Consider the following 1,153,433-nt stretch of genomic DNA (forward strand, 5'->3'; position numbering starts at 1 on the left):
GGACTACTAGATACTTTGCCATATTCTTGATCTCGGCTGCAACTCAATCAGCCTCAAGTGAATAGGAACTGTGGCAGACATGCAGCATTGCTGCAGGGAACCTGTGATGCCATGCTGACTGGGCAGGAAATAAACTTTGTGGTTTTAAGTCATTAGAATTTCCAGTTGTTCATTACCACAACATAATCTTGCCTATTCTTAAACATTTGCCAACTTTTATACACAAAAGCTGGGATTCCTGATTTAGCCAGAATATCTGACAATTTCAATACTGAATAGCTGTGGCTTCTTTAGGTAAACAGGGCGTGATCCAGTTTACTCAAGTACCCGCATAACTTTTGGTTAGATATCTATCCCCTGTAGAAAATCATGTTTGCTGCTCTGACTTAAGTAAAACTTTTCCTGCCAATCCAACCATGCTGCATATGATGTGATTTAAAATGGATGCATATATTGTTAAAGTAATCAAACAAGGAGACCATGAGACTGAAGTTTCTCTAATATCTTGGTAGCCCATGCAAGCAAACTGAAACCTAAGCCAAAGTCAATTCCTGCAAATGCCTCAAGGTTAGGAAGAGCAAACACTGAATTAGGCCTTCCCAAATAATCCAATTGCTTAAGCTACAGCCGATCAACTAAATTCTTTGCTTTCGTTTCATGTCTTCCCTATAAACACCTTGCTCCTAGCTCTTGTCACTGGAATATTCCTAACCACGTTCTCTTTGGCATTGCCTGACTGGAATTAATGTTTGTTCATATAAACTTTTAAAAATTGTAATATGCATTGATTTAACTTTTAACAATATATAAATCATATGTGTACATATACACCTACAGTCATCACAACATTATCAGAGAGTCTTAGAGTATTTCCATTAATTTCAGAAGTAAAACAGGTATATTATTACCAGCAATATATAACATCTTATCAGAAATATTAGCCAATTCACTAAGGGAAAAAAGTTATCTATACTGGAAAAGATGAGGCAAATGATTAAGGCTTACAGATGTACAACTCACTACCAATTTACCCCAATCAATTTAGTTAATTATTAAGACTAATATATTATTAATATACCTTATAAAAAGATATGCCAGAACCCATAGTTTTCTAATATATTCACAATACATAGTAATATATTATAAAGGAAAAAATTAATTTATAAGATTAAACACTATAGAGTTCCGTGGGGAAAAATTAAAAGAAAATATGTCTCTTTGGGAAATACTGCAAAATATAACTGAGGAAATTTAAATAAAACCTGAGATATGCTATACTCTTAAGTAGAAAAGTTTAATGTTATAAAAATGGAAATTACTATCAATTAATTTGCATATTTAATACAATTTAAATCAAAATACAAATATTAATATAAGGAACATGGTAAAATGATTCTTAAATTTTATTCAGACACTATAAGAACAGTATGAAAAATTATTGAGGGACAAAATGTTTAAGACATGTTGAAAGATAATGTGATCAAAATGAGTATGGTACTATTTTAAAAGATAAGTAAAGCAATGAAACAAAGATAGACCAGCAAAAATATGGGAATTCACTGTGTATTGCAGGTGAGAATTAAAATTTTAAAAATAGGTGAAATAAGTAGGTGTATTATGATTTTATAAACATGTAGTCAAGCCAGGAAGAAAGTAAAGGTTAAACTTAACTGAGTAAAAATGTAAGAAAGTAAGATCATTAAAACTCTGTTAAAAAGCACCATGCTGCTGCTAAGTCACTTCAGTCGTGTCCAACTCTGTGCAACCCCATAAAAGGCAGCCCACCAGGCTCCCCCGTCCCTGGGATTCTCCAGGCAAGAACACGAGTGGGTTGCCATTTCCTTCTCCAATGCATGAAAGTGAAAAGTGAAAGGGAAGTCGCTCAGTCGTGTCCGACTCCTAGCGACCCCATGGACTGCAGCCCACCAGGCTCCTCCCTCCATGGGATTTTCCAGGTAAGAGTACTGGAGTGGGGTGCCATCGCCTTCTCCAAAAAAGCACCATAAACATGATTAAAAGTAAAGATAATTCTTACCAATTAATAAAAAATATACTCTAAAAGAAAAAGGGACAAATAACATGAATTTCTATCAGTCAAGAATCTTTCAGTATTGATATTAGAAGCCCAAAACAAATGGCTTGAAAAGAAAACAGTGTATATCTGTTCATTTAGCTGGAAAACGTTTGTAAAGCTAGATTCAACTGTTTAAGCCAAGGCATCTGAACTTTCCCCAACTGAGTTTTGTTCTATCTGTTGGCTTCAGCTTCACATAAGCCCTTTTTCTTCTGATGGCAAGGAGACCTTGAGCAGTTTCAGGGTTACATCCTACTTTTTCAGCTACCCCAAACAAGAAAGGCTTCCCTCCAGCAAAATTTAAGTTAAACTCAAATTTGCTCTTACTGGGACATGTCCTCATTCTGGACCAATCAGGAAGTCAGAGATAAGTTCTGTGATTGATCAGCTTTGGTCACACGACTCATTTTATATGGGATCAGCTCACCTAGCTAAAGTAGAATATAGCAGGGAGATAATTTCTCATAGAAAATAAGTTTTGTTCCTGAAAAGTGATGGGTAGGCCAGCCTACAAAGAACTGATTCAAGTTCGAATATGGACAAGAGTGACAACTGAGTTGAAATTTTCTTCACTTTGATTTATAACAAAACTAGGGTAAAAATTCTCAAAGGATGAAAGAAACTCCCTAATGCCTCCTGAGTTCCTTGCTCAGGCATGACTGAAGGCATGCCTGTATATAATGCTACAAGTATGGCAACCTGCCAGAGTGACTGTGAGTTTCAAGTGCACTGCCAAAATTATATTATTATCCTGGTGCAGGAGACACGTCAACACTCTTAGGTTTACCTACTACCATGTAAGGGAATTACTGCTTCACTAGGTTGAACACTCTGTGTTCTAGGGCTTGTGTCCTTGGTTTACTCTAAAGGTGGACAGGATGTTGGGCCTTAGATGTATATCATTTAATATACATTCAAAGAGAGAAGTCACAAAAGAGAAAGAGAAAAATAACCATAAATAGATAAAAGACAGTAATATGCACTAGTAATGACATCATTGTAAACTAATGAAATATTGAAGGTGTCCTCCATCTACCAAATCAGCAATGTATTTTTTGGTTTGTTTGTTTTTACTTATTTATTTATTTGCTGCACCACTCTGCTTGCAGGACCTCAGTTCCCGGCCAGGGATTGAACCCAGGCCATGGCAGTGAAAGCCCAAAATCCTAACCACTAGAATACCAGGGAACTGCCAGCAATTATTTTAAAAATCTATACTGTTATTATTGGAAGAGAACATGAAGAAATAGGCACTTTAATACATTGCTCAATATATTTTAAGTTGGTGATATTTCTAATAGGCTATCTGGCATCAATTTTTCAACATTTGAAAGTCCTTTCTTAAAATATTAATACTTATTTCACTATTCTTTGCTTTCAGAAAGAGTTAAAGAAATATATACATATATGAACATACATATGCTTTAAATATAAATATATTCTGATGGCTCAGACAGTAAAGAATCTGCCTGCAATGTGGGAGACCTGGGTTTGATCTGTGGGTCAGGAAGATGCCTCAGGAAAGGGAATGGCAACCCACTCCAGTATTCTTGCCTGGAGAATTCCATGGACAGAGAAGCCCAGAGAGCTACAGTCCATGGGGTTGCAAAGAGTCAGACATGACTGAGCAACTAATACACACGCATGCATGTATTATATCAATAATGAATAAGAAAATTAAATATAAATATAATAAATACTTGATTGAGCTACATATTTCCTTGGCAGAGATGCTATTCTTTTTTTAATATTGAATCTGAGTATTTCAAATTTTGATCATGAATATGTAGAGTTCATTTTAGAGAATGAGTTTTATCAATAATCATATATGGATTTTCCCAAAAATGTATTCTAAAAGGGCCTTAATTTTGTTAAACTAAAAAATATGCACATTATTAATCAATTATCCTCAGTGTACTTTGAGGACCACTACATTGTCAAAATTTTAAATATATATATACTAAAAGAAGTGTATTGTTAGTGAATTTCTACATTCTGAAAAAGAGAGCATCTGGGTATATACTATGCTCTTGTTTATAAATTTATGAGGTGATATTGAAAATATAATTCATGTTCTGGACCACAAAATACTGAAATCACATGTATTTTAATGAAACACATATATTATGTAATGTAGTCCAATATATATCATTTGGTCACTGCATAGTAAGCCCAAGTCACCAATATTTTTTTCAATATATTAAAAGGTAAATATAAATTACAGTAATAGCTATTATGGAAATACTAACTCATGAACCCATACAATTATGTAAATACTAACCTAACAGTTTGTGTCACATAAAAAAAATGATGATTAAATACAGATGACAGTTTAATCACAGGGTAATCAATTAACTGAGACAAAAGACTGAAAAATTAATAGTCATAAAGTACTCTTCTAGCAGATATTTAAAATGGAAAATTTGCAAGTTTGAGGTGAAAGATTTTATTTAAATTTCAGTTTAGGTCCACTAAAAATTTTGAGACATCTGTTTTACACAAAAAATTATCCACACTTATGAAGATTCAAAATAATTAAAAGTGTTCTTGACTTCCAGATACCTTACATCTAGAGCTGTGGTTCTCAACTACAGTTAGTGTAATAGTGAAGAATAACTCTGACTCCCAGGTTGGATCTGTTTCTTTTACTTTAACTTTTGTGCTGTGCTGCCTGTGCTCAGTCATGCTGGCTCTGTACTTTTCGTAAAAGAATATTGCCTGTAATCTGAAATAGATAGGACAACCCATTCTCAGAACTCTGACCTTTATAGATATAACACTCTTTAATACAAATAGAGTTAAAATGTTGCAGAATGAAGAATCACATTTGTCTTATTGGAGGTTTACTGAAACATCATGACCTAACCTATGTGGGCAGATGCAAGAACAAAGAATTCTAACAATAAATTTGCAACAACCAACCACAGTCCGGTCCCTCAGCTTTTAGTGTAAAAGAAGCCTGAATTCTAAATCAGGTAAGATGGTTCTCTAGGACATTTGTCTGCATTTTTCTGGGTCTGCTGACTTTTGGAATAAAGTCATTATTCCTTGCCCTGACAAAGCATCTCCCAATTCACTGGACTGTCCTGTGGTGGGAATGAGTTTGGACCAGGTAACATTATCGCTTCAGTGTTCCCCCCATAGGTGATAGACATCTGTGCTTACCAAGGCAGCCATGCCCTGCTGACAAGGGCATTTCAGAATTGCCAGGATTACCGGAGGAATGAAACAGAGCATATCTGCTTTTCTACCAATTTTCCCGTTTGAAAGAGGCACAAACCATCTAACAATTATAACATTTATCATTGTATCATTGAATACTTATCATTCTCTGGTATTTGTTAGGTACTTTGTAAAGATTGTGTCTTTTAAAAAGCACAACACACACAAAATAATTTCTGAATTTAGATATTAAAGTAAAATCAGCTTTTTAACTTATCAGATGTACAGATGATATCACTCTAATGGCAGAAAGTGAAGAGGAACTAAAGAACCTCTTGATAAGGGTGAAGGAGAAGAGTGAAAAAGCTGGCTTAAAACTCAATATTAAAAAACAAAAACAACAACAAAAAAAACACTAAAATCATGGCATCTGGTCCCATCACTTCATGGTAAATAGAAGGGCAAAAGGTGGAAGCAGTGACAGATTTCCTCTTCTTGGGCTCTAAAATCACTGTAGATGGTGACTGCCGCCATGAAATTAGAAAATGATTGGTTCTTGGCAGGACAGCATAAACATAGACAGTGCTAAAAAGCAAAAACATCATTTTGCCAACCAAGGTCAGCATAGTCAAGGCTATAATGTTTATAGTAGTCACGTACAGTTGTCAGAGCTGGACCGTAAAGAAGACAGAGTGCCAAAGAATTGATGCTTTCAAATTGTGGTGCTGAAGAAGACTTTTGAGAGCCCCTTGGACACCAAGGGGATCAAACCAGTCATTCCTAAATGAAATCAACCCTGAATATTCACTGTAGGGACTAAGACTGAAGTTGAAGCTCCAGTGTATTGGCCACCTGTTGTGAACAGCTGATTCACTGAAAAAGACCTTGATGCTAGGAAAGATTGAAGGCAGAAGGAGAAGAGGGCAACAGAGGATGAGATGCTTGGATGGCATCACTGACGAAATGGACATGGACCTGGGCAAACTCCAGGAAATGGTGGGGGACAGAAAAGCCTGGAGTGCTGCAGTCCATGGGGCTGCAAAGAGTTGGACATGACTTGGTGACTGAACAACAAATAAAATCAGGTTTTCTAGAAAACTGAGTCTTAACAAAGTTAATAGGTGTTGCCTGCTACATTTCCCATGATTTTGCTCAGTCCTCACAAGATTTAGTCTCTTATAGATAATACTTCTATCATTTCAATATAGTCATAGGCCCTGGAGAATTTGAAAGTAGACTCGGGACCCCTAAGTAGATGGAAAGAAAAGCCTATTGCCAACTTCCCCACTCGAGTAATACTAGAGAAGTCTGTTCAATATTTCTCCCTGAACGAAGAAAATGGAGAGGCACTCCTGTATTGAACTCAAACAGTAATGGATCTGTAAAAAGAGAAAGGCATATTTCTAATCTATGTTCCTATATTCTACCTTGTATAGATTCAATGACAACCAATTGATACAATACATATAAAAATACATACTTTACTGTAATAAGTGACGTAAACCAGAAAGAAACAGGCACATACCATATGGTATCATTTATATGTGATTGTTCAGTAAAACTTATTTATGAAACTGAAACAGACTCACAGACATAGAAAAGAAATTATGAGTGGAGGGGGATAAATAAGGAGTTTTGGATTAGCAGATACAAACTACTATAAATAAACTAGATAAACAATAGGTCCTCACTGTATAGCACAGGAAACTATGCTCAATAACCTGTAATAAACCATAATGGAAAATAATATGAAAAGTAATATGTATATATCTATGTATAACTGAATCCCTTTGCCGTATACCCAGAAACAAATGCAACACTGTCAATCAACTATAATTCAATTTTTAAAAAGATACTTTAAATAATTATAGAAACACATATTTTTGTTTTTATTATTCATTTATCACCTCGAATGCATTGGCTTATTTTGTTACTTTTGCTCTAACTAAACACAAAAGTCCCATGACGTAGTTGGTTTGTGAATTGTTTGCACTGTAGCTCTTTGCCTTCTGTGAGCTTTTAGCATAGTGCTTATATCATAGGTCCACAGCTTTCATTTGCTGACTTATCACAGGAAGCTGTAAATGTATTTGGTGGCAAAATATATTGGACCATAAATAAAAAGAGGGAATGTGAAAGAAAACTTTGACTTCAACTGTCACTGCTATGAATACTGGGTCATACACAAAAATGTTCAAGGTAAGTCTCTGACACTGACAAGGAAGTAAATATAGTGTTAAAAAACTTGAGTTCTAAGAAAGTGAGCTTTTTAAAATTTTTTTTCTTGATAATGTCTAACAGATATCACTTGCTGGCAAAGTAGTAGTTTATAAATGATTTAATCTCATCTCATTGCATAATGACAATGAGTTGGAAGTTAATTTTTATCAAATTAATTTTTATAGAATAATTATAAAGTGTAAATGCCTTAATTTTTATAGTGTAATTCAAGGTATTTAATAATGTACTCAGAAGTCAAATTTCAGTAAGAAAAAGGAAAAATAGACATAGGTTTATCATTCTAAGCCCGATGTCTTCTATAAAATTAATTATGTGATTTGATTGATGTCGAGCGCAGTTTAGACTACCAATTTAGCTTTGTATTAATAGTCTACATTAAAGACTCATTCTAGTTTTGTCTGAGAGAGAAGGATGAAATAACTGGTATTTTTCCCTTTCAGAGTGATAGCTTCTCAGACTGTTTTAAATACAATTAATAAAACTACCATGAAGAAAGTATAATAAAATAGAGTACAGAAGTTTTGTGCTGAATAGTTTTTAGGTGGGAAGTGCAACAATAATGAATAAGAAGTTAGGAAAATATAAGATAGGTAAATACATGATAGAAGAAATTCCCTAAGTATGTTCTTCAACTAAAATCTACCTTTGTTAGTGAACGGGCTGAATAAACTGGCCTGCACGAATAACCTTTCTATTGGTACTTCTACATGTATTATATTTATTATTTAAGTAAGACTTTAATATATGCTAGGAATTATACTGCAAAAGGGTAATATGAAGGTAAATTGACTTTTTTTCAGGAGATATCCACAATTAAAGACAGACATAGCAAATATTTATGATAAAAGTTATATGTAACATGCACTGAGGAATGGAGGCAGGGCAGAAAAAACAACCAACACCCCAACATGACTGGCAAATCTTCACTTATGAGAAGCCTTGAGAAATGAATAGAAAATTTCCACAGAAATGAAATTAGCAAGTGATTCAAAGACATTAGAAAAATATGAGTCAATAAAAGGCAGTTTGAATCCTTATATTCTATGTAACTAATTGGAAGATGATGTCACAGTCAGTGAAAATTTATAGAATATTTATAAACAAAGAAATCCAATTGTACCTATAATATTACTTTGTGATTTGTGTGGATAATGTTTTCGAATGAAGAGATTATGCAGACTGAATGGAATAGTAACGATGGAGGAAATTTGGATCAGTAGTATATTTCTTACAATGCTAGGTACTATGACCCATATATTCAATGGTGATTGATTTCTCATGGCTTCCTCTTGTGGCTTCCCAACAAGAGGGGATATGGAGATGCTTCCATTTCTGCTACCTCTGTCTTAAATGTAATCAGACTGATTATATTCTTGTAGCCAAAGATGGAGAAGATCTATACAGTCAGCAAAAACAAGATCAGGAGCTGACTGTGGCTCAAATCATGAAATCCTTATTGCCAAATTCAGACTTACATTGAACAAAATAGGGAAAACCACCAGACTATTCAGATATGACCTAAATCAAACCCCTTATGTTTATACAGTAGAAGTAAGAAATAGATTTAAGGGCCTAGATCTGATAGAGTGCCTGATGAACTATGAACAGAGGTTTGTGACATTGTATAGGAAACAGGGATGAAGATCATCTCCAAAAAGAAATGAAAAAAAAAGTGAAATGATTGTCTGAGGAGGTCTTACAAATAGCTATGAAAAGAAGAGAACAAAAAGCAATCAAGAAAAGGAAATATATACCCATTTGAATGCAGAGTTCCAAAGAATAGCAAGGAGAGATAAGAAAGCTTTCCTCCATGATCAGTGCAAAGAAATAGATGAAACAATAGAATGGGAGAAACTAGAGATCTCTTCAACAAAATTAGAGATACCAAGGGAACATTTCATGCAAAGATGGGCTCAATAAAGGACAGAAATGGCGTGGACCTAACAGAAGCAGAAGATATTAAGAAGAGGTGGCAAGAATACACAAAATAGCTATACAAAAAAAGATCTTCATGACCCAGATAATCACAATGGTGTGACCACTCACCTAGAGCCAGACATCCTGGAATGTGAAGTCAAGTGGGACTTAGGAAGCATCACTATGAACAAAGCTAGGGGAGGTGATGGAATTCCAGTTGAGCTATTTCAAATCCTGGAAGATGATGCTGTGAAAGTGCTGCATTCAATATGCCAGCAATTTGGAATACTCAGCAGTGGCCATAGGACTGGAAAAGATCAGTTTTCATTCCAATCCCAAAGAAAGGCAATGCCAAAGAATGCTCAAACTACCGCACAATTGCACTCATCTCACACGCTGGTAATGGCAACCCACTCCAGTGTTCTTGCCTGGAGAATCCCAGGGACGGTGGAGCCTGGTGGGCTTCCATCTATGGGATCACACAGAGTCGGACACGACTGAAGCAACTTAGCATTAACATTAGCACACGCTGGTAAAGTAATGCTCAAAATTCTCCAAGCCAGGCTTCAACAGTACATGAGCCATGAACCTCCAGATGTTCAAGCTGGTTTTAGAAAAGGCAGAGGAACCAGAGATCAAATTGCCAACATCTGTTGGATCATTGAAAAAGCAAGAGAGTTCTAGAAAAACATCTATTTCTCTTTATCGACTATGCCAAAGCCTTTGACTGTGGGGATCACAACAAACCTTGGACAATTCTGAAAGAGATGGGAATACCAGACTACCTGACCTGCCTCCTGAGAAATCTGTATGCAGGTCAGGAGGCAACAGTTAGAACTGGACATGGAACAATAGACTGGTTCCAAATTGGGAAAGGAGTATATCAGGGCTGTACCTTGTCACCCTGCTTACTTAACTCATATGCAGAGTACATCATGAGAAATGCCGGGCTGGATGAAGCACAAGCTGGAATTAAGATTGCTGGGAGAAATATCAATAACCTCAAATATGCAGATGACACCACCCTTATGGGAGAAAGTGAAGAAGAACTAAAGAGCCTCTTGATCAAAGTTAAAGAGGAGAGTGAAATGTTGGCTTAAAGCTCAACATTCAGAAAACCAAGATCATGGCATCTGATCCCATCACTTTATGGCAAATAGATGGAGAAACAGTGGAAACAGTGACAGATTTCATTTTGTGGGGCTTCAAAATCTCTGCAGATGGTGACGGCAGCCATGAAATTAAAGGAAGCTTGCTCCTTGGAAGAATAGCTATGACCTATTAAAAAACAGAGACATTACTTTGCCAACAAAGATCCATCTAGTCAAGGCTATGGTTTTTCCAGTAGTCATGTATGGATGTGAGAGATGGACTACAAAGAAAGCTGAGCACCGAAGTATTGATGAGTTTGAACTGTGGTGCTGGAGAAGACTCTTGAGAGTTCCTTGGACGTCAAGGAGTTTCAACCAGTTCATCCTAAATGAAATCGGTCCTGAATATTCATTGGAAAGACTGATGTTGAAGCTGAAACTCCAATACTTTGGCCACCTGATGCGAAGAACTGACTCATCGGAAAAGACCCCAACACTGGGAAACATTGAAGGCGGGAGGATGAGGGGATGACAGAGGATGCGATGGTTGGATGGCATCACCGACTTTATGGACATGAGTTTGAGTAAACTCTGGGAGTTGGTGATGGACAGCGAGACCTGGTGTTCTGCAGTCCATGGGGTCGCAAAGAGTCAGACATAACTGGGCAACCGAACTGAATTTTGAAAACATCACCACAGATCACAGCCAAAAGACAAAGGAGAACTACATGATACTCTCAGAAGAAATATTAACAGTCAAGTGTTCATCATTTTCTCATTTTATCCCACTTTCCATCTAAGAAAACTGTTCATGTGAAAGTTAATTGCAAAGGCTTGCAGATACAAGTGTCCTCTGTGCCAAGGAAGATGAAACAGGTTTGATGAATATCTAACTATTTCTAACACAGCCTAGTCTTTTGATCATTGAATACCAAATATACTTGTCTCTTTTCATATGAAATCCTCCCCATAGGGGAAAAATCAAGTTTTTTCCAGTGGCTGCATTAAACTTAAAGTGCTGTACATTTGAGTGAGATGTAGTCCTCTCCAGTAGTCGACAGATGGTTTGTTTTGTATCAGAACCTAGGAATCAAAGAAAAGTTCCTTAGCTACCTTTTTTCTCTCTCTTTCTGTCTGCCTGTCTCTCTTTCTCTCTCTCTCTCTCACACACACTCCCTGTACCCAATGGTGGAACATAGAATGGAATTTCTTAGTTAGAAAGGGGAAGAACAGAAGACAGTGGGCTTGCCCATTGCCATTCTGAAATCCTGCTGGGAATATTTTGTGAAGGTCCCTACCTTTAGCATGAGGTTGAGGAAAGAATTATAAAAGTGAAAGTCGCTCAGTTATATCCGACTCTGTGACCCCATGGGCTATACAGTCCATGGAATTCTCCAGGCCAGAATACTGGAGTGGGTAGACTTTTCCTTCTCCAGGAGATCTTCCCAACCCAGGGATCAAACCCACGTCTCCCACATGGCAGGCAGATTCTTGACCAGCTGAGCCACAAGGGAAGCCCAAGAATACTGGAATGGGTAGCCTATCCCTTCTCCAGTGGATCGTCCCAACCCAGGAATCAAACCAAGGTCTCCGGCACTGCAGGTGGATTCTTTACCAACTGAGATATCAGGGAAGCCACTGAAGTTGAGAGAGTACCTGGATTAATTTCTAATTCATTTCTCTAGAAGGAATTATTTCATCTATTTTCCCTAGGCCCCTTGGTCCTCCCATTTGGAAACTCCTCTCAATCCATTAACTCTCCATGACTATGTTGGAAGTGAGTGATAGGATACCTTTGGGGCTATACAGCCTTCAAAGTTTGCCTGATTCTGGTGGAAAATTGGGAGTTCAAGGTTTTATTATTGTTACTTATTTGTTTAAATTGGAAACAGTCAAACACTTCCTTAGTTCAAATTTGTGATTTTTGGCGATGAAATTCTCTCAAACGAATAGACTGCTGATATGTTTTTTAAAATAATTTTACACATACCCAAAGTTTGTTTCCAGATGTAGTTCTCAAGTATCTTTATTTTGTTGCTTTTTACTAACTTGTTTCTTTCTTAATTTGGACCACCTATTTAGGGTGGGAAGCCTGTACATACACTTTATTGATTTTAACCTTGGTTTATTTTATTCATTTGACACATTTGACTGGATATTTTGTTCAATCCTTTAAAAATACCATCATCAACTGCTCACAGTAGCTAGGCATAGAATTTCAGGACTCTGTATTAACTTTTATTTCTGCCTGCAAAACAGTCAATAAAATTCTGAGTTCCTCTCTTTATTGTTAATATCTTGTTGAAAGTAGTCAATTATGTTCAAAATATACTATTTTCTGTGATTTTTTCCCCTCTAATCACATCCTCTAGAGTTTCTGACTGAGTAGGCACACAGTCTAGTCTGCCTTTCAAGTTACTGCACACAACAGTTTTACCAAAGGTTTACCTCTACATAACAGGGATCATCATGTTTCTAAATTTCAATGTCATTTCCCCTGATCTCTAAATCTTTTAACAAATATTTTAGGTTTTTATTATGGCAGGAATCTGGTTCCAAATCAGGAACTACAGTCTGTGGGGTCTCAAAGAGTTGGACATGACTGAGTGACTGAACTGAACTTATGATACACAAAGTGCGCAGAATGTATCTCTCAGATAAACATGAAGAACATCTAAAGTGCCTTTGTTCTGAAATTGAACATTTTATGCTTTTTTGGACTAAAAGTGGAAGCATGGCTTTTAATTATAAGCTTAAAGTCATGGGGGAAGTATAATATGCTCCCTCTCAGAGTCTTGAAAAATTTGCTCTGCCAATCGGAATCGTAAAATAACATTTTCCACATTTTTTTGTCTGCTTCACATTTGTGAGATTTGTATAGAACTTTTAACATAATGTGCTTCTAGAATCTAGTTTATAATGGAGTTCATCGATAATCCCATATGACTCATAAGAAATAGGAAACAAGAAATAGTGTCACCACGTGCTTTGTTTTGATCATGTTAACTAAACATTACAAGAGCAGATTAGAAAAGCATTCCCTTTATTTAGTTGAGTAATTGCCCACTTGAATCCCTAAAGATCAGTTATTGTAACATGAACTATAAGATTTCCACTAAGAGTCTTAAATGAGTCAATAAAAGGTCATGTTTATATACGTTAAAAACACTTGAAAGAATAATATTATCATTGATTCTTAGGCCATGCCTACACTTGCCCAGTGAAAGGTATTTCTCTAAGAAATAAGCTGCTTTCAACATCAATATTCTTCTAAATATACAGCCATGTGACCATTGAAAATAATTTTCAGTATCTTTTCATTTACTTTTCAATTTAAATAATTTCGATTTACTTTTCTCTGTAGTAATATAGAGAACTCAGTATTAAGTTCATTGGTATGGAAAGAAGTCTTGTTTAATGCCATGTCGTTGATTATGGCCATTCAATTCATAGATGCAGAAAGCCTCAGAATTGTATGACTAATGTGCTATTTCAGCACTGTTGGTTTTAATCTAGCAAAGTGGATATTAACAACAGGAGGTTTCTCACTATTTTTTTCACTCCAGTTTTAACAGACACATTAATACATGTGGTGGAATTTGAAAAAGTCACTATGCACTTTGCTATTAAAAAAGATTATGGATTCTTCTTTCCTATGTAAGATTTGAGATCTCTAAGAATATTGTGTTCTCTAATAAAACTTGGTTTAAACGTTTTCATAGTCTCAGAATACATTTGTCAGTTACCTATAAAATGATGTAATGAAATATGTCACATGAGTTGAGTTGTAAAAGTCAGACGTGAAAACATAAAAGAAAATCAAAACCCTCTACTTTAAAATTAAAAAATAAAAACCTTATGACTTTTCATTTTTGATGAACACCTAATCATATACCCAAATATTCAATGTAGTCTCTTAGACCCAAGTAGTATGGGCCTTTTATTTTATTTATTTAAAAACAGAAAAATTAGTAAAAAATTTTACTGTTTCAAATTACTTATTTGTTAGAATATTTCTTTGTCATATTGAAGAACTTGATCTCAGAGATCTTTGGTTTATAACTTATATTTTGGGAGTTACCATTTAGAATTTAGGGCCTAGGATTAAAATCATAATTTTAGACTTAAACTGAGAGTATACTTTTACTACAGTTTCTAATCTTTTGGCGAGATAGGGAATCTGTTGGAAAAAAATATATCACTCATTAACAAATAATAATAAGTCATCACAACTCTTGGACTAGCACAAGAAAGCCAAAGAGACTCTGTATGGATGACACCTAAATTGAAGTTTCCAATCTGGTGAAAATGGAATGTTTGAGAACAGTTTATATATCAACACACACACACAGAGAAGTCGCTCAGTCATGTCCGACTCTTTGTGACCCCATGGATTGTAGCCCACCAGGCTCCTCGGTCCATGGGATTTTCCAGGCATAAATACTGGATTGGGTTGCCATTTCCTTCTCCATTGTATATCAAAGCACTTCAAAATTAAGGGTCCATTAGTTCAAAGTTTTCTAAAAACACTGTAAAACCAAACTTTGGATTTTTTTGTACACATCTCCAGAAATTCAGTTTCTTACAAAATCAAGTCCTTTGGGGTGGGGCCAAAGGGAAGACTTTAAGGGCAACTACATTTGGGCAGGTGCAAATCTCTGCACTGTGCCACCAGAAGAAATTAAATCCCTGGGTCTGGGACTGTGCCTGGGATCTTGCAAGTAAACAGGATTTGCAACTGCAGGTGCAGAATAAAATAAAATCTGCCACTCTTTCTCCATTTGCCATGAAGTGATGGGACCAGATGCCATGATCTTGGTTTTCTAAATGTTGAGTTTTAAGCCAACATTTTCACACTCCTCTTTCACTTTGATCAAGAGGCTCTTTAGTTCTTCTTCACTTTCTGCCATAAGGGTGGTATCATCTGCATATCTGAGGTTATTGATATTTCTCCCAGCAAACTTGATTCCAGCTTGTGTTTCATCCTGCCCAGCATTTCTCATGATGTACTCTGCATATAAGTTAAATAAGCAAGGTGACAATATATAGCCTTCACATACTCCTTTCCCGATTTGGATCCAGTCTGTTTCAAGTCCAGTTCTAACTGTTGCTTCCTGACCTGCATACAGAGTTCTCAGGAGGCGGGTCAGGTGATCTGGTATTCCCATCTCTTGAAGAATTTTCCACAGTTTGTTGTGATCCACACCGTCAAAGGCTTTGGCATAGTCAATAAAGCAGAAATAGATGTTTTTCTGGAACTCTCTTGCTATTTCAATGATCCAATGAATTTTGGCAATTTGATCTGTGGTTCCTCTGCCTTTTCTAAAATCAGCTTGAACATCTGGAAGTTCACAGTTCATGTACTGTTGAAGCCTGGCTTGGGGAATTTTGAGCATTACTTTGCTAGCATGTGAGATGAGTGCAATTGTGCAGTAGTTTGAACATTCTTGGCATAGCCTTTCCTTGGGATTGGGAATGAATGATTATGTATCATACTGAGTATGAATTGTTTTTGTAATGAATATTGTGAGAATATAACTATCACTGATTATCCAATATCAAAGTAGAGATATGAGTTTGGTGAGAGGCTGGGAGGTTTGGGTTGTGATTGAAGAGTAGAACACTATGAGAGTTTATGATCATTTTCTAACACTTGTTCAGAGGCACATACAAAAAAATAATTTCCTTTGGTAAACTCCAGACAGATGGTGACCAAAAGGTAACATCAAAGTAGCAAGGGCAAATGAATGAATGTAAGCAACTTGAGACTGGGTATTCACTCAGGATTATTCCGCAAAGTGTGCAAAGTGATTAGTGTATTCTCTCTCAGTAATACAGAGCCAGGCACGTTCCCTGGGCTACAGCATCCTTCCCTTTTGTATGCACTCTGGTGAGAACTAAGATTCATTGTGGTTTTCACGACTGTTTGCAAACTGAAGACTTTTGATCCTTTCTTCCAAGATTGAGCATTTCTTGAACTTCAAGTAAGGCTTTTTCTTTGGTGTCTCATCATACTTCAACATTAATATGCCCCAAACTGAATTCTTTATGCCCACCTCTGCTTCTCACCAAACCTAATACTTCACACCATTCATGTTCCTGCTCCTCCTATAAGCTCCAGCCCTGAGGGCAGTAGAGCCATCTACACAGTCACTTAAGACCTAGAACTTGTTCAGTGGGGAAAATAGTCCAAGGTTATAGACATAAAAAAAAAAGTGATTATTGGTATGGATAATAGAGATGCATTGTATTTATATGTAAAGTGTTTAAAACTTATGGACAGAGCAGATATTCTAAACATATAACAAAGTATTGCTTTTGTTGTTTTTTAGTTGCTAAGTTGTGTCTGCCTCTTTGCAACCCCATAGACTCTAGCCTGCCAGGTTCTTCTCACCATGACATTCTTCAGGCAAGAATACTGGAGTGGGTTGCCATTTCCTTCTCCAGGGGATCTTCCCAAACAAGGGATTGAACCTTTGTCTCATACTGGCAGGCAGATTCTTTACTAATATAGTAATTCTAACTGGCAAATGATTCTAAAGCTGACAAATATCAAGCAAATACATTTTAATTCCCACCCAAAATCTGTTTTTGCAAATCCTCACTCCAATAAATACTCTAATATTTGCCTTCACAGGGCAGGGTCTGATGGGCACTTGACCTTTTGGGCTCAACAAAAGGTCTTCAAGCAAGGCTTCTATCTTCTGAGAGAATTGTCTAAATCCTTCTTCTCTTTCAGCATTTCCAGAACCACGCCTGAAGGGCTCAGCTCAAAACAGTCTTTCACATTATGGAAAAGAAACAATTGAGTCTGAGGCGTTCTGTTCTATCCTGAAAAATAGTCATGGAAATTGGGGAGGAAAATAGGAGTGAGAGAGACAAAGGGAGTTCCCTACTCAGTGTTCAGAGTTCAGAATACTCAGAGATATTCAGTGTTCAAATCCATGTAGCCAAATTTTATTCTCTGGACTTTCAGAAGAATGTGGCATAAAGCCTAAAATTTAGGTACAATATTATGTTTGCCTTGATATCTGGGGACAACTGAGAGGGACTTCAATGGCCTAACCACAAGTTCCCCTCCCTACTCTGCTCCTGTGAATAAGAGCCACTAGCCAAACAACCTCCTTATCAGAGTGACCAGATCAAGTTTATACTTACCTCTGAGTAGTGGGCTTCAATTCCTTGTAAACTGCTGGAATTATTCAAACAAACCAACCATTCTTCTGTGGGGAATGGGGTATCATATCGTAATATTTAAAAATGAAGATCAGAGCATCTGGTCCCATCACTTCATGTCAAATAGATGGGGAAACAATGGAAACAGAGACAGACTTTTTTGGTCACTGCAGATGGCAACTTCAGCCATGAAATTAAAAGCTGCTTGCTCCTTGGAAGTGTCAGGTAGTTAGAATAGGAAAAAGGAGTCCAAAATGGTGGTGGCTAAAAGACAAAGAAGGGAAAAGCCCACGAAAATAGAACAAAGGAAGGTCCAAGGACTGGAGTGAGGACCTCAGGTAAAACAAACAGCCCTCCTGGTTAGCCCAATTTACATAGGGCAGGCTCGGAGGGGAGGAGACAAATGTATGAAAGAGGAAGCCTAGAAGGATTGGGGCTTCTCTTCTCTTGGTGTCTTTTGGGTCAGCCTGCCCTCACACCTCGAGAATGTATTTTCCTTTGCTTGCCATTAAAACTGAGCTAAAACACTGCTGCGGTGATACAGAACTGAGGATATTACAAACTTCCCTGACAGAAGAAAAGCTGTGACCAACGTAGATAGTATATTAAAAAGCAGAGACATTACTTTGCCAACAAAAGTCCATCTAGTCAAAGCTATCATTTTTCCAGTGGTCATGTATGGATGTGAGGGTTGGACTACAAAGAAAGCTGAGTGCTGAAGAATTGATGCTTTTGAACTGTGGTGTTGGAAAAGACTCTTGAGAGTCCCTGGACTGAAAGGAGATCAAATCAGTCCATCCTAAAGGAAATCAGTCCTGAATATTCATTGGAAGGACTGATGCTGAAGCTGAAATTCCAATAATTTAGCCACCTGATGTGAAGAGCTAACTCCTTGGAAAAGACCCTGATGCTGGGAAAGATTGAAGGCAGGAGGAGAAGGGGACAAAAGGAGGAAGAGATGGTTAGATAGCATCACCAACTTGATGGACATGAGTCTGAGCAAGCTCAGGGAGTTGGTGAAGGACAGGGAAGCCTGGTTTGCTGCAGTCCATGCGGTCGCAAATAGTTGGACACAACTGAGTGACTGAACTGAACTGACCCTAATACTCTTAATATAAACCTACCTCCCATGGTACAAGGTACAAACCCACTTGGCCCTGAGTGGTGTGACACAATCTCTCCCAGGCTATGAGTACATGGGGCTAATCAACCGTTGCCCATTTCATCTGCCCAGTGGTGGGTGTCCTGTGTTCAGTATCCCCATGGCCTGAGGAAGAGAATCCCTTCCTTACCAATGGGATGAAGAGGAGACAATTAAAATAGGGAAGTATTTTAAATATGCCTGGGGATTTACAGGAATACAAGTTTCTGCTCTTTTTTCATTCAGGGCTTTGGACAGTCATGCCTATGCAAAGAATGAACAAAAGTGTAAGCAGATAGGGTCCCCAGAGAATCAGGCCTGACTTTATTGACAATATGAGAAGTCATTTTTGGCCTAAGCCATGCTTGTCTTTGAACAAGTCTCCGTAACTAATGATCTTGGGGAATGAAAAAACACATGAATAAAGGACTTTTATCAGTCAAAAGAAGTAACAATAGCAAAGAAAAGTAGATCAGTTGTAAAGACTCCCAGTTTTGTTTCAAGGGTAAAGATTAGCCTGAAGCACTCAACCACTAATTCAACTGGAACCTAAGGGATAATGATGTTGATTTTTTCTGACCCTTGTGACTTCAATCAATCACAGCTTGGACTCTGTAGACCTTTGCCCCAATTCTATGACGATTTCTCCTCTACTCAAGCCCCTTCATGAATATGCATATACCACTCAAACCACCTTATGAATATGCACATACCCTTAGTTTAAAACCTCCCTCCCTAATTGCGCTGTTGGGGGAGACATAGCTTTTGGGAGGATCCTTGGTATTCTCCTTACTTGCTGCAAGTAATAAATCCTCCCTTCTCCCTTTCTTTGGCTTGGTTGTGTCTTTTTGCGCTACACTTACCAAGAGGCAAATCTAGTTTTTCAGGTAACAAAAGTACATCTGAGTGGGCTTGGTGGCAGAGTGGGTTAAAATTAGAGAAACTAATATTTTTTATTTAGGCTGAATTTCTGGGTGGCATGCAAGGAACAAAACCCTTCTGCTCCTCTCTCTGAAATCTCTTTGCTCCCAGTCCAGCTTCCTTGACCAAAGCGTGCCACACTGATCTTATCATTTGCAGTGTGTACCTTGACAAGAAAATTTGGGGTAGTCCTGATTAGAGTGGGCAGCATTTTAAAATGTTAGTTATTGATTGTCAATATTATTATGTTTTTCTGTCATTTTTTTTTTCTCTAAACTGCCTCTTTCTTGGACATTGATGACACTACAACTGCAGCATTTGTCCTACTTTTAAAAATTCTCATTTCTCTACTGATCTTTATAAATCAAAATAACCACTTTGTCAAATACTCTTCTCATATTTGCAAAAACTGCAAAAGTTTTTGACCATTGCAAAATAAAATTCTCATTTTCTGGCATTTCCTCTTACATGTAATCCTTGTATAGAAGAGCTCATCATGAATCTTATTCTCTTTTCTATTCTTCCACATGCTTTCCTTTGACAATCTTATTCATTCTCGTGGCTTCAATTACTGTCGCTGTATGTTTCTCTCAAAGGAATATCTCTCTGACCCATATCTCCTGAGCTTCAGCCCATCAATCCACTGCCCATTGAACATATTCAGTTAGACATTTCACAGGCATGTCAAATTGAATATTCCCATCTCTAAGTAACCCTGGACTTCCCTCTTCTGATCTCATCTAATCAGATCCTAAATATATCTCTTATCTCTTCTCTGGTTTGCAGCTATACTATCACAATCCTTGCTGAAAGCTCTAACGTCTTCATAAATGGCTATATTAGTCACCTAAATGGTTTCTCTGAATATACCTCCACTTGGTTCTCACATGGTTTCCAGAATTTTTTGTTAAATATGCATATCTGACTATATTGTTTCCCATGTTAAAACACCGGGATGATTGCTTGCTGATGCTTTTCAGCTGGATTCTTGGCAAAATTTACAAGGTCCTCCATTTCCTGTCTCCTTCTCTCCCCTTCCTTATTTCAAGCTGTCTACTTGCTTGTTCTCTTACTAACAGTTTTGTTTAATTTGTTGAACATACTGTTTTCTCCCCTTCTAAACCGTTGGATACAATCTCCTCTCTTCTTCCCCATCATGAATAACTCAATTAACAGGCACTTCTCATTTAGGACGCAGATTAACTATCAATACTTAGAGAAGTCTTATTTTGATGCATCAGAATAAGTCAGGCTGCTCTGTGAAGCATACCAGAACTACTATGCTACCTTTGTGAGGCCATCCATTATCTTTGATATTATTTATTTTAGGGCTATGTTCTCCCCCTCACAAGTTGTAAAATCACAAATCACAGGGCAGAGACTATGTCTGTTTTATATGTTTTGATGCCTTGCCCACAGTAAGTTTTTGGTATTTATTAATTAGTGAGTTATAATTGAAAGGCTATGATGTGCTCTATATAGAAGCAGAATGAAATGACCAGCGTTACAGATTTAGGAGTTCAGGGAAAAGAGCAGAATGAAATACCTGATGACACCAGCAAAGAACCACTAGGAAGTGAGTGTCATAGAGGGTGATGGCAGTCACATCGGAATCCATTTCTCTTTCTGCTCAATCCAAATATTTTTAACTCATACTTATTCTGCAATCTCAATTTCTTTTCTCTTTCTGATATTTTCCTCAGGAACATAAATTTTGCAGGAGAAAAGGATGCAAAATACCCCTTTTACCATGTATCTCTGTTTTTCCTTATCTTTGGTAAGGTTTCCCTTTCACCTCTTCTCCCCTCCCTTCAGCCGTGTAAGGCCATTGAGTTAAGTTGTTCTCTGTTTTTGGTTTACATATTTACTTTACAGAATTTATTGGAAAAAAAGAAATGTTTTTGAGGTAAAGATGCCAGTTTTAGGTTATGATGTGTACACTATTATACATTATCCATATTAAATACAATTGGATGGAATATGTATTCACACTGAAAGTGGAGATTTAAAAAAAATTCAGTTCTACCTTTGCTAACTTTTTTGATATACTGTTTTCTTAATTCTGGCTTCCCAGGTGGCGCAGCAGTAAAGAATCTGCCCGCTAAAGCAGGAGCTGCAAGAGACAAGTGTTCGACCCCTGAGTCGGGAAGATCCCCTGGAGTAGGAAATGACAACCCACTCCAGTATTCTTGCTTTCTTAATTCTAGAGGTGTTGCTATATAATGATACTTAATAAAATTTTTTAAATTGCTATTCATCAAATGTTTAAGCTTTATAATTTAAACTATATGTTTTTTTTTTCAATTTTCATATTCTTTCAAAAATTAGGTCTTCATAAAAATCAGATGGGGTACATAAGGCAAGAACTTAATAGCTATAGCAATATTTGCACAATCCAGTCTATATAATTTTCTAGACCACACATGGATGTGAAAAGGATATTTGGATTTTCTAACTTAGACAGAGGGAAGAAAGTCTTTGAGCACAATAAACCCTCACTCATATAAAAACACACCATACCAAGGCTCTCCTGCTTATGAAGTAGATAATAATTCTTTATCTTGTAACAAATTCCCAACTGATTTTGTTTGGGAATTTCTTGCCTGAAGTGTACCTTGGACAAATGAGACTAGTGGTCTAGAGTCCATGGGGTCACAAAGAGTCAGACACAATTGAGAGAATAACATGTTCACTTTTTAAAGAATTTTGTGCTTTTTGGAAATCTGGGGTGATATATATATTTTTTTCACATATTGTAAAATAAATTTAACTAAAATTATCTGTTTTTTTCCATCAAGAATTGCTAAAATTATCTTTTCTCTTTGAGTAACTGAAAACAAATGATCAGGGATTCTATGCCACAGCCATCCAGGACTCTTCTTGAGCATATAATGTTTATCCCTTGAGATCCATAAGTCTCTACAAACTGTGTTTCATGTGCATAAGTGCATTCTGAAAGAAAGGGGCATTTTAAAAATTCATGGAGTAGGTAAGTGCATTCCATGCTGAATAATCATGTTAGTATAGTGTGCACATTTTAAAGCACCTGGGCAAAAAGATTAGGCTTTAAGATTCTTGCTATATGTAGAGCCATTTCCACTTAGAAGCTGAGCATGTAGAACAATAAGCATTGTCTTTTTAATTTGTCAGTATCACATTATTAAGAAACTAAAGAACACAGTGTATTACACATACCACAATAATAGACCCAAGTTTTCAGTTTTCCTTATATTCCCTTTAAAGATCTTGCCCAAACTTTCATCAGTTGAAATGAAAACTGGATATGGCATTTTTAGTTTCTTTGATAAAAAGAGGATGATAACAAAATGGAAGAATAGAAGGAAAAGGAAAAAAATCTACTGAGTCAGATTAAAAATTGATGCAACTGTATTCATACTCAGAGCCCCTGACCTGGCTTTAGTAATGCTATTACAACTCTTGAATGGTTATTTTTTCTATTATAGTTAATTTAGTATCTGTCTGATTCTTCTTTAGAAGCTGGGGATCTGTTGTATTTATTCTTAGGCATTTGTGTTATATATCACTGAGAAGCAGACAGATGCTTCTTAATAAGTATTTTTACTGAACTTCGTTTATGACCATTACAAGCTTGAAATTGTGACATTCATAATTTTCTCTCATATGGTGAGAGAAATAGAATGGGACCCCCCAAATTCATCCTTTTAATCAAGGGATAATGCCTGCTGGTAAAAAAGAACCAACTCCACAGAGTGCTGGTTTAACTTAAAAATGGGAACCAAATATCTGGGGGGATTTTACCTTATAGTTAACAAAGTAACATAAGTAGAAGGCTACTTGGTTGTGTTCTTTCTAGATAATATAAAAAGTACAACACTGTTTTCTCTGAGTGATTAATATTAAAATACATTATGAACTATGTCATTTTTAAATTGAAGTGACAGTTTAGTCAGACTTGAAATTATGTTATATGATTTATTTTATATTAGTAGAAAAATAGAGCTTCGATAAAGACTACAGTTTATATTTAAAGGGATTTCATTATTTGCTAAATGCTTAATTTGTCAGTTTTATAAATATTTTAAATTTGTTATAGTAATATTTTTAACATGTCATAAAACTTGGATTTTTAAAAAATCTTAAAACTCACATTGTTATCACTAGAGGAAACTGAACTTTTGGTTTTAATTTTAAATCTAGTGCATTTTAAAACATACAAATATTTTTGCTACTCTTTTTAACTTCAATTTTTAGCAAATATGATATACTTAAATTATATTCAAATAAGGCCATGAAATACATCAAGGTATGGATGGATTAAACTGGAAGACTTTAGGATACTAAATTAGTTGCATATTTATAATATCAAATGTTTGTTAAAAATATTTGTACGTGTTATAAAATATGCAACAAATATTTATAATATCATTGCTAGGGCATAAAGAATATCATGAAAACCCTCTTCAAAGTAGACCAGAATGATTCATGACTCTCATAGGAAAATGCTCCTGAAAATAGTGATTCCCTTCTGGAAAGAATGAAAATGAAGCAGGGTGGAGGGGGGAGAGACATTTTTCCCTGTCTTTTTCATAGCTTTTCATCCCTTTTTAAGACATAGCTATAAAAGAGTGAGTGAGTCAAGAAAATGAGTTAATTTTTAGAAGGAAAAAGGGGGACATAAGCTGAAGTAATTTTCAAGTTTCTAATTTACATTCTTTTTCCTTATTTGGTGACCTTCAAATTTAACTTTTAGGGCAAAATCTTGCACAGAAGGGAAAGTAGTAACTGTAAATTATTACTAAAACCCTTTAAAAAGCAATAGGATTATATCTTTCTGCAAGTAGCAATACTGATTTTTGCATAGCATTTTCTGTTGTGTCTGTATTTTCCTTCTTCTTCTTCTTCCTTTCTTTCCTCTCTCCCTCCACCAGTCTTTTCTTTCATACTCATGAACAATGCAGCATCTGACAGTTTCCACTCCACCTGTCTGGCTTCCTGTGGTGATACTGTCCTCAGAGGCTGCAGTTGTCCCCACCGATCGTGCTTGGACTGCAGGGACACACCTCAGACTGTAAATGCCACATTCCACCCGCGGTGAAACCGTCAGAGATTTATACCACCACCTCATCCCAGGAGAGTCACTCAGAGAATAAAGTACAAAAATGCTGCCAGTTGTTTTTCTCTGTTCTGTTATCTTACCCATGTTTAGCTATCCTTCAGGAATATACCATGAAGATGAGACAAGAAGAAATTTTGAGCAACAGACATAATTCTCTCACCCACACCATCCCCATGTCCATGACTCTTTACTGAGGGTAGGAATCTTCCCTCCTCTGCTTCATAGGAAGTCCCACATTCCTTCATGCCAACTGAATTCTAGCAGACCTCAAGATAATCCTTTTGAGGCCCACGGTGATCTCTGGCACCTGTGATCATTTAGTTTTGTCTTTCAAGCCTGGACTCCTGCTGCTGCTGCTGCTGCTGCTGCTGCCACTAAGTCGCTTCTGTCGTGTCTGACTCTGTGCGACACCAGAAGACAGCAGCCCACCAGGCTCCCCCGTCCCTGGGATTCCCCAGGCAAGAACACTGGAGTGGGTTGCCATTTCCTTCTCCAATGCATGAAAGTGAAGAGTGAAAGTGAAGTTGCTCAGTTGTGTCCGATTCGTAGCAATCCCATGGACTGCAGCCTACCAGGCTCCTCCATCCATGGGATTTTCCAGGCAAGAGTACTGGAGTGGGGTGCCATTGCCTTCTCCGGGACTCCTACTACAAATTAAATAATTAAACCTCTGTAGCTGAAGGACCAGGATGTTTGAATATGATATAAATAATCATAGAATTAATGAGAGTTTGTCTCAATTTTGCCAACTACCCTCTCCTTGTAAAATGATATCCTCTTCCTACCTCTGGTTCATGATATTTCAGTAAGTACACAGTAGTAGATGGAGAGGAAATGGCAACCCACTCCAGTATTCTTCCTGGAGAATCCCAGGGATGGGGGAGCCTGGTGGGCTGCCATCTATGAGGTCACACAGAGTCGGACACGACTGAAGCGACTTAGCAGCAGCAGTAGAACAAGCCTTCAGAAAAGAGAAAAATGCAAGACAGCTTCATATAGCTCTAGACAGTTTGGTTTTAGAAACTGGTTACTAGCATTGACATTTTTCAGACTATATTGGAAACAGAAAACCTCAGATCTGTGTAAGCAAATGCAAAGATTACTAGAATAATAAAAATCCAGGTGATGGAAACTTACAAATTAAATCTGAACTGATTGTGTTTGTGGCTGAGTGGGAGGGTGTTGGGGTATGGAGTGGTGTGTGTAGAGAATGACTGAGGGCTTTTTTTACAGCTGGTTTTAAATGTTTCAGTACTAAATAGCTTACCATTTCATTCAGACCAAAAAAAAAAAAAAAGGCAAAATGAAAAAAGATAATTATTTTCTTTATATTCACCTAGTTAAGTATTCAGAATTTTCACTATTTCCTGAATTGGGAAGCATCGAAAACTTATGTGAGAATGACTTTATTATTTTTTTCTAGTTTATCTTATCTATGGGCTTCCTGGATGGCTCAGTGGGTAAGGAATCCACCTGCAATGCAGAAGACACAGGTTTAATTCCTGGGCTGGGAAGATCCCCTGAAGGAGGTATGGCTACCCACTGTAATGTTCTTGCCTAGAGGATCCCGTGGACAAAGGGCCCTGCAAAGCTACAGTTCATATAGTCACCAAGAGTCGGATGTAACTGAAGTGACTCAGCAGACAAACACATTATCTATATCTCTATCTACATGAAAACCCCACCAAATACAATTGTCTGAATGCTGCTGCTGCTGCTGCTAAGTCGCTTCAGTCGTGTCCGACTCTGTGCGACCCCACAGACGGCAGCCCACTAGGCTCCCCCGTCCCTGGGATTCTCCAGGCAAGAAACACTAGAGTGGGTTATACCTGTAATCTTGTTTTCATTTTTGTAAAGTTTTCATTAAAGGAAACCTGTTCATGTATTTTTACCTATTATACCCAAATACTGAAGTTAACTGCAGATTATAGTCATGACTTTTATGCACTAAGTAGCCTGAATAGGCGTATAAGAGCACTTTCAGTGTTCTATGCTAAGTTGCTAGACCGTATATACTGAACACACACTTGCTAATGTATTCATATATTTAATGTCTTTTCAATGGTATCAAATTACTGGATGGTGAAATATATTTGTGAAAATAAATCATATATCACATTAATGGTAGTACACATTGCCTGAATTATCAAAAAAAATCTTATTTATAATTTCTAACTCACATTTCTGGAATACTGGATACCAATTTATAGAAGGTCTTTTATTTACAGAGAGGAAGCAAAGTTGGTGTTTAGAGTAAACATACTTTCAGGTACAAAATTAAGTAAAAGTGAGAGGATCCAAGTTTGGAGAAGCTGAGACAAAGCTAAGGTCTGTGTGAGAAGTGGAGTGATGGAAAGAGGTCATTGGTGTGGGATGCAATTTTGGACAAAGTGGGGTAAAGCAAGTGAGCCTAGCAAGGACCAAGCAGGACGAAACAGTGGGGGTGAAACAGGAAGGAAGGGGGCAAGGAACAACTTATGAGAGAATAACATAGCCCAAGGATACAACATGAACTGATTAGAATCAAATGGATCCAAGATGGCACTAGACCTTGATCCTCAATCAGCAAGCCATCATGACAGTTCCAATGCACCGTCAAAAGACCAAAAAGTGGGTTGTGGCTCCACCCTTTCTCCAATATAGTTGGAATAATCCTCCCACACATTAGGTCTATGAAATTTCATAGACCCCAGCCCATAAAAACTAACCATGCCACATTTCGCGACTGCCGCACTCACCCTCTGCAATGGCCCATACTCTGTCTGTGGAGTGTGTTTCTATGTAAATAAATCCACTTCTTACCTATCACTTTATCTCTCACTGAATTCTTTCTGCAATGAAACATCAAGATTCTGAGGTTCATTAGGTCCTGAAACCAGGTCTGAGATCTCAGTTGGAAGACCATGTGTTTTAGCTAGGTTTGAGTCCCAGCCCCATGGGTTAAGTCCCCATCTGAGGTCAGTTGTTTTAGGGACACTCGAAGCTGCAAGAGAAGAGCCCAAAAAAAGAAGTAAGAGAGGTGTTTGAAGGAGATGTGTGTACGATGTGTGCACATGATGCAAAGATTGTGTGATGTGAGTTTTCCCTCATGTCAGACATAAGGGTAATAATCGCTTCTACAGCACTAATTATGTGCCAAGCTCTGTCCAGAGACTTCACATCTATTTAGTTATTTGTTGCAATAAACCTATGAAATCAGTAAATTATTTCTGTTTTACAGGTGAGGAAGCTGAGGATCAAGAGTTTAAATGATTTGCCTGATGTCATTCAGCAAGTAAATTGCAAAGCTAGGATCCCAACCCAGGTTCTGGAATTAGTGGTTCTGACCTCGATGCTGTACTGCATTTTCCTTTGGGGAAAGAGGAAAACCGTGCTGCTACAAGGTTGGCACAAGATAGAATTAGAGGCCGGTCTCCAGTCCTAAGATTATCTTGGGTTAAGTACATAATAATATAAAGGAAAGATTTATAGGTGAGTTCTTTGTGTTTCACTTGTTTAAGAAGGTTAATTCTGTGCCAAAAGATTTGCTGTAACCTCAAAAACAATCAAAGCATTGTTTTTTCTAAACAGCTATAAACTTGCTTTTGGTTTCATTATGGTATGCCTTTGAAAAACTCATAGGGTATCTGAAATATGCATGCATCTGAGTAGACACAACTTTTAAGACTGCCAACTTAGAGTTGGAAACTGATCATTCTTATTGTATTCTATTGTATTATTAAACAAGCTTATAGCTGGTTATAAATGAATTGGGAACTAATTGTATTTAGTACAGGCCAGTTGCTACAATCTTTATTTATAAATTGTGGCTTTACTGATTTTAATCCTTACAATAGATGAACATCTGAGCTTATTTCTTTTCTTTTATGAAACCATAATTAGCTCATTGAATCTGGCACACAAATTTGTTTTCGCTCACACTTACCTTTTTACTTTCTCTAGAGGTAATACAATGAAAGAAATTACATTCAGTTCCCTGAAATCTTCTCTTACAAATAAACATCATAACTTCAAGTTCATGCTCACAGATATTTTGCTGAAAGATTGCCCTCTTAAAAAAAAAAAGAAAGAAAGAACACTATTGGATTTCACAAGTGGATATGAAATCCAAAGTGTTAAGATTCTGCAGTAGGGTTTTTGTGTGTGTGGTGTTTTTTTTTTTTTTTTTCTCTCTTTTATCACTCCTTTATCCCTATGTCACTGCCTTTTCTATTAGCTACCTGGTTAAATATGATTCAGCAAAGTGAATTTATTCATTATAATTATCTTGGGAGACAGACTCTTTCAGTACTTATCTGAGGGGCAGTGTCAGTTAATACTGACTTGCCCAAGAGAAGGAAATCCAGAGGACATCGTTTATGAGATGTTGGCTGCTGAATGGAGCCTATGTGAGCAGATGGCAGATGTTGTGAGTAAATCACTGAGAAGTCTACCATCAGCCACCTGAGTATTTCTCAGTTCCCACTGAATAGCCATAAATCAGGAGAAGTGCTGAAAAGTCTGTCGACAATGTCACATGCCTGGAATGACCAGGCTTTCATCTTTTCCTGGAAAAACAAAACAAGGATCAACCTTAAAATGATTAATAGGTTGAAGGGGCTACTTTATTTCTCAACTAGGAAAGTCAATTGAGGCTGCCCTTATTAAAGCTTTATAATTAAAAGATCCTATGTTCCATAAAACTTGTTACATATCTGTCTCTTATTCAAAATAATATTTAAATAACTAAGATTTACAGAATGAAATATCTTAAAACATCAGATTAGTTGCTCAAACTAAAGACATGTAATATAGAAGAAAACAACATATACCCATAAAACTTAAGCTCTACTTAGCAAATAAATAACACAATCCAGTTTGTCAATTTTGCTACCTCATTTCTATTCTAAGGGTTTCCAGGCCTTAGGCACATTTCCATTATTTGACAGGGAAAAAACAAACAAAAAAAACAAAAATGCATTCTTCCACCCCCTTATGCCTATTAGGAGGTTGTTTTCCTTTTTTATAGTTCAAGACACACCTGTGCTGCTACTCATATAAGTAAATTTAATATATTACAGTCATAAAATACCTCTGATGGTTGGAATTTGGTCCCAAGACATTACCTAAATACCAAGTTTCAGAATTTGTTTATCAGAAATTGCTGCTGCTACTATACCCCCTCTCCATGTGTCTTCTGCTCATAGCTCCTGAACTTGTTCTAGTGGGATTAGCCTCAAAGGCCCAATAATGACTAAATGATAAGCCTGGGAGCAGAAAACTGTTTCATCCCTCAAATTCATTTAATATTGGCCTTGCTTCTGTTTAATGTTAAGCTGCTCTTGAGGGCTGCCCTACAAATGAACAGTTCCCCCAGAGTCAGGAAGAAATGTCTGCTCTTTGGTTAACAAAATTTGCTATATTATTTTGTCAACCTAGTTTCTATTCTGGTGACTTATTTGCCATTGACCTTTCTTTCAACTCCCCACAGCACTTTACATATGCCTCTATTACAGCACTTACCTTATTTTGCCTTCAGTTATAGCTATATTTTTACTTATTTTATCATTAAGTATTATGATCATAAAAGGAACACAGCATCTTTTCTTCTCTATAACTATCCCACAGTATGAACTAAATGTCTGTCACTTTCAATTAACTCTTGCTCTGGTGATGAGCCTAATTTGGGGAATTTCAGTTTTGGTAATTCACCCCTCTCCTCCTTTTTTTTTTTTTTTTGTTGGTTCTAAATGGATAGTTTCTTTTCTTTTGCCATATAATTACCTAATTCTCTAATAATTTTAAACCTAATACATTGTTAAGCACCTTGATCCAAGTGCACCCCAAAGTTTACATACCAACTATAACTTTCTATTCCCAAACGTGGTAGTGATCTATCATTCTGTTCCTACTGTAGGTTGTTCTAATGTTCATCCCAATAGTCTGTTACTCAAACAGGTTTTTTTTTTTTTTGCTTGATAAACAGCAAGCCAAAACTCTGAGATGCCAAAATTTTAGATGAAAAGGAGATGGGAAGATAAGTCTCAGGTCAGCCATTCTAAAGACAAGGGGCTCAGGGCATTTATGGGATAAAGAATAAAGGATAAGGGTGATCTGAGGCATGAGGAATGTGGGGAAAACTGGACAAAGGTACAGTGATTGCAGGCATTATTAAGCTACAGGTCTCTGCACATTAAAACTCGGAGACATTTAGCAGCAACAGAGCATGGAGTTCTTGGCCCTCTGATGTTAAAAGGTCACTGAGTGAACACCTGCACACCCCATTGGGTGTGCTGTTGCTGCTGCTGCTAAGTCGCTTCAGTCATGTCCGACTCTGTGTGACCCCATAGAAGGCAGGCCATCAGGTTCCCCCATTCCTGGGATTCTCCAGGCAAGAACACTGGAGTGGGTTGTCACTTCCTTCTCCAATGGGTGCAGTGTACTGTCCTTTAAATTATAAATTTGGTCCTCTACTGTCCTACCTCAGCTTAAACTACATACAACTGACTCCAAGCTCCTGGAAAACAACTTGGGCAAACGTCTTGTCTTATTGTAACAACAAGCTGCTTGGAGGATATGCAAGTCTTTTGCAGCAGCAAAGAAAACAATCTTGATTAGTAAAGGCAGGTGAAATGGATTTGGCTATTGATTACCCACAGTTTTAAGGTTTTTGATAACCATGGCTATGTGTCATTGGACAAAGCAAGGAAAATACCACAGACTCAAGAAGGCAGCAGAATCTTGATGCTTCACAGATCAGTGACAAGTTGCTCCTCAGTTATAAAAGCGGAGGACAGCTGCAGAATTAGCCTGAGGGAGAGGCATCATGGTTTTATAGAAAATTAAGAGAGCACTGGGATCTAGTTTGGCTGTCACTAACTACAGTATAATAAGATTAAATATTTGCTCCTTTTCATCTATAAAATGAAGATAATAAAACATACCTCAAAAATTGCTCTAAGTAGTAAATCAGATAGCAGTCATTCAACCCATTTACTGAGGTTCAGTTACATGGCAGACTCTGGTCAAACCGTTTCTGTACCATCGTAGTAAGTTTTGGGTTAAATCTGGATAGGTCCAGACGGGGCAGTTGAAGAGGGTAACCATAGCAGAAGACCTATAGATTAGAGAACTGGAAATGTTAATCTTGTTAAAATAAATTGAGTAAAAGGATATGGTAGCTGTCACTTGGCTAGTTTCCAATTTGGGAAGCTAGTTTGGAATACCTTTATGATAAAGAAGTCATTCATGTTGAGAAATACCTTTATAATAATTGAGAAATCTCCAAATAAAGCTCTGTGGTTGTGTGCTTAGTCACTCAGTCGTGTCCAATTCTTTGTGACCCCATGGACCATAGCCCACCAGGCTCCTCTGTCTATGGGATTCTCCAGGCAAGAATACTGGAGTGGGTTGCCATGCGCTCCTCCAGGGGATCTTCCCAACCCAGGGATCTCCCACATTGCAGGCAGATTCTTTACCATCTGACAGGGAAATTTACCTTTTGTTGATACTGTAGAAAATGTTAAAAAGAATAGAATGTTAAAAAATGATTCCTAAATATTTTTCAAGTACAATTTTATATGTGTGTATATATATATGTATGTATATATGTATACACATATAGACACACACACACTCTGCAGTGCGTTTCATCATCAACAACCAATTCTCCAATTCTTCACACAAGAACTGAGTGTCCAACAATTTGATTCAGTTCTGACACTAACTACCCAGAGTTTGTACAGACCCCATAATTAAAGGCCCGGTCCCACAAGGCTGCTACTGACTTCGGCCACCATTCATAAGATCTGGAACTTCTGTACTTCTAATCAACTGGCTACAAATGGATAATTCCATGACCCCCTCTCAGGTGCAAAAATTTTCTAGAATGGCTCACAGAGCTTAGGAAGTCACTTTAGATTTTATTATTGGTTTATTATAAAGGATACAATTCAGGAACAGTGAATAAAGAGATTCATAGAGCAAGGTATGGGTAAGGGGTGTGGTTCTTCATGCTCTTCCTAGGATTCTACTCTCTCAGCATCTCTGCAAGTTCACCAATCCAGAGGGTCTCCAAACTCCATTGTTCAGGGTTTTGTTTTTTGCTTTACAGAGGTTTCATTATGCAGGCATAATTAATTATTAACTCAATCTTTTGCCCTCTTGGGAAGATGGGGCTGAAAATTCTAGACTTCTAATCAAGGTTTGGTCTTTCTAGTGACCAACCCTCATCTTGAAGCTGTCTGTTTAGAAGTCTGCAAAGAGTCTCCTTGTTAGAACAAAAGATGCTCTTCTCACTCAGGAAATTCCACGGGACTAGAAGTTCTGTGTCAGGAACTAGAGATACAGACTATATTTATATATATGCCATACCTATACAAACATGGTCTTCCCTGATGGCTCAGCAGTGAAGACTCTGCCTGCAATGCAGGAGACATGGGTTTGATCCTTGGGCTGGAAAGATGCCTTGGAGGAGGACATGGCAATCCATTCCAGTATCCTTGCTGGGAAAATTTCCATGGATAGAGGAGCCTGGTGGGCTACAATCCACATGTCACAAAGAGTTGGACATGACTATGTGACTGAGCTTACACACACATTGTTAAACAAGTATATATGTTGTAGTTGTTAGAACAGGTCTAACCACATGTCTAATATTATGCATGTCACCTTGAACTACAGAAAATAAGAACACCAGGCTGGATTCATCAGTATACAGGCAGAGAACAAGGAAACTCTTGATAATACCCACACAGGCAAATGTGTTGACTGTATTTTCTAACTGATACAACTGTGATTTTCATCTCATCTGCTTTTCTTACAATGTAACTTTGATACTTCTTCCATGAAGAAATGGGTTTGCATTCCCTCCTTTTAAGTGTGGTAGGAGTTTTAAAACTGTTCAACCAAGATAGTTAGTGGAAGTTACATTGTGTGAGTTTTGAGGTTAGGTCTTAAAAAGGATATGGATTCTACCTTCCTTGTTCTTTTTGGCATACATCACCTGGGGTAGCCAGCTACTCCACTGTGAGGGAGCTCAACCTATCTTTTCTGGGAAAACCATAAGAAGAGAGCCATATATTGAGGACCTAAGTCTCCCCATTTGTTGATTAGCATCAATAAATTTGCAGATATTTCTAGTATATAACCTTCAGGACTTCCATTTGAAGCCTCAGACATTTTGGAGTACAGACAAGTTATCTTTGCTATGCATTGTCTAAATTTTGAATCCATCGAGTCATTAGGTGTAATAAATGGTTATTTTACAATACTCTTGGGGATAATGTTTTTTTTAACCTAGTTATATGTATTAGTCAGGATTCTCAAGAGAAACAGGGCCAAAAGGATATACACGAACCCTCTATGGAACAACTGATTTGTTCAAAATCGAGAAAGGAGAATGACAAGGTTGCCCGCTGTCACCTGTATGTTTAGCCTATATGCTGAGCACATCATGAGAAATGCAGGCCTGGATGAGTTACAGGCCGGACTCAAGATAGGCGGGAGAAACATCAACAATCTCAGATACGCGGATGATACCACTCTAATGACAGAAAGCAAAGAGGAACTAAGAACCTCTTGATGAGGGTGAAGGAGGAGAGTGAAAAAGCCAGCTTAAGACCAAATATTTAAAAAACTAAGATCATGGCATCTGGCCCCATTGCTAAGTTAGCAATGGGGCTGCATGGCAAATAGAAGGGGAAAAGGTGGAAGTAGTGACAGATTTTCTCTTCTTGGGCTCCAAAATCACTGTGGACGGTGACAGCAGACATGAAATCAGAAGATGATTGCTTCTTGGCAGGAAAGCAATGACAAGCCTAGGCAATGTGTTGAAAAGCAGCGACATTACTCTACCAACAAAGGTCTATATAGTCTAGGCTATGGTCTTCCCAGGGGTCATGTATGGTTGTGAGAGCTGGACCGTAAAGAAGGCAGAGCACAAAAGAATTGATGCCTTTGAACTATGGTACTGGAGAAGACTCCTGCAAGTCTACTGGATGGCCAAGAGATCAAACCACTCAATGTTAAGGGAGACCAATCCTGAATATTTCACTGGAAGGACTGATACTGAAGCTCCAATATTTAGGTCATCTGATATGAAGAGATGACTCATTGGAAAAGTCCCTGATGCTGGGAAAGATCGAGGGCAGAGAGAAGAGGGCATCAGAGGATGGATGCCATCACTGATGCAATGAATATGAACTTGAGCAAACTCTGGGAGATGGTGAGGGTCAGAGAGGCCTGGCATGCTGCAGTCCATAGGGCTGCAAAGAGTCGGACAGGACTGGGCAACTGAACAACAACAGCAATGTATATGCAACAACAACAATATAAATGTAAAATATTTATATAAAATATAAAATATTTATATATAGTATAGTATATTTACAGTATATATAATAAACCTTCCTTATCCATATACAGATTTATCTATCTATCTGAGAGAAGGAGAAAGAGATACGGACAGATAAAGATTTATTTTAGAAATTGATTCACACAGTTATGGAAGCTAAGAAGTTCCAGACTCTGTCATCTGCAAGCTGGAGAACCGAGAAAGATGGTGATAAAACTTAGTTCAAGTTCAATATTCTAAGAGCAAAGTAAGGACAGCTGGTATAAGTTCTGGAGTCCAAAAGTATTTAATACAAGAACCAGGAGCTCTGATGTCCAAGGGCAGAAGGAAAGGGACATCACAGCTCAAGAAGGATAATTTACCCTTCCTCTACTCTTTTTTTTTTTTCTTTTAGGCCTTCAGTGGATTGAATAATGCCTGCTCATGTCAGTGAGTGGATCTTTTTTACTATGTTCACTAATTCAAATGCTCTCTTTCAGAAATACAGACACGCAGATAAATAATATTTTATGGGCCGTCTGGTCATCCCTCGGTCAACACATACAATCACAAGTCCATCCCTGTCAACATATTGCCTATATGCACCTCCTTAAACCATGCATGCTCCTGAAATAAAGACATTAACAAAGTCATAATTCCATCTAACATGATACGACTATCCTGCTTACAACTGAAAATGCACTAATCCCTTCCCTAGAAGGGGACATAAAGTCCTTGAATAAGGTTTACTCATATCTTGATATTGCATAGTTTGAAGTCTGATGTAAGATTAACAATAATTAAAGATGTTATAAAGTCAATATATGTGATTTAGGAGTAAAAGAGGAAAAGAAACAAAGATATTTGCTTAATATTTGTATATATATTTACACACTAATACATTCATAAAAAAGGAAATACTCGTGAAAATTACAGTCCTTCATTTTGGGTCACATCCTTTGTGGATGGAAAGCAATAAGAGTATAGAAATGAAGAAAATTCATCCTCAAAGATTAGGATAAACTACCCACGGTAATCGAAGAAAGGCAAAATACAGGGATACACATGTAGTAAAGGGCTAGATTTGGGAGTAAAAAACAAAGAAATTTCCCTCTTGAATTTCAACATTCTCAGTAGAAAGCAAGATCATCGTCAGAGGATGGTAAATGGAAAGGAAGTATAAGTTGTAACAGAACAGATAATATAACGAAATGGAAAAAAAAAAAAAAGTGGAATTAACAGGCAGGAAAAAGGCCTTCTCCAGGATAATGGTCATCAATTTAAAATGAGATGATTTATCATTAGTTGTGTTTTTTTTTACAGTCATATTTAGCTCTGCTAGTACAAGCATAGAGAAAGAAGAAAGTTATCTTTAACCAGGCTTGTACTTTTCCTTGTTAATAGGGATGGTAGGACCTATTGATCTGAAAAAAAAAACAGACTTCCAGTTATTTTTCCAGTGAAGATAATTTTTTTAGAATCAATAGGAAATTGCAATACAGGGTCTGCAGCCACAGGGAGGCACAGTAAGTCTGCCCACAGCAAGGGAAGGAGAATACTTTTATAAACAAGAAAGCAAACAAAGAGTTCATGGTTTTCCACTAAGTTCGTGCTAAGAAACTTTCCCCTTCCTGTTGGGCTCTGCTATCTCACAGGGCATGAGAGCTCCCCCTTCTGGTCTCCCAACTCTATTTTAATGAGGTTTTTCTCTGTCTTTTACAAACATGAGATGAGGAGTTAAAATTTTTCTGCCAGGAAAATATGACAATGATTGCCATGGAATATAAATTGGATTAGAAGGCCAGAGAAGGCATGGAGAGGGGTGAGGGAAAGTGAAACGGTAAGAGTATCAGTGAGATGGAGATCTCAGTATTTTTGCAGTCAGGATATTAGAAGAGAAATGGAAAGAGGAGATGGTCAGAAACTGAAAATACTTGTAATTAAAACTATAGAAAGGATACAGCTACTGGTAATTACAAGCCCAGTTTATGACTGTTGAAGTAAGTGACTGAAGTTGCTTGAGGAAGATTATCTGGAGAGAAAAAGATGATGGGACTCAAAATCTGAAGAAATGAAAGCATAACCTATATGGATATTGAAGTCACCTAGAAATGTTACAGAAGTCATTTTGGAACAAGTGATGATGTATTAGAGTCCTCAAAAGAAACAAACTAATAGGATATACATATTAATGTGGTTTGCTGTCCACTAAACTCTGTGATCTTGTCTATTATGACCAGCTTTGGACTAAAATCTACCAGACTCACAAACGCTTGTGCATATTAAAAATATGTTCATACTATTTTGCAGAATCTTGTGAGGCAGCTCTATCCACATTTTGGTTGATATAGGAGTGAACAGTGACTAAGAGAAGCAACAACTAAGGAGGTAGAGGAAACCAAGAGAATATATGCCTTCTATAACTCTGAAAGATTCGGCAGTGTTTGGAGATATCAGGTTGGGAATTTGGTCAGCTGTGAGTTCAGGGTAGTCAAGTTTCCTTTTCAAAAGGCTGGGAGCTGACAGGTCCAGCCCTTTCAGTCTTTATCTTCATACATACATGGTACAATTTACTTAGAGCAACATTTCTTAACTGATTTTTTTTTAAACAATCACTTCTCTAAGGAACATTCGTAGCCTACTTTTTCCTAATTGCTCCTCCCCCTACCACCATGAAATTGTAATACTACAGATAATACTGTATAAGTCTGTTCATATACTATGGTCCTTTGGAGGGCCACGAACCACTACAGTTTCTAAATTTTTTTCACTTTCCCCAAGAATCAACTGCTCCCGCTCCCACACCAGGGGTGATATCACCCTTACGGAGCTTGCATGATCTAGAGATACAAGTTTTCACATGCTGAATTTCTCTGTCTAGTGTTCTTTTTACTATAATCATGTTTTCTTGCTCTAGGTAAACTTACTGCTTTCTAAAATATTTCTTCAGGAAAAATGATCTGTCATGGGTCCTTGTCAAAAATGTCATTCTGCCATGTGGTTTTTTTCCTTATAACTATCCCCAGTGAGGATTTCCAAGTAGATTTTCCAAAGCAATTTAATTCCTTATTAGAGTGGTTGATTCATGATCATTTAAGCTAGTTTCCACTTTCCTTGAGGATCCAGTGACTTGTTAAATGGCTTTGTATCATCATGGTCTAATCCTAAATAATAAAACATGATCCAGGAACAGCTGGTTAAATGACTTGGCCTCCTGGTAGACCTCTCAGTTTTTCTAGGACCATAAATCTGTGATCATTTGTAGCAAACATTCTCTCCATTCACAACAGATGTGGCTGGAAGAACATGATGTGGATGAAGGAAGATAAGGAAAATAATTGTATAATGTTGGCCTCTTTCACGGCATGAACATCCAAATTCTATGTACAATGTATCTTAACATTTTCTTGATGTTATGGGTTAGGGTACAAATTTCCACCTGAATATCACACTGTACCTTTTAACAAATATGGTTAGATGGTTTTATGTAACCTTACACATTTCTGAGTTTTTATATAAATATAAAACATATTAGCTTGATCTTATACTTTGCAGTCTCCAGAATGGTGACAAAATAAATTTCTTTAGGCCACCTTGGTATTTCATTAAGGCAATCCTAGCAGATGTATGGAGAAGGCAATGGCAACCCACTCCAGTACTCTTGCCTGGAAAATCCCATGGTCGGAGGAGCCTGGTAGGCTGCAGTCCATGGGGTCGTGAAGAGTCGGACACAACTGAGTGACCTCACTTTCACTTTTCACTTTCCTGCATTGGAGAAGGAAATGGCAACCCACTCCAGTGTTCTTGCCTGGAGAATCCCAGGAGAAGGGGAGCCTTGTGGGCTGCCATCTATGGGGTTGCACAGAGTCAGACACGACTGAAGCGACTTAGCAGCAGCAGCAGCAGATGTATATGTGTGTGTGTGTGTGTGTGTGTGTGTATAACAATTGTATATTGTATAATAACATATGTAACAGGTTTTATTATATAGTATATTATATATGTCTACATGTCTGTTAGGGCTGCCATAACAAAATCCCACAGAGTGGGTGGCTTAAATAACAGATATTAATTTTCTCACTGTTTTGAAGGCTAAAAGTCTAAGATCCAGGTGTTGGAAGGTTTAATTTCTCTGGAGGTCTCTCTCCTTGGCTTCTTCTTTTGTCCTCATATGGCCTTTGTTCTGTTTATGTACATCCCTGCTGTCTCTTTCTTTCTCTTCTTATAAAGTCATCAGTTATACTGGATTTCAGCCTAACCTTATGACCTCATTTAACCTTAATGACTTCCTTAAAGGCTCTGTCTCCATATACAGTCATATTAGGGGCTCAGGCCTTCAATACATGGATTTTGAGGGGAACAGTCAGTCCATTTCATTTATTTGAAAAATAGCATATATAGTTACCATGAATTTGCTTATGAATATATCCCATTTAATGACTCTAGAAATGATAAAAAGATAACTTCACAAACAGGAATCATACTATCAATTTGTCTCTGGACTGTACATCAAATTCTCTCTTATTTCACTGCTTCCTTTCTGATCAGAGATATTGGTGAATGGAAGTATATTAATTTTTCTGGATATTAGCAGGGGAGTTGAAATTTAGGAAGTACTTCTAGTCACCTATTACTTATTTTAGAACTTGAACTTTCCTCTTTAAAATCAGTAAACTCAAAGTGAATAATTTACTCCTGTGTTTCTTCTGTCTGAAACATTAAATACTTAAACAAAATGTCTGCGTGACAGCAATATAGAGTGTTAAACCAAGCCAGATGTTTAGGTATTTTTATATGTGATTTGACTTAAAACTTAGATAGCATAAATTTGTTCTTAAATTGTAGCTATACACACCATTACATATTGCCACTGCCTGCTGCAACCCCACCTTGTTCTTAGAAAATGGCATCTAACAAGACACATGAAAACACAATTTGCACTTTTCTCCTCTAAACATCTTGTAATTACTTGCTTTTCAGGTCAGTATCTACAGATCTAACTCATGTTTTTAAAAGTGCAATAGATATTAAATAATTTACTCAGTTTGTATAATAATGATCAATACTGTTTCACTCTAAATACTGATGTAATAAATACTATTATAATATAGTCTTATTTACTGTTGCATTTGTTTCAGAAAGGGAAAACCAAGTAGGATTGCTTTGTCAAATGTCAAATGTGCATATTTCACATTTTACCAGAGCTACCAAATATCTTTATAAAAGTATATATTAGCAAACTTTCGGAGAAGGTGATGGCACCCCACTCCAGTACTCTTCCCTGGAAAATCCCATGGTCGGAGGAGCCTGGTAGGCTGCAGTCCATGGGGTCACGAAGAGTCAGACACGACTGACCGACTTCACTTTCACTTTTCACTTTCATGCGTTGGAGAAAGAAATGGCAACCCACTCCAGTGTTCTTGCCTAGAGAATCCCAGGGACAGGGGTGCCTGGTGGGCTGCCGTCTATGTGGTTGCACAGAGTCGGACACGACTGAAGCGACTTAGCAGCAGCAGCAGCATAGTAGTCATGTAGCAAGGTTAAATGATTATGATTCAATGCTTATAACAAAACAGGTTTCCATTGCCAAAATTAAGTGAAATGAAGTAATTATCTTATCTGGATGATTTATGAAAAAAATGTTTATATTGTAGCCTTAATTCTCCAGGTAATGACTTTGCTGTCCTAGGTCTTCAAAATCTGGTGGTATACTCAAGATAAATGGGGAACACCTTTCCTTCAATATTTAATATGATGACACGGTATAAACTGTCACATTGCCACAATTGATTTTTCAAATACAGTTTTGTCAAATGCAATTTGAAGTAGGCTCATTTAGCTAAAAAAAAAAATCCTTTTATAACACAGAATACATTTCTGCTTTAAAATTTAACTAAAGTTGTGTGATACACAAATATGCATAACAAAATAAACTTGGAAAGCCAAAAGATCCATTTCAGCTTGATAGAGAAAGGAACTTGCTTCCTTTCCTGTATAGAGCAGCTGTCATGTCAGAGGCACCTTGTCCTGGTAGGGAATTTGATGATGGCTCTAAAAACCTTGAAGCTTCCGAAGCAATTTAAATATGATCTTTAATGACTTTGGAGTGGATTAGCCCTTGACCTTTCTGTTCCCATGGCATTTTTTCCATCCAGCTCTGACATATGTAACAGAAAATTGTGTTCTTCAGATCACTTTGAAACTTCCAATTATGTCAAGAGGCTTAAGTTGATTTTTGATTGACTTATAATGACAAGAGCTGATCTTTAAAGGGGGTAAAGATGCAAATCAGTGTTCATTGGGACTCTATTTTATTAGCTGTAATTCTGTTAATACTAAAAGGAGACATTTAGAATAATAAAGTTGTGATTTATATTTATGTGATTTGAAAAATTGTAATTGATTTTCAAAGGAGTCCACATTATATTATTTGATACAATATTTGTTTCTACATTGCTTTTCATCATTGCCTCTTTACTTTTAAAATTTATACAAGAAGTCTAAAAAATACAGTGTATCATAACTTCAATAGATAAAAATTTTATGTACCATAATTTGGGAGAATGTAGTTAGATAACACACTATAAAATGAATAATAAGAAAGCCTATTGAAATAATGAAAAGGAGTAACTGACATATAAATCTCTTGAAAAACGAAGTTTCAAATGCAAATAGAAGAGGAAGGAAGCAAATACGAAAAATAAGCTGAGACATGAAAAAGAAACAGCAAATTCTAGCATGGTAAATAGAAACAACCAAAATGATCACTAAAGTACTTTGTGCTTTAAAAGGATAATGTCAGTTTTATACAAACATTGTTGAAGAGGGGAAAGGAAACTTTATATATATATACAAAATTGAACTTTAGAAAATAATTTTACAATTATTTGTGTAGATCTACACAGGATGAAAATATAAACTATGAAAACTGGATAATTCATATTATGAATGTGTAACTTAAAGGTACTGATAATAGTATATTTTCATTCAAGTTTATAACTCTGGAATATATTTCTAAATAAAATATCTTAAATGAAACAAACCAGAGGGAAGACTTGCAGTTTTTCCTGTAAATGAGGAATTTAGATTTTTAAAAAATCTGCCAAGTATAAATCTGTTAGGTCATGATGTTGTTTTGAATGTCATTCTTGTGTCCTAGCAATGTAAGCCCTAACCTCATTTATGGGATTTACAGTGAATGTGTTAGACAAATGTATGACAATTTCTCCTAGTTTAAATTATACATTTATTTAATTTCTCTACATAGTCTTGTAAGTGAAGATAATGAAAATATGGGTTGAGTTATGTACTGCAAAAATTTAGATACTGAAATCCTCAGAAGTACTGCCGAATGTGACCTTATTTGGAAATAGGTTTTTATAGATATAATCATTTAAACTAGAATGAAGTCATATTGGAGCAGGGTGTCCCCGAATCCAGTGTGACTGGTATCCTTATAAAAGAATGCCATGTAAAGAGACAGATATACACACAAGGAGATGAAGGTGGAGATTTGAGTGATGCTTCTACAAGCCAAGGGCCGTAACGATTTTCATCAAACCACCAGAAGCTGGATGAAGAAGCATGCAACTTACTCCTTTTCATAGCTCTCTGAAGGAACTAAGCCTGTCAACATCTTGATCTTAGCCTCCAGAACTGCTAGATAATATGGTTCTGATGTTTAAGCCATGCAATTTGTGGTACTTTGCTATAGAAGCCCCAGCAAACTAATATAAATAAGCATCCTTTAATCCCATTTTTTCTATAATGCAGTTAAAACCAATAGAAACACATAGTACAGAGTAAATCAGTAAGTTTAGAGCAGAGAAAGTATGAGTTATAGGGCCAAGAAGTAGAAGAGTACAATTTAAACAATTCAAGTGGATATAAACCAAAACATAAATTAATGACACGAATAAGGCCCAATGCTGTGGTAAGAATTCTTTTTTCCTGCATAATAGGAAGGACAGATCAGACTCCATATTATATCTGTTCTGCTGCCTGTGTTCAGTCGTGTTTTGTAAAAGAATGCCTGCAGTCTGACAGATACAGAATAGCTTTTCTCAGGACTCTGACTTTTAAGAGTCATGACCAACCTAGATAGCATATTGTAAAGCAGAGACATTACTTTGCCAACAAAGGTACGTCTAGTCAAGGCTATGGTTTTTCCTGTGGTCTTGTATGGATGTGAGAGTTGGACTGTAAAGAAGGCTGAACACTGAAGAATTGATGCTTTTGAACTATGGTGTTGGAGAAGACTCTTGAGAGTCCCTTGGACTGCAAGGAGATCCAACCAGTCCCTTCTGAAGTAGATCAGCCCTGGGATGATGCTAAAGCTGAGACTCCAGTACTTTGGCCACCTCATGAGAAGAGTTGACTCATTGGAAAAGACTCTGATGCTGGGAGGGACTGGGGGCAGGAGGAGAAGGGGACGACACAGGATGAGATGGCTGGATGGCATCACTGATTTGATAGACATGAGTCTGAATAAACTCTGGGAGTTGGTGATGGACAGGGAGGCCTGGTGTGCTGCAATTCATGGGGTCGCAAAGAGTCGGACACGACTGAGCGACTGAACTGAACTGAATATAGAGATAAAAATTTGCAGAACAGAGAATAACATTTGTCTCACTGGAGTTACAGAAATATCACTGTATATCAACTATATCTCAATAAAACTAGCTGAAACAAAAGCCTCATGTCTAACTTTAGTGTACAATGAGCTTTGCAGGATGGAGTTTCTTCACATGGTCCCTTCTTTTTGTTCCAACAATTTACTGGAAGAAAGGGTCTTTAGGTAAGATGAGAATGGAGAAAGAGACTAGTGATATCATGATCCAGTTAAATTCCAAAAAATCTACTGTAATTTACCTCATCTTATTCAACTCATGAAATTGACTGACAGTCTGCAGGGTCTATTTTTTCACTGAGGTTTACAATATGCTGAATGGTCTAGGGTATTAGGCTGTTCATTAAAGAATCTGGCCATTTCTTCTCACTTGCAGAGCTATATTCATACTGAAAGTCAGGTATTAACTTCTCAAGGTTGTTTGTGCTAATTTTACTTGTTAACATAATAACAGAATTCAACTAATATGCAGAGAAATGAAATATGAATGCAAATAGAACAGAAATAAAAGATATAGTTTTCACTAATGGAACGCTTTGGAAAATCTTGATAAAGACAAGCCAATCAAAAAATTGCTGTCAAATTTAGTACTGTTGAAACGACTATTAAAAATTGGGAGAAAAAGTTTCAAAATCTAGAAATACTATTCACTCAAACAGCTATGTAAGTATTTTTAAGTTCTTAGTCTCTTTAACAAATTTTGAAGTGAAAATCATAGATGATTATGAGTGTACTTTATATTAAATACTATGAAAAACTTCATTTAATGAACATATTTAAAAAAAATAGATCTGGTTATACATCATAAAATTTGTAAATGAAAACATATAAATAAGATGCATATATTTTTTATACATTTGTTTTAAAATTCCATACTTGAAATATGTTAATTAACCAAGCAAACTACTAGTTCTATTCAGATAGAAGGATGTCATAGATTTTGTTTTCAGTCTGAAATGATCTGCTATCCCCCTCTTTATGTTCACAGAAAACTGCATGGAACCAAATGATCAAGGATCTGCATATGGTTGGGAAGACTGAGAGATAAATTGATGGAAATAAACACAAGTGGAGAAAGAATAGGATAGGAATTGTGCAAAAGAAAATCTCTGCATGGACTAGACTGTAAAATTACTGAAAGGCAAAAGAAAAAACAAGCATTTTGCATTTCTTTTGGACTTTAGTTGTATTCATAGTGTTAGTCACCCAGTCCTGTCTGACTTTATGCGACCCCATGGACCATAGTCCACCAGGCTCCTTGTCTGTGGAATTCTCCAGGCAAGAACACTGGAATGAGTTGCCATTCTATTTTCCAGAGGAATCTTCCTGACCCAGGTATTGAACCCATGTCTCTTGCGTTGTGGGCAGATTCTTTATCATCTAAGCCACCATAGTGAGATTTCTGAAATGTACATTTTTATTTCTTTTATCTCTGTTCACCTAAAGTTAAGTGTTAAGGGCATAATTAGTTGGCTATAAGGTAATATTTATCTCATTCAGTGGACAGACTAAAGTGGACTGACCTTGAAGTGGAGCACAGAGCAGTATGTGATGGTTCTGCATGAGGACAGGGATCAGAGCCCAAGTTCTCAACTACTGCTATGCTTCCTCAACAACAATTGCTTTTAGGAAAATGACACAATATTTAAATTGGCTAAACTGTTTCACACTTGATCATAACGTATTTTTATATCCACAATGTAAATTTTTTCTTTCCATTTTGGAGGCTATGAAAGGACTTGAAGTTATAGTACTCCATTCATAAGAAGGAGGAAGGAAGGAAAGAAGGAAGTGAATTGAGGCTCTTTGTAAAAGAACTGTAATTTGATGTGAAACATTTGGCGAGAGAAATAAAATGAAAAATCATATCCCTAATACATCCTACTTTTAAATAAAGCTGTATTTTGAATATTTTATGTGCTTTGGCCAGCTACATTCGGAAACCAAGAAACAGGTCTAAAGATTTTCTTCAATTTTCCCAGACCTGAGTGGAGGAGTCAAAAAAAAAAAGTCTGGAGAGATTAAGTGTTACATAATTAAAGAGTTTATTTATATTGCATTTGTATATTATTAATACTGCTAGAAAAATGGGGCCTCCCAATTTGTTCCATAGGTCACTAAATGCTACATGTATCTTTCACAGATTAATTTATATTCTGAAATATTAAACTTACATCTTATTGCAACATGACCTATACCTTAAGGTTCTTAGATACACAGGAAGGTATGAACTATAAAGGACAAATAGTTTTCCTCAGATAAGCCTGTCTTATGGAAAATCACTATAAATGTATTGTTTAGAAATACATTTTTAATATTTCCCAAACTGAGGACAAAGAGATACACAAAAACAGCAAGAATACTGTGGTCTCATTCTATCTAAATTAGAATAGGCTAATACTATGTTGACCTTGAAACTCTTGAATACACTACAGAATCAAATTAAATGAGGCACATGAATTGAAAGCAAAGCTCCATTTTTGTGAAATTAAATTTTTTTTTCCTTGTAAAAAGAGAACTGAATCAACACAGGTTGACCAGTGAGAAAACTACCAAAAATGAGATTGTAGTAATCCTGGAAAGAAACAATGGTAATCCGGAACTCAGTTTCTTTAGAAGGAAGATCTATTTTGAAAGAGTTCCTAACTAATTATTTGTAGAATCTGAGAGAAAGCAGATAAAGAAAACCCTATAATTTTTAGTAACCAGAAGTATGAAACTTGGGGGAAGAGAATGTATTTAGTTTTGGACAGGATGTTTGAGATGTTGCAATTAGATATCTAAATAGAGACATCAAATAAGCATTTGAATATATGAATCTGGAGTTTGAGAGAGGGAGAAAAACACATATGGGTAGGGATACAAATTAGAAAATTCCTAGAGTAAATATGGTATTTAAACCAGGAGATCTGATAGTATCACTAAAGAAATATACCCAGAAAAGAAAGGAAGAGTATGCCTTAGACCGGTCCACACCAACATTAAGAGATCAGGATTGAGGAGAGGAGAATTGACAAGGCTGTTAAGGGAGACTGGAAAAAAAGAGAGGTGTTTTGTAAACCAAATGAAAAAGAGTTCAAAGGAAACATTGTGCAACAGTGTCAAATACTTCTCATATATTAAATGTGGCTCAGCTCAGTTCAGTCCCTCAGTAGTGTCCAACCAGTTGCAACTCCGTGGGCTGCAGCACACCAGGCTTCCCTGTTGATAACCAACTGCTGAGCTTACTCAAACTAGTGTCCATCAAAATGGTGAGGCCATCCATCCATCTTATCCCCTGTCATCCCCTTCTTCTGCCTTAGATCTTTCCCAACATCAGGGTCTTTTTCAGTGAGTCAGTTCTTCACATCAGGTGGTCAAAGTATTGGAATTTCAGCTTCAGCATCAGTCCTTCTAACAAATATTCAGGACTGATTCCCTTTAGGATTGATGGGTTGGATCTCCTTGCAGTCCAAGGGACTCTCAAGAGTCTTCTTCAACACCACAGTTCAAAAGCATCAATTCTTCAGCATTCAGCTTTTTTTATAGTTCAACTCTCACATCCATACATGACTATTGGAAAAACCATAGCTTGACTAGCAGGACTTTGTTGCCAAAGTAATGTCTCTGTTTTTTAATATGCTGTCTAGGTTGGTCAGAATGTTTCTTCCAAGGAGCAAGCATCTTTTAATTTCATGGCTGCAGTCACCATCTGCAGTGATTTTGGAGCCCCAAAATATAAAGTCTCTCACTGTTTCCCCATCTATTTGCCATGAAGTGATGGGACCAGATGGCATGATCTTAGTTTTCTGAATGTTGAGTTTTAAGCCAACTTTTTCACTCTCCTCTTTCACTTTCATCAAGAGGCTCTACAGTTCTTTGCTTTCTGCCATAATGTTGGTGTCATCTGTGTATCTGAGGTTATTGATATTTCTCCCAGCAATCTTGATTCCAGTTTGTGCTTCATCCAGCCATGCATTTCACATGATGTAATATGCATATAAGTTGAATAAGTAGAGTGACAATATACTGCCTTGACATTCTCCTTTCATGATTTGGAACCAGTCTGTTCCATGTCCAGTTCTAACTGTTTCTTCTTGACCTTCATACAGATTTCTCAAGAGGCAGGTCAGGAGGTCTGGTATTCCCATCTCTTTAAGAATTTCCCATAGTTTATTGTGATCCACACAGTCAAAGACTTTGGTGTACTTAATAAAGCAGAAGTAGATGTTTTTGGGGAACTCTCTTCCTCTTTCAATGATCCAATGGATGTTGGCAATTTGATCTCTGGTTCCTCTGCTTTTTCTAAAACCAGTTTGAACATCTGGAAGTTCACAGTTCACATATGGTTGAAGCCTGGCTTGGAGAATTCTGAGCATTACTTTACTAGCGTGTGAGATGAGTTCAATTGTGTGGTAGTTTGAACTTCATTGCCTTTCTTTGATATTGAAATCAAATGGACCTTTTCTGGTCCTGTGGCCACTGATGAGTTTTCCAAATTTGCTGGCATATTGAGTGCAGCACTTTCACAGCATCATATCCTTGACTTCACATTCCAGGATGCCTGGTTCTAGGTGAGTGATCACACTATCATGGTTATCTGGGTCATGAAGATCTTTTTTTATATAGTTCTTCTGTATATATTGCAACCTCTTCTTAATATATTCTGCTTCTGTTAGGTCAATGCCATTTCTTTCCTTTATTGTCCCCATCTTTACATGAAATATTCCCTTGGTATCACTAATTTTTTTTGAAGAGATCTCTAGTTTTTCCCATTCTATTGTTTTCCTCTATTTCTTTGCATTGATCACTGAGGAAGGCTTTCTTATCTCTCCTTGCTATTCTTTGGAACTCTGCTTTCAAATGGGTGTGTCTTTTCTTTTCTCCTTTGCCTTTTGCTTCTCTTCTTTTGTCAGCTATTTGTAAGTCCTCCTCAGACAGCCATTCTTCCTTTTTGCATTTCTTTTTCTTGGGGATTGTCTTGATCCCTGCTTCCTGTGCAATGTCATGAACCTCTGTCCATAGTTCTTTAGGCCCTGTCTATCAGACCTAATCCCTTGAATCTATTTCTCACTTCCACTGTATAATCATAAGGGATTTGATTTAGGTCATACCTGAATGGTCTAGTGCTTTTCCCTATTTTCTTCAATTTAAGTCTGAATTTGGCAATAAGGAGCTCATAATCTGAGCCACAGTCAGCTCCCAGTCTTGTTTTTGCTGACTTAATAGAGCTTCTCCATCTTTGGCTGCAAAGAATATAACCAGTCTGATTTCGATATTGTCCATCTGGTGATGTCCATGTGTAGAGTCTTCTGTTGTGTTGTTGGAAGAGGGTGTTTGCTATGACCAGTGTGTTCTCTTGGCAAAACTCTGTTAGCCTCTGCCCTGCTTCATTCTGTACTCCAAGGCCAAGTTTGCCTGTTACTCCAGGTATCTCTTGACTTCTTATTTTTGCATTCTAGTCCCCTATAATGAAAAGGACATCTTTTTTTAGGTGTTGGTTCTAGAAGATCTTGTAGGTCTTCATAGAACTGTTCAACTTCAGCTTCTTCAGCATTACCAAGAATGCTGAAGAAGCTGAAGTTGGGACATAGACTTGGATTACTGTGATATTGAATGGTTTGCCTTGGAAACAAACAGAGATCATTTTTTTTTTGATGGGTGGGGGCCATGCTCAGTAAATCTTTAATCCTATTTTCTGTCAATGGGCTGGGCTGTATTCCCTCCCTGTTGTTTGACCTGAGACCAAACTGTGGTCTGGTCATGGAGGTCATGACGATAATGACGACCTCCTTCTAAAGGCCCTGTGCACACACTGTCGCATCCATTGCTGCTGACCCTGCAGCAGGCCACTGCCGACCCATGCCTTTGCTCTTGGAAACTCACAGGCAAGTCTGGGTCAGTCTCTTGTGGGGTCGCTGCTCCTTTCTCCAGGGTCCTGGTGTGCACAAGGTTTTGTGTTAAGTGTGGTATGTGCTGAGAATTGGCTACTGGACTTTGCAGAATGGAAGTCATTGGTGATTTTAACTAGTTTCTATGGACCAAGGAGAACAAAACTCTCACTGAAGTGAGTTTAAGAGAATGGGAAGATTGGACAACTCTTCTAAAAACAAAGAAATTGAATGATAGATGGTAATAAAGAATTGGAACAATAAAAGATTTTAAATTTTGTTTTATTACATTTTCAGATAGTAGTGATCACAATATATTGGAATGTTGATGAAAAGGGTTCAGTAGATTAGAAGGCATTGATGATTTAGGAGAAAAATCCTGGATTGCTCTTCTTGAGCAGAATAGTGATAACACCCAATCCATGTGGGGAAGGATTAGCTTTAGACAGGAGCAAGAACAATTCATTCAAGGCTTTCAACTCCTGAAATTTCTAAAGTACAAATCAATATAAACTATTTGCTTCTTTGTAGACTTTTGTTCATATTTGAGTTCCTTCTTTAGTTGATTTTAAGGATTTTCACTCAATGATTTGTTTTAATATTACAGACTTCATTGGTATCTGTCATTATCTCTCTCTCCAATTACTCTTCTGGTTAATTTTTAATTTACTATCATTTTTTTCTCTAAGATTTACAGAGAGAGAGATAATACAAGTTTTTAAAAAGCATTCATATCAAAGGATCTTTTAATTTGCTATTTCAGACTGTCATAAGACTGCTTATATTTTAAATGAGAGAGGGTAGATGGATTCCTATTTCATTTTTTCAGTGTCTATCATATTTTAGGTAGTGCATGGATAATATTTTCAATTTTCATATTTACTACCTTATTTTAATGGATTTTAATCTTTATCTACTATTTTGCAAATGACTGATTTTCATTTACCACTGTGATATATGTTTCCTATACTAAATAAATTTATTAAAGTCAAATAATGAGTTGGCTTAAAATTTAAAAGGTAATTAAATAATAGTACATGTGATTTGCTGATATGGGAAAACTCATGACTACAAATTATATTAGTTTTGAAAACATGATGGCATTTTATGTGTCAACTTGATTGGACCTAGGAGAGTTCAGATAACTGGTAAAACATTATTTCTGGGTGTATCTGTGAGGGTCTTTCTGGAAAAGATCAGCACTTGAATCAATAGAGTGAGTGAAGAAGATCTACCCTTACCAGTGTGGGCAGGCATCATACAATCTGTTGAAGGCCCAAATAGAGCAAAAGGATGGAGGAAGCATGCATTTAATATCTCTTCTTAAACTGGGTTGTCTATCATCTCCTGTCCTTTAACATTAGAGCTCCTAGCCTCTGAACCTGGACTTCAGGCGATCTTCCTGACCCAGGGATCAAACCTGTGTCTGTCTCTTGCATTGGCAGACAGGTTCTTTACCTCTAATGCCATTTAGGAAGCCCATATACACATTTTTGTATGTATGTGTGTGTGTGTGTATGTGTGTATAAAATTTTGGTTCTGATTCTCCAGAGGACCCTGACTAAAACAGTCTGCTTAGACTATAAAGATTTCCCATTCCCTGAGAACAGTAGCTTTTCCATGGACATCTCTCTGTTCCCTGGACACTAATAATAAGGTATACACAAAATGAAAGAAACAAATATTTTCTTATGTTGTACAGCATCATCATTTTCAAGCTACAATATATAGTTGTTAATACTGATGGTAGCTATTAAGCTATAAGTATTCACCAAGCAACCAACATTTTGGTGTAAATAAGATTACCTATCCCTTTTCAATTTGATTACCAACTAAAAGGAGGACATGTGAAAAATCAAACAGACTATTAGACACTTTACATGAAGGAAGGTTCTACAGAGTTAGGGAAATATTAAGAACAGATGAACTGAAAGGAGTGTAGAAGGCAAAAGTGTTTTGCAGTAGCTATAAAGGTTGGTAGTAGGAAAAGGGTTGATAGGGAGTAAAGATGACAAGAGAATAGCTAAAGAAGACATGAATAACTTGGTTTGTTTCAACATTTTTGTCAATGTCAGTCTGCAAGTAAATATTAACAACAATTCATAAATCTTTTGAACATGAATTCTGTATGTTATTCTATAGTCTAATTATTTTATATAGGTTAATGAGGGTAGCAATTATTGGAAGTTATTTGTGTTTGCTTACCAGCTTTGTGTAGCTCTCAGATAATTTTTTAAGCACACATATTTCTATAAAAATCTTCAATTGTAAAACATGAATTTATAAAATTATTTTTAAATCAAGTATATGATTTTTTTGGACTCTCTTATGATATTTCACTACTTACTTAGTAATAACTGAATTGTGCAGCAGCACCAACTCATGTGGTGATTGTTTAAAGACATAAGTAATTTAAATAAAAGTAACAAAAATAAAGAGCTAAAGAAAATACTAATCAGGGAAAATGCGTACCTACAATTAATGGCTATCTTTCCATTCTTCATCATCTAAATTAACTACAGTGCCTGAAATTATGGAACATATTTCTTTGGCCCTTGGAAATACCTTATTTAGTTATCATATATCATTCAGATTTTACACTGTATCAAAATTAGTTTATATGTTTAAATATTTATAAGAAATAACCCAAACAACTAAAATGTCTTTTCAATTAAAATCTATTAAACTTGCAATGTTGTCATTGGAAATTTAACTTATTAAATATTCATACTAGTATTAAACATTTATTGTACAAAAGTTGAAACAATATTAGATGAACAGTATATGACACATTTGTTTCTTATTGAAGTATTTGATTGAACAACAATGTTTAGACAAATTGAAATACTCAAAAATACTCAAAAGGAATCTTAGATTTATAACACCATGGTTGTGAAATCATGTGTTTTTATTCCAAGAGGTTAAATTAATAATCACATTTCTCTTCAGATCATACAAAGCTTTTTGTCTTTTACAAAATGGCTTACTCATTACTCACTACTCACTGCTGTTCTTTCCCAGTTCCCATTTTTTTCTCTAAATTTCTTCAGAAAATGAACTTATTCCAAAACTGTAAATTAATTACCAAAATCTATATTTTTAAGTGACAAAATTAAGATAAATAATAATAAAACAAAATATCAAATATCTTTGTTTTATTTTAGACTAGAAAAGGATGGTTTATGTTTTTACATTTTTACTCCCTAATGTCCGATTTTAGGTAGAGGATGCTGAGGATGTGAAAAACCACACAAAATTTATGGTTAATTTATGAGAAAATTTCTTATTACCTAGTTTTTACAGGATAGTTTCAACATCGCCACTTCAACAAGGCAGGTAAAAAAGAATTAAAAAAAAAAATACTTGAAGGGAATTATGAGGAGGGGGAGCTCCAGATCAGTAGTTGTGAATCTAAGAGAGTTAACTTTCTTGCATTAGGAAAGTATTCAGAGTGATGTAAGTTGCAATATTGCTATTAGAATCGCTCAAGTTTATCACCCTAGGTCAAGAGGGAACCTATGTATAACATCTTGCTTTCCTATTCTGTTTTAAACCTACTCTAATCAAGTTTTCATCATCATCATGACACTGAAACTTCTCTTTTAAAGGAAACCAGTGATCTTCATGTTATTAATCCAATTGTCAATTCTCAATCTTCATCTGTCAGCCACAATTAACATTCAGTCTCTCTGAAAGTTAAAATGTTAGTCGCTCAGTCATGTCTGACTCTTTATGACCCCACAGACTGTACCCTGCCAGTGATTCTTCTACCTCATGCAGAGGTAGAAGTTGGTGTGCTCATTCGCTCAGTCGTGTCCGACTCCTTTGCAATCTCATGGACTGCAGAACTCTGTCCATGGGATTCTCTGGGCAAGAATACCGGAGTAGCTTATCACGACCTCTGTGGCCATGAATTCCTTAACACAGCGTTGGTACCTTCTTTTTACTATAATATCCTCACATTGCTTCCAAGACAGCAACATCTTGTTGGTCTTCCTACCACCTCACTGACAGTCTATTCTTTTTTTGTTGGTCATTCCTTGGCTAGTTCACTGATTCTCCAACATTCTTATACTTGGACTCAGTTTTTGGCTCTCTTCCCTTTGTATCTTATTCCACCTTTTAGATAATCTAATATAGTCTGATAATTTTAAATGTCATCCATATGCTAAGGAGTAGAAAGAAGAGAACATGGGACGAGACTCTGCGTGGTGGAGCCTTGATTTAAGTTCGAATGGTCTGAATGTAAAGTGCCTGCTCTTAACAACTAGGCCATAATGTCTCTCTGAAAAATGATGATAAATGACAAAAAGAAATCAGAGAATGGTAATGGAGTGCTGGGCAAGTGAGAGGCCCATTCATTTTAAATAGAATGGGGGAGAAGGAAATGGCAACCCACTCCAGTATTCTCGCCTAGAGAATCCCAGGGATGGGGGAGCCTGGTGGGCTGCCGTCTATGGGGTTGCACAGAGTCGGACACGACTGAAGCAACTTAGCAGCAGAATCACTGAGAAGATGACACTAAAAGACTGGAAAGAAGTCATTCTTCAACCCCATGCAGATAGTTGGTGTGCTCATTTGCTCAGTCATGTCTGACTGCTTTGCAACCTCATGGACTGCCGTCCACCAGGCTTCTCAGTCCATGGGGTTTCCTAGGCAAGAACACTGGAGTGGGTTGCCATTTCCTACTCCAGAGTATCTTCCTGATGCAGGGATCCAACCTATGTCTCTTGTGTCTCCTGCATTGGTAGGCAGATTCTTTACCATTGCACCACCCAGAAGAATAGTATTTAAGACTAAATGGAAAATCAAGTGCAAAGATTCAAGACTCTGTGTTTAAGGAGCAGTGAGAGGTTGTGCAAACTGGACAGGAGTGAGTGAGGAGTAGACCAGCAGGACTTTGGTCAGAGAGGTGACTGGTCTCACAACTTGGAGGGCCCCATAGGGCAGTGGAAGGAACATAGATATTGTTCTAACTGGAAAGATACTGGGAGGTTTTGACAAAATTTTTTGACAGTTTGTCTTATGTTCCACCAGCGATGCTAATGACCTTAACTCTGAAGTTTTCTAGATTTGAGTGTAAAAATATCACTTAAAATTATGTTAAATATGAGGCAGTGTCATAGCACATGCTACAAAATTTCAAAATCATTTTTATTTATTTATTTATGAGTTATTTTTAAACAAAAATCCCTTGAAGTATGCAAATACTACCACAGAGTCAAAAAGCAAGAAACTATTGAATTAGACTGAGAGGAAAGATGTGCAGCATTTTTCACAAGAATATGTTAAAAACCAGCTTTTCAATAGGTACAGTCTTCCAGGGATAAGATAAATAAAAACTGGGGATATGATGTACCACATGACTGTAATTTACACAGCTATATGAGAGTACATCCTAAGAGTTTTTATCACAAAGGAAAATAGAAAAGTTTTTCTCTTTTTAGCTGTATGAGAGCTACATGGATGTAATCAAACTTACTGTAGTCATCATTTCACAATATACATAAGCCACAACATTATGCTCTAAGCCTTAAAATTATACAGTTCTATATATCAATTATATTATATCTCAATACAGCTAGCATAAAGAAAAGACTTGTATCTAATTGTCTACTCAAGCTTCTTTCCACATCTCCTGTAGACAAATCAAACTGAACAGTTTCAAAACTTAACTACTGACCTTTCCTCGAAATTCTGCTTCCTGCCAGTATTTCAGTGACCAGAGGAAAACCATATAACTTATCATTCAAACTAATTACTTTCAGAGTAAAAGCTGTACTATATTGGATCACAGGCACAAATTGAGATGGAAGAATCTGGAATGTGGAGCCACCCAAGAAATACTCAGGTTAAAATAAACAAGCACACAAACCAACAGAGAAACCGCCTTGGAGTCACCTCTGACTCCTTTCTTTCTCTTAAACAGCCACCATTCAATTCTTCTCCAATTCTCACTCTTCTGTGCCAATTGTCTCCCAATTTCATTCAAAGTCAAAGCCAAAATCTTTAACACGACTTATACAACATATATTCAGGCTTCCTTCACGTTTCTACTGTGTTTCTTACCTTTCTTTTGCCCACTCAGATTGCCCCAGCTGCCGTGATTTCCTTGCCTTAGCATCTTTGCTCCATTGTCTACCATATTGTCTAGATCTTTTTGGTTTGCTCTCTCAACCAGAGAAAGGTTTACTGAATGAGTTCTTGTTGCCCCATTGATATCCTCTCAAGGAGAACAACAACCCCTTAAAAAAAAAAAAAAAAAACTACAATATTGTAAAGTAATTAGTCTCCAATTAAAATAAATTAATTAATTAAAAAATTGCATGTGATCCCTCAACATCCCTCCTGACATTCCTCAAAACTTTTTAATATGCCACATAATTTACTCATAGATGTTTTATTTTATTATCAGTTACCCCCTGATTGATAAATGCAAGTTCTATATGTTTGTCAATATATTTCAAGCGTCCAATGTGACCTCTTATGTAGAGTAGATGTTGCTGCTGCTGCTGCTGCTAAGTCGCTTCAGTCATGTTCGACTCTGTGCAACCCCACGGACGGCAGCCCACCAGGCTCCCCCGTTCCTGGGATTCTCCAGGCAAGAACACTGGAGTGGGTTGCCATTTCCTTCTCCAATGCATGAAAGTGAAAAGTGAAAGTGAAGTTGCTCAGTCAAAGAATTAACGAGTGGTATCTTGTAGATTGTACATAGGCCATAAGAATTGCATTGATCAAATCTAGGTATACTGACTAAAAGATTTTTAAAATTATATAAAGATTCTTTAATTTTTGAGCAAATACTTGTTGGGTGTTTCACTCCTATAGTTAATGTTTCAATATGTGAATGCTATTTACATTTTATGCAACATTTGTATTTTCTTTACATTTTAAGCAACATATGTATTTTCTTTAAGAAAGCTTTCTGATGTTTGTTTTTGTCACATACTTGTTCTCTGTGCCTGAAATTATTAGCAATTCTTAGAGAAAAGTGAAAGATGCATGCAATCTGTTACATGCTGCTTCCAGCTTGACAATTCTGTCAGCCCTGTGATTTGCAGTCCTGTACATGTTTTGATTTCTTGAAATCACATGTCAAACCATTTTTGCGTTTACCACTTGGTATAAAATTAAAAATCATTGTTTCAAACATACATTAGTTTTAAAAACATAAAACTGCTATATCTTTAAATAGAACCTTATGACTTATTTTGTGGTTGTAAATAAATATTGTCCTAACCTCTCTCAGTGTGATGAGGCTGTGATATGCCCTTATCATAGCAACTGCAGTTACTTTGTAACAGATTGACTACCATGGAAATTAATTTCTTAGTCATCATTTTAAATATAATCTTTTCTGAAAATATTTCTTGGCTCTGATTAAAATGTACTAGAGTCAGGTATTTACCCTGTGGAAGGAAAACTAATTACTCATTTTATAAAAAAAGTGAAAATGATGTAGGATTTACAACTGCTTTTTTTTAATCCTTTAAAAATTTACCTAAAAATAACGATGTTCTTAAAATTTAGTTTTTGGTGAAGTGTGTCTTGAAAAGATTACTAAAGAAATTATTAAAACTAATGAAGAAACAAAGAATGTGTTTATATATTTTTATTATGTTACCCTTAATCAATGTTATTAAGAAATAGAACAATTCATTATTTACACTTTACAACAGAGGTAGTCAGCTATGATCCTTTAGGTTAATTATGTATTTTTGGCTCTGATAGCAGTTTGTGTTTAACTTTATCAAACTGAATGGGCATTCTGATTATCAGAGTTTTTTTCCAACTAAACGGCGAACTCCCAAATACATAACCATTGAATACATTTAAAAAGTAAGATCCTTATTTATCTACTGTAGATGCTCAAAATTACTAGGTAAGTCAATGCATGGTATTTTTATAATGTGTATATTGGGAATCATGAAAATATACTTATCAAATGCCAAAACCCAGCAGAAAATATGTACATCCACAAATACATGCACAAAAATTTCCCAAGAAATTTGAGTGATAGAGGCCTTAGACAAAAGAGCATTAACTGTTATGATGGTCACAAAATTTATTTTTTGGTGAAGCGTGGCTTGAAAATGTTACTAAAGATGATATTAAAACTAATGAAGAAACAAATAATGTGTATATATATTATTCTTATGTTACCCTTAACCAATGTTATTAAAAAATAAAAAAATTATTATTTACAAGAGTTGAGTTATTTAAACTTAAGTGATATAAAATATAAGCTTGCTTAAAACTCAACATTCAGAAAACTAAGATCATGTCACCTGGCTCAAAAACTTCATGGCAAATAGACGGGGAAAAATGGAAACAATGATAGGCTTTTTTTTCTTGGGCTCATAAATCACTGCAGACAGTGACTACAGCCATGAAATTAGACACTTGATTCTTGGAAGGTAGGCTATGACAATCAAAGACAGTGTATTAAAAAGCAGAGACATCACTTTGCTGACAAAGGTCCATATAGTCAAAGTTATGATTTCTCCAGTAATCATGTATAGATGTTAAAATTGAACCATAAAGAAGGCTGAGTGCCAAAGAATTGATGCTTTCAAACTGCAGTGTTGGAGAAGACTCTTGAGAGCCCCTTGGACAGTAAGAAGATCAAAGTAGTCAATCCTAAGGGAGATCAGCCCTGACAGTTCATTGGAAGGACTAATGCTGAAGCTCTAACACTTTGGCCATCTGATGCGAAGAGCTGATTCATTGGAAAAGATCCTGATGCTGGGAAAGATTGAAGGCAAGAAGAAAGAAGGGGCTCACAGACGGTGAGATGTCTGGATGGCATCATCAACTCAATGGACATGAGTTTGAGCAAACCCCGGGAGACAGTGAAGGACAAGGACATGGTGTGTTGCTGTCCATGGGGTTGCAAAGAGCTGGACATGACTGAGCAACTGAACAACAACAACTCTAACAATATTTTTTATTTATATAAATGCTTATAAATTTTCACAATAAACAAATAATCCTGGAAAAATGTGTATATTAATTTTTAAACTGTTTCTTCAAGGATTTTTAATGAAATTATACTTTCCTTGATTTAAATAAATGAAAAATAATTAGATATTAATGCTATCACAGATGTGACAGAATTCTATGAAGACTAGAATCTGATTATATAATTTCAGTGTTAGTTATGTTTTACAAGCATCTCAGTCTTTATTTGTTAATAAAATTGACTTGAGTTCTCAGATATAATAAAAGTAATCATATTTTCTTGCCCAAGAATTACTATGTAAGAAAAAAAATATATTTCCTATTTTAAAAACACTGTTATTTTTAGGTTCTCTATCCCAGATAACTGCTATTTGTATACATTCATAAAATTATAATATCTTGACCGTGTTTTATATAATTCATGATTTTCATTTAAATATTTAGCTTAAAATTGAATTCTCTTGAATCTCAGGAAAACATTGGCATACCATCTATGCAAATAGAAAATACTAATTATGAATTTGTTCTAACAGTTTTGACTTGGTGCATTGGTCTCTGATCAGAAAGAATGCAGTGTACTAAGTTATTACTTTGGTAGCAGTTTGTTAAAAGGGCATATGAAGCAGAGCAATTGAACAACCAATCATTTGCTCTTAGAGTGAAAGGCAAACAAATGTCAGGAAACTAATGGCAGAGTTAAGAAAGATGATGTAATAGTTAATTTTATGTATCCACTTGATGAGGGCATGATGCCCGCTTGTTTAGTCATATATCAGTCTAGATGTTGCTGTGAGGGTATTTTTAGGTGTAATTAATACTTAAATCAGTATGCAAATGAACTTATTTACAAAACAGAAATAGACTCAAGCACTTAGAGAGAATGAGCTTATTGTTACTGGGTGGTGGAGGAAAGGTATGTAAAGGGAGAAGGCTATGTAAAGGGTGTTGGGCGTTTGGGATCCGTATGTACACTTTGCTATGTTTAAAATAGATAACAAGGGCCTACTGTATAGTACAGGGAATCTTGCTCAATACACTGTGATAATCTAAATGGGAAAATAATTTGAAAAACAATAGATACACATGTATATATAACTGAATCATTTTGCTGTATGCTGCTGCTAAGTCACTTCAGTCGTGTCCGACTCTGTGCGACCCCATAGATGGCAGCCCACCGGGCTCCCCCGTCCCTGGGATTCTCCAGGCAATAGTACTGGAGTGGGTTGCCATTTCCTTCTCCAATGCATGAAAGTGAAAAGTGAAAGTGAAGATGCTCAGTGGTGTCCGACTCTTAGTGACCCCATGGACTGCAGCCACCAGGCTCCTCCATCCATTGGATTTTCCAGGCAATAGTACTGGAGTGGGTTGCCATTGCCTTCTCCGCTGTATACCTGAAACTAATACATTGTTAATCAACTCTACTTAAAAAAAAAAAAATGTTTCACTCATTCTCAAAAAACAGTTTTTAAAAATCAGTAGACCTTGAGTAAAGCAGATTATACTCCCTAATGTGTGAGTATAACCCTCATCCAATCAGTTGAAGACTTTAAGATAAGAGATTGCCCTCCTGAGAAGGAAGTAATTCCGCCCTTAGTCTCAACTTCAACACTTCTTTGGAACTTTGATTTTGCCAGCTCAACTCTGAGGGCCAATTCCCCCAAATAAATCTTTCTTTCCCTCTCTATGTATACATCTTAGTGGTTATATTTCTCTGGAGATTTCTAATACAGATGATGAGGATCCAAAAACAGACAAAACAAAAATCCGTGACATAGGCAGCAATCTATGTAATTACTCAATGTCCATTTTTTGCACAAACCTTACTTAACTCTAACAGTGAATGTGTAAATATTCTACTATAAGGCAAAGTTATTAAAAAATTATATACAGTGCAAGAACAATACAGATTAGTCTGTAAATACACCTTTTGAACTGGAGATATGATAATTAAACTTAGAATGTTTAAAAGGAATACTTTTTACATTCACATTGACTTGTAATCCAGCAATATAAAGAGGATAGACCGTCACAGTCAGCTTGGGCTGCTATAACAGAGTACCATAGACTAGGTGGCTTAAACAATCAACACTTACTTCTCACAGTTTTGGGGGCTGGGAAGTCCAAAATCAAGCACCAGCCAGCATTGTCAAGTTCTGGTGACAAACCTTTCTGGGTTACAGACTGGCTACATCTATTTTTATTCTCACATGGTGGGAAGAGCAGAGAGAAAGCAAGCTCTCTGGTGAGTCTAATAAGGGCATTTATGAGGGCTCCCATTTATGAGGGCTCCACACTTATTATCTCATATAATCCTAATTACCTCACAAAGACCTCACCTCCTAATATATTACACTGAGGGGGGATAAATTTTAGCAGACACAAATGTTCAGTCCAAAACATAGACTAAACAATGAGATGAGAAGCTTTATTTAAGAAAACATTAAAAGTTTTTGTAAGTCCATTAACTTTTGTTTGGGACTTACATGAAAATTCTATTTCAATTTGTGTATATGGATAAGGTAATTCATATTTAAGCAAAACACTCAGATATAATCAATAATAAATCATCCATTCAATAACTCAAAACAATCAGAATTACTGTCAACTATTGCCTCTTCTAATATTCAAATTTATGAACCAAAAAGTTCCACCAATTTTATCCCATAAATATTTTTTGAATATTTTCCCTCATTCTTTTCTCCATTATTACAACTTATTTAGACTTCCATCAGCTTCCACCTAGGTTATTTTAGTGGTCATTCTTTCTCGGCCTTTATTCTGGGCTTACATCTGGGCAAGTTTCGTAATTTCTCTAGGTCTCAGTTTCCTCATCTCTCAAACACAGATAATAAAAGACCCTACTTCACGCTGTTGAGAAGACTACAAAAGGTAATGAAGTAATGAATGAAGGAGCTCACAAGTAAGCATTCAATAAATTCTAAGTGTTGTTATTTGAGAATATGAAAAATGATTTGTTTTCATAGATTATTTCAATTTTCAAAAATTATACTTTAACCAATTTAAATTTGCTCTTACCAGAAATAATGTCTTGAAGAATGGACCTATGAGAATGCAATTATTCATTCTTACAAACAATTCTTCATTTCTACGTCATAGTCTAATATTTGTTTTCCTCAGATTCTTTCCTTGCAGCATATTTATTTATTTATTTATTTTTATCATTGGGAATTTTTAGTTGTATTCAATTTTTTTTCTATGAAAGTGTTATTCACATTCAGAATTTACCTTGATACATTCTTTATGGATTCATCACTCTGCCTAAAGACATTGATATTTTAAAAAATATTTAAAGCTGAATGCACTTTACTTTTTCATTTTAACGTTTAATGTAGAAAATTTTAAACATTCAGAAAAATGCAGACAGTGGTGTAAAAACCCTCCTGTAGCTCTCATCCTGCTTTGACATCAACATTTTGCCAATATTGTGCCAAATATCTAGCATTCCTTTTTTCCTGGAATAATTTAAAGAAAGTTTTAGACATTGTGTATGTATTGTATTATATAAACTATGCAATCACTTATTTCAAATGTAAATATTTATTATACTCTCAAATTTATGAAGAAATTTTTTTAAATTTTATTTTATTTAACTTTACAATATTGTATTGGTTCTGCCACATATCAAAACGAATCTGCCACAGGTACACATGTGTTCCCCATCCTGAACCCTCCTCCCTCCTCCCTCCCCATACCATCCCTCTGGGTCGTCCCTGTGCACCAGCCCCAAGCATCCAGAATTGTGCATCGAACCTGGACTGGCAACTCGTTCCATATATGATATTATACGTATTTCAATGCCATTCTCCCAAATCATCCCACCCTCTCCCTCTCCCACAGAGTCCAAAAGACTGTTCTATACATCAGTGTCTCTTTTGCTGTCTCATATACAGGGTTATTGTTACCATCTTTCTAAATTCCATATATATGCGTTAGTATACTGTATTGGTGTTTTTCTTTCTGGCTTACTTCACTCTGTAAAATAGGCTCCAGTTTCATCCACCTCATTAGAACTGATTCAAATGTATTCTTTTTAATGCCTGAGTAATACTCCATTGTGTATAAGTACCACAGCTTTCTTATCCATTCATCTGCTGATGGACATCTAGGTTGCTTCCATGTCTTGGCTATTATAAACAGTGCTGCGATGAACATTGGGGTACACGTGTCTCTTTCAATTCTGGTTTCCTCAGTGTGTATGCCCAGCAGTGGGATTGCTGGATCATAAGGCAGTTCTATTTCTAGTTTTTTAAGGAATCTCCACACTGTTCTCCATAGTGGCTGTACTAGTTTGCATTCCCACCAACAGTGTAAGAGGGTTCCCTTTTCTCCACACCCTCTCCAGCATTTATTGCTTGTAGACTTTTGGATTGCAGCTATTCTGACTGGCGTAAAATGGTACCTCAGAGTGGTTTTGATTTGCATTTCTCTGATAATGAGTGATGTTGAGCATCTTTTTATGTGTTTGTTAGCCCTCTGTATGTCTTCTTTGGAGAAACGTCTATTTAGTTCTTTGGCCCATTTTTTGATTGGGTCATTTATTTTTCTGGAATTGAGCTCCTTGCAGCATATTTAGATAAACAAATCTCTGAAAACTTTTCCCTCAAAATTAATTTTAAAATGATTTTAACTCACTTCTATAATTCTTACTATCAACAATAAACCTTGAAATATGAAAATACATAGTAAATAGCTACATTCTACTTCTAGTAAAATCATCCAGCAAAATACTAGGTGATTTTACTTCACTATGATGGCTTAATAATCAGAAAATATGTTTTTGACTTCTGGTTATTGTTACACTTAATGAGTATGAAGTTTTATGTAGTTTTTTGAGGATAACCTATAAATTTCCAAAAGATAACATTGTACCTTCTCCTCAGGTGGAAAGTTCATTTGAGTATATGATATATACATAGTTACACAGTTACAAAAGAGTGCTAACGAACAATTTTGAAAGAAATGATGACAATAAAAAGGACAATATTTTCTTCAGCTGTATTTATTCAGTGATATCTAAATTAAACTTAATATCAGGCAATGTTTTTGGCTAAGAAAAATAATTACACTAAAAATGGGCAAAATTAAGTTATTAAGTTTGAAACACTTATTTAGCATCTAAAAATGCCTTTATGTTTTGAATTTTGTTACTTGGTACAAAACATTTTAAAAATTTGACAATGGTGCGACAACTTAATAATGTGAGAAATGGTGAATTTGATAAAGTAAAATATAACTTATTCTATAATTTAAACTTTGCGAAGTAATATTTGTAAGTTTAAGAAAATTACACTGTTTTTTAAAGTTTGGTTGTTAAAAGCAGTGTTTCATTAAATTATATAGTTTTTCAGTTAGTATTTAAAATAAATGAAGCTTAATTCGTGATCAAACTTTATTTCAATTTTAATTATTAATAAGAAATTAAAATACATTTTAATGTTATATAATATAGTTATTTAACTTATGCTAATAAAAGTTGTTAAAAAATGGTGATATAAATCTTGTCTCTGGGGATTGATAAAAGTCAGGATGAAGAAGTCAGCAAAAGCCACACATCCAGAAAAGAGGTGACTGGGAGAAACACCATCCTCTCAAGAGCCCTCATGGGTATTTGACGATTTCCGGGTTCTTACACTGTGTGTCAGATACTTCCTTAAGACTTCACAAGATAAGTTCCCTGGTGGCCTAATGGTTATAATTTGGAGCTTTCACTGCCATGGCCTGGGTTCAATCCCTGATCGTGGAACTGAAATCCCAAAAGCCACATGGCCAAAACAACCTCCATATGGCTCTTCTCTTTCAGATCTCTGCTAAAACACCAGCTCCTCAGCAAAGCCTCATCTGACCAACCAGTTTCAAACAAGATATTATTCCATCAGTGTTTATCCATGCAACTTGTTTGATTTTCCTTCACAACAATTGAAAGTGAAAGTGTTAGTGGCTCAGTCGTGTCCGACTCTGCTATCCCATGGACAGAGGAGCCTGGAGGGCTACAGTCCATGGGATTCTCCAGGCAAAAATACAGGAGTGGGCTGCTGTGCCCTTCTCCAAGTTAAAAAAAAAAAAAAAAAAAATCTTGTCTCTGAATTATCCCAGACTATTTTATCCAGTAACCAATTCTGATCTCATAAAAGTTTGCCAACTCTAAATTTCCTAGATGCATTATTCTATTACATGGCTATCATTTTGGTCTTTCATAAGAAATAGTTCCATGTTCTTTATAGCATCCAAATTTCATCAGGTTAACTATATGTACCACAGGAGAGCAGAGTCTACAATTTGATGAAGAATATGTCTCACTTGGGAACAAAAACAATGAGCAGTATACATAGTAATGTTAATCCAGAACCATTCAGTAAGAGAAATTTTTTGTTAAATTTCATATTTAGAATAGAAAAGTATCTCAGAATGATTTATCAAAGCTAACAGCATCCAAGCTACTTGTAATGTTTATTATATTTATACTATGCCAGATGTTTTACTAGAAGAAAGATCATTTGGTTGATCAATCATTTTTATTCCCTTGAAGAATAAAATCAGTTCAGTTCTGCATATAAATTTTTAGTATGGAAAATTGCCAAATTATGAGTTATGAATTCCTGTGCTATGAAAAATCTGTGAACTTTGAAAAAAAATCTTTCAGCTAGTTAAATACTACATTTTTCTATGGGAATATAAACATGATGAGTAAATATTATTATTTTTAAAAATATATAATTCTTTTGCAATGTTTTATAGAATATACTACAATGACACGCTTCAAATTCGTTTTCTTAATGATAATCAGACAGTGAGCTGGATTCAAGCAAAATACATTTTGATAATCAACGAATTTCAAATAGCCAGGAATATAGACATCTATATGAATTCAAAACATGGGGTTTGAAGTCAGAGTAAACTGGCTTCCTTCAATTACTATGTAATCTCAGACAAATTTCCTAATATCTTGGAGCCCAATCTTCCTTATTCATAAAGTAGTCATAGGCATAACTCATCATAATGTTTTTGCAATTAAATAAGGGATCAGTCCAAAGCCCAACATAGTCAACTAACTTAGTAAATTTCTTCTCCCTGTAATTTGACTAGCAAGTAAAAAAAAAAAAAAAAAAGCAGTAGGAAAACAAGCCTCTGAGTATAAATAATTTTATTGTATCATTCAGCATTACTCAGAATCGGGCATTTTTCCCCTTGTGCCGTCAAATTTTAATTGGGTTCCCTACTGGGAGCAAGAAAATTCCACTCACTTTAAATAATGCACTTGTTCAAAACCAATTCAAATAAGCACTTAAGCTAATTATTTTGCTGGAGTGGAGAATGGTAAACCACTCCAGTAATCTTGCCGTGAGAATTGTATGAAAAGGCAAAAAGATATGATACTGGAAGATGAGCCTGCCAGATTGGAAGATGTCCCATAAGCTACTGGGGATGAACAGAAGGCAATTACTGATAGCTCCAGAAAGAATAAAGCAGCTGGACCAAAGCAGAAACCACGCTCAGCTGTGGATGTGTCTGGTGGTGAAAGTAAAGTCCAGTGCTGTAAAGAACAATACTGTATAGGAACTTGGAAGGTTAGGTCCATGAAACAGGGTAAATTGGATGTGGTCAAACAGGAGATGCCAAGAGTGAACATAGACATCCTAGGAATCAGTGACATAAAATGGACAGGAATGGGCAAATTTAATTCAGATGACCATTATATCTATTACTGTGGGAACAAATCCCTTAGAAGAAATGGAGTAGCCCTTATAGTCAACAAAAGAGCCTGAAATGCAGCACTTGGGTGCAATCTCAAAAATGACAGAATGATCTTGTTTCATTTTCAAGGCAAACCATTCACATCACAGTAATCCAAGTCTATGTCTCAATTACTGATGCCAAAGAAGCTGAAGTCAAATGGTTCCATGAAGACCTACAAGACCTTCTAGACCTAACACTAAAAAAGATGTCCTTTTCATTATAGCGGATTGGAATGCAAAAGTAGGAAGTCAAGAGATACCTTGAGTAACAGGCAAGTTTGGCCTTGGAGTACAAAGTGAAGCAGGGAAAAGGCTAATGGAGTTTTGTCAAGAGAATGCACTGGTCATAGCAAACACCATTTTCCAACAACACAAAAGACAACTCTATACATGGACATCACCAGATGGTAAATATCAAAATCATTTTGATTATATTCTTTGCAGCCAAAAATGAAAAAGCTCTATAGCATCAACAAGACCTGGTGCTGACTGTGGCTCAGATCATGCTAAGTTACTTCAGTCAGGCCTGACTCTGCAATCCTATGAACCATATCCTGACAGATTCCTCTGTCCATGGGATTATCCTCTGCTTATTGTGAAATTGAGACTTAAACTGAAGAAAGTAGGGGAAACAACTAGGCCATTCAGGTATGACCTGATCATATCCCTTATGATTATAGAGTGGAGGTGATGAATAGGTTTAAGGGATTAGGTCTGATAGAGAGAGTGCCTGAAGAAATATGGACAGAGGTTTGTACCGTTGTACAGGAGGCAATGACCAAAGCAATCCCATGAAAAAGAAATGCAAGAAGGCAAAGTGATTGTCTGAGGAGGCCTTACAAATAACTGAGAAAAGAAGAGAAGCAAAAGGCAAGGAGAAATACTCAACTGAATGCAGAGTTCCAAGAAGACCAAATAGAGATAAGAAGGACTTCTTCAATGAACAATGCAAAAAGGTAGAGGAAAACAATAGAATGGGAAAGACTAGAGATCTTTTCAAGAAAATTGGAGCGATCAAGGGAACATTACATGCAAGGATGGACACAATAAAGGACAGAAACAGTAAGGACCTAACAGAAGCAGAAGAGATTAAGAAGAGGTTGCAAGAATACACAGAACTATACAAAAAAGTCTTAATGACCCAGATAGCCACAATGGTGGGGTCACTCACCTAGAGTCAAATATCTGGGAGTGTGAAGTCAGGTAGGCCTTAGGAAGCATTACTGCAAACAAAGCTAGTAGCTAGTGAAGGTGATGGAATTCCAGCTGAACTATTTCAAATTCTAAAAGATGATGCTGTTAAAGTGCTACCTCAATATGTCAGCAAATTTGGAAAACTCAGCAGTGACACAGGACTGGAAAAGGTCAGTTTTCATTCCAATCCCAAAGAAGGGCAGTGACAAAGAATGTTCAAACTACCGTACAATTGCACTCATTTCACATGTTAGCAAGGTTATCCTAAAAATCCTTCAAGCTAGTCTTCAGCATTATGTGAACTGAAATCTTACAGATGTACAAGCTGGGTTTAGAAAAGGCAGAGGAAAGATCAAATTGCCAACTTTTGCTGGATCATAGAGAATGCAAAGGAATTTCAGAAAAACATCTATTACACTTCGCCTTCATTGACCAGGTGAAAACCTTTGACTGTGTGGATCACAAAAAACTGTGGAAAATTCTTAAAGAGATGAGAATACTGGACTACCTTAACTGTTCCCTGAGAAACCTGTATCCAGGTCAAGAAACAGCAGTGAGAACATTATATGGAACAACTGACTGGTTCAAAATTCAGAAAGGAATATGACAAGGCTGTATATTGTCAGCCTGCTTATTTAATTTATATGCAGAGTACATGATGCAAAATGCCGGGCTGAAATTTCAGCACAAGCTGAAATCAAGAAACATCAACAACCTCAGATAAGCAGATGATACCACTCTACTGGCAGAAAGTGAAGAGGAACTAAAAAGACTCTTTATGAGGTCAGTGAAAGAGAAGAGTGCAAAAACATGCTTAAAATGCAACATTCAAATAACTAAGATCATGGAATTAAGTTCCATCACTTAATGGCAAATAGAAGGGGGAAAAGTGGAAGCGGTGACAGATTTTATTTTCTTGGTCTCTAAAATCACAGAGGACTGTGACAGCAGCCATGAAATTAAAAGATACTTGCTTCTCAGAAGGAAAGCTATGACAAACCTAGAAAATGTATTGAAAGCAAATATATCATTTTGCTGACAAAGGTCTGTATAGTCTAAGCTATGGTTTTTCTAGTAGTCATGTATGGATGTGAGAGTCAGACCATAAAGAAGGCTGAGCACCGAAGAACTAATGCTTTCAAAATGTGGTGCTGGGAAAGACTCTTGAAGGTCCCTTGGACAGCAAGGAGATCTTCCTAAGGAAGATCCATCTTGAATATTCATTGGAAGGACTGATGCTGAAGCTGAAGTCCTAATACTTTGGCCAGAGTGGACTCATTGGAAAAGACCCTGATGCTGGGAAAGATTGAAAGCAAAGAGAAGATGGTGGCAGAGGACGAGATGGTTAGATAACATCATTGACTCTCACTCTGGGAGATTGTGAAGGATAGGGAAGCTTGGTGTGCTGCAGTTCATGGGGTCACAAAGAGTCAGACATGGCTTAGCAACTGAACAGGGTATAGGTAGCAAGTCTCATTATAGAGTTTGTGTCTACAGTTCACTCTTTCTAGAAACCATACATCCTCACAACTTGGACATGGTCATGTAAGTCATGAATTACATAGGATGATCTATTCTTTAGAATTTCTACACTATATTACATGGGAGTAGAGCTCAGATCTACCATTATTAATTAGCATTTATGTCCTTAGTGCTTCGGAGAGACTGAAAACTCTTGAGAGACTCTGAGGTAAGTATTAACACAGTTCTGTGCTTTTTATGAAAAAATAAAATGAAAAGGATATAATTCATATCCTTAAGGAACAAATTATCTTTTACTCATCTTTTTTTTTTTTCCCTCAACTGAACTGGATAGCATTTCCTATGATTCAGGATATATTGCCAAATTTTCATTACAACTTTCCCTGTTATGCATTTTATTACCAAGATTTCAAGTATTTTATTAAGAAAGTTGAAATAGAAAATGCAAGATTTGGTTTAAAAAGAACAGAATATACACCGTCAACAGTAGGAGACTAGATGCGTAACTGGAAAAACTGATGTCAGATTTTTCAGTGATTGAACTCCCAGTTGCCTAAGATCAAGAAACATTTTGTACTTTTATCACAGTTTCATTATTTCATACAAATTTAGCTTCTGTCTTTCCTAAAAATTTTTAAATATGGGGAGAGGCTTGGAGAGTGTCTTCCCTCAGGTTGAAAAGTTGCAAAAATCTCCCTTCTCACATCCACATTATCACCTCACTTCCTTTTAGGAGGCAATATGTCTTCAGAAACATCACATGGTTGGAGTCAGTCAAATGTGGTTATACTCTCTGTGTCTTAATTTCACTGTCTACAGAGTGTGGTGAGTAATGCAAGCATTAAGGATTGTATTGAATATTCACTGCGGATTAGACAAATAGTAGTATATAAAAAGACACTTCCCAGGTGGCTCAGTGGTAAAGAATCCACCTGCCAACGAAGGGGACGTGAGTTCAATCCTTGGGTCAGAAAGATCCCCAGGAGGAAGAATGGGCATCCCACTCCAGTATTCTCTGTTGGAAAAATCCCATGGACAGAGAAGCCTGGTGGGCTAGAGTCCATAGCATTGCAGAGTCAGAAACGACTGAGCAACTGAGTACACACACACACACAGTGTGCAATGATGGTAAATATCACAGGTTCACAATTTCAAAATCAAAAATACTTTAAACACTTTCAAAGTTTTTGTTGACTTTTGGAATTCATTTTACAACAATATTTAACCTGATTTGACATAAGGCTGCTTACAGAATGAATAATTTATTTTTCATTGTAGGCATTTTGATTAATTACGTATTGTAGCCCCAGAGTCTCGGAGAAGGCAATGTCACCCCACTCCAGTACTCTTGCCTGGAAAATCCCATGGACGGAGGAGCCTGGTAGGCTGCAGTCCATGGGGTCGCTAAGAGTCGGACACAATTGAGTGACTTCACTTTCACTTTTCACGTTCATGCATTGGAGAAGGAAATGGCAACCCACTCCAGTGTTCTTGCCTGGAGAATCCCAGGGACAGGGGAGCCTGGTGGGCTGCCGTCTATGGGGTTGCACAGAGTCAGACATGACTGAAGCGACTTAGCAGCAGCAGCAGCAGCAGCCTGAGTCTAGAGGATACGTGGCACAAGATACAGTATATGTGCCATTTAACTTTTTAAAATTTTCAAACCCTGAATTCCAAAAAACTAAAGTTTTTAAAAAATTATATGGACATATAACTATTGTTATTAAATACAATTTAATTCTAGACTAAAATTTCTATATAAAATATGAAATATATACAGGCAATAATACTATTAAGCTTTATATTGAACTTTCAAGATTTATATCAAAACACTTTTGATTTCATGTGACAAAATGATCCTTTTAAGTGGCAATTGGTAAAATTAGTATGACCTTTTCAAAGCTAAAGAAATTGAATTACAGAATGCTATATTTAATTTAAGCAAAATTATGATAAAAATTAAGATCGCAGTTGGGATCAAGAATACTTTATTTACTTCCTTTGTGTTGAGCTCCTTGATTAGACCTCTTCCATTTTCAGCTCAAATACTTCTGGAAAAGATGTTTTGCAAAAGAATCTCATTGGCAACAAAAAAAATAGCAGACCATCTTTTCAACTTTTATATTTTTTCAGATTAAGGCACACAGCCTAAAATTTAAAATGTTTTAACTTATCTATCCTATTTGCAATTTTTCATACAAATATGCTGTAGCACATAGTTTGGAAAATATATGCATATGCATGTAAACAAACATACGTATATAAATCTATACAACAATGCTTGTTAGCCATCTAGTGGCTTCAAAATAAAATTCATGGCAAAAGTAGAAATTACTATCTTAACTACCACTCCAGAATACTTATTGTTTATATTACATAGCATTTTAAAAACACTTATATAAAACCATTTAGATACATTTTAAAGTCAAGCCTCATTTAGCAAATTTTGCTTTCAATTTTTTATGAACTCTAGCTACTCATTTTACTCTTATTAACAAAATTTGAGCTACTTGCTATTTTAACTTAGTTTTACACCTTACTGAAGTCTATGACAGTGGTAAAACAAAAGTTTTGCTCCATTTTCTTATGCTAAAAACCTTGCCTTTCTGCCACAGTACTGCTGTAGAATTGAAGAACCTTATAGGCTATGTTTTGTGTATGTATAAGAGGACAGTAAAATGGAGTCATAATTTGGAAGTTATATACTTTCTCATAATCAAACTTCTTATCTTTGTGTATGTGTGATCAGTCGCTAAGTTGCATCTGACTCTTTGCAGCCCCAGACTTCCTGGTCCTTCATGGAGTATTATTTACTGTGAAGTTTTATTTATTTTATAACATCAAACCTCAAAAGACATATTGAAATATCAAATATGTTGATCTGATATCTTGAAATGTATTGGCATTATTTTCCATTTTGGAGCCTTTATCCTATTTAAGAGTTCTTGGATTTGCCTAAAGTTTTTTTAGTCTCATTTATCCCTTATTTTACATTTTGTTAGATTTTGTGAATGTGTATATGCGTACTTTAAAACTTGGCAGGCTTATGTATTCACACGGAAGAATTAAATTGCTGTACATTCTATTTTATTTTCCTTAAAGGTTCGCCATCCTTTACTCTTATATAATAGCTATCTTAATGCATAAAGGAAAATCTTATTATTAATAATGTCACACGTATCTGGATAATGCATCCTTCATTAATTGATGACATCAACTTATTTTTTAAATTTAATGGAGCAGAAAAGAAATTCCATAGCAAAAATCTTCATATTTATTAATTTAAGCCAATCTAGTAAAAGCTATTTTTTATTCATTGCCAATTAGCTTTATAAAACATAACTGAAAAATGTTGATTTATAAGTTCACTTATTCCTTAGCCACTATTCTTGCAGATTTAAGGACTAGTAGGTCTATGTGCAAATCAAAAATAGTTGGCCCATCCCCTGGAGGCCTCTGGGTTCTATTCCTTTGGAGTTACACTGGTGTGACTAGCTCTATTTGCTCAGTCACTGAACTTCTTCATCTTAAAAAGGGAACACAGACTCAGCTCCACTGCAAACATTTAGATTCCAGATAAAAAATAACTAAGATCATACTTATATTTTCTCCCACCAAGTACCTATGTATAGAGTGATCATTTATCTTATTGGTCATTTTATACCTTATTATCTTTACCCATTGACATTTGACACCATCTCAGGATGGTAATCTTACTAAGAATCAGAACTGAACACTTTTTATACCAATTTAAAATTTTTCAACTGAATTGGAAAGTGCTTCATTCTTATAAGTTTTCCAAATTTGTATTAATCTATGTGAAGGGCTTTTTTATTCTCTAGAAATGTTGAGTTACAATGCATCTATTCTCTTATGGTAACAACTTGTTATAGAAGGATGTTCATTGGTGACTTTTCCAGAATGTAAAGAAATGTGTCTGACATCTTGAGGTTGTTTTTCTATTATTTTCGGGGATGTCATTAGATTATCAATACTCACTGAAAAACAGAAGTTAAATGATACTTCCTTTAAGCAAGTCTTTCTTTAGTGTCCTTGTGGATATGATTCTTATCTTTCCTTAATGGGAATTTTCATCTTCATATCTCAGTTTAAATTAAATTTAAACACATAATTAAAAAAAAAACTTTTAAAAGTTAAAAATCTTAATTACCTATATTGGGGATTTTTACATTTAAATTACTTAAATCTTTTTTATAAAGAACTTACATGTCATTTTTTGAAAGAATACTGCCAGTGAGCTAATTACATGAATTAGATATTTATACTTATGGTTTCCTGGCATCCAAATGAATAATTGGTGGAAATTATTTTGAGGATTCAGGAAATAGGAAATAAATTTAAAATTTAATGCCTCCTTCAGATAGAGCAGAATCTGGCAAGTGTTTACAGTCGCAGATGAACAAAAGGATTTAGGAAATCAGATCCCTATCTAGGAGAAATAAATACAAACTTAGAAAGTAATCTTTCCCTGCTTCTGCCAAAAAAGTGAGGCTCTTTAATCACAGAAACAGAAAGAATAAAAAAGAGAATTTTCAGTGTATTCAGAATACTGTGGCAAGAAAAAAATAAGCATTGAAAAAAGTTGGGACATAATTTACTCACTAATTATAGCTAGCTAATATTGGTGACATACTGATTGACAGAAGGCACAGATACAAGGTGTTCGATACAATGTATTCCCACTGAGCTAATTAATGCACCTCCAGGCTTTAGTTATGGGCTCCATTTTCAACAGAAGGAAAGATCCAGGCCTTCATACTCTTTGATTTGTCCGTGCTCAAACATGTGAGTGCAAAGATGAGCATTATGACTGGACAGAGTTGGCAGCACCTGTTACCTATTCTCACATCCTCTAACATTAAATATAATAGTTTTAGAAACTCCCAAGTGTTAGAGTGACAGTTGGTAACAAACCATCAGTGCTGTCATTTGGGCATTAAAATAATCAACTGCTTTTTTTACTTTAATTAGTTTGCTTTCCCTATTCTAATATCAAGTGATATTTGGAATTTAAGAGAAATAATAACGAGCCATGTTAGCATCCGTCTGTTTTTCTCCTTGGTGAACTGAGCTGTTGGAAGCAGTTTCATTATTATTAATACAGCATAACTTTTTTTTTTGCATGGAAAGTATGCATGTGTCATCTGAAATAATTATATTGGTGATGCCGGAAGATAGGAACTTTGATGTGGTAGGTGACATCCTGAGTGGATTCATGTGGAAGTCTAAATATAATCTTTTAACATTCGATTTATACAGTGTTTGCTATTTCTAAGAAGGATGTAATATTTGGGTAGATGAGATAGAGAGGTGTCCACTGAGATCATTTTAGCATTAGCAGACTTCAGTTTTAGATTCGTTTCTCCACTCCCCAGGCAAGCAAATTAATGTCTCATTTTCCTTCTTTGTAAAAGGGGAATGATAAATCAGAGGTTGTTTTGAGGATTCAATTAGCTGCTGTGCAGTGCTTAACCCTTTTACACAGTTCATGAGATTCTCATGGCAAGTACACTGGGGTGGTTTACCATTCTCTCCTCCAGTGGAATGTCAGAGTATTGGCAGAATGCCAAAGAACTGATGCCTTTGAACTGTGATGCTGGAGAAGACTCCTGCAAGTCCCTTGGATGGCAAGAAGATCAAACCAGTCAATCTTAAAGGAGATCAACCCTGATTATTCACTGGAAGGACTGAAGCCAAAGCTGAAGCTTCAGTATTTTTGTCCTCTCATGTGAATAGATGACTCATGGGAAAAGTCCCAGATGCTGGGAAAGATTGAGGACAGAAGGATAAGAGAGCATCAGAGGATGAGATGGCTGGATGGCTTCACTGATGCAAAGAACATGAACTTGGCAAACTCTGGGAGTGGTGAGGGACAGGGAAGCCTGGCGTGCTGCAGTCCATGGGGTCACAAAGACTTGGACAGGACTGGGCAACTGAACAATAACAACAACGGTGCTTAACCCAAAGGTTAGCAAGTAACAAGTACTCAATAGGGTTTTTAATGCAATATATTAATGTGATGATATTAAAAGTATTTTAAATAAATAATGCACTCATGATTAGCTATAATTAGTACAATTACATAACAAAATAGAGTACATATTAATTAATATTTTTATTTTATATTGAATGTCAATATTCCTTTAAAATGTATTAACTATAATGTGTATTTCATACTACAACATAATAAATATGTAAAAAGTAAGTTATCTGACTATTAAAAAGAAATGCTTCAATATTAGGATATTTTTTTTAACTCTAGAGATAAAAAACTAAATAAAGTCTAAAACAGAGAAAAGATGCAAGAAGTTTAATACACGAAAAATAGATTTATAGTTTTATTTTCCAAAAATTAAATCATCCACTTATAATTTTAAAGAGATCACTTATTGATGACAATCTTTTAATAAGATGAATTTGTCATAAAATAAAACTAAGGCAAAATACACTGTAACTTAAAATTTAACATTCATTAAAATACAAAAAATTAGACCCTTATAGATTTTAGGTCACAGGCACAGGTTAGTTAGAATGTTTTCTTTCTTTTCTTGATTGTGATGTGACTGGGAAATGCCAACACTGATAAGTTATGATAAGTTAGGAAGATGCCTATGTGGAGAAGGGTGAACTGCATCATAACTTGAAAACATTATGCTTAAGACCCTTTTATTTTGACCTACTATCACAAGATAACATGTTACTCTCTCACATAAGCATTCCTATTGAGAGGAGATCAGCTAATCAAACAACATAAAGATTTTAGGCTGACTGACAATGTAAATAAATATCATCATCATAAAACCCTTTCAGGATTTGATTGCCACGAGCTCCAAATAATAAATAAAGTATACATACATGAGCACGCACACACACACACACACACTATTAGGAAACTTTCAAATAAGAAGGCAAAATCTACATGACCAAAGGAAAACATTCTACTTTTAGAGCAAAATATAATTTTTATCATGGAATTCTAAAACAAAAAAGAACTAATCAACATATGGGCTAAGTATATTTCAGGACATAGTCACAACAAAATGAATAGAACTAGAACATAATTGATAGATCTAAAAATTATAGCAAACAACCAGTCTTCTAGTTATGAAAATCCATAATTAAATGTCTTATTTTCTAACATTGTGATGTTAATTTTAATATATTTATTATACCATACTGTATGATTCAGAGAAGGCAATGGCACCCCACTCCAGTACTCTTGCTTGGAAAATCCCATGGATGGAGGAGCCTGGTAGGCTGCAGTCCATGGGGTCGCTAAGAGTCGGACAGGACTGAGCGACTTCACTTTCACTTTTCACTTGCATGCATTGGAGAAGGAAATGGCAACCCATTCCAGTGTTCTTGCCTGGAGAATCCCAGGGACGGGGGAGCCTGGTGGGCTGCCGTCTATGGGGTCGCACAGAGTCGGACACGACTGAAGTGACTTAGCATAGCATAGCATAGCACTGTATGATTATATTATGCCTCTTGTTTCATTTTTCTTGCTTCTTCAGTTAAAATTTTAATTGCTGGATCACAGGAATCATTTGTGTATTCGTTTGTATTATTCACATGAGCTAAACATCAGCTGTACATCTAGTATCAAATACATATTTATTGAATGAAATATGTACATAATGTTTCATCAGGCTATATATTGCATAGGAAATAAAACAAGTATATTGTACAAATATGGTGCATCATTTGTTTTAGTAACCAGAAGAGTGTCATGTAAACAGGCAGCTTAAAAAACTAGTGATATTTATATAGCAACAGGTTAGAATTCTTACTTCTAAATAAATGTTATAGCAGGAAACATCTATTTAAACCATAGATAATAATCCTTGTTCTATATGTTGTGAATTATAATAAATACATTGTATCAATAAAGTTTTCCAAATATGTAGCAGCATCAAATTGTAATGGTAATAAAAATGTTTTTCAAAGCTCTTTTGAAAGTATGCATGGCTCATTATACTCATTGAGAATTGTTAACTGATATGAGTCATTATGAAAATTTGATAGATGGAAAAATAAAAGACTCAGAGATAGTCATTCCTGATGTCACCCTAGAGACACTGAAAATATAGATCACTTATTAGTGAATTACAGACTGTTTACTATACATACAGACCTCATAGATTTTTGACCAACTTCTCCCAGACTACTCTAATTTTTAAAAAGTTATGTTTCCTGGTTTATAGTCTATGGGAACTTGAATAGAATTTGTATCCTGCTGTTGTGTGAAACAGTATAAATCTCAATTATGTTGAATTGATTCACAGTGCTTTTCAGGTCTACTATATCCTTCTAACTTTCTGTCTATTCACTCCATTAATTTTTGAGAGTTTGATATTGAAACTCCAACTAAAAATCTTAATTTATCTACTTAAAAATAATTGCAATATATAGTAGAACTATATTTATCTTTGTCCTGTATTTTCTAAGTCCCCTGTAAATGTGTTAGCATACTTTCATAACTTAAAAAATAAAAAAGAAAGAACTCCCCCAAAATGAAGTGTATTTTTTTAAAAAGTTGGGTATTCATGATATTGTATAGTGGTAATCATGATATTTGTATTTATTTTCATAACTCTTCTTGAGGATCAAATATTTTGGTTTCCATAGAGGTTTGAGTATTTCAGGTTCCATCACTTTTCTAAAGCTGTATGTTAGGACTTAGAAGCAGAGACAATGTCTGTTGTTCACTGCTGGATTCCCATCAGTTAGGATGGAAGCCAGGACACTGCAAACACTTGACCAGTAGTTATGAATGCATGCATGTTGTCCTCTGCCACTGACTTTAACTTTCAAGAATACTACTTTTTAATATTAGCACTTTTTTATAGCAATAATACCTATCTACATCATTTTGTTTAGAGGACTGCCATGTTTAGTGATTGGCATGGTTTTGCCAAGCCATCTCCCTCTCTAATTAAATAAGCTTTAGATATTAAATGCTTAATAAAAGATAGGAGTAAAAGTAAATAAAATATTACCTTCAAAGTAATTAATATGTCTGCCTTTTTCTTAGCTTAAGTAACACTTAAGTAAAGCGGAGTTTGTCTTTTATAAACTGTTATTTTATTCTGTTGCTAGAGTTGTTTAAAGATTATCTATAATTAATTATTAATTCAACTATGTTTATAAGCAAAATGCTGTCTTCTATATCTATTATCATTGGTATTGAAAAGGATTTGGTAAAGTTAATGTAACATCACCTCTTGTCTTGACAAAGAAATGTCACTCCTACCCTAGAAATATTTAAATGTACCCTGAATAAAAAGTCTCTTCAGTGTTTCCATGTTATCATCACAAATAACTAGTTCAGCATTTACAGTTATCAGCATTATGGAAATAGCCGAGGGCTAATTAGCTTATTTGGAAAATGTAAATTCAGAAAGATTGATAAGCTCCTTTGTAAACAAAATTAGTCATCATTACAAATGATGAGGCTCAAAAATGTAGTGAACATTTGCCAGGCCACATCTGTCAATTATCTATATATTTTATGTCCTTAAGTTTTATTGAGTTGTATCACAAGCCTTTTGAGTAGGATTTCTGTCTTAGTAATTAGCATGGACTACCTGGTTTAAAATCCACTACCTGCAATATTTAGAGAAAACTATAAAAGAGTAGCAACTTCAAATAAGAAGAGCAGTATAATTCACTGAGTGGACTCCGAAGCTGGACTCAGTGTACATAATGCACTTCAGGAAGATAATTTCTCCCACACTTTGGCCTCTCAGTTTGCTGAATTCTTTTTCTGCAGTAATCTTATCTTCCAACCTGTTTCAGCTGTACATTATCACAGTGATACTGCAGTGTTCAACATGGTAGACACATGGATATTCATATTTAATTAAAATTGAATACAATGTACGATTAAAATTTCATTCCTCAGTTGCACTAAACACATTTCAAGGGTTCAATATCTATGTGTGCCTAATGGCCATCACATTGTACAGTTCATATATAGAACATTTCTATCATCACAGAAAATTCCACTGGCTAGTACTGCTATAGACATTGCATTCAAACTATAATCTTGCCCCATGCTTAACTGCATGCATTGTACTTTTATCAACACCGCCTGTATTTTCAGCTCACTCTTTGTTTTATTATGACTTCAAAAATATTTTAATTCTATCAGTTACTCTAATTCATTAATTTCCAAACTTTTAAATCTCAGGAACACTTTATACTTTAAAAACATTTCTGAGGGTGCTAGAAAGCTTTTCTTTATGTTGCTGTCTACTGTTTTCTGTTGTAGCATAAGTAAAAAATTCGGAGAAGGCAATGGCACCCCACTCCAGTACTCTTGCCTGGAAAATCCCAAGGACGGAGGAGCCTGGTAGGCTCTAGTCCATGGGGTCGCTAAGAGTTGGGCACAACTGAGCGACTTCACTTTCACTTTTCACTATCATGCATTGGAGAAAGAAATGGCAACCCACTCCAGTATTCTTGCCTGGAGAATCCCAGGGACGGAGGAGCCTAGTGGGCTGCCATCTACGGGGTCGCACAGAGTCAGACACGACTGAAGCAACTTAGCAGCAGCAAGTAAAAAATTAAAATAATTTAAATGTTTAACAATATATATATAACTTTTAACATCATGGGAAAATTGTTGTATTTCCCAAGCAAAAATAAACTTTAAGAGAAAAGTAACACAGTTTTATATTTTGAAAATCTCTTTAAGAGAATGCAGATGGATTCTCCTATGTTTCTGTCGTTAGGTTTCGACATATACATCAGGAACTTCTATAAAACTCTACTGTAGATTTATGAGAACATAAGAGTGAAAAGGCAAGTAGCATGTTAGTAGTATAATGAAAACAGTTGGGATTCCTTGAAAAGATCTTGGTATCTCCAGGGGTGTCCAAACCACACACTGAGAACTGCCATTCGAGATGCTACCATCTTTTCCTTGCTCCTTACTGCATGAGGTCCTCTATCCCTTTTTAGCCAGTTTAATACTCCTTTATATACTAAAATAATTTTATTACCTAGATTTCTTTATCACATTGGTTTTAGCCACAACCATGGTTAAATACTTTTCTGCTCTATTCCATAGCTGCTTCTGTGGAGATTAAAGCTGGGGAAAATATACTTGATCATGTGGACTGATCTCATTTCATGCCCTTTAATCTCAAAAGGACTCTCAGTATTGCCAGCTATTAATATTATGCATTAAAAACTCTTAAATGTCTATTTGCTAGTTTCTCCTTTAACCCTTCAGTTCAGTTCAGTCACTCAGTCGTGTCCAACTCTTTGTGAACTCATGGAATGCAGCAGGCCAGGCTTCCCTGCCCATCACAAACTCCCGGAGCTTACTCAAACTCATGTCCATCGAGTCGGTGATGCCATTCAATCATCTCATCCTCTGTTGTCTCCTTATTCTCCTGCCTTCAATCTTTTCCAACATCAGGGTCTTTTCCAATGAGTCTGTTTTTCACATCGTGTGGCCAAAGCATTGGAGTTTCAGCTTCAGCATGAGTCCTTCCAATGAATATTCAGGACTGATTTCCTTTAGGATTGACTGGTTAGATCTCCATGCAATGGAGATAGAATTACACCACAGTTTAACCCTTAACTCTCCAAATTTTTTCCCTTATGTGCACTCTCAATCAACAACCTCCAACCTCACTGAGGAAGGCAAGCATTCAGGGAACGTCCACAGACTCACACCAGCTACTGTACCTCCTCCAGCATTTATCTATTTGTATGTAATCTCTGTTGCTATCGAAGACTATGGAAGAGCACTCCACAAGCCTGTCTAAAGTCAATGGTTCTGTGGGAGCACAGATACTATCCTCTCTCCTCTATACCAATAATTCTTCCCTTTCCCTTTGACATCATCAATATTCTTCTTTATTGGCTCATTCTCATCACCATCAACACAAGCTGCTAAGTTCTTTCTGTTGATCCCATTTACATGTAGCTACTTATGTAGTAAAAATGTTCAAAAAGTCACATATAAGCCCTTTTTCCAAATTCACTTTTCAATTCATTCTTAAACATACTCTAATCAAGCTTTTCCCCCTATCATCTCAGAAACTGCTTCTGTCAGTTGCCAAAACCAATAGTTAGTTTCCAGTTCTCCCTACTGTTGACTTATCAAAGTATTTGACATAATCGATTACCTTTTCCCTTTGGATGTGTCAAGGGACTGTGTAATTTCCTCAGTTCTGTCTCGTCACAGCAAAAATTTGAAGTGATGGATCAGCGTTCCAGCTCATGGACAGACCAGTGTCACAGCTCTCAGATGGACCAGTGTTAGAGCTCCGTGTTACAGCTCAGTTTTATTTAGAAAATAAAGGAAAATACATCCTTGAGGCATGAGGGCATGACGACTCAAAAGACACAAAGAGAAGAAAGAGAGACCCCCGGACCTTTGACTCCTCTTTTTATATGTTTTTTCTCCTCCCACTGGGCCTGCGCCATGTAAACTGGGCTAGTCAGGAGCGCTGTTTGTTCTACCTGAGGTCCTCACTCTGGTCCTCAGACCTTCCTTTGTTCTATTTTCGCAGGTTTTCCCTTCCTTGTCTTTTAGCCACCACCATTCTGGAATCCTTTTTCCTATTCTAACTACCTAACAGATGCATACCTTTCTTGGCTTCCAGGACATTGCTTTCCTACGCTGTTTCCTCAGCTTCTACCGGATCTCTTAATTTTAGAGTATATAAATCCCATAGTCCTTCATCTTCTCCTCTCTATTAATACTTGCTATTTTGGTGATCTTATGCAGATTTTAACATCACCTCTATGCTGTGACATGAATGGTCTAGTGGTTTTCCCTACTTTCTTCAATTTCAGTCTGAATTTGCAACAAAGAGTTCATGATCTGAGCCACAGTCAGCTCCTGTTCTTGTTTTTGTTGACTGTATAGAGCTTCTCCATCTTTGGCTGGACATGGAACAACAGACTGGTTCCAAATAGGAAAAGGAGTACGTCAAGGCTGTATATTGTTACCTTGCTTATTTAACTTCTACGCAGAGGACATCATGAGAAACGCTGGGCTGGAAGAAGCACAAGCTGGAATCAAGATTGCCGGGAGAAAAATCAATTACCTCAGATATGCAAATGACATCACTCTTATGGCAGAAAGTGAAGAGGAACTCAAAAGCCTCTTGATGAAGGTGAAAGAGGAGAGTGAAAAAGTTGGCTTAAAACTCAACACTCAGAAAAAGAAGATCATGGCATCTGGTCCCATCACTTCATGGCAAATAGATGGGGAAACAGTCGAAACAGTGTCAGACTTTATTTTTTGGGGTTCTAAAATCACTGCAGATGGTGACTGCAGCCATGAAATTAAAAGATGCTTACTCCTTGGAAGGAAAGTTATGACCAACCTAGATAGCATATTGAAAACCAGAGACATTACTTTGCCAACAAAGGTCCATCTAGTTAAAGCTATGGTTTTTCCAGTGGTCATGTATGGATGTGAGTGTTGGACTGTGAAGAAAGCTGAGCACCGAAGAATTGATGCTTTTGAACTGTGGTGTTGGAGAAGACTCTTGAGAGTCCCTTGGACTGCAAGGAGATCCAACAAGTCCATTCTAAAGGAGATCAGCCCTGGGATTTCTTTGGAAGGAATGATGCTAAAGCTGAAACTCCAGTACTTTGGCCACCTCATGCGAAGAGTTGACTCATTGGAAAAGACTCTGATGCTGGAAGGGATTGGGGGCAGGAAGAGAAGGGGAAGACACAGAAGAGATGGCTGGATGGCATCACTGACTCGATGGATGTGAGTCTGAGTGAACTCCGGAGTTGGTGATGGACAGGGAGGCCTGGCATGCTGCGATTCATGGGGTCGCAAAGAGTCGGACATGACTGAGCAACTGAACTGAACTGAACTATGCTGTTAATTTCCAAATTAAAATCTTCAAGCCAAATCTCTCTGTTGAACACTAGATTTGTATAGCCAAACACACACTCTCTTAACATCTCCACTTTAGAGGTCAGATAGATAAGTTACATTAATTTTCAATTATGATCTCTATCTACAGAATTTCTCCTCTCAGTAGTTAGCAAGTTTTTCCCTAGCAGTGCTCAGGGAAAAGACAGGATCCTCATCAATGACTTCCTTTGTCTTCATCCCTCATTCAGTCCATCATCAAACCCTGCATGTTACCTCTGCTAAAATTGGCTAAGAAACTGAACATTAATGAGTGAGAAACTTAGTTAAGAAACTGAACTTTAAATGTTACTTAATTTTAATGGGCTGTAGCCTACCAGGCTCCTCTGTCCATGGGATTTTCCAGGCAATTGTCCTGGAGAGGATTGCCATTTCCTTGTCCAGGGGATCTTCAACCCAGGGATCGAACCTGGGTTGCCTGCATTGTAGACAGACACTTTACTGTCTGAGCCACCAGGGAAGTAAATTAAATTAATAGTCACCTATGACTGATAACTGCCATATCACCACAGATCTAGACTAACTACTAAAATTATAAACTTTAAGTATTGGGGGAAAATAACTAATAATAATAGCAAATATATATAAAAGAAAGTAAGACAGGAAAGAAGAAAGAATATAAACCTGTCAAGATGAAGAGAATGCAAAAGGATCCTTGAGTGCTAGGCTTATGTATATGTTGCACATGCTTGGCACAGAATAAGTACTAAGTATATACTGAGTGAATGTTGCCATTAATGGTTTTATATGTTATGCCTTCAATTAGTAGACCATTAGACACGTTAAGATTGTGTATGCTTTTTGTATTTGTGTGTGTGTGTGTGGTTTCTCTTTTGTTTCTACTATTTTCAAATCCAAAGAATTAATGTTTTATGTCACAACTTAGAAAAATACCATCATTCTTTATCATTGTTCACAAAAATGGTTTAGGTGGTTTTATGTTCCTTATTATTTTCTTAACATGCAACCCTTTGCTTACAAAGTAAGATGTGGTTTATGTGATAAAGTTATTTGCTGCTGACTTTTGGGATTGAAATTATCCACAATCAGACAGAGAATGTGTTCTCAATCACTGGAGAGGGACCAAGTTTATTTATATATTATTTAGATGATCGTAAGTCTCGGATATATTACAGATTAAATGCATTTTATCTAACAAAAATATTGCTGTCAATGGAACTTATTACTTCCTGTGGCTATGCCAATATATTAATTTCTAGTACTTAGAAGGATCTAAGTTTCCTAAAGTTTTCTGTTGGTTAAGTATGATACATTTTACTTTAAGGGATATCTGCCAGAATAAAAGCCATATATAAAAAAGTACTTGTATTGTCTTTAAAACTTTGCTTGTTGACTGCCTAAAAGAAAAGCAAATAGTAAATACGTAAGGAAGATTCTGTTATTTCATTCACTGATATAGTTAATTCATGGAAAAACTCTTTTCTCTGTGTGATAGCATTAAGAACTGTTTTAGGGATACACTTACAAATCTCAGAATTATTAGGTCACAAAATGTGTACCTTTTACCAAAATAAGAACTTTTCAATAATGGTCTGTAATGATCTATGCTATAGAATAATGCATATTAGTTGTTATAGTGTGTTTTTTCTTCTTTATTGATTTTTATCAAGTTCAGTTGCCTCCTATACTTCTCTGCTTAAATTTGGATGTTTAAAAATCAGAATTGTATGGTGAAAAAAGCTTAAAATAAATGTTTAAAATTCAACAAATTTTGGAGAAAATAGTCTAAAATTTTTTATTTTACTTTTAGGCAAGCTTGTCCTTTTGGTTCTCTGGAAAAGTGAGGATTCTGCTTTTTACATTATTTATCTATTAATCACATCTACCTAATGTGTGTGTGTGTGTGTGTGTGTGTATTTATATCTCCTTATATATGGTACTTTCCAAAGCAAAAAAAAAAAAAAAAATCAATCCAGACTGTACTCTTTAACTATATTCAATATCATATCAGAGGGAAGCAAAATGTGGATTATTCTCTCTTGGAAAATAAACAGAAACCACTTCTCTTAACATAAATAAAATAAAATAAAATAAAATAAAAACATCCTAAACATAAAATTTTAAGCTTCCTAAAAGTTTCTGCATGGACTATATCTTCTGGAATAAATTACCTTCTGGGGTAAATTATCTCTAATAAAATGGAGTTAACGTGTATTAAGACCAAACCATGTTTTACTTTTTAACATGCTAAACTTATCCCTCCTATGAGCTAGCAGTCTCCTCTTTATTCTTGCTCCTTAATGACTCTTTAAAAATTATTTTTAAAGTTCTAATATATACAGGCTAATAGAATATTTTCACCTTTTCAATCTCATCACATTAGTTAAAAACAAATTTGATGTCAGTCTGTAACCCACAGTAAATAACCTCATTACCTTTCTAGAAAAAACTGATCACAACCTAAGAGTACGATCACAGCGTGACTGTGATCAGTGGATGTATTCCTAGCATTGAAGTTGATGTGATCACGTTGCTAGGCTGACACAACCTTTACGAAACTAGGAGTCCTTCCTTGCTTTGGTGCATCATCTATGCAGGTGCAACTCTGCTCACACCCACACATGCTTATCTACTCACTTGTAAGAAACGTAGTCACTCTGGCTTAGTTTAGATTTATCTGCAGAAGTTTCAAAAATAAATTGCAGTGCTTCAATATAACTTAAATGTTTGTAGAAAAAATGCATAAGGTTTTTATTTAAAAACATTTGCTTGCAAATCTAAATAGGAATTTACCAGAAAGAACCTTATAGATTATCTAAATTACCTAAACTATTAAAAATTTATAACCGTGAATTAAGGAAACTTAGACACAAAGTACATGCTATCTTTTAAACAAAGCTGATCAAGGCAGATGAAAATAAAACTAGGAGTGTTGGTTAGAGTACATCTAGAATTTCACATTCAGTGTTAGATGCTCCTTTTAAAGCCATGTTTATAAGCTAGAAAGCATTAGACAACAGTGACAGGGAAAATGAGGACTCCAAATCAAATTAATTTGTATATTAATTTCTTTATATACTTTCCCCTTGTTGTGGGCTTCCCCAGTGGCTGGGTAGATAAAGAATCTGCCTGCAATGCAGGAGACGCATGAGACTAACGTTCAATCCCTGGGTCAGGAAGATCCCCTGGAGAAGGATATGGCAACTCACTCCAGTATTCTTGCTGGGATAATCCCCGGCAGGCTACAGCCCATGTGGTCACAAAGAGTTGGACACGACGGAGTGGCTAAGCACACACACCCTTGTTTTATTCCACAATTGTTTTGAGGTAGATATATGTAGGTAGAAATTAAAAAAGAATGAATTGTCAAGAGCAAGAGAAAAATTAAAACATGCAATGATTACATAGGAATGTAAGTTTTAATAACCATGTAGGATGTTGTGGACACATGGCCTCCTTTAGAGTTCTAGAGTTTCCTAAAATTCACTTAAGAAATATGGTTATTAATCTGACTCATATTGTTTCAAAAGGGGAAAAAACGCATGTGTATTACTCAGGTTCTTCCTGGCACTAGGCCTGAGAAAAATGACTCATGTGGTTCTTTATACTGGGAACACTGAGTAATGTCAAAGGCAATGTCCTCAACAACATTTCTCCAATAAGTAAAGTAACAGGTTCCATATGGCACTTACAGTATCCCATAGTGTAAGCCCAGGATGGAATACGGTGGAGAGCATTCCTTCAAGCAGCCAAGACTGTGTTACATACACAGAATTTTCTGCACATTAATTTGATTCAGAGATAAAACATAACTATCAAAATATGGATGACTTCAGAACAAGACACTGGGCATGTTGAGGACATTTTGGTGGTGGGGAAGGAGAGTGGAGGAAGTTGTGTGAGCTGTACAACTGAGTATTTGTTATCTGTTTCCCCCAGTATTTGTGCCTGGGGCCAGGCTGCTTGCATTTAATTCTACCTGTGCTACTTATTACCTGTATAACTTGAACAAACAAAGCCCCCTGTACTCCTTGGGGGATCATGATATTTCTACTTCGTAAACCTGTTGTGAGACTAGAAGGAGTAAACACAAGTTAAGTCCTGTGAAAGGAGCCTGGCATCCATCAGAGAATGCATAACTGTTACTTTATCCTCAAAGCTGAGAAGGGCTAATACAAGAAATGAAAAGCTTGTTCTGTTTGAGAGGTGGAATTAGGATAAATTCTGTCAATCCTCAGTGTTTAAGAGCTTGGTATTTGCTAATTTGCCCACTCACTAAAATTTATTTGTAAACTCAAAATTAATACTAGGGTGAGCCTCTTAATACAGGCAGACATGTTCTGAGTGGCAAAATACGTGTCACCCATTGTGCATATTCCCCACTGAGGCTAAACAAGGCAAAGCTCTGCCTTGTTTCAGCTTTTATACTATCAAAAAATGTCCTTTTCACTGTCCAGTTACTACCTTCTCTCCCCCCACCACACCCACATTTTTGTGCTTTTTTTTTTTAGCTTTGCTGTTTAAAATTTGCAGCAACATGGATTGGCTTGGAGATTATCATACTAAGTGAAGTAAGTGAGACAAAGACAAATATCATATAAAATTGCACTACTGCACAATTGCACTCATCTCACATGCCAGTAAAGTAATGGTCAAAATTCTCCAAGCCAGGCTTCAGCAATATGTGAACCGTGAACTTCCAGATGTTCAAGCTGGTTTTAGAAAAGGCAGAGGAACGAGAGATCAAATTGCCAACATCCGCTGGATCATGGAAAAAACAAGAGAGTACCAGAAGAACATCTATTTCTGCTTTTTTGACTATGCCAAAGCCTTTGACTGTGTGGATCACAATAAACTGTGGAAAATTCTGAAAGAGATGGGAATACCAGACCACCTGACCTGCCTCTTGAGAAATCTGTATGCAGATCAGGAAGGAACAGTTAGAACTGAACACGGAACAACAGACTGGTTCCAAATACAAAAAGGAGTATGTCAAGACTGTATATTGTCACCTGCTTATTTAACTTTTATGCAGAGTACATCATGAGAAACGCTGGGCTGGAAGAAGCACAAGCTGGAATCAAGATTGCCTGGAGGAATATCAATAACCTCAGATATGCAGATGACACCACCCTTATGGCAGAAAGTGAAGAGGAACTCAAAAGCCTCTTGATGAAACTGAAAGAAGAGAGTAAAAAGTTGGCTTAAAGCTCAACGTTCAGAAAACGAAGATCATGGCATCTGGTCCCATCATTTCATGGAAAATAGATGGGAAAACAGTGGAAACAGTGTCAGACTTTATTTTGGGGGGCTCCAAAATCACTGCAGATGGTGACTGCAGCCATGAAATTAAAAGACACTTACTCCTTGGAAGGAAAGTTATGACCAACCTAGATAGCATATTCAAAAGCAGAGACATTACTTTGCCAAAAAAGGTCCATCTAGTCAAGGCTATGGTTTTTCCTGTGGTCATGTATGGATGTGAGCATTGGACTGTGAAGAAAGCTGAGCACCAAAGAATTGATGCTTTTGAACTGTGGTGTTGGAGAAGACTCTTGAGAGTCCCTTGGACTGCAAGGAGATCCAACAAGTCCATTCTAAAGGAGATTAGTCCTGGGTGTTCTTTGGAAGAACTGATGCTAAAGCTGAAACTCCAGTACTTTGGCCACCTCATGCGAAGAGTTGACTCATTGGAAAAGACTCTGATGCTGGGAGGGGTTGGGGGCAGGAGGAGAAGGGGATGACAGAGGATGAAATGGCTGGATGGTATCACCGACTCGATAGACATGAGTTTGGGTGAACTCTGGGAGTTGATGATGGACAGGGAGACCTGGTGTGCTGCAATTCATGGGGTTGCAAAGAGTCGGACATGACTGAGCGACTGAACTGAACTGAACTGAAACTTGATAAACAATAGATAAACTGATGAACAACTGAATCACTTTGCTGTGCACCTAACACTAACACAACATTGTTAATCAACCATGCTGCAATGTAAAATAAAATTTTAATTAAATAAATTTATGTATTTATAAAATTGTCCCCAAGCATGGTTTGAATGTGCTATCCAGTGTTTCTAAGGCAAGACAGCTGTGTTTTTGGAATGAAATTTGGCAAGGACAAAAGAACAAAAGGGCAGTGACAAGAGTCTGGAGTCTGAGCTGCTTTAGGAGTCAGTGTGGTCTTAGTTGTAACGTTGAAATATTAAATGACCGTTAACCTCAATCATAGAGAAAGCAAACAGGTTTCACATTTCTGTTAGATTCAGGCATGAATCTAATAGCTATGAGGAAAAATTAAGACACGTAGAAAGCAAGTATTTTTTCTTTAAAAATATTTTGGAATGATAAAATATTTAAGAATTTTGCTTTTTATAAGAATTTATAGTTTGCACAAAACTACTGGTTTTTTTGGTTGTTTTATTTTGCTTTTTTATAGTTGTTAGTGCTTAACTGACTTTTCAGATATTTGCATTTATAACTGCATCAGGGCAAGTTGAGTTTGCCTGATTTATATATAATGTCTATGATGTGGCATATTCTAAATTAATAAGATAAGCTCAATCAGTTCTTATTTTACTTAAGTAATCTATTGTACTTGCTGTACTAATACTACTTTATTATATATCTATCACTGGGCTCTGTTGAAAAGGAAGAATTATCTGAGCATGTAAACATTATAGCTCCACACTTGGTTACAGACCAATTTCCTTGTCTATAGCTTAAACATTGTGTGTTCACATGCCCACAGATGAGGAGGAGGGTGGTTCAACCTACTGCTGTGACATTCTCTACACTTCCGGTTAGGTGGCTTTTGTAGAAAACACTTATTTTTATAACTGACAATTCCTCCTATGGAGTTGCAAGATTGCCCATTCTAAATAGCAGGAACTTTCCCTGAAATGAAGTGTTATAAAAGGAGTAATTTAGGCTATAGTCATAGAGGTACTTTTTCTCTCTGTAAGTAAGGATTACATTTCCTATAATTCAAAGGAAATGTTGACATTATTTAAAGCTATCTCAAAATGGATTTATTTTTTATTTTTTCCTGCTGGCTTTGTAAAAACACATATTCCAAATGTGCGATGTGTATGTGCGTGCTTGGTTGTGTCTGATTCAAACGCAAGGACTGAAGTTTGTGAGGTTCCTCTGTCCATGGGATTATCCAGTCAAGAATACTGGAGTGGCCATTTCCATCTCCAGAGGATTTTCCTAACCCAAAGATTGAACCCACATCTCCTGTGTCTCCTGAATTAGCAGCTGTATTCTTTCACTGAGCCACTGGTGAAAACTAGCTCAGCTTTGAATCATTTACTTTATTTTTAATAAATGATAAAAAGTATTCCTGTGTCTTGGAAAAATGGTCTAGTATATAGATGTACATATAGAGTAGTTATATGTTAAACCCACACCTCAGTTGACTTAGACCAAACTGTCTGAGCTTCAATTCCTAGCACAATGAGGGAGTTTCCAAAACAGCAATTTTATAATTGGCAGTATTCTCTGGGAAGACCTAGCCAGAGCAGGGCTGGCATGACAGTTATGACTGTCTTCCAAAGTCTATTTTTCTCATAAATCAGTAGAATGTAGTTGGATCTTCCAGCTTTTATCATAACTGGGCCAGAGAACCAGAAGACTCCAAGACTGCACAAGTCATCTACCCATGACAGAGTAGATACAAGTCTATGATAAAATCAACTAGAATCATATGCATTGACTCACATCATTGGAATGAAATGGATCAAAGTTTGCATTAAGGCCTAAAGGTGAGATCCCACTGCTCTGTTGTACGTTTGAACAGAGCTGCTGATAATTATTATGTATTTATCTAGAAAGTTTAAAGTTGAGGATCAATCCTGATTTTTATTTCTATATATGGGTAGAATAAGCTTTAGAGTTGAATTTTGTTCACTGTGACTTAATCTTTTGAAAAATAAATTATTTGCTTGGCTACAATTGTCTTTGTCATCTTTAGAAGAGGTAAAACTGCAAGGTGACTAATGTGTTTTCTGAATCTCCCATTCCCTTAAATTTTATAAATACTTGCTATGTTTTACTGATAACCCCTGAAATAAATGGAAATTGTGAAAATGTATCCACACTAAGTGTAATCCCTCAAGAAAAAAAAATGTAGTATTCACAGAAGTTAGGAAACGGAATAACAAAGTACACATCTTTTACTGTCACTACCCAACTTTGGATCTAGGTTACTGACAGTACCTGAAGTCCACCTGTGTATGCTTCTCAACCCATCTCATTGTCTCACCTGCAAACTCCACCCTGATTTTGAATTTTGGGCTGGCCATTTATTTTCCTTTTGTTCTGTTTAAATTATCTTATCACTTTATGTATGTATGTGCATAAATGCTAAGTCACTTCAGTCATGTCTGACTCTTTGAGACCCTATGACTGTTGCCTTCCAGGCTTCTCAGTCCATGGGACTCTCCAGGCAAGAATACTGGACTGGGTAGCTATTCCCTTCTCCAAGGGATCTTCCTAACCCAGGGATCAAAACCATGCTTCTTCCTCTCTTGCATTGGCAGAGGGTTCTTTACTACTAGCACCACCCCAGAAGCCCTTATAGACAACTTACACATTGTTAGATTTTGTTTACTTTTGAGTTCAATAAAAATGTTATCTTACCACTGTAATTAATCTTTCCTCAAATATTTATCTCTAATGTTATTCTATTGCTGCATATATATTTCATTTTTTCATTAATCATTTCAATAATGGCTATATAATGCTTCATTTTTTTATATACTATAATCTGCTTCTATATTGTTTTCTCCAAGGACATGTGAGTTGTTTCCAGTTTTATCTATTGCAGTATCTAAGTACCTGTATCCTGGCACATCTTGCAAGAGTAGAACACAGGGTTGTGGAAAATGCATATGCTTATCTCCACAGGGCAACAGTAAACTATCCTTCAAAGTGGTTGTGCAACAAATATACCTCCAACTGTACAAAAGAGTCCCATTGGTTCCCATGCACAACAGCCCTCAGCATCATCAGATATCTTAATTTTTTCTAATTTGGAGAAATAAATGTACATAAATGAATATGAACATTCCTTATCATTATCAGTTTTCCTATAGTTAAGATCTTTAATGTTTCCTTCTCAGTGAAATGCTTGTTCATGATTTTTTAAAACAGACTATTTTTTAGAGCATCTTCAGGTTCACAGCAAACTCAGAAGGTACAAAGATTTTTTATATACTCTGTGCCCCCACAAATGGGCAGACTCTCCCACTATCAACACCTTGATTTTCATGAATTCAGTGTACTTGTCTCCTGATTGGTATGGGTTTTTTCTGAACAGTCATATTTCAGAGTGTCTGGCTTGTCTTTTCACTATTTTATGGTGTCTTTTGAAGAACGAAAGTTCTTAATTTAATTTTGTAGCTTATCAATCTTTCTTTTATGGTTATCATTTTTTCTGTTTGTTTGAAAAATCTTATTCTATCCCAAGGCCATGAAAGTATCTTTCTACATATGTTTACCAAAGTTTTTGTTTTTGCCTTTCACATTTAAAGCTTTAATCTACCTGGACTGGATTATTATATATATATATATATATATATATATATATATATATATATATATATTCAAGACTCCACTATAATGCTTTTGGATAGCAATAATATAATCCAAGTTTAATGAGTATTTTAAATCCTATCATTTGAAATAGAAGGGCTTTAGTAAACTTTAATGGAGGTAGAAAGAATAAATGCACTGTCCTAACTGGGTCAGTAGGGGAATCAAGCAATCAATATAAGTAAAATTTGGACACATAACCACAGTCACAGAGATATCAAAATAAGGGCCCTAAGTGTTAAATCATGTGAAAACCATGGAAAAATGAGAGTGTGTGCTTACAAGGACTCATGCAAACTTCTGCTTCACAGATAGGTAATGTGCTTTGGCTGTCTTTTATGTTTGTGGATTCTTTCATCTTTGGCCTTCAAAATTCTAAGACTTTATCTTAAGAGTGGTAAGTGTCTTTTGCATAATATACTCAGTAAATGTTTATGTAACTGAATTGAATCACATACTATAATATAATGAAATGAAGAATTTATGCTATAGATCAATAGATGATTGACAGGAAGGAAAGAAGGGAGAGATGGAAGAAAGGGGAGGGGAATGAATGAAAGAATAAAAGGCTTTCTAAGTCCAGTGTCACCATAGCATTCAAAAACTTTTTTTTTTTAATTTTTCTTAAATTTGTGAATAAGAAGCCTTTCTGTGGAAAAGTAAAGGAAAGAAACAAATGACAAGAATTATTTGCAACCTTCAACTAGGATAGATCTATATAATGAAGGGTGAGTGTGTAGCAGGAGCAGGGTAATGTAAGTACCAGAGAGGTGAAGGCATGTCTCATAAAATGCTGTCAGCTATTCTTCCTTCCCTTTTCTTTCCGTTGGTCTTTCTTTTTCTCTTTTGTCACAAGAAAGCTGCTTTAAACAATTTCTGATTATTTTGGTGCTCCTTTCCTCCCATGCTCTCAAGGGCTGTGAGACAACACCCTCTTGTTGCCAGTCTACCATTACCCATAATGTTTTTTTAATGGCCTTTTTCTATCTTCTGAAAATGGAAATGGCTTGACAGTGAATGTTCCATGACTTCTAATGGGTTCCTTCTTCCTTAGTACTAAAATAAAGTTACTTGGTAAAGGAAACTCACTTACCCTAAGCAATTTTGTTTTAAAATGATGCTCATTTGAATTTCTTACATAGCATGCACTCATGCACTAAGACGCATGTACCATTCAAGTGCAATAGGGCTAATGATGTCATTGACCTAAAGTAATAGTAGTTGTTAGTGGCATTACCCATCCTTTGTGACACAAACCATAATTAGATGTAGCTTTACACAAATTCACTTAAAATTTTTCAGACAAATATTTTCACCGATGTGTAAAGAAAATATATTTCTTTCTGGTTATTTCATTGATTAATGCAAGCTTAAAGACTTACTTCAGAGAAGGCAATGTCAACCCACTCAAGTACTCTGGAAAATCCTATGGATGGAGAAGCCTGGTAGGCTGCAGTCCATGGGGTCGCTAAGAGTTGGACACAGCTGAGAGACTTCACTTTCACTTTTCCCTTTCACGCATTGGAGGAGGAAATGGCAACCCACTCCAGTGTTCTTGCCTGGAGAATCCCAGGGACGGGGGAATCTGGTGGGCTGCCATCTCTGGGGTCACACAGAGTCGGACACGACTGAAGCGACTTAGCAGCAGCAGCACTTACTTACTTAGAACTGTAGAGCCCAAACAGAATGAATACAATATTTTCCTAATGTATCTAATTGAAGTGGATGAGTGATATTTAAGGAGAAGGCAGTACTCTTGCTTGGAAAATCCTATGGATGGAGGAGCCTGGTAGGCTGCAGTCCATGGGGTCGCTAGGAGTCAGACACGACTGAACGACTTCATTTTCACTTTTCACTTTCATGCATTGGAGAAGGAAATGGCAACCCACTCCCGTGTCTTGCCTGGAGAATCCAGGACAGGGGAGCCTAGTCTGGCTGGACAGGGCTGCCGTCTTTGGGGTCGCACAGAGTTGGACATGACTGAAGCGACTTAACAGCAGCAGTGATATTTTTTTAAAAAATTGAGAAAGCCTATCATTCTTATTGGTTAAATGAAACAAAGCTTTGTCCTGTTAAGGTTCTCTGCCAATCATACTCACACTGCTGCTTTGTACATGGAAGTGAAAAACATTCCATGAAAACACACTCCTTAGATATATTTGAGGGTATTTCAGAATGTGTGAAGACATTGGTTAAATGCCCATGAATCCTGATAGTCACTTAAAATTGGATACATTTTCAAAAGTTCTATATGTTTATCTTTAAAATATAGACAACATTGAAAGAAAAGGCAATAAATCAAAATGTAATAACATATTGAATAATAATCTGTGTTCCTTAGTTTTGGTATGATCTTAAAAATGATAAAGTGTTTGGGATACAATTAAATAGGATAGAAAATATGACTATATAATAGCCTTCAAATAAAAGGGAGATGAGTGAAATATGACCAATTATTCTTTATTATTATTAAGAATAGGACAAGAAAAACATGAGTTGGGTTATCCTGAGAAATGCTGGGCTGGATGAAGCACAAGCTGGAATCAAGATTTCTGGGAGAAATATCAATAACCTCAGATATGCAGATGACACCACCTTTATGGCAGAAAGTGAAGAAGAACTAAAGAGCCTCTTGATGAAAGTGAAAGAGAAGAGTGAAAAAGTTGGCTTAAAGCTCAACATTCAGAAAACTAAGATGATAGCATCCAGTCCCATCACTTCATGGCAAATAGATGGGGAAACGGTGGCTGACTTTATTTTTGGGGGGCTCCAAAATCACTACAGATGGTGACTGCAGCCACAAAATTAAAAGATGCTTACTCCTTGGAAGAAAAGTTATGACCAACCTGGACAGCATATTGAAAAGCAGAGATGTTACTTTGCCAACAAAGGTCCATCTAGTCAAGGCTATGGTTTTTCCAGTAGTCACGTATGGATGTGAGAGTTGGACCATAAAGAAACCTGGGTGCCCAAGAATTGATGCTTTTAAACTGTGGTGTTGGAGAAGACTCTTGAGAGTCCCTTGGACTTCAAGGAGATCCAACCAGTTCATCCTAAATGAAATCAGTCCTGATTATTCATCGGAAGGACTAATGTTGAAGCTGAAACTCCAAATCTTTGGCCACCTGATGTGAAGAGCTGACTCATTTGAAAAGACCTTGATGCTGGGAAAGATTGAAGGCAGGAGGAGAAGGGGAAAACAGAAGGTGAGATGGTTGGATGGCATCACTGACTCAATTGAGATGAGTTTGAGTATACTCTGGGAGTTGGTGATGGACAGGGAGGCCTGGAGTGCTGCAGTCCATGGGGTGGCAAAGAGTTGGAAATGACTGAGTGACTGAACTGAACTGAACTGAACTGAACAGTAAAGTGGGGGATACAAGTAAAACATGGGGAAAGTCTGAGAAAACTAAGTTTAACTATTTTCCTCCTTTTGGCTTGTAAAACCAGCATTAGTTTATATGTGCAGAAAGTTGAACTGGTTGGGCAACTGGAATGAAATGATGATAAAGTTGTGCAATCTGGGGTTCTTGTTATAGCAGAAGAGACATTATGCTTATCATGAAACATGAACAAAGAGCTCAATAAAATGAGAATATTTGGGTTAAAGCTGGAAGCTTGTTTTGAATATGATTTTTAATACATTCCTTCTGGAGTTCTACAGCTTTGCACAAAATTCATTTTGTGAAGCTTATTCTGGGATGAACCACTGTGAGGGTCCAAGAAGATGAAACAAGATGAAACCAGAGAGAGTAAGAGAATAATGATCAGTCTGTAAGTTGTGAGACTAATAAAATTACTTTAAAAATATTGTATATCAAAGCATTCTCGAAAGGAAGCTGAAATAAAAAAGCATATAGGATGTGTATGAGTGCAAGCCTTAATTGTAAAAAAAGTTCTATATGAAACAAATAGGAAAATTATGTAATACATACACACATATGTATATGCGTGTATTTATATGTAGATATGTATATATACATATTATATATGCATATTTATGTTTATGTATTGTGCTGCTCAGTCATGTCTGAGTTTTTGGAACCCCATGAAGTATAGCCCACCAGGCTTCTCTGTCCATGGGGATTCTCCAAACGAGAATACTGGAGCAGGTTGTCATGCACTCCTCCAGGGGATCTTCCCAAACCAGGGATCAAACCCAGTTCTCCCCCACTGCAAGCAGATTCTTTACCATCTGAGCCACCAGGGAGTCCCGTATATTTATACAGCTATCTATAGTTCTATCTGTGAATCACCGTTGTTGAGCAAAATTGTAGGCACACTGGATGGATGTAAGAAATACATTCTTAGACAAATGTTACACATTATATGCAGCAGAAGAATTGAGACTTTCCTCCACAACCCCAAAACCATTCAGTGCCTCAAGAGCCATGTTAGAGGAAAAACACTTTCTAAACTGGGCCATTTTTTGCTTGGTAGAATAGGATAACAGAAAAATAAGAAACTGAGGTGGGAGAGAAAGGGAATTTGCTGGGAGGAGCCTAAGAAGGAGAACAAGATAGGTAACATCTGCCTTAGGGACAAGAACTTGTAAGAAGCAGGGATGCTCAAGGTGGGTTTGGGAGAAGTTTCATTTGTGATATGCGATGCCAAACCTGCATACTCCCATGACTCATTCAGAGAAATCAACCATACCTTTTAAGGCTTTGGGTGCTGAATGTGTGATTTTCTTTTTCTCAGACATAACCATAGGTTGCTTAAAAGATTACAAGTGGCTTTTACTATGCCTCATTCTTCCTCTTCGCCTCACAGCATGTCTTACATCTTAAATTGCCTCCTTGAGACAATGAATAATTTGTTTCCCTAAGGTAGAGGAAATCAACTAAATTAATTTTATATACTTCTGTTTCTCCTAAAGATGCAATATGGATTTCACAGAGATTAAAGCATCTATATATAAAAAGATATATATATATATATATCATTATAATCAACAGAGTGACATATTTTGAATGATCAATATAGAATTTAATATTTAACAAATAATATAATTATTTTATTAAATTCTACTTTAAATATTTCATGTAATTTGGGAAAATGAGACCCTGAATATTTGTGAAATTTCAAAATTTTTTAGATGCCATTTCCATTGAGAATATAATAGTTTCAAATTTGACTCAGAATTTAGAAGGTTTTAGAAAAATTTCTCTCAAACTTTAGTTGTATGAAAATAAATTTATATGAGAAGTATGATTTCACCATATATGAAGTGGCAAAATGAAGGAATCAATATGTCCTTAGCACTCACAATTTTAATATGTGTAGGCATATATATATATATATTTACACATATATATTTGGATATAGGTTGACAGAATTTTCCAGTTTCAGACTTAGATTACTGATTTCATTGCAAATGAATATTTTTAGTACAGAAAATTAGAGCTAGAGAAGTAATTCATAATCTAGCAAATTAATCATTTTAATCAGTTGTCTGTTGATTACAGTTGATTCAGGCATTCCTAAAACAGAAATCTTTACTTAAGTTTCTCTTTGTATTCTACAGTTAATTTGTATGCTACATACAAATACTTTAACAATGTGTCAGTTGGTAATATCACTTGATTTAGAGAAAAACAAAATTGTTGGAATTTTTTTTTTCTATAGAATTGAAAGCCTAAAAAATTTGGTTAGAGTTTAAATCTATTGAGTCTATAAGGCAGCAGTAATTTTTCAAGTGTTTCATAGGATCATAGATGAACTTTCATAAGTTAATTGCTAGCTATTGAGTAGCTCGGGAGAGACCACCAAAGTTATTTTGACTTGACTAAATTTTTTAGGGGTCTAAATGATAAAAAGGTGCTGACATCTGAAATAGATAAAATCAGCAAAGATGTAAAATTCGGTGTTATCATTGTTCACTGAAAAGCTATTTTCTTGAATTCCACATTCATTTGGTAAATTATATTAGCATTTGTTATGCTCACAGACTATATTTGATGGTGAGATTAAAACCATATGTTTTTAAATCACACAAGTAAGGAACGTTGGTGCTAAAGCAAAGCAATGCATATTTGTAGAAAATTGCAATATTTGCTCCTTCTAATCCTCTCTCCCCCTCCCTTTCTTCTATATTTCCGCTTTTGACTTGTGGAGAATAATTACAAATATAATTTAAAGTTGCTCTATTGATTAGCATTTGATCTGTTTGTTTTCTGAGAAACTTCAGGGATCAGAATGCTTACAGACATAAATAAGAAGACCCAATTTAAAGTGGCTAGAAGACAGAGATATCCTTTACTTCTAACACAAAATCTGAGAGCAAGGCATTTTTTGGCTTCTTCCCTGAGGTCCAAGATGGTTACCACAGTCAAAGGTGTCATTTGGAAAGGAGAATATTTACCATCTGTGAGCTTCATTCTTTTAGAAAGGAAAAACAAAACAAAACAAAGCAAAAACAAATCCCAAATATTCTCTCAGGTTCTCTTTGTCTCTACTAGCTTGTATGCTCATGCTTTAACTACACGTTGCTGGGAAAGCAAGTAGCCGATATTCAGCTGTTACAGTGGAAGACAGGCTCGGCTGGGAAAAAAGAAGTAGGGGAGGATGATGCTATATCTTTGGCAGACAGCTCATACTTCTGCCAGCTATGCATAACAGTGTCTCTTTCCAGAGAGCCTCATCAATACTATGAATTGCTTAAATTTTCCTTGACTGATAAATGAAAAGTGGGATCATTTTAACTTGAAGCTTTTTTATAATAAAAGGTTGAACAAACATATTACTTCAATGCTCCTGCAATAATGGGAAAACTATTTAATTGGATTTCATTATATGTGAGTACTATTGTAATTTATCTGATATTTAAAACATAATTTTCTGAATAGGTGATGAATTAACATGGTTGCAAATTCAAAATGTATAAAAAGATATGTAGTAAATATTTTTCACTTAAAGAGATCTTTTCATATAATATTTTTACATTGTTCTACATAGTTTAATATAGAACAAATACATAAAATATTTTTTCATTGTTTATTTTACTAGCCCTTTGTTGATAGATTTTGAATTTTTTCCAATAATTTGTTATTATAAAAAATGAGGTACTATAATAACAAAACACATTCATTAAACATACATGTAAATAAATTTGAATGAAATGCAGAATCAAATTTATATACATTTGTATTTTTTAGAAGCATTGTTTAATTTTCCATGGAGTTTGTTAAAAAAAAAAACCTACACTTCCACCCATAATATATGATAGTCTGTAATTCTCCATAGACTCGTAAACATATCATGTAGTTAGATGACTTTGACATAAGAATAAAATTTATATAATAAGGCTGGAAAATTATCCAATGTTCTTTTCTATAACTAATCTTGAATCATATTTCTTTGAGTTGTATATCTTTATTCTTTCTGATTTTTCATGAGTTCTTTATATATTGAGATTAATTTTTTTCTGTAAAACACATTGCAAAACCTTTTCTTTTTGCAAAAAAGTATTGTTTCTACTTTGCCTTTGTTAATGATATAATTACAGAAGTGATAATTATATATAGTCAAATTAAATAAGCATTTATAGCTTTTTGTCTTTATTATGTTCTTTGCTATGAAGAAGTTTATGCAAAAAAAAAGTGATAAAAACTGAACTTGTTCCCAAGTCTGCATTCTGCATCACAGAGAAAATTCAGTCGCTGTAGGCTAACTCAGTCAAGTCAGGATACCTCAGTTAACTCAGGCAATTTCTTCTCCCTCAAGTCCCTAGTTTTAGGTTTAAGTTCAAGGGCTAATTTATTCAAAAGCAGAGACATTACTTTGCCAACAAAGGTCTGTCTAGTCAAGGCTATGGTTTTTCCATTGGTCATGTATGGATGTGAGAATTGGACTGTGAAGAAAGCTGAGCGCCGAAGAATTGATGCTTTTGAACTGTGGTGTTGGAGAAGACTCTTGAAAGTCCCTTGGACCACAAGGAGATCCAACCAGTCCATTCTAAAGGAGATCAGTCCTGGGTGTTCTTTGGAAGGACTGATGCTAAAGCTGAAAATCCAGTACTTTGGCTACCTCATGCGAAGAGTTGACTCATTGGAAAAGACTCTGATGCTGGGAGGGATTGGGGGCAGGAGGAGAAGGGGACGACAAAGGATGAGATGGCTGGATGGCATCAGCAACTCGATGGATGTGAGTTTGAGTGAACTCCGGGAGTTGGTGATGGACAGGGAGACCTGGTGTGCTGCAATTCATGGGGTCGCAAAGAGTCAGACACAACTGAGCGACTGAACTGAACTGAACTGAATATACTGCTACATCTTTGTGGGCCTATATTTGATTCATATGTACACATTAGTTCAGTTCAGTTCAAATTACTCAGTCATGTCCAACTCTTTGCAAACCCAAGGACTGCAGCATGCCAAGCCTCCCTGTCCATCACCAACTCCCGGAGTATACTCAAACTCATGCCTATTGAGTTGGTAATGCCATGTAACCATCTCATCCTCTGTTGTCCACTTTTCCCCCTGCCTTCAATCTTTCCCAGCATCAGGGTCTTTTCAAATGAGTCTGTTCTTTGCATCAGGTGGCCAAAGTATTGGAGTTTCAGCTTCAACATCAGTCCTTCCAATGAATATTCAGGATTGATTTCAATTAGGATGAACTGGTTGAATCTCCTTGCTGTCCAAGGGACTCCCAAGAGTCTTCCCCAAGACCACAGTCCAAAAGCATCAATTCTTCGGCAATCAGCTTTCTTTATAGTTCAACTCTCACATCCATATACGTCTACTGGAAAAACCATAGCTTTGACTAGATGGACCTTTGTTGGCAAAGTAATGTCTCTGCTTTTTAATATGCTGTCTAGATTGGTCATAACTTTCCTTCCAAGGAGTAAGCATCTTTTAATTTCATGGCTGCAGTCACCATCTGCTTGATTTTGGAGCCACCTCAAAAATAAAGTCAGCCACTGTTTCCCCATCTATTTGCCATGAAGTGATGGGACTGGATGCCATGATCTTCGCTTTCTGAATGTTGAGCTTTAAGCCAACCTTTTCACTCTCTTCTTTCACTTTCATCAAGAGGCTCTTTAGTTCTTCACTTTCTGCCATAAGGGCGTGTCATCTGCATATCTGAGGTTATTGATATATCTCCTGGCAATCTTGATCCCAGCTTGTGCTTCATTCAGCCCAGCATTTCTCATGATGTACTCTGCATAAAAGTTAAATAAGCAGGGTGACAGTATACATCCTTGACGTACTCCTTTTCCTATTTGAAACCAGTCTGTTATTTAATGTCCAGTTCTAACTGTTGCTTCCTGACCTGCATATAGGTTTCTCAAGAGGCAGGTCAGGTGGTCTGGTATTCCCATCTCTTGAAGAATTTTCCACAGTTTATTGTGATCCACACAGTCAAAGGCTTTGGCATAATCAATATAGCAGAAATAGATGTTTTTCTGGAGCTCTCTTCCTTTTTCCATGATCTAGCCAATGTTGGCAATTTGATCTCTGGTTCCTCTGCCTTTTCTAAAATCAGCTTGAATATCTCGAAGTTCATGGTTCACATATTGTTGAAGCCTGGCTTGGAGAATTTTGAGCATTACTTTGCTAGGGTGTAAGACGAGTGCAATTGTGTGGTAGTTTGACCATTCTTTGGCATTGCCTTTCTTTGGAATTCAAATGAAAACTGAACTTTTCCAGTCCTGTGGCCACTGCTGAGTTTTCCAAATTTGCTGGCATATTGAGTTCAGCACTTTCACAGCATCATCTTTCAGAATTTGAGATAGCTCAACTGTAATTCCATCATTTCCACTAGCTTTGTTCATAGTGATGCTTCCTAAGGCCCACTTGACTTCACATTCCAGGATGTCTGGCTCTAGGTGAGTGATCACACCATTGTGATTATCTGGGCCGTGAAGATCTTTTTTGTATATCTCTTCTGTGTATTCTTGCCACCTCTTCTTAATATCTTCTGTTTCTGTTAGGTCCATGCCATTTCTGTCCGTTATTGAGCCCATCTTTGCATGAAATGCTCCCTTGGTATCTCTAATTTTGTTGAAGAGATCTCTAGTCTTTCCCATTCTATTGTTATCCTCTATTTCTTTGCACTGATTACTGAGGAAGGCTTTCTTATCTCTCCTTTCTATTCTGTGGAACTCAGCATTCAAATGGGTATATCTTTCCTTTTTTCCTTTGCTTTTTGCTTCTCTTCTTTTCATTACATGCATATATACATAAAATCAATGGATTTCACAATATTTGGAATTTTTTTACTACTTTACTTATTTTTATATATAACAGGCTTTTATTTGATATAGACATTTTTAAAACTTCTTAAAAGGACAAAGGACAAATAATACCTTGCTGAGTTGTAGCTGACACAGATTAAAGTCACAGAAATGAAAACTTCACATAGAATTTTTGTGCCACATAAAATAAGCCATGTATGTGTATGTATTTGATCTTATACAAACATTATTTCATGGATATTCTGTACCACATACCTTTTTTTAAATGTTACTCTAATTTATTTAGCTGCTCATTGCCCCAGATCTTTTTTGACTGAGTTAGTTTATTAATATTTTATGTTAAGAGATGTGTGTGCTAGCATGCTAAGTCACTTCAGTAATGTCTGACTCTGTGCGACCTTACGGACTGCATTCTGCCAGACTCCTCTGTCCATGGGGATTCTCCAGGCAAGCATCCTGGAGTGGTTTGCTCTGCCCTCCTTCAGGGGATCTTTCCCATGTTAAGGGATAGCTTTTTCTAAGAGAAATTATTGAAGGGATAATTGCTCACAGGTAATAAAATAAGTGTTACATCATCAATAAATAGTTTATTATAGCAGTACCTCTTTATTGAATGCAATTATATGTACCAGGCACTATAAAACTTTGTATTTCTTAAATCTTACAAGAATCTTCATAGCTGAAGAAATTAGAGACAGAGAGAGTATATGTTTCAAATATTTATTGCAAGCAAATGGAGGAACTGAGACTTGAACTCAAGAGGACTGGTTCCAGATTCTATGTTCTTAACCACTATAAAATCCCATACTAACTCAAGAGTAACTTCCTCGATCCCTGTTGACTTTCCAGCAAACATTTCTCATCCTAAGACAGCCCAGCTGTGCTTATTTGTTTTGGGTTTCATGAGATACCCCACATGACCTTGCAGAAAATCTTGTTGAGACCTGCTCCAGCAGGTTTCAGTTACTTGATATCAAACATACTTTGATAATGATGGCAAAAAAGAGTATGTACCAAGGTCTGCTTGTCTCATTTATTCTGCTTTCTTTAAAACTCAGTGCAATAAACAGGTACTCATACTGAGTTGAAAGGCTTCCTTTGGGAAGAGAATATTTCACTCAGAACTTAGAGGTCATGAATACCTCTTTCACTTCCAAATACCAGCATCAGTCAACAATGAGTGATGCCTTCTGGGAAACAATATACATAGAATGAAGCTTCTTTTTTCAAAACTTCATGTTTTTTCATTGTTGAGAATCGTGAGACCCATAGGGCCTCAATTGACATGAGAATACTGCTATTTGTGGTTAAAATAGAGGCTTTGTGCTTGGGTCTAAATTGGATATGTCAATCCTTCCCAGTGAGATCAGAATCTGGGTCAAGTTTCAAGCCTTAGAAATCAGTTAGGTTTGGCCCTGGTAACAAGTTTATTTGATGTGTTTGAAGAAAGAACTATCATTGTTTGCCTGTGCTTTTCTGAAAAAGAAGACAAAGTTGATGGTTGCAAATTGACTCTGAGTTCCTAAAAGACAGACCTGTTCCCCTGTCAGGGGAACCCATATATCAAAAACTATGACTATAAACTCATTTTAGAACACTTAGTCTTGGGAAATGTATCTTATTTAGACAAATGTAGGAGAAATAGGAAACTGGTTGTATTGAAATTGAAATGTCAAAACCAAATATGCTTTCTCAATTTAATTGATTTATACTTAGTTATAATAAAAAGGTATTTATGATGTCTGTAAAAACTGAGGTATTGAATTTTGAGTTGAGGTACCAAGGCTTCCCTGGTGGCTCAGATGGTAAGGAATCTGCCTATAATACAGGAGACCCAAGTTTGATCTCTGAGTTGGGAAGATCCCCTGTAGAAGGGATAGGCTACCCATTTCAGTATTCTTTCCTGGAGAATCCCATGGACAGAGGAGACTGGCGGGCTACAGTCCACAGGGTCACAAAGAGTCAGACACACCCGAGTAACTAAGCATGTACACGCATGCATCAAGAGCCAAGCAGTGCGTTCAAAAAAGAATTAAGGCAATGGTTATAAGAAATAGCTTGTGAATATGATTCCGGATGAGAGAAAAAGCAGAGTCCACAAAACAGTCCTGGAAACCTGTATCAATAACCTTCACCAATAACCCAGAAGAAAACCCTGGCTGGGAAGGAAGTGCAGATAAACGTATATAATAATTTTGGCCACATGTCTATGGGGGCCTCATTTCTCTAAGTTTATCTGCGACATGGTTCCTGCTGCTTAGAAACTTCTTCACATTGTATTTTGTCTCCTATCTCAATCTGAAGACCGTAAAATGGCTCGGGTGCAAAAAAATACAACTGATTCTGTTTCTTTTCAAGATTCAGTGCTTCATTAGATGACTCTTAAAAAGAGAGTCTTCAGTCATTCCCTTTGTAGGGACTATTTGCTTGCAGCACTAGAAAATAGCCAGCGTTCAATGAAGTGGACTGAATTGATTTGATTAGCACACCATGTACTTAGAATGTCCCTCCAAACTCTAACTTTACAAGCCACTATCATGTCATCATTTAAAAATAAATCTCACAGATTTCTCTTTCAGATGTGACAGGACCTCTCTCTCATTACAGATTTTAACTTGGTGTGTCTAGGACTCTTATCCAGTTATGTATGCAGTCTTGAAAAGAAAAAACACACTTTGTGGTACATTGTACAAGCTGTGAATACTATCAACATTCTTTATAATGTCTATGAGTTATTATCAACTCCCAGAAAGGAGAAACTGGATCTGGGTAGCATTTTATGGTACACTGTCATGTACCGTCAGTAACCAGCTTTTGTTACCCTGAGGATTTGTTTAAAGGTAAAGTTTTTTTTTTTTAATTCTAATCTAGCAAATAAATGTTTTGCTGCTTCAGATATATTTAAGCTAGTTATAGACACATTATGGCATTATTGACCACTCAAAATAGATTATGAAGAAATCTGTAACTTATTTTTTTGTGTATGTTTTCCCTTAATTTATAAATTTATGTATAATTTAAAGGAAAGTAACCCACATGGTTTCATTTATTCATATTTAAATTGTGAAAATGTTCATTTAAGAGCTCTTTGAAGTTCAAGGAGATTTTTAATAGCCCAGTGAATTCTTTTTACTGCTAAACTAGGATTGCATTTTGCCATGAATAAACAAAGACAAACACCTAATTGTTAGGTTTCCAGTTAGAAATTTCAAATTCTCATATTTCCCCCCTTGTGTTCTTAAAAGTTTAAAACAAAATCTATTTTCTCCAGTTCCAACTGGAGAAATGAGCAATTGGACAAAGAGCAACTGGAATGGGGAAACTGTTCTTTTTCCTTGACTCTATTCATCCAGAGCTAAAGACCATATTAACTTATCTATCATCAGTATTTTATAGGCAATAATGCTTTATACTACTGGAATAAAAAGATTTATTTTGGATACTATCTTAATTGAAAAGAATATTTAATGCTATAATTTTGTTTATTTTAATACAGTTCAAAGCCATTATTTTTATCCTGTGTTCTATTCCCATAGAACTAAATACCAAGTATAAAGAGGGAAATACAGTTTAGCAGGGAAACAGTCAACAAAAAGAAAGTCATAAAGATCCAACAGAGATGAAGTACACTGTGCCATTAGATAAAGCAGGACATGTTACAATCATAGATACTTGACTAATTAATTACAAAACATAAATCAAGATGTACTGCAGGATACAATATATGCATTCACTTTTCCTTTGCTTGTATTTAATCCATTACTCATATTCCATCCCTGTAGCTCACCAAGTTATTCATTATTTTTCTCTATAAATTAGTCCAAGAAAGGGTAATTGCAGGAACAGAGCTTGCATGGATATTGCTCTTGATTAATAGATATATGCAATATTGTAGGATGCACTGGTATATAGTCATACCTGCAACATGTCAAAATGTCAATAGTATGACGGCCACTTCAACTAAATGGGTATGGGGTTAGGATGTAAATAAAATTATCTAGTTAAATTGCATTGTTTTGTTTATGTCTATGGTCATTGCAAATAATTAAGTTATAAAATACACTCAAGGTAAGTGCATCTGATAAAAAAATAGAATGAAATATTAATAGGAAAACTCATTACTTTTTATTTAAGTAATGGTAGGTTTGCAACATTAAATAATAGGCATCTAATTATGTAATGGATAGAGAGTATCAATCAAACCCCCCTATGTATCATATCCAAAATTTATTCAGTAATAAGTTTTTATTCTTATTAATGCGGTATTCCTGAGGTTTAGAATGAAATTTGGCAACATTTAACTACGAATACGTGCGTCCTTAATCTCTCACTTGTGTCCAACTCTTTGGGAACCCATGGACTGACTGTAGCCAGCCCTCTAGGATCCTCTGTCCATGCGGATTCTCCAGGCTTCAATACTGGAAAGGGTTGCCATGCCCTCCTCTGGGGATCTTCCCAACCCAGGGATTGAACCCAGGTCTCTGGCGTTGCAGGCAGATTCTTTACTATCTGAGCCGCCAGGGAAGCCCAAGAATACTGGAGTGGGTAGCCTATCACTTCTCCAGGGGAACTTCCCAACCCAGGAATCAAACCAGGGTCTCCTACTTTGCAGGAGGATTCTTTACCAGCTGAGCTAACCTGGAAGCCCAACTATGAATATAAGTGAGAAATATTTTAAGTGAATATTAAAGAACTCTTATGTGACATTTTATAATCTACATTTTTCTTAAGTGATTTTGACATAGTCCATTTCAAAAGATATGCAAACTTTCAAAGTCTGTAACCGTTTGGAGTGCTACTAATAACAGTGCTGTTTCTAGTTATTCCCTCCTTTATAACTGTGCCAAAAATGATGTCCTTTTTAAAATAAAGTTTATCTTCTAACATATAAAATAATTATGCTTTTCATGTAAAATATATATCTTACTATATAAATTCACATATATGTTTATTTCATCTATCAGAAATGGTAAATCATATTGCAGTTTACATTGGGTTCTGCTATTACGAAAAACAATTGAAAATCACTCAGTTGAGCCATCTTTCTTCCTTTCCCTTACTTATTTTCCTTCCAAATATTTCAGTTCGGATCAGTCACTCAGTCATGTCCAACTCTTTGCGACCCCATGAATCGCAGCATGCCAGGCCTCCCTGTCCATCACCAACTCCCAGAGTTCACTCAAACCCACGTCCATCAAGTCGGTGATGCCATCTAGCCATCTATTCCTCTGTCGTCCCCTTCTCCTCCTGCCTTCAATCTTTCCCAGCATCAGGGTCTTTTCAAATGAGTCAGTTCTTCGCATCAGGTCACCAAAGTATTAGAATTTCAGCTTCAGCATCAGTCTCAATATTTAAAATTTTTTAAATTTCCTCTGCAGGGTGTCTTTTTTTTTTTTCCCCCCAAGATGACACACCACAGCCTGACTCTGACAGAAAGCAGACTTGTCTGTACTTAGGAAGTTCAGTCCACTATGGGCTTAACCAAGAGGCTGAAATGGTTCTCTCATGTGCATTAGAAGAACAGCCATATTTTCCCCTATTTTTTCATCATATGTTTCTACTCTATTTATACAAAGAGATTTGCAGTAGGGCAAGCATTCTGCTCTCTGTGAGCCTATATTTGGAACTCACCTGTTAATAAGTGTCTAGGACATGTTGGCATTTTCTCAACTACTAACTACCCAGCAACTTTATGATTAGAGAAGAAAGAGTTTCTAAGGAGTTCTGAACTGAAGGTCCCAAAGTAGACTGATTCTTTGCTTTAAATAAAAATTTGTGATCCATCTAAAAAAAAAAATGTCTAACAATTATTACAATGAAATCTTCTCATCTCAGCTTAAGTGAGGCATTCAGACTAGAGATTGTACATCCCAATGTAAGAAAATGATACAAAAGCATCAAATATCATGGGTGAAAACTTGCTTAACAACTCAAACTTATTTTTAGTGTATCAAACATTAGGAGTGGAAGATCAGGAAGAGTATTGAAAAAACATTTTAATTAATTTTTATTGGAGTATAGTTCTCTACAATGTTGTGCTGCTTTCTACTGTTAAGTAAAGTGAATCAGCTATATGTATAAATATATCCCCTCTTTTTTGGATTTCTTTCCCATCTAAGTCAAAAGCATCGAGTAGAGTTCCCTGAGCTATACAGTATGTTCTCATTAGTTATCTGTTTTATACATAATACTGACGGTATACATATACCAATCCCAATGTTCCATTTCATCGCACCCCCTACAGAAAAGAATTTTTAAAGAAAGCTGTCGGTGTGCTATGAACCCCACCACTCTCTTCACCTCACAAAGACTAGTGACAATGGCCAAATGAAACTGCTTGCAGAGTCAGGTACGGACCCAATCAAGTTAGGAACACATGCTGGACCAAAGTCTGACATCCATCAGAAAGGTGTAAATGAGGCAGAGCTGCAGGCTGGTTAAGTGCTACTGGATTAGGAGGCATGTATATGATGAAGGTCACTGATTGCTTTTTCAAAGTGGTTTTAGTGCAGTATGGGGACAAAATCCAGATAAAATTATGCTGACATGGTATGGATTGGTGAGAATATGTAGACAGATAGTATAGACCAATGTCCATAAGGGGTGCAGAGAAAATGGTGGTGGGGGATGAAATTTTTATTTTTTAATATGTGATCGCTCATGTTACATTCACATTTTTGTAGAAATGATCCAGTTGTTGTTTAGTTACTAAGTCGTGACCAACTCTTTCGTGACCCCATGGACTGAAGACCACCAGGCTCCTCTGTCCATGGGATTTCCCAGACAAGAATACTGGAGTAGGTTGCCATTTCCTTCTCCAAGGGATCTTCCTAAACCAGGGATTGAACCCACATTTCCTGCACTGGCAGGTGGATTCTTTACCACTCAGTCACCAGGGAAGCCCATGACTCAGTAGGGAAAACAAAAAAAATAATTCAGGAGAGAGAGTGTTGACTGCAAGAACAAAGTCTTTGAAATGCTAGATGCTAGGCTTTTGATAACTGCAGGGAGAATCCAGCCTTTGTAGGAGGAAAGAAGGTATAGCTCTTAGGATCAAGTCAAAATTCTGAAGTCAATTAGAAGACCTCAAATTATTTTGCCATTATCACTATCTTTATTATCCTATTTTTTCTTTGAGTGTCTCCTCTGCAAAAGTGCAGACTTGTTTAAATTTCTTCTATAGTCCCTCAGACAGATGTATAGGCTTCTAAAGTTTACAGACAGGCTGTTATTCCCTCTACCTCAACCACTCTGTCATCCAAAAATACCTCCCTCCAACATTATTACTCTTAAGCTAATTATAATTTGTGTTTTAAGACTATACTTATAGGAAAAGGAGTACGTCAAGGCTGTATATTGTCACCCTGCTTATTTAACTTATATGCAGAGTACATCATGAGAAACGCTGGACTGGAAGAAACACAAGCTGGAATCAAGATTGCCGGGAGAAATATCAATAACCTCAGATATGCAGATGACACCACCCTTATGGCAGAAAGTGGAGAGGAACTAAGAGCCTCTTGATGAAAGTGAAAGTGGAGAATGAAAAAGTTGGCTTAAAGCTCAACGTTCAGAAAACGAAGATCATGGCATCCGGTCCCATCACTTCATGGGAAATAGATGGGGAAACAGTGGAAACAGCGTCAGACTTTATTTTTGGGGGCTCCAAAATCACTGCAGATGGTGACTGCAGCCATGAAATTAAAAGATGCTTACTCCTTGGAAGGAAAGTTATGACCAACCTAGAGAGCATATTCAAAAGCAGAGACATTACTTTGCCAACAAAGGTCCGTCTAGTCAAGGCTACGGTTTTTCCTGTGGTCATGTATGGATGTGAGAGTTGGACTGTGAAGAAGGCTGAGCACTGAAGAATTGATGCCTTTGAACTGTGGTGTTGGAGAAGACTCTTGAGAGTCCCTTGGACTGCAAGGAGATCCAACCAGTCCATTCTGAAGGAGATCAGCCCTGGGATTTCTTTGGAAGGAATGATGCTAAAGCTGAAACTCCAGTACTTTGGCCACCTCATGTGAAGAGTTGACTCATTGGAAAAGACCCTGATGCTGGGAGGGATTGGGGGCAGGAGGAGAAGGGGATGACAGAGGATGAGATGGCTGGATGGCATCACTGACTCGATGGACGTGAGTCTGGGTGAACTCCAGGAGTTGGTGATGGACAGGGAGGCCTGGCGTGCTGCGATTCATGGGGTCGCAAAGAGTCGGACACGACTAAGCGACTGAACTGAAACATCCCTTTTAAAACAATACTTCTATTCCTACAAATAGGCTATAAACTCTATTGCAAACACAAAGCATTATTCTATAACTTGTATCTCATCTACACTCACATTTGCCTTCCTTACTTCATTGTGAATTACAGGTGGATAGTGATTAAGGCTTTACTTTGACAATGCTGTACCCTATGATGGCTGACATAGAGAAGACACTGAATTTGATGACTGACCATACAAGATGGTCAGTCTAAGAGAAATCCAACCCTTAGTTTATCTTGAATTGAGCATCTAAATCCAGAAAGCTATATGCAACATGCATTTAATATAAGGGAAAATATTATACTAACATTTATCAACACAAAATTTGAGGTGAGTAAGCAACTACTTTGCAAAGAATAGAGCAAGACAGTAATGATGCCAGGGATAGATAAAACTGAATGGGGACAGAGGTACTGATAAAGATCTGAAACATCAGCTAAGTTTTGGCACAAAATTGGCTTAATGGAGGGAATAAAGGCAGCCGGTTCTCCAAGGGGAAAACACAAATTTCCCCACACTCTGTTTTCAATTCAGTCAAAATAACACTGGTCTTTTCTTTTTGGTTAACTTAATCATGCTTCAGACTTCTGCTCAAATTAAAGAGCTTGATTACTCTTCAGTATGACTTGGCAATAGCATTTTCCATCTTGCTCCTATTAACTGAGTATCTGCTTCATATTATTTTTTTTTTCCAGAATTGTTTTTAGAAGTTGAATGCCAACCAATTTTCCAATGTAAATATTAAGTTTTTGTTTCCCTTCTGTATTTCTGACACAGCTACCTTTTTCAAATTGTCCTTGAGGAGTCATTATGTGTTCAATTTATATTTTGTATATGTGATATTTATTGAGAACTTAATACACAAGGCATTGTTCTTGGTATAGAGGAGAGTACAAGGCCTTCACTTCCTACACAGTGACACAAATAGGTACATAACTAATTATCAAACACAGTGGAGGGTAATTAGAACTATTGGAAGATTGTAAGTGGTGTGCCTTTGAAACACAGATGAAGGAATAATAAATTGTCTCCAGATAACTGAATAGGCTTCACAGAGAAGTTTTAAATGGGGCCTAGGCCAAGAGTAGTTACTCAAGAGGGCATCCAAGCACCAAGAAAGGCATGATTACCAGCACAGAGGTATCAGAACGTCTTTGGATAAATAACTTCGCTGGTGTGACAGGACCAGTGTGTGTGTACATGAGAAAGAGTGGGGATGAGAGGCAGGAAAAGGAAGTGAGGGCCATAGTACACAGGACAGCAAATGCCTCCTTAACAAGAACAAATGTACTCTGTATATGATATAGTATAATTCAAATTTAGACTGAAATAGAACTAATCTGCAGTACTGATTAAAATACTAGGAAAAGCTTGCATCAAGTTACAAGGTTTGTAAATGGCAAAACCAGGATGTGAACTCAAAAAGCACAGCTCCTGGACTCTCCTTCCTTGAAAAAATGCAGCTTTACTGCGTGATAAAGAGAAGGTTAACATACTGGGCATCAGGATGCAGCATTATATGGGTTCAGCGTGTACATGCTGGAGACATTTTGAGTGACTATAGAACAAGTGGAGAGAGAGCAACAGTGAACCAGGTATGGTTTCTTTAAATTGATTTTTACTTTTGCTATAAATTTGAAAAATAAAATTTAAAAATATCTAACTTTATAATTTACCCTTCCACTAGCATGTGCAATGGTTAGGAGTATGGACTCCAGAGAGAGAATTCCTGAATTAAATTCTAGTCTTAGCAATTACTAGCTGTGTGACCTGCAGAAAATTATTTAACTGCTCTGTGCCTGTGTCCTTCTCTGTAATTTACGGGTATCACATAGTGCCTATTTTAGTGTGCTGTGCTGTGCTGAGTCACTCAGTCATGTCTGACTCTCTGGGACCCCATGGACTGTGGCCCGCCAGGCTCCTCTGTCCATGGGGATTCTCCAGGCAAGAATACTGGAGTGGGTTACCACTTTCTCCTCCAGGGCATCTTCCCAACCTGGGGATCAAACCCAGGTCTCCCACATTGCAAATGGATTCTTTACCATCTGAGCCACCAGAGAAGGCCAAGAACACTGGAGTGGGTAACCTATCCCTTATCCAAGGGATCTTCCCAATGCAGGATTTGAACCAGGGTCTCCTGCATTATAGGGGGATTCTTTACCAGCTGAGCTACCAGGGATGCCTCTATTTCAGTGTACTGAGGATTAAATTACATAATATTAATAAAGCACTTAGAACAGTACCTTGATTATATCATAATTAGCACTGTATGTGTTTGTGAAAGAAAATGACAATATGTATCGACTAAAAATCTCAGTTATAGCAATGTTTCATTAAATAAAATCTTAATATAGAACAAAAGAAAAATATTTCTATGTATAGACTTCACTAAGGTATGCTAGGGGAGAGGATGCAATTTATATCTTAGTAAAGAAAGGGGGCATTCAAACAGAATATCTGTTTTTTATTCTGAATCGACTTTCCCTCTTCCTTAGAATGCCTAGCACTAGTCTTCCTGCTTGTGTAAGAAGTTTAAAAAAGTAAACATGATATAGAAATGCCTACGCTTGTAAATATTAACAGACTTCTGATGAATTTCCTTAAACACCTTTCTAAGACTCAGTCTGAACTGCTCATTGTTACTTATTGAATTTGAGATTATAGATAAGTAAATGTATCATTTTCTTCCTCAAACTATAGCTACATAGAGTCAGACTACTTTGTTTAAAATGGAAAACCTAGTAATTGTCATTTTATAAAATTCTTGAGCTTATCCCAATTTCAGCACCTTTGGAAAAATAATCATATACATGAAATACCTGACAGGATTTGAGTGGAAATTTTGTTCCAGAGTGTTTATCTTTAGACTTTGATTCAACCCAATATGCATCATAATCTCTACGGTGTTTAGAGCTCGTATCTAAATAATCAAGATTGTTGTAATGAATGCTTCCATTATTTTTAAGCGGTTTATTTTCATAATCTATTGCTAGAATTAGTGCAAATGCAGTGTATCACGTATGGGGCAATACTTGTTTTGTGTGGAATGATGGTGCAATTCACTAGGGAAAGTTTGTACATAGGCTTAATTTTCAAATTATTTGGAATGGTCCTCCATACTATAGACATTTTACCCCTTTCTTCTCAATGTATTTCCACTAAGAAAGAGACCTGCCTTTGGATCAGTAAGTAAATAATAAAACAAAACCTTGGGTGAGTCCAGCAAGGTGCTAAAGCAGCTTACCAGAGAGCCTGGAAGGATGAGAAAAAGGACGCTGAAAACATCCCCAGGGGATTTCTGATAAGAAGCCTACACTTGGGCTTCCCAGGACAGCTCACCTACCTGGCTGATTTTCTCAAATTAGTGTCTGGTATCACAACCTTATTTAATGTAAGTGGTATATCTTTAGCAATGTTTAGCAATGTCTGATTTTCTCTCCTAGCATAAAAAATTCTATCTGAATTCACCTGCTAAGGGAGGAAAAGGAACACACTCCAAAGATCTAGAATCTAAGTAACATACAGACCAGAGAAAGATAAGAGAACATCTATGGCTACAGAATCAATGAGAGAGGCATAAAGTTGGATAATGTTCTGCAAGAATGTAACATTCGGTATTTTGACAGGGACCCCATGTAACAGTTCTAACAGACTATTAGGATAGCCTAGGACTTTTGGAGAAAGTGGTGATTTATACTACATGCTAGAGAAAGGGCTTAGTTTGCTAGGGCTGCTATTAGAAAACATCACAGGCTGAGTGACTAAATCAACAAATTTTTCTCACCGTTTCAGAAGGTGGAAAATCCAGTATCAAGGTGAAGGCAGATTGATTTTTGCTGAAGCGCTCTTGCTGGTTTGCAGATGGCAGCCTTCCTGCCTGTATCCTCACAGGGCAGAGGGAGGAAGCTGTAACATCTCTTCCTCTTCTTGTAAGGACATTAATCCCATTTTGAGGACTCAACCCTCATACCCTCACCTAAACTTAATCACCTCCTAGAGGCCCCGCCTCCATATAACATCACATTGAGAATTAAAGTCTTGATCATATAAATTTCTAGAGGACACAAACATTTGTTCCATATCAGTCTCCAAACACTCAAACAGGTGTGTACAATGCCATGGATAAAATAGGTAAGGCTGAAAAACACACCAGCAAGTATGTTGAATGCGAGTGCCAAAAAATAACTCTATCAAAGCAGATAGGAGTTTATTAGTGAGTCCAAAACATTGAGAAGCTCCCTGGTGTTTGTCCTCCATAGGCTAGGCTCCTGTAGAAAATGCTGATTCAGAACAGAGGTCCCTGAAAGTAATAAATATCCTGAAATAATAGAGTCCATCTGGTAGCACTTAACTATCAGCATTCAAGAATTCAGGTGGGAGCAATTACCATGATGAGTAGCAAGGTCTGAGTGGCAGCTATGATCTGGACCTAGAGAGCTATTGAAAAAATAGAACACAATGTTCTGAGGCACAGGATAACAGGTACGCCAACAAGCACATTGCTTAAACTATACAATCAAAAAAAAAAAATTGAAGATGGATGATAAGGAATCTAAGGGCAGACCCCCACCCCTGAATAAAATGTCACATTCTCAGGTCCCATTTCTAGACATGAACCAGCTCTACAACTGGGATAGAGGGAGAGGCACCACATGCCCACCATAAAGAAGAATTCTACAGTTACCAAGTTTGTATGGCAATGGCATCTTCAGTGCTTTTCTAAAGAAACTCATGACCATCTACTTGGAAACTATGAACTGGGAGAGAGGAGTAGGGATTTTAGACCTAGGACACAGGGTCTGAATTGATAACCCAGGTCCCAAAATGTCATCATGGTGCCACTGTTAGACAGGTGTATCAGGACTTGGTATTAAATGAAGTCTGTGCCAAGATCTTGCTCACAGTGTGTCTACAAGGTCCCTAGAACCACCGTGTGAATTTTCCCACTGGTCCCTGCACTGCCGTGAGGCTCTGTATTCAGAAATAGAGTGAAGGGTGGTTTTCTTAAGGTTCAGCTGCAAGGCCAATTTAGAGACATTACGCTGTGCCACTCTCTATGAGGACACAGTATATACCTTAAATTAATGAATTTTATTTTCTACTAAAATGGTAGGGTGCATGGCTACTGGAACCAAGTTACAACCAAGTGTTGTCACTCCCAGTAAGGCAGCTGGGCAATTTGTGTTCCTCATTCCCTCATATTTAGGCTCTGAGGGCCTAGAACAATTGGAGATGATTTTGTTGTCTCTTCTGGGATGGGCCGGTGGTGCATTTGGCAATGTCTACAAATATTTTCGGTTGTCATAACTGGAAAATGCTACTGGTGACTAGAGGTTAGAGAATAGGGATGCTGCTTAATCTCCTGCATTGTACCAGAAAGTCCCCCAGAACACAGTATCTGGCCCAAATGTGAATAGTATCAAGGTTGAGGAATGCTGATCCACACGTCCTGGCTCCCAGAGAAAAAAATGCTCCCGACATGAGACAGAGGAAGAGTTCTCTTGAACATTAAGCTGTGGGTGCCACCCAACCTCCTCAGGATCCCTTGCTGAAAGTAAAGCATACAGAGAAAGAAGACTCTGCCCAGAATAGGTGACTGGGTCAAGAAGAGGCTGCTGCTCTATCACAGAACAGGGAGGCACTCAGTTGGCACTTTCGGTTTTCTGCTGACCAAGTATAGTGACAAACGAAAAAATATACAGTAGCCATGGCCCCATAAGGACATGGTGACTGGGGGGGTTAGGCCTGGGTCACTTTTCCAGGTATGCCTCTGAGAGCGGCACAGGTGCTGTCCATAAGAATGGGGAATCTAAAGGAAGGGGATGATGAGGTTTTAGGTCAGTTGCAGCAATAAAGATTGTCATCCATTTTACTAATCTTCAACTTTTAAGTTTCCCCAGAAAATGAGACAAACCAGAATCTTCAGAAAGTTGTCCCAGGAAGACTGAAATTACAAAAAGAAGCAACTGGATCCGAGTGGACAGCAGCGATATTCTGATGCACTATCCTTAAGGTGTAAGACGCTTAATCTCCCAGCTGATAGGTCTTCAGCTGCTGAGTTCTCAAAGCTCCATCCACTCCCTGAATAGCTCTTTCTTACTAGTGCAGGGGTGGGTATACAGGACCTGGCACCCTTGCCTCCACACCAGACTACTCTCAAGGTAAACTGTGGCACAGCTGAAGTCACTTTTGCAACTACACTGTAACATTTTTTACCCCTGCCCAATTCTGCTTTCTTCACATCTCAGAAGTGGTGTTCCTAAGAGTGCTCTTCAATGAAACTCAATGAAAAGTCCCATCTCAGACTCCATTTGCAGGAACCCAATCCAAGTCAGAATCAATGAAAAGGTTCTGCAAATTAAGATGAGAAAAGCATTGCCCTAAAAATGCACATTTAAGAGGAACATGTAAAAATAATGTAGTAGATAAAACAAAAATTTTAAAATCTCATTTTCACTGTCAGTAAAATTAAAAAAAAAATACATAGTCTTGATACCAAATATCACAATAAGCTGAACAAAGGGATGACTGACATAAGAAAAAAATGCAGTCATGCATTAATGACTGCATGCAGTAACAGTAACGCTATTACTAAATAGTAATAGCAGAATTAACAATACCATTAATACTGAAAGCAAAATTCAACTGCTTTATGCTTAATTGGTGATAGTAATAATATCAAAAAGTTTTGAAAGAAAACAGGGTAGAAGAAGGGAGATAAAAGTTATGTGAGAAGATTAAAAATGTGTCAACCAAATACAGTCACCAAGTTACAAAAAAAAAAAGTAATCAAAGGGAAACCATAAATTTTAAAAAATTATAAAAAAACTGGGATTAGAGTTTAAAGAAAGGTGTATCAGACAAAAACTAAAATGTGGCTTCAGAGCCAAAAAACATGTCATAGAATGTGCAAGTAAGTCAACTTAGAAAAAGGGAGACATGGTGTAACACAAAGCTGAAGACCTGAACCAGGGCAAGAATCTACAGGGCATATGAGCTTAATTTACTTGTTTAAAGTTTGAGAGAAATGGAACTACAAAAGAATATGAGAAAGGAAAAAATATGACTGGATCTTCCTTCAGAAAGATTTCTCTGGCTGTATAGGTACAGTGTGAGCTAAGTTTTTTTTTTACATTTTATTGAAGAAAAATTTAAACATGTACAAAGGTAGATAGAAAAATATAATGACACCTCACATGTCCTTTATATATCTTCAATAGTTCTTAATTCATGGCCAATCTTGTTTCATTTGTATTCCTACTGTTCAATTTCCCATATTTTTAGATAAGTTCCAGATATAATCCCATTTATATTTCAGTATGTATTTCTAAAATGAAAGGACTCTATTAAAAATATAACCATAATACTATTTATGCTTGCTCCTTGGAAGAAAAGTTATGACCAACCTAGACAGCATATTAAAAAGCAGAGACATTGCTTTGCCAACAAAGGTCTGTCTAGCCAAAGTTATGGTTTTTCCAGTAGTCATGTATGGATGAGAGTTGGACTATAAAGAAAGCTGAGCACCAAAGAATTGATGCTTTTGAACTGTGGTGTTGGAGAAGACTCTTGAGAGTCCCTTGGACTGCAAGGAGATCCAACCAGTCCATCCTAAAGTAGATCAGTCCTGGGTGTTCCTTGTTAGGACTGATGTTGAAGCTGAAACTCCAGTACTTTGGCCACTTGATGCGAAGAGCTGACTCATTTGAAAAGACCCTGATGGGAAAGATTGAAGGCAGGAGGAGAAGGGGACGACAGAGGATGAGATAGTTGGTTGGCATCACCAACTCTATGGACATGAGTTTGAGTGAACTCGGGGAGTTGGCAATGGACAGGAAGGCCTGGGATACAACTGAGTGACTGAACTGAACTAAATACTCTCGTCATATCTAAAATTTTAAACTAATTACTTAAGATACTATCAAAATTTTATTTTAAGATATATTTACATATTAAATAATAAAAGAATACCTAGAAAAGTATTTATTTGGGCCATAGGATTATGTCTTTATTTCTCTATTCACACTGTTTTTGAGTAAAATGATATGGCATAATATTGAAACTAAACTGTAAGATTTTTCGAATTCAAATAGTACTTTGAACATAGATTAATATCTTACATTAAGAAATATGGTACACGATAGAGTTAGTTGCCCTGGGAATTCAGCCTCAGACCCAAGGCTTCTCTGAACTGCTGTGAGAAGAAAAATGGATAGGGAGTCGGGAAGAGCATTTTCAGAGTCTTCTGGCATCACAGTATCCATGTGCTTCCAGAGCCTTGTTCTGAGCAGTTTTCTACCTCGGATCTGGAGTACAGTTTAGAAATTAAGGTGTTTCCTGACTGAGCACTGCATTCCCAAGCAGCCTTTGATTTTAAAAGCCTAATTCTCAGGAGTGCTTATTTTGATGAACTTCCACCAAGGTTTAAGAGGAAATTAGATATTAGAGAAATAAATTAGGAATTACATGCTGACTTTTCCCATTGAGTTCTCTACATTGGGTCTCATGGTTTGCAGTCTATAACATAGGGACTTGTCAGAATTAATAGAGGAATTAAGGAAGAATCAGATTTCTGTGGAAATTCTGATTTACAAGGTGAGGTACAGAGCCCAAAAATCTGGGTGTGAAGTCAGTTCCCCAGTTCCATTCTATTCAAAGTGTGGTTCTTCGACAAGCAACATGAGTATCACTGGAGAGCTTTGAAACATGCTCAGCATCTCAGTCCCACTCTAAACCTTCTGAATCAGACTCTGAATTTTAGTAATATTCCCAGGTATTTTATGGACACATTATAATTCAGACACACTGGTCTACATTGCCTAGTAAATACCCAACTTTGTTAACCTACTGATGGAAATTTCAGGGAAGGCTTGACATCATTTTTTGTTTTGATTTGGTTCACGTGCCTTAAACATATTTAGTTTATAAATTGTTTTATCAAGATAACCATGCATAGTTAAGTTTTGGGAACTGTTTACCAATAAAAAAGTCTTAGCCCTAGAATGAACCTATGTCATAACCTCAGAAGCAATAACTATTGTACACAATTCTTTACAGAATATTTACAACCGTGTAAATATGGAACACATCAAGAAGGCCACAGCACTGCTTGACTGAACTAATGTGGTGAAGCTAAGTTACAACATGAGCAAAAATTGCTAGGACATAACTCAGCAACATGTCAGCTCTGCTATATCTGGCAGTGGTAGCAGCAACAAAATCAAGCTGGCTGGAGGTTCTTTATAGGTTGGAGGTTCTTTGTAGGTTTTTACCCTACAAATGTAAAAATAAAGAAAGAAAGAAAGAAGCAAAAAGCAACAGACTTTTTTCAGCAACAACCCATGTATGGTCTATTCATGCTTATACATACCACCCCATTTAAATACATGTTTGTCATGAATCCCAAAATAGTATCAACACAATTAACTGCATTTTCTAATACAATAAATAAAAAAAAATAGTAAGTTATAGAGACAGTATGATGAAACAAATTTCTAAAAATCCTTTTAATAGAAGTAAAATATTGTTTCTGCATGATTAAATCCTGGCATCTTTTAGGGGAATAATTAGCACCATCAGTCCAGATCTGATAATAACACCATAAAATCTGACAAATCACAGCTGGAATCCTGGTGGAAGGATGAAGAGAAGGCTTAGGATCAAACTGCTTAAAGGTTTTGTTTGTATCATCAAAGAGTTTAAAGATGTTTGTCAGCTGATCTGGAAGTAAATCTTGGTCTTTTCATATAGCAGGCCATGTTCTTACACTTAAGCTTCCTAATTATTGGTGTCACATGGTTTATTTACACAGAGGTAATTTAGTTTTGATTTGCTTCTCTACTTTACACCAAGGAATCTACATTTTTCCAAGGGCAGAGGAAATAAGTGAGCTGTGTGGCCCATTCCCTTATTGTTTAATGAGACCTGATTTCTTTCAAGCTCCTGAAGAAGCTGCTTCCTGATGTTTGGCTGGGCTTGTAGCCATTACTGTGAGAGCTAGGAGAGACTAAAAGGGTCATCATGCCAGCACTTTGTCAGAAGACAGAGAAACATGGAAACTATTTTTTGAGACGTCTCTCTGAACTTTAAGGTTCTTAGTCGCTCAATCATGTCTGACTCTTTGTGATCCCATGGACTGTAGCCTGCCAGGCTTCTCTGTCCATGGGGATTCTTCAGGCAAGAATACTGAAGTGGGTTGCAATTTCCTTCTCCAGGGTATCTTCCCAATCCAGGGATCAAACCCAGGTCTCCTGCATTGCAGGCGGATTCTTTACTATCTGAGCCACCAGGGAAGCCCTTATACTCTAGAAAAAGAGACAAATAGAGACATAGCAGTGTTGGTTAATGGATGGTGTTAGTAATACTTGTGTACACTGTTTTTACACATCTATTAATCACAGGCAAGAATGAGGCTTTCAATAGATAAGTACTATAGCAAATAATGTTTGCTTGATAAGAAATAGTAACATCAACATCTAATAATTGAATGGGAAACAGTTATAATAACAAAAACAATTTCATGTTATTTGAAGAGTAAGTCCGACTTTTGAGAAGTGATGCTATTTTTTTTAATAGGAAAATAAATCATCTGATCATGGATTTAATGCAGAGATAATAACTTCTAGTCAGAAACTAGGCCTTCCCAGGTGACACAGTAGTAATGAATCTGCCTCCCAATGCAGGGGATGCAATAGAGGAGGGCTCAATCCCTGGGTCAGGAAGATCTCCTACAGAAGGAAATGACAACCCACTCTGGTATATTTGCCTGGAAAATCCTATGAACAGAGGAGCCTGGTGGGCTACAGTCAATGGGGTCTCAAAGAGCTGGACACAACTGAATGACTGAGTGCACATGCAGTTATAAACTAACGCTGGCATTTTTTTTTTTTATTACTGTAGAGTTTATGTAGCTTCAGGTAGATTCTTCTCTGAAGTAACATCAAATATGATGTTAATTATACCAAATTACCACATCTTGCAGAAGAGCTTGGATGTATTTAGTAAAGGAAAATCCTACAAAATATCCTACAGCATCATTTAGATACAGATACACATACATATACACCTCTGTGGTGCATACAGATATACATGGAGACACATGTTCTGGAGTATACACTTGCCCAGGAAAATACCCAGGACAACACAAGACAGATTTGAAGCTACTGCAGCGGTTTTCAGTCTTGGACGCACATTCAGATCACCTGGATTGCCCTTAAAATTATCGATGCTTGTGCCCCACCCATCCCAGGCATGCTGATTTCTCTAATTTGGAGTTCAGCACTGAAATTTTTTTCAGTTTCACAGGTGATTCAAACATACACCTAAAAATGAGCAACTACTGAGCTAATATGATTACCTAATGTTTTGATTTTGAACAAACACACCAGCCGGCCTCTGTTTCTCAGAGTTTGTATCCCTCCTTCCAAAACAAGAGCTACTAACACCCTCATAAAGACGTATTTTCCTCTGAGACTGTCTTGACGGCAGTTTGAATGAGGAAAGTGGGGATGAAAAACACTATGGAATGTAGGAGCACGAGTAACGGTGCTCCGTCTTGGTGATCACTGCACCTACAATGTCTTCAGGTACTAACGTATCAGCCACTTCATAAGCCTGCCGTGCTGCGGCTCATGGGGCCGCAAAGACACGACTGAGCGACTGAACCCAACTGAACTGAAATATACTTTGAACTGAAATATATCTTGGATAGATAAATGAATGCATGTAGCTACTATGGTTACTTTGGCTCCAATCTTGTGTCCCGAGAATCTCTTATTTGTGGCCAGAGTTACAAGATTTTCATCTCTTTATTCTTATCATGTCTTTTGCTATGTGCCTCAGTCTTTTGTCATTGTAACGAAAGAAGAGATTTTTGCAGTGGCTGCCTTGATAAAAATTTTCTCCCACATCAGTTGGAAAAAACCAAAATGCACGGGACCAGAGCTCTGCCTCATGACTTCTGCTGGAGGAGGGAACAACTGGTCCAGTAGAGCCAAATGAATTCCTCTAATATTTTGTTCATATTATCTGGTAGTGCAAGTTTCATTTGGCAGTAATGTCTCTTAACTGCGGATAGCGCATGGTTTTCAGAGTTTTTGGTTGCATACAGGAGACAAAAGATTGCCTGTGGTCGTATAGCTGACTTATGCCAAGTAAATGATTCAAAATGAACTCAACTCACTTAGCATCACTTAGCAGTCACTCCTGGAGAAGGCAATGGCAACCCACTCCAGTACTCTTGCCTGGAGAATCCCATGGACAGAAGAGCCTGGTGGGCTGCAGTCCATGGGGTCGCTGCGGGTTGGACACGACTGAGCGACTTCACTTTCACTTTTCACTTTCATGCATTGGAGAAGGAAATGGCAACCCACTGCAGTGTTCTTGCCTGGAGAATCCCAGGGATGGCAGAGCCTGGTGGGCTGCCGTCTGTGGAGTCGCACAGAGTCGGACACGACTGAAGCGACTTAGCAGCAGCAGCAGCAGCAGCAGTCACTCCTAGCACCAACCTCTTGGTGACCTGGAGGTTGCCAAAGCCTTTTGAAATTCCACAGTCCTCAGCTCCAGTGTAACCATCACTTAAAGAAGACAGTGACAAAAAATAGCAAATCAACAATCTTTGCAGTTTTTAATTAATCCCTAACATTCATGGTCTTAGATGTGATAATACACATATGTTACTTTGGAAAAAAGCACATATATTTAATGTTTAAATACTTACTGAATTCACTTTCACAGTGTAAAAGATGTTTTATCAGTGCAGTAATTCTGAAAGGCTGCTTTAAACATTATACGCTTTTCATAAGTCAGATTATGTCTCAAATAGACTCTGTTGAGTCTGTTTATAACACCAAGGGCTTATCATCATACTCAGAATATAATCTAGTGTTAACTGTTTCAGGTCACCTATGATTCCTTAATCATCCCAAGCAGGGTCTATGCTCAAGGTATTTATACTTGCTGTTTATAGTTCTTAGAACTTTGTTCTCTTGAATAGCAAATGCTTACTCCACTTCACTCTCTTCAATGTGACCTCATCATAGGGTCCTTTTCTGCCCACCTGTGTGAATTAGTGCCTGTATCTGATACTCTCTACCCCCTTCTTTTCTTACTTGTAACAATTTGATGTCTAACATATTCACTACTGACTTGTGCTCCAACACACAAGCACACACCCACAGGAATGTAAACTCTAAGGACCTTTTATTTTCACTGTGGTATCCCATGTACTTATAAAATTACTACAGTATATATTTAATAAATACTGATTAGAAGCACAATCGGTATGGCAATAAAAAATCACTAGAAATGACTTTTTAAGGTGTAAAACTTGAGATCTTCTGGAATTCATTTTTCTGGGCATTCTGAATACATTCTTTTATTTAGTTGAAGAATTTGAATAATTGGATCAGTGATATTATGCACCTGGCAGACTGAATGCCAAGTAGGTTTCCAGGTAGGTTTTTCATCTGCTGCTGCTGCTAAGTCACTTCAGTCGTGTCCAACTCTGTGCAACCCCATAGACAGGAGCCCACCAGGCTCCCCCGTCCCTGGGATTCTCCAGGCAAGAACACTGGAGTGGGTTGACATTTCCTTCTCCAATGCAAGAAAGTGAAAAGTGAAAGTGAAGTCGCTCAGTCGTGTCCGACTCTTCACGACCCCATGGACTGCAGCCTACCAGGCTCCTCCGTCCATGGAATTTGCCAGGCAAGAGTACTGGAGTGGGGTGCCATCGCCTTCTCCGGGTTTTTCATCTAGATGATGAATAATATTTTATGTACATGTAGTGTCCTTATTTGGATAAATTACATATAAATATGCAAATAATTGACCTTCATCTCTAATGTTTGTGGTATTTGACTTGTAAGATCATGAAAGATGTGGGAAATTTTCAGTTGTATTGAGTATCGTATTTGCACTATCAGAATACGTCACAAGTTAAAATACAAAGCAAGATATTTACAGAGGAAAAAAAAATCATGTGATGTGCTGAGGAAATTTATGCTGCAGAACTTTACCAAGAGTTAATGAATGAAAGACTCTTGAAGAACTGGTGAATACAAAAAGATATGGGAGATAATACATGCAGAGGCTGAGAAAATTACAGTGCAAGGTAGAAAGTGACAAATTAATAGTAGAGAAAGCAAGTTAAACTCTGATCAGAGAAGACAGATTGCAGTCAGAAAAGGCTTCATTGAGGGGGGAGGATAGTGTCTATGTTGGAAATGAAATAGAAACATTCTCCTCAATTATCCAAAATTAAAGCCAACTTAAGAAATTAATAGCATTTTAACTATACAAGGCTGAAATAATTAGAAAAAAGAATGAATATTTATGAATAAACCTTTCTACCCTAGTCAGGTCTTATGTAAAACTCCAGGTGATTAATCGACTACCACAAAGGCATAATAAATTCCTACTTACTCTAGACATAAAAAGTTACTGCTTGCACAGCTTTTCTTTTGAAGAGGAACACATACCTTTAATGTTTTAAATGCCTGCTGAGTCAACTATAACTCACAGGTATAAACCATGTTTATCTTTCTAATGAACCCCCAAAAGTGATGACATATTGGAATAATGTGAACAAGAAGTCCTTTTAATGCTTACAATAGTGAATGGGTCTGAGCAATTTGCAACCCAGATCAAACTAGAAAGGAAACTAATCAAAAGCTGCAGGGATCAGTGACATCAATATAACTTTGAATTTGATCCTTATTATTCAAAGGATCTGAAAGTTCCTTAGTCTCAGGCTGTATTATGTTGCCATCTTTTTTATTAAATCTCATGGATTACATAAACAGGACAGTTCTCATTAGGAACTGCTTATTGTATGTTCCACCCAAATCTATTTGCCGGGTGATTTCTACACTACACCGTCTTTTTCACCTAATTTATGTCTTTTCTTTCTTCCTCTCTGTTCCGGCCTCCATTCAGTCTCAACTACACATGTCCATACATATACACACGCCGTTGTACATCACAGCAACAGATGAACAAATAAAATACTATCATTTTCCTTTTAATAGGAATTAATATCAATTTCCTTTTAATAGCCTAAGGTAAGCCTCAGGTTCCCATCAACCAGTGAGAATCACTTCAGATATTGAACATAATGCTTCTCATGGAAGTATGAACAAAAAGACACTAAGTCATAAGGTGAAATGATCTCTGTTCAGTTCCCTTCAAGTTTCAAAAAGTATTTGCCCACAGCTGACTCCAAATGAATGATTTTTACACTAAATTCATGTAACTTTTTTTCTCTTTTCCTTCTATGCCATGCATAGAATTTTTAACAAATCTGCCTGATATCCCAAACCACAGAGAATTAGAGACAAGTCTAACAAAAAAATATGAGATTAAATCAAATGAAAATTCTCTAGTGACAAGAGGCGGCTCTGGTTTAATTTCTCTAAAATAAAACCCAAAGGCTGGAAGCATGACAAGTTCAAACTGGGCAAACAAGAAACATTATGTTCAAGCATGTAGGAGAGACTGGGACACAGTCTCCCCGAAATCCCCATTCCTGGGGTATGTAGCAACTCAAGACGGTACTCAAACAGGGAATTTCGTCCCTAAGGAGCAAAGGATTTGAACCCCACACTGGGCACCTTCGCTTTTAAGACCGGCACCTGAGAGACAACCCCCGCCCCAAACCTCTAGCTTTGAAAATCCATGGGGTTTGTGTCCAAGACATCCCCCAGGCAGTAACAGGCTGAGAAGGGACTCGCAAACTGCCCGCAGGCTCAGATTCACCCGCCTCATGTCCAGCACAGTTGTAGCGGCTCATGCAACCAGGCATCAGGAGAAAAGAGACTCATTTACTTATATATAAGCAGCCTGAGGGGCAGGTGTCAACTTAACACGTACTTCTAAGAGCTTCTGGATGCCCACCAGAGAGGACACCGGGGCGCCACCTTTGGTGTCTCCCTCTTCCTGCTCTAGCTCTGGAGTGCCATCGTTTTCCCTGTTTTTGTTTTGTTTTGTTTTCTCTCCTCCCCACAGGTGTCTTAAATTTGTAAAATATTTGATTAATTTATTGAATAAATTCCAGGCCTGAGACTTCCCTGGTAGTCCAGTGGCCAAGACTCAGAGCTCCCAACGCAGGGAGCCCTGTCTGATCCCTGGTCGGGGAACTAGGTCCCACACATGGCAACTAAGAGTTCACAAGTCGCAAGTAAAGATCACGAAGTCGCAAGTAAAGATCCTGCGTGGGGCAAGGAAGATCCAGATCTCATGAGCCTCAAAGACCTCGTGTAACCAAATAAATAAATCCAGTCCCGTTTCTCTTTTTCTTTTTTCCTTCACCTCCACATCACCTGCAGGTACTTTTTTTTTTTTTCCTTTTTTCCCCCAAGGACACATCTTCCTCTACTCCCACCCAGTCATGGGCATCGTAAAAGTTTTTGTTTGTTTTTAGGTCTGTCTTTTCTTCTTTTCCTGGTCACCTTCCTGTAAGCACCATCCTCCCACTCCCCCTGTGCCTTGCTCCAGAGGTCCTGTATTTCCTAGAAGGGAGCTTTTATACATGTCTGGTCCCTAGGTTCTGCAGCTGCTGCCCAGGGGACACTCCTCAATGGCCTGGCCCTGGTGACCAGCGAGTTTGCGCTCCTGGGTCCCAAGGAACTATAACAATGGGAAAATTTGCTCTTAGCAGGCTACCTACCACCTCCAGGACACTGTACAGGTGGCCAACTGAAACAGCCCAGTCTTTCTGTGCAAAAAGCCTATTTGCTTATCTAGGCTTTGGCCTGAGGGGCAGGGTTCTGGTTTGGCATACACATAGGGGCCTACAGAATGGCTCTCTAGAAACAAGGCTGATGGACACCATTTTTGTGCTCTCCTTCAATCTCACTCCAGCTTGCTAGTGTCTCCTAGAAAGTAGTTTATACCCTTGTCTGGTGCCCCAATTTTTGTGGCTGCTGCCAGGCGACACCTTACCATGGCCTGGCTTTGGTGGTAAAATTTCAGATTTGGGGGGAGCACTAGCAAGGCTTTATATATGTACTCCAATTAAGACATTCAGATGTTACAAAATTATGGTATTTAATGTGTTAGGCCATTTTATTCAGGAGTTTCTAAACTGTCCTCCCACATCCTAAAACTTGTCTCAAAGATGTTTCAGGAGTTTCCACTGCAGGCAAAGAAGGGGTGAAAGTGACAGGGCTTAAGGAACTCTCTGGACCCCGACTTTTGCCTCAAAAGAAAAGACCCATTTTATGACTTCTGACATTGAGCTTTCCTGTTGAATTTCATCCAAAGAAATAATGTGTGTCAGTTTTGGATCTCTAGAAAGAATATACCAGTACGGAAATAAGAGTGTAAAATACTGATTAGGCAAAACACCTGTAAAAGATAAATGTGGGAGAAGCAGGAATAGATGGCATGAGGTCTCTGAATCCTCAGAGAAGCAGATGCCAAGGTTGAATTTAAAATATCAGGATTTTACAGTGGAAATTGTGGCCTGAAAGAAAATGGGCAAGGATCTAGATAGGGCTGGAAGAGCCTTCAGACCATAATGAAAGTTCTATCTTAAGGGAAGGAGGGGCTTCCCAAATAGCACTAGTGGTAAAGAACCTGCCTGCCAATGCAAGAGATGCAGGAGGTGCAGGTTCGATCCCTGGGTTGGGAAGATCCCCTGGAGAAGGGAAAGGCTACTCACTCCAGTATTCTGGCCTGGAGAATCCCATGGGCAGAGGAGCCTGGTGGGCTATAGCCCATAGGGTAACAAAGAGTTGGACACAAATGAAGTGACTGAGCACAGCACATACAGCAAGGGAAAGTGAGAGGGAAAGTTGAGTGGAGGCATCTCAGACAGATGTGCAACCATTAAGAGAAGGTTGACAAGGTCTTCATGGAGTCTGCAAGCTAAAGTTGGCCTTCAGAGACATGCTGTGGCTTCCAGGAACGGGCGTGCCTTAACATCTGTCAGTCATTAGCAGGAAACATCCCACAGCCTTGCAAACTTGGCAATGGATGTCAGAGCACAGCAGATGGAGCCCTTGGTCCATTATTCTCCCTGCAGTTGGAAGTGTGTGAAGGTCATTCTCACAGCTGCCACACGGGAGAGCTCCAGACCACCAGACCACGATGTTGACTTGATACCTGTGAAGAAAGAGAAGGAAGGTGGTAGGATTGAGTGGTTAACAGCCTCAGACTACAGTACAGCTCTAAGAAACTCCCACCAGCCTGATGGAGAGACTCTGAGTAAAGACTTCATGATAGAAGAAATTACCTTCATAAAGGCACAAATGACAGTTCTTAAGTCATATCCTTCTCAGTCCCTAGGAGCCCAGGAAGAAAGTGGCCTTGGCATAAACAGTGCACCAGATTTTAAAGACACAGCAGTTGGGGCTTGTCAGCTAATTACGTTGGAGAAAGTTCTTTTGAAGAAAGATCTGGGTGGTGCATCTTCATGGCTGCGGAGAATTTCATGTGAAAAAACTGTTTGCAAATAATATATCTAGTAACTACTTCATTTTATAGACTATGAAATTTAATAACTGAATGAAATAGCATTCCAAAGTCATTTAGTTAGCTGTTTTACAACCAAGACTAAAACCAAAATATCTATTTTCTACCTAGAATTGTTTGCATCATACCTTCATGTATTTCCAGAATTCAGTTCTACAATACAGCAAATTATGTTTCTTTTACTTTCACCACAAAAACCTTCAGATAATGACAGGATGAAGAGGAATCACAATTTGACTTGCACCCTTTCATTTCTTTACAAATTTTAAAATTGTTAATAAAATTCTCAGTCAGAAAGGACCTTGAGGTCAATAACAAAGAATGATTTATTTGGGTTTTGGCTTTTCTTTTTTAAATGAAATTCTGTTGATTTATAAATGAATAAATAAAGTCATTGTTGGAATTAAATTGTCTGACTTGGTCTGAATAGTGAATCAATGTCTAATTGAATGAATATCAAAGACACTGCTCACTTCTTTGTATGCGTTCATTTTCACATACTTGAAAATGCTTCTGTTGAGATTTCTTGTTATCTGTTAACAAAAAGAGAGTCATAAAAATCACTCATCAAGAGTCTATTAACCCATGTGACTCTTCAAGCCTGCTTCTGAAATACTGAAATCGAAATTTTATGAAAATACAGAATTTTCTTTTTTCTATCACTTAAGATAAGTAAGTACACAGTACGCCAAACTTTCCACAAAGCATATCCAAGAGATAAAATTAAGTTAAAATGGTGAATTTTGGTGCTTTTATATCTGTGATATTGAATCTAAGAAGTTATAAAACTATGGTCTCTGTCCATATTTTCATCTTTCTACTAAATTTTTTAGTTGCTGAATATTATAAATGCTATATGTTTATTAAATTGGCTTTCTTTTTGTATTTCCTAGGGAAATGTTTATAATTTATTGCCAAAACATATAATATCTCTCCTCTCCTATGAGAGAGATGCTGATTTACTGATTGCACACTTGTTGATGTCTTCTTACTTTTTTCAGAAGAAAACAGAATGAAAGAAGTCAGTAACATAAGCTAAAACTAAGAATAGCTATATCAAAAGTCAATGTTATTAGAGGATAATATAACATTTTTTTTCTGGTGTCAATAGCCTCAGAGTTATGGCTTAATACTCAATATCATCAAATGTTAAATACTGGGTGCTGTGCTACATACTATGGTTTTCAGAAGAAATGTAAGACTTTTTTTTTTAAGCTCACTAAAGGTTTTGGAGAAGGAAATGGCAATCCACTCCAGTATTCTTACCTGGAGAATCCCATGGACTGAGGAGCCTGGCAGGCCAAAGTCCATGGGGTCACAAAGACTCGGACCCAACTGAGCGACTAACACTAACGCTACTAAAGGCTTAATCACCAGTATCTCAGATCTAAAGTGAGCTTAGAGATCATCCAGTTTAATTTTTTTCCCGTGCATCCCTCTAGAAAACAGCTTGGGTCAGGAATAACTCTAATTGTTAGAGAACATCTTCATTGTATAGGCTATGTCCATCTCACCCACTGGTTTAATTTATACTCTGAGAAGTAGCTCCAAACTGTTTCAATCCTTTTTTCCATGTGGTAGCACTTTAATATTAAAGACAACTCTCATGCCTCTTGTCCTCATGTCTTAGCCACATAATTGTATTTAAATGTATACTAATATAACTTTCTTTTAAAATTAAATATCTCGCTACTGTGGCTTTCAATGCAGGCTGGGTTTCATTAAGTCTTGCCTAAAGGAAGAATGTTTGGAGAGCAGGCAGGAGTTTTTATTTCCTTGACTGTTTTAAAAAACAAGACTTTTTATGAGAATCAAAGAAGAAGGAGGGGTTTAGCTTCTTCAAATTCTTTTGGATTCCAGGGTGAAATCCCTGAGGAAATTGCAAGAAAAAAGGCGAGATGGATGAGCTTTAAAAATAATGGAATCAGATAATTAGATTTAATTAGGTCACCTCCTTACCATCATCATAACCTAATCTTTCATTTAGTGTTCTTATAGATACCAGGTGAAACAATGAACTCACTTTTGTAGTGAACAAACTGGAAGTCTGTAAAATAATAAAACAAACTTTAAAAGAAGAAAAGTTGTTATTGCAGTTACTTTAAAAATCAGTTTACATTTTTGCTTTCATGCATCCTGGTTTCCATTATGTAAAAATTAGAATGTATTATGTAAAACCTAGGCTATGGTGAATGGGATTTTACAATTCTAAAACTAAAACTATGATTTATGCTTTTAAATCTGCTTTATTTTAGAGTCAGGTCTAAGTTCTATAGGAATTAAATTTGTATCGGCATATATCTAAAATATTCTAAAAGCCAAGATTCACTTTCAGTCATGTTGGAATAGTATCCCTTCGCAAAATGACTATTCAAAATTAGCTTGTAGGAAGTTGAATTTTCTTCCAGATACACAGGAACTTGTGATAAAATTGGATATCATTTGCAAGTGTCTTTATGTAGAAAGGAACAATATATTTTGCCATAGTGTATTTTATACAAACTGCTCTAGATTTTGACTTTTTATTGTGTGTTGCCTTGTGGCAATGTTATTTAAACCAGTTTTGTGATAATATTATTATTTAGAACTTCAACCTAGTTAACTCAAAGTTTATTAAAGTGCACAACAAAAGTGAGATTTGCTTTGTTATTCTAGAGTTATTATGATTGTATATAAATTTGCCAAATCTCACTAGAATAGCAAAAAAAAGAATAAATGCTCAAATGAAGCAAAATTATTTTCTACATTATTATTCTAGCTTTCTACTCCATAAAATGCAAAATTACTCTATTAAAATAGCAACATTTGCACAAAATAAAAAAAATATTAAGCTAGAGACTGAAAATTTTAAATACATTCACTCCTATAGCTGTGTATAACATCTCCTATTTTTATTTTGCTAGACTTCCCCTTCATCATTCCTCTGGAAATAACACCCAGACTCAAAATAAGAGAATTGGCCTCCTCCATCCATGTGGCTGTAATGGGATCCAAAGTGCTGAATTCTGTTTTAAAATTTAAAGTGAGAATTTAACTCAAGCTCAGCCAGTAAAATTACCTTATTCTTCAAGCCACAATTACTGGCACAAGAACTTGATAAAATCTTCAGTTTTTAACACAAAATATTTTGAAAGAGACAATCTTTCTTTCCTCCAGGATGACTACCTGAACTGATGCAAACCTGGATTTTTTGGAGGCCATGGACTCCCAGGGTATGAAGTAAGTCTTTCTGCAGAAGCAGGAGAAATGAAGGCAATTTACAGGGAGAAGTCCAGGAGAGAGACAGATGACTGGGGACCTGAGAACACCATTAAAACTTGGGATTCTTTGATAAAAAGCACCAATAAATCTCTTTTTTCTTGCCTAGGTCAGGTTGATTTGATTTCTCTATTTTGCAACTGAAGAATCCTCAAAAATATCAGGTGAAGGAAAGAAATATCTTGCAGAGATACAGCAATGGCTGGTGACTCAGTCTGTTGGAAAGTATATAGTAAGACTTCAGTGAGTAAAACAGGAAATATGATGTTGGGGGGAGAGAACTAACAAGCCAAACCAATGAACAGATGATATCTTGTGAAAGGATGTGTGTGTGTGTGTGTGTATGTTTGCATGTATATCAGAGAGAGAAAGAGACAGTGAAGGCAAAAGTGGAAATCACCATATATGAATAGAAAATCAGTTGAATATTTAGTTTCCTAAAACTTCTTGTTAAAAATTTATTATCCTAAGAAACCATACCACTATTGCTGCTATTAATGCTATGGCTATTACTACTATTGCTACTACTACTAGCTAATATTTATTGAATTTTTTATATTCTAAAACCTGTATGTGCTAGGTCACTGATTTCTTAGGACAATTCTATCAAGGAGGTACAATTGTTATCAAACCCATTTTCCAGATAAGAAAACAGGGATAAATAACTTACTTCATGTGACATACATAGACTAAATGTTGGAGTTATGATCTGGATGAAACTAGTCATGCTCTTAATGAATAAATATTTACCCAAGAAGATACCAGAAGCACCTACACATTCTGGTGAATGCGAGGTAGAGGAACATTACATTTTGATGTTGTCAAACATACCTTATTCATAGTAGCCAACTGTCTCTTTTCCTAATACACCTGCATCAAACAGCTATTCATCTGGTAAGCTGTCTACAGTTTCCTTATTATTGCTTCTTGACAAGGTTGAAAAGTATTTAATACAATAATTCCAATGCTAAATGTTTGATGGGCCTTATGCAATCAAAATGTATGCATAAATATATTTCAATTTGACATACACAAGCACACATATATTCTATTAAATAAATGTGTTTATGGCAAAACAAAATGTTAAATTCACAGTAATTTCCCATGCAAATAATGTGATTTGAATGTGACAAATTAATAATGAATGCCATTTTCTTCACAAATATTAGTTCTGATGATTCAGGCTTCTGTAGCTAGAGCCGACCGACCATGCCATCTGGTGTACAGAGTGGGTGCTGCCATGAACAGTGAGACAACAGACTCATGAACCAGAAATCCAGTCTCAGAATTCAAATAATTTTACTTATTACATTCATTAGATGAGATTGAATGTTATGAAAGGATAAGTGTATTTCTTTTTCAGATAAGGAATGGAAGGTTTTAGCTGTTTTTAACAATAAAGGCATTGGCAATTACCTGTATTCATGATTTTATGTGTTAAGCCCTGATTTCCTTCATCCATTCTCCCCATCTTGCATCACACACATGCTTTTGTGGTATCACCTCAAAACCTTGTCCACTGATGAGGCATTATCTGTTCAAGTGATCATCCAGAAACATACCATATGAAAAGCAAAAACAGTAGGAAAAAAGTGAACCAAAAGAACATTTGATCTTCTTAGGAAGAAAACTATAGAGGCAACTAAACATTAAGGAAGCAGACACATTACTGAAAACTTCTTGTAAGCAGACTGAAAAAGCTCAAATAAATATACAAATATCTAATGACAATGTCATTAGTATGTGTAACAGATAAAATATTACAGAATATTAAAAACATATTAAATATAATTACATTAACACTCTCAGCGTAAATTCAAGTCTACTCATTACTTGTTATCCGCCTCAAAAATCCATAACAGTTCACTGTTAAAATGAAGTTTATTGTAGCACTCATCTCAAAGAATAATAGACTTAAACTGGATAAGAAACATAAAACAAAAGGACAGTTCTTAACACACAGTAAAGACTCACATATTTGTATTGAAAAAGTATCAGAAAGGGATATGCTGGACTAGAATGACAGCTCCAACCAATTCTCTTTGACTCAATCCTCCACCATTCATAGGGTCTAATTTGTTGGCTAGAATTAGTCCCATAGTCACACCAAGCTTCAAGGAAAGCTGTGAACTGAAATCAAGCTTTTTGTTACAAAAAGGAAGAGAAGAATATATATTGGAATATCAAACAATTGGTCACAGAGATAAAAGTACTGTTATTTGAGTCTAATTTTGAACTGTACCTAGTTTTTTAAAAAATATTTATTTTTAATAGATTGATGATTGGTTTACAATATTGGTTTGATTTCCATCATACATCAACATGAATTAACCATAGGTGTACACATGTCCCCTCTCTCTTGAATTTCCCTCCCACTTCCAGCCCATTCCCACCCCTCTAGGTTATTACAGGGCCCCTGTTTGAGTTCGGTGAGTTATACAGCAAATTCCCATTGGCTCTCTATTCACATATGTTAGTGTGTATGCATCCATGCTACTCTCTCCATTCATCTCACCCTGTCCCTCTTCTCCCACACCCTTGTCCATAAGTCTTGAACTGAACCTAGTTTTCATTCACAATCAGATCAGATCAGATCAGTAGCTCAGTCGTGTCCGACTCTTTGCGACCCCATGAATCACAGCACACCAGGCCTCCCTGTCCATCACCAACTCCCGAAGCTCACTCAGACTCACGTCCATTGAGTCAGTGATGCCATCCAGCCATCTCAACCTCTGTCGTCCCCTTCTCCTCTTGCCCCCAATCCCTCCCAGCATCAGAGTTTTTTCCAATGAGTCAACTCTTCACATGAGATGGCCAAAGTACTGGACTTTCAGCTTTAGCATCATTCCCTCCAAACAAATCCCAGGGCTGATCTCCTTCAGAATGGACTGCTTGGATCTCCTTGCAGTCCAAGGGACTCTCAAGAGTCTTCTCCAACACCACAGTTCAAAACCATCAATTCTTTGGCACTCAGCCTTCTTCACAGTTCAATTCTCACATCCATACATGACCACTGGAAAAACCATAGCCTTGAAGAGACGAACATTTGTTGGCAACGTAATGTCTCTGCTTTTCAATATGCTATCTAGGTTGGTCATAACTTTCCTTCCAAGGAGTAAGCGTCTTTTAATTTCATGGCTGCAGTCACCATCTGCAGTGATTTTGGAGCCCAGAAAAATAAAGTCAGCCACTGTTTCCCCATCTATTTCCCATGAAGTGGTGGAACCGGATGCCATGATCTTCGTTTTCTGAATGTTGAGCTTCAAGCCAACTTTTTCACTCTCCACTTTCACTTTCATCAAGAGGCTTTTGAGTTCCTCTTCACTTTCTGCCATAAGGGTGGTGTCATCTGCATATCTGAGGTTATTGATATTTCTCCCGGCAATCTTGATTCCAGCTTGTGTTTCTTCCAGTCCAGCATTTCTCATGATGTACTCTGCATAGAAGTTAAATAAACAGGGTGACAATATACAGCCTTGACGAACTCCTTTTCCTATTTGGAACCAATAGGTTGTTCCATGTCCAGTTCTAACTGTTGCTTCCTGACCTGCATACAAATTTATCAAGAGGCAGATCAGGTGGTCTGGTATTCCCATCTCTTGAAGAATTTTCCACAGTTTATTGTGATCCACACAGTCAAAGGCTTTGGCATAGTCAATAAAGCAGAAATAGATGCTTTTCTGGAACTCTCTTGCGTTTTCCATGATCCAGTGGATGTTGGCAATTTGATCTCTGGTTCCTCTGCCTTTTCTAAAACCAGCTTGAACATCAGAAAGTTCATGGTTCACATATTGCTGAAGCCTGGCTTGGAGAATTTTGAGCATTCCTTTACTAGCGTGTGAGATGAGTACAATTGTGCGGTAGTTTGAGCATTCTTTGGCATTGCCTTTCTTTGGGATTGGAATGAAAACTGACCTTTTCCAGTCCTGTGGCCACTGCTGAGTTTTCCAAACTTGCTGGCATATTGAGTGCAGCACGTTCACAGCATCGTCTTTCAGGATTTGGAATAGCTCAACTGGAATTCCATCACCTCCACTAGCTTTGTTCGTAGTGCTGCTTCCTAAGGCCCACTTGACTTAACATTCCAGGATGTCTGGCTCTAGGTTAGTGATCACACCATCGTGATTATCTGGGTTGTGAAAATCTTTTTTGCACAGTTCTTCTGTGTATTCTTGCCATCTCTTCTTAATATCTTCTGCTTCTGTTAGGTCCATACCATTTCTGTCCTTTATCAAACCCATCTTTGCATGAAATGTTTCCTTGGTATATCTGATTTTCTTGAAGAGATCCCTAGTCTTTCCCATTCTGTTGTTTTCCTCTATTTCTTTGCAATGATCGCTGAAGAAGGCTCTCTTATCTTCTTGCTATTCTTTGGAACTCTGCATTCAGATGTTTATATCTTTCCTTTTCTCCTTTGCTTTTCACTTCTCTTCTTTTCATGGCTATTTGTAAGGCCTCCCCAGACAGCCATTTTGCTTTTTTGCATTTTTTTTCCATGGGAATGGTCTTGATGCCTGTCTCCTGTACAATGTCATGAACCTCATTCCATAGTTCATCAGGCACTCTATCTATCAGATCCAGGCCCTTAAATCTATTTCTCACTTCCACTGCATAATCATAAGGGATTTGATTTAAGTCGTACCTGAATGGTCTAGTGGTTTTCCCCACTTTCTTCAATTTAAGTCTGAATTTGGCAATAAGGAGTTCATGGTCTGAGCCACAGTCAGCTCCTGGTCTTTTTTTTTTTTGCTGACTGTATTGAGCTTCTCCATCTTTGGCTGCAAAGAATATAATCAATCTGATTTCAGTGTTGACCGTCTGATGTCCACGTATAGAGTCTTCTCTTGTGTTGTTGGAAGAGGGTGTTTGTTATGACCAGTGCATTTTCTTGGCAAAATTCTAGTAGTCTTTGCCCTGCTTCATTCCGTATTCCAAGACCAAATTTGCCTGTTACTCCAGGTGTTTCTTGACTTCCTACTTTTGCATTCCAGTCCCCTATAATGAAAAGGACATCTTTTTTGGGTGTTAGTTCTAAAAGGTCTGGTAGGTCTTCCTAGAACTGTTCAACTTCAGCTTCTTCAGCGTTACTGGTTGGGGCATAGACTTGGATTACTGTGATATTGAATGGTTTGCCTTGGAAATGAACAGAGATCATTCTGTCGTTTTTGAGATTGCATCTAAGTACTGCATTTCGGACTCTTTTGTTGACCATGATGGCCACTCCATTTCTTCTGAGGGATTCCTGCCCACAGTAGTAGATATAATGGTCATCTGAGTTAAATTCACCCATTCCAGTCCATTTGAGTACGCTGATTCCTAGAATGTCGACATTCACTCTTGCCATCTCTTGTTTGACCACTTCCAATTTGCCTTGATTCGTGGACCTGACATTCCAGGTTCCTATGCAATGTTGCTCTTTACAGCATCGGACCTTGCTTCTATCACCAGTCACATCCACAGCTGGGTATTGTTTTTGCTTTGGCTCCATCCCTTCATTCTTTCTGGAGTTATTTCTCCACTGATCTCCAGTAGCATATTGGGCACCTACTGACCTGGGGAGTTTGTCTTTCAGTATCCTATCATTCTGCCTTTTCATCCTGTTCATGGGGTTCTCAAGGCAAGAATACTGAAGTAGTTTGCCATTCCCTTCTCCAGTGGACCACATTCTGTCAGATCTCTCCACCATGACCCACCTGTCTTGGGTTGCCCCACGGGCATGGCTTAGTTTCATTGAGTTAGACAAGGCTGTGGTCCTAGTGTGATTAGATTTGACTAGTTTTCTGTGAGTATGGTTTCAGTGTGTTTGCCCTCTGATGCCCTCTTGCAACACCTACCGTCTTACTTGGGTTTCTCTTACCTTGGGCATGGGGTATCTCTTCACAGCTGCTCCAGCAAAGCGCAGCCATTGCTCCTTACCTTGGATGAGGGGTATCTCCTCACCGCCGCTCTTCCTGACCTTCAACGTGGGATAGCTCCTCTAGGCCCTCCTGCGCCCACGCAGCCACGGCTCCTTGGACGTGGGGTTGCTCCTCCCGGCCACCGCCCTTGGCCTCGGGCTTGGGGGCATGGGGTAGCTCCTCCCGGCCGCTGCCCCTGACCTCGGACGCGGGGTAACTCCTCTCGTCGTCGCTCCTCTCGGCTGCCCCACCTTACCTCGGACGCGGGGTAGTTCCTCTCTGCCGTTCCTGCACCATCGCACTCTGGTACTCTCAGCCGCTGCCCCTGACCTCGGACGTGGGGTAACTCCTCTTGGCCGCCGCCCTTCAGGTATGGGGTCCTCCCAGCTTCTGCCCCTGGCCTTGGACGTGGAGTGGCTCCTCTCGGCTGCGCCTAATGATATATTTTAATTTATTTATTTTAATTGAGGCTAATTACAATATTGTAGTGGGTTTTGCCATACACTGACATGAATCAGCCATGGGTGTACATGTGTTCCCATCCTGAACGCCCCTCCCCATCCCACCCCTCAGTATCATGAAATATTCTCCTAAATTTTTTTCTCTCAAGTCTGGATCAATGCAGACACTTGTCTATTCCTATCCTTCCCCCAATTTTCACCTCAGAATACATAGTCTGCCACAAACTGTGTAGTCACTTATTTTCCTGGAAAATAAAACAAGGTTTAACAGGAGTACTGGTACATTCACTTTCTAAATACAGAAAATCTCTGAGGTTTTTCTGTACTGTATACGTCTCATGTATCATTCTTTCAGAATAGCTGTTTCCTTTCAATTGCAGCTAGTGTGTCAGTCTCTAGAAAGTCCTTTATGAAAATACTGGGTTAGGGGAAATTTTAAAACTTAATGAAGTACCTAAGTTCTGCTGATAGGATGACAGCAACTGTTGGTAAGAAGGAACAGGGCACAAAATAAGAGTGGGGATAAAAGGTAGAGCATATAGAAAAGGAAGAAAGGAAGTAATGTTAAAATGCTGGAACAATTCTCCCATTTCTCAAGTTTGCCTCGGTATAGCTGACAATGTGGCACCCTAGTTTAAGGCAGCTGCCCCACACTCTGCCTTGGGTAATGAAGTTGAGCCACACTTAGAGTATTTGTTCTAAGAGTTTCTGAGGCTCTTGCTGTGTTTTTTCTTTTCCCATGTAAAAACACCTTTATCTATGTTCTCTATGTGGTAAATTCTTACCAATCCTTTGAGTCACAGCTCAGGTTTGGGAGTTGTGCCACTCCTATCTGATGCTGTAAAGCATATGCATGTAACTGGTCCTCATACCAGTTATAGCCGCATTACCTGTGAACTTGTTAGAATATAAATGATTCAGATATACTAAATTAAAGTCAAATTGGACAAGATTTCCAGATTATATGTACATTATAGTTTAAGAAACATTTTGTATTATATTTAAAAAATTTATGTACACAGAATCCCTTCAATTTTATTGTGAACAGCTTTGAGTAAAATATTGTGATTAAATTTGAATCAACATCTCTCAGCATTATACTTGTTCAATAAATATTTTATAAATAAAACAATATGAATAGCATGTAGCATAGAAAAATTACTCCCAAGAATTGTAGATTTCAAATGCTGATCAAGAATTATTACCAACAGGTACTGAATGAGTGTATCTTTTACTTATATTTTTCAAAACAACTAGTAGTAACATCATTTTTCTAACATTGCTAAAATCAACTAAGAATTATATCAATCTTGATATATTTAACTGGGAAAATAAAACTATTCCTTTGACTTTTCCAGGATAGAAATTTTAACAAATGAAGACTCAGTTAAAACTACAGTTTAGTCATAATTAGGATGACTTCTCAAAGTCTTTCTCTTTATACTCAGCGGACATCACTAAGAGAAGCTCGCTTCCACTACCATCTACTATCTTGTTTTCTTGAGTCTGAGAAAGCATAGTAAGCTCAGTTCTGAAAAATAAATAACTAACTTTACTGGTAAAGAAGCAGAGGGTAAATAATGAAAATGTTAGAAAATCTATTTTCTTCCTTCTCATGTATTAAAATTATATTATACCTAAAAAGTAGTATTTTTTTTGTCTTGGAAAAGATGTATATGCATTTGTGTATTGCATATGTGTGTTTGGTCCAAAAACTAGGCTCTGGATAGTCAGAATAATAAACAGATGTGCTTACACCTCCCAGTGAAAGGAAAATATTTAAATAAACCTCCTTCAATCAAGAGCTATAAGCCCTTACTGGGCTTCATGGGGAAACTAACAGCAGCCACATGCCCTACACTTAGACATTCCATGTTTCTAACAATATTATGCATGTTTTTCTGCAAACCAGCTCTGGTGTTACTTTTAAAGGAATGTCTCAGAAATGAGGAAATGCACTGCTGACAAAATGAAGTACAAAAGGACAGGCATAGGGTAAGACATTCCTTCAGATAGAAGGGTTTTAAACAACGTGTGGAGAGCAGAATGCTAGGGGTTAGGAAAATGAAGTTCACTTCTTTAAAAATTGAATGACTAGAAAATTTAGAAGTTGTAGTTTATATCATGTTTTGTAATCACACATCAATTTTTTGTGGCCCATAAAATAAAGATATGGGATATATTTGATCTACATATAAAATTTACTTCTGAAAGAGAATACAATTTTGTAAAAAAATTAATTCATAAAAGCAAGGTAAAGTTATCTCTAAATATTGATTCACATATCTCGTGATAATAAATATTAAAAGAATTCCCAGAAATAAGTGGGCCAAGGTCTGTAATTTACTGTGTTCGTTGATATAGCATAACTGATGGATTTGATATAATATATTACATTTTATGGGCTTCTCTGGTGGCTCAGATGGTAAAGAATCTGCCTGCAATGCAGCAGACGTGGGTTTGATCCCTGGATTGGGAAGATCCCCTGAAAGAGGGCATGGCAACCCACTCCAGTATTCTTGCCTGGAGAATCCCCACTGTCAGAGGAGACTGGTGGGCTACAGTCCATGGGGTTGCAAAGAGTCGGACACAACTGAAGTGACTAAGCACAGTGCACATAACATTTTATATACATAAATAACATTTTAGCTTACTTGTGTGACCTCTGGTCTCCTGATATCTAGCATCCTCCCCATCACCTTGTAGTTTAAAATTTTTCAGTCCTTCTTCACAGTAGTCAAATCTTCTGCTGAGTGAAACAACATCAATTAATTCCCTATATGCTCCATTAGTTTCTGCCATTTTCACTTTTAAATTTGAAGAAACAAGTGTGCAGGTGTAAAAGCAGACTCACAAAATTTCTAATAACCACTGCCATATAATTAAATGTATCAAATGTTAATGCCTGAGATTGTTGCTAAGTAAATTCAAATACTATTTCTGTTAAAAACAAATGTCGGAAAAGTAGCATTTTGAGATAGAGCAAATAGAAAAATATTTCAAATACCTGAAATATGGCCTTATTAAGATAATATTTAGTCAGCATCACTAACTATTAGAGAAATACAAATCAAAACAACAATGTGGTATCACCTCACGCTGGTCAGAATGGCCATTTTATATACACACACACACATATATATATATAAAATATATAACTCTACAAACAATAAATGCTGGTGAGGATGTGGAGAAAAGGGAATCCTCCTACCCACTTGGTGATAATGTAAACTGCTATAGCCACCATGGACAACAGTACGAAAGTTCCTTAAAAAAATAAATGCAGAACTATCATATGATCCAGTAATCTCACTCCTGGGCATATATTCAGGGAAAATCACACTTTGAAAAGGTACATGCACCTCAATATTCATTGCAGCACTATTTACAATAGCCAAGATATGGAACTTAAGTGTCCATCAGCAGATGAATGGATAAAGAAAATATACCACATCTTATCTATCCATTCATCTGTTGATGGACATTTAAGTTACTTCCATGTCTTGGTTATTGCAAATAGTGCTACAATAAATACAAGGGCTTCCCAGGTGGCTCAGTGGTTAAGAATCCACCTGCCAATGCAGGAGATGCAGGAGACATAGCTTTGATCCCTGGGTCAGGAAGACCCCATGGAGTAGGAAATTGCAACCCACTCCAATATTATTGCTCAGAAAATTCCATGGACAGAGGAGCCTGGCGGGCTACAGTTTATGGTGTTGCAAAGGGTCAAAGATGACTTAGCAACTGAGCACGCAGGCACACACACAAACAAAGAAACATTACTCAGCCATAAAAAGAATGAAATATTGCCATTTGCAGCAACATGAATAGATCCAGAAATTATCATATTAAAGAAGTAAGTCAGATAAAAACCCTTCAGAAAGCAGGAATAGAAGGAACATACCTCAACATAATAAAAGCTATATATGACAAACCCACAGCAAACATTATCCTCAATGGTGAAAAATTGAAAGCATTTCCCCTAAAGTCAGGAACAAGACAAGGGTGCCTACTCTCACCACTACTATTCAACATAGTTTTGGAAGTTTTAGCCACAGCAATTAGAGCAGAAAAAGAAATAAAAGAAATCCAGGTTGGAAAAGAAGAAGTAAAACCCTCACTGTTTGCAGATGACATGATCCTCTACATAGAAAACCCTAAAGACTCCATCAGAAAATTACTAGAGCTAATTAATGAATATAGTAAAGTTGCAGGATATAAAATTAACACACAGAAATCCCTTGCATTCCTATACACTAACAATGAGAAAACAGAAAGAGAAATTAAGGAAACAATTCCATTCACCATTGCAACAAAAAGAGTAAAATACTTAGGAATATATCTACCTAAAGAAACAAAAGACCTACATATAGAAAACTATAAAACAATGACGAAAGAAATCAAAGAGGACACAAATAGATGGAGAAATATACCATGTTCATGGATTGGAAGAATCAATATAGTGAAAAAGAGTATACTACTCAAAGCAATCTATAGATTAATGCAATCCCTATCAAGCTACCAACGGTATTTTTCAGGGAACTAGAACAAATAATTTCACAATTTGTATGGAAATACAAAAAAACTCAAATAGCCGAAGCAATCTTGAGAAAGAAGAATGGAACTGGAGGAATCAACCTGCCTGACTTCTGGCTATACTACAAAGCTACAGTCATAAAGACAGTATGGTACTGGCACAAAGACAGAAATATAGATCAATGGTCAAAATAGAAAGCCCAGAGATAAATCATGCACCTATGGACACCTTATCTTTGACAAATGAGGCAAGAATATACAATGGAGAAAAGAAAATCTCTTTAACAAGTGGTGCTGGGAAAACTGGTCAACCTTGTAAAAGAATAAAACTAGAACACTTTCTAACACCATACACAAAAATAAACTCAAAATGGATTAAAGATCTAAACATAAGACCAGAAACTATCAAACTCCTAGAGGAAAACAGGCAAAACACTCTCTGACATAAGTCACAGCAGGATCCTCTATGACCCACCTCCCAGAGTAATGGAAATAAATGCAAAAATAAACAAATGGGACCTAATTAAACTTAAAAGCTTTTGCACAATGAAGGAAACTATAAGCAAGGTGAAAAGACAGCCTTCAGGATGGGAGAATATAGTAGCAAACTAAGCAACTGACAAAGAATTAATCTCAAAAATATACAAGCAACTCCTGCAGCTCAATTCCAGGAAATCAAACAACCCAATCAAAAAAATGGGCCAGTCAGAATGGCTGCAATCCAAAAGTCTACAAGCAATAAATGCTGGAGAGGGTGTGGAGAAAAGGGAACTCTCTTACACTGTTGGTGGGAATGTACACTAGTACAGCCACTATGGAGAACAGTGTGGAGATTCCTTAAAAAACTGGAAATAGAACTGCCTTATGATCCAGCAATCCCACTGCTGGGCATACACACTGAGGAAACCAGAATTGAAAGAGACACATGTACCCCAATGTTCATCGCAGCACTGTTTATAATAGCCAGGACATGGAAGCAACCTAGATGTCCATCAGCAGATGAATGGATAAGAAAGCTGTGGTACATATACACAGTGGAGTATTACTCAGCCATTAAAAAGAATACATTTGAATCAGTTCTAATGAGGTGGATGAAACTGGAACCTATTATACAGAGTGGAGTAAGCCAGAAAGAAAAACACCAATACAGTATACTAACGCATATATATGGAATTTAGAAAGATGGTAACCATAACCCTGTATATGAGACAGCAAAAGAGACACTGATGTATAGAACAGTCTTTTGGACTCTGTGGGAGAGGGAGAGGGTGGGATGATTTGGGAGAATGGCATTGAAATACGTATAATATCATATATGGAACGAGTCGCCAGTCCAGGTTCGATGCACGATACTGGATGCTTGGGGCTGGTGCACTGGGACGACCCAGAGGGATGGTATGGGGAGGGAGGAGGGTTCAGGATGGGGAACACATGTGTACCTGTGGTGGATTCATTTCGATATTTGGCAAAACCAATACAATATTGTAAAGTTTAAAAATACAATAAAATTTTTAAAAAAATGGGCCAAAGAACTAAATAGACATTTCTCCAAAGAAGACATAAAATGGCTAACAAACACATGAAAAGATGCTCAACATCACTCATTATCAGAGAAATGTAAATCAAAACCACAATGAGATATCATCTCACGTCAGTCAGAATGGCTGCTATCCAAAAGTCTACAAGCAATAAATGCTGGAGAGGGTGTGGAGAAATGGGAACCCTCTTACACTGTTGGTGGGAATGCAAACTAGTATAGCCACTATGGAGAACAGTGTGGAGATTCCTTAAAAAACTGGAAATAGAACTGCCTTATGACCCAGCAATCCCACTGCTGGGCATACACACCGAGGAAACTAGAATTGAATGAGACACGTGTACCCCAATGTTCATTGCAGCACTGTTTGTAATAGCCTGGACATGGAAGCAACTTAGATGTCCATCACCAGACGAATGGATAAGAAAACTGTGGTACATATACACAGTGGAGTATTACTCAGCCATTAAAAAGAATACATTTGAATCAGTTCTCATGAGGTGGATGAAACTGGAGCCTATTATACAGAGTGGAGTAAGCCAGAAAGAAAAACACCAATACAGTATACTAATGCATATATTTGGAATTTAGAAAGATGGTAACAATAACCCTGTATGTGAGACAGCAAAAGAGACACTGATGTATAGAACAGTCTTTTGGACTCTGGGGGAGAAGGTGAGGGTGGGATGATTTGAGAGAATAGCATTGAAACATGTGTATTATCATATGTGTAACAGATTGCCAGTCCAGGTTTGATGCATGAGACAGGGTGTTCAGGGCTGGTGCCCTGGGATGACCCTGAGGGATGGGATGGGGAGGGAGGTGGGAGGGGGTTCAGGATGGGGAACATATATACACCCATGGCTGATTCATGTCAGTGTATGGCAAAAACCACTACAATATTGTAAAGTAATTAGCCTCCAATTAAAATAAATAAATTAAAAAAAAATCCAGGCTGGGCTAGGACAGGACAGAATCCAACAACTATCCCTAGTTCTCACTGGCCCAACACCAAGGGAGATCGCCGACTGCATCTTCATGTCATCAAATCCTGCCTGTATCCCTGGGCTCACATCATATTCCTCCCCTCCCAGGTAGCTCTCCCCCTCTCACCAGTGAGCTGTGCTTCCCTGACCACCCTCCCCTTGTGTGCAGGGAAGGTAGTGTCCAACCCCAGGGAGACAGACAGTCACAAAGACCCCAGTGGCACTGTCTCCATCTCCCTAGACTTTAGGCAGGGTGGGACTACAATACTTGAGATTTCTCAGATATAGCAGTAGATTCATTTTTTTTTTTTTTTATCTGGCCGGAAGAATTGTGAAGTTTACATCATCACAAAATAAACTGAACTGTGACTTCTGTTTCACGAAAAAAAAAAAAGAAGTCAGACAGATAAAGACAAAGATCATATGATATCACTTACATGGGGAACCTAAGAAATTATGTAAATGAACTTATTTACAAAACAGAAACAGACTCACAGACTCAGAGAACAAACTTAAATTTACCAAAGGGGAAAGGTGGTGGAGAGGTAAATCAGGAGGTTGGAATTAACATATACACACTACTATAAAACAGCAAAAATACTGGAGTGAGTAGCTTTTCCCTTCTCCAGGGGATCTTCCCAAATCTGGGATCGAACCCAGGTCTCCCACATTGCGGGCAGATTCTGTACCAGTTCAGCCACAGGGACTCCCAGATAAACAACTAGGGGAACTCTACTGAATACAATAACCTAAATGGAAAGGCTTTCCTGGTGGCTTGGTGGTAAAGAATCTGCTTGCCAATGCAGGAGACAGACTCAATCCCTTATCTGGGAAGATCCCATATGCCGTGGAGCAATGAAGCCCATGGGTCAGAACTATCAAGCCTGCGCTCTAGAGCCCTGGGGCCACAATTGCTGAAGCCTGTGCACCCTAGAGCCCATGCTCTGCAACAGGAGAAACCACAGCAATGACAAGACTGGGCACTGCAACTAGAGAGTAGCCCCACTTGCTACAACCACAGAAAAAACCTGTACAGCAACAAAGACCCAGAACAGCCAATAAATATATATATAATAAAGAAATCCATCAAATAACCTATATGGGAAAAGAATAGATATATGTATAGGAATAACTAAATCACTTTGATGTACACCTGAAACTAACATAATATTGTAAATCAACTATACTCCAATATAAAACAAATTTAAAAAATAAAATAATATTTGGATCAAATTTTGCCAGAAGCAATATTGGGGATCAAATCATCTGAGATTTAGGGTGAAAATGAATAAACTTTGAATTGAAACTTTTATATTATTTCATTCCATTTTTAACTCACCTCTTCTATATAAATCACATACATAGCATGATTCAAAAAATTTTTTTATCATATAGAATCAGTGTGAGTATGTGTGTGTGTGTCTATGTGGGCACCAAGGTTAGGCATACAAATGCAATCAGTGTTTATTGCAGGCTAACAGGATATTTAAGGGCTACCACTTCATACACATTAAAGGCTGAGTGCCGAAAAATTGGTACTTTTGAACTACGGTGCTGGAGAAGACTTTTGTGAGTCCTGTGAACTTCAAGGAAATCAACCCTGAATATTCATTGGAACACTGATACTGAAGCTGAAGCTCTAATACTTTGGCCAGCTAAAGCGAAGAGCTGACTCACTAGAAAAGACCCTGACGCTGGGAAAAATTGAGGGCAAGAGGAGAAGGGGTCGCAGAGGATGAGATGTTAGATAGCATCATTGACTCAGGAGGAATGAATTTGAGGAAACTCCAGGAGATAGTGAAGGAAAGGAAAGCCTGGTGTGCTGCAGTCCATGTGGTCACAAAGAGTCAGATGCAACTTAGCAAGTGAACAAAAACCAAAACTCTGTACATTCTACATTCCCCATGTTCTCTATATTATGGTGTTAAACTGCATTTTTTAAAATGTGCAATTTTTATATTAACAGTGAAAGGTGAAATGTGTTCTTCTGAACTGTGATGTTTAAGATATCCAAATTTAAGAAAAAGACTCATTATTCCTGGTGAACAATTCAAATGTAGATACTTACAGCTGGACTGTAGAATAATTTGATATATAAGGACACTGAATATTGTTTTACTTGTTTCCTTGTTTTGCATGTTATTGGCTTCCCAAGTGTAGTTTTTGGTTGTGGCATCCTATATAAGAGATGTTCTTGGAGAAGGCAATGGCACCCCACTCCAATACTCTTGCCTGGCAAATCCCATAGACGGAGGAGCCTGGTGGGCTGCAATCCATGGGGTCGCTAAGAGTCGGACATGACTGAGCGACTTCACTTTGAGTTTTCACTTTCATGCATTGGAGAAGGAAATGGCAACCCACTCCAGTATCCTTGCCTGGAGAATCCCAGGGACGGGGGAGCCTGTTGGGCTGCTGTCTATGGGGTTGCACAGAGTCGGCCACGACTGAAGCGACTTAGCAGCAGCAGCATAAGATATGTTCTACCTACCACAAGGCCATGAAGATGTTTTCTTCAAGAAGATATATTCACTTTTTTTTCACATTCGAAACATGGCATGCAGAAAGTCAAGTTTTTTTCTTATTTTTTTAAATGGATAAGAAATGTTCTAGCATGATATTGAAAAGCTCACCTTTCCCCCTAAATTGAAGAGTGCTGATGTCATAAATCCAGAGCTTATCCTTGCATGAACATTCAACTGTCTTCATTACTGCAGCTTTCATGTAAGTGTGAAATCTGGTTGTATATATCCTCCAATTTTTTTTTAAAAGCTTGTATTGTGCCAATATAAACCCTTTGTATTTCCATATGGTTTTTAAAAGTTTCTCTATTACTGGAAAAAAATAAAGCATTCAGAGATTTGGATTGTTATTTCATTAAAACTGCAGATCAAACTGGGAGAACAATATTGAGTTTCCAGTCCATGAGCAGGAAAAGCACATTATTTATTTAGATTTTTTAAAAATCCTCTCAGCAAAGATCTGATACATTTTTTTTTTTTTTTGGAAAAGCCCTAACACATTTGGTTTTAATAATATTGTAAATAATATTCAAAAAATTTTCCAGTTGTTTGTTTCTAGTAGATAGAAACATATTGATCATGTATTGAATGCTTTCTAAATTTACTTATTAATATCTATATTATATAGATTCTTTTGAATTTTCTAAACATACTTCTGCCATCTGTGAAAAAATAATTTTATCTCTTTTCTCTAATATTTATAAGTTTAATTATCTTCTCTTCTCCTTGGCAAGTACTTTCAGTACAAAATTGAAAAGAAGTAGGGAGACTGAACATCCTTATCCTTTTTCCATTTAAATAAGAAAGCATTGTAACCTACCTTTTAGAATGATACCTATAAATTTCTTGGTAGGTATCCTTTATGAGATTAACAAAGGTCCCTTCAATTTCCAGTTCTAGGAGAATGTTTATCATTAATAAACATTGACTTTTTAAATGAATTGATTATTTTAAATGCTTATTTAAATGCATTATTGAATGGTTATTGAATACTTTAAATGCTTTTTCTGGATATGGTCATATATTATTAATATAATACATTTTATCAATTGCTTGGGACATAATTTCAAATTTACAAAGTAATTGCTACCTAAAATATGGTGCTGCCCATATATATAGGTATCTATCTATCTATGTATATGTATGTGTATAGGATTGTAAAAAATTTGTATGTGGTTTTACACATGAGAAATGTTACAATTTTCCATTCTTGCAATGGTCACACCACACATTGGTATAGTGATTATGCTGGTTTCAAAAACTTATCTGGAAGTAGTTCCTCCTTTTCTATTCTCTAGAATAGTTGGTATAAATATTGTATCACTTATTCCTTTAATGTTCTTAAAAGTTTAGTAGTGAGGACATCTTGGCCTGAAGTTCTCTTTTTTGGAAGGTTTCAAGTTATGATTTCAATTGGTTTTAAATTATTTTCTAGATTGAAAGTTTTACATTTTATCCTCAAACCCAACGAAAGTTAAGAATGCAAAGGACATGTGAGAACTGTATCACTTCATATACAAGTTCAAGTTACTGATGTTAGAAAATATGGAAGTATGATATGAGGATATTTATGTTCTATTTGCAGTGAACATTAATTATATTTATGAGCTTCAAAACAGTACATTTTATTAAGACACATAAAATGTTATGAAATGGCAATGAACTTTACAAAATTTGAGGAAATTATCAGTAGACTTTGTCAGTTTAATGTTTAAGTGTAATGAATTAAATTCACCTGTGTGAAATACTATCCATTATCTATATGCTTTCCTCTCTCTGCTGCTGCTGCTGCTGCTAAGTCACTTCAGTCGTGTCCGACTCTGTACGACCCCAATAGACAGCAGCCCACCAGGCTCCCCCGTCCCTGGGATTCTCCAGGCAAGAACACTGGAGTGGGTTGCCATTTCCTTCTCCAATGCATGAAAGTGAAAATTGAAAGTGAAGTCACTCAGTCATGTCCAACTCTTAGCGACCCCATGGGCTGCAGCCTTCCAGGCTCCTCCGTATATGGGATTTTCCAGGCAAGAGTACTGGAGTGGGGTTCCTCTCTCTCTGCTCACACACACAAACAACCTACATATTTCAGAAAGTATAATGAATTTCTTTGCAGTTAGCTTTAATTACGTCCCCTGATTGTCTCCTCCATGTCTGAAAATTAAGGATTTACCTTTTGAAATAACTTAAACTATTTGTTTGTTATTAAGTACATCTACATAAGTTTGCTTGATTTTCCTTTGCAAAATACTCATGTCTTTCTATTTTGAATTGGGTTGAGAGAGAGAGAAAGGCATATTTATTCTTTATTTACTGAGTCTAAAAGTTTTACCAGGGTCATCCATGAAACAGTTTCATATGCTACAACACCAAATTATATATTTATATTAAATTACCTAGCTTCCTTGTAGTTGGAGATATATTAACTATTACTTTCCTAAAGCAAAATAAGAAAGTAGAAAATTAAAAATAGAATATTTATGTTGCTATACCTTTTCCAAATATGTAATTAACCCCTAAGGAACTTTCTTTTTTTCAATTTGTGTATTATTTAGCATACAGAATAGATTAAAATGCTTCTTGTCTTATTCACTTATTCAACATTTTTTCTATTAAGCACCTATTATATGTAACATGGTGAGTTTAGGAATGCAGTGAGGATTGGTAAATGTCTAATTACTCTTCTGTGTTAAAATAATGCTAGGTGTTTATTTTTATGCAATATAGTTTGACATACAATTCATTAGTTTTAAGCAAAGAATCTTAAAGTTTGTATTTTACAAGTTAATCTATAAGAAGCCTTGGAGAATAATGTGCTAAACCTTATTTTTGTCAGAAAATTTTTATGACATAATTGAATTTCATTAAGTGCTTGATTAAATCATTAGGCAGGTTTGTTTTCAATTTAATGTTCTTTGGATAGTATATTTCACAAAGAAATTTTTAATAAAAATAGATTCATTTCAGTTGAGCAGATGACATTTTTCATTTTGCGTAAAACTCTTAATCTTAGGAAATATTGATAAGTTATTATCAAGTTTTAAAATATCATTTAAAAGTTTAATATCTTTTTCATACTTCAGAATCAGTGTTCTCCCCACTAAACTGTAAGCTACTTTTACACTGAGAATATAACTTATTTTGCTTTGAAATCCTGGCACCAAGCAAAAGTTAGACATTTAATAAATACTAATTGTATGAGTAAAAAAATGTAATATCATTTCTTTCTGGAAATTAATGACAAGAATATTATTGTTTGTAATATCAGTCAGTTGGCAAGTTCAGTCGCTCAGTCGTGTCTGACTCTTTGCAACCTCATGAACCACTGCACGCCAGGCCTCCTTGTCCATCACCAACTCCCAGAGTTCACCCAAACCCATGTCCATTGAGTTGGTGATGCCATCCAACCATCTCACCCTCTATTGTCCCCTTCTCCTCCTGCCCTCAACCTTTCCTAGCATCCAGGTCTTTTCAAATGAGTCAGCTGTTTGCATCAAGTGGCCAAAGTACTGGAGTTTCAGCTTCAACATCAGTCCTTCCAATGAACACCCAGGACTGATTCCTTTAGGATGGACTGGTTGGATCTCCTTGCAGTCCAAGGGACTCTCAAGAGTCTTCTCCAACACCACAGTTCAAAAGCATCAATTCTTCGGCACTCAGCCTTCTTCACAGTCCAACTCTCACACCCAACATGACCACTGGAAAAACCATAGCCTTGACTAGACAAACTTTTGTTGGCAAAGTAATGTCTCTGCTTTTGAATATGCTATCTAGGTTGGTCATAATTTTCCTTCCAAGGAGTAAGCGTCTTTTAATTTCATGGCTGCAGTCACCATCTGCAGTGATTTTGGAGCCCAGAAAAATAAAGTCAGCCACTGTTTCTACTGTTTCCCCATCTATATGTCATGAAGTGATGGGACTGGATGCCATGATCTTCGTTTTCTGAATGTTGAGCTTTAAGTCAACTTTTTCAGTTTCCTCTTACATTTTCATCAAGAGGCTTTTGAGTTCCTCTTCACTTTCTGCCATAAAGGTGGTGTCATCTGCATATCTGAAGTTATTGATATTTCTCCCGGCAATCTTGATTCCAGCTTGTGCTTCTTCCAGTCCAGCATTTCTCATGATGTACTCTGCATATAAGTTAAATAAGCAGGGTGACAATATACAGCCTTGACGTACTCCTTTTCCTATTTGGAACCAGTCTGTTGTTCCATGTCCAGTTCTAACTGTTGCTTCCTAACCTGCATAAAAATTTCTCAAGAGGCAGGTCAGGTGGTCTGGTATTCCCATCTCTTTCAGAATTGTCCACAGTTTATTGTGATCCACACAGTCAAAGGCTTTAGTATAGTCAATAAAGCAGAAATAGATGTTTTTCTGGAACTCTCTTGCTTTTTCAATGACCCAGAAGATGTTGGAAATTTGATTTCTGGTTCCTCTGCCCTTTCTAAAACCAGCTTGAACATCAGGAAGTTCATGGTTCACATATTGCTGAAGCCTGGCTTGGAGAATTTTAAGCATTATTTTACTAGGATGTGAGATGAGTGCAATTATGCGATAGTTTGAGCATTCTCTGGCATTGCCTTTCTTTGGGATTGGAATGAAACTGACCTTTTTCAGTCCTGTGGCCACTGCTGAGTTTTCCACATTTGCTGGCATATTGAGTGAAGCACTTTCACAGCATCATCTTTCAGAATTTGAAATATCTCAACTAGAATTCCATCACCTCCACTAGCTTTGTTCATAGTGATGCTTTCTAAGGCCCACTTGACTTCACATTCCAGGATGTCTGGCTCTAGGTGAGTGATCACACCATCATGATTATCTGGGTTGTGAAGATCTTTTTTGTACAGTTCTTCTGTGTATTCTTGCCACCTCTTCATAATATCTTCTGCTTCTGTTAGGTCCATACCATTTCTGTCCTTTATCGAGCCCATCTTTGCATGAAATGTTCCCTTAGTATTTCTAGTTTTCTTGAAGAGATCTCTAGTCTTTCCCATTCTATTGTTTTCCTCTATTTCTTGAAACTATTTCAATGAAACTAAGCCATGCTGGGTGGGGCAACCCAAGATGGACAGGTCATGGTAGAGAGGTCTTACAGAATGTGGTCCACTGGGAAGGGAATGGCAAACCCTTCAGTATTCTTGCCTTGAAACCCCATGAACAGTATGAAAAGGCAAAAAGATAAGATATTGAAAGGTGGACTCTCCAGGTCAGTAGATGCCCAATATGCTAGTGGAGATCGGTGCAGAAATAACTCCAGAAAGAATGATGGAATGGCACCAAAGCAAAAATAGCACCCAGTTGTGGATGGGACTGGTGATAGAAGCAAGGTCCGATGCTGTAAAGAGCAATATTGCATAGGAACCTGGAATGTCAGGTCCATGAATCAAGGCAAATTGGAAGTGGTCAAACAGGAGATGACAAGAATGAAAACTGACATTCTAAGAATCAGTGAACTAAAACACACTGGAATAGGTGAATTTAACTCAGATGACCATTATATCTACTACTGTGGGCAGGAATCCCTCAGAAGAAATGGAGTAGCCATTATAGTCAACAAAAGAGTCTGAAATTCAGTACTTGGATGCAATCTCAAAAATGACAGAATAATCTCTGTTCGTTTCCAAGGCAAACCATTCAATATCACAGTAATCCAAGTCTATGCCCCAACCAGTAATGCTGAAGAACCTGAAGTTGAACAGTTCTGTGAACACCTACAAGACCTTTTAGAACTAACACCCAAAAAAGATGTCCTTTTCATTATAAAGGACTGGAATACAGTTGTAGGAAGTCAAGAAACATCTGGAATATCAGGAAAATTTGACCTTGGAGTACAGAATGAAGCAGGGCAAAGGTTAATGGAGCTCTGCCAAGAGAACACACTGGTCATAGCAAACACCCTTTTCCAACAACACAAGAGAAGACTCTACACATGGACATCACCAGATGGTTGACATTGAAATCAGGTTGATTATATTCTTTGCAACCAAAGATGGAGAAGCTCTATACAGTCAGCAAAAACAAGACCAGGAGCTGATGGTGGCTCAGATCATGAACTCCTTATTGCCAAATTCAGACTGAAATGGAAGAAAGTGGAGAAAACCACTAGACCATTCAGGTTTGTAATATCACCAATCTAAAATTTTTTCAATGATGGAAATTAAAAACCTTGAATGGGGCATTATTTAAATAAACCAAATAACCTGGATGCATGTATTTAATTTCAGTGTAAGCTTTCCTTATTGTGAATACTGAAAATCTCTCCATTACCTCATCTTCCAACCCAGGTTTGATTCCTGGGATGCGAAGATCCACTGGAGAAGTGATAGGCTACCCACTCCAGTATTCTTGGGCTTCCCTGGTGGCTCAGCTGGTCAAGAATCCGACTGCAATGTGGGAGACCTGGGTTCAATCCCTGGGTTGAGAAGATCCCCTGGAGAAGGGAAAGGCTATCCACTCCAATACTCTGGCCTAGAGAATTCCATGGACTGTACAATCCATGGGGTTGCAAAGAGTCGGACACGATAAGTTACTTTCACCTCATCTTCTGTCCAGTTGTTCTTTTTATTATAAGCTGAGACTCCTTCTAGGTTTTTGCTACTGAGCAAGGGACCTGGTTTAGGGACTATCACATCAGAAAGTTAGCTCCATGGAGTCAAGTGAAGTGAAAGTTGTGCAGTCATGTCCCAATCTTTGTGACCCCATGGACTGCAGCCCACCAGGCTCCTCTGACCATGGGGATTCCCTGGGCAAGGATACTGGAGTAGGTTACCATACCCTCCTCCAGGGGATCTTCCTAAATCAGATCTGAACCCAGGTCTCCCTCAGTGTAGGCAGATTCTTTACCAACTGAGCCATGAGGGAAGCCCATGAATACTGGAGTGGGTTGTTTTGCCTGTCCCTTCTTTAGGGTATCTTCCCAACCCATGAATTGAACCAGCATCTCCCGTATTGCAGGTGGATTCTTTACCAACTGAGCTACTGGGAAAGCACTCTCCCCTAAATCTGTCCATTCATAACAGAATGATTTCCATAAAGCAAGATTTTTCCATTTCTTACATCTCTTTGCTGTTGCTGCTGCTGCTGCTGCTGCTGCTAAGTCGTTTCAGTCATGTCTGACTCTGTGAGACCCCACAGACAGCAGCCCACCAGACTCCCCCGTCCCTGGGATTCTCCAGGCAAGAATACTGAGGTGAGTTGCCATTTCCTTCTCCAATGCATGAAAGTGAAAAGTCAAAGTGAAGTCGCTCAGTTGTGTCTGACTCTTAGCAAACTCATGGACTGCAGCCTACTAGGCTCCTCCGTCCATGGGATTTTCCAGGCAAGAGTACTGGAGTGGGTTGCCATTGCCTTCCCCAAACACACACTGGTCAAATACCAACTATTACTACTACCATTAGTACTAGTACTCATTACTACTATAACTGTTAATACAACTACTACTATTTGTAGAAGTAAATTATCTTTCAAGTTTATTAGTTCCTTAGATTTTTCAAATTAAACAAACATATTCAATCATACTTTTGAGACTCTTCTACAAAGAAGAACATATAAAATTGTAACTAAACCTTGTCAATAGCTTTCTGTTAATTTTATCTTTACTGGATGCTTGTACACTGGGAAAATTCTGTTAAACTGAAATATCCTCAAGAGTTTTTGCTCTGTGCATCACGTGAAATTTATCATTTGGGGGACTATATCATTGAATTTACCCTCTAAATATTCCCTTCTAATGCTTCATTCTAATATTGATTGATATTTTAGAATACATCTAGACTTTTAAGGGAGGAAATTAAATTATCTGTATTTTTTTACAACTTTCATTTTTACTTAAATTATACTTTTTTCAACTATCTTACATAAGAAGACTATTAAGCAATTGAAGAGATAACATTCAACTTGAGTGAAAATTGTGTGCTTTTATTAATTAAATATTTTACTGTAGTCTAGGAAATGAAGCTTTTTGGGTGGGTAAACTTTCAACATGAATTCTGCTATCCTAGGTCCATGTGTATTACAGGTTCTACATTTCTGATCGCATTATTTGTATTCTAGTAGAAAGAAAGTACGAATGAAGGGGGGATACTGGACAATGTTTAAAAGAAAGCACACATCAATTTCTCTTAAAACCTGAGTGGTCTATTTCATTAGAACAGTAGACGTGAGAAAAACATGAATCAATCATACACATAAATCATAAATGTAATCTTTTCCACTGAGATAATTCATATTGTGGCAACCTTTGATTTGCCTAAATTCTTGGTTTTATGTAAATGTTTATATCACAAATGCAAATCAAGGGAAAGATCTTTTTTTAGATTAGAGTTAAATTTGAGGATACATAACAGTTCAATTGCTGCAAAAGAACACTTTTCTGATGCCTCCAGTCTTACTTCCAAGAATGGCATTCTTTATGCCTATTCACTAGACTTTTTCGAGGAAGGGCTCTTTGAGCATGGCAGCTGGTGTAGAGCCTTCACAACATTTAAATTCTCTAGCTAGTCATCCTGGGAGGAGGATTATGAAACAGATGTACAGGAAATCCTATATTTATATGTGATGTTAGTAATTCATGTGGAGACGGTAGAGATTAGACCTTTGTTTCGCCTTTATGAAAGCCTAAGTTATGTAACTGAAACAACTGTACATTGCTTGAAATCAATAAAATAAAATCCACCAATTAAAAATATTTGGATATTTCAAAATAATTGAAAATGAATAACTTTTTTCTTTTATTCCAGATAAATTATTTTTATCTCTTGTTTTACTTCTCTGGTCAATGAGGCTTATATCATGAATTAAGTGTCTTTGACCAAAAAAAAAAGCCATCCCGAAATCCAACTGTGTTTTTGCTATTGTTTATGTTTTCACACTGGAAACAATTTCATTTTTTTGCAAGTGAGTGATTTCTAAAACTAAGCAATTGATTGTCTTGATACCTCATGTTCATTGTAAATTTGATACTTCTGACAGAGTGTACTCTTTGTAGTAATTTAAATAAAAATGAGAGCTTAATAAAAGTAGAATTACATAGAATATAATGAATGCCACTTACATGGTACTCAACTTATTTACCAAAAAAGGAGAATATCATATTTGCATTTGTCTTGCCACACCTGACAGAAAGCATATTTCAGACACATTTTTCTGATGTGGGATTTTTCTGGGATGATAAGTCCCAGAGCCTATAATATTGGTTAGGAGTTGGCTTTTAATCTGAGGCTCAGAGGACAAGAAACTATGGCTAAGAGAAAGGCTTATAAGGGGTATTTTCAGAAAATAGGAATCAAGTTATCAACTTACTGATTTATTCATTCAATGTCTTTGCAAAACACCATGTTTATGTCTTATCTGACATAGCGGGAGTGAAAATAGCAAGTAAAAGGTACACCTCCCTTTAAGTCATTTGAATTACAGAGGCGAGAACACTTATTTGCATGATTAGTATAAAGGACTAGACAGAGATGAGTTGTGAGAAACATTCTGAGCAATGAGCTATGCTGAAACAGGCAGCCTGGGAGTATCACATTGTTGCTATAGTATGAGCTTCCCTGAAGTCTTATGTCAAAAGCAAGGCAAGAAAGACTGCCAGATGGTGCAGTGACTTTTAAATTCTATCCCCGGGTCAAAGTAGATGACCAGAGGGAACAGATCCAAAAGAAGGTGGGTAAGTCAGATGTAAAGGGATTTTTAAACATGTACACACAAACACACTTTTATTCTTTGTGTTTCAGAAAGGCTAGAATTCTGGTGTGTCTTTACTAAGCCATGATGGTTGTGTCTACTTTCCAAGTAGAATCTTTAAAAGTTAAAAGGGTTAGTTTCAAAGGGCTACTAGTTGTAGACTTTTATTTACCAAAGTTATAGAACTCCATTTATTTAAAAAAAATTGTAACATACTAGCTTGATTATTCATCAAGTTATAGTGACAGTCTTGATGTGTCAGTATCAGTGACCTTGAATCAAATTCCTTATTATAGCATAAAAACATTCACAAGATTTTCCTCCCAATTCCCCACCTCCATTGAGGCACTTACTCCTTGTCTTGCTCTGTCTCCTGTGGGGACTTCCCCTTCTAGGTCTCATTTCAGGGCTATAAACAGTCTTCTCCCATTTCTCCTACCAGTCATCCAAATCAAAACATTCTGTGATATCCTTCCTCTGCAGCACATGGTATGAATATCTGAATAGGCCTCTGCAAACAAAACAATGAGACTTAAAATCAGGGAAAACACATACTTTTAATTCATTACTGGGCTCATAAGAAAACTCAAGAAATTTTTAGTGACAAATAAATCAAAACAGTCAACAGAAACAAAAACAATGAAAAGAAAAAGAAAATAGAAACCAAATTGAATAAATTTCAAATTAAAAAATTTACATTAACAGACCCGCAGAAAAGGAATTTCTATCAGATACACTTAAAGAAGAGGGAAAAGGAACTGAGCTGTAGGAATAATGGGTAAGGAAACAAGTAAATACATAAGTAAACTGAAATAGATATTGTCTAAATAACAAGAGTGGAGTCTAATTATATGTTTAACAATAAATACAAATAATATTCTATTCAATGTGAAACAGTAACTTATAAATCAGGAAAGGAGATCTCAGAATTAAAGTGTTATATTATTTGGTAGGTGATTGAGATATTGAACAGAAAACTGTTAAACTAAATATATATGTGATAAAATTTCAAAGTATTTCCAGTTTTAAAAGGAAGAAACAATCAGTATGCCAAAAAAGTAAAATATAAGAAATATGGGAACAGACAAATGACACACTAAGAATAGTAAACAATGGTGATAGAAATAAAATTAAAATGGCATAAATGAATCCATAATGTACAGTAATCACAGTAGATAGATATAACAGACTAAGCTTGAAAAATAGAAGCTATCAGACAGAAAAATGATAAAACCCATCTATGTGTATAACACCTGTATAAGAACAGTATTGGAGATACAGAAACATTTTCAATGGCAAAACTAAGAATTAAGTAGTCAATGTCAGAGTAGTGGACATTCCAAGGACAACTGTCCACAAGTCAATGCTGTCAAAATAGTAGTGAAGTTGGAGTGGAAAAGATCAGAGTGTGAATAAAATCTATTTATGTATATCCTCCGAGATGTATGACTAAACTCAATAACTGTATTTTGTTTCAATCATGACTTAGATGAATCAACTGTAAAGAGACACTATTTTAGGAAATAAGGGGAAATTTGAACAGGAGATTAAGAGTGAAGTTGGTTTGAATTTGACAAGTTAAAATTTGAAACTTGGGTTTTCAGAAGATTTGGGGGATGACTCAGAAATGGAGTTTATGCATTTAGGGTACAAGTCTGCATCTTCAATGAGAGGCAAAGGGATAATAACCCAAGAGGTTAACTCTTTCATATAACTGGTATGTACAATTGAAACATTTTTATGCTTCTTTGACCCTATTTGATTTGTCATTTCTCAATGAGACAATAAGTAGATTATATATTTTTCTACATTATGAGCCCTCCCACAGAGGGAGCTCTAGAGCCACACCTAATAAATTTTATCAGATTCTGATGATCAATAATTCTTTTTAAAAATCAAGGTTTAATTGTATATGGGCTCTGAATCTATATAATATAGTAACTTTATTATTAAAATGAGAAAGTATAATCTAATTTGCATGCTGGCTTCCACTTGTGTGCATGCTAAGTCACTTCAGGCATGTCAGATTCCAATTTACTATTACCTAAAAATCAAAGCAGAGACATTAGTCAACAAAAGTCCGTCTAGTCAAGGCTATGGTTTTTCCAGTAGTCATGTATGGATGTGAGAGTTGGACTATAAAGAAAGCTGGGCACCGAAGAATTGATGGTTTTGAACTGTGGTGTTGGAGAAGACTCTTGAGAGTCCCTTGGACTCCAAGGAGATCCACCCAGTCCATCCTAAAGGAGATCAGTCCTGGGTGTTCATTGGAAGGACTGATCTTGAAGCTGAAACTCCAATACTTTGGCCACCTGATGTGAAGTGCTGACTCACTTGAAAAGACCCTCATGTTGGGAAAGATTGAAGGTAGGAGGAGAAGGGGATGACAGAGGATGAGATGGTTGGATGGCATCACTGACTCAATGGACATGAGTTTGGGTATACTCTGGGAGCTGGTGATAGACAGGGAGGCCTGGCATGCTCTGATTCATGGGGTTGCAAAGAGTCAGACACGGCTGAGTGATTGAACTGAACTAAACTGAAAAATCAACTGGCCCAATATATTTCCTCCAGTATAGAGTTATTTTGATGTCATAAAATACAAACAAAAAGCCTTGATTTTATAGAACTCCACCATCAGCACACTGTGTCCTTACAGGCTCCCTCCTTACTTACACCAACATTCATTACAACTTTCCTCCCATCCCTTGTTCTGAGTGTATTTCTAGGCTGGATTCCAGGATCCAGCACACTCCTCCTATCTATCACTAAACCTTAAATTTACTTCCTGCCTTTTCCTTTGGGTTTAACATTTAACATTTTGAAAACTCATTTATGTCTCTGCATGAGACTCCATCTTTATTTTACTCTTTGCATTTGCCTCATGTAAAACTCAACCCCAGTTATAGCCACCATAAAGCTCTGGTCTAAGGTTTCTGGATCAGATGAGGACCCAGATGTTTATCAGTCCCGTGGAAGAGATTGTGCATCTATTTTGGAAGAATGAAAATCTAAGTCTATTCTTTACTATGCTAGGTCCTCCTGGCCAGATTATTACAGTGCTCATATATCGTGCCTAGATGGTCACATTCATGCAATGTGTGATTAAGCAAAGTTGATGTTGATCATGCAAGGGAACATACAGATGAATAATAGGTGTTTTCCACATCTGTGACATGAACCAAGTTTATCTTTCTGAGTCTCTCTCTCTTTTTTTTTAACTTATAAAGTTAATTTATTCTTGACTTTTCCTAAGATTTCTGCTTATTAAATTTTATCTAGACTCTGTATCTTTCTTCATGATGAATTCTATGTCTGGAAGCTTTTCCTGAGTGCTTTGGACTGTCACTGACAATCACATTTGTGTTCCTATAGCACCTGTTATGAATCTCTTACAATGTCTACTGTATTGTCATTGTTTTGTCTCTTGCTGAACTGAAAGCCTCTGATTCATCTTTCTCTGTGCTCATCATGGCATCAGCTTCTAATGTGCATTCATCAAATACTTATTGCAAGTATGAATGAATAAGTAAATGCCTGAAAAAATTATAAATAATATTTTGAGTTTGCATCACTTTATATATGTGTGTGTATGTGTGTGTGTATAAGTAATTGTACTATCTTAACACAGTTTTGAAGTCCTGACTTGAGGTTGATCAGTTTTTTTCTTGAGTAGCTAATTAAGTTCATATCCAATAGATGACTTACCTTACTGGGCTCTCATTCTAAGCAACAATGTATCAACCTTAATGATCCCAAAGCCAGGGAAGAGACTAGAGACAGCCTCAGGCTAAAGATCTGCTAAACTGAATGATTGTGTAGGATCCTAGGCTTCAGGGAACCCATGCTGCTTGCCATACCTAAGCTGCCTCTTACTACCACAGTTTGCTTTAATTCTGCCCCTGGGTGCAACCTCTTTGCCCTTGCCTGACAGCCTTTTCTAGTTTGGAGCTGTAAATAACAAAAAATTCTGCCTTTCATCTATCCAAGTGTAGTGCGTTATGATACCCTACCATTAGAAGAATTTTTAAGTCTTATAAAGGACATGAAAACCCTTACCTAAAAATCAATGTGCATCAATATAAAAACAATTCAATACATCACAGCAGGATCCTCTATGACCCACCTCCCAGAATATTGGAAATAAAAGCAAAAATAAACAAATGGGACCTAATTAAACTTAAAAGCTTCTGCACATCAAAGGAAACTATAAGCAAGGTGAAAAGACAGCCTTCAGAATGGAAGAAAATAATAGCAAATGAAGCAACAGACAAACAACTAATCTCAAAAATATACAAGCAACTCCTACAGCTCAATTCCAGAAAAATAAATGACCCAATCAAAAAATGGGCCAAAGAACTAAATAGACATTTCTCCAAAGAAGACATACAGATGGCTAACAAACACATGAAAAGATGCTCAACATCACTCATCAGAGAAATGCAAATCAAAACCACTATGAGGTACAATTTCATGCCAGTCAGAATGGCTGCGATCCAGAAGTCTACAAGCAATAAATGCCGGAGAGGGTGTGGAGAAAAGGGAACCCTCTTACACTGTTGGTGGGAATGCAAACTAGTACAGCCACTATGGAGAACAGTGTGGAGATTCCTTAAAAAACTAGAAATAGAACTGCCTTATGATCCAGCAATCCCACTGCTGGGCATACACACTGAGGAAACCAGAATTGAAAGAGACACGTGTACCCCAATGTTCATCGCAGCACTGTTTATAATAGCCAGGACATGGAAGCAACCTAGATGTCCATCAGCAGACGAATGGATAAGAAAGCTGTGGTACATATACACAATGGAGTATTACTCAGCCATTAAAAAGAATACATTTGAATCAGTTCTAATGAGGTGGATGAAACTGGAGCCTATTATACAGAGTGAAGTAAGCCAGAAGGAAAAACACCAATACAGTATACTAATGCATATATATGGAATTTAGAAAGTGGTAACAATAACCCTGTATACGAGACAGCAAAAGAGACACTGATATATAGATCAGTCTTTTGGACTCTGTGGGAGAGGGATAGGGTGGGATGATTTGGGAGAATGACATTGAAACATGTATAATATCATATATGAAATGAGTCGCCAGTCCAGGTTCAATGCACGATACTGGATGCTTGGGGCTGGTGCACTGGGATGACCCAGAGGGATGGTATGGGGAGGGAGGAGGGAGGAGGGTTCAGGATGGGGAACACATGTATACCTGTGGCAGATTCATTTTGATATATGGCAAAACCAATACAATATTGTAAAGTTAAATAAAATAAAATTAAAAAAAATAAAAATAAAAATGAAATAAGTTACAAGATATATTGTACATCACAGGGAATATAGCCAATATTTTATAAGTGGAATACAATCTTTAAAATTGTGAAGCACTATGTTGTACACCTAGAACTTACAATATTGTACATCCATTATACCTCAATAAAAAATTGTCATTTTGAAGCAAAAAACAACAACAATTCAATTAACAGTTATATTTAGGACTCCAGATGAGAAGTGTTCCTTAAAATTTGAGAACAAAAAAAATTATAATCAAAAACCTTGAAATAACTGCCCTAACATGGACAAAGAAAATGTTGACAACTATCATTTTTGCTAGCTTTTAAACCCATGAAAAGAAGCAGTTTTGCCTTATTCCCTGCTTATACACCTTACTTGTAAAGACGATTACCAACACACTGAGTTCTTTTTTGGGTTGGCTTTTCTAAGGAAATAATTCTTCATCTTTTATTTTTTCTGTGTGAACAATAAAGGACAATCTAATTACATTAATTTAAGGTGGTCTTAATAGACAATAAAATAAATAAAATAGGTCAAGTAATATGGAATATAATTGCAATCAAATTCAGACATAAATAGCACATTATTTTAAACTAAGCTGGCTGCAACTAATGTTCTTTTCTTTTTTTGCAGTTTCCAGCATCTGCTGGATTTACTGTATAGGTTGTATTGTCCTTACATTTTGGCAGAAACATAAGAGAGAACATATTTTCCTCACTGCCCCTCACACCCTTGATTGGAAGGTTCCACTCTTCTATTTGGACATTTTCCATTATACTTCTTATAGCATCCATATGCTAGCTTTTTATGCCTATTAATGCTTTCTTTATTCTGGGCACCCTTCCAAACACACTACTTTGAAATATGGAACTCCTTATTTAGTTATATAGCCAATATCTAAAAATCTCAACTAAGAAAAGATTTCCACCAGAATTTCTGAAGGTACTGTTAAGTTCAGTCAAAGCAGCCACTCAATGAGTGTGGAAAAGAATCTCATAACAGCTCAGGAAATCACCTCATAAAGCCTCTACCAAGGAGAACATATCAGAAGACAGAGACTACAAACCACCAGAAAGGAAAACTGTAGCCAAATTCAGCAGCAGCAGATGGAGAAGAAATGCACTTATTGACTAACTTCCTTGCAAGGCTGTATTTATATTTCTACTTATTGGGTGCCGATTATATTTTCCTGCCAACAGTAAATGCTATTGATTTAATGCATGTGACAGCTCTACACTGCAGTACAGCCCTCTGAAATAGAGAGATGGGATATAAACAGAGACTTCTTTCTCTAAATTATGGAAGATAACTCATATATTATTCAGGTACTTGTGTTCAAGGAAGGCTCATGGCTAAGAGGAACTTGTATTATAAGCTTTTGGGAAAAGTATAGACATGAAGTAAAAATACATTTTGGATGGTGATACGTGATGCTGCTTCTTTTCCAGATGTCTGCCTATTTTCCTTGCCAGAGATTTCAAAGATTTGTATAAAATTTTCCCTAAAGTGCTTACCAATGCTCTGCAAAAGAAAAAAGCAAGGCACATAATGACTTCATCATCTCAGAGTGAATCATAATGACCAAGGTACTGCATCATTATTGAGGAAATATGAGTCTAGAGAAAGCAGAAACCAGGGCTCAAATCCACTGGCAAAGCCATGATCAGAGGCTTTCGATCTGATTGTAAATTTGCTTCTTTGTAATGATGGCATTCCATCTCCAGCATGCAGGAGGTAAACATTTTAAAGTAACTGTTTATGTCACTTGAAAATCAGATCCCAGAGATGCTGGCTGGAAGCCAGAGAGTTACTTCCAAATGCATCAGAAAGTGGCTGCAGCATAGAATTAGGTTAATGCTGGGCTAGACCCTGCTTTTGATGAGTTGGCAACTCCAGTGACTGCTGTGCTTTAAAGTGGGTTGTTGCCTGGGAAGAAAATATACCAGTTTAGTTCAGTCGCTCAGTCATGTCTGACTGTTTGCAACCACATGGACTGTAGCACGCTAGGCCTCCCTGTCCATCACCAACTCCCGGAGCTTATTCAAACTCTTGTCCAACCATCTCATCCTATGTCGTTCCCTTTTTTGTCCACCTTCAATCTTTCCCAGCATCAGTGTCTTTTCAAATGAGTCAGTTCTTCACATTAGGTGGCCAAAGTATTGGAGTTTCAGCTTCAGGATCAGTCCTTCTGATGAATATTCAGGACTGATTTCCTTTAGGATAGACTGGTTGGATCTCCTTGCTGTCCAAAGGACTCTCAAGTGTCTTCTCAACACCACAGTTCAAAAGCATCAATTCTTCGGCACCCAGCTTTCTTTATAGTCCAACTCTCACATCCATACATGACTACTGGAAAAACCAAAGCTTTGACTTGATGGACCGTTGTTGGCAAAGTAATGCCTCTGCTTTGTAATAAGCTGCCTAGGTTGGTCATAGGTTTTCTTCCAATGAGCAAGTGTGTTTTAATTTCATGGCTGCAGTCACCATCTACAGTGATTTTGGAGCCCCTAAAGTCTGTCACTGTTTCCATTGTTTCCCCATCTATCTGCCATGAAGTGATGGTACCAAATGCCATAATCTTAGTTTTCTGAATGTTGAGTTTTGAGCCAACTTTTTCTCTTTTCTCTTTCACTTTCACCAAGAGGCTCTTTAGTTCTTCCTTGCTTTCTGCCATAAGGGTGGTATCATATTCATATCTGAGGTTATTGATATTTCTCCCAGAAATCTTAATTCCAGCTTGTGCTTCATCCAGTCTAGAATTTTTCATGATGTACTCTGCATATAAGTTAAATAAGCAGGGTGACAACAACAGCCTTGATGTACTCCTTTAACGATTTGGAAATAGTCTGTTGTTCCATGTCCAGTTCCAACTGTTGCTTCCTGACCTGCATACAGATTTCTCAGGAGGCAGGTCAGGTGGTCTGGTACTCCCATCTCTGTAAGAATTTTCCAGTTTGTTGTGATCCACACAGTCAAATGGTTTGGCATAGTCAATTAAACAGAAGTACATGTTTTTCTGAAACTGTGTCAGTTTTTCAATGATCCAGCAGATGTCGGCAATTTGATCTTTGATTCCTTTGTGGGATTCAATAGGAGACAAGTCCCAGAAAGCAACTGAAGGGCTGAGATTTCTCAAACCTTTCAAATAATGGAATCATAGGAAAAAAAAGTTTGTGTGTTTGGGTTCCTGACACTACATGGGTTTTAAGTCTGAAAGATAAAATCCAGTCAACCTTTTCATTTAGATCTCCAAAAAGGAGGTTCTACCTTTTTGGAATTGATGCTTTTGAACTGTGGTGTTGGAGAAGACTCTTGAGAGTCCCTTGGACTGCAAGGAGATCCAACCAGTCCATCCAAAAGGAGATCAATCCTGGGTGTTCATTGGAAGGACTGATGGTGAAGCTGAAACTCCAATACTTTGGCCACCCGATGTGAAGAGCTGACTCATTGGAAAAGACCCTGATGCTGGGAAAGGTTGAAGGTAGGAGGAGAAGGGGACAACAGAGGATAAGATGGTTGGATACCATCACCGACTCAATGGACATGGGTTTGGGTGGACTCCCTGATTTGGTGATAGACAGGGAGGCCTGGCGTGCTGCGGTTCATGGGGTCACAAAGAGTTGGACATGACTGAGTGACTGAACTGAACCATCTTCTTTGGTGAAGGTTTTAAGGTATAATATTTCAAGACGTTTTTCCATATGACTACTCAAAGTCTCTTTGTTGTAGTTAAGCCCCAGTTAATTTTTTTTCATAATGTCCTTTAATATACACATGTGTGTGTGATTCCTACATATTAACTCAAAGTATCAGTATGCTTTTTATTAGAATAACTTTCCATGTCTGAAGCTGTTAATTACTTTTCAGTGGTTCAAAACTGGTCATAATTCCAATAAACTCCCAATTCTGATAACATGGAAAGTACTACACTCTTGTTCTTGGATTTCCTGTTTAAGTTCTGGCCACATGCAATAAACAGCATATTCTGGTTTATATGACACTTTTGTAAATTGAAAGATACTCTGAAGGGCACAAACACACACAGATTACTCAATGTTAAATGATTAAGTTACTTAAAATCACATTTGGCTGAAAGTGGGAATAAAAAAATTCAACTTACAAAATGAGTTTCTGCTATATAAAAAGAAATTCTGCTTTTTATATAAAGGAATATAATACTTATTAAATTTTATTATTAAATATATAGAAACATATTTTATAAAGTTTTCCACTATACTTCAGGAACATAAAGTTTTGCAAAAATTTTAACTCCTATAAAATGCCTGAGTCATGTGCTAATACAAAAATGTGAAACAGGCAATCACTTTCAAACAGTACATTTAATAATACCACTAAGATTTTTTTACATTGTAGAATGTAATTCAGGAAAATGTTTTTCAGAGCATATTTTCCAGAGGAATCTTAAACCAAGGAGTCAGACTTGAGAAAATCTCAAGAACACATACTTGAAATGCTGAAAATGGTTGGGCAGACTATAGTAATAATTTGACCAGTTTTTGTTTAATATGTTAGCCATCACAGACAGTAAAGTATAAGGAATTTTCCTCTTAAATATTTCTTGTAACTGTTAATATATCATTCTGAAATTTTATGAGAAAAGAACAAAACATGCTCATGCATGCTTATCTCTTGCATTTCTTTGTTTCTTCACACATTATATTATTTATCATGTTGAGACTCAAGTTGATTTCTCAAAGATTTCATGGATATGACTCTGGATTTTTTTCCTTCCTACTGAATTTTTATGTCTATATTGGCAACTAAAAAGGTTTACAGTTTTTTTCTTGAAACGATCATGTGAAAGTGAAAGTGTTAGTCATTCAGTCGTGTCCGACTCTTTGCGACCATGCACAGTACCCTGCCAAGTTCCTCTGTCCATGGAATTCTCCAGGCAAGAATACTGGGGTGGGTAGCCAGTCCCTTGTCCAGGGCATCTTCTCAACCCAAGAACCGAATCTAGGTCTCGTGCATTAGAGCAATATCTTTACCAACTGAACTACCAGGGAAGCCCTGAAATGACCATGGCCTAAATTAAATAAAGTAATAATGTTATAAATTTCAAAATATAATTCTATAATGATTAAAACAACTATATAATTAATTTCTATAATTTTGTCTTTATATTATTTATTTTGTCATAAAAATCTATTAAAGTATATAATATTTTTCCTAAAATGACCTAGTTACCACATTCAGTCTTTAAATATTTCTGTTATTTCTAATCTTTTTGAAACTTTTATTACTTTTATTTATGTGAATATCTTTCACAATCATCATTAACTGTTGTAGCCCCTTTTACTTAAAGATAATGCATGCTCATATGTGCATGTGTATTCAGAAAAATACTGATATCTTGAAATGTGGTATTCTTAGATAAATTCCAGCCCCATTTTAATGGACCAACCATGGGCTACATATTTGGTTTGTACCAGATTTCACTATTCTTCAGTAGTGGTCTAAGCACCCCAACTATGTCTGCCTGGTTTGATTTTCTCCCTTTCCTTCCTTCCTCTCTCCCTCCCTCCATTCCTTCCTGTGTTCCCTTTCTTCCCTTGGTCCCTGTTCCAGGAGACAGGGAGGAAGAGTTATAGTCTGTCAAACACTTCTCAGATTTGATCCAGTTTATAGATTCAGAACCTCTGGAGTGAAAGGGAGGCCAGGTCACCTTGAGGAAGAATGAGGCTACACTGCCAACATTTAAACTCTCCATCTTTCACTCAGTCTTCCAAAATGGGAACTGCAGAATTTTCCACCTTGAAAGCACTGGTGAAACAGAAATAAGCAGATTTAGGGGGATTTCTATACACTTGCTCTGAATTGACAATAACCCCAGGGAACCCCAAATGTCACTGTGTTCCACCAATAGAGGTAGAGGCTTCTGGAGGTCAGGCGATCAATGGAGTTGTTGCTCAGGTCTGTCTCTAAGTGGTTCCATTGGGTCTGCGAATCCACTGTCTTGTCATTTCTCCAGTTCTGGAATAGACATACATAAAAACTAACAGAATCCCCACACTGGTTCCCTGGTCTGTGGAATAAGGACTATTATGGTAGGGGAGGCTAGGTGGAAACCACTTGAATTGCATTATCTAAGAAGCCAAAAGTTACACCACATTCATAGAGGGACTGCCGAGAATACTGCCATCATCAGGGACTTGATGGAAGCACAGGTGGTGATTTCTACCACATCCTCATTCAACTCATCTATTTGGCTTTTGCAGAAAATGTATCTTGGAGAATGACCATGGAGTATTGTAAGTTTCATCAGGCGGTATGCAGTTGTTGACTGAGCACATACTGTTTTCTCTATGTCTACTAGTACAGATCACCAGAACCATTTGCTTTCAGCTGGCAAGGCCAGAAAAATACCCTCACAGTCCTATGTCAGGAGTATCCCAACTCTTCAGGTCTGTGTTACAATTTAGTTCACACTGGGGGTCTTGATTGCCTTCCCTTCCCCAAGAGACTACAATAATTACACTGATGATATTATGCTGATTGGACATAGTGAACAAGAAATAGCAACTGCTTTAGGCTCATTGGTAAGACATTTATGTGTCAAAGGGTGAAAAACAAATTAAACAAAAATATCAGTGGCCTCTACCTCAGCAAAATTTCTGGGGGTTCAGGCATGTCATGATATCCCCTCTGAGTTAAAGGACAAATAGCGGCATTTGAATCATCCTGTAACCAACTAAGAGGCATAATGCCTAGTGGGCCTCTTTAGATTTGGAGGCAATATGCTCCTCATTTACATGTACTACTCTAACCCACCGAGTAACAGCAAAGGTGCTAATTTTGAGTAGAGTCCAGTATAAGAGAGAAGCTCTGTAACAAGTCCAGGCTGTTGTACAGCTGTTCTGCTCTTTGGACCAGATCCAGTGGTGCCTGAAGTGTCCGAGATAGACCAAGATGCTGTCTGGAATCTTTAACAGGGCTCTGTAGGTGATCACATCAAAGACTCTGATGATTCTGGAGCAATGCCCTGATAGTCTTGTAGACAACTATTCTCCTTTCAGAAGCTCCTTCAGGCACACCATTAGGCCTTAGAAAAGATCAAGTTACTATGTGACCTGAGTTGCCCCTTATGAACAGGGCGTGGCTGACTCATCAAGCTATAAGGGTGGGTGTGCACAACAGCAACTTTCCATTATCAAATGGAAATGTATCAGATTTGGCTGTGAAGATACAACTTGGTTACAGAAGAAAGAGGCCCAGTTGCCTATTGTCCCCACTCCTGTCATACTACTTTTTCTCTTCCAGTCTGTGTCCATGTCATAACAGGGAGTCCCCTACAATCCCTGGACTAAGGAAGAGAAACCTCAGTCTTGGTTTGCATCTTGTACTGAGAGATATGCAGACACCACCCCAGGCTGGACATCTTTAGCAGTACAGTCCCTCCTGGGTCATCCCTGAAGGGCAATGGTAAAAGGAAACTCACACAGTGAGCAGAACTTTAAGCAGTACTCTTGCTTGCTTATTTTGTCTGGAAGGAGAAATGGCCAGATGTGTGACTGTATACCAGTTCTTAACTGTGGCCAGAGAGCTGGCTAAATGGTCAGGGACATGGGGGTAGTATGACTAGAAAAGTAGTGAAGAAGCCTGAGGAAAAGGTCTGGGGACAGATCTTTCTGAAAGGACAGACAAAATGAAGATATTTGAGTCCCATGTAAGGAAGAGTTTAATGATCAAAAGGATAGGATGACCTATTTTGTGAATATTAATCAGTCTCCTTCCTAAGTCACTCTTGTCATTCTCCAATGGGCTCATGAACAAAGTGGTGATGGTGGCAGGACAGAGGTTATACATGGGTCAAAAGCATGGGCTTCTACTCACCAAGGCCAATCTGACTATAGCCACTGCAATTCATGACGGACTGCTAAGATCCCAGAGCCTCCAGGAATAAGCGTTTGGGTCATCACCCTAGACCAAAAAAACAAAAACCAATCAGTTTAGGTATTTGCTTGGGATAAAAAGAACACAGAATAGAAGAAGACAGTTAAAACTACTAGCTATAATGTCTCCATAGTTTTGTTGTTTTTTCCATAATGTTTACCGTTGAAACCACACAGCATATAGTCTCTTTTCAAATTGGCTTCTCTCACTTAGTAATATGCATTTAACATTTTACCATGTCTTTTCATGGCTTGATAGCTCATTAGTTCATTTCTTTTTATCCTGAATAACATTCCTTTGTCTGGATGTACCACAGTTGATTTATCCATCACCTACTGAAAGACATCCTGATTGCTTCAAACTTTTAGCAATTATGAATAAAGTGGCTAAAACAGTCATGAGTAGGCGTTTTGTGTGAATATAGTTCTCAGCACCTTTGGGTAAATATCAAGAAACAGGATTGCTTAGCTTTATGGTGAGATTTACCTAAAAGTAAATCTCAGTATTATGGGGGGTCCTTTACGGTTAGGTCTCCCCAAATTTCTAACTCTCAGATGTGTCTACATGAGCCTTCACCAATTCATCAATTAGAGTTCAGGTTCTATACCCTGGCACTGGTTTCTGCTGCAGTTCCCATTTCGAGTCTCTGCTCTAGTGATGAGCTGTGACTTTGTATTTGCCTGTCTCTCCAGTCTTGGAGGCAACAGTTTATCCTATGTGCCACTTCTCTTCCCAAATAAAGTTGGTGATTTTTCAGTCTGTTCAGCTTTTTACTTGTTAGGATAAAGTGGTGCCTTTCAAGTTCCTTACATTCAGATAAGAAACCTTTGTGGTTTTTTTTTTTTTTTTTATAGGTGAAAAAAGAGTTTTGGTTACATTATTTTTTAGGCAAAATGTATTTGCCTTCAGTAGTGAAGATGAAAAGTGATGTTTTACAAAAAATAAAACTTTATATGAATTAGTGAATTAAAAACTAATATTGAATTAGTGCTGAATATGATTTATCTTTGTATGAGTACTTGGAAAATATTTTAAAAACCAGAAATCACGAGAAAGATCATATATAATAATGGCTTAAATAAACAACCCCAAAACAATTATCACTCATAGCTGTAGAGTTTGCATCATGTAATAAATACTAATCATTACCAATTATTGAGTCCTACTGCCTCAAGAGAAAATCTTCTGCATGATTTTTTAAACCATTTTATCACCAGAAAACCAGCATGATTGTAACCTACTTTTGAATAATATTCATAGTCTGTTATTTGACAACGTTACTTTTAAAAGCTGTAAGCATTTCATAAAAACATCACTAAGTACATAGACAAAGTGCCATAAACAGCTCCTAACCTTGATGTCATTAAATAAAAAAGCTACTGCCATGGTACCAAAACTACTGCTTTGGTATTTTTCCACAATTAATTTCCACAAAGTGTTCTCTTTAGTTTGTCTTAAACACATTTGGCAACTTGGATTTTTCTCTAAAGGGAAAGTCTGCTCCTTATTATAAAGTTATAAATGTATTTTTGAATATTTGAAAGTGAAACCCAAACACAAATGAATGCAGAAAAAAATGTATTTAAAAGTTGAAAAGCTTAAATGGTTTTAATTGCAATTTGAAAAATGGTTTGGAATGCTTGATTAAGTCAGAAAGAAATTATAGATTCTTGACTTGGACACATTTGAAGTGTACCTTCTTTTGTCACTTTAAAATATATTTATTAAAACCCAAGGGAAAATTTGAGGAGGACACGGCAACTCACTCAGCATTCTTGCCTAGAAAATCCCGTGGACAGAGGAACCTGGGAGGCTATGGTCCATAGGGTTTCAAAGAGTCAGACATGACTGAAACAACTTGACATGCACACACACAAGAGAAAATTCATATACAAATGAAATAGAAAATAAAATTTTAGAAATGTACAACATCAGCATAAGTCATTCTGCTATTTAGAAGTGAACTGTAACAAAAAATTTTTAGGTCAATAGTAAAATCAGTCATTTAAGAGAAAGAGTGTAAATAATGAATAGGGTCTTTGATTATATGATAATCAAGTTATTGAAAAGAAATGAATCGTATGAATACAGCTGAAAATACCTTTAATGAAACTAATATAAAAACCTATAATACACTACTATGATAATAGACTCCTACAATACTATGGCTTATGTGGGAAGAGACTTGATACATTTTCCCCCATTTGACATCAATTCTAAAAACATACATGATATTAAGTGATAATAATTATGAGCCTGAAATACTTCCAACAAAAGTGTATTTTCTATTACCTTTATAATAAGTTATAGTAGATATTATTGGAGAAGGACCTGGCAACCCACTCCAGTATTCTTGCCTAGAGAATCCTGTGGACAGAGGAGCCTGGTAGGATGCTGTCTATAGGGTTGCACAGAGTCGGACACGACTGAAGCAACTTAGCATACATGCATGCATGTATTGGAGAAGGAAACGGCAACCCACTCCAGTATTCTTGCCTGGAGAATCCCAGGGACAGAGGAGCCTTGTGGGCTGCCATCTATGGGGTCGCACAGAGTTGTACACAACTGAAGTGACTTAGCAGCAGCAGCAGCAGTAGGTATTATTGTAAATTTAAGAGGCAATCAAAATATATGCAACCAAAACTATAAGAAAAAGGTGTTATTAGATATATGTCAGATCATTAACACCTGTACAACAAAACTTTCTAGACTTTTTTGCTAAGGTGGATTTCAACAACATCATTGCTTTAGATAACTTATTGACTGACCAATAAGGAATGTCTCCATAGCATAAATCTTGCTGTACCTGGCTGAAAACCTCTGGTATTGTAGCAAATACAAGAAGTTAACAAACAAAAGGCACTTGGCTAAACAGTTTAATCCCCCTTGCTTTGAATTCTTTGATACTGACTGATTTGGTTTATGGGGGCTTACTTCAATCTCTTGGTGATATCCTCCTAATGGTCATCATTGCAGTCTCCTTGTTGTGCTGTGTTTGCTCGAAGGTCTCAATTGCCTGTTCACAGCCACGGGTAGAAATAGAAATAGCCACCAACAGAAATCAACAGTACTTCAGATGGTCTCACTGTTCTTAGAGAAAAAGAAGTAAGATGAAATACAGACAGCAAATATAATGCCTCCAGTAATCTGACCTCATAATCTGAGAGTTCCACACTGAGACAAGAACAACTTAACTCTAATGGTGACTGAGAGTGGGGTTGATACCAAATTTGTTGGTTAATCTCTCATGTATGTTCAAAAGGTAAAGAATCTGCCTGCAATGCAGGTGATCCAGGTTCAATTCCTGGGTTGGGAAGATCCCTTGGAGAAGGGAATGGATACTCATTCCAGTATGCTTGCCTGGAGAATTTCAGGGACAGAGGAACCAGGCAGGCTACAGTCCATAGGATTATAAAGAATCAGATAAGACTGAGAGAATAACTGTCACTTTCACACTTTCTCTCATGTATGAAAGGATGAAAAAGAGGGGGAATTGTTAAATTAACTAAACAAGGAGACTGCCAGACTGAGGTGATAGCTTAATCACCTCAGTGATAGCCCTAATTCTGTGATGACTTATGTAATCAAACCAAAATCTAAGCCTGTAAATGACCATCATCTTTCTATCTCCAATGCCAAAAATGTTATTTATAAAATATAAATCTATATAACTGCACATATTTTACCAAAGAGCATATGCTTTCTTTACCTAGAATAATAGAAATTTTTTACGTCCAAATGTCTCACTACTACTCTTGTAAATATTTGTGGAATATTTATTTTTTATAAATAAAAATATGGGAGTACTTATCTCCCATATTAGTTTCATATTGTCACTGTAGCAAATTACCAAAAGTTAGTGGCTTAAAATAAAACTCATATAATCTCTCTCAATTTCAGTGTGTTGGAAGCCCAGGCACCATATAGCTCAGCTGCTTCTTTATCCTGGGATTCACAAGGACAACATCAATGTGTCAGAAAGACTGTTTTCCTTCATGGAGGGTCAAGTAATGAGTCCACATGCAAACTTATTCAGGTTTGCAGATTTAATAATATTTGTGTTGTTTTAGATTTTATCAAATTTCTGAAATGTCTAACAGTAGAAAATGGCTAGATTCTCCTATCTGCCTCTAAAAAAGTCCACTATACACGTATGAACTACCTCGAATGAAAGGCAAATAACACATTATTATTTTCATCTTGTGGATCTCTTGAATGGGGCTCGGGTTCCCCGGGAGTTCACAGTTAAACACTTTGGGAACCACTGTTCTAGTGAACAACCAAAAAGATTATGTAACAGAGTGACAAGTATGGAAGAGAGTGATAGAAAATGTTCATTTGTAATTAAGTAGCCATATGGACGTGAGTCTGAGTAAACTCCAGAGTTGGTGATGGACAGGGAGGCCTGGCGTGCTGCGATTCATGGGGTTGCAAAGAGTCGGACACGACCGAGTGACTGAACTGAACTGACTGAGCCAGATTATTACTTTATGGAGGCCATCATTCTCAATGTTAAGCTATCCTTCCCAGTTCTGGACATGAGAGGAAAGAATAATAAACTCAAGCATGTTAATTTACTGTAGAGTAAGTGTAATAGATTCTAATATTTTAACAAGTTGTTGTGTGAGCAGCAGCAGCAGCAGCAGCAGCAGCAGTTGTGTGAGGAAATGCATCAAGATTTCATTCCCTTGGTTTTTAGCAATTTATTGTTTAGGTTTCTAACCTGTAGTCTGGAGATATTGATGTTTTAGGTTCTCAAGCTTGTTTAAAAATTTGTTTCTCACAAAATTCATAATAACAGGTTTTCCCATTAATGACTGGTTCAAGCTGCCATCTACCTTCTACTTTTAAAGTTTTTCATCAATTTTGTTTTAAAAAATTAGGGTCATTTCCTTTTTTCTCTGCATAAACAAAGGACATATACTGGGTGACTAGACATGATATTTCAGTGAGTGTGTATGTTAATTTTCTTCATAATCACTGACAAAATGGTCTCTGCCCTAAGCTCTGTTAGTCAGAATCCAGTTGTTCAGTTTGAGTATTTAGTTCCTGCATATGATTACTCTAAATTCTAAGAGGAAAAATTTGATTTTAAAAACGTGCTTCCCTATACATTTGTACAAAAATATGTTTATTTTATTAAATAAATGAAATATCTGCTGTAAAAAAATGTGATTCCCAAATGCGTTTTATTCCAATGCTTTTGTACTCATATTATTTTGCCGTGTCTTGTACTTCACAATTTTATCTTCAGCTATAAAAAATTGTGTTGCGAGTTATTTATTTACCTGAGCTAACACCAGAATTCTGTGTTTAATTGAATGCTTTATATACTGGAAAATTTGAAGTTTCCTGGCATCTTTTTCTAAATCATTAAAAAAAAAACAAACACACTGATGCTCTCACTGAGAGCAGATGGAAAAAGAGCAGCACTTATGAAGAAATGTGCACAGATACAGATACATGAGGTTGGACAAAATGTGTTCTAAAAATAAAGGATATTGATTACTCTTTCAGTGCTATAAGAAACTCCTTCCCCCATTCATTTTCACTGAGTCATCGTCCTTTACTTATTTATTAATCGCGTTCAGTTCTGCATCAGGCACTGAGCATAGCACTAGCACTGAGATTACATTTGTGAGAAGACATACAATTAGGTTGTGCTAACTGAAACTTGATGAAAGAAGGTTAGTATTCAACGTAAATCGAAAGACATTCTAAAACAGATTGCTTTGTTTTTATTAGTTTTTAAAAATATTTTACTTTTCCAGATTAGTTTTAGTTTAACAGCAATATTGAGAGAAAAATACATGTATACATCCCATATATCCCTGGCCCAAAACACGTGGAGCCCCCAGTGGTACACTTACTGTACTGATGTATGTATACTAATACATCATTATCACCTGAGGTCCAAAGTTTACACTAGAATTCACTCATGGGGCTATATCTATGTGCTGTGCTTAACTGCTCAGTCATGTCTGACTCTTTGTGACCCTGTGGACTGTAGTCTGCCAGGCTCCTTTGTCCATGGGGATTCTCCAGGCAAGAATACCAGAGTGGGTTGCCATGCCCTCCTCTGGAGGATCTTCTGTAGCTTTGGGGGAAATGTGTAATTTCATATGTTCACAGGAATCACATAGCATAGTTTCAATGCCCTAAAAATACTGTGTGCTCCATTTTGCATCTCTCCTCTCCAACCCTCAAGCCCTGGAAACTAATGTTCTTTTACCATCACAATAGTTTTGCCCTTTCTAGAATGTCATATATTTGGAATTACACAGTATGTAGCTTTTTCAGATTGGCTTCTTTCACAAATCTATGGCTTTTTTCACAGATCTGTTGGAAACTACAGATTAAATTGAAGAACTGACATCCTGTGAATACTGATTCTTGCCTCTCCAGTTTTTTTTTTTTTTTTTAAGTACGTGTAGGTAGGCATGTTCTTTCTGGTACCTAAAGTGTGTTCTCTGGACCAGCAACGCTGGCATCAGCTAGGTACTTGTTAGTAATGCAGAAGCTAATAGCACACATCACAGTGGAAGTGTGGTTGGGGAGACTGAAACTGTCAGGGAGCAATTCATGAGCAGCATGTTGGGTCTAATTCTAAACAAACTTTGAAAGAGACCAGGGAACATCAATAATTCTGAAGGCATTGGATCTTGTAGGATTTCAAGAAGTTCATTTTTCTTTTGCTCAATGCTCATATAACTGATATAATTATAATGATTTCCTTAAGTTATTTCTTTATATCAATGAGATTATATACTTGTAGTGAGAAGAAGGTGCTGAATTATTATATATTTGTGAAACCCTTCTACGGGAAATAAGATGGGTTTCCTCGTCATTGTTATTCTGCAAACCAGCTAAAATTGCTACATAACATTTTAGATGTTGCATATATGAATTAGTAGTTCAGGGTGTCTCTAGACAACCAATTTAGCTCTGGGTTTGCTTTCCAATTTGAGATTCTAGCTTCAAACACTCTTACACCTCAAATATATAAAACAAAGCAAAGACAACCATCCTTACTCCAAAATATAAATGAGAGGATTGTAGCTTCCTAGAAATGAAGGAGTAAGTAGTATTTGACAATAAAGCAAGTTTCCCCTTAACTGTTCTCTATCTCAAAATCCTATGTTCCCTTTATCATGTTCATTAAATATGCAGTTATTTTACTTTGTTTTAAAATTTGTCTTTCTTGCTAGAATGTACATTAGAAGAGGTTTTGTACTCTTTCTACTTTTTTCATAATTATATCCTGGGCTTTGCTCACAGTAGACCCTTAACTATGCGATAAACAAGGCACTGAGCTCAACGCTTTAAAGAGAAAGTTTATTAGTATTTTCCACTAGAGGGCATTTTCCTTCCATTTTAAAATACTTATTCTAGTCCTTGATTTTTTTTTTTAATCCAAGGTATTTAGCATGCTTTATTAATTTGTAAAGATAAAATATTTCAGGTCAATCTATCATCTCAAATTACAAAGTCTTTATGGCACATATTATGTTAAGATACATTTGAGGCATCCACCATCTAGAGTTAAATTAGCTAGAATTTAAAACATTAATCCAATAAACTGTTCAGGAGCTTAAATTTAGGTCAATATTACCAATACACACATATACATACACAATACACATATAGGATTATGTAAAATATTTTAGTTATATAAAATAAATAAAATGGCCAAAACTCATGCATCTCAAGTATTTGATAAGATTTGATTAAAAAAAATTAAGGTAAATATAACATCTTTCTTCATGTGATTTGTGTATGTTTGAACTGAGTCATGTCCAACTCTTGGTGGCCCTATGGACTGTAGCCCGTCAGGCTCCTCGGCCTGTGGGATTCTCCAAGCAAGAATACTGGAGTGGATTGCCATTTCCTCCTCCAGGGGATCTTCCCCACCCAGGGACCAAACCCACATCTCCTACATCTCCTGTATTGATAGGCATGTTCTTTAACACTGTACCATCTAGAGAGAATTCTCCTGGAAGCAGACACTGAGATGGAGTAAGCCTGCAAAGAAATTGCTCATTAGGGAATGCCACTGGGATGAGCACTTGTGAAAGGAAGGTTAAGGAAGCAGGGCTGGGAAGAGGCTGAATTCTGAATTCATACTGGAAGTTTGATAGATGTCAACATTACAAGTTGCTCTGGGGCCAAGGTGGTCCATTAGAATGATCCAAAGTTAGGCCAAAATGGCAGGCCTTGATATTCTTGTATTCACCTGTCATTGGATATTGGCCACCAGGGACCTGAAGCCATCAGAAGAGTAAGTAGGTGCAACTGAGGAAGCTCTAAAGAGGCTGGAAGCTAAAATCTGGGATAACAAGCCCTCTTTGAAATGCAATCTGGGAGGTGCTTGGTTATGTCTAGTGTGCGTGTGATCAATCATGTCTGACTCTTTATGACCCCATGGACTGCAGCCCAACAGGCTCCTCTGTCTATAGGATTTTTCAGGCAAGAATACTGAAGTGGGTTGCCATTTCTTCTCCAGGGGATTTTTATTGACCCAAGGACTGAACTGGAATCTCTTATGTCTTCTGAATTTGCAGGCTAGGTTTTTTGTTTGCTTTTGTTTTTAACCACTGGGACTACCTGGGAATGTCTATCACAGCTTAAATTTAAGGAAAATTCATGTAAACTGCTAGTTAAGTAAGGACTCTAGAACTGTTAACTGTAGTGAGTAACAAAGTACATTTTATGGACCAAATATTGTTTCAGTGTAATGATTCAAGCAAAGATTAATATATGGATGTTTATAGCACAGGGTTTAAAATTGGTCAGAAATTGAGAGAAAATCATTAATTTACCTCACATAAGTGAGGGAGGTTTTAATTGGAACATAAAAACTATTGTAATAATTTAACATTAATAAAGTTATTATGCTTTGTTATTATTTGATACATGCTTGTTCTAATTCTAAATATTGATAGTAATGTCTTGAGCAGAGATAATTATGTTTTAACTCTCAGGAATTTCCAAATTATATAATAGCTAATTTACCTGAAGGTATTTATAAGAAAAAAATAACTTCTTAGGGGAAGGAGGATGACTCTCAACCCTAAACCTAGAACTTGTCTCTCAATGTCCTCTGACAAAAGATAGCTTTTTAATTTTTTCCTCCTCCTTCCCACTTTACTTTTTAGAGTATATTTTTACTTAGTTTTATGCAACTGAGCGTGGAATAAAATCTTGAGGAGGAAATGGTATGTTCAACACTTTGGTAATTCAGCTTCAAAGAAATGAAAATTCTTTGTTTAATAACTTTCTCTCAAACAAGTCGCAGAAAAACCTTTCCTGCGTTGTCTATGTCATGTACCAGAAGATGGCTCTCTTGCTCCTCGGTGGTGACCGAGAGGCTTCCGACTGCTTCAGGAGCCCCAGTCACAGATTTGCCCCAGAAAGCAGTGTAATAAAGCAGGCGCCTCCTGCCTGTTTATCTGAACTGACTGAGATTCTTTACGCGCAGGTGCAACTAATCCTTTCAAGATGTAATGAAGCTCAATAAATCCCCTTTTGCAATATCTTCCCTGGTCTTTAGGCCGATTTTGCTTTTTGTGAGGAGGAACGTGCAGAACGGCTCTGCACAATGCTGTATGTTTAAGCAATAAGGAGACTGCCCCGTTGTCTCACGTCAGGCTGCCTGGGATGCAATTTCCTTTTTCCTGTTCTCAAAATTAGCTGATGAGAGCAAGTTCCCCAGGTGAGCACAAGTTCCCCAGATTTTTTGCCCCCTTTTTTTTTTTTTCTATTGTGCTGAAGTAGGTGACCGAAGAACTATGCCATTGCTAGCTGTTATTCTAAACTTTATGTACTGGGAAATTCACTGGGGCACATCTTATTATCTGTCTGAATCTCTACCCTGCTTCTTATTAGTAGAACAAAGTATTACCTGCTATTCATCTCCCTTTTAGTGACTGTATAAATACCAAAACTATATGCTGGAAACTTCCAGAATTATTTATAAATATTAGAATCCCTAGCATATACATGTATTCTAAGGAGAGTTAATGAAAAGCAAATGCAGAAGAGGCCTGCTACTCCTGACAATTATTCAGTGTTGTGATCTTTCTCATTTAATCTTCAGCTTTCCTACTTCCATTTTGTTGATACTCAAACATCTACTAGTGACTGGATAACGAGCTAGATCTAGAAAAGATACATTGTCCATATCCCAAGGTATCCCTCACTAGGACCACATGCTTGCTGTTGAAGAGTTAACTGAACAAAACACATTCTCTCCAAAGCAATCAAAAGGATGTTTTAAAACCCTGCATCATATTGAGTCCATTTTCTGCTTATTTTAAGATTTTCCAACATTTTCATATTGCACTTAAAGTTAAAAATCTATATAAATCTTTATGCTGCATGCTTTTTGAATTCCTAGTCTCTAACCTGATCTCCCACTTTTCTGCCCTCAGCCCATTCAACTCTAGCTGTACTGGTCTGATTTTGGTTTCTGGAATGTAGCATGCTTTTTACAGCCTTAGAATATTGGTTGTAGCCATTTTTTCTACTTTGAGCACTATTACTGCCATTTGTTGGTGGCTTGTTCTTTATTCTCATTTAAATCACAGAATCAGTGTCATTCACTGACTTTCTATCACATGAGGAAGTGCTTTCAGTAATTATAGCTGAGACCCTCAGACATTTTAGACATATGACTAATTCCTTTTCTGAAACCATGCTAAATAAAAGTGTTCCTCTGTATGCTTTTCTATCTCATTCACAGCTATTAATATATTTCTTGTTGTAAATTAATAGATTGTCCATGTTCTTTCTGAGTTGTATTTTGTAGTCTGGAGTCAACAGCCCTGAACATACTGGGTCTTGAAACCTGGCAGATCAGGTTTCTGAACATGGAAGGAGCAGACATTGGACCTTATTGAATACAAGGAGGTAAATTCTACTTTACATGGCCTTTGTTTGGTTAATCTCTAGGAAATCCCTTGGAGATGCCCTAAGTCAACACGGCATCTCTTTATTCAACTCTCCCTCTCCCCCAGTAGTAGTCAGTGGTAACAGAGGAAAACAAGCAGAGGTTAAAGATAATATCATAAATCCTAAAAGGATCTTTAAATATAATAGACATCATAAATTCAATTTCTCCTTTAACTCTATGAGGGTGATATGTGTTTTTAATTCCTGTATTTGATGCCCCATGACAAACGACCTCATCCTTAGCTGCACACTGATACCACTTGGGGGACTTTTTAAAAAACCTAACCCTTAGGTAACACTCTGGATCAAGCACACCACAATATCTGACCATCAGATATTTAGGTCTCAACACTTTTTAAAGAGATTCCAGTGCAGCAGTGGTAGAAAATCCCTGCTCTGATTCCTTTCCCTCTGGTTTAAGTTCTCCTAATTGTTGTTTCTCTTTCCTGGGGCTGGTTCTTCTAAGGTGTCTTGTGATCTCTGAAAATGTTCTTATCTGTAGCTCAGTTTCCCTTTCAGATGTGTGACTCTCTCACTTTATGAAGTCTATCTGAGGGTAGAGCACTCAAACTACAGCTGGCTCTTTCACTACTCAGTTTTCAGTGACTGTGGTACAAGGGTAAGATTAGCCTTAGAGATGTTTCTGTCCTTCTGTTTGGTGCCTTCCCCTCCAATTTTTCTCTAGCATTGCCAGATACCTAGAGCATTGTCCTTTGTACCCAACATGCAAGTCTACTTTGAGATAAACATTAATGCCACAGGTTATCTTGGTGGAGAGGAGCATGCTGTGTGCAATGGCAAAGGCAGGAAATGTGTTGGCAGACAACTATTACCTTGGAGTTACCCTAATTTCTCTGCTACAGTTGTTTCAGCTCCCTCCTGCTTCAGGCATCCACCATGGAATTTCTGTGGCTTTGCTACTATCAAGTTTGAAAAATCATACTCTTTCAAAAGTTTATTGAGCTCACATTCTTCTCTCTGTTCAAAATTTGTGTTCTTTCAATCTCTCAGGAATAACTCAGTTTTGATCTTCTGAAATTTCCTTATTTCTGAGTATAGCTCTACATTTGTGCAATTAAAAAAATATATATATATACACATATAAAAGCAGTTCTAAGGTGCACTGTGAGATAAAAAGACTATAATGTGTATTCAGTATGCCTTTCTATCCAATGCTATGGTATATTGTTACATACACTTGATGCTATATCTATACAAACATATACCACGTTTCTCATTCAGATTCAAAGATGGCACTGCTTTGTTTTTCAGCAGCTAACTCATGTCTGACTCTTTGCAACCCCATGGACTACAGCACACCAGACTCCTCCGTCCTCCACTATCTCCCCAAGTTTGCTCAAATTCACATCCACTGAGTCAGTGATGCTATCTAACAATCTCATCTTCTACTTTCCTCTTCTCCTATTTCATTCCGTCTTTCCCAGCATCAGGGTCTTTTCCCGTAAGTCGGATCTTTGCATTGGATGACCAAAGTGTTGGAGCTTCACCAACAGGCCTTCCAATAAACAATCAGGGTTGATTTCCTTTAGGATTAACTGGCTTGATCTCCTTCTAATAGTACATTGATTACAAATCAATTAAACATCTATTGAGTACTTAGCATTATATGTTTGGAACTAAGCTAGAAACTGCGGATATAAAGATACATAGGACACGATTTTTTCCTTTCAAAAAGCTCAACATCTGGCTAAGATGTCATTCAAATAAAAATATAGACTATATCTCTATATAGATATATAATATGAGTGCTAGAATAAAAGCACATCAGAAAGTTTCTTGAGGATTAAAAATGATTAAAAATAGGTAATATGACCTATGCCTTTGAAGAATCAAGATTCAATAGCTGCCTCTGCTTTTTTTGCCTTTTGTTCACTGTCTCTTCTTTATCTGAGTTCAAGGACTCTTACTGGGAGGACAGTGTTGCTTTGGTTAAGGCTTCATGTCTGAGTCTCCTGGCTTCCTATGGTTATGGTTATCTGAGCATACAAGGCCTCTATGCTGTTTTTTCATTCTTTGTACAACTGCTATTGACTTCATCTCTTTGTCTTGTGATCTGTGTGAAGTCTTGCTTAAAAAATATCACTCTATCTTAGCTCAGTGTCAGACTACCCTGTCTGTTGCCTTTGTTTTGCTGGAGACAAATCTATGTGGCAGGTGCATTTCTGCAACAACTTTATCATATTCTTTTCTGCCTGGGTTCACTATATTTGATTTTAGAAACTGTCCTGCTACTGGTATTCTTCACAAACACTTGGCCCAAAATAACCTAAGCAAGAATTCTAATTAGATAGAGCTAAAATGGGTTTTATTTAACCAGACCTTATTGAAGACAATTGTTTCTGTTTTCTCATATATGGCATAGATTTATCATGCTTCTGCTTTTTTTTAAGAGAAGAAAAATAAATTTTAAAAGATTCATACAATTTAATTATATAAAACAGTAAGTTGAAGTTTCCTTTCTTATCTATTGGATAATTTAGGGTATTCATTAGCTAGCAACTTTTAGAAAAATGGAAATTATTCTATATAACATCACTGTAGATTAATATGTTTCTTGACATTTTACATCTTTCTAAAAATTCTATTTGCTAATCTATAATACTTGAGATTATTTTCTGCATACTTTTGCACAAATATTTTAATATTCCTCCATTTTCCTGTTATTTCATATTTGCATTCAATATGCTACAAATGTGATCAAAGTAATAAAAAATATTAAATTAAGTAGAAAGTACTGATAAAACTGAGAGATAGTTGAAGTACTGTGAATTGAAATTTATCCACATAGTTTAATTCCAGGTTCAGCTTTTGCTCAAGTGTTTCAGATAGTCAATATTTTTATTATGTAGCTGACTCCAGATATAAAGCTGGGTAGCTTTCAGAGCTGAATTACTTAGCAATGAATATGAAGTCAATGTTTTTAAATAAAATAAGTCTGAAATACTTTGGAGAAAAATTTGTATTTAAAACTTAATTTTGTTGCATTCAAATGGGAAGGTCTTTTTTAAAAAGTTTAATTTTACTCTTTTGAAGTTACTCCCCAGTTTTAAAATCCTAGGTGCTACAATAATATGTACTTAAGATTAAGAGTCTTCTCATTTTAAAAATATAGGAATTAAAAGTTATTTTATAAATGTACTTTTCATTTGAAACCACAGTCATTTGGAGAATTCATACAATATCAGCTTTCTCAATTAAAAAGAATTTGGAGAATCAATCCAAATAAGAAAATATAATATTTAAATCCATTGGGATTTCAGAGTTAAGAGATAGTGGCAGAAAAGAGCTGTTGTTAAGAAAATATTCCTGAATAAAAAGACTGTCCACATTTCTCCATGTTAATCTATTCCATGTATTCATTGGATTTTACATTACTTCTTTCCCCTTTTCCAATCAGGTTTTATTCTCTATAGCTTATGAGAAAGTTTAGAAAGAAAAGCATACTATCTCATGGTATGGTTTCTAACAAGAAAGACTTGGAGGCTAAAGAAAGAATGCTGGCATGCAGGTTTAATTATTCACTGTTTGCAAATATCCACTTGTTTATTTTGGTTCTCCATCAGTGAAGGATTATAATTTTGTGATTTATGGCACCTTCTTACCTTTTAATAAAAATGGATGAATTTACTGCACGAACTAAGTTTGTGTTTGGAATCTACACGTGTCCAACACTTTGACTCCATTCATGCAATTGGAACTTCAAATAGTATTAATTACATTCTACTAACTGGTATTGATTGAAACTATCATAGATTTATAATGTGTCATCCCTCCTAACTCCAGTGTTTTTTAATTTGAAGGACAGATGTTGAGATTCAAACTGAGTGGTGCCAGTCCTCCTTTAAGTGATTCCCTCTGAATTTCATGTTCATGGCACAAAATGTGCAAGTGAAAGCTCTTACATGGTTGGACAACAGGAATGAATTTAAGTGGAAGGATTTTAAGGGTCAGTTAGCTGAGAATTTATATTATGATAATCATATGGAGAAGTTTGTTTAATATTAAAGGATTTCTGTTGTGGCGGATTCATTTTGATATTTGGCAAAACTAATACAATTATGTAAAGTTTAAAAATAAAATAAAATTAAAATAAATAAATTAATTAATTAAAAAAAATAAAAAAAAAATAAAATAAAAATATGGAATATTTATTGAATTAATAAACTGTAGTATATATTAATATTATAATAAATATTAATTATTAATAATGATAAAATTTAATTGTTAATACTGATAAAAGGGAAGGGACATCATGTAAATAGTACATTATTAAATATTATAATTATCACTTGTTAGTACTTGTAATACATTTTATTCTCCGAGTTGATACATCTGTCATTCTGAGTACTTTCGCCACTTCAGTTTATATATTAAAGCCACATAATAATCTATGTTAGTCATTCACTCATGTCTGACTCTTTGTGACCTCTTGGACTGTAGCCAACCAGGCTTCTCTGTCCATGGAATTCTTGAGGCAAGAATACTGCAAAGGGTTGCCATGCTCTTCTTCAGGAGATCTTCTCGACCTAGAGATTTAAGCTGGGTCTCCTGCTTTGCAGGCAGATTCTTTACCAATTGAGCCACCAGGGAAGCCCCTAAGTAGATAATCTGTAAAGTCACATGGAAAAGACTAATTTTCAGCCACAGCTGTGGAACTCCCTGGTTAACAATTACGGTCTTCACATAAATACCGACCGATTTCTCATTTAACAATGCTATTGCCATCACTAGTCAGGCTGATATAAATTATTAATTGAAATCTCTTTTATTCCTTTATATCTTTTTTTTCAGTTATAAATTATCAGGTACCATTCTTGAAGGGGAAGAAGGAATAGCATGATAGCATGTCTTTATTTCCATTCTTTATGATATATTCACATCCAGCAAACCTCACTTATCTAACTACCTACCAGAATATCACTAACTCCTTGTCTTCAATTTCCATAATGTTTCTAATATATTGTGCATAATTTTGTGAACTGATACTTTCCACCATTTGCTATATGCAAGGCACCATGACCCACGTATTAAATAACTATATTATTTAATCTTTACAGAAACCCAGAAGATACCTGTTCTCGTTTAGCAAGGATAAGTAGCTTGCCAGTAAGTAACAAAGCCAGGTTATATCTTTCACTTAGGAAATACGTACTAAATACTTATTTTGTACAAAATACTTTGCTTGGTGCTAAAAAAATTTGTTCGCTACTACGTACTAAAGTTCTACCTGATTAATGTTTTATTGTTTCACAGACTGAAATGTTAAGAGCCTTTAGGAATTTTGTCTTTTTTAACCACTAAATATTCAGTGCCTTAAGTGAACAACACAAAGTGAATACTGCAAAGAAATAGAGGAAAGCAATAGAGAGGGAAAGACTACAGATCTCTTCAAGAAAATTGGATATGTCAAGGGAACATTTCATGCAAGGATGGGCATGATAAAGGACAGAAATGGTAAGGACCTAAGAGAAGCAGAAGAGATCAAGAAAAGGTGGAAAGAATACACAGAAGAACTATACAACAGAAGGTCTTAATGACATAGATAACCACAATGGTGTGGTCACTCACCTAGAGCCAGACATCCTGGAGTATGAAATCAAGCAGGCCTCAGGAAGCATTTCTATGAACAAAGCTAATGCAGGTGATGGAATTCCAGCTGAGCTATTTCAAATTCTGAAAGATGATGCTTCAAAGTGCTGTACTCAACTCAGCAGTGGCCACAGGACTGGAAAAGGTCAGTTTTTATTCCAATCCCAAAGAAGGCCAATACCAAAGAATGTTCAAAGTACCACACAATTGCTCTCATTTCACATGCTTGAAGGTCAAAATACTTCAAGTTAAACTTAGAAGTACATGAACTGAGAACTTCCAGATGTACAAGCTGGATTTATAAAAGGCAGAGGAACCAGAGATCAAATTGCCAACATCCAATGGATCATAGAGAAAGCAAGGGAATTCCAGAAAAACATCTACTTCTGCTTCATTGACTGCTGTACAGCCTTTGACTGTGTGGATCACAACAAACTGTGGAAAATTCTTAAAGAGATGGGAATACCGGACCATCTTACCTGTCTCCTAAGAAATCTGCGTGCGGGTCAAGAAGCAACAGTTAGAATAGGATATGGAACAAAAGACTGGTTCATAATTGGGAAAGGAGTGAGACAAGGCTATATATTGTCACGCTGCTTATTTAATTTATATGCAGAGTACATCATGAGAAATGCTGGACTAGATGAAGCACAAACTGGAATTAAGACTGCCAGGAGAAATATCAATAACCTCAGATATGCAGATGATACCACTCCAAAGGCAGAAAGTGAAGGGGAACTAAAGAGCCTCTTGATGAAGATGAAAGAGAAGAGTGAAAAAGCAGGCTTAAAACTCAACACTCATAAAATGAAGATCATGGCATCCAGTCCCATCACTTCATGGCAAATAGAAGGGGGAAAAGTAGAAGCTTGACAGATTTTATTTTCTTGGGCTCCAAAATCACTGTGGACAGTGACTGCAGCCATATAGTTAAAAGATGCTTGCTCCTTGGAAACAAAGCTATCCCAAACCTAGACAGTGTATTAAAAAGCAGAGACATCACTTTGCCAACAAAAATCCAGATATTCAAAGCTATGGTTTTCCCAGTAGTCCTGTGCAGATGTGAAATTTGAACCATAAAGAAGGCTGAGTGCCTTGATGCTTTTAAACTGTGGTGCTAAAGACTCTTGAGAGTCCCTTGGACAGCAAAGAGATCAAACCAGTCAATCCTAAAGGACTCTGAATCCTAATCAATCCTGTCAATCCAGTCAACCCTAATCAACCCTGAATAGTCATTGGAAAGACTGATGCTACAGCTGAAGCTCCAATACCTTACCATCTGATGTGAAGAGCCAACTCACTGGAAAAGACCCTGATGCTGGGGGACATTGAGGCAGGATTAGAAGGGGGCAGCAGAGGATGAGATGGTTGGGTAGGATCACCAATTCAATGGACATGAATTTGAGAAAACTCCAGAAAGCAGTGATGGACAGGGAAGCCTTGTGTGCTGCAGTCCATGGGGTCTCAAAGAATTGGACATGATTAGTTACTGAACAACAACAAGAACAATGCCTGGCATTCATTAGCATTCATCAAATAGTTACAGAATGAATGAATGAAAGAATGAATGAATAAAAGCAGAAAAGTTGTCTCTTGGAATGGTTATAAATGAACCAGGGGTAAGAAAGAAACATCATGTGCTGAAACAATTCTTTACCCAGAATGCCAGCCCAATCCAAAAAGTAGAAATAATAATTACTTTATAATCTCCTCTCCATCTCATTATGTAATTTTATCACTTTGGCTTTCAGAAAGATTAGATTAACTTGAGATTCCTTCAAATTTTTCCAAAATGCTATAGATAGAAGGCAAAAATCACATAATGAGAGGGCTTTACAACTCCACAGCATTTGTGAATTACTGAAGTGTGATCTGTAAAGTGCTTTTACTTCATGTAAGGAAACCACACAGGACTGGGTCTCCAGGGAAGGTGGCAGGTGCAGGTTGGCTAAAATCATGGAACTTTTGTTAAGTTTCTATACTTATCTGGAAACAGCTCATATTACATTGTTCAAGATAATGACACATTGAAATGTCTTTGAATTGAAAAATAAAATGTCAAAAACAAATGTTGCCAAGAAATTTAGACTGAGACACTTTATGATGTGAAAACAGCCTTTGCAAAATCCTTAGATACTCATGTTCTGACTGGTCTTTGCTTGAAAAGCTGACAGCCTGATGGTTCTTTCCCTTAGCATAAACCCATTCTCAAGACTGAACTCTTTCACCACGTTTTTAAAAGTGAGCACACACACACACACACACACACACACACACATATATATATATATATTGTGCATAAATCAGAGTTATGTGAAATGAGTAATCTAAACTCTTAGGGTCTTTCTTCATTAAAAACAAAACAATTATCAAGGAGAGATTACTAGGTATGAAGTCATAGAGGCTACCAGTAGGCAAATTGATAAAGCAGAAAGTTACCAAACTGAAATATTTATTCCTCAAATTTCAAACATATTTATACAAAACATTTTATCTGCATGAATTCAGATAAATATTTCAGTTACCACATAGAAATGTTTATGTCAACTTTGTATCTCATAGAAAACAGTGATAATCAGTATGAAAGCAATATATAGAGAGGCATAAACTTTAGCATCAAAGCCTTCCACTATTTGTCCATCTCTCTGTTTAATGGGGTTAAGAATGTTGAATCTCCCTGAGAGAGGGAAGTTGTTCCAGAAATACATCTGAGATTCTTTTTTTAATATAATAATCTATGAATTGCAATAGTAGGTAAATCTCTTATTTTCCTTAATATGTTTGTTGCTTTCTACTATATATATCAGTGTTAATGCTCAACTTATAGGTTGTAACCTCACAGAAGTCAGATTTATATATCTTCTGTCTGTCACATAGTAAAGACCTGATAAATATTTATAAGAGAATAAGTAAGATATATCAATCTTTTCTTGTCTTCCTGAGCCCAGTGTTGACTCTTTTATACTGTAATTTTAGTATGAATTTTTATGTGTTCTAAGCTTGTGATAGATGTTTGTCATATGCATTTGTTTATAATTAATAGAACTCAAGGTTAACATAATCAGAGTATGGTCATAGAATAATATATTATAGAAAATGGGATGATTTTTTTAAGTAGGCTCAGATTATACCCATAATACAAGAGCCTCAGTATCCACAATTACGAGCAAAACTGAAGAGGTCTCTCAGGGACAGAGAAACTGGAAGTGAACTTAGCAGCCAGGCAGGCAGAAGAGGAATAATCTGGATGAGATTCAGGGCAGAGCCTTGTTGGCCCCCAAATGCTTCCCTTTCAATATTTAATATTGTCACTTAGATTGTTGAACTTCCCTCACTTATAGCAGTTTTATTATGTTACTAAGTACAATCTGGGAGGTTGATAGAGTCATATTTTCAAATCTTTCTGGAACGGGCTTACAATATTTGTAGCATATCCGAAGGGACTTAATTGGTTTACCTTCTTTCTACTGTAATCAATGGAGGAAGCTTGATGAAAGATTTTCAGGCCTCCTTTTACCTTCTCCTTTAAAAACTACACTTCTAGAAGTGAAGAATAGTTACATTTGAGTATTCTCATGTGAGGCAGAAGAAAGTCTTAGTCATAAGCCTGCATCTTGCCATCATCTTAACACTTTTAAAAGAGATTATGGAGGAAATTTAAAAAATCTGTGTAGATGTACTTCTTCTATTGCTCAATTCTATAGAAAATGATAGGAACCAGTTTATGTCAGGTGTAGCAAGACAGGGGTAGTAAAGGATTTGGGATGGCATCAGTAACTGGCACCAGGGGCTGCTGTGGTTTCTGAGAGTGTCTGGTGCTGGATGTGTGAGTATCCACAGAGATGTGCTCAAAGGAGATCAGATAATAGTGTCATGGTGGGATTGGGCTGAGTGTAGACATGAAGACTAGAGGCAAAGAGTTGGGGTGGATGTAGAAGAGCAGTGGGCACTGAAGGTGGGTTGCAGCGGGGGCAACAGACAAGAGTTTGTAGGGAGAATTTTATAGGAGGAACCCACAACTGTGATTTGCTGTATCTCATTTTATTTTCCAAATGAGTTGCCTATGGCTTTGGAGATAAGGTGGGGCCACTGAATTTCTCCTCACTGAAATGTACATCTCTAGAGAAAGAGAAGCTATAATCTATTCTACTAGCTAATGGTATTTAGAAAGCACAGATGGGGAAAGTGAGTGGGTGCTTGAGATCTAAACACTGTAGATTCCCAACAAGCAATTTTAGCCGTGAAAATAAGGGTTCTACAAGTTACCAGCTTTAAAATTTGAATACAAAGAGGGTTATTAGTTTATATATGCCTGAACTGACACACACACAACCAATCACAAGAACATAAGCACATACACACAGCTCTTTAGAACTTAGATGAAACACCCAAGACTTGAGTATTTCCAGCTAAATAAGCAACTCCCAGAATCAATCTTTTTAATCATGTCCTTTTACAGATGAACCCAAATTCTAAAATTATCTTCCTTATTTTTCTTTCCTTTTGAAAAGTCATGTTTCCTAAAGGAAGGAAGGTTAAGTTGTAGTTTCCTGTTACCTTTTACTCACTTCATTTTCTTCCACTTTCTAGTATCTCCTGTGACCTCTCACCCACAGGTACTTCTTTTGCTTTGGCTTCAGAAGATATCCTTTTTCTCTGAAAGTGGTCAGAGTCCTGTACCCTTGTCCTGTGTGGTCCTCTATTCAGCCTCAAGGTGTAAAGGATAACAGGGATCCTGTAAAGTGGAGTTCTTCTGATTTGCAAACATTCCTGATTGATTAAAACCTTGACCACTCTGTATAACATTTATATGTCATAAGCTAGTGGCCACTATCCTATGGTGATCAGCACAGGAACTGACCAGTAAAAAATATGGATTGTTCACTGTACTTGGCCATGGAAACAACTTCTAAATGCTCAAAGAAACTGTCACAATTTGCCAAAGTGATCTAAGACTAGAGTGGGTTATTTGTTATAAATGTAGATTTGGGGTTTTAAATTCTTTAGTATTGGGTTTTGACTAATGACATAGCTGTTGATGCTACATGAGATTTTATCCAAGGTTACCCTTTTATGCTAAAAATATAAAATACAATCCGCTTTAAGTCATATCTAAAAGCTGATACTCAGTGGTACAACATGAAATGTTTATGCTTCATGACTGTGGGACAGGAAATCAGAACCTCTTTGGTAGTGACTTCATTTTGTCCTTGAAGTGAATTGTTAGTTGCTCAGTCATATTCTACTCTTTGCAACTCCATGGACTGTAGCCTGCCAGGCTCTTCTGTCCATGGAATTCTCTAGGCAAGAATATTGGAGTGGGCTTCCCTTCCCGACCCAGGGATCGGATCCTGGTCTCCTGCATTGCAGGCAGATTCTTTACCATCTGAGCCACCAATGACACCTCATTTTGTTCTCACAACTATTCAAAAACTGCTTCGGAAATTTCCTGTAACTCAATTGCCCCCAGGCTCCCATTCCCATTGATCTCAATTTATCCTTTTTCTTCAACAAAAAATCTAGAGGTCTGTGTTACACATTAGCAAATCAGCAGTATTTTAAGATGATTTACAGAGAGATTAAAAGAAAACTGCACTTTTTAAACTCCATGACTGGAAACCCTCTTGAGCTTAAATTTAAAGTCCCCACTTCCTGAAATCTCATTGACATAAAACATCCAATACTTCAGTAGTAACTGGGTTTTTTTTGGAAGTGATTTTAATAGGCTCACATATTTCTGCTAATCAGAAAACCATTTTCATAGAAAAAAATAGCATAGAGACTTTCTCTTAAGGACAGATATTCTTTCCTCAAGAAGGTATAGATCTGTGACAATGGGGAGTCCAACAAGAAGTTCAAGGGCTGCTTTGAACAGACAGTATCTGTTGCTTTGACATGCAACAGTGACTGCAACATAAATAGTATCATTCCTTTACAGTTCTACTAGAATTTTTCAGGAAAGATTATCAGGGTAAATTCAACCTTACAAAAACATTTGTGATTGTACAACTAATGGCAGACATTGGTAATTTTTGCTGGTAGTGAACTGACAAAGTTGCTGAAACCTTTGTAAATATCATCTGGTACTTAAACAACACACACATGGATTTTATTTATGATGCTTTTCAATAACCCTGAACTTTGGGATCAGTTGGTTGTAGTGTAAAAGGCAGTAGTAGAGACCACCCAGGAAGAAGTGAAAAATAAATTTTAGAAATATATGCCATGTATACATGCATACACTGTTAAAGCTGCTCATGCTTTTAAGTATTAGCTTTACACATTATTGAGATTTAATGGCACCAAAATATTCTAAAGAAATAGACTTTGATTATTGTTTTGCTAAATTGCATATTTAATTTTTAAAAGACTTTCTGGTGGAAATTCAAGTAGTTCTATTTATAGGAAGTATTTAAATTACTATATTTTATTCACAGAATTTAAATGTTATAAAATTACTGGAAAAAAAATGGTTGAGAAATGCACTCATTCATACTGCTGCTAAATTTTAGGAAGCCTAATGTTGAGATCCTCCAGGAAAATCTGTAATTTCATTATCCCAGGAAATCTAAGGAAACGAGATGACAATATTGTTGATAAAATATATTCTCTTATTGTGCTATGCTCCCTCTCATAAGAATATTATTCAAAAACTAGATTAATCTACTTATACAGCTGAACTTTTCTGTATTTTTTTATACAGAAACACCCCAAAACTAAACACAGGAAACGAAACTTTAAAACACCTGAATAGTAGAATTATCTTCTTAGAGTCTCCCACCTTCAGTTTAGCCCATTATCATTGATGAGCAAACATTACTTGAAACACAACTTTCTGTCAATTTCCATCACAATCATTCTTGAAATATACAACAGTTTCTCTAAACAAATGGGATAAGTAATTTTTACCTGACATCCAAGCGCCCAGACATCTTAGTGACTGGTCTCAGGCCTCTAAGTGCCTGTAGATCCTGGAAGCAGATTAGCCTTCATAGGACAAACAGGCAAGAGCCTGTATGGAGCCATGGGGGGCCAGTGAAATCCTGAGAAAACCAGGAAGGGCTGGCTAAACGTGTGTGCCTGCAAGAGAACGAGATTCAAATCTGTAGGAATGAGTCAGAGAACTGCTGCTCAAACATTATCAGGGGATTGAGCTAAAATGCTTTTTAGTTCTGATTTAGTAGATCTAGGGAGGGTCTTGGGTAGCTGTCATGTTCAGTTCAGTCTCTCAGTCGTGTCCAACTCTTTGCAACCCCATGAATTGCAGCATGCCAGGCCTCCCTATCCATCACCAACTCCCGGAGTTCACTCAAGAGGCAGGTCAGGTGGTCTGGTATTCCCATCTCTTTCAGAATTTTCCACAGTTTATTGTGATCTACACAGTCAAAGTCTGTGGCCTCTGGTTCCTCTGCCTTTTCTAAATCCAGCTGAACATCTGGAAGTTCATGGTTCACATACTGCTGAAGCCTGGCTTGGAGAATTTTGAGCATTACTTTACTAGCGTGTGAGATGAGTACAATTATGCGGTAGTTTGAACATTCTTTGGCATTGCCTTTCTTTGGGATTGGAATGAAAACTGACCTTTTCCGGTCCTGTGGCCACTGCTGAGTTTTCCAAATTGGCTGGCATATTGAGTGCAGCACTTTCACAGCATCATCTTTCAGGATTTGAAATAGCTCAACTAGAATTCCATCACCTCCACTAGCTTTGTTCGTAGTGATGCTTTCTAAGGCCCACTTGACTTCATATTCCAGGATGTCTGGCTCTAGGTGAGTGATCGCACCATCATGATTATCTGGGTCATGAAGCTCTTTTTTATACAGTTATTCTGTGTATTCTTGCCATCTCTTCTTAATATCTTCTGCTTCTGTTAGGTCCATATCATTTCTGTCCTTTATCGAGCCCATCTTTGCACGAAATGTTCCGTTGGTATCTCTCATTTTCTTGAAGAGATCTCTAGTCTTTCCCATTCTGTTGTTTTCCTCTATTTCTTTGTATTGAACACTGAGGAAGGCTTTCTTATCTCTTCTTGATATTCTTTGGAACTCTGCATTCAGATGCTTATATCTTTGCTTTTCTCCTTTGCTTTTCACTTCTCTTCTTTTCACAGCTATTTGTAAGGCCTCCCCAGACAGCCATTTTGGTCTTTTGCATTTCTTTTCCATGGGGATCGTCTTGATCCCTGTCTCCTGTACAATGTCACAGACCTCAGTCCATAGTTCATCAGGTACTCTATCTATCAGATCTAGTCCCTTAAATCTATTTCTCACTTCTACTGTATAATCATAAGGGATTTGATTTAGGTCATACTGAATGGCCTAGTGGTTTTTCCTACTTTCTTCAATTTAAGTCTGAATTTGGCAATAAGGAGTTCATGATCTGAGGCACAGTCAGCTCCTGGTCTTGTTTTTGCTGACTGTATAGAGCTTCTCCATCTTTGGCTACAAAGAATATAATCAATCTGATTCGGTGTTGACCATCTGGTGATGTCCATGGGTAGCTGTAATTCTCATAAACTCCCAGGTGATACCAATACTGATAGTCCACAGTTGACTACATGTTCTGAGTAATTGGACTTAGTAAATTAAATAGTTGACCAAAGTAGACAAGTTAAAGATAGATCAATAGTATGTAAGACAGGGATCTCCATAAGGATAAAGAGGAAGTACATAGGAACCCAAGCACTTATACTGTTAATAAAAGAGATGATAGCTGTGTTCCTTTAGGATTTTACTTCCTTTAAAGATCAATGCACTTTCTTCCCTTGCCTTCCCAGCTTCCATTCTTTCTTCATGCTCTTACAATGTCTGTTTTTTCCTGATTCTATTCTCTTAAAACAAGTTCTTTCTGAGCAGTATCTTCCCATCCCTTAATGTTATGTTAAATATGTTATATCATCTGGTCAATAAAAGAAAGCTGAACATAAAAGGTGAGTTATGTTGTATTCAGTAAAAGACATTTAAACATAGCAAGACTGATCAGAAACACTGAGGAACACAGAGCCTGGAGATGTATCCAAGAGAATAGACCTAGACTCAAGGTATGAAAGAAACTCTAGTTCAGTTTTCTCTGAAAATCATCTGTACTACCATGAACATATATACTGCCCATGAGTTTTGAACTTAATGCTCTTTATACTTAGGGACAGTATAAAATACTTTTTGTATAGTCTTGTTCTTTTTCCCCTTCTAGCTTGTCTATTATATACAGTAGTCTTTTCTAGACACCAGCTCAAATGGTATCGTGAAGTTCATATAAATAGAATAATTCTACTTCAAGCCTGCAATCATTATTTTATCTCTTATGCTTCATTTTATCAGTTACCAAGATACAGCTGAAAGATGGTAATACTTCAAACAAAAAGCAATTATTTAAAAGAGAATTACCAAGTAATTGAAGCCGATCATTATTCACACTTTTGAAAATTTTATCCCTTCCAACCAGACCTTGATGTCTGTCAGATTTTGCTGAGACCTTCATACTAGTGAACATCTGGATCATGTCATAGTTTGATCTTATGTTTGCCTAACAGTTTCTTTGTGATTTGCCTCCCACAACACATATGGTTTATTTCTTGTGTTTATCCTTATTTTGGCAGGGTTTTGAGGTGTCATGTCTCTTTTCATCTCTACTTTTTAAAGGGAGTGATTTTGCATAAATTATTATCTTTCTAGGTGTGAATTATGGTAGTGGTCTTTTTCATGTGTTCTTTAGAGACTATGAGTAAATGCATGTTCTGATATTTTATACCTGTAAATTATATCTTACTACAAGAAATATAATTTTTTATATTTTTCAACTCTGATTCTATTTTTGAAAGTTCTTTACCAGAATTTGCAATTGCTCAGACTGTCTCAAGATTTCATAAGCAAAAGCACACAATGCAATGTGATTTATTTGAGACTGTATAAAAAAGGATTATTTTGTTTTCTGGAAGATAGAAATAATGTATAGAGAAATGTCTTCTTTCCAGGCTTGAAAATGTTAACTGTGGAAACTCTATACACATGCAAGTGATTACTTAGTACAGAACAACTGGGTGAGTCACTTTTATAACACATCCTTTGGGATGATGATGGCAGACAGACAGTAGCCCTAAAAATTACAAATTGACCTAGATGGAAATTAAGAAAAATCTGCTGGTATCTTCATTTAATGAGGTTTTACAAGAGGATAAATGTCAAACACTTATTTATCTTTTATTGGGAATATTTATAATTTCTTTTGAGAATTCTTATGGGAAAAGACAAGTAGAAAAGTATTCAGATGAATAGTATAAATGAAGGAAATTATTTTTGTTATACTTATTGCTTTAGAATGGTAGAGAGAGGAATTGTAGGTACATGAGACTGAGAAGACATAGAGGGATGAATGACTAAAGAGGGCGGCGATATACATAATTAAGAACCTTTTGTTTATTCATTTTTTAAAAAGGGAAAACATTTTTTCACCATTATCAGAAAAAATAGAGAAGAAAGCCCTTTGATTGTCTACCTTGCTTTATGAAAAAGGTGTTCTCTGCTTCCTTAGTCGATCCGGATCCTGTCCTCTCCTTCATTTTCTAAAATTTCTTGACATACTTTTTCTTTCTTTTCTGTACAGCATTTTTAAAAATAATATTTACAATAACTACTTATTTTTTGAGAAACATAATCAGGAATTTTATTTAATTAGTTATTTAACCACTGTGTGCCACTTTCTTTATTGATTAAATAGGTACTAAATAACAAGGTTTGTGGAGCTGTTGTATTAATTAAATAAAGCAATTCAAATAAAGTACTTCGTTAAAACAAACAGCATGTTATAAACAGTATCACTACTATCAGTGCTACTATAACTATGATGATTTAATACTAGTATACCACATCTATGCTATTTGACATGTTCTCTTCTGGTGTTTGGCATTTGATTGTGTGTGTTTCTCAAAATAAGAGACACATTTTTCCTCTTCCTTGACACCCACATGTAGCATGTTGTGCCTGTTACTTAGGGTGCACTCAGCACATGCAAAATAAATGGCCTGAGGCCTAGATCTTCCTTTTCTGGAAACTGTGCTCTACTTTCCTTGCTCTAACCACAGCTCACGTCCTTATTCTCATTTTTGTTTTACATGCCATTGAAGTCTTCCTGGTTTCTTGTTGATGACTGAAGGTGGACTGGAGAAATAGGTCAATTAACTGTGCAAAGATGTTAGATGGATCATCAGTGAGGGTACTGACTTTTTTTTTTTAATTTTCAATTGGGGTATAGTTGCTTTACAGTGTTGTATTCATTTCTGCTATAGAGCAAAGGGAAACAGCTGCATGTATATATACATCTCTTCTTTTTTTTTTAATTTCCTTCCCATTTAGGTCACCACAGAGCATCAAATAGAGTTCCCTGTGGTATACAGCAGGTTCTCATTAGTTATTATTTCACACATATTAGTGTATGTATGTCAATCACAGTCTCACAATTCATACCCCCTTCCCCTGTTTGGTGTCCACATATTTGTTTTCTACATCTGTGTCTCTATTTCTGCCTTGTAAACAGGTTCATCTGTACCAGTTTTCCTGGTTCCAGTTATATGTGGTAGTATGTTTTTCTCTGACTTATTTTACTCTGTGTCACAGTGGTCCATCCATGTCTCTACAAATGACCCAGTTTTGTCTGTTTTATGGCTGAATAATATTCCATTTTTCATATATACCACATTCTTTAGAGGATACTGAATTTTTTAAGCTGGATTGCTAACTGGTAGGAAAGATGTGCCAGAAACTGCAGAAGATGGAAGAGAATCAGGGAAATTAGTATTTAATTTTTAAAGGGTTAAACAAACAATGAGAAGATGGCAAGATCTTCAAAACACAATGAGGTTTTGCTTTGTTTTGAAGTTTTGATTTCAGCATCAATTTTGGAAGTGTATGAAGCAATAAGAATGCTTTTATTCACTGAAGGATAATTTTTCCTGAGAACACAGGCTTATAATAATATAGAAATACTGTTTTAAAACATTACTATATTGACCCAGTTTTCAAAACACTCAACTGTGAGATACCATATGGTACAACAGAAGTAACACAATAATGCAAGTGGAGATGAAAGACATCCACCTGGAATTGACAAGTCTAATCTACATTTAATACTGAATCTTGGATTTTGAAATAATCTTTAAATGGTTCAGACAACCTAGTGAATACTAAGAACAAATCTGACATTCTGGGGTACCATATTTAATTGGAAGTTAACATATCTTGACGCATATTTCCTAAGGAAGTTGGTGTCTGCTAGAGTTCATTTCCAGTGAGACACTCATTTAATGGGTGGGACTGGAGAATTTTAAAACCAAGTGACATATTGAAGAATTTAGGATTTCAACAAAATTTATCATTCATACAATTTAGGATTCTTGCAATTGTCTATCATACTTCTTTAATATTTTAAAGTTATATTATCTAGGCATATATATCAAGTAAAAACATAATTTATTTCAAAAACGATAGATATTTAAGTTGAATGTATGTACATAGAACGTTTATAATTACCACTGTTGAAGAATGGGAATATGTATAGAATTTCTTTTGGCATTTATTGACATAAGGCACTGATAATTATGACATATTTGAAAGTAGCAATTCAATAAGAAGTATAAAGTTTTCTCGCTATGTATTTTTATGAAAATACTGTATATTTTTAAAGTTTGCTTATGGAATGGTGTCCTTGATATGTTAAATTGTGTAAGGATATTATTCCACACAAAAGTATACACTTCAAATTGTTATTAAAAATTAAGGTATTTTCTAACAAAATAATTTTCATCTATAAACACAGACTTTAAGAATGCATTTATTATTCCAAAATATTTTTATTATTTCTGTCACATAGTTAAATATGTGAAAAAAGCTCATTTAATATAAAAGTTTTCTTTTTTTGCTTCAATTGCTTAAGAACAAGTCATGAAGTAACCAATATTTTTTCTTCAAATTTTTTTCTTTGAGAAAGTATAGACATTAAGTATTTTATAACTGAAGACTGATGAAATTTTCATTGGACCTTTCATCTTTCATATTAATATCTTATCAAGTACCCAAGTCAATAAGTTGTTTCCTGGAATGTACATTATTTTTAGATGACTGAAACAAAAATAACACCTTTGCAGTGGCAATTTATTAAAAGTTTAATAGACTTTTTTTTTTTAACTATATGATGAAATGTGATAAAAGTTTCTGTTCAAATTAGATAAAATAACAAGATTGTAATCTGGGGTTTAAAAGGTTAATGTTTTCACATTAGACCTACATTATTGATTAATAAGTCTAAATTTAAGATCTAAGACAAATCACTTATTAATGTTCTTTCCTAAAAAGTTACGATAATAAGACTGCCCTACTTCATATAAAGAGGGTCAAATGAGATCAGAAAAATACCTGGATTATTATAAAGTGATATAAAAAATGTAATATTCCTATTGTCAAGAAGTAGCTTTAGTAAGGCTTTATTATTGCTTTTATACTTTGCATATATTGATTTTATTTAATATTATAATATTAAATACAACATAATGCAATATATCATAAAATTTCTTCTTAGATTTAGTATGTACTGATATCAGTCAGATAATTTTATAAAAATATATAAATATTTCCTTTAAAGAAGTTCAAGCATATTACTTCTCAATAGTGAATAGAGAGCCACCTGATATTACACAATTTTAATAAACACTGTCTAATATCTAAGAGGAGCTTAGAAAGAGACCAATATAGGAATAATTCCAAGTTATATTCCAATCTCCAAAGGGAATATAATATCTTATTTTTATGAATGATTATGGATTTTGTAATCTAGAGTATGTGATTCTGTTTTTTTTTTTAATTTTAAACTTATGAAGAAATTAAAGGAGAAGTCTTAATAATGGCATGTTTCTAAAGTTAGTGACCAGACGATAGATTCAGTCAAAATATAATAATCTTGGGATGAGAATTTACTTATGCTTTTCTGAGTGAACAGATTTAATAATGTTAAGAATTTAATATACTTTTTAACAGTACACTTTTTCATATGGATGCCAGATTTTATTTATCATGCTGTATACTATTCACTAGGTAATAAATTTAAACTGCTTCTCGAACCAAATATAGTAAAAGTTAATTTCAATAAATATATACTGAGAATCAAAAGTAATACAAAGAAGAAAAGCAACATTTTTTTCTGAAATTGGTACATGCCAATAATACAGTATAGATGAATCATTTTTAGTCAGTATCTAAATTCAAGTAGAATTTATTAAATGGTACATGGAGATATGTATTAATTTCTTGATATTTACCAGCAATTTAATTCAAATAAGAATATTTGAGGACTAACAAAATTCATTCTTTATTTTGAAATTCAAAGGTGCAAACTCACTAAAAACTGAAGTGCAGTAAATAAATTGTAAAGTGGAAAAGCTATTTGATTTTCAGACACAAAACTTTGCTGAAAAAGTTTAAGCCTCTCTGGACTTAGTTATCAACCAAACAATTGAAACTTTAAGAATTGGGCTACACAAATAACATGGATTTTTTTTTAAATGTGTTTACTTGCGATCTAATGCTTCAATGAGGTTTACAGAGAAAATGGAAGTTAAAACTTCAAAATCACCCAAACTGTAATGATTTGAACACATTTATGAAAACTTTTGCTTAGGTACTGTATAAGTAAATACTGCAGATACAAGTATAATGTTTAGGTTAAGAGAAATAAAATATATATTTTTTTGTTATAGGAGAGAAAATTTGACATAATGGTGATATGGAGTTGACAGACTCAAGATATGGCTCTCACTTAAAAAAAAAAAAAGTTTTTCAGTTAAGAACAGAAAATAGGAATCTTTGCCTGTCAACTGTGCATGCTAACTTCACTTGTGTTATTGTTTAGCTGTGAAGGACTCCGTCTAGGGCATCCACTGAATAAACATGCTGCTTATTTCAATGCTATCTTCCGCGTGCTGCGGTTCATGGGGCCGCAAGGAGTCGGACACGACTGAGCGACTGATCTGATCTGATCTCTGATCTAATCTTTGGTGAAGTCTTGTTTGTGGGTCACCTTGCTAGGCAATGTTGGAACCCATGACATGGCTGCCTAGTACTAGATGGGTGAGATAATGCTGAAGGTACGTAAAATACAAGAGGAGTGGGGCTAACCTGAAGAAGCCATCTTCTCTCAGCTATTCTTCTGTGGAATTCCAAATTCCAGCTGACCTGTGGTCACTTGAACTAGCAAAGAGATTATGGCATTGAGATTATTTTGAAAGTGATTGTGGGAATACTGCCCAGTGCTGTGACTCCAGCTGAGTAAATATCAAAGATGTTAAGATTCAGAGGAAAGACAGGGAGAGCAAAGGGTGCAAAGGATATAAAGAAGCAGAATGAATGACGTTATGTACCAGTGATGAGAATATGGGCTGCAAATAGAGTGTAATAAATCAAAATACAGTAAAAACCAAACAAATGCACCATTTTGACTCATAAGATAGGGGACATTTAACTTTTCATTATGAAGTCCATGCTCTTCTCATTTGGGATGCTTGTTCTTAAAAGTATTTTCATACCTTTCTTTCTCCTTATTCTGTCTTCCCAGAATGCCTTCTTTTACTTCATTTGGACAAATCTGTCATATTTCATTACATAGTGTATGGGTCACTTCTTTTCTAAAGCTTTCTATGATATCTCCCACCATATTCTTGATTCCTCTTTGATTTCATAGCATTTTTTTTAAATTGAAGTATCGTTGATTTACAATATTGTCTTAGTTTTCAGATACACAGTAAAGTGATTCAGTTTTATATATTTCAGATTCTCTTCCATTGTACATTATTAACATAGTTTTCAGTGCTATACAGTAAATCCTTGTTGCTTTTCTATTTTTGTATAGTGTGTATCTGTTAATCCCATACTCCAAATTTATCTTTCTGTCTCTCTCCCTTTACCCTTTAGTAACCGTAAGTTTGTTTTCCATGTCTGTGAATCTGTTTCTGGTTTGTAAATAAATTCATTTGTATTATGAGATTCCACATGTAAGTGATACAACATTTCTCTTTCTCTGATTTACTTTACTTAGTGTGATAATCTCTAGGTCCATCCCTGTTACTGTAAATGGTATTATTTTTTCTCTTTTTATGGCTGAGTAATATTGCATTATGTATATATATGCTGCATCTTCTTAAACCAATCCTCTGTTGATAGGCACTTGGGCTGGTTCCATGTCCTTGCTATTGCAGATAGTGCTGTTATGAACACTGAGGTGCATGGATCTTTTTGAATTAGAGTTTTCATCTTTTTTGGATATATGACAAGGAGTTGAATTGCTGCATCCTATGGTAATACTATTTTTAGTTTCCTTAAGGAATTTTCATACGTTCTCCACAGTGGCTGTAGCAATTTTCATTTGCATCAACAGTGTAGGAGGGTTCTCTTTCCCCCACACAGTCTCTAGTATTTATTATCTGTAGACTTTTTGATGATAGCCATTCAGACCAGTATGAGGTGGTACCTCATTGTGGTTTTGATTTGTATTTCTCTAATAATTAGTGATATTGAGCATCTTTTCATGTAACTGTTGGCTATTTGTATCCTTCTTTCAGGAAATGTCTATTTAGAACTTCTGCCTATTGACTGGGTTGTTTTGTTCTTTAAATATTGAGTTGTATGAGCTATATTCATATTTTCCCTTCTTAGTTATACTGCTCACAAACATTTTCTTCCATTCTATACATTTTTTTTTTCATTTTGCTGATAGTCTTCTTTGCTGTGCAAAAATATTAAATTTGATTAGGTCCCATTTGTTTATTTTTGCTTTTAATTCTTTTGAATTAATCTAAGCATATATTGCTATGATATATGTCACAAAATGTTCTGCCTATGTTCTCTGCTTCTGCAGTTTTTTGGTGTCATGTCTTATACTTAGGCCTTCACATTCTGAGTTTATTTTTGGATATGTTATGAGGGAGTGTTCTAGAAAAACAAATAAAAGGCATCCAAATTGGAAAGGAAGAGGTTCAAGTTTTCATTATATGCAGTTGAATGGCACACTATATAGTAAATCCTAAAGACTATGCAAAAACTTAGAAATAATAAATGATTTTAGCAAGGCAGTAGGATACAAGATTAATATACAGAAATCTGCTGCATTTTTTTACACTTACAATTAAATATCAGAAAGAAAAAGTAAAACAATCTCATTTAAAATTCAGGTCAAAAATAAATAAATAAAATACCTAGGAATAAACCTAAACCAAGTAGGTGAAAGACCCATATGTTGAGAACTCTAAAAACACTCATAAAAGAAACTGAAACAAACAAATGGTGATTCAAACAAGTGGAAAGATATCCCATGCTCTTGGAAGAATTCATATTGTTAAAATGAGCATACTACCCAAAGCAATCTACAGATTTAATGCAATCCCTATCAATTATCCATGATATATTTTAGAGAACTACAACAAATAATCGTTAAGACTTATATAGAACCATAAAAGACCTAGAATTGCAAAAGCATTCCTGAGGGGGATTAAAAAAAAAAAAAAGCTGGAGGCATAACTGTCCCAGACTTCAGACAATACTACAAAGCTACAGTAATCAAAACAGCATGATATTGGCACAACAACTGATATATATATCAATGGAACAGAATAGAAAGTCCAGTAATAAACCTATACACCTATGGTCAAGTAATCTTTGACAAAGGAGGCAAGAATATACAAAGGAGAAAAAAATCCTCTTCAGCAAGTGGTGCTGGGAAAATGGACAGCCTGGACATCCCCATAGCACGTTTATTTTCAGTTTGCTCTTGGCACTCATCACAGTGTAACCTGGTTCTTTCCTGCAACAATTTAAAGAGCTCCTTTCTTGTGCCAGTCATCAGGCTAGGACAGAAATAAAATAAATACAAACCTTGCCCTCAAGGAGCTCACTCACAGTCTAGAAAAGGAGACTGGGCTGTAAACAAAGAAATTACACTTTTGTGATAAGTGTGATAGTGAAATTACATACAAGGCACAGATTTAGGGCAGCGAAAATGGTTAGTACAATCTAGGGATGGGAGGATGAGGAAAAACTGGCCAGATAAGATGATGCCAAGTCATATTACAATCTATTTTCTTTATTTCATTGTGAGCTCTTGAGTCTATACCTCATTTATGTTAGTATCCTCATTATCTACCAGTGCCTAGAACATTGCACATAGTAAGACTTACAAGCAGAATTTAATACAGTGGGTAGGAATCTGGTTCTAAAGAACAAAATGTCTAAAAGCCTGATTTGTTTATATTCAAAATTATTATTGTTATTGGTTTAATTTGATTTGGTACCTCTGCCTCTGTCTATGTATGCTTGCATGTTTGAAATGAAAACCAAGCTGTCTTCTTTGGTCAAGTTGACTGTGAAAATGACCATATTATATGAGGCAACATCTCCATGGGTTCATTCTCTCTTTCATCTATAGGTCCTCTTACTATTTTAATTTTAAAAAGTATGTTTCTTTAATTAATTAGTATATAAACTGTTAGAAGTAAAACTTAGAGGTTCTGCAGAGTTTTGAAAAATGCTTTCTTATTGATGGACATATGTATTTTGCAAACATTAACATTGACTTTATAGTTATTACAAAGTTAAAATACAAAGCATGGATGTCTTTGGCATTAGGCTCATTTATCTCTATACACTGTTACATTAATGTTGAATCCTATTTGTTAAGTGTGAATTTGAAGCCATGAAACTCAACAGATTTCCATTAAAGTGAAAGAAAGTTGTGTTTAAAAATGAATTCTTAGAACAAAGATTTCAAAATGTTGTACTAATCACTCCATATTAATAAATTAATAAAATGCTTGCTTATGACCTTCAGGATAGGCAATTTCAATAACAATTTTCAGGCATCTTTGTAGATCCTGAATGAAACTGACTATGATAATGACACACTATAGAATTTCCTCCCCAAATTTGCTTTGTAAGTATGGCATAAAATAACAATATTTAATTTAAAGGTGTAGCATTCACATTTATCACCAGAAGTATAGAGCTCAGCTTACAGATGACTACAATGAATAAATATGCTAGCAACTTGACTCTGGTTCTCAACCTTTTCTACTCTTACATTCCTTGACACTATATGCTACATGGAATAGTAAAGACATCTGAATTCAAATATTTTGAAGAAATGTGTATTTAGCAACTGAATACATGCTAACAGGAGTAATTTACAGCAGCAGTTTCATTACATTTTTCTCTCCAGTTTTCTAGTTCCCATCTGAAATCCAATGATAAATACAGATATGGAACATACTTACTACCTGGCAAAAAACATGCTTATTGAATGGGCACACAGCTTCTTCCCTTAGATAGCACATGAGCCACTTTGTCACCTATGTGGGAAAATCTTGCATTTTAGGATGATGTTGAACACACTGTAATGGGGTACCTACAAAAAGTTGCATTTTACACTGTCCTTCCTCTTCTTTCCAAAATTATTTACATCTCTTTTCCCTAATGTGTAGGTAGCAAAAATATTAAACACATACCATTGAAACTCACTAAATAATACATAAAAAGTAGCATTGTGTGCATTTACATGCATTTACACTTTACATTTGATTTCAAGTGGGTCATAATTTCTCTTCTGTTACGTACTTTTTCCTATTTTAAGATTGTTGTCATAATCTGTTCAAGGTCACATGAGTCTGTTAAAAAACTTTCAACTCTGATGATACAAGCATGAGCCAAAGTCTATTAAAACTGAATAAATGGGATATTAATTATTTTTTGTGCAAATTGCCCCGTTCACACTGACAGAAGATTAAGACTGGAATAAGAGTTATTTATGTGTAAGTTACATCTATAATTTTCTTCAAAAATGTAGACCTGATGATTTATTAAGACATGCTGGTGGATTTGTTTGTTTTGTTTAACTGAAATCTAGACTTTCTTTCTATGGGTATTTCATAGTGCTGAACAAAATGCATTCAGATATTAGATGGCATCCCTAAAGTTACATAATCTCTATCCTTTCAAATCCTTTATTTTTGAGGACTAATAAGAAATAAGATACTTTTGCTATTTTCAATAAATGTGTTTCAGCTTCAAATTTAGAATAAAATGCAATACTGAATTGCAGTACAGTTAAGATACTCTATGAAAACATTTTAAAATGACCTATTTTTGAAGCACTTTTTGTTCTTTGATTTATATCTCAAACACTTCTTCTCTATAGGAGTCTGTTCTTCAAATAATTTAAAATTCAGCTGCCATTTGAGGATGTACTTCTAAGAGTAACACTGTATTAATCAATGGAGCCTAAAATTGAATATAGGGTACTTCTAGGCTCCCATTTGAAACAAACATCAAAAAATTATTTATTCAACGTAATCATTAAAGTTGAACCATGAGCTTTCATCTGTGAAATATTTCAGCTGATAAAGAGGATTTTTTGAAAATTCACTATAGTCTGAGGTGAGAAATTAATTCTGAGTTATTTAGAATCCCAATACAGCTATAGTCAGAATTTCAATGCTGCTTTCATTAATTAGCAATAATATGTTTCCTTTGCATTTTTGTGCATGATGAAGGACCCAGAGAGGAATTCTTGGAAAGATGAATGCAGCACAAAAGAAACTGCATCTCAATGCTGAAGGTTTTTTACATCTTGAAGTCAATTATTCTTAAGGAATCATCTTAGGACAATGAAGAAGACAAGCCCTTAATTAATAATTATCTTATTTTATAAGTTGTTGCAGAAGACAACAAGCTTTACATGTTTTAAGGCTGGGTTGTGTCCTGGAAAACAGTTTGTATAAAAGTCACTCCCACTGACTTGAAAGGAATCATGAGTTCTTTAGACAGATAATTGTCTTAAGGTGAGATAAGAAATAGCTGGTAAAAATGTGAACAGAGCTGGGAAATTTGCTTTTAGGATGCTGTTCTGAATATCCTCGATCTCCCTCTTCTCAAAAATATTAAGTGACACAGATAAAAATCCTAATGGAGTCAAGAGAGAGTTTTTATATCTCAAATATCAGACAGGGATTCAAGTGAAGAGTTAAGACATTTTCTATTAACATTAAATTAAACCAATGCTTACTATTTTTATGAAATATACAATCCTTTTTCTCTTTGTTGATTCATTAGGTACAACAAAATGCATTTGCAAATTGATTTCTATTTTTGTTTTTCTTTCCAGATAAATGCTCTGTTGTTATAAGAATATTTATGCAGTTTCTAATTAATTTAGGTAATATTTGAAGAAAGGGAGGTGTTATTTTCTTAATTCCTCTGAGAAATAAAGCATACTTTATATCCAGACTTTAGGAATTAGTTGTTAATGATGTATATATGCTTTAGGACAATATTGGTTATTCTTGCAAAACTGAAAATGTTTTAAAAAAGCAGCACACAACTGGAGTTTTTTAAAAACAAAAACTATATACCACAATAACTGTAAGACAAAAACTTACTCTAACTTAGAAAAGAGCTAATTTTTTCTGCATATTTGTCATGGTACATTTAAATTATAGTTTTAATAAAATACATCTTTAGATCAAAGCTGGAAGAAAGACATCAGTAGTAGATCAGTGTATTCCATTTTTCTTCTGGATGATGAATGGTTTATGTTTGTTTGTTTGTTTTTTAATTTCCACAGACCATTTCATTCAGTATCATTTTACTCCTCCAGTACACATAAACATGAGTGTTGGTAGCCAAAAGATATCCTTGAATCCAACAATGTTTTGGGATATTCATCAGCTTAGTAAATCCATGCAGTTTATCTTAAATTTCTAGTTCAAGAAAATGGCTTTGCTGATGCCATTTTTATTCTTTAGATGGCACTATGGCAAATGACATTTTTATTTCTCAGGCAAAGAAGAAAGTGAAACCTGTATAGTGAAATCTCATAGGAAACATTAAGTCACTAGTGTGAACATCTGTGTTCATCTGACCTCTATTAATAGGTGTTGGTATTCAGAAGAATGCCTGTTAGTAATATTACTCATGGACTTAATTTATAGTTGGTGGAACTCAGTTGCATTTCCCACCATTGTAAACATCCACATAATGCCATGAAAAAGTTCATGTATATTGCATTTTTTCCAGTTATTGTCTAGGCAAGTTTCTACTTGTTTGAGGTTTCTAGAGGTAATGCAGCTCAGACACTCCTGGGTGCCCTCTCAAATTCGTGGGTCCTCCTGTTTCTGCCTTTCTTATTTTCCTGTAAGTGCTTCCATTTGTTACTGTTCCCTTGGGTATGTCCTGGCCTTTGCCTACGCTGTTTTCGGTCCCTTTTCCAAACTTGTTCACAGAACTCATCCATTGTGTTCAGGTTGGGATGGTTGATGAGCTGCATGAAGTCTCTGTACCAGACCTTCTGGCTAGGCGTCATGCTGTTGGACGTTTCTTTGGTCTTAGACCCATCTCCATCATCATCTTTATGAAGAAGTTCTTCCAAATGCTCTGTGTCAATGACTTCTAGGGTCACTTTAAGAAGAGTTTGCATGAATCCGTGTTCCACTGCATGACAGAGGTAATTGCCTGAATCCTTCCGCTGCAGACTACGCAGTAGAAGGCCTTGTTCTGTTCTGATGATATGATCATCCACTCTGATCTAGCAAAAGAAAATAAGCAGTGAAATCATATATATTTACAAGAAATATAAGCTCCAAAACTCTGTCTCAGTAAAAATTTGTATTGTATACTGAGGTACATTTTAACAGTAAAATTTCTAGTTTAAGAGAAATGATATAATTTCCCCATCAGAAAAAAGAGTTATAAACTTCTCCTGTCTTTAAGACGTATTGCAAAATACTGGTTGTCTATTGTTTTAATAAAATTTCTCATAATAATTTAAAATAATTAAGAGGATGAAAGGACAAAGATATATTCTATTTTAAAACTTTGAAATAAAGTGTATAAATATAGGCGAAAGTGAGTATTGGAATTGGAATACAGAAACATAATACTAGAAAACAGTGCAGCATTAGAATGAATTTATAATAAGGTTTGAAAAAATGAAATAAATTCAGTAGTTGAGCAAAAGCAGAAAAATTATGGGATTACATGCTTACTTATTTATTCAATTCCCTGTCTTAGATGCGACATGAACACATGTCATTTAATATATCTAACTGCACTTTTACTCTGAATGAAGTTTACAAAAGAGATCTCTGAAAGCCTAAGCTGGTAACATATAAAATCAACCTTAACATGTATATGACATGATTACATGTTTAAAGACTGCTTCAACTGTCAAAAGAGATAATGGGGTACTTTCACTTCTACATTCAGATTATGTAAAATTGTCTGCAAAATGTGCATTCATAAATCACGTACATTGTATGGTTACCCTTATTTAAAGCTTTAAAAAATGTTTAAAAGTCAGAGTATTCACTGAGATTTTCTGTGTATAATTTTTTAATTTTACAGAGGAATTAATGGATTCATTGAGGAGGAATATTTGTATGAAACTACATGCATACTTCACATCAGAGTTCAGTACTGGGATCTAAGATCTTTCCTCCTGAATCTACTACTCCTTTCTCTTAACTGCCTCTTCCCATTTGAGGAAGAAGTTAATGAAGAAAGGGAAACTTGTTTGGATAGCAGAATCAATTGAACAAAAGTTAAAATTAGTTAGGAGGATTTTTCTTTTTCTTGTATACAAATGAATATAACATAATAGATAACTCCAGGCAAAAAAAAAAAAAATAATCTCTAAAATGTACCGCTGGCCCCGCCCCCCCAAACCCTTGCCACAAACAGCTTCTAGGACAAAATTCTTACAGTTCAACTTTGTTCCTTTAATTCCTAGCACAAAGCCTGCCATAAAATCATCTTCAGTTAATACTTATTTAATGAACAGGTACTGGTAGATTAAGAAAAGAATAAATATTCACAGTACTTCTTCCCCCTAAGTCAACCACGCTGGGGTCACTGAACAGCATATGTTAGGTAGAGTGAGTCCAGTTTCTTTCCTATACCTCTTCTTTTGGCTCTTCATTTCGCCTCTGGAACTGCCAATAGACCAGAGCTCGCTGTGATTTCGGACTGCATTCCAGGAACGTGCTACTATTTTCTACTCCATAGATGATTCTTTCTTCAAAGCTGTGGCCATGGTGATTATCTGGCCGGTGATGAGGAAATGAAATGAGAAAATGTTAGAGAAGTAAACTCAACTTTCCAGAGTATTTATTTGGAAATTCAGGAGAAGGACTTGTTGCCGAGTTGGAAATCTTTTCCAATTTTATTGAGGATGGCAGAAATATCAATGTTTCAGAACTCAAGTGTCTACCTAAACAGACTAGTTATTTTGTTATGGGTTATATAAGGCATATACAGAGATTTGTCTACCAGAAAATAGCATTACATTAACAAAATTAGTCATACATGCAGTGTAACTATACATCTTTATATGCCATGATAATACTTTCCAAGAAATTCTTTTCATTGTAAAACTGGTCTAATTGTGCCAGTTTATATTGCACTATTTTCCAGCAGAAAAAGTAATTCGACTGTGTTTTTGAAAACACAAGTTTTTCTTTGAGAACTTAATATTGCCTCTTTGTTTTTCATCTTTAAAATTAAATTCACCAACCAATAATATTTGTCTAGTATTTTACAGAAGTTATGAGTTCAGGAAGTTTATATTCCCTACCAATAACCCTTAAATAATCCACAAGTTTGTTCTGAAGATCAATTGATGTGAAATGTTTGGGATGGCTCAGAAGAAAGATGCACAAGTATAATGCAATGTGGTTTCAATTGTCTTTATTTTAAAATGACACATCTTTTATTATTTTCAAGAATTAGGCTAAAGAATATGGCAAGAGTATATAATAAAATACAGCAATAAGAAAGCCTGTTTCCTGATTAAGTTTCTATTATTTTACCCTTTATGTAACCTCCTTCAATGTGGTAAATGAAACACAGTTAAGATCAAAACTACGACACAGGGAGTCTAGGTAAAACTCATTTAGAGAAAAAAAACTCCTTATTATCTTGTATAATCCTATTTCCATTATGACATCCTGTACAATCTGGAACTTATTAAATTCATTTAGAAAATAATAAATATATTTTCACATGCACAGAGGGCTGACAGTGTAGACATGAACAATTTTTGCTTATTCTTTCAAACTCAGCTAGATTTTTAATTTAAAAAATGTTTGACCCTTTTTTGCATTACTTTGACAGTTTTACTCTCATTATAACTATCTGAGTACTTTTGTCTGTCGTAGACAGTGTGATCTGCTCTAAGTTTAAAGCTTTCAAAAATCCTGCTTCCGCCAATCCCTGTACACAGCCTATGGCCATCATCTCCTGTTCTCACACTGCCTATAGTCAACCTTCTGTCTGCATTTGCTGTCTCCAGGGATGTCTATCCCAGTGTCCTTTCCTTTATTGTTTCAGGTATGAAACAAAACTCTTCTAATATTGGGAAGTATCTGTCCCTTCTTATTTAAAAGATCAAGTCCCTGGAAATAATAATTAAAAAAAAAACATGAAATAACTGAAATGTAAAGAAATAATGTTTAACTGATTTCAAGTCACATTTCATTTCATGTTGGAGATAAGTGTATCTATCAATGTATACTTTGACTATGGCAGTGTTGTTTTTTTCCCCCTGAAATTATTAGTATATTTTTATTGAAAAAATATGATACATGTTGCTGTGCTAGTTTGCAAGACACCTACTTCTTTGGATAGAGATAAATTGAATCTCTTGTTCAACATGAGGTGGATGATCTGTGATTCAGGAGCTACCATGAATAATTAGAATGCTTTGTCACAGAGGTCATGAGAGTTTACCCAGAATGCATTTTTTCCTGCTAACTGTTGTACAGTTTAAATTTTTTTGATATTTAAATTATTTTCCTTATACTATGCTTATTTATAAATTACTTATAATATTATAAGAAAGGTAGATATCTGCAACATGCAACAACATGAATGAAACATGAGAACATGCTAAAAAAATGTCAGTCACAGAAAAACATAAACTGCATGATGTCATTTAGATGAGGTATGTAAAGTAGTAAAATATTCTAGAAGCAGATAGTAGAATGATGGTTGCCAGGGATTGGGGGAAAAGGAAATGAGGAATTGCTAGACAATGGGTATAAAATGTTATGCCAAATAAATGAGATCTGCTGTATAACAGTATGCCTATACTGAACAATACTGTATTGTACACTTTAAATTTGTGTATCTCATTTGATCTCATGTTTAGTGTTCTTACTCCAGTGAAACTAAAAAAAAAAAAAATCAAAAAGATTTTTTTTTAATTAAAAAAAGAAATCCTTTTACTTTTAGGAAGACACTTTTCATTCAATCTCTAAACATTAATGAATCATAAGATATACAAGAGCATGATAAAACAGAAAAAAAATAAGTTGGATTTAAAAACAAACAACATGGTGATCCACCAGTATCTTCTCTCTTACCAGCCATGCTTACCAGGTCTTTTTCTTGAAGAAATTTATAATACTTGACTTGTCTCTCATCTAATCTGTCTAAATTAATGTAGATAACTATAGAAATCTAAGGTATAAATAAATTATTGCCCTCAAACATAGAAATCTGTTTAAATCCTTCAGTACATTAGTGGACATTCAGCTAAGAAAATCAATGTAACTTGTGCAATAAGAAATAATAGAGCTTAATATAAGTGAAACATCTATTAGGCACATTATCAAAAAGTCAGTTTTTCTTCTGAATTAATTTAATCATTCTTACTGATCCATGAAGTGAAGTGAAGTCGCTCAGTCGTGTCCAACTCTTTGCGACCCCATGGATTGTAGCTTACCAGGCTTCTCAGTCCATGGGATTTTCCAGGCAAGAGTACTGGAGTGGGTTGCCATTTCCTTCTCCAGGGCATCTTCCTGACCCAGGGATCGAACCCAGGTCTCCCACATTGTAGGCAGACGCTTTACCCACTGAACCACCAGGGAACCCCATGTTCTGTTAACTTTACTTAGTCCTAGAAAACCTACTTAGTCTTTATGTTCTCTCCAAAATCTCTTCTGGTGACAGCAAATATTTCCCAATGTACAGTAAAGAAAAGAATTCTCTTAAAAGTTTCCTGATTTAAAAAAAAAAAAAAATTCACCTGTTACTTGTCTACGAAAAGAAAGTGAAAGTGTAGTCACTCAGTCCTGTCCGACTCTGCAACCCCATGAACTATAGCCCTCCAGGCTCCTTTGTCGGTGGAAGTCTCTAGGCAAGAGGACTGGAGTGGATTGCGATTCCGTTCTCCAGGGGAATTTCCTGACTCAGGGATCAAACCTGGGTCTCCCTTATGGCAGGCAGATTCTTTACCATCTGAGCCACAAGGGAAGTCTGTTATTTGTCCACAGTAGAATCTAATATGTTATTTGATTTAGCCAAGGATTTATACCAAGTGATTTATGGTTTAATATAGGAATAGACCATGGGTTTCTTCAAAAAATATAATGACCTTCAGGCACTTTCCCACCTGAATAAGCTAAGAACCACAACTGGTGAAACCGGTTCATTGGCTTGAGGCCTTTAATAACTACTCTTGCCAATATCTTAAGGTTTCATTTCCCTCTAAGTTGGCTCTTTCTTTTTCTCCTCTGTCAAAATTAAAAGCAAAAGAAAATCTAGTTAGTAAGCAGTAAAGCTAAAAGTCCTGTCATATTAACTATCAGTCACAGTCATATTCAAAGGCGCTACTGAGTCTGTAGATGACAGTAGTACCTCCTATTCTCTGTTTTTTGAAGTTCTGTTGCCAATCGCCAAACACTAAACAGACAAAATTTCCACTGAATACATTTGTTTCTTTTAATTCCTCTGCAACAGAATGTTTCTGTCACCTGCAACTTTTAATTGTGGATCACAACTTTCATTTAAAGTGGCCTCAGATAAGTTCTTATATTTGGGTATTTACATGTCACAACCCATAAACATTCTTTTCTGTTAAATTCGCCACACCTGACACCTTACAAATAGATACTCAATAAATATGTTTTTTTAAGTTTTAACTTATTTTTTATATAATGTTACAAGTCACACTCCATTAACGATTATTACCAAACATTGGCTATGTTCCCCATGTTGTTCAATATATCCTTGTAGCTGAACTTATACCAAATAGACTACTGGAAGGCACTCAGTAAATAGCCACTCCCTTTTCTGACCCTTCTACCGCAACTACTTGAGTAAATTTTGTACAACACAGGAAACATCAGGGGTCTAATAACTATACGATTTTCTCTCTCTCATTTTCCCCTCCTTTCTTCCCTTTACCCTTATTGCTGTCTCTCTTTCCCTCTCCTTCTCTCCAAGAGTAATTACAAACAGGAACAACATTTTGATTCTTGACTTCTAAAATTGAACTAACTGTTCAATATTTTAGATGCCAGAACTCAAAATACTTTATTGAGAATCTATAATAAGACAAATTAAGAACTCCTTCCCAACATCAATCCTGCTCTCTCATCCCCATTAAAGAAGGTATTTCCTCATTTATGCTTTCAAAAATCCTCTTTTTACATGTACTTTTAGATCACATGTAGTCTTAATTGCTACAATTATTTATCAGTCTAGTTATATCCTTCCATTTTTTTGTTTTCCACAATTCTGGCACAAGGGTGTCATAAACCTTTAAATGATGTTTGCTAAAAGGGAAAACGAGGTAATGATTTACTCTGCATTTAAAAGCTGAAATCTCATGTAACTTTGACATCCTCAAGACACAGAGTTATCATAATTACATAGATCATTAAGAGTTCAATCAATTAAAATGGCATAGGGTGTATACCCTCAATATGACAGAACAAATGATTGAACTGAAAACATTTCAAGTCTTCTAAATTTGTTAAGTTTTATAATGTTACATGAGTTGATTTGAGATATGGTAGGAGAAGATGATGATTAGTCAAGTGTATTCCAAAATCAAAAATCCAAATATGGGATATTAACAGAGATTTCACAAATTATATGCATAAATCCTCACATCTCTAGGGTCACCTCTATCTCTAAAGGATGTCCATGCCAATGAGTAATCTTTCCAGAAAGAAAGCAATCTCATTTTAATCCATTAAAAAAAAAACTTTTCACACTGAGCAACTGTTTTGAATACAAACTTTTGTCATGAATATTAGCAGTAGGTAAGAAGGGTGTAGTTGTTAAATTGGCACAAAAATTCTTGTGGGTTGAAGCAACAAACATTAAATTTATTTTAGATGCATTGGTGTGTTTAAATAGCACATATTACAATATGCTGCAGCTGTTAATGACAAGAAATAATGTTTTTAAGGAAGCAATCTTCAATTAATCATTTCCTCTTTTAGTTGGATAATTTATGGAAATGAAATGAGGCTAATAAACCAGAAAGAATGGGAGGAAAGAAAGAAGTTAAATAAATTGCTTCCTGTTGTAACAACAAAAAGTCGTGATATCCATCATTTGTCCAGAAACATGATGTTGCTAAAGGCCTTATTTAGTATTTGATTGTCTTCCAATATTGCAGAAACAGAAGGCATCACATTTCAGCTTTCCATTTATTTCACTTTCCATTTTAACTCCATACATGTCTCCCATGATTGAAATGCTAATAATATAAGAATCTTAGGAAATTTGATTTCATGTATAAAAGACAGATATAGGTTAGGTAGTGAACTATATATGCTCTCTGCTGTCATTTTTTTATGTTCTCCCTTTTAGGTTATTAAAAAGTTGAATTCATAAATAAGGAGTATAAAAATAAAACAATTTGCCAGAGGGAAATTGGTTGCAAGCTATTTAAAATATTTAGCAAATTCAGTTAGTTGCCAAACTATGCAAAGAGAAATATAATTCTACTTGTATTCATTACATTATAATTTTAATATTTTACACTGTCAATCTTTCCACAATATTATTCAATGTAGGGGCTTTCCTGGTGGCTCAGATGGTAAAGAATTCAACTGAAATGCAGGAGACCTGGGTTCAATCTCTGGTTTGGGAAGATCCCCTAGAGGAGGGCATGGCAACCCACTTTAGTATTCCTGCCTGGAGAAAACCCACTGACAGAGGAACCTGATGGCCTGCAGTCCACGGGGTTGCCAAGAGTCAGGCGCAAGTGAGCAACTCAACATATTCAATGTAAAGGTCAAGCAAGCAGAAAAGGAAATGTTGTCCCCCAATTCCCGGTGACACAGCTATGCACTTCTTATGTAAAAACAACATTACTTAGATTTTTCTTACTGGATTCTAGATTATTTTCTCCAGAAAATACAACCAGCACTTTATCAACAGAAAAGACTATTAATTCGACTCCAAGCAGATGAATAATATTTTCTAAAGTAGCAGTAGCAGAAAAGGCATTTCATGGATGAATCAGTAACTCTTGGAAAGGCATTAAATATTTTAAAATAAAAGACAAAAATGTATTCATCCTTAACATTTGTGTATATTTTGGACCTAACAATATTAAGATGGTTAACAACTGATTCAATAATTTCATATACTGCAGTGCTCTTAACACAAATTTATAGTATATACAAGCTATGTAACAAGGGTACTATTCATTTGTTTATAAAGATAATGCTTAGTATAATGTTTCTCCACTCCACTCTAATCTTGTATGATGAGAAACTAGTTTCTTAGTAAATGTTTGTAGCATGCAAACATGCACCTCGAAGTGTGTGCATATATATTAAGGTTCATGCACTTAATATATGTATTTCTTAAGTACAAAAAAGATTTAATTAATGGAACCCTAGAGAAAATTTAAACTTCTAATTTATCAAATGCTAAAATAAATTTAAATGGTAAATTGTTTCATGCCCTAATTACTATCTGTCGCTGATGCTGGAAAATAATTATCTACCAGAATACAACACTTAAAACTTTACAGTTCAACTTTTACAGTTTTCTTTTAATTTCACACATACCTGTGGATTTGTGTTTGAACGCTCTTGTGAGTGTATCGATAGGTAGATAGATAAACAGAGACATGACTAGGGTATTTTAGTTTTATTATTCATGGAAAATTATTGTATTAAAGAGTTGCCAGTGTCTCATTTTTAAGATATTTATTACTTTAAAATATAAAAGTGAAATTGAAATGCTGAAGTTAACTATGAAGTCATTTTAATAATGTGCTTAATAATCTTGTGACATCAGAGGATTCAATGCTTCTTAGTATAAGGAGGGGGCTGAAACTCAATTATTTATAAAGCATCACCAATATGAAGCTATCTACTGGAATATTTAGTCTATATCGAATTTCTGATATGTTTTATTTTTCATGATTATATAGCAAATTCTTTACCAAGAAAGCACATGTAATTTATATGCCATAAAATTATGACAGGAATTTATATATTTAGAAATCCAGAGACCTGAATTTTAAATGTTTAATTTACAGTTTTCAAAGAGATATGATAGAAGATGATGAAAAATCCATCTGCTGAAGCAGATCAGATCAGTCACTCAGTCGTGTCCAACTCTTTGCGACCCCATGAATCGCAGCACACCAGGCCTCCCTGTCCATCACCAACTCCCGGAGTTCACTAAGACTCACATCCATCGAGTCAGTGATGCCATCCAGCCATCTCATCCTCTGTCGTCCCCTTCTCCTTCTGCCCCCAATCCCTCCCAGCATCAGAGTCTTTTCCAACGAGTCAACTCTTCGCATGAGGTGGCCAAAGTACTGGAGTTTCAGCTTTAGCATCATTCCTTCCAAAGAAATCCCAGGGCTGATCTCCTTCAGAATGAACTGGTTGGATCTCCTTGCTGTCCAAGGGACTCTCAAGAGTCTTCTCCAACACCACAGTTCAAAAGCATCAGTTCTTCGGCACTCAACTTTCTTCACAGTCCAACTCTCACATCCATACATGACCACAGGAAAAACCATAGCCTTGACTAGACGAACCTTTGTTGGCAAAGTAATGTCTCTGCTTTTCAATATGCTATCTAGGTTTGTCATAACTTTCCTTCCAAGGAGTAAACGTCTTTTAATTTCATGGCTGCAGTCACCATCTGCAGTGATTTTGGAGCCCCAAAAAATAAAGTCTGACACTGTTTCCACTGTTTCCCCATCTATTTTGCATGAAGTGGTGGGACCGGATGCCATGATCTTCGTTTTCTGAATGTTGAGCTTTAAGCCAATTTTTTCACTCTCCATTTTCACTTTCTTTTTTTTTTTAATTAATTTTATTTTATTTTTAAACTTACAATATTGTATTAGTTTTGCCAAATATCGAAATGAATCCGCCACAGGTATACCCGCGTTCCCCATCCTGAACCCTCCTCCCTCCTCCCTCCCCTACCCTCCATCTGGGTCGTCCCAGTGCACCAGCCCCAAGCATCCAGTACCGTGCATCGAACCTGGACTGGCGACTCGTTTCATACATGATATTATACATGTTTCAGTGCCATTCTCCCAAATCTCCCCACCCTCTCCCTCTCCCACAGAGTCCATAAGACTGATCTATACATCGGTGTCTCTTTTGCTGTCACGTACACAGGGTTATTGTTACCATCTTTCTAAATTCCATATACAAGCAACTCCTACAGCTCAACTCCAGAAAAATAAATGACCCAATCAAAAAATGGGCCAAAGAACTAAATAGACATTTCTCCAAAGAAGACATACAGATGGCTAACAAATACATGAAAAGATGCTCAACATCACTCATTATCAGAGAAATGCAAATCAAATCACTATGAGGTACCATTTCACGCCAGTCAGAATGGCTGCTATTCAAAAGTCTACAAGCAATAAATGCTGGAGAGGGTGTGGAGAAAAGGGAACTCTCTTACACTGTTGGTGGGAATGCAAACTAGTGCAGCCACTATGGAGAACAGTGTGGAGATTCCTGAAAAAGCTGGAAATAGAACTGCCTTATGATCCAGCAATCCCACTGCTGGGCATACACACTGAGGAAACCAGAAGGGAAAGAGACACGTGTACCCAGTGTTCATCGCAGCACTTTTTATAATAGCCAGGACATGGAAGCAACCTAGATGTCCATCAGCAGATGAATAGATAAGAAAGCTGTGGTACATATACACAATGGAGTATTACTCAGCCATTAAAAAGAATACATTTGAATCAGTTCTAATGAGAAGGATGAAACTGGAACCTATTATACAGAGTGAAGTAAGCCAGAAAGAAAAACTCCATTTTCACTTTCATCAAGAGGCTTTTGAGTTCCTCTTCACTTTCTGCCATAAGGGTGGTGTCATCTGCATATCTGAGGTTAATGATATTTCTCCCGGCAATCTTGATTCCAGCTTGTGTTTCTTCCAGTCCAGCATTTCTCATGATGTACTCTGCATATAAGTTAAATAAACAGGGTGACAATATACATCCTTGAGTAACTCCTTTTCCTATTTGGAACCAATATGTTGTTCCATGTCCAGTTCTAACTGTTGCTTCCTGACCTGCATACAAATTTCTCAAGAGGCAGATCAGGTGGTCTGGTATTCCCATCTCTTGAAGAATTTTCCACAGTTTATTGTGATCCACACAGTCAAAGGCTTTGGCATAGGCAATAAAGCAGAAATAGATATTTTTCTGGAATTCTCTTGCTTTTTCTATGATCCAGCGGATGTTGGCAATTTGATCTCTGGTTCCTCTGCCTTTTCTAAACAGCTTGAACATCAGGAAGTTCATGGTTCACATATTGCTGAAGCCTGGCTTGGAGAATTTTGAGCATTACTTTACTAGCGTGTGAGATGAGCGCAATTGTGTGGTAGTTTGAGCATTCTTTGGCATTGCCTTTCTTTGGGATTGGAATGAAAACTGACCTTTTCCAGTCCTGTGGCCACTGCTGAGTTTTCCTAATTTGTTGGCATATTGAGCGCAGCACTTTCACAGCATCATCTTTCAGGATTTGGAATAGCTTAACTGGAATTCCATCACCTCCACTAGCTTTGTTCGTAGTGATGCTTTCTAAGGCCCACTTGACTTCACATTCCAGGATGTCTGGCGCTAGGTCAGTGATCACACCATCGTGATTATCTGGGTTGTGAAGATCTTTTTTGTACAGTTCTTCTGTGTATTCTTGCCATCTCTTCTTAATATCTTCTGCTTCTGTTAGGTCCATACCATTTCTATCCTTTATCGAGCTCATCTTTGCATGAAATGTTCCTTTGGTATCTCTGATTTTCTTGAAGATATCCCTAGTCTTTCCCATTCTGTTGTTTTCCTCTATTCTTTGCATTGATCACTGAAGAAGGCTTTCTTATCTCTTCTTGCTATTCTTTGGAACTCTGCATTCAGATGTTTATATCTTTCCTTTTCTCTTTTGCTTTTCACTTCTCTTCTTTTCACAGATATTTGTAAGGCCTCCCCAGACAGCCATTTTGCTTTTTTGCATTTCTTTTCTATGGGAATGGTCTTGATCCCTGTCTCCTGTACAATGTCACAAACCTCATTCCATAGTTCATCAGGCACTCTATCTATCAGATCTAGGCCCTTAAATCTATTTCTCACTTCCACTGTATAACCATAAGGGATTTGATTTAGGTCATACCTGAATGGCCTAGTGGTTTTCCCTACTTTCTTCAATTTAAGTCTGAATTTGGCAATAAGGAGTTCATGGTCTGAGCCACAGTCAGCTCCTGGTCTTGTTTTTGCTGACTGTATAGAGCTTCTCTGTCTTTGACTGCAAAGAATATAATCAATCTGATTTCGGTGTGACCATCTGGTGATGTCCATGTATACAGTCTTCTATTGTGTTGTTGGAAGAGGGTGTTTGTTATGACCAGTGCATTTTCTTGGCATGAACAGAACAGTTTGAAAAGGCTGAAACAGAAACCTTCCACAAATAATCATTAGAATACTACTTTGTATTTTAATTAATATTTTTTGCTTATAACATTTGGAATTTAAAAAATACTGCGTGTTTAACAACTTTTTGTTTACAATCTAAATGCAGAGTTCCAAAGAGTAGCAAGGTGAGATAAGAAAGCCTTCTTAAGTGAACAATGCAAAAAAATAGAGGAAAACAATAGAATGGAAAGACTAGAGCTCTCCTCTAGAAAATTAGAGAAACCAAGGGAATATTTCATGCAAAAATGGGCACAATAAAGTACAGAAGCAGTATGGATCTAACAGAAGCAGAAGATATTAAGAAGAGGTGGCAAGAATATAGAGAGCTGTACAGAAAAATGTCTTAATGATCTGGATAACCACAATGATGTGATCACTGACCTACAGCCAGACATCCTGGAAGGTGAAGTCAAGTGGGCCTTAGGAAGCATTACTATAAAAAAAGCTATTGGAGGTGATGGAATTCCAGCTGAGCTATTTCAAATCTTAAAGGACAATGCTGTTAAAGTGCTGCACTCAATATGCCAACAAATATGGAAAATTCAGCAGTGGCCACAGGACTGGAAAATGTCCTTTTTCATTCCAATCCCAAAGAAGGGCAATGGCAAAGAATGTCCAAACTACAGCACAATTGCTCTCAATTCACATGCTAGCAAGGTAACGCTCAAAATCCTTAAAGTGAGGCTTCAACAGTTCATGAACCAAGAATTTCCAGATGTACAGCTAGATTTAGAAAGGGCAGAGGAGCCAGAGATCAAACTGCTAACATCTGCTGGATCAGAGATAAAGCAAGGGAATTATAGCAAAACATCTACTTCTACCTCATTGACTAGGCTAAAGCTTTTGACTGTGGATCACAACAAACTGTGGAAAATTCTTCAAGAGATGGGAATACCAGGCCACCATACCTGCCTCCTAAGAAACATGTTTGCAGTTCAAGAAGCAACAGTTAGAACCAGACATGGAACAACAGACTGGCTCAAAATTTGGAAAGGAGTATGACAAGGTTGTATATACTGTCACCCTAATTAATTAACTAATATGCAGAATACATGATGCAAAATGCCAGGCTGGATGAAGCACAAGCTAAATTCAATTTTGCTGGTAGAAATATCAATAACCTCAGATATGCAGATGATACAACCCTAATGGGAGAAAGTGAAGAGGAACTACAGATGAGCGTGAAAGAGGAGACTGAAAAAGATGGCTTAAAATTCAACATTCAAAAAACTAAGATCATGGCATACAGTTCCATCAGTTCATGGCAAATAGATGGGGAAACAATGTAAAGTGACAGACTATTTCTTGGGCCCCAAATCACTGACAGTGACTGCAGCCATGAATTAAAAGATGCTTGCTCCTTGGAAGAAAAGCTATGACAAACCTAGACAGTGTATTAAGAAGCAGAGATGTCACATTTCCAGAAAAGGTCTGTCTAGTCAAAGTTATGGTTTTTCCAGTAGTCATGTATGGATGTGAGAGTTGGACCATAAAGAAGGCCAAGGAATTGATGCTTTTGAACTGTGTTGCTGGAGAAGCTCTTGAGAGTTCCTTGGACAGCAAAGAGATCAAACCAGTCAATCCTATGGGAAATCAACCCTGAATATTCATTGAAAGGACTGATGCTGAAGCTTCAAAACTTTGGCCACCTGATGTGAAATGCCAACTCATTGGAAAAGACCCTGATGCTGGGAAAGATTGAGCACAGGGGGACAAGGATGAGATGGTTGGGTGGCATCATTAACTCAATGGACTTGAGTCTGAGCAAACTCCAGAAGATGGTGAAGGATAGGGAAGCCTGGCTTGCCACAGTTCATTCGGTCATGACTGAGAGACTGAACAACAACAACAAATTTAAATTATAGGTGTGTAAACAATCACTGCAGACCATGGGGTCATGAAGAGTTGGACACAACTGAGCGAATTCACTTTCACTTTTCCCTTTCATGCATTGGAGAAGGAAATGGCAACCCACTCCAGTGTTCTTGCCTGGAGAATCCCAGGGATGGGGGAGCCTGGTGGGCTGCCATCTATCGGGTCGCACAGAGTCAGACACCCCTGAAGCGACTTAGCAGCAGCAGCAAACAATCACTAGTAAAGTAGTACTCAACTTGGAGGCTTCAACAACATGTGAACCGTGAACTTCCAGATGTTCAAGCTGGATTTAGAAAGGGAAGAAGAACCAGAGATCAAATTGCCAATATCCACTGGATCATTGAAAAAGTGAGAAAGTTCCAGAAAAACATCTATTTCTGCTTTATTGACTATGCCAAAGCCTTTGACTGTGTGGATTACAATAAACTGTGGAAAATTCTGAGAGAGATGGGAATACCAGACCACCTGACCTGCCTCTTGAGAAATCTGTATACAGATCAGGAAGCAACAGTTAGAACTGGACATGGAACAACAGACTGGTTCCAAATAGGAAAAGGAGTACGTCAAGGCTGTATATTGTCACCTTGTTTATTTAACTTATATGCAGAGTACATCACAAGAAACACTGGGCTGGATGAAGCACAAGCTGGAATCAAGACTGCTGGGAGAACTATCAATAACCTCAGATATGCAGATGACACCACTCTTATGGCAGAAAGTGAAGAAGAACAGAAGAACCTCTTGATGAAAGTGAAAGAGGAGAGTGAAAAAGTTGGCTTAAAGCTCAACATTCAGAAAACTAAGATCATGGCATCTGGTTCCATCACTTCATGACAAATAGATGGGGAAACAGTGGAAACAGTGTCAGACTTTATTTTTTTGGGCTCCAAAATCACTGCAGATGGTGACTGCAGCCATAAAATTAAAAGACACTTACTCCTTGGAAGGAAAGTTATGACCAACCTAGATAGCATATTAAAAAGCAGAGACATTACTTTGCCAACAAAGGTCCATCTAGTCAAAGCTATGGTTTTTCTAGTATTCATGCATGGATGTGAGAGTTGGACTGTGAAGAAGGCTGAGCGCTGAAGAATTGATGCTTTTGCACTGTGGTGTTGGAGAAGACTCTTGAGAGTCCCTTGGACTGCAAAGAGATTCAACCAGTCCATTCTGAAGGAGATTAGTCCTGAGTGTTCATTGGAAGGACTGAGGTTGAAAGTGAAACTCCAATACTTTTGCCACCTGATGCAAAGAGCTGACTCATTTGAAAAGACTCTGATGCTGGGAAAGATTGAAGGTGGGAGGAGAAAGGGATGACAGAGGAAGAGATGGTTGGATGGCCTCACCGACTCAATGACCATGAGTTTGAGTAAACTCCAGGAGTTGGTGATGGACAGGGAGGCCTGGCGTGCTGCAGTTCATGGGGTCGCAAACAGTTGGACATGACTTAACTGAACTGAAACAATTGGGTGACCTGATGACATATTTAAAGACTTTAATAATATTGATAGCACAAAATATTTCAAATCTCTTCTTATTCAGGTTGTGTGTGTAGGCCTTGCATACATATACTATGAATAGTTGGATTATTTGCCTAATGTAATATCAGAAGATGGCTGTGTTAATGGTTTTTTCCAGTGAAAAGTTTCAAAAAGGGTTTACAAAGTTATAGAAGGTGACACTATAATAATTTTATTCTAGGATGCATACTTCTTTATATTTTAACGTCTTGACATCAGAATGTTTTACGATTGCTCTCTGAGTTGAAGTTGCTTTCTTTCGGAAAGAATTTGTTCTTAACCTCTGCCAGACACATGAGTCCCTGCTAAGCTGATACCTCCTCAAAGTTCTGTCTGAAGCTTTGGTCCACCTTGATGCTGTGAATTCAGAAAGTAAACCTTCAGGAGGATCAACTTTGTGACTCAAGGAGTAAAACAGGGACGTTTCTTTGCTATTTTCTGGTTTGGAATTTATTTGTCCTTTGTGCCCACACTGAAAAGTTCTGGTTTGATGCTGGGACCCTATATTATTGTTCATTTTGGGCAGTTTTTCTGAGCAGTACATAACAGAACGGTGCCTTCTATAGTCTGTGACATCTTAGGCTTGATACAATTTGATAATTTACCAAGGTTAGGGATTTTTTTTTTTTTTTAGGACTGACATCAGCTCATTTATCAAATCTTAAGGTTTCTTTTTGGGCCAAATGTTCAGATTCATAGTTGGATTTTCTATATGTTTAAAAGAAGCTAAAGCATAGACCAGATTAGCAGTGCTATAAAATACTAAATTTACAGCTTTACAGACCATAAAGATGACACTGCCAAAGATATTTTATGAAATTTTAGAACCATTTTGAATCCAACTAAGACGTAAATTGATATGAAGTAGCTGTAGAAATAATGAAGAAGATTGGACTCAAAGAACATTCTACTGTGGGTTATTGGAATGGAAATGCATGTACGTAGAACAGGCAAGAGAACTAATTCAATGATGGCATTATATAGAAGTTAGAACATAAAGTATTTCAAAGATTCAAAAATTTAAGATGATGTTAATTTTTAAAATTGTTACTGCTGGTATAACTTTTCCCTTTCTGGACATGTAGATCATAGTATAGCTTGTTTAATAAAGAAGGAAGAATGAGAGGTACCTTAAAAGTAAACTGACTCAACCACTCATGTTCTTGAATACAAAATCAAACTCCAATTTTGTGCACAATAGTTATTTTAGGGAAGGGAACATATTGGAGGTTTCTTGTTAGCATTGTGTATGAGGTGCGAGTGGGAAGACAAGAAGATCTGCCAGCACAGCTATATTTAGGGTTTTGTACTGAAATTTCCCTAGGCGAAAGGTCACCGCTGATGGGGGAAGAGTGTGCTAGACCAAAGGGAAGTGGAGCTGGATTATTCTTTCATCCAGGCCAGCTCATTGTTAGTGCTTCTTTACAAGAGAGGGAACAGAGCACTGAGTGTCAAAGGTTTCATCAAGAGTGAAATTTCTTCCACCTTAATTCTGAGCTGTTTTATATAGTCTCTCTATGAAAATCTCCAGGATATGTGAAATATAGAGTGTTACAGAATATGTTTACCATTACAGCTGGGACTAATCGTCCTGAAGTGTATAATTTGGCTTCAGGTCACTTAGCAGTTTTCTTGAAAAGATATATCATATCTTTATACGTTTCCACATGACCACATATATTTTACTCAATGTGAGATGTGACATTAGCAAGACAACATACATGATTTAACAGGGCTGAGCTCTGGATTTCTGCCCATTTTACTTTCAAAGATTGACATCACCTATTCTAAGATAATTCACTGATTCCTAACAGTAAGACCCAATCTGACCATATGGGAATGTCTGACTTAAGTTTCCAAATATTTGAAATTCACTGTAATCTGTGGTGTATATTTTTTATGTTTGGTCAATTAGTAAGAGAAGCAGACAAGGAATAAAGAGGCCTTCAAAAAAGGAATGTTTTTACTGCTGTAGAGCTTCTTAAACTATTTTGCCATTTCCTCCCATATATCACAAGCATCTACTTGGGGTTGTTCTTATACACACACACACACACACACACACACACACATCCCAGGTAACACTGAAACTCAGCAATTATGTTTCTTTCCCTATAGTATGCATTTCAACTGAAGAATCAGGAGAAAAAATTATTCACATTCATTTTAACTTTCTATAGCTAAGCAATTTCATATTGCCAAAGTTTATAGGCTGCCACTCCAATTTCATGAAAACATAATCTTAAAATCTGAAGCACTTTCCAAAGTCCATACACTCAACAACAACAATATTTATTTTGCATTGCCTCACTTAAATAAATATGACTTTGGTCAGCTTTTCCTTGTATATATGTACATTCATCATTCCAGAATACATAACATTTTGAAAAAAACACTTAACTGAGTCTATGAAGGGACTGAATTGCTAAACAAATGAATATATTGGTAAGATATATGTGTGCGTGTATTTATATGTATATACACATATATATATATTTTTCTCTAACAATCTTCAAACATAGCCTGGTATCCTATGTAAAGTGGTTTGTAATTATAATTTATTAGTTAATTGTTTGGTTTACAATATTTCTTAAGAAAGATTCTACTTCTGAATACAATGCTGTTACTAACAATGTATTACAAATCATTTTCACAATAAATAACAAATGCTGTTTAGATCAAATCTCTACTGATTAACAAAATAATACTATTCTATAGCTTGAAATGTTTAGATCATTCACTCAACAAATATTTGTTCAATGAATATCTACAACAGTCACAATATTGCGTCTGTTATAGCTAGAGACAAAAAACTGAGCAAAATAGCAAGTTTATATTGCCATGGAGACTAAAACTGATAGGAAATGAGCTCTAGTTATATCATCTTGTTTTGTTCACTTCTAGTTAGTATCATTAGTCTTTCCATATTTAACAAAAGTGAAAAAGTGAAAGCGTTAGTCCCTTAGTCATTCGGTAGTGTCCAACTCTTTGCAACCCCCTGGGACTGTGAAACACAAGGCTCCTTTGTCCGTGGAATTCTTCAGGCAAGAACACTGGCGTGGGTTGCCATTCCCTTTCTCCAGGGGATCTTCCCAACCCAGGGATCGAACCTGGGTCTCCTACATTGCTGGTAGGTTCTTTACTGTGTGAATAACGAGGGAAGCCCATATCTAAGCAAATAAACTCTTTAATATAAGGAATTAATATTTCATAATACTGCATTGCAGAAAAGCTGATTATCATGATTCAGCATTTCTATGTGAAATAGATAAATGGAAGATGAGGGAATATTTTGTCCAACTGAAATACGCCATCTGAAAAATGTAATGAGGGTGTGCCAACAATGTCCTAAATCCATATAAAGACAAAGACTTGTTAGGTAGGATGAGCAACAAGGGGAGGCCTGGCTGAAAACTGACCTCTAAACTCCATCCCAGACTCACCCAGCAGAGCTCACAGCCTACAGGATAATTACAGAGACTTTTCAACTCCTGAACAGGTGCCTTAGGCACACAGTGGATACAAAATAATCAAAGGAGCTTAAGTAACCTTAAAGAAGGCAGTTTGGAGCCCGTAATGGGCTTATGAATATTTTACATCTAATTATAACAGACTGAACTATGTGAAGACATATGGGAAGACATAAACAACACAGCCTGCTGTGTTGTAACTTGGAATTGTCAATTGGCCCTGAGCATATGCCCTCTGCATTCCCTTTCATTGACTGGTGGTGAGTATAAGCCCTACTTTGCACTGGGCATAACCAAAAGGAGCAGACTGGATGTACAAAAGGGGGAAGCCGAGAGGAATGGACAGGAAGGGTGAAGAGAGCTCCTTTTGGGGTAAGCCTGCTCACATGCCTTAGGAGTGTCTGTCTAATAAAGTGTCTGTCTGCTTGAGCTGACTGAGCTCTAACTGGTCAGTTGTTTTTAACCCTTTAGTCCAATGCTCAAAATTTTTGTTGTGATGAAACACAACAAAGAACCGAGAAGAGAAGAACCAAGGAAGAGAAATAAACTGACCTGACATTCTGAACAATTAGAATGTGCATCAACAATGTACAAAATCTGTATAAACACAAAAGTTCTTGCTCTTATCTAGTGGCATTTTTTATTCCTAATGAGAACAGTAACAGATAGAAAAGCAAATGAACAGAGAAGAAAATTTTATAAGCAAAATGGATGCAAAATATAGGTTCAATATGAGGCTACCTATCTCCTAGTATTGGCATCGCCAAATGACCTTGTAGGCATTTGCAAATCACACAGCAACACACGTAGGATACACAACAAGGACCTTCAGAAAGGCAACCAGGCTTTTAAATGTTGCTGGGTGCTCTTTGTACAACGTGTTTTCTTTCTTAACAATTATGACCCATGAATGGACCCAGAGACCCCATAGAGACTGTGACAGAACTGTGTTTGAGCGTTTCCTGTGGAGGAAGGGTCGGCAGTGGACTGCTGCAGGGGCAGGGAAACGGAGCAGCAGACTTGGGTATGGCATGGGCCCTCTTGGAGAAGGTCACCATTAACCCCACCATAGAGCTGCCAGAACTTAAACAGGACTGGGAATTAGACTCTTAGAGGGCACAAACAGAACCTTGTATGCACCAGGACCCAGGAAAAAGGAGCAGTGACCCCATAAGAGACTGAACCAGACTTTCCCAGGAGTGTCCAGAAGTCTCCAGCAGAAGCATGCGTTGGTGGTGGCCTACCACAGGGTTGGGGGCACTGAGTGTAGCAGTGCATGCATGGGACCTTTGAAGGAGGTCGCCATTATCTTCATTACCTCCACCATAGTTTGGCCCCAGGTAAATAACAGGGAGGGAACACAGCTCCACCCGTCAACAGAAAACTGGATTAAAGATTTACTGAGCATGGCCCTGCCCATCAGAACAAGACCCAGTTTGCCCCTCAGTCTCTCCCATCAGGAAGCTTCCCCGATGGCCCAGAGGTTAAAGCATCTGCCTCCAATGTGGGAGACCCAGGTTCGATCCCTGGGTCGGGAAGATCCCCTGGAGAAGGCAACAGTAACACACTCCAGTATTCTTTCCTGGAGAATCCCATGGACGGAGAAGCCTGGTACTGAGCTTGGCCCTGCGCATCAAAACAAGACCCAGTTTTCCCCTCAGTCTCTCCCATCAGGAAGCTTCTATAAGCGTCTTATTCTTCTCCATCAGAGGGCGGACAGACTGAAAACCACAATCACAGAAAACTAACCAATCTGATCACATGGACCACAGCGTCATCTAACTCGATGAAACTAAGAGCCACGCAGTGTAGGGCCGCTCAAGATGAACTGGTCATGGTGGAGAGTTTTGACAGAACAGGTCCACTGGAGAAGGGAATGGTAAAGCACTTCAGGATTCTTGCCTTGAGAACACCACGAAAAGGCAAAAAGATAGGACACTGAAAGAGGAACTCCCCAGGTCAGTGGGTGCCCAATATGCTACTGGAGATCCGTGAAGAAGTAACTCCAGAAAGAATGAAAAGATGGAGTCATATCAAAAACAACACCCAGTTGTGGATGTGACTGGTGATAGAAGCAAAGTCCGATGCTGTAAAGAGCAATATTGCATAGGAACCTGGAATGTTAGGTCCATGAATCAAGGCAAATTGGAAGTGGTCAAACAGGAGATGGCAAGAGTGAATGTCGATATTCTAGGAATCAGAGAACTAAAATGGACTGGAATGGATGAATTTAACTCAGATGACCATTATATCTACTACTGTGAATCCCTAAGAAGAAATGGAGTAGCCATCATAGTCAACAGGAGTCCAAAATGCAGTACTTAGATGCAGTCTCAAAAATGACAGAAAGATATCTGTTTGTTTACAAGGCAAACCACTCAATATCACAGTTATTCCAAGTCTATGCCTTGACCAGTAATGCTGAAGAAGCTGAAGTTGAACGATTCCATGAAGACCTACAAGAATTTCTAGAACTAACACCTAAAAAATATGTCCTTTTCATTATAGGAGACTGGAATGCAAAAGTAGGAAATCAAGAAATACCTGGAGTAACAGGCAAATTTGGCCTTGGAGTAAAGAATGAAGCAGGGCAAAGGCTAACAGAGTCATAGCAAACACCCTCTTCCAACAACACAATAGAAGACTCCACACATGGACATCACCAGATGGTCAACAGTGAAATCAGACTAATTATATTCCCTGCAGCCAAAGATGGAAAAGCTCTATACATTCAGCAAAAACAAGATTGGGAGCTGACTGTGACTCAGATCATGAACTCCTTATTGCCAAATTCAGACTTAAATTGAAGAAAGTAGGGAAAACCACTAGACCATTCAGGTATGAGCTAAATCAAATCCCTTACAATTATACAGTGGAAGTGAGAAATAGATTCAAAGGATTAGATCTGATAGAGTGCCTGAAGAACTATGGACGGAGGTTCGTGACATTGTACAGGAGACCGGGATCAAGACCATTCCCAAGAAAAAGAAATGGAAAAAGCAAAATGGCTGTCTGGGGAGGCCTTACAAATAGCTGTGAAAAGAAGAGTAGCAAAAAGCAAAGGAGAAAAGGAAAGATATATGCATCTGAATGCAGAGTTCCAAAGAATAGCAAGGAGAGATAAGAAATCCTTCCTCGGTGATCAGTGCAAAGAAATGGAGGAAAACAATAGAATGGGAAAGACTAGGGATATCTTCAAGAAAATTAGAGATGCCAAGGGAACATTTCATGCAAAGATGGGCTCAATAAAGGATGGAAATGATATGGACCTAACAGAAGCAGAAGATATTAAGAAGAGGTGACAAGAATATACAGAAGACTATACAAAAAAGATCTTCATGACCCAGATAATCATGATGGTTTGATCACTCACCTAGAGCCAGACATCCTGGAATGTGAAGTCAAGTGGGCCTTAGAAAGCATCACTACTTAGGAAACTAGTGGAGGTGATGCAATTCCAGTTTATTTCAAATCCTAAAAGATGATGCTGTGAAAGGGCTGCACTCAACATGCCAGCAAATTTGGAAAACTCAGCAGTGGCCACAGGACTGGAAAAGGTCAGTGTTCATTCCAATCCCAAAGAAAGGCAATGCCAAAGAATGCTCAAACTACCACACAAGTGTACTCATCTCACATGCTAGCAAAGTAATGATCAAAGTTCTTCCAGCCAGGCTTCAAGACTATGTGAACCGTGAACTTCCAGACATTCAAGCTGGATTTAGAAAAGGCAGAGGAACCAGAGATCAAATTGCCAACATCCGCTGGATCATCAAAAAAGCAAGAGAGTTCCAAAAAAACATCTATTTCTGCTTTATTGACTATGCCAAAGTGTTTGACTGTGTGGATCACAGTAAGCTGTGGAAAATTCTTTAAGAGATGGGAATACTAGACCACCTGGCCTGCCTCTTGAGAAATGTGTATACAGGTCAGGAAGGAACAGTTAGAACTGGACATGGAACAATAGACTAGTTCCAAAAATGTCAAGGCTGGTTATTGTCACCCTGCTTATTTAACTTATATGCAGAGTATATCCGACAGTGTACATGAGAAATGCTGGGCTGGTTGAAGCAGAAGCTGGAATCCAGATTGCTGGAAGAAATATCAATAACCTCAGATATGCAGATGACACCACTCTCATTGCAGAAAGCAAAAAAGAACTAAAGAACCTCTTGATCAAAATGAAAGAGGAGTGTGAAAAAGTTGGCTTAAAACTCAACATTCAGAAAACTAAGATTATGGCATCTGGTCCCATCACTTCATAACAAATAGATGGGGGACTCAGTGGAAACAGGGACAGACTATTTTTTGGGCTCTAAAATCACTGCAGATGGTGACTGCAGCCATAAAATTAAAAGATGCTTGCTCCTTGGAAGAAAAGTTATGACCAACCTAGACAGCATATTAAAAAGCAGAGACATTACTCTGCCAACAAGGTCTGTCTAGTCAAGGCTATGGTTTTTCCAGTAGTCATATATGGATGTGAGAGTTGGACTATAAAGAAAGCTGAGGGCTGAAGAATTGATAGTTTTGAACTGTGGTGTTCTGGAAAAGACTAAGGAGATCCAACCAGTCCATCCTAAAGGAAATCAGTCCTGAGTATTCATTGGAAGGACTGATGTTGAAGCTTAAACTCCAATACTTTTGCCACCCTATGTGAAGAGCTGACTCATTTGAAAAGACCCTGTTGCTGGGAAAGATTGAAGGCAGGAGGAGAATGGGACAACAGAGGATGAGATGGTTGGATGGCATCACCGACTCAGTGGGCATGAGTTTGTGTTAGCTCTGGGAGTTGGTGATGGATAGGGAGTCCTGGCGTGCTGCAGTCCATGGGGTCACAATGAGTCAGACACGACTGAGTGACTGAACTGAACTGAACTGAATTACCCATGAATATTCTTTACACAGAATTAGTAGATCAAGTTCAAGTAATTGATAAAAACAGTATACCTTCTTTTAAGACTAACGTAAAAGATATCAAAAAAGTCAATAGGAAAATTATGGATTATAGGATATTAATCAGTGGCACCCCACTCCAGTACTCTTGCCTGGAAAATCCCATGGACGGAGAAGCCTGGTGGGCTGCAGTCCGTGGGGTCGCTAGGAGTTGGACACGACTGAGAAACTTCACTTTCATTTTTCACTTTCATGCATTGGAGAAGGAAACGGCAACCCACTCCAGTGTTCTTGTCTGGAGAATCCCAGGGATGGGGGAGCCTGGTGGGCTGCCGTCTCTGGGGTCGCACAGAGTCGGACACGACTGAAGCGACTTAGCAGCAGCAGCACACATAATATGTTTACAGTTGATATTTTAGCCATTTTTAACTGAGCTGTTCATAAGCAGTGATGTCATTGCTCAGTTTTCCCAGCAGAGGGAAGCATGGCCTCAGTAATTTTGTTTTCTGTAAAGGGTTGAAGTGGGAGGAATGGGATATACTACAATTTTACTTCATTTTAAATAAAGATTGGTTGATATTTCATCATTAAATAAGCAACTTGACATCTTTTAGAAAGCAAAAAATGAACTTGATCTAAAATCCCCCGATTCAGGGGAATATCCTACTGGTAAATCAGTGTGAAGACATCCAAACTAACTTTTACTTGAGTAGGATACTCAGTAATAATGTACTGGGTCTATACTATCAGCATATAAATGAAAAATTTGTGTGGCTTAGTTTAAGACTGCACTTTCTTCTTGGATATATTTAAATGAATATATTTGCTGCCTACTACTCAGGTTGCAACTATATATAAAAGCATATGCTTAAACCTGACTTCTTTTGGTTAACATTTGAAAATTGAGCATAAAGTCTCGTAAGGGTCTAATATCTTGAACTTATCATGCCTACAATAATAAAACATAATTCAGTGCTTTGTGCTCATTATAATTTTCTTCCACAAGATGTTCTTTCTCTTCAGTTGCACTTCTCTGAGTATTTTGGCAGAGGTGTATAACTTGTAAGCATATGTATTACTGCTTTTGGTTTTATCCTAGTACTAGCAGGTTGAAAGAGTAAAAATGTAACTTACCATGGTGTTGTAAGTCTGAACAGTGGGTCAGTGGATCTCCATTTCTTATATCTTGTCGTCTCGTGCGTCTAAAACAATTATATTTAAAAGGTATTACTGTATCTCTGTTCCATCTTGGGGATTTGTTGTAAGAATCAAGAAGAATCGAAATCAAAGATCCCAGGAGTTTATTAGAAGAGATGAATCTATATATGACTAAAAGAGTTTTTAAAGCAGTTCATTATACCTCTAAGAGAAGTCTCCAAGATGATCAAAATGGAAAATAGCATATAAATGCACTAAATAAAAAACAAAGCATTAAAAGTCTTTCAAGGTATTGATAACAGGAAATTCATGGGTTCTTTTGCTAGTGAATGTCAATCAATAAGAACCTAACATCTAAAAAATTCAAAATTCTTAATACCTTAAATTCTGAGGAAAAAACACAAAATATAGAATAGCAACCCATTTATTCAACAAATAGAATTAAACATTTTTTCCCCTAATCACTAATGAAGGAGTAAGATTGAAAATTAAAAATCATGAATTTTTGTCTTAATATTTATACACAATTCCTTAAATTAATTTTTGTTAAACTATAGGTATTAAGACAAAGAATTATATTGTAATTTAGTCTGTAATTTTTATTTTTTGTTGCTATATCAACCTTTTTTAATAAAACATTTCTTTTATGATTACATAGTTAAAATGATTGCAAACCAATTTACTTATGAAGTGAATAAAAGGACAAAACAACAACAAATATTAAGGAGCAAGTCTCCTTTTATAAGAGGAAGGTGAGAGAGAAGGCGAACTTACCCCTAAAAGAAAAGCAAATTTGCTATAAAACTGAAATTAAATTCTCCTGCATTCTACTGCTCAGATAATGTTTGTTATAGTACATTCTGGGCACCTTCTCTCTACAGTTTGCTAAAGGTTAACTGGGAATAAGGAGGTTGTCTCCAGCCATTGTGGTGCAAACAAGGCGTGTAGTTCAAATAAAAGGCTAAAAATGGAGACTGCTTATGTGTAACTGGGGAAGAGATGGGGGACACTTGCCCAACTGTATACTGCATCTGTTTTAATGGGTATTGTCTTGCTGCAAGTTAGTTACCAACACTGAAGAAAGTTCTAACAAAGGCCACTGAGAACTGCAAACATGGAATTGGTTACCGTATTCATAAATTTAGAAGTCCCAAGTATTTATGAATTTCTATTTGTAGTATTGGTGACACTATCAAACAGATGGTGCACATTTCAAAATTGCGCCAACAAAAGAACTTGTGAAACACGAACCACAAAGCATTTGGGACGGAGTGTTTTTTACTGCCATTTAAGCTTTTGAAAAATGCCATCACAAAGAATATATAAATTGTAAGGCCTCTAAACATCCTTTCCAAAGACACATGAAATTGGATTAGGTAAAATCTGCAAGGCACAACAAAAATGTGTTAATTGTAATTCCTTCAATCTTGGATTCTAGGTATGCAGTAAACATTCCAAATATATAATAATATCCAGGTTTTAACGTATTACAGATTTAGTTATGATGTTATTTTTATATTATTTTTCATTAAGAAAAGCTTAAAATTCAAATGAATTATTACTAAATTAGGCAATGTTATACATTTCACATGGAATGAAATTAATACACATTTTTAGTTCAAACATGAATTCCACACTTTCAAGCAACATTTAGTCTGTATACAAAGCCCTCTACAGCTAAATGATTTAAGAAGCATAAAACCTTTATCTTAATTAATTTTATTTTATTGCTGTAACAAGATCATATTGCTATTTATTAGTATATTCAGGGTTTCTTTATCAGTAACACATTATCTCCAAACTAAGTTTTTGTTTTAAATTTAAACTTCCAACAAAGTCGATAGATACATGAAAGTAATACAAATACGTTGTTTCAATTCTGAATACTGAAGGCTCAAGAAAATTGAGTATTTAGTAAATGGAATAGGTTAATATTTATATTTAATATTATTATTAACAAGGTAACTGTGTTTTAACCTATATGGACTGAATATATGAAAGTTTTAAGTTGTAGATAATACTACAGTCAATAATATCTAATGTGTAATCAAAATATTTAATTAGATATTTGGGTTATTTCTTTTCTCTAATATTTTCTAAAACATTTTAAATGATCCAAATGTTGTAGAACACATCTCATTAGCAATGAAAAATGTCATGTTCACAGCTTCTTGTAAAACATTAGCTACAATAAAAAACAAAGCAAAGTTTACTGCCCCTGTAATGAATGCATCAGTGTAATAATACTAATTTCTATTAAATTTTTCAATAGGTTGTGTGCATACCATTAATCTTTAGGTTTATATTAGTAAGTATTGTATATTGCTTTTATCTATTATTGCTTATTTCTTAAATACTGGTGAATATCAAGGGGAATAGGTAGCATTGAGTGAGTAGTAAAGAATACATTGAAATGATTATTTTGCCAAATTAAGATGGTGTTTTTGTTTTCTAAAACAAAAGTAAAGCCAGTTTGTGTAGAAGTTTAGGATATATCTAAGAGTTCCCTGAATTGTAACACCTTGCTTTATACACAGAAATAAAGAGATGATGTACTTATATGAAGAAGCTGTTTCAAAAATGAAATCCGATAAGATAAATGTCAAACAGTGTATTTATTTCTAATAGTCCTCCTACCTCTTTGCAGTAGGAAAATAGCGAGAGCATGAGGAGCCATCCCAGGCACAGTAAGGGTCTCGGGCAAGGCAGCATTCTGCACAGGCTTTCCCGTAAATATCACATCTGTGTAAAGGGAGTTGTGTGACCCCCGTGGTAGAGCCAATATATAGTTGTTGCTGTGGAAAGAGTTTACTGTTATGACAAAAATTACCTTGTTTTTAAAATATCTTTTTCCTTAAGAAAAAAAAAGAAAATGTTATACTTTAGCAAGCATACATTTATCTTTGTGGGTTTAAAATATTTCATTTCTGGTAATTTTTTCAAAGGCCTGGCAGAAAATGTGACCATCTAAAATACATCAAGGTCGAAATCCATATATTTGACTGAAACAGGTATATTTTATAAGGGAAGATGAAGGAAGACAGTAGTAGTTACATGTCAATTAAATCTCATGAAAATAAAAAAATTTTTAAATGACATTACTGAGCAATGGAAAGTCCAAACCTTCAGTTTGCTCTTAGCTTGCATTTTAAAATTCTGCTGTTTATAATTTTGATTAACCAGATTACCTACCCTGCCATGTATTCTGATTGGTTTTGAGGCAGGGATCTTTTGCTTTTGACTCTTGGGGACTTCCACGTTAGGTTTGCCCTCCTATAAGCAGGGAAAGGGTGAAGGTTTGGTGCTTGTATTGGTAAGAAGCTTTGCTCAATTTTAATCATCTTGCCTTTGTACTACCTCCAGAAGACTACTTTAAACAAAAGTACTCAATTAACTTCTCACTCAAAGATCATCATTTAGGGGAATCGAGGACACACTGCTTGGTGCCATGGGCTTGAACAAAAAGCTCAAATGTCAAAAAGGTGGGATATTGGGCATCAACATATCTGGATTCTAGGTCTTGCCTGACATTAACTCTCTGTTGATCCTGGGCCATTCACATAATTTTCCGAAGACTTAACTTCCTTATTCATAAAATAAGCATGTTTAACTAGAGCTTCAAAGTATGCATCCAAATAAAACATCTATGCTGGAGTTATTCTCAATGAATTTGAAGTTATCAAAGGAGCCAGAATTGGAGGGAAAAAAGCTTTCATATCAGTGATTAATTTAGGTTTTTGATACAAGTTAAAAAATACCTTTAACAAAGTTGCCCAATGTAGCATATCAGTTGCAACTTTATGTAAACACAAAATTAAATACAAATAAAACTGTTTTGTGATTGTTCTACATTTTACTATCAATATATAGTAAACTATATACTATACTAGCTCCCTTTCTTGTACTAGATGATTGAATAATTATAATAAATATTAAATGTGAAAAATTTTATGTACTTAAACATGATAGTACATATAAAAAAGACCCCAGAAGTGTATTTTAATTTCTCCACTATAGAAAAGAATAGTTACAGAAAAGCCCGACTTGGAACTATGGCGTGCTCTTTTAGTATTACAAGTTGCCTATTAGTAAGCAATGGATATAATTAAAATCACATTTCTAGTTGGCTTTCAAAGATGGACTACATATAGCAGATATGTTTGCATGAAGATAAAGTATCTATTAGAATCTAAGAAATTATTGACGGTAAGGAGCATTATATAGAAAATAATTATATGCTTAAAGCTAACCAACTTACTTATATGTTAACACAAAACAGGGAAAAGAAAGGGGGAAGAAATAATACAATAAAAACTAAACTATTATGGAGGTAGTAATCCTGATAAATATTACTTATTCCATTTCAGTAAAGTGAAGAATATTTATTTTAAATAGTATTCCAGTATAGTATATGGAATATGGTATACATTACAGATGTTCAATTTCTCAGTATATTCACCTTGTATTTTTATGTTGAAAGATGCTACAAACCACAGCAAATTAAGAAATGATAGTTAAAGTCTCTGGGAGTAAAAGATGAAATATTATTAAGCCTTTTTGTTGAGAGAAAATGAGACTGATTTGTACCCCTCTTATAGCATCTACAGAACCTGCATGTGATAATATTTCTCAAATTATGATTAACTGTTAACAGAGATCTTAACTAATGCAAAGAACTTTTTCCCCTCCTATTATTTCTCTCTTCCAAAAGCACCTTTAAAAAATGAACTTAGATTGTATAGGGAGGAGGGAGAGGGTGAGATGTATGGAGAGAATAACATGGAAACTTGCAATATCATATGTAAAATAGACAGCCACTGGGAACTTGCTATATGCCTCAGGGAACTCAAACAGGGGCTCTATGACAATCTAGAAGGGTGGGATGGGGAGGGAGACGGGAGGGAGGTTCAGGAGGGAGTGGACATGGTTGACCTATGGCTGATTCTTGTTGATGTTTGACAGAAAACCAAAAAATTCTGTAAAGCAATTATCCTTCAGTTAAAAAAAAAAATTAAGTGGCAAAAAAAAAAGAAGGCAAGAAATCATAATGTGATTAAAAAAAATGAAACAACCATAATATTTAAATGATAGATTAGTTAAAATGAGGTAGCAGTATTTAGAGGCATGTCTGGCATTGGTGAATATAAGATATACCAAACCATATACTGTGGACATAATTATTTAAAAAGCTATTGAACAAGTTGGTCATACATAAGAAAAAGATTTCTATGTTTGACCAATAACTTTTAAGAAGCATGAGAAAACTTCATACTTATAGATTTCTAAGAATATGGCATTGAGTAATAAAGGAGTTGTTATCCAAATAATAAATTCTATATCTGTCAGATCCCTTTGGCAGAAAATCGGAGAAATAATACCTGAGAAAAATATGAAATGAAAAATATGGCAACTGAAATCATTGTAATGAAAACCTAAAGTGTGATAAAATGGAAAAAAATTAATACAATCAATGTAGTTTTCATTTTACAATTACTCTGCTGTACTATTAATGATTTGCAAATAAATTATGCCATCTAAATGAAATGTAGGGGAGGCTTGCAGGCACCATTGAGCATAATCCAGTCACCAGCAAATAACCTGATGTGCTTTTTCTGCCCAATTTAACATCACCACAGGCTTTCTCACTATCCTTCTTAATAAGTTGCAGGTCATAAGCAGGATATGAGTCCATTTATCCAGAAAATTAGTTGCAACACGTTTGTCCCTCTTGATACTACTGCCTCACTTTTAAAATTTCCACGAGCATAAATGAAATTGACTCACATCTGAATGAAGTCAAACTCCGGTAATGGAAAATGAAGGCTAGAGTTACTTTCTTCTAACCTAGTATTTTAGGTTGATAAATTGTTTTTGTTTTTTGGTAAAATGTGTTGCGTTTAATGGGCCATTCTTAAGGTAGGTTTAAAAATGTTAAAACAGACAGAGATAGTTTACAAAACTGAATGCAATGTAATTAAGACTGATGAAGTCCAGCAGAGAATAAATAAATAGTTTTAAAAATCATTATAGGAAAGAATATCCCAGTCTAGCTACCATCCTGGAACTCCCCGGATTTCCTTGCCAACATTTGACAATTTTTAGATTACAAGAACAGGTGAACACATACTTATGAAGTATAAGATGACAGTATCAGGTCAATAATATCTGCACTCTGGATTTCTCTAAATATCTTGGAGATTATCAATGTATTTTGATACAAATGTGTTGAAAAGGTATCTACTAAGTTTTACCAGCACAGTATTTTAGCATCTTATATGACAAAAAATGGCACGGTTAGAGATAAAACATGTAAGTAAGATCTGCCATCAGAAATAAGATCTGCCCAATCAGTCTCATATTAAACAATTTTGTATGTAAGTTTTCACTGCAGAGAGCGAGAAGTCAAAAAGTGACTACTTTTTGACTATTTCTCCTAGGTTATTTAATAATTAATTTCAACTCAGGATCCAAGTCATTTTTTTAAAGTTAAATTTGATATATTCATAGAAAGGCTAGGTAACATTTTTGCAGAAAAGATAATTCATTAGAAGTTAAAATCATATTTGCTTTGCCATTATCATTGAGCATTTCATTAAGAGTCCTGCCAAAGCATTCATTCAACAGGAATGAGAAGACTATTAACATGCTGTCCTCAAGCTTTGAATTCAAAGAGTTTAATAATTTATCATTGCAGGGACTGTTTTGCTGTTTCCCTTTTTATTTAGCCAAACTAAATGTTTTGTCTAGCACATGATACTATATACTACTGAAAACGTAAAATTAACTAAGTCAAAATTCTCCAAAAATATACTGTCCAGTGCATGATTTTATTAGCCTGTATAATACAGTTTGTTTGTACATGTAAATTAAATTATACATTTATTTATATTCTAAAACATTCACCTATGTTATTTCAGAGGATATACAGATGAAAATATGAGTTATTACTGAGGAAATTATGTTACAATGGCCAAGAAGGAAATACTATAAATAAAAATCTACAACAAATAGTGATCTAAGAGGGCTTCCCTGGTGGCTCAGCGCTAAAGACTCCGTTGGCAATGCAGGAGCCTCAGGAGATCTAGATTCAATCCCTGGATTGGGAATATTCCCTGGAGAAGGAAATGACAACCTATCCTAGTATTCTTGCCTAGAAAATCCCACGGGCAGAGGAGTCTGGTGGGCTCTAGTACATAGGGCCGCAAAGAGTCGGAGACGAATGAAGCGACATTGCCTGCGTATGATCTAATAAATATATTTATAGGACATATATGTGTGCAAGGGTACTAAGTTGCTTCAGTAGTGCCCAACTCTCTGTGACCCTATGGACCATAGCCTGCCAATCTACTCAGTCCATGAATTCTCCAGGCAAGAATATTGGAGTGGGTTGCCATGCCCTCCTCCAGGGGATCTTCCTGACCTAAGGATCCACCCTGCCTCTCTTATGGCTCCTGCATTGGTAGGCAGGTTCTTTACCACTCACACCACCTGGGAAGCCCATAGGACATATATGAGACTGGTCAAAAGCATGAGGGCAATGAAATTATCTTTAGTTTTCATTCTGCTATTTATAGTAAGAATGTTTTTTTCCTCTTGTGTTTTGAACAACTGTTAATAAACCTATAAAATTTGATGGAACATAAATATATTTATCTATTTGAAACAAAGTTAACAAAATATAGATTACCAATTGTAATGTATAATGTTATTACCTGCTTAGTGGAAAGCTCCATTGCTGAAATAGTAGTTGGTTCCTAAAGAAGAAAAAGAAAATGTGAAATGTTCAGTCAATTAGAAAAGTTACAAAATGCCAGCATAAACTTTCAGAAAGATAACTTCAGTGCCTACAAGCAGCAATATAACTGGGGGGAAAAAAAACATGTGAAAGAAATTGCATAGACAAGTGTTCTATGTGTGGAGCAGACAATAAGTGCATCTTCCAGTTAAAGACCATCAAGAACATACCTGTGGATCAAGTTGGGGGAACTGCTCACTATGATAAAGGAGACTGGGGGGACTCAGTAAGAGTGAGACGGAAAGGACTTAATATGTTTTGGACTTGTGTTTAGGTGATTTGAGGGAGTTCCAGGAAGCAGGATTTCGCTTTATATTGGATGCTGTCACAAAGCAAAGGTAATTCTATGATTAGGGATCTTCATAAGTTTTATTTAGAAGGAGGAAAAAACAGAGTGAAACTAGAGCAGTTATTGGGAAAGTAGCAATCACTCACTAGGGCAGAAGGGGAGATTGTTCATTTTTATGGTTTGGACAATGTTTATGTTCTCCTCTGTGTCAGACATGATTACAGAATGGACTTGTTACTGTTCTGGTTTACCGTGGTCTGAGAATAGCCCCGTCTGATGCTGGGGCTCTGTGAAAATTTGTATGTTCAACTGGAGAACACTGTGGCTGAGGTGAGAATGTCAGACCAGCTCCTAATAGCACCAAGGATGAGCTGAGGGTATAGAGCTGGTGTCCAGCTGGCAAGAACTGTAAGAGCTTGGTTGAGACGATATTACTTCATTATCATTAAAATGACTATTTAAGGTGCAAAGGTCTACATTCGGGTCTCTGCTGAAGAACATAATCTCTTTAATTTCTGTCAACCGACTAATTTAGAGAAGTCATGACTAGAGAAGAAATAATCACCAGCACCCTTATTAAAGTATTCTGTTAAAGCCTATTATAAGCATATGTAGGCTACATAAATAAATGCTGTTCTCTAATGAACTCAGACCACCAAATTACTATTTACCTAAACACATTTGAGTATGTTCTCTCAGATTCACTTTCACTGAACTCCAATCCATCCTGTTTCATCAGTGACAATTACAACACTAACAAGAGATAGCTTGGGGGGGGCGGTTTATAGAAAGGTAATGAGAAGGAGGCTTAGACAGGATGAACAAAATCCTAAAGTTCTCTCTGAAGTCATGCCTTGAAGAAAGTGTAAAGAGTTGGACTCAGGGGTTAAACTGTATGAATTCAAATGGTAGTAACACAAGTCTTGTCAGAAGGTTGATATTAGGTGTGGTATAGAAACTATTTCTAATTTAACTTTCTCATCTGAAAAATACATACAATGGTATCTTCTGCATAGGATTGCTATAATGATCAAATTAATTAATAAATGTAAAATACTTCACAAACATGTTTGTCACATACTGTTTATTCAGATCTCTCCTGTCTCTCACATGCACATACATACACTTAACACACACTCACATACACATTCATATCCTTCCTTGGCTTCAGGTTTTCTCTTCAGTGCTTATCACTATCTAGAAATACATAGATATGACATTTGTTGCATGTATATGATTTATAGGTGATATTTATCTTGGGTCGTACACATTTCTTCCTATACCTCAAAGTTCTTATCTGAAGGTAGAGAGGACTGAGAGGAAGGAGGAAAAGCCAATAAAAAGGCAGGTCATGTAAGTCAACACTGAGAGAAAATCTGAGGATAGTAGACAATGACTCTCTCAAAGCTATCCACTGAGGTTAGTACCAAGAAAAGTTACTCATTGCATGCCCACAGGGCTGTTAAATCTCCCAGACCCCTAGCTGTGACTCTTGCTTGCCCTTTTGCCTGTCAGAGAAGTATGGGGGGAAAAAGTGAAAGATACCCAGTGGGAATTCGAGGTTAGGCTGACAGGATGTGAGGACAGCGGAAGAGGCATGTCACATTTTCTTAACCGTCTATGTTCCTTGCCCCAAGCCTTCCCCAATCGCCTACCACCCAACGCTAATTCAGCACAGGCATTTTTGGCTGTTTAGTTCACTGCCATATACTTGGGATTGCTTATCCTACAGTTGTCCCTTGAATAAAGGGGTTTGAACTGTGTGGGTCCACAAAGACATGGATTTTTTCAATAGTTAACACTGCAGTATTACACCAGCAACAGTTGGATGAATCCACGCATGCAAAACCAGAGATATGGAGGGCCAGCTGCAAAATTACACTCAGATATTCCCCTGCACAGCAGGTGGGGGCCTCTAACCCCCAAAGTTGTTCACAGGTCAACTACATTTACATGTTTCTGGTAATTATTTATTAAATAATGGAATAAGCAAATGCATTCCCTACAAATTTCCCCCTTTCTCTCATATCTCTTTTACTCTCTCCATTATACTCTGTTCCTTCCACTGAATTTGTACGACACACAGGGAGCCATCTTTTTAAAAAAGTTTTTCCTCAACCCTTCAAGCTTATCTGTATTTTATTTGAAAATAATCTGATTATTCTATACTCTCCATCTTTACTCATTCATGTCTCGTTTGGTGCCATGTATCCCTCAGCCCACTGACTCTAGGCCTTACTCTGGAGAGAAGGCCTATGATTTTCAGAAGGAGGGATGGCTGATAACCTGTAGTGCTGAGTGGAAGCTTCAGTCTATTGTGATTACTGGACTTCCTGTTTGATATAGCACTAGTGACCACTCAATTCTTGACTGCTTCCTCTATTTAGATTTCATTATGCCTTAGAACTCTTTATTAACTATTCTTAATTTTTTCGAGTTTTTTCTATTTCTAGTCATTCTTCATATGTTTGCCTTTCCTTACTGAGTCCTATCCACTCCTCCTTGGATGCTCCATTCTTTTCCTGTTGGGCTTGTGGTTTTAATTACCTCCTATGTGCTATAGAATTGCAGATTTCCACTTCGAACCCTGATATCTAAGCTGAGCACAAATTTTCTTAACAGATTTAAGACTATCTGCCTGAGACATAAATGAGACAAATGATTTAGGATGTAAATTAATTTGATAGGATAATTTAGAATTGCCCCACAGTTACCCATTTTCATAGCTTAATGATATTAAAGATAACAATTTTCTATAGGAACTATCAATCATAAAGACAACGATGATGAAAGGAATATCTATCAATTTTCTCTGTATAGAAATAAGATTTTTGAAATTTATTCCATCAAATCACAAAAATCAAGGGACCAAGTCATCATAGATTTTTTGTTTTAAAAGACAAAACTGATTGTTATATTTAGGTTTATATAATATTGGAATCAGTGAATCCAAACAAAGAATTTAAAGCAGAAAAATATTCCACAGCAGCTTCTTCCATTCCAACAGTTTCACAGGGAAAATGGTTATGTTGTTATGTATATAAGCAGCTAACTTCATGGAGACTTTCGTGAAATAAATTTTATAGCCAAGGTGCAAGGAAAGCATTTCTTAGCGAATTAACAGGTAGTATAATTAAAATGAAAGTTAGCTATGTCTAGGCTCTTTTCAAACAACTTCAGTGAAACTATCTATAAATGAAGCTGGTGAATTTTCACACATTTCACATACACTGACAATACAAAATTAAAATGTCTGTAAGGCAGACTGAAATGATCACTTTATATATAAATTGTAAAACAAAACAAACCTCAATATACAAGAAACTCCACTGTGCCATATAATGATTTCAAAGTTCTTAAGATCGTAGACTCTCTCTATTAAAAGCAGCTTACTTATATTTTAGATCATGAAACAGTTTGGAATAGGATGTGCTACATGCTGCCTGTGGTTGAATTTTAACAGACAATATATTGAGATGACATCCATTTAAATAAGCTATGTTTTTTTCTGAGCCTGGTTGGTAGTGAATATGACTTCCATTTAAAACAGATGTAGCTTTATAAGCATTTTTTCATGAAACTGGTTTTAATTGCAAATTTAACTGGAGTTTGAGTAAAAATGAAATTAAAAACTTAGCATCTTTTCAAGATTTTCTATGACTCTAATTTGCTATATATATTTTTTTCAGATATTTTAAATCTAGCCCTTATTAAACTTTCACACTTGCAGAGCTTTTCAACCTGCTGATCCCAGGAGAATCAGACAGCGTTCCCTGGATGCTAAGCATGCTGAAGCTCCATTAGAATGAGTTAACCGACTAGGTTTTGGAAAGCATCAATTATGTTTTACATTTGAATAAAAATTAAACTCTTTCATTTGTTTGCTCAGCTGTTCATGGAATACTGCATAAATTGGGTTTAAAATGAATGTATTATCTATGTAAATGCCTTGCAATCCTTTGCAGTCAATAGCAGTATAAATAAAATCCACTGTACTAAACGCATTGCAACTTGATATAACCAGCCACTGTATCAAAAGTAAAACCCTCCTTGGACTGGAAAAAAAAAATCTCAAGTGCATAAAGTAAAAGTCAGCATACTTCTAGTTTTCACAGCTTTTGAATATTTTTAACAAGGTATAGATTTAGAATTTTCAAGCAGTTATTTTAAATGAGATTGTCATTTATTTAACTAGTTAATAACAGCTACAATTGACTAGTAACCTTGATTAGAAAAACAAAAAAAACTGATGAAGAAGTTGAGGCTCAACTGACTTTAACCAATTTGTTTGGAATATCACAGTAATTGTGATTCAAACACGAGTTTATGTTACAAGTAATATTTGAAATAGGTTTGTGTCTTAGTACTTTAATACCATTTTGAATATATGATAGCTATTTAAAGTAATTTCTAGAGTCCTATGAAAATGAAAGTGTTAACTGCTCAATTGTGTCTGACTCTTTGTCCATGAAATTCTCCAGGCAAGAATACTGAAGTGGGTAGCCACTGGGGAATCTTCCCAATCCAGGGATCAAACCTGCAACTCCTGCATTGCAGGCAGATTCCTTACTGTCTGAGCCACCTGGGAAGCCAATTTATTTCATCTCTTATTTCCCAATAAAATTTTACTCTAAAATGGAAATTTCATCACTGAGGAATATTCTTCTTACTATACTCTGATTGGGATTTGATTTCACCCAGAATAGAAGTATCTTAGATGTAACTAGAACCACTGGAATGTCCTGTGATTAACCAGGGTGTTTTCTTAAAACCAACCTCAAAATGGCAATGGACACAGTACTGGCTTTAATTAGAATTTTATATGAGGTTGGTTATTCAGTCTAGCAAAGATACATAATGAATATGGTCTCCTGGAGATGATATTATGGTAATATAACTGTTTGGTTGACATTAATGTCTTTCTTTTTAAAATCCAACAGTATCAGATACCACCAGGACCCTAAATCTGTTCCTTGTCTATTCACCTTGTCAAATCAACACAGTGTTTCAGTTAACCCTTTTTAAATTTTATGTTAAATGCAAGGCTCAAATAAAAATAAGGAAACTATAACATTTCTCTGCTAGTATCAGTGTATACAGAAATTGCTTTAATGTGTTGTGTTTTTTGCCCTACTTCTGCAAAATTAAACAAAGTTTGACAGTGAAATATTCCAATTGCTAGACCACAATATATGTATGAACTTTGCCTGATAGAATAGAATGTTGAAAGTAAATATTTCTTTAAACTCTGCCCGAATACATTTTGTCTACTTGAGTGCCAAAGAAATAATAATGACAACAATGCATGGCAGACAATATGGGAGAGAAATGGAATATTTATCTGAGGAAGATGCGTCCCTATGTTGCAAACAATCTTTTCATAAAATCATAAACTCATAAACAATTATTTCCATGAAAGCATATTATTACTTATTTATACCTAATTGTTAAAAACTGATAAAGAACCTCTCTCATGACATCTTAAACCATGCAGAAATCATTCAGTAATTATTACAGGTATAATTAGATTGTGTAATCCTTTGGAAATTGCAAAATACTAATAAAATCTAGTAGACACTAAATACTTGTGCTTGCAAGATTGCTGGCTTCCCATCTCTGAAGATTTTGCTGAAAGTCATTTAACAGTTTGAATTTAACTTTTTTAAATTTAACATTTTTAAATTTAACTTTTTTAAATTTAACATTTTTAAACTAAAACTTGTTTTGATTTACTAAAACAAATCTAGATAAGATTTGAAATATAAACTCAAAATCCCAGAGATACAAGGAATGAAAATTAGCTAGAATACAGCATTATTTCAAAATTGTATATATTCTGATTAAATGATAGAAAAAAGAACCTTATTTAATGGCATGGCATAGCAATATAATTCTACAAGATAAAACTTAATTGTACTAATAATAAATCAAGTACTTGAAACTATGAGGGAAGACATGTTAGAAAGAGTCTCTAAGCTGGGTAAGGTCAGAGCCCATGTTTATAGTGTCCATCCCTGATTCATTAGAACTTAGCCCTGTGCCAGAACAATGGTGGACATCTTTGTTTAGAGCTGAATTAGTAAATGAAACTTGTTATAATAATATACAGTAACTAAAAGGGAATATGTAGAGGAACCATGACAAATCCAAAAGTAAAAGATTATGGAAATAATTAAGAAATTCTAAAGTTAACATAATATTTTAGTAGCTCCTATAACTTCATTGGCATGGTGGTGGCAATATAAATTTCTAAAAAAAAATAATTGGTAAATTTTTTTTTTCTACTAGAAAATAATATGGGATATAATCAAGCAGGATAACTTGTTGCTGTTCTTGGTTTATCTTCCTTATACTCTGGCACCTCACTTTAAGGAGGGTCTCCATAGACAAGACTTTAAACTCCTTAATTTTTCATATTTCATTTTTTGCATAAATACTGATTTCTTTATTCATTTAACAAATGCTGGTTGAAAACATATTTTAGGCTCTGGAGACACAATAATGGATATAAGACAGAAATTTATATATCTGCCTCTTAGTGCCTATAATTTGTTTGCTAAATCTAAATGGACCCTATACGACTGACACAGTCCATTTGGAAAACTGTATTTTACTCCTTGGAAGAAAAATTATGACCAACCTAGATAGCATATTCAAAAGCAAAGACATTAGTTTGCCAACAAAGGTTGGCAAAGGCTATGGTTTTTCCAGTGGTCATGTATGGATGTGAGAGTTGGACTATGAAGAAAGCTGAGTGCCAAAGAATTGATGCTTTTGAACTGTGGTGTTGGAGAAGACTCTTGAGAGTCCCTTGGACTGCAAGGAGATCCAACCAGTCCATTCTAAAGGATATCAGTACTGGGTGTTCTTTGGAAGGAATGATGCTAAAGCTGAAACTCCAGTACTTTGGCCACCTCATGTGAAGAGTTGACTCATTGGAAAAGACTCTGATGCTGGGAGGGATTGGGGGCAGGAGGAAAAGGGGATGACAGAGGATGAGATGGCTGGATGGCATCACCGACTTGATGGATGTGAGTCTGGGTGAACTCCGGGAGATGGTGATGGACAGGGAGGCCTGGTGTGCTGCGATTCACGGGGTCGCAAAGAGTCAGACACGACTGAGTGACTGAACTGAACTGAACTGGACTGATTTTTGAATTTGTAGGCTAAAGTATCAATGTGTAAATTCTGAAATGGGAGGCAGTGGAAGATAGGAATTAGTCATCATTCTATAACAGACAAAATAAGGTCCAAGTGCTTAAATTTTAAAAATCATAGTAGAATTATAATGATTGTGTGATTTTAAGACTTAAACCAAGGATTAGCAGAGAAAGCTACTGTAAATGCAGCTTATATTCACTGTAGACAAACTAAAACAAGTAAAATTATATTGATGATAAGATTCTAAGCACAGTAACTAGCACTGTCCTGGATATTCCCACAGATAGTGTCTCTAATTCTTCTAGCTTCCTTGTGAGATAGGTATTATTTTCCCTGTCTATACTGATGGGAAAGCTCAGATGAACTCTTTGTTGTCCAAACAGAACTATTATGTAGGTATGATTCGAGAACCTAAGACCTTCCCAGTAGAACATTTCTTAGTTACTACTAGGTATCTGTGTCATGATTTATCAGTTACATATTTCAAAGCTAATTACAATTTTACCTGAAACAATATCAATTAGGAACTTGCCATATTTTACTTTATTTTCTCTTCAAACAATTACTGAAATAGGGAGCAAGAGCCCTATTGAGTTAATAAGTACAGGGTTAAAAGAAGTCTTGGGAAGATTTTGCTTACAATCAAAATATTAAATCAACTGAAAACTTCAATACAGGCACTTCACTTTATAGATAAAGTGTCTGAAATTCCTGGAGACTAAATGAGGTAATTTTTAGTTATGAGACTAGATCCGACATTTCTCATTTTCTGCCACTAAATAATTCAATTTATTTTTAGTAAATAAATGTTTGTTTTTACCTTCTTCTATCAAAAACTGAAATAACACCTTTGATAGGCATCATTTCTCTGTTATGTTTCATAAATAATTCATATCAAGGTATGTCAATTCAAACTTCCTCCTAGCTGATTTTCTAAAAGGAAAAATAGACTGTGGTATATGTTAAATTACTTTAGTTTTCTACTCTCACCGCAACACATAAACTGCTGCCTCTATCCCCAATCTTGTATAAACTTAGCTGAGCCATAAGTGATTGATTCATGACAAAGGGACAACTACCAGTACCTTTCTTACTTGTGCTGCTGCTGCTGCTAAGTCGCTTCAGTCGTGTCCGACTCTCTGTGACCCCATAGACGGCAGCCCACCAGGCTCCCCCGTCCCTGGGATTCTCCAGGCAAGAACACTGGAGTGGGTTGCCATTTCCTCCTCCAATGCATGAAAGGGAAAAGTGAAAGTGAAGTCGCTCAGTCGTGTCCGACTCCTAGCGACCCCATGGACTGTAGCCCACCAGGCTCCTCCCGTCCATGGGATTTTCCAGGCAAGAGTACTGGAGTAGGGTGCCATTTGTAAAGACTAGGAATTCGTAACAAATTTTCCACCAGTGATATAAAAATCGTGAACATTTTCTTTCGCTAACAAATGATTTCTTTAGAAAAATGTGATAAAACAACTCACAAATAAGATTTTAAAAATTACTGAAATGTCTTCATTTCTTTATTCTGAATGTATTTCTTTAATACATTCACGGAAGTCATCTGTCACCCCAATTATACCATAAAGTGTGAAAGAAGGGATTTGGGAGGCCGGAGGCACACAGAGTTTGTTCAGTGAGGTAACTTACATTAATAGTATAAAATGTAAATCATATAATTTATCACTGAGAAAACAAAATATGAGCCAAGGATATATTTCTTTACATTTTTAGATTTAACTAGCATTGAAAGTTTCAAGGTTTATTTTGACTAGTGTCTGGCTTTTTAATTGACAAGCTAATTAGAAGAGTATGCCAGACTACTTGTCCATACCAAGATCAGTGTGCAGCTGTCCTAGGGGAAGGACATACAAGTGAACTTGTCGACACTTGAAATTAAGCAGCACTCACCCGAAAAACTGTCATTTCTTCAAGCAGAACTTCTTCTAAATCATGCCAGGTCTCCTTAGGAATTGAAACTACTTTAAGAACAGTTCCAACATCTTTGAAAGAAAGTAGAGAACACCACAATTTAAACAGATCTAAAGAGAGTTTAGTGTTAATAAATTATATCAGTAATTGAATAGAAAGAATGGCATTTTGATGTCAGCCTTTTAAAAGTTATTTTATTGTTATAGCATTAGTAATATATATTCGAATGCATTTCATGAAACTAGATAAAATATAAATGTAGCTATGGAATAAAAATAATTGAATTTTTTAGAAATATATGAAGCCTTGAAGGTGGTTTTATTCTAAACCTGTGTAATTAAAAAATGTATATATATAAAATAATCATTAAGTTGGATTATTTTTATTTTTAATCTCAATTATCAGGTGTCTCAAAAAAAAAAAACTAAATTAAAAATAGTATCAGTTTGACAGTATGGGGGCTTCTCAAAAAACTAAAATCAGAACAACCATACTGCTGGGTACATATCAGAAAAGAATCAAGAACACTAGCTTAAAAAGATACATGCGCTCCCATATTCACAGCACTATTATTTACAACTACCAAGGTATGCACATAACCTAGGTGTCTGTCAACAGATGAATGGATAAAGAAGATGTACGTGTATACACAATGGAATACTACTCAGCCATAAAAAGAAAGAAATTTTGCATTTATAGCAATATTGATGGACTTGGAGGGCATTAGCTAAGTAAAATGAGTCAGACAAACCCCATCTATCTTATATGTGGAATCTAAAAAATACAACAAACTAGAATATAACAAAAGAATAAGCAGACTCACAGACATAGAGAACAAAATGAGTGGTTAACAGTGGGAAGAGAGAATGGGGGAGGGACAATATGGGGGTAGGAGCAAAAAAGGATTATTAAGGGGTTATATGGAATCATGTGTGAAACTTTGGAAAATATTAAAGCACTATAGAATTGAAGAATCTTTCATCCAATAAGAAATAAAAAAGAAGAAAAATCACACTTTGACATGACAAGTTTTTCTCGTTCTTGTCATGAAATCAGGAACTACTATCAATATTTAATATTCAAGCAAAATGGAAGCAATGTTGCCAAGCAACAAAAGTCGTTGAACTTCAGAGCCCGACTGCTCATCATCTTCCCATGAGGAAGCCTTTAGTGCTTAGAGGTCCCTAAAAAGACAGCTCAATGACCATTTAGTGCTAAATGACAATAATCTGACTTCTCATAATAAATACTAGATTACTTATTAGAGTGGTTTTTCAATAATTGGCCTAATCAATTTTGGCTTTGGTTTAATTAACAGAGTGCTAAAAATTTTTTAATTCATCATTATAAATAATAAAATAACTGTTAAAGTGATTACATTTTAATAGAGATTTCAAGTATTGCTTATTCATTGCTAAAAGATACAAAGTGTTTTAATGCTAAGAGTTGCCAGTTTTACTCTAAGTTGGGTTAAGAAGCTACTTGTGTACATGCTCAGTTGTGTCTGACTCTTGCAACCCCCACCAGCATTTCTGTCCATGGAAGTTTCCAGGCACAAATACTGGAGTGGGTTACCATTTCCGACTCCAGGGTCTCTTCCCAACCCAGGGATCTAACCCACATATCTTGGATCTCCTGCATTGGCACGCATATTCTTTACCAACCTTACCAACTACACCACCTGGGAAGCCTACTAATTTTCCAGTATTTAGAGATATGTTTCTATTCTTGATAGAAGGAAGAACAGGGGTTTATGAAATTCAAAAATTTGACTCTTTGACATTCCATTTCATCAGATGATCAATTATTTTTAGCTATGCATGGCTCATTTTAATCAAATTTAACAGACAAATTATTTGAGAAGAAAAATCTTGTCTGTAAAAAATGTTACACCATAAAAATAATTCAAACTATTCATACCACAGATAACCATTTTCAGGAGATCAATATGATGTGGTATGTGAGCTCAAGAAAGGCTGCTGGTGTATCCCTTGTAAAGTTTTTTTTTAAAGCCCTCTTTTAAGAGGGTCTTTCTATGTTTACAGGACCTTAGACTACTCATAACACCAAAGATTAAAGGTAAATTAGGTTAATCTACTCTGTGCCTCTGATCGGTCTCCAGTATCCAAACATAACCTTATCTGTGTTCCAGATCAAGTTTTACTGAGTAGTATTTCAAACAATTTCACACAAATTGAATCAGATTACTCAACCAGGATCAATGTGCAACTTAGTTAAAAGGTAAAATTACTGTAATCAATTTACTTTGCTGACAGATGACCCTGCTCTGTGCTGACCAATAGCCATCCACAACATCAGATGTTCAACATGCTCATAAAATTGGTTCCTTTAAAGACAGCTCGCGTCCCAAGAAGAATTGAAAACTCAAGCTTGGATTTCTTTGGTCAAACTGCCAGAAGCAAGCTTTTGTTGCAGTGACAATGAGTGGGGGACTTTTCAACATTAAAGGCCAGAGGTGAAGAAAAAGGCAAGTGTGACTTTATCGAACAAGCTTAACTACTCTGTAGAGAGATCTAATTATAATTTGACATTAAATGACAAACTAATATTTATTGAAGAGAAATCCTATCATCTTATAATTTCTCAAGATATTTATAACCAGAAGTTGATACTTGCAATTCATTGACTTTTACTGAACTCCAAGTCTCACTGGGATTCTTTAATTTGATAGAGAAACTTTCTCCCCCATAAAAGGAAACTATAACGTATTGCTCAGAACCTGACACTGTTACACCTGATAACATTAAGTATTTCACAATTTTGTTATAAAACTTTAAATCTTCAAAGCACTTACTGCGCAGATGCCATTCCTCTATAGTTAATGCAATTTTTTTCTCTGTTTCTCACCAAGGGAAAATAAATGTTATTACACAAGGTTTCAGTGAAGCACTCACTCTGTTTTCCCACTGATTTATGTCAGTTAACGTTAATGGAGACCAGGAATTTATTACCTTGGAATCTGACCCTAAGTAGCAAGTTTCAGATTTGTAACTGGTGCTTTCAAAATAGTATTATTAAAGAGAGTAGGCGGGAGATAGAGTAATATGTTATAACAGTAATGGAATTCATTCTGAAAATATACCTACCTACAAAATTCTTATTTCTAGCCACATAATTGGTAAGATATACTGTTAAATTTATATAGCAATGAATCTAAAATGTATATGCTGATTCCTTATGCCCACTTGGTTGCTTTTCTGATGAAGTTTGGTTTGCTTCGTTTTGTTTCTCATTGTATGGTAAACACACTAAACAAATTGTGTTGCCAGAATTTATTTTCTGGAAGTTTTTTGCACTCTACAATAATTTTAAAGTTCAGATAGTTTTGCATTAATATATTATAGAACATCTATTGACTGTCTTGGGAATTTTATGCATGGTTTGAGCAATATCTTTGTCCTGAAAAACCACTGGTCAAAAAAGAGTTATGACTCAATTATAGACACCGATTGTTCACCTAATCATTATCTTTACCTGATTAAACTTATCAACTTTTGATTGAAAAGGAGATTTAAGTTAATAATGTCAACTTGTCTAAAATCATGACACATTAGAATGGGACAATGTTCAGGATTTTTATAGTTATTTATCAGAGGTTAACTATACCTTGAGCCCCAGTTCGATTCCTGGGTTGGGAAGATCCCCTGGAGAAAGGATAATCTACCCACTCCAGTATTCTGGGCTTCCCTGGTGGCTCAGATGGTAAAGAATCCGCCTGCAATGCGGGAGACCTGGGTTGGATCCCTGTTTGGCAAGATCCCATGGAAGAGGGCATGGCAACCCACTCCCGTATTGTTGCTGAGAGAATCCCCATGGACAGAGGAGCTTGACAGGCTACAGTCCATGGGGTCGCAAAGAGTCAGACATGAGTGAGTGACTAAGCACAGCACAGCATACCTTGACAGTGACTATAAAACATTCCCTCAGTTTTTAGTATACTTAATTAGTTAAATGCAATGTTCTGGAAGAACATTTAGAGCTGAAGTTAAAACATTTACCTGTTCCAATAAACATGACATCATACTGCCCATCTTCTGCATCCACTCGATCTACCACAATTTGTGTAAACTGATAATTTACATCTGTTTTGATCATTATCGGCCGGTTATTGATAGGAAATACTGGATTGTACATGGCTGGATGACTTCTTGCAAATGTTATAACGTCATCAGGAAGGTCTTTTGTAGAGTCAAATCCACCAAATGTTTTACTGGGACACTATTAAAATAAAGAGAATAATATCTTTTGATTACAATATAATGAATAGGACTATAATTTATATATTATATGGCCTCAATTGTCTAGAATTTAAATCTGCGATTTTTTAAAAATTTAAGTAACTGTTAAACTCAAAAATAAAAAAAATGTTGCTTAAATTAGTAGATATAATATGTGGTATATATTTTCTAAATACATTCTAAGTCTCAATGGGATGTCATCATTTCTCACCAGGAACTATAAATGTATCTAATGAACTCAGGGTACAGAAGTCTGATGCCTTTTATTAGTGACAATACCATCTACATTACGTTATCAATGAAGAATTTGAAATAGCGAATGAAATATGTTATCACTGCATGCAATTAATCATTAGTTTAGAAAAAGTCAATAATTTTCTTGAATACACTCATATTTTCCTATGATATCATGATAAACATAAACATGTTCCTTTCAAATTAAGAAAATATAAACTATTTTTTATTGCTTTATTTTAATATAACCCTGAAAAAATACTACAAAAGTACCAAAAATATTATTAATAATTACAGTAACTTTGGGGAAAAGAAGATGTGTTATTCAAAGTGTTTACCAACTTGTATGGCACAGAAACTGACCAAACACACTGGACCAAGCAGAAAAGATGATAGCCATAGAAAGCCAGACAGAATGCAGTGTTGTATACTGCCATAACATCACCTCTGATTTAAATGCTCCATTTAAGGCAATACAACAAAAACAAGAAAATTCCGATTTTAGTCTTTTCATTGCATTTAGTTATATGGTAAAAGCTTTTAGAGTACAATATCATCGTTTCTTGCTTTTTTGCCTTACACTTAGGTAATTTCTGCCATTTAGTTTAAGAGTTTGAAAGCTGAAATGTAATTAAGTGGTTCCTGATCTTGCAAGAGGCTTAGAAGGAGAAATCAATTGTCTTTGTCATTACCTTGATACAGATCATTAATAATTCATGAGAAATAAAATAAATAAAACTTGTTTTTAAATGGGAAGACCGTCTGTCTATCTATGAATATATATGTATATAGTAACCAGATACACACACAATAACACATTAATATATCAGTTAAGGGGTTTAGGGAATTATTTCTGTTTTAGTAAATTAAAAAAAAAAATTTATTTAATGAAATATCAAGTAGCTGTATAGCTGTATAAACTCCTGCTACTGCTAAGTTGCTTCAGTCGTGTCCAACTCTGTGCGACTCCATAGATGGCAGCCCACTAGGCTCCTCTGTCCCTGGGATTCTCCAGGCAAGAATACTGGAGTGGGTTGCCATTTCCTTCTCCAATGCATGAAAGTGAAAAGTGAAAGTGAAGTCACTCAGTCATGCCTGACTCTTAGCGACCCCATGGACTGCAGCCTCCTAGGCTCCTCCATCCATGGGATTTTCCAGGCAAGAGTACTGGAGTGGGTTGCCATTGCCTTCTCCAGTATAAACTCCTAAAAGAAACAATAAAACATATTTTATGACATTAATTTTTTTTTTGCTTTTCTACCACCATTTAGAAATAACCTGCAAAAATTTAGAAATGTAAGATTGCATATTAAGAGATTTATTTATTTTAGATTTTTATCTTATAATTTGTCTCATTTTCTTGCCTAGCTTTTATCATTGTATTTAGTACTACTTAAGCTGTAGGTTTTTGTTTGAAAATGCCATTCTATTGACATACTGTTTGAAGGCCACTTACTGTGTTTTTCTCCCGGAGAAAGCAATGGCACCCCACTCCAGCATTCTTGCCTGGAAAATCCCATGGATGGAGGAGACTGGTGGGCTACAATCCATGGGGTCGCTAAGAGTCAGACACGACTGAGTGACTTCACTTTCACTTTTCACTTTCATGCATTGGAGAAGGAAATGGCAACCCACTCCAGTGTTCTTGCCTGGAGAATCCCAGGGACGGTGAGCCTGGTGGGCTGCCGTATATGGAGTTGCACAGAGTCAGACACGACTGACGTGACTCAGCAGCAGCAGCAGCAGTGTTTTTCTCCAGTAGTGTAGATGGAATGACATATTCTGAGAAGCCCACTTTTGAAATTAATGGATTCATCTAAGTGAATTTTATTCACAGGGCAAGGTGCTATCTCTTCTTGGAAGCCCTTCTCTAACTCCTGGCTTAGAGAAGGAATTAAGGCCTTCTGCCTTCTGCCTCCAGCACTTGGTGCAAATTGCTACCATGATTCCCCATGCTATAACAACTATCTGTGAATAATGGGTGAGAATTCAGGCTCTAGAACAAAACTGCCAGAATTAGTCCTGGCTCCTTTCTTTGCCTCAGAGTCTTGATCTGTAAGATGGGGACAATAATTGGGCTACTGAATATAATATGCATATACATATAAATAGGCCTGACATAAAATAAAATTTTAATTGCTATTAATTCTAAACACACTGTAGACATCTTCAGATCAAATACTTTGTAGCTCCAAATAACAGCACAGTATCTAATGAAAGACTTCCACCAAGTTTGTTGAAGTCAGCCCAGAGCAAGTTTATAATTAGAATACACTGACATTAATTAGTCATAGAGATTAAAAACAGCCATAAGTTATAAAACTGTCCATCAACAAAGTAAAACAGTTGATCATTAAGAAATGGAGTAAATATCATATGCATTTTTATAAAACCATTTGGCTTCTTACAATCAATGGATATTCTATCTTGTTCATTTATTCTTCGGAAAGTCTATTTAATTTTTTATTTACAAAATCCATCAACTAGAAGTAATCTTTATGAAATCCTAAGTAAGTTTAGTAATACAGAAAACAAGATTAAAAGCATTCTATGTCCAATAAAATCATATAAAAACAGCATTTGAATTAAACAATAAAACTCATGTACAATTAAACAAATTTAAAGAACAAGTTTTGTCATCATATGAAATTATTTCCTTAAAGATTTTTAGGGTTAGAAAATGTTGCAGTGGATGAATCCATCCACATATTTTAGAACTTCTGACATCACATTGATGACTTTGCTTGCTGCTGCTGCTAAGTCGCTTAAGTCGTGTCTAACTCTGTGTGACCCCATAGACGGCAGCCCACCAGGCTCCCCCATCCCTGGGATTCTCCAGGCAAGACTTTTGACCATATTGATCTTTTCTTTTTTTTCTCCCTACTTTAAACTGTGGGCTTAAAGCTGGTTTTATTATGAGCTCTGTCCAATTTTTTTGAGCTGGAGTGTGCCTAGGATTGCTAGAGGAGAGGGGCCAGTGAGAGTAGACAGCATCTGTTAAAATATGGGGGCCCTGTTCCATGAGGTAATTTTATTTCTTGCATATCTTCTTTAACTATTTGAGGGATTTTCACAGGAAGAAAATACTGGTCAAAAACGTTTTCCTCCTATTTAATAGCAATTCTTGAGCCTTCACCATGATCAAAGAGAATAAGTCCAGGTGTATCTTAACTGTCTCAGCTCTCCATGAAACCCATTTTTACTATATCCCTTTCAGAAAAGAAAATAAATAAAGCTATCTTTTCAGTTTCTATTTTTTAGAAATTATGGGCAATAACTACTGGTAGGCACTGAACTTAAACACTGATGTCTCTGAAGAACATGTTGTTAAATGTGGAATTTCAAGGTATCAGACAAAATCCTCATCTTGCTTTCATTTATAGTCTTGGAATCATTCTTTTACATAATCTGCATTAAATATGTGCATAGCTGCTTTTTTGTTGAGTCTTCAGCATAAATGTACTCATTTCCTATCTTGAACACCTAGGTCACTTACAGTTCCTGGTCGTGGGTAGGGGACTCTTCCTTGATAAGGCACCCACTGGTAGTTGGGACCATCCCTGTGAGCATATGGTCCAAGGAATACCCTTCTCACATCACTCATGCTATACATGCACACGGCTGACCCCTTGAAGATGTTACTAAAAAAGAGAGAACAAAAACAGAATTTCATTTTTATACAGTGACAGAGCTATTTACGCTGATGTCCTAAACTTCAGATAGCAATTATCAATACCTGAGCATAAATCTTCAAATAGTGTTTAGTATTTTTAAAGCTGCGTGTATATATATTTTAATAAGACATAAGAGAACAAATTATCATTGCTCAAAATTAGAAGGCATGGATGAAACCATCTTTAGTACTAATGTGTGCATGCTAAGTTGCTTCAGTCGTGTCTGACTCTGTGTGACACTATGGACTGTAATCTTCCAGGTTCCTCTGTCCATGGGATTCTCCAGGCCAAAGACTGGAGTGGGTTGCCATGTCTTCCTCCAGGGGATCTTCCCGACACAGGGATCCAACTTGCATCTCTTACATCTCCTGCACTGGCAGGCAGGTTCTTTACCACCAGCGCCACCTGGGAAGCCCCTAAGTACTCATAGAATAATGTATTCATATCATAAATAGAATATATATGACACAAATATATACACTCATATCATGTTACTTTAAAAAATTAAGTGAATATGTCCAATCGAATTTTAATGGCTTTAATACTTATAGAATAAATCAGTATTGGACATGATAGTTTAATCTTTCTTTATGCTATCACAGTCCTTTGCAGCAGTTTTCCTGACTTTTGATTTTAAATTATTTCCCTTTTAAACATTTATACATATCCAAATACATAACACTATTTATATGCATGTAAATATATATTTGGAGAAGGCAATGGCACCCCACTCCAGTACTCTTGCCTGGAAAATCCCATGGATGGAGGAGCCTGGTAGGCTGCAGTCCATGGGGTCGCTAAGAGTTGGGAACCACTGAGCGACTTCACTTTCACTTTTCACTTTCATGCACTGGAGAAGGAAATGGAAACCCACTCCAGTATTCTTGCCTGGAGAATTCCATGGACAGGGGAGCCTGGTGGGCTGCTGTCTATGGGGTTGCACAGAGTCGGACACGACTGAGCGACTTCCCTTTCACTTTTCACTTTCATGCCTTGGAGAAGGAAATGGAAACCCACTCCAGTATTCTTGCCTGGAGAATCCCAGGGACAGGGGAGTCTAGTGGGCTGCGTCTATGGGGTTGCACAGAGTCGGACATGACTGAAGCAACTTAGCGCAGCAGCAAATACATATTTAATTCAGCAACTCCAGGTAATGTAAACTTTATGCTGAATAGAACAGTCAGAAAATATGCTGTTTGATTGACAGCAAGAGCTTTGATGGAGATGAAAATGAGGAAAGGAGGAGGGGAAGAGAGGGGGAGGTGAAGAAGGAGGGAGACGGAGGAGGTGAGAGAGAAGGAGGGTAAGGACAAGAGAGAAGAGAAAGGAGAGAAGAGGAAAAAAAGATTTTTCACCTTTAGTTTATATTACTATAAACTGTTAACAAAACACAGATTTCTATAATATTTTATATTTCATTCAAATTTTTCAAGTCAAAGCTATACATAGGGCATAGAATGCATTTCATTGTTAAATTTATAGTAATGAACTTCTTTGCTAAAATTTATGTATAAAATGATTTACATCATGACTTGTTTCAAGCACCCAAGAATGCACAAGAGCTCAAAGGTTAAGCCAACATTGTTCTTTCAAAAACGTATTTTCACAAATATGGACACTTAAAACAGTGTCTAAAGGACATGGATTTTCTATGATAATAAGAGAGTAAAATGCTATTTACCTGGAAGTTGTAAACACTCCATATACAACTGGATTTTTAGGATCTTTAGAATTCATCAGGAATACATCCTCTGTTTAAAAATAAAATTAGGGAAATTTGCATTTCTGAAGGTTATGGCAAAGCCTGAACAAGTATACTCTGTGCAACACCAACATCATTAGCTACTTACGCAATTCATCAAAATGAGTGTCGATGCCATTTGGGCCTGGCACTGAGCAAATGAGACGAGCTTTGAGGAATGTTGTCCATTTATTCACCAGACTTCTGTGGCCCCCAAAGTCATTCTGAATGGAGGGAATAATGGTTTTAAAAACTGTGCATGCAAATGATAATTTAAAATATTAGTTTTATCGTTTCTTATCTTTTGTATATGAAACATACACAAAACACAATTCCTCATTTTTCAAATTGATAAATGAATTTTAAATGACTAGATATAAGTAACTGCATTCTTATCCTACTGTTGGTACAATCTAGTCATTCAAACCTGATTCAAGGAGTGACTTATAATAAATATCCCTTAGCATTAAACAGTCACTGTACTTTTTCCATTCTGTTACCACTTAGCAATGGACAATATTACTCTTGTGTCTGTTTTGTCTGCTTTAAGTCTCTCTCTCTTATGTAGTAAGATTTTACCCATCTAAGTAAGCTGGTTCATGGAAATAAGCACATTTGCACATAGTAGCACTTAATGAGTATTTATTGAATGAAAGAATAACTGCATGCCTCATAACCCATACTCAAAATACAACACAAAAGCATGCTAAGCATTAAGTATTTTTATAAGTTCAAACAGTTGAAACAATTCTGACTTTACAAATAGCATGTTGAAAAAAATATCAGAAAAATTTTAGTAAAGAACTCATTCCAGAGTAACCTATTGAAAAAGTAACTGCTCATTGAAAATGAAAATTAACTGTAACCCAATGTAGCAATAAATTCTATTATGATGATATGCTTTTACTGGCAACTTCTAGACTTAAAATAGCATTTATGTGCATATTTTTGAAGAAATATAACTTTTCCTCAAAATTATAACACTGATTTATATTTTGTTTATATGATTTTATTAGTATAAAGATTTTTTTTAACCCTTGTAAGTAATGCTTTTAATGATGCTCTGTATTTTATGGAGAAAAGATTCTCATATATTCATATATCATTTGTATGTTTCCAGATCATTAAAACTTATACTTTTCCAGTAATTTAACATACTACAGATAAATAATTAAATCATGATTGGGGAAGAAAAGAGGTTACGCCCCTCTTCTAAGAGAGTGATTTGTAAAATTCCATTATTTTTTAAAAAATAATTTCATTTGAAGACAATAAGTGACTTTTGTCCTTATGATTTTCTTGAGATGAAAGGTGCTTTAATAATACAATAACAGTTGGCTTTAATCATATTGCATATATACTATATTTTACAGTACAGAGGGTAAGAACAGAACTGTTATCATATGTTCACACTATTTAGCCCTAAGTATTTACTGACCAATTTTTTATTCTATCTAACAGTATAATGCATCTCACATCCAATTTTGTGCCACACAGTATATGAAAGCTCACAGCTTCAAAATTATGTATGTGTGCTTTGTACGTGCACACTGAAGGCAATAAACTTATAAAAATAAGCTATAATGTCTTTTCTTTTATATTCATACTTTAGTTATTTCCAACAAAATATATTCATTGAAAACCTACACACTGTAGGAAACTTTACTAAGTCTGAGAATACAAAAACTATTTTCCAAGGTAATATAAAAAATTGTTTCTCTTGAATTTCAAACTAGTATTATTTAATGTACTTGTGAACTAGTATGTGACAACCTCCACCAGCATGTTTGACTATGAGGTTATACATAAGCAACTGTAATATGTTTTCAATAGTTTTTGCCATTTAAATATTTACAATGATCAGGCAGGCTTTTTAGCCATATTTTTATTGTATTTGTACAAAGATGGGAAAGGAGAAAAAAACTGTGATTAGACAATGATACTCTCATTTTTTTCTTTACCTCACCTTGCATATCTGACCTATTCTAGCGTGAGTGGCTTTTCCAGTGTGTTCTCCATCTATTGCATTTTCACGGAAGAAAAAGTACACTTTGTCATCTTCAGGGTTGTCACTCTCTGGGATGAGGTGGGCACTAATGAACCTTGGATCTGAGAGACAAATTATAGCATATATATTAATTAACAATTGGGTAAATGAGATCATTCATTATAGTCTATTTTCAATTTTCTTTTAACTCCTATTTGACATATTTCACGAGCTAATTTTCTGGGTTCACTCCTTTTCAGCAGATGCAAACTGTTCTTTATGCATTTTAAAGTATGTTACAAATCACTTATGTTTCAAAAAGTTATTTTTTTCCAATAAAAATCAGGAATAGATACAGACATCCTCGGTGTGACCAGATAATGCAGATGCATTATTGGATATTAAAATATTTTGTAAACTGTAAGAGCTATCAAGCATTACTTATTGCCATCATCATTATTCTTTTTTTTCAAGCATATAATAGTTTAAATCACACTACCAATTGGTCTATTCCACTTTCCAGTAAAAACTGGGTGGGAAGGGAGAGGTGAGATTCCTATAAAACAAAGCAAAACAAGTTCTCTCAAGTTGTACCCCATCTCATTAAATGGGAACACCATTTACTAGATACTCAAGCTCCAAACCCTGATGTCACTCTTGAGTTCACTGTATCTCCACCGAATAGGTCAGGGTGTACCTCTGATACATCACTACTTCTCTAAACCCTCCTATATCTTTTCTAATCACTGGCAGTAAAACACAAACTCCTTACAGTAACGAAGCCATCTATGACTGGTCCCTCTATGACATGGAGCTACTCTTCATGCCTTCTCTTCTACCTACCCTTCCTTCCATACCTTACTCCTAGCCAAGTATACCAATCCCTTCCTGGTTCTCAAATAGGTTCAGTTCAGTTCAGTTGCTCAGTCATGTCCAACTCTTTGCAGCCCCATGGACTGCAGTATGCCAGGCTTCCCTATCCATCACCAACTCCTGGAGCTTGCTCAAACTCATGTCCATCAAGTTGGTGATGCTATCCAACTATCTCATCTTCTGTTGTCCGCTTCTCCTCCTGCCTTCAAACTTTCCCAGCATCAGGGTCTCTTCCAACGAGTCAAAGTACTGGAGCTTCAGTTTCAGCATCAGTGCTTCCAATGAATATTCAGGACTGATTTCCTTTAGGATTGACTGGTTTGATCTCCTTGCAGTCCAAGGGGCTCTCAAGAGTCTTCAATACCACAGGTCAAAAGCATCAGTTCTTTGGTGCTCTGCTGCTGCTGCTGCTAAGTCGCTTCAGTCGTGTCCGACTCTGTGTGATGGCAGCCCACTAGGCTCCCCCTGTCCCTGGGATTCTCCAGGCAAGAACACTGGAGTGGGTTGCCATTGCCTTCTCCAACGCATGAAACTGAAAAGTGAAAGTGAAGCCACTCAGTCATGTCTGACTCCTAGCGACCCCATGGACTGCAGCCCACCAGGCTCCTCCATCCATGGGATTTTCCAGGCAAGAGTACTGGAGTGGGGTGCCATTGCCTTCTCCTTTGGTGCTCAGCTTTCTTTAATGTCAAAATCTCACATCCATACATGACTATGGGAAAAAACCACAGCTTTGACTATATGGACCTTTGTTAGCAAAGTAACGTTTCTGCTTTTTAATATACTGTCTAGGTTTGTCATAGATTTTCTTCCAGAAAGTTATAATCAAGCAAAAGTGATGATAGAAGAATAAATAAAAACAAAGCAAACAGTATTTTATACTTATAGATATTCTCTTAGGTTGGTATTTGGGCATGAAAGAAGGGCTTATCAAGCATCTCAGGGTGCTCAACCTGGTGCTCTGTGACAACCTAGAAGGGTGGGGTGGGGTGGGGTGGGGGTGGGAGGGAGGCTCCATGTTGAATCGTGTTGACATATGGCAGAAAGCAGTGTAATAGTATAAAGCAATTATCCTCCAGCTCAAAATAAAGAAGACTAAATAAAAAAGAAGACTTTATCAAGCATCATGGTCTGTCTCTAAAATATGTGAGGATAATTATCATCTTACACAAGTGGATTCTAGTGGGAAATCAAGCAAGTTATCATGTATAACATTGTTAAAAGATCTTCAATCCCAGTATCTCTTTGGTACCTGACACCATATGCACAGAGGATTTGGTAGCCAAATTAAATCTGACATAACTTCAGATATGACAAAAACGTGCCATTATGCACAGAAAATAAACATATTAAAGTAGAAAAAGAGAATATCAAAGAAAAACAAAGTCAATTTAATGTGACCTGGCTATAATAACTTTAGATAATTATCTTAAACAAAATATTCACTCTAATTTCAAAATAAATCAGGCCTTTAGTTGATGTTTTCCAAAAATTTAAAAGAAGCCATTCTTTTAATATATTGAATTTAGAAAATCTTATATATATTTACTTTTTGGCCCAAACCTTTGCTCACTATTCATTTTCTATTTCTCAGGAGCCCAAAATTTGCCTTTCTCTTCCTTGCCCCTCTCTGTCATTCTCTCAGTCTATTTCTCTCCTCTCTGGTGAATCCTCCTCTTTATCTAATCCAGTCATTCTAATTGTCTTCCTTATCATCCTAGAACTTTTTGGCCTCCTAAACCTCCAGTTACCTGCCTATACAACCCCAGAACTTTCCTCTGTCTTCATATCTAAGCAAGGTTGAAGAAAATCATATAGTCTTTGTAAATGGATGTACATACATTCAAACTATTTATCCTAAATGCTAATGTCGCTAAGGAATTATTTTATTTACTTTTAGTGACTCACTTTAGACTTATCTGCTGCTGTTTAAAATCATTCTCACTGTCTTCAAAATAACTAATGGATCATCTCTCAATTTATCCTCCAAAGATGGATTATTTATCTGCTATACCACTGAGACCAAAGCCATTTAGTAAGAACTCCCTTCTTTTGCTTCCTTCCCCACCCAATCTTTCTTTACTTCCATTCTGTGGAAGAATTATTTCTCTTCCTTTATATGTCTAAGGCCTCTCTCTCTTTGCTCTCAATCCAGTAATCTACAGACTGTTGGTTGCTCCAATAAACAATCCCCCTTCTTCATATAACCTCTCACCATTTGTTTTTTATTTATCAAATATTTCCTAAGCACTTGCTCTGTGCTCTGAATTGTGGAGGATCAGGGGAAATGTTTTCTGCCTACATGGTGCTTACTGTCTGTGAGAGAATACCAACAATTAAACACAGAAATTATTAAATTGCACATAATTTGGAAAAATAGAGAGTTTGAAATGATTGTAATGAAAAATGAAGGGAAAACTGATCTTGCTTTGATGGAATTAGGGAAAGTTTTTCTCAGAAGAAATGACATACAATTCAAGACCTGAAGAATATCTAGGAGTTTCCCAGGTAGAAGGAACACAGGTGTGAGGTTACAGAAACCACAGAGAATTTTACGCAACAGAGGAGGGAGGTGGTCAGAGATGATGACAAAAAGTTAAACCAGGCCACAGTAAGAAGGAAGTTTATTGTTCAGTAGTTTATTTTCCTAATGGCTAAAAGGGAAACCAGTAAAGTATTTTAAACCTAGTAATGACATTATCAGGTTTCTGTTTTTAGAAGATCACTGGCTTCTGTAGGAAAAAATACATATATACTCAGGCAAGAATGAAGGCAAGAAGATCACTTTGAAGGCTGGTGAGAAATTATGGTGATGTGGACTTGTATCACAGAGGAGACAAATGCAGAGACTCTGTGAAAGTAGAAAAAATGGATTACATTCACTGATAAGACATTGGATATGAGAAGTAGTAAGAAAAATCATGGACAAATTAAAGAAACAGTTGATTTAAACATCTGGTTGGATAAGGATCATTTACTGAGATGGACGGACAAGGCAATGGAACCCCACTCCAGTACTCTCGCCTGGAAAATCACATGGATGGAGGTGCCAGGTGGGCTGCAGTCCATGGGATCGCTAAGAGTCAGACACGACTGAGCGACTTCACTTTCACTTTTCACTTTCATGCATTGGAGAAGGAAACGCAACCCACTCCAGTGTTCTTGCCTGGAGAATCCCAGGGACGGGGCAGCCTGGTGGGCTGCCGTCTATAGGGTCACACAGAGTCGGACACGACTGAAGTGACTTAGCAGCACTGAGATGGAACAACTGAGGAAAACAGATTTGAGAGTGGAGAAGGAAGACTAGCCCAGTTTAGTGCATCTTTGGCGGGAGATGCTTTGGAAGTTATCCCTTAGACCAGGAGATACAAGAGTTCTTTCCCCATTGGTAGTGTTCTTAGTGTGAGTCAACAGGAACCACCTCATCAGCCAACTGATTCCTCATCCTCCTTTGGTTGTCATCAGCCATTGGCACAATAAAGCAGTCACATCTTTCCAACAATTTTTATTGCTTCTCTGGCTTGTGCCTTTTATTTTTTTGGACTTTGAACCTCAATTGTTAATGATCTAATCTTCACAATTTCCTTTGGCACTATTTTTCCGAAAACCCTAAATATATATGTTCCTTAAATTTCTTTTCAGACACTTCTTATTTCCTTCTATTCCTATAATTAAAGCCTCTCCTAGTATTTCTTCTACTATTTTAATATTCTTAATTTTATTATATTTTTAAAGTTTTTTCCTTTGGGAATTTATTCACTTTTGTAGCTTGAAGTATCACCAGACTACATCAGCCTTTCTTTTCTTCCTATATTCATTTCTGCATTTCAAAATTTTGGCTACAATAGTCTACTTAGATATCTTATTGCAACTTAAATTCATTATGCCCAGCAAAGAACTCGTCAACTTTTCTTTGTAAACTGTTCCTGCTCATACTTTTCCATTTTGGTTAATGTGAAGATCAGTACCTAGATATAAATGCTAGTTTACCTTAAATTGCCTCCATCTCCTGCAGGACTTCTGTTTTGTAGTCTAAATTTATTTTCAAACGTATTCTTGCTATAATTTCCACTTCTTTTCTCTGTTTTATAGCATTAACTTTGCCAGTAAAACTCAGTCTTTTCACTTTAGAATTATATTTTTGGAATAATCTAACTTATACATGTATTATCTATTTCTTCTAAGGCATCTATCCATACAGTGCTACAGAAATAAGTACAAATGTATTTATACCATGTATTTTTCCATCAGATCAGATCAGATCAGTCGCTCAGTCGTGTCCAACTCTTTGCAACCCCATGAACTGCATCACGCCAGGCCTCCCTGTCCATCACCAACTCCCGGAGTTCACCCAGACTCATGTCCATCCAGTCAGCGATGCCATCCAGCCATCTCATCCTCTGTCATCCCCTTCTCCTCGTGCCCCCAATCCCTCCCAGCATCAGAGTCTTTTCCAATGAGTCAACTCTTCACATGAGGTGGCCAAAGTACTGGAGTTTCAGCTTTAGCATCATTCCCTCCAAAGAAATACCAGGGCTGATCTCCTTTAGAATGAACTGGTTGGATCTCCCTGCAGTCCAAGGGACTCTCAAGAGTCTTCTCCAACACCAGTTCAAAAGCATCACTTCTTCGGCACTCAGCCTTCTTCACAGTCCAATTCTCACATCCATACATGACCACAAGAAAAACCATAGCCTTGACTAGATGAACCTTTGTTGGCAAAGTAATGTCTCTGCTTTTGAATATGCTATCTAGGTTGGTCATAACTTTCCTTCCAAGGAGTAAGCGTCTTTTAATTTCATAGCTGCAGTCACCATCTGTAGTGATTTTGGAGCTCGGAAAAATAAAGTCTGACACTGTTTCCACTATTTCCCCATCTATTTCCCGTGAAGTGATGGGACCGGATGCCATGATCTTCATTTTCTGAATGTTGATCTTTAAGCTAACTTTCTCACTCTCCACTTTCAACTTCATCAAGAGGCTTTATAGTTCCTCTTCACTATCTGCCATAAGGGTGGTGTCATCTGCATATCTGAGGTTATTGATATTTCTCCCGGCAATCAGGATTCCAGCTTGTGTTTCTTCCAGTCCAGCGTTTCTCATGATGTCCTCTGCATGTAAGTTAAATAAACAGGGTGACAATATACAGCCTTGACGTACTCCCTTTCCTATTTGGAACCAGTCTGTTGTTCCATGTCCAGTTCTAACTGTTGCTTCCTGACCTGCACACAAATTTCTCAAGAGGCAGATCAGGTGGTCTGGTATTCCCATCTTTTTCAGAATTTTCCACAGTTTATCGTGATCCACACAGTCAAAGGCTTTGGCATAGTCAATAAAGCAGAAATAGATGTTTTTCTGGAACTCTCTTGCTTTTTCCATGATCCAGTGGATGCTAGCAATTTGATCTCTGGTTTCTCTGCCTTTTCTAAAACCAGCTTGAACATCAGGAAGTTCACGGTTCACATATTGCTGAAGCCTGGCTTGGAGAATTTTAAGCATTACCTCACTAGCATGTGAGATGAGTGCAATTGTGCAGTAGTTTGAGCATTTTTTGGCATTGCCTTTCTTTGGGATTGGAATGAAAATTGACCTTTTCCAGTCCTGTGGCCACTGCTGAGTTTTCCAAATTTGCTGGCATATTGAGTGCAGCACTTTCACAGCATCATCTTTCAGGACCTGGAACAGCTCAACTGGAATTCCATCACCTCCACTAGCTTTGCTCGTAGTGACGCTTTCTAAGGCCCACTTGACTTCACATTCCAGGATGTCTGGCTCTAGGTGAGTGATCACACCATCGTGATTATCTGGGTCATGAAGATCTTTTTTGTACAGTTCTTCTGTGTATTCTTGCCACCTCTTCTTGATATCTTCTGCTTCTGTTAGGTCCATACCATTTCTGTCCTTTATCGAGCCCATCTTTGCATGAAATGTTCCCTTGGTATCTCTGATTTTCTTGAAGAGATCCCTAGTCTTTCCCATTCTGTTGTTTTCCTCTATTTCTTTGCATTGATCGCTGAGGAAGGCTTTCTTATCTCTCCTTGCTATTCTTTGGAACTCTGCATTCAGATGTTTATATCTTTCCTTTTCTCCTTTGCTTTTCACTTTTCTTCTTTTCACAGCTATTTGTAAGGCCTCCCCAGACAGCAATTTTGCTTTTTTTGCATTTCTTTTCCATGGGGATGGGCTTGATGCCTGTCTCCTGTACAATGTCATGAACCTCAGTCCATAGCTCATCAGGCACTCTATCTATCAGATCTAGGCCCTTAAATCTATTTCTCACTTCCACTGTATAATCTATGTATATCATAGACCTTATGGTCTAGTGGTTTTCCCTACTTTCTTCAATTTAAGTCTGAATTTGGCAATAAGGAGTTCATGGTCTGAGCCAGTCAGCTCCTGGTCTTGTTTTTCTTGACTGTATAGGCTTCTCCATCTTTGGCTGCAAAGAATATAATCAATCTGATTTCGGTGTTGACCATCTGGTGAGTCCATGTGTAGAGTCTTCTCTTGTGTTGTTGGAAGAGGGTGTTTGTTATGACCAGTGCACTTTCTTGGCAAAACTCTATTAGTCTTTGCCCTGCTTCATTCCATATTCCAAGGCCAAATTTGCCTGTTACTCCAGGTGTTTCTTGACTTCCTACTTTTGCATTCCAGTCCCCTATAGGATATGACCACTATAAATCAAGTTGTCGCAACCAGAAAGGTCTATAGGGCTGATACTATTCCAGGTCAGTAACAGGGTTCAAAGTAGAGACTACATTTATCAATACATATGCTCAAGATGGACCATGATTTTGGCTCAGAGCTTTATAGCAGTAAGAGGAAGTGGGAAACCTTGTCAATTGCTATTCACAGTCTCTAATATAGATGATAAACTAAAGGCAAGCCACACCATCCATGGACTAAAACCTCTGACTTATTTTTCAGTAGAACCAACCACAGTTTCCCTTTATTAACTCCTTAGCAAACCCACATATCATTCCAGAAAACACGACATCTACCATCTTCACAGTCATTTAGTTCACATAACATGGAGGAAAATTTGCTTCTATCTCTTCTAAATCATTTAATTCTCTTTTTTTTTTATGATGCTCACCTTCATTTTTTATGACAATCGTTTGTCCATTATTTCTCCCTCTCTTACCTTCAGCTTCTAACAGACCAAAAATTCCCCTAAGCATATTGTGAATCTATCTCACTGCAGCTACCTAAATGTATGCCCTTATCTTTTCTGCCCTGGCATCCACACTCATGTTTTCCCTGCTTGTGGCCTTACCTTCTTCAATCCACCTTGTATATTCTACCTCCTTTTAACATATAAACTCTTTCCTCGCACCTGGTGCATATTCCTCAATCAGAATCCATAAAACTCTATTTAATGATGTATTTTCTTTCCTCTTTATTCTTGTAAGCTGATCTCCCTATTTTTTCCCTATTTCTTCCAGGCTAAGCATAATTTCTCAAACAGAACATTGCTCCTGAATGAATAAATGAAATAGATGAATGAGTTTGCTGAACTAAAATGTGCAGGTTTTTTTTTTTTTTTTTTAAAGATATATCACATTTTATTGCTTTTGGAAGTAGTTTGTTAAAGCTTGGGAATGAACAGAACTCATCATAGCTTTGACAATGTTTAAGTTCTTGGTTAAAGAAATGTTTAGATGTGTTTATTTAAACTGCAACTATTTCTAAGAGTTATTATACCATAGTGGTTTTTCAAAAGGTTCTACTGAAATGTTATAAATGCTCTTTTAATTGAGAAGAAGCTTTTTGTTTTTGATTGCATCCCTTTGTATTAGGTAACTAATGTAGTAAAATAGATTATCTGTTTGCAATTTTTCAAAATTAGATTTCATCAGTAGGATTAAAATATCAGAAAGCATGCCTCTTCATTTTATGAAGCTAAGAATAATGCATATATTAGAAGTCAGAGATTACCACTGTCCTGTGAAACCTCAAGTATTCAATAACTTGCCCTGTCATCAAAAACACTGCATGGAAAAGTTTTACCAAAATTCATTTAGATTGACCTATTTTATTAGTTCTCTTTAGGAATCTAAGAAAATTCCTGGCATTTACAGAGGAAGTTATTCTACTTCCAGTTACTTCCAGCAAACGGCAAGCAGAAATGAAAAACCCAAACCCACTAGTTACTTTTTCTTCTAAAATTTGTGTTCTGTAACCCATTAAATCAGTGATTGCCTATTTCCAGATACAAATTCCTGATTTTAATATATTCAAGTCCATTGAAAATAACAGACATGCACATACAGGATTTTTAATAATGTAAACAGTTACAATGCCCCTAGATACTTTTCCACATTGCAACTCTGTAAATTACTCTACTCTGTAAAGTTCACAAAATCCCAAGTGAGAATGATTTAACAAAACCTTTGAGCTTGTACAATTTGAAAATATTTCTTGCCATGTAAAGCAGGAAGTTCATGTGGATATATAGTAAAAGCTGAACATCAAACGAAAGGGGCAAAATCCATTTAAGCAAGATCAAAGTGCATTAATCTTGCCAGCATACAACTGCAATGTAAACACTATGAAGGGTAAATAGAGTTGGAAAGATTCTCTCATCTGAATAGCTTATAAATGGTATGCCTTTGGGGAAGAAACTTTGCCTTTACAGGTACTGTGCTACCTTTGCAATGCCCCTGAGCTTGGGATAGAAGCTGAACAAATAGTCACATTTAATAATCTTGGGCCAATGCTATCATGTGAAGCATGGAGTCTTTAATCATGATAATAGCAATAAATGCTGAGTAAATACACTTCTCTTCTCTTTTCCCCTTTATCTCCTTTAGCACCCCTTGACATTCTTCCACACCTCATCCCACACATGGCATTTCTTGCAAACTTCACGTTTGGGCACCACCTGCCACTTATAACAGTACCACTCTGTCAAAATATTTTTAGCAGCTGCAAATTAAACTGTCCTTCAGGTGCAATCTCACACTTAATGGAAATGACACCTTGTTATAGGACATGCGGCTCCCTTTATGATTCATTTGGCATCTTGAGTTTACTTAAATTATGAACACATTTTGCTGCACTCAGGATTAGGATCAGTCTGATTTGCTAGGATGGGCACATTTTGACCAGCATTTGGCTGGACTTCTCCCTTGTACCCACAAGTCCCCAAAGAACAAGAACATTCAAGCAAAACCATAGAAATATTTTCTTCTGAAAATGAATCAAACCTACTGGATGATTTAAGGTTTTGGAGTATCTATACTCCAAATGGTATAACATACATTGCTTTTCTAGGACGTAAATTACAGACAGTTCATTGGGATAGAGGATGGAATTAATGATTATAAACTCTCTTATGCAACTTTAAGAGGAATAGTTTCACACCATGAAACAGACGATCCTTTTGTAAAGTATGTTAGGGGGTTCTAGAGCAGAACAGAAGGAACAAAAGCCCACTGTAGAACAACAGTGCCAATTACCTAACTCTCTGAATCAGTCCTAACACCATTATGACAGGACAGGAAGGCTTGAAAATTCACCTAGTTCACAAATAAACATAGACTCTTGTTTTCTTCACATTTGAAATGTGACTTCACTGACATTATGATTTATGTATGAAGGAAAATCCTTACTAAATATATACCTTGAATTAACAACATAAAAATAAATTCTTACCTCACTGTACATATATAAAAACTCTCCTAAAAAAAAAAAAAAAAAAAAAACTCTCCTGTGATAGGAGTCAAATAAAAACTGGGTAAAATGAGGCTTTTCCCACTCACTGGACTTGTAACATCAAAAAATTAATAAATGTCAACTAGTCTCAACTTTCTTATCTGTCAGAGGCACATGTCTTTGAGGGGTGATGAAAGAATTACATTAGAATATATACATATATACATCTATATCTATCTATCTATCTATCTATCTATATATATATACATATGTCTCTGTGTGTGTATCTATCTATCTACTTACCTACCTAACCTATTTATATTGCTGTATCACAGGCCTTCAAAAACTGCTAGCTTGTATAATTATAGAACATAAAAGTTTAGAAATATACTGTGTAAATATATGTTTAAAAGTTAATGGTAACAAAAACTCAGATTGCTAATGAAAGCAAACAGAAACAGAAGCTGGATGATAAGGTAGCTATAAACCTGTTATAGACAACTAAGAAGAACAAAGAGCAGGTGTAAATTATGTAAATTTTAAAATTTTTACAATTAAGAAAAAATATTTCTAATGTCACAGCCTTAGACTTGAAAATACTTACAAGCTAACTAGCAGGGAAGTTGCTGACAGAGAAAAACTCTCACCAGATGAAGGCCAGCACACCAGGATGGCACCCAAAGTGACTGGTTTCTTTCCCTTTCAGCTCTGATACAGCCTGGGGCAGGGGGGAGGCCCCCAAAGAATCAGAAGACCGTGAATGGGAATGTCTAGCACATTGAGAATGCAGGGAATGCAGCATAAGGTCATCTCACATTCTTAGCTAACAGCCTAAGCAGAATGGATATATCATTTTTGGCTATGGAATAGAAAAACCTCTGGCTGCCAAGAAATAGGCCTGGAAAAACTTTTGATGCTTAGTTGGCTGGAAAAATATGAACAGCCCTTGGGATAGTTTAACCCAAAGAAAGGTTCAAAATGAGTCATGCTAGGAAACCGAGAAGAGCTGATTCGGATGGGAAGATGAGCACAAACAGTAAGTGAAAACAAAAGATACTAGTTACTTTGATCCTTCCTTGTCCTTTTTATACATTGTTCTAAGCCACACTCATCCCAGAAAGAAGTCTGACATTAAGACCCAACAAGCGTTCAAAATGCAGACTAGAAACTGGCAAAGCTAGGATGTGAACAAGACCCGAGTTTTTACTGTACCAAGCAGCATCAAATATTTATACCAATGTATTTTGTAATATGTATCTAGGTTGTCTATGCGCATACACGATTTGGTTACTGTTCACTATTTTAATAAAGAGATCAGCTTTCTTAATTAAAAATTGGTGTAAAAGCTTGATGCTTTCTACTACTTCAGACTCCATAAAGACATTCAAGGTCCTCACTATTCAGTCCCCTTGCTATATAATTCATGGCTCACCTCACATTGCATTTTCATCTGTATCCTCCTGTTATCGTTCTGCATTCTTGAAACTTTCACTCTTAAAGGACTGTATTTATGCAAATTCTATATGAAGAATCATGCCAATTTTTCAAGATCTTTTCCTAATATTTTCCAAAAGTACTTTCTTTAAATTCTTCAAGTGGAAATTTGTCTTCTGGGTTCTCACAATATTTTGCTTAGATTTCAGTTAAAATTGTTAAACCATCTCACCTGCCCTAGATATTCTTTACAATTTCTTCCTAAAGTTTTTTAAAGGCAGGGCTCTGTCATTTATCTTCAAATCCTAATTCTTAAGATAGTATATATTACCATTTAAACCCTTGCTAATTTGAACTCAGCTGAACACTATTCTATTTTTATAACCGTTTTACAGTTTGTAAACTGCCTTCACACAGGTGATAGCAGAGTAACTGCACGAGGATACAGTAAGGAGCTGTCACATTTGGCTAAGCTTTACCACTAACTGTGTGACCCTTCAAACATTATTTCACATATCTGTTTCAAGTTCTCATCATAAGGTGAGAATATGGTGAGGCTATAAAGCTCAAATGACCTAATGGCATTAAAACGCATGGACATAGAACAACATGCCATGTGAAATAAGAGCTATCACTGTTTTCCAAGTATTGGTTACCCCTGCTTCCAAGTTAGCCATGTGCTGTTCTCCACAAATCATTTAAGAAGAGCACCATTGAAGTGAAAAAAAAAAAAGAGCATCTTTAAAAAATACAAAAGTGGAAAATAAAGGGCACCAAGGGCAAATCAACAGCTCCTTCCCCCCCCTCCCCACATCACTTGGTCATAATGAAAGAGACAAAATGAGTCAGACACTAAAATATCAGCAGCCACATGTTTCTCCATACAAACTTAGATAAAGACACATGAATCCAAAGAATTCAAAAGGAGGTTTGATTCTCAATGTTGAGACTTAAACAGCTATATGCCCCATCAAGCAAAACTGGATGTGCTGCAACATTTTTAGGTTCTCCCTTGTACTTCCTGTCAATAAATTTATACCATGAGTGTACTCATCACCTTTGCAATTACTGAATGATTAGTGTTTTTAATCACATTATATATAGGTAAGATTACAGGTGTGTATAATCATTAGGAGGTAATTAAAACTTTTTCTGCTAAAAGAATTTTTTTAAGTAGAGTAAGGAAATATTCAGAAACGTATCACTCCCATAGTTGCTGCCTTTCACTTTCATTCATATATATATATATATATCTCCATCTTAATCAGTTTGATTCCCCAATTATCAGGATATACTTTTGTGCCTGAGCAGCACTTCTGGGCTGACTTTTGACCATGTTTATTAGTATTGCACATTCAGCTTCTCAGAATAACTCACTATCTCCATCATGTCCACACTTGTTCCAACTGGAAGCTCATCTTTCTCAATGCCACCCCATTTCTTTCTCCTTACTCTTTATCAATATTTAGTCAGTCATCAGGTTTTATTTCCATCTCTCTCCTAAATATTTTTATATCTATCTTTATTCTTCATGTCTTAATCTAGGTCCTTAAAGTTTTCCCACCCTTTAATAGCTTTCTGAGTTTCTGGTTATCAGGCTTACCTTGCTACATTTTTTTCTTCTACACAACGCCAAGCGGCTTCATCAACATTCAGTTTGTTTTTGTCAATCCATTGTTTGACATTCTCCTTGATACAGTTTTGGTTGGAATATAAATTGTTCTGGCCATTTTTTATAAAGCCACACATATACCTACCCTATGACTTCCCAGCTGGCTCAGTGGTAAAGAATCTACCTGCCAAAGCAAGAGACACAGGAGATGTGGGTTCAGTCTCTGGGTCAGGAAGATCCCCTGAAGGAGGAAATGGCAACCCACACCAGTATTCTTGTCTGGAAAATTCCATGGACAGAGGAGCTTGGCGGGCTACAGTCCAGGTGATCACAAAGATTCAGACATGACTGAACGACTGAGCACACAGGCTTACCTACCCCATGATCCAGTCATTGCTTTTTAACTGAGAGAAATGAAAACTTTTATGCCCGCAACTAGACTTGAACAAGAATGGTTATGGCAGTGTCATTAAGCTGAGGTGTCTATCAGTAGAACAGATAACAGGATGTGGTATAGCCCAAACAGGTAAATTTTCCCAGAATCATTTGAAAAGACCCTGATGCTGGGAAATATTGAATGTGGGAAGAGAAGGGGATGACAGAGGATAAGATGATTGGATGGCATCACCCACTCAATGGACATGAGTTTGAGTAAACTCCGGGATTTGGTGATGGACAGGGAGGCCTGGTGTGCTGCAGTCCATGGGGTCACAGAGTTGGACGCGACTGAGTGACTGAACTGAACTGAATTTCCCAGAAATAATAAGAAACAAAATACTGATATATGTAATGATATGGATGAATTTCAAAAATATTAAAACAAAGGAGCATGTATTGTGTAATTCCATTTATGAGTTTCTCAACTAGGCAAGAATAATTATTGTAAAAAATTCAGAATAGTGGATTCCTCTGGGGACAAGGAGAAGGCAATGACACCCCACTCCAGGACTCTTGCCTGGAAAATCCCATGGAGGGAGGAGCCTGGTGGGCTGCAGTCCATGGGATAGCTAAGAGTTGGACACAACTGAGCAACTTCCCTTTCACTTTTCACTTTCATGCACTGGAGAAGGAAATGGCAACCCACTCCAGTGTTCTTGCCTGGAGATTCCCAGGGACGGGGGAGCCTGGTGGGCTGCCGTCTATGGGGTCACACAGAGTCGGGACACGACTGAAGCGACTTCGCAGCAGCTTCACAGCTGGGGACAAAGGTATGGAGATTGATTAGGAAAGGGCAAGAGAAAACTTTCTGGGGTGTTTCTAACCTTAGTTGGCACTTAGCGTACAGAAGTATTTCATGTGTCACAACTCATTGTACACTACACTTGTTATTAGTGTGTTTCATTCTATATAAGTTTCACCTCAATAGAAAAAATAAACAATATTGAACTTGAATCACTGTTAATCATTTGGGAATTGTGTGCTGATGGCTGACATCTATTTTGAATTGACAAAAAAAAGATGGTTGATGAAGAAAAATGGATAGATAGATATGTGATAAATTACAGAAAACTGTAAATTTGTAGAATACAGGTTGAGAACAAATGTGCATCACTATCAAATTCTTTCAAATTTCCTGTATATGAAAATTTTTCTTAGAAAAATAATTTAAAATTACTTCTATGTCTCTGAAACAAAATGTAATATGTTTATATTAACTTTCTGTTAAGGTGTGCTAAGACACATATAAGGAGTAAGATAAATTAAGAAAACATAGCCTGTAAATAATTATCATTATGGGTGGTAAGAAAATCACTTACTTTCTTTTCTTTACTGATACTTATCTTTATAACTTAGTCTTAAATTCAAACTGCAGGAAAATCAAGAAATTCAAGCCGTATAACTGAGCCTGCATTGAAAACATTACTTAGATTTTCACAGAGATGAAAATTTGTCTGATAAAATCTTCAGTGTATGGTTGATTTTCTATATCTAGATAGAATGTATGTTGTTTTTACTTAAATATTGTGATTTTTAACATTTTACATTCAAATAGGAATATTTTCATATTGTAATTGCCTATATGCTGTAGAAATGTTTGAAAAGTGGTAATATATGTTTAGTTTCTGTGTTTTTTCTTTCTTTTTTTTAAGAAATAACATGTTGCTGTATTTTTTCATCTCTCTGTCCTGCTGGTTGATTTTTTTTTTAATTTTATTTCATTTTTAAACTTTACAATATTGTATTAGTTTTGCCAAATATCGAAATGAATCCACCACAGGTATACCTGTGTTCCCCATCCTGAACCCTCCTCCCTCCTCCCTCCCCTACCCTCCCTCTGGGTCGTCCCAGTGCACCAGCCCCAAGCATCCAGTACCGTGCATCGAACCTGGACTGGTGACTCGTTTCATACATGATATTATACATGTTTCAATGCTATTCTCCCAAATCTCCCCACCCTCTCCCTCTCCCACAGAGTCCATAAGACTGATCTATACATCGGTGTCTCTTTTGCTGTCTCGTACACAGGGTTATTGTTACCATCTTTCTAAATTCCATATATATGTGTTAGTATACTGTATTGGTGTTTTTCTTTCTGGCTTACATCACTCTGTATAATAGGTTCCAGTTTTATCCATCTCATTAGAACTGGTTGATTTATTTTTATCATGTATATTATACAATCGTTTCTCTATTTTATTGAATTTCTCAAATTACAGATATACAGTATTGAGCACATAGCAGATTTTAAGATGAGTGATTGGAATATTAATCTAAGTTAAATTAAATGGATCTATCAGTTCATAGGATTACGTCTCACTTCTTATGATCTGATACTTATCTAATAAATGTGGTCTGGTTTCACCCTTTTACCTTGTAAGCATGTTGTCTTTTTTATTGATTGTTGTAAAAGAAGCAATTCTTCAATATTTAAATATGGGAATGATATAATTATATACTTTATTCTTTATAAGTTAAGAGTGATTTTTCTCCATTGCAGAATTCAGGAGTTGCATAATGATGTTCTTTTTATTTATAGGCACATTATGAATAATGACCTGTAGGTCTGTTTTATATCATGATAGATATGGATTTTGAAACAGTTCATGTCTTTAGATTTAATACAGTTACCTCAACTATAATATTTTTAGGCATTTCTATAATTTTGGAATATTTGTTCCTTCTTAAATACAGAAAGTTGTAATATCTATAAATTATGTCTTGGATTAGGTCCTAAATAAATAAATTCATTTCTAGGCATCATCATAAAGTGTCCTTTACATTATGTTTTTGAATTATGTCCCAGGTGGCACTAGTGGTAAAGAATCTGCCTGCCAATTTATAACATGTAAGAGACTTGGGTTCAATCTCTGGGTCATAAAGATCCCCTGGAGTAGGAAACAGCAACCTGCTCCAGTATTCTTGGGTGGAAAATTCCATGGACAGAGGAGCCAGTGGGCTACAGTCTACAGGATCACAAGGAGGCAGATACAACTGAGCATAAAAAGAGTTGGCCATGGCTGAGCACAAGTTTAGATTAGATGATTTGTTACTTGAGAAGATCAGAGAAATTTCATGGAAGAATTTTCATTATCTAATAATGGTTACAAATGGATACACATACATATATAATGTACACATTCTTGAGATAAAAATAAGTTGGATATTTATTTTGATTATATTTAAACCTCAAGGACTTAATATAGACTTTTTCCCCTAATGGATTTCTACAAAATTGAAAAGGTTTGGGAAAAAGGCAATTTTTAAAAATATTTTATCATTACAGATATTAACATTAAATGGAATATGTATAATGTAAACCCCACTCTCTAAAAACATAATCAAGCTATCAATGGATTCCATGTTCATTAAGTAATTACAATATTTTGCATATAATATAAATTAAAAATAAATTTTGAGCTTGGATGAAGGGCCAAGGCAGCAAACTTTCATTGTCTACATCCAAAGAAAATAGAACTTGTTTTGTTTAGAAAAGCCACTGCTCCATGATAACAAATAATTTATATGCTCTTACTTAATCGATGACTTCACACTAAAACTTTCCCTTAGAGAGAAAATTGGTAGAGGTTCAAGAATCATGTTATTTCCTAACTTACCTCATTTTAAATTAGAGCACGTTTTCCTTCCCTTTGCCAGAAAGTTCATCAAATTTTTTTATACAATGTGCTTACTCTGCTTTATTAAACAAGATGAAAAAGTACATTTCAGTGAACGTGATTTATTTTTTAAAAGTTTCAGTGTTTAAGCAAAGAGCTAAAAAAAGAAAACACAGCAAAGAGATATAGTACAGGAGTGATTTAAATCTCTCGGAGAAGGAAGAAAAACATAGCAGTAACTCTTTTCAACTCTTTCTCCAATCTGTAGTCATATCTCATTCACTTGGTAACATTTAAAATAAAAGGAAAGATGTAAGTTTAAGATATACTTCATAGAAATAAATACATCTTTCGAAAAACAATTATATAAAGAGAATGAGAACACAAGTCTCAGACTATGAGGAACTATCTGCAAAAGACACATCTAATAAAAAAAAGAACTCTTAAAACTCGATTAGAACATAAACAATCAGATTAAAAAAATGGGCCAAAGACTTTGACATCTCACTAAAGAAGATACAAAGAGGGCAAATAAACACAGAAAAAGATGTTCCATATCTTTAGGAAAATGCAAATTAAAACAACAAGATACCATGGCACATCTATTAGAATGGCCAAAATCCAGAACACAAAATGCTGGCAAAGATTTGAAGCAATAGGAACTCTCATTTATTGCAGGGAATTTCAAATGATACAGCCACCGTAGAAGACAGTTGGTGGTTTTTACAAAACTAAACATACCCTTACCACATGGCCCCAAAATCATGCTCCCTGCTATACACTCAAAGGAGTTAAAAAGTTATATCCACACAAAAACCTGCACATTATGTTTATAGAAGCTTTATTCAAAATTGCCAAAACCTGCAAGTAACCAAGACGTGCTTCAGTAGGTGAATCTAGACAACGGAATATTATTTGGAGCGAAAAAGAAATGGACTATCAAGCCAGAAAAAGACATAGGGGAAACAAATGTATATTAGTAAGTGAAGGATGCCAATCTGCAAAAGGTTACATACCATATGGTATGATTTCATAACACGACATTCTGGAAAAGATAAAAATATACAGACAGTAAAAAGATCAGGGGTTGCTGGGATTAAGAGAAAGGAAAGAATGAAGAGGTTGAACACAGGGGCTTTTTGGGTCAGTGGTTTCACAGTGCTAGACTGACATACTTTGTACAATTACTGTAAGCGCAGATATACATCATTATACATTGGTTCAAATACCAAGAGGGAACCCTAATATAAATATAAGACTTTGGGTGATAATGTGTGTGTCAGTATAGGTATTAATACATCAACTGTAACAGATGTACACTCTGGTAGGGGATGTTGATAATGCGGAGGCTAAGCATATGGGGAGTAGAATTCTGTGGAAAATCTCTGTCCCCTTCATTCAATTTTACTGTTAATTTTACAAAAAGTGCTCTAAAATACAATGTCTATTATTTTAAAATAATTATAATAACATATACATTATTGGTATGCTTCTGGGCAGTAAGAACTTTAATTGTAGTTCAATTCTTTCTTATCACATTAAGGACATATTCTTCTACTCTTAGCTAACAAATTTTAATCAGAAAATCTGATTAATTTTTCAACATTAAAAAGGTAACAGATTTTATTTTTAAAATATAAAGGTAATGAATTGAGAGGTTTATACTTACTGAATCATTCTTGTAACACTAGAATTGACTTTATGCATTTATTTAGAATATCTGGATACTCATAAATACATGTTTCTAGTTTACCTTTTCGTCTGATATTGATATTGGTGATACTATAGCTCTAGCTGACTTGAATGGCCTGAAAGCCTATTTATTCTTGTCTATTCTCTCAGATATTTCTTAGAGATTTCATTCAATTATCTCATCCACATATTTTATATGACTGGAAGTTAAATTGATACATTGAAACTTTGTCAAGAAAAGAACAGAACCACTTAAGTAACACAAAATTTATACTACCAATTTATTTCTTTGGAATGTTCTTAAAATCCAGGTGTATACACAATTTCCGCTTACTTTTTTTTTTTTTTCTCTCTGAAAAGTAGCTCAGAATCTACATAGCAAAACTGGTATTTGTGAATTTTAGTAATAGTTGTTTTAAAAAACAAGCCAGTTTTATCATAAAAATTTACTTTGCCAAAACATTTCTGAATATGTAATCAAACAAAAAAATTTTCCTCTGTGAAATAAAAAGTTAATTTTGCAAGGGAAATGGAAAAAGTTTCTTCTCTCTAATCTGCCCATTTCCTAGGACTTGGTAAAAGCTCAAGCCGTTTTTCAAGGACTGCATCCATAGGGGCTTACCTCTGAGTTCCCTCTCATTGCTGCTGCTAAGTCGCTTCAGTCGTGTCCGACTCCGTGCGACCCCATAGATGGCAGCCCAACAGGCTCCCCCGTCCCTGGGATTCTCCAGGCAAGAACACTGGAGTGGGTTGCCATTTCCTTCTCCAATGCATGAAAGTGAAAAGTGAAAGTGAAGTCGCTCAGTCATTTCCGACTCCTAGCGACCCCGTGGACTGCAGCCTACCTACCAGGCTCCTCCATCCATGGGATTTTCCGGCAAGAGTCCTGGAGTGGGGTGCCATTGCCTTCTCCATTAGGCCCCTGAATTCCAGGGAAAGGAAATATCTATTTCCACATTGTAGACTGATTCTTAAAATAATGATTTAGGAACCAGGGAGGATTTAGGTCAATTTTTATTTGACACAGACCTTGGAAACTTTTTAATAACAGAGTTTATAGGAAGAAACTAATTATCTTGATTGCAAAATCAGCAAAGTTAGAATTAACTCTATCACATTCTGATCAGAATGTGTTCTCAAAATGCTGAAAATTCAGGACCTCTTCAAAGAAAAACATGCTCAACTGTGATATAATTAGCAGTTTCCATGGCTTTTGTTCTTTAGAGACAATAATAGTTTTGATTCTTGAAAATGTCTAATTATGTGGAGAAGGAAATTCAAAGCACTAAAGAAGATAATTTATAGAATAGTTTTCAAAGTGATTAGAATTTGCAGAAAACAATTCTTACTACATACTCTGTTTAATCTTCAAGATTTTATTATCCCTTAAGAACTAATAAATCAAATTTAACATTAGCCACCTTTTTTGTACTTTGGCTTAATCTCAATATATTGGAAACGAACAATTACTGTTACTTTAACAAAACAACTTGCACTTATTTTAAGGTTTTTTTTTTTACATCTAAGGATTACATCTATGTACACTGGATACTAGAGATTTTTAATATCTGACATGCTGTATTATATATATAAATTATATCATATCCCTAATACTTAAAATTTAATGTCACAATACAAATTTTAAAGTTGAAACATAAAATGTGTAATTTTCGGTTTTATGTTTGAATTTTATCTGTATATTTGCACTAAAAGTCTAGTTTTTCTTTTTTAACCTGGATACTTTTGACAAAAGGGTATTTGGATTAGTCACTCAGTTGTGTCCAACTCTGTGATCTCAAGGACTGTAGCCCGCCAGAGTCCTCTCTGTCCATGGAATTCTCCAGGCAAGAATACTAGAGTGGGTTGCCATTCCCTTCTCCAGGGGATCTTCCCGACCCAGGGATCGAACCTAGGTGCCTTGCCTTGCAGGCAGAATCTTAACTGACTGAGCCATCAGGGAAGTTTACAGGCAAATAATTAGTTATCACATATTTTAAATACTATGTTGCTGTTTTATCATCCAGTTTATTATTTAAAATAAAACATTATTAGTCCTAGTTTAGTTCAAGTGTAAAGAAGTTAATTCATATAAACCTATACTAAAAACAACTCTTTTAAAACTATCTGAGGCTTTTCTGAACCTAGAAGTCACCATCTCTACCACTACTTTTAAAAAAAAATCCCTAACATTTAGCAGGAAATGTAGTTGTGGGGGATTTTATGGGTTAGCATAAAGGTGCTTTGTTGTTACTGCTTAGTCCCTAAGTCATGTCTGACACTGTAGTGACCCCACGGACTATAGCCCACCAGGCTTCTCTGTCCATGGGATTCTCCAGGCAAGAATACTAGAGTGGGTTGCCATTTCCTTCTCCAGGGAATCTTCCTGGCCCACGGACACAGTTGTATTCACCAACACTGTCTTGCTAGATGATTCAAGCAGGGTAGGGTGGGTCTTACTCAGTTCAGTTCAGTCGCTCAGTCATGTCCGACTTTCACGACCCCATGGACTGCAGCACGCCAGGCCTCCCTGTCCATCACCAACTCCCAGAGTTTACTCAAACTCATGTCCATCGAGTCGGTGATACAATCCAACCATCTCATTCTCTGTCATCCCCTTTTCCTCCTGCCTTCAATCTTTCCCAGCATCAGGGTCTTTTCAAACGAGTCAGTTCTTCACATCAGGTGACCAAAGTATTGGAGTTTCAGCTTCAGCACCAGTCCTTTCAATGAATTTTTAGGACTGATTTTCTTTAGGATGGACTGGTTGCATCTCCTTGCTGTCCAAGGGACTCTCAAGAGTTTTCTCCAACACCACAGTTCAAAAGCATCAATTCTTCAACACTCAGCTTTCTTTATGGTCCAACTCTCACATCCATACATGACTACTGGAAAAACCATAGCTTTGACTAGATGGACCTTTAATGTCTCTGCTTTTTAATGTGCTGTCTACATTGGGTCTTACTAGACTTACACAAAGGTCTTACCAGTGATTGTTGCTTAAAATTCCAATCAACCCATTCAAAGGATATACTTATTAGGTATTTATAATTCTCCAATTGAAACAGAACCAAAATCTACTAATTTAATAAGGCTAAGGCTTCCCTCGTGGCTCAGTGGCAAAGAATCAACCTACCATTGCAGGAGACACGGGTTTATTCCCTCATCCTGGAAGATCCCACATGCCACACAGCATCTAAGCCAGTGTGCCGCAACTATTACGCCTGTGCTCTAGAGGCCAGAACTGCAACTTCTGTGCCTAAGCACCCTAGATTCTTCAGTCCACAATGAGAAGCCACTGCAATGAGAAGCCCATACACTGCAACTGGATAGTGAGACCCAGTACTTACTAGAGAAAAGTCCAAGTAGCACAGAATAAATATAGTTATTTTTTTTAAAAGCCAATATTAATGACAAAGTTTAGATTAGACCACATCACAGTAGAGTCTAAACACCAAACACATACACACGTATCATACAAACATTCTTATATGCCAATGTCAATTTAGTTGAGGTATAGGATTGTTCACTCGTAGAATGTAACAGAACTGTTCTGTTTCTTCTTTAATGTTCAAAGGTGTGGTATATTTTGATAGTTTGGTCCTCAGGTCTAATGTAGGACTTTGACAGAGAGAAGATTCTGATTAAGTAGGTGTGAGTGGGCTCTGAGATTTTTGTTTTCTAACAAATTCCCAGGGAGATGCATATGTTACTACTCCCAGGGCCAAACTCCTGGAAATAAGGATTTATATCAGCTAAGTTTTCAATGATTTGAGCTATGTATAAATGACATAATTATGTGAACCACTGGTAGATAGACTCCTTTAAGTGTGGCAAATCTTGGCTTTTTAAAAAGTATACAACTGTAATAATAAAATGAACATGTTAGAAAGACAACAGAGTTCAGAAGGTATATTTCATCTTGTTTTCAGTTGATACAAGATTATTACTCACCTCTTGTAGGTTACTTAAATTTTATTACTTATAGTTTTCTATCTCACAAGGTTTTTGGGAAGATGAAGTGATTTTACAGGAAGCACTTTGAATAATATAAAACACTATATGATCACAGGATTTCAGTTGATAATGATTTCAATTATGTCTTTATGTAAAAACATCAATTTTACAAATTAATACTTTCATTATTAAAACTTTCAAATATTCAGGGTAATAACACTAAACGTCATGCCTTTGCAGTACAGTGGATGCAATTTAGAATCGGTGCTGTTTAAGTCAATTTGTGTTTTTGTTCAGTGCAAGCATTCCATTTCCTATTTTTTTTCCTTGCAACTCTTCCCCATTGCTTCTGCTTTAATACAGATTCTATAAGATCTTGAGTACTAATATGGAATAGCTTCCACCTATATTCCACCTTTCAGACACCTAGTCAGGACTAATAAAGGTATTTTCTAAACCAATTTGATACTTTCAATTTTGTTTTTAATAAGTACAGGGCTTGCTTCTCTTTATTTTAGTAACACAAAGAAATATTTTCTAACTTTAATATAGATTAAATTCATTTTATTTTCTAGTGGACCTATGATTTTTATATTTTTCCATGGAATAAAAATTATAATATACATACAACCATTACCTGGGCAATGTTCTGAGCCTTATATAATTACATGTTGGAATAAATTTCTTAGACCATATAACAAGACATGCTTATGTATATTAATTAGTTTAAAACACTGAGTAAAAGTAGATTTCCTCATCTTTCAAAATATTATCCTTCAATTTGTTACTGTGCCCCCTCAAATATTTATAGAGAAGCTATAAAAGGTGTTAAAATATGGCAACAATATAATTTATAGATTAATATAGTAAAATCCAAAGAAATAGGGAGATTATTTAACCACTGCTTTAAATAATCAAATGAGAAATTAAAAATTTTAAACAAATGAAATGTTTTTACTCTGAGAGAATGGGTCAAGAATCATGCTTATTGTTAATGATGAATTCATTATTTTTACATATTTCTTTTAAATCTCAGAGACTAGTTGAAGTGATCTTATTTACTTACTTTCTGGAAAGCAGCCCAGAACTTCTAGATTATCTATCTAAAAGCGTTTAGAATTTCTGCTTAATTGCTTTACATAAAATAATATTGTTTCTGGTTTTTCTCTACTCCTTAACGAATTCTCTCTAACCATTATCTCTTTTTGTCTCATTATTTTTGGGATGACTTTACTTAAAAACTTATGTATAATTAGGGACATATTCCACTAAAATAGTATCTCCTAAAAATTGAAAGTCATATTATGTACAGTTTTTTTTTATTCCAACTGATTCCCATCTTTTTTCCACAAAACTTAAAAAAGGGGTTGCCAATTTCTTGGATTTTGAACTCTCTTAAACACATATTTTATAAGAGACCACTGTAGATATAAGGACAAAAAGCAGCCTCCCTCATAAGTTGTCAAATCTTGGTATCATTTTATAAGTAAAAGGCTCAGACACTGTGGTTCTGATACTGAGTTAAACAAAGCGTGGAAATCAACTGAATCAAAAAGTTCATGTTTCACTGAAAGAAAAATGGATATACTTGTTCATTTACTTTATGGGTTAAACAATGGATTTAAGATATTAAGACTCCTTGGACATATAGGCATGTAATCCCATAGACATGCTAAAACCTCCAGAGTTTTCCATTTGATAAAGAATTCTATTAGTATTATCCTGGAGGGCAGAGATCTCTCTTACTCAGCTGTTTCTTATAATAGTTCTTGGTACCAAGAGAGTGCTTAATGTGCATCCAAAAAATGGAAGTTGGCCAGAATAATACGTTATAGCTAGCAAATGTAGCTAGGTATTCACTGTACTATTATCAGTGATCTAGGAGCACGCTCAATAGAAGTGCTGGGTACAGATGAAAGAGTAGAAATCTACTTTAGTAATTGTGCCGACTGATAAACTAAAGTTCTATACAGAGACAGACAGTGTTGAATGAGATGGGAAAGGACTAGACTTGGGGAAAGTAAAGACATTTGTTGGAAAGCAGAATGTAAGCACACTGTAGATAGTAATTAAATATGACAGTTTAGTTTACCTAAAAGTGATTTATTCTTAATGTCTCATTAACAACATCTATTTTACCTCTATCATGTCATATTATATAGTATTTGTTTTGTATGATAAGATGTAAAATGGCTCATGAATTAACATATGTCCCAATAATATTTTCTACTGTTCCAAGACTGAAAAATTATTTAATATGTATCACTTCTAATTTACATGATAAACTTCAGGGTTAGACTTTTAGATAGGAGACTCAAGAGCATAGTTTAAGAATCTTAATTTCAACAAGTGATATTATAAATTTTATTATAGTGACAGATATTATTACTGTGGTTAAGTGATAATGACAATCTATTTAGGAAGCTACTATTAACCATTAGGAATTAATCTGTTCTTTATTTCTCTATAATTTTCATCTTTCTTTTCTGACTACATCCAAACAGTGGATAGGTTAAGTTTTCTGAAAACTTTTCTCCCTCTTAATGATTTTAATCTCCTATGTTTTCTCATCCTAGAAAATACATTGTACTTCCAAGTAATCCGTCTAATAGCAATGACATATTCAGCTTCCTTAGTTGCACTACAGTGTATTAAAGGGAGCATCATTTTGCTACTAATATCAAAATATTCTGTACTAAATATTTGTGACATAATCTACTAACAAAGTATGATCTTTTCAAAGATGAAAAGTTTGGGAATTCATGAGTAGCTTACAGACAGAATTGATAAATGGAATTGTAGCACATTTATACAAAATCAAAACTATTAAACTATCAAAACTATTAAACTGAGTAGAGATTTGGCATATCTTTATGACATGGCTACCCTCTTTTCTGTTGCTGCCTCAGCTCTATCACTACCAAATGATTTCAACACTGTAGGCCATTAAAACTGGATCCTCTGACTCTCTGCCATTCCTGTTCTCTTTCCTGCCACCATACCCCTATCTCCAGCCAGTCTTTTTAATTCCATTCTGCAAGTTGCTCTTACTCAGGAATTTGAAATGGACAAGAAAGGAAGTAAAAGTAGTTCTGGCTAAGGAAAAAAAAAAGTGTAAAACCAGTTTACATTTTAAGATTCATTAACATACAGTATCTTAGGGTCTCTCAAATCCAATTACAGTATATTTTCTCCATTAGGACACTGATTGCTTGATCAGAGTTGACTATATTACTTTAATATTTATAAAGAATGTGATTTTTCCCCTTTAATTTATTTAAAATAAATCATCAGAAGTACAATAGTCATTAGCTTTCTTATGGGGAATAGCAATATCCCACAACGTCAATAATTTCTCTTCAAATATTTAATATGATTATTGAAAATATAAGAAAATCTCTGATCAAAGATATTTTATAACTTACCATTTCACCCTAGTATTATAAGCCAAAATTTTATAATTTTAATTATTAATATGACTAGATGTCTCTTTAATTCATCCAAAAATGAGTAAGGCTTAGTGGTAATTTCTGTGTTTTGTTTTCTTTTTTCAGAATATTGTCATTTTTGTTTGACTTAGAGGATTGTCTTCTAGTCCTGCAAAGCATGGGTATAATGTGTTTATTTATTCTAATATGTGTTGATGAACTCTATAGATGTTAAGTAGTTAGTGGCAATCATCATTTGATATCAGTCTTGGCAATATTAGTTTTCAGGATCACTGAGATTCAAGCTTACTAATTGTAAATGGGTCAAAATACAACATACACACCCCCCAATACAACTCTGTACTGACTGCCACTGAAATCCTGCTGTATGTATGCCAAACAGGAAAAGGCAATGGAGGTTTCAAAGGAAAAATAAATCTACCAACTTCACATAGGATTTTATAAATGTATAAAAGGGATGACTCTCTCTGACATTGAAACTCTGACATTTTTTAAACTCTGTATTAAGCGAATGGAAGAGATTATTTGTAGTTATAGAAATGCAAAACACCAATACAGTATAATAACACATACATATGGAATTTAGAAAGATGGTAACAATAACCCTGTGTACGAGACAGCAAAAGAGACACTGATGTATAGAACAGTCTTATGGACTCTATGGGAGAGGGAGAGGGTGGGGAGATTTGGGAGAATGGCATTGAAACATGTAAAATATCATGTATGAAACGAGATGCCAGTCCAGGTTCGATGCACGATACTGGATGCTTGGGGCTAGTGCACTGGGACGACCCAGAGGGATGGTATGGGGAGGGAGGATGGAGGAGGGTTCAGGATGGGGAACACATGTATACCTGTGGCGGATTCATTTTGATATTTGGCAAAACTAATACAATTATGTAAAGTTTAAAAATAAAATAAAATTAAAAAAAAAAAGAAATGCAAAGAAATACAGGGAAACAATAGAATGGAAAGACTATAGACCCTGATGCTGGGAAAGATTTAAAGCAGGAGGAGAAGGGAATGACAGAGAATGAGATGGTTGGATGGCATCACCAACGCAATGGACATGAGTTTGAGTAAGCTCCAGGAGCTGGTGATGGACAAGGAAGCCTGGCATGCTGCAGTCCATGGGGTTGCAAAGAGTCAGACACCACTGAGCAAATGAACTGAACTGACATATCTCTTCAGGAAAATTAGAGATACCAAGGGAACATTCCATGCAAAGTTGGGCTCAATAAAGGACAGAAGTGGTATGGACCTAACAGAAGCAGAAGATATAAAGAAAAGATGGCAAGAATACACAGAAGAACTATACAAAAAAGATCTTGATACCCATATAAGCACGATGGTGTGATCACTAACCTAGAGCCAGACATCTTGGAGTGTGACGTCAAGTGGGCCTTAGGGAACATCACTACGAACAAAGCTAGTGGAGATGATAGAATTCCAGCTGAGCTATTTCAATACTAAAAGATGATTCTGTGAAAGTGCTATACTCAAAATGTCAACAAATTTGGAAAACTCAGCAGTGGCCTCAGGACTGGAAAAGGCCAATTTTCATTCCAATCCCAAAGAAGGGCAATGTCAAAGAATATTCAAACCACTACACAATTGCACTTATTTCACATGCTAGCAAGGTAATGCTCAAAATTCTCCAAGTTAGGCTTTAACAGTATGTGAACCGAGAAGTTCCAGATGTTTAAGCTGGATTTAGAAAAGGCAGAAGAACCAGAGATCAAATTGCCAACAACCATTGGATCATTGGTCAAAGTAAGAGAATTCTGGAAAAACATCTGCTTCATTGATGACACTAAAGCTGTTGACTGTGTGGATCACAACAAACTGTGGGCAATTCTTAAAGAGATGGGAATACCAGACCACCTTCCCTGTCTCCTGAGAAACCTGTATGCAGGTCAAGAAGTAACAGTTAGAACTGGACAGGGAACAACGGACTGGTTCCAGATTGGGAAAGCAGTACATCAAGGTTGTATAATGTCACCCTGCTCATTTAACTTATATGCAGTATCAGATCAGATCAGTCGCTCAGTCGTGTCCGACTCTTTGCGACCCCATAAATCGCAGCACACCAGGCCTCCCTGTCCATCACCAACTCCCGGAGTTCACTGAGACTCATCATGAGAAATCCTTGACTGAATGAAGCACAAGCTAGAATCAAAAGTGCCAGGAGAAATATCAATAACCTCAGATATGCAGATGACACCACCCTTATGGCAGAAAGTGAAGAGGAACTAAAGAGCCTCTTGATGAAGGTGAAAGAGGAGAGGGAAAAAGCTGGCTTAAAACTCAACACTCAAAAAAGCAAAGATCACAGCATCTGGTCCCATCACTTCATGGCAAACGATGGAGAAACAAGGGAAGCAGTGACAAACTTTATTTTCTTGGGCTCTAATATCACTGCAGATGCCTACTACAATCATGAAATTAAAAGACACCTACTCCTTGGAGGAAATGCTCTGATAACCTAGACAGCATATGAATATCAGACACATTACTTTGCAGACAAAGGTCCATATAGTCAAAGCTATGAGTTTTCCAGTAGTCATGTATGGAGGTAAGAGTTGGACCATATAGGCTGAGTGCCAAAGAATTGACGCTTTTCAACTGTGGTGTTTGAGAAGACTCTTGAGAGTCCGTTGCACTGCAAGGAGATCAAACCATTCAATTTGAAATGAAAACAATCCTGAATACTCATTGAAAGAACTGATGCTACAACTGAGGCTCCAATAGTTTGGCCACCGGATATGAATAGCAGACTCATTAGAAAGACCCTGATGCTGGGAAAGATTGAAGGCAGGGGGAGAAGGGGATGACAGAAGATGAGATGGTTGGATGGCCTTATCGACTCAATGGACATGAGGTTGAGCAAACTCCAGGAGATGGTGAAGGACAGGGAATCCCTGCATACTGCAGTCTACGGGTCACAGAGTTTGACATGACTGAACGACTGAATAACAAAAAGAAGAGAGATTTATAAATCTACTGAAGAGGTACATTTTGATGCATCTTTTATGCTAACAGCCTACATTAAATGCCAAAATAGTTATGATTTAGTAAATCATCATAAAATAATAAAATTATACTTCTATAATGAATAAAATAATTTATGAAAATTACTAATAATAAATTATAGTTTTCAAATGCATATCTTTATTTTTGAATCAGTATATTTTAACATAATAATAGTACCATATGTAAAATGTCATAGAGAATTCATGTGTTGATCCAAAATTACCACAGGTAATTGACAGATTGCTGAAGGAAGTTGTGGGAGGCTGGAGTGGGAATGAAGGGATATGATTTTCTCTTGTCTAGTTTACCTAAATCATATAATGACAGAAACATTTCTGTTGAAAATATTTCTTCTAAGGGCATGTAAACACACTTAAATCTTCCTTACTAACATTACCAGGAAAATATTTTAAATACTTTTCTCTTACATAATGTTTTGTGATTTATGTTTGGTTGACTATATGAAGCTTACAGCATTTCAGTGTCATTTTGGGGGTTTCCCTGGTGGCTCATCAGTAAAGAATTCCCCTGTATTGCAGGAGACATAGATTTGATCTCTGGTTTCGGAAGGTCCTCTGGAGAAGGAAATGGCAACCCACTTCAGGATTTTTGCCTGGAGAATTTCGTGGACAGAGGAGCCTGGTGGGCTGCAGTCTATGGCGTCACAAAAGTTGGACACAAATGAGCTTAAGATTAATTTCTCTGGTAGAACCTTTGGTTCTCTGATGTGTTTGAATGTGCCAGGCTTTGGGAAACTTTCAAGGCAATGCCAAATAGCTACACAGACAGAATCACTGAGTTGGATACAGCTTAGCAACTAAACCACCACCACCACCACCAATGTTATATGTAAGTAACTTAGTAATAAGTATATAACTAAGCTTAGAAAAACTCCTCCTCTTTATTAAAGCAAAAGAGTAGCATATCTATTTTTATCAAAATGTACTGACCACAAGAAATTCTCTATGCACAGACTTAACCTAAGGAAAGGGCATAGATCACTATTCATCTTGCTTGGTTTTCCTTTTAAGTCATTTTCATTGCTTTCTCAGAAATTCATGGCTGTTTAGTTTAGTAAGACTGTGTGTGCATTCTACTACATCTTTAGTGATTTGACATAGCTAGGTATTTTTATTTTTCTATTATTTAAATTTCTTACATAATGCTATGAAACCAGTTAACATCAATAGTTGTTCTGTTTGCTTGTTAGGTTTGTTTTTGGTAAAAGTAGTCTACTTTCCAAGGGCTTTATAGAAATTTACTTATGCATGATCCTCATGACAATCCAATAAGGAAGGAACTATTATTATTTCCTCTTGAAAAAAGGGATGTTGAGTACAGAGAGCTCACGTTAGCTGTCTGTAGCTGCTTAGCTACTGTACAATTCAGCAGTCAAGTTCCATAGACTCCATGCTTTTAATTCTCACCCCAAATGTTATAGACGATGTCTTCACAAGAAAAATAAAATTAAAAGTTAAGCTGTGATATGGCAAGATAAAGAAATATCCTAGATTCAATTCAGTCAATGTTTTTTAAAAAAGTATGTTGGAAAAACTAAAATATTCACCTAATGATTTCAGTGGTAAGTATTGCACTCAATAGAGCTAAATTAATACTTAGAAAAATACATTTTATTAACATTTACGCTTGGTTCATCATGTGTTTCATCTGCTAGTTTTGTTAAGCCCAATTTTATTACAATGTTTATGTATTATTTTAATACTAAAGACAAATATTTTTGATATATTAACTGCCCATACATACATTGACAACAATCAATTAAATTAAGAAAAAGTAACCTGAGAACAGATTAAGAAAGGCAAAAAATCTGCAGACTGGCTAACTGTATTAATTTGCAAAATGTGTACTATATTCTAGATATAGAGCTGGTATGCAAATAACAGCAGCAGCAACCACAGTCATAATGAGCATTGACCATATTATCAGACACTGTTCTTATCACCTTATAAGGGCTGTCTCATGCATCTTCAGAAAAATAATATATTAGTATTACTTATATTTTACAAATCATAAATGGATGATAAAAATAAGTAAGGTAAATTAACACCAAAGTCACAAGGGATAGAGGACCTGGGATACAAACTCAGACAATCTGACTACAGAGCCTGCAAAGCAGATTCATTGAATTGTTTTTTATTTGGTATATCCTAAACTGTAAGGCAAAGTGGTAGGCTCTGTGCTAAATCCAAACATGCATTTATGTGGTCTGGGATTCCAAGGTAGGAGAGATTAAAATCCTTTTAGAGAATGCTATGGCTAAATGAAAATAATAGTAAGTTTTTGGACACAATTTAATTTCAGTTTGTTAGTGCTTAATATTGGAGAGGTCATTTAGGATTGGATGACAAAGAACTTGACAGGCAGCGAAATCTGGATTCAATTCACTTGTAAATTGAAAGATATAAATGAGTTTTAAATGGGAAAGTATCATGATAGCCCTCAGAGCTATATTTAAGGAGACATCTGCCAGTGGTATCTAAGAAGGAAGAGTATATATGGCTTATTATGTCAGGTAATTTTTAAAAAGTAAGCATAAACAATAATCTATTGACTAATTTTAACCATCAAAAACTGTATGCAGAATTTTTTTTGTCCTAAGCTTCTGACACATCATTCTCTGGCACAGTTAACCTAATTTGATACTTGCAAAAATAGATAGCAAAATATTCAATCTCATGAGTCAAGATCTCTCTTTGACTCATGATTAATTACATTCGGCACATGAGGATTGCATTTTAGAAAACAGTTGGGGTAAATACACCAACAAAATTTTATCAATATAAAAAGACAGGTTACTTCATAACAGTTTTTCATTTAGATATCATCGTATCAGCCTTTGATACAAATTTTATCGGAAAGTTTCTGAAAATTTCTACTATGAAAGTATTTGTGTCAAGCCTACATTTAATAATAATGTGAACTTATTCTTCTCAGTCATTAGAACCTAACCGGTTGCCACCCTCCCATCAAAACTGTCCATGCTATTAAAATTCAATGGCATTGCTTGCCATCATTCAGCTTTATCTGACTAAAATCCTTTAATTTCCCCACTCCTGCTGTTGGGAGCTCTAGGCTCATCACACTTAACCTCTGCCTAGGCTTCTCAGAAAAGAATTTGTTTCAGTCCATTCATGGTTTCAATAGTTGAGCAAGCCACACGCAACTGCACACTGGTCTTTTACCCTGAGCACACTAATCTGATTGTTTTTCCACTCTACAAACTCTGGGTCAACAATCAAGCTGCCGCCAGAAACTAATTAATTTGCAAACAGGCTTCTGTTTTCACAGAGGGAAAGCTTTTGAGAGCCGTGTCAGAGAGGCCAGTCACACCATGGTTACACGCATTGTCATGGTATCCACTTCTCAGGGTAAGTCTCTTGCTAGATGTCACTGCACACATGAACCCAGATTACTCAGTCAGCAGTAAATCCCTATTGAGACCCACCAAGCTCTGAATGTAGTGACTCTGGAAGAGGAAATTGGTATAGACAGGCTCTGTATTCATTAAGTCGATGGTGAGATGAGAGAAAAATCATGTTAAGAACCAAGAGAAAAGAGGGAACTGCCTTTAACTTATAGAATTTTCTAAGATTTTGCTTTACTTTTATATATTTTCTTAAATTTTAATTTTTAAAAAGTAGAATTTTTTTTTCAGTTAATGTAATCATACAGCAAAATGTTATTTTCTACTCTTACCATTCAACTACTGAAATAAGTGGTTCAAGCTTTGTGATTAATGTGCCATACTTGAGGGTTGTACTTTTTAGTCCATTATTAAAAAATGGTAAAATAGCAAATTCTAAAAATTTTCTTCAGCTACATTTTCTCAGTGGCCTGAAAACAAATGACTTTCCAAACATTACTTCTGAGTTAATTTTTCTTCCAAAGTTTTATTCAATTTCTTTTCATTAGTATAGGCAATTAAAAAAAAAGTTAAAAGTGATTATGGTTCTTAGATAAAATGTGACATAAAAAATCAGTCCTCAAGAAAGACAATCAAGATATATTTTACTAACTTTTGCTCTTTATGAAAAATGGAGTATATTAAAAGTGAGTATATTAAATTTATCATCATTTAGAGAGACAAATAATTTCAGAAAAATTTTATATATATTTATTTTTTGGAAAAATTGCATTTCTGGCAGGTGTACATCCTTTATTAGGATGAAATTTTTTTCTGGCAATAGATTCATGAGGAAAAAAACAGACCTACCAGACTGTGTTTAGATCTAGATATGAATATTTATTTTAAACTATTATATATCCATGTTTCAGCATAATTTCACCAAAATTATTAACACTTTTGTGATTCTTTGCATTGATACTTCATAACTGTTGACTAATGAATACAGAATATAATTCATAGAATATATAATTCAAAAGTTAAAAGAGACTATCTTTGTTGCTTCTTTCATAGAGGATGTTTAGTTGTTCTTATTGCTTTACCTGAACGGTCAGTACACATCTATAATACCATGCGCTCACATAACCATAAAATAAGGCTTCCAGTGGACTTCCTCCCCCAAGTCAGCAAAATATTATTACTTTCATCTGAGAAATACTTCAAAATGGCATCATTAATAAGTCTGACATTATGCCAAACTAGCTGATTAATTTTATTTATTAGAAAATCCAGTTGGATAACGCTGTTAAGTTCATGCCTTTAAAGATGGTAGAATTAAAATAGTGTATCAAAAGAGCTGTACAAGTGATCTGAGATTAGGTATCTGGTACCATGAAGTATTAATTTGTGCCCTCAGATATTTGTGGTTATATTTCTTGGTTCCATTTTCAAAAAATAAATATATCTGGTAGAGAAATTTGAATCATTAGAGAACATGAAATATCCTAGTGCATGACCACAGAGGAAGCCATGCTGATTCAAATAAGTGTAGGCTACCCTGGTCTGACTATGTTACAAGTGAGAGGAAGTAGAATGATGACTCACATACCATTTCAATTACAGAAAAGGAAAAAAAAAGCAAACGAGTTGCTTTATCCACAGGCACAATCCTTTTAGGAAATTCCACTAAAAGAAAACAGGTCTTCCTGAAGTAAGTGGGAAAGCCTCACACTCTGGGCACCGCATTTAGGTCTGTTTGGGTGTACTAGGCCTTGGCTCTCTCAAGGATCCATGTGGTTTCATACATTAAACCCAACTCTGACTGTCCTGACTCAGATGTTATACTCAGAGAATGAGTCTAAAAATGCTTACTAAGCATGTTCTACCAATGGATTTGGGATAAAGCACAGAGAAAACCTTAAATTTATTAAGTGCTTACTGCATGCCAATCCGGAGAAGGCAATGGTACCCCACTCCAGTACCCTTGCCTGGAAAATCCCATGGACGGAGGAGCCTGGTGGGCTGCAGTCCATGGGGTCGTGAAGAGTGGGACATGACTGAGCGACTTCTCTTTCACTTTTCACTTTCCTGCATTGGAGAAGGAAATGGAAACCCACTCCAGTGTTCTTGCCTGGAGAATCCCAGGGACGGGGGAGCCTGGTGGGCTGCCATCTATGGGGTCGCACAGAGTCGGACACGACTGAAGCGACTTAGCAGCAGCAGCAGCAGCATCATGCCAATCACTTGCTTAGTACTTTATACAACATTATCATGTAGTCCTTTTTCTTTCTTTTTTTTTTAACTATAAGAAGATAATAGTATTTTCTTCTATCATATAGTATTCCAACCTTAGTTCAAGACATAAACAATATTAGCAATCAAATATTAGCCCAGCGACTGATCTGATCTGATCTGATTAGCCCATTAAATAGAAAAATAAATGTGGGTTAGCCATCCATCTGCTCCATCTTCTTGTTCATGGCTAAAAAGAACAAGAATACTAGGTGATAATATTTACATAATAAATATTAAAAATTATTATTACAGCATGGTGAACTTTTTTCTTTTTACTATTAAAGCTTTTATTCTTCTTACTATGAAGAGGGCAATTTTACCTAATTTTCACGCTGTTAGTAAACCAAAATTAGAATTGAAGTTTAAACCTGTATAATATAGAATTTATAAAGCAAAAAAAAAAATAGTGAATTTTGGTACATCAGGTCAAACTCATACCAGTACATTTTCTGAAATCAAATGTTGTCCTAATATCTAGCAATCTTAAACTAGAGGCTAGAATAAATGATTTTTTTAAGTTATGTAAAAAATCAATAGATTCCATCTCTCTCATGTTTTGCCATCAAAGTGATTTATTTCCTGGCAAAGTGAAACTGAATTTAAGCCATTATTTCTCCTATTACAAAAATGGAAACTTTCATGAGTTTTAATTATGAAAATAGTGAAATTCCATAAAAACTGAGACATTTCAAGATCTAATTCTAGACAGCAGTTTTTCTTTCTAATTTCAGTTTAGCAAAAAACACAAATTAAAAGTCATCTAAAGTAGGCCAACTAATTGAATTGGTTTGAACTTATTTGATAAAAGTAAAGTAATTCCTGTACCAAAATTAATTTGAATAGCCTGGAAGACCATTCAAAAAGTACCTTGCAGGGTAATTTATTACTTCTGGCAGCACAACTGATTGCGTAGTCTATGCCGAAGTCTCAAAACTCATTTATTTTATGCATGTATGTATAAACATTATGTTTCTAATTTTGTCCTTCAGTGGTATTTAATTTCATGAGGTTGTGATCACACAGCCCCTTGGTTCTAAGTCAGATAGGTCTGCATCCTCCATCTTGCAGCAGTTCTGGTTTTTGCACCCTGTCAAATGTAACCTTTGTGCTAATTTGGCAAAATCAGTTCTCACATTTAGTGCTGAGAGACTGATAACTGAATTCTCAAATGAACTGCACATTTGCAGAGATAAAGTACAGAACTGTGGACTGTTTTCCCACAGTTTAAATTCTTCAGACTCAGCTGTCAACATGTGAGTTTGTAGCACAAAAGCAGTTTTAACTTGATGACTTTTTTCCACCAAAGCCATAAAAATGAAATGTATACTACACTTTCCTTTATGTTATTCCATCTTCTAATGAGATTTTCTTTCTCATGGACAGTGAAAGCCTGTATGCCCTTTAGAGTTCTTAGTAGATCAAAGTCTCCTTGCTGAATTAAAAAAAAAAAAAATTCTCCTACTACATAAATATTTCACTTTGAGAACTGACTAGATAGCCATGTTTAAAGAAGTTTGTTCCTACTAATTTTGAGTCCCTACAGAAAGAGGAGAGGGAAAAGTTGTCTTAAAGCTCAACATTCAGAAAACGAAGATCATGGCATCTGGTCCCATCACTTCATGGCAAATAGATGGGAAACAGTGGAAACAGTGTCAGACTTTATTTTTCTGGGCTCCAAAATCACTGCAGATGGTGACTGCAGCCGTGAAATTAAAAGACGCTTACTCCTTGGAAGAAAAGTTATGACCAACCTAGATAGCATATTGAAAAGCAGAGACATTACTTTGCCAACAAAGGTCCGTCTAGTCAAGGCTATGGTTTTTCCTGTGGTCATGTATGTATGTGAGAGTTGGACTGTGAAGAAAGCTGAGCGCCAAAGACTTGATGCTTTTGAACTGTGGTGTTGGAGAAGACTCTTGAGAGTCCCTTGGACTGCAAGGAGATCCAACCAGTCCATTCTGAAGGAGATCAGCCCTGGGATTTCTTTGGAAGGAATGATGCTAAAGCTGAAACTCCAATAGTTTGGCCACCTCATGTGAAGCATTGACTCATTGGAAAAGACTCTGATGCTGGGAGGGATTGGGGGCGGGAGGAGAAGGGGACAACAGAGGATGAGATGACTGGATGGCATCATCGACTCGATGGACATGAGTTTGGGTGAACTTCAGGAGATGGTGATGGACCAGGAGGCCTGGCGTGCTGCGATTCATGGGGTCGCAAAGAGTCGGACATGACTGAGCGACTGAGCTGACTGACAGAGCAGAGGTTAAATAATTGACGGTGGATATTCCAAAACTGTCCTGGGGTTTTAGACTTTGGGTCTTTTATGACTTTACACAGAGAGTTTTATCACGATCTCAGCATCTTTTCTGTTCCTTGGTGAGGCTTCTAATTTCTCAGATGATCACCTGGTACCATTCTACCTCCTCTATTCCCAGACAGCGGGTATCTAGCTATATGCCCAGTCCCTTTTGATTACCACTGTGTTTGTACTGAATCATGAATTATCTTAGGGAGGCATCATATTAATTTAAAGGACAGCAACTGGCAAGTACTATCATATTTATTGTATACTTGGAGAGCAGGAAATACAGGAAACATAGAAGAGACTCTTTTAAAGAGAAAAGGCTAGTGGCAAACACTGTGGGAGAGACAGTCGAAATGGAGATTTATTTTAAAAAAAAAATCACAGAAAGTCATTAGTGGAAGAGCAGTTTCATGGGATCAAAGTCAGGATGAAAACAGCTAAATGTAGTGAAAATGTTGAGTAAACAAGTTCCTTAACCAGATTATGGACTTAAGACATCTAGGGACCGTGTGGTTCACCATCATTAAATGGAGAATTTAGGTAGGGTACATGAGTACGTTTTCAGGTCAGGGAAGAAATCAGAGGTGAAGAACCAATAAAGTCAGCAAAAAAAAGTAAACTGGGTAAATTTATGAAAAAAAAATCAATGCAATTAAGAGCAAAGGCAGTAGGGTCAAAGGTGGAAGGTAAGAGGCACATCATTTTCATTAATACATGAAAAATAACAGGACGATCAGAAACGTTGCTATAGGAGAAATGAATGCTGACTGAGGTAATTTGAGGTATATTTTATGGTTTAAATAGTCATTTTAGAGTTGGGATACAGAGAACAATGGAGAAGGAAATGGCAATCCACTCCAGTATTCCTGTCTGGAAAATCCCATGAACAGGGGAGCCTGGTGGGCTACAGTTCATGGGGTCACAAAGAGTCAGACACGACTGAGCAACTGAGCATGAGCACAGAGAACAAAAACCCACAACTCGTGGTCTCCTGAAATTTCAGAGGTTCAGAAGCAGATTTTGATTTTTCTCTAACAAACAAGACAGAGATGAAATTAATTTGAAGTAACCCTAGAAGAGCAGGAGAAACAAATGTGGCAGAAGTTCAAATACTGAGATAATCAAGTACCTTACTGAGTACATAGATGGATTGTAAGCTATGAAGTTCATCTTTCTTAATAAGGTATGTGAAACCAAAGGAGAATTCATGAAAATGAGATTAGGGACTGGGAATCCTTATTTTATAGGATTGAGGGCAGATATAAACGGAGATACTTATTTAATAATAAAAACATCTATGAACATATTTGAGTGACCAGTATAAAAATCACTGATGAATGCCTAATTAAAAAAAAAAAACTCTACATAGAAGACTTACATAAGGATTATTTGGTTTAAAATTTGAGTGAAAGTAGTGTTTACTTATTTTAGGCATATAAATTTTATCATTTTCAATTGTAAATTTATTTATATATTAAAAAGAAAAAGAATTTTAGAAGTATCTGCTTTGCAAACCAGCACATAGTGAATGGATAGACAACAAAGAACTACTCTGTAGAACACAGAACTACATTCAATATTTTGTGATAAACCATAATGGAAAATAATAATATGAAAAAGAATATATTTCTGTATGTATAACCGAATTGCTTTGGTGTACAGCAGAAATTACCACAATACTGTAAGTCAACTACACTTCAAAAAATAAAGTTTTTTAAAAAGTATCTGCTTGATCCAGGAGTGACACCAGCACCTGAAGTTCAAAAAACTAGGTTCTTTTCCAAAATCTATCTACTGGGTAGATGTAATCTTAGATTCACATATTAGTCTTAATTTCCCAACCTGTAAAGTGGAAAAAAGAATTTTAGAAAGATTAAAGGAGAATCAAACAATATGATACCAATGTTTCAAAAATATTTTCAGTGTAATGTGTTTAGCACCATGTAATGTGTTTAGCACAATTTAATAATTTATATGATGCTCTAAAGGCAACATGAGAGGTGTGGAGGAAAAAAGTACTACATGAGATTTGTGGTGGTGTCTCTGGAAGACAAGATTGGTAAGGCATCTTATCTTTTTCCACTGTCTCCCTTCCGTAGCTCCAGCCCAAATCTATTTTTTTCCATTGTTAACTACTGAGAAACTTTACTTTTGGCACAAAGCAAATACTTTCCAGAATTTTTAATCTCTGTTCTCTTTTTGCCCCACTTTCTCACACCCACAGCCATGAAGTCATCACTATGAATTTAACTGCACACTGAATCTCAAGCTCGTATTGCGTGCACAACAGGAGGAAGCCTCTCCGCTGACTTACTACAGACGCCATGTTACGTGCTTGTGCTCTTGCAAGCAGTAGCACCTACCGTTGAGCCACCTGGAATCGTGCTGCTCCGTCCTGATTGGATGATGGTGCCCAAGAGTTCGGAAGATAGCAAAGTCTCGCCCCATAAAATCAGCTGCTGTTCCAGAGTATAATTCTCCATCTGCGTCGTGATAAAATAAAATCACATGCACGTACTTTAATTAAGGCAACTTAATCCAAAACTAAGTACAAGTTTCATGTTAAGACCATCCTAACACCCTCTGCATCATTATGCAAAGCTACTGATATTTATCCTGTATCTTTGTAGAAGGGACTATCTCGCTACTCATTTAGCACTAACTTTGAAAAATTGAGTAAAATATGATTCAGTGGACATTATGAATGGAAACAAAAATTATATGTACCACATTGTCTGCTTTTATATGTTTAAAGCTACTATGATTCTAATATCTTTATTTTTTACAGTCTCGTAAAATATTACTTACATTTTTGGCTTTAATCAAAAAATTAAATTTCTAATATATTTCTTTTTTAGTGGGACTTAATTAATTAATGAAATTTTGCTATAATTGACAAAAGACTAATACTTTCTTGCCTTCCATTTTTTAATATCTCAAGTGGGAAAAGTATTCTAATTTGGTATGAGCTGTCATATAATCATAAAACAAGTCCACCACAGAGTCTCAAATATAACAGAAATGTGTTTGAAGAGGGGGATTTTGATAAACACAGGCCATAATCACTATAGCTCAAGATTCTGTTGTGCCTTGATTCATTTCTACTTAAATTGAATTAACTCTAGGACAGAATTTAATGATGGAAGAATCATAATCAGCAGGTTAGAAGAAAGGGAAAAGAAACAAGGAGAAAGACAACTTAATATTTACTGCATACCATTTGTGCTTGTGGGGCAGTCAGGTTCTGGCTTGACACTTCCAAATTATCTCATTTACTTCTGTCAACAACCCCATGATGTACATGTTATCCTTATTTTACACTTCAAGAAACCCAAGTTTCCTCAGCTGAAAGACTAGCAAGTCAAGGTGAAAGTTCAAACTCAAGTCTGTTTAACCCCAAGTTTCCTATACTAAATATATATCATATCGCCTTTTAATAAACTAAAGTTTGTAAAATTGGCATTTTCTTTCCTTTAAACAAAAAATGCCTCATATTATTCCACCCAGAAAATGCATTATTGCCTGCTTGCTTATGTAAATTATGAACAGAAAAACAATAAATATTTTCTCCAAATAATCTACCATAATGACAGTAAAAACTAATATTATCTTGTTGATTATTTGGACAGGTTAATGTTTCTAAATCACTGACTTGAGAAATACTCAGAAAACAAAGTCAGTTCAGTTCACTTTAGTCGCTCAGTCGTGTCCGACTCTTTGCAACCCCATGAATCGCAGCACGCCAGGCCTCCCGGTCCATCACCAACTCCCGGAGTTCATTCAGACTCACATCCATCGAGTCAGTGATGCCATCCAGCCATCTCACCTCTGTCGTCCCCTTCTCCTCCTGCCCCCAATCCCTCCCAGCATCAGAGTCCTTTCCAATGAGTCAACTCTTCGCATGAGGTGGCCAAAGTACTGGAGTTTCAGCTTTAGCATCACTCCTTCCAAAGAACACCCAGGGCTGCTCTCCTTTAGAATGGACTGGTTGGATCTCCTTGCAGTCCAAGGGACTCTCAAGAGTCTTCTCCAACACCACAGTTCAAAAGCATCAATTCTTCGGCGCTCAGCTTTCTTCACAGTCCAACTCTCACATCCATACACGACCACTGGAAAAACCATAACCTTGACTAGACGGACCTTTGTTGGCAAAGTAATGTCTCTGCTTTTCAATATGCTATCTAGGTTGGTCATAACTTTTCTTCCAAGGAGTAAGCGTCTTTTAATTTCACGGCTTCAGTCACCATCTGCAGTGATTTTGGAGCCCAAAAAGATAAAGTCTGACACTGTTTCCACTGTTTCCCATCTATTTGCCATGAAGTGATGGGACCGGATGCCATGATCTTAGTTTTCTAAATGTTGAGCTTTAAGCCAACTTTTTCACTCTCCTCTTTCACTTTCATCAAGAGGCTTTTGAGTTCCTCTTCACTTTCTGCCATAAGAGTGGTGTCATCTGCATATCTGAGGTTATTGATATTTCTCCCAGCAATCTTGATTCCAGCTTGTGCTTCTTCCAGCCCAGAATTTCTCATGATGTACTCTGCATATAAGTTAAATAAGCAGGGTGACAATATATAGCCTTGACGTACTCCTTTTCCTATTTGGAACCAGTCTGTTGTTCCATGTCCAGTTCTAACTGTTGCTTCCTGACCTGCATATAGGTTTCTCAAGAGGCAGGTCAGGTGGTCTAGTATTCCCATCTCTTTCAGAATTTTCCACAGTGTATTGTGATCCACACAGTCAAATGCTTTGGCATAGTCAGGAAAGCAGAAATAGATGTTTTTCTGGAACTCTCTTGCTTTTTCATGATCCAGAGGACGTTGGAAATTTGATCTCTGGTTCCTCTGCCTTTTTAAAGCCAGCTTGAACATCTGGAAGTTCACGGTTCATGTATTGCTGAAGCCTGGCTTGGAGAATTTTGAGCATTACTTTACTAGCATGTAAGATAAGTGCAATTGTGTGTAGGCATACACAAATTATAAGTTAAACATTGGTATACCACTAATTTCCAAAGGACTTTTGTATATATCAATCAGAAACTTTCTGTACATCTTCAGTTATCAATACCTTTTGCAAAGTCTTATTATCTAATCTTTTATGTGATATCCTTAGTTCACACCTAGAATTATCACTTGAAAATAAATGTCTTTGAAACGAAAATGGACATTTTCAGTGGTCCACACTAAATTTGGCTTCCCTGGTGGCTCAGACAGTGAAGAATCTGCCAGCAATTCAGAAGACCCGGGTTCTACCCTGGATTGGGAAGATCAGCTGGAAATAGGAATGGCAACCTACTCCAGTATTCTCGCATGGAGAATTTCATGGACAGATGAGCCTGGTGGGCTATAGACCATGGGATCACAAAGAGTTGGACATGACTGAGCTTAAAGTAAATTAATTCCTCTGGTAGAACCTCTGGTTCTTTGATGTGTTTGAATGCACCAGGCTTTGGAAAATGTCCAAAGCAGTACAGGACAGCTACACGGACAGAATCACTGAGTAACTGTAAGTTATGACTTTAAATATTAACAAAGAGATAGTTCCTCTTAGAGACTGAGTTTTTAAAAATTTATCACTTATTCTGAACTGTTGTGAATCAAGTCAAAGTGATGGTCTGACAATATATTAAGTAAAATTCACCAACTCTATGAACAGTACTCATGGGACATCATAAATTGACATATTGCATATTGTGGTATCTTTGGGATTCAAAAACATCTTGTCTTCTCTTTACTTAATTAAATGAAGTTCAAAACTGACTTGCTCTCAAAATAATATACTGCAATAATTTTTTATCTGCCCATAAAGAAATAATCCTTTTTGAAAAGTACAGAAACACTATTAACAAGCTATTTACAAGTTTCAAACGTACTGTGCAATATTTTAATGTAGATGGTCTACTTAATATAACCTATATGCAGTAAGCTTAACACTTTAGTTAAGGTTGACACTTAATCTTTTTACAAATAACTGACAGATGTGATGAATTTTTAAACTTCAGGTGATTTTTTATCTATATGAATAAAAGAATGTTAATTTAAAATTTATTGTGAAAGCAACCTCAAATGTTCAAGTCAATTTCAAACATTTTCATGTTGGAACACCTTTCACATGAAGATCTGTGTCCTCTTTACCTTAAAAAATCAAAAGCATTAAATCGTTCGTTGAACCTCATTGCCCTCTCAACCGTATGTGAGGTAATGAAAATAAGGAAAGGTGAAAATAGAACAACCAAAAGGTGAAAACTGAGTGATTATATGTCAGAGATTTGTCAGGCCATGCCTAATAAGAGGTGTAATCAGAAATGGAAGAGTAAAGAATATCATGAGTTAATCTTTTTTTTCATTTAGCTTTTTCAATGTGAGTAAAATTCATAATTATGATTGCTATTATATGTAAACTCTATTCCAGAGAGATGAAATAACAAAAACTACAACCAAATATATATTATTTGAATATGACAGGTGTTTGTTTCTCATATTCATTTCTTTAGCTTTGTTAACAATCATGATTATCTTTTCATCTATTCCCACATAAGGAAGGCAAAAAATATGAGTGCAAAGGCAGAAAGACTGATTTTATTTCTCTTTTGACAAGAGATAAGTAGGCTCCTTAGAGAATGTAGAGGGTTCATCAGTAGAAGAGCTTAATTTATTATCGAGAATATAATTTATGAAGAGTTGACTTAGAAACCAAAGAACGGTTGCAGCTAAAGCACCAGTTGCCTCCAGTCATAGGAAGTTACCTCCTACTCAAACACTATTTTTGAGTCAGCGTAATATGCTAGAGCTGGAGGTCACCAGATGATTAGGTGGCCATGAGGGCACATTCTAATACTGTCAGTGCTTAGTGTCAGTAACTATTCCTTAACACCAGGCCTTAGATCAGATTTTCTGCTCAGAGGTCTATAGGATTCGTATCAATGTGGATTCTTCATCCTTGGGGAACAAAGGGGAACAAATCCCCCTTTGTTATTTGGCCCAAGTGTATAGGTGGTGGCATATCATACTCTTGCATTCTCTTTAAGAAGATATATATCAGCTCAGAGTATATTTCATTTAATGTAACTGTGTATTACCACCTTATATTAAAGACATTATACTCTCCAGCTATCTGAAATGATCTAACAAAATATCTGAGTTGAATAAATCTACTATACCTTAGCTGGCTTATATTTGGAAAACAATATGTTTGCTTTACTTTTTAATTTAAAAAGCCCATTTGGCAAGCTTTTTTTGTATGTTTGATGTCATCTATTAAGTTATCAAAATATATGTGTAATTTTTCAATTTTATGACCTTAAATATAAGTTAGCCTACAATGGTTCAAATTGCATTATGGCTAAGATACATACTTTTGGGTTTTCCAAATATACTAAATTACTACTGAAAGAAAATATATTTGTCCAATTTTATTAAATTGATGGTAGAATAATACATGCAAGGAATTTTGATACACATTACAAAAGTGGTTGTGGATACTCTGTCCAAAAAAAATTTTTAAGTTTTTCTACAAAAATAGCATATAGACAATTAGATATCTCAAAAAATATATCAGACTAAGATAAATTACTGCTTATGGATATAAATAACTTGCTAGAAATTTTCAAATATGAAAGTTGCTATTTGAGTATATGCCATTCTTTCTGAACTGTAAGCTTTCTTACCTATCTCTAAATAAAGCATTCTTTCTGAGATGAACAAAAAGTTTAGTGAACTGTATTCCCACCATGGCAGCGTTACCTGAGAAGCAGTGTTAAAAAACAAAAGTTCATGTGTACTCTGTATTTTGTGTTCACAGCTCAAAATGAAGTAAAAATGTGGCTTAGATCAGGTAATGTATTGGATTACAATTCCTAAGAAGGGTGTGGTGAGAAGAAACAGAAGGTGGAAAAAAAAAATTTTCCTGATGAAATAACAGCATTACTAACACAGGTGTAAAGTGTGACATGGATGTGAGCAAAAATCAAACAAAACTAAAGACCAAGTCATTATGTTGTTAACACCTTAAGCAAATTCTACTTACAGAATAGCAGAGTAATTAGAAACAGAGGCAGGAAAAAATGTCTGTCTCTCTTCTTACACACACACTCACACACACACATACACACCCATAGCACATGGCATGGATGAAATCTACTTCTTGAAAGTGAAAGGGTATGGGAATACTTTTACATTTTCACATTTATTAAGCACCTTTTCTACACCAATGAATATACTGGCTTTGTTACTCATATTGTCCTTTAAAAATTAACATCATTCTTTAAATAGTTATAAATGTAAATGCTATAAACTTAAAAATATAAAATCTATCCCAACAGGCAACCACTATTACTAGTTCTGTTTTTTTTTAGTTTCTACCTACATTTATATGCCAGAAATATGTACATACCCAAATGTAGTATGCTATTACATTGTCTTATTTAAATCTTACAACAAACTAGTGGAACTTGCATGGCCATGCCATTTTATACAAAGAAACAGAGACTTCAAATAATTTTCTCAATTTTAGTTAATTAATTTGGGGAGTACCTCGTTTACTCTAATACCAAGTGAGAGAATAGTCTAATGTCAAATTATGTTTTTTCCTGAGGCATGGCAGAATGCTAGCTTAGGGAAATAAACCATTCGTAAAAGTCCCAAACACTTGAAGCTGGTCCTCATAATATCTGTTAATGATGGAATGACTGATGAAGATTTCCGAAACATAAAACTGCTTTCAAGTTGACTGTTGCTTTCATATCTTGAAAGTGTGTGTGTGTGTGTGCATCTATGTATTTTAGCTGTTCAGTCATGTTCTACTCTTTCAGACCCCATGGATTGTAGCCTACCAGGCTCCTCTGTCCTGGAACTCTCAAGGCAAGAATAATGGAGTACGTAGCCATTCCCTTTTCCAGGAGATCTTCCCAACCCAGGGATCGAACCCACATCTCCTGCATTGGAAGGAGGATTCATTACCACTGAGTCACCTGGAGAACCCTTTGTTAAAGTAGATTTGAAAAATTTACTTTTCTAAAGTGATCTGAAAACTTTGGGATATATTATAGGACCGGGGTAGCTTTGTATGGGTAACTATGCATTGCTCAGGAAAAATTCATATTTTCTATAGTTATCAGCTTAAAACGCAAGGCAGTTTGGAAAAAGGTTATATTAAACTCTTACAGATTTCATAAACCAAAGTTTTTAAGTAGTCATCTGGTTCTAAAGCTTACAACAGGTTAAAACTGCTTAAAAGAAGGATTGGGGATATAAAAATATCTGCTATTAAGATCCATCTAGCCAGTTTATAAGTGTTTTGAGCTAAATGTACAATTTTTCTTCCCAGTATTGGGGAAAGAAGCATCCTGGAACCACCTCAAAAATTTCTTCTGTGTGCAAAAATGAGAAGAGCATATTTAAAATCTTTTGGCTGCAAAGCTTTCCCCCAAACCATTTTTTAAATGTACATTGTACAATCTGTATATTTCAATGACTTTTATGTAAAAGTTTGGGAAGTGTTGTAGAAAATATTTATGTTAAAACAACTCCATTAAATTACTAAACAATATTTTTAAAGCAGCAAAATAAAAATGCCAAGAGGAACCCAACAAGGAGAATTAAATTAACTGTGAGAGGAAAAATTTATAGCATAGTTTTAAAAGAAGCAAATAACCTCAATAAAGGAAATCACAGCTTTTGAATTAACATGGTGCTGCAAATATTTTGAGGGATTTTACTATGTATCATATGCCCTGCTCATTTTTCTGCATCCTGCTATTCAACTGATTCAGAAATTAACTTACATTGGGTTGAATCATCTTCTTTGTCAATAGGCAGTAAATATCTCCGAAAATTATTCAGTCACTGTACAGCACTGGCTAGGTCAGATCTGGGCTTCCGTTTAAAAGCTGCTTCTCTTTTTAGTCATACCTGCTCTTCATGATTCATGCAACTTCTATCACTCTCTCTTCTTTTTCACAAACCCATTCAACTTTTTCAAAGAAGTTCTAATATAACACCAAAACTGTGGCGTTTCCCATTCTTCGTGGACATTGTGTGGTTGCCTACCATATGAACTATGTAATACTTACTTGTCATCATCCTTACTCAGTGGAATATTAAAATAAATAATCAAGAAGATCCCTACTGAGAAACATGCCACAAATTAAAGCTGTTCTAGGTACAATTTTATATACTGCTTTCTGAGAAATTTCTCTCTTTCTTTGCTTTCAGTGTGCAATTTAAACAAGGATAGGCTACAAGTTCAAACAAAATAGGATGCCTCTCCTTTGTTTAAGACACCTTTCAAATTTCTGTGTGTGTACTTAAGGAAGTTATTCACACATAATCACTAGGCCATCTGTGAAAAGGAAATTATAAGTGTGTTACATCTGCTGCATTCCTTTAGGTCTTAAACTTCTGTTAAAGTGCTCCATAAATGGAGCAAATGGACTGAAATTGTCTGCATTTCGAAAGCAGTAGAAGAGATAACTCTACTGTAAGGGTTTTATTCTTAATAAAAAAGGGATCAGTGAAAGGATGATAAACACTAGAGAATACTGAAAAAATATATTTTCATAGTTAATGCTGTAGACGGTATGACCAGAGTCTTATTTTGTTGAACAGAGGAAAAAGGTTATCTTTTAAAAGAAAAAGAGGGAAAATTTTATGGACCTACTAACTCCGGGAGTTGGTGATGGACAGGGAGGCCTGGTGTGCTGCGATTCATGGGGTCGCAAAGAGTTGGACAAGACTGAGCGACTGATCTGATCTGATCTGATACAACAAATAATATCCTAAATTTACCTTTTAAAAATTTATATGTATTATTCAAAATTCAAATAGAAAGTATATACCTGAAAAGTTTTACTATTATTGTTGTTGTGTTATCAAATAATTTCTATATTTCATAAAAAAAGGAAAAGGAAACAAAAAGTTACATAATTTCTACATGATTATTTAAAAACAGAATCTTCTGTGTTTCAGGTTGCTGGCATACTCAACAATTAAAAGAGAAAAAAAGAAAAAAATTGTTTAATGATGATACACTTTTTGTGTATTATTTAATCCCAGTACAGAGTGGTAAAAAAAATGTGGAAAAATTCTCTTTCAATACAAACTAAAACTTTTTCCTTTTTCTACTTCTATATTTCTAATTCTATCCTTTTGAACTATGGCTAAACAGTCACCACTTATCTGCAATATTTAAGGAAAAAAGGAAAGAATAAAATTAGAAAGGAAGAGGTCAAAGAAAAGTATACAGGAAATACACACAATGTTTTGATTTAAGAAAAAGGAAGGGAGAAAAGCCCTAAAGTCAAAAAAGATGAACACACAAGAACTTAGTCAAATCAAAGTAACATAAGGGGGAATCTATCAATTGTATTACCATTTAGTTGTATTGTGCTGATTAAGTTATCCAAGTGTTAAAAGTGCTACAAATCTTGGGACTACAATTAACAATAGAGAATGAATCTCACTCTTTCTTTCTGACTTGTCAAAATTCCCCCTTTGAAACATCTCTTTCAAATAAAGAAAATCAAAACCATATTTTTACAACACAAAATCTGTAAATGTCTAGTGGAGATACGGGGCTTCCCTGGTGGCTCAGCACTAAAGAATTGGCCTGCCAATGGAGGAGACACAGGTTCAGTCCCCGGATCCGGAAGATCCTCTGGAGAAAGAAATGGCAACCACTGCAGTATTCTTGCCAGGGAAATCCCATGAACAGAGGAGCCTGCTGGGCTACAGTCCAAAGGGTCGAAAAGAGTCAAACGCGACTTAGTAACTAAACAACAACAATCGTGGGGATACATGTGATTGAGCAGTCAGTTTTAAAGATACTATTAAATTATTTTGATTAAAAAGAATCATAGACTAGATAGTACAAAAATCAAAGCAGCATTTAGTATTTCTTATTCATTTTCAAAATATGTAAAAATATCTCAACTGACATACTCTGAATATTTTATGATTAATAAAGGAAAATGTTGATATATAAGAAGGAACATGAAATCTGACCATTATCTACAGAAAATTTACTGTTTAATTGATTGCTGATTAAGTACCTATTAAAAGAGATGCTGTCAGCAGTTTAGGGTCATATGGGCTCTTCCCACGGCCATTTTCAAAATGTGAGTCTTGCAGCTTAAAAATGTTGTCCTGTAGAAAAGAAAAAGAATTCAGTTTATTTATAATAAAATCATTTTAACATGCCAGTTAATCATAGAGAGTTTGAGCATTCTTCTGCACTATCAAGGTATATTATTATTTGTGTAATCTTTAGAGATGGCAAAATAACTTAAGTGGGGGTAAAAACTAGATATTATTAGACAAATGTCTATTTAGCTTGGTGATTTTTAGTGGCATTTACCATGTTGCAAGTAAGTATATCATCAATCCTAAAGGACAAAGCATGATGTGACAAGAGTAGGGTGATCATTTTATCACATAAGTATGCCAAGAGCTACCCTAATGGCTCTTGAAAGAATGTTAAATTTAGACAAAATGACTCCTTTACTTCCTTCACATAGAGGAAACACAGCAACTCACTATATTAGATGTCTGTAACAAGATACACTATCTCACATTTCTGTATGTACTTTCCAGAAGGAAGTAGTCATAGCAGCCACATTCTCCACTCTGTCATTCCTAAAACTTTATGCTTACAAGCTTCTCAAGCATTTTTAAATTAGTCACCTTGGAAGGTAGAAGGTACCTGAAACTATCCTTATCAATTTCTCTAAGTCAGAAATATCAAATTATTTATTAAGACAGGTATGCCTGGAGATAGTGTCCTTAGGACAATAAGCACAAGGTGACAGATTTTATCACAAGGAAGTCTGCTCAGTTGAGGCTCACGCACCCAGAAATTGAAGCGAACATTTGACTATGGTAGGAAGTATGCCAGAAAGCACTACAACAAAAGCCTTCATAATGAGGTAACAAACTAACTTAGGCCTAAGACCCTGTCCTCAGAATGTGAGACTTCTGTATGACAGTGGAATTAATTGGGGGGCTTTCTGAGCACTCTTTTCAGAAGCAAATAAATGCTCTGGAAATTAATTAGGTCAGAATATGTATGCATTTTCCAGTAGCACATTAACTTGTCTACAGATTGAAATAAGATAGCTTTTTTGGCAATTTCTCTACTGTTCACATAAAAGCATTTTCTATATTCTTAGAATAATAAATGGTGTTCGTTTTATAGCCAATACACATCACTTTATTTAACATTTAATATTTCTGATGGAGCTAATGGCAGAGTTTCAAATTATGACTCTTAAAACTCATTTGAATTAGGGAAGAAGAGTGAAAAAGGAAGTAAGCCAAAAGTATTCTCCATTTTTATTACTCTAAGTGTGAGAATTACCATATCTATGCATTCCTTACACTGTACTTGATAAATAGCTATCCCCTAGCAATGACTGTTCCTTGTTGTTTAGTCACTAAGTCCCATCTGACTCTTCTGCAGCCCCATGGACTGTAGTCTGCCAGTTTCCTCTGTACATTGGTTCCCCCAGCCAAGAATAGGTTGCCATTTTCTTCTCCAGGGGATCTTCCTGACCCAGGAATTGAACTCGTCTCCTGTATTGGCAGGTGGATTCTACATCACTGAGCCACCAGGGAAGCCCACTGGTTGGTTCTTAAGCTGAGTTCTAAAATTTACAATGTGAAAATTGTATGGGATTTCTCAGAACTGCATTAAGTTGTGGAAGGAAATGGCAACCCACTCCAGTATTCTTGCCTGAGAAATCCCATAGACAGAGGAGCCTGCCAGGCTATATACAGTCCATGGGGTCACAAAGAGTCAGATACAACTGAGCAACTGAGTATGCATGCGTACACACAGTAGGAATGGCAGTGAATTAGGAGACAGGCCCAGCTGGGCCAGCGAGGTGAGCTCTTGTTCTTTGATGGTCAACCAATATCTCTGAACCTTAGGTTTCTAAAAGTTAATGTTGATAAGGATATTTAATCTCAAATGCTTATTGTGATGATTAAAGAACTGGAATAAAACATTTTTAAAGCAGCAAAATAAAAAGGCACAATTTATTCTTATTCTATTAATATTGCTCATATTAAAACAACAAAAATATGAAAATTTAATACAAGTTTTTACCATTGTGGGCAAACTTTCCTAGCAGAACTTAAAAGAAATATTATCTAAAATGTTATATAAGTCACCAAATTATAAACTTATTTACAAAAACACATTTGTCACAGGCACTTGAATATTAAAATTATGGTATGAAATTTCTTGCAATACACTAAGAAAAAACATAGAAGTTTAACAAATATTTAGATTCATTTTAATTAAAATTAGGAAACAATACAAAAGAAATATACTCAGTAACTGATATATACTCTACTGCCACAATGATAGAAAATATTAAAATCTGTCTGTTACTAATCCTCAAAGGTTAGAGGAAGCAGCAGGTGGAAGTGACAGTGTGACTAAAAATATTGTTATAAATATACATATAAATTTCTTATCCTCATAAGACATTTTATTTTACTGACTATGATAGAGGAGCTATCCCTCAAAATATGAGACACCTGATGACTGGGGTCATGTGTCCAAGATAATAGGACAATGCCAAGGTATATGAGAAGTACTTGCAGCCTCGTGTTTAACATTTGATTTACAAGCTAAAGGATTAGAGTTCATAGGGAGAAGGGTTAAGTATGTCAGTTATGGTTTAAGAGAGGAAAAACTATACTTTGCCATGGTATCAGGTAATGTGTTCAAAGCCAGCTCCCTTTTCCTTTCCTTCCTTCTTCCTTTAAATGGAACTCTTCCCCAAATTTCTGTGTTTCTATCATGTAATTATTCTATATTTTTATATGATTCTACTGAAGGGTAACACTGAATTTCTTTTCCAGCCTAGTGATATGGAGGCTTGGAATAATTATAATTTGATTTCTGAGTAGTAAAGTAAAATATATTTCTTATATACAAATATTTGTAGTGTAAAATCCATACCTGTTACACATAATAGTGAAGTCTGCATAGTCAGTCGTGTGCGACTCTTTGCGACCCCATGGACTGTAGCCTGTCGGCCACCTCTGTTCATGGGGATTCTCCAGGCAAGAATACTGGAGTGGGTTGCCATTTCCTTTTCCAAGTAATGAAGTCTAAAGCTGTTGAAATCAGATATTATCCCTGGCCATGCCTTTTATTATCTGGGTCTCAGGGAATCCCTAAACCATTCTGAAATTCAGATTCCTTTTATAAAGAGAATAGTAAAATCTCATAGGGTTGATTATGAATATTTATTGTAACAATGTATATAAAACACTTAGAATGCCCGAAAAATATTTATTAATTTATTTTTTTCATTGTTTGTAGTTACCAAAATAAAATCATTCTTTCCTATAGTGATTAATATTTTTCATGCTATAGTGGAAATGTCTGCCTATATTTTAATCAGTGGAAATTAAGACCTGTGTTTAAAAATATGTTAATACTTTGGACTCCCAAAATGCACTGAAAATTATTTTTTCCTATAGCTAGACCAGAGTCCATTCAAAGCTTTTTGACAAACAAAGCATTAAATATAATATGTATAAAATTTCTCAATTTAAAAAAAGACTAGTCTTTTAATATATCTGATAAACTTAATGTGATTCATGTTGAGAGACACCAATACTGCTGTTTCTGTTATCTTTTGAGGAGACCTAGTAAATGTGTGAAAATATTGACTCCTTGGAAAAGAAGCCTTTGTTAATATAATTGTACATTCTATGTTGTCATATGTAGCAAAACACACAGACAACTGTCTGGCTGTACTTGGCAGGCTTTTTGAAACCTGATTGCTATTCAATGATTCTCTGTTTTAAAGAGTGTTAAATAGATCACATATGAAAGTAATAAGACCAGAAATATTAGGACCAATATACAATTAAAACTGAATAGCTTATATGTCTAACTTGGGCTGAAATAGTTTTCATTTTTAGGAATACACGAACAGAAATCTAGCTGCATGGATTCTAATTGCTTTAGCAGATACTATGAATATATCATATGTTACTGTACCATATTTTATTACATGATTGCATCAGTTTTCAGCAACTATTTTTAGCTTTCAAGTCCACTCTTTCCCCTTTGTCTTTTGGATTTCCTGAATGTTATTAAGACTGTGGTGAGGTAAGGCATTAGAGGAAATAATAACTGTGCTAATGTCTAATGCAAAGTTTTATAAATTATAAACCATTGGTGACATCATGGCAATAAATTTCTGAAATCCCAATCTTGTCCAAGTAATAAATTTAAGTAACAAAGCTGCAATTTTAGTTGCTTTAGTTAATGATTAAAACATAAATGATGCTTGTAAAAAGGAAAAGAAATGAAAGAAAGTAATAGTATATGTGATAGAATAACCATGTTGGGTATGAAGCTATCTAAATTTAAACCCAATATTTGGGCATCCATTTTAACATCATTTTAAAACATCAACTATTCTATTTTTTCAAAATGCTCAATTGCCTTTCCTGCTTTTTACAAAGATACTTTGTTTGCCAGTTATAATGAATTATCAGGTATTCCCTGGTTGTACCAGTTTTTTCTTATTTCTGTCTAAACTACTCCCAGCTCATCATCAGCATAAACTTGATGCATAAACCTCAAAATCAGCATAAACTTCCTTTCCATTAAGACTAAATTCAAAAGTTACTTTCTGGGAGAAGTCTTCAGAGCTTCCTGGAGATGTAATTTGTTAGTTTTCTTTGTGTATATCCTAATTAACAATAATACACAGGCAATAACAATACTGGGTAAAACTACTGGCTTCAGCAATGAAGGGACATAAGAGGATTTCACAAGAAACATTGTGGCATACTATATTTTACCGAAGGAGATCCATTTGTGGCTAAAATTCATCTGGAATTTACTTCTCTTAAAGAGGTGACTCTAGGTCCTTGTTGTGCAATTCTAATAGCCATGAGCTCTATTGTAGCAATTTAATTTAATGAAAATTAATAAACCTATTCCTCAATTGCACTAGCTACAGTTTAAGTGTTCAATAGTCACATGAGACTTGTGAATACAATACTGCAGATCCAAACATTTCCACTGTCATAGAAGTTCTACTGGACAACATCCTATTAGCAGCAAAGAGCAGAACTGAAAATTAGAGGGTCTCCAGAAAAAGAAAAGTTGTCTTCAAATCACAATTGTAGTTGAAAAAGTCCATGAAATCTACAAGGAAAGATTATACTAAAATATTAATTTTGATTTTTATTAGCAAGGGGTTGCCCTAAGTAACATTAAATGGTAGAGCAGATAAACAAATACATGCCCTGTATTTTTTCATATGCCATCCTTCTTCCATTTAAATTCAGTTCAGTTCAGTTGCTCAGTTGTGTCCGACTCCCTGCAACCCCATGAACCGCAGCATGCCAGGCCTCCCTGTCCACCACCAACTCCCAGAGTCCACCCAAACTCATGTCCATTGAGTCGGTGATGCCATCCAACCATCTCATCCTCTGTCGTCCCCTTCTCCTTCTGTCCTCAACGTTTCCCAACATCAGGGTCTTTTCAAATGAGTCAGATCTTCGCATCAGGTGGCCAAAATATTGGAGTTGCAGCTTCAACATCAGTCCTTCCAATGAACACCCAGGAATGATCTCCTTTAGGATGGACTGGTTGGATGTCCTTGCAACTCTAAGGGACTCTCAAGAGTCTTCTCCAACACCACAGTTCAAAAGCATCAATTCTTCGGCACTCAGCTTTCTTTATAATCCAACTCTCACATCCATACATGACTACTGGAAAAACCATAGCCCATAGCCTTGACTAGATTGACCTTTGCTGGCAAAGTAATGTCTCTGCTTTTGAATATGCTGTCTAGGTTGGTCATAACTTTCCTTCCAAGGAGTAAGCGTCTTTTAATTTCATGGCTGCAGTCACCATCTGTAGTGATTTTGGAGCCTCCCCCAAAATAAAGTCTGTTTCCACTGTTTCCCCATCTATTTCCCATGAAGTGATGGGACCAGATGCCATGATCTTCGTTTTCTGAATATTGAGCTTTAAGCCAACTTTTTCACTCTCCCCTTTCACTTTCATCAAGAGGCTTTTTAGTTCCTCTTCACTTTCTGCCATAAGGGTGGTGTCATCTGCATATCTGATGTTATTGATATTTCTCCTGGCAATCTTGATTCCAGCTTGTGCTTCTTCCAGCCCAGCGTTTCTTATGATTTACTCTGCATATAAGTTAAATAGGCAGGGTGACAATATACAGCCTTGACATATTCCTTTTCCTATTTGGAACCAGTCTGTTGTTCCATGTCCAGTTCTAACTGTTGCTTCCTGACCTGCATACAGGTTTCTCAAGAGGCAGGTCAAGTGGTCTGGTATTCCTATCTCTTGAAGAATTTTCCACAGTTTATTGTGATCCAGTAACAAAACTGACTCATTATTTAAAGTTTAAATCATAATACCAGTCCATTAAATTTTCATTAATTTTACCCAGCAGAAAAAAATACTTTCTCCCTGGAACTTGTATAAGAATCTATTCATAGTCTTTTTGTGCCATTTCTTACCTTCAACTGTGCTGTTCAATAATGCATTTGATTCTTTTCTTCTTAATACTTATGAGGTGAAGGAAAAATTTTACTATGTTTCTCCAAAATACTAAGATAGAACTTTTCACTGAGTTAAAGCTCAATGAAATAATGAATAAATAAGTGACCATGTGACTGAGTAGAAGAGGTGCTACAGAAAAACTACATCCAAGGTACACCAGGAACATAGCCCTGACCTCTAAGAGCTAATGTTTTAAGGATATGACTCAGATATGGAAACAACTGTGCAGCAGAGGCCAAACTACAGAATTCAAATATTAAACCTGGTTTTAAAGTGAGTTTTAAGAAAGGTAATAGTCTTTAACTGTTTTGTGTATATATATCACTATTAACAGAGTTTGATATTTGTTACATACTTCAAATGAGTTTATTCTTACTGCAAAAGCATAAAAATAAAATTTAATGAAAAAGAGTATAACCTTACAGTCCTTTTGCTTTTAAAACTGTTTCTGTTTCATTTTCATTGGGCTTTGTGATTCTTCAGTTATTATTATTATTAAGCTTGTTAATAAATAGTTACTCCTCTCAGTAGAACCAGCTTCAGGTGAAAAGTCATCAAATATTTCTTTGCAGAACTTCAAAAATCATTCTTATTAATGTAATACCTCCATAATTTCAGGGTAACTGTTTTATCTGATTTTTTTTTTTAATTAACAGAAATTACTCCAAGTATCTCTGAGATGCTGGAAAGTAGAACATCAAACAAAAGAAGCTGTTAGGGCTTTTGCTAAATATAATTTTATACTTATAAAAATAAATAATTTCTTAGGATTTACACTTTTATATTTATTTTCAAAACTTTATAATTTATATGCTTCCTAAAACATATAACATTAATATGTGCAAAAAATATAAACTGAACTGTGACTATGTAAGAATTATGTTTGGAATATGAAGGTGAAAGGTTTAATTATTTAACTCAATTAGCATACAAGAAATTACAACAACAATGACATAACAATAAAAAATTACATATATATGATACTACAGTGTTTGTAAGTATTGGGTAGCTATTTCACTTAACATGGAAAAACATACTAAGTGTTCATAATATCCTATACTTCATCTATATTTTTTCACTTAATCTTAAAACAACCCTACTATTATCGTGCCAGTTTTACAGATGAGAAACATGGGTGTTTTCTTATAATACTCAAAGTTATAGAGATGGATTAAAATTTGATAAAAGAACTGTCTCTTTCCAAGTCCTTGTTTTTAACCGCTATTTAAAAATTGAGCTTCAGGAAAGTATTATGCAAAAAAATATCTGAGATGTACCCTAAGATAGTAGAAACTGGAAACCACAGGAGTTCAAAATGGGATAGGTAATTTTATGTTCCAGTATAGAAAGAAAAATTTTAATTGGGTCCTTTAGAAATGTATTTTGGTGGGAGGTGAATGCGTCTGAGAGTATGCATTTGTGTGTTTGTATGTTTATTGGTTATTAGTACAGAGGGCAAAATGAGCTTATAGAGAGAGGGCAGGGTAAAGTGCAGGTGCAAATTAGTCCATCTACACGTAACAGCATGAACAAAATTCCCTCAAAATAGACAAAATTTGTATGATAAGTAACATAAAGCTGAGTTCATATAATGAAGACTGTATACATATATTCAAAGATAAGGTAGATATATAAAGTTGGAATCAAACTGTGGAAAGTTTTCTGTGCCAGAATAAGCAATTTGCTCTATATCAAATTACACAGTGATAATTTTAGTTGGAGAACAATAGCATCAAAGTGGTGCAATATGATGATGAATCTGACAGTGATGTGTAAGACGATTTAAGATATATGAGCCTGGTGACAGAAGAAGAACCTGTCCTCATAACCTGTAACTCTTCTTACACATCACAGTAGTTTAAAGGAATTTTTTTTTTAAATTTTGTGTGTTGTTATGTGAAGTCACCTGGAGAAGGCAATGGCACCCCACTCTGGTACTCTTGCCTGGAAAATCCCATGGACGTAGGAAGGCTGCAGTCCATGGGGTCACTGAAGGTCAGATATGACTGAGCGTCTTCATTTTCACTTTTCACTTTCATGGATTGGAGAAGGGAATGGCAACCCACTCCAGGGTTCTTACCTGGAGAATCCTAGGGACGGGGGAGCCTGGTGGGCTGTCGTCTATGGGGTCACACAGAATCGGACACGACTGAAGTGACTTAGCAGCAGCAGCATGTGAAGTCACCTAGCTCCTTCGTAGTTCATGTTTCTTAAGTTATGTTGCATCAAAATTCCCTTTGATATTCTAGCAAAGTTATGGATTCTTTGCTCCAGAAAACTGAAGCTAAGCATACATATATTTTGTAAGCAATCTTTAGGGTTTACTGACCTTAGTAGTCATGGTAAGAGCTTCCAAATCAGCTATTCATCAAAGACCTTTCTGTTTCTAACTTGGTGTGATTCTTTCATCCTATCCCTCTGACCTTGGACATCTGCTTCTGTTGTTTTTTGGCCCTGTCCTTGAACATAATACAGGGATTATCCAGACTTTTAAAAACTCATTTTCTTTTTCATTTTCTATATACTGTTACTTGGTATTCATTTATTTTTATAAATTCAGCTATTGAACTTCAGCCCCAATCCCTCTGCTATTCTAATCATTCAAACTTGGTTTCCTGGCCTGTATGAAATCTCCTATTTTCCATGGTTATTTCAAAATGGAGAGCTATTAAGAGTCCTTGGCTCTTCAAAAGAATATAAGAGCAATTATGAATAATAAACTTCATAAGAATTAGCCTGTCAGAAAGAGTTATTTAACAATATACATTGTGGGAAGATACAAAAGAAATGTAACACTGGTATCTGTCACTGAGTGCTGGGAAATTTTAAAGTAATGCTATGTGAATAAAGCAAGTATAATTTTCTGTCCTGATTGTACTAGTTCTGCCTTTGATTTCACTATGATTTCAGCCATATATGTTAGAATTTTATTTTTCTCTACAATTAAATAAAGAAAACATTGTTGCATGTAAATGACTATTATTGAAAAACGAAGCTCAGTAAAAGATAAGTTTAAGAAAAAGCTTTGTATCTGTAAGGATTTTTAGAAATGAATATACTAATACTTTTTAATATTAATTTTTGGAGTAGTTTTAGATGTATAATATCTACAAGATTTGGTTCTGAATCCAAAATTCAGTCATTTGATGCTAAAATATTTAGAGTCAATAACTGTAATTATTGAATAATTTCTAATACTTTTTCAAATATACATCTTGGATAGTAAAGTTTTTCTTAGCAAGGAAAGCCATAGAGCCAGTTTATGATAATTGTTTTGACAAAAAGTATTCTATTTATCAAATTAAATAATAAAAATATTCCACTTATATAAATATAGTTCAGCTTAATATTCATGATATGTGATCAATCTCTAGTTACACCTATACGGACTTTTTACTGAATTTAATTTCTGACCCTGAGGAATTCTTAGGATCCAAACAGAGGGAAGGATAGTATCATCAGGGTACATAACATCTACTAAGTTCATCTCTAGACTGAATATAAGTAGGAATGTTTTAAAATCATTGATTTCTATTTCTACAGTCAGTTCAAGCAATGCTTTAGTAAAGTGGAAATTTTACCTCTAAAATTAGTCTCCAGAGATTATATGGTCTTTCTGCAACCCACATTTTATTCTGCAATTTGACTTTGACGGTGTATGTGGTAAAAATCTAGATTCTCTAATACATTGTGCTAAATGTTGATTGCAAGCTCAAAAATAAGTTTTTTAAATCACTTTTGATGTGTCAACATTTTTCTATGAAATGGAAATACTACACATAATTGCCTCAAGGATCCAATGAGATATAATGTGTATTTTATACAGGGAAGCATGCATAAACCATATCGAAATTTAGTTATTTATAATTTTAATTATTCTAAATTCACTATTAATGGTACATCTTTACTATGACAGCATGTTGATAACTCACTATCTGTGATAATGTAATAGCTAAAATGTATTAAGCAAATATTAGCCAAGTGCACTCTCTCAAGTGCTTGTAGGTATTTACTTTTTTAACATTAGAGTATCCCTTGAAGTACACAGTGTAATAACACTAATTCTGTAAATGAAATAACAAAGAGAAATAAAAGACTTGTCTTAGGTCACATAGTACACAGAAGAGCCAACTAAAGAATTTCTGGAACCAGTAATAAATGGAGGGATTATAAAAATATTTTTTGTATTTGATTCACACACCATGTTACTTTATGAATACATATCATATATAAAGTGAAGTGAAAGTGAAGTTGCTCAGTCGTGTCTGACTCTTAGCGACCCCATGGACTACAGCCCACCAGGCCCCTCCGTCCACAGGATTTTCCAGGGAAGAGTACTGGAGTGGGGTGCCATTGCCTTCTCTGATCATATAAAGTACTGTTATAATAATATTCCTTAATTCAACTGTGTATTCCTCGTAATTCAAGTATAGTTAGGTCCTGAATTAATCTTAAATGATTGACTATGACATATAACACTGTATTTAATATAGACCCACATTATACTCCAAAACAGTAAAGACAAGTAGAGAAAACTAACATAATTCTAGCTTTGCAGAAAAATATGTGAAATTACTTTGTTTCATGGTTGTGAAAAATTCAGTTCAGTTCAGTAGCTCAGTTGTGTCCAACTCTTTGCAACCCCCTGAATCACAGCACGCCAGGCCTCCCTGTCCATCACCAACTTCCGGAGTTCACCCAAACTCATGTCCATTGAGTCAGTGATGCCATCCAACCATCTCATCCTCTGTCGTCCCCTTCTCCTCCTACCCTCAATCCCTCCCAGCATCAGGGTCTTTTCCAATGAGTCAACTCTTTGCATGAGGTGGCCAAAGTACTGGAGTTTCAGCTTCAGCATCAGTCCTTCCAGTAAACACCCAGGACTGATCTCCTCTAGGATGGACTGGTTGGATCTCCTTGCAGTTCAAGGGACTCTCAAGAGTCTTCTCCAACACCACACTTCAAAAACATCAATTCTTCGGTGCTCAGCTTACTTTATAGTCCAATTCTCACATCCATACATGACCACTGGAAAAACCATAGCCTTGACTAGATAGACCTTTGTTGGCAAAGTAATGTCTCTGCTTTCGAAAATGCTGTCTAGGTTGGTCATAACTTTTCTTCCAAGGAGTAAGTGTCTTTTAATTTCATGGCTGCAATCACCATCTGTAGTGATTTTGGAGCCCAGAAAAATAAAGTCTGACACTGTTTCCACTGTTTCCCCATCTATTTCCCATGAAGTGATGGGACCGGATGCCATGATCTTCGTTTTCTGAATGTTGAGCTTTAAGCCAACTTTTTCACTCTCCTCTTTCACTTTCATCAAGAGGCTTTTTAGTTCCTCTTCACTTTCTGCCATAAGAGTGGTGTCATCTGCATTTCTGAGGTTATTGATATTTCTCCTGGCAATCTTGATTCCAGCTTGTGCTTCTTCCAGCCCAGCATTTCTCATGATGTACTCTGCATATAAGTTAAATAAGCAGGGTGACAATATACAGCCTTGACGTACTCCTTTTCCTATTTGGAACCAGTCTGCTGTTCCATGTCCAGTTCTAACTGTTGCTTCCTGACCTGCATACAGGTTTCCCAAGAGGCAGGTCAGGTGGTCTAGTATTCCCATCTCTTTCAGAATTTTCCACAGTTTATTGTGATCCACACAGTCAAAGGCTTTGGCATAGTCAATAAAGCAGAAGTAGATGTTTTTCTGGAACTTTCTTGCTTTTTCAATGATCCAGTGGACGTTGGCAATTTGATCTCTGGTTCCTCTGCCTTTTCTAAAACCTTAGCATTACTTTATTCATTGTCTGCCCAGTAACAACATATACCTCTTACAGCTGGATTAAATAGGATTTGCCCTTTAAATTTAAGGGATATGAATTTGTCTGGGTTCCTCATACAAGCATCAATGACATAATTCATCTGTTTTTTGTCATCTTTAAAATTAATGGTATAAACCAAAGAAAACAGAAAGCATATGCATTCATACTTCATGCAGATTATGTTTTTAATAGGAGCTTAATTTGAGTTTATGCAGATATCTCATACCTGTCATGGTATAATTATTCAGCTATGAATGCCTATTAACTCCCAAGGTATATAACAATGAAAGGGTAAATTTTATCTTGCCTAGAATGAGAAATTCCAGAACATGAACAATTTACTCTAAAATGCTTTGCCCCAGTGAGACCTGGTAAAGTGGGCTCAGTCAAAGAGCAAATCAATAGTTCACAAAAATATGAAATAATGGAACAATTAACTTGATCTTTCTATGTGCATTTTAAGTTCTATGTCCAAAATACAGCTATTTTGCATTTGTCATCTTATAATTTCACAAACCATCAGTGTTTTTATCCTAAATTGTGAAAGTACAGCTATTATTTTTCACCACTCTTTTTTGTAAATGTTTTTCTCACATCCATGATTAGACACCAGAGGGGAATTTTATCAACCTAAATGTAAATATGTCAATAGAAGCAGCATATGTACTGTTAAGAAGTATTGGAATCTATTCATATGATTTCTTTACATTTCAAGAGTTTTTCGTAGGTACCATCTGGGAAGTACTAATGCCAAAAGAAATAACATTTTATTTATACCAAGTTTTGTTTTAGCAAAGCCTTATCATTCAAGTGTTGTTATAATCATATGACATAAATAAATGATTTTCTTTTAGCAAATTAACAAAGTTTACCAAAATAGTATATATTTTTGGCAAAAGTATTTTAGGAAGGAGATAAGCCTGGCAATTCTTGGGGAGATCATATATTTTAGAGAATTGTTTGGCAATTAGAAAGCTCTTTTAAAATGTCTATATACATTAACTTGATTATTTTACTTTTCAAAAAGTACACAGGTAGAAAAACATTAAAAACTTAAGCGAGAAGAATTTCAACATGGTATTTAGAAGATTGAAAAACAAATAAAAGCCAGTAGGAGGATAGTAAATGTTAAAACAAATGTTTATATTAAATTTGTTGTAATACCTAGAATCAATAGCTCTGTTAAGTCATTGTGGAAGCATTATATGGTAACACAACAACTATTCAAGATACATGGAGAGAAATGAAGGAAATGCATTAAGATATTATCTAGTTTTTGTTATTTAGATATTAATTTTTTTCCTATTTCTACTGTTTTTATCTACCTTTAACATTATATACAATTATCATGCACCCCATGTATTAAAAACAAACACTCCCCTCCCAAAAAACCAGGCTCACTATATCATAAATAAACTTTTAAACTGACAATGCATGAACTGAATCTGGCCCAGACACACACTTTATTTAGATGATATGGTCTTCTGAAATCTTGAATTTGAAAGCCTTTTCATGGGTTTAGCGCTTTTCATTGGACAATTCAATGTTTGCATTGCTCCACATTCTTTTGTTTCCATTTTCATCGTTTTATGTCACCTGCAAGGTACTTTAGGTATTTATGTTTGCAACTCCTATAGAGCATTGTGACTTATTTACCAAAAACTACATTGCATCACCATCTAATTGTCTCCGTCTTTCAGATTTACTAAAGGTTTAGCAATTAATCATGGCTATACATAAGAATTGGTGGGAACTTCAAAATGATCTGAAATTCTGTCATGTATCATAATTCTCCAAAGCTCTTTGCTAATTCTGTTTAGATAAATAATTCTATACCTGCACTGCTGTTTAACAGCGTGTCTTTTATTTTGATAATAATAAGTATTTAAAATATTTATATCTCAATCAATTAGCCAGAATACGTAAGACTTAATCTTTAAGGCTATGTGGTTAATCACTGCAAAACACAGGCAGAGCAATCCTGAGGAATATTCAGATATTGGCTAGCTTCTTTTGATTTCAAATTAATGACTATGAAGGCATTCTATGTCACATGTTAAGCTGAATTCTGCATCATTATTGCTAATCTAGTACAGTGTACACTTGTAGTATTTATAAATATATCTCTCTCACTGGCAGAATTCACTATCTATAAAACAAGACTTTTTATTATCAAATAAATAACTGCAATTACATATTTATTTGATTAACTAAAATGTTTGATGTTGAAAATTATACCAAAATTACCATTTGCATGGATGAGACATTTATATCATTCTAAATGGCATTTTCAATTACAGAGAACATAATAAATCTTCATTATAAATTAAATTAAGAGCAGTTGAAAGCTCAAATAGTATCTTACTCAGCTTGCTGATGTCCATGTATTACTCTTAAAAAAATATATTTTAGTCCCTGTCATTACGAGTTGCAAAATGTTAGATGTGGAGAGACTATTAACTCATAAAGACTCATAAAGACTGAAGGTAGTATAAAAACTGAATACTGAAAGTTTTGACATACATTCCCACATAGTTTGTAGTATGCAAATTCAAAATGAATTAATAAGTTAAAGAAAGCACATAATATATTACACCTCTTATATGCTATGCTAAGTTGCTTCAGTTGTGTCTGACTCTTTGCGACCCTACACTGTAGTCAGTCAGACTCCTCTGTCCATGGGATTGTCCAAGTAAGAACAGAGTGGATTGACATGCCCTCCTTCAGGGGATCTTTCAGACCCAGGGATCAAACTCAGGTCCCTTATGTCTCCTGTATTGGCAGGCAGGTTCTTTACCACTAGCTCCAACAGAATGAAGCAATGAGAGCAATGAACTGATATGGGAACAACAGGAAAGAAAAATTTAGCAAAATTATATTTTCTAGGTGTCAAATTTTTAAAAAACTGTCAATATTTTTCAAATCTATATTTGATCAGTGTTGACAGGTAATATACAACATTATAATTAGAAAGCCCTTCAGCAATACGTGAACCATGAACTTCCTGATGTTCAAGCTGGCTTTAGAAAAGGCAGAGGAACCAGAGACCAAATTGCCAACATCCGCTGGATCATGGAAAAAGCAAGAGAGTTCCAGAAAAACATCTATTTCTGCTTTATTGACTACGCCAAAGCCTTTGACTGTGTGGATCACAATAAACTGTGGAAAATTTTGAAAGAGATGGGAATACCAGACACCTGATTTGCCTCTTGAGAAATCTATATGCAGGTCAGGAAGCAATAGTTAGAACTGGACATGGAACAACAGACTTTCAAATAGGGAAAGGAGTACATCAAGGCTGTATATTGTCACCCTGCTTATTTAACTTATATGCAGACTACATCATGAGAAACGCTGGACTGGAAGAAGCACAAGCTGGAATCAAGATTGCCAGGAAAAATATCAATAACCTCAGATATGCAGATGACACCACCCTTATGGCAGAAAGTGAAGAGGAACTTAAAAAACCTCTTGATAAAAGTGAAAGTGGAGAGTGAAAAAGTTGGCTTAAAGCTCAACATTCAGAAAACAAAGATTATGGCATCCGGTCCCATCACTTCATGGGAAATAGATGGAGAAACAGTGGAAACAGTGTCAGACTTTATTTTTTTGGGCTCCAAAATCACTGCAGATGGTGATTGCAGCCATGAAATTAAAAGACGCTTACTCCTTGGAAGGAAAGTTATGACCAACCTAGATAGCACATTCAAAAGCAGAGACATTACTTCACCAACAAAGGTCCATCTAGTCAAGGCTATGGTTTTTCCTGTGGTCATGTATGGATGTGAGAGTTGGACTGTGAAGAAGGCTGAGCGCCGAAGAATTGGTGCTTTTGAACTGTGGTGTTGGAGAAGACTCTTGAGAGTCCCTTGAACTGCAAGGAGATCCAACCAGTCCATTCTGAAGATCAGCCCTGGGATTTCTTTGGATGGAATGATGCTGAAGCTGAAACTCCAATACTTTGGCTACCTCATGCGAAGAACTGACTCATTGGAAAAGACTCTGATGCTGGGAGGGATTGGGGGCAGGAGGAGAAGGGGACGACAGAGGATGAGATGGCTGGATGGCATCATTGACTCGACGGACGTGAGTCTGAGTGAACTCCGGGAGTTGGTGATGGACAGGGAGGCCTGGCGTGCTTCGATTCATGGGGTCGCAAAGAGTCGGACATGACTGAGCGACTGAACTGAACTGAAACATATACATATTGGAGAAGGCAATGGCCCCCACTCCAGTACTCTTGCCTGGAAAATCCCATGGACGGAGGAGCCTGGTGGGCTGCCGTCTATGGGGTCGCTAAGAGTCAGACATGACAGCGACTTCACTTTCACTTTTCTCTTTCATGCATTGGAGAAGGAAATGGCAACCCACTCCAGTGTTCTTGCCTGGAGAATCCCAGGGACAGGGGAGCCTGGTGGGCTTCTGTCTATGGTGTCGCACAGAGTCGGACAGGACTGAAGTGACTTAGCACCAAACATATACATATAACAATGTTCATACATATGTTTACATATACCTATGGAAAAATTGGAAATATGCAAATAGCATAAAATGTTATCTATATGCATATATAGTTTTAAATATGAGTGCATATATATGCATTTGTATATGTTTATAATAATATTACATATATTTTAAACTACATCCTAACCATGATATCAGGTTTATATTATTTAAACATATACATGCACACAAACTCTACTATATATTTTAAAGGTCAAGAAAACAAAACACTTTTTAAATTTTTGATTATGAGATTGACTAAAGATTATCTGTTTTAATTTTTGTCCTCTTATTTTTTTTCTAACACTGAGAACAAGGTTGAGGATGGCTTTCCCCATAGTGGTAGAATAAAAACACTTAAAAAAGGATTCTGTCTTTTCAGTTTGGGTAGCTTTTCAGTTTGCCTTGTAGTTTTGGTTTAACACTGTTTCCTTAGAATTGTTTTATCATCATCTCATTATCCATGTTACTGTTGTATGGCAGTACACACAGAGGCAAGAAGCATACACTCTTGAAAGACTAGAATATATTATATATATTTCACTCATTTTCAAATTGTGAATTATTGATTTGGGCTGCATTCTAGATACAAAGCTAAATAACAAGGATAAGCAGCAGGAAGGGAAAAGCGGAAGGAACTCAAGGTGGTAACACAAGAGTGGAAACATAATGAAAGAGGCAGTTGGTACACAGTGGAGTAGTTAAGTCCTGAGAAATTTAGGTAATCCCTAATATTATTGTCATCATTGAAGAAACCTGTATCATTAAGTACATAAAAGACTATTTGAAAACAAACTATTTTAAGTCATCTTTAGTTTTAATCTTGCATACAAATGGTGTTTCTTAATTTTAAAAGAAAAAGTTATACTATATTAAATCTTGAGAGAATTCAGTTCTGAGGTCCTTTTTAAGAGATGACCAAGGGAAATTTAGGAGCATCCAGAATATAAAAAATTCTTTGGGCAAAGACTTGAGCTCAAAGTTTAACAAGAAATTCAAGCCATCCAAAATCTGCACGTGGACAGAAAAACTAAATTTTGGCTGTACTAAAACATCATTGGAAATACAGTCTTAGAGTACTCATCTATACCTAAAAACGTACATAGTCATATCATGTCTGAATTTTATAGGATCAGTTAAATAATATACAATGCCTATTACTGGTGGCATTCATTACTGTGTGATTACAGTTATAATACAAAAGAGAGGTTTCATCCTTAATATTTGATGATAGAATTTAATCAGAATATGATTTCACAGAAACATAGAAAAACATTCTTAAAAGAATGTCAAAATGCAAACAAGGTCCAAATATGATTGGAATCTAATCAATTTAAAATATTTTGGTAAATAAACCAACTATTGATAATATTTTTATCCTTAAATTTATATTAAAGGACATTAGATTATGATGACCTTAAAAGTGATGCTTCTTCATCTATATTTACTATATGTATGTTTTTACTGATATTTACTAATATACTCAACTAAATACAAATTAATTAAATGAAAAATAATTGAAACATTTATTTAAAAATACATACTTTTTTAATATTGTATGTCATAACTATAAATAAAACCCAAATGATTATCAGCTGAAATAACCATGGATAACCATGGCTTCTAAATAGTTTAGATTTATTAATATTACTATTTATGACTGAGTAGTCAATATCTCAGTTTTAGAATCTCTTCCACCAAATAAATAGCTCTTTCCACAGCTATCTTTGTGGTTACTGTTACATTTATTTTTAAATTAATAGTTAACTCCGTAAAAGACATCACTCTGTATACAATATAAGCTACATTTCAAGTGTCGTTACTAATTGCCTTATGTTTATTTTTGCTGCCCTGTTTCAAATTCTGATTTCTGCTTTGTTGAACATCAGTGATCATACAAGTGGTGGGTATATAGTAGGCTAAGAACCACCAACCAACCAAGCATTTCAATGAAATTCTAGCTGACTATACGTTTAATAGCTTGATTTTAGAGTTAGTTTAATTTTATAGAATCATTCATAGTTTTGCTACAGTTCTTATATCTTTCAAGTCCATAAGGGTTATTTATTTATTTTCATAATAATACTTTAAAAAACTAATCATAAAGGCCAAGAAAATGACGACCTGGTTATTATTTCAGAATAGTTTTTACATTTCTGAATAAATGATCAAGTAGCTACATGATAAGTGATATTCATACTCTGAAAATAATTATAAAATTTGGTTAGATAATAATACAGTAGGAAGATTCTTTCCAACTAATGAATTGTAATTCTGTACCTGTTTCTTTATAAACTGTCACTCATAAAATCTGAACCATAAAGGAGTTCTCTGCATAGTTGGATTAGGACAGTGAGTTGAGAATAAACATAAAAACTCAGATGAAATTGTTTATGGCATGATCTGGTTATCCCAAGTTTCTACATATCATAAAATAATCCTCTAAACCCATTTTGCTTAGAATGCCTCATAGCTAATTTAGAGTATCAAGGATACAGGGTCAAAATTCATTTAGTATCTTAAATAGCAGTACAAATGCTCCTGCTCTACATGGTACTATAAAAAGTCCTCCCAAAAGAGGCAAAATACTTTTTTTAGAGAGTTGTTTTATTTTGTAGTTTTTAAACATTTCTGGAATCTGAGCATAATCTCCTATCACTTATACTCCCAGATATGTCCTTATTAGAAATATAGATCCTCATTTGAAGACACTCAAATTTTGCTAATGCCAAGGCAGTACACGTAAGGAAAATAAAGCAGCTTCCCAGTTTGTTAATAAAAAGTCACAACACTCATTTGCCTCACATAACCCAAATCTTAAGTCAAAATTTCTGAATGTGAGCAAAATAAAGGAGGAATCTGTCCTCAACAGTAGTGAATTAGTTTTGACTTTATAGATTTAGACTGTTCTTAATTCCGAAAATCTACTTGTGAGCCAATTATTTCCTGATGTCATTCATTGTCAAAGATAATGCCATTAGGAAAAATTCAGTTACAGTATTTTAAAAATCTAAAAATGCCTATATAATGTGATACCTAACCATGTGGGTCTCTCAAGGGATGTTAAGAATAAAGGATACAAATATGTCATTATTAGTGAGGAAGGATGTTACATTTGTAATGATTTTGGTGGGGGGGCGGGTACTGCACAAATGAACTGTATTGAAGCTTAGGAGAAGCAAAGGGTGGTGTCTAGGAAATGAGAGCATAAATGTAGGAAGATAGCATATTACACAGAGCTTTGGAACTGATTGTAAAATCTTAAGACACTATTCTGGAGGAAAAAAGTAACTGGTGGGCTGAGATGAGGACAGTGAGTGAACGCATATGGAAATGGAAAACTGCTCCAAGATCAGGAAAGGATAAAATATAATAGGAACTAAGTTGAGGAATATCCTTAATCGTGTGCTCACAACTGGAAAATTTGCAATTTGATAGTTTTTGCAGATAAAAATCCAGTAACATTTACTAGAGAAAAAGCAATTAGAAAACAATATAAATTTGTTGAGTTTATACCATGAAAAGTGAGAATGAAAACTGCATTCAGCTGTATTGTCCATGAAATTCTCCATGCCAGAATACTGGAGTAGGTAGCCTATCCCTCCTCCAGTGGATCTTCCCAACCCAGGAACTGAAGTGGGCTCTACTGCATTGCAAGTGGATTCTTTACCAGCTGAGCCATCAGGGAAGGCCTGAGTTTATACCATAAAATTAATTTCATCTGAAGTGTCTCCTTAAATGGGCTTCCCTGGTGGCTCAGTGATAAAGAATTTGCCTGCCAAGAAGGCGACAGGTTGATTCCCTGGGTTGTGAAGATCTCCTGGAGAAGGGAACGGCAACCTACTCCAGTATATTTGCCTGGAGAATCCCATGGACCAAGGCATCTAGTGGCTACAGTCCTATGGGGTTACAAAAGAGGAGGACAGGACTTAGCAACTACAACAATCCCCTTATTATTACTCTAATTTTTATATCTTCTTTAACCTTTTAAAAGTAAATGAAGCCATCAGCCTTCTCTATTCTGCATTCCTCTTGCACTTTCATTGCTAAAAATAACCAGGCAAAATGGAAAAAAAAATGCATATGAATGGATTATCATGAAGACATGGCTGTTTGAGTCAGAAGTTTTGACAAAGAACTTTGTTCTTTGAAGAGGGGAAGTACAATGTGTTAAGTCACTTCAGTCATGTCCGACTCTTTGCAACCTCAGGGACAATAACTTGACAGTCTCCTCTGTCCATAGGATTCTCCAGGCAAGAATACTGGAGTGGGTTGCCATTTGCTCCTCCAGGGGATCATCCTGACTCAGGAATCACTGAACCTTAAATGTATAATCAAGCCAGACTGCTCACCTTCCACTAATTTTTTCGTTTTATTTTTCTCATCTTGTCATTGTTTGGTACTTTATAATTGCTTCAATGTCCAAACATAGGCTGCCACACAGAATCAGGAGAGAGGCCAATGCAGTATTTTTTTCCTGTTTTCCTACCCCTATGGCTTTATAAATGGTAGGTACTTTGTGTGATCACTTTGCAGAACCACAAGACATAAAGCCTGCTGCTACTGATGCGGCTACTATAATCACTATTACCACTGTCCACTTTGCCCACCCTCTCTCTGAGCCACCATTAATTTACAGAAGCACAAGTTGAGAACACAGATATTAGTCCTATGTTGGCCACTTTCACAGTCTCTGGAATCAGAGCACCAGAGTTTGAACTCAGGTTCTGGTGCTTTGTAGTTGTGTGACTCTGACTTTCATCTCAGGCTTTTTTCTCCTTGTGACCAAAACATATAAACTCTTTGCAATTGATTCTATTATTGCTATTTTCAATTCAGTTCAGTTCAGTCACACAGTCATGTCCAACTCTTTGCGACCCCATGGAATGTAGCATGCCACGCTTCCCTGTCCATCATCAACTCCCAGAGCCTACTCAAACTCATGTCCATCACGTTGATGATGCCATCCAACCATCTTATCCTCTGTTATCCTCTTCTCCTCCCCCCTTCAATCTTTCCCAGCATCAGGGTCTTTTCCAATGAGTCAGTTCTTTGCATTACGTGCCCCAAGTATTGGAGTTTCAGTTTCAGCATCAGTCCTTCCAATGAATATTCAGAACTGATTTCCTTTAGGAAGGACTGGTTGGATCTCCTTGCAGTCCAAGGGACTGTCAAGAGTTTTCTCCAACACCACAGTTCAAAAGCATCAGTTCTTCGGTGCTCAGCTTTCTTTATAGTCCAACTCTGGAAAAACAATAGCTTGACTAGACAGACCTTTGTTGCCAAGGTAATGTCTCTGCTTTATATATGCTATCTAGGTTGGTCATAACTTTTCTTCAAAGGAGCAAGCGTCTTTTAATTTCATGGCTGCAATCACCATCTGCAGTGATTTTGGAGCCCAAAAAATAAAGTCTCTCACCATTTCCATTGTTTCCCCATCTATTTCCCATGAAGTGATGGGACCAGATGCCATTAACTTCGTTTTCTGAATGTTGAATTTTTAAGCCAACTTTTTCACTCTCCTCTTTCACTTTCATCAAGAGGCTCTTTAGTTCTTCACTTTCTGCCATCAGGGTGGTGTTATCTGCATATCTGAGGTTATTGATATTTCTCCCGGCAATCTTGATTCCAGCTTGTGCTTCATCCAACCCAGCATTTTGAATGATGTACTCTGCTGCTGGTGCTGCTGCTAAGTCGCTTCAGTCGTGTTCGACTCTTAGCGACTCCATGGACTGCTGCCTACCAGGCTCCTCCATCCATGGGATTTTCCAGGCAAGAGTACTGGAGTGGGGTGCCATTGCCTTCTCCCGCTGTACTCTGCATATAAGTTAAATGAGCAGGGTGACAACATACAGCCTTGATGCACTCCTTTCCTGATTTGGAACTAGTCTGTTGTTCTATGTCCAGTTCTAACTGTTGCTTCTTGACCTGCATACAGATTTCTCAGGAGGCAGGTCAGGCGGTCTGGTATTCCCATCTCTGTAAGAATTTTTCAGTTTGTTGTGATCCACACAGTCAAAGGCTTTTGTGTAGTCAATAAAGCAAAAGTAGATGTTTTTCTGGAACTCTCTTGTTTTTTTGATGATCCTGTGGATGCTGGCAATTTCATCTCTGGTTTCTCTGCCTTTTCTAAATCCAGCCTGAACATCTGCAAGTTCACGGTTCATGTACTGTCAAATTATATTTAAAATATATTCCCCACAAATGTGCTAGGAGGTAGATATTATTTTATTCATTTGACAGTTAAGGAGACTGTCTATGCTCCAGGGGGTACAACTAATAATTAACAGAGCTGGAATTCACAATAATTTTTGTGCATGGCCAAGATATTATAATAGAAGAGAGTAGGCTTCAGGCTTTACTACATAAAACGTGTGATATAAAAATTCATACCCAAAATGTTGTAGTTTGTGTACTAATACAAGTTTCTGGGAACAAGGAACTATTATTTCTAATCTTGTTTTACCACAAGTTGTCTTAACTTGTTTCTTCACATGCTCAAAATGATAACAAGAGGCCTGTTTAACACACGACAGACCTGAGAACCGAGATAAGTTGTGTGTGTGTGTGTGTGTTTTTTCCCCCAAAGATTAACTGGGAAATATATTTTAGACACATAAAGATAAATGTGGCTACCTGAACACTTTGTTTTTCTTATTGACTGACACTCCTTAAATTTGATTGCTTTCAGATTATTCCAAATCTCATATATAAATTGTTTTATTCCTTTTACTTGTCCTCAATGATCCCTTCCGCATTAACATTTTATTCTGAATTCCATTCCCACCCTTCTACTTACAGGGCCATAAACAGTGACTTTCTTGTTCCAACTCCACTGGAGTTTTCCTAAGGCTTTTTGTTGTTCATATTCCTTGGCATTTTTATTGACTATGGAAATTCTGAATGCCTATTTTTAACACAAGGCAAGATTTTCTGTTTCAACTCTATTCTGTGTTTGTTCTTTGTTCTCAGTCACTTCAGTCATCTTTGCAACCCCATGGATTATAGCCCACCAGGCTCTTCTGTCCATGGGATTCTCTAGGTGAGAATACTAGAAAGGGTTGCCATGCCCTCCTCCAGGGGATCTTTCAGACCCGGGGATCGACCCCACATCTCCTGCATTGCAGGCAGATTTTTTTACCCACTGAGCCACCTGGGAAGCCCTTGTTTGTTCTACGCCTGTCTAATTCCTCTTTCTCCATCATTTCTTACCTAGCTCCACCAGAAGTATTTCTGCTCAGGTTTATTAGTCTTTATGTTTTTTTTTTTTTTTTAATATTTCGTTTTCCCCTAATTATCACTCAGAACTTCACAGTCAGGACTCCTTTATCTACATTTCTACCCCCTTTTTTCCCCTTCAGCTTAACATTTGCCTAAGTGATATACTGCTTGGATATGTCATCCCAATCATAACCTCAGAGAGTTGAGACCAATCCTCTGAACACCAGGATCCTATAATCAAGTCAATTCTCTTGATGATGCTCCAAATCTTACAAACGAAATAAACCATCATTATGGTACATGTTCAGAGCTCAGAACATCCCTTTGGTTTATCAGTTTCATTTATGATTCATTAACTATCAACTACTGATTTTTTTAACCAACAAAGTTCTATGTTTTTTTCTTCTGCCTTTACCAGTCAAGTGTTAATGGCTCAGTCCTGTACGACTCTTTGCAACCCCATGGACTGTAGCCCTGCCAGATTTCTCTGTCCATGGAATTCTTCAGGCAAGAATACTGGAGTGGGTATATGTGTGTGTGTTAGTCACTCAGTCATGTCCAACTCTTTGCAACCCCATGGACAGTGGCCCACAAAGCTCCTCTTTCCATGGCATTCTCTAGACCAGAATACTGGAGTGGGTTGCCATTCTCTTCCCCAGGGGATGTTCCCAACTCAGGGATCGAACTCAGATCTCCCACATTGCCGGCAGATTCTTTACCATCTGAGCCATGAGGGAAATTTTGGTCATATCAAGACTAGATTTCTACTTAGCTTCCTAGATCTCTTTGATGCTCTACCTTGATTTATCCTGCTCGATACATTTATCCCATCTCTTAAACAGGCCATTATCAGAATTCACTTTCAATTAACTTAACCTAGTTACTGTACTAAGAGGTTAGTAGTAATAAAGACTTTGGCTCAAAATGTGACTCTGGAATTCCCTAATCAATGAACCACTCTAATTCTCATTTTTCTCATTATAAAATGCAAAAATTTTTCTATCTATTTAAAATAGTGAAGTGATGAACCAAGATAACTACTTGGCATAGTGCTTAGACATGCAATCATTAATCTTTAATGAACTCACCTCATGCCAGGGGTGGGATTGCAAAGCCAGATAAGACAAGACACGATCGGTATTCTGGCATTGACAGGGTTATAGAGAATACAGACATTCAACAAATAAGTGTCTATATACATATATAGGGCATACACATACATATACAGATATATACAAGGGCTTCTCCAGTGGCTCAGATGGTAAGGAATCCACCTGCAATGCAGGAGACCCGAGTTTGATCCCTGGGTTGGGAACATCCCTTGGAGAAAGGAATGGACAGTATTCTCCAGTATTCTTGCCTGGAGAATTCCATGGACCAAGGTGCCTGGCAGGCTATAATCCACAGGGTTGCAGAGAGTTTGACATGACTGAGAGGCTAACACACACACATACAATATATATGCAATTTTAATGTATGTTTCTAAAGGACAATATCATATTCAAAATACAATGGTGACTTGACTTAGGTGGGAGCTAGGAATGAAATAGTCAGCAAAGGCTTTCCTTACAGAGGGGCATCTCAGTGGAAATATGAGAGATAAACAGAAGTCATATCTAAAAGTGTTTAGGAGTATCTCAAAAATAGCAGTTTATTATTATTGTTTTAATGTTACTGCTGTTGTTACTATCCTCTTGCCATGAATACTTCATTCTCACTGACATGCATTCTCTGAAAATCTATCGCATTGTATTACATTCCTTGATCAGCATCACGCTTCCTCTATGCTTCTGCATTTTGTTTTACTCTTGTTCCTCTGCGCCTTGCAATTTCTCCCCATTTTCTGAAATGACCCTATTCTGTTTTGACCTGCTTGGAACTAGCTTAAATACTCTTAGGCAAAACTGGATACTCCAATATCAGGGATTCTCTGGCACTGTATACATACCATATTATAACTGTCCACTGCTTTATGTTACAAATGATTTCTATTTTTTTTTAAATTTCTTTCTCAAATGCCCATGCAGTCTTTTAGGCAGAAAACATGTTAAATATATCTTTCAACTTAAATCCATAAAGTTGGTATCATAATAAAAAGAGTACCCAACTGTTTGTTGAAAATAATGTTGTGACTTTGACAGTTTTATATCATGTCTCTAAGTAAATTCTAAGTTAGTTAAGGCAGGATTCCTGTCTTAGTTCAATTTTATTTACCATTATCATAATATAGCACAAATGGTATTCTATGTGAGTTTTATGCTGACTGATTATGAAGATATTTTTCATATCTATTTAAAGAAAACAGAATATTTTATTAGTCTTTGACTATGAAATTTGATATACTTAGAAAAATGACATAAAATGCGTTATCCTATTCATTTTTCTGAACTTCCTGTCCAACAAGGTGAAAACCACTAGAATATAAAATGTTAGCTTGAGATGAAAAATAAATAAAATTTTTCTTGTTTTAGTTGAGAAACCTTTCATGCTACTCTAAATGTTATTTTTTTTCAGGATTTGAAACAAAGGAAAGGTTGTTTTGAAAGTTGTTTCAAGTTATTTGCCTAAGTTATTTGAGCTTGACAAAGAGTAAAAAAAGACACTGAAGTAATAATTCTCCTAAGACATGATGATGAGTCAATTTAGAGCTGTTAGGGGAAGAAAATGCCATTTGGTTAAAAATTATACATAAACATTCATCTCAAGCACCACTTTGTAGCATGTTTTATGAGTAGTGTAAAATACTTCCCCTTATATAGGAACAAAAATGTTAAGATCTCACTCAGTTCAGCTATCAGTTTGGTTCTCCACTGGCATAAGAATATATGTTACACATGTAGATATCAGCATGATATAAATTTTTCCATTTTAAAAATAAATGAAATCTTTATTGATTATAAGTTCTTCAACAAGAATATTTTTAACTTTATAGATAAAATCTACAAACACTGATCAACTATTAATATTTTGACATAAATCAGACTACAAATATTACTTCACAAATAGAGAAGGTTAAAATTATTGGTTCAGTGCAACTGTAGTTTTGAATATAAACACTTAACAGTCTGTAACCTTTAATCAGGGCTCCCAGGAGGTTCAGTGGTAAAGAATCTGCCTACCAAGTAAGAGACATGAGTTTGATCCCTGAGTTGGGAAGATCCTCTGGAGAAGTAAAATGGCAACCCACTATAGTATTCTTGCCTGGAAAATCCCATGAACAGAAGGGCCTGGTGGGTTACTGTCCATGGGATCGCAAAGAGTCAAGACACAACTTAGTGAATAAACACCAGCAACAAACCTGTAATCACTTGACAGAAATAATTCATATCTAAATTGCATAAAGTTATAATTTTGAATTACCTAGAAATCACATGAAATATAGTCATTCCTTCAGAGTAGTTATTAACATTTCTTATGGTTAAATTCATTACAGGGCTCATTTTACAAATGAATGCTTTTAAAAAAAATAATTATGCAGCTTCTAAAGAGTGTATATATATTTATATATACATAAAACTATTTTATACAAACAACTTATAGTTTAATTATACTGAGTATTATTTTAAATACTAGATTTATGAACTAGAAAGGAAACCTGTGCTATCAAACTAAGTTTAAAGATTATGAAACATACTGATGATGCAAAATTGCTGTATAAATGAGAAATATTTAACAGATATATAAGACTAAATAAATAAGACATTTAAAACATTCATTCTTAGGACAATTTATCTGTAAAACTCATTATCTTTAAGAAGGCTTTAAAGTTAGATCTGTCCTATTATAAGAAATAAACTAGTAGAGAATTAGGTTTGTGTATATCTGTAAGATTTTTGAAGTTTGATCCCATACATTCTCTGAGTAATAATACAAATATTGTAAAAGAATGTTATTACTTTTTAGATTACAGTAGAGATCTGAGTACATACAATTCTTAAAGTCTGATTTGGAAAGATCTTGGTAAGATAAACCTTATAAGTAAAACCATGGAAGTTCAGGGAATAAGTAGACTATCTCATAGGAAAAAAAATCTACATATTTGTTTAATAAGAATTTGGAACAATCAGAGTACTAACGGCTGTTAAATCATGAGGTACCCTCCACTCCACTCCTGAAACATGTATTCTTTATTATTCGCTCTTTAAACAATGGACAGGGAACATGATGTTTGCAGACGGTTTACCTAAATTTGTGCAGATATAGCCTACAGCATGGCAATAATGTGTTTTCTCTGCAAGGAGGAAAGATATAACCCAAGTGCAAAGAAAAGTAAACATACAGCGTGGAACTGAACAAATAAATGCAAAATGGAATTTAAGCTTACACCTAGAAGCCAAGAAAATAAGTCAAAGTGGAAACGAATGTATGATATTATTTTCCTATAAAAATAGGAAACGATTAAATATTCCCATTAAATATAAAAATAAGAATCTTTAAACTTAATACTTTTAAAATCATAATAATTATGCTACTAGTGGTTATTCATTTACTTAACAAATATTATCAACTGTCTAAAATGTGTCACACCATGTGCTAAAGGAAACTGTGTAGAATGAAAAAAAGAGTATGCTTTCATATAATATATTTATATTGAACGACTAATCTGGATAAAAAAATCTCCAAACTGAAAGCACAACCTTATCATTTGAGTGCGGCTTCAGGGAAATGGGAGGAGAATTAGAGTAAGCTGTATTTAGTGTTACAATTCAGAATCTTTTAAACAGAACAACTTCCTAGGTAAAACACATTTGATCACAATACCCCTTTGAGGTAAAATGATAAAAATCAAACCTCAATCTAGGTAACACTATTATTAATCCAAAGTGGTTTTTAAAAACTCAAACAGGATTAGGGAAAACTTTTTTTTTTTTTTTAATTTGACTCCATGTTTTGGGCAATATCTTTATACTTTCCTCACAATGAATATCCAGAAATTTATTGATCTATTAATAACTCATAAGAAAAGAGTTTAATTAAGTCAGTTTTGGTTTGTCAAAAATAGGCAGGGATTTTTATTATAATGCTCTTTTTTCTAACCTTCCAAGCACTGTAGAATTCTGAGATGATTTCTCTAGAATTTAAACAAATACATTATGAACACAGTTAAATGCCATAATATCACAGTGTCTCATTTTTCCCAATAGAGAGACATGCAGGCTGCATAATTTCACAACTTTGTACAGTCTGCTAAATTCTAACGTTGGAATTCTAGTCAACCCATAGTCTACTCTCTACGAATATTAGTGAAATAATGTTTTACACATGTCAAATACATGCTGTTCACAAAGAGGGAAAAAAGCATTTAAGGAGAGTCAAGGGAATCTTGCTCCCTGTCAAACCGCAAACCTCTGAAATACCCGATTGTTAAGCAAGTTGTGTCATCTCTTGCCAATGACATCCTAACAGGGGAAGATGAAAGGCAGTTCCTTGACCAAAACAGAATTTGCCTTCATCCTCAGTGAGCTTTAATTCGAAACTCAAACAATGGAGTATAGTTTTCCGGTAATACTGCCTCCAGGATTTTTACCTTTTTTAATGTTAGTGTGGACATATTTCTGCCTTTGCCCTCCCCTTGTCTCCTGGATCCTCTCTCTTTAAAACTCCCACTTACCTACACCATCAGCAAAAGCTGCTGCTGAACATTACATTACTAATTATTTTTATTGCTTCCTCTGTGTTAGTCTTCTGTTAGGAGAAATGTATATGTCAACATCAATGTTATGTTATGAGTTGACAGCACTCACAGAATCTTAAGTGTCATACTGGATTTACTCTGCAAAGAATTTCTGTTCAACTTTAATAAAGGGCTACAAAGAAAAATTAATAGATACATTATTATTATTATAGTTTCTATTTTAAATGGATTTGAGGCATATTACTTCATTCCTTTCTTCTCTTAGTCCCTCTCCCTTCCTTCCTTTAGGTTTAGTCATGTATATTCTTCAACTATTTTTCTGACTTGCTACATAAGGGCCTTGAGAGCAGAATAACTTTCAATTGTAGATCAAATGTTATAATGAAAATTCTACTGTTCTCTACTTAGGGCCATATGCATATGAGGGATAAAACAATTATATCAACAATAACATAAAAAAAATCAGAAGTGCTAAAATTTAAGCATAGTTTTATGTTAATCAATATGGATTATTCCTGACATGAAAATGGGGATATAAATCAAATTTATAAAATGGATTATATTAAAATATGGAGCATCCATTAAAAGAGAATACTTGGTGTTATTCAAGGAATCTTTATTTCAAGTCCTCATTCTGATTTGCATGATGTGGCTTTTTACACAGAAGAAACACAAGAATAATTAACCCTTGAGATATGAAGAAATGATGCTTAACAGTTCAGAGTTTATAATGTGAATTCTTCTTGCAAATATATATTCTATTTCAGATAAATTTCTCTAATCATAAGACTCATCACAATATATGCATCTATTTATTTGTCTGCCTTTTCACCTATGTTGCTTTGAGAGTACACACAAGAGTAGTATTAATCTACAGTACAAGAGGAGACAAGGAACTTGCTCTAAGGAAGTAATGATTGAATTGAGATCAGAGGGATGAGATGGATGGGGAGGGAGGTGGGAGGGGGGTTCAGGATGGGGAACACATGTACACCCATGGCTGATTCATGCCAATGTATGGCAAAAACCACTACTAATATTGTAAAGTAATTAGCCTCCAATTAAAATAAATTAATTTAAAAAAATCCAAAGGAAGATCCATCCAAGAAACAGGCAGATGCTGAAAAGAAAAATGGAAGGCCTAAAAGAAGAGAGATGGGGAATGTAAAGGCAACAGAAGAAGAAAAAGGAGCTCCAGGGTGCCAGGACAAAGTAAGGGGAGTGTGGCCCAAAAAAGGATGCTAAGATAGGAAGGACTGAGATCAAAAAGTAGACTTCCCTAGTTGCTGAGGTTAAAAGGAAGCAAAGCAATATCTTTAAACAGAAGAGACAGGCTACCATTTGCTCTCAGAGAAGACTGCTTTGGCTTCAATGTGATAACCTGACTGGTCAGGCCAAGTGGTGCTGGTCAGCAGTAAGGACAGAGCAGGATCTGAGTTAGTATTATTCCATTAAATGGAACCAGAGGTTATGGGTGACCTTTACACAGCTTGTCTGGCATCGAGCAGAAGAGTCTACTTAGTCTATTACATATAGGAATGATCTTAGAGGCAAATATCTTTCCTTTTGTATTTCCTAAATACTTTCTCACTAATCTTAAATCATGGCTTCTTGCCATTTTTGACCATGATTCACTTTTTCTGACCTCAAACATGGTTTGCATCCTTGAACTTATATATGTATATATTTAACAGTTTTCTTTTTACTTTATTTTAAAGAAACTAGGGCAAATTCAAGGTTAATACTCTTATGTCATTATTTTTTCAAATTTCAGGCTCTAAAGTCATTCTTTTACCCACTCATATTTCAAATATTCTTACGTATATATAATGGGTGTGCCTAGGAGAGAATGTCACATATGTAGATGTCACCCACCAGACATAAAGCTGGGAAGAGCTATTGTTAATGGTCAGAGTCCTAGAAAAGACTAAATCATATGACAGCAGAATCTATACTTACAATAGATATGATACAAATAATAAAAAAGAAAAGTCACCATCACCACCCTTTAGGATACAAAAACTCACAAAACCTTAAAGTTACCCAAATGTATAAAGTACAGATAAAATATTTTTGCTTTGGATACTTGCAATAGCTGAATGATGGACAATGCCCAGGCAATATCTACCGCTATATAGAACTGATCCATTTCAAAACAATCACTTTTCCCACAGCTTCCCTAAGATACATGGAAAGTAGATTAAAATCTATATTTACAAATATATATTCAGGCAATCTAAACTGACATATGTTCCTTATATTACACCTTCACTATTTGTCTAAGATGTTGCTATCACTATGGACATAAGCACATACATATATATAATATGCAAAAAGTTATATAGATATATACTGCATATATACATATATATTTTTCCTGTTGAAAACATTTGTAGAGAACTCACTGCAGGAATTATAAATAATTTAAATATAAATCAAATTGTAATAATTTTAATATCCTTTTTCTAAATCAGACTTTCTTAGGACATGTTGAGGTCTATGACTATAAATAAATTTGTTCCTGCATTCTTTTTCTTTTCTCATGCTCTGTGTTAACATTCAACTGGGTCCCCACCCTGTTCATTAAACCCTTTTTCTAACAGATGTTGCTTTTTTCCCTTTTACTCTTTCATGTTATCCAAGAGAGATCAAAGAGTTTAGTCATTCTTGTCCATTGTATGCAGAGGTGTGTGGGTGAAATTCTGTATGATTCTGATGTTCACAGTGTTCAGGTTGCCTTCCTAATGTTTCAGTTACTTTCGGTGATAATATCTGATATGTGTTGACTGCTGCAACTAATAGAAATCATCTTTAATCTAGCTAGTTTCATGAGAATAAAGGAAAATAGTGTAAAGTATTGAAACAATATTCAAGTTTTATCTATTTTTAAGAGACGATTGACTTATTTTGGAAAAGGAAATAGTACTTTTGTAAAAGAAATCACACAATTTTTCCCTGACAACATAGTTTATAATCAGACTATGAATGCATGGAGGAAGTACAAGAAAAGAACTTTTCAAAAGTAATTATTTAATATTACTTATACATTTTATTTTTAAAAACTTATATAAATAACTTGATACAAATGAAAAATTGTGCCTTTCACGTCCTTTTCCATGTGTGATAGTGAGAATGAGGCCATATTGTATAATGGAAAGAACTCTTAATTAGCTGTCAGGAGAGCTGAGTTTAAGTTCAACTTTTAACCACAAAGTAGCCAGAGGATTTGAAGATACTATTTAAGAAATTTGAGTTTAAATTTTCTATATTATGAAATGGAGGATAGGAATTAGAGGCGTTATGCAGTAACTATAAGCTATAGTATTATAAACAAGCACTTTTGTGCAAAAATTTATGGAAATTGTGATCACAGTTTAACTCTGGACACATCATTTTTTAAAAGTAAGATATCAGATATTGCTGAGCTTTGTGCTTAGGATGTTGCTAGGCTTCAGTAGTCTTGTGTATATCAAATTTTGCAACTGAATATTTTGTAGTAAAAATTTCAGGTCAAAATATTTTTCTTAGTCACATAGTTGAAAAATACTTTTCATTTATTTCTTAGAAGCTTATTACATTTTTCAGACTTTTTTTAGTATAAGGTAGAAAAGTGAATGGATTAAATTTTTTTGTCCTCCCTGTGGCAAACACATCATTTGGTTTTGTCATATCATTTCCCCTGAAGTTGATTTTAATCAAGAGACTGAAAACAACTGACTGCCTTATGCATTTTATGAACAAAGGGATGTTAGTTCACTTCTATCTTTATGGGTATTTACATTGTTAAAATGGAAATATTTTGCTTATCAATGGCATGATATTTTCCTATTCCTCTCTCAGATAAGTCATTGCATTTTATTCTAGAAAAAAATTACATGTGTCTAAGAGATTGTGCAATCATAGTCATGATTTTAAAAATTCCAAACTGTTAGGAAAAATTTGCAAAAATTTGACAGTGTCAAGGTAGTAGCTAGGTCTGCTCTCTAGCATGATATAATACAAAGAATAGGTTTCCCTTCCTACAAATCTTCCATTTGCGTCCAAGATTTAGGCCAGCAAAGGGCAAGTCGATGTGGGATACTAAACATCCATCCTTTCCAGGTTGAGTAATTTAAATATGAGGTAAGACAGCTATTAAATGCCAACAAAATATAAATCAAAAGAAGAAAAGTTTGCCAGGATAAAAGCACTTAAGAGGAGCTTGAACTCTGGCGTGTATACAAAACCCCATTTGCAACATTAGAAAGATCCAGACTTTCAGCCTCTGTATAAAGCTTTGTGATAATCTCAAGTGAGGTAACTTAAAATAGAAGCTAGTCTTGAAGTTCTTAATCATCAAGCTACTTTTTAAAGTATATATCCATAAGGCATATTCGATAGGTATTTATTTATTATAAGAGAAATTCTGATGTATAAAATTGTTGAGGAGACCAGTTTAATGTAATTTCAGTGGCAGCAAAAGTCACACAATGAATCAGTGACAGACCTGTGAATTGATTTTTAGATCCCATTAGACTCCCTTTTTAACCGCTCAGCAATTCCTGAGATTGCTTTCAGTGGCCAGAGATGCACAATCAAATTAAAACAGCAGACTGGAAAATAAAAATAAAATAAAATGGAAAGTAGTTGTTCCATGCGGATTGATTTCCGACATATAAATATACAAATCTCAAGCTGTATTCAGGCATTAATATCAAATTTTCTATCATTTATATAGAAATGGATTTAAATTACTGAAATATATGAGTAAAATAGGCAAAAATAGAAATAACAGTATTAAGTGGAAGATGAAAGCCTACACAATTCAATTTCTGAGGCAGTGATTAAAAAATGTCTATTCACGTGAATATATATTTATCAAGATACATTTGTTCTAGCTGGAAATTCTAAAGATTCATAAGTACAAAATTAATTTTGAGTAAAATTATTTCTGCTTTCAGATATGCTAATACTTTCATCAGCAGAGATAGCTTGATAAGGCCCATTTACATTAAGGAAAATGAAATAAAGACAATGTCAATTTTCTGTTATTTGATAGTCTGTGTGACATATAAAATTACATATTTTCTGTTTATTAGAGAATCTAAAATTCTACATAAAATAATATCCAGACTTTGTGTTCTTGAATTATGACATGATCAAAATACCAAGAAATAGTAAGATACATTTCATTGCTAAACTTACTTTGAATAAGAAGTGGGAAACTCATTAATTTTTAAAATATTTTAAGAAATCTATCTCAATTATATGTCTATTAATGCTACAGAATCTGATTTTTCCTTTTGCATTAAAAAAAAAAATTACAACTCTCTCTGATTGTAGTCAATCCCTGGGTCGGGAAGATCCCCTGGAGAAGGAAATGGCAACCTACTCCAATATTCTTGCCTGGAGAAGCCCATGGACAGAGAAGCCTGTTGGGCTACAGTCCATGGGGTTGCAGAGAGTCAGACATGACTGAGTGTAAAACATATTAGCATTCTTTTGTGTGTCTAAGTGGAAGTACCACAGGCACGTTTTATTTTTGCTCAACACCTTTATTACATAGAGAGGGAATTAACAGTGTCTAAAGGATATTATGCTAGGTAAAATAAGCCAGGAGCAGAAGGGCAAATGCTGCATGATTTTAGTTATGTGAGATATTTAAAACAGTTAAACTCATAGATTGAGAGAATAGAATGAGAGAATAGAGCAGTGGTTGTCAGGGGCTGCAGGTAGAAAAATGGGGAGTTGCTGCTCAATGGGTATAAAGTTTCAGTTACACAAGATGGGTAAGTCCTAGAGAGCAGCTGCACAGCATGGTGCCTGTAGTTAACAATAGTGAATCATGCACTTATAAAGTTGTTAAAAGAGTAGATTTATGTTAAGCATTCTTACTACACCAAAAATATGTATAATTAAAAAAACACACATAGGATAGCATCCTACCAGTGGGGATAGTACAACATCAGTACAGTATGAGACATAATATTGACGTCACTAGAAAAGTCATGACGACAAACTGACTAGCTGTATGATGATAGGGAGGCTGCTGAATTTTTCTGAGACTTAGTTTCCGAAAGTGAAAAGTGCAGATAGCATTTCAATCACTGGGTAATGAATATAAAATGCTATAATATTCATAAAACCATCAAATATGCCAGCAATGACAGCCATTAGTAGTAATAAAATTAATTTAAAAACCACAGAGAGTAGTTATAGCAGGAGGAAAACTGGGCAGAAAAACAAGGGATAAACTGGATATACTAGTCTCACAAAAATCTCACAAAATCAGTATAAGCTAAAATATAATAATGAAATTAAAATTAAAGCATGGTTTTCATTTAAAAATAGCTATTTCTAAGTACAATGCATCTTGTTTCTTTTTGTTATTTTTTTTTAAAACAAAGTGTGTTTGAATTACTTTCACAGATGCATTACACAAAATAGCATTCTCTGGATTTACAAGTGTGGAGAAACCATGTTTTTGTTATACGCCATGGGTGAGAAATTCACATAACTTTGCATATGGTAGCTTAATGTTTTATGCACAACATAAAGTCAGCTTATTTGTAGACTCAGCAGCGAAGTAAGCCACAATATGCTATAAAGCATGTTTTATCTAATTGTCACAAAAGAACTGGGAAACCATTTTTTCACTGGAGAGTTTAAAGAGTATCATCATGTCAATATACATCATGATTTATGATATTTAGATGCTATTTTATTATTGTTTGTTGTGAGAATTTTAAACATTACTCAGTATCTTTTTCCTCAGTATCAGTCCAAGTTCTCATTATGTGACATTTCTGAACTTTTGCCAAAGTCTCAAAATGGATATTCCTATATGTCCATCCCCTACCATGCACACACTGATACTAAAAATATGTTTCAGAACCAACCATAGCAATACTAGTAGTAACCTTCTATGGCTTTTTATAGCTCTTGACTAGATTTCCAAAATCAATTTGATTCTAATTTTCCAGCTCCTTTTGAAAATCACTGTACTCTATGCACACTGATATGTGCCACTTACCAACGCCTTTCATGTCTCTGTCCTTCTATTCTATCCTTCTAGTCTTACTAAAGGGTCCTCCACATCCATCAGTATTTGATCCCGTTTTCAAAGCCCAGCTTAAACATGATGGCTTCTGTTCACTTCATCAAGCTATTCCTTAATTACAGTTATCACTTTGTTCAGACTAGGCATACATTAAGAAGTTCTGAAATATAAAATATAAATACATGACAAAGTCTTTAATAATTTAAATAAGAATTAATGATTTTAATCCTCCTCTCCCCCTGCACCAACCGGTACTTTCTTTTAAAGGAGCAGATTCTTGACTCAGACATAAAGCACTGAATAGCATGATTGCTTCAGGCCCATTACAAAACACCCATGGAAACCTTAATTTTCTCATCAATAAAATGAGGATGTGAAGAGTACGTATTTCATCAGATTTTGTGAAGACTAAGGTAACATACTCAATGCTGCCATTACAGAGCATAATTATTGCTAGTAAATACTAGTAGTTGGGATTATCATTATCATTGCTCATGTTTTCACCAATGTTGAAGTTATATATCTATGTATGTGTTCAGTCTTTGGGGGCAGATGTTCATCTTTATATTCCTCACCATTATTATTAGAACCTTACTTAGGAAAAATGTTTCCTATGTTTTTATTAATGTCAATTTTATCTTAATGACTATAAATTGCTTTGGAATACAAATTGCTTCCAATAATACAAAGGCATTGATTGTAGCAGCAGAACAGAATTGTAGCTACAAATCTGAAGAACCCTAGATTATAAATGCTAAACCTCTATTATCTTCTAGTATTGCCAACAAAGGTCCATCTAGTCAAGGCTATGGTTTTTCTGGTGGTCATGTACGGATGTGAAAGTTGGATTGTGAAGAAAGCTGAGCGCCGAAGAATTCATGCTTTTAAAATGTGGTGTTGGAGAAGACTCTTGAGAGTTTCTTGGACAGCAAGGAGATCCAACCAGTCCATTCTAAAGGAGAGCAGTCCTGGGTGTTCTTTGGAAGGACTGATGCTAAAGCTGAAACTCCAATACTTTGGCCACCTCATGCTAAGAGCTGACTTATTGGAAAAGACTCTGATGCTGGGAGGGATTGGGGGCAGGAGGAGAAGGGGACGACAGAGGATGAGACGGCTGGATGGCATCACCGACTCAATGGACATGAGTTTGGGTGAACTCCAGGAGCTGGTGATGGACAGGGAGGCCTGGCGTGCTGCGGTTCATGGGGTCGCAAAGAGTCGGACATGACTGAGCCACTGAACTGAACTGATTCTCTCAAATCTATTTAATATAACTTTTTATACCAAAACTTCTGGTTTTCTCATTATACCTTTCCTTTTCACCTCAATGCTATTCATATTACTTCACACTGATTCTCAGCATCAGTCTTTGCTATTTCTATTTCCCCAGATCCTCCAACTTCCAAACAGACCGCATGTAGAAAGACTGGAGCAACTGAGAACCACAAGGAGCCTAGAAGAGAAGTCAACACACTAGAGCAAGGGGACTGTCCTCAGATGTGAACACAGGGAACACGGGACACTGTCTGCTTAAAAGGTAGCTCCTTAGTGGGCTTCCGGTTACCTTACATTGTATATTTTCTAATAGTAACTACATTTATAAGATTCTAAAGCTAAGTATAGGTTCTTCATGGTTAAAATTAAGTACTGACTAGAGAACAAATACAATTGAAATCAGCATTAGCAAACAATGTGACAACAATATCTTTGTAAATCTTGAAAAGTAAATACCTTCTTACACTATGAAGGTGATTCTAGTGACCAGGAGTTACAGTCAGAACTCTCCTTTGTGCTCTGGGGTAATTTACTTTCCTCTGAAGCACAGCAAGATCTTTCATACGGCCCATTCTGACCTCCCCTTGGCCTTCACTTGGCAGGAAGACAGTGTTTGCCTATCAAGTCAACTCTTGTTTCCTTCTCTTTAGCCCAAGATATTACAGGTATATCCTTGGCACTCACATGTTTATAAGCCTTAAGCGAACAAGGGCACTAAAATCTTAAGATTTTACATGATTATGAGGTAGTTATCCAACTAGTTTAGAATGGACTTATATAATTTTCCTCAGGTTATCATCAAAGTGAACCATTATGATTTAAAACAAATCTACAAGATAACTTGCTGAGGGCTATTTGGAACACACACCAAGAGGAGGTGAATGTATTCTGATTTGTGGAAATTCAGTTTAAATTATTTTTGCTGTGTTTCCAAAGTTTCAAATATATGAAACTAATACCTTCCTTCTCACACATATATCCAAGTTGTATTTTCACAACCTTAACCTTTGGTTCCAAATGAAGTACTTTAGGCAAGAAGACAAAGAGATAAACGAGGAAAAACAGAATGTGAGTCCAAGGGTAAAGAAAAGGTCCTGAAGAGGAAGGAGAGGAAAACAGCCTAAACAGGTGAGCAGGTGCTGGGGCTTCGCACCACTCTATTTTTTGTTTGTTTGTTTTGGGAAAAATATAATATTGATAACAACAGTTTTTATGAACAGAAATCTCCTCTCAAAATACATTATATATGGAATGAGTGCAAAGCAACCAGTCAAGAGGGTACAGTAGAAGAGAATTAAGTTGGAGTTCACATTATCAGTGACAAATTAGCTCCAGGAAATCAAAGGTCTTTGTTCCAAACCAGCATTCGTAGTTCATGAGGAAAAGAAAAAATACATTGGTTAAAGTACTGCTTATCTTTTAGTCCTCATGTCTGGGTTGACTGTGAATAAAGATGCATTTAGGAATTGAGTACTACAGATAATAAAGTCTTTTAATAAGTAATTGATAATGACATCATGCACCAATATGGCCTTAAGAAAACTTTTTAATTTTGTCCAAATTATTTTTCTGGTACTATGTGAACTAGATCTGACAAAACATGGAATGAAATACCCAGCAAGTTAAGAACTGAATGTTAACATTTCTATTTTTTCTGTCATTGTTTTTAGGAATAACAGGTGACAAAATACCGTGTAGGGGGAAAGAAAAGAAACCCAAACACTTCACCATTAAACCAAATAAGTATAGAGAGTAAAAGTGTATTTATCTCATTAACTATGGTGTTTTCATATCAAATATTTAGAGCAAACAAGTCAAAATATAAAATGGTCATTTGAAACATTTTAAATACAGTAAAGGGGATGTTGCTTTGGGTTTTCGGTTCTCTTTCTCTCTTTTACCTTTTTTTTTTCCCCTAAACTTGTTTCTAATAATTTAGGTCTTCCTACTACCTCACTTGGCCACTAGTTCTTTTAATTTTGAGAAACAGACTTCTTGATAATATCTAGAGTTTAGAATGTTAATAGCTCATAGAAAATACACTGGTGAATTGCTAAAGTCACAGAATTTATGAACTGTGATTTTTTTTCCTCAAATACAAACAGCAGAGCATTTTAAAATTTAATTTGCAATATAAATGGTGGTACTGTTTATTCAGCATTGTAATTTGTATGGTTTCCTGTCCAACACAATTCAACTATTGAAAGATTAGGGGGAAAAAAAAAAAAACCCTAGAAACCATAATGGTCTTACTCCAACCACATTTGGCTCAGGTTCGCAGTGCAAATGAGGGATGCACTGCCTCTGGTGGAAATAATGAAGCCGAGAAGAAATCACCAAGAATCCTGACTTCTGTTAGTCTACTAACCTACTAATTTATGTTATTCTGCTAACGTAAGTGGGAAAAGTCAGACTCCAACGCATGATCTAAGAAGGATGGAAAGATACAACCACCCTAAAAGAATGCCTCATTGTTTTACCAAGATATCTAAATTTCTTAACTTGGGCATCTCTTCTTGTACTCTTTCTACAGTACAAGAAATAAAATTTTATTCTATTGGACTCAATGACAAAATAATTTGAGAGAGATAACTCAATTAGAAAAAGTTAATTAGATGTATAAATTAGTCAACTGAGCTCCAGGTACCACTTAAGTAGAATTTTGGCCCTGGAGACTGTTATAAAGAGCATTTGATTCAAAGTTTTACATAGAAGCAAACTCTTATTCTTGGTGGAAGAGAAAAAACAGACAAAACATTTTATTTTATATCTTGATATATTAGTTGTCATCGTAGAAATGACCTTAGAGATAGCCATTAAGCTTTACTGCATTTCTTAATGTCCCTTTGGTTCTATCATAAATTGAGATCATGGCATTATGAGAGTATTTATAGAGTTAATATTTTCCAGCTCTCATCTGGGTTCATCTTTCTTTAGATTTCCTCCCAGTACACAGAGGAGGCCGTTTTGGAATTTGAGAAAACAACCAGAGACTTCTTCGGCTATGCCCCTCCTAAATTCATACATTTTTTATTAACAAATGTAAATTTGAGAGGGAAATACCATATAATAAATGTCTTTGGGGAATATCCTGTTGCGTAAGGAGGGCTTACACTTTTCATTTGAATGGCATGATATTGAGAGCTTAAACTCAAAAATCATCTGTACATCTGAATCATTCCTCTTGCGAACTCTGCATGAATTTTTATAATAAACACACACATGTGTATGAAGCATGTGACTTCATAGGCAGTTATCTTCAGGGTCAAGTACTATTGGAGGATAACCAAGAATTGACTGACACATATCTTACAGAACTGGAGTTAATTAATAGGTCTACCAATTCCCAACTGCACTACAGGAAACACAAAATCTGCTTAATACAGCAATCAATGACATATCTGTATGGTCATAAGGCATTCACTATACAGCAAGAGGAGATTTCAGATATAGTATTCAGGAGTTTAAATATTGCTATTAAAATGCAGGAAGAGTAAAGTAAGATTATTCACAATCAGAAGACTGAACAAGGATTTCTTTGCAAACTGCTTATTATTATTTAAAAGGAGTTTTTAATTTCTTCATATTAGATCTGAAGCTATTAAATGATGAAGGTAGCTTTGCTTTGTTTCAAAAGTGATATCTTTATTTCTGTGGCATCCAGCCATCTTGAAAGGGTTAAATCTATAATTTCTAACAATGGATTTTAACAATCTTTGGGACTCAATACAAGACAGTTATTTTAAAGACACTGCAAAGAAAAAACTGCATGTTAAAAACTCCATGAAGTCATGATAAAAGCAAAATGTCTTTTTTTGTGTCATAAAATTATTTATAATATGTAAAGTCTGGACAGTACTTTAAAAAAGAAACTATTTCATTGTTTTATGTAATGAGGACAGGAAACAGCAGCGTATACATGTTACTTTTTCAACCAGAATATAGGAAAAGGTTTGTCTTAGTTCTGTCTGAAAGCCCATCCCTGTAAATAAAAGTTACTAAATTCAAACTTCAGGAGATCTTATGAACTCTAATTCAACAAGCCTGGCCTCAGTCCTGCTTGCTATTTTATTTCTTATTCTGCCAATCCTTCCATTATCATCATGACTCTCCTAACTTCATGAAACACATATTGTCTCACTGTCTCAAATTCAAAAACAGTATAACTGTTTAAATACAAGTGTAGTATTTTAAGTACCAATAGAGATCAATTTAAAGCAGATTCTCTTTTAAGGCAGTTTAGGATTGAAAATTGAATTTTATGTTGTCTAGACAAGCCATCTTGATAATATCTTTTCCAGAATTTCCTAGATTGACTGTCTAGACCGCTCCCAATTCCCCCAGATAATTGCATAATCATCTTCCCTCTGACCCCTAAATAGTCTGGAACAGCATCTCCTCATAACACAGTTGGCATGCAATTCAAGACCACTGAGCTTCTGAGGGAGGACTTTTCTCAAAGGTTCTGAGTTTTAGAATTTCAATAAAACACTTTTTCATCAATATCCTACCATAAGGTGATTGGATGGGAAGCTTTATTTATTTATTTCAGTGGAGGAAAAGGCCTCCTCCATTTTGCTGGGTAAATGGCCTGGCTCCTGTACCTCTGCATCCTCCCATCCACTCTTAAACCAGCAATGAGTAGTTGATGAGTTGAGAAAGAGGGAAATCTGCTAAAGAACAACTTCAGAAAGAAAAAGAAAAATTTATATTTGGGGAAAATTGTAAAAATACAGAAACCATATGTGATATTTTAATTTAAATGGCCATCAAGATCATCTAAGCTTCAAAATTAAAAGTAGAGGAATTAAGCTAAGTACAAAACGACCTGGCAAGAATGAGAGCCCAGTGCAGTAACTTATAAACTCTGATGAATGAGGTACATTTAATAGCAAAGTGACAGTTATTACCATAAAAGCTGCAATGGCTTTCATCCTGTGATACACATTCATATTTAAAAAATTACAATCTGCATTTTTTTAAGAACCTACTACCCATTAAGCAACGTCAAACTCATAACTGCATGAGGTAGAGACCATTCTTATCACCACTTTCTAGACTAGAAACAAAGACACAAAGGAAATTAGTAGCTTACTGCAGATTAAGTATCAAGTACTGAACTAAGGTTGGACAAAAGCTCTCCAGTGAAAGGCTAGAGGACATGAGTTTAATAATGAAGGGATTACAACTCCTTGAGTTTCTATAGCAAAAAAATGTCAGTGGGCCATGCCGTGGTTAGAGAATTGGGAGACAGTTGGAGATAGTAAGTTGATTTCTCACTTAAATATAAGGACACGAGGGTCATAGAGGTTTGCTTTGTTTTTACATATTATGAGACAGAATCTGAGAGGTTAAGCAATTTTCCTGGACTCCACAGACAGTAAGTTGTAGAACATGATTAGAAGCCAGAAATGACCCTAAAGCCCACCTATTTTCCACTAACCCTGTGTTTGGAGCTCAGCTCTCCGGGTCCCACTGTCCCATATAGTATGATGCCAGACAGATGTGAAAAGTCCAAGACAATATGCAGAATGTTCTCCAGAGATATCTCCAATAAACATAAAAGTGGGACCCAAGTTTTAGGGTGCCTGACTATTGAAAATAGCCTAGAAGCAGGTGAAGAAGGAAAGATTTATCCAGAAGTTGCTAAAAAGTTAATTATGCAAAACCTGCAGGACTGTATGCAAGAAATTATTCCTAATTTCATCAATAAAAAACAAGTAACTTAAGTAGAACTGCCTTTCCTTAATTTAATTTACTTAAAACTCCTGGGTATGTCATCAGGTACAGAATTCGAGCTGGTAAAGAAAAAAGGAGGAGGATGCACTGGGGGAAGAGGTTTATGAGGGCAAATGTCTAAACTCGTGAGAACTTGGGAAAGGGTTTTAATCTTCCCAGGATCATCAGGAAAGTCATAATAATCATGTTTAGTCTAGAAACCACATAGCCTCAAAGGTGTCTTCTTATACAAAGAAGGTACAACACAAAAATGTTTCGATTATTCAGTGTTTGGGTTGTAAGATCATATTTGTATCACTTTTGGATTCCATAAGAAAATATAGAGAAAAGATTTAAAGTTATAAAGAAGTGGCTAACATGTAAATTATATTTAACATTTAGGATTCCAGAAACATTCTGGGAACAAACCTTTTATCTGATGAGTAATTCTGGGTTCCAATTGGAAGAAAATCCTTTCACAAGATTTTTTCACCACATGAACACTTTTGTTTTTCATAGGATTTTGTGCCAAAAATTATAAAGGGCTTATAATTAAATGCTATTGATAAATCCAACCCATGGAATTGCTTTCAAACTAGAAACTTTTCCTTTAAATACATCCCTAATTTCAAGTTTTGCTTAAATTTACCCAACTTAATTTTCTCACTAAAACATCTTTTAGGAGCAAGAGACAAATAAACATTTTTTATCTTTTTTATCCTGACAAAATTATAGTCCAAAATATAAATATAAAGCCTAGCTAAGCAAGAACACAACTGTGAGCAATTTAGGTCAAACATATGATCAGAGCATTGAGCACATGTATGGCATCCTTTCTTAATCCCTGGGCAGAAGAAAACAACTGTGGTGGCAGACACTTCTGGCTGAGGAGGGAAATGGTGGGGAAAGCTGGCAATATACAAATGAAGGAGAAAACAGTACACATTCAGCCTGCTGACATCTGCTGCACATGCAAAATGGATTGGACTCTGTAATAGAGAGGAAAAGCAAATGCTTTCTTCCTTCCTTCTCCCTGTTTCAGTTATTGTTGAGTGATGGTCTCAATTCTTTTTGCATTCACAGATTAAAATTAATAATAACATCTGAATCCCAAGTAGGAGCTATCTAACAGCAAACTAATTTCTTCAATGAAGTGAGGAAAGTAGTAATAAAGTATTTGAAAAGGAAGGGGTCATGGACAAACACCATTTTTAAAAAGCGAGCTTTACCTCAGGATGATGTCCAATTTCAATGTAGGTGCAAACTGGATGAAAAGCCCCCGTTCCACAGGCATACAAATGAGTCTGATTATAAGCCTTAAGCACCTTGATGAAATTAGCACATTCTTTCTGTAAAACAAAAGGAAAACCAGTGAGTTCTAGCAGTGAGCATGGCTGAGGTATCCTTTAGTGTGCTAGGCATGTTTGAGCAGATTTCTTTTGTGTCCTTTCACCTTAGTTTTTATAGCTTATTATTCTATTGTTTGTTCACATTACTACATGAGACACAGATGGGGTTTGCTCTCATTGTTACATGAAACAAAGAAGTTCTTATTTTGGGGGGTAAAAAATAATATTCCCTTTAATGTTTTTATTAAAACTATAATTTATTTATTAAAAAGTGGAATAAAGTTATAGATGACCAATTATAATAGGTGACTTTTCTGGAAATGAAGGAAACAGAAAATTTTTTAGTCAATTAGTTAAATCGTAATAATGATGAAAATTTATTTGCAAAAGTCAGCTTTAAATTTGGAAAAGTAAATAAAAAATAAAAAGTAATAAAACCTTCTACTAAACATAAATTTGAAACATCATCAGTAACTCATAATGATTGGCAACTAACTTTGAACTTTAGCAGTGCTACTTATTACTGGGCTGCCCTGGTGGCTCAGATGGTATAGAATCCAACTGCGATGCAGGAGACCCAGGTTTGATCACTGGGTTGGGAAGATCCCCTGGAGAAGGGAATGGCAACCCACTCCAGTATTCTTGCCTGGAGAATTCCATAGACAAAGAGTCGAAGATGACTGAGTGACTAACATACACACACACACACACACACACTGATGCTTACTAGTGAGCTTTACAGACTTAAGAAGATAAAACCACCTCCTCTTGAAAAAAGTCACTGAAACTTCAAAGATGGTTTGTGTATAAGATGAGACAGAGAAGATATTAGAGTTTAGAAAGTCTGTAAACTGAGGGTCTTTATTAGAGTGGCTATATTTAATAAATATCTTCATGAGTACATGTACATCTTAAACCGATACATGGATACCCTTACCAATGAGTCATGGATCCTCCAGGTAAAGAACAGCTACTTTATAAGAGGGGATTATAGTCATATCTTATTATGTATAGAAGTTTAGACATTCCTTCCATTTCATTATCCAAATGTCACCTAATAAGTATGATAGAGCTATTTATATTTTTCCATATATTCTATCTGTAGACCCTATGAAAGAAAATGTGTTTCTACAAACAAATAGGAATCTTAGCCTTCTGTTCCTGTTAAGGGGAAGATTCAGGGGAAAAAAAATCAGATGAAGTATAAACTGGATAATTTTATTGCCAAATTAACCCTGAGTTGAAAAGATATACTTTTCGCAAAATATTTTTAAATAAATGAGTTGCTATCAATACTATAAAAAGAAAACAGTGAAAAGAGAAATTCAAACTTGGTGCTCTGTGACAACCTAGAGGGGTGGGATGGGGTGGGAGGTGGGAGGTAAACTCAAGAGGTAGGGGACATAAATATACCTATGGCTGATTCGTGTTGATATATGGCAGAAATAGCACAATATTGTAAAGCAATTATCCTCCAACTGAAAATAAATAAATTTATTTTTAAAAATCTTCAAATAAATGCTATGGTCTATTAACCATATAAAATCTTAAAATTAAATACATATAAGTAGAAAATATGAATTTGTCATGGGACATACATTATTTTTAAATACCCAACTGAATATTAATAATTGCACTGACATTTTATGGTTTCATAACATAAAATTCTCACCACTACTATTTAATACAGTTTTGGAAGTTTTGGCCACAACAATCAGAGAATAAAAAGAAATAAAAGGAATTCAGATTGGAAAAGAAGAAGTAAAACTCTCACTGTTTGCAGATGACATGGTCCTCTACATAGAAAACCCTAAAGACTCCACCAGAAAATTACTAGAGTTAATTAATGAATATAGTAAAGTTGCAGGATATAAAATCAACTCACAGAAGTCCCTTACATTCCTATACACTAACAATGACAAAACAGAAAGAGAAATTAAGGAAACAATTCCATTTACCATTGCAATGAAAAGAATAAAATACTGAGGAATATATCTACCTAAAGAAACAACGATTATGCTGTGAAAGTGCTGCACTCAATATGCCAGCATATTTGGAAAACTCAGCAGTGGCCACAGCACTGGAAAAAGTCAGTTATCATTCCAATCCCAAAGAAAGGCAATGCCAAAGAATGCTCAAACTACTGCACAATTGCACTCATCTCACATGCTAGTAAAGTAATGCTCAAAATTCTCCAAGCCACACTTCAGCACTATGTGAATCGTGAACTTCCAGATATTCAAGCTGGTTTTAGAAAGGCAGTGGAAGCAGAGGTCAAATTGCCAACATCCACTGGATCATGGAAAAAGCAAGAGAGTTCCAGAAAAACATCTATTTCTGCTTTATTGACTATGCCAAAGCCTTTGACTGTGTGGATCACAATAAACTGTGGAAAATTCTGAAAGAGATGGGAATACCAGACTACCTGACCTGCCTCTTGAGAAATCTGTATGCAGGTCAGGAAGCAACAGTTAGAACTGGACATGGAACAACAGACTGGTTCCAAATAGGAAAAGGAGTACGTCAAGGCTATATATTGTCACCCTGTTTATTTAACTTATATGCAGAGTACATCATGAGAAACGCTGGGCTGGAAGAAGCACAAGCTGGAATCAAGATTGCTGGGAGAAATGTCAATAACCTCAGAAATTCAGATGACACCACTCTTATGGCAGAAAGTGAAGAGGAACTAAAAAGCCTTTGATGAAAGTGAGAGAGGAGAGTGAAAAAGTTGGCTTAAAGCTCAACATTCAGAAAAATAAGATCATGGCATCTGGTCCCATCACTTCATGGGAAATAGATGGGGAAACAGTGTCATACTTTATCTTTTTGGGCTCCAAAGTCACTGCAGATGGTGACTGCAGCCATGAAATTAAAAGATGCTTATTCCTTGGAAGGAAAGTTATGACCAACCTAGATCGCATATTGAAAAGCAGAGACATTACTTTGCCAAAAAAGGTCCGTCTAGTTAAGGCTATGGTTTTTCCAGTGGTCATGTACGGATGTTAAAGTTGGACTATGGAGAAAGCTGAGCGCCAAAGAACTGATGCTTTTGAACTGTGGTGTTGTTGGAGAAGACTCTTGAGAGTCCCTTGGACTACAAGGAGATCCAACCAGTCCATTCTAAAAGAGATCAGTCCTGCGTGTTCTTTGGAAGGACTGATGCTAAAGCTGAAACTCCAATCTTTTGGCCACCTCATGTGAAGAGTTGACTCATTGGAAAAGACTCTAATGCTGGGAGGGATTGGGGCAGGAGGAGAAGGGGACGACAGAGGATGAGATGGCTGGACGGCATCACCAACTCGATGGACATGAGTTTGAGTGAACTCTGGGGGTTGGTGAGGCACAGGGAGGCCTGGCACGCTGCAATTTATGGGGTCGCAAGGAGTCGGACACAACTGAGTGACTGAACTGAACTGAAAGAAACAAAAGACCTATATACAGAAAACTATACAACACTGGTGAAAGAAATCAAAGAGGACAAATAGACGAAGAAATATACTGTGTTCATGGATCAGAAGAATCAATATAGTGAAAATGAGTATACTACCCAAAGCAATCTATAGATTCAGTGCAATCCCTATCAAGCTACCAAGGATATTTTTCACAGAACTAGATCAAATAATTTCACAATTTGTATGGAAATACAAAAAACCTCGAATAGCCAAAGCAATCTTGAGAAAGAAGAATGGAACTGGAGGAATCAACCTGCCTGACTTCAGGCTCTACTACAAAGCCACAGTCATCAAGACAGTATGGTACTGGCACAAAGACAGAAATATAGATCAATGGAATGAAATAGAAGGCCCAGAGATAAATCCACACACCTATGGTCACCTTATCTTCAACAAATAAGGCAAGAATATACAATGGAGAAAGGACAATCTCTTTAACAAGTGGTGCTGGGAAAACTGGTCAACCACTTGTAAAAAAATTAAACTAGAACACTTTCTAATATCACACACAAAAATAAACTCAAAATTGATTAAAGATCTAAACGTAAGACCAGAAACTATAAAACTCCTAGAGGAAGACATAGGTAAAACACTCTCCGACATAAATCACAGCAAGATCCTCTATGACCCACCTCCCAGAACATTGGAAATAAAAGCAAAAACAAACAAATGAGACCTAATTAAAATTAAAAGCTTCTGCATAACAAAGGAAACTATAAGCAAGGTGAAAAGAGAGCCTTCAGAATGGGAGAAAACAATAGCAAACAAAGCAACTGACAAAGAATTAATCTCAAAAATATACAAGCAACTCCTACAGCTCAATTCCAGGAAAATGAACAACCCAATCAAAAAATGGGCCAAAGAACTAAACAGACATTTCTCCAAAGAAGACATACAGATGGCTAACAAACATATGAAAAGATGGTTAACATCACTCATTATTAGAGAAATGCAAATCAAAACCACAATGAGGTACCATTTCACGCCAGTCAGAATGGCTGCAATCCAGAAGTCTACAAGCAATAAATGCTGGAGAGGGTGTGGAGAAAAGGGAACCCTCTTACACTGTTGGTGGGAATGCAAACTAGTACAGCCACTATGGAGAATAATGTGGAGATTCCTTAAAAAACTGGAAATAGAACTGCCATACGACCCAGCAATCCCACTGCTGGGCATACACACAGAGGAAACCAGAATTGAAAGAGACACATGTACCCCAATGTTCATCGCAGCACTGTTTATAATAGCCAGGACATGGAAGCAACCTAGACATCCGTCAGCAGATGAATGGATAAGAAAGCTGTGGTGCATATACACAATGGAGTATTACTCAGCCATTAAAAAGAATACATTTGAATCAGTTCTAATGAGGTGGATGAAACTGGAGCCTATTATGCAGAGTGAAGTAAGCCAGAAAGAAAAACACCAATACAGTATACTAATGCATATATATGCAATTTAGAAAGATGGTAATGATAACCCTGTATGCAAGATAGCAAAAGAGACACAGATGTATAGAAGAGTCTTTTGCACTCTGTGGGAGAGGGCAAGGGTGGGATGGTTTGGGAGAATGGCATTTAAACATGTACATTATCATATGTGAAATGGATAGTCAGTCCAGGTTTGATACATGATACAGGGTGCTCGGGGCTGGTGCACTGGGATGATCCAGAGGGATGGAATGGGGAGGGAGGTGGGAGGGGGGTTCAGGATGGGGAATACATGTACACCCGTGGCAGATTCATGTCAATGTATGGCAAAACCAATATAATATTATAAAGTAATTAGCTTCCAAAAAATAAATTAATTAATTAATTAAAAAAAAAAAAAAGGATGCTATGGTACCCTTAGGATCCATGTGTAGTGTGGATTTGATCCCTGGGTTGGGAAGTTCCCCTGGAGAAGGGAATGGCTACCTACTCCAGTATCCTGGCCTGGAGAATTCCATGGACTACAGTCCATGGGGTAAAAAAAAAAAAAAAAAAAAAACTTCAAATAAAAACTATGGTCTATTAACCATATAAAAATCTTAAAATTAAATACATATAAGTAGAAAATATGAATTTGTCATAGGACATACATTATCTGTTTTTAAATATCCAACTGAATATTAATAACTGCACTGAAACTTTATGTTATTGACCATAGACTTTTTTATACACATAGTTTTGTGTTTTTGCCCATAAATGTGGAAATAAAAACCAAATATATAACTAAAAGTGCCAATAAAGATCAAATGCAGACTATAGTGCAAGCCCTTGGCAAATGTAACAGAGAATTGGGTTGGTCCTGACACCTGTAACTTCGTAACACTCCCTTAGATCATTCTCTATAACATGTGACTCTTCAAGTGAAAGCTCAGAATGTGTTTGGACTTATGTAGTTAGTTGGAATTTATAACTGAGATGTTAGAATAATTTAAGTACATTCCCAAGTGACATTTATATTCTGTGTTTGTAACTGATGATTTTGGTTTTAACTTTAATGCCTCCATAAAATAAAGAGCAGACTAAACCTGAGCAGAATAATTGTTATTTAAATTCAAATACTTGCTTTCCATCATCACTGATTTATCCAGGATGAAATCCGAGGATGTCCTATAAACATATCATCCCAAAAGTAAGTTATACCTCTATAAGGGAAAATATGAAACTTGACTGTTAGGACTCATCACTCCTTCTTATCAAATGCTGAGCAGTTTCAGAAAGTAGCTAAAGTACACATCTGATTTGTCTCACTGTTTTGTTACTTACATCCTGAGTCTTTCCTTTGTCTGGAAAGGCATTATAAAAAGAAAATTAAGCACTGAAATCAACTAACTTTGAAACTAATTTTGCAAGTTTCTATAAAGAAAATTTTCCTAGCTTAAAGAGTATATGCATCTTATCCATGTACCACTTTGAACATGACACATCTTAGACAAAAGCTTAAATAAGCTTAGACATAACCCAACTTTCAAGGCTCTTAGCCACAAACTCCCCATTCTATAACAGTTTCTCCTCTTTGAGAAAGAGGATAGGGCATGAATTCTTGGCTAGAGGAAAGAGGCTGTGGACAGGGAAACATCTGATAAACTCATTTACAAATAAGACATTCATGAGTCTTACCCAAAGGATTTACTTGTACTCTTAAGAAAATGCAGTCATTTGAAAATGAATTATTTTCAGGAAAATGTTTTATGAAACATGTAGGTGGCCACATACTCTGATTTTACATAAAGACAGCCAACCCTGATTGTGGACTCAATATTATAGCATTCAAGATTATAAACAACCATTTCCAGCACCATATGTTGAAATTAAGAAACTGGCTGTGTACACACATATTGGTAAGCAAACGGATATTCTAATAAATAGCAGTGGCAGACCCAGATGGATGTCTTACTCATTCTAGAAAAGAACAGGGTTTTACTTTGCCCACCAGGCCTATAAAGATACACATGCAATTTTAAATACAAATCAAAGTCTTTAATCCCAGCAGTGACACATAAGGGCATTATAGAAGTTTGAGAGGAGACCCTAGATCTCCATGATAAAGAAAGGAAGGAAAATTTTATAAGTATAGATACCTGTGCATACAAGTGAAGGCTATGTCACTTTTGCAATTGTTATAAATTCTAAGGTCACAGAATCTGTGGGCTCTTATCTATTAATCAGTTAGGTAACTGATTAGCAATAATTATTGACTGAAAAATTCTCAAGGTTCTTGAGAACTATGTAACTGAGCTACCCTGAATATCCTAACTTTTTTTTTGTTCTCTGTGTGCTGTGTTGTACTGTGATAAGTTGCTTCAGTCCTGTCTGACTCTGTGCAATCCTATGGACTGAGCTTGAAAGTTCAGTTCCTCTGTCCATGGGATTCTCCAGGCAAGAATGCTGGAGCATTCTTTTGGAGCATTTCCTCCTCCAATTTTGTTGTTGTTGTTATGGTTGTTGTTCTCTATTAACTGTCAAAGAAGCACCACTATAATATGACAACTATTCTTCTACAGAGCTGCTAGAAAAAAATCACAGGACTGAAGCTGTGAAACCTGGCAAAGGGTTCTACTGAGGATGCTGATAATGGATTTTATCTGTACTACAAAGCAGCTAGACCCACCCTATTGGCCTGAGGCCTGAATGATTTACCCAGTGAACTCTCCCAGTTGGCAGAAGGCTGTATTGTACCATGCCTGGGGGCTAACTCAATATTATTTTGATGTGAAGGTTAATGCAAATAGAATGGAGAGAAATTTCTTGGATTTATATAGTGTGTTAAGACACTTGAACGGAAACAAAGAAATTGAATGAAATACTTTCAAAATTGGTTTAAATTAGTTGTAAGAAAACTCGTCAATAACAATATACAAGGAAACAGTGAATTAAAAGAACTGGACAGAGAAGAAACCAAAACTTGAAAGAGACATAGTGAAGTAAGGATTTTTCTTTAAACAGAAAACCAACACAAAAGAGTATCAATCCTGTCATTCATTTGTCTTCATTCTCCTGCTTGTTGTTGCCAAGGCTTTTGAGTGTTCCAAAACAGGATATTCATTTTATTTGGAAGCAGCCTGGACATTCCTCTAAAAAAGAAGGAAGCGTGGCAGAAAAAGGAAACACACTTCACACATTTCTGCTCTAGGGAGACAGAAGAAGAGTGTTTCTGACCTTTTCTTGAACCATGACGATTCTTAAAACTCAGAATGTAATGTACTTTTTGGCATTCAACTACTGTGCTGCTTTGCTCAGCACTGGTGGATTTACAACGTAATAAAGAGAATGTAATCAGTTCAAAATGAATTCATTTTTCAAACCTGGATCTTTTTGGAATTTAAGCTGATACACAGACAAGTTAGCAACAAGCTGGCTTCCCGAGAGTCAGGCAACCATACTGACCTCTTATTTCACTGAAATGTACTCCAGAACAAGAGTATTATAAATTGTTAACTTAGCCTCATGGTAAAAGTAAAGGCAGTCATAAACCAGTAAAGCCCAAGGCCACACCTGAGGAGCAATGATTCATCATCCTTAGTGACAAACCATTTACACTTATTTTTTTAAGAATTTCTAGTGTCTTAAGGTCAAATGTAAAGAGGAATTACACACAGAGATATTAGCCTGGAAAAATAAATTAGAAAGAAAATGTCTACCCTCAGAAAAAGATATAGAAGCCAAATGCACAGTGATTCAAAAACAAACATTACAAATATGTAGCACTGATTAGACTGTGTTAAGCAGACTTTTCCCGGACGGTTACAAAAATAAAGTCCATCCATCTGTCAAAACAACTGCTCCATGCATGAAAATTAAAACAGAATAGAGGTGTTTTTAACTAACTTCTGATAATTACACTTTCTACAAAAGAATGTAATTTACCACCAATCTCAATTACCTCCTTACATGTTCTTAAAGGATTGAGCAGTGAAATTTAACTCTAAATAAAAGAGAAGGCTGTGAACATGAACAATCTACATTTAAATATATTTAGTTTATGATTAAATCAAACAACTTATTCAGGTTCAAATATAAATCAGCTCAACATGAATGAATATAGTACAACATTGGCTCAGGTCAGTGAACATTCATTTAAAAAGCAAAAAAAAGTCTCTATCCCATCAACAATTTATGTTGAAATATTTTAATGTATAACACAGCAGCTGGGAAAGCAAAGGAAGCCCTTTCCTATCATGGTGGGTGGATACATCTCTGCATGAAAATCCATTAATAAGCTTAATTCCTGAAGTTAATCTGTTGACTTTCTTTTTCTCTGGTCAATTTATTTGGCAAGCTGGCCGAACACTAGAATCTTCATGCCAAAGCAGTAATCCATGAGATTGTTCCTGTCACTCACTCATCCCTTTCTCTATTTAAGATGTTCCATACTTACCTACCAATAATTTTCTTTTTCTTTTTTTCTTTTAATTCTATTACAGCTGTGATCAGATCATCCATAAGCATGTCTTCTTAATACCTCAGCATTCATTAAAGGATGTTAGAAACCTCTTCTTCAAAGAGGAATATCAAATAGAACTAAGACTTAACTGTGTTCTGTTTATAATATTAGCAATTGAATGCTGACTTTGTGACTTGGAATTTTTTAGCATCCACCTGATAAAATGGTGAGTAGCCTGTTCTGTCTATTTTGGGAGACATTTTTACTTTCCCTAACTAAGAAGCATCATGTATAATAAAACCAATGGACCTTTCCATTTTAATGTTTTGTTTTGTTTCAGAAAAAAATTTTGTTTTGAAGTTCTAGAAATACTGATCTAAGATTCCATAAATATTTTTATTTCAAATTACTCAAAAGCTTCAAAATTGGTCAAAAATATACGTATAGTCATTATAGACAAAGGCAGGAACAAAAGTCAGCCAATGTGATTCTCTTCTACTTAAAGGAGTTTTGAGCAATTTCACTTTGAAATGTCATGTGGACTAGAGAAGCTGATTAATACATACTTATGGCTTACATTGCATTTTACACTGTAATAGCGATCCAATTATTTACATTTGTACCACTCATCGGAGATATGATTATGGGTGGTCTATATAATGTGTATTTAGCATAACCGTTTGCCATCTCATATGCAAATGAATTCACACAATGAATGTGAAACTGACTCAACTATGTTTTCCTGCCAAACCAGGAGAAATATTTAGTCAAAAACCTTACTCTGATTTCAATAATGATATTCTGTTTTTTCCAATTTTATGCAAGGTTCTTGTATACTTAGTGCTCATGCCTTAAAGGAATTAAGTCAATGATTTACACCAAGCAGGTAGAGTTACAATCTAAAGAGATTTACTGTAGATACAATTAGTTGGCATATTAATTCTAACACATATGCATTTATCATGAATTTAACACTCAAATAAAGGAGATTTGATTCTTTAATACATATGAGATGTAGCTTTAAGGAAGGAGATACAAAATGAAATTCAGACTATAAAGGAATGCTTTTTTATAATTCATATATATACCCCTTTTCTACCCTCTGTCTTATCTAATATCAAAAGTTAAAATATTCAGTTGGAGTCTTTAATATGCAAAATATTAAATGCTATTATATAATTAATAATATAAAATATTATCTTAATTTATATTCTAACAAATGGAACCTCTTTAACCATTCATAATTCTTTATCCATTTATAACATATCCATGTTTATAATAAATGGACATACATATATAGGCATATATATTATGTACATACATATATTAATTTCAGAAATTATTTCTGAATACAATTAAATGTTTTAAACTTTAGAATTTAAAATCTGCTTATATTTATTATTTAATGAAAATGGTTATTTATTCTTGAGCATGTATTTACATTTGAAGGTATTCTTGAAGAATTTAAGAGAAACATATAGAATAAAACTAATTAACATCAAAATGATGAAAGAGAAACACCATGAAAGTAGTTACCTATACTCATCTGATGCTTTATCAGACGGGTTAGAATTAATAAAGCATCATATTCTCTGTGTGATTATAAGAGAGTTATTTGGGATTTCTGAGCTTCAGTTTCCCCAAGTCAAAATGCTATTAATAACATATCTGTGCAAAGTACATAGTACGATGTCTGTTGTTACCGTAGTTCAGTCGCTAAGTCATGTCCAACTCCCTGAAACCCCAGGGACTGTAGCAAGCCAGGCTACGTATTATCCTCCACTATGTCCCGGAGTTGACTCTAACTCATCTCCATTGAGTCAGTAATGCCATCCAGCCATCTCATCCTCTGTCATCCCCATCTCTTCCTGCCTTCAATACTTCCAAGTATCAGGGTCATTTCCAGTAAGCTGAATCAATGAAAATTCAGAGTTGTTTTTTTCTTTAGGATTGACTGGTTTGATCTCCTCCCAGTCCAAGAGATTCTCAAGAATATTCTCCAGTACCACAGTTTGAAAGCATCACTTCTTCAGTGCTCAGCCTTCTTTATGGTCCAACTCACATCTGCACATGACTACCAGAAAAAAACATAGATTTAACTATATTGACCTTTGTCAGCAAACTGATGTCTCTGCTTTTGGATACACTGCCTAGGTTTGTCATAGCTCTCCTTGAAGGAGCAAGTGTCTTTTAATTTCATGGCTGCACTAATCATCTGCACTGATTTTGGAGCCCAAGAAAATAAAATCTGTCATTGATTCAACTTTTTCCCCTTCTACTTGCCATGAAGTGATGGGACTGGAACTATGGTCATAGTTTTTCGAATGTGGATTTATAGGCCAGCTTTTTCACTTTCAGCCAGCTTTCTCCTCTTTCACTTTCATCAAGAAGCTCTTAAGTTCCTCTTTACTCTCTGCCATTAGCGTAGTATTACTGGAGCCATGAAATTAAAAGACACTTGCTCCTTGAAAGAAAAGCTATGACCAACCTAGACGGCATAGTAAAAACCAGAGACATTACTTTGCCGACAAATGTCTGGCTAGTCAAAGCTATGGTTTTTCCAGTAGTCAGGTATGGATATGAGAGTTGGATTATAAAGAAGGCTGAGCACTGAAGAATTCATGCTTTTGAACTGTGGTGTTGGAGAAGACTCTCGAGAGTCTCTTGGACTGCAAAGAGATCCAACCAGTCCATCCTAAATGAAATCAGTCCTGAATATTCATTGGAAGGACTGATGCTGAAGCTGAAACTCCAATAGTTTGGCCACCTGATGCAAAGTATTGCAAAAGACCCTGATTCTGGGAAAGATTTAAGGCAGGAGAAGGGGATGACAGAGGATGAGGTGGTTGCATGGCATCACTGACTCGATGGACATGAGTTTGAGCAAGCTCTGGGAGTTGGTGAAGGACAGGGAAGCCTGGCATGCTGTAGTCCATGGGGTTGCAAAGAGTCAGACACCACTGAGCGGCTGATCTGAACTGAACCGCTTGCATATAATTTTCCTGACAATCTTGATTCCAGCTTGTGAATCATCTAGCCTGACATTTTGCAGGATGTACACTGCATATGAATTAAATAAGCAGGGTGACAATATACAGCCTTGTTGTATTCCTTTCCAATTTGGAACTAATCCATTGTTCCATGTCCATTTCTAATTGTTTCTTGATTGGTGTACAGATTTCTCAACAGACAGTTAAGGTGGTCTAGAGGTGGTCACATCTCTTTAAGAATTTTCCACATTTTGTCGTGATCCACAAAGTCAAAGGCTTTAGCGTAGTCAACAAAGCAGAAGCAGATGTTTTCCTGGAATCCCTTTGCTTTTTCTATGATCCAATGAATGATGGTATATTGATCTCTGGTCCTATGCCTTTTCTAAATCCAGCTTGTACATCTGGAAGTTCTTAGTTCACATATTACTGAAGCTTAGCTTGAAGGATTTTGAGCATTACCTGGCTAGCATGTGAAATGCACACAATTGTGCAGGAGTTTGAACATTCTTTGGCATTGCCCTTCTTTAGGACTGGAATGAAAATTGACCTTTGTCAATCCTGTGGCCACTGCTGAGTTTTCCAAATTTGCTGACACACTCAGTGCAGCACTTTAACAGCATCATCTTTTAGGATCTGAAATAGCTCAGCTGAAATTCCATTACCTCCTCTAGCTTTATTTGCAATAATGCTTCCTCAGGCCCACTTGACTTAAGACTCCAGCATTTCTGGCTCTGGGTGAGTGACCACACCATCATGGTTATATGCAGGTCTTTAAGATCATTTTTTCTATAGTTCTTTTGTGTATTCTTGCCTAGCACTTATTAACTGAAGGGAAACTCATCTTATTATTAAATTAGTCAACCATCTATTTATTACTTATAATATTTTCATATAATATTTTCTGCTTAAAACTCTCAGGACATTCCACACATGGTGACATGATGCAGGCAAGAAGGCTATAATGAATTGTTCATTTCTTATAAGTAGAGTTAAAAACGATTACGACCATAGTCAGCACAAATGAAAAGTAGACTTAATAAAATTTGTTTTGAATATTAATCTGAGTCCAGTCTTGTTAAAAAGATGATGTAAGGTTATTCATTAGAATTTTCATGAAATTCCAGTTCTCCAAGAGTAAGGATGATAAATTATAAATTTATAAACATTTTATCAAAGAGGTAGATGGTATGAACCAGTGTCACAGTGAAACAGCAAATATAGCAACTGTTTGTGAATAGTTGTGGCAGAATTGTGCTGTATCTACTTAGGTAAGCCAGAACTACATTTTTTGAAAGGAAATGTTTATCTTATAACCAAATATGAGTTACATAAATGAGTTAATAAAATAAATGTATACAGAACAATCCCTAGTATATATAGTAAGCTACAATTGATGTTAGCTATCATTATTACCAGTATTCTTTGAATATAGAATTTGAACTATCAGTTTACCTGATATTCACCTCCAAACAGAAATAAATGTACACACAATGCATGCACATGAAAATCTATGCTTATTTCTGTGGCATTTAATAAAAAGTTTTTCATTTGCTTTCATAAGCAATCAGTTGTCTGTATACCTCATCTGTCATCAAATTTCATTATGGAATCATATCTAAAACTAATAAACTGATCAGAGTCTTTCATGTGAGGTCATCTAGGGTGCCCACAAAAATTTATAATCAATAATATCAAGAATAGTAAAGGGTCTATGATTCCACTCTACTGAAAAGATAACAAGCTGCCATGGCCGTTTTACAAATGCTGACAAAAGTTATACAGCTCCTGAATCAGAGATGAAAAACTTTATTATTCACAGGCATAGCAGTAGTCAGAGTCAGCATTTCTCATGTCCGTTCCCCAAGCTCCAGTTTCCACTGTGCAGTGAGAAGAGGGCCAAGTGACGCCTGCACACGCAGTGAGGTGCATCACAGCAGAAGTCCTGGTTGAGGTAAGCTCAACATTTTATAGCAGGCATAAGCATGCTGGTCATTACATTTTGAGAAAGAGGTTATGTTCACTGTACTTGCAGATAAGCATAACTGCCCTTTGCTCTAAGAGATACAATATCTCTACTTCAAGGTTATATGAAAACTAGCCTTTTGCTTAAGAATTCTTTCATTCTTTCTATGTTCAGAAGTGTGAGAGATCCACAAAAAATGATCTCCAATTATACATCAGGGTTTTGAGACTTAGTGAAACATTATGATTTTTACAGAATTAGAAGGTAATTCTAACTATTCGTTTAACGTTTTAACATACCTTGAAGTCCCTAAAATAAAATTTTAAAAATGAAGTTGATGTCAGCTTTGACCTTGGAAAAAGTAAGCGAAATTCAAGGACTAACTCGCATTTAGATTGTACAAAACTTAAGATGAATGTGTAGCTTCAAATTCTCAGTTGCATGCACTTGGCAAAAAGTGTTGTTGAGGTCCTGCAATTTGAGTCATGATAAATTTGATAGACAAGCTATAATATAGCATATGTTAAAAATGAATAACCACTAAGGACAAGAATAGAAAAATAAGTCTCTCAAGAGTTTCAAAAATTTCCCCAAATTCAGGTGCATGATACTGAACTTTGAAATGTATCCAAAAACAGTGATGTTAGGAGAATCTGTTATTTTTTTGTTCATCTCAGATGGCTGAAATTTTGGTTTCCAATGATGTTCAAAATATTTCCAATAGTCATAAGGTTGCCATTTGGTTTTACTGAAGCTTAGTACAAAGAGAGATGTTTAGTAGGATAAACAAAGAAGATTCAGAGAGCTATTGATTCGAAACAGATTCTTTTTCCAGCTTAGCATGTATTCCTTTTTCATTTGCAAAACAGGGTCAAGGAAGTTAATCCCTCAATAGAAATGTTATTGTGAATACAAAGTGGATTTTAAGCACCAGGAAAATATCTAAAATAATAGTAAAGGCGGCTAATAGAAGTGCGAATAGAGATATCTGGATTGCATTTACGTCCTTATTGAGGGTATCTGTACAGTAATATTACATATATGTATTTTTTTTAAATTACAGCTCTCAAGTGACAATAATAGAAAAGGTTCATGAACATTTCACTCCTCTAGTGCAGATATACAATAACAGTGTAAATATTTATAACTGACAACACCAAGAAAAGAAGGTATAGTAGTATATATATACTGCATATTCACTTCTGGAAAAAATATATTTAAATTAATGTTATTGTTAGAAATGCAATTATCAGCAGCTTACGGCACGTTTATATTTCTTCCTTCTCTGTCTATCTATGTATACATGGAGAAAGAGAGAGACTGTAACTGTCTTAGACTAGAGATTCCCTCTTAGCACAAAGTTCATTTTTTGTGAATTAGCTGCTCAAATCGCAACTACTGACTTAATATATACATTGCATTGCAAAATTGAGCTGTGAGAAACAATGGTTTGTATCTTTCCAGTTTCCCAGGAGAATGGAGAAAGGTTTCAACTTTCTATACAGTGCTACACTCACTGACACAGGAACCATGTAGGTTTAATCAAGTGGCATATCCTGATTTCCTAGCTGGTTGTGCCATGTAAACCACCTTAAACAGACTTAAGAATGACCTCCTTTCAAAATACATAAAATTAACCAGTATCTTTGTCTTGCTTTTCCTACTGTAGTCTTGCATCTGAATCTAATACTAAGAAGATAGCATTTCCTCCAGGATGGTTTGTTTAAAGCAGCTTTATTTCCGGAGGACTTTTAGAGAAAATACTAAAACCAGTGGGAAAAGGGTAAACTTAGGTTCAAGAAACCATGGAGAGCACTCAAGAAGGTGGTTAGTTTATCTTTGTATAAATGTTCAGGTCAATTCCTATTTTGGTTACAATTGTATCTTGGAATCCTAATGGCTGCAAAAATCACTCAAGCCTCCTTCATGTGGTTTCAGAATTACAAGAGGTCTTTAAAAGGAATTATTGTCCGTCAGTCATAGCTGACTATTATTTACTCAAGATAGAGCCTAGAATTTCCTTCAAACTGTCTGTGTATCACTGCACAGCTATGGCCCTGAATGAAATTTTTTTTAAAAAGAAAAAACAATGTAAGTGGCTGAGAAAATTTTGGTAAAGATACTGATGCTATTTTTTTATGCTTATCAAGGAAGAAATGCTACAATACCAATAAGTCAACTATTTGCTATTTTCTAAAATGATACTTAAGACAGAAATGAAAAAAGAATGCACCTGCATATTAAAGTCCCAAAATGATAAATGCCATGTATCTTATTTAAATAGTTATGTAACTGAGGTACATAAATGAGGTCACCTGAGAAGTGAAATTAATTTTAATAAAATTCATTCCAAATGTCCAAAATGTATTTTTAATAATAGGTCAATTAAAAACAATACTAAAGTAATGAGATAGGTTATGAGAAAAATAGTATGAAATATATTTCATTATTTAAATATACTGTAGTGATTGGTTAAGAGCTAAAGGAAAAAATACATTTTTCCTTAAACTAAAATACATGAAAATTGCTTTGTTCTCCTTTAATTAAGTGTTAAAAAAGAAAAAGAAAAATCCACAATGCCTGAACTGATTTGATGCAGAATGTAGAGGAAAAACAAAAGCATGTGCATTTTACCAGGTTATATCAATTATATGACTTAAGATTTGTATGACTAATACTGCCATACCAATAAACTTTCAAATGTTTATATCTCTCAGTGAATTCATAATTACCTATTTCTACCATAATGTATGAGACATAATTTACAAGTTTTCAGAATCCTTATTACAAAGTGTTACAAAAAAATCAGGTGCCATTAATACCCTGTATCAGACTTCACAGACACCATATGGTTTAGCTCCTTTTAATTTACTTCTATCAAGACCATAAGCATATTCAGCAAGCCTGGAAAATATAATAAAGTTGCTTGTCTTGGAGAGGAAACCGCTGAGGTCATCATTAAGGTTATTCCTTGGAACTCTGGGGATCCTGACTTTACTGCAACTGCTGATCTAACTGTATCTAGGCTAACACCAGAATCCCTCAGTGTTTGGTACTGATTGAGGAGTAGGAGTGGGAGAGGAGGGAAGAAGATGAGAGGTTAGGGGAGGGGAGATGAGGCAAGGCCAGAGGCATGAAAGATAAGGGAAAGGGACTGAGATGAATTTTGGAAACCATAGACAAAAAAGAATATCTGCTATCTTAGCAACTGAATGAGCTAATTTAATCATTGGACCAGATACGGTCAGTACTTGGGCTTAATGCTTTTTATAAAATCCAGATAATCTGTCAGTTAAGTATGGTTATTATCTTCAATTTGCAAATGTTACTGAATTCAGAGCAGTGCCACACTACAGTGATCATGATCATTAGGAAGGACCAAAACATATTTCGTTAACAATGTTTTCACTTAGAAATTGTCTAAGCAACTCTATTACATACACTATGGTTTTTCCACCTGTCATGTATGAATGTGAGAGTTGGACTGTGAAGAAGGCTGAGCGCTGAAGAATTGATGCTTTTGAACTGTGGTGTTGGAGAAGACTCTTCAGAGTCCCTTGGACTGCAAGGAGATCCAAACAGCCCATCCTAAAGGAGATCTGCCCTGGGATTGCTTTGGAAGGAATGATGCTAAAGCTGAAACTCCAGTACTTTGGTCACCTCATGAGAAGAGTTGACTCACTGGAAAAGACTCTGATGCTGGGAGGGAGTGGGGGCAGGAGGAGAAGGGGACGACAGAGGATGAGATGGCTGGTTGGCATCACTGACTCGATGGACGTGAGTCTGAGTGAACTCCGGGAGTTGGTGATGGACAGGGAGGCCTGGCGTGCTGTGATTCATGGGGTCCTGAAGAGTCAGACACGACTGAGCGACTGAACTGAACTGAACCGAATAATAGTTAATATTTGTATCATGCATTACAGACTAGGTAATAATTTCATTTGTGATTGAGTCTTACAAAAATGTTATGAGTGGGTTATTATTATGTCCACACCAAGATCCCCTAGAGGAGAAAACGGCAACCCACTCCAGTATTCTTTGCCAGAAAAATCCTATGGACAGAGTCTCTGGGCAGGCTGCAGTCCGTGGGGTGACAAAATTGGACATGACTGAGTGACTGAGCACACACACAAAGACACCCTTAAAAAGACCGGAACATGTAAGATATTTCTTTCAATTTCTATTGTTCATTATCTGTGTGTTAATGCAGAACTTCAAATCCATATATGCCACACAACACCAAAAACATCAGCAGAGACACAAAATTTTTTATCTCAGCTTTGAGTAGTGTACTCAAAATGTTTCAAAATTTTTGAATGAGAACATTTTGAATGAATACTCTGAATCATTATATTTCCTGATTAAGAAAATGGTGCTAATGATAGCCATTTGGTAAATTTATTATTAAAAAACTACATATAAAATACAATTTAAATTATCATAGTGCTTGGCAAAGGAGGGATCCTCAATAATTTTAAGTGCCTATGTCTTTGCCTGTTATATTTTAATAGAAAGAGAAAAAAATGTGTTTTTAAAAGTGACAACTGTATACAGGTAAAGCCTCTATTTCTCTGCATTCTTAGTTATTATCACATTGCAATCTTTCAAATTTGTTAGTGTTAAATATAGCATTTTGATATTAATAAATATTTACTTATTCAGTCATATATTTTGCCCACACTTATGCAGTAGTATAAATAATTTTCACAAAAACCATTAAACTCATAATTGCAAAATATGTACTGTCCCATTTAACGGATAAGATACTACAAATCCACTCCACCAGTTAAGGTGCTTGCTCAAGTAAAATTAATAAGTCAGTGGGAATCAACGTAAAATTCTTGGCTTTTTTGAAGTCTTATTTAATTTTTCAACTTACTCCTTTTCAATCACCCTAAACTATGTATTAATTTAGGATACTATAAAGTTTGATAGAACAGAATTTTTGTCTACTTTCATGTAATCAGAAAAATGTTTATGCTTCTGAAGGTGTAATATGAGTTACAATCTTTATATTTAAAATGAATTTTTTTTTTTGGAGGCGGGTAAAGTAGAAAAGGATAGCTTTATTGCTTTGCCAGGCAAAGAAGGACGCAGTGCGTGCCTGTCTCAAAAAACTATGTGTCCCTAAACTTAAATTTTTAAGGATAAATTTCCCATGTTTGCTCATATGTCTTAATCATGGGCAGAAGATGCCTGTGCTCTGTGTGCCTCCATCTGCTTTCACTGGTAGCCAACACTGCTGCCATCCTTTTCCATGAACTCAGATTTCACTTCAAATCATTCTAAATACATACATCGTAGGCAGCTGCTACCAATCAATCAGATTGTCCCTTGAAAATATCTATCTACCTATCTATCTACATACATACATATATACATACATACATACAAGTTGATTTATGACTTAATGCACTTAGGATAAATTTCTTCTAAATGCTAATCCAGAGACAAAACATTTAAACTTATTTCCTTTTGTTTTGGATCCAAAAATACCTGATAAAACATAAAAAAAAAATCATATTTAAAATTCTGAATTTTTTTTAAAGCATTGATTTAAATGATTATAACTGCCTTTCATGATCTGTGCAGATACATGGCTATGCTTCAAACCTGTGACTCGCTGACAAAGCTTACCTCAGGAAAAATGGCCTCTACCTATTGCTGCTAAGTCGCTTCAGTTGTGTCCGACTCTGTGTGACCCCATAGACAGCAGCCCACCAGGCTCCCCAGTCCCTGGGATTCTCCAGGCAAGAACACTGGAGTGGGTTGCCATTTTCTTCTCCAATGCATGAAAGTGAAAAGTGAAAGTGAAGTCGCTCAGCCATGTCCAACTCTTAGCGACCTCATGGACTGTAGCCCACCAGGCTCCTCCATCCATGGGATTTTCCAGGCAAGAGTACTGGAGTGGGGTGCCATTGCCTTCTCCACCTATTAATCATTGTAGGGATTGCTTACCGTTCATTTCATCTTTTGTCCGGAGTACCAAAGACAATGTCTATTACATAGTCATTTCTCAATTCATATTTCCTTAAGGAATGAGTACATGAAATATAGGAAGTAAGGAGGAAAGGAAAGATGAAAGTTCATAGGGAGAAAGGAGAAGAGAAGCATAAGGCAGAAAGGAAAGCAGGGGAGAGAAAAGAAAGAAAAGAAATAGAATGAAATGGAAAGAAGGTGTAATTTAATCACAGTGACTCAGAAGAAGAAAAATTTTAATTATTCAAAAGAATTAAGAAGAATTAACATCGAAAACCAATCTGTACAAATAAGTTGTTTCACTGGCTATAAGTATATATGCTAAAAAATGCATTTTGTTAATTACCTATTGCATATATAAATCATCAAAAGGAACACATTTTTGCTTTATTAGATATATTGTCAATTTTACCCACTTGCTTTGCATTAAACTTTCAATGTTTTACATAAAAATGTCAAAATATTCAAAATTTTAATTTTGAATTTAATTTAATCAATTTAATTAAATTTAATCAAAACATTAATATGTTTTGAAAGAGTGATTAAGTCCACAAAGCATGATGTTTCATATAAAAATGAGCAAAATGACGCTAGAATAATAAATTCCTTATGCAATTACTAAAATAACTTACTAGATTGATACTTACCAGAATATCTTTTCCAGCCCACTTGCATTCATCTCTTCTGGTGTAAGATACTGGCCACACAATCTAAGGGCAGAAAAGAAACATTATTTTCTGCCAATTAAGTTTTCTAAGAGATCCAACATTACAGTCTGTTAGATCAAGTAGGGCAACTGAGACAAAGAAAGTTCCAGAAAGCATTATTGGCGAGAGACTTTGAGTGTAGACTTTAAAGTGGCATTAGATAATTAGCATGAACTTGAGTCATATACTCTCTACCTGTTAGGTTTTGCTGTATAAACAAAATTTGAGCAACACAGAAATTTATGTAGTCAATAGATCTAAACAGTGTGTGATGGAAAGAACTGTAAGATAGTTTGGGAGTGGAAGATCTTCTTGAGACCACATGAGAATCTAGTGAAGAGAGACAGAAACAGGCATAGAATGCAGCTTGCATTCTTTTCAATGAATCAGTTTTTATCATAAAATAGTGATATTGATTTTGAAATTTAAACATCAGGTGCTCTGGATCCATTTCCATAAGTCAGATCTCAGCATGACATTCTTGAATGAGCAACTGATAGGGTTAGAGAAATCCACTTTAGAAAGGAATCTTTCTTTTCTTTTTTTTTGAAAGGAAAATGGGTGAACAGTAGCACTGCATACGTTCAAGAGATAAAGGAGGAAATGAGGAAACAGATACTCTTAAAAAAAAAAAATCACCCACCTCACTGTGGGTAAAACTCAGATTGAGTAATAACTTTGCATTTTCATCCCTAATATTTGGTCATCATCTTTCCAAAGTTTCCTGTATGATTTGAATACAGGGACACTGGTAGGTAAATCAATTCAACTCTTGGCTTAAAGGATTGTAGATGCATTTCCCTCAATAATATTAATTAAAATATCCTCATCTAAAGTTTAACATAAACTTTTTCAGTTGCCCTGAACAATTTCAATGACTCCTATCTTTTTGGGCATAGCAATTTTAATTTTTTTAAACTCTTTCTTGTCTGGTAACAACAGTTAATTTCAGGGGGAAAAAAGTCATATGTAAAAGAAAATTTCAGAGATGATGGCAGTTAGTCATTCATGTATGCTAGAAAGCTTTTAGTCTCAAAATGAATGATAATCATTCATTTGGGAACCTCTAGATAATTCAATATAAATGGTCATAAACTTAAGCAAAGGCTGTGATAATCTAGGGAATAAAGGCAAAGTGCAATGCATTTATAAATAAGAATTTAGGACTTATTGAAATAAATTATGTTGACATGGCAAGTGGATTTCAGGTCCATGTCACAATGAAAAACTCTAAAGATTTTTTTATATGTATTTATTTTTTATCATTTAAAGCACTTAATTTATGTAATCCTTTCATTTTGATATACTTTTCATGTATGTCTGTGTATGTAAAATACTATAATATAATTTGCATCATAAGTTTTATTTTTCACAAAGGAATTTCATAAATTTTTTACAAAGGAAGAATATAGTCACCATGATTTTAATTAACAAGCCTTACATTCTTACAATTAACATTACTCTGATTCTTGAATAAGGGCTTGCACCTCCAATCAACAGGCTCCACAGCCCTGTCTTCTCACTGAATATGGAAAAGCCAAGTGAGCTATTCTTCCTTAAAAGTTAACAATGGAGGAAGACCAAATATAAATTTTCTCTGGAACACAGAGATAATAAATAGCAGAGCTAAGATTTGACTTTCATATTCAGCTTTTCAGACAGATTGTGCAAAAATCATGTATTATTAAAATAGATACCTTTTTTAATTCAAAAAGGCAGGTTGTTTTCTTGCAGTTTCCTGGTTTTTCATAGATGTCATTGACACAACATAGGACTCGTTTTTAGATTTCTCTCTTATGTCATTATTAACAAAAAAGTAATCATGCTAACATTCATGCTAAATTTTCTTATAATTTAGAGGGGTGTATTCAGTTCAGTTCAGTTCAGTCACTAAGTCATGTCTGACTCTTTGCAACCCCATGGACTGCAGCATGCCAGGCTTCTCTGTACATCACCAACTCCTGGAGCTTGCTCAAACTCATGTCCATCGAGACGGTGATGCCATCCAACCATCTCATCCTCTGTTATCCCATTCTCCTCCTGCTTTCAATCTCTCCCAGCATCAGAGTCTTTTCCAATGAGTCAGTGCTTCACATCAGGTGGCCAAAGTATTGGAATTTCAGCTTCAGCATCAGTCCTTCCAATGAATATTCAGGATGGATTTCCTTTAGGACTGACTGGTTGGATCTCCTTACAGTCCAAGGGACTCTCAAGAGTCTTTTCCAACAGCATATTTCAAAAGCATCAATTCTTCCGCACTCAGCTTTCTTTATGGTTCAATTCTCACATCCATACATGACTACTGGAAAATCCATAGCTTTGACTAGACATACATTTGTTGGAAAAGTAAGGTCTCTGCTTTTTAATATGCTGTCTAGGTTGGTCAAAGCTTTTCTTCCAAGGAGCAAGTGTCTTTTAATGTCATGGCTGCGGTTACCATCTGCAGTGATTTTGGAGCCCAGAAAAATAAAGTCAGCCACTGTTTCCCCATCTATTTGCCATGAAGTGATGGTATCGTTTGCCATGATCTTAGTTTTTTTAATTTTGAGTTTTAAGCCAGCTTTTTCACTCTCCTCTTTCACTTTCTTCAAGAGGCTCTTTATTTCTTCATCCCTTTCTGCATAAGGGTGGTGTCATCAGCATTCAGAGGTTATTGATATTTCTCCCAGCAATCTTGATTCCAGCTTGTGCTGCATACAGCCTGGCATTTCACATGATGCACTCTGCGTATATGTTAAATAAGCAGGGTGACAATATGATGCAGCCTTGACATACTCCTCTCCCAATTTGGAACCAGTTTGTTTTTCCATGTCTGGTTCTAACTATTGTTTCTTGACCTGCATACAGATTTCTCAGGAGGCAGGTCAGGTGGTCTGGTATTCCCATCTCTTGAATAATTTTTTCACAATTTTTGTGATCCACACAGTCAAAGGCTTTGGGATAGTCAGTAAAGTAGTAGATGTTTTTCTGGAACTCTTGTGCTTTTTCTATGATCCAACAGATGTTACCAATTTGATCTCTGGTTCCTGTGTCTTTTCTAAATCCACCTTCAACATCTGGAATTTCACAATTCACATACTGTTCAAGCCTGGCTTGGAGAATTTTGAGCAGTACTTTGCTAGCATGTGAGATGAGTGCAATTGTGTGGTAGTTTGAGCATTCTTTGGCATTGCCTTTCTTTGGGTTTGGAATGAAAACTGACCTTTTCCAGTCCTATGGCCACTGCTGAGTTTTCCAAATTTGCTGGCATATTGAGTGCAGCACTTTCACAGCATCATCTTTCAGGATTTGAAATAGCTCAACTGGAATTCCATCACCTCCACTAGCTTTGTTTGTAGTGATGCTTTCTAAGGCCCACTTGACTTTACATTCCAGGTTGTCTGGCTCTAGGTGAGTGATCATACCATCATGGTTATCTGGGTCATTAAGATCTTTTTTGCCTATTTCTTCTGGGTATTCATGCCTCCTCTTCTTAATCTCTTCTGTTTCTGTTAGGTGCTTACTGTTTCTGTACTTTATTGTGCCCATCTTTGCATGACACGTTCCCCTGTTATCTCTAGTTTTTTTGAAGGGATCTCTAGTCTTTCATATTCTATTGCTTTCCTATATTTCTTTCCTTTAATCACTGAGGAAGGCTTTCTTATCTCTCCTTGCTATTCTTTGGAACTCTGCATTCAGATGGGTATATCTTTCCTTTTCTTGTTTGCCTTTAGCTTCTCCTCTTTTCTCAGTTATTTGTAAGGCCTTCTCAGAAAGCCATTTTAACTTTTTGCATTTCTTTTTCTTGAGGATGGTCTTGTCACTGCCTCCTGTACAATGTCATGAACCTCTGTCCATTGTTCTTTAGGCACTCTATCAGACCTAATCCCTTGAATCTATTTGTTACTTCCACTGTATAATCACAAGAGATTTGATTTAGCTCAAATGAAACATTTGCTTTTCCTGTGCTTTTCACTTTTTCATCAATTTAAGCCCGGATTTTGCAATAAGGAGTTCATGGTCTGAGCCACAGTCAGCTTCTAGTCTTGTTTTTGCTGACTGTATTGAGCTTCTCTAATTTAGCTGCAAAGAATATAATCTGATTTTGGTATTGACAATCTGGTGATGTCCATTTGTAGAGTCGTCCCTTGTGTGGTTGGAAGAGGGTGTTTGCTATGAGCAGTGCATGCTCTTGACAAAACTCTGTTAGCCTTTTCCCTGCCTCATTTTGTACTCCAACACCAATTTGCCTGTTACTCCAGGTATCTCTTGACTTCCTACTTTTGCATTCCCGAGGGGTGTGTAGTCTCAACTTATTACAGACCAGGGTGAAAAAAATGGCTTAAATATCTAACATGAAAAATAAATAAATAAATTCTGGTGTAGAAAGTGCTCTTTTGGAAAGCAATTTAATGAGAATAACTATAAGTTAATAGAGCAAATATATAAATTGTCTTTTTAATAGCATTTATTTCCATGAAGGATAATTCCTAACTTTTGGTTAGATTTATTAACCTGTTGATATTTTCTTTTCCTTGCGCTACAATTTCTCATTAATTTAATTGTTGTTTAGTCTCTAAGTCATGCCCAGGTCTTTTCGTGAACTAATGGATAGTATCCCAGGAGGCTCCTCTGCCCTTGGGATATCCCAGGCAAGAATTATAGAGTTGACATTTCCTTCTCCTGGGGGTGTTCCCAACTCAGGGATTGATCCTGTGTCTTCTGTGTTGGCAGGTAGTTTCTTTTCCACTGAGCCACCAGGGAAGCCCATTAATTAATCTCATTAATAGTGCTTATATTTCTTACCCTCATATTCAAAGTGCTTCATGATCATATTTGACTTTCCCTTCTTTATGTTTCTATACATTTATCCATGGTAGCTCCTCTTACTCATTATTGAATAAGCATTTTCACCTTAAAGAGATGTAAGCCTTTATCAAGGCCAAATACGTTTTTTATGGTCCATCTAAACCTGAGTGCAGATGGTGATTGCAGCCATGAATTAAAAGACGCTTATTTCTTGGAAGGAAAGTTATGACCAACCTAGATAGCATATTCAAAAGCAGAGACATTATTTTGCCAACAAAGGTCCATCTAGTCAAGGCTATGGTTTTTCCTGTGGTCATGTATGGATGTGAGAGTTGGACTGTGAAGAAGGCTGAGCACCGAAGAATTGATGCTTTTGAACTGTGGTGTTGGAGAAGACTCTTGAGAGTCCCTTGGACTGAAAGGAGATCCAACCAGTCCATCCTAAAGGAGATCAGTCCTGGGTGTTCTTTGGAAGGAATGATGCTAAAGCTGAAACTCCAATTTTTTGGCCACCTCATGTGAAGAATTGACTCATTGGAAAAGACTCTGATGCTGGGAGGGATTGGGGGCAGGAGGAGAAGGGGACGATAGAGGATGAGATGGCTGGATGGCATCACCGACTCAATGGACGTGAGTTTGAGTGAACTCCGGGAGTTGGTGATGAACAGGGAGGCATGGAGTGCTGCAGTTCATGGGGTCACAAAGAGTCGGACACGACTGAGCGACTGAACTAAACTGAAACCTGAGACTGTGTTTTTCTCTCTAACAAGGGTTGGCCTAATATTCACCTTAAATTCATACACCTCAACTTTAATATTATCTTGTAAGTGCCTCAAGAATTATTTGTACCCCCTACAGATTTTATACTGAGTTTATTTTATACAGATTTTATTCCTAAGTAGAGGTTTAGGAAAAAAGTTATTGAATAACATTATACATAGGTTAAAAGAGCATTAATAGACAAATATAAACAAGCAGAAGTAAATCCTTAAGAAAACTGTATTTATCTTATAAACAGTGTGACAATTAAATATTTTTGAAACTGATGTTTAAAATTAGAAATATGTCTCATATTACAGAATAATGATTTGAATCAAGAGTAGGAGCTATAGTAAGAAGACTATGATATTGGGCAAGTCACCGAACTTTTACTGAATCCATTTTTCAGCAAATATTTGCTATAAATGATATATCCCAGGCATAAAAATGTCTCCAGGATTTTTCTCAATTGTAGAATAGTAAATTGTTTTACATGACAATTTAGTTCTTTTCAATATTAGAACTTAATGTATATATATATCAAATTAAGAATATTCCTTCAGAAGAAACACAATCAATACATTAAACATATTTTGAAGTGACACCTGCTCATATATTGTCTATGTAGATATATATCACATATATTTATATTGATATATATGGATTTTATAGAATTATGAAAATTCTTTAAACATTTAAAATGTGAACTGTATAGTCTCTTATTACTAAAATATGTAGTCTTCGTAATCATCTTAGATTTTCCTTCATTTTATAAAGAGTGGTTTTCTTTCACTAAAGCAACAAAAACCTGCTTATTTTGTGACCTTTACAAAAGATGTAAAGTATTTTTATCATTTCAGAAAAACAAATGGATAACTCATTTCTTTAGATAATAGATAACTTTAGGGATATTGCTATCATCTGAGGAGGCTTCAAAATCAAATAGACTGATATATATATATAATATATAAAATATATATATAATAAATATATTATATATATAAATATATATATATAAAGGAAATAGACTGAAGAAATCAAGGTGATTATTAAATGCCATATTTTAATTTCAAAATATATCAGTAAGGGCACTGCTGTTTTATGACTGTATGTCAAAAATCAAATTTCGTAATTCACAGTCAGAATTTTAGGGTTTGGGTAACAGAATAAAAGTTATAGGTTTACTGGTATACTCTATTAGAAATAAATCAGCCCTGAAATTAAATCTTTAGTGTATCGTAGGCAACATTCTGCAAACAGAACAAAAGCTTTTTACAATTCTGTTATTTTTAAAAACTTATTGTCCAGTTCATTACAGTTTATAAGAAGTTGAGACACACCACTTTAAAACCCTCAGTATTAAGAAGTAAAACTATGTATGATACTTAGGTGTATAAATACATGTATAAGTGCTGAAGTGTATGTACCCTAAAGGGGCTTCGCTGGTGGCTCACCAGTGAATAATCCACCTGCCAATGCAGGAGACGTGGGTTGGATCCTTCGGTCAGGAAGATATCCTGACCCAGAAAGAAATGACAACCCACTCTAATATTCTTGTCTGGAAAAATCCCATGAACAGAGCAGCCTGGTGGGCTATAGTCCATGGGGTCACAAAAGAGTAGGATAGGACTTAGCCACTAAAGAACAACAGCAATGCACCCTAAAAGGCCTTCCTAGGTGGGTTAGTGGCAAAGACTCCACCTGCCAAAACAGGAGACTCAGGAGATAAGAGGTTGATTGCTGGGTCAGGTCAGGAAGATGCCCTGGAGTAGAAAATGACAACTCACTCCAATATTCTTGCCTGGAAAATTCCATGGACAGAGGAGCCTGGCGGGCTGCAGTCCATGGGGTCACAAAGAGTCAGACGCGACTGAGTGACTAAGCATACATGCACGCATGCATCCTAAAAAGCATGTCACATTTGCACTCTTGGGAAAGCTTGGAAAAAGATCTCTGTTTCTCAGAAAATTTAGACTGGAAATACTAACTGAAAAAATAAATGTTTGACTCAGAATACAGCATATAGACTCAGTAGCACAATTTCCATTAATTTGTCATCCCATGTTTATTTTCCAACCTATATAGTGTATTAGTTAAATAAGTAATAAATACCAAAATATTAATAATACTTTTTATAATGTGTATTAAAAACTGATAAAGACTAGCATCTAAATGACCACATTTGCAAAAATTGAACACTGAAAACCAATCTCCCAGATCAAGGTTTGGCAAACTTTTTGTTTAAAGGGCCAGATAGTAAATATTCCAGGCTTTCTGATCCAGATGATTTCTATCACAGCTACTCAGCTCTGACATTGTAGAATAAAAGCAGACAGGGACAATATGTAAATGAATTAAGAGTAACTGTGTTCCATTAATAATAAACTTTACAAACATGAGTGACACATCAGATGTATATAATGATTGATGAAGTTTGCATTTTTTGGCAATATAGACAGATGCATAAATTATACATAAATATATATACACATATACCTAGTATATGAAATCAATTATTATACATTTCTAAAATGGTTTAGGTATTTAATTGTATGCAGGAAAAATGATACCACTGTAGAAAAATAAGCTAAAGTTAGCATTTCTTATAATGATCACCAAAAATACTACAATTTCCTTCTCGATGATTTTTATGGTTTACTATATATATTGATTTATAAAAGTCAAATCAGTGCTTTAATTTTATGTGTCTGAAAAGACAAAATATTAATTTGAATAAGTTTTTCAGTTGTCACATAATTAAATAGCTAGAAAATTCTGTATAACTTAAATTGTTTCACTAAAATTATAGTCCATATATCAGAATAAAGGTACCTTTTGAAAATCCTTGATATTAACCAGGTTGAATGAAAATATATGATCCTTTGCTCCAACATACAGTCTACTCCGTTCCTCATCCAAAAGGAAGGTATGGTAACTGGAGCTGTTGGCCAACCCATTGAAAGTAATCACATTGTTGGATTCCAACATTTCTGCAAGGTAACAAAGCAAGACATTGAGCGTTAATGTGAGGTTCGGTATGAGTACAGACGATTGGCACATGGTAATCTGGCTACTGCCTGCTGTGTTATCAATCAGTGGTTATTCTTTGTGATAGTAAAACTTCACAGGACTCTTTACCTTTCGATGAAATGGAAGTTGTGCTCCCATTAGTGTGCTGATTTCATGTTCAAGATGACATACTCCTACAGAACAAGGGAGAGAAATACCTTGTCCAAATGATTGGTCTGGTGGAATCTCCTTGCATGTGGCAATAAATTAGAATGGTCAGTTTGTATTAAAACATCTTTAACTCTATTAAAATTTGTTTAAGTGGTTTTCATCTGCTCCAAGTCATTGCTAGAAGGATAAGCTTAAGGGCCAACAGAGCAGAGGTACTGTGGGGAAAACAATCTCGTAGGTTGTTTAAGGTCTCTCTTTAATAAAGAATTTCAGTATGCCTTTTTGATACTTAAATCACTAATTTTGTAATATTTTGTAACTGGCATGTGGATGAGTTATTTTTTTATGAAAACATTGAGTTAAATTAATTTGCTATGTGATCCCAATTTTTCAGTTTATTGATTTCCAATTTACTTTTGCTGTGAACAGGCAAATACTGAACCTTCAGATACCTTAAGAAAAATATTTTCAAATAGAAAGAACAGTAAATTGTCTTTGCACTAGAAAGGTAATTGCTGATCATCACCAAAAAGGTTTCCTTTATCTGTTTCAACTGAAATTTTATATATAGTGTTTATATAAATACACCCACCACCACCACTCCTGCTGCCACCACCGCACCACAGTCCCCAAATACAAATGTTGGGGACTCTTCGAAATGTGTTCTGAATCAGTGATTCTGCTTTTTACCACGCATGCATAGTAGAAATTTTCATCAGCACCCATAAAATGTAGAATGTGCCTTCCAAGGAATGAAAGCAGAAATGAAGACCTTTCCTCTGTCCCAGACCTACCCCAGGACACTAGTCACTCAATAATTTGCCTTGTTTTATCTTTTTACTTCCTTTTCCATCTCATCAAAAGAATATTTTAATAAAGAACAAAGTTCAAAATTCTTAACTTGGCATCAAAGTTCAGATAAACACCATTTGAGTTTAAACCCCACCTCAGTACTCTTTCTCATGCCCACCACAGGGCAGGAAAACACACTCCATAGTCATCCACTTATTAGCCTTTCCTGACATTGTTCCTGACACCTACAACTATATGCTACCTAGAGAAAAGAGCATCACTCTTCCAAGCTAGTTCAGATGAAACCCCTAACAGATTCACACAGAATTAATTTCTTTGTAATATTTTCCTTTAATTACTTATAGCCTGCATCACAGTGTCAATTATTACCATCATTCATATAAATGAATTACATACCAGAATTAATAAGAAAACATATAGTTAATAGCTTATTATCCACAAATCACATGGTTTCTTTTATATAGTACTGGGTCAATACATATTAAATGGAATGTCTATCTATATCTACCTACCTAACTACCCATCTTGCATGCAAAACTGTAATAATTGTTAATAAATTGTTAAAAGATGCTTTTCAAATTTCTTCATGAGAAACAGTACACTACTGGTTTATCTTATTTCGTCCTCAACTTATGACCAAAAAAAAAAAAAAGGAAGGAAAGAAGAATAGAAGGCAGGAGGAAAAGAAGAAACAGATCAAGGGAAAGAGACTCATTCATGTGAGGCATATCTGAAATAAATGAGTGCTATTAGTCTCCAAAGAGAAAGAACAAAGAATCCACCATGCAGTATATGAAGGTAAATATAAGTCAATATAAGACAGAAATTTCAGGCACTCCGAGCTGTGTGAGGATGGAAAGACCTATACCAGAGACATGGGCTGTATCACTGGATATGCTCATGTACTAATTGACTATATACAGAGCTCTGTTTATCAAGCAGAATAGATGACCTTCACTCTTCTTTCCAATTCTAATCTCTAATTCTATCCTAACACCAGAGAGACCAAACTACAGGTAGCTAGGCAAACTGAAAAAAGTTTTAAAAGCCTGCTGAGTCTAAATCAAGACAATTACATAGATATTAATCATCAAGAGGGTCATTTAAGAGACGGATTGATTTTAATTGGACACGCATAGAAACCATGTAAGAGACCTCTAAACATGAAGTGGAAAAGCAGTGGGAAGACAACTAATATAGCTATAGAATATGGAGTCATAGCTATAGGTGAAAACACAAGCACGGCCACAGTACTTACAGGGTGTGTAAACTTAGATGAGTTCTTTTCATTACTTAGGCCTCAGGGTTTAGAAAAAAGGGGTTAATAATAAATCTTCCAAGAGTTATTACAAAGGTGAAATTAAATAATTCTTCTTGACTACAAGTAGGAAATCAGGGAAGATGGAGCTGACTGAAAGAAGTACTTTTCCACTATCTCATCAAGTGTACTAATTTGTTAGTGTCAGTAATTGTGTATGGTTAAGGAATAAAAAAGAAGAGCAGTAACTCCTTGGTTTACTTTGGTTTTTGTTTGCCAATTTCTGTATGTTGGCTGCACTTTATTTTTTTTTTTTTTTTGATTTTTTTTTCTAATTTTATTTTATTTTTAAACTTTACATAATTGTATTAGTTTTGCCAAATATCAAAATGAATCCGCCACAGGTATACATGGGATGGGGCACACATGTATACCTGTGGCTGCACTTTAAAGAATAAAAATAATGACTTTCTATATCATTTATTGTTGTTGTTCAGTCACTCTGTCATGTCTGAATCTTTGTGACCCCATGGACTCCCACATGGCAGGCTTCCCTGTCCTTCACCAGCTCCCAGAGATTGCTCAAACTTAAGTCTATTGAGGCGGTGATGCCATCCAATCATCTCATTCTCTGTCGTCCCCTTCTCTTCCTGCCTTCGATCTTTCCCAGCATCAGGGTCTTTTCTAATGAGTCAGCTCTTCACACCAGCTGACTGGAAAGTACTGGAGTACTAGAGCTACAACTTCAGCATCAGTCCTTCCAATGAATACTCAGGATTGATTTCCTTTACGATTGACTGGTTTGATCTTCTTGCAGTCCAAGGGACTCTCAAGAGTCTTGTCAAACACCACAGTTCAAAAGCATCAATTCTCTGGTGCTCAGCCTTCTTTATGGTCCAATTCTCACATCCATACGTGACTACTGGAAAAACCATAGCTTTGACTATATGGACTTTTGTTGGCAAAGTAATATCTCTGCTTTTTAACATGCTATCTAGCTTCCTCATAGATTTTCTTCCAAGGAGCAAGTATCTTTTAACTTCATGACTGTAGTCACCATCTGCAGTGATTTTAGAACCCAAGAAAATACAAGCTCTCACTCTTTGCCTTGTTTTCCCATCTATTTGAGATGAAATGAGGGACCAGAAGCCATGATTGTAGTTTTTTGAATGTTGAGTTTTAAGCCAACTTTTTCACTCTCTTCTTTCACTTTCTTCAAGAGGTTCTTTAATTCCTCTTTGCTTTCTGCCATAAGGACAGTGTCATTTGCATTTCTGAGGTTATTGATATTTCTCCCAGCAATCTTGATTGCAGCTTGTACTTTATGCAGCCCAGCATTTCACATGATGTACTCTGCATATAAGTTAAATAAGCGAGATGACAAAATACAGCCTTGAAGTACTCCTTTCCCATGTTGGAACCAGTTGATTGTTTCATGACTGGTTCTAACTGTTGCTTCTTGACTTGCATACAGGTTTCTCTGGAGTCAGATAAAGTGGTCTGGTATTCCCATCTCTTGAAGAATTTCCCACTGTTTGTTGTGATCCACAGTTAAAGGATTTGTATAGTCCATGTAACAGATGTTTTTATGGAAATCTCTTGGTTTTTCTATAATCCAATCAATGTTGGCAATTTGACCTCTGGTTCCTCTGCCTTTTCTAAATCCAGCTTGAACATCTGGGAGTTCTCAGTTCATGTACTGTTGAAGCCTGGCTTGAAGAATCTTGAGAATCACTTTGCCAGTGTATGAAATGAGTGCAATTGCGTGGTAGTTTAAACATTCTTTGGCATTGCCTTTCTTTGAGATTGGAATGAAAACTGACCTTTTCCAGTCCTCAGGCCACTGCTAGTTTTCAGTATTTGCTGGCATATTGAATGCAGCACTTTCACAGCATCATCTTTTAGGATTTGAAATAGTTCAGCTGGAATTCCATCATCTCCACTATCTTTGCTCATAGTGATGCTTCTTAAGGCCCATTTGACTTTACAATCCAGGATGTTGGCTCTAGGTGAGTGATCACACCATCATGGTTATCTGCATCATTAAGGTTTTTTTTTTTTTTGGTATAGTTCTGTATATTCTTGCCACCTCTTCTTAATATCTTCTGCTTCTGTTAGGTTTATACTTTTTTTTGTCCTTCATTTTTCCCATCTTTGTATGAAATGTCCCCTCAGTATTTCTAATTTTCTGGAAGAGAGCTCTAGTCTTTCACATCCTGTTCTTTTCCTATATTTCTTTGCATTGTTGACTTAGCAAGGCTTTCTTATCTCTCCTTGCTATTCTTTTGAACTCTGCATTCAGATGGGTATATCTTTCCTTTTCTCCTTTACCTTTAGTTTTGCTTCTTTTCTCAGCTATTTGTAAGGCCTCCTCAGACAACCATTTTGCCATCTTACATTTCTTTTCCTTGGGAGTGGTTTTGATCATTGCCTCCTGTACAATGTTATGAACTCCATTCACAGTTCTTCAGGTACTCTGTCTATCAGATCTAAGCCCTTGAATCTATTTGTCTCTTCTACTATATTATCGTAAGGAATTTGATTTAGGTAATACCTGAATGGCGTAGTGTTTTTCCCTACTTTCTTCAATTTAAGTCTGAATTTGGCAATACCATAATTCCAAATAATGAAAATATTCATACAACTGAAAAATGTTACATGTTGAATTTTATAAATTAAGCTTAGGGAGAATTAGTGGTTTCTATGCACTGACAACTTAAGAGAAAAGACTTTAGTCATTTATGTGTGAAATCACTTTGTAAACAAACTACACTTAAAAAATGTTTCTGCTGGATCATTTCATTAAACAAAAAGACAATATTCTCCTGGAGTACAGGTTGGCAGCTGTTTTACATTCTTTGAAGGTACTTAATTTTGCCTCATCATTTCTTTTGCTGCTAATTCCTTACACGTTCCTGTGTATCAGGGATTTTATCCATCACTTCATAACAGAGAAGAATCTTTCTGAGACCTTCTTGGCATTGAGCCAGGGCAAATTCTGGATTGCTTAGATTATCTCACCTCTTCTCAGGGTGAAAAAAATCTAGGTTAAAATTAGAGACTCTTTCCTTAAGTCTATATTTCACATTTTAAAACAGTCTGTTCTCATTTATGGTTTTTAAATTATAAGCTTATGATTTTATTTTTTATATATGTTGACATATTAAGTTGCAGTTGATTTTAACTTCAATTTTGACTTTACTCTTTTAGAATCAAAGAACTTTAGATGTTTCTTTTCAGCCACTTTAATGTACATTTTACCATTACACAAACTAGCTTTGAAATTAATATACAGTAATATGAGACATTTAATACCCTACTATGTTCTTACATCTTGCCTATGTTCACATTTCGTCAACAACAGCTATTCATTATAGAAAAACATAAATTTCTATAGAATCAACTTGACTTTGGTGAATCCTAGTAGACAAAGCATATAAAGGCACTAATTCATCTTGGGTACAATTCAATTTTTCCCTCATTTAAACATTATTTTACCTTCTACGTGCCATGTCGACCATAAAGAAAAGCAAATGCAGGACTGTAATCAAAAGTGCTATTTCAGACAAGCACTTTTAATAAACTATGTATTCTTATATTTTTAAGATAATTAAGAAAACATTCTGTTTATTCCAGATTCAACAAATGACTTAGTGTTTATATGCTTTGTTTAACGACAAATGAAAGGTAAACTGGTCATAAAACTATAAGCAAATAGTTTGTGTTCAATAATTGCTACCTAAGACATGCTATATATAAGGCAATATAGACAATAAGTATAAGTTTACACATGTTCTGGAAGGAGAACTGATTCATATAACTTCAAGCAGCATGATTTTCAATTATAAATAGACTGCATTCTCTGTGATGTATTACTAAAAATCTTATGGATCTTCTGAAATTCAAGACACAAAGTCCATGTGATAAGATTTTTAAAAATCTAACATTATGCAGCAAAAGGAGAGAAGAAATTTTTCTTGTTCTGTCCTTCAGTCAGAATATCCTATCAAAATAGTCATGGGTGAAGACCCATGATTTTTTTCCTAATGAGTAAATTCTCATTTTCATTCAACTTATTTATTTATAAATTTTTAGATTTGCCTTTTCCCCTTGAATCCATCAGGATATCTAATGCAACTCTGAATAGAGGAAAAAACAAATTTAGATGTCACTATCAGTACATTATTTAAAATACTAAAAAATTATTTTATAAGTTAGTGTTCTTCTTGTGTATGTAACATATGAAAAGAAAAAAGGTGAGAAAATTTACATCAAAATCACATCTGTCGATTCAGCTCTACATAATAAAGTTCTATAGTTCCTGTGCTGTCCTGATTATCTTTAGGGTAAGAACCGATTTACATAGATGACTGCATTACAATGACCAGATCAAATTTCAAAAACACAGTGAAATGAATACTGATTTCCTAATGCAAGATTATCCAGAACTAGAGTTTTTATAACTGGAAAGAGAACTGCTGTACATTTGAACTTCATATCGAAACAACAGTCATCCTGTTCTCTATACTTCTGACTTCTATGACATTTCTATTTCTATTTCTCTCCTCCTCCCTTTCTTCCTTCCTTCCAAAACCCACCCTTCTCTTAATTTTATAGCATGAAAGGTAATGGGACCCCACCAGTTGCTGTTCTCTAATGAATTGCCTGTATTCACTGAAGGCTTTAGGCTTATGTCCTTTTTCCATGGCTTGAACTTTGTCCTTTGCACAGAACAAAGATCCTATTTAATGCAGTCAAAATTTGGGTCTGTACAATGCCAAAATATTTTGACTAAATGGTGGCACATTCAGATATTTGTAATATGGGAAAGTTCATTGAGGTCCCAAATTTGAGAGTCTTTATTTCGGTGCTTCCTAGAGTATTTAAATTTCCAAAAGAGAAATGAGGGCTGAAATGAAAGATGACAACTTTTTGTTGCCCTATAAAAACAGAACAATAGAATAAGTGCTATTTACTATTATTTTCATTTATACAAAGAAGATAAGGAATTTTATTTAACTAACAAAAAGTTTAGGAAGGACCAAAAATACACAATAAATTTTAGAGATTAATAAAGTTATATTGTAGAAAAAGTCATCTTTTTTTTTTACTTTGTTTCATCGAGGACTGGTTTTTAGAACTTAATGTGGAGAAGGGTGGTAGCTTTCTCCAGACTTCTATTTGGGAAGTGCTGAAGGCAATGGCACCCCACTCCAGTACTCTTGCCTGGAGAATCCCATGGACGGCGGAGCCTGGAAGGCTGCAGTCCATGGGGTCGCTGAGGGTCAGACACGACTGAGTGACTTCACTTTCACTTTTCACTTTCATGCATTGGAGAAGGAAATGGCAACCCACTCCAGTGTTCTTGCCTGGAGAATCCCAGGGACGGGGGAGCCTGGTGGGCTGCCATCTGTGGGGTCGTGCAGAGTCGGACACGACTGAAGCGACTTAGCAGCAGCAGCAGCAGCTCTAAGATAAACTGTAGAGAATGAACTCTACTCGGAGCATTTCTGGCCACTGCATCTTGTCATTGAACCAACAAACCCCAATGTTAGTGAGCTCTACATGCTATTATTTATTTGATGGTGCTGAGAATATTTTCTCAATTTACCAAGTTTGGTCCAATGTATTGTTTGAATATACTTAGGAAAAAAATCTATCTTAGATAACAGGTAGACTCAAAATGTATATCCAGTTTAAACATACTGGTCTGAAGGTCACTTTTACCCTAACGAATTTGCTACTTTCTCTAGCTTGTGCCAGAGGCCACAACACTTTATAAAACACAACCTCATGACCTTTGCCTAGAATATTTCTTCAAGTTCTCCTTTCAATGTATTTCTTTGTATTTGCCAACAGTCTGATCTCTGATATTAGTCTCCATCACACTGACATGATACCAAGACTGTCTTCTGCCAGATATTTCTTATTTATAGTTGACTTGAATACATCAACCTTTTTTGACTTAGATAGACCCCTTGATCAAGGTTCTGGGTACTCACACGAGCTTTGGACAAGTAAAGGTTCATGATCAGCCCAAACCCAGATTCTATGCTTCTAGACCCATAATTCACAAGTGCCCTGAACCACATTGTCAGGGAGGGACAAGAGATTTTCCCTTCAATACACTATAAAATATCAAGAGCAGGCCTCTCTGTGATAGAAATCTACTTCCACTTTTTCTCATGTGAGAAATATTTGTGGAAAGTAAGTTTTTCACAATCTACTCTGATGATTCACATTTTTTATTTGAATCATTCAACTACTAATTCAACAAGCATCCATCTAGTGCTCATTATGTGTAACATGTAGACATTGACTATGAAGTATGAAGACTAATAAAACGTTGATTGAAAGTAGACAAATGCCCTCAGGGAAGCAAAAACTAAATGAACAACAATCACAGAAAGAATAGTAAGAACTGAGGAAGTTTATAGAAAGGATAAATTAATGCTACCAGAAGAAGTGGGTAATACTTAGAGAAAGTTTGGCAATTAAGCCTGGCCTTAAAAATGTACAGGGCAGTATAAAGGGGTGCAATGGAACATTTCATTCAGAGGACATGAAAAACAGCCAGGAGAAAGAAGAGAAAATACAAAAGAAATAAATTTTCAGTGTCTATTATGTGCCAAAAAGCTGTTGAATGATTTATTAATATACTAATTCAAGCCCTGAAACATTTTAAGGTGGAAACTTTTATTTCCATTTTTTCTCATGGAGAAATTGATTCAGATACATATTGGGAATATCTTAGGTCATAGAGTTCATGAGATGGAATCAAGATTTCAGTTCCCAACACCAGAGGCCAGACTGTCTTACTCTGCACCACCTCTAAGAAGGAGGAATTTTTGAGAATACTAAGAACTGATCATTAAAAAGAAAAGAGAGAAATATAAGAATATACTTTGGAAAATACTTAGACTGATTGTTGAGAAGTTTGGTTACCTCTCACTATCACATAATTCACCTTAGTTAATAGTTTCTTAAATATTTACATTATTTTATTTACTCTGTACTTGGTCTTTTTATACAATAATAACTCTGTTTATAATCTTATCTACAAGTATAGCTTTCATCACAAGCAGTATTTTGATATGTCTCATATGTATATCTTCCAAGACAGATTTCCCCCCAAAAGCCAAACAGAGGTTTACTGCTGCTGCTGCTGCTAAGTTGCTTCAGTCGTGTCCAACTCTGTGTGACCCCATAGACGGTAGCCCACCAGGCTCCCCGTCCCTGGGATCCTCCAGGCACGAACACTGAAGTGGGTTGCCATTTCCTTCTCCAATGCATGAAAGTGAAAAAGGAAAGTGAAGTCGCTCAGTCGTGTCTGACCCTTCGTGACCCCATGGACTGCAGCCTACCACGCTCCTCCGCCCATGGGATTTTCCAGGCAAGAGTACTGGAATGGGGTGCCATTGCCTTTTCCAAAGGTTTACTGCTGCTGCTGCTGCTGTTGCTTCAGTCGTGTCCAACTCTGTGCGACCCCATAGACGGCAGCCCACCAGGCCCCGCCGTCCCTGGGATTCTCTAGGCAAGAACACTGGAGTGGGTTGCCATTTCCTCCTCCAATGCATGAAAGTGAAAAGTGAAAGTGAAGTCGCTCAGTCGTGTCTGACTCTTAGCGACCCCATGGACTGCAGCCTACCAGGCTCCTCCATCCATGGGATTTTCCAGGCAAGAGTACTGGAGTGGGGTGCCATTGCCTTCTCCCTCAAAAGTTTACTAGTAACCTCTATTTAGTTATTGCACAAATATCTCAGAGTTTGCATGACTTGGTTAGAACTCACTCCTTTTTCTTTTTTCCATTGATATCATCACTTTTTGGTTCATTTTAAAACTGGATACAAGTGTCACTCATCCAAACAATCGTACAAACCAGAGCCTCTTCATCATCCACAGACCGTTTCCATCACTTCAGTTTGGTTCAGTGCTATAATATCTCCTATAGTTTCCTCTGCTTATATCCTCACTGCCACAGTTTAATTCCTTATAATTTCATCTTTTGATTATACTAATTATCTTCTAACAGAACTTCCTTTGTAAGGTTACAACATTCATGTTATGCATTGCCTCTAGAATAATCTTTATACAAAATAAATATGACACGCTCCTGGTAAAGTTGAGAAAAAGTCACTCTTAACTTTATCCCCTTCCCTTGAATCTCACTTTACAAAAAGAAGAAAATTGAGGGGAAAATATTCAGAGGAAATGCACTCATAGAATATCAAACCATGAGTAGTTAAGAGAATACATCCAAAATAGTGGAGCATGAAATATTTTGAGATAAAATGCTGAACTACAGCAATAACTACACATAATTAGTAACCAAAGTATTAACAAATCACAAACCTTCTATCCATAAATGCTTTATTATATAAACAAGTTGTAGGGGTATATATGGCTATAAAATTATTGGAAAATATCCATAAAAATTGAAAGTACCACTAACACACAAAATATCATCTTAACTAACATTTGTATGCCAAGTACTGTTCTAATAACACACTGTACACAGTACTTATTGTGTGTGTATTACCCTCCCACTCAAGGAAATCACTGTGGATAAACCACAGTGAAGGTAGGCGTGGAAAGTGTGAACACTAGACTACTCCCCAGTGTCTTTGATGGGGTTTCATAAGACACACACCAACTGCAAGATATGAAAGAATAAAGAATATATTTTCCTAGAAGAAAATGTATTTAAAAATTTGAAGCTTGTTTTCAAGTAAAAATAACAATTGTATACTGTGAACTCCTCGAGCTCACTCTCACTGTTATAAAGAGATAGAAAGTTGACCAAAATGCAACCAAAAAACATAGAAAAGAGGAATTGACATGGAAAAGAGAGTTAGACTGTTTTGTTGCCAAAGCTCCACAGTAATAACAAAATCAAATTTTCATTAAAAGAGGCAAAATTTATTAATGAGAAGATAATAAGAATGGATGATAGGAAATAAAACCTTAAAATCCTAAAAATAAACATATCTGCAGACTGAAATGTTACCATTTTCCAGGAAAATCTAATCTATTAGAGGATCAATTATGGAACTTACTAAACAAAGGAAGAATATATGTGAAATCCATGAATAAAACTCAGTCATCTATTGAAGTTATCAAGTAGGCTGTATCCTTATTCAAAACAACATTGTTTGCCAGAAATCAAAAAAAGGAATTTGTGCAAATATCCAATTGAAAACATACTTGACTCAATAAGTTTATACCCAGTAAGAAAGACAGTATCAGACATTCTCAAACATGCAAGATTTAAGGAGACAGACCATCCACTCACTCAAGAGACTACAGCAACAAGAGTTTCTTAGTAATATATTCATTCAAACAAGGAATGAATCAAATTTAAAAGCACAGATATTAGATCATTTATCTCTTTAAAACCTGTTTAGAAATTTCCAACACATGATTTGAGCTCTTAGCATTTTCCACATATTTTGGGGCTCATTTACCAATAGATTGTGGGTAAGTGTATGTATCCTATATTTTACACACATACATGCATATGTATTAACAGAACGGCTACCAGTCACCCCAGTGGCCTACTCTCTATAGTCACCACTGCTTAGAATGTCTTCTGTTTCCCAATGGTTGCCATCTTCCACCCGAACTTACCATGTGAATCTACTCAGATTCCAGGATCTAGGTTAATTCTCTCCTGTGAATTCTCCAACCTTCTAAGGGACAGTATACCATGCCTTCCTTTGTGAAAGAGTATCATGTAATAATGTAAGTTAATCACTGCTTTATCTTTTTAGCTCCATTTCTAGAGTTAAAACATTCTGCTTTTTCTTATCTTTGTGTTCCTAGTCCTAGAATCCTTCCCTGGTATATAACTAGTGTTGGCACATAGAAATATTTGTCTCAGTAAATAGTATTTGCAACAGCTTTTACAAAATATAGCAAAAACACAGAAAAAGTAAATGTAATAACAAACTTCTAGGAATAAGCAGTATATATTTTATGTCAGAGTATACACTGGCTTTTCTAATTACATTCAAATAACCAATAAAATCATGCCATCTAAACCCTGAATTATTTATAACATGGCTATAAAATGGCTATTTTTAAAAATTCTATGTGTCAGGCACTGTTATGGTCATTTGACATATAAAAATCATGACTACAGTTTGATTTTGGAGTTGTATTTAATCAGTAACATTAAACACAGTAACTATTACAATAGCAATAGTTTATTGCTACAGTTTATGCCAATAATTTAACTGATCCTGTTTCTTAAACTTCTCATTTTAATATAGTCTTCAAGGCATCATTATAAAATTGACCAGAGCCAATTTCAAAAATATTTCTTTTTTTTTAAAGTACCTACACCCACCACCATTACCTTTGCCCTGTCTCCCTAATAAAAGTCACAGTTCCTAATGTTCCTTTGCAACCTTGTTTTAAGCCACAATTCTATCAGAAATGGCCAATTTACTCTTCTCTAAATCTAGGCTGCCCTCTCCTTTTTCTAGTTTACTTTTCAGGTTCTTATGCTTCAAGGTACAGTTAGTAGCCATCTCTCCCATAAAGGCCTTGAGACTTAGCAGGTATTACTCCTCCTCTGATGCTCCATACATTTTAAGCATAATACACAGTAATGCATTAATTGTGTGCCACGTGTATGGATGGGGAGTAGAATATGTTTTTAGTTCTTTTAGATGTCAAGTTAGCATGGTGGCATATGTGTCTAATTATCTGAATAGTTAGTGAGTTAGATATTTAGAAGGATCTTTTGATTATAGTCTGATTGCCTCCATTTACAAAAAGTCATGAGTGATTTTACCATTAACAGTTGCAGAGGCCAAGTTTAAATTCAGATCTCCAAGCTCTCAGTTCAATGCTCTTTTTAAATAAATTTCTAGAAAAACTGTGACTTCAGTTGTTTTGCTTTATTTTTGCTGCCTGATCCCTGATGTCAGTAAATTTTGGGCACAATGATATGCTTAAAAAATGTTGCAAATAATTTACAAAATAACTAATGCATAATTTTAACTTTTAATTCTCCTTGGAAAAATGAAAAAAAGTTTAAATGTTATTATTACATTAACTAAATGTCTCAATGTGGACAAAAAAAATTTAATACAAAGATACATAATAATTGATCACTCATTTCTGTGCAAGATCATTAGAAAAGATTTAGAACTGAAAAGCAGATACTTCTTTTACAACTCACATCAGTGTAACTTGGTGCTCTTGAGTGATGGGCTAGTAATCGAGGAATATAATTTTTGTTCTCTAATCTGTCTTTTGTCTTATTTGTAAGGCTCCTCTACAGGCATGTTTCCATTATTAATCAGCTCACCAGAAAGTGTTCCTTAAATGCCTATGAGTAAGCAATGCAACACTAGCAAAGTTAAAAAACAGGAGGTTTAATTTGATAAATATCATCAAAAGTTTGGTTTTTCAGGCTGTCTTATTTATGTATACCACAACATATGTATCAGTGTGTTCTTCAAGTAATTAGCATTTCCCTACAAGACTATATGAAAGCAAACTTAGATTCTGACACTTAAACATTAAATATTTCATTTTCCTGTAAGAAAATTGTGTAATATAGTCACATATGGAGTATTAAATACTTATAAATTGCTTAGCCACCTATTATTTGATGTGTATGCACACTCTAAGAATTTTTTTAAACTGTTTAATAATAATTTGAATTACCTTAACACAGAGCAAATGAGTTTTTAAGAAATAAATTGAGTAATTAGTATTTTCCATTATTTCCATCCCAAGACACATTTATGACAACAAAAAAATTTTCCTTACTCACTGATAAAAATTGGTATGGCTAAGTGTGAACTTATTGGAGAATATATGTAATTCAATGTTTGTGGGTGACCCTTTGAAGCTGAGACAAAACTTTATTTAATTCCCAGAGTTTGGAGGAAAAGAGAAAGTCATAAGGAAGACCAGGAGATGATGTGAATTTTATCAAGGATCAATAAAATGAATAAATCAGAGAAGCAGTTGTGTGTGGCTGTGAGCTGCTGCTGCTGCTAAGTCACTTCAGTCGTATCCAACTCTGTGCGACCCCATAGACGGCAGCCCACCAGGCTCCCCGTCCCTGGGATTCTCCAGGCAAGAACACTGGAGTGGGTTGCCATTTCCTTCTCCAATGCATGAAAGTTAAAAGTGAAAGTGAAGTCGCTCAGTCGTATTCGACTCCCAGCGACCCCATGGACTGCAGCCTACCAGGCCCCTCCATCCATGGGATTTTCCAGGCAAGAGTACTGGAGTGGGTTGCCTTGCCTTCTCCAGTGGCTGTGAGCAGGAATTACCTAAACCCTAGATGTGGCTAACAGAAGTGTTTGCTATGCTTATCAAATGAATGATGGATTTCTGATTAGGTGGATAAAATACATATGTTCATCATGTGTAATAGTGCATGTGAGTCAAATAACTCATAATTTATCCTGTTATCCTTACTATTTCTAGTTTTTTCTATCTCTAAACTACATAGTATCTGAGTACCACAAACAAATGCAATGTAAGTTTGTCAGCTGAAAAGTAGAAATTGTTCACCTGAGATGCTTTTTTTGGTTTTTTTTGGGGGGGGGATGGGAGAGGAGGGAAGGTGTTCATATGACATTTTGCTGCTATTGTTCAGTCATTAAGTTGTGTCCAACTCTGTGGCTCCATGGACTGTATGTAGCCTGCCAGGCTCCTCTATTCATGGGATTTCCCAGGCAAGAATATTGCAGGGGGTTGCTGTTTCCTTCTCAAGGAGATCTCCCTGACCCAGGGAAGGAAATTGCGTCTCCTGTATTGGCAGGTGGATTGTTCACAATTGAGTCTCCTCAGAAGCCCTCAAATGACATATCCCACTTCTATAACTAGGATAAATATAGATTCTGATTATGAAGGCTTATGGATTCCTTAAAACAGGATTTTGTTTGAATCAGATTTCCCTGCAGAAGGGTAGGAGGGAGAGGGGAGAGGATGGTGTTGAAAACCAGTGAACTCAGAGTCTTTAGATGAAGCCATACAATGCATTCTGGGGACTTCCGTATCATAGTGACAATAACGTACTATTTATGATGGAACGCCACAAGTATTTTTCCCCTAATGATGTATTTAGTTTTGGAGTTAACACATTTCAAAACTAATTAAGCAATGGAAGTCAGATGCCCTAATCAAGTTGGTTCATAATAATTCATTAACATTTTATAATCTCTCTACATACACAAATAAAAAGGAGATAAATTGATCAGTTTAAATTATTCTACTCTCTTTTCCAAACACACCCTGCTGTAAATATACTCTAAGATTGGGTCATGGTTATAACTAGTCTAGGATTAAAATTAAATACAATGTGAGCCAGGTTTCATTTAAGAGCTAAAAGGACAACTAAGTGGTTCCCTAGGATGAAGCTAAAACTCCAATTTGTTTATGGAAAATTCTTGCTCTCCCAGGGCCCATTAAATCAAGATCATCTCTGGGCTGGCACTAAAGATTATCTAGACCAACACAGGACACACAGATATTTATCCCCACAAAGACAAACAACTAATTCAGAACCAGATTTGCTTCTTTTTTTAAGAGTAGGCAAACAAAAAAAGTAGCTTATGTCTTCTTCAAACTTCCTTCTATACTTGCCCAAAAACTGCAGCTGTTTTCCTCTTTAAAAATAAGAAAAGAAAAAACAAAACAAGGCACTAATATCAATGTTACAATGATAAGTTATAAACAGTTTAGAGTGAAACTCGATATCCCTTTAATCCACGCTGACCACAACACACATGCAAAATGAGACTCAAAATGAGTCTGAATGCAGAGAATAGCAGGAGTAAAATTTGCCTTTAGACCTGCAGTGAGACAAAGTGTGTGTGAGAGCTGTTCAGTCCTAATATAACCCTAGGGGTAGATCAATGTGAGCAATGAAAAGATCCCTGATATCTTGATTCTTTCATTTTCCTGATACTTGTTTATTTTGCATGTAAATAGTTAATAGACGATTTTCTTTGTCGATCATGTCTTTATAATAATACTGTTATTACTAAACTTCTAGTAATAAAAGTCATGTCCAACTCTGACTCCATGGACTGTATAGTCCATGGAATTCTCTAGGCCAGAACACTGGAGTGGGTAGCCTTTCCCTTCTCCAGGCGCTCTTCCCAACCCAGGGATCAAACCCAGGTCTCCCGCATTGTAGGCAGATTCTTTACCAGCTGGGCCACAAGGTAAACCCAAGAATACTGGAGTGGGTAGCCTACCCTTCTCCAACAGATCTTCCCAAATGAGGAATTGAACCAGGGTCCCCTGCATTGCAGGTGGATTCTTTACCAACTGAGCTATCAGGGAAGACTATGTCTTTACAACAATACTGTTATTACTAATTCTTTTTTTCCCAAATGAGGAATTGAACCAGGGTGGATTCTTTACCAACTGAGCTATCAGAGAAGCCCATGTCTTTACAACAATACTGTTATTACTAAATTTTTGATTAAATTATAGAAATAATTTTATAAACTAAAATTGGAGCATGTTTATTCCTTAAAAACATTATATTTTTTCTATTCAAATTAATAAATTGTTATGAAAATAACAACCTATGTACCTACACCTCACAAACCTAGCTTTAAAGGATTATGTATTTTATTGTGTCTCTAAGCAGCACTGTATTTTCAACAAGGCTTCCAAGATTTTTTAAATTTAATTTTATATTAATCTTGTAATGACCTTATGTAAAATAGGCACTTGTTTTTTATTAGGCTAAATGCCACTACTGATAAAACTCAAAAAGTAATAGAAACCAGTATAATTACAAAATTGAGAGAGATTTTCTAGCTTTTCCCAAAAATAGCTGTTGCTTTATCATTTCTAAGCGCTCAGTGAGAAGAAATTACTTCTTTAAAAAAATCGAGAAATCAGTTTAAAAGTTCATAGTTGAGTTTGTTTGATGAACATAATGACTTCCACCTCATTTAGAAAATCAGAATCTAAAAAAATGCTACACTCAGCCCTCTTGATAGGCTCTGGAGTTTATCAGCCCTGCTCTGCCACTTCATTAGCTGTCAAGAACCAGTAAGTGATATTGCTATGAAAGTCTTGATTCAGGTAGTTGAAAATGCTCTTATTGCAAAAGCAGCAATTATCAACAGACTTTAAGTTAAAAGAGGGTCTATCAGGAAAAGCACATCATCTGTATCTATACAGTTGGTTATCATCTTTGTTGACATCAAAGAAAGAAAAAGCATTTGAACTATCAGTAGTCAACTTGTAACATTCCGCAAAAGTGCACACATTGATTTAATATACACTGCAGCAGAGTTATCATCAACCTTAGAACTCTTACCTTCTATTCACTTGAGGGAAAAATGTGGGAAAAAAAGCTAAACAAAGAAGGACTAAACAAAATAAAATAAAATTGTGCATGCTTTAATCTCTGCTTAATAGTAGTCTTAGATTTGGCCTTATACTGTTTTTGCAGCCAATCTTATCTTAGATGTATTCTTTTCATTAAAAAATTTTATCACAAACTTTCCCTTTAAACACTCCAGTTAAGGTTAAATACATCACTTTAGTGATATTTAACTTTAATCATAAAGTCTCAGTTTCTTTCTACCTTCGACTATATTTTTTATGGCTAGTAAACAGAAAACTAAACAGGAAAAACACGTGGGTGTAAAATCTTAAATATTCCAAACAAGTTAGAAAATATTTTCTGTGACATTTACATAACATTATCTACATGTTAAAAGCTGTTGACGGACTTCCCTGATGGTCCAGTGGCTAAGATTCCATGCTCCCAACACAAGGGACCCAGGTTTGATCCCTGCTTGGGGAACTAGATCCCGCATACCACAACTAAGGGTTCACACGGCACAAATAAAAGATTTCATATGCCTTAACAAAGATCCCCTGTGCCATAACTAAGACCTAGCATAGCCAAATAAATAAATTATTTTTTAAAAACTGCTGATCCTGTCTCTTTGCCTAATAAAATGCACATACTGATGAATGAACAATCCTACACTGATATATTCTATAAAGTATACAGAATATATCAGTTTATTTTGATGTTTCATGGGATGAAGGACCCCATGAAAAAAAAGAGACTGACAGAATACTACACATATCATTATGCTAGTGCTGCTGCTGCTAAGTCGCTTCAGTCATGTCTGACTCTGTGCAACCCCATAGACAGCAGCCCATCAGGCTCCTCTGTCCCTGGGATTCTCCAGGCGAGAATACTGGAGTGGGTGGCCATTTCCTTCTCCAACGCATGTGTGCATTCAAAGTTGCTTCAGTCGTGTTTGACTCTTTGAGACCCCCACAGACAGCAGCCCACTAGGCTCCTCCATCCACGGGACTCCCCAGGCAAGAATACTGAAGTGGGTTGCCATTTCCTTCTCCAACATATCATTATATTATACTTCAAATTAAGACATCAGAGACTTTTCAAAGTAAGGAAATTTGCTTAAAGAAAATCTTTAAACCCAATGTTTATCAACCTTGTATGACATCGAATCTTCTCTCTTTTTTTTTTTTAATATAAAATAACTCATTGTCAAAAATATTCTGGGAGATGCTACTATTAATGGAAGACCTTGATTATTAAAATATAGTTTATAAATAATAGGATGTTAAAATATTTGCAAAAAATTTTGGTGGCAATTATTTTGAAATCAGACATTATCCATCTAGGGGAATTATTCTGAAAAACTGAATACAGATAGATTTCTTTCTTTGTGAGTAGTCTTGTCTTCAATTTCTTTAATTACTGGCAGGTAACAGTATTATAATAACAATGCACATGTTTTTGGTAGATCCCCTAAGAGAAATTAACTTTTTTAGGAAAAAAAATGCCTTTCCAAATTAAAGGAAAATGATCAATTTACTTTGCCAACAAAGGTCCGTCTAGTCAAGGCTATGGTTTTTCCAGTGGTCATGTATGGATGTGAAAGTTGGATTGTGAAGAAAGTTGACCACCGAAGAATTGATGCTTTTGAACTGTGGTGTTGGAGAAGACACTTGCAAGTAAGTCCCTTGGACTGCAAGGAAATCCAACCAGTCCATCCTAAAGGAGATCAGTCCTGGGTGTTCATTGGAAGGACTGATGCTGAAGCTGAAACTCCAATACTTTGGCCACCTTATGCGAAGAGTTGACTCACTGGAAAAGACCCTGATGCTGGGAGGGATTGGGGGCAGGAGGAGAAGGGCACGACAGAGGATGAGATGGCTGGATGGCATCACTCACTCGATGGACATCAATTTGAGTGAACTCCGGGAGTTGGTGATGCACAGGGAGGCCTGGTGTGCTGTGATTCATGGTGTTGCAAAGAGTCGGACATGACTGTGTGACTAAACTGAAGGTAAACCTTAGAAATCTTTGGAAAGAATTATAAAAATCATAATTCTATATATACAAGAAGATTTATAAAATATATTTATAAATATAAGAATCCTTAGAAAGGTTATAAAATTGGTATAAAAATATTTAATATCAGATTCAGCTAAAAATGTTAAGCATTCATTGCCCAAATAAAACATCTCAGTGATTTCCTAGAATTCAGCTAAAAATGATAAGCATCCATTGTACAAATAAAACATTTCAGTGATTTCCTAGAATTTCAGTCATATGTCTAGAATTGACATAAAAGTCACTGTATGTTTTCTGTAAGTTGCAAGTGATAATTTTTTGCTTTTGTTTTTAAATATATATCTGTACATATTGGCCAACCTTTTTTTTTGTATAAAATGGGAGTATTTTGTATAACCATTAGATCAAATCAGTCAATCCTAAAGGAAATCAATCCTGATTATTCACTGAAAGGACTAACGCTGAAGCTGAAACTCTACTACTCTGGCCACCTGATGTAAAGAGCAACTCATGGGAAAAACTCTGGTTCTGGGAAAGATTAAGAGCAGGATGAGTGGGGACCACAGAGGAAGAGATGGTTGTATGGCATCACCAACTCAACAGGCATGAGTCTGAGCAAACTCCGGGAAGGACAGGGCCAGGGAAGGACAGGGAAACCTGGCAAAGCTGCAGTCCACAGGGCCGCAAAGAGTTGGACAGGACAGAGCAACTGAACTGATATTGTAATGTATATCAGATATATACATGTATATGTCAGTACTCATATACAGGCCTTAGGGCAGGGATGGTGTCCATCTATCCTGGTGGGGGTGTGAGACTTTCTGGAGGTGGCCCAGTGTATGAGTATACCTGCTCTTGTGCACTGAGGCCAGCTGGGTCTTCATGGCACCTCTGTCCTATGAAGCCTTCTTGGGTGGGCAGAATCTCTGGGGACCTTGACCAGATACTTAGATGAGTGATGATAAATTATTGGCACACGTGCAACCTTTCCACACTCTTGCATCCATGGACAATGGGGCTAGCTGATCACAGCATTCAGAATACTCCTGTCAGGCAGGCCTTTCTTGAAGGATTATCATCAGATAGGCCACCCAGGGGGGGAAGGCAGCCGCGGGCAGCACGGACTGATAGCCAGCTGCCCCACTCCCCACACCCCCACCCCAAGCTAAGAGGGCTATGCCTGGGTTGCAAAGGCAGGCAGTTGTCCAGGAAGCCCTAGAACTCATATTTGGGTGCTGCTTCCTGCCCAGCTTCTGCTTTCGGCCCCTTGAAACCAAGACCAAGTCCGGGACCCCTAGTCTTAACTATAGGGATGCTAGCTGGTCCATCATATACTCTTTATTTAAATAGTGTTGCCCCTGGCATGAAAAGGATTTACTGTACACAACCTCCAGTGAGCTTTGCTTGGGGCGAAGCTCCCAAGGCCCTAGGCACATTGTGAGCACCTGCTGTATACTCGAGCTGGCATCACCACAGCCTAGCTTCAGGGCAACTTATCCGTTTCACTTCCATGCAGCCTGTGCAGTGGTTTGGCCAATCCTGGGAGGCAGGGGTCCCTGCCAGGCCAGGCCTTAGAGCCGTGGGTGCAGACGGTGCACAGCCCGCATGCGTCCAGCAGGGGGGGCTGACTTAGCCACCAGGAAATTGTCCGCGGCTCTCGGAGTGCGTCCTCTCTTCCGAGATAAAGACCATCCCTGTACCGAGACTAACCTTTCTTTGCCTCAGGCCACCATCGGACAGTCTATTCCTGAGGCTGTGCCAGTTTAACAGAAGCTACCCATGCCAGAACCAAAGCTGCAGAACCACCAGCAGACAGAAAGGACCAAATGGCGACAGCCAATGGCCCTGAACCGGTTCCAGCCAGACCGTGAGGGCAGTGCCAGCACAGACAAAACCCAAAGGATTTGCCAGTTTCATTTGCCTCCTTCGCAGGCTGAGATCCCTGCCCAAACCAGGACCTGCACTTTGCTAGGCACAATTAGTGTCTGCTGAGCGCAAAGGACTGCACCTTCTCCAGCTGTTTCTGGACATCGCTGTCCCCTTTCCCCAATTTTGATGGAACATGCTAAGTCGCTTCAGTCCTGTCCGACTCTTTGTGGCCCTGTGGACTGCAGCCGTCCAGGCTCCTCTCTGTCCATGGAATTTTTCAGGCAAGAATACTGCAGTAAGTTGCCATGCCCTCTTCCAGGAGATCTTCCCAACCCAGGGATGGAATCCACCTCTCTTATGTCTCCTGCAATTGCTTGCGGGTTTTTTTACCTCTAGTGCCACCTGGGAAGCCCTCTGATACCGCATCCACCCCTTAAATGTTTCTCACCTCTATCCCCTGGATTGAAGGGAGTCTTTCCAGCACTAGCTTTTCCTCCCTATGCCTTCATCAATAAAGTTATTGCTCTGTTTGCCAAACCAGTCTCCTTCAATTGACGTGAGTGGCACCAGGCAAGGAAAGGACCCAGCTGGGCTCCATGCAGTTCCAGGGGGTTGGTATATGGTCAACCACACAAGAAAACTCTTCTATTCCTCTCTCTCCCTTTTAAATATTTATTGTATTTATTTGGCTGCACCAGGTCTTAGCTGTGGCATGTTGCAGCATGTGGGATCTTTGATCTTCTTTGCTGCTTGCGGAATGTCTTTTTCAGTTGCTGCAGGCAGGCTCCTTAGTTAAGTCATGAAAACTCTTAGTTGCAGCATGTGATATCTAGTGCCCTGACCAGGAATTGAACCTGGACCCTCTGCATTGGAAGCATAGAGTCTTAGCCACTGGATCTCCAGGGGAAGTCCCAAGATGACTATTCTCTCCCTCTTTGTACGTCCCTTCTTTATGGTCCCTGCTTCATCTACTGATCTATGGTCCCTACTCCTATGAATGTGCCTGCCAGTGCCCTTTAGGCCAGACTGGCTCCACCTGCTAGTTTGTTGAAGGAAAACATCTGCCCTGGTGATGGTCATTAACCTAAAGGGCTGTGCCTGACGTGCCCCAGCTCCTGATTTTCCAGGTAACTGATGAGCCAACCTGACGTCACTTCTCCCTGTAAATGGTAGCCTCCTTCTCCCCCTGTCAGAGAAGATTGTTCACATGTTCTTCCTGCCATCTGCCGTAAATGGTGGCGTGATCCTCCAGGACTTTTTTGCTTAAAATTCCCCCCTTAATAAACCATTGCTGTCTCTGTCAGTGTCTCCAGGATCCTTCTTTGATCTGGAGGCTGGGCAGCTACAAGGCTTGCAGGCCTGTGGGATGCAGCCCAGCAGTCAGTAACAATGTGGCTACAAAACACAACTTTTAAGGATCTAAAATTGGGAAAAGAGTAATGTTTTCATGTTTAAATACTACTTTTTGATAAAATTATAATCTATCCTTGTAAAAATGTTAAAACAATAATACAGATTGGTATTAAAAAAAAAAAAAAAGGAGGGGAAGGGTGAGCCTGTGTTGGGTGTGCTGAGGTTTAGAGAACAGCAGAATCAAGCCCAACTCCCCTGCAATCAGGACCACACTTCCCAGCGGAAGCTAGATCTGATCTTGGAGGCTCTTAGGAGTTCTCTTGGCAGGGGTGAAAAAATCTACTTTTTGAAAAAATAAATGGATATGATAATAGTAAATGTTTAATCACCTAATAAGAAGGATTCAAAAACCCAAAGCAAAAATTGACAGAACTACACAAAGAAACATTTTTGTATTCAGAGATGTCAACAATCCTTTTCAAATAATTGATGGAACATATATATACACATATATGTATATATATACACATACATATATATGATGCTGAAAATTTAGGTAACATTATCAACCATTTTGACCTAGTTGACATTTGCAGAACCCTCCACCAAACATGAATACAATATACATTCTTTTCCAGTAAACTCAAGATAACCCATATTCTGGGCCATAAAGCATGTCTCAGTAAATGTAAATAATTCAAGTCATAAAGTATACACTCTGACTGAAATGTATTTTTTTCTGTTATTGATTTATTGCAAGGAAAATTATACTTTCATGCTGAAGCAGCAAATCTGAAAGGCTTGAGTCCAAATGTCCACCTCTCTCGGAGAGATGTGGAATCCGTAAAATGACAGTAGCTAGTTTAATTCCACTTGTGTGAAAGACATTACATTTTACAAAAGCAGCTGTTTTTCATGGAATATGTCCAGGTTTTCTCCTCAGGATATAAACCAGTGACCTCATACTTCCAACTCAAGACCTATCTATCAACACTCTTCCCATGCAAGATTTTCGTTATGCAGGATTTTTCCTATGATTAGATCAGCATATCCAAGACTACATAAAATAGTGTCTCTTTTAATTAGACTCAAATGTGCTCAATTCCCATTAGATTTTCAGAGCTGGTGTGTGTGTGTGTGTGTGTGTTTTAAGTTACTCCAAAGTTTCTGGGAGGGGAGAATTTGGAAATATTTTAGCTTTCATCAGCTCTGTGCCTTCCCAGCACAGAGCTCCTAGCTTTTAAGAAGTTTATGTGCTTTGGGCAGGTGTGCCTCGCTCTTCCTAAACAATTTGACAAAAACACTGGGCCTCAAGTAGGCCGTCTTTTCCATTTGGGGAATTTCTCTGAGATAGGGGATTGAAAATTGTGTCAACTTGTATCAAATACTGCCTAGAGGGGTTACCAAATGCAGACTTCTTGGCTTCAATACTTGCTTCTTCTTTATACTCATTAGCTTATTTTAATTATGTAAGGGAGAATGAGGAAGGAAAGGCCAAATCAAAATGTTTTAAATATTTCTATTTCTACTACAACTTATCCAATAAAACAGTTTTTAAAGTATGTATTCTATGATAGGATCTGTTGAGATTTAGGTAAAGTTATATTAATAACATTGTTCTTATCTTTAAGCAACATAATATTATACTTACTTTCAAATATATCTAAATGAACTGTACAGTTAAGGAGTATCCAGAAATCTTAGAGTTTAGTTTGGAATACTGTATTTAATGCTACATCTGATTTATGACGGAACTCTTAGAAAGATCCTTTGCCTCTGTTAGACCATATGTAAAATACCTGTCCCTAAATATTTCTCAGGAAAACATAGAAAGTAAAAGAATGATGTAATGTCTGAATATCTTTAATGCTTTCTCTTTCTGAAGATGTTATAGTGATTCCAGTTTTTAAAGATATTTTTAAATATAATTCTTCCCAATTGGAATTTTGTAAATAATAAGTAAAATTTTTATTGTTTTATCTTATTATTTTTTATCATCCTTTGGAATCAAAGGCCACTAATATTTATATAATGTACCAGGAAGAAAAAAGAAATGGTGAAATTTATACTTTCTGACTTCCAAGGGTAAATAAACCATTTTTGCTCATGCTAGAACTGCTTAGTTATTTATATTTAGTCCATGCTTGAAGTCTCCACCTGACAGCAGAAAAGTAGTAATGACAAGTAATCATAAACCCTTGAAAATGTGACAAAATAAAATGCTATTGGGAGAACTAAAAAGCATTCATTCTTGGGTCATTCTATGACTTGAAAGCACCTTCAAAATAATCTAATAAGAAAAGATTTAGATTAATGTTGCATAATTGAGTGAGCCACAGGAAATGATAGTTTTATCACTTAGTATTTATTGCCTGGATTGTCTGTGGAGGAATTATTTGTAAAATACACATTCCAGTTCTATGTATGTGGCAAGTTTCTGTGGGAAAGTTTGTATGTATATAAGTCTGTATACAGTGAAGATACACATGTCAAAAAGAGATGAAATGTATGTGGGAATATTATGTTTTTCGCCAGCTGTGTTTTCCATCCATATGATTTTCCCCCCTATATATTTATTTGAATGAAAGTCATAGTCCTCCATCCTGACTCATAAAATATTAATCCTTTGAAGAATGTCTCTATTTATTTTGTTAAAAGAACTCTATATAACATTATCAAGCCCAAATTTTTAACTAAACTTTCCACCAAAAGGTGGACAGGTGGACTTGAAATGTCTGTTAGGAATGCTAGCACTTATTTAAAATACTTGTAAAGAATGCTTTTAGTTTTCTTTAAATTCCTGAATAATTTTCAATCGACACTGTAATTTTCAAGATTAGTACATTTTGAGCAAGTGATTGGAGGCTCTATCAATTTCTCAAAATTGATAAAAGTTTACTCTTTTGAATGGTATTAGAAGGGAAGTTGACCTTTGAGATTCATTTCAGTATTAAAATTCTCTATTTTTCCCTCATACTGATACCTCTAATTCTCCAAAATCCTTGTAAAATTTCACATTATATATGTTTACTTACAAAAATGCAGGAATAACTATTAGTTGTTAATTGTTTTCCATACTGCTAAATACCTACATCAGTTAAAATAACATACTTCATTACTAAAAGATGAACAACATCTGAGGGGATCTCAAAAGTCTTGTGTTTAAGATCTATGGATGATAATTTGGGGCTTCCCTGGTGGCTCAGACAGTAAAGAATCTGCCTGCAATGTGGGCGACCAGGGTTCCATTCCTGGGTCAGGAAGATCCCTAGAGAAGGAAATGGCAGCCCATTCCAATATTTTTGCCTGGAAAAATCCCATGAACAGTGGAGCCTGGCAGGCTATAGTCCATGGAGTCACAAAGAGTGGGACATGACTGAGTGACTAACACTTTCACTTTTCATGATAATCTGAGAACTCACACATAATACTTTGTTGATAACCACACACTGACTGATATCTAACAAGGTTAAGGGGATTTTAGAGGGCAGATCTGCTAGGAAAAAGTTAAAAGGTGGATTTTGCATTCTTACATACTTTAATCAAGTGTGTGTGTGTGTGCGAGAGAAAATAGCACTAACAGTCCTTTCTGAGGATCTGTGGCTTATAGTCTGTTCAAGCAATTTATGTTGTAACTAAGACATATTCACAATTTTAACTACTAGGGAAATTGATACAAAAATACATAGTTGTTCCAATTACCCAAACTGAGAAAGTCAAAGTCAAGTCTGCCCTTAAATACATCTCAAACAGCCACACACCTTTCAATGGCAACCACTACCAACCTAGTTGAATATATTCTTCTCTCTGGACTAATGCAACAGAATTCTAAAAAAGTTTGACTCTACTATTCAATGCATTGGACACAGAATAGTCAGGAGAATCTTCTGAAAATAGAGGACTGTATCATTCAACTCCTTTGCTCAAGCCCCTGCCACAACAGTCCCAATAACTTATTCCTCCCTTACCACACTGACTAGTATAGTGCTCTTTTGTCTGAGGTCTTTAGCAGATATTATCACTTGGTTTGTAATTATCTAATCCCTTCTTGCCTTCCACTTGGTAAACCTGAATCTCACCAGTTCAGTTGCTCAGTCCTGTATGACTCTTTGCGACCCCATGAACTGCAGCACACCAGGCCTCCCCGTCCACCATGAAGTGACAGAGTGTTCATTTCAGTTCAGTTCAGTCACTCAGTTGTGTCCAACTCTTTGCTAACCCATGAACCACAGCACATCAGGCCTCCCTGTCTATCATCAACTCCCGGAGTCCACCCAAACTCATGTCCATCAAGTCGGTGATGCCATCCAACCACCTCATCCTCTGTCGTCCCCTTCTCCTCCTGCCCTCAATCTTTCCCAGCATCAGGGTCTTTTCAAATGAGTCAGCTCGTCACATCAGGTGGCCAAAGTATTGGAGTCTCATCTTCAACATCAGTCCTTCCAATGAACACCCAGGACTGATCTCCTTTAGGAAGGACTGGTTGGATCTCCTTGCAGTCCAAGGGACTTACTTGCAAGTGTCTTCTCCAACACCACAGTTCAAAAGCATCAATTCTTCGGTGGTCAGCTTTCTTCACAATCCAAATCTCACATCCATACATGACCACTGGAAAAACCATAGCCTTGACTAGACAGATCTTTGTTGACAAAGTAATGTCTCTGCTTTTTAATATGCTGTCTAGGTTGGTCATAACTTTCCTTCCAAGGAGTAAGTGTCTTTTAATTTCATGGCTGCAATCACCACATGCAGTGATTTTGGAGCCCAGAAAAATAAAGTCAGCCACTGTTTCCACTGTTCCCTCATCTATTTCCCATGAAGTGACAGGACCAGATGCCATGATCTTCGTTTTCTGAATGTTGAGCTTTAAGCCAACTTTTTCACTCTCCTTTTTCATTTTCATCAAGAGACTCTTTAGTTCCTCTTCACTTTCTTCCATAAAAGTGGTGTCATCTGCATATCTGAGGTTATTGATATTTCTCCTGGCAATCTTGATTCCAGCTTGTGCTTCCTCCAGCCCAGCATTTCTCATGATGTACTCTGCATATAAGTTAAATAAGCAGGGTGACAATACACAGCCTTGACATACTCCTTTTCCTATTTGGAACCAGTCTGTTGTTCCATGTCCAGTTCTAACTGTTGCTTCCTGACCTGCATACAAGTTTCTCAAGAGGCAGGTCAGGTGGTCTGGTATTCCCATCTCTTGAAGAATTTTCCACAGTTTATTGTGATCCACACAGTCAAAGGCTTTGGCATAGTCAATAAAGCAGAAATAGATGTTTTTCTGGAACTCTCTTGCTTTTCTGATGAATCTTATATTTCAACTTAAATGTCTTCTTTAATGTGAGAATCTATGATTTAAATGTCTTTCTTGATGTGAAAACCTACTATAGATCTCACTATTAAATTGTTCATAATATTCTGTTTGCTTCATGGCATTTGTCATGGGATAAAACTATATACATTTACTTTTACCATACTCTAGTTTACTATGGGGAGAAGGCAATGGCACCCCACTCCAGTACTCTTGCCTAGAAAATCCCATGGATGGAGGAGCCTGGTAGGCTATAGTCCATGGGGTCGCTAAGAGTCGGACACGACTGAGCGACTTCACATTCACTTTTCACTTTCATGCATTGGAGAAGGAAATGGCAACCCACTCCAGTGTTCTTGCCTGGAGAATCCCAGGGACGGGGGAGCCTGGTGGGCTGCCGTCTATGGGGTCGCATAGAGTCGGACATGACTGAAGCGACTTAGCAGCAGTAGCAGCGGCAGTTTACTATGGAGAAGGCAATGGCACCCCACTCCAGTGTTCTTGCCTGGAGAATCCCAGGGACAGGGGAGCCTGGTGGGCTGCCGTCTATGGCGTCCCACAGAGTCGGACACAACTGAAGCGACTTAGCAGCAGCAGCAGTTTACTATACCTCCCCAGCTAGACAGTGCCATTCGGGGTAGCACCACATATGTTTGTGTTTCTTTGTAACCTCTCTACAAACAGAACAGGCTTCCCTGGTAGCTCAGCAGTAGAAAATCTGCCTACAAATACAGGGGATGCAGGCTTGATACCTGGGTCAGGGAGATCCCCTGTAGATGGAAATGGCAACCCACTCCAGTATTCTTGCCTGAGAATTCCCATGGATAGAGGAGCCTGGTGGGCTGTAATCCATGGGGTTAGAAAAAAGTCAGACATGACTTAGTGACTAAACAAACATAATACAAAATGTGTAGTACAGAGTAGGTACTTGAAAACACTGACTGAATAAATTATGAATAAAAATTATATACAATTCCCTTGATAGTCTTTCCTCCATTGATTATTTGCATATTGTTGTGATGTTCTGAATTTCATGTGCTTTTTCTAGAGTTTTTAGTTTTATGGTCTCTACAGAATATAGTAATTGTATAAGATAACAGTAAAGTAGGAAATCATAGTTACTCATTTCTGTAGATGACAAGTGATTCCAAAATTTATATAAGAGGTCACGTGCTAAGTCGCTTCAGTCATGTCAGACTTTGCAACCTCATGGACTGTAGCCCATGAGGCTCCTTTGTCTATGGGATTCTACAGGCAAGAATACTGGAGTGGGTTGTCATGCCCTCCTCCAGGGGATCTTCCCATATATATAAGAGGTCACAGTTCAGTCTTAAACTAAATTTTATGAACTAATTTTTAAAGCAAGCTTTAAAATTTAGTAACTTTTAAAAATTTAAAAAAAAAAGCAACAATTCTGTAAGAGTTTGCCATTTTAAAAACAATCTTCATTTGACTTGGACCTGGTAAGCAATGACTCTTTATATTATGAAGAACTTAAAATATCTTACTTTTTCAGCTTTTCTTTCCAAAGAAAGAGACTATATCTTTTGCCTGCCTTCCCCTCTTATAGAAACCCATTAGTATAATGTCAGACAACTCAAGTATTTACCAAGGTTTCAAGAGTACAATATTCATAAAATTCTAATTTATATTTTATTGCTTGATACAGTTATGATAATATTAAAGGAATGTTTCTACACCCACAATTGTAGTCAATCCATTCACTGTTTCTGCATCTTACACTAGGAGCAAATTTGAAAATAAAAATGTCTTTTATAGTACCTTTACACTAATTTAAAAGAAATAGGGTAAAGTTTTTTGGAAGCACTTATCTTTACAAATTTTTTTTTTCCCTAGCAAATATTACACCATTTAGATTCTGTTAAATAGTAAAACACTAGATGCAAAACTCCTACCCAAAGCTCTATCAGTCTACCTTTGGTATATTTCCCAGGGAGCTGACATAGTAATTGTGGGGGAAATAAAATTAGAATACCACCTCTTCACACCAGTTAGAGAAAAGCATTCCAACATTAAGGCAATTTGCAGCTTGAAAAGTGTGTTACTTAGCGATACTGTAATTCAATCACAGAATAAACTGTCAAAAATATGGTTAGGCTATTTTAGCTCTTGATGTAATCTGAGCATTAATGCTTCTAGTAATTTGAGGGCTGGAAAGGCCCAATTTTATCATTATCTATAGATAATGACAATGTGCAAGCTGGGTGTGGACAATTGTTCCTAATGGGTTTAATATTGGGAGTGCCATAATTTGGGCATTTTGCTGTTTGAAAGCCAGAAAAGAAACACTGAAACCATAAAAACAAGAGTCCCATAATAGAGACCATCAATTTTCACACATGAAAGAATAAAAATAAGCATGAAATTATTGTTGATTCTTAAAATATATTGATTCATGATACAATTTTATTTTGCAATATTTATGAGTTTTTAAAACCTCAGGAGACCGCTATGAAGGGTCTTAATAAAATCTGAGGTACTGTAAACTTAGATTAAAAATACAATCTTAAGGAATAGTGATCCTATTTATTCTCATTAACAAAATTGCACACAATATTGGTACTGAAGTATTTTTAAGCACTGAACATTTTGTGGAGTAAAAAGGTTAATATTTATTTAATTATAGCCTGTGTAAGTTACTCTCACACATTTACATACATTATCATTTTAATAAATTCATGAGGTAGGCACTGTTATTTCAGTTTTACAGATGAGAACACTACTGTTCAAAGAAGTAAAGAAAGGCAGCTGAGACCTTGCAGCTAGCAAGTGCCAAGGCTATCTGAATTTAAAGTCCCCACAGGCCCCTTATCATGATTCTTCTTTCTGCTTAATGCAACAGAATTACCTACCAGAATTAGGACAAAAGATTGTTCTTTGGTATGAGTAGAAGAAGAAAAAGCTTTTCTTAAAGTATTTTTTAATTCAATCCAGAAATAAAAATGTGGAACACACGCTCTTTGCACTACAAACACGGCGTACAGAACAAATCATACCGAGCATACTTATGGGACTCTCAGAGTCCCAGGTCCAATACACAGGGAAAGCCAATCACTGAAGGTTTTTACTCCACGAAACTATAAAAAGTAGTTGGCAAGCTCATGAAATAGGTGGTTTGAAGTGATGTGTGAAATGATTTCACTGTATAGTATATAACTTTCCCTGCTTCGGAGGTTGCAGAAATATCTTGATTTATGGAGAGAATGGCTAGATCTCCATGGTTTAATTTTGGAACTGGTACAGAGCAGATGCAGGACAGGCAGGCTCATTCACATATGAAATACTTTTGCATATTGACTTAAGATCAAAAACGAATAGATATTTAGCATGTTGACAAGCCAACTGTCAAAAAAGAGAATATGAATAGCATATTCTATTTTTAAATACTATAGAAGAATTAATATTTAAATTCACTTAATGCTACTAATGCTTCATTTTTCTAGCACATTTATATAAAATATATAAATATAAGATATATAAGCTTATCATTAAAAATGGCAACAATATACTCACAAAACTGCTTGGCTCAGTACTCATTTTAATCCTGACCCTAATTCTGGTCCTAAAACTTTAGCCTGCTTAAGTATACAGCATTTAACATATGGTCTTATTGGATTTACTCAGAATAAAATGTTTATATTTTGAGGTTCATATTACTGACAGAACAAGAATATTCAGCTTCATATAATGCATACCAGACACTAAACATATAATAGCTTAATAACTGATTCTGTAGTAGTGTGTAGAAGCTCCTGCATACATGGAATTTACTCCAAAATGTCATTTCTTCAGTTCATTTTCCCTAATAAGAGTCATTATTGGAACATTTAGATGCTACTAGTATCTGTGATGGCTAGTAGAGTTAAAGCTATATGTATATTCTAGTAGGATTTCATAAATGTAGGTGTGAGGTGGTGGGAAGGCATGTGGGGTAAAGCAGAGCACGCCACTGGAGCTTAGCTTCTTCTGTAGCAGAATGTTAGAAGGGGAGGGGGACAATCACATTCAGTGTACCTACAAACAGACAAAGAGCCTGGGCACCTCAAGGTCTTAGAGATAAGACCTTGCTAAGGAGTTTAAATGGAGAAGGAAATGGCAACTCACTCCAGTATTCTTGCCTGGAGAATCCCATGGACAGAGGAGCCTGGCGGGTTGCAGTCCATGGAGTCGCAAGAGCTGGACATGAGTGAATGACTGAACCACCACCATCAAGGAGTTTTAAAAACATGGTCTCAGTACTTGGTAGTTTAGCAAAGTTGTAGCTATGTCTACCAAAAGTCACAAGGACCAAAGAGAACAGAGCTGCAGAGCTAAGTAATAGCATTTCTTAGCTGATAGTTCAAGCTAGCTGGGTTAGATTTGTTACTGAAACGCAATGTGACAGCCTCTAAGAACTCCTGATAATACTTAGGGAGAGAGTGGCTACACAGAGGCTGAGATCTTGAAGTTGAAATTATACACCAAGTCAAAGAACTACAAGTGATTAATTAATGTAACTGCTGGTACGCTCTTTAGAAACTCAGGTTCCGAGTACTTGGCAAGATAAGGACCATTAAACTTTACTAAATCGGCAAGCAAAGAGAGGTTATTAATGATAAAGTAACTTGGCAAAAACCACACAAGTTGTTCGAGCTGTGTTTTTACCTAAAGTTATTGATTCCAAAATCCAGGCTCTTCTGTATTCATATGCTTTGTATAGAATTCTATTAAATCCTATAAATTATACTTGGAGATATAAATGTATGGATTTATATATATATATGCATGTACTGTGCATATACATGTATGTTCATATATATGTATTTATGTTATATACATATATCTTTTAAAGCATACTTAAAGAAGCAATGTAGTGAGTACATGGTGAAAGAACATATATACCAAAAGGCCAAAAAAATTAACTGCCCTTATTTTATATGAGCATTTTTTGATTGGCCTTATAATTTTCACAGAAAGGAAAGTTAAAACGCTGAACTTGGTGACTTCAAATTCAGCTTAAATAATGTTGAGCATGCTGATACCAAAAATACATGAAAATACTTCAAGCAAAATATTTTCATAAAGTGAGATTGAAAAACAGCATAATCCCTCAATATATTTCTCAGGTAATTTTAAAGAAATGACACAATTAATAAAATCAATAGCATAAATATATTTAGAAATCCTTAAATTTTTAAAATTCCTCTTGACCAGTATTTGAAAGAAACTTTATCATAAAATTTAACTGTTTGTCTGATCACCTTCTAATTGAATCACCTTTCCCAACAGCCTATCTTTATGCTTTTTGAAAAAAAAATATTTTATATGGAAAAATGGCAATTTTATATAATGCTACTTTAACAGAATCTTAAATCAGAAAAGCAAGAGTAAATACATACAAAAGATACTTGAATGAAGCTTGGGAAATATTTCTAGTAATTCTGCTTATATCCTAATTCATTGATAAATCCACTGTCATGATTTAATCTGAATTGCTATTAAAATTGGAGAAGGCAATGGCACCCCACTCCAGTACTCTTGCCTGGAAAATCCCATGGATGGAGGAGCCTGGAGGGCTGCAGTGCATGGGGTTGCTGAGGGTCGGACACGACTGAGCAACTTCACTTCTACTTTTCACTTTCATGCATTGGAGAAGGAAATGGCAACCCACTCCAATGTTCTTGCCTGGAGAATCCCAGGGACAGGGGAGCCTGGTGGGCTGCCATCTATGGGGTCTCACAGAGTCGGACACGACTGAAGTGACTTAGCAGCAGCAGCTATTAAAATAGAAAGATTTTGCAATAAAATTCCTAGAATGTATTTGATATTTTTATCTTAAAAAATTTTCACACAATTGTGAAATTTAGAATTGTATTTAGAATACTGTACTATATTCAATGGCTAAGTAAATATTCCTCTTCGGTGCTTTGGGCTTCTACCTATATTGAAGAAAGGTTAATTTTCTATATTTGCTCACAATATCTGATAACTACAGCTGCTTCAATTTGTATTATTTTTATATAGACCAGGTACTCACATATTAGCACATTCAGTCCTTCCTAGCAATGACCCAAAGAGGCAGATTCTATTATTATGTCTAATTTATCATGAGAAAACTCATAAATAACTTATCTATAGTAAATAACTTGAAAACAGAATATGGACAGCTTGGCTTAACAATCTTTGCACTTGTTCATTATCCTGCACTGTCTTCATGCCTTGAAACAATAAATCAAAAAACAAAATTCTTAATTCTGAAGACATTCCTTTTTCCAATGGTTTTTAGCCCAGGTGGCATAGAATTTTCATTTTATTATATTTTAAATGCATATTCATATCAAGATCCTCCAGCTTAGTCTATGCTTCTAGTAAACAAGAGTATATGTGATTTGTGGTTATATGAAATATGGAAAATAAAAAGTTAGGACAACAAAGATAAGGTGGGTAGTAGCATTATTGAGTTAACGAACAGACAATGTATTCTGTTAACATTTTTGGTCTAGTTTGTTTATTACTGTGAATAGTCCTGTCACACAGTAGGTGCCCCATAAATTTTGCTGAGTGAAAAAACACTGCAAAAGCAAATCAGATTTTCTGGATCATGGGGATGATTTTGATTATGAAAAAACAGGCAGATTTGAAAACATAATACATCTTGTAAGACATGGTAAGAAATAAAGAATTTATCTGGATGACGAAAGGGAATCATCAAAGAGGAAACAGAAGGCCAATGATCCAATCAGGATTGAACTGTGGAAAGGACATAGGTAGCAAATTTGGTCCTCAAGCTACCTACGCAACATGTGCTTGGGTGTCCAGATAGCACCTGAATATGGATTGAAGTAATTAAAACTGAGTGTCCACCACACCCAAAGCCTCCCTTTGAAAAACAGGAACAGTAGTTTGCTCTCATGGTTTATATCATGCAACCACAATTTAACGGATTAAAGATCTCTGCCTGTATCAAAGAGTGCATATCAGAGGGTGCTTTTGATATACAATAACTCTTTCCAGTAATAAACGTTCCAGTAGGAACATTTTGTTATGGAATCCTAACCAAAAAGATTAAAATGTACTTTCTTTAGAAGTTCGAATATTAGAGACATGGAGAACTGAGTATGGCAAATACTCAGACACAGAGAGAAAAGGTTGTAAGAAGAACTCATAAAACGATAAAAGACACTGAACAGCAAAACTATAAGGCGGAAAGTAGAGTAGAGAAGAATTTGTAGGTGGTGTTAATAGAACAAAACAGAGAGAATGACAATCATCTGGTACAAATTTTTCTGTTATTTAGATATATAGTTTGAGAATTTCCAATGTCTTCATTACTTAGTTCAAGTTTAACATCACTCCAAGAGGGTAAAAATAAAAGTTAACATAATATCCCTTCTCAAATACCATAATATCCTTCTCAAATACAAGTGGAAGAAACAAATGAAAACAGTCCTTGAAAGAGAACTATACAAATCGAGATTATTTGCTGAAATGCCTTAATTTTGCATTACAATGATGACTGCAATATTTTGAAGCTGAATGAAACAGAAAAGTAGGTCATAGGGTAAACCAGCAACTAGTGGCTCTGAGTTACTAGAGGAAATAGGTCACAGAGTTCAGTTGTATTTGTTTAACTACATTTACTATTTTCATTGAAGAGGGCAAGGCAACTCACTCCAGTGTTATTGCCTGCAGAATCCTCATGAACAGAGGATCCTGGCGGGCTATAGTCCATAGGGTAGCAAAGAGTTGGACATGACTGAGCGACTAAGCAAAGCACAGCACAACACTATTTTTATTCCCACAGATTATACAATCATACCTCACTCAATAAGTAAGTTATTACTTAATAATAAATAAAATGACCATGGTTTAAGGTCAAGGATAATTCACATGTAAGTGCAATAAAATTTGGGAATTCCATGTTTCTGACTGATAGTTAGAAAACATTGCTTTTGAAAAAGGACAATGAAGAATAAATCAAGAGATAGTAAGACAAAATATCCTGGGTTGTTTTTCCCTCCATTCAAATGACTTCTACAAAAATCAAACTAAGTTAATGTGTATATTCACTCCCTTCACTCGGTGTATAGTGTATTTACAAACTCTTTTGTTCTGTTTGCAGCTCACATGCTGATAGAACAATTTATATTCTGTTATCTTCATTTCTAACACAAAACAGTTAAGTTTCTGTAGTGTCATAAGATAACTTATAAAGATAACACTATTACAAATACATGTGCGTTTTCAAAGGAAAGAAGTGACGTTCTACAAACAACTGACAGAAGAAATAAATGTATGCTGAAGCAAATAAGAGTATCACATTGTGGTATATATAGAGGGAAATAAATTATGGCTCTGGTTATGCAAATCATATCCTCTATTAAACTAATCATTTCATAAGCAAATTAGATGATTTACAAAATGGATATTTCAGAATATAAAGAGAACCAATTAGGATATCTAACATAATATCTACTTGTTCACAACATATATGAGCTTTTCTACCATGAGTCAATCTTTTAATACACATTTTAAAGATTATCTTCATTATCTAAATTTGTCAGAGAATGGTTTAAACTTCTTTTCTACTTGGCTTACTGTATGTGTGTGTGTGCTCAGTTGCTCAGTCATGTCCAGTTCTTTGGTTGGCTATATTATACAACTTTAATTTCTTGAAGGTCAAATTTATATTGAACTATATGCAGCTACGGAGAAGGCGATGGCACCCCACTGCAGTACTCTTGCCTGGAAAATCCCATGGATGGAGGAGCCTGGTAGGCTGCAGTCCATGGGGCCGCAAAGAGTCGGACATGACTGAGCGACTTCACGTTCACTTTTCATTTTCCTGCATTGGAGAAGGAAATGACAACCCACTCCAGTGTTCTTGCCTGGAGAATCCAAGGGAGAGGAGAGCCTGGTGGGCTGCCGTCTCTGGGGTCTCACAGAGTCGGACACGACTGAAGCAACCTAGCAGCAGCAGCAGCATATACAGCTAAACCAGTGATCTCAAATCTGACCATGCATTGATATCACCTGAAATGCTTAAAAAATACTGAGACAGTTATTATTGATCCTGTGTTGAGGTCAGATGTCATTAATTTATTTTTAATAAATCTCACCAGGTGATTCTAATGTGTAATCAACACTTTGAAAGCCAAACTGTCCTCAAATACTTTAAGTATTGCAATAAAAATTGTTAATAAATTAACAATCATGGTTATTACTTTAAGTATTGCAATAAAAATTGTTAATAAATTAACAATTATGGTAAATTGTAAATTACATTCCTATTAAATAAAAACATTTCTGAGTATGGAGAAGAGCATAGGGGTATTAAGTTTTCCAGCTAATTACATTATCTGTGAAACTAATGAACTATCATAAAATGTTCAAAAAACTTTATGTAGATACAAGCCATGGACCCTAGTCCTCTTTCTGCCACAAATCTTCAAGAACATAATCCAATGAATTATTTTAGGATTCAATTGTATAATTAATAAAATTAACAAGTTGGCCTATGGATATCTGGTATCATTGGATTACTATTATAAAGTTTGGGCATTGCAGATACTCATTATTGTTGATATATCTATTAAATGCTCTTGACTGTAATCTTTGTTTACTGCAGCAAAATACAAGCGGTTGTGAAGATTTTCTAAGTTAATTATAATTAGTTTATTGCTCTTATAGAAATAGAAATTATTGTAATTTCTATTCTTCAGATATTGGAACTAAGATTCATAAATATTAAGAAAGAAGATAGGTTCCAGAATTTTCTTCTTTGCTTTAAAAAGAGTCATCTTTTGCAAAAAGAATGACACTTTCTTAAGAGGTAACATTAAATAATGCCAACACAAAGTACAATGTTATTAATAATACACATAATAAAGAGGAAATCAATTTTAAAATTAAGAGACTATTAAAAATTCCTCTGTATGAATATTAAAAGCTTTTCTATAGAGAAGATATCATTCATCTCATGAAACAGCTTCACATTTAACAGCTATTAAGGCCTAAAGCTCTGTTTTTCTTGCAGGCTACTTTGTAAGTACCTGTAACTAATGAAAGTTCCAGCAAGAAGAACTAAAAAAAAAAAAGTTAAAGAGAAAAATGAAAAGAAAGAAAATGACAAATGTCAACAAGCACAATGCAATTTCAGTTTTCAGGTTGCAAAGATGAATGAGATATCAGAGGAAAACAGCTCTGTTAGACAACCCTGACACATCTTTTTACTCTCAGTTACTATGAGTCACTGCCTTACAAGTCATAAAAACGTTTTTATATATGCATTGTTTGACATCTTCCTACTTATAAAAACATTTCATTTAAAAATTAAAATGACTTTTTTGTAATATATAAAGTACATACAATTAAAGTCTATAAAGATTGCAACTTTTTGCAATTTCTTAAGGTGCTTAGCATTGCAGTGGCTTCTAAATGGAATTTATGAGTCTTTTGCTGTGATGTTTTTTATGCTAATAAGCTGCACAACAGCAAATGCTGTGACAATTTTGGATTATTAGAAAATGTCATCAGATGTTTTTCCTGCTCTTTGCTGTATTTATATTTGTGATAATCATATGAGATGAATTTGATACGTATGCATAAAACTTTATATGGTATTTTCAAATGGAATAGAACAGCCGGAAATTATTCTATGATTTTGAGTATTATGATAGATATCTTTGGCAACATACTCATATATATGTTAAAATCTCTGATAATAGTTTCATGGTTCTTTGCATTTAAAATTTTCATTATCTAATCTCCTTGAATGTGTGCATTTGATCCTCATGAAAAGCTCTTGCTGCATGGATTTCCAAGCTGAAAACAGACAGTGTGTGGCTTTATGTTTGCCAAGTGTTGCCAACTTAAAATCTTGACTGTTGAAACAATAACATTTTGGCTGCTTTTATAACACTCATTTAATGTTTACAGTTTAGTAAATATGCATTTTTATAAACAGAGGGCTTACCTAATTAAACTGGACCAGTGTAAGAACTAGGTCAATGTATTGTGAACAAAATAATCCCAATATGGTTGGGTTATGGAACAGCTCAATTTTGCTCATTGAGTTCTATCGATTTTTGGCAGAGAGAATAGAAAGAAAGAACAGATGGTGAAAGAAAGAAATTGAGCTGCCGGGGGATGGAATACACTCTCACACTGAATTATAAAGAATGGTGCTTCAATCTCCTGAATACTTATTTCAATTAGAGTACAAAATCAACACATACTGCCTATTTCTGAAGCAAGAAAAAATTTTCAACAAAAGTGATCATAGAGTTCAGTTTCAATTATGATGATGCAGTGTGAAAATATGACATCACAAGAAGGAGAAAGTTTTCTTCTGCAGTTGGTTTAATGAAACATAAATTACATTTTCTTGTTTCAGCTGGAGAGTGGGGAGACATTTGCACTTAATTCATTGACAATTTGAGTGTGCAGATCTGAGGGATTTATACTACTTTCAAATAGGTGCAGCTTTTTAACATATGTAAATTGCATGTAAAATGTAAATTAACATTTTGCCAAAGATTAGAAACAGTTCTAACTTTACACAAAAATCACAAGAAAATTCATTCTTTTCAAAATAATAATATAGAGATATCAACTTGTCATTAATTATCTTTACTGGCTAGTTAATGTTGATATTGGTATACCCTTTATTGTTTTCTATTTTTTATCATATAAATCTATATAAATAATATCTTAAATAACTAAACAGTGCCAACACATAAGGTTTGTAGAAAACAAAATGAAACAAAAGTAAACAAAAATACTAATAAAAATGTAATTATTATACTTCACTTTGATAAGAAAAAATTATTATAAGAGAGAACCAAATTAGTTTAATACTAAACACTTTAAATGTTTTTAACCAAATAATATATTTATCTCATTTACATGGAAACATGATTGTTTTTACTTTTCTGCATTTGTTGCACCAAGAGGATAATAATGTAAGCCATGAGGCTGCTTCAAACAAGAATCAAAAATTAAAAAGTAGATATTAAATAACATGTTCAGTGTTAGTGGAATGAAAATAATCAAAATCAAGATTTCACTGCACTTTTTTTCAAATCTTAAACAAATTTTATAAAGTTTTGAATCAGAATGTATCTATATTTTGGGAGTTTAACAACCAATATATTCACTTTGGACATCTCCATTTTGATAGGATACCTGGCCTATTTTTGTCATACCATCTTTCAAGGTATCACTACCAATCATAAAAAAAGGGAGAAACTTCTATTGAACCATCTGATCTAGCTTTTAAAACTCTTGCAAAATTGCTATTTACTTATTGGAAATATGTAATAAAATCCATTTACTATCATCAAGAAACCCAGAATAATCCAAGTTTTCAACTCAGCTGAACAGATAATGGTGCCATACCCTGAGAGTGGAGGATAAGAGGAGGAGTCTGAGAAGAAGGGGACCCGATGAACACAAGTTGACATGAAGTTAGATTGGGACATCCCGGAAGGTCAGACCCAAGATCCAGAGATAGTTGAATTTGAAATTCACAAGCACAAATATGAACAAGAAATCAAATTCCAAGGTGCAGAAATCCTGAGATAATGCATAAATGGTCCCTTTACTAATCCTTTGTAAATTTCCAGCTTCATGACAGTCAAGACAAGTGCTTTAATGTTTATAATTAAGCATTCCAATTGTTCACCTGAAAAACACTGGCAATAGTTTTTAAATGAAAGAGCTAAATTAAAAATAAAAACATATATTTCAATGATACATTGCCATGTATAAAAGAGTGAGAAGTTGCTGTATTAGGCAGGGAGCTCAGCCTGGTGCTCTGTGATGACCTAGAGGGATGAGAGCCAAAGAATTGATACTTTTGAACTGTGCTGTTGGAGTAGACTCTTGAGAGTCCCTTGGACTGCAAGGAGGTCCAACCAGTCCATCCTAAAAGAAATCAGTCCTGAATATTCATGGGGAAGACTGAAGCTGAAACTCCAATACTTTGGCCACGTGATGCAAAGAACTGACTCATTTGAAAAGACCCTGATGCTGGGCCAGATTGAAGGCAGAAGGAAAAGGGGACAACAGAGGATGAGATGGTTGGATGGCATCACCAACTCAATGGACATGTGTTTGAGTAAACTCCAGGAGTTGGTGATGGACAGGGAAGCCTGGCATGCTGCAATCCATGGGGTCGCAAAGAGTCAGACACGACTGAGCGACTGAACTGAACTGAACTGAACTGAGAGGGATGAGATGGCAGGGTGGAGGGAGGCTCAACAGGGAAGGGATAACTGATTCATGTTGTTGTATGCAGAAACCACCACAACTCTGTAAAGCAGTTATCCTCCAATTAGAAATAAAATTTTTAAAAAATTAAACCAAGAAAAATAACCCGTGGTGTTCATAGTTGTCACTGTTGTTATTATCTCTAAACAGAAGAACTCAGTACTTACTATAAAACTAAAGCAGCCACATTATTTAAACACTGTTCTCTTTCTTCTTAAAAGACTGATGACCTTCTCAACATTTCATAAATCTTCCTGCTTCATTAATTCTGAGAAGTAATGTTTCCAATAAAGCATCCACAATAGAACGTGACAATTGACTTTAGTCTCTGATTTCACTCATTTGTCAAAAAGTTTGGCAAAAGTTAAGAACCTTTATATGAACCAGGTTCAACATGCCAGCAATGCTAGGGTAATATTTGGATGTTAGAATGGGATTTATGGTTTAGAGAGTAAATCCTGTGGAACGCAGTTTTGCATTATTTCAGCCTCAACCAGGCATGTTATAGAAGTTTCACTTGAGTTTTGCTTAAACTTTTCTTGAAATCTGTAATAATGGTTTGTATGCTGAAGCATCTTAAGCATCAATGAAAGAGGCTAGAACTGTTTGCTATTCCAAAAGCTACTTTATATATAATCTTTTTTTTCCAGTAAACTTAATTACATAATGGTATATGATTAGCTATGCATTACTGGAAAACTATACATTATGATTCACTTCTAAAAAATGAAAGATTATATGGAAATATGTATTATTTTCCAAATAAAGATGTAGAATGAATGAATATCTAAGACTGGAATAATTCTTCTTATAGAATGAAGTGTTCAGTAACGCATATGTTTAGAGAAAAAAATTTTATTTTTCTCCCAAAGATTTTAGGTAGTAGTATATATTTTAAGTTAGAAAAAGATAAACAATCTCTAGTTAACTTCTTGGAAATGTAATAGTCTCTGAAATGTTTTGCCCTCAAACTAGCAGCAATAATTTATATCACAAATTTTAAAACTCTGTGATTTTGACATTATTTTCAAGTCACTTTCTAGACCATAATGATCATGTAAAATATCACACTTGTAGCCTCTGAACAGTGGTTTTTTTCCAATCACCTAGAATCAGATCTTCTTCGATGGAGACCCAAAGATTAAAAATAATGATTCCATTTATACAAAATATCTAAAACAGTCAAATTCATAGAATCAAAAAGTGGAGTGGTGGTTACTAGAGTTAGGGAGTGGGAGAAATGAAAGGTAACAAATCAACTGGCATAAAGTTTCAATTAAGCAAGATTAATGTGCTCTAGAGATCTGCAGCACAACATTATATCTGTAATTAACAAAAATGTATTGTACATGTAAAAATTTATTAAGAGGGCAGCTTTCATGTTAGAAATAAAACATAAATGTAAAACAAAATAAAAATACCAAATACTTATAAAAATTTTTTTAATGTAAAGGCTTTGGTATCAGACACACATTAAAATACTTTTGACCCTACTACTTGTACTTTGGGCCTTGGTTTCCTCATCCATAAAAGGATGTAAAATGTCCACTGACTAGAATGGCTGTAATGATTACACAATATGATTTACACAAAAATCTTAGCACTGTTTCTAATCAATAATAAATATTCATTAAGTAGTGATTTTTGATATTAATTTTATCATCACCACAGCATTATTTACTTCTAACATGGTTTTTCAAGTACATTTTTTTTAATTGTTACTTTTTAAATTGGAGGATAATTGCTTTATTGTTGTGTTAGTTTCTACCATACAACGCAAATCAGTCATAACTATATATATAGATATAAGTATATCTATATCTCTATCTATACATATATCTTCTCCTTCCTGAGCCTCCATCCCTCAGCTCTAGGTTGTCACAGAGTGTCAGGCAGGGCTTCCTGTGCTGTATAGCAGCTTCCCTCTAAGCTATCTATTTTATACTTGTGTGTTCAGTCGCTCAGTCATGTCTGACTCTTTGCGACCCCTATGTACTGTAGCTTGCCGGGCTCCACTGTTCACGGAATTTTACAGGCAAGAATATTGGGGTGGGTTGCCATTTCCTCCTCCAGGGATCCTCCTGACTCAGGATCAAGTCCATGTCTCCCTCATGTGCCTCCTGCATTGCAGGCAGATTCTTTATCACTGAGCCACCGGGGAAGCCATGGTAGTGTATATATGTCAATACTGCATTCTCAATTTATCCCACTTCTTCCCCTGCTATATTTTAAGTAACTTTAAAAAACAACTGTTTTGTAGCTAATCTTATTTCAAACATCAGGGAATGCCTATCATCCTCAGTAAAAAGAAAGAGAAAGACTGATATCAAACCAACACCTCACTGTATTACCTATGCTAACTGAGTATCCCATGTATCAGCTTCTCCTTGGTTAGAATTATGAGGGTTCATCACTTGGAGGTATACAGGCAAGCCTGGTAATCCACGTTCTGTATTATTTGAGACACTGCTGCTAGGGCTGTAAACTAGAATTTTCTTGAGCTCTAATTCCAGTCCCCGTTTCAGAGTCATCTGGATGACTTAAGGGCAAAGCATGAAACAGATCGATAAATGATTTTGGTTATTTAAACGATAGTTAACAAATGTTTTAATTACAAACCTACATCAGTCTTTTTTACTTTTCCCTTGTTATTACATGCATTATTTTGAATAAAACAATATGATAAACATTCCATCAAGTAGATGCACATACTATTAGAAGCTTGATATGTGAATCCTAAATATCTGGAAATGGGCCTAGGAGCAGACTCCACATGAACCTTGCCTGCCCCACAAAAGAATGCTCTGAAGTTTTATAGCAGTTTTTATTTACGGTCACAGTGATTCACCAATACTAACAAGCATTAAAATTTCACAACACTCCTATCACTTTATTTGGTATGGAAAATGGTAAATCTGTGACAGTCTAAAATGAAATTATGAATTAAAAGTTGGTATTTTTTTCTAAGAATGATTATTTCTATTTTATTGCTCCCTTTTTAATACATACAATATCTTACTTCATTGAATTTATAAATCATTTACAACGCAGTTCTTATATTTCAGTAGATACAAATCTTGTTACTAAATGCACATTAAGAGGTTATTCTGTGGTGTGTTGCAGATTGCTGAAGCCGTTTAAATAAAGGTCCCAATTAGTATGAATAATAAGAACTTTGAAAAAAAAGAGCAGACAAATCAAAAAATTATTATCCAGACTGGAATAAAGATCAGAGGGGTGTAAATATGTTTCCTATTGGAATTTCTACCACAAATGGTTCTCACTTCCTGTGTTTAATAGAAAACATACCATGAGTTTGATGTATACCTATTAAAAAGAAAAAGTCATCTATTATCTTCTAAGATATATGAGCTTATTTATTTATGAAAGGTGGCATGGGAAACCACGAGGATGCCAGATTACTGTCCAAAAGAGTCTGGAACAATGTCTTAAAATGAACTCTTTTTCCTCAAAGACAATGATAGAAAAATCAGTATTTGTAGACCAAGCAAACAGCTGGTCTTCCTATTGCTTAATCTAAGACTTAAGAGCAGTGTTTAAGAATGCTTGTTTAAGAATGCTTAAATATTTCTTTAAGCATTTAAAAGACATTTTCAACCTGATAGAGAGCAATAATAGTATCTCCTATTTACTTGCATTTCCTAGTCTCTCTGACAATGTTTATGAAATGAAAGCAATGATTTAGATTTACTTTAGCAAATTATTCAGATAATTCAGTCTGGAGTCATATTTCCCAGTAGCAGGCATTAAGTTTAGAGTGTGCAACATTCAGTTCCCATAGTGAAGATAACTGACTGTGGAAAATGGCACCACCTAAGCCTTCTTCATTGTTGCATAATAATGTCTAGCCTTGAGTCATAATACTGGACAACTTCAGTAATACGATCAAGTTTCTTGAAGATATTTTTGGAATTGTATTTCTATTATTAGGAACACACAGGGGAAAAGTTAAGAAAATGCTGCTTCAAAAAGTTAAAAGAACATGATGAAACATGTACATTCAAATAAAACTCATTCTTCTGTAAGAGTTATTTAAGAGAAAATAGTTAAAAGAATAGAGCTGTAATCCAGTGGAATGCCATTACAATTGAGATAGCAGAACTAAAGGGCACACAACAGTCTTTCCTGTGTGTAACTGTCATGCTTTATAAAGCATATTTTGATCCGTATCCTACTGGAAGACACGTCATATATATACTAAACAATCTACTTGTAGGTTACCTGTCTTTAGTTCCCCTTGATAGGCCATACATTTTATTCTTTTAAATGATTATGATCTAATGTCAGTTATTTTGCCATGGCACCTGCCCATTATTGTCACATAAGGTAAAACTTTCTGTTATTTTCCTGAACTAAAAGGAATCACAGACTGTTAGACACAAGTTTAATAACAAAGTAAATTTAATGAGATTATGAAAATAAGCTATTGTTTAGTAACAACAAATTTTATAAATTTTGTTTCATGTATCATACATATTATGTTCATTTTTTTATAAATTACCTTCAGAAGTCTCTATGTAGTTATTATGGTTAAACAATTCAATATTGTTTACAATAGTTTGAATACTTTTGTTAGTTATAGTTGTTTCCTGTCTCGAATGAGAGATGTAAAAATATAAAGCATCAACTAATATAATTTTAAGTAAGTTTCCTCTTCCCCAAATTCACCTCACAGAATCTATTTCCTCTTTTGGATTCCACTCATGTTATTTACATCTAAACCTTTAACTGTCTTGATAAACTTTTGGCTAGATCATTGTATCAAACAACTCTTGAGAGCTACAAATACTGAGATGTTGACTCATCTTGCTCTTTCAATTCTTTTCTCTTTTATACATCTTGACTGAGTCATTGCTTATCAATCTTTTCAGAAGACAGAGATAATAACAGAAAATCAATCACAATAATTAGCATCTACATCACGAAGGGTACTACATTGATTGAAACAGCTTATTTAAACCAATGTTTAATACAATAGAGGGAAAAGTCAAACAAATTGCCTTTCTTTCCCCAAACACAGCTTATGTTTTACCTAATTGCTTACAGCACTATCTCCACTCCTGACTTATCTTATTTATACCTTTCCTTGACTCCTCAGTCCTCATCTCACTTTGTAAGGAATGTCTCCTCTGTTCTCCATCACACTTATTTTTTATATACTTTTATCACTTGACCTGATAACTCCTTTTGTGAGCCATTCCTATATTTTCTATTAAAATGCAAAACCACTAGGCACTTACCATGCCAATCACTTTGCTAGTGTTCCATGTATCAGATGTTAGCCCCAATTTCCTCATTACTAATACCACATTCTTAACTACTGTGTTCTACCAAATCTAACTAGATTATGGTTCTGGGCTTGGTGCCATGCACCTATAATGTACTAACATATGAATTAAAAATAATGATGGTAATTTATACTGGATATTTAAACATTTCCATTGGAAACTGAAGGATAAAAGATGGAACAGTTCCTGAATAATTCTTTTGTGTCATGTGTTGTATGATCAGAAAAATCAAGCGGCCCATGATTATTCAATTAGTACCTGGAACCTAGAAAAGATTAGAAAAGACCCTGATGCTGGGAAAGATTGAAGACAGGAGGAGAAGGGGATGACAGAGGATGAGATGGTTGGATGGCATCACCTATTCAATGGATATGAGTCTGAGCAAGCTCTGGGAGATGGTGAAGGACAGGGAAGCCTGGCTTGCTGTAGTCCATGGAGTCACAAAGAGTCGGACATGACTGAGTAACTGAGCAACGACAACCTGAACATATCTCATATGATTTTTTAAAATTATACTTCGGATGTATTCTTAGTTGTGTCCAACTCTTTGTGACCCTATGGACTGTAGCCCACCTCAACCCAAGGCTCCTCAACCCAAAGAATTTCCCAGACAAGAATACTGCAGTGGGTTGCCATTTCCTCTTCCACAGTAAATTCTTGACCCAGGGATTGAAACTTCATCTCCCGCAGCTCCTGAGTGCAGGCGGATTCTTTACCACTGAGCCACCAGGGAAGCCCAAAATATATGCTTAAGCAAACTAAAATAATATACAGATCATGACCTACCCCGGACACTTCCTCTCCTATTCATTATTTATTGACGTCCATCGCTTAGAATGTTTTCTATTAAAGGTTCTTTGAGGTCTACCTCAAATGCTTGTTTTCACATGAGGACTTTTCAGATCCTTTGCCTCTTTGATACCTTAAATTTTTGAATTCTCACAGTTCTTTGCTGGGATATATTACTTTTGCATATCTGCCTCATAATATGTGTTTCGACCAACTTGCCTACCTTCTCCATGAAATGAGACTCCGTAGGCAGAACGCATGTCATCTTTGTGCATGTCCCAGAGTGTGATTCATTGCATACCATATTAATACTTATTCGATAAATGATCAAAGGTTATATAGCATCATTGATAACTTACATAAGCAGAAATTCAGAATTATCCCTCATTGCCTCACTACCCCGCTACTCCTTTCCATAAAGATTAAATTAATTTTGAATTTATTTTGTGGCTTCTTAGATAAACTATACACATTAATGCCTTATATCTCCAAATTGCACTTCTAACAGAAAGGCCTTCCTCATTCTTTCTTACAAAATTTTTCTTCATCCTTACAAGTATAGCTTAATTTTAACTCCCTGTGGAATAATATTTTCTCCATGCTCAATAGCAAGTGTGTGTGTGTCCAACTCTTTGTGACCCCCATGGACTGTAGCCTGAAGTCCATGGAATTTTCCAGGGAAGAATACTGGAGGAGATTGCCATTTCCTACTCTAGGGAATCTTTCCAACCCATGGATCGAACTTGCATCTCTTGTATCTCCTGCATTGGCAGGCGGATTCTTTACCACTGTGTCACCTGGGAAACCCTAATCAATACTATACCATAGATAATCAAGAAACCACTGTCCCCCCTAAACTTCATAGCATTTGACTTATATTTAAATGATGGACTAATTGCCTGAACATTGCTTAGTATACTAGTGAGCACTATATTGTCAGGTTCTTGAGAATCAGGGTTAACTTTCTATGTTTTTCTTTACATAGTAGTCGTTATAGTGATTGGTGCATACTTACACTTACAAATTCTTGATAATCTGAAATGAGTTTGTTTTGAAAGAACATTCTTTAGATGAGAAAAAGAATACTATTTAAAGAAACAAGAGCATAATAACATGGAAATATGTACTGAGTAATCAGAGTTACAGTAAAAACCCTAGACCAAACTGCAACAACAACAGCACACATGCACATGCATCTGAGTTAAGGAATTTGTCTTTTTTTTTTTAGAATTTTCACATCCAGCATCTTAGTTAATGCTTCTCTATCCCTAGTCATTCCTCCTCTCCTCATATTACTATTCCACTAGGAAATAAACTTCAACTAGCAACTGGCATTTGCCATGTACTCTGTGGAATTGATTCTGTTTTGTAAAATTTCCACATTTTTTTTTAATTAGCTCAATGATATAGTAAACTCTAAGTAATCTGTGTTGATACAGAAGGGTAGGATCCTTCTGCATGGAAGTGTGTCTTTTATCTCTTTCCTAGTTTGTCAGAGAACCTGGCTCAGAACATGCATGCTTGCTGAATGAAGGATGACATATAAAGCCAAGGTTTGGAGACTGTTTCTTGCTTACATCAGTGAATTATATTTAAATATTTTGTATAATGACTGTTTCTTGGTCCACTCAAGGAACTGTGTTAGGATGAGTTTTGTTTGCTTTACTATGAGTAAATTAGGAGCATATCAACCTGATTTCAGTCTAATAAAATATGATCTTGTGGTTTTTTTCATTGAAAAAATGATAATGTTTAATACTGATCTTTATTTTATTTTACTTTATTTTATTTCCCTCTACTCGTTGTATATGTGTGTCTAGTAACACTACTTTGAATTCCTGTTATTTTAATATCCAGCTTTATATAGAGCAGATGGTAAAAATATTTTTAAAGAGGCACAGTACCATCATATTGAAACTAAGAGTTTCATTGTTTTGAATTCAAAGAAAGGGAAACATTTATTTTAATGATATCTATTTCCTTTGCAACAAGATTTGATTCAGGTTTATATGTTCAAAATTTATAAAATGTTATGAAGCATATGAATATATATATAAAGTATATTATAGGCAAAAAACAAATTGATATCATGTTAACATAAAAGGGGGGGATTAATATTAATAAAGGACAACTGCAGTTAATCTAAATGTAACCCTTAGCAAAAAGTAGTTTTTCAGGGATAGACGTAATTATGTCTAATTACAGCTACTTACATTTTAACAATTACTTAAGGTAAAAAATATTTGCCTTTAAATGTTGTGTCCTAAAAATAATGTAACAGCACAAAGTAGCACTGTATTTTACATTTATTGTACTTAACTAAGAAAACACAAGCAGTTTTAAGAATTTATCACTGATTATTTTTACATTTAAGTTACCATTAAAAGGTAAGTAGCTCCTTGTGATGTGATTATAATTTATGACCACAGACAGTCTAAGTTTTTAAGCTAAAACTGTACCTCACCTTCACATATCATTTACATATACTGATTGCTTCCACATGTCTGGCATGAGGTAAAATAGTTTATGAGCATTGTAATATGGCTAAAGCCACAAAGAAATAAAATTCATCTTTGTCTAGAGTAACTCAGAAATTTATTCATGTTGGGACATAAAATGTTTTCCAAAGGAATTCTGCCTTCCAGAAAAATCCTTTAAAAGCCAACTGTGGTTAGTGTCACCTCCCCTTCTAATAACGTCTATATTTCCCAGTCTGGCTTCCCAGTGTCTTCTGTTAGACAAAAGCCCCTTTAAGTTACTCTCAACATGTTCTTCATTCTGTTTACTAGCTTCAGACTGCAAGTTTATTTTCTTGAGTGACTGCATATCCTCTTTCCAAATAAATGGGTTATTTGCCATCACAGGTGGTTCACAGAATTGGTCCAAAAGACTTTATATCTACAATGCTTCATTCAGACTCAGGGACATATTAAATGGAAATATTGTGTTAATTCCTATGTGGATTCAATACTTTTCAGGTTGTCATGAAAGATGTTGTGTCTTCATGGTCTAAGTCATAACAAAATAATATTCAAGACAAGCATTACGCCATTTGAGAGGATATGCTGTAAGTACAAGAGCTAATAAAACTAGTCATTTCCTGGTTATTTTACTGAATATTAAATGAATGATTTAATATTGGTTCATGTTGGTTCATGTTGAAAACAGAAATTGGAACTTATAGTCTGTGAGATGCAGACAACTCCTTACTTTAGAAACAGGTGCTTCCTTGCTCAGCATGGCTCACTAAGTACTCAGAGCCAGAAGATCTAAAAATCAGGTCTACCTTCATCCCCATTAGTGTTATGTATAACTTCAGAGAGAGTCCACATTTAAAACTGTGACAGGCGATAGATCAACACCAATATATTTAGCGTCACCTATGTAAGACTGAAAGGCCTAACGTTAAACATCACTTTTTACAATTTATTTTTACAATTGTTTACTTGCAACAGTAGCTTTTCACACAACCTTCCCCTACACTGACCAGCCAGTTGACATTGCGAAACTTCACATTTTTCAAAATTCACACCATTAATGCTACATGTCTTTGAAAGATGCATATTACAAATACAATTGTGATTTTCTTTGTGTCATTATCATACACAAATTTTACTCACAAACTGTGTAATAGCTAGAGAATACATGCATGTATACCTACTCTGAATGAGCAAAACACTGTAATCTAGAACCTATGCAATTATTAATCTGCCTCAAGGAATTAGTTGTTCATGAATATCTTCTATGTACCTAGCACTGACTGAACACCTTACACATGTATTGTCAATATACCAGTAACAGCTACTGTAAAGCAGATATTCTCTCCAAGCTAGAAAAGAGCAAGCTGAGGCTAAAAAGCATGCCAGAGTCCTCATCTAGAAAATGCCAGAGTCAATTCACTCCTTTCTTTGCTATGCTCTGATTCTTCTTGTACTGGTGAAATTTTTATTCTAGCAGCTAAATCTGAAAAGACTGTTAATTTTCAAAAGGCCAACAAATAGTTGCCTGAACTCTTTAAACATAGCATGACTTGCTATTCAGTAATACTAAATAATGACAACATATATGATCAAATGTATGGAATTTTTAATTGAATATGTGCTGTCATTTTGTATCTTCCAAGAATGTGAAATTTTATTCTTTAGGAAATATGAAAATGCAATAAATTTGCTATTAGCTCTATAAAGAAAACTAAATTGTAAGAAAAAGATGATGTAATATGTACAATGGAGAATCCATTCAGGAGACTATGACCCTTAGTATATGTTACTTATGGTACATTTCAATATTATAGACTGAGATCTGTAATACAGAAGCAAATTGCTATACCATCACTCATTTCATTCCCTTATATGGCATCTGCTTAGAACAGACTAAACAGATTCTTTCAGAACTAGTGTGCAATGTTCATATAGATGTGAACAGAGGTACTGTCATAGAGTAGACAGTTTTCTCATTTGACAGCTAAAGAACAAAGCCAATCAGATAAGTATTAATCTCATTTTTGATGAAACAGTGGGCACACGGGACATTGACTCTGTCTTGTAAAGAGATTTCACGTGCACCAGAAAGAAACTGTTTGAGTCACTGAGTCTCATTTGTTATTATGCTAGAAATCTTTCTCAAGAAGCTGTCTGGATTATAGGGTTGAATAGTAGAAAGAGAACATCTGTTCTGTTAGAGTGAGCAAAGGGGACCTTAATTCTGTTCTGAATAGGTGCCTCAGGAATAAAAAGAAGGCTGAGACTCTCTTGACCATGGGGAACATGGAGTGCAGGTAAGCAAACCCCATGGCTCCAGGTCAGTGTGTGAGAGCCTAATGGGGAATTTGAGTCTCAGGAGTACTTGCTCTGTTACAGCACAGCTTCTAATTTCATCTAGTTAGAATCAAATGCAAAGATGGTGAACCTCTGCTTGCCAGTCCAGGACAAAAGAGAAAAAGTGATCAAAAGAATGATAAACTCACATAATATAGTGATCTGGAATAAAAAAAATCACCTTTGATATCTTGCTTTGCCTAAATAGTGACATCATGACAGAGTAAAACGCATGCATCATTCATTGTCAGAAGTTCTAAATGTCCACTTTGCCAAAAACCTAAGAGAGTGAAGGAATTAGTATGTAACATAGAATATTTTTAATGTAATTTAAAATTTTACATGAAATCATAAATATCTGCATTTTTCTTAAATAAAACTTGCATTTATACTGGACATGTGAAACTATATTGCTCTGTTTAAATAAGTTGAGCTACACCCCCACATATGAAGTCTTCATCAGGAAAACAAGGCTGTGAAGCCCAATCTGAGCTATAGTCACATTACAGAATCTTATTTCCACTTCTCAGATGATGACTCCATAATTATGAACTGAAGGCCAACTCTCAGGTTTCAGGAAAGCTAAAGTGATGTCTTGCACATGCCATTCATTTATAAACTCTAAATAATTTCATCACTTGTTATACAAATCTAAAGTTTAAATTCTGTAAACTCTTGTTTCAAAATTCCCTACTATTTATCAGTATTTGGACTGATTCTTCAGCCTTAAATGCTTTTGCTTCCAATCAAGTATTTTACTACTCAATTTTACAGCCCTTTAACTTAAACTGGGCTACATTTTGTTCTCAAATCCACTGTTTGTGTGATCTCACCTCTGCTCCTTGGCTCTCTCACCTGGAAGGATCACCAGCCACCTCCTCATGTATTCATTCAACCACCTCATTCCAGGAGTACTTAGTGGGGAGCAGTCATGTACAAGACTCTGTACTTGACTGGCAGTATAAGATGGGTAGACAGCAGGTGAGATCCTACAAAGATGGAAGTCTGTGTCCTTTCCCCTTCTGAAAGTGAAGTTTCTTCACTTTCAGGACAGGGGCCATACTGTGTTTCCTACTTCTCTGCCTCTTCAAAAGCCTTGACAAAGGTGATGTTTGTTTGAGAGGGCAGGGTCAGTAAACAGTTTAGAGGGTGGGAGGATGTCCACCAGAAAGGTCACAGGTGTGACGTGGAGGAGGGAGTAGTATACTGGGGCATTATTGGGCTGCAAGGTGAAGACAATTTCACTTTCCAGATACTATCAATTGTTGTACCACACTGCTAGCTGCTGGCATTTAAAATGTACTGTTCTCAAATTCTCCAGATTCTCCTACATACAACCAATCACCAAACCCAATTTTTCTATGTGTTTAGTGTGTCTCATCTCCAGCCTTTCTTTTTCATTTTCATTGTCATGATTGTTATTATAGCATGAATTTATTTCTTCATGTGTGAATCATTGCAGGAACTCCAAATAGCTCCCTCTATGCCCTAGACTACTTTAGGTTAATCATTCTTGTAGGTCAAACTAGGAAATATGGGCTTTAATCAGAAGGAACTTTTAAACATGGAATGGGGTAATTAGATTTGAATTTCAGAAATAATTGTACTCAGTAACGAAAGAAAGAAGAGATGAGTCGGACACGACTGAAGCGACTTAGCAGCAGCAGCAGCAGCAGTTGCCAAAATAGGGCAAGTAATAAGAGCCTGACCTAACCTGGAGGATAGAATAGGAAAGACTGGAGGGATGAACTAAAGAGGGAGACTCCGTAAAACACTGAAGCTGGTAGATATGAGGAGAATCAGCAAGGGAAAAGCGAAGATGATAATGGTACAGATAATTAGGACAAAATGACAACATTCCCTGAAACTGAGAACAAGTAACTTTGCAGGGAGGACAGTGAGTACAGTTTTGAACAAACCAGTTGAGTTGGAGTTCTCTGTGAGAGGTCCTAGTGCAGATATTCTATGGCATTTGCTATATGGAAGGGGTACATGCAAAAGCCCCAAGCTGGCTCAGCAACTGGTTCCCTGAACTCACAGCATCTGGGAAAGTAATTTTCCCAGGCAGGTGGTTGGGCAGCCTTGGGAAGAGCTCCCTGTGCAATACTGGCTCCTGTTCTCCAGTTGACAGCTTTCTGCTGGGCTTCCCCTCCCAGTCATCACTTGGAAGACACTTCTACAGCTCAAGGGTCAAGAAAATTAATTTGTCCTTAAATCAGCATATTTTATTGATGGAAAGTTGAGACATTCTGACTAAAATATATGAGATCCACACTCTCTGTTTAAGCACAATGTCTAGATTCAGGTGTGTGTGTGTATTGAGGAGAGGGCTTCCCAGATGGCTCAGTGGGAAAGCTGCCTGCTATTGCAGGAGATGTGGGTTTGATCCCTGAGTTAGGAAAATCCCCTGGAGAAGGAAAGGGCCACCCATTCCACTATTCTTGCCTGAGAAATCCAATGCACAGAGGAGCCTGGCAGGCTATAGCCTATGGGGTCACAGAGAATTGGACACGACTTAACAACTGACCAACATCAATGTGTACAGGACTGAAATATTCAAGTGACAAGATTAGTTAATTAAGAAATTGTCATTTAATTTCTGTAGATTAGCCTGCTAAAATGAAAAATTCCTACCCTCTTCCCAAGAGAGATACAAAGGTTTTTAATTTTTGAGGCTTAAAAACTTTCTCTATACTCCCAGGGGAAAATTAACAGATTTTGTTTTCAAAATGATATATAAGATTTACTTAGATAGGATAAAAAAGTTGTGAAGACTTTGTACTTCCAGAGAAAAAGGGTAGAGTGAGGTGGCCAGAATCAGTTTAAAAGATGATTTCAGATCTGGAAAGATGAAAGACTATTTTACTAGCAGGATGTGTGCTCTGCTCACACTGAACTCTGGAGGTAGAAGGACCTGAGAGTGAAAACACTCTGTGCCTGCTTTTACAGCAAAGACACTACATGACCTGGAGCCAAGATGCTGAGAAACCTCAGTGGAAGGACTTGAAAGGGGCACCTTGGTGACTTCCCAATGTACTAGTGCCTAAGAGAGAACAGAGAACAGCAGCATTGCACAGCAGAAGATGCTCAGGTAAGGTCAACTATTAAAGGACAGAAGATCATGGCCAGGTGGAGGGAAGAGAGAGTGAGGGAGTTTGGGACTGGCATGTACACACTGTTGTATTTAAAATGAATAACCAACAAGGACCTACTGTACAGCACAGAGAACTCTGTTCAATGTTATTTAACAACCTAAGGGGAAAAGAAATTTGAAGAAGAATAGATACAGGTATACATATAACTGACTCACTTTGGTGTCCACCTGGAACTATCACAACATTGTTAATCAACTCTACTCTGATATAAAATAAAAACTTAAAGAAAAAAAAGAAGATCATGGCCAATTCTGAACTACTCAAGACCAGCCACTGAGCAAAGGGAGAGGGTCTCCCATGCCTTTTGTCTCAATCTGTGTTCTAGTGATTGGCATTTCATTTTTCATAATTCTCAACCATGATGTTGAGAATTTCTAAACCATTATATAGAAAAATAATCATTTGGTTTAACTTTTCTTGTATTTGTTATGGATACACATACATATGGACTGTATATAAACGCAGTGATTTGTGTAGCACTTCATCAATACATAATTCCGCAAGTACAAGGGATTATTCTATTATGACTAAAATTCCATAATAACACTTTCTGCATTTTCTGTTGCAAAATACCACAAATCTACAACTTTTCTCTAATATATTATGAATGGTGCCAAGATTTTACTAGCCTGTTTTGTTTTGAAACTAAGTTTTTTTCTTAAATGAGTCAGAGATACATCCTGAACAATAAAAGGACTAAGCAAATTAAAATGTATGCAGTATGTGACTTGAGATTTAAAGTTATATGGCACATAACAGGAATACACAGTAAAGGGAACAATTTAATAGCTGAGGTTCATCATATAGATGATATGGATGTCTTGATATTAAAAACAAATATGATTTATAGGATAACAATTGCTCTTTTCAAAGGCTTCCCAGGTGGCACTAGTGGTAAATAATCTTCCTGTCAGTACAGGAGACAAAAGATATGGGTTCGATCCCTACGTTAGGAAGATCCCCTGGAGGAGGGCATGGTATTCACTTCAGTATTCTTGCCTGGAGAATCCCATGGACAGAGGAGCCTGGCAGGCTACAGTCCATAGGGTCTCAAAGAGCTGGACACAACTTAACAACTGAACAAAAACGTGACTGAAGTGACTTAGCACCCATGCTCTTTTCAAAACTTGTTGGTGGGTTGATTATACAAATAATAGAGCAAAACAGAAAAAAAAAATAGGAATTAACTAGGAGAACAGGAAGAAACCTGCATTCTAACCCAGTATATTTTATAATTTCAAGAAACTATAGTCATGGTGTTTTCTATACTGTGTTTTCAAACACAATATTTTTTTACCCCACTGGCTAAAGACAAGTTTATCTCATATACTTTATAGACAAATCTCAAAGGAGAGATGGATAGGCCCAAATGACCACTGTGACCACCATGGAAAAGTCTTTCAAGGATGTGCACTTGTCCGTCTTGCTATCATTTTCAGTCAAACATTGGCAAACACCTGTTAACTCCTTGACATTCCTGGCTTAACATGCTGCAGCTTTAAGTTCCCCTTGTTAAAGGACAAACTTGTTTCCATATCACATTTGAATTAATATGTATAAAACTGTATTATTACATACTACATAAAATATATTGCTTTCCTAAAAAACAACACCCCCAAATACTTTTAGATAGTGGTAATTATCACTTTTCTCTACCTCTGTGTTCTCAAAAACTTCTTTATTTTTAAGGTCCACCTTCTTTATGCCTTATTTTACAAAACTCCCTGAAGCTTTTAGCTAGGTGTGATACCACCTTTCTCTGAAGTCCCATTATACTCACTTTAATCCAAGAATTTAGTTATTTATGAAGAAATCTGTTCCATGCCTCACATGGTTTTCTGTGTTTGTCTTACATATAAAATACAAGTAAGAAATGCTTATTATTTATATTAACATTTTGGTAAATAATTGAAGTTTTCACAGTTAATAAAAACCTGCTGCTGCTGCTAAGTCGCTTCAGTCGTGTCTGACTCTGTGTGACCCCATAGATGGCAGCCCACCAGGCTCCCCCGTCCCTGGGATTCTCCAGGCAAGAACACTGGAGTGGGTTGCCATTTCCTTCTCCAATGCAGGAAAGTGAAAAGTGAAAGTGAAGTCGCTCAATCATGTACGATTCTTCAGGACCCCATGGACTGCAGCCCACCAGGCTCCTCTGTCCATGGGATTTTCCAGGCAAGAGTATTGGAGTGGGTTGCCATGAAAACTTACATTCATTTAAACTGATTCTTAAAGGATGATTACAACAGAGCAGAGTTCATTCTCTTGACATTTCAAATTTGAAGATAGAAATTTAAATTTCTGCACATATATAAAGACTCATAAGTGCTTGTAAAGTTTTGATTTGATGTCAGGCATAAAGAACTTTGTTTTGGCTTTCCCCAAATATAGTCCTGAAGGATCTGGACTAGGACTCAATCATTTTTAAACATGAATAATTATGATTGCATGTAACAGCACTCTGGGTAGTCGTATTATTTCCTTTCCTATTGATATGTCTACCTTGTCACAAGACTAACATATATTTTTAAGACTGTAAAGTCAAGCACTGTACATTATTGTATACTCTAGGTCTCAATTATAGACGTTCAAGTGGACTAAGGAAGTTCAGTTCAGTTCAGTTGCTCAGTCGTGTCCGATTCTTTGTGACACCATGAATCACAGCACGCCAGGCCTCCCTGTCCATCACCAACTCCCGGAGTTCACTCAAACTCATGTCCATTGAGTCAGTGATGCCATCCAGCCATCTCATCCTCTGTCATCCCCTTCTCCTCCTGCCCCCAATCCCTCCCAGCATCAGAGTCTTTTCCAATGAGTCAAATCTTCGCATCAGGTGGCCAAAGTATTGGAGTTTCAGCTTCAGCATCAGTCCTTCCAATGAACACCCAGGACTGATCTCCTTTAGGATGGACTGGTTGGATCTCCTTGCAGTCCAAGGGACTCTCGAGAGTCTTCTCCAACACCACAGTTCAAAAGCATCAATTCTTTGGCGCTCAGCTTTCTTCACAGTCCAACTTTCACATCCATACGTGACCACTGGAAAAACCATAGCCTTGACTAGACGGACCTTTTTTGGCAAAATAATATCTCTGCTTTTCAATAGGCTGTCTAGGTTGGTCATAACTTTCCTTGCAAGGAGTAAGCGTCTTTTAATTTCAGCTGCAATCACCATCTGCAGTGATTTTGGAGCCCCCCAAAATAAAGTCTGACACTGTTTCCACTGTTTCCCTATCTATCTGCCATGAAGTGATGGGACCAGATGCCATGATCTTCATTTTCTGAATGTTGAGCTTTAAGCCAACTTTTTCACTCTCTTCTTTCACTTTCATCAACAGGCTTTTCAGTTCCTCTTCATTTTCTGCCATAAAGGTGGTGTCATCTGCATATCTGAGGTTATTGACATTTCTTCTGGCAATCTTGGTTCCATCTTGTGCTCCTTCCAGCCCAGCGTTTCTTATGATGTACTCTGCATATAAGTTAAATAAGCAGGGTGGCAATATACAGCCTTGACATACTCCTTTTCCTATTTGGAACCAGTCTGTTGTTCCATGTCCAGTTCTAACTGTTGACTAAGGAAAGTAGCCTACTATTCTCTCTCATGCTGTCAATTATATAAGATTGGGATCTTAAACAATTGACTCAACATACATTTTGTACATTCACACTTCAACAAAGACTCCTGCGGCTCTTTCCTTTCATGTCTACTCTTGTGGGCAGGAGGTGCTTGGGAGCAAGGGCTGGGGGTGGAAGTCGGCAGTGGTCTCAGGCTACAGAACACAAAGCCAGAGGCTGAGTTGGAGATGAAAAGCAAGGGGCAATGAGTAACTGCAGCTCTGGTTGAGTGGAATCAAGGATAAGAGGAAACTTATAAGGAAGACTCTGCAACACTAATCTTAGCAAACTGTCAAGAGCAAAGCCAGGATTGTCCCAAAAGTATGGATGGTGAAATATAGTCAATTTAAACTTTTAAATGATTATATTTTCAACTTTGTTTGGTAGGATGGGTTTGTTCTACACAAAGTTTCAGACACAGTGAGAGTTATAATGAGACATTTTATCTTTGACCACTTTTGGTTTTAGAATCACCTCACTCACTTTGTTTACTGGCTGTGTATACTGAGAAATAATAATAAGGAAAAAGAGGTATTTGTTGAAAGAAATGAAATAATTTTCCTCCTAGAATGGTCAAAGATGCATGTATTATTAAATACTATCTATCTCCTACTTGCAGGAAAACAAAGATTGCCCTAGACACTTTCTGATTTAGTGCTGAAATAAGCTTGGCTAATTGTGCTCATTCGCTTCGGTTGTGTTTGACTCTACGACCCTATGGACTGTAGCCTGCCAGGCTCCTCTGTCTATAGGATTCTCCAGGCAAGAATACTGGAGGAGGTTCCCATGCACTTCTCCAGCAGTCTTCCTGATGCTTGGCTCAGGGGAGACGTTGTTTATGGAGATACCACTGTTCTTTGTTGGAGAAGACAATGGCAACCCACTCCAGTATTCTTGCCTGGAAAATCCTATGGACGGAGGAACCTGGTGGGCTGCAGTCCATGGGGTCGCAAAGAGTCGGACACGACTGAGCGACTTCACTTTCACTTTTCACTTTCATCCATTGGAGAAGGAAATGGCAACCCACTCCAGTGTTCTTGCCTGGAGAATCCCAGGGACAGCGGAGCCTGGTGGGCTGCCGTCCATGGGGTCGCAGAGTCGGACAGGACTGAAGCAACTTAGCAGCAGCAGCAGCAGCAGCAGCAGCAGCAGCAGCAGCAGCTGCTCTTTGTGCACATCTGAATGCCTCCTCTGATATCCTCCTATTCTAGTATCTGGCACTGAATTTACTTTCTCTACCATGTTACAATTACAATTCACTTATAATGAATTATTTATTAAAATTTTTAAATTTTGTACTCTTTTATAAACAGGTATATTTTGTGTTTAGAAACAAGGTATACATGATGAAGAACAAGTTCATTCAATGAGTGACTGTGCCAGTGTTTGAGACTATAATGATAAACAACCTGCCTGTGAGAAATTCTCAAACTGACACGACAAAGATGATCCACATAAGTAGTTTTACGGACTAAAGAACTCACTGGACATTTTCAATAGAACTAAGCTTCATTTAGCTTGCTGATGAAGACTCAAGGGGGTGATGTTATATTTTATCCAAAGACATGTTTATGATTGTGGCGACAAATTAAGTTACTGTAAAGGTTTGGTCAACATTGTTTGTCATGCCATCTCTCTTCAAGCAAAGGAAACCTGGAAATGTAGGTTTAATGACTCATTCAGGGGATGACAAAACTCCCTAAATTTGTGGTTCCTTTCAGTTTTACTCTAAGCTTGTATTAAATACTAAGACCAATTCATTCTTCATATGTATCAACAGAATTTTATTTTTGCTTATCTTCATTCCCTAATTCAAGTATAAATTGTATATCCTCTTATCCTTGGTTTGACAGAGTCCAGCTTTGTTACTGTTTGGAAATAGTGGGCAATTTCTCTATTTATACTGATGTTTATGTCTTGGCAATAGAAGAGATAGTAACTGGAGACATTTAGACTTATTTGGGTCAGAGAGAATTTATTGATTCTTTGGTATGTTTAATTATGATAATAATTTAAAACAACCTACAAATCTAGAGGAGTCATTCTTTTAAAATGTACTGATTATAATTTTCTAAACATTATTTTACTTTCTCAACTAGCTACTCTCCAATTGTAAATGATGGCAATAGTGGGCCACAGGCAGGCAGGCTCATTCCTGATAAGCCCATTTTATAATTCCGGCTTAAAATAATTATATATATGTATACACACATACACACACACACATATATATTATGTATATCCACAGGACACTGCCCTTTCATTATTCTGATTGTTCATACCACTACTTCACTTATGATTGTTTACACTTTACAGATCAATTTCACATGTAAATTCTCATTTAAGTTATATTACATTATTTATTTATTTATTGGTTATAAAAATTTACTTTTTGAGGGTTAGAATGGCTCAGCTGGTAAAGAATCTGCCTGCAATGTGGGAGACCTGGGTTTGATCCCTGGGTTGGGAAGATCTTCTGGAGAAGGGAAAGGCTACCCACTCCAGTATTCTGGCCTGGAGAATTCCATGGACTGTATAGTCCATGGAATCACAAAGAGTCGGACACAACTGAGTGGCTTTCAGTTACTCACTCACTCATGTACCAACAAATGCAAACAGCACATCAAACTCTGTAGCAAATCCTGTTTTAACTAATGCTTCTACTTTGTGCATGCTTGACTCTTACTCCAGTTTTTCCAAGTTTGGCTTCCCCACATTACTCTGTGTGTACTAGTCTCAGCAGCCTGCCCATTCTCCAAACTAAATGAAAGAACTGTCACAAATTGCTAGTGCCACCTATTAGCAGAAGCACAGAACTGCAAAGCATGGTAATTCCTTTAAATAGCACCTTAGAAGTCTTGATGGGTAAAATTCATCCCAAGACTCACTGATTCTAATTTATGTTTACAACTGCTGGCCTTTTTAAAATAAGCTTTCATGGCATGAATTAAACTTAGATATATCATATATTTTGGAGATTTTACTTACATCTTTGCATTAATGGATCATTTTATCATAGTTTTTTTTTTTTAATGATGAAGTACAATGTCTTCATCAATTAATATATGTCTCTGTGATATAATATCATGGCTTTATAAATGAACATTGCTAGATAAATATTAATTAAAATTTTACTTCATTACTGGAAGACTGGAACATGCTCAAATATAAATTTCATTTAAAATAGCCTGATTTTAGATCTTACAACTCATCAAAAAGATATAAAGGTGTGTATGATATTATGATTTTGGTAGCTCTGATACATAGGTGTGTAGCTGAAGTTTAAATGAGAATAATCAGGATAAGAAATTAAGCCACAAAATTTTTTACAGCTGACTTTAATTTTTTGATAACTTTATGTTATCGAAGATCACATCTGAAATACAATTATATACTCACACTAAACATAAATGGATTATGCTCTGTAGCCAACAGTTTAACTTTTATTTTGTTACTGGGAACATATGCAATTGTATGAATTGGTTCAAATTAAATTTATTCCTGACAAATCTTTCAGTAGCATTCATTCTTAAATATAGAATTTAAATATAATTGACTGAAAATCACAACATATTTTTAAATCATGTGTGACTGATGTATGTTAATTAAAAATAAGAGAAAAATCAGTTATAGTTATATCTATACTTCTATCTAGTTACCTAAATATTTAGGTACTTCATATCACTGACAATAATTGAGTTTAGGAAATATAATTTATATAAAAAGAAACAACAACCTAAAAGAGTTAGAATTGGAGAATTCATCTCTTCAGTATTCAGGTTTCCTTAAGTTATTAAAGACTGCCTCTCATCATCAGAAGTTGGTGGGTTAGTCTTACATGGGATGGATTTGTGGTCTCATTCATTTTCTTACTTGCTAAAGTTACACTGAATCTGGTTGGTGCTATAAACAGGGAAGCCTCAACTTGAGACTTTCACTAGCTCTCATATGACCTGATCAACACTGAATCACAAGATGTGAGACTGAGCATGTTATTTTGATTTTTTATCATTCTGCATGGATATACTTGTTGAGTAGATAAATAAAAAGTTCAACTTTTCCATGTGCTTACATTGAAGATGTCAGAATCAAAAGATGATTTGTACAGATAATAGAATTTGAGAAGAAAAGACCATGCTAAATGAGAATCAGCAAAAAAGAGACCTGATGCCAAATATGCAGTGACTATTGGAGAAAAGGTATTGCAAAGAATTTATAACATCTTTGCTCTGTGAAAATATTTATATATTACCCTTACTTTTCATAGACACATTCCATTTTATCTCTGAGGAGATTTCCAATACAAGGCAAATTCCATCTTATATTATTATTCGAATACTTGAGATCTTTCTGAAAGGTTTTCCTGAAACTCAAAATGTTCATGCCCACTAAAATACATATACATTTAATTTAATGTGTGACTGTCTTTTAAACCAATATAAATTTTATTTATAAAGCATTTTATTACAACTTACCAAGACTGCTTTTATTAACACTAAAATATTAACATAAATTTTGCCCTGAATATATATTTATCTATTTTCCCTGAATATATATATATATATATATCTATGCATATATGTTTGTGCTTTGTTAGTAGTAATCAAAATCTCTGAAAAGTCAACAAGTTTAATTAGTAAATCATTATTCATACTAACTAAATTTTGAAGTGGTCATAATGTATTGAATAATGGCAAATAAAAAATGCTTTGCAAATTCTGATTCATAATGTTTAGTTTAACATCATCATATATCCGAAATACATGTTTGAGAATTTTGACTTATCTAATAACCCCTTTCTTACAACAATTATACAATTTGACTGTGAAAAGAAACTTTTACAAAATATGAGAAGAAAGTCTCTGAAAAATCTACTATTTATTTAAGTACTATTTATTAAGTCTTTTATTGAAGGTAAAGTTAAAGGAACTGATTTAATCTTTGGAGTCACATGATCACCATCATATTCAGACTGGCATATGTCTTTGATTTCTACTAAAACTCAAGCACACAATGTCCTAGAAAAGCTCATTGCATTGAGTGATGGAACATTTGTCATTTGTTTAAAACCCCAAACCTAATTTCTTTGCGTATGATTTTCATAGGTTTTTCTGAAGTCTTCATTGTACCACACACTCCAAAAGGAAAAGTTTATGATGTTCTGGTATTTCATGGGAAAAGTGAAATTTCAGTAGTTTTGTAGGGGAAATAAACAGTTATGCATTGATTTTAAAAATAAAAGTTTTAACATTTAGCTATGTTCTATGAATTTAAGGAAGGGAAAACTATCTCTGACCGAGTGTTTCTTGAGGATAATTTGTATGTGACTGCTGAGATTTATAGAGTTCTCACATTTGCTTCCCCCACAAGGATTCTAAATCAGATTGGTTCAGAGGAAAAGTGAGCATACCCCATTTTTCTAATATTATCACTTCTCCACATGGTCCTGAAAACATCTATTCTATTACTTTTCCCTAGAAAATAAAGAGGTACCTTATTAGATATGTGTATACATCTACTACAAAGTCTACTTCTTGTTTTTTACTTCTTTTTCTCTCTCACTTAACATATCAAATCTCTTTTATCTCCTATCAGACAAGATGACAAGTAGAAAGTAAGCACAGTGATTGCCTGAAACTTTTTGTCTTGGCAACCTGAGCAGTGAGAGAGTTAACTTAATGGTGGATCTTTGAAAACAAGTGACCATGGGAAATTAGAGTTGGCAGGGATTTAACTCTTCATGAATCATGCTAGAATATTTTTAAGGGCAAAGCAGTGAATGTTTTAACCATGTTTGACATCTAATTAAGGAGGAAAAAGAAGGAACTAAAAAAAAAAATCTCTATTATAGTTTAGTAACAAAGTACTGACAATTGGTTACCAGACAGTTGCTTTGACAAAACAAGTCTACATATAGAGAAAAAAGGTAATGATGTATCAATAAAATGATAGAAGAAAATTGCTTGGGCAATCCCTTTTATTCTTTTTGCTGTTCACTTCACAGCTTGTTTTACCAAATTGTCAAGCTCTAGGTACATCAATAGATTGTTATGTAGTTGTAAGGCAGCTTTTGGTTTAAAGGCAAGCAGAATAAGTCTAATGGATACCATTACTAAGAAGAGCTCATAAACACAGTGTCAGATGTACACATCTTGTCAATATATACAGCTCACTTCAGACAAGTTTAAAGCATTTGTGTATAACAAAAGACTATTCTAATGAAATGCTATCTTCTAATATGCGGAAAAACTGGTGCCTCTTCTATTAATGGAGAGTAATCTATTAACATGGAAATAAAATTACTGCAAAATAAATAAACATAATTCTCAATTTTATAATTTATTTAGCACTTAGACAAGTATCTTAAAGTACAGTAGATTTTAAAAAGACATGTCATATCTAAAACTTATTCCAAAATTATAGCATATACTTATTTACATCTTTAGGAACTAAACCCGTATGTAAAACTCACTCATAAGAAATATAAACTTGGAGAAACTGGACCATCAACCTAAGAATTACTGGATGGACTACTCTCAGAGGATAAAAATAGAAAGCAAAAACTGACAAAAACAGAAATATCATAATATCATATACTAGGTAAATAATATAAAGACAGCTACTATATAAAGATATACCTGGGATTTAATTAAATATTTAATGCTTACTATTTGATTATTTTTAAAAATCTTATATAAATACAATTGCAATTTTGCTTGCTAATGTTCAAAATTCATTCTCATTTTAAAAACCAAAAAATTATACCAAAATATAGTCTCCAATTCAATGTATTTTATTTATGTAATAAATCTAAATAAACACATTAATAGGTGTTTAATTTTCTAATCCAAAAGTGTGAAAATTACATCTGTCTTTCTTATTTGTGGTCCTCACTCACCCTAGAGTATTCAGAAAGAGATGTTCCCCATCATGTGAAAATTAAAGAATATATTTTCTGGCATCAGGTAATGTACAGCAGACAAACATCTCTACAGAGAGGTTCAATAATTTTCTTTCATATTACAGGCTAAAAACAGAATATAATTGAAGCTTCTCACTGCCCCACCCCCAATTGTAGAAATTTGAGAATCATAAGAAAGCAACACCTTAGGGAGTAAAACTGCTTGAGTTAAAACAGTTTAATCTTCAATTCCATTTTAATAATATCTCACTATATAAATATTTTCTTCCATTAAATTTATATACATCATGTTAGAATTTACATTAGCATGATTTTACACATCTGTCTATAAAATCTATCTAAACAACTGTAGAACAAATATTTTCTTTAAAATCCTCATTAAAAAACAAGCATATACATTAAAATGTAGCCAGACCAACCATGTGATAAGGCTTTTTATTCCCCCTCTTAAATTTAGACTTTGTTTTGAAAAGAAGTTCACACAACTAGCTGTACGACTAGAAAGTAGTATCTCTTCAGTTCTCACTCAAGTACATGAGTCAAATAACATTATATTTCAAAGGTTTTAGCTTTACACCAATTAGCCAAATACACAGTCTTTTGTACAATCATAACACTGTAGAAAAACTAGTCTGTTCTTTCCAGTTTATATTCTCTTGGCAAACCATGATCTACTGCTTATGTTAAGCATCTGATTGTCAGATTTGAACAAACTGAATATTCATGACAACAATTAACCATTTACTGTCTAAAACTAAGAAAATATAATTTATCATAACAATTATTGTATGTGAGGCATTCACATCTACAAAGAGACCATTGTTGCAACAGTGGTTTTAAAAAATACTTTAACAGGAGTAGAGTGAGAAAAATTAACAGGATATATGATCACATATACGGATCTGTATTTACCAGGCATTCAGCTCTTTTCTGCAAATGTGATTAAATGCTCTTTGTTTGCATTTAAATTGTCATATATCCAACAGAAGGCATGATTTTATAAAGAAAAAAAAAGTGTTTCAATCATCTCCAAAAGACCCACACAATCACAAAGGTTTCTCAGGTTAAACTCAAGGTTTTAAGGTTTAGGTTGGGAGGGAGTTCAAGGAATAAAAAGGCAGGGGGCAGCGGGGCATTAGAAAGCTAGCCAAATAAAAGAAAAAGAAAAACTTACCTTTGTAGGATAATTTCAGTCTTGGCACATTGTTTTTCCCATTTTGATAGTTTGCTCTTGCTGTAAGTAATACTCCCCAGAAAAGACAGACAATCCTAGCGAACCAGCCCATGCTGCAGACGCTCTGGGTCCTATGCTGCTTCAGTCTCCCGTCCTGTATTGTGCGGCCAGAGAAGTTCAAACAATCTGGAAACTGGAGGTAACAGGTGATTTAGGTCAGTTTCATTCATAAATGCAGACAATCAAGACCTCCAGGCAACACGAACACCTCTTCTTCTGTAACAGTCACTGAAGCACAGAAACTTCAAACCCTCCAAAAAAAAAAAAAAAAATCGAGCCAGGCACCGGATAATGAGGCACAACTGTTGTGTGGAAAAAAAAAAAAAAAACAAGGGCTGCTGCAGTGGTGCTTAAGAAGCAGTTCCTTTTATCTAGGTTCTTCTGATAGCTGGCGGACTCTAATCCTGTTCCCTGCTTCATTCGGCTCCGGCTCCGGGGAAGCAGAATGAAAGGGAAACAGAGAGAGAGAGAGAGAGAAAGAGAGAGAGAGAGAGAGGAACCGTGAGCAGCGCGGAGTTTTCCTGTACACATGTAGGGAGAGATGACACAAGATCCCACAGACAGGTTTTCCCAACACTCACTAGACTGGCTGACAATGGGAGAACAGGCAAGCTCAACCCACTCCCCTTCCCTCGTGTCACACAACACATGCAAAAAACATCTCGTAGAGATTAGAGCCGGGAGCAGAACCCTCCGGCGTGCCTGTGAAAGGCATGTAGCTATAAATTTACTTCCCAAGGCAAGCGTTGTTTTATAGCCATTTTTAGGTGCAATTTTGAGAAAACAATCTGAATTCTGCTACCTACATAATTTACAACTCACGCTCATTATATAATTCTGCTTGAACTTGTGTGGTGTATGTGTATATGTATGTTTATGCCTGTATACATATGTAGATATGCATATATATGTCTGTCCTTTTCATCAGTATAACTTTAACCACTGAAGGTTTTAAAGCCTTGTTAGCGATTGTTCCCTTCTCCCAACAAACCCCCTTGGATCAACCACCCCCTCCCCCGCCCCACTGCAATTTCAGGGAAGAAATTCCTAGTAAAGCCCATTTCAACAATCAGTTCGAGACAAATATAGGTCCACTGAGAATTATAAATTACAACAAGGGATTCTCAAAAGGATACTCAGAATTTAAAAACATCTACGGTTTTTCAGCTTCTGGAATGCTCTGGCTAACGTTTTTAATGCATCACATCTCATTAATTAAAGCCACTTCCCTAGTTTTGGTTTAAAGATCAGAGGAGGATGACAAAAGTTCACAAAAGTCCCTGCTGGGTGTCAAGGACCAACATAAAGAGTATCTCTGTGTCTTCATGAGCTGGTGAAGGGTTACTAAATTTCCTGTGGACACGCATGTATTTATGCAGTCATACAAATACCACTAATTCTTTCCTAAATGGGCATGTCTGAGGTGTTTAAATTTCCTTTTCTATTTTTCTTTCAGTTTTTCTCAGAGCTGATATCTACATAGGATTGTGTGTGTGTGTGTGTAGGAAGGATGCATAAAAATCAAAGAATTTTCCCTTTATATTCCCCAACTCTCTCTACTTTGCACCCTCCCCCCACCCCAGGTGCAACACACAGGTTAGAAATACAGAGGAGAGGACTGTTGCAATAATATGGAAATTACTTGGCTGAAAGGAGAAGGTGAGTTTGCAATTAAAAACATGAACACTCATTGAAAGTGGTTTAGTATTCATATGTTAAAAAAAAAAAAAATGACCTGAGCATTGCCACTACAGCTTTCATTACTTAATGTCTACAGACCAATAGAGAAAGAGCAGCTCTCTCTCTGTGCGCAAGTGTGTGTGGGTGTGTGTCTGTGTGTGTGTGTCTGTGTTTGCCTGAGAGTAGGCGGCGGAGGAGGAGGAGAATGAAAAGGATTTAAAGGGGGGAGAATGGGTGAAGGGGAGGAGGAATTCCGTGTCTACTCCATTAGATTGATTCATCAAATAGACCGTATTGTATTTGTCACTTCCCACAAGCCTATTGATCAGTCAGTATTGTTAAGAAAATAAAATCCAAAAATAATGTTGATTTTACTGATTCCCACACTTGTTATCCTGAGCACTTTTCATGCTCCAGGCAATGGATTAAGGCTACAAATGACAAGAGGCTTGTCTGTCTTCCATGGATTACTCTCTATAGACATTCATTCTGTGGAGGAATTCATGTCACTTTGGGATTATTTAGGAGATTGGACTAATGGATTATTCTATCGAAATATCACATATGATTATTTTAAATACTTTAAATAGTTGTGCCATTTTCACTAATATGTATTTCAAATATTTATTTTTCTCCTGCTCTTGTTACCTCAAGTAGGAGAGCACGTTTATATTTGTCAAAACTAAACAGGATAAGCAAATTTAGAAATGTATCCATTTCACTTGTGTAATGTCTAATCCTGAAACATTTTGATGTGTTCCAGGAAAAATAAAAGATTGTAGGTAAAATTCAGATAAAAGAGGGTGAGAATTGACTCCACGGAGAAGAAAGACAATCTATATTTTGGACCACAAAATCAGGACAGAATTATTTCATTTTCTAAAATAAATAATTTAAAATTGAAGTCAGAATTGGGTACCATAGACACCCCCATGTTTATATCCAAACACAGGTTTCTTTTTTTTAAAAACTCTAATGTATTTATTTGCATTTGATATTTTTCTTACTCTGAAATTTTTATGATCTTTAGGTCTTTTCAAATGTTTGAAAGTTTAATGAATTCACATTTACTTCTCTGTAGATTTTTTAATTCAAAACATGTAGAATAGGAAGTTCTTTATGTAAGTATAACTGTTCTAGACTGATTACATTATAAAAATAGAAAAGTGTGACCACAGATAGACTTTTTTTTTTTAATGTAGAAAGAAAGAAAGAAAAGGAGGGCAGGGAGGAAGGAAGGAATGTACTACGTGCCTGAAAAATATTTACCAAAGTATTTGTTATATTATATTTCTACTGATTTCTCAATTGACATTGGGGATAAATAAAGTTGTTTTCCATGTTTTCCTTATACACCAAACATGTGAGGGATAATCAAGGTTAAACCTATTTCCCAGTTGTACACAGGGTGTGTAAACGCTCAGTCGTGTCTGACTCTGTCACCCTATGGACTGTAGCCCCCAATCCCAAGACTGTCCTTGGGATTCTCCAGATAAGAATACTGGAGAAGGTTGCCATTTTTGTCTCCAGGGGATCTTCCTGATCTAGGGATTGAACACTCATCTCCTGTGTTGGCAGGTGTATTCTTTACCACTGTGCCACCTATTTCTCAGTTGAAGTAGGTGCAAAGTTGAGGTGGACTTGGGTGGGTGTTTATCAGAATCTATCAACATCTGCATGCTTGAAATGTGGACGTTGATTCACCTCCTAAGAAACATCACTGCCTACTCTGAGAATATGTGAACTCAGCCCTGACACAGTCAAGCCTGCTGTATTTACCACATTAACCATTGATCTTACTGCATTACTTAAATTTTTAAAAGTCAGAAATAATATATTGACCTTTTAACACTGTATTTTTAAGGTACAAGTGAAAAATCTTATTTTGTTTCTCTTAAAGCAATATCTCTATTTTCAATTATTTTCTAACCCACAATCTACATCATATGCTATAATTAACTCTACTTGCAACCGAGCTCCTAATATCTTCTTAAATTTCAAGTTTTCAGATGTGACTAAGTTCTGCTACAGAGTCAAATTTGAGCAGGTGTTTAATATGGTGATCATGCTGTTGTATACATTTCTGTCAAATAAATCTGTAGTTTTTAATCTCGCCTCACTCCATATTGAGATGGATTACAGAGACTTCCAAGTATAACACTCTGACAGGCAGTTTTCTGGGTGGTGAGCTTGATTTTCTAGAGAAGCAACTCTTCCAACTTCACTACAGGTTGGTTAACTCTTCTTTCTCGATTAAGATTGGTATAGTCGTAGAAAATACATGTTAAAGCAATTTCCCATAGGAAATGTATTTTTGATCTTTTCGTTTATTAGCTAAAAGCAATGTGTACATTTTAAATGTCTACTTCATATACTTTATTATTTATTATAAAACACACTGAGATGGTAATAAACATTGTGATTTAATAGCAGAAATTGTTCTAATTTGTGAGATGGTATTTCAAGTGCTTCTCCAGTTTATAGACACCCTGATACTTTCTGTGAGTGGTAGGCAAAAATACTTGCTATATTTGTACATAAAAGAATATAAGGAGAAACATTGTTCAGATATAATTAAAAGATTGAGTGGAGTAAATGTACTAGAAGTTACAGTGGACATCATTAAACACACCTGTCTCTCCCTGCAATCCCACTCCACCAGGGTTAGATCTAGAAATACCCTCAAAATGTGTGCCACCCACAGAACTAGATGCCTCTTTAAGAGAAACTACTGAGTTAAGAATTTCAAAACGCGTTGGATAACCAGCTCTCCTACAAAACAACACCAAGAAGGAAAACAAATACTAAAAAACAAATAAAAATTTCCATAGTCTTCCCAAGATGCTATTCAATTGAGTCAAGGGAAAAAAAAACCAACAAACTGTATTAGTTTCTATTCAACATCTGCTATTTCCTTTTTTTTTTCTTCAAAGGAATGCTTCATTAGTATATGAGAAAGGCCTATGATCAACAGAATTATAGCAAATGTCAGAGTAGAACATTTGCCCTTGCTCTGACATCTCATGCTGGAAATTCATTTTTAATGAGGGTTTTTCTGGTAAGGGAATTTGAATCTCTCTCTCTTTTTTTTTTTTTTCTAAAAAAGAAATGTGTGGGTGAAAACATTCTTTAGAAGATCAGAAGACATCTTATTAATTGGGAAAACTAAATAGTTGATGTATTATTCATTCTAGCCAAAAAAAAAAATGATAGTTATTTAAGGACTACTGTGGTAGTCGCTGAGAACTGGGGGTGGCAGGTTAAAAGCAATATTTAAGAAATTAAATTAAACTTTTTATAATCTGACCCTTATGAATGCTTTTAGTATAAGCCACATGTGAAAGCATGAGTTGAGAGGAGAGACTGGTAAGAACCAAAGGGAATTCAATCTCAAGGGAAGCATTAACTCCTCCCTTCCCCTCCTACACACCCATGAACACAGATCTCAGTAAAAGAATCGAGTAGTTCCTCCAAACTGAATTTTCAACAGTGTAAGCAAAAAACAGTTTTATGTTTTTTCTTGTGACATCAATGTTAATTATATTTAAGGTAAATAGGGACTTGAGATAAAGGCCCTTTTGTTTTTCCAATGAATTTACATGATAGATGTTAAATCAACTCAGGAGTTCAGAAACTGGCCAGTCACATTATTTGTGACTTTAGGTTTAAAAAAAGTTTAAACAATTAAGGGGTATCAGAAATTGCAGGGGGAGGCTCTTTAGTGTTCAGGTAAAACGATAGCTTCTCTTTCCTTGAGGATTTGAATCACAGGGCTAGCAGGCAAGTTTTATTTCACTTGTGTGGGGAACAGAAGAGAGTGACCAAAAAAAAAAAAAAAGATGTATAAAATTTTGTTTATGTTTAGTGTCTATGCAGCCAAAAGTGGCTAAAATCTAGTTACAGGAATGGGATTTATCATTTCCACAGTCTCTCTTTTCTTTCAATTTCTTAAATCAATCATGTTTTTCAACATTTCAAAATGTTTTGCACATGGGATTTTTCCTTTTTCACCTAGTTAAGGAGCAGAATCACTACAGCTTCTTTATTCAATTATCTGATAAGTGAACGCAGTTTTCCTGAATATTAATATATTGAAATAATATGACACGGAAATACCTGTGTAGGTTTTTGCTATTGTGGTTGTTGTTTTGTTTTGTTTTTAAGTCAGAGTGTCTCCACCTCAACTCAAATGGAACAAGAAAGTTTTCAAGTGAGACAAAAATCCCATTGTTAATACTGATCAGTACAGGGTAGGCAGTGAGGAGGAAAAAATGAGGCGTCCGTGGAATACAAATGAAATGAGCAGGTTGGCTGTTGAGTGTTGCAGGATATGAAGTTATTAGTTATTTGCTTTCAGCAAAAGCATAGCACACAGCTTCTCACTGAATAAATAAATAAGCAGATCTGTACTAAGCAAACAAAGTGAAGAAACTGCGCAGTATTGTTTAAAGGATTACTTTACATCTGACTCAGGCAAAGTAGATGCATAGTTTCTCTTTGTTACCACTGAAAAGAATGTGGCACCTCAGATTAACTTTACTAAAATCTGTATGTTCTAGGAAGGGAACATTTTTTTTCCTTTCTTTTATTTAAAAAAAAATGTTTTTAAAGAGTTTGAAACTGATAAGGATAGGGAAGCCTAGAATTAAAGCTCCTTAAAAGGGTTTATTATAAAGGCAAAACCAAGTGTTTGGAGGATGGTGACTCAAAAACTACAGAGCATTCTGCTTTTCAAGGCACAGATTTCTTCAAATTGCAAGAGTTAGGAAAGACTTCAATTGTTTTCTTCCCTATCTGCATTGTTTCAAGTGTTAAGTATCGTTTGGTCTAGTCTATGCCCTCCATTTTCTTCTTTTGTGATGTGGGGGTGGTGTCAGAATTATATGCCCGGTTTCATTTCACTGTCTTGGATACAGAAGCAGCTGTCACCTTATGGGAGAGATTAGGAAATGCCTTGTTTATTAGTTACCCATTATTATTATTATCTATAAGTTATTTATATAGAACATTCAAGTCTTTCCCATTTTCCTCTGGAAGTATTCAAAGAATAAGTCTCCTTGAAAATCAATTGACAAAAATTCATTTTCTCATTTCTACCACACCAATGAAAAGGGAAAATAACATCAATACGTCCAGCCTTGAATCTTTTAAAATTACAGATCCAAATTGAAAATGGTTTGCCTAGCGGACTTAAATGGCAAATGTGATTACACTCTTGCTTGTTTTTTCAAAGTTGATGTATAACTTTAGTAACTTAAAGCACTTAAATGTCCCTCAAATACCTCAAATATCTAATAGAATATTATAAGACACTCTTTGCCGCATAAAAATAATGTTCACTACAACAAGCCATGTTCTCACAAAATTTTAACTCTCTTATCTTAAAGTTTAGCAATTAACAGTAATAATTTGCTGATGATACATAAGAAAAAAACCCACTAAACTTAAAAATTTAACTTAAATTTTTAAACAAGGGTAATTCTCATTGTGTAACTTTGTAGAAATAGCATTTGATGGTTTTTGATAGAATCACATAGTTTGGTAGTCTTGCTTTGACATATTAAATAGTTACTGCCAATTTAATAATGCTGTGAAACCTATTTAAATTTCCTTAAACTAAAATAAAAACACTAAAGAGAAATAATAAAACTAAATTTGAGTGAATCAAGCTAAATGTGGTAATCTATTTCTTAGACTGACAACATGAGTTGTAGGTGTTGCCACTGTGTGTAACCCAGCACAGCTAAATTGGTTTTAGAGACACAATTTTAGATACAGATATATATATTCTTTCTTTACTCTCAAATCCAGTCACTTTTGAAACAATTTCAGGTCTCATATTTCTTGCATTGTTTCTTTTATATTTACCCATTTATTCAACAAGATTTTGAGAATTGCCTAGGTGTCAATCATTTTGTCTTGTAAAACAAATTACATATTTTTTGAGAATTAGTGATATGCATTTCTGATAACTAATGCCTATTTATCTTTGTAAAAAACTTCTCTACCATAAATATAAAAAAATCTACAAAGCTTTCTGTACTTCTCTGGGGCTGGAGAGAGATTTATTTATTTACTTATAATACTTTTCTACTGCTATTTTCTTTTCATCAAATCCTGTGTCCGTTTTCATTCCTTCTAGAAATATTTCTCTATTATTGTGGAAGATGCTACCTGATGACAGAATGTCTGCACATTTTGCTGGATTAATTCTGATCAGAGGCTACTGTAGTCTCCTAAAATTAATATGCTTATATTAGGATTTCACAGTAGGAACTCAGGGCACAGGTTGCTTTAAGAAAAAAAGACTTGCATAAATTTTCACAATGCTTTGTGACTGTTCTGGAAGCTTTCTCCCCTATGATTCTATGGTGCTAGGTGCATACATCTATTTTAGTTCTTATTACTTTGTATTATAATAAATTTCCTCAACAGACTCTAATCGCAAAGAGAACAGAAACTTTTTCTCATTATTTTATTTTCATTGCTCAGCATAACTTCTGGCACAGAGTAAAAAATCTATTAATTAACAGATTAATTAATTAATTAAAGAGTCAGGGGAAATATATGCTAGGTAGGCCCAGGAATCTCACAATTTTAATAAATAGTTTGGTAGAAATGGTTTCTTTGCAGATACAATTATACTAGTTTTCCACGTTCCTATATTAAACATGGATTGGAGTGCAGACATTGAGAGATTTCTAAATTGTTCATTTAAAATGCTGCTGAAGAAACCATATTATAGTCCATAAAGTATCTTTTGGTCTTTTCTTCAAAGCATGGAAAATTTTGCTACTTTGTTATTATTATTTTTATTCAATATATATTTCTTCTAATAATTAAGACCTCTCTTCAGATTCCCTATAGCCCGAAAACTATTAAAGTATGTTGCTAGTATGAACATTAATCAAAATGAAAATTCTACAGAGTTAGCAAATATATAGTGTTTCCAAATGGCAGTAAGTTCTCACTTTTTTTTTTTATTTTCAAAATTTAGAGATGTTTATAAAACTCCCAGAAAGAAAGTCACCAAAATTGTGAAAGCCACCATAATACATATGAGATAGGACATCTGGATTTAAATCACAAGATCACAATTTGTAGCAATATGATTGAAATTTTAGTTTCTTTAGCTAGAAAAGATATTGGTCATCTCCTGCTACCTAATGGCATTCAAGGTAGAGTTCCCACCATAACAGAGCACGTCTTCAGACTCTGCAATCACAGAGTTTGACCAAAACCTCTGAGCATGAGAACTGAATACGGACGGCCAAGGTGACAAGTAAATATTGTTGGTAAAATACAGCAATTCTAAAATGCCCTTTGGAGAAAGAAAAGACAATTCTTTGAGAATCATTGCAAAAGCTAGATGGAAAAAGAAGAAAGGCGCATATAGACTGTTATTACTTTGGGGTGTTGAAACATTGTACATTAAATATTACATGCTAGATTTTAAATGCACCAAATTTACATTTCAAGAATAAGATAGCTAAATTAAAATATGAAGACTAGAGAAGGCAGCAGCAAGTAGAGAACCTCTGCCTTAGATTAACAAGCATGTGGTTGCCTTCGCTAATCAGCCTTCCACCCATAGGCAGCTGCAAATTGAAGGAGAGCAGCATTTCACATCTTAATAAATCACTGGTGACTCACTTGGCCAGATGTGGGTTTGAGATCCTCCACCTTTCACAGCTTATACAGTACAGAAAGAATTGTATCTTTTATGGTAACTCAAGCTTTAAATTAGTAAAAGACCCATTACTAGCACTAAATCCTCAATATGCAAGGTTGGTTTTTTTTTTTTTCATAATCTAAGTTGCAAACTTCATGAATCCGTATTTACATTTCAGAGCAAATTATTTTCCCAGAGAAGTGTCATGCTTAACTTTGGAAGCAGAGAAGTTTAGGTCAACAGGTGAAACACCTGTACAACTATTATGGGAATATTTCCTGCTACTCTTTATATTTTAAGACATTACATCTTATAGGTCATCAGCACTCTTTAGTATTTTAACTGTTCAAATTTTGTTTCATGCTGTTTTCAGAACACTAGGGAATCTTGATTGGCTGGTAAATAAGTTAATTTTCCATTCTAGTGGAATGTTTTACTATAATAGTTTCAACAGGAACATTTTCCCTTTTATCTTTATCATTACTGTTAAAACACAATGGCAAAAACAGGACAATGATTGATATTATACAATTATCTTTGAACAGTTTCTCGAATTAACAAATGGATACCCAAAATATATCACTTAGATTCACAAAATAAATTGTTATGTATATATTACATTATAAAATAAGTCCATTTTGTATTTATTTTTCACTCTAATTGCCAGATATTAAAACATTAATAAATACAAAAATACAATTATCAAAATCTGAATAGAATTACAATTTTTATTTTTGTATAAGGATCAGTCCATTGCAAAGCTTTCTAGATTTATTAGCCATAAGTAGTGGGATATGTTAAGCAGATTTTAAAGAGAGACTCATGTTTTATAAACCTCTATGGAATTTAAAAAATCTGTCCAGTTGTATTCCCTCAAAAAATGTTGTGTTTCAAATGTATTTAGCAGCATTTTCAAATGTGAATTCAATAAATGTCGAAAGCCACTTAGACTCCTGTTAAATTGAGTCTATCAGAAAGTGGTTCAAATATCACTAATTGTTTTATAAGAATAATCATATTGTAGCTTTAAACAAACTTAAGCTTCAGTCTACTTTAAGACTGGAGTGCCAGGATGAAAATAAAGACCCTTCGGCTGAAATAGAGACTATTGAGTTACATTTAACAAGATGCAGGATGTGGCACTTGAGGGATCTAACACTGGCGGGCTGTGTGCCACCCCAGCAGCTAGATCAGGTTTCCTTTGCCTCAAATGATTTCAGAATAATTTCATAAAAATTACATGACTGACACTATAGCTTTCTTCCCATTCCTATGTATTTAAATGTCAATGTCTTCATAATGCATTGGAATCCTTTAAAAATACCAGAAAAGAAAGTGAAATAAGACAGCAGTTTCACTTAGGTGAATTTTATTGTACAAATTCAGATGACCTTTTATTTACTCTAAAGGTTTTCCCAAATTGCTCTTACTTTTCTTTCTTTCTATTTATTTTATTTGGCTTTTTTTTTGGTGTGTGTTTTCATTAAATGCATTTTGGGATACTTTCCACAGTCCTTTCTGTCAGCTGTAAATATGAGTGACTGGGTACTGTAAAAAAATATGAGTAAGGTATCTTTTTCTATATACATTATCATTATAGAAAGTGTCCCCTTCCCTAGTTCATTCTATCTCTAATTTGGTTATTCTCCTCTTTAAATTCAATTCTCTAGAAAATCTTGCAAAATAAATTATTTTAACTCTAGTCATTCCAACACTCATTATGCATTATGAGCTAAATCTCTATACATATGTATTGTTTTGGGGCATGTTTTTATGTATTCATTCTGTCAGTATAGTGCACATATCATGAATATATTTGTCTTCAATAGCACTTTAATTATAGGACACCTTCAATGGTGATGGTCATATGGATTACTTCCTGTGAAGTTCCTAGGGCAATTTCTTTCCCACAATGGGTCCTCAATAAATGTAAGTGAATGACTTCCTGACTATTGTTATGGATCCTGGGAGATGCAGGATGGGGTTGGCAGCAAGAGACAAAGCTGGCTGTCAAAACTGTTATATTCAGATGAACAGCAAAATGTTGAAAGAGATCTTAAAGTTTTCAGAAGCACTCTGCCTATTCTGTCAAAAACTGATTGAAAGAATTGTATGTATCCTGAACTCAGGAAGATTGGTTTGAAAAACAAATCCCAGATTTCAAGAAACTGGTCAATGACTAATTTACTTCAGTAATAAAGAAAAAAAAAAGAGTAAAAACTATGATGGTTTAAAATTACATTTAACTGAGGAGATTTACTATGTCTTAGTGTGGGATATGCAGAAATGTATTTTGTAGTTGAGTGATGAAATACTTTAAATAATAGAATTTCATTAGATATGGGTTTGACACAAATGGCTTTCGTCTTGCCCAGCTCTCCCCATAAACTAAATATCATGTGCTATAACATTTAAAAAGTAAGTATTCTTCCGGTGCAAGTAGATGTGGGAAAAATGTGTCACCCTTTTCCTGGGAGATCGGTGGTGCTGCTGGTGAGGCACACAGGTTTCCTTTCAACTGTTCTATGCTACAGAAGTAGCACTATCAAAGAATAAGGCTATATATGTAAGGAGGGTCATAAAACAGTGAGACGGTGAGGAGTTTGAAGTTAAGTGAACATGTTTTCCACCAAGATTTTAAAGCATTTTAGTCTAATGTTTTTTATATGTGCATGTATGCAAGTATATATGTAAACCCGTCTATATGTGTTTATATATGATTATATGTATATATCTATATATATATACACACACACATATATATATATACACATATACATGCTGAATATAATTCAACAAGAATTGATTGAATTTCTGTGTCAGTCATTCTGTGCTAAAATTGTAAAAATTCAAAGACAAATGAATACAACCCTACCATGATGGATTCACAATTGAGCTGGAGAGGCAATGTAAGACCAGCCTCTTAGAAATACATACCAACAATCTCCTACATGCCATTCAGTTATAAATGTTAAACCATATACAAAAGATAATTAATCTCATTTTAAAAAAGTACTTAGGTACTTCTAAAAAAAGTGCTTAGGTACTTTTAAAAGAGTACTTAGGTATTTTTAGGAAGTGAGGTATTTTTTCAATAATGTGTAATAAAATATTTTTCTTTTTTCTTGAATGATACAAATCCATGTGTGATTTCTGCATTTTAAGTACAAGTAAAACAGTTGTCTTTGACATATATCCTTATCCTGAAAAATTACTGCTCTCAGATTTTAATCTTGGAAAAAGCGATAAAGGGTATTTTCAGAAATCAGATTCAGGATGCAGAAAACTTCAGGTTTCTGATTAGTGCATTTTAAATGGGTCTAAAGGTAAATACCATCATGGACTGTAGCCTACCAAGCTCCTCAGTCCATGGAATTTTCCAGGCAAGAGTACTGGAGTGGGTTGCCATTTCCTTCTCAAGGGCATCTTCCCGACCCAGGGATCAGACCCAGGTCTCCCGCACTGTGGGCAGACTCTTTACCATCTGAGCCACCAGGGAAGCCCATGTATATTTAATGTTCTAAAAATAATGTTCAAGTTCTAAACAGTATGCTTGATAAAACTAATGGGATAGTGGCTTATACACTTTCATTCAATTTTAAATATAAAAAATTATTTTCTTGGTGACTAATACTTGCATTCTAAAATTGTTTTTGTTTTGCTTCTGAGTGTTTTATTTAGTAATTACTGGAGATGAAAAACCACTTTTCAGACTTACATTTTGTTATACATACCTGGAAAAATCTAGAATGAACTGAAAAACAGAGATGAATTCTATAACACCTTCTCATTGATCTTGTTAATTTTTGAAATGAGTCTTGCACATTGCTCAGTGGTTCAAGTAGAAATGACAACAAAAGACTCCATTATTTAACCATTTCATATAATGGTGTGTGTGTGTGTGTGTGTGTGTGTGTGTATGTGTGGTGGGGGAGCTGTATGTAAGCTCAAGTTTGACACAAGTACCTGAATTGTTTTTTTTTAAATAGCAAATAAGGAGGCAGTACAGTGTGATGAAAGAAACCTGGCCTGAGTCCCATTATCAGCTTGGGCACTAATGAGTTATGTGTTATTAGATAATGAACTTCTTGGGGCCTCAATGCCTTCTCTATAAATGAGTTAACCAAATGAGATATATTCCACTTTTGATTCCAGCTAGTGCTGAAAATACTATATTCTGTAGTATATTTCCAAGCCATAGTCTGGTGTATCACTTAACATTTTAGCAATGTTTAGTTATTTTAGTTAGGAGTAAAATTTGATAATTCATATTATTCCATGCATAACTGTAATATCAGTTGGGGAATAGTAAATCTAATATATTATACTGTGTCATGAAAATACTTATGATAGTTCCAATGTCAAATTATTACTTTATTAAATAAAACTTAGTTATAAAAATATCTTCTATACTAGTTTCTGAAGTAGGTATTTGGGATGAAAGTCATTTGTGTTGGTCTGATGTTAAATGTAGTTGGCATGATGCAGAACAATTTAGCTGAGGTTGAACTGAACTGAAAGGAGACCAGTCCTGGGTGTTCATTGGAAGGACTGATGCTGAGGCTGAAACTCCAATACTTTGTCCACCTCATGCAAAGAGCTGACTCATTGGAAAAGACCCTGATGCTGGGAGGGATTGGGAGCAGGAGGAGAAGGGGACGACAGAGGATGAGATGGCTGGATGGCATCACCAACTCGATGTACATGAGTTTGGGTGAACTCTGGGAGTTGGTGATGGACAGGGAGGCCTGGCATGCTGCGATTCATGGGGTTGCAAAGAGTCGGGCACGACTGAGCAACTAAACTGAACTGAACTGAAGGTTTCTGGAGAGTGTTTACTGTTTTATCATTTGGGTAGGAAAAGTTAAATATCTTCTTCAGAATGGGTTAAAAGAGATTGTAGTGCACAAATTCAATTTATATTTCTCTCATTTGGTTATATTAAGATATGCATTTCATAGAAGGGAAAACACAAATAATGATAATAATTTTAATTCCACTTATTTTAATGGCTATCTATCAATCATTTACAGATACTGAAATAGTTGCTATGGGGGAGAAAGGAAATGAATTAGATGTGATTCCTGCCCTTGAGGAGGTCACAGTCTAGTAGGGACAGTTACAACAAAAGAAGATAGAAACACAAAATGCGAATTCCTCAGATGGAGCAGATGACAGGCATTTAGCCCAGCTGGGATTTTATAGAGGCTTCCTGTGGGAGATTGTGCCTGAACCAAGTCTTAAATGGTGAGTAAGAGCAGGTGAAGAAAGATGAGGTGGTCCTGCTAGGACTTCAATCAAAGCACAAAGCCACAAAATAGGAGAACATGTGTGAGTGCAGGAAATGGGAGCAATTTTGCCATTAACGGTATAAATCGCAAAGAGAAGAGAAAGGAGAAATCAGCAGGGGCCAACCAAAGAAGTGTCTATATAGCCATGCTTGTAACTCTAATATAGGTGATGAAAAGACACAGAAGACATCCTAGAGGAGAAAGCCATTGAGAAAATATTTTCTTTTTAGATAAATGAGCCTGGTTGCAGTGTGAATACTGTAATGACTAGCAACAAGCCTGAAGGTAAGAAGGCCAAGTAGGTTTCTCTTGTAACGGTCTAGAGCAAAGGTAACAAGGCGAGGTGACAAGGCATCGAATCATAGCAGTAGAATATGCAAAGGAGAGAGAAATCAAATAGAAATACGAAGGAAGCATGCTAGTCCTGATGAAATATTTGATAGAGAGGATGGCAAAGTGGAATTTTAAATTTCTTATGCTGTTATTACAATATTGTAAATGTCGTACACAATGCAGTTATTTCCAGTAATTCTCATGCTTTTGGCAAGGATGAATAGTTATTAATTGAAATCAGTAAGAAAAGAAGGTGAGCAGATATGCTTGAGCAAAGAGAACAGAGTTCAATTGTGAACTTACTGGTTTTAAGAAGATTACTAAGTATATATTTTAGGTTCATATAAGCAGTTTAGTAAATTAGTCGAAAGCTCAAATGTCAAAGATTGGAGTCTATCTAGGGATTACGGTCAATACAGAGAGAAAAAGTGGGCTGAGGACAGGACTCTGGATGACCTTAAGGAACAGGCACAAGAAGGGAGCCCCAAACAGGGGATATGACAACTAAGCATGGAAGGATAGGAAAAGCAACATCATGGATATCTAGTCAGAAACGTAAGTAAGTCAGCCAAATGTGGGAGAGGGATGTGGAAGCCGTCCTATGCAAATTCTATTTGAAAAGGTGGTTTGAAAATCATTCTTAGTCCCTACAAGAACTGAGTCAGAGGTGGGAACAGAAGCCAGATTGCAGTGGGTTTTATGAAAATCAACTACAAGAGAATTAATAGTTATCTGATTTTGTTTAATCAGCTTTCTGCCTTTCTCAAATATAAAATGACACATAAAAATTCTTTACCTTCCTAGTATCTTGAATTCACAATGAGATTTGAAACATCTACTCTGAAAATGGAAACAATTTAAAACACATAACAGTTTTCATTTATCATCACTGCCCTGGGGAATTTGATTATCTTTTTTCCAAATGACTTGATTTAATTTATCTTTTAAAAAATTTTTTCCCCAAGTGTTATTACAGGCTCCTCATAGAAGTTGATTCACTGATTACAGTATAATATTATGCCCTTAGTTTTTATAGTAGGATGATATAACAAATGATCTCAGGAGGAATACTCTTCCAATGTCTGCAAAACAACTATTCATTATACCAGTCAACATCTCAAATAATGATACACATGATAAATTCCTCCAAGAATTTAATGCCAGGAAGCTTTTCTCTGATGAAGCACTGATATATTACTTTTTGATCAGTCAATGAGAACTTATTTCTTTTTAACCTTGGTTGATAGGAAATTCAAAATGAAATTTAATGCTCACAGGTAAAAACCAAGTTTTTCCAGTTTCCTAGTTAATTCCTGGAGAGCACCTTTTCGAGTTTTCTTATTCTGTACTATTTTAGTCATATATATATATATGTCTATTTACTGAAGTCCTCTTCAAATGTGATTAAAAAAGATTAATTAGCAACAATAAAATAATGGTAATAAGGAATTTGATCAACATTTTATTTCATTTTCTATTCTTTTCTTTTGAAATTTCTTTTCCCTGCCACACAAGCACATGATAGAAGAAAAGTATATTTTGGGTATTATGTTATTAAAGCTAAATTTCTTGAGTATGTAAAGTCAACCATTTCCTTCTTTTTTCATATACTTAATTTCAAGGAAAGCAGTACAACAAAACTCAATTCTAGCTTGAGGAACATTGCCTATTAATTTACTATGCTTATCATTTTTAATTATATAATCCTTAGCCTAGAACAAATATCAGTGGTGATTTTTCTTATAAGACATTTAGCTGCATTTAGAAATACTTGAGATTGTAATTATTTCAAACTAATTTTCAAAATAGTATTCTCTTTTAATAGAATACTTTCAGTGTGTTGCCCTTATGCTTCATTGTCCCTAAACAGCATTTTCTAAGAACAGTATGAAGACTGGTAGGTGCAAATAATGAATATAAATTATGAAATAAGGAATACCAGCTATGGACTTTTACAGTTTGAGTGTAGGCAGGAGAATTGTAGAAGTGGAATTGATATTAAAACTAGCAAAATCTCCTTCTTTTTATAAGAAGTCCCCAAATATTCTTTACAAGATAAATCCCTCCCCATCTTTATGACACATCTCAAATGTCACTTTATCTCAGCCCTTGCCTAAAATTCTACACAGTTATCAGTGCCCATTTTTGGATTCCTGACATTCTGCTCTTAACAATTATAATGGAATCTCAAAAGACACTGTAATGATTTGTTTAAAGTTCAGCTTCCTTCCTCTCTTCACAGAGAGGAATTATACCTTCTTTGCCGTATAACCTAAGCAGTGAGTAAAGGGTACTTAGGAAAGCCTGGTTTTGAAACCTAAAATATATGAATGAAGGATGGAGGGAGGAGGCAGACATAAGAGTGAAAACTGGAGAATAATGAGGCATTGCTCTAGAATTTAAATGTCACTTTCTAGATAGTCAAGATGATTATAGAAATGGTGACATTTCTACTGATGACATAAGGTAGCAAGAATAAGAGTCCTAGTAAGAATTTGAAAATGTTGGAAAATAAAACTGTCTCTATGAAGTCACAGTTAAATCAACACAGTGACCTGGAGTTGCGACGCAAAATTACTGCTAAGACATCACCTGACTCTCAGAACAAAAAAAGCTTGAATTGAACATGCCCGACAGTATGAGCACAGTGGAGCATAGAAAGGTACACATCACAAGGAAGTCGAATAGCCATGAAGGCACGGAGGAAAAAGACTCCAAGCCAGCTCGCGGCAGTGTTCAGCACTCAGACTGTACGCTGGACTTCCATTATCTGAAAAGGGGAGATCGTCCCAACACTGTCATGAAAACGCATGCATCCACCTACGCTCTCAACATGATGCGCTTCAACAACAGTCCTTCCTTTCTCTGGTTTCAGGCAGCATGCTTATAAGGAGAGAATGTGATTGGCATGATAATATGAGCATTATGGGTGTTGTGAGACTTAAGTTTCTTTTTGTAACTTGACAATAAATATTCTGATTGATTACACAGTAATAACATGCATTTGGTTTTTGATTGTGCACAATAAGCCAGATGCCCTTATCACCACCTGACATAGTATACATTTTAATTACAAGGATTTTGATTGTCTTCCTCCTTTTAGAGGATAATCTCCAGGTCTAGTATGCTTTATTCTCTAACGTCAGGAATAGTACCTGGTACACGGTAAGTGTTATTAATTGTTTATTAAATGAATGAATTTATAACACACCCAGAAGTAGAGCTTGAAAAACTAATGCTCAGAAACAAATATATATTTTTCAGGACCATATAGAAAACATTCAATGTTTTATAATAGGGCTGACAAGATCGTGGTGTCAGTTTTTTTAAGTATACTATTATTACTACTACTTTACACCTACAGATGAACTATTAAACATTAATATTCATTGAGCAAATACTTACTGATGATCCTTTTTGCCTTTTATTTAAAAATGATGCAGGTAGTAAACGATAATCTACCTTTAGATTTTCTAATAGATATAAGAACAGTTGGAAAAGTAGCTCTGTCTATTAAGAATATAAGAATCTATAGAAATATATTATATGGACAATTTTTTGTGAGAAGAAAATAGCACAACAGAAGACTAAATTCAAGTTATGCCACTGAGAATAAGAAATTGTGTAAGAGCCATTGCCTCTGAGTCATGTTAGGCAGAATGACAAATGGACGATAATACACATAATGACATGGCAGTCTTCGGCTTTGCACAGAGGCCCATAAATATTTTGCGCATGCTTGGAATACATGGATGTCCAGTTGACAGACTCTCCAAGAAAATTCTAAAATTAGATACCAGATCTAAATTGGTATCAGGAATTTAATAAAAAGGGATGTCCTCAGAGGCTTTTAGGTCATCACACAAAGTGGTCTTCATTGTGTTTTATTTGGAAAAACAGAGTACAAAGAACTGAACATTAAGGCTTCCCCCCCATATTGCAATCAGTTTGAATAGCAGCGGATATGTGATTCATGTTAATTGTGCCAAAACAGCAGCAGCATGAATACTAAATTATTCACCATGTTCACAAACTGTCAAATGGGGCAAATAGCCAACTATTCAAAATAATTGCAAAAAGATTGGCACAGCTGTAATGTGTTTTCAATGTGTATTCTCTGTCCTCCTGAAACCAATATTCAATGTAGTGAAACGAATACTGCTCTTTGATAGAGGAGAATTTAGATTTCATTCATAAGTACTTTAAGCAAAAATTAATTATTTGTACTATAATTCTCTCCTCTCTAATAACTTAAAAACACCAAAATATGTCCAGATAAGAAGTTAGCAATAAAAAGACAACACTCAAATATATGTTGATCATGTGTTGAGATGTGCTTTGTCTCCTATCATTAAAAGGGAACAAAGTTATTTCTAAATTTCAGGCATATTTTTATGGTAATAAACACACATAAAAAATGTATGTAAGAAATTTAGCTTCCATTTAAAATTTTGTTATAATAATAGTGCTTGCTAGCTCTACCATGTTCTACAGTGTTTAAATACAATTCTTTTTTAAAAGATAAGGGAGAGAACGAGGGGGAGCCAAGGAGGGGAAGAGAAGAGAAGGAGAGAGGGAAGAATGAAGAAATCAAACAAAGCAAGGTTTAAAATCTTTCCTTTTAAATATCTTCCTCTGGATGCTTAGATCAATCCTTTAACTTTTTCAAGCACTCATTCTTCTGCCAGTAAGAATAGATTTATGAATAAATTCACACCTAATTGTACTATTTTGAATAAAGCTTCTAATTTGCTTACCTACTCATCATCAGTTACTATTATTTAATAGAAATAACATATTTCCCATTCATATGGGCTATGCAAATAGTTTAACATTAAAATGCTAAACTATTTAAAAATTATTTTTATAAAGAACTTTTGAAATATGCTGAAGATTTTATAGCCCCATTCTGGTTAATAATGAAGAAATATTTGGTGATGAGTATTTATTTATGATGGAAAATGAAGAAAGAGGTATTATTACACAGCAAATTTTCTTGATAGAGCTCAAAAGGAATTTAAATTTAATCTTAGAGAAATGTTAATAATGAAAAATATTATTTTCTACAAACTAATATGATTATAGTTTTAACTCTAAAATAAAAAACAATGACACAGGCAAATTTATCCCAATACCAAATCTGAGATTTAAATATATAAAATACTGATATATTTTTATTAAAGTTGTCTCTATTTATGCATATTATTATTAAGGATGTTTGTGCCATGCTATATTAGTAATTGTACCTTTCAGAAGAGCATTGTATTTCCACTTTATCTCAGTGTGAATAAATTGAGATAAAGGTAATTCGTTAAGCTCAGATACTTGTACATTTATTTATGAAGTTGCAAAATATAATACAGATATTTTTCCTATATCAGGTTAGGGAAAAGCATTTATCTCATACAATGTTAATTTACTGCATTTATATTTATATCAAAATATCCAGTTGTCATTTAATTTATAATTTTTACTTAAATTTTCTTCTGAAATGTATTTTTAAAACAGAGACATGGATACACTGTGTATTTCAGAATACCAACAGGAAAAATATTTTCAAAAAGAAAACTGAAATATGATTTCTAATTATTAGCTACCTCTTTCTTTGGAAAGATTAGACTTGACCTTAAGCTTAGTCATATGATTTGTTTTGACAGTGAAAAATGAACAATGCTGGTGTAACCTCTGAACAGAACTTTTAGAACCATCTTATAGTTCTCCCACGTTTCTTTCTATTTTGTTTCAGAGGAGGTTACTCCTTCAACTTGTAGCCCAAGTGAAGACTTGGATCAGAGACAGAGAAAACTTGCAAAAAGGTATTTAGTGAGCAAGGAATAAATTTTGAGATTTGGTGCTGTGTCTACAGAAGCATTCTTAAGCCTAAGATAACTGACATACTGTTGCTTGCCATCCTACCCTGAGGATCATCTTATTGTTCTTAATTCCTATTCTTATTTCCATTCAAAATCCCCATAATTTGAAACATTTGTGGTATGATTCCTAGATCTGCAGATTTAAGATCTTTGCTCGTCACTGAGAAGATTTTCTAATATTGAGTAGAAAATGTAAGTTGCTTCATCAGGGAAGAAGAGTTGTGCCAACAACTAAGTTATATCTATTACTTCAATCTACGATGCTAAATAGAGAGAATTAGTATTCTTAGATCTGGTAAAAATTTGTATGGGATTATATGATCATGCCTTCTGCATTCAAATGGGTTAAGGATTATTATTAATAATCAATAGTTCTCTTGCTTCCCAATTCAAACTGATGTATACCAGAGATAAAATAGTCTAGGAAAAATTGCTTAACTTTAAGGAGAGGAAGTCATTTAACTTTTTATAAATTTCAGACTATATAATTTGTAGATATTTTTAGAAATATCCAGTTGATATTGAAAACTCCAAATCTACTAACTATTTTGTGGCCTTAATGAAATCATTCAATTTGAATTTATAGTCATCACTTGAAAGTGAAAGTGATTCAGTCATGTCCAACGCTTTGGGACTGTAGCCTGCCAGGCTCCTCTGACCATGGAATTCTTCCGGCAAGAACACTGGAGTGTGTAGCTGTTCCTTTCTCCAGGCAATCTTTCCAACCCAGAGGGTGAACCCAGGTCTCCTGCATTGAAGGCATATTCTTTACCATCTGAGCCACCAGGGAAGGCCAAAACTAATCAGTTGGCCTTCATTAAATCATGGAGATGAATTTAATTTAATTTCTTAAACAGAAATAAGATAAAATTAAAAATAAATGAAGCAGTGTGTTTACAGATTCAAATAGCATATAGTAATATAGCATATAGTATATAGTAATATAATTGCCACATTTAGTATGATCTCAATTTCCTGTAATTTAGTCCTTTTTCATAATTTAGAAGAACCAACTTTAAGAGATGAAGAAATACGACATTTTAGATTTGCTATTCACCCACCTATTTTCACTTTTGTCATGCCTCCTTTTCCTACGATCCCAACAATTAATGTCCTAATCAAAATAAGATACATATTTTGATCTTTTCCTTACAAAAGAACTATTTTTTTAAAATGTTGATATAGAGGACCCACAAAGCACTCAATGTTCCACTCAAAAAGACTGACTCTACATAATCAGTTCCCTTTGGGTTCTACTAGTGGCTCCACACTAAGAGAAAACCGACAAGCTGCAGAGGGTGATATTTGATTATCTTCAATGGAAACGAAAAGAACCTTTGCTAAAGACATTTATTTCTTGCCTCTAAGAATCCTATATTCTCACCTACTTCCTAATAAAATGAATTAATTATGTAGGGCCTGGCAAGAGATAATAAGTCTTTTCTGACGTCTGTTGAAGGTCCCTAAAACAAATCATCAGTGTGGTTTAAAGAGTGTGAATTTTGTGAATATATGTTGAATATGTATAGAGATACTATGAAAGTTCAAAGCACAATAACCATATTTCCCACAGAAGCATACAAAGAACAAGTCACAGAACTTCCTTCATCATACATGTCCATACTATAAAACTTTGCCATGATGATATGATTTTCTTCAGTGTTACTTACTAATACAATCTAGTCATTTCTGTCAAAATTCAGTTTTATATTACTGAGAACCTTTTCAAGATAATAAGATACATGTCAAAAAAGAACTGTAGGCTATTGATTCTGATACTTAAGTCCTATATAGTTCAATGATAAAGTGATCAAAAAATTAAACTGAGATATGTAAGGGAGTTAGACTTCAAGTCTTGTACCTGTGACACTGGATATAACCTCCAAACTATGACTATCACATCGTATTTCCATATATTCTTATAGATCAAGTAGAAGGACATATCACCAATAATAAGTAATACAATGCAAATTAGGTTACCAAGACTTCTCTTATACACATTGAAGTAAAATATGGATGTCTAGACATATAAGAATAGATCCAAGTAGGACAATGATTCAGTTATAATATAATAAGTGGATGGGATAGGATGTCAGGAAAAAAATTAAAGTCTCATATTGCCTTTGGCAATTTCGCATAACTGAAAGGGTTGGGAATGACAATTGCTGACAAAGCAACATAAAAGTAATTAGTTTTACTTTTATTTCAAATTTTAATATGAACTGTGAGCACAGAATAGATTTTTCCAAAGAATAATGTAAAAATTTTATATAACAGCCATTTTTGATAAATTGCATTACATTCAGTATAGAGAGGTTTATTGGCTCTAAATTAATATTTTCAGCCTTATTCATTTATCCATTAAATCCTTCTTTAACTGCAAAATACCTACCATGTGTGACACCTGTGCTAGGGTCATGATTTTCAAATTGGCTGTGTACTGGCATCAGTGGAGAAAATTGTTCAACATATAAATATGTAGAAATTACTCCAAACTTTCTGATTTGGGATTCAAAGGAGTAGAACATAATCATCTCTGCATTCAACACAGTTTTAAGATGATTCTTATGCCAGAAATAATCATTAAATTAATTGAAAATGTTTCTGAAAACAAGATACTGTCATAACAAAATCTTTACACACTATGAAATAAATATTTCAGAACAGACTCACCAGGGCAATCTAGGAAGCAGATGTATTGTGGTAAGAGATTTGCACCTTCATTAAGGTGGAGATGTAAAGACAGGGGAGGGAAAATGGAATGCTAACAATAAGAAAACTGTCATACTCATAGCAAATAGGAAAAGGAGTACCTCAAGGCTATATATTGTCACCCTGCTTATTTAACTTTTATGCAGAGTACACCATGAGAAACGCTGGGCTGGAGGAAGCACAAGCTGGAATCAAGATTGCCGGGAGAAATATCAATAACTTCAGATATGCAGATGACACCACGCTCATGGCAGAAAGTGAAGAAGAACTAAAGGGCCTCTTGATGAAAGTGAAAGAGGAGAGTGAAAAAGTTGGCTTAAAACTCAACATTCAGAAAACGAAGATCATGGCATCTGGTCCAATCACTTCATGGCTAATAGATGGGGAAACAGTGGAAACAGTGGCTGACTTTATTTTTCTGGACTCCAAAATCACTGCAGATGGTGACTGCAGCCAAGAAATTAAAAAGCGTTTACTCCTTGGAAGGAAAGTTATGACCAACCTAGATAGCATATTCAAAAGCAGAGTCATTACTTTGTCTACAAAGGTCCATCTAGTCAAGGCTATGGTTTTTCCAGTAGTCATGTATGGATGTGAGAGTTGGACTAAAAAGAAAACTAAGCACTGAAGAACTGATGCTTTTGAACTGTGGTGTTGGAGAAGACTTTGAGAGTCCCTTGGTCTGCAAGGAGATCCAACCAGTCCATCCTAAAAGAGATCAGTCCTGGGTGTTCATTGGAAGGACTGATGCTGAAGCTGAAACTCCAATACTTTGGCCCCCTGATGCAAAGAGCTGACTCACTTGAAAAGACCCTGATGCTGGGAAAGACTGAGGGCAGGAGGAGAAGGGGACAACAAAGGATAAGATGGTTGGATGCCATCACCGACTCAATGGACATTGGTTTGGGTGGACTCGAGGAGTTGGTGATGGACAGACTGGCGTGCTGTGGTTCATGGGGTCGCAAAGAGTCAGACACAACTTAGCGACTGAACTGAACTGATGGCAAACAATGTTTTTGGAACTAGTGTAGGAAGAGAAACCATTAGAGTATTGAAGAAAACTGGTTTGTCATTTTTATATACATAGGGAAATGTGTGTGTCTGTGTCTGTACACACTTGTCCAGGTAACACTGATCTGTAAACCGTTCCCTCTATTGACTGATATAGAGGTTAATCCACTGATGGAGTTCATATCTTACTACCAATCTGTTTCCAAATATCAAAGTATCTTCATATTTTCAAGAAAAATAAACTCATTTGATGGGATTACATATAACTGTATAACAAAACCAAAAATTTTAGTTATTTAGGTTTCAAAATTTAAACATATATTGTTTTTAAATATGTAAGAGTAAGCCAATTAGAATATGGATTTTAAAAACCACATAGCCCAGACTCTGAAGGGGAACACTCTATACCTATGAGAAAACTTAAGGCTTTGCCATATGAAACCAATAGGGGGCAAAGATAATAAAATTAACATCTAGAGAATTTCAGACCTTCTGAACTTTAGGGAAGATAAGTTGATATCATAGTTTAGAAATAAAGTAAAAATCTTATCTTAACTGGACCCGGTAGTACAATTTACCAGTAGAAAATTTTGAGACTTGCATTGCATTTTTCTGTTGAAATAAATGGCCAGGTATAGATAAAACTAATTATAAGAATGAACTCTTGTCAAAATAAGGATCAATATGTGAATAAAGGTACACAGCAAAGAAATATCTTAAAAAGTTTAAATAGAAATATATAAAAAGTAAAAGCATATATGCTAACAATAGAAAAGTTTACCACAACTATACATATGTTCAGATGTTAATCATAAACAAAATGGATTCTAATTTTCTTCTGTACTTCTCCCCATTTTTAACACAATCACTCATTTGAAGATAACGTTTACCTTCTATTCGTCATGTTCTATTTAGCATTAAATTAAAGGTGACTAATACCAAAGGATAGAGGAGAACATAAATGTGACCTTTGTAAGAAGTAATACCTCTGAATCAATTATTGTTGATTTTTCTGTCTTAAGGTTTAACTCGAAATACATGAGCTCTGTATACTGATACTGTGCTACCTCGTAAATTGTAGAAAATTTTTTAAATTTCAGTATTGTAGTACTAACTATATTCTTTTTATGACTGAAAGGAATTTTAGCTGATTTTTACAACCCCTCAAATTCTCCAGGTTTAATTATTTATACAAAAAAAATTGTCTGATAAATATACCAAAGACCAAAAGGTCACTTAATCTTTTGGTCTATTTAGGTTTTAAAAAACAAGTAACATCATGATGAATGAGCATTGACACAGAACTAAAACATTCCCATGAAAACATACATTATGAACTATATACAATCCATTAAATAAGACGAAGTCCATTCCATTCTAGTCCCTTCTTAGGCAGCTGCAAGTATTGAGAAAAAGATTTAGGATACCTTGAGTCCCCTTTCAAGTACCACTAATAAAATAAATAATATTTGGTGTCACATCACTCACAGGGTGGTGGATGTGACTTCATGCTTATTCATTTGTCACTCTCCAATTGAATGATGCCTTTCTTAGCACATAGACCTTTTCCCAACAATTGGTAACTACTCAACTAGAAGTTAATTGAGTCATTGGTTTCTCTTTAAATGTGTGAATGTTTGGGGATTGTGAGCCATTAATACTGCATAAGGTAAGAGTCCAATTCCTATAATGAAAATTAGATGAGCTTGCTTTCTATTCTACTCAGGTATATGAAACGGAACTATAAGTCATTAGAAGGAAGAAATTTTGGGAAGAAAATGATCAGGAAGTTTAGAATGAGAATGAGTGTATTTTGGGCTTAAAAGGTAATATTTAAAAATAGTATTTATTGTGCTTCATGGAAAAGTTCCAATTATTTTTTTTCTGATTTATAGTCACTGATTGAACTGCTAATTTTATACTTTATCATTCTCAGATTCAGATTTAATATAATTTGTGAAAAACATCATCTCTCTGTAAGGAGAGATAAGCCATGAGATCTGGGTTTGTGTTCATAGTTCTATACGATATGAACACATAAGTAAATAATTAAACACTTTTTCATATTTAACTCTGTACTTGATCTTGATATGATGTAGGCTTTACTTCTGGAAAACAAGAAGAATACATTGAGAGTGGTAGTAAAAAATTAAAAATCTCCAAACAACCTTATCTGTTTGAAAAGAACAAGTTTACTTTTGAATGACCGGTAAGAAAGCAATGAAGCCATTCTTTAAGGACTGCTGTTCTACTTTTAATGAAACAACCCTTTCACAACAAGCTGAATACAGAAGAGGTGTCAGGGCTTCGCTTAAGAGGAACAAGGCCCTATTTACAAACTAGAGAGATGATTTTCAGTGACACATAGATCATGCAATTTATTCTGTGTGTTTGCCTGTACCAATCATGTGCCTTACCGTCTAAATAGAACCATAGGGCCTGGTGTGAACTTCCTGGATCATCTCACGGAAGGGAGGACAGACATTCTCACACCATGAGTGCTTTGGTCTGCAGAGAAACACTAGAGGAAACTGTCTCCAATGACGTGGGCACAACAGTGTAGATATCTAGGCAGCTGGAGTGGGATAACAGAGGAAAGTGTGAAGAATAAGATAACTTGCTGTCTCTTTTACAAGCAGCCACATGAAGATTAATGGGCTAATTTCTGAGAAGCACTTAAACAGTCATGGATGCCAAGTTTAAACAATATTATTTATTAGTTGGCTATGTGGTAAATTTCCCCTGAGAGCACAACTGAAAGCCATATAAAAATGTATCTTCTTATTCAACTTCAATATACATATTGTATATAAGGTAGATCTTAATTGCACAAGAGCATTTAGAAAGATAGTAAATCACCTTGAGTAAGTCTAAGGGTGAAATGATGTCTTTCCAAATATTTAAGAATGTTCAGGATCCCAGGGGTAGCAAATTAGAAATTAACTCTTAAATGATATATTCTGTTGTCTCTATCCCTAGAGAACAGGATTCAGGACAGGGAACATAAATTCAGAATGGTGCTGTTGGGAACAGGAAAGGTGTCAGAAATCACACATTTTGCCATGGACTCCCCTATAAGAAAGTCTTTAAGGAAAATGTCTTTAAATGGACAAGCTGAGCTCATAAAGCTTTACAGAAAACAGGGGCTGGGAGAACTCAGACTTGAAAATGTTCCATATAATTTTTGAAGCACTTAAAAAAAAATTTGTCTATAATAAAGTTCTAAGGCATAGCTCACAAGGATAAAACTTCATATAGTAAATAGCACATCAAGAAATGTTTCAGGGTAGCTTGTTGCTCATTAAAGTAACCAAGATTATTATTTAAAATAAGTGTGACTTTTAAAGTGCCACCCAAGAATTGAGCTAAGATTTACAGTCAATATCATGGTGGTGATATCATTTTCCAATTAAAAAGCAAAGACTCATACCCTCAGAATCATTCTGCATAGTATATTTATAACTATGTTCATAATAAATATCTGATACTCTCTCCACAACAACCAAAATTTGAAGCTAAAAAAAAAAAAAAGCAAGGTGATTTTGGCATAAGGTTCTTAAAAGCATCTAGTACAAATTACATATCATTCTATCCATAATGACTGTGGCATTTGGGAAATTAAGATTTATTGTCAGTTATCAATGCCTATAATTATAGAGATGTTATTAAAAACCCTACCTGAATTAAATATGCCTCACAGATTCAACTCATTATTTGTTAATGCTTGAGGTTTATACTTCCTAGGACAGAAAGGCAATGGAAATGAGAGCAGCTATCCTGTACAAGGTTAATTTGTGAATGGTAAATGAATGCTTTACAATGAACTACATAGGTTACAATTTAGACAGGACTTGGTAGAAAATCAGTTTTCTCTGTTCAGTTGGGGTTTTATTTCTTTAAAGAGAAGATTCAATAGTACAGAAGAAAATATAAATGATTGCTGTGCCAAGTCTTTCTCGAGAGAGATTAAAGAGTTCATCAAGGTATTTTCAATCTCCAAGCAAGCAAATTTTGTTATTCTAACTTGGACATTCCATCATTTATTTGCTACCTCCTTTACTGAAACAACAGCAAAACTAAAAAATATATTTTTGCTTTCAATAAGTATATCTCTTTGGTGGCTGAAAAAACAAAATTCATTTTAATGAAACAGCTGAATGGAAAAGTCATTGTATCTATCCCCTCAATTTCTTCAATTAAACTCTGTTAAATCAAAGCCATTTTATTATTAAATTAATTTTACATTGAAAACAGGACTCTATAGTCATAACTGTTTTTCCAATAACTCTGAGTAAGCATACTCACATGCATTCTATTTAAAGGTATTTAAAGCCCTAGTACCTAGGGGAGTGGGTTATTTCTTTAATGAGTAGGACCACCTGTGTGGTATAATTTGAATGGAATGGAAAGACCCTGCTTCTGCAAAGTAATTCTATCACCAGACTGCAATAGAAATTTGCCCTTCTTCTCAGTTTGAAATTCTCATCACTGAGTAATTTCCTCTTGCTTAGCTATTGCGGGCTAGTAGGTGATGTGTAGGAGGGATGGCAGTTGAAAGCTCATCTGGAATTTGTACAAAAAGAGAACAGATAATGAGACACAGAGGAAAAAAATCAATTAAATGTCACTTTAATACTTTGAGAAGACCTTCTGCTCTACCTATGTGGAGGACAACGCACAGCTGAGGTTGTTGGAATGCAGAGAGATGGGAGCATAGAGGTGTTCTATAACAGGGTGATGAAGACACCAGCGTACAATGGGCTTGCATCTGAGTACAAGGACCTGGCTGTTCAGTTCAGTTCAATTCAGTCGCTCAGCGGTGTCTGACTCTGCGACCCCATGGGCTGCACACCCAGGAATAAACAGAGGCCCAGGTGATGGGTAGGTTGTAAACTGTAAAGTGAAACATCTTCCTACTGAGAAAATGGAAATTATTTTAACTGATGCTGGACCAAGATTTGGAGACCACAAGCAGCCTATAAGTATCATAATCCATGGACCTGATAAACTGTATTTATTTAGCATTTATTGATTGGGAGTGATAAGAAACTGACTTTCTTTAATAAAATCCTACATCATTACTCATACTAAATATAAATTATAAAGGTGTGCTAGATATCTACTGCTGCTACTGCTAAGTCACTTCAGTCGTGTCCAACTCTGTGCAGCCCCACAGATGGCAGCCTACCAGGCTCCTCCATCCCTGGGAATCTCCAGGCAAGAACACTGGAATGGGTTGCCATTTCTTTCTCCAATGTATGAAAGTGAAAAGTGAAAGTGAAGTCGCTCAGTCGTGTCTGACTCTTAGCCACCCCATGGACTGCAGCACACCAGGCTCCTCCGTCCATGGGATTTTCCAGGCAAGAGTACTGGAGTGGGGTGCCATTGCCATCTCCACTAGACATCTACATGCTCCTCCAAATCTTCTTTCAATTTATCCTCTCTTCTTTGTGCCCGAGGAGCTTAAGCAATAGAGGCATAAAGTCAATCAAATGACTCTTGTGTCCTCTGGCTTCTACTTTGGTTTGCAAATAGGAATTACCAGCATGAGAACAGAATGGGTGGGAAAAGGGATTAAGGAAACAAAAGTCCCATGTTTATTTCCCTGACTTTCTCCCTGAAGGATTTCCCAGGGTGGCTGCATATTTCCTGTCTCTTTTCCAACCTTCCTCCCTCCTTTTAGTCCTTTTGTTGTAACAATTAAAGGCCTGGAATAAGAGCATTATCCTTTATAGTTTCCCTATACCCTGCCCACATCTTTGTAAATTGCCCCTTTATTAAACTTTCTTCTATTTACTCACTTTAAGTGTGCCAGTTGTTTCGTCTAGTACCCTGACTCTTAATATAGTAGATGTGCTCTACATAACTTAGTTCTGACACTTTTGGAATTGTCTTTTATATCACATTTTGGTTTTTGTCATTTGTAACTAACAGGATAGGGATAACCCTAAAGATGGCTGGTGCAACCCATGTTTACCAAGTCACAAAGTTACTTTAAAACAGTGGATTAAATTTGACCAAAAAAGGGTATTGTATTTTTCTAAAGTGCAAAGCAGTTTCACTTAATAATAAGCCCAAATAATTCAGACATTTATTGGTCATAGACAACTGCAAAACATTTTTAAAATTTTAATACTACTAAAATCACAAATGTAATTCACAAAAGTACTCTCTATTAGTAATTTTCTTTTATACATATGAAACAAGTTACTAGAGTACCATACATATAGCGTACTTTTTTTCTTTCTAGTTTTGTTATCAATCCAACTTATTCTTGGATTGCTGATTAAGTACAACATGTTATTCAGTAGAATATGGTTTCCCAGATAAAGCCTTAAAAAATATTTTTTACTCTCTGGTTAATTCAATATAACCAATATATCACCAAGTTTTGTGGCAGTTATAATTTTTCAATATCTTCAAGTCCTATATTTCTAGGATCATATCAATGTTAGGCCTTAATTGAAGGTTACTTGTAACATGGAAACAAAATAATAAATTTTTATCTTGAATTTTGCAGTATAACATTACTAGTCTCTAGCCCCTAAAGTATACCTTTAGAATAAAGTCATATTTCTGTTATTTCTTTTCTTTTCAGTCACGAAACATGCTTAATTTCCTCATATTATGGGAAGAATAAATAAATAAATAAAGGCCATGAAGAACAACTTCCCCAATTTAAAATGTCCCCCTTCTGCTATGAAGCAATTTCCATTTCCCTTCTCTTCTTACAAGAGAAGTCAACTGGGACTGTCTCCAGTCTCACCCTCACTCATTACTCAGCTCTCCATAGTGAACAGAATTCTCTAAGTAGGTCACTAACAGTCTCCTAATTATCCAGTTACCGTCTTATTTCAAATCTCTAGCATTTAATACTCTTGATCAATTGAAATTTGTTTGAGATACCTCCTTTGCTTTTCATCACAGAGCCCTCTGAACTCTCCTAATTCATATGTCTATTACCCACCCCTCACCCCCAACCCATCATCTTCATTGACTCAGTCACCTCCTCATATCCTCATTCTTTCTCAGAGTTTTATCCCTGTCTCTCTTATCTTTTTAGCCTAACCACTTTTTAAATGATATCTTACTTAATTACTTCATTAATGATAAGCTATAATTATCATAGCTTTAGCAATTATGTATATTTTGATATTTTCCGAATCAATGTCTCTAACCTAAGACTGTCTTCAAACCCCCAAACTCAAATTTCTGTCTGATTTGGAGACATAGCCACATGGATATACTCTGTTGAACTCAACTTCAGAAGGAACAAAGTTGAAAATCACTCCTTTTTGTGACCCTGTGGACCCCATGGACCACTCATGCTGCAGTCCATGGGATCACAAAGAGTCAGACATGACTTAATGACTGAACAACAACAAATAATGCATATAATAATCCAGAAATCTCAAAGTCAACCAGGTCTTTTCAGTTACCTTAGCTCTTGCATCTTTCAATATTTTTTATCTAATTAATCACCATATTCTTCTAATTTCACTGTTCAACATTATCTCTTCTGGTTCTGCTCTTATACCCGCTATCATTGCCTGGTTTGAGGCCTAAATATCTTTTGATAATACTTTTATAAAATTTCAAAAGTTATAGCCTTAATTATACAGTTACCTAATTAAAAAAGAAAACTCTTAGTATTATGCTCTTATACAAGATCTTTCAATGCCTTCTCTTTCCTTAGCATTCTAAAAAAGGCTTTTAATAATCTAGCTCCTTGTCAGTATTTCTGATGTTATCTTCTATCATCTCTCTGTTAGTCATCTGTTCCAGTTATTTTGATGTATTTACAAATTACCCAAAATCACAGAGTATCACAGTGAAGTATACATATGTACAATCTAATCATTGGACAAGATTGCCTTGATGCTTCTTTTCTGACTGAGGAGTCCTAATTATGGCTTAAAATCTCTTTATCCAGTTCTTCTTCTCTGAGGCCATTCCTGAATCCTACAGACATACTGAATCACACGAAGCCTGGTGCATACAACACATATTTATTTGTACATATCTCACTGTACTGAAATGGTTCATTATTATTTGGCCTTTGTGCCTACAGGAAATGTATCTTAGTTGTCTTAATATCTCAGGTGTAATCACAGGGTCTAGATAATAGTAAGTAGCCAATAAATGTGTGTCTATCCATAGGGCATGAGTATAGGAGAAAGGAGATACATTATAATCTCATAATGGTATATATTGTAGACCAGGAGTAACAATCTGTACAAAAGACCATGAGTTACCATCAAAAAGAAGACAATAAGAAGGAGGACAAACTTTCATATAATCATTTTTCTGGGAGTAGAGATCATAAACAAGATGATTCTAGCATCTTAAAACTCTAAGATAGGATGAGATTGCATTTTCCTCAATTAGTTTTTAAAAAGAGCCCTAATACACTGTTTAAATGCTAGTTGGCATGGCTTATCCGATATCTACAGGAAAGTTTCCAGTATTACATAACTATAAAAAAAAAAAAAAGTCCTGGGAAGAATGAGAAAACATCTGAGTCCAGAAAGGACTGGAAAATCTGAATCTTATTAGATAAGTTAGCATCCTGAAGACATCAGCCTATCCTTACTAAGCAGGAGCATGAATTTTAATGGGGGAGTGTGGGGGCCCAGAGACAAACACAAAGCCAAATTGGGTAGGAAGTCTTCTTAGAGTCTAAAAAGTGACCCCATCACTTTGGAAAATAGAAAAGTACCCCTGCTCCAGGAGATACAGTGGTACAATGGAATTTGTAGCCTTGGTTCTTACTATATATATATATATGTATATATATATATAAAGATATCATTAAATATTGATTAAAAGAAAGCTGGTATAGCTTTGTTATAATATCTCACAAAACACAGTAATAAAAATCACTACTTAAATAAAGAGGTTCCATGAATATGAGAAAATAGTTCAATAAATATAATATTTTTAAAGCGGCCTACAACTAAAAGCAAGTTTCAAAACACAGAAAGCAAAATTATCCATTTTCCGAACAAATATAGAAATTTGTAGCCAGAGTAGCATATTTGAACATATCACTCAGTGATATTTTTCATTCAGAAACATACACACACACACACAAACACACGAATCAGTAAAGACATAGATTTGAACAACGAAATTAATAAACTTGTGCAGACCAATGATCCAAAGGGATATTGCATGTTAAGAGCAATGCCACACCTTCTTTCTTAACTGCCCTTCTTTTGACGTGTTCTCTCCTTTTTGACTCCAGCATCTAGGGAAACTACATTCAATAGAACAGAACTTGACTAAGAGACAAATTTCCCTTCCAGTCTTTCCCTTCTAATTGTCTTTCAAAACTCAGTTGATGTTTGTATTTTCATCCATTTCCTTGAAATGCCTCCAAGTTCTGTTTGAATGCAAAAGAATGCTTTATACAAACACAGATTCATATTTCACAAACATTTAGTCATCTTTTCTGATCTAGGTGCTTTCCTTTCCTAGTACCACCCCACATTCTTTCCACGAGTCCGAACCAAGGGTCAGGCTTTTCCTTAGGACAGCCATGAGGTCTTCAGTATTGTCAAGTCCCTTCCTAGTATGCACTGAGCAACAAATAATTAATTTAATGAAGAATATTATTTTAGATTTAGGAAAATGATAGGTGATTAAGGTGGAATTACTTTTGGAGTTATTCTATTTTTTTTTTTTTTTCAGGTTATCTCAGTAACTTTGTAGACTTTCTATATCTCATTTGCAGACCTAAAGATTTGGTCTGATCAAAGATAATAGTTGGGGCAACATGGAATTTCTCAATCATATATAATTTGATTTTAATTAATTGATGTTTTTTTATTATTGCTACATTTACTGGTCAAAAACAAATGCTTCTTGTATACATTTATTCTCTGTGTAAGAGTCATTTCTGGTGAATACTCTTACAAATCAGAAATGCTCTTAAAACATGTTTTAAACCCCAAACCAACCTGATTTTATGTATTTTATTTTTGCTTCTTACTTAACCTCTCTGTATTCATTTTCTCATTTAAAAAACAGAAGGAAAATAATAATTGCTTCATAGGGTGGCATAGTCTGTGTGATAAAAATTCATAGACAAACTCATTAGTGCGAATTTTTTTGCACATGACAAAAAATGAAAATTACCTTTTTGTCAATGAATATGATTTAAATTAATGAGGGAGTTTTCACATAAATGATCATTTAAAAGTAAGCCAAGAACATCTAAAATCCTTGACAAATATTTCAATCATAGAATGATGTATTCAATAATATCATAATACTGTCTCATTCCCTGAATAATTATAGTAAGCAGAATAGATTTTTCTATTTTCTCATAGATTTACTTACATTACACTAAATCAAGAAGTAAAACATTTTTTAAAAAATCATATATTTTGCTGCATTTTCTAAGTCACCTGATGGTCTGTCTGGGATATTCTGCCGTGCAGGGACACAACAGTGCATGTAGTGAAGCTTGGCCCTGGTAGGAACTTAACATTGTGTGCATATGCATGAGATATTTAAATAATAAATATGAAATATTGTGGTATCAAGTACTCTGTATTAAAAGTCTTGTTTTTATAAAACATTTAAAACATTATAGAGCCATAATCTTTGGTCTTGCTTGTTCATTTATTTTAATGATGACCTTATTGCTATAATGCCACATAAGAAATTAATAAAAAGCTGAACAAAAAGCAAATACACTGACTTGGGGAAGGCTGTGGTGATAAATCATATTGTTTCTGTTCTCTGGACACTAGTAAACTGGATTTGCTTTCTAGATCTTTTATAAAATTAAAAAAACAAAAACAAAACCCCTAACATCTAAACTTTTTCTTTTTTTTTCCAATTTAACAATCTCTGAGTTTTAATTACATTGTTTAGAGAATTTACATTTAATGTGATTATCAACATGTTTGGATTTAAGTCTAGTTTTACTATTTATTTTCTATGTGTTTGAAGGTAGACTGTGATAGTATTTATTATGAATTCTAGAGAAAACTGAAAACATAGAGAGGAAGAATCAACTAAGCTAACAGTGGAGATGAAATAAGAAATGATAGTCAATTCAAAGGAAGGCAGGGAAATAGTAAAACAAAGAAAGAACAGAAAAGGCACATAAACTTTTTCTAGAACAGTGTGTCCATTTCCTCACCTGAACTGAAACTGAGCCTAACCCTGATAATGCTACCTACCCCGGAAACCTCACCGAACTCACACCCATGATGAACAAGGAGGGCCCAGTGTTCTCCTTACTCCTCACTGCTGTATTGGTATTATTGCCCTGTCATCATCATTCAGTAACTGCTCTGCTTTTGATGCCTGTGCCACTCACTTGTGATATATACCTCAAACTTCATTAGGCTCTTTTCTTTTCACCACTGACTTAAACTTACTTTGTTCATTATGTTATTTGACTACTCTTCTCTGGTCTGGTTCTTAACATTCAAGTTAATGAGCCTTTTAACTATACTCACATAATCCTAGATTTCTTCAACTCCAAACAATCTCTGTTTTCATTAGACACATGCATTTCTTTATCCAAACATGTCTTCGTCTTGTGAACTTTATCCCTTCCACTTCACCCCCAGCCCTCACTGCATCCTTACCCACTTTAGACAGAACTGCTAGCAGTTCCATTGTTACTTTCACGTATCTGTAGATTTGCGCCTTACTCTTTCTGATTTTCTGCCTTTCCTGTGTGCCATTTCAGTTTTCAGATCTAGGATAATCTTCTTCATTTTTGTTCCTGACTTTTAAGTGATGCTTAAAAAGGTCAAGTAACAAAAGTAGTTGTTTTATGTTACAGACAAATATCAGTTAACATCTCTGATTTGCCATCATTTTTGTCTACATAAGGTAAATGGGAAAACTATTAATACTTCAACTTACTGAGAATGGAATATGATGAAAATATTCTGGAGAAGCATTTAATAATCTATATGAAGGTGATTTAAAATTGTATAATCCTCAAAACAGGAATGCCATTATTACCATTTATTCTAAGGTGATTATTAGACAAGAGCAAACAAATATATGTTATTGTCTGTATATAATGAGTTGGTTAAGTAACTTATTTTATAAAAGTATAGTGGACTAGCATACATCCATTAAATGTATTTTACATTAATATGGCAATGTATATGGGTGTTAGTCGCTCATTCGTGTCTGACTCTTTATGAGTCCATGGACCGTAACACAGCAGGTTCCTCTGTCCATGGAATTACTGTAGTGGGTTGCCATTCCCTTCTCCAGTGGATCTTTATGACTCAGGGATTGAACCTAAGCCTCCCACATTGCAGACAGATTCTTTACCATCTTAGCTACCAGGTGATGCCCAACATGGCAAAATTTTTACTCTATTATGGAATGGATTAAATATTATAAACTGGGTAATTACATTCAATCATGTATATATGAGTATATATCTAATATTACATGCAATCATATATGTATGTCTTGTGTTGTATGTAACTACTCACAAGTTTGAATAAATGTTTGCTGAATTATCAATGGTTGATTTTTTGAAATTTTTCATGACTTTGACACCTTTATTTCCATCTTCAAGCTTTTCACTATTACTTGAAATTCCTACATGAATCTATGTTACTGTAGTAAGAAAAATAACACAATTAAGCTATATTAATTTGAGGAAAATAGTAGTTAGATATAATTGTTTAATTCTGCATCTCCCTTTTATTTCTAAACAAAATGGAATCCAGTTTCTTGACCCCAACTATTTTAATAAAATGATTCTTACAAAGATTAGCCACCAATGAACTAATCATCAAATCTACTGATCCTTATTCTTGAACAACAATCTGAGGCATATGACATAGTTAAGTATGCTATCTTTATTAACAGCATGGCTACTTTAAATCACATTTTATACTACTTCATCTTAAGATCTTTTATCAGCTTATTCAAAGTCCTCTAAAGCCATTTTCTAGATTCCAAGTTCAAAGTGCATTCCTTTTCACTATACATATTCTTCATTAATTGACTTCCCTCCCACAGCTTCAAATATCACTGTTACTGGATGAATCTCAAATTATCTAAACATCAAAGCCACACATCTAACAGCCTTCTGTTTACTACGCAAAACAAGCCTGAAGTTACCTTGAACTTCGTTTGAGTAGATGAGAATTTATTAACTTCCTTCTAAATTTTCATGCTCTTATGCCTTCAATTTTTTATTTTTGCCTTCAATTTTAAATGCATCACTATTCTTTCCTTTGCTTGGACTTAAAACTCCAGACTTCCTAAACTTTCTCTCCCTTGTGCCTTGTAGCTATTCACTGTATCTGTATTGATTATGCACTTACTACATATTTGTCAGTGGGCAAAAGAAATAACATTTTGGATGAGGTGCTATCTAGTTTTTGTTTCCTTCAGTCATGTAATCATTAACAGCAAGCTGCTGCAATTCTGATGGCTCTTTTTGCAATCACAAATTATAATCTGCTACGCACAAATGAATAGCCATGTTCTTCTAAAATACATGAATTTCTCCATCTATGACATTAATTTGATGGAGAAAAGGAGTTTGGCATTCACCTGGAATACAGCTAATTATTAATTTTTTCCACAATTCCCTTGCTTATCATTTTCCAAAGTCTGTGCCTTTAGTCATTATGGTGTACTGTAATTAAAATAACAGCAATGAGATGCACATACACTCAATTCAAAGAAAGATGTTTCAGAGAATTAAAAAAAAACAAAACACAACTCTATGACAATGCAGAGGAGAGGGGGAATTATTGCTGATTGAAGTGCTATCAGAAAGTTCATCTATTAAAAAAAAGACAGTAGTATCATGGGCTACTTGATGGACTAATAGCAAGGCTATATGGCAAATACTGAGGGAGCCAGATTTGGTGGCATATTGGTTATTTTGTGGGGAATAGTAGATGAAGAATGCCTCAGAGGGATGTTGATTGCATTTTCAGTTGAACCTGACTACAAGACGGTAGTGGGCACAGTGAACATCTCCACCACAGAGACAGATAAGAACAGGAACAAGAGTTCTAGAAGCAGTAAGGAGGAAATGATTTGCCAGATATCAGTGAGCATGTTTCTCTGAAAGCTGATTACTGAGAAAAGGAACAATGATTTTACAGACAACTACATTATAATTTAAATTATATACAGTGTGTGTGTTCAGTTGTGTCTGATTGTTTTGTGACAATGGACTGTAGCCTGCCAGGCTCTTCTATCCATGGGATTTCCCAGGCAAGAATACTGGAATGGGTTCCCATTTCCATCTCCAGAGAATCTTCCTGACCCAGGGATTGAAGTTGTGTCTCCTGATTGGCAGGCAGATTCTTTAACAGAGTCCATGCCCATAATTATTAAAATCTCAATTTTTATGTTATTTATATATTTATGTTATTATATATATAGATATATATTTATATATCTACATTATATATCTACATCACTTCATGGGAGATAGATGGGGAAACAATGGAAACAGTGTCAGACTTTATTTTTTGGGGCTCCAAAATCACTGCAGATGGTGATTGCAGCCATGAAATTAAAAAGATGCTTACTCCTTGGAAGGAAAGTTATGACCAACCTAGATAGCATATTCAAAAGCAGAGACATTACTTTGTCCACAAAGGTCCGTCTAGTCAAGGCTATTGTTTTTCCAGTAGTAATGTATGGATGTGAGAGTTGGACTGTGAAGAAGGCTGAGCGCCAAAGAATTGATGGTTTTGAACTGTGGTGTTGGAGAAGACTCTTGAGAGTCCCTTGGACTACAAGGAGATCCAACCAGTCCATTCTGAAGGAGATCAGCCCTGGGATTTCTTTGGAAGGAATGATGCTAAAGCTGAAACTCCAGTACTTTGGCCACCTCATGCAAAGAGTTGACTCATTGGAAAAGACTCTGATGGTGGGAGGAATTGGGGGCCGGAGGAGAAGGGGACAACAAAGGATGAGATGGCTGGATGGCATCACTGACTCGATGGACCTGAGTCTGAGTGAACCCCAGGAGTTGGTGATGGACAGGGAGGCCTGGCGTGCTGCGATTCATGGGGTCTCAAAGAGTCAGACACAACTGAGCAACTGAACTAAACTGAACATTGTGATTGAGGAAAATGAAATAATGGCTAAAAATAAGCATAGCCCAAATTGAGGGTCTTCAGTTCAGTTCAGTTGCTCAGTCGTGTTCGACTCTTTGTGACCCCATGAACTGCAGCACACCAGGCCTCCCTGTCCATCACCAACTCTTGGAGTCCACTCAAACCTATGTCCATACACAACACCAGTAGTGTTGGTGATGCCATCCAACCATCTCCTGCCCTCAATTTTTCCAAGCATCAGGGTCTTTTCAAATGAGTCAGTTCTTTGCATCAGGTGGCCAAAGTATTGGAGTTTCAGCTTCAAAATCAATCCTTCCAATGAACACCTAGGACTGATCTCTTTTAGGATGGACTGGTTGGACCTCCTTGCAGTTCAAGGGACCCTCAAGAGTCTTCTCCAATGCCATAGTTCAAAAGCATCAATTCTTCGGCGCTCAGCTTTCTTTATAGTCCAACTCTCACATCCATTCATGACTACTGGAAAAATCATAGCCTTGAATAGATGGACCTTTTTTGAAAAAGTAATGTCTCTGCTTTTTAATATGCTGTCTAGGTTGGTCATAACTTTCCTTCCAAGGAGTAAGCTTGAGGGCCTTATGTCTTCAAATTGCATATTCAAATATGGTTCAAGAAATGTTAGTACAATACCTCCAGAGTTGGAAGATCTTAAAGCTTGATGCTTTCTGGCAATCAGATTTTCAACAAATACTAGTAACAAGGCTATATCAGAGACTAAGTAGTATGGTTTTCAAATCAACTGACAAGAGTTTAAAACTGGGCCATTACTTACTATATGTGTGACCTAAAAGACAAGAGATCCGGGTTCCAGCTTTTCATAACTCTTAACTGGCTATGTGATAAATGATGAGTCAATTATCATCTTTTTATTTTGGAGGAAGGTTTCATTAGTTTAACAGGTGTAGCCTGTTAAACTCTACTCTGGAGAATAAGCAAGCATCGTTTTCCTCTTTGATGGAAAAATAAGATATCCAAAATAATGTTATTCATATTGGAAAAATATGAAATACTGGAACAATGTACTACTTCAATAATAAGAACTTGTTAAAAGTAAGAGGGAATGCTCAGTGAAGTAAATGTTTTAATGGAGCAATAACTGAGTTGAAAATAAACCTAATAGAGAGATCAGCCAAGATGGCAGAGTAGAAAGAGCCTGAGTTCACCTTCTTTCTTGGAGGGGAGATTCAAATTATAACTATTTACAGAATATCTATGGATGAAAAAGACTGAAGCTTAACAGAGAAGATCTTACACAACTAATGATTTTAAAAAAGGACCCGTATCTCCCAGGTAGGTGATCCCCAAACAGGAGAATAATTACAACTGAAGAGTTTTCTCCCCAAGGAGTAGAGCAACTGTGTAAGCCTCACATAAGGCTTCCCAGCCTGGCGGTCTTCCTCTGGGAAGACAAACCCTTAGAATATTTGGCTTTGAAGGCCAATAAGTCTTACTTTCAGGAGGGCTGTGGGAAATAGAGACTCCACTCCTAAAACACACAGAAAAATTCCCACGCTCTAGGACAAAAGGTAGAAGTACTTTCTTTCTCCAAAAAAGACATACAGATGATCAAAAGGCACAAGAAAAGATGATCAACATTGATAATTATTAGAAAAGTTCAGATAAAAACTACTACACATACAACAGATAAGCAATAAGGATTTACTACACAACACTATATTCAATATCTTATAAAAACCTATAATGGCAAATGCTCTAACATATTCCATGGCATTTTCCAGGCAAGAATACTAGAGTGGGTTGCCATTTCCTTCCCCAGGGGATCTTTCTGACTCAGGGATGGAACCCACATCTGCACTGGAGGTGACTCTTTACCCCAAGCCACCTGGGAAGCCCATGTAAGATTATATATACACACACACGTGTGTGTGTGTGTGTGTGTGTATATATATATATAAAACTGAATTTGTCTGCTGTATAGCTAAAACTAACATAGTGTTGTAACTCAACTATGTTTCAAGAGAAAGAAAGGAACACAATTAACAAATATTGCCTAGGATGTATATAAAATGGAATCCTTGTATAGTGTTTGTGGGAATGAATATTGATCTAACTACTGTGGAAATTAGCACAGATGTTTCAAAAAAACTAAAAAATAAAACTGTCTTAAGATTTTGTAATTTCACTCCTGGGTATGTATATCTGAAGAAAACAGAAACACCAGTTCAAAAAGATACATGCATTTCAATGTTCATAGCAACATTGTTTACAATTGTCAAGATATGGAAGAAACCTGAGTCTCCATCAATAGACAAATGGATAAAGAAGATGTGATATATTTATACAACAGAAAACGACTCAGCCATAATAAGGATTGGTATTTTACCATTTTCAGCAACATGATGGATGTAGGGAGTAAGTCATATAGAGAAAGAGAAATACTGTATGTTATCATTTATAGGTGGAATCTAATAAATAAAAGAAAGTACTGAATATAACCAAAAAGACTTATACTTACAGATATAAAGAATATACCAGTGAGGAAAGGGAAGGTAGGAGGGGCAAGATAAGGGTAAAAGCTTAAGAGGTACAAACTATTGTCTATTAAACAAACATGCTACAAGGACATATTGCACAGTACGGGGAATAGAGCCAATATTTTACAATAAATGTACGTGAACTATAATCTATAAAATTTTTTAATTACTATGCTGTATGCCTGAAACTAGTAGTATATTTAATGTAATATTTTAAATCAACTATATGTCAATACATATAAATAAATAAAACAGAAAATAGACCTTATATCTTTATATTAATAGTATCCTGATAAGGGAAGATGTTTCCAATGTGTAACATTCTAATACATTTAAAATTATTATTAGAAATCTGAACACTATAAATGCTTTAAAGTATATTTTAAAAGAGCATTTGAAATGCAATAGCTACTTCTGTAGGAAAAATTTGTAAAAGTCAACTATTCATATTACACTGAGTAACATTAACAACTCTATGAATTATGCTTGGTTAAAAATATGCTATCAGATTGGACAACAGCAGTAACATACATATCATTTTGGCTTATACAATAGTAGTTATTGATATATATCAATATACCTATTTTTAGATATATAGATCTTTTTATTTCCATGTATAATTTATCTATTTGCCAATCTGTGTAAGTATATCAGTAGTTATTAATATAGCAGTCAACCTTAGCATCTTGAGATTTTTAAACTGGTTGGCTTTGTAATAATACCTCCACTTCACATTTCTGATAAACTGTCATAATCAGCATACTATTCAAAGAAAGTAACTGTAGGATCAAATGCATATAAGTAAACACTTCAAACTTAAACACTTTGAACTCTGTCCTCCATTTAATTTGTATCTATGTATCTCAGTCAGCTGCCTCAACTCCCTTCACTTGGAGAAAGGGGGAATGGTAGCTTATGAATAGGTTACTCATAACCACTCACACATAATATTAAAAGCATAATTTTTTACAAGTAAAATAGAACTGTAAAGTTTTTCTATGTTAATTTTTTCCTAGAAAAATTTAAGTGTTTCACTCCATGTATTATGAAAGTGCACATATTGTCATTTCCTAGTTTGACTATATCTATGAAAACCACAATGATTTAAAGCCATTTCAAATTCAAAAACATTAAGAATGTTTTCTAAGACTATAAGAAAAGTGTACTATAATAGTAATACTAAAATATGATTTTTTTTATTTTAATAAAAGATTTTAGAATAGTTTGCAAGATTCCGAGAACTGTGAAGCTAAGCATAAATGCTATAGAGAAAACAAAAAATATATTAACAGTTTATTAGGGATATACATAATCAAAAATTGAATTACCCTATAAATTATTTTTCAATTTTTAAAATAGTAGACATTTTATCTAAAATATTTGAGCAAAAATTTTTTGTGGGTAAACTAACTTGTTTGTCCACAGGCATTTGCACCCACTAAACACTTTATTTATTTATTTTTTATTTTAAAACTTTACATAATTGTATTAGTTTTGCCAAATATCAAAATGAATCCGCCACAGGTATACATGTGTTCCCCATCCTGAACCCTCCTCCCTCCTCCCTCCCCATACCATCCCTCTGGGTCGTCCCAGTGCACCAGCCCCAAGCATCCAGTATCGTGCATCGAACCTGGACTGGCATCCACTAAACACTTTATAAGTAATCCTCTTTGTGTAGCCATATGGCATATTCATTTTATACTCAAATATCAAAGAAAAATGGAAGATATAATACAAGTAATATTTTAGAAAAATATCTGAACTGTTATTTGATGAAGTAATTACTCACAGAACGTTTTTAAAATCTTGTATAATGAATTCATTTTTTTAAAGCATCTGGTTATCTCTCTGACTAAAAATGCAATGCCAATTATATTTTATAGGTAGCAATTTCTTTTTACAGTCTAAAAATTGGATCATAAAAGGAAAACAACTGTGGTTAGAATGTATTTTGCATATTTTGAGAAACGTAATGAGATCCGAGGCACTAAATCTGAGGAGTTCAACTTAAAATCAAAATCACATTACTGAGTTTAATTATTTTTGGAGGCCGTCTTTGGATGAAATTGCTTCCACAAACGACAGAGTTTTATGCACAATCACTACCTTTAGTCTACGTAAAACTATTGTGTTTTTTAAAAAAATAGCAGTCATTAAAAAATATTGTTTAGTTTCTAAGTCATATCTGACTCTTCTGAGGCCCCATGGACTGTAGCCCAGCAGGCTCCACTGATTATGGATTTTCCAGGCAAGAATACTGGAGTTTACATCTCTAATAAAAAGCTACCATCACCAACTAAATTTTAAGATATGATATAATGTAGTAGGATAGTTATTTTTTCTATTATTTTATAGGGAGAACCCATGTTTTCTTCCAGCATCATCAGTCTAAATAATGAGTGCTTTAATCAAAATCAGTAAATATAGAGTACAATTTTAAAATATCATACATATATAGTCTCAAGTGCTTTAAATCACCATTTTCCACCTAAATGAACTAGATATTCAGCATCCTAAAATAAAGAGTATTATTTGTTGCAAATATTATCAGAAAAACACCAAGGCTAGTCTAGACATATCAGATCCAAATGTGGAGCAAGAGACAGAGAATTATAAGAGGACTGAAAAAAAGTAGAAGTGAACATGTAACTTACTACAAATGTTTTTAAATAGAATTGCAGTGGAACAAGTAATGGCCATCAAAACATGACAGGTCCCAGTCTATGGAACCCGTATATGTTACCTTAAGTGTAAAAATTTTGCAGATGTGATTAAGCTAAGGCCCTTGAAGTAAGATTTCCTGCGTCACCCCAGGCAGGCCCTAAATTCCATCACAAGGGTCCCTTTAAGAGAGAGATAGAGCGAGATGGGACAAAGGGCCATGAGCCAAGGCAGACAGCTCCAGAAATGGAAAAAGGCAAGGAATGGATTCTCTCCTAGAGCCTCTAGAAGAAGGATGGGACTGTTGACCTTGATTTCAGCCCAGTGACTTGATGATATAAAATTTTAAACTATTTATGCCAAAACAAAATACAAACTGTTGCTATTGTTTGTCACAGATATAACATAGGATTAGTAATATAAATATATATGTAATAACAACTAATAAATTACTAACATCCTAAGTTATAGAAAAGCTATCTCTAAAATGAGAAATTCAAAGGACTATTATGTACATATATATTTAATACTCAAATTGAAAAGCATCAAAGTGAGCTAATATATTTTCTCCTAACTTGACAAAAATCCAAGATTTTGTTTATATTTTTCAGGTTAAAGGTGTGATAAATTAAGCACTAGCATACTCTTCCTAAAAAAGAAACAATACTATCCTAGATAAAGGCTTGATGTGTATATATGTATAAGAACTGTAACTGTGTATTGTATTTGACACTGTAATTTAAGTATTAAAAATTAGTTTTAAGGAAGTCATCAAAATGAGTTACTTATAAAAGTGCTATTTCAGCAGAAAATAGTTGAAAACAATAAAAATGTTTAATAACTGGAGAAGACATTACTGTAAAATGATATAGTACAATATGATGATACGATTGTATACCATGATTCTTAAGTATAATTATTGACATTGGAAATGCTTTTAGTTGTAAAAATTGGTGAAATATGAATGCCGAAGAGAAAAACTAAAATATCAAGCTGTAAAATGTATGAAAAAAAATTTGCAGAAAGTAAAACAAACCAAGAAAATAGTATGAGAACATTTATTTAAAAAGTAAACCTAGAAAGACTTATTCTCAAGTTTTGAAATAATTAATTCTGAGTGTAGCAATAGAAATGAATTAACTGTCTTAGTTTTAATCTCTAGTGGTTCCACATTGAGGTTTTGGGTAGCTTTAAAATTTTTTAAATATAAGTATTTCAACTTTTCAGAAAAATGTCATATAGTATTCACTCTGATATCCACCATCACTGTTAAACCAACATTCACATATTGATATATTTGTTCCTTATCTCTCCATTGTATTTTATATTTTAGGAAATGAAAAAATCAGCAATATAAAAAAATAGCAAACTATCTCTCTCTCCTTCTGTTTTTAGGGTTAACTGATATCCCAAAGTTGGTGTCTTTTCCAACATTTGCATTCGGAAAAAGTTATCCAATTTTTAACCGAAATAAATTTCAATAACAAAACCCTTCAGTTAAGAAGAGGTAAGTAAATAAAGAGTGATAAAATTTCCAAAATACAACAAAACATTTTGACTGGCCCATAAAAAGAGGAAGAATAAAGGGGAAATATCTGCAAGATATCAGCTATTCTGCCTCCAAAATACTTTGAATAAATTCAAGGAGCAACCACACTCTTGATCACTTCAACCACCACCACCAAAACTACTCCCACCAGCTAGCTGTTCAGAAGAGAGTGTTGCTGCTCAGACAGCATGAGGCTTAGAGACCTTAAGAACTACAGCTATTGATCCATGCAGCGCTTAGAAGGTAAAATACATGTTGAGCTTAAATTATTTCTTCAAAAGCTTTTAGGTGAGATTTATGTTCTGGATTACGTTAGGACAAACTGACTAGGCTCTTTTATAGTTGAAAAAAAGAAAACCACTGAACTACTTTCTGCTTTGTGTTAGGCAGAATAAAGCAGTCATTCTCTTGTCACACACCATCCCATAGCTGATAGGTAGATAACCATACATACAACCTGCCTTTATCACTTCAAGATAGAAACTGGAATTTGTGGTTTCTTTTCTGGTAATGACAGACGAAACTAACACTTAAGATATACAATAAATCTTAGTTTTCTTTTCATGTACAAATTTTTTCCCTCACCAATCCTCTGCTTTCTCTTCAAATCCTAACTTGTTCCTTAAAGGCTGCTAATACTTTACCTGAGAGAAAATTACCAAAAGAAAATTAAAAAGTACTTCAAGTTCTTGACAACACCATCCTGACACATAATCACGATGCTTTGTGTATCATTCATGCCTGCGTGTGGCATGCTCTAGCAAGTAAACACTCCATGACAGCAAAAGGGAACCATGAACAGTATAACTTTTTGCTGGGAAGTTGTAACATATGGTTAAGAAAATATTTTACTGTATACTGAATACTTGTCTTTCTTGGGAATCAGCAGATATACACTGAGATTCCTCTAGAATTTGTCTCTACTTATTCTGCCAAAAGGTAAAAACTGCATCCTTTCACCCAGTTATCTATGAAGAGTTAACATATTTTTTCAGAAACATGATTCAATAAACAGCATATCAATGATTGTTTTTAGTGCTAAAAGGTTTTCTTTATGCATAGCACCTAAAAAAGTTCCACTTTTTTTTTTTTTTTTTAATTACACTCTGTGTGTTGGGAGGGACTCCATCTAAGAGACACAACAAAAAGTTTTTTTAAGCCTTTTAATAGCTCAAGGTTCCCACTACAAGGGAGTGTAGGGCTTCAAGGAACAAAGAAAGAACTGCTCCTCAGTGTGACTGGTTTCTCTGGTGGCATGATCTGGGTCAGAGCAAGGCCACATTTGGCTGGACATCTGTGATCCAAGCTCTAACCTCATGTGGAACAGGAAACCTGGGTGTGTCTATACTTGGCAAACCAGTGCAATATTTCATGCAGCTCAGTTTCTTCCCTTGCCTGTTTCTGAGGAATAAAGTGCTTCTCTATACCTTGTTGGATACCAGGCCTCTCGTTCCTAAGAGGATCATGTTCTGCCCCAACCCTACGGCTTCTGTACCTAAAGATTGCCCAGGATCTAGAGAATCTCTGAAAGGGCCATTCTCCAATTCCACCCTTCCTCTTTTATTAACCCTGCTACTGAAACTCTTTTTGACTAAATTATGGCAGGGGAGTGTTTGTTCTCAGCATAGCAATTAAGACCAAGCTGGAAAAGATTTTAGTAAGAAAAGGACATGTGTTGGTCACAGTCCAAATTGTTTTTAACTTCTTTTTGCTGACATATGCAGATACAGTCAACACATTCAGGTCTCCTATTCCCCATGGTGGTGGGTTAAGATATTTTTTCAGACATATAGATTCAGTAAATAGTATGTCAACTATTATTTACAGTGCTAAAACGATATTCTTTAAGAATACCACCAAAATATTGTTTTTAATTAGAAATAAACAAAATACTTCACTATACTTAAAGAGACATGATTCCAACTAGATGTAATGTAACATACGGAATTAGTGGTGAATTAGTGTCTAGCTCCAGAGAAGGCAATGGCACCCCACTCCAGTACTCTTGCCTGGAAAATCCCATGGACAGGGGAGCCTGGTAGGCTGCAGTCCATGGGGTCGCTGGGAGTCAGACACGACTGAGCGACTTCACTTTCACTTTTCACGTTCATGCATTGGAGAAGGAAATGGCAACCCACTCCAGTGTTCTTGCCTGGAGAATCCCAGGGACGGGGGAACCTGGTGGGCTGCCGTCTATGGGGTTGCACAGAGTCGGACACGACTGAAGCGACTTAGCAGCAGCAGCAGTGTCTAGCCCCAACTCTTACTAAACGTGATCTTAGGCAAGTCACATACATAATGAGTTTTATTTTTATTGATTTTTAAAAATTTGTCAAATGTCCTTCTATTTTATAAAGCTATTTTAGAATTCAAGTGAGCTACTAAATATATAAATGTTTTGTAAAAGATAAAGTAGGTTATGCTTGCATAATGCTCTCAGGAAAGAAAAACAGCTACCTCCAGGTCTTTAGACTCTGTGACCAGTTTTCTTTCTAATTGACCATACTCAAACAAAAATATTATCCCATTTCAAGAAGCTTGATTTTTTCCTGCCTAGTCAAAATTTATAAACTTTAAGAGTCCTTGTACATCCTCTTGCAAAAGGAGATATCTTATAATGAGTTACTGGTTGGATTTATAATACTATTCTGGTGTGATGTTTTTAGAGGAAAAATATCACGTGAAAGCATATAATTAAGCATAAAAGGCAATTTCTTATATATAATTTTTGTTACTTAAAAATATATAAAAATTTACATTTTTATACATTTTGGGGTCTCTGGGTTAAAAACAAACAAACAGAATAAAGCAACATTATTTAACTGTTTAATTGCTTCCATTTTGTTTGGGAAACTTAACCTTAATTTAACCTCTGTGGCTACCGTGCAAGTCAAAGTCAAATGACTTTGACGATCCTAGCACCAGAATAATAAACTCTTTGGGGGCTTTAAGCCTCTTTACCTTTAACAGGGGAAACTGAGCAGTCTTCAACTTGTTTGTGTTCGTTGATTGATAATGAGCAGTTTCTCTGTCTACATCTGTGTGGGACTTATGTGAGGTCTGCTTTAGCCTGCTGGGAGTTGAGAGGAGGGAGAAGCAATCACAGTGGGTTTAAAAAATCGTTCTAAAGATGACATTTGGGAGGCAAATATTTTGGCCATATGCCAGTGTGTTTTTTTTTTTTTTTCTTAACCCTAAAACAAGCTTGGCACTTTACATTTTCATTTTAATCTGTTTTCACAATTCAATGTAACTTGACAGTCCAGTATTTCTTAAGTAGTGGAAACTTTCTTCAGGTGGCCGCCTTTATCAATACGTTATCTAAAAAAGTAAACGATGAAGGAAAAACTCCAGACTTACAGTATTCTGATTTCCCCATTTCCTACAAAACCTATTAAGAATAAACTCTTGTCAATTATGGAATATTTAATTTTTACTTTTGTTTTCCATTCAATTCGGCAAAAATGTCCATGTCCAGCAAGTACGTAACCTCCTGAAGAGTTAATTATTTTGTATTAAATGGGGATGAGACAGTAGTGATAAAATTCATAAAATGTACTCTTCCTATAAGACTTTTCTTACCATAAAAATTTCAGGTTTAAATATAATCCATGCCTTTTAAATACTTTATGCAACAAGAAAAGTGTTTTTCAAAACGCAGCAAAGTATAGCCTTAATAACACTATGAGTTTCTTTATTCTGTGCAATTGGCCGCCCTTAATTCTATCAGTGTTGCAGTGCTTTGAGTTTTCAGGAACAGTGGTTAAAATGAAAAGTATCATTTGCTAATCTAAGGTGCTATGCTTTGGTAAATGATCAGGAGACCATCTGCGTTGGAATTTCTGACTGAGAAACAGCAGGTTAGAAGCCAGGAGGACTGATTTACATGAGTGGGAGCGAAGAATCTGCTTCCAAGTGGACAGGAGGACTTGAAGCCAGTGCACATGGTCAGAAGAACTGCCTCCAGGATAAGCAGCGTATTCTCATTTATCCTGTAGTGATGACATCTATGCTTAAGTGAAGACAGGCAGACTATTTTTGAGCAAGAGGGCTGACTCAAGTAAACTATATGTCTTTACAGCTTGAAAGGCTACCCATGGAGCAGAGGTCCTGCAGAAACCACGCTACATGTCTAGTGACTGACCTGGTACTCTTTACACAGAACATATTATTACATGACTCATCCTGCCTCACCACATCCCCTGAGCAACAAAAGTAGTTTCATCTTCAGATCAACTGTTACGATTTCCTGGTCACTAAATCTACAGGATTCTCACGAGTATTAGGACGTCTCTTCAGACTAACCTGGAACAACGAGAGAACACAGACCTTTTTTCACCCATCTAAGCAGCTGCTCTACTTTGATAAGGGGGTTAGTAAAACCAAGCATGTGATTCCAGGTCCACAAAAATCAAACACACCAGTTGCAGAGAACTTCTCATATGCCTATTCCTGGTATGGAAGACTAGAGAAATTTACTTTTAGGGTCCTGAGAAATTTGATATCACACATTCTTACAATAAATACAACTACAAGAATAATATGGTTTTTAAAAATAATATTCTACAATTCAAGAAAAATGAATCAGAGACAAAATGATATACAATTTTTTGAATATGCAGATCAATCAAAAAATATTCAAGTATGCACTAGACTGAATGGAAAGCAAATGCTCCAAACAGTCCCTTTCCCTGTATGTTATTTTTCTCTGGAGGGATGTTGGTAGGTGTTGAGAAAGAACAAGATCAGTCTTAGACCACTTGACTGGTGCCAGGTAGGCAGTGATTCTGAGAAGCTGTTAAAATGTAGTATCACATAATTTAATAGCCATGCAGAATAGGGTTGATAATCATTTATGAAAGATTAAAGATGGAAAAGCCATTCATACTCAAATAGAAGAACACTAATTTCCTAAAAAGGCAAACCACAACATAACACAGGAAGAATGAGATTTTCTTTCCAGATGTGATATTGAATCTGCTGCAGCATATACAACAAAATGGACTATACATGTAAGATCTGTTGTTGAAAGTCTCTTCGTAAGTTACGAACCTGTCAGAACTATTACTGCTTATTAAGACATTTCTGTAATCCTCAAAGAATAGTTACCATCTATGAAAACCAAACTTCCATGTACACATACATTAGAAAAACAAGTTCTCACCTATAGAGTAATTCAGGATTACATACAAAAATTGAGTCTCTGTTCTACAGTGAAGAATCGAGATACATTGAATGATATAATATAAAATACATTATTTTACTCTCCTATTCATGAACAGAAATTGTATTCTATAAACTCATCAATTTAAAATGTTAAAAGTGTGAACTTAAATAAAGTTGAATAAGAGAGCCCAACTCTGAAAGCTTTAGAAAGCATTTCCTTTGTGCTTAAGTAACAAAATCATTCTTTCTACAGAGGTCAACGTTTTGCTGAATGCAAGTTCTGATTAAAAAAATATTATATGACTTTTGATAATATTAATTAAATCACACAGCAAATATTTCCTGGGAGTTGTGTGGAGAACTTGCTAAAAGTTTAGCAAGACAGATTTAGCCCCAGAACTGCCCCCCGCCCCCCCGCCCCCACCATGAGTTTCTAATCTAGTGGAAAGTCCAAAAGACAAAATCTGTGATAATATTTTCAAAGTGCCTGTTTGATTAAGTGAAAGTCATCACTTATTTTCAACTTTAATGAGATCAGTTTGGTAGCGATTAAATGTATGTAGAATAGATATAGATATACAATCTATGTGTTATATATGCATGTATGTATACTATACACTATAGTTACATATAGGTATGTAATGTATTGTTATACATGTACATATCATATGTGTTTTACATATTAATACATGTATATATCTACATAGATCTGGATATTTATCTGTGAAAGAAAGAAAAGAAAAAAGAGAGTAGCAGCTAGAGAGGGGTGTGGGAATAGAGAAGCTGTAGGTGAAAGACATCTTATTGCCAAATCATGATAAGAATTATCCAGTAAAGAATTGTCTAGTAAAGAAGCAAAAGTTGAAGTTTCTGGATTGAAGCAATATAAGATAGAGTGAAAACTCCAAGAAGGAAATAGAGAATGAAATCCAGAACACAAATTGAATAGAAGGAAGGAAACATCCACTGTATTGAGAGGATATAAGAAAATTATAAGCAATGAGACAGCTACATTTATCAGCTAGCAAAAGTTGGGATAGTTCTCATTTGATGGTTATTTTCTCCATTACAGTTTTGGTGGCTAAGTTATCTCTCAGAGGATGGGATGGAGGAAGGGAAAGGCTATATGTGGGGAAGATAAATAAATCTTGACATGATTTCTGTGGAAAGCTGTGGAGAGTTGATGAGGAAAACTAAGAAACACTGGGCAACATTAGGGCCTGGTTGACGCTTGTCATCATGAATGTGTACTGTTACTAAACTTCACTGTTTTATTTTTCTCTAGCAGTTCTGGTGGAAGTATGAAGATGACAGGTTATTCAAATGATTCAACACTGGGGTTTAGCAGAAAGGTGCAAAGAAGTTAAACTGGCCTGGAGAAGTGAGATATTATCCTGATAGTGAAATATAATCTAAACTTGTAAGATTATAAAGAAATGAAAAATAGTAACAGTTGAGAAAATAGAAACATCAGGCTATTGGATGGTTGGATGAGATGAAGTACTGATCTCCTTTACTGGGAAAGAGAGTGCCAAAGAAAGGAGGCTGAAGACTGAGTTGTCTCAATCTTTTATTCCAAACCCCTCAAGGTGATGACAAGTTGCAGATGTGACTATCAGATTTAGTCACTGAAGTTGAGTTAAATGGAGATGAGACCAAGGAAATGAAATGGCAAATTCTCAGCTGAGCAAAAACTGAAGACGCTGAATTTACCTAGAAAGTGAAAGTGAAGGTCACTCAGTCATGTCTGACTCTGTGCGTTGCTGCTGCTGCTGCTAACTCGATTCAGTCATGTCCGACTCTGTGCGACCCCATAGATGGCAGCCCACCAGGCTCTGCCGTCCCTGGGATTCTCCAGGCAAGAACACTGGAGTGGGTTGCCATTTCCTTCTCCAATGCACGAAAGTGAAAAGTGAAAGTGAAGTCGCTCAGTCGTGTCCGACTCTTTGTGACCCCACGGACTGCAGCCTACCAGGCTGCTCCATTCATGGGATTTTCCAGGCAAGAGTACTGGAGTGGGGTGCCATTGCCTTCTCCAGACTCTGTGTGTAAGGAAGCAATAATACATGGTTGGGGAAAAATCACTTGAGTCAGGTACTGAAGTTCAGCAAAAAACAAGAAATGTGTTGGAGGTCAGTGAAACTAAGTAGGAAGAAAAATGAAGGGAGACAGAGTTGAATACATAGTCTAAAATTAGAAGGGCTTTTACCTAAGAGTTGAGGTGTTATGATTTGAATACTTCTTTGAGAATGAAATCAGAGGACAATGAACCATAACACTCCAATATAAATTTTAAATAACACGAAATTCATGAAAATCATTACTTTTAGTATCTTTTCTTCGGACATTTCCCCCCATTTTCTATTTTTTTTAAAAATTTTAAATTGAAGGATAATTACTTTACAGAATTTTGTGGTTTTATGTCATATACCAACAAGAATCAGCCACAGGTACACCCATGTTCCCTCCTTCTGGACCTCCCTCCCATTTCACTCCCCATCCCACCCTTCAGCCTGTCACAGAGCTCCTGTTTGAGTTCCCTGAGTCATACAGTATATTTCTGTTGGCTATCTGTTTTGCACATGGTATTGTAAATTTCTGGGTTACTCTCTCCATACATCTCCCTTTCTCCCTCCTCTCCTCCCCTTGTGTCCATAGGTCTGTTCTCTATGTCTGTTCCTCCTTTGTTGCCCTGAAAATAAATTCATCAGTGCCATCTCTTTAGATTCCATATATGTGTGTCAGTATATGACTGGGGGCAGGAGGAGAAGGGGACGACAGAGGATGAGATGGCTGGATGGCATCACTGACTCGATGGACATGAGTTTGAGTGAACTCCGGGAGTTGGTGATGGACAGGGAGGCCTGGTGTGCTGTGATTCATGGGATCGCAAAGAGTTGGACGTGACTGAGCGACTGAACTGAACTATTACAATATTTATCTTTCTCTTTCCAACTTACTTCACTGTGTATAATAGGCTCTAAGGTTCGTCCAGCTTATTAGAACGGATTCAAAAGTGTTCTTTTTTATGGCTGAGTAGTATTCCATTGTCAGAGAAGGCAATGGCACCCCGCTCCAGCACTCTTGCCTGGAAAATCCCATGGACAGAGGAGCCTGGTAGGCTGCAGTCCATGAGGTCGATAAGCGTCGGACACGACTGAGCGACGTCACTTTCACTTTTCACTTTCATGCATTGGAGAAGGCAATGGCAACCCACTCCAGTGTTCTTGCCTGGAGAATCCCAGGGACGGGGGAGCCTGGTGGGCTGCTGTCTATGGGGTCACACAGAGTCGGACATGACTGAAATGAGTTAGCAGCAGCAGCAGCAGAAGCAGCAGTATTCCATTGTATCTATGTACTACAGCTTCTTTATCCATTCATCTATAGATGGGCATCTAGGTTTCTTCTATGTTCTAGCTATTGTAAATAGTGCTGCAATGAACACTGGGGTACATGTGTCTTTTTTAATGTTGCTTTCCTTAGAGTATGTGCCTAGGAGTGGGATTGCTGGGTCATATGGTGCTTTTATTCCTAGCTTTTTAAGGAATCGCCATACCATCATCCATAGGGGCTGTGTCAGTTTACATTCCCACCAGAAATGTAAGAGTTTTCCCTTTTCTCCACACCCTCTCCAGCATGTATTGTTTGTAGACTTTTTGATGATGGTCCTTCTGAGCGGTGTGAGGTGGTATCTCATTGTAGTTTTGATTTGCATTTCTCTAATAATGAGCAATGTTGAGCATCTTTTCATGTGCTTGTTAGCCATCTGTATGTCTTCTTTGGAGAAATGCCTCTTCAGGTCCCTTTCCCACTTTTTAATTGGGTTGTTTGCTTTTATGGTATTGAGTTGTATGAGCTGCTTGTATATTTTGAGAATTGTCAGTTGTTTGATTTGCTATTATTGTCTCACCTTCTGAGGGTTGTCTTTTCACCTTGTTTGTAGTTTCCTTTTCTGTGCAAAAGCTTTAATTTTAATTAGATCCCACTTGTTTATTTTTGTTATTTCTGTTACTCTAGGAGGTGGGTCATAGAAGATCTTGCTTTGATTTATGTCAAGTGTTCTGCCTGTGTTTTCCTCTAAGAGTTTAATAGTTTCTGGTCTTACATTTAGGTCTTTAATCCATTTTGATTTTATATTTGTGTATGGCATTAGGTCGTGTCCTAATTTCATTCTTTTGCATGTAGCTGTCATTTTTATTTTACTTTGACTATTGCAAAGTGCACACATTTTAAGTACCAGGTGATTAACATTTACGTACCATGTAATTATCACCCCATGATCACCACTATCCCAGAAATTCACCTTCTGCTCCCTCCCCATCACTACCCACACATCTCAACATGCAATTACTTAATTAGGCTTTTATCATCATGAATCAGTTTTATCTGTTTTGCATGTTACTATCAACAGTTTTGTATGTCTGTGGGCCTACATATGTATACCAAAGACATTTATAAGAGGTTCGTGATAGCACTATTCCTAATCACCTTCTTCAAATTTTAGTGGAGTAAAAATTGGTGAGTACTAGAAGCAGGAGGAGAAGGGGATGACAGAGGATGAGATGGCTGGATGGCATCACTGACTCAATGGACGTGAGTCTGAGTGAACTCCAGGAGTTGGTGATGGACAGGGAGGCCTGGCGTGCTGCAATTCATGGGGTCGCAAAGAGTCGGACACGACTGAGTGACTGAACTGAACTGAACTGAGAAGCTTGTGTGTCTTGTCAAGCTCCATTTTTGACTGCTGGAGACAAAGTCTGAGTGAAAGACAGAACTAAGATGAGGATTCAAAACTTAACTTGAAAGCAGATAACCATAATGGAGTGAAGTACCCAGGAACATTAAGAATCTGGCCTGAGCAGGCCTTGGCTCAAAGTTGAAAAACAATATAACAAATAGAAATAACAATGAAGATTTTTGAACAGTGATCATAATAAATATATTCTTCTAATAGCTGCAGAAACATTATCTTGTCACAAACATTTTGTATGGTTGCTATTCTTACCTGCTGGTTATAGGTGACTAAACTGAGGTATAAAGAAGTAAGATTTTGCTAAGTTTGTTCCCGTCTCCACCTAGGTTTTCCATTCAGGCTACCTGCAATCAAAGGCAACATACTCTCAAGGCCAGGCCTTTCCACACTGAGCCTTGACCCTCTTACAAAGACCGTAGAATTCCATCTAGAAATATATGGGAACACATCTGCTACACCACAGCAACTCTGCTGAAACTGAAAACCTGAAGAAATATTCAAATTTATAGTCTTTGGTGAATAACTCTGGAGTCTACATTCTCTCTTTGGTCTAACCTAGAAAACTTCAGAGGTTTCTCTCTCCTGTGTCCTTGTATTATTTCCATTGTTTACCAAACTTCTGTGATTTTATTCTTAGATCACGTTCATCATCAGTCTCATTAGGAGAACTGTTACTGATAATGAGAAAAATAAAGATGGCATAGAGGTTAGCAGCTAAAGCAAAATCACTTTCCAAAATAAGAACAGAAAAATTCTGCAACACTGTACTGATGTTTTCTGATCCTTTAAACAATCGCCACCTAGGCAAGACTTCAAACTGTAATGTCTTCTTTCACTGTGATGACAGATGAACCCATTCTGTTTCTGTCACTTTTTATTCAACTTTACTGAGTATCTAGAGATTTATAATATTTTCCCAAAGCAAAAGAATAAAATTCACTGTGCAATTAGCATTTGGAGTTTTTAGAACATAATATGGGTGAAGGGGGTGAGAAAGATGATGTGATGAAGGCGACATCACATCCAGACTTGAGTCTCTGTATAGTTGCTTTTGCACAAGGGCAGTCCCTTTATTTGTATAAATACATGTACATAAACGGGCTTCCCTGGTAGCTCACCTGGTAAAGAATCAGCCTACAGTGCAAGAGACCTCAGTTTGATTCCTGGGTAGGGAAGATCCCCTGAAGAAGGGATAGGCCATTCACCCCAGTATTTTTGGGCTTCCCTGGTGCTCAGCTGGTAAAGAATCTGCCTGCAATGTGGGAGACATGGGTTTGAGCCCTAGGTTGGGAAGATCCCTGGAGGAGGGCTTGGAGAACCCCGTGGACAAAGGAACCTGACGGACTACAGTTCATGGGCTCACAGAGAGGCAGACACGACTGAGCGACTAAGTGTAGCACATGTACGTATATATACACAATGTAGAGAAAAAACTACAAAACTGACTTTCTTTTACAAGAAGTGACATGTTAAGGTTAACTTGAAGGATATTGCTTTGTCATATTTAGGACTCATTAAATTTCAACCCACTCCAGTTTTCTTACCTGGAGAATCCCTAGAACAGAGGAGCCTGACAGGCTATAGTCTATAGGGTTGCAAAGAGTCGGACACAACTGAAGCAACTTAGTACTCACACATGCCTGGAAATAGTACATGGATTTGTGAAATGAAGTTATTTCATGTGGCTATACTTAGGTCATATTAAACAATACTAAAAGTTATTATCAGTATCTACAAGTGATTATTTTTCTTTAACTCTTTTAGTATTGAATGATGAAATATATTCTTAAAATCCTGTTAACATTCATTATAAGAGGTCACTGCTCTGAGGCCAAGGGATTCTTTGGATATTTTTTTAACCTATGATCTTACATTATGATTTTATCTAAAAGTATTTTTTAAGGCAAATAAGGAAAACAAAAGCCTAGTGAATGTAAGCATCTGTTTGGAAGTCCTCTAGTTAACTACAGTAATAAAAATGATGAGAAGAGGTACTGGGTTTGCTGAACAAAGGAGCTTACCAAACATTGGAGAGTAGCACTGAAGGGGTTACTGTTTAGCATATCGTACAATGGAATGGAAAATGCACACTGGCTTCAAGTTCAAAGGGCTGGGGGAAACTTTGGTAACTTTATCCCCTTTAGTCCCAAACTGTGAAACAGCATATGGTTAACATCCTTTTTTGGTGTTATTTTTAAACTTCTTTATGAGATATAAATAAAAATATTCTGAACCCTATAATGACTTTTCTCCCTGAATGGAAACTCCTCGAGTTGTGATGGGCAAGGCAGTACCTCTCCCAGTCTGCCTAGCGGACAACTTTTCTCTTCACTGGAGAAGCATGAATAGATGATGGAGAAATTGAAATTGAAACAGCCGATATAGTTATATTCCTGCCCTTTTATATCCCCCTCTGAGCTTTCCCATGGCATAGGTATTCTAGACATAGAACACTAAGATAGATAAAAGGGATATTTAAAAAACTTCAAAAATCATTTGGGAGAAGAGAGTGTCTCCACAGTTTTCAATGAGTCACATGAAAATAAGGGAATATCCTTTTCTGACTAACAATTTCTGACTCTATGGCAGCTAGTGGATTGGTCCTCCTAAATCACACAAGATTTTTTAAGGAAAAAAAGCCAAAGGAAGTAATAAATGTCAGACATTCATCAAAAGCAGATTGGGCACTTTAATTTTTTTTAAATTTTATTTTAGCCTCTACCGGAGTTCTTTGAAGTTGTAACAAGTAACCCATAAGCAGTTCAAATCTACTGTAAACAGGTTGGCCACGCTACCTGTTTTAAAACTTAACGTCCTTACCCCCAGGACATTAGGAAAATGGGCCCTGCTATAATATATTCTGAAATAGAGACCTCAATTCTCTTTAATTTTCCTCAGTATATGTTTAGAATTTCACTCAGTATAATCAGGTAACATTTAAAGTATTAAGATGTATACACATGTGGGCACTGGCATAACACTCAAGTCGTTTGTTTAGGGCAAGAATGTGTGCCTATTCTGAAACAGAAATCCTCACAGGGACTGGCTAAGGCCTCCCAACAGAAATTAGATAGGGCCTGCTGTGATTTTCCCTGATCTGATTCATCAGCAGTGTGTGCACTGTCTCTCCATAAATGAAAATGAAAAGCAAAAAAGACTTGAAACAAAATTTTATAAAGACCCTAATTTTTGCCAGTGCTTAATTGTGGCAAAATTGGTGTGTTTACATTCATAAATGTAAGGAGTATGGTTTGGATAGAATAAATGTCATGAGTCAAATAACTTAATAAACCAGTGAAAGAAAAGCATGTGGACCAAAATCAGAAAAAAAGATGATGAAAATTTCTTGTCCTGTTTTAGACATATTAAATAGAATGGTATTTCACATCTTGTGTTCATACCTTTCCTGTGATAATTAAAAACCTATTGCAAAGACTCATACTTTTTCTACTATAAGAGAGAACCACATCTCACTTTGAAGTGCTGAAATCAACTCTTTGTGTTCAAAGCCTCATCTTCTGCCTTTCATCTGACAGCACTTTCTTCTGTGGCATCAGAGTACGGTGGGTTCCACCTCCTTCATCATGTAGACTTATATCCAGCACTTCATTTACTTAGTTTGTTCCTTCCTGGGGGGGGTGGTCAGTGAATGGATGAGAACTTCAGGTTTACTTAAGAACTAGTAGTCTAGTTATAAGCTCCTATTTCCAAAGCTCAGATGTTGCCCTTGCTTAGTTGGGAGTCATTTATCAAATTCACTTCACTTCCTATGACAATGTACATTCATAGATGGATGTGAGATCTCCACTGAACTCTTGAGGAACTCTTTTTCACTGTGTAAGAGTTCAGAGGAAAGAGAAAATGTGACATTGAAATCTAAAAATATTCTGTATTTTGAGAAGATAATTCTACCCTTTTCAATATAATTCAAGACAACAACAATCTACTCAGTTTCTGTAGGAATTTACATATTTTGAGACTGGTAAAAATAATCTCTCCTGCTTCATTTTTCTTACCACCTGATATTTAAATAATAATATTTTTAATACTTCTGGTGACAATGAATATTTGCCTTGTGTGGTTTCACAGAGCCCTAGAAACAGTCTGTCAATATTTATTTATTAATCATTGCTACTTTACTGCTCCAAGAGACAATGAATAAATGGTGCAACCAAAATTACAAACTAGGATTCTTCACTTGCAGCCATAATTCCAACCACAAAACCTCATTCTTCTCTTTAAGGTATTGCTACAGGAAACTAGACTTACTCCAAAGGCAAAACTCTGGGGATTATCTGAACTAGAAGGGATGATTTTTTTTTCTTCTTTTCTGAGCTGTGGCTTTGCCATCTGTTATATTTCCCTTGTTGCACAAAATTGGTTTTTATGACCAAGAAAATAAAATTCTGGCAAAGAAACAGGATATCTTATGATGATCTGCTATTTTAGAGACCAGTATGTGTAAATAACTTCAATATCATATTTGAATTCTACATATTTCATATAAATTAGTTTCTCTAAGAAGATTAAAATAAAGCATTTGAACACTTAAAAATCTATATTGTATTTTTAACTAATCAGTGATGATTATCAACAACTTTTTGTACTCAGTTTATACCGCAGAAGATAAGTTGTACAGAATGCTATTTTCCAATTAATTCTATGTAACTTGTACAATTTTTTGAGTCAGCTTATTTCTTATCTCCTTCATCTGGCTACCAACATCAGGATAAATTACCACCAAGGAGAGGAGTAAATTTTCTACACTACCTCATTCATTCTGAGAACAGAAATTGGTTCTCTAAAGCCTTTCAAGACTGATGTTTCAGGTGAAATATATTTAAGTTTTATATATATACATATATATATATATATATCTGTGTATGTATGTTGTTGGAATGGGTGGGGAAGCATCTGGTGTAAGATCTGGGGAAAGTATGACCTGAATATGCTGTTGAGAAAAAAGATAATGGGAATGGACTATTATTTAATTATCCTACAATAAATCCTAGGTACTTATTTTAGAAAAGAAAACAGGAATATTTATGGTACTGAGACAGAAGTAGAATCTTTCCTTGCTAAGATCAAATGTTACCCAGGAGGGATGCAGATGCTATAAATTAGTTAGTTTAGTTAGGAGAAGACATTAGTTAGGATAAGACATTAAAAAAAGATGTAAGCCCAAGAACTGGGAGATTAGCCCAGTAAAATAGGAAGCCGAACGGTTAGAAGTATACTGTGCCATAAATCTAGGGCAAGGCCTCCTGCTGTTTCTGGTGGAAAGGCAGTGATCTAGGGCAGGGGCCACTGAGGATACCAATAACAGCAAGAGTCATGTTCTTTATCTCAACATATTTACTAGTAGGATGGGGCCTAACATTTAGTTGTTAGTCAATAAATACAAGTTGAGTTAACAAGTTTATGAATAAATGAATGAATGAATAAAATGATATGAGAATGACTGAAAGTTATAAATCGGTATATCTTTGAGAACTTTATGGGAGAACAATATAAATAAAATATAACTCTCTCCACCATAATAATACTCACATTTGCTTAATAAATAATCTGTACTAGACACTGTAGGTTTGTAGTAAAGATCCTGCTTGCCAATGCAGGAGACATAAGAGACACAGTTTCAATCCCTGGATTGGGACCATCCCATGGAGAAGGACACGGCAACCCACTCCAGTAGTTTTGCCTGGGAATCCCATGGACAGAGGAGTCTGGAGGGCCACAGTCCACAGGGTTGCAATGACTTGAACATGACTTAGTGACTGAGCATGCATGTACACTGTAATGGGTACAGTGATAAAGCACTGACACTACTTATAACTCTCACAGTCATTCATTAAACTGAATATTGTTATCTCATTTAACAGGAAAGATCTTATTTACACAGATATCCAGAGTCCTTTGAACTAACAATGTCTATAAAAGCAAGATTATATGTTTTGGGCCTTGTCTGTGAGGACTTTGCACACTAACATCTCTAGCTTTAATGCTACTCTGAGCACACTGCTGCTTTATATCAACCAAGAAACCATAGCAATTATGCCTTTTACATAATGGCCATCTCACCTCTCAGGATTGCTGTATTGTTCAATACATAATCATACTAATGTACGTATTCAATAAAATACAGTCAACTTTTTTAAAAGATGGTAACTCTTCTGCATTAAATTATTTCCCATAAGAGGAAGAGCTAAAATCTATATCCATACTCATGACTATAGCTAAATCTATAAATTTATCTACAAGTATATGGGTGGTAAAATGACTTTTTAAAAAATGTAACCACAATAAACATTTACATTTAAACAAAATTTTAATTCACTAGTACTAGCCCAATGTATAACAAACATTTAATGCTTATTTTTCCTGTTTATGTTCTGTCAGCTTTACAGGTCAGATAAGTATTTCACAAAGTGTAGACTAAGAGCTTGTGAAAACTCTGCCAGGGTTTATTCAGAGTGTCAAGCACAAGATTACAGAGAGAGTAGATATCTCAAGGATGATCTACGGGAAGAAGAAAATGTGTTTTATTTGTGGAGGAAGTGGAAGGGGTTTTCTTTAAGAAGCTATAATGTTGGGTATAAATTATAAATTTATAGGTCTTTTAAAATTTGGCATAATTAAAAATAAATTATGTCAATTACACACTTTAACAAATGGAAAGTTTTCATTTATTTATGGTATCTTTCCTTTTTCTTAGCACTTCTGCAATATATTTTCCTGTTGATTAAATTTTTATAAATCTTCAAATTCTAAAACATATTTCTTTATATAGTTCTGGGTTGGCGTTTGTGCTCCTGTCTAATTTTACAGACCAAACTAGGCATGTGCAGGCAGAAACACTCACGATCTGGAAGTTCTAGTCACTCTCACTTGGAAAATACTGTAGGCAATGCAGAGTTCAAGGTCAGTGATGCTTGCCTCAGAACTAGAAAACCCCCGTCTTCTAGAACTTTTATACATTTTTTATAATTTTAATGTTGGCAACAGGACATATGGTATCTTTTTCTTAGCTTGTCTTTACATGCCTTTCTGGTTTCCTCATTGGGATATGTTATACTGTATGTCTGTCCCTCTGTGTCTATAAGTAAAGTTGTTCAGTCATGTCTGACTCTTAGTGACCCATGGACTGCAGCCTACCAGACTCCTCTGTCCATGGGATTTTCCAGGCAAGAGTACTGGAGTGGGGTACTATTTCCTTGGGTTTACTAGAAGTATGTAACATGTAGTTTGTTATAGTAGTAAATTACTATTAAATTATACACATACATGAAGCACTTGTGCATGTCTAGCACACTGTCAATGCTATTGATATATAAGTGTTGTTATCATTCTTTCTCACTCACACACAGGCGCACATGCACACAATGTCTTTAATAGCTATCTCTAGAAATGATGTTCCATACACATCATTTGCTGCAGCAAGTTTGTACAGCATTTGAAAGCAGGAGATTAATCTTACATCTCTCCAGTTTTTATTAAAAAGAAAGTGCATATTAGATATAGCAACAGCTTCAGATATGTAGATGATACCACCTTAAAGGCAAAAAGCAAAGAGGAACTAAAGAGCCTCTTGATGAATGTGAAAGAGGAGAGGGAAAAAGCTGGCTTAACACTCAACATTCAGAAAACTAAGATCAGAGAACACGATGGCAGAGGAGTAGGTGGACATGGAGTACATCTCTCTCTACATATGCATCAGGAATACAACTTTCAGACACAGAAAATCTTGCAGAACATGAGCTGAGAGTGGGCAGGAGTACCTGACCACCAGAAAAGAACATATAGAACCATTCAAAACTTGGCAGGACAAAGCAAGTAGGTGGGGAAAGAGGACAGTGAGCAGGACTGGACTTGTATCTGGAGGGTGAGGGAACTGAAGCAGGGGTCAAATCCCCACATTGGGGCAACTGTTTGGGACAGAGAAGCATTTGAGGCTGTTGGAGAGTGAAGCAGTTGACCTGTGACACTCTGAATGGAATGAGAATCACACAGACAATCATTGCCATAGCCATATGTACCACGGACAGGGACATAAGTCCTCTAGAAAGCACAGTGGCTGGGAGCTGGAACTTAGGGATGGAGAACAATCCCAGGGTGAGGTCTGCTGTTGACTGCAGGGGAGATGACCAAGGGAACATGAGGGAGGAGACTGTGGCAGGAAATGCCTGTGGAGGAAAACTAGGCAGCCGTAGAGGCAAGGCAATACTGCTCAGTCTAGCACAGGGGGTGGGAACATCACTGTAGCCTCTCTCTTTCCCCACACACCAGCTGAACAATAAAGACTCCAGAGACAGTGGCCACTTAAGTGCCTGACACACTGAGCAAGTGCCAGCCAGGCACTTCTAAAACTTTTGCAAAAATTCCAAGAAAGGAACACTTGAAAACTCATTGTATGAGGCCACCATCATCACCCTGATACCAAAACCAGACAAAGACAATACAAAAGAGGAAAATTAAGGTCAATATCACTAAATAAACATAGATACAAAAATAATTAACAAAATTCTAGCAAACAGAATTAAACACCACATGAAAAAGATCATACACCATGATCAATTTGGGTTTATCTCAAGGATGCATAAATTTTTCAATGTAAGCAAATCAATCAATGTGATACACCTTATTAACAAATTCAAACAAAAAAAAGACATGATAATCTCAATAGATGCAGAAAAAGCTTTTGACAAAATTCAGCATACATTTAAGATAAAAACTCTTCAAAAAAATGGGCACAGAAGGAAACTACTCAACATCATAAAAGGACTATACGATAATACCACAGCAAATATGATTCCTATTGGTGAAAAACTGAAAGCATTCCAAGACAGGAACAAGACAAGTATGCCCACTCTCACCACTATAATTCAATTTAAATTTGGAAGTCCTAGCTATGGCAATCAGAGAAGTAAAAGAAATAAAAGTAATCCAGATTGGAAAAGAAGTAAAACTCTCACTGTTTGCAGATGACATGATACCATACATTTGTTCTTGTTCAGTCACTCAGTCATGTCTGAGTCTTTGCAATCCCATGGACTGCAGCATGCCAGGCTTTACTGTCCTGTACCATCTCCTGGAGCTTGCTCAAACTTATGTCCTGTGAGTTGGTGATGCCATCCAATCATCTTGTCCTCTGCCATCCCCTTCTCCTGCCTTCAATCTTTCCAAGCATCAGGGTCTTTACCAATGATTTTGTTCTTCGCATCAGGTAGCCAAAGTATTGGAATTTCAGCTTCAGCATCAGTTCTTCCAATGAATATTCAGGGCTGATTTCTTTTAGGATTAACTGGTTTTATCTCCTTGCAGTCCAAAGGATTCTCAAGAGTCTTCTTCAACATCACAGTTTAAGGGCATCAATTCTTCGGCCCTTAGCCTTCTTTATGGTCCAACTCTTATATCCATATATGCCAAGTGGAAAAACCATAGCTTTCACTATACAGACCACTGTTGGCCAAGTAATGTCCTGGCTTTCTAATATGTTGTTTAGGTTGGTCATAGCTTTTCTTCCAAGGAGCAAATGTCTTTTACTTTCATGGTGGCAGTTACCATCTGCAGTGATTTTGGAGCCCCCCAAAATAAAGTCTGCCACTGTTCCCATTGTTTTCCCAAGTATTTGCATGAAGTGATGGGACTGGATGTCATTATCTTCATTTTTTGAATGCTGAGTTTTACATCTCCTCCTTCACCTATATTCAGAGGCTCTTTAGTTCCTCTTTGCTTTCTGCCATAAGAGTGGTTGTCATCTGCATATCTGCATATCTGAGATGACTGATTTTTCTCCCAGCAATCTTAATTTCAGCTTGTGCGTCATCCAGCCTGGCATTTCTCATGATGTACACTGCATGGCATTTAAATTAGCAGGGTGATAATAAACGGCCTTGATGTACTCCTTTTCCAATTTGGAAACAGTCCATTGTTCCATGTCTGGTTCTAACTGCTGCTTCTTGACCTGGATACAGAAAGTTTCTCAGGAGGCAGGTAAAGTGCTCAGGCATTGCCATCTCTTTAAGAATTTTACCAATTTGTTGTGATCCACCCAGTCAAAGGCTTTAGCATCGTCAATGAAGCAGAAGTTTTTCTGGAATTCTCTAGCTTTTTCTGTGATCCAACAGATGTTGGCAATTTGATCCCTGGTTCCTCTGCCTTTTCTAATCCAGCTTGAACATCTGGATGTTCTCGGTTCACACACTGTTGAAGACTAGCTTGGAGAATTTTGAGCTTTACTTTGCTAGCATGTGAGATGAGTGCAATTGTCTGGTAGTTTGTACATTCTTTGGCACTGCCCAACACTCTTCGGGACTGGAATGAAAACTGACTTTTCCAGTCTTGTGGCCACTGCTGAGTTTTCCAAATTTGCTGGCATTCTGAGTGCAGCACTTTCACAGAATCTTCTTTTTGTATCTATAATAGTTCAGCTGGAATTCCATCACCTCCACTAGCTTTGTTCCTAGTGATGCTTCTTAAAGCTCACTTGACTTTGCATTCCAAGATGTCTAGTTCTAGGTGAATGATCACACCGTCATGGTTATCTGGGTCATTAAGTTTCTTTTGTATAGTTCTTCTGTATATTCTTGCCACCTCTTCTTAATATATTCTGCTTCTGTTAGGTCTATACCATTTCTGTCCTTTATCATGCCCATCTTTGCTTGAAATGTTGCCTTAAGTTCAGTTCAGTTCAGCCCAGCCGCTCAGTCGTGTCTGACTCTTCGTGACCTCATGAACCACAGCATGCCAGGCCTTCCTGTCCATCACCAACTCATAGAGTTTACCCAAATTCATGTCCACTGAGTCAGTGATGCCATCCAACCATCTCGTCATCCGTCATCCCTTCTCCTGCCCTCAATCTTTCCCAGCATCAAGGTCTTTTCAAATGAGTCAGCTCTTCGCATCAGGTGGCCAAAGTATTGGAGTTTCAGCTTCAACATCAGTCCTTCCAACGAACACCCAGGTCTGATCTCCTTTAGGATTGACTGGTTGGATCTCCTTGCAGTCCAAGGGACTCTCAAGAGTCTTCTCCAACACCACAGTTCAAAAGCATCAGTTCTTCTGTGCTCAGCTTTCTGTATAGTCCAACTCTCACATCCCTTGGCATCTTTAATTTTCTTGAAGATATCTCTAGTCTTTCCCATTCTATTGTTTTCCTCTATTTCTTTGCACTGATCACTGAGGAAGGCTTTCTTATCTCTCCTTCCAAATAACTGAATTTAGATGGGTATATCTTTCTTTTTCTCCTTTGCCTTTTGCTTCTCTTCTTTCTCAGCTATTTGTAAGGCCTCCTCAGATAACCATTTTGCCTTTTAAATTTCTTTTTCTTGGGGATGGTTTTGATTACTGCCTCCTGTATAGTGTTACAAACCTCCATTCATAGTTCTTCAAGGCATTCTATCAGATCTAATCCCTTGAATGTATTTGTCACTTTCATTGTACAATTGTAAGGGATTTGACTTAGGTCATACCTGAATGATCTAATGTTTTCCCCTACTTTCTTCAATTTACGTCTGAATTTTGTAATAAGGAGTTCATGTTCTGAGCCACACTCAGCTCCCGGTCTTGTTTTTGCTGACTATAGAGCTCTCCATCTTTTGAAAATCTGTACATAGAATACATACTATATATAGTAAACTCTAAAGATGCTGTCAGAATATTAATAGAGCTAATCAGTGAATTTAGCAAATTTGCAGGATACAAAATCAATACACAAAGTCACATGCACATAAGTATATGTATTCTCACATACTAACAATAAAAAATCAAAATGAATAATTTGGAATCAATCCGATTCACCATTGCAACACAATAATAAAATATCTAGAAACAAATCTATGTAAGGAGACAAAAGAGTTGTATAAGAAAACTGTAAGACATTGACGAAAAAAATTATAGATAACATATACAGATGGAGAGAATTCCGTGTTCCTGGGTTGGAAAAATCAATGTTATGGAAATGACTATACTACCAAATGCAATCTGCAGATACAACATGATCCCAAACAAATTACCAATGGCATTTTTCACCAAACTACAAGAAAAAATATCACAATTCATAGGTAAGTACAAAACACCCTGAATAGCCAAAGCAATCTTGAGAAGAAAGAATGGAGCTGGAGTAATCAATCTTCCTGACTTCAGACTATGCTACAAACCGAGAGTTATCAAGACAGTATGGTACTGGCACAGAAACAGAAATGTGGACCAAGGGAGTAAGATATAAGGCCCAGAAATATACCCACACACCTATACATTACACATTATTTTTTGAAATAATGTATATATTTTGTATATATGTATATATGTACATATTATGTACAATGTATATATGTACATATGTAAATATACATGTACATATACATATATATATGTATATATTTTGAAATAATGTATATAATGTATGCATACAATATATACATTATTTTTGAAAAAGCAGGCAAGAATATACAATGGTACTAAGAAAGTCTCTTCAATAAGCGCTGCTGGGAAAACTGGGCCACTATGTATAAAAGAATGAAATTAGAACACTTCCTAATGCCATGCACAAAGATAAGCTCAAAATGGATTAAAGACCAAAATGTAAGACCAGAAAGTATAAAACTCTTAAAGGAAAACATAAACAGAACACTCTATGACAGAAATCACAGCAAGATCTCTATGACCCACCTCCTAGAGTAACGGAAATAAAAACAAAAATTAACAAGTGGGACCTAATTAAACTTTAAAGCTTTTGCACAGCAAAGGAAACTATAAACATGGTGAAAAGATAATCCTCAAAATGGGAGTAAATAATATCAAATGAAACAACTGACAAAGGATTAACTTCCAAAATATATAAGCAGCTCATACAAGTCAATACCAAAAACAAAAACAAAAAACCCACAAAACAAACAACCCAATCAAAATGTGGGAAAAAGACCTAAACAGACATTTCTCCAAAGAGGACATAGAGATGGCTAACAAACACATGAAAAGATGCTCAACATCGCTCATTAGAGAAATGCAAATCAAAACTACAATGAGATATCATCTCATACCAGTCAGAATGGCCATATCATGAAAAAATCTACAGATAATAAATGCTGGCAAGGATGTGGAGAAAAGGATATCCTCTTACACTGTTAGTGGGAAGGTAATTGTTAGTGGGAATGTAAATTGATACAGCCACTATGGAAGACAGTAGGGATATTCCTTAAAAAAAACTAGGAATAAAACCACCATATGACCCAGCAATACCATTTCTAGGCATATACCCTGAGGAAACCAAAATTGAAAAAGACACACGCACCCAATGTTCACTGCAACATTATTTACAATAGCTAGGACATAGAAGCAACCTAGATGTTGATCAATAGATGAATGGAAAAAGCCTCTGTGGCATGCATATAGAATGGAATATTACTCAGCCATAAAAAGGAACACATTTAAATCAGTTCTAATGAAGTGGCTGAACCTAGAGCCTATTATACAGAGTGAAGTAAATCAGAAAAAGAAAAACAAATATCATATATTATCACATATACATGAAATCCAGAAAGATGGTATTGATGAAATTATTTGCAGGGCAGCAATGGAGGCACAGACATAGAGAACAGACTTATGGACATAGGGGCTGGGGAGGAAACAGAGGGTGGGATGTATGGAAAGAGTAACTTGGAAACATACATTACCATATATAAAATAGATAGCCAATGGTAATTTGCTGTATGACTCAAGGAAATCAAACTTGGGCTTCAGCAGAGGGGTGGGAGGTAGGAGGGAGATTCAAGTGAGAGGGCACATGTGTATACCTATGGCTGATTCATGCTAATGTATGGCAGAAACCAACACAATATTGTAAGCAATTATACTTCAATTAAAAATAAATTTGAAAAATCGTAAAATCATGGCATCTGGTCCTATCATCCATGGCAAATAAATGGGGAAGAAATGGAAACAGTAGAAGATTTTATTTTCTTGGGCTACGGAAAGTGACTGAAGCCACAGAATTAAAAGACACGTGTTCCTTAGAAGAAAAGCTGTGACAACCTGCTGCTGCTACTAAGTCGCTTCAGTCATGTACGACTCTGTGCGACCCCAGAGACGGCAGCCCACCAGGCTCCCCCATCCCTGGGATTCTCCAGGTAAGAACACTGGAGTGGGTTGCCATTTCCTTCTCCAATGCATGAAAGTGAAAATGGAAAGTGAAGTCGCTCAGTCGTGTCCGACTCTTAGGGACCCCATGGACTGCAGCCTACCAGGCTCCTCCATCCATGGGATTTTCCAAGCAAAAGTACTGGAGTGGGGTGCCATTGCCTTCTCCTAGACAGTATATTAAAAAGCAGAGATACCACTTTACTGACAAAGATCCATATAATCAAAGGCACATTTTTTCCAGTAGTTTTGTACGGAGAGTTGGACCATAAGGAAAACTGACTATAGAAGAATTGATGCTTTCGAACTGTGATGTTGAAGGCTCATCAGAGTCCTTGGATAGCAAGGAGGTCAAACCTGTCATTCCTAAAGGAAATCAACCCTGAATGTTCACTGGAAGGACTGATGCTGAAACTGAAGGACTAATGCTGAAACTGAAGCTCCAACGCTTTGGCCACCTGGTGGGAAGAGATGGCTCATCAGAAAGACCCTGATGCTGGGAAAGATTGAGGGCAGGAGGAGAAGGCAGTGACAGAGGATGAGATGGTTGGATGGCATCACCAGCTCAATGGACTTGAGTGTGAACAAATTCTGGGAGATAGTGAAGGTCAGGGAAGCCAGGCAAGCTGCAGTTCATGCGGTCACAAACGGTTGGACATGACCTAGCAGCTGAACAACAACAAATTAGATATACATGACATTTGGTCCCAAATGGAAATAATATATTTCAATACGAACTGTACTAATGATTAGTGAAACTTTTCTTTAGAGTATTAGAATTGACAGTTAAATAATGGGGAAAATTGTATTCTGGCATACATGAAACTGTTAAGTGTACAACATAGCATAAACTAATTTCTTTTTAAATGAAATTTGCAAACAAATTATGAATGAGTTAGCATTGCCACTGCTTCCATCAAAGAGAGACATATGATTACTGTTTATGATATTATGTTATTTTTCCTTTTCCTTGTATTTAGTCTTTATTTTTATCAGATAATGAATATTTTATATGTTCCTCAGTCTGTCTTCCTGCTAATACAAGTTTACAGATATGGTCTCAGCTCTTTACAAAATGGAATATTTTAGACAATTCAATGTGATGATTCCAGAATGTGTTAGGAGAGAATGTAAATATTTGAGGAAAATAAATAGTAACCTGAAGCCGACTACTTGGGGGGCCTACAGTAATGTGGGTAATTCTTTCCCCTGGTTCTTTTTACTTTTCCAGAATATTTATGCATTTTGTTTCTGGCTAAGCATGGCAGTAGAAGAGCCAAACTTCAATAAGAAATTTTTTTCCTCGGTTTTTTCTTTTTTTGGCTTCTGTAACAGCAATAAATTCAGAGATACCAGATATATTAAGATAACATATTTTCATTAGATTTCTAACCCAATTGTATATCCATGTGGTTCAGATAAACCATATTCATATATACAGATCTGAGATGCTTGTCATAACCAAACTGATCTCTAGCACGTTGGAGCATTATTCATCCTGAGAATGAGCCACATCCATACCTAAAAAAAACAAACTTCAGCTTTTAATTTGGAGTGAGGAGAGTTTGGGAGCTCTTTTTCAGTCTGTTTAAAGCTTACTTGAGCTAGGACACATTTCTTCTTCTATATCTTTCCTTGGCACTGCAGTAAAAAGTAAGAGGCCAAGTCATTGTCTCTGGTAAGTTGTCCTGGGTTACGGTATTTCAATATCGACTAGTTCTTTTCCAGGTTCTTGTAAGAATTGAAGATTTCCAAGCTTCTCGCCCAATTTTCTGAACCAGGTTTCTTGCCTGGTTTCTGAGTTCCTATCCCAGTGGTCATCTTATGTGCCCCTTTCCCTAGCAACCTAAGGTTCACCACCCATTTCCAATGTATACCTGTGGCGGATTCATTTTGATATTTGGCAAAACCAATACAATATTGTAAAGTTTAAAAATTAAAAAAAAAGACTTCTTAAAAAAAAAGTAAAAGGACACTGAAGTACAAAAAAGAAAGACTTCTACTTCAGTTTTGTTTTGAAGTTTTCAAAACTGTAACTAGGGCTTAGAAAGTTAGTGAACTACCTCAGGAATGAGGGCCAATAAATGGTAAGGCTGATTTTATAGTTACATAGAATCATATTCTTTTGATTCCAAAGCTCATAAGCATATTCTCTAAGCTGCTGTATTTGCTTGAGCTCGTTTATCTTTTTTCTGTAAATACAAGGAAATAGTCCTCTGAACCTAATTCCAGAATGGAAACTTGCAAGTAATGGCCCTTTCAGTTCAGTTCAGTTCAGTCGCTCAGTCGTGTCCGACTCTCTGCGACCCCATGTATCGCAGCACACCAGGCCTCCCTGTCCATCACCAACTCCCGGAGTTCACCCAGACTCATGTACATCGAGTCAGTGATGCCATCCAGCCATCTCATCCTCTGTCGTCCCCTTCTCCTCCTGTCCCCAATCCCTCCCAGAATCAGAGTCTTTTCCAATGAGTCAACTCTTTGCATGAGGTGGCCAAAGTACTGGAGTTTCAGCTTTAGCATCATTCCTTCCAAAGAAATCCCAGGGCTGATCTTCAGAATGGACTGGTTGGATCTCCTTGCAGTCCAAGGGACTCTCAAGAGTCTTCTCCAACACCACAGTTCAAAAGCATAAATTCTTTGGCGCTCAGCCTTCTTCACAGTCCAACTCTCACATCCATACATGACCACAGGAAAAACCATAGCCTTGACTAGACGAACCTTTGTTGGCAAAGTAATGTCTCTGCTTTTGAATATGCTATCTAGGCTGGTCATAACTTTCCTTCCAAGGAGTAAGTGTCATGGCCCTTTAGACACTGTCTAATGCTCACCAAAGAAGCAGTACTTAGCATGAACCCATTGCCACTCTGTTCCGCTTTTCTCTTTAGGTATTCAGAGGGCTAGACTACTCAGTTAAGAAATAATTTGAATGAACTAGAACTAAATACTTATGTTCTGCTATGTCCATCATGTCTGTCTATTTGAAAAATCTCCCTTTACATACCTCTGTCTGCTCTACTCAGTTCAGCCTAGTAGAAAAAATGAATAATAGATCTCATTCTGGCCACCTCCCCCAGAACCTCAACACTTTGCCTCCTGTAAACAAGCATCTTGCTTAGAGGAAGCCCAAAATATGTTTTAGAGCACATGTGATATAATTGATATATGGGCTACGTAAAATAAACAGTAAAAACACTGGTATACAATTATTAGCATCACAGCCTGAATGATATCTCTTCATTGCTAGCCTAAGAATTTCAACATACTTTAGTATGAAATGAGGGTCGACTCATTTTTGGATAGGTCAAAGTGGTGTTTTAGAGAACGTTTTTAACAGTATCAAAGTAGCAGAAAAGACAAGTGGCCACTTCAACCTTAGACAGTGTAAGTGGGAATGGATACAAGAAAATAACTTTGAAAATTAAACAGCTTTGGTGTGAGTCTGTAACTGTAGAATATGAATTTATTATCCTTTGGCAAATTTAGGGAACTTACATTTTTAAGAATTAAAAAGAAAAAATGACTTATGAGTCATCTAGTGAGAAAAGGTACTACCTAAAATTGCAATAAAAGTGGAGGCCAAGTACAACTCAAAAAAATTAAAAACATAATTGAAAAGAAACTCGAGTGCCAACTGGAACACAAATGGGAGGAAATTGCTCAAGTTGGTGAGTGAGAAAATAGGGATGATGAATTAGCTGAGGTTTGGTCACCACAGGACTTGCTAGAACATTTCAAGAATGCTGTGAATATTAATACAAGAGCTTATTAAGAATATTTACAACCTTACATGTAAGCATTACCTAGTCATTGATGCATCTATCAAATCACAGTTACAGATTGTTTACCATGCACACTGATATAATAGAGATTAGAAATAAAATATAGACAAATTTATGAACGTCATTTCATATTACTCAATTTAATTTTTGGTATTTTGGGTAAGAATACCTGTCATGTGAATTTCATCAATCTTAGAGAAGATATGACATCTTTTAAAATATCTACACATCTAAGTATATTATTTAAAAATATGTTCTTGAGACATTTGTCTCTATGTAACTACCCTACAAATGTGCATGCATCTCATTCTCATGGTAGGAATCATTAATTTTAATTCTAAGAATCTAGTTATTTTGCCTAACACTGGGTACATTTGTCAGAAAATAGTAATAAACTACATCTGTTGCGTGCGTGCATGCTAAGTCACTTCAGTTGTGTCAGACTCTGCAGGACACTCTGGACTGTAGCCCATCAGGCTCTTCTGCCCATGGGATTTTCCAAGCAAGCATACAGGAATGGGCTGCCAAGCCCTCCTCCAGGGGATCTTTCTGACTCAGGCACCAAATGCAAGTCTCTTTATCTCCTGCATTGGCAGGCAGGTTCACTACTACTCATACCACCTGGGAAGCCCCAAACTACATCCCTTACCTTATCCCCCAAATGCATAAATACTGTTTAAAGCAACAGTTCTTGGGTCTTTAAAAATGAAACATTTTCCTCTAAGTATCTCCATGTAGAAAGACTTATACTTTTACTTGCTAAGTCCTTAATAAAATATGAAGACATTATAATGTTCCAGATAACAAGATGATCTTTATTTTTTATTGAAGTATAGATAATTTACAGGTATATAACAAAGTCATGCCATTTGTTTGCAGACTGTACTCCATCATAGCTTGTAATTCCTGTGCTATATAGGTTCAGTTCAGTTGCTCAGTTGTGTCCAACTCTTTGCAACCCCATGGACTACAGCACACCAGGCTTCCCTGTCCATCACCAACTCCCTGAGCTTGCTCAGACTCATGTCCATTGAGTCGGTGATGTCATCCAACCATCTCATCCTCTGTCGTCCCCATTTTCTCCTGGCTTCAATCTTTCCCAGCATCAGGGTATTGTCCAAGGAGTCAGCTCTTCGCATCAGGTGGCCAAAGTATTGGAATTTCAGCTTCAGCATCAGTCCTTCCAATGAATATTCAGGACTGATTTCCTTTGGGATGGACTGGTTGGATCTCCTTGCTGTCCAAGGGACTCTCAGGAGTCTTCTCCAACACCATAGTTCAAAAGCATCAATTCTTCGACGTTCAGCTTTCTTTATAGTCCAATTCTCACATCCATACATGAATACTGGAAAAACCATAGCTTTGACTAGACAGACCTTTATGAGCAAAGTAATGTCTCTGCTTTTGAATATGCTGTCTAGGTTGGTCATAACCTTCCTTCCAAGGAGTAAGTGTCTTTTAATTTCATGGCTGAAGTCACCATCTACTTTGATTTTGGAGCCCCTAAAAATAAAGTCAGCCATTGTTTCCACTGTTTCCCCATCTATTTGCCATGATCAAATGGGACCAGATGCCATGATCTTAGTTTCCTGAACATTGAGCTTTAAGCCAACTTTTTCACTCTCTTCTTTCACTTTCATCAAGAGGCTCTTTAGTTCTTCTTCACTTTCTGCCATAAGGATGGTATCATCTGCATATCTGAGGTTATTGATATTTATCCCACGCTGTATGATTTATTCTTGTTGCTTAAAGAAGATTACCTTCAGCTTTGTAACTATGACTGTACCAAACAATTTGAAAACCAAAGCTAAAAGTGATTCTGCAGTCATTTAGTTATCTAAAATATTAACCAAAATTACCAAATATTCTTCAACATACACACATACAAACATACAGGTAGACTATCCAAATTAAATCAGTATTTGCTTAAGTCATAGCTATGAAGTGCTGATTGGTGTATTAATTTGTATTTTTGTTTGTAAAGAGTCTGATTCTTTTATAGCAATATATATGCAAACTATATTTGAATTGTATGGGGGCAGCTATAAAAATGGGATGGTGACTATGTAACTCTATTTCTACTTTCTAACCATTATTGAAGGTAATAACACAACTAATTAAACATAAAAAACTTCTATGTATTCAACTCAGCAGAGAACCAGTGCTTTTGGACACTCCTTCCTTTATTAGTGTTCTGTTTACTTATTTTTCTTTTTACTTAATTTTTTTTATTGAAGGATAATTGCTTTACAGAATTTTGTTGTTTTCTGTCAAATATGAACATGAATAAGCCATAGGTATACACATATACCGGGGAAGGCAATGGCAACCCACTCCAGTACTCTTGCCTGGAAAATCCCATGGACAGAGGAGCCTGGTGGGTTGCAGTCCATGGGGTCACGAAGAGTTGGACACGACTGAGTGACTTCACTTTCCCTTTTCACTTTCATGCATTGGAGAAGGCAATGGCAACCCACTCCAGTGTTCTTGACTGGAGATTCCCGGGGATGGTGGAGCCTGGTGGGCTGCCATCTACGAGGTCGCACAGAGTCGGACACGACTGAAGTGACTTAGCAGCATACACATATATCCCCTCCCTTCTGAACCTCCCTCCCATCTCCCACCCCATACCACCCCTCTACATTGATACAGAGTCCTGTTTGAGTTTCCTGAACCATACAGCAAATTCCCATTGGCTGTCTATTTTACACATGGCAATGTAAGTTTCCATGTTACTCTTTCCATATGTCTCACCCTCTCCTCCCCTCTCCCCATGTCCATAAGTCTATTCTCTATGTCTCTTTCTCCATTGCTGCCCTGTAAATAAATTCTTCAGCACCATTTTCTAGATTCCATACACATGTGTTAGAATATGATAACTTATCTTTCTCTTTCTGACTCACTTCACTCTATAAAATAGGTTCTAGGTTCATCCACCTCATCAGAACTGACTCAAATGTGTTCCTTTTTATGGCTGAGTAATACTCCATTGTGTATAGGTACCACAATTGTTTATCCATTCATCTGTTGATGGACATCGAGGTTGCTTCCAAGTTCTAGCTATTGTAATTAGTGCTGCAGTGAACAATGGGATACATGTGTCTTTTTCAATTTTGCTTTTCTCAGGGTATATGCCTAGGAGTGGGATTGCTGGGTCATATGGTGGTTTTATTCCTAGTTTTTTAAGGAATTCCTATGCTGTCTTCCATAGTGGCTGTATCAATTTACATTCCCACCAAGAGTGCAAAAATGTTCCCTTTTCTCCACATCCTCGCTAGCATTTATTGTTTGTAGACTTTTTGATGATGGCCATTCTGACTGGTGTGAAGTGATATCTCATTGTAGTTTTGATTGGCATTTCTCTAATAATGAGCGATGTTGAGCATCTTTTCATGTGCTTGTTAGCCATCTGTATGTCTTCTTTGGAGAAATGTCTGTTTAGGTCTTTTTCCCACTTTTTGATTGGGTTGTTTGTTTTTCTGGCATTGAGTTGTATAAGCTGCTTGTATATATTGGAAATTAATCCTTTGTCAGTTGTTTCATTTGCTATTATTTTCTTCCATTCTGAGGTTGTATTTTCACCTTTCTTATAGTTTCCTTTGCTATGCAAAAGCTCTGAAGTTTAATCAAGTCCCACTTGTTTACTTTGGTTTTTATTTCTGCTACTCCAAGATGTGGGTCATAGAGGATCTTGCTTTGATTTATGTAATTGAGTGTTCTGCTTATGTTTTTCTCTAAGAGTTTATAGTTTCTAGGCTTACATTTAGGTCTTTCATCTATTTTGAGTTTATCTTTGTGTATGGTGTTAGGAAGTATTCTAATTTCATTATTTTATATGTAGCTGTCCAATTTTCCCAGCACCATTTATTGAAGAGGCTGTCTTTGCCCCATTGTATATTCTTGCCTCTTTTGTCAAAAATAAGGTACCCAAAGGTGGATATGTTTATTTATGGGGTTTCTATCTTGTTCCATTGGTCTATATTTCTGTTTTTGTGCCAGGACCATAGGATCTTGATGACTGTAGTTTGTAGTTTAATCTGAACTCAGGAAAGTTGATTCCTCCAACTCCATTCTTCGTTTTCAATAATGCTTTGGCTATTCAGGGTCTTTTATGTTTCCATATGAATTGTGAAATTTTTTTGTTCTAGTTCTCTGAAAAATGTCATTGGTAATTTGGTAGGGATCACATTGAATCTGTAGATTGCATTTGGTAGTATAGTCATTTTCACAATATTGATTCTTCCTACCCAGGAACATGGACTATCTCTCAATCTGTTTACGTCATCTTTAATTTCGTTCATTAGAGTCTTATAATTTTCTGTGTGTAGTTCTTTCATCTCCTTTGGTAAGTTTATTCCTAGATATTTAATTCTTGTTGTTTCAATGGTGAATGGGATTGACTCCTTAAGTTCTCTTTCTGGTTTTTCATTGTTAGTATATAGAAATGCAAGTGATTTCTGTGTATTGATTTTGTATCCTGCAGCTTTGCTAAATTCACTGATTAGCTCTAGTAATTTTCTGATACTATCTTTAGGGTTTTCTATGTACAGTATCATGTCATCTACAAATAATGAGAGCTTTACTTCTTCTTTTCTGATCTGGATTACTTTTATGTCTTTTCCTTCTCTTATTGCTATAGCTAGGACTTTCAGAACTATGTTGAATAATAGTGGGGAAAGTGGGCACCCTTATCTGGCTCAGGATCTTAGGGGGAATACTTTCAGGCCTTTACTATGTTGAGGTAGGTTTCTTCTATGCCCATTTTTTGAAGAGTTCTAATCATAAATGGGTGCTGAATTTTGCCAAAGGCTGCTTATGCATCTATTGAGAATATAGTATGGTTTTTATCTTTCCATTTGTTAATATGGTGTATCACATTGATTTCCATGTATTGAAGAATACTTGCATCCCTGGAATAAACCCAACTTGATCATGGAGTATGAGCTTTTTGATGTGTTGCTAAATTCTGCTTGCTAAAATTTTGTTGAGGATTTTTGCATCTATGTTCATCAGTTATATTGGCCTGTAGTTTCTTTTTTTTTGTGTTGTCTTTGTCTGGTTTTGGTATCAGGGTGATGGTGGCCTTGTAGAATTTGGAAGTGTTCTTTCCTCTGCAATATTTTGAAAGAGTTTTAGAAGGAGAGGCATTAGCTCTTTTCTAAATGTTTGATAGAATTCTCCTGTGAAGCCATCTGGTACTGGGCATTTGTTTTTGGGGAGAATTTTGATCACAGCTTCAATTTCAGTGCTCGTAATTGGGTGTTCAAAATTTCTATTTCTTCCTGGTTCAGTCTTGGAAGGTTGAACTTTTCTAAGATTCTGTCCATTACTTCCAGGTTATCCATTTTATTGCCATATAGTTGTTCATAATAGTCTCTTATAATCCTTTGTATTTCTGCATTGTCTGTTGTAACCTCTCCTTTTTCACTTCTAATTTTGTTGATTTGATTCTTCTCTTTTTTCCTTGATGAATCTGGCTAAAGGCTTGTCAATTTGTTTTATCTTCTCAAAGAATCTGCTTTTAGTTTTATTAATCTTTACTATTGTTTCTTTCATTTCTTTATAATTTACTTCTGCTCATATCATTATGATTTCTTTCCTTCTACTAACTTTGGGGGTTTTGTTCTTCTTTTTCCAGTTGTTTTAGGTGTAAAGTTACATTGTCTATTTGATGTTTTTCTTGTTTCTTGAGATAGGATTGTATTGCTATAAACTTCCCTCTTAGAACTGCTTTTGCTGTATCCCATAGGTTTTGAATTGTCATGTTTTCATTGTCATTATTTTTTTAGAAATTTTTTTATTTTCTGTTTAATTACTTCAGTAACATGTTGGTTTTCTTAGAAATGCATTGTTTAATCTCCATGTGTTTGTGTTTCTTACAGTTTTTTCCCTTGTAATTGATATGTAGTCTTAGAGTGTTGTGGTCAGAGAAGATGCTTGATATGATTTAAATTTTTTGTTAGTTTACTGAGGTTTGGTTTGTGATCCCAGATGTGATCTATCCTGGACAATGTTCCATATGCACTTGAGAAGAAGGTGTATTTTTCTACATTTCGATGGTAAGTCCTGAAGATATCAATAAGATTCATCTTATCTAATGTATCATTTAAGACTTGTGTTTCCTTATTAATTTTCTGTTTTGATGATCTGTCCATTGGTGTGAGTGGGATGTTAAAGTCTCATATTATTATTGTGCTACTTTCAATTTCTCCTTTTATGTCTGTGAGGGTTTGTCTTATGTATTGAGGTGCCCCTATGTTGGGCGCATTGATATTTACAATTGTTATGTCTTCCTCTTGGATTGATCCCTTGATCATTATGTAATGTTCTTCCTTATCTTATAATTTTTATTTTAAGGTCTATTTTGTCTGATATGAGGATTGTTACTCCAGCTTTATTTTGCTTCCCGTTTTTATGGAATATATTTTTCCATCCTCTCACTTTCAGTCTATATATGTCTCAAAGTCTGAAGTGGGTTTCTCTTAGACAGCATATATATGGGTCTTGGTCTTGTATCCATTCAGCCAGTCTGTGTCTTTTGGTTGGAGCATTTAATCCATTTACATTTCAAGTAATTATTGATATATATGTTCCTTTTGCCATTTTCTTAATTGCTTGGGGTTGATTTTGTAGATCTTTTTTTCTTCTCTTGTATTTCTTGACTATATAAGTCCCTTTAACTGTTGTTGTAAAGCTGGTTTGGTGGTACTGAATTCTTTTAACTTTGCCTTTCTGAAAAGCTTGTTATCTCTCCATTAATTTTGAATGAGATCCTTGCTGGGTACAGAAATCTTGGTTGTAGGTTTTTCCCTTTCAGTGCTTTAAATATATCCTGCCATTCCCTTTTGACCTGCAGAGTTTCTCCTGAAAGATAGCTGATAAGCATATGGGGTTTCCCTTGTATGTTACTTTTTGCTTCTCCCTTGCTGCTTTAATATTCTTTCTTTGTGTTTAGACTTCATTAGTTTGATAGTATGTGTCTTGGAGTGTTTCTCCTTGGATTTATCCTGCATGGGACTCTATGTGCCTTGTGGACTTGATTGACTATTTCCTTTTCCATGTTGGGGAAATTTTCAACTATAATCTCTTAAAAAGTTTCTCATACCCTTTCTTTTTCTTTTCTTCTTCTGAGATCCCTATAATTCAAATGCTGGTGCATTTTATATTGTCCTAGAGGTATCTGAGACTATCCTCAGTTCTTTTCATTCTTTTTACTTTATTCTGCTCTTCAAAAGTTATTTCCACCATTTTATCTTCCAGGTCATTAATTTGTTCCTCTGCTTCAGATATTCTGCTATTGATTCCTTCTAGAGTATTTTTAATTTCAATAACTGTGTTGTCTCTGTATGTTTATTCTTTAATTCTTCTAGGTCTTTGTTAATTGATTCTTGCATTTTCTCCATTTTGTTTTCAAGCCTTTTGATCATATTGACTATCATTATTCTGAATTCTTTTTCAGGTAGTTTGCCTATTTTGTCTTCATATATTTGGACTACAGTGTTTCTAGTTTGTTCCTTCATTTGTGTAGTATTTCTATGCCTTTTCATTATTTTTTTTTAACTTATTGTGTTTGAGGTTTCCTTTTTCCAGGCTTCAAGGTTGAATTTTTTTTTTTCCTTTTGGTTTCTGCCCTCCTAAGTTTGGTCCAGTGGTTTGTGTAGGGTGAGATTTGTGCGCAGTTTTTGTTTGTGTGCTTGTTTTTCCTCTGATGGGCAAGGCTGAGTGTGGTGGTGATCCTGTCTGCTGATGATTGGGTTTGTATTTTTGTTTTGTTTGTTGTTTAGATGAGGCATCCTGCACAAGGTGCTACTGGTGGTTGGGTGATGCTGGGTCTTGTATCAAGTGGTTTCCTTTTTGTGAGTTCTCACTATTTAATTCTCCTTAGGGTTAGTTCTCTGGTAGTCTAGGGACTTGGAGTCAGTACTCCCATTCCAAAGGCTCAGGGCTTGACCTCTGGTCAGGAACGAAGATTCCACAAGTGGTTTGTTATGGCATGAAGTGGAATTAAAACAAATATCAAAAAATGAGAAACCAAAGATGAATGCCAGACAAATGGCAATTACAAAATCAGACAAATAATAATTAAAATAATGCAATATATACATATACACTCATGAGAAAAGTCAAAACAGTCTACCAAAAATAAAGTACAATAGATTGACCCAGTAAACAAAGGAAACCAAAAATCATATCTACCAGAACAAAACTAACTAAAGCACAAACTGGAAAATAAAACTAAAGCAAGGCACCAAGTGGGGAATAAAGCAATGAAAATAAAACTAACAAAATGTTGAAAAGAAAGGAAAGAAAAAAAAGAAAGAAAGAATATATATGCAAAGTTAAACAGAGGTAGATGAAAAAGATTTGTATGTTAAAGATTAACTGCAAGGGGAAAAGAACAGTAGGAAATGCAAATAAAGGAATAAATGTAGAAAAATAATAATAGGTTTTAAAATATATAATTTAAAAAAAGATTAAAAAAAAAAAAGGAAAACTCCACAGAACTGCAAAATCCCAATGTAGAGGCAGAGGTTTATAATAACAATAAAAAATGTGACTGAGGGAAAAAAAACAGGCTCAAAGGCTTAATTAGATAGATGGGGAAACAGTGGAAACAGTGTCAGACTTTATTTTTTGGGGCTCCAAAATCACTGCAGATGGTGATTGCAGCCATGAAATTAAAAGATGTTTACTCCTTGGGAGGAAAGTTATGACCAACCTAGACAGCATATTAAAAAGCAGAGACATTACTTTGCCAACAAAGGTCTGTCTAGTCAAGGCTATGGTTTTTCCAGTGGTCATGTATGGATGTGAGAGTTGGACTGAGAAGAAAACTGAGCACTGAAGAATTGATGCTTTTGAGCTGTGTGTTGGAGAAGACTCTTGAGAGTCCCTTGGACTGCAAGGAGATCAACCAGTCCATCCTAAAGGAAATCAGTCCTGAGTGTTCATTGGAAGGACTGATGCTAAAGCTGAAACTCCAATACTTTGGCCACCTCATGCGAAGAGTTGACTCATTGGAAAAGACTCTGATGCTGGGAGGGATTGGGGGCAGGAGGAAAAGGGGACGACAGAGGATGAGATGGCTGGAGGGCATCACCAACTCGATGGACATGAGTTTGGGTGAACTCCGGGAGTTGGTGATGGACAGGGAGGCCTGGCGTGCTGCGATTCATGGAGTCGCAAAGAGTCGGACTCGACTGACCGACTGAACTGAACTGAGTGCCAATAAAATAGACAACTAAAACAGAGGAGGAAAAATAAGAAAAGAAAAAAATCCAAAAGAATCTATAGAACAAGTCAGAACATAAGAATAATAAATGTTTTTCTTGAGTGACTGCTGTCAGAGTCCTTTCCCTCGCTGGGAGTTACAGTCCACCTTACCTCCCTAGGATGCCTTCGAACTGTGCTGATCTCTGGACCTTCTGTAGGGGCAGCTCAGATTCTAACCTGGTCCTACTCCTGTGTGTTTTTTCCTCCAATGTCCACAGCTATCATAACTAGTGTATTTTCTTTTGTGAGAGCTCTCAGTGACCTTTTATATATTCCAGAGACACAGAATCTGACTTGGTGATCATGTGGAATTTAATCTGCAGCTTGTACAGCTGGTGGGAAGGTTTTAGGTCTTCTTCCTTAGCCACACTGCCCCTGGGTTTCGATTGTGGTTTTATGTCCACCTCTGCATGTGGGTCTTCTAATGGAGTTTGCTCCCAAGGCTGCCCTGGAGAACTTGGGTTGCTCCTGTGAGGGCCAGGTATGGAGGTGGTGCAGCTGCTTGGATTGCAGGGGTTTTGGCAGCACCAGGTACTCAGGGGAGTTGGCAGCTAGGGCAGCAGGAAGTATAGTGCTCTAGAAGGGTATGGCAACCAGTATTGGCCAATATGCTCCAGTATTCTTGTCTGAAGAACTCCCCCTCCTTGACAGAGAAGTCTGACAGGCCACAGTCTACAGGGTCACAAAGAGTCGGACACTACTGAGTGACCCTGCATGCATAGATGCAAGACTTGTTTGGCCTCTGGTAGCTCTGCCCCACTCCAGTACTCTTGCCTGGAATATTCCATGGGCAGAGGAGCCTGGTAGGCTGTAGTCCATGGGGTCGTGAAGAGTTGAACATGACTGAGAGACTTCACTTTCAGTTTTCACTTTCATCCATTGGAGAAGAAAATGGCAACCCACTCCAGTGTGCTTGCCTGGAGAATTCCAGGGATGGGGGAGCCTGGTGGGCTGCCATCTGTGGGGTCTCACAGAGTCAGACAAGACTGAAGTGACTTAGCAGCAGCAGCAGCTCTGCTCCAGTGAGAGTTGAGTGTGATGATGCTGCACCTGCTTGGCTTGTGAAGACCCTGGCGGCACCAAATGTGCAGGGACATGGACTGCCTCCACTGCAGGAGTTATGGCCTATGAGAATCTTTTTTCCAGCCTCTTGTAACTGGTGATCAGAAGGCCTCTTTGGCAGTCTTTCTCCACAGTTATGTCTCTTCAGGCACTTAGAGGGCTCCCTTGCCTCGGGTCCTTCTCTGTTGTTCAGTACATCAGGCACAAGAGAGGCCCCCCTGGCTGGGGTCCTACTCTAGATCTGCGTGTCAGTCACTTAAAGGAACACCTTGGGTGGGTTACTGCTCTGTAGATCAGTTCATCAGGCATTTGATGGGCCAGCCTCTCTATTTTTCAGCTGCCGATGCTGGCCTGTGGGGAGAGAGAGCCTATGGTGATGGCTCCACCCACTATGTGTGACTTAGTGGTATTGCCTTGCTTCCATGGCTGCCTGGCTTTCCTTCACAGGCATTTTGCACCACAGTCTTCTCCCTCACATCCCCTTGATCTGTCCCTCCACAGTCAACAGCAGCCCTCTCTGTGGGATTGCTCCACGATCCCGAAACTCCAGCTTGCAGCCGCTTCGCCTTCCAGAGGACCTGTAGCCCTGTCCGGGGTATGTATGGCTGTGGCAAGAACTGTCTGATTCTCATTCTATTTAGGCTGCCACACACCAGGTGTTTCACTCTCAGCCTTAAATGTTTCTCTTCTGACTCAGACAATTGCTACGATGTGGGCATCAGACCCCGGCTTCAGTTCCCCCACCTGCCGAGGGCAGGTTCAGTCCTACTAACTTTCCTGTTTCCCCCCTAGTTGCTTCATCCTACCAAGTTTTGCGTGCTTCTGTATATTGTTTTCCTCTGGTCAGGTACTCCTGTTTGCTCTCAGCTGGTTTTCAACATGCACTTCTGTGTCTGAAGATGTATTCCTGATGTATCCATGAAGAGAGATGTACTCCACATCCACCTACTCCTCAACCATCTTGTTCTCCCCCTCTGTTTATTTTTAGTGGGGAGGCTGTGTATCACTGTAATGTGGTCCTCTGGATACAGGGCCTTTCCTTTACAGACATGGTGATTTGTCTGTATGGCAGAAGTATTGCTAAATTACCCAACTGAGTGGAACAGATTTTTTCCCCCTGAGATATATGTATCCCTCTCTACCTTATTTGTCCATCTGTCTATTAAGTGCTCAGGATGTATTCATGCTCAGTATGAATGCTTGTATGTATGCTTAGACACAAAACTCTGCTTTCCCTTTGGAATCTAAGCTAGGATGAGGCTGATTGCAAGGTTTGCCCTCACACCTCCAACTTGGTGGAATACATGATCTTTAACAAAGAAGTGAAACCAAGATGGGCCTAGGTGAAAATGAGAAAGAAAGGCTCAGCATCTGACTGCCTGCTTCATTAAATCTGAGGCAAACCTCTAACTCTGTCCTTTCCAATATTTTACCTCAATTTTTAGGCTAAGTCAAATTCAGTTTGTGTAACCTTCATCCAAAAAGTTTCCTTGGCTCTCTCAGCTTGAGAGGCATTCACCATCAGAGTTATAAACAATTTACAGCCCTCTATTACTCTACCCTTTTTCTCTCCTCTAGATAGGATGTCAGAATAGAAGCAAAGGGGTTATTATTATAGGCTTAACCTAAATGTGTTCTGATTTACTCTAAAGAAAATCATTTGCAAAGTTTGCTCCTTTAACAAATATCAAATTACTTGAAATTCACTTCCAGCTAATCATGACCCATCAGTGTATCCATACCCCTCTTGAGAATTGCAACTCCAACTCAAGGAAAACGAATGGTTCTAATTTGCTACTAACACATATGGCTGATCAATGAGCATCCTCATAATGACTCCTCTTGCTAATAAAATAAACCTCACTGTACAACTAGTAGAAGACTTTCTTGCACTTACTACCACTTCTGTGCTTCCTTCCATTCTTTTTTCCTCCCTCCCTCCCTCCTGTCCTTCCTTATGCTAACTCTGGATAATTTTTCTTCTTTCTCTGGCATTCTAAAGAAATTAATAGCCTTAAATTATCAAGTGCCTTAAAAAAGCACACACACACAGAGGATTGTTTAGCAGTCCTTATAATCCTACAGAACTAGAAGATGCTTTCTAATATATATGATTTGGCTTAATTGTTGGAATCAAAATGCTAATTACTTGGTACATATATTTTAAAGCATATTTTAAGATACCCTAACAAGTGTAACATAACTTTGAAGCAGTTTATCCTTGGACACCATACGCATGTCATTAGTTCATACAAACTCTGATCAAAACTGGGCCAGACAGATGCATCTAGACTGATGAAAGTGCAAATTATATTATATTGGCCTTTTAGCATCATAGAGATTTTAGAGCTTCCAGGGACTTAGGAGATAATACAGTCAGATTCTCCAATTTTAAGGATAATTGAATTTAACCAAGAGAGGTTAAGGGAATTATATAAAATAAAACAGCTAATTGATGACAGAGCACAGATTAAAATCGGGGTCACCTATCTCACAAGTCAAGCATTTTTCCTCTGTAACACATTCTATGTTAGTCTAAAATAATGTTAAGGAGATAAGCATTATATTGTTATTATTAATTGAGGTTTGCACAAGCAACTATTCATGTAGCATTTTACTTTCTTAAAAAACACTTGGTCTCTGCTATTTCATTGCTCTTCAACTCCATGGCTGAAATTAATTTCGGCTAAGATATTTAATTTGGTGTTTCAGATATATGCATGTTTTTATTTATGAGTATATAAACACATTATAGTAATCATTTTATAATAAAAATGAACTTAAAATGCATAATTTAATTTCTGAAAATAAGAATAAAGCATTTTCTTTATAATGAAGTCATATTGTTCAAAAACGAAAGCATTTTTCTCCCCTACAAAACCTGTTGAGCAAGTGTGGTTTACAGCAGAAACATTTAGATGGAGAATATGATTCGGTATCCCCTGAGGTGGGATCAATTTTCAAAGGATTAAGCTTGAAATCTCAAGTGATTTACCTGCTTGTCTGACTGACCATGAGAATTGAGATGGCACTAAGTCTTATTTTACTCGTCAGCCTGGGTGGGCTTAACTCTGGGAACCAGGTAGAGAAACCTTTGTAAATTATTTTCTTTTAAAAATTTGCTCTTGGCACGGTGGAAAATAAAGACTTAAATGTCTTTGTGCTCAATGCAAACACCTATGTGCTTTGCAGAATCTCTGCAGTATTTGTGTGTATGTGCGCTCAACTGTGTCTGACTCTGCAACCCCATAGACTGTAGCGCACCAGGCTCTTCTGTCCATGGGATTTTCTGGCAAGAACACTGGAGTGGGTTGCCATTTCCTATTTCAGGGGAACTTCCCGACCCAGGGATCAATCCTGCATCTCCTATTTCTCCTGCATTGGCAAGTGACTTCTTTACCACTGTGTTACTTGGGAAGCCCTCTGCAGCGTCTTTTATTTGACCTGCTATGAGAAAGGCTACAAGTGAAGGGGATGAGCTAAGGGAAGATGAGAAAATTGAGAAATAAATCTCCTTCCCCTGTTTACTCCCAGCAAGTCTGAATAGCTCTGACTATTCTTTAGGATCTAGTTTGACGTTTATTGGCATTGTGCCAAAGGCTTTCTTTTTTTCTATTCTTATACACATTCATCTTTTACTGGTTTGTCTTGGTTTCTTGTTTGGTAACTCTCAGGAATATATTAGGATTGTGTTAGTTTTTAGAGGAATAATAAATAGTTTCAAATATTAAATTTTAATACAGTTTCTAATAGGAAACTTTAAAATAAATAGAAACACAGTTTGTAGACAGAAATTGTGTTTCATGAGTCTTATCAATAGGGCAGTCTCTAGAAAATGGAAATTTTCAGGTAGATTATTTCTCTAAATCTCTGGAGCTGTCTGGTTTACCTGGTGACTATGTTGGGATCTGTCATAAGTATTACCCAATTTCATTCATCTTTCTGAAGCAATTTCCTATTGGACAAATTTAAGGATCACTAACTTTTTCTAGGAAACACATATTGCAAATAATATCATCTTTTTCCTAACCTAATTCTGAGTTCCTTTTTCCTCTTTCTCTTTCTCTCTCTAGTTGTAGTTACCTTCTATGAAATATACTAATTTCAAAGACACAAAGATACATCCATATAAACTACTGAGATAATGGACCCACAAAATAAAAGTAGCTCATCAGTTTTTAACTTTAGTCAGAATTGCTTCTCTTAACTCAGAATTGCAACTTCTGGAAATCATGTTCACTAAATTGTTTACAGAAACAATAATGTGAATAAAGGAAAAATAAGATGAATAGCCTTATAAAAACATTTTATCTAGTTCTGAGTACTATTAAACTCCTTGTGTCCAGGTATTTCTGATACTTGAATGAAAAGTGAAGTGAAGTGAAAGTCGTTCAGTTGTGTCTGACTCTTTGCAACCCCATGGACTATACAGTCCACAGAATTCTCCAGGCCAGAATACTCAAGTGAGTAGCCTTTCCCTTCTCCAGCAGATCTTCCCAACCCAGGAATCGAACCAGGGTCTCCTGCATTGCAGGTGGATCCTTTACCAACTGAGCTATCAGGGAAGCCCAATGGATACTTGAATGGATACTAACAAACTTCGAAATGGAATGGAAACTAACAATCACAAGCAAATTTAACAAGCTACCAATTGTCCTTTATTTTATAACCAAGACCTGCACCTTTAACCTTAACCATGAAAGATACAGGAGGGCCTGGTAGAGTCCGCACAAATCTGTCAATGATCTACAAAGGTCGCATCCCACTGAAATTCAGTCAGAAAATCATCCTCAGAAATTCAGAAAAACACACTACCAAAATGCAAATATAATTATCATAACATGCTCCTCATAATTCAACCTTTGTCCTTGATGCAAGATAACATGTCATACCTCACTGCACTCCTTTCAATTACTAAATGCAATTACTTAGCCTGTTTACTTGTCATTGTCTTTCTCACCAGTTTATAAGCTTATTTAAGATATGTACCATGTCTGTCCTGCTATAGATACATCCAGAGTGTCTAGCACCTTGGCTGTCACGTTTGAATACTTGATGGAAGGAATGAACAAGAAAACTAAAACAAAACATTCTATTAGATTGGTAAAAAAGTAATAGCATAATTTATATCAATAGGACCATTACAAAAAGTAATAGCATAATTTATATCAATAGGACCATTACAATTAATTATAGAACAAGCCTTAAAATCATAGAAAATACAGAACCTGTGAAAAGAATGAAAATGAGAAGTAACTTCACATGCACCTGTTGCAGATTTTTATAAAATTTGGAATTTTTTTTTGGTGACAATTAAGAACATTATGTTTCTAGGAGCTTGTCTCACTACTAATTTGTTAATTCAATTATTTTTAACTGTTTATTATCAGGTAATGGGTCATTTATATTTGTTACAATCATTGATTAATACTAGATTCAGCTGAAAAATAGCAGTTTTGAAATAAATATATTTGTTTCTCAGTTCAAATATATTAAATAATTTTGGCTAAAAGAACTTGGGTCTGATGAACTAGGCAACAAAAATAAGTCTATATTGGTAATGACATCTTGGGACATTTTAAAATATCACAATTTTCCCTAATAATATTGGCATTATTCTTTAAGCTGAATCATGTATATTAATTATAAATGAGATTAGACTACAAAGTCCAGTGCTGAAAGATATTTCCCCACACTTCCACCAAGGTAACCATTGTATAGGCTGGTCAGGTTACACCATTATCTCTTGAGCATCTGGAAAACTTATACTATTTGGTCTCTAGGTACCAACAATAAATTCTTTAGGGAATTTTCTGTTTTTCTAGCTCAGATTCTTTTTCACCTAAGAAATATATAACATGAGCTGAAGTTTAAATACAATAATTTTCTAATAGTATGTTATATCATCCAAACAGCAACAATGATGATTTTCTACATTGTACCTCTGCGGGTATGTCTACCTCATTTCAGAAATATGAAGTTTGGTTAAAACAAATAATTAGATACACACATGCATGCATACCTATATTTTTCACTAGATTCATATATATACATATATATATATATATATACACACATATATATATATACACACACACACACAAACCCTAACATTTATAAAATCACATTTCACATTTGAGAATAGTTTAATATTATTTGTCAGGTTCCCTATTAACTGGGTCTTTACTGATACATTAATAAAGCAGTGAAATAGCACTGCGATTTCAGACACACAAGAAATCTCAAATAACTGAGCAATAGAAAAGTAAATTCAACTAAAATATTTTGAAATGCTTTTCTAATACTATATTTGATTGTTTTAAAACTTAGATATCCATATCAAGGTCAACAGCATGCTAGTAATAGTAGTACACCAGCAACATTCCTCCAGCCCAGAAATTCCAAAAATGTTTTCTGTAGGACACTAGTTTCTGAAATTTAAGATGCATAGGTAATGTGGAATGAACAAAGTTGAACAACTAATTTAGCCCCTGCAAGACCATTAAGACTATTAACTCTAACACTATTAAGTACGTGAATGTGCAATGTGACAGTAATAGAGTGTGAAAGTTTTCCTACATTTACTTAAATATTGTACCGTTTCCTTAAGGCACATTAGAAAAACTAGTGCTCCAAGGAACACACTTGAGAAAAGTTGCCCCATCTAAACCTTCATTATGTGAAAAATACCAAAATCTGTTGTAGTGCCAGAAATGCTAGAAAGCAGTTGTATATGATTGGATATTCTCTAAGTAGAATATGTGCTAAGTTGCTTGAGTCATGTCCAGCTCTGTGTGATCCAATGAACTGTAGCCTGCCAGGCTCCTCTATCCATGGGATTCTCCAAGCAAGAATACTGGAGTACGTTGCCATGCCTTCCTCCAGGGGATCTTTCCAGCCCAGGGATCAAACCCATGTCTCTTACACCTCCTGCATTGGCAGGAGGGTTCTTTACCACTAACGCCACCTGGGAAGAGCGTGGGTCTGCTATAGCAGAACACACTTACCTATAATTTAAGGGTTTGATGGCATTCCCTGCCAAATTTCTCCTGTGCTTTGTTAGGCTTTGTGTCTTGCTCCAATTTCTTCATTATGAAGAGTCATGTTTAACAAGTAACTTTATGTTTCTTTGATTTCCACAATTTGTGAACATTTCACTCATTTAATTGCTGGTTCAGTTGACCTCTCCCCAAATGCCTTGCTGGTTTTATTCTATGGGCCACTCAAATAGTATCTCTCATTTTCCAAAATCATCTCATTCATTTTAGCTTATATAAAAAACAATAATATATTAACGTATAATGGAACACTACAGATACATAAGTCTTATTTTCTTAATATATACTCATAGAGCACCAAAAGATTTTCAGAGATTATATAGTAGCTTGCATGCTCAGTGGTGGCCAACTTGTTGGGACCCTGTGGACCATAGCACACCAGGCTCCTCTGTCCATGGAAATTCACAACCAAGAATACTGGAATGGGTTGCCATTTCCTCCTCTAGGAGATCTTCCCAACCCAGGAATAGAACCATGTCTCTTGCAGTTCCTGCATTGGCAGACAAATTCTTTACCAGTGAGCCAGTTGGGAAGCCCACAGATTATATAAACATCCATTTATTTAGACACCATCCATTTATTTAGACACGATCCATTTTTAACCATTTAAATTTTATCTTTTACTTTTTCTGCTTAAATATAAAATTTTCCATATCCAAGTTATTTTTTAAATCTTATCCCAGATTTTTAACTTATCCCATGTGAACTATGTGTGGATGATGGATTCCCTTTACAGTCTGCAAATGTGTCTTCAAAGCTTCACAGGGCATCACCCAACTTGCTTAAGCTGCTGTCTCCTGTTGACTCTGCCTTTTCTTGGGTCATTAAACAACTGGCTATGCAGGAAAGACCTCTGAAATGCCTAATAATTATTTCTCTCTCTTTCTACAATTAGGGAGGAGCTAGAAGAAAGAGAGGAGAGAAAAATACACAATTCTGCTTAAACTGTCACTTTGAATCAGTGTGAGTGGGAACACATATATCTGGCCTGAAAGGGGCTGCCGAGAACAATTAAGCATGGGGGTTAGGAGTGAACCTGGGAAACAGTCCAGCTTCTTGCAAGTCAGGTCTTCACTCTGTGATCGTCAATGTAACAAAAATGAACAAACAGATTTCTACCAGGATATACGATCAGTCATCCTAAAATTGTGTACATGTATTATGTACTATATTTACACATTGCATACTTTATAAGACACTCAAAGACAAATTTTAAGTGCCTGCAATAAACAGGGTGACCAAATGCCTTTGTTTCCAAACAGAACCTCTTTTGAGATCAAAAGATAGCACTACTTATAATTATATTGAGACAACTATTGTGAATTGGAACCCTCCTAGGCAAAGCTGGATATAGAACATGCCTAACAAAGATTAAACTAAAGGCATTTTTCAAATGTCTTACTAATTATTATGGCTTCTTACTACCACCAGGTAATATCACAAAGTACAATATACACTGGGGGCTAAGTTCACCACTAAATGTAGGGGTTTTAATCTATATTCCAAGTAGATATTTTGATAACTTTAGAGGTTTCATCTCATTGCTTAGTGAGTCTGTTTATATCATCGTCATTTTTTTTCTACTTATAATTGAGACTAAAGAAGACTTTCTCTGAGAATGAGAACAGTTAGTTCTGCCACTTTTCTGTTTTGTTTCCTTATATTTGCAAAAATGTATTTACAAAAATATTTTACAGTTTCCACTTCATTAGTTTAATATCTAGAAACATAATTGACAATAAAATTTACAAATCCATTTAAAAGTAAAGATGACAGACACAATAGCTGTTCCCTTGGTTTAACTTCAACTCTTAGCTCAGTTTGTAGTGAAGTGAAGTGAAATGAAGTGACGTCGCTCAGTCGTGTCTGACTCTTTGCGACCCCGTGAACTTTAGCCTGCCAGGCTCCTCTGTCCATGGGATTCTCCAGGCAAGAGTACTGGAGTAGGTTGCTATTTCCTTCTCCAGGGGATTTTCCCAACCCAGGGATTGAACCCAGGTCTCCTGCATTGCAGGCAGACACTTTATCCTCTGAGCCACCAGGGATTACTCAGTTTACTAGCTCAGTTTACCAGACATTAATGGTAAGAAACAATGTCATCTGACATTTGGATAAAATAAAGTTATCAGTTTGAATACAATATTATATATATATGTGAAGCTTAATTTGGACTTTTAAAACAACATTAATATAAATAATAAATCTACTAGATCTAAACTTTCTAAACTCCAATAGCATGTATCTGCTATACTCCTTGGGATGTACACACTTAACTTTAGAGCTGGTTATCTAGACTAGTGTTTTTCCAATTCTGATGCACATAAAACTCTCTGAAGTTCTTGAGAAAAATTCACATTCTAATTTAGTCGGTCTATACAGCAGCCCAGGAATCTGCATTTCTATCAACTTTTTAAGTGTTGCTCATCTAAGGACCATACTATAAGTAGCAAAAACCCTAGACCTGTTCCGCTTAGTACACTAACCACTGCCACATGTGGCTACTGAGCAGTTAACATGTGGTTAATCCAAGCTGAGACTTACTGTAAATGTAAAATACTCATCAAATTTCAAAAAAGTACAAAAAAGAATATAAAATAGTTCATTAATAATTTTAACACTGATGATATGTCAGAATAATATGGATCCTTATGATATATAAATTTCAGTTAATACAGAGTATGAATGCAATAATAACTTTTAATGTGACTACCAGAAAATTTAGAATTATTGTCGTGGCTCACATTATGTTTACTTTGGATGCTGCTGCATGAGATCACAGAACAACAAACATCCTGATTATGAAAAGTGGCAGTGAAAATATTCACTATGTGCCTCAATTAATATTTCCAAATTTGCCTTCTGCCATCCCATAAGTTTCAGCTATATAAAGCTATTTGATTGAATATTGATATTCATTCAATATTTATGCTTTTATTTATTTATTTATTCAATAAGTATTTATTGTCTACACTGAATCACATAACATTAGTAGGTAATGGGAGTGTTAAAAAAGATAGATGGGGTCCAGTTTCACTAAACATATCTCTGATTAGCTCTTCTCATTTCATAAAAAGAAAAAATTATATTATTCCTTACATCCCTCTCTTTTTTAAAAAGTACTTACTGTCTCCTTAATCTGTACTTCTATAGCATTTTTTATATATTTCACAAAAAAAGCATTCCTTATATATGCTTAATATAGATTTGACTCATATTTCCACATATGTGTTGTCAAGACTTTGATGGTATGATTTAATCACTATTTAATTGTCCACTAAAAGTATGATGTCCAGCACGTAGTAGGTGCTATCTAAAGCAGTTTTTGAGTAGACTAATTATTTCACAAATAAGATGGTAAAATAAACATCAATCACTTCCACAATTGAATTTCATTTGAAATCAATGATTATTTTAATTTGATTGCCATTTGGCATGGTTCACTATAGCCCTCTTTCTGTTTTTACAAACATCTTATTCAGTAATGTACTATCAAGCTCAGCAGATTTAGAATCAATTCAGCAAAATTTGAGCCATACTTGATGATCTTATTTGACTTTAAGCAATTCATTAAGTCATCCTAAATGAGTCTCCACATTAGTAAAGTGGATTTTTAATTCCTATTGCATGTTTTTGTTGAAAAGATTGAAAGATTCAATTTATTAAACAGTACCTGATTTATAGAAGTCCCTCAATAAATATGAAATCTAACTAGGTAAGTCTTAGTCATCTTATTTTCTTTTCAGTAACAAGATATAAAATAACATTTGGTGGGTAAGACATTAAATCACTTACATGTTCTGAGTAAAATGTGTAACTTTACATTTATCTAAATGTACTGCTTTAACAAGGAGTCCCATTTCCCTCTCGATCTTTTTAGTATAAATGAGGGGATGAGACAAAAAAAAAATCCTTCTATTGTTCCAAAATCAATGACTCTTAGGAAATGACAATGAAGCCTTAAAAAACAATCAGCAAAAACAAAGCCTTTTTAATTCTCTTTTTTTCTTCCCTCAATCTGATTTCTGTCTAAAAGTCATTGCACAGTCATGACTAATAAGTTAAATTTCAATCCATTTTGTAGATCCTATGGATACTAAAAATAATAATAAAAGAATACTATTTGAAAAACTCTGTGCCCACAAGTTTTGTAATCTAGATGAGAAGAAACGGACAATATGAATAGGTTCATATTAAAGAAATTTAAATCTTCCAAAATAGAAAGCACCAGACCAAGATGGATTCAATTATGAATTCTCCTAAACAGTTAAAAGAGAATTATGCTGATTCTCTATAATCTCTTTCAATGGATAAAAGCCAGGGAAATATTTCTTAAGTCATTCTATGAGGTCAACATTTCCCTAATAATGCAACCAAAGACATTAGAAGAAATAAAAACTACAGACCAATAGCTCTCATAAAAGCAGATGTGAAATTCCTGAACAAAGTATTAGAAAACCAAATCCAATAATGTATAAACTGAATTATATACCACAGTCAAGTGAGATTTATCCCAGGTATGCAAGGCTGCATCAACATTTGAAAATCAAGTAATGTAATCAATCATATCAACAGACTAAAGAATAAAAAGTAACATAATCATGTCAACATAAGCAGAAAAAACATCTGACAAAAATCCAATATTCATGATAAGAAAGACTTAGTAAATTAGGAATAGAGAAGATCTTCTTAAACTTGATAATATCTCCAGTAAAATCTAACTTTATGGTTAATAGTGAAAAACTCAAAACCTTGTCTATGCAAAAAATTTGGGTTTCCTAGGTAGTGCTAGTGATAAAGAATCTGCCTACCAGGGCAGGAATACACGAGACGCAGGTTTGATTCCAGGTTGGGAAGATCCCATGGAGGAGGGGAATGCAACCCACTCCAGTTGCCTAGAGAATCCCATGGATAGAGGAACCCAGTGGGCTACAGTCCATGGGGCCACAAAGAGTCAGACACAAACGAACAACTGAGCACATGTAAAAAAAAAAAAAAAAAAAATCAAAAGGAAAAACAGAAAAAAAAAAAAAAAAGCCTACTGAAACTGATTGCAGCAATGTTGCAGAATACAATGTTAAAATACACAAGTCAGTTGCTTTCTTTTATAGCAGTGATCATGTGGAATTTGAAATTAAATGCAATGCCATTCATATTAGCATCACAAAAATAAAGTACTTAGATATAAGTAACAAAATATGCATAAGAGCTATATGAGGAAAGCTACAAAACTCTGGTGAACAAAATAAAAAATAAATAAATGGAGAAACAGTCTGTGTTTATAGCTAGGCAGACTCAAATTTGGTGCTTCACAGGTGGTGCTAGTGATAAAAAATCCATCTGCCAATACAGGAGACAGGACATTCAGCTTTGATCCCTGGATTGGGAAAGCCATAGGGGCTTCCCTGGTGGCTCAGCAGTTAAAGCGTCTGCCTGGAATGCGGGAGACCCGGGTTCGATCCCTGGGTCGGGAAGATCCCCTGGAGAAGGAAATGGCAACCCACTCCTGTACTCTTGCCTGGAGAATCCCATGGATGGAGGAGCCTGGTAGGCTACAGTCCATGGGGTCGCAAAGAGTTGGACACAACTGAGCGACTTCACTTTGGGAAAGATCCCCTGGAATAGAAATGACCACCCACTCCGGTATTCTTGCTTGGAGAATCGCATGGACAGAGGAACCTGGTGGACTACAGTACATGGGGTCGCAGAGAGGCAAACATGAATGAGTATCTGAGCACAGCGCAGCACAGACTCAATACTGTCAAGATATCAGTTGATCTGTAGAGTCAATGCAATCTTAGTCAAAGTCCCAGCAAGTTATTTTACTGATAGTGACAAAGTGGTTCTACAGTTTATATAGAGATGCACAATAGCCAATGCAATGTTGTTATCATTGTTTAGTCACTAAGTTATGTCTGATTCTTTGCCACCCCATGGACTATAGCCAGCCAGGATCCTCTGTCCATAGCATTCTCCAGGCAAAAATAGTGGAGATGGTTGCCATTTCCTTCTCCAGGATGTCTTCCTGATCTAAGGACTGAACCCACGTTTCCTACATTGCCAGGCAGATTCTTAATGATTGAGCCACCAGGGAAGCTCAGCCAATATAATATTGAAGGGTAATCACAAAATTGGAGGTCTGATACCATCTGACTTCAAGATTACAATCTCAAAGATACAGTAATCAGAACAGAGTGCTATTGATGGAAAAAAGACAAATAGAACAATGGTCAGAATAAAAAGCCCAGAAATAGAATCCCACTTCATAGATATAGTCAACTGCTTTTTGATAAATGGTGAAAAGCAATGAAATGGAGAAAAGGTAGTTTTTTAAAGAAATGGTACTAGAACAATTGAACTGAACATCCCCATACAAAGAAAAACTGAATCTAGACATGAATATTGTACCCTTCATAAAAATTAACTCAAAATGGATTAGAGATGCAATGTGAAACTCCTTAAAAACTAACATAGGAGAGAATCAGGATGATTTTCTTGATTACGGTAATGACCGTTTAGATAAAACACTAAGGTCAAGAACCCTATGAGTAAATGATGGACTCTGGGTAATTATGTTGTGTCAATACAGGTTCATCAATTGTAACAAATGTTCCATTCTGGTGGGGGAATGTTGATAATGGGAAAGGATATGCATATATAAGAGTAGTGGGTACATGGGAAATCTCTGTACCTTATAGTAAATTTTTTATGAATCTAAAATTCTCTAAAAAATTAAGATCTTAAAAATTTGGATCATAGAAAAAGCAAGAGAGTTCCAGAAAAACATCTACTTCTGGCCCACCTTACCTGCCTCCTGAGAATTTGGTATGCAGGTCATAAGCAACAGTTAGAACTGAACATGAATCAACTGGTTCCAAATTGGGAAAGGAGTACTTCAAGGCTGTATATTGTCACCCTGCTTATTTAACTTATATGCAGAGTATATGGGAAATGCCAGGCTGGATGAAGCACAAGCGGAAATCAAGACTGTCAGGAGAAATATCAGTAACCTCAGATACGCAGATGACACCACCCTTATGGCAGAAAGTGAAGAAGAACTAAAGAGCCTCCTGATGAAAGTGAAAGAGGAGAGTGAAAAAGTTGGATTAAACCTCAACATTCAGAAAACTAAGATCATGGCATCCGGTCCCATCACTTCATGGCAAATAGATGGGGAAACAGTGGCAGACTTTATTTTTTGGGGCTCCAAAATCACTGCAGATTGTGACTGCAGCCATGAAATTAAAAATGCTGGCTCCTTAGAAGAAAAGCTATGAACAATCTAGACAGCATATTACAAAGCAGAGACGTTACTCTGCCAACAAATGTCTGTCTAGTCAAAGCCATGGTTTTTCCAGTAGTCATGTATGGATGTTAGAGTTGGACTATAAAGAAAGCTGAGCACTGAAGAATTGATGCTTTTGAACTGTGGTTTTGGAAAAAAGTCCAAGTCCCTTGGACTGCAAGGAGATCAAACCAGTGAATCCTAAAGGAAATGAGTTCTTAATATTCATTGGAAGGACTGATGCTAAAGCTGAAATTCCAATACTTTGGCCACCTGATGCAAAGAACAGAATCATTGGAAATGTCCCTGATGCTGGGAAAGATTGAAGGCAGGAGAAGGGGATGGCAGAGGATGAGACTGTTGGATGGCTATCACCAACTTGATGGACATGAGTTTGAGCAAGCTTCTGGAGTTGGTGATGGACAGGGAAGCCTGGCATGCTGCAGTCCATGGAGTTGCAAAGAGTAGGACGTGACTGAGCCATTGAACTGACTGTATCACTGCAATGCTTGGCAGAGCTAAAGCTACATTATGTCTATTTTATGAATCATGTATTTTCTAATCAGTGTAACTCTTTGTCCCATTTAATCTTTTTTGTTGAAATGCCTATATAGAAATATTAAAATTGCAATATCACTTTTCTTCTCATTTTAATGACCTGATAGACTTTCACCCAGTGTTTGGATTTTCATTGTTTTTTGTTAAAATTTAAGAAATCTTCATGATACCAAATTTTAGGCATTCAATCTTTCAAATAGTACATCATTGAAAGTTGGTTTTCCCCTTAAATGAGAGAATGTATCTTTTAAGACAGAATTTTCTAAATTTTCCTAATTTACTGCTATAACGAATGTACTTCTTCTTTCTTTCTTTTTTTTTTTTTTTAATCTCATGTGTCCTTGACATCTCCTAGATTTTGGCTACATGGACCACATGCAATTTGATTTTAAATTCACTGCTATTAAAGAGGATGTATATCATGCTTAAAATTTCCCAGTGATTGCTCTTAAATTTTTCAAAAGCATTTTAGACACCACTAGCATTTTCTCTTCTATGGATTATTGCTATACCAATCTTGGAGAAAGAAATGGCAACCATTCCAGTGTTCTTGCCTGGAGAATCCCAGGGACGGGGAGCCTAGTGGGCTGCCATCTATGGGGTCGCACAGAGTCGGACATGACTGAAGCGACTTAGCAGCAGCAGCAGCAGCAGCATTTTCTCTAATTGTTGAGATCAAAGCTTTCTTTCTTGGAAAACTCAATTTTGATATAAGGATTATATTCTCTTTGCCTCCTTACTTCTCCACTACTGTAAGAGTTGGACTGAGGAGGGTAAGATTGGTATAGCAATAATCCATAGAAGAAGTCTGTGGTGCTCCTAGGGTGACCACTTGAAAACAGGGCACCAGGGCAGACTTCTGAACATGATCCAGCATGATTCTCAGGGCTTCACATGGCAGCTGGGTGGCAGTTAGCCCATATCTGAAGTTAGTGCATTGACAAACTATGGGCTTCCCTGGTGGCTCAGATGTTAAAGAATCCACCTGCAATGTGGGAGACCTGGGTTCAATCCCTGGTTTGGGAAGATCCCCTGGAGCAGGGAACAGCTGCCCACTCCAGTATTCTGGCCTGGAGAATTCCATGGACTGTATAGTCCAGGGGGCCGCAAAGAGTCAGACATGACTGATTTTCACTTTCACTATGTAATAATTTCTATATATTTTATATAGTAATAATATATTATTTATAATTATGTTGTATTATACATGTATATACTATATTAATATATATGTTTATATTTAATATAATTTTCACTTTCACTATATAATTATTTCACTGTATAGTTACACTATACTTAGATAGGATTAGAGAGGGATGACCTACTTCTTTCTCCAAGTAAAAAGGGGAAACAATTTAGGTCATTAACAGAAGATTGGGTTTCTCTCATTCAAATATTATTCTCACCTTGTTGCAACTTAAAATCATTATCATTTTTTTACAGGTTTTGAAATTAAACAATATTAAGTTATGTATAAAAGAACAGACTTTGTCACCACATTCACTAGGTTCAAATCTGACTCTTGTCCACTAGCTATGCAAACCTATTTGCCAAGATAAACTGAATCATTATATATGACTATGCTGGGTTGAAACAGTAAGAATTCAATATATTCAGTTATTATTATAATGCTTTTTGATAGTACTGAGGTATTTTCTTCATCTTTCATATCTTTATGTATGTTTAAGAGCACAAAGAAGGTAGCCATTTGTCTGCCATCCAGAAGTTAGGCTGAAATGGACTGTATTGATTATCCATTTTAAATGATTTCTTCCATAACATCCAAAATCATCTGAGACCTTGAGGCACCAAACTTGCATTACCAAAGGTGACACACGGAGATACCTGTTCATAACTATACCAACCCATCACCCTCAACTGGAATAAATCTACCACTTTCAATTAGCTCCATGGAATTTCAGATTTTTAAACTACTGTTGGACTCTGAAAGCTGCTTTACAATACTTTTATTTACCCTCAATTTCCAACTGAATTTTTTTTTTTTTTGCTTTTTTCTGTTGTCACTGTTTTTAAAGTTTGGACACCTCTTCTCTCATTCCTTTATGCAGACTTCTCTACTCGTTGAATAATGTAAATCAGAATTCTCTAAGGGAAAAATGTTTATATTTCTATATAGTACAAGTTGTGTTCTCTCTCTTAAAAAATGAAAAAGAAACTATTAATATCACAATGAAATACATTTTGGAAATGGGAGTAAAATTATATAAATAACAGCAAAATTATGTAAATTATTTACTAGGTTAACTTGGATGTTAATCTTCAAAAACTGTGTGTGTATGTTTGTGTGTGTAAGTATCATTGGTTATAATGAGTATTGGCTTGAAAACGTATTTAATATTTCAAACCTTGAATTCTTGTTCTCAGAACACCCATATTTTACCATTTTAGAATCAGTATTTCAAAACACACATGCAGACTTTTTCCATGATACATGCAAATACAGATATGTGCATGCATTAAAGTGTTTTTTGGTAATTCTGATTGACTGTATCAAGCTGAATCTAGTCAAAACTAAGCTCATCTTTCTCTTATACTTTTCTATTTTAACTATTACTTTAAATGTCACATTCTCAGGCTTAAAATTCCAGAAAATACTCAAAATAATATGTAATTCCTTCCTAGTGCTCTACTTTACTAACTGAAAGGTCAAAAAGGTCCAAAGAAAGGCAATATCAGTGAAAATAAAACAATAGAAAAATATAATATTTTAGAGAAGAATATATAAAATTTGACAACTGACTGAATATGGTAAAAAAAAAATCACTATTTTAGATCAGGAGAGGAAACTAATGCTGAAGTACATACAGAATATTTAATTGAGAGTGTTATGATTAATACCACTTGCAAAAATGAGCCTTATTTTCTTTTAAAAATTTTAGATAGTTGCATTATACAAGGAAATCAGATTGCTATTTTATAATAAAGTCTAAATTGACGAGAAATTGAGTACCTACACTCTCTTCTAAAGTAAATGCTGTGGGTACCTGTCTCTGAGAAGACGTTTTCTCCAAGAGCCAGTTGACACTGACTTGCAGGAAGAGCAAAGGGACTATCTATTAAGGAAATATTTAGCCTGGCTCTTCTGTTGTCAAAGTCTAGCTTCTCTTATCATTCTCTAAGTTTTGTATTCTCCTTTCTTTCAAGTATTATGACTCAGGAAGTAAGTGAAAATGACACTATGAGAAATTGAAATATAAAACAGCAGATGCAGCCCTAAATTTATCCTAGTTGACAATTTATCACCACCTAAGATCATTAGACTTTACTTACAAAATTTCAGAGGGAGAGAGATAAGGCTAGGTAGATGGTCAACTGTAGGATGTAAAAATCTGCTTCATTTCCTCACATTTACCAAAAAACAAAAACAACTTTTGACCTTCAACTTGAGTATCCTATCCTATAAAGAGTATTGAGTAATTCAAACAGAAGGTTGGACCTCTTTAGTAAGTCCAACTGTGTGCTATGATTGGAATGACTTTCCATAGTTATTAATAGCAAACGTTATGAGGAAAGAGAATGTGCTTATTTTTTAATCTCACTATCAAAACACTTCCTGTTTTCTTGATGATGTTTCTCTTTTGACTGACGGGCCTGTTAAGTTTCTGGGAATAAAAGCCTAACAAACATATCATACACAGATTTTCTTTAGGCACTCAAATTCAAGTCCTATTTAACACAGTGGGGTCACCAACCATCCAGTAAAGCTATTGCCAATGTTTGTTTTCTTGCAATTAGATGAAAATCAAAGCCATGTGGGTACCCACAGGGAAAACAGCAGGTCTCAATGTGTACTTGGTGGGGCACATTCTGCTATTTATTCTCTTGTACTCTTTTATGTTTGACAATGTAACCACAACTTCATTGTATTTTATTATTTGTGCTGTAATTGTGGTGATCCTAAAAGTTTCTCCCACCTTACATATACTATTTACTGACGCCCACCAGGTGGTTTCAGAGAAGAAAATCAAACTCCCTTCTATAATGAGTCTACTTCCTTTAGTTTAAATAAGAAGACAATGTAGCAGGTGCCTGACAACCTCAGTGAAGACAATAAGCAAAAGGGAAATCCAAAGAATTTTGACATCATGCTCTACTAAAGGTCTTTCCAGGAAATGAAAGCAATATGGATATAACAAAGGTATTTAAGAAAGAAAATATGTATGTTCATATGCATGCACACAAACATCCACACATGTGATGAAATTCCTGAAACATGTGATTATGACAAGAGGAAGTAATAAACCCAAATCATTTAAGAGTAAAGTTATATTTCTTTTCAACTAAATATTAGACACAAAGGCTAGTGATGCCAGATATTTAACTAACATAAAGGCTAGCATAAAAAACTAAATTATTTTTATTTTCTGAGAATTTCATTGAATATTTTGTTCATTTTGTCTTTAACTAGGAAGATGGTTCTCAGAAAAGAAGCTGCACATAAAGCAATGTTTTCTTTGGTAACAGACAACTTATTGGGAAAGAAAAAAAGTAGCTGTTTACATTAGCCAAAAAAATAGGCCTCAGTAAATATGCATAAATTATAATGATTCAAATTCTGTTGAAGTCTTGACGTGTTCAGTTTTGTTAAAAACATTTTCGTTCACCTCCTCCCCCAGGCAGTGCATTTTTTACTTCAAGAGAAGAAAAAGGAAATAAATATGAGGAACCTCAATGCAACAGTGGTAGCTTTGGTTTGAAACTAATCCAATTCAAACTCTTTCATTCACATCTTGAAGACTCATTGAATTCAGTGACAGTGAAGGAACGTAGAACAGGTAGAAAGTAAAGCAGACAAGGGAAGGAGTGAGTTTAGAATTTCATTCTGATGTATGTATGTATGTTATTACCTTTCTTTTAAAAAAATTACTCAAGGACTACTGAAAGAGTTTTAACTAAAATAACAGACCCTGGTTAACCAAAGAATTAATAACGAATATGACTGTCTAGTAAAGAAAAAGAAAACAGCGTTTAAAGCTCTCCATTTCCTACCTTAGTTTAACAGGATTGTTATATTATTAAATAATGATAGCTGGGAGGGCTGGGGGCAGGAGGAAAAGGGGATGACAGAGGACGAGATGGCTGGATGGCATCACTGACTCGATGGACGTGAGTTTGAGTGAACTCTGGGAGATGGTGATGAACAGGGAGGCCCAGTGTGCTGTGATTCATGGGGTCGCAAAGAGTCGGACACGACTGAGCAACTGAACTGAACTGACTGAACGATAGCTAACATTTCTTGTGGGGGGGACCTGTCACTACTTCATTTCCTCAGAATAGTTCTAAGATGTAGGAACTATGGTTTCTTCCCATTCTATACAAACAAGTCTTAGAGAATTTGAAAAAAAGTTAATAAAAATCACAGACAGAATTCAAAGAAACAGCCCAGCACCAAAAAGTAGGCAAATTGTGAACCCTACTTCTACCCTCTCTTTGTGCCAAAGACTGATTTGTTAATGCTATGCTCTGCTGTTTTAGGGTCTTGACTATGTTTTATATGTTTCAATTTTCTAAATACAAGGATTTACATTTGCACCACTTAAGAAGGTGATAATAATGTATTCCCAAGGATCCTAATGTTTGATGCAATTCATATTATCAATAGGAGAAGGCACTGGCAACCCACTCCAGTACTCTTGCCTGGAAAATCCCATGGATGGAGGAACCTGGTAGGCTGCAGTCCATGGGGTCGCAAACAGTTGGACACGACTGAACGACTTCACTTTCACTTTTCACTTTCGTGCATTGGAGAAGGAAATGGCAACCCACTCCAGTGTTCTTGCCTGGAGAATTCCAGGGTCGGCAGAGCCTGGTGGGCTGCTGTCTATGGGGTCGCACAGAGTCGGACACGACTGAAGTGACTTAGCAGTAGCAGTAGCAGTATATTATCAATAATTCATATTTAATATTTAAAGTAAATAATTTACATATTGTATCTATACTTAAACAATTTTTAGAAAACACATGTATTTTCTCTAAGACACACAAACATAGAGCAAAGAAGTTCCCTAAGTATTTAATTTAGGATCTATTGAAATTAGTGGGATAATTCAATTAAAAAATGACTCTCCCTGACTACATAGCAGCACCATCCTAGCTTTGCTCTGTCTATGTTATACCAGAGTTAACTTATTTTCATCTCTCAATGAATAGAAAAACTCAATAAAGTTTGCATTATCTTACTTTGTTATGAATAAACTTGCTATATTCTTTTATTTTTTCTTGCCAAAACATCTAAAACCTAGCATTTTGAAAGCTGAAAAGGATCATCTACTTTTGGTTTTCCAATGTATCATCATCTCTCTTTTTCTTTTCCCATTCTCTTAATCCAAACTCTACTCAGAAGATGTATTTTTAGATTCATTCTGCCAAAAATATCATGGGAAAAGTGTTCCTCTTCTACCAGGTCTGATTCCTTTCTGTTCTTCATTGTAGTCCCCCAACCTATTTCTGAAAACCCATAGCCTGCTGTATCTGTTGCTATTAGCAGTAATAGTATTTGCTCTCTTTTAAGGTGCTATTCCACTTTATTTCTTTCCCATTTTTCAATAACTATAAAATGTTGTTGAGAAGTCTACTTGAATCAGTTTGCTAAGAATGAACTATGAGGAACTGTTAGTTACCATTCTGACAGAGGCTCCTACTTACTGTAGTCTCAAATAATGCAAAGCTTTAACTTCTTTGCTAAATTTCTGCAACAATTTCTTCAATGCGTTTATTTTAATCCTTCTCTATGTATTTCTTTACCTTGAAAAGTATGCCAAACCAGTGATTTTCATATTTATCATTATGTGTATTAAATGGAGGCAAGTTTGGAAAACTTGTACTTCTATATTTGGTCCAGTGTGCCATCGTGTAAAGCAGTTACACCAAGACACTTCGAATGCTCTTTAGCGATTTTAGATGTTAAAGGTTTGCTACAATATCTGCGGGCTTAGCATGTGCCTCTGCAGTCTGCCTTGCATAGAAAGTTATGATAGGATGGTGAGAGTGAGTATTTAACAAATTTAGATTAATCTTATTAAACTCATAACATACAAAAACAATAACAAGAATCAATGCTGGTTTTAGAAAAATGGGAAGGAAATAAAAATTTACTTTCTAAACTCCAATATTTGTCTTTTAGAATCATCACTCCCTCCATAGATAAACACAATGTGGAGTCTCATTTTCCTATACTTCAGGCAATGGGTGGTTCCATCTTGATCATTTCAAAAATGTAATACACAAAGTATTTATTTATCTATCTATTCATTGATAAACTTTAGGTAAATTTCAGATAAATTTTACTCAAAAATTATTAATTTTTGAAGTATAGTTGATTTACAATGTTGTGTGATCCCCAGGTGTACAACAAAGTGAACAGATTATATAAATATTCTTTTTTAGATTCTCTTCTTTAAAGTTCATTTCAAAATATTAAGTATAACTCCCTCTGCTATAGAGGATGCTCTTGTTATCTGTTTTATATATGTGTGTGCTAAGTCACTCAGTAGTGTCCGACTCTTTGCAACCCTATGAACTGTAGCCCACCAGGCTCATCTCTCCATGGGATTCTCCAGACAAGAATACTGGAGTTGCCATGGAGGGTTGCTATGCCTCCTCCAAAGGGTCTTCCCAAACGAGGGATTGAACCCATGTCTCCTGCATCTCCTGCACTGGCAAGTGGGTTCTTTACCACTAGAACCACCTTGGAAGCCCATTTTATATATAGTAGTGTGTATATATTAATCCTAAATTTAGGTCAACCAAATAAGTGGCACCTATGAGATAACCTCTATTATTTTAAGATAGGGTTAACCCATTTATTTTATGAATTAATAATGTCACAAAATATTAAAGAATATGCTTGTATCCATGGCTAATTTAGAACCCAAAGCGTTTGTCTCTGAACTCAGTACCCTTGGTGGAGGATTACCTTTTGTAAATAATTTCAATATAGCTCATTCCACTCATTATAGCTTTCAGATTGCTCTATAAGCTGAATTTTTATTCTTTCTATTTATCTTTTATGTCTAAAGAGCCATGAAGTGTTCTAAGTACTCCTTGGTGGATTCACACAGCTGAAGCTTCATCTTCCTTTCACAAGATAGCCTTCAAAATGCCTGTTTTCACCCATTTTCCCAATGAATTTTGTTTTGTTTTGTTTTGTTTCCAAATGGCATGGTGAGTCCCCTAACCACAGCAACAGTTCTCTTCTGAATTCCTTTTTCAAAATTAATTATCCACTTAAAGTTGGAACATAATTCCTTGAAACTATTAAATAGACTGTCACCTTTCCTGTTATATGAACTAAACTATTTCAAGGTAGTATGTTCCCTCTTTGAGGAATACTTAATTTAGAGATTAATATTTAGCTGTGGATTAGATGAATGTTCTTTTCTGAAAGGATTTTCCATGAGTAGACTGAGTAATAATTTGGATGAGAAACGCTTTTGTTTGCCCCTAAAATCTTAATGGTTATTGTTTGGTTAATCAAATTTTATTTCTTTTCCCTAGAACAGTTCAGTCAGTAGAATGAAATCTGATGTTGTTGATAAATTTGGCTATTAACTATAAACACATCAACTACCTTATATAAAAGAAGAAGAAAAAAGGACATGAAAGGGTTCAGAACATATACCAGATATTATTCCGACAAGTGCCAAGAAATTAATCACAATTTATTCTCAGTAAATTTCTTTCTGTGTGATGCATTACCCTGGAATTCTGTTCATACCATTTCATTACATGTTATATCAAATTTAAAGCAATATAAAATAGAAAGTTTCATATAAGTAATATTATTGATACTCCTTTGTTTAAAGTATAAAGCAGAATTTATTCATTTATACTAAATAGATGGACATTTTGAGTTATTTTACCTGCCTTTAATATTTTATCCATTGTTCCTACCCATAATATTTGCAGGCAACAATGAAGAAATCTATGGAGCGTAAGAATCTAAGCATTATTAGCAAAGGATCTCATATTCAAATTTTGTTATAAGTCCATTTGACTGAATTCCTTTCATTCTTCATTGCCAGGTAGTTTTACATGGCGTGTAAGAAAAGCTAAACAACTTAAATATATGATAATGCTCTTACATTTGTTTAGCTTTTTTTATAGGCCATGTAAACTACCTGGCAATGAAGAATGAAAAGGAATTCAGTCAAATGAACTTATAACAAAATTTGAATATGAGATCCTTTGCTAATAATCCTTAGATTCTTACGTTCCATAGATTTCTTCATTGTTGCTTGCAAATATTATGGGTAGGAACAAGGATAAAATATTAAAGGCAGGTAAAATAACTCAAAATGTCCACCTATTTATGAAACTATAATCTTTATAACAGTAAACATTTCCAACTTGGAATTTGTACTACCAAGTTCTTTCAAGCCACACCGTCAGGTAGTCTTATGCAATACAATTTTAAACATAAGGAAGTGTCATGCACACATATAATAGAGGATGATTTCCTTCTCATAAGTTGTTTAGTCATTATTCGATACTGTGCTGACATTACTGACATCTGACACTGTTCATTCTTCAGTTTAAAAGTGAAAAGCTTCTTAGGAAGAAAAGCCTCTCTTGTCCACTTTAATTCCCTAAAGAGTTTATTCCTTTGGGCAAAATAATCGTGTGGAGCACCTGTGGTGCAAGTGCTAAAGAATATCAAGCAAAACCCAGCCACAGCTGTGCTGTAATCACTGAAGTGTGCCCAGTGCATAATGGCACATTAGGTAGGCATTGATCTCTGCCAGTTTATGAGGTCTCTTACAGAATTAGGCAGACTTTTTCACTGAAACCCATGGAGCAGAAATTGCTACTTCTAAACTAATCCATTTTCAAATTACCATCCAATTGTGACTGATGACCTCAGTACAAATCCGCTTATCTACCTTCAACCACTCAACAAGCAAAGGAGAATCAATCCTATTTTCCTTTATTTTCTACTCTTTACAAAAAAACTCTTCTGCCATTCTTAGTCACCTTTAGAGCCACTGCAGCTGTGAAGATAAGCATGACAAATGTTAAATGCTGCCTAATAGTCAGTGCTAATTTGGAAGGTAAAATGGGAAAGTAGAATATGTGCATATTATGATATACAGTTTAAGATTTGATACAGAAATTGCTGATGTAAATTATAGCTAATTTCATGAGTGTATTTAAATAATTAATTTAGATTGCCATATATTGATGCTTGATTTAAAAAAAAAGTCTATCACTATGATATGCAGCATTTTTTTTAGTGAAAACCATGGGTCCAGTATAATCACCTGAGTAGATAAAACTCTGAATATTTGGTATCCTTTATTCTGAAAATGAAGCCAATGCACAATAATTTATTTAGTTGAAGGTAATATCATATAAAAATGTGTAGGAAGCAAAAACCACACAAATTAAAAATATTCCTAATTTCTTCTCATCAAACTTTATCACGGTAGGGAGCATTAGTCACTTTATGATCCCCAAAGTTGGTACTGGCAAAATATATAAATAAAGAATGCATAAAAGTCACAAGACTGAGGTAGGGTATTAAGAGGTACAAACTACTATGTATAAGACAAGAAAACTACACAGATATATAGTTTGAGTAAATTCCGGGAGTTGGCAATGGATAGGGAGGCCTGGCATGCTGCAGTCCATGGGGTCTCAGAGTTGGACACGACTGAGCGACTGAATTGAACTGACACAGATATATTGTATAGCATAGGGAGAATAGCCAATACTTTACAATAACTATAAATGGAGCATTACCTTTAAAATGGTGAACCATTATGTTGTATACCTGAAACTTATGTGTATCTTGAGATGGCTGGATGGCATCACCGACTCGATGGACATGAGTCTCAGTGAACTCCAGGAGTTGGTGATGGACAAGGGAGGCCTGGCGTGCTGTGATTCATGGGGTCGCAAACAGTCGGACACGACTGAGCGACTGATCCGATCTGATCTGATCTGATACATCAATCAATAAATAAAATTTTAAAAAGAATGTTTAAGTGATAGGAATGTGTATCTCTGTCTATTAGAAAATTGGAATTAGCCATTAACAAAGACATTTGGATGTATATTAAAAGTCAAAGCTTAGAGTGTTTTGTTGGTTATTTTAGTATGAAAAATGTCTTCCTGGTTCTTTGAAAACTTTTCACATGGACCAGCTAGTAGAGAAATAATCAGTGAATATATTAATGTATGTACGGGAGTATTTATTTACATATTTCTTGAGGCAAATCGTCTACAAGTAGCAATTTAAAAACAGTTCTAGCAGAATTGTGGAATGTCTATTTACAAATGCACTGGACAAAGCAGCAGTTACAAAAATCTCTGCCTTGGCAGGGTGATGGATGAGGCAGAGAAATAATTATTTCCATGTCTATAATTAAAGCACATATTTGTAATGTTTCCATCTTAAACATAATCAAAATTCAAACATCTGGACCAATCACTGCTGTGAAGCATCATCGTCATGGTTTTACCTACAGTTCCCATCAGGCACTGAGGGAATATCTTCTCAAAGGAGCTGGAGTTACTGTCTCACAATTGCATACTGATTTATGTAGATTTTTCAGGGCCTCTTTCTGAACATTATTCAATGGTATTTCTTACATTTGGTGTATAGACTAGAGAAAGTCATTTGTAAAGTGTTACAATACTACCTACTCCAAAATACTTACTAGTAGGTGGGATGAAAGAAAACTATTTCACAAATTAATGCAAAAACCCCTAACAATTCTATTTTGGTTTACAATATCTTAATTTTAGGAGTAATATTATCAAATTCTTGATTACCTGTACAGATGGATGGGGAAAAACCACACGTCTATAAATTCGGGTCTCCCACATTGGAGGCAGACACTTTAACCTCTGAGCCACCAGGGAAGCCCCAAATTACAATTAGTAATCCAAAAACTTTTCAAGTGCATTCATCTGAATGTTTTCCAAAATATCCATGTTTTGTTATACAATAAATATTTTCAAACAAAATCAACATGTATTCACTTCACCTAGTGGAAATATAAGAAGTTATGTAGGAGGAAAAATCTAAATTAAATTGCCTATATCACCTCCTTCCTTCAGGTTGCCAAGATCAGCAGTAGCCTCTTCCATATCTTTCTTTCTACTGATGAATACATATATGCCTATATATCATACAGATTCAGTTTTATGTGATCAGTTTAACAAAAACAGCATCATAACGTAAACACTGTTTAGCAAAATTGTTTTATCGTGAGCAATAAATCATGAATAGGCCTCTAGTCAAATGCATGTATCTCAACCGTGCTGTTAATCAGTGTGTTGTATCAATAGTACAGATTAAAACCACATGACCTAACTAGTCCCCAGTAGTAAACATCTGGATACTCTTGGACAAGGTTTTACCTGTTGTCCTTGTGGATTTGCCCTACTTGTTAGCTATTACTTTATTAAAATAGATGCATTTTCACTTTAGTAGCTATTTTTTGATCAGTTTTCATGAATTCATGTCCATTTGGATTCCCTCCAGCAATGAGTAGACCCACTTCCTGGCACCCAGAATCATTGACTAGATTTCCTCTTTTTAATTTGCATCAACTTGATGGAAGAAAAATGGCATCTCATTACTGCTGTACAGTTGGCAGGTTCTACTAGTAAGCTTTAGCATCCTTTTCTATGTTTGCTGCATATTATAGCCTGGTCTGCTCTAATTTCCTATTTGTATGTTTTGGCCAGTTTTATATTAGGTTATTTGTCTATATTTATCACCATAATTAAATAAATTAGATCCCTATATTCTTCTCATGGGAGGTATACGAAGGCTAAGTGAAGACGGAGAAGTGGGCACTGTGCCATCTTAGCACTTACCATATTTTATTGAAAGTTTTACTATATTGGGCCATGATGACACTGCTCTGATTGTAGGCACTTATTTTTATTTCTCTTGTACCAATAATTTATTATAATATCTGGAATACTCTAAATATTCCGTAAATGAATGTTGAACGTAAAATGGTGAGAAAAGTACGTCTTCAATTAAATTGCCAGATAGTTAAGGGAAAGAATCACATCTTGTATTTATATGTCCCCAGCAGAAATCTGTTCAAATAATGACTATATCAACTGGTAACTCAGTTTTTATTTTCCAGTTTTATTTGATATAACTGACATATAACATTGTGTATGTTTGAGGTTTGCAACATGATGGTTTGATACACATATGTATTGTGAAATGATTATCACAATAAAACTAGTTAACACAGCTCTAACCTTACATGCCATCATGGACTCAATGGACATGAGTTTGAGCAAGCTCCAGGAGTTGGTGATGGACAGGGAAGCCTGGAGTGCTGCTGCAGTCCACAGAGTCACAAAGAGTTCGACACAACTGAGCGACTGAACTGAACCTCTCATTATAACTCTGTGTGTGTGTGTGTGTGTGTGTGTGCGTGTGCATGTGTGTATGGTGAGAACATATACTCTTAACAACTTTCATGTACACAGTATAGTATCATTAACCACACTGCACATTAGGTCTTTAGAACTTATTCATCTTGTAACTGGAAGTTTGTATCCTTTAACCAAATTCTTCTATTTCCCCTGCTCCCAATCCCTGCTGCTGCTGCTGCTAAGTCGCTTCAGTTGTGTCCGGCTCTGTGTGACCCCAGAATACAGCAGCCCATCAGGCTCCCCCATCCCTGAGATTCTCCAGGCAAGAATACTGGAGTGGGTTGCCATTTCCTCCTCCAATGCATGAAAGTGAAAAGGGAAAGTGAAGTCGCTCAGTCGTGTCCGACTCTTAATGACTCCATGGACTGCAGCCCACCAGGCTCCTCCGTCCATGGGATTTTCCAGGCAAGAGTACTGGAGTGGGGTGCCATTGCCTTCTCCGCTCTCCCAATCCCTAGCAACTACCAATCTACTTTGTTTCAGCTTTCCACATATAAGTGAGATAACACAGCATTTGTTTTTCCTGTCTTGACTTATTTCACTTTTGGTTGCTCAATCTTGCAACTTTTTTCCCCACCGTCACAATTTTCGGATGGAGGAGCCTGGTAGGCTTCAGTCCAGGGGGTCGCTGAGAGTCGGACATGACTGAGCGACTTCACTTTCACTTTTCACTTTCATGCACTGGAGAAGGAAATGGCAACCCACTCCAGTGTTCTTGCCTGGAGAATCCCAGGGACGGGGGAACTTGGTGGGCTGCCAGATGTCTATGGGGTCGCACAGAGTCGGACATGAATGAAGCGACTTAGCAGCAGCAGCAGCAGCACAATTTTCTCTTGGAATTAAAGACAGTTCAACTTCAAGTTTAAATCTGTGAATGGAGAATGCTAGAGGCCCTTCTCTTCCCACTGCAGTATGTTGGACCATTGTATAATATTCATTTTTAATGTTATTTTTTTTTTTAGTTTCCTTACTTTTAGTATTATGTTCATTCCATGCAAACTTGGCAACTGAGGATTGTGTGGAATTTCAACTAACACATCTCAGATGTGCATGATCTCAGCCTGTGGGATATGAAAGGATTTAATTTAGAAGGCACCACCATCCAACTTCAGAGTCTAGACTGGCAACTGCTCTAGAATTTATCTATAAGACAATGGTCTCTTGATTCAAAATAGATGACAGTATCATTTAATCAAAATGCTGACAGTATCATTTTGCTACATGAGTGGCATTAAGTTTGCTATTTTTGTTGGATATTCTTACATTAAGTGACTCGGCTGTAGAGGTAAGGATTTTACTTCATTCACAAAACATGAATGCTATCATTCATTTTTTCCTTGAGGCACAACTTTTGTAAAGAATACAGTTTCTAAGAAGAGAAATAACTGAAATGAAGTCCACATGTTTGCAGTAGAAAAAATATCTTTATAGCTTCCAAAACTTTGATTTCTATATCTATGCTTTCTATTGACTATCCTTATATGGGACAAATCATTTTGCTTTTCTCTCATTTTTTTCATTCTTATACCTAAAAAATTTGTGCAGAATAATTTTAAAAACTTTTCCTGTTCTAACTTTGCTTTCTTTGGTAAAACAAAGAAACTAAGGAAGTAAAATAAGGAAATTACACTGTCTGATACTCAAAGTATTACATATTATTTATTTATTATTATTTTTTAAATTTTATTTTATTTTTAAACTTTACATAATTGTATTACTCCTTACTCCTCTTTGGTTGCATTTAACTCAATTATAATCAAGGATTTTTATTATGATTCTGAAAATAAGTGAATAATACATTAAAGATAGCTTTGTAAAAGCTTGTGATAAAATAGTCATTATCATGGTTGGCTTTGATAATTCAAACATGATCATAAATGCACAAGTCAAAGCCACTTTCACAGGTATTCTCATATTTTACTGAAAGCAGCAAGAAATCATGATAGTAACTAAACAAAATATATAATATTTAAATATAAGCTCAACTAATCAAATGATAAACATATTAATTGAGCAACTTCTGGTGAATAAAATAGTAAATAGAGAATCACAATCTCCAACTTAATTGAAAATATAATTAATAGAAGTAGCCATTGAATAAGAAGTTTTAAGTGTGATGATACTGTAAAACATGAAGGTTTTTTTGTGGAAGTAATACTGAGCTGAGACATGAAAGGTTATATGGAATTAGTTAGATAAAGGGATGAGATTGAAATTAAGCATTTTGGCAGAGCAATTGATAAAAACATTTCATGTAGTTTCTTCAAAATAGCCACTTTAATATGTGTAACTTCTTTTTAATTATGAATTTGAGCATCATATTCACCAACTAGTATAAAAGTTGGATGAGATCCATGGCAAAGGATGGATAAGTTTTGCATACTATCTGGTAATAACAATGTGTTTCAGTAGATTTGATCCATCGTTTCCTTACCAGCTGAATCTATGGCAGTAAGGCAGTCTACGTAGCAGCTACAGTTGTCAAAGTACAGAGTGACTTCTTGACTGTTGTTCTTAATTACAGAACTGCAACTGATTTTTCTATTGGTGTGACTGATCTTAGATATCCTGGAAATACTCTGTGATTAAACATGCCTTTATTTTTTTCATTTTGTATTTCCATATTCCTTTTGTGGTTGAAGGAAGAACTGAAGAACCTCTGTCCATCCTATGGATGGAGGTTAATGACATTGTACAGGAGACAGGGATCAAGACCATCCTCAAGGTAAAGAAATGCAAAAAGGCAAAATGTCTGAGGAGGCCTTACAAATAGCTGTGAATAGAAGAGGAGCGAAAGGCAAAGGAGAAAAGGAAAGATATACCCATTTGATTGTAGAGTTCCAAAGAATAGAAAGGAGAGATAAGAAAGCCTTTCTCAGTGATTAGTGCAAATAAATAGAGGAAAACAATAGAATGGGAAAGACTAGAGATCTCTTCCAGAAAATTAGAGATACTAAGGGAATTTTCATGCAAAGATGGGCACAATAAAGGACAGAAATGGTATGGATCTAACAGAAGCAGAAAATATTAGAAGAGGTGGCCAGAATACACAGAAGAATCATACAAAAAAGATCTTCATGACCCAGATAATCATGATGATGTGATCACTCACCTAGAGCAAGACATCCTGGAATGTCAAGTCAAGTGGGCCTTAGGAAGCATCACTATGAACAAAGCTAGTGGAGGTGATGAAATTCCAATTGAGCTATTTTCAAATCCTAAAGTATGCTGCTGTTACAGTGCAGCACTTAATATGTCAGCAAATTTGGAAACCTCAGGAGTGGCCACAGGACTGGAAAAGGTCAGTTTTCATTCCAATCCCCAAAAAAGATAATGCCAAAGAATGCTCAAACTACCACACAATTGCACTCATCTCACATGCTAGCAAGGTAATGCTTAAAATTCTCCAAGCCAGGCTTCAACAGTACATGAACCGTGAACTTCCAGATGTTAAAGCTCATTTTAGAAAAGGCAGAGGAACCAGAGATCAAATTGCCCACATCTGTTGGATCATCACAAAAACAAGAGAGTTCCAGAAAAATATATACTTCTGCTTTATTGACTATGCCAACACCTTTCAGAGTGTCGATCACAACAAACTCTGAAAAATTCTTCGAGATGGGAATACCTGACCACCTGACCTGCCTCTTGAGAAACCTGTATGCAGATCAGGAAGCAACAGTTAGAACTGGATATGGAACAACAGATTGGTTCCAAATTGGGAAAGGAGTACATCACGGCTGTATATCATCACTCTACTTATTTAACTTACATGCAGACAACATCATGAGAAACCCTGGGCTGGGTAAGCACAGGCTGGAATCAAGATTGCCAGTAGAAATATCAATAACCTCAGATATGCAGATGTCACCACCCTTATGGCAGAAAATGAAGAACTAAAGAGCCTCTTGATGAAAGTGAAAGAGGAGATTGAAAAAGTTGGCTTAAAACTCAAAATTCAGAAAACTAATATCATGGCATCTGGTCCCATTACTTCATGGCAAATAGATGGGGAAACAGTGGAAACAGAGGCTGACTTTATTTTGGGGAGCTCCAAAATCACTGCAGATTGTGACTGCAGCCATGAAATTAAAAGACGCTTGCTCCTTGGAAGGAAAGTTATGACCAACCTAGACAGCATATTAAAAAGCAGAGACACTGCTTTGCCAACAAAGTCCATCTAGTCAAAACTATGGTTTTTCCAGTAGTCAAGTATGGATGTGAGAATTGGACTATAAAGAAAGTTGAGCACCAAAGAATTGATGCTTTTGAACTGTGGTGTTGGAGAAGACTCTTGAGAGTCCCTTGGACTGCAAGGAGATTCAACCAGTCCATCCTAAATGAAATCAGTCCTGAATATTCATTGAAAGGACTGATGCTGAAGCTGAAACTCCAATACTTTGGCCACCTAATGCGAAGAACTGACTCATTAGAAAAGATCCTGATGCTGGATAAGATTGAAGGCAGGAGGAGAAGGTGATGACAGAGGATGAGATGGTTGGATGGCATCACTGACTCAATGGACGTGAGTTTGAATAAACTCTGGAAGTTGGCAATGAAAGGGAGGCCTGGCATGCTGCAGTCCATGGGGTTGCAAAGTCGGACACGACTGTGGGACTGAACTGAACTCCTTTTATAGCTTTTAATCACTGTACAAGGAGAATTTAGAATCGTTGAGTATTGTTAGGTTAAAATTTTTTAAATGCCATCATTTAAAAGAATATATTTTCACTACAAAACTCCTAAGTACTCCTCCTCATAAAGCATCCACAACTTGGCAATTTGATAGTGTATTTACAGCTTTAACACCACTTGAAATCATGTCATTTTTGTCACGTTATTCAGTGAATTGGCTTTCTGAATAACATTTGATACATTTTTTTATATTTTTAATAATATTGAGGAAAACACTACTTAAAATACAAACTGTTAAATAATTTCATCTGAACTGCTGTACTTTTTTGATTAAAAATTAATTCTATGTTTCAGTCTGAATTTTTTAGCTTCACTTTTAGAAAGAAAACATAGCTGTCCTTAACAAAGAAAGTTCAAAGGAATTTGCGACCACATATTTGGAATGATGTGGACCTAAATTCCTCGAAAACGTGAGGATCTGATCCTAATGTTTATAGTGTAGATTAAAATTAATTTTTCCAGAAACTCCACTCATAAGAACTAATCTATATGGATCTATGTGCAACAGTCTACAAATTCAACTAATGTTAATACCCACATCATTCTGCTTTTTTCTCCATTTCTTATTTTCAGTTTTGGCTAACAGCTATTGGTTAAGGTTTCACTAAAAAGGGTGGAGTGCGATAGTTTCCACAGCAACTGTCTCAGACCTCAGGCAAATCTCTGATGACTATGGGTAGCACTTCCAGACATCAGTTGTTTCAAAGTCCACTTTTCTCCCAACAGGGATACAGTTTTGATGAAACCCAGATGAACTATAACTGTATTTTCGTCAATACTCGCATTTAAGCTATAGACAATTATCTATGGTAATAGGAGACCAGAAATAACATAAATAATAAAATCTGCAGGTAATCTCAAAGCATCACTTTAGTCAATAATTTTGAATCCCTTATCTATCAAATCTCTTAGTAAAATGTTTTAGAATGTATTATAATGGACAGATGTGAAGTGCTTTTTTTTTCCTCTTCATATACTAAAGGTGACAATAAGTTATAAAGTGATTCTCAAGATATGGCCACAGGGAGGAAAGCATAATCAATCATTGGTGCAGATATTTCTTCCTGAGAAACTTAAGAAATTCTTTCTCCTGCCTATCAAACCTCTGGAAAAACATAATCATCGCTCATAATTATATGTAAGTTAAATAAATCTATTTAAACAAATCTGATTATTTGTTAAGAGGATTAAACATACAAACCCACCTCTTCATTCTTCCTTAGCCTGAGTAGAGGTATAAGAGAACTAACAAACAAAAACAAATATATTCAACCACTAGGATAAAAAGAATGATAAAAGTGATCACATCAATATAAGACTTTAAGGAAATTTGGTAATAAGGAATTCACATAAATTTGACAAAGGGGAGCTAGAAGACCTCTGAAGAAAAGCAAATCCACTTACTCTAAAGAAAAGGGAAGATGATCAATGATCAGTGGAATACCTTACCAGGATAAAAATCAGGAGTTCAACATTTCCCCCATTTTTCTCCCAAAATATCGGCAATCAGTGTTAGTAATTTTTCCTGCTAAGCCGCACTAGAGAGAGCATCCCGTATATATCATCATTTGGTGGTCCACTGTGAAAAGACTGATTTGCTTACTGGCCAATACAAAGTGCAATCTAATGATACACAGAATACCCTCTAATCTCTCCCACCCAAATCCCACCCATACAATGCTTTTAAAAATGGTTTGACATCTTATTGATGGACAATTCAGAATTGCCTGACTCAAGAGGAAAAGTGACAACATGAGTGGAGAACAAAAATTTCCAAAATAGCAACTGAAGGAATTTGAAAAAAAAAAAAACAGACAATGAAAGACACGAACATCTCAAAACTATAATGAACCTTTTCCAGAAATAAGAAATTATACTTAACCTATTCAAAATAAATAAACAAACAAGACTGTAAGAAAAAAGGAATTGAGAACCAGAAAGAGTTGTTAGCACTTAAAGTTATGACAACTAGAAAAAGAAATGGAAAACGAGAAGTAAAAGAAAATGAATGGATCAATTAAAGCAGTCAAATACCAGATTTTTAGGACTAATAGAATGGAAAGACAGAAAATTCAGGGAAGAAACATACACATTTGCAATATATACAACATATAATTTCTTATATATATATTTTACAAACCTATCTATATATATATCTTGATAATTATATATATATATATATCAATCTCCATCTACTAATATCTCTCTATATGCAGAGAGAGATATAAGCTATGTGTGCTAAGTCACTTCAGTCCTCTCTGACTGTGATTCTATGGAGTGTATTCCACCAGGCTCCTCTGTTCATGGGATTCTCCAGGTATGAATACTAGAGTGGGTTGCCATGCCCTCCTCTACGGGATCTTCCCGACCCAGGGATCAAACCCATGTCTTCCACGTCTCCTGCATTGGCAGGTGGGTTGTTTACCACTAGCACCACCTGGGAATTCCCATATTAAGGTATAAAAATCTTTATATATATTTCCCATAACTGAAGGACATGGATTTCATATTAAAAGGGTCTGCTTACTACTAACGGCAAAGATCACAAAATAAAACAAATCCTGAAAAGCATAACTACATGCCAGATTACCAGGGACATGTATCATATCCTAAAAGCCTTCCCATTTTTTTGGCAGAAAATAGAGGGATATATGTGATAAAAGAACAGAAATCAGAATGCATTAAATGTTCAATTTCAGCATTAAATTGATGACTTGAAAATAAACAGATGCAAGTATGAAGCATAAGAATGCTGTGCTGATTATGAGAATATCATCTAAAATAGACATTAAGGCATAAGCATTACCAAAGATAAGAAGAAACAGTACATAATGATTAAAGGATCAATTCAGCAGGAAGATATACTGAGCATAAACGTGTATGAACTTATAAAGGATCCACAAAGTATGAGAAACAATAATTGACAGAACTAAAGTAAGAAAATTAAAATTGCCTAATCACAGTAAGAGATTTTATTAGAATAACTAGACAGAAATAAATCAGTAAACACACAGGGCATATAAAGTGCAGTACCTATGGTGGGACTTAAAAAAATTCTCAATAGATTTTAAATGATTGATATCAGAGTGTGTTCTCTGGCCACAAAGGAATTATACGTAAGTAATGAAATGTCTAAAGAAATATAAGTTGATTTATAAATTCAACAAAATCATAATTAAAATTTCATGAAGCCTTTCTTTGAGGGGGAGGGAAGTTTTATGGGAAAGCAATCTAGAAGAATCAAATAAAATTTAAAATTTAAAATGTAGCTGAGTTCATCACCTTATACAATTTAATTTCAAGGCTACAAAAATCAAGTCACTGTGTTATTGGCAAAGGGTAGACACATAGTTCAATGGAGAAAATTAGATAGTTGAGAAATAGCTATTGATTTTTCATGAAGTTCTTAAGGTAAGTCGATGGAGAAAAACATGTCTTCAACAAATGATGCTACAACAGCTAGACATTGACATGGAATAAAAGATTAATCTTGATGCTTACTTACCCTACATGTAAAAATCAACTCAAAATGTGTCATAGTACTTCAAAACTAAAACAATAAAACTTAGAAGAAATAAATATTGGAGAAAAAATGTAACCTTGGGATAAGCATGATTTCTTAGGATCCAACAATCATGAAAGAAGAAAAAAGATGAAATATTGCACTTGCTCCCCATTAAAATTTTTGCTATACAAAAGAAACTTAAAAAATGAAATTTCTCAAGTGGAGGGAAATATTCACAAAACATATTTATCTACAAAAAGACTTGTATCTAGACAGTAAAAATGCTCTTGAAAATGAAAATTAATAAGACTTACAACAAATTAAAATTTTTTTTGTCTGTGTGTTTTTTTAAATATAAATTTATTTATTTTAATTGGAGGTTAATTACTTCACAACATTGTATTGGTTTTGCCATAATAGACATGAATCTGCCACAGGTATACACGTGTTTCCAATCTGAACCCCCCTCCCACCTCCCTCCCCATACCATCCCTCTGGGTCGTCCCGGTCCACCAGCCCCGAGCACCCTGTATCATGCATCGAACCTGGACTGGCGATTCATTTCATATATGATATTATACATGTTTCAATGCCATTCTCCCTAATCATCCCACCCTCTCCCTCTCCCACAGAGTCCAAAAGACTTTTCTATACATCTGTGTCTCTTTTGCTGTCTCGCTTACAGGGTTATTGTTACCATCTTTCTAAATTCCATATATATGTGTTAGTATACTGCATTGGTGTTTTTCTTTCTGGCTTACTTCACTCTGTATAATAGGCTACAGTTTCAACCACCTCATTAGAACTGATTCAAATGTATTCTTTTTAATGGCTGAGTAATACTCCATTGTGTATATGTACCACGGCTTTCTTATCCATTCATCTGCTGATGGACATCTAGGTTGCTTCCATGTCCTGGCTGTTATAAACAGTGCTGCGATGAACATTGGGGTACATGTGTCTCTTTCAATTCTGGTTTCCTCTGTGTGTATGCCCAGCAGTGGGATTGCTGGGTCATAAGGCAGTTCTATTTCCAGTTTTTTAAGGAATCTCCACACCGTTCTCCATAGTGGCTGTACTAGTTTGCATTCCCACCAACAGTGTAAGAGGGTTCCCTTCTCTCCACACCCTCTCCAGCATTTATTGCTTGTAGACTTTTGGATCGCAGCCATTCTGACTGGTGTGAAATGGTACCTCATACTGGTTTTGATTTGCATTTCTCTGATAATGAGTGATGTTGAGCATCTTTTCATGTGTTTGTTAGCCATCTGTATGTCTTCTTTGGAGAAATGTCTATTTAGTTCTTTGGCCCATTTTTTGATTGGGTCATTTATTTTTCTGGAATTGAGCTGCAGGAGTTGCTTGTATATTTTTGAGATTAGTTGTTTGTCAGTTGCTTCATCTGCTATTATTTTCTCCCATTCTGAAGACTGTCTTTTCACCTTGATTTCAGAAAATATTTCTACCTGATGCAAAGAGCTGGCTCATTGGAAAAGACCCTGGTGCTCGGAAAGATTGAAGGCCAAAGAGTAGGCGGCGGCAGAGCATGAGATGATTACTTTGCATCGCCGACTCAGTGGACATGAGTTTGAGCAAACTCTGGGAGATAGTGGAAGATATAGGAGCCTGGTGTGCTACAGTCCATGAGGTCAGACACAACTTAGTGACTGAACACCAACATTAGAAAAGAAGGCATACAAATGGCAAATAAATGAAACAACATGTAATGTCATTATTTATCAGGGAAATGCAAATTAAAGCCCCACTGAAATATCACCATATACACATGAAAATGGCTAAAATTAAAAAGACTGAAAACATGAAGGTGTGCAAGGATACAGAGCAGGGATTAGCAAACTTTTTGTTTAAAGGACCAGATAGTATTTTCATCTTTGGTGGCTATATGGTTTTTGTCACAATTAGTTAATTCTGCATTCGTACCGTGAAAGCAGCTCATTCATAAACTAATGAGTGTGCCTATGTTCCAATACAACTTTATTATAAGTATAGCTGAATTTGGTTCAAGAGTGATAGTTTACAGACTCTGGACACAGAAACTCTCATACACTGCTCAGGCTAATGACAAATGACACAACCACTTTGGAAAACTGTCATTTCTAAAAAAAAAAATGAATATACACCTACCAACCAACTGTAATATCTAATCTTCTGTATTTTTCTGGGAGAAATGAAAACATATGTCCATAAAAAGGCTTGCACACAAATGCTGAGAAAATTAATTCAGAAAAGTCAAAAGATAGAGATGATATATCCACAACCCAGTGAATGATAAACAAATGTATATCTAATCAATGGAATACTGTTTTGCAATAAAAAATGAATGAACTCCTGATACAAACCAGTAAATCGTTAAATTATTATGCTAAGTAATGATTAGCGTCACACACACACACACAAACATGTATACTTATTTCATTTGTATAAAATGCAAACTGATGCATAATACAAAAAGAGTAAAAAGTCAGGAGGAATCTTATCAGGGTAAAGAAATGCTCTGAATCTTGCTTTTAGGGGTGGTTTAATGTATGTACAGTACTGTCAAAACTCATAGAATTGGATCTCTACAAAGATGCAATTCTGATTACCTAAATTATCAATAATGTTAGTAAGGGAAAATAAATAGAAAGCCTTCACCCAAAGAAGTTGTACACATATCAGAGAGTTTAACAAAGGCAAAGTTCCATGCAGCACTTTGCCATATATATATATATATATATATACACACAACATTTATAGTTGTTTACATTTATATGTATGTATGTGTGTGTGTATATATATATATATTATATATATATATATTTATATATATATATATATATATTATATATGGGCTTCCGGGGGAGCTCAAATGGTAAAGAACCTGCCTGCAATGCAGGAGACCCAGGTTTGATTCCTGAGTCAGTAAGATCCCCTGAAGAAGGGTATGACAACCCACTCCAGTATTATTGCCTAGAGAATTTGGAGAATTCCATGGACAGAGGAGCCTGGTGGGCTATACTACATGGGGTCCCAGAGAGTTGGACATGACTGAGGGAGTAACCTACACACACATTCCACACACACACACACACACACACACACACACATATATATATCTGTATATATACAGATATGTATATAAAACAAATATTTAGCCAGTCATAAAACGCCATTCCCCAAAAAGGTTTGTTCCTTGACTGTGTGGATCACAATAAACTGTGGAAAATTCTGAAAGAGATGGGAATACCAGACCACCTGCCCTGCCTCTTGAGAAACCTGTATACAGGTTAGGAAGCAACAGTTAGAACTGGACATGGAACAACAAATAGGAAAAGAAGTATGTCAAGGCTGTATATTGTCACCCTGCTTATTTAACTTATATGCAGAGTACATCATGAAAAACGCTGGACTGGAAGAAGCACAAACCGGAGTCAAGATTGCCGGGAGAAATATCAATAACCTCAGATATGCAGATGACACCACCCTTACAGCAGAAAGTGAAGAAGAACTAAAGAGCCTCTTGAAGAAAGTGAGAGGAGAGTGAAAAAGTTGGCTTAAAGCTCAACATTCAAAAAAACTAAGATCATGGCATCCAGTTCCATCACTTCATGCCAAATAGATGGGAAAACGGTAGAAACAGGGGCTGACTTTACTTTGGAGGGCTCCAAAATCACTCCACATGGTGATTGCAGCCATGAAATTAAAAGACGCTTACTCCTTGCAAGGAAAGTTATGACCAACCTAGACAGCATATTAAAAAGCATTAACATTACTTTGCCAACAAAGGTCTGTCTAGTCAAGGCTCTGGTTTTTCCAGTAGTCATGTATGGATGTGAGAGTTGGACTATAAACAAAGCTGAGTGCAGAACTGATGCTTTTGAACTGTGGTGTTGGAGAAGACTCTTGAGAGTCCCTTGGACTGCAAGGAGATTCAACCAGTCCATCCTAAAGGAGCTCAGTCCTGGGTGTTCATTGGAGGGACTGATGTTGAAGCTGAAACTCCCATACTTTGGCCACCTGATGCAGAGAGCTGACTCATTTGAAAAGGCCCTGATGCTGGGAAAGATTGAGGGCAGGAGAAGAAGGGGACGGCAGAGGATGGCATCACCGACACAATGGATATGGGTTTGGGTGGACTCCAGGAGTTGGTGATGGACAATAGGCCTGGCATGCTGCAGTTCATGGGGTCGCAAAGTGTCAGACACGGCTGAGTGACTGAACTGAATTGAACTGAACTTGAGGTAGCACAGTACGTATGTGCTTATCTTATTATCCAACCTTTTCTGTTCAATTATTTCTATCCACTGACAGACTTCTGTCTGTGAATGATGAAACTGTCATCTCTTTATTTTGCTCACACAGATACAAAGCATAGTTGAAAACAATGCTGATAAATAATGGAAATTATCAACAGATACTCCTAAAATGAAAGAGGAAAAAAATCCAGCAAAGTAGTATTTTGAAAGCAAGATATGATGATACAAAGGAAATGAAAGGAGAATGAAAGTTTAAAATTTAGGTTCTTACTGTCTGTAACTTATATTATATTTTTATTGGCCTTAGTTTCCTTATGTAAACAATGAAATGATCTCTTAAATCCCTGCTGGCTCAGAAATTCTGTGGACCTAAAATCATTTAGCATAGATTAACAAGGATAGAAGAAAAAAATAAGTTTAGGGAAAGAAGGAATTATTAGCCCAGAAAAAGTAATAAGTCAGTCTGAATTTGAAGTAGTCTGTGCAAACATTACAGACAATTAAGTTTTTCTAATAGGTAGGAAACATTCTTCTTCTACTCATGGCCATTCCAATCCTACCCTCAGTACAGAGGAAGGTAGGCATGTACTAGAATGTCTCAGGAGAAAAGCTATGCTCTAAGTATTCCTACTGATCCTGTGGAAAATAATATGTAGCCAGGATGATAAGGTAAGTGCTTGCCTAGCTGCCCAGGTCACCAAGGTTCTTGTCACTATAGCTACGTAGAGCTCAGTTCAGCATGAATGTCTTAGCTCAACTTCTCCCTTTATGAAAAAAAAAAAAGGAAAAAATGTCTATGGATTTCTCTGATCAGGAAAAGATATTCTAACTTCTGGAAAAATCTTAGAAATGGCTATTAAATATTGAAACATTAATATGCTAAAAAGCTGAAGATAATTTATTTTAAAATCAAAATTAAATAACAGCTAAATTAATAGGTGACTATTTTGAGTCAAAAGGATTCATCATTTTTTTAAAAAAAGTCTTTAATAAATACTGACATCCTTTAAAGAATTTAAATGCTATAAATGGTTCTGTTTTGACTCAAATCACCAGCAACTTATATATATATATAAATGTTCTTACTCTTTCCTCTAGTCACTCACTAAATATTGTCTTTTCCTTAAATTGGCAGGTGGGGGAGGCATATAGAATAAAGAATATTTTTCAAGTAAAAAAAATTACATACTTAAACATCCATGAAAAGAGTAAAACTCTTTTGAAAGATAAGGTAAGTAAAAAAGTAATTTGTAAAGTAGTCACAGAAAGGGAATTCTATACTGTACATTATAAAATTCAAGGTTTAAAGTAAGTCATGAAGTATTTCAAAATATGTAAAATATGTAAAAAAAAAGCAAAATAAAAAAATATTGTTAGTCCCACATAAATGAGAAAATTTGATAAAAGTAAAATAATTTTCTCAAGGTCACACAATAATTCACCTTAAAATCCAGACTATGTGAGTCTGAAGTATAATTTCATTCTATCTTATAAAACAGGCCAAAGTTATTCAACAGTCATAAGAGAATGAACTTCAAATGAAATAATAAATTGTATATACTACTCTTAATTTTTTTTTTTAGCATTCTGATTGTATCTCCTTTCTTACCCACACATTTTTAACTTTTTTAGTTAATGTGGAATTTTATCTCATATTCGTCTCTTCCAAAATCAGTACATCATTTTCCTAACTACAATCTCTTTTAATTGTCTTCTACTTTTTTATGAATGCTCAAAATTTATGTCATGAGCTTCTTAGTAAAGTATTCATATATATTCAACCTAGAATTTGTTTAGAATCAAACTCATATGAAGCCATGAGGAGGAAACAGTCAATATTTGCAGAACTGTTCTCAGATTCAGGAAAGGAGAAAGTGTTATGGATCTTGGAATTCCCTAAGCAAATAAGTCATTAAATAATAGATTTAGCAAGACAAGCAAAATTTTGATTGTCTACTCTTTAAAATAATTATTTATATTAAATATTTTAATACATTTACATGCAAAAATTCTCCTTCAGATTTCTTCTATTAAAAAAGAAAGAAAGAATGAATAAATAAAGGACAAAGTAGCACTGTCACGAAAACGGACATTGATAAAAAAAAAATTTCTTGGGGCTCCCACTTTGAAATAGCCAGATAGCATTTTCAAATAAACTGATATTTATCTACCCCAGTTTGTATACGTATCACTCAAAGCCTAGAATCTTAAGTTCAATTCTGCAAATAGTTCTATTAGATCTAATACTTGGAAGTAAATTTGATCAGGTGCTAGCTGGATGTACTATTCTGACTTTTATAAATTCTCCATGAGTTGACTACCAGTTCCTGTCTCACTTCAGTGCAATGTGTAAGTGTAAAGTTAATTGTTTCCAGTGATTTAAGACTCTTCTGCATGGACTGCTGATGTTTTTATAAATTAAATTTGGAAAACTGACTTGACTTTCAAGTATATCTTTAAGACAATGATGGCAATGACATTGAAATCAAGTCTGTGTATGATTCCTGGATAGGGAAGATCCCCTGGAGAAGGAAATGGCAACCCAGTCCAGTATTTTTGCCTGGAGAATCCCATGGACAGAGGAGCCTGGCAGGCTACACTCCATGGGGCCACAAGAGTCGGACACGACTTAGCAACTAAACAACCACCACTATGTATGACTTTGATCTTCATAAATTTGGAACAGATTTCAATTAGGACCCAGAGAATTCACTTTGTGAACCATGTCTCCTTTATTGGTGCCTTATGAGACGATTGTAATGGGAAAATCAGTGTTCTTGTTTGTTGAAAAAGACAGCAAATATTTACTGTCTATGTATATGATGCACTAATAAAAAATATAATCCAATAAATTAGTTTTGTGAAATGCTAAGAATTAACCTAGCCCCAAATGCATATATATATATATATATATGTATGTATACAGATGCTGATATGTATGTATATAAGTAAATGCATGTGCTAGAGAACTGGCAAAGTGTATATTGCCCTGCCAATACTAAAGATATGAGATTTTTTCCTGTATAAAAAAAAAACATACTGACTTGATACTAACTTTAACAATTCCAATGTATATCTCAAGTCAGTGAATTTTTACCTTACACGGTACATGTTTTTCATGTATAAGGGAAGCTTCCATATATCAATTATAATGTAGTTTTCATAAGAATCTTATTTTTCTTGATACTAAATATGAAAAATCTGGAAAAAAAAGGAGTTGTTCATATTACGTAGAAATAATCATCTAGTTAGAGTTGGTGATGGACAGGGAGGCCTGGCGTGCTGCGATTCATGGGGTCGCAAAGAGTCGGACACGACTGAGCGATTGAACTGAACTGAACTGAAATTTAAAGGGATCCAATAAAATTGGAAAACCTTTAGTTTTACTAAAATAAAAGTCAAACTAAAATTGATAAGCCACACATTTTATTCTACTCAAAGATCCATAAGGAAAAAAATGAATAATTTTTATTAATTTATTAAATTATTATATAATTATATATAATATAGTATATAATATAAATTATTATATTATAATTTTTAAAATATTCAATTTTTTCCTACTAATATCATACTACTACTCATAGATCTTTAAGTATATGTTTTCCCTCCTTTTTCATTCCTTCTAATAGCAATATATGTAATGCAGTGGGAATGATAAGTCTAATGTTGATAAATTTTCTTTTTTCTTGATACAATGAAATGAGTTTGAGCAACAATTAGAGTTAAAGAGGGTTAAAAAAAGTCAATATAAATACATTCAGATTTCCTAACCATATTTTATTTTAAAGGTCATATTTTAATCTCACATTTTAGGTCAAAATTAAGATAGCATAACACATTAAAAACTGACTCCTCCCTCCGGTTTTGGCTCTTAAACCTGAGAATGCATTCTAGTTGATAGTAACCATATGTGGTCGAGGAAATGTAAAAGGGTAGGCTAGCCAAAGGATCTTTCTGGATGGTAATCTGTCCACAATCCTAGCTATCTCTGCTCTGTGGCTCCAGAGGAACATGGCAAACCCAGTCTAATCCTAAGTATAACAATAAAAAAAAAAAATAAAAATAAAAGAAAGAAAGAAAAGTAAAAGATTAGCAATCCAGATCTTGACATTTTAAAGTGGCAATGTGCTTCCCTACATGGAGGAGGAAACGGCAGCCCACTCCAGTATTCTTCCCCGGGAAATCCCTTGGAGAGAGGAGCCTGGCGGGCTACAGTGCCTGGGGTGGGACATAACTGAGTGAGTAAGCAGGTCAGGGCAGGCTTCCCTAAAAACTGGGTTTTTCTTTTTTTGGTTTTGGTTTTGGTTTTGTCTGACATGTTGGAGCCCTCTCATATAACCAAATCATTCCACAGAATAGAAATTATACAAATGAAAATAGAAAGTGCCTTAGTTTTTAAAAATTACATTCTAAATTACATGCCAAAGAAAAGTACTGCTGCTGCTAAGTCGCTTCAGTCGTGTCCGACTCTGTGCGACCCCATAAACGGCAGCCCACCAGGCTCCGCCGTCCCTGGGATTCTCCAGGCAAGAACACTGGAGTGGGTTGCCATTTCCTTCTCCAATGCATGAAAGTGAAAAGTGAAAGTGAAGTCAGTCGTGCCCGACTCTTAGCAACCCCATGGACTGTAACCTACTAGACTCCTCCATCCATTGGATTTTCCAGGCAAGAGTACTGGAGTGGGGTGCCATTGCCTTATCCAAAGAAATGTACTAGTAAATCTAAAATTTTCACTAAAACTTATTAACATACAAACATGCATATTTTCTTACCTCTTTCAGGAAGAATTAATTCCTGAGGTACATTTGTTCAATCCAACTGTTTAAGTATCTGGGCATATTAAGTACTCTATAAAAATAAATAAGCTCAGTTTTAGTGTTCAATTTAAATCAAACAATTAGCTATTAATTAATAGGTGCTTAAAAGTCAGTATAAATTTCTTCAAACAATCTTAATTCCTTGCATTGGAAAATGTAATTTAAGAAGGAAAAAGGTATTCTAGGAGGCAGACACTGAATCTGACAGCCATTTCACTCTGGTTCCTCTAAACAAATTACAATTTGTAATTATAATTGGATTTGAGGTACTTTGAAATAATTCATTATTTAGTCTCTGACCCTGCTAAAGAATAACTGATTTATTTGAGAATTAGTTGAAACTCTAACACACTCTATTGATTTGTCCATAATGCTATGATGTCATTAACTTTCTTCACAATTGATGATGGAAGGCTGAAACTGACAACATAGCTAAGAAGTAATTTCACGGCACTGCCAGCAAGTAACTGGATTACATTTTAACAAAAGCTTTTCCCCCCCCTGAATAAAGAAAATATACTATATATATAAAATAAATAGAAATTTTAAAATAACTGAATATTTTAAGAATGAAATTTAAAGTATACTTTGAATAGTTTTACTTTACTAAAATAGATGCTTTTCACAACATTAATCACACACTATTTTATATTTGAATAAATAAAACAAAGATGTAGAAAACAAAATAAAGACAATTCAGACCTGGGCCCTAAACTGAACAGTACAGAGTCTCATTTTGTCAAATCAACAAAGAGTGTATAAATATTCATTAGCTTGGTATGTCTTATTAAACATTATTTATTAATAAAAACTATGGTAATACAGAAGTAGCATTTTTCACAGTTATTTCTAATCCTGTTTCTTTGGCTATACATTTTTGAGAAATATAAATTTATTTCTATATTACTATATTTTTGAGAAATACAGAATATATTATCCTACATGCTTCTCTGGATGCTTTACCAAGGTGATAAGATTAGAGATAACTTAAAAAGTTCATGTAAGCAAAGAATTTATGTTAGGTGTATAGATAGAAGGCAATGGCACCCTACTCCCGTACTCTTGCCTGGAAAATCCCATGGGCGGAGGAGCCTGGTAGGCTGCCGTCCATGGGGTTGCCAAGAGTCGGACACGACTGAGGGACTTCACTTTCCATTTTCACTTTCATGCATTGGAGAAGGAAATGGCAACCCACTCCAGTGTTCTTGCCTGGAGAATCCCAGGGACGGGGGAGCCTAGTGAGTTGCCTTCTATGGGGTCGCACAGAGTCAGACATGACTGAAACAACTTAGCAGCAGCAGCAGTATAGATAGAAAACAGAAAATTTATTAACCGAAAGATATATACAGACATCAAAACTCAAATGTCAATACCATATTAAATATTTCCAGTTCACATACATCACAAGATAATGAAATTATTTCATGGTGGAAAATGAGATCTTTGCAGGAGAGGAGTCAAATAACTGAGCAAATAGTTTTTGAAGACATTTCTATGGATGTTGAAATTACCATACTATATGTCAAGAATGGAGTTGGAAAGAGTGACAGTAAGATAAATCTAAAATCTTGAAAGAAGAGAGGAAGTGACCAGAGGTTGGTGGAATACTTATGTAAAGAGGAGTAGCAGGTGGTATCTACCAGTGTCATGAGATCACAGCTAGGGAATTTAGGGAGGAGGGAGACTGCTCTAGAAGTGACATTGAGAAACAACAGAACATTACCCCACCTCAATCCCAGTAATTTAAGTGATGTGACAGGAATATAGCCATCTCTCGAAAGCTGGCATGAAAAGCAGGGTTATAAGGGAAGAACTAGGCTTCATTTAATGAGAAGAAGAAATTACAAATAAGCAGTTGAAAATAAAGAGACATGGTTGGTGAGTTAAACAGAGCATAGAGAAAGAATACAATTAAACAGAATTTGAGGATGAGGATTAGAGTCTTGAGAATCACCAATGACATGGAAGTTCTGGTCACTACATAAAAGGAGAAAAATAGGCATGATAAATCAAATCCTCATTTTTCCAAATTAGGCCACGGAGATGAGGCTGTGTATGTCAATGAGGGCAGAAGAATTGTTGTGAGGTCTTGTCAGGTGTGTTCAAGGCTTTAGGGTGTCCACTTGACTCTTGATAATAGTGCTCTCTGATCCAGCAAATCATGTGTGAATTTCTCTTGATTTCAGATGGACACTGTTAGACTAACATGGGGGCTATATTTCTTCCTTGACCTCTATCAGTAATGGCCTGTAGGTGAGGAATGTATACCACATGTAGGCTTCCTTCTGATTTGTGCAAAAGAAATCCCAGTGGCCAGTCTAGAGATCAGCTTACGTTTAGGGCACAGCCAATCTCTTGAGCCCTGCTTGTGGTGGCCATACCTACCATATGGTTGAATCTTCTGCATATGAAGACTAAAGGCCTGCTGAAGGGCGGGTCAGAATATTTCAGCATTCTGATTTCTGAATTTTACTGAAGGAAGCCTCGTTTTGTTCCAAATATAAAGGCTTTGCTTTTTCTATCTTTGAATTTTCTCTTGTCCTGATGTTATGAATGTTTTAACTATTTCATGAACAGCTACATAAACTACAGCTACATAAACTGTAACTGGACTGTTCATAACTCTTGTAGATATTATTAATTCAATAAACATTTATTGAGTATTTACTATGCATGCATGTGCGTGCTCAGTTGTGTCTGATTTTTTGTGATCCCATAGACTGTAGCCTGCCAGGCTTCTCTGTCCACGGAATTTTCCATGCAGGAATACTGGAGCAGGTTGCCATTTCCTACAACAGGGGATCTTTCCAACCCAGGGATTGAATCCGCATCTCTTGAGTCTCCTGCATTGGCAGGCAGATTCTTCACCACTGCGCGACTTGGGAAGCCCATTTACTATGTGCCAGTTACTATTTTAGACAGTAGTGATAAATAATTAAAGTGTCTGGCCTTATAAAAATAATAAAAAATAACATGTGAACTTATAATGCAATGTCAGGCAATATGGGTTATAAAGCAAGACTATAGAAGGTAGATGGGTATTAGTTTGCTTCAGATGGTTAGGGAAGTCCTCTCTAAGATGGTGATGTTTTACCTTAGGTCTGAAGGAAAAAACCATGTGCCGATCTTGGGAAAGAGTATTTACAACCAAAGAAGAAATAAATACAAAAGTCCTGAGGCAATATTGTCTATGGTCCAGAAAAACCAATAAAGTCAGAGTTAAGAGTGACGGAAGAATGACTTAAATGTGGAGAGGCAAAATATAAGTTTGAACTGGTTAAAAAAAAAAAAGGTGAAATCTATGTCATGAACACAATTTTCTAGATAATAACAATCCATTGCTCAAATCAAAATATTGTAAAACAAAACAAGCAACCAAAGAAAAAACAAGCCCCAACTATGGATAACATAATTAAAGTTTCTTATTTATACAATGGAAGTTTTAGTACTTCATTTCTCTTTTTATCAAATTGACTACAATGGAACCATCATGTTGGTTGAAAAAATTTTACATTTTGTTTAAACTATGTTGTTTAAAAATAATTAATATATTTTAAAGTATGATTAAAATACACTTGTTTGGCAGAATGAAAATATGCCTCTTTCTGATAAGGCAGAAAATCTTCCAGCATATTGAGTCTTTCCAACTCTCTTTGGGAAGATTATATGAGCCAAGTAGGTACCTGCAGATACAGAATATCTGATCTAACCTGACAGTTCTTTTATTTTTATTTTTTCACTCAGGTCATGTAATTTTTCAACAAAATATCTGTCAGAAGAGTTTCCATTAGTGTCAGGTAAAGATTACTAGCCAGCATACTTTCAACTTGCTCTAAAATGATAGTAATAAGTAAAACTTAAATGGGAAACTCCTATTGCAGAGAAATTGTTACTCTTTATCTTATCTACTTCTTTGCTTTGATCCTGGTGTTCTCCTGGAAACTCTAAAGAAGTTGTGACAGTGATAAATCTGATGTCTGCTAGTTTCTACAGGGATGTACTAAGAGCAACTACAACATTCTACTTTCTGCTGTACTTGTTTTCATTGAGGCAATGATTTAGTGGGAGTCAGGTGAATTGAAACATGCATTGGTCATTTTCTTTAAAAATAGCATAGCAAATTTATTGCAAAGACTTAAAATTATCTTTAATATTTCTAGAAAAGTTCATTCCAAATTTGATCTCTCTTTTATTTTTTCGCATTTCCTCCCTCCAATTCTCTTTCTCTCTCAAGGGTGGATGAAACAATTAGGTAATTTGGGAAAAAGATATGAAAACATTGAAAACTAATCATTTGAGGTTTAATTTCATTTATGATACAGAATTCAAAGTGATTCTGATTAGAATTGGTAGATATATTTTAAATAGCTTAAAGATATGTGTTTGTTCTGAATACTTAAATTGGTCTAGAATGTGTACATTTAAGTATCTTCAAAGATTATCATGTTTAATTATGTAGTCTCCACATTTTATTTATTTGTTAACACATTTTAAATACTCATTAAACATGAAATTTGTCAAAGTTTTAGGTGTAAAATTAAGTTAGGCATGCAAGCTAAAATATAACTTCTGGGGAAGGACTTGCTTTTAATTTGCCACTAAATCCTCAGTGAACCAAACAATGTTTGGTAGAAAGGAACATTCAAATATATATATATATTTGTACATACACATAAAGTAAATATGTATTTTAAGTGAATGTAAATATTTGAATGAATGTATATGTTTGAGTCAATGAAAGACTATATGTTCCTATCGCCCTTCTTTTATTTTACTACAAAATTCAGACAGCTAAATTAGTGATGTAGTTCAGTATGAAAAATATAATGATGGTCACATGTGTTTAGGAAACACAGAGATAAGAATCTAAGTCAGACTACACGAGTGTTCAGAGCTCCAAGCCTATGAACAGAGGATTAAAAACATATTCAAGACTTAGAATATACACATCTGGGGAGAATATATCATTAGAAAATATAGCAAACTGTTCAGGGAAGACACATACATTTTTCAAGTTCCCAGATTAAGTTGCAAAAATATAATGGCTTTTATAACATGAAAAAAGATGCAAATCAGAAATCAAAAATATTTAAGTAGATTTCTGTTAAATTTAACCTTCAGTTCAGTCACTCAGTCGTGTCTGACTCTTTGCGACCCCATGAACCGCACCACGCAAGGCCTCCCTGTCCATTCAACTCCCAGAGTCCACCCAAACCTATGTCCATTGAGTTGGCGATACTATCCAACCTCTGTCATCCCCTTCTCCACCTGCCCTCAATCTTTCCCAGCATCAGGGTCTTTTCTATTGAGTAAGCTCTTTGTATCAGGTGGCCAAAGTATTGGAGTTTCAGCTTCAATGTCAGTCCTTCCTATGAACACCCAGGACTGATCTTTAGGATGAACTGGTTGGATTTCCTTACAGTCGAAGGGACTCTCAAGAGTCTTCTCCAACACCACAGTTCAAAAGCATCAATTCTTAAAGCCTTATTAATTGTTAAATTGAAAATTTTAAAAATATTTAAGATTCTTTTACTCTGCCAGTACCTCTAAATATGCATAATGGTTGTTGGAAAAAAATCACAGAAAATGATAATGAAATGAAAGGGCACATTTATAAAGACTCCTCAAATTCTTAAATTAAAAAGCAGATGCTGAATGTGGAACAAAGGTAGAATTAATATATTTGAAATTCTATGGAGTGAAGTAACCAAACCAAAGAAATGACATGTAGGGCTACAGTGGACCTAAAATAGGCCCATATTATCCAGTCTTACACTGGCTGAATATATATATATATACACACACATATATATATATAATTTGATCAAAACAATCACATGCCATGTATCCTCTAACTAAGCAATTTCTAAACCCCAAAGTGTCATTGATTATCTTGCATTTAGAATTGAAACCTGAAGCTTAAAATTTTATCATTTTTAAAACATTTTTTCAATGAGATTACCAAGTATAGAAAATTAGAGCATCTGTCCTTATCCTTGGTTTAATACCCTTCAGAATAATTGTTTCTTTAAATAAACTTCTTTTTGTCTTTTCAGGAGACTTTAAATTGGCCTGGGCAAATTTCTTGGGGCAGTTTTAGGTCATTAAAAGGTCATGAAGAGAGCCCCAGTGGTAACAGATAATTCTTAAAGGTGTTTAAAAAATTACACTGGAAACAATTTTCCCCTAATAAAGTAAACAGAAATTCTATGAACTATTATAAAACTAATTGCCTGCAGCTTAAATGCCTTAGTTTACTCATGTTAATAATTCTATCTTGTAAACGTTTATTCATATATATCTCTCCTAATATATATATATAATTTATATTAATATATACTTTATAAAATAAACATTATTATATATAACACATATGTCCAACACATGGGCTTCTTAAGTGGTGCTAGTGGTAAAGAAGCTGCCTGCCAATGCAGGAGACATAAGAGATGTTGTTTCAATCCCTGGGTTGGGAAGACTGCCTGGAGGAGAGCACAGTAACCCCCTCCAGTATTCTTGCCTGAAGAATCTCATGGACAGAGGAGCCTGGTGGGTTGTGGTCCATAGGGTTGCAAAGAGTCAGATGTGACTGAAGCAACTTGGCATGCAAAACACATATGCATAGGCAAGCACGTGCATTTACTCCCATACATACACATACTTTCCATGGAGAATCCTTAGCTGATTTGTACATATTTTGAAATGTTTTCATTAAACTTTAAAATAATCCAAGTGCTTAGTACCACCAAAATTTTTGGAATTCCTATCTCCATCTGACTATATGTGATCACCTAGTCTAAATATAAAATTATTTATTCTGAATATATATGATTCCTAGAAAACTTTCGGAGAAGGCAGTGGCACCCCACTCCAGTACTCTTGCCTGGAAAATCCCATGGACAATGGAGCCTGGTAGGCTGCAGTCCATTGGGTCGCACAGAGTTGGACATGACTGAAGTGACTTAGCAGCAGCAGCAGCAGAAAACTTTTAATCTTTCTATTATTTCTTAAACATAGCTACAAAAATTATGGGTACAAACTTTTTTTGAAGTGACTACAACTGGTCACCACCTCTAATTAAGACACGTATTGTTATTTATTATAACAGCCAGTAATACTTTCCTCAGGATAGAATGACTCAGAGAAAACAGAATAAAAAAGGATACAAGTCTTCTATAAGCCCAGTAAGCTCAAGGAACCAGAGTTTAGATGGAATATCATGTGGGTAGCTATTCATACATGATTGTGAATAAAATAAAATTCTATAAGTAAAAAGCCTGCTGTGTTTTGAGAAAGTTATACTGCGAACAGAACCATCAACCTGGAATAAAAGAGACTGTGAGTATTCAAGATTTAAAATAAACTTTAGGCCTACCAAATTCCTACTGGCAGAAAAACCAGACCAAGAAGGAGCTTGGCCTGCAAGGTGGGTATTCCACAATACCCTCCTCAGAAAATGCTGAGCAGGCAGAGAAATGGAAAAGATCTGCCAGAGGCAGAGCTAAGAGCTGTGGAGATAACAGGGTGGACAACCTCAAGGAGGCATCAAAGCTGCAGGCCCTCAGGGAGCATCCCCCATCACCAGGAAAGGGGCGTTCCCACTCTCATTTCAGACTTGCCTAATCTACTTGTGACCGCTTTGTGTCTTACTTCTTCCCTTTTCTGTTTAAGTGTTCTGCTGTTCCACCATAGTATATTAGAAATGTATGTGTGTGTGCGTGTGTGTGTGTGTGGTAGTGGGTGAACGGGGAGGGATTGAGTATATAATTGATCCTTTTTAGTTAGAATTTCAGAATTAGGATTCTCCAGATTAAGATCCTCATCTGTGCTATCATGTGGTTCCAGACTTTGACACTGTGACTAGATAGGCCTTTTGTGCATGTAAGAGAGTAACATTAATATATGTGAACAGACTCTGGTAGGTTGTGTTACTGTCACTATATGCTGCTCTCAGCTGGGCCAGTCCCTGTAGGAGGATTAGACTTCAAGGACCATTGACTTTATATGTGGTCAAGTAACTTGCTTTGTACAATGACATGTGACTATAAGTAATATGTGCCACACTTGTGCAATAGCTTTAAAACACAGCTCATGGTTCTGCCCTTGTCCTTTTCCTTCTGCTATGAGATGAGTATGTCTCAGACAGGGCAGGCTTCCTTATTTCAGAATAATGAAGCCAAGTTTAAACTGTCCCATGATGGGCATATGACAGGTAGTAATGTGCAAACTATTTTTTTTTTTTTTTAATTATATAGCCACCTAGATGTTGAGATCATCTGTTACCAGAGCACAATTCAGGGTTGCCTCACTGACTGAACAATACAACAGAAAGTGCCCAGAATCAAAAGGTGTAGAGAAAACATGGCAGAGACAATAGTTAGTTTTGCTCAGCCACACAACGCCTGCTTCAGAAAGAATTCACTTTATGCCCTGTCTGCCTTAGGACAGCAGGAATTCCAGCGGACTAGAAGATGAGACTTGGTCAGAGAGCCATTGTTCAGAGTAAAAGCTGATTTTCCCTGAGTATAAAAAGAAGAAATGAATGTTCTAACAGTAAAAGAGAAAGTAGCTTGATTTGTTTTAATCTCATAATAAATCGTTCACAGTGCTGTAGAATTATGGACAATAAGCAAATAATAAACTAACTGAAAATAATTATCTGGAGAAGTTTTGGTTTGTTGTGAATAATTTTCTAGTAATTGTTCTAGCTGGTGGTATTGGATTGGTAAACCATGCATGATTCCCAAATGGGGAATCAACTTTACCAAAATTAAACTTCAGAAGACTTAAAAGCTTTATATCAAGTTGAAATTTTAAAATATATCACTTTAATCAGTCAATTTGTCAGCTCAGTAAACAGGTAAAAATGCAAATGTAGCCTGTTAGGCTGAAAAGAGCAGGAAGTATTCTCCACTAGATATTTTTAACTTTTGAGGAACTTGTTATACTAATGATGCCACACTGGACACCGCCCTGGTAAAGAAAGACCTCAAGAAATGAAAGTGTAGATGCTTTCCACTCTTCTTCAATGACTGACACAATAATAATAGATACAATTTGGACCTCTATTTTTAAAATACCAGTTATGGTTATTGTCATCAAATCACAGAATGGAAATAAACAATAAGTATTCAACTAAACTGCCTCTGTTAAAACCAGTCTTGTCACAGTTTATCTTCTTAAACAATTAAGTAAGCCATCTTTGGTGACTAAGGTTTTCTCAAATTTCATCCTTAATATAAACCAATAATACTTAAAACAACCAAACAACAACGAAAAAAAAAAAAAAACCACTACATATTCTTATCATCAATAATATATTTAACTAATATTTCAGGTTTAGGGTTAAGAATTCTTTCAAAAATTTTATATAAAACTTACTTTAAATACATTCAAATAGCTTACTTTGATACTTATATCTTATGACATCGAGCCATTTTGAAGCCAGTGATTTTTGACTATGAATTTACTCAATATTCTGATTATTCGAGTTTAAATAGATTTATTGGTTAAAACTGTTGGGGTTATTCTGTTTTAGCTATTTTTGTGTTACTAATTTTTTTATTTTCATTTTTGTAATTGGAGGTCCTTTTCCTTTAACTTTATATATTTTCTTTTGTTATTTGTTTTAAAAGCATTCCCTGTTTTCATACAAATCATTTTTAAGCCATTTTCTTGCATATTTTTTCACTTCCATTTGAAAGAAATTAACTAAGATAAAATTATTTGAACTAAAAAGACTACACTCCCTTAAGTTCTATGTACTATTCTTAACTTTCAGTATCAATGTAATGAAATTAAAACCAAAATTACCACTGATGCAAAGAAACGTGTAGGTAGCAAGTCAGTTAATAATTTCAAATTAAAATAATTTAAGTCAAACATGGAAAAAGACTTATTTAGTAACATAAAGAATACAGGTACACAAACTAAAAAATCTACTAACTACCTTACATACAAAAAACTCCTTTGTGTTTGCATCACACAGAGTATATTACAGTTGTATCATCTTAGTCCTTAACAAGATAAAAAAGCTGTTCTAAGTCTATAAATTAAAAACTTATTTGGAAACATTGAGAGACAGAGAGAAAATAAGTTACCATTTCGGAGCTCCTGTGAATCTTCTTTTCCTATTGTTTGCTGATGATTTTTGATAAAGCAATTTTTTGTTTTGCTTTGTTTTCAGGAATCACATTCTTTTACTTTCTTTTAAAACTATAATCCAGTAGCAGGAAAATTTTCCCAAACTGCCAGTGGTCAAATAAAAGAAGGGACAAGGAGAGGCACGCGGTGCCTACAATCAAGCTGATTAAACTCTGCAGGATCTGCAGTTTGTCAAAAACCATTTTGCTGCCTCACATTTTCTAAAAATGGAAAAGGTGAAGCTTTCACAAGTAACGGGCTCCAAATAAACCAGTACACCCAGCACAAAGCTCATGATACCAGCAAAAAAAATTTTTTTTCACACATTAGGAAGTTATACTATTAGCAGGAACCCATCATCCTAATAAGACACTTCTCCATATTAATGTGAGAGTCAGCTTCTGGACCCTAAAAACTCTTTCCATCCCTCGGGCTACATTTGTCCCAAAGAAGCATTAGTCACATGTAGCCTTGAGGGACTTTTATACAAAACTTGTGGAAGTAATGTATAGATACTTTCCCTGGAAGGGAAAAAGACAAAACAAAACTGGGTCACTGATGGTGATTGTTAAAACAGTAAACTTAAGAATGCACTACTGCTTCTTTCTCTTCATTTAACTTCCTTAGTTTTATCATGATTTTCTCGAGATAAGATTGCTGTGTATAGAAAATTAAATATGGGCTACATGATACTTAGCCATGGTATTATATATTCACTGACACATACTGTTAACACAATTCATTTATTTTTGCTTCTCACCCTATCTGGATGTTAAAGGTAATAGACCAATACTTTTTTTTTTGAGGGGGGGGGTGGTCATAGAGCTTATGTTTGCTCTTTTAGTTTTAACTTATATTTTAAGAAAATTTGTCTTTATCTAAATATCACTACTTCTTCAGTTTAAAAATATAAAGGCAAACATAACCTTACTATTTTATAGGTATTATTCTTCATTTTTCATGGCATATGCTCTTCCTATTCTAAAATTCGCAGTACATTTCACATTCACTATACTTGACTACTCCTTGTCTCAACATATTTCATCAGTTATTATGGTCGCTGAGTTGCCAATAAATTATTTAACTGAAATATCTTTACTCTGGTGGACAGCATTTCTTGGGACAAACTTCATGGAAATGCAACTACTTCGGGAAGTCCTGAAACTGTAGAATTGTATTAGAAATGTCTACTTTCTAAATAAGCTTCAAAACAAGCATCATTTTAAAAGATATATTTGTTTCTTAAAATTCAATTATCTAGAGATATTCACTACATTTTTATGCAGTAAAATATGCAAAGCATGAATGACAAAGTATGCAAAACCATTCATCAAATGACTTTTAGGTCATATATGAGCTTTCTTTTCCCATTCATTAGAATAGATAGGTAATTTGGGGGCATTTAGTTTGAAATTGATAGGTTTTTAAGCATTGACAGCTTTAAAAATAGAAATATGGATTTAAAAAATATTTAGTCCTAGTCTTTCTTTAGCTATGAGATATTTAAACCAAAGTGATAACAACTTATGGTTAAGAAATAAATGACATCTCAATTTTGAAACATAGTTTAAATAAGGAAATTGTTCAAAGCTCTGTCCTCAGCATTTATTGTGTGAATAAGTGATTTCTTTATTTTTGTATCCAATAAGATACATAAAAGAGTAGAAGTTGGTCAGCTGGCATAAAATAATTTCTATGTACCACTGCATTATTCAATAACATCTTTTATATAGCTATTTTATCATACCATGTGTGAATGACAGGATATATTTCCATCAGACTTGCTTGAAATGTAGCCACACAGAAATTACTATACTTTTAGGCATCGTCTTGGGAATGCATTTCTTTAAATATATTATGTAAAAGATTATTACAGATGTTACACACTCACCAGATAATGCAAATAAACAAGGTTGAATAAAACATGAACCCTAATTTGAAGGGATTTCAAGTCTCCTCATCTTCCACCTAGATTCTAATTAGTATTGCAATTTATTACACATCAGAGGTCAGGATAACAGTAGCTCCTATTACTGGGAATTTAGTATAAGACAAATTCTGTTCAAAGGACTTTGGGACAATTAGCTAGCTATTTTAATTCTGTCAACACTTGGGTCAGATATTTTTTTTAAATTATATTTTATTTTTATTTTATTTATTTATTTATTTTTCTTTCTTTTTTTTTAAATTTTATTTTATTTTTAAACTTTACATAATTGTATTAGTTTTGCCAAATATCAAAATGAATCTGCCACAGGTATACCTGTGTTCCCCATCCTGAACCCTCCTCCCTCCTCCCTCCCCATACCATCCCTCTGGGTCGTCCCAGTGCACCAGCCCCAAGCATCCAGTATCGTGCATCGAACCTGGACTGGTGACACGTTTCATACATGATATTATATGTATTTCAATGCCATTCCCCCAAATCATCCCACCCTCTCCCTCTCCCACAGAGTCCAAAAGACTGTTCTATACATCAGTGTCTCTTTTGCTGTCTCGTATACAGGGTTATTGTTACCATCTTTCTAAATTCCATATATATGTGTTAGTATACTGCATTGGTGTTTTTCTTTCTGGTTTACTTCACTCTGTATAATAGGCTCCAGTTTCAATATTTTAAATTCATTTTATAGGAATAAAACTTGAAAGAGAGAAAGCTCAATGAACATGGATAATCAGTGACATAATTGATATTAGACTATAAAATTGAGTACAAAGACTCAGTTCTTTGGTTTTGTGGCTTTTAGCATCAATATTTCAGCTGGGACATTTTGTGGGAAAGGGGGAGATGGAAGGCTAGATAAAATGCAGAATGTTCAGCTCATGTGATGTTAGACCTTGGTGATGTGTCTGGCAATTTTTGTAAAAAAACAAAAACAAAAACAAAACAACCCATCTAATAGTTGTTTTGAGTATAAATAAGCAGGGGCACAATGAGCTGGAAGGGGATAGCAAATAAATAAGCAGATGGTGTCAAAGACATACTTCACTGACATAACCATTTCTTCAACCTCATGAAAAGAGATTACTAAGAACCCCAAATTTTCTTAACCAAGGACTCAAACACCACCTAGAATCTGGTATAAAATTCAGATGATTAGTGAACTTGGATTGGAAAAAAATGTTTTCATTTCAGTTCAGTTCAGTTCAGTCGCTTAGTTGTGTCCGACTCTTTGCGACCCCATGAATCGCAGCATGCCAGGCCTCCCTGTCCATCACCAACTCCTGGAGTTCACTCAGACTCACGTCCATTGAGTTGGTGATGCCATCCAGCCATCTCATCCTCTGTCGTCCCCTTCTCCTCCTGCCCCCAATCCCTCCCAGCATCAGAGTCTTTTCCAATGAGTCAACTCTTCGCATGAGGTGGCCAAAGTACTGGAGTTTCAGCTTTAGCATCATTCCTTTCAAAGAACACCCAGGGCTGATCTCCTTCAGAATGGACTGGTTGGATCTCCTTGCAGTCCAGGGGACTCTCAAGAGTCTTCTCCAACATCACAGTTCAAAAGCATCAATTCTTCGGCGCTCAGCCTTCTTCACAGTCCAACTCTCACATCCATACATGACCACAGGAAAAACCATAGCCTTAACTAGACAGACCTTTGTTGGCAAAGTAATGTCTCTGCTTTTGAATATGCTATCTAGGTTGGTCATAACTTTTCTTCCAAGGAACTTGGATTGGAAAAAAATGTTTTACTAATTTTTAACTGATATTTAGCTTTTTCTTCATTTTTTTGAAGGTACATAATAAAGCACAGTGGTCTCACTGATAATAAGTAAAGTGAAAGTGTTTGTCTCTCAGCCATATCCTACTCTTTGTGATCCCATGAACTGTAGCCTGCCAGGCTCCTCTGTCCATGGGATTCTTCAGGCAAGAATACTGGAGTGGGTTGCCATTTTCTTCTCTAGGGAATCTTCCTGACCCAGGAATCAAACCCAGGTTGCCTGTGTTGCAGGTAGATACTTTACTATCTGAGCGGCCAGGGGCTCACCATAAAAATGGATCAGATATTTTCAAATCACATTTCTTCCAGAAACCTTACAGTGTCACTTATACTGATCATCTCTTTCAAATTGTGGTGGTGTTCAAAAATTGCACTATATTCTCTTCTTTAACACTTAAATTTAAATTGGCAAGCATTACTAAATTAGAGTTCCAAAGAATAGCAAGGAGAGATAAGAAAGCCTTCCTCAGTGATCAGTGCAAAGAAATAGAGGAAAACAACACAATGGGAAAGACTACAGATCTCTTCAAGAAAATTAGAGATACCAAGGCAACATTTCATGGAAAGATGGACACAATAAAGGACAGAAGTGGTATGGACCTAACAGAAGCAGAAGATATTAAGAAGAGGTGGCAAGAATACACAGAAGAACTGTACAAAAAAGATCTTCATGACCCAGATAATCACGATGGTGTGATCATCAACCTAGAGCCAGACATCCTGGAATGCAAAGTCAGGTGGGCCTTAGGAAGCATCACTACGAACAAAGCTAGTGGAGGTGATGGAATTCCAGTTAAGCTATTTCAAATCCTGAAAGATGATGCTGTGAAAGTGTTGCACTCAATATGCCAGCAAATCTGGAAATCTCAGCAGTGGCCACAGGACTTGAAAAGGTCAATTTTCATTCCAATCCCAAAGAAAGGCAATGAATGCCAAAGAATGCTCAAACTACCGCACACTTGCTCTCATCTCACATGCTGCTAGCAAGGTAATGCTCAAAATGTTCCAAGCCAGTTTTCAACAGTACATGAACTGTGAACTTCCAGATGTTCAAGCTGGATTTAGAAAAGGAAGAGGAACCAGAGATTAAATTGCCAACATCCAATGGATTATTGAAAAGGCAAGCAAATTCCAAAAAACATATATTTCTGCTTCACTGACTATGCCAAAGCCTTTACCTGTGTGGATCCCACAAACTGTGGAAAATTCTTAGAGAGATGGGAAAACCAGACCACCTGTCCTGCCTCTTGAGAAATCTGTATGCAGGTCAGGAAGCAGAAGTTAAAACTGGACATGGAAAAACAGACTGGTTCCAAATTGGGAAGGGAGTATGTCAAGGCTGTATATTGTCACCCAGCTTATTTAACGTACATGCAGAGTACATCATGAGAAATGCTGGGCTAGAGGAAGCATAAGCTGGAATCAAGATTGCCAGGAGAAATATCAATAACCTCAGATATGCAGATGACACCACCCTTATGGCAGAAAGTGAAGAACTAAAGAGCCTCTTAATGAAAGGGAAAGAGGAGAGTGAAAAAGTTGGCTTAAAGCTCAACCTTCAGGAAACTAAGATCATGGCATCTGGTCCCATCAATTCATGGCAAACAGAGGGGTAACAGTGGAAACAGTGACAGACTTTATTTTTGGGGTTCCAAAAGCACTGCAGATGGTGACTGCAGCCATGAAATTAAAAGACACTTACTCCTTGGAAGTAAAGTTATGACTCAACCTAGACAGCATATTAGAAAGCAGAGACATTGCTTTGCCAACAAAGGTCCGTCTAGTCAAGGCTATGGTTTTTCCAGTGGTCATGTATGAATGTGAGAGTTGGACTGTGAAGAAAGCTGAGTGCCGAAGAATTTATGCTTTTAAACTGTGGTGTTGGAGAAGACTCTTGAGTGTCCCTTGGATGACAAGGAGATCCAACCAGTCCATCCTAAAGAATATCAGTTCTGAAAATTCATTGGAAGGACTGATGCTGAAGCTAAAACTCCAATACTTTGGCCACCTGATGCGAAGAACCGACTCTTTTAAAAAGACCCTGATGCTGGGAAAGATTGAAGGCAGGAGGAGAAGGGGACAACAGAGGATTAGATGGTTGGATGGTATCACCTACTCAGTGGATATGAGTTTGAGTAAACTCTAGAAGTTGGTGATGAACAGGGAGGCCTGGCATGCTGTAGTCCATGGGGCTGCAAAGAGTCAGACAGGACTGAGTGACTGAACTGAACTAAATTAAAAAATTGTTCTTTTTAATAGTCTTACAAGTTTCTCTATATAATTGTCTTTCCTTGTAATGCTATATACTTTATTTTCTGCACTAAAAACATCACTACTTGAAGCAGTTCATGTAGTCCAAGCGGCTTGCCAGAGAAATGAAAATAGTAAATCTCTCCTGTACGTGAAGCCAAATTAAGAGCCCAGTTGGCAGCAAAGAGCTCAACTGAACAACTTCTCTGTTACTATGTCTGACATCATTCCCATTTCTATTCTCTTTCTTCTTTACTGAACTCATACTATTATATTGATGATAGAATCACTAATACCCTAACCCCATCATGACCACTTGGTAGTGGTTATTATACCATTAGTCCTAACCATATTTAATAGGAGACATACATTTCAATTCTCTTGCTCCTATCAGAAAATGATTAATTGTCTCTAAGAATTATGATGTATTACTGCTTTGTCTGCTATCTATAAAGTTTGTAATTTGTCTGTGTATAGTAAAAATAATATTCTCCTTTCCATATACTAAAAAAAGTTCCTAAGTTTTAGCAGGAATTTCTCCCAAGAAGAATTGCTGTAAGTATATTAAAGCAATCAAGTTTATTTCCTATTGATAGCACAATTACAAATTTCATATTGGTAGCATCAGCTACTTATTTTATTAAATGCATGTAGTTGGATATACCACATTATTTATTAAAAATTTAAAGGAAATATGTTTTAATTGCAGCAATAATCAGTTTAGGGGCTTTATTAAGTCACTTTCTTCAAAAAAAGGAAGCTCATAATAGTATTTTTTGTATGTGGCTCAGTGGTAAAGAACCCACTACCAATGCAAGCAGGAGTTGAGGGTTTGATCCTTGTGTTGGGAAGATCCCCTGGAGGAGGAAATGGCAACCCACTCCTGTATTCTTGCCTGGGAAATCCCATGGACAGAGGAGCCTGGCAGGCTACAGTCCATGGGGTCTCCAAAGAGATGGACAAGACTTAGCAACCTAACAACAACAATACCTTATTATTATTATTTTCTATAACTTAAGATGTTTTGACATTTCTTGAGAGTGTTATAGACCCAGAGAGAGACTGATCTCCCAGAACTAGCTAATTCCTGGGAATGGTAGACAGAAGCCTGGAACACACTTTTCATGCTCAGAGCAGTAGATCTAAGGCCACACTCCCATTTACCTTCTTAATTCTTTTTAAAGAGTGTTTCCCTGCTCTAAATGACCCCAGGGCTTCCCTAGTGGGTCAGCTGGTAAAGAATCTGCTTGCAATGCGGGAGACCTGGGTTCGATCCCTGGGTTGGGAAGATCCCTTAGAGAAGACAATTAATGGCTACCCATTCCAGTATTCTGGCCTAGAGAATTCCATGGTCTCTATAGTCCATGGGGTCTCAAAGAATCAGACACGACTGAGTGACTTTCACTCAAATGAACCCAAAGCCAGCAGCCAGTTACCAGACAACTTGCAACTATCCTGAAAGCCCAAAGTCATTACAAATTATGCAAACTAGCCAATTCTAAATGGCTTACTCTTAAATAATGCCTTTCCTGTAAAAACTCCATTAAAGGCTGCCTCCCTCACTTTTATAAACTAAGACCTGAGCACAAAACAATTGTATTTCATAGTAAAAAGCTAAACCATGTATAATTGCTTAACTGTGAGTAATATTTGATTTAGGTCATACCTAAATGGTCTAGTGGTTTTCCCTACTTTCTTCAATTTAAGTCTGAATTTGGCAATAAGGAGTTCATGATCTGAGCCACAGTCAGCTCCTGGTCTTGTTTTTGCTGACTGTATAAAGCTTCTCCATCTTTGGCTGCAAAGAATATAATCAATCTGATTTCAGTGTTGACCATCTGGTGATGTCCATGTATAGAGTCTTCTCTTGTGTTGTTGGAAGAGGGTGTTTGTTATGACCAGTGCATTTTCTTGGCAAAACTCTATTAGTCTTTGCCCTGCTTCATTCTGTATTCCAAGGCCAAATTTGCCTTACTCCAGGTGTTTCTTGACTTCCTACTTTTGCATTCCAGTCTCCTATAATGAAAAGGACATCTTTTCTGGGTGTTAGTTCTAAAAGGTCTTGTAGGTCTTCATAGAACCGTTCAACTTCAGCTTCTTCTGAGGTTCGTGACATTGTACAGGAGACAGGGATCAAGATCATCCCCATGGAAAAGAAATGCAAAAAAGCAAAATGGCTGTCTGGGGAGGCCTTACAAATAGCTGTGAAAAGAAGAGAAGCAAAAAGCAAAGGAGAAAAGGAAAGATAAAGGATCTGAATGCAGAGTTCCGAAGAATAGCAAGAGATAAGAAAGCCTTCTTCAGCAATCAATGCAAAGAAATAGAGGAAAACAACAGAATGGGAAAGACTAGAGATCTCTTCAAGAAAATTAGAGATACCAAGGGAACATTTCATGCAAAGATGGGCTCGATAAAGGACAGAAATCATATGAACCTAACAGAAGCAGAAGATATTAAGAAGAGGTGGCAAGAATACACAGAAGAACTGTACAAAAAAGATCTTCTCAACCCAGATAATCACAATGGTGTGATCACTGACCTAGACCCAGACATCTTGGAATGTGAAGTCAAGTGGAAAGCATCACTATAAACAAAGCTAGTGGAGGTGATGGAATTCCAGTGGAGCTATTTCAAATCCTGAAAGATGATGCTGTGAAAGTGCTGCACGCAATATGCCAGCAAATTTGGAAAACTCAGTAGTGGCCACAGGACTGGAAAAGGTCAGTTTTCATTCCAATCCCAAAGAAAGGCAATGGCAAAGAATGCTCAAACTACCGCACGATTGCACTCATCTCACATGTTAGTAAAGTAATGCTCAAAATTCTCCAAGCCAGGCTTCAGCAACATGTGAACCGTGAACTTCCTGATGTTCAAGCCGGTTTTAGAAAAGGCAGAGGAACCAGAGATCAAATTGCCAACATCCGCTGGATCATGGAAAAAGCAAGAGAGTTCCAGAAAAACATCTATTTCTGCTTTATTGACTATGTCAAAGCCTTTGACTGTGTGGATCACAATAAACTGTGGAAAATTCTGAAAGAGATGGGAATACCAGACCACCTGATCTGCCTCTTGAGAAATTTGTATGCAGGTCAGGAAGCAACAGTCAGAACTGGACATGGAACAACAGACTGGTTGCAAATAGGAAAAGGAGTACGTCACCCTGCCTATTTAACTTATATGAAGAGTACATCATGAGAAATGCTGGACTGGAAGAAACACAAGCTGGAATCAAGATTGCCGGGAGAAATATCAGTCACCTCAGATATGCAGATGACACCACCCTTATTGCAGAAAGTGAAGAGGAACTAAAAAGTCTCTTGATGAAAGTGAAAGTGGAGAGTGAAAAAGTTGGCTTAAAGCTCAACATTCAGAAAACGAAGATCATGGCATCTGGTCCCATCACTTCATGGCAAATAGATGCGGAAACAGTGGAAACAGTGTCAGACTTTATTTTTCTGGGCTCCAAAATCACTGCAGATGGTGACTGCAGCCATGAAATTAAAAGACGCTTACTCCTTGGAAGGAAAGTTATGACCAACCTAGATAGCATATTCAAAAGCAGAGATATTACTTTGCCAACAAAGGTTCATCTAGTCAAGGCTATGGTTTTTCCTGTGGTCATGTATGGATGTGAGAGTTGGACTGTGAAGAAGGCTGAGCGCCGAAGAATTGATGCTTTTGAACTGTGGTGTTGGAGAAGACTCTTGAGAGTCCCTTGGACTGCAAGGAGATCCAACCAGTCCATTCTGAAGGAGATCAGCCCTGGGATTTCTTTGGAAGGAATGATGCTAGAGCTGAAACTCCAGTACTTTGGCCACCTCATGCGAAGAGTTGACTCATTGGAAAAGACTCTGATGCTGGGAGGGATTGGGGGCAGGAGGAGAAGGGGATGACAGAGGATGAGATGGCTGGATGGCATCACCAACTCAATGGACGTGAGTCTGAGTGAACTCCAGGAGTTGGTGATGGACAGGTAGGCCTGGTGTGCTGCGATTCATGGGGTCGCAAAGAGTCGGACACAACTGAGTGACTAACTGAACTGAACTGAACTGTGAGTATTATTACAAAAGTTGAAACAATGTAATAATAAAGTAGGAGATTTGAAATGAGATAGACTTCTCTAGTTTACTTGCTGTGCTCCCCTAGTGCAGTTTACTTGTTTATTTATGCCTCTATTTTCTTCTTCCACAAAATGAGTACAACTATGATTGTCATTCAAGATTATTGTGAATATTAAAAGATAAGACATATGAAAATACCAGCACCACAAATGTGCTAAATACATAGTGGCCACTAATACTGGTGAATTACCTAACATTAGTAAAATACGTATTTAGCTAAATTTTATTCTTCATTGTTGACTTTAGAAAATAGGACTTTTAGTGCAATAACAATTGTGATTACTATCATTTTCCTAAATTCCAGTTTATTTAGATTAAACCAAGTGGTTTGGTTATAATCAATGGAGGAAAACAGTTTTTAAAGCTGATTCTAATTAATAAAACTAGTTTTATCTCATAATCTTTATTTTTATGTTATGGTTATATTAATCAATCATATTATTACATATTTAATTCAATAAATATCTATTCATTGATTAGTAAATGTGCTCTTTATTGTATCTTTTTGCTAATTATTTTTTCCTGAGTTACATTTATATGATTTTTGAAACAAGATGGGATATAATTATCACTAAAATTAAAATATCAGGATACTACTTTATAAAAGTGTTCTAGAATCTAAGTAAAGCACCATCTTTCTTCACAATATAATCCAGCAATAATAACATAATCACTTTTAAGATACATGATCTGGGAATCAGACTGCCTGTGTTCAAATTATTGCTCTGTAAGTAACCAAATGTGTGACCTTTGTTTGTTCACATGTAAAATGTGAACAGTAATACTTCCTACCTAGTAGTGTTGCGATGATCAGTGAGTTAGTATTCGTAAAGCAAATGACTATCAGAAATAAACCACTGTCATTATCATTTGTATTTCAATTATATTCAAGAAAAATATACACACTGATGTGGAAACTTGAAGCCAACACTTTACTCACTGCATAACCTCAGGCAAGTGACGACAACTCTAGCCTCATTTTCCTAATCCATAAAGTGAAGGAAATAATAGTACACTTCTTATTGGCTTGTAATAAAGATTAAATGAGTCTTTAAACAAATGCATCAAATATTGAATATAATTAATGCATGAGAAATACTTAATAAGTATTAACAACAAGGCTAAGACTCTTCATAATTTCTGAAGATCAGCTACCAACAGAGTGACATTAAATTAACTGTGCATTTTTCTCTATACTGTAATATTTATGTCAATCAAAGGCATGAATTTTGAAGGGAGGATGATTCCCTCTTCAGAAGATACAATTCACTGTGGTATGGTTGGAAAGTTTGCTAAGATTCATTTTCGTGAGGCTCTTAATCTATATGCTCTTTTGGCACTAATCACTACATAATCAAACATGCCAAGTATGACAGACAGACCACCTCCTGCTAAAGCAGAACATAAGTACTATTCACTTCTTAAAAAGAAAACAATTCTCTGATGAGAAGAAATTATGTCATTTCCTGAGTGGAAGTTCACAATGGGGTACTTGCAGTATGCAATGAGTGAAAAAAGAGTAAATTTAAAGGAAAAATATGAAAAGAAACTTACAGAAAGAATATAAATGAAAAAAACTTCCATGCTAAACATGATCCTTCCTAACAATGAACTATAGTCCCTTAAAAAGTGGAGAGCTTATTTTCTGATTATATTCTGTCATAAATCATATAGACAGATGTGTGCCTTAGTCACGCATCATGGTCAATTACCATCATTCAAGGTTTATGCAACACAGGCTAACAATTTTATTCTTTAATTCAACATTTAATTTCTTTGGTATTATTACAGACAAAAAAGCAATATCCTATGCATTTTTCTTTGTTATAACACAACATCTGCACAATAAAAATATTTATGTCAAATATTTCTATTTTAAATGTGTCTTTAAAATCATGCATAAGTCTGTTTATTCTCTTTCCAGAGAGTAAGTACATTTTAGCTATTAAAAGTGCAGTTAAAAGTAAATTGTTTTAAAGTCTTAAATTATGTATTACCTTTTCTAACTATTGTGCAAACAGATAAATCAAAGCAATGTCGAAATGTGTAAATAAATAAAAAATTATCTGAAGAACTGGTATTTACCAGTGGGGTAGTTGAACCCACTTACATTCCTGGCACCATGAGTCAAGGATTTCTTTAATTAGAGGGTGTATGAAGAACTTTTTAAATACTGTTGAACACAGCAGCCAGACTTAGGTGGGTGGGATAAATCCATAGGGTGGTTTCTTAAAAAGTAAACTCTGTAGGATGATAGTAATCTACTAGGGTTTCCAATCAAACTTTGTTCATTAGTGCTAGTTAGAGCTGGTACCCAGAGAAGATTAACATGAGATTACTCAATATTTCTATTAGATAGAGTTCAGATTTGACATTGGTCACGGATATAAAGTTAATGCTGAATTGACTTTGGAATTCAAACCCTTATAGCTATCTGCCAGCTCCAATGAATGAACAAAAACAGGATTGTTGTACAGCAAAAAGAAAAGAACATATGGTTGAAACAAAGCAAATGCTGTTTTTGGCTGATAGATAAATAGCAAAATGATGATTATATATATGTATTTCCATCATATTGATATTTTACCAAATAAGAATTTTAAATAACACATATGTAATTTTTAAAAATCTTTAACAAAAATTTCAAAATAGCTTCTGAATTCATTTTTTCAAAGTGACTGAAATTTATTATGAAGTGTTTGTTTTAAAAACATCCTCTATTCTTATAAAAAATGAAATGCAGTAGTTCCCCTTTATTTTCAGGGGATATACTCCAAGACCCCCAGGGGATGCTTGAAGGAGTGGATAGTAGTGAAACTTATATATCCTATGTATTTTCCTATACATGCATATGATAAGCTTTAATTTATAAATTAGGTACAGTGAGATATTAAGATTATAATAAAATAGAACAATTAGAGCAATAAACTGAAATAAAAGTTATTTGAATATGTTCTTTCTCTCTCTTAAACTTTCTTGTACAAATTTAATTCCTTTTTCATCTAACCTAAGCACTTATCATGTACTGTGGACATGATTTTTGCAGTTTGAGTTGGGACAGAAAAATTAGCACAATTTTTTTTTTTCCTTCTTCACAATTTCATAGAAAACTCATTCTTACTGTAGATCTTATCAAGTTTGGCATATGATTTTATTTCTTTCATCTAAAGTTGAGAAGTTTCACCTTTTCATCAAAAGGAAACACTTGAAAGCTTCCCTTTGGCATATCTGAGTTGCCAGCATCACTATCCTTGTGCTTTGGGGACATTATTAAGTAAAATAAGGGTTACTTGAACACAAGCACTCTCATATCTCAGCAGTGAATGGAGGGGGCTACTTAGTGACCCAAGGACAGGATATGATGAACACAGGGATGCAGCAGGACAGCACAAGATTTCATCATGCTTCTCAGAATGGCAGGTAGTTTAAAACTAATGAATTGTCTAATTCTGATATTTTTCATTTAACATTTTTGGGCAGCAGTGGACCATGGATGCTGAAAATGTGGAAAGGGAAACCACGGAGAATGGAGGACAGCTCTACACATCAAAATCATGTCTCGCTAAATAGACTGCAACATCAGTGAACATGGTAAGAAGAGTCACAACACCCCTGCGTACATTACAATCATAAACTACACATCTAAATATGACACAAATGAGCCTATCTACAAAACAGAAACAGACTCACAGACATAGAGCACGGACTTGAGGTTGCCAAGGTAAGGGGATATGAGGGAGAAAGGAACGGGGAGTTTGGGATTAGCAGATGTAAACTATTATATATAAAAAGGATAAACAACAAGATCCTACTGTATAGCGCAAGGAGCCAAATTCAATATCCTGTGATAAACCAAAATTGAAAAGAATATGAAAAAGAATATGTATATATAATATAACTGATCACTCTGTTGTACAGCAGAAATAAACACAGCACTATGAATCAACTCTACTTCAATAAAGTAAACAAATAATTCTCAGCCACAAAAATAATTTTAAAATAATGGTTTAACATTAAATAGACAATTATTTTTTGATAAAATGCATAAGGTATGTACTGAGTTTTGTGGGTAACACCAACAGTAAGTAGATATAACCAACCTTTCATTCAAAGAGTGTATTTGAGTAGAAAAGAAAAAGATATTCACTGTGTAATACAGAGAATGAAAGAGGTATCGTAGCTAATATAATAAATGGTTTATATGCAATCATTTATATTTCTCTTTATTCTCATAATAGGCCTACACAGCTACAACAAAGAAGAATACACAAGTGTATATAGATAGATATATATCATATAGTATGCATATATTATATACATATTTTAAAACAAATATTTTATGTCAACTATGGGGCAGGCACAGTACTAGACTTTGGAGTCAAAGCAATGGACAAGGAAAGTCCTTGCCCTAATGGAACATGAATTCTAGGGAAAGGAGAGAGATAAATGAATAAATAAATTAAGTAATATTTAAAAACTACAAACTACCAAAATGGAGCAAAAGAGAGAAAGGGTGGTGAGAGGTGCTATTTTAGGTGGAAAATTTCTCTAATGAGGTCACATTTGCATAGAGATCTGAATTAAGGGAAAAAGTCAGTCAAGGATATCTAAGAAAAGAATCTAAGATTTCGAGATTCAAAGGATATAGGCAAAGTATTTAGAAACAGCAGGGAGACCTGTGTGGCTGCAGTGGCCTGAGAGGGACATGGTGGAAGGTGAAATCAGAAAGGTATGAGGGAGCTTGAACATAAAGAGCCTTGTTAATTTTGAAGGACTCAACAGGCCATGGGAGCTTTGCCAGTAATTGGAAGATTTTGAGCAAAGCAGTGATATGACCTGTCATGTCTTAAGAGGACTCTGGCACTTTCGAGGAGGTTTGAGAGGAGAGATGTTGATTACCTATGTAAGGGCATTCATAGAGGTAATGGCTAAACAAAACTTTATGGCTAAATTCAAAATTGGCCAATTTTACAATTTAAAAATATATTATAAGTTAAAGTGTTTTAAAACCATAAAGAAATAAAATGTTCTTAATTATTTTACTTTGGACTTATTTCAAGTTGGGATATATAGGTAAAACTGATAATCACACTATGGTTGATATAAATATGGAGTAATTAATTTTTACTGTGTAAAAGTTGTGAAAAAAAAGTATTTATCAATGATATGTGTCTGTTAAATGTTTTATGTTTGTTCTTAAAATACTTTTGGAGGCTGTGATAGGCCCACTTAAGTACGATAATCTGAAATGTGCAAGATCTGCCAACCAAATGACCCCTGATCAATTTACATTATTTCCAGGAAGGTGAAAATTTATATATAAGAGACTTTGCAAAGATCTTTCAAGATAAAATTCATAACATAACTTCATTCTAATCCAGTAAGTATGTTCAATGGCAGTTAGGAAGCAAGTGGTCAGTTTTAACTAGAACAATCAGGGAAGACTTCCTTTAAAGGTAGTGGTTGTGATGAGTAGGAGGAGAAAAGGAGAGTGAAAGAGAAGGAGGGAGAAAGAAACACAGGCAGGCAAAAGGAGCAGGGAAATACTGAACTCTCAAATATGCCAAGACTTATACTAGGATTGTTCACATATACTCAATGTAGTATCAAAGACCATGTGTAATTCCTAACAGTGATAGCATGAGAGTATATAAAAGTATTATTGAATCCTGTAAGTTTAGAATAATTCTATGAAGAGACGTTTAAAAAATCTATGAAATTACTATTTGTACCTTAGAACTATCATTGTATAGATATGAGTTTATCTTTTCAAAGCAGCAGTGTTTTGAACTAGTCCCAGTTTTGTAACTTTCACTCTGCTAGCTAATGTAAGAATGTAGCATTTAATCACAAATTTCAAGCCTAAAAGCATGCACATACAGCAAACTCCAATACAGAAAAGCAGCTATGGTATAAGATCTTTTTGATGAATGGATAGTGCTCATGGCTGTTTTCCTTTTTGCAAGGTCCTTTAGCCTGCAATAAAATTCAATATTAGATTAATGGCAACCACATAATATTTGTATGCATTTGCTACAAAATAAATAAAGCACAAAGGTTATTTATAGTATTTTCTAATTTGTTGGGATGATGGTTGACAGATGAAAGTTTTGAGTTTTATGAATTAAATCTTTAATTTATGGGTGGTTCTATTTATGTTTAAATAGAACATAAATAGAACTCTTTTGGATTGCCTCTTTTGGATTGCATATAATTCCCTTTGTACAAATAAGTGTTTTTTTTTTAATTATAAAGAAATATAAGGGCCAATATAATCTTTAGGAAAATTACTCAGAAAATCAGAAAAGAGTCAAATGCATAAGGACTGGAAATAATAGAAGCCAGTTATTTTTTATGGCAGTCTATGTGGAAAATATTTTAGGGTCCCCATCTTTACACTTCAAAAACTCATTTACACTGTCACAAGAGAGTTGGGTAACCATAAATAAACATTAATGACCCCTTTAACACCATGTTCTAGAGACATTTCTGGTGTATAATAAATGTTCAGCTCTTGGGAAAAAGAGAGAGAAAGGAGAAATCATAGTGGGAAAGAAGGAGAGAGAGAGGAAATGGATGGCAATTATCAGAATAAGAAGCTTTTATACATGGAAAGTTTCTGTCTTTGTAAAAGATGAAACATTACTTGCTCTACATAAAATCTTTGAAGGTTTCTTTTTTTTTCCCCCCTAATGAGATATACCTTCATCCACACTGAATCAATTGATTATAGCTAATCTATTTCAACAATCTATGGCAAGTTTATATGCAGTAAAAACACCCTTTAGTGAACAGACTTTTCTTCATTTTGACCCATTCACTTTTTTTGTTCATAAAAAGAAATTTACTAAGCATGTAGGCACTGTACTAGACACAGGATACCCAAGAGTATATAGCATGTGATTTCTACCCTAAAGAAATTCAAAATTCCATAGGAGGGAAAATGTAAATTCATTAGAGAGAAGAGTAGGAAAAAAAAACAATACTAAAGGAAAGATACAGAGGTAGTATAGGGTGAATAATTCCAACCCAGGCTCACAGATTACCTGATTTTAAAGGAAGTAATTTTAACCTGGAATTTTTCAATCAGATTGTGCCAGACACAGGGGGATGTAGCTACGCAGGGTCAGACTCAAGGAGGACATCCCAGGCAGAGGTTATAATAAATATACAGGCATGGAGGCATAAAAGATGGAATGTTCAAGGAATTACATCTAGCTTTGTGCCTCAGAAGACATTTTAATGATATAAGTAGGCAAAATATGAAGTTTGAGGGGTTGCCATGGCAAAGAGTTGAGAAAGCTATATGTAGCAGAATTTTACCAGGCATATTCTCTTAGAAACCAAGGAAAGAAGCTGCCTTCAGGTCAGTCAACTATTGTAACAGTTCAAGTGAACAACAATGAAAATCTGAAATAACATGGGACCATGATTTTGTTTACCAAAACCCTATAAAATATACTGTCACCCTAAGTTTATCTAAAAACAATCATTAATATCAATGAGACATAATATGTTTTAGTGAAAAATAAGAGAATACACTTTACAATTCCAAAAGTTATGTTATTTCATGTATTTGTGTTTCTCTGTTTATGCCTTCACATGAGTCCTCTGTGACCCTTAAATGAATTACTGACCTACACTAAAATGACTTTATGGTATTATTGTTCTGGCAAATTTAGGGCTTGTACTTATTTAATTGATGGGCCCCCAAATATGATTTATTCAGATATTTTGAACCAATCATAATGATTAAGAAATGTATGAAATTAAAAGATGCTTTCTCCTTGGAAGAAAAACCAGGATAAACCTAGACAATATATTAAAAAGCCAAGACATCACTCTGCCAACAAATGTCCATATAGTCAAAGCTATGGCTTTTTCAGTAGTCGTGTATAGATGTCAGAGCTGGACCATAAAGAAGGCTAAGTACTGAAGAATAGATGCCTTTGAATTGTGGTGCTGAAGAAGACTCTTGAGACTCCCTTGGACAATAAGGAGATCAAACCAGTCAGTCCTAAAGGAAATCAACCTGAGTACTCATTGGGAGAACTGATGGTTAAGCTCCAATACTTTGGTGACTTCCAAAGAGTCAGCTCATTGGAAAAGACCCTGATACTGGGAAATATTGAGAATAGGAGGAGAAGGGGGTGACAGAAGATGAGATGCTTTGATGGTATCACTGACTCAATGGACATGAGTTTGAGCAAACTCCAGGAGATGGTGAAGGACAGGGAGGCCTGGCATGCTGCAGTCCATGAGGTCACATTCGGTGACTGAACAACGAACAAAGATATGATATATGGGTGAAAAAAGAGTCTCATAAGAAGTCAAGTAAAAGAAACATTAGGTTAGTTATATTCAATTTTATGGCATCAGTAGCTACTAATAAGCAGAAGTAAATATTTTATGCCTTAGATATGTGTTCCATAGTCCAATTTTGTGTTAACTGGAAATTCAAAATGAGTCTGAAAAAAACCTCTATGATATAATCTAGGTAATTTCTTAGATATTTTATAGCATAATCCATGAAATGAGGATGACAATAACCTCTATCTCAACAATAAAAAAAATGGATTAGATAAATGACATTTTAAATGTGTCTATTGAACAATGAGGGAACCCAAAGTCAAAATTTTGAAATAATAAAAAAAAATGAAGACAATATATAACAAAACATTAAATAATAAGATCTACTTATTTTTAAATGTTTCCAATGAATATCATCTGTTTAGGTAAGTACCATATGTAGACCTTTTAAAGACAGTGTCAAAGTTTGTAAGGAGATAAAAGGAGAAAAGTATGTCCTTTTACGTATGTTTTACCATTGAAAGGATATTACAAAATTTATTTTTCCTTTACCACCCAAAATAGTCATCTGCCATTGATTGTACTACTTATTTTCCGCAACTTATTCCCCCCTATGGTACATGGTAGGGGAAATTCAATTTATTCATTGCACACTTAAATGATTAGGTATTTTAGAATTTTATAAGCACAGCTTTTCAGCCAACTCTTCTATGAGCTCATGCTAAAAACGACAATGATCCTGTTTTTATACTCTGAAGTAAGAATGGTTTGGATTTTATTAAATCAGAGAATCAATAAGTATGGGAATGGACTTTGTCTTATATCTACCTCTTTGACATCATACCTGAAGGTAGTTAACCAAAGCATTGAAAACATAATCCGTGTCCCTACCATGGAAAGAGAGGCCAGCCTCACATACTGCTAGGTTTTATACAGCAAAGTCTCTATCTCAGGTTTTACACATGAATGAAGTTTCAAGCAGTCAATACCTATGACTGACTTGGTTTTCTGTTTGTAACTATTGATTGCTTTTCTGAATAACTTCCAAATCCTACTTTGCAGTCATTTAGCTTGGAGTTGAAAAAGACAGACATTAGGAGCCTTCGGGTATCAAAAAAGCAGAAGTAACAAGATGATTAAGAAATCTGCCAGGGGTATTTGGAAGAATTTTTTGGCTTCCTTCCCAGGTTCTTCTAGTTTCAAGTCAAAGTTTGATATTTTATGTGTCTTCTCCCTTAAACAAAAGGTGCATTTCTGCTTTTAATCCAAGCTAACAATTTCATAATAACGTTTGAAAATAAATGATTCAGGTGACTCTAGCTTTCATTAACTGTTTTAAATTCACTTAACTTTAAGTGGAGTTTTCGTTACCCAGTATCTACAATGCATTGAACATGTTCTTTATTACTAGCTGTTTGTGGTTTTATATGCTTCTAACTAATCATTGTTCATTATACCAAGAGAATCAGATTTCCAACCATGGTTTGATGTCATTGTGTATGTACAGGACGTCCACAGGTGCCTGGAAGGCCAAAAAGGAGAAGAAGGAAACCAGCCAAGATTAAAGCTGCATAGATCCAGATGTTGCTGCTGCCGCTGTTTGAAAAAACACATTTTAGAGTTTGGCATTTCAGTCTTACAGCTGGCAAGTAATAAGAGAGTGTGAAGTCTGTGTGCGTGCATGCATGCTCCTTTAGTGGCAGAACGAGGAGAAATGGAAAGAAGGGGAGTCCAATCTGCTGACATAAAATAGGAATGTGGAAAAGAGCCTATTCAAACCTGCTGGCAATGAGGTATTTCCCTGTTATTAACAAAACGTTTTGGCACATTAGGAAGAATACAATTTGCCTGAGTGAAGTATAGAACCAAAAATAAAATCTCTGACTCCTGCTAGTACCTTTACAGCTCATTCACAAAACTGTCATAAGCAGGATTCAGTTGCCTTCCTTTTTCACTCAGTAATGTGTTTTTACCATTACTCATTACTCCTTAACTGGTACTCTTTCAGAGGGAGTTCTAACAAAGGAGCCAAAGACTACATAGGTTACTGAATCACACAACATGCTAATATAAGTACTGGCATGGCATTATGAGTTTTACAAGTGGCTCATTCCAGATGTTTTTATCAGGATATTACAAACAAGTCCAACACTCCAAATTCTAATGACTCATTTCCCCCTACCAAAAAAAAAAATTATATTCAGTGCACATTAAAATGTGATCAACATGGTTGTAAATAATTACAAATTCCTATTCAGGGAAATATAATTGCCTCTTCTTATTTTTTTCATAGAACCCATATTAGTGGCTCAGTGAGTAAAGAATCTGCCTGCAATGTAGACCATAGGAGAAGAAGACACAGGAGACTTGGGTTCGACCCCTGGGTCAGAAACATTCTCTGGAGGAGGAAATGGTAACCCACTCCAGTATTCTTACCTGGAAAACCCCATGGAGAGAGGAGCCTGGTGGCTACAGTCTGTGGGGTCACAAAGGGTTGGACACGACTGAGCGACTAAGCAGTCACCTATCTTAGATGCACTGCCCGTGGAGAGATGTACATAATTCTAGTCTAGTCTCTCTTGGACAGTGATCTGTAGAACTGTAAATGTCTAAGTAAAAGTCTATGAATGAACTCCAGTATATTAGGTCCTGGGCCAAACCTGGAGTCAGCACTCAAAGTAAGTGCCAAAATTAAGACAAGATTAACTGACATTTTCTTCATAAGAAGAAATTAATCTTTTGGGTTTTTGGTGATGATTCAGTCTAGTCAAAAGAATATAAACTTAACACATGGCTTACCATATAATCTAAGGCACTGATAAACTAGAATATTTATCTAATTTCATATGGCCTACTAATGAAATAGGTGTTAATGTGCCTTGAGATACAGATAGATGGATAGACAGGTATCTAGGGAGATCTTTGTCATAGAAAAAAATTGTAGAAAGAAAAAAAAAAACATTTAAAATGATCACTGCACATTAGCTTTTACTCCAGAATAAATATTCATATTTCTTGAGCATATTTAAAGATGGAATAGTAAGTTTGTTACACCCCAAAAAACTATTTTCAAGTCTCTACTCACAGCAAGCATGTTATTGATACAACATTTGGCAAAACTAATACAATATTGTAAAGTTTAAAAATAAAATAAAATTAAAAAAAATAAAAATGTAGTTAAAAGCTAAAAATAAAATAAAATAAAATAAACATCATAGGGTTATGAATCATTGTATTACGATCCAAAAGTCTACAAATAATAAATGCTGGAGAGGGTGTGGAGAAAAGGGAACCCTCTTACACTCTTGGTGGGAATGCAAACTGGTACAGCCACTATGGAGAACAGTGTGGAGATTCCTTAAAAAACTGGAAATAGAACTGCCTTATGATCCAGCAATCCCACTGCTGGGCATACACACTGAGGAAACCAGAAGGGAAAGAGACACGTGTACCCCAATGTTCATCACAGCACTGTTTATAATAGCCAGGACATGGAAGCAACCTAGATGTCCATCAGCAGATGAATGGATAAGAAAGCTGTGGTACATATACACAATGGAGTATTACTCAGCCATTAAAAAGAATACATTTGAATCAGTTCTAATGAGGTGGATGAAACTGGAGCCTATTATACAGAGTGAAGTAAGCCAGAAGGAAAAACACCAATACAGTATACTAACGCATATATATGGAATTTAGAAAGATGGTAACGATAACCCTGTATACGAGACAGCAAAAGAGACACTGATGTATAGAACAGTCTTATGGACTCTGTGGGAGAGGGAGAGGGTGGGAAGATTTGGGAGAATGGCATTGAAACATGTGAAATGTCATGTATGAAACGAGATACCAGTCCAAGTTCAATGCACGATGCTGGATGCTTGGGGCTGGTGCACTGGGACGACCCAGAGGGATGGTATGGGGAGGGAGGAGGGAGGAGGGTCCAGGATGGTGAACACATGTATACCTGTGGTGGATTCATTTTGATATTTGGCAAAACTAATACAATTATGTAAGGTTTAAAAATAAAATAAAATTAAAAAAAAAAGAAAAAAAAACTGAACAAACAAAACAAACATATGATATAGTTGCAAAAGCACAAAGCTCTGTTTTTATTCCATTGGTACCCACACAGTGGAGTCAGTATTAATGAAAAATAAATAGTATAGTCTATTTATAAAAAAAAAAAAAAAAAGAAAGAGAAATAATGCCTTTTTTTTAAAGTCATGATTCAACCTAAGACTACTGCCTTGGAGACTGTTTCAGGCTTGCTTAGGGAGTCCATTAATTAGTTCTTTAGTTACCTTCATTAATACTATTTTTGAGACAAAAATCCAGCTTTGATGGTTTCTTATGTAAAACGGAAAATGACAATATAACTACATACTGTATGTGAGTGTCAATTTAGAAATATGTGGGTAAAATCACAATCTTCCAAAATCCTCAGCTGAAGCTATAATCAAGGACCTCATCACAAATTCATTCAGAGTCTCCCTTCATTGCCCATACTTTAGTGTTCAAACTTCCACCAGACTGTAGAAATGCAACACAAGAAAATGACTCTCTATTGGCTATATGTAACCCTCAAAACACTGCACCTTAAAATGATGATGCTTCAGAATTCTATACTCTTATATACATTTATACTCTCGTGTACTCTTATACTCATTTGCCTTTTATCAAAATCCTCAGAACTCATAGAATAAATTAACAAAGAAACCCCTCCCCACAAAAAAACTGAAAAAAAAATCTAAGGAAAGTAGTTGCTTCTAATTAATAGAAGGAAACCAAAATATTCTTATTATCATTTCAAAATTTCACACTCTTTCTGCTTGCCATGAAAAACCCACACTTCAAAACAAACAAAAAATTCAGATGAAAAAATATAGCTCCAAGGCTAGAAAGTCAGAAGATACAGTTTGTTACAAGTGCTAATTTGAAATATTTTAGAGAAAGGAAATTTTCAAAGGCATAATGCCTATGAACAGTGACATTTTTCTCTTTTGTTTTCAGTTTGAAACTTTTATCCAAGACATATGCTATACATACAGAGACTAAGTATCTGTTAGAATTTAAATGAATTCTAAGCCTTGGGGCATCAAGGAAGTTATTTTTAAAACTTAAAGGGAAACAACTTTAAAATTTCCCATTTACATTGTGTACCACTGCCAGAAATTTAAACTCTGTATTGAAGAGAAGTAATTTTCAGATTCTGATGAGATCAGGCACGTTCAAAGTTATATAGCTTTTAGACAATTTTCATATTCTAGACTGTGTACTGTCCTGTATTTAACAGATTTTGGTGTATAACTAAAGCCCACCAAGTTTAACAGACAAAAAAAGTAACTAATCATGCCTGCCTTTTCTTACAATTGACTAAATGCCAAAAAACAATCATTAGTTCTTAAAAGTTAACTAAAAGGTAGCAATGGCACCCCACTCCAGTACTCTTGCCTGGAAAATCCCATGGACAGAGGAGCCTGGAAGGCTACAGTCCATGGGGTCGCTAAGAGTCAGACACAACTGAGCGACTTCACTTTGACTTTTCACTTTCGTGCATTGGAGGAGGAAATGGCAACCCACTCCAGTGTCCTTGCCTGGAGAATCCCACGGACAGAGGAGCTTGGTGGGCTGCCGTCTATGGGGTCACACAGAGTCGGGCACAACTGAAGCGATGCAGCAGCAGCAGCAGGTAATCAAAGACTTCCCCAGTTTCTCAGCAGTAAAGAATCTGCCTGCAATGCAGGAGACACAGGAGACAGTGGTTCAATTCCTGGGTCAGAAAGAGCCTCTGGAGGAGGGCATGGCAACGCACCCCAGTATTCAGGCATGGAGAATCCCTGTGGACAGAGGAACATAGTGGGTTATAGTCCATAGGGTAACAAAGAGTCAGGCACGACTGAAGTGACTAGCACAGTCAAAGACTAAATTTACTATTTTAAATTCTGTCTGCTGCTGCTGCTGCTAAGTTGCTTCAGTCGTGTCCGACTCTGTGCGACCCCATAGATGGAAGCCCACCAGGCTGCCCCATCCCTGGAATTCTCCAGGCAAGAACACCAGAGTGGGTTGCCATTTCCTTCTCCAATGCATGAAAGTGAAAAGTGAAAGTGAAGTCGCTCAGTCGTGTCCGACTCTTGGCGACCCCATGGACTGCAGCCTACCAGGCTCCTCCGCCCATGGGATTTTCCAGAGTACTGGAGTACATGATTGCAAATGTATGGATTGGTCTTTCCTAGAAGTAAATATTTTGGAATTGCAAATTTGTCTGCCAATTTTACATTTACTGTATAAAGTTTATTTTTATAAATTTATTAATATATATGAAATAGATTTCAAAGTAATGTCAAAAGTATTTTACAAATAATTCTAGAGAAAATTTAACCTTTTAAAACCTGAGATCATGCTTTGTGGGTGAAAAAAATTTCCAGAAAATGAAAGCTTATTTATAATTTATAATAAAATAAGAAATAAAACTAAATAAGAAACATTTAAATAAATGGTTTAAAATAACATTAAATTTATTTTATTTTGTCTTTTGGGGGGTTAAATTATTTCTAAAATGTATTGCCAATTTCCAGTGTTGGGTATATAATTCCTATTTTAAGTAATTTGAAATGTCCTTACTGACTCAGATTCTCCTGTATAAACTTCAATTACAGTACTTGAAATAATCTGGGTCTATTCTATGAGACAGGGAGGATAAATTCTCTAAATTCCTATGATTTCCTTGTAATTCTTTTCTCCCTATTATAAACTTATCATTAATGTTGGTTGCATGTAGAACCTAAAATAATAGGCTTGTAAAATGTACATACTTATATTTTTATACACATTTAATTCTTTTTGATATGATGGCCCACTCCCTTTTCATAATAAAATACAAGAATTTTATGTCTTTATTCCTCAGGACTTTTGCATGTATATTTTGACTATGAAGATTTACTCCCGCTAGAAGATATTTTTACATTGGCATATATAAGACATGTTTGTGGAAGATAATAATTTATTAGTTTAATTGACAAACTGTATATCTATCTATCTATCTATAATATTATCTATCAATCATATAGTCATACACACACACACACTGTTTATTACCTGCTGGAAAGTAAAGATGATGTGATTCACATTGTCTTAGGATATTCAAACATATTATCTTTAAATGACAGATATTTATGAATTGTAGAGACATGCATTTAAGAAAGTAATTACTACAGACTACAGTAAAAATTCAACATGAGCCCAAATAATGAATATACTAATTATTGTTATCTGTTTGTTTGCTTCCTAACATCTCAACTCTCAGAAGTAGTTGAAACAGCAAAGTCTAATAGAAGTATTTACAATCTGAGTCATTATTTAATTTTAAACCTCCTAGCAATCACTAAAAATGTAAAAAAAGAAAAAATAAGTGAAATTAATTTAATAATATACTTTAGTATAACAAAAATATTATTTCATGCAATCAATATATAATCAATATAAGATTATTGAGCTATTTTATCTTCTTTCTTTCCTATTAGGGCTTCAAAATCTGCAAAACTCTACTCAGACTAGCACAACTGAAGAACTCAGTTATCAAACAAGACTGCTGGCTATCCATCCTATTGAACAACATGGGTCTACAGTGTGGTTAAGTCTACTAACAAAGTAACAGAATGATCTTCAAGAAATATCAGAACTTTTTCCTCCTAGATACCATATTTGGAAGAATATAAGCAAGCAACTGTCACATTTAAATATCACAGTGACTATAGAAACAAACCCTATATAAGTGCAATTAAGGGGAAACTTTTCAAAACAGAGGGAGTAATTAAGTAGAAAATGTGTAGCTAAATCCACACAAAAAAGTTGGATGGAAAGATCCTTTTCCAAACAGAAGAACACCAAACATAAAAGGAAAGGGGAGGGGAGGAAACTTAACATAGGCAAAAATTACCATATTTACTGAATAGATGGCCAGTTAGGCTCTGGAAAACTTTCTCTTTTTTCCTCCCAGAGAGAATGGCCACACGCCAACAGATACAGGCTTAAAATAGAGTATATACCATGGTAACCATAGTAATGAGTAGATGGAACTAAAAAAAGCTGGTCTTGGGTGAGCAGATGTTCAGTCAAAGCAAGAATGAAAACATGAACTGCATTTCACAACCTCCATTTTACCTCCATACAGTAGGACAGTGTTCTATGCGCCTGTGGGAGAAAAGCATTGAGAAGGAGGGACCAGCCGCCAAGCAGGCCTTGCCATCCACACCGCACACAAACTGGGTTCCATACTAGGGAGGAACATCTCCAGGCAAGTCTATCTAAGGATGACAAATGTTACCATTATATATGTGCACACACATACACAGACACACACAAAGTAGTGTTTTACATTTAAAGTAGCCTGCCCAAGTTAAATTATGGGGAAAAAAAGTGCAACCATTTACAACCTCAACTTGTCTTAGGAAGCCCAGCCTAAATACAATTTTTCTAAGAATAGCATGGTCATTATCTCTATTATGCCAACACCTTCTCTAGACTTAAAGTTATCTTTGCGATAGAAGCGGGTCAGTGTTGTGGTTAGGAAAAAGATGTGTTATACAGACAGCCTGTGTTTGAATTCTGGCTCATCAGGTGACTTGGGAAAAGTAACTTACACTTCTTAAACTTCAGTTCACTCACTTTGAAGAGGGGATAAGATTGTGCCACTTTCTAGACTGCTCTGTGGGTTAGGAAATTAAAGATCACTGGCACATAGTTAGGATGGATACATTGTAGTTACACTATTGTTCCTCGATTCAATGAACTATTTTTATGCAATATCTGATTTAATTCCAAAATAGCGGTTAAGAAAAATACTGAAACTGTTTTATGGCCTAGCACATTTTTGTTGATATATGTGATCACAAACACAAAACATACACAGACCTCTGACTGCTTCTTTATTTATGTATTTCATCTCTTAAAACATGCATTTTAAAGAGAAAAAAAAAGACATACTCAAAGAAGACAGGGAGTGCTCATCTTATTTCCTCAGATGCCATTGCGCCAGTACTCCATGTGTGAAACATTTTGCTGCATTCATGGGCACTGCATTAAAAGCATATCCTACACCACAGAAGACTATTGAGACTGAGGAGCATTGAGTCATGATTAGCTCAAGATGAAAGTTCACTGAGGAATGGATTCAAATTCTATTTAATATAAAAAAGATTTAGAGAGAGGAATTGTGTGGAGATCTGAATGAAACAAGCTTGCATTCTTAATCATTGGAAACTCCTTGATAAAGAATCTCCCTAGATCTTTAAATGCCTTGTGCAGCTGGAGTTTGATGTCATACTTCTCACTACATTTAATGTGGGGAAGGAGGGCTGGCACATTTTCCTTCTGATCTACGTGTTGCACCCAAAGCAGTCACAAAGAGAGAAAGAATTAAAAAAAAAAAAAAAAGTAGCATATTTTCCAATAATGAATTTCAGGAAGCAATGAGATCTCTGAGAGAACATTTCAAGCAGAAGTTGAAGAAGAATTTCATTGTGCCAGAAACACTGTACCTCACCAAAACTTTTTTACAAAGATTTTCATCACAATGTTATGTATATATGTATAGGAAATGGCAACCCACTCCAGTATTCTTGCCTGGAAAATTCTATAGACAGAGCAACTCTGAGGGCTACAGTCCATGGGGCCTCAAAGAGTCAGATGTGACTGAGTACCAGTGTATAATATATATAAACACATATACACATATAAGATTCCCAGGTGGCACTAGTGGTAAAGAACTTGTCAATGAAGGAGACCTAACAGACTTGGGTTTGATCCCCGGGTCAGGAAGAATCCCAGGAAGAGGGCATGGCCACCCACTCCAGTGTTCTTCCCTGGAGAATCCCATGGAGAGAGGAGCCTGGCGGTCTACCATCCATGGGGTCCCAAAGAGTCAGGCACAACTGAAGCAACTTAGCATACATGTGCACTTGCTCATGCACACACACACACACACACACACACACACGTGGTAAATTGATTGAGTTACATCTGCCTCTTTACAGCACAATAGACCTAGCCTGCCAGGCTCCTCTGTCCATGGGATTCTCCAGGCAAGAATACTGGAGTGGATTGCCATTACTTTATCTATCTCTCTCTCTATATATATATAAATGAAAAGTAAATAAATGTATATATATATATATATATATATATATATATACACGAAAAGTAAATACTTACAAAATAGAACAAAATAAAAGATAGCCATTGAAAAAGCTATAGTATGACCCAGAGGGATGGTACGAGGAGGAAGGAGGGAGGAGGGTTCAGGATGGGGAACATGTATATACCTGTGGTGGCTTCATGTTGATATATGGCAAAACCAATACAATATTGTAAAGTTTAAAAAAAAAAGCTACAGTAACACAAATCTGTTGATTTAGACTTTAACTAAAGTTCATGTAGGGATTTTCAGGTGGCTCAGTGGTAAAGAATCCACCTGCCAATGCAGGAGCTGCAGGAAACACAGGACTGATCCCTGGGTCAGGAAGTTCTCCTGGAGAAGGAAATGACAACTCACTCTAGGATTCTTGTCTGGGAAATCCCATGGATAGAGGAGCCTGGAGCGCTACAGTCCACAGGGTCTCAAAGAGTTGAACAGGTTAAGCACGCAGGCAAAATTTAGGTGGAGAAGGAAGTTAAACCCTAAATTAAGTAACTGTTTAGAATTATTTTCCCCTCCCAAATTTTAACATTGTGCCTGTGCCTTGCATTAGAATAGGCAGAAAGAGTTGACCATTACAATGTTGATGTCTTTTGTATTTTATAAGTTGAAACACATGATGCCTAAGAGTTTAAAGAAACATTAGTCTGAGCTCACATTTAAATTATTCTTAGACTTCACTTATTTCTAACTTCAGAAATACACCTTTGCCTCTAAGGATGAATATTTGAAGAAATGGGAAGTTTAAATACAGAGATTGGACATAATATAATAGGCTTAAAATGGCAGCTATGGGGATTCAGCTTGCCCGTGTCCACAAGAAAAAAATGTTTAAATGCCAGTTTCTGTCTTCACATGGACCTACCTAATAGTGTTCATTCAACTGAATAAAGGCAGTTAGAAACTGAAAGAATAGAAGAGTAATTCACAAGTGTTCAGTTTTCTATCATCATTAAAAAGCAAAGGGAAAAAATAAAGTATTAACTGAACTTATTTTGATCTTTGTTGGAAACAAGAGAAATGCAAGGCAAATCTATTTTTTAAAAGTTTGGAAGAAAAACACGTTTTTAAGTTATTTCCATCAGGTCTGGGGTTTTACTTGAATGTTCTCTTTGTTTTTATATGGTATAGCTCAGATGTCTGTGGTAGGTTCCATTCTCCATGTTGGCGTGTGTGTGTTCATGTATGTATGTGTATGTGTGTATGTGTATGTAAATATATATACACATATCACATGTATGAGTCCCTGGTAATAATTTGGTATGAGGGATTGTTTAGACTTTGCAAGAATTAACTGTCCAAATGGTGCTCCCTTGGAAAATTACAAATCAGAGATCGTGCACTAACTGAACCAATGTAATTACACTGTATTTAGTGTGGGTTTGTGTGTTGAAAAGATATATAATCCTAACAAAAGTAGATGATTTGGGGACTAATGAAGGCACAATAAAGGATATTAGACTCTTCCTGCAAGGTCAATTACAGCCTGCTTGTGTAATTTCCCTCTTGCCTAATGGCCTTAATATAACCACATATTCTTATTATTGCTTTAAAATTATTGAATATATGTAATCTGTGTATCTGCCTTTGTGGGTTCTTTCAATAGCTCTACTCAAGGCAGCTGCACTTGCAGCTTAAGGGTTTGCAGCTGTTAGAAGCTATATGAGGAACGTGAGGTTTTGGCACTCGTTTTCACAGTTCCTACTGTGTAGAAGTTGGCAAGAACTGTGGAAAGGGTATGGTGACTTTAAAATGTTTGTAAAACTTTTCCCCATAGTTGTGGCCTGAGCACATGAGGTATGGAGTCAAAGAATATAATGGTGGTTATTTTGATTGGGGCATTTGGGTCCCATTCATACCATGAGGACAAAATATTCTGAGATGCTGCTTAAATTTTGTTTTTTCTTTGATAAATAGAGCCAAGAGAAAATGTGATGTTAAATCCAAAGAATGTTTCCTTTTCTCAATTTCAACAACAGTTTTCAAAACCTTTACGTGATAATTTACACTAATAGCATCTTTAAAGAATGTATTGATGGTGGTATTCCTGAAAAAAGCTTTAACATTCATAGACAAAGTATTTTACTGACAAGAATTAGTTTTGGGGAAAGAATAATTCTAATACTCAAATCATCAATTAGGATAATTATTCAACATTTTAGAGAGAAAAAAAAGCAGGAAGGAATTTTTAAATTCAGTGATTTTAACTTTATATCAGAAACATATTTTCAAAAACAACCGTGATATGATATAATAAAATTTATTTTTGAATTTATTTAAATCTTATAGAAATAAATAAATATTTAATATAGTTCTATAATTCCTATACAGGAGATTATTAAAGTGATTTATCTAGATGTCTATTTAATTGAATATTTATATGAATGTAATTATAAGCTATGAATTCTCAATGCTCTTAAGAGGCAATTTGAAAAAGTGGTATTTTTTAGGTAAATTTAAGATAATATACTAAAATTTATTAATAATTCAATCAAATTCTATTCCTTGAATTATAACAACACTTGTGATTAAAGAATATTTTTTAGGTCTAGGAATTTTATTGAGGGCAGGAGACGGGGCAACAAAGGATGAGATGGTTGGATGGCATCACCAACTCAATGGACATGAGTCTGAGCAAACTCTGGGATATAGTGAAGGACAGGGAAGCCTGGCGTGCTATCGCCCATGGAGTGGCAAAGAGTCAGATATGACTTAGTGACTGAACAACAAGAACAGCAAGCGATTTTATATCCTAGTTAGGACATTCAGTCATAGGATTATACTAAGTTCAAGATAGTTTTATGCAGATATACTTAAAAGGTATATATGCATCAGAAATATTTGTGTCAGGTCAACTCTAATACTAATACATTTATAACCACCTTGGCATTTCTAGTGAAAATGTGTAGTCTTTTGGGAGAAAATATTAAATTTTTATTCACAGTTGAATGTATAAAAACAAAATAGTAAAATTGTTTTTAAAATATTTTCCATAAAAATTGAAGTTATAAAAGGGAAATTAGAATTCTAAAAGTGAAATCTTCTTAACCTTTACAGTGGTTATATCTCCATGTACAAAGTAAAATAGAGAAATGAGGCAATTTCAAAAGAATAAAAGGGTCACTTGAAAAAATATGAACCTATTAGAATAATCTGATCAGTAATGTCTCCATTTAACTTTGTATAGACACAAATTACCACAATATCACTCATATGATAAACACATACTCTCTGCTCTCCCTGCAATTAATATGATCATGTGTTTACTATGATATATTCAGCCAACACCCATTTATTAAGTAATTTCTAAATGTGTGTTATAAAGATTTAATTATTGCTTTCAAATAGTGGTCTGTATGTTTATCAATCTTCAAATGCTATTTCAAGGTAGGATTATATCTTCTACTTTTTTAGAAAACACCATTTAAATTCCAAATCATCCAAGATAATTTCTTTGGAATTAAAAAGGATAAAACATGAACAAGTTGCTTACAACTTATAATTCTCAGATTAGTTCATGAATGTAGGTGCTTGAAACCTAGAAGTCATTCTTTATTCTTTCTCACCCCACATTCATCTCATCAGCAGATCCTGCAGATAGTACCTTCTGAAAATGTTTTTATTATCTCTAAGTTTCTCCATCTTCACTGATAGCTTTCATCTAAGCCCTGATCATCTCAAACCTAAATGACTGAAACAGCCTCCTTATTCTCCCATTCACTCTATCTTCTCTGCAATGTACAGTGTTTTCCACAAAACTTATTTTTTAAATTATTATGCTGGACACACTACCTACACAATCCACTTCCTCTTCCCTTCAAATATTTGAAAATAGCAGTATAACTCTAGAAACCGTTCTTTTAATGAAAAATTTCTATTGCCATTTTGGAAGTTTATGTTCCCTCACACTTTAGAATCTCTGTCTACTATACATTTCCTACTTTCACACTCCCAAACAAATGAACTTTTACTCATTCTTTACATGTCATCTTATGATTCACCATCTCAAAGAAACCTTTCCTTAACTCTCAAGTCATTTGTTCTTTGCTGTCTTAGAAACATTTTTTTACTTCTCTTTGGAATTCTTATCAAAGGTTGTAAATGCATTTTTGTGATAATTTATTTAACATCCAAACTGTGATTGCTATGAACACAAGAATATTGGTGTATCTCTGAACAAGTACAGAAAATTAAGAAAAAAAAATTTTTAATTTATAAAGAGTACAGGCCTTCAAATTCTATTTCTTAAACTAAATAAACATTTAGGGAAAATAAGAGAGCTTTAAATGCAGGGAAAAAGAGACTTTTAGAAATGGTATGGACCTAACAGAAGCAGAATAAATTAAGAAGAGGTGGCAAGAATACACAGAAGAACTGTACAAAAAAGATCTTCATGACCAAGATAATCACGATGGTGTGATCACTCACCTAGAGCCAGACATCCTGGAATGTGAAATCAAGTGGGCCTTAGAAAGCATCACTATGAACAAAGCTAGTGGAGGTGATGGAATTCCTTGTTGAGCTATTTCAAATCCTGAAAGATGATGCTGTGAAAGTGCTGCACTCAATATGCCAGCAAATTTGGAAAACTCAGCAGTGGCCACAGGACTGGAAAAGGTCAGTTTTCATTCCAATCCCAAAGAAAGGCAATGGCAAAGAACGCTCAAACTACCGCACAATTGCACTCATCTCACACGCTATAAAGTAATGCCCAAAATTCTCCAAGCCAGGCTTCAGCAATACGTGAACTGTGAACTTCCAGATGTTCAAGCTGGATTTAGAAAAGGCAGAGGAAACAGAGATCAGATTGCCAACATCCAATGGATCATTGAAAAAGCAAGAGAGTTCCAGAAAAACATCTATTTCTGCTTTATTGCCTATGCCAAAGCCTTTGACTGTGTGGATCACAATAAACTGTGGAAAATTCTGAAAGAGGTGGGAATACCAGACCACCTGACCAGTCTCTTGAGAAACCTATATGCAGGTCAGGAAGCAACAGTTAGAACTGGACATGGAACAACATGTACTCCGTATAGGAAAAGGAGTACATCAAGGCTGTATATTGTCACCCTGCTTATTTAACTTATATGCAAAGTACATCATGAGAAACGCTGGACTGGAAGAAGCACAAGCTAGAATCAAGATTGCCGGGAGAAATATCAATAACCTCAGATATGCAGATGACACCACCCTTATTGCAGAAAGTGAAGAGGAACTAAAAAGCCTGTTGATGAAAGTGAAGGTGGAGAGTGAAAAAGTTGGCTTAAAGCTCAACATTCAGAAAACGAAGATCATGGCATCTGGTCCCATCACTTCATGGCAAATAGATGCGGAAACAGTGGAAACAGTGTCAGACTTTATTTTTCTGGGCTCCAAAATCACTGCAGATGGTGACTGCAGCCATGAAATTAAAAGACGCTTACTCCTTGGAAGGAAAGTTATGACCCACCTAAATAGCATATTCAAAAGCAGAGACATTACTTTGCCAACAAAGGTCCGCCTAGTCAAGGCTATGGTTTTTCCTGTGGTCATGTATGGATGTGAGAGCTGGACTGTAAAGAAAGCTAAGTGCCGAAGAATTGATGCTTTTGAAGTGTGGTGTTGGAGAAGACTCTTGAGAGTCCCCTGGACTGCAAGGAGATCCAATCAGTCCATTCTGAAGAAGATCAGCCCTGGGATTGCTTTGGAAGGAATGATGCTAAAGCTGAAACTCCAGTACTTTGGCCACCTCATGCGAAGAGTTGACTCATTGGAAAAGACTCTGATGCTGGGAGGGATTGGGGGCAGGAGGAGAAGGGTACGACAGGATGAGATGGCTGGATGGCATCACCAACTCGACGGACGTGAGTTTGAGTGAACTCCGGGAGTTGGTGATGGACAGGGAGGGCTGGCATACTGCAATTCATAGGGTCGCAAGGAGTCAGACACGACTTAGCGACTGAACTGAACTGAACTGGTATGTATATACATGATGTACCTGATGGCTCAGATGGTAAAGAATCTGCCTCCTGAGTTTGATCCCTGGGTCATAAAGATCCCCTGGAGAATGGAATGTATTCTCCAGTATTCTTGCCTGGAGAATTCCATGGACAAGAGAGTCTGGTGGGCTACAGTGCATTGGGTTGCAATATTTGTCAGTAGAATTACTTTAATTTAAAATTTTCCACATCAGTTGAATAAACACACAATCTGGTAAGATTAGTAAAAATGGTTATAAATAGTTACCGATATAATTCTTATAATTGGGAATGCATAATACAAATAAAATGTATGTGGTGAGCATTTCCCAAATGCCAGACATCACATTATGTATTTTGAGAAGTATATTCTCATTCACAAGCATGTGAAGCAGGAACTACTGATACTACCTCAATTCATTTACAATCAGTACTCTAAATTTATTTAGAGCATTTTGGTAAATTTTGCATGAATGTATGGTAAGGAATTAAAACATGAACTCTGGAGCCCACAGATTTAACCACCAGATTATACTATTCTTGAGGAGAGTGAGGTAGAGAGAGATGAAGCTGAAAACTTGAGTCACATTTGTGAAGAAGGTTGGATACTGTGTTTAACAGTTTCAGCTTTGTCCTTCAGGCAATGGAAAACATTGGAAGGTCTGTAAGGAGGGGGATTACAGGATCCATGGTAATTTTTAGAAAGATTTCTATGGTGGAACATATGGAAAATTAATGAAGGTGGATTGATTCAATTGCCTACGACTGTGTTAAATTGCCTATAACTGAGATAGGATAGGATACTTAAAAGTAATTTGATTCAGTATTACTCAAACTAAATCCTCTAGAGTGATTATTGAGTCCTACCTCATCATCTGCCAAATACCAATTCTCTAAGGAAACACTTGTCCATTGAGGATAATCTAGTATTGAGAGGTAGCTGATGTGCTTATGGAACAGCCAAGTGGAGATGTCAAAAAAAGTTAACAATATTCATCAGGAAAGGAAGAGTCACTCAAGATACAAAAAGACAATTATAAGTCTAAACATACAAATTATTTAAAGAAACAATCTGGCTATATGATTTTTTAACACTTTTGCATTATACTTTTGCAAAGGATTTATTAAAATCTATTTGAATATGGATATTCCTTACAATAAAATTTATTCAAATGGAAATGTTTGTCAATCTACTCAATATGGACTTTTTACAATATTACCAACATTATGGAAGATAAAGACTAACATTTCTGGCCAATGTGTAATAACAGGGACCAGACTGACCCTTCTGCCTTAAACAACTAGGTAAAGAAAACACAAAATCAGATAACAATGGTTTGAAAACATTGAACAAAAGGTGGTGCAAGACTGTGGTCGCTCAGAGAAGGAAAATTAATAAAATGAACCCTATAGTTACATCACCATATTGCTCGGAATCAGTATCCTGACTTCAGTGCAGAAAATTTAGAAGACTCAAGCATAAAACAAAGTTCTTGTTGAGTTGAGGATACAGGGAACCAAGTTCTGAAAAACTGAGAAAGTTAGACTTTGTGGACCAGAGTTCTGGAAAAGAAAATTCTCCACAGTAGAAGAGATAGACCTCTGTGTATCAGCAGAGGTGTCTCTTCAGTATTTGGAGAACTACTGATCTCTTCATGTATGAGAGTAGACTACTCTAGGAACTAGAAGGAATCATTTTATAAAGAGTAGGCAGAAAAATAATCTGGAGCTAAAGGATCATAGTTCATGCTTTTATTCTCCATCATTGAAAGATCTAGCAGGATATAAACCATCAGTTAATACCCTTAGACTTACTCAAAATTGAAGGCAAGACTAAACTAAAACAGTGGGAGAAAGTATTTTCAAAACATGTCTGAAAAAGAACTTGCATCTTGAATGTAAAAAGAATTTCTCCAATTCAATAATATTAATATAACTCTAACAATATATACAATATGTGCACAGATCATTTTACTAAAGAATAAATACAAGTAGCAAATAAGCACAAGAGGCTTAGCACATGGGGCTTCCCTGGTTGCTCAGCTGGTAAAGAATCCACTTGCAATGTAGGAGACCTGGGTTCGATCCCTGGGTAGGGAGGATCCCCTGGAGAAGGGAAAGGCTACCCACTCCAGTAATTCTGGCCAGGAGAATTCTATGGACTATACAGAGTTGGTCTCAAAGAGTCAGACAGGACTGAGCAACTTTCACCATTAGTCATTAGGAAAAAAACAAAATATCAACACAATGGGCTACCTCTACACACTATTTTTTGTCTATCACTAAAATTGATGCTTTTGAATTGTAGTGTTGGAGAAGACTCCTGAGAGTCCCTTGGACTGCAAGGAGATCCAACCAGTCCATCCTAAAGGAGATCAGTCCTGGGTGTTCATTGGAAGGAATGATGCTGAAGCTGAAACTCCAATACTTTTGCCACCTCATGTGAAGAGTTGACTCATTGGAAAAGACCCTGATGCTGGGAGGGATTGGGGGCAGGAGGAGAAGGGAACGACAGAGGATGAGATTGCTGGATGGCATCACCGACTCAATGGACATGAGTTTGGGTAAACTCCGGGAGTTGCTGATGGACAGGGAGGCCTGGCATGCTGCGATTCATGGGGTCACAAAGAGTCGGACAAGACTGAGCAACTGAACTGAACTGAGCTGAAAAATGCTGATAACACCAAGTATGGATAGGATGTGGAATTTGCATATGTTAATTGTGAGAATGCAACATCATCGTATAGCTACTTAGCAAAGAAATACAATCAGCGGTTTCTTATAAGTTTATACACATCACATACCATATAATCCAGCAGTCTAAGTGCTAGGTAATTTTTCCAAAGAAATGAAAACATACTTACTCAAAGATGTGAATTCAAAACTCATTGTAGCTTTATTATTAATAACATTATATTATTATATTAAAACTAAAAAACAATAAATTTCCATCAACTAGTGACTAGATAAATTATGGTTTATCCATATAATGAAAAACTACTTAAGAATCAAATGGAGCAGACTACATGCAACAAAAATGAGTCTTCAAAAAATTCCCAAGTAGAGAAAATGAGCCACAACAGGATATATCCACTACGATGATACTATTTTGAATCCTAGAAAATGTAGAGCTTCAGATTCATAAAATCTCAATCGTAAGTGACTGCCAATGGCCAGAGGTGAAATGAGGTAATTGACTGCCCAAGGGCATAAGGAACTTAGAGGTGGTGGCAATGTTCCCCCCATGACTGTGATGGTGGCTAGGTGACTGTATACATTTCAAAACTTAGCAAATTTACAATTAAAAATGGTAAATTTTATTATATGTACATTATAATCCAGTGAAAGTGATTTTAAAATTAAATGTAAATGCTGCCAGCAGGGGAGGCTCAACATGTGAGGGAAAGCACAAATATGGGAATTCTGTACATTTCAGTTAATTATTCTGTGAACCTAAAACTTCTCTATAAAACTAAAATCTATTTTTACAAAGTCAACAACAAATATTAATGAAAGGTAAATTTCATCACAAAAAATTAATGTGGCTTATCTCATATAAGAGAAGTAGATAAAATTTATATGATTATTAAGATTATTGTTTTTGTAGGACTATTATATCAGAGAAGGCAATGGCACCCCACTCCAGTACTCTTGCCTGGAAAATCCCATGGATGGAGGAGCCTGGTGGGCTGTAGTCCATGGGGTCACTAAGAGTCGGACACGACTGAACGACTTCACTTTCACTTTTCACTTTCATGCATTGGAGAAGGAAATGGCAACCCACTCCAGTGTTCTTGCCTGGAGAATCCCAGGGATGGGGGAGCCTGGTGGGCTGACGTCTATGGGGTCACACAGAGTCGGATACGACTGAAGTGACTTAGCAGCAGCAGCAGGACTATTATATATGAGAGAAAATACTAAATATTTTTGAATATATATTCAGCAAAAAAGTTTTTTTTACATAGATTACAAAATGTAAATTCACTCAAAATTATCTGGGTTTTCTGTTCTCGTCTTTGCCTGAGAAATTATATCTCTAAAAATATAATTTAAAATTTCTGAAGTCATGATTTGAGATTTTAGTGGATTACTTTCTACAGAAAAATAATGATCAAAACATCAAAATGAATCTCGTAATGTTGAGTGAAAGCCAGACTCCACATGTAAATATGTATGTTCCCATTTATATAAATTTCAATTAAAGGAAAAACTAATATATAGTGATAAAAGTCAGAATGCTAGCTTTAATTGAGGGAATGTTTTCTGGAAACTGACATGAAAGAATCCCATAAATTTATCTCAGTAGTAGTCACATGAGTTTGTGTATATCAACTTATATAATTTATCAAATTGTGTAACTGAACTGTTTCCTTGATCCATGTAGTTTATACTTACATTCTGAGATAGTTTTTTCCTGTTTTGAAGTTATATAATCTACTCATTATTTTTCTGAAAGTCTATAAATTCTCCCTGGCTTCTTGTTCTTCATTTATTCCCTTCCCTAGTGAATAAAACTTTTTGGTTTTAACTCTGTCTTTCCTTTTCTCTTCCTTCAGCATCTTCATTTTTCCTTCCTGTATCTCCTCTTTTTCTCAACAAATATTTTAAAATGCTTACAATGTCCAAAAATGGGCTAGGTGCTAGGGGAATAAATGAACTGTAAAAATAGAATACTGAAGTGGTTTGCCATTCCCTTCTCCGGTGGACCATGTTTTGTCAGAAATCTAAGATCAACATTCAGAAAACTAAGATCATAGCAACCGGTCCCATCACTTCATGCCTAACAGATGGGGAAACAGTGACAGACTTTATTTTTGGGGGGCTCCAAAATCACTGCAGATAGTGACTGCAGCCATGAAATTAAAAGAAACTTGCTCCTTTGAAGAAAAGCTATGACCAACCTAGACAGCATGTTAAAAAGCAAAGACATTACTTTACCAACAAAGGTCTGTCTAGTCAAAGCTATGATTTTTCCAGTAGTCATGTATCAGTGTGAGAGTTGGACTATAAAAAAAGCTGAGGGATGAGGAATTGATGTTTTTGAACTGTGGTGTTAGAGAAGACTCTTGAGAGTCCCTTGGACATCAAGGAGATCCAACCAGTCCACCCTAAAGGAAATCAGTCCTAAATATTCATTGGAAGGACTGATGCTGAAGCTGAAACTTCAATACTTTGGCTACCTGATGTGAAGAACTGACTCATTTGAAAAGACGCTGATACTGGGAAAGACTGAAGGCGGGAGGAGAAGGGGACAACAGATGATGAGATGGTTGGATGGCATTACCAACTCAATGGACATGAGTTTGAGTAAGGTCCGGGATTTGGTGATGGATAGGGAAGTCTGGTGTGCTGCAAAGGGGGTCGCAAAGAGTTGGACACGACTGAATGACAGAACTAAACTGAAAAATAGACATCGTCCTACTCTCATGAAGATTAAATTCTAAGAAAGGAGACTAATATCAGTTTTAAAAAACACTCAGATAAGTGGGAGAATAGTAAATAGCTCTGAAAAGCATATAATAAACTGCTTTGAACTAGGCTGTAAGGTCAGAAAGGTTTTAGTGAAAAAGTGAGTGTAGGAAGATGAAGAGGGGAGGAAGATATTGGCTGCATAATACAGAACATCTGGACAGACACTGTGGCTGGAGGAAAATCATCAATATGAAGAAATGAGCTTCCCTCCACTTCAGTCTGGATCTACCAGAACTGAATGTCCTTTGTTTTCCCATCGTCTTTATGTTAATAATCTCAACAGTATATTTTCAAGCCTAAATTTATCTAATATCTTAAGAGCATTAGACTTTATTGATATTTTCTCCTAGAATTTTTTTACAAGTTCTCCTTTATTTTTCTACTATAATCTCCAGATATTCTCACATGCATCTATGATTTCAATAAGAAACTTTAAAGATTTTTTAACAATGTGATCTATAGGCCAGGCTGCTTCTAAGCTCCAGGTTTATATCTCTCTCTGCCTTCTTGATATCTCCACCATATATCAGATCAGATTAGATCAGTCACTCAGTCGTGTCCAACTCTTTGCGACCCCATGAATCGCAGCACGCCAGGCCTCCCTGTCCAGCACCAACTCCCTGTCCATTGGAGATAACATTCTTGCTGCCCAGAGTCACCCCAAATTGACCTGACTACTAGTGTTCCCTATTTCAGCATTATATCTGCTCTGTCACAAAAGCTGGACACTTAGAATTTAATATTAACATTTGTTTCTTCTTTATGTTCCACATTAATATACTTCTATGATCTTTCAGTTAATCTAGGTCAATCTCTATTGCACTGATCACTGGAATGTCCCTCAGATCAATGTGAATTTTTTTCATTTTCTTAATCTTTGTTCATATCATGCCATCCCTTCACTGTGCTCTGACATACTTGTCTGTAGCTTCTCATCACTCATTACAGAACCCGATCCAATGCTTTGTGGAACAGGGAATGGGGTGAGGGGGTGGGGGGTGATATAGTATTTCTTTTTCATCATACATAACGCAGTAAATTTTCACTGAAAACAATTAATACACATATTTTTAACACAATAGAGTTTTATGTATTAACAGGTATGTTTTATGTTTTAACACAATACACTTTTTTAAAGCTGGAAAAATATTTTCTTTGTAATTAAACATGTATCCTGTGAGAGTAATATATCAGTGGTCCAAATTATACTTACATTGCTACTGGGTTATTTATATTCATTTCCCCTATATTGAACATGTTTACTAGTAACAATGGATATACTCACTTTTATTTTCCATTCATCTTGTTTAAAAATACAGTGTATTCTATACCATTATTAAATCTAAATTTAGAATTCTCAGAAAGCACCATTAATAAGGCTACTTTGTAACCAAAGAATGATGCAGAGCACAATCATGCCAAAAATACATAAATCCTCAATTACCATGAAACTGAAAGTTGCTCAGTTATGTCTGACTCTTTGAAAATCCCGTAGTCTGTAGCCTGCCAGGATCCTCTGTCCATTGAATTCTCCAGGCCAGAATACTGGAGTGGGTAGCTGTCCCCTTCTCCAGGTGACCTTCTCAACCCAGGGCTCTAATCCAGGTCTCCCACATTGCAGGCAGATTCTTTACCATCTGAGCCACCAGGGAAGCCTAAAGGAAAGTCGAAGTCACTCAGTCCTTTCCAACTCTTTGCATCCCCATGGACTGTAGCCTGCCAGGCTCCTCTGTCCATTGAATTCTCCAGGTCAGAATACTGGAGTGTATAGCCATTCCCTTCTCCAGGGGATCTTCTCAACCCAGGGACTGAACCCAAGCCTCCACGTTGCAAGCATATTTTTTACCATTTGAGCCACCAGGAAAGCCCAAGAATACTGGAGTGGGTGGCCTATCCCTTCTCCAGGGGACCTTCCCAACCCAGGAATTGAACCAGGGTCTCCTGCATTGCTGCTGGATTCTTTACCAGCTGAGCTACTAGGGAAGCCCCTTAATTACCATGGTTGTTATTTTATTTTCATCACTTGCATTTCCTAACTGCTCTTATCTATCAATTATTGTTTCCAAAAAAATCAAGTAACCTTTGAAATGTAGTCATCTTGGTCTGTCATGACCCTTGGCATTCTTTGAGAATTAGTAGTGATTGAACAGGGTGAAGATAAGATGAGGTGTGCATATCTGTGATCCTTCTTGGAAACCAGACCAAAATTTTCCAATATAAATACAAAGTTGTATAAAAGCATGTGTGCAAGTGTGTGCACACACACAAAGGTATGTCTTAAAGCAATGCATTAGAAAGCATTTTTGGATAGTCAGGTATCGGAAGTTTGCAGAGGGTAAATATTTATTCACAATACTTATATAAAGACAGTGTCAACATTCTTAATGATTTAGATGGCCTTCAAAACTCTTTCCCATTCTTCTCATACGTAAGACCTATATCCTTATTTACACATGGACTGATCTTGCTTGCTTTCCTCCAGTGGTATCATATCTTGGATAAGCCTTTGAAAGATAGCTCCCCAGATTCACAATTCATTTTTCCAAGTACTTTATTAGGAATTGAGAGTTTTCTGATCTTTAGGAGAACCCAGCATGATAACTTTCACCTCTCTAGTTCAGAAGATACAAATAGAACTTCAAAAATTCAAGCAGATTTTAAAAGTTTATCCCTTCCTATAATAAGGCAAGAAACTGTCTGGTCATATTGACAGTATACTAAGGGCCAAGACTGAGCGTAGATTGTAGAATGTCTCAGGAACATGTTTAGGTAACATGGCTAGAGGTTTGGAGAAAAAGGAGGATGCATTTCTGATGGTGTTGTTATTTTTCTGTTGCTAAGTCATGTCTGACTCTTAGCGACCCCATCAACTGCAGCACACCAGGCTTCCCTGTCCCTCACTATCTCCCAGAGTTTGCTCAAATTCATGTCCATTGAGCCAGTGATGCCATCCAACCATCTCATCCTCTGTCGCTTCCTTCTCCCCCTGCCCTTAATCTTTCCCAACATCAGGGTCTTTTCCGATGAGTTGGCTCTTCCCATCAGGTGGCCAAAGTATTAGAGCATCAGTTTTATCATCAGTTCTTCCAGTGAATATTCAGGGTTGATCGATTTCCTGTAAGATTGACTGGTTTGATTTCCTCGCTGTCCAAGGGACTCTCAAGAGTCTTCTTCAGCACCACAGATTGAAAGCATAAATTCTTTGGCATTCAGCCTTTATCATCCAACTCTCACATCCATACATGACTACTAGAAAAACCATAGCTTTGACTATATGGACCTTTGTTGGCAAAGTGATGTCTCTGCTTTTTAATACACTGTCTAGGTTTGTCACAGCTATTCTTCCAAGGCACAAGTGTCTTCTAATTTTGTGGCTGCAGTCACCATCCGCAGTGATGTTGGATTCCTGTAACAATATTCTATTGCATCCTGAAACACGTTTGAAACTATTAGAAAGCAAGCAAATCAGAGTCATATTGCTACATTCTTTTAGATTCATTATAACCAAAGAATTGATGCTTTCAAACTGTGGCGCTGGAGAAGACTATTTAGAGTCTCTTGGACAGTAAGGAAATCAAAACTGTCAACTCTAAAGGAAATCACCCTGAATATTCATTAAAGGACTGATGCTCAAGCTGAAGCTCCAATACTCTGGCCACCAAATGGGAAGAGCCAACTCACCGGAAAAGACCCTGATGCTGGGAATAATTATATACTACACACAACATATTTTATATAAATACAGAAATGCACATACAAATACATAAACATATAGCCTCCTTTCTAGAATAAAATAAAAGGATTTGGAAAACATGTTCATCAACTGTACCGGTTCTCAGAATATCTTGAAACAAAAAAAGACAAGTTATCAAAAAATAAGAAGTTTCAACACAAGAGAGCCTTTTCTATGAGATAAATTATTTTCTATATCTTCCAGATGCCTAATATATTTTCATGATCCTACATAACATATATAGTGGATATAAAGATACAGATGGGTAAAGTGTAATTCAACATAGATGAATGAATTAATATGAAATATGGAAGAAAAGTGTTTCATTTTCGTTGTCATATTAGAGTAGAAACTGACATGCTATGCTATTTATAGAACTGAAATAAACTTTTGAAATGTTACTTTTTTCTTCCTTTGTATATTTTTCAGAAAGCATAAGTAAAGTCTCGATGAGCACAACATTAAAGTGTCATAAAACATGGAATCTAACCGAAGAAGTAGTTTTGTCTGTGAGCTTTTAAGTCCACATTGTTTATTGATTTTATCCTCTTTTCAAACCATATGTTAAGTTACAAATACTGAAATTGCTTCATTAAATCACATTTTTTCTTCTTTTATGTGTCAGTTACCTATTAAGAACATATGTTATCTCGACACACTAATGTTACTCCCAAGTCATTTATTATAAGCTTAATGCTCTGAAAAAAATAGAGAAATAAAAATGTCACCGTGTTCTAGATGAAAATAAAATTTCATCAAAATGACACTATGAACATTTAAAATTTAAAGCAAAGCTTATAATGATGTAATAACACATTCATAGAGTTCTTGGACATAAAGGGATATGTTAAAGAGCATTGGCAATGTATCTCCCTCCATGTGAAGTCACTGCTTAATCTTTACTTGATCTACACAGCTAAGAAAACTTCAACCAAAGATTTGTGTTCATCGGAACTGATGCTAGTTCCTTAAGTGGTATGATGGCTCAGAACTCATTTCCTTAATAAACAAACCATTTTTCATTTCCTTTTTTAATACAAGAGAAATGTAGCATTTAAAAATAGATTTTATTTTTAACTATATGAAGGTATATATCTGTACCATTATCCTACTCATTCAATTTCCACTTCCTTCCTATTCATATTTCTTTCCCTACATCTCGCATTAAGATGCCAGCATTTTGAATAGACTTTCTCTTAAGAGATTTTTCTAATACAGTATATGCATTTCCAACAGCAAATGAATGTTGAATCATATGCACAGTAGGGTTTATCTTGCCAAACCTAGAGAGACACAAAGCAATACTGTTGGAATTTTTCTGCCTTTGGGGCAGGGTGAGGTGGGAGGAACTACTCTTCAATTATATCACTTTTTAAAAGAATGTTTCTCTAAAAAAAGAATTTGGTGCTAGTCCTTTTAGATATGATTCTTTACCTATGCCATATTTTCTGAGTTCATGTGCTGTGTATGCACCACCACGAGAAACAAATAGATACATAGTATTTGGTAGGAAAATGCAGAAGGTGTAAATAATTTAGAATCACTAAATTCAAGTCATTCCTCCAAAAATGATGTGAAAAATATGGCATTATTCTTTATATCATAGGAAATTTTAGTCTTCCAACCAAATCACGAAATCAATTTATCTACTACCATAACTTCATGAGAATGAAATATAGCATCTGCACACCAGACCTTCATGACCAACTGAGGATAACAGATCATTTCCAGTTAAGATTCTCAGGGAAATTAAGTATACAGAGTGGAATTCCCTAAATTAGAATGTGCACATTATGAAGGCAGAAACAATTGTTTTGACCAGAAACAAAGGCTCCAGTGTTTCACAAGTTCAGTATAACAAAAACAAAGCTGCTTTTGAAGTCCTTTGCTCTGCTCAATATCTCAGCTGTTTTATAGGAAATAAAAATTTCATTCCTTCAATAAACTAAAATTTAACCTGTATTCAAGTATAGATACATACCACACTTATATAAGTTGATGCTGTAGTAATTGGATAATCTGAATCTACATAAATGCTTTTTAAAAAGTGTGAATTTACTAAGTCAACAACTAACTTTTAAATAATTTCTCATTATGATTTATTTTTTGGTATGTTTTATTTGATCAAGGGTATGATTATATTTTTTCTACTTGAAAAGTTTGTCTGTTGAATCCAGATAATCAAAACTAAGGAGGTTTTTGAAGAAAGCTTAAAAATATATGAGCTCAAGTTAAAGTGTCCTTTATTCCTAAAACCAGGAATAAAGGACAAATTGGTAAGCTCTTGAGAATGTAATTTCTTAATGTGTATTCCCTGATCAATAAAATGTGAATGAAAAACCTGTTTTGTCTCAAGTGACATGGCTCTTCATAATGGTATAAATGGAAATATTCTAGAATGAAATGAAATAGTTAAGAAAAAGTCTCCAAAAATGGTTTTAACAAGAAATGGCAACGCCATACAAATTTTTTCTACATTTCTGATTCATGCATTGTTTTACAGAACTTATTTAATTACTGTGTACATTAAATGATGTATCTATGAATATTAAAATATTATATATTTCTTTTTAAATTAATCTTTTAAAAGTACATAAGGATTTGAGTCTTACTGATGTTATAGTGTATGCAATGTAATAAGTTTAATTTGTCCTTTTAAAAAGATAATTTAGAGGTAAGATAGCAATTTATTTATCATACCTCAATGCTAATTAACTTTACTTCTAATATATTCTTATGATCAAATTCAAAATCAGATCTTATTCACTTGAATTTGTTCTAATTCCAAAAATATAAACAGCACTCTATTCTCAACCTATTCCATATTATAAGAAAATAGCCTGGACCTTTTAGGTTAATCTGAAATATATCTTTAAACATAACAGTTTCAGAAATGTGTTTTTTAATTATAACCAGTGATTTACTAGAAGCCTATTAAATGAATGTAAATTGAATTGTATAAAGTAAAACTAAATCACTATGAAATCAGAACCTTTACAACATGCATTTTAATGAGAAAAATATGCAGTTTGGAAAGTCTGCATTTTTTTTCATATAAAGTAATTTTTGCACCTGCAGGTAAGTCTAAGTATAAAAAGATTTCATTTGGGTCATTTTGTCTAACTTCTGTATATGTTTCAGTTTTTGAAATGTCTTCAATTTAAGTAAATACAAATAGAATTGTTTATTATGAAACACAATTTTAATACAATTAAAAATTTAGTTGTGATAATTCTGCAGATTGATATTTAAGTTTTTATTGATGTTGGAAAACGATAGATTCTAAAATTCCAGGTATGGATGCTGTGCTCCAGGTTAAGAAAAAAGTTACTATGAAAACTTTAATGATCACAAAGAAGCTTAGTTTTGATTGTCTATCTGAAAACCACATAAGAACATTACGACACCTTTTTCTCTATTTAATGTTGACAAATTAATTCCTAAACAGACTAATGACTTCAGAATCCTTGCAGTGATATATTTGGAGGTGTTACATTGAAATACATTATAATTGCAAAGGTATTAGCATATATTTCACTTGTCTAAATTTGCTATAGCATCAGAATGGAATCCAGAACATATAGTTTACTAGTATGGTTTTGCTAATGTGTATAGAATTTAAAGAGGAATAGAGTAATCACACTTTTGAATCAGCAGCTCTTATCTACAGCCCTTGAGCGGGGGGTGGAATACAAGTTTAAATAACTCTTTAAAAATTCTGCTACCAAGAACTAAAACCTAACTTGAATTTTAAGAATGTACAGCTGTAATATCATTACTTTATTATCAGGAATTAAAAGTTTACCATTTGTTTTTCTATATTTTTTCTCACTTGAATTCTTGAAAATGTCTTTTAACTTCACATGCTTATTACAAATTTTATTGTGAGAGATGTTTTCAGCAGGCCTTATTAACCTGTACAAGTATACTTAACTTTTGCTATAAAACTATGACAAGTCAGAAGGGAAACAATATAGGAGTGAAGCAAAACAGGGTATTCTAGATTGCTTGTCATCTACTAGTAGTAATGGAATAAAATTAAATTGTTCAAAACAAAATTAGAACTGGGTTGTCTTCATTCTTTCCCACATCAAATGTAATTGACAATAAATTCTGAGACATGAGGACACATGGTAAACAAATGTGCAGTCTACCAAAGGAAGAAAGAAAAGAAGGATGAAAAGGAGGGAAATCAACAGAAGAGTTGTAACTATACATAACAATGTCAAGAAGGGTAAAAAAGATTTTTGTGATACTATTTCAGTGAATATGCTATTAGCCACATACAGAGGCAATAGGAAAGACATGTAACTTTAGGAAACAGGAAACTTTTTCACAAGCAGTATAAGAAATTAACCAGGAAGTTAATTAGGAAGAAATTTATTTAATCATCTCAGAGAGCATGGGTAGTTTTAAAAGGAGAAAATTAAATGTAATTTCCTTTCTTGGCAGGGTGGCCAAGCCACAAAGGCAGAAAGAAAATACAAGATCTCAAATCTCCTACAGAATACTTAGATTTGGTAGGAACCAAGATTATTTTTTTTCCATAGAAAGTGGGTTTAATTGATTTTGTATAATTCTTAAAGATCTTGTGTTCTGATTTTTGGGTGGTTTACAACTAATTGACTTTCAAAGGCTGGTGTTAATTACTGTTAATTGGTTCCTGGTGGATCTCAGAAACTAGTTAAAAAAATAAATAAATAAAAAATAAACAGGAGTTCTTGGAACATGGAATGACTAGATCTTGGGGGGGAAATTACACCATTTTTTTGAATATTTGAAGTAATCACCAAGGAAAACCATCAGTCAGTCAGTCAGTTCAGTCGCTCAGTCGTGTCCGACTCTTTGCGACCCCATGAATCGCAGCACGCCAGGCCTCCCTGTCCATCACCAACTCCCGGAGTTCACTCAAATTCACGTCCATCGAATCGGTGATGCCATCTAGCCATCTCATCCTCTGTCGTCCCCTTCTCCTCCTGCCCCCAATCCCTCCCAGCATCAGAGTCTTTTCCAATGTGTCAACCCTTTGCATGAGGTGGCCAAAGTGCTGGAGTTTCAGCTTTAGCATCATAGTGGCTCATAGTTCTATGGGAGATTATGATCCAATAGCGAGATGACTAAATTAGGAGCACATTCTTGTGAAGTGCTGTGGGAGTTTGTTTTGAAGGTGTATAGCTAGGTGGACTTGAGAAACTTACGATTTGAAAGAAAGAATATTTATAATGAATCGCAGAAATTATACATAATTAAAATTAGTGGTTATAATATTCCTAAATGGTAGACAGGAACAGATGAAAATAACAAAATAGAAAAGTAAAAATTGAGAGCTATCACACAATAGAGGAGACTGTACAACTAGAGCAATGGATTTATGCATGTATTCAAATAAATACATTTATTTTTACTAAGCATGGGAGTTAGCTCTTTTATACGTGAAGAAATTGTCAATATTCAAAGACGGTAAGTGGACATCATCAGGAGGAAGGACTAAGGTAAAGCAGGAGAGTTGAAGAAAAACTTCTGACTACTTATGATGCCCTGATAATGAATTTCATGACATGCACTGAACAGCATGGAAAATTCCCAGAAAACATCCTATTGCTAAATCACATGGATACAAATGACATGGTCTTGGGAGCCAGAGAAGAATCTTTAGGGTTAGGCCTGGGAGGTTTACTGAAGACTTGGGAGAACATACTGCATTTTCATTCCTTCATTCCTACAAGTGAATTTGAAGGTGAATGTGATTCTAGGCCATCCCTTCCTCTACCCTTATGATAGTTTTATAAGTTCTTGAAACTAGTTTGTCTGTTGTTTTTTAATGATGCTCATGTAGGTTTGGATGGTTTATTCACTGGTTAAGAATTGGAGGCCTGAAGACATCTTTGAGATAAATATGTTTCCTTCATCACTAAATACCTGGATGACATTGGATAAGTTACTTAATTTCCCCAAACTCAGTTACCATATTTATAATATGGCAATAAAAATAGTAGGCTTCCCTGGTGGCTCAAACAATAAAGAATCTGCCCGCAATGCAGGAGACCCAGGTTTGATTCCTGTGTTGGCAAGGTCCCCTGGAAAAGGGAATAGCTACCCACTCCAGTATTCTTGACTGGAAAACTCCATGGACAGAGGAGCCTGGTGGGTTACAGTTCATGGAGTGGCAAGATTTGGACATGACTGAATGACTAACACTTTCAGATTTTTTTCTTTTCACAATGAGAAGAATTAAATGAGAGAATTAAAGCAGAGAATTCTCATTTCCCACCACACAATAAATGCTTTAAAAGATTAATTTTATTATGATTATTCCAGGATTTTATAGGTCCATCTATAATGTTATAAGTCATATTTGAGCAACTGTTCTGAATATATCAGAAGATCCAGGAACTATTTGACAGAATTGTTTAACAATGAATATGATGGTGGCCAAGGGCAAATATATCACTGAGAGCTCATCCTTATCATACTTTCTAATCTCACCTTTCAGTCATGGCTTTTTGAAAATTTACAGCCTTGAAGTTTCACATAGACAAACACATACGGAATCTCCTTCTATACTACATTTTTAATAGAATTATGTTAACTATTAGTATTCACATACTTACATAGAACTATAAAATTTTCCCTGGTAATTTTACATTTCCATCAACCAGCTTTGATATATTTATCTATTTTTTTTACATTAATGATGCACATCACAATGTGACACAATAACAATAAAAACATAATTCAAACAACAAACATAAAGTAATTGCTCATGTACATGAAAATGGGTTAATGAAATAAACTATACCATAAATGAATGTTAGCTGAGACAAAGCAACCAATTCAATATGTTCAATATCTGAACATATTTTAAGAATGTAACAACTAAGACTATTATGAGAGTTCTGTGAAAAATTAAATTTCCACATTGTTTTTGTATATTACACATTCACAAATTTGCTTCACATGTGTTTTCTGAGAAGCAATCAATCTGTCTACAGACTCTGCAATGGTAACCAAGTATTGGAGGAGCACTCTTTGAAAACTTTGAGCTAGTCCAGGGAATGAGCAGAGAGAGACACACACACTGTGCCTGCATGAAAGAGACATCCATTCATTAATCTAGGTAGGGAAACATGCTGCAGATCAAATGGATGAGGAAAAGATGGGAAAATTACAAATTAAACAGCAGTGTGGGAGGGGACCATGGAGCAACAGCCGGAGGAAGGAAATGGATGACGTGTCCTGACACAGATCACCAAGCTGCCTCACAGGCCAAACACAGTAGCAATGGGAGAGTCAGGCTATAGACATCTGCTGAAATTCTCTTTCAGCGAAGTTACGTCATCTGACAAGTTCCTGACACACCTTATTGAAAATTCCATTCATCAAAGATAAAGGAAATGAATTATTTGGAAAATGACAACTTTGGGTCTAATTCTAACCAATCAAAGAACTGATTCATTAGGTGAGAGAAATGGGAATCTAAAAGAAAACAGTTCAGTGGCCTAAAATTCCATGAGAGCCCAGGAGAAGGAGACTGGATTCTCACTCTTTTCACCATTGGACGTTGGGAAATACACATCTATGTCTCAAAGGCATCACTGACAGAGTATTTGCTTCTGTTTTTTTCCCCCACTCCATTAAAAAAAGGTTTTTTAAAAAATAGCTTTATTTAGATCTAACTTCCAGTCATTTTAAAAACAGGAATATCTATAGATATTTTAATTGGCCACCTTAAAACGTTTAATTTCACATCCTTTTTGCATTCAACTTTATAATATAAATGTTTCCATTTAATCAATGAGACTAACCTAGTTTGAATGGTTACATAATACTAAACCATGCAGTTTAGAGAACTTGGTGACTTACTTTCCCACCTCTTATAGTCCTGCTTAATTATGTAGTAACAATGCTGCTTTTGTGACACTGCTATTCATCCCTCCTTGTATGGATCTGATTGATTTAGGACAATGGTTCTCAGAATGTGAGCTAGAGAATCCCAAGTTTCCTCAATAAGTTTTCAGGAGCTTTGTAAATTCATAATTACTTTCAAAATAATATGAAGATCTAATCTACCTCTTTTGCTCTCATTTTCTGGTAAGCGTACAGTGCAGTTTTCCAGAGGTTATAGATAGGGCTGTCACCACAGATTGAATACAGATGCTGATATAAGAACCAACCTATTAAGCCAGATATTAAAGAAATGTGTAAGAATGTAAAACAATGCTACATTCTCACTAGTTGATTTTGGAGATTCATTTTCATTCAAATAGGTATTTGTGTTAACAAGTGATGAGTTTCTTACAATTTTAAATAAAGTAATAAATATGTATTTTTAAATGTCTCTATTTTAATTTCTATTATAGCACATATTTATAGATGTAAACAAAACCTCTTAGGATTTTCAATAATTAAATATATATATATATATGTATAATATATAAATATAATATATATATAAAGAGGTCCTGAAACCAATACTTTTATATGGTAACATAATCCTTTGTCATAATCCTTAAAAACTTGTTGTCTTAATGATTAGTTTGCACATGAATATTGGTTAAATAAATATTGAATATTGGAAAATATTGGAAATTGGAATATGAATATTGGAAAATATAGACACATAAATACAATTTTTTTCAAATGAAAGTTTAATTTTGTGTTATCAAATGTTTATTCATTTCCTTACAATGTATTTTTGTCATTTAGGATTAGAAATCCATAATTTATTTTTGTCATTTAGGATTAGAAATCCATGATCTTTTTGGATTTAAGCTATGTTCATTTATTTTTCTAACATTCTAATTGAATTTTTTGTATTTATTTTAGCCACAAAAGAAGAACACTGTTTTATGGAATAAGAAACAAAGTATTTTATAACCCAAGATGTATTTAATTGTGTGATACAAGAATCTAAATATTTACATTTTCTTAACAGCAAAACCAATATTCTATTAACATTACTGTGCTGTTGGGTTTTGTTGTTGTTGTTAATTAATAATTACAGATGAGAGGTAAAATTCCTTCTCTAAGAAGGAGAAAAGAAAGAACCAAGAGTAATTTCTGTGAGCAAAAGAAGTTAGTAAATCCTAAAAAGACCTTTCCGGTCAGGCAGGCCCTGAGGACAGAGACCTTGAAAAGGGAGAGGGAAAAAAAACAACCGGACTAGAGGGGGAAAAAAGAGGTGGAACTGTAGAATTGTTTGCATTCTTTTAACCACAAGAATGAGGGCAGTTATAAACACAGAAGCCTTCAACCAAAGAGAGTTACAATCCCTGATCAAAGCTGAGCTGTGCAGTAAGTCAGCAGCAGCATGCTGCTTCACCATTACTTTCTGATTATGACACTACAAAGAGAATAAAAATATATGACAATTATATTATAATAATAATTTAGGATTAGAAATGGAGGTGAGAGTCAGTTCAACCCTGCAGAGAGAACTAAGGGATGCTTGGGTGGAGTTTGTGCCACAGGAAAATAAACAATATGACAAGGAGGAATTATACTCATATTCCCTTTAGCCTGCATGCTGGAGAGAACACCGTCTTACCCAGGCTACTGAAATATTCGTGATTGGAAGGGAACCTGCACATATTTAGAGTTTGGAACTAAAGAACGATTACTCTTTTGGTGTCTTCATGGTTAGAATAGTCTAGTATGAGAGCACTTATTTTGTGTTCTTTGCACTAACTATAGGTATGCCCATTTTATACTTGAAAAAGAGACAAGATTAACTTGCTCCAAGGCACACAGCTCTTTTGGGGTGAATCTACGCTTCAAGCTCTTATCTCTTAGTCTCCAAAAAGTATTTTCCAGATCAGTCCTTCACATTTGGAAGACTCTTTCTTCCCAAACTAAGTTGTATCTGATACTCTATTATTGTCATTTTTTCCATTGATATGCTCATTTTTTTTGGTAACCACACTTTTATTGTGGTGACTTCTAGTTACCCCTTACCACTCACCAAATCCACATTTTGTTATGTCCTTATATTTGGAAACAACTTCAGAATAACTATAAGATATTCCTAAATGAATTATACATTTAACATATTTACTTCTATAAGCAGAACCAGAACTACTCTATGATACTAAGATTCATACAACCATTATAAGATAATATTTCTCTAAGAGTTTTATAAGTAATTCTAAGAGATTGTGAATAGATAATATACCTGTGATCAGAAATATGAATTTTAGCTCATATTTGAAATATTTTATCTTGAAAGAGATAAAATGTAATATTAGAATTATATTTGAGTAATTATGATTAGAAAATTTAAACTAACAGAATTGGATCCATTACTGTTCATCTAAATCATCTGAATATTATATTTATGAGGAAAAATGAAGGTTCTCCACTGCTTTTGAAAGCTCACATTGAAGCCACCACAGACAAATTTGTTCAAAAAAACAAAAAAAATAATTATAATTATTTTTTCATGATGTGGTTGAGAAAACAGAAGAGAGAGATTCTGGTCCTTGGTTTATAATATCCCTCATGCCCCCATGTCCAGATGGAGAAGGAAGCCAACTACTTTCTTTTTCTTTAATTATTGATTTTACTCCTGCTGATTATCTAATTTGATCAATTAGCCAGAGGAATACATTACAGAGCCATAAGAATGAAATTTGCATCATCATATATTTATTAAGAAAGAATAGTAGGTGCCACAAACCCATATGTAGGCCCATATTTAGTTTTGAGTAAAGCAAAATTCTTTATTCTCTTATAAATTTGACTGTCTAGTGGAGAAAGGAGAAGGCAGTACTCTTGCCTGGAGAATCCCATGGATGGAGGAGCCTGGTAGGCTGCAGTCCATGGGGTCGCTAGGAGTCGGAAATGACTGAGCGACTTCACTTTCACTTTTCACTTTCATGCATTGGAGGAGGAAATGGCAACCCACTCCAGTATTCTTGCCTGGAGAATCCCAGGGACTGGGGAGCCTGGTGGGCTACCGACTATGGGGTCGCACATAGTTAGAAATGACTGAAGTGACTTAGCAGCAGCAGCGGTGGAGAAATAGAGGCATTAAACAATTACTAGTGAAAGAAAGTATACAAAAATGTGTTACTAACACGTCAACTATGATGACATGCTCAATATTCATTGTGTAATACAGTAAAATACTCATTTTTAAATATAACCAATTGTTTCTGAGCAAACCACCATAGTAGAAAATGTATCTTTGTTGTCCAATTCTTACTCGGGCTTGTATGACTTTGTAGGTCACAACTGTACTTCATGCCCAATCAAGCAAGAACATGGAACACACATTTTTTCTGCCTTAATAGATGAGTATTCCAAGGCAGAATGACTTCAGGCTCCCTCAAGAGATTTACTTGGTTTGTCATAAACAACAACTGAAAAGGCTTTTATGTTCAGTCAAAATCTACCTGTCATTTTCTAGGTTTTGTAAGACGACAGGTATACTGGCAGGTATTTTTCCAAAGCTAACCATATTAAAAAGGTGATTACAATTTATTTTCTTGGTTATATAGGATTCCTCATTGTGGCCTCGTTTAATGATGGCAGAAACTTACTAAAGGTTTGTTAAGCAGGTCAATGTTCTAAATAATTTACATATAGCTCATTCAATTTACAAAAGATGACACAAAAGAAAAATTACAGGGGAGACTCATCTCATCCCAAGTTTAGTTTTCATACAAAATGAAGTCCTGAGAATTTAAGTAACTTTTTACTTGAAAATGTTATTTGCTGCTGTTCAGTGGCTAAGTTGTATCCAACTCTGTGTGACTTCATGGACTGTAACATGCCAGGCTTTCCTATCCTTCACTATCTCCTAGAGTTTTAAATGCATCTGTGAATGTACTAATCCTACTGTCCTCTCTCCTAGACAGGAAAAATGGAGTGCCTTTTCATACAGGTGAGAAGGGAAGGGTTACATTTGGAATAATGAGTAGACCCATACACATACAGGTAGAGAGAGATCAGGCTGGAAAAGCAGGCTGAAATCCAAGTATGAAATACAAAGGTTAGTTTAGAGATTGGTCTTGATTCTTTGAGAGCCATATGATTTTCCTTAGCCAAATCTACGATCTTGTTTTTTTTTTAAATGGTCTATAAGAAGTCTTAGGTTTATAAAATATTAGACCTTCTTAGTAACATGACAACAAATGCATAGTAATTGTACACATACTCTGTAGAAAGTACTACAAATACAAACATGACTAAGGCAGAGTAAATGCTCCCAAGGATATTATGGTTTTAATGAATAAACATGGAATCATGATGTAATACTATAGGTGCTGTGAAAAATGTAACACAGAGTATTTAAGCTTATAAATAATACAATATACGACTTTAAAAATATAATAGGAACTTCAAAAAGTCTGTTTTTTTGTTACAATAATAGAATGAAAATTAATTTAAAGTATTTTTTGTGAATCTTGCTCACCAAATAGACTGGAGTTTCTGACTAGGAGCCAGTAATTTCTCATTGTATATAATCTTTTTTTTTTTTTTCCTTTTGCAATTGAAAAGAGGTGACTTGTACATCAAACTCACTTCTCGAGTTAAACCATTGTTTTCTCTAAATGAATTGTAATTAAAAGCAAGTTATTTATTTTTGTGATAAGGATTGAAAGGATAAAGATCATTTTAAAACCAATGCAGTTATTTTGTACGTCATTTACATGTTATATTGCTGTGCCAAAATTCTGATTTATTAGTTTCATCTTTTGCTGATTTGGTCAAAATCACATCATACTTTCACAATTTTGTTACAAAATGAAAAGCCAGATATTTTATATTTGAAGGTTTTATTCCTCAAAACACTGAATTTAATCTTATCTCAGAGATGTAATAGCCAGATGATAACAGTGATTTTTCTAGTGAAAAATGTGTTAATTAAAACATTTTTGAGAATATTATGTTAAACATTTAGGTAAGGCATTTATTTTTGTTCAAGTTTACTTTTGCTTTCCTTTATATCGATCTTTCTGTCTGGCCTCTGATGGATGAATGTATGAGGCAGGTGGAAACTTCCTGGCGGGAGAGACTAGCAGTGAGTAAAACTGGGTATGCCTAATTCAATGCAACTATGAGCCATGCCATGTAGGGCCACCAAAGATAGATGGGTCATGGTGGAGAGTTATGAGAAAATGTGGTCCACTGGAGAAGGGAATGGCAAACCACTTCAGCATGGCTGCTTTGAGAACGCCATGAACAGCATGAAAAGGCAAAAAGATATGACATTGAAAGATGAACTCCCAAGGTTGGCAGGTGCCCAATATGCTACTGGAGAAGAGTGGAAAGATAGCTCCAGAAGGAATGAAGAGGCTGAGTCAAAGCGGAAACAATGCTCAGTGATGCATATGTCTGGTGGTGAAAGTAAACTCTGATGCTGTAAAGAACAATATTGCATAGGAACCAGGAGTATTAGGTTCATGAATCAGTGTAAATTGCAAGTGGTCAAGCAGGAGGTGTCGAGAGTGAACACTGACATTTTAGGAATCAGTGAACTAAAATGGACTGGAATGGATGAATTTAATTCAGATGACCATTATATCTACTACCATGGGCAAGAAGAAATGGAGTAGCCCTCAAAGTCAACAAAGGAATTTTAAATACAGTACTTGAGTGTAATCTCAAAAAAGACAGAATGATGTTAGTTTGTTTCCAGGGCAAATCATTTGGTATCACAGTAACCCAAGTTTATGCCCCAACCACTAATGCTGAAGAAGCTGAACTGAACAGTTCTGTGAAGATCTGTAAGACTTTTTAGAACTAACACCCAAAAAAGATGTCCAGAGTTTTGCCAAGAGAATTCACTGGTCATAGCAAACATGCACTTCCAACAACACAAGAGATGACTCTACACGTGGACATCATCAGATGGTCAATACTGAAATCAGATTGATTATATTCTTTGCAGCCAAAGATGGAGAAATTCTATACAGTCAGCAAAAACAAGAGTGGGAGCTGACTGTACCTCAGATCATGGCTCCTTGATATGATCTATGGCTCCTTATTGCCAAACTCAGACTTGAAGCAAGTAGGGAAAACCACTAGACCATTTAGGTATGACCTAAATCAAATCCTTTAGGATTATACAGTCGAAGTGAAAAATAGATTCAAGGGATTAGATCTGATAGACAGAGTGCCTGAAGAACTATGGACGGAGGTTCATGACATTGCACAGGAGGCAGTGATTAAAACCATTTCCAAGAAAAAGAAATGCAAAAAGGCAAAATGGCTCTCTGAGGAGGCCTTACAAATAGCTGAGAAAAGAAGAGGGGTGAAAGGCAAAGAAGAAAGATATAGCCATCTGAATGTAAAGTTCTAAAGAATAGCAAGGAAAGATAAGAAAGCATTCCTAAATAAACAATGTGAAAATGTTGAAGAAAACAAACAATAGAATGGAAAAGACTACAGATCTGTGCAAGAAAATCAGAGATACCAAGGGAAAATTTCATAAAAAGATGGGCTCAATAAAAGACAGAAATCGTATCGACCTAATATAAGTAGAAAACATTAAGAAGAGGTGGCAAGAATACACAGAACTGTACAAGAAAGATCTTAATGACCCAGATAACCATGATGGTGTGATCATTCACCTAAAGCCAGACATGCTGGAGTGCAAAGTCAAGTGGGCCTTAGGAAGCATCACTCCGAAAAAGCCAGTGGAGGTGATGGAATTCCAGCTGAGCTATTTCAAATCCTAAAAGATGATGCTCTGAAAGTGCTGCATTAATATGCCAGCAAATTTGGAACTCAACATTGGCCACAGGATGGGAAAAGGTCAGTATTCATTCCAATCCCAAAGAAGGTCAATGACGAAAAATATACAAACTACCACACAATTGCACTCATTTCATATGCTAACAAAGAAATTCTCATAAGTCTGCAAGCTAGACTTCAACAGTATGTAAATCAAGAACTTCCATATGTTCAAGCTGGACTTAGAAAATGCAGAGGAACCAGAGATCAAATCGCCAGCATCCGTTGGATCATAGAAAAGGCAAGAGAGTTCCAGAAAAAACATCTACTACTGATTATCGATTATGCTACAGCCTTTGACTGTGTGAATCACAACAAACTGTGGAAAATTTTTTAAGAGATAGGTATATCAATTTCTGTCCAGCAAAACATGTACGAAGGTCAAGAAGCAATACTTAGAACCAGACATGGAACAACAGACTGATTCAAAAATTGGAAAGGAGTACATCCAGGCTGTATATTGTCACACTGCTTATTTAACTTATATGCAGAGTACATCATGAGAAATGTCAGGCTAGATGAAGCACAATCTGGAATAAAGATTGCCAGGAGAAATACCAGTAATCTCAGATATGCAGATAACACCACCCTTATGGTAGAAAGTGAAGAAGAACTAAAGAGCCTCTTGATGAAAGTGAAAGAGGAGAATGAAAAAGCTGGCTTACAATTCAACATTCAAAAACTAAAATCATAGTATCTGGTCCCATCACTTCATGGTAAATAGATGGCGAAACAATAGAAACAGTAACAGACTTTATTTTTTGGGCTCAAAATCACTGCAATGGTGATGACAGTCATGAAACTAAAAGATGCATGCTCCTTGGAATAAAAGCTAAGACAAACCTAGACAGTTTCAAAGGTCCATCTAGTCAAAACTATGGTTTTGACAGCAGTCATGTTTAGATGTGAGTATTGACCCTAAAGAAAGTTGAAAACCAAAGAATTGATGCTTTTGAACTGTGATGTTGGAGAAGACTCTTGAGAGTCCCTTGGACTGTAAGGAGATCAAATAAGTCAATGCTAAAGGAAATCAATCCTGAAGGATTGATGCTGAAGCTGAAGCTCCAATACTTTGGCCACTTCATGAGAAGAGCTGACTCATTAGAAAATACCCTGATGCTGGGAAAGATTGAAGGGATGAGGGGAAAGGGATGACAGAAAATGAGATAGTTGGATGTCATCACTGACCCAATGGACATGATTTTAAGCAAGCTCCAGAAGATGGTAAAGGACAGGGAAGTGTGGCATGCTGCAGTCCATGGGTTGCAGAAGATCAGATATGACTGAGCAAATGAACAACAATTTATTGCTTTTATCTTATTATATCATATGTATATGACATTATATATATACATATATATACATATGTATATATATGTATACATACACACACACATATATATACACACGTTATCTCTTCATCTCTCTTGGTATTTGTGTGTACAAACTGACTAGATTTTATCTTGATGATGTATCTTTAGTTAAGCTATTCTTTCAAATGTACATCCTGCCTTGAAACTGAAGTTATCACTAGAGTACAATATTGATCCATCTCATTTAGAATTATTGTTTTTCTGCCTGAAAACAATAAGCCCACTTTGCCAAAATTGCATCCTAATAGAAATCAATAATTATAGAGATGAACATATAAAACACACAAACATATCTGGAGTCCAAGTAAAACCTCAAACCAGCTTGGAGCCAGACATTTTACAGTTTAATATGTCTGGAAAGTTCTTTTTAAAAAATGTATTTTAATATCCTGTATCTGTATGGACTTAGTTCTAGGGGATTTTTACCAAATGTGCATTATCATCTTTTTTGGGAATCAAATAGAAGAATTATATTCAGTCATGTGCAGGAATTAATAATAATGTTCTGTTGAAAATGTCTTTTGGTTTAAAATACTTTATTCATCAATTTCAGGATACCAAGAAGAAAAGTAATATTCATCATTGTTTCATGAAGAGAAACTGAGTGTTTATGTTATCTACAATAAGCTGCAGACCTGGGAAAAAAGAAAAGCTTCATCTTTGGATACTTAGACCAGGACATCTTTTTAAGAAATATCACATTAAATGATATTTTATTATGATTAAAAAATTCTATTAAACCCTAATTTTGCAAACTAGAAAGGACAAATGGATGTCTCTAGGTATTCGAAAATATTCATTTATTCAAAATTAATTAATTGAAGATATAGTATATGCCAAAGGTAACCAGGGTGTTGTGACTAAAGTGACAAAACAAAGATACAACATGCACAGATATTTCGGTTTTTTTAATGTGGTGACAGAGAATATAAAATATAATGTCAGGTAGTAATCAGTGTCATAATTACAAATAAAACAGTGTGACTGGATACTCAATGATAGGGATATGTATTTTGAGACTGGGTGGGGAAGGCTTCTCTAATGTGTGATGAAAGCTGAGGGATGAGCAGTGCTCATATCTGTGATGCAACACTGCTTTGTCATCGTCAAGGGGCAGCAAGGAGGCCAGCCTTGTTCAAGTGGAAAGAAAAGCAGGAGATACGGTGAGGGGAAGTCTGAGTCAAAGCATGGAAGTCATTAAGTATACGCCTGGATTGTACTTTAAACTGCAAAAGGGCTTCATTGGCATGTTTGGACGATGACATTTTCATATGGACATTTAAAATCCTAATTCTAGCTGCTGTGGGGAGACTGCAGGGTCGAGGCAAAAGTGAAAGCGTGAGTCCGCCTGAGGTGAGAGACCATGGCTTCTGCACAGAAGACTGAGAGGAGTATTGAGAAATGAAACACTTAATTTGTATAGAAAAGCTATACAGTTAAAAGTCATTTCCAACTATTAGCATTTCGAAAGCAAATAGCTATTTCCTGAGTTTCTGCTGTTTAGAGGATATGATACGGCACTTGTGGTTATAAGAAATGATAATACTTCCTTCTCTCAAGTAATAAATAGTATTTTACTAGTCGTCTGACACTGCTTTTCATTTTCCATAAGTTGGGAAGATATATATGTGTGGAAAAAGAATAACAATATAACTCAGAGAATACCTTATTACTTTATAAAAATTTGCAATGCATAGCCTAGCAATCCCTTTTATAACACTCATTACATTAGTCAATAAACTTTATCTTTATTAGCAGAAAACACATCATATTTTATTACTAATTAGTAAATTCTTAATTTTCTACTAATGAAAATTAGTAATATATATATATCACTTTTTCTGATGACAGTGTGATGGTCATCGGCTAGGACAATGCAGAAATGCCAGTAGGTAGAGGTTAGACGTATCAGTCAACAGATGCATGATGAATAGTCTCTGGTCAAGACATGTAGCATCTAGGTGAGAATGAAAGCTATGAAAATAAAAATGAGAATGCTGTCTGTCTGCCGGTGGCATGAACAGGCTTATCTGACTAAAGTAGAGACTCTTATTGACAGAAGTAGAGGATAACACCTCAGAAAGATAGGTGGTAGCCAGATTCATCAGAGAAGGCAATGGCACCCCACTCCAGTACTCTTGCCTGGAAAGTCCCATGGACAGAGGAGCCTGGAAGGCTGCAGTCCATGGGGTCGCTGAGAGTCGGACACGACTGAGTGACTTCACTTTCCCTTTTCACTTTCCTGCATTGGAGAAGGAAATGGCAACCCACTCCAGTGTTCTCGCTTGAAGAATCCCAGGGACAGGGGAGCCTGGTAGGCTTCTGTATATGGCGTTGCACAGAGTTGGACAGGACTGAAGTGACTTAGCAGCAGCAGCAGCAGCCAGATTCTTAGTGAGATGGAAATTTGAGGAACAAGTTAGTAACTTACTTTGCAGGTAATGGAAGGCATTGCAGGTTTTGAATATAAGTATGAAATGATGAAAGATGTGTTTAAAACCATTAGAGAAAAAAAAAGAAAAAAAAAAAAACCATTAGAAGATTTACCGTGATAACATACACAAACTACAGTTCATATTCTTCAGCCCTATACTGTGGTATTCCTGCTCCATAGCTCCAGAGCCTCATTAGGAAATAAGGAATGTGCACATAAGCCAACACTTTATATTATCAATGTATAGGTTCTCTCCATAACTATATATTATAGTTTAACAGACACCTTCTTAAATAAAATATGGAATATATGGAAATCATAGGTAAGTTATAATTTCTAGCAAAACAAAATATCATAGACTTTTTAAAAAAACATTATCCTATTGACATAAAGGTTTAAATTCTCATGTGACTTTGGATAAGTTATTTAGGTCTTTACTGTTGAGATCATAGTGTCAAACTATATAAGAAAATATTAAAACAAGTTAATTAAATATGTTTATTTCTTATATCAAGACAGGCCCTGTCACTCTCAGAAATTGAAAACTGATACTCTGTAAATTTGAATTTGGAAAAATGAGAAGACACTTAACTGGATTTTTCACTTTGCTTTTAGATCAACTGAAGACTTTGGCTTTATATTCTGTATAATATATAGACTATATAGACTTTTTAGTCTATATAATATATAGACTTTATATTCTTTGGTAAGAATGTAAAGATACTAATAATTTCCTGAAGGCTGTTTTAGGGTCCACCTAGAGTCAAACACACGGAGAAGGCAATGGCACCCCACTCCAGTACTCTTGCCTGGAAAATCCCATGGACAGAGGAGCCTGGTAGGCTGCAGTCCATGGGGTCGTTGAGAGTCGGACATGAGTAAGCGACTTCACGTTCACTTTTCACTTTCCTGCATTGGAGAAGGAAATGGAAACCCACTCCAGTGTTCTTGCCTGGAGAATCCCAGGGACAGCGGAGCCTGATGGGCTGGCGTCTACGGGGTCACACAGAGCCGGACACGACTGAAGCGACTTAGCAGCAGCAGCGGTAGAGTCAAACACGAAGAGTCCTAGAGCTCTTAGAAAGTGCCTGCTAACATGCCTCTTCTGGATGAATTCTTTCCTTTGTTACCTCAAAGACTGTTCCATTGATGTATTTTTAAAATATTCTGAAAACCCAAGCAGGCAAACAAGCAAAAGTCTTTCATATTTGAACTTCTACCAAAACTTGAACTTTCTTAGTGAGCTGGTTTTAAAAAAAAAGAAAAGACAAAAGAGAATACTTCTTTCCTACTGCCAGTGAACTACTGTATACCTTGGAATCATTGCTGATCTCGCTCAGGCATCACTAACCTCTTTGTTCTCTCATCACTAGCCACTCAGAGCACTGTTATCTTCCTTACCTCTTCCCAAACTGGATGCTGTAAGATTATTTCCACTGTTTGTGTGTGTAAATCTGGCTCCTGACTTTTCACTCTTTCTTCAGCTGCCTTATCTTTTTCAGACAAAATGTGTTCACCCCTTCAGCTGCTTTAGACATTTCCGGCTCTCTATCTTCAGTGATACTCCCGGGTTATGATTCCCTCCTCCAATTTCCTCTTAACTCACTGGGAGTGAGTAATAGTCACCTTAGGATCAGGTTCCCCAGCAATCAAGCTATTTTCCTTACAGACAACTACCCTCAAATGCTCCTTTCAAACTTTCAGGCTTTATTTTTTGGCACCAGTTGAATTCCAGATTCTATAGTTTTCATGCTATGTGACACAGCAGCCGCAGATTTGGAGGCTGTAGTATGAGGTTGAGGGGGTGGATATAGTGGTCACTCGTTCAATGAGTCATGCACTGAGAGGTTTTAGCGCTGAAAACTGAACCCGGAGAGACACGCAAGAGGTTCTTAAAGAACATGAGCAATATCATTTCATAAAAAGAAAACACCTGACCAAAACCCAAGACGTCTTCACCGTCTCCTCTTTCCCTCAGGAAATCAGAAAGCTTCATTGTATCCCATGATGAAGTGGTTAAGAATATAAGTTAAAAAATTAATTTAGTTAGAAACTACAACACATTTTTAAATAATATGCAATTGTTTTGGTGGTAGGTTGCATTAGCGTCCCCAGTTTTCCCTCCCTCCTTATCATCATGCTCTTTTCCACATGACTTTGCAGCTTTTTTCTCCACAAAGTGGGGTGATTGTATTTCTATCCCTTGGCTATGAGTTTGGTTATGAGACTTGCTTCGGCCAATAGAACAGAGTGAAGGCAATAGTGTGCCATTTCTAAGCCTAGGAAACGTTATGTGCTTTCACCTCCTCTCTTGTTCATGTCACTGGTATAAGAAGGGTATACCTGGGCTAACTCACTGGTCCCAGAAGGGTAATAAGAAACATGTGGAACAGAGCTGTCCTGATAGGCTGCCCAGACTAGATCAATGACCTGAGCCAACCTGAAGAAACTAGTAGGAACTTACATTAGATAAACTCCAGCTGTCTGAACAGACGGTTGTTTAAGGCACTGAATACACAGTGCTTGTTCCACCATAACAGTTATTCAGTACAAACTGAATAGTCTGTCAGATAAGTACAGAATTACTTACAAGCTCGCCTAAATTCCTAAGTTTATCATAATTATGTGAATTTATTTTAACTAGGTATCTCTTAGAAAATATATGCAATTATAATAAGAAAATATATAAGCAATAACCTTTTATAATAAAATCCAATACCAGATATGTGCACATTTTCTCAAATAATATCAGCCTAGATTTATCCTGATCTAAATGTACATTTTTCATCACATACTAATTTATAAGTCAAATTAGTTTCTAGAATCTTGCCTTTGAAGATCTTGCAAAACCCTAATTTGTTTCTGCATCACCAAATACTGGCAATATATCATGGTAGTTAAGAACAGAATTGGTCATAAAGTCAAATACTGGAATGCTGGCTTCCAGGGACTGAGGGGAGAGGGAAAAATGGACTTATTAATTAACAGGCATAAAGTTTCTGTTAAGGTAAGATGAATAAGCTCTACAGATTTGTTTTATAACACTGAACCTATGGTAACAATAATGTATTGTACATTTCAGCTGTGCTAAGAGGAGAAGGCAATGGCATCCCACTCCAGTACTCTTGCCTGGAGAATCCCATGGATGGAGGAGCCTGGTAGGCTGCAGTCCATGGGGTCGCTAGGAGTCGTACACAACTGAGTGACTTCACTTTCACTTTTCACTTTCATGAATTGGAGAAGGAAATGGCAACCCACTCCAGTGTTCTTGCCTGGAGAATCCCAGGGCGGGGAGAGCCTGGTGGGCTGACGTCTATGGGGTCACGACTGAAGTGACTTAGCAGTAGCAGCAGCAAGCTACTCATGGGTTATTTGTACTTGGAAAGTAATAAAGATTTTCCAAACTTCAGTTTTTTATTGCAAAGGGAAACATTAATAATAGTACTTAATGATTTATATAATGCATATACAACATTTAGCTTACTATCGGCAAATTAAAATGAGCATTATTATTTTCAAAGAAAGTTTAAATTGTATTCATTAATATTGTGCATGCATACCCAGTCATGTCGAAGTCTTTGCGACCCTTTGGACTGTAGCTCACCAGGCTCCTCTGTCCATTGGATTTTTCAGGCAAGAATACTGGAGTAGATTGCCATTTCCTCCTCCAGGGGATCTTCCTGACCCAGGGATCAAACCTGAGTCTCCTCTGTCACTTGCATTGTGGCAGACTATTTACCTGCTGAGTCATCGGGGAAGCCCAAATATTTATCCTTATTTTCTCTTATATATTTTAAAAAGTAGTTGTCGAAAATATACCTGGAGGTGAGATTGGCTTAAGAGGTGGAGAAGGTCAGCAAGAGAGTCCTCAGTGTTGAAGAAAGGACCCAGCTAAGAGTTACTGGGAAAGCAACATTGAGGAAGACCTGGCAGGAGATCAGGAAAAGAGTAAAGGATCTCAGGCAGCATCTCATGGGCAGTAGCCTGAAGGAGAAAATCAGTGGGGGCAGAGAATGAAATCCATACGAACTTTAGGATACTACCTTGGCAATGGTGGCAAAAAAATCGGTAACAGATTTGCCAAAGGCAATGTGCACCAAAAATGTTAATGTGTGTAACTGTTGCCCAACAATTTCATCGTAAAGAATTCATCCAAAGACTAGCAATAAATAGGTAGACGAAGACATTTACATAAGAATGTGTACTGTGGCACTGCTAATAATAGTGGAAATGGAAAACACACACCTTTATCAAAAAAGTAATATTTAAGTAAGTTGCAGAATATGAATACTACGCATCTATAATGATGCATACATATTAACAACATATATAATTAATGAATGTATGTGTATATATGTGTATTATTAGTGTACATATGCACACATTATATATGTACATATTACACACATATTCAATAACAATATGTACATTTCACATAATATGTTGTTAAGGAAAAATGAAAAAACAGTATACAATTTTTATGTTTTATGTAATATGACCTCAGTTGTGGAACATGGTATGCACAGAGTGTGTGTATGTGTGTATATACATCTGAACAACGTTTCAAGTTTAAAAGGACAATTAATCTGTTTAAAAATATCTCTGGCTAATAAGCATTCAGCTTATTCTATCATTGTTATATTTATCTCTGTTTACAATTAGGCCAAAATAATCTTCCAGAATTATTACCAGAAAAAAATCACAATTAAATAATTAAAAAATATATTTTAGAGAATTAGAATTATATGTAAATTATGAAAAACCAAGCATCCAATAATAATTGGCCTAATGGACTGGTAACAGGTATTTATCTAGACATGCAATACTTGATATATTTGAATCAGAGAGCCTTACTTATGTTGATGAGATGGATAAATTGGACCAACCATTCCATCATATCATCTACATATGACAGAATTGTGTGTGCAATGGCTTTGTTTACAAGCTTAAGGAGAGATGTGGATGCTTGAAACATGGCCTGGCACTTTAAAAGAGGCACTTTCAGGGAAAAAGTAATACTTTTGAGGACATTAAGTGTGAAAAGTACCAAGTTCTATTGTGTACTTAAGATAAATTGCTCATCCTTCTAATAACCTTATATGATGACAGCTTCCATGCAGGAGGAGTAGGAGACTGGGGTTTCATCCCTGGATGGGGAAGATCCTCTGGAGGAGGGCATGGCAACCCATTCCAGGATTCTTGCCTGGAGAATCACATGGACAGAGGAGCCTGGTGAGCCATAGTCCATGAGATCGCAAAGGGTCGGACATGACTGAAGAGACGTCTTTCATGTCTTTCCATTGATTGAAAATTTCTTCTTTATCAGAGTTGTATAGAGTGCTGTGGGGGTGTTACTTCACATAATCCACATTCCAACCCAGTGTGGTAGATATTCTTATTCCAGGTCTACACTACCCAAACTCAGAACTTTCTGACATGCAAAACATCTCAGGGCAATAGGAAGAGGTTCCCATCCAAAACAGGGCCCTAATTAAACTCCAGATGTGATTCACCAAGTGACCTCCTCTAGGATGGCAGAGACTCATATTCTTATTGGTGAATCTCTTCCAACTATCACTGATCAAAAGGCATTTACATGAACATAGCCATGTTTCCAGTTATAGGTGGTAATTTCTTAGGGAATAGAATTATACAAATCCCCTCAGGCTCATCTGACCACACCCCCCAAAGCCCTTTCCCATGGTCCAGAAGGTTCCCCGGGAACATCCCATGAATGGCAATTTCATTATCACACAATGGCAAGAGTAGATGATACAACATTTCATCATAGGCAAAAATAAAATCTCATTTTCCAATATTTTCTGGGCAAATGGAGTTGTCCATAGTATCAATTCCCCTCAGTCTGTATTTTCAACATTCATAGCAATCTGAAGTTCCTTATTTTTACAAAGAAACTAAACAATGCATACTCAATTTATTTTTTTAAATTTAAATGTATTTCTTTTAATTGGAGGCTAATTATTTTACAATATTGTATTGGTTCTGCCACACATCAACATGAATCTGCCACAGGTGTACACGTGTTCCCCATCCTGAATCCCCCTCCCACATCCCTCCCCGTACCATCCCTCTGGGGCATCCCAGTGCACCAGCCCCAAGGATCCTGTATAGAACCTGGACTGGTGATTCATTTCTTATATGATATTATACATGTTTCCATGACATTCCCCCAAATCATCCCACCCTCTCCCTCTCCCACAGAATCCAAAAGACTGTTCTATACATCTGTGTCTCTTTTGCTATCTTGCATATAGGGTTATTGTTACCATCTTTCTAAATTCCATATATATGTGTTAGTATACTGTATTGGTGTTTTTCTTTCTGGCTTACTTCACTCTGTATAATAGGTTCCAGTTTCATCCACCTCATTAGAACTGATTCAAATGTATTCTTTTTAATGGCTGAGCTACAAAGATCATGGCATCTGGTCCCATCATTTCATGGGAAATAGGTGGGGAAACAGTGGAAACAGTGTCAGACTTTATTTTTGGGGGCTCCAAAATCACTGCAGATGGTGACTGCAGCCATGAAATTAAAAGACGCTTACTCCTTGGAAGGAAAGTTATGTCCAACCTAGATAGCATATTCAAAAGCAGAGACATCACTTTGCCAACAAAGGTCTGTCTAGTCAAGGCTGTGGTTTTTCCTGTGATCATGTGTGGATGTGAGAGTTGGACTGTGAAGAAGGCTGAGCACCGAAGAATTGATGCTTTTGAGTCCTGGGATTTCTTTGGAAGGAATGATGCTAAAGCTGAAACTCCAGTACTTTGGCCACCTCATGCAAAGAGTTGACTCATTGGAAAAGACTCTGATGCTGGGAGGGATTGGGGGCAGGAGGAGAAGAGGACGACAGAGGATGAGATGTCTGGATGGCATCGCTGACTCGATGGACATGAGTCTGAGTGAACTTCAGGAGTTGGTGATGGACAGGGAGGCCTGGTGTGCTGCGATTCATGGGGTCGCAGAGTCGGACACGACTGAGTGACTGAACTGAACTGAACTGAACTGAAATACTCCATTGTGTATATGTACCACAGCTTTCTTATCCATTCATCTGCTGATGGACATCTAGGTTGCTTCCATGTCCTGGCTATTATAAACAGTGCTGCGATGAACATTGGGGCACACGTGTCTCTTTCAATTCTGGTTTCCTCGGTGTGTATTCCCAGTAGTGGGATTGCTGGGTCATAAGGCAATTCTATTTCCAGTTTTTTAAGGAATCTCCACACTATTCTCCATGCTGCTGCTGCTGCTAAGTCGCTTCAGTCGTGTCTGACTCTGTGTGACCCCATAGACGGCGGCCCACCAGGCTCCCCCGTTCCTGGGATTCTCCAGGCAAGAACACTGGAGTGGGTTGCCATTTCCTTCTCCAATGCATGAAAGGGAAAAGTGAAAGTGAAGTCGCTCAGTCGTGTCCGACTCTTCACGACCCCATGGTCTGCAGCCTACCAGGCTCCTCTGTCCGTGGGATTTTCCAGGCAAGAGTACTGGAGTGGATAGTGGCTGTACAAAATACTTTTATATAATTTACAGTGAAAAGTGAAAGTGTTAGTCAGTTGTGTCTAACTCTTTGTGACCCCATGGATTGTAGCCCACCAGGCTCTTCAGTTCATGGAATTCTCCAGGCAAGAATACTAGAGTGGGTACTCATTGCCTTCTCCAGGGGATCTTCCTGATCCAGGGATCAAACCCAGGTCTCCTGCATGCAGGGAGAGTCTTTACCATCTGAAACACCAGGGAATTTACAGTGTACTTATTTAAAAGCTAAAAATTGGAAAAATTATAAATGAATATTTTTATTTGTTCTTATGAATGTGAAAATTAAAACTGGTTACCATATTTTCATGCATTTGTACCAAGTTTTAATAAATTGGAAGAAACATTAAGGTTTGTAGTAATTAAGAATTCATTTATTAGTTCATGCAGGTAATTTATAACTCTATGGTTAACGTCCACAGAGCTTGTATAAAACAGTTTAGTATATACATAGAAGATGAAGTATATGTTCATGGAAAAAAATATTGTTTTCATTAAAAATTATTTTTCAGATTGAATTGCCTCTTCTGATCACATTCAAGAGTGAAATTCCAAAGAATTGAGGAAACTACTCATGAGAAATTCTGTTCAACAACTCATACTATTGAATTCATCTACAAACATATGAACATAATTGTATCTATTTATAAGAACAAAGCTTCTATTTGAGGAAATAGTTTGCTCTTGAAAAATTTCCTGCAAATTCCACACCACCAGCTTATTCCATAACTAAAATGAGCTGACAATTCTGAAGCAGGAAAAAACAATAAACTTAGCTCCATGCTCATCAAAATTATTATGGGAAGACTCATCCCATTTTTGTAACCAATAAACTTCAAAGTACTGATGGCTTTTCTTTTCATATTTTACTGCTCAGTACTTTCCAATTAGGGGCAATTTGTAACAAGACAAAAACACTGGCAGCGTGACTCATACACAATTGCTAAAAACATAAATTAGATTTGCTTGGCAGCTAATTTGTCAAATGCTAAAAAATGTAAGTGAAAATTATGATTTCAGAATGAGGCTGAGTTTGGTATACTAGACTTTGGAAAAACTGTTTCAATGAATTATTAGGCAATACGAGAAATTCCATGGCAAGTTTTGCATGAATTCAGAATATTGAGTGTAGCATATATTTATCAAAGAAATGAGATTGATCTTTTGAACTCCTGCAGCTCAATTCCAGAAAAATAAACGACCCAATCAAAAAATGGGCCAAAGAACTAAATAGACATTTCTCCAAAGAAGACATACAGATGGCTAACAAACACATGAAAAGATGCTCAACATCATTCATTATCAGAGAAATGCAAATCAAAACCACAATGAGGTACCATTTCACACCAAGTCAGAATGGGTGGGATCCAAAAGTCCACAAGCAATAAATGCCGGAGGGGATGTGGAGAAAAGGGAACCCTCTTACACTGTTGGTGGGAATGCAAACTAGTATAGCCACTATGGAGAACAGTGTGGAGATTCCTTAAAAAACTGGAAATAGAACTCCCATATGACCCAGCAATCCCACTGCTGAGCATACACACCGAGGAAACCAGAACTGAAAGAGACACATGTACACCAATGTTCATTGCAGCACTGTTTATAATAGCCAGGACATGGAAGCAACCTAGATGTCCATCAGCAGATGAACGGATAAGAAAGCTGTGGTACATTTACACAATGGAGTATTTCAGTTCAGTTCAGTTCAGTTCAGTCGCTCAGTCGTGTCCGACTCTTTGCCACCCCATGAATTGCAGCACGCCAGGCCTCCCTGTCCATCACCAGCTCCCGGAGTTCACTCAGACTCACGTCCATCGAGTCAGTGATGCCATCCAGCCATCTCATCCTCTGTTATCCCCTTCTCCTCCTGCCCCCAATCCCTCCCAGCATCAGAGTCTTTTCCAATGAGTCAACTCTTTACATGAGGTGGCCAAAGTACTGGAGTTTCAGCTCTAGCATCATTCCTTCTAAAGAAATCCCAGGGCTGATCTCCTTCAGAATGGACTGGTTGGATCTTCTTGCAGTCCAAGGCACTCTCAAGAGTCTTCTTTAACACCACAGCTCGAAAGCATCAATTCTTCAGTGCTCAGCCTTCTTCACAGTCCGACTCTCACATCCATACATGATCACAGGAAAAACCATAGCCTTGACTAGACAGACCTTTGTTGGCAAAGTGATGTCTCTGCTTTTGAATATGCTATCTAGGTTGGACATAACTTTCCTTCCAAGGAGTAAGCGTCTTTTAATTTCATGGCTGCAGTCACCATCTGCAGTGATTTTGGAGCCCCCAAAAATAAAGTCTGACACTGTTTCCACTGTTTCCCCATCTATTTCCCATGAAGTGATGGGACCAGATGCCATGATCCTGGTTTTCTGAATGTTGAGCATTAAGCCAACCTTTTCACTCTCCACTTTCACTTTCATCAAGGGGCTTTTTAGTTCCTCTTCACTTTCTGCCATAAGGGTGGTGTCATCTGCATATTACTCAGCCATTAAAAAGAATACATTTGAATCAGTTCTAACGATGTGGATGAAACTGGAGCCTATTAGACAGAGTGAAATAAGTCAGAAAGAAAAACACCAATACAGTATACTAACACATATATATGGAGTTTAGAAAGATGGTAATGACAACCCTGTATGCAAGACAGCAAAAGAGACACAGATGTATAGAACAGTCTTTTGGACTCTGTGGGAGAGGGAGAGGAGGGATGATTTGGGAGAATGGCATTAAAACATGTATAATATCATATAAGAAATGAATCGCCAGTCCATGTTCGATGCAGGATACAGGAAGCTTGGGGCTGGTGCACTGGGATGACCCAGAGGGATGGTATGGGGAGGGAGGTGGGAGGGGGGTTCAGGATGGGGAACACGTGTACACCCATGGCATATGCATGTTGATGTATGGCAAAACCCATGACAATATTGTAAAGTAAAAAAAAAAAAAAATAATAATAATAAAATAAATAAAAAGAGAAAAAAATTTAAAAAATGAAATTTATTTCAAATATTTACTTTATCACACAATACCACAAAAGATAGGACATTAGATGAAAATAAAAGGATATATCCCTGGATTAGAAAAAGATTAAATGATTAATTTTATTACTATTAATGATTTTGAGCAATAAAAATACATTGTTCCAGGTGCACTGGAAGACACAAAACAAAAAGTTAAATTATATCTGTGATATGTTTATAGTCTAGTCGGCAGTTAAAGCAAAATGGACAAAATCTTCAGATGGCAGTCCAGAGTTCAGTTGGATGCTATGGGCTACAGGTACTACTGTTCAAGAGTGGAAATTAGAGTGAGTGGAGTAACAGAGGCCAAACTTTGAACATGTCTGCACTTTGGATAGGCAATGAAAGCATGAGACTGCTATGGCAGAGGTCATGAACAAATTCAGAAAAATGAAATGGATTTGGCATAAGCTTAGTTTTCTACTGCTGCTGAGGAAAATTAATTTAAAAAGTTGTAGCTGAAAACAGCACACATTTATTATCTTCTATAGTTTTATAGGTCAGACGTTTGGTAACATGCGTTAAAATCTAGGTGTATGCCTGGCTAAACTCCTTCCTGGATGCCCCAGGGAAGAATTCTTTCTCTTAATTTTTCCAGCTTCTAAAAGTCTCTCTCTGGTTCTTGCTTAAAGACCACTACATTTCAGAATGAGCAACAGGAACTGAATCCTTCTCATATGGCCATCTCTCTTGGACCACAGATAGGAAAGGTCTCTGCTTTAAGAACACAGATGATTAGATTAGATTAGATTCAGGATAATCTCCTTATTACAAAGTCCATGCAGTCAGTGTCTGACTCTTTGCTACCTCATGGACTGTAGCCTGCCAGGCAACTCTGTCCATGAACTTCTCCAGGCAAAAATACTGGAGTGAGTAGCCATTCTTTTTGCCAGGGTATCTTCCTGACCCAGGGATTGAACCCAGGCCTCCTGCATTGCAGGCAGATTCTTTACCATCTGGGCCACCAGAGAAGCCCTTATTTTTACTCAAATCAGCAAAGTCTTCTTGACAAGTAAGGTAATATACTCACTGGAACTGAAGATTAGATTGTGGACATCTTTGAGAATCATTATTTTCCTAGCATACCATAGGCATGAGATGGGATCATCTCCCTTTTTCTTGAAGTTTTCTAACTTTTACTGTGTTGTTTATTGAACTTTATATTAGACTAAGCTTCACCCAATAAACATAGGCTGATTCTAGTTTGAGTATAGAGGTTGGGACATAGTCAAAGTGCAGAGGGGAAAAAAAAGGACCTCAATTTTAATAATTTTTGTATTTTGCTTCATGTTAGTCATGATGTGCACCTAGAGAACTTAAGCCCATTATCATAAGAATATTCCATCTAGGAGCCCCCACTTCATCCACATAATAGTATAGTATACAGTGACCTTGGTGATAGTTGTTTACAGATAGGACAAGAAGTGGACTGCTCTTGTGTTGTCTTGGTTATCAAGATTCCCTCAAGAACAGGTGTGGATATCTTTTGCAAAAAAGTCAAATTCAGATAGGTCCCTCTGGCACTCATTTAGACCTCAAACACACAGAGACTTAAATGTTCAAAAAATTGCTAAAAGCATTAGATTTCTGCCTACCACTCTCTCCTATTCTCCTGGCCCCACCTGTCTTGCAAAATTCCCCAATTTTATCTTTCATTTGCTAACCTACCTTTGGGTATTTGGCTTCATACTCATAAATGCTGTGATCTATACTACCTGCCCTGCTCAGAATGGCCCCTCTTTTCTTGTCCAAGCTAGAATTTTCACAAAAGAAAGTAAGAAGATATCCCTAACAACAAAAGTTAAACTTGACTCTTAATAGGAAATACAATTGATTATTTTGAAGTTATTTGATGAAGGGTTATATATGTTAGAGAGAGAATTTTGTCTTGATGAGATAGTCCAACATGAATAAGGAAGTTTCAGTGATTAAAAGATATTTTAGGAAGATTGTATATATGTATCTGCTGAAAGCAAAGCAAAAACAAGAAATGGGAGATGCAGATTAGAGACCAGGTGTGTGATTTATTAGGTGAGGAAATCAAAATTGTATAAACTGAAAGAAACATTGGCTTGATTCAGAAATTTACAAAAAAACTCAAGGTAGTATTTCTCTTTTCAAAATTCATATACAGCTTTTAATTAAACAATAGACTAGGTTCTGGTTTTGATGTATGTGTACATGTATAATGGAAATAGTCTTGAAAAAACTCAGAGAGATGAATGAGTAATAATTTTACCATTTTAGATATTGTTTGTTATTCAAGTTAGTCACAGTTTAATTGTGCACAAATATCTTATATCATAAAATTTAACTATTTTAAGAAAATACATTCTTGATTACAGTGAAATCATTTTCCTTATAATCGAGGAAATGCATGTAAAGTGAACCAGAATAATTTCCTACAACATCTATATTAAACACTTCTGTCATATACTTTTAAAAAAGAATTCTCTCTAAATTTTTAGTGTAAGAATACATAAAGAGCAATAGTTTAAAAATCCTTGTTCTACACAGAAAGCTGTTAACTTGAATAATAAACTGTAAAAATTTAAGTTACATTTATAATACATATTTAACAAAAACAAAAAATAGAAGTATATTAGGCCAATTTACTTTTCTGTTAGAGAATATTAAATAAATGCTATAAGATACAATTGAATATTCCCACTACACAATAACTCATTTTTATACTTTACTAGATGGAAAATTCAAAAAGGAGTACAGGTTATACAGATAAAATATAGAATTCTTAACTCATTTTTAACCAGAAAGAAACTTCCAAAGTTTAGTTAATTTGGAAAAAAATTTCTTGGTTCACTTGCAACAATACACTGCTATATTCATGTTTTCTTACAATCACCCTTAACAGTTAACTCCACACTTAACATCTATAGCCACCTTACACTAGGGAAAGGGAGAACTGAACCACTGATGCATGTAATTCCAGTCCTTAGGTCTTACTGTTTAATACAAGTAGGGGTCTAATTATAATTTATTCAAATGAGCCATATGTTATGATCAAACATATCAAATTGCCATTCAAACTTCTGTGATATAGATGGAATTCTAACTAGTTCAAAGAACAAAAGGGCAGAAAAACTTTCTAGTAAATTATTATGTGCAATTCAATGCATTCGTGGAAAGTTTATTACTAATGAGTGAAGTTAAAAGATTTGTATATTTAAACCTGCTTTACCTGTGATCAAGTTAGAGAAAAACTTTGATAAATGTACCTCCTTACTGACCTAGTTTATGGAGCTCTTTAAAGTTTAGGAAAAATAATTACATGTTTGAATGCTTAATATGAGGCACTATCATGAATTATTTGAGATAAGTCTTCCCTCTTACCTGGATCTCACAGAGATTTGGCTAAAGAACGAGATCACTCCCTTCTAAGTCAGTCAATTTACAACGTTTGAAAACCTCATTAATCATTTCTTGGAGGGTACTTCTAGGACACAACGGTCTCAGTTACAAATAGGGTCATGTGAAAGTTAATGAGTCCTTTAAATAACTCATTGGTTCCTTGTTCCATTTATTTTCACTAAGATGTTAGGGCAGAGAGCACTTTGCTATGACATTGAGAGAATGAAAATAATTATCATCTGTAGGTTTCATGCTATTTTTGATTTGTTATTATGGGTTAAGTTTTATTTTAGGCTTATGTATTACAGAACTCTAAAAATACAAAATAATTTCAACATTTTGAATTCAGAAGACAGACTGATTTCATAACTATTATGATATGTAAGAGTGAAAATGAACAAACATTAATCTGTTAAGAATGTTACTCAAACATTATTTCAGTTTGAAACCAGAAAGCAGTATGTCTCTCCAAAATTTACATTAAATGTTGTAGTAGCAGTATTTAGATAAGAAAGGTGAGGTTACGTACAAGTTCAAAAAACCTCAGAGACCTGACACAGCAAAAGCTTATTTCTCTTTCCCACAAATGCACTATGGGAATGCATAGCATCCCAAGACCATATTCTCTCTATAGCAAGCAACTCAGTGACCCAGGCTGCTTCAACCACATGACCATTATCTCAACACAAGTATTTACTGTTGCCTAGCAAGGGAGAGAGACTGGAAAATGAAATATGAGCCAAACTCTCTTGGACTGAATTTTTATGTGTCAATTCTGTTCACCTTTCATTGACCATATCAGCTTTCATAATTCTTGGCTCCACCTAACCTCTGGAGCGAGGGGATATAGAAAACTAATGGAATATGTGGGGATTATTATTTGAGGACTGTTTCCATCACCCAATATCCCTTTTTCCCCCATTAATGTGCACAGAAACATTACTCTCCAAGTGAGATAACTCATAGGTCCAATCCAGTTTCTGCTTGTGGAACACTCTGGCTGATATGCAAGTCTCTATATCAGTTTCAGATGTCAGTGCTTTCAAGTGATACATATGAACTAAAAAGACAAGCTAAGGGAGCCTCCCCATACACATACATGAACATTCAATAATAAATGACAATAAAAAACACTACTAATAATGGTGGAACAGAAACAGAACAGATACTACTTAGAAAGGAGAAGACTCAATCCGTCCCCACTCCTCCTCTCTCCTGTGTCCACAAGTTTATTCTCTCTGTCTTTGCCTCTATCCCTGCCCTGAATATAGAGCAGAAATAGGTTCATTAATACCATTTTTCTAGATTCCATATACATGTGCTAATACACAACATTTGTTTTTCTCTTCTGACTTACTTCAGTCTGTATGACAGGCTCTAGGTAAATACTACTGTGGGTAAAACAGATAGCTAGAAGGAAGTTGCTGCATAGCACAGGAAGCTCGGCTTGGTGCTCTGTGATGATCTAGAGCGGTGGAATGGGAGGGTGGGAGGGAGACTCAGGAGGGGGTGGATATATGTATTACACACAGTTGGCTCATGATGCTGTACAGCAGAAACTAACACAACATTGTAAAACAATCATATTCCAAAAAAAGAAAAGAAAGGAAAAGACAGACATGCCTTAGTCACTGATACATAGATATCTCACTCCCCATGAGCAAACATTTGTACCTGTTCAGTCACACAGTCATTTCCTATGGAATGACTTCTCCATAGGAAAAGTGACTATGGACTACGTGACTAAATGACGACTAAGTGACTAAAGGACTACACTTTATGACCCTATGAACTATAGAGCCTACCAGGCTTCTCTGTCCATGGGATTTTGTAGGCAAGAATACTGGAGTGGGTTGCCATTCTTCCTCCAGGGGATCTTCCAGACCCAGGGATCAAACTTGTGTCTCCTTCATCGGCAGGTGATTTCTATATCACTGTGCCACCTGGGAAGTAGGCATTGGTGAGAGGTCCCAAACTGGGGTTGGAGAATGTTCCTCCAAGGTCTAGACTCTTTTGGGAACCTCTACAAAGTCCATTGTTCTCTGTACCTCATGGCTGCTTCTTTAAGGACGCTTTTTCTTTCCCATTAGCCTTGTTCTGATTCGATGTGGGTTTGGGGGAATATACCCTAATTGCAATCTGAGGAGTTTGCTCAGCCAGCTTTCTTCTCACAGAAAGTTTGGTAATTTAGAGTTATTTAAAGCCTGTAAAGTTGTTTTTTGGGGGGTGGGGGTGGGGGAGGGGGTTCCAAACTCAGTTTCTTTACCAGAAGAACTTAAAAAAAATCCAGTAAGCTTTCATTCCAATTTTATCCATGCACACAGAAAATGCCCTGCTCTTTTTTATTTTGTACCTATCTACTCTTTCGTTCCATTATTCATTCTCTCTATATAACAGGGTTACACAGAAGCTGTTTGAATTTCCGGGCAAAGCCACACTGTTAATCTGATCTTTGCCCTGAATCATTTTACCAAATTATTGAGTGCACATTCTTAACCTGTTCTTTGCTTTGAGGCAATTTAATCAGTTGGAACTATATTGCCAGACATTTATCTGTAAAGGCTTTTGTACCCTTATCATTTATCAGGGTTATGAAGTGATTGTTTTAGCAACACTGAAAGACTTTGTATTGACTTTCTCTACTCATTTCACCTTTGCTTACAAAGTAGCCAATTCTATTCTGAACTCATTTATTACTTAATATACCTTGCTGAATACAGTTAATAGCAAATCATACACATTATTAACATCCTGCTTCACACCAGGATCCCAAGTTTGTTAGGCACATGATTTGCTGCTCACATTATTCTAATGCTTTGCTACTGTATAAAATAAATCTCCATCTTTCTAAAGCTTCTAATAACAGTTCTCTCTCTGCTCATTCACTACTGGATCACTAGGTCAATGCCAAATAGAATAGGTTTTTAAAGACATCCTCTCACTTCTATTGCCAACTTCTACAATAACCAGGATAGGCTAGCTAAAACAGACAACTAGGTAGGATAGATTAGATAGAAAGAAACAATGCCACATCACAATGCTCAATACAACAAAGGCTTACTTCAGGTTCATTCTGAATTCAATGCATATTTGAGCAATTCTTTGAGCACTGTTCACCTTGCAGTAACTCAGTGATCCATTCTGTTTTTATGTTTTGGGTTCACAACACAAGGCCTTAGGTACATAGTAGAGCAAAAGAGAAAATGAAGAATGGTGCCCGAGATATCCACTGTCTTAGCCTAGAAATGTCACATGGTCACATGACACTTTTCCTCACTTTATTCTCCAAAAATATTCCTGTGGTTCAAAATAATTGTAATAGAGCATAGGAATATAATGAATAAAATAGAATATTTGGTGATTCTTACTGTCAGCCACAAGAGAGAAAATCTCCTATATTTTGTAGAGATAAAATTGTCATATGTTGACCTATTTTAAAAAAAAGCTTCTGTAACTAACACTGTCTCAAGTGAAAACTTAAACAAGTAGTATATTTTAATGGCTAAGAGTGTAGTTTCTCTTTTTATTTTTTGTTTTTTAGATAATCCTGGTTAATTAGCTCTGTAATTTTGGATCCAGTGAGGTTAAATGAGATAATTTATATAAAACGCCAGACATCTATGAAGTATATTATGGTTATTAACTTTAACTGGAGACTTCATTCTATGTATATTTTCTCATACTAATAATATAGATATTTAATTCACAATTTCCTGCTAAATTTTAAAATATCATATTAGTGAACCTGCCAGAGAAATCTAATTATGTTGTTATTGGAAAAAATAAAGCCAAATTGTCACTTGAGAACATAAAATTGAACTGACTTTCCTGGAATTAATTTTAAATAGTCTGAAAATTAGAACATGTAGTGTGACACTATTCTAAGTAAATTAATAAATTAGAGGAAGAGGGATGATGGCAGAGAGGTGAAAGGATTAGGAAAAGGACAGATTTGACTTAATAACTAAAAATATTTAATTTTGTGTTGGGCAAAACCTAACACTAATTAAGGTTAATTAACAGGCCCACATGCCTCTACCATCTTAATTTAATACCTGCAATATTATTCTGTTTGATCTCTTTTCTTTGAAAACTGTTGGCTAAATGATACAGATACAGAGAATTCTGCCCTAATCAGAGAAAATAAGTTTTGACTTTGAATCTGATCTGTAGTCTGGCTCTTTTATAGCTGTCCTGACTTCTAAAGAAACAGATCTCTTTAAAAACAGAATCTGTTAGAATGTAGACATGTTTGACGTATTAAAACTCTACTTTGTTTGATCTTACCAAACAATTGAATGTATTTCAACAGAAAGAATGCTCACATCTGCCACAACAGGCATGTTTACAATCATTTTAATGATACCATTAGATGTTCCTCTTTGGAGCTTGCTATTCTAGGCTGTTGTATAAAAACCACATGAGGTAAATTTACTACCTGTGTGCAATGGAAATGACCTATTTAAAGGAAACATGAAAAATACAGATAGAAGATAGAACTCAATTTATTTCTTATGTTGAAATATGACCCTGAAAAGAAAGGATGTTTTGTGGTAGAGTGCATCTTTACTCTAAACCGGAAAAACGAACCAAAAAAGGACTTTTCCTAATCTCAAAACATTTGAGTTTCAGTGTCTCTGGAAAAATCTGTTAGTTGAGAGGTAGGTTCTTAGGTCATATAAGAAACCTGAGTTTAAAAAGCTTTTCTAAAACATTTACTTGAAACCATCTTGGATATAAATGCTTTTTGGGAAGTTGGTAGTTAAATAACTATAACTTCATTGCTTCTATACTTATCTCCACAAGGGGTGAAAATTATGTGCTTTTTGAAGACTGAAAGAGTTACAGGATATTTTCTCTTGAATTCATATTCTTTTAAAGCACATTTTTTTTTTTTTCATTTGGGGTGGAGGAACAGTAATTCAGAGTACTGTTAAACCAGTAGACTGGTTTATAGACTGGATCCCAGAATTTTTTTTGTTTAATTTTCAATGTCAATTTTATCCACCTCTTTATAGTCCCAGATGACCGGACTATAACTATCACCAGGATTGTTAGTAATTCTTCTTACAACTTTATATAACAATGTGAAATACAAAGGGAAACTTAATACTCTTTATTAAAGAATTTCTGTGGGTCTAAAACTGTACTAAGACCTAGAAATGAAAGCACACATTATAGAAAAATAAATATGTTGTTAGTAGCTAGTAAGTTATCAGAGTGCTACTGGATGTGAAGAGCTTTTAGTTTCTGATAACAGTCTCAGAAGCGCTTTCCCTGAAGTTCTGTTGTATGATCGAAGGAAAATTTCCTGATTGTGTAGCTTTCCCCAAAGGCTGTGTAGTAACAAATTTCATTAATATGATTAGAAAAATAGAAGTATGAAAGTTAGTTGGAGTATTTACTTACTGTTATGATAAAAGGTAGCAATCTAGGGTGTCAAAATTGCTTTTTGTAATTACAAAGGAACAAATTACAAGGAACAATTTATGAAAAGGAAATATTATGAGGGGGAAGGAAAAAGATAAAGGACACTTTTCTACGTCTCAGATCATGAGGATTAGAAATGTTGGTAGTAAAATTCTCTGCAGAGAAAGCTTCTTTCTGTCAGGTACCAATCAAGTGAAGAAAAAATGAATAGTAGATATTTTCTTGATTAGATAAAATAGAATCAGAGTTTGTGTTGGCTTTGACATCCAGGTATATTGGAATTGCTCCTTTTAGGTAGAAAATTGCTAGAGTGAATCTAATCTCCTGTATCTCTCCCCACTTGTCAATAGGATGCACTCTCTGATTTCCCTATCCACTATTTGTAGGAGGAAGGCCTATTTTCTGAGTCTGAAGTATGTAATGATGCACGCTGAGTGTACATTTGGCTTTCCTGTCTACTCGGCTTTTATGGTTTCATTTCCCCCTTTTGATTTTCGAGTATGTAATTGTGTAACTCAATGGTACACACCTGGCTTCTGAGTAGTCTAGCCGAGGCTGGTAGGAAAACAAGTCACAAATCTCTAAAGTCCTGGCAACATTAATATGTCAAATTTAATAAAACTGTACAGAGATCCTAAACATAATCTGCTGAATACTGATCGGAGATATCCTTCCTATACATAACATAAGATCCATTGTTTAGCTAAGGAATTCTATTTAGAAACGTTAAAGTAGTCATCATGGTAAAGAATGAAATTGCACATTTGAATTAAAATGTACTGCACCTATTTTTTTGCCAACATATACTGGCAGTTACATTATAAAACTTATGAGTAAATGTACACAGAATGAGGATAAATAAATGTTTACACATGAAACATAACATATAAAATTACAGACATGTAAAACAAAAGAGAGAGAAGAGAAAGAGAAATTATAGACTGTAAAATATGTAGAATACATTCAAGGGCACTCAGACACTTATATAATTTAACTTTGCCTATGCAAGTTGAGATGAAAAGAATACAGGTAATTTCCTAATCCTTTTGTCCATCTCATTCTGTATGTTGACATATTAAACTCAGTTTGGCATGATTATTTTGTATCAAAGTAAAAGGCACAGGTATCCTCTGCCTAAAATAAAAAATAAACAAACATAACAATAAAATAGATGATTGCATTTCAGATACACTTTTGTGTTTATAAAGCAAGTGCAACCACTGGCTGTTTTTTAAGCTCTCTTGAGACTTGTAAAGTTCCTTTCAATCCATTGCCAGTGGGGTAGGAAACCACCTGCATATCTGCTAGTACAAGATTATTTTTATTTCTACTTCTAATTTTTTGTTATTGTTCAGTTGCTCAGCTGTGTCTGACTCTTTGGGATCCCATGGACTGCAGCCCACCAGGCTTCCCTGTCCTTCACCATCTCCTGGAGTTTGCTCAAACTCATGTCCATTGAGTTGATGATGCTATCCAACCATCTTGTTCTCTGCTGTCCCCTTCTCCTCCTGCCTTCAATCTTTCCCAGCATCATGGTCTTTTCCAATGAATCAGTTGTTCCCATCAGGTAGCCAAAGTACTGGAGCTTCAGCTTTAGCATCAGTCCCTCCAATGAATATTCAGAATTGATTTCCTTTAGGATTGACTGGTTTGATATCATAAAGTCCAAGGGACTCTCAAAACCACAGTTCAAAAGCATCAATTATTCAGTGCTCAACCTTCTTTTTGGTCCAACTCTCACATCCATACATGACTACTAGAAGATAGAACCATAGATATGACTATACTATACAAACCTTTGTTGGTAAAGCGATGTCTCTGTTTTTTAATATGCTGTCTAGGTTGGTCATAACTTTCCTCCCAAGGAGCAAGCATCTTTTAATTTCATGGCTGCAGTCACCATCTGCAGTGATTTCGGAGCCCAGGAAAATAAAGCCTGTCACTGTTTTCATTGTTTCCCCATGAATTTGCCAAGAAGTGATGGAACTGGATGCCATGGTCTTTGATTTTTGAATGTTGAGTTTTAAGTCAGCTTTTTCACTCCCTTCTTTCACCTTCATCAAGAGGCTCTTTAGATCCTCTTCGGTTTCAGCCATAAGGGTGGTGTCATCTCCATATCTGAGGTTACTGATATTTCTCCAGGAAATCTTGATTCCAGCTTGTGCTTCATCCATCCCAGCATTTTGCATTATGTACTCTGCAAATAATTTAAATAAGCAGGGTGACAATATACAGCCTTGATGTACCCCTTTCCCAATTTTAAACCAGTCCATTGTTCCATGTCTGGTTCTAACTGTTGCTTCTTGACCTGCACACAGATTTCTCAGGAGGTAGGTAATGTGGTCTGGTATTCCCATCCCTTGAAGAATTTTCCGCAGTTTGTTGCGATCCACACAGTCAAAGGCTTTCTTGTAGTCAATGAAGCAGAAGTAGATGCTTTTCTGGAATTCTCTTGCTTTTTCTATGATCATTGCATGTTGGCAATTTGAGCTCTGCTATCTCTGCCTTTTTTGAATCCAGCTTGAACATCTGGAATTTGTTGCTTCATGTACTGTTGAAGCCTAGCTTGGAGAATTTTGAGAGTTAATTTCTTAGCGTGTGAAATAAGTGCAACTGTGCAGTAGTTTGCTTTTTCTTTGGCATTGCCCTTCTTTGGGATTGGAATGAAAACTGACCTTTTCTAGTCCTGTGGCCATGATGAGTTTTCCAAATCTGCTGGCATATTGAGTGCAGCACTTTCACAGCATCATCTTTTAGGATTTGAAATAGCTCAGCTGGAATTCCATCAGCTCCACTAGCTTTGTTTGTAGTGAATATATTGAACTAACTAAAAAAAAAAAAGTTGGAGATATCCAAGAATAATTATCATTTTAACAGCTGGGATCGAATTGCTAGGTCAATTTTAATGATATTGAGAGTATTAACTCTTCTAATACTAGTAATAAGAAATCATCCTTTTGGTCACAAATACAGTCTGTGAGCACACTATCCAGTTTTCCTGTTGTTTTTTGTATCATTTCTCCCTGAAGTGCTACTTTGTTTAGCACACTTAGCAATTAGACTTACACTTAACTATAAACATTCTAATGCAGATGCATCAAATCATCAGTAAGATTTCCAAGTCTTCAGTGAGTGCCAGTACGTACACTCAAGAGAGTAGGAGAACTGGGTTGACAGTTTAGACTGTTTAGAACTACTTCTAAATGTGCTATGGCTTGATAATAGGATGAAGAAGAGCTAGAAATCACCAATTTCTGCTTTTTAGGGACATTTGTTAAGATGTGATGAAACAATTCCTCAAACTGTTACATAACTACTTTGGGATCTAGACAACACAGTAGCAGAAGTTGAACTGCAGGTGAATGAAGAGTTGAAACTCAGAATGGTAGCCTGCATTTAGTTGTTCTTTGAGGCCAGACATTCTCTGCCTATGGGTAGTAATCCAGGCTGACTGAGAGTTCATCTCATAATTCAGCACTTCGAACGATACGGAAAAGCAACTTCTGTTTGCCAGCTTGAAGCTAGTATAAGTGCCAGCATTGAAACATCAGTCTCATTAGGAGGTTTGATAAGGAGGTGCCTCAGACTCTCCCCAACACCTTTCTTCAAGGGGTCACACCCTCTTGACCAATGCAGGTTACGGTCTACCTAGTCTAGATTCAATACTTTGTTTAAGCCATTTTGACCATAGACATAGGAGCATGGAATTGATTAAAAGTAAATAAATTTGAACATACTAAAATTTGAGGGAAATATACTAGCAATAAAATAGGAAATCTGGCTAGGAAACATCTGTGAAAATCCCTGGGCCGCTGAGGTGGCATCAAAGAGAGATTCTACAAGCAGTGGATCCTCCGGAAGGAGCAGCCAATTCAGATACGAATGGGAAGGAAGACAAAAAGGAAAATTGTTCTCTCCTGGCAATAGAACTAAAGATTTTAGAACAGAATTGGAGACAGAATGAAGTGGAAATCAGGAAAATTACTGCATTGCCAGGATAGGATTTCCTGCCATTACTAAATAGCAGGGTAAGATATATGCTTTCTATAACAATTATTGTGCTTCAAATTGTTCACAGTTAAAATGAAAAACTAAGTTATAGTGAAGAAGAACTGAAGAGCTTCTTGATGAAAGTGAAAGAGGAGAGTGAAAAAGTTGGCTTAGAGCTCAACATACAGAAAATTAATATCATGGCATCTGGTCCCATCACTTCATGGCAAATAGATGGGGAAACAGTGGCTGACTTTATTTTTGGGGCCTCCAAAGTCACTGCAGATGGTGATTGCAGCCATGAAATTAAAAGACGCTTACTCCTTGGAAGGAAAGTTATGACCAACCTAGACAGCATATTGAAAAGCAGAGACATTACTTTGCCCACAAAGGTACATCTAGTCAGTTCAGTTCAGTTCATCGCTCAGTCGTGTCCAACTCTTTGCGACCCCATGAATTGCAGCACGCCAGGCCTCCCTGTCCATCACCAACTCCCGGAGTTCATTCAGACTCACGTCCATTGAGTCCGTGATGCCATCCAGCCATCTCATCCTCTGTCGTCCCCTTCTCCTCCTACCCCCAATCCCTCCCACCATCAGGGTCTTTTCCAATGAGTCAACTCTTCACATGGTGGTCAGAATATTGGAGTTTCAGCTTTAGCATCAGTCCTTTCAAAGAACACCCAGGACTGATCTCCTTTAGAATGGACTGGTTGGATCTCCTTGCAGTCCAAGGGACTCTCAGGAGTCTTCTCCAACCCCACAGTTCAAAAGCATCAGTTCTTCAGTGCTCAGCTTTCTTCACAGTCCAACTTTCACATCCATAAATGACCACTGGAAAAACCATAGCCTTGATTAGACGGACCTTTGTTGGCAAAGTAATGTCTCTGCTTTTGAATATGCTATCTAGGTTGGACATAACTTTCCTTCCAAGGAGTAAGCGTCTTTTAATTTCATGGCTGCAGTCACCACCTGCAGTGATTTTGGAGTCCAAAAAAATAAAGTCAGCCACTGTTTCCACTGTTTCCCCATCTATTTCCCATGAAGTGATGGGACCAGATGCCATGATCTTAGTTTTCTGAATGCTGAGCTTTAAGCCAACTTTTTCACTCTCCTCTTTCATTTTCATCAAGAGGCTTTTTAGTTCCTCTTCACTTTCTGCTATAAGGGTGGTGTCATCTGCACATCTGAGGTTATTGATGGTTTTTCCAGTAGTCATGTATGGATATGAGAGTTGGACTATAAAGAAAGCTGAGCACCAAAGAATTGATGCTTTTGAACTGTGGTGTTGGAGAAGACTCTTGAGAGTCCCTTGGACTGCAAAGAGATCCATCCAGTCCATCCTAAGGGAAATCAGTCCTGAATATTCATTGGAAGGAATGACGTTCAAGCTGAAACTCCAATACTTTGGCCACCTGACGTGAGGAACTGACTCATTGGAAAATGTCCTGACAATGGGAAAGCCTGAAAGCAGGAGAAGGGGAGAACAGAGGATGAGATGGTTGGATGCTTCACTGACTCAATGGACATGAGTTTGAGTAAACTCTGGGAGTTAATGAGGGACAGGGAGTCCTGGCATACTACAGTCCACGGGGTCACAAAGAGTTGGACACGACTGAGCAACTAAACTAAACTGAAGTTATAGCATTTCTTCTTCTTGTATATTGCGCATGTTAAAGGTAATTATGTTCTGTTTCAACTCAGTTTCTGGATCATGAGTCATAGCATCTAAGCTGTCAGAGATTAGGCATATCACCAACATATTTTAGGAAAGGAGCCATATGCAATAAATAGTAATTGGATCAACCTTTGGGGTGGTTTCTCTTGTGGAAGAGGAGGATCTTTCATGAACAATGAGTATGCATGCTGAATAGTAGGGGTGGAATTATATCAGATTCCATTAGTTTGCCTCCAGCAATCCATTCCCAGTGTCCTTCCCCTTATGGATTCGCCAAAGATCCTCATTTCTCTAGTCTCTCTTGAAGCAAGAACTAATCATGAGGTTCAGTTATAATCACAGTAACCTAAGAAGAATTTTACTGGGATCATGTTCAAAAGATAATTTAATGCAAAGAAATAAAATAGCCTGCTGGTATCCCTCCATCCTCTTTGTTTCTGCCTTGCTAATGTGATTCTTAGAGCTATGGAAACCATCTTTATAGCCAAGATGCAAGAATGATTAAGACAAATAATCAGCATGCTAAGAAAGCAAGAAAATAGGTCAGGTGTTACTATTCTTTAATCAGTGAATCATTTATGAAACAATCTACCTCTAGACAGTTTCTAAACAAACAATAAATGATATTATATTGTGAGGCCACTGTTGGTCAGGTATTTTGTTACTCACAGTTTAACTGATAAATACTGACAGATCATTAAATCAAATTCATCCCAGTGTGTACCATGTGATTTAAGAAAATTAAGAATTTATAAACTGTCATTTAAAAAAAGATTTTCATATAAAATCAATAGGTAATGGCATTCTGTATATTGTTTGCTAATCTTCGAAGGATAGTTAAGTTAAAACTGGGATGTTATTTCTGAGGTATAATTCACAGGATTCTCATTCTCTAGAGGCTGATTTCTTACATATGGTATATCAACATTCATTTGTCTTTTGTATCACTTCTAACAAAGAACCCAGTGTTAGTAAGATTCATAGTTGACAGCTGATTGAAACAACAAACAAAAATTCTAAAAACTAAAATATACAACTTTAACATATAATAATAATAAGAGGCATATATAATTCAAGTTAAAAATAGGATTTTCAATGAAACATGTAGATAAAACTTAACGGACATCCCAATAAGAATATGTAAGAGAATATGTTTCTTTTTATTTGATTTTACATTTTACAAATAAAATGCAGCAGGCATCTTTTTGATGCCTTCCTGTAATGATAATAAATTTAAAAAGCCATAGAGGCTAAAAACAGTGAGAATAAAAGCCTAGGAATTAGGTGTGCTTAAAAGCTAGTTTTTACTTTACATTGATGAACCAAACCCATGGGACTTTAATTTTCTATTTTGATGGCTGTTCTGGGTATGCAAGACAAGAGATAAAGTCCCAGGTACGATTAAAGTAGAGAAAATGACAGGAGATTGCTCTATAAAGCTGAATTCCCAAAGGATTACACCTGCAGTAAACCCACAGCAGAAGGGACAATAAATAAACTTCCTTATGTCACTGGTATTGTGTGAGGGAAAAATAATATCCTTTTAGAATTCATAACCATAACTTGGTCTTCATGCAGATTATTTTCTCAACTTTATACAACTTAGCTGGTGGCGGGGGGCACCCCCAAGCAACCAAAACAAGAAAATGCAGAATCTACACTAGTAAATCTTACCTTCAATTTGAAACTCTCATACACAGACAAAACCCAAGAAACACATGGTGGAAAATGTAAAACTAGCAGAAGTAAATGTGCAAAGATATCATATATTAGATGCATAAGACAATAATTTAAATATTCATGTTTCACCTATTTCAAAAATTAGAAACAAGCATGAAAATCTGAATGAACATCAAGGGACTCTAAAGTTTCTGTAGAGACTTAAAAAGGAATCTTAAAGTTTTAGAAATGGAGAAAGTAAAGTAAAAACTTCAGTGCATCAAGGTGGAAGCAAGAGCTGGAAGATAAACTAAAGAAAATATTCATGAGGCAATCCACAAAGAGAAGTTAAAATATCAAATAGTGGTATGAGACACAGAAAGTAGGCTAATATAAGTCTCCTCTTCATGGAATCCAGCCTCATCGCTTCAGGGCAAATAGAAGGGGAAAAGGTGGAAGCAGTGACAGATTTCCTCTTCTCGGGCTCTAAAATCACTGCTGATGGTGACTGTGTCCAGGAAATCAGAAGATGATTGCTTCATAGCAGGAAAGCTATGACAAACCTAGACAGTGTGTTGAAAATCAAAGACATCTCTTTTCCAGCAAAGGTCTGTTTAGTCATGGCTATGGTCTTTCCAGTAGTCACCTATGGTTGTGAGTGCTGGACCATTAAGAAGGTAGAGCACTGAAGAATTGATGCCTTTGAACTGTGGTGTTGAAGAAGACTCTTGAAGAGTTCCTTGGACAACAAGGAGATCAAACCAGTTACTCTTAAAGGAAATCAACCCTGAATATTCACTGGAAGGACTGATGCTGACGCTGAAGCTCCAATATTTTGCTCACCTGATATGAACACCTGACTCATTGGAAAAGACTCTGATGATGGGAAGGATTGAGGGTAGAAGGACAAGAGGGCATGAGAGGAGGAGATGGCTGGATGGCATTACCAATGCACTGGACATAAAATTGGGCAAACTCTGGGAGATGGTGAGAGATAGGAAGGCCTGGTGTGATACAGTCCATGGGATTGTAAGAGTCGGACATGACTGAGTGACTTCACTTTCTTTCTTAGCGTCTACTAGAGATTCACAGCTGAAGATTGCTGACTTTCTTGAAATTCATTTACTTATTCATCAATAGAAAAAAACTTACTTTTAAATTATTCTTGAGTTAAAAAACAAAATCTAACTTATTTGTGATTGTTTTAATTGTTTCCAAATTAGAAGAGAAAGCTAATGTGTTTTCTCAATCACTGACGTTTTTGGACCAAGTAAGTTAGGTAAGAAAAACTGTGCTATGATAGCACATGATTTGTGAAAACAGGTATCTTTTAAAATAAATTAATAGAACCTCTAAAAATTGTGTCCTAATTTCATTTCTCAGGAATTGTGCAGTGATTTCCAAGTTTCTTCTTTTATGAGGTATAAAATTCAAGAGTGTTAATACATTAAAGAAATAGAAATATTGATACTTATCTATTTATCAAAAGTTTTCAATTTTTCTGCTTGGAAAGAACGATTAATATAGATCACATTATGAAGTAACAGTTGTTATATGATAACTGATCTTCAAGACAATTTTTCTACTGAGGAAGACAAAGTAAATGACTACCAGAAGATGGTATTTCTGTAGTCCTGTGCAAGAATAAACAAAAGTAAATAAATGTTATCTTCTTGTATTATATGATCAATTATTCACTATTTATAGGAAAACATAAATTCACATGAATCATTGTGTTTTTATATACCAATATACACACATGTAATTCATATATATATATATGTGTGTGTGTAAACCATACACAACATATTTTTTCTTTTACAAGTAGTGATTGTGGTTATTCATCAGAGGGCATCTTTTTTTCTATAATTTTAAAGATAAAAGGTATTCTTTTAATGTCAACCCATGCCTATATGCTTATGCATTATACTATTAAGCAAACCTGGATTTAATTCCCAGCCCAGATTGCACACTCCCCAGGCTACTTTGTTCAACACCTTTAAAGAAGAAAATTACTAATGCTACATGAAAGCATTCATTTTAGTTTTAAGGAAAGGTGCTAGCTTCCAATAAAGAAAAAAGTGTTATTTTGCTTTGTTTTCTGTTGGAAATATAGCAGTTGTGGCCTTTCAGCAAGAGATATAAAACCACCCCACAAAGGGTTTCTGTCCCAGTGGATCCATTTCTCTGTGTACTACCACATGTTTTTCTCATAAAGAAAAATGCAGGTATTAGAGATTCTAATTATATGTTTCTACAAACTGAATTAACACGGAAATAGCAAATTGCTTGGGGGAGCATTTAACCCTGTGCCTTTGAAGCATTCAAAATATTTATATTTCTCCACACTTGGACTCTTAAAAGCCATTTGACTGTTTTCCCAGGATATCTGCATCTACAAGACTAGCTCTATATTGACACAGTGGCACCTATTAGCTACAACTTCTCCCAGATTTTCTTGAGGGGATGTAACTTTTCATTGTCCCCAAACCTTAATTAAGGTTTAAGAAGAATATGTATTGCAGTAAGTCAGTGTATTCAAAATATTTGAATGCATGTGCATTTGTGTGCCTGTGTGTGGGTGTGTGTTTAGGAGAAAAAGCTAACTGTATTTCAGAACCATCAACAAAGATGGAGAGACAGGCTTCTTCCCTAAGCTATACTTGATTTCTAGAAGACGAGAAAAATAGTAGCAGATTACTTGGAGTCTGTTTTATAATGTTGTAAGAAACTGTGACTTTGAATTTCTATTTTAACAACTAAACATATTTAAGAGACAAAGTAGAAAACATAGTCACTGGAGGAGAAGCTTGAGTGGGACATATTAAGACATTTTATTGTCAGGAATAACTGATCTTGGAGAGACACTAGAATGCTATCCTTGCTTGCTACCTAATTATGATGAATGTACTGTGACTTCCATTATGGCGTTTCCAAAATATCCATCAAATCAATCTTTTATATTAAACCCACTTGAAATAATAGACTACTAACATATGTACATCCATGTCTTAAAATTTTGATATTCGGGTATGATGTTATAAAGTGGCATGGGCTCAAATTCATCAAAGTTTTAAAAATTAAGAATATGTAAAAATCCCATTGAAAATCATAATTTTCTCCTAAAACGTTGATCATTTTCCTCATTTTTTTTTTTTGTCCTGTCAACATGAAACAGCTGGATTAAGAAAGATAGTATTGTAGATCAGGCTTATTTTCTTTCTCCTTTCTTTAACCAAGAGGTCATGGACCACCTGTAAACTTGATGGATTAAATAAAACTTGTGAAATTGAATCCTGGTAACAGATTGGATTCTATAAAGTAGGCACCATGTATCTCTCTCCCCATTATTCCATTCTTTTGTAATTCCTTCCTAATTCCAATGTGCATTTATTTAATATACATGATTTCTACAACATTTTTCACTTTCTTTCCTAAGAAACCCATTGTGACTTTTCTTACTGTGCTGAGCAAACTTTGAAGCACTAGATGCTGTTTATGACAGCTCAAAATGAATACCTTGATAAGGCTACAAAGCAAAGTAATGGCTAGAAAAGCCTACTGATGAAAAGGCTGTTAGGCAGGCAGTGCTAACCACATACATGGATCATGCAAGAGGCTACAGGAGGTCACAGGTTTTTAAGGAGTGAGGATCAAGCAGGGTCAAAATTGGTTACACTCAATTGCATGGCTGTATTCTTCTCCAGTCAACCCCAGCTGAATCTCTAATTATGACCTACACAATCAGTGCCAAAGCATTAAAGAGTGTAACTGTATTGTTCCATGGTGAGTGCTTAGCAAAAAAGCTGGAATTCGATACTTAGTCACAGTTTGCAAACAATGTGGTTGAACCACCTGAGGGGTCACATTTTTACATTCTGAGGCAATTTATTAGTAATGGTACCTGTCAGTCAGAAATCCCCCAAAGCTCTTTCATTACTAGACATGACTTTGATATAGAAATGGTTCAAAGTAAGAGGCAAATAAAATAAGAGCTAGATCATTTACAAAGAAACATCACTAGATTCCTTTTATCCTTTCCTGATGAGCAATCTTTGTAGTTGTGCTCTAAGTGGTGTAAAGATTAGGCTGAATGGGTTATTTTAAAAGCAAGCCCATTTATTTGTCTATGAGGAATTTGGAAAGTTTCTAAACTTGCACCACAACTTCTTCCACTTTAACTAAAAATATACAAAAGCAAACACTATGGTTGACACTTTCCTAGTCAATCATACTCCAGATAGGAATGATTCAAAGTTTAGAAAGCCTGTCTAAATTAAAAAAAAAAAAAAAAAACTCTCCTGCATAAGGATAGCACACAGCTTTCACCCAACACACACACATGCACTCACATACACCCATGTAAGTGCACCTGCATTTCTAATGCAGAAAACAAACTTCCATTTCTGATTATCAAATGTTACTTTTCTATCTTTGGAAAGAAATACCACTTTTTACAAATAGATTAACTATTTTAATGGTTTTCATTTAATTAATTTGTCAAACATGATCCTGGAACTACTACTCTTTTTTATATTCCTTTCTTTCTACAGAAGACTTCCATTTAGGAACTTACTGTTTAAAACTTTTATGACATCACAGAATGTATTACCACATGTGTACAATAATGTTATTATTGCCACCTCCTATCTAAATGTCTTTAAGAATGAATGTCACATTTTTCAAAGATTATATGTGGGCCATTTCAAAACAATGATCAAAGGATTTAAGGTAAGAAACAGAGCATACAGGAGAAAGCAAATCCATCAAATGAAACTGCATATGTAGAGAGAAAAAACCTGAAGCAGCCTAGATTTTATTCCCTCTATTCATTTGTATCCTACAGTAATTTTTAAAAATTAAAAATTTTGAGTTACATGATGGGTAGGACAATGTAACACAGAAGAAATAACTAAGATTTAAAAACCATTATCACATTCTAGAATATATGATCTGTGCTTTACATCTAGTATCACAATTAATCCTCAATACAACCCTATGAAGTAGATATTATTATTCCAAACTTAGCAGATAAGCAAACTAGGCTCATACTGCTTCAGTAGGAATTCCTGATCCCTGACCGCTCTTTATTGAGTCTTAAAATGGTATTTATGGCTTAACCCCTGCATTGCTAACCTGAGTAACTTCTTTGACACCATTTTAAAAAGTAAGTAAAATGGATACTTGTTTATTTGTTTTCTATTTTTTAAAATATTTTATACTCATGTGTTAACCACTTTTGAAATCTGGAAGCTATGCACCTGTGTATGTATATCTATGATTCCAGTCTTGAGCTCCTTTAACCATTCTAGCACTCATAAAAATATTGACATTTTACTGCTTCCTTGGTGGCTCAGTGATAAAGAATCCACCTGCCAATGCAAGACACATGGGTTTGATCCCTGATCCACATGCTTCAGAGCAACTAAGCCCATGTGCCACAACTACTGAGCCTGAGTTCTAGATCCCGGGAGCCGCAGCTACTGTGCCCGTGTGCCACAACTGCGAGGCCCTGCACCCCAGAGCCTGTGTTCAGCAACAAGAGAAGCCACTGCAACGAGAAGCCGGAGCAGCACAACTAGAAAGTGGAGCCCGCTCACCACAGCTAGAGAAAGCCCTCAAGGCAGTGAAGACCAGCACAGCCAAAAATAAATACATTTAAAAAATACTGATGTTTTAAAAATAAAGAATTAGTTTGGTGAATATCAGTGTAATATTGGCCCAAGCAACAACCATCTCAACAGGTTAAGTCACTGGTTACAATGTTTTTGGAGAATTTGATCTTTACAGTCTCAGAGTAATAATACCTCAGATAGTTTGATAAATATGTGCAATTAAATGGAACGCTATAATGCAGAAATCTCAACAGAAATCACCTTAACCACCACGTGAACAAACTTAGCACCTTGAAAAAAGAGACAAACTATCATTAAGCGAATCTGACATTACAGTAAGTACACAAGATCACTTGTAGTATTCTTGTCAAAGTAGGTTAGACTTAATTTTATAACAGCTAAACAGACAAATCCAGATGGTGGAATATCCTATAAAATAGGCAGAATTCTTTAAAAAAAAAATCAATATCGTGAGAAACAAAACCAGCAGGATGAAATGGAAGGACTATTCTTCCATATTAAAGGAAATTAGGACATGAAACTAGCCATGTACAGATGTGAGAGCTGGACTGTAAAGAAAGCAGAGCACCAAAGAATTGATGCTTCTGAACTGTGGTGTTGGAAAAGACTCTTGAGAGTCCCTTGGACTGCAAGGAGATCCAACCAGTCCATCCTAAAGGAGATCAGACCTGGGTTTCATTGGAAGGACTGATGCTGAGGCTGAAACTCCAATACTTCGGCCACATGATGCAAAGAGCTGACTCACTTGAAAAGACCTTGATGCCGGGAAAGATTGAAGGCGGGAGGAAAAGGGGACAACAGAGGATGAGATGGTTGGATGGCATCACCGACTCCATGAGTCTGAGTAAACTCGGGGAGTTGGTGATGAACAGGGAGGCCTGGTGTACTGCAGTCCATGGGGTCGCAGAGTCGGACATGATTGAGGAACTGAACTGAACTGAATTAAATTGCTGTACTCAATATACCAGCAAATTTAGAAAACTCAGCAGTGGCCACAGGATGGAAAAAAGTCTGTGTTTTTAATTTCAAGGCTGGACTCACTGTCTGCAGTGATTTTTGGATCCCAAAGAGGAGCAATGAAAAAGAATGTTTATATTACTGAACAATTATGCTCATTTCACATGCTAGCAAGATTATGCTCAAAAGCCTTCATGCTAGGCTTTAGCAGTATGTGAATCCAGAACTTCCAGTTGTACAACCGGGGTTTAGAAAAGGCAGAGGAACCAGAGATCAAATTGCCAACATCTGTTGGACCATGGAGAAAGCAAGAGAATTCTGGAAAAAAATCTACTTCTGCTTCATTAATTATGGTAGAATCTTTGACTGTATAGATCACAACAAACAGTGGAAAATAATTAAGAAATGGGGGACCAGACCACCTTACCTGTCTCCTGAGAAACCTGTATGCTGGTCAGGAAGCAGCAGTTAGAATTTTATATGGAAAAACTGACTGGTTCAAAATTGGGAAAGGAGTATGTCAAACCTCCCTGTTACCCTGCTTATTTAATTAATAAGCAGAATACATCATGTGAAATGCCAAGATGAATCAAAAACTGGAATCAAGACTGCTGGGAGAAATATCAACAACCTCAGATATGCATATGATACCATGGTAAAAACTGAAGAGGAACTAAACAGCCTCTTGATGAGGATGAAATCAGTTCACTTCAGTTCCGTCACTCAGTTGTGTCCAACTCTTTGTGATTCCATGGACTTCAGCACGCCAGGCTTCCCTCTCCATCACCAAATCCCACACCTTACTCAAACTCATGTCCACTGAGTCAGTGATGCCATCCAATCATCTCATCCTCTGGTGTCCCCTTCTCCTCCTGCCTTCAATCTTTCCCAGCATCAGGGTCTTTTCCAATGAGTCAGTTATTTATATCAGGTGGCCAAAGTATTGCAGATTCAACTTAAGCATCAGTCCTTCCAATTAATATTCAGAGACTAATTTTCTTTAGGATGGACTGGTTGGATCTCCTTGCAGTCCAAGGGACTCTCAAGAGTCTTCTCCAACACCACAGTTCAAAAGCATCAATTCTTCTGCGCTCACGTTTCTTTACAGTCCAACTCTCATTTCCACACATGACTACTGGAAAATCCATAGCCTTGACTAGATGGACGTTTGTTGGCAAAATAATGTCTTTGCTTTTTAATATGCTGTCTAGGTTGGTCATAACTTTTCTTACAAGAGCCAGTATCTTTTAATTTCATGGCTGCAGTCACATTTAGCAGTGATTTTGGAGTCCAGAAAAATAAAGTCTGTCACTGTTTCCATTGTTTCCCCATCTATTTGCCATGAAGTGATGGGACCAGATGCCATGATCTTAGTTTTCTGAAGGTTGAGCTTTAAGCCAACTTTTTCACTCTTCTCTTTCACTTTCATCAAGAGGCTCTTTAGTTCTTCTTCACTTTCTGCCATAAAGGTGGTGTCATTTGCATAGCTGAGGTTACTGATATTTCACCTAGCAATCTTGATTCCAGCTTGTGCTTCATCTAGTCCAGCATTTCTCATGATGTACTCTGCATATAAATTAAATAAGCAGGGTGACAATATACAGCCTTGATGTACTCCTTTCCTGATTTGGAACAGTCTGTTGTTCCATGTCCAGTTCTAACTGTTGCTTCTTGACCTGCATATAGATTTCTCAGGTCAGGTGGTCTGGTATTCCCATCTCTTTCAGAATTTTCCACAGTTTGTTGTGTTTCACACAGTCAAAGGCTTTGGCACAGTAAATAAAGTAGAATTAGATGTTTTTTTCTGGAACTCTCTCGCTTTTTTGATGATCCAACGGATGTTGGCAATTTGATCTTGGTTCCTCTGCATTTCTAGATCCAGTTTGAATATCTGGATGTTCACGGTTCACATACTGTTGAAGGCTTGGCTTGAAGAATTTTGAGCACTACTTTGCTAGCATGTGAGATGAGTACAACTGTATGGTAGTTTGAACATTCTTGGGCATTCCCTTTATTTGGGATTGGAATGAAAACTGACCTTTTCCAGTCCTGTGGCCACTGCTGAGGTTTCCAAATTTGCTGGCATATTGAGTGCAGCACTTTCACAACATCTTTTAGGATTTGAAATAGCTCAACTGGAATTCCATCACCTCCTCTAGCTTTGTTTGTAGTGATGTTTCCTAAGACCCACTTGACTTTTCATTCCAGGATGTCTCTTCTAGGTGACATACCATCATGGTTATCTGGGCCAAGCAGATCTTTTTTGTATAGTTTTTCCTGTGTATTCTTGCCACCTCTTCTTAATATCTTCTGCTTCTGTTAGATCCATACCATTTCAGTCCTTTATTGTGCCCATCTTTGCATGAAATGTTCCCTTGGTATCTCTAATTTTCTTGAAGAGATCTCTAGTCTTTCCCCTTCTATTGTTTACTCTATTTCTCTGCATTGATCACTGAGGAAGGCTTTCTTGTCTCTCCTTGCTTTCTTTGGGTATATCTTTCATTTTCTCCTTTGCTTTTTTGTCTTTTCTTTTCTCAGCTATTTATAAGGCCTCCTCGGACAATCATTTTGCCTTTTTGCATTTATTTTTCTTGGGGATAGTCTTGATCCCTGCTTCCTTTGCAATGTCATGAACCTCTGTCCATAGTTCTTCAGGCACTCTGTCTATTAGATCTAATCCCTTGAATCTATTTGTCATTTCCACTGTATAATCATAAGGGATTTGATTTAGGTCACACCTGAACGTTCTAGTGGTTTTTCATACTTTCTTCAATTCAAGTCTGAATTTGGCAATAAGGAGTTCATGATCTGGCTACACATATTTCCTGGTCTTGTTTTTGTTGACTGTATAGAGTTTTTCCACCTTTGGCTGCAAAGAACACAGCCAATCTGATTTCAGTATTGACCATCTGGTAATGTCCATATGTAGAGTCTTCTCTTGTGCTGTTGGCAGAGGGTGTTTGCTATGACCAGTGCATTCTCTTGGCAAAACTCTGTTAGCCTCTGACCTGCTTTGATTTGTAATGCAATGACAATATTGCCTGTTACACTGGGTCATCAAAAAAGCAAGAGAGTTGCAGAAAAACATCTATTTCTGCTTTATTGACTTTATTTCTGCCAAAGCAAGAGAGCTGCAGAAAAACATCTATTTCTGCTTTAATGACTTTATTTCTGCTAAAGCCTTTGACTGTGTCAATCACAATGAACTGTGAAAAATTCTGAGAGATGGGAATACCAGATCACCTGACCTGCCTCTTGAGAAACCTGTATGTAGGTCAGGAAACAACAGTTAGAACTGGACATGGAACAACAGACTGGTTCCAAATAGGAATAGGAGTATGTCAAGGCTATATATTGTCACCCTGTTGATTTAACTTATATGCAGGGTACAGAATGAGAAACACTGGGCTGGAGGAAGCACAAGCTGGAATCAAGATTGCCAGGAGAAATATTAATAACCTCAGATATGCAGATGACACCACTCTTATGGCAGAAAGTGAAGAAGAACTAAAAAGCCTCTTGATGAAAGTGAAAGAGGAGAGTGAAAAAGTTGGCTTAAACTCAACATTCAGGAAACTAAGATCTGGTCCCATCACTTCATGGGAAATAGATGGGGAAACAGTGGAAACAGTGGCTGACTTTATTTTTCTGGGTTCCAAAATCACTGCAGATGGTGACTGCAGCCATGAAATTAAAAGACGCATACTCCTTGGAAAGAAAGTTATGACCAACCTAGATAGCATATTCAAAAGCAGAGACATTACTTTTCCAACAAAGTTCTGCCTAGTCAAGGCTATGGTATTTCCAGTGGTCATATATGGATGTGAGAGTTGGACTGTGAAGAAAGCTGAGCACTGAAGAATTGATGCTTTTGAACTGTGGTGCTGGAGAAGACTCTTGAGAGTCCCATGGACTGCAAGGAGATCCAACCAGTCCATCCTAAGGGAGATCAGTCCTGGGTGTTCATTGGAAGGACTAATGTTGAAGCTGAAACCCCAATACTTTGGCCACCTGATGCCAACAGCCTACTCATTGGAAAATACCCTGATGCTAGCAAAGACTGAAGGCATAAGGAGAAGAGAGTGACACTGGATGAGATTTTTTGATGCTGTCATCAACTCAATGCACATGACTTTGGGCAAAGTTTGGGAGATGTGGAGGGCCTTGGAGCCTGTTGTGCTATAATCCATTGGGGTAGAAGAGTCAGACATGACTTAGCAACTGAACAGCAACAAAATTATACATATACATTTTCCAAACAATATAGGTAATTAAAATACTTTCCAAGCAGTGAGACATTTTGCATAGGAACTATGACATTCCTATAATGCTAAAGAACAGATAGTAACTTTTTCTAGGTAAAAACTGTTGTTAAAGAATTAGAATAGGTAAATCTTTTATATAATGGACAACAATTAAAATTATTACAATTCCAATTATTATCATAAGTATATAAAAAAGATTATGCATGTCCTTTTCAAATTACATGGACTATTATTTAATCAGATTAGTGTGGAAATTTGTAATTCTAACTTTTCATATATAAAATAGCAATCAGATTTCTTATTTGGTGATTTACTAAATAAAAAGGGTTTATAGGATGTATACTTGGGAAATAGATTGGCGAGGAGGGCCAGGTATTGGTGGATCACTCTGGTTGAAGGTACAGATCATTTGTCTCAAAATTTTCCATATTTCTCATACATGCATACAGACTCTGTATGTGTGTGTGTTTTACTGTGTGTTTAAGTCAACATTTCACTTTCACACACTGTATAATATTTTCAAGATACTTATGGAGGGGAAAGTTCTAAAGGCCTACATATTTAGCTTGGTACTTCAATATGAGTTTCCAAAGAGTCAGATGATATAATGGAATTTAGCATTCATAGCTACTTTGATGCAGCTATTTAGAGAATTAATTTCTCCTAAAAATCTGGCTGTCATATATCTTACACAATGGGCAGTCAGCCCTAATTAGATGATATTGGGGAAAAAATTTTTTTGAAATTGTATTTAAATTTTGTGTGTAGAAGAAAACTAAATGCATTTAAGCTTGCCTTTTCTGCCCATGAGCACCTGAGGGGAAATTGAGTTCCCATAATTATGATTCCCTGACAGCTAATTCATCAGATAATGTTTTATGTGCTATTTAATGTTCACTAAGTCTTAGGAGTCTATTCACCTTTTAAAGTTTTTCTTTTCTGAACCAATAGCATATTTTGCCAAGCTTAGAATCTAACTAATTTTCAGAAAGCTTACACTCATTTGACAATCAGAATTCACTGAATTTGAGTTGAATTCAATGAAAGTATTTTGTTATCATTTACTTAGTCTAGAACATAGAAAATATGGAGTGTATTCCAACAAATTTACAAAAAGCTAAAAATCAGTTTGAATAGCAATGCTACCTAAATTTGGTGGTAAGATTGGGTTTATCATTTTTCTACAAATTTAATCTAAGCAGTACAGAGTAATACCTGAGGCCAACTTCAGGAATTATTAGCAGAAGGGAAGGTGGTAAATTCCATTAATTTAACAAGCATTCATTGATATTTACATTACAAAGATTCAAAGATTTATGTGTATCCTGCCTTCAAAGCACTTACAGTTGAGTAGCAGAGCAATATACGTAAGCAAATACTTAGGTTTTCCAGGGGGCACTAGTGGAAAAGAACTTGCCTGCAAATACAGGAGGCATGAGACCCAGATTGGATCCCTGGGTTGGGAAGATCCCCTGGAGAAGGGCATGGCAATCCACTCCGGTATTCCTGCCTGAAGAATCTCATGGACAGAGGAGCATGGCAGGCTACAGTCCATGGGGTCACAGAGATTTGGACACGACTGAAACGACTTAGCATGCATATACACAAAATAGATTTTAAGTAAACTGGACTACATGCAGAGAGCAACACAGGAGGAAGTGACTGCCTCTTTTAGAGTCAGCAGATTATACAAGACAATGTGTAGTTGTAATTGTCTATTAAACAGTGAATAGAAGTTTTCAAGTAGGAAAAGGAAGACTACAGATTAATTACACCCAAAAAAATGCCATCAGCAGGTGCTGTCAGTGACGAAGAGAGTGCTATTAATAGATTCGAAAATATACTCTATATATCAGTGGTGGATTTTAGTAGAGAGGAAACAGAAGCCAGATCCCTAGATGTCATGTAAGTAAGTCTGGATACAGCTTAATAATAGTGGGAGCCTGAATGTCTTAACACAGAGTCACATGACAAAATACTCATTTTAGTCAATCAGAAGGTAAATTATTTCTGAATGCTTCTCTTATGCAAATTGGGAAAATATTAACACATTTACAATTTATTGTGACTGAATTTAAGCCACAGTTTCCAACATCTACTTATTCCATTTCTCTGAGGAGCTAAATATGAAATTGTATGTGGAAACAAAGAAAAAATTACTTTTTCTGAAACTGATATTGTTTGTCCAAAAGTGATTCAGCTTCCCCAAATAGTTTTAAACTGCATTTAAGTTCCAGTAATTCAATTCCAGGACACGAACATAGACAAAGCAGAATCCCAGGGACTGTCATCTAAAACTGCTTCTCAGCTCGATATACTTTTATGAATTATTCTTCAGAATAAAAGATCACAAGGAGTTTTTCAACAGACTCTCTGGAAGGTTGAGATAATTCCCAAAGGGGTAAAATGAAGAATATTATATGGTAAGCAAATACACGCAAGATTCAGTGGCTAATTTTCCCTGGAAGACCAGCTCCAACAAAAATAAGATGAACTGAAATAGAAATGGAAGGTGAGATTTTGTGATATTTGTGCTAATAGTTAGCTTTTGTCTCTAGTATTCAAAGTAACTCCATACTTTGGCCATTCTTCTTGGCATCTTTCTGTCCAGTTAAAAGTCTAGCTTAAACATAGCCTACTTAAATTGGTATTGCTATTAAGATAGTTTTATGCAATATGTTTGTAGGATTGGATACAATTTTCACTTTTCTTTTAGTAAAACATATTAAATTATTTTAATTTATAAATTTAACTTCAGAATTAACTGATGTTCTTATAGCATTAAATCTCTATATCTAGCTCAGTTTTCTTTTAATAAATGAGGAGAGTTGCTTAAAAAAGTTGAAAATATTTTTTAAGCTGGATATTGCATTATGATACATGAAAACAGAATATGTCAGATAGAATTTTTAAACAGAAAATGCCAAGAAAGTATCTTAAAATATGCAGTAATCAGATTGACAGAATAAAAGCAATAGAACATTAAAAGAGTAAAATGTGTGAATCTACCAAAATATTTGGCATAATCAATAAATCTCAAGATGCTACTTTTCAAATTAATTTCTCTAATTATATACCAGTCCAGTATTGATATTTCCACAGGCCAATGTGGCATTAACAGCTTCGCTACTAAACTCAGCTGATTAAAAAAAAAAAAAAAAAATATATATATATATATATAAAATGAAAGTTGACTTTTAACAGATGCATAATGGAAGAAAATCTTTGGGAACCAAGTAATCTATATAAATGCTTCAAATTTTCAGGGCCTTCTAGAAACCACAGAGTATGGAGGCTGCTTTGTTAATCAAAAGGAGGTTAAGTGCTACTCTTACAGAAGTCAACAAATATGTATTGGCCTTCTATCTATTGTGGACATAAAATAGGATGACTAAAATGAAGTGGATACAAATACTGCACTCAAAAAGCTTATAGTATGTTAAAGATGACTCTGGGATAATGTGTGTGTGGTATGAAACGAGATAAAAATAGAACAATATGCATTGTATGTTAGTCTGACCAAGTCAATTAGTTTTTCCAACTTTAAGGCATCAGGCTAATGTGTTACTGACACAACGGAATCCATAGAAGATCAAGCCTATAATTATAGTAGGTCAGCCATGGTAAATATGGCTACCATATAGTTAAAATTTCTTCAGTCCATGGAATTGTAATGGGTCAAATAAATTTTCCCTACACAGAATTTTGGGGCCAGGCTGAAGTACGGGCTATTTCATTATATGTATCATCAGCCAGCATACCATGGGAAAGCATGCCTTTCACACTAAAAATTGAGTAACAAGTACATTTTACCAAGTCTGAGTAAGGACAAAGAACATATTCCTGAATACTGCTTCTGTACAGCAAGTATTAAGATGGTTGTTGTTGTTCAGTCATTAAGTCATGTCCAACTCTTTGTGACCCCATAGACCACAGCATGCCAGGCTTCCCTGTCCTTCACTATCTTCTGAAGTTTGCTAAAACTCAAGTCCATTGAGTCAGTGTTGCTATCCAAGCATCACATCCTGGCATCTGGGCCTTCAGTGAAACTCTTTATTGTCTCTGTTTAATAAGATGGCACCCATTAGAGACAGTCAAAAGTCTGAGAAACCAAAGATTGTCATCAAGGTAATGACCTATACCTTGGGGTTTCATGGTCCTTGAAGGCCTGTAATCTTTATATTGTTAAATTTGGTTAAAATTTAACTTTGGTGAAAGTTTATTTTTTTATCATTGTATTTATTTTATTTTTGGCTGTGCCAGGTCTTCATTGCTTCACAGACTCTTCTCCAGTTGTGGCGCCCAGGGCCTTCTCATTGTGGTCGCTTTTCTTGTTGTGGAGCGCAGGCTCCAGTGTATGTGGGCTTCAGTAGTTGTGGCACGTGGGCTCCACAGTCATGCCCCTCTAGAGCACAGGCTTGATAGTTTTGGTCTGTGGGCTGAGTTGCTCCTTGGCATGTGTGATATTTCTGGATCAGATATCAAATCTGTGTCTCCTGAATTGGAAGGTTTATTCTTTACCACTGAACCACCAGGGAAGCCTCTAAAGTTTATTTATTTATGTTTTAATTCAGATTGTAACATAGTCATTGAAGTTTCTCCCTTACTATCATTTATGCTTTTTAAATATGCAATAAAGCAACACTTTGTAAGTATCAATATATCTCAATTGTGCAAAGGAAACTAAAGAAAGGGGTTTTTCTCCAGAGACTGTTGTATCAAAGGACACAAACAGGATGGTGCTCTGGTAACCAAGTTGAAAGACTTCAATGATAAGGTGAAAACTAGGAAGATAGGATGGGAACACACGTGTTCAGGTCCCTCTTATCATTGGTAATTTTCCTTCTATAGGTCCCTACTAAAAAGCTTCAAAACGACAATGATAAGAAAAATGCTTAGTTTTAATAAGGATGAGGAAACTAAATACTTAGCATCAAAAACTTAAACAACTTCTACATTTAATAACTTACCTGCTGACTCTAGGATGGACTTGGAATAATGAACATTAACTACCTGTATCTTAGTTGTGACTTAAAGACTTCAAGGGGAATTACAAACGGTTTTTCTTCTTCCTGTTTGTCCTTAAATGGTCAGAAATTAGAGACGGTATAATACATACATAAATTCTCCTTTTCCATTCCCCTCTTTCCTTCTAAAACCAAGAATACTACATATCAGTGAAAAGGATACAGGAAGCATGCGCACACACACATGCAAAACAGGAAAGGTTTTGGCAAGGGAAAATTCATGTGGCAACTTGGATGAAATTTGTCTTATTTTCATGCCTCTCTTAACTTTAGATTGTATTTCAAGAAGTAAAACTCTTTTGTTAATTTAGATTTCTGAGTGCTATGCTGGTTTTATTTAGTGTTTCTCTTGAGCATACATAAGACAGTGGTCTTAATTACTTTATTTTGACAACAAATACAACAAAGATGAAAATTTCTGGATTATGTCTGTATATAGATGACTTATAATTAAAAAAAAAATAAAACAGAGCCATGAAAATAGATATTTGTGATGAAACTTTTCAAACAGTGATTGCCAAAGGTTAGCCATCTACAAAGAAGATTTAGATTAAGACTATATAAAGCTTGCTTGTGGAATTACCAACTGTTACAAAGTATAAAAGGGATTAAATCTGTCAATACAAAGAGGGTTGAGATGGCAAAACATGTGAATATTTAAAAGTTGAAAAACTGCAAGTAGAAAACACAAATTAGGAAATTTGTAATATATGACACAAAATTAAAAAATGTATTTATATATACAAATATTTAGGAGCGCCTACCGTGTGCTTGATTCCCTGGCGGGCCAAAGGTTAAAGCATCTGTCTACAATGTGGGAGACCTGGGTTCAATCCCTGGGTCGGGAAGTATGTGCTTAGTAAGGGGATAAGGAAGTTAACATTTGTAGCAGACATGAAAATGTTGATGTAACAGGTTGTATTTTCCAAACCCTGCTACAATATTTCACCTGGCATTCTCTTCCTAAAATATGACTTTTTTTCTTTCAGAAATATGACTGTTTCTGTCATCAAAAGGTGAAGTCTAGTCTCCCATTCATTGAATTTCAGGAGGCTTGTAACTACAGCTGAAGTAACACTATGTGATATCCAAGGTGAGGTCATTAAGGCTAAGTGCTATGGCTTCTACCTGGTGTGCTTAGGACACTTGCCTTTGGTGTTCTGAGCCATTACATAAACAGAAGGCATCTCTTAAAGTTGTCACATTGTGAGCAATTCTAAACTATGGTGGGGAAACCACATGTAGAGACTCTGAGACTGCAAAGAGAGAGAAGAGGGAGAGAGTCAGCTTTAGCATTTCACTATCCTAGCTTCTGCTACCTTCTAACTGCATAAAAGATCTCATCCAGAGTGCCCAGCCAAGTATTCCCCAAATTCCTCAATCAGGGAATCAAGACAATATACCAAGATGTGTGAAATAGATCTCAAGCAGGACTTTGAATGAACTTTATAGATAAGAAAAAAGGTATGAAATCACTTTCTTAGGTGAAATCAATTTATCTAAGCTGTCATCTTAGAAGGCTACAGAAAGAAGAGTAAATTACATCCAAACTAAGTAGAAGAAAGAAGAGGAAAAAGTTCAGTGAAGCAAAATCTGACAAATTAAGAAGTCTAAAGTTAATACAATTAATAAATTAATGAGTAGTTACTAAAGTTGTTAAAATTCTAAGCTAGACTGCTCAGAAATAGTCACAAATTCATAAACAACAGGACTGAAAGAAGACACATCGCTATGGATCACACATTAAAAAAGGGGGTATTGTAAGAAGATTTAGTGAAGAGGGTTATACTAACACGTTTGCAACTTAGATGAAATAGGTGAATTCGTATAAAGCATAATCTACCAAAACTGACAAAAGAAGAAAAGAAGAAAGCTGAATAGCCCAATTCAACTAAAGTAATTGACTTCATTATAAAAGCCTTCACACAAAGAAAATTCCAGGCCCAGATGGATACACCAGTGAGTATTTTCAAACCAAGGAAGAAATGATATCTATAGAAACTCTTTCATAAAATAGGAAACAGACCACAATCAAATTTATTTTATGAGGTCAACATACCAGATATTAAAACCTGACAAGGACAGAAAGAAAAATATTGCCTATAGACTGATACCATGAACATAGAAAACACCCAAGAAAGGCATTAACAAACCTAAGGTAACAACGTGTAAAATGGTATATGCAATCCAACAAACTCTATTATGCAAAACTGTAAAACATTCAAAAATCAATTAATGCAATTCACCAATTATAATAATAGAAGAAAATTTTATGATCATACCTACAGAGACTTAAAAAGCTTTTGATAAAATGCAATACTCTCACTGATCAAAACTCTCAAATTATGCTGAGAAGCAATGTTTGTTAATATTATAAAGCCCACTTGTGAAAATCCTATAATCCGCATTAAAATACCAGTGAAGTATTGAATATTTATCCTCTGTGATTAGGAACAATAAAAAGATGTCCACTCTTTCCAAATACATTCATTGTGATCATGATCATTATCATCATCAACCATTCACCAACAACATTACATTGAAATTTTAAGCCAAAGAAAAAACAGTATTTATGACAGTAAAAAAAATGGAAAAAAACTAGGAATACCATTTTATTTGCAGGAAATGGGATTGTGTAGTTAGGAAGCTTTAAGAAAGCTTTAAAAGAAGACAGCTAGACCACCACATAAACTTAGCATAAGTGGCAGGATTCAAATTCAATACATAAAAATCAACTAAACTCTGCATACTAGCAAAAACTAATTTAAAAATACATTTTTAAAATTACCGCAACATTAATCATAAAACTATTCAGCAGTTAATTAAAGCTGTCAAGTCCTCTTCACTGAAAACTACCAAGGATTGCTGAAAAAAAAATTAAAGGATATCTAAATGAACTGAAATTCAGTGTTGTTAGAATATCCAATCTCATCAAACTGACCTACAGATTAACTGTTGTTGCTGTTCAGTCATTCAGTCATACCCAACTCTTTGCGACCCCACGGACTGCAACATGTCAGGCTTCCTTGTTCTCTAAATCAAAATCTTAGCAAGCTTTTTTGAAGAAATAGGCATTTATACAGAAATAAAAGAAACAAAATGAGACTCTAAAAGAGAAGAACACTTTGAAGTACCTAAACAATCTGATTAAAAGGCTTATGTAAAGTTGTGCTCATCAGTGCAGTGTGGTAAGGGTGGAAGGTTATGAACACACACAACTCAGATGCATATTTGTCAGAGAAAAGAGTTCCAGCTAAGGAACTGTGTGTGTTCAAATGTCCACTAAGGCGTTAGGAGAGTTCAGTGTTAAAATCAAAGTCTATTTAATATACTGTGTTAAAACAGGTGAGTTTATACTGAAAAAATGAACCATGACCCTTACCTCTGAATATACAAAATAAATAATTTGAGATATAAGATACAACTAAATGTAAAAGCTAGAAAATATAGGATGATATTTGCAAATCTGAGACATAAATATTTTTAGAGAAAATAAAAAATAAATGAATCATAAAAAATTAATTACATGCACTTGATTAAATTTTAAATTTCTGTTCATCCAAAATACACCACTTAAAATTAAAAAAAAAAAATAAAAAGTTGGAAAAAAACAAAACAAAACAAAATACACCACTTAAAATTAAGGACTAAGCAAGCCACACACTGGAAGGAAAATATTTACAAACATCTGACAAAACAGTATTATCCAATATACATATGTATATTTACGTATACATATACATAGTAAGTTCTAAGGAATAAACTAAAGACAACTTAATAAAAATGAGAAAATGACTTGAAGTTCCACTTAGTGAAACAAAATGTATGGTTAACCAATGCATATTTGAAGTGATGTTTAACATTGAAAATTATCAAGAAAATGCAATTTAAAAACACAATGACATACTGCTATACATCCACCAAAAAGGTTAATTTTTAAAAGACTGGTGATGTTAAATATAGACACAAATATTCTCAAGAAAATATTAGCAAACAGAATCTAACAATGCATTCAGTTCACATTAAAAGGATCATAAACCATGACAAAGTGGGATTTATCCCAGGAATGCAAGGATCCTTTGGTATATGCAAATCAATCAATGTGGTACACCATATCAACAAATTAAAGAGTAAAAACCAATTGATTTTCTCAATAGATGCAGAAAAAACTTGACAAAATTTAACATCTGTTTAGAAATTTGTATGCAGGTCAGGAAGCAACAATTAGAACTGGACATGGAACAACAGACTGGTTCCAAATAGGAAAAGGAGTACGTCAAGGCTGTATATTGTCACTCTTATTCATATTTAACTTATATGCAGAGTACATCATGAGAAACGCTGGACTGGAAAAAACACACGCTGGAATCAAGATTGCTGGGAGAAATATCAATAACCTCAGATATGCACATGACACCACCCTTGCGGCAGAAAGTGAAGAGGAACTCAAAATCCTCTTGATGAAAGTGAAAGAGGAGAGTGAAAAAGTTGGCTTAAAGCTCAACATTCAGAAAACAAAGATCATGGCATCCGGTCCCATCACTTCATGGGAAACAGATGGGGAAACAGTGGAAACAGTGTCAGACTTTATTTTTGGGGGCTCCAAAATCACTGCAGATGGTGACTGCAGCCATGACATTAAAAGACGCTTACTCCTTGGAAGGGAAGTTATGACCAACCTAGATAGCATATTAAAAAGCAGAGACATTACTTTGCCAACAAAGGTCCGTCTAGTCAAGGCTATGGTTTTTCCTGTGGTCATGTATGGATGTGAGAGTTGGACTGTGAAGAAAGCTGAGTACTAAAGAATTTATGCCTTTGAACTGTGGTGTTGGAGAAGACTCTTGAGAGTCCCTTGGACTGCAAGGAGATCCAACCAGTCCATTCTGAAGGAGATCAGTCCTGGGATTTCTTTGGAAGGAATGATGCTAAAGCTGAAACTCCAGTACTTTGGCCACCTCATGCGAAGAGTTGACTCATTGGAAAAGACACTGATGCTGGGAGGGATTGGGGGCAGGAGGAGAAGGGATGACAGAGGATGAGATGGCTGGATGGCATCACCGACTCGATGGACGTGAGTCTGAGTGAACTTCAGGAGTTAGTGATGGACAGGGAGGCCTGGTGTGCTGCGATTCATGGGGTTGCAAAGAGTCGGACATGACTGAGCAACTGATCTGATCTGATCTGATGATAAACAAAAACAAAAACAAAAACAACTCCAGAAAGTGGGCATAGAGGAAGCTACCTCAAAATAATAAAGGTCATAGATGACAAATCCACAGCAAATATCCTCAGTGGTGAAAAACTGAAAGCATTTCCTTTAAGGTCAGGAAAATGAGAAGGATGCCCACTTTCACCACTATTATTCAACATAGTTTTGGAAGTCCTAACCATAGCAATCAGGGGAGAAAAAGAAATAAAAGAAATCCAAATTGGAAAAGAAGTAAAACTGTCACTGTTTGCAGATACTATACACAGAAAATACTAAAGATGCTATCAGAAAATTATTAGAGCTCATTAATAGATTTGGTTAAGTTGCAGGATACAAAACTAATACATAAAAATCTCTTGCATTCCTATACACTAACAACAAAAGATTCAGAAACAGAAATTAAGGGAACAATCCATTTACCATTGCACCAAAATGAATAAAACACCTGGGAATAAATCTATCTAAGGAGGCAAAGTGAAAGAGGAGAGTGAAAAAGTTGGCTTAAAGCTCAACATTCAGAAAACTAAGATCATAGCATCTGGTCCCATCACTTCATGGCAAATAGATGGGGAAACAGTGTCAGACTTTATTTTTGGGGGCTCCAAAATCACTGCAGATGGTGATTGCAGCCATGAAATTAAAAGACACTTACTCCTTGGAAGGAAAGTTATGACCAACCTAGATAGCATATTCAAAAGCAGAGACAGTACTTTGCCAACAAAGGTCCATCTAGTCAAGGCTATGGTTTTTCCAGTAGTCATGTATGGATGTGAGAATTGGGCTGTGAAGAAAGCTGAGCGCTGAAGAATTGATGCTTTTGAACTGTGGTATTGGAGAAGACTCTTGAGAGTCCCTTGGACTGCAAGGAGATCCAACCAGTCCGTTCTAAAGGAGATCAGCCCTGGGATTTCTTTGGAAGGAATGATGCTAAAGCTGAAACTCCAATATTTTGGCTACCTCATGCAAAGAGTTGACTCATTGGAAAAGACTCATGCTGGGAGGCATTGGGGGCAGGAGGATAAGGGGACGACAGAGGATGAGATGGCTGGATGGCATCACTGACTCAATGGACATGAATTTGGGTGAACTCTGGGAGTCGGTGGTGGCCAGGGAGGCCTGGCATGCTACAGTTCATGGGATTGGAAAGAGTCGGACACGACTGAGCAACTGAACTAAAGGAGGCAAAAGACCTGTACTCAGAAAACTAGAAGATACTGATGAAATAAATAATAAATGGCACAAACCATTTATTGTGGACAGGCATACCATATTCTTGAATTGGAAGAATCAATATTGTCAAAATGACTATACTACCTGAAGCAATCTATAGACTCAATGAATCTCTATCAAATTACCAATGACACTTTTCACAGAATTAGAACAAAAAAAATTGCCTTTCCATACAAATTGTAAAAAGACCCATATGGGCAAAGCAATCTTGAGTAAGTAGAAAAGCTGGAAGGCTCAGGTTACCTGACTTCAGACTACAACACAAAGCTACAGTAATCAAAACAGTATGGTCCTGGCACAAAAACAGAAATATTAATCAATGGAATAGGATAGAAAGCCTAGAAAGAAACTCATATGCCTGTAGTTACCCAATTTATGACAAAGCAGGCAAGAATATACAATGGAGGAAATACAGCCTCTTCAGTAAGCAGCACTGGGAAAACTGGACAGCTACATGTAAAAGAATGAAATTAGAAAATTCCCTAGTACCATATACAAAAATGAACTCAAAACAGATTAAAGACCTAAATATAAGGCCAGACACTATAAACCACAAAGGAAAACATAGGTAGAAGACTGTTTGTCATAAATAGTAGCAAGATGTTTCTTGATACACCTTCTAGAGTAATGAAAACAAAAACAAAAATAAACAAATGAGATCTAATTAAGCTTAAAGCTTTGGCACAGAAAGGAAACCATAAACAAAATGGAAAGACAACCAAAAGAATGGGAAAAATATATTTGCAAATGAAGCCATTGAAAAGGGATTAATCTCCAAAATATATAAATATATATCTCAGGCAGATATAAGTATATATCTCATGCAGCTCAATGTCCCCCGAAAAAGACCTAGTCAAAATGGACAGAAGATCTAAATAAGCATCTCTTTAAAGAAGACATACAGATGGCCTACAAGCACATGAAAAAATGCTCCACATAACTAACGTGGAAGCAACCTCAATGTCCATCAACAGAGGAATAAAGATGTGGTACACGTATACAGTGGAATAATATTCAGCCACAAAAAAGAACAAAATAATGCCATTTGCAGCAACATGGATGGACCTAGAGGTTGTCATACTGAGTAAAGTCAAACATTGAAAGACAAATATCATATGATGTCACTTAGATGTGGACTCTAAGGAAAAGAGTTCAAATAAACGTAGAATGAGGATGTTACTTATGTTACTAGGGGATAAGGGAGAGAGGGATTAATTGAGAGATTGGAATTGACATATACATACTTCAATATATAAAATAGATAACTAACAAGAACCTATTGTAAAACACAGCACAGGGTACTATAACTACATTCTATAATGAGCTATATGAGGAAAAGACTAAAAAAAAATAGAGTGGGTATATATATGTGTGTGTGTGTGTGTGTGTGTATATATATAACAGATTCAGTTTGCTGTACACCTGAAACTAATGCAACATTGAAAATCAACTATATTTCAATAAAAATTTTTTAAAAAGTTAAAGAGAGACCAGTCAACATGAGTGCAGCCTTCTCTACTTCTGTTAAGCTGAGTGGGTTCAGGGATGGAGTAGATGGAAAATCTGTTTTAGACATGAGTGTTGTTCAGTTGCAAAGTCATGTCTGACTCTTTTGTGACCCCATGGACTGTAGACTGCTGGGCTCTTCTATTCATGGGATTTTCCAGGCAAGAGTACCGGAGTGGGTTGCCATTTCCTTCTCCAGGGGATCTTCCTGACCCAGGGATCGAACCCGCATTCCATTTCCTGCATTGGTAGGTAGGTTCTTTACCACTGAGCCATCAGGGAAGCCCCTTAAGCATGAATACCCTGGTACATATATTTTTGCTAATTGATTAGAGTATACACTTAAATTATCAGAAACAAAATTACTGGGTTAAAAATATGTACAACACAAATAACATTTCTCCTAGACCAATGCAGAAACTATTTTGCTAATTCCTCTCAAAGCCAAATATATCCTTTGGGTGATATTTAAAATCAGGTCCATGGGTAATCAAAGTCATGAAGAAAAGCCTCTGTCATCAATTCTGAATCATTCTGGAACAAATTTGCCCAGCTATCACAAATAACTCTTAAATTGACTACAGATGTTTAGAGCCATAAATTATTGTTGAATAGATGAAACTAAAACATTAACCTGAAATTCAGACTACTTTTCAATGGTAGTAGTGATTTTTATAGAGTATATACATTATAAAATAGATAAAAATGTGCTTTATATGTAATTATTTAATGCAGAAGTACCTAAGATCTTCTGTTTAAGTCTCCACAGTCTCTGAAATTCAGTACTGTTTTAAAAGTGACATGGTTTGAAGATTTAAAGCAAATTCATCAGAGCACATTTGCCTTGGCAAAATTCATGTTTAAATATCATTGATGATCCAGTCGTATGCTGAGTTCATATTTCAATAAATAGCTCATTGGAAATAAAAACAAGTATACAGTTTTAATGTGCACTGTCCCTCTAACTTCTCCTCTTCCAAGTTAGGCAATATTAAGAAGCTGGAAATCTTGGGGGTTTTCCCCTACTTTTTGGTTTACATAACTATATTCAGTGGGCTTCCCTGGTGACTCAGTGGTAATGAATCTGCCTGCAATGCAGGAGACATGGGTTCAGTTCCTGGGTTGGGAAGATCCTTGGAGAAGGAAATGGCAACCTACTCCAGTATTCTTGTCTGGGAAATCTCATAGACAGAGGAGCCTGGTAGACTACAGTCCATGGGGACAACAAGAGTTGGACACAACTTAGTGACTAAACAACCAACAATACAACTGTATTCAGTACCATTATATTTTTCTAAAATAAAGAAGTAGTTACAGCAGTACTTACATGAAATTTGTAATTTCTGTTCCTCTTCTTAATATTCCTAATTTCTAAATAAATTTAGAATTTAACTTGACATTTGCAATTTATCTAAAATTTTCTACTTTTTATCTTTACAGTTTTAAACCTACTTTTAACCTTTTATTTATTTATTTATTTATTTTTTTTACTGTCTGGCTTGAGTCTGAATAAAGAGATTCATATTAGGACCACACTTATGTTCCTTCCCTTTGTAAAGCTTACAAGTTCAATGTTTGGCAAAACAGAACAAGGACTTACTACGTCAACATAAGATTGTTATTTTAAGGCCAGATTTTAAGAAATAGACAGTAACTGAAAAAATTGTCTAACACAAATTCACTAGGATATATGTTACTCTGTGTTAGTGAGCTGTCATAATACTTATTTTGTAAAACAATGAAAGAGAAATTCATGAGAATCATTACAGAGAAATGAATTCTATTGTCTGAGAGTTGATGATGTCTACAATCCAACTAGGTGTCATGCACTTTGTGAATATGTTGTAGCCATCTGAAAGTATTCGTGTGTTATTCCCAGAAGCATTCATAAAGGTATTTTGTGGTGGCATATTTAATAATATTAATCTGGTGTTCTGGCCCAGGTAAATTTCACGATAATCTCTATCCCGTTACTTGCTTCCTTTTTGTTGGGTTGGCCAAAAAGTTTGTTCAGGTTTTTCCATATGACATTGTATGGAAAAAAACAAAGAACCCTTTGGTTAACTCAATAATTGACCCTCAGCATGAAACATAAATAATGCTAGGTAACTATTCATTAAGAATTAGTTTAAAAAGTCTTTAAAAGCCAAAGTTCATAGTAGGACACTCACAGGGCAACTATGCATTTTGCCCCGGCACTGCTTCATGGAGTACTGCTGATGAAAGACTTGTAGACAACAGCAATTCACCTACCTGTTTTCCCTACAGCAGCATGATGGATGCAAAGTTCATCTGTCACTGACACAGCTGTCATTTTTCTTTTTCATTTGCAACCTGCCTGAACTAGGTATTCTAGGTCACATGTCACTCTCTGTGACCATTTGTACAAGAAAACAGGGGTCTTTTTTTCAGAAGTAATCTATATAAACTGTTGAAATCACTTCAATCTCTTAACAATCTCTTGTTAATTTTGGAAGTTTGCATGGTAACATCCTTAAAATTTGTAGCAGATCGTTTTATGAGTGATAGCTTAAAATCTTTATGTTAACCTTCTCCCAAACTCCCCAATTTTTGCCTTATCTTTATAAAAGACAAGCAAATCTGGGGAGAAAATAAAAAAAATGTCCCTTTATACACACTGAAGACCTGCTATTATACAAATTAAACAGTGAGAACCCTGGAAGAAAGAGAGCCTCTAGATCTGGTTTCAGAGGATATTAGGGTTGGTGAGACTGTTACAGTTTGAATGACAGGTGGACCTCATTCTAATCCACACTGCAATGCTACAATCTTCTGTGCAAGGTCAGGAACTGGCATACAATGGAGCCACCTCAAAGAAACATTCATCTTTCCCTAAAGGCCACAGTCTCTGTATTAAATAGTCTTCCGTTGTTAACATTATCACAGTAAGGAGTAATCTAGAATTTATCAAGAATAGCTGTTTGCCTTTCTGTGCAAAGAAAAAACATGTGTAATAGTGGATTTGCTAATATGCCAAAGAAATGAATGAATTAAACTTGACCTGATTAGAGGACTCAATTCCAGTTACAATTTTTCTTTTAGAAGACAGAGGGCTGCCCTGGTGACTCAGTGGTAAAGAACCTGCCTGCCACTGCAGGAAACACGGGTTCGATTCTTGATCCAGGAAGATCCCACATGCTGCAGAGCAACTCAGCCCATGGGCCACAACTATTGACCCTGTGGTCCAGAGCCTGGGAGCTGCAACTACTGAGCTGTGTGCTGCAGCTACTGAAGCCTGCACGCCCTAGAGCCTGTGCTCTGCACCAAGAGAAGCCACTGCAATGAGAGGCCTGGGCATTGCAACCAGAGAGTAGCTCCTGCTCTCCACAACTAGAGAAAGCCCGTGCAGCAGCAAAGACCCAGTACACTCAAATAATTAAAACAAAATTATTAAAAAAAAATAAGAGGGAGAAAACAATACTTGTCCTTCTTGATATTACAATGACACTGTAAGGCAAGATAAAGAAAACCACCATAACAAAAGTGAAGCAGAGGTATTGAAGCAATTGTTATGATCATTAGAGCAATGAAAAATGTATCCACAACACATGTGCACCACTTATTTGACTTAATTCTTTCTAAAGTTTACCTCAATTCTCTCCACATATATTTAAGGTGAAGACGATCTTGAACTTTTTCTGAAAAACTACAAGCAAAAAAAGCATACTTGTAAAAAGCATACTTGTATAAAGCATAAAGGGAACTGTGGAGACTTACTGCAGTTTGGGGAACACATTCTTTTTCTGCCTTTATTCTGTGTTATAATTAAGTTAGGTTTTATTTACAGAAGATGTCAAGTGCCATTACACTAAGACTTGAAAGTGTTTACTCTGTGAAATAGTCAGACATATATCAGCCATAGATAAGTTTCTATTTGGCCTTGACCTGAAAGATACTAACTTTCAGGTGAGAGTTTAGCTTTCTTTATCATCATCTGTTTGTTGAGTATTCATTAATTATAAGCTTCATTATCATATCATTCTTTAAAGATGTATGCATAAAGGAACTAAGAGCCAGTTGTTTTACTTTGGGGATTCTAGGGCCTGACAGCTTCAGCTATTATAGCAAACTGAATGTTCCTAAAATAATAACAGTAATTATAATTTTTAAACTCATCATATCAATGATAGCATGATTATATTAAAAATTATTTATAGCATGATTGCATTGAAAAAACAGAGAACTTTTCACCAGTAATTGTCAGGTATCATATTTATTCACATTGTACTTAAGATGTCTTAGGTTTCGTACAAAACATCAATAATAGAAAATACCCACATTGAAAAAAAAAATCATTTACTCACACTGTAACAGAATTATTTGACTCTGATTTTTCCTGCCATCTGGTGGCAAGATCAAAACTCAAACAGTATATATTCACCATACAAACAATGAACTCTTACTTTAAATCTTTTACCACTGTCAGAGTATGCTCAAGTTAATTTTATATGATCCCAGTAATGGATTCAATACTGAGTAATTATATGTATAAACCAAATAAAAAGTGATTTTAATTATATTAACAAATAGCACATGATCTTTGAAACTATTACAATAAAGTTAATAAGACTTTCTTAATAATTAACAATCTATCTGGCATCATATTCATATGTTGATAATACTTTTCATTTTATCACACTGAATATTCACCACAAAGTTAGTGGACAGTATGATATTATATTAATTCCTTTTGATGGAGAATTAAATTTGATTAAAAAATGAAAGATATTTTAAATGTAAGAGTATGCTAGAAACGTAGAACTTTTATTCTTAATTTCTTAAATGTATATGGTGGGTTGGGACAAATATCTTTTCCTGAAGATACTTAAAAATTCCAACAGGAAGTTCAAGATAAAAATAAATATAATTTTATATAAACATTGGCTACAATAATTACTTTGAATGTAATCCTTTCAAAGAAGAGTACAAAATGTATCTTAAAATAACCATTTCATTTAATATTTTACATCTTATTGAACAAATATATTTGAAATAACAGATTCTTATAACCTTACAGAAACTTAAAGGTATAAGAGATGGTGTCATACTCTAAATGTTGAGTTCAGTTAAGCAATCTGAGTTAATGATAGCAACAGAAAATCAGTTCCCCACTTGAGGACAGTTTCCCCACAGGAGGACAGTTTTGGTTTTGTTTTTGTTTTTTTAAAGATATAATCTCTGAACTTGCACGGTGACCATTTTTCTTTGCAAATTGGTCTGAGGCTTCTTATCAGTATATTTGTATATAATTTAAAAGAACAATCTTAAGTTTACTACTTAGAGTTTAGAACTAAATTTTGAGAATTTGCTTTTAAAAATGATAACGATAAACAACTTTAAAATGTTGTGTTGTACTTTTATGAATTCCAAGACCAAACCTTCTCTTTTGTATATAGGAGAAGGAAGGATTAGAAAAAGATTTGCACCATTGTTATAACCAAAATATACTCCAACTTTCATTCTAATGAGTATGCTTTCTTACCTAATTGGCAATGGGCAATGGCTGAAATAGATTGTGAGACAGCTGAATGCGGATTCATGCAGGTCATTTGGATACATGTTCTGTCTATACAGCATAAACTGAAGTGGAAATTTGGCAGCTACCCAATTTATGTGATCCTTGACAATTCAGGTCTTAAAGTAGATTTAACACTTGTGAATGAGATGCTTAAATGTAAGGATGTTTGAGATGATATTCTAAAATTATTTCATGTACTTCACAACTTGTTAAGTTCTCCTATGGGGGGAAAAGTACTTTAAAAAGCAGAAAATATCTCCTTTTCTTATTTTTAATCACCTATGCTTATAAAAGTCTCCCAGGTGGCTCATACAGTAAAGCGTCTGCCTGCAATGTGGGAGACCTGGGTTCGATCCCTGGGTCAGGAAGATCCCCTGGAGAAGGAAATGGCAACCCACTCTAGTACTCTTGCCTGGAAAATTCCATGGATGGAGGAAACTGGTAGGGTACAGTCCATGGGATCGCAAAGAATCAGACACGACTGAGCAACTTCATTTACTTACTTATGCTTATAAATATATGTCTATGAAAGTAAATTAGATACTCAGACATCTAGGATTTTTGAGTCAAGTCAACTTGGGATCAGGAACATGGGTGAACTCTCAATATGGTACATATCTATCATACTACACCATTTTGAAGGCCCAAAGAGATGTTCTATATTAATACAGAAGGCATTCATCAACTTTTTTGAGTATTTATGTGCCATACACTGTGATTAAAAAATGACTAAGGAAGAACTATCAACTCTTAATCATTTTAACTTTGATTTCAGTTTAGTTCAGATGCTCAGACATCTCCGACTCTTTGTGACCCCATGGACTGCAGCATGCCAGGCCTCCCTGTCCATCATCGACTCCCGGAGTTTACTCAAACTCATGTCCATTGAGTCGGAGACACCATCCAACCATCTCATCCTCTGTCATCCCCTTGTCGTCCTGCCTTCAATCTTTTCCATCATCGGGGTCTTTTCAGATGAGTCAGTTCTTCCCATCAGGTGGCCAGAGTATTGCAGTTTCAACTTCAGCATCAGTCCTTCCAATGAATATTCAGGACTGATTTTCTTTAGGATGGACTTGTTTGAGCTCCTTGCAGTACAAGGGACTCTCACGAGTCTTCTCCAACACCACAGTTAAAAAGCATCAATTCTTCGGTGCTCAGCTTACTTTATAGTCCAACTCTCACATCCATACATGACCACTGGAAAAACCATAGCCTTGACTAGATGGACCTTTGTTGGCAAAGTAATGTCTCTGCTTTTTAATATGCTGTCTAGGTTGGTCATAACTTTTCTTCCAAGGAGCAAGAGTCCTTTAATCTCATGGCTTCGGTCACCATCTGCAGTGATTTTGGAGCCCCCCAAAATAAAGTCTGCCACTGTTTCCATTGTTTCCCCATCTATTTGCCATGAAGTAATGGGACCAGATGCCATGACCTTAGTTTTCTAAATGTTGAGCTTTAAGCCAACTTTTTCACTTTCCTTAGTCACTTTCATTAAGAGGCTCTTTAGTTCTTCTTCACTTTCTGCCATAAGGGTGGTGTCATCTGCATATCTGAGGTTATTGATATATTTCCCAGCAATCTTGATTCCCACTTTTGCTTCATCTAGCCAAGCATCTCTCATGATGTACTCTGCATATAAGTTAAATAAGCAGGGTGACAATATACAGCCTTGAGGTACTCCTTTCCCGATTTGGAAGCAGTCCATTGTTCCATATCCAGTTCTAACTGTTGCTTCCTGACCTGCATACAGATTTCTCAAGAGGCAGGTCAGGTGGTCTGGTATTCCCATCTCTTTCAGAATTTTCCACAGTTTATTGCGATCCACACAGTCAAAAGCTTTGGCATAGTCAATAAAGTAGAAGCAGATGTTTTTCTGGAAGTCTCTTGCTTTTTTGATGATTCAATGGATGTTGGCAATTTGAATTCTGGTTCTTCTGCCTTTTCTAAAGCCAGCTTGAACAGCTGGAAGTTCATGGTTCACATACTGTTGAAGCCTGGTTTGGAGAATTTTGAGCATCACTTTGCAAGCCTGTGAGATGAGTGCAATTGTGTGGTTGTTTGAGCAATCTTTGGCATTGCCTATCTCTGGGACTTGAATGAAAGCTGACCTTTTCCAGTCCTGTGGCCACTGCTGAGTTTCCCACATTTGCTGGTATATTGAGTGCCACACTTTCACTTCATCATCTTTTAGAATTTGAAATAGCTCAACTGGAATTCCATCACCTCCACTAGCTTTGCTCCTAGTGATGCTTCCTAAGGTCCACCTGACTTCACATTCCAGGATGTCTGGCTCTAAGTGAGTGATCACACCATCGTGATTATCTGGGTCATGAAGATCTTTTTTTGTACAATTCTTCTGTGTATTCTTGCCACTTCTTAATATCTTCTGCTTCTGTTAGGTCCCTACCTTTTCTATGCTTTATTGTGCCCATCTTTGCATGAAATGTCCCTTTAGTATCCCTAATTTTCTTGAAGAGATCTCTAGTCTTTCCCATTCTATTGTTTTCCTATATTTATTGGCACTGATCACTGAAAAAGCCCTCTTATCTCAACTTGCTATTCTTTGGAACTCTGTATTCAGATGCTTATATCTTTCCTTTTCTCCTTTGCTTTTTGCTTCTCTTCTTTTCACAGCTATTTGTAAGGCCTCCCCAGACAGCCATTTTACTTATTTGCATTTCTTTTTCTTGGGCACAGTCTTGATCCCTGTCTCCTGTACAATGTCATGAACCTCCGTCCATAGTTTATCAGGCACTCTATCAGATCTAGTCCCTTAAATCTATTTCTCACTTCCACTGTATAATCGTTAGGGATTTAATTTATGTCACACCTTAATTGTCTAGTGTTTTCCCTACTTTCTTCAATTTAAGTCTGAATTTGGCAATACAGAGTTCATGATCTGAGCCATAGTCAGCTCCTGGTCTTGTTTTTGCTGACTGTATAGAGCTTCTCCATCTTTGGCTGCAAAGAATATAGTCAATCTGATTTCGGTGTTGACCATCTGGTGATGTCCATGTGCAGAGTCTTCTCTTGTGTTTTTGGAAGAGGGTGTTTGTTATGACCAGTGCATTCTCTTGGCAAAACTCTATTAGCCTTTGCTCTGCTTCATTCTGTACTCCAAGGCCAAATTTGCCTGTTCCTCCAGGTGTTTCTGACTTCCTGCTTTTGCATTCCAGTCCCCTATAAAGAAAAAGACATCTTTTTTGGGTGTTAATTCTAGAAGGTCTTGTAGGTCTTCATAGAACCATTCAGCTTCTTCAGCATTACTGGTCAGGGCATAGACTTGGATTATGATGATGTTGAATGATTTGCCTTGGATATGAACAGAGATCATTCTGTCGTTTTTGAGACAGCATCCAAGTATTGCATTTTGGACTCTTGTTTACTATGATGGCTAACTTTGATTTGGCTGGATATAAAAATAATAAAAATTGTACCATGGAAAACTAAGAACCTAATGACAACCAAGTAGAAAGATTTAAATTTTCCAAATATTTAGTGTTTAATAAATACTAGTATGTATATGTGTGTGTGTATGTGTGTATTTATACCTGCATAATTGTTTTTTATAGTAAAGCTTTTAAAAATCACTTCATGAAATAAAATTCAGTTAAAAACAAAAAATTTGTTTTCTCGTACAACTTATACAAATAACCATGATGTATTTGGCTTTACTTACATTTGATATCTATATTGTCACTTTAGTGCTTTGTAGAGGTATCAAACAAACAATCCCCATTTATACAGTATGTTGCTGCTGCTGCTGCTAAGTTGCTTCAGTCGTGTCCGACTCTGTGTGACCCCATAGACGGCAGCCCACCAGGCTCTCCAGTCCCTGGGATTCTCCAGGCAAGAACACTGGAGTGGGTTGCCATTTCCTTCTCCAATGCATGAAAGGGAAAAGTGAAAGTGAAGTTGCTCAGTCGTGTCTGACTCTTAACGACCCCATGGTCTGCAGCCTACCAGGCTCCTCTGTCCATGGGATTTTCCAGGCAAGAGTACTTGAGTGGGGTGCCATTGCCTTCTCCATACAGTATGTTAGAAAGACTTATTTCCTACCCACTATGATGATAAAATCTGAGGCTAATGAACCTAAGTGACTTGTCTAACGCCAGCTCTAAGGAGTAAAACTGGGACAATCAAAATCAGGCCTCCAGATACCAGTTATACCGATCTGTGCATCTTATGTAATTAGGCATAATTTTGGTATAAAAATTTGAATTTTGGTATAAAAACAAGTGGGCTCTAATCTCAGTTTCACAAATGAACTCCTAATATCATTAAATAAATATGATGAACAAATGCCAACTCCACTGTGGAATGAAATATTAGAAAGCTGGGAGAATAGAAAAGTGGCAGTTTTTCATCTTTTCTTGAATCATTTATCCTTTAAGTACAGAATAATATTCTTTTTCCATTACATGCAAATACATTCCATATCCATACACAAGAATGTATGGCAATGTGTTAATTTCAGGTCTGCAGCTTTTCTGTTCTATCATGGGTGGTCAAAATTTGAGAATAGGGCAAAGTCTAGGCACATGCTGATACTAGTTAATGGGACTCAGAGATCATGAAATACTTAATAGAGAAGGATATTTGTTTAAGTAACTATAAAAAATCAAAAGTAGTGTTTACTTTACAAAATTTCAAGTAATTTAAATATGCACATGCGGGTGTACACACACACATATTCAAATAACTTGAAATTTTGTAGGTAAATGCTACTTTTGATTTTTCATAATTACTGAAAAAAATTCTAATTGAATGTTTTTGCAACAATCTTTAAAAATAAAGGTAGAATATAGTTTGCTTAAATGAGTCATTTCTTCTAAATAAAGCAATAATCTCAAGTGTTCCTATTTGAATGGCTGATTGATATAAATGTTAGTTAACATCATAAACTGCTGAAGGTCCATTTGAGGTGTTCCAACTTGAGAATACCAAGATATTTGATTATAAATATGAAAAAACATGTTTCCAGCTAGTTCTCAATTTCTTCTCAAATATGTTAGCGAATCATTGGGGAAAAACACAATTATTGAGTCAATAATCCACTTATGTTCTATATTGATAGAAAATAAATAGATTTATACATACAAAGGAATGTAAATGCAATGAGGGGAATCATCTTGGTGAGTGGTGTGGGCCTAAAGGCACTTGACTTTTAGTCCTAATTCTTCCATTGACTAATGTTGGAAGATAACAATTTAAATTATATGAATAACTATTCATCTTCTCAACATAGAAGCATTACACTCCCAGGAAGATTCTGAGTCTCTGAAATGAGAAAGCAGTACCTTGCATTTATACCGAGAGAGTGATTTTTCCTCTACAGCATTTTTGATAAAAGAAACTTGTCTTACTTGTTCAGAAACTTGTCTTACTTGTTCATTTAACATACAAAGTGGTTTTTATTTTGTATTCTTGGGTTTCTCTTGTGGCTCAGCTGGTAAAAAATCCAACTGAAATGCAGGAGACCTGGTGTTCGATCCCTGGGTTGGGAAGATCCCCTGAGAAGAGAAAGGCTACCCACTTCAGTATTCTGGCCTGGAGGATTCCACGGAGTCCAAAGGGGTCTCAAAGAGTGAGACACAACTGAGTGATTTTCACTTTCATATTTCAAGGAGAAGAAATTAATATTTTAAAAAACATTTTACTTAATTACTATTTAACATATTGATGCCATTATTTCAGAGAAAATAGTTATTAGTCAAGCTCTTTGTTGCTATGCAAATCATGGAAACAAATGGGATAAACATTTTACTTGTTCATTTTGATTACATTCTTTAAAATATTCTAACAAAATTATTCATTTTTTTGATTTGTGATTGCCCACATGAAAGCACAGAATTTTTGCTTTTTGCCTAGAATTTTCTTGAGGAAAGAGCCTATCCTGTGGGCTTTGTGGTTACAGAAGCCCTCCCACCTCTCTGCTGGCTGTCCCTCAGATCTCACATTTTCACTTGACATCTCCTAGCTCTTAAAAAAAATTCTTGGAGTGTGTAGCACTAACACCATCATCCTCCCAGCACTTACTTTTTAAATTTTACACATACATATATATATACAATTTCATCTTTGCTCTCTATAAAAATCCTCTAAAGACCCATTATATTTCTAACATGTGACTCACTGTCATGTTGTAGAAAGTTGTGGTTTCAGGGAAAAAAAGGTCATGTAAGATGTAAAATTAGTTGCAGTTAAAAATACATATTCATATTTCTAAACACCCTCTGTCAAGTATTGAAAAAGAGAGTGTAGCTACTGAACCATAAGACCAAGAATTCACTCTGGATCTTAATACAAAAAACAGTCTCTGCAGAATGCTGATCATTACACTTCATTTGTGCTTTATTTCTTTATGATAAAACAAGCATAGTAATGATGAGTTGCAATATCTTAAAACTCTTTCTAAAAATTCAAGTAGTTTTTCAAACAAATAAAAATAACTTCAGTGACCTTGTAGCAGGTGGAAAGTAAATATTATCAGGTCTAGACAAGATGAAAGTAGATATAATTCAAGACAATGGTGTGAGGATATTCATGACAATGCCAGCAGAGGAATACAAAGAAAGCTAGGGTCTGAATTAGGAAATTTCTAAAGATTCTCTTGACACTCTGAAAAACAATCTTTGCATTAAATATCAGGTTTCTAATTTCCTCATATAACTTCAATAAATCTTAAGGAAAAAAATCTTCTCCAAATTAATTTAATAAAATTTAATTCATTGTTACATGTAACTTTTTAGAGGCATCAAAGAGGGTTTTCATCAACTCAACAATGCTAGCAATTCTCATTTTCAAAATGTTAAGAATTCTTGGCATTAGAGATTTTACAATTAATTTAAAGAAATGTATGATCATCACAAATGCAGATTAAAAGGCCATAAAGTAATGGAATAGAAGTTTGGCTTTGTTTCCTTAACTCAGCAGGTACAGAAGTTAGTAATACAGTGCTATCTTTGTGTCAAAACTTAAGTTTTGGGAAACTTTTTCAAAAATACAATGAAGCACAGGAAACTGTAATTTTTTTTTTTTTAAAGGAGCAAGCAGGTTGGCATCACATAGGCCAGTGGGGCCCCAGGTTCATCCTGCACATTTTTAGAGATGGGTCACTATGGCCCAAGTGGGAGAGGCAACTTGACAAGGCTACAGCCAGAAAGGTGTTATGGGCTGAACCACATCCCCCCAGAGTCTGCATGTGCGCTCAGTCACATCCAACTCTTTGAGATCCCATGGGCTGTAGCCCGCCAGGCTCCTCTGTCCACAGAATTTTCCAGGCAGGAATACTGGAGTGGGTTGCCATTTCCTTCTCCAGGGGATCTTCCCAACCCAGGGATTGAACTCGCATTTCTTATGTCTCCTGCACTGGCAGGCAGGTTCTTTAACCACTGCCTTAAATGGTAAATGGGTGGGCTCTATCCAATATTGCTGCTGCTGCTAAGTTGCTTCAGTCATGTCTGACTCTGTGCGACCCCAGAGACAGCAGCCCACCAGGCTCCCCCGTCCCTGGGATTCTCCAGGCAAGAACATTGGAGTGGGTTGCCATTTCCTTCTCCAATGCGTGAAAGTGAAAGTGAAGTCGCTCAGTCGTGTCCGACTCCTAGTGACCCCATGGACTGCAGCCCACCAGGCTCCTCCGTCCTTGGGATTTTCCAGGCGAGAGGACTGGAGTGGGGTGCCACTGCCTTCTCCAAGGAAACTGTAATTTTTAATCAATTATCAGAAAAAATTAACATGAGGAGAATGAATAACAACAGTACTAATCATTTGGGATGAATGTTACGCAACTTGCAAAAGTTGCATTAAAAAAAAAAAAAAACTTCCAGCCTCTATTGCTCTTTCATCTAGCTATGAAGCAAAGAATATAAATGCATTTACCCTCAAATCTTGGAGAAGGAAATGACAACCCACTCCAGTATTCTTGTCTGGAAAATGTTATGGATAGAGGAGCATGGTGGGCTACAGTCCATGGAGTCGCAAGAGTCCAACAAGACCGAGAGACTAAACCACCACCACCCTCAAATCTAGCCATTCAGTGCCATCTAAAGGTCTCATAGCTCAGTTCATAAAGAAGCCACCTGACATGCAGGAGACCCCAGTTTGATTCCTGGGTTGGGAAGATCTCCCGAAGAAGAGATAGGTTACCCACTTCAATATTCTTGGGCTTCCCTGTGGCTCAGCTGGTAAAGAATCCGTCTGCAGTGTGGGAGATCTGGGTTTGATCCCTGGGTTGGGAAGATCCCCTGGAGAAGGGAAGGCTACCCAGTCCAGTATTCTGGCCTGGAGAATTTCATGGGGTCACAGAGTCGGACATGACTGAATAACTTTCACTTTCTAAAGGTCTCATAGCCTTTACACTTTTCCCAGTTTGTTGTTTTGAATACCAGCAACTTGAATTCTAATATGCTGTCCCATTTGATTAGTGTTTTACAGTTTACTCAAAACTTTATTGTATGCTATCTAATTTAAGACACACTAAACTATGACTAGATATGGATCAATTTTCCCCTCAAGAATAAGAAAGCAAAAAGGAAGTACATGTAGGAAGTGGAGAAGCCAGGGCTTTAGACTCCTGGTTTCAGGTGTTGTTTGTGACTCTGCAACTGAAACCCAAATATTCCAAAGTACAAAACTGAGTCACATCAGCTTCACTGCAGGGCCTACATGCACACATTCAAATCGCCTTATATTTCAAAGTAAGAATTCCCAAGACAGCAATTGAAAAGCAAACTTATTTAGTCCTTTACTTTCAAAATAACTTTCTTTTTGTAAGATTATTTTCACATCTAAATAGAACCTTAAAATTCACAGGGTATATGTCACTTTTTTTTTAAGAAAGCATAATGTGTTTTAAGTATATTCCATTATAAATGACATGTAATAGACATGATGTTCTATACATAGGATGTGAAATGAATTGCAGATTAAATATGTTGATAAATGTTCTTAGTGAGCAGTCTGAAGCTACCTTATGTTTCAGTCATTTATATCCTTAGAATTTGGTTCTTAAGTTCAATATGTTTAAACATTCAAACAGAGCAAAATTTCAAGTATTGCCACTGAATGCCCTGCTGTGTCATACCAGCAGTGACACAAATAAAGAGTTATGAAGAGACAGAATTTAACTTTCGCTAAATTATAATATTTCCCCTTGCAAAGAACACATTTTGGGTGGGTAATTTTCCATCATGAATATGTATTTTTGATGCACAAATACTTGGAAAGCTCTTTTTTTACAGCTGTCTTCACGTCTTTTAAATAAGGCAAACTTTGGATGCATAATTTAGGGCAATTGTGCATGAAGAGAAAATATTTGGTGTATTATAATCAAGCAGAGGCCATGGACAAATAGCGGAGATATGTACCTTCTCAATCGTCCCGTAAATTTTGTGTAGACCTTTTGGGACCAAAACAAACAGACATTCTGAGAAGGGTTAAATCCAGTTTAGAATACCTAACTGTTAATGCTTAGCTCATTTGACTATCTTTAGGGTGGAATCAATTTAAATGGAAGAAAACCAAACCACATAAATTAAATGAACTTGTTTCATGCTTATAAAAAACAAATTTATGATTAATTTTACTTTTCTTATTCTAATTTCTCATTTAATTCTGTGTTGCTCAATTCTTTCATATTTATACATTTACAGTCTCACAGACACAACTGCTTCAATGGCAGGATTTAGCGGTTTGAACATTCTATTACCTTAGCAATACTGTTAAAATTTTGTGATGTTCAGTCATTTGGATTTCTTTTGATGCTAAGTTGTCTTTAAGTGAGCTTTTATTTTTTTAAAGTACTGGTGATATATCTGAACTATGCCTATCTCTCCATTAGTATATAATGCCTCTCATATGATGACTAGCACCTTAGAACTTATAAGCCATTTTCCCATGTAGCATTAAGCATTGACATGTTACATACTGAATAATACTTTTTTTCTCACAAAAATATACCTTATTACTGAAGCATTCTGAGGAATTAACAAAAGATGTATAGCCTGATTTTTGGCTTGTATTACATTTTCAGGATACCACTGCTGCAATATTTTATAGTGCAACATATAATGCAGGGGTTCCTGTTAATCAGGCAAGAGGAAATGACAAAATTTTACATATAGCAACTGTGACTTCTGGAGTCTTCCCAAGGAATTTTATGTAAAGAAGCCAAAGCATCCCTGAAAGAATGTGAGGAACTAATTTTCCATGATCATTGATACTGACACTAGCTCCATAGGATCATTAAAGACTCTTATTGTTGAAGTTAGAATAGCTATGGTCTATTTTTTTGTCTGGCTGGCTTCCTTTAAGTCACATTTATTCTTCCTCACAGTCTGGCATTCTTGATTTTTCATGTTTCTCAGATCTTTATTTTGAATAGGTTTGTATTAATAATGGCCTCTTCTAATGCAGAAGCAAGTTACCACGTGTAGACACCTACTCCACTTCAGTAGAAGAGTTTGTTCATAGCACACAATCGGAGTGGACCCAAGGAAAAAGGACAGGAGGGCTCCAGAGAAAAGACAACTGAGAATCTTCCTTGTATGTTTCCATAAGAGCTATTCAATCCATAACCTCCCAAATTAAAATTGGCATCTTCCTTTCTTTCCAGACACAAAAGAAGTGTCTCTGAGCTCATCTACCTAGGTTATTAACCATGTTGCTTTTATTTTCAAATGTCCTCTCTATACTAACTTTTCTTCTTCCCTTATAGTTTGAACTTCCTCCATTTTAAAGACATTTTCCATCAATATTCCAATTCCTACAACTGTCATTCAACCTCTCCTTTGGATAGATAAACCTTTTTGAAACAGTAGTTTAACCTTTTGTTTTCCATTTTAAACTTCATTCATTCCTCAACACACAGAATCTGCATTTTGCCTGCACTAGTGTAAGGCAATCATTCTTGAAAAATTTACCAGTGATCTCCACATATTCAAATTTTATAACTACTTCAAAAATTTTAAACTGTTAACCACAGAAGCATTAGACTTCATTCGACTTCATTGATTCCTATTCCTTAAAACTTTATTAGACTTCATTAGAAGACTAGGACTTCTAAGACTAAGAAGATTAAGACTAACACTAAGACCTCTTCAGACTTAATTGACTCCTATTCCTTAAAACTATTCCTAAAAAAAATTCCTTCTGAACCTTCTCACTGCATTCTCCTCAGGGTTAGAACTGGCTGAGATTCTACCCATGATTTTCTGCTTGGAATGATGTTTCCTCTGTGCTGAACACCTCTTCAATATCTGAGAATCAAATCAAACCAAACCTTTATATAAATCCTTCTCTTCCTCACTCTATGTTTTGATTAAATATTGCACTTGTCTATACTACAGTATCAATATATTACAACATAACTGCATACCTACTTCTTTTACAGAGTATGTGTGTTTCTATTTTACAGGAACTAAATTCAGTAACTCCAGTACTCTTGCCTGGAAAATCCCGTGGACAGAGGAGCCTGGAAGGCGGCAGTCCATGGGGTTGCTAAGAGTCGGACACGACTGAGCTACTTCACTTTCACTTTTCCCTTTCATGCATTGGAGAAAGAAATGGCAACCCACTCCGGTGTTCTTCCCTGGAGAATCCCAGGGACAGGGGAGCCTGGTGGGCTGCCGTCTATGAGGTCACACAGAGTTGGACACGACTGAAGCGACTTAGCAGCAGCAGCAGCAACAAAGTCAGTAAATATTAGTAAGTATTAATGGATAATTTATAGTAAATATTAATGGATAATTAATTAATTAATGCCAAGTCCTGGGCATGGCTGGTAAGCTAAAAAGTTTAATCTCCTTTTAATATCATTTTCCATTGAGATATTCATATTCCTAGTTTTTCTTATTTTAAACTCTAATAAAAAAATTCAACTTAAATTCTTTTCTAGTTAAAAGAGACAGTGAAAGTGAAGTCATTCAGTCGTGTCTGACTCTTTGTGACCCCATGGACTGTAGCCTACCAGGCTCCTCCCTCCATGGGATTCTCCAGGCAAGAGTACTGCAGTGGGTTTGCCATTTCCTTCTCCAGGGGATCTTCCTGATCCAGGGATCAAACCCAGGTCTCCTGCATTCCAGGCAGACTCTTTAACCTCTGAGCCACCAGGGAAGCCTAAGAGAGACAGAGATTAACATAAATAAGAGTTTCAACTTATTGAATTCTTAATCTCACAACAACTCTGACAATAATACCAATGATATCCCTATTTTTAATCTTTAAAAAGGACCAGGAAAGTCATGGGCCTGAGGAAATGAGTGGTGTAAGAGTTCAGAGCAGAACTCAAATCTCTCTCTCCAAAGTTGTGTACTAAAGTTACAATGGAGGGAAGACAGAAAAACAAACAAACAAACAAAAACTGTGCTCTGAAGAGTGAACATTTAAGCTGATTTCTGAAGGATCTTTATCTTCTCAGATAGGGGCAAGAACATTTAGAAAGAAGGTAGTATCACTACAATGTCTTAAGCCAAAACAGTATTTTTGATAGGGTTAATAAAAGTAGTGAATTTTCTCTTAAAGTGAGATAATGACAAAGACATAGACAGATATAAGCCATTTAGGGCCTTAAGAGTCAGGGTAAAAATTTGCTTCTGCCTCATTGTAATAGGAATTCATTATAATGGACTGGTGGTATGGAGTGATGATATGATCTTTCATTTTGAAAAAAGTCACTGTAATTGATGCATAAAGATTAGAATATAAAAAAGATAGCAAAAATGGGGAAAGTTACAAAAGAATGATACTGATGAGAGCCTCATTTAGTTGCCTTTGATGCACAGAGGTAGGGAAAGACTTATTATATAAATCTATCTTTAAATTCTGAAGTCAGAGAAAGACAAATATAAGATATCACTTATATGTAGAATCTTAAAAAGGTACAAATGAACTTATTTACAAAACAAAAATAGAGTCACATATGTAGAAAACAAATGTATAGTTACCAAGGGGGAAAGGAAGAGGAGGAATAAATTAGAAGATTGGGATTGACATATACACGCTACTATAAATATATTCCCAGGTGGCCCAGTGGTAAAGAATTCACCTGCCAAGGCAGGAGACTCAAGAGATGTGAGTTCAATCCCTGGGTCGGGAAAATCATCTGGAGTAGGAAATGATAACTCAACCCAGGATTCTTGCCTGGAAAATTCCATGAACAGAGGAGCCTGGCAGGCTACAGTCCATGGGGTCACAAAGAGTCAGACATGACTGAGCGGCTGAACACACACACATATGTAAAATGCATAACTAATAAGAACCTGTTATAAAGCATAGGGAAATCTACTCAATAATCTATAATGATCTATTTGAGAAAAGAACCTTAAAAAGAGTGGATATATGTATATGTATAACTGATTCACTTTGTTGTAAAGCAGAAACTAATGCCACATTGTAAATCAACTATACTCCAATAAAAATCCATTAAAATTTTCTGAAGCAGGAGCATGCATTACTATTGGCAAAATAAAGAGAGGATTGAAGTAGGAAGAGCTCTTTCGAAGCCACCTGATTATACAGACATTTCCCCTTAAATTTTAACATGGAACTGAGCTATTTGAGGAGTAAACATAGAGACTCACAGAGTGTCTTATGAAAGTCATCCACTGTATGGTTCTGAGAGATAGAGACTTAAGTTTTGACCCTACCATTACTGAATTCTGTAACACATATAAATGCATCTGGATTATGTCCAACTTTAAATCACCTAGTTTATTTTATGATCAGTTCCTTGTATATTACATGGAAAGATGATGAGGCAAGGGAAGGGAAAAGGCATAGCTTGTTTTCAATGGGTGTAATGTTGGGTTGTGAAAGATGAATAAGTTCAAGAAATCTACCGTGCAACATAGTGTCTATAGTTAACAATTCAGTACTATAGACATAAATATTTGTTAAGAGGCTAGATCTCATGTTAAGTGCTCTTACCATAAAATAAATATTAAAAAAAAGAACCAAAAAGGCAGAAGAAAACTTTTGAAATTGGTAATTATTTTTCTTGACTGTTGTAATGGTTTAATAGGTGTTGTATGCATATTCCCAACTCATCATATTGTACACATTAAATGTGCCAAGTTTTTTGGGGGGGTTAATATCAATTATAGCACAAAAATATGAGAAGATTATTGGAGACCAGTGATTTTCAAGTTGTTCCTGTTAACCCTGACTGATCCTGAAGGAATGGAGGGGTCTTCTAAACGGGTGAAGACTGACTGTACAGGTAAGGCCCTCCCCATGGCTCCCTCCTCAATTAACTGGCTTCATATTTTTGGTTTTATATATTAGATTTGTACTGTTTAACTTGAATAAAGCTAAAGCATATTGCAAATCATTGTTAAATTATCTCTGAGGTTTCTTTCAGATACAGTATCATATGATCTACCACTGACTTTCTTTTCTCCTTTGATAGATATTATTCATAGGTGTTCTCATGCATGCTATTGCTATATAGATAAGTATACTTTTTATTTTTTATTTCTAATACAGCCTTGACTCATGGTCACGGATGATTTCCAACTATATGTTTATCTGAATCTCTCAGAAAGATGCCAAACTTAAGAAACTAAAAATAAAATACCAATTCCTCTTCATTTATGTCTTATCACTCAAGTCAGAAAACCAGAAGTCATTGATTCCTCATTTTTCACATTCCATTATATGTTCTTGAGTCCTATATCCTACCTCTTAAATATCTACCAAATCTACTCCATCCACTTTGGCTACAGCTTTCATTGTAAGCATTAACATTTCTTTTGGAAGATTTTAGTTTCTTAAATGACCTCTTCTAATTCCTTCCTCCTCCCCCAACACACTTGTTTAAACCTCAGCTCAAAACTATCTCAAAACTTTCCAATCATATTTCTCTCCTTATAATGGCTTTCCAGTTTATCCAGGACATACTTCATAGCTTGGCATAGCTGCTAACACACAAAACTTAATCACTATGTACCAATCACTCATTTTGGTGCCTTAATGTTAAACTGGTAAGTAGAACAAGTTCATTTATGATATCAAAATGAAACTTCATTTTTGTCTCCTTTTCAAAAACACTGTTAAGGAAGGTTTTATTTTCCTGTGAAAATAAACCATTAAGTAAAACTCTGACAAGCTCACAAATTCTCTGCCCTTAAAAGATAACTATTTGATCACCTTAAGTCAGCCTCCTTATAGTATTAGAACATGCATATCCAACTGAGATGAACCTGACTCAGCAATAGATCTTCCAACTACCTGCTCAGGTCAGCCTCAGGCTGGAGGGCTGGTGGTACTTTGGATCTGGAAGGTGGTAGAAGGTGACCACCTTTACTGAAGCACCTTTGGGAGTGATTCAGATGTTCACAGCTGGGACCCTCCCACCTCCAGCTCCATCTCTAGGTCTGAAGTGATGCAGGTGGTACCACATCATCCCTTATTTCATGAGAATGGATGCCCACAGGTTCAATTCAGTCCTGTTCAGACATTCAGTCGTGTCTGACTCTTTGCGACCCCACTGAAGCACACCCAGGCTTCCCTGTCCATCACCAACTGCTGGAGCTTGCTCAAACTTATGTCCATTGAGTCGGTGATGACATCGAACTATTTCATCCTCTGTCATCCCCTTCTTCTGCCTTCAATTTTCCTAGCATCAGGGTATTTTCCAATGAGTTATTTCTCTACATCGGGTGGCCAAAGTATTGCAGTTTCAGCTTTTGCAGCTATTTCAGCCCTTCCAATGAATATTCATGACTGATTTCCTTTAGGATTGACTGGTTGGATCTCCTTGCAGTCTAAGGGACTCTCAAGAGTCTTCTCCAACACCACAGTTCAAAAGCATCAATTCTTTGGCACTCAGCTTTCTTTACAGTTCAACTCTCACATCCTTGCATGACTACTGGAAAAAACCATAGTTTGACTAGATGGACCTTTGTTGGCAAAGTAATGTCTCTGCTTTTTAATATGCTGTCTAATAGGTTGGTCACAACTTTTCTTCCAAGGAGCAAGCATCTTTTAATTTCATGACTGCAGTCACCATCTACAGTGATTTTGGAGCCCCGCCCCAAAAAACCAAAGTCTGTCATTGTTTCCATCGTGTCCCCATCTATTTGCCATGAAGTGATGGGACTGGATGCCACGATCTTAGTTCTCTGAATCTTGAGTTTTAAACCAACTTTTTCACTCTCCTCTTTCACTTTCATCAAAAGGCCCTTTAGTTCTTCTTCCCTTTCTGCCATAAGGGTGGTGTCATCTGCATATCTGAGGTTATTGATATTTCTCCTGGCACTCTTGATTCCAGCTTGTGCTTCTTCCAGCCCAGCGTTTCTCATGATGTACCCTGCACATAAATAAGCAGGGTGACAATATACAGCCTTGACGTACTCCTTTCCCGATTTGGTACCAGTCTGTTGTTCCATGTCCAGTTCTAATTGTTGCTTTGTGACCTGCACAAAGATTTCTCAGGAGGCAGGTCAGGTGGTCTGGAATTCCCATCTCTTTAAGAATTTTCCAGTTTGTTGTGATCATAATTTCTTCATGAACCCTTGACCTCTCTCTTTGTATTTAGCCAATAAACAGTTTGAAAGTGAAAGGTGTTTCAAAGAATGATCAGTGCTCAAGAATTCCCTTTAAAAATCTACATGTTGTGATTTGGTGCCTCAATGAGCAATTTTGCATGTTTCAGTTTTTGTTGTGTACTTCGAGTTTCAGGTTTAGTATGAGTTAATTTATTCCTTAGCATAATTCAATAAGAGAGAAATCTAATCACATGTTCACATGTGGGAACTGAGGTTAAGAGGTGTTAAATACATTTTTGTAACATGTAGACCACATAATGACTAAGTCAGAAATCCATTCCAGGCACTGGACTCGGGGTCCATGACCCTAAGCACTGAACCACACAAAATTTTCATGACATTCCTTTTATGATCTGGCCTCTATCTATTTTTAAAGCCACTTTCACATTTCTAGTGCATTCCAACTACATTGACCTTCTAAGAATTATTTTTCATTTCCCAACCTTTCACCATCTGCCTTTCACATAGGCCATTTCTCTTCCAGAAATGGCATTCCCTCTTTCCTTGATAGTGATTACATACCGCACTCTTATTCAAGACAGCTGCTTTCTTGAGCTCAAAAGACGAGTTACATGCTTCCTTTAACATAACTGCAAGTAACAATATTATAGTACCATTTTCTATACTTTAATAATCGGTTTACATTTCTGTTTCTCCTGCTTAAAGTCTAAGCCTGAAGCAGATAGAAACCATAATTCATCAAGCCATATATGAAATGTTTGTTGAATGAACAAATGACAGACCCAGTGTAAGCCATATGACTGCATGCATGCTTAGTCATGTCCAGCTCATTGTGACCCCATGGACTGTAGCCCACCAGGCTCCATCTCCATCTGTCCATGGAATTTTACCAGCAAGAACACTTGAGTGAGTTGCCTTTTCCTACTCCAAGGGATCTTTCAAACCTAGGGATTGAACATGAGTCTCTTAACTCTTGGGCATTCGCAGGCAGATTCTTTACCACTGTGCTACCTGGGAAGCTCCAAATCACCACAAGTGAAATAAAATTCTTGCTAAGAACTCTGAGAGAAGAGCATATCCTTGGAAACGATCTATCACAACAAACTCACTTAAGAGAAAAGTTTAGGGCCAGAAAGGAAAAGTCACCCATTGGAGGCACCCAATACAGCATTTTTAATTTGGAACTCTCTCTTCCATATAATGGGAACTTTTGCTTTTCTTGCTTGCCCAAAACTTTCAGCAAGGTCATATGTCACAAAGCCAGCATGCAGAACCCTCACCCTCATCTTTTTAAGACTTAGCAGATGTGACCAGGCTGTGCCAGGACCACCTGAGAGTCATTCCGAAGTGGCAAAGCTATCTCACTTATGTAAAGGTTATAACTACAATCCACAGCAGGTGCTCGGTGTACTGCATTTAGGGTCATTACAAAAGCACTTTGCTAGGTTCTTATATGCAATGAAACTCGGATCTTTATTTTATGCTCATATCAATGTAACAGTGTTAACCAGAATTGCTCCCTCTCTTTGTTTTTTTTTTTTTTTTTATCAACTATTTAAGTCAAAGCCTTTTGTTATCTACAACTATTAAGTCCTTTCCAGGGGTAAGCTATAAATTATGAATGAGTAAATGAATGAACAAAGGCATGCTACCAGTTAAGAAGAATGAATTAAAAACAAAAATTAGTGAAAGAAGTAGAGACACTGCTCACTATCATTTTCAGTGAAAGTTGGTGCTAGATTAAATAATCTGGTTCTGAAGTTTTTCCAATGAAGACTTATGACAGGGAGCCCATTCTGGTGTTGTGTGATGACTTAGAGGGCTAGGATGAGGGAGGGAAAGGCAGGCTCAAGAGGGTGGAAATACATGCATAATTATCACTGATTCACACTGTTGTATATTAGAAACCAACACAACATTGTAAAGCAGTTTTCCTCCAACTAAAAAAGTTTTTTAAAAGGTGATTGTGGAGGATTCATTTTGATATTTGGCAAAACTAATACAATTATGTAAAGTTTAAAAATAAAATAAAATTTAAAAAAATAAATAAAAAAAATAAAAGGTGATTATTAGATTCATATCAAGTATTTTTTGTTTTCTTTTTACTAAAGCTGTCTTTCTGTAGTAAAATATTTTTGAAAAAGCTAGGTCAGTCTTAGTGTTAAATTTTGCTTGCTTTTCAAATTTTGATTGTGACTTTCTATATATATATATGTGCTAGTGTGCATGTGCAAAGAGAGAGTGGTGATTTTCTTTCTTTTTTTTTTTCATTTGAATTCAGTAAAAACAAATGAATGGTCAAAATTGAAGAAATATTTATGAAAAAGCTTTAACCTGGACAGGTTAGAAGTAATTATTATAAAATTTCAAATACAAATAGGCTGAGCTGAAAAGCACGGCACATGTGTCTTAAAAGTAATTACGTGGTTTATGTATTGATATTTTGAAAAGTAAACTTTCTATCCCCTCTAGGAAAAGGAAAATGTGGATGTGTATCTGAATGATGTAATATTACTTCCTGTCTTTGGGAGACCTTTGCTCTTGTTAGTGCTGCTATCCCATTCTGCTACATCCCTGTAATCTTTAAAGAATGTTTTTGGTCATGGGCCTTCACCTTCCAGTGATTTCATCCAGATACAGTTTCCATAGGATTTACTGGTTTAAACAGAAGAAAAGAGTAGACCATCTGAACAAAATAAAATGTCACCATTAAATTGGTTTTTGTAGCTTAAGGTACAGGGTAATGACATTTCTCCAGCAGCTGCTTTCAGTTGGATTTAAAGTTTAGAAAAAGCTTTGTATCTGATACAAACTAATAAAGCACAGGTTACCTTACTTCCTTCTTTTGTGTCCCCAAAGGTAAGGAAGGCTTTTGTGCTTTTACATGGTAACTGGTGATTATTAGGAATAATAATATTTTGTTGTTGTTAATCTAAATGATTGCCCACATGTGCTAAATGGGATATGTGTGAAAAGTGCTTTTAAAAGATGTAAAAGCATTGTTCTAATAAATATGGCTGTAACTTGGTTCAATTTGTATGACTTCCCACATTGCTTTTATATGGTAGTTTAACTACTTATGTAAAATGAGATGTCTTAGTGATAAATCTGTTGTTATTACCAAGAGGCAAGTTCTTCATATAATCACAGTAACTAATTTTATTTCCCAACCATGCTGATATGTGTTCTATTCATAAAGAATATAGACTAAAGAAAAATATGAACTTAAAAATAATTGGAAATAACAGTTATCTGTGCTATTACTCTTTTCAAATTGTTAATGAAATAAAGAGTAAAATGAAACAAAAACATTAATAGTTTAAACAAAAAGCATAAAATCTTTCATTATGTTTTAGACTAGTGCAATGACCAAATATTCACCAATTACTAAATTTACTGCTAGATAATCTAATAAAGAATGGGAAGAAGAGAAAAAAATCATTCAGAGATTCCTTAAGTGCTTCTGATTCCTGTATGGTTATAACTCATAAAGAGGTCATAAATCCTCTATTGTTTCTGTTGTCAGAAGTTTCAAGGTCTAAATTAACTAAGGAGAATTGCTTTACTTATAAACAAGGTCCTTAATAATCCTCATTTTTATTTTTCTTTAATTTTTTTTTTTATTCTTCCAATTTTATTTTATTTTTAAACTTTACATAATTGTATTAGTTTTGCCAAATATCAAAATGAATCCGCCACAGGTTTTGTGTTCCTAATCAAAACTACATTTTATTTTATATTATAACTAGGCTATGTGACAAAGTATTTGAGGAGAAATAAATGATCTTGTAGTCAATAGAAGATAGCAAGAATTATGAAATATTGCTAGAAAATAAAATAATAATAAAAAAATTAAAAAATCAAACACTAAAGAAGGTGAGAACATGGAAGAATACATACTAGGCCTTGCTGGATGGTCCTCACCCTGCGCTGAGACAGTGAGTTAACTTAAGGAAAAAGTATAATGAATTTAGAAATGAGACCGTCAGTTATTGCTAAAAACCTGAGGCTTCCATACAGCTAAGAGTTAACAGTTACTTATGTATAGTACAGAGCCAAGTTTATACACAAATCCCAGAACTTCTCCTCCAATTATCTTTTAATTTTTTGATGTTTCTTAGCAATATTCCTTAGCAGAAACTCTACAAAGAGTCCAAGGGGATAAAAGTAGGCCTGTCCCAATCTTGCCCCCATTCAACCATTTGGCTGCCTGAGTGAGATTTGAATTGTTTCTCCTTCAAGACGGTACTTGATATCTTTTTTTAAATAATTGGATTTCATATATAAAATTATTTGGGTCAGTGGGAAAAATAGATTATGATTCTCTACTGGCGAGCAAACAGTAAAGACAGAACACTTAGAGCAGACAGAGGAAGAAAAAAAAAAAAAAATGAGAGAGAGAAATCTTGTTTACCAGGCCTTTCAACAAGTAAGTAGAGACACTAAAATGGGGAATTATGATATGTTAGTCATGTTTTCCAGCAAAAACTCTGAAGTTCAAAACCAGCAATAGACACACACAAAAAGCTTCCTTAAGCTCAACAGACACTGGGATGAAACCATTTTCTCTATCTTTTGTGATGTTTCTTTTCTGTCCCGAGCCATGAGCCATAAAATGTTAACACTTGTGAGTGGCCTTGCAAGCAAAATGATATTAAACTGTATGGGTGCATGTTTTTTCCCAGAAATATTTTTTTTTAGAAATCAGAGTGACTTCTTGACCCAATATCATTTTAAAATAATAACATTTTTCTGACTCAACATATTTATATCTCTTTTATTAAGCAGATATATAATGTTTTAAAGGAGTGCAAGGAAATCCCCAAAGGAGGATCTTTAGGTGTCTTTTTCTGTATGAGATTTTTAATAAAATGTTGGAATAGTTGCTCTATATCTCATTTTTCCACGGCACAAAGGAATAAATAGATGCAGAAAGAATCAAAAGACCTTGACATCTACGGTAATGTTAAAAAAGCAAAGCTTAGATTTGTAGGACAATAATTCCAGTCTTTCGAGGGATAAAAATAGATTGTGTTAGCAACCTACCCCAAAGGCTTTATATCCTCATGGGAGAGAGAGAATGAAAGTGTTATGAAACCTAGACCTGGAATTGCTAGAGTGCAACAAAATCCCCAATTCCCGCAGCCAAAAAGAGATAGTCTAAACCATCCATATTTCCGAACATTTTTTTTTTCCACCCTGGTTTCTAGGGAAACATGCGTTTATACCTACAGCTGACTTGGGAAATCCTTTTTTTAGATCTCTGGTTCCAATAAAAATGTGCTGCTTCTAATTGTGAACAACACATTAGGAATACTGGTCCTTCAAATCATCTGACTCACAAATTTTTGTTCCCTCAGTAGCTTAGGTTAATGCCCAGGATCATTATTAATTGTACTGACTTGACACTGATCGCTAACTAAATTTAATAGAGTTTTAAGAGACTAACTCAATGAACAGTAGTAGATGGCTCTGGGGATTACTTCACTTCAAATTGAGTGCCCAGTCTATAAAAAAAAAATTAATATTTATGGCTGCACTAGAAAAAAGGCATATGTGAATATATATGTGTGCTTATATATCCATGGAAGCAAAATCAAGAGAAATGGAACATATTTCAAAATTGAAGAAACAATAGCTGAGAGTCAAAAATCAGTTACAAAGAAAAACACAAGTTTTACTGTCCTATTACCCTATACAAACATGTTTCAGGAACAGGCAGAAATTTGAGGAAGACTTTGGACTTAGATGTGATTTGAATCTGGGATAAGGAGGAGTTAAAGTAAACATCTAGACACTATAGGCGAGGAAATCTTAGGAAATATCTTAATTATTTGAGAAATAGGTTCAAACTTATTGCATTTTTACTGGTCATTAACCACTGGTGTTTGTTTTTTTAACCTATATTTTGCTTGTCTTTTATCCCATCAAATTCTCATCTTTTTCAGATAAAACTACCCCTATCCCTCCATTTTTACCAGATAAGACATTCAATGTTTGTCAAACAAAATAACTTTAAATTCTTTAGAGCTAAACAAAAATCTTTCAAAAACAAATCCATGTGCCAAAACAGATCACATAATATAGTAAGGGTTAAAGCAGTATTCTGCTCTTAAACTTTTACCACAATGTACTTTACCACATTATGTCAGGGGAATATCAGCGCACTAAACCAAGGCTACAGATAAAGTCATATCAGTAGGTTTTAAGACTGGAAAAGGGAAATCTCAAACACAGTAAAACATGGACATTCACAAAGTAAAGTAGTACTCCAACCCTAAATGGCAGATAACATAATTAGCAACAGCTTTTAAAATTGCTTAAGTTCAGAGTGACGCACATATCCTTGGTAACACATCCAGTGACGGTGAGAGTGGCAGTAAGAAGGATATTGTATATGGTATATCAGTGCTACAAAACTGGCCTTTGGAGTTAGGCAGGTCTGGGTTTGAATCTCAGCTCTACCACTAACTCTAGACACCAACCTAAATAATTTACTTAGTCTCTTTGAATCATCACGTATGTTTTCTTCATGAAGATACTGCTTGGGTTTAAAACAAAAACAACAACAAAAAAGAAACTATGCAGATACACGCAAAGATTACATTAACAAATTATATACAGAGTTAAACAGAGTACCCAATACTTATTAAATATGTTTCCTCCCTCTTACTCCCTTTGAAAGTTTTAATATTTCTATGTGTAATCACTTTATTTTCCATAATATTAACTTACAAAGGAATAAGATTATAGGAACAAAAGAAATGGAAAACATTAAAATGCCATCCATGAATAAATCTTAGTATTATATATTTGTCAAATGGAATACCTGTTGTAATTACCATGAAAATGGATGGATAAAAATATCCAATCATTCAGACAGTGAAGACACTAAGGAAAGCATTTAAATTAATAAATGTGAGCCCTAATACTATGAGAATTATCTTAAAACACTCGTTCTAAGGGGAAATTTTTACATTAAAAAAAGTTAAAAAGAAAAGTATAATTAAAAACACTATACTAAGGCACGAATGAATCATACTTCTGTTTTCCATACCTATATTGAAGGAAGAATCCAGATGCCTGAGACTCACAGTTCCTGATCTTATTGAAGACCTGGTACAGTTCAACACCAGACAAAGCTGTGTATGTTACATCAATGCAACAATGGCACTCAGTCTCATCTGTTAGCAAGTGGGAAAGTCCTAACTCTCTTTCTTTATCTCTTGGCTTCCTTGGAAAAAAGTTTCTTTCAGATTTCTCTGACTACAACATAATATTAAAAATGATATAATTAGAAAAAAGCAAATGAGCTAAACCTGAACTTTCCTTGCTAATAGAATCAGCCTTCCCATATTTTAAATGAAAAAAATAGATGAAAGATATAAATTGTGCATATGCCAAAAATAGCACCATGCAGAAACTGCACCAAGAGGGCCTTTCTGTATGGTGAAGGCGATCACTGAGACAAGTGAACCTAAAGCTGTTTCAGTCACTCAGTTGTGTCCTACTCTCTGCGACCCCATGGACTGCAGCACACCAGACTTCCCTGTCGATCACCAATTCCTGGAGCCTACTCAAATTCATGTCCATCGCATCAGTGATACCATTCAACCGTCTCATCTTCTGTCATCCCTTTCTCCTCCCACCTTCAATCTTTCCCAGCATCAGGGTCTTTTCTAACGAGTCGGTTCTTCAAATCAGGTGACCAAAGTCTTGGAGTTTCAGCTTCAGCATCAGTCCTTCCAATGAATATTCAGAACTGATTTCCTTTAGGATTGACTGGTTAGATCTCCTTGCAGTCCAAGGGACTCTCAAGAGTCTTCTCCAACACCACAGTTCAAAAGCATCAATTCTTCAGCGCTCAGCTTTCTTTATAGTCCAACTCTCACATCCATACATGACTACTGGAAAAACCATAGCTTTGACTAGATGAACTTTTGTTGGTAAAGCAATGTCTCTGCTTTTTAATATGCTGTCTAGGTTGGTCATAGCTTTTCTTCCAAGGACCAAGCGTCTTTTAATTTCATGGGTGCAGTCACAATCTGCAGTGATTTTGGAGCCAAATAAATAAATAAATAAAGTCTTTCACTGTTTCCAGTGTCTCCCCATCTATTTGCCATGAAATGATGGGACTGGATGCCATGATTTTGTTTTCTGAATGTTGATCTTAGATTTCTGACAAAATGTGGTCCACTGTAGAAGGGAATGGCAAACCACTTCAGTATTCTTGCCTTGAGAACCTCATGAACAGTATGAAAAGGCCACAAGATAGGACACTGAATGATGAACTCTCCAGGTTGGTAGGCGCCCAATATGTTCCTGGAGAAGAGTGGAGATTTAACTCCAGAAAGAATGAAGAGATGGGGCCAAAGCAAAAAAAAAACCACCCAGTTGTGGTTGTGACGGGTGATGAAAGCAAGGTCTGATGGTGTAAAGAGCAATATTGCATAGGAACCTGGAATGTTAGGTCCATGAATCAAGGCAAATTGGAAGTAGTCAAACAGGAGATGGCATTTTAGGAATCAGTGAACTAAAATGGACAATGCATGACTTTAACTCAGATGACCATTATATCTACTACTGTGGGCAAGAATCCCTTAGAAGAAATGGAGTAGCCATCTTAGTCAACAAAAGAGTTCAAAATGCAGTACTTGGATGCAATCTCAAAAATGACAGAATGGTCTCTGTTCATTTCCAAGGCAAACCATTCAATATCACCATAATCCAAGTCTATGCCCCAACCAGTAATGCTGAAGAAGCTGAAGTTGAATGGTTCTATGAAGACCTACAAGACCTTCTAGAACTAACACGCAAAAAAATGTCTTCTTCATTATAGAGGACTGGAATGCAAAAGTAGGAAGCCAAGAGCTACCTGGAATAAAAGGTAAATTTGGCTTTGGAGTACAAAGCAAAGCAGGTCAAAGTTAGCAGAGTTCTGCCAAGAGAACACACCCTCTTCCAACAACACAAGAGAAGACTCTACACATGGACATCACCAGATGGTCAATACCGAAATCAGACTGATTATATTCCTTGCAGCCAAAGATGGAGAAGCTCTATACAGTCAACCAAAACAAGACTGGGAGCTGACTGTGGCCCAGATCATGAACTCCTTATTGCCAAATTCAGACTTAAATTGAAGAAAGTAGGGAAAACCACTGGGCCATTCAGGTATGACCTAAATCAAATCAGGTATGACCCTTACCATCATACAGTGGAAGTGGCAAATAGATTCAAGGAATTAGATCTGATAGACAGAGTGCCTGAAGAACTATGGATGGAGGTTAAGAACATTATACAGGAGGCAGTGATCAAGACCATCCCCAAGAAAAAGAAATGCAAAAAGGCAAAATGGTTGTCTGACTAGACCTTACAAATAGCTGAGAAAAGAAGAGAAGCTAAAGGCAAAGGAGAAAGGGAAAGAGATTGACCCATGTGAATGCAGAGTTCCAAAGAATAGCATGGAGAGTTAAGAAAGTCTTTCTCAGTGATCAACGCAAAGAAATAGAGGAAAACAATAGAATGGGAAAGACTAGAGATCTATTCAAGAAAATTAGAGACAACAGGAAACATTTCATGCAAAGATGAGCACAATAAAGGATAGAAATGATTTCCCAGATTGTGAAAGGACTACAGGAAGCACAGGTGAGAAATTCTGCTCCCTGCTCAGACTGCATAGAATTCTGGGCCTGGTGGGGTGGGTGGGTGGTGTACTTTCCTCCTCTAACAGTTATGCCGACTGCTCTTTTTTTCCAGAGAAGTATTAAAAATCATTTTGAAATGAGTACAACTATTCCTCTTTGTAGCAGCTTTTACACTTGATAGTGTTATCTTGTAGGTAGGTATAATAAGGTATACGACCTTTTTCCTCCTCAGGAGGGTGAGAACTGGTGCATACAGAACCCGAAGGAGAGAAGAGAGCTGAATTATTACTATTTGGCACTTACATAGTTTCCTCTGAAGGGTGCAAAGCACATCATAAAATGCTAATTAATAGCCAGTGTTTTTCAGCAAATCCCTAGGTAGGGCAAGTACAGGTGATGATCCCTACACCTGCACGTTTACCCTGGGGGGAAAAGCCCCGTCCATGGCAAAAAATTGAGAAAAAAGTACAAAGGACCAGTGGGAATGAATGTTTATACTGGGTCAGGAGAACTGTCCCTCTGTTTAAAGGAATCAGAGAGCATTGGAGAAATGTGAGAAGTTTAAAAAAATGAGAAGAGACTGGAAAGAGAGGCAAAATCTTTAACAGCACAAGAGAATGAAATAAAGAGGATGAGGAAAAAACAGTGAAACATCTGTGACATCATTTTTCTTTCAGAAGGCCTCAGATGGGCTCAAGGCGCCAGAGTTCTCACCCCCACCCCCAGGAGTGCTGCGTCCCAGGAGTGTTGCGGGGGCCGGGCAGCGAGGTATAGCCCCTTTCACACTCCCTGGTTAAAGTGTATTTTGATAATACACATTCAATTGGAGATTTATTTTGCAACGAGTTGTTAGAGAGGCAGAAATTGTTTTTGCAGTTGGTTTGCTTTTTATATCTGCTGTGTGTTTGTTTGTTCATTTGGTGCAAGGGTGTCTGTGCATGTGATGAGTTGTTATACTGTTTCTTGTCATTGGTTTTAGAGTGATGGTTGGTGTGTTGACTTCTTGTCTTAAGGTTGAAAAACCCATATGAAACAGATGCCATTTTCTTAAATTCCTTCCTACTTAATGTTTAAAAAAATATCAAGTGAGAAAATGCAGTCACATAGATGTTGAAACAGACTTCACTGGGCTGGGCAGGACACTCTGACCTAACTCTTTTACAGATAAAATCAAATGAATTTCAAGTACAGTTTTAAGGAAGAAAATTCACATGACATGCAACCTGGTGGTTTAGTTGGGAAGTAGGAAGGAAAGATCCCTATTTATTTTCTTTTCCTCAGTATTTGATAAGTAATTAGAGTTGAACAAATATTTTGTTAGCTGATGGGTGATATGCACAGAAATATGGATTTACTTACACAACTCCTGATTACCTGGGCACTCATTCCTGTTCTCACTTGAAACACAAGGGTCAAAGCAAAACAGCTCTCCTCCCTATTCCTCCTTATAGAATAGCCTCTACCTTTGTAGTTTTCTCTAAAATGCTTCAGCATTAATCTTATCAGCTGCTTTGCTCTCCTGATAAGAATATCTCCAGTTTTAATACAAATCTAGGTTAAAATTCATTTTGGAAGAGCATGAAAATAAAGTCAATCTCACAGAAAATTTAAGAATCTTTTCAAAAATAAGAAAAAAAGAAAAGTGAGTTACAAAAATAATGTTTTAAATATGTTGCAGCTACTCAAATGTAGAGCTAACATTTAGAGCTAATAATCAGTAGAGTGATAAACTTTGAAGTTAAGCTTTATTAAATTAGTCAGTGTTTAATCAGAATAATTAATTTATTCAACAAATAATATGAATGTCTAATATATGCAAGGCATTGAGGTGCCCAAGTTAAAAGATAAACATAACAAATATCATCTACTAAATTATTACAATCTTGTGTTTCTCATGCAAACTAACAAATACCCCAAAAAGTGATACATTAAAAGCATAGAAAATAATTTACATTTGTTATAATCCAGACTTTAAACTGCCCCTGAGAACCCAGTGTAAGACATTAACTTGCTTGATGTCCAGATAGTTTAATTTGCACTTAATAGTGTTATCATAAACTTAACTATTTCTTATAACTTAGGGACATGGCTACCATTACTACTTATTCCTAACCAAGTTCTATAGGAAGAAAAATTAGGAACATTTTAGTCAGTTTTCCAGTATCCAGCCTCTATGACAGCATTTAATATTCAATTCATCTTAAAGAAACTTGTATTATTCCTAGTTGTCCCTCTGCAAGCAAAAAGCATTATAGAACAGTAACTGCAACATGTTTGTAAAAATAAAATAACTAAAAAATACATCCCACATATGTTTACAATACTGATTCAATAACAGAAATGACAAAAAATGCACTTGAAGTAACAAGGTTCCTCAAGTAATGTTACTAAAAGAATAAATGTATGCATTGGAAAGGTCTACAAAGATGGACAGAAATTTACTTCCAGTTATTTGCTCAAGGTCAGAGCTAAATCTGCATCTATTTTTCATTACATTGTGTCAAAACAATGTTAATGTATACAGATATGTCTAAGCTATATATAGTGACATGGGAATATGAAAGCTATTAAATATAAAACAAAACAGCTTATTGCTACAGCCTTAGGATCTTATACCTGTAAGAGCATCCTCTGGGTCATGAATGAACAAATGACAAAAATGCTCAGAGTGAAGTAAACATATGGAGAGTAATGTCTATGAAAGCTATTGATTAATTCTCAAAACGCATGGTCAGTATTGGATTTGGTTTGCCTTTGTGGAGCTCCTTCAGACTCTCCGGCCAAGTCTCCCTCTCACTATCACCTTCTTTCTCAGGTAACTGTAAATTCCAAGGGAACTGCTAACCAGTTGATGTTGAGCTAACATCCTTCTAGAGTTGAAGTCATAGTGTTACACTGGCTTGTTTTTCCAATGAGATTTCACATTCATAAAATGTGCCTTGAAATGCAGTTGTAAAGGAGACCCTACTCTGCCCTCAGTTGCTCACACATCCTAGTATCAGTTCCCTCTGGGACTTGCAGCAAAACTGAGCACTTTTGCAAATCTAAAAATAATCAGTCCATTAGTATCAAGTTGCTTTCCTGAATACAGCAAGGTGCTCTTTGTGCCTCCTTCAGCCCCAGCCACCATCCTAAGATGTATTATGTTCAGAATACAATGAGAACTTCTCTGACTTATTGTTTTCCTTTTAAGACTGAAGCTGTAAAACAAAACTGCATATAAAATTACATACAAAACTTTTTGCAAATTTGTAACATTATTTTACTACATTTATAAGGGTTGTGAATGTATATCTTGGCAAAAATAAAGCCACAATATAAAACAAACACAATGAATTGGAATACATTAATTAACACAACATTTTCTTTCCAATAACAATTATTGCTATTATACATACTTCTCCTGAGACACCCAAAAGAGAAAATATAAATTTTGCAGACTACAAAGGATTGTGAAAATGGGTGCTATTATTTCAACAGTATTGGTTATATCTATAAACAAGAAAACTTCCAAGAACAAATTTAAAGCATTGTTTTTAAAGAAAAAATTCCATTTAGCCTTCTCTTGGTTATTATCTGAAATTGGATAGAATATATTTCAGGCAGTCATTATTCTTGAAATAACTGGTTATTTTTCCATGTCTGGAGTTAATACTAAATAATATTTTAGCAAGAACTATAGGAAAAGTTTATTTATTTTTTCATAAATTTATAGGTTTTTAGAAAGTGATATGACACTGCAGTGATTATAAACCTTATAAGTGGTTCATTTAAAAAAAGCATTGTTTTGTCTTTTTCTCAAATATATACTAACAAGCTCCTCAAATTTTCCAATTTTGAATCTTTGAACACCTGGAAAATAAATTACTATCTAGGCAAAGAAATGGAGTCAAATGTTCTCTTTCAAATATGTTTTTATAGCCACTCACAGAACAATAAAAGCATTCTACTAAGATTCTTTTCCATGCTACAAAAATGCATTCAGGGGGTCTGCTTTGGGGGATTGTAAAGGGAGAAACCTGGGGTGCTTTAAGGTTAATGGACAGTGATTAAGGTTAATGGCTGAGTGCTTAAGGTTAAGTGCTATATTTACATAGCTGCCAATTCTCTTAAAAAAAGTCTTCATGTCTATCAATCAGTTCCAGCTAATAGCCAATTAAACAGAAAATGAAGCATAGAGAATGAAGGTAAAGACCCTTCAATCTACATTTACGGAGCAGAATTGCCCATTCTCTATCAAGAATTTAGTGAACACCTACTTTGTCATGACAGTGTAGCACGTAGAAGCCATGGCCTGTGTCCATGAAGTTTATCCTCTAGCAGGGAATGGAACCAGATATGGAAATATGAAAATCTCAGTACAAAGAGCTATAAAGTAAATGACACAGGTAATACATGTTATGGCCTTCCCTGGTGGCACAGTGGTAAAAAACCCATCAGCCAATGTGGGAGATGCAAGTTCATTCCCTGGGTTGGGAATTCCATGGACAGAGGAGCCTGGTGGGCTACAGTCCATGGGACTGCAAAAGAATCAGACATGAATTATCAACTAAACAACAACAACAACAACAATGAAGATACATATTACAAAATTCAAAGCAGGAAGGTATACTACCGAGCAGAAGATAAAGAGTGCATGAACAATTTAGCACTAATATTAATAAGTAAAGTTCAATAGATAAAAATATTCCTTTTGAGTGGGGCCCTCCTGAGTACAAATGCCTTTCCTTGTTCACTGTTTCTTATTTGTAGGAAAAAGGTTTCCGCCCCCTAGACCATCCCTGAGTTTCACCAAAGGACCAACTCAAACAGTTTCTAAGAAGTAAGGGAAGGCAAAAACAAAGAGAAGCAATCAAGAAACAGTACAAAGAAGAAAACAGGATCTGGTTCCTCCTCAAGGAATATATGTAACAATGAGTTTTACTGAGGAAGTAAGGCCACCTCTTCACTCTACAAACTACACAAGAGACAACTCTACATATGGACATCACCAGATGGTCAATATCGAAATCAGACTGATTATATTCTTTACAGCCAAAGATAGAGAAGCTCTATACAGGCAGCAAAAATAAGACTGAGGGCTGACTGTGGCTCAGATCATGAACTCCTCATTGCAAAATTCAGTTAAACTGAAGAAAGTAAGGAAAAACACTAGGCCATTCAATATGATCCAAGTCAAATCCCTTATGATTATACAGTGGAAGTGACAAGAAGAGGTGGCAAGATACACAGAACTATACAAAAAGAGATTAATAACCCAGATAACCACGATGGTGTGATCACTCCCCTAGGACCAGATATCCTGGAGTGCAAATTCAAGTGGTAATTAGAAAGCATCAGTACAAACAAAGCTAGTGGAGGTGATGGGATTCCAGCTGAACTATTTCAAATCCTAAAAGATGATGTTGTTAAAGTGCTGCACTACATGTGCTAGCAAAATTGGAAAACTCAGCAGTGGCCATAGAACTGGGAAAGGTCAATTTTCATTTCAATCCCGAAGACTAGGAATGCCTAAGAATGCTCCAGCTGTTGCACAATTGTACTCATTTTACATGGTAGCAAGGTAATGCTCAAAATTCTTCAAGCTATACTTAAATAGTGTGTCAACTGAGAACTTCCAGATGTTCAAGGTGGATTTAGAAAAGGCAGAGGAACCAGAGATCAAACTGCCAACATCCTTTGGATCGTAGAAAAAGCAAGAGAATTCCAGAAAAGCATCTACTTCTGCTTCATTGACTATGCTAAAGCCTTTGACTGTGTGGATCACAACAAACCGTGGAAAATTCTTCAAGAGATAGGAATATGAGACCACCTGACCTGCCTCCTGAGAAATCTGTGTGCAGGTCAAGAAGCAACAGTTAGAACTGGACATGGAGCAATGGACTGGTTCAAAATTGGGAAAGGACATCAAGACTGGATATTGTCACCCTGCTTATTTAACTTCTATGCAGAGTACATCATGAGAAACGCTGGGCTGGAAGAAGCACAAGCTGGAATCAAGATTGCTGGGATAAATATCAATAACTTAAGATATACAGATGATACCACCCTAATGGCAGTAAGTAAAGAGGACCAGAAAGCCTCTTGATGAAGGCAAAAGAGGAGAGTAAGAAAGCCGGCTTAAAACTCAGCATTCAAAAAACAAAGATCTTGGCATCCGGTCCCATCATTCACAGCAAATTTTGGGGGAAACAATGGAAATAATGACAGACTTTATTTTCTTAGGCTCCAAAATCACTGTGGATGATAACTGTAGCCATGGAATTAAAAGATGCTTACTCCTTGGAAGAAAAGCTATGACAAACCTAGACAGTATATTAAAGAGCCGAGACACTGCTTTGCCGACAAAAGTCCATATAGTCAAAGCTATGGTTTTTTCAGTTGTCATGTATTTATGTGAGAGTTGAAAGAAGGCTGAGTATGGAAGAATTGATGCTTTTGAACTGTGGTCTCTGAGAAAACCCTTGAAAGTCCTTTGGACAGAAAAGAGTCAAACCAGTCAATCCTAAAGAAGATCAATCCTAAAAAAAAGTACTGATGCTGAAGCTGAAGTTCCAATACTTCAGCTTCAGCCACCTGATGTGAAGAGTTGAGTCATTAGAATAGACTCTGATCTGGAAAAGACTGAAGGCAGTGGGAGAAGGGGATGACAAAGATAGTTGGATGGCAACACCGACACTATGGACAGGAGTTTGAGCAAATTCCAGGAGATAGTGAAGGACTGGGAAGCCTGGTGTGCTGCAGTCCATGGGGTTGCAAAGAATCAAACATGACTGAATGACTGAATAACAACAAAAGTCCCTACCCAGGTGGGGATGGTAACTTCAGACTCAGCTCATGTTTCCTGGAACATGGCCCTGTTACCCTCACCACCAATCAATCAGAAGAATGTCACAGACTCTGCAGCCCTCAGCCCAAATTTTGTATGTTAAAAAATGCTTCCCTGAAAACCATCAGAGATTTTGTGTCTTTTGAGCTTAGCTACCCAATCCCCTTGCTTGGCCCTACAATAAGCCTCGGCTCCTAACTTCAACTTTTGGTTTATTTCATTTCACTGTGCATCAGGCACACAGACTTGTATTTGGCAAAGCTTTACAGTTCTTTTTACATGGAAACTCTCAAGATCAGTTTAAAGCAAGACAGCAATAACAACAAAAATGACTAGAGACAATAACTTCAGCACACTAACTTCGATTTCTATTTAAACTTACTTAGATGAGGCACATCTGAAAAGTTTAGGCTAGTGTAAGGCTCTGAAGTATCCGGCAGTTATCCAAGGCAAACTCCATCACTAACCTCTGAATGACAACATGATTAATTACATAAATGAAGTTTACTAAAACAAGATTAATGTTCATCTCCGCAGTAGCCACTGGCAACATTGAGCAGCCTCACTTTCACTCAATTAGCAACATTCAGACAGAGTATATTGTATTTTTTAAATTTTTTTTCACTCCCCCTGTATTTCCAACTGATTTTGAAATATATGCTAGGGATGGAGAATGTGGGGGTTAGGGGCTAAGGAGGAACCCTTGGAATGGTACAGAAGGTGAAAAATAGACTCTTACATACGCATAGTCATTAAAAGTAAATTTGAAGATTTCTCTTAAAGAATATTTTCATTCAATAAGTTTCTTCCCCCTTGGTTAACTTCAGAATTTTAGAAAGTGTTAGTCACTCTGTCATCTCCAACTCTTTGTGACCCCCTGGATTATAGCCTGCCAGACTCCTCCGTCCATGGAATTCTCCAGGCAAGAATACTGGAGTGGGTAGCCATTCTCTTCTCCAGGGGATTTTCCCAATCCAGAGATTGAACCTGGGTCTCCTGCATTGCAGGCAGATTCTCTACCGACTCAGCCACTAGGGAAGCCCCAAAATGTTTAGGGCGTGAACTTAAATCAGACAAAAGTAAAGGAGAACCAAAAACTGACACTGAATTGTAGCAGATCTTGATCTCCTGATAGTGGGGGTTTTGGTCAGGAAACAGCTTCCTGGGTCAGGGCCTGCCTGAGGCAGAAGGTCACTCAGAGGTGGAATGGAAGGGTGCTCAGCCCTGTTTCTGAAATTCAAGAATTTGTGAATTTTTCTGAAGCTAAAACATTAGAGACCTTTTTTGAATTAGAGCCAAGCTTTTAATAAAATGTAAACACCTCGGAAAGGGTGAAATTTTATTAATTAGAGGTATCCAAACTGTCCTTTCAATCTGCTGTGTCTGTGTAAATTGGCCAGCTGTCATTACTACAGCAATGGAATGAGTGCTTTGATTTAGGAGTTACCAGGAGGAGGACAGTGAATAATGATAGCTAGCCGAAGAATAAAGGCTATTTTGGAGCATAGAGATCGTTGAACTGAAAACTGTGCTTTGGGCACAAGTTCAGGTTCTGCAGAAACTGGAAATCTGAAGATTTTGAAGCCCCAAATTAAGAGAGTTGATATTAAAACTTAATATTTCAAATAAAAAACGCAATGAATAGAAAAAACATGTAACAGAACTTCTGTACACATCTGAGAAATTTTCTAAAGATTTATAATTTTGATTTCAAAAAGGAATATGAAATAATAATACATTTTCATATTTCTTTAAGAAATAGCATCCTTAATATGGTTTCATGTTTTTTTTCTTATTATACATAATTAAAGATAAATTATGTTAACTATTTTCAGCTAATTACATTGTACCACCTCCATTTGATTATGATGTCTATGGCTTGACAGAATAAAAAATTATCTTTAATAGAAAAAAGCCAAATTATCATCTATTTAAAGTCTAAGAAATGCATTTGAATTCCTTAATTCATGATAAGCACTTAACAGAAGCTAGCTAGCAAAATTAACTGAATCAATGCCCTCATTTTTTAACATTCAAGTAACTTGAGGATATTTAATTACTCAAGACTTTATTAATTCAGTCAAGATTGACCAAGTCCTTTAAAATGTATCATAAAAATAAACTTTAAAAATCAACATATATGTTTGTAAGAGTAATTTTTTCACGAAAAGTTTACTGTTAAATTATGTTTTATGTACTACTATTGATTAATGTTAAATATCATAAATGAAGTAATATATATGAAAAATATTAAAAATTAGTCATAAGAGGAACTATATACATCATCTATTTCAAACTTTTTGTTTTATGGTTGAAATTTTTGAGGTAGTGTAATTGAAGACATGACCATGGTCATACTGTTAATTTGAACTTATGGCAAGTAAAACCTATGAACTTTTGGTAAATTATCTACACATTATAAGACAATGTACACACATTTTATAATAACTGTATAGTTAATATCTGTTACTAAACAGTAAACTAATGGATTCAACCTGAATGCATATAGTTTCTTAGCATTCATTTACTTAAGTATCACTATTTAAACTTCTTAGTAGTACTTTTAAAATCCAGTAATTAACACTGACAACCACAGTAATAAAAGTACTCAAGATGCTCTAAAACTGTCCAACCCATAGTCCTTTCAGATAAAAATAGCTGGAGTTAATTCTTAAATGCTAATGATTATGTTATAGGAACTCAAAAGATATCATCTGCTCATTACACTGCTTCCTTCCTGCCACTTCACATCCTTCCCCAAAGGCATGTTTACCTCATGTGTGGTCACATATAACGTTACCACTGTGGCCACAGCTGATGTGCCATGATGGGCCCTATTAGCCTCTTCCCATATCAAAAGTGTTTCTCCAGAACTATTATAGTATACTGAGCTCTGGAAGCAATTCTATGCCTATCTCATATAAAGCCTTGTTTATATTAAGCAGCTATATAATTGACTCTGAGTTTTAGTCCATCAAAGTGTAGTCTTTACCTTTCTAATTTAGTCAAATATAAAGGACACAAAAATTCCTCAGATATTTTAATTAATGAATCTAGACATTTTTCAACCCTTCAAAATTGGTTGGTGTGTATGTGTGTATAGTGTTTAAAGTTTACAGAGAAGGCAGAAATGTTTTAAATGTTTTAGAAACAAAACCAAAACAACAAATGACATCAGGTCTCTGCAATAACTGGAACCATAAAGTGAGGTATGCTTTTGTAGACAGGATAGACATATGCAATACTACTCCTTAAACTGGGGACTTCCCAGGTGGCAAAGTGATAAAGAATCCACCTGCCAATGCAGGAAGATACAAGAGACCCAGGGTCTATTCCTTTTTGGGAAGATACCTTGGAGTGGGAAATGTCAAACAGCTCCACTATTCTCGCCTGGAAAATTCCGTGAACAGAGGAGTCTGGTGAGTTACAGTTCATGGGGTCACAAAGAGTTGGAAATGACTGAGCAACTGAGCACACATACGATCCTTAAATTAATCTTCTCAAACTTCACATTATCTACCTGTGGATAAAGGACTAACAACATGCTTTCCTTAAATTAATCTTCTCAAACTTCACATTATCTACCTGTGGATAAAGGACTAACAACATGCTTTCCCCTTTTTCATGACAATTTGATCTTTTATGAACTGTTTAGCTCTATTCTTCTGATAAAAATTAGAATCACTAGAAAAATTTTACCCATGGTAAAAATGAGCCATCTTCAATTGTAAACACTTTTTTCAATTATCTACTTTCTTTCATTACTTAAATTATTCAAAATTGGGCAAGGAAGGGACACATTAAGAAATGACAATAATCGAATATGAATTCTTCATTAAATTTACAATTTGGAAAAAGGTTTGAGAATGCTTGTTGTTTGGCCCAGGAAATAATTATTTATTTAAACTTACTGTTAAGTGTAACTCAGATTCAGATACAAGTTTTCTGATTAAACATCATTGAAATATATTTTAATCAAAGGGAGAAGATAAATATTAAGCTTTCTGTGATATAAAAATTACATCAAACATATAGTGCTGCACTACATACAAAATCCTTTTAAAAGCCTGGTAGTCTTGTGTGAAGCCTCATATATATGATTTGTGCCTTTTCATATGTTTTTGTCATATGATAAAATTTCAAAATTCTTCCTGGAAACTTTACAAAGAACTTTGCAAAATTCTTCCACATGTAAATCACCAAAATGTCACATCATGCACATTCTCCACATTTGGAAAATGAACTACAAATTGTCAAAAACAGTATCTCACCCCAGTGTTTTACTTCACATTCAGTGACCCACTTATGCAGAATTTTAGATTTATAATTGAGTCAAGTGTAATTAAAATGCTAAAATGTATACACACAATTAATAGCATAGGTTTAATCTAGGGAGAATAAACTCTAGAATGATTGAAAATACTATTTATTGGGAAAATGATTATCTAGCATGTAAAATTTAAGCATATCAGCACATCTGGCCAGAAACAGAGTCAAAAACCTCAAACTTCTAATAGTAATACCAATAGAAAACTAATCATCTCTTTCTGCTATTCATCCAGATTTGAATGTACAATATTAAGGAATAAAACAAAATGAAGTTGTCTGCTAATTAGATGTCTCTGAATTCTTGAGTTAGTCACACCTGCAACTTTTACTTTAAACATAAGCCTATCAGGAAGCCTACAGACAGAGCTTTAACATATTTAAAATATTTTAACAAAACATACTTTAAACATAGAGCTATGATAAATAGTACTTTATTACAAAATGAAAACTTCATGTCCTGCTCAAAATAGGTTACAGGTTTCAATGGGCCTAAAATGAAGAGAATATGTATTGCTAAGCAGGAACAGAAACCAAGAACTCTTGGATATTGGCTACAGAAATAGAAACAAGGTGGCCAGGAGTCTGACAGGTGTAGGAAAACTGGGAATGAGAACCCTTCATAGAAAAGGAAGGATCATGAGTTGAGTTGTAGTTGATTGCTGTCTTGGGATTCAGGATGTATGAAGCTGGGGAAGTGAGTAGAGATGGCCAACCACCACCTAAAGGAAATCAATCCTAAACATTTATTGGAGGGACTGATTCTGAGGCTGAAGTTCCAAAACTTTGGCCACCTGATGCGAAGAGCCAACTCATTGGAAAAGACCCTGATGCTGGGAAAGATTGAAGGAAGGAGGAGAAGGGGACAAAAGGGGATGAGATGGCTTGATGGCATCACCAACTCAATGGACGTGAATTTGAGCAAACTCCAGGGGATGGTGAAGGACAGGGAAACCTAGCATGCTGCAGTCCATAGGGTCACAAACTACTGGACATGACTGAGTAACTGAACAATAGCCAACCACCAGATATAGGTGGAACTGTCCACCAGCACAAAGTATGACCTAAGTATTTCTAATATTTCCCAGAACATGAACCAGTAATACTCAGCATCAGAAATAATTGTGAACTGGTGCCCTGGAGTAAGGTTGGGAATGGGTCAAGTAAAGAGTTGGGATAGGGGATAGGAAGGCTCTCCCACTCAAGCTGAGTCTACAAATAAAAGCAGCTTCTGGATAATTCAAAAAGGATTTATGAGGATCAGATTAACTTCAAGGAGCTAGGCTGTTGATTTCTTTGAGTAATGATAATGACAGAAGTCTTTGACTGCTGTTTTTTAAGTAATCATTAATCCTCAAGGTATTTAGAACTTTCAGATCTTGTCACCGTGGATTAATTTTTCTAAGATCTTAAGATTAATTTGAAAAAAAAAATGATGTTTTTCTTTTTCTTTTGTATAATAGTTTATGGTTTTATATATGCCAATCATATTTAAGAATCTTTTTCAAATACCTTTTATCAAAACCAAAAGGATATGTGAGAATTATAGTAACATATCTGCCTACTTTTTCAGAAAAAAATGGGCAGAGGTTGTTAACATTTTAAAGGCATTTCCTCATGTTCATTTCATTTGCCTTGCCTAAATCTACTTGTGTTTATAAAAGAAACTAATGTTTGGCTTAAAATTTTAATAATACGGACTTGAAAAAATCTTTTTAAACTGAATATTCTGATTTTATCAGGGGGTGAATACATAAGTCTATAACGATACAAGTTTTGTTATGAAATAGAGCATTTTTATCAAAAATATTTTGGTTTTGGTCTCTCTACTCTCAATACTCTCAAGAAATACTCTCAATCATATTGATGAATGTCTGTCTTAGGGAGAAAGTGTTTTGCTGATAGAGAAACCACAGATGCAGGCCCTTGGAAAATCTGTATATGAAGTGAAAATTTTCAGATATGTGCTTTCCAAGCTGTGTTCTCATGACAAAAATATATATATATATATACACACATATATATATATATATCCACAGATAAGGAAAAATCCAATTAGCATTTTATCTTTAAAAAGAAAAATAAATATCCAGGTGTTCCTATTGAATAACTGAGGCCTAAAAATCTCTGAGGGTAAGTAACTTAGAGCTGTTATTTTTCAGTGTCTTGGAGGGGGGAATGTGTTTTGGTGACTCTCTTTGGAGGTCACTGTGATTAGAGTCACCTCTGAAAGTCAACAGTGGATGGAAACAGTGGTCAACAGTGGTTGGAGATACCCTCTGGAAACAAACTCTTCTCAGAGACTCAGTATTAATAGGAATGGAAATTTGGCAACTGAGTAAGAGTGAATGGATCAGTTCTTCCCCAAATGTCTAGGGTGTAAATGCAACTCCTTCTTTACCTATAATAAAAAACTATGACAAGTAGTAGCATCTATAAGTGCTGAATGAGTGATGTAACTTGAAGTGAGGTCATGCTTATTGGCATTTAATTATTTAAATTGTTTGATTGGATGTTATTTCCATTTATAAATCCCTTTCATTGAGCAGTCCTTTTAAAGTGATCATAGATGAAATTAGCTGTACTGAAAATGAAGTCACTTTTTAGAGAAGTAAAGTCCAGTGGTTGGAGGAGACATTTGTCCTTGGAGGAAGTTAATTTGAGCCCAAGTTCCACTACCTACTAGCTGTGTGACACTGGCCAAGTCCTTAAACCACTCTATTTTTATATTTATAAACATGAATAGAAACTACCTGGTTTGGTATGCTCTAAGAACTAAATAAATAATGTGCACAAAATGCTCAGAACAGTGTCTGGTTCCTTGAGGAATTCCCAACTCATGTTATTCATTAGTACCCTATCTGGAAGTAGGTGGCTTCCAATTCAGAGCAAAAAATAGAACCCTGAATAGAACAGTATGTGGAAGATACAGCTGCGATCATTGATAAGGCAGGAGGACATCTAGGATGTACTGTGTCCATTATAAAGTCAACTACACTGTTTCCTCCTTGATTGATCATTGAAATTGGATTGTATTTTTTCCTACAATTTCTGCCTTGATATGTAATATAGTTCCTTTATTATAAATGAAAATAGAGTTATTAAATCCTGTAATTGCTGATTTAAGGTTAAAAAAAGTTATTTAAAGAAGAATATTCCTTAGAATAAGTTGATATATTCCTGTGATTGCTAAAAAATTTCCTCCAAGCATATAGAATGTTCACATCTAATATATATCTATATATACTCACATTATTTGTATTACTTAATTAGTCATTACAATCTTGAAAACACACACAGATAAAGCCACAGGGACACAAAACACATAGTTAAATGAAAAGAAATGGTCCTTATTTAAGGACCATCTAATTTGTGAATTCACAAGTTTTAACATGGTATTTATTAGCAAAATACAGTTCTCTTTAAAAGCATTTTTTTAAAATTGGACTTTACCATAATGCTTTCTAGCAGAAATCTTAATTGGAATAGTTATAACTAAGCCACCATTATAAGCTTTAGATGACTAAAGTACTTCTCTGAGGAGGTCACCACGTTTACACTGTCTTCAATTCCATTTAGCTATAGTCTTCAGTAAATTTCACTATTGCTGACATAAAATTATCAGCAGAAGTGACGCATTTATATTCACTTTCTAACATATAGTTAGCACTGAAACATAATAAATCTTAGGTAAAAATATCAAACTCTTCCTCTGTCACTCCATCTTCACCCCCAGAGTGCCTCTTAAAGTTTATTAAATTAACTGAAATTGAAGCAAAGGTTATATATATTCTATTTAATGAATAAAATTCTCATTCATCATCCTATGCCCTCAATAATTGGTTTGACTTTTTCATTTAATTATTATTTTTTATATGAACTAAAGATACTAACCAATGTGTTGCTATCATATAATATCAACTATGAAGGCTTCCCTGGTGGCTCAGAGGTTAAAGCGTCTGCCTGCAATGCGGGAGACCTGGGTTCAATCCCTGGGTCAGGAAGATCCCCTGGAGAAGGAAATGGCAACCCACTCCAGTATTCTTGCCTGGAGAATCCCATGGAAGGAGGAGCCTGGTGGGCTACAGTCCACAGGGTTGCAAAGAGTCGGACACGACTGAGCGACTTCACTTTCACTTTCATGAAGTTTTTTTAAAAAGTGTGGTATAGTTCCACTTGATTTTTATTACACTTTGAAAGACAAATGAAGTAAATCAAGAAGAAACAAATCTAAATGCAGTGCTGAAGTGAGATCCAGCCATTCAAACTGGCTTCCTATTAATCACATAGCTGACCTTTCATTAAGGGGCACTTGTTGGAGTCATTGACACGGTTACAGCATTCACATGTGCGAACTGTACTCTGTGGTATTCATGTTCTGGCGAAGGCACAGTGAAATTAGATTCTCTCCCTGTAGGGGGTAGACATTGACCGCTATTCAATGCCAACAATTGTCGGTTAAAGTATTTCATGAAGGATGACTTTTAAACTGCGTTTATTCCACCATCAGTAATGTCAAATGCAATTGTTAAAGAAATATATTTAACTATTGGTAATTAATTAAACCTTTCATAGCAGCAACTTTATCCAAGGTAAATCATTTCTGAAAATACACAAAGGAGTCATCAGGATTCTACCGTCATGGCTTTTAAACCATCAATTTTATGATGTCCATCTATAATAGTTAGAAAACAAAAGCAAAACAGCAGCCAGTGGGGAATTATTTAAACAATGCAACAATGTTTTATCTAGTTTCACTTGTCTATGTACCTTATGCATGTGAAATGTCTTTTGGGATGACAATGCATTCCAGACAAATTTTTTAAATAAAAAAATGCCTAAATTAAGAAAATAAGATAAAACCTCAAAAGGCTACAAATAGATACGATGTGCTGAGAGTTTTTATTGTATCCTCTTTTAACATAATCATCTTTGTGCAGTATTTGATGGACTGCATTTGGGAATCATAACTGGAATCTTTGTCAGGGCGTATGTCCCGTGTGCTTATTTCCTACATGGAACATCATACATGTAAACAGCAAACACATTCTTTCACATTGGTTGACATTCCACCTGAAAAGTCCACCACAGTTAGCCTGTTAACACAATTCAGGATATATGGTATAATAGTAAAAAGACTCCCCATAGCCAAGTAAAACTTGGAGTAGGGGGCTCAAGGAACGGGGCTGTGCTTAGATCAAATCTGAATTTCAAGTTCAAACATAGTTTAATGGTGAATCTAAAGTTGTAAATGCAAAGTAAGCGCAATGTGAAGGCTGCTTGAAACCAAGCATGAAAGACGAAAAAGTCAAAGTTGAGATTTGCCACATCTGGTTTTAATACCTTTTCTTATGCTATTAGACAAATGACCTTTTGTTTTGTTTTGTTTTAAAAATTCATTATCATTGTCATGGCTGCTACAGCTTAATACTGTTTTTAGAATTTTTAAGATGACTTCTTTGGTAAGGGACCAAGCTATAGAATGCATTTAAGAAAAATTACAAGCATATTTCTCCCATTAATGTTTGATTAGTGATGTAACCAAATAGCTATGTGTAAAAGTTGAAATCCATCTTCAAGAAGAGTATGTGCCTTCTTAAATAATTATTTTCCTATTCTTAGAACTATGACAAAACACTTGCCCATCATCATTTGACAGCAATAAAGGACATTTCATCCAGAAACAGAGGGTAGTATGCTAGGTTACAGGATTGAATTAGCAATATGATTAGCACCACATTTCAGTTCCAAGACTTTCTGAATGAGGAAGTTACTTGAGGAGTCTAAGCTTCAGTGACAGCGCCAAGGCACTGTTGCAAAATGAAACCGGAGGAAATCCACAGGGTTATCAACACAGGTTTTTTTGCTAGTTCACTTTTGCACAGTCTTCAGAGGATTCCCTGAGAGTAAACATCCCTAATTAATTCCCAAATAAAAGAAGGAAAGATAAATTTTCCACTTACTTCATTTGCTGTCCTTTGTCCGCACGCTGAAATCAAAGGGTGGTTCTGCCGATCCTTACCTAGCTCCAGGTTGCCCTCCGGATTAGGCATAAACGTGAGCGGTGAGAAGCACGTTGACTTTGTAACTGTACAAGGAGCAGCCCATCGCGCTGCTGCCTGAGAGCCGGTCAGGACAAAGTGCTAAACTTCAGCCCGAGAGCACAGCATCTATTACCCCTGAGGCTCTACCATTTCACCTACACCTGGGCGGATCTATCAAGCTTCATCTCTATTAGAGCTATTTGACTCTGTGGTTTAAGAGGCAGAAGGAAAAAAAAAAAAAAGAGGCTTGCCGTTGTCACACTTGTTTCCTATTAAAGAGCCTTACGGTGGATTGAGTAATTGTGTACGAAGGTAGTCTGGCTGGCAGATGTGTGCAGCCCCAGCGGAGCACTAGATTCAAGGCAGATGGGTTGTACCAGGGCGCAAACAACATTGAAAGAGAGAGAGGCGTGATTAAAACAGCAGGCCTCTGTTTTATAGTGCTGGAAGTGGGGTAGCCTTAAAGCTCCTGGGAACTGGAGTTCCCCAAATGGCAGTGCTCTATAGCATGGAAAACAATAAATCCAATAAAAAAGAAAGATGTTTGAGCAACGAAAGTTATAGAGATATTTATAATATTCACTTTAACTATTAATGAAGAATTAAATGAAGCACCCCTCCCCCACACACTCTAACTGAACTTAATTAAAACTACTCAATCATGGGTCATAGTGGGTTACTGATAATGTTAATGTGATGGATTTGAAACAGATCCCTCATTCTGCTGTATAAGCCCTGGTTATCTTTTTAAATCTGAATTAAATTGCTTTAAGGAGATTTACACTGTCAGACAGATTGACATTCTGCAATTGGGCATTTTTTAAAGATGTAACTGAAGCCAATTGTTAGGAAAATATCCTCTTGCAGGTATGTCTCATACCACATATTATCTCAAGCAATTTAACCCATGGAAACTTTAGGGCTGTCTGTGTCATACTCTTTGAGCATCAAAAGTGTGTAAGTAATCAAACTGAGGGTGTGTATGTACGTGTGAGGGTTTTGATATCTTAAAGACATTACAAGCATACATGAATATTCAAGTAACAAAAAATATACTACTGATAAAGTACAGAAACGCCTACAGAAATAGTGCATAGGAGAGCAATTCATATTATTTAAAAAAACAAACAAACTGTATTTCAGTAAGCCAGATTAAAGTTTACCTGTGACTACCTGAAGTTTCTTTCATGAAATTCAGCCAAAAATTAAGATTTTCAGATTTCAAAATTTTTCATTGGAAAAACAAATAAAACTTCTATATTTTCATGGTTTCACATAAAATGCTATGAATACTTTCACAGTGAATTTTTTTCTATCTTGACTAAAAATGGGATATACTGGAAATGTCCCAAGAAACAATGTTCTTAAGAGTTTCCAGTCCAACTTATCCACCAAAGTTTGAGTTTGATTTGGAGAAGCATATAGACTTTATTTCCAGCTTTTTTTTTTTAAACAACCCATCACATATGCCTATTCTCAAGAGAGTCCTTTATACCAAATGTTGAGTCCTTTATACCAAATGTTATCTAATTTATGAACAAATGATCCAATGCTTGCTGTTTGCTTTTTTTTTTTTTTAAGAAGGTAAGAAACCAGAATTTTCCCATCACCAAACTCTCTCATCGCTTATCCCCACCACTTCCATTGGGTTTATCACTGTCCCTTCTACACACAATCCTGGCTTCAGTTACCTCTCTGATAGTTACTATGGTTACATTATCTGTGAATTTGTTATTAATAAGATTGTTATATTAATTATATAAGATTAATAATAAATTCCAAAAGTGATCTTCCATTTCCAACTCAGTAACAAAATATTTTGTTAAAAATTGTGTATGCATTTTCCTATTTGATATATTCAACTATTTAAAATATTTGAACTGAACTGTCATTGAAACCAATTCATGGCATTTTAAATTATCTGATTCAAAATTTAATTCTATTTTTAAACATGTGTCTCAGCCGGGTCAAGATTTTAAAGCCCAAATGGTAAATAATTTGAATTTCAAGCTATTTATTTCTGAGTTTAAGTTAATAATAATAATAATAAACCCTTGTGCTGATCCCTAGCAGCTGGTCAGAATTCTGTAAAACTATATCAATGTTTAAATGTAAATACACTTTAAATGAATATCTTTTAAAATATTTCATATACTTGAATTTTTCTACTCCATGATTTCAATATTGGGCCTTGTTAACCTAAGAAGATAAAACACAAGGAGCTCATTAAATTATGTGGTTTAGGTGGGTGCAGTTATATATAAGGTAAAGATGGGACAGAAAATTTTATGTTTTTGCTAATGAATCAGCTCTTGAAGATGAGAAAGGTGGCTTTCTCTCTCTCTCTGTTTGATTTTTGTTGATTTATCAACAATATCATCTATTAGGAAAAGAAATGTATGTCTCAAACTGTAAGTATTCTATTACTGACTTTATACTATTATTAAAATGGTATAGAAAAAATATCACTAGACTAGGATGCATAAAATTAGAGCAGAGGAAATACTTCTATGAGCAGATTTGAATAAATATACAGAGGTTTGTAAACTGGGTGTGTAATCAAGAATTCAACAAGTAATTAGGAGCAACTCCTTTTATGAGATGAGGCATGGGAAACAATTTCCAACACCGCTCATCTTCTTCCTCTTAGATCTTAAAATATCGTCCTTAAAAGATGCTTCTGATCAAGGTCAAAAACATCCTCACCAAAAACTTTATTTTCATAAAAATGCTGGTGATTTGCTGCTGCTGCTGCTGCTGCTGCTGCTGCTGCTGCTGCTCAGTCGCTTTAGTTGTGTCCAACTTTGTGCGACCCTATGGACTGCAGCCAGCCAGGCTCTTCTGTCCATGGGATTCTCTAGGCAAGAATACTGGAGTGGGTTACCCTGTCCTCCTCCAGGGTATCTTCCCAATCCAAGGATGGAACCCAGGTCTCCCATGTTGCAGGCAGATTCTTTATTGCTGAGCCACCAGGGAAGCCCTGCTGGTGATTTAGGGGGAAGGTAAATATTACTACCTAGGGCATTTTCTTGATTTGTTCTCTATCTTCCGGATTACTTTAGGATGTTAACTAGTTGACCCTGTCGGCCTGGTATATAGTACATCCTTCAAAGGACAAAAGAGTTTTCTTGGGGAATATAAATTGTTGTGTTAAAAAAGGAACAGGAGTCATCAAAAAGGCTCCAGATTGGCTGAGGTCCTATACTATAAATCCCCCTAAGGAGCCGAAACAAGGAGAGTTATTTTGGGGAAAAAAAAAAAAAACATGTGTGGGCAAGGGCAAAGTTAGTCTAAGTTTGGAAGTAAGGAACAGAGGGGTGGGGAAATTTACATTAAAGGAAAGAGATCTAAAAAAGTAGTTCTACTAACCCTATAATTTTACTTAGGGCAATACTAGAAAATGTGCAAGTTTATTGCAAAATATTTGTGAGTCGATTAATCCAAACACTAAAAATCTAGAACAAAAATGATTAGGTTTATCATTCTTCAAAATGTGTCAGGCAGTTTTTATTTCAGCTAAACAAATAATAGATGCTTCTTATAAGCTATCACTGATGTAGACTTCATAGAGAAGCAAAGCAAGACCCAACAACTGACCTCAAGACATTTTACAAACTACTTGAGATGAAAATATATATACACAATAAATTAAATGACGGTTTATGATTGGAAAGAATGATACAGACAATAAATTTAATGAAAGGTCAGAAAAGTAAGAGAACAGTGTGGACTGCATGGATTCTGAGGTAGATAAGGATACTGTGCAGTTCAGAAATGATGACAAAAACAGTCTGTCAAATAGAGGGTTTGAATTGGGGAATCAAGGAGAATGTCTGGGAGGGGTAAGATTGTATAGAACAAAGAAACATTGTTGGAAGTTTTCTGGTAAGCGCCTGGCATGATAAATATGTTTTGGAAAGATCAATTGGAAGGGATTAGAAAAAGGCAAAACAGCCTTGGAGTCTGCTGCAATAACTCAGGCACTGACCTATATTTCTCACTAGATCATCATTTTTCCCTCTGAGTAGGACTATCCCTGCTACTGAAATACTCTAGTCCTCCTTACATTCCACTCCCATTTCTATTCCTATGTTCATGCCATGTGCTTGTGCTTCAGTGGAAACTGCTGAATTTTAAAAGCTTTTCAATGAAAACAACTATTCTATTCAGTTCAGTTCAGTCACTAAGTCGTGTCCAACTCTTTGCAACCCCGTGAATCACAGCACGCCAGGCCTCCCTGTCCATCACCAACTCCCAGAGTTCACCCAGACTCACGTCCATTGAGTCAGTGATGCCATCCTGCCATCTCATCCTCTGTCGTCCCCTTCTCCTCCTGCCCCCAATCCCTCCCAGCATCAGAGTCTTTTCCAATGAGTCAACTCTTCGCATGAGGTGGCCAAAGTAGTGGAGTTTCAGCTTTAGCATCATCCCATCCAAAGCAATCCCAGGGATGATCTCCTTCAGAATGGACTGGTTGGATCTCCTTGCAGTCCAAGGGACTCTCAAGAGTCTTCCCCAACACCACAGTTAAAAAGCATCAATTCTTTGGCGCTCAGCCTTCTTCACAGTCCAACTCTCACATCCATACATGACCACGGGAAAAACCATAGCCTTGACTAGACGGACCTTTGTTGGCAAAGTAATGTCTCTGCTCTTGAATGTGCTATCTGGGTTGGTCATAACTTTCCAAGGAGTAAGCATCTTTCAATTTCATGACTGCAGTCACCATCTGCAGTGATTTTGGAGCCCAGAAAAAAAAAGTCTGACACTGTTTCCCCATCTATTTCCCATGAAGTGATGGGACCAGATGCCATGACCTTTGTTTTCTGCTTGTTGCGCTTTAAGCCAACTTTTTCACTCTCCACTTTCACTTTCATCAAGAGGCTTTTTAGTTCCTCTTCACTTTCTGCCATAAGGGTGGTGTCATCTGCATATCTGAGGTATTGATATTTCTCCCAGAAATCTTGATTCCAGGTTGTGCTTCTTCCAGCCCAGCGTTTCTCATGATGTACTCTGCATATAAGTTAAATAAGCAGGGTGACAATATACAGCCTTGACATACTCCTTTTCCTATTTGGAACCAGTCTGTAGTTCCATGTCCAGTTCTAACTGTTGCTTCCTGACCTGCATACAGATTTCTCAAGAGGCAGGTCAGGTGGTCTGGTATTCCCATCTCTTTCAGAATTTTCCACAGTTTATTGTGATCCACACAGTCAAAGGCTTTGGCATAGTCAATAAAGCAGAAATAGATGTTTTTCTGGAACTCTCTTGCTTTTTCCATGATCCAGTGGATGCTGGCAATTTGATCTCTGGTTCCTCTGCTTTTTCTAAAACCAGCTTGAACATCAGGAAGTTCACGGTTCACGTATTGCTGCTTAATAGCAAATTAACTGCCCCCAAAATCATTTTTTAAAAATGGCTTTCCAATCCCTGTTTGTAAAATTTAAATGTGATGAGATCACTAACTAGAGCTTAATACAAGGGATGAGTATAAGCTTAAGATAAATACTCAATGCCTTTCTCTGTATCTTCAATTACTGATATATTAAGTCGGTTTACTACAATGTCATAAATATTTTTCAAACTTCAGTTCAATTCAGTTGCCCAGTCTGGTTCTAACTGTTGCTTCTTGACCTACATACAGGTTTCTCAGGAGACAGGGAAAGTGGTCTGGTATTCCCATCTCTGTAAGAATTGTCCACAGTTTATTGTGATCCACACAGTCAACAGCTTTGGCATAATCAATGAAGCAGAAGTAGGTGTTTTTCTGGAATTCTCTTGCTTTTTCTATGATCCAATTGATGCTGGCAATTTGACCTCTGGTTCCTCTGCTTTTTCTAAATTCAACTTGAACATCTGGGAGTTTTCAGTTCATGTATGTTTGACGCCTACCTTGAAGAATTTTGAGCATGACTTTGCTAGCATGAGATGAATGCAATAGTGTGGTAGTTTGAGCATTATTTGGCATTGCCTTTCTTTGGGATTGGCATGAAAACTGACCTTTTCCAGTTCTGTGGCCACTGCTGAGTTTTCCAAATTTGCTGATTGAGTGTAGCACTTTTACAGCATCATCTTTTAGATTTTGAATTAGCTTAGCTGGAATTCCATCACTTCCACCAGCTCTGTTCATAGTGATGCTTCCTAAGTTCCACTTGACTTTGCCCTCCAGGAAGTCTGGCTCTAGGTGAGTTCTCACGCCATTCTGGTTATCTGGGTCATTACGATCTTTTTGTATAGTTTTTTTTTTTTTTGTATAGTCTTGCCACTTCTTAATATTTTCTGCTTCTGTTATGTCCGCACCATTTCTGTCCTTAATTGTGCCCATCTCTGCATGAAGTGTTCCCTTGGTATCTCTAATTTTCTTGAGATCTCTAGTCTTTCCAATTTTTTGTTTTCCTCTCTTTCCTTGCATTGATCACTTAGGAGGGCTTCCTTGTCTCTATGAAATTGTGACAGTGTCACAAATATGTTATCAAACTTTGTATTTCTCAAAGTATTTCTCAAAAACACACTCAAAAACGCAAAAAACTACTTATTTTTTTAGGACTAGTAAATGTACTTGGTAGTGACAATAGTGTTAAATACTAAAAAGAACAAAAATCACTTGAATTCAAAAGAAATTTCAAAGCTAGAAGCAATGAAACTTCATAACTGAAGGAAAATATTGAGTGAAAATTAACTCTACAAGTAACAGAAAATCATAGTGGATTTAACTAAATCAATATTTATTCAATATTTCTTCTTTGTACAAAAATAAGAGAAATCCAGAAATAGCATTCCAAGTTATATGGCATCATTTTTCAAGCAATTAGACAACCAAGAATCTTTCTTTTTGCTCTGTTATTCTTGGATAATAGATGTCATTTTCAAAGTCCCAAAGTAGCTGCTGGAATTCTGGTCATTGTTTTTTTTTGTGGTGACCTGAAGGAACGTTGGAAGGGGGAAAAAAGGGCCCATAGTTTCCCCAACACCATTTGTTGAAAAGACTATCCTTTCCCCAGTGAATGATCTTGACACTCATGTTGAAACTCATTTGACGATATATATGAGGATTTATTTCTGTGCTCACCATTGGTCTATGTCTGTTTTTAAACCAGTATACACTTGTTTTGACTATTGTAACTTTGTAAAAGGTTTAAAAAGTAGGAAATGTGAGACCACCAGCACTGTTCTTTTGAACAATTGTTTTGCTTATCTAAAGCCCCTTGAAATTCACAAGAATTTACGACTGATGTTTCTATTCCTGCAAAAAACATCATTGGAATCTTGACAGAGACTGCTTGGAATCTTGACAGAGACTGCTTGAGATCTGTCAACTGGTTTGGGAATTTCAGTTCATTCAGTTCAGTCCCTCAGTCATGTCCTACTACTCTTTGCGACCCCATGGACTGCAGCACGCCAGGTCTCCCTGTCCATCACCGACTCCTGAAGTTTACTCAAACTCATGTCCATTGAGTTGGTGATGCCATCTAACCATCTCATCCTCTGTCGTCCCCTTCTCTTCCTGCCTTCAATCTTTTCCAGCATCAGGGTCTTTTCCAATGAGTCAGTTCTTCACATCAGTTGGCTAAAGTATTGCAGTTTCAGCTTCAGCATAAATTCTTCCAATGAATATTCAGGACTAATTTTCTTTAGGATGGACTCGTTGAATCTCCTTGCTGTCTCTTCTCCAATACTGCAATACAAAAGAATCAATTCTTTGGTGCTGAGCTTTCTTTATAGTCCAACTCTCACATCCATGCATGACCACTGGAAAAACCAGAGCCTTGACTAGATGGACCTTTGTTGACAAAGTAATGTCCCTGCTTTTTAATATGCTGTCTAGGTTGGTCATAACTTTCCTTCCAAGGAGTAAGTGTCTTTTAATTTAATGGCTGCAATCACTATCTGCAGTGGCTTGGGAGTCCATAAAAATAAAGTCTGTCACTGTTTCTACTGTTTCCCCATCTATTTGCCATGAAGTGATGGGACCAGATGCCATGATCCTGGTTTTCTGAATGTTGAGTTTTAAGCCAACATTTTCACTCTCCTCTTTCATTTTGATCAAGAGGTTCTTTAGTTCTTCTTTGCTTTCTGCCATAAGGGTGATTTCATCTGCATATCTGAGGTTATTGATATTTCTCCCAACAATCTTGATTCTAGCTTGTGCTTCCTCCAGCCCAGCATTTCTCATGATGAATTCTGCATATAAGTTAAATGAGCAGGATGACATATACAGTCTTGACGTACTCCTTTTCCTATTTGGAACCAGTTTGTCATTCCATGTCTTGTTGTAACTGTTGCTTCTTGACCTGCATACAGATTTCTCATTCTCAACCAAGAATGATTGCTAAATCTCTACCTCTTGCCTTATACATATTAAAAAATTATTGTTAACTGTATTCCCATACTTTAAGAATGTTTCATTAAGCTTTTATAAAAAACTTTTTTTCTATCAAGATATAAAGCTCATCGCATGACTTGTGAAAGTTTACTACAGCACATTTTAATTATGCATATTTAGACATTGCTTTTTAAAGGGGACTTAAGGAATCTGAAAAACACTAAAGCAAATGCTAAAAGTATTTTAGACAGGAAGTATCAGAGGAGTGAAAGCTGGTTTTCATTGTTCAAATAATCATTGTACAATACTTTAACATTCCCAGTGACATGTTACATGTGTCGTTATATTTATGTGATGGAAAAGTACAAAGCAGTACAACCTATTTAGTAAATCCAGATTTTCATAGAGCAATAATAAAGAACTAAATCTTTATTATAATATATATATATTTATCCAATTATAAACTTTTTCTAATAACTTTGTAGGAAATGCATCCAAGTTTCCTCCTATCTTTATCTTGTTCATAAAAAGTGAATTGTCAATATCTTAGATTACCCATAAATATGAGCCTTTCCCTCTATCTTCTTTTTCAGTTTCTTTTGCAGAGAGTCTGTCTTGATAAATCAAGTGCTTACAATGTTTAGCACTTTTAAACACTGAATATTTAGTATGTGCTATTTTAGCACCAATGCCCATGTAAATTTTATCTTGTACTCTTTTGTTGCTTAGGAAATGAAAGTAATTTTTTCCATCAAAGTGGTTCTTTAACTGTAGAAGTCATTATGCAAACTTTTACATATCCTTCTACTTTCCCTTATTAGTGAATTTCAAAATGACCATTACACTGTCAGAGCATGGTGTTTAATGGGTGCTATGTAAACAGCATTTCTGTAAGTTTTCCTTGTTCTCTATCCTCTCAGCTCCCCAAATACATTTCTAATATATGAAGATGGAGTTAGAAATGTATACCTTTATATACTTACACTTTCAAATAATTCTCCAGCACATCTTTTTTTACTGAGAATCTACTATATGCAATCTATTAAGGGCAGTGTGGTGACTATAAGTTGAAACATTAGTAATGTTTAACATTAGTAAACACTTAAAGTTAGTATCATTTAAAACTGACATTACTAATTTTATTCATAAAATGTAAATTGCACTTAAATTATTAGTATTTAAAAAAATTTTTCCTTTTTCATGTTGGGTTTCTGAATTTTTAAGCACTTAAATACCTTTAAGTGTCTCTTTTTTCTTTTCAGTGTTGTTGATTATTAGTTCAGTTCAGTTCAGTTCAGTCACTCAGTCATGTCCGACTCTTTGCGACCCCATGAATCGCAGCACGCCAGGCCCCCCTGTCTATCACCAACTCCCAGAGTTCACTCAGACTCATGTCCATTGAGTCAGTGATGCCATCCAGCCATCTCATCCTCTGTCATCCCCTTCTCCTCTTGCCCCCAATCCCTCCCAGCATCAGAGTCTTTTCCAATGAGTCAACTCTTTGCATGAGGTGGCCAAAGTACTGGAGTTTCAGCTTTAGCATCATTCCTTCCAAAGAAATCCCAGGGCTGATCTCCTTCAGAATGGACTGGTTGGATCTCCTTGCAGTCCAAGGGACTCTCAAGAGTCTTCTCCAACACCACAATTCAAAAGCATCAATTCTTGGGCGCTCAGCCTTCTTCATGGTCCAACTCTCACACCCATACATAACCACAGGAAAAACCATAGCCTTGACTAGACAGATTATCATTAGTTAATTTTTTTCCAGTAAGTTAGCTAGAGGAGGTGATGGCTTGACCTGAGGCTATAACAGCAGAACAACATAAAATTTCAAGAGGTGTATGATGAACATGACTTGGTAATTATTCAAATACAGGAGACAGAGGATACAGTTACAAAAACGACTTGAATATATATGAGCCTGTTCTTGAGAAAACAAGAATGATCAGATAATCACAGTGTTTATGAAAGGCCGCACTGCAGAGTTGCACAAAAAATATAATTCTGCGTAGACAAAAGAGATTCAGTTTCTAAACAGTCATCTACATTTCCACATTATTTTAGGGAAGCAGAAGGTAAAATAGTTTTCCTAAACACTGTTTTTTTCTGTTGTTACTTCAAGCAAGCAATAGTCAGTGGATTGAATGGCTGTCTTTACCCAGAGAGAGATTACTGATGAGTAAGAGTTAGCCTGGGGAAACATGAAGAGGTCACCTTGGGTTCCAGGGCTGCTTTAAGTGTTTCTTCAATGACCTGGAAAATGAAATAGTGAATAGGCTCATCAAATTTGTAGATGAGTTCAATCTTCTGAAGAGAATAAAGACAGGGCTGCTCATGAAAGACGGGTTCAGTGTTCAAAATGAACTTTGCAAATTAGAAAAGCAGTGAGAAATGAACTGAATGAAGTTCAGATGGGTCAAATTCAAGGTGGTGCAATGCAAGACAGAGAGCCAGCCTAAAAGGATTCACAATGGTGAAATATTTATAATAATGAGAGGAAAGGTGATGTGAATTAGTACTGGAAACACTCTCTATAGTAACCTTTTACCAAAAAGAGTGGCGAATGATACCTGTATGCCAGCAGGACACAGGAGAAACAAACTCACATCTCTTGAATCTAGGGCTCCAAAATAGTCACACAAAACTTTTGTATGTAACACTTCATCAATAGCTAGTATTATTCTAGATAGAATAGAAAAGGCCAGGTAGCAATAGATATCAGAGAACCTACTGTGTACTGGGTGGGTCTGTTCTTTTTACTAAAAGTGAAAAAGTCACGCCTCCAGGGTAATACACTCCAATGGAATGACACAGTTAAAAATATTACAAGCATATAGTGACACAAAGATTTCAGATAGTAAGAAATGCTATGAAGAAAATAAAACACACTGATATGATAGTATGACTTGGAGGGAATGGAGTCATGGAAGGAGTCAGTAAGTGTGTGGCATTTGATCTAAATGTAATGAAGATAGTCTTGAAAATATCAGAAGAGAATTCCAATCTGAGGAAAGAGCAAACGCCAAGTCTCAGAGTTGGAGTAAGGCTGGCAGGATGTAGAGCCAGAAAACGGCTGGAGCGGTCTGAGTGCCTCACGGATGCTGAAGGCATTTACTGTGAAAGGCAAGAGTAAGGAAGGAGCAGACTGGGAAGAAATGTCACGAGCTCTGTTTGCTTTAAGTGTGAGTTGCTTCTCAGGCATCCGAACCAGGATTTCCAGTATGGAGTTGAATACATTAGACTGTGGCTTAGAGTTTAGTAAGAGGGAAGGAAAGAGAGATTTGGGAGGGAATCATAGAAAATCACTGTGCTTGGATATAGTGGGAACTTTGAAAAGTAGAGTATAGTGATGCATGGCCTTACTGGCAATGTTAAATGGGCTGTATTGCTGCAAATATAAAGCAATTGTAAGGTACTGTCCCCTGTCCCCCTCCCACCCCCCAGCCCCAACACTCAGGGCCTGACTCATTTTATTCTACTTTCTAATGCAAAGTTCCTTAAACACACACACATGACTTTTAAGCAAGGGAAAGTGCCAAAATTCAAATTACAGTTGAGTCTTATTTGTAGACCCTCATTGTTCATGGTTCTGTCTTTTCTACTCACTAAAATATATTTGTAACTCCCAAGTCAAAATTGTGGGACTTTCCTGGTCATTTGCAGATGTGCACAAAACTGAAAATTTGAGCCTCCAGATGTGCACTTGCTCTGCTCTTGAACATGACGGTTTGTCTACTTATTTCATATCTTGTACTGTAAATAAGTGTGCCCTTCTTGTGGTACATTCAGTGCCACACTTTTCACATTTTCAAGCTTTACGTTGCTGATTTTGCTGTTTAAAATGGACCCCAAGCATAGTGCCAAGGTGCTGGCTAGTGTTTCCAAGCTCAAAAAGGTTGAGATGTGCCTTAAGAGGAAAATATATGTGTTAGATAAGCTCTGTTTGTCATGAGTAATAATGTTGTCTGTGAGTTCAATGTTTATGGCTCCACAATCTATATTATATAACATGTCTTTAAGAGAAATACACCTAAGACAAGATTATGTATTGTTCATGTGATGACAATTTTGTGACCAGAAGTTCATAGGAACCTAAGCCTGTACTTCCCCTAGGAGCAGTGGTTCAGTATTCATTAATTCAATATTTGCAATGACTTTACAGAAAATAACTATCATGAATAACAAGAACTGACTGTAGGTCTCAGAAAATGCTAAGCTGAATGATATTATGAGACAGTTGCGTTTATTATAAGGAAGCTTTTCCTGTAGTTGTATAAAACATTGACAGAACTTCTCTGACAAAAGAAAAAAGGTAATTCCTTTTTCAAATTATATATATATATATATATATATATATATATGTACACACAACAATTCAACTGGAAATTGAGAAATTTTAGCCCTCAGATTATATATAGCAGTTATTTTATTTTATTTGTCATTAGATAAATGTAAAGTGAAGTTTCAGTTGCCTTTTTCTCCCTGCCCTTGAAACCAGTTGATACGATTATGTGCATATCTGAAAGTAAAGCTAAATGCTTAGCAGTGTGTGACTGACACTCCTTGCTTCAGTAAGTGTTGGCTGCTGCTGCTACTCTTGCTGCTGCTGTTCCAAATGCCCTGGGTGAAAACATCCTATTTAAACCCTGAGACAATATTCTCAAGGGACTAAGGTGACAACACTAAAACATATTAAACAGGATATATTCCCTAAAGGTAGGTGTGACCAGAACAGTCTCTGTTGCTCCAGACAGTTTCCTCTTCTGTTGGTTGCCCCATGTGGCTCAATAAATAATATGGTCATGCTGCCCAGAGAATATTTTCTAACTATAGGATATGGATTTAGTGGTGAAGCAGTCACCACTTAGCCTTGGAAGCAGAGTTAGGTGAAAGACCAGGAACTGGGCAATGTTCTAGGCTAGTGTGTTCTAAGCAGGAACCAAGCAGTTGGTTGAAATAAGGGTCAAAGAGATGTTGGAACTAAAAGTCAGGGAGAGCTAGACGTTGTTAAAGCTTTTAGATTAGGGTATTTGTAGTGATGGAAAACAGCACCTCCATTTATTGTGGCTCCGTGGGAAAAAGGAGATAATGAGAAGACTGTGTGAAGACAGGTTTAGAGAAAGTTAGCAAATCACAAAATGTTAAAAAAAGTAAATTTTAAAAAAATGTAAAAATAAAAAGGTAAGACCATGGAGATACAATGGAAACAGAAGAGAACTAAGTAAACATAAGCATCTAATGTTGGTTTCATTCTTTATCTCCATTTCCTGCTGCCCCTTACTTTTCCTTCATGACCTTCATTATTTCAGGAACCTAGTTTTCAGAACTTGAGCTTAGAATTATCTGTCCCATTGCCCTTTCTGGAACTGAGGTTTTCTTCTGATTCCAAAAGCAAATGCTTTTAATCAATGTAGTATTCTGTTACCATTTTTATATACATTACTCTAAAAAAATGAATCAATAATTGAGTTATAAATTGTCACAAAACACATTCAAATTCAAGCAACTCCTTTTGAATTTTCATTTTAACTGGTAAGATTTATATTGCATGTAGCACTTTAGCACTGCATTTACCAATATTATTCAAAGAGTGCTGTTACTCTACTACAAATTCCATTATTTATATAATGATGGAATATGGGAAAGAAAAGCAATCTTTCCTCATCTTTCAAGAATGATGGGATAAGTTTCAAAAAACAATGGTGAATTTTGTTTATGGCAGCATGCAGTTCTCCAGGGACTTGACTCTTTTCAGTGTATCTTAGATTCAGCAAAGGTAGAATAGAATCACATTTCCAGGAGGTTGCCTAATATTGTAAAAGGCTCTAGCTAAATCTCAAGTGAACTGCAGTAACGTTTTACTGCCCTGTTGCTATAGGTTTCCACATGTAAGTGTATACCAGCTGTTTGAAAGTTGAAGTGAACTTCAACTACATCATCGCTGTATCTGTCCCATTAAAAGAAAAAAAAATAATATATTTTTCCAGTGAGTCTCAAAATCATAACCTAGATTTTAGTTCTTTTATTTTAAAAGGAAATTTATTGCACGTGGTGATAAATTAATCTGAGAGACTTTTAAAATTTAATTTAAAATATCAAACATTACCTATCTAAAATAAGTAAAATATCACTTAAGGGGTTGTTAAGTGAAAAGTTGGAGAGGAATACCAGGAATCCTAGGAAATAGTCAGAATCTGGAAACTCACAAAAATTATATAGCTTATCTAGCATATTCATGTGTTTCTACATTTAATATATGTGCTTCTAAAAAGAAAAATAGTCAACAAGAATGGGGAAAAATACTTTCTGGAAACATTAAAGGTTTATTATTCAGAGTCTCAAAAACACTACCACAAATACAAGCTGACCTTCAACTAAGACCTTAGCCTGTGTGAAATATTCTATATCATGGCCAGTGACATAGTGCAGTTTTTTAGCCCTTCCTCTCCCTTAGGGCTTCCCTTGTGGCTCAGCTGGTAAAGAATCTGCCTGCAGTGTGGGAGACCTGGATTCGATCCCTGGGTTGGGAAGATCCGCTGGAGAAGGGAAAGGCTACTCACTCCAGTATTCTGACTTGGAGAATTCCATGGACTCTGTAGTCCATGGGGTTGCAAAGAGTCAGACACAACTGAGCAACTTGCACTTTACTTCCTCTCACTTAGAACATGTTAGGCAGTAGTCAGACACAAGTTTCGGCGGAATAATGTTCAGTGTTAAAGGACTATTTTCAATGTCTTTTCTGTTTCCTGCTGAAGAATATAATAGAAACTGTAAATAAAACCCAGATTATATAAATTCCTTCCTAGCAGACATCATTTTCTCCTTACAGCACACTGAATCTTGATAACACAACAGCTAATCAATTCTGGCAATTCAGTCATCAGATATACTAATAAGTAAACTAATCCAGATGTTTTTCATTAAATGATGATACATCCAAATAGCTAATTGTACTGTAAATTAAATTTATATTTTCTGTGAACATACTTCCAAATGTATTTAAAGTTTATGAGGGGGTCATTTAGAATTTGGGAGTTTATCTATTTTCCCTATCAAAAAATAAAACAAATGAAATATGAAGTGGAAATTCACCTAGAAGCATATTGCTTCAAGAAATTCCTTGAGTCATAGCTGTAGCCTTGAGGAGCCTTTCCCTGTTGCCTATAGAGTTTCTCCCAATTAAATACTGCCTCAGTGCTATGGGCACACCAGCATTTTTATGGTTTCTGATATCTGGGATCTGGGATCTGCTTGTGTCACAGTTCTATTTATTTCTTTGCTATGTCTTGCAACTTAGGAAGAAATTCTGTTTCATGAAAAATACTTGTCCTACCATTGGGAGCCCCAGAGAAAGAAGCAAGAGGTTGAAATGGATGTAGTATATTATTTATGGTGGTATCCCACAAGCAAGATTTTGTATGACTACATATGGTGCAAGTCTTGTTTTAATTCAACCCTTGGGACATAGATCCAATAACGTTGCCAAAATATACTTTTCAAAGTTCAGTGATAATAGAGTCTGAGGATAAGTTTTCAACTTATGGGTGGCATACTTTTTCTTCATATTTTACACACATGCCAGTTAAATATATGTCATAGAATTTGTGACTATTTTATGATTAAGTCTTAACTCTGATAAGTAACTATTTACTTTTTAGAAATAGTATTAAATTATGTCTTTTTTAGGTTGGGATATTTTTCCTTTGTTTACAGTGCAGCCAAATATACATGACATCTGTTCTTCTATTTAGGTGTTTAAAATTTTTCAAGCACAGGTACCCATTTTATTTTTTTTTGGTAAGTTGAACGCTTCTTATTCTCAGTGAAATATGAAATGTTCAAACATATTGCAATCTCCCATCAGAACTATTGCTTTCTCTGGATCTGTTTCAGGGATTTTTGGCCCAAGCATAGAGAGGTGTCCGCTGATTTTACAAGCCAAGCCTGACATATGTTTTTTTCAGAACTCTACAATGGAATAAAGACATTTTTTTAAATATTCAGGTCAAAGTAATGCTCAGGGGAAGAGCAAGTGTTTTCACTAAATCTGCATTTCACCTGAGGCTGGAGGGTCTATACCAAGGTTTTATTTTGTGTTTTTCTCAGAGTGTTATATATTACTATAAGTGAATCACATATTCACCTTTCTCTTTTTATGTTGAATGACTGTAAACAGAAGAGTGGCCTAGGTCAAGGCACTTCTCATTAAAAGCCAAACAGTGTACACACTTCTTGTTTTTGTTTTCTTTCTCTTTCGCAGCCCTCTACTCAAAAGGAAGTGACATAAGAACAATGAAAAATGACTTTTGGGCATGTAAATAATCATTTCCCAGACTTGTCACTTCTTATTAAAAACCTAAAGAAACTAGACACAGAAACTTTTCTTATAACTCACATAGCTTCTCAGTTTAAATCTAGTACCAGTATCTTTAAATCTGGTACCAGTATCTTTAAAATGCAAATAATGTGGATGTAATTTGATTACAAGCTTATCAGAATTCATTCACACGACTATTCATGTGGACAAAATATATGGTATTTAAACAGAGCCATGTCTGCAGACAGAATAATGGAAAATTTAATATTCTTTGTCTCACTAACAATTATAGCCTAAAATAGGTTACCTAGGCACTCTCCACCAGTGCCAGCAATTCATTTCTGAAAATCAAAAGTTCTGTGTGAAAATGATTCCTGAAAGCCCATTCCCTACTGTTTCAATGGGAGAAATTATATTACTCAATAATCTCAAAACTTCAACAATTTTCTAAAATGACTGTAGACTATAAATGACAAACTACCATGAAAGGATGTAATATGTTTTGAAACATTAGTTTCTGATCAACAAAAGAATGTTTAGTTCAGTTCAGTCGCTCAGTCGTGTCTCTTTGTGACCCCATGAATCGCAGCACGCCAGGCCTCCCTGTCCATCACCAACTCCCAGAGTTCACTCAGACTCACATCCATCGAGTCAGTGATGCCATCCAGCCATCTCATCCTCTGTCGTCCCCTTCTCCTCCTAACCCCCAATCCCTCCCAGCATCAGGGTCTTTTCCAATGAGTCAACTCTTTGCATGAGGTGGCCAAAGTATTGGAGTTTCAGCCTCAGCATCAGTCCTTCCAATGAACACCCAGGACTGGTCTCCATTAAGATAGACTGGTTGGATCTCCTTGCAGTCCAAGGGACCCTGAGGAGTCTTCTCCAACACCACAGTTCAAAAACATCAGTTCTTCAGTGCTTAGCCCTACTTATAGTTCAACTCTCACATCCATACATGACCACTGGAGAAACAATAGCCTTGAACTAGACAGACCTTTGTTGGTAAAATAATTATCTCTGCTTTTTAATATGCTGTCTAGGTTGGTTATAACTTTCCTTCCAAGGAGTAAGTGTCTTAATTTCATGGCTGCAATCACCATCTGCAGTGATTCTGGAGCCCAAAAAAATAAAGTCTGACACTGTTTCCACTGTTTCCCCATCTATTTCCCATGAACTGATGGGACCAGAAATGTTATGACTTGTTTAAAAATAAGAACTAAATGTAGTATGCTGGACTGGTTCCAAATAGGAAAAGGAGTATGTCAAGGCTGTATATTGTCACCCTGCTTATTTAACATATATGCAGAGTACATCATGAGAAACGCTGAGCTGGAAGAAGCACAAGCTGGAATCAAGATTGCCAGGAGAAATATCAATAACCACAGATATGCAGATGACACCACTCTTATGGCAGAAAGTGAAGAGGAACTAAAAAGCCTCTTGATGAAAGTGAAAGAGGAGAGTGAAAAAGTTGGCTTAAAGCTCAACATTCAGAAAACTAAGATCATGGCATCTGGTCCCATCATTTCATGGGAAATAGATGGGGAAACAGTGGCAGACTTTGATTTTTTGGGCTCTAAAATTCCTGTAGATGGTGACTGCAGCCATGAAATTAAAGGACACTTACTCCTTGGAAGGAAAGTTATGACCAACCTAGATAGCACATTGAAAAGCAGAGACATTACTTTGCCAAAAAAGGTCCGTCTAGTCAAGGCTCGGAGAAGGCGATGGCACCATACTCTGGCACTCTTGCCTGGAAAATCCTATGGACAGGGAAGCCTGGTAGGCTGCAGTCCATGGGGTTGCTAAGAGTTGGATATGACTGAGCGACTTCACTTTCACTTTTCACTTTCCACTTTCATGCATTGGAGAAGGAAATGGAAACCCACTCCAGTGTTCTTGCTTGGAGAGTCCCAGGGATGGGGGAGCCTGGTGGGCTTCTGTCAGTGGGGTCACATAGAGTCAAACACGACTGAAGTGACTTAGCAGCAGCAGCAGCAGTCAAGGCTATGGTTTTTCCAGTGGTCATGTATGGATGTGAGAGTTTGACTGAAGAAAGCTGAGTGCCAAAAAATTGATGCTCTTAAACTGTGGTGTTGGAGAAGACTCTTGAGAGTCCCTTGGACTACAAGGAGATCCAACCAGTCCATTCTAAAGGAAATCAGTCCTGGGTGTTCTTTGGAAGGACTGATGCTAAAGCTGAAACTCCAATACTTTGGCCACCTCTTGCGAAGAGTTGACTGATTGGAAAAGACCCTGATGCTGGGAGGGATTGGGGTCAGGAAGAGAAGGGGATGAAGAGAAGAGGATGAGATGGCTGGATGGCATCACCGACTCGATGGACATGAGTTTGAGTAAACTCTGGGAGTTGGTGATGGACAAGGAGGCCTGGCATGCTGCGATTCATGGGGTCGCAAAGAGTTGGACACGGCTGAGCGACTGAACTGAACTGTATTGCTTGCAAGCAACCTAAAACAAACATTCATTTATGATACATGTCAAATACAATGTAATGAATATATTTTAGAAAAAATGCAGACAATGATGTACAACTATTGATCAAAAGATACTACATGATTATTCTGGCTATCTCTTTTCCCTAAGAAGTGGCTTAAAACCATAATACTATGTTTTATAATCCCAGTAGTTAGTTGATTGTGCTCACCTGAGCGTTATAGCTTAGTTTCCCATGTGATTGCAGTTAGATGGCAGCTTCATTGTAGTTATTGAAAGATTCCAAGATCGTTCATGCACATAGCTGGTGGATGATCTGTCTATTGGCCAGGAGCTGAATGGAACTGTCTCCTGGAGCACCTACACCTGGTCTCTCCAATGGACTTCTCACAACATACTGGCTCACTTCAGGTAGGAAACACTGTAAGAACAAGCACTGTAAGAGGTCCCGGCAGAATTTGTAATTTAGCCCTGAGAAACCTCAAAGCGTTATTTCTGTTGTATTCTCTTAGTTATACGTGATTCACCAAAGCCAGCTCAAAATAAAGGAGAGGGGGAGTAGATGTTTCCTCTTGGTATCAGGGGCAGTATGCACATGCAGGAAGTGAAGTAATTGACCATATTTGAACATTATCTATCATGAAATTTGGCAAACTACAAGCTCCCAGATAATATCAACCATGCCACCTGAGTTGGGCAGTATTAGGTAATTGTGACAGGGATTATATCTACTATCTCAATATATTTATGATCAGAAAAAAAGTCTTCTATCTTATGCAGAAATATCCAGCAATAAACTTGCTAGCTGAAGTGGGGCCTTGAAACTTGGGGAAAAGTTCAGAAATAAGGTGGGAAAGGATGGCAGCAGAAATTGTGACTTGATGTGAAAGACAACGAGTTGGGTGAAAGAGGGATATTTTAGGTAAACAATTTTAGGTAAACTATTAGACTCAGGAGATCTAACTGAGATTTTTCCATTATTTTTATGTTTTTTTTAGCCTTACTGAACAAGGTTTTAAAATATTTACGAGATTTAAGAAAGGCTTTTTAATTTTAAAATTAATACAAAATGGAGCTTTGCTTACACTCCTATTTTTGTTTTTTGCTTCATTTTTCTCTAATAATGGTATTATATCATCTCTGAATGGTGTTATAAGACACATCTGACCATTTTCAAAGAAAGGCTATCCTGGTACAATCAAAGATGATTTTTTTTGTCACATAATCCATACTTCTTTAAATTGATTTCCAGTGTTTTCATTTACTGCTCTTTCATGATTTTACCATTGTGGTCTTCTTCTGACTACTATTTCTGTTTCTCTGGATGAAATCTAAAAGCTCTTATCATTTTCTTTGATCACCTCCAAGTTAGTTATGGTTGCAAATGCAACAATTTCCCCATTGGCATCAACCACATTTTCAAAGCTTTTTAAATTGGCCACAAATGAAGGAATTCATTTGGTCCATGTCAAGTTTATCATTTGTTGAAAACTCTCTGCCATGACTCATCAGAGAACTCTAATACTTTCTTTTTATTGTAAAAGGTTTTTTTTCAAAGGTCTTTCAGTGAAGTTTCTTGGTTGGCATCCATACCCTGCTTAAACTACGTATCGCCCAGGAAAATGAATATAATAGGTCATAAGGGATGTAATACTCATCTATTCCATGGGATGAAAAAGTGGGCTGTGAAAGGAAGAAAGCCACTTGAATGTTGTCACCATGTTACAACACTCCACGAATATCCAGGAACATTATTGATATTGTGAAAAGCCTTCTTTGTGAGATTTTTTGTGTATATTCTCCTTGGTGTGCACCAATTAGCATTGAATACAAGTCACAAAAACTGTCTCATCAACAAGTATTGATGTTGACGTTCTAGACAGCGGATGATGTTCTGAGCATTTCTTGAGGGAAGAGAGTCTTACAGAATGATCACTAGAAAGGGTTTGAACTTAACCCCCAGCCATTAAATCAATCTCACCTAGAGGCTTTGTGATCAGATACTTTCTCTTCTTGCTGTAAGATAAATGTTGAAAACAGCATGCATTCTAAAACAAAAGTTGTTTTTTTTTTTTTTAAACACAGAATAATTACTCAGTGGTATAGAGCCTTCTTCATCAATAATTTTTCTTTTATTGTAAATAAACAGGAATATGACATTCACCTCACTGTTAAGGGCAGCTGCTTTCAACCATTTTAATAATAAGGAATAGGGCTTGAAGACGTAGCAAAATTCAGGACTTACTCCTTTAATAGTTTATCCTTGACCACCTTTAGCTTTTCAAATACGTTATTCACTTCTTGATCAACACAGTACAGGATCAAGTCTTGATCACTGGGGCTTAACATTCACTTTTTTAGGTTTACCCAAATCTTTTCTAACATAAAATGTTAGTATTTCTGTCCCACTACACATTTTACTCCCCAAATGCTTTATGACCTTTTGCTTATTTTTTTTCCACTACTTGTTATTAGCATATGTAAGGTGGTAACTGAAATAATAACTGTGTACTTGAAGTCTTTGGTGGCTCTACATTGTCAAACAATATTACATTCATTTTTTCCGTCTATTGTAGGCCCTCTTAACACATACTTTACTTACTCCCCCACATTTTTCTTCAAAGCTCTCTCAAACTTTTGAAGACAATTTATAACATGAGCCAAAAACATGGGCTAAGTAAAAGTAGGCATTATTAAAACTAGTTCAGGATATCTGTACAAGGAGAGAAAATAATAACACTAAGTGTGACTCCATGATGACCTTTCTAGTGGTAGCAACATTTGGTGGTCACATCCCCTGTATCAGCACTCAGAATACTTTTTAAAACATCTACCTGTGATTTTGTTAATCTACAGTTATATTTGGGATATAACATGAAACTTCCCCTCCCTATAATTTTGTAAGATTTTTACATTTGAAGATAGATACAATTTTTTCCTCAACAAGTATCAGTAGAAAGCTACATCAAAGATATATTTATGTTCTAAGGAATTTTGATACTAAAAACTAGGTAGTGTTCCACCAAGGAAGTTTACTGAAGACAGGATTTATAGTATATGACTATATAGAGTTTTAATTTAAAAAGTGTTTATGAAAAATTAATTCAGATAATAACTTACAAACCATATATAACTCTTTATTCACTTATTAAATAAATAGCACTTGCTACACTCACCAAAATGGTCTTAATATGAGAGATGCAGTTTGGTTATAGACAGAATGAACAGCATATGCAGAATATGGGCCTAACTGTGTCAGTGATATCTGAGACTGAAAGTCAAGAAAATCAGAATAATCTCTTGTTTTTATCAAGCAAGTATTTTAATAAAAGCTGTGGCAAATACCACTAGCTGTCCACCAAATTGCATTTTTCTCTTCCGTGGTAACAGATAGCACAAGACTCGACTACCTTCCCCAATCTCCTTGAAGGTGGATGTGGCCTAACTGCTAAGTTCCTTCAATAGCGCAAAAGTCTGGGCTTATAAAAGTGTATATGTGTCTCCTTCACCCTGACTCACCCTTTCTTCTGACTGGAGGTGGCAGGTGAAATGGTTTCAGGAAAAGGCAGATCCTGAGGGTTGTTGCATCACATGAAAGAGAGCTGCCTTCCAACCACGAATGTCAACTTTACATCATTATGTGAACAGGAAATAAACTGCTTGGTTGTTATGGCAGTTTAGCCTACTCTAACTATTATAAAAGCAAGTTAATATATTGACATTTTTGTGCAGAAATTTCAGCTTGTAAATGTTTGGCTTTTCCATTGAGAAAGTCAGAATTAAATTCAGTCATGTAAAAAATTAGGAATGCAGAATTTTCAACTTGTGTCTAACCTCCAAATATGCTAATTGTTTTTATAATTTTGTTTGTGTTTCTTTCCTGAGAATCTTTAACATACGGTATGATTGCTAAATTTTGTCATTACTTTTTATTGTACTTTACACTTGGTTTGTGTGAAGTTCTTCCTTACACAGAAACTATAAAACTATGAAAACAAGGCCATATCATATATGTTGTATATTGGTCCATTCGCCTGACGTCTTCTAGACATATGGTAAGTTCATAACAGATGTCTGTTAGGTGGAATTGAGAACTTGTCTTTTCTACCATGATGCCTTCACAGTGTAATTACTACTCTTTGCCCATAAAGTGATAACATATGAAAAAAATCACATCCATCTAGGCATCAAGGTGTATAATTTTCATGTTTTTCCTTTTTTACCTTGGAAATGAAGATACTATTAATTTTTAAAAGAACTCATCATGACACTAATTTATCTTGGAGTCACTTTGAGATATTTAAGGTTGTTTTTTTTTCTTTTTTTGTTTGGTAGTTAAAGTTACCAAGTGTGATTTCCAATCATCATTGCATATTATGTTATTTTAAATTACTTTATAATGATTCATCATCATAAAATTGAAACAAAATTAATTGTGAAAACTATTATATCAGTACAATAAATTACCAAATTCTTATTTTCTCAACACAATACTTTAAGCTACTTTCAGAATATCAGTTACAAATAAATAGAAACCAAGTAAATTCTATTTGGGCAACAGTTTTCATTCTAAACTTAAATATATTATAGACAAACACAGACTTTGATGGCATATATGATATATAATGAAAATATATTTGTAAATAACCCTGCATAACAATATCATTTAAAATAATATTTCATGAACCATTGAGGGTGCAGTGAAAAAAAATCTGTAATGTTCTTAGTTTCCTTTTTATTATATATTTTAAAATGTACTTTTCCATAGGTATCAGTAATTATTACCCAACCAGAACAGGAACAACTTGCTGTCAATTTTTATGTGGTTAAACCACTAATTGAATAAGCACATTTTGAAAACTAAACTGAAAAACGTGTGTTTGTCCCCAAAGTAGTAATTTCATTAGTGGTTTACATCTTTTTCTGTTTTTTACTTATTTTAAGGCTACAATTAAAAGCATGCTCGTATAATCAAACACTGCCTAAAGTACTGTATGACTATAAATGAATAATAATTCTTAGGAGATCTTTGCCTATGTCATCATGCACTTCATTTGAAGTTACTAATAATATCAATGGCTTATAAGAGCATAATAATTTAGAGCAAACTTGCATTTTGCTGAGTCATTTTTATGTAGGTTTTGGCATTTTTGATTCAAATGGCAGAACGTGTACAGTGATGTCTTAAAAACTCATCAACAAAATTAAAAAACAAAGAAATAGACAAGAAAGAACTAGACAGCTTGCCAAACATTCAGATGTCAAGAATTCTTTCCAGCAATCAATTTCCCTCCTTTGCTAGAAAAAAAATGCATCCAGAAAGAGGGACATGAGGTTTTTGAAGACTTTTCAACACCTGAAGTTATGCTAGCAATTCTTGGTAAAGTTAACGGAAAATCTATTATTTTCCCTAGGGCAATCTTATTCTGTCCTTGGATCTGTCTCCCATGACAATTAAGGCCAATAAGGCTACAGAGATGGTTGAATGGCATTCTCTTTCATGTTGTTTGTGTGGGATTTGAGATAATAATTCCTCATTTACATGTAAGGTATGCAAAGCAATGCCTGTATTACCAAAAAACTAGGAACTATGGGATTCTTGTCATTTATCTTATACAGCATCCATGTCCTATTTCCCTCTCTGAGTCATGAATAATATTGTGGAATTTAAGTAATATGCCATATATTGAGTCTAAGTACTGTTTATGTTCTGTTACTAATCAATCTCTATAGCCATAAGAAAACTTCATAGTAGAATTGTTGGCTTTGGCATCATTGTCCAATATTTAGGACACTCACTGTGCAGAATCTTTCTTATTCATAGAGAAGGAGTATTCACCAATTTACATGCCCTTATGTTTACTCCAACACAACTTGCAGGTATGATTTTTGTGTGTGTGAGTGGGGAAGATAATATTTCCACCTTAATTTATTCACTCAAAAATTATTTTAACATACAATGGGAGCAAAGGAAAAATGTTGATGGCATGTTAATCTCTCTTTTTTTTTTTTTCCTACAGAATAGTTGACTGTAAAAACTGATCAGGATTCCCTTGCACCACTTTGGAGGTATTGCCTTATATTAGAACTGTTAAGTTCCCAGGAATTAATCATATATGCTATGTATTAACCCTGTTAAAGAAGCATCACAGTTTTTTGAAGGATCTACAATTAGGGTAGACTTTGCAGACTTTGTGGAGATTAAGATGTGGAAATTTAGTCTCAGTGATAAAGTCCTTGAGGTGACTTTGATACAGATGTCTAAAAAGACAGCAGATGACTTCTTCTCAAAGGATTGTCTGTCTTCCATATTTAATTTGTTTCAATTCCACAAATTTATTTTATTGTCTTCTAAATGAAATCTTATGATATTGCCTGAGCAAAATTGAGAAGGAAAATAGAGACAGAAAGAGATACTAAATATCTTTATTGTATAAAAATTAGTTGTAGACTTAATCCAAAATAAGCAGCTATTATATTTTTTAAAATTTATTATTTATAGATTTTAAATGGTCTTCTAATCTTTTCCGACATTTATGAACATCGCCCGACAAATTGAGTCAAACTGTATATACACAAGTAACTCAGTAAACCAGTTATAGAAGACATTGACAAAATATATATTTCCCTTTGACCGCACTATATTCACACCTAAGAATGAATACCAGTTGTATCTTATTAGCCAAAACGCAGCTACTTTACTGTCAATGTAGAAGAGTGTAGCTTGTAATCAATTATAATTTTTAAATGCAAAGTCTTTAAAACTTATAAAAAAAAAAAGAATGAATACAAAGGAACTGAGTGAAGTAAGCACTGTAGATTCTAAGTAATAGCTATAAAGATTTTATCATGTTACTATTTATGATAGGAAAAAGCTGCCAACAGCCTAACTGTGGAATAATGGATAAATAATTAAGAAAGCATTAACTGATCCCTACAATGATGTTGTACATATTTCTTTACCTAGAAAGATGTTCTTATAATTTGTTGTTGTTGTTCAGTTACGTCTGACTCTTTCCAACTACATGGATTGTAGCGTACCAGGCTCCTCTGTCTGTGGGATTTTCCAGGCAAGAATATTGGAGTGCGTTGCCATTTCCTCCTCTAGGGGATCTTCCTGACCCAGGGGTTGAACCCATGTCTCCTTCATTGGCAAGTGATTCTTTAACACTGAGCCACCATTCTTATAATATCAACCAAATAAAATGTTATAAAATAGTATGTGAAGTATAATCTTACTTTTAATGAAATATACATGAATTCAAATGTTTCTAGAAAAACATAAAAAATTTTAATTTAAAAAACAATAGTTTTGCCAAATATCAAAATGAATCCGCCACAGGTATACATTTTGATATTTGGCAAAACTAATACAATTATGTAAAGTTTAAAAATAAAATAAAATTAGAGGAAAAAAAAAAAAACAATAGTCCGACATCTAACACTAGAGATAACAACTCTGATAAAACTTGATTGTCAGATATTGTATACTTGCATTGTATTGTATACCCTTTTTATACATTCTATTTTTGGAGGAGAAATACTTGGTAGTTAAATGCAAAGTGCTTTAATTTCTATGGGGTGTTAACGTTGAATTAACAAAATATTTATACATGTTCATGAGCCATAGCCTTTATCACTTTACTAACGGAAAAGATTGCATGACGCCAGTAGAAAGATTGCAGATAAATGTGGCTTTAAGTAAGCAGTTCTTGGCATGAAAAGAGTAACAAATAAAATCAGGAACTCAACAAAGAGGTCATCCACAGCACTGAAAACTTCTTCAGAATAAACATCTACTTATATGGGCCGTTTTACTACATTCTGGATTTGTTCATTTGATTAGAAAACTCTTTGCCAAGGTTTATTAAAAAAAAGAAAAAAACTTTGAAAAGAATGTTGAAACTATGTTTAGCTCAAAAAATACCTCTTTCTCAGTTTTGCTTCATTAACCATGGTTTCCTTATTAAACATAGGAAGTTGTGTTTGGAGTTGCCTTAAATTTTGTCATGCCAATCAACTTGAGTTTTGGAGGAAAATGGTTTTGAAAGATTTTAAAAATTGGACATGAACCCTTGAAGATTCTTCTTTTTTGCTGGAGTCAGGAGTAGTTGGGCCCCAAGATCTGAGGAGGCAGGTGGGCCAGGCAGGCCCTAGAAAAGGCAACGACACTCAGCGCCCCCCACACTATGCCATCCTGGAGAAAGTGCTGAGCTGTCATGCTTCTCAAGCCCCTCTTTTGACCCCTCTCATTAACACAGATATTCCCTTCCCATCTAAGATGCTCCTTTTCCTTCTCTTTCCCAGCCCCTGCCCAGGGGTACCTGGTCTTCTCACATCTTCCCACCCTAGTGTCAGGCAGCTGGCTGGTTTTGTGTAGTACTCATGGGCAGACAGTGATTTTTTTTTTTTTTTTTGGTTAAGTTAAACAGGCCCAACTTTGTTCGCTGTACTTAATAGACACAAGATAGTGTTATAAAGGTTATTGTGTCATTCAGTCTTGTCAGTCGTGTCCGACTCTTTGTGAACCCACGGACTGTACAGGCCATGGAATTCTCCAGGCCAGATAATTGAACTGGGTAGCCTTTCCCTTCTCCAGGGGATCTTTCCAACCCAGGGATCAAACCCAGGTATCTTGCAATGCAGGTGGATTCTTTTCCAGCTGAGCCACAAGAGAAGCCCTAGAATACTGGAGTGGATAGCTTTTCCCTTCTCCAGGGGATCTTCCCAACCCAGGTATCGAACACAGGTCATCTGCATTGCTGGCAAATTCTTCATCAACTGAACTATCAGGGAAGCCCACGAGATAATGTTATAAATTTTAAGTGATTAAATGTAAAGACTATGAACAGAGGAAAAGAAGGTAATCTTGCCATATGTGACAACATGCATGGCCTATGAGGGCATTATACTGAGGGAAATAAGTTAGAAAAAGGCAAATACCATACGATCTCACTTACATGTGGAATCTTAAAGACAAAATGAAACAAAGCAAAACAACAACAATAAAAACAACCTCAAAGATACAGAGAACATGTTAGTGACTGCCAAAGGCAGGGGGTTGGGGATAGCATGAAATGGGTGACAGTGGTCAAAATATATAAACCTCCAGTTATAAAACAAATGTCACGGGATGTAACATATAGTCTGGTGACTAGTTAATAATACTGTATTGTATATTTGAAAGTTGTTAACAGAATAAATCTTAAAAGCTCTCATCACAAGAAAAATAACAAAGCCTATGTGGGGTGATGACTGTTAGCTAGAATTATTGCTGTAATCATTTCACAATATGTACAGATATTGAATTATAATATTGTGTACCTTAATACACATAATGTTATATGCTAGTAATTAAAAAAAAAAAAGAAGGCAGGAGACAAGATTGTTGTTCTCATGATGGGACAACAGAACTTATGCCATATTTCACATATTTATTCCAGAGATATTTCCAGCTTACTGTGTATTAATGCTGAATTCTCAACTATTAGAGTCTGAATACAAAAATAAACTTTGAAAGTCTGGTGAACCATTTTAGCCTGTATGAAAACATTTGTAGCTGAAATCAAAGTAATATGGTCTAAAATATTAAACTCATATTAAAGAAGTTTTTTAGTTTAAACATTCTTTTGGCATTTTGTATATCACACATCATAACTGTTGCCTACTTGCTTGTAGGTAGGAAGTGAATAGCCTAGGGTATTAGTACAGAAAACAATAATTGTGATAAACATATATGAGAAGCATGGTTGTTTTTTCCATTTGAGAAGCTGTCATTATTTCAAAGCATAGAATTAAGTATTTCCTTGGATTAAGAAATATGGAAAGAGTGTTAAAAATTGCTGTGAAGGCAATTTTGGAGACCAAACACCTTATTGTTAAGTATAAAGCATGACAAAGTAATGAGCAAAATGTGTATGTGAGCCTGATGGATATAATTTTTATTTTATCCTCACACCTGTATAAAACATTGCTATAGTTAAAGATATTGGTGTGAATATTCAAGTCTTACTCAAGCCAACAGGGAATGTTAAGATTAATAATGCATGTCAAATGAGAGAAGCAAACAGTATGGATCCAGGTGTGAATATGTTTGTCTTGTTTCTAGCTTTAGTTCAGTATTTTTCCTCTGTCAATTAAATTTTTCTTACAGGAAGTAATCTTTTATTACATTGATGAGATGAGTTTATAAGATTTTACTCCAAGCAGAATACTGTCATTAAGAAAATTCCAATTTTTGTGTGTGTGTGTGTGTTTTGGGGGGGGAATGTATTAATTTACAAAAATAGAAAAGCCTTATGTTTAATGTGCTACCCTTGACCTGAGATAAAAATCTTGGATTTGTCTTTAATGGAGGGATTTTGCTCTGCCCTGCAGTGTTTATGACCAAAGAATATATTTGCTTCCTCCATCACTGCTGTGGGGTTATCACATGCAACTGGCTTAAGCAAATGGAAAGTACATTACTATTACACACCCATCTCAGAGTCCAGATGAGAAACAAAACAATTGGACCATAAATGTCATCATTAGCTTGATTTTATATATATGCACATAAATTAAATGTGTGTTTAGTGTACATATTTGGCAATAAGTCAAAAAATAATCTCATAGCATCTTTAATAACTCTTATTTAAGCAAAATATGGCATGAAGAAGTAATGTGATCCAGAACTCTGAGTAATCCCAGCCACAGTTCACTAGGATTTTCAGTAGTTATTGAAGCCTATGAATGTTTCTAGCTTTTCTTTCAGTCTCTCTGAAAACAGGTCTGTCCTTGAGGTGTCAGATTAACACTCCACTCGGAAGACAAATTGTCCGTGGGCACGGTGGACATATGAGAGCCATTAGATAGTGTGCTCTGCATTCTTGAAAAATGAAAAATTCTCAGCAACACTACATTTTATAAATGCAAGATGTTTATTATTACAGTACCAGCAATAAATGTTTAGAAACTAGAGAGGGTTCACAATGGTTCTGACTAGGAACATATGCCTATCAAGTTCATTGGAAGCGGAGCCATTGATTTTTGGCATTAAACAAAGGGTCTGGAAGCTATTATGCATTTGGGCTTCTATGAGTATTTAATTATATCAATAGGAGAACACAATTTCTGTTGTGTGCCTAGTGATGAATGTCTCCATTTATTCATGTTATTGTGCATGATAGATGAGTTTAAACCAGATGCTGTAACTTTCTTGCAATTTGAGCAAATTATTTAAATCATTTTCTTGAAAATTTAGAGGATGCCTTCACAGACAGCATTGAAGAAACCTTGCTCATGGAATCTCTTTACAGATTTCCCCCAGGACTATATGCAAATTCACACACGCACACACACAAACCTGCACATAAACATTTCCATGTCTCGATGTAAACTGGTAAAGGCTACTCTACTGCTCTTACCCGTATGCACTTTCCCAGCTCTGCCGTATTTCTGCCTTAAAATGATGCCTGCTTGGATATGTGATTACTACTGTTTATTTTATACTCACCACTGCATAATCAGACATAATTTAATGATACAATCCAAAGCCTGTTGTCTGGCTGCTTTCTTCCAATGTAACTGCAGTTAAGATACTGACTCAAGCCCTATTCTTTTGTATAACATGATTTTACATACAGGGTGAAAATCTTTTAAAGAAATTCATTGTTTGTGAAAATAAGATAAACAGATTTTATATTTAAACCAACACTTTGCCCAGCACCTAGAACATGAGAACAGTAAATGGCTTGTATGTCATAAAGGTATACTAAATATATATCTAAGGAAGGAATAAATGAGGTTATGAAAGGCTCCAAACAAATGGGAAAAGGAAAACAGTTGAAAATGGTACAATTTTCAAAGGCGAAATGAAATTCTATTTACCTATTTATCATTTAAAATTCCAGAATGATTGCTATATAAATGTTTATAAGAAGTCTTCAGAAAACGGAAGAACTTTTCAGAAGCTACCTATCTGTTGGGACCTATGGTCAAGGAGCCTTAGTGTATTTCAACTATACCAAGTTCAACGTCTTTTCATTAAGGTCAGAAGCTAAGTTTCAAATCACTAGGTAGTTTTACTGTCTCATGATAACCAAATGCATGCAAGTCTGATTCATTCAAAAAAACATACTTTTAAGATTAACTAAAGTGAGAATTTGGTGGCAAGTTGGTCATTCAGGATTTCTAATTTTTCTATCATATTCTTAAAGAGATTTAGTTAATGGCTTATTTTTACACAAAACCAAGTTTATCAAGAAAGACCTAACATATAATTTGAGTTTGGGTTGCCATAAATAATACAATTTAAAAAAATGATTAAAAGATCCAAGTACACAGAACAGTTGAGATCAGCCCAACCATACTTTAGTGTTTTCAGAGAGTTTATCACATTTGTACACAGAAGCCTCTGAATGTTACATGAAATCAAACATCAGTGACAACAGTGTGAAAGATTTATTTTTTAAATGTTCAAATGCTTATTACAAATGTGGACACAAAATGTCACTAATCTTAAATCCTATTTGGAATAATTGTATTGATAGTTCAAAGAACAGCTTATAGTAGAGTTAAACCCACGAAAGATGAAGTAGTATCTTTTCAGAACAGTTTCACCTTATCTACTAAGATATTGTTGTAATATTAATAAAACATTTGAAACTCAAATAATTATTAAAATATGGCTTTAACATACAACAAAAGTAAAATGTGTGATCTTAAAAGATATTTTAAATCTGTGAGTATATATTTATGAGGTGCCATCACAATTACAAACAACACATATGTTTTGTTGTTGTTATTTAATCGATAAGTCATACTGGGCCCTTTTGTGACCCTATGGACTGCAGCCTACCAGGCTCCTTTGGCAAAAATAAAAGATTGCCTCTCCCATGAAGTTTAAAAAATCTGCTTGCAATGCTGGAGATCTGGGTTTGATCCCTGGGTTGGCAACCTACAGATCCCTTGTAGGAGGGCTTGGCAACCTACTCCAGTATTCTTGCCTGGAGAATTCCATGAACAGAGGAACCTGGCAGGCTACTGTCCATGGGGTCTCAAAGAATTGGACATGACTGAATGGAGAAGCACAGCACAGCCTTCCAGGTTCAGTTCAGTTCAGTTGCTCAGTTGTGTCTGACTCTTTGCAACTCCATGGACTGCGATACAACAGGCCTCCCTGTCCATCACCATCTCCCAGAGTTTACTCAAACTAATGTCCATTGAGTTGGTGATTTCATCCAACTATCTCATCCTCTGTCGTCCCCTTCTCTTCCCTCCTTCAATCTTTCCCAGCATCAGGGTCTTTTCAAATGAGTCAGCTCTCTGCATCATGTGGCCAAAGTATTGGAGTTTCAGCTTCAACATCAGTCCTTCCAATGAACATTCAGGATTGATTTCCTTTAGGATGGACTGGTTGGATCTCCTTGCTGTTCAAGGGACTCTCAAGAGTCTTCTCCAACACCACAATTCAAAAGCATCAATTCTTCAGCGCTCAGCTTTCTTTATAGTCCAACTCTCACATCCATACATGACCACTGGAAAAACCATCGCCTTGACTAGACAGACTTTTGTTGGCAAAGGAATGTCTCTGCTTTCTTTTTTTTTAATATATTTTATTTTTTAACTTTATAATATTGTATTGGTTTTGCCATATATCAACATGAATCCGCCACGGGTATTCACGTGTTCCCCATCCTGAACCCTCCTCCCTCCCCCCTCCCCGTACCATCCCTCTGGGTCATCCCAGTGCACCAGCCCCAAGTATCCAGTATCGTGTTGGTCATAACTTTCCTTACAAAGAGTAAGCGTCTTTTAATTTCATGGCTGAAATCACCATCTGCTGTGATTTTGGAGCCCCCCCAAAATAAGGTCTGCCATTGTTTCCACTGTTTCCCCATCTATTTTCCATAAAGTGATGGGACTGCATGTCATGATCTTGGCTTTCTGAATGTTGAGCTTTTTTTTTTTTTTTTTTTTTTTAAACTTTACATAATTGTATTAGTTTTGCCAAGTATCAAACTTTTTCACTCTCCTCTTTCACTTTCATCAAGAGGCTCTTTAGTTCTTCACTTTCTGCCATAAGGGAAGTAGCCTTCCAGGTAAACTTCTCAATAGATAATACTAGTCATTATCCATTTCATTTTTTGTTGTACCCATATATTCCTTCTTTTTTTGTGGCTTTTGACACATGATTTATTTGTTCTATTTGCACTTCTTTATTCCTGCCTCCATGATAGGGAATAGTTTGGTGGAATGAAACTAAAACAGACTCTGAATTTAGATTTAGCAAAAGAATTGGAATGCTCATTTCTAAAATAATCATAACTATATAATTTAGAGAATTACTTTAAAATGAAAAAATAATGTATATTAGATCCCTCCTCCATTGTGTAGGCTCTCAGAAAATCTATTCTAGAAGCAATTATTATCCAGGCCCTTAAGTGGGTAGAATTTTTTTGTGATCTCACATAATATTTCTTACCATTAGGAAAATGGTTAAAGAAACCACAAGTCTGGATCACTTCAAATGGCAGGGTAGCCAGCAAAACTGAAATTCAAATGAATCTTAAAAGTTACATCGATTTAAAAAATCAAATTACATTTGTGTATTCATTCTTATTTTTTTTCCCTATTTAATGACTTAAGTAAAAGTTAAATACTGAATCTAGTATGAGGGAATCAATGATGAATTTACATGTTCAAGTCAGAAGCAGTTGAGAGAATTTGGAAAAGTTTTTAAAGTTCAGCAAAAAATAGGATATCTTCAAAAAATTAAATACTGTGACTTTGTCCTGAATGTCAGAACATAGTAGGTATCAGTATTCAAGTTCAGAAATATTTTCCACTTAGCTGGTACAAAAACTGAAAAGAAGATACCTTGCTAGTGCTATAAGCATAATCCCATGTGATAAAAAGTGAAGGAAACAGAAGGGCAAAAGGGAGTATCAAAACTAGGTCATTACTAATGGGTTAGAAACCAGATGATGGATACTCCCATATACTGCATAATTATTAATTGAAGCCATCAAATGGTCTAATTACTTTAATATGTTTTTGCATCTATTTTCTCCCTTGATACATTTTCTTGCTCTTAATGACTGTACTTGGAACAAGATTAAAGATTTTTTTAAAGTCAAAAGCAAATGAAATGATACTTTTCTTTCTTTTGTAATAATTGCTTCCATGGTATTCTAGGAGTTTCAGATCAGATCAGATCAGTTGCTCAGTCCTGTCCGACTCTTTGCGACCCCATGAACTGCAGCATGCCAGGACTCCCTGGCATCACCAACTCCCAGAGTTCACTGAGACTCAAGTCCATCGAGTCAGTGATGCCATCCAGCCATCTCATCCTCTGTCGTCCCCTTCTCCTCTTGCCCCCAATACCTCCCAGCATCAGAGTCTTTTCCAATGAGTCAGCTCTTCACATGAGGTGGAGTTTCAGCTTTAGCATCATTCCTTCCAAAGAAATCCCAGGGCTGATCTCCTTCAGAATGGACTGGTTGGATCTCCTTGCAGTTCAAGGGACTCTCAAGAGTCTTCTCCAACACCACAGTTCAAAAGCATCAATTCTTCGGCACTCAGCATCTTCACAGTCCAACTCTCACATCCATACATGACCACAGGAAAAACCATAGCCTTGACTAGACAGACCTTTGTTGGCAAAGTAATGTCTCTGCTCTTGATTGTGCTATCTAGGTTGGTCATAACTTTCCTTCCAAGGAGTAAGCGTCTTTTAATTTCATGGCTGCAGTCACCATCTATAGTGATTTTGGAGCCCAGAAAAATAAAGTCTGACACTGTTTCCACGGTTTCCCCATATATTTCCCATGAAGTGACAGGACCAGATGCCATGATCTTCGTTTTCTGAATGTTGAGCTTTAAGCCAACTTTTTCACTCTCCACTTTCACTTTCATCAAGAGGCTTTTTAGTTCCTCTTCACTTTCTGCCATAAGGGTGGTGTCATCTGCATATCTGAGGTTATTGATATTTCTCCCGGCAATCTTGATTTCAGCTTGTGTTTCTTCCAGTCCAGCGTTTCTCATGATGTACTCTGCCTATAAGTTAAATAAACAGGGTGACAATATACAGCCTTGATGAACTCCTTTTCCTATTTGGAACCAGTCTGTTGTTCCATGTCCAGTTCTAACTGTTGCTTCCTGACCTGCATACAAATTTCTCAAGAGGCAGATCAGGTGGTCTGGTATTCCCATCTCTTTCAGAATTGTCCACAGTTTATTGTGATCCACACAATCAAAGGCTTTGGCATAGTCAATAAAGCAGAAATAGATGTTTTTCTGTAACTCTCTTGCTTTTTCCGTGATCCAGCGGATGTTCGCAATTTGATCTCTGGTTCCTCTGCCTTTTCTAAAACCAGCTTGAACATCAGGAAGTTCACGGTTCACGTATTGCTGAAGTTTAGATAACTCATTTAACAACTATCAAGTATCTAGTATGACTCAGGAAGGACAATTGCTTCTTTTTTAGGTATTTATGGTAGAAGAATATCAAGAATGGTTTTCAACAGACTCCTTAATAATACTGTTTTTTATGTACTAGTGCTAGCGTCTCAAAAGTTTAAATTTGACAGCTCCATTACTGCAATCTCAATTTCAGGTTAAGAATTTTGTCATTTAAATTATTTGTTTATGGTATAATTAAGTCTTAGCACTTTTAAAGAGCTCTAACATCTTATTTCTGATAAAACAAATATTCCTTCAGATTGCTTGGCTTGCCTTAATTGGGTTCCCTTTTGCACCTAATTCCATTATTTCAATAAGTGCATTTAATAGTAAACACCTTGAGAATATAAAATGTTTGATATAGTAATAGAAGGAGGAAGATGAGAAAAAGTAGTAGCAGCAGTAGCAGACAGTGTTTGTTTGCAGTATTCTATAATCCATCCTATCTATTTCAAGGGCATCATCTAATCCTATGAGTAAATGCTTATTTCAAAGATGAAGTAACTGAAGCTTAGAAAGATTATATAATGTACACGGTGTCACCTAGCAGGTAAGTGGTAATGTCAATTTGGATAGTAATACTATTACTCACTTAAATATACAAACCAATTTTTACTCTTTTTTAATCTATTAGTTTAGGAAATCATTCACTCTATTCCCCTCTTTGGGGGAACTATTTTAAATATTTTTATTCCTGTTAATGTATGGTCCATTTATTGTGACCCTCACTAGACCATGATCATGAAAACAAATCACCCCTTTTCATCTATAGTATTTCAGTGTAGAATTCCTATTTGAGGGGAGTTTAGCTCTGCTCTCCTGTCATCCAAAACATTGACACTGACTTTCTTTGCCACTTCCCAATGGCAGAGTAGAACAGAGTTTTCTACAGCTAGTGCATTACATGCTGACTACTTGAGGAATGGGCTGCCTGTGCATACTGCTGCGCTGCCCTGCTGATGCCACAGCAGCATCAGTGCTAAGGTGACTGCCTTCTCAGGTCCACGGGGAAAGCCATACCACAGTTTGTGAGAATAGGATTTTCCTAGTGTTTATAATTCTGGGAAGAGGTTAATTACAGTCCAGGATACTGTAGGTTTCTGATTTGAGGCAAAGAGGGGTCCACTCTATCTGGATGCAATATGAGACTGGGCCGACATTTTGAGGGTGGAACGTTCTGGATCTATTCCAATAATGAGGGTGGGCCACCATAATGAGACAGAAACAAATAAACCCAGAGTGGTGACAAAAGTGAGTGGCGATACTCAGAGTCATATTTAACCACAGGTGACAGCTCAGTAAATCAATAATACTTGGGACAATTTACCAAAGAGATTACTGAGTATCCTTTTCATGAAGTATTGGGTGTTATCGGATTGACCCTCAGAGTGTATCTGATTCTGTGGGTGTGCGTGACTATTGTCTAGGCTGTTTTATAGCTCTGTGGGGTGAGATTAACTGGTAGAAAACTGATAACAGTGTAAATGATTCTCGCCTTTAATCAATGCAAAGAATTCCTGTCTACAGCAGCGCAAATTAATTTTGTTTGATTGAGATACAATGGACCTGCACTAGGTGGAAAAGATAACTCCAAATGTAGCAATTGTTCTGTGAGGAATCAGCAGAGTGAGAGGAGCCACTAGCAGAAGTCACATATATGGACAAGCCAAAACAGGGTTGAAAGACAACATATTCCAACCCAGTGTGACCGAAGAAGGTCCCAAGTTGGCCATGGGGTAATGGGGAAGACAGTGATACTCAAGGAATATCTTTGATATGCACTGATTTTATATTTGCATGAAAGTCGTGTCTTTAACATTTTGGAAATTATACTTGGGAAACACATTACAGCAAGATGGGACAATTCCTCATCATAAATGCTTTTTTTGTCACAAAATAATCAAACTTTAGGTGACTTATTGTCAAGTCATAGATAATTTGTGACTAGATTTCTTTCTATATATCCTAAAGCTCTGGGCTTCAATATATAACACCCTGTACCTCCAGCCAGGTAGTTTAAGTGGTAGATGGCAGTGGGTTAGGAACAAAATCAGAGGCCTGGAGAAACACAAGATCAAAGGTTTAAACAAATGGTCACAACAGGAGAAAGTTGTATTGGTTCATTTTTGAATGCGGAGTAAGCAATTATGGCTAAATTTAATCACAGTATAGGGTACATAAAAGGTATATATGCTACAAAAGGAGGCTTTTATCCAAGAAACTGGGGAATACATATATCACATCACTTACTTGACATCAGAAATCCATTTCTGAAAATTCAGATTCTTTATGAAAATGCTAACTGTGGACTTGTATTATTTTCATGTAGCCATTGGGACAAGTTATCACAAACTGGGTGGCATAAAACAACAGAAATTTCTTCTCACGGCTCCGGAGACCAGAAATCTGAAATCAGTATTACTGGTCCACAGACAAGGTGTTGGTAGAGTTGCACTCCCTCCAGAGGCTCTAGGGGAGAATCGACTTCTTGCTTCTTTCATTAATGTAATTATATTCGCAAAGACCTCTTTCACATATAAGGTAACATTTACAGGTTCCATCTATTAGAAACATATACTCTGGAAGATGTTATTCAGCCTACTAGAGAATTCATTTTTTATCAAGTTGGAAAAACCAAAATGAGCTACATGTTAAACCAAAATCTCATCCAATATTTTTTAACGACAACACAGTAAAGCATGTTTGTGTAAGAAATATACTACCAATGTGGATCTAAAGTACATAAAACATTATTTTCTAATCACTAAACAATGAATAATATAGTTATAAAAATAGTTGGTTTATATTTCATGACATGCACATTTTGGTTCCAGCAGCATTTCCTTTACTGATTCTCAGAGCATCCTTCAAGATATCTACATGAGATTCTGAGTTCTACCCACTGTATTTGGGATGTAACACTAGGCTTTTTTGAATATATTTTTGGTGTTTACTATGTTTTATTTTATTGAGGAGATGAAATTTATTTTTTCCTAATATCATTTTCAGCTAAAATATTAAGAAGCATTCTACTAGACTATATTCACCAGGAATATGTCCATAATGAAAATGGTGTATTCTCAGAATTGGACTTTGAGTCATAATGGATCATATCGTAAGTGGGTTAGAAAAGAGAAACAAGTTCTATTTAAAGAGAAAGAAGAATTCTCAAAAAAGAGAAGACTATTGTGACCAGACTGTATATTTTAAATCCACCAAATTGGACTTGTCAATTTTTAAACCATTTAAGAAAAGATGTAAAGCACAACAATGTCAGAGTCTATACAAGTACTGATCTACCTTCCATTCAACCCAATTATTGTTTGCTTCCCAAGGTTTTTGTTTTTGTTTTCATACAAAGACAGACTATTTTGACAGCTATCCTCCTTCTTAAAAAGGTAGCATTCTAATTTTATATATCAGTCTCTCGTGATGTAAGTAAGCAGATATAATCAACTTTGGATGTTAGCAATTTAGAATTTTTGGTTCTGGAAAGATATTTTCTCCAAAATGTAGCTAGAATTTAATTTTCTTCATTTCACGTACTACCACGTTGGTTCAAACTGTCTTTTTTTTTTTTTTTTTTTTGGCCTAATTTGCTGTTAGTCTTCTATCTAGACTTGGATTTTACCCATGTTCCTCTGCAATATACTTTTCACACAATGATCAGTTAAACATGCAAATCATATCATGCTGATTTACAATTTCAAATTCTCTAATTTCTGGCTACAACTCAAATTTTACCTTGACTCTAGGGGATGTGCCCCTAGCTATTTTTCTCATCGCATCTTTTTTCTCTCATTCTCCATCTCATTACCTGCTGGCCGCATTAACCTTCTTTCTGTTCATCAAATACGTGGCGCTTACCCCCCACCTAGTATCTGCTGTGCCCTGAGCTGGATTGCAATTCTCCAGATAGAAGCATAGGTTCTCTGTAGCGCGCAGGGCTCAGCAGACCTTAAGGCAAGCTTGTTGCAATGGTTCAGTCGGAAGCAGCCTCCCAACCTCCATCGCCTCTGAATGCCTCTGCTTTATTTTATTCCAAGAGTTTTCATTCTCAGAAATTATTTTATTTATTCACTTGATTATAGACTGTCAGTACCACAAAAGCAACTGCTGCTTTTATTCACAGAATTGATGATAATTTAACTTATATTAATACATTAATAATTTAACTCAAAAATCTATAACTTAGCTTTATAAAAGGACCTTATTTCTGTCTTAATTTTAAGCAGCATCTCATCAATGTGTCTCTGAGGCTGGGTAAAGGCACAAACAGAGGTATCCAAGGCCGCCCTATAGGTAGATAGGTTTCTCTAGGATATGGAATCCTAAAATGTGTCCACGTTGAGAGTCTACTGAAACTGCTCCAGGAAGCCTATCCTCTTTCTCAACTGGCACACCAAAAATGGTACTCTGGTACCCATACGCAGAAACACAGAGACGTACACACAGACACACACACACACATTCATCCTTTAGGTTCAGGAACTGCTGGGTAGTGCCTAAAATATCTAAGAAGGATGTCTACAGTCATGACAACATTATTCTGTTTATTCCACTGCAATACAAACAACAAACATCATTTTATATGCACCCTAATATTTAAAGAATATTGAGAAGAACAGCACAGACTTGCTCTCCATCCCTGATACAGAAGACACATTCCAATGTTTACCTGACTTCAAAACCCTGAACTGTCTTGTTTTATCAATGTCCCCTAATTTACCACATAGATTCTCATTCTTCTTGGTAAACCTCTTTCTTTATATATTTAGCTTATTCCTTGCTTAGTTCATCTATGGACAAGATTCCTTTATGAAATTCTAAGTGATTAGTAAAATGTAAGAAGTGTGAAAGTGTTAGTCATTCAGTTGTGTCCAGCTCTTTGCAACTCCACATACTGTAGCCCTCCGACTCCTTTGTCCATGGGATTCTCCAGGCAAGAATACTGGAGTGGGTTGCCATTCCTTTTCCAGGGGATCCTCCCAACCCAAGAATTGAACCCAGGTCTCCTGCATTATAGGTGGATTCTTTACATCTGAGCTATCAGAGAAGCCCTAATACAATATTGTAAAGTTTAAAAATAAAATAAAATAAAATAAAAAAAAGAAAAGTGAAAGTGAAAAAATAAATAAATAAATAAAATGTAAGAAGGCCTTATCATTTCAGAGCTGGCCTATCACAGATAAGATCACTTTCAAAGAAAGAAGAAACCACTCTGTTGCTTTCAGCCTCTGTACATGACAAGTGTTCCAGGACTTAGACACAAATTTTTAAAAAAGAAAATGCATCCAAGCAAGTTGAAAGAAAGGACTTGGTCACTGGGAAGGACTTGAGCCTGGAGCTAGGTAGGAAGAAGATACCAAAAATCTAAGAGGACCAGTGAAAGGTCTCACTTAGAGCTTAACGTGTTACTTTAACCCCAAAAACAAAGATTTGGCAGCTTCAGAGCCATCTCTTTGAATTCATAATATTCCAGACACCTGAGTATTTCTTAGCAGAAAATTTACTATCTCTTTCTTTTCTCTTTTTCACCTTTGGCCAGTCTCTCTATTCTAGGCAAATATACGAATGCTGTCTTTTCACATATTAAACAGCCCCTCTGGGTAATTTGCAAACAAGTGAGTAACCTTTTCAGAGAAATCCTTCAATAAACTCTTAAAATAATATTTTTTTCTGTCCTACTTCTCTCTTTTAAAATTTTGAAATTATTTACTATATTTGAGAGAAGCTCTTTTAAAAGCTATGATAATACCTGAATCTTCATAATATAAAGTCAGTCTTTTTTTTTTTTTTTTAATTCTCCTAAGTCATTAGGAAAAAAGCATTAGGTCAGAATTTAGTAACTATATCCTAGTTCACCTTCTGAACTTAGAGGCTTTGCTTCTATCTTGGCAGAAAGCAAGTCAAACAAAGAGCCCAGAGGAACTACAAGGGGCCAGTTTCTTCTTTCCCAAATGAGATGAGACATAGGAAAAATCGACGGTAATTGTAATCAAGGGCCAAATTAGGCAGAATGAGTTAGAGAAACTCAGTCTGACTCAGCCAACACTTGAATTGATAAATGTTCATATTGAGCTACACTGTTTTTAAAGAACTTGCACTCTCTATGAAGACATTCTGGTGGTATTATGGGGTAGATCTTACCCTAAAGGGCAATAGCACAGAAGACTTAACAAGGAACCCAAATATCAAATGAGAGAACCTTTCAAAGAGTGAGGATTTACTGAGGAGCTTTCCAGGCTGAGGCAATAGTGCTCTTAAATGCATTTCCTTTACTACTCCTGAGTGTCTCAGGGCTGAGCTAGTCAATGTTTCATGCTCTGTATTTCACATTTAGTCTACCAATCTCAAACAGGTATGTTAGCTATGCCAGAACAGGAGAGTCACGTTGGTTAAAGCCCTTCTATATGAGTAAATTGCCGTTTCACTTGTCAGTATAATTTCAAAAATAACTATTAATCTATACACAGTTACTGACTTTTGTATTCTGGATAAATAAGAAGTTACAAGTAAGAATAAAAAAAAACAGCAATATGAACTCTAAGCATAATCACAAAGGACAGAGCATTTTAATAACAAAAAATGTAGAAAGTCTCCTGAAGCAAAGAATAAAAATGTCATTAAAATAAACTGAGCTTTATAAGTTTTCTTATATCATCTTTTAGCCTTCATTTGGTCCATATTTCTTCACAGACTGACTCCAAAGTACAGAGTGCTTGGTAATACTGAAGTAGGCTTTCTCTAACTTGCCAGCTTCATTCTGACCATTTTTCTCACTATAGTTACCTGGTAAAAATTTAAATCTTCACGCACATAGGTCTGCATAACTTTCAAATCTCCTTCTGGTTTTCATTTTCTTATAACCTGAAACTACTACCGACTTTAAAGTGTTCAGCATAAAACCCAAATTGTGCTTTTATTCATTTACAACAGATGGGGTCACCGTGAAAAGAGGGAGCAGATTATAGCTTCCCTTTTCTGTAGCTCCTTTATTAAAATCACTTGCATCATTTTTATAAGACTCACACTTTCTTCTAAGATGTGATTCTTACAAAGGATACACACTTTATTTTAGAACAGTTTAGTAAGCAGTAAACCTGGGCCCTCAAAGTCTCTATAAAAAATTTATGGCCAAAATGACATTCATCTTAATCACAATACCCAAACCAAATAGTTGTCCAACCATGCAGGAACCCTAAGCAGAAAGAAATTCCAATAACATATGCTGAAGTTACAACTACTGACAACAAATGTTGCCAGTCCTAAAAGAACCAAGAGCTATTGCTTACCAGTGAGAAATGGGATGAGCATGATATATTACTCTTTTTAACTTTCAATATCTTGTCAGTCTGCCAAAGGACTGGTGCTTAAAATTCATTTTAAAATTGTGCTTCTGGGAATTTTAGTACTATCGCTTATAATAAATATATCTTTTTTTTTCCAATTTTGACTATAATATGAAGGAAAGACTTGAGAAAAAGGCTATGAAACAGAGATGTAAAAAATAAATAGGTACAAAACAAATTAAAATTTTCTTTGACTTATGATGGAATTGCACCCCAATAAACCCACTATAAGTTGAAAATAGTCTTAAGTTGAAAATTTGTTTAATACACCTAACCTACCAAACATCATAGCTTAGTCTAGCCTATCTTAAATGTGTTCAGAATACATATATTAGTCTATAGTTGGGCAAAATGATCTGTCACAAGGCCTATTTTACAATCAAGGGTTGACTAGATATCATGTCATTGATTAAATACTGTACTGACAGTGAAAAACAGAAAAGATGCCCCAGTACAGAATGGCTGTAAGTGGATCAGTTGTTTGCTCTCACTACCACATGGTTGACTGGGAGCAGCTCACTTCTACCAAATACTACAACCGCAGGCAAAGATAAAAATTCAAAGTATGTTGTGTACTGAATGCACAGCATTCTTGCAACATCGAAGTGGAAAAATAGTAAGTTAAACTATCCTTACGTCTGGAAACATCTATAGTAAATAATGATATTAATAAAGGAAAATTATTGCAAGAAGGAATTGCAGAAAAGGGATTCATGTCTTTCTTTCCTCCAAAAGAAAACAAACAAACATTTTTGGGAGCACTTATATCACTGGACTATGAAAAATTCTCATCAACTAGTTTCAAACTTTGTCATTTAACATACACTATTGGCCAGGGATCATATCTAATTTCAACAGCCTAAGACTTCATTACTTAGAGAAGGAAATGGCAACTCACTCCAGTACTCTTGCTTGGAGAATCCCCATGAACAGAGGTGCCTGGCAAGCTACAGTCCATGGGGTCACAAACAGTTGGACACGACTGAGTGACTACGCAGAGCAGCTACAGCATATATTGTGGTAACATACTATACTGCTCTAAAAAGTTAATGTGTGGTCTGTATCACTGAATATGTCTTCATAATAATAATTGGTTTAATATATTTTAAAAATCAATTAGCAGTTATGGTGATTTTTTTCACCACTTACATAAAAAGGTAAAAATGTATTTTTATCTTTTGCAAAGAAAAGTACAGGAGGAAATAAAGTCCCATTTTTATCACTAGTTTGTACCATAGCGACAATTATAAAACTAAAAGATTTTAAATGATAAGTAGTAGAAATAAACTAATTCAGGAAAACTAGTCTTTAAATAGTGATTTGAGAAATTTTAGATATTTAAAATTATAAAAGAATACGTGGTAAAGACTTTAATTTCAGTGCAATTAGATTTATATTATTGCTTCCAAATGACCTTTTGAAAAAAATAGGTTATTAACATTCTCAAATATAACAAGAGAAATAGGGAATGATTTTAAAGATTATAACTATATTTTACATTAAGATGTAAGAGAAATATCACTGGCTTTAGGGTTAAAAACAATTTGTGCTATATTTATAAAATAAAATAACTATTTATGTTGAGCCTGTATTCATTGTAGAAAATTAGAAAGTAAATGCAACAGCAAAATTAATATTCTCCCAATCCAAAGCACAGTAGAATACTGATTTCCAGATCTTGAGATCTTACTATAGATACTTTTTTGTGGTTTCTTTTTACCATCATTTATCTCCATTTCTCCATTCCTGTACTACACATTTATCTCCATGTTTTCCCTCTGTTGTACTTTCTATTTCTTTAGTATACAGATTATATTTAAATTATCTCAATTTAAATCAATACCTCAGTTCAGTTCAGTCACTCAGTCGTGTCCAACTCTTCGCGACCCCATGAATTGCAGCACTCCAGGCCTCCCTGTCTGTCACCAACTCCCGGAGTACACTCGAACTCACATCCATCAAGTCGGTGATGCCATCCAGCCATCTCATCTTTTGTCATCCCCTTCTCCTCCTGTCCCCAATCCCTCCCAGCATCAGTCTTTTCCAATGAATTGACTCTTCACATGAGGTGGCCAAAGTATTGGAGTTTCAGCTTTAGCATCATTCCTTCCAAAGAAATCCCAGAGCTGATCTTCAGAATGGACTGGTTGGATCTCCTTGCAGTCGAAGGGACTCTCAAGAGTCTTCTCCAACACCACAGTTCAAAAGCATCAATTCTTTGGCACTCAGCCTTCTTCACAGTCCAACTCTCACATCCATACATGACCACTGGAAAAACCATAGCCTTGACTAGATGAACCTTTGTTGGCAAAGTAATGTCTCTGCTTTTCAATATGCTATCTAGGTTGGTCATAACTTTCCTTCCAAGGAGTAAGTGTCTTTTAATTTCATGGCTGCAATCACCATCTGCAGTGATTTCAGAGCCCCAAAAAATAAAGTCTGACACTGTTTCCACTGTTTCCCCATCTATTTGCCATGAAGTGATGGGACCAGATGCCATGATCTTCGTTTTCTGAATGTTGAGCTTTAAGCCAACTTTTTCACTCTCCTCTTTCACTTTCATAGGAACCTGGAATGTTAGGTCCGTGAATCAAGGCAAATTGGAAGTGGTCAAACAGGAGATGGCAAGAGTGAATGTTGACATTCTAGGAATTAGTGAACTAAAAAGGACTGCAATTGGTGAATTTAACTCAGATGACCATTATATCTACTACTGCGAGCAGTAATCCCTTAGAAGAAATGGAGTAGCCATCATGGTCAACAAAAGAGTCCGAAATGCAGTACTTGCGTGCAATCTCAAAAACGACAGAATGATCTCTGTTCGTTTCCAAGGCAAACCATTCAACATCACAGTAATCCAAGTCTATGCCCAGACCAGTAACACCGAAGAAGCTGAAATTGAACAGTTCTATGAAGACCTACAATACCTTTTAGAACACCAAAAAAGATGTCCTTTTCATTATAGGGGACTGGAATGCAAAAGTAGGAAGTCAAGAAACACCTGGAGTAACAGGCAAATTTGGCCTTGGAATACGGAATGAAGCAGGGCAAAGGCTAATAGAGTTTTGCCAAGAGAATGGACTGGTCATAGCAAACACCCTTTTCCAACAACACAAGAGAAGATTTCTACACATGGACATCACCAGATGGTCAACACCAAAATCAGATTGATTATGTTCTTTACAGCCAAAGATGGAGAAGCTCTATACAGTCAGCAAAAACAAGACCAAGAGCTGACTGTGCCTCAGATCATGAACTCCTTATTGCCAAATTCAGACTTAAATTGAAGAAAGAAGGGAAAACCACTAGACCATTCAGGTATGACCTAAATCAAATCCCTTATGATTATACAGTGGAAGTGAGAAATAGATTTAAGGGCCTAGATCTGATAGATAGAGTGCCTGATGAACTATGGAATGAGGTTTGTGACATGGTACAGGAGACAGGGATCAAGACCATCCCCATGGAAAAGAAGTGCAAACAAGCAAAATGGCTGTCTGGGGAGGCCTTACAAATAGCTGTGAAAAGAAGAGAAGTGAAAAGCAAAGGAGAAAAGGAAAGATATAAGCATCTGAATGCAGAGTTCCAAAGAATAGCAAGAAGAGATAAGGAAGCCTTCCTCAAGTATCAATGCAAAGAAATAGAGGAAAATCAGTACCTAATTCCAGATAAAGCATTGTTTCTGGTTTTGTTGTCTTTAACATCTCCTTTCATTTTTATTTGATGTTTTCTTAAACTTATTTTAATCTATCGGGTTTGCCTACCTCTCCACTTTTTAAAACCTTTGTATAACTGAAAATTTCTAGCATTTATAAAATAGGAAGATAGGGTAACTCTCCATGTACTCATCAACTAACTTCAATAATTAACTCAGGCCAATTCTGTTGTAGCTGTATCCACAAAGACATACTGTGTGCTTAGTTGCTCAGTGGTGTCTGAATCTTTTGCAACCCATGGACTATAACCACCAGAGTCCTCTATCCATGGAATCCTCCAGGGAAGAATTTACTAGAGTGGATAGTTATTCCCTTATTCAGGGGATCTTCCTGACCCAAGGATAGAACCCGGATCTCCGGCATTGTAGACATTCTTTACCGTCTGAGCCATAAGGCAAGCTCAAATAGACATACTGGCTCTGCCCAACAGAACTGAATTATTTCTGTGACATAATTTCATGCACAAAAATACTTCCAACATAGTTTTGGAAGTCCTAGACATAGAAATCAGGGAAAGAAATAAAAGGAATCCAAATTGGAAAAGAAGTAAAACTATTACTGCTTACAGATGACATGATGTTATATATATGATATCCTAGAGACACTACTGGAAAACTGCTAAAACTCATCAATAAATTAGGTAAAGTTGCAAGATACAAAATTAATGTACAGAAATCTGTTGCATTTCTATATACTAACAATGAAACATCCGAAAGAAAAATTAAGGAAAACAAACGCATTCACCATCATATCAAAAAGAATAAAACACCTAGGAATAAACCTACCAAATGAGACAAAAGACCTGTACTCCAAAACTGTAAGACGTTGATGAAAGAACTGAAGATCATACAAACAAATGGAAAGATATATTGTGTTCTTGGTTTGGAAGAATCAATATTGTAAAAATGATGATACTACCCAAGGCAATCTATAGATTCAATGCAATCGCTCAAACTATCAATGGCTTTTTTCATAGAACTAGAACAAAAAAATTTTAATTGAGAGGGCACTTGGAATAATTACACCCTTTATCTCTGCACCATCAATTTAGTACATAGTTTTGTTTCTTTCAATTTGCTTTCAGTTTTTAGGAATTGTTATTTTTCCAATTTTGACTAAATTTTGATGTACAATTACTCAGAATATTTACATGGTTCTAGAAAAAACCTACAAAACAAAACATATTCAGAGATTTCAGTTCTAACCTTTTCATTATCTTCTCTCTTATTCCTCTACGTATCCATGTCTTTTAATTTTAAAATTATTTTTCCAACTTTTAACCCAAGTTATATACATATGTATATGCTAAGAGTCAATGTATGTTGATTGTATTTTAACATATTGCTATTTTGTACTTAACATTTTGCATTATACTGTCCCCTTCTTAGGTAAACAATAACACAATATACCCACTTTTCTTCACCTAGTCTTATTTAACAAAAAAGACTGGAGAAAAATCCATAATTGTTTATAAACATATTTCTTTTGTCATGCTAGTATTACCTATAACTCTATTGTGCTGCTTTATTGCATGTATTCAAAAATTCATGTTCCATATTGATGCATATTTGTTTTTTTCCCAGACTTTATTATTTAGATATTGCTGCCATACATAGACTTGTAGAAAACATTTTATTTTTCATATTTTATCAGTGTATCTTTGAGAATGTTCCTAGAGGTAGGATTATGGGGTCACAGGATAAATGTATAGATATTGATAGACATTGTTAAATTTCTTTCCAAAGTGGTTTTAACATTTTGCATTTGCATTACCAACATAGGAGAATGTTTTATTCATCTTTACCCACAGAGGATACTGCCAAATTTTTGGATTTTAGCCAATTCAATATGTGAGAAATGGGATCTCAGGGTAGTTTTAATTTGCAGTTTTTTTTATTATGAACAAAGCAGAACATCTTTTTGTATTTTAAGGACATGTATATTTCTATTCTCTTTGAGCTGTCTGTATATTTTGTCCATTTTTCTATAGTGCTGAGGCTTTTCTTTTAGATACTAATATATTTATTACACTACCCTTTATAGTATATATTACATTTATTTCAGTTTCTTATTTGTCTTTTGTAATGCTGAAAGCATTGGCCTTTTGTTTTTTGTATTTTTTGTTCACTTTTCTTTGCATTTGTATGTAGACAAACCTATGAATTTATCCATATTTTCCATTATTCTGTCTATAGATCAAATCTAAGTTTGGACAGTTTTCTCCACTTTAGATTTGATGCAAAATTCACCTAGGTTTTCTTCTAGCACTGGTATATCCAATTTAAAAAAAATTTTAAAACTCTAACCTACTTAGAAGTTACCCCAGCACATGATGTGAGGACTGGATCCAAATTTACTATTTTTCTACATTGCTTTTATTACAAAATCTTACTTATTAAAAAGCTGTATCTTTTCCTCACTGATTTGAGATGCCATTTTTATCTTTTGTCAATACTGTATTCTCAATTTGGACCATTTCCAGAGTCTTGATATGAGGTATGTTTTTAATTGACGTTGACTTGTTGATGTGAAATAGCCCAGCTGTCCAAAAGGATACTCTGCCTTCTGATTTTGCCTGCATGCTGCCCTTTCATGTCCTTTAGTTTATTCTCTTTTAAATATGAAAGCTTGAGGCATCAAATGGGACATTTTTTGACTAGAATTATCATTGGTGGAATCACGTATTTCATGTTACATTACAGCAGAAGTTACGCAGTATCAGGGTTACCTAGTCTTAATGATGCTACAATCACCTACTACATTTGTTAACATAGACAATCTCTCTGTCATGCATTTTTCCCTTGAGATTTTTTTATATAACAAAAATTAGGGACTAATTTCTTTATAATAGTTTGATATATTTGATAAAAAATAATACATTGACTAGAGGACTGAAACAATAGAAAAAGTATTTGTCAAGGTAGCTAGAATTGCAGGTATTTTCTTCTAAAAATTACCTTTAATTTGGCATTTTTCTTCTAATTTTATTTTTTAAAACTTACTTACATCACTGTTAAAGTAGGATCTAACGTATCCAACCTAAATAATGCAAAACCATATGATCAGACATTTTAAGGACACATGTATCACTCTACTCTTTTAACTTGTTCCCTTATTACAGAGAAGCAAAGAAAACCCAACTAGAACTATATTCAATAAAAATGTGTATGTAATCTGAAAAAATTAATGATTTTGAGCTCTGATTTTAAAAGATTTTCTATATTAAGTTGTATTAGTATTATTATTAGTATACAATTAATTAATATAACTAAGTTTTTAACTGTTTTAATCAAACTTAATGGTTTAAGAGTATAATGATAAGGTTTTTATTTTTAATAAAAAATTTTTTATTGAAATATGGTTGCTATACAGTATACTGATTCACAATTTTAAAGGTTATACTCCATTTATAATTAATATCATAAAACATTGCCTATATTTCCCATGTTTTACAATAACCAAGTTTTGATAAATAATTATAAAATAAAAGTTTTATCATTTTTAGTGAGATGCATGTGTTTCTCATCTAATTATTCTAAGCAGACATTGATTAGTATAATTCGTTTTCAGAATCACCCAGAACAGCCTCAATCTTGCTCCTCTTTTTTATTTTTAAAGATGTTTGAGTAAGCAACATATTTCACATTTCAAAAATAACTAAGTGGGAATGAACTTGTTATTGTATAGAGAGATCACTCAACTATTTAAACTCCTTCTGTGTTGTATGCCAAAATTATTTCTTTTACCAAAGTTACTTTTAATGATTTATTAGCTGACATCTCAATTAAGTCCTTCTTCAATTTTGTCGAAAGCAAACATTGGAAACTGCTTGAATTATAAAAGCATTTGTTACGCAGTTATGAAAGTCATGGGTTTTCCTTGGGGCTCAGCTGGTAAAGAATCCACCTGCAATGTGGGAGACCTGGTTTCTATCCCTGGGTTGAGAAGATCCCCTGGAGAAGGGAAAGGCTACCCACTCCAGTATTCTGGCCTGGAGAATTCCATGCACTGTATAGTCCATGGGGTCGCGGACACCACTGAGCAAGTTTCACTTCACAAATGAAAGTCATGCATATCTTCAACTTTTGAAAAGTCTAAAAATAGGTTTGCAAGGAGATCCAACCAGTCCATTGTAAAGGAGATCAGCCCTGGGTGTTCTTTGGAAGGAATGATGCTAAAGCCGAAACTCCAGTACTTTGGTCACCTCATGCGAAGAGTTGATTCATTGGAAAAGACTCTGACGCTGGAAGGGATTGGGGGCAGGAGGAGAAGGGGACGACAGAGGATGAGATGGCTGGATGGCATCACCAACTCGATGGACAGGAGTCTGAGTGAACTCTGGGAGTTGGTGATGGACAGGGAGGCCTGGCGTGCTGTGATTCATGGGGTCGCAGAGTCGGACACAACTGAGCAACTGAACTGAACTGAACTGAATTGAGTTTCATAGTTTTTGTACAAGTGTTTGATAATAAAAAAGGTTACTCAGGCAATGGTCTGTTTTGGTGTCTTTGTATGGTTCACATGGATTTTTTAACACATGGGTTCAAATATACCATACCGAGATTCAAGATGTGCGAGAGTAAGTAGGGGATGGTGATGGGGGAGGTGGTCAGAAAAGGGAAATGGCACAACATCTTGACTGCATGTGTGTCCTCAGGTAAATACATTTTAGCAAGGAGTATTTATGAAAAATGAGAATTGGAGCTGGAAAGTGATTTCCTTAACACCACCCATGCCTGTCTCTCCCTTGGAAACTCTGTTTTCTAGGGAAAATGTGTCTCAATTTGAAAGATTCCATAGATCAAAAACAAGTCATGTACGGTGTCTCACAGAGTTTAAAGAAAATATTGACAGAAGAGATGCTGAAACATTTTAAGAAATTAACTTAGCAGCTAACACTTCAACTGGTATATCACTATTCTCCTGAATCTTATAGAAGACTTTAAGCTTTCTTTCCTGAAAAGACTCTAAAGTTATTTGGTTGGAACCTATTGTTCCTTAGATGAACATAGTTTGATCATATAGCAGGCCTTGCACATGAAAAGATTTTCAAGTTTAAGGTTCAGTGCCTACACTGACACTTGATCATTATTAGCTTATTCCAGTTATAACAATTAGACCTCACAAAGCACAAGATAAAGAAATAAATTTTTATAAATACTGTATTCAGTATTAATAGGTATTAGTGCAAAGAAATAGAGGAAAACAATAGAATGGGAAGACTAGAGATCTCTTCAAGAAAATTAGATACCAAGGGAACATTTCATGCAAAGATGGCCACAATTAAGGACAGAAATGGTGTGGACATAACAGAAGCAGAAGATATGAAGAAGAGGTGGCAAAAATACACAGAAAAACTATACGAAAAAGGATCTTCATGACCCGTATAATCACAACGATGTGATCACTCACCTAGAGCCAGACGCCCTGGAATGTGAAGTCAAGTGGGGCTTAGAAAGCATCACTATGAACAAAGCTAGTGGAGGTGATGGAATTCCTTGTTGAGCTATTTCAAATCCTAAAAGATGATGTTGTGAAAGTGCTGCACTCAATATTCTAGCAAATTTGGAAAACTCAGCAGTGGCCACAGGACTGGAAAAGGTCAGTTTTCATACCAATCCCAAAGAAAGGCGATGCCAAAGAATGTTCAAACTACTACACGATTGCATTCATTTCACACGCTAGTAAAGTAATGCTCAAAATTCTCCAATCAAGGCTTCAGTAATATGTGAACTGTGACCTTCCAGATGTTCAAACTAGTTGTAGAAAAGGCAGAGGAACCAGAGATCAAATTGCCAACATCTGCTGGATCACGGAAAAAGCAAGAGAGTTCCAGAAAAACATCTATTTCTGCTTTCTTGACTACAACAAAGCCTTTGACTGTGTGGATCACAATAAACTGTGGGAAATTCTGAAAGAGATGGGAATACCAGACCACCTGACCTGCCTCTTGAGAAACCTGTATGCAGGTCAGGAAGCAACAGCTAGAACTGGACGTGGAACAACAGACTGGTTCCAAATAGGAAAAGGAGTATGTCAAGGCTGTATAACATCACCATGCTTATTTAACTTATTTGCAGAGTACATCATGAGAAATGCTGGGCTGGATGAAGCACAAGCTGGGATCAAGATTGTTGGGAGAAATATCAATAACCTCAGATGTGCAGATGACATCACCCTTATGGCAGAAAGTGAAGAAGAACAAAACAGCCTCTTGATGAAAGTGAAAGAGAAGAGTGAAAAAGTTGGCTTAAAGCTCCACATTCAGAAAACTAAGATCATGGCATCCAGTCCCATCACTTCATGGGAAACAGATGGGTAAACAGTGGAAACAGAGGCTGACTTTATTTTTTTTATGGCTCCAAAGGGCTCCAAAATCACTGCAGATGGTTATTGCAGCCATGAAATTAAAAGACACTTGTTCCTTGGAAGAAAAGTTATGACCAACGTAGACAGCATATTAAAAACAGAGACATACTTTGTCAATGAAGGTCCATTTAGTCAAGGCTATGGTTTTTCTGGTAGTCATGTATGAATGTGAGAGTTGGACTATAAAGAAAGCTGAGTGCCAAAGAATTGAAGCTTTTGAACTGTGGTATTGGAGAAGACTCTCGAGAGTCCCTTGGACTGCAAGGAGATCCAACCAGTCCATTCTAAAGGAGATCAGCTCTGCATGTTCATTGGAAGGACTGATGTTGAAGCTGAGACTCCAATACTTAGGCCACCTGATATGAAGAGCTGACTTATTTGAAAAGACCCTGATGCTGGGAAAGATTGAGGGCAGGAGGAGAAGAGGATGACAGAGGATGAGATGGTTGGATGGCATCACCAACTCGATGGACATGAGTTTGGATGATGGACAGAGCGGCCTGGCATACTGCAGTTCATGGGGACCCAAAGAGTCGGACACAACTGAGCGAATGAACTGAACTGATTAATGTCTTTATATACTAAGTATTGATTCTTCAATATGGGCTTCCCAGGTGATGATAGTGGTAAAGAATCCTCCTGCCAATGCAGGAGTCACAAGAGACTTGAGTTTCACCCCTGGGTCAGGAAGATCCCCTAGAGAATGGCATGGCAACCACTCTTGTATTCTTGCTTGGAGAATTCCATGGACAGAGGAGCCTGGAGGGCCACAGTCCACGAGGTTGCAAAGAGTCGGACATGACTGAAGCAACTTAGCAAGAAATGCTTTAATACAGTGCTTTAAATACCATAGTAAGTTTATGTATACTTGCTCATTACTATTTGTTGTTGTTGTTTAGTCACTTAGTCATGTTGACTCTTTTGTGACCCCATGAACTGTAGCCTGCCAGGTTCCTCTATCCATGGGATTACCCAGGCAAGAATACTGAAGTGAGTTGCTATTTCCTTCTTCAGGGGATCTTTCTGACCCAGGGATTGAACCCACATCTCCTGCATTGGCAGGTAGATTCTTTACCACTGAGCCACCAGGGAAGCCCTATACTTTACTATACATATTTAATAAATTACTTTATATAATATACATTAGTGCCTAAGGGACACTATATACAATTCTACCTAATTTTTTTTTGGGGGGGGGTTTATGGCAGGCTGAACTATGACCTTCTCTTTGAACTGTTTCTATTACTTCCAACTCAAACTACTTAAAAGGCAACCAGAAAAACACTGGTAATAAAATGACATACTGTCAAAGTACTTAAAATATCATGGTGTTAGATGAGATTTAATGAATTAGACAGAGATGGCAAAATGAATAGAAACTATGTGGATGGTAAGTATGACAAGAATGTAGTGTACTCAACTCCAGGATTTAAAAATATTTTGATTTAAGGTTAGAAAAAAATTCAAATATTTTAAATTTGAGGTTCATTGGCAAATCTGAATTCTTTATGACTGTTCATTTATCTCCTAAAAGTAAGTTGTGACTCATCATAGTGTATTCAAGGGACCATTATCACATTTAATAGCTCTGTACAATCAGAAACATTCAGATCATTTACTTGAAATTACATATGGGTGCAAATGTTAATGGAAAATGTGCTTGGCAAGATAATTTTGGAGTCTCCAAAACTCCAGATATCTTAGACGTGTAGACGATGTTATAATGAACAAAACATACAACCAATTCCTTGAACCTTAAAGTTATATATCAGGAAAGTAGACAAAATACCAAATATGTTTTCACCCTTTCACTAAACCAAAGCCAATCTCATGTATTTGATTTTAGACTTCTCCCATGTTAAGTTAAGCTATGAGATGCATTACTCTGACTAAGAAAATGCCTGGTCCAATAGAATTTATTATCAATAGCTTAACCTCGTAAATAGAATTGTGCATGCATTTTTTAAAAAATATTTCTATTAAAGGACATGACAGCACTTGATGAGTTGTCTAAACTTTATATTGGGGGATGAATTTCCTACACGTGAGTAATGGACATTTTTGAATTAAAAAGAAATTAGTAGAAACACATCACATACTTTATTTGCAGAAACTCCCCACGCCTTATGTCCTCTATAGGAGGCCACACCACCACCCTACTTTCACGTAGTTCTCTGCTATTCACGATGCTAAACGTGAACAAATGAGCAACAGTTCCTCTTCTACCTGAATTAGCAGTAATGGTAGTAGTGCTGTTTGCTCAGTTGCGTCTGGCTCTTAGTGACTCCATCAACCAGAGGCCTGCAAAATTCCTCTGTCCACGGAATTCTCCAGGCAAGAGTACTAGAGGTGAAAGCAATTCCCTTCTCCAGAGGATCCTCCCCACCCAAGGATCAAACGCAGGTCCTGTACTGCAGGCAGAATCTTTACTGTCTGAGCCACCGGGGAAGCCCTCTATCTGACCTAACACTATATTTACTTTCTCCTTCAATTTATTCCCTAAAGCCTATACCTTCGATAATCTGTCTTCTCAATGAATTAAGATTAGACATATATTTTATCCTGTACACCAAGCCCAGTATAGCTTATTGTATGAGAAATTTTACTTCTAACTTGAAAACAGTTAGGAGAGAAGTGAATGTATAAATGTACAAAATGTAAAATGTATGAAAACTACTTGAAGAATACTTTGTTTTTTGTCTGCTTAAATTTGAGACTCTAAGGTAAGATAATAGGAACTCTTTCTTGGGGTTCATTCTGGGGAATTAGTGAAAGAATTTGGCATGCAGATAAGAGGACAAAGTAAAAAAGTGGTATAAAGGTAGTAGAAATCAGTGCATTCTGATTTAGAAATACCAAAAAGGCTACAAGTGGAAAAGCCATTGGAATTCCATGAGTGGAAATGTTTTAAGAAGACAAGGATTCTAATTAGCCTGGATGGGAAACTCAGCATGAGGCTAAATAGTTGTTTTGATGTTTAGAGTCATTATACTGGACTGTGTCAGTAGGATCACACAACACTATTGTGATAACACAAATGTTAAACAAATCACCTATCTCAGAATTTCCTAAACAGTGCTTTACAGCTTTTGGAGACATTTTTTTTTTCTCCAATATCATAGTGTTTGTCTTTGTTGGATTCCCTAATGAATTTAGCAGTCTTTATACTTAGCAGGAAATCTGGACTGATCATTTGAGGCCTGTTTTCCTTATCCATTGTGGAGTATGGGTTTACTTTTGGACACCTAATAAATCATGATTTAACTTCTAAGAAACAGACTTATTGCCACATTGCTAAATCAAGGAAAGAAGAAAACAGTATAAAGGGTTAGTTTGTCTTTCACGTACAGACAGTAATGAAGCAAGAAGTGATATTCTCTAGTAATGATACACGAGACTCTAACAATGATATGTTAGTGCCCCAGCCTTATAATGTGGGGTTAGTAATGGTTTTGTATTTGAAAATGTTAAGCCCTGCCTTGTTTGTAGCCCACCAAGGAATACGACCATATGCGATGCTTTTCTATTTCAGGCAATGCCCCCACTGCTGGATAGATTGCTGTTGACAGCTTTTGACCAGAGGGAGCCATTAGATTTTGCTGGCTAGCAAACAATTACAGCTTTGATATGAGCTACAAGGTAAAGATGAAAAGGAAAACTAATGTAGAAAAATATGCTAGCTCTGTGTGGTCGCCAGACCCTTCTTATGTAAATGAAAAATTATTTAGATGTAAACAATAACAAAAGAAAAAAAAGAAAAAAAAATCCCAAACTTTTCCAAGATTAGATAGGTACAATGAGCCTTGAAAGAGACCTGGAAGAAATATAGTTGAAATTTCATGCCACTGAAAAATAATTCAAAGGAGTAATTTGAAGATGGCAAATAATTTTCAACTGATGCTATTGGAGAGAGGTTCAAAAATAGTTTCTGTATTTGGAAATACCTTGATTTTGTTCCTAATAATGTCATTTTAGGACAGCAGTTGTATCTTACATCTATCTGCTGCTGCTGCTGCTGCTGCTAAGTCACTTCAGTCGTGTCTGACTCTGTGCAACCCCATAGACGGCAGCCCACCAGGCTCCTCTGTCCCTGGGATTCTCCAGGCAACAACACTGGAGTGGGTTGCCATTTCCTTCTCCAAAGCATGAAAGTGAAGAGTGAAAGTGAAGTTGCTCAGTAGTGTCCGACTTGCAGCGACCCCGTGGACTGCAGCCTACGAGGTTCCTCCATCCATGGGATTTTCCAAGCAAGAGTACTGGAGTGGGGTGCCATTTCCTTATCCGGTATCTTATATCTACTAATGTAATAATACATTTAAACTGGCAAAACTTCTGGGTCAATGAATGCTGTCAAAGAACAAGACAACAAGAAATATTTTTACTATTTATGTTTTGCTGAACATAACTAAATCAGTAGTTTGTTAGTTTGAAAACATTGGTTGGACTGAAAAAAGAGACAGACTATGGTAAATTTAGGTTTCCATCGTACCTGTAATCATTTTTTTTTTTAAGCAAACTTAAAAGCCTATGTGGATAAACACACCTTCCTTGTATTTAGATTATCAAGTGAATTTTATATAGGAAAGATAAAAGTGCTGACCTGTATTACTGCCTTGTATACCTAACTTTCCATGAATTGACAGTAAATAGTTTTAAACTTTGGTTTAAACTGTGGTTCAACTTTGAAATACAAAGGTTTTGATATCCAAAACTGAAATCTTACATTCCTTTACTGGGTTAAGTGATGCAATATTCATCAATAAAAGTACTTGGAAGTAGAGTTGGTAATTTGTCAGAATACTGATACATCATTTATTTAAATTTTGTTTTTAACTATATGAATAGAATCACCATTTTTTTCCTCTGGATATTTTTGTCAATATCCATCTAATATGGGTAGAGTAGAAACCAATTTATTAAACAGAATATATATTTTGGCTGCCTGATGCAAAGAACTGGCTCATTGGGAAAGACTCTGATGCTGGGAAAGATTGAAGGCAGGAAGAGAAGGAGATGACAGAGGATGAGATGATTGGATGGCATCACCGACTCAATGGACATGAGTTTGATAAAGCTCTGGGAATTGGTGATGGACAGGGAAGCCTGGCATGCTGTAGTCCATGGGATTGCAAAGAGTTGGACACAACTGACCGACTGAACCGACTGACTGATTACCTAAAGATGTATAAGTATACAATTTTATACTACTTTCAAAGGTGTGCATCTTCTATGTAAATACACATCTACTTTCTTTTAGACAAACATGTTAAATATTCCCTCCCACACACATATTTCTCATATAAGATTTCTGAAACATTAGGCTTTTACTGTGTTTCCTACCCTCTTTAGGTAAAACCAATAGGTTGGTTTTGAAAATAAAAATATAATTGTCATGATGATACCTAAAATAGACTTTCATCCTTGGATCTAAGGACACTATTCAATAATCTCAAAACTGAGAGAATGCAATTTCCTTTGTAACAATGTGGAGCCAGATAGTAAACACTTCTTTATTCAAGTCTGGAAGCCAGTATCAGCTGACACCCTTCCACCAAATTTGAGGTTTGTGAAAGGTCTGGCTGTCCAGTACATAGAACTATAAGCAGATGATTTAATTCTAACAGAAATATTTAGTTTTAGATTTTTTTCAGTATCTTATTTTTTCTACTTTGCTTCTATTTTCCCATCTGCCAAAAGAGAATAATAATACTTAACATATGGATTATCAGGAGAATTATAAATTGCTTTATACAATGTTAGGCAGATGGTATGTCCTCAAGAAATGTTAGCTAATTTTATGATTGCTATTGTTTTTTAATCTATTTTTAGGGTTCAGAGTTCTTATAGTATTAAAAAATAAAATTATTGAATTTAAAATCACTTAATCTTCAGTAGAATCTTATGGAAAATATGTGATTAAACGTCTTTAAACACCATGATTTTTTCTTCTTGGCTGCCAGGTATCTACTTGTAACTCTTTGTCTTTTCTCTAAATAAAAACATAAAATGTCAAAGGCTTAATAAGATATATTTATCATAAAGAGTGAATTATTAATATTCTCCAAAAGAAACTATAAAATTCACAATCGCTTACAGGGTATCCAATCAGTAACATGAATATTGTTAGAAATTTGACAAGTGGATTTTAAAAATTACAACTAAAGACAAAGCAAAACTATGTAAAAGTCAATACATAAAAGAACTGAAAAATTATAAGATTGATTTTAAAAAGTAAGAAGTGAACATTCCCATTTTAAAGAATACTGAAAGAAATAAGCAATACATCTTATAAGATGAACAAATATGTTGGTCATTACTTGGTTTTATATTTATTTGGGAATTTAAAAATCTTTCTTTACTTTGGTGTCAAAAGTCTTGATCTCTAGCCAATCTGAGAGCCATACTTCAAAAACTTCCTCTCCTTCACTTTCTACATGCTGTCTATCATAAAGTCCTGATGATTCTGCTTCATATTTTTCTTAAATTGGTTAATTTCTCTCTGTCTACATCATCATCATCTCTTGTCTTGACAAAGGTAACTATCTTCAATTTACTGTCTCCTGGTCTCTTCTTGACCTTTTTAATCTAGTCTTCTCATAAGAGAACAAAATTATAAAACACAAACCTGATTTCAATATGTCCCTGCTTAAATCATTCAGTTTCCTATTTCTCTTAAATAAAATAAATGCCCTTTCCATAGTCACCTTCACTCAGATCCTTTTAATCTTTCATTCCACTCAAGCCAAGCTGGCCTCCTTTCTCTGCCTAGAAATGTCCCAACTATTTCTTTTCTCAGAGCTTTATTATCCACCTTTTGTTTGGTCTGAAAAACTCTTTTGCCAACTATGCCTCTGGAAATTTCTATTTAAATAATTAAAGTCTCAGCTTAAAAGTTAGGGCCTTAGAGAGGATTGTCCTAGCCAAACAACATAAATTATATCCCTTCTGTTATTCAGTTTTGTAGATTCAATTTATTATTTTCTTTTTCTTACCACTTAGTTACTTTGTTTTTCTTGTCTTATTCATTTTACAGTGAAATTGGTCAAACAAACAGAATATTAGGGGAATAATTAAGTACACAATATTGTACCAACAACTGATATCATGTCTTGCATATTCTTCCCAATTTTCTCAAATATGACATAATAGGAAAAAAGGGAATTACCAGATCAGCACTCCTTGTAACATACTTGTTTTCATCCCCTCTAGCAGTATTTAGGGGTATATCATCCTCCTAATCCTTGCTAATACTGGGCAGTCCATTGAGTGAAAAATTGTCTCCTACTGGTAATCTGCTTCTCACTGCCAATTTCTTAGGGAAAATTTCCCCATTTTTACCACCCCCAAAGATACTCTTTTGTGACTTGCCTTCATAACATTCATTTTCTTTTGGAGAGCTAGATTTGGCATGGACACAAGTCACTGTTTTCTCAGGATGTGTTGGCAGCTACCACTTTGGTAGTAGGTGGAACTCGAAACAGAGGGGATATCACAGTGCGTGATGTGAGGAAGAATTTCCTCTCTGATCAGTGACTATCACCACTCCGTCAAGGGTGGAGTCTGATCTCAAGTTCCTGGAGCAAAAGCACCGAGTGTCAGCCCTGAGTTGGTTCTATTTCCTTTGAGTGTGTGGTTTCCCCTCTTCCCACACCAGGAGCTTTGCCCTATAGGAGGGAGGTACTGATGTAAGCGGAACCTGTGTGCAGTCAGAGGTCCAATTCATTGTCTGGGTAGGTAGGTACCTACGGCTCCACTCAGACAAAGCCTTGGGTGCAGGTCCCCCTTGTCTCTCACAGCTGCTCATTGCCCCCAGCCTCTGCCACCCCAGTTTTACTTGTGGAAGCACTCCACAAAGTTGGTGGGATACTGCATAGATTCTTGATATCCACTGGACGTGAGCTTCTGAGGCATCGCTTGAGTAAGCTCCAGTAATGATCGCCACCACCCCTGTCCAGGTTCTGCCCCAGGACTGGGTCACCTCGGTGTCCTTGGGATGAGCCTTTTTCCTAGTCATGGGTGACCCAGATCCAGTGCCACACTGTGGCATGGAGTGAGTGGGACTGTAGCATTCACATAGCTTGGGCTGGGGCAGGTGGGGAGGAGATGATAGAAACACAGCAGTCTTGAGAGCAGACTTTTCTCTGTCTTGCTTCTGAGGTTATTTAGTGTGTGCCTTCCTCATGAGCTGTATCCAGGCTCCTCCTCCCCAGCCCTTCTATTTGTCCTAGAGGCCCTCCAACAAACCAGGGGGCTTGTGTCCTCCAAATAGGAGCCCAGGACCAGGAAGCCCAATCTCTGGCTCAGATCATGCTCACTCCCCAGGGAGTCTGTGTACTTTCTCCCTTCCTCTGAGAACACTCCCAAGGACACAGGTCTGAACCTGATCACTATTCCTCCCTTCCTACTCCATCAGGTATGTATTTTTCTTGCAACCTTGATTGTACAGGAGTCCTTCTGCCAGCTGCCAGTTAGTTTTCAGTGAGAATTGTTCCACATATAGTTTTATTTTTGATGTATTTGGTGGGAGACGTAAGCTCCTCAATTTTCTCACCTCACATCTTGACCCTTCCTCCCTTGTACAGCCTTCATAAATGCCTTATAAAATGTCTTTTCATGTCTTTCATATAAAAATGTGAAAAAATCCAAACGTCCATAATGATGAAAAGATAAACACAATGTAGTATATCCATACAATTAAATACCATTCAGCCATGAAAAGAAATGAAGTTTTGATAAATGCTACATGAATGAACCCTCAAAACATTGCGCTATGTGAAAGAAGTCAGGCAAAAACAACCGCATGTTACATGATTCTATTTAAACAAAATTTTGGGGATATATTTCATTCTCCTATTGTTTGGAACTGTTTGTAAAAATCATTATTTCTTGAAGATTTGATTTTTAAAATACCCTTTAAAATCAACAATGCCTAAAATATTCGTAGACATTTACTTAGAACTTCCTGGGTGTTGCAGTGGTCAAGAATCCACCTACCAATGCAGGAGACACGGTTCAATCCCTGGATTGGGAAGATCCCCTGGAGATGAATTTCCAGTATTCTTCCCTGGAAAATCGCATGGACAGAGGAGCCTGGGGCTACAGCCCATCAGGTCGCAAAGAGTCGGACACAACCGGGCACACACAGCAGCAGCAGCAGACATTTACTTACTTATTCCAGTTTTACAAATGCTCACTAGACGACACAAGTTTTGTTTTCACCTTGAGACAATTTTGATAGTAAGTATATATTTTAGAACACTGTTTGGTACAAATTTTTAAATGTATTGGATTTGTTCACCGTATTATGTTAGTACATAATATATTATACGTAATATTTGTATTATATTTTACTGGGTTCTGTTGTCCTTGCATCAAACCATTCAGTTATTTTATTCAAATCCTCTAATTCCCTGATGATTCTTTTGTGTTTTATACATTAGTTCCTATTTCATACAATCTGTTACCCTTCTATAATTTATATCTCCAACTATGACTGTGACTTTTAAAAATTCTCTTTAGATTACTGTCAAATGTTCATTGTGTATTCCAAAATCATTTTATTTAAAGCATGGACAGTAATGAAATATATTTATATTACGTTTTGCTATAATTACTATGCAATTCTAAGCTCTATTCCAACTGATGCTTTTGACTTTTTAAAATCTGTATAAGATATATTATAGAAGCTGTTTTTATGTTATTTGTTTCCTATATGAAATATGGGAATTACCTTCAATGAAACTTTATATTTCACTTTATATGAAAATTAACTTCAATCTTTTAGATGGCTATGCATGTCTATTTACATTGGTTATAGTTTTTACATTGCATAAAGTATTATATAATCTGATGTTCTGTCATTTAATTCATGAACTTAATCCTCCTATTATTGACACATTTAGATTTGTTAGATGTTATTTTATGTTCTCTAATATTTTTTATTTCGACCTAATCTTCCCTATCTTTACATTTGTTAAAATAGTAAAGGTATTGATGCTCCCTCGCATCCTCTTTGTGGCTATTGATTTACTAGCTATAAATAGTGTATCTATTATTTCAACTATTATCTCTGATGGTTTTAGCCATACATATTTTGTTTTGGGGAAAATAATGCCAACCCAAATAAGAACAAAGTGAGGCTATTTATTCAGAGCTTGTTATAGCAAGATTGGACATCATTACTTGATTTTAGCAGAGATTTAAAGTCAACCAGGGGAGAGAAAAAGGTCTTTAATGAAAGCAGGGAAGGCTTCAGGTGTGCTGTGATTAGACGTTGTTAGCCCATGAAGCTGCTGCTGCTGAAGCTAAGTCACTTCAGTCGTGTCCAACTCTGTGCGACCCCATAGACGGCAGCCCACCAGGCTCCCCCGTCCCTGGGATTCTCCAGGCAAGAAGACTGGAGTGGGTTGCCATTTCCTTCTCCAATGCATAAAATGAAAAGTGAAAGTGAAGTCGCTAAGTCGTGTCCAACTTTTAGCGACCCCATGGACTGCAGCCCACCAGGCTCCTCTGTCCATGGGATTTTCCAGGCAAGAGTACTGGAGTGGGGTGCCATTGCCTTCTCTGAGCCCATGAAGCTAGAGACAAGTAAAACTAGAGTAAGACATCCTATGTGAGTGGTTTGAGAAGCAGGTTTGACTTATGTTGGTAGATAGTGAGTCAATAGGGAAAATGAAGGAAACTGAGAGTCACTGAAGTCAGGACCATTCTGGGACAGTTGCTGCAAGGACTGTGCATTGGCTTCTCAGGCTGGTTGCCACTGAGGTTGTGGGTCTGAATTCTTTTATCACTCAGATAAAATGTCATTGTGTGTTTATGTATTTACTATCTCACTATAAATTCTTCTTAAACTCTTAAACTATTCAGTATCTTTATCAACCTTTTCATACAAAATAAAGCTTCAGTTCAGTTCAGTTCGACTCGCAGTCATGTTTGACTCTCTGTGACCCCAATGACTACAGCACGCCAGGCCTCCCCATCCATCACCAACTCCTGGAGTATACTCAAACTAATGCCCATTGAGTCCGTGATGCCATCCAACCATCTCATTCTCTGTCTTCCCCTTCTCCTCCTGCCTTCAACCTTTCCCAGCATCAAGGTCTTTTCAAAGGAGTCAGTTCTTCACATCAGGTGGTCAAAATATTGAAATTTCAGCTTCAACATCAGTCCTTCCAATGAATATTCAGGACTGATTTCCCTAAGGATCTGGACTGGTTGGTTCTCCTTGCAGTACAAGGGACTCTCAAGAGTCTTCTCCAATATCACAGTTCAAAATCATCAGTTCTTCAGTGCTCAACTTTCTTTATTGTCCTACTCTCACATCCATACAAGACTACAGGAAAAACCATAGCTTTGACTAAATGGACCTTTGTTGACAAAGTAATATCTCTATTTTTAATATGCAGTCTAGGTTGGTCATAACTTTTCTTCCAAGGAGCAAGCATCTTTTTATTTCATGGCTGCAGTCACCATCTGCAGTGATTTTGGAGCCCCCAAAAATAAAGTCTGCCACTGTTTCCACTGTTTCTCCATCTATTTGCCACGAAGTGAAGGGACCAGATGCCATGCTCTTAGTTTTCTGAATGTGGAGATGTAAGCCAAGTTTTTCACTCTCCTCTTTCACTTTCATCAAGAGGCTCTTTAGTTCTTTGCTTTCTGCCATAAGTGTGGTGTCATCTGTGTATCTGAGGTTATTGATATTTCTCCTGGCAATATTGATTCCAGTTTGTGCTTCATCCAGCCCAGCGTTTCTCATGATGTACTCTGCATATAAGTTAAATAAGCAGGGTGACAATATACAGCCTTGACATACCCCTTTCCTGACTTGGAACCAGTCTGTTGTACCATGTCCAGTTCTAACTGTTGCTTCCTGATCTGCACACAGATTTCTCAAGAGGCAGGTCAGGTGGTCTGCTATTCCTAACTCTTTCAGAATTTTCCACAGTTTATTGTGATCCACACAGTCAAAGGCTTTGGCATAGTCAAGAAAGCAGAAATAGATGTTTTTCTGGAACTCTCTTGCTTTTTTGCTGATCCTTCGGATGTTGGCAATTTGATCTCTGGTTCTTCTACCTTTGCTAAAGCCAGCTTGAGCATCTGGAAGTTCATGGTTCAAGTACTGTTGAAGCCTGGCTTGAAGAATTTTGAGCATTACTTATTAGTGCGTGAGATTAGTGCAATTGTGCAGTGGTTTGGGCATTATTTGGCATAGTCTTTCTCTGGGATTTGAAAGAAAACTGACCTTTTCCAGTCCTGTGGCCACTGCTGAGGTTTCCAAATTTGCTGACATATTGAGTGCAGCACTTTCACAGCATCATCTTTCAGGATTTGAAATAGCTCAACTGGAATTCCATCACCTCCATTTGTTTTATTCATAGTGATGCTTCCTAAGGCCCACTTGACTTCACATTCCAGGATGTCTGGCTCTAGGTGAGTGATCACACCACTGTGATTATCCGGGTCCTGAAGATCTTTTTTTGTACAGTTCTTCTGTGTATTCTTGCCACCTCTTCTTAATATGTTCTGTTTCTGTTAGGTCCATATCATCTCTGTCCTTTATTCTGCTCATCTTTGCATGAAATGTTCCCTTGATATCTAATTTTCTTGAAGAGATCTCTAGTCTTTTCCTTTCTACTGTTTTCCTCTATTTCTTTGCACTGATCACTGAGGAAGGCTTTATTATCTCTCCTTGCTATTTTTTGGAACTCTGCCTTCAAATGGGTATATATTTCCTTTTCTCCTTTGCTTTTTGCTTCTTTTCTTTTCACTGCTATTTGTAGGGCCTCCTCAGACAGCCATTTTGCTTTATTGAATTTTTTTGGGGGGGGATGGTCTTGCTCCCTGTCTTTTTACAATGTCATGAACTTCATCCATAATTCATCAGGCCCTCTGTCTATCAGATCTAGTTTCTTAAATCTATTTCTCATTTCCACTGTATAATCGTTAGGGGTTTGATTTAGGACATGCCTGAATCGTCTAGTGGTTTTTCCTATTTTCTTCACTTTAAGTCAGAATTTGGCAATAAGGAGTTCATATGAGCCACAGTCAGCTCCCAGTCTTGTTTTTCCTGACTGTATAGAGTTCTCCATCTTTGGATGCAAAGAATATAATCAATCTGATTTCAGTATTGACCATCTGGTGATGTCCGTGTATACAGTCCTCTCTGGTGTTGTTGCAAGTGAGTGTTTGCTGGAATGTGAAGTCAAGAGACCCGCAGTGAAGCATCACTACGAACAAAGCTAGTGAAGGTGATGGAATTCCAGTTGAGCTATTTCAAATCCTGAAAGATGATGCTGTGAAAGTGCTGCACTCAATATGCCTGCAAATTTGGAAACCTCAGCAGTGGCCACAGGACTGGAAAAGGTCAGTTTTCATTCAAATCCCAGAGAAAGGCAATGCCAAAGAATGCTCAAACTACTGCACAATTGCTCGCATCTCATACACTAGTAAAGTAATGCTCAAAATTCTCCAAGACAGGCTTCAATTGTACACGAACCATGAACTTCCAGATGTTCAAGCTGGTTTTAGAAAAGGCAGAGGAACCAGAGATCAAATTGCCAACATCTGCTGGATCATCAAAAAAGCAAGAGAGTCCAGAAAAACATCTATTACTGCTTTCTTGACTATGCCAAAGCCTTTGACTGTGTGGATCACAATAACAATGGGAAATTCTGAAAGAGATGGGAATACCAGACCACCTGACCTGCCTCTTGAGAAGTCTGTATGCAAGTCAGGAAGCAACAGTTAGAACTGGACATGGAGCAACAGACTAGTTCAAAATTGGAAAAGGAGTATGTCAAGGCTGTGTTGTCACCCTGCTTATTTAACTTATATGCAGAGTATATCTGACAGTGTACATGAGAAATGCTGGGCTTGATGAAGCACAGGCTGGAATCAAGATTGCTGGGGAAATATCAATAACCTCAGATACACAGATGACACCACCCTTATGGCAGAAAGTGAGGAAGAATTAAAGAGCCTCTGATGAAAGTGAAAGAGGAGAGTGAAAAACTTGGCTTACATCTCCACATTCAGAAAACTAAGATCATGGCATCTGGTCCCATCCCTTCATGGGAAATAGATGGAGAAACAGTGGAAACACTGGCAGACTTTATTTTTGGGGGCTCCAAAATCACTGCAGATGGTGACTGCAGCCATGAAATTAAAAGACACTTGCTCCTTGGGAGAAAAGTTATGACCAACCTAGACTGCATATTAAAAACAGAGACATTACTTTTTCAGCAAAGGTCCATCTAGTCAAGGCTGAGTTTTTTCCAGTTCACATATGGATGTGAGAGTTGGACTATAAAGAAAGCTGAGCGCTGAAGAATTGATGCTTTTGAACTGTGATGTTGGAGAAGACTCTTGAGAGTCCCTTGGACTGCAAGGAGATCCAATCAGTCCATCCTAAAGGAAATCAGTCCTGAATATTCATTGGAAGGACTGATGTTGAAACTGAAACTCCAATACTTTGACCACCTGATGTGAAGAGGTGACTCCTTTGAAAAGATCCTGAACTGGGAAAGATTGAAGGTAGGAGGAGAACGGGAGGACAGAGGATGAAATTGTTGGTTGGCATCACTGAGTCAATGAACATTAGTTTGAATAAACTCTGGAAGTTGGTGACGGACAGGGAGGCCTGGCCTGCTGAAGTCCATGGGATTGCAAAGAGTCGAACACAACTGAGTGACTGAACTGAACTGAATGGTGGTGTTATTGGCCACCTCCTCCAAGAGGGCTTATGCCATACCCAATTCTGCTGTATCCAGAGCCCCTGTCCATGTGGCAAAGCACCACCAACCGGTACCTCCATGGGACACACACATGCAGTTTTGTCTGTCTCTGTGGGGTCCCTGGGTTCTTGTGTGCACAAGAGTTGTCTGAGTCCTCTGAGCATCTCTGGGGAGAATGGGGTTTGATTCTAAATGGGAGTTCACCCCTTTTACTGTCTTGCTGGGGCTTCTCCTTTGCCCTTGGACATGGGGTATCTCCTACAGCCACTCCAGCCCCTACCATCTTACTGGGGTTTCTTTGACCTTGGACGTGGGGTATCTCCACATGGCTGGTCCAGTGAAGTAATATTAAAAATCCAACAAACTTTCTTTCTTTCACCTTCTCTTATATCATTCTCTAGAATTTAGTATTATATTTTTAGAAACCAAAATTAGTGTTTAGTTTATTTATAGAAATAGTTAATGAACTAGATAAATACATATTAAAATATCTGGGACTTACCACTAATTTTTCATTCCACTGAAAACTTCATATTTTATTTTTCTTCTTGAATCATATGTTCTGAAAACAATACAGTATTTGACTCCTTACCTGTCTAAAAATGCGTTTGTTATACTTCTGCATTTGGACAATTGTTCAGCTGAATATAAAATTTTTCTTTTACAGTTATCTTTCTCTTAGGATTTTAACTTTATACCCCATTGTGTCAGGCATCTATTGTTGAGAAAAAAATCTGTTATAAGACAATGGAAGAAAATTTGGTTTTTATTCATGTCACAACTTAAGATTTCATATCTTTTATCATTGATGTTTTTAGCTTTTCTAATAATTTGTTTTTATTTATTTTTATCAATGCTTGGCATTATCTGCAGTTTTAAAAACTTTCCAGCCATTAACTCATTAAATATTTGTTCTCTATCATTTATCACATTCAATCTTCTCAAACTGCTCTTAAATTTACATTGAGTCAACTTAACCTATCTTTGTTTCTACGGCTTTTTAATATATTCTTACCCCTGTGTTTTTCCATTTCATTTTGTGCTAATTCCTCTGCAGGTTTATTTACAGTTTACTACTTTTAATCAATCTAGATTTTTTATATATATTATGATATTTGTCTTCCAAAATCTAATATATTTATTTCTAAAATTTCAAAGTTATTTTTACTTATTTATATTTAATTTTTATTCATTTTGTTTCATATGTATTTTTTAAACTAACACTTTTCCCTCCGTTATATTTTTGAGGATTCCAAGAACAGTAATGTTATGTAAGTTTAGATCATCCTGTTTGTTTTTTTTTAACTTTTATTGGAGTATAGTTGCTTTACAATCTTGTGCTTGTTGCTTTTCTTAGACTTTTTTTTTTAGCAGTAAAAGATTTATTCATGTGTTTGGTATTTTGAGTTCCAGACACATGCTCAATGCTGTTTCTCTACCTCTTATTCTCTAGTGGGGTTACATCTACCCAGTCCCAGGGATCCCAGTCCATAATCAAGTATTATTTTGGAAGTTTAAGGAATTTACACCATGGGAATAGTTCAAAGATCCAAGAATCCAACCATGGAAAATTTGTCTCAGTTTCTGCTCAGGAGGTTGGCCCTGTTTCCTCCTGCTTCCCCAAGCAAATTGCTTCATACTAGGCAGAGGCCCCAGACAAGCAGTATTTTTCCCTCTTTACGTGCAGGGTAGAAAGCCCATTCCAGCCACTGGTTTCCAGCAGTGAGTTTGGCTGTTTTCCCAGTATTCACCCAGAACACACTTAGCCTCTTCTACTCTACAGAAGTTGAACTCCTAGCAACTTCCAACTGCTTCCAGATCTAGAATTTAACAGGCCATCAAACTCAAATTTATTTCACTCTACTTCTTTTCAAATGCTTGAACATAGAGATATTTATCTCTTTTTCATCATTATTCAGGAGTGGCTTTCTTTAACATTCACTTTTTTAATATTTTATTCATCATGGTTATGTGTTTGATGTGGGGCAGGGTGAGTTTGAAAGTATATATTTGCAATATCATTTTTCCCAACGTTTCATTTTATTTTTCTTTCAAGTATTTCACTTTGACTAAACTATAAACTCAGTGAACGTAGTGGCCTTATCTTCTTTGGTCATTTTATGAATAAAAACAAAGAGTGAAAATAGCTTTCAGTGTTGGTTCTGCAGTGAGCCATTATATAGGCATCATGTACCCTGAGCAGTGAGAGAGGTACCCCAAGCTCCTTCCACAAAACTACGCTCAGCATCTCAGCATCAAACCACCATTGCTTTGAATTGTGTCTATAAGCACCTGTGCACTATCTTGACTTCTTTTGTGCATCCATTAGGAAGATGTGTCCTAAGATAATTGCTTCTTACTTTCCACCATTTCAGCTTACAAAGGAATGCTCTGCTTTCAGGTAGTGGGGGAACCTATAACATGAATTATTTAATTCACTATCAGCTGACCTAGGAATAATTTGACAATAATAGTGTAGTGCTTGCTGAGGCTTCAGCAAACAAAACATAAGAAAGTAATGCAACTTAGCATTATTTGGAAGTTATTCCACTTAGGTAAGGTCATTACAGAGTTTTATTGAAATGGAGTAATACCAAGAGCAATATCTCAAATAAATAGCCATGCTTTTCTGAACATACAAAGAAAGTGTCTGTATTTCAGTGGCATGCAGTAAAATGAATGTGCAAGTTAAGTATTGAGATAAACAAAGAAAAAGAGGAACAGTAGATAACTATTAAAGGACATCACCACTGGACATCAGGAACTAGGCTTTCTAGTTATGCAAAATCTTAAGAAACCCTTGTGGCCATGATTCATTGGTGGATATTAAATAATTCTAGCACTCTGGTCTATTATGTGACCAGTCATCTTTTAGGCTACAAATAATTATTTAAATACCAAAGCAACTTTTTGACATCAGTGTCATTCTAAGTATACAGATGACTAAAAGGAAACTAAGGGTCAAAGTGATCTGTTCATAATCGCCCAACTCTAATGCAGAGCAATATTTGAATCTACATTTACCTTCAAAAGTCATGCGTCTGATCACCAAGAATTAAAAATCTAAAAGGCAGATTCTTTGTATGCTAAAAGTTTCCTACCTAGGAAAAATCAAGACAATGTTCCCATGATTCACTTATTTGTTCATTCATTCAACAACCAGTTGTTGATTTCTTCCCTGCTCTGTGTCATATGTTGTGACAGATGCTGGTGATAAGAGTGAGCCATAGAAATATAGTATTTTCTCTCACACAGATGTGGAGAAAATTCAAAAACTATTATATTGCTTCACATAGGTTATTAAAATTTTTTAAAAAATATGGTACATTATGGTAAAGAGTCTGCTTGCAATGTGAGAGACTAGGGTTCCATCCTGAGTCAGGAAGATCCCCTGGAGAAGGAAATGGCAACCCACTCCAGTATTCTTGCCTGGAAAACCCCTTGGATGGAGGAGCCTCGCAGGCAACAGTATATGGGGTTGCAAAGAGTTGGACATGACTGAGTGACTAACGCTTTACTTTTCAATAATACAAGGTAAATTTTGGGAATTTAACTAACCAGGCTCTGAAACTTATTATTTTACCAAAAATGCTTTCATTTGAGCTAGTGGATATTTATTAATTTTTACAAACTGATAGGCTAACACCACTTTTCTCTGTTGAAAATAATATTAAAGGAAATGCTTTATTTTTCTGAGAAATTAATCAAAACTATGGTAAAATAAGAACATTATGATCAAAATAAGAAAAGTTAACCATTTTCAGATACATTTAAAATTGAAAATTTACTAATTTCATATCAAGCATTTATGACTGTCTCCTTTTCAAGGATCAATTTCTTCCAGCTACTTCATTTCCTTCGTGTTTGCTCTACTGAAAGCTCTCATGTGTGCTTGCCTCTGTTTCTGGCAGGACCCCTCGTGGCTTGCCTTGCTGCTGGTTTCTATTGCAGTCCCTTCACGGCTCTTCTAGACTCATGTCATGAGTGGTTGGTACATGATGGGTCAGAACACACTTCTTATTACCTTGACCGTTTACTCTCCACATCACCTCTCAGGTCCACAGGAGTAGCTCAGACTTTAGGTAAGTCAAGGGAATAATAACTTAGGAAGGTAAAATGTGAAATATTTGTTCATATAGCTCAAGTGGGAATATACCTAGTAATTATAGCCACAGAGAAAAACCTGGTCTCTTATGATTACATAACATGTTCTAATCTAGCTCCCTCTGCCCTGATCTTAACTTTGTGTATTCCACCATGAAAGATGCCTCCTCCTTAATATTTCAATCCTTTTTAATAGAAATTGATTTCAATTCGTGACCTTTGTGCTGCCTCCACTAGTGTATATCCCCTTATTTGAATTATTAAGTTTAGGCCAGAGGTCAGAAAATGCCAGTGTGTGGACTAGAAACAACTTGCAACTAAGTTTTGGGGGCAAGTACAAGGGTCAAAAATGTTTTTTAATTCACTTCCAAATAATTAAATTTTGGAGACTTTATATAAAAGGTGGGATTCTTGACTATTTATGATACAGTGAAAAATTCAGAAACCCAATCTTCCTATTGCAGCATAGAAACAACTAGCAGATATTGTGAAGAGGCTGCACTCCTCGGATAAAAAGCACGGTCTTTGGTTTGCCATGGAACTGATGTTTTCTATTTGCTATATTCTACCTATTTTATTTATTTCTGCCACTTGTAGCCCCCTAAAAACATTTGAATTTTTGTCCTTTAGTTAGAGAAATGTTCCAGGTGTCATTAGATGGTTAATGAAGATCCCAGCTAGCCCATGACTTTGATGGATTCTTTAAGTACAATACACATTGAAATCTACCCACAAGCAAAGTAGTACATTTGTCTGTTTATTTTTCTTATTTCAAAAGTGTCGTGAATGCTAGTAAAACATGTGCCACCATTGTCATTTTTGATACATCCATGTAGCATCCATAGATTTTCTTTTTACTTAAGTAATGAATAGTCAGAATATTTTCAGGATAATCAAGGTCATTTCTAGCATTTTGAGAGGAAGAAGTCTTAAGGAGCCAAAATTGAGACTGGAGTCCAGTGAAAAGGACAGGAGGAATGAAATTCAGGAAGATGCCTTTCAAGAAATTTGGGAGTAAAGAGTCTGAGGAAGTTGGAATCAATGGCTGATCTACCCACAGTTAGGGATTCTCAGAAAACCTTGACAAATTCTCAGGCTGCTATAAACTTATTCCTACGGCTTGGCCTACAGATGTTGTCAGAGGTCATTGTTTTTGCCTTCTTTGCCTTCTAAATTTTGCATGAGTTTTTCCTATGGTTGGATCTGAATCAGAAACCTGTAGGCAAGGGAGTCAGGGAAATGTGGTTACCCAGATTTCCTCCTCTGTGCTACAGAGAAGAGCTTAGAAGGGCAGTGATAGAACTGACCATTCTTCATAAAGCTGGCTGCTTTTAAAATAAATCTAATGATTGTGGGACACAAACTAAGAAAACAGAAAACTCCAAGATAAAAATATCAGAACCATTAGTAGCTGGTGAAGACTGATGTTCTTAGCATGTCTGGGTCTGGTACCCCATGTTGCAGGAGTCTGACAAGAACAGTGGAGGGATCTGGATGTCTGTCATCCTGCCTTTGAAAAGGGACTCCATCACTGGGTGGGAGACGGGACCACACTTTGGGGCACAGAAGGATGAAAAATTAGAGTTAGACCATTAAGGACTGAACAAAGAATATGAGGGTGAGGGATTGTGGTGAGGGAGGGTCACAACACAGGAAGGATTCATGAGGCTTAAACAAAGAAAAACCTATAGAAGGAAGAAGACGCATACAGGTTAAGAGTGTATGGCAGTCAGGCAAGTCACAGGACTAGGGCTTTCTTAACGTTGCTGCAGTTTAGGGAAGGGATTCAAAGGCGGTACAGGGAGGTCATTGACATCTGTAGGGGAGTGCAGAAGTATTAAGTGAGGATTTCTAAGGGTTAATCCAGAGTTAGGAACTGGGGATAGGTTAGAGGAACAGTCTAATAATGTGAGCTCAAGATCTCCAAATGAGCAGAAAGAAAGGGGTAAATAGCAGAGAAAAGTGTTTGTTGCGTGAGTCTCCATCAGACCATTCTATACATGTTGCTTCTTGAGACTCTGTGGTCAATATCATCAGCTCAGTGTACCATGAATGTGCCTAGACCTGAAGTCCCTGCCATACCTAAGAACTTTTGTACACCTTAGGTAATACATTTCGTGTACTCAGGGAGAGACTTGCCTAAGGAGTAATGGTAGAACCAAATATACACAGACACACACACACACATATTCACATTCCACCCAAAGATAAGCATCCATTCTCTGAGATACTATGATTTGAATCCAGAAAGAATATGAAAAATATTTTCTTAATGGTCTGACAATGTGTAAGGTTCCTCTCTCTGGGGCAATGCTTCATTTTGGCAGTTAGGTCAGAAGAGTGTCAGTCCTTTTTCTTTATCAGTGAGTCCAGAGTGAATATTTCAGGCCTGTCTGAATATAAAAGGAGTTGAAAACTGAGAGGTTGTTTATCTACTCTTTCAGTTACAAAAAGATGGGGCCAGAATTTTGACGTGATTGTCTATACAGGATAAACTGAAATCATGGCTCAGGTTTACCATTTTCCTCACTTCCTGATCCAGGAGAAGGGGAGGAAGGAGGGAAAGGGTATTTTTAATCTACTTATTTTGGGGTTACATTAAGTTAGAGCAATAATTCAAAGGCCTGTCATATTACTAGGACAGCGTAAACATATACATGTGGTCTACCTGATAGTTGATTTCTACTTTACATGCATCAAGCAATTGGTAGTGTTCTATATGTTACTGCACATAAATTACCTCACATAGTCTATGCATTTTCTTTTCAACAAGCAGTGACTGAATGCACTATGTTCCAGGAATGTGTTAGGGTCTGAGGTTACAAAAATATGTCAGATGTAGCATATGCCCTCAAGGAATATTCTAATAAGTGATATAGGCATGTTACTAATGATTATAGTGTTGTAAGTGCCAAGATTGTGGTATGAAACCAAAGATATCCAATTACAAAGAAGTATCTGAATGAGATGAGAGATTAAAGGAAATTTTCCTGAAGAGATGAAATATTTCAGTTATACAAAATAAATGAAGGTAATAATAAGAAAGGCACATTACAAAAGTTCACAAAGTTACTAAGTCATTAGAGGGATTAATGACTGTTGGAGAAACTGAAAACTGTTCTTATTTATCACTAAATCATTAAGGAACTGCATTTTATTTTATATGAAATTAATTCATCTTGATTACTTGAAAAATATATTCAGTTTTTAGTGGCAAGAGTGCTAATTGTCTCTAAATGTACCTTGTCTTTTTCTGTAGTAATGGAACTCCTATTTTTAGTTGGGCACAAGGCACCTAACATAAAGTTTTCAGCTAAGATTGGCCTGTGATTAAGTCTTGGACCACAGATAAAAGCAGGAAGATGGCCTTCTCCATCCCTTCCTTATTCCAAGTGACAGAAATAGAGCCATGATGGCTGGAGCTGGAGTAACTTTCTTGGACAACACAATGAAAAATAAAAGCTGAGGATAGCAAAGAAAAACAGGAACCCAGGTCCTGACCATATAGAGACCCCTTTACCCTTGGTTCTACCTCCTTAATTAGATATAGATTTAGAAGAAAGACATTCTTTTTCCCTAAAAATCATAAAACTCAAATTACAAACTTGAATAATTTAGTTTCAAAGATATATTTTCTATATTTGCCATTAAATTTACAAAAATTAATATATTTTTAAAACTAAAAAATGCATATGAATATATATAGTAATTATGTATGTGAAATAAAAATATAAATAGAAAAAATCTAACAGCAGATATAAATAGAAATAAACTTGTGAAAACATAAATTAAATGATAATTTAAAAGATTTTTAAAAAAATAGCTAGTTGTTCAATTCTATACAGTTCTACTCTCAACTGACCTAAGACTTCTCTTATTATTGAGTTAGCACATAAAAGAATAGCAACTTTTTCTTAAAAATTGTTAAGTACTTATATAATTTCCTGATATTAAACCTCATCTAATCTATTTAGTTTATTGATAAATTATTGCTCAGAGAAAGTTAGTAAGTGAATTACAGTTAGAATTGGAGTTCGTTTTCTTAATGATCAACGTAGTCATAGTTCCACTACATCTCATGCGTGAAGAACATCTTCTACTTCCATTTGATAGAAAAGGAGGCAACATGTTTAAGTGTGGCTTGGTAACATTCCTGAAGCTCAGTCGAGGAAAAAGAGTCACTGTGCTGAATGAGGGTTCCAACTCACAGTCTATTGTGATCAATATGTTACCCAGTCCAGCATCCTTAATCTGGAGATGGATATTTCAAGTTTATGAACCACCTGGAATTGCTTTGCTAAATGTTTACATGTTCATTTTCTGATAAATGAGTTCATAGTTAGATGTTCATACTGGTCAGTGATCTACAAAGACTGACACACAACGCCCTTTTCAAATATCCTGACTGTTCTCTGAAGCAGTGCTCCTTCTCACCGCCTAACACAATCTTCTGCCCTCAGAGAGTTTTTTTCTTCTGGAGGATAGATATGTATTTTAAGAAATCATGTTATAAGTTGGAAAGAGGGACATGATTCAAGAGAAGGCAAATAAGAATATCCATAATTACCCTGGGACAATTGGCCAACTCATTAAGTAAAAAAGAAAAAAAAAGATGTTTTAGGATGGATTGGATAAAGCTGCTGAGATGAGGAGGCAGTAGCTATGAAGACACCATGCAGTCCTGGGCTTATTATTTCCAAGAATGGGCCAGTCATAGGAGGATACCTTGAATCTCTTCCCACCTTGAAAGTGAAAGTGAAAGTCGTCAGTCCTGTCTGACTCTTTGTGATCCCATGGACTGTAGCCTGCCAGGCTCCTCTGTTCATGGAATTCTCCAGGCAAGAATACTGGAGTGGGTAATGGGTTCTCTTCTCCAGGGGATCTTCCCAACCCAGGGATGAAACCCAGGTCTGCAGCATTCCAGGCAGATTCTTTACTGTCTGAGCCACCAGGGAAGCCTCTTAACTTTTAACAAAATGAAGCTAAATATCACTCTTTAAAGAAAATTCATTAAGAAGTTCATCCATCTAAATTCCATATATGTGCGTTAGTATACTGTATTTATGTTTTTCCTTCTGGCTTACTTCACTCTGTATAATAGGCTCCAGTTTCATCCACCTCATTAGAACTGATTCAAATGTATTCTTTTTAATGGCTGAGTAATACTCCATTGTGTATATGTACCACAGCTTTCTTATCCATTCATCTGCTGATGGACATCTAGGTTGCTTCCATGTCCTGGCTATTATAAACAGTGCTGCGATGAACATTGGGGTACATGTGTCTCTTTCCCTTCTGGTTTCCTCAGTGTGTATGCCCAGCAGTGGGGTTGCTGGATCATAAGGCAGTTCTATTTCCAGTTTTTTAAGGAATCTCCACACTGTTCTCCATAGTGGCTGTACTAGTTTGCATTCCCACCAACAGTGTAAGAGGGTTCCCTTTTCTCCACACCCTCTCCAGCATTTATTATTTGTAGACTTTTGGATCGCAGCCATTCTGACTGGTGTGAAATGGTACCTCATAGTGGTTTTGATTTGCATTTCTCTGATAATGAGTGATGTTGAGCATCTTTTCATGTGTTTGTTAGCCATCTGTATGTCTTTTTTGGAGAAATGTCTATTTAGTTCTTTGGCCCATTTTTTGATTGGGTCGTTTATTTTTCTGGAGTTGAGCTGTAGGAGTTGCTTGTATATTTTTGAGATTAGTTGTTTGTTGGTTGCTTCATTTGCTATTATTTTCTCCCATTCTGAAGGCTGTCTTTTCACCTTGCTAATAGTTTCCTTTGATGTGCAGAAGCTTTTAAGGTTAATTAGGTCCCATTTGTTTATTTTTGCTTTTATTTCCAATATTCTGGGAGGTGGGTCATAGAGGATCCTGCTGTGATGTATGTCAGAGAGTGTTTTGCCTATGTTCTCCTCTAGGAGTTTTATAGTTTCTGGTCTTACGTTGAGGTCTTTAATCCATTTTGAGTTTATTTTTGTGTATGGTGTTAGAAAGTGGTCCAGTTTCATTCTTTTACAAGTGGTTGACCAGATTTCCCAGCACCACTTGTTAAAGAGATTGTCTTTAATCCATTGTATATTCTTGCCTACTTTGTCGAAGATAAGGTGTCCATATGTGCGTGGATTTATCTCTGGGCTTTCTATTTTATTCCATTGATCAATATTTCTGTCTTTGTGCCAGTACCATACTGTCTTGATAACTGTGGCTTTGTAGTAGAGCCTGAAGTCAGGTAGGTTGATTCCTCCAGTTCCATTCTTCTTTCTCAAGATCGCTTTGGCTATTCAAAGATGGTAACAATAACCCGGTGTACGAGACAGCAAAAGAGACACTGATGTATAGAACAGTCTTATGGACTCTGTGGGAGAGGGAGAGGGTGGGAAGATTTGGGAGAATGGCAATGAAACATGTAAAATATCATGTAGGAAACGAGTTGCCAGTCCAGGTTCGATGCATGATGCTGGATGCTTGGGGCTGGTGCACTGGGACGGCCCAGAGGGATGGTATGGGGAGGGAGGATGGAGGAGGGTTCGGGATGGGGAACACATGTATACCTGTGGTGGATTCATTTTGATATTTGGCAAAACTAATACAATTATGTAAAGTTTAAAAATAAAATAAAATTGGAAGAATAAAAAAATAAATAAAAAAAATAAAAAATAAAAAATAAACTGAAGTTCCCTGGGGAAAAAAAAATAAATAAATAAATAAATAAATAAAAAAAGAAGTTCATCCAATTCCACCATGAACTTCTTCTCTGGGTATGATGACTTTGGTGCTGGCTAAAATTTACAAATGAAATAATTGTTCCTGAGACTGTGAAAAACACCAGCCACACCACACATCTCAGACTCTTAACTAAGAACAATTCAGCACAGTTAGGGGTCTTCAGCTAAAAAGAGTTTCAGTATAAAGTAAACATGACCAATGAATTCCCCTCCTTCCCTTGGAGAGGTCACATTCAAGGTTCATTGCCAATGCAAGATGGGAAGGCCTGGTTTGTGCCCACCTGCTAAGAATTAAACAGTATAGCTGTAGTCTCTTGTGCAGTCAGTGACTGGTCTTTAATGGGATGCCCTGAATTCAACTCCAGAAAATGATATGCTCAAAAGCCTTTTATTAATTTATGTTAACCTGAGCATCATGGAATTACTCTAACTTAAAAATAACCACGCTCAGTAAATGTGAGAAAATTCTCTGACAACCGGACGCATGCATTGCTTTTGGTAATCAAGTTTATGTAGCAGGTTTTATTGTGTTCTTCTCAGCATGGTGCTTAGTATCTAACCTACCACATGTTGTAATAATAAGGTTATTGCTTACTGACCAAAATCGACAACCAGCAAATGCTGCCATGAGTTATTTCAGATGGATTACAATCCTCTCACTGGTAACTCATTAGTGTGTATCTGGTAAATAGTGTTCAATAATGTTCAGGATAGCAAACTCATGAAGAAACACACTCAGAAATCAACAACCACCAAGCACAAAACAAAACAAAAACAGGGAAGAAAGCCTATGTGTAGAGAAATACACCGAAAAAAAATAATAAAATAAATTGTGAAAGTGCAGATTTTTCCACAAGGGGAAAATACTTACACTCTTTTTTTAAGGCATGAATAATTCTAGACAACACCATGTTTTTTATTAAAACCTCACCTTAGAAGTAACACTGGACTATTCTTAGGGATGGATGGGCATTCATCACCCTCCTCTTTGATGGAAGGTGTTGATACATTTTTGGTGGTAGCTTAGCTACATCCTTCTTTAAAGGCTTCAGAAGTTTTAGTGAACACTATTTGAACTTAGTGATTTATTGCCACTTAATTTCTCATATTTTTTCAATCAGGTCTTTGTTTTGATTTCTCTGACAGTTCTTTACCTTCCTTCTCTGTACAAAGTAACTCCAGGGTAGACACTTCTTCAATCTGGAGAGAAGGCCAGGCACAAAATGACCATTCAATTCCTTTGCATTATTTGCAGTCTCTTCGGAACGCTCTGTTCCCAACATAGTAGTGTAATAGACCAAGTCAATCTCCGGTGGATTTTGCATTTCTGGTATACTTATCTCCGGGGGATTTTTTCCTTTTGTATTTGGGAATGACTTTGGTTTTTTTTTTTTTTTTTTGGTTTGACATTATCCCTAAAAGTCAGTATTGTAGGCTTTATCACCTAACTTTCATCCTTACCAACCCCCTCATATCTTTCCTTATTTTATTTTGCTTTTGTCAGAGTTCATGAGTCTCTAATAGTGTATCTTTAAGCAGATTCTATGCTGTTTCTATGGATTGTAATTATCTACCCTTTTCCTTTGGATCCTTCTGACTAATCTCTTTTTTCTCTTAAATTTTTCTTTGAAAATTTGAGTATCCACATGTGTTCTTTTGATATAATGTTTTCTACGAAAATGTCAAATTTGATTATGTCATTGCTACTTCTAATTTCTAATCTTTTTCTCTCAGGCCAATGACTCAGAAGTGACAGAAGTTCTCTAAGTACCCAAATATTGCTCTTATTAAAAAAAAAAACACTTTTCTATCCAATCATGACACAAGTGTCATGATTCAAATTTTTAACAATGTGCAAATCTCAGTATTGGTTATGTCACCTCTTAAAACTTGCCGCTTGTGTCAGAGTAGCAAGAATAACACATTTCTCTGTCTAACAAGTCTATCAACCTGCTCCCCCACCCACGTTCTGTGCGAAAGGCCTCTGCTGTAATACAAAGCTTATGTCCTACATTTCAATATGATAAACCAATCACAATGCAACATAGGGTTCCTATTAACATATGCCAATCACTCTTTGGTAATCTACCAACACTTACGTATAGAAAGCATAGTTTACCCTTCTTTATATAAATAAAACAGTGTGTCTCTCTCACTTTCCTAACCATTTCAATATAACACCTAGTGGCAGACAAACCATACTGAGTTGTGGTGAAAATATTTGTATTCCTTTCAGATTGAATGCATCTAGCTGAATAGCTTTGTATTACCACAGATTCTTTTTTGCAAGAAACTATGGGAGAGATGCTGAATTCCTAGTATAACTGAAAAACTTAACAAATCTTTCAGCAAAACCTAAAAGGAACTTTGTAAAAATAAATTATAAATCCAATACATACTTTACCATTACTAGGGAAATTTTCTCTAAATATGGATCTCAAAACACCTATAATCATTTATTTTCCTTACACAAACCATTCAAATTTCCAGATCCACTGCAGATCTTATTATCAAAATTTCTCAAACACTCTCAGTAGACAGAATGCATACCTCCATCTATATTCATCTGGTAAAATTAGAAACTAAATTCAGATTCAGAGTATCCCACTCCCGAAGGGAACTTAGGCCTCTTATCAAATAAATAAGACTTTAAAAAATGTTGTAGATTGCATTTCAACACCCTCTTCCAAATATATAAGTAGAAGACCTAATGCCTACTACCTCAAAATATAGCTTTATTTGGAAATAGAATTGTTGCAGATGTAGTTAATTAAGATGAGGTCATACTAAAGTAGAGTGGACCCCTAATGAAATAAAACTGGGTTCTCAGTTGTGTCCAACTCTTTGTGGCGCTGTGGAGTGTAGCCTGCAAGGCTCCTCTGTCCATGGACTTTTCCAAGCAAGGATACCGGAGTGGATTGCCATTTCCTTCTCTAGAGGATCTTTCAGACCCTGGGGTCAAACCCCATCTCTTGCGTCTCTTGCATTGGCAGGCAGATTCTTTGCCACTGCATCAGTTGGGAAGTCCTGCAATAAGACTGATATAGAGGGAAAATTTGGACACAGAGTCGTGCATACAGAGAGAGTGTCAGGTGAAGACTGGAGTTATGCTGTCACAAGCCAAGGAACTACTATAAGCTGGGATGGGGTCTAGAACAGATCTTTCTCTAGTGTTTTCAGATGGAACATGGCCTTGCTGACAACTTGATCTCAGATTTCTAGCCTCCAGATCTATGAGACAATAAAAATAAATTTCTGTGTTCTTTAAGCCCCTAAGCTTATGATACTGTATTATGGCCTTCCCAGAAAATTAAGGTAACAAAATTCAGTTTCATGCATTAATATCAAATAATGATTAGATAAATGTGCTTGGTGGGCAAATAAAAGAGAAATGTATAGAAGATTTTGAAGGTTTATTATTTTTATATTGGAGTGTGAAAATTTCCCTAATTTTTAGGTAAATATCAGCTTATTCTTCAGTATTTCCCTAGCATTTGTCACATAGCTATGTTAATAATGCTTCATCACATCTTTATAATCATTTGTCCACAGATCTGTCTCTTGAAACTGAGACATGAGAAGGTGAGGACCATGTATTTATTCTTTATCTCAGAATCCAATAATGATACATGACACATAGTGCATGTTTAGAAAATGTTTTCAAAGAATGGTGAAACTAGATTTGCCACAGTTTTTATAATTTTAACCAGATTGTTCCATCAAAGTTTTCACTCAAAACAGTTATTGGTCCTTAACCAAGACACGTGAAACAGTTCAACAGACTGGAATCTGACCATATCTTTTCTCAACACCATAACTAAAGAGGAGATGCGCTGTCTTTTTTAAAGAGTCCTTGGAGACCAAATATACGGATGATAAACCGGACTAAAAAGAGGAGAGAGACAGAAAACAGTCTCTGGCCTCTGAACTGGATTTCTATTTGTAGATTTTTGTCTGTTTCTCAGAACCTAGTATTAAGAGAAGTATAAAAATATAGCCATGTGGTAACCTCTCTTCTAGGCCCAGATTGTCCTGTCTGGCTAAGGATGGAAGTGTGCAAGCAGAAACACACATCTTAATGTGAACCAGACTTGGTGGGGGATTCACCACTGTATCCTGCCAGGTATGCAAGCCTTCCAGATACTCTGCTGTCTCTTGATGATCTGCCTATAAATTTTTCAGTCTCTGAGATGGAGCCCCAGTTTCTCCTCCTCCTCCTCCTCCTCCTGCCTCTAACCTCCACTGTGTCTCATCTGCATTGTGCAATCTGACACAAGCTACTATGGCTCAAGCTCACTTGCATTTTGCTGCATTTATTTCACCATATAACCCCGATTTCTGTGTTTCCAAGCACAACCTAATAACTTGACTCCTGTTCCTGAGAGATAATTCAGTTTTATTTTTCTGACTCCAGATCTTAATCTACCTCCAATTATCTAAGACACAGCAGTTTACTGTCAGTGTGGAAACACAAATTCCTGATTTCTATCCCCAGGCTCTGCTTTTCTTCAGGAAGATGTTTTCCCCCAGGTAACTGTTCTATCAACATGAACTAATATTGGCAGGCTACTGTATATCAAGTGAAAAGGAATTAAGCATTTATAAACATAGTTTTCTCAATCATATTAGTTTATAATGTATATTGGAAATGTTCTTAAAGTAGAGCTGAATACAGAAATTTCCTCTTTGTAGAGAAATTATTTTTGTAGATTCTTAGTGATTTTCAACAATTTTCCATAGGATTGGTTATTTAGAAAAATCTGCATATTTTGCTTTCACTCTTATTATCTCCATCACCCCCAAAATATTTTATATAGTTACAATGGAGATGGAAAATTGGACTCCAGCTTAAGTAAAATTTAGAGTTCTATCTTGTTGAACTGAAAAATGTCAACAAAATATCAAGTTTTTAAAGTATATTTATTGTTAGGATGTAAAGTCAGTATGTTTTCTACCCTCAAATCCCAAATAAAATAAAAACAACTAAAATACCATGAATTTCCAACAGACCTTGAAAAAAACACAAACAAATATCCTGGCCACATTATGTTTATGTTCTCAAATAAATTGAGCCCTTGTATGATTTCTTTAGTTTGCTACATTCCTCACTACTCCCTATTATCCTACCAAGCTCATTTCACTTATCAGAGATTGCTACTTGTTCTTACATGAATTAACCTGTAATAAGCAAGATATCGGAGAAGGCAATGGCAACACACTCTAGTACTCTTGCCTGGAAAATCCCATGGATGGAGGAGCCTGGTGGGCTGCAGTACATGGGGTTCCTAGGAGTCGGACACGACTGAGCGACTTCACTTTCACTTTTCACTTTCATGCATTGGAGAAGGAAATGGCAACCCACTCCAGTGTTCTTGCCTGGAGAATCCCAGGGACAGAGGAGCATGGTGGGCTGCCGTCTATGGGGTCGCACAGAGTCGGACACGACTTAAGCAACTTAGCAGCAGCAGCAGCAAGCATGATATATTTTGATGTATCATGCAAATGATTTTATGTCCTAAATCCTTCATTCTACTTAAATAAAATCAATGACAGAATTGTGCTTGTTATCAAGTACAACTTCCATGGGACCTGACCTACTCAGTATAGTTACATATGTCCCAGGTTGTAGGCTTTCCTAAAGTGCAGAACTTTGACCCTATGGATTCAGGCTTTTTGTTCAATAAAGAAAACCATCAATAACATTATATCAAAAGTGCTTTGATCTTGTAAGGGTATTTATTACAAAAGAAAGTAGAATGAGAGTCTTTTGACAGACATAAAGCTTTGTGTAAAAATTTCAAGCGTCTCATTGGCTTACTTGGCATCAAACTGTTGGTATAAAATGTCTCAGATCTGATCTACTTTACCTTTCTGGGTTTGAGTTTTAGTTTTTTCATTTACTAGCTGTGTATGTGAGGACAAATCTCTATCTGTGCACTTCAATTTCTTAATTTGTCACATGTTGACTCTCAAATTTTCACATATGATCTCTAAAGACCAATTGAGGTCTTCAGAAAACTTCAGTCTTCGTAATTAGCACATTAGAAATTCTTGGCCATTTTGTAAAATAATTGAAAAGGATTGAATATATTATTGGTTTATAGGTAGAAAACTTATGTTTTAAAATAACTACACATTCACCAGAAATATGCTCAATTTGACTTGGAATTTCACCTTAGAATCCTTATCACATGCTCAGTCACTCAGTCATGTCCAACACTTTGTGATCCTTTGAACTTTGGCCAGCCAGGCTCTTCTGTCCATGGGATTTTTCAGGTAGGAATACTGGAGTGGGTTGTTATTTCCTACTCTAGAGAATATTCCTGATCCAGGGATCAAACCTGGGCCTCAGAATCCATAATACAATTATCTAAAGTTTTAAATTTATTAAAATGCAATACAGCTGTCTGAGACCTCACTTATATGTGAATCCAAAAGTAAAAAAAAAAATATATGAAATCATAGAAATATTAATATTCAAAGGTAGAAAAGGAATTGCTAGGGGCAAAGCCTGGGGAAAATAGGCAGAGTTTGGTAGAATAGTGTAAACTTTCAGTTATAAGATGAATAATGTCTAAGGATATAATGTATAACATGATGACTAAGTTGATAGCACTTATTGCAAAATGGAAAGAGAATAGAACATAAATGCTCTCACCAAAAAAAAAAGAGACAAGCATTTGAGTTAATGGATATGCTAATGAAGCCAATGGGAGGAACAATGTATATGTATATCAAGTGATCACATTGTACTGTAAATATGTTACCATTTTATCAGTCAATTATACCTCAATAAAGCTGAAAAAAAGCTGCCTCACCTCCAGCATGAATAATGAAAGTCTGAAAGAAAAACTAACCTCCACCAAGATGGACAATCTCCACTTCCTCCAGAGAACCTATCTTAACTTCTTGCATCACATCCTCTCAGTATGTTGAACTAGCTTCAAAGACTTGGTTTAGCTTCTTCTCCCCCTGTGACACTGAGACACCCAACCAGTCATGTGATTTGTAAATTACTCATTCGCAGTTCTTCCCAACCTGCAGTCTCCAAACAGTCACATATCCAGGTCTTGTTGCTTAAAACTCTATCACATTGACTTCAGAGCAGTATTTCTGCAACATGTGTTTCATTACTTTTTGTTCTTCATAAAACACTGTTCTTTTCAGCAATGTGAAGACAGTAAATGTATCATCATGGTTAAAAGCATTAAGACTTGGGGAAGGTGGCAAGCCAGGGCTTTTATTACAGCTCTATTAAATGTTAGCTACTTAGTCTTAGGCAGTAACTGAATAAGCATGAAAGGTAGGGTCTGTTTGAAACATCACTGAGGAAAAGACTACGTACTTTTTAAATATCACCACAGAAGGCAAAATTAGGACCTACTGATAGATATGATTGGGATATACATATTTTAATCCAATACACTGAACAGTCTTCACTCAAGCAACCTCAGAATGGAACTTAATGTTCTATGAAAAATTATTTCTCCACTTCTAAATGTATTGAAGTAGAGGGAAAAAAGGACCACAAATTAAAGGTATTTAAATATTAGGTCGGAAAGAAGTGAAGTTGCATAAAGAAGTATTGAAGGCTATTTCCAGTCTGAGATTTTCAAATTCTGTGGTTTGAGCTTAACTGAATTGACTTAAATGCTAGTTCAAGTACACTTTATGCCTAAATTTCAGGAACATTTTCATGTATAGAACCAAAGGTTAGTTTACCAAATGCTATTTTTTTTTAATCGTACAGGTCTACACTATAAAATAGTGCTCTTGGACTTAAAATTATTATACTTAGAGATAAATGTGTATGTTTAACTCTATACTAATTGTTTTCAGAAAATTTAAATATACATTGTGGGAATCCATTCATAGATGGTCATGCATACATATAAGAGATTCTGTGATAATTTTGCCCAAATATGTATTGTTCTTGTTTTCTCTTATTGTCCCCAAATACTGACAAATTCAAAGGATCATTTTCCTCTTGGAAATTGATAGGTTATTCACCAAAAAATGAAGTATTAATCTTAGAGTTTCTATAGTTCAGATATCATTTATAAAAAAAGTTTTGATTTTTTTTTTCTGAATCTATCTAAATCAATTCCTTTCTTACCCTTGAGAGATTTTTTACAAGTAATTTCTTTGTTTCTTTTAAGCCTGGATGAAAAGAGATAAATCGCTGCAAACTCTGATGGCCTTAATGACGGGAATGCCGTCTATGGGATAAAGTGGAGACCACCAACCAGTTTCCTAGAAGCCATCAAGCAACCTCATGTGTTAACAATTTTCAGTCTCTTTTTATCTGGTTTGGATTCAAAATGGCAACCTAAAGGTGAAAGGTCTGATTTAGAAAAACAACTCCCCTGAGCCATCCAACCTGCATAATTTTCTGAATTTAATTATATCATTTGAGTTTAATGGAATTATCAACATGTTCAGCTTCATTTCAAAATAACACTTTCCCTGTTCATATTAGAATCAATCTTTTAATGTTTACCTTGTTTATAAAGATGTCTAAAGAGGACTAAGTGTTCTACATAATGTATTTTATTATTTGATTGGAAATGAAAGTACATTTCAGGATTTAATGAGGCTAATATTTTCAATACTTGCTTTTTCAGGGTTAAAAAAGCACACATTCTTGTGTTTTATTAGACTTTCTACATGAAATTTGCTCACTGGTTAAATATTTCATTGCAGCATTACTTTTTGATCTAAGCTTTATTAATTTTTATTTCAGCAACATTTACAAAATGAAAGGAAGTTTTAACAATAAATAATTGATTACATAGAGTATTAATCTTCTAATCCAAAAAATACAGTGGATCAAAGTGAATAGTTTTTTATTATAAACCTTCCTAAATGAGTAACCTTTTGAATTTAGATTCTAAAAAGTGAAGATAAATTTATGACTATTATTTGTTTTATACTCACATATTACTAGAATTTTGGTTAATGCTTAATACTCCAATTTAACTTTATGCTGTAGTCAATTTTCATTTCACTTTTTATAGGTTGCCTTTTGTCATTTTAAAATTTATTTATTTAACAACTAAAAAAATTTGATGAAATATTATAGAATATGAAATAAGAGAGAAAATGTTGAAAGATAATATAATTTTAATATTTCTTTTCCAGATGTCAGATATAATGATTTATTAAGAAAGCATATACTTCAAAAGGAAGAAATAAATAGACTACTTGATTTTAATAATCTAATTAATGAAGAAGAGTGAAATACATGAACATATCTGAAAAATATTTTTATTGGGAATTAGATACAAAGTATACTGGTGAAGATATTAATAAACCATCTCTAAACAAGGAAATTCATGACTATCTTATCATTGAATAAAAGTATTGTGAACTGAATAAACATTCGTAATTTAATAATAAAAAACTATAGTCAACCATGATCAATTGTAATCACTCTTTTCTAGTAATATGAAGGTGATCTTTATAAATCTGAAGCTTTTAAATATTTAGGTTTTGTTCTATTTTTGTTGTGTTATTCAAAATATTCTTTAAAACTCAATGTTGTATTTATAATTTTATCTTTTTATTTCATTTTTTTACTTAAAAGAGTTCTCAAGACTTTTTAGGCTTCGCAAAACTAGGATCCCCTCCCTTGTTCAAAGTAAAACTATTGAAGAAAATATTTAAAATCCAGTCAGATGTGCTAGGTATTTCTACAGGCACAAATGTCTTCCACTCTGTCTCTAAGCCAGATGTCTCTCGAGATTCAGCTTTATACTCTGACCTCATATCTTTGTAGATGTTTCTAGTTAAATCATTGTGTGCTGCTCAGTCGCTCTAGTTGTTTACAATTCTTTGTGACCCTATGGACTATAGCCTGCCAGGCTCCTCTGTCCATGAGATTCTCCAGGCAAGAATACTGGACTGGGTTGTCATGCCCTCCTCCAGGGGATCTTCCTGACCCAGGGGCCGAATCCCCATGTCTCCTGTGTCTCCTGCATTGCGGGTGGGGTGTGGAGGCGTGGGGGGTGGGGTTCTTTGTCACTAAGCCACTAGGGAAGCCCCGGGCACTACATTAGAAAGTTAACGTCAACTGGCATGCTTTGTCCTACTTGATCAATTTTTAAAAATTGGTATATTCACTGTAGAGAAACTTCCAAACTGCAAATAAATAGAAATATGGGAATGTGTAGATATTAAGTTATTCTCTGTGGAAACATTATTTTAAATAGAATGGAATGTTTTCTGAATGATTTCAAATGCATTGAAGATGCTTACTCCATTAATATTTTTAGCATCCTATGCTCATTTTGTGTTCTAACTTTACTAAACCATCCATCTAATTTTCATATTAAGTTGGTGATTTAATTTTCTCTTATGCATGTTTTGATTTGCTTTTATTTTTTCTTAAATAATAACCATACTACTTATGTCTAATTCAAATCTGAAAAATAATTATAACACCAAAATTTTCATTGTATATAGTATGTAATCCTCAATTCTCAGCTTGTAACATGTTTTAGTACTTTAAGAACACTATTATTTAAGTACCAAATTATGATCACTTTACAGTTGAAAAGAATAAGACCTGCTGATAGTCATGTAACCAGTAAGCTTTAGAGCAAAGAATTTTTACACAGGCAATATAATTCTGGAATTTATGCCCTTAGCCAACTTAATATACTTCAAAAGTACTTCTTTTTCAAGAAAGCTTCATTGCAAATTATATACACATGTACATATATAAAATAAAGCATAATATATGTGTGTATATATATATTTGCAAAATATCATTTTTTAAAACTTTGACTTTTGATAAATACCAAGAAAACATTAAATGTATTAGTGATAGAGTGAGATTCCAATATGGAAAAAGTCCATTCCAAATACCGTGAGCACCTTCATTCTTTTCTCCTCAAATGCTAAAATGCACACTTCTATATACTTTTTTCTAGCAGTTAGAAAATAAATGAACCCAAAGACAAACACAAAATCACAAGGTAAGACAGATTTAATAGCCGGTAGATTTTAAGATTGATTCATGAATCTTGACAGTAATCAAAGCACAAAAGTTTGACAAGTACCAAGAACTTGAGCAGAATATGCTTCCCGGTGTGCTTGTTGATTTTCCAACATCTATACCTCAAGCTCCCCTGAGGTTTGAGAAATGAAAGCATGGTGACAGTCATAGTGACAGATGAATGGAAGGTCCGTGCAGTATAAACTACAGTGTAGTTGTGACTACCTTTTCTCAGTTCTTCACCTTTAAAGTGGATAACCAGTAATTTGAAAGTACCCTTGTCATTTCTAGTCTCTATACAGAATCTCGTTTCACTGGGAAATGAATGGACTATGGATGTCATTCCACAGTCATTATACAATCCTTTGCTATATTTTTAATTGTCCTCCTTCATCAGTGTAATTTAAGAAGTGATGTTGATGGTTCTTCTTTTTTCTTTCCCTCCATAAGACTAAACTTAGGGGCCAGATCTAACAGAGAACAGGAGTCTCAATGCAAATGTACTCTTACAACTAATGAGGAAGCAATTATTTCACATTCTCTGCAGTCTAGCCTCTTACAACTAATGAGGAAGTGATTTCTTCACATTTTCTGAAATCTAGCTAAAAAATAAAATAAGAAACTAGATTTTTAATAAGGAAATATAAAAATTAGATGAATCAAAGGTAAGACAAGTAATAAAGGAAAAATAATTAGTTAACGAACTGAGGGAGAGGGAAACCACCAAAGATACTGAAAGTTTCAGATCAGTTCAGTTCTTTTAGTAAGTTGTGTACGACTCTTTGCAACCCCATGGACTGCAGCACCCCAGCCTTCCCTGTCCATCACCAAAGCTTGCTCAAACTCATGTCCATCAAGTCGGTGATGCCATCCAACCATTTCATCCTCTGTCCTCCCCTTCTCCTCCTGCCTTCAATCTTTCCCAGCATCAGGGTCTTTTGCAGTGAGTGAGTTCTTCACCTCAGGTGGCCAAAGTACTGCAGTTGCAGCTTCAGCATCAGTCCTTCCAATGAATATTCAAGACTGACTTCCTTTAGGATGAACTGGTTGGATCTCCTTGCAGTCCAAGGGCCTCTCAAGAGTCTTCTGCAACACCACAGTTCAAAAGCATAATTATTTGGTATTCCACTTTCTTTATAGTCTAACTTGCACATCCACACATGACTGCTGGAAAAACCAGTAGTAGACAAACACATCTTTGTTGGCAAAGTAATGTCTCTGCTTTTTAATACACTGTCTAGGTAGGTACAAGATGAGAAATGCTGGGCTGGAAGAAGCACAAGCTGGAATCAAGATTGCAGGGAGAAATATCAGTAACCTCAGATATGCAGATGACACCACCCTTATGGCAGAAAGTGAAGAGGAACTAAAAAGCTTCCTGATGAAAGTGAAAGTAGAGAGTGAAAAAGTTAGCTTAAAGCTCAACATTCAGAAAACGAAGATCATGGCATCTGGTCCCATCACTTCATGGGAAATAAATGGAGAAACAGTGGAAACAGTGTCAGACTTTATTTTGGGGGGCTCCAAAATCACTGCAGATGGTGACTGCAGCCATGAAATTAAAAGACGCTGACTCCTTGGAAGAAAAGTTATGACCAACCTAGATAGCATATTGAAAAGCAGAGACAGTACTTTGCCAACAAAGGTCCGTCTAGTTAAGGCTATGGTTTTTCCAGTGGTCACGTATGGATGTGAGAGTTGGACTGTGAAGAAAGCTGAGCGTGGAAGAATTGATGCTTTTGAACTGTGGTGTTGGAGAAAACTCTTTGGAGTCCCTTGGACTGCAGGGAGATCCAACCAGTCCATTCTGAAGGAGATCAGCCCTGGGATTGCTTTGGAAGGAATGATGCTAAAGCTGAAACTCCAGTACTTTGGCCACCTCATGCGAAGAGTTGACTCATTGGAAAAGACTCTGATGTTGGGAGGGATTGGGAGCAGGAGGAGAAGGGGATGACAGAGGATGAGATGGCTGGATGGCATCTCTGACTCGATGGACGTGAGTCTGAGTGAACTCTGGGAGTTGGTGATGGACAGGGAGGCCTGGCATGCTGCGATTCATGGAGTTGCAAAGAGTCAGACACAACTTAGTGACTGAACTGAACTGAGGTTGGTCATAGCTTTTCTTCCAAGGAGCAAGCATCTTTTAATTTCATGGCTGCAGTCACCATCTGCAATGATCTTGGACCCCCCAGAATAGTCTCTCACTGTTTCCATTGTTTCCCCATCTATTTCCATGAAGTGATGGAAGATGCCATTATCCTAGTTTCCTGAATGTTGAGTTTTAAGCCCACTTTTTCACTCTCCTCTTTCACTTTCATCAAGAGGCTCTTCACTTCTTTGCTTTCTGCCATAAGGGTTGTGTCATCTGTGTATTTGAAGTTATTGATATTTCTCCTGGCAGTCTTGATACCAGCTTGTGTTTCATCTAGCCCAGCATTTTGCATGATGTACTCTGCATATAAGTTAAATAAGCAGGGTGACAGTATACAGCCTTGAAGTACTCCTTTCCCAATTTGGAACCAGTCTGTTGTTCCATGTCCAGTTCTAACTGTTGCTTCTTGACCTGCATACAGATTTCTCAGGAGGCAGGTAACATGGTCTGGTATTCCCATCTCTTTAAACATTCTCCACAATTTGTTGTGATCCACATAGTCGATGGCTTTGGCATAGTCAATAAAACAGAAGTAGATTTTTTGGGGAACTCTTGCTTTTTTGATGATCCAGTGGATGTTGGCAATCTGATCTCTGGTTCCTCTTCCTTTTCTAAAACCAGCTTGAACACCTGGAAGTTCACAGTTCATGTATTGCTGAAGCCTGCCTGGAGAATTTTGTGCATTACTTTACTAGCGTGTGAGATGAGTGCAATTGTAGTTTGAACATTCTTTGGCATTGTATTTCTTTGGGATTGGAATGAAAACTGATCTTTTCCAGTCCTGTGGCCACTGCTTAGATTTCCAAATTTGCTGGCATATTCCATGCAGCACTTTCACAGCATCAGCTTTCAGGATTTGAAATAGCTCAACTGGAATTCGATCACCTCCACTAGACTTGCCTGTGAGTTTCCAGGAATCTCTGGTGGAGGTGTGGGTTGTTGGTGGCCTGCTGCATGGTTGGGGACACTGAGCGTGATAGTGCGTGCCTGGGACCTTTTGATGGAGGTCGCCATTATCTTCATTACCTCCCCCATAGTTTAGTCTCAGGTCACACAACAGGGAGGGAACACAGCCCCTCCCATCAACAGAAAATTGTATTAAATATTTGTGGAGCATAGTTCCACCCATTAGAACAAGATCCAGTTTCCCCCAGTCAGTCTCTATCAGGAAGCTTCCATAAGCCACTTATTTTTATCCTTCAGAGGTCAGACAGAAGGAAAACCACAGTCACAGAAAACTAATCAAACTGATCACATGGACCACAGCCTTGTCTAACTCAATGAACGTTTCAGATAGACTCAAGGAAAAGAAAACGGTAAGGCAAATTATTATGTTTATATCATGTTCATATTAAATGGAAAAAGAATGACCTCAATAATATAGTTGAAATTGGGGAAGACACAGATAACTTTAATGATTAATAATGAAAAATATAACATCTTAGTGAGCTATAGAGAAAGAAATTAATAATTTTATGCTTAGTATTTCTTTGAAAAAAAAAGAAAACCGTGGTAGTCTTAACTATCTTCCACATGGTGTTTTTGACTCCAGGAATAAAATATCATAAAAGTGCATAAAACAAAGTCTGATTATGGGAGATCATATTTTAGTAGTAAGAGAGGAAATAAACAAATACACAAATAGAAAATAAAATTTCAGTTAATGATTAGTACTTGGAGGGAAACAAACAGGGTAAGAAGACACAGAGTGATGTGCTGAGGATTTTAAGACAGAGTGTTGGCAGCTATTTTGTTATTATAGTCTAAAAAGGTCTTCAGAAGATGTGACATTTCAGAAGAGAGTAAAATGATGACAAGGAGACGATCTTGGGGAGGAAATTTCCATCACAGGAATGTCTCAATTTGTACTCAGTTATGAAATGTGAAATTCAATAATACTCAAACCATTATAGAGGTTTATTACAGATATCATAATTCAGAGGATTAAACATTAACATTACAAAGGCACAGAATCAGAGGAACAAAGTCACATAGCCACTGGGGGAAGAATATATTTTAAATGGCTGGCAATAAAGAAGCAAACTCTTTAACCCTCGATATAATGCTGGGATTCAAAGAGAAATTGATAATTTAGATAAGTCCTCTAGATTTTTCAGGCTTCCCTTGTGCTCAGATGGTTAAAAATCCTCTTGCAATGCAGGAGACATGGGTTCAATGCCTGGTTTGGGAAGATCCCCTGGAGAAGGGAAAGGCTACCCACTCCAGTATTCTGGCCTGGAGAATTCCACGGAATCTATAGTCCTGGGGTTCCAAAGAGTCAGATACAATTGAGTGACTTTTACTTTCACTTTTCTAGATTTTTCTTTGGTCAGAAGACAGATAGCCATATCTTTAAATAAAAATTGAAATAAAACCTGGTAAATACTATTCTCCATATTTTAAAAAGATTCAAGATCTTCCTATCTCTTCCATACTGTAATAATACTAAAATAAATTGAGCCTTGGCTAGAAGAATAGACAACATACAAGTACTTTGATATTTCCTAAATGAATGATGGCTATGGCTCAGATCATGAACTCCCTATTGCAAAATTCAGACTTCAATTTAAGAAAGTAAAGAAAACCAATAGGCCATTCTGTTATGATCTAAATCAAATCCCTTACAATTATATAGTGGAAGTGATAAATAGATTCAAGGGATTAGATCTGATAGAGTGCCTGAGGAACTATGGACTATGTTATGAACTGTTCATAACACTGTACTGGAGAAAGTGATCAAGACCATTCCCAAAAAAAAGAAATCAAAAAGGCAAGATGGTTGTCTGAGGAGGCCTTATGAGCAGCTGAGAAAAGAAGAGAAGAGAAAGACAAAAGGAAACATGGAAAGATATACCCATCTGAATGCAGGGTTCCAAACAATAGCAAGGAGAGATAAGAAAGCCTTCCTAAGTGAATAATACAAAGAAAAGAGGAGAACAATAGAATGGAAAAGATTAGAGATCTCTTCAAGAAAATTAGAGATACCAAGGGAACATTTCATGCATAGATGGGCACATAAAGGACAGAAAAAATATGAACCTAACAGAAGCTGAAGATATTATGAAGAGGTGGCAAGAATATACAGAACAATGCCAAAGACATCTTAATGACCCAGATAATCATGTTGGTGTGATCATTCACCTAGAGCCAGATATCCTGGAGTGCTAAGTCAAGTGGGCCTTAGGACATGACTATGTGACTTCGTAGCATGACTATGAAGAAAACTAGTGGAGGTGATGGAATTCCAGCTGAGTTATGTCAAATCCTAAAGGATGAAGCTGTGAAAGTGTTGTATGCAATATGCCAGCAAATTTGAAAAAACTCAGCAGTGGCCACAGTACTGGAAAATGTCAGTTTTCATTTCAATCCCAAAGGAAGGCAATGCCAAGGATTGTTTAAACTAATGCATAATTGCACTCATTTCACACACTAGCAAAGCAATGCTCAAAATTCTCCAAGTGAAGCTTGAATAGAACGTGAACTGAGAACTCCCAGATGTTCAAGCTGGATTCAGAAAAGGCAGAGGAATCAGAGATCAAATTGCCAACATCCGCTGGATTATAGAAAAAAATGAGAATTCCAGAAAAAAAAATTTAATTCTGTTTCATTGACTATACTAAAGTCTTTGACTGTATGGATCACAAACTGGAAAATTCTTCAAGAGATGGGAATACCAGACCACCTTGCCTGCCTCCTGAGAAACCTGTATGCAGGTTAAGAACCATTAGTTCTTAGAACTAGAATCAGACATGGAGAAATGGACTCATTCCAAATTGGGAAAGGAGTTTGTCAAGGCTGTATATTGTCACCCTGCTTATTTAACTTCTTATTCACTGTCATGTGAAATGCCAGGCTGGATGAAGCACAAGTTGGAATCAAGATTGCTGGGAGAAATATCATAACCTCAGATATGCCTCAAATGACACCTCCCTATGACAGAAAGCAAATAAGAACTAAAGAGCCTCTTGATGATGAGAAGAGTGAAAAAGCTCACTTAAAACTTCACATTCAAAAAATGTTTGCATATAAGAGCATGGCATCCAGTTCTATCACTTCATGGCAAATTGATGGAGAAACAATGGAAGCTGTGTCAGACTTTATTTTGGGGGCTCCAGAATCACTGCAGATGGTGACTGCAGCCATGAAATTAAAAGACGCTTGCTCCTTGAAAGAAAACCTATCACAAACCTAGACAGTGTGTTAAAAAGCAGAGACATTACTTTGTTGACAAAGGTTTGTCTAGTCAAAGCTATGGTTTTTCCAGTCATCATGTATGGATGGAAGGGTTGGATCATAAAGAAGGCTGAACACCAAAGAATTGATGCTTTTGAGCTGTGGTGTTGGAGAAGACTCTTGAGAGTCCCTTGGACTGCAAGGAGATCCAACCAGTCCATCCTACAGGAAATAAATCCTGAATATTCATTGGAAGGAGTGATGCTGAAGATGAAACCCCAATACTTTGGTCACCTATGTGAAAACTGACACATAGAAAAGACCCTGATGCTGGGAAAAATCGAAGGCAAGAAAAGAAGGGGACAACAGTAGATGAGATGGTTGGGTTACGTCACCAACTCAATGGACATGAATTTGAGAAAGCTCTGGGAGATGGTGAAGGACATGGAATCCTGGCATGCTGCAGTCCATGGGGTCACAAAGGGTTGGACACGACTGAATGACTGAACAACAACAAGTGCAATGATACCAAATACATAGATGGAGAAGCACACAATAGGGGTTCTGTAAACTTTTCCAAAAAAAGCTCTGTAAAAGACATCAGTAGGAAAGTACTATTTGACCAATGAAGGTTTGCTGCAATTTTCTGGCAAAATATAGGAAGGATAATTTTTATCATCTGTCAGGCTTGGAGAAAGGGACAAATCTATGATGACTAGCAGAATTTGAGTACAGTGGCCATTAATTTAGATGGTCTCTTCAGGACTAGAAGAACATTGAAGAAAGAAGATGGGAAATAAGTTGGACATGCCATCCAAGGTCTGTTCATTTAATGTTAGATTTAATTATTCTGCATTAAGCAGGTCAGCAAGGGACCCAGGGAAGAAGGAGTTAATTTACGTGACCAATGTCTTCTAAGTTGCATTTAGCTGCATTGTTTTGCACACTAATGTGTTTTAAAGCTGCTACTTCCCCATATTTCCTATCTCTTGATATGTACCCAGTTATTAATTATGATTTCACATGAGAATAAGAAATAATGGAATAAAATTATACCTTATTTTGTAACAAAATATATCTAGCTTGCAGCATTTGAATACAGAAACCTGAAAATCAGAGACAAATTTGGGAATCATCACCATATTTGTCAGGGGTGAAATCATATATGTGGATGACATAACCTAAAGAGAGCATAATGAGTAAGGAAAGCAGTTATCTTAGAGAAAGTTAGCCACAAAGAAGACCAAAAGCAACAGGGACAGAAAGGTAAATAAAATCATATGCATTCAATAATCCAATCAATTATATAATTCTACAGTTCCTAGGTAGCAAGTCAGCATCAGCAATGTCAGAATTATATTTAAGTCAGGTACAATTAGTTAAAATTTTTAGATATATTTGTCATTTCAGGTATAACCCAAATGGTCTGAATGGTAATATTTTCTGTTTCTAGTAATACTTGAGTATCATGAAAATTATTTTAATATGTTTTAAACACAAATTATTAAAAAAGAAAACAATTATATAAATATTTACTTAGAAATCATATCAGTACTTGTGTTTGCAGGGACAGTTCTGGTTATGAGACAAAAAGTCAATAAATACTAGAATATTGGCTCAGACACATAAAAATCCAGGGATCATTTAGGCATAGCTGAATCTAGGAATGCAGTATAATCAAATATGCCCTCTTTCTGCTCAGTTATATTTTATGATGGCTTCATCCCCGAGAAGTTTGCCTTTTTGCCATCATCAGACAGAGTTTGGATTATTCTTATACCTCACAATGCATAGTATCCCTTCCCAAGATTCATATCAATAATTTAAAATAATTTAAATTGGATCTTTAATTTCATATGCACTATGAAATTGATGCGGGGAAGCCAGGTGATTATAGGCTCCACCAGGTAGGAGAAGGGGTTGCTCCTCTTAGAGAAAAGGATGCAAAGAGAAGAATGCCAGGAAGATAAAAATAACAGATATCCACTACACTGTGGTACCATATTCTAGGCAAATGCTCAAACGTCAATATTTGAAAGATTTTGTCACCCATCAAACTATGCTTTTTCACATAATAAAGTATGGTGTCCTTTTAGTCCTTACTATTGCTTAGTTCAAATCAAAATAATAAACTACTACTATATGCCTCATCACCAGACATACACAGAACTGAAAAGTTCTAATGAAGGATTGGAATTGCTCTGTTTTGAATTTGTTAACTATTTGTTTAACCTGTGCTGTCAGAAGTACTATAAATCCATCTTGGATAATTGTGTGTGCCTTTTTCTTTTGCTAGATACCCTTGAATGTCTCTAGGGACTATATTTCTTTACAAATGGCTAATTTTTCTTAAATTATACGTTTAGATGGAAAGATGTGGAAATGGCATAAAATATCAGGAAATTCACCTAGGAAGAAAAGCCAGAAATAACACACCTGTAAAAGTAAAGAATATAACCACTATGTTAGTTTGCCAGTGGAATGTCAATTTAAAACATAGGTAATTATAGCCCTCATTGACTATTTTAAAGCATTTTAACTTAAGTATATGAAAGCAATGCTAAATCTCATTCTTTTTTCTGAAAGCTACCTCTGGTTTGAGAAAAGATTTGCATATTTCACATAAAAGCAATTTTACTGCTGTATTCATTCAGCATTCAATAGATATCTGATGAGTACTTATGTGTGCCAGCTATTAATATTATACTTCATTTTGAAGATATGAAACCAAGTTCCTCTAAAACTAAGTTCCTCTGTTGAGTTTAAGATCAACCTCTTTATCCAAAATGTTATTCCCTTTCTTGTCCAACATCTGTTCCTCTGAAGATTGAGGAGTATCAAAGAAAAGGGGTCATTGAGACTGCATACAAGCCTCTGTGTCCCTGTCCTTCAAAGTAAAAGGCTTTTGCTTTGGTCTCCCAGACCACCCCTCTGCCTCAGAAGGCTGACTCAAAAGGTAATGATTAGAAAATATGAAGATGCAGAAACAAAGAATAGATGTTGGATCAGGAAACTTGTAATGATTTAGACTATAAACCCACCATATAGCAGAGTCATTGAATTCCCAAAAGGGTCTGGCACAAATTCCTATCATTTTTACAGGAAGCAAGAAGCAGGTTCCAACCAGATGAAAGCTGCTGAGCATAAGCACATAGAACTTAGACTAGTTAAAGCCACAAGATTGGTGATGCTTGAAACTTCGCCTTGATGCCAACCAATCTGAGAATTGTTACAATAGCTGATAATACACTCTGCAGCCCATTCCCTCATAGTGCTTTCAAAACCTTTGTTTTTGGACTTCCGTGGTGGTCCAGTGGTTAAGAATCTTCTTTCCAATGCTGTGGATGCAGGTTCGACCCTTGGTCAGGGAAGCAACATCCCGCATGCCATGGGGCAACTAAGCCTGAACGCTACAAGTAGAGAAAAGCCCATACACTGCAGTGAAAGATCCTGCATGCTACAACAAAGATTGGAATATCCTGTGTGCTGCAACTAAGGCCCAAGGCAGCCAAAAACAAATAAATAAAACATATTTTAAAAACAAAGAATAACAAAAAGCCCTTTGTTTCCTAACTGGCAACTTGAAGACTGTATTAAGATACTAGTTTACTATCTTCCCAGATTGCTGATATCCCAAATAAAGAGCTTTTCTTTTTCCACCAATACTTGTGTCTGGATTATTGGCCTTTCATGTGGCAAGCAGCTGAACTTGAGTTTGGTACTGGTCTCATACCTATAGAGATAGACAAAGTACTTATCTCATTGACTGCAAAATAAAGAGTTAAACAAATGGTGGTTTGGGCATAGTATATGAAGAAAAGAGAGTGTGGTAATGACTTCTAGGCTTTTAACCAAACACACTGAGTGAATGATGGTGCCATTCACTGAGATAAGGAAGAAAAGCAGACTAAGGTGGTATGTGGAGGGGTGGGGAGTTCTACTTTGGACAATGTGACATGTGTGTTACATAGCCAAATGGAAACATCATATAGTCACTTGCATGCAGAGACTTGAGATAAAGAAGTTAAGGCTGGAGAAGCACATTTGGTAGTCAAAGATAGACTAAGTAGTGAAACTGGATGAGGTTCTGTAGGGAGTGTATGGAGATAGAAAGAAGAAATGGCCAAGAACGAGCCTTGAGGCACCTGATATTTTAGAGACATGGAAGAGAAGAAGAAAAGGTTACAGAAATGATGAAAACATAAGCTATGAGGTAGAAACATAATTTAGGGTCAAAAGGTGAAAAATTTAAAGGTAGATGCAAGTAAGTTAATTGTTGCTGAAAAGTCATGTAAGATGAAGACTGAGAGATTATGGCGATTTGATAACTATTAGTAACGGCAGCCAGGTAAACTTCTGTACAACTATTAAGAAAAAGAAAGAATGAAAGCTGAGGATATAGACAAAAAGAGAACCGATCATTGCTTCAAAGAGTGTTGCTATAAAGAGAAGTAGAGTAAAAGGGTAGTATATAGAGAATGTGAGTTCCAGAGGAAACTTTATAAATTATAGTTGCACACTGAGGGGGATAAACCAGGAAAAAGTGAAAGTTTGATTATGAGGAATAAAATGGAGACTTTAGAAGACAAAGCCTTGGGAAAGTGAGGATATCTAGCAAAGCATAGTAGGGATTAGCCTTCCTCTATTTCATACCTTTTCACGCATTGGAGAAGGAAAGGGCAACCCACTCCAGTGTTCTTACCTTGAGAATCCCAGGGACGGGGGAGCCTGGTGGGCTGCCGTCTATGGGGTCGCACAGAGTCGGACGCGAGTGAAGTGACTTAGCAGCAGCAAGCAGCAGGAACAGGAAGAAAAACCTGATATGTAACTATAGACACAAGTGGTTTTATAGATTTTCTTATTTTTCATCAGTAATATTATAAGGAAGTAGAAAGTTTTTGACAATTCAAAGGGAAAGAAAGTGTGAAGAAATTCAGGAGACTGACACGGTAATGCTGGGGACCAGGAAGAAAGAAAGAGCTTCAAAGGCAGTGCAAAGAAGATGAGTAAGTGAATTCACAATATGTTCAAATAACAACCTTAAGGCATGGTCCTGATTCTGTTGAATAAACACCTGAGATATGGGTGCAGTGCAGACTATGACCTAGACCGGGGTGCACGTTCTTGATTCAGTAGCAAAGTTGAGGTAGAAAGTTCCGCTAGTCATAGCAAAGATTTGTATAGTGAGAGAATAGTTAACAACTCATCTCCACATTTTTCACCAGAGCAGTGTTTGTAGTAATGCGACACTGGAAGAAGAATAAATGATGTCAATAAGCATACAGGTTTGTTTTGTTTTTTAATGTAGCAAAGTAATATGCTGAAATGAAAGAACTGGAACTACAAAGATGGAAAGTCATTTGATCTTACTGATAAATGAGGAAATGCAAATTAAACAATAAGATTCCATTTCATACCTTGAAATTTATTAAAAATAAAACTGCCACAATATTAACTTCTGTAAGGATTTGGGAAAACTCCCCTTATCTACTAGTAGAAATATAAGTGAGCACAATCGCTTTGGAGACCATTTTGGCAATATAAAGTAAACCTGAAAGTGCCCAAATCCTATAATACAGAAATATCACTTCTAGGAGTGTACCTTAGAAAAACTCTTGTCAGCTTCACTACATGTTCACGTGCACGTGTGTGTGATAAGTCTCTTCAGTCGTATCTGACTCTTTGTGACTCCATGAATTGTAGTCCACCAGGCTCCTCTGCCCACGGGTTCTCCAGGCAAGAATATTGGAATGGGTTGCCGTGTCCTCTTCCAGGAGATCTTCTCAACCCAGGGATCAAATCCAAGTCTCACAGGTCTCCTGCACAGGTAGGCAGGTTCTTTACCACTAGTGCCACCTAGGAAGCCCCTACATGTTCACAGCTAAATACCAAAAAAAAAAAAAAAAAATCAAATGTATATTAGTGGGAAAATAGATATATTGTGATGCTGTCCTAAATTAGAGTGCTCTGAAGAGATTGAAGTAAATGAACAAGCTATATGGGCAACAGGGAGTATAACAAGAGGGAAGATAAAAATTTGAGTGCAGAAGGAAATTTGGTTTGTAGATTTGATAATGGGAACATGATGATCTTTTTATTTTCTTTCCTTAGTGAATTAAAAGGTGGGATCAGAAGATGAACTAGGTTGGAGGAAGGAAGAGGAATTTGGAGCTTTGAAAAAGAGGAAAGGTTTATAGTAGTCTTCAGAAAAGGAAATGAAATTCACTAGAGAAACAGTACTAACAATCAGTTATAACCATTACATGCTTTCATCATTTCGGCACAAATAAGTGATATAATTGAAAGTGACATATACTTACAAGTGTACATAGACAGATATGATTTTTTTTCAGAATTACTAGGAGTGATTAGCCAAAATAAAATGTAGTTATCCAAAGTTATTTTAAAAAAAAGCTCCTAAATACTATAGCCAAATTTGCTCAATAATTACATGTAACTTGTAGGTACCTTTCCGAACAGCACAGATACAGCATGCGCATCACCAAAGTACACTCCAGTGGACAGCCTTAGTCTAGATTAGGAATGGCAAACTTTTTCTTAATAGACCAGAGACTAAATATTTCAGTCACTGCAGACCATGTAGTTCCTGTAGCATCTGCTCAACTCTGTTGTAGTGTGAAAGCAGTTATAGACAATTGATAAATGAATGGGCATGACTGGGGGTGTGACTGTGTTCCAAAAAAACTTTATCTACAAAAACAGTCAGCAGGGCAATATTTGGCATGATGTGAGGGCTATAGTTTGCTTACTTCTCATCTGGCTCATTTTTCTATAAATAAGATCCATTTACTCAAAGGCAAGCAATACTGAGAAATGTTTGGTATATGTAGCCACAGAGAAGAAGACTTTTCCAAGAAAAAGATTAATCGTTACTGATGTAATAGAATAAACTGTATTGACACGAAGGTAACTGTTTTGCACATGACCTAGAGCACTGAAATCAATATGCAGCTGCAACAAGCAATGCTTTCTTTGTGTTTACTTCTATTAAACTTTCTTTCTAAAGTATCCAACTTTATTTTAAATGCAGTCTGTGTGTATCAGATATATTTTTTTAGTTGCCTGTAAGAAAGTAACAGTATATGTTAAAATCAACATCATTGTATTTCAATATTGCCTTATTATTGTCAAATTTAAACAAAGAAGCATCTGCCTAACTCTTAAAGACAGGAGTTTAAGAATAAAATGTTACTGTAAGTAGAGGGCTCCTTAACCACTAATTTAATGGAACTGTCATTCTGCCAGAATGTTTCGTTGGTGTCTATTAAAACTCCACTACACAGAACACTGGGCCCCTCCAAAGCCCTGTAATTTTCAGGGCTTTGCAGGGGTTTTGTGGTGTGTGTTTACAGGGTGAGACTTTCTCCCTGGGTCAGCTATGTTTTCTCTCATCTCCCTGCATCTCTAAAAATAGAGGCAAACCCTGTTTGAAGTGCTAACTTATGTCTTCTTTCACTTTCATGTTTCTGAATTTTTAAGACAGTGAAATGGATGATGATATAATTCTATGGTTTCACATTGTCTAGTTTTATATATTATCTCTGTATAGCTCATTCTAACTTTGTTCTCATATGGAACTATATATATACGTATATAGCATTTTTGTTAACTATTATGTTTATTATTCAAATAAACAAGAAAACTTCAATGCCAAATTTGATTTCCTTTATTAATATTTGTGAGTTAACTTTTGATCTATGAAATCCTATAATCTTTCATAACTGAAGTCATATTACTAGTGACAGTTTTACTTAGATAATTTTTTCTAGGTTACATGTAATAGCTTAATGGCTAAAGTGAAAAACTACAGAAAAATATAATCTATGAATAGTCATTAGAGAATGATTTCTGAAACATAGCTTCCCTGTCCATGTTCTAATATTTATATTAACCCAGATACTATTGATCATCTGTATGCAATAAACATGAAAAATATGTAATTTAGTCTCACTGAAGAAATCTAAAAGTATAAATTTTATAACAAGAATATGAATTTTCCAATGCTCACAGAAGTTATCTTTTATTGACTTGCTTTTATTATTTTAATAAAAGATTGTTTAACTTGATAGCATATCAGAAGGCTTAAAATACATATAATTATTTTATGAGATTTAAGGACTCCTTTGATGGCAGAGCACAATACAGTGACACTCAAAAAGATGAAAGGCAGAGCTCTTTGTTACCTGATAGCTTCAAACAAGAGAAGGCTGCGCACAGGGTCCCAAAGTAGGCTGTACCTGGAGCCAGTGTAGCGGCACATTGCAACTCTAGAGGCAGCTTGTATGTGGCAAGTGAAGGATTACGTTACCCATGTTTTATGAGTTCTCTATGGATTGGCTAATTTGAATAATTTCACAAGCTCTGGGGAATAGGATCTCTATCTGGCTACCTGGTACCTGAATACTGGTCTATGAGGGTGAGTGTATAGTGGGCCAAAAGAATGACAGCCCACTAAGGGAAGTGTTTGAGATGTGGACTCATCAGCTGCTCAAGAAGAGAAATTGACCCAGTCGCTAGCTAAGCTTTCAAAAACAAGACAAAATAAAATGATATTCTAATTGACTCATGATGTCGACATCAGTACTCAATTATTTGGGTTATTTAGCTCAAATAGTAGAGGAGACTTCCAGACAGTAGCCTAAGTTGCCCTATATTCTTTAGCAACTATTTTATTATGAGAGGAAAAAGGAAGAAAACAAGTGTAAACTGGCCTTAACCAAGTTTCCTATTTGTATATCATTTATATGGCATTAACCAAGAAAATGGATTTGAAATGTCTGAGGTTTCTAATAAAGTCTCAGTAAAGCTAAAGTTTTGTTAAAAGTATAAGTTTTATTGTCATGAGAATAATATCCTGGTGTATTCCTTGAGCATGGGCAGCAGTCTCAGCAGTTATGTTGTTGAAGAGTATGAACTGATAGTTCATAAGTGAAGTGAAGTGAAGTGAAGTCGCTCAGTCGTGTCCGACTCTTTGCGACCCCATGGACTGTAGCCTATCAGGCTCCTCCCTCCATGGGATTCTCCAGGCAAGAGTACTGGAGTGGGTTGCCATTTCCTTCTCCAAGGTACATGTAAATATTAGGTACAACCTAGGAGAAAGAGAGTTGTGGTGGTCATGGTCAGAGACACAGTTCGAGAAGCTGTGGTGGAAAGCTGGACTAGGGGAATGAGAGAAGGCTCTGGGAAGTGATGAGTTTCCATGGGGTCAAGGGGTGAACCCATATGATGCATATTGGTTTCTGGGGAAATCAGTAATTTTCATTAATTTTTAAAATGGCATAGATAATAGTGACCTTTACAAGACTTCCTCTTAGGCTTGGGAGTGTAGAACAGTATGTTTTGACACAGCAGATAACATGGGTTATGGAAACTGAGTTCAGGAAATATAATAAAATCTCTAATAACAAAGGAAGAAAAGCAATATATGCTCTATGTTCAATATTTTAGTGTCTTAGGAAAAGCGGTTTGTGAGCATCACTGAGGCAGTGGTCTCAGCGTCTATGGTGAAGTCATCTGAAGTGAGTTCCTGGCCAGAGAGATGTTATCTAAGCTGCAGAACTAGGAGATCCTTCCCAAGTAGATATGCACTTGGAGTGATATGGTCATGTTTTCATGGTCCTAGAGTAAAGCTAGTCTGGGCCACTTAAAGAGTGTATATATTATATATAATGTATATATATATTTATATATATGTATATTTATATAATTTATATAATTCCTTTTTGGGGGGAGGCACTGGATATATTTAGGGGGGTTATTTTTACATTGATTATATTTATAAATGTCTTTCAGCATTATCAGGGTTAAGAACCTCATCTATGGCAATGGTCGTTGTTTTAAGGACTCCAGACATGACTTAAGTTGGGTTTGAATTACCTCTTTTTCTGGGCCACAGGGATACCATGGGCATCTTCCCTTTTAACCCTGAAGATTATGCTTTCTGCTGCTCAGAGCCACGAACACCAGAACAGTGCAGCAGCATAGCACCAGGCCCACAACTCAGAGTTGGCCGGATAGAAACCACCATCTGAAAGAGCTCTGAATTTCCCTCTGCTATGACACTGCCTTTTCCTGTCAACTCTACCAAACTCTTCCTAACACATCCCCCCTCCCCAATCCCAACACACACAGAAACAAGCTCAGTCTTTTTTGGGGTGATGTCACCTATAATTCTTACTTTTCTTCCCCTTCCTATAACTCATACAACTGCCATTCAGGTGGGTTCAATGAAACAGGGCTGGGAGTCTCAGTGGCCTGTCAGCCATCTCTCCTCCCAGGTGTTCCCAGTCCATCTTGGAGGCATCCAGGTTTGCATTTAAGAGACACAGCAGCCTGTTTTTGGATCTGTTAGCCCCTTTGAGTAACTAGGTCTCTTGGCTGATGTTTGGGAGGCTCATGGGTAAGGTATTCATTCCCTTACTCATTTGAATTAAACATTGGACCACTGGTCTTCATGAGTGTAATCCATGTTACTCTTGAGGATCTAGGGAATGTAAAGTATTCCAGTGCCAGCAGCAAGGTATGTGGCAGCAAGTACTAATGGGTCAGCTATCCCCACATAAGTAATACTGGCATCAAGATGGGAGTGCCATTGTAATAATTAGTTTACTGTTATAATTAGTGTTTCCCAAGTGATGCACTGGTAAAGAATCTGCTTGCCAATGCAGGAGATGCAAGAAATGAGGATTCAATCCCTGGGTCCGGAAGATACCCAGGAGTAGCAAATGGCAACCTGTTCCAGTATTCTTGCTTGGAAAATTCCATGGAGAGAGGAGCCTGGGAGGCTACAGTTCATGGAGTCACAAAGAGTTATACACAACTGTGTGACTGAGTACACACACACACACACATTATAATTTTTATAGCACAATAACCCATTATTATATAATGATATTATTATTATTAATTGATTACAAGTATGATGATGGTAGGGCTTCTCTGGTAGCTCAGCTGGTAAAGAATCTGCTTGCAATGCAGGAAATCCTGGTTTGATTATTGGGTCAGGAAGATCATCTGGAGAAGGGACAGGCTACCCATTCCAGTATTCTTGGGCTTCCCTCATGGCTCATAATGTAAAGAATCCGCCTGCAATGCTGGAGACCTGGGTACAATCCCTGGGTTGGGAAGATTCCCTGGAGGAGGGCATAGCAAACCCACTCCAGTATTCTTGCCTGGAGAATCCCCACAGACAGAGGGGCCTGTGGGCTGCAGTCCATGGGGTTTCAAAGAACTGGACACGACTGAGTGACCAAACAGAGCACAGCACAGCACAGCATGGTGATGGTTACATACTCTGTGACTATGAGAAAAACTATTATATTGTATAATTTTAAGAAAAGCAAAAGCAGCATATTACTATTTGATAAAGTATGCTTAAGAGTAAGGAAAATTGCCAGAGATAGTAAGGTATACTGCATAATGATAAAAGGACCAATCCATTGAAAGTCATAATGATTCTAAAGATGTATGTATCAAACAACAAAAGTGAAAAATAGGTGAAGCAAACTGACAGAAGTGTGAAGCGAAATTGACAAATCCACAAATCCTGCTGGAGACTTCAACACCTTTTTCTCAGTAGTTGATGAAATAGCTAACCAGATCAGCAAGGATATGAAAAACTCAACAATACCATTTATCAACAGGATCTAATCAACTTTCACAGAACAATTCACCTGAAAACAGCAAAAAACCCATTATTTTCAATTACCCACAAAATGTATGTCAATATAGACCATATGCTGGACTATAAAACCTATTTCACTTACAGTTTAAAGGACTAAAATCACAGTGTATTTTCTGACCACAGCAGAATTAAAGGGGAAATCAATAACAGTTCATTTCCACTGATGTGTAAATATCCACAAAGTACTACATAAATAAATGGAAATCTTGTTTGATATTTTAAGTATTTGAATACATAATTATTTTATATAAATACAATGTAAAAGAGTAGAAATAACAATCAAATCAACAAAAGTCTTTTCATCCTGTTACTAGGTGTTCATCTTCAAAATGAGTAGTATGCTTCTCTAGATAAGACAATAGTGTAGTGAAAACTACAGACTTGGAGACGTCACCCAGGCTTTTAGAAGTTGTGTGATATTGGATATGTTAATCTCTCTCACACTTAGGTTCTTTTGATATAAAAATGAAGAAAATAACTACATTCCAACACTGTGCAAAATCAATGAACTAATGTATGTAAACTCATCATAATGTACATTTATCCTGTCAAGCAATGTAAGAGACATTGTTCCTTTTTCATTCTATAGCTATAGTTTCTTGGGAACCACAAGCACAATGCCAAGAAACAATGTTTTCAAATAAATATTACCTAGGAAAATATTGGGTTGGCCAAAATATTCCTTTGTGTTTTTCTGTAACTGTGCTATGCTTAGTCCCTCAGTAGTATCTGACTTTTTGCGACTCCATGGACAGTAACCCGTCAGGGTCTTCTGTCCATGAGGATTGTCCAGGCAAGGATATTGCATTGCAGGTAGATGCTTCACTGCTGAACTACGAGAGAAGCCCTTTCCTGTAATGTCTAATCGTAAAACCCAAACTAACATTTTTGGCCAACCCAATACTTTGTAGGTCTCATGTACTGTTTCCAATTAAATTTATAATGTATAATATTGAAAAATGGAAAAATTATCTGAGGTTATAAGCTAAATATTTAGTTTCTTTACATTAGAATAAAATAATTAAGGTTTTCAGGTACTGCATTTTAAACAAGCTGTGTTAACATTGTGTTACATAGAATTTTGAAATTTGGGGAAACTGGAATATGGTTATCAGACATTTCCCATCAGTTTAATACTCACATGCCTCTCCCTCCCACATCTTTAGAGATTTATTATCTAGGAAACATTTACTAAGCCAAATGAAGTTATATATTGATACTAGAATTATTTATTATAATAATTGTATGGGTAGTCATAGAACAAAGTTCAGGATCCACTACATGTATGCATATACACATATATGCATAACAGAGTAAAAAAAAATCTTGAAAAATGATTGTGGAGCTAAGTTTTCTTGAAATTCAAGAGAGAGAGAGTGAACTTATATCTAAATATGTGTAGTTAAAAACAAACAAAAAAAACTACATACAGATGACTAATAAACACATGAAAAGATTCTTAACATTGCTCATTATTAGAGAAATGCAAATCAAAACTACAATGAGGTATCACTTCACAAGTCAGAATGATCATCATCAAAAAATATACAAACAATAAATGCAGCAGAGGTTGTGGAGAAAAAGGAACCCTCCTGCACTGTTGGTGGAAATGTAAATTGATATGGCCACTATGGAGAACAGTATGGAGATCCCTTAAAAGACACGGAATAAAAATACCATGTGAACCAACAATCCCATTACTGGGCATGTGCCCTGAGAAAAACACAACTGAAAAAGACACATGTACCCAAATATCCATTGCAGCATTATTTACAATAGCTAGGACATGGAAGCACCTAGATGTCCATGGACAGATGAATGGATAGAGGTTGTGATACATATATACAATGGATTATTACTCAGCCATAGAAAGGAACATGTTTGAGTTAGCTGGAGTGAAGCGAATGAACCAAGAGCCTATTAAACAGAGTGAAGCAAGTCAGAAAGAGAAAAACAAATATCGTATATCAATGAATATATATGGAATCTAGAAGGATGGTACTGACGAGCCTATTTGCAGAGCAGCAATGAAGACATAGACACAGAAAACAGACTTGGGGACACAGCTGGGAAAGAAGAGGGTGGGATGAATTGGGAGGGCAGCATTGGAACAAAAACTTTACCATATATAAAATGGACAGTGAGTGGAAATTTGCTGTATGACACAGGGAGCTCAAATCTGGTGCTCTATGACAACTTTCAGGGGTGGGATGGGGTGGAAGGTGGTAGGGAGGCTCAAGAGGAGGAGGTATGTGTATACCTATGGCTGATTCATGTTGCTGTATGGCAAAACCATAAATATTGTAAAGCAACCATCCTTCGATTAAAAAATAAACTTCATAATATGAGTTCCAATTCAAATAATTTTTAAAATAATAAATAAGAACTTGGACAGAGATGGAGAGCACATTCTAGATGATATAAATATTATAAGCAAAGACAAATTTCAGAATGTATTTCCTGAGATGATAAATAGGCTAGCTTGACAGATTAGAAGTTATTGGTGTGGAAACAGTGAATGATATACTGAAGATTTGGGTATTATGCAAATTTAGCAGCCTAACATGTGCAATTACACTCCCCAGGCATGGCAACCTACTCCAGTATTCTTGCCTGGAAAATTCCATGGGCAGGGGAGCCTGGAGGGCTACAGTCCATGGGGTTGCAAAGAGTCAGGCATAACTGAGCCACTTTCATTAACTAACTAACTCCCCTTAAAAAGTCTGTTTTCACAGTATGCTTAGTAATACAAACTTGAGGCATGATGAATCTTACTTGAGGAGATGAGCCTATAACACTATAAAGTGATCTGAGGGGTTAGAATGCAAGTGTAAAATTATAGATGGCATCAACTATAACTTTAATAAATTGTTATACATGGAACTTCCCTGGCAGTCCAGTGGTTAAGGAGATGCACATGCACTGCAGGGGTGCTGCTACAATCCCTGGTCATCTGGGATCAGACCCCACATGATATGGGAAAGTGAAAGTCGCTTGGTAGTGTCCGACTCTTTATGACCCCATGGACTATACAGTCCATGGAATTCTCCAGGCCAGAATACTGGAGTGGGTAGCCTTTCCCTCCTCCAGAGGATCTTCCCAACCCAGGGATTGAACCCAGGTCTCCCGCACTGCAGGCTGATTCTTTACCAGCTGAGCCACAAGGGAAGCCCACACTAAGAGAAAAAAGTGTGGTAGGCCAAAAAAAACAAAATAGTTGTATGTATCAATGGAAGAGACAGAGAAAATGCAGACTTTAGTAGATTACAAGTATGGAATTTAGCAACTGATTATTAGGGGGTAAAGCTAAAGGAAAATTCAAAGTATTAGTGTTTGGGAAATGATAATGTAAACTGATAAATGCTGGGGGTGACATTATGAATTGCTGCTGCTGCTGCTAAGTCGCGTCAGTCATGTCCGACTCTGTGCGACCCCACAGATGGCAGCCCACCAGGCTCCCCCGTCCCTGGGATTCTCCAGGCAAGAACACTGGAGTGGGTTGCCATTTCCTTCGCCAATGCATGAAAGTGAAAAGTGAAAGTGAAGTCGCTCAGTCGTGTCTGACTCCTAGCGACCCCATGGACTGCAGCTTACCAGGCTCCTCCATCCATGGGATTTCCCAGGCAAGAGTACTGGAGTGGGGTGCCATTGCCTTCTCCGAGACCCATAATGGGTGAAAGTGTTAAGTAAGCACTTAAAACTTAGAAAGTAGAATTTAGCATCAAACTCCAGACTAGAGAGGATGAAGATGTGGTCATTGAGGAGAGATTTCAATTGTAGCAAGAAAGAGATACAGAATAATCTTTTATGAAAAAGCTCCAGAGGGAGGAAGAGAGAAAGCAGAACAATAAAAGAGAATCACCAATGAAATGCTAAGTAAGTGAGGGAAGTGATAACAATACATATGTGGAGGGGGTGAGGTCAAAGAAGAAAGTTTCACCTACTGGGGATGGAAGAAGAAAAAGAATAAGAGAAAAAAGTAAGATGTAACCAAATATTGCTGTAAATGATACGGATTTGCCACAAGTTTTTCAAGTGTTCTTAACAAAGGATGAAATTGCTTTGTATTTCTTTTTGTCCAAAGAACTGTGATTCTAGAATGTCTATCACTTTACGATTAGGCCATTTTAATCTCTTTTCTGTATCAAGTGTAAAAACAAAATGTTAACAAGAAGATAGAGTGCAGAGAGCTTGGCATCAAGAAACTGAAGCATTGATAAAATGTATTTTGATGAAAAGAGTATGTTATGATTGAAGTGTCATGTATGGGACAGTTCCAGAAAGTCAATCATTTGTACTCTAGGAAATTTTGGATGCTGACAAGGAGGGAAGTAAGAATGAACAGTGACTGTATAGATCATTACAACTCAAATGCAGCTATTTTGCAAACTTGCTTATCTTCTCACAATGCTTGCCTATGGGCAATTTTAGTGTTATGCCAAATAATTTATGTATTAATATAATACACATTACAACTAAAATTTATTTTAAAAAAAGTTAACTAGTTCTCTGGTTTTCACACAGTTTTCAACATAACATTTGATAATTTCCATGGGCAATTTGAGTCATTTTACAGAAGAAAAATGTGGAAGAGCAAAATTATTTATTTTTCACTTTTATCATTTAGGTAGGCATAGGTTTCTAAGTTATGAAAAACAATAGGGAAGTGTTTACAACAACCTAGAAACATTTAGAAAGGCATATTTGTTTATATATATATATAATACATGTATGTATATACACACATATATAAACCACACATATATTTAATGAATAAAGAATAACAATGGATTTTAGTTAAACAGAAAGGTTATATAAATATATATAACAAATGTATATGTATATAAGTGTACTTAAAAACTAATATTTGGGCCACTTCTCTAAAAATCTGTAAATATGACTATCAATTCAGTTCAGTCGGTCAGTCATGTCTGACTGTTTGTGACCCCATGAACCACAGCATGCCAGGCCTCCCTGTCTATCACCAACTCCCGGAGTCCACCCAAACCCATGTACATTGAGGTGGTGATGCCATTCAACCATCTCATTCACTGTCATCCCCTTCTCCTCCTGCCCTCAATCTTTCCCAGCATCAGAGTCTTTTCAAATAAGTCAGCTCTTCGCATCAGGTAGCCAAAGTATTGGAGTTTCAGCTTCAACATCAGTCCTTCCAGTGAATACCCAGGACTGATCTCATTTAGGATGAACTGGTTGGATCTCCTTGCAGTCCAAAGGACTCTCAAGAGTCTTCTTCAACACCACAGTTCAAAAGCATCAATTCTTCAGCGCTCTGCTTTCTTCATAGTCCAACTCTCACATCCATACACGACCACTGGAAAAACCATAGCATTGACCAGATAAACCTTGTTGACAAAGTAATGTCTCTGCTTTTTAATATGCTATCTAGATTGGTCATAACTTTCCTTTCAAGGAGTAAGCGTCTTTTAATTTCATGGCTGCAGTCACCATCTGCAGTGATTTTGGAGCCCAAAAAAATAAAGTCTGACACTGTTTCCACTGTTTCCCCATCTATTTTCCATGAAGTGATGGGACCAGATGCCATGATCTTCATCTTCTGAATGTTGAGCTTTAAGCCAACTTTTTCACTCTCCACTTTCACTTTCATCAAGAGGCTTTTTAGTTCCTCTTCACTTTCTGCCATAAGGTTGGTGTCATCTGCATATCTGAGGTTATTGATATTTCTCCTGGCAATCTTGATTCCAGCTTGTGCTTCCTCCATCCCAGTGTTTCTCATGATGTACTCTGCATATAAGTTAAATTAGCAGAGTGCCAATATACAGCCTTGATGTATTCCTTTATTTGGAATATGTTTACAGGCAGATGAATTTCAGGATTTCTAGCTAGGTTTTGGTCATTAATTCCTCCTTTAGGAATGGTTTATGGAATGAGAAATAGGTAGTGGGAGATTAGTTTTTCCAACACACTAAGAATCTTTTCAATTAAGCTGTTTGCAAAATCAGAATGGAATGGCATTCATTTCCCATAGTAAAGGTTTTATTCTCCTGGAGGCTGCCAATCACTTTATTCGCATTCCACTGCTGCTGGCTTAATGTTTCCCTCACCATCACACTCTAATATGAGCTGGCTTGACTCCTGGTTGGTAACAAGAGTGACTGAGAATCAGGACTAAAAAACTATTTATATGTATATTTAAAGATTCTCTCCTGCCTGTCTCTTCTGGTTATTATTCTACTTACTGTTCAGGCAAATGTAAAGTTAAATACCTTGAATTGGAACAAAATGTTTTATTATGAAAGCTGCCTGTTAAACAAAATTTCCCAAATTAATACTATTCACATTGTATAGATTGTTTCAGATTAAACAAAATTTATAAAATCTTAGGAAAATAAGATATCTAAAAATATTTAGAAGAATGTGTAAAGTGAAACACTCTTCTACAAAAATTTGATATATGGCTAAGTGGAAGAAGTAGACAGTTTTGTCGACTATAAAAAGTGAACTATCAAAAAATTACTTCCAAGATTATTTATATGTAAAAAAAGAAATGTTTATAATTCTCATTCTCTATTCTTTAGATAACCAAGAACAACCAATGGGAGTGCTATTGGTTTTTTATATATTGCTACTGGCATATTCTATTTTTAATTTCCCTCTTATTGTCTAGCCCTGTTAACTAACAGCTTCATCTTTGATTACTTTTTCAATCTTCTCAACAAGTCTCATCTATTTTGTATTAAATCATCAGAAAGATATTTATTTTTTTAAATTTTATTTTATTTTTAAACTTTACAATATTGTATTAGTTTTGCCAAATATCGAAATGAATCCGCCACAGGTATACCCGTGTTCCCCATCCTGAACCCTCCACCCTCCTGCCTCCCCTCCCCTCCCTCTGGGTCGTCCCAGTGCACCAGCCCCAAGCATCCAGTACCGTGCATTGAACCTGGACTGGAGACTCGTTTCATACATGATATTATACATGTTTCAATGCTATTTTCCCAAATCTCCCTGCCCTCTCCCTCTCCCACAGAGTCCATAAGACTGATCTATACATCGGTGTCTCTTTTGCTGTCTCGTACACAGGGTTATTGTTACCATCTTTCTAAATTCCATATATATGCGTTAGTATACTGTATTGGTGTTTTTCTTTCTGGCTTACTTCACTCTGTATAATAGGTTCCAGTTTCATCCATCTCATTAGAACTGATTCAAATGTATTCTTTTTAATGGCCGAGTAATACTCCATTGTGTATATGTGCCACAGCTTTCTTATCCATTCATCTGCTGATGGGCATCTAGGTTGCTTCCATATCCTGGCTATTATAAACCGTGCTGCGATGAACATTGGGGTACATGTGTCTCTTTCCCTTCTGGTTTCCTCAGAGTGTATGCCCAGCAGTGGGATTGCTGGATCATAAGGCAGTTCTATTTCCAGTTTTTTAAGGAATCTCCACACTGTTCTCCATAGTGGCTGTACTAGTTTGCATTCCCACCAACAGTGTAAGAGGGTTCCCTTCTCTCCACACCCTCTCCAGCATTTATTACTTGTAGACTTTTGGATCGCAGCCATTCTGACTGGCGTGAAATGGTACCTCATAGTGGTTTTGATTTGCATTTCTCTGATAATGAGTGATGTTGAGCATCTTTTCATGTTAGAAAGATATTTAAATACACAATGATAGCTTAATTTATTAATAACGTAAAACCTTAGAATGTTACTTTAACAAAATTTGCTAGTGAGTGAATTCAGTACAAAACAAAATCAACATCTGATTCTCTTAATAAACATTTATTAAATATATTCTATAGACCAAGACTGTGTTTAAATCTAGGGATAAAATGTAAACAAGAGGCATTTCCTAAAGGCCACATGCACAAGTATATACAAGGAGTGTTTAAAAAAAAAAAAAAAAAAGCCCAGTCATTTTGTCTTTATTCAGAGTGATTACTAATCTCAAACACAGATAATTAGAGTAGGGGGTAGACCTTTGACCTAAGATGAACCAAGTAGACTTTCCTAGAAGCTTGAAATGAGTGGGTAGAATATGTTGATTTGGGAGCGTTAACAACCATTTTGAGTGATTATTAGGTAATGTCATGTGTCATATGCAAAAAATTAATAAAGTGTATATTAAAAGAAAAGTGGAAGTCAAAGTCACTAAGGGAATAAAGAAAGAAAAAACACATTGCTTTCTGTTTTCTTGTTCTTCTTAAATGACCCAGGTAATTCTGGCTATAATTGAGTTTTGTGAGATTCCATTCTAGCTTTATTTAACAGGGAGAAAGTGATATGGAGAAGAAAGGGAAGGATGAGGATAAAACAATAACAAAAAAATGTTTGTATAAACACAGAGCCTTCCAAGAAGGGTAAACAATCACAAAAATAACAATCATAACAATTGACATATATTAAGTCTCTAACTCTGCCAGAAAAAGTGTGCCACTCACTCAGTTGTGTCCAACTCTTTGGACTGTAGCCCACCAGGCTCCTCTGTCCATGGGATTTCCCAGGCAAGAATCCTGGAGTGGGCTGCCACTTCCTACTCCAGGGGGTCACCATCCAGGGATAGAACCCACATCTCTTGCATCCCCTGCACTGGCAGGTGGATTCTTTACCACTAGCACCACCTGGGAAGCCTCTGCCAGGGTTTATTCAAATTTACATGTGTTAAGTAACTTAATCATCAGCATAAACAAGTAAGGTAATTACTACTATCCTCTTTATACAGATGAGGAAACTAAGGTACAGAAAATTTAAGTAACTTGCCCAAAATTATTCTCTAGAGAGAGTAATATTCAAGAAGATGTAAGATGCAGTGAGTGAGTGGCACACTTTTTCTGGCAGAATTAGAGACTTAATAAATGTCAATTGTTATGATTGTTATTTTTGTGATTGTTTACCCTTCTTGGAAAAGTTTTGAACTGATATCTGGCTAGATACATGTTGACATGATACCTAATGAGCAAGAAGTGAGTAAAGAAAGAAGCAAGTGAGAAGTGAAAAACCATAGCAAAGCAAAAAGGGTCAAGAAAAGATATCCCTACTGGAAGAGAAGTTAAAGAGATTTTCAATAATAGAAATTTTAAAGTTGTCTTGTGCAATATAAACTATCCCCTGCCACTTCCATACTATCTATCAAACTCTTGAAGTTTTGTGTAAGACAAATCACGTATCTATTTGTGTGTGTGTGTGTGTGTGAGAGAGAGAGCGAGCGAGCGAGCGAGCGAGCCTGAGATGAGGGCAACAGAGAAGAGACAGGATTTCAAGTTTTCAGCTCTGGGGTAACCTCCTACTGCTATTCAGTCTCTTCTCCATCTTGCCACTCAAAGGACTCTTTTGGAATCTTGGAGGACAGCTTGGACTTCTTGTCTTGAAAGTGAGAAGATTAATGTAAATTTTCTTAAATTTAAAGATGTAAGATTCCTGAGTTTTTAATCCATGTTTCATTAATATAAAGCTTTTTATTTTCCTGCCTGAATGAGTTCTATTCTTTTGCACCAGACAAGCACACTTCATTGGACACTATGAGCAATTACCTACAATTGTAACAGATGTTAGTGCTGATTTTAAGCAGATAATCTTGAGTTGAGTGTGTTAGTCACTTAATTCTGTCTAGTTTTTTGCAACCCCACGGACTGTGGCCCACCAGGCTCTTCTGTCCATGGAATTCTCCAGGCAAGAATACTGGAGTGGATAGCCACTTCTTTTTCCAGGGGGTCTTCCCAACACAGAGATTGAACCAGGTCTACTTCATTGCAAGCAGATTCTTTACCATCTGAGCCACCAGGGGAAGCTCTAATCATGAGTGCAAAGGATCCATTGATTCAGATTAAGGATTATGACATAATATGAAAAATGAAATAATAGACATATACATACAATACTATGATGGTAAAGAGGAGATACAACTAAGTCATTTTGATGAGTCAGAGTCAGGAAGTGCTTTTATGAAAAGGTGACCCACTGTATCGGACTAGGTACCTTTTAAATTGGCCAATTAACTGGCCAAAAAAAAAAAAAAAAAGTGTTTAAAGCCACACAAATGTAAAAGAGTTTAAAATATTTGAGAGATTTCTAATGACTAGGTGTGTAGGTTTAACAGCAGGTTTCTTAGTGAATATCTGGAAATTAGCTTGGAAATTATTTTATTAGCTTAAATGAGGAGTATTCTACACACAAGAGGAAACAACTGAACTATTAAAATCCTATGAAAAACAAACTCATGATTAGGAAATATGCTCTGGTGGCAGAACACAGTATTGATCATCATGGGCAATACTATGAGAAAAGGAGACAAATTAGGGACTGTAATAGAAGAAAGGATATGCTTTATAATTAATAATTAAAATTTACATTATTATATGGGATGATTAATTAAGATTAATACAACTTAATGAATATTGGTTCAGAATATATGACTTCAGGCATAACTGGCAAATGACAGAATGGAGTGAGACTACGGGATGAAGCTCCTAGGCTTCTGGCTTGGGTGACTTGCCTCTCGGTATTCTAGTGAAGTAAGATGGAAGGCAAATGAGTTTGTTGAAGGTAGGCGAATGCTGAAATCCATTTAAAAATATTCAAACAAGGTAGTCAATAGGCAACAGAGAATGATTCTGATGACAGAAGAGCTAAAAACAGATATCTGTGAGCCATAAGCACATGAGCAATAGTTAAAATTATAAACAAGAATCAGAATTGTCAGAGTGCATAGTTGGAGGAGAAACCAGGGGTTGCCAGAAAGCTAATGTTTTGTGAAAGAGAGGGAAACTTAAGGAGCCAGAATAACAATACAGAGCCAGAGAGAAGAAACTGCTACAGAAACCTAAGAAGGAAAAGGGTGATAAAGAGGAAGGGCTGTAGCAAATTAAAAGTTGAAAAGTGTTAAATTGAACTATTATTATTATATTTGTATTAACTATTTTTATTATTTAACAATTAACTATTAGGTTGACAAATGGCTTTTTAGAACTTGCCATGTGCCTGGATTAATACAAACCTCTTGGGACAGAGTGGTAGATCAGAGGCATGTTCCTTGTATTTGTGGATTTTATTGTTCAGTGGGAAAGAAGAATAATAAATCAACAGACAAAGATGATAATTAAGGTGGTAGGAGTTGGTCTCTTTGGTGTAATATTTTAGCTTAGAAATGAAAGATGATAAGGAACTAACCAGGGAAGAAATACATTCCAGGAAGAGTAAATGGCATGGTTGAAAGACTTCAGACAAAAAAGAAGTTGGCATGTTTTCAGAAACATGAAAAACAATTCACGTAGCTGTAGCGATAATGTTGGAGGAGTTAGCAAGGCCAAGTCTTGTTTAAGAAGAGTCAATCTTGTGACATTTCATTAAAAATCAAGATATAAGTCTGTTAAAATTTAAAGATTCTGAAAGAAATTGGGGGAAATGAATACATTTTATTAAAAGTACAGACAGTGAAATGATTAATTACTTGAACTTAGGGTATGCATTATCTGCTGTCTATTTTAACATCCCTTCCTACTTTTCCCCTGTGAAATGTTTCTTCAAAGAATGTGATTCTTATATGACTTTCATTGTAACCTGCCTACCTGCCAAAAGACAGGTTCACGGTCTAAGATAAGTAAACTGAAGTGCTTTCTTGATTATTTTTCATCTGAGTCTGTACACAAGTTTATAAGCAAACCACACCTTTATAGCTAACCGCTGAAGAGATTGCTTATCTCATGGAGAAGCTTTCAGAAGGATGAAATTGACACAGTGCAGCAGAGTTGGAAAAGAGATGAAGGGGGTCCTTAAGATGTTCAAACCCTTGAAGCCAATCATTAATGAGGCCTCTGCTCAACTCAGAGTTTGCCTATTTGACCCAATCAATTCATCTTTTGATTTCTTTAAATATTTTTGAGTTTTGGTATTGGAAACTCCACCGTACTGATTCAAATGATGACCACATTTTTCTAGCATGATTTGGAAATAAAAATGAAAAACTTAGTTGGAAACAGTTACACAAAGCTTTGAATCATCAAGTATGATGGGAATAATGTCATTTTAGTTGCATAATTTGCTTTGGAGAACAATAGAGAATAAAGAAGTCTGCAGTTGGCTTTGACATTCAGAATCAGACTAGTCAGCAGAGAGGAACACAGAATCAGCCAGAGAGCTTCCTTTCCTTGGAACTATAAGGAGTGGAAACCTCCATAGGGCCATGCAGGGAAGGGGAGAAACAACACCTCAGGAACTGGAACTTTACATTTCCTGACAGCTTAACTGAGAGTGACTAAGTTATTCTTATCAACAAGTTTACAGATGTCCATTAACCAAAAAGTGGATGGTTTGTGAGAAAGATTGTAATATAGAAAGCGATGTTTAAAAATACATCCTTTCTGTCCATGTGAGTGCAAATGTGTGACCCTTCCACACTAACAATAAAAGAAAAAAAGATAGCTTTATTAAAGAATCACCAATGAGGTGCTCAAGTTAATATATATTTAATAAAATCCAGCTGTTAACCATATGCCCCCACCACTATTGCCCATCTGCTGGCAGAAGTTTTTATTATTTTTAATTACGTCTCATTTTTTCCATCTCTACTTCTGAAATAAACATGCCATCACATGACAATTCATTTTATCAAACATTTATAACATTCATAAATGGATATGCTTTGATTTGGCAAGTCTCCTATCTCTAGTAAAATCTCACATTCATTTTTATTAAGTACCCTTGTGACATAGTTTTTTATTAATGGTATGAGATAAAAATCTGAGCATCATTTGGACTCAGTGTCATTGCTGTAAGAGAGATAAATTGCAAGACTTGACAAGTTTTTAAAATTATAAGAGGAATTAATAGTATCAAGGGATCATTAAGACTTCTATGATTGTGCAAAGACTATAAAGTTTCCATAACTAATTTTCTGTTTTTTGCCAAAAAGATGGCCATTTAGGTTATTAGCTGTACGTATTCCCACTGAAGAAGCATTGTTTTCTCTTACATGAACTGTCATTATTTGGAGAGAAAGTTTAATCATTTACTATTTTTTAGCAAAAATAAACTGTCATTCAATGGAAACATTTCATGGACATTGGTTTTATGAGCTATGTTTCATGTTCTAGATGAGGTCAGTTAAAGACTTGTGTTTCTGTGCTTTTTAAAATTTGTACTACTAGCATTTCTTGGTGTAACTGGAAAATTTTCATGGTTAAGTGCTCCAGAAAGAGGAGCGGAATAAAATAGTAGTGCTGAAAATGGCATGCTGAGGAGGAAGGTCTTCCCTGGTGGCTAAGACAGTAAAGAATCTGCCTGTAATGCAGGGGATCCAAGTTAGATTCCTGGGTCGGGAAGATCTCCTGTAGAAGGGAATGGTAACCAACTCCAGTATTCTTGCTTGTAGAATGCCACGGACAGAGGAGCCTGGCAGGCTGCATGCAGTCCATGGGGGCTGAAAATGGCATGGAAGGGAGAAAGCGTTCCTCACTTACCTAAATAAAAGTTAAATAACATTAAGAAGGGAAATTCTCGACAATACAGAAGCATAATAATTCATTGCTATGTTTTGCTAAGGACAACTTGAAAATTCCAATTTTTAAAATTTTTTCTTCTTTTTTGGTCACACTTAAATTCAAAAGATAAAAATCACTACAATAATTCACTGTTAAATTTGAGTTCAGAGTTTAAAATGTACCTTAAGACCACCCAAGATGAAAAGTAACTTGCAAATTGTGCGCTAATAACTACAGCTTTATTGTTACATTTGCTGTATTATAGAATTTGGTCACCAAAGAAGTAATTTTTAATAGTTAAATATTCATTGTTATTTACAAAAACATTTAAAAGAGGTATAACAATAATCTTTATTTGCGCGTACTTATTGGCTAAACAATATAAGCCTGAGCAACATTTTCTGGTGGAGTTGCCTAAAAAAATGAAGAAATAATAAATCATTTTAAATACTAGAATTCATTAAGTCTGCAATCTTACCTGAGTCTGTTTTTTGAAACTGAAATTCCTGAGTGGGAATGAGTTAGCAGTGACTTGCATTGAAATATAGTATTTTACTTTTCTTCATGGCATTGTAAACATTTTTTCAGAACATTTAGAATCACTTGAAAATTTTTCAAATACTTAACACATTTTTTTTGTATTATTGAAAAAAAATTACTTAAAAGAATACTGCCCCTTCCCCAGGAAATGGATTTCTGGAGCCCTAAATTAATACTGTAAGTAAAAGTAAACTAAGAATATATTCCATGTAAATCTATCTGCCTTTATGATTGCTATTAATACATAGATAGTAATGTTCCTAATGATTAAAGACTAATGCCCTGAGTGTAATTCATGGTTAAAATGCCGTGATTGGCAAAGAGTTTAATTAGCCAATGCACAGCTCTAATATTTAGGCCTCTTTTCTGAACATGTTCTACATATGAAATATATTAAAAATTGAGCTGCTGTCAGTCCTGTTTCCGGATTGGCCAGGACCATTAATGCAGTCCATCAACTCACCAGCAGACCATTACTTTCTCAGCAGCGTTCCCTGTGGACTTGCATTGCTCACTTTGAACATATTGCTTTAATAAGAGAATTACTTCAGAAAGCTTGAGTTATCTCAGGCCTGGGAAGAAGCACTTCAAAACCTGACAAAGTGCTTTTTATAGTAGATGGTTTTGAAGATTACAGAGTGAAATGTATATTTGGCCTCATTTGCATAAAAACATCCAGCACAGTTTTTCACAAATTAACACAAATTTGATAGAATATTGAATGATATATGACTAAATTCTTCCATTTCTAGGATTCCAGATGTGTTTTTTATGTTGGTTGATACACTTTTTGATTAGTTGTTAGAACTTAAAGACATCTGTTGCCATTGTGCGGTGTAGAATACTTTAATGGTATTACTAAATGCCATGTGTCTATCAGTGCCTAATCATGTGTCTAGAGCTAAAGCAACTCCCTGGGTAGGCTTTTCTACACAGATGTGGAACACTAGACTGCTGATCATGAAATTCTGCAAAAGTAGCATTTATGAAAAGCAACTTCTTATTGTTTGAATTTAGGTAGAAAACAAAGTGATAAAACCATAGAGAAAACAGTTCAGAGTTTCATGATTTTGATTCTTTATTACAGTAGCTGTGAGTATACATGTTTTTGGTAATCACACTGTATGTTTAAGAAACTTAATTTCACTATTATTGATTACACCAGATTGTTTTCTCTGAAGTTCAGGGAAGTAAGTCATAGTATGCCTGGTGTCTCATAATAAATCAAGTTGGAACTGATGCAAATCAGACTCCAATTAGAAAGATAATCATATAGCTATTTCTGAATAAACTGTGCATACTCTTCCTTATTATTACATTAATTATTTAATTTATATGGAATGCATATCTGTTGAGGGAATGTAGAGTATTTACTACCAATCTAGGGTCAATTCTCTTTAACTACTGATCAGAAAGTCTATAAGAAGATGAGGTGATAACAGGATGAACAACCAGTGACTTGGTAAATTTCAGATATTAAAATACTACAGTTCAAATGAAATATTGCATGACAATTTTATTTTAAATATGTTGAACTCACATTGTACACAGTCCCTTCTACTTCTTTTTTTTTTTCCCCCTTCTACTTCTTGAGGTGATAAATATTATTACTGAAAAGAAAGAAACTGAAGTCGCTCAGTCGTGTCCGACTCTTTGTGACCCCATGGACTGTAACCTACCAGGCTCCCCTGTCTATGGGATTTTCCAGGCAATAGTATTGGAGTGTATTGCCATTTCCTTCTCCAGTGGATCTTCCCTACCCAGAGATCAAACCCAGGTCTCTCACATTGTAGACAGACGCTTTACCGTCTATTACTGAGCACGCTGATATTGAGAGGAGGCCAAAAGTCTTCCCTCTGGTCTATGGCCCTCAGTTAGACCTAGATCTAGTACCTACTGGTAAAATGCTATAGGAATGAATGAAAGTTAAGATTCTTTTGCTAAATTCTCTTTGGTTTAGACTATATACAGAAAATTTGACATTATTTTTGATGAATGGAAGAATATTCTCTTATCAAAGGAATGGAAACAGGAGAAAAGCATAGAGATTCACACCTTTAGCAAATTTGGAAGTCAGAAAGAATTTTGACTAAATTCTGGCTTTACCATTTCTTAGTTGTATAATCTTTGATGGTTTAGCAGATTTGTGTCTCTGCTTTTCAATTAAATGTAAAAATAAAGATGACTACTTTATAGCAGCTGGTGTAAGAATTAAACGATATGATAAGCTTAAATGTGTTCACCCTAGCATTCACATATATCAGGCACACAGCAAACTATAGATATTACTATTATTGGTGGTGGTGGCTTATGTTGTTATTATTAGTATTACTAATATTATTATCATTATTTATCCTCATCTCTGTAGACTTTCATTATGAACCAAATATACTTACAAAGCAACTAAAGCAGAGCATATTTTCTATGCAAAAAAATCTCAAGATTAACAGTGAGATCCTTATTGTTGTCATTATAGCTTTTTAATGTAAAGTATTTAAAAATCCATCTAAGTGTTCATCTTATTCTGTCACATGGGATATATGGAATATACTTCATGTTTAATCCTGGTGTATCCAACAGGAAACAGATGATTGTAGTCTAAGAGAAGTATGAATTTTGGAGCTATCATTAAATTGAATTAGAATGCAGAATGAAAATAGGTGTATTAAATTCTAAAAATAATTTTCAAAGTAAATAAAATAAGGTGTTTACTCAATCCCCAGCCAACTTATGTGAGTTTTGTATAGAAATAAGAAGGAAACAGAAAAATATAGTTTAGGGCATGTTCCTACTGAGTCTGAACCCTCCTTAAGAAGCTCATAGAAAGTTCCTACAACTACTCTCAGACATAGTATTTGAACCAGACTGCATCATGCATATACTTTATCTTCAAGAGAAGCCTGGATGCATAGGCTTTTTTGCTGTTTTGTTCAATTCTTTGTTTTTTAACTAGGTGCTGTGCTACTCCCAACAAAATCAAAGTTCAGTTTTTAAGGAAAAAAGATAGAATGAATATTTGGTAGGCAGCAGAAGTCTTTGCCAGAGTGTGGAAAGCAATAATTAGTAAAATGTGATTAATGTAAATACCCCTCCTATAAAATAGTACAACTCAAGAAGGAAAGAGGCAAAAGGTAAAAATCTGTACGCTGACAATTTTCAACTCTAGTTGTGAACAAAGTAATGCTGAAAGTAACACAGAACTTCATGAATAATTGATTCATATAGTTTATCAATACTCATCAGTTGTATTGGGTATAATATAGTTCTCATTGTAAAGTCCTTTAAAAATGGTAAAATAATACATCCCAGATCATTGAATAATCCAGGAAAGACCACAGTGAAATATCTGGAGCTATCATTAAAATGAATTAGAATGCAAAATGAAAATAGGTGTATTCATGAAAAGAAAAATACATATATAACCTCAGTACAAGAAGATAATCAATATTAAGATTTTGTGTATAGCCTTTTACTTATTTTTCAAGTTTACATGCATGTGCATGTGCATAAACACAGTTCATAAATACAACCTTCAATTAACTCTTTTATTACTTAAAAAATGCAAAAAAATTCCACATTACTGTTTTTTTTCTGCATGATTTTAATGCTACAGCATATGCAACTTAAAGTGGTAGAAGACATTACCAATTTATGGGAGGATGGAATTTCTTATAAAAAGCTCTATTGTAAAGAACATAATCAACCAAGTACTTTATGACATTATAGTTGAAGAACTTCAATGGAGATTTTCATTTAGACATTCAGAGTTTCCGAATTTTACTTTTTCCAACAGTATTTATAATCACTAGACTTACAAAACAGACACAGACACACATGTACACACTTCTAGTAATTGGAAAAATTATCCAGACTTAATTTTTTAAATTCCTTTCCAAATGATGTTTAACCTTTCCTCTGTACCCTATTTATGTCAGCAGAACCACAATATTTCCAGGAACTGAAGTTCACATCACAGCCTGTGAAGAGAACTATATCAAAGTAGTGTGTACTCTAGCAGCTAGATTCTAACAAACTTCATCATGACTATGTCACACATATGAACCTTGGGTTATCTGCTGTGCTGTTTTCTAATCTGTAAATGAAGATATAAGTCTTAACTTCATTGATGCTTTGTAGGAGTGAATGAGATGACAAGGAAAAAATTAGAACATTGTCCTTTATTACTAGTCTTTTTTAGTCATGTATAAACAATAACAAATTCCCTTGTGCAATATCAGTTTTACCTGTCACTCTTTCCCTATGTCACTGTCACTACAGCTAACAAAGTCCACATCTTTATTATCTTGCCTCTCAACCAGCCTCACAACTTCGAATTTTCCCTTTTGTAGAGCAATTAATGTTCTTAAAGAAGACCTCTGATAAACTTAGTTTCTTGCTCAAAATCAGTAGCTCAAACAAAATATGTACAAGATCTAAATGAGGAAGACTACAAAATTCTGATGAAAAAAACTTTTTAAATAACTAAATATAGACATGTTTCATGTTTATTAATAGGAAAAAATTCAGTTGTGTCAAGAGGTCAGTTCTTATCAACTTGATTTGCAGAGTTAATGCAATTCCAATCTAATTCATGTATATCAGTGAGCTAATTCTAAAGCTTATATAGACAGACAAAAGACTCATAATAGACAGCATCATATTGAAGCTAAAGAAAAAAGCTGAGGGCTGATACAGCTCACTGCAAGTGTGGCACTGGTGAAAAAATAGCGAGTAGATCAATGGACTATAAGAGACAGACAGAAGTCCCATATAAATAGCCGACTGATCTTTGCAAAGGAGCTAAGACAACACAATGGAACAAAGATAGTTTCCGCTACAAATGATGCTGGAACAACTGAATATTCACATGAAAAAAAAAGGAAAGAATCTAGCTAAGACCTTACACCTTCACAAAATTAAATCAAAATTAATCACATGCTTATACATAAAACACAAAACTATAAGATCAGAAGATACTATAGGAGAAAATCTAGATGACCTTGAGTATGGTGATGCCTTTTTACATAAAGTATCAAAGGCACAATCCATGAAAAAAGGAAGGGCTAAGTAAGAATTTATTAAAATTAATAACTTCTGCTCTCCAAAAGTCAGAGTCGAGAGAATCAGAAGATAGGCAATAAGCTGGGAGAAAATATTTGTAAGAGACATATCTGTTAACAGTTATACAGAAACATACAAAAAACTCTTAAAACTCTACAATAACTAAACAACCCAATTAAAAAAAGAATCCAAAGACCTTAACAAACATCTTATGCAAAAAAGATACAGATGGCAAATAAATACACAAAAGAGTGTGCCACGTATGATCTGCTGCTAAGTCGCTTCAGTCGTGTCTGACTCTGTGCAACTCCATAGACGGCAGCCCACCAGGCTTCCCCGTCCCTGGGATTCTCCAGAAGTGCAAATTAAAATAATAATCATTACACACCTACTAGAAGGGCCAAAATCTGTAACACTGATAAGACCAGATGCTGGTAAGAATGTGGAGCAATAGGAATTGTCATTGCTGGTGGGAATGGCAAAATGGTACAGCCACTCTGGAAGACAGTTTGGTGGTCTTTTATAAAATTAAACATATTCTTAACATATAATCCAGCAGTTGCACTTCTTAGCATTTACCCAAAAGAGGTGGAAACTTACATCCACCCATAAACCTGTACATGAATGTTAATAACCAAATGTTTATAGCCAAACTTTTACTTGACAAAATTTGGGAGAAACTAAGATGCTCTTCAGTGGGTGAATGGGTATATAAACTATGGCACATACAGACAATGGACTATTATTCAGAACTAAACTGAAATGGGAAATAGATGGGGAAACAGTGGAAACAGTGTCAGACTTTATTTTTTGGGGGCTCCGAAATCACTGCAGATGGTGACTGCAGCCATGAAATTAAAAGACGCTTACTCCTTGGAAGGAAAGTTATGACCAACCTAGATAGCATATTCAAAAGCAGAGACATTACTTTGCCAACAAAGGTCCGTCTAGTCAAGGCTATGGTTTTTCCTGTGGTCATGTATGGATGTGAGAGTTGGAGTGTAAAGAAGGCTCAGCGCCGAAGAATTGATGCTTTTGAACTGTGGTGTTGGAGAAGACTCTTGAGAGTCCCTTGGACTGCAAGGAGATCCAACTAGTCTATTCTGAAGGAGACCAGCTCTGGGATTTCTTTGGAAGGAATGATGCTAAAGCTGAAACTGCAGTACTTTGGCCACCTCATGTGAAGAGTTGACTCATTGGAAAAGACTCTGATGCTGGGAGGGATTGGGGGCAAGAGGAGAAGGGGACAACAGAGGATGAGATGGCTGGATGGCATCACTGATTTGATGGGCGTGAGTCTGAGTGAACTCCGGGAGTTGGTGATGGACAGGGTAGCCTGGCGTGCTGTGATTCATGGGGTTGCAAAGAGTCAGACACGACTGAGCGACTGATCTGATCTGATCTGAAACTGAAATGAGATACTAAGCCATAAAAAGACATGGAGAAACCTTAAATGGATAATATTAGGTGAAAGAAACCAATCTGTAAAACTACATAGTATATGGTTTCAAATATATGATGCTTTGAAAAAGGCAAAACTATTGTAAAAAATCAGTGATTGCCAAAGGTTGAATGGGAACAGAAATGAATTGGTGGAGCACAGAGGATTTGGGGGACAGTGAAACTATTCTGTATTCTGCACAATACCATAAGGATGAATACATTTGTCGAAGTCCATAGAATGTACAACACTAAGAGTGAACTTAAATGTAAACTATGGTTTTGAGTGATTACAATATATCAATATAGATTCATCCTTGGTTAAAAAAATAGTACCATTCTGGTGAGTGATATTGACAATGGGGAAGGCTATTAACATGTTGGGCGAGGTGGAAAATGTCAGTACTTTCCTCTCGATTTTGCTGTGAATCTTAAAGTATTCTAAAAAATAGTCATTTAAAAAAAATTGGTAAGAATTACCCATCAACAATTAATGAAAGGTCATGACATTCAGAATCTTCCACCATATGGCTCAAACTTACTTACACAACTTTGTATTTTTTATTTCACTTTTTTATTCCTGTGTAGAGAAACTAATATTTACTGTCAACTATTCTATCTTTACTCATGTACTTTTTCCCCATTGGATACAACTTATTCCCATTTTCACATATTTGAGTCCTAATTAACCTTCAAGGTTCAACTCAAATGGTATTTCCTTCATAAAACTTTTCTTAGCCTTCAGTCATAAGCAAACTCTTCTGGCCTGGAAACCTACTATTTTATTTGTACCTCTTACATGAATCATTGCTTTTTACACCCTTCTGCAAGTTATATTGTCCCATTCCTGATGTCTACCTATTTTGAGAATAAAATAATTTTTGAGTTGGGATTACATATTTAGTTTTTTAGATAGCATCCATAACATATAAATACAGTAGTTAATAAAATGTAACTAATCCAATGAATTAAAAATTATATACCCAAGTACATCTTAAAATCACAGTACTGCTAAAAAGAGAAAAACAATTATGTGGTAAATATTACTTTAGAATTTAACAGCCCATCGATGATTTTATGGATGCTCCCTATAATTTTTAAGAAATGAGTAGATTTATGGAATTTAACAGCTAATTAGAGAGTTTAGGAATCATCTACTCCAACTTACTCCCCAAGGAAAAGAAATGCAAAAAGGCAAAATGGTTGTCTGAGGAGGCCTTACAAATAGGTGTGAATAGAAGAAAAGTGAAAGGCAAAGGAGAAAAGGTGAGATATATACCCATTTTAATGCAGAGTTCCAAAAGAAATAGCCAGAAGATAAGAGAGCCTTCCTCAGGGATCAATGCAAAGAAATAGAGGAAAACAAAAGAACGGGAAAGACTAAACATCTCTTCAATAAAATTAGAGATACCAAGGGAACATTTCATGCAAAAATGGGCACAATAAAGGACAGAAATGGTACGGACCTAACAGACGCTGAAGATGTTAAGAAGAGGTGGCAAGAATACACAGAACTATACAAAAAACTTCAAAAAACTATACAAAAAATCTAGATAATCACAATGGTATGATCATTCACCTAGAGCCAGACATTCTTGAATGTGAAGTCAGGTGGGCCTTTGAATTTCATGATTGCAGTCACCAACCACAGTGATTTTGGAGCCAAAGAAAATAAAATCTGCCAGTTTTCATTGTTTCCCCATCTATTTGCCGTGAAGTGATGGGGCCAGATGTCATGATCTTAGCTTTCTGAATGTTGAGTTTTAAACCTACTTTTCCACTCTCCTCTTTCACTTTCATCAGGAGGTTCTTTACTTCTCTTTCTGCCATAAGGGTGGTATCATCTGCATATCTGAGCTTATTGATATTTCTCCTGGAAATTTTTATTCCAGCTTGTGCTTCATCCAGCTTGGCATTTTGCACGATGTACTCTGCATATAAGTTAAGTAAGCAGGGTAACAATATACAACTTAGATGTACTTCTTTTCGGATTTGGAAGTAGTCTGTTATTTCATGTCCAGTTGTAACTGTTGCTTCTTGACCTGCACACAGATTTCTAAGGAGGAAGGTCAGGTGGTCTGATATTCCCATCTCTTTCAGAATTCTCCAGTTTATTGTGATCCACACAGTCAAAGGCTTTGGCATAGTCAATGAAGCAGAAGTAGATGTTTTTCTGGAACTCTCTTCCTTTTTCGATGATCCAATGGATGTTGGCAATTTGATCTCTGGTTCCTCTGCCTTTTCTAAATCCAGTTTGAATATCTGGAAGTTCACGGTTCACGTACTGTGAAGCCTGGCTTGGAGAATTTTGAGCATCACTTTGCTGGTGTGTTAGTTGAGTGCAATTGGGCAGTAGTTTGAACATTCTTTGGCATTGCCTTTCTTTGGGTTAAGAATGGGAAACTGACCTTCTTCTGACCTGTGGAGACCAGTGGGATTTAATTACAGAACTTACACAGGACTGGGGAAACAGACTCTTGGAGGGCAGAAATAGAACCTTGTGTGCACCAGGACCCAGGAGAAAGGAACAGTGATCCCACAAGAGACTGATCCAGACTTGCCTGTATGTGTCCAGGAGTCTCTGGTGGAGGTGTGGGTCAGCAGTGTCCTGCTAAAGGGTCAGGGGCACTGAATGCGATAGTACCTGCACATGACCTTCTGAACGTGGTCGCCATTTTCTTCATCACCTCCACTGTAGTTTGGGCTCAGGTCAGAAAACAGGGAAAGAACACAGCCCTACTCATCTACAGAAAATTAGATTAAAGAGTTACTGAGCATGGCCCTGCCCATCAGAACAAGACCCAGTTTGCCCTTCAGTCTGTCTCTCCCATCAGGAAGCTTCCATAAACCTCTTATCCTTCAGAGGACAGACAGAATGAAAACCACAGTCACAGAAGACTAATCAAACTGATCACATGGACCGCAGCCCTATCTAACTCAATGAAACTATGAGCCATGCTGTGTAGGGCCACCCAAGATGGACGATGGGTCATGGTGGAGAATTCTGACAAAACATGGTTCACTGGAGAAGGGAATGGAAACTACTCCATCATTCTTGCTTTGAGAACCCCATGAACAGAATGAAAAGGCGAAAAGATTGAAACTGAAAGATAGACTCCCTAAGTCTGTAGGTGCCCAATATGCTACTGGAGATCAGTGGAGAAATAGCTCCAAAAAGAATGGAGATGGAGCCAAAGCAAAAACTATGCCCAGTTGTGGATGTGACTGGTGATGGAAGTAAAGTCTGATGCTATAAATCAGACTTTAGGAATATTAGGTTCACAAATCAAAGTGAATTAGAAGTGGTCAAATAGAAGATGGCAAGAATGAACATCAACATTTTAGGAATCAGTGAACTAAAATGGACTGGAATGGGCAAATTTAATTCAGATGACCATTATACCTACTACTGTGGGCAAGAATCCCATAGAAGAAATGGAGTAGCCCTCACAGTCAACAGGGTCTGAAATGCAATACTTGGGTGCAACCTCAAAAATGACAGAATGATCTGTTTGTTTCCAAGGCAAACCATTCACTATTACAGTAATCCAAGTCTATGCCCCAATCAGTTATGCTAAAGAAGATGAAGTTGAATGGTTCTATGAAGACCTACAAGACCTTCTAGAATTAACACCCCCCAAAATACGTCCTTTGCATTATAGGGGATTTGAATGCAAAAATTGGAAGTCAAGAGATACCAAGGCAAATTTAGCCTTGGAATACAAAATTAAGTAGGGCAAAGGCCAACAGAGTTTTGCTAAGAGAACACACTGGTCATACCAAACACCCTCTTCCAACAACACAAGAGAAGACTCATCACACGGACATCACTAGATGGTCAATTGTGCGGTAGTTTGAACATTCTTTGGCTTGCCCTTCTTTGGGATTGGAATGAAAACTGAACTTTTCCAGACCTGTGGCCACTGCCGAGTTTTCCAAATTTGCTAGCATATTGAGTACAGCACTTTCACAGCATCATCTTTTAGGATTTGAAATAGTTCAGCTGGAATTCCATCACCTCCACTAGCTTTCTTCATAGTCATGCTTCCTAAGGCCCACTTGACTTTGCACCCCAAGATGTGTGGCTCTAGGTGAGTGAGCACACTGTTTTGGTTATCTGAGTCATTCAGATCTCATTTGTATAGTTCTGTGTATTCTTGCCACCTCTTCTTCATATCTTCTGCTTCTGTTATGTCCACACCATTTCTGTCCTTAATTGTGGCCATCTTTGCATGAAATGTTCCCTTGGTATCTAATTTTCTTGAAGACATCTCTAGTCTTTCCCGTTCTATTGTTTCCCTCTATTTCTTTGCACTGATCCCTGAGGAAGGCTTTCTTATCTCTCCTTGGTATTCTTTGGAACTCTGCATTCAGTTGGGTATATGTTTCCTTTTCTCTTTTGACTTTCACTTCTCTTCTTTTCTCAGCTATTTTTAAGGCCTTCTCAGATAATCATTTGCCTTCCAACATGAATTTAAATGCCTTTGGGGAATCTCACACTATATTCTGTATTAGTTCAAGACTACTACCATCAGTGAGCTAGCCAAAAAAAAAAAAAAAAGAACATTAATTTTATCTCTCTCTAACTGTCTCAAGTCCCAACTCCTTACTTGTGAACTCTCTCCAACTCTTCAGGTATAATAAATCTCATCTTTGATCAACTAAATCTTCCACTGTTTTTTGTTTTTTGTTTTTTTGTCATCTCCTGTCTCATTAATTCCCTCAAACACCTTCTAAATATATTGTGGCTTTTCTGCTTGCCTGTGTCAATACCCCTGAACCTATTTCTAAGATTAGTTTATTCTTCCTCTGGATTTTAATTATTTTAGACCCTCTGGTTCATCCTTTTTAATATTTAAAATTCTGACTTATTGGAAAAAGTCTCTACTAAAGTTGACTGGAATCACTGCAAAATCACATTTCTTATTTGTCTAATTTTCTTTCCTTCTGAATTGAAGCTGAATTTGTGATTTTCTTTTGCCTATAGGATACAGCAGAATTAACACTGTTGTAATTTTAGATCTTAGAACTTAAGAGATGTTATGGATTCTGCTCTTGCTCTTTTGGGATCCTGAGTTTACCATGCTGTTAAAAAGTGCAGATTGCTGGAGGATACAAAGATATGAATGAGAACTGAGGCAACCCATTTGAACATGAAACAGAAAATGCTAGCATTGAGAGCAGGACCCAGAGGGATGGTATGGGGTGGGAGGAGGGAGGAGGGTTCAGGATGGGGAACACATGTATACCTGTGGTGGATTCATTTTGATATATGGCAAAACCAATACAATATTGTAAAGTTAAAAAATAAAATTAAATTAAATTAAAAAAATAAACTCTCCAACCTAATCACAGTTACAGATAAATAGAGCTGCATGACTGATCCTACGTGACATCAACAGAAGAAATGCCCAGAATGCCAATTCACAACTTTTTCAGCAATGATAAGGCTATAGTTGTTTTACATCACTAAGAGTTGGGGTAGTTTCTTATGCGATACATAACTGATAAATTAACAATCAAGTTATTCATCCACCACCCTTCTCCAATTCATCATAATGGCTTTCATTGACACCTTTATACAATCTCTTAAAGCCAACAGATATTTCTTTTTCTGTGAAACTCTTCTTTGACTTAAAGCAATTTTAAGAGCTCTTTTTCTGAGTGATGAGTAAGTCTTATAAATTTTAAACATAACTTCCTTCATTTAGACATTTGTTCTAGCAATTTAGAGTCATCCACATCCTTTCTTGATCTAGCTACAAGAACTAATAGATGCTTCTTATTTGCTATTTCTCTGCTTTATATATGCTTCCCTCTTTGAATAGACAATCTCTCTCCAATGTAACTTTAGAAATTTGCTTGTGTATCTCTATTTTCTGACTATGCACTTCTTGTGGTCAGAGAGTGTGTCTTGATATAAGTAACCTAAGTAATCAGATTCTATGCTTGTTCATGCTTAGTCACTCAGCCAAGTCTGACTCTTTACTACCCCATGGACTGAAGCCTGCCAGGGTCCTCTGTCCATGAGATTTTCCTGACAAGAATACTGGACTGGGTTGCCATTTCCTTCTCCAGGGGATCTTCCTGACCCAGGGATCCAATCCTCATCTCCTGCATTGGCAGGTGGCTTCTTTTACCACTGAGCCACCTGGAAATCCTGGCACAAATCCAGAGCCCAGTAAATGTTTAATGAATTAATGAATTTTTAAAAATAAATGACATACTAATGTGGTTAGTGATAAATGAAGGAAAGGAATGCCTGAGTCTTTTATTTTAAAGTATCTCTGTTAGCTCTCTTCCATTTATACTCAAAACATATCCAAAGAGATATAAACTAAGAGATGTGCCATCATTTATAAAGCGTTTTTGTGTGTGTTTCTTTTTTCGCCAGTTAGATTTTAATCTCCTTGGCTGTGGAAACATAACTAATACTATAAGTGATTAAGACAAGTGATTTCTACTATGACTCCTTGCTTCCATATATTTTATTGCTTCAATTTTAATTTCTCTACCTGATACTCATTAAGTATGTGAAATTTTAAATCCTCTTGGTTATTTATTGTTGGTTTTGAAAATTTTCTGATACATGGCATTACTGAAAATATCATAACTTGTTAAAGAAAGAAGCTGGAAATTTCAGGATAAAGTAGTAATAACATTCTTGTTGGTTAAGACATCTAAATTAAAATCTTGATTGTGACAAGTCCCCAGTCCATTAGTTCTAGTGAAGTTTTAACTTTAAAATAAGAAGACTACTAAATGCCAAAATTTTACATCTTGTTTCCGTTATTCAGTTAACTCAGTTGTTAAAAACATGGCTGTTATTTCTGGTCCAAGGATGTTTTATTCTGGCCAGGAAAATATGTTTCTTTTGCACAGGGATTCATTGCTTGTATTAGAAAAACAATTTAGAGCATGTCTTCATGGCCATGGGTCAAGAACCTCAATGTCACCTAGGAACAATGGCAAACTTTATTTTGTTTAGATTTTTTTCTAGATTAAGATATATATTCATTTTTTCAAACTAAGCTCTCTATACTACTAACTTGGCATTGTGTAGTATGGGGGGCTTTTTGTATAACATGTTGAGATATATTTATGTCTTTCTGGGGGAGAGTATTGCCTATGACTGTTTAGTGTACAAAACTAATAAAATCCTTCAAGACTTTCCATTTTTAACCTAATCACTTAATATCATATAATTTCTATGTTATGAAAGTATGCTTATGATTAGTTCCATAATTAGTTCCATAATTAACAACTCCATTTATTGTACTTGTGACTGCTGTTTTATTGCTCCAGTAGAGACAAACAGTGATTAGAACAATCGCAGCATTAATTACATGCAGTCTCTCAAGATTTACTATATAGTCTCCAAAAATATGAGAAACTAAAAGTGTTTTATTTTTTGTATAACTACCAAAAAAATCCTGTTATGTAATTTTCATTGTTTTGAGAAATTCTCTATGCAACTGTTTGATAAAGAAGTAGACTTGCCAAAGTTTACAATCTACTTTCCTGGCTAGAGAATGAAATCCTGCTGACTTTAATATCTTTAAAAAAGTGTACTCTTAAAATGAACTAAAGACCTAAATGTAAGACCAGAAACTATAAAACTCTTAGAGGAAAACATAGGCAGAACATTCTCTGACATAAATCACAGCAAGATCTTCTATGACACAACTCCTAGAGTAATGGAAATAAAAACAAAAATAAACAAACGGGCCCTAATTAAACTTAAAGTCTTTAGCACAATGAAGGAAACTATAAGCAAGGTGAAAAGATAACCCTCAAAATGGGATAAAATAATAGCAAACAAAACAACAGACAAATAATTAATCTCCAAAATATACAAGCAGCTCAAGCAGCTCAATACCAGAAAAACAAACCACCCGATCGAAAAGTGGGCAGAAGACTTAAACAGAAATTTCTCCAGAGAGGACATACAAATGGCTAATAAACACATTAAAAGATGATCAACATCACTCATTATTAGAGAAATTCAAATCAAAAATCACAATGAGGTTATCATTTCACGCTGGTCAGAAAGGCCATCATCAGAAAGTCTACAGATAATAAATGCTGGAGAGGGTGTGGAGAAAAGGGAACCCTCTTACACTGTTGGTGAGAATGCAAACTGATACAACCAGTATGTACAACAGTATGGAGATTCCTTAAAAAAAAAAAAAAAAACAGGGAAAAGAAAAAAAAAAACAAAAAACTACCATATGACTGAGTAATCCCACTACTGGGCATATACCCTAAGGAAACCAGAACTGAAAAAGACACATGTACTTCAATGTTCATTGAAGCACTAATTACAATAGTTAGGACATGGAAGCAACCTAGATGTCCATTGGTAGGTGAATGGATAAGGAAGTTGTGGTACCTATACACAAAGGAATATTACTCAACTACAAAAAAGAACATAGTTGAGTCAGTTCTATTGAGGTGGATGTACCTAGAACCTATTATAGAGTGATGTCAGAAAGAGAAAAACAAATATTGTATATTAATGCATATATATGGAATCTAGAAAGATGGTATCATTGACCCTATGTGACGGCAGGAGACACAGATGTAAAGAACAGACTCAGTGGGACACAGATGTAAAGAATAGACTCAGTGGGAAAAGGAGAGCATGGGATGATTTGAGTGAATAGCATTGAAACATATATATTACCATATGTAAAATAGATAGCCATTGGAAATTTGATGTGAGATGCAGGGCACCCAAAGTCAGTGCTTTGTGACAACCAGAAGGGATGGGGTGGGGAGGGAGATGGGAGGGGGATGAGAGGATGTAGGTGACACTTGGATCCCTATGGCCGATTCATACTAATGTGTAGCAAACCTATCAAGACATTATAAAGCAATTATCCTTCAATTAAAATAAATCAATTTTTAAAAGTACACTTATAAATGTGATTTTATATTAAAAAATGATACATTGTCATCTCATTCCTATGTAAAATTGTGAGTATGTGTGTGTGTTGAAGAATGAGTGTTGGCTTTTACAAAAAGTGGGTGAAAACCCATAGGGACTTTTGCTGAAAGATTAAGAAATTTCTTCTGAGTTCTCCAAAGGCTATCTCTCTACCCATTCAGCTTTTGTTATCTTTCTATAACCACTGACTGTCCCTTTAGATAAGAAATATTTGGCTGGATTCACAAAAGCTTTAGTGAGTCACAGAGACATGAGAAATACTTGCAACTTGTAAAAATCATCTGATTCAAAGCAACTGCATCTTTGTAGTCAATGCGCAAACTGGACCCCATTCAACTCACTGTATCTCTGTGTATTTAGCCAGATGTCCTGTAATGGGATTCAGTATTCAAGCAAAATTAAAGAGTGCACACAAAGGAATCTGTCTGAACATTATTTAAATATATGAACAAGTAAATTGTAACAATGTTTAACCAGCAAAGGATATATTAGATTTAAACAAATGACATGTCTCCAGGAATCTTTTTCCTATCCTTTTTTTTTTTTTAAGATTTTTTGATGTGGGCCATTTTTAGTCTTTACTGAATCTGTTACAATATTGCTTCTGTCTTATGTTTTGATTTTTTTGGCCACAGGACATGTGGGAACCAAGTTCCTAGACCATGGATGGAATCCAGCCCCCCATATTGGAAGTGCAGTCTTAACCACTGGACTGCTAGGGAAATCCCAGGAATCTTTCTTTAAAAAAAAAAAGAAAAATGTTGACTCACAAAGATAAGAAAGTCTGTGTTAACTGAATGCTCAAATAATTATTTGAAATTTCCCAGCATTATAAAGATAATAAAACTACAGAATTTCTTACATTTCATGGACAATTAACTTTATGGGAAACTCTGTACTAGACTAACCTGTCTTCTAAGAATTCAGAAGGAATGTATACTCTCTTCTTTGCAGTTAACTCTAATATGAATCAAATCACTGTGAGACTGGTAGTCACTCCTACTTTTGAATCACTATGGGATTGGTAGTCACTCCTACTTTTGATTCTTAGTTTACTAAGCCAGGCTGCTGTCCCTGAACAGATATTCAGTCCTCTGAAATCCTTCTCTGCATGGGTCAGACTCACTGAGTCCAAGTAGTAAACGTAGAAATGCTAGGAAAAGAAACTGAAATCCATTGTTAGAATCATTGTAGAGTGAAATACTATATTTAGAGCTCCTGCCAGTTTCAATACATGTGTATCTACTGTTTGGGGTGCTCCAGAAATTATGGTAGTTAAGATGTCTTAATTGGTCCCAAGAAGGAAAAGAATAAGCAGATTTGCTGACTTTACAACTCCTGTTCTAATGCTCTCTATTCTCTCCCTAGATATTAAGTACACATTTTTCTTATTAAAGATGTTTTGGGAGGGTAGGTCATCATATTCCTGTCAAGATCATCCCTTGTCATGAGTCAGAATCATCCAGCTAATCTCTAGTGATTTCCTTCAAGCACACTATTTCATGAGATTTTTACATTAATTTTAACCCCAATGTTTCTTCTCTGAACAGAAAATATTTGAGAAACACTAAAAATGAGTACGTTCTGGTGATGTGGAATGAATTAGAAATTAAAGACAGAAGTTTTCTTATGATGTGTTCTTTCTTCAGTCCAAAGTGGCATTCAAAATATTCATATTTCACTGCCAATTAATATTAAATGCTAAAACCGTGAAATTTTCAAGGGACTTAACCTGATTCTGTGTCTGTATAGACATAAGGCAGATTAAAAAGCTATTAGTCATTAACAATCTACTGTGATGATTAGATACTTGTAACATAAATTCAGAGTAAAATCATCCTACTTAGTTCATACCCTGTTTCCCAGACAAGGAAGTGAAAGAGCACATATACATACTCTGTAACCCAATATGTGAAACAGGGGGTTTTCAGAAATTCCTTTATTCCCCAAGTGTGTTCTCTTATTTTATATGTCTGAAAAGGATTGCAAGACCAAGAGTTGTGTTGAAAGCATCCAAGATTTCTGAGGAAAAATATCAACATAAGAGAGAAAAAAGTAACATACAATGTTCTATGTAAAATGCCAACTTTCAGGAAAATGATCTAAAATCTGATGCTTCCTATATTTTAAGCTATTATTATATTTTCCTTATTATTAGAAATTAGAAAAGCATCTAAAATAACTCTAATCATCATGGAATTAAAAACTAAAGCTTTTATACATTGTCTATAACTGCACATTTTTACACTATTTTAATATTTTTTTTATTATTGCGGAATTAGAATACTGCTTTTTAAAATTTTTGTAAAATTATTTTCATTTGTGGTCATAACTTTTTAACATTTTGATTAACTACTTGATCCAGATCAAATCAAATCTTTATGTGTTTATAATTCACAAATAGCTATTATGTAGAAAGTTTTAGAGAATAATTTCCCTTTAACATATTTTTTAAAAATTCTGATAACCTTCCAAATAACATCTATTGCATAAATTATTCTTTAGCTTCTTAACATGATATTCTCAGTGCCTGACACAGGACCTGTCACATAATTGTGGCTCTCTAAGTATTTGATGAATGAATAAATGATTACTATCTTCAAACTCAGCTATGTCAATCTTTTGAAGGTTCAAACTCTTCTGTAATGGTATATTTAGTTTCACTTCAAACACCTTGCTATATTTGAATCTAAAGAAAAACAGCACCATAGGAATTCTAGGTCAGAGGAAAAAACCACGAGAGAACAGGATTTTTTTTTTGGTAGGTGGCATAAAATTATGTATTAAATTTAAGAGACAGAGGTATTTATAGTTTACAAAAGGATCAGAGATATCAGTTGAATAATAAACTGTGTAAGTGATGTCAGAGTCCCAAGAAACAAAACAAATGAGCCAAAAATCTTATATTAAATCTAAAGAAGTTCATAAAATAGAGTCTGATAAGTCAGACATGACTTCATGACTAAACAACAATAAAATTCTTAGGTATTAGACAGATTCATTCTAGCATGTCTTTACTTTTCCCAGATTCCTTGATCTCTGACTTTCATTTTAATTATGACAGTTCTTTTATTTTATAACACCTTTTTACATTTTACTAATTTTTGTGCACATAAGTATGATTTTCAGAGACATTCTGTTTTGTAAGTAATCCCTTAAATAATGTTAATCAATTTTGTGTTACAACTTCAAAAGAAATAAAAATATTTTATTCTTATTTTATGTTTAGGTAGGATTGTATTACTAGCACTATTTTAAAATGATGTTTACAAGAAATAAATAATACATTAAAAGAAATTTTAAAGCAATCAAATGAAATATTTAGGAAGTTAATTCCCAATGTACTTTTCATTATATCATGACAAATTTTTTAGTGGTTTTTTCTCAGCAGCTGATTAATATTGATTGACTAAATTCTCATGTTGTATTAAGTTAAAAAACAAATCTTACAATATATACTCATCTTTCTATAAACCTATATTTTTAAGGAGATGTTAGCATATATTGTCTGTAACATACAGAATCCTAAATCTTTTAATGACATTGAATAAACAGAATACAACCTTTTCACATAATGTGGCTCCAAAGATATCTGTTCCATCATGATAGACTTAACATAAGAAATCAAAAATGCCTCAGAATTAAAATAATCATTTTCCTTCCATCAAAAAAATACTTCTGATTTTCCTTTGAAAACATAAACAGCTATAAAATTTTATCTTAGCAAAATATATTCTAATTTATTTATATTTGTAAATATATTTTAAAATATTTATATGACCACAACTCTAAGTAATGATAAAATTAGATTTAATGATCAATAACCCCAACATAGCACTAAAGTGTAGAGAAAACAACTGCTCCTTAACCACAAAATTTAATAAATGCTAACAACAAATATACATAAATAAAACACCATTCAAACCTTAAGCATAAAGACTTAAGCAGTGTCATCACAGAATTACCTATCTAGTGCCTTTCTCTCTTCATAAGGTTAATATTTATAAATGTCAGAGGCAAAAATTGAACATGTAGAAAAGTAGTAAAATGGGTCATAGTAACTTCGACATTTCAGTGCACAAATTTCTCTGCCTATTAGGTACATTAGAGGCTGTATCATTTTTAGTTTATTCCAAGTCAGATAGACCTTATCTGCCCATTCTAAAATTTTGAATTCATAGTAGCCCACCCAAATATTATACGGATCCTTGATTTTTCTGGGTGGGCTCTTTGCACTTACTATAATTTTTCTGTACAATAATGCTGTAGCTTCCTAGCAGACAGTGTTATTAACCCTTGGAGCTCACTGTGCTACAATTGGGAACCCTTTTCCTGTCTCATCAGAGCCATAATCCTATCTGTGCACAAAAGTAATTTGCAGCTCTATGGATCTGCTGAGAGGGGTCCCTAGGATGTCACAGATACTTCCCTTGAATAATATTAAATATCTCAAAATGCACACAAATAAAGTTCTAGAGTATGAATTTTATCCAACAATTACATGCAGTGTTTTATCTCACCCATTATCCTAAGAGTTACAGTTCATGATCATCTCTGCCTTGCCTATGAAAAAAACTGAAGTTCAGAGAGAATAATTACATCTGTCTTGAAAGGTGATGCTGAGATTCAAAGAAAGTGAAGTCACTCAGTCGTGTCTGACTCTTTGCGACCCCATGGACTGTAGCCTACCAGGTTCCTCAATCCATGGGATTTTCCAGGCAAGAATACTGGAGTGGATTGCCATTTCCTTCTCCAGGAGATCTTTCTGACCCAGGGGTTAAACCCAGGTCTCCTGCATTATAGGCAGATGCTTTACCATCTGAGCCACCAGGGAGGTATCTGAATGAAGACAACAATCAAAAAAGTACATTTTGATGTGTTTTGATGAGTGTATATACCTATATAACCACTATCATAAATCAAGATTCAAAATATTTCCATCATTTCATGAAATTGTCTTGTACAATCTTCCAATTGTCCCCCTGTGTTTAGCCCCAAAGAAACACTGACCTTTCCATCACTATAGTTTTAAGTATTATGTGTGCTTAATCACTCAGTCATGACTGACCCTTTGTGACCTCACGGACTGTAGCCTATCAGGCTCCTCTGTTTGTGAGATTCTCCAGGCAAGAATACTGGCATGGGCAGCCATTCCTTCTCCAGGGGATCTTCCCAACCTAGGGATCAAACCCAGGTCTCTTGCATTGCAGGTAAATTCTTACCATCTAAGCCACCAGGAAGCCCCTTTATATTTTATGATTTAATATAAATATTGTTGTTGTTTTGATGCTAAGTTGTATCTGACTCTTTTGCAACCCCATGGACTGTATGTAGCCCACCAGGTTCCTCTCTCCATGGGATTCCCCAGGCAAGGATACTGGAGTCAGTTGCCATTTCCTTCTCCAGGGGAATTTTCCCAACCCAGGAATAGAGCCCTTGTCTCCTGCATTTGCCAGCAGAATATTTACTATGGAGCCACCTGGGAAGCCTTTAATATAAATAGAATCCCACATTATAAACTTTTCTATGTCTTGTCTATCTTTCAGCATAATATTTTTATTATTCACCTACACTATTACGTATGTCAGTGTATCATCTACATAAGCTGTTTAATAAAACAGTATGACTTATTTTTATTGCTGAGTAGTTCTCATTGAAATTATATATCAAAATTTTATTTGTCATTCAACTGTTGACAAAACTTGGGTTATTTCCAGGTTTTGACTCTTATTAATAAAGTTGTTATGAATATTAATACCAAGTCTGTCTGTCTATATATATATGCATATAAGTTTTTCTTAGTAAATACCTTGTAGAATTTTTTGTGATATAATAATTGTATTTTTAACTTTATCAGATCAGATCAGATGAGTCACTCAGTTGTGTCCAACTCTTTGCGACCCCATGAATCGCAGCACGCCAGGCCTCCCTGTCCATCACCAACTCCCGGAGTTCACTGAGACTCATGTCCATCGAGTCAGTGATGCCATCCAGCCATCTCATCCTCTGTCGTCCCCTTCACCTCTTGCCCCCAATCCCTCCCAGCATCAGAGTCTTTTCCAATGAGTCAGCTCTTCGCATGAGGTGGCCAAAGTACTGGAGTTTCAGCGTTAGCATCATTCCTGCCAAAGAAACCCCAGGGCTGATCTCCTTCAGAATGGACTGGTTGGATCTCCTTGCAGTCCAAGGGACTCTCAAGAGTCTTCTCCAACACCACAGTTCAAAGGCATCAATTCTTCGGCGCTCAGCCTTCTTCACAGTCCAACTCTCACATCCATACATGACCACAGGAAAAACCATAGCCTTGACTAGACGGACCTTTGTTGGCAAAGTAATGTCTCTGCTTTTGATTATGCTATCTAGGTTGGTCATAACTTTCCTTCCAAGGAGTAAGCGTCTTTTAATTTCATGGCTGCAGTCACAATCTGCAGTGATTTTGGAGCCCAGAAAAATAAAGTCTGACACTACAAATGACTTTAATTCTCATTTCCCTAATGATCAATGGTACATCATTCATTCCACTTTGTTCATGCTGTCCTTTAAATACTTGTATATTAAAATGTATATTGTATATTTAAATACTTGTATAAAATGTACAAGTATTAATGTACAAGTATTAATTGTATATTAAGTGTACAAGTATTAATTGTATATTAAAATACTTGTATATTTAAAATGACTATTTACCATTTTAAAAATTATTCTATCATTACCTTTTGGCCTGTTTTAATATAAATCACTTTCTCATGTCTTTTCAAAATTCTAGTAACTTTGGGTAGCGTGTTAGACATTGTTTTATAATGTCAATTGTCTGGATTTTATTGTCCTTTTTAAGAGAAATGTACGTACGTTGTTTTGGCAGATATCTAAGTTATTTTCTACTCGATTTTTTGAGGACCTGTTTTTAAGCTTTTTTAGAAAAAGTTTAGTGTAACATTCATTTTACAGATAACACATCTCAACTACTAAGATGTGATTTTTCAGGGTCTTCACTGAGTACTGAGTAGTCTCTGAGGGTTCTCAAGTATCTCAAGAAGAATCAAACGTCTTCCCAATTTTTGTGAGCACTGAACACTTTTCTGGTACAAATCTCCTGTCATATTTTGTCTTGGCTTATGGAATTTCAGTGCTTAAACGAGGAGGTTAGTAGCAAAGACTCAAAGGGATATAAGAGTAGATTTCAAAAGCTCTTCTTTATGAATACATCCATTCTTTCTGAAAATCTACTTTGCAATTTACAGTCAGATAAGACTCACCAAACTGTAATCTTTACCTTCTGCACTGTTTAAATTCTTCCATTCTGCACCTATAATTCAGGAGTTGGTCCTAGTAGGAAAGTCAGGGAGATTGTAGGGCTCATTTATTTTGTTTTCTTTCTCACAAAGATCAGATTTTTGCTGTCTCTTGTCCAAAGTCTTAACAGAATTGTCTTATATAGCTTCTCACATGTTCTAGTTGCTTATAGCAAGGGGTGAATTTATATCTTATTACTCTATCATGCCTAGAAGTGAAAGTCTGACACTTTACTCATTTTTTTCTGGAACCTAGAATGTTAACCCTCTCTTTGCTGCTTTTGCTGCCATTTGATTTCCCTGTAGGTGCACCATGAGTATATGACAAAGTGAAATCTCAAGTCTTTTTCATGTGAAATCAACACAAATCAAATTTTCAACTTGTGTTGTATACAATAGAATATACATGTAATTCAATTCCAATATGGTCCTTTGCATTCCCTGCTGCTGAGTATACACTTTCCCCATTTTGATTTTACTATCCATTATACAAACTGTCGCTATCATTGTTTTTCATTTGCAAATGCAATTTGAATCACTATTTTCTTATTTTTCTTATTGGTAAAAATATTGAATCATACTCGAATCTAAACACATCAGTTTCACTAAAAAACATCATCCAGTTTGGAATCCAAGCATGTACATTCTCCCTGTTATTCAATCATTATCTCTTCCAAAATCCAGACACATTTATCTCCCTTATCCATAAGGATGTCACGAGAGATTTTTTGACAACTACTGTTGCCTATGTATCGAGCAATCATTTGACCTAGTACTCTAATAATACAGTCAAAAAAGGAAATGAAGCTTGTTTGACATGGCTTGTTCCTAGTGAATTCATGCTGACTTCTAGCATACTCAACATTCTTGAGACCACATAAACCACATGCTTAAGAACCTAATAAAGAATTCTAAGATAGCTTAGGCATTTTTGAATTTATGTTTCTAGTTTGAAACCTGAGGTAATTTACTACTTCTGCTTATTTTCCACTTATCTTAAATTCTGAGAAAAAAAAAAACAGGAGTGATATAATATAACCATAATTAATTTTGGCCTACGATATGATTTTTCTGGACCTAGAAAATTTGAATTTTTTAATTAAAGGGACCGTGATAGCTTTTTCTGCCTGTTCTATAGATTGTGAGGTTTTTTCCTAATTTATAAAGTTTAACTGAATGATTTCTTACATTAGGATTTAAGAAGCAAAATCAGATTGTCTTTACCCTCATGAAACTCACAGTTAAAAGGAACACATACAGAAAATATTCAGATAAGATGTGTAAAATAAGAAATGTGATAAGTCTTAAGAAAAATAGTCATACAGTGTTGTAAGACCAGGAGAACCTGAGTATATTTTTGGATATTAAAAACGGCTTCCCTAAGCAGTATTTTAATAATCAGTAGCAATTAATAAGCAGGCTAGCCAGTGATGATAAAGAGGCAGAATCTAAGCAAAGAAAACAGCTTAAGCAAGAAGCTGTAACAATAAACAAACAAAACAAAAACAGGCTCATTTGCTTTATTTTACAGCCCTTTATATCAAGGCTATGGTTTTTCCAGTGGCCATGTATGGATGTGAGAGTTGGACTGTGAAGAAAGCTGCGCACTGAAGAATTGATGCTTTTGAACTGTGGTGTTGGAGAAGACTCTTGAGAGTCCCTTGGACTGCAAGGAGATCCAACCAGTCCATTCTAAAGGAGATCAGCCCTGGGTGTTCTTTGGAAGGAATGACACTAAAGCTGAAATTCCAGTACTTTGGCCACCTTATGCGAAGAGTTGACTCATTGGAAAAGACTCTGATGCTGGGAGGGATTGGGGGCAAGAGGAGAAGGGGACGACAGAGGATGAGATGGCTGGATGGCATCACCGACTCGATGGATGTGAGTTTGAGTGAACTTTGGGAGTTGGTGATGAACAGGGAGGCCTGGCGTGCTGTGATTCATGGGGTCGCAAAAAGTTGGACACGACTGAGCAACTGAGCTGAGCTGAACTGAACTGATATCTAGCAGTATTTCTCAGTAGCTGCCATTTTCTCTCCACTCCTCATTTATGCTACAATGAGAGTTTGTTTTTCCTGCTGAGTAACTAGTCTTTGGAGCAATATCTGGTATTGTAGTCACTCAACAAATATTTGTGGGTTGACTGAATGAATCAAAGAATGAAGAAAGAATGATTAAAACAAAATTATTACCCCCTTTCAGATATTTACCAAATGTATTCTTACTTTGATTTGCTATTCATGTTGCTTACCCTGTGGAATTTTACCTTTTATTCATAACCAACATCTTATTTACATGTTACAAGTCAAACATTCATGCACAAATCTCTTTATTTTACTCTATTCTTGGTTAGTCTTTCCTCCTGTGAACTCCTACTGCATCATAGTATATGTAATGTTATTTATTATGTCATGATAGGTGGCCTTTACCAATATCTATTTGTTTGATGTCTATCTATCCACTTATCTTTGTTCCTTAAAATGTTTCACCTAAAGTTTTACCTAAAACATGTCCACAAACAGTTTCATATCATAACGTTCTAGTTCTTGAAACAATGAGTGCTACATATGTGACTCAATCTTCTTTCTTGTGTCATTAAGAAATGTGCTTAATATACTGATATATCTTAAAATATTATTCATGGTTAACTTATTGATGTTGTATGCTTAACTCATATATAAGTGTCTGTACTGAGAAACTATATTCAAGGTAAAAATAAGAACAGTGAAGATTAAGGAAATCCATGTTCTAGGAACAAAGATATATATATCATCACATACAAAGCAGCCAGATTGAACTTTAAGCCAGTGGGGTAGAAACTGCATAAGAACTCAGAACAAAAAATGAGACACAGCACTGTGTAAAAGATATTTGATTTCTTCTCCCACATCTGATGAGACATTCCTAATGAGATTGAGGGAGCAGTCAAGAAAATGGATTAATTCCGTGTGTACCAAGTGTCAGTTATTGTATATAATGCATCTCATTCAGTTCTCACAAACTGAATGAATATTAAATATTTATACTAAGTATGTATATTAAATATTTAATTAAATATTAAATATTTATTAAAATATTAAATATTTTCATTTTTATTTTATAAATAAATGTCCTTACAGACTATTGTTATATTTGTATATATTATGTATATTGTCCAAAAGAAAAGACTTCAATACAACTAACAATCCTTGGTATAAGTCTTCAATAATGTTTATATCAAACAGCCAACATAGTAAGGAAAAGTTGCTGCTTTGTTTCTGTTTTTATTGTCTGGTGGTATCTCTTGAAATATATGAGATATTGACTTACTAAACATTTAGACATTTTATGGGGCTTCCCTGGTGGCTCAGGTTGTAAAGAATCCACCTGCAATGCAGGAGACCTGAGTAGACATTTTATGTATGCAATAGATTTGTATGCATGTTAAGATACTAGTAATAAATGCTCTGAAAATGTTCCATGATAGTGTTAATTCAGCCAAACACTGTGAGAAAATTTCAAGACTACTATTATTCATTTATTCAATGGTATCCTTGAACTCTTTGTGGAGAAAGACTTTGGCAAAAACCTATAAAGCCCTACTTCAACTGCCTTTTCTTTTCCGGCTGAGTGTTGCTTTGACACCTTAATTTTCTTTTTTTTTTTTTTTTTTGACACCTTAATTTTCTTAAAGGAGCTATGTCAACCTTACCAGCAGATCAAGAATATGCCCTAGATTTGCAACATATAATATTTATTCTCTAGGTTTTCACTAACAAATATAACCTGAAACTTTCTGATACCAAACCATTACCAAAACCATATTTGTAGCAACTGACATTAATGCGGACTATGGAACCTATTCATAAATGTAGGAAAAATTTTCTTATAAATATAACCTAGCAATATCAGTTCTATTTCTCTGTGTGTGCATATACACACATATGTATATATATTATATTAATTTATATCTAATCATGTACAAATATATTTATATATTAAAATTTATAAATTATATGTTATATCTAAAATTAAGGTATTTCAAACTAAAGTTTAAAGCATCTCTGAAAAAAATAAAATCTGGATACCTGGTATGCACATCTACACACAGCAACATCCAGATTGAGTAAAGTTTATATACAGAAGCAAGAGACACAGAATAGACAAAATAATATTGAAGAAGAACAAATGTGGAGGACTGAAGATACCCAAATTAAAGACTTTAAATAATCTTTAAGACTTTAAATAATTTAAAGACAATAATAAAGAGTGGTTTTGGGGAACAGGAGTGGGGAAAGATAGAGCACAGAGGATTTTTAGAGCATAAGAATACTCTGTATATTATAATGATGGGTATATGTCATTACACATTTGTTCAAACCCAATGACTGTTCAACACCAAAGGTGATCCTCAGAAGAATACAGACTTTGAATTATTATCATGTGTCATTGTAGATTCATTATTGATGAAAATAAAAAAAGTACAGTTCTGGTGAATGATGTTGATATTGGAGGAGGCTATTGTTACACAGAGTCAGACAAGATTGAAGCAACTTAGCAGCAGCAGCAGCATTAGCAGCAGCATGCATTTGTTGGGGCAGGGTATATATGGAAAACCTTTGTTCCTCTCAGTTTTGTTGTAAAGCTAAAACTTTTTAAAAAATATAGAGTCTTAAAAAAACAACATCCTCCCAAGATTCAACAATTTAATTTTCTAACTATATAATACTCCCTACTTTAAGGACACACATAAGGTGAAATAGAAAGGATGGAAAAATTATATTCCATGCAAATGATAACCAAAAGAGAATAGTATATCTCTACTTGTATCAGAAAAAATATATTTTCATTCAAAATCAGTAACAAGAGACAAAAAAGTCAGTATAATAGTGCTAAATGAGTGAATTCATCAAGAGAATGTAATAGTTAAAAAAATATGTGTCCAACACTAGCACACCAAAGTACGTAAAGCAAAAATTATCAGAACTAAAAGGAGAAATAGATAGTAATACAAAAATAACAAGAGACTTCATTTTCAACATTGGGTAAATCACCCGGAGATAAAAATCAATAACGAAACATCAACTTAAATTAGACAGTAGATCAAATGAACCTAACAGTCATATATGGAACATTTTACCAACTGGCACTAGAATGCATATTCTTTTCAAGCACACATGGAACAGCCTCCAAGAGAGGTCAAATGTACCCTAAATCAAGTTTTAACAAAGTTAAGAATACTGAAATTATATAAGGTATCTTTTCCAACCACAGTGGTATGAAACTAGAAATCAGTAAGAGAAGGAAAATCGGGAAATTCACAAGTAAACAGAAATTGAGCAACAAACTCCTGGCCAACCAAAGGGTTAATAAGGAAATCAAAAGGGAAATGAAAAATAATTGTGGAAAAAAAATGGAAACATACCTAAACTTGTGGAATGAACAAAAGCAGTTATAAGAGGAAAGTTCAGAACAATAAATGTTTGCAATAAGAAAAAATAAAGATTTCAAATAAACAACCTAACTATTTCAAGGAACTAAGAAAATAATAAACTCAGCTGAAGTTTAGCAAAAGAAGAAAAGAAGTTTAGAGCCAGAATAAATGACATAGAGCCTAGAAATACAATTTAAAAACTCAAGATAAACAAAATTAACAAATTTTAAGAAGATCAATCAAAAAATACAGAGGACTCAAACAGAATTATAAATAAAAACATAGATATTACAACTGACACCACAGAAATATCTATGCAGAGGATCATAAAAGACCACTATAAACAATTATACAAAATCAAATTAGATAACATACTGTTTTTCTCTTTCTGACTTACTTCACTCTGTATAAGAGGTTCTAGCTTCATTCACTTCACTACACCTCACTCAAGTCCATTTCTTTTTATGGATGAATAATATTCCAATGTAAAATGTACCATGATTTCTTTATCAATTCATCTGTCAACAGACATCTAGATTGCTTCCATGTCCTATTGTTAATATTGCTGCAGTGAACATTGGCGTACATGTGTTTTTTAAAATTATGGTTTTCTCAGGGTATATTTCTAGTAGTAGGATTGCTAGGTCATATGGTAAATTTATTCCTAGTTTTTTTAAGAAAACTCCATACTATTTTCCATAATGGCTGTATCAGTTTACATTTCCACCAACAGTGCAGGAGGATTCTCTTTTTTCCACATCCTCTCTAACATTTATTGTTTGTAGATCTTTTGATGATGGCCACCAATTCATATATTAACACACATATATATATGGAATCTGAATATTCATTGGAAGGACTGATGCTGAAGATGAAGCTCCAATACTTTGGCCACCTGATGCAAAAAACTGACTCATTGGAAAAGACCCTGATGCTGGGAATGGTAGAAGGCAGGAGGAGAAGGTGATGACAGAGGATGAGATGGTTGGATGGCATCTCTGACTCAGAAGACATGGTTTGAGGTGTGCTGCAGTCCATGCGATTGCAAAGAGTCAGACACAACTGAACGACTGAACCACAACAATATGGAATCTAGAAAAAAAGGGACTAATGAACCTAGTAAAGAAGGGGCTTGTGGACACAGTAGAGGAAGGTAAGTGTGGGATGAATTGAAAAAGTAGCACTGGCTCATATACACTATCACATATAAAACAGTGGGACACCGCTAAATAACACAGGAAACCCAGCCTGGCACTCTGTGACGACCTAGGTGGGTAGGATGAGGGCAAGGAAGGGAGGGGAGGGAGGGAAGAGATGTGCATATAATTATAACTGATTCCTGTTGTTGTACAGCAGAAACCAACATAAAGTTGTAAAGCAATTTTCTGCTAATTAAAAAATAAATTAAAATATTTTTATTTTATTTTTTTCCAACTACAATTTTATTTTATTTTTAAACTTTACAAAGTTGTATTAGTTTTGCCAACTAAAGAACTAAAACAATTAGATAATCTATAAATAATGAACATATTCCTAGAAACACATAATTGACCAAGACTGAGTCACAAAGAAACAAAAATCTGAAGAAACCAATAGCAGTGAAAACTACTAGTGAAAATTAATCATTAATCAGAAACCTTCCAACAAAGAAAAATCCAGGATCAGATGCCTTTATTAACTGGTGAATTTTATTAAAGATCTAAAGAAAGATTAATGTCAACCCTCCTCAAACTCTTACAAAATTAGTAGAGAAGGGATAAAACTCTTAGAAGAAAAAATTTTCTTGACATCAGTCTTATCAATAATTTCTTTCCATATGACACCAAAAGCATAGAAACAAAATACAAAACAAAAGCAAAAATACACAGGTGGGATGGTATTAAACTTAAAAACTTTTGCAAATCAAAGGAAACAATCAACAAAAAGAATATGAAAACTATGGGTTAGGATAAAATATCTGAAAATCATATTTCTGATAAGGGACTAATATCCAAAACATATAAAGAACTCATACAACACCAAAAACAAAAACAGCAAAACACACACACAAACACACATGTATGATCTTCCCTGATGTCTCAGTGGTAAGGAATCTGCCTGCAATATAGGATACAGGGGCTCAATCCCTGAGTCAGGAAGATCCCCTGGAGAAGGAAATGGCAACCCACTCCAGTATTCCTCCCTGGGAAATCCCATGGACAGAGGAGCCTGATGGGCTACAGTCCACGGGGTCGCAAAAGAGTTGGAATTACTTAGCAACTAAAGAACAACATATACATACATACATCTATATACATATATATATATATATCACAAAGAGAAACAAAATTCAGTTATAAAAACAGAAATCCTGCCATTTGGGACAATACAAATGAATTTGGAGTATATTAAGCTAAGAGGAATGAAATAGACAGAGAAAACAAATATTCTGTATCTCACTTATATGTGGAAACTAAAAAAGTTTAACTCATAGAATCAGAGAGTAGAACAGTAGTTACCAGGGGCTGGGGGGTTGGAAATGGAGAGAGGTTGGACAATGGTTACAATCTGTTAGAAGTAACTTCTGGAGATTTAATGGATAGAGTGGTGACTATGGTTAATAACCCGAGAAGGAAATGGCACCCACTCCAGTAGTATTGCTTGGAAAATCCCGTGAACGGAGGAGCCTGGCAGGCTGCAGTCCATGGGGTCACAAAGAGTTGGACACGACTGAGCGACTTCACTCACCCATGGTTAATAACACTCTATTAATACTAGAAATGTGCTAATAGAGTATACCTTAAATGTTCTTAACAAACTTCCCAAAGTTAAAAAAAAAATCAAAGCAAAACTGTGTGAGATGATGTTTGTGTTAATAAGCTTGACTGTGATAATCACTTCACCACTTATATATGTATAAACCCATCAGACTATGGGCTTCCCTTGTGGCTCAGCTAGTAAAGAATCTGCCTGCAATGTGACAAACCTGGGTTCGACCCATGAGTTGGGAAGATCCCCTGGAGAAGGGAAAGGCTACCCACTCCAATATTCTTGCCCAGAGAATTCCATGGACTGTATAGTCCATAGAGCTGCAGAGAATTAGACATGACCAAGCAACTTTCACTTCACTTCATGCATCACATTATACACCTTCCATTCAATTCGTTCAGTTGCTCAGTAATGTCCAACTCTTTGCAACCCCATGGACTGCAGCATGCCAGGTCTCCCTGTCCATCACCAACTCCTGGAGTTTACTCAAATTCCTATCTATCAAGTTAGTGATACCATTCAACCATTTTATCCACTGTCATCCCCTGCACTTCTGGCCTTCAATCTTTCCCAGCATCAGGGTCTTTTCCAGAAAGTCAGCTCTTCGCATCAGGTGGCCCAAGTATTGGAACTTCAGCTTCAGCATCAGTCCTTCCAGTGAATATTCAGGACTATTTCCTTTAGGGTGGACTGGTCGGATCTCCTAACTGTCTAAGGGACTCTCAAGAGTCTTCTCCAACACCACAGTTCAAAAGCATCAATTTTTTGGTGCTCAGCTTTCTTTATAGTCCAACTCTCACATCCATACATGACTACTGGAAAAACCAGAGCTCTGACTAGACAGACCTTTGTTGGCAAAGTAATGTCTCTGCTTTATAATAAGCTGTCTAGGTTGGTCATATGTGTCTTCCAAAAATCAAGCGTCTTTTAATTTCATGGCTTCAGTCACCACCTGCAGTGTTTTTGAAGCCCCAAAAAATGAAGTCTGTCACTGTTTAAGCTGTTTCCCCATCTATTTGCCATGAAGTGATGGGACCTGATGTCATGATCTCAGTTTTCTGAACATTGAGTTTTAAGCCAACATTTTCACTCTCCTCTTTCACTTTTATCAGAGGCTGTTTAGTTCTTCGCTTTCTGCCATAAGGGTGGTATCATCTGCATATCTGAGGTTACTGATATTTCTCCTGGCAATCTTGATTCTAGCTCATGCTTCATCCAGTCCAGCATTTCTCACGCTGCCTATAAGTTAAAGGATGACAATAAGTATTCCTTTCCTTATTTGGAACCAGTCTGTTGTTCCATGCCCAGTTCTTACTGTTGCTTCTTGACCTCCATCCAGATTTCTCAGGAGGCAGATAAGATGGTCTGGTATTCCCATCTCTTGAAGAATTTTCTACAGTTTGTTGTGATCTACACAATCAAAGGCTTTGGCGTAGTCAATAAAGCAAAAGTAGATGTTTTTCTGGGACTTTCACATTTTTGATAATCCAACACATGTTAGCAATTTGATCTCTGGTTCCTCTGCCTTTTCTTTTTTTTTTTTAATTTTATTTTTTAACTCCTCTGCCTTTTCTAAATCCTGCTTGAACATTTGGAAGTTCACAGTTAATGTACTGTTGAAGCCTGGCTTGGAGAATTTTGAGCAGTACTTTGCTAGGATGTGAGATGAGTAAAATTGTGTGGTAATTTGAGCATTGTTGGTATTGCCTTTCTTTGGGATTGGAATGAAACTGACCTTTTTCACTGCTGAGTTTTCCAAATTTGCTGGCATATTGAGTGTAGCACTTTCACAGCATCATCTTTCAGGATTCGAAATAGCTCAATGGGAATTCCATCACCTCCACTAGCTTTCTTCATAGTCATGCTTCCTAAGGCCTAGTTGACATCATATTCCTGGATGTCTGGCTCTAGGTGAGTGAGCACACCATCGTGATTATCTGGGTCATGAAGATCTTTTCTGTGTAGTTTTTCTGTGTATTCTTGCCACCTCTTCTTAATATCTTCTGCTTCTGTTAGATCCATACCATTTTTGTCCTTTATTGTGCCCATCTTTTGAAATGCTCCCTTGGTATCTCTAATTTTATTGAAGAAATCCTTTGTCTTTCTTATTCTATAGTTTTCCTCTATTTATTTGGATTGATCATTGAGGAAGGCTTTCTTATCTCTCCTTGCTATTCTTTGGAACTCTCCATTCAAATGGATATATCTTTCCTTTTCTCCTTTGTCTTTTGCTTCTCTTCTGTTCACAGTTATATGTAAGGCCTCCTCAGACAACCATTTTGCATTTTTGCATTTCTTTTTCTTAAGGATGGTCTTGATCACTGCCTCCTGTACAACGTCACCACCTCTGTCCATAGTTCTTCAGGATCTCTTTCTATTAGATCTAATCCCTTGAATCAATTTGTCACTTCCACTGTATAATCATAAGGGATTTTATTTAGGTCACTTGAATGGTCTAGACCTTAAATATATACAATTTTTACTTGTCAATTATATGTCAATAAAACTTGAATAATAAGGGTGTAGCCAATAACAGGAGAAGGCAATGGAAACCCACTCCAGTACTCTTGCCTGGCAAATCCCATGGACAGAGGAACCTGGTAGGCTGCAGTCCATGAGGTCATTAAGAGTTGGGCATGACTGAGCGACTTCGGTTTCACTTTTCACTTTCATGCATTGGAGAAGGAAATGGCAACCCACTCCAGTGTTCTTGCCTGGAGAATCCCAGGGACGGGGGAGCCTGGTAGGCTGCCATCTATGGGGTCACACAGAGTCAGACACAACTGAAGCGATTTAGCAGCAGCAGCAGGAGCAGCCAATAACAATGGTTTACATTATAAAGTATTTTTAAGAAGTAGGTAAATTAAGACATGAAAATGAATGAACACAGGAAACATAGGGCTTAATAAATGTTAGCTAAACTAGCCAATCTGATCACTTGGACCACAGCCTTGTCTAACTCAATGAAACTAAGCCATGCCGTGTGGGGCCACCCAAGATGGGAGGGTCATGGTGGAGAAGTCTGATAGAATGTGGTCCACTGGAGAAGGAAATGGCAAACCACTTTAGTATTCTTGCCTTGAGAACCCAATGAACAGTTAGAAAAGGCAAAATGATAGGATACTGAAAGGGGAACTCCCTGGGTCGGTAGGTACCCAATATGCTACTGGAGATCAGTGGAAAATAACTCCAGAAAGAATGAAGAAATGGAGCCAAAGCAAAAACAATACCCAGTTGTGGATGTTACTGGTGATAGAAGCAAGGTCCGATGCTGAAAAGAGCAATACTGCATAGGAACCTGGAATGTCAGGTCCATGAATCAACGCAAATTGGAAGTGGTCAAACAGGAGATGGCAAGAGTGAACGTCAACATTCTAGGAATCAGTGAACTGAAATGGACTGGAATGGGTGAATTTAACTCAGATGACCATTATATCTACTACTGTGGGCAGGAATCCCTTAGAAGAAATGGAGTAGCCATCATGGTCAACAAAAGAGTTCAAAATGCAGTACTTGGATGCAGTCTCAAAAACGACAGAATGACCTCTGTTCGTTTCCAAGGCAAACCATTCAATATCATGGTAATCCAAGCCTATGCCCCAACCAGTAACACTGAAGAAGCTGAAGTTGAACGGTTCTATGAAGACCTACAAGACCTTTTAGAATTAATACCCCCAAAAGATGTCCTTTTCATTATAGGGGACTGGAATGCAAAAGTAGGAAGTCAAGAAACACCAGGAGGAACAGGCAAATTCGGGCCTGGAGTACAGAATGAAGCAGGGCAAAGGCTAATAGAGTTTTGACAAGATAACTCACTGGTCATAACAAATACTCTCTTCCAACAACACAAAAGAAGATTCTACACATGGACATTATGAGATGGTCAACACCGAAATGATATTGATTATATTCTTTGCAGCCAAAGATGGAGAAGCTCTATACAGTCAGCAAAAACAAGACCAGGAGCTGACTGTGCCTCAGACCATGAACTCCTTATTGCCAAATTTAGACTTAAATGGAAGAAAGTGGAGAAAACCACTAGACCATTCAGGTATGACCTAAATCAAATTCCTTATGATTATACAGTGGAAGTGAGAAATAGATTTAAGGGACTAGATCTGATAGAGTGCCTGATGAACTATGAAATGAGGTTTGTGACATTGTACAGGAGAGAGGGATCAAGATCATCCCCATGGAAAAGAAATGCAAAAAATAAAATGGATGTTGGAGAGGCCTTACAAATAGCTGTGAAAAGAAGAGAAGTGAAAAGCAAAGGAGAAACAGAGATATAATCATCTGAATGCAGAGTTCCAAAGAATAGCAAAGAGATAAGAAAGCCTTCCTCAGAGATCAATGTAAAGAAATAGAGGAAAACAACCAAATGGGAAAGACTAGAGATCTCTTCAAGAAAATTAGAGATACCAAGGGAACATTTCATGCAAAGATGGGCTCGATAAAGGACAGAAATGGTATGGACCTAACAGAAGCAGAAGATATCAAGAAGAGGTGGCAAGAATACACAGAAGAACTATACAAAAAAAAAGCGTCATGACACAGATAATCACGATGCTGTGATCACTCATCTAGAGCCAGACATCCTGGAATGTGAAGTCAAGTGGGCCTTAGGAAGCATCACTACAAACAATGCTAGTGGAGGTGATGGAATCCCAGTTGAGCTATTTCAAATCCTGAAGGATGATGCTGTGAAAGTGCTGTACTCAATATGCCAGCAAATTTGGAAAACTCAACAGTGGTCACAGGACTGGAAAAGGCCAGTTTTCATTCCAATCCCAAAGAAAGGCAATGCCAAAGAATGCTCAAACTACCGCACAATTGCACTCATCTCACATGCTAGTAAAGTAATGCTGAAAATTCTCCAAACCAGGTATGTGAACCATTCAGGTATGACCTAAATCAAATCCCTTATGATTAAGGGATTTTAGAAAAGGTTCAAGCTGGTTTTAGAAAAGGCAGAGGAACCAGAGTTAAATTGCCAACATCTGCTGGATCACTGAAAAAACAAGAGAGTTCCAGAAAAACATGTATTTATGCTTTATTGACAATGCCAAAGCCTTGACTGTGTTGATCACAATAAACTGTGGAAAATTCTGAATGAGATGAGAATACTAGACCACCTGACCTGCCTCTTGAGAAACCTATATGCAGGTCAGGAAGTAACAGTTAGAACTGGACATGGAACAACAGACTGTTTCCAAATAGGAAAAGGAGTAAGTCAAGGCTGTATATTGTCACCCTGCTTATTTAACTTATAGGCAGAGTACATCATGAGAAACGCTGGACTGGAAGAAACACAAGCTGGAATCAAGATTACCAGGAGAAATATCAATAACCTCAGATATGCAGATGACACCACCCTTATGGCAGAAAGTGAAGAAGAACTAAAAAGCCTCCTGATGAAAGTGAAAGAGGAGAGTGAAAAAGTTGGCTTAAAGCTCAACATTCAGAAAACGAAGATCATGGCATCTGGTCCCATCACTTCATGGGAAATAGATGGGGAAACAATGGAAACAGTGGCAGACTTTATTTTTCTGGGCTCCAAAATCACAGCAGATGGTGATTGCAGCCATGAAATTAAAAGACGCTTACTCCTTGGAAGGAAAGTTATGACCAACCTAGATAACATATTGAAAAGCAGAGATATTATTTTGCCAACAAAGTTCTGTCTAGTCAAGGCTATGGTTTTTCCTGTGGTCATGTATGGATGTGAGAGTTGGACTGTGAAGAAAGCTGAGCACTGAAGAATTAATGCTTTTGAACTGTGGTGTTGGAGAAGACTCTTGAGAGTCCCTTGGACTGCAAGGAGATCCAACCAGCCCATTCTAAAGGAGATCAGCCCTGGGATTTCTTTGGAAGGACTGATGCTGAAGCTGAAACTCCAGTACTTTGGCCACCTCCTGCAAAGAGTTGACTCGTTGGGAAAGACTCTGATGCTGGGAGGGATTGGGGGCAGGAGAAGAAGGGGTTGACAGAGGATGAGATGGCTGGATGGCATCACTGACTCGATGGATGTGAGTCTGAGTGAACTCTGGGAGTTGGTGATGGACAGGGAGGCCTGGCGTGCTGCGATTCATGGGGTCACAAAGAGTCGGACACTACTGAGCGACTGAACTGATTTGATTATTCTAATAACTAACATCACAAAAAAAAAATTAACAAAGCTGAAATAAAGCCAAAACATGACCTATATATTCTTTCAATGCTAAATGGTATTGATATGACCCAAAATTGTCCTAGGGAAATTTTCTTAGTTAAAATCTTGGCTTGAAATTGATTAAAGATTGATTTTTAGTTTTTGTCCAGTACAGATATGAATTGTTTCTGTCAAATGTCCCAGGTAAGTCCAAAGGTTATAGTTTATTGCAGTATAAGACATTAATCAGTTTTGCTTCGTATCCTGAAGTCTAACATTTAATATTTGTATAATTATATGAGTTGTATAATTTATAGTATAAAACATGTTTAATTATATCATGTACAGTTTTCAAATGTATTTTGGCTATTTGAGCTGATTTTATTATTACACTGTTTTACTCTTGTAGTGAGCTGGATAAAATGTTTAACATATGTTCATTTTATATTTACATTATATCACCATTTTCCCTCTTAAAATTTACTTTAATGACAATGATACTCCCTTCTTGGTTTTATCTCCTGGGAAACTCCATACCAAATTTATGACTCATCGTATTTACCACTCTCTTCCTGGCTTCAATGTATTGTTATGCCCTTATTTTCCACAACTAAACTTTGGCTATATCACTGGTATCACTATATATTTGTAATAATTACTTACATCTATTTTAGGGAGTCAGACTAAATATACTATCATCAATCAAACCAACACAATATTTTGCACTAATTTCTTATCATTTCTTATCTACATTACATTTTGTAATCCCCTCTGTTGCAATTGTCCTGAAACTTAGAACCACGTCTTACTTTACTTATTTTCATTTCTTCCTCCTAGTGAACAGAATAGTAAATATTTGAATGGCCAAAATATTTAGAAACACACATTGAACATAAAGGGAACAAGAAGATAAATATTTGAATGCTGTGTTTAATGCAGCGCTAAGAAAATACCTCAAAACCATGGAAGTCTTCATTTCCCTGAGGAAGCGCTTTTTACGGAGAGAGGTACCTTTACATGTAACAAATCAATTGAATAATATTTTACACAGATGTATTACATTTCCCAGAGAACAAATCAATACCAATATCTATGTTACAACACTGGATCCTTAAACCCAAAGTTTTGTGACACACCCTAACTCACCCAGCAGGCATTCTGCAAATCTGGCAACATAATTCATTTTGAAATTAAAATGTTAAAGCATTGTTCATATCTAAACAACCAGACTGGATGGTTTTCAAGGATTAGAATACTATCCATCTATGGGGAATATGGAAGAAGATAATGGTGATGAAAACTTGACAACGACATGACACATGAAAGGAAATTCCCGCTATGATGGGAGAGGTGAAAGCCACATCTGTTATTAACATTAAACAGGAATAAGGCCATACAATAAAAAGTGGCCCAAGGAAATGCCTTGTGAACTATTATTTGATGTTCTTTTTTTATTTATCAGCAATTACTATGCACAAATATAGTAAACATAAGAATATTAGCAGTTTTACAGATAGAGTTCTGAATAAAACAGCTAGTAAGGATCAATACATATTAGTTCTTCAAAACTATAAAAAGATAACTTTCATACTTAATGATATATTCCATATTAATTTTAGAATTATGAAGAGTTTAGATTTTTGAGGGATGTACATTTATAATTATTCTATCAGATTTTTTCCCCATTTCTGTGTGCACTGTATGTCGCAAAACAGTGGTGACTGGACAGAATATGTGGGTTTTGTCAGTTTGCTGTGGTTACAGTTTGGATAGAGAACTCCAGCTGGAGAAAGAAATTATCCTTCGGAGATTCGGGGTTGAATTCTAACTCAATCATGGTCATTTCAATGGCTTTTAAAAATTTGCAATTTCTTGGAATGTTCACTAACCATTTCCCAGAATTTTTGTTACTAAGGGTATACAGACCACATATATTTGAAATTGCCTATCAAATTGCATCTTCTCCAGAACAATTCTTTACCACATTTACTCTTTCTCTGCCTTCTATACAAACTTTTATGCTGAGCATGTTTGAATGTATACATTAAGTCAGACAGAATTATTTCCTGTACTTGCCTTGGGGAGGCATGTACTGCCACATTTAAAAAAAAAAAAAAAAGTCTGTGTGTGTGGGTGTGTATGCTTAGTCGCTCAGTCTTGTCTGACTGTGACCCCATGATCTGTAGCCTCCAGGTTCCTTTGTCCATGGGGATTCTTCAGGCAAGAACACTGGAGTGGGTTGCCATGCCCTCCTCCAGGGGATCTTCCCAACCCCGGGACTGAACCCAGTTCTCCAGCATTGCAGGCAGATTCTTTACAATCTCAGCCACCAGGGAAGCCCCCAAAATTTAGTGACCTGTTTGCAGGAGACTGAGTCCATCCACCTTTCACTAAATAGCTAATTATGCATGGTGTTAGAATGGTTATGAGGATGCAGTTTTAAAGAGTGGAACATACGTTTCTTAACAACACAGAAACTGTTAGCAAATGCTAATTGATTAATCGATTGAAAGACTCACAAATTTTGTTTAGAACATGAGAACTTCAGATTTTTTGAGAAAAAAATTTTTTTTTCTTTCCTGTTTGGCCATCATCCATCCCTTACAGCATGCTAATAATTTGATTTCATATATTCTTTATTCCCTGATTAAGTTGTGGCTTTTCTGAAATAGAATGGAAGTGAAAAATGAGGGCAATGACTTTACTTCTTCAGTTTTGTAGTAGATAGGACAACTACTTCATAAAGTAGCTTTAAGCTAAGATTAAATGGGATTTTAATTTTTGTTTTAGAATTTAGAGATGATAACCACAGTTAGACTTTAATCAGTGAAGAAACCTTGATCCATTTGTACCTGAGGTACTCACTCAAGATCAAAATTTATAATACTTGAGAATATGGAAACTGTTAAACAACAGAAAATGCTCAAAGGAAGAACATTTCTTCTATAATACCAAAATTAGGGAATGGGAGATCAACTATAGACATTTTAACTAACTTTCAGCTTTTCTTTAAAATAGACTATCATATTTTCATCTCAGCCATCTATTTGTCTTTTTGATTGTTCATTGTGAAGGGCAAAAGAAGTATGTGGATTTTAACAATAATATAAGTTTAGGTAACCCCTTAATGAAGTTTAGAATAATTAAAATGAAACTGAGTGTGGAATAAGTGAGAAATATATTGGAATGAGTATTATTTGGCACCACATAAATTTTTACTTAAATTGCTGCTGCTTTATCAAAATCTCATTATGTAAGGGGAAAAATCAATATTTCTAATTTTAAATTTCTTTATCTATAAAATAAAAATAATAATACCAATATCACTGAGTTGTTGGGAGAATTTGATGATATAAAATATGTAAAGGTTATAATACATAAGAGGTACCTAGTAAAAAGTAGGTATTATGGTAGCAGTAATGTTAGTATATGTATGTTTGAAACAACACAAGGCATATGTGATCGAAAAATTACGTAAACATTAATTCCAGATGACTAGACATAAACTCAGAAAATTATGAACGGAATTAAAACTGAGTTAGGATTAAAGAAAAAATTGTTAACTGATAAAACTTGATTAGATCATTATCTATATTACAGTTCTGAAAACAAAGTCTTTGTCTAATGGAGAGGATATCTTGACCCATGAACCTCAGATATAGTCTGTATCACAGAAATATTTCTATAGTGTTGACAATCACATTTGGCTATCATAACATGTAACACACATATATATATAGTATATATGTATATAAATAACTTTTCAGTCAATAATGTAACTTGCTATGCTTTAATTCCATGTTCATTAAGTAATATACTTAGGTCAGTACTAATTTTTAACCAATGTTATGCCTGTCTATTGGACACACTGGAGCAGTGATTGTTTATGATTATAAAACACATAAAATTCTCACTAATACCTAGCCTTTATGAAAAAAATAGAGCTCTGTTAATTTTTTTGGCAAAAGCTCACATAATTAATAACTGTATTTTTAGTCTTCACTGATTTAAAAATAATGTTGATAACAAGTAATTAAGAATTTAAACTCTAATTAGTAACCTTGGTAGTTATCAGGGCTACTAAGAAATATTTTATCTTCCTCCTTAACATATGGTAGAATGCTTCTCCATTCCTTTTGAAATTAAGCCTGACAATGTGACTTACTTTAACCAATTAAAAAACAAGTATAAGCAACATTTTACTTCTAGGCAAAAGTTTTCAGAACATGTACGTGAATTGCTACCTTCCCTTTACCTGATCTGATATGCATGTGTCAAATGGAGCATTCATCACTCTGAGTTCTTTAATGATTACCGTGAGCCTCTATACCACCCTCTCTCCCTGCTGTCACTACTTTGTCATATTACATGGGCAATCAATTTGAATTAAAACCTTAATATTTGGGATTACTTGTTACTGTCATATAACCTAGCCCATTTTGGGTTATATGACAACTAACTGTACACTTTGGAGAAATAATATTTTATAAGTCAAGATATATTTTTCAAACTATAAATATTCAGTGTTTTATCATTGTATCAATTCTTAGCCGCCTTATTATCATTATTCTGAAGTACTGGGAGTCCATAAATAATTTAAGTACTGCTTTGTTTCACTAAACACCCCAAGCCATAATTGCCAATATTTTGAAATCTCATATAGTGGAAATATATATTCCTATACCTAATACTCAAGTATTTTGAGGGATATGTTACTATTGATATAAAGAAGATGAAATCTTACTCTTTAGAAAGATTCTCAACAAATGGACATTCCTAGCCTTGTCCCTAGTTCTTGTTTAATCTAACAGTTAAACTAATTATCGAGTCCAGTTCCCATTCATTCAGCACATGATATTCATTGCATTACACTTACTGTTTTATGCATTAATCTAGTTAATCATCACTACAGCTCTATAAGGTTGTGCAGAGAAGAAATTGAGATATACAAAGTTCAAAATGTATCCCTAGGTAAACAAATAAAAGATGACTGAGCAGCTGCCACTTAGCAATTCTGCATTATCAAAAACATTTGTTCAGCTCATTCTGGTTGATATCTCAGTATAATCATTAACTGATCACAAATTCAATGTATTTTAATATTCGACTTAGTCTAAGTGTTATCTTATAAATTGGCAATTAAAATATCAAACATCTCATGGTGCATCATAGAGAATATGGGGACAGACAATTACTGACTTACTGTGGTGATCATTTCATAATACATTTAAACATTGAATCACTATGCTGTATTCCTAAAATGAACATAATATTGCATATCAACTATATTTCAATTAAAAAATATCAAACATCTCAAAATGACAAAATCTGCTAACTTTTTAATGTTTAACTTTGATTAATTTTATTTGAATAAGTTTATTACATTTCAACACATACAGATGTACCACAAGGATATAAAAGTATAGAAGAGAGAGCAATGTGCTTAGTGTTTCTGAGTGTGTCTTAATAGGGCTCCAAAACTGAGTTTGACAGCACAACCTAGTCCATAAGCTCAAAAGCTTGTAGAAGAGAAATGTCAGCTACTGTGCTGTCTCCCAGTCTGTGCATTGCAACAAAGCTGCTGATATGATGATTTATTAAATAGCACGATGCCATTCACTAGAGACAATACCTATGGGTTCAAAGGGCGGGTCATTTAAAAACAAGCTTTATCCATTTTTCCAGCTGGAAATCAGCATAAAGCGTACCTGTCTATTGTCATGCTCCTTAAAAGAAAATTAAACTTATCAAGAGTTGAAAAGAAGTAGTTGAAAACAAGCAGAAAAAAACATTAACTATTTTCTTCATGTATGACGTGTAAATAGATTAATATATTCACAGATAATAATCATACAAAAAATTTTAGTATTGTTCAAAGAAAATAGCTGAAAAAAGTTTTCATAGACAGTAAAATAAAACTCTATTTTATTTATTTTATTTATAAAATAAAACTCAATAAAACTCCATTGAATAAGAATGCATATTTGAATTGATACACTTGATATTGCTAGCAATTTGAAACAAGTTGTAATAAGCTTTTTGTTTGAACCATTTCAAAGTTTTTCTCTGCCTTTTTATTTTCAACTAAAATATAGTTAACTATTGGCCAAATGTAGTGCATAGCAGATTGTACAATATTGTCTATGCTATGCATCCAGTTGGGAAATTGTCTATATACCTGTGTGTGTATATATATTTATTTATATATAATTATGTAGATATATATATTTCACTTTAATTTTCTTAGAATAAGACAACATAATAAAAAGAAAAATAGAACCATACTGGGTTTGGTAGTCATGAATTTTAAAAGGCTTAAATACCTTTAAGACATTTCCTTCTTAATCAAAGAAATATGTGACTGTATTAATAGATTATTTCTTATAATGAAGACCTTTTAACTAATAAAAGTATAGCAAGCCATTGAAGCAACAATACAAAGCCTCTTACTCTAAATGATTCAGAATACAAGAAGTAAAAATTAAGAGAACCACATGAGTGAAACACAATATTTGAATTTCCAGAATGATTCACTCAGGACAATAACAGGCTATCAATAAAAAGCTATGAACTCTCAACCATATGCAAAAAATAAATAAAATGCTGCACACACAGCTAAATCTCATGTTGGAAATTCTTTTTATATCCATGTTTAAATATTAAGTTCTAAAAAGAATACCCAAGAGAACTGTGGATAAGGAGTGGTGAACTAAGGACGAAGAAATGTATGGAATGCTGGAAAGAGCTTATTTTATTAAGCTCTGAAATAACTAAAGATGGCAGGAGAATGGTTAGAGTCCTCTAATTTCTGGACCCCAAGCCTGTTCTGCAGGAGCAGCCTGTGTGCATTTGTTTATTCTAAAACGCCAAAATTTCTGACTTAAATCCTATATAATGAATCTGACTCTGGAAATTGCTCAGGGAACTGCAAGGATCAAGCATTGTGAGGAGAAAGCTAAGATGAATGGGAAATATATCTAAAGCATCTGTTCTTTGTGTCGTTCTGACTGGTCACAAAGGCATGAGCAAGTCTTGCAAGTACTCTCAATTCTCATGGAAAATCATGTAAGTAGGGTACATTTTTGTCCCCCTGAAAGTAGTACATTAAATTTTTAAATGGTCAATAAATTAAAGAGAATTTTATAGATGGTGTGATGCAAAAACATCTGTTCATTCTGGGTTTTATATCCTGTACACATTCAGTTTTAAACAGGCTGATCACAGTAGGTGAATCATTTAGCTATTGCCACAAGGGTGTTAAATAATCACAAAAAATATCACTGACATACATAAACATTTTTTAGCTCACAAATCTGGTGGCCAGCTATAAGATGATGCTCTAGGCTGGACTAGGTGGGATAATTTGGCTCCACTCTGTGTGTTTGTCATTCTCCTCCAGGGGCCAATGGACCAGCCTGGACATATCTTTTTCATCTGCATAGCAGGAGTAATAAAGGAAAGATCTGGCATTGCAAGTGTTTTTCAAGCAGGAACAGTTTTGTAATATTCCATTGACAATTTATATGGCAAAAGCCAAAAGTCAAGGAGGAGGGGCAGGAAATATACATCTCTTGTAGAGATGAGATGGGGAGAAGAAGCAAATATTTCTAATCTATAATCTATCATAGGAAATCTCCCTGAAAATATCTAATTTAAACAAAGACCTGATGGAACTAAGAAAACAAGTTATGCTTATTGTGGGGGAAGAACATTTTCTGTCAGTAGTAACAACACGCAAACAAAGAATTAGAGCACAACATCTAAAGAGTCAAAAACTAAAACAAGGTGATTGTGAAGCAGAATACAGGAGAAGGGGTGAGAAAGGTAAAAAAAAAAAAACTAGACTGTATCTCATATTTTGCTGATTTTGCAGAGCTTGGCACTTACCCCAAGATGAAAAGTTACTGGAGGCTTTTAGACAGAAGAATGACAGGATCCAAAAACACTTCCAAAGGATCGCCATAATATATATAGTGGGAATATGTGAAAGCAGTGAGGCAGGTATGAGACCAATACACTACCCTGACCAAAATCATAACAGTGGAGGATTGACCAGAGTTGGTTTTAGTATATTCCGTCATTCAACCTGTCTACAGATATTTATTGATTGCCTGCTGCATGTCAGGCACTATACGTAGCTTATCTCTAGTAGATATATTAAAAAGGTGGGTCCTATAAAATTTGCTTGTGAATCTATAGCAAATTCCATTTTCATTAAAACAAAATATAGACCTTGAAGATTCAGAAGAGGAAAAGGTACCTGCAGATTTGGTGAGGCAGCAGATCAAGCAGCTTCAATATGTTCAGCTACCTGATCAGCTGCCTCACCAAATCTGGAAACCTCTCTCTCTTTTAAATCTTGAAGTTTTAGAAAACTATAAAACACTGGTGAAAGAAACAAAAAGGATACTAATAGATGGAGAAATATACCATGTTCATGGATTGGAAGAATCAATATAGTGAAAATGAGTATACTACCCAAAGCAATTTATAGATTCAATGCAATCCCTATCAAGCTACCAACGGTATTCTTCACAGAGCTAGAACAAATAATTTCACAATTTGTATGGAAATACAAAAAACCTCGAATAGCCAAAGTAATCTTCAGAAAGAAAAATGGAACTGGAGGAATCAACCTGCCTGACTTCAGGCTCTACTACAAAGCCACAGTCATCAAGACAGTATGGTACTGGCACAAAGACAGAAATATAGATCAATGGAACAAAATAGAAAGCCCAGAGATAAATCCACGCACATATGGACACCTTATCTTTGACAAAGGAGGCAAGAATATACAATGGATTAAAGACAATCTCTTTAACAAGTGGTGCTGGAAAAACTGGTCAATCACTTGTAGAAGAATGAAACTAGAACACTTTCTAACACCATACACAAAAATAAACTCAAAAAGGATTAAAGATCTCAACGTAAGACCAGAAACTATAAAACTCCTAGAGGAGAACATAGGCAAAACACTCTCTGACATACATCACAGCAAGATCCTCTATTACCCACCTCTCAGCATATTGGAAATAAAAGCAAAAATAAACAGATGGGACCTAATTAAACTTAAAAGCTTCTGCACAACAAAGGAAATTATAAGCAAGGTGAAAAGACAGGCTTCAGAATGGGAGAAAATAATAGCAAATGAAGCAACTGACAAACGACTAATCTCAAAAATATACAAGCAATTCCTACAGCTCAATTCCAGAAAAATAAATGACTCAATCAAAAAATGGGCCAAAGAACTAAATAGACATTTCTCCAAAGAAGACATACAGATGGCTAACAAACACATGAAAAGATGCTCAACATCACTCATTATCAGAGAAATGCAAATCAAAACCACTATGAGGTACCATTTCACGCCAGTCAGAATGACTGCTATCGAAAAGTCTACAAGCAATAAATGCTGGAGAGGGTGTGGAGAAAAGGGAACTCTCTTGCACTGTTGATGGGAATGCAAAGTAATACAGCCACTATGGAAATCAGTGTGGGGATTCCTTAAAAAACTGGAAATAGAACTGCCTTATGATCCAGCAATCCCACTGCTGGGCATACACACTGAGGAAACCAGAATTGAAAGAGACACGTGTACCCCAATGTCCATTGCAGCACTGTTTATAATAGCCAGGACATGGAAGCAACCTAGATGTCCATCAGCAGATGAATGGATAAGAAAGCTGTGGCACATATACACAAGGGAGTATTACTCAGCCATTAAAAAGAATACATTTGAATCAGTTCTAATGAGGTGGATGAAACTGGAGCCTATTATACAGAGTGAAGTAAGCCAGAAAGAAAAACACCGATACAGTATATTAATGCATATATATGGAATTTAGAAAGATGGTAACAATAACCCTGTATACGAGACAGCAAAAGAGACACTGATGTATAGAACAGTCTTTTGGACTCTGTGGGAGAGGGAGAGGGTGGGATGATTTGGGAGAATGTCATTGAAACATGTGTAATATCATATATGAAATGAGTCGCCAATCCAGGTTTGATGTATGATACTGGATGCTTGGGGCTGGTGCACTGGAACGACCCAGAGGGATGGTACGGGGAGGGATGAGGGAGGAGGGTTCAGGATGGGGAACACATGTATACCTGTGGTGGATTCATTTTGATATATGGCAAAACCAATACAATATTGTAAAGTTAAAAAAAAAAAAAAGAAAGCTGTGGTACATGTACATAATGGAGCATTACTCATCCATTAAAAAGAATAAATTTGAATCAGTTCTAATGAGGTGGATAAAACTGGAGCCTATTATACAGAGTGAAGTAAGCCAGAATCAAAAACACCAATACAGTATACTAATGCATATATATGGAATTTAGAAAGATGGTAATGATAACCCTGTATGCCAGACAGCAAAAGAGACACAGATGTATAGAACAGTCTTTTGGACACTGTGGGAGAGGGCTAGGGTGGGATGATTTGGGAGAATGGCATTGAAACATGTATAATATATCATATGTAAAATGAATCGCCAGTCCAAGTTCGATGCATGATACAGGATGCTCAGGGCTGGTGCACTGGGATGACCCAGAGGGATGGTATGGGCAGGGAGGTGGGAGGAGGGTTCAGGATGGGGAACACGTGTACACTGGTGGTGGATTCATGTTGATGTATGGCAAAACCAATACAATATTGTAAAGTAATTAGCCTCTAATTAAAATAAATAGGTTTATATTTTTTAAAAATCTTGAAGTTTCTTTGTTTTAAGAACAAAAAACTTTCTTCTCCCTAAGACATGGGAAAATGAGAACAATAATGACGTAGGGAATATTCTATTTAACTTGTACTTTCTTTAGCTGAGAGTAAAATGTAAATATTGAGCAAAAGAAGAGAAATAGGAAGATGATAGAGAACTGCATTAACTCTCCTATGCATTTAATTCAATTTTAAAGCTCCACTTGCTTTCTACTGCATATAAGACAGCAGAAAAAGGAGAGAGGTGCTGATAGCTAGTCAACCAAAGAACACAGGACATATTCACAATAGAACACATCCCTCCAAATGCCCCATAAGAGTTAGAAATGGACCATATACACACAGAGTATGTTAAGGCAGTAGCCTCAGAGAAGGTTTACTGTAGGCATGTTACAGAAAAGAAGAGAGTTGAAATTGAAACAACTCTTTGAGGCGGAAATTTTTGAACCTCTCCAATACATCCCTGTCTTATGTTACACAGTACTCATGAGGTGGTCATTTCATACAGTGGACAAGTCTAGGGATAATAAGTGGAGATGAGCTGGAACTGAAGTCTGTGACACGTCTTCCAGCACAGAGTGCCAAAACACACATGGGGAATCCAACCAGAGTAGCTGAAAAGAACAGACCCCATATATGGAATTATACTTGCTCTACAAACCCTCCAAATCCTACTAACAACACTTAAGTCATGGAGGATTATTCTGTTTATTAACACTACTTCTGCCTTCATCTGATAGCTTCCACTAAATACATTGAAGATACATATGTTAAACATTTTATTGTTGCCAGAAAGTATTAGTAATATTGCCTTTAATGAAACTTCAGTATCAGTGAGATTATTTTCTTTCTCTGTACTCTACTGGGCAGTCATTATTTTCTTGGTTGATATTTTCTAGAAAGACATGAAAATACATATGACTTCCTATTATAAAAATAAGTACTACTTTAAGGAAACTTGTTTAAGATAGAGGAAAATTTAAAGAAGATAAATTTGAATACAGTTATTCTGAAGTCTAGCAATTTCACATCCTATTTCTCTTAAAAACTCTAAACTTGGATAGTCTAGATGTATTTTTACTCTCATCAACTACTCAAATAGCTATTTACAGTAAGTAGCTCAGAAATGTGAAAGCTGTGTGTTGCAGAAGATTTTATAAATAGCTTTTTGAGGAAACAAGTTTACAGTTGGTAAATATGAGCTAAAGTTATTATTGTTATTTACTGATGCTTAAAATATTTTGAGAAATTTTGTGTGTTTTTAAAATGAATGTCTTAAATTTGCTCTCTTATTCCATTCCCACAGCATTTAGAGAGAGACAGAGGTAGAGAAGATTATATTTCTTTCATTATATAGTCAAGAAAATAAGGAAAGGAAGAGTTTCCGTGACTTACCCCAAATTACCCAGAGTCCTGATTTCTGTGATGTCAAACTGTGTATGAAAATTAGATCACTGATTCAACTTTGCCTGGTATGGCTGAAAACAAACTTAATCTTTTACCTACCTTTTGATAGTGGAACTTAAATTTTTCAAATCTTGTTTGAGCTCTGAAGCCCTCCAATGTTAATATACAAATGAAGAAAATGAGAACCTGATCAGTGTGAAACATTTTGAAGTGTAAAATAGTTTCTGTTTCCTGCAACATGAAAGATTATGTGTTAAGAGAAATCAGTCCATGCACAGCATACTCAACACACCAGATTTCCACTCAGTTTCTAAAACAAAAGTTGTCATCCATAAACAAAAGCATGTGATGTGTCCCCCAAACAGCTCATTCAACATTCTAATTACAATTCTACTCACTTAGCTTATATTCAGTTCAATAAACATTTGAGTGACTATTTTATGCCAGGCATCAGAAACACTTTCAATGGACTTAGAGTCTAGTGAGGGAGACTGACAACAAAATAGAAATTTTCTATACTGAGATGTGCTAAATTAGAAGTTTGCATTGGTAGCTAGCTCTAGGTTAATACTCAGAAGATGGACAATTAGCCTCTGGCTTATGTAGAGGATAAATTCCTTTCTAAATCGGTACACTCTGGAATTTGAACTACCAGTAAAACAAAGTAAGATAATTTATGGGCTATATTCACTTATCCATTTCCAAGATAAAGAAAATGTCAAAAAATCTTTGAATTTTCTTCACACAAAGGTGACAATTTTCTAAACATATGAACTGTGTTCTCATCTATTTTTGTGACTGTTTTCACTTCCATATACAAATGTATTAAAATTAATATATTATGCAATAAGTGCTTATAAAAGGTTGAATTGAAAGTAAAAAATAAGTAATATTTACATACAATAGAAGAAAAGAGTACAGGAATAGGAAAATTTTTTCCTTATAGCTTTAATGAGTCATCTTTATTTCAATTAAAAATTCTGATGGTGTATTAATGGGTAAGAAAGCATAAGATAATGTAATACAGTATATCTTCATTGATATCACTTTTTTAATATGAAAAAGTGATAGATATGGAAAGATGATAGTTTACACAACATTGCTTGGATTCTCTTAATCATTTATACATTAAGTGGAATAGAACCAGTCAATCCTAAAGGAAATCAGTCCTGAATATTCATTGGAAGGACTGATGCTGAAGCTGAAGTTCCAATACTTTGACCACCTGATGCAAGAGCCGACTCATTAGAAAAGACTCTGATCTGGGAAAGATTGAAGGCACGAGGAGAAGGGGATGACAAAGGATGAAATGGTTGGATGGCATTACCGACTCGATGGACATGAATTTGAGCAAGATTCAGGAGTTGGTGATGGACAGGGAAGCCTAGGGTACTGCAGTCCATAGAGTCACAAAGATTCAGACATGACTGAGCGACTGAACTGAACTGCAGTGAGAATCAGTTCAGTTCAGTCGCTCAGTCATGTCTGACTCTGCGACCCCATGAATCGCAGCACGCCAGGCCTCCCTGTCCATCACCATCTCCCGGAGTTCACTCAAACTCATGTCCATCCAGACGGTGATGCCATCCAGCCGGTGATGCCATCCAGCCATCTCATCCTCTGTCATCCCGTTTTCCTCCTGCCCCCAATCCCTCCCAGCATCAGAGAGTCTTTTCCAATGAGGCAACTCTTTGCATGATGTGTCCAAAGTACTGGAGTTTCAGCTTTAGCGTCATTCCTTCCAAAGAACACCCAGGACTGATCTCCTTTAGAATGGACTGGTTGGATCTCCTTGCAGTGAGAATAGATTATACCAAATGCAATTTAAGACACAAAATTATTTTATGAACACTGGAGAGAAAAAACCTAAACATCAGGTTAAAAAAAAAAAGAAATGTTTTTCTTTCAATAAAAGATTTAAGAATGAAAGTTTTGGAGGATTTTTTAAGAAAATATGACCCATAATGTTTGAAGTTGAGATAAGGCTTTTCAATAAATGAGCCAGAATATTAACTCTTCACTCCACTAAATGTATCCCTTTCCTTATCAAATAATTAGGGATATTTAATGTCAACATACATTTCTACTCCTGTATTTAGATTATTTTAGAGTTATTCTCAAAAATACTTAAACAACTGTTAACACAAAAACCATAAGCTAAAAATCGAAATGGGCTAAAAGGCATTATTTTTTGGACATGAAATATCTTGATTATTCACTGTTTTGTAGTCTTCCAAGCTATATAACTTATATGGATAGGTTGTAAGTATCTTCATAGGACTGATTTTATTACAAGATATCTAGAAAGAAATATTAGTTAATTATCCCTTTTCCCATATTACCTGCTTGATTTTTAATAGATTGCAAAATTACTTTTCAAGAACTGTATATCAATCAAATATATATTTTTTTAATGTGGCACTTTTATGGATATAAATTACTGCCTTACTCCTTAGAATTGCTCAGTATTTTATTTTCCTAATCAAATTTCACTGGACAAACTCATTGCTTTTTTGGTACTAATTGTCAATGATTGTGTCTTCCAAGAAAGAGTAAGAAGGTATAAACAATCCATTTGCATTACTTAGCATGAAAATATGTTTAAATTGTCAGATTTCATAACATCTTAGCACTTGGGAAATTGTTGAGATATTACTGCACTTAATTGAAAAATATGACATTATTAATTGTTAAGTTTATTATTTTTGATGTACTACTAAGAAAAAAAGATATTGCCAATTAAACCATATTAAAAATCTGTAATATTTTAAATGTTAAGATGTATCTTGATTCCAAAGTAGGTAAAAAAAAAAGGGGGGGGGGAATGTAAATTCTGGACTTGAAATACAGTAATAATAAAATACTATGGCAGAGACTGCTTCTTCCTGGGTTACATTTTCTTGTCTTCCTTGTAATTAGTTATAGTCATGTGACTGAGTCTAAAAGCAAGCAGCAGTGGCATTGTATTTCAGGTCCTAGCTTCAAAAACGTTGCTGTGAAATAATTCATATTCTCCCCTCACCTGCCTATAGGATGTGGATACCCAGGCAAGTTGGAAGTCCTGTGTGGAAGACTAGTAAACTGCGACTCAGCATGTCAGCATGAAACACATCGTTTCTCCAGCCAAACAGGAAGACCAGTACAAAGTGATGCTTGAGAACACAATGTTTATTGGATTAAGTCACTGGATTTGAAGGTCTATCTGTTAAACAGGTATCAGACAAAAATATTACAGTTATTCCATATATTTATACTGCAAAGCCTTAAAGTACCTTAATCCCCTATCAAGATTCAATTTTAAGAGTCTGAAAAGCAGGAACCATTTAACTTCTCTCAAAGTGCTCACTAACAAATAATAGAATTGGAAAAAGTTCAACAAATATATATTAATGCCTATGGCATGCAAAATATAGAATTGGGTATTGCAAGAGTGCACAACAACATCTATGAAAATGGAAAGTTCAGTTGCAATCATAATGTAGCCTACTTATGAGTGTTAATGAAATGATTAAAATAATAACAACAACAGACTCTCAAGTATTACAGCCAGAGAGAATAGCTGATAGTGTTACATGAAGATATGGAATAATTTTTATTAAAGTCTATAGATTTGGGGAGAGAAGGGAGGAGAGAAGAGAGAAGAAGTTAAGTTGGGGATTGGGGAGAGGAGGAGAAGAGATATAGTTTTCCACTTGACCCTTTTGGAGATACAGATTTCACACAATCAAATGCTTCAGTTCAGTTCATTTCAGTTGCTCAGTTGTGTCAGAATTGCTCAGATGCTCAGTTGCGACCCCATGGACTGCAACACGCCAGACCTCACTGTCCATCAAGAACCCCCAGAGTTTACTCAAACACATGTCCATTGAGTCTGTGATGCCATCCAACCATCTCATTCTCTGCCATCCCCTTCTCCTCCTGCCTTCAATCTTTCCCAGCATCAGGGTCTTTTCAAATTAGTCAGTTCTTTGCATCAAGAGGCCAAAGTAGTGGTGTATCAGCTTCAGCATCAGTCCTTCCAATGAATATTCAAGACTGATTTTCTTTAGGATGGACTGGTTGGATCTCCTTGCTGTCCAAGAGACTCTCAAGAGTCTTCTCCAAACCATAGTTCAAAAGCATCAATTATTCAGTGCTCAGCTGTCTTTATAGTCCAAATCTCACATCCATACATGACTACTGGAAAAACCATAACTTTGACTAGATGGACCTTTGTTGGCAAAGTAATGTCTCTGCTTTTTAATATGCTGTCTAGGTTGGTCATAACTTTTCTTTCAAGGAGCAAGTGTCTTTTAATTTCATGGCTTCAGTCAGCATCTGCAGTGATTTTGGAGTCCAAAAAAATGAAGTCTGTATCAAATGCTTAGCTTTACATATTAAAAACATGTTCCAATTTGCTTATCCAAATTTATATGTTCATGAAACTCTTCAGTGTGGGGTATACTGTTAATATAAAACATCTATGCTGTACTGACCACTTTACTGCCATAGAAAAAAATATTAAAATCTTTTTTAACAATAGGGGTAGCATTTGAAATCTATTTTAGCTTTCTCATACTACAAAAGGCAGGAGTGGCTTTCCCAAATAATTTGCTAATCAGTTTTGTACAGTTTGATGTGAGAGTGAGTGCCCTTAGCTTATTTTACCATAAGGACTTGTGAACTAATGAACAGGAAGAAAGACATCATTAACAAAGTACTTTAACTTTGAAACTATGAACACTGCAGAAAGAAATTGAGAAGCCCTATAATTAGTCCTTCAAACAATAATCTGAAGTGATCTAGGATATACCTATATAATAAATATATCATACCAGTCAGAATATTCCTAGTTATGCTACAGTAACAAATAACTCTTACATTTCAAAGGTTTAAAACAACAAACATAGATTTCGGGCACACACTATGTCTCCCTCCTGCTACCCCACTCTCACCATCACCGTAAGCAAGAAAAAGTCACTCTCGGAAATAACTGCAGAAAGAGAGTGTGGTAAAATAGAGTGTGGCAAAACGAGTTCTTAAAGGTTCACCTGAAAATGATATATATAATTTTTGTTCATATTTCATCAGCTAGGACCACTTACAGATTTTAAATTCTATTACTTATTAGCTATCTGATCTAGGAAAAGATGCTTAAACCTCCCTGTGGTTAAAGATTATAACAGTACCGGTAACCCTCCTTACAGAGCTGTGATGAGGATTAAATAAACTAAGCCACATAAAGTGTTTAGTACAGTATATGGCATAATATAAAATTGTAATGATAACAATGAGAGCAACAAGAATAACTGAATTTTGGAATATGATGTTACCTCTTCAGACCATATATCTTCTTACTTGCAGTTACACCTTGTTGAATATTTCATTTAGTCTCCAAAAACAATCAAAGTAGGAAGTGTTCAAGGTTGGTGAAAAGCTAGAGAAAACAAGATCTTATGTGCAGATTAGCTTGAAAAGCCCCCTTAGGAACCTAAGTCTTCTTGATCCTAAATGGCATGGCTTTCCTCGACAGCCCTTTTCCTTTTTGAATAAAGAAAATTTCCCCAGTCTCACTTGCAAATTCAGCACATAATCACCTTAGAATTGAGCCACTTGAACTTTTTTTTTTTCCATTGTAGACCCTATATCTTCCCAGAATGCATCTATCCCATTCTGCTTGTTGTCTAGACTGCCTAATTAATAGTTTGAGTTTCATAAGCTATCCCAGCTCTTCTCAAATTTGTCTTCTTTGCTTCCATTATTACCAGTCTAACGGCACATCCAGAAAATAAGTTATCACAAAGAAAAGTTTGCGGACAAAAGATCAGAAAGAGAAATCAAGGAAACCATCCTATTCACCATGGCATCAAAAAGAATAAAATACCTAGGAATAAATGCATCTAAGGAGACAAAAGACCTCTACTCTGAAAACTTAAAGACAATGATGAAAGAAATGAAGATGATTAAAAAGTAGAATACCATATGATCCTACAATCCCACTCCTGGGCATATAACTGGACAAAGCTAAAATTTGAGAAGATACATGCATCTCTATGTTCACAGCAGCAGCCCTATTTACAATAGCCAAGACATAGAAGTAACCTAAATGTCCATCAACAGATGAATGGATAAAGAAGATGTGGTACATATATACAATGAAATTATCATACTAAGTGAAGTCAGACAGAAGAAGACAAAAACCATATGATATCACTTACGTGTGGAGTCTAAAAGAAATGATACAAATGGACTTATGTACAAAAGAGAAACAGACTCACAGATATAGAAAGCAAACTTATGGTTGCTGGGTTGGGCAGGGTTGCAGAAATGGGAGTAGGGATGAACGGGGAGGTTGGGATTGGCATACGCACACTACTATATATAAAACAGATGACTAATAAGGATCTACTCTATAGCGCAGGGCACTCTATTCAGTATCTATATGGGAAAATAATCTTTAAAAAAAGTGGATATATGTGTATGTATAACTGAATCATTTTGCTCTATAGCAGAAATTAACACAGCGTCTTAAATCAACTATACTCCAATAATTTTTTTTTTCAAGTCTTGTGGTGTGGTAGTAGAGTATAAACTGGGTGCAAAAGGATATCTGAAATCTCATGTTTTAGCACATAAATCCATTCTTGAGAAGCAAAAACAACAGTGATTCACTTTGGAAGTACCACAGTTTGAGAAAAATAAGGTATTTCTCCACCCCCTTCAGTTACTCATATCCTAAATTCCACTGGTTTCTGCACTCCAAGGAAAGCAAGAGATAAATGCATACTTTGGGTAATATGAAACTCCCTTCTTCCCCCTGCTTCCTGTCATGTCCTCATAATCTCCAACACTTGTTGGCTCACCACAAATTTGAACTTTACTCTGAATAGAGCAATACTTCTGCTCTTCAGTCTTTTAATGTAACCTTTATTGATTCACTCCCCCACCTCAAGCCACTTTGGAACTTCCTTTTTAAAATGCTGGTTTTCTATGCCCTTATTCTCATCGTCACAGCAGACAACCCTGTCCTGTATTTTTATGAGACTGTTTCAACTTGTCCATGTAGATCTTACCTAGATGAGAAATGTGTTTTTCAAGCTACAATGTGGTTTACACACATACTTGTTTTTATGAACATTCTCCCTTAATTATGATGACACTTTCATACATTTCAGTTTTATTTTCATTCTTTAAAGAAAACCAGAAATTTAGATATTTCTGTGTCAGAAAACAAAGTATGATCACATGTTCTTTAGAACACAAGGAAAAATATTAAGTAGTCTGCCTATAAACTATGTTTTTTTAAAAAACATCTTATTAAAGCATCATTTTTAAAAATAATTTAAGAATAAAGACAACTTGCATAAAAACTGTTTTGTGCTGTACTTTTCACCTTTAAATAGAAACCCCATTTGAATGGCATATCTGTAGAGGAAATATTTTGATTTAACTTCATATATGTTCTATATTCTCTACATTTGAGCAGTTACACTTAAGAATGAAAGAATGCAGTTACATGAGTCTGTCATAGTAGCAATTTGGGATCTTGCAAATTAGACTTGCTCTTACTACTTGTGATGGAGGTACCTCAATATTTCTTTTAGTAAAACTTTTTTAAAAAGATATTTTCTTATCCTCTGTTTCATGTCTAAATTAAATTAATTAGCAGCTGTCAACCCCCAAGGAAAAATGTCAACACTAATCAAGACAACATCTGAAGGTGTCGGCTTTCCTTCATTTATCTCCTGTCCCCAGAAGGTACAGAGCCATCAAGTGAAAAATTCCAGGTAATGACTGCTTTTGTCATCTGTTAAATGTGATTAGAATGCAGTTGCACAGACATGAATGTTGTTTCAAGCTGCCAAAGACACCTGTCTTTATTTTTTTAAGAATTAAATAATAAATATTACAAGCCTCATATTTACTGTAGATCTGTACATGACAGTTCGCGTAGTGTACCTCTACATACAGCACAGTGATATTTTAAATATTTGATTCATTGAGTCTGTCATATTGGGCATGTTCCATTGTTACGGATATCTCTTCTGCAGCCTTTCCAATTCACAAACTAGGGCCTTTAAATATTCAATAATTTTTATTTCACTTTCTTCATCTTACAATATAAGGGAAGAATGTGTGAAGGCAATAAATACCTTTCTATATAAATGTATTCATCTGTGAGAATGAGAATTTTGCTCAGCCTTGAAGTTTTATTAGAGAAATGTCTTACTGTTATAACTGAAGTAACATCTTTAAGAATAGAGAATTCAGGAATTTTTCTAACTGAATTAATCATGTTACAAAAACACCAAGGTAACATTATATAGTTATAAGGAGGTTATTAATTTATTCTTCCAAGAAAATTTCAATAGAAAGGAAAATTAAATCAATGGAATGGCTTTAAATATAATTCCCTAGATTAATCTTTTCTTTTGAAGCAGAGAATAATACTGTATATATTATATATAAATGAAATTGGCAATGATATAAAGGCTGAGAGAGGGTTAATACATAATACTTATTAAGATGCACTTAACATTCATTTACTAAGTCCCTATAATGATAACATATTGTCTGAATTTCAGAAAAAGGACAGTATTTGAGATCACATTGTTTATTACCCTCATTTTAGGATTATGCTCAGTCCTGGAAAGGTTAAACCATTTGCTTCAAATTCATCAACTAATTTTAAGAGACTTACATAATATTCAGCCTTTCTTGCATGTAGGTTAGTATTATCCCCAGTCAATTATTTTATTATACTTTTTATTTCTATTATCATTATTTGTAGTAGAAGTAGCTAATGCTTACTGAGTGTAAGCAATATTCCAGACTCCCAATATGCTCAGTTCTTTATGTGGATCAAACTCTGAAAAATACCTACTGTTACTCTCATGATCAGATTAGTTAGCAGAGGCATGAATTTATTCAGTGACTTGTACAAAGTCATTTGAATAAGTGGCAGAGTGTTCTTACAAGTTTTGAAATTGCTTTCCCATGGTATCTGATTTTATTCTTATAGCAATTTTATTGCAAAAATGGAGCTGGAATGACAATATCAAACTTTACAAATGAGGCAGTCAAGTTTCCAAGAAGCTAACTTACTTATCTAAGGTCACACATCAAGTAAGTGGCAAATATATGAGTTGAACCAAAGTCTCCAGCACTTGATCTCTTGCTCTTTACATTATATAACATAATAGTGTTTTAGGCATGTAGATATTATAAGAATTATTGTCACCTTCTTATTATTAGAGTGTTAATGCTATGGCATGTCACTAAATTAGGTTTTAGATTTCAATTAATTCTTTGTCAAACTAATGTAAGGAGCAATTAAAAGTAAATGCCTATTCAAAATAAAAACGAAGTATAAACAAAAGTTTATATTCCCTAGAGTATGCTATAAGTCTGTTTAACACCTATTTATATATCAAAATCCCAGCAGACTTTTCTTCTGGGCATATACTGATCCTAAAATGTATATAGAAATTCATAGGGCCTAGAATAGCCAAAGTCACATTAAAAATGGAAAAAAAAAAAGTTGGAGGACTTATATTATCTGATTTCAAAACTTAGTATAAAACTACAAAAATCAAGACAACATGGTAAGGAGATCTTAGTGCTTTGTACATAATAGATACCTCATAGATTTTTGTCAAATATGTACATAAATTAAAAAAAATGAATGTCATTGATTAAATGCTATGTGACTAAATCCAAACATGATCTGCTTGTTCTTGATTACTAAATTGTAAATGAAATTCTCTACAGGAAATTGATGTAATTGACTAATATTTCTCTTAAATTGTAATAAGAGAATATACAATCATTTTCTCTCTAAAATCCAGAACACATCTTGTTTTCTTTAAAATAGTTTGTACTTAAAAAAATAAAAAAGGTAATGGGGGTATTGGCCACGGGGTATTTGAATCAATGAAACAGAATTGGGAGTTTAAAAATAAATCCTTACATGTTTGGTTATTTATTTCTGATAAAGGTGCCAAGGCTACACAGTGGGGGAAAGGTTGTCTCTTAATACCAAATGGTGTTTGGACAGTTGGATATCTGCATACAAAAAATGGACTTAGATCTTTCAACAGCACTTGAACAACACAATGAACAACACTTTTCAAAATGAAGTTAAAATGGATCCTAGACCTAAATTTAAGAGCTAAAACTATAAAACTTCTAGAAGAAAAATATATGAAACATTTTCATGACTGTCTGGGTTAGGCAAATAATTCTTAGATACAACAATAAAGGCACAACCTATAGAAGAAAATAACAAGATTTCAACAAAAATAAAAACTTTATGTGTAAAAGACTCCATTAAAAATAGACTAATCACAAAGAGAAAATGTTTTCAAATTATGTATTTGATTAAAACTTGCAAACAGGATGTATTCAAAACAAAACAAATGAAAAGCCTCTTACAGCTAACTGATAAGAAGACAAATAACTAAATCTTTAAAAATTAATAAAGGACTTGAACAGACATTCCACCAAAGAAGATATATGAATGGCTAATAAGCACATGAAAAGATGTATAAAATCATTAATCATTAGTAAAACGAAAGTTAAAACCACTACATACCAATTTGTGTGGCTATAATTAAAGGCCAACAATGGCAAGCGTGAGGATGTGGTAAAATGGTAGAGCTAACAAGGAAGAACTGTTTGGTAGTTTCTTTAAGAGTTAAATATAAATTTATATATGATCCACCAGCTCCACTCCTAGGAATGTACCAAGAAAAATGTGATGTACCTGGAGGTTGGATATAGGGAAAAGGATTAATAGCAAAAAGGCTTAAAGGAATCTTTAATGTTTTATGATTGCTTATTGTGATTCACAATTCTATATATTATTTGAAAATTACTGAATTGTAAAGTTGTAATGCATAGATTTTATAATACACAAATTATACCTCAAAGAAGTTGTAAAAGAGTCACATACCTGTGGCGGATTCATTTCGATATTTGGCAAAACCAATACAATATTGTAAAGTTTAAAAATAAAATAAAATTTAAAAAAAGAGTCACATAATTTTTAATTACAATAACCTAAAAAAGAACATTATGTAAATAAGAATTATATTTATTCCAAAGTAGATAATTTATGGCTTTGGGAAGGAGGGGCAGGGACATGATGTTTCTATGGGGGACAGCAGAAGGAAATATTTTCAGAAGATACCACGAGATTGTGGTGAATTACAGAATCCTTTTTCATCCTGCCCTTCTTCCAGCTGACCTCCTTTTTCTGTTGCTATCTTTCACACATTCTTGTTATACAAGAAGCCAAGAGCAGGTCAAAGGATGTCACTTTATATTTTTAAACAGAGAGGCCCAACAGGTTAACCTTTTCATTGGCAGATGAACTTATTCCTGAAAAATACATCAATCAAGATGAGAAAGTTATGGGAGCAGATGTGTATCAGCATTTAAAACAAAAAACAAAAAAACTTGTTATGGCATACTGATCAATATTTTTTCAAATGTTACTGACATATAAAGGTTTATTCTTGTTTAACATTTCTGTAACTCTGTAATGACTTACAGAATATTTGAGATAAACGTTATTAACTTCATAAATTAAATAAAAGATGATTTGAAATATCTTAGACACAAGGCTTAAACCTTTAAATATTAGATATCATATTCCATATTAAAAGATAGAAAATAATAGTTGCTTTGTCTCTTAACAGTAATAAAATACTTTCAAGTTTCATTACTAGAAACTAGGAAAGGGAATTTAAAAAGTTGAACTTTAAAATTAATGAAATCAAAATAGAATATTAAAGTTTAAAAGCTTATTCTTTAAAAATACCAGTAAGACAAATGCAGGTAATTCTTTTAAAATTCTAATAAAGATAAAGGAGAGAGAAAATATATACAATTTAAAAAAATACCTAAACATAAAGAAATGACTTTTAAAAAAATTGAGATCATTACATGTTACTAGGTAATGAATATGATATACAGGGAAAACATATGACTTGTACAAAGTAGAAATAGTCCAAAATTTGCCCTAGAAGAAATAAAAAACTTTAATATAGTAAGTATGAAAGAAGAAATGAAGTATAATTAAAAGCACTATCATCAAAAAGAGTCACTTAATCTTCAAAAAACAGATAATTCCCATGTTACTGAAGTTTTCCCAGGTGTACAAAAAGTTTCTCATTTTATTTTATAACATGTGCATGACTTTTATAACAAAAAGCCAAAAGAACAATCTTCCTAATGATTATGTATACAAAATTCTTTGACATTTGTTAACCAAGTTTAAGGTTGTGAAGCAACAAAACTCCACATCAAAAGAAGCCTTATGTAAAGACAGAAAAGACATAATCTAATCCGTCCTGGGATAAACCCTTCAAAAGACAGGGTATGTATCAGTTCAGTTCAGTTCAGTTCAGTCGCTCAATCGTGTCCGACTCTGTGCGATCCCATGAACCACAGCACGCCAAGCTTCCCTGTCCATCACCAACTCCCGGAGTTCACTCAGACTCACATCCATCGAGTTGGTGATGCCATCCAACCATCTCATCCTCTGTTGTCCCCTTCTCCTCCTGCCCTCAATCTTTCCCAGCATCAGGGTCTTTTCAAATCATCAGCTCCGTTAATCATGTGGCCAAAGTATTGGAGTTTCAGCTTCAACATCAGTCCTTCCAATGAACAGTCAGGACTGATTTCCTTTAGGATGGATTGGGTGGATCTCCTTGAAGTCCAATGGACTCACAAGAGTCTTCTCCAACACCACAGTTCAAAAGCATCAAATTTTGGTGCTCAGCTTTCTTTATATCCAACTCTCACATCCACATATGACTACTGGAAAGACCATAGCCTTGAATAGATGGACCTTTGTTGGCAAAGTAATGTCTCTTTTTTTTAATATACTGTCTAGTTTGGTCATAACTTTTCTTCCAGGGAGTAATCACCTTTTTATTTCATGGCCGCAGTAGCCATCTACAGTGATTTTGGAGCCCAAATAAATAAAGTCTACCTCTGTTTCCATTGTTTCTCCATCTATTTGCCAGGAAGTGATGGGGCCAGATGACATGATCTTTGTTTTCTGAATGTGGAGCTTAAAGCCAACTTTTTCACTCTCCTCTTTCACTTTCATCAAGAGGCTCTTTAGTTCTTCTTCACTTGTTGCCATAAGGGTGGTGTCATCTGCATATCTGAGGTTATTGATATTTCTCCTGGTAATCTTGATTCCAGCTTGTGCTTCATCCAGCCCACTATATCTTGTGATGTACTCTGCATATAAGTTAAATAAGCAGGATGACAATATAAAGCCTTGATGTATTACATTTCCTATTTGGAATCAGTCTGTTGTTCCATATCTAGTTCCAACTGTTGTTTGCTGACCTGCATACAGATTTCTCAAGAGGCAAGTCAGGTGGTCTGCTATTCCCATCTTTTTCAGAATTTTTCACAGTTTATTGTGATCCACACAGTCAAAGGCTTTGGCATAGTCAATAAAGCAGAAATAGATGTTTTTCTGGAACTCTCTTGCTTTTTCCATGATCCAGTGGATGTTGGCAATTTGATCTCTGGTTCCTCTGCCTTTTCTAAAACCAGCTTGAACATCTGGAAGTTCACAGTTCACTTATTGCTGAAGCCTGGCTTGGAGAATTTTGAGCATTACTTTACTAGCATGTGAGATGAGTGCAGTTGTGCCATAGTTTGAGCATTCTTTGGCATTGCCTTTCTTTGGGATTGGAATGAAAACTGGCCTTTTCCAGTCCTGTGACCACTGCTGAGTTTTCCAGATTTGCTGGCATATTGAGTACAGCACTTTCACAGCATCATCTTTCAGGATTTGAAATAGCTCAACTGGAATTTCATCACCTCCACTAGATTTTCTCATAGTGATGCTTCCTAAGGCCCACTTGACTTCACATTCAAGGAGGTCTGACTCTAAGTGAATGATCACAGCATCGTGATTATATGGATTGTGAAGATCTTTTTCGTACAGTTCTTCTGTGTATTCTTGCCACCTCTTCTTAATATCTTCTGCTTCTGTTAAGTCCATACCATATCTATCCTTAATTGAGCCCATCTTTGCATGAAATGTTCCCTTGGTATATCTAATTTTCTTGAAGAGATCTCTAGTTTTTCCCATTCAATTGTTTTCCTCTATTTCTTTGCATTGATCACTGAAGAAGGCTTTCTTATCTCTTCTTGCTATTCTTTGGAACTCTGCATTCAGATGCTTATATCTTTCCTTTTCTCCTTTGCTTTTTGCTTCTCTTCTTTTTACAGCTATTTGTAAGGCCTCCTCAGACAGCCATTTTGCTTTTTTGCATTTCTCTTTCTTGGGGATGGTCTTGCTCCCTGTCTCCTGTCCAATGTCACAAACCTTCATCCATAGTTCATCAGGCACTATCTATCATATCTAGCCCTTTAAATCTATTTATCACTTCCACTATATAATAGTTAGGGATTTGATTTAGGTCATACTTGAATGGTCTAGTGGTTTTCCCTACTTTCTTCAATTTAAGTCTGAATTTGCCAATAAGGAGTTCATGATCTGAGCCACAGTCAGCTCCTGGTTTTGTTTTTGCTGACTATATAGAGCTTCTCCTTCTTTGGCTGAAAGGAATATAATCAATCTGATTTCAGTGTTGACCATCTGGTGATGCCCATGTGTAGAGTCTTCTCTTGTGTTGTTGGAAGAGGGTGTTTGCTGTAACCAGTCCATTCTCTTGGCAGAACTCTATAAGCCTTTGCTCTGCTTCATTCTGTACTCCAAGGCCAAATTTGCCTGTTACTCCAGGTGTTTTGGCACCCCACTCCAGTACTCTTGCCTGGAAAATCCCATGGACGGAGGAGCCTGGTAGGCTGCAGTCCATGGGGTCGCTGAGGGTCAGACATGACTGAGCGACTTCACTTTCACTTTTTACTTTCATGCACTGGAGAAGGAAATGGCAACCCACTCCAGTGTTCTTGCCTGGAGAATCCCAGGGATGGGGGAGCCTGGTGGGCTGCTGTCTATGGGGTCGCACAGAGTCAGACACGACTGAAGTGACTTAGCAGCAGCCAGGTGTTTTTTGACTTCTTACTTTTGCATTCCTGTCCCCTATAATGAAAAGGACATCTTTTTTGGATGTTAATTCTAGAAGGTCTTGTAGGTCTTCATAGAGCCATTCAACTTCACCTTCTTCACCCTTACTGTTCGGGGCATAGACTTGGATAACTGGGATATTGAATGGTTTGCCTTGGAAACAGACAGAGATCATTCTGTTGTTTTTGAGACTGCATCCAAGTCCTGCACTTCGGACTCTTTTGTTGACTATGATGGCTACTCAATTTCTTCTAAGAGATTCTTGCCTGCAGTAGTGGATATAATGGTCATCTGGGTTAAATTCATTCATTCCAGTCCATTTTAGTTCGTTGATTCCTAAAATGTCGATGTTCACTCTTGCTATCTCCTGTTTGATCACTTTCAATTTGACTTGGTTCATAGACCTAATATTCCAGGTTCCTATGCAGTATTGCTCTTCACAGCATCGGACCTTCCTTCCATCACCAGTCACATCCGCAACTGAGTGTTGTTTTTGCTTTGGCTCTGTCTCTTCATTCTTTTTGGAGTTATTTCTCCACTGATCTCCAGTAGCATATTGAGCACCTACCGACCTAGGGAGTTCATCTTTCAGTGTCCTATCTTTTTTCCTTTTCATACTGTTCATGGAGTTCTCAAGGCAAGAGTACTGAAGTGGTTTACCATTCCCTTCTCCAGTGGACCACGTTTTGTCAGAACTCTCCACCATGTCCTGTCTGTCTTGGGTGGCCCTACGTGGCATGGCTCATAGTTTCATTGAGTTAGACAAGGCTGTGGTCCATGTGATTAATTTGGTTAGTTTTCTGTAATTGTGTATTTCAGTCTCTCTGCCATCTGACAGAGAAAGATAAAAGGCTTATGAACATTCCCTGATGGGCTAGACTGAATGAGGGGGAAAATGGGTCTTGTTCTGATAGGTAGGTTCATGCTCAGTAAATCATTAATCCAATTTTCTGTTGATGGGTGGAGCTGTGTTCCCTCCCTATTATTTACCTGGGCCCAAACTATGGTGGAGGTTATGAAGATAATGGTTACCTCCCTCAAAAGATCCCATGCATGGACTGCTGCAGCCCATGCCTCCAACCTTGTAGCAGGCCATCGCCAATCCACATCTTTTTGGAGACTCCCGGACACCCACAGGCAAGTACGGGACAGTCTCCTATATGGTCACTGTTCCTTTCTCCTGGGTCCTGGTGCACAAGGTTCTGTTGTGCACTCTTGGAGGGGACAACAGGGTATGTATAAATGTGCATTAATTTGTACTTTAGGGTTTCCAATTAAAGGAAATGAACTGTAACCATGGGATAAATAAGATTACAGAAAATGAGAAAAATATCAGTGGCATTTTAACAATGTAATCCATCTTAGATATCTTTCTCTAGATCTCAGGAACTGTGGTACTAAAAACTACTAAAACATAAGAGGTATCTCTCACCATAGTGAGATGTATCCTTACTCAGCTAAGAACAAACATGTTAGGCAAAGAATCCCTGAACCACCCTGACTGCTTCTATGTGGAAATACGTTCTTCATTTGAACGCTTACAATCTTCTTTAACCTAATCTTTCCTGTCAACCTTTGAACATATAACACTACCAATTTGTTATTCACTGACTATATGTGTAGTAACTAGTACCTGGCATTTAAACAAAGATATTTGCATTTTCATCTTTTGTATCTTGAACATCTCTTTAATGGGGTAAAATGAACAACTATATTTATTGCTATAGAAACATGTTCAAATACCAGGAAATGAGTAGGGAGAGATTGTCTGTGGGAAGCTTCTCATTTTTTTTTCTTAAAAAAAATCCTCCAAATTACGTGGCATAATTAAGATCAAACTTGTAGTTACAAGTTCTTTAGCTCTTTTTATGTGGTTTAGTGTTTTGTGTATAGGAGAATAGAGGGGAAGACAATGAAAATGAAAATTGATTTTAATCTCCCTCTACTTCTCTAAAGAGAAAAAAACTAGCTAAACCTGTTTTGGAATGCAGAGGCTCTTTCTCAATAAAGACTAAGAAAAACTACAGCCTTAACACTGATCCTCAGTGTAACCATTTTCCATGTGAAATAGGCATGGGGAAGACAAGCAACATACTGGCTCTGCAGTGCTGGAATTCACAGTTTAGTGAAGGAAGTATACAGAAGTGGTCAGTGTTTCCAAAGAAGTGTATACTCAAAAATGCAATTAGAAGACAAAAGAAAGGTGCTTAATGCCACCTTGGGACATGTTTCTGGAAAGGAAATGTTTCCTAGAGGAGAAGATGGTTGAGTTGAACCTTGATGGAAGGAGAGGACTGGAGCCGCTGGAAAGCATGCATTGCAACATGTACAAATGCCAAGCGGAAGTAAAAAATCATCTACCTATTTACAGACAGACTCTGCCTTTTTCTTCTTTGCCTTGTGTAGCCTACTGTTAAATACATAGAAACCTTCATTTAGAAGAATGTGGTCCCACATCGTGTGGTTTTAATTCATCAGAATAAAATTCAGGCCAGGATGGGGATAGTGTGTACATGGCGGTGTCTGTTCACGTAAAGATGCCTTCTGCTTTAAAGAGTATGTGCTTTTAAAAGCGCTTGGAAATAGTCCAATCTTTTTTTGCTGACTCTGTTGTCTGCATAGCGAATTAGGAAAGACAGTGTTGGTCCTGCTAGATTTTATCTTAATCTTCACATGGATTCTTTTATTACTTAATGTTCTTTAGGAATGGGCCAGAGAGGGATACCAGAGTGTGTTTTTTCCTCTCTTTTCTTTTATTGGACTACGCATATATACACTTACAAACAGCAGGTTTCAATCTATCTCTTTGAAAGAGTGACTGTGCTTTTAAATTAGATGCTCTGCTTGTAAGAGGGACCTAGTATTTATATGCGTGTGTGTGTGTATGTGTGTGTAATCTCCTAGCTCCTGCAGGTGAAATGCTGCAGGAGAGTTCTATCGGACTAAAGGTTAGGTTTTAAATATTAGTCAAATATGAAATTGTATTTTAGGGATTTAAAAAAAAAAACTGTGCAGTTGCAAATATCGGTCAAAAAATTGTTGCCAGAAACTGAACCACCAAATTTAAATTCATATAGATTTCTGATGATTTCACAAGCAACTTAACTACGTAGAGTAATAATAATATGCTAACATTTTCCAAAAATGACAGGTAAATGTTTGCACCTGGTTGTCTTTCTTCCCCCCAAAGGATGATATATTCTTACAAAATGTTTCCTGATTTGAAAATGCCTGCACAAATCTAAAGGATAGATTGTGGTCCTTTAGTAACAGAATGAATTCTTTAGGATTTGCTTCATATAATCTCATCTTTTTCCTTTTGTACTCTGCATACTTAACACTCACATGCTAATATTAGCACTAATGCCTTAGGCCTAAATAGCAATAATTACTGGATGACATACTGGCTTCTATTTAAGTTGACAACTCAATAACTTGACATATGCATTACATCTCTATTACACTGGAATCTAAATGGCACTTTATAAAGCATTCCTTTTATATTTAGTTCACTGACTGATCAGACTGGAGCTTATGCTCATCATGTGTCTGTTAAATACTAGTGGATGTGTCATTATTTCTAAGACCTTGCCAGTGGTGGATAATGGAATCATGGGAAGCTGTGTTTACAGAGAAATGCTGGGATTTTGATAATATGTGTTTCTTGAACAAGAAAAGTCAAAGACATTTTTATAATTTTTTTAACATTTGTAGAAAATGCCATAAGTAGAAAATGACATACATAAGAAATTCAGTCTGGAATATAAGACATATAATTTTTTCTCCCCTCACAGTTGTTCAACAAATAAATCTACTTTAGAAAATTATTTTTATGTTTTAGAAAGTTTTGTTTTAGCAACATTTCAATTATCAATATGAAGAGCATAATAATTATAAAATATGTATATCTGTTTTTGTTATCTAAACCTCACACAGCTTGGAATATTTCAGTCTATTCTACAATATAAGCAAAGTTTAGCATACGAACATTCTTTCCCTGCTTCACTCTTCTCCTGCCTTTAATCCTCTCTTTGCCTTAACCCTTCTCCTTTATCCTCTTTTGTTTCCAAAAGACATCAGGCTGGGGTAGGCAGGCACAGGCTTCATGTGGACTGAGCTCGTTAGTGTGGGCAGATGTGGTCAGGACAGCCCATGCAGAGGTTGTGTGTCAGACTGAAGTAGTAAGGGCAGCCTTCAAGTTTTGGGAGATTAGTCACACACAGGGAATTTATCAAAAAACTAAATACATTGAGGATATTGGAAACTAAGTTTCTCCATGATAGAGAATGAAGGCACACATATTAGAAGATTTTTGACATTGGAGCAGCACATTAATAATGAGCTTACCAACTTCTAAGTACCACCTCTCCACTAAAAAGCACCATAGACTACTAGAGAAACAGGTGATTTTAGTACTGCCAGAAATATCTTGTTGGGACAGTAAGGAACAACTCAAAGAAAAACGGGAGTGTAATAAAAGGATTCATAAGTCAGTTTTAAGGGGCTCATATTGGCCAAAGAAAGGTCAATCTAACCATTTATTTCTATAATGATACTAACAGACAATAAAAAAGAAATCAATGAAAACACACTGTTATAAATAAGCAAATCTATAAATAAATGGGAAAAAGTACAAGTAGAAGTTAACGACAACTATCATGATTTGACACTATCCTAGCCACAATTTATTCAAGCAAGAAACATCAATGACTGCTAAAAATAGATGACAGTGGGATGAGGAAATGGGTATTTATATAGTTTCAAATTACTTCTACACAGAATTCTTAATTAGGAAGCAAAGAGTGGAGAAAGCTAATACATCTTAATTATGAGAACAAAGTTAACACAACACAAAGACAGAAACAAAGACATTAAGACAGAAACAATTATGTGCTACATGATAAGATGCATAAAAACGAAAGCATAGTATTGTTTGCCTGATATGTCTCTCAGTTCAGTTCAGTCGCTCAGTCGTGTCCAACTCTTTGCGACCCCGTGAATCGCAGCACTCCAGGCCTCCCTGTCCATCACCAACTCCCGGAGTTCACTCAGACTCACGTCCATCGAGTCAGTGATGCCATCCAGCCATCTCATCCTCTGTCGTCCCCTTCTCCTCCTGCCCCCAATCCCTCCCAGCATCAGAGTCTTTTCCAATGAGTCAACTCTTCGCATGAGGTGGCCAAAGTACTGGAGTTTCAGCTTTAGCATCAGTCCTTCCAATGAACATCCAGGGCTGATCTCCTTCAGAATGGACTGGCTGGATCTCCTTGCAGTCCAAGGGACTCTCAAGAGTCTTCTCCAACACCACAGTTCAAAAGCATTAATTCTTCAGTGCTCAGCTTTCTTCACAGTCCAACTCTCACATCCATACATGACCAACTCTCACATCCATACATGACCACTGGAAAAACTATAGTCTTGACTAGACGGACCTTTGTTGGCAAAGTAATGTCTCTAAAAAATAATCTGACTCTCTTTATGAGAAAACATCAAGCCAACCTAAATTAAGAATATTTCACAAAATGATAGCCTGAAATCTTGAAAAACATGAAGGCTATGAAATCAAAGGACCATTGAAGAAGTTTCCTGGATGAAGCAGATTAGAAAGATATGACAACTGGGTATATGTATGATCCTGGATTGGATGCTTTCAATATAAAGGGCACAACTGAAATTTTAAAAGGTTCTGTGAGTAAATGGTATGCAGTTGTTTGCATTCTTCTTGCTACTTTTCAGGAAGTATGAAGTTATTTGAAAATAAAATCAATATTTTGAATATGAAAAAAATATTTTATATTTCTTTCTAAATGCGTTTTAAAGAAAGCTATGGTACATATACACAATGGAGTATTACTCAGCCATTAAAAAGAAAACATTTGAAACAGTTCTAATGAGGTGGATGAAACTGGAGCCTATTATACAGAGTGAAGTAAGCCAGAAGGAAAAACACCAATACAGTATAATAACGCATATATATGGAATTTAGAAAGATGGTAACAATAACCCTGTGTATGAGACAGCAAAAGAGACACTGATGTATAAAACAGTCTTATGGACTCTATGGGAGAGGGAGAGGGTGGGAAGATTTGGGAGAATGGCATTGAAACATGTAAAATATCATGTATGAAACGAGATGCCAGTCCAGGTTCGATGCACGATACTGGATGCTTGGGGCTGGTGCACTGGGACGACCCAGAGGGATGGTATGGGGAGGGAGGAGGGAGGAGGGTTCAGGATGGGGAACACATGTATACCTGTGGCAGATTCATTTTGATATTTGGCAAAACTAATACAATTATGTAAAGTTTAAAAATAAAATAAAATTTTAAAAATTTAAATAAAAGGGCTTTGTGTTGAAAACAGCAATTTCAATAAAAAAAATTAACTTTATAGAAGTAGAACTGATATACAAAAATGCTGCACATATTTATTGTATTCCATTTGGTGAATATGGACATATTACATATACCCCTGGAGCTACTATCACAATCAAGGTAGTAAATATATCATCACTTCCAAAAGTTTACTCTTGCCCCAATTTTGTGTATATGTGTGTGTAAAAAGGATACTTAATATGAAATATATCCACTTAACAAATATTTAAATGAACATTATAATATTAAGTATAAATGAATTTTTAAGAGACATTTTTAACTTGCTTCATTTGCGCGAAATGCAATTTAAGTTTTGCCTAATTTCCAGCAATATGCTCACATAGAAACTCCCCATGACATACTAATAGAGATATAAAATCAGCAACTATGGGAGGAGTGCTTTTGAACTTCCCTTTTATTTCCTTTGACCTGGACACCTGCATCCTGGATGGTATCTTTCTAAGTTTGTCATGACAGTGCAATAGGAAATGGCCATCTTATCAAACTTCCTGGAAATCCTTCTTTCCCAAAGAAAACAAGGACAAAACTCACATAAGCAAATGTTCCCTTCACAGTGCTTCTCTCAGCGTCCTCCAATATTGAATTCGTTAACAGATACCCTGAAGGGATGGTAGTTTTGTGGGGAAAGACAACACTATATCCATATTTATTAATAGCCCTTCAAACAGAATAGCAATTTCCCTTGAGATTGTGCCCTTACAAACAACATAATATAGTGTCCAATGCTTCACATAAGACATGTCATTAACTGCAGAACTATCTATCATGTGGTCTGTCTCATGTTTCTTTCTTTTTTTCTTTTTTTTTTTTGCTGATGCCAAATGATCACAAAATTTCCCAGAAGCAAATGAACACCACAAAAAATGAGTACAGAAGACAGTTCATGTACTTCTTAGAAAGGAAGAAGGAAGCAGGATGAGTTCAAGGAGAAAAACAGGACTTAAGGGCAATGGCACCCCACTCCAGTACTCTTGCCTGGAAAATCCCATGGATGGAGGAGCCTGGTAGGCTGCAGTCCATAGGGTCGCGAAGAGTTGGACACGACTAAGCGACTTCACTTTCACTTTTCACTTTCTTGCATTGGAGAAGGAAATGGCAACCCACTCCAGTGTTCTTGCCTGGAGAATCCTAGGGACTGGGGAGCCTGGTGGGCTGCCGTCCATGGGGTCACACAGAGTTGGACACAACTTAAGCGACTTAGCAGCAGCAAGGGCACAGAGGGTCAAAATGATGCAGAGAGACTCAAGAGCCTTTGGAGGTATCTATGAGTCAATCTTGTAGCTTAGTCAGTAAAGAATCTACCTCCAATGCAGGAGACCGAGGTTCGATTCCTGGGTTGGGAAGATCCCTGGTGAAGGAAATTGCAATGCAGTCCAGCATTCTTGCCTGGAGAATCCCACGGACAGAGGTATCTGGCAGGCAACAGTCCACAGGGTCGCAAGAGTCAGACACAATTTAGTGACTAAACCACCACCAGCATGAAACAATCACCAAAGCAGATCAGGTACTATAGTCATCTGTTCTGATAGTCTTTACTGAAGAGTGATGCAGCCAAAGAATATTTTGAAAATTATCAAAATATATCTAAATGACAGATGCCAAAAGATCATCCATTTCCCCAAAAATCTCTATGGGAATATTGTTTCATTAATTTAGTTGTGTGTGTGTGTGTGTGTGCGTGCATGCATGTGCTCAGTCATGTCTGACTCTTTGTGACCCCATGGACTGTAGCCTGCCAGGCTACCACCCTCTGGAGTGGTTGCTATTTCCTTCTCCAGGGGATCATCTTGACTCAGGGGTTGAACCTGTATCTCTTGCATCTCCTGCATTGGCATATGGGTTGTTTACCACTGTGCCCTCTGGGAAGTCCAATTCATATTAATTCCACATATCCATCTTTGCCTACTATTCCCAAAACACTTTTAGAAATAGTGAAGAGTATACAAAGATAAATATGGTATAATCTCATATCTGAAAGCCGAGTCTGTGAGATGGCATTACTCTAGTACAAGACAAAAGATGATACATTCCTTTGGGTTTTGGTTGTTGCTCTTTGGAATCAAATGTTTCCTAGAAAATAAAACAGAAAAGACTTGAGCAAATCTGTACATGTTTGCAAAAAAAAAAAAAAAAAAAAGAACCAGAGATGGTTACAGATACGTTTGCATGGGGACTACAGAGGATCTCCATGGCAGGGTCAAAAATGTTTCTTTGTGTGGTAGACACACAGGATTATAAAGGTCAAGATTCACAATCAGAAGGTCCCAAGAAGTCTGAAAGCACCTGTGGAGTTATGGTTTGTAAGGAGAATGGGAATGGGAGAGAAACAGTACACGGAATAGAAAGTGGGCAGGATGCAGGGGGAAAACAAATCTGGCCTTCTTCAGTGTTTGCCCAAGGCCAGTCTTGTTATCTCAATTGCTACATCCACACTTAAAGAGTTAATAATGCAGGAAATATAGATTTCCTTTTCACCCGTCACACTCCTTGGTCACATGCAGCCCTCACACCATTAGTGCCTTAACAAGCCTCCGCTGTTCATGCCAGGATTTCCTTTCCTTTTTTATGTTTTTATTATTGTTATTATTACTTGGATTTATAAGTGTCACTTGCTGTATACTCAACAGTGTAAGTTGGTATTCGGATTTCATGTGTTTTTAGAGAGCACTTGCTCAGCACAAAAGAAAGGGGGAAGAAAAGCTGTTACATGTTTTTTGCCAAAAAGCCTCCCTACTCAAAGTTTAGATTCACCTGGAAGGAGATCTGCTGACAAAAAAATACATAGAATTTCCAGTATTATAATTCACACAGTCTGTGTTAAAATAAAAAATAACAACCTAGAGCAGGAAACATATTTTCCTTGATATTTGCAGTGATTGTTTTATGGTTTGCTCTGGGCATTTGGTTTATTAACGATAACTCTTAAACACAGAGATCATTTCTTTTCCTCTGTTTTTATCTGTTAAACACAGAGATCATTTGATCACTTTTTCCCTCTGTTTTCATCTGTTCTTTTCTTATGGAACTATTACTATTTGCATGCTGCACTCTTTTGAATGCTCCTCTTATTCTCTTTTGTTATCTGAATATCCCTTTTAAATACCAAACTATATTTAATTCATATTCCTGTATATCTGTTGGGAAAGGTAATTTTGAGCACTCAGTCTTTTGACCTCCATTTGGCCATGTAAGAATGGACTTTGGGCCTGGAACCCTTCCTTACCAAGTGATATTAATAAAAGATCTTCCCAGTCTAGCTGAGCTTACCGCATGTGTGAATATCATTCCCTGTTTCAGATTTAAGGTATTACCCCTCTTTTTCTGGTTAAGTACAGTCTGAATCTGTGTTTCAGACTTACAGAGGAGAGAATGAAGTCCTTCTACTACAGCACAAAGATTGTATACAGCTCTACAACCACATGGGCTGCAGAGTAGATCTGAGGTCCACAGGGCACTGACACAGTGCAAAAAGCTTGAGCCTGTGCCCTTTCCCGGTACCACTCAAGCCTAGTGTGCATGCAATCTGTTCTCAGCGACCTCAAATCATGCTCTAGTCTCTCCTCTTTGCAGCACTTAACTCCCTTTTAAACTGGAAGGCACACTTTGGACACTCAGTAAATGAGCTTACAAAGTCTTTCTAAGGATACTAATGATTTACTTTTTGAAGTTTGCTTTTCCCTATATACTTTTTTCCCCTCTGTTAGATTATTCACTAAATTCCATATTGAAGAATTTTCTCGGATATCTGTTCATCATTAGTTTGCTACTTATATTCAAGAGTAGGGGATTAAAATGCTGTTTGGAAGTTCTGAGCATGTGGGTGTGGGTGGTCAACTGTGGGTTTCATTGAAAAATGATCCGACTGGGCCATTTTCATTGGAAAATCCCTATGTCAGGATCTTAATGTTTTGTCTTTTGGTGTGGTTAGATTCTGCAGACTCTTTAGTCTTCTGCCTGGAACCAATGTTTTGAGAGCTAAGAGAAAGAAGATGGATGGGCAGAGGGGATGTCTCAGCCCTTCCTTTAAATATACATACTTTAGTTAATGCTTCACACTCAACTGTACAGAGTATGCAACAGTTCACAGATCTTCTGCTTTATTCTCTCCAGAAAACAAGCCTCCAGTCTCCTGTCAGCATGGGACTATAAATTAGCTACTTATAGTAGGGTAAAAAATTGGAACAATTACATGTTTTATAAACAGGCTTTTAACCAATCTTCTGTTAACAGACTTTTCTCTCTAGTCAACTGACAAGTGACCTAGGGACACCAATTCCTGAAGTCTGGGGGATGTGCAGTACAAACGGTTTGGCCTCCTATTTCTCACTGCTGCTTTAAGTTTCAGATTTTTTGAATCTGTTGTGTCAGATTCTCAATTTTTCTCTCATATTCATTCTATTCTTGTGAATCTAGATCTTTATTGTCATGTTAGTCTGCTTTTGTGAGGGAGGGATATTAATATGTGTTCAATTCACCACTACCTGAAATTTTACAGCTATCCATTTTGTGATCAACATTTCAGAGTCAAATTAATATTCTACAGTATTTTTAATTGAGTGTCAAAATCATAATAACATTGACAATACATTTATTAACTTTTGAAAGAATTTTTTGGTCCATCTTTGGAGGTTACTAGCAGATGTGTCCACCCTCTGAATGTACCATCAACACATACATGACACAATGAACTCTGTAGAGCTGCTGCTGCTGCTGCTAAGCCTCTTCAGTCATGTCCGACTCTGTGCGACTGCATGGACTGCAGCCCACCAGGCTCCCCCGTCCCTGGGATTCTCCCTGGGCAAGAACACTGGAGTGGGTTGCCATTTCCTTCTCCAATGCAGGAAAGTGAAAAGTGAAAGGGAAGTCGCTCAGTCGTGTCCGACTCTTCATGACCCCATGGACTGCAGCCCACCAGGCTCCTCCGTCCATGGAATTTTCCAGGCAAGAGTGCTGGTTTGGTGTGCCATTGCCTTCTCCGACTCTGTAGAGGGAGTGGCCTAAAATAGAGCAGAAGCATGAATCTATTTGAAAATAGAGTAGCAATGCCAGTGGGCTTTACATTAATTTGGATTCAGTCAAGAAAACATTGCTACCTTTAAGATCTGGAGAACAAAGGATATAACATAGGAATTAGGGCTCCAAGAAATGTTAGAAGAATTGGAGAGCAAAATTTAAGGAACAGCAGCTGGAACATCAGTGAAGAAGCTACTGAAGATCTGAGCTTGAGGCACAAAACTGGGTAGCTCTTAAAAGTATAAAGAATAACTACTGCAATTCTCAAGAAAAACTGTAAAGCACCTATGAATTCTCTCTTGTGCCATAGTCAGGTGAGTGACTCTCAAATATAGCCGGAGAACCTTCTGTGGCTATGCAGTCACTTCCAAAATACAGCTGTCCACTATATTTCTTCTATTCTGTCTTTCAAATTGCACTGTGTTCCTTTCACTGGCCAACTACAGAGAACCACAGACAGAAGGGATTCTTGTCTGAGTTCAAAGGGAAACTTGTAAGGGCTGTTAGTAAAGCTGAATTAGCAACAGATAATCCACATACAACATAAAAAAAATATTGTATCTATTCAGTCTAGTCCTGTGGCTATGGACTAATTTGCAATGGTACTGACAGGAATGCAAAATGACTGAGAAAAGCTGAGTGAAGGTGAAGATATAAACTAAAATATTTCTCTTTTATATCAGGTTCCATGTAACAAATAAAGTATACCTACTTTTAAATGTCAGTTTTGAGAGTGTAGTAAAACAAAACCAACTACTACCAGTAATTTGAAGAGAAGTACAAAAAAATGTCAAACTACTAAGAAAAGAGAATAAGGAAAAAAAAAAGAAAATCAGCCATTTAACCTTCAGATCCTGGCCTAATGCTTTCCACTAAGCCATGTAGTTCTCCCATTGACCAAAAACAGTCTCACAGAATACCAACCTCAAACAAGATTACTTTGAGTCCAAGACAAAGTGAAACAAAACAAGGCCAGGCCACTTATTGTGCCAAAGTCCAGGCTAAAACAAGTCACCACAAAATAACAGACATTCGCCTTGCCTCTTTTGGCTAAAATGAGTAACTTTTCACTCTTTATCAATCATGGGTTTATCCTCATCCTAGCCTCTTCTTCCTACAAATAAGATGTATTGAAATACCAATCATAAAATTGTCCCACTTTCTCTAAGCATCCAGTTTATAGCACCAGGCTGACTACTGTGGCCTCCTTAAGCCTTCCCCCAAATCGCCCACAAAAGCCCTCCAATTTCTGTAACAGATTCTTTCTAATACTCTTATTGTGACACTACATGGTTACTCATTGTGACAGGTAATGTTAACTTGTTAACTGGCTTGGTGTCCAGTTGTTTGGCCACGTACCATCTACAGATATTACTCTGAAGATATTTAAAATATTACTGACATTTAACAGGTAGACTTTGAGTAAGCAGATTACCTTCTATAATGTGTGTGGGCCTTGTTCCATGACGTTCCCTCTGCTGTATTAAACTCAATGTGTTTAGTTATAAAGATGTATTCCTGGTAGTATTTCTCTGAAGGGTGTTGACCTTATCCTGTCCTGCATTATTTCTCTCACAGAGCCAAAAGAAAAAAGGGAAGCGTCTCTATATAAGGAAATAAACTGGAAAATCAGGGAGATTTTTTTTCTCTTAGTTTTTCTTTTTTTAATTTTCTTTTTCATAAAAGGAGCTGGCTATTTGAAGACTATACCCAATCTGTATGTTTTACACAATCAGTAAAGACTTTTGAATACATTTCAAGTATTAAATCTATTTAAATGTATCATTTTAAAGAAGGTCGTGGCAAATAGTCAGTTTCACTTAATAAAATGCTTGGTTTTACTTAATAGAATGCACACTAGTTTTCTGCATCTTTTCAAGGCTAATGAAAATATTGCTAAATGGATAAACAGTGATGCTAAAGTACCATCCACAGAATTACAGATTTCTCTGCAAAGAACAGATTTTTATTTTCTCTGAAAAGAAAAGAAAAATCTGTGCTTCTTTCTCTCAAAATATCAGCATTACAGAAATAGCACCACTTACCAAAGTCTGTTTAATATATTTCCTATGACCAGAACATCATTTGTTTTCCTTTACCAGAATTTGGTCAGTTTGTAAGTTTCCACTCTTTCACAGAACATAAAAAAAAAAAAAAAAATTATGAGGATCTTGAGTGTTAAAGTTTGTGACGAAAATCAATCCTAATCGGAAATTGGTGAGTTCATTTACAACCAGGAAACCATTAAGGAAATTCTGTTTCAAGAAATCCTAATTGGTCATATGTTAGTGACCAGTCCAGTGATTAAATCATCCTTTACGTAATTATTAGGGAAAAAAACAAACAAACATACTTTTATATATTCATGGCCCAGAGCCACTACACCCCAGCTTGATCTTATCAGCCTTTGCAAACAGATCAAGGAGAGATATGATCTACATTTGGATGGAAACATTCCAAGAAAAACCCAGGTGCTGCAGGAAGTGTTATGGGTGATACAGTAGGTGGTGATCTTTCCTCTGAGTCAGTTCTGCACCAATTACCCAGCATGGGGCAAGGGAGCAGCAGTGTTGTGTGATGACCTGTCACAAAATTTCTCTGTGGTGTACAGTTTCTCACAGGTGAAAGAAACTTTTTTTAAAATGCCAATTTATTTTGTCTCCCAGGCAAAATTTTATGTAAATTATGTCTTATGTCTTTGCTTATTCTCTCTGTAACTAATAAAAATTTTAAAACTTGTCAATTTAAAGAATTTTAGCTCTGAGTACTACTGAAGACCTCAAAGGATTATTAGGGATCATTTGACCCAAGCCTAAATTTTATAATTAAAAATAGATTATTTACACGAGTTGCAGAATTGGGATTTGGACCAGGTTCTCTGATACCTAATTTTACTAATCTGACTCTCAATGTTTCTCTCTTTTTCTAACACTCTCTCCAGTGATCTTAACAATATGTTTTTAGTGCATAACAAATGTTTTATAGTCAATGAATAAAGAGAAATACATTGCTAACATAAGAACTGCTAGATATTGATTTTTTTTCTTTTTGTTCCTTTTTTTAAAATGTAGTACATACATAGCAACTATATCCTAAGATTTTTTGTGAACTTCAGATTGTAATAGTGTCACCAATGATTTCTAAATATTTATTGAATTCATAAAAAAACTATTTTCATGTACTTTGGTAACCATATTTATGAAACATTAGTTTTATTCTTTTAAGGAAAACCTACAGCAAGTAAATTTTAACATTGAGATTTCTACTAAGGAATAATAAAGATGTCTAAGAAGAGATAACTAATCATGTGTTGGCTTTATATACAAAATTGTGGCATTGTAATAAATATTAGGACAAGTTGGAAAATAATGCCAATATTTAGTTGCTATTGGTTGGACAAAAAAATTGCAAGAAAAGAAAGTACTTCATCATTTAAGCTATGGAGAGATGCTACATTCAATTAAACTTAAAAATCAATCCTGTCATTGTGTATACAATTGTCAGAAAAGAGGACAAAGTGATGAAATTTCCTATTATTAAAAAGTGAAGACGTGCTTTTATTTCAATATGATGGAAGTAAGTGAATGGTACACTGACTAGAGATAAAAGTATTTTTAATCTATTTCAAACTTTGAGACAGTCTGACACACCCGTATACCTTATCTACTAAAGTGAACAAATGGATCATTTGTAATAATTCTTTTATAAATTACCTAGTTTCTTTATAAGTCACTCTCACCTCTTGGTGTTTATGTCATTTCCTAGTTTGTTCCAACTCAAATCAGAATTTCTGCATGTTTACAAGTACCCAACTCAGCAACCTATAGCTCCAGGTCCTTGATTTCATCTCTGACCAATACTGTACTCTTGCTATTTTTGACTCATGCTAGGTGCAGTGAGGGCTTCTCAGGTGGTGCTAGTGGTAAAGAACCCACTTGGCAATGCAGGTAGATGTAAGAGACACAAGTTTGATCCCGGGGTTGGGAAGATCCCCTGGAGGAGGGCATGGCAACCCACTCCAGTATTCTTGCCTGGAGAATCCCATGGACAGAGGAGCCTGGCAGCCTTCAGTCAATAGGACCACAGAGAATCGGACACAGGCACATGTTCAGTGATCTCTGGTTTGATTTTAGGCTCCCAGAAAATATCAGTTACTATACTTTGGCCTTGCCAACCTCAATCCCTCAGTCAAGCCAACCAGTTAGTACACAGCCCACCTCAAAATGTGCCTGAACTTAGCTTTGTGTATTTGGCCTCTTGATAACCACTCTGCAAAACTGGTCTTATTTCTACAGGGCAAACAGCAATATGGCAGAAAAGTAGATGCATGGGATTTTTAAAAGTACTTTAAAATAAGTGACTTAGTTAATGATAACTACTAGATAATAAGAAAAAGAATCCAGAGATTTGGATTTGGGATTGATACCTATGTTAGGTACCAACTTACCTTGAAATGGTATTTCACACTACGCCAGAAACACCTTAAGTTAGGTGGCTAAATTCTACTTAATAAGCCTACTTTTGAGGATAGTTTTCTTGAGATATTATTTGATTTTAATCAAAGTAACTTGAACATTTCCTTACCATTGTGGAGTGTCCACAAGAATTTCATATTAGAAAAGAATTAGAAGCAATTTATACTTAATATATTCATTTAAGATCTGGATTAAACAATGTATGAGGAATGCTAGAAAAACCATGTTGAACAGACAAGTTGGTAATACTCAAACCTGTAAGGAAGGTAGGTGTTTGCGAAAGTAATGAGAGATGGTAAAAGGGAACAAGTGTGAGCCTTAAAAAGGCACAATTCTGAGGCTCTCCATTGTCTTATCTTACAAATAGAGGTAGGATTGCATGGTAGTTACATTCATGATCTCTAGACTTGGGACGGTAAGTTCTCATATGTTAGCTCTCTTAAATGTGCATGGGAAAGTAGTACTGATGTCACGGAGATCTTATGAGAATAAAAAATAAATACAGAATAAGAACTCAGTAAGCATTAATAATCATGACAATGATTCCTGTCAGTAGTTAGCATCCATTACAATAACATTATGTATAACAGCATGTTTTGACACTGATGATCTTGCCATACTTTTTGTGGCCATATTTCTATAAGGCTTCAGACCAGAACAAGTTAATCAGTACTGTTGGAGGCATTTAGATTTAGAGAATGAATCTATGGACACAGTGGGGGAAGGAAAGAGTGGGGTGAACTGAGAAAGCAGCATCATGCTATATTAACAGATAGCTGGTGAGACGTTGCTGTATAGCTCACGAAGTCCAGCCTTTGTGCTCTGTGATGTCCTGGAGGCGTGGAATGGGGAGCATGGGTGGCTCACGAAGGAGGTGAGATATGTACAGTGATGGCTGATTTGCATTGTCAAACAGCTGAAACCAACATAACATTGTAAAGCAATTTTCCTCCAATTAAATAATAAAAAAACAAAACAAGTAATAGGTTCTCATTATAAAAAGAAATAAACCTTACAGTCTATAGATCTAAGCACACTAATTTCATTACTCATGAATCTTATGAACTTATGACACAAACTAGCATTAACATTTCAAAATGCCCTAATTATTATTACTTGTAAGAATTAAGTATACTTAATTATAATGAAAAACAAAGGTATATTTATAGTTTCTCTAACTACTCCTACTTTCACATCTCCAGAGTCGTATTCCTTCTTTACACAGTAATTATAAAGGGATCAAATTTTAAATATTTTATATTTACTATATATTCTATGAAAATGGAGAAATAATACAAAAAAATTAGGTGATTAAGTTGCCAGTGAATATTTAGTCCTGATTACATATAAGTAGAATCTTTTGCCATGACCCACTGGAGTTTGGAATACTTTTTTATAGCTGCATCTGTACCAAATCATGAATAAATATTACAGAGACATTTGCTCTCTTGATGAACAGTCATAACTCCCATTTAAAGGAGTGGAAAATGAATCTGCAAATCTGTCCTCTTTACCAGATCTCAGTGCCAAAGAACTAGATGTGTTCTGGTGATAAAGTTCCACATGGAAGAAAAAGTAAGCCTCATATCTGGAAATTGATTACAAAAAAGTATCATTGCTTTATATTTTTATAAATATACAAATGTTGAGACTACATTTAAAAAATCTTTTTAAGTACCTCAAGATATATGTTCCTATGAAACAGGGAGTTTACTGTAGCTATTTTTCCCTAATAATTCTAAATAAAGTCATAATTAATTTCAGAAGAAGCAGGCTTCCTCAAGAAAGTGAAATGGTGAAATGTTAATTTTAGATCTCGTGTATATTTAGAAAATTTCCTCTAGGAATATTTTATATATGATTAAGTGGTTGTATTACTTATTATATTTTTCATCTGAGCTTAGAGGATTATATTGGTCTTGAATGTATACATAATTACTTGTTATATATATAATTATGGCATATTACCTTATGTAGAAGGGACTTTATACATATGAAGCTACTGTGATTCAGAAAGTTTAAGTGACAGAAAGTTTATCTGGCCAAAGTGACAGAATCAAGAAAGGATCCAAATTTTTCTGTTTATTTGTAAATATAAAAAAACTATTAAAACCAACTCTGAATAGCAGAGCATCTTCTTATGTTTTAATATGCAGTGAAATAAGTTTGAGTAATATTTCCTATAGCAAGCTCCAGAAGTGGCAATGAAGTTCAGTTCAGTCACTCAGTCGTGTCCAACTCTTTGCGATGCCATGAATCACAGCACGCCAGGCCTCCCTGTCAATCACCAACTCCCGGAGTTCACTCAGACTCACGTCCATCGAGTCAGTGATGCCATCCAGCCATCTCATCCTCTGTCGTCCCTTTCTCCTCCTACCCCCAACCCCTCCCAGCATCAGAGTCTTTTCCAATGAGTCAACTCTTCGCATGAGGTGGCCAAAGTATTGGAGTTTCAGCTTCAGCATCAGTCCTTCCAATGAACACCCAGGACTGATCTCCTTTAGGATGGACTGGTTGGATCTCCTTGCAGTCCAAGGGACTCTCAAGAGTCTTCTCCAACACCACAGTTCAAAAGCATCAGTTCTTCAGCACTCAGCTTTCTTCATAGTCCAACTCTCACATCGATATATGACCACTGGAAAAACCACAGCCTTGACTAGACAGACCTTTGTTGGCAAAATAATATCTCTACTTTTTAATATGCTATTTAGGTTGGTCATAACTTTCCTTCCAAGGAGTAAGCGTCTTTTAATTTCATGGCTGCAGTCACCATCTGCAGTGATTTTGGAGCCCCCCAAAATAAAGTCTGACACTGTTTCCATTGTTTCCCCATCTATTTCCCATGAAGTGATGGGACCAGATGCCATGATCTTCGTTTTATGAATGTTGAGCTTTAAGCCAACTTTTCCACTCTCCTCTTTCACTTTCAACAAGAGGCTTTTTAGTTTCTCTTCACTTTCTGCCATAAGGGTGGTGTCATCTGCAGATCTGAGGTTTTTGATATTTCTCCCAGCAATCTTGATTCCAGCTTGTGCTTCTTCCAGCCCAGCGTTTCTCATGATGTCCTCTGCATAGAAGTTAAATAAGCAGGGTGACAATATACAGCCTTAACGTACTCCTTTTCCTATTTGGAACCAGTCTGTTGTTCCATGTGCATTTTTAACTGTTGCTTCCTGACCTATCAAGAGTCAGGTCAGGTGGTCTGGTATTCCCATCTCTTTCAGAATTTTCCACAGTTTATTGTGATACACACAGTCAAAGGCTTTGGCATAGTCAATAAAGCAGAAGTAGATGTTTTTCTGGAACTCTCTTGCTTTTTCCATGATCCAGTGGATGTTGGCAATTTGATCTCTGGTTCCTCTGCCTTTTCTAAAACCAGCTTGAACATCTGGAAGTTCACCGTTCACGTATTGCTGAAGCCTGGCTTGGAGAACTTTGAGCATTACTTTACTACTGTGTGAGATGAGTGCAATTGTGTGGTAGTTTGAGCATTCTTTGGCATTGCTTTCTTTGGGTTTAGAATGAAAACTGACCTTTTCCAGTCCAATGGGCACTGCTGAGTTTTCCAGATTTTCTGGCATATTGAGTGCAGCACTTTCACAGCATCATCTTTCAGGATTTGAAATAGCTCAACTGGAATTCCATCACCTCCACTAGCTTTGTTCATAGCGATGCTGTCTAAGGCCCTTCACATTCCAGGATATCTGGCTCTAGGTGAATGATCACGCCATCATGGTTATCTGGGTCATGAAGTTCTTTTTTGTATAGTTCTTCTGTTTATTCTTGCCACCTCTTCTTAGTATCTTCTGCTTCTGTTAGGTCCATACCATTTCTGTCCTTTATCGAGCCCATTTTTGCATGAAATGTTCCCTTGGTATCTCTAATTTTCTTGAAGAGATCTCTAGTCTTTTCCATTCTGTTGTTTTCCTCTATTTCTTTGCATTGATTGCTGAGGAAGGCTTTCTTATCTCTCCTGCTATTCTTTGGAACTCTGCATTCAGATGCTTATATCTTTCCTTTTCTCCTTTGCTTTTCGCTTCTCTTCTTTTCACAGCTATTTGTAAGGCCTCCTCAGACAGCCATTTAGTTTTTTTACATTTCTTTTCCATGGGGATGGTCTTGATCTCTGTCTCCTGTACAGTGTCACAAACCTCATTCTATAGTTCATCAGGTGCTCTATCTATCAGGTCTAGTCCCTTAAATCTATTTCTCACTTCCACTGTATAATCATTAGGGATTTGATTTAGGTCATATTTGAATGGTCTAGTGGTTTTACCTACTTTCTTCAATTTAAGTCTGAATTTGGCAATAAGGAGTTCATGATCTGAGCCACAGTCAGCTCCCAGTCTTGTTTTTGCTGACTGTATAGAGCTTCTCCATCTTTGGCTGCAAAGAATATAATCAATCTGATTTCGATGTTGACCATCTGGTGATGTCCATGGGTAGAGTCTTCTCTTGTGTTGTTGGAAGAGGGTGTTTGGTATGACCAGTGAGTTCTCTTGGCAAAACTCTGTTAGCCTTTGCCCTGCTTCATTCTGTACTCCAAGGCCAAATTTGCCTGTTACTCCAGGTGTTTTTGACTTTCTACTTTTGCATTCCAGTCCCCTATAATGAAAAGGATATATTTTTGGGTGTTAGTTCTAAAAGGTCTTGTAGGCAATGAAGTAGGGAATCTCAGTTGGGTCTTCAATGTTGACCTGCCATATTTGTTTCATTAATCAATTCAGATTAAAAACTGACAAAAGTTAAAAAAAAAAGAAAACTTTTTCAGCTTCATATTCTCCCTCAGTCATCGTCTTGTTTCTTACCTCCTTTTCACAACCACCTTTTGTCTCTATTGTCTTGCCTTCCACTCACTTGTTATCTTCAAAACCAAAATTTTCCCTGGCCCCATCACTCGAGTCAATTTTTTTTTAACAAGATTGATATTGCTATACCAATTGAACTTCTAACAACATTCTGATTGTACTTGAGCACACAACATCGTTTGACATGTTTGATCATCTCCTAACTCTCTTACCTGACATCTGTTATAGCACACTACTGATTTTCCTTTAGTTATTCAGGTTTCTTTTTCACCTGTCTTTCTTTTGAAGGCTGGTACCCATCAGTGTGCTCCCTTGTACTATGCTCACTGAACAGTCTCATGCATTGTGTGATTGCAATTTTCACCTATATTCAAAACAATGTTAAAAGCCCAGTATGTCCCCAAATCCAAAATACTCTTAGATATTCCATAAGTCAGCATCTCCAAAGATGAACATTGTCCTCAGTCAGAAAACTACCCTTCCTTTTATTTGATTATTCTGTGATTCTCTCCATCTATCCAATTGTTAAGCCAAGCTCTTCATCCTTTATGAATCAGTAAATACATGTGAATCTCCTACTAGTCTCTTCAGTCCTTAGCTCCACCCCAATGCCAGTAACCTGGTTCACGTATTCTCACACCAAGATTATTTCTAAATTCCTCAGTTTTTAATTTTTTTTCTTTCACAGTATTTTGTACACAACAATAGGAATTATTTTTCACAAACTCAAACTTAATTATACCATTCTTCTTCATTGGATACTCCATTGGCTTCCCATTATTCAAAACATAAAATCCAAATTATTCAATAATAGGTGATACCCAACACTGGATGATCTTGCTCCCATGATCTCTCCAGCTGCATCTTCTTCACTATCCTGCAAACCGACCTCCTACTTTAACTTTTATACATATTAAATAACTATCTTTAATCCAGAGACTAGGTTTTTGTTCACCTTTGCACATATTTTCTTATCCTAGAATGTTTTTTTCTGTTGTCACTGCCCGCCTCTCCCAGTCATTCCTCATATGACTAACTCCTACTCATTTTAACCATTTTCTTTCTGGTTTCAGCTTACATATTCCTTTTTCTGGAAAGTTCCTCTAATCAATCCCCAAATCCACAAGTCTAAATTTAAAAGTCCTCTCATGTGTCCCCATAGCACCCTCTGACTCAGCTTCCCAAAATTGTACCTCAACATAGAATATATAATAATTTCTTAATTATTTGTCTTTATTCCTCAGTAGAGCATAAGCTCCAAGAAAGTAGACATTTTCTGTTCCTTTCACTGTTGTATCTCCAGTGTGCTGCAAAGAGCCAAGGGCAAAGAAGCCACCAATAAATGTTCATTTTATGAATACATGAAACTGACAAAGCATATAACCATGCTTCACTAATTATAAATCAGTTCCTATCTACCATAATCTTCATAGATAAAAGACTGAATAATTTATTCTATTTAAACATTATTTTATGTCTATAAATTAAAAATGTATCATTGTGGAAGAAGAAATGGATTATAATAAAAAAGAAAAAGAAAAGTGTGGTGACATCCCCTTTATTTATCAAAACTATAATCTAAAAAGTGAAGTCACTTGAGAATCTAAGCATAAATTCAGTTACCAATCAGGAAGTAAAAGCATAATTTGTAAATAATTCTGCAGTGCTTGTAAACATCTTTCATTGCTGATTCTTTAAGTAATTTTATAGTTCAAATATGGCAAGTTTTTGGAAAATATTTGGATTCTCTGCTCTAACTTATTAGACCATGCACCTGTACTTAATAACTTCATCAGCTTGATTCTGGAAAGAGGGATTTGGGGTTACTGCAACAGTTGATATATTATCAAATATTGAATTTACAATTTGTTTTGCATATCATTTAGTATGTTCTCAAGTAACTCAATCCAAAATAAATAGTAAGCATGCAAATTTTAAAGATGTAAGATTTTTGTTACTAAAAATAAGACCCAGTGTCAGGAAGAGATTTTGCCAGAAGGCATTACACCATTTATTATATGTTATTTAGATTGTATTGAGTAATATAAAAGAAAATAAACTTCATTCCACAGTTACCAGTAGAATCAAAGAGATTTTCAATGTAGCAATGAAGATGAGCTTACAAAGAATGAAATATTGAAGATTCAAAGGAAGAACAAATAATGTTATGATATTATTTTACCAAAATAGATTATCAGAATTCATACCTTAACATGTTCTTAGTTATTGGCAGTGATTATTGAAATTTTCATCCAGAGAATTATACTAGCATCATAATCTGAAATATTAATCTTTGGAATGTCAATTACATCATTTGTAAGACCTAAAATGATTAGAATTACATTCTAATAGAATCTGTGGCAAGGTCAGTCCAAGTGCTTTCTCTGCAGTTTAAATCAATTTAGATTGTTATGGTCAATTGTGCTAAAAAAATTCAAAATGTGTTTAAAATTATAAGAAGGAAATGAAGTATTAGCTGAGGAGTAAAAATAACAGTATATTCTTACATTTTATTCACTCATTCCACAGGTGCTTATTTAGCACCTACAAATCAAAGTATATTTCTCAGAGTAGAAAAGACTAAGACAAATAAGAAAGAGCACTTGACTTTAAGAAACTCAAAGCCTATTTGGAGGGGGAAGATATCAGGTAGGTAAGAAGACAAATTGATGTATATATGCCTTCATTTTTTGTTTGTATAACTGATATATCTAAAATGTTAACAGGTTTGTGCAAAATTCCTCAAAAATTGACATTTTAAGTCATTTTTCTTCAAAGGGAAATAACTTCACATGATCCTATATGATTTAGTTCAATAAAAGCTATTAACATATTTTTTTAAATTCAGTCAACTCAATTTTAAATGTGGTGCAATTAGAAAGCCAGAGCAGGATTATTAATTCTATGATAGCTCCTGTCAAATTTCCTCCTATAATATTTTGTCATCTTTAAAGTTAGATGAAAAACAGTTTAGGAAATAAACCCTATTCAAACTGGTTGTATAGGCTTAAAATTAATTTGATCTGTTGTTTGAGTTTGGAAAACTTTTAGGGATTCATTGGGTCTAGCTAAGAAAGCTTTCCCTTCATGTGATTCTCTTACATGTGGATTGGAAGAGAATCATTATTCTTTTTTTTTTTTATTTTATTTTTAAACTTTACAATATCATGTCAAACTCTCTGTGTAAGTGGAAATGGTGATAGAATAGGGAGAACTATTTATCCAAACTCAGAAATACGGATTATTGATTTGAGAGAGTGACAGATGTTACTGTATGACAAGTTTCAATTTGAATAAAGTAAAAATTATAAGAGCCTGTGTCTGTAACCAGAGAAGGCAATGGCATCCCACTCCAGTACTCTTGCTTGGAAAATCCCATGGATGGAGGAGCCTGGTAGGCTGCAGCCCATGGGGTCGCTAAGAGTCGGACATGACTGAGCGACTTCCCTTTCACTTTTCATTTTCATGCACTGGAGAAGGAAAAGGCAACCCATTCCAGTGTTCTTGCCTGGAGAATCCCAGGGACAGGGGAGCCTGGTGGGCTTCCGTCTATGGGGTCGCACAGAGTTGGACACGACTGAAGCGACTTAGCAGCAGCAGCAGTGTCTGTAACACTTGAACTTATATGTCTTACTTAATTATTCTGTGATACCTTTAATTATTTCCCTAAGGTAGAGATCCACAATTTTGTTTCCTTTATTTTACAGGTGGAGGAACAGACCCAGAGTTTAAGTAATTTGATCAAGGTCATAATGAATGTTTGTATTAAACTTATTAATTCAGGTGCAGAGTTTTCCTTAGAAAATTTGCATGTCTCAATTCAACCTTCACATTCAATTAATGAATGACCTTATAGATTGAATTTACCTCTTCTTTTCATTAATTGTGTTAAATATTCAGTGAGAACTCTTCAATTTAACTCTTGGCATTCAGCAGTAGGAACTTTTCCCTTAACTTTCTCTCCAGCCTCTCTCTTCTCTTTATAATGTCACGTTACTAGAATAACCAGATACTTCTCTTTATCATTTTTAAATGATATCTGTTAAATTTTCTTACTGATTTTTCCACTTTTTCTCTCTTTCTTCATTGCAATTTTTAAATTTCCAAAGACTCACTTTTGTTCTCTGGATAATCCACTACCATACTGTTCTTGCTTCATGTCTTTCTGAGGGTATTCCTTCTCTGTAACCTTTTTTTGTTTGTTTGTTTTCTACAGTTTCCTTGTTTCCCTTTTAGTTTATTATCCTTTATCTCTTATTTTCACCTTCAGTTCAGTTCAGTCTTTCAGTTGTGTTGACTCTTTGGCCCCATAGACTGCAGCACGCCAGGCTTCCCTGTCCATCACCAACACCCAGAGCTTGCTCAAACTCATGTCCATCAAGTCAGTGATGCCATCCAACAATCTCATCCTCTGCCATCCCTTCTCTTCCTGCCTTCAATCTTTCCCAGCATCAGGGTCTTTTCCAATGAGTCAGTTCTTTGCATCAGGTGGCCAAAGTTTTGGAGCTTCAACTTCAGCATCAGTTATCCCAGTGAATATCCAAGACTGATTTCCTTCGGGATTGACTGGTTTGAGCTGCTTTCAGTCCAAGGGACTCCCAAGAGTCTTCTCCAACACCACAGTTTAAAAGCATCAGTTCTTTGGAGCTCAGCCTTCTTTGTGGTCCAACTCTCACATCCATACATGACTACTGGAAAAACCATAGCTTTGACTATATGGACCTTTGTCAATAAAATAATGTCTGTGCTTTTTAATATGCTGTCTGGATTGGTCATAGCTTTTCTTCCAAGGAGCAAGTGTCTTTTAATTTCATGGCTGCATTCACCATCTGCAGTGATGTTGGAGCCCCCAAAAATAAAGTCTGTCACTGTTTCCATTGTTTCCCCATCTATTTGCCATGAAGTGATGGGACCAGATGCCATGATCTTAGCTTTCTGAATGTTGAGTTTTAAGCCAGCTTTTTCACTCTCCTCTTTCACTTTTATCAAGAGGCTCTTTAGTTCCTCTTTGATTTCTGCCATTAGGATGGTGTCATTTGCATATCTGCGGTTATTGATATTTCTCCCAGAAATCTTGATTCCAGCTTCTGCTTCATCCAGTCTGGTTTTTGCATGATGTACTCTACATATAAGTTAAATAAGCAGGATGACAATATACAGCCTTGATGTACTCCTTTTCTAATTTGGAGCCAATCTGTTATTCCATGTCCGGTTCTAACTATTGCTTCTTGACTTCCATACAGATTTCTCAGGAGACAGGTAAGGTGGTATGGTATTCCCATCTCTTTAAGAATTTTCCACATTTTTGTTGTGATCCACACAGTCAATGGATTTAGCACAGGTAATGAAGCAAAAGTGGGTGTTTTCTGGAATTCTCTTGCTTTTTCTATGATCCCACAAATGGCAATTTGATCTCTGGCTCCTCTGCCTTTTCTAAATCCAGCTTGAACATGTCTAAGTTCTCGGTTGACCTTAGATTTTCACCTTAGCTGCATCTATAAAATTTCCTGTGACCCATCATTGTCTTTAGTGAGGCAGCACAAATCGAGTTGACCAAATTTTATTTGCCCTATAGGGCTTGTTACCAGACAGTTGTTAAGCTGACCAAGGTAGCACATGAGATTTGAGTATCCATCTAAATCCTCATTATATAAATTTTCAACCAATATACCCTTCTTAGATTTATGGCAATCCATCTTCAAAAAACCTCTGTTTTCAATGCCTAAGCCAGGCAGAGTTTTGAAGCAAAATCAGAGAGCTTTTGATTACTAATCTCTCCCTCTGTTAACTGAAGGAGGATTTGATAGTTTCATCAAAACATTATGGTTAATATATAAGAGAGATAAGCCTGAAAGCAAGGCTTCTAAAACCTAGCAGGTACTTTACCCACCCCTATGTCAAGACAGCCAGCTTCTTCAGTAGGATTTGCCTAACAAATAGACCAATTCTAAACCACACAACACTAGATTCGGGTTATCATGAGTTTTTCTCTGTCAACTAAGTGCTTTTTCTCTGGAGTGCCACCTTTCAGAAAAACGTAAAACCTGTATCATTACCAGTATTACTTACTAAACATTCAGTTACTGACTATGACAAGTGGAAAGCATGTGAAACATACAGATACAAAGCAAATTAAGTATCTGCCTTAATTTGGTTTCTGCTTTCCAGAAACTAAACCTAGAATATACCAAACCCTATCATATACACACTTTCTAAAGCCCCAGAAAAGTAAAGTAAAAATCTATGTTTAAAAAACTATAGACATTTTTGTAGTAGGTACTGAGTAGTTGGAGGAAAGTTAGCATTTAAATCCTAATAGTAATTAGTTGGTTTCCCAAGTGGCTCAGGTGGTAAAGCATCTGTCTTCAATGCAGAAGACCTAGTTTGATCCCTGGGTCAGGAAGATCCCCTGGAGAAGGAAATGGCAACCCACTTCAATATTCTTGCCTGGAGAGTCCCATGGACAGAGGAGTATGGTGGGCTACAGTCCGTGGTGTCACAAAGAGTTGGACACGACTGAGTGATGGCTGGATGGCATTACTGACTCGATGGACCTGAGTTTGAGTGAACTCCAGGAGTTGGTGATGGACAGGGAGGCCTGGCATGCTGCAATTAATGGGGTTGCAAAGAGTAGGACACGACTGAGTGACTGAACTGAACTGAACTGAGTGACTAACACTTTCAATAATTGTTTGAGTCAGCATCATATAACATGTTTCAGCTTTGGAATCGAACAGATCATAGTCAAAATTGAAATTATGCCACTCTTTTTTGAAACTGTAAAATGAAGTTGATAAGGACATCCATAGTTGTGAGAATTATGAAAACAAATGTGCTGTGCCTAATGTTTTCTGGTATATAGCAGATGTTTTGTTAATACAAGGTGGTATTATTTAATTCATTCAACAAATAGCCCTTCTGCAACTGTTATTTTTCAGGCTATGTGTTATATGCTAGGGGAAAGCAGCTAGGATCTATGTTTAATCAGATTTCTAGCAGAAGATTGACTATCACTGATCATTAATTTATCATTTTATTTTGTGCTTTTTGCTGGCAATATGGTGCCGGATAAGAGAAACTGGTTTTTCCCCCCTATTGGAGAGGTATCAAACATGAAATTATAGAACTATGATAGGAAATTCAAATATAAACCCAGTGTTTAAAAGTTGGATTTGGTATTAGAATCTAGGAAAGAATTCATTACAAAATGACATTTATACTGGGTAATATGAAAAAGATAATAGGCATTAGGTAACTGAAGGCAATGGCAACGCAGTTCTAGAAGAATACAGACAACTCAAATAAAGTTGTACTGAGAGAAGATGCATTGTGCTTCAAAGAAAGCACTGGCATTTCTGGAGTCATGGGATTATATAGAGTGGCTTAAGACAGAGATGCAGCAAGAGCCAGATCAGGAAGAAAAATGTACACCAAGTTAAGCACTTTGGATTGTGTTCTAAAAATAATGCATAGTCCTTGAAAGATGTTCCAAGAGGACTGACATGATTTGATTTGCACTTTAGATTATTCTGTCTGCTGAGGGGGAAAAAATAGAAGAAACAAAACAAAGATGCAGGGAGACATGTGGAGAGGTAACTTCAGTGTCTCAGACAAAGTAGGTATCCTGGATGGGTAATGGCACTTATAAGTTCTATGAGTTTGCAAACGAACTGTATGTTGGCACAAAGGAAAGTTATTTTACAGTGACTTAAAACAATGAAGACTTCTGACTGAATTTGGGTTTGAAAGGACTATTTCTAACAGTGGGTTCTATCTAGGTTCTACTTAATATCATGTGGTACAGATTAGTTTGAATGTCATACTCCTTTTCCTTTTAAGACCACCCCTTTAATATTCTTTGGGGAAATTGTCTCACTCTAATTTTGTGAAATCATTGGATTTCAGGCAACATGCTGTGCCTTTGCTGACCAAGGTTAGGAGAACTGGACTATTTCCTTGTATTCTGACTCATTTTAGAATACTTAACAAAAGTAGAGAAAGTTCAGCTACTGATTTTTCTCAGCGGTAACTGCCTGATAAGACTACAAGTTAGCTTCCTCCACTTGTAGCCTTAAGATTGCCCTGGTTCCAGCTCTTTCTAAATTTGATTCCTCATTATTACTTTAAGTTTTCAGAGCTCTTTTGTGCATTTACATTAAGTTCTCATTTTGCTAAAGCCAGCCTGAAGCTCTCTCTGTTGATTGCAATTGAAGTGACTCAGCAGATATGTACTGATGAATAAATATCTTGTAGACTAAACTCAAGGACTTGCAGATAGAAATGCTGAAGATCTTGCTATAGTGCAAGTGACTCTTAACTTTCTGCAGATGTAAATGGCCATGATCTTCTTCCTATAAAAATTCATTTATGCACAAACAAATGATATTTTGCATAAAATTTCAGGGAGTTCATGAACCTCCTGAATCCCTTCCCTGGAACCCCTAGGTGTCAATGGAGTCCAAATTAAGAACACCTGTCCAAATATACAATTTTCTCCTCAAAGTAGTAAAAGACTAAGATATGTTTCACATTTATTTAATTTTGAATCCGCTTTCACAAAGTAGGTGATGTAGAATGTGAATGAAACCATAAAACAGCAATTGACCTAAAGCACGAGAGTTTTAGGAGCAATTTTCATTTCAAAGGAGAATTTTTAAAACAATTATTAGTAACATCTTTCTCCTTCTCCTTGAAAAATATCTGAAGTGCTTGGATTTATTTTACATGATGTGCATATAAACTTCACCTGAAAGAGAAATTATTCACACTGCCTAGTAGTATATCAAGGTCTTAACAGCAAGATGTTGAATACACTTAGAAACCACATGTAAAAGAGTGAGTGTGTGTAGAAACCTCTGTAAACATTATCTTCCAAATTGAGAATTTTAAGTATAACTGTATTTTTAGCATCTCTGTATCAAAGAAGAGAAAATTTCAATTCTAATTTTCCTGTGCAGTTTAGGAGTTTTGCTGATCTCAAAATTGGCACTTAGAAATCTATTAGTCATCAATGGAGAAATTTCTGACATTGTGCTGTAGTAGCACTATTATCATTGCTATAATCTTTGAGACATCACATGCTGCATTAAAATATTTAAAAGATGGGCATTTATGAATTCGATAAATGACATTAATTTGGAGACTTGGAGGAAAATGGGGGGAGACTTTTCAGTTTTATGAAAAACTGGAGAAAACTTTGTAGCAAAATATAGGTGGAAATTATTGTGTTCCTGATTTAATTTAGAGAAAGCTTTATCAACCAATCTGTCTGTCATAGACAAATCCAAATTGATAATTAACTGTGATCCCACCTGCAGAATTTCAGTGACACTTCACTGTCATATTCACAAAATTGCTATGAACAAGATGAAATAAATATCCAAGTATCTCAAAACTATACTTGTTGTTAAATATCAAATGCATTTGATATTTATATAAATGTATAGATACACAAATAAAATCTATGTAATTACGTGTTCATATTTGCAGAATTAAATATATTAAATTTAAGCATTTCTATCACAAAGAGAGGCATTGCCATATGTTTAAAATGCATCCCATTTTTTGAAGATCATGAAAGTTGTCAGTGTTGTAATTCTATCACATACTTAAAATAAATATGTGAAACGCATTTCATTAGACATGCAACATATGCAGCCAATGGAAAATAAAGATTGTTTCCGTATGGGACTTCGTATTCTGACTGCCTTCAAACAGATAACTCAAATGAAATAGATTAGGATCATTTTACAGCCTGGATGGTAGCATTTGGATTTGAAACAGAAAAAAAAATTGCTTATTGAAATGACTACATTACTGCCACTGTAGTTTGCACAAGAGATCTGAATGCTTTGATGCTTAAGATTCTATACCTATTGCTTGAAAAACTGAAAATCAGGTTAATTATCTCCCTGACTGTGTAGTTCAGAAGCATTTGGTTTTTCCACAAGAAAAAGATGTACTTATCAGGATGATGATTTACAGGTTATCAGAAAACATCTAAGATTCATTTTCTTTTTATAGTTAAACTAAACTGTTATTCCAGAAATTCGAGATCTTGCAAATTAGCCCCTCCAGAGTCTGGGAAAAGCTTATAAAGTTTTTTTAATTTTTTCTCTTCACCTCTTTGAATTGAGAATGAGAAGCAAGTGTGAAAGTGCTTTAATATTTCAAATGTGAAAATCAGGACTTTGATCAAAAAGAAAATCTAATCAAGATACACAGAACTGAAACATAGTTAAAGGTATAACATTTTATTTGGAGCAAGTCTTGGACTAAAAATAAAGTCTTACATACAATCTAAGAACATGAAAAACTATGAAAAGTAAGATATTTAATCTCTAGGCAAGCAGGCATTCTTAAATTTAATAGTTCTCTAAGAATTCTTTATTCTGTTGTTCTAAGGAAACAATCGTTTCCTATCGTTTTTGCAATAGATATATTCCATATTTCATGAATATGTTTCCATTGTGCTGTCTTTAATCATGGGTCTGGTCTCGGCTTTAGTCTGGGATTTCAGGAAATTGCACAAGTAATTGTCATCACAGACACAGCTTAATTTCTAGTGTAGTGATGACACAACAATTTGCCCAAGGCCAAACTGAAACAGAAAAGTCTTTTATAAAATGATGGGTGGTTTGTTCTACAGCTTGATAGTTCACTATAGTAAGATTAGAGAAGGTAAAAAATGGAAATTTAAGTTTATGTTGAGCTTCAAAATCTTAATGAAATTGATTGCTTGAGAATGATTCAACATTATTATGATAAAATAAACCTATATTCCACCCTTCCTTACACATATGAGCTTTATTTTTTGAAAAAAAGTAGATATAGGCAAAAATAAAGGAGAAAAGTATACATAAAAACAAGGCAATGAAAATTAAAATCTAGGGACTCACATACAATTTTATTCACATTTGGAAGTCAGAAGCACTTGTTTCAAATACTGCTTTGCCACTATTTAGCTGTAAACTATTGATAAATGTATGAACTTCGTGTTCTCAATATCAATCCTGCAAGGTTCTCGTTATTAAAAATGAGATTAAAAAATGAGATTAAAAAAAAGGAAAAAATAGGTTTGTAAGATATTTAGTATAATACCAGTCACCTATTAAGGACACAGTAAATGACAGTTATTAAATGTTTATCAGAAAGTGCTTCAAGTAGGTTTTTGAGCTATACTTAGCAGAATTTAGAGCCCTGAGACCATTAAAATTGCAAGTGATCCAATATCAACTTTTCAGGAAAAAATACTTAATTTTATACATAATCAAAAATCTAATATATTTTAAGGATAATGACAGGAGGAGAGATGAGGAGACTAAGTGTAAATGTATGTGTACATATAAATCTACTGCTACAGGAAAAGTTTTAGGAAGGAAGGAAGGCAAAGTAGAAGATACTAAATAAAGATAACAGAAAGGAACCTGGGAAGGGATGTGGTCCCAAGGGGACCTGGAAAAATGGCCTATGACAAAAGGAGCAATATTTCCTCCATGATTTAATATTAGCAACTGAGAATGCGAGAGGTAGATGGATCACCTTAGAAATTGGAAGATAGAAGTAGCTAGAAAAATATTAATTAAGATGTCTTCTAAGTGATGAGGAACTTGTTACAATTATGTATTCTGATGGCTAACCAGTTTTCCCCAGCTGTTTTGTGATGGCATGTAGATAGGAAATGTTTTGATTTAAAATTTTATGAATTAGGATTTAATCCTGCTAGGTTAGGTTATTTGTATACAGTGAATCCCAGCTTGAAATCGAAGATGATGTAGCAAGAGCACAATGGATAGGGAGAAACTGAACAGGTCAAGGGAACATAAGTATCAGTGAGATGAAATATCATTAACAGTGAAAGATGATCACTGTTAATAATGAACAGTGAAAGTTTATGGTCAGAGAGTGCATTTATATGTACACATACATTTACATAATTGAGATACAGCTTAATATACGGCTTGTACCTTGTCACTAAAAATTCTTTGAACATATTTTAATGGCTGAAATATCTACCATGTTGATATATTCAACCATTTCCCCTTTGTGGTTTTCCCCATTTTTGAAATTCTAAGAAATGCTGTGGTGAAAATTCTTGTACATAAGTTTAAGAGCCGTTAAAGCAAAAAGGCAATTGTTTTTGTTCTCAATAACTCAATGCTTTGCTTTTCAGTATCCAAAACCCCAGGAAAAGGAAAGTAAGGAAAATGCAATAGAATCAACATCAAACTCTAGTAGATCTTCATCTTAAATATTAATTTTTGTAATGCTGACATTTTTAGTGTGGTAGTGAATAAGATTTACATATAGATTATTCCTAATTACATGATATTTGGTAGTGAATAAGATTAACATGTAGATTATTCTTGATTACATAATATGTTTGGTCTGATCACTACCTTTGGCCTGATTATGTACGTGCATGCAGCAAGAACATTGCTTCCCTAGCAACTCAGACAGTAAGGAATCTGCCTGCAATGCAGGAGACCTGGGTTCCATCCCTGAGTCGGGACGATCCCTTGCAGAAGAAAATGGCAACCTACCCCAGTATTCTTGCCTGGAGAATTCCATGGACAGAGGCGCCTGGCAGGGTACAGCCCACTGGGTCACAAAGAGTTGGACACGATTGAGAGAATAACACTTTAACTTTCAGCAAGAACATTAATTTATGAAACAGTTCTGCAGTTTACTTCACAAATCTAGAGTTATACAATACTTAAAATTGCTGAGGTCACAGGATGAATGCTGTCTTGATAATTCATAATAAAAAAAATCAGATTAGACTTTTAAAAGTCTCTAAATTACTATGCAAAGTCTAGGAAAACAAAATCCACAAATTTGCTCCAACTTGCTTTCACCTGTTATACTCATATATTAAGGCAAATCCTTCTCTCCACAAGGCTCCCCAAATTTAGTAGGTTCCTGGAATACCAGCCAGTGACCTTTGTTACTACCTATAAAGATGAGACCCAGCAAAGCCTGATAACAGACCAGATTTCCTGGTAGGACTTTGTAAGCATTGACTTCATAACTAAAAACACCTTTGTTCCATAAAAAGTGGTTTGTCAAACCTTTTTAAATGAGCATTGTTCTCAAATGGACACTCCCACAAATTTGCTCGAAAACATCCTGGTTAAAAGGAAGACAGATTCTTATTAACCTATGTAAATAACAATTTTGCCCTGAAAGCGACTTAGTAAGAGTTTTTGAACTCTGAGGGAATCAGTGAGTATCTGATAGTTTAAAATGTTTTGTTTTATTTCACAAAAGCAGAGCTTATGAATTAGTAAGAAAAGTGGAAGAAAAGAAGCCTTTTCATAGAAGCAGAAGATATAACATTAAGACAATGTTACAACTATTCAAAAAATCAATACATTTCACTATCAATTAACTATCATATAATAATTCTTGTGCATTTTGGTTCAACAGTATTTTTTTGTGAAGCTGTTTGATTCTAGATAAAAATGGTACTGGAAATCCTACCTCAGTCGATTGGTAGAAGTCTGAAAGCTGTCTAAGAGACACATGTTCAGAAACCTATACCCATGGAGTTTCATGGAAGCCTGCATCCAAGAGTCTGTTCTGTGAAGTGTTAATCATTTAGAGCTCCTTTCACAGTCCTTTTCCACAAGACTCAGAGACTACCTTTATTTCTGTGGAAGACGCAAATTCCGTCATGTTGCACATGACAGAGCTTTCAGATAAGTATAAGAATAGAACTCATTCTACAGTCTCTACTGTCTGTAGATGACAAAGATGTAATGGCTACTGTAATTTACTACTGGTAAATTTTCAATATGAATGGTCTGATGAGGAATTATGATAAGAGTAATGCAATAAGACATTTTGATTAGAATAACAACAGAGATCAGGGATTGTATATAAGAATTAAAATGATTAGCTCTGAAAATTGTTGGGTGAATGAAAAATTATCGTTGTAATTATTAATATGAACTAATTCAATAAAATGACTATTTTGCATAGCTATTGATAGTTTTTATTTATATATGAATATATTTATTTATTAAATAATTGTTTATTTTTTATGTTTAGGTAAAAGAACAGAAGCAATCCAAGTCATGATTTCTGGTATTGTATCATTTGGTTTATCTCTTTCTGAGGTTGCCAACTCCATAAAGTCTTAGCTATTACTTTAATGAACACCATCACATATATGACAATGTTCTAAGAGATATGCTAAAATTCTACTTATTTTAAAGATTCAGTTCATTAAAGAGGGAAAAAAAGATGTAATTTCAACTAATCTTCCCTAAACCAGCCCAACACAGTGACTTATATTACAGTCACTAAGTCTGACATTGTTAAAATCAATGAACAGAAAAGATAAAGAAGATTTTGAACTTCATTTTCATTCAGTTAAGTTTAGTTCAGTCACTCAGTCGTGTCCAACTCTTTGTGGCCCCATGGAGTGCAGCACGCCGGGCCTCCCTGTCCATTTCCCGGAGTTTACTCAAACTCATGTCCATTAAGTAGGTGATGCCATCCAACCATCTCATCTTCTGTTGTCCCCTTCTCCTTCTACCTTCAGTCTTTCCTAGCATCAGGGTCTTTTCCAACGAGTCAGTTCTTTGCATCAGGTGGCCAAAGGATTGGAGTTTCAGCTTCAGCATCAGTCCCTCCAATGACTATTCAGGACTCATTCATTAGTTAACTTCTAATTAGAGCAACATAACACTTGATTTTTTCTAATTATTGATTAAATTAAATACATTATTAAGACTTCATTTTCTAAGAGCAGATTTGGGTTCACAGCAAAATTGAGGGGAGGAAACAGAGAGGATACTCTTATATTTCCTTCTCCTACATGTGCATCGCCTGCCCCATCATCAACCTTACTCAACAGAATAGTACACTTTTCACCAAGGATGAACCTACACTGACTCAGCAAATCACCCAAAGCCCATAGATTATGTTATAGTTCACTCTTGATGTTGCACAGCCTATGAATATGGATAAACATATAAAGACATATATCTATCATTATAATTTGTACATAGAATTTTTACTGTCCTAAAATGTCTCTCTTCTCTTTTTATTCTTCACTTTCTCCCTCAACCCTCTGCCAAATAGCATAAAGTCATGTGTATTCATTATTTCCAAATTATCATTATTCATTTATTCTCTACTATTGAAATAGCAATGTTTACCTTCAGTCTTATTGATCTTTTCCATATTCAATTGTAATAGCATTTTATATAAAATTCATTGATTAGAAAGGCAAGTATTTCAAATAATCGAGAGAAAGTAATATAACTTCTTTCCCAATGGTTGTTATACACAGTTATGATTAAATATCAGTGAGCATTTGAAACTTTAGCTTTATAGGAAAAGAGAACTAAGAATTTCCATTAATGGGGTTCACTAAATTCCACAGATATTTTCACCACATTCAAAGTAATGGTGGAGAGATAAACCAACCCTCTTCATTGCTGGTAGATAATTCAAGTAATTGTCAACTGATTGTTGTGTGGCAAGCCCACAATATGTTTGGCCAACTGTTTAGTTTCCTCCTCTATTTATGGCTATAAATAGTATGAGGAAATTTAATCTGTATGTTTCTGATTCATTTACATTTGACTTATGTTGTTTTAAAGAAACATACAAATTCAAGTAGGCCTTTTAAGTCTTTTAGTTTATTTTTGAGAACTAGAAATCAGTCTATCTGTATTCTCTCAGCTATAAATTAATTTAAGAAAAATGTAAATATTTTAGGCTTGACATAAGACCTTTTCTATCCTTGGAAGTCCCAATAATTAGATAGTTTGCTTTTTCTTCTGTTCCTGAAAGCCAACCTGCTGAGTTCTCTCTGGAGTTTGTGCTGCTGCTCCATAAACAGACATTATTTCTGGAAGGATTTCAGACTATCTAAAGCAGGTAGAAATTTTAAAGTGAAAGAATTAAGTTTTACGAGCAAAATGAGAAAATACTACTTGAAATTTTAAAGTGAAAGAATTAAGTTTTACGAGCAAAATGAGAAAATACTACTTTTTTTTACAAATTTAAATAATTTATTTTTATCTACATAGAAAGTATGTTTTATCAGTGTGAATAAGTAATCGAATTCACAGTCCTTACATCATAACTTATCTGGCCTTTTCATCCTACATCTTCTGATGCCAAAGGAGAGGAATTATGAAGACTATTCTGTAAAAAGAGGTTAAAGAAAGAACTCTAAGTAGCAAACACAGCTTAAAAATATCTACAGGTGATACTCACCCTGTAAACACTTGAATTAAGTAATTATAAAGAGTGAATTATAAAATGGAAAACTCAGTAGAGATAAGCATTTAAAAGTCTCATATATATGTGGACAAAGTAGTCTAGTTATTACTGTGTTGTGATATGTGACATTTTTTTAAAAATGACAATCATAAATCCTAATTCATTTTTTCATGTGTTCTTTAAATGCACACTTTAAAATGCCAATTATTTTAAAACATATATTCACTAAAAAATGAGTATTATACTATTCTTGTCTGTAAGGAAAACATGCGCTGGCAGTAATAAAAACAAAAAATCCAATTTTTTAATACTTTTGCTGCTAAGTCACTTCAGTTGTGTCCGACTCTGTGCTACCCCATAGATGGAAGCCCACCAGGCTCCCCTGTCCCTGGGATTCTCCAGGCAAGAACACTGGAGTGGGTTGCCATTTCCTTCTCCAATGCGTGAAAGTGAAAAGCGAAAGGGAAGTTGCTCAGTCATGTCCAACTCTTAGCGACCCCATGGACTGCAGACTACCAGGGTCCTCCGTCCATGGGATTTTCCAGGCAAGAGTACTGGAGTGGGGTGCCATTGCTTTCTCCATAATACTTTTGAGTATATAATAAAAATAGTAATAGTAAAATAACCCTTGTGGCTAAAATGAATAATTTTCTCTCAAATAATTAATTTTAATTTCAATATTTCTCTGCTGAACTTGCCAAAAAATGATGCCAATTGGTATTTTATATATGAATAGAAGTTTAGGTGTAAGCGTTTATCTGGTAGGAAATAATCAGTTTCACTTGACTTTCTAAGTAGTCTTCAGTGACCTCTAGTTATCCAGATGGAATTGAGTGCCAAGATGCTTTTCTATTTCATGGGATAATGAGCAGTTAGTTAAATGAGCTGTAAAGTACATAGTAATTATGCCAAAACAAGTTTTATTCTTTAATGGCTTTTGATATAGCAAAATTATTCATCATTTCTCCTCTTATCCCACTCAATTTAAGACTTTGTTAGTTCAAGAGATTTAACACTGATGTGAAAAAAAGATTACTTGTTTCTCTTTTTTTTTTTTTCAGTTTGTCAACATTACTGCAATGAACCCTTCAAGAAACTGAAAAGTACCGTATTTCACAGTAATGTCCCTGTAACTTTATGCAAAGTTGAGAGACCTGCAGTGTCCAGCATGGCAACCACTAACCATATGTGGTTTAGGATCAGAGTTTTCAAATTTCCTATGTTGCTACTTCCACCTAAAAACATATTCAAATTTTTAATCCTATGACTCACTTTGGTTGAATTAGTCTCCCCAAAAAGAAATGTTGAAGTCTTCAACTCCAGTACTTCTGAATGTGATCTTATTTGGAAATAACATTCTTTGCAGGTATAATCAGTTAAGCTGAAGTCTTCGTCAATTGAAGTAGGCCCTACGTCAACTCTATGCTTGATATCCTTTTAAAAGGAGGGTAACTGGACACAAACAGATGTGTTTCAAGCAGAAACACAGAGTGAAGATGGCTGTGTGAAACAAAGGCTGAGATGTGGATTTTCTGCCACCAGCCAAGGAATTTCAACGATTGCTGGCCATCAACAGAATCTAGAAGTAACATGGAAGGATTCTTCCTTAGAGCCTTATTGGTTTTCAATTTCTACCTTCCAGAACTATGAGAGAATAAATGTCTGTTCCTATAAACAATGGATTTGTGGTAATTTATAAATGGCAGCCCTATGAAACTAACAGAGAACTCTGATAGTTTATAAAGACTGATTCATTGAGAATCAACTCTGAAAGTCACAAGGTTTGCCCCCATAAAGGCTTACTATTGATACAACATCCTTAACTGAAGAATTTTCTTCACCAGCCCTAGAAGCTCTTCTGTCCTTAGAAATGATGTAAGGTGGTAAAGCATGACTTTATTTCTACTCATGGTCATCAATGTAATAAATTCAGTGAATATTTAAAATCTTAATTAAATTAACTGAATCTGATACTACTTTAATGTCTTTATTATTTCCATTTCTATGGTGTTTCACAGATTTGGAAGCACTTTAATATACATGTTCATTTGATCTTCACAAGAACCATATGAAGCAGAGTAGACAGAACCCATTAAAAAATAATAAATATTCATTCCTTAAGGACAGTGCTTTATAGTTCTCTGTTTCCAGTGAAAGGCATTAAAAGTACTAAGAAAATGTTTTCTTTTGCTTTGAATGAGTCTCCATTTCTGAAATAGAGACTAGGCATTGAGAAGCTAAGTCTATAATGGTAGACATGAAATTCGGACTCTGTCTGTCTGACTCTATGTTATTTGTTTGTTTATTTTTATCTTCCTGGATTCATCTGGGAGTAAAAGTGGTAATCTCTCATTAGGATTAGGCCATTTCTGCCATGAATTCATGGGTATCAAAAACGCCTTAGCTTCTTCCTCAGTTGTTTCCAAAACTTCTTTTAAATTTATTGATGCAATATAAGGTTAAAGGTTCACTAATTTTAATAAATCAAGAATGCTTTTCAAGCACAATATCTCCAACTCTCCTTTATTTATAAAAGACTAGATTTTAACTTTGGTTTACTTTTATAAAGCTCTAGAATAGAGATTACTAATTCTGGTGTTGGGCCCTAAGGAATTTCAAAACTAAGCAAAATAAAGTTTCCTTAAATGTTTAAGACAATCCCATGCAGTATTATTTAGGTAATAAAAAGGGTTATTTGTAAGTACAACAAAGAATTTATTCAATAAGGACAATAATTATTATTCTAGGCATCTCTACAATCTAGTGTTCATCAGGATACGATCAAATAAACCATATTTTGTTTATTTGCCTGAGACAGCTTTCCTACCCTAACAGCAATCGTATAAAGGGCCTAAAGTGCATATTCTGTGCAATATAATTTCACACAAAACTAAAGCACAGCGGTCTTATTACAGCAGTGCATGGCAAATGGTAGGCTTTCTCTAGACATAAAGTAAATAGAAGTAGAAATAGATGGGAAACAGCTGGAGTTCAGCATTATATGGAGTCTATATTTCCATGCACCTTTAGGTGTGATGTTATTTTGAGTAGATCTTAGTATCCTCCAGGAACTTTCAGGTGCTTTGGCAAATAAGTAGCTACAGAACCATCATAAAACAATGCACCAAGAAAGAAAATGCTCAGACCCAAAACTAAGTGCCCCAAATTCAAACAGTTTATTATGCCAGAATGACTAACAAATAAAACATAAGTTTAATTTTATAAGGCAACATAAAAGATGTTACTTAAGAGGCAAACTCATCTAGAAAGCTTTATTGCCCCCATAATTTATTATGGAATTAATCCATTGCGTGTTTGCATCGGGTCTGTTCACGGAAGGGAATCTGCATGTTATCCAAATCAGATTTAGAGGTATAAATCGAGACTCCCAAATGGAGTACTAAGCACACTTCAAAAAGCCAACCGTATGGATTGTGTTTCTGAATGTTTTTACTTGAGTCATAACATTAGCCAAAGGGGGAAAAATCAACCAGGGCTATTTTCTGACTAGTCTGTGCATAATCTAGAAAGAAAAGATTGTTTTTGTTAAAATACAAAAATAAGTGCTTTTGTTTCAAAATAAAGAACTCTTCAGGAAGAGCTCTTGCTCTCTTTCTCTTGCTGTTCCTCATAAAATATGTTTGGATAAAAATGTCAGAGAAAACATGCTAAGATATGATTCTTAGATATCTGGAAAGCTTTGTTTATTTTTGAGATATTACAGATCTGTTGATCAATTCTTACTGACTGCAAATCTAAGAATGTATTATCTATATGATTGAAAATATAAAAGCTACTTTTTTGGACACATAAGTTCTCATTATAAAGAGGAAAAGATTAGGTTAAATAGTCAGAAAAACTGAATTTGGATACTTTCTCTATCTTTTGTTAATCATTTAAATAACCAAAAAATTCATCATCATCAACTCTGAATTAGGGAATATGATGACCTTAAGCAAAGTGAAGGTTAAATATTATTGAAAGAATCAAATGAGATGATGTTTGTGAAAAATATTTACATAACTAAATTGCATTAATATTAGAAATTTGTATTAATAGATATATTTAATTATAAATTATTTATGCAGAAATGTTAAATAGCATTTTCAGCTTTCTGAGAAAATACAGATTTCTAGTTAACACTGGTATCTTGTGATTCAATAATACCTCAGTATATCATGAGTATGTTAATAATACATAACATTAATAATTGTATTATCATTATTAATTCTAATTAATATCATGCAACAAATTAATACAATATCTAATTTAGGTGATTGAAATATTTAAATGTACACTTTACATACATGACATTAATACACATCATTAATACATAATAAATATTTCCCCATTCATGTATACGTATATATAGATTCACATATTCATATCTACAAATAAACACATTTCCATGTATACATGTTCATTTTAATTAAGAGACCCAAGTAGGATCAAGAGGTCACATCTTTATGATAAAAAATCCATTTTTATAAGAAATTTATGTAGATGATAAACAGATCTTCCCTATAAAATTTCATCCTAAAAGTGAGTGTCAAATAATGTATTTCCTCTTAATACATTTATCTTAAATGTTTAATTTTCTTTTGAATAACTTGAACATATCATGAATGAGAAAACAGGATGATAATATTAAATTAATATTCTCCAGGGTATTAAGATAAAGAGGGGGATGTGTTTCTCTCTTCTCTTAAGTCCACATCCTGCTTTATCTTTCATGTGCCTTTTATACCCACCTCTCTGTTATTTATCTTCTTTTGCGATTATTTTATTGACAAGAAATTTTGGGAGTTTTAACTTCCCTTTAACAATATTTCTTACTTATGTTAACTTATAGAGCATAGCTTTCAATCACACCATGAAGTATTTTATATCTATGTGCACTTGAAAGTCCAGTAATTTATTTTCCTCTGTCTGCTATGTGCTACTGCAAGCCTGGAATTTGACCCATAACTTCAACTCAAGACCCCACTCACCTATCGCTTTTCGAAATGTTTAACCAAACACTCTTAAACTATTCACAAGTCAAATATAGGAGAGCCTCCTACTGGGCATCCTCAGTGCTGTGTGGCTCATTGACAGCTGGCGAGAAGGCCTCTAGTTAAGCATATCTGATTTGCCCTGGTTTATGTCTCCGCTGTTTTACTGGAAAAGCCGTCAGCAGGTCACTGGCTGTGCCTTCACAGCTGAGCACTAAAGATACGAAGTGTAAACGATGATTAAGTGCCTGCACAATTCTCAGATTTCCAGAGTTCTAGCCTCACAGGTGTTCATATTGCATCTGGAAATAAGGTATTATTTTTATCAAAAGTTAGGTGTCTATTTTAATTATGGAAAGGAGAAGGTATTGATTGAAGTACACTGCTTTTGCTGACTGGTGCTCATGTAAAGAAAGCTAGTACATTTATCGAAATATGTTATAGACCGTCTTCTGGACCAAGGTGAAATGTAAAGAAAAAAGCAGATTGTCTTACAGATTAATAGCACTGATTTACCTATGTCATGCTGTAGCATGCTGAGCAGTGTAAAGAATGGTGAGGGGTATGAACACTTTGTTCAGTGACTTAGACAACTGAAGATGCTTCATGTAGAATAGACATTTGATGGTCATTTTCATCTTTGAAGAGCTGTCTGTGGAACAGATACATTTTTTCTTGTGTAATTCCAGAGGGCAGTGTCTTAGGTAGAGAGAGAAGGTTACAGGGCAGCAGATTTCAACTCAAAATAACAAATTTCCTAGCCACTGGAATATACAAAAATTTAAATTAGAGTTGATAAAGTCTTCTTTCCTGGAAATGTTCAAGGAGCAGTGAACATTTTTTATAGTGGTTGCAGTAGTTATTCCCACATAGAATACAATTTTGGATTAAATGAGATGTATGAGATTTCTGATGCTTTGATTTAATGATTTTAGCATCAAATGAGGTTTGGTCATACCAAAGGAATGCATCTTAAGCCAAACGTAACTGTCTTTGGTTTGATAAACTAGAGAGAGTGCAGGTTTTGAAGTTCAAAAACCAGGACTTAAATTCTAGTTATCTATTTACAGGTTATTAGCAAATCATTTAAGTGCCCTTACAGCTTCCCCATCTCTAAAAAGGATTATGCAAAATTATTATCGGGATTGAATTATTAGAAAGTCCCAAAGTCAGTGTCTGGCATTTACAAATATATTCAACATATATTTGATGCTAACTACCATTATTACTAGCATCACTTAAGTTTAGACATTTGATATGACCTTCAATGCATCACTACACATGAAATGCATCTTAAGCAGCTGGTGTGCCTGTGTGTGTGTGTAATATTCGCTGTTTCTGCCTATCTTTCTCTTACCTCCACCATTAAATCCAAGCTCTGTCTAGGATATGCTGGCAACATTGTAACAGTTTAATTTTCTAGACTCTACCTTTTCACTCCAAGCTTGTTTTTAATCTTTCAGCCAAAGTGCCATAATTTATTTTTCAAATCTTCACAGGTGATTCATACTTTGAACATAGAAAAACTACTACTACATTGATAATAGATAACTGTATTACTTGAAGATTAAATCCAACTGCTTAAACACACACATGGATCCTTGTTATGGTTATCCTTAACAAGGAATCTCTTCTGCAGCTACACTTGCTGTTTCCTCCCCCCCCCCAATTACATTGAGTATGCATGTTTGCTTTCCCTTCATTAGTCCTCTGTTTGCAGTCCTGAAGTTTTTGTTACAGTATTTAGTTACCATGAGGACTACCTTCTTTTATTCACTCAGCCAAATCCTCTTATTCCATCAATACTTTCTTTCTCCAAAGAAAATATTTTCCAAGGAGACTTTCTAGATGAATACCAAACCTCAGGACCACCTTGCTCATGAGTTGATGTATATCTTATTTTATTGAATTTATGTCTATTGCTTGATATCTGCATAATTTTCCCTAGAAATTTAATTTATGCTCTATATTCCAAGTAATTCCTTTGAAATTATTGGAGTATGCATGCAATAAACACTGAACACATACCTGAATCCAAGTCTTTTAAACATTTAATAAATTTTTGTTTGTGAGAAACTGGTTTTACAATTCACTAAATGATTAGAAAATTTGAATCTATTTTAAAAAGCAATTATGGATAAGTGAAGTTGCTAGTGAAAATTTATTAACTGGGAATATAACAAAAAATGAATTTACAAATGTATGTATGTATATGTGTATCTAAAAAAAGAGTGATCATTCATATTGTATAGAAAGAACATATATGTCCCATAAACATTAGCTTTTAGGTCTTTCTTAGATAAAAGGCAAAGCTTATATGTAACAGATGATATTTGATGATAAAATGAAAACTCTTGCCAAGGAAAACAAATAGATATCTTCCTTATCTTACACTAAATTTGGCACCCAGTTAACTGGAAGTCTAGGGAAAATTAATTGTTTAGATACATTTCAAGTCAGAAAACTTTGATACGAGTATATGACATTGCCCATAGAATTACAATAACTAGTAAAAAGTATTTGTACAAGAAGAACTACTGTATAATGGCTGAGTAATACTCCATTGTGTATATGTACCACAGCTTTCTTATATTTGGCAAAACTAATACAATATTGTAAAGTTTAAAAATAAAATAAAATTAAAAAAAAAAAAAGAAGAACTACTGTATTAGGCAGACAGCTACTCTGAAGATGTCTATAACCTAATCTTATGAACCTGTACATATGTTAGTTTATATTTAAGGGGAACTTTGCTCATATGACCTTAAGATGGGTAAAGTAGCCTGTATTATCCAGGTGGCCCAAAGTAAACTACAAAGTTCTTAAAAGAGTAGGATATGTGATGATGAAGCAGACTACCAGAGTAGTGATGCTAGGCTATTGACTCTAAAGATGGAGAAAGGACTCATGAGGGAGTGGCTGGGAGCTAGAAAAGGCAAAGAAAGAGGTTCTTCCCTAGAGCTCTATTGACACCTTGATTCCCAGTTAAACCTGTTTCATATTTGTGATCTATAGAATAGTAAGATAACAAATTCACTTTATCTTAAGTCACTGTCATGTATTATAGAAGCAATAAGAAACTAGTACAAACACTAATTAACGATTTTCTTCCAATCATTAGCTCCTGCACATTAGGAAAGTGTATAAACAAAGCAACCTACAGTTCTGTTTCTATGAAGAGATTTGCCCATGTAGAAATTGTCAGAAATTTAGAAGAAAAAGATGAAGCCGGAAAGGTGTGCACCTCCTTTTGACAGCTGTAGCAGGGTATGGCTTCATAAGCATGTGACCTGCAGCATAATACAGGAACCCATGTTTAGAAAGGCCCCATTCTTGTTTTAATACTCTGCTGTCGCATCTCAAAATCTTTAACAAATTTTTAATAAAATTTTCATTTTGCACTGAGGCCTACAAATTATATTATGTAGCCTTACTGCTTAGAGTTATTTTAATACTCTATTCACTCAGAAAGACAAAAGTGATGACAAATAAATAAAATGAGGAGGAGAGGAAGAAGAGGAGGGTAGGAAGAGGTGACCGAGGCATCAGGGTGAAGAAGAAAAGTAAAACTATTCTATATCCCTCCTAATTTTTCTGCATATGTAATCCTCCCTTCTCTTCCAAATCTTTATGTCAGAGTTTATATAATTCATGAATCATGGTTACTTTCTATTTACTGGAGTTAAGAAAGTGAAATGTATTTAATATTCTCCCCCTTCAATACCATATATGTTTATTAGACTACAGAATTATGTGAGACAGTCAAAAAGCTCCAAAAAGAACCTTGAGAACTATTGGGTAGCAAGTAGAATTATACACTTACAGTTACAAACTGCCATCCTAGGAAAATAATTAGAAAATTTGAATTAAAGAAAAAATCTATAAAAATGAATCAATACAATTATATAAAATCAGTAGAAAAAAATTAAACTTGATATCTCTATAACTATACATTACAAAACCGCATATCATCATCAAACACTTTCATAGCCAACTCCACCCTGTTATTTCATAAAACATTCTTGATTTCTAAAATCGTAAGCCATATTGATCCTTTCTATTAGCAAAGTCTAAATCTCATTAGTCTTTTGATGGAATCCATAATTCAAATGGAGTTAATAATCCATTGTTGACTTTAATAAGTCAGCAATGACTTTAATAAGCCAACTAGTCAAGAAAAAGTTCTACAAAAGTTGAATATATGTGTATATATTAAAAAATCATGCATGTATCCATTAAGAGACATTTATTATATTTGTTATTTGTTAATTTTAAATTTGTCAGTAAAGAAAACATTCATTTAGAATAACTTCTCAAAGGTCATGTAATCGTTGCTTTATTTTAGAGAAGAAGGTGTGCAATAGAAACCACAAAATTACAGGCCGCTAATATTTGTAATTAGCTTCACTGATATTACTTATAAGCCAGTTTTTAAAATCAAACAATAATTAAAGGAAAATATTGTATTTGGCTTGCTGTTGTTCAGTGGCCCAGTTGGGTCCAACTCTGCGAGCCCATGGATGTGGCTTAGCCTCATAAAAAGCTGATATTTCAAAGTTGCCTTTGAAAACATGCTATAACTGAAAAATCATTTAATTTAGGTAAAAAAAAAAAGATCTGGGTTTGACAGTCAGATTTTTTTCCTGTGTGGCTTTGGGCAAGTTACTTTATATTTCTGGCTCTTAATCTGTTTTCATCCAAACAAAAAGCCGGGATCAAATCATTTCCAAGGTGGGTGCCTCCCAACTCATTTCAATGTTGCTTCTAAAGGAATTTTCCAGAGAGGAAGTTGTTGCGACCAATTGGTTTAAGATTAAATATTAATTTATTAATAATATTAATACATTTATGTGTTGTTGTTAAATTGCTAAGTCGTGTCAGACTCTTTGTGACCCCATGAACTGTAGCCCAGCAGTCTCCTCTGTCCATGGGATTTCACGGGCAAGAACATTGGAGTGGGTTACCATTTCCTTCTCCAAAATTTCCGTGGCTCTGTGGTAAAGAATCTGCCTGCCAGTGCAGAAGCTGCTGAAGATGTGGGTTTGATCTTCAGGCCTGAGAGATCCCTGGGAGAAGGAAATGGCAACCCACTCCAGTGTTCTTGCTCGAAGAATCCCATGGACAAAGCAACCTGGCAGGCTACAGTCCATGGGGTTGCAAAGGGTTGGACACGACTGAGCAACTGTGCACACCCATGCAATTACTCATGAAACTGAGATCTTTGGTGGTTTTTGAATTCTATTACCTTTAGAATGCAAATAAATGTTAACATTTCTCAAGTTCTGAAATTATCTAAAGGAAATGCTCTAAAATTTAAGATCCATAGAGACACTTGTGATGACTCAAATTTGCACAAATCAAATTATCTTTTAAATGCACTAATAAGTAAAAAGTTTGTATTCTATTAAAAATAATTCCCCATTAAACTCTGAGAATAGTTAAGTCATTTGCCTTTTCACATTAATACAGCCTTATTCTAAATATCATCATCACTATGTTGTCAGAAATCTAGTGTCAAATTGACTGTCATTTATTTTTCTAACCACAGGCAGGAAGGATATTTCTAAATGAATTATATACAACCTCATCTTAAATAAAAAGTCTTTTTTTATGACTATTTAAAACAATTCTTACAAAAATGTTTATTTGACTTTAAGAGGTAGTTTACAATCTCCCACTAAATAAAGTGCATACATTTTAACCTATCACTCAAGAGACTACACAACCTGGCGCCAATCTAATCTTTTTTTCTTTCAACCTAATCTTTAGAGCTTTATCTCCTCTGACCTAGTTTGACACATCCCAAACTGCTAAGCTATTTCTTTTCCTAAATATATTTTGTATTTTTCTGCTTACCTATCTTTGCTCAAGCTCTTCATTCTGCTTTGAATGCCTTCCAAGTTGTCTTTGTATTTCCAAAGACTATCCTACCTCAAGGCTCAAATCCAGTACTGGTTCATTAATAGAAACACTCATATCCTTGTCTCTCCTATATCCCCATCTTGCCTTGCCACATCAGTGTCCAATTAGCTCACTTCCTTCTGCAATTCTTAAACCAACTCTTTTTTTTATAGTCCTTAGAGTAGTAAGCATATCCAAATATATACTAAGGAAATTTGTATACATTTAGTTCCTTTATAAGACTGAAAGACTCTTGAGACCAGAAATCATCTTGTTTAGCTGTTTGTAATCTCCACATCATCAAGCATGTCGTAGTTTGAGAACGTGCACACACGCAAAATAATACCTGAAGGAGTATATAATGAATAAAAAGGCAAGGGAGGGTGTCCTATTATTTTAATTATAACAGTATGATAGGCTAACATGGACAGTCTTTTAACATCATGGATCAATTATAATTATTTATACAGTCTTAAATTATCCAATAACTGCTTTTAGGCTGTCCTGAGAAGATTTTATATAATTGTAAGAAACCGTCAGTTAAAAAACTCCGCTCTTTGAAATCTTTACAATCCTGGAGGACAAGTCATCACTCTTTAACTCCTGCCTCCTCTGACTTATCCCAAGGCTGTAATAATGTTTTATTATTTATATAGAGATTTATATTTTCAAAGCACTTCACAGCCATTAATTTGTTAGGCCAAACAATATACAGTAGAACAAGGTGAGTGTGATTAAATGCATGTGACACATAAGAAAACAGCAATAACATGAAACTAGTCTTTTCCCAGCCAGTGGCAGCCTGGAGTTTCTTTCAGTGCTAGAACTGTAACTTTCTGATGATGAAAAGCAACCAAACAATGGACCTATCATTATTTACTTCATTTTCAATTACTCTTCATTTCTAGAGCCAAATAGTGTTAAAAGCAAATCTTATGTTAAGGATCTTTAGCTCAAATATATGACTAATTGTAAAATGAAGTTTTAAAATTTCACTGTTTCAATTATTGAGGGAAAAGTACTATTGTCTCTGTTTAGTTTGAATCTGGAAATACTTATCAATGATCAAGCATAATAATTCCTTAAATACCACTGAGAAGTAAGAGTACCTGGATAAATAAAATGAGATCTACCATTTTATGATGTTTTTCATTTGTAATGGGTTGAAAACAATCTTTCCAAAAGATTTCAGGTTTCCTTTTGTTAACTCTAAAATTATGAGAAAATCATATACATGTATGATAAAAATACTACCTCTACAATATAAATGCATTTGTCTTCAGAGATATAAATCTTACCACAGATAACTTTTCCCACCAAAGTTTTAGTTCCCTAAGTGTCAATGCAAAATTGATTTGAAAGTAGATTTTCTTCTTTTATGCTCAAGGTTATGATTTGGGGATATATGATAATAAATTATTTGAAGTTATTTTCTCTCTGCTCCTGGACTAAGCAAATCTCCAAAGAAATTGTCTGTCTCCAGTCAGTATTTCAGGAATGTAATGTTATTTTATCCCAGTGGGGATGAGGGCTTTTCACCTTTATTTATGGCTGGCATTTTTATGCCTTTGACTCACGCAACCACTTTCTCACTGTGGAGCCATTCATATTTCATGAGAAAGGTTAAGATAATTTACTATTGTTGAATATATTTTTCGCTCACACTGATGCAAAGAATTAAACATGTGACTCCTGTTAGGGTCATTCCTAGTGATCTATATGCAAAAATCAGGACTTTGTATAAAAAGTATCAACTTGCTTTGATTCAAAACCTTAAAAGTGTTTGCATATGCCCATGTACTCAGGCATACACGCACTACAAGTGGAAATTCAGACCTTGGGCAGAAGAGAGAACCAATTATGTAATTTCAATACCAAGTGCTCACCTGGATGAATGACGGATCTTGATTAGCTGTTGAGCCCACATATTTGAAACCTTCTGTTAAATCTTACTTTCACTTTATTATGTAGGCCTAACAAAAACCCTGAGGGTTTAAAATAAATTAGCAATTAGAATATATAGATTTGATCATTTAAACCAATTTCTTTTTTGCATTTCTGTTCATCATTTTCCTGTTAGCATAAGTTTAGTCATTTTTACATAGTCATAAAAGAAGTTACCAACACTTGGAACACTACCACTGACCTCAAGTGTCTAAGGAACAACTTCTCTGAATTGACTAGTACAGGCCCCTCTGGGTTAGAAAAAAAAAAAGCTCATCCTCTAAAGCAACCAACACAGGTTAAACTTTTAAATGTCTTCAATTCACTCTCCTTTCAAGTATCTGGAGGGAAGTTAGGAGTGCAAGGGTCAAACCTACATCTGAGTTTAATTACAAGACACTGTATTGGAATACCATTTGAGACCTTTTTCCTTCAAGTTACAGCATATGTTGTGCTCAAAGGTGGAAAGGCTATTTTCTACCTTCACATCACTGAAAATCCAGGCCTCTCGCCTCATTTAGGTACTTTGATGTTTTCACTGGGCTTGGGGCTACTAGAGGAATTGATTTAAGACAGCCTTCTGTTTTAACATCATGATTTCTTTAAATGGAAAAATAATTGACAAATGGCTGGCTTAAATGAAGTTTTTTTAAAAGAGGCTTAAAACAATGCCAATTTTTTCAATCATTAAAAAGACAGTGCAATTCTTTATAATTATGTGTTTAAAATGTTTACAGAAAGTAAAGTTAAATTAATGGACACATGTACAAATCCACTGTTTACATACAACATAAGTAAACATATACATACATGTGTGTATGTATGTATATATACATTGTACATATATGTGTATAAATGCTAAATAAATACAAAGTACATAAACTGTGCAAGTCTCCTGAAACTGCTTATACTTCATGACTTTAGTGTTCAACAGCTGCTTTCATTACATAGTAAAATCCATGAGGCACTAATCACTAAAGATTACCTCTAGGTAAAGTAATAGTAACGCTCTGACCTATGTAGTTAGCCTTTCCACTCACTTGTACCATACAGTCATTGTTTTTTAATGCAAGGTGAAAATGAAACTCAGCATCTGGGGAGCATGCCTGCCCCACCCTAATCAGACTTTCCTTCCACTCTCTATGCAGCAAAGCACATTGAATTGAGGTTTAAATGTACCAGCATCCCTTGTTCTTCACTATCTACAGTGGGGAAGTAAAGGTCACTGATTCCTTGCCAAATAAATTCTCAGCTGTATAAGAATTGACTTCAAACAAAATAAGCTACTAAAAAAAGACACTCTTTCCTATCCACTCCCTGCAATGGGTAAAGAGGTTCACTTAATCTCAGAGAAGCAGTCACAAACATAATCAAGTGTATATACATGGAATTTAATTTAATGTACTAGATTTTTTGTTTCTTTTATTTTTAATAAATATTTTATTTTAGAATATATTTAGATCTACATAAAAATTTACAAAGATGATAGAATTCTTATATATTCCACAGGTACTTTATCCAGTTACATCTTAAATTGGCATAGAATATACATTACAATTAATGACCCAATACTGATACACTATTATTAACTAAAGTTCACACTCTATCCAGATATCTTAGTTTTTTTTAAAACCTAAACGCTTGTTTTCTATTTCAGGATTTTGTCTGTAATATCATATTGGGTTTAGTTATTGTGTCTTTTTAAGCTTTTTTGGCTGTAACCTTTTCTCAAACTATGATATTTTCAAGGAATATGGCTTAGATGTTTTATGGAATATACCTCAGGTGGGATTTGGGATTGAAGATCAGAGGGGTCACTATTTTCATCAAATCATATTAAAGGTATATACTATCAACATGATTTATCACTGGCTTTGACTTTGATCACCTGAGAGAGGGAGCTTTTGTTAAGTTTCTGTTGTATAAGTAACCCTTTCCACATTGTACTCTTTAGAGATAGTCACTATTGACTATGTACAGTCCACATGTAAGGAGTAGGAAGTTATGCTCCACCTCCCTGAGGACAGAGTATCTACATAAATTTTTTGAAATTTTTCTTCATGAAATATGTTATACTCTCTAATTTATTTATTCAATCATTCATTTATACTGTATGAACATATGTATGTTAATTCTGTATTTTGGATTATAAGCTGGTACAACTTTATTTTGTTGCTAAAATTCTTCCAGCTTTAGCCATTTAAAATTCTTTTAGATAGCTTCTGTGACCTATTGACATATATACATATATATATATATGTGTAATGTATATATGTATACGTATGTACATATGTATGTATATGTGTATATCTATGTATATATCTATGCAAATTAGCATGCTCTTATGACCATTTTAATCTTTAATCATGATTTTTGTCTTCCTTTCTTATCATCATGGAAATGAAACTACTTAATGGAACCTCCTGATTTATGTGTGGGGAAGCAAAAATTAATTTTTTTGAATGCTGCATGAGTGATGATTCTAAATTGAAAATACTTTGAAATTCTCAATAATCAGGCAACCATTAAGGAACTGCAAATCATTTTAGGGTATGTTATAAACAACTTAAAGTTGCCATTTTATATCTATATTTTTAAAGAGATAAATTACCACCACCAGCACCATGATTATCAATTCTACAGAGAAACTGAATTACTTTAAAAACATTCTGTTTACTCTTGAACACAGCAGGAAGGCAGGGAAAGAATAATAAACAAAGATGAACTTATCTTTTTCAACAAAGTCTTCTCCACTAGCAACCTGTTTCCTATCCTCATCCCAGTTCTTTCCTAACCTCTTTTTCAAATCCCTCTTTCACATAGAAATGCAAGTGGTACACCAACATAATACTGCCTAGAGTTGATGTAATGTGTGATTTGCACTCAAGTAGAAACAGTGTCAGACTTTATTTTGGGGGGCTCCAAAATCACTGCAGATGGTGACTGCAGCCATGAAATTAAAAGACGCTTACTCCTTGGAAGAAAAGTTATGACCAACCTAGATAGCATATTCAAAAGCAGAGACATTACTTTGCCAACAAAATTCTGCCTAGTCAAGGCTATGGTTTTTCCAGTGGTCATGTATGGATGTGAGAGTTGGACTGTGCAGAAAGCTAAGCGCCAAGAATTGATGCTTTTGAACTGTGGTGTTGGAGAAGACTCTTGAGAGTCCCTTTGACTGCAAGGAGATCCAACCAGTCCATTCTGAAGGAGATCAGCCCTGGGTGTTCTTTGGAAGGAGTGATGCTAAAGCTGAAACTCCAGTACTTTGGCCACCTCATGAGAAGAGTCGACTCATTGGAAAAGATTCTGATGCTGGGAGGGACTGGGGGCAGGAGGAGAAGGGGACGACAGAGGATGAGATGGCTGGATGGCATCACTGACACAATGGACTTGAGTCTGAGTGAACTCCGGGAGTTGGTGATGGACAGGGAGGCCTGGCGTGCAGTGATTCATGGGGTCGCAAAGAGTTAGACACGACTGAGCAACAGAACTGAACTGAGAAAACCTTCTAAGTGACATAACATTTTTTTTCTCCAGCCCTAATTTTGTTACTGTTGAGTTGGGAAACATTTCAAAATAACTCAAAAATATATATTTTATTTGGACCTTTTCTATTAGTCTTATTATTTAATCTTAGAATCTTTGAGATTATTTAATTTTTTATAGAGGTCCTTTGTCCATATGAAGAAACGAAAGATCATAGCTACAGAGTAATTTCTTTAGAACTTTAAATAGTATTAATGATGATTTTAAAGGTGTGTTCTCTTCTAGGGTGAGAGGGAAATGATGACATATAAAGAACAGGAAATATTGCAATTCTTGGGCATAAGAAAGAAGGAGGAACTTCCTCTGCTCTTCGAGTTGATCCAAGAAAAAGGGAGAGGTGGCTAAATCTGGGACAGCTGAAATCTGAGACTGGAAAATAATCAAGATTTACCCAGACAAGTTGGGGAAGAGAGGTACTAGTGTAAGTGGAGGTACACGCAGAAGATGGAATACTGTGGAGAAAATGGAGTGTTCGTGGTAAACCAAAAAGTTTTCCCATACTAAAGTTGCTTTGAAATTGGAAATCTAGGGCATTGATGTGTCAACTATAAGTTGACACTTGTCATCTGCCTCTACAAGGATTAAATCATGTGCTACTGCAGCTGCTAACCTTCAACACCCACTGGAAGGAGTTAAGGGAGGAGCAATGAGGCACTCTCTGCTCAGGGAAAAGTGGCAGGGAAGGTCTTCAGATAGTTAGGATATTTTCAGGAGCCAATTTTATGAGCCCAATTCTTACATCTCCCATTTCTAGAAAAACACTAAAATCCTTCATAGTGATGACTGTTACTTGTGACTAGGAAAAGGTTCAAGAGACTAGTAGAAACCTGAAAAAATATATGCTTGATTGTGTGTGTTCCTCCATCAAGATCACATATACACTGACCTTTATCCCTCTGCTTCTTTGGAGCAGTTTCTCACAGCTATCTGAGGTGCGGTCTTCCAGGCTGCAGTCCTCATTTTGCCCCAAATAAAACTTAACTTGCAATCTTCATGTTGTGCATTTTTTAAGTCAACAGATGAATGAAGTATTAGCCTTACATATTCTTTCCTCCATGTGAAAAACCACAACCTAATCACTTACACTAGTTCACCAAAACGTTTTTGTTCTATGAACAGGACCCCTGAAGCACCAGATCACCAGCCATTAGTGATGGCTCATGTTTTGATCCACATTATCCAACATGTGACAAGAATCATACAGGCAAAACTATATCACCTATATTACTATATATATATATATATGTACTATATATACAGATAACACAAATTTTCATTTGCTTAAAGAATGCCTGTGCAACCAAATTAATATGTCAATTTACATCTCAGAAGTACAATAAAGTTTCCTGTTAGGCATATATATTATGGTTAAATTTTATCCTTGAGGTTAATACTAATTAAAAGAGAAATAAAGCAGATACTGGTAAGTAAAAACTTCATATATCTAGAATAGACCATAGTCTGTATAGACAGAGAGAAACAGATTTGTTAATTCAGTCTGAGGTTTATAGTCTAATTGCCCCACTAAAAACACATATATTCTACACTATATCACAATTTTAATTTTAGCAACAGCTATACCTTCCCAGGTGGATGAATTTCAGTTTAATCAAGTTTTTCAGATTCACATAAGTATTCTAATGTCCTTGCTACCATTATTATTCTTTCTATCAAAAGAATAACATTAGTATTAGTTCAACACTAGAAAAAGTCATTTTAACTGTTTTATTAGAGAAGAAAATGATTAGTTTTTCTTCTCATTAATCGACATATGAAAAGTGAAATGTTGGAGATGATATAAAGAAAAGGGGACACTCGTTGTTGTGAACGTAAATTAGTGTTCATCGCAGCATTATTTATAATAGCCAAAATGTGAAACAACTTAAGGCTCCATCGACGGATGAATGGATAAGGAAGATATGCACACACACACACACACACACACACACACACACACGCGCGGAATACTACTCAGCCATACAAAAGAATGAAATCTTGCCATTTGCAACAATCTGGATGGACCTTCAGGCTATTATGCTAAGTGAAATAAGCCAGATAGAAAAGAACAAATACTATATGATTTCACTTATATGTGGAATCTAAAACAAACAAACAAAATAAAACAAAAATACATACGGAGAGCAAACCAGTGGTTATCAGAGGGGAGGAGGCTTGGTAGCAAAATGGGTGAAGAGGGTTAAATATACAGTGAAGGATGGCAACTAGGCTTGTAGTGGTGATCACTCTGTAGTGTATAGAGATGCTGAGATCTAACATTGTACAACTGAAGCATAATAAAAAATATATGAAAGCTTATTTTTTTCCTGTTGTAGCAGAGTAATTTTTATTGGCAAATTTAAAACTGGCTTTCCTAAAACTATTAGTTTTTATTTGCAAAGTCTCTCAACAAAAAATATACTGAATCAAATCTCTCTCTCTCTCTCTAAATATATATATATATATAAAATGTCATATTAAGCACTGCCAGACACATAGAGATAACTGGGGCAACACTACTACTCACAAGGAGATTGAGACTAATGGAATTTGATAATGCAAAAACCTCAATCCCAAGAGTGAATGTAGGTATAATCAGAGAAGAACTTGAAGGAAAATCTCGGGATTTGGAGCCAGACCAATGTGAAGTCCAGTCCCACAAATCACTAGCTTTGTGATCATGCAATCATTAAGAGTCTTTGAATTTCAGTTGACTGAGTTGTCTTATAAAATGGGACTTTTTATGAGGAATCAAGAGAATCCTTTTTATATAGCCCAACATAAATTGCAAAATGCTGCAGAAATGCAAGTTAATAGGGTTTCAAAAAATGGACAAAATGACTGTATTCATTTGTTATAGTCAGAAATATAGTGTCTCTTCACAGATGTTTACCAGTTTGCTAAGGAAGTGATACAGGAGATTGGATGAATTGCACCTCCACAAAATAAAAATGGCATTTCCAAAGAAAGAAACAGCATGGGAAAGGCATAAAGATTGTTAAATTCAGGTTGTGTTTGACAAATTTAGAGGGATTGTATTTGTCTACAGAATGTGGATCATGGATACAGGATTAGTGGGAAATCAGGGTGAAATATAGGGTAGGGTATTAATGCCAGAAGATGAAAGGTGTGGTGATGTGAATGCCATTTTAAATATAATAGATAACAGGAAAATGATATTTGAAATAGTGACACGATTAGTTCAGAATGAACAGAAGACACATCTCATGGCAGCACAAAGGGTGAACTGGAATTTAGAGCAGTTAGAGAGTGGAAGTGGAATCTGGGTGAGTTTGAACAAGTGTAGGAATAGTACGGAGAGAACAGAGTAAGAGACCCTGAAGATGATGAAATCCAAATCATTAGCTAAGGCCTCACTCCGGACCTCAAGTATCTGTGTTTAGTTATCAAATAAAATTTCCAACTCATAATCCTAAAGGCATATCAAAATCCAGTACTTTGCCAAGTCTGGTCAATTCCTCCTTGTCTTTGCCATCTGTCCCTCTTCTCCCTTTTAGGCCACAATCTTCAATTTAGACCTTCATCTCTTTCCTACATTATTACACGTATTTTCTTGCCATCATTTCTTCATCAAAAACTCCTTTGTAAATAACTGCCTTTTAAATGTCTATACTTATTGTAGAATCAGCTTGTTAATTTATGTAAAATATCCTTCTGGGCTTTTTAATAGAACTGTATTGTATCTATAGATTAATTTGGAAGATAGTTGATATGATGCAATATTGAGTTTCCCAATATTTACATGGATTTTCACCTTTTCTTTAAACTTTCTTGAAATTCTCTCAATGATTCCTAGTTTCTATTGTAGAGGTTTTTTACATACTTTGTTAGGTATTCCTACAATGAGCTGTTTTTTATATTATTGTGAATTTTATTGTCTATTCATTTTCTATTATGTATATTAATATTGAATCTATGACTTTGATAAATGACATAAAGAACAGTAGATTACAGCAACAGGAGTAATTTTCTACATGTACTTGTGACTCTTGGATGAGTCTCAAAAATGCATTTTGAATAAAATAAGGCAGACAAAGCAAGACTAATAACATGATTTAATTTATTTGAAGTACAAAGACAAATGACACAAATCTCTGTTGTTGAATGTCAAGATTATGTTTACTATTGGGTAGATAATCACTGGAAGTGTTTACAAAAAGACTTATGAACAACTGATACTGTCCTGTTTCTTCATTTGGATGCTGGTTACATGAATGTGGGCAGTAAGTTAAGAGTCAGAGACTTGTGCTTTTATGTACAGTTTTTTTTTTTTTTTTTAATATATATATATATTAGATTTTTGAAGAAATAGAGATGAGTTTTACTTCCAGTTTACTTTTACTATTTACTATACTTCATGATTTCGGAGAAGCCAATGGCATCCCACTCCAGTACTCTTGCCTGAAAAATCCCATGGACGGAGAAGCCTGGTAGGCTGCAGTCCATGGGGTCGCCAAGAGTCGGGCACAACTGAGCGACTTCACTTTCACTTTTCACTTTCATGCATTGGAGAAGGAAATGGCAACCCACTCCAGTGTTCTTGCCTGGAGAATCCCAGGGACGGAGGATCCTAGTGGGCTGCCGTCTCTGGGGTCGCACAGAGTCGGACAGGACTGAAGCGACTTAGCAGCAGCAGAAGCAGCAGTAGCATACTTCTTGGTTTAAGCCTTATACACAATATAGGGAGTGAAAATGGGAGAAAATAATGATGTTGTACAGAGAAGTACAAACTCTGAGAGCATTTTTGCATGACTTGTACATTATTCCTTAAAAATGCTCCACCTATGACATCTTTTCATGTTTCATTGCTGCTACAACTTGGCTGTAGTTGAGTTCTTTCTGAATTCTAAATACTTTTTGACTGCTGATTCCCTGGGGAGAAGATAGGATGAAGCTGCACTAAAAACCTATTTGCTTTCAAAGTGACAGTCTCACAAACCCAGATTAGAAATGGGAGACAAGGCATTCCTTACTGGTGCTGTGCTATGCTATGCTAAGTCACTTCAGTCATGTCCGACTCTGTGCGACCCCAGAGACGGCAACCCAACAGGCTCCGCCGTCCCTGGGATTCTCCAGGCAAGAACACTGGAATGGGTTGCCATTTCCTTCTCCAAAGCATGAAAGTGAAAAGTGAAAGTGAAGTCGCTCAGTCGTGTCTGACTCCTAGCGACCCCAGGGACTGCAGCCTACCAGGCTCCTCCGTCCCTGGGATCTGCCAGGCAAGAGTACTGGATCGGGGTGCCATTGTCTTCTCTGTCCTTACTGGTGGCACACTGCTAAATAGAGGTAACACTACATGAAAACAGGTCATAATTAATGTGTCAAAAATATTAGCATATTTAATCCCAGTGTAACTTAGGCACTGAGATGCCTTGTACTCTGAAAGTGTGATATTTACCTCCTATTAACTGCCATCAAAGCATGCTAAGTAGCCATGAGATACACACTAAGAATCCCATGTTTCAGAATTTCACTTTTTATCCTAAAACATGGCACAAGATTATACAAATGTATTTTTGTTCTATATATTTATTTTTGGTCTTCACTTAGTAAATATACCTATGTAATGTATAATGAAATGCTTAGGTGTTTAATAATGAAAAATGCCTTCCAGCAATGTCTCAATGATTTCAATTTATTACAAGAATGCTTTTCAGCATCTTCATGTTTTATCCATATATATTTAGTAAGGCTATAGAATTCATCTAAACTATACCACAGTACATGTCTCGTCAGTTTTAGTTTAGCTTTTAATGGATTTCCAGACTCATTAAAAAATCTTAACAAAATTATGCCCCCCCAAAATAAATACACTTTCTTGCTCCAATTACAGCCTTAACAGTTTATGTTAACTCTAAATAAAAATATACTGATGTCTAACTTACACCATTCCAAATTAAATAGAAATTCCTAGCAGGAAAAATAAACATCCCAAATAATTCAATTTTATTTAACATCTGTGATTGAGAGCAATATACGTTGTGAACTTGCATATTCTTAGAAATTTACAGTTGAGATTTTTAAATGTAAATTAACTGCAAAGAACCATGCAAACAAGACTGAAAGCTGTCCCTGAGCTCAGTATAATCATTTTACGCCTTAGCTAAGTCCTTATGCTATGGAGGCCCTTTAGAAATATTGAGGTATTTAATTTATTTTCAATTATTTACAACTCCATAAAATAATAAAGTAGATATGAAATGGCTATATATTAAGTACTATGTGATGAGAATGCAAAAATATGAAATCTCTCTATTTTAAAGTATTGAAACTCTGTGAAAAATAAAATGGTAAATCAATATAAATACTGGTGAGTCTTCTAGAGAACAAACATGAACACAAATAAGAAGACATACACCAGGCTTTCCTTTTTTATTTTTTTGACTATTGGAAGTAAAAAAGTATCTTATCAGTTTGGCAAGTAATGATGACAATAAAGAATAGGATATCTGTTTCAAGATTTAGCATTTTCAGTAAGGTTGTAATATCTTAATAGCTGTAAAATGTCTGCTATTAAAATTATCTGGCATATCTACTCAGAAAACAATCTTTTAAGCAAGTTAAATCAAGTAAAACAGAGTGAATCAAATCGTTACTACTTTTAGCTTTAAAGAGAAATGAAACATATTTTCCTTTAGTGAGAATTGTCCCTGGTTAATCAAGAAATTTAAATTGTCAAAAATTATTTTCAAGTAGATCTCTGCAGGTTAAGGTAAAACTAAAATGTTCTTTTTTTTTTAAATTTTATTTTATTTTTAAACTTTACAATATTGTATTAGTTTTGCCAAATATGGAAATGAAAGACCAAGCCTTTTACTTTTAGCAGTTCTTACTATGTGGAAATCGTTGCATATCATCTTATCTATCAATAAAGGAGCTCAACAAAAAGGAGCTAGGTCAGGGTGAAATCCAACCCATTTCAAGAAAGGCGACTCACAAAATGTACATGCAAACTCAGACAAAAGCAGAATAAGTACAAAATAGATTCTGTGTGGGTTTGAAAGAATTAACTTGTCCTGTTTGGCAGTAATCAATGTTTCATTTGAAAAATCAACTTCCTGTTTGATGGGCTAACGGAGTGGACAAAAATTAAAACTAATATTTTCATAAAAAGCATGATATCCTTATCCTGCCCTGTCTCATCTAGCTCCCTTTTATCCTCCGTTTCTACTCTCCCACATATAGGAAATTACTCACTCTCACTGGGACACATTAAAGTTCATCTTAGAAAAAAAAAAAGAAAGAAATCAACAAACCAACACAAGACCATTAAGGATATAAAATAAATTTACTGTTGCTTATAAACACCCTAAGTTATAAGAAAATGAAGAAATGAAATGGACTGAGCACCACTAATCATCCTTAACCTATTTTGATAAATTTTTCTCTTAAATTCAACAGTCATCTAGTAATTCATTTATAATTTGCACATAATTAAAAGCTGTGGTCAGTTATTTCTAAGATTTAAATTTCATTAAGGAATGTGCCCTCTAATTTTTAAAATTTAATCAACATTCTACAAAATTTAAGTTTTATTTATAATCAGATACATTATTATTTGCTATATACATATAGTTTATATTGAAGGATACAAATTTATCTTTTTGTATATTTTTATTTTATTGAGTCTGTTAATTATTCAGTGTTGTTGTCACAAAATAATTTTAGGGAATAAGTTCTAAAAATGTGAGCCAGTACACAATATAACAAATACGTCACCTTAAAGACCTAAATTTTTTACTAAATAATATTTATATACCTAAGTTATGAGTTACTCAAGGGAGCTACATAAAGTCCTTAAGGACATATTCCCTTCACTAGTAAAACTGAACTCAGTCTCAGTTAAATTATTAATAGGTACACTTTTGAATTAAATCACTATGTCTATCATCAAATCTCTATGAAATAAAATTGTACTGATGTTTTTACTACAGTATTCATTGAAACACATGTTTTAGTAATGTATTTATCTGATCCAAGGTCTGGTTTTAGTAATCTTCATATGCTGCATTTAACTGAGCTATATTTTCAGCGTAAGGTTATTATATTAAAGTTATATGGGACAAAAACTATATATTCACATTTTCCTAGAGAGTAACACACAGTTATAAGTACTTCAATAATTGTTTGACCTGGAAATGGCAATGTAATACTAGAATGTAGAGTGATCTTTACTGAAACCTGTAAAGATCAGTCCCAGAAACAGAGAAGAGCATGCAAAGAACAAGAAATTGGTCTGAAGGGTGTACAGGTTTAACTCTTTGATTCAATGATTGAGCAACATGATCTGTGTTGTCTTGTTGATTGCCATTTCTTATGGCTACTGAGCTCCCTTAGCAATCTCTTTCTTTCCTTATTGTCTTATTCTTGTTTTAGAGTTCCATTACAAATGTTTAAAGATAAAGTCATTTTTGTTCCAAAGGTGTGGCAGCAGGTTGCCTAGCAGTCTACTGCAGAAGTGTTAAGAAGCCTTTGGGCCCCTTCTATCATTATCCTTTTCCAGTTCTCAGGAGTAGAAGATGGTCTACCCACCAGTAAGATACTCTTTATCTTTTTTGGTACCAGAGGCCCTTCTTTGTCACAGAGACTAATGTGGACCTTCCCTTTGGCATCCATGAACCTGTCACTCTCATTTCAGGGCTTACAGTACAGTGATGAAACTCCTGACCGCCTACCAGTAAAACCCAAGAAATCCAAAGGCTTCATTCCCATGCAATTGCCTGATAGGCCAAGGAACAGCTTGTTTCTAGAGAAGTGGATAGATTGGAGTTTGGGGTAGAAAAAAAGCAACAGCTATTCCAAAAGAAATCTTTCATTAATTTTAGAACAATTTTTCTAACAAAACTGATGTACAATAAATCTAGTTTTGTGGTCCATAATGCTTACTGACTTACTACAAATAAATTTCAGGCTACAAGTCATACTCATCAAAGAACTCTTGAAATAGATTTCCTGATTTTTTAGTTAGACATCAGGCTATCCAATGAGCTTAAAGCAAGTACTTACAAAGCAATTTAAATTTTCTATATGGAAAAAACTAACAACTGAAAAGAGTTGGATATTTTTGAGTACAAGGGAAGGTTTTATTACTTATTTTCAAAGTAAAACCACTCCTAAAGGGATATAGGGCATGAAGAAATCAAAGACATCATTTTGTTTAACCCTGATAGATGATTTTAGCAGGTGCAGGCAAGTTGAGAGCACAGAATACCAGACCTTGACCTTGAACAAAACTTAGCATGTGTGCGCCAGCAATAGGCTGCCTCACACCCCGAGAGACCGCAAGCAGATGCAGCCGAGTCAGGGATTCAATTATACGGAAAAAAGGATCGATCTGTAAAGGCCTTTTAGGTGTTAGCAAGCAAAGCATTATTTGTTGCTTTTAAATTTGCAGATAATTGAGTTCAGTATCCATTCAGAGCATTAAGGAGGGGCTATATTTAAATTCTTCGTGACAAAGGGGAAATGGTAATTAAGACAGTTTGAAAATTTTGGAAGTAGACAGAATAATTAGAAATAAGACCCTCTGACTGTGGCTGCCACTAAAGTAAATTGCTAAACTGCCTAAGAAAACAACAAATGCTATTCTCTGAGAGCTGACCGTTTATGTACACATAAATGGCTATTTTCCCCAGACATGGGAAATGAATAGCGCCAACTTTTTCTCAACTCAACCTTGGTTCTCATTTAGTGGGTTCTGGGCAACTGTCATAAACAACCAAGCATCCTGCTGAGACTAAACACAAGAATATATTTTGTATCTGCATTTCTCCATTCAGAGAGCATGTAACTCTTACTATGGTCTTTGTTAACTGTAATGGGAACAGAACATGATTGTGCTAGGTACAACTGCTATTCAGAGCAAGATTAGCTTGTTTTCTAAATTTGGTAGTGGTTGGGCCAGTGCTGTGTTAATCACGTGGTGGTGGCTGTTTAGTCGCTAAGTGTCCGACTCCTGCGACTCCATTGACTATAGCCCTCTAGGCTCCTCTGTCCATGGGATTCTACAGGCAAGAATACTGGAGTGGGTGGCCATTTCCTTCTATTCCCTATCAAATATGTGACTCTTTCAAAATAAAGCTCAAAAGAAACTTATAATTGAACAAACATAACTTCTGAATATTTTAAGAAGCTATATTTGTTTGAATTAGAGGCAGGCCAAGTTGCTGCTAAAGGAATTCCAGTATAGGTGAATTGAGACCCTGATTAGCGAATTACAGTTGGTTAGGGCTCCCTGGTGGCTAAAATGCTAAAGAATAATCCACCTGCATTGTGAGAGACCTGGGTTTGATCCCTGAGTCAGGAAGATCCCTTGGAGAAGGGAATGGCTACCTACGCCAGTATTCTTGCCTGGAGAATTCCAGGGACAGAGGATAGACCCAGTGGACTAACATTTCCACTTTTCATTGACCAAATTGTGCCTCCCCTGACCCCAATTTGTGCATTGAAGTCCCAACCCTAGTACCACAGAAAAAGACCACACAGGGTCTTTACAAGGGTGGGTAAGTTAAAATTCAATCATTAAAGTGGGATTAAATCAATATAGCAATGGCAACCCGCTCCAGTACTCTTGCCTGGCAGATCCCAGGGACGGAGGAGCCTGGTAGGCTGCAGTCCATGGGGTCACTAGGAGTTGGACAAACTGAGCGACTTCACTTTCACTTTTCACTTTCATGCATTGGAGAAGGAAACGGCAACCCACTCCAGTGTTCTTGCCTGGAGAATCCCAGGGACGAGGGAGCCTGGTGGGCTGCCGTCTCTGGGGTCGCATAGAGTCAGACACGACTGAAGCAACTTAGCAGCAGCAGCAAATCAATATAACTGATGTCCTTATAAGAGGAAATTTGGACATATACATGTATTGAGGGAAGATGACTTGAAGACACAGGAGAAAATCACCATCTACAAGTCAAGTGGAGAACCCTGGAGATTCTTTTTTCATAGCCCTCAGAAGGAATCAATTCTACTAACAATCTGATTTCAAACTTCTAGCCTCCAGATCTGCAAAAAAAAAAAAAAATCTGCTGTTTGAGTCAGCCACTCTGTGGTACCTTTTTATGGTAACCTTAGCAAACTAATATATCGGCATTCATCTAGTTCCCTTTTAGTTGAAAACAATATATCAAAAATTCTGTACGAAGTATATTTGGCCTCTTCCACTTGACCAGTCAGAGGCAGCGTTTAATTTTTTTTCCCAGAAAACTCAAAGTTCCCAAATTAGTTGTTTTGTGTCCTCTGGAAGCAGGCCTATTTTTCTCTAATTTCAGGCTTATTTTCCCAACAATATTAGTGTTATTATAGTTCTTCACTTCTTGATTCTTTTGTTATTTTTTCAATTGTTTCAGAAATTAGGTGAGGAAGGGAGGTACTTTGTACTGGCCCCTACAAGGGCTCTAAAAGTTTGCCTTGATGATAATGAAAGTTTGTGTGATGATCACAAATTCTTTTATTTTTTTCAAATTTACAGAACCTATTCTTTCACTACCTTGTTCACTTCCCTGAGACAATGCCCTGTCCTAGTTGAAGAGGCTGTGATAAACTGCAGATTTAGGGATATCACCCTGATTAACCATGCCCTAGAGTTGTTTTTGTTTCCAAGACTTTCTTTTGATGTCTATTGTACCAAGAACAGATGAATAAGCCACACATTTGGAATTGTTAAACTATTTCTCAAAATATTTTTCAAAATTTTGAAAAGCAAAATGCATTCTCATAAACACTTTTCCCATTAAAGCAGTGCATGTTGTAACACAAACTCTCTCCATATGGTTCTGATTCATTTACACTTAACTCATCAAAAAGTTGTTCGGGGGAAAAAATACTTGATTGCCCAGTAAATTGTTTTGATCATTTTATTTTAAAAACAGGACATGTTATCCAAAGTAAACAAAAGTCAAAGTGGACAGTTGATGTCTAATTCTATCCTGTTGTTCTAAGATTCAGTGTTTTATACTCAAACATTCACATGGTCATTTTTAAGCCAAACAATCACCAAAATATTTACAAATACATATGGTTCTCTAGAAAAATGTGAAAATGTTGTCCTATATAACTTTGATATAATAATTCCATGCTGAAATTGTAGCTCAATTAAAATACAGCATTATGAAGGCCTTGGGTCAGATAAACACACTGCTAAAACATATGTCATTGAATATTGGAATACAAACACTGGTTGTACTAGATTCTACAGAGATTTAGAATAGTAATTTAGAATAGTAATTTATAGTCCAAAATTGTGCTTAGTTTGTACTGGAGACTGAGCTCAGGTTTTTAGTGGGTAGAGTATTCCACAATGACTTTATTTAACTTTTTTTTTTTTTTTAAACTTTACAATATTGTATTAGTTTCGCCAAATATCGAAATGAATCCACCACAGGTATACATGTGTTCCCCATCCTGAACCCTCCTCCCTCCTCCCTCCCCATACCATCCCTCTGGGTCGTCCCAGTGCACCAGCCCCAAGCATCCAGTATCGTGCATCGAACCTGGACTGGCAACTCGTTTCATACATGATATTATACATGTTTCAATGCCATTCTCCCAAATCTTCCCACCCTCTCCCTCTCCCACAGAGTCCATAAGACTGTTCTATACATCAGTGTCTCTTTTGCTGTCTTGTACACAGGGTTATTGTTACCATCTTTCTAAATTCCATATATATGCGTTAGTATACTGTATTGGTGTTTTTCTTTCTGGCTTACTTCACTCTGTGTTTAACTTCTTTGAATAACTCATAACTTAGAAAAGTAATTGTTACTGAATTACAAATGTATATTAAAAAATTTGAAAGATAATCAAAACTGGATATTAAGTTATACATCCAGAAATAATTATGATTTTAATACATTTCTGAACTTTGATATATCTAACCAAAGAGGCCTCATTAACTTTGTAAGTTTTCACCTTGTCATTGCTATAATATTTCATAGAAGACTAAAATTACAGTGAGTTGTTCTAATAATTTTTAATATTTAATCATAATTAAATAAGCCTATGAGCACCCCACTCCAGTACTCTAGCCTGGAAAATCTCATGGACAGAGGAGCCTGGTAGACTGCAGTCCATGGGGTGGCTAAGAGTCAGACATGACTGAGCGACTTCACTTTCACTTTTCACTTTTCACTTTCATGCATTGGAAACCCACTCCAGTGTTCTTGCCTGGAGAATCCCAGGGACGGTGGAGCCAATGGGGTGTGCGTCTATGGCGTCGCACAGAGTGCGACCATAGACGGTGTGCGTCTCTGGGGTCGCACAGAGTTGGACACGACTGAAGCGACTTAGCAGCAGCAGCAGCAGCATGAGTATATAACCATAAACTTCTATTTTTAAAATGAATCAATTTTTATATCAATTATGTTATGTATGTTGAAAAAATTTGTCATATTGAGATGATTACCATGTACAGGCATATTGCTAGTGGATTTTCAAATTTTTTAATATTCAGGTTTTTAAACATTATATTCCTCCAGGTTGTTTTTAGCTATAAAGTAAGAACACCCCAAAAAATGGAAGAAAAGCAGATGAATAAAACTTAGATCCTCAGCTAACAATGAATCAGTGATATTCCATAAAATATGCTATAAAATACTTGCTTTTGAACAGAATTTTGCAATAAAATAATTCTAAGATAATTATTATGATAGCTATGAACTACTGAATGACTTTACATATATTATTTTCAATCCCCACAATTATCTTAAAATTTTTAAATGTTTTCTTCATAGTTTAGGTAAGGAAACAGAGAATTAGAAAAGCAGCATAACTTTTAAAACTAGTAAGAAACCAGGTCAAATTTAAACCAAACCTGATTTGTTCTAATAAATTAGTTTTTTCCACTGCAATCTTCATTCTTACAAATTTCTTAATAAGAGTCTGTAATAATGTTTTGTCTGGCAGAAACTACTGCAAACTTTAAAAACTAATGTATGATGAAAATTTAGTAACATAAAAGTCTCTGTAAATACTGAATCAAAAATCTGATTTTTTTTCTGTAAAAGTCTAGTTCTATATTTATTTATTATTAATATATAATATATATATATTATAAGAATGGACAAATTACAGTTTATGGCAAATCCAGTCTTTGTTTTTGCACAGTCAGTGAGCTATATTAAAATGACTGAATGACTGAAAAAATGATATTTCATGACATATGAAACTTATATGAAATTCAAATTTCAGAGTCCATAAATAACATTTGATTAGAACATAGTGACATATATTTGTTCATTGTCTATGTCAGCAACAAAGACTGTATGACATGCAAAATCTGAAATATTTACTATCTGGTTCTTTACAGAAAGATTTGCTGATCCATGATATATACTAATAAATAAGAGCTTTGAATCACAGTTTAAATAATATGAATTAAGGCATTTTCTTATTATATATGGTAAAAATAAAGTTGCAGAGGATGGATTATAGTTGTCCCTAGGTATTTTCAGGGAATGATTTTAGTATGCAATCTATGGTTGGTTGAATCCACAGATGTGGGCCCTGTGGATGTTGAGAGCCAATGGTAATTGGAAGAAAATGGTAATTAAGCCAAAACATAATGACACAGGTCTCTAAGGCAACATATTATATATTATTTAAATTAGTTGCATTGCATACTGCTTTACAATATTAAAACTATTGATTGCCAAATATTACTGTGACATCATTGGTAGAGTGGGTAGTTTCCCAAAGAAAACTACCAATTTGGAGACCCAAAAAAATGAAAATAACTTAGGTTTTCTATAGGAAAAATGCCTTGTACCCACATAAGGGAGTTGTAAGAAAAGAAAGTTGTCCTTAAAAAGATTTATGATGTCTGACATGAATTAGGTTGTGCAGATAAAGTTATATGTGACAAATTAACTAGAAATCAAATATGTGAAATTCATGGAAAAAACATAAGAGAATTGCATAGCAAATATTTCAGTTAGAAAATAAACACTGTAGCCTTATGTTGCTCTTTTATTGTGCAGAATATGAGTTATGGCAGTAGGTCATCTTGCAAAAATGAAAATAATTTATTTTAATAGAAAGTATTTTTGGTCAAAACCATATGCATACCAGCTTCCACAGCTCCTTTTGATTACAATGATATACTGCCATACAAATAATGGATACCATATAATACTTAGCATGAAAATGTCAACTTTTATCCTTTAACTTTTATTTAGAAACCACAAACATTTAGAGTCAAAATGTATGAACTGATATAAAATCTGCTGTTGTGATTTATCTAAAAGTATGGGATAAGGCAAACATACAAAGCTAATGGTATCAAAGTACAACAGAATACCTTAACTATATTTCATAGGGCTACCTGTGTCTAACACAGGAATTTGTAGGGAAAGGAAGTACGTATATTTCAATTAATTAATGCATTAAGACCATTTATATTTAAAAGAACACCCATTTGTACCATTGCCACTTGAAAAAGAAGCTCAGTTTAAAAAAAAAAAAAAACCACAAAAATGGGAACATATACCATACTTATGGACTGGAAGAAAAAAATATAGTTAAAATGACCATACTACTAAGGGCAATTTATAGATAATGCAATCCTTATTAAAATACCAATGACATTTTTCACAGAATAAATGTTCTGAAGTATATGAAAATTGTTAATAAGTAAGTTCTAAGAGTTTTCATCATAAGAAAAAAATTTTTCTTTTTCTTTTGTTTTGTATTATAGCAGATGATGGATGCTCATTAAACTTGGTAATCATTTCATGATGTGTGTAAAGTCAAATTATTATGCTGTGCACCTTCAACTTATACATGCTACATGTCAATTATATCTCAATAAAATTGGAAGAAAAATAAAGTATTATTGATACAGTTGAATTAGCACTTACCATGTTTGCAGCTATTTCTACTCATTTTTTTTTATTGTTTTCTTGTTTGCTTACTTTTCCAGTTTTTGGGGTTTAATTGACTAATTTACTTGGTTGCATTTTACTTGTTCTCTTAGCAGAACATCTTATAACAATGACATTATTCTAGCATCCATATTTTATAAAAACATTCTATATTAATTTTTATAAGTATAGATTAATGGTAAAAATAAAAAATATTAGGTTTTACCTTAATTTAGTCCTTCTTTGACATTCTCCCTTTCATGGTAGATCTGACCAATATAATGTTCCTTCTCCCTGAAGAACTTCTTTTCATGTTTCTCTGATGGGAGGTCTGCTAAGGATATATTCCCTCAGTTTTTGTCTGAAAAAGTTTTTATTTCTCCTTCACTTTCAAATTGTTACTTTTTCTGGGTATGGAATTCTAGGTTGGTGGAGATTTTCCCTTTCAACACAGAATTTAAGGGGATATATACATATATATATCAAAGAAGGCAATGGCACCCCACTCCAATACTCTTGCCTGGAAAATCCCATGGACGGAGGAGCCTGATAGGCTGCAGTCCTACCAGGACTGCACTGAGCGACTTCACTTTCACTTTTCACTTTCATGCATTGGAGAAGGAAATGGCAACCCGCTCCAGTGTTCTTGCCTGGAGAATCCCAGGGATGGGGGAGCCTGGTGGGCTGCTGCCTATGGGGTTACACAGAGTCGGATATGACTGAAGCGACTTAGCAGCAGCAGCAGCAGCAGCATACATATATATATGTGTGTGTGTATATATATATATATATCATTGCACTCTTTTGCTCGCATGGTTTCTGAAGTACAGTTCATTTTAATTTTTATTATTTGTTTATTTAGACTTCTTTCAAGATTCTGTTTTTGGTTTTGGTTTTCTGCTGTTTGAAAATAATATGTCTAGGTGTAGTGTCTTTTGTTTGTTTGTTTTGATATTTATCCTGTTTTGTGTCCTCTGGGGTTCCAGGATCTGGAGTTTTTTATATCATTAAATTTAGAAATTTTCTGTTTTTTTCTTTAAATATTTCTGCTGTGTCTTTCTCTCTTCTGATATTCAAATTATCCTTACATTGCACCTTTTGAAACTGCCACTGTTCTTTGATGTTCTGTAGTTTTTGTCTTCTTTTTTGGTCCTTCTCTCTCTTTTTATTATTATTACTATTATTTTTGCATTTCATTTTGGGAAGTTTCCACTGATCTAACTTCAAATTCACTAACATTTTCTGAGTGTTGAGTCTACTGATGGGCCAATCAAGGCATTCTTCATTTCTATTTGTGTGTTTCTGATTTCTAGAACTTCTTTTTGATTCTTTCTAAGGGTATCATTTTCTGTGTTATTGCATGTGGTATATTTTTCCCATGAGAGCCCTAATGTATTAAGTGGCTTCAAATTTCTGTAATGTACTTTCTTGTCTCTTCTGTTGCCTTTTGGCTTCTCTAAGCACTCTTCCTTCTCATAAACCATCTACTTCTTGCAGTTCTTTTATTTGTGGCCCTCTGGTGTTATACTAGAGTCACGTTGGTGTGAGGCATGGAGGAGGTTAAGTGTTCTAGAATCTTATGATTAAATCTCAGTCATTTAGTGGACTTGTGTCCCTGTATTGTGACAGTCAAAGAGTTTCCAAACTTTCTCTTTCTCTGTAGTTGAGACAGGAAGGCTGTGAAATTAGGGAAATGTTCTTCTATCAGCAGTAAAGGATAAAGCACTGGCAAAGTCATCTGCAGAGTCCAGTTTTTATTTTTGCTTTTAGTAGAGAGAACATATTCTGGGTATATTTCAGAACAATTATTCTTCCCCTTCTCTTGGCAGAGCCAAGAGAGGAAAATGTTTCTCGACTCTCTACTCTGAGAAGCTAGTGGGATTCCTGGAGACAAATGCATAAAAGTGTGCTCCCCATCACCACAAACTCAGACTACAGGACATTTCCCAGTCCTGGCATTTTTTTAAATCTCTCAGATTTTAAGAAATCAGAAAAATTAAAATTTAAATATTCCTATCAGTTGGCATTTCCAGAAGCTTCTGCTCCAAGTAAGCAGATCCCAGTTGTGACACTCTGTATTCAAATGTCTCTTCAGATTTGAGTGTGGCAATTTGCCAAGCCAATGTAGTTCCCTTACAGGTTCCAGAAAAGTCACTGAATTTCAATTTGTTGAGAATTTTCTTGTTTTAGGGATGACCATTCCAAGCCTTCTCCATTTTGAAGCTGAAACCAGAACTGCTTTATTTGTTAATATATATGTTTTATTGAGGTATAGTTGACTTGCAATGATGCAGGTGCACAGCAAGGTGGTTTAGTTATTCATATACATGTATATTATTTTTGAAATTATTTCCCAATATAAATTATTACAAGATATTTTCTATATTTCCCTGTGCTAAACAGTAAACCTTTGTTGCTTGCTGCGTGTCTATTTTTTTTTAATTAGAAATCTAGCATTCTATTCATACTGAGTCAAACAAGTGGAATCAAAATGTCATAATTTTAAAGCAAAATTCATATATTTTCTAAAATATATATATATTACATATTTATGTCTATATATATATAGAAAGAGACACTTATGTCTATATATGTACACATACATATATGTATACAAAAGCTTTTCTATTATACATGATAAAGGTTTAAGAAAGAACATAAAAAAAAAAAGAGATAGCAATTGAGAAATTGGAAAGCATAAACTAAATGAAATGGAAGCACTGAATATGAAAAAGTAAAACAAACTAGATAAAAGCAAAAATATCATCATATAGTCCAGATGTTTTTAACCATGACTGCTCATTAAAAACATATCTGGGGATCTGGAGATAAAAAAGCAATACCTGGGCATTTATATTTTTCAAAAACTTTCAAGATAATTCTGATATGCATCTGCATTTTTAAAAGTGATTACAAGTTTTTCTATTAAATCATGATATAGAATTCTATTATTTTTCTTTTGACCAATCATGACATAATGGTATTAAGTGAGTGTGCTGTGTGTGCTTAGTCACTTAGTCATGTCTGACTCTTTGCAACCCTGTGGACTGTAGCCTGCCAGGTTCCTCTGTCCATGGAGATTCTCCAGGCAAGATTGCTGGAGTGGGTTGCCATGCCTTCCTCCAGGGGATCTTCCCTACCCAGGGATTGAATCCAGGTCGCCCACATTGCAGGTGGATTCTTTACTGTCTGAGCCATTAGGGAAGCCCAGGTGAGTTATAGTTACATAATCACAATAGTGACACATGTTTATCAGTTTCCATTGACCAAAAAAAAAAAAAAAAAGATAATTATAATTGCAAGCCATAAAGTGAACCTGAATAAACTTAACAATATAACTACATACAACTTGAGCGGGGGGTCAAGCAGAGTGATGTGGTAAGTGGAAGTGCATACATGCATATGTTTTCATCTGCCCAGCCAGTCTATGTCTTTTCATTGGTAAATTTAATCCATTTGCATTTAAGGGAATTTAGGTTCAGGTTTCTTTTCTGTAGGTCTTTTCCTTCTCTTGTGTTTCCTCTCTAGAGAAGTTCCTTTAGCATTTTTTGTAAAGCTGGTTTGGTGGTGCTGAATTCTCTTAACTTTTGCTTGTCTGGAAAGCTTTTGATTTCTCCATCAAATTTGAATGAGAGTCTTGCTGGGTAAAGTATTCTTGGTTGTAGGTTCATTCTTTCATCATTTTAAATATATCCTGCCATTCCCTTCTGGCTTGTACAGTTTCTGTTGAGAAATCAGCTGAGAGCTGATGGGAGTCTCCTTGTATGTTATTCATCATATTTCCCTTGTTGCTTTAATATTTTGTCTTAGGTTTTGTCAGTTTGATTACCATGTGTCTTGGTGTATTCCTCTTTGGGTTTATATCCTGCTTGAGACTCTCCGTGCATCCCTTGTGCAGACTTGATTGACTGTTTCCTTTCCCATATTAGGGAAGATTTCAGCTATTAATACTTCAAATATTTTTTCAGGTCCTTTCTCTCTCTCGTCTCCTTCTGGGACCTCTAAATGTGAATCTTGGTACATTTAAGGTTGTCCCTTTGTTCTGCCACAGTGATTTCCACCATTCTATCCTCCAGGTCATTTATCTGTTCTTCTGCCACAGTTATTCTGCTATTGATTTCTTCTATTGTATTAGTCATCTCTGTTTGTTCTTTGGTTCTTGTAAGGTCTTTGGTAAATATTTCTTAGATCTTCTCCATTGTTTTCTTGAGATCTTGAATCATCTTCACTTTCATTATTCTGAATTCCTTTGCTGGAAAGTTGCTTATTTCCACTGCATTTAGTTGTTAAGCTGGAATCAAGATTGCCGGGAGAACTATCAGTAACCTGAGATATGCAGATGACATTACCTGCCGGGGTCCAGCCCTGGCTGGTCCAGGGTATTCGAAGGAGAGACGGCATGGTTGACCTATTTATTTAAATACTCATCAAAGATATAAAGAGTAATAGAATAAGGATAGCTCAGTGAGGAAATTCAGTGGAGAAAAGAGGCTGAATAATTTAGCAAGAAGGTAAGAGAAAGAACGACATGGAGAGACCAAGTTTTGGTGAACAAGGCCCGCACTTTATTTTTCAAAGTAGTTTTTATACCTTAAGTTATGCATAGAGGATAATGGGGTAAGGGGTAGAGTCATGCAGCAAGCCAGGCTTTCTTCCTGCAAACTTATCATATGCAAAAGTTTAGGTGATTTGCATCATCTTCTGGCCCGGAGGCCTGTTAACATTTTAAGACCCTTTCTTCAGAAAACTTATTTTTCTCTAAAGGTGATTAGGCAGGCGCCACCCTCCAAAAGCATTAAAGTTGCATTCCTACAGGGCAAAGGTGTGGTGGGCTACAACAAAAAAGAATTAACTCAAGGATCCAAGGTTACAAACATTAAAGCTACTACTTACACCAATTATATTAATCAATACACTGCCAAGGACACAGTAGGTAAGAGATATGGAGACTTAGCAGCAAACATTGGGCCAATAAGTGAAAAACCCTTCACCAATACAATTTCTAATCAATCTTTTAACTATTCAAAGGAATCTGTGTTTAGACAGTTTAGAACATCTCCTGCCTCTCACAATTGGGAGGCTCTGAACAATCACATGTGGCCAGAAAAACCGATTCAGGCAGGCTAGAGGATTTCCAAAAGAGTTTGTAGGTTGAAACACTGTCACACCCAGGAATTATTAACTGGAGCTGTAAGCTAACTCTTTTTTCAGAGAGAGGTAGTGGGGGACAGCCCCCCATAAAGTCAGAGGTGTAGGTGAGAGCACAAAGCAGAAAGTAGGCAGACTCTGGTTTGGGGGGTAGATGCTCGAGAATTTCCAGGGGGGACTCCTGAGGCTCGATCCTGCCTTTGCTTATGCCGAGCCTCCTTCCTCATGACCTTTGCCACAGGCAGAGTTGCTCATGCTGGCTCCCGGCAGTGATAGAATTCCAGTTGAGCTATTCCAGATCCTGAAAGATGATGCTGTGGAAAGTGCTGCACTCAATATGCAATATGCACTCAATATGCAATATGCCGGCTCCCGGCAATTACCATTATGGCAGAAAGTGAAGAGAAACTGAAGAGCCTCGATGAAAGTGAAAGAGGAGAGTGAAAAATCTGGCTTAAAACTCAACATTCTAAAATCTAAAATCATGGCACCTAGTCCCATCACTTCATGGCAAATAGATGGGAAACAATGGAAACAGTGAAAGATTATATTTTGGGGGCTTCCAAAATCACTACAGATGGTGACTGCAGCCATGGAATTAAAAGACACTTGCTTCTTGGAAGAAAGGCTAAGACAAACCTAGACAGCATTTTAAAAAGTAGAGACATTGCTCTGCCTACAAAGATCCGTCTTGCCAAAGCTATGGTTTTTCCAGTAAACACATGTGGATGTAAGAGTTGGATTATAAAGAAAACAGCACTGAAGAATTGATGCTTTTGAACTGTGGTGTTGGAGATGACTCTTGGACTGCCATTCGACTGCAAGGAGACTGAACCAGTCCCTCCTAAAGGAAATCAGTCCTGAATATTCATTGGAAGGACTGATGCTGAAATTGAAACTCCAATACTTTGGCCACTGAATGCGAAGAATTGGCTCATTTGAAAAGACCCTGCTGCTGGGAAAGATTGAAGGCAGGGGAAGAAGGGGATGACAGAGGATAAGATGGTTGGATGGCATCACTGACTCGACAGACGTGAGTTTGAGCAACCCCCGGGAGTTGGTGACAGACAGGGAGGCCTGGCGTGCTGCAGTCCATGGGGTCACAAAGAGTTCGACACGACTGAGCAACTGAACTGAACTGAACTGGGGTTTTATCTTGTCCCTTCATCTGCAATATAACTTTCTGCTCTTTCATCATGATTAACTTTCTGTAAAATGGTTTTTGTTTTAGCCACTGTGGGACTGTGGTTCTTCTTGCTTCTTCTGTCTGCCCTCTGATGGATGAAGTTCAGAGGCTTGTGTAAGCTTCCACATAGGATGAACTGGTAATGGGAAAAACTGGGTTTTACCCTGGTGGGTAGGGCAAATTTATAAAATTTATGAATACATATTTTAGAAACCCATTTACTTTTACTCTTTATGTTTTACCCTATATATAATAAGACTATGTGTGCTGTGATGTGCTTAGTTGTTCAGTCGTGTCTGACTCTTTGTGACCGCATGGACTGCAGCCCCACCAGGCTCTTCTGTTCATGGGGATGGATTCTCCAGGCAAGAATACTGGAGTGGATTGCCATGTCCTCCTCAGGGGATCTTCCAGGGATTGAACCCAGGTCTCCCACATTGCAGGTGGATTCTTTACTGACTGAGCCATCAGGAAAGCCCAAGAGTACGTGTAGTGTCTGCAAAATATATAGAGAGAAGAAATTAACTCCTTCTATCACTGTGACCAATAAATAGCCCACCTTGAGTTTACAATTAAATTATACTTTCTGATAAGTAATCAATGGCAGAGAGTATGTTTCTCATTACTAAATGAAAGGAAGCATCTTTGTCATGAATTTAACACATTTATTTAATGTATTAAATTATTAGTTTAATAAAATTCATTTAGGATGTGGAATGTCATTAAAGGGACAGTGTGTAACATAAGTGTTTGTTTACATACCTTGTCTCCTCTCCTTCCTCCCCTCCCCAAATTCTTTGGCTATAAATACCTTGAAGATAATGATTTAGATTTAATCTACTTTGTATCATTTGTGCCTAAGTATTATTTGTTTCTTGCTAGACATCCAGTAATTGTTAGTTTAAATAAATCTTAGAATGTTTTTAAAGAAGATACAAAATATTTTTGTGAGACTATTTTCTAGACTGACTTACAATTAAACCTGAGAATACAACATTATAATATGGAGTGTTGAAGATGTTTTATGTTGCAAGAGGAGTTAATGACTTCCAAGTGCATGGTTTTTGGTCACATAACTTGAGAAATAGAATTCAGAATACCTAGACAAGTGATATAATAGAGTGTTCTTAGCTAATATTTTTTGATATAAATTCTTTAAATTAGTGTTTTAACAGAGTCTTGACAGCAAGATGTACAAGTTCTACTTGGTGATAAAAACATGAAGTGATTATTATTGGCTGTAAAGCTTGGAGATAATCCATATGTCTTAGACATGAGAAGAGGAAAACAAAGCTAAGTGTTGATAAAGAAAGGTAAAGAACCCAAAATGATTATGAAAGTTTTTGAGTAGAAGCAAAATTTGTATAAGGATTTCAAACTTACTCCTAGAAATAAAAGAATTTTGCCTATGCCTGTGGAGTTCAACAAAATGGGCAATGTAGAAGTAGTTACTGTCAAATTAAGATGGTATTTCTGAACTTAGACTTATCTATTGGGAGGTGGATCAAAATAAATATGCAGAAAGCTGGCAAGATGCTTAGAGGCATTTCTATTTCTTTAGAAAGGAACTGACCAGACTCAAGAAGGGCACCAAAGATTCCAACACTGGTTGGTTGTCAGGGCATAATTATAGGTCTACAGTAAAAGGAGTACCAGTGTGGTACTATAGAGAGAAAATGTAAGCAGAAACTCAACCCTGGGGAGTGGGCAAAAATGTGGAGTGTATTCAAGGTCAATTTGAGGGCTATGTAGTTCACAACTCACTGAACCTCAAGGAGAATTGGCATGGAGATGGGGAAGGAGATGTATGCCAATAAGTCAGAGGCAATTGTCATACATTTGCTTCTGTTGGAGACTATAGGAGAAATTTGAAGAACCTTGAGCCTATTTTTTGGAGACACCAAAGGATATAGGTCTCAGATGCCAGAACAAAAGATACAACATAAATAGAAACTACATTGTAAGTTTTATATTGAAAAATGCAAGAAAGATTCCTCTCTTGTACCATTTATCTGTGAGAAAACATTTTGCAGTTTCTGTGGATTTAGTTGAGCTACATTCTTCCTGACAGGACTCTCAGAATGAGGTTCCTGAAATACAACCCTTGTTACTAGGTGAATTGACTTATTCCATGATCTATTTTAGTATTTTCAGTTCAGTTCATTCACTCAGTCATGTCTGACTCTTTGTGGCCCCATGGATTGCAGCATGCCAGGCTTCCCTGTCCATCACCAATTCCCGGCGCTTCCTCGAACTCATGTCAATTGAGTCAGTGATGCCATACAACCACCATCTCATCCTCTGTCATCCCCTTCTCCTCCTGCCTTCAATCTTTCCCAGCATCAGGGTCTTTTCCAGTGAGTCAGTTCTTTGCATCAGGTGGCCAAAGAATTGCAGTTTCAACTTCAGCATCAGTCCTTCCAATGAATATTCAAGACTGATTTCCTTTAGGACGGACTGGTTGTATCTTCTTGCAGTCCAAGGGACTCTCAAGAGTCTTGTTTAACACCACAGTTCAAAAGCATCAATTCTTCAGCCCTTCAGCCCTCAGCTTTCTTTATGGTCCAACTCTCTTTACATGACTACCGGAAAAATCAAAGCTTGACTAGACAGACTTTGTCAGCAGAGTAATGTCTCTACTTTTTAATATGCTGTCTAAGTTGGTCATAGCTTTTCTTCCAAGGAGCAAGTGTCTTTTAATTTCATGGCTGCAGTCACCATCTGCAGTGATTCTAGAGCCAAAAAAAAAAAAAAAGTCTGTCACTGTTTCCATTGTTTCTGATCTATTTGCCATGAAGTGATGGGACCAGATGCCATGATTTTAGTTTTCTGAATGTGGAGTTTTAAGCCAACTTTTTCACTCTTCTCTTTCACTTTCATCAAGAGGCTCTTTAGTTCTTTGCTTTCTGCCATAAGGACAATGTCATCTGCATATCTAAGGTTATTGTTATTTGTCCCAGCAATCTTGATTCCAGCTTGTGCTTCATCCAGCCAGGCATTTCACATGATGTACTCTGCATATAAGTTAAATAAGCAGGGTGACAGTATACAGCCTTGACGTACCTCTTCCCGATTTGGAACCAGTCTGTTTTTCCATGTCCAGTTCTAACTGTTGCTTCTTGACCTGCATACAGATTTTTCAGGAGGCATATAAGAGGGTCTGGTAAACCCATATCTTAAAGAATTTTTCATAGTTTGTTGTGGTCCACACAGGCAAAGGCTTTGGCATAGTCAATAAAGCAGAAGTAGATGTTTTTCTGGAACGCTCTTGATTTTTCGATGATCCAATGGATTTTGGCAATTTGATCTCTGGTTTTTTTGCCTTTTCTAAGTCCAGCTTGAACATCTGGAAGTTCACAGTTCATGTACTATTGAAGCCTGGCTTGGAGAATTTTGAGCATTACTTGTGCCTCAGCTGGTAGAGAATCTGCCTGCAATGCAGGAGACCTGGGTTTGATCCCTGGGTTGGGAAGATCCCCTGGAGAAGGGAAAGGCTACCCACTTTAGTATTCTGGCCTGGAAAATTTCATGGACTGCATACTGCATGGGCTCGCAAAGAGTCGGACATTATTGAATGACTTTCACTCACTCACTCACTCACTCACTGCTAGGGTGTGAGTTGAGTGCAATTGTGTGGTAGTTGGAACATTTTTGGCATTGCCTTTCTTTGGTATTGGAATGAAAACTGACCTTTTCCAGTCCTGTGGCCACTGCTCAGTTTTCCAAATTTGCTGGCATATTGAGTGCAGCACTTTCACAGCACTTTTAGGATTTGAAATAGCTCAACTGGAATTCCATTACCTCCACTAACTTTGTTCGTAGTGATGCTTCCTAAGGCTGACTTGACTTCGCATTCCAGGATGTCTGGCTCAAGGTTAGTGATCACACCATCTTGGTTATCTGGGTAATAAAGATCTTTTTTGTATAGTTCTGTGTCTTCTTGCACCTCTTCTTAATAGCTTCTGCTTCTGTTAGGTCCATAACATTTTCAGTTTGAACTTTAATTTTTATGAACTTACAATATTGTTACTAGAATACTATTTGCATGCATGTTCAGTCATTTAGTTGTGTCTGACTTTTCGTGACCCCATTTACTGTAACCTGCCAGGCTCCTCTGTCCATGGGATTCTCCAGGCAAGTATACTGGAGTGGGTTGCCACGCCCTCCTCCAGGGGATCTTCCTGACCCAGGGATGGAACATGAGTCTCCTATGATTCCTGCATTGCAGATTCTTTACCACTGAACCTCCAGGGAAGCCCATTTTAACATAAGTGCAAGTTGAAAAATGGGTTTTATATATATATATATCAACTGCTTATATATGCTATGGAGAAGGCAATGGCAACCCACTCCAGTGTTCTTGCCTGGAGAATCCCAGAGATGGTGGAGCCTGGTGGGCTGCCATCTATGGGGTCACACATTATATTAAACAAAATATAAATTGTGTGTGTGTATATATAAATATATATAAATCACATATAAAATGGGTTTATATACATGTATAAATGACACACAATTTGTATATCAGACTAAATATAGCAAATTTTTGATAAATCATTTTACTTTAAAATTAATCAAACTCATTATTCAATATTAATTTAAAGTGGTATGTCTCAACCTTGTTTCATAACTTTTATTCATTTAGGAAATTTTCCAATTAAAAGTACTTTGTAAACTAACTTCATAGTTAGATGTTCAAGATATCACAAATATCTTATTATTATAGTTTCAGTTTTCCAAATCATTGTAATCATTATACTTATTTCCAATTTATATAATCAACAGTCATCCAGGAAAATTGCAAAAAAAAAAAAAAACCAAAACACATTGGAACCAACTTGAACACTTACTTCACCTATTTTTTTTCTTTTTTTGAGACAGAACTTAAGTTCTGCCTGTTTAGAATATTTTAACCTTATAATGCTTATAGTAGTAGTCACCATATTATACATTAGATCTTCAGACTTCATGCATCTTATAACTCAAAGTATTGATTCACCATCCTCTCCCTATATCCCCTATCTCCAGGCCCTGGCAACCACCATTCTACTGTTTCTATATGTTTGAACTCTTATTTTTAGGTCCCACATAAAAGTGATATCAGGTAGTATTTGTCTGTCTTGTTTATTTCATTTAGCATAATGCCCTCTAGGTTTATCTACATTGTCAAAAATATCGGAATTCAGAATTTCCTTCTTAAGGTTCCATATTTTCTATATATACGGGGTCACTAAGAGTCAGACACGACTGAGCAACTTCACTTTCACTTTTCACTCTCATGTATTGGAGTAGGAAATGGCAACCCACTCCAGGTTCTTGCCTGGAGAATCCCAGGGATGGGGGAGCCTGGTGGGCTGCCGTCTATGGGGTTGCACAGTCGGACACGACTGAAGCAACTTAGCAGCAGCAGCAGCAGACATATATATATATATATATATATATATATGTATGTATGTATATAAAACTTCTCACACATATAACTTCTCTTCACATCTTCTCTAGCCATTCAACTGTCATTGGACACTTTCACTGTTTACATATCTTGAATATTTTGAAGAACATCACCTTGAACATAGAAATGAAAGTATCTCTTTGAGAAACTGATTTCATTTCCTCTGGATACATATCCAGAAGTGGGACTGCTGGGGTCATAAATAGCTCTATTTTTAGTTTTTGAGGCGTTTCCACACTGTTTTCCCTAGATGCTGCGCTAATTTACATTCCCACCAACTGTGCAAGGGTCCCTTTTCTCTGCAACATCTCTGAGATTTGCTTATCTCTCATCTTTTTGATAAAAGACATCCTAGCAGGTTGTCTGAAAAATTAATATCCCGTTGCACTTTTGATTTTCATTTGCGTAATGAGTAGTGATGTTGAGTGTATTTCCATGTACCTAGTGGCCATTTGTTTGTCTTGAAAAAAAAGTCTTCAGGGTCTTTGCCCATTTTTTAATTGAGTTATTTGGCTTTTTGTTAGTGAGAAATATGAGTTTCTTGTATATTTTGGATATTAACCCTTTATCATATTTGTAGCTTGCAAATATTTTCTCTCATTACATAAGCTGTGTTTTTGTTTTGTGCATAGTTTGCTGTGCAGAAATAAAATTTGACTCATGACATTTTTAACTTTGTCAGTTATCAAATATCTACTTGATAGGTAGATATTCTGTTTATTCATTTAAAGTGGGAATTACGTAGATACTATAAATATATTAATAAATATAAAGTTATAATAAGAAAGGTAAGCATAATATTGAAAAAGAAAAGTGATGAGAAAAAAAATTACTTTTGTTCTCAATTTTCAAACCTTTTACTTTGTGAGTAAAAAATACTGTTGCCCCACTAGCCCCTCCTAACAGAATAAGAAAGAAGCAATTTACAGTTCCCTTAAATAAAGAGTAATGGATAATCAAGGTATATTTAAAGGTTTGGGATTTATTTAATAACGTATTTCCTTTGCATTTTAACATATTTAAAAACCACAAAAAGAATATTTGGTTTATTTTATCTAAAAAAATTAAAATACTATCAAGCTCTACTTAAGACAGAAAACTGTATGAGCTTTAAAGAAAACAGATAATTTATAATCGCATTGATTCATTCTATTATATGATTGTTGTTGTTCAGTCTCCCAATCTTATCCAACTTTTTGCAATCCCATGGACTGCAGCACTCCTGGCCTCCCTGTCCCTTACCATCTCCCAGAGTTTGCCCAATTTCATGTCCGTTGCATCAGTGATGCTATCCAGCCATCTCATCCTCTGACACCCTCTTCTTTTGCCCTCCATATTTCCCAGCATCAGGGTCTTTTCCAATGAGTCCTCTGTTCTCATCAGGTGACCAAAATACTGGAACTTCAACTTCAGCATCAGTCCTTCCAATGAGTATTCAGGGTTGGTTTCTTTTAAGATTGACTGCTTTGGTCTCCCCACTGCCCAAGGGATTCTCAGAAGTCTTCTCCAGCACCACAGTTCAAAGGCATCAATTCTTTGGTGCTCTGCCTTCTTTATAGTCCAGCTCTCACAACCATACACATCCACTGGGAAGACAAAAGCCTTGACTATACAGACCTTTGTCGGCAGGGTGATGTCTCTGCTTTTCAACACACTATCTAGGTTTATCATAACTTTCCTGTCAAGAGGCAAATGTCTTCTGATTTCATGGCTGCTGTCACCATCCACAGTGATTTTAGAACCAAATAAGAGGAAATCTGTCACTTCTTCCACCTTTTCCCTTCTATTTGCCATGAAGTAATGGGGCTGGATGCCATGATCTTAATTTTTTTTTTTTTTAATATTTAGTTTTAAGCTGGCATTTTCACTCCCCTCCTTCACCCTCATCAAGAGGTTCTTTAGTTCCTCTTCGCTTTCTGCCATTAGAATTGTATCATCTGCATATCTGAGGTTGTTGATGCTTCTCCTGCCTATCTTTATTCCAGCTTGTAACTCATCCAGCCCAGCATTTCTAATGATGTGCTCAAGGGTTAGCTGCTCAGTTGTGTCTGACTCTTTGCAACCCACAGACTGTAGCCTGCCAGGTTACTTTGTCCATGGAATTATCCAGACAAAAGTACAGGAGTGAGTTGCCCTTTTCTAGAAGATCTTCCTGACCCAGGGATCAAATCTGAGTCCCCCACATTGCAGATAGATTCTTTACGATCTGAGACACCAGGGAAGCATGGTGAAAACAGAAAACCCTGAGGTACTCCTTTCTCAATCCTGAATCAATCAGTTGTCCCGTACAGGGTTCTAACTTTTGCTTCTTGACCCACATACAGGTTTCTCAGGAGACAAGTAAGATGGTCAGCTATTCCCATATCCTTAAGAGCTTTCTACAGTTTCTTATGATGCACACAGTCAAAGGCTTTAGCATAGTCAATGAAATAGAGGTAGATGTATTTCTGGAACTCCCTTGCTTTCTCTATGATCCAGTTAATGTTAGCAATTTGATCTCTGATTCCTCTGCATTTTCTAAACCCATATTGGATGTCTGGAAGTTCTTGATTTGTGTAATGCTGAAGCCTAGCATGCAAGATTTTAAGCATGACCTTGCTAGCACGGGAGATGAGTGCAATTGTCTGATGATTTGAACAATCTTCAAATTGTTCTGTACTGTTCAAACTGTTCAAGTACTGCCCTTCTTGGGAATTGGGATGAGAATTGATCTCTTCCAGTCGTGTGGCCACTGCTCCATCTTCCAGATTTGCTGACATATTGAGTGCAACACTTTGATAGCATTATCTTTTAGGGTTTGAATAGCTCTACTGGAATTCCATTGCATCCACTAGCTTTATTGATAGCAGTGCTTCCTAAGTTCCACCAGATTTCATACTCCAGAATGTCTGGCTCTGGGTGACTGACCACACCATCATAGTTATCTGGTTCATTAAGGTCATTTTTGTACATTTCTTCCACATATTCTATCTCTTCTTGACCTCTTCAGCTTCTACTAGGTCTTTGTCATTTCTGTTCTTCATTGTGCCCATTTGGGCAAAATTTTCCCTTGATATTTCCAATTTTCCTGAAGAGATCTCTAGTCTTTCCCCTTCTATTGTTTTCTTCTATTTCTTTACATTATTCATTGAATAAGGCCTTCTTGTCTCTCTTGGCTATTCTCTGGAACTTTGAATTTATTTGGTTCTACCTTTCCCTTTCTCTCTTGTTTTTGCTTCTCATCTTTCTTCAGCTATTTGTAAGGCCTCCTCAGATAAGCACTTTGCCTTCTTGATTTTCTTTTTCTTTGTGATGGTTTTGTTCACTGCCTCCTTTACAATATTATTGACCTCCATCCATAGTTCTTCTAGCACACTATTAACTAGATCTAATTCCTTGAATCTCTTTGTTACTTCCACTGCATATTCATAGGGGATTTGAATTAAGTCATATCTGGCTGGTCTAGTGGTTTTCCTCACTTTGTTTAGTTTAAACCTGAATTTTTATATGAAAAGCTGATGATCTGAGCCACAGTCAGCTCCAGGTCTTATTTTTGCTGACTATATACATTTTCTCCTTATTTGGCTACAAAGAATGTAATCAATTTGATTTTGATATTGACCATTTCAGTTCAGTTCAGTTGCTCAGTTGTGTCCGACTCTTTGCGACCCCATGAATAGCAGCACCCCAGGCATCTCTGTCCATCGCCAACTCCCAGAGTTCACTCAGATTCACATCTATTGAGTCAGTGATGCCATCCAGCCATCTCATCCTCTGTCGTCCCCTTCTCCTCCTGCCCCCAATCCCTCCCAGCATCAGAGATTTTCCAATGAGTCAACTCTTCGCATGAGGTGGCCAAAGTACTGGAGTTTCAGCTTCAGCATCATTCCCTCCAAAGAAATCCCAGGGCTGATCTCCTTCAGAATGGACTGGTTGGATCTCCTTGCAGTCCAAGGGATTCTCAAGAGTCTTCTCCAATACCACAGTTCAAAAGCATCAATTCTTTGGTGCTCAGCCTTCTTCACAGTCCAACTCTCACATCCATACATGACCACTGGAAAAACCATAGCCTTGACTAGAAGGACCTTTGTTGGCAAAGTAATGTCTCTGCTTTTGAATATGCTATCTATTGACCATTTAGTGATGTCCATATGAAAAGTTGTCCCTTGGGTTGTTGAAAAGGGTGTTTCCTGTGACCAGTGCATTCTCTTGGCAGAATTCTGTTAGCCTTTGCCCAGCTTCATTTTGTACTCCAGGCACCAAACTTACCTGTTACTCCAGCTATCTCTTGACTTTCAACTTTCACATTCTAATCCCCAGTGATGAATAGAACATCTTTCTTTGATGTTAATTCTAAGAGGTCTTCTAGGTCTTCATAGAACTGATCAATTTCAGCTTCTTCAGCATCAGTGCTAAGGGCATAGACTTGAATTACTGTGATGAATGGCTTACCTTGGAAACAAACCAAGATCATTCTATCATTTTTGAGCTTGCACCCAAGTACTGTGTTTCAGATGGTTTTGTTGATTATGAAGGCTATTTCATTTCTTTAGGATTCCTCTAGCTTCAGGAGAGAAAGTATGGTTATGTGGTGATCCTAAGGCCTACAGATTAATTTATCAACAACAGGAAACAAATTAAATAAAGTATTACATATACACTGGAAATCTATATAGCAATTAAAGACCATGTTATATATGAGCATACTAATTGACATTAGGCTTTCCTGGTGTTTCAGCTGTTAAAGAATCTACCTGCAATGCAAGAGACTGCTTGCAGTCTCCCAGGTTTGATCCCTGGGTTGGGAAGATATCCTGGTGGAGGAAATGGCAACCCATTCCAGCATTTTTGCCTGGAAAATCCCATGGACAAAGGAGACTTACAGACTATTGTCCATGGGGTCACATGATTCAGACATGACTTAGCGAATAAATCACCACCACCACTAAATGGCATTATGTTATATAAATTTTATAATTGGCATTGAAAATACCACAATGCATAATAAAATGACGAAAGCAGATTACATAACATATACATATGAAATTTTTATTTATTTACATAAAGAACATATATGAATAAACCCAAGGTAGTGAGGCCTTCAGAAAATTCATAGAATCATGTGCCATTCTGATTTAAACTGTAGGCCTGAACCCTGACTCACACTTGCTAAACAATTATCTTAGGGCTGAATCCCAGTAAATTTCATATTAAGTTTTTTCTATATTTTATACCCATGATACTCTAATTTAGGAAAGGAAGAAATAGATTTGAAGATAGTATATATATTCTGTTGTTCTGATTAAACAAATGTGTGTCAGTGACAATATCAGGGCTTCTCTGATACCAGGGCTCAGACAGTAAAGAATCCGCTTGCAATGTGGGAGACCTGGGTTAAGTCCCTGGGTTGGGAAGATTCCCTGAAGGAGGGCATGGCAGCCCACTCTAGTGTTCTTGCCTGGAGAATGCCCATGGACAGAGGAGCCTGGGGGGCGACAGTCCTTGGGGTCGCAAAGAGTCGGACACGACTGAGCAACTAAACACGGCACGGCACAGTGACAATACCAAGTACCTGAATGCTTAAGCCAATTTTTAAAGTTAGGGTAAGGCTTTCTTTCTAATTCATCTGTTTGTAAGAAGTCTAGAGGTGCACTAATATATTTTTAAAGTAAAAATAAAGTTTTTATGAAAAAAAGGGTAAAACACATAGAAATATGATAACCTACCAGTGAAGCCAATCTAACAACATTGTATCAACTCAGCCTGATTTTACCATAAAATATTTTTTACAAGCTATATTTCAGCTACCCATTAACATGCAAACATATACAATACACACAGGGCTATTTTTTGCTTTCATAGTTGTATGTCATAATATCAATTTTACATGGAGTAAGACTTATAACTTTATACCAGCTTCCTTGCCTGTATGAAACCAGTGAATTAAGCAAGGTTTTCAATTGTTTAAAAAAAAAACCTCTTAAATCACAACTTAATAGCCATTTTCCCTAACAACAAGTATAAATTACCTCCTAGCTTAATGAAAATTAATTGTTTTTCTGCCTTGACAATTATGCTGTGATTGATCAAGTTTAAAGGACCTGCAAGGTTCATTTGCTGTAATTCTATTGTAACCCATTAAATCTGCAGTGGAAGATGACTTTTAACTTATCCACATATTAAGGAATTCTAATAGCAGCTCTGTATGTCACTGTTTACTCAAAAGTGACATATCAAATTGCCTCTTTCTCTTAGCTCAATTACTGTTGTTTGTCTTTACTGATATGAGACATTCATATCAGTATGAGTTCTACTGTGGTGCCTTCATAACTAAAGCATTTATATCACATTTTTAATTCAAGCAACAAAGATTAAAGAAAAGTAATGAATGTTTGTTGTCTAGCAGTAGCAAATAAATGAAATAGCTTAATGTAACAAAACTTTTCCATAATAAAAATTTATGTATCTCTTCAAACAAATTCTATTTAAAAAAAAAAGACATAAATTTATACCTGTTACAAAGACAAAAATTAAAAAGGTGGGTAATATTAGAAAGAACAAACAGAGATGGGAACTGTAGTGTACTATGGGTGGGAATCTCAACCTTAGAGTCCATCTAGAAAGTGGTATATTTCCAGAAAATCTAGATGAAATTAAATATGGGTATCATATCCCAGAAAATCCATAAAGTGAAAAGTATAGAAATGATTGCTGAGCTACTATTTGTATCATTAGGAAGTTGGGGGGCGATATCATGGTTCATCACTAAAGTAATGGATAAGTAAAGGATTAAAGAGAAAGACTAAAGTACAAGACTTTAGATTGTGAAATATGAGACTGTATTTTCAGTAATATTCAGGCATAATAGTATCTATCATTTATGTATTATTACAAAATATATTATAAATGCTAATGTTTTGAACTGTGGTGTTGGAGAATACACTTGAGAATCCCTTGGACTGCAAGGAGATCCATCCAGTCCATCCTAAGGGAAATCAGTCCTGAATGTTCATTGGAAGGACTGATGCTGAAGCTGAAGCTCCAATAGTTTGATCACCTGATGCAAAGAACTGACTCATTGGAAAAGACCCTGATGCTGGAGAAGATTGAAGGCAGAAGGGGATGACAGAGGATGAGATGTTTGGATGGTATCTTCAACATTATTTTCAGTCCAATTATTATTTTCATTATTGTTTTCAGTCCAGTTATTTGGACTGAATTATTTTTAGTCCAATTCAGATCTAATAGATAATAGCTGAGTCAATATATTGAAGTTCTAAATAACACTATCCATAAAGAAAGAAACTTTAAAACTTAATCATAAAGGATAAACTTTATTCTCAACATGAAACATTAAAAAAAACTGACCATATATTAGAAAAGTTGAAAAATTCTATGAGGCAAAACTAATAAAAACAAGATTTCTGATTATAATACAGTAGATATATATACATGCATATATATATTTATATATATACATGACCTGACACAAAATACCAAACCACCTCACCTGCCTCCTGAGAAAACTGCATGCAGGTCAAGAAGCAGCATTTAGAGCCAGACATAAGTTTAAGAATACTCTGGAGATGGTGAAGGACGGGGAAGCCTGGCATGCTACTATCCATGGGGTCACAAAGAGCTGGAAATGAACAACATGAAAACTACAAACATCTCAGGAAAAATTAAAGATGGCCTAAATAACTGAAGAGCTATTTAATGGTTCAAAGATTGGAAGAGAAAATACTATTAGGGTATCAATCTTTCCCATCTTGATTTATAGAATCTTCATGATGCCAAACATAATCTCTATAAGTACATGTACAGAAATTGATAAGATAAATCTAAAATTTATATGGAAAAATAAAGGATGCCAAAACAACTTAGAAAAAAGAATACTTGGAGGACTATCTAATTTCAGGATTTACTATAAAATGACAGTAATCAAGACTACATGGTACTGGCATAAAGATAAAACTACAGATAAATGAAAAAAAAAAAAAATAGAAAGTCCAAAAATAAACTTACACATATGTGGCCAGCTTGTTTTTGGCAAAGATGCCAAGGTAATTCAGTTAGGTGAACAGCATTTTTTAATCAAAAAATGGTACTAAAACCAGTGGATATCCATATAGAAGAATTAATGTACCCTTGTCTGATGACACCACAAAAATTAACTTGAAGTACACATATGGATCTAACTGTAGGCAAGTGTGCATGTATGTGTGCATTCGTGTGTGTGTGAGTGTATATAATAAGATAAAGCAAATGTAGCAAAATGTTAAAATGAGTGACTCCAGATGAAGATATAAGGGATAGGCACTCTATAGTTTTTTCAACTTCTCTGTAGCTTTGAAATTTTCAAACCAAAATTTTTGAGAAAAGTTCTGAGTCAAATATGAAAAGTATTAATATTAAAAATAAAATAATTAATAGAAAGAAATATTTAACAACGTAGCTAATTCTATTAGATTTAACATTTAAATGCTGCATTCATGAAGAATCTAATTGGCTTAATCAGTACCTAATACTCAAATTGTTGCTCAAATAAGCTACCTTTGTTCTTTACTATGGGGATATATAACTTGTTTATATACAACTTCATAAATAGGTCACACTCTATAAACTTCAAACAGGCTTAAGTGGCCGTAAATTCTTATCTCATCAAAACCATGAATATGCTGAGAAGAAAACTTCAATAGGCTTGAAATTAAGACAGTGCTTGATCCCCATTCAGATTCTGAGATTAGTATATCAGACTAAATCCCATGACATTCTAGAACAACATTCTATTGCAGTCTTGCCAGAGATAAATCTATTTATTACTCAGTAAAAATGTATCTGTTTTCATTTTAATCAGAAAGCAATACTCTTTTTTCTGTTATTGTCTTTCATCTTTGAAACACAAAATGTTTTAAGAAGTATTATCCATTATAAAGAAAAGAGAAAGGAGCTAGAGATGGGCTGACTTTATTTCAGTGTCTCCCCCAAGGCCTGGTACAAAGGCTAGAGAATTCAACAATCTCAGCTTCTTAGAAGTAGTGCAAGGTTACACTCACTGGAATTCAATGCCCTTTGGGTTAGTATTCATGTTTCAGTAATGTTTCTCTTAAGTTTATTTTTCTGTAAAGCCAAACACAAATCTGCCTTTATAAGGGCATTATGCTTTTCAAAAGTGAGCTTTTAAACGTTGATATGAGAACTGTGATAGTGGTGTTAAGGTACACATTAAGGGGAAATGTACGTGGGAAAAAATACAAGGGGGAAAATAAAGCAGGTAATAATGTGCCCAGTAATCTCAAAATCAAAGTTGTCCACTTAGAAATGCTCATTCTGTTTCACGAATTGATGATGAAGAGAAAACTCCAAAGTGGATGTAAATTGTATGTAGCCATTTGAAACCTTTGAAACATAGCTCATCTGCGATTATAAAGGGGTATGTTCCTAAAATTTCTTTGTAAATCATTTGTTTAGAACTCAGAAAGAATTTCCCCACTGAAACTATATTGTTCATGATGTTTTGTAGGTTAGGTTTCAGAGCAAAACCACAAAAATCTGCTGTATCCCAAATGGACCTAAAATGCGGTAAAACGGACTACCTTTTCCTCTACAGCACACTCAGTCCCTCTGAGGCTTCTTATACAGTTACTGCAGGAAACAGTGGAAAGCCATGCCTGAAAAAGAATACCATGCCCTACAAACTGGTCACCAGGGTCAAAACAGGACTTTACAACAAGAATATTTGCTGTGAATTGAGAAGGTAAATATCCCAGACCCAGTTCCCACACAGGCATGTTCTCTGAGTTATGATTCTCACTCAAAATGTAGGAAAATCCAGCCTGAGGAGAGTCAAGGCATGTGCCCAGAAAGAAACCATGCATGTGGTATTAGTTCCATATTATCCCTCCTCCCAAATGTTTGTAATATTGTATAACCCACTGGAGCTTCTTTTTTTCTAAGTGGCCTTATCTTTGATAATTACTAATTATCAACTAAAATTACAAATTATCATAATATACAAATGATTAACAGCAATGAATAATATTCTAAATCATTAATTATGACAGTTATTAATAATACACAAACATCTATTAACACTAATAACCTTTTAATGAACACCTACACACAACAAACACTTAATTTGTTGACTTTTCATCCTCTTAACAACTCTGAAAAGGAGAATTTATCACAGCAAAGTACAGAAGAGAAAAGAGATGTTCACAGAGATTACTAAAAACTTAGTTTTTTATCTCTAAACTGGTAAAGCTAAGATTGCAATTTAATTCCTCTGATCTTAACCATCATTCCTTAATTAATTGAGCAATTCATTCATTCATTCAGCAATTGTTTATTGAGGGCCTACTATGTGGCATGCATGGTTCAGAGAGAGGTTTAACTTTAAGAGGCAAATGTGCTTTAGGGGATTTAGTGTAGCCAGAAGTAGAGGGAAGGAAACCAAGGGGAGAAACAGGAATAATAGGGAAAAGTTGTAATTTAGAGAAATCAAACAAGAGAGGCAATTGTAAGTTTATTATTGGGTACCAATACAGTTATATATCACTTATAGTTTATATACTACATATGATATATATTTATTATAGTCATTTTCATCTCCTGATAAATCCCATGACTGATATTATATATTTTTACAGTTGAGCTCCACTTGCTTTGAATAATAAACTCACTTCTCCAACAGAGCATCAACCAGGAAAAAATGATAGTGTATATGTTCCACTATTTCATCTTTTCTGAAGATGTGAAAAATAGGCTGCTAGTCATGTAAATATAGAGTGCTATAAAAATAATAACTTTATATGAGAGAAGAGGCTGAACTTCTGACTAAAAATGGGAAATAAAGGAAAATATTAAGTATGGAATTTTTGATTATATTATAATGGTGGTATATAAATGGAAATTTAATGAATAAGGAAAATATTTCTGCCGATATACGATTAAAGTTTAGTTTGATCTGTATCGGACACATGCATTGCTCTGGAGAAGACAGAGATATAGGCTACTATTACAAGGTATGAGGGTACACGGAAAACAAAACTGTAACAGTGGCCATGGAACTAGGTATGGGAATATTTTCTTTCCACTTATGTACATGTTATTAAAAACAATCTGGTGAATATTCGTAGAAAATTAGGGATACCAAGTCACAATATGAATACCTTTGCTAATATTTTCTGGTGGCATGATATTTCTACAAACCTTGTTTTAAGAGTTCTTAGGTACAGAGTGGTCATATTTCTCTAGGTGTGATAGGAGCTCCATCCAAGTGAATGGTAATTGCAATACTTGCATGCCTTCCACGCCTATCTGAGCCATTTGTGTCAGTGATAGTTCCAATATTAAAGTTATTTACATACCAGATGGTTATGGTTATAGAATGTCCTTTATTAATTGAAGTATAGCTGATTGATAATATTTTATTATAAATGCTCTACATTGTCATGTGTAGAGCATAGTGATTCAGTTATTTATTCTGATTATATTCCATTATAGGTTATTAGAAGACATTAAATATAATTCCATGTAATATACAGTAAATGCTGTTGCTTATGTATTTTATACATAGTAGTTTGTATCCTTTAATCCCATACTCTTAATTTGCCCCTCCTCCATTTCCTCTCCCCTTTGGTAACTATAATTTTGTTTTCAATATCTGTGAGTCTGTTCCTATTAAGTGTGTAGATTCATTGAATTACATTTTTAGATTCCCCATGCAAGTGATCTCATTTATTATATAATATTTGCCTTTTTCTGTCTGATTTACTTCACTAAGCATAATATTCTCTGAGTACATGTTGCTGCAAATGCTGAAATTTCATTCTTTTTTGGTAATATTCCATTATATATATAATACAAATTATATATGTGTAATATATATATTATGTCTTCTTAAACCAGTCATCTGTGGATGGGCACTTGGGTTGTTTCCATGTCTATGTCCTACTGTAATCAATGCTGTTATGAACACTGGGGGTATATCAGTTCCGTTCAGTTCAGGGCAGTCGCTCAGTCCTGTCTGACTCTTTGCGACCCCATGAATCGCAGCACGCCAGGCCTCCCTGTCCATCACCATCTCCCGGAGTTCACTCAAACTCACGTCCATCGAGTCGGTGATGCCATCCAGCCATCTCATCCTCTGTCGTCCCCTTCTCCTTCCCCCAATCCCTCCCAGCATCAGAGACTTTTCCAATGAGTCAACTCTTCGCATAAGGTGGCCAAAGTACTGGAGTTTCAGCTTTAGCATCATTCCTTCCAAAGAACACCCAGGACTGATCTCCTTCAGAATGGACTGGTTGGATCTCCTTGCAGTCCAAGGGACTCTCAAGAGTCTTCTCCAACACCACAGTTCAAAAGCATCAATTCCTTGGTACTCAGCTTTCTTCATAGTCCAACTCTCACATCGATATATGACCACTGGAAAAACCATAGCCTTGACTAGACGAACCTTTGTTGGCAAAGTAATGTCTCTGCTTTTCAATATGCTATCTAGGTTGGTCATAACTTTTCTTCCAAGGAGTAAGTGTCTTTTAATTTCATGGCTGCAGTCACCATCTGCAGTGATTTTGGAACCCCAAAAAATAAAGTCTGACACTCTTTCCAATGTTTCTCCATCTATTTCCCATGAAGTGATGGGACCAAATGCCATGATCTTCATTTTCTGAATGTTGATCTTTAAGCCACCTTTTTCACTCTCCTCTTTCACTTTCGTTAAGATGCTTTTTAGCTCCTCTTCACTTTCTGCCATAAGGGTGGTGTCTTCTGCCTATCGGTGGTTATTGATATTTCTCCCAGCAATCTTGATTCCAGCTTGTGCTTCTTCCAGCTCAGTGTTTCTCATGATGTACTCGGCATATAAGTTAAATAAGCAGGGTGACAGTATACAGCCTTGATGTACTCCTTTTCCTATTTGGAACCAGTCTGTTGTTCCATGTCCAGTTCTAACTGTTGTTTCCTGACCTGCATATAGGTTTCTCAAGAGGCAGGTCAGGTGATCTGGTATTCCCATCTCTTTCAGAATTTTCCACAGTTTATTGTGATACACACAGTCAAAGGCTTTGGCATAGTCAATAAAGCAGAAATAGATGTTTTTCTGGAACTCTTGCTTTTTCCATGATCCAGCGGATATTGGCAATTTGATCTCTGGTTTCTCTGCCTTTTCTAAAACCATCTTGAACATCTGGAAGTTCACAGTTCACGTATTGCTGAAGCCTGGCTTGGCGAATTTTGAGCATTACTTTACCAGCGTGTGAGATGAGTGCAATTGTGTGGTAGTTTGAGCATTCTTTGGCATTGCCTTTCTTTGGGATCAGAATGAAAACTGACCTTTTCCAGTCCTGTGGCCACTGCTGAGCTTTCCAAATTTGCTGGTTACATTATTTGCAAATATTTTCTCCCATTCCATAGGCTCCTTTTTCCTTTTGTGGATTGTTTCCTGTACTGTGAAAAAGTTTATAAGTTTGATTGCACCACATTTGTTTATTTTTGCTTTTGCTTCTTTTGTCTTAGCAGACTGACCTAAGAAAATATTGCTACATTTTATGTCAGAGAATGTTTTGTCTATGTTCTCTTCTGGGAGTTTAGTGTGTCAAGTCTTATATATAGGTATTTAAACCATTCTCAGCTTATTTTCATGTATGGTATCAGGGAGTGTTTGGATTTCATTGATTTTTCGTGTAGCTGTCCAGCTCCCCCAACACCACTTGCTGAAGAGACTGTCTTTTCCATTGTATATTCTTGCCTACTTTGTCAAAGATTGACAGTAGGGACACACGTTTACTCCTGGGCTCTCTATTCTGTTCCACTGATTTAAATGCCTTTTTGTGCCAATACCATGCTGCATTGATTACTGTGAAAGTGAAAGTGAAGTCGCTCAGTTGTGTCCGACTCTTTGCAACCCCATAGACTGCAGCCTACCAGGCTCCTCTGTCCATGGGATTTTCCAGGCAAGAGTACTGGAGTGCGGTGTCATTGCCTTCTCCAAAATACATTATTAATTTATCTTGAAAGTGAAAGTGAAGTTGCTCAGTCGTGTCCAACTCTTAGCGACCCCATGGACTGCGGCCCACCAGGCTCCTCCATCCATGGGATTTTCCAGGCAAGAGTGCTGGAGTGGGGTGCCATTGCCCTCTCCGATTGATTGCTGTAGCCTTTAGTAAAATTTGAAGTCTGGAAGGGTTATACTCCTAGTAGTAGTGTTAGTCCGTCTCCTCTGTCCATGGGATTCTCCAGTCAAGAATACTGGAGTGGGTTGCCATTCCCTTCTCCAGAAGATCTTCCCAACCTGGGGACTGAACCTGGATCTCCTGCACTGAAGGTAGATTCTTTACTGTCTGATCTACAGGGAAGCCATTAAATGCCTTGCTTTGTTCTTTTTGCCCAGGAATGCTCTGTTAATTCTGGGTCTTCTGTGATTTCATATAAATTTTAGGATTATTTCTTCCACTTCTGTGAAAAATGTCATGGGCAGTTTGATAGGGTTCACATTAAATCTGTAGATTTCTTTGTGTAGCGTGGCCATTTTAACAATATTAATTCTTCAAATTCAAGAACATGGGATAGCTTTCCACTTCTTTGAGTCATTTTCAATTCACTTTATGAATGTTTTATAGTTCTTAGAGATTAAGTCTTTTACTTCCTTAGTCAGGTGCAGACCTAGGTACTTTAATTTTTTGGACACATTTTAAAAGGAATGATTTCCTTTCTTTCTCTTTTTGATATTTCATTGTTACTGTAAAGAAACACAACATATTTCTGTATATTAATCTTTTATTCTGCTACTTTGTCACATCTACTTATTAGCTTTAATAGTTTTTGTTTGCAGTCTTTAAAGTTTTCTATGTGAAGTATCAAGAGCTTCACTGGTGGCTCAGATGGTAAAGAATCTGCCTGCAATACAAGAGCCTCGGGTTCAATCCCTGGTTAGGGAAGATTCTCTGGAGAAGGAAATGGCTACCCACTACAGTATTTTTGCCTGGAGAATTCCATGGACGGAGGAACCTGGCAGGCTACAGCCCAGGAGATCACAAAGACAGACATGGCTGACTGACACACACACGCATACACACACATATAGAATACGATGTCATTTGCATGTAATGACAATTTCACATCTCCCCTTCCAATATGGGAGCCTTTTATTTATTTTTCTTGTGTGACTGCTGTGACAAGGACTTCCAATGATGTTGAACAGAAGTGGTGAGAATAAGCATTCTTGTCTTTTTCCAGATTTTAGCAGGAAAGTCTTCAGCTTTTCACTGTTGAGTATTATGTTGGCTGTGGGTTTATCATAAGTAGCTTTTATTATGTTGATATATGGTCCCTCTATATCCATTTTGCTAAGAGTTTTCAATCATGAATGGGTACTGAATTTATCAAATGAATTTTCTGCATCTATTGAGATAATATTGTGGTTTTTATTTTTTATTTTGTTGATGTGATATGCTTTACCACATCAACTTATTTGCATATGTTGAATCATCCTTGTGACACTAGGATGAACTGAACTTCATCATGGTATACAACCCCTTTTAGTGTGATATTGGGATCAACTTGCTAATATTTTATTATTTTTCCATCTATATTAATCAAAGTGGGAAGAGTGATAGGTTTGATTTTCTCGGGCACCAAAATCACTGTGGACAGTGACTGCAGCCACAAAATGAAAAGACATTTGTTCCTTGGAAGAAAAGCTATGACAAACCTATACAGCCTATTAAAAAGCAGAGACATCACTTTGCTGACAAAGGTCCGTCTAGTCAAAGCTATGATTTTCCCAGTAGTCATGTATGGATGTGAGAGTTGGATCATAAAGAAGGCTGAGTGCTGAAGAATTGATGCTTTTGAAATGTGGTGTTGGAGAAGACTCTTGAGAGTCCCTTGGAAAGCAAGGAGATCAAACCAGTCAGTCCTAAAGGAAATCTACCCTGAAGATTCTTTGGAATGACTGATGCTGATGCTGATGCTGATGCTGAAGCTGAATCTCCAATACTATGGCCACCTGATGCGAACAGCCAACTTATCGGAAAAGATCCTGATGCTGGGAAAGACTGAGGGAAGGAGCAGAAGGGGGCAATAGAGAGTAAGATTGTTGGGTGGCATCATTGACTCGATGGACATGAATTTTAGCAAATTCTGGGAGGTAATGAAGGAGCCTGGCATGCTGCAGTCCATACAGTCACAGAGTTGAACACAACTGAGTGACTGAACAATAATACTATTCCTCAAAGATACTGGCCTATAATGTTTTGTATGGTTTCTGTTTGGCTTTGGTATCAGGGTGATGATGGCTTCATAGAATGTCTTTGGGAGTGTTCTCTCCTCTTCAATCTTTTGGCAGAGTTTGAGAAGAATCAGTACAAATTCTTCTCTGAAGGTTTGGTAGAATTCCCCAATGAAACCATTTGGTCCTGCACTTTTGTTAGCTGGATGTTTTTAAATTATTATTAGAGATTCTTTTTCACTTCCAGTGATCAGTCTGATTAAATGATCTTTTTCTTCTTAATTCAGTTTTGGTGGGCTGTATGTTTCTAAAAAAACTTATCCATTTCTTATTTGTCCAGTTTGTTAGCATATAACTGTTCACAGTATTCTCTTTTTAAAAAAAATTTCTGTATTATTGGTTGTTTTTTCTCCTCTTTCATTTATTATTTTATTTGGTTTCTCTCATTTTTCTTCTTGATGCTTATTTGCACTCTTCTTGATCAGAGGTATATAGATTTTGTTTATCCCTTCAAAAAAAAACCCAACCCTTGGTTTTATGATTTTTCCTATTTTCTTTTTAATCTCAACTGTATTTACTTCCTTTCTGAACTTTATTTCCTTCCTTCTGTTGACTTTATGTTTTGTTTGTTATTCTTTTCCTAATTCCTTTAGTTGGTAGATTAAGTTGTTTATTTGAGAGTTTTCTTATTTTTGAGCAAGTCTTCTTCTCTATGAACTTCTCTCTTAGGACCGCTTTTGCTGTATCCTATAGGTTTTGTATGGTTGTGTTTTCATTGTCAACTGGCTCAAGGCATTTTTAGTTTCCTCTGTGATTTAATTATTGACCCATTGTTCTTTTAGTAGCATGTTGTTTAGTATCCATTCACCTTCCTGCCCCATTCTCTTTCTGTGCTGTTGTGGTTGGAAAAAATGCTTGAAATAATTTCTATCCTCTTAAAAATGTCTGAGCCTTGATTTGTGTCCTACTATGTGGTCTATCCTAGGGGATGCTCCATGTGCTCTTTGAAAAGAATTTGTATTTTGGTTTTTTCAAATGTCATGTCTTGAAAATACCAAATACGTCTAACTGATTTATTATATCATTTAGGAGCTCTGTTGCCTTATTGATTTTTTATCTGAAAGAGCTGTCCATTGATGTCAGTGCAGTGTTAAAGTATCCTACTATTACTGTATTCTCATCAATTTATCTCTTTATTTAGGTTGGGATTTGGTTTATATCAGAGAAGATAATGGCACCTCACTCCAGTACTCTTGCCTGGAAAATCCCATGGACAGAGGAGCCTGGTGGGCTGCAGTCCATGGGGTTGCTGAGGGTCGGACACGACTGAGCGACTTCACTTTCACTTTTCACTTTCCTGCATTGGAGAAGGAAATGGCAACCCACTCCAGTGTTCTTGCCTGGAGAATCCCAGGGACAGGGGAGCCTGGTGGGCTACCATCCATGGGGTCACACAGAGTCGGACATGACTGAAGTGACTTAGCATAGCATAGCATAGCATTGGTTTATATATTTAGGTGCTCCTATATTGAGTGAAAATAAGCTAGCAAGTGTAATATTATCTTCTTGTATTGATCCCATCATCATTGTATAGAACACTTCTTTCTTTCTGAACTTTGTTTTAATGTCTATTTTGTCTAATATGAGTATTGTCATATCTGCTTTCTTGTCTTTTCCATTAGTATGAAATATCTTTTACCATCTTTTCACTCTCAATCTATGTGTGTCCTTCACCTTAAAGTGGGTTTCTTATAGGCAGCATATTATAGGTTCTTGTTTTATTATCCAACCTGCCACTCCTTTCCTCTTGATCAGAACATTTAGCCCATTGCCTTTAAAGTAGGTATTGATAGCTTTTATTTATTTGCCATTTTAAACCTTGTTTTTCTGCTGATTTTATATTTCTTCTTTGTTGCCTTCTCTTTCTTTTTCCTTTTATGGTACAATGGTTTTCTTTTGTACTGTGCTTTAACTCTCTTTTTGGTTCTTTCATTCTTTTACATCTTTTAGATTTATGGTTACTCTGGTTTTTAGGTATGTTAACCCATTAATATATCTACTTGTTTTCAACTGGTGTTCTCATATGTTTAAATACATTTTTTTAATCTATTTTTTTTCTTACTCCCTCACTCACGTTTGATTTTGATGTCCTATTTTACATCTTCATGTAAACATCCTTTTGATGTTCATTATAGTTAAAATTGTTTTCACAAGTTTTTTTTTTAAATCTATGTACTGACTTATTTAAGTGATCTATAATCTTTTTATAAATTTTCTTTTCCTATTCTGATTTTCCCTTTCCAACTTATTTCTTTTCTATTTATAAAAGACCTTTTAATACTGCTTTTAGGGTAGGCTTACTATCACTGTATTAGTTTAGGTTTTGCTTGTCTGAGAAATTATTTATCTCTCCTTGTATTCAAATGATAATCTTGCTGGATAGACTATCTTAGGTTGCAGGTTTTTCACTTTCAGGACTCCAAATATATCTTGCCATTCCCTGCTGGGCTGCAATATTTCTGCAAAGAAATCATCTACTGGCTTTATGGGGGTTCCCTTGCAATCAATTTTTATTTTCTCTTGTTGCCTTTAGAATCTTCTCTTTAACTTTTACCATTTCAATGATATTACGTTTTGGTGTGGGTCTGGTTTCATATCATTCAGGGCCCTCTGTGCTCTCTGTACTTGGGTACTGTTTCTATCTTTTGGTTTAGAAAGTTCAGTTTTCAGCCATAATTCCTTCAAATACCTTTCAATCTTCCTCTCTCTTTTCTCCTTCTGTAAAGGCTATTATGTGTAGGTTGGCAGGCTTTACACTGTCCCATAGATCTCATATGTTGCTTTCATTATTTTCATTTGCCTTTCTGTCTGCTTTCTGATTGGGTAATTTCATTATTCTATTTTCCAAATCACATGGTTCTTGAATGTCATTCAGTATGCTACTCATTGCTTCTACAATGATTTTTATCTCCACAATTGATTTGCCTTTTTTTGATTGGTTCATCTTTACAGTTTCTAGTTCTTTTTTTGTGGTGATCTGCTTTTCTATCAATAATCTTTCTTAATTCATTTAGCATTTTTACTATCTCCTTTTTCAAGTCAAGGTCTATTATAATGGTGAAATCTGCTTAATTATCTGTCCTTTCAGGGTATTTTTCTTGTTCTTGTCATTGGGGGTGGTTACTCTGCCTTCTTTTTTACTTAACTTTGTCTCTATGAATTTAGGAGGAACAGTTCTTTATCACAGTCTTGAAGGAATATAGTTATGTGGGAACATTCCTGTGGAGACTATGTGTCTAATAATTTTGGTGCAAGGGCTGAGTTTTGTATGGATAGCATACATGTCTTTCTTCAGAGTGTTTTGGTCATTTTGCCCTTCTTAAAGGGTGTGGTTAGTTTTGTATTGCCTAGATCCTGTGCTGGATGTGAGGTCGAGATTTCTCTCTACTCTGTGGCTATCTCTGCCCTATTGGGTAAGGTCTGCTCTCCAGTTATTGCAGTAAAAACCCTGAGGTTTGAGTTTGATCAAGTTCCTATGCTCTTGAGTGTGCTCCTTGACCCAGAGGTGTTGGGCTCAAGCAAGTGAGTCCTGTGCCTTCAAAACAGGCCTTTGCACTGCCTGTGTAGGCATCTAGGGTTCCGTTCAGAAGCAGCCCAAAGTTGTATCTAATTTCTCTTGTGTCTTGTATATGTCCCAGATTTAGTACAAGGCTGTGTTGTGGAACAGGCTAAGGCTGGGTATCAAGGCACTGTGACTATAGGAATTGAGGTGGCTGCAGGGCCATCTAAGGTCTGGGCTGCTTCCGTGGTAGACTTTTTTCAGTATTTGTCTGCCGAGATCAAGCACTAAGCTGTGGTGTGGAGCATGCGGAACCAAGGCACTCTCACTGGGAAATGAACTGCTATGTATTCCTGCCCAGGGCTTGTCTACCCAAGATTCAGTGCTGAGTCTCTCTGTGTTCTTATGGCATCATCCAGTGTGCTGTGACAGTGGTCTCCATGACTCCACCCAGGTCTCATCCCAGGAATCCTAGTCTGTCTCTACATAGCTAGACCAAACATTTGCCTTGATCTTCTACTAGGCTGTAGTATGGAATGAGCAGGACCCCGTTAGACTGGGAAATGTGGAGGAGAGGTAGCAGTCACCAGTTCAAGGCTCTTGCCTTTCTGATTGTTAGCAAACCAGCATGCACATACTCTGAGGGGTTGAACTTTTAACACCTACTTTTTCCTGCCTGAATTCTGAACCAAGTAATGTAGATGAATCACAAGAAGAGAAATAAAAATGTCAGCTTTATTACTGATGGAGCATATATAGATCATTGCTTATGTATGCAGAATTCTAGTTCTTAGGTGAAGGTCTCATCTGCACTCCAAAAATGGACAAACTTATCAGTACAGTTTAGGCAGAGCAGCAAAACCACAGGTCTTGCCTTGAAGCCTTTACCTCCAAGCTTAACAACTGTCCAGAACTTGGCTACCTGCTCTACCTACACTGAAAGATGTATGCCAAAGAGCAGTGAGTAAGAAAAGGACTGACAAAGCAAGCTCAGGTCCTACTCCCAAAGCCACCTGTCAGTTAAGTTATTCCTTCACTCTTGGGAAGGCACAAATGATAACAGAGAAAGAGATGGGGGAGAGTTGCCCTATGGATATTCCTTTAAATAAAAGGAATCATCAGGAATAGGATTACTGTCCTCTAAAAAGAAGGCAACATTGAGTAGGAGTCAATCTTGGACATAGTGATTTATCATCAATGAATGAAAAGTGCTAAGATTTCTACTCATTAATAAAATATTTATGGAATATCTGCTTTCTGTTAGCACTGTGCTAGCATCTGAAATATAAAGCATATAAAATATGGTTTCTAATCTCAAAAAGTTTACATTCTATAACTATGCAATATATTCAAAAGAGAACCTCAGAAATAATTTGAGGTATTCGACATAAATTAGAGATTTACACTATAATGTTAGAATCTTTTATTTAAATAATGAAATCACTGAGATAAAAATCTATATCAAATTTTATTTAAAAAATACAGTCTTGAAAGAGAATAAGCTACCTTAAATTCAGCCAATTTCAATCTTTCAGTTCTTATCAGATGTTTTACATCCACAATTTCTCAAGAACAAACCTTCCAACTTTTTGTATTTATAAAATCTGGTTATTTTGTTTGCCGCCCAGACATACGATGCCTCCATATCAGTGCCTACACTTCATTTATTCAACATAAATACTTTATGAGTTCTATAAAAGTGAAGAAGAATCATGTTTTGTTCCATTATTCTCTCAAAGATGGACTTCATTAAAACATGATTCTTTGGGTCTTTGCCAGGCAACTAGATAAAGTAGTATAACAAGAACCTTCTGGTTGTTTCAGTAACAAGCACCAATCAATAGGATTATACTAAATTTCATGCTATGGCAGGTCATATTTTACCAAGGTTCCACTGCATTTACAATGAACAATAGTTACTCTGTAGATCTCTTTATTAACTCTCGTAGTAGTTCTTTAGGTCTGGAGACTTTCCACCACCAAACTTTTAATGTCAATATTGAAAAATCAATATTTTAGAAAAATAAAATAAGATTATTTTCATTTAACTTCTAAAATATGTTGAAATTACATATTCTCAAATAGAAAAAATGTTATTGTTATATAAATAAATATTTCTACATAATAGAAATAAAAATAGCTAGTATTTATTCAGTGCTAGCAGTCACTAGTTGTAGGGCCTTGCATATATTATCCCCAATATGTTAACTTCATGATGGCCCTTTGAAATAGATACTATTATCTCTGTTGATGCTCCTAGAAATTAATATAAAGGAAACAAAATTTAGCCAAAACTGAAACATTTAAGTAATTGCTCAAAATCACATCTAATAAATATGAGCAATGCTGGATATGAACTAGAGTCTGAAAGATTCCAGGCTCAGATGCAGAGGATTCTGCCTCCAATAATGCAGCCGAATGAGAGTATCTATTTATACAAAGTTTCTCTTGTGTTTTAAAATGCCAAAATAAATAAATAAATAATATGTTTATATAACATACATTATATTTTCTATATAACAAGACTATATAAATTATAGATACTTACCTTATTTTAGACATACTTGTATATGAACATGGATTTGAAATTATGCATCTCTCTATAGAGTTTTAGATACTCAGATTATACCAGATGACTACTTATTCCAATCCAAGCAACCATACTGCTATAAGTTAAAAACTTAATACCTCAAATATTTATACTAGCAAACCAAAAACATACTTCAGAGATATATCATAATACATATATACATACATGTCTTCTATATTAACATGACTAATGAATTAAATAAGTAGATCAGACCTTAACATGAAGTTGATCCTATAGAAACTGGTATGTATTGTGAAGATATAAATTATATATTCCTTTAACATACAAATTATAAAATAAATATGTAGTATAGATTTTTTAAAATTCCCAATGGAAAAGAAAAGAGTATAAATCCCTATTCCTGAGTTATTTTGGCTTTAATAGCTCACAAACAGAATCATCCAGAGAGCTTGTTAAACTGCAGATCACTGGATTCCATTTTTTGTGTTTTTGAGAATTTGCATGTTTAGCCCATTCCCAGGAGATACTAATGGTGCTGGTTCAGAGACCACATTTTAGGAAATAATCTTAAGAACATAAAGGTATAAAGTAAATTTTAACCCCTCTGCTTATCCTCATCCTACAGGTCAAATCTTGGGCAACAACTGCTTTTTGAAGATGTGGACAAGCAAGTGACAAGTCCACCAGCAAGTAATTTAAGTTTTTCCCGAGAATCCCAGTATATTTGAGTCACAGGAGGAATTTCTAAAAATTCCACTGTTCGGGCCCCATCCAAAACTAATTAAATTGGAGCCTCTTGATGAAAGTGAAAGAGGAGAGTGGAAAGGTTGGCTTAAAGCTCAATATTCAGAAAACTAAGATCATGGCATCCAGTACCATCACTTCATGCCAAATAAATGGGGAAACAATGGAAACAGTGAGAGACTATTTTCTTGGGCTCCAAAATCACTGCAGATGGTGACTGCAGCCATGAAATTAAAAGACTCTGGCTCCTTGAAAGAAAAGCTCTGACTAACCTAAATAGCATATTAAAAAGCAGAGACATTACTTTGTCAACAAAGGTCCGTCTAGTCAAAACTATGGTTTTTCCAGTAGTCTTGTATGGATGTGAGAGTTGGACTATAAAGAAAGCTGAGTGTGGAAGAATTGATGAGTCCAAGAGTTGACTCATTGGAAAAGACTCTGATGCTGGGAGGGATTGGGGGCAGGAGGAGAAGGGGGCAACAGAGGATGAGATAGTTGGATGGTATCACCGACTGGATGGACATGAGTTTGAGTAAGCTCTGGGTATTGGTGATGAACAGGGAAGCCTGACATGCTGTAATCCATGGGGTCGCAAACAGTTGGACACAACTGAGTGACTGAACTATACTGAACTGATATGAGTGTGGAATTCAGGCAATGCTAAAACACCCCACTCTTTCCAATAGGCAGCCAAGGTTGAGAATAAGAAAAATGTAGCAATACTTATACCCAGTGGTGTTAAAGAGCTACCTCCATATTACAGATCTCAAGGACAAGAAGACTGTCAATCACTATGTATGTTTTTCAGTCAAATATGTAGATTTAGATAGTTATTCATAACAATATAATCAATACTGAAGTGGTCAAACTTAATAAATACAGAAGGTATTTTTAACACAATTTTAGTTTAATAATTACAGTCAAAAACTTATGTTTCTGCCTTTAATAGAAATTAAGTGGATATGGCAATTAAAATGGGGATGATTCTGATTAAAAGAGACTTGAGTCAATCTATAAAGGGAATTCGGTCACAGATTTAGTGAGAAGTTTCCTGAAGAGGATGTAAGAAAATCTATGAAATAAGTTCTCCATCTACTCCCGTTCTTATTAATATACATGTTTTAATATATTAATTTGTTGTTTTCATGCTTCTTTTCTTTGGGCTAGAAATCAATAAATTTAAACATGCATATTCTGATAGATTCCCTGCTAAATTTTTTTCAAATTTATATTCGTTATTGCTATTTTCAGCTTTCTAATTAAGTGAACATTCCTTACACATCAAAAGCGGAATTAGTTTTGGCCAATAAAACCTTAACTGGTTATTTATTTATAACTTGGCTGGCCTCACTGAAAAACTTCTATATCCTCAAGTAGGTTATTCATAAGACCTTTTCAACGTTCTATGTAATTTCACTCGGAGTTGAGAAAATACTTTTAAAATGTTCAGAAATCATCTCTTAAAAATAATTTTCCTAATCTAGGGTAATATTAATGATGATATATTTTATTTATTTAAAGCCTTTAATACAAGTATTAAAGGCATTATCTCTCCAAAGATTGTCCTTTTGTAGTAATGCTATATTTTTACCTTAGAAATATAAAACAAAATGAAATTAACAGAACACTAAATTGAATAACACCAGTATTCAACATATTTTGTTGAATTACTATTATGAACAAGCTGTTGTAAAAGCAGCGAGTAACTATGGTGAGATAACCTAAAAAACATGAGTTGGCAAACTGTAAGGGCAAGATACTAAACATTTTAGGACTTGTAATGCCACTTGCAGTCTCTGTTATATTCTCCTTCTCCTTTTTCTTCAATAACCACTTACAAACATAAAAACTTTTTTTTGGCTTAGAAACTATAACAAAACAGACTATGAGCTGGATTTTGGCTAATGGCCTATAGGTTGTTGATCTGTGACCTAAAATGCTTTTAGAGTATATTATCGTTATTACGATTGTGGTTTTTGAACCAAAATTTGAGTAATACCATCTGCAAATTTGCAACCACATTTAGAGAACATTCATGAAAGTGACCAAGAATCAAAAATGATTACAAATCTGCATAATTAATCTCAAGTTGTGGAAGACGAATGATTCAGAAACACTGAGTTATACAACAGTAATACTACTAGAATAAGCATAGAGGACACCTACAATAGGGACAGCTGTGCATGATTTACTTTAGTTTTAGTCATAAAATTCAATATCATGTGCCAAGAATCTGAATTATGAGGCAAAGAATAAAAAGGCACAGACTTCTAGTAATGAAGTGTCACCCACAGAAGAGGAAAATAAATACAGTATCCCATGTACTTGAATAAGGACAATATTCAGTAACAGAGGATACAATTATTTTTCCATGAATCTACATCCAAAAGCATACGCACAGTTTTATTTTGAAAACCATATATAATGATTTCATTTTTATGTTGGAACTACTCCTCATACCCTCAAAATATACATCCTGAAAATATGTTTTCATTATTTGAGATAGATTAAATTATACTACATTTATACAATATAGACATAGTTTCTGTATTTGATAGTATTTCAAGAATAATGTTCTGACTAGGCTGTTCTAAAAATGGCTTAGCTACTTTAAAAAAAATTGCTGTTGCTATTCGCTGGAAGACTTTTGAGAAAGAGATCATACGACACACACACACATATATATACACACATATATATAAACTGATTCTTAAAATATATGAATGGATGACATATACATATGTGTGTGTATATATATACATGTCATCCATTCATATATTTTAAGAAGCATTAAGTTTAAAATAGAATATTTTTCTTAAAAGACTGTTTTCACTTTTGCTTGGAAGCTTTAGAAGTCATTATTAGTCTTCTATCCCAGGGAGAGAAAAAAATTGAACCAGAAGAACCGTTTCAAGACCAATTGACTTTAATGCCTATGTACCAATTCAGCAGAGTTGCTTGGGAAATGAGGGAGAAGGAAGCTGTTGAAAAAGCACAGTAGGAATCCATCTAGGAAAAAAAAATTAATGTGAACTAAATCACATCATCTCAGTATGTTACAGAAGGCTGTGGAAACATATGAAAGAGTGACTATGTCTCAATTGAAAAAAAGTCAGGAAGTACATATTTGCTATTTATGAGACAATTTATATTATATACAAGTAAATAACATATGATATGTTATCTTATTATGAAGTTTATTAATATATAAGTGGAAAATTTAAATGTACACTAAAATATTTACATGTATAAATGTTGCTATTTTTTTCCTTTGTAACATTTCCTAATCATTTTAGCTCTGTTCTTCAGGTTGTCTAATTGGAGAAATTTATCTTGTTGCTGGTTAAACATGACCAGTAACAATGGTTTAGTGTTGGGAACTCACTGGAATAGTGCCTTAATGAAACTCCAGGGGGTAGCCATTGAGAATCAGTTTGAGCATCACTAAAGAAGAAGAGAACAAATCTGTGACCACAAAATATTCTGTAACTAAGAGCAGTTCGTTTACAGAAAGATTAACTAGAGTGGTGTTGAGTCACTAGAGCAGCATAGGTGATGAAGAGAAAAAAATGCAGTTGTGCATATAAGCACTGAATTCCTAACACTTGCTATGCATGGTCTGTTAGCCCATGCTCCCCACAGGTTTACTTTCAGAAAACATATACCTAAATGGCAAAATAACATATTTAAAATGTCAATGTTAATTATTTTCTTTACTTGTTATTGTCCAATACACATTACCCAACACCCTCACTGAAGTAATACTGGGTCAGTTTCCAGACTTCCATGGCAATGGGGTCACAGAACTTCAACAACAGTCCTTGTTTGGTGAAGGTGCTACTTTCACTAACCATTTCCATTGCGCTGTCGTTTGTAAATATTTGAACAGACACTTACATGCCTGCTATTTTGTTTGCTAGAATCTGTGAAGAAATATTTAAATGTTTTCCTGCTCTCAAGGTTTGGGGAAAAAGACATGTAAAGCACAAAGGTAAGGGTTGCTATAATAGAATAATGCAAAATGGGCTTTGAAGGCATAGTGTACTAGTAAATTTTACCCACACAAAGTAGTATTAAATTTCAGTGAGAAGATAATGCTTCAGAATAATCTTTAAAAATTATTTTAAAGAATACAACATTGTAAATCAACTATACTTCAATAAAAATATTTTGAAGGTATAATAACACATTAAAAACACAGAATGGAAGTTTAAAAGTATCAGATGATTAATATTTGATTATAAAGAAACATTAGATTATATGAAGATTTTTTCACCTATTCTGATATTTTGCTTTTCTCATAAGGAAAGGACAAAAATCCTTTCCAGTAAATACAATTAGTATTAGGAAATCAGCACAGAAATCTAAAAATTAAAAAAAAAAAAAAACTATCATTAAAGTTTACTTACCAGAGAACCACAATAAATACACTGAATTACTAATTTCTAAATCAGTCTGCTGAAACAAAATTTATTTTTATATAGAACATTAACATGAAATGCAGCAAAACTTAGAGGTGCTTGCATGATGCATTTGCACTCTAAAATATTTATCAGTATTGGATAAATTGTTTCATGCAAGAACAGAAAAATAATTTGTCAAGTTTATACTAAGAGACATACAAAACAATCATATGAAAAAGTTATCCTACTCCCAAGACAAAAATCCTCTTAACCTACAAAAAGTGACAATGGGACAAATTTAGTGACAAATCAACTATTTAACAAAAATTTACATTTTTTGAAATAAACTTTTTTTCACTGCTCATTCTCTACTCAGGTGAAGTGGTGACTAAAATCTATTCAGCTTGCAGTAGAAGGGAAGTTAAGTCTGACACATGTTTTATATGCACCAATCATATTGGAAAAACTAAAGATTCTATTATGAAAATGGATTTTTGACTCATATTTTTTACTTGCAGATAAAAAATGGGTAACTTACCCTTAATGTTTATGTATTATTCCACATAGCACATAACCACCACTGAAAGGAATGCTATAAGTGTAATCTGTCTTGAATTAATTATTTTAAATACCAAACTCTCAAATTTTGCTTTATTTTAAATAGAACAAAAATGTTCTGTTCAATATCAGCATCCTAGACTTAAAGAGCAAGCTTCCAGAAACATCCTGCTGTATTTAATATCTGTCTTCATAGAAATACAGGGTGAAATTAATGTGATAAATTAAGGTGGCAACTGAGAATGAGACATGTTTCAAGAATTGTGTTGGATGCAAAGGTTAACACTGGCTTTATCTTTAAATGTCCCCTTTTAAATATGAGGAATCAGCCAGGAATTAGTTATATATATGTATATGTCATCAAAATATTTTTCTCCTCTCTCAAAAACTGTTGCCTAGAATCTTTCCAAGAATGCAATAAACAAAATGAAAAACAACGTGTTTTTAAGTTTCATAGAAGAAAAACACATTAAGAAACATGCAAATACTTCTGCATGTACTATGCTAAGGTTTATTTTTCAAATGTATACGGATTTATTAATGAGTATACCTCTAAGTATACTATTAGAAATATAAACAATGATAAGAAGATACTTCCCTCTTTGTATTTTAGTAGAAGTTCTTTCATGTTTTTATAAAATTCATTTTAAAATAACAGCATATGCCTGGGAGTGAAATACTATGAGTTTGTTTCTGAGTGAGATTCCATTAATGAGTCTACTTTTTTCAGAGTAAAGAACTGCTATATGAAAACAAAAGCAATAGGTTTGAAAGGAACTGATCCACTTCGCTGTCTCCTGAAAGCCTCCATGAATTTATGGAATGTGCACACTGATGCGATAAACTCTTTTTTGTTAATTTCCAGAATTCATATCCTCTTACATTTTTCTACTGAAATATCATAATTTTGTGATTTTATACAATGTTTGCTATAACTTTTTTCTCTCAGAGATAAAAATATATTAAACTAAGTAAAAAATGACACATTCTTAGTGATGCATCATAAAGTCAACACTTTATTTAAATACATTTGGAATTCTGGCCCTTTCTTCCAAACCATAAATTACAACTTCATGAAACTTAGCTATATTAGTTGTTATAAATATAATGTTTTCTCTAAAATGCTCAAAATCAATAATTACTTTTCAAACTCAAGTGTACAATGAAGTAATTTAAATATTAAGTATCTTACTGATTTTTGAAAAGTAATGGCTTTATATTTGGAAACAAGTTTAAAAATCAATTAAATCAAGAATAAACAGGTAGCACCAGAAGTATTTGTCAATAATTATTAGTGAAAAATCCCACAATAAAAGTCTTCCAAAATTGTTGTAAATACATTTTCTATGTAAAATTATATAATCATCAGGCTTTGCTTTTTGTTGCCCAGTCCTACTTTTTCTGGATCTTTCAGTATAAAGTCACCAATAGAAAATCACTGACTCTGAAGGCCCAACTCAAAAACAAAACAAAACAAAACAAAACTATATGCTCTAAACAATCTTGTAGAGACTATTTAAGTCAAATGGTTCCCGAAATTTTGTCATTTTAAGTTCCTCCTTAATTGCATAATTAAAGATTGCTGCCTTGTATTACCAGAATTAAAGATGAGCTCAGAAAAATTTGCTATTCTGCCTAAATTTATAGCTATTGCTCTAATAGTACTATATAATAAACCACTTGCAAAACTCAGTGACTTAAGAGCATTTATTCTCCTAGTCTGAGAATCTATAGGATGAGGTCTGCCTGAACTTGAGTACAGAATCTCTACTTCAGGTTGCAGTAATGAGAGAGCTCTTCTCACTGCATATTTTTTATTTGGCTCTGCCCCACATGGCTCTCATCCTGTTTCCTCATAGAGTTAAGTAACCAGACTCCTCTGTCCAAGACTACTTGAGTGGGTTGCCATGCCCTCCTCCAGGGGATCTTCCCATCCCCGGGATTGAACCCAGGGCTCCCATATTGCAGGTGGATTCTTTACCATCTGAGCTACCAGGGAAGCCCAAGAATGTTGGAGTGGGTAGCTTATCACTTCTGTGGGGGAACTTTCTGACCCAGGAATTGAACTGGCGTCTCCTTCATTGCAGGTGGATTCTTTACCAGCTGAGCTAACCAGGAAGGCTTGTATCCTGACTACTCTCATCCTACTAGTTAAAGAAACACACACGGCTAAGCCTAGTGCCAAGGGGCAGAAAAAGATACTGTGCTCTTGGTAAGAGGATTGGGAAGTTATGCAACAAACTGCATGGATACACACATAGAGAATTTTGTCAATAGTATAATCCTACCAACACAGTATTGGAGGACATTACCTCAACCTATATTTAAATTCAGCTATAATTCTGAAGATACTTCTTCTTGATCATAAAGACATAGAAGTTTATCAAAATATACAGGTACTCCATATAAAAATATTTACCTATTTTAAAATAAAGTCATTGCAAAAGTAAAAGGATTTGAGCATATTTGGTATTACAGATAATTTCAAACTAATTAGAACAAAGATACATATTTCATTTTAATCATTTTGCATATATATCTTTCCAGAAGTCTACCTGGAAAACTACTGCCCCAATGAAGACTAAATATTTATTATTTAACTAGGCAAAAAAAAAAAAAAAATCTCATTTATTGTCTCTGAAACTACCTGCTATTATTGTATTTATTTTTTCTTTTCTCAAGTCTTACCTTCAATTTCTCTCTTTTCCTGGATTCATTGATCTGTGAGTTCTACTTAAATCAGTGGTTCTGAAACAAAATTATATATTAGAATCACCTGAGAACTTTTAAGAATTTTTTTTTTAATAAAAACACTTGTGTGCCCAAGACACAACCCCAGAAATTTTGGTTTATTGGGGTTGGCAGGGGCTTGGTATTTTTTTTCTTTAAAAATCTCCTGGGTAATTCTAATAAATTGCCAGGACTCAAATCCCTTATGATTATTCAGTGGAAGTGAAAAATAGATTCAAGTGATTAGATCTGGTAGATAGAGGGCCTGAAGAACTATGGACAGAGGTTGGTAACATTGTACAGGAGGTGATGATCAAAACCATCCTTGAGAAAAAGAAATGCGAAAAGGCAAAACGGTTGTCTGAGGAGGCATTACAAATAGGTGAGAAAAGAGATGTGAAAGGCAAAGGAGAAAAAGAAAGATAATCCATCTGAATGCAGAGTTCCAAAGAATAGCAAGAAAAGATAAGAAAGTCTTCCTAACTGACCAATGCAAAGAAATAGAAGGAAAAAATAGAATGGGAAAGACTAAAGGTCTCCTCAAAAAAATTAGAGTTACCAACAGACATATCATGCAAAGATGGGAACAATAAAGGACAAAAATAGTATGGACCTAATGGAAGCTGAAAATATTAAGAAGAGGTGCAAAAATACACAGAAGAACTATACAAAAAAGATTTTCATGACCCAGATAACCATGATGGTGTGATCACTCATGTAGAGCCAGATATTGGTAGTGAAAAGTTAAATGAGCCTTAGGAAGCAATACTACAAAAAAAAAAAAAAAAAACTAGTGGAGGTGATGAAAAGCCAGCGGAGTTATTTCAAATCCTAAAAGATGATCCTCTGAAAGTTCTGCATTCAATACACCAGCAAGTTTGGAAAACTCAGCAGTGGCCACAGGAATGGAAAAGGTCACTTTTCATTCCAATCTGAAAAAAGGGCAATGCCAAAGAATGTTCAATCTACCACACAACTGCACTCATCTCACGCGCTAGTAAAGTAATGCTCAAAATTCTCCAAGCCAGGCTTCAGCAATACATGAACTGTGAACTTCTAGATGTTCAAGCTGGATTTAGAAAAGGCAGAGGAACCAGAAATCAAATTGCTAACATCCACTGGATTATCAAAAGAACAAGACAGTTCCAGAAAAACATCTATTTCTGACTTATTGACTATGACAAAGCCTTTGACTGTGTGGATGACAATAAAATGTGGAAAATTCTGAAAGAGATGGGAACACCAGACCACCTGATCTGCCTTTTGAGACACCTGTATGCAGGTCAGGAAGCAACAGTTAGAACTAGACATGGCACAACAGACTGGTTCCAAATAGGAAAAGGAGTATGGCAAGACTGTATATTGTCACCCTGCTTATTTAACTTATATGCAGAGTACATCATGAGAAAGGCTCAGCTGGATGAAGCACAAGCTGGAATCAAGATTGCTGGGAGATATATCAATAACCTCAGATGTATAGATGACACCACCCTTATGGCAGAAAGTGAAGAAGAACCAAAGAGCCTCTTGATGAAAGTGAAAGAGGAGAGTGAAAAAGTTGGCTTAAAGCTCAACATTCAGAAAACTAAGATCATGGCATCTGATCCCATCACTTCGTGGCAAATAGATGGGGAAACAATGAGAGACTTTATTTTGGGGGGCTCCAAAATCACTGAAGTTGTTACCTGCAGCCATGAAATTAAAAGACACTTGCTCCTTGGAAGAAAAGCTATGAACAACCAAGACAGCATATTAAAAAGCAGAGACATTATTTTGCCAACAAAAGTCCTTCTAGTCAAGGCTATGGTTTTTCTAGTAGTCATGTATGGATGTGAGAGTTGAACTATAAAGAAAGCTGAGCATCGAAGAACTTATGCTTTTGAACTGTGGTGTTGGAGATGACTCTTGAGATTCCCTTGGACTGCAAGGAGATCCAACCAGTCCATCCTAAAGGAGATCAGTCCTGAGTGTTCATTGGAAGGACTGATGATGAACCTGAAACTCCAATACTTTGGCCACCTCATGTGAAGAGCTGACTCATTTGAAAAAATCCTGATGCTGGGAAAGATTGAAGACAGAAGGAGAAGAGGACGGCAGAGGATGAGATGGTTTGATGGCATCACTGACTCAATGGATATGAGTTTGTGTAAACTCCAGGAGTTGGTGATGGACAGGGAGGCCTGGCATTCTGCAGTCCATGGAGTCGCAAAGAGTCAGACACGACTAAGTGACTGAACTAAACTGAACTGAATGGTCTTGTGGTTTTCCCTACTTTCTTCAATTTAAGTCTGAAATTTGCAATAAGAGTTCATGATGAGCCACCATCAGCTCCTGGCCTTGTTTTTGCTGACAGTATAGAGCTTCTCCATCATTGGCTGCAAAGAATATAATCAATCTGATTTCAGTATTGACCGTCTGGTGATGTCCATGTATAGAGTCTTCTCTTGTGTTGTTGGAAGAGGGTGTTTTCTATGACCAGTGTGTTCTCTTGGCAAAACTGTATTAGCCTGTGCCCTGCTTCATTCTGTACTCCAAGGCTGAATTTGCCTGTGACTCTAGGTATTTCTTGACCTCCTTCTTTTGCATTTCAGTCCCCTATAATGAAAAGGACATCTTTTTTTGGTGTTAGTTCTAGAAGGTCTTGTAGGTCTTCATAGAACCATTCAACTTCAGCTTCTTCAGCTTTACTGGTTGGGCCACAGACCTGGATTACTGTGATACTGAATGATTTGCCTTGGAAACGAACAGAGATCATTCTGTCATTTTTGAGATTGCATCCAAGTACTGCATTTCAGACTCTTTTGTTGACTATGATGGCTACTCCATTTCTTCTAAGGGATTCTTGCCCACAGTAGTAGATATAATGGTCATCTGAGGTACATTCACCCATTCCAGTCCATTTTAGTTTGCTGATTCCTAAAATGTTGATGTTCACTCTTGCCATCTCCTGTTTGACCACTTCTTATTTGCCTTGATTCACGGACCTAACATTCCAGGTTCCTGTGCAATATTGCTCTTTAGAGCATTGGACTTTATTTCTGTCACGAGTCACATCCACTACTGGGTATTCTTTTTGCTTGGCTCTGACTCTTCATTCTTTTTGAGTTATTTCTCCACTGATCTCCAGTAGCATATTGGGCACCTACTTATCTGTGGAGTTCATCTTTCAGTTTCCTATCTCTTTGCCTTTTCATACTGTTCATGGGGTTCTCAAGGCAAGAATACTGAAGTGGTTTGCCATTCCCTTCTCCAGTGGACCACGTTTTGTCAGAACTCTCCACCATGACCCATCTGTCTTGGGTGGCTCAACACGGCATGGCTCATAGTTTCATTGTGTTAGATAAGGCTGTGGTCCATGTGATCAGATTGGTTAGTTTTCTGTGATTGTGGTTTTCAGTCTGTCTGCCCTCTGATGGAGAAGGATAAGAGGCTTACGGAAGCTTCCTGATGGGAGAGACTGACTGAGGGGGAAATGGGTCTTGTTCTGATAGTCAGGGCCATGCTCAGTAAATCTTTAATTCAATTTTCTGTTGATGGGTTGGGTGTTCCCTCCCTGTTATTTACCTGGGGCCAGACTATGGTGGAGGTAATGAAGATAATGGCGACCTCCTTCAAAGGTCCCATGCATGCTCTGCTACACTCAGTCCCCCAACCCTGCGGCAGCCCACCGCCGACCCACGCCTCTGCTGGAGACTTGGACACTCACAGGCAAGTCTGGGTCAGTCTCTTGCGGGGTCACTGCTCCTTTCTCCTGGGTCCTGGTGCATACAAAGTTTTGTTTGTGCCATCCAAGAGTCTGTTTCCCCTGTCTTGGGTAAGTTCTGGCAGCTCTGTGGTGGAGTTAATGGCGACCTCTTCCAAGACAGCTTATGCCATACCCAGGTCTGCTGCACCCAGAGCCCCTGAATCTGCAGCAGTCCATTCCTGGACCATACCTCCACAGGAAACACTCAAACACAGTTCTGTCTCAATCAATACAGAAAAACAAGAAGGACCCACTGTTTGGTACAAAGAACTATATTAAATATCTTATAATAATCTACAATGGAAAATAATCTGAAAAGGAATATATTAACAGCTTGATTTTTTTTTAATTGAAGTACAGTTGAGTACAATGTTGTATTGACTTCAGGTGTACAACAAAGTGATTCAGATATATATATATTCAGATATATAACTTTCAGATATATACTTTCAAATAACTGAAAGTATCTGAAAACCTATGAGACCTAATAAATGGAAAGAGATTCTAGACTTTTTCTGTGGGGAAACAGTGAGAGGAAAAGAAAAAGAAACATTTCCTAATTATACTCTCTCAAGTTCAAACATTTTTATAATGGATATACATATGAGTCTTTATATGTAAATAAATAGTCTTTACCTCCCCATTAAATCAATCAGTACTTAATTTAAAGCACCATGCTGGGTACAAACTAAGTAATTTTAGATTGCTTCCTCTCATGACCGTGCTCTCTCTCCATCCCTTTCTATCTCACACTGATACTAAAAAGAGGCAGATCTCTTAGTTCACAGAAGAAAGTCCATCAGTGGAGAACCTCCCTCCACAGAAAGGAAGTACACATTTCCCCATGCCCCAAACTGCTCCAAACTCACACTATTTACGTTTAGCGTAAATTGAAATATATGCTGAAAATCCAAAATTGCCCTGGGGGAAACTATGAATACAACTGAAAAAGGAAGAAATAAAGTATTTTTTCCCCCTTCAAAACTGCAGCAATGAATCTCAGAGAGTAATTTTTCCCGAGTTGGGGAAGGCCTGAATCCTTACAGTGGAAAAAGAGATCTGCAGATCAAACATATTCCTGGGTGAAAGAGAGCATGGAAAGAATCTACTGCAACATACAAAAAAACAGTGAAAAAAAAAAAGTTATCTTGATGTAGCAGAAGTTAGCAATCAACATAAGCTTCAGTGATGATTTGTGTGATTTGGGGATTGCAGCTGCCCATCCTGCCAACAAACCCAGGAAAGGTAGCCCAGCTGTTACCAGCAAAGAACTGCAACAATGGGAATTCTGTTCTCTGGGAGACATGAGGATTAACTGCCAATGATCCCAGTTGTGCGTAGGACCACACACAACTTAATTCAAACAGAAACCTGAAGTACAGTATTTGCGTGTCTTGATATTTGTAAAAATCTGAACTAATCCCTGAATATAACACACCACTAACAAAATAATTACAGAGAAACACTACTATAGAGTCTTTTTAGAAAGATGACGTCAAAAATGTTCACTGGCTTCTACTCTAAGTTGTTTAGATAGATGCCAATTTCATTATTTATACTGATTATAAAATATTTTGCATTATTTTCCCTGAAGATATGCTTAGAAGTAAAAATATAGAAACAATGACTACTATGATTAATGGGAGTCCACATGTGTGCCCGTCTCATTCTTTATTTTATACTCAGCCTTTTTTTGAATAGTCGCTTTTTCTCTCTCATTTCTTTAGAAAAAAAAAATAAAATGTGATCTTTGGATCAATAGTGTACCTCTGTAAAGAAGAAAATGGAAAAAATAAACTTTTGGGGAAAAAAAAAACAAAACAAGTGATTCAATAGAAAATGGAAAATTAACAATGCTAAAAAGGGAACAGGGCTGATCTTTGATTTATTATGTATAGTGTTTCTCTGGTTTTTCATGATCCATGGAAGAAAGTTCAAACTTTTTCAAGGCATAAATGTTCCCATGCCCACATCTCTCCTTTAGTCACATCTTCAGCTGCTGCCTGCTCTGCCCCTTATAATCTGACTGAAAAAGTAACTTTTCACTTTTCCAAAATTGTTATTTTTTTTCATTTCTCTGTCTTATGAGATGCAATGTCCTTTGCCAGTAATAAATCTAACTAGCAAATCTCTACAATTTTTTTTTAAGATCCAGCTCAATTTTCACTTTAAGTAAGTCTTTCTTGAGCAATTTCATGGAGACATCCAGTGCCATTCCTTGTGTTTTTATCAATACATGCTTTTATAATGGCCTTATCACACTGTATTACAACAAATTATATAGAAGAGTGTGTCTTTTCAGTGGAGTATGAATTCTTTTAAGATCAGGGTTTGTCATATTAATACCTATATTCCTTAGGATTGTTTGTTTGCTATGTAATAGACATGAAGTAACTATTTCTTGTATTTAAGAAAAAAATAATATGCCAGTGAGTCCTTTTTTGTTTTGGCACTAACCATAAGCTGCAAACTCTGCGCCTAAGACTGCACCAATACTGCCCTTCTTATAAAGGTTGAAACAGAAGATAGTCATGCCGTTTGACAGACTTAGTCCCTAATCAAGTGTGAAAAGTTATAAGCTAAGATCAACTGTTACAGGGCATCTCAGTGTTCACTGTCCTCATGTACCTGTAACAATGTCCTACCAAAAAACCAAAGTAAATCATTATTCAAAACTCAAACCCATGTGAAAGAAAAAGAGAATCTTTTTTTTTTTTTTGTAGAGTCTACTATAAAATATGGATAAACAGTCTAAAAGTATATTATTACTGGCCCTTTTTTTCAAGGTCTTACTCCTTTTATGCAAATGTTACATTTTAATTGTATTAGTCAAAATAGTATGGAAATATGTACAGAAAAAAGTCCCCCCATACACATTTAATTCTACCTTCTAAAGTAACCAGGGTTATATAAACACATGTGTGTGTGTGTGTGTGTGTGTGTGTGTGTGGTGAGTGTGTGTGCATGTGTGCCTGCTTGCAATGCACTTTTTAAAAAAAATACTGAGATCAAATATTACTATGCACCCTTCTTTTTGTATTTAACTTTCTCTTCCTTTTCCATTTTTTTTGCCAAAGCTTGAGACATGTCAGGACTAGAAATCCTTGAGGATAATGTTTAAGGACTTTTCTTCCTCCTTTACTAAATACTGAATGTGACATTTTGCCCCATGTTATAGTCTTTCAGTCAACTAAGGTTTCAAATAGGATTATAATTTCTGTGCTTCAAAGGATGCATTTTTACACAATAACCACTTACAACACCCAGACAAGTCTGATTAGGTTCTCTCTCTTCACCCAAGCCCCACCCCCATCCCTCTTCCTGTCCCTTGGTCTCCTTCATTTTCCTTCTCTCTTCTTTTTCTCCTCTCCCACACATGCAAAACTCACACATGTCCACAGAGAGGTGGAAGAATGCCTCTATTCTGGTTATCACTCCGTAGCTATCTTCACATTTTTTCAAACAGTTCTAGCACAGTTACCCTTAACAAGTGATATTTTATACACTGTAAATGCCAAATAAACATTTTTGGAATGAATGAATGGATGGATGGATGAATTTCACACTACATCCAACCTGTTTCACCTTTCTTTACAGATTCTGAAGTCCATGGAATTCAGATATATCTGTATTTTCTTCCTTTGATGACAGTCCGTGTTTAAAATACTTCTACTCAAATTCCCTATGAATGCCATCTGAAACCATATAATGTACAATAGACCTTTAAATTTTACCCAAGGAACTCTCAAGAGTCTTCTGTAGCACCACAATTCAAAAGTATTAATTCTGTGGTGCTCAGCCTTTTCAGCAGTGACAGAATTAATTTTCTTGGGCTCCAAAATCACCATGATGGTGACTGCAGCCCTGAAATGAAAAGATGCTTGCACCTTGGAAGGAAAGTTATGCCAAACCTTGACAGAATATTACAAAACAGAGACATTACTTTTCTGACAAAAGTCCATATAGTCAAAGCTATAGTTTCTCCAGTAGTCATGTCCGGATGTAAGAGTTGGACTATAAAGATGGCTGAGAGACAAAGAATTGATGCTTTTGAATTGTGGCACTGGAGAAGACTCTTGAGAGTCCTTTGGAAAGCAAGGAGATCAAACCAGTCAATCCTAAAGCAAATCAACCCTGAATATTCATTGGAAGGCCCGATGTAGAAGCTGCAACACTTTGGCCACCTGATCCAAAGAGACAATTCATTAGAAAAGACCCTGATGCTGGGAAAGATAGAAGGCAGGAGAAGGGGATGACAGAGAATGAGATGTTTGGATGGCATCACAGACTCAATGGACATGAATTTGAGCAAACTCTGGGAGATCGTGAGGGGTAGGGAGACCTGGCATGCTACAGTCCATGGGGTTGCAAAGAGTCAGACACAACTTAGTGACTGAACATCAACAGCCTTCTTTATGGTCCAACTCTCACATCCATACATGACTACTGGAAAAACCATAGCTTTGACTATATAGACCTTTGTTGGCAAAGTGATGTCTCTGCTTTTTAATATGCTGTCTAGGTTTGTCATAGCTTTCCTTCCAAGGAGCAAATGTCTTTTCATTTCATGGCTGCAGTGACCATCCACAGTAATCCTGGAGCCCAGAAAATAAAACCCGTCATTGCTTCCACTTTATTTACCCTTCCATTTGCCATGAAGTGATGGGACCAGATACCACAATCTTAGTTTTTTAAACACTAGGTTTCAAGCCAGCTTTTCCACTCTCCTCTTTCATCCTGTCAAGAGGTTCTTTAGTCCCTCTTCACTTTCTGCCATTAAAGTGGTATCATTTGCATATATTTAAAATGCTCTATTATGCTTTAACAATCATCCTGCTTTCAACTGATTTTATTCTTCCTCAAATATATACAGGATTTTAAAAAATAATAGTAAGTTAAACCATTACCTAATACCCATTTTGTAACATAATATACATGACTATCATTTTTTCTTTTTTAAATGTGCATCTACATCCTTGTAATCCAATTAGAGGTGGTAGTAGAGAACAAAAGAGATTTCAGTTCAGTTCAGTTCAGTTCAGTCACTCAGTTGTGTCCGACTTTTTGTGACCCCATGAATCACAGCATGCCAGGCATTCCTGTCCATCACCAACTCCCGGAGCTAACCCAAATGCATGTCCATCGAGTCGGTGATGCCATCCAGCCATCTCATTCTCTGTCATCCTCTTCTCCTCCTGCCCCCAATTCCCTCCCAGCATCAGAGTCTTTTCCAAGGAGTCAGCTCTTTGCATGAGGTGGCCAAAGTATTGGAATTTCAGCTTTAGCATCAGTCCTTCCAAAGAACATCTAGGACTGATCTCCTCTAGAATGATTTACTCCTTTTTATAAAATTTTATTGTATAAGTAAGGAAACTGAGACCCCCAAAAGCCAAATATCTTAAGGACAGTTACATAGCTAGTCTGACCAGCTTCTGACCTAGAGACATATCTACTGTACTGACATTCAGCCTGTGTTCTTTCTACTACACTTCATTATCTTTCAAATAAAACCAGTATTTTTCCAGGACCGCTAAATTTGGTGCCATGGTTTAGTTTGGTATTAAGTTAATATTAAATATTTATTATAAAAAGAAAATAAATGAATACCATTTTATTAAAAGCAGAATGCAAGGTAATAGTTCCACCCTGTGCATGTTTAATAAGAAAAAAATATAATCTATGATACTGATAGCTTTATATTTTTCAAAGTAATAAATGCAATATTAAATAACTTCAATTAATATTTTTCAACTGAAAGACTAACATGTTTCTCATTGAGTTTCAAAATTTTGCCCACAAAATAATGAGTTCCCATTAAACATGAAGGAAAGTAATAGGATACTTTAAACATGTCCTTATAACCTACAATGGAAAGAACCACACACATACAATAACATTTTGAAATTAATTCACAGAGGTGCACTAAAAGTATTTTTACTATATAAAGATTCCAAACATTGGCATAAAAAAGAAATCAACTATAAAAATAGATAAAGTTTGTTATAGTTACCACTGGCAGTTTTGGTATTGACTAAATATTCTAAATAATCTAAAATAAATGACTTATTTTATCTTCTACTGTACTGACAATTATGCTGGTGAGTCTACTGTAAATAATTTTTCCAATAGTATGACTTATCCTGTATAAACACAACTATTTGCTTGTATGACCTCTCCTGCAAAACAATCTAGATTTACTGGAATATTTAGCGGAGCTGTTGGCATCTTAGGAAAAGAGAAAATGTCAGCAGAGAATTATTTAGAATTATAAGAATTAATAAATCAGTTGTAAACGTTCAATAAACTTGATTCCCACTTTAAACTCTAAGAAATAGAATCAAACTCTTATTGAGATTTTACACATACACATATGTGTATTAATGTGGATGTGCACATGTGAATATGTGTGTCTAAATGACATTGGTGCAGCAGCCCCCAATAGCCCTATAGCTTTAACCTCAAGCCACCACTCTGCTTGACTGTGCTCTGCTTTTTTTGTAACATCCTCAATGTTTTACACTTTCTCTGTAACTGTTTTGACCTTGCTCTTTACCTTTTATATCATAGCATGCACACAAAAACCCGTAAGAACTACCAAAAACCAGAATTTGTTTTATCATGCTTTAAAAATGAAAGTCACTTACACTATATACAAGTAAAATATAGCTTTGCTTCCCAGGTGGCACTATTGGTAAAGAACCTGCCTGCCAGCGCAGGAGACATAAGAGGTGTGGGTTCAATCCCTGGGTGGGGAAGAGCCCCTAGAGGAGGGCATGGCAGCCCACTCCGGTATTCTTGCCTGGAGAATCCCATGGACAGAGGAGCCTGGTGGGCTACAGTACACAGCATTACAAAGAATCAGACATGACTGAAGTGACTTAGCACACACACAGAGTATAGGTTTACTGTACAGATACTTGATATTAATGAGTTCACAGAGAACTGTGCCAAGAAATATTTGTCAGAATGAGGAAATATAGGAAGGCATAAATTAAATATATATCACAATCTCCGGCAGACACTCCACTGTCTTTTTCTGATTTAACAGTAATAAAATCTCTTCTACTAGCCTATAAAGTATTTTGATAGAAATTTCTTGCAATTTACTAATTTATATATTTTATGATAGGTTCAAGAAAGTTCATTGCTGTATACATTTATTTGAGCATTTTAAAATATGGAGTACAAATATTTATTATAGATATTCAGTAACCCCTTTAGAATTAATAAAAATAACATGGCAGTTTTTATGCACTGTAGTATAGAAATTAACTTACATGTAAAGCAAATGTATCTGAGAACAATTTTTTTTTAAGGTATGATAGTTCAGGCAAATTAAGTTTCTGCATTAAGTTATTCAGGAGAGGCACCTCAATAATTTGACAGACTAGCAAAATCAAAGTTCAATGTTCTTCAAAGTGTGTTTACATCCTATGAGAATGGGACATGGTGCTTGTTTCCTGGAAAGCTTCTAAGTTTTGGTTTGAGGTGAAAGTAGGAGAAATGTTCATTGGTTTGAGTGTATTCTCAAATCTGATGACACATATCACATACCATCTCCAATTCATAGTGCTACTAGTAATAACTACCACTTTTACATACTGATCACCATGTTAACTGCCCCTGTGGGATTATCCCATTCAGTTTTCACAACTTTCAACAGTAAGTTTTACAAAGAAAAATCTATTTCACATATGAGAAAACTAAGACTCAGAATATGTATCCCAATGTCACATCTTGAATGATAAAAAAGAAATGTAATTACAGTGCTCATAAACTCCTAATAGTATTTATTAAGGGAAAAATATGGAGGGAAGCACTAAAACCACTAAAATATAAACTGAACTGAAAAAGAAGGCTAAAATATGTGATTCTCTTAGAGCATGTGAAGAATAAAAATAATTGAATCAATTAAATCAATTAATTTCTATTATTAATGAGGGAAGATGGCGAAGTTCCCTTTCCAAGTGTTTATCTTGCTGTTTTGTGACCTGCTAAAGATTTTGGCTTCTCACAGTGAGAACTATCTTTTCATATTGCAGTTTCTATTCATATGAAGTTGCAATTATTAGTTAAATGACAGATATTCAGAGGGTGAATTCTTCTGATTAAAGATCTAAAACAGTCAATCTATATATGAATTTTTGAACTTATAATAATAAAATCTATCATTATCCTTTTGCATAGAAAATTACAAATAATTTTCAGGTCCATTAAATGCAGAATCATAATTACTAAAATAATTATTCTTTAAGTTCAAAGGTATGATCATCATTTATTTATATAGAAAGTATCATACAACTTTTCAGATGCAAAGTTCAGATACATACTGTTTGTATTCCACTGTATAATATATGGATTTCTACGTTACTCTCAGAGATTCTATATGTGCCTTAGAGGATGGAAAAAGGAAACTGAAAATATTCATCTTATTTCATCATTATTACTCGTATTTCCCAAATAAAAACTAGTATAAATTCTTAAATACCTAGAGTCTTGTAATGAAACAATCACTGTTTTGAGAAGGTAGCTGTATTAGTAGAACAGCTCATTTTCTCCCCAGTTCTAGACAGCAGTAAATACTAAATCATGCAGAAGCTATTGGAAATGGTATACAATGATAAGTACATACATATCCTTTCCTTTAATTATCTATAACCAATTTACTTTACTCTATTATGGATCACTTTCTAAACTTCTCAGACCACCAAAATAATTTCACATATATTTCACTCAACAGTGGTTTTCCAACAGTGACTAGATGGTATGTATTGTGCTTGGTTAAGCATTCCCTTCTGTTTCTATTTTTCAAATTTGGCAACTAAGCTTTATTAGTTGACATATGGAATTTACAGTTAAACCTACCTCAACTGAGCTCTTTCAGTAAACATCAGTGAAGAATAATGAAATTCAAGAGGTACAAAAACAATTGAGACTCTTTATTTTCTTTTTCAGAAAATGAACAAAATACCAGCATTTAACGTGATTAAATTCTTATACTACCATAACTGAAATTAATTTACAGACAATAACAATTTCCAGACAGAAACATCAGGGCTGAAAGAAATATTAACACTGACATACAGTGGTTTCCATACTGGGTGGTAAGGCAGTTAAAACCACTGCTACCATGTTAGTGCCTGCATTCCAGTTTTGTGCAACGGGGGATCTGTTACTCATTTAGAATTTGACTGATGATATAATCTTTTTGTTTTTCCTGAATACCCATAGCATAAAGACCAATGAATTGAGTGATTTTTTTAAATCAGGCAAGTGAACGCCTTCAGAGTACAGGTAAAATACACACATGTACACAGACGTTCACTTACACTTATGAAACTGTTCTATTGAGAAAGAGACATACACACAAACAGAGAGAGAGGAAGCAAGCTATGTGTTTAGCTGCTTATATTTGGGAACACTATGCATTAGAATAGAGTAACAACCTCAGATCTATGCATTTTTTTTAACACATTTACCTCATTTTATTTGGAAAAAAATTGAGCGATAGTAGAAAGATTAATTTCTTCAATATGAGAGTCACACATAAAAACAAGCTACATACTGAGAGGAAATATTTGGAAAACACACTTTCTGATAGAGAACTAGTATTCACTCTATGCAAGGGAAACTTAAAATTTAACAATAAGAAACCTAGCAAACCAATTAAAACATGGACAAAAAATCTAAGTATTAACAATGACACACAGAAGGCACGTAAGTATATGCAAAGATGTTCAATATGGTTTTTCATTAGGGAATTGCAAATTAAAACAACGAGATACATCTGCACACCATTAAAGTTGTTAAAATCTAAGAAAATGGCAATTTCAAATGTTGGCGAGGACACAGAGCAACAAGAACTCTCATCCAGTACTGGTGAGAATGAAAAATGGCACAATCCACTTTGGAAAATAGTTTGGCCATTTCCTACAAAGCTAAATATAGTCTTATCATATGATTTCATAATTGTGCTTCTAAGTATTTAACCAAGTCGCTTGAAAACTTGTATCTACACCAAAACCTGTACATGAACATGTATAACAATCGTATTTATAATTTCCCAAAACTGGAAGCATCAAAGATCTACCTCAATATATGAACAGATAAACTATGCTACATTTATAAAATGGGATATTATTTACCAATAGAAGTAACTGAGTTATCAAGTAATGAACACAATACAGATGAACCTTACATTCCTATTGCTAATTGAAAGAAGTCAGACAAAAAAACCCTACATACTCTGTGGTTCCAATTCTATGAATTTCTGAAAAGGGAAACACTTAAGACTCTAAAAGCATCATCCAAGGATTCTGGAGAAGAGGGGGCACTAGCTAGGTGAAACACAAGGGACTTTTGTTTCAAATGGTGAAACTATTTTCTGTAACACTGTACCTGTGTAATTGTGGATATGACACTGCATTTGTCAAAATCAAATGAACAAGAAGTAAACTTTAATGTATACAAATTTTAAAAAGACAGGAGACTGAGTGCATCTCAGGATGAAATGCAGAGTGTGACAAAACCATCTAATTGTCTTACAAACAACCTTGCTGAAGGAATGTGAAAGACAGCTGCTGACCTAAGAAAACTTGGAAATGAGTAGAGTCTTTAAGACTGAAAAAAAAAAAAAAGCACTGTATTCTAATTGATAATCATGTTTACCACAAGAGCATAGATTAGAAATGTTTATACTGTTTTATACATATATATAAATTTTATATATATAATATTTTATTATTTTATATCTATCATATACATTATATTATATTATCAATTCCATTTGAAAAAATGTAATAGATTCTAGAGTCTGCATAATAAAATAATCACAATGTCTGAGATATAGCTAATATTACCCAACGTATGAAGAACCAAAAAGATGCATCCCAGTATCAGGAGGTTCAGATGCTAGAATTAGTAAAAGTTAGTTAACTTTAAAGGAGTTATTTTAATTGTGCTCAGTGAAGTAAAGAAAATCATGCTTCTATGAATAAAAAAAAAATGAAGTCTCAGCAGAGAAATGGAAACTATAAAAAAAGAACCAATGGAAATTCTAGAACTAAAAAGTAAAATATAAAAGATCAGTGAGGGCATAGATTATGTGAACAACTGTATCAATTAATTTCCTCTACTATTTGTAGGGAAAGCACACTCAACAACTGTAGAATATACCTTATTTTCCAGTGAACATAATTAATTCATCAAAATTGATCATACCTTGGGTCATAAAACACTTTTCAATATATTTAAGAGAACTGCAGGACTTCCCAGGTGGCACTAATGGTAAAGTACCCACTTGCCAGTGTAGAAGACAAGAGATGTGAGTTTGATCCCTGAGTTGGGAAGATCCCCTGGAGGAGAGCACTGCAACTCACTCCAGTATTATTGCTTAGAGAATCCCATGGACAGAGGAGCCTGGTGGGCTACAGCCCATAGAGTCACAGAGTTGGAGATGACTGAAGTGACTAAGGATGGCAAGAAAAGTGCAATTTAAAGGATTATGTAGTTATAATCAAATTAAGTTAGAAATCAGTCACACAAAGATATCTAGAAGATATCAAATTTATAAAACTAAATAATACTCTTCTAATTAATTCATATGTCAAAAATACCACTAAAGCAATTAGAAAATACTATGAGTTGAACAATAGTAAAAATTAACATATCAAAATTTGTGGGATATAATTAAATAATATTTAGAGGGAAACATTGTTTTAAAGAAAGCTGTGGTACATATACACAATGGAGCATTACTCAGCCATTAAAAAGAATACATTTGAATCAGTTCTAATGAGGTGGATGAAACTGGAGCCTATTATACAGAGTGAAGTAAGCCGGAAGGAAAAACACCAATACAGTATACTAACGCATATATATGGAATTTAGAAAGATGGTAACAATAACCCTGTATACGAGACAGCAAAAGAGACACTGATGTATAGAACAGTCTTTTGGACTCTTTGGGAAAGGGTGGGATGATTTGGGAGAATGGCATTGAAACATGTATAATATCATATATGTAAGGAGTCGCCAGTCCAGGTTCAATGCACGATACTGGATGCTTGGGGCTCATGCACTGGGACGACCCAGAGGGATGGTACGGGAAGGGAGGAGGGTTCAGGATGGGGAACACGTGTATATCTGTGGCAGATTCATGTTGATATATGGCAAAACAAATACAATATTGTAAAGTTTAAAAATAAAATAAATAAATAAATAAAATGAGATTTAAAAAAAAAAAAGAAATTTTGCTCAGACTATACAATAAAACCTTACTTTTCATTTTTTAAAAGACAACAACCTAGTAACAAAAAAAAAAAATAAAGAAACATAGTCTGAAAATACATAGAATGTGTGGGTAAGGAGACCAATTAGAAGACTGAAATCATCTAGGTTAGATGTTGCTGGTCTGGGAGAGAAATATAATTATAGAAGTAGCTAAGAGTTGAATCAGAATCTAAAGATACATGTTGAAGGCAGACCTGATGTAATTGATTTGGGAATTTGATGTGGAATGTGAGATAAAGTGATGAGCAGGGGTGACTCCAGGGGTTTTGCTCACCCATATAAATGTGATACAATGTGTATCCTCAACTAAATGTATAGAAAGAGACATGTCTTAAAAATTACTGAACATATGGCTAATGGCACACTGAAATAACTAAAAATAAAATATATTAAAAGGTTAGAGTTGCCATTAGCCAACATAGAGAGGACTGAGGCTGGAGCAAGTTTGAGGGGAAAGTAGTTGCTCACTTGGAAAGGTTGAGTTGTAGATGCCAATTTAAGATCAAAGCGGAGATATCATGTATTCAATCTGGAAATAATAGAAGTACTAACTCAGGTTGCCCACTTCAGAATTTTTAGCACACACATTGTAGTTTCAGGTAAGAGACTAAATAAAGTCACCAAGTTAGGAATAAAGATGGGGTGGCAGGGGAGACCAAAGACTGGGACTGAGTCCTCCAATGTTTAGAGAATGAGGGAGAAAAGGAAGAACCAGAAAAGGAGAGTGAGAAGGAGCAGCAAGAATGTGGGAGGAAAGCCAAAAGAATTATGGCATCTTGAAAATTGAGTGAATACTTTCAAGGAGGAGAGTGTGATCAACATTCTCAAATTTATTTATTTGAAGTTGGGGTTTTAGGTGGTAAGAAATATGGCTAAATGAGAATAAATGGAAGTAAAAGTAAGCAGCAGATATATATAAATTTTAATAGTATACAGCTACAGAGCTCCAAAGTTAACAGTTTCGTTGAATTTGGATCAAAAATTCAGTTGTTACAACTAATGGAAATAAGCTTTCATATGTTAAAAATTTTAACTTTCCATTTGAAAATAATTATGAGGAACATCATATATCAGTTACTTAGATTTGCCTACTTTTAACACTTCATTCCATTTTATGTTTTGCTGTGTACATACATATATAAATAAATTCAGAGAATATGAATAAAACTATATCCCTTTGTTTTTGGTTAAATAACTGAACAAAAGTCTCAATAATTAAATTTTAATGATTTTAAACTCTGATTTCACATTTTTGGCATACATTTTAGTTGACATGTTCTAAGATTTGATATAGCTGAGCATCAAATGGAAATTGTTTTATAGAATTTCTTTTAACTTAAAAAAAATCGCTCAATTTCTAGTTATGGGGCGACTTTGCACCATGAAATTGGGGTGACCTGATTTTGCTAGGAAAATGAAAACAGAACTTTTTCTACCACAGCACTTTTTTTCCACGAATGTCTTTTTTTAGCAAAGTGTGAAAAAAAAAAAGGGTAGTAAGGTGTTAAATGGCCTAAAAAGTATGTTATTTTCTAGGGGTTTATGAGCCAACTTTATGATTAAAAATCTAGAACTTTATATAATACATTTTTAAATATAATAGGTTTTAATAAATTAGTGAAAAGTCATTTCACATTTTTGCATTTTATGTTGGCATACAAAAGACTGAAACTAATTTTGGAAAATATATTTATATGTTTATAAATTCATATTTTAATAACAATTTTGGTTACATCATATTCTACAACAAAATACAAGGCTAAACATATCATTCATTATGTTTTGAAACAAACACATAGCCACAATTTTACTATTCTGACCAATTTTTTCACACTGAATTTATTTTAAAATTCTTAAATGATTATTTGATTTTGGGTGTCTATGTATACATACGTGTATCTGTGACACATACAACAGTATCTGAGGAACTGGAATTAATCAAATATTATAGATAACTTTTATAAACATCTTAATTTCCTAAAAGACTGTTTCAAATCTTCCTTTTGAACATAGCCTAAGACTCAGTGCTTTCATTTAAGAAGAAAGTGTCATGTTAGATTGTATTATAAAATAAAAATTTACAAATTCTATCAGTAATTCCAAGTTTTATCCAATTTCCGTCCCACACAGCTGCAGCCCCACAAGAAAGTCATACAATTATTTAAAACAAATTGTAATTCAAGAAGAGTAAATTATTCAAATAGATTAGAAGTTTTCTAGAATCTTGTGGAATAATAGGGTTAGCTACATAGGTCATGTATCTGTATTTAGCTTAGTTTAAATTTTAAACAATATTAACAATAGCTTTATTTTAAAATTTTTAACAAATTTTAATATTCAAAAATTTTTTTAAAAGTTTAACCATTTTAAAATAACACAGAATTTATAGTGATAGAAGTACTAAGAATTGCAGGCAAAGGTTAATCCTAGTTGCTCTGTCTAAACTGTGTTTTGGACTCTTTCCTTTTTAGCATTTTTAAATAAGCAAGATTTATCACCTCTGGTCCAAATCTTATTTTCAGGGTGAATCCCTGCCAGCTATCTAAACATTTCTAAATGGTTTTCATTTTCATTTGCATTAACTCATTTAGAAACAGAAGTATGAGAACTATTATTTTGTTTACAATATAAAGTCTAATTATATGATTCAATGATTATACTCTACAAAAAATTTTAAAACCCTAAATATAAAAAACCTGTACTTGGAAATTCAACTTCAGTAAGCATGTTTCTATTGCATATACAAAATAATCTTTTAAGAAAGGCAGCAGCATAGCAGCGTAACTGTGGATGCCATGGAATTTTATTGCCGTCTTTAAGATAAAATAGTGACCTAAAAGATCAGATTTCTATAAAATCTAGTGCTACAGAAACACTAGTCTGGAAGAATAGGCTTTACTCTTCAATTGATATACTAGATTATGTTTCTCCAAGGACAAAATGTCACATTGCTATAAGTTTACAAACTTTTGAATTATTGAAATACATTTTAATAGTTGGTTCAAGGGCAAAAAGGAAATCTTCTGGCCTTACTACAAAAATGGAGGAAGGATCACTGCTTTTCCAATCAAAGTAAATGGCACAGCAGGGAAAATATTTCAGGCAAGAGAGTCTATCTGAAGAAACAGCTCCTTGATTAGAAGCAGTAGTGATAAATCAGTCACACAGTGTTCTACGGTGCAGCTCCCTGGTTTAGTCACTCAAACAAATGGAAAGCCCATTAGACTTGAAGTAGTAGCAGATTTTACAGTGAAAAGGAATTGTGTAATCCACAGAGGTTAGGGTATATGTGATTACTTTATTTCTTTTTTCTAAAGCTTTTTGAGAAATAATTTCTTCCCAGAGAAGTTTTCAACAAAGGACTTGTACTTCATTCAAACACACCTCAATATTTGATTTTAAATATTTGTAAATTTATTGTTTTTAATATAAGTGATTGGCAGCACAAATCCTCATCCTTTGAACAGTTTTTCCAACAGTACCCAAATGATCTTCTGAGAGGAAACAAAGTTTACCACAGAAAAACTTTTGGCTGAGCTTTAAAAAATCAGGCCATGTCTACATATACAAATAGAAATTGAAATTCAGGAAATTATCCAGTCAATTCATATGTCATCCTCTGGGAGAAACATTTTTTTAATTGCCTAGCAAATTGCTTATTTTATTTTGTGAATATATGGGCAAGGAAGAAAAAAAGAAAAGAAAACACTGTTCATCAATTTGAGGTGTTTTTTTTGTATTTTTTTGAGAAATTAGAGCTAAACTTAGAGCTATTTCTCATTATGAAATAAAGGTAAAAAGGCATTCCTTGATTTTGGTATTATAATAAAATCCTTAGTATTAGAAATTGAGAGTTATCATTTCCCCATGTTTTAACTTCTCACTTATTTATAGCTATTCATTAACAAGTCTGAAATTGTTGCCTGCAGAGAGAAAAGTCAACTTATTGAATGTAGTGTTGTAGATTTTTGGTTACAGTATTTACATATTAGAAAGTAAAGCTTTAAAAGCTGTAGAAGTAAGCTAGGATTGGAAAAAGAGAAATAAAAGGGGAAATGAGCTCACAGGCAGCTCTGGCTTATCAAATACAGAAAAGGAAAATCAGGCACTGAAGCTTAAAGTGGTAGGATTATTAAAGAAAGGAGAATATTCACATTGAGATAAACTTTTCTTCTTCACAATGGCTGGAGTCTGTATTTTACTGTATGAAGTAAGTGAATTCATGACTGAGTAGAGTTGACGGATGTTGGTTGCAAAGAATCGGATACAATAGGGCAAATGAACAACAAAGAGTTGACGGATGGCTGTCTGCTACTAGAAGGAAATAATTGTTACTTAGTACAGACTATGGGCCTCCCTGGTGGCCCAGGGGTAAAGAAGCCACCTGCAATGCAGAAAAATCAGGAGACAAAGGTTCTATCCCTGGGTCAGGAAGATCCCCTGGAGGAGGAAAGGGCAACTCACTCCAGTATTCTTGCCAGGAAAATCCCATGGACAGAGTAGCCTGGCAGGCTACAGTCCATCCATAGGGTCGCAGAGTCGTACATAACTGAGCGAATAAGCACACATAGCACGCCGAGTTTGCTCCCCCAGGCTGGACTGGCTTCAGCATTGTGCAATTTAAAATAAGTAACTGAAGTATCTTCAGTTCAGTTCAGTCGCTCAGTCGTGTCTGACTCTTTGTGACCCCATGAATTCCAGCACACCAGGCCTCCCTGTCCATCACCAACTCCCAAAGTTCACTCAGACTCATGTCCATTGAGTCAGTGATGCCACCCAGCCATCTCATCCTCTGTCGTCCCCTTCTCCTCCTGCTCCCAATCCCTCCCAGCATCAGAGTCTTTTCCAATGAGTCAACTCTTCACATGAGGTGGCCAAAGTACTGGAGTTTCAGCTTTAGCATCATTCTTTACAAAGAACACCCAGGACTTTAGGACGGACTGGTTGGATCTCCTTGCAGTCCAAGGGACTCTCAAGAGTCTTCTCCTACACCACAGTTCAAAAGCATCAATTCTTTGGTGTTCAGCTTTCTTCACAGTCCAACTCTCACATCTATACATGACCACTGGAAAAACCACAGCCTTGACTAGATAGACCTTTGTTGGCAAAGTAATGTCTCTGCTTTTCAATACGCTATGTAGGTTGGTCATAACTTTCCTTCCAAGGAGTAAGTGTCTTTTAATTTCATGGCTTCAATCACCATCTGCAGTGATTTTGGAGCCCAAAAAATTGAAGTCTGACATTGTTTCCACTGTTTCTCCGTCTATTTCCACTGTTTCCCATCTGGCGATGGGACCAGATGCCATGATCTTAGTTTTCTGAATGTTGAGCTTTAAGCCAACTTTTTCACTCTCCTCTTTCACTTTCATCAAGAGGCTTTTTAGTTCCTCTTCACTTTCTGCCATAAGGGTGGTGTCATCTGCATATCTGAGGTTATTGATATTTCTCCCGGCAATCTTGATTCCAGTTTCCATCCCAACGTTTCTCATGATGTACTCTGCATATAAGTTAAATAAGCAGGATGACAGTATGCAGCCTTGACGTACTCCTTTTCCTATTTGGAACCAGTCTGTTGTTCCATGTCCAGTTCAAACTGTTGCTTCCTGATCTGCATATTTCTCAAGAGGCAGATCAGGTGGTCTGGTAACTTAAGCTTATACAAATCTGGAACTGTATTTAAAAAGTTATCATTCCTAATTATTTTGTCTTCTCTTCCCTGTAAAAAGTTAATCCATTTCCACAAATGTGATGTACCTATGCTGCCTTCTCTTGGAAGGAGTTTCCTTTTTAGCACCATGGAAAGGCAATGAATGACACTTGCTTTGGTCAATAAAATGAAAGTCTATTAATAACATATTCCTGGTTTGAGGAAAAGTTTTAAGAACCATTGACTGGTCTTTCTACTAGATCTCTCTTTTTCCTTTCTTTTTCTCTGTTTTGAGAATCAGATCAGATCAGATCAGATCAGTCGCTCAGTCGTGTCCGACTCTTTGCCACCCCATGAATCACAGCACGCCAGGCCTCCCTGTCCAACACCAACTCCCGGAGTTCACTGAGACTAACGTCCATCAAGTCAGTGATGCCATCCAGCCATCTCATCCTCTGTCGTCCCCTTCTCCTCCTGCCCCCAATTCCTCCCAGCATCAGAGTCTTTTCCAATAATAGAAGCTGGATCTCTCAGCTTAGATTCTGAAATGAAGCCACAAGGAATAGAACCTCACACAACACCCTAAGCCTGCAGTCAAATATGACTTAAGTGTTGTACGCTTCAAAAATTTGGGGATTGCTTGTCACCACCATATAACCAAGCAAAAACTTCATATACAGAACAGACTTATCTGTTGGGTAAGAGGTTGGATTAATTGACCTTTATGATTTCACTTCTACAAATCTATTATTCTAACATCTTTACATGGAAGAAAGCAATACAGAGGATTTCACAAATAATAGGTTATCATTTTAACAAAACTGCCAGTGGTATTTTATGTTTAGGAATAAAATAATTCTTTATGATAAAGTAAAAAATGGTCTCTGCTCATTTTTGGCAGTAGTATTTATATAAATCATAAGATAATAAGCACATACAATATAAGTACACTCTCAGCTTTCAAAAAATTATTTTTATAGCTAGTCCAATCTTGTGAATGCCTTATGAATTGTGTTCCATTATTCATATAAATGAATAGACTTTATTTTCCCTTGTTCTTCCTTGAAGGAATTTCCTGGAATTAGGAGGGATTAGAAGGCATGGGAATAACATTTTTAGCTGCCAGTTTTATTACTACAGATTGTCACTATAATTATATCACCAATAAAGATCAAATAAAGACATTTTAGTTGTATTTATATACATAACATAATGGGGTTTTTGACAAGGATTTTTAAAGTGTTTCCATCAACTTCCTGAATGGTCTTTTTTCTAGGTTTTATAGGCCTGTTCTCAAACTTTAATGATATCCTCGACCACGCTCTGAGTAGCAAGGTTATAGGTAACAGATTAGAAAAGGCATATTAATTCAGTTAAAGTTATGTAGCACTCTGAGAAATAATTTATTCAATTTCACCTTGCAATTGGAATCAAGGAGTAGACAATATAAATTTGAAAATAGTAACAATAAACACAAACTGTAAATTTTTCCTTCTTTTATTGGAAAAAATAGTACATCTACATACTTTACTATGTCACTTCAAAGGCAAATCCCAAAGCTCATTTAAATGTTTCATATTTCTAAATAAATTGTAAAAGGACCTATTCTTCATAAACACATATAATTAATATTTAATAAAATACACATGAATAAATGGTTTCTTTTTATTCTCTTAAATGTACTTGTATAATATAACATTGAGAGTGAAATAAAATTTATACACAGGTCACAACAAAATAAAAATCCAACAAACTCCTTTCTCCCTCATCAGTTATCTGGATGTTCTAGGTAGAATTGGCTCATGACTCAAATCACTCAGGTAATTCCTCACATTTACATTTGATTCAGTAAGTCCCCTTAACTACTAAAGACCAATTGCTTAGCCATGCCTTCAACCCTTACGTGATCTGGTTCCATACACTTCCAGCATAAGTGGGGTTCCCATGAAGTGAATGAAATTTGTTTTCAGGGCTCCTATGGAATGTGTTCTGTCTTTGACCTTAGGGGGAACACTAGTTTTGTGTCCACATGGTTATACATTATTTGAAAATTTGCAAAATTAGATATTTTAATGACAATTGGTTAAGACAGTTGTGCTTGTTTTTGATCAGATTGAATGGTAGTTGAGTAGCTAAAGGCATTTTCTTTTTGTGATATTCTATTCTTCATTTAAAAAGTGTTCCCCACACTCTTAAGGCCCCAATTTAAAATAAATGTGTATTTCTTAGAATAATCTCCATAGTTGTTCATTTATTGATTTTATCTAACCGACAATATTACACTTTCTCTAAAGAAAATATCTCAACTTAATTAAAGTTTTAATTCTTTGTAGCACGTAGTACAGCAACTTCACATTGTAAGATACTTGATAAGTATTTGCTTTAAAAAAAAAAAAAAAAGGAAAAAAAATATATGATCATAGTTTTGATTCTGCCAGCAACCTGAATTAACTTGGAAGAGCATTCCCTAGTTGAGTCTTCAGATGAGGGTAAACCAGCTTACACCTTGATTTAAGCCCTGGGAGATACTGAACAGAGAACCCAGTTAAAACATACCGAACTTCTGACCATGGAAAACTCTAAAATAGCAAGTTATCTCACAACTAAGTTTGCAGTGCTTTGTTAGGTATAATAGAAAAGTAATAGAAGATGTAATCTTATTTCACAGAGCTGCCAAATTGATTATTTCCTCATCCACAGTAAACTTTTTCTTATTTAACTTAGCTTCTATGTCACCAAACTCCCTGTTTTCTTTGTAAGAAAGGAAGTAATTCCTTAGCTATTTTTTCTCAATCTTCCTTTTCATTCATGACTTTTAATATTGGGGTATCCCAGGCACAATACTGGGATACCCCAATATTATCACGCTCAGTCTCATACTATTGTGATGGCCAAGTGTTTAGTCGCTGGCTCTCCCTGACTTAGTTGTACACATTCCCCCTAAAGTGCAGGACTGTATCCTAACGCTTTTGTAAAGAGATGTTTACAGAGTTGCTGAATAGAATATTTGGTTTGAAGTATGTAAAATAAAACCTGGGATATAATAAAAAATGTCAGAACTTTAGTCACACACACACACACACACACAAAACCTCTATGTATAGCCATGGCTCCAATAATTTTATCTCTGCTCTGCCCCTGTTCCCTCCATAGCTATTTTCAAAACAACACCTATAGGAATTCTTTTAAAAAGACATTTGGATTATGCTACTCCTATACTCAAAACTTTAAATAGTTTCCAATTTCATCCAAAACCAAAGTTGTTACAGTGACACATAGTATTGTCTATGATGTGTTCCTATGATAGTTTCCAAGTCTTCTACTTGCGCACTTTACCTGGCCACAAAGCTCCTTTCTATCACTCAAAGATGTCAGGTACACTCTTATGATCCTGTCATTGACTGATTCTTCAGGTTGAAAGACTCTTCTACCAGAGAGACACATGGCAAATTCCCATATCTCAATTCAGTTTGTGCTCAGAGATGACTTTCTCCATATACCTAACTAGATCACCATATTTAAATACAGCAAGGCTGCTTGTATCCTCTGGCACTGTCCAATCTCCCTTAACCTACTCTGTTTTGTTAACCCATATCAGATATTACCTGATCGCATGCATACTTATTTATACTGTTTACTGCTTATTGTCTATCTTCTCTCATTTGAATGTGAGTTCTGTATGGCAGAGAGTCATACTACATTTACTTACTAGTTTTCAGGATTTCCAGACACAGAGTAGATACTCAATAAATATTTGTGGGATAATCATCTATTTAGCAAAACTTAAAGTTAAGTAGGTCTCATCACAGATATAAAGAAGAAACTGCTGCTGCTGCTGCTAAGTCACTTCAGTTGCGTCCAACTCTGTGCGACCCCATAGACGGCAGCCCACCAGGCTCCCCTGTCCCTGGGATTCTCCAGGCAAGAACACTAGAGTGGGTTCCATGTCCTCCTCCAGGGGATCTTCCCATTTCAGTGATCGAACCCATGTCTCTTGTATCTTCTGCATTGGCAGATGGGTTCTTTACTACTAGTGCCACCTGGGAAGGCTACACTGTACACCTAAAACTAATGCAATATTATAAATCAACTATACCGCAAGGCAGCAGACTTGGGTTCAACCCCTGGGGTGGGATTACCTGGAGAAGGGAATGCCAAAGCCTTTGACTGTGTGGATCACAATAAACTGTGGAAAATTCTGAAAGAGATGGGAATACCAGACCACCTGACCTGCCTCTTGAGAAGCCTATATGCAGGTCAGGAAGCAACAGTTAGAACTGGACATGGAACAACAGACTGGTTCCAAATAGGAAAAGGAGTACGTCAAGGCTGTATACTGTCATCCTGCTTATTTAACTTATATGCAAAGTACATCATGAGAAATGCTGGGCTGGAAGAAGCACAGGCTGGAATCAAGATTGCTGGGAGAAATATCAATAACCTCAGATATGCAGATGACACCACTCTTATGGTATAAAGTGAAGAGGAACTAAAAAGCCTCTTAATGAAAGTGAAAGTAGAGAGTGAAAAAGTTGGCTGAAAGCTCAACATTCAGAAAACTAAAATCATGGCATCTGGTCCCATCACTTCATGGGAAATAAATGGGGAAACAGTGGAAACAGTGTCAGACTTTATTTTTCTGGGCTCCAAAATCACTGCAGATGGTGAATGTAGCCATGAAATTGAAAGATGCTTACTCCTTGGAAGAAAAGTTATGACCAACCTGGATAGCATATTGAAAAGCAGAGACATTACTTTGCCAACAAAGGTTCATCTAGGCAAGGCTATGGTTTTTCCAGTGGTCACATATGGATGTGAGAGTTGGACTGTAAAGAAAGCTGGGCCCCGAAGAATTGATGCTTTTGAACTGTGGTGTTGGAGAAGACTCTTGAGAGTCCCTTGGACTGCAAGGAGATCCAACCAGTCCATTCTGAAGGAGATCAGCCCTGGGATTTCTTTGGAAGGAATGATGCTAAAGCTGAAACTCCGGTACTTTGGCCACCTCATGCGAAGAGTTGACTCATTGGAAAAGACTCTGATGCTGGAAGGGATTGGGGGCAAGAGGAGAAGGGGACGACAGAGGATGAGATGGCTGGATGGCATCACTGACTCGATGGACGTGAGTTTGAGTGAACTCTGGGAGTTGGTAATGGACAGGGAGGCCCAGTGTGCTGCAATTCATGGGGTCTCAAAGAGTCGGGCATGACTGAGTGACTGAACTGAACTGACTGGAGAAGGGAATGGCTACCCATTCCTATAGGGAATATGCTATGCACAGGCCTGTACTATAACAGGGCTTCTTTGAAAAATAAGAATGACCTTCTCATCACTCCCAGGCAAAGGGCTGGGAGCAGTAAAAAGTACATCCTGGAAAAATATCTTGAAAACAAGATGTTGAAGTAGTTATGTGACTGATGGAAAACCATTAGTGACTGTTCCCGTAACCAGAGCCTTGAGGGAGTTGCTGGGAAAGGTTGTCACTAGCTGAAGGGCTAAACAGAGTCATGAAAGGCCTGAAGGTTTGACATTGAGAACTATGCATTGTATATCTTTATCCCCGATCTGAGATTGTAAAAAACAGATATATCTAGAGTGTGTACAAGGAAGTAGATGTTAGCAATAAAAAGCACGCAAGGATTAGGATCTGGGCTTTTGCCTGCGAGCGGCATCAGCCTCCTGATCCCCACCTTTGAGTCTTATTTTTCTTTATTCTTCTGCGGCACCTCTCCCTCAGGTCAGTTCGTTGTTGGGCTGGTCCCAGCAACCCCAGTATTCTGGCCTGGAGAATCCCATGCACTGCATAGTCCATGGGGTTGCAGAGTAGGACATGACAGCAACTTTCACTTTCACTTTCATACTTCAACCCAAAAAAAAGAAAAAATGAGAAAAGCATGGGAAAGAAAGAAAATAGGCATTTTAGGCAAAATAAATAATTTGTACACATGAAAACATATTGAGGTAAAAAAAGAAAGTTGTATTAAGCAAATCACAAGCTTTGTGTGACCAGAATGTCAGGATGTGAGACTAGAAAATTACACTGTATTATTGGACTTCCCTGGTGGCTCAGATGGTAAAGAGTCTGCCTACAGTGTGGGAGACCTGGGTTTGATCCCAGGATCAGGAAGATCCCCTGGAGAAGGACATGGCAACCCACTCCAGTACTCTTGCCTGGAGAATCCCATGGATGGAGGAGCCTGTTGGGCTAAAGTCCATGGGGTCGCAGAGTCGGACACCACTGAACGACTTCACATGTTATCTGAAGGGCTCTAAAGAGTTTGGACTCTATTCTAGGACAGAATTGAAAGACCAATGGGTTCATCTATTGGATGACATAGCAGTTTTCCCTGGGACTGCTGGCTCCCTCTTCTCAGGGTAGAAGCTACTCATTTCTCAATTTATCTTAAAATCTATTGATCCAACACAGGCTTCCAGAAACAAGATACTTGCTTTAAATCCCCTAAACAGTTGCTCTCCAAGTTCAGACAATTTTATCTTTCACTCTCATACCTTGTTCACACCAAGTCAGAATCTGAGAGAGTAGACAGGGTTCAATTTTGAATTTGCTGATTCATGTCTGATAAGATATACCTAATCAGTATGTGTTTAATAAATTATTCCATGAAATGCTGTTTGAATATCAGGTTGTAAATGTCTAATAAATGAGTACATAATACTGGAGGTCTGAAGTAGAATATAAGCTTAGCATCTTTTTGATTCTATGGATGTAAAAAATATTTTTCCAGTTCTGAGGTATGAGTAACAAATAAAAATCGTATATATTTAGATTGTAGAATATGATGAGGTTTTTAAATTTTTAGATGTATACCATGATGATCTGATATCCATATACAATGTGAAAAAAATATCACAACCAAGTTCACTGACACATCCATCACCTCTTACATAGTTGTCTCTTATACCTTGTGGTAAGAACACTTAAAGTCTATTCTCTTAGCAAATGGTAAGTGTGTAATACAGTGCTATTACCTATGGTCATCATGAATAAGTTCTGGAGATCTGATGTACAACATGGTTAAAGACATTTTTAGGGAGAGTTGGGTGGAAAGACAAGGAAGAATAGAGTAATATCAAGACTGAGGGAATGAATGGAGGGAAAGAATCTTCAAAAGGACACTGAGAATGCTGTGGCGCAACTAAGCCTGTGCACCACAACTATTCAACCTGTGCTCTAGAGCCCGTGCTCCACGAGAAGAGGAGCCACTGCAAGAGAAGCCCATGCACCGCAACTAGAGAGTAGCCCCTGCTCGCTGCAACTGGAGAAAAACCTTTGCAGCAACACAGACCCAGCACAGACAAAAATAGACAAATAAATAAAATTATTAAACAAGAAACAAAGGAACATTGAGAAAGTGAAGTTAAGAGATGAGAGAAAGACCAGGCAAAAATGCAAGAAAGGTGTGCTGGAAACTAATAGAGAATGTTTCAAAAAGTAGAGAATGGTGGTTGTATAACAACACTATTACAGCAGTTGAATGAAATGTTGAAAATTATATTACCTTTGTCATTGAGGATGCCACTGGTAATTATCATAGTGTAGATTCCCCAGGAATCAGAAATCAAAAGTCTGAGATCTGCTTGTAAAAGGATTATTGGACCATACTATGGAAAAAGTACCTATGAAGGGTGAGGGAATCAGGATTGAACAAAGGGAGACAATGAACTGTAATGTGATTACAGTTGGAATTTGAGGAAATGCTGACAATGGGATAACATTTCACAGTTGCCCACCTTGAAGCAAGGGAGCCTTGTCTTTAATACCATCACCTCCACCTATTGTTATATAAGACAGGAGGCTTCTGAGGGGAAGATATATTGTTGGGACAAGAAGGCTCTGAGCTCTCTTTGAGGGAGGGCAATTTCTCTTAGTGAAGGTGGCTTACTCAAGAGTTCCCTGCTGCCAAAAGAGTATCTCTGCTCCTAGAAGGTGGGAGAATGAATGCCTCAGACCTGAAGGGGAGATCCGGGTGATGCACTAGAGCATCCTACGCTGAAGTGTTTTTGCATAATTTGCCTCACATCAGACTCACTTGGAGTACTTTCTAAAATAAAAATTCCTTGGCCCATTCTGATTCAGAATCAGTTCTTGGGTAGAGCCTGCAAGTTTTTTTTTCACAGTGTCCCAGGTGATGCTGATATATAGCTGATTTAAGAACTACACATTGAGAATCAATGAACTATAGCAATAATTGCAAGCATATTAGTGAGGTAGTGGAATCAGAGTGCAAAATTTAAGAGGTTGTCAAGTGAGTGAGAGATCTAAATCTATATTTATATATTTTTTAATAAAATAACTATATCTGTATCAATAGAAACATAATCTTTTTTCAAGAAATGATATAGTAGAAAAATAAGAGAAGCAGGAAGATTGAGGCAGATTTTTATGCTGTTTTACTTTAATGTTGTTAAAAAGATTTAGCATTTAATATGATGAAGTCATGTCACAAAAGGACTCTTTAGTCCTCACCCCAATATCAAATCTGTTCTTACTTAGGCTCCTCTTTCAGTAAATGATAACACTCAACTGCTCAAATGGTAACTATTGGCCATCTTTGATTATTCTCTTTCCAGTTCCTTCTATTAATAGTTATCCCACCATTTAATTATATAGGATATATTTCAAAACATATTTCAAATCAACTGATTTCTCTCCTTCTGGGCAGCTACTACCATCATGATATAGTAACCACTATTCTTGCATAAGTTTTCTAACAATTCCTTAGCTTCTTGTCCTTACAACTCATTCTCCCCCTGAAATCAGAAGAATCTTTTAAGAATAAAAACCAAAACATATGATTCCCCTACTTGAAATGCATCATTGTCTTCCCCTTGGTAATTAGACTAAAGTTTGAACTCCATCATGGTTTGCAGGGCTATATTGTCTTTGATCTTTTCTGCAACTATAATTTCTTTCTTGCCACAAAGCATTGAAACATTGATTCTTGCTTTTTCTTGTGTTGATAATTTCTTTATGCCTATACTGAGTTGTACTGGGAATTTACTAGTGCAACTCTGATTTAACTATAAGATCTATGTGCTAACACCACAATAAAAGCAGATACAAATGATCAAAACCTGGCAAGCAGTAACAATTGATGATCTCACAAAATGAAACGTATGCTAAACAGGACTCCAAATCTATTTTATTTTTGCTCTTTGTAGATTTAAATATTTTTCTTCACCCACAGGATGACTCAAACATCCAGACATAACAGTGAAAAGGGAGGACATATGGGAGGAAAAGGAAAGAGTAAAGGAATAGGTAAGCAGGTTTGAAGGAGCACTTTTGGATCAGCCTAATGTTCAGTGGCTAGCACAACATCTGCTTTTAAGAGAACTTAAGTGGGCCCATCTAAAGCTGAGAAATTACGATGGTATTTTTACTTGCATATCAGAGTCTAGGATAATATGATTTTATCATTAAAATGTGCCTTATCAGGGCCAGATTTTGGAAAAGAAAATGTTGTTTCACTCTACTTCATGGTCATGTGAACTATTTCTGAAGGGCCTGACCACCAGCACATCTGTCCTCTTGCTGGCTTTTAGATCAGTTGACCAGAATGTGATAAATCCTTCAAGACTAAAGTATTCTGGGTTAATCTATGGTAATACAGTGTGTCACCATAGAATATAAGTTTACTAACATATTATAGGCCTCTTCTGAGGTTAAGAAAAAACTAGATTCCTTCAAGTCTTCATCCAGAGATTTATTCTTGGTACAGTGAAACTTACATGACTGCACTTCTCTTAGCCATAATCATAAACATTCAAGTTTACTTTTATAATGTTTTTTATATCTCCCAGTTTTGAAAAGCTTACATGATGATGGGCAGGTAATTTAATTTTTTATCTTCTATACATGCTGGGAGAAAAATAAGTTTCTAAGGTAACTTCTTGAAAAGCAGAACACTTATTTCAAAGATGAGAAGTAAATAATAAAATCATTGACCCTTGTTTTATGAGTATATGGTAATGATAAATTTTGATACTGTAAATGAGCCACATGTTAAGATCCAATAGTTTTAGTCAGAAATTTATTTTCTTTCAGACTAGGATTAGATATAGTCTATATATATTAGACATTTTGATGATGTTGATTATTAAAAACAAAGCTGGTAATAAATTAACTGTATAATAATAGTTTGGTAACACTGTAGTAACAATTTTCTGTAGTATGTAAGAGGTAGATAGAAAATTTCACTATAGGTTATTTGATATAAATTAAATATAAATTAAAATTGAATTTACTGTACTACTTTTATTTTTTAGATTGCCAGGGCAAACTGGAAAATGGCCCCATTAGAGCATAAAGAGGAAATATACTCTAAATCTTTTCCAAAGATATTTGTATAAAAATTACTTATTCTGTATTAATAAGAAATTACATGAAAGGTCTAATCACACTATTTAGTAGTTTAGCATTCACTGAACAAGTGAACTTTTATGTCAGCAAAATTTAAACTGAAAAATTCAAGATAAACAACAAAAAGAAATACACAACTTCCCAAGTTTGGAGAACATTACCCAGAGAAACTTTGAGCAGTGTGAGAAGCTCCCCTAGTGATTCTGGGGCAATGCTTATACTACAGTGGCAATTTACAAGTACTTTTTTCCTCTTTAATTTTTTGAGATCTGTCTTCATAAAAAAAAAATAAAGATGCACATATAAAGTTCAAATAACATTAACAAACACATCTCTTCAAGAGTTTCAGGAAAAAAAAAAATCGCAATGATATAAAACCCTAGGTAGACCCTCCTAAATGCATCTCCCACTGTCTCCCAGTCCCTACGCTGACTTTGCCTTCTTCATCAGTCTCTTTCTTTTCTTTATCCCCAACAGTCTTAGCAATTTTTAACGTGAAATGTTTCATGTTAAAGAGCATATACAGTATATATGTTATAATTTATATGTATATGTGTGTATACTGTAAGCACGATATAAATGCTATTTACATAAACACAAAGTAATACATATATACATAGTAACAATCGCTGACAAGTGTTAGAATTAGTTAGAAATAAGACTATAAACTAGAGAAGCTAAGTAAATTAGCCTAATTTTATTTATCTAAAATTAAAAGAGGACTTGAATCCAAATTTTTAATACTAGATCTACAGCTCTTTCCAAAAATGCTAAGATATGTATAAGGGTTATCTTTAGTAAATAAATACTTGATAAAATATTACAAAAAATTCAGTTACGTTCTTAAGTAAACTTTTACATCATGAAACACAATTTATTGTCACATATCTGTGCTAAATATTTTATTTATTCAGACTATGAGGAATGCTTGGTATATACCTGAAATTAGGTATCTGTTCCCATAAATCCAAAACTCTCCACCCTCAGTTTGGGAACACAACTCTAGTATAATCACTTACTTTTGAATTATTCTGGTATTACAGTGCAGTAGTTATTTTGCTCTGTTTATAAAAGGAATCAATCCTCTGAGAAGACAGTCTCTTTATAGTAAAACTGAAAGTGGGATGTCAGATTCTGATTCATATGGGAAATGCATTTTACAAAACACTGTATGTGTGCATAAATCAGACTAGCCCACAGCTAAGCTGAAAATAGATTAAAGTCAAAGTCCTACTTAGTGCTTTTAGAGTTTTTAATCTGCCTTTCGGAAAACAACACGAAGTCGCTCTACTTTTGGCAACTTTCTGTAGTGGAATTTTCTCTTATAAGGGGCCGTCACAGGTTATAGAAAAAATAAAGTACTTGAACAATGAATTTCATAGTAATCCTTTGCTGACCAGAGCTAGAAAAAGTGGGTAGACAATATTTATAAAGAAAAATTCCTCTATAAGTTAACAACTAATATGTAATAAACTTGTTACATAAAATATATGTATGCATGTAAAATCTAGAATTATGCAAATTTCCCCTCATATTTTACCAAGCCAATTATTATCAGAAAAACTTTGGTTTATAATCTAGTGGTGAATTCTGCATGAATTTGTCTAAAGCTTCATGTTTTAATTTCATAGCTACAGGTTAACTTGGAAGAAGCAGACCACATTGATGCTTTAACTCTTAACTTCTTGGCCCGTCAGGTTCACCTACAGCCACTGCAGATGGTTTCCAGTAAGCTGAGTTTCCCTGTTAAGTACCTATGTCTCTCTTTTCTCTGCATCAGGGACCTTTGAGAACAACACCAGAGGCAACCTTAAACTAATGGTCATGATGTCAGTGAATAAATGCCCAGTTTTCTTTCTTCTTCCCTTCCCTCCCCTTTCCACAATCCAGTGGGATGATTCTAAGGCATGTTCTACATAGCTTCTTACAGAGTCCCCAGTAGGAATGGGCTCCAACTGCCCCTACTAATAACCTATTTATAATGCACTCTTTATTATCTTATCTCTCTCATAGGTCTTACTTTTCCCTATTCCATTGTAATCATTCACAGGAGCACCCTCTTCCCAATAACTAAGTCCCTGTCTTGATGTCTACTTTTTGAATTACTCAAACTAAGACATCATTCTAGTTGGTTTTCATCACCACCACCAGTTCCACCATCATTATCATCATCATGATCATCATCATAGGTAATATGAAGCTCTTCCTAAGGATCAAACATGATTCTAAATACTTGATATTTATTAATACATTTAGTGCTCTCTTAAAACTCCTGACAGTTATTTTTTATCATTCTTAGTTTAAAACTGAGAAAGACCAAAGCACACAGCAATTAATTACCTAGTTTAAGTTCTGACACCAGAATTTGCACTGAACTAGTACAGTATACCTGGAGAAGGCAATGGCACCCCACTCCAGTACTCCTGCCTGGAAAATCCCATGGATGGAGGAGGCTGGTGGGCTGCAGTCCATGGGGTTGCTGAGGGTTGGACACAAGTGAGCGACTTCACTTTCACTTTTCACTTTCATGCATTGGAGAAGGAACTGGCAACCCACTCCAGTGTTCTTGCCTGGAGAATCCCAGGGACGGGGGAGCCTGGTGGGCTGCCGTCTCAGGGATTGCACAGAGTCAGACACGAATGAAGGGACTTAGCAGCAGCAGCAGCAGTACAGTATACCAATTTAAGCTTTTCTTTCTTTGTGAGTATATATGTGTAGTTTTTCAAACCATCGTTTTTTCCTTACGTGACACTAGGTATACACATTTTCTTCAATCTTCACAGCAAGACCCACTCTGATATTCACTCAAAAACCCAAAGAAGTATTTCTAACATACATTTGCAGCACCCCAAGTTCATGTGTGCATAAGTCCTGTAAGATGTGGGGATGACAGGCGATTCCTGAAATGACCAGTCACACTTTCTACATTGGTCTCATAAGCAGATCGCCCAAGAAAGGAAATACAACTTAAATGTCCTTATAAGATTCTAGATTTCGAAAATTTATAAGACACCTAGTAGGCCTTTTTCATAGGTCACATATGCTTCTCATTTGGTAAATTTATTAAGATAGCCTTTATTTTAAAGTAATGGCTTGGCAGAAAAGGAGATTCTTTTCTAAAACAAATGTTTAATTTCTAGAGCAGCATCAAGGATAAAGTATACCATCAATAAGTAATACTTACCAATGACTCCATATCCATGTATTTAGTACTATTAAAATATTATGTCAACATTTATCATCATATATATAAAATCTACATGTATATATAAGCAGGTACATGAATTATAATCTTAAGAATACATTTTAAACTATTAATACAAAATGCTACTGCTGTCTTTTTCCCTTTTATCCCTCCCTTCAAATGACAGTCTTTGATACATTTGAAGAGCCATTGTTAAATATGTTTTTAAAATGTTATGATGAAAACTAGCTTTATTGACAGTGCACATATTCTGTTACTGTTCAGAGTACATATAATGTTTTAAAATGAAGGCAAGCTAAAGCAGCAAAACATTTGTCATGGTTTGAGGTATTAAGTCATGAAGTTTGCATGTATATTTGGTGGTTTATATCATGCCAAAATAGATGTTCCCCGTCGGGAAGATTCTTAAGTGCTAAAATTTGGCCTTACTGTTCTGTAAAAATTGTAACTCTTTCAGAGGGGAAAAATGTGTTAAAGTATATATTTTCACATCTCTGAATTGATATATTTTTTAACTACCAAATATTTTAAAAACTTATATGTATCACAAAGATATAAAGTGACTTAAAGATGCTAAAGAAATAGCTAATTTATTCCACATATTCTGAATCTTCCAACAGATGGCATATTTTCAGCAAATAACACCTAAATTATTATCTCTCAGATGATCAACACCTGATAATTGGTGGCTAGACACATTTCTATTTAAAACATGGAATTCTACATCTAGATAATGCAATATCTTTAAACATTCACAAATTTCCTTTTTATAACTTTATTATAATAAATATTTAATTTATACATTTTATAAATTATCCCTATGAATGTGATATACCTTCATTTGTATAGTTATATTCAATGAATTTAATCTCTAGACAAAATACTTCCCATTACTCTCTTCTAACACCATCATTTGCTTTGACTTAAATGATAAACATGATAGAGATTGAATTTAATTTCCTTAATAAGTAAAGTTTATCTAACTTATTGAATATTTATATTTTAATCTTGAATTGATCAACATTGATCAACATGTCTTGGATTTCTTCCCAATGCTGTTATGACAGTTTTTTTTTTTTCCTGATGTAACAATCTATACCCAAAACTTACTATGATATAAAATGAATATTTAAAAGTTATCTTCTACATGAATGCATAATAGAATCAAAGACTTATAGCATGTGAAATACCATATTACATAATATCAAATTTAATTTTGATGTTGAAATTACAGAACTATATAGTTCATCTCACTGTTAGTAAGAAGAATTAGGTCCTATTTTGGGTTTGGGGACAAAATTTCAAGCCTGTGAAAGGTGTGTGTGTGTGTGCATGCATGTGTGGGGGGTGGAGGGGTTCCTGCATGTACCCAAGCAAGTTCTACACCAGTTCCAACACTATATTCTAGGAGATAACATCAAATTCCATAGGTTGAGACCTCAGTCCTATAGGACTGTGTGCCCCTCTCCCATCCCCACCAGAGGTCAGAAGCAAGCCCAGGTTGTTATCTGTACTTTTGCCTGACTGGTTATAAATCAGAGTTTCCCACAACCCTCTCCTTGGGTTAGACTAATTTGCTAGAGTGGCTCACAGAACTCAGAGAAGCATTTTACTTACTGGATTACTGGTTTATTATAAAAGGAACAGCCAGATGGAGGACATGCATAGGGCAAGGTATGAGGAAAGGGCACAGAGCCTCCATGCTCTTCCCAAGTATGCCCCTCTTTCTAAAGCCCCAGATGTTTACCAACCCTGAAGCTCTCCAAACCCTGTCCATTTGGGGTTTTGTGGAGGCTTCATTCCATAGGCATGATTAATTAACTCATTTTTCATCAATGACTGATTCAACCTCTACCCTCTCTCCCTTAAACATTTCTATCCTCCAATCACTTGGTCGGTTCTCCTGGCAACCAGCCCCCAACCTTAGCTGCAATCCGCAATCCGAAGTAACCTTTTGAACAAAACCAAAGACATCTTTGTGACTCTCATCACTTAGCAAATTCTAAGGGTTTTAGGAACTTTGTGCCAGAAATAGAGACAGACAAAATAAACATTTTTTATTATGAATCATGATATCAGTTTCCATGCAGTTAAGAAACTAATTTTAAAGCAAAAATATTAGATAAGATACCTTAGCAATAGTGGCAGTTACTGTTATTATGGTTATTTAGTTGCCAAGTCTTGTCTGACTCTTTGTGACCCCATGGACTGCAGCACACTAGGCTTCCCTGTCCCTCATCATCTTCCAGAGTTTGCCCAAGTTCATGTCCATTGAATTGATGATGCCATCCACCATCTCATCCTCTGTCACCCTCTTCTCCTTCTGCCTTCAATCTTTCCTAACATCAGGGTTTTTTCCAATGAGTCAGTTCTTCCCATCAGGTGGCCAAAGTATTGGAGCTTCAGCTTCAGGATCAGCCCTTCCAATGAGTATTCAGGGTTGCTTTCCTTTAAGATTGACTGATTTGATCTCCCTGCTATCCAAGGGGCTCTCAAGAGTCTTCTCCAGCACCACAGTTTGAAAGCACCAATTCTTCTGTGCCCTGTCTTCTTTATGGTTCAGTTCTCACATTCATACATGACTACTGGAAAGACCACAGCCTTGACTCTACAGACCTTTGTCAACTGTAACCCACCAGGTTCCTCTGTCCATGGAATTCTCCAGACAAGAATACTGGAACGGGTTACCATTCCCTTCTCCCAGCCCAAGTGAACCTGTTTCCTGCATTGCAGGTAGATTCTTTATCATCTGAGCCACCAGAGAAGCCCCATAGTGGCAATATCTATACTTTATTTCTTTCACTTCTTCTACAAAGGACTAAAGTTTGAAATAAAACCAACTTTTTTCCATAAAATGTTTGTACATTTAAAAATGTGCTTGTTTTGTAATGTGTGCATGTATTTTTGATTATAGCTAAAAATATAGCTTTGTGTTTAGAACTAAAGGAAACATTATAAGTTAACATTTTTTAAGGCAAAAGACATTAGATAACTAACATCAATTTGAAAATGATTATTGCTTTCTGAAATGTGGGTTTTGTTTTGTTGTGAATAGGGAGGAGATATTTCTACCAGTAACATCTAAAACTGGCCCTTGTCATTTTAGGCTCTTCATGACAACAGAGCAGTAATGGAAGGGGTGTTGGATGTTGATTATCATGAGAAAGTAGTGCTCACAAATCCAGACAATGTGTTTATTACATTGAAATGTTATTAACCACAATAGAAAAGTCCATTATATGTCTATATATGATTTGTGTACTTGTCTAACCCCCTCAGTTTATCTGTGGCTACCAACATATCCATCTATAATCATTAAAGTGGTAAAGTTCCTACAAGATCCTCTGCTTCTCTGATTTGAGTCTTGTTTTGTGCAAGTCAAGTACAGAATAATGTCAGAAATACCAAAAATACAGTTTAATTTTCATCTAAAGTTACAAGTTGTAGAATGTAAAACTCAGGCTGAAGTCCTTGATTTCTTTGATTAATAAAGTACTATTTATGCTAGATTCAATTATAGAATAATTCAATATACTGTGATTTAAACAGTCCTCTGCTAATACATAATCAGTGGTTTTAGATTTAAAAGTAAGCATGCTTTTGCTTTGAGAGCTTATACTTTAAAAAAAAAGTTTGGAATATCTAAAGAGAATTTTTGCTTAAATTGTTATTTATGCCCTTCCCACTGCTCCCTTGTTTTAAATACAGGGAAAAATTATATAACCTCTATCCAACAGAAATAATATTTATGCTTTAGTTATAATTATGTCATCTACACTATATTTTTTGGATAGCATCCATCAAATATTGACTATTTTGAGATTGCTGAAAAATAACACTTAGAAACTGATGAATGTTTCATTTAATATTTCTATTCATTTGCTTATTGTCTGCTTGCAAACTGTTTGATCCATACTTATAAGCTTGCAAAGAGATACTATAAATAGAAGTTTTATGTGTTTATTTGTTTTTTTCAAAAAATATAGGTCTATACAATATGAAACAATTAGGCTGAAAGGATATAGTGCTGACCTAGTACTTTTAGTCACAAAGAAATATCTTGTGGGAGAAACTAATATTTACAGACTATAATGCAGTATGAAAAATGCTGTAACACCAATGACGAATATCTGTTTCATAAAATGAATATTAAATGAGTCTTTCTTGAAACCATAAAAGTATGTGGGAAGAGAAGTATACAGAAACTTTCAGAAAATTATATATATATATATATATATATATATACATATAACATGAAACTTACATAAATTATTTACACATTCAATACATCTTTAGTTAGGGTATATATTTGTTCATTTGTTACCTACCAGACTCTCTAGAAAACTTCTATGCCAACCACATTATTTCTGAAGTTAATTTCCAAATTTAACTGAAGCTTGTTATGTCTTCTTTTTTGCAATCTCCAAGGCAAGAACCATATAAACTTTTCAAGCAGGGTTTATATATATGATTTTTATTTAAATTTCTATTTTTTGAGAAAGCTTTGCTTTGAAGAAGTCATCTGTTCCTATTGTTTATTTGTCATATGAGTTCTTAATCCTTTGTAAGAATTGTCTGCACTGGCAATAATTAGGCTATATCAAATGGGGAGATGAAAGACAGAAGAACTTAGCAGTGTGCTAAGTGCTTCAAAATGCCACAAGTTGTTTCTAAATGCTTTGCATATAGAAATATTTTCAACACGACTTATAAACAATTTTTCTCTAAGCCATGCCCACTGCAATATGCAGGGAAAAAAAAGGTCTAGTAAATATGAGCATGAAATACAAATTTAAAAAGCTGGATAGGAAATCTGGTGTAAGTAACAAGGCTTGGAATTCCATAACTGTCTATAAATTCACTGCATGGATCATCTTGAAGGCTAATTTCTGGGTATTTGATCTTCAGCCTCTCTGTGGCTATTGAACACTATCAAGGAATTCACAAGCTGAAAAGAAACATGATGTTCATGCAGCATTTGCTACTGTCTATATTTTTTCAATGCCATTGACTTGATTCTTTTGTATGGTTTTCTTTCCACCAACTTATCTGATTTCATAATCAGTACAGAAATGTTAATACACCTTTCTTAGTTCAGTTTAATTCACATTTACTAAACACTGCTCACACCATACAATCTGCCAGAATTTGGAGCATAAGAAGTCACCACTACATGAACATACTGCTATTTTAAAAACAAATAACCAATGAGGACCTACTATATATTTCAGGGAATCTCTGCTCAATACTCTGTAATGGTCTAAATGGGAAAACAATTTGAAAAATAATAGATGCCTATGTATGTGTAACTGAATCACTCTGCTGTACAATTGAACTTAACACAATATTGTTAGTTGATTATAAGATATAAAATAAAAAAATAAAGTATTTAGGCTGTGAAAACAAGAAGAAAATCAATGCTATTACTGTGAAAAGAGACAATGATAGACATTCAATTTTTTGTGGCCATTTCTATGACAAAGTTGTACAGAGAATGATAAGATTGTTCTGGGGGAATCAATGAGTTGAATATTGAAGCATATGTAAATGTTAGCAGGATAAGAAAGAACTGCAACATGACAATTTTGACCAGAGGAAACATTTGTGAAGGTATAGAGCTAGGAAACATCATCTAATAAAACAAATGCATGATTCTTAAGGGATGAGCCAGGGGGACAGGCATTTCTTGTTGACTTGTGTTATATCCGTATGTGATGGGAACACAATGGATATTTTAAGCAGGCCAGTGACAGGATTCATATTGCATTAAAATAATCCTTTGGCCCCAGTGTAGTCGACTGGCTTGATTTAGGTAGGACTACAGGCAAGGAGACAAGTTGAGTGATTACTGAAAGGGACAAGGCATGAAATGAAAAGGGGTTAAATCCAGTCCTTGGATAAAAGACAGGTAGGTAATGAGAGTTACTGGAGAAATATCAAGACCATAACTGATTAGAGGTGAATGTGAGAAAGAAATTTTGAAATAAAAGCTCAAGTTTTGAAATTCTGTTAGTGAATATTACATAAACTGAGATTAGAAATATTGATGGGAAAGATTATGAAGAAAGATTAATATTTTAAGCTTCATCTTTCTTCATAACCTTTCCCATCAATATTTGAACATGGCTTATAGCACGTTCAATTAGAGATACCAAGAAACATCATCATGATTCAGAAACTCTATAGTCATGCTTATGTGGAATCAAATGTATAAATGAGACAGAGGGCCAGAAGAATAAAAGAAAAAGAATAGATACACGTGAAACTTTTTCTTACATAGGAAAAAGAAAATTGAAGAAGGAATTTTGAAGAGACTTGAGTAGCTCCATCATTTAATGTCTGGAGACTGAGGAAGAGATCAGAACAGGATTGGTCCACTGATTCTAGAGTAGTAAGTTTTAAAAAGGAGGAAGATGTCAACAGTGTTCAAAGCACCTGTGATATCCAGTAAGATAAGAATTAAAAAGTGTCAGTGGGATGTTGTTTCCGAGTTTGGGAGGCATTTCAGAGAAGAGTGGAAGCCAGATAAAGGTGAGCTGAAGTGTGAATGCAAGATGATAAGGGAAAGAGAATGAGTTTGGACTAAAACAAAACTTTACTGAAAAAGAAGAGTGACAATGAGAAGTAGCTCAAAACTTGAAATCCTTTGAGATGTTTTCTCTGCCTATCTTCCCTCTTTATACCTTTTAACAAAAAATTTCTAATGCTCTGTTGATTACAAGCAATTTTCATTGCTTTCACTTTAAGAAAGTGAAACATTCTTAAAATGATTTATAGGTCTTGAACTACTCTAGGAAAAAATTACCCAATTTGTAATTTAAGTGAACTATTAACCAATAAAATCTAGAATTACTTTTTGTAACAGTGGGGTTTTGTTACACAGAAGACTTTAAAATGTTTAAGTTTTTCAACATGCCAGACTTTGCAAAATCTTCCCTTCTAGTTCCATTATTTTCATAATAAAAGTTTTTTTTTTCTTTTTTCTTTTTTTTTTTTTTTTGAGCATCATCTCAGGAAAAAGAAATCACAAGAGAATACCCAAATACAAACAAATACAAAAATGAATAAAACATGGAAATATATAGTCAACAAGCATTAATGGTACCTGCAATTCTATGAGACTATAAATGTAAGAAAATATTTATGGTTTGATAACTCATCCAGTTGCATCATTTCCAGAAATGTACTCTCCACCTTATGGATGCATATAATTTAGTGGCATGAGCAACTTTTTATTTAGGCCAACTTTCAAATAGGAATTCAACTTGTTTGCCCTATTCATTGTGGTCTATGATTTCAAAAAGGCGTCCTCTTATTCCCCAGAGAAATAATCAGATGAAGGCACAAAGTAACCTTAGAAACTAGATAGTCATTTTATATTTCTTATGTCCTACAAAAATCAGTAAGAGTATGCCAAAATAAAATCATTATTGAGAAAATTTGGCAAAAAAACAAAACAAAAAAAAATGCCATGAATATGAAATTTGACCCAGCAATTCCACTTTCTATTCACATATTTTTGCACTGGAAAATATACAGAGGTATCCATAACAAGGTTATTTATTTTAGCAGTATTTGTAAATGCTGCTTAAAAAAACAAGAAAGAAAAAAGAAACCCAAAGGTAGCTGTAATATAAACTATGGAAAATTCACACCGTAGAGTCTATCAAGTTATAAACAATGAAGAAAATCTTTATACACTGCCAGAGAGTGATCTTCAAAATATATTAAGTGAAAATAGCAAAGTAGAGAAAAGTTTATATGCTTTCCCCTGCTTATCAAAGAAAGGTGGAGGTTGATTTGAAAATATTTATGTACATCCACATACATACACACATATGCACGTAAATACATATACATAGATACACACTATGTCTATGAATATTTTTTCATATATGTAAAAGTGGAAGAAAATAAAAATTTTAAAACGCTTACCTATAGAAGGAGTTAAGCAGGTATACCATTAGAGATTATAACTAGATTTCTTGCCTATGTCATGTTTTATAATATGATTTTAGAACCATGTAAGTATTCTGCATGATTATAAAATAAAATATATTTTTCAATTCAGTTTAGTTCAGTTCAGTTGCTCAGTCGTGTCTGACTCTTTGTGACCCCATGGACTGCAGCATGCCAGGCCTCCCTGTCCATCACCAACTCCAGGAGCTTATTCAAACTCATATCCATTGAGTAGGTGATGCCATCCAACCATCTCATTCTCTGTCACGCCCTTCTCCTCCTGCCTTCAATCTTTCCTAGTATTGGGGTCTTTTCCAATGAGTCAGTTCTTCGCATCAGGTGGCCAAAGTATTGTAGTTTCAGCTTCAGCATCAGTCTTTCCAATGAATATTCAGGACTAATTCCCTTTAGGAAGGATTGGTTGTATCTCCTTGCAGTCCAAGGGACTCTCAACAGTCTTTTCCACCACCACAGTTCAAAAGCGTCAATTCTTTGGTGCTCATTTCTTTATAGTCCAACTCTCACAACCAAACATGACCACTGGAAAAAACATAGCTTTGACTAGACGGACTTTTGTTGGTAAAGTAATGTCTCTGCTTTTTAAGATGCTGTCTAGGTTGATCACAACTTTTACTTCCAAGGAGCAAGTGTCTATTCATTTCATGGCTGCAGTCACCATCTGCAGATTTGGGAACTCCCCCCCCAAAAAAATGTCTGTCACTGTTTCCATTGTTTCCCCATCAATTTGCCATGAAGTGATGGGACTGGATGCCATGATCTTAGTTTTCTGAATGTTGAGCTTTAAGCCAACTTTTTCACTCTCCTCTTTCACTTTCAAGAGGCTCTTTAGTTCTTCTTCACCTTCTGCCATAAGGGTGGTGTCATCTGCATATCTGAGGCTATTGATATTTTTCCTGGCAATCTTGACTCTAGCTTGTGCTTCATCCAGCCCGGCATTTCACATGATGTACTCTGCATAGAAGTTAAATAAGCAGGGTGACAATATATGGCCTTGACGTACTCCTTTCCTGATTTGGAACCAGTCTGTGGTTCCTAGTCCACTTCTAACTGTTGCTTCTTGACCTGCATACAGATTTCTCAGGAGGCAGGTCAGGTGCTCTGGTATTCCCATCTCTTTCAGAACTTTCCACAGTTTGTTGGGATCCACACAGTCAAAGGCTTTGGCATAGTCAACAAAGCAGAAATAGATGTTTTTCTGGAACTCTCATGCTTTTTCTATGATTCAATGGATGTTGGCTATTTGATCTCTGGTTCCTCTGACTTTTCTAAAACCAGCTTGAACATCTTGAAGTTCACGGTTCATGTACTGTTGAAGCCTGGCTTGGAAGATTCTGAGCATTCCTTTGTTAGCATGTGATATGAGTGCAATTATGCTGTAGTTTGAACATTCTTTGGTATTGCCTTTTTTTGGGATTGGAATGAACTGACCTTTCCGGGAGTTGGTGTTGGACAGGGAGGCCTGGCGTGCTGCGATTCATGGGGTCGCAAAGAGTCGGACACAACTGAGCAACTGATCTGATCTGATCTGATATGACCTTTTCCAGTCCTGTGGCCACTGCTGAGTTTTCCAAATTTTCTGGCATATTGAGTGCAGCACTTTCACAGCATCATCTTCCAGGATTTGAAATAGCTCACCTGGAATTTCATCCCTCCACTAACTTTGTTCATTGTGATGCTTCCTAAGGCCCACTTGACTTTGCATTCCAGGATGTCTTGCTCATGGCTATCTGGGTCATGAAGATCTTTTTTGTATAGTTCTTCTGTGTATTCTTGCCACTCTTCTTAATATCTTCTGCTTCTGTTAGGTCCATACAATTTCTGTCCTTAATTGTGCCTATCTTTGCATGAAATGTTCCCTTGCTAACTCTAATTTTCTTGAAGAGATCTCTAGTCTTTCCCGTTCTATTGTTTTCCTCTGTTTCTTTGCATTGAACACAGAGGAAGGCTTTCTTATCTCTCCTTGCTGTTCTTTGGAACTCTGCATTCAAATGGGTATATCTTTCCTTTTCTCCTTTGCCTTTAGCTTCTCTCCTTTTCTCAGCTATTTGTAAGGCCTCCTCAGACTACCATTTTGCAAAAAGGCAATTCTTTTAAAAAAATAAATAAAAAGGAAAGAAAAGGACCTATTAAATTTTATCTTTCTCTCCACTATGCACCACAGTTAGAAATTAGGAAGAAATGACTTTGGTAAGAATTCTCACCTTTTGGTAACTTCTGCTTGTTTCTCAGGATCCAGTCTACCGGCACCAAGAGTAACTAGGGTGAGCCAGCACTTCCTATCCTGGTCACTAGAAACCGTAGAAGATGAAAAATAATTTTCCCTTCATCCTTTCTAGTGAGTGCCGACAGGCTGTTTTGTTTTTTTTTTTCTTGAGGGCACCTCATAAACAATTCCCTTTATCTCGCTTAGGCTGTCCCCACTGTGGCCACGGGTAGTCAAGATTATCTTTAGTTACTGTTAACCTACTTGTACAGCCTTGAAACAAAATGTTACTCATTTGAGGCCTGACACCAGGCCCAGTTCAGTTTAAGCCGTATCCACTCATGTTCCAGACCCATCAGATTTCTGAGTCGGAACCAGTCCGTCCCCAAACCTGATCCTGCTTCTGAGTCGAAATCATTCCTACCCCGGAACCGGTCCAGCTTCGGAGTTAAAACTGATTCATCCCTGGGCCCAGCCGGGTTTTTGAGTCAGTCCTTGTTCAACTCTGGCTAGTTTTTCAACCCAGTTCAGAAAAAGAAGTGCTCAAATAAAGTCTGGAGGCTCTTAACGCAAAAGCTGCAGAACTAAGATCCAGGGATGCGCCTGCCGCCTCCAGAGGCAGCGAGAAAGCAGCGACCTTGTGAGATTTAACAGATACCTAGGGCTGGTTGCTCAGTGCTCCAGGGGCCTGGGGTTTGGCCTGGGCTGGGTAGGGGTGGCAGGAGCCTCCTTCAGTTCCCTCTTCAGATACCAGGACTGTTAAAAGATAAATTGAGGGATATTAAAAAAGTTGTAAGTGTTTATTTGTACAAAAATGGATTCCAGTTGGACAGTATCCAGTCTGGCAGAAAGTAAACTGTTCTGAGGACCTGTACAAAATGAAAGGCTTGGCAGAAGGGAAAGGGAGCAAGAAAGTTATATTAGGCAAAAATAGCAGTTGGTTATTGGAAGTTAACTTTCCTTGAGGGAACTGCGTGAATTAGGCAGATTATTTAATTAATGCTGATCAGGGTGATTCCTACTTAACTGGTTTAAGATTCCTTATTGCTAAAGCTGAAACTAATAAACTTTCAGTGTTTGTGATGTGGCGCTTAACACAGGAACTTCATTTGGGGCCTGTTTTGTTTTTAGCAGACATACAAGCTGAGACATTCAAGAAAAACTTTTGGATATTTGGTGACAGTGAAGGAATATCAGTATTCTTATTTTGGGTATGGCAACGGTCCTGTGATTTTATTTTAGAAAAGTAAGAGTCCGTCTTTTCAGATATTTATTGGAATTCATATAAATGATATTATGTCTGGAATTTAATAATATAATGAACAAGGAGTAATAGGTAGGGATTGATTTGACATGGTCTTGGTCATGAGTTAATAATTGTGTGATAAAATGTGTGATGGGTAAGTGAAAGTTTATTATACTGTCTTACCTGTTTTAACCTGCTTTTGAAATTTTTTTAAATGAAAAGTTAATTTTAAAATGATTGTTGAATGGAATATCAACATTGAATGAACTTCAGTTGAATGTAACTTACTCGAATTAGAATCAATTGATATATGAATAAACATTACAGAAATAAATTGGAAGAAACATTCAACTCTGACAGAAATGAAGAAAAATAAATACAAAGGAAATCTTACTTTGTTATAGTTAGCCTGAAATAATTTACCTCTAATTCAAATTTGTTTATTCCTAAATAAATGTAAGTGATTTAATTTGAACAATAGCTTATTGACTGAATGTTCCTAAACTTTCCCTCAACTTAGAACAGTTCTTATTTAGATATATTTTTAATAATCTTAATTATTAACAGGGTAGAATGCATTTTTTTCAATTAATAAGGAAGTATTACAATCCTTGTGATTACTTTCAGAATTAAAATGTTCAAAATATATGTTAAATGGAAAAATTACATGTTGATAAAAACAGTGCATCTTTTATGTTCTAAAATTTATGGTGGGTTTTGTGTTTGTGTGTGTTTTGAAAGGTGTAGCTTAATTATAAATGGTATGTATATTATATGGCAGTTTTATATCTCAGTCTCTAGAATGGTAAAAACATTAATTTTGTCCAAATACAACATATGTAATTTAAAACATATTTACGTATTTTATAAATTTTCAAAATGGTTTCAGTAGACAGCTGTTACTTCAGGCTAACATGAAAGCATAATATTGTGATTACAAATAGTATCTATATGCTCCTCTATAACTAAACATAAGATGCTTAATTTGAATTATTACTTTTAAAGTTATGATTTTCTTTTTTGATAAAAAGTGGATCAGTTCACTGCTTTCATTTGGTAAGTAGAAAGCTGGTAATATATATACATATATATATATGACTAATATTTGCTCTTCTATAAAATGACCTTATATTGCAGTTGAAGGGTTCAAAGTAACCAAAGGGTAGCTTTAGAGAATACACAGTTGTTATCTTTGAAAAATATGCCTTACCCCTAGGAAATGTGCCACCTAGATGGCATTTCCAAGTAGGGGGAACCAGTAATTTCTCTTGCATTGAAACATAGAATCCCCCGATTTTTCTTTGAAAGAATGTAGAAGGCATTTAAGTACATAAATTAAAAGTAGATACATTATTTGGTACCACTTTGAAACAAATATATTCCTATAAACATTGGTCTTGCTACTAATTTGGCTTAGTATTAACTTTCCATTTATACACATGGATTCTGTATCTTTCTACTCCTGTTGACAAATTTTCTAATTATTTCACATAAAGGTCTTAACTTGTCTTAGTTAACTTAAAAATGTCTTAAATAAGCAAGTATTTTGTATTAAATACTAGATTTATAAACATTAATATTTAGCTGTGTATTGTATCAGTGAGTTCAGTGTTATCAAATTAGCTTAAATTATCTTGAGAAATTACCAGTTACCAGAAGAGTGAATTTTCACTGCCTTACTTACTGTATTGTACTTAAATCACTGGTAATTCTTATTTGCATTCTGTACTTTCTAAACATTTACCTAAAAATAACATCTATCACTTATCTGCGTATAATCTTCTATATGTAAACTACTAAAAACAAGAACTTAGAAATATGTCCCTCTCCCCTTGGGTTGCCACTTCAAAACAAACAAAAAAAGGCTTAGAGTTCATACATAAGAAAAGTATGTATTGACTACTCATGTGCCAGACATAATTAAGATTTTTGTTATAAAAAATGATGAAATGGATTGTTCTCAAGGAGCATACTCTCTGGTTAGCAAATAACAGGTTAGTAAATATATTGTTTAGATAAGTTATAATTAATTCCAAGAAACCAGAAATCAAAGTCATAGAAGTAAAGTTCATGTGGGTCTTTGTGGAAGTACTAACCAGCCTGAGACTTAGATGATTAGTGGTAATTAACACCCATCAAGTGTGTGTGCACTAAGGGAGGCCTGGGGACATGGGTTTAGTTCGAACAGAGAGGTAGAGATGAAGGAAAAGAAAAGGTTGAGTAAAAAAGGCATACACAAGAGGACTTTTGGGTTCAGGGAAACACAAATTGTACCTGAGATTCTAAAACATGAAGTTCAAGAGGGAAAGCATAGCATACTTGCAATGGAAGGGAAGAAAGCTTCTATAGCAGCGTCTTGATTTTAGGTCTCTTCAAGAAAATGACGAATTACTGAGTGGTTTTAAGGGAATGCGGTCATTTAGCTTGCATTGTTTACTTGTTAAAACCCAATCCAACTCTGTGAGTTTTTTTTTTTTTTTTTTTTTTAAGAATGCGCTGTAATTATAAGAGTAAAAATTGGGCTGCAGCCAGTGTAACAGAAAATTCAAGGGTTTCAAGTCTTTCTAACACATCCACAGTCAGCTTAAAACCCTGTGATATTAACTGCAAAACACAGTGAGAAATGAGAAGCTTGGGGCAAATAATCCAGTGTGCTGGGAACTTTATTAATACAATACCTCAGAAAGGAATAAATTACAGGAATAATCACTTAATTCACAGGTCAGTAAGGGTCTTTGAAGGAACCATATCTCTTATTCTTTACCTCCTTTTTTAGCATGAGCTTCCCACCCATGTCCATGGTTAATTTCATCTTCGTTCCTAATTTCACCTGTTCACAGTGTAGCATTTTTATGGCCTCTTCTTACTCCGTTCCATCAACAAACATTTTTCCCTGTGTTATGAATAACAAAATGCATGTCCTCACATGCATGCATACACACAACATACAAATGAATAAAATCCCATAACACTCTGTTTCTTTTCACTTAATGCCAAATTTCTCATAGTGATGCCTTATACTTAATCTCTTACAGTCTGACTTTAACTGCAATTATTAAATGGCAGAAGACATAAAGAAAAACAATTTTGTAGGTGTATTCCTCCTTTACCTGTCTGTGGGAGGGATTGGGGGCAGGAGGAGAAGGGGACGACAGAGGATGAGATGGCTGGATGGCATCACCGACTCGATGGACGTGAGTTAGAGTGAACTCCGGGAGTTGGTGGACAGGGAGGCATGCTGCGATTCACGGGGTCACAAAGAGTCGGACATGACTAAACAACTGAACTGAACTGAACTGATTCGTCCTTTACCTGTCTGTCACATGTGACCCTCGTATTTGCACACTTGAAATCAGCTAGAACTTTTTCATTGACCTCATTTAATCTATCACATATGGAATATATCTTCAGAGCTAGTCTTTTATGACAGACTCTCACAGCTGTTGTCAGGAACTCGTCAAGGTCACCCCTCTAATTTGCTAGGCTGTCAAAGAGAAATAGTTGGTTGAGAATAGTTGGTTCCAGAAGAAAGGAATTTTCTAAGTGATTTCCTATTAGAGATCAGTGGAGCTACTTCTGGCATTTTAGTCAGAACTTTCAGTGATAGAATTAATTGCTGGATAGATAATCATTGAAATAGCTTTTTTAAGAAATAATTAAATGTGATTGTATGGCGCTCCTCTCTGGATCATAAAAGTGTGTGTGTGTGTGTGACGCGCGCGTGTGCACGTAATCTCTTTTCACATTAAACATTCTTCCTTTCTTCTGCTCCTCATCATTCTCATAGCTTCTGAATTCTCTGGAGGATCTTTGTCTTTGAAGTAGGTCAATCCCCTTATATCATTATGTTTTTTTATTGTTTAAGTAAGATTTTCTTAGAGAGTAGAAAAAAGATTTTGGAGCTATGATAAGATTTTACCAGCTCCCCAAACTTCCTGAATCTTGCCCCGCAATTCATCCAAACTTCCCTAGGAAATAGGAGTGCAGAGTATATTCCGAATCAAGGTACTTCCTCATTAACAGAAGAATAACATCTCACATTCTGCAATACAGTGTACTCTGTCAAGGGATGAATTGTTGAAGCATTTGTTTTGGTTTAAGTAGAGACTCCAGCACTACCCTCCTTCCCCCTCAAACATCACCAAACCCAAACCTCATATCAAGAAATTAACTGAAAAGATTAAATTTGCTTTTGTAACAAAACATGTTCTTAGCCTTGTGCTACCACTATTGTTGACCTTTCCCAAGTCTGTGTTTTATGAGAGTCAGTAAGAACACACGACCTCTGCCATATAGCCTCCTTCCTAAATGTTGCTGATTATAATTTCTGATAAAGCAACTTCCAATGTGGTGGTTTTATCAGAAATGGTACTGAAATCTCTAAGTGAAAACTAGAATAGGCATGCATGAAGAGGGATGATTCTGTCCTAAATTACCCTTCCCAGTAGTATTCTAAGGATAATTTTAATTTCAATGGCTTGGAAGAACTGACAAATATGGGCAGAAGCCTTGGCACTAGGTCCTGCTTTACTTGCTTACAGCGGAGAGTGGGCAGTGTACAGGTGTTAGCTTTGAGCCACAGTAAGAATGGTCCTTAGAGAAGAGCCATCACTATAATCAACCAATCTACCAACTACTATTTGACTGGAGAATGATAGGGAAGAGTTTAGAAGCATGGAGTAGTGACGTCTCCTACCTCTAGATATTTCACATGCTGTGTGTTATATGATATGGTATATATACTCAGGTTGATGATGAAATTTCTATTTGAGATAAAGGAACTAAAAAGCCTCTTGATGAAAGTGAAAGTGGAGAGTGAAAAAGTTGGCTTAAAGTTCAACATTCAGAAAACAAAGATCATGGCATCTGGTCCCATCACTTCATGGGAAATAGATGGGGAAACAGTGTCAGACTTTATTTTTGGGGGCTCCAAAATAGCTGCAGATGGTGATTGCAGCCATGAAATTAAAAGATGCTTACTCCTTGGAAGAAAAGTTATGACCAACCTAGATAGCATATTCAAAAGCAGAGACATTACTTTGCCAACAAAGGTCCGTCTAGTCAAGGCTATGGTTTTTGCTATGGTCATTATGGATGTGAGAGTTGGACTGTGAAGAAGGCTGAGCACCGAAGAATTGATGCTTTTGAACTATGGTGTTGGAGAAGGCTCTTGAGAGTCCCTTGGACTGCAAGGAGATCCAACCAGTCCATTCTGAAGGAGATCAGCCCTGGGATTTCTTTGGAAGGACTGATGCTAAAGCTGAAACTCCAGTACTTTGGCCACCTCATGCCAAGAGTTGACTCATTGGAAAAGACTCTGATGCTGGGGGTGGATTGGGGGCAGGAGGAGAAGGGGAGGACAGAGGATGAGATGGCTGGATGGCATCACTGACTTGATGGACGTGAGTCTGAGTGAACTCCGGGAGTTGGTGATGGACAGGGAGGCCTGGCGTGCTGCAATTCATGGGGTCAGAAAGAGTCGGACATGACTGAGAGACTGAACTGAACTGAACTGAATATTAAATATTAGCATTTTCATGTGATTCAATTTCAAGTGATCACAGGTGGGTTCTGTTTATAGGAATGCTTAATGGAATGTGAGAATGAGTGTGAAACTCTCCAGAGAGACTCCAGCTGGTGGGGTATACAACCACCCAGTGTACCTAGAAACCAGGAATTTTTCCTGTAATCTTGATAGAAACCAGACAGTGGTGTGCTAGCTATATATTTTATAGAATTTTAAGATTATTTTGATGGAAGGACATAATACAGTGACACTGGGATAGATAAAAGACAGGACTCTCTGGTATTTGCAGCTCAAACAGAGAAGGCTATAGTTGTGGACTCACAAAGGGGATTGCACTGAGGACCCATAGCAACAAGCTGGAGCTGTGGGGTCTAGTTTAAGGATGGCAAGCAAGGTAGAATTAACTAGGTTTTGCGGAATCTCTGCAGCTTGGCCAGTTTGAATAATTTTGCACATTCAAGGGGGTTGTCTCTAGTCTCTGGTACCTGTTCCTGAGGTGGCCCAAAGTATAAGAGCCAGAAAGGGAAAGGTCTGCTGTGGTCCTAATTAACTGTCACGAAAGGAAAAGGGCCTCTAGCCAGGGCCTTAAAATTGAGTCAAGACAGCATTCAAACCAAAACAAACTGTCTTGCTCTATGGAAGCAGGCAAACACTTAGGAAGAACTAAGCTTCATACACAAGGTTCAATTTTGCCAAAATGTAACATGCTGTTGGAAAGTGAAGGTGCAGCACCCATCAAAGCAAGTTACGGGTAGAGATAAGTGAAGCCTTGTTGGAAAAGTTCATTCTATTCTTGAGTCATGAAACATGAGAAATTGTTTGGATAGGAAAGAAAGTAGTGGGTGGGGAAACAGCAGTCCTGTCAAAGAGAACAGTATGAATTTAGACAAATAGCTGGAAAGAACAATTTGGTATTTGGGTATTTTTATTACAAAAAGTCAGATTCCAGTGTGATACATTTGAAACGCAGCAACAGTCTGCTACTGCTGCTGTTGCTGCTGCTAAGTCACTTCAGTCGTGTCCAACTCTGTGCAACCCCGTAGATGGTAGCCCACCAGGCTCCCCCATTCCTGGGATTCTCCAGGCAAGAACACTGGAGTGGGTTGCCATTTCCTTCTCCAATGCATGAAAGTGAAAAATGAAAGTGAAGTCGCTCAGTCATGTCCGACTCTTCAAGACCCCATGGACTGCAGCCTACCAGGCTCCTCCGTCCATGGGATTTTCCAGGCAAGAGTACTGGAGTGGGGTGCCATCGCCTTCTCCAACAGCAGCCTATACCTTCTTAATTCCCTTCTACTCCACAGTTCTTCCACAGAGGTTTGACTGGATAAATCTCTGTAACTTTGGATAAAGCAATGAGGGTTGCTTTGGCTTTTTTTTTTTAAGAGAAATTCAGCTTTATATCATTTTTTTTAATTTAAAAAAATATTATTTTTTTTTTCTGCTCAATCTGCATGGCATATGGGATCTTAGTACCTCCACCAGGGGTTGATCTTGGGCTCCCTGCATTGGAAGCAAAGAATCTTAACCACTGGACTGCCAGGAAAATCCCTTCTTTGGCATTTTCTAGTGGGCTACATGCACCTATTGAGTTAAAATAGGGCAGTGGCTATAGCATTAAAAAATTCCATAAGGATGATGAAAATCAGGGAAACATCTCTTTTGGTAGATTTTTAAGACTTATAAGCCATGTTTGATTGAGGATTAGCAGTTGGTCCACCATCATTTATTCATCCTATGCATAGTTAACATATTTTCCCACTTACCTCCATTTTTCAAGGCCAATATAATAATAGTAGCAAGCACCAATATAATAATAATAGCAATAGCATGTACCCCTGTGAAGTGTTTACTCTAAGCCAAGCTCGAGGCTGTTTTATAATCCTTGCTGCTGCTGCTGCTGCTAAGTCGCTTCAGTTGTGTCCGACTCTGTGCAACCCCATAGACAGCAGCCCACCAGGCTCCTCCATCCATGGGATTTTCCAGGCGAGAGTACTGGAGTGGGGTGCCATTGCCTTCTCCGTTTATAATCCTTACCTCTGTTCTAATAAAATAACCACTGCCTCTCCCCCCACATCTAAGTCAATATACTCTTCAAATACATCACTTAAAATTGGCCTAACTCATACTAGATATGTTACCTGAATGTTTCTTAAGTTCAAGGACAATGAGGCTGGGCCCTGTATTCCCTTAGATTTTAGCACTAAAAGTCCATTTTTTTTTCTTCAGAACTTCATTTAGTGTTAGATTGCATTGTAGTCTGAAATCTCCAATAAAGTTTAATGGAGTAATGTAGTCAGGTTTAGACTTAAAGGTAAATCTTTTTGTAAAAAGCTTAAGTGTAGTTGGTCAGCCTCAATCTCAGACCAACTGCTGCCCATTATCCAGAAAGATAAAGTATACCTCTCCAACTTCTTTTTTTCATTTTTTAAAAAAATTGAAGTATAGTTAATTTGCAATGTTGTGCCAATCTCTGTTGTATAGCAAAATGACTCAGTTATATGCATATATGAATCCCTTTTTTATATTACTTTCCATTGTGGTTTATCACAGGATATTGAATATAGTTCCTCGTGCTACATGCATTAGGACCTTGCTATTTATCCATTCTAAATGTAATAGTTCACATGTACCAATACAAAACTCCTAGTCCGTCTGTCTATCCCCACCCCTGCCTTGGCAACCACAAGTCTATTCTCTATGTCTGTGAGTATTTCTGTTTTGTTGATAATTTGTTTGTGCCATATTTTATATTCCACATATGTGTGATATCACATGGTATTTGTTTCTTTCTGACATCACTTAGTATGATAATCTCCAGTTACATCCATGTTGCTGCAAATTGCCTTATTTCATTCTTTTTTATGGCTGAGTAGTATTCCACAGTATATATTTACCACATCTTTTCCCATTCATCTCTTTATGGACTTTTAGGTTGTCTCCATGTTTGGACTATTGTGAATAGTTGCTGCCATGAACATAGGGTGCACGTGTCTTTTTGAATTATAGTTTTGTCCAGTAATTTCCCAAGAGTAGGATTGCTGGATCACGCAGTTATTCAACTTTTAGTTTTCTGAGGAATCTCCATACTCTTTCCTATTGTAGCTGCCACCTTTCTGACTTCTTTTATGGCCTACCTTAAATGCCAGGGCTTCCCTCACAATTCTATCTAAAATAGTACCTTCCCTTTCTCCCCAACCATCTTTCACTCTTTACTGTCTTATCCTGTTCTATTTTTGGTTCAGACTGCCTTCATTACTTGACATATTTTATAATTACTTGTTTATTGTCTAACTTCCCTCTCAAGAATATTCCCAGGCTTAGAATGGTGGTATTATGCCATCGGTGCTCAGTGAATGTATATTGAATATATCAACCAAAATAATATATTGGTTATTTGTAAAAAATATTGTTTTTAAGTATATGCAAAAACTGCTAATATACAAAACTTGAAGAAAATTTTAATAAACTACCAATTTTAGAACATTTTCTGTATTTCATTAGGTAAATAGTTTATAAGAAAATTATTTTTTATAACATGATTTTTCTTTTAATTGCTAAATAGCTTAGTAAAACTATTTCTGGTCATCTGAACTTCTTAATTGTGAAAATTATGGAAAGAGCCTTAAATGCCTTTAATAAATTCTGAATGGTCTCCCCATTCAGTAGATGGCATAAATGAAATACACTGATAAGCAGAAATCTCTTTTTGAACTCAGCAATTATTATCTATAAATTAATTTTTTCTATAGCAGTTTATACAAAATTCTAGAATGATAACAACTACCTATAATGCAACTCCCAAATTTCATTTAATTGAATTTATCTCACTTGAGACACTGTGAAGGAAATTGAGTAATTAAGACTTTTAGGTTGCATTCTGCTTTGACAATATCAGGTCTCCCAAACCAAAAAGTTAGGCATATGTCAACCAAGCTTGCCTTTGTGAAAAATACTGATTTTTGAAACAGACTCACAGATAGAATAAACATAAAATAAAAATAGTTGTAAACATCCCAGGAGGTATGTTTTCTAACTGAAAAATCTTGATAAATTTCTAGATCATGTCATTATAGACTGTATTACAGACTAAAAATGTTTCTGTGGTATATCCTTTTCCCCTTGTTAAAAAAAATTGAATATTATGCATACAAGAGGATTTTTTTTAAGTCTGCATGAATGTTAAGACTGGTTACTGGTGGGAAAAGGGAAGGGAGGAGCAAGACAGGGGTAGGGAATTAGGATGTACAGACTACTGTGTATAAGATAATTTGTTTAATCTTTGATTGAATGTAAAAAGAAAAAGTTATTCTTAATCAATCCCTTAATTGCTACACAGAAGCACCTTATCAATGTCACTGAGTATTTTTGTTAGATATGTAGTAACAGTTTAAATGTTATGTAAGCCTCCAATAATCTAATGTTATCTCACTAATCATTATTCTACAGAATGATGGTAGTAAAAATACAGTTTACTATAATATAAATGTGCAGAATAATTTTAATGTGAAGAAACTATTGTGTGTTGGCTCTGTAAATCTAGCTTTCAGCTCTTTGGCCATTTTAGTGCATGGAAGGGCAAGGAAGCTTTACCCAGAAGCATGAAATATGACAGAAAGAATGTCACTTGAAAAGATGAACTCTAAATTCAACTCATTAAATATAAGGCCAGAGATAACATTGGATGAACATAGAATTAAGAAAAACCTGACAGCAAATGGATTAAAAAATTAACTTTGCTAAAAAAAAAAAAAAAAAATTGTACCAAATGAATTTTGTCAAAAATGTATATGGAGGGGAAAAAGGAGAGTTTTGGCAATAGCCATCTAACATTATTCAAGAAAGAGATTGCCCTGAATTAAAAATGTAACTCTTCTTATGGAATGAGAAAGCAAAATCTATTGAGAAAATGGATACATCTGTCTAATTTAACCTGTGGGCATTAAATATTCAGATCATATAACTATGCCTCCACCATACTGCCACCACCCAGACTCCAGTTCTGATCCTGTTGTCAGCTGGCCATCTTCTGATAATGGTCTCCTCATGTAGCTTGTGTGAAGGAAATGTGCTATGACAGCTATATTTCTATTGTAAAAAAATAAATTGGCATTGTAGCTTATATATGTCACTTTTGATTTTAATCAACATGAGTCAGCCTTCTCAAGTTTGATCAACTTGATACAGTGAACTGTACCAAGAATTTGTCCTTCTAATGCAGAAAACCAACTCACTATGTCCTACTCTGTTATTCAATAAGTCTTGTAAATTCCCCTTAGCATGCAGTGTCTTTCTTAACAAGTTAGAGATCTCTCTTTTGCATCAAGATCAAATCTACAAATCCTTTGATACCATACTAAAAATAATTGTAAACTTCTAAAGAAGCACGTTTTCTAACTTTGAAAAATCTTGATACATTTCTCGATGACTACTTTATAGACTATACTGTATGCTCAAAATGTTTCTGTAGTGTATCTCTTTTTCCTTCTCTTATTTAAAAATTAAAAATTGTGCATACAGGGGTATTTTTAAAAAGTCTGTATATATGTTAAGATATTTATATATTTTTCTAATTCCTTCTTAACAGAACTCTGTTATTCTAAGGTATCTCTTGGGCATTCCATATCTATTATTTCTTTCAAGACTTTGCTTTAAGCACCTGTATCCCAGGAGGACACACACAGGGCCTTACATAATAGTCTCTGAATAACCCTTGAATTAGTTCTTAATCAAAAGCAGGAATCTTTCATGTAAAGGGTCAACTCTGTTAAATAAAGACTGAATTTTATAGTATCTTGACTCTAGCTAGTCACAGTGCACATGGTAATGTCTAGTTCTGCTCTTCACTAGTAATTTAAAATCCTTCAATCAAGAGCTAGCAAGATAAATGTTTAAATAAGCCTTTAATGCATTTAAGTTGGTATCTCTGGATTCATGAATCCTATTCCTACTCCATCTCCAACTAATCCAGTAACTAAATATATAATGAAAAAAAAATTTTAGTAATGAAATCAACAGCGTACACATTTGGAGTGATGTAAGTCATGCGTTTATATATTTATTCTACATGTACTATGTTTGACTGCTGGACATTGATAAATCAGAGTGCAAACTGGTAACAGGTAAAATATATTCACATAGAACTAGGCACATAGAAGTATTTGCCCACAGAGAGTAGTCTGACTTAAACTCAATAGAAACAATATTTTATTAAATATTTATTTCATGCCAAAAATATGCTCTCTTTGTACAGTTCTGTGTATTCTTATCACCTCTTTTTAATATCTTCTGCTTCTGTTAAGTCCATACAATTTCTGTCCTTTATTGAGCCCATCTTTGCATGAAATGTTCCCTTGGTGTCTCTAATTTTCTTGAAGAGATCTCTAGTCTTTCCCATTCTGTTGTTTTCCTCTGTTTCTTAGCATTGATTGCTGAGGAAGGCTTTCTTATCTCTCCTTGCTATTCTTTGGAACTCTGTATTCAAATGGGTATATCTTTCCTTTTCTCCTTTGCTTTTGGCTTCTCTTCTTTTCACAGCTATTTGTAAGGCCTCCTCAGACAGCCATTTAGCTTTTTTGCATTTCTTTTTCTTGGGGATGGTCTTGCTCCCTATCTCCTGTACAATGTGGCAAGAATACACAGAGGAACTGAACAAAAAAGATCTTCATGACCCAGATAATCACGATGGTGTGATCACTCACCAAGAACCAGACATCCTGGAATGTGAAGTCAAGTGGGCCTAGGAACAAAGGTGATGGAATTCCAGATGGCTGAGTGGTAATAGCACTCAGCCTATCATGGTAATCCAAGCCTATGCCCCAACCAGTAAGGCTGAAAAAGCTGAAACTGAATGGTTCTATGAGACCTACAAGACCTTTTAGAACTAACACCCAAAAAAGATGTCCTTTTCATTATAGGGGACTGGAATGCAAAAGTAGGAAGTCAAGAAATACCTGGAGTAACAGGCAAATTTGGCCTTGGAGTATGGAATGAAGCAGGGCAAAGACTAATAGAGTTTTGCCAAGAGAACGCACTGGTCATAGCAAACACCCTCTTCCAACAACACAAGAGAAGACTCTACACATGGACATCGGCAGATGATCAATACAGAAATCAGATTGATTATATTCTTTGCAGACAAAGATGAAGAAGCTCTATACAGTCAGCAAAAACAAGACTGGGAGCTGACTGTGGCTCAGATCATAAACTCCTTATGGCCAAATTCAGACTTAAATTGAAGAAAGTGGGGAAAACCACTAGACCATTCAGGTATGACCTAAATCAAATCCCTTATGATTATACAGTGGAAGTGAGAAATAGATTTAAGGGACTAGATCTGATAGATAGAGCGCCTGATGAACTATGGACAGAGGTTCATGACATTGTACAGGAGACAGGGATTAAGACCATCCCCATGGGAAAGAAATGCAAAAAAGCAAAATGGCTGTCTGAGGAGGCCTTACAAATAGCTGTGACAAGAAGAGAAGTGAAAAGCAAAGGAGAAAAGGAAAGATATAAGCATCTGAATGCAGAGTTCCAAAGAATAGCAAAGAGAGATAAGAAAGCCTTCCTTGGTGATCAATGCAAAGAAATACAGGAAAACAAAAGAATAGGAAAGACTAGAGATCTCTTCAAGAAAATTAGAGGTACCAAGGGAATATTTCATGCAAAGATGGGCTCGATAAAGGACAGAAATGGTATGGACCTAACAGAAACAGAAGATATTAAGAAGAGGTGGCAAGAATACACAGAAGAACAGTACAAAAAAGATCTTCATGACCCAGATAATCACGATGGTGTGATCACTCACCTAGAGCCAGACATCCTGGAATATGAAGTCAAGTGGGCCTTAGAAAGCATCACTATGAACAAAGCTAGTGGAGGTGATGGAATTCCACTTGAGCTATTTCAAATCCTGAAAGATGATGCTGTGAAAGTGCTGCACTCAATATGCCAGCAAATTTGGAAAACTCAGCAGTGGCCACAGGACTGGAAAAGGTCAGTTTTCATTTCAATCCCAAAGAAAGGCAATGCCAAAGAATGCTCAAACTACCACACAATTGCATTCATCTCAGACACTAGTAAAGTAATGCTCAAAATTCTCCAAGCCAGGCTTCAGCAATACGTAAACCATGAATTTCCAGATGTTCAAGCTGGTTTAAGAAAAGGCAGAGGAAACAGAGCTCAAATTGCCAACATCTGCTGGATCATCAAAAAAGCAAGGGAGTTCCAGGAAAATATCTATTTATGTTTTACTGACTATGGCAAAGCCTTTGACTGTGTGGATCACAATAAACTGTGGAAAATTCTGAAAGAGATGGGAATACCAGACCACCTGACCTGCCTCTTGAGAAATTTGTATGCAGGTCAGGAAGCAACAGTTAGAACTGGACATGGAACAACAGTCTGGTTCCAAATAGGAAAAGGAGTATGTTAAGGCTGCATATTGTCACCCTGCTTATTCAACTTATATGCAGAGTACATCATGAGAAACACTGGGCTGGAAGAAGCACAAGCCGGAATCAAGATTGCCGGGAGAAATGTCAATAACCTCAGATATGCTGATGACATGACCCTTATGGCAGAAAGTGAAGAGGAACCAAAAAGCCTCTTGATGAAAGTAAAAGAGGAGAGTTAAAAAGTTAGCTTAAAGGTCAACATTCAGAAAACTAAGATCACGGCATTTGGTCCCATCACTTCATGGGAAATAGATGGGAAACAGTGGAAACAGTGTCAGACTTTATTTTTTGGGGCCCCAAAATCACTGCAGATGCCAACAAAGGCCCGTCTAGCCAAGGCTATGGTTTTTCCAGTGGTCATGTATGGAGGTGAGAATTGAACTGTGAAGAAAGCTGACCGCTGAAGAATTGATGCTTTTGAACTGTGGCATTGGAGAAGACTCTTGAGAGTCCCTTGGACTGCAAGGAGGTCCAACCAGTCCATCCTAAAGGAGTTCAGTCCTGGGTGTTCATTGCAAGGACTGATGCTAAAGCTGAAACTCCAATACTTTGGCCACCTCATGCAAAGAGTTGACTCATTGGAAAAGACCCTGATGCTAGGAGGTATTGGGGGCAGGAGGAGAAGGGGACGACAGAGGATGAGATGGCTGGATGGCATCACCAACTCAGTGGACATGAGAGTGGGTGAACTCTGGGAGTTGGTGATGGACAGGGAGGCCTGGTGTGCTGTGATTCATGGGGTCACGAAGAGTTGAACACGACTGAGCGACTGATCTGACTGAGTGGTAAAGAATGTACATGCAATGCAGGAGATGCAGTTCAATTCCTGGGTCAGGAAGATTCCCTGCAGAAGGAAATAGCAACCCCCTCCAGTATTATTGCCTGGAGAATCCCAGAGACAGAGAAGCCTGGTGGGCTACAGTCCATAGAGTCACAAAGAATGAAACACAACTGAGCGACTACATAACACAAGAGGGAAATACAGAGTTCAGCATGAGTTTTGGGTTTCTAATTTGGTGATTAGGTAGATGTCAACATTATTATATGGAAAAAAGCAACAAATTTTTTTTAATTCATTTTTTGGTAATATGAAAGCAACTAGAAAATAGAACAGTGTCTAAAAACAGACATTCTGGTTCAGTTTTTCACTAGGTCTGTGACTTTGTTGCTATTCAGTCACTCTAAGTCATGTCTGGCTGTTTGTGGCCCCATGGACTGGAGCACACCAGGCTTCCTTGTCCTTCACTGTCTCCTGTAAGTTGTTCAGATTCATGTTCATTGAATTGGTGATGCTATCTAATCATGTTATCCTCCGCCACCCCTTCTCGTTTTGCCTTCAGTCTTTCCCGGCATCAGGATCTTTTCCACTGAATTAACTTTTCACACCAAGTGGCCAGAATACTGGAGCTTCAGCTTTAGTATCAGTCCTTCCAATGAATATTTAGAGTTTTTTTCATTTAGAATTGATTTGTTTGATCTCCTTGCAGTCCAAAGGAATCTCAAGAGTCTTATCCAGCACTACAATTCAAAAGCATCAATTCTTCAGTGCTGAGACTTCTATTTAGTCCAGCTCAAACATCTCTGCATGACTACTGGAGACCCATAGCTTTGACTATCTAGACCTTTGCTGGCAAAGAAATGCCTCTGCTTTTTAATATGCTATCTAGATTTATAATAACTTTCCTTCTAAGAAACAAGCGTCTTTTGATTTTATGGCTGCAATCACCATCTGCAGTGATTTTGGAGCCCAAGAAAATAAAATCTGTCACTGTTTATGCTTTTTCCCTTGTATTTGCCCTGAAGTGATGGAACCAGACGCCATAATCTAATTTTTTTGAACATTGAGTTTCAAGCCAGTTTTTTCACTCTCCTCTTTCACCCTCATCAAGATGTTCTATAGTTCCTCTTCTCTTTCTGCTTTAGACTGGTATGATCTGCATTTCTGAGGTTGTTCATATGTCTCCCAGCAATCCTGATTCCAGCTTATGATTCATCTATCATGGCATTTAACATGATGTACTCTGCATATAAGTTAAATAAGCAGGGTGACAGTATACAGCCTACACGTACTCCTTTCCCAGGTTGGAACCAGTCTGTTGTTCCATGTCCAGTTCTAACTGTTGCTTCTTGACCTGTGTATTCAGGTTTCTCAGGAGATAGTAAGATGGTCTGATACTTGCATCTCTTTAAGAATTTTGCACAATTTATTGTGATCCATACAGAAAAGGAGTACGTCAAGGCTGTGTATTGTCACCCTGCTTATTTAACTTCTATGCAGAGTACATCATGAGAAACGCTGGACTGGAAGAAACACAAGCTGGAATCAAGATTGCCGGGAGAAATATCAATCACCTCAGATATGCAGATGACACCACCCTTATGCAAGTGAAGAGGAACTAAAAAGCCTCTTGATGAAAGTGAAAGAGGAGAGTGAAAAAGTTGGCTTAAAGCTCAACATTCAGAAAACTAATTTCATGGCATCTGATCCCATCATTTGATGGGAAATAGATGGGGAAACAGTGGAAACAGTGTCAGAGTTTATTTTTCTGGGCTCCAAAATCACTGCAGATGGTGATTGCAGCCATGAAATTAAAAGACGCTTACTCCTTGGAAGGAAAGTTATGACCAACCTAGATAGCATATTCAAAAGCAGAGATATTACTTTGCCAACAAAGGTTCATCTAGTCAAGGCCATGGTTTTTCCAGTGGTCATGTATCGATGTGAGAATTGGACTGTGAAGAAAGCTGAGCACCAAAGAATTGATGCTTTTGAACTGTGGTGTTGAGAAGACTCTTGAGAGTCCCTTGGACTGCAAGGAGATCCAACCAGTCCATTCTGAAGATCAGTCCTGGGTGTTCTTTGGAAGGACTGATGCTAAAGCTAAACTCCATTACTTTGGCCACCTCATGCAAAGAGTTGACTCATTGAAAAAGACCTTGATGCTCAAAGGGATTTGGGGCAGGAGGAGAAGGGGACAACAGAGGGTGAAATGGCTGGATGGTATCACCTCGATGGCCACGAGTTTAAGTGAACTCCAGGAGTTGGTGATGGACAGGGAGGGTTGGCACGCTGCGATTCATAGGGTCTCAAGGAGTCAGGCACAACTGAGCGACTGAACTGAACTGAACTAAATACAGTCAAAGGCTTTATCGTATTCAGTGAAACACAGAGTGAAGTGAAAGTCGCTCAGTTGTGTCTGTCTCTTTGTGGCTCCATGGACTATACAGCCCAAGGAATTCTTCAGGCCAGAATACTGGAGTGGGTAGCAATTTCTTCTTCAGGGGATCTTCCCGACCCAGGGTATCCCCCCACATTGTGGGTCGATTCTTTACCAGCTGAGCCACCAGGGAAGCCCTTTTATCTGACATTTCCTTGCTTTGTCTCTGATCCAACAGATGTTGGCATTTTGATCACTAGATCCTCTGCCATAACTAAACCCAGCTTGTACATCTGAAGTTCTCAAATCGCATGCTGCTAAAGCCTAGAGTGAATGATTTTGAGCATACCCTTGCCAGCATATGAAATTGGCACTACTGTATGGTAGTTTGAACATTGGCATTGCCCTCTTTGGGATTCGAATGAAAACTGACCTTTTCTGGTCATGTGACCACTTGCTGACTTTTCCAAATTTGTTGACATATTGAATGAAGCACTTTAGCAGCAGCATCTTTTAGGGATTTAAAAAGCTCAGCTAGAATTCCATCACCTACACTAGCGTTGTTTGTCCTGATGCTTCCTAAGGCCCACTTGACTTCACACTCCAGGATGCCTGGTTCTAGGTTGAGTGATCATACCATCATGGTTATATTGAGGTCATTAAGACCTTTTTTATATAGTTCTTCTGTGTATTTTTGCCACCTCTTCTTAATCTCTTCTTCTTCTATATGTCCTTACCATTTCTTTCCTTTATTGTGCCCACATTTGCATGAAATATTCCCTTGATATTTCTAATTTTCTTGAAAAGATCTCTAGTCTTTCCATTCTATTGTTTTCCTCTGTATCTTTGCATTGTTCCTTTAAGAAGGTCTTCTTATCTATCCTTGCTATTCTCTGGAACTCGGCATTCACTTGGGTTTATCTTTTCCTTTCTCTCTTGCTTTTCACCTCTCTTCTTTTCTTAGTAGCAGGCAATGGCACCCCACTCCAGTACTCTTGCCTGGAAAATCTCATGGATGGAAGAGCCTGGTGGGCTGCAGTTCATGGGGTTGCTGAGCGACTGAGTGACTTCGCTTTCATTTTTCACTTTCATGGACTGGAGAAGGAAATGGCAACCCACTCCAGTGTTCTTGCCTAGAGAATCCCAGGGACAGGGGAGCCTGGTGGGCTGCCGTCTCAGGGGTCGCACAGAGTCGGACATGACTGAAGCGTGTTAAAGCCTTCTCAGACAATCACTTTTCCATCTTGCATTTGTTTTTCTCTGGAATGGTTTTGGTCCCCTGTATAGTGTTACAAACCTCTGTTTCTAGGTCTTTAGGCACTGTGTCTACCAAATTTAATCCCTTGAATCTATTCATAACCTCTACATATAATCATAAAGGATTTGATTTAGGTCATATCTGAATGGTCTAGTGGTTTTCCCTACGTTCTTCAGTTTAAGTCTGAAATGGCAATAGGGAATTCATGATCTGAGCCACAGTCAACTCCACATCTTGTTTCTGCTGACTGTAAGAGCTTCCCATATTCTGCTGCAAAGGATACAATCAGTCTGATTTTGGTATTGACCATTTGGTGATGTCAATATGTAGAGTCATCTCTTATGTTGTTGGAAGAGGGTGTTTGCTATGACCAGTGTGTTCTCTTTGTAAAACTGTTAGCTCTGTGACTTAGTCAAGGTCTCCAGAGATGCAGACCACTGGGAGGGCTGCCTAAGTTGCAGAGCTGTTGAGAAGTACAGCTCAGATTGAAAGTCAAGCTGCCTAACTTCATAGGAGATTTAGTATGAGAAATTGACTCACACAGTTGTGGAATCTGAAAAGTCTTATGATCTGCTGTTTGCAAGCTGAAGATCCAAGAAAGCCAGTGGTGTAATTCAATCTGAGTCCAAATATCTGAGAACTAGGTGAGCCAATGGTGTAAATCCCAACCCGAGGGCAGGAAAGAGCTGTGTCCCAGGTCAGGCAGGCAGGAAGGGGATGGATCTACTTTTCTTCCTCTCTTTGTTGTATTCAGGCCCCACTGATTTGATTGGATAATACCCACAGATACTGGAAAGGGCAGTGTGCATGATGCCCACCAACACTGAAGAGAACAGTCTACTGAGTCCACCAATTCAAATGTTAATCTTATCCAGAAAACCCACAGGCCTTCAGAAATAATGTTCAATCTGGACACCTTGTGGTTCAGTCAAGTTAATATAAAAAACTAGCCATCACACCTTATGTACCTCAAATCCATCATCTCTAAAATGGCAATAATAATTGTACCAACCTCAAAGCATCACTGTGGGAATTTAGTGATTTAATATTCTTAGAGCACTTAGTTCAGTGTTTGGTCCATATTGAAAGCACTATGTACCTTTTAGTTTTCTGTGAAACTCAAAAGTAAAGCTGAGGCTAACAAATACAGATTTTTGAAGTCATCTGCGTGTGTATGGTGGTTAAAGCCATGGCAGTGTGGAAGGAATGGCTCAAGAAAAATGTCTGGCATGGGATTACAAGCTGTCCACAGGTAATACCTGAATGCAAAGAATAGGTAATGAAGAGGCTTAATTTGAAGAATTCAGGTAAAAGATCCATAAAGAAGAGACTGGAGTCTCATAGGCCACCAAAGACACGTGTTTCAAGAAGGAGGGTTTGAGCTTTAAATACTCAAAGAGTATTACCCTTATTATATATTTTGAGTATTTGACAGAGTAATTAAACTGAAATACGGTCAATAAGGCTTTGGTTTCCAAAGACAAAAACCATTTATAAAAATAGGTCAAGGCTGTGGTTCTACCCCTCTCTTTCTCATGATCCTACCTTCTGTTGGCTTCATTATCAGGAAAGTAAAAAAGAAGCCAAGTCAGTGCTAAGAGTGCCATAAAGAAACAGCAACATCTGAAGATAAAAAAGGGCATTTTCTCTCTTTGAAATAAATAACTCCTTGCCCAGAAGAGTTCCTTCCAGTATATTTACCTCCTGACTTGTTGGCCTGTGGGTAAACAAATCATTTGCAAAAAGAATCAGGCACCCATAAGGTTAGATAAATGTGGCTTCTCCCCTCATGCAAAGGCAGTACTCATTTTCTCTGAATTAAATGGCTGTGATAACCTGATTACAACCAGGGTTATTTTAGGAAAGATGATATAGAACGGATGAACATTCAATAGACAGGTCTTCTGGATCACTGCATCTCACACTTTAATATGTACACCTGGAGATCTTGATAAAGTGCAAAGTTAGAATCCATAAAGGCTGTAGGGGAACTTTGAATTGTTGGCAGCTCTAACAAACTCCTCAGTTCAGTTCAGTTCAGTTGCTCAGTCATGTCCGACTCTTTGCGACCCCATGAATCGCAGCACGCCAGGCCTCCCTGTCCATCACCAACTCCCAGAGTTCACTCAAACTCATATCCATCGAGTCAGTGATGCCATCCAGCCATCTCATCCTCTGTCGTTCCCTTCTCCTCCTGCCCCCAATCCCTCACAGCATCAGGGTCTTTTCCAATGAGTCGACTCTTTGCATGAGGTGGCCAAAGTACTGGAGTTTCAGCTTCAGCATCATTCCTTCCAAAGAAATCCCAGGGCTGATCTCCGTTAGGATGGACTGGTTGGACCTCCTTGCAGTCCAAGGGACTCTCAAGAGTCTTCTCCAACACCACAGTTCAAAAGCATCAATTCTTTGGCGTTCAGCTTTCTTCACAGTTCAACTCTCACAGCCTTGACTAGACGGACCTTTGTTGGCAAAGTAATGTCTCTGCTTTTGAATATGCTATCTAGGTTGGTCATAACTTTCCTGAGATGGTGCCAATAATGCTGCCCTGGGGCAATTTGACTAGAAAATTTTAAGGGTGGTGATTATACACTTGGGCTTCCATGGTGGCTCAGAGCATAAAGAACCCCCTACAATGCGGATTAGATCCCTGTGTTGGGAAGATCCCCTGGAGGAGGGCACAGCAACCCACTCCAGTGTTCTTGCCTGAAGAATCCCCATGGACAGAGGAGCCTGGTGGGCTACAGTCCATGGGGTCATAAAGAGTCCAACACAACTGAGCAACTAAACACAATTATACACTTACTCTGAATTTGCCCTTCATTGGTACCTGAAATACAAAGTAAATTAGTCATAGTCTCTGTCCTCAAGGGGATCAAGACAAATGAAGATAAATAGTCTAGTGGTAGTCTACAATAAAAATAAAAACACGTAACGAAACCAAGACAATCCTGAAATTAGAAATATGATTACATGCCGGGAGCCGGCATATTGCATATTGAGTGCATATTGCATATTGAGTGCAGCACTTTCCACAGCATCATCTTTCAGGATCTGGAATAGCTCAATTGGAATTCTGTCACTGCTGGGAGCCAGTGTGAGGAACTCTGCCCATGACAAAGGTCATGAGGAAGGAGGCTCAGCATACGCAAAGGCGGGATCGAGCCTCAGGGGTCCCCCTGGAAATTCTCGAGCATTTACACCCAAAACCAGAGTCTGCCTACTTTCTGCTCTGTGCTTTCACCTACACCTCTGACTTTATGGGGGGCTGTCCCCCACTACCTCTCTCTGAAAAAAGAGTTAGCTTACAGCTCCAGTTAATAATTCCTGGGTGTGACAGTGTTTCAACCTACAAACTCCTTTGGAAGTCCTCTAGCCTGCCTGAATAGGTTTTTCCGGCCACATGTGATTGCTCAGAGCCTCCCAACTGTGAGAGGCATGAGATGTTCTAAACTGTCTAAATACAGATTCCTTTGAGCAGTTAAAAGATTGATTAGAAATTGTATTGGTGAAGGATTTCCACTTTTTGGGCCAATGTTTGCTGCTAAATTTCCATATCCCTTACCGGCTGTGTCCCTGGCAGTGTATTGATTAATATAATTGGTGTAAGTAGTAGCTTTAATGTTTGTAACCTGGGACCCTTGAGTTAATTCTTTTTCTTGTTATAGCCGGCCACACCTTTGCTCTGTAGGAATGCAACTTTATCTAATGCTTTTGGAGGGTGGCGCTTGACTTATCACCTTTAGAGAAAAATAAGTTTTCTGAAGAAAGGGTCTTAAAATGTTAACAGGCCTCTGGGCCAGAAGATGATGCAAATCACCTAAGCTTTTGCATATGGTAAGTTTGCAGGAAGAAAGCCTGGCTTGCTGCATGACTCTACCCCTTCCCCCATTATCCTCTATGCATAACTTAAGGTATAAAAACTACTTTGGAAAATAAAGTGCGGGCCTTGTTCACCAAAACTTGGTCTCCCCATGTCGTTCTTTCTCTTACCTTCTGGCTGAATTATTCAGCCTCTTTTCTCCACTGAATTTCCTCACTGAGCTATCCTTATTCTATTACTCTTTATATCCTTAATTAACGTTTAATTAAGCAGTTGTTTCCTGATCCTCGCCGACGCCGTCCCCGCTTCGAATTCCCTGGATCCACTGGGGCTGGACCCTGGCAATTACACATACAATTCTCAGTATAAAATAGCTAATGTTTAACTCTTATGGATTACATGCTAATGCCAATCACTTTGCAAAGGTCTTTTAAAGCATTAACTCACTTATTCCTCTTACTCCTATTGTTAAAATATGTAATATGGAGGTTAGCACTATATTTTATTTCTACATCTTCAGGTATGGAGGTATGGAAAGCATTTTTCTTCCTTTTTTTTTGTTTATATTTTATGTCTTGTTTATTCATCAAACTGAATTTACTTATGAAATTATTTCTGACTTCCTTGGATATTTTATAGTAAGTGTGGACCTCATTATAATAAAATAATAGATCTACATATTCACAGAGACTTCGTCAAGACTTCACAGTGTAAGAATAGGTTATTGTCTTACTCTAGGTCCTCTGAGCATAGCGGTACATGCATGAGATCTTTTGAGGGAGGTCACCATTATCTTCATTACCTCCATCATAGTTTGGCCCCAGGTAAATAACAGGGAGGGAACACAGTTCCACCCATTAACAGAAAATTGGATTAACTTTACTCATGGCCCTGCTATTCAGAATAAGACCCAGTTTCCCCCTCAGTCAGTCTCTCCCATCAGAAAACTTTCCTAAGTCTTTTATTCTTCTCCATCAGAGGGCAGACAGACTAAAAACCACAGTCACAGAAAACTGACCAATCTGATCACATGGACCATAGCTTTGTCAAACTAAATGAAACTATGAGCCATGCTTGTAGGACCACCCAAGATCATGGTGGAGAATTCTGACAAAACGTGGTTCACTGGAGAAGGGAATGGTAAACCCCTTCAGTATTCTTGCCTTGAGAACCCCATGAATGGTATGAAAAGGCAAAACAATAGAACACTGAACGATGAACTCCCCAGGTCAGTAAGTGCCCAATATGCCACTGGAGATCAGTGGAGACCTAACTCCAGAAAGAATAAACAGATGAGGCCAAAAAAAAACAACACCCAGTTGTGGATGTTACTGGTGATGGAAGCAAGGTCCAATGCTGTAAAGATTTATATTGCATAGTGTTAGGTAGGTAGAATAGGGAAAAGGAGTCCAAAATGGTGGTGGCTAAAAGACAAGGAAGGTCCGAGGACCAGAGTGAAGACTTCAGGCAGAACAAACAGAACAAACAGCACTCCTGGCTAAGCCCAATTTGCATAGGGCAGGTCCAGGTGGAGGAAAAAACATATAAAAGGAGGAGAGAAAGCGCTTTCTCTCGGACTCTCTCTCCCGCGTGCATGCACGCGCTCTCTCTCTCTCTCTCTCTCTCTTTCTCTCTCTCTCTTTCTCCCTCCCCACGCACTTCTCCACTCTCTTCTCTTCGGGTCTTGGATTCTTCTCCTATCTTTAAAATAAAATAGAGCTGTAACACTGATTTGCCTAAGAGCTGTAGCACGGTTTGTCCAAGACCTGAGAGCTGTGACGCGCCGAGGGCTTTAATGTCCGTTGCTCCAAATCTTTGTTGTGACGAGACGAAGAACCGAGGAACAGACACTTGCATGACAGAATGAAACAGTGCAAAGGCTAATAGAGTTTTGTCAAGAGAACGCACTGGTCATAGCAAACACCCTCTTCCAACAACACAAGAGAAGACTGTATACATGCACATCACCAGGCGATCAATACCGAAATCAGATTGATTATACTCTGTGCTTCCAAAGATGGAGAAGTTGTATACAGTCAGCAAAAACAAGACTGGGAGCTGACTGTGGCTCAGATCATGAACTCCTTATTGCCAAATTCAGACTTAAATTGAAGAAAGTAGGGAAAACTACTAGACCATTCAGGTGTGACCTAAATCAAATCCCTAATGATTATACAGTGGAAGTGAGAAGTAGATTTAAGGGACTAGATCTGATAGACAGAGTGCCTGATGAACTATAGACAGAGGTTCATGACATTGTACAGGAGACAGGGATCAAGACTATCCCCAAGACAAAGAAATGCAAAAAAGCAAAATGGCTGTCTGAGGAGGCCTTACAAATTGCTGCTGAAAGAAGAGAAGCAAAAAGCAAAGGAGAAAAGGAAAGATATACCCATTTGAATGCAGAGTTCCAAGGCATAGCAAGGAATGATAAGAAAGCCTTCCTCAGTGATCAGTGTAAGGAAATAGAGAAAACAATAGAATGAGAAAGACTAGAAATCTCTTCAAGGAAATTAGAGATACCAAGGGAACATTTCATGCAAAGATGGGCTCGATAAAGGACAGAAATGGTATGGACCTAAGAGAAGCAGAAGATATTGAGAAGAGGTGGCAAGAATACACAGAAGAACTGTACAAAAAAGTTCATGACCCAGATAATCACAATGGTGTGATCACTCACTTAGAGCCAGACATCCCGGAATGTGAAGTCAAGTGCGCCTTAGGAAGCATCAGTATGAACAAAGCTAGTGGAAGTGATGGAATTCCAGTTGAGCTATTTCAAATCCTAAAAGATGATGCCATGAAAGTGCTGCACTCAATACGCCAGCAAATTTGGAAAATTCAAGTGGCCACAGGACTGGAAAAGGTCAGTTTTCATTCCAATCCCAAAGAAAGGCAATGCCAAAGAATGTTCAAAATACTGTACAATTGCACGCATCTCACATGCTAGTAAAGTAACTCAAAATTCTCCAAGCCAGGCTTCACCAATTGATCCATGATCTTGCAGATGTTCAAACTGGATTTAGAAAAGGCAGAGGAGTCAGAGATCAAATTGCAAATATCTGCTGGATCATAAAAAAAGCAAGAGAGTTCCAGAAAAAAATCTATTTCTGCTCTACTGATTATGCCAAAGCCTTTGACTGTGTGGATCACAATAAACTATGGAAAATTCTTCAGGAGATGGGAATACCAAACCGACTGACCTGCATCCTGAGAAATCTGTATGCAGGTTAGGAAGCAACAAATAGAACTGGACATGGAACAACAGACTGGTTACAAATTGGGAAAAGAGTACGTCAAGGCTGTATATAGTCACCATGTTTATTTAATTTATATGCAGAGTACATCATGAGTAATGCTAGGCTGGATGAAGCACAAACTGGAATCAAGATTGCCAAGGGAAATATCAATAACCTCAGATATGCAGATGACACCACACTTGTGGCAGAAAGTGAAGAACTAAAGAGCCTCTTGATGAAAATGAATTAAAAGTCAACATTCAGAAAACTAAGATCATGGCATCTGGTCCCATCATTTCATAACAAATAGATGGAGAAACAGTGAAAACAGTGGCAGACTCTATGTTGGGTGGCTCCAAAATCACTGCAGATGGTGAATGCAGCCATGAAATTAAAAGACACTCCTTGGGAGAAAAGTTATGACCAACCTAGACAGCATATTAAAAAGCAGAGACATGACTTTGTCAACAAAGGTCCATCTAGTTAAGGTTATGGTTTTTCCAGTAGTCATGTATGGATGTAAGAGTTGGACTATAAAGAATGCTGAGCGCCAAAGAATTGATGCTTTTGAACTATGGTGTTGGAGAAGACTCTTTTGAGTCCCTTGGACTGCAAGGAGATCCAACCAGTCCATCCTAAAGTAAATCAGTCCTGAGTATTCATTGAAAGGACTGATGTTGAAGCTGAAACTCCAATCCTTTGACCACCTGATACAAAAACTGATTCATTTGAAAAGACCCTGATGTTGGGAAAGATTGAAGGTGGAAGAGAAGGGAACAACAGAGGATAAGATGGTTGGATGGCATCAATGACTCAGTGGACATGAGTTTGAGTAAACTCTGTGAGTTGGTGATGGCCAGGGAGGCCTGGTACTCTGCAGTCTGTGCAGTTGCAAAGAGTTGGACACAACTGAGCAACTGAACTGAACTGAACTGAACTGAAGTCATCTGAGATGCAGCCTCCAAAACAGGATTAAATTAGAAAGAAATCTCAAAAGGTAAAAGCCTGTGAAAGGAACTGGGGATAAACCTGGGAGAGATTAGCCATGACCATGATGCAAGTCTAATTCCTAAAAAATTAAGCAGAAAAGAAGGTGAGTGAGCATGGCAGCATCTCAGACTACCATGTAGTCAGTTCTCAGAAAAGTTATGCAAGGCAGCTCTTGAGTCCATAAGGCAAAATATTCATCAGCGGACTCCTGTGTCTCCCAGGAACAAGCCTGTCTTGGAATTCCTCACTTGCTCACTCACTGGCAAGGAACAGCCTGAGGGAAGCCCCTGGGCACAAGAAGCAATGTGAATTTCAAAGCATTCTGGGTCATCTGACAAGTAAACTCCCTGTAGCTGAAGATCTGAGGAGCCACTGGGGCAATTCTCATCGTCACCCTAGTTACATTGACTGTTCAGTGGCCTTTGCAGAGTGAGTCCAGATGAGTCAAACTCTTAAACTTTAAATTTGTTCCTTTAGAAATAAACATAAAATGACCATTGATTTACAGGTGCTATCAACATCTGCTTCCTGTCATCTTGAACACAGTTCCAATTTGTCTTGTTAAGTGCATAAACTAAACAATTAGAATTAAGATCCTAGAATGTGTGAGGCTTCTGGAGGTCTTGCAGAATTCTTACAGTGCTTTGGATAGTTAAGGCTGGACACTTTTCAGCATATTCCAGGAAATTCATGTGACTTGCACACTTGTCACTGCAGCTTCTTCCCTCTGAATTCTTTACTTAATGAAGCACATTAAGAAAAATGTAAGAAAAAACTGATGAAAATCACATGTAGCAAATGCTCAAGGTGTTGTATGATGCACAAGCATAGATCAAGTACTGGGGGCAATCTGAAAATTATAATATTCAATCATCTTTTATAGATGAAATCTTGAAATTTAAACATACCACAAATACTTTCTATATTTCATTGTCAGTTTCTCTAACAATACTACTACTTTCCTCTTACAGGAATTTTTATATTAAAAAGCCAATACAGGATCACCAAAAATTTTGTAGTCTTTTGAATTTCATTTCCTATTGTGATTTCAATCATGTGCTCATTTCAACAAAAGAGGGAGCAAAATGCTTGAAAGTTATGAAATGTCAATCTATACATGGAAGAAGAGAGTAATTTAGCAATGCATCAAGACTTGGCTTTACACTGTTGCAACTGTCAAGTTTTGAGGGAAAAAAAAATAGCACCTGGTGCCTTACATTCAAGAATGGGTGTGTTCTGCAGTCAAGACTTCTAGCCAACGACAAGTCAGAAACAATTTTTCAAATAGTGATTAGTGATTAGTTCTGCAGTAGCAAATCAAAGAATGAATTTACTTGTGCATTAATATGAAACAAACTTCTAGTCTGTCATCATGCAAATCATATTACAAAACACAAAACTAATCAGTTCCACAAAAAATGGGGTATATGCTGATATAGTCAATTTCTTTCACAGCTGCATAGTATTTCTACAAAGGTATAGTACAATGAATCCAGATAAATAAATAAAATTTCAATATTTTTCTTGAAATAAAGGCTCAAAAGTATGTAATAAAAGATATTTTTTACTGCTTGTAAAATATTTACATAGTACTTCCTGATGATTAGTTATAGATTTTAATAAAGAGCTTTCATAGCATGGGCTTCCCTAGTGGCTCAGATGGTAAAGAATCTGCCCACACCGGGTTCAGTCCCTGGGTCAGGAAGATCCCATGGAGAAGGGAATGGCAACCCACTCTGGTATTCTTGCCTGCAGAATTCCATGGATAGAGGAGCCTGGTGGGCTACAGTCCATGGGTTCACAAAGAGTAGGACACGACTAATTGACTAACCCTTTGACTTTCATAGCATAGTTGAATAGAGCCAGTTTAAAAAGTTAATGGAAAAGATCCCAAGTCTTAATTTTTTAAAAAACAACCTAGCTTAAAAATTGAATCTGGTTTGTTAAAATTCCCCAAGCAAAACATTTAAATCTTTGCAAAATAAAAATATAGTTTAGAATTTAAAAGAATAAATTTATCCTTCCCAAACTGCAGTGCTATGGAAATCTACTATTAATAGCCACTCTATTACCCAAATTATTAACACAAATATACCAAAACATTGCAGTATATCAAAAGATTGCTCTTAGGAACTTGAAAACCTCTCATAATTTTTATTAAAAGGAAAATTGTGTGTGATAGAATATAATACTTTAGAAAAGTGCTTATAAATATTAAAAGAAGCCTACACAGTAAATTTCTTTGTCATAAATTAGAAGAGGCAGTCTCATATGCTTTTGAGTTTACCTTGGAGGAGGAAATGGCAACCTGCTCTGATATCCTTGCCTGGGAAATCCCATGGATAGAGGAACACGGCAGGCTACAGTCCATGGGGTCACAAAGTCACCACTGAGCGACTAACACTATGGCTTTTAAATTCAGAGCAAATTTTAAAAAGAAAAAAAAATGAAAACGAATGCTTAGGTTGAAAACTCTATGACAAAGGCGATTGAATTTTAAATTGGCTTATTTAGGTACAAGTGGCAGAAGGAATTTTTAATTAAAAACCTAAAACAAGGACTAATTTGAACCTTTTTAAAAAGTCTTTTAAAAGTTGGTAAGCAGAGGTAGTGCTAGCACAGAAGTATGAATGGGTCTCATACTTTCCCCTACCCTTCTAAGGAAAATATGAAACAGGTTTGCAGGAAAAAAAATAGCACATGGCTCCCTTGAAGGCAAATTTTCATTCCAATTTTACTAGATCTTAGTTACAGTCTGCAAAATCTACTTCTGATGTTTTCTGCTAAGCACATCTGTTGTTGGTAGCTAGAAGACAAGCATGCTCATTTTTTAGAAGTCTATATAAATGGAAAAAAGTGACATTATGCAAAGGCTTTTATAAGTATCACTCAGAATAAAATCAGTGCTATTTAGTCCACATAAGCATATTCAAGAAGAGTTTTTCTCCGATCCTCAAAACAGATTTCTACAAATTACTTCACACAACAAGATGTGAATCCCTCTTATGGATTAAAACAGAACACAGAAAGTTATTTTCCAAAAATCAGGTAGTTATACATTATAAGAAATATGTAAATTAGATCAACCAAAATAAATTCCTATTCTCAAATTTCATTACTTGTGATTATGTTTAACAAAGAGAAAGCATGAAATATAATTCTCCTCCCCTTCTCCTCCTGCCTTCAATCTTTCCCAGCCTCAGGGTCTTTTCCAATGAGTCAGCTCTTTGCATCAGGTCGCCAAAGTATTGAAGTTTCAGCATCAGTCCTTCTAATGAATATTCAGGATTGATTTCCTTTAGGATTGACTGGTTGGATCTCCTTGGGGTCCAAGGGACTCTTGAGTCTTCTTCAATACCACAGTTCAAAAGGTTTGTATTACCATTTAACATACTGTATTTGTCAGACCCAGGGCATTAGAGGAGGGCCAAGCAGGCTCTCCATACTCAACAGATGTCACTGTTTTAAGCCTCTTTAGAAAGTGCTGTTTAAATTTAGAACTAAAGAATGACAAACAGATAGATACATGAGAGGAATAAGGTATGTGGAGATAATTATTCCAGGCAGAGGACACAGAAAATTTTAAAAAGCCCAGAAACAGGAAAATGCACTTTCAGGTTTGAGGTAAGGAATGGCAATGTGGTTAAGCACTGACTTTCAAAATTCTTGACTCTGACACACAGCAAAGTTAATTAGTTTTATATTACCACCTAATATACACCCAGACACATACACATATGTATATTGAAAGAGCTTTATGAAACATTTTTACTTACTACATGTTGTAATACGCTTTGATCTTTGCTTCAGTTTCCTCCTTCTCCCCCTCCTCCTCTTCTCTCTCTTTCTCTCTGTCTCTCTATATAGATGAGAACCATAAGTTGATTTCACTTTTTCCTAATTGCTCACCTTGCAGTTTGTAAAACAGGGTAGAAAAGAGTATGGTAGAAACTGATTAGGATGATAATGGTAGCCAAGATAAGCAGGTCCCAGAGAAGATGAGATGTGTAGGCCACTAAAAAGCACTTGTTTTGTGAACTAAACTAGAGTGACTGATTTAGCAGATAAATATACACATTGGAATTTCAGATAAACAATAGCTTTTATTATAAAATGTTTCATCACTACTTATACTACAGTAATATGACATATAACACGTAACACATCCTATATTTTATCTGGCAACTCTAACAGTGAAAGAAAGCCATTAAAAATTGTAATCCAGAGTGATAAATAGAAAGATAAATGATCTGATTTCCTTTAATATTGCTCCAGTTGCCATGGAAAGAGAGGCAGAAAGATGACCCTAGAATTATGGATCCTAGAATATTGGTTTAATGTAATTTAATACAGGGAATTTCAGCAATATCCCAGATCTTGGAGCAAAAATTGAATTAATTGAACTAAGTTAGCCTATCATATGCTAACATACTAAATATCCTTTAAATTTTAATTTTATTTCTCAAAAAACATCATTTAAAATGCTGTGGCTTTTTAACTAGTAAGTGTGAATTTTTTGCAATTCTTCTACTTGAAGAGTGTTTTTGTAAAAAAAAAATTTTCACCATGCTTCCAAGTCCCTGGGGCTAGCAGTTTAGAGGTTTGAGTATGGTTTCAGTTCCAAAGGGAGGAAAACGGACCCAAGCTAGTAATCCCCACTGGCCTCCATAGCACAGCCTGTGCTGTTGCCTTAGCGCATAGTCCCTGAGTTTTGAGGAGGAATTTCAGAATGGAATTTTTCATGTGGTGACATGTTTTCACAGATAAATCATATAGTGGTATCCTGAAAGTGCCTTTCTTTAAATTTTCTTGTAAAATATTCACAGAAGCTTATTCAGTGTAATGGCTCCTCAGAGAATAGAAAGTTTAATATAGGTAGTCTGTCTGTACTTCATTAAGTTAAACAGTCACTTAAAAATATGTTACACTTTTTAATTTTTGTTAATTATTTTTTAAGATGGTTTCTCAAAATCTTACTCCTAGAGCAGTGATAGACAGTATCTTTAATGACAGTATTTTAATTTAAAAATGTCATGTTGTTTCAGTATCCCTTCAACTAGATTTTGGAAACCTAACTCACTCTAATTTAGAGAGACTTAGTTTCACTGCATAATTATCCATGAAATCACTAGGATTCCTCAGCATCCCTTAAAAGGAACTGGCTAAAGCACTTTAAGCCCTATAAAATAAGTTAAACAGAGAAAATCTATTATTTGAAAGTTAAGCATAGCGGAAACAGCACAGGACAGTCATGGGGGCCAACAAAGCAATATGGGGAGGAAAGCTTATTCAGATATCAAAATGAACTCTAATATCAGCTATTCTGAATAAGTTGTAATCTGAAAATATCCTGTCTATCTGCACTAAACGTAACAAAGGAGTCCCAAGTGACACACAGTAAATGACAGGATCCTCCTCCTATAATTGTAACAGTCCCTGGATTAGCCAATACCGCCGGCTTTTGATCTTGGCATTTTATAGGATCGCAATAAATGCATTATATATGGAAGTTCATTTGAGTCACAGGCTACTTCCATATGTCTATTATGCTTTAGTATACACAGTTACAATAGGATTTTTCCACATTAAATTGAAGCCACCTTTCATTTCCCTAACCATTCAGAAGAATTTAGATTTCTTTAGAATTAGAGCAATTATAATCTATATACCTGGCCTCTGCCAGCAATTTTCTATTTAAAGTGAATCCAATTATACCTTTTTCTTGCCCTAATACTAATAAAACCTCATGTTAATCAATAAGAAGAGGGTTTATCATTATTCAGGGCTGTAGGAAATTGCCATAACTTGTAGTGAAGGTTATTTTTCAAATTATTTAAACCAATTCCTGTTTTTAAGTTCAGTGGTCTCTAAAGAATCATGTCAAATTAGATAACCTAAACTAAAAAATGCACAGGTAACACTCATCAAGTATCATTAAGAATCCTCCAAAGTGTGATGTAATTTGGTTTGCTCCAATATAAATGGTCTTATTTTCATAATATGAAGGTACCAGAATTATTTCAAGTATTGACATATTTAAAATTTGATTTAAGATCTTATTCTTTTTTTTAACTCAATCCATAATCAGCATATGATTTTAGTTTTTGATTATAAAATAGCTGTAGTTACAATAATGAGACCAACAGTAATGGTATAGTAATTCATGAAGGTAAAAAAGATTAAAAGATCTACTTTTAGTGGATCATGGATTAACTCAACTATTTACCCACTCATTTACTAGGTTTTAATCCCAGTAGTCACTATGAGAAAGAGTGTTATTGTTAACCTACATGAGAAACACTGGGCTGGAAGAAGCACAAGCTGAAATCAAGATTGCCAGGAGAAATATCAATAACCTCTGATATGCAGATGACACCACCCTTATAGCAGAAAGTGAAGAAGAACTAAAGAGCCTCTTGATGAAAATGAAAGAGGAGTGTGAAAAAGTTGGCTTAAAACTCAATATTCAGATAACTAAGATAACAGGCATTCAGTACCATCAGTTCAGTTCAGTTGCTCAGTCGCGTCTGACTCTGTGACCCCGTGAATTGCAGCACGCCAGGCCTCCCTGTCCATCACCAACTCCCGGAGTTCACTCACACTCATGTCCATTGAGTCGGTGATGCCATCCGGCCATCTCATCCTCTGTCGTCCCCTTCTCCTCCTGCCCCCAATCCCTCCCAGCATCAGAGTCTTTTCCAATGAGTCAACTCTTCGCATGAGGTGGCCAAAGTACCGGAGTTTCAGCTTTAGCATCAGTCCTTCCAATGAACACCCAGGACTGATCTCCTTTAGGATGGACTGGTTGGACCTCCTTGCAGTCCAAGGGACTCTCAAGAGTCTTCTCCAACACCACAGTTCAAAAGCATCGATTCTTCGGCACTCAGCTTTCTTTATAGTCCAACTCTCACATCCATACATGACCACTGGAAAAACCATAGCCTTGACTAGATGGACCTTTGTTGACAAAGTCATGTCTCTGCTTTTTAATATGCTGTCTAGGTTGGTCATAACTTTCCTTCCAAGGAGTAAGCATCTTTTAATTTCATGGCTGCAATCACCATTTGTGTTGATTTTGGAGCCCCCCAAAATAAAGTCAGCTGCTGTTTCCACTGTTTCCCCATCTATTTCCCATGAAGTGATGGGACCAGATGCCATGATCTTCGTTTTCTGAATGTTGAGCTTTAGCCAACTTTTTCACTCTCCTCTTTCACGTTCATCAAGAAGCTCTTTAGTTCTTCTTCACTTTCTGCTTAATATTTTAGACTGATTTTCAGAAAACTTAAATTGCAATTCTTTTTTTGAAATAAGGAGATAGATTTTCTGAGTAAGTGACTTCACATTCCAAGAATTAGTTCTATACCTGAAAAATGAGAAATCTCACATATTTCTAAACTATTTGCTGTTTTTCTTCACTAAATTAAAATTTTCATATTAGTTTTAATGTACTGTTTACTATAATTGGTGGCTCAGCTTTTGTAGTTGTTCTTAGGTAGGTGATATATTTTTATTATTTTTATTTTTTGGCAGCTAGATTATTTCACATATAATCTTTTTTATTAATATGTTTACTTTCTTTTAGTGTACTATGTTTCATTTGGTATTGGTTCATTTTTTAAAAAGAATGACATTTTTTAAAAAAACTGTCTGGGAAATGTAGACAGTTCATGAATTACTTTAACTGTAAAGATGGGAACACTACCTCTGTCTAAAGTTTATTTCTGAACAGTATTTCTTTTCTTATATCACCTAAGAAGGATCAACATTAAATATTAAGAATATTAAATTTAATTTTAATATTTGTATTTTCCCTAAAGCCTTAAGATGGAATTTGAATTTTACTGATATGACCATATTTTTATTTTATAATACATTTGTTAATTTTTAGGAATAGCGCGAAATTCTCCAGAAACAACAGACAAAATAGGTGAGCATAGTTTACTTTCCACAGCATGTGTTAACTTTTAAAAAGTACTATATGCAGGCTTAATAATGTGTGGACATTTTTGCTTCAGAATAAAATCCTTTCATACCTTTTTTAAGATACTACATTCTGAAGTTAACCTATCACAGCTATATCTTAAGAACACCGAAATGGAGTTTATGTAACTTAAAATGTGGCTCAGCCTCATTTTAAAATAAAGACATCTTTAAAAAAAGAAGAAACACAGAGGGGAGTCAGCATAGGTAATGCTGGGAAGTCTCCCTTCAAACATAAATTTTAAAACAAATGCCAATAATATGTTAGGGTAAGTTATACATGAAAAAGAAAAGAGATAGCAGAAAATGAAGAAATTAAAACATTTCATAAAGGTATGCTAACCCATAGAAAAGAGGAGGAAGTATTGTCAGATTATATATATGTATATGCTTTCCAAATTGTAGGTTTGGGAGTAATAAAACATAAAATAGACATTAGTCCTTTTGAAAGAGTTGATTCTTAAATGAAGCAAACTTTAACATACTCCTCAAGGACACAGAAGTAAACTTGGGTATGAAGATCTGCCATGCCATTCAACAGGAAACTAAAACCATACAGATATCAATTATATTTGAAAATTTATGAATTAAAAATTAATTCCTACAAAATACAAACAGGTGTTTTGATGGAAGCAGACAAATAGATTCTGATGCTCTTATGGGGAAAACATCAGCTAGAACAGCCGAGAGAAGTCTGAAAAGAAATAAGATAGGGCTAGCATTACCAGATGGGAGAAGGCAATGGCACCCCACTCCAGTACTTTTGCCTGGAAAATCCCATGGACAGAGGAGCCTGGTAGGCTGCAGTCCATGGGGTCGCTAGAGTCGGACACGACTGAGCGACTTCACTTTCACTTTTCACTTCCATGCATTGGAGAAGGAAATGGCAACCCACTCCAGTGTTCTTGCCTGGAGAATCCCAGGGACAGGGAAACCTGGTGGGCTGCCATCTCTGGGGTCACGCAGAGTCAGACACGACTGAAGTGACTTAGCAGCAGCAGCAGCTGCATTACCAGATACTACATTATATCATAAAACCTAAAAAATTAGTAGTAGTGGCATATAAAAAGATAGGAAATGAAACAAAAAAGCCAGAAATACTACCACACACATTTGGAAATTGACAGCCCTTCAATTTACTGAGTTAAAAATGGACTTCTTAATAAATGGTGTTGGGTCATGTAGGTACAGTTTGTTTAAAAAAAAATTCAGGTTAGACTCTTTGCCTCACACCATACACTAGTATAAACTGCAAAAAGACTAAAGATCTAAATGCAAACCACTAAATTTTGTAGTAGGAAAAGCCTCTATAAAGCCAAAGGCATCCAAGATAGAAAACACTGTCATCAAGGTCAAAAGATAAGTGACAATTTAAAAACCATTTAGTCAGTCACTCAGTTGTGTCCCACTCTTTGTGATCCCATGAGATGCAGCATGCCAGGCTCCCCTGTCCATCACCAACTCTTGGAGATTTCTCAGACTCATGTCCATTGAGTCATTGAGGCCATCCAACCATCTCAACTCTGACATCGCTTTCTCCTCCTGACTTAAGTCTTTGCCAGCATCAGGGTCTTTTCCAATGAATCAGTTCTTCGCATCAGGTGGCCAAATGATTGGAGTTTTACCTTCAGCATCAGTACTTCCAATAATATTTAGGACTGATTTCCTTTAGGATTGACTGGTTTGATCTCCTTGCTTTCCAAGGGACTCTTAAGAGTCTACTCCAACACCACAGTTCAAAAGCATCAATTCTTTGGTGCTCAGCTTTCTTTGTGGTCCAAGTCTCACACCCATACATGACTACTGGTAAAACCATAGCTATGAGTATACAGACCTTTGTCAGGAAAGCAGTATCTCTGCTTTTTAATATGCTGTCTAGGTTTGTCATAGCTTTTTTTCCATGGAGCAAGCATCTTTTCATTCCATGGCTGCAGTCACCATCTACGGTGATTTTGGAGCCACAAAAATTAAAGTCTGTCACTGTTTCCATTATTTTCCCATCTATTTGCCATGAAGTGATAGGACTATAAGCCATGATCTTCATTTTCTGAACATTGAGTTTTAAGCCAGCATTTTCATTCTCCTCTTTCACTGTCATCAGGAGGCTCTTTAGTTCTTAACTTTCTGCCATAAGGGTGATGTCATCTGCATATCTGAGGTTATTGATGTTTCTCCCAGCAATCTTGATTCCAGCTTGTGCTTCATCCAGTCTGGCATTTCAGATGATGTAGTCTGCATATAAGTTAAATAAGCAAGGTGACAATATACATCCTTGATATACTCCTGTCCCAATTTTGGAATGGTTTAAAAACCATTAGGTGGACAATAAATGAGAAGATGGATATTTATGTAGTACCAAAATATCATTGCACATGTTACTTTCTTGTTGTACAAGGAAGCATAAGTGAGTGCTATGCAACCTTAGTGATGATTCAGCATCCGTAATGGTGGTTCAAGCATATATTTTGAGCCTCCTGGGCAGATAAAATATAAAGTGTACAACATCATCCTGAACATATTCTGGAAAGAAAAAATATCCAACCTTTCAGATCCACATTCACAGTCATAGAATTATGAGTAACTAGCCTCCAATTAAATAAATTAATTTAAAAAATAAATAAAGTTGCCTGAATTAAATTAAAAATATATAATATATAGGGCATAGAGAAACAAGTTATAAGATACCTCAAGGAAGCAATCAGACAAATCAAAATAGATTATTCATCAGGAAAACCGGCCTAGTCTCTTTAATGAATCTTTGAAATGAAAACAAAACCAAACAGATGACAACAACAAAAAATCTGTTTTAGATTAAAGAAGAGAAGACTTAAGGGATGTGGCAGGTAAATGCAGTAAATGAGTCTGGATTGAATTGTGGTTTAGCCAAACCAGCTATAAAAGATAGTAGAGGTATAGTTGGAGAATTCCAAATCTACTGATAAGATGAATTCTGTACATAAACATGCAAAAATACCAATGAAAATTAGCACATGGCAGTCTGATATTTTATGTGTGCATACGTGCTAAGTTATGTCAGTAATGTCTGACTCGTTGTAACACTATGGACAATAGCCCGCCAGGCTCCTCTGTCCATAAATTCTTCAGGCATGAATAATGGAGTGGGTAGCCAGTCATTTCTCCAGGGGATCTTCCTGACCCAGGGATCAAACCCCTGTCTCTTATGTCTCCTATGTTGGTAGGCATTTCTTTACCACTAGCGCCCTGGGGAAGACCCAGTATTTTATGTACATGTAGTATATATGCATGAACAGTATGGGAAGGCAAAAAGATAGGACACTGAAAGATGAACTCCCCAGGTCGGTAGGTGCTCAAATGCTACTGGAGATCAATGGAGAACTAACTCCAGAAAGAATGAAGAGATAGAGCCAAAGCAAAAACAACACCCAGTTGTGGATATGACTGGTGGTGGAAATAAAGTTCGAGGCTGTAAAGAGCAATACTACATAGGAACCTGGAATGTTAGGTCCATGAATCACGGCAAATTGGAAATGATCAAGCAGGAGATGGCAAGAGTGAACATCAATATTTTAGGCATCAGTGAACTAAAATGAACTGGAATGGGTGAATTTAACTCAGATGACCATTATATCTACTACTGTGGGCAAGAATCCCTTAGAAGACATGGAGTAGCCATCATAGTCAACAAAAGAGTCCGAAATGCAGTACTTGGATGCAATCTCAAATATGACAAATTGATCTCTGTTCATTTCCAAGACAAACCATTCAATATCACTGTAATCCAAGTCTATGCCCCGACCAGTAATGCTGAAGAAGCTGAAGTTGAACGGTTCTATGAAGACCTACAAGACCTGCTAGAACTAACACCCAAAAAAGGTGTCCTTTTCATTATAGGGGACTGGAATGCAAAAGTAGGAAGTCAAGAAATACCTGGAGTAACAGGCAAATTTGGCTTTGGAGTACAGAATGAAGCAGGTCAATTGCAAACAGAGTTCGTTCTGCCAAGAGAATGCACTGGTCATAACAAACACCCTCTTCCAACAGCACAAGAGAAGACTCTACATATGGACATCACCAGATGGTCAATACTGAAATCAGATTGATTATATTCTTTGCTTCCAAAGATGGAGAAGTTTGTTACAGTCAGCAAAAACAAGACCGGGAGCTGACTGTGGCTCAGATCATGAACTCCTTACTGTCAAATTCAGACTTAAATTGAAAAAGTGGGGAAAACCACTAGACCATTCAGTTATGACCTAAATCAAATCCCTTATAACTATACAGTGTAAGTGACAAATAGATTCAAAGGATTAGATCTGATAGACAGAGTGCCTAAAGAATTATGGACAGAGGGTCATGACGTTGCAGAGGAGAAAGGGATTAACCATTTCAAAGAAAAGAAATGCAAAAAGGCAAAATGGCTGTCTGAGGAGGCTTTACAAAAGGTATGAAAAGAAGAGAAGTGAAAGGCAAGGGGGAAAAGGAAGGATATACCCATTTGAATGCAGAGTTCCAAAGAATAGCAAGGAGCGATAAGAAAGCCTTCCTCAGTGATCAGTGCAAAGAAATAGAGGAAAACAATAGAATGGGAAAGACTAGAGATCTCTTCAAGAAATTAGAGATACCAAAGGAACTTTTCATGCAAAGATGGGCACAATAAAGGACAGAAAAGGTATAGACCTAATAGAAACAGAAGCTATTAAGAAGAGGTGGCAAGAATACAGAGAAAAAAACTATCCAAAAATATTTTCATGATTCAGATAATCACAATGGTGTGATCACCAACCTAGAGCCAGACATCCTGGAATATGAAGTCAAATGGGCTTTAGGAAGCATCACTATGAACAAAGTTAGTGGAGGTGAAGGAATTCCAGGTGAGCTATTTCAAATCCTAAAAGATGATGCTGTGAAAGTGTTGCACTCAATATGCCAGCAAATGTGGAAAACTCAGCAATGGCCACAATACTGGAAAAGGTCAGTTTTCATTCCAATCCCAAAGAAAGGCAATGCCAAAAAATGCTCAAACTATGGCACAATTGTACTCATCTCACATGCTAGCAAAGGAATGTTCAAAATTCTCCAAGCCAGGCTTCAACAGTACATGAACCATGAACTTTCAGATGTTCAAGCTGGATTTAGAAAAGGCAGAGGAACCAGAGATCAAATTGCCAACATCCACTGGATCATAGAAAAATGCTAGAAAGTTCCAAAAAAAAAAAAAAAAAAAAATCTACTTCTGCTTTATTGACTATGCCAAAGCCTTTGACTGTGTGGATCACAACAAATTCTGGGAAATTCTTCAAGAGATGGGAATACCTGATCACCTGACCTGCCTCCTGGAAAATCTGTATGCAAGTCAAGAAGCAACAGTTAGAACTGGACATGGAACAACAGGCTGGTTCCAAATTGAGAAAGGAGTATATCAAGGCTGTATATTGTCACCCTGCTTGTTTAACTTATATGCAGAGTATATCATGAGAAATGCTGGATGAAACACAAGCTGGAATCAAGATTGCCAGGAGAAATATCAATAACCTCAGATATGCAGATCACACCACCCTTATGGCAGAAAGTGAAGAAGAACTAAAGAGCCTCTTGATGAAAGTGAAAGAGGAGAGTGAAAAAGTTGGCTTAAAGCTCAACATTCAGAAAACGAAGATTATGGCATCTGGTCCCATCACTTCACGGGAAATAGATGGGGAAACAGTGGAACAATGACAGACTCTTTTGAGGGGCTCCAAAATCACTGCAGATGGTGACTGCAGCCATGAAATTAAAAGATGCCTGCTCCTTGGAAGAAAAGTTATGGCCAAACTGGACAGATTATTAAAAAGTAGACATTATTTGGCCAACACAGGTCCATCTAGTCCAAACTATGGTTTTTCCATTAGTCATGTATGGATGTGAGAGTTGGACTATAAAGAAATCTGAGTGCCAGAGAATTGATGCTTTTCCACTGTGGTGTTGGAGAAGACTCTTGAGAGTCCCTTGGACAGCAAGGACATCCAGCCAGTTCATCCTAAAGGAAATCAGTCCTGAATATTCATTGGAAGGGCTGATGCTGAAGCTGAAACTCCAATTCTTTGGCCACCTCATGCAAAGAACTGATTCATCTGAAAAGACCCTGATGCCGGGAAAGATTGAGGGAGGGAGGAGAAAGGAATGACAGAGAATGAGATGGTTGGATGGCATCACCAACTCAATGGACATGAGTCTGAGTAAACTCTGGGAGTTATGATGGACAGAGAGTCCTGGTGTGCTGCAATCCATGGAGTCTCAAAGAATAAGACATGCCTGAGCAACTATTCTGAGTATATATGCATGAAGGTAGAAGATTAAATATGTATAAAATTGTTTAAGGATATCAGTAGGCTTTTAAAAGTGGAAATATCTGTGTGGTCATAATACAGAGTTTACATTTTACTACTGCTTGTTCATTTTCTGTCACCCCTTTTAAACACAGTGTTATCTTTCTTTGTCATCCACCTGAAGAAATATTTGGGTATGTTTAACATATGATTCTCTAAATTCTCCTTATTTCATGTTATATATTTTTTAATTTAGTTTTTATTTTATATTGAAGTATAGTTGATTTACTGAATATGTTGTGTTAGTTTCATGTATACAGTTAAGTGATTAAGTTATATTGATTTATATATATACCTTTCTTTTGCAGATTCTTTCCCATGTAATTTTTTGCAGAATATCGAGTAAAGTTCCCTCTGCTATGTAGTAGGTTCTTGTCGATTATCTATTTTATGTACAGTAGTGTGTATGTGTTAATCCCAAACTCTTAGCTTATCCCCCACAGTGTTTCTCTTTTGGTAATCATACATTTGTTTTTGTATTCTGTGTGTCTCTTAAGTATCATTTTTTTAGATTCCACGTATAGGTGATATCATATGACATTTGTGTTTGACTTACTTCACTTAGGATAATCTCTTAGGTCCATGAATATTGGTGAAGATTATATTATTTCACTTTTATGGCTGAGTAATATTCCATTGTGCATATGTCCCATATCATATTTACCCATTCCTCTTTCAATGGACATTTAGGTTGCTTCCATGTCTTGGCTATTGTAAATGGTACTGCAGTGAACATTGGTGTGTATATCTTTTTGAATTGTGGTTTTTTTCTGGCTTTATGCCCAAGTGTATGCTTTTTACAAGTTCTTAAAATCTGAGGAAGAGAAAATATAAAAGTAAGTTGAAAATTCTAGGCATATTTTATGTGAGAAGGGATTTCCATCTGCATAGTGACAATAATTTCAACAGGGCTACTCAAGCTTTTTTTATTACATTCTCCTATTGATTATTCCTCTCCTGGGTTGTCTCTCAGACTTTAATATTTTAGGGTGAAAATTATTATTTTATACTCCTTTGAGGTGCTTTGTTCTGCTTTCTTGGGCTTCTTGACTTTGTGAGCAATTTTATTTTCTTCCAGGACTTGAGTCATATAGTTTGCCCTCATAAATATTTAAATAGTTATTATCAATATTATTAACATATTTTTAATAACAGCACTTCAGAAAAGTGGAGCTGCTGCTGCCTATGAAAGCTAGTTGACACCTTTTGATGGGTATGGCTTTGAGAGGAGCTGTAAAGAGCAGGGGAGGAGCTTGACAGCTGTGGTAAAGAGAACATGACTCCGACCCAGGGAAGGCAAGTGATTGCAACTGGAGTGACAGTTTCCAGGTGGTTTCATTTATCTCTCTGATACCTTTCAAATACCTCTCTAGCAAAATGCCTTGAGCAAAACACACAGATTTCCAGGTGTAATCTTATTAAAAGAATACTGTAGAGGTGTATAGAACTCTTTTAGGGAATAGTTTCAAAAATTCATATTTGTAAGAAAGTAGTTTAATCATCTCCCTTCTAAAATTTACTTCCGACAGCTTCAGCTAATCTTGTGTGGTCTTGACCACTCACTATCTGTCAAACATTCAGGATCAAAAAGAAATTCTCTTTAGTCATGAATTCTGCTCCAAATAAGAATAAACAGATTACAAGACTCAATTTTAAACTTCCAGCCTAATGGAAATAAAATTTATAGGGCAGAAATACCAGGATTATTTTCATTTGTTAAATGTAATTTTGTTGAAACACAGATCTCCTTTTGAAGATATTTACAGGGCAGAATGGGTATTTCCTCATGCCCCCATGTAGTAAACACACCAGAGCAGTAACCAAGAATAAAAGATAAACTCACCAGGAAAAAAAAAAAAAAAAATGCACCTTCTCTCTTGAAAGAAAAAGATTCACAATCAGATCACATGATAATTGTCCACAGATATTACAAAGAACAGACATTGGAGACCACTCACTGAACCAAAGCTCTTCTAACTTCTTTTTCCCTATCTATTTAGTGTGTGTTTTGCAGCTGTAGCTGCAACAGTCTGGGGAAAGCTGGAAGGAGATATTCAAGAACCCAAAGAAGAAGAGGAGAAGATGGATAGAGAAGGATTGTTTCTGCTTTAAATTAATAGAAAAACTAGCAGGGGACCATTTCCTCCACCTGTATCTGTATCAGCGCCCTTTATGCCAATATGGAAATGATTTGAACTGATGTACACAGAGGGAAAGAAGGAGAAGAAAATAAACTATGACCAGGCTATTAAAATAATCTATCCAAGTTTACTCACTTAAAAATGTGAAAAACAAAACCATGTAACTAGAGCATCACTGCCACCCCACTTCCCCTTATCTCATACTTCATTTACCATCTGTGCTACGTGTTTTGCCTCCTTTTTCCCCCTCTTAATTCATTATCTTATCTTCTTTTTTCCTGTTCCCTGACCCTGTGAACCAGTGGTCTATTTCATGTTCGTAGACACAATATTCCCTGCTAAATTTGATGGGCAACATAAGGTTTGTGTATTCAAATACCATTTCATGCTCTGTTCCACACTTTGCGTCCTTAGGATCATTAGTCACAGTATGTGTTCCATGCTGTGCCCATAATGTCTCATCTGATAATCACACACTCAAACAATATTTTGAATCTCTATTTTACTAACCAAGTATCAGTGTCAAACACAATGTGTCCCTTGAGTTCCTACTCTTTCCAAAGCTATGTCTTAACATAGAGACAATATTTATCTCTTTAGAATTCCCCAAATATGTTTTGGTCAACTGAGAACTTTTCAGGGTTAACAAATAGGAAAAGCTATTTTTTTTTTTTTTAAACTTGAGGTTAGCAAGGAAGCATCTTTAAATAGACTAGAATTTTTTAAGATAATTATTTCAAGCTGATTAAGTTTTAACTGTGAACATCATCCATGGACTGACATAAAAATTTGAAGAAAGAAGAAATTATCATAATTAAGGGATTGAATGAAAATTCTTTTAGTGGTACAAATCATTAATTTTTGTAATAATCAGGTAAGGTTGTAAGACAGCCTCAAAGGAAAAAAAAAATCTAACATTATCTCAGTTTGATATGTACAGAAGTATACATATGATTGCCATATGTTTTTATGAAGGATTTGCAAAGATCCTAATAAGATGAATGTTGGTATGTTGAGATCTACATGAAAGAATATGAAAATTACCAGTAGTGGCAATAAATTAAAATTTATAAATTCTACCACGATTTTAAATTCTAGCTTACCAGAAATGATTAAAAATTTTTCTTTTAAACCTTTTTATTAGCATATCTATCAAAATAGACAATAATTCCTTAATATCACTTACTGTGCAGTCCATATTTGCATTTCTCCTGTTGTCTAAAAGCTTCTCATTACAGTTGTTTTGTTGAAATCAGTTGAAATATAGTATATACAATATTCCTTTTGTATACAATGTATGCACATTGTATTTGACTAGTACACTCTCTTAAATTACTTTTAAATTGTAAGAGTTCCCCTCTTATCGCCCCCGCCCCGTTTTTTCATTTGCATTACACATTCTAGAATGGGTGATGACTTCCTTGTGGTGAGATTTAACTTACTCCCTTATTCTTATATTTTCTACACATTCAGTCCAAGATGGTTTACAGATGGTGCTATGTCTTCTTATTGCATCTCCTCTAGAGACATTTGTCTAGTTGTCACTCTTTTTTTCTTATGGTGTAAAGGTAACTTTATTTTCAATTGTATTGAATAATGCAAAATTGTTTTTCAAAGTTTTTATACCAATTTAAACAATCTTTAGCAATTCCATAATCTTTTATTGCCCCATAGCCTCACCAGTTCCCACCAATGCTCTCTGAGGGGTGGGGTGGGGAGTGGGAGGGAGGCTTAAGAAGGAGGGGATATATGTATACTTATAACTGATTCACATGGTTGTATAGCAGAAACCAACACAGCATTGTAAAGCAATTATCCTCCAATTAAAAAATTTTTTTAAAAGAAAATACAGGAAGATAGCTTTATGACCCCAGGTTGGTAGATAATTTCAAGCACTAATATAAAAGAAAGGAATGATAAATTCTATTATATTGAGATTAAGAATTATTGACAATCAATATACACTATAAAGGGAATAAAAATAGCATGCCATCTAGCAGGAGAATTACATGTGTGCGTATAATTTCTAAAAAACATTAAGAAAAAACAGTCCATAATCAAAAGACATAGAAGATTAAAAATGAGTCTCTGATTTTTTTAAATGCACAACTGAATAACTAATAAAGTAAATAAAAATGAAAACCACAGTAAAATGCCTTTTAAACCTGACTGTTGAAGACATTAAATGTTGATGAGAACTGGTGAAGCAATGGAGCAATAAAAGACTATGGAATTGCTCAAGATTGTTAAAATTTTTCATTTTATATTAGAGTATAATTGATTTATAGTGTTGTTAGTTTCAGATTATTAGCAAAGTGATTGAGTTATAAGTATACATATACCTATTCTTTTTCAGATTCCTTTCCCATTTAGGTTACTGTAGAATATTGCGTAGAGTTTCTTGTGCTATACAGTAGGTCCTTGTTGATTATGTATTTTATGAGAATCCCAGGGACAGAGGAGCCTGGTGGGCTGCCGTCTATGGGGTTGCACAGAGTCGGACACGACTGAAGCAACTTAGCAGCAGCAGCAGTATGTTTATGTTAATCCCAAACTCCTAAGTTTTCCCTCCCCATCCCCACCTTTCCCCTTTGGTAACCATAATTTTGTTTTTGTAGTCTGTGGGTTTATTTCTGTTTTGTAAATAAGTTCATTTATATCATCTTTTTAGACTCTACATGTAAGTGGTATCATATGATATTTTTCTTTGACTTGCTTCACTTAGTATGATAATCTCTAGAACTGCTCTTTTAATTTTATGTGCTCTGCTGGGCCTCTAGCCATTTCTTGTACTAGACAATAGGCATTTGTTGGTTAAGACTACAAAATAGTCCCCTAGTGAATCATGTCTCCTGATATTCACACCCTTGGATGGGCCATGCTAACACTGAATCTGCTCTGACCAAATACAGCCAAAAGATCATGGCATAAATAATGACGCATGGGTTCAAGACTAGCTTTTAAATACTGGACTCTAGGAATACCCACTTATCACAATAGCCATGTCAAAAGTCAAAGAAACTAAGACCACCATGCTATGAGAATACTAAGGCTAGCCAAGTAAAGAGGCTGCATGGAGATGGCTACAGGCTTCCCGGGGACTTAGTGGTAAAGAATCTGCCTGCCAATGCAGGAGATGTGGGTTCTGTCTCTGGGTCGGGAAGATCCCCTGGAGGAGGAAATGGCTACCCCCTCCAGTATTCTTGCCTGGAAAATTCCATGGATAGAGTAGCCCGGCAGGCTGCAGTTCCTGGGTTCACAAAGAGTTGGACATGACTGAATGACTGAGTACATATAAAAATAGCTATCCCAGACCAGCTGTCAGCCATGTGAGTAAAGGAATCACCTTGCATATTCCAGCTCTGCTGCTGCTGCTAAGTTGCTTCAGTCCTGTCCCACTCTGTGCGACCCCATAGATGGAAGCCAACCAGGCTTCCCCGTCCCTGGGATTCTCCAGGCAAGAATACTGGAGTGGGTTGCCATTTCCTTCTCCAATGCGTGAAAGTGAAAGTGAAGTCGCTCAGTCGTGTCCGACTCTTCTCGACCCCATGGACTGCAGCCTACCAGGCTCCTCCGCCCGTGGGATTTTCCAGGCAAGAGTACTGGAGTGGGTTGCCATTGCCTTCTCCAATTCCAGCTCTAGGAGGTCTCAAAGTTAAAAGCAACAGCTGAAGCTGAAAACCTACGGCCCTACTTAAGCTGTCCCAGCCACTTCGGCCATTTGACCTACTCTAGGTAGGGCTCCACTGCTAAGCCTTCCTTGCTGCGGCCCACCTGAGTTCCTAACCACAGAATTTCAGTATATACCTATGGCTGATTCGTGTTGAGGTTTGACAGAAAACAAGAAAATTCTGTAAAGTAGTTATCCTTCAATTAAAAAGAAATAAAATTTAAAAAATTTAATTGTCATTGGGTGCTAAGTCACTTCAGTCATATCGGACTCTTTCCGACTCTATGGGCTATAGCCCACCAGGTTCCTCTGTCCATGGAATTCTCCAGGCAAGAATACTGTAGTGGTTGCCATGCTCTCCTCCAAGGGATCTTCCCAACCCAGGGGTTGAACCTATGTCACTTACGTCTCCTGCATTGGCAGGTGGATTCTTTACCACTGACACCAGCTGGAAAGCCCCAATATTTTATGTACATGGTTGTCACTGTATACCCTTAAATATTGGGGTAATTCATTATGCAGCAATAAATAACTGAAATGGTGTTTACTTTTTAGATGCAGGATAAATGTATGAAAAAAATATAAAATGTATGTCATTAGCTTTCATTACCATGCAGTGGGCAGAAATGGAAAGGACATTAAAAAAAGTTATTAGAAGCTTGAAAGGACTCAAGGAAACTGTTGATGTGGGCTTGAAGGACAGTGAAGGAAAGGTACCAATTACATGCTGACAGAAAAGTTGCAGAAATTTTTTTCTCTGTAATGTGAAAAATGGAAAGGGGTTATAATTTGTGCATAATTAAGATTTCAACACCAAAAATTGAAAGTTCTACATTGTTTCTTTTAGATGTATATAATAGGGAAGAGAAAGATGCCTTAAAGAAAAAGTAGTTCCATTTTTTAGCATAATTTAGAGGACATATATAGGAACAAGGAATTGCTGGATTTAAAAATAAAAATCTTTCTTTTCCCCAGCAAAGTATTCTCAGAGTGAGAAATGGGCAAAGATACAATTCAAAATGAGGCAGTTAAATCCTTTACTAAGATACAAAATTAAAAAAAAAAGATAAAAAATGCTGCACCATAGAAAATCTCAAAAGACTTAAGGGCCTTAAAGAATTTTGTTAAATAATAGGGCTCCTAAGAATTTTAAGGAACTTGTTCCACAACAGCCTGACATAGGGCCCAAAATAGAAAATAACCTTTCTGAAGGTGATTTGAGGCCATGCCTTTTGTTTTTATAGTAAATTCTAATATTATTAATAGGAAGCTCAAAGTTCTTAATAGAGTGATACTTGAAGAGGCATTTCCTGCTTGACTAAAAGCCACAGAGCCTGTACAAAATAGAAAGATACTTCCTAGGGAGTGAGGTGACCAATAAAGACCTCAAGAATTTCAGTCATCCCAGCCCAGGTGCTAAGCAGGTGAGGGGGAAAAGTCTTCAAAGGTCACCAGCCTCAGTCTCTATCTAACTGCAATCTAATTGTATAAGGGATTCAAAGAAGGAATCACCCAGACTGTCATCACCAGAAATCATCTGCTTGACTCATACCTCTTGATGACACTAAATGTGTTTTTCTAGCTTGGCAGATATTTTGCAATAGCATTTAAGATTATCTTTGTTTTCCATGTTTTTGATTCTCTGCAAAAAAAAATAATAATTTATAGCCTATCATAACGGTAATTCACATCATTTCATAAGATCATAGCTACTCATATCAGATGAACTAATCCAGAGTAATATCAGCCATATGATCTCTAAAGTTGGACAGCATCAAAGTCTCTAATTTTGGCACATTTCAACTTTTTTCTCTCCATATAATCTATTTTAATTTCACCATGAATTGAAAAGTTTTGGGAATTTGAGTTGAGAATTTTAACCTATACATTTTCATGATCTAGTTATAAATTTTACCCTAAAAACTTGCAAAAAGAATAGATAAAGGCAAATCTGCCAGTCTGTATATAGGTGAATTAAGATGAGTCAATTTAGGACATTATATACTACTAGAAATAAACACGTACATTATTATATGTGAAATTTAAATGTAAAGTACATTGAATGTTTTGGTGAATTTTTCTGCCATAAATTTATTTCTCAAATGGAATCAATCTTAGAGTACAATATATTCTAACACAGATTAAAAATATCACTGGCATGCATTATAAGATTTTATTTTGCGAATCTTAAACTCCAGACTCTTTCTTTTCTTCAAATCTTATTTTGAAGATACTCATGAACAATTTTAATAGTTTGTAAATATCTAAAATACACTTTATAGTTCAGTTTGCAGGCCAAAACTGTTGGTTTTATAAATGGGAAAGCTCTATTATATAGCATTAGTTAGTTCTCCTTAAATATTTACTGAGCATTTATGGTTATGGGCTTCATGATGAAAACCTTTGAGCTGTTTCTTGAAGTGGAAAAAGATTTGCATTAGATTAAATGCAAAACAAGTTTCTCTTTAAGGCTGACCTATATCAGAACTAGTGACTTTTAATATCACTTTCCTGTGATCTGAGATTGAATTAGGAAGAGTAAGAATGTATTGATCATAGATATGTTTGTTATAAAATGTTCTATTAGTTTATGTACATGTTGACTCCAAGTAAATGTTCTCTATTCAATTTTTTAGTCTTCTGTCCTTTCCAGTAATAAAACTTTAATTGGAAATTACTAAATTGCCACAAAATCTTAAAGTTGGAAGAGGCTTTGAAGTACTGATACATAAACTTAAACTCGGTGCCAGCTTGTCAATTGCAGTGCACCTGCATCCCACCCTTCAGGGGTATCCTGCGAGACCTGGTCTCAGCATTAGCATTCCCTGCCTTTTCTACTCAAAGACTTCAAGCTAAATAGTTTCATACATGATGAGCAATAACCCACTTAATATCAATTCCCTTCGAAAAGATCAAGGTTCCCTGCTTAAGATAATTTACCCTTTGAATTTTAAAACCAGGATGTTTGAGAGATTTGATAAAATTCACATTGTCTTCTTGTACTGCCTAAAATTAGTATAGTGGATTAGAAGTTACTTTAAGAGTACAAAAATATTATATTACTGAAATTCTAATTTAGAAATTCAAGCTAATGTATGAATAATGAGTGGAGGAAAAAAGACCGACTCAACATACATCTTCCCTTCTCTTTTATTCACTGTATTTTTCCCGTAATTATGTCTTTATTCATTCTTCATTTTTAATTCACCACTTCTTCTGCTACCTAACGTAATCTAATTCTATGTCTCCTATACATGTCAGACACCCAACTGTATCAGACACATGATGAAGCAACTTATTAAGTGCAAGTTAATGAATTCTCAGAGAAGTTCCTGATCAATAAAGGAATGAAAGTGGCTAGGTAGAAATTGCATTTTCCACTTTCTCATTTATTTCAGGACACAACTTAAAAGACAAAGGGCAGAAGAATGTTCAGATATCACTTTGTTATCCTAAGGAACTGTTTTTCATGACTATAATATAATGCTTTTGGGAGAACTATCTGTGAATGTTCTATGATAACTATACTTATTGTAACATAAAGAAAAGCAAGTGTGTCCAAAATATTATTATTTCACTTAATCAGGTCAGAGTCAAAGTAACAATGATTCTGAATATCATTTACACATTAGCCTCCCCTTAGAAACCTCCCACTTGAGATAAAATTAATCAACAGAAATTCAATTGTATGGATCAGGATTAGTATTCTAATAAAGTTGTGTCCACAGTAAAAGGTATTAAGAAAAATATGTATTTGAAGGATTAAGAAAAATAACCTGAACACATGTGCTTAATTTTAAATCACACACATTGCTCCTTTCTAATTGATTATGGCACCTTTTGTAGCTCCAGAAACAGCAAGTACTAGCGTTATAATTTTCAAAATATCTTCAACAAGAAACTAAGGGTTTAGAATGACCTCATATTTATCGCTTCAAACTCTATCACATGTCAATAGACATGGCAAACGTACAATACTAAGTTTAACAGTTTACAAAAAAAAAAGATAAAAGGTAATTATATGATCATAGTTAATCATTTCTAACAATTTGCTCTTGGGTTATCCAAGTAATTTCACTTCTTTATGAGTATTATGT

At 36.0% G+C, this 1,153,433-nt stretch overlaps 1 protein-coding gene and 2 long non-coding RNA genes across 9 annotated transcripts; 1 reads left to right on the plus strand and 2 right to left on the minus strand.

The window, feature by feature from the left end:
• Window positions 1-128,010: 128,010 nt before the first annotated feature.
• Window positions 128,011-129,402, minus strand: LOC147374451 (uncharacterized). Its single transcript, XR_015163256.1, has 2 exons — window positions 129,219-129,402; window positions 128,011-129,088 (listed from the first exon to the last, which is right to left on the minus strand). It is a non-coding gene; the product is annotated as an uncharacterized LOC147374451 (long non-coding RNA).
• Window positions 129,403-205,104: 75,702 nt separating this feature from the next.
• Window positions 205,105-758,958, minus strand: SEMA3A (semaphorin 3A). Of its 7 annotated transcripts, none has more exons than XM_086398572.1 (20): window positions 758,434-758,958; window positions 586,586-586,661; window positions 505,815-505,926; window positions 456,410-456,602; window positions 389,067-389,224; window positions 380,628-380,690; window positions 359,603-359,722; window positions 314,646-314,739; window positions 304,963-305,082; window positions 264,853-264,995; window positions 262,996-263,110; window positions 262,827-262,896; window positions 260,968-261,112; window positions 256,998-257,217; window positions 252,958-253,049; window positions 243,523-243,564; window positions 238,448-238,605; window positions 235,787-235,854; window positions 212,087-212,229; window positions 205,105-210,714 (listed from the first exon to the last, which is right to left on the minus strand). In XM_086398572.1, the coding sequence occupies exons 4-20, from the start codon at window positions 456,519-456,521 to the stop codon at window positions 210,259-210,261; spliced, it is 2,319 nt and encodes a 772-aa protein (XP_086254698.1). In that variant the 5' UTR covers window positions 456,522-456,602; window positions 505,815-505,926; window positions 586,586-586,661; window positions 758,434-758,958; the 3' UTR covers window positions 205,105-210,258. The 7 variants fall into 7 exon arrangements, with proteins under 7 accessions (XP_086254698.1, XP_086254700.1, XP_086254697.1 ...); XM_086398574.1 differs by lacking the exon at window positions 758,434-758,958 and adding an exon at window positions 596,728-597,070; XM_086398571.1 differs by lacking the exon at window positions 505,815-505,926.
• LOC147374453 (uncharacterized) lies at window positions 279,442-310,305 on the plus strand. Its single transcript, XR_015163257.1, has 2 exons — window positions 279,442-279,657; window positions 304,824-310,305. It is a non-coding gene; the product is annotated as an uncharacterized LOC147374453 (long non-coding RNA).
• Window positions 758,959-1,153,433: the final 394,475 nt, after the last annotated feature.

The sequence above is a fragment of the Bos grunniens genome, chromosome 4 (assembly GCF_055505025.1).
Source record: "Bos grunniens cultivar Pamir isolate PY7600 chromosome 4, Bosgru_T2T1.0, whole genome shotgun sequence".
Lineage (NCBI taxonomy): Eukaryota > Metazoa > Chordata > Mammalia > Artiodactyla > Bovidae > Bos > Bos grunniens.

What these genes read in the sequence shown, in the direction of transcription:
- SEMA3A (XM_086398570.1), bottom strand. Translation starts at nt 758,523, where the DNA reads ATGCCTAATCCGGAGGGCAACCTGGAGCTAGGTAAGGATCGGCAGAAC. An exon ending in GGAGTGTTTACAACTTCCAG is followed by an intron (nt 261,113 to 262,826) that starts GTAAATAGCATT and finishes TCTCTTTTTTAG; the next exon opens with TAACATCTTCAAGGGGTCAG. An exon ending in ATGAAGAGCCAAAAGAAGAG is followed by an intron (nt 210,715 to 212,086) that starts GTATAGGAAAGA and finishes TTCTTTTGCTAG; the next exon opens with ATCAGAGTGGATGATCATAT.